The following is a 1,153,433-nucleotide window of genomic DNA, read 5'->3' as shown; positions in this document are numbered from 1 at the left end:
TTCGGTGATGGTTAGTTTCAGATGGGTGAGGTTTGGTAGGATAAGAACTTTTTGTGGATATTTTGGCAATGTCGAATTCTGTGACTTCGGTGATGGTAAGGTTAGGTTGGATAAAGTATAGTGAAGAAAGCTCAATTTGTGGATATTTTGGCAATGTCCATTAATTCGATTTCGGTGATGGTTAGGTTCAGATGCTTAGGTTTGATGGGGTATTAAATTTTTTTGGATATTTTGGCAATGTTGGATTCTCTGACTTCGGTGATGGTTAGGTTAGGTTGGGTTAGGTATTGTGAAGTAAGTACGTTTTGTGGATATTTTAGCAATGTCCAATTCTTTGATTTCGGTGATAGTTAGGTTCAGATGGGTGAGGTTTGGTAGGATAAGAACTTTTTGTGGATATTTTGGCAATGTCGAATTTTCTGACTACGGTGATGGTTAGGTTAGGTTGGGTTAGGTATTGTGAAGTAAGCACGTTTTGTGGATATTTTATCATTGTCTAATTCTTTGATTTCGGTGATGGTTAGGTTCAGATAAGTGAGGTTTGGTAGGATAAGAACTTTTTGTGGATATTTTGGCAATGTCGAATTCTCTGACTTCGGTGATGGTTAGGTTAGGTTGGGTTAGGTATTGTGAGGTAAGCACGTTTTGTGGATATTTTGTCAAGCCTAATTCTTTGATTTCGGTGATGGTTAGGTTCAGATGGGTGAGGTTTGGTAGGATAAGAACTTTTTGTGGATATTTTGGCATTGTCGAATTCTCTGACTTCGGTGATGGTTAGGTTAGGTTGGGTTAGGTACTGTGAGGTAAGCATGTTTTGTAGATATTTTGGCAATGTCTAATTCTTTAATTTCGTTGATGGTTAGGTTCAGATGGGTGAGGTTTGGTAGGATAAGAACTTTTTGTGGATATTTTGGCATTGTCGAATTCTCTGAATTCGGTGATGGTTAGGTTAGGTTGGGTTAGGTATTGTGAGGTAAGCATGTTTTGTAGATATTTTGGCAATGTCTAATTCTTTAATTTCGTTGATGGTTAGGCTCAGATGGGTGAGGTTTGGTAGGATAAGAACTTTTTGTGGATATTTTGGCAATGTCGAATTCTCCGACTTCGGTGATGGTTAGGTAAGGTTAGGTTAGGTATTGTGAGGTAAGCACGTTTTGTGGATATTTTCGCAATGTCGAATTCTTTGATTTCGGTGATGGTTAGGTTCAGATGGGTGAGGTTTGGTAGGATAAGAACTCTTTGTGGATCTTTTGGCATTGTCGAATTCTCTGACTTCGGTGATGGTTAGGTTAGGTTGGGTTAGGTACTGTGAGGTAAGCATGTTTTGTAGATATTTTGGCAATGTCTAATTCTTTAATTTCGTTGATGGTTAGGCTCAGATGGGTGAGGTTTGGTAGGATAAGAACTTTTTGTGGATATTTTGGCAATGTCAAATTCTCTGACTTCGGTGATGGTTCAGTTAGGTTGGATAAGGTATAGTGAGGTAAGCACGTTTTGTGGGTATTTTGGCAATGTCCATTTCTTCGATTTCGGTGATGGTTAGGTTCAGATGGGTGAGGTTTGGTGGGGTATGAACTTTTTGTGGATATTTTGGCAATGTTGAATTCTCTGACTTCGGTGATGGTTAGGTTAGGTTAGGTTAGGTATTGTGAGGTAAGCACGTTTTGTGGAGATTTTGGCAATGTCGAATTCTTTAATTTCGGTGATGGTTAGGTTCAGATGGGTGAGGTTTGGTAGGATAAGAACTTTTTGTGGATATTTTGGCATTGTCGAATTCTCTGACTTCGGTGATGGTTAGGTTAGGTTGGGTTAGGTATTGTGAGGTAAGCACGTTTTGTGGATTATTTATTAATGTCCATTTCTTTGATTTCGGTGACGGTTAGGTTCAGATGGGTGAGGTTTTGTAGGATAAGAAATTTTGTGGATATTTTGGCAATGTCGAATTCTCTGACTTCGGTGATGGTTAGGTTAGGTTGGGTTAGGTACTGTGAGGTAAACATGTTTTGTAGATATTTTAGCAATGTCTAAATCTTTAATTTCGTTGATGGTTAGGCTCAGATGGGTGAGGTTTGGTAGGATAAGAATTTTTTGTGGATATTTTGGCAATGTCGAATTCTCTGACTTCGGTGATGGTTAGGTTAGGTTGGATAAGGTATAGTGAGGTAAGCACGTTTTGTGGATATTTTGGCAATGTCTATTTCTTCGATTTCGGTGATGGTTAGGTTCAGATGGGTGAGGTTTGGTGGGGTATGAACTTTTTGTGGATATTTTGGCAATGTTGAATTCTCTGACTTCGGTGATGGTTAGGTTAGGTTAGGTTAGGTATTGTGAGGTAAGCACGTTTTGTGGATATTTTCGCAATGTCCAATTCTTTGATTTCGGTGATGGTTAGGTTCAGATGGGTGAGGTTTGGTAGGATAAGAACTTTTTGTGGATATTTTGGCAATGTCGAATTCTGTGACTTCGGTGATGGTAAGGTTAGGTTGGATAAAGTATAGTGAAGAAAGCTCAATTTGTGGATATTTTGGCAATGTCCATTAATTCGATTTCGGTGATGGTTAGGTTCAGATGCTTAGGTTTGTTGGGGTATTAAATTTTTTTGGATATTTTGGCAATGTTGGATTCTCTGACTTCGGTGATGGTTAGGTTAGGTTGGGTTAGGTATTGTGAAGTAAGTACGTTTTGTGAATATTTTAGCTATGTCCAATTCTTTGATTTCGGTGATAGTTAGGTTCAGATGGGTGAGGTTTGGTAGGATAAGAACTTTTTGTGGATATTTTGGCAATGTCGAATTCTCTGACTACGGTGATGGTTAGGTTAGGTTGGGTTAGGTATTGTGAAGTAAGCACGTTTTGTGGATATTTTATCATCGTCTAATTCTTTGATTTCGGTGATGGTTAGGTTCAGATAAGTGAGGTTTGGTAGGATAAGAACTTTTTGTGGATATTTTGGCAATGTCGAATTCTCTGACTTCGGTGATGGTTAGGTTAGGTTGGGTTAGGTATTGTGAGGTAAGCACGTTTTGTGGATATTTTGTCAAGCCTAATTCTTTGATTTCGGTGATGGTTAGGTTCAGATGGGTGAGGTTTGGTAGGATAAGAACTTTTTGTGGATATTTTGGCATTGTCGAATTCTCTGACTTCGGTGATGGTTAGGTTAGGTTGGGTTAGGTACTGTGAGGTAAGCATGTTTTGTAGATATTTTGGCAATGTCTAATTCTTTAATTTCGTTGATGGTTAGGTTCAGATGGGTGAGGTTTGGTAGGATAAGAACTTTTTGTGGATATTTTGGCATTGTCGAATTCTCTGAATTCGGTGATGGTTAGGTTAGGTTGGGTTAGGTATTGTGAGGTAAGCATGTTTTGTAGATATTTTGGCAATGTCTAATTCTTTAATTTCGTTGATGGTTAGGCTCAGATGGGTGAGGTTTGGTAGGATAAGAACTTTTTGTGGATATTTTGGCAATGTCGAATTCTCCGACTTCGGTGATGGTTAGGTAAGGTTAGGTTAGGTATTGTGAGGTAAGCACGTTTTGTGGATATTTTCGCAATGTCGAATTCTTTGATTTCGGTGATGGTTAGGTTCAGATGGGTGAGGTTTGGTAGGATAAGAACTCTTTGTGGATCTTTTGGCATTGTCGAATTCTCTGACTTCGGTGATGGTTAGGTTAGGTTGGGTTAGGTACTGTGAGGTAAGCATGTTTTGTAGATATTTTGGCAATGTCTAATTCATTAATTTCGTTGATGGTTAGGCTCAGATGGGTGAGGTTTGGTAGGATAAGAACTTTTTGTGGATATTTTGGCAATGTCGAATTCTCCGACTTCGGTGATGGTTAGGTAAGGTAAAGGTTAGGTATTGTGAGGTAAGCACGTTTTTTGGATATTTTCGCAATACCGTATTCTTTGATTTCGGTGATGGTTAGGTTCAGATGGGTGAGGTTTGGTAGGATAAGAACTTTTTGTGGATATTTTGGCAATGTCGAATTCTCTGACTTTGGTGATTGTTAGGTTAGGTTGGGTTAGGTATTGTGAGGTAAGCACGTTTTGTGGATATTTTATCATTGTCCAATTCTTTGATTTCGGTGATAGTTAGGTTCAGATAAGTGAGGTTTGGTATGATAAGAACTTCTTGTGGATATTTTGGCAATGTCGAATTCTCTGACTTCGGTGATGGTTAGGTTAGGTTGGGTTAGGTACTGTGAGGTAAGCATGTTTTGTAGATATTTTGGCAATGTCTAATTCTTTAATTTCGTTGATGGTTAGGCTCAGATGGGTGAGGTTTGGTAGGATAAGAACTTTTTGTGGATATTTTGGCAATGTCGAATTCTCTGACTTCGGTGATGGTTTGGTTAGGTTAGGTTAGGTATTGTGAGGTAAGCACGTTTTGTGGATATTTTCGCAATGTCCAATTCTTTGATTTCGGTGATGGTTAGTTTCAGATGGGTGAGGTTTGGTAGGATAAGAACTTTTTGTGGATATTTTGGCAATGTCGAATTCTGTGACTTCGGTGATGGTAAGGTTAGGTTGGATAAAGTATAGTGAAGAAAGCTCAATTTGTGGATATTTTGGCAATGTCCATTAATTCGATTTCGGTGATGGTTAGGTTCAGATGCTTAGGTTTGTTGGGGTATTAAATTTTTTTGGATATTTTGGCAATGTTGGATTCTCTGACTTCGGTGATGGTTAGGTTAGGTTGGGTTAGGTATTGTGAAGTAAGTACGTTTTGTGAATATTTAAGCAATGTCCAATTCTTTGATTTCGGTGATAGTTAGGTTCAGATGGGTGAGGTTTGGTAGGATAAGAACTTTTTGTGGATATTTTGGCAATGTCGAATTCTCTGACTACGGTGATGGTTAGGTTAGGTTGGGTTAGGTATTGTGAAGTAAGCACGTTTTGTGGATATTTTATCATTGTCTAATTCTTTGATTTCGGTGATGGTTAGGTTCAGATAAGTGAGGTTTGGTAGGATAAGAACTTTTTGTGGATATTTTGGCAATGTCGAATTCTCTGACTTCGGTGATGGTTAGGTTAGGTTGGGTTAGGTATTGTGAGGTAAACACGTTTTGTGGATATTTTGTCAAGCCTAATTCTTTGATTTCGGTGATGGTTAGGTTCAGATGGGTGAGGTTTGGTAGGATAAGAACTTTTTGTGGATATTTTGGCATTGTCGAATTCTCTGACTTCGGTGATGGTTAGGTTAGGTTGGGTTAGGTACTGTGAGGTAAGCATGTTTTGTAGATATTTTGGCAATGTCTAATTCTTTAATTTCGTTGATGGTTAGGTTCAGATGGGTGAGGTTTGGTAGGATAAGAACTTTTTGTGGATATTTTGGCATTGTCGAATTCTCTGAATTCGGTGATGGTTAGGTTAGGTTGGGTTAGGTACTGTGAGGTAAGCATGTTTTGTAGATATTTTGGCAATGTCTAATTCTTTAATTTCGTTGATGGTTAGGCTCAGATGGGTGAGGTTTGGTAGGATAAGAACTTTTTGTGGATATTTTGGCAATATCGATTTCTCTGACTTCGGTGATGGTTAGGTTAGGTTAGGTTAGGTATTGTGAGGTAAGCACGTTTTGTGGATATTTTGTCAAGCCTAATTCTTTGATTTCGGTGATGGTTAGGTTCAGATGGGTGAGGTTTGGTAGGATAAGAACTTTTTGTGGATATTTTGGCAATGTCGAATTCTCTGACTTCGGTGATGGTTAGGTTAGGTTGGGTTAGGTATTGTGAGGTAAGCACGTTTTGTGGATATTGTTTCATTGTCCAATTCTTTGATTTCAGTGATGGTTAGGTTCAGATAAGTGAGGTTTGGTAGAATAAGAACTTTTTGTGGATATTTTGGCAATGTCGAATTCTCTGACTTCGGTGATGGTTAGGTTAGGTTGGTTTAGGTATTGTGAAGTAAGCACGTTTTGTGGATATTTTCGCAATGTCTAATTCTTTGATTTCGGTGATGGTTAGGTTCAGATGGGTGAGGTTCTGTAGGATAAGAACTTTTTGTGGATATTTTGGCAATGTCGAATTCTCTGACTTCGAGGATGGTTAGGTTAGGTTGGATAAGGTATAGTGAGGTAAGCACGTTTTTTGGATATTTTGGCAATGTCCATTTCTTCGATTTCGGTGATGGTTAGGTTCAGATGGGTGAGGTTTGGTGGGGTATGAACTTTTTGTGGATATTTTGGCAATGTTGAATTCTCTGACTTCGGTGATGGTTAGGTTAGGTTAGGTTAGGTATTGTGAGGTAAGCACGTTTTGTGGAGATTTTGGCAATGTCGAATTCTTTAATTTCGGTGATGGTTAGGTTCAGATGGGTGAGGTTTGGTAGGATAAGAACTTTTTGTGGATATTTTGGCATTGTCGAATTCTCTGACTTCGGTGATGGTTAGGTTAGGTTGGGTTTGGTATTGTGAGGTAAGCACGTTTTGTGGATATTTTGGCAATGTCGAATTCTTTGATTTCGGTGAAGGTTAGGTTCATATGGGTGAGGTTTGGTAGGATAAGAACTTTTTGTGGATATTTTGGCAATGTCAAATTCTCTGACTTCGGTGATGGTTAGGTTAGGTTGGGTTAGGTATTGTGAGGTAAGCACGTTTTGTGGATATTTTCGCTATGTCCAATTCTTCGATTTCGGTGATGGTTAGGTTCAGATGGGTGAGGTTTGGTAGGATAAGAACTTTTTGTGGTTATTTTGGCAATGTCGAATTCTCTGACTTCGGTGATGGTTAGGTTAGGTTGGGTTAGGTATTGTGAGGTAAACACGTTTTGTGGATTATTTATCAATATCCAATTCTTTGATTTCGGTGATGGTTAGGTTCAGATGGGTGAGGTTTTGTAGGATAAGAACTTTTTGTGGATATTTTGGCAATGTCGAATTCTCTGACTTCGGTGATGGTTAGGTTAGGTTGGGTTAGGTATTGTGAGGTAAGCACGTTTTGTGGATTATTTATCAATGTCCATTTCTTTGATTTCGGTGATGGTTAGGTTCAGATGGGTGAGGTTTTGTAGGATAAGAACTTTTTGTGGATATTTTGGCAATGTCGAATTCTCTGACTTCGGTGATGGTTAGGTTAGGTTAGGTTTGGTATTGTGAGGTAAGCACGTTTTGTGGATATTTTGGCAATGTCGAATTCTTTGATTTCGGTGAAGGTTAGGTTCATATGGGTGAGGTTTGGTAGGATAAGAACTTTTTGTGGATAATTTTGCAATGTCAAATTTTCTGACTTCGGTGATGGTTAGGTTAGGTTGGGTTAGGTATTGTGAGGTAAGCACGTTTTGTGGATATTTTCGCTATGTCCAATTCTTTGATTTCGGTGATGGTTAGGTTCAAATGGGTGAGGTTTGGTAGGACAAGAACTTTTTGTGGATAATTTGGCAATGTCGAATTCTCTGACTTCGGTGATAGTTAGGTTAGGTTGGGTTAGGTATTGTGAGGTAAACACGTTTTGTGGATTATTTATCAATATCCAATTCTTTGATTTCGGTGATGGTTAGGTTCAGATGGGTGAGGTTTTGTAGGATAAGAACTTTTTGTGGATATTTTGGCAATGTCGAATTCTCTGACTTCGGTGATGGTTAGGTTAGGTTGGGTTAGGTATTGTGAGGCAAGCACGTTTTGTGGATATTTTGTCAAGCCTAATTCTTTGATTTCGGTGATGGTTAGGTTCAGATGGGTGAGGTTTGGTAGGATAAGAACTTTTTGTGGATATTTTGGCATTGTCAAATTCTCTGACTTCGGTGATGGTTAGGTTAGGTTGGGTTAGGTATTGTGAGGTAAGCACGTTTTGTGGATATTTGGTCAAGCCTAATTCTTTGATTTCGGTGATGGTTAGGTTTAGATGGGTGAGGTTTGGTAGGATAAGAACTTTTTGTGGATATCTTGGCATTGTCGAATTCTCTGACTTCGGTGATGGTTAGGTTAGGTTGGGTTAGGTACTGTGAGGTAAGCATGTTTTGTAGATATTTTGGCAATGTCTAATTCTTTAATTTCGTTGATGGTTAGGCTCAGATTGGTGAGGTTTGGTAGGATAAGAACTTTTTGTGGATATTTTGGCAATGTCGAATTCTCTGACTTCGGTGATGGTTAGGTTAGGTTAGGTTAGGTATTGTGAGGTAAGCACGTTTTGTGGAGATTTTGGCAATGTCGAACTCTTTAATTTCGGTGATGGTTAGGTTCAGATGGGTGAGGTTTGGTAGGATAAGAACTTTTTGTGGATATTTTGGCAATGTCGAATTCTCTGACTTCGGTGATGGTTAGGTTAGATTGGGTTAGGTATTGTGAAGTAAGCACGTTTTGTGGATATTTCATCATTGTCTAATTCTTTGATTTCGGTGATGGTTAGGTTCAGATAAGTGAGGTTTGGTAGGATAAGAACTTTTTGTGGATATTTTGGCAATGTCGAATTCTCTGACTTCGGTGATGGTTAGGTTAGGTTGGGTTAGGTATTGTGAGGTAAGCACGTTTTGTGGATATTTTATCAAGCCTAATTTTTTAATTTCTGTGATGGTTAGGTTCAGATGGGTGAGGTTTGGTAGGATAAGAACTTTTTGTGGATATTTTGGCATTGTCGAATTCTCTGACTTCGGTGATGGTTAGGTTAGGTTGGGTTAGGTACTCTGAGGTAAGCATGTTTTGTAGATATTTTGGCAATGTTTAATTCTTTAATTTCGTTGATGGTTAGGCTCAGATGGGTGAGGTTTGGTAGGATAAGAACTTTTTGTGGATATTTTGGCAATGTCGAATTCTCTGACTTCGGTGATGGTTAGGTTAGGTTGGGTTAGGTATTGTGAGGTAAGCACGTTTTGTGGATATTTTGTCAAGCCTAATTCTTTGATTTCGGTGATGGTTAGGTTCATATGGGTGAGGTTTGGTAGGATAAAAACTTTTTGTGGATATTTTGGCATTGTCGAATTCTCTGACTTCGGTGATGGTTAGGTTAGGTTGGGTTAGGTACTGTGAGGTAAGCATGTTTTGTAGATATTTTGGCAATGTCTAATTCTTTAATTTCGTTGATGGTTAGGCTCAGATGGGTGAGGTTTGGTAGGATAAGAACTTTTTGTGGATATTTTGGCAATGTCGAATTCTCTGACTTCGGTGATGGTAAGGTTAGGTTGGGTTAGGTATGGTGAGGGAATCACGTTTTGTGGATTATTAATCAATGTCCAATTCTTTGATTTCGGTGATGGTTTGGTTCAGATGGGTGAGGTTTTGTAGGATAAGAACTTTTTGTGGATATTTTGGCAATGTCGAATTCTCTGACTTCGGTGATGGTTAGGTTAGGTTGGATAAAGTATAGTGAGGTAAGCACGTTTTGTGGATATTTTGGCAATGTCCAATTCTTTGATTTCGGTGATGGTTAGGTTCAGATGGGTGAAATTTGGTAGGATAAGAACTTTTTGTGGATATTTTGGCAATGTCGAATTCTCTGACTTCGGTGATAGTTAGGTTAGGTTGGGTTAGGTATTGTGAGGTAAGCACGTTTTGTGGATTATTTATCAATGTCCAATTCTTTGATTTCGGTGATGGTTTGGTTCAGATGGGTGAGGTTTTGTAGGATAAGAACTTTTTGTGGATATTTTGGCAATGTCGAATTCTCTGACTTCGGTGATGGTTAGGTTAGGTTGGATAAAGTATAGTGAGGTAAGCACGTTTTGTGGATATTTTGGCAATGTCCAATTCTTTGATTTCGGTGATGGTTAGGTTCAGATGGGTGAAATTTGGTAGGATAAGAACTTTTTGTGGATATTTTGGCAATGTCGAATTCTCTGACTTCGGTGATGGTTAGGTTAGGTTGGGTTAGGTATTGTGAGTGAAGCACGTTTTGTAGATATTGTATCATTGTCCAATTCTTTGATTTCAGTGATGGTTAGGTTCAGATAAGTGAGGTTTGGTAGAATAAGAACTTTTTGTGGATATTTTGGCAATATCGAATTCTCTGACTTCGGTGATGGTTAGGTTAGGTTGTTTTAGGTATTGTGAAGTAAGCACGTTTTGTGGATATTTTCGCAATGTCCAATTCTTTGATTTCGGTGATGGTAAGGTTCAGATGGGTGAGGTTCTGTAGGATAAGAACTTTTTGTGGATATTTTGGCAATGTCGAATTCTCTGACTTCGGTGATGGTTAGGTTAGGTTAGGTTAGGTATTGTGAGGTAAGCACGTTTTGTGGATATTTTGGCAATGTCGAATTCTTTGATTTCGGTGAAGGTTAGGTTCATATGGGTGAGGTTTGGTAGGATAAGAACTTTTTGTGGATATTTTGGCAATGTCGAATTCTCTGACTTCGGTGATGGTTAGGTTAGGTTAGGTTAGGTATTGTGAGGTAAGCACGTTTTGTGGATATTTTCGCTATGTCCAATTCTTTGATTTCGGTGATGGTTAGGTTCAAATGGGTGAGGTTTGGTAGGACAAGAACTTTTTGTGGATAATTTGGCAATGTCGAATTCTCTGACTTCGGTGATAGTTAGGTTAGGTTGGGTTAGGTATTGTGAGGTAAACACGTTTTGTGGATTATTTATCAATATCCAATTCTTTGATTTCGGTGATGGTTAGGTTCAGATGGGTGAGGTTTTGTAGGATAAGAACTTTTTGTGGATATTTTGGCAATGTCGAATTCTCTGACTTCGGTGATGGTTAGGTTAGGTTGGGTTAGGTATTGTGAGGCAAGCACGTTTTGTGGATATTTTGTCAAGCCTAATTCTTTGATTTCGGTGATGGTTAGGTTCAGATGGGTGAGGTTTGGTAGGATAAGAACTTTTTGTGGATATTTTGGCATTGTCAAATTCTCTGACTTCGGTGATGGTTAGGTTAGGTTGGGTTAGGTATTGTGAGGTAAGCACGTTTTGTGGATATTTGGTCAAGCCTAATTCTTTGATTTCGGTGATGGTTAGGTTTAGATGGGTGAGGTTTGGTAGGATAAGAACTTTTTGTGGATATCTTGGCATTGTCGAATTCTCTGACTTCGGTGATGGTTAGGTTAGGTTGGGTTAGGTACTGTGAGGTAAGCATGTTTTGTAGATATTTTGGCAATGTCTAATTCTTTAATTTCGTTGATGGTTAGGCTCAGATTGGTGAGGTTTGGTAGGATAAGAACTTTTTGTGGATATTTTGGCAATGTCGAATTCTCTGACTTCGGTGATGGTTAGGTTAGGTTAGGTTAGGTATTGTGAGGTAAGCACGTTTTGTGGAGATTTTGGCAATGTCGAACTCTTTAATTTCGGTGATGGTTAGGTTCAGATGGGTGAGGTTTGGTAGGATAAGAACTTTTTGTGGATATTTTGGCAATGTCGAATTCTCTGACTTCGGTGATGGTTAGGTTAGATTGGGTTAGGTATTGTGAAGTAAGCACGTTTTGTGGATATTTCATCATTGTCTAATTCTTTGATTTCGGTGATGGTTAGGTTCAGATAAGTGAGGTTTGGTAGGATAAGAACTTTTTGTGGATATTTTGGCAATGTCGAATTCTCTGACTTCGGTGATGGTTAGGTTAGGTTGGGTTAGGTATTGTGAGGTAAGCACGTTTTGTGGATATTTTATCAAGCCTAATTTTTTAATTTCTGTGATGGTTAGGTTCAGATGGGTGAGGTTTGGTAGGATAAGAACTTTTTGTGGATATTTTGGCATTGTCGAATTCTCTGACTTCGGTGATGGTTAGGTTAGGTTGGGTTAGGTACTCTGAGGTAAGCATGTTTTGTAGATATTTTGGCAATGTTTAATTCTTTAATTTCGTTGATGGTTAGGCTCAGATGGGTGAGGTTTGGTAGGATAAGAACTTTTTGTGGATATTTTGGCAATGTCGAATTCTCTGACTTCGGTGATGGTTAGGTTAGGTTGGGTTAGGTATTGTGAGGTAAGCACGTTTTGTGGATATTTTGTCAAGCCTAATTCTTTGATTTCGGTGATGGTTAGGTTCATATGGGTGAGGTTTGGTAGGATAAAAACTTTTTGTGGATATTTTGGCATTGTCGAATTCTCTGACTTCGGTGATGGTTAGGTTAGGTTGGGTTAGGTACTGTGAGGTAAGCATGTTTTGTAGATATTTTGGCAATGTCTAATTCTTTAATTTCGTTGATGGTTAGGCTCAGATGGGTGAGGTTTGGTAGGATAAGAACTTTTTGTGGATATTTTGGCAATGTCGAATTCTCTGACTTCGGTGATGGTAAGGTTAGGTTGGGTTAGGTATGGTGAGGGAATCACGTTTTGTGGATTATTAATCAATGTCCAATTCTTTGATTTCGGTGATGGTTTGGTTCAGATGGGTGAGGTTTTGTAGGATAAGAACTTTTTGTGGATATTTTGGCAATGTCGAATTCTCTGACTTCGGTGATGGTTAGGTTAGGTTGGATAAAGTATAGTGAGGTAAGCACGTTTTGTGGATATTTTGGCAATGTCCAATTCTTTGATTTCGGTGATGGTTAGGTTCAGATGGGTGAAATTTGGTAGGATAAGAACTTTTTGTGGATATTTTGGCAATGTCGAATTCTCTGACTTCGGTGATAGTTAGGTTAGGTTGGGTTAGGTATTGTGAGGTAAGCACGTTTTGTGGATTATTTATCAATGTCCAATTCTTTGATTTCGGTGATGGTTTGGTTCAGATGGGTGAGGTTTTGTAGGATAAGAACTTTTTGTGGATATTTTGGCAATGTCGAATTCTCTGACTTCGGTGATGGTTAGGTTAGGTTGGATAAAGTATAGTGAGGTAAGCACGTTTTGTGGATATTTTGGCAATGTCCAATTCTTTGATTTCGGTGATGGTTAGGTTCAGATGGGTGAAATTTGGTAGGATAAGAACTTTTTGTGGATATTTTGGCAATGTCGAATTCTCTGACTTCGGTGATGGTTAGGTTAGGTTGGGTTAGGTATTGTGAGTGAAGCACGTTTTGTAGATATTGTATCATTGTCCAATTCTTTGATTTCAGTGATGGTTAGGTTCAGATAAGTGAGGTTTGGTAGAATAAGAACTTTTTGTGGATATTTTGGCAATATCGAATTCTCTGACTTCGGTGATGGTTAGGTTAGGTTGTTTTAGGTATTGTGAAGTAAGCACGTTTTGTGGATATTTTCGCAATGTCCAATTCTTTGATTTCGGTGATGGTAAGGTTCAGATGGGTGAGGTTCTGTAGGATAAGAACTTTTTGTGGATATTTTGGCAATGTCGAATTCTCTGACTTCGGTGATGGTTAGGTTAGGTTAGGTTAGGTATTGTGAGGTAAGCACGTTTTGTGGATATTTTGGCAATGTCGAATTCTTTGATTTCGGTGAAGGTTAGGTTCATATGGGTGAGGTTTGGTAGGATAAGAACTTTTTGTGGATATTTTGGCAATGTCAAATTCTCTGACTTCGGTGATGGTTAGGTTAGGTTGGGTTAGGTATTGTGAGGTGAGCACGTTTTGTGGATATTTTCGCTATGTCCAATTCTTTGATTTCGGTGATGGTTAGGTTCAGATGGGTGAGGTTTGGTAGGACAAGAACTTTTTGTGGATAATTTGGCAATGTCGAATTCTCTGACTTCGGTGATAGTTAGGTTAGGTTGGGTTAGGTATTGTGAGGTAAACACGTTTTGTGGATTATTTATCAATATCCAATTCTTTGATTTCGGTGATGGTTAGGTTCATATGGGTGAGGTTTGGTAGGATAAGAACTTTTTGTGGATATTTTGGCAATGTCAAATTCTCTGACTTCGGTGATGGTTAGGTTAGGTTGGGTTAGGTATTGTGAGGTGAGCACGTTTTGTGGATATTTTCGCTATGTCCAATTCTTTGATTTCGGTGATGGTTAGGTTCAGATGGGTGAGGTTTGGTAGGACAAGAACTTTTTGTGGATAATTTGGCAATGTCGAATTCTCTGACTTCGGTGATGGTTAGGTTAGATTGGGTTAGGTATTGTGAAGTAAGCACGTTTTGTGGATATTTCATCATTGTCTAATTCTTTGATTTCGGTGATGGTTAGGTTCAGATAAGTGAGGTTTGGTAGGATAAGAACTTTTTGTGGATATTTTGGCAATGTCGAATTCTCTGACTTCGGTGATGGTTAGGTTAGGTTGGGTTAGGTATTGTGAGGTAAGCACGTTTTGTGGATATTTTATCAAGCCTAATTTTTTAATTTCTGTGATGGTTAGGTTCAGATGGGTGAGGTTTGGTAGGATAAGAACTTTTTGTGGATATTTTGGCATTGTCGAATTCTCTGACTTCGGTGATGGTTAGGTTAGGTTGGGTTAGGTACTCTGAGGTAAGCATGTTTTGTAGATATTTTGGCAATGTCTAATTCTTTAATTTCGTTGATGGTTAGGCTCAGATGGGTGAGGTTTGGTAGGATAAGAACTTTTTGTGGATATTTTGGCAATGTCGAATTCTCTGACTTCGGTGATGGTTAGGTTAGGTTGGGTTAGGTATTGTGAGGTAAGCACGTTTTGTGGATATTTTGTCAAGCCTAATTCTTTGATTTCGGTGATGGTTAGGTTCATATGGGTGAGGTTTGGTAGGATAAAAACTTTTTGTGGATATTTTGGCATTGTCGAATTCTCTGACTTCGGTGATGGTTAGGTTAGGTTGGGTTAGGTACTGTGAGGTAAGCATGTTTTGTAGATATTTTGGCAATGTCTAATTCTTTAATTTCGTTGATGGTTAGGCTCAGATGGGTGAGGTTTGGTAGGATAAGAACTTTTTGTGGATATTTTGGCAATGTCGAATTCTCTGACTTCGGTGATGGTAAGGTTAGGTTGGGTTAGGTATGGTGAGGGAATCACGTTTTGTGGATTATTTATCAATGTCCAATTCTTTGATTTCGGTGATGGTTTGGTTCAGATGGGTGAGGTTTTGTAGGATAAGAACTTTTTGTGGATATTTTGGCAATGTCGAATTCTCTGACTTCGGTGATGGTTAGGTTAGGTTGGATAAAGTATAGTGAGGTAAGCACGTTTTGTGGATATTTTGGCAATGTCCAATTCTTTGATTTCGGTGATGGTTAGGTTTAGATGGGTGAAATTTGGTAGGATAAGAACTTTTTGTGGATATTTTGGCAATGTCGAATTCTCTGACTTCGGTGATAGTTAGGTTAGGTTGGGTTAGGTATTGTGAGGTAAGCACGTTTTGTGGATTATTTATCAATGTCCAATTCTTTGATTTCGGTGATGGTTTGGTTCAGATGGGTGAGGTTTTGTAGGATAAGAACTTTTTGTGGATATTTTGGCAATGTCGAATTCTCTGACTTCGGTGATGGTTAGGTTAGGTTGGATAAAGTATAGTGAGGTAAGCACGTTTTGTGGATATTTTGGCAATGTCCAATTCTTTGATTTCGGTGATGGTTAGGTTCAGATGGGTGAAATTTGGTAGGATAAGAACTTTTTGTGGATATTTTGGCAATGTCGAATTCTCTGACTTCGGTGATGGTTAGGTTAGGTTGGGTTAGGTATTGTGAGTGAAGCACGTTTTGTAGATATTGTATCATTGTCCAATTCTTTGATTTCAGTGATGGTTAGGTTCAGATAAGTGAGGTTTGGTAGAATAAGAACTTTTTGTGGATATTTTGGCAATATCGAATTCTCTGACTTCGGTGATGGTTAGGTTAGGTTGTTTTAGGTATTGTGAAGTAAGCACGTTTTGTGGATATTTTCGCAATGTCCAATTCTTTGATTTCGGTGATGGTAAGGTTCAGATGGGTGAGGTTCTGTAGGATAAGAACTTTTTGTGGATATTTTGGCAATGTCGAATTCTCTGACTTCGGTGATGGTTAGGTTAGGTTAGGTTAGGTATTGTGAGGTAAGCACGTTTTGTGGATATTTTGGCAATGTCGAATTCTTTGATTTCGGTGAAGGTTAGGTTCATATGGGTGAGGTTTGGTAGGATAAGAACTTTTTGTGGATATTTTGGCAATGTCAAATTCTCTGACTTCGGTGATGGTTAGGTTAGGTTGGGTTAGGTATTGTGAGGTGAGCACGTTTTGTGGATATTTTCGCTATGTCCAATTCTTTGATTTCGGTGATGGTTAGGTTCAGATGGGTGAGGTTTGGTAGGACAAGAACTTTTTGTGGATAATTTGGCAATGTCGAATTCTCTGACTTCGGTGATAGTTAGGTTAGGTTGGGTTAGGTATTGTGAGGTAAACACGTTTTGTGGATTATTTATCAATATCCAATTCTTTGATTTCGGTGATGGTTAGGTTCAGATGGGTGAGGTTTTGTAGGATAAGAACTTTTTGTGGATATTTTGGCAATGTCGAATTCTCTGACTTCGGTGATGGTTAGGTTAGGTTGGGTTAGGTATTGTGAAGTAAGCACGTTTTTTGGATATTTAATCATTGTCTAATTCTTTGATTTCGGTGATGGTTAGGTTCAGATAAGTGAGGTTTGGTAGGATATGAACTTTTTGTGGATATTTTGGCAATGTCGAATTCTCTGACTTCGGTGATGGTTAGGTTAGGTTGGGTAAGGTATTGTGAGGTAAACACGTTTTGTGGATATTTTCGCAATGTCTAATTCTTTGATTTCGGTGATGGTTAGGTTCAGATGGGTGAGGTTTGGTAGGATAAGAACTTTTTGTGGATATTTTGGCAATGTCGAATTCTCTGACTTCGGTGATGGTAAGGTTAGGTTGGATAAAGTATAGTGAAGAAAGCTCAATTTGTGGATATTTTGGCAATGTCCATTAATTCGATTTCGGTGATGGTTAGGTTCAGATGCTTAGGTTTGTTGGGGTATTAATTTTTTTTGGATATTTTGGCAATGTTGGATTCTCTGACTTCGGTGATGGTTAGGTTAGGTTGGGTTAGGTATTGTGAAGTAAGTACGTTTTGTGGATATTTTGGCAATGTCCAATTCTTTGATTTCGGTGATAGTTAGGTTCAGATGGGTGAGGTTTGGTAGGATAAGAACTTTTTGTGGATATTTTGGCAATGTCGAATTCTCTGACTTCGGTGATGGTTAGGTTAGATTGGGTTAGGTATTGTGAAGTAAGCACGTTTTGTGGATATTTTATCATTGTCTAATTCTTTGATTTCGGTGATGGTTAGGTTCAGATGGGTGAGGTTTGGTAGGATAAGAACTTTTTGTGGATATTTTGGCATTGTCGAATTCTCTGACTTCGGTGATGGTTACGTTAGGTTGGGTTAGGTACTCTGAGGTAAGCATGTTTTGTAGATATTTTGGCAATGTCTAATTCTTTAATTTCGTTGATGGTTAGGCTCAGATGGGTGAGGTTTGGTAGGATAAGAACTTTTTGTGGATATTTTGGCATTGTCGAATTCTCTGACTTCGGTGATGGTTAGGTTAGGTTGGGTTAGGTACTCTGAGGTAAGCATGTTTTGTAGATATTTTGGCAATGTCTAATTCTTTAATTTCGTTGATGGTTAGGCTCAGATGGGTGAGGTTTGGTAGGATAAGAACTTTTTGTGGATATTTTGGCAATGTCGAATTCTCTGACTTCGGTGATGGTTAGGTTAGGTTGGGTTAGGTATTGTGAGGTAAGCACGTTTTGTGGATATTTTGTCAAGCCTAATTCTTTGATTTCGGTGATGGTTAGGTTCATATGGGTGAGGTTTGGTAGGATAAAAACTTTTTGTGGATATTTTGGCATTGTCGAATTCTCTGACTTCGGTGATAGTTAGGTTAGGTTGGGTTAGGTATTGTGAGGTAAGCACGTTTTGTGGATTATTTATTAATGTCCAATTCTTTGATTTCGGTGATGGTTTGGTTCAGATGGGTGAGGTTTTGTAGGATAAGAACTTTTTGTGGATATTTTGGCAATGTCGAATTCTCTGACTTCGGTGATGGTTAGGTTAGGTTGGATAAAGTATAGTGAGGTAAGCACGTTTTGTGGATATTTTGGCAATGTCCAATTCTTTGATTTCGGTGATGGTTAGGTTCAGATGGGTGAAATTTGGTAGGATAAGAACTTTTTGTGGATATTTTGGCAATGTCGAATTCTCTGACTTCGGTGATGGTTAGGTTAGGTTGGGTTAGGTATTGTGAGTGAAGCACGTTTTGTGAATATTGTATCATTGTCCAATTCTTTGATTTCAGTGATGGTTAGGTTCAGATAAGTGAGGTTTGGTAGAATAAGAACTTTTTGTGGATATTTTGGCAATATCGAATTCTCTGACTTCGGTGATGGTTAGGTTAGGTTGTTTTAGGTATTGTGAAGTAAGCACGTTTTGTGGATATTTTCGCAATGTCCAATTCTTTGATTTCGGTGAAGGTTAGGTTCATATGGGTGAGGTTTGGTAGGATAAGAACTTTTTGTGGATATTTTGGCAATGTCAAATTCTCTGACTTCGGTGATGGTTAGGTTAGGTTGGGTTAGGTATTGTGAGGTGAGCACGTTTTGTGGATATTTTCGCTATGTCCAATTCTTTGATTTCGGTGATGGTTAGGTTCAGATGGGTGAGGTTTGGTAGGATAAGAACTTTTTGTGGATATTTTGGCAATGTCGAATTCTCTGACTTCGGTGATGGTTAGGTTAGGTTGGGTTAGGTATTGTGAGGTAAACACGTTTTGTGGATTATTTATCAATATCCAATTCTTTGATTTCGGTGATGGTTAGGTTCAGATGGGTGAGGTTTTGTAGGATAAGAACTTTTTGTGGATATTTTGGCAATGTCGAATTCTCTGACTTCGGTGATGGTTAGGTTAGGTTGGGTTAGGTATTGTGAGGTAAGCACGTTTTGTGGATATTTTGTCAAGCCTAATTCTTTGATTTCGGTGATGGTTAGGTTCAGATGGGTGAGGTTTGGTAGGATAAGAACTTTTTGTGGATATTTTGGCATTGTCGAATTCTCTAACTTCGGTGATGGTTAGGTTAGGTTGGGTTAGGTATTGTGAGGTAAACACGTTTTGTGGATTTTTTGTCAAGCCTAATTCTTTGATTTCGGTGATGGTTAGGTTCAGATGGGTGAGGTTTGGTAGGATAAGAACTTTTTGTGGATATTTTGGCATTGTCGAATTCTCTGACTTCGGTGATGGTTAGGTTAGGTTGGGTTAGGTACTGTGAGGTAAACATGTTTTGTAGATATTTTGGCAATGTCTAATTCTTTAATTTCGTTGATGGTTAGGCTCAGATGGGTGAGGTTTGGTAGGATAAGAACTTTTTGTGAATATTTTGGCAATGTCGAATTCTCTGACTTCGGTGATGGTAAGGTTAGGTTGGATAAAGTATAGTGAAGAAAGCTCGTTTTGTGGATATTTTGGCAATGTCCATTAATTCGATTTCGGTGATGGTTAGGTTCAGATGCTTAGGTTTGGTAGGGTATTAATTTTTTTTGGATATTTTGGCAATGTTGGATTCTCTGACTTTGGTGATGGTTAGGTTAGGTTGGGTTAGGTATTGTGAGGTAAATACGTTTTGTGGATATTTTGGCAATGTCCAATTCTTTGATTTCGGTGATGGTTAGGTTCAGATGGGTGAGGTTTGGTAGGATAAGAACTTTTTGTGGATATTTTGGCAATGTCGAATTCTCTGACTTCGGTGATGGTTAGGTTAGGTTGGGTTAGGTATTGTGAAGAAAGCACGTTTTTTGGATATTTTATCATTGTCTAATTCTTTGATTTCGGTGATGGTTAGGTTCAGATAAGTGAGGTTTGGTAGAATATGAACTTTTTGTGGATATTTTGGCAATGTCGAATTCTCTGACTTCGGTGATGGTAAGGTTAGGTTAGGTAAGGTATTGTGAGGTAAACACGTTTTGTGGATATTTTCGCAATGTCCAATTCTTTGATTTCGGTGATGGTTAGGTTCAGATGGGTGAGGTTTGGTAGGATAAGAACTTTTTGTGGATATTTTGGCAATGTCGAATTCTCTGACTTCGGTGATGGTAAGGTTAGGTTGGATAAAGTATAGTGAAGAAAGCTCAATTTGCCGATATTTTGGCAATGTCCATTAATTCGATTTCGGTGATGGTTAGGTTCAGATGCTTAGGTTTGTTGGGGTATTAATTTTTTTTGGATATTTTGGCAATGTTGGATTCTCTGACTTCGGTGATGGTTAGGTTAGGTTGGGTTAGGTATTGTGAAGTAAGTACGTTTTGTGGATATTTTGGCAATGTCCAATTCTTTGATTTCGGTGATAGTTAGGTTCAGATGGGTGAGGTTTGGTAGGATAAGAACTTTTTGTGGATATTTTGGCAATGTCGAATTCTCTGACTTCGGTGATGGTTAGGTTAGATTGGGTTAGGTATTGTGAAGTAAGCACGTTTTGTGGATATTTTATCATTGTCTAATTCTTTGATTTCGGTGATGGTTAGGTTCAGATAAGTGAGGTTTGGTAGGATAAGAACTTTTTGTGGATATTTTGGCAATGTCGAATTCTCTGACTTCGGTGATGGTTAGGTTAGGTTGGGTTAGGTATTGTGAGGTAAGCACGTTTTGTGGATATTTTATCAAGCCTAATTTTTTAATTTCGGTGATGGTTAGAATCAGATGGGTGAGGTTTGGTAGGATAAGAACTTTTTGTGGATATTTTGGCATTGTCGAATTCTCTGACTTCGGTGATGGTTAGGTTAGGTTGGGTTAGGTACTCTGAGGTAAGCATGTTTTGTAGATATTTTGGCAATGTCTAATTCTTTAATTTCGTTGATGGTTAGGCTCAGATGGGTGAGGTTTGGTAGGATAAGAACTTTTTGTGGATATTTTGGCAATGTCGAATTCTCTGACTTCGGTGATGGTTAGGTTAGGTTGGGTTAGGTATTGTGAGGTAAGCACGTTTTGTGGATATTTTGTCAAGCCTAATTCTTTGATTTCGGTGATGGTTAGGTTCATATGGGTGAGGTTTGGTAGGATAAAAACTTTTTGTGGATATTTTGGCATTGTCGAATTCTCTGACTTCGGTGATGGTTAGGTTAGGTTGGGTTAGGTACTGTGAGGTAAGCATGTTTTGTAGATATTTTGGCAATGTCTAATTCTTTAATTTCGTTGATGGTTAGGCTCAGATGGGTGAGGTTTGGTAGGATAAGAACTTTTTGTGGATATTTTGGCAATGTCGAATTCTCTGACTTCGGTGATGGTAAGGTTAGGTTGGGTTAGGTATGGTGAGGAAATCACGTTTTGTGAATATTTTGGCAATGTCAAATTCTTTGATTTCAGTGATGGTTAGGTTCAGATGGGAGAGGTTTGGTAGGATAAGAACTTTTTGTGGATATTTTGGCAATGTCGAATTCTCTGACTTCGGTGATAGTTAGGTTAGGTTGGGTTAGGTATTGTGAGGTAAGCACGTTTTGTGGATTATTTATCAATGTCCAATTCTTTGATTTCGGTGATGGTTTGGTTCAGATGGGTGAGGTTCTGTAGGATAAGAACTTTTTGTGGATATTTTGGCAATGTCGAATTCTCTGACTTCGGTGATGGTTAGGTTAGGTTGGATAAAGTATAGTGAGGTAAGCACGTTTTGTGGATATTTTGGCAATGTCCAATTCTTTGATTTCGGTGATGGTTAGGTTCAGATGGGTGAAATTTGGTAGGATAAGAACTTTTTGTGGATATTTTGGCAATGTCGAATTCTCTGACTTCGGTGATGGTTAGGTTAGGTTGGGTTAGGTATTGTGAGTGAAGCACGTTTTGTGGATATTGTATTATTGTCCAATTCTTTGATTTCAGTGATGGTTAGGTTCAGATAAGTGAGGTTTGGTAGAATAAGAACTTTTTGTGGATATTTTGGCAATATCGAATTCTCTGACTTCGGTGATGGTTAGGTTAGGTTGGGTTAGGTATTGTGAGGTAAGCACGTTTTGTGGATTATTTATCAATGTCCAATTCTTTGATTTCGGTGATGGTTTGGTTCAGATGGGTGAGGTTTTGTAGGATAAGAACTTTTTGTGGATATTTTGGCAATGTCGAATTCTCTGACTTCGGTGATGGTTAGGTTAGGTTGGATAAAGTATAGTGAGGTAAGCACGTTTTGTGGATATTTTGGCAATGTCCAATTCTTTGATTTCGGTGATGGTTAGGTTCAGATGGGTGAAATTTGGTAGGATAAGAACTTTTTGTGGATATTTTGGCAATGTCGAATTCTCTGACTTCGGTGATGGTTAGGTTAGGTTGGGTTAGGTATTGTGAGTGAAGCACGTTTTGTGGATATTGTATTATTGTCCAATTCTTTGATTTCAGTGATGGTTAGGTTCAGATAAGTGAGGTTTGGTAGAATAAGAACTTTTTGTGGATATTTTGGCAATATCGAATTCTCTGACTTCGGTGATGGTTAGGTTAGGTTGTTTTAGGTATTGTGAAGTAAGCACGTTTTGTGGATATTTTCGCAATGTCCAATTCTTTGATTTCGGTGATGGTAAGGTTCAGATGGGTGAGGTTCTGTAGGATAAGAACTTTTTGTGGATATTTTGGCAATGTCGAATTCTCTGACTTCGGTGATGGTTAGGTTAGGTTGGATAAGGTATAGTGAGGAAAGCACGTTTTTTGGATATTTTGGCAATGTCCATTTCTTCGATTTCGGTGATGGTTAGGTTCAGATGGGTGAGGTTTGTTGGGGTATGAACTTTTTGTGGATATTTTGGCAATGTTGAATTCTCTGACTTCGGTGATGGTTAGGTTAGGTTAGGTTAGGTATTGTGAGGTAAGCACGTTTTGTGGATATTTTGGCAATGTCGAATTCTTTGATTTCGGTGAAGGTTAGGTTCATATGGGTGAGGTTTGGTAGGATAAGAACTTTTTGTGGATATTTTGGCAATGTCGAATTCTCTGACTTCGGTGATGGTAAGGTTAGGTTGGGTTAGGTATTGTGAGGTAAGCACGTTTTGTGGATATTTTGGCAATGTCTAATTCTTTAATTTCGTTGATGGTTAGGCTCAGATGGGTGAGGTTTGGTAGGATAAGAACTTTTTGTGAATATTTTGGCAATGTCGAATTCTCTGACTTCGGTGATGGTAAGGTTAGGTTGGATAAAGTATAGTGAAGAAAGCTCGTTTTGTGGATATTTTGGCAATGTCCATTAATTCGATTTCAGTGATGGTTAGGTTCAGATGCTTAGGTTTGGTAGGGTATCAATTTTTTTTGGATATTTTGGCAATGTTGGATTCTCTGACTTCGGTGATGGTTAGGTTAGGTTGGGTTAGGTATTGTGAGGTAAGTACGTTTTGTGGATATTTTGGCAATGTCCAATTCTTTGATTTCGGTGATGGTTAGGTTCAGATGGGTGAGGTTTGGTAGGATAAGAACTTTTTGTGGATATTTTGGCAATGTCGAATTCTCTGACTTCGGTGATGGTTAGGTTAGGTTGGGTTAGGTATTGTGAAGTAAGCACGTTTTTTGGATATTTTATCATTGTCTAATTCTTTGATTTCGGTGATGGTTAGGTTCAGATAAGTGAGGTTTGGTAGGATAAGAACTTTTTGTGGATATTTTGGCAATGTCGAATTCTCTGACTTCGGTGATGGTAAGGTTAGGTTGGGTTAGGTATGGTGAGGGAATCACGTTTTGTGAATATTTTGGCAATGTCGAATTCTTTGATTTCAGTGATGGTTAGGTTCAGATGGGAGAGGTTTGGTAGGATAAGAACTTTTTGTGGATATTTTGGCAATGTCGAATTCTCTGACTTCGGTGATAGTTAGGTTAGGTTGGGTTAGGTATTGTGAGGTAAGCACGTTTTGTGGATTATTTATCAATGTCCAATTCTTTGATTTCGGTGATGGTTTGGTTCAGATGGGTGAGGTTTTGTAGGATAAGAACTTTTTGTGGATATTTTGGCAATGTCGAATTCTCTGACTTCGGTGATGTTTAGGTTAGGTTGGATAAAGTATAGTGAGGTAAGCACGTTTTGTGGATATTTTGGCAATGTCCAATTCTTTGATTTCGGTGATGGTTAGGTTCAGATGGGTGAAATTTGGTAGGATAAGAACTTTTTGTGGATATTTTGGCAATGTCGAATTCTCTAACTTCGGTGATGGTTAGGTTAGGTTGGGTTAGGTATTGTGAGTGAAGCACGTTTTGTGGATATTGTATCATTGTCCAATTCTTTGATTTCAGTGATGGTTAGGTTCAGATAAGTGAGGTTTGGTAGAATAAGAACTTTTTGTGGATATTTTGGCAATATCGAATTCTCTGACTTCGGTGATGGTAAGGTTAGGTTGTTTTAGGTATTGTGAAGTAAGCACGTTTTGTGGATATTTTCGCAATGTCCAATTCTTTGATTTCGGTGATGGTAAGGTTCAGATGGGTGAGGTTCTGTAGGATAAGAACTTTTTGTGGATATTTTGGCAATGTCGAATTCTCTGACTTCGGTGATGGTTAGGTTAGGTTGGATAAGGTATAGTGAGGTAAGCACGTTTTTTGGATATTTTGGCAATGTCCATTTCTTCGATTTCGGTGATGGTTAGGTTCAGATGGGTGAGGTTTGGTGGGGTATGAACTTTTTGTGGATATTTTGGCAATGTTGAATTCTCTGACTTCGGTGATGGTTAGGTTAGGTTAGGTTAGGTATTGTGAGGTAAGCACGTTTTGTGGATATTTTGGCACTGTCGAATTCTTTGATTTCGGTGAAGGTTAGGTTCATATGGGTGAGGTTTGGTAGGATAAGAACTTTTTGTGGATATTTTGGCAATGTCAAATTCTCTGACTTCGGTGATGGTTAGGTTAGGTTATGTTAGGTATTGTGAGGTGAGCACGTTTTGTGGATATTTTCGCTATGTCCAATTCTTTGATTTCGGTGATGGTTAGGTTCAAATGGGTGAGGTTTGGTAGGATAAGAACTTTTTGTGGATATTTTGGCAATGTCGAATTCTCTGAATTCGGTGATGGTTAGGTTAGGTTGGGTTAGGTATTGTGAGGTAAACACGTTTTGTGGATATTTTGGCAAGCCTAATTCTTTAATTTCGGTGATGGTTAGGTTCAGATGGGTGAGGTTTGGTAGGATAAGAACTTTTTGTGGATATTTTGGCATTGTCGAATTCTCTGACTTCGGTGATGGTTAGGTTAGGTTGGGTTAGGTACTCTGAGGTAAGCACGTTTTGTAGATATTTTGGCAATGTCTAATTCTTAAATTTCGTTGATGGTTAGGCTCAGATGGGTGAGGTTTGGTAGGATAAGAACTTTTTGTGGATATTTTGGCAATGTCGAATTCTCTGACTTCGGTGATGGTTAGGTTAGGTTGGGTTAGGTATTGTGAGGTAAGCACGTTTTGTGGATATTTTGTCAAGCCTAATTCTTTGATTTCGGTGATGGTTAGGTTCAGATGGGTGAGGTTTGGTAGGATAAGAACTTTTTGTGGATATTTTGGCATTGTCGAATTCTCTAACTTCGGTGATGGTTAGGTTAGGTTGGGTTAGGTATTGTGAGGTAAACACGTTTTGTGGATATTTTGTCAAGCCTAATTCTTTGATTTCGGTGATGGTTAGGTTCAGATGGGTGAGGTTTGGTAGGATAAGAACTTTTTGTGGATATTTTGGCATTGTCGAATTCTCTGACTTCGGTGATGGTTAGGTTAGGTTGGGTTAGGTACTGTGAGGTAAACATGTTTTGTAGATATTTTGGCAATGTCTAATTCTTTAATTTCGTTGATGGTTAGGCTCAGATGGGTGAGGTTTGGTAGGATAAGAACTTTTTGTGAATATTTTGGCAATGTCGAATTCTCTGACTTCGGTGATGGTAAGGTTAGGTTGGATAAAGTATAGTGAAGAAAGCTCGTTTTGTGGATATTTTGGCAATGTCCATTAATTCGATTTCGGTGATGGTTAGGTTCAGATGCTTAGGTTTGGTAGGGTATTAATTTTTTTTGGATATTTTGGCAATGTTGGATTCTCTGACTTCGGTGATGGTTAGGTTAGGTTGGGTTAGGTATTGTGAAGTAAGTACGTTTTGTGGATATTTTGGCAATGTCCAATTCTTTGATTTCGGTGATAGTTAGGTTCAGATGGGTGAGGTTTGGTAGGATAAGAACTTTTTGTGGATATTTTGGCAATGTCGAATTCTCTGACTTCGGTGATGGTTAGGTTAGATTGGGTTAGGTATTGTGAAGTAAGCACGTTTTGTGGATATTTTATCATTGTCTAATTCTTTGATTTCGGTGATGGTTAGGTTCAGATAAGTGAGGTTTGGTAGGATAAGAACTTTTTGTGGATATTTTGGCAATGTCGAATTCTCTGACTTCGGTGATGGTTAGGTTAGGTTGGGTTAGGTATTGTGAGGTAAGCACGTTTTGTGGATATTTTATCAAGCCTTATTTTTTAATTTCGGTGACGGTTAGAATCAGATGGGTGAGGTTTGGTAGGATAAGAACTTTTTGTGGATATTTTGGCATTGTCGAATTCTCTGACTTCGGTGATGGTTAGGTTAGGTTGGGTTAGGTACTCTGAGGTAAGCATGTTTTGTAGATATTTTGGCAATGTCTAATTCTTTAATTTCGTTGATGGTTAGGCTCAGATGGGTGAGGTTTGGTAGGATAAGAACTTTTTGTGGATATTTTGGCAATGTCGAATTATCTGACTTCGGTGATGGTTAGGTTAGGTTGGGTTAGGTATTGTGAGGTAAGCACGTTTTGTGGATATTTTGTTAAGCCTAATTCTTTGATTTCGGTGATGGTTAGGTTCATATGGGTGAGGTTTGGTAGGATAAAAACTTTTTGTGGATATTTTGGCATTGTCGAATTCTCTGACTTCGGTGATGGTTAGGTTAGGTTGGGTTAGGTACTGTGAGGTAAGCATGTTTTGTAGATATTTTATCAAGCCTTATTTTTTAATTTCGGTGACGGTTAGAATCAGATGGGTGAGGTTTGGTAGGATAAGAACTTTTTGTGGATATTTTGGCATTGTCGAATTCTCTGACTTCGGTGATGGTTAGGTTAGGTTGGGTTAGGTACTCTGAGGTAAGCATGTTTTGTAGATATTTTGGCAATGTCTAATTCTTTAATTTCGTTGATGGTTAGGCTCAGATGGGTGAGGTTTGGTAGGATAAGAACTTTTTGTGGATATTTTGGCAATGTCGAATTATCTGACTTCGGTGATGGTTAGGTTAGGTTGGGTTAGGTATTGTGAGGTAAGCACGTTTTGTGGATATTTTGTTAAGCCTAATTCTTTGATTTCGGTGATGGTTAGGTTCATATGGGTGAGGTTTGGTAGGATAAGAACTTTTTGTGGATATTTTGGCAATGTCGAATTCTCTGACTTCGGTGATGGTAAGGTTAGGTTGGGTTAGGTATAATGAGGGAATCACGTTTTGTGAATATTTTGGCAATGTCGAATTCTTTGATTTCAGTGATGGTTAGGTTCAGATGGGAGAGGTTTGGTAGGATAAGAACTTTTTGTGGATATTTTGGCAATGTCGAATTCTCTGACTTCGGTGATAGTTAGGTTAGGTTGGGTTAGGTATTGTGAGGTAAGCACGTTTTGTGGATTATTTATCAATGTCCAATTCTTTGATTTCGGTGATGGTTTGGTTCAGATGGGTGAGGTTTTGTAGGATAAGAACTTTTTGTGGATATTTTGGCAATGTCGAATTCTCTGACTTCGGTGATGGTTAGGTTAGGTTGGATAAAATTTAGTGAGGTAAGCACGTTTTGTGGATATTTTGGCAATGTCCAATTCTTTGATTTCGGTGATGGTTAGGTTCAGATGGGTGAAATTTGGTAGGATAAGAACTTTTTGTGGATATTTTGGCAATGTCGAATTCTCTGACTTCGGTGATGGTTAGGTTAGGTTGGGTTAGGTATTGTGAGTGAAGCACGTTTTGTGGATATTGTATCATTGTCCAATTCTTTGATTTCAGTGATGGTTAGGTTCAGATAAGTGAGGTTTGGTAGAATAAGAACTTTTTTTGGATATTTTGGCAATATCGAATTCTCTGACTTCGGTGATGGTTAGGTTAGGTTGTTTTAGGTATTGTGAAGTAAGCACGTTTTGTGGATATTTTCGCAATGTCCAATTCTTTGATTTCGGTGATGGTAAGGTTCAGATGGGTGAGGTTCTGTAGGATAAGAACTTTTTGTGGATATTTTGGCAATGTCGAATTCTCTGACTTCGGTGATGGTTAGGTTAGGTTGGATAAGGTATAGTGAGGTAAGCACGTTTTTTGGATATTTTGGCAATGTCCATTTCTTCGATTTCGGTGATGGTTAGGTTCAGATGGGTGAGGTTTGGTGGGGTATGAACTTTTTGTGGATATTTTGGCAATGTTGAATTCTCTGACTTCGGTGATGGTTAGGTTAGGTTAGGTTAGGTATTGTGAGGTAAGCACGTTTTGTGGATATTTTGGCAATGTCGAATTCTTTGATTTCGGTGAAGGTTAGGTTCAGATGGGTGAGGTTTGGTAGGATAAGAACTTTTTGTGGATATTTTGGCATTGTCGAATTCTCTGACTTCGGTGATGGTAAGGTTAGGTTGGGTTAGGTACTGTGAGGTAAGCATGTTTTGTAGATATTTTGGCAATGTCTAATTCTTTAATTTCGTTGATGGTTAGGCTCAGATGGGTGAGGTTTGGTAGGATAAGAACTTTTTGTGGATATTTTGGCAATGTCGAATTCTCTGACTTCGGTGATGGTAAGGTTAGGTTGGGTTAGGTATGGTGAGGGAAGCACGTTTTTTGGATATTTTGGCAATATCGAATTCTCTGACTTCGGTGATGGTTAGGTTAGGTTGTTTTAGGTATTGTGAAGTAAGCACGTTTTGTGGATATTTTCGCAATGTCCAATTCTTTGATTTCGGTGATGGTAAGGTTCAGATGGGTGAGGTTCTGTAGGATAAGAACTTTTTGTGGATATTTTGGCAATGTCGAATTCTCTGACTTCGGTGATGGTTAGGTTAGGTTGGGTTAGGTACTCTGAGGTAAGCACGTTTTGTAGATATTTTGGCAATGTCTAATTCTTTAATTTCGTTGATGGTTAGGCTCAGATGGGTGAGGTTTGGTAGGATAAGAACTTTTTGTGGATATTTTGGCAATGTCGAATTCTCTGACTTCGGTGATGGTTAGGTTAGGTTGGGTTAGGTATTGTGAGGTAAGCACGTTTTTTGGATATTTTGTCAAGCCTAATTCTTTGATTTCGGTGATGGTTAGGTTCAGATGGGTGAGGTTTGGTAGGATAAGAACTTTTTGTGGATATTTTGGCATTGTCGAATTCTCTGACTTCGGTGATGGTAAGGTTAGGTTGGGTTAGGTACTGTGAGGTAAGCATGTTTTGTAGATATTTTGGCAATGTCTAATTCTTTAATTTCGTTGATGGTTAGGCTCAGATGGGTGAGGTTTGGTAGGATAAGAACTTTTTGTGGATATTTTGGCAATGTCGAATTCTCTGACTTCGGTGATGGTAAGGTTAGGTTGGGTTAGGTATGGTGAGGGAAGCACGTTTTGTGGATATTTTGGCAATGTCGAATTCTTTGATTTCAGTGATGGTTAGGTTCAGATGGGAGAGGTTTGTTAGGATAAGAACTTTTTGTGGATATTTTAGCAATGTCGAATTCTTTGACTTTGGTGATGATAAGGTTAGGTTGGGTTAAATATGGTGAGGTAAGCACGTTTTGTGGATATTTTGGCAATGTCTAATTCTTTGATTTCGGTGATGGTTAGGTTCAGATGGGTGAGGTTTGGTAGGATAAGAACTTTTTGTGGATATTTTGGCAATGTCGAATTCTCTGACTTCGGTGATGGTTAGGTTAGGTTGGATAAGGTATAGTGAGGTAAGCACGTTTTGTGGATATTTTAGCAATGTCCAATTCTTTGATTTCGGTGATGGTTAGGTTCAGATGGGTGAAATTTGGTAGGATAAGAAATTTTTGTGGATATTTTGGCAATATCGAATTCTCTGACTTCGGTGATGGTTAGGTTAGGTTGGATAAGATATTGTGAGATAAGCACGTTTTGTGGATATTTTATTAATGTCCAATTTTTTGATTTCGGTGATGGTTAGGTTCAGATGGGTAAGGTTTGGTAGGATAAGAACTTTTTGTGGATATTTTGGCAATGTCGAATTCTCTAACTTCGGTGATGGTTAGGTTAGGTTGGATAAGGTATAGTGAGGTAAGCACGTTTTGTGGATATTTTGGCAATGTCCATTTCTTCGATTTCGGTGATGGTTAGGTTCAGATGAGCGAGGTTTGGTGGGGTATGAACTTTTTGTGGATATTTTGGCAATGTTGAATTCTCTGACTTCGGTGATGGTTAGCTTAGGTTGGGTTAGGTATTGTGAGGTAAGCACGTTTTGTGGATATTTTGTCAAGCCTAATTCTTTGATTTCGGTGATGGTTAGGTTCAGATGGGTGAGGTTTGGTAGGATAAGAACTTTTTGTGGATATTTTGGCAATGTCGAATTCTCTGACTTCGGTGATGGTTAGGTTAGGTTGGGTTAGGTATTGTGAGGTAAGCACGTTTTGTGGATATTTTGTCAAGCCTAATTCTTTGATTTCGGTGATGGTTAGGTTCAGATGGGTGAGGTTTGGTAGGATAAGAACTTTTTGTGGATATTTTGGCATTGTCAAATTCTCTGACTTCGGTGATGGTTAGGTTAGGTTGGGTTAGGTATTGTGAGGAAAGCTCGTTTTGTGGATATTTTGTCAAGCCTAATTCTTTGATTTCGGTGATGGTTAGGTTTAGATGGGTGAGGTTTGGTAGGATAAGAACTTTTTGTGGATATCTTGGCATTGTCGAATTCTCTGACTTCGGTGATGGTTAGGTTAGGTTGGGTTAGGTACTGTGAGGTAAGCATGTTTTGTAGATAATTTGGCAATGTCTAATTCTTTAATTTCGTTGATGGTTAGGCTCATATTGGTGAGGTTTGGTAGGATAAGAACTTTTTGTGGATATTTTGGCAATGTCGAATTCTCTGACTTCGGTGATGGTTAGGTTAGGTTAGGTTAGGTATTGTGAGGTAAGCACGTTTTGTGGAGATTTTGGCAATGTCGAACTCTTTAATTTCGGTGATGGTTAGGTTCAGATGGGTGAGGTTTGGTAGGATAAGAACTTTTTGTGGATATTTTGGCAATGTCGAATTCTCTGACTTCGGTGATGGTTAGGTTAGGTTGGGTTAAGTATTTTGAGGTAAGCACGTTTTGTGGATATTTTGGCAAGCCTAATTCTTTAATTTCGGTGATGGTTAGGTTCAGATGGGTGAGGTTTGGTAGGATAAGAACTTTTTGTGGATATTTTGGCATTGTCGAATTCTCTGACTTCGGTGATGGTTAGGTTAGGTTGGGTTAGGTACTGTGAGGTAAGCATGTTTTGTAGATATTTTGGCAATGTCTAATTCTTTAATTTCGTTGATGGTTAGGCTCAGATGGGTGAGGTTTGGTAGGATAAAAACTTTTTGTGGATATTTTGGCAATGTCGAATTCTCTGACTTCGGTGATGGTTAGGTTAGGTTGGGTTAGGTATTGTGAGGTAAGCACGTTTTTTGGATATTTTGTCAAGCCTAATTCTTTGATTTCGGTGATGGTTAGGTTCAGATGGGTGAGGTTTGGTAGGATAAGAACTTTTTGTGGATATTTTGGCATTGTCGAATTCTCTGACTTCGGTGATGGTTAGGTTAGGTTGGGTAAGGTACTGTGAGGTAAGCATGTTTTGTAGATATTTTGGCAATGTCTAATTCTTTAATTTCGTTGATGGTTAGGCTCAGATGGGTGAGGTTTGGTAGGATAAGAACTTTTTGTAGATATTTTGGCAATGTCGAATTCTCTGACTTCGGTGATGGTAAGGTTAGGTTGGGTTAGGTATGGTGAGGGAAGCACGTTTTGTGGATATTTTGGCAATGTCGAATTCTTTGATTTCAGTGATGGTTAGGTTCAGATGGGAGAGGTTTGGTAGGATAAGAACTTTTTGTGGATATTTTAGCAATGTCGAATTCTTTGACTTTGGTGATGATAAGGTTAGGTTGGGTTAATAATGGTGAGGTAAGCACGTTTTGTGGATATTTTGGCAATGTCTAATTCTTTGATTTCGGTGATGGTTAGGTTCAGATGGGTGAGGTTTGGTAGGATAAGAACTTTTTGTGGATATTTTGGCAATGTCGAATTCTCTGACTTCGGTGATGGTTAGGTTAGGTTGGATAAGATATTGTGAGATAAGCACGTTTTGTGGATATTTTATTAATGTCCAATTCTTTGATTTCGGTGATGGTTAGGTTCAGATGGGTAAGGTTTGGTAGGATAAGAACTTTTTGTGGATATTTTGGCAATGTCGAATTCTCTAACTTCGGTGATGGTTAGGTTAGGTTGGATAAGGTATAGTGAGGTAAGCACGTTTTGTGGATATTTTGGCAATGTCCATTTCTTCGATTTCGGTGCTGGTTAGTTCAGATGGGTGAGGTTTGGTGGGGTATGAACTTTTTGTGGATATTTTGGCAATGTTGAATTCTCTGACTTCGGTGATGGTTAGGTTAGGTTAGGTGAGGTATTGTGAGGTAAGCACGTTTTGTGGAGATTTTGGCAATGTCGAATTCTTTAATTTCGGTGATGGTTAGGTTCAGATGGGTGAGGTTTGGTAGGATAAGAACTTTTTCTGGATATTTTGGCATTGTCGAATTCTCTGACTTTGGTGATGGTTAGGTTAGGTTGGGTTAGGTATTGTGAGGTAAGCACGTTTTGTGGATTATTGATCAATGTCCATTTCTTTGATTTCGGTGATGGTTAGGTTCAGATGGGTGAGGTTTTGTAGGATAAGAAATTTTGTGGATATTTTGGCAATGTCGAATTCTCTGACTTCGGTGATGGTTAGGTTAGGTTGGGTTAAGTATTTTGAGGTAAGCACGTTTTGTGGATATTTTGGCAAGCCTAATTCTTTAATTTCGGTGATGGTTAGGTTCAGATGGGTGAGGTTTGGTAGGATAAGAACTTTTTGTGGATATTTTGGCATTGTCGAATTCTCTGACTTCGGTGATGGTTAGGTTAGGTTGGGTTAGGTACTGTGAGGTAAGCATGTTTTGTAGATATTTTGGCAATGTCCATTTCTTCGATTTCGGTGCTGGTTAGTTCAGATGGGTGAGGTTTGGTGGGGTATGAACTTTTTGTGGATATTTTGGCAATGTCGAATTCTCTTACTTCGGTGATGGTTAGGTTAGGTTGGGTTAGGTACTGTGAGGTAAACATGTTTTGTAGATATTTTGGTAATGTCTAATTCTTTAATTTCGTTGATGGTTAGGCTCAGATGGGTGAGGTTTGGTAGGATAAGAACTTTTTGTGGATATTTTGGCATTGTCGAATTCTCTGACTTCGGTAAAGGTTAGGTTAGGTTGGGTTAGGTACTGTGAGGTAAACATGTTTTGTAGATATTTTGGCAATGTTTAATTCTTTAATTTCGTTGATGGTTAGGCTCAGATGGGTGAGGTTTGGTAGGATAAGAACTTTTTGTGGATATTTTGGCAATGTCGAATTCTCTGACTTCGGTGATGGTTTGGTTAGGTTGGGTTAGGTATTGAGAGGTAAGCACGTTTTGTGGATATTTTGGCAATGTACAATTCTTTGATTTCGGTGATGGTTAGTTTCAGATGGGTGAGGTTTTGTAGTATAAGAACTTTTTGTGGATATTTTGGCAATGTCAAATTCTCTGACTTCGGTGATGGTTAGGTAAGGTTGGGTAAGGTATTGTGAGGTAAGCCCGTTTTGTGGATATTTTATCATTGTCCAATTCTCTGATTTCGGTGATGGTTAGGTTCAGATAAGTGAGGTTTGGTAGGATAAGAACTTTTTGTGGATATTTTGGCAATGTCCATTAATTCGATTTCGGTGATGGTTAGGTTCAGATGCTTAGGTTTGGTGGAGTATTAATTTTTTTTGGATATTTTGGCAATGTTGGATTTTCTGACTTCGGTGATGGTTAGGTTAGGTTGGGTTAGGTATTGTGAGGTAAGCACGTTTTGTGGATATTTTGTCAAGCCTATTTCTTTGATTTCGGTGATGGTTAGGTTCAGATGGGTGAGGTTTGGTAGGATAAGAACTTTTTGTGGATATTTTGGCATTGTCGAATTCTTTAATTTCGGTGATGGTTAGGTTCAGATGGGTGAGGTTTGGTAGGATAAGAACTTTTTGTGGATATTTTAGCATTGTCGAATTCTCTGACTTTGGTGATTGTTAGGTTAGGTTGGGTTAGGTATTGTGAGGTAAGCACGTTTTGTGGATATTTTATCATTGTCCAATTCTTTGATTTCGGTGATAGTTAGGTTCAGATAAGTGAGGTTTGGTAGGATAAGAACTTCTTGTGGATATTTTGGCAATGTCGAATTCTCTGACTTCGGTGATGGTTAGGTTAGGTTGGGTTAGGTATTGTGAGGTAAGCACGTTTCGTGGATATTTTGGCAATGCCTAATTCTTTAATTTCGGTGATGGTTAGGTTCAGATGCGTGAGGTTTGGTAGGATAAGAACTTTTTGTGGATATTGTGGCATTGTCGAATTCTCTGACTTCGGTGATGGTTAGGTTAGGTTGGGTTAGGTATTGAGAGGTAAGCACGTTTTGTGAATATTTTGGCAATGTCCAATTCTTTGATTTCGGTGATGGTTAGGTTCAGATGGGTGAGGTTTTGTTGTATAAGAACTTTTTGTGGATATTTTGGCAATGTCAAATTCTCTGACTTCGGTGATGGTTAGGTTAGGTTGGGTTAGGTATTGTGAGGTAAGCACGTTTTGTGGATATTTTGTCAAGCCTAATTCTTTGATTTCGGTGATGGTTAGGTTCAGATGGGTGAGGTTTGGTAGGATAAGAACTTTTTGTGGATATTTTGGCAATGTCGAATTCTCTGACTTCGGTGATGGTTAGGTAAGGTTGGGTTAGGTATTGTGAGGTAAGCACGTTTTGTGGATATTGTATCATTGTCCAATTCTTTGATTTCAGTGATGGTTAGGTTCAGATAAGTGAGGTTTGGTAGAATAAGAACTTTTTGTGGATATTTTGGCAATGTCGAATTCTCTGACTTCGGTGATGGTTAGGTTAGGTTGGTTTAGGTATTGTGAAGTAAGCACGTTTTGTGGATATTTTCGCAATGTCCAATTCTTTGATTTCGGTGATGGTTAGGTTCAGATGGGTGAGGTTCTGTAGGATAAGAACTTTTTGTGGATATTTTGGCAATGTCGAATTCTCTGACTTCGGTGATGGTTAGGTTAGGTTGGATAAGGTATAGTGAGGTAAGCACGTTTTTTGGATATTTTGGCAATGTCCATTTCTTCGATTTCGGTGATGGTTAGGTTCAGATGGGTGAGGTTTGGTGGGGTATGAACTTTTTGTGGATATTTTGGCAATGTTGAATTCTCTGACTTCGGTGATGGTTAGGTTAGGTTAGGTTAGGTATTGTGAGGTAAGCACGTTTTGTGGAGATTTTGGCAATGTCGAATTCTTTAATTTCGGTGATGGTTAGGTTCAGATGGGTGAGGTTTGGTAGGATAAGAACTTTTTGTGGATATTTTGGCATTGTCGAATTCTCTGACTTCGGTGATGGTTAGGTTAGGTTGGGTTTGGTATTGTGAGGTAAGCACGTTTTGTGAATATTTTGGCAATGTCGAATTCTTTGATTTCGGTGAAGGTTAGGTTCATATGGGTGAGGTTTGGTAGGATAAGAACTTTTTGTGGATATTTTGGCAATGTCAAATTCTCTGACTTCGGTGATGGTTAGGTTAGGTTGGGTTAGGTATTGTGAGGTAAGCACGTTTTGTGGATATTTTTGCTATGTCCAATTCTTCGATTTCGGTGATGGTTAGGTTCAGATGGGTGAGGTTTGGTAGGATAAGAACTTTTTGTGGTTATTTTGGCAATGTCGAATTCTCTGACTTCGGTGATGGTTAGGTTAGGTTGGGTTAGGTATTGTGAGGTAAACACGTTTTGTGGATTATTTATCAATATCCAATTCTTTGATTTTGGTGATGGTTAGGTTCAGATGGGTGAGGTTTTGTAGGATAAGAACTTTTTGTGGATATTTTGGCAATGTCGAATTCTCTGACTTCGGTGATGGTTAGGTTAGGTTAGGTTTGGTATTGTGAGGTAAGCACGTTTTGTGGATATTTTGGCAATGTCGAATTCTTTGATTTCGGTGAAGGTTAGGTTCATATGGGTGAGGTTTGGTAGGATAAGAACTTTTTGTGGATATTTTTGCAATGTCAAATTCTCTGACTTCGGTGATGGTTAGGTTAGGTTGGGTTAGGTATTGTGAGGTAAGCACGTTTTGTGGATATTTTCGCTATGTCCAATTCTTTGATTTCGGTGATGGTTAGGTTCAGATGGGTGAGGTTTGGTAGGACAAGAACTTTTTGTGGATAATTTGGCAATGTGGAATTCTCTGACTTCGGTGATGGTTAGGTTAGGTTGGGTTTGGTATTGTGAGGTAAGCACGTTTTGTGGATATTTTGGCAATGTCGAATTCTTTGATTTCGGTGAAGGTTAGGTTCATATGGGTGAGGTTTGGTAGGATAAGAACTTTTTGTGGATATTTTGGCAATGTCAAATTCTCTGACTTCGGTGATGGTTAGGTTAGGTTGGGTTAGGTATTGTGAGGTAAGCACGTTTTGTGGATATTTTTGCTATGTCCAATTCTTCGATTTCGGTGATGGTTAGGTTCAGATGGGTGAGGTTTGGTAGGATAAGAACTTTTTGTGGTTATTTTGGCAATGTCGAATTCTCTGACTTCGGTGATGGTTAGGTTAGGTTGGGTTAGGTATTGTGAGGTAAACACGTTTTGTGGATTATTTATCAATATCCAATTCTTTGATTTTGGTGATGGTTAGGTTCAGATGGGTGAGGTTTTGTAGGATAAGAACTTTTTGTGGATATTTTGGCAATGTCGAATTCTCTGACTTCGGTGATGGTTAGGTTAGGTTAGGTTTGGTATTGTGAGGTAAGCACGTTTTGTGGATATTTTGGCAATGTCGAATTCTTTGATTTCGGTGAAGGTTAGGTTCATATGGGTGAGGTTTGGTAGGATAAGAACTTTTTGTGGATATTTTTGCAATGTCAAATTCTCTGACTTCGGTGATGGTTAGGTTAGGTTGGGTTAGGTATTGTGAGGTAAGCACGTTTTGTGGATATTTTCGCTATGTCCAATTCTTTGATTTCGGTGATGGTTAGGTTCAGATGGGTGAGGTTTGGTAGGACAAGAACTTTTTGTGGATAATTTGGCAATGTGGAATTCTCTGACTTCGGTGATGGTTAGGTTAGGTTGGGTTAGGTATTGTGAGGTAAACACGTTTTGTGGATTATTTATCAATATCCAATTCTTTGATTTCGGTGATGGTTAGGTTCAGATGGGTGAGGTTTTGTAGGATAAGAACTTTTTGTGGATATTTTGGCAATGTCGAATTCTCTGACTTCGGTGATGGTTAGGTTAGGTTGGGTTAGGTATTGTGAGGCAAGCACGTTTTGTGGATATTTTGTTAAGCCTAATTCTTTGATTTCCGTGATGGTTAGGTTCAGATGGGTGAGGTTTGGTAGGATAAGAACTTTTTGTGGATATTTTGGCAATGTCGAATTCTCTGACTTCGGTGATGGTAAGGTTAGGTTGGATAAAGTATAGTGAAGAAAGCTCAATTTGTGGATATTTTGGCAATGTCCATTAATTCGATTTCGGTGATGGTTAGGTTCAGATGCTTAGGTTTGTTGGGGTATTAATTTTTTTTGGATATTTTGGCAATGTTGGATTCTCTGACTTCGGTGATGGTTAGGTTAGGTTGGGTTAGGTATTGTGAAGTAAGTACGTTTTGTGGATATTTTGGCAATGTCCAATTCTTTGATTTCGGTGATAGTTAGGTTCAGATGGGTGAGGTTTGGTAGGATAAGAACTTTTTGTGGATATTTTGGCAATGTCGAATTCTCTGACTTCGGTGATGGTTAGGTTAGATTGGGTTAGGTATTATGAAGTAAGCACGTTTTGTGGATATTTTATCATTGTCTAATTCTTTGATTTCGGTGATGGTTAGGTTCAGATAAGTGAGGTTTGGTAGGATAAGAACTTTTTGTGGATATTTTGGCAATGTCGAATTCTCTGACTTCGGTGATGGTTAGGTTAGGTTGGGTTAGGTATTGTGAGGTAAGCACGTTTTGTGGATATTTTGTCAAGCCTAATTCTTTGATTTCGGTGATGGTTAGGTTCATATGGGTGAGGTTTGGTAGGATAAAAACTTTTTGTGGATATTTTGGCATTGTCGAATTCTCTGACTTCGGTGATGGTTAGGTTAGGTTGGGTTAGGTACTGTGAGGTAAGCATGTTTTGTAGATATTTTGGCAATGTCTAATTCTTTAATTTCGTTGATGGTTAGGCTCAGATGGGTGAGGTTTGGTAGGATAAGAACTTTTTGTGGATATTTTGGCAATGTCGAATTCTCTGACTTCGGTGATGGTAAGGTTAGGTTGGGTTAGGTATGGTGAGGGAATTACGTTTTGTGAACATTTTGGCAATGTCGAATTCTTTGATTTCAGTGATGATTAGGTTCAGATGGGAGAGGTTTGGTAGGATAAGAACTTTTTGTGGATATTTTGGCAATGTCGAATTCTCTAACTTCGGTGATAGTAAGGTTAGGTTGGGTTAGGTATTGTGAGGTAAGCACGTTTTGTGGATTATTTATCAATGTCCAATTCTTTGATTTCGGTGATGGTTTGGTTCAGATGGGTGAGGTTTTGTAGGATAAGAACTTTTTGTGGATATTTTGGCAATGTCGAATTCTCTGACTTCGGTGATGGTTAGGTTAGGTTGGATAAAGTATAGTGAGGTAAGCACGTTTTGTGGATATTTTATCAAGCCTAATTTTTTAATTTCGGTGATGGTTAGAATCAGATGGGTGAGGTTTGGTAGGATAAGAACTTTTTGTGGATATTTTGGCATTGTCGAATTCTCTGACTTCGGTGATGGTTAGGTTAGGTTGGGTTAGGTACTCTGAGGTAAGCATGTTTTGTAGATATTTTGGCAATGTCTAATTCTTTAATTTCGTTGATGGTTAGGCTCAGATGGGTGAGGTTTGGTAGGATAAGAACTTTTTGTGGATATTTTGGCAATGTCGAATTCTCTGACTTCGGTGATGGTAAGGTTAGGTTGGGTTAGGTATGGTGAGGGAATCACGTTTTGTGAATATTTTGGCAATGTCGAATTCTTTGATTTCAGTGATGGTTAGGTTCAGATGGGAGAGGTTTGGTAGGATAAGAACTTTTTGTGGATATTTTGGCAATGTCGAATTCTCTGACTTCGGTGATAGTTAGGTTAGGTTGGGTTAGGTATTGTGAGGTAAGCACGTTTTGTGGATTATTAATCAATGTCCAATTCTTTGATTTCGGTGATGGTTTGGTTCAGATGGGTGAGGTTTTGTAGGATAAGAACTTTTTGTGGATATTTTGGCAATGTCGAATTCTCTGACTTCGGTGATGGTTAGGTTAGGTTGGATAAAGTATAGTGAGGTAAGCACGTTTTGTGGATATTTTGGCAATGTTCAATTCTTTGATTTCGGTGATGGTTAGGTTCAGATGGGTGAAATTTGGTAGGATAAGAACTTTTTGTGGATATTTTGGCAATGTCGAATTCTCTGACTTCGGTGATGGTTAGGTTAGGTTGGGTTAGGTATTGTGAGTGAAGCACGTTTTGTGGATATTGTATCATTGTCCAATTCTTTGATTTCAGTGATGGTTAGGTTCAGATAAGTGAGGTTTGGTAGAATAAGAACTTTTTGTGGATATTTTGGCAATATCGAATTCTCTGACTTCGGTGATGGTTAGGTTAGGTTGTTTTAGGTATTGTGAAGTAAGCACGTTTTGTGGATATTTTCGCAATGTCCAATTCTTTGATTTCGGTGATGGTAAGGTTCAGATGGGTGAGGTTCTGTAGGATAAGAACTTTTTGTGGATATTTTGGCAATGTCGAATTCTCTGACTTCGGTGATAGTTAGGTTAGGTTGGATAAGGTATAGTGAGGTAAGCACGTTTTTTGGATATTTTGGCAATGTCCATTTCTTCGATTTCGGTGATGGTTAGGTTCAGATGGGTGAGGTTTGGTGGGGTATGAACTTTTTGTGGATATTTTGGCAATGTTGAATTCTCTGACTTCGGTGATGGTTAGGTTAGGTTAGGTTAGGTATTGTGAGGTAAGCACGTTTTGTGGATATTTTGGCAATGTCGAATTCTTTGATTTCGGTGAAGGTTAGGTTCATATGGGTGAGGTTTGGTAGGATAAGAACTTTTTGTGGATATTTTGGCAATGTCAAATTCTCTGACTTCGGTGATGGTTAGGTTAGGTTGGGTTAGGTATTGTGAGGTGAGCACGTTTTGTGGATTATTTATCAATATCCAATTCTTTGATTTCGGTGATGGTTAGGTTCAGATGGGTGAGGTTTTGTAGGATAAGAACTTTTTGTGGATATTTTGGCAATGTCGAATTCTCTGACTTCGGTGATGGTTAGGTTAGGTTGGGTTAGGTATTGTGAGGTAAGTACGTTTTGTGGATATTTTGGCAATGTCCAATTCTTTGATTTCGGTGATGGTTAGGTTCAGATGGGTGAGGTTTGGTAGGATAAGATTTTTTTGTGGATATTTTGGCAATGTCGAATTCTCTGACTTCGGTGATGGTTAGGTTAGGTTAGGTTAGGTATTGTGAAGTAAGCACGTTTTTTGGATATTTTATCATTGTCTAATTCTTTGATTTCGGTGATGGTTAGGTTCAGATAAGTGAGGTTTGGTAGGATAAGAACTTTTTGTGGATATTTTGGCAATGTCGAATTCTCTGACTTCGGTGATGGTTAGGTTAGGTTGGGTTAGGTATTGTGAGGTAAACACGTTTTGTGGATATTTTGGCAAGCCTAATTCTTTAATTTCGGTGATGGTTAGGTTCAGATGGGTGAGGTTTGGTAGGATAAGAACTTTTTGTGGATATTTTGGCATTGTCGAATTCTCTGACTTCGGTGATGGTTAGGTTAGGTTGGGTTAGGTACTCTGAGGTAAGCACGTTTTGTAGATATTTTGGCAATGTCTAATTCTTTAATTTCGTTGATGGTTAGGCTCAGATGGGTGAGGTTTGGTAGGATAAGAACTTTTTGTGGATATTTTGGCAATGTCGAATTCTCTGACTTCGGTGATGGTTAGGTTAGGTTGGGTTAGGTATTGTGAGGTAAGCACGTTTTTTGGATATTTTGTCAAGCCTAATTCTTTGATTTCGGTGATGGTTAGGTTCAGATGGGTGAGGTTTGGTAGGATAAGAACTTTTTGTGGATATTTTGGCATTGTCGAATTCTCTGACTTCGGTGATGGTAAGGTTAGGTTGGGTTAGGTACTGTGAGGTAAGCATGTTTTGTAGATATTTTGGCAATGTCTAATTCTTTAATTTCGTTGATGGTTAGGCTCAGATGGGTGAGGTTTGGTAGGATAAGAACTTTTTGTGGATATTTTGGCAATGTCGAATTCTCTGACTTCGGTGATGGTAAGGTTAGGTTGGGTTAGGTATGGTGAGGGAAGCACGTTTTGTGGATATTTTGGCAATGTCGAATTCTTTGATTTCAGTGATGGTTAGGTTCAGATGGGAGAGGTTTGTTAGGATAAGAACTTTTTGTGGATATTTTAGCAATGTCGAATTCTTTGACTTTGGTGATGATAAGGTTAGGTTGGGTTAAATATGGTGAGGTAAGCACGTTTTGTAGATATTTTGGCAATGTCTAATTCTTTGATTTCGGTGATGGTTAGGTTCAGATGGGTGAGGTTTGGTAGGATAAGAACTTTTTGTGGATATTTTGGCAATGTCGAATTCTCTGACTTCGGTGATGGTTAGGTTAGGTTGGATAAGGTATAGTGAGGGAAGCACGTTTTGTGGATATTTTAGCAATGTCCAATTCTTTGATTTCGGTGATGGTTAGGTTCAGATGGGTGAAATTTGGTAGGATAAGAAATTTTTGTGGATATTTTGGCAATATCGAATTCTCTGACTTCGGTGATGGTTAGGTTAGGTTGGGTTAGGTATTGTGAAGTAAGCACGTTTTTTGGATATTTTTGCAATGTCCAATTCTTTGATTTCGGTGATGGTTAGGTTCAGATGGGTGAGGTTCTGTAGGATAAGAACTTTTTGTGGATATTTTGGCAATGTCGAATTCTCTGACTTCGGTGATGGTTAGGTTAGGTTGGATAAGATATTGTGAGATAAGCACGTTTTGTGGATATTTTATTAATGTCTAATTTTTTGATTTCGGTGATGGTTAGGTTCAGATGGGTAAGGTTTGGTAGGATAAGAACTTTTTGTGGATATTTTGGCAATGTCGAATTCTCTAACTTCGGTGATGGTTAGGTTAGGTTGGATAAGGTATAGTGAGGAAAGCACGTTTTGTGGATATTTTGGCAATGTCCATTTCTTCGATTTCGGTGATGGTTAGGTTCAGATGAGCGAGGTTTGGTGGGGTATGAACTTTTTGTGGATATTTTGGCAATGTTGAATTCTCTGACTTCGGTGATGGTTAGGTTAGGTTAGGTTTGGTATTGTGAGGTAAGCACGTTTTGTGGATATTTTGGCAATGTCGAATTCTTTGATTTCGGTGAAGGTTAGGTTCATATGGGTGAGGTTTGGTAGGATAAGAACTTTTTGTGGATATTTTGGCAATGTCAAATTCTCTGACTTCGGTGATGGTTAGCTTAGGTTGGGTTAGGTATTGTGAGGTAAGCACGTTTTGTGGATATTTTTGCTATGTCCAATTCTTTGATTTCGGTGATGGTTAGGTTCAGATGGGTGAGGTTTGGTAGGATAAGAACTTTTTGTGGATATTTTGGCAATGTCGAATTCTCTGACTTCGGTGATGGTTAGGTTAGGTTGGGTTAGGTATTGTGAGGTAAACACGTTTTGTGGATTATTTTTCAATATCCAATTCTTTGATTTCGGTGATGGTTAGGTTCAGATGGGTGAGGTTTTGTAGGATAAGAACTTTTTGTGGATATTTTGGCAATGTCGAATTCTCTGACTTCGGTGATGGTTAGGTTAGGTTGGGTTAGGTATTGTGAGGTAAGCACGTTTTGTGGATATTTTGTCAAGCCTAATTCTTTGATTTCGGTGATGGTTAGGTTCAGATGGGTGAGGTTTGGTAGGATAAGAACTTTTTGTGGATATTTTGGCATTGTCAAATTCTCTGACTTCGGTGATGGTTAGGTTAGGTTGGGTTAGGTATTGTGAGGTAAGCTCGTTTTGTGGATATTTTGTCAAGCCTAATTCTTTGATTTCGGTGATGGTTAGGTTTAGATGGGTGAGGTTTGGTAGGATAAGAACTTTTTGTGGATATCTTGGCATTGTCGAATTCTCTGACTTCGGTGATGGTTAGGTTAGGTTGGGTTAGGTACTGTGAGGTAAGCATGTTTTGTAGATATTTTGGCAATGTCCATTTCTTCGATTTCGGTGCTGGTTAGTTCAGATGGGTGAGGTTTGGTGGGGTATGAACTTTTTGTGGATATTTTGGCAATGTCGAATTCTCTTACTTCGGTGATGGTTAGGTTAGGTTGGGTTAGGTAATGTGAGGTAAACATGTTTTGTAGATATTTTGGCAATGTCTAATTCTTTAATTTCGTTGATGGTTAGGCTCAGATGGGTGAGGTTTGGTAGGATAAGAACTTTTTGTGGATATTTTGGCATTGTCGAATTCTCTGACTTCGGTAAAGGTTAGGTTAGGTTGGGTTAGGTACTGTGAGGTAAACATGTTTTGTAGATATTTTGGCAATGTCTAATTCTTTAATTTCGTTGATGGTTAGGCTCAGATGGGTGAGGTTTGGTAGGATAAGAACTTTTTGTGGATATTTTGGCAATGTCGAATTCTCTGACTTCGGTGATGGTTTGGTTAGGTTGGGTTAGGTATTGAGAGGTAAGCACGTTTTGTGGATATTTTGGCAATGTACAATTCTTTGATTTCGGTGATGGTTAGTTTCAGATGGGTGAGGTTTTGTAGTATAAGAACTTTTTGTGGATATTTTGGCAATGTCAAATTCTCTGACTTCGGTGATGGTTAGGTTAGGTTGGGTAAGGTATTGTGAGGTAAGCCCGTTTTGTGGATATTTTATCATTGTCCAATTCTCTGATTTCGGTGATGGTTAGGTTCAGATGCTTAGGTTTGGTGGAGTATTAATTTTTTTTGGATATTTTGGCAATGTTGGATTTTCTGACTTCGGTGATGGTTAGGTTAGGTTGGGTTAGGTATTGTGAGGTAAGCACGTTTTGTGGATATTTTGTCAAGCCTATTTCTTTGATTTCGGTGATGGTTAGGTTCAGATGGGTGAGGTTTGGTAGGATAAGAACTTTTTGTGGATATTTTGGCATTGTCGAATTCTTTAATTTCGGTGATGGTTAGGTTCAGATGGGTGAGGTTTGGTAGGATAAGAACTTTTTGTGGATATTTTGGCATTGTCGAATTCTCTGACTTTGGTGATTGTTAGGTTAGGTTGGGTTAGGTATTGTGAGGTAAGCACGTTTTGTGGATATTTTATCATTGTCCAATTCTTTGATTTCGGTGATAGTTAGGTTCAGATAAGTGAGGTTTGGTAGGATAAGAACTTCTTGTGGATATTTTGGCAATGTCGAATTCTCTGACTTCGGTGATGGTTAGGTTAGGTTGGGTTAGGTATTGTGAGGTAAGCACGTTTCGTGGATATTTTGGCAATGCCTAATTCTTTAATTTCGGTGATGGTTAGGTTCAGATGCGTGAGGTTTGGTAGGATAAGAACTTTTTGTGGATATTGTGGCATTGTCGAATTCTCTGACTTCGGTGATGGTTAGGTTAGGTTGGGTTAATTATTGAGAGGTAAGCACGTTTTGTGAATATTTTGGCAATGTCCAATTCTTTGATTTCGGTGATGGTTAGGTTCAGATGGGTGAGGTTTTGTTGTATAAGAACTTTTTGTGGATATTTTGGCAATGTCAAATTCTCTGACTTCGGTGATGGTTAGGTTAGGTTGGGTTAGGTATTGTGAGGTAAGCCCGTTTTGTGGATATTTTATCATTGTCCAATTCTTTGATTTCGGTGATGGTTAGGTTCAGATAAGTGAGGTTTGGTAGGATAAGAACTTTTTGTGGATATTTTGGCAATGTCGAATTCTCTGACTACAGTGATGGTTAGGTTTGGTTGGATAAGGTATAGTGAGGAAAGCTCGTTTTGTGGATATTTTGGCAATATCGATTTCTCTGACTTCGGTGATGGTTAGGTTAGGTTGGGTTAGGTATTGTGAGGTAAGCACGTTTTGTGGATATTTTGTCAAGCCTAATTCTTTGATTTCGGTGATGGTTAGGTTCAGATGGGTGAGGTTTGGTAGGATAAGAACTTTTTGTGGATATTTTGGCAATGTCGAATTCTCTGACTTCGGTGATGGTTAGGTTAGGTTGGGTTAGGTATTGTGAGGTAAGCACGTTTTGTGGAGATTTTGGCAATGTCGAATTCTTTAATTTCGGTGATGGTTAGGTTCAGATGGGTGAGGTTTGGTAGGATAAGAACTTTTTGTGGATATTTTGGCATTGTCGAATTCTCTGACTTGGGTGATGGTTAGGTTAGGTTGGGTTAGGTATTGTGAGGTAAGCACGTTTTGTGGATATTTTGGCAATGTCGAATTCTTTGATTTCGGTGAAGGTTAGGTTCATATGGGTGAGGTTTGGTAGGATAAGAACTTTTTGTGGATATTTTGGCAATGTCAAATTCTCTGACTTCGGTGATGGTTAGGTTAGGTTGGGTTAGGTATTGTGAGGTAAGCACGTTTTGTGGATATTTTTGCTATGTCCAATTCTTCGATTTCGGTGATGGTTAGGTTCAGATGGGTGAGGTTTGGTAGGATAAGAACTTTTTGTGGTTATTTTGGCAATGTCGAATTCTCTGACTTCGGTGATGGTTAGGTTAGGTTGGGTTAGGTATTGTGAGGTAAACACGTTTTGTGGATTATTTATCAATATCCAATTCTTTGATTTTGGTGATGGTTAGGTTCAGATGGGTGAGGTTTTGTAGGATAAGAACTTTTTGTGGATATTTTGGCAATGTCGAATTCTCTGACTTCGGTGATGGTTAGGTTAGGTTGGGTTAGGTATTGTGAGGTAAGCACGTTTTGTGGATTATTTATCAATGTCCATTTCTTTGATTTCGGTGATGGTTAGGTTCAGATGGGTGAGGTTTTGTAGGATAAGAACTTTTTGTGGATATTTTGGCAATGTCGAATTCTCTGACTTCGGTGATGGTTAGGTTAGGTTAGGTTTGGTATTGTGAGGTAAGCACGTTTTGTGGATATTTTGGCAATGTCGAATTCTTTGATTTCGGTGAAGGTTAGGTTCATATGGGTGAGGTTTGGTAGGATAAGAACTTTTTGTGGATATTTTTGCAATGTCAAATTCTCTGACTTCGGTGATGGTTAGGTTAGGTTGGGTTAGGTATTGTGAGGTAAGCACGTTTTGTGGATATTTTCGCTATGTCCAATTCTTTGATTTCGGTGATGGTTAGGTTCAGATGGGTGAGGTTTGGTAGGACAAGAACTTTTTGTGGATAATTTGGCAATGTGGAATTCTCTGACTTCGGTGATGGTTAGGTTAGGTTGGGTTAGGTATTGTGAGGTAAACACGTTTTGTGGATTATTTATCAATATCCAATTCTTTGATTTCGGTGATGGTTAGGTTCAGATGGGTGAGGTTTTGTAGGATAAGAACTTTTTGTGGATATTTTGGCAATGTCGAATTCTCTGACTTCGGTGATGGTTAGGTTAGGTTGGGTTAGGTATTGTGAGGCAAGCACGTTTTGTGGATATTTTGTCAAGCCTAATTCTTTGATTTCCGTGATGGTTAGGTTCAGATGGGTGAGGTTTGGTAGGATAAGAACTTTTTGTGGATATTTTGGCAATGTCGAATTCTCTGACTTCGGTGATGGTAAGGTTAGGTTGGATAAAGTATAGTGAAGAAAGCTCAATTTGTGGATATTTTGGCAATGTCCATTAATTCGATTTCGGTGATGGTTAGGTTCAGATGCTTAGGTTTGTTGGGGTATTAATTTTTTTTGGATATTTTGGCAATGTTGGATTCTCTGACTTCGGTGATGGTTAGGTTAGGTTGGGTTAGGTATTGTGAAGTAAGTACGTTTTGTGGATATTTTGGCAATGTCCAATTCTTTGATTTCGGTGATAGTTAGGTTCAGATGGGTGAGGTTTGGTAGGATAAGAACTTTTTGTGGATATTTTGGCAATGTCGAATTCTCTGACTTCGGTGATGGTTAGGTTAGATTGGGTTAGGTATTGTGAAGTAAGCACGTTTTGTGGATATTTTATCATTGTCTAATTCTTTGATTTCGGTGATGGTTAGGTTCAGATAAGTGAGGTTTGGTAGGATAAGAACTTTTTGTGGATATTTTGGCAATGTCGAATTCTCTGACTTCGGTGATGGTTAGGTTAAGTTGGGTTAGGTATTGTGAGGTAAGCACGTTTTGTGGATATTTTATCAAGCCTAATTTTTTAATTTCGGTGATGGTTAGAATCAGATGGGTGAGGTTTGGTAGGATAAGAACTTTTTGTGGATATTTTGGCATTGTCGAATTCTCTGACTTCGGTGATGGTTAGGTACTCTGAGGTAAGCATGTTTTGTAGATATTTTGACAATGTCTAATTCTTTAATTTCGTTGATGGTTAGGCTCAGATGGGTGAGGTTTGGTAGGATAAGAACTTTTTGTGGATATTTTGGCAATGTCGAATTCTCTGACTTCGGTGATGGTTAGGTTAGGTTGGGTTAGGTATTGTGAGGTAAGCACGTTTTGTGGATATTTTGTCAAGCCTAATTCTTTGATTTCGGTGATGGTTAGGTTCATATGGGTGAGGTTTGGTAGGATAAAAACTTTTTGTGGATATTTTGGCATTGTCGAATTCTCTGACTTCGGTGATGGTTAGGTTAGGTTGGGTTAGGTACTGTGAGGTAAGCATGTTTTGTAGATATTTTGGCAATGTCTAATTCTTTAATTTCGTTGATGGTTAGGCTCAGATGGGTGAGGTTTGGTAGGATAAGAACTTTTTGTGGATATTTTGGCAATGTTGAATTCTCTGACTTCGGTGATGGTAAGGTTAGGTTGGGTTAGGTATGGTGAGGGAATTACGTTTTGTGAATATTTTGGCAATGTCGAATTCTTTGATTTCAGTGATAATTAGGTTCAGATGGGAGAGGTTTGGTAGGATAAGAACTTTTTGTGGATATTTTGGCAATGTCGAATTCTCTGACTTCGGTGATAGTAAGGTTAGGTTGGGTTAGGTATTGTGAGGTAAGCACGTTTTGTGGATTATTTATCAATGTCCAATTCTTTGATTTCGGTGATGGTTTGGTTCAGATGGGTGAGGTTTTGTAGGATAAGAACTTTTTGTGGATATTTTGGCAATGTCGAATTCTCTGACTTCGGTGATGGTTAGGTTAGGTTGGATAAAGTATAGTGAGGTAAGCACGTTTTGTGGATATTTTATCAAGCCTAATTTTTTAATTTCGGTGATGGTTAGAATCAGATGGGTGAGGTTTGGTAGGATAAGAACTTTTTGTGGATATTTTGGCATTGTCGAATTCTCTGACTTCGGTGATGGTTAGGTTAGGTTGGGTTAGGTACTCTGAGGTAAGCATGTTTTGTAGATATTTTGGCAATGTCTAATTCTTTAATTTCGTTGATGGTTAGGCTCAGATGGGTGAGGTTTGGTAGGATAAGAACTTTTTGTGGATATTTTGGCAATGTCGAATTCTCTGACTTCGGTGATGGTTAGGTTAGGTTGGGTTAGGTATTGTGAGGTAAGCACGTTTTGTGGATATTTTGTCAAGCCTAATTCTTTGATTTCGGTGATGGTTAGGTTCATATGGGTGAGGTTTGGTAGGATAAAAACTTTTTGTGGATATTTTGGCATTGTCGAATTCTCTGACTTCGGTGATGGTTAGGTTAGGTTGGGTTAGGTTCTGTGAGGTAAGCATGTTTTGTAGATATTTTGGCAATGTCTAATTCTTTAATTTCGTTGATGGTTAGGCTCAGATGGGTGAGGTTTGGTAGGATAAGAACTTTTTGTGGATATTTTGGCAATGTCGAATTCTCTGACTTCGGTGATGGTAAGGTTAGGTTGGGTTAGGTATGGTGAGGGAATCACGTTTTGTGAATATTTTGGCAATGTCGAATTCTTTGATTTCAGTGATGGTTAGGTTCAGATGGGAGAGGTTTGGTAGGATAAGAACTTTTTGTGGATATTTTGGCAATGTCGAATTCTCTGACTTCGGTGATAGTTAGGTTAGGTTGGGTTAGGTATTGTGAGGTAAGCACGTTTTGTGGATTATTAATCAATGTCCAATTCTTTGATTTCGGTGATGGTTTGGTTCAGATGGGTGAGGTTTTGTAGGATAAGAACTTTTTGTGGATATTTTGGCAATGTCGAATTCTCTGACTTCGGTGATGGTTAGGTTAGGTTGGATAAAGTATAGTGAGGTAAGCACGTTTTGTGGATATTTTGGCAATGTTCAATTCTTTGATTTCGGTGATGGTTAGGTTCAGATGGGTGAAATTTGGTAGGATAAGAACTTTTTGTGGATATTTTGGCAATGTCGAATTCTCTGACTTCGGTGATGGTTAGGTTAGGTTGGGTTAGGTATTGTGAGTGAAGCACGTTTTGTGGATATTGTATCATTGTCCAATTCTTTGATTTCAGTGATGGTTAGGTTCAGATAAGTGAGGTTTGGTAGAATAAGAACTTTTTGTGGATATTTTGGCAATATCGAATTCTCTGACTTCGGTGATGGTTAGGTTAGGTTGTTTTAGGTATTGTGAAGTAAGCACGTTTTGTGGATATTTTCGCAATGTCCAATTCTTTGATTTCGGTGATGGTAAGGTTCAGATGGGTGAGGTTCTGTAGGATAAGAACTTTTTGTGGATATTTTGGCAATGTCGAATTCTCTGACTTCGGTGATCGTTAGGTTAGGTTGGATAAGGTATAGTGAGGTAAGCACGTTTTTTGGATATTTTGGCAATGTCCATTTCTTCGATTTCGGTGATGGTTAGGTTCAGATGGGTGAGGTTTGGTGGGGTATGAACTTTTTGTGGATATTTTGGCAATGTTGAATTCTCTGACTTCAGTGATGGTTAGGTTAGGTTAGGTTAGGTATTGTGAGGTAAGCACGTTTTGTGGATATTTTGGCAATGTCGAATTCTTTGATTTCGGTGAAGGTTAGGTTCATATGGGTGAGGTTTGGTAGGATAAGAACTTTTTGTGGATATTTTGGCAATGTCAAATTCTCTGACTTCGGTGATGGTTAGGTTAGGTTGGGTTAGGTATTGTGAGGTGAGCACGTTTTGTGGATTATTTATCAATATCCAATTCTTTGATTTCGGTGATGGTTAGGTTCAGATGGGTGAGGTTTTGTAGGATAAGAACTTTTTGTGGATATTTTGGCAATGTCGAATTTTCTGACTTCGGTGATGGTTAGGTTAGGTTGGGTTAGGTATTGTGAGGTAAGTACGTTTTGTGGATATTTTGGCAATGTCCAATTCTTTGATTTCGGTGATGGTTAGGTTCAGATGGGTGAGGTTTGGTAGGATAAGATTTTTTTGTGGATATTTTGGCAATGTCGAATTCTCTGACTTCGGTGATGGTTAGGTTAGGTTAGGTTAGGTATTGTGAAGTAAGCACGTTTTTTGGATATTTTATCATTGTCTAATTCTTTGATTTCGGTGATCGTTAGGTTCAGATAAGTGAGGTTTGGTAGGATAAGAACTTTTTGTGGATATTTTGGCAATGTCGAATTCTCTGACTTCGGTGATGGTTAGGTTAGGTTGGGTTAGGTATTGTGAGGTAAACACGTTTTGTGGATATTTTGGCAAGCCTAATTCTTTAATTTCGGTGATGGTTAGGTTCAGATGGGTGAGGTTTGGTAGGATAAGAACTTTTTGTGGATATTTTGGCATTGTCGAATTCTCTGACTTCGGTGATGGTTAGGTTAGGTTGGGTTAGGTACTCTGAGGTAAGCACGTTTTGTAGATATTTTGGCAATGTCTAATTCTTTAATTTCGTTGATGGTTAGGCTCAGATGGGTGAGGTTTGGTAGGATAAGAACTTTTTGTGGATATTTTGGCAATGTCGAATTCTCTGACTTCGGTGATGGTTAGGTTAGGTTGGGTTAGGTATTGTGAGGTAAGCACGTTTTTTGGATATTTTGTCAAGCCTAATTCTTTGATTTCGGTGATGGTTAGGTTCAGATGGGTGAGGTTTGGTAGGATAAGAACTTTTTGTGGATATTTTGGCATTGTCGAATTCTCTGACTTCGGTGATGGTTAGGTTAGGTTGGGTTAGGTACTGTGAGGTAAGCATGTTTTGTAGATATTTTTGCAATGTCTAATTCTTTAATTTCGTTGATGGTTAGGCTCAGATGGGTGAGGTTTGGTAGGATAAGAACTTTTTGTGGATATTTTGGCAATGTCGAATTCTCTGACTTCGGTGATGGTAAGGTTAGGTTGGGTTAGGTATGGTGAGGGAAGCACGTTTTGTGGATATTTTGGCAATGTTGAATTCTTTGATTTCAGTGATGGTTAGGTTCAGATGGGAGAGGTTTGTTAGGATAAGAACTTTTTGTGGATATTTTAGCAATGTCGAATTCTTTGACTTTGGTGATGATAAGGTTAGGTTGGGTTAAATATGGTGAGGTAAGCACGTTTTGTGGATATTTTGGCAATGTCTAATTCTTTGATTTCGGTGATGGTTAGGTTAGGTTGGATAAGGTATAGTGAGGTAAGCACGTTTTGTGGATATTTTGGCAATGTCCAATTCTTTGATTTCGGTGATGGTTAGGTTCAGATGGGTGAAATTTGGTAGGATAAGAAATTTTTGTGGATATTTTGGCAATGTCGAATTCTCTGACTTCGGTGATGGTTAGGTTAGGTTGGGTTAGGTATTGTGAAGTAAGCACGTTTTTTGGATATTTTCGCAATGTCCAATTCTTTGATTTCGGTGATGGTTAGGTTCAGATGGGTGAGGTTCTGTAGGATAAGAACTTTTTGTGGATATTTTGGCAATGTCGAATTCTCTGACTTCGGTGATGGTTAGGTTAGGTTGGATAAGATATTGTGAGATAAGCACGTTTTGTGGATATTTTGGCAATGTCCAATTCTTTGATTTCGGTGATGGTTAGGTTCAGATGGGTGAAATTTGGTAGGATAAGAAATTTTTGTGGATATTTTGGCAATGTCGAATTCTCTGACTTCGGTGATGGTTAGGTTAGGTTGGGTTAGGTATTGTGAAGTAAGCACGTTTTTTGGATATTTTCGCAATGTCCAATTCTTTGATTTCGGTGATGGTTAGGTTCAGATGGGTGAGGTTCTGTAGGATAAGAACTTTTTGTGGATATTTTGGCAATGTCGAATTCTCTGACTTCGGTGATGGTTAGGTTAGGTTGGATAAGATATTGTGAGATAAGCACGTTTTGTGGATATTTTATTAATGTCCAATTCTTTGATTTCGGTGATGGTTAGGTTCAGATGGGTAAGGTTTGGTAGGATAAGAACTTTTTGTGGATATTTTGGCAATGTCGAATTCTCTAACTTCGGTGATGGTTAGGTTAGGTTGGATAAGGTATAGTGAGGTAAGCACGTTTTGTGGATATTTTGGCAATGTCCATTTCTTCGATTTCGGTGATGGTTAGGTTCAGATGAGCGAGGTTTGGTGGGGTATGAACTTTTTGTGGATATTTTGGCAATGTTGAATTCTCTGACTTCGGTGATGGTTAGGTTAGGTTAGGTTTGGTATTGTGAGGTAAGCACGTTTTGTGGATATTTTGGCAATGTCGAATTCTTTGATTTCGGTGAAGGTTAGGTTCATATCGGTGAGGTTTGGTAGGATAAGAACTTTTTGTGGATATTTTGGCAATGTCAAATTCTCTGACTTCGGTGATGGTTAGCTTAGGTTGGGTTAGGTATTGTGAGGTAAGCACGTTTTGTGGATATTTTCGCTATGTCCAATTCTTTGATTTCGGTGATGGTTAGGTTCAGATGGGTGAGGTTTGGTAGGATAAGAACTTTTTGTGGATATTTTGGCAATGTCGAATTCTCTGACTTCGGTGATGGTTAGGTTAGGTTGGGTTAGGTATTGTGAGGTAAACACGTTTTGTGGATTATTTTTCAATATCCAATTCTTTGATTTCGGTGATGGTTAGGTTCAGATGGGTGAGGTTTTGTAGGATAAGAACTTTTTGTGGATATTTTGGCAATGTCGAATTCTCTGACTTCGGTGATGGTTAGGTTAGGTTGGGTTAGGTATTGTGAGGTAAGCACGTTTTGTGGATATTTTGTCAAGCCTAATTCTTTGATTTCGGTGATGGTTAGGTTCAGATGGGTGAGGTTTGGTAGGATAAGAACTTTTTGTGGATATTTTGGCATTGTCAAATTCTCTGACTTCGGTGATGGTTAGGTTAGGTTGGGTTAGGTATTGTGAGGTAAGCATGTTTTGTGGATATTTTGTCAAGCCTAATTCTTTGATTTCGGTGATGGTTAGGTTTAGATGGGTGAGGTTTGGTAGGATAAGAACTTTTTGTGGATATTTTGGCAATGTCGAATTCTCTGACTTCGGTGATGGTAAGGTTAGGTTAGGTTAGGTATTGTGAGGTAAGCACGTTTTGTGGAGATTTTGGCAATGTCGAACTCTTTAATTTCGGTGTTGTTTAGGTTCAGATGGGTGAGGTTTGGTAGGATAAGGACTTTTTGTGGATATTTTGGCAATGTCGAATTCTCTGACTTCGGTGATGGTTAGGTTAGGTTGGGTTAAGTATTGTGAGGTAAGCACGTTTTGTGGATATTTTGGCAAGCCTAATTCTTTAATTTCGGTGATGGTTAGGTTCAGATGGGTGAGGTTTGGTAGGATTAGAACTTTTTGTGGATATTTTGGCATTGTCGAATTCTCTGACTTCGGTGATGGTTAGGTTAGGTTGGGTTAGGTACTGTGAGGTAAGCATGTTTTGTAGATATTTTGGCAATGTCTAATTCTTTAATTTCGTTGATGTTTAGGCTCAGATGGGTGAGGTTTGGTAGGATAAGAACTTTTTGTGGATATTTTGGCAATGTCGAATTCTCTGACTTCGGTGATGGTTAGGTTAGGTTGGGTTAGGTATTGTGAGGTAAGCACGTTTTTTGGATATTTTGTCAAGCCTAATTCTTTGATTTCGGTGATGGTTAGGTTCAGATGGGTGAGGTTTGGTAGGATAAGAACTTTTTGTGGATATTTTGGCAATGTCGAATTCTCTGACTTCGGTGATGGTAAGGTTAGGTTGGGTTAGGTATGGTGAGGGAAGCACGTTTTGTGGATATTTTGGCAATGTCGAATTCTTTGATTTCAGTGATGGTTAGGTTCAGATGGGAGAGGTTTGGTAGGATAAGAACTTTTTGTGGATATTTTAGCAATGTCGAATTCTTTGACTTTGGTGATGATAAGGTTAGGTTGGGTTAAATATGGTGAGGTAAGCACGTTTTGTGGATATTTTGGCAATGTCTAATTCTTTGATTTCGGTGATGGTTAGGTTCAGATGGGTGAGGTTTGGTAGGATAAGAACTTTTTGTGGATATTTTGGCAATGTCGAATTCTCTGACTTCGGTGATGGTTAGGTTAGGTTGGATAAGATATTGTGAGATAAGCACGTTTTGTGGATATTTTATTAATGTCCAATTCTTTGATTTCGGTGATGGTTAGGTTCAGATGGGTAAGGTTTGGTAGGATAAGAACTTTTTGTGGATATTTTGGCAATGTCGAATTCTCTAACTTCGGTGATGGTTAGGTTAGGTTGGATAAGGTATAGTGAGGTAAGCACGTTTTGTGGATATTTTGGCAATGTCCATTTCTTCGATTTCGGTGATGGTTAGGTTCAGATGGGTGAGGTTTGGTGGGGTATGAACTTTTTGTGGATATTTTGGCAATGTTGAATTCTCTGACTTCGGTGATGGTTAGGTTAGGTTAGGTTAGGTATTGTGAGGTAAGCACGTTTTGTGGAGATTTTGGCAATGTCGAATTCTTTAATTTCGGTGATGGTTAGGTTCAGATGGGTGAGGTTTGGTAGGATAAGAACTTTTTCTGGATATTTTGGCATTGTCGAATTCTCTGACTTTGGTGATGGTTAGGTTAGGTTGGGTTAGGTATTGTGAGGTAAGCACGTTTTGTGGATTATTTATCAATGTCCATTTCTTTGATTTCGGTGATGGTTAGGTTCAGATGGGTGAGGTTTTGTAGGATAAGAAATTTTGTGGATATTTTGGCAATGTCGAATTCTCTGACTTCGGTGATGGTTAGGTTAGGTTGGGTTAGGAACTGTGAGGTAAACATGTTTTGTAGATATTTTGGCAATGTCTAATTCTTTAATTTCGTTGATGGTTAGGCTCAGATGGGTGAGGTTTGGTAGGATAAGAACTTTTTGTGGATATTTTGGCATTGTCGAATTCTCTGACTTCGGTAAAGGTTAGGTTAGGTTGGGTTAGGAACTGTGAGGTAAACATGTTTTGTAGATATTTTGGCAATGTCTAATTCTTTAATTTCGTTGATGGTTAGGCTCAGATGGGTGAGGTTTGGTAGGATAAGAACTTTTTGTGGATATTTTGGCAATGTCGAATTCTCTGACTTCGGTGATGGTTAGGTTAGGTTGGATAAGGTATAGTGAGGTAAGCACGTTTTGTGGATATTTTGGCAATGTCTATTTCTTCGATTTCGGTGATGGTTAGGTTCAGATGGGTGAGGTTTGGTGGGGTATGAACTTTTTGTGGGTATTTTGGCAATGTTGAATTCTCTGACTTCGGTGATGGTTAGGTTAGGTTAGGTTAGGTATTGTGAGGTAAGCACGTTTTGTGGATATTTTCGCAATGTCCAATTCTTTGATTTCGGTGATGGTTAGGTTCAGATGGGTGAGGTTTGGTAGGATAAGAACTTTTTGTGGATATTTTGGCAATGTCGAATTCTGCGACTTCGGTGATTGTAAGGTTAGGTTGGATAAAGTATAGTGAAGAAAGCTCAATTTGTGGATATTTTGGCAATGTCCATTAATTCGATTTCGGTGATGGTTAGGTTCAGATGCTTAGGTTTGGTGGAGTATTAATTTTTTTTGGATATTTTGGCAATGTTGGATTTTCTGACTTCGGTGATGGTGAGGTTAGGTTGGGTTAGGTACTGTGAGGTAAGCATGTTTTGTAGATATTTTGGCAATGTCTAATTCTTTAATATCGTTGATGGTTAGGCTCAGATGGGTGAGGTTTGGTAGGATAAGAACTTTTTGTGGATATTTTGGCAATATCGATTTCTCTGACTTCGGTGATGGTTAGGTTAGGTTGGGTTAGGTATTGTGAGGTAAGCACGTTTTGTGGATATTTTGTCAAGCCTATTTCTTTGATTTCGGTGATGGTTAGGTTCAGATGGGTGAGGTTTGGTAGGATAAGAACTTTTTGTGGATATTTTGGCATTGTCGAATTCTTTAATTTCGGTGATGGTTAGGTTCAGATGGGTGAGGTTTGGTAGGATAAGAACTTTTTGTGGATATTTTGGCATTGTCGAATTCTCTGACTTTGGTGATTGTTAGGTTAGGTTGGGTTAGGTATTGTGAGGTAAGCACGTTTTGTGGATATTTTATCATTGTCCAATTCTTTGATTTCGGTGATAGTTAGGTTCAGATAAGTGAGGTTTGGTAGGATAAGAACTTCTTGTGGATATTTTGGCAATGTCGAATTTTCTGACTTCAGTGATGGTTAGGTTTGGTTGGATAAGGTATAGTGAGGAAAGCTCGTTTTGTAGATATTTTGGCAATGTCCATTAATTCGATTTCGGTGACGGTTAGGTTCAGATGCTTAGGTTTGGTGGGGTATTAATTTTTTTTGGATATTTTGGCAATGTTGGATTTTCTGACTTCGGTGATGGTTAGGTTAGGTTGGGTTAGGTACTGTGAGGTAAGCATGTTTTGTAGATATTTTGGCAATGTCTAATTCTTTAATTTCGTTGATGGTTAGGCTCAGATGGGTGAGGTTTGGTAGGATAAGAACTTTTTGTGGATATTTTGGCAATATCGATTTCTCTGACTTCGGTGATGGTTAGGTTAGGTTGGGTTAGGTATTGTGAGGTAAGCACGTTTTGTGGATATTTTGTCAAGCCTAATTCTTTGATTTCGGTGATGGTTAGGTTCAGATGGGTGAGGTTTGGTAGGATAAGAACTTTTTGTGGATATTTTGGCAATGTCGAATTCTCTGACTTCGGTGATGGTTAGGTTAGGTTGGTTTAGGTATTGTGAAGTAAGCACGTTTTGTGGATATTTTCGCAATGTCCAATTCTTTGATTTCGGTGATGGTTAGGTTCAGATGGGTGAGGTTCTGTAGGATAAGAACTTTTTGTGGATATTTTGGCAATGTCGAATTCTCTGACTTCGGTGATGGTTAGGTTAGGTTGGATAAAGTATAGTGAGGTAAGCACGTTTTTTGGATATTTTGGCAATGTCCATTTCTTCGATTTCGGTGATGGTTAGGTTCAGATGGGTGAGGTTTGGTAGGATAAGAACTTTTTGTGGTTATTTTGGCAATGTCGAATTCTCTGACTTCGGTGATGGTTAGGTTAGGTTGGGTTAGGTATTGTGAGGTAAACACGTTTTGTGGATTATTAATCAATATCCAATTCTTTGATTTCGGTGATGGTTAGGTTCAGATGGGTGAGGTTTTGTAGGATAAGAACTTTTTGTGGATATTTTGGCAATGTCGAATTCTCTGACTTCGGTGATGGTTAGGTTAGGTTGGGTTAGGTATTGTGAGGTAAGCACGTTTTGTAGATTATTTATCAATGTCCATTTCATTGATTTCGGTGATGGTTAGGTTCAGATGGGTGAGGTTTTGTAGGATAAGAACTTTTTGTGGATATTTTGGCAATGTCGAATTCTCTGACTTCGGTGATGGTTAGGTTAGGTTAGGTTTGGTATTGTGAGGTAAGCACGTTTTGTGGATATTTTGGCAATGTCGAATTCTTTGATTTCGGTGAAGGTTAGGTTCATATGGGTGAGGTTTGGTAGGATAAGAACTTTTTGTGGATATTTTTGCAATGTCAAATTCTCTGACTTCGGTGATGGTTAGGTTAGGTTGGGTTAGGTATTGTGAGGTAAGCACGTTTTGTGGATATTTTCGCTTTGTCCAATTCTTTGATTTCGGTGATGGTTAGGTTCAGATGGGTGAGGTTTGGTAGGACAAGAACTTTTTGTGGATAATTTGGCAATGTCGAATTCTCTGACTTCGGTGATGGTTAGGTTAGGTTGGGTTAGGTATTGTGAGGTAAACACGTTTTGTGGATTATTTATCAATATCCAATTCTTTGATTTCGGTGATGGTTAGGTTAGGTTGGGTTAGGTATTGTGAGGTAAGCACGTTTTGTGGATATTTTGTCAAGCCTATTTCTTTGATTTCGGTGATGGTTAGGTTCAGATGGGTGAGGTTTGGTAGGATAAGAACTTTTTGTGGATATTTTGGCATTGTCGAATTCTTTAATTTCGGTGATGGTTAGGTTCAGATGGGTGAGGTTTGGTAGGATAAGAACTTTTTGTGGATATTTTGGCATTGTCGAATTCTCTGACTTTGGTGATTGTTAGGTTAGGTTGGGTTAGGTATTGTGAGGTAAGCACGTTTTGTGGATATTTTATCATTGTCCAATTCTTTGATTTCGGTGATAGTTAGGTTCAGATAAGTGAGGTTTGGTAGGATAAGAACTTCTTGTGGATATTTTGGCAATGTCGAATTTTCTGACTTCAGTGATGGTTAGGTTTGGTTGGATAAGGTATAGTGAGGAAAGCTCGTTTTGTAGATATTTTGGCAATGTCCATTAATTCGATTTCGGTGACGGTTAGGTTCAGATGCTTAGGTTTGGTGGGGTATTAATTTTTTTTGGATATTTTGGCAATGTTGGATTTTCTGACTTCGGTGATGGTTAGGTTAGGTTGGGTTAGGTACTGTGAGGTAAGCATGTTTTGTAGATATTTTGGCAATGTCTAATTCTTTAATTTCGTTGATGGTTAGGCTCAGATGGGTGAGGTTTGGTAGGATAAGAACTTTTTGTGGATATTTTGGCAATATCGATTTCTCTGACTTCGGTGATGGTTAGGTTAGGTTGGGTTAGGTATTGTGAGGTAAGCACGTTTTGTGGATATTTTGTCAAGCCTAATTCTTTGATTTCGGTGATGGTTAGGTTCAGATGGGTGAGGTTTGGTAGGATAAGAACTTTTTGTGGATATTTTGGCAATGTCGAATTCTCTGACTTCGGTGATGGTTAGGTTAGGTTGGTTTAGGTATTGTGAAGTAAGCACGTTTTGTGGATATTTTCGCAATGTCCAATTCTTTGATTTCGGTGATGGTTAGGTTCAGATGGGTGAGGTTCTGTAGGATAAGAACTTTTTGTGGATATTTTGGCAATGTCGAATTCTCTGACTTCGGTGATGGTTAGGTTAGGTTGGATAAAGTATAGTGAGGTAAGCACGTTTTTTGGATATTTTGGCAATGTCCATTTCTTCGATTTCGGTGATGGTTAGGTTCAGATGGGTGAGGTTTGGTAGGATAAGAACTTTTTGTGGTTATTTTGGCAATGTCGAATTCTCTGACTTCGGTGATGGTTAGGTTAGGTTGGGTTAGGTATTGTGAGGTAAACACGTTTTGTGGATTATTAATCAATATCCAATTCTTTGATTTCGGTGATGGTTAGGTTCAGATGGGTGAGGTTTTGTAGGATAAGAACTTTTTGTGGATATTTTGGCAATGTCGAATTCTCTGACTTCGGTGATGGTTAGGTTAGGTTGGGTTAGGTATTGTGAGGTAAGCACGTTTTGTAGATTATTTATCAATGTCCATTTCATTGATTTCGGTGATGGTTAGGTTCAGATGGGTGAGGTTTTGTAGGATAAGAACTTTTTGTGGATATTTTGGCAATGTCGAATTCTCTGACTTCGGTGATGGTTAGGTTAGGTTAGGTTTGGTATTGTGAGGTAAGCACGTTTTGTGGATATTTTGGCAATGTCGAATTCTTTGATTTCGGTGAAGGTTAGGTTCATATGGGTGAGGTTTGGTAGGATAAGAACTTTTTGTGGATATTTTTGCAATGTCAAATTCTCTGACTTCGGTGATGGTTAGGTTAGGTTGGGTTAGGTATTGTGAGGTAAGCACGTTTTGTGGATATTTTCGCTTTGTCCAATTCTTTGATTTCGGTGATGGTTAGGTTCAGATGGGTGAGGTTTGGTAGGACAAGAACTTTTTGTGGATAATTTGGCAATGTCGAATTCTCTGACTTCGGTGATGGTTAGGTTAGGTTGGGTTAGGTATTGTGAGGTAAACACGTTTTGTGGATTATTTATCAATATCCAATTCTTTGATTTCGGTGATGGTTAGGTTCAGATGGGTGAGGTTTTGTAGGATAAGAACTTTTTGTGGATATTTTGGCAATGTCGAATTCTCTGATTTCGGTGATGGTTAGGTTAGGTTAGGTTAGGTATTGTGAGGTAAGTACGTTTTGTGGATATTTTGGCAATGTCCAATTCTTTGATTTCGGTGATGGTTAGGTTCAGATGGGTGAGGTTTGGTAGGATAAGATTTTTTTGTGGATATTTTGGCAATGTCGAATTCTCTGACTTCGGTGATGGTTAGGTTAGGTTAGGTTAGGTATTGTGAAGTAAGCACGTTTTTTGGATATTTTATCATTGTCTAATTCTTTGATTTCGGTGATGGTTAGGTTCAGATAAGTGAGGTTTGGTAGGATAAGAACTTTTTGTGGATATTTTGGCATTGTCGAATTCTCTGACTTCGGTGATGGTTAGGTTAGGTTGGGTTAGGTACTCTGAGGTAAGCACGTTTTGTAGATATTTTGGCAATGTCTAATTCTTTAATTTCGTTGATGGTTAGGCTCAGATGGGTGAGGTTTGGTAGGATAAGAACTTTTTGTGGATATTTTGGCAATGTCGAATTCTCTGACTTCGGTGATGGTTAGGTTAGGTTGGATAAGGTATAGTGAGGTAAGCACGTTTTGTGGATATTTTGGCAATGTCCAATTCTTTGATTTCGGTGATGATTAGGTTCAGATGGGTGAAATTTGGTAGGATAAGAAATTTTTGTGGATATTTTGGCAATGTCGAATTCTCTGACTTCGGTGATGGTTAGGTTAGGTTGGATAAAGTATAGTGAGGTAAGCACGTTTTGTGGATATTTTGGCAATGTTCAATTCTTTGATTTCGGTGATGGTTAGGTTCAGATGGGTGAAATTTGGTAGGATAAGAACTTTTTGTGGATATTTTGGCAATGTCGAATTCTCTGACTTCGGTGATGGTTAGGTTAGGTTGGGTTAGGTATTGTGAGTGAAGCACGTTTTGTGGATATTGTATCATTGTCCAATTCTTTGATTTCAGTGATGGTTAGGTTCAGATAAGTGAGGTTTGGTAGAATAAGAACTTTTTGTGGATATTTTGGCAATATCGAATTTTCTGACTTCGGTGATGGTAAGGTTAGGTTGTTTTAGGTATTGTGAAGTAAGCACGTTTTGTGGATATTTTCGCAATGTCCAATTCTTTGATTTCGGTGATGGTAAGGTTCAGATGGGTGAGGTTCTGTAGGATAAGAACTTTTTGTGGATATTTTGGCAATGTCGAATTCTCTGACTTCGGTGATAGTTAGGTTAGGTTGGATAAGGTATAGTGAGGTAAGCACGTTTTTTGGATATTTTGGCAATGTCCATTTCTTCGATTTCGGTGATGGTTAGGTTCAGATGGGTGAGGTTTGGTGGGGTATGAACTTTTTGTGGATATTTTGGCAATGTTGAATTCTCTGACTTCAGTGATGGTTAGGTTAGGTTAGGTTAGGTATTGTGAGGTAAGCACGTTTTGTGGATATTTTGGCAATGTCGAATTCTTTGATTTCGGTGAAGGTTAGGTTCATATGGGTGAGGTTTGGTAGGATAAGAACTTTTTGTGGATATTTTGGCAATGTCAAATTCTCTGACTTCGGTGATGGTTAGGTTAGGTTGGGTTAGGTATTGTGAGGTGAGCACGTTTTGTGGATTATTTATTAATATCCAATTCTTTGATTTCGGTGATGGTTAGGTTCAGATGGGTGAGGTTTTGTAGGATAAGAACTTTTTGTGGATATTTTGGCAATGTCGAATTCTCTGACTTCGGTGATGGTTAGGTTAGGTTGGGTTAGGTATTGTGAGGTAAGTACGTTTTGTGGATATTTTGGCAATGTCCAATTCTTTGATTTCGGTGATGGTTAGGTTCAGATGGGTGAGGTTTGGTAGGATAAGATTTTTTTGTGGATATTTTGGCAATGTCGAATTCTCTGACTTCGGTGATGGTTAGGTTAGGTTAGGTTAGGTATTGTGAAGTAAGCACGTTTTTTGGATATTTTATCATTGTCTAATTCTTTGATTTCGGTGATGGTTAGGTTCAGATAAGTGAGGTTTGGTAGGATAAGAACTTTTTGTGGATATTTTGGCAATGTCGAATTCTCTGACTTCGGTGATGGTTAGTTTAGGTTGGGTTAGGTATTGTGAGGTAAACACGTTTTGTGGATATTTTGGCAAGCCTAATTCTTTAATTTCGGTGATGGTTAGGTTCAGATGGGTGAGGTTTGGTAGGATAAGAACTTTTTGTGGATATTTTGGCATTGTCGAATTCTCTGACTTCGGTGATGGTTAGGTTAGGTTGGGTTAGGTACTCTGAGGTAAGCACGTTTTGTAGATATTTTGGCAATGTCTAATTCTTTAATTTCGTTGATGGTTAGGCTCAGATGGGTGAGGTTTGGTAGGATAAGAACTTTTTGTGGATATTTTGGCAATGTCGAATTCTCTGACTTCGGTGATGGTTAGGTTAGGTTGGGTTAGGTATTGTGAGGTAAGCACGTTTTTTGGATATTTTGTCAAGCCTAATTCTTTGATTTCGGTGATGGTTAGGTTCAGATGGGTGAGGTTTGGTAGGATAAGAACTTTTTGTGGATATTTTGGCATTGTCGAATTCTCTGACTTCGGTGATGGTTAGGTTAGGTTGGGTTAGGTACTGTGAGGTAAGCATGTTTTGTAGATATTTTGGCAATGTCTAATTCTTTAATTTCGTTGATGGTTAGGCTCAGATGGGTGAGGTTTGGTAGGATAAGAACTTTTTGTGGATATTTTGGCAATGTCGAATTCTCTGACTTCGTTGATGGTAAGGTTAGGTTGGGTTAGGTATGGTGAGGGAAGCACGTTTTGTGGATATTTTGGCAATGTTGAATTCTTTGATTTCAGTGATGGTTAGGTTCAGATGGGAGAGGTTTGTTAGGATAAGAACTTTTTGTGGATATTTTAGCAATGTCGAATTCTTTGACTTTGGTGATGATAAGGTTAGGTTGGGTTAAATATGGTGAGGTAAGCACGTTTTGTGGATATTTTGGCAATGTCTAATTCTTTGATTTCGGTGATGGTTAGGTTCAGATGGGTGAGGTTTCGTAGGATAAGAACTTTTTGTGGATATTTTGGCAATGTCGAATTCTCTGACTTCGGTGATGGTTAGGTTAGGTTGGATAAGGTATAGTGAGGTAAGCACGTTTTGTGGATATTTTGGCAATGTCCAATTCTTTGATTTCGGTGATGGTTAGGTTCAGATGGGTGAAATTTGGTAGGATAAGAAATTTTTGTGGATATTTTGGCAATGTCGAATTCTCTGACTTCGGTGATGGTTAGGTTAGGTTGGGTTAGGTATTGTGAAGTAAGCACGTTTTTTGGATATTTTCGCAATGTCCAATTCTTTGATTTCGGTGATGGTTAGGTTCAGATGGGTGAGGTTCTGTAGGATAAGAACTTTTTGTGGATATTTTGGCAATGTCGAATTCTCTGACTTCGGTGATGGTTAGGTTAGGTTGGATAAGATATTGTGAGATAAGCACGTTTTGTGGATATTTTATTAATGTCCAATTCTTTGATTTCGGTGATGGTTAGGTTCAGATGGGTAAGGTTTGGTAGGATAAGAACTTTTTGTGGATATTTTGGCAATGTCGAATTCTCTAACTTCGGTGATGGTTAGGTTAGGTTGGATAAGGTATAGTGAGGTAAGCACGTTTTGTGGATATTTTGGCAATGTCCATTTCTTCGATTTCGGTGATGGTTAGGTTCAGATGAGCGAGGTTTGGTGGGGTATGAACTTTTTGTGGATATTTTGGCAATGTTGAATTCTCTGACTTCGGTGATGGTTAGGTTAGGTTAGGTTTGGTATTGTGAGGTAAGCACGTTTTGTGGATATTTTGGCAATGTCGAATTCTTTGATTTCGGTGAAGGTTAGGTTCATATCGGTGAGGTTTGGTAGGATAAGAACTTTTTGTGGATATTTTGGCAATGTCAAATTCTCTGACTTCGGTGATGGTTAGCTTAGGTTGGGTTAGGTATTGTGAGGTAAGCACGTTTTGTGGATATTTTCGCTATGTCCAATTCTTTGATTTCGGTGATGGTTAGGTTCAGATGGGTGAGGTTTGGTAGGATAAGAACTTTTTGTGGATATTTTGGCAATGTCGAATTCTCTGACTTCGGTGATGGTTAGGTTAGGTTGGGTTAGGTATTGTGAGGTAAACACGTTTTGTGGATTATTTTTCAATATCCAATTCTTTGATTTCGGTGATGGTTAGGTTCAGATGGGTGAGGTTTTGTAGGATAAGAACTTTTTGTGGATATTTTGGCAATGTCGAATTCTCTGACTTCGGTGATGGTTAGGTTAGGTTGGGTTAGGTATTGTGAGGTAAGCACGTTTTGTGGATATTTTGTCAAGCCTAATTCTTTGATTTCGGTGATGGTTAGGTTCAGATGGGTGAGGTTTGGTAGGATAAGAACTTTTTGTGGATATTTTGGCATTGTCAAATTCTCTGACTTCGGTGATGGTTAGGTTAGGTTGGGTTAGGTATTGTGAGGTAAGCATGTTTTGTGGATATTTTGTCAAGCCTAATTCTTTGATTTCGGTGATGGTTAGGTTCAGATGGGTGAGGTTTGGTAGGATAAGAACTTTTTGTGGATATTTTGGCATTGTCAAATTCTCTGACTTCGGTGATGGTAAGGTTAGGTTAGGTTAGGTATTGTGAGGTAAGCACGTTTTGTGGAGATTTTGGCAATGTCGAACTCTTTAATTTCGGTGATGGTTAGGTTCAGATGGGTGAGGTTTGGTAGGATAAGAACTTTTTGTGGATATTTTGGCAATGTCGAATTCTCTGACTTCGGTGATGGTTAGGTTAGGTTGGGTTAAGTATTGTGAGGTAAGCACGTTTTGTGGATATTTTGGCAAGCCTAATTCTTTAATTTCGGTGATGGTTAGGTTCAGATGGGTGAGGTTTGGTAGGATTAGAACTTTTTGTGGATATTTTGGCATTGTCGAATTCTCTGACTTCGGTGATGGTTAGGTTAGGTTGGGTTAGGTACTGTGAGGTAAGCATGTTTTGTAGATATTTTGGCAATGTCTAATTCTTTAATTTCGTTGATGGTTAGGCTCAGATGGGTGAGGTTTGGTAGGATAAGAACTTTTTGTGGATATTTTGGCAATGTCGAATTCTCTGACTTCGGTGATGGTTAGGTTAGGTTGGGTTAGGTATTGTGAGGTAAGCACGTTTTTTGGATATTTTGTCAAGCCTAATTCTTTGATTTCGGTGATGGTTAGGTTCAGATGGGTGAGGTTTGGTAGGATAAGAACTTTTTGTGGATATTTTGGCATTGTCGAATTCTCTGACTTCGGTAATGGTTAGGTTAGGTTGGGTTAGGTACTGTGAGGTAAGCATGTTTTGTAGATATTTTGGCAATGTCTAATTCTTTAATTTCGTTGATGGTAAGGCTCAGATGGGTGAGGTTTGGTAGGATAAGAACTTTTTGTGGATATTTTGGCAATGTCGAATTCTCTGACTTCGGTGATGGTAAGGTTAGGTTGGGTTAGGTATGGTGAGGGAAGCACGTTTTGTGGATATTTTGGCAATGTCGAATTCTTTGATTTCAGTGATGGTTAGGTTCAGATGGGAGAGGTTTGGTAGGATAAGAACTTTTTGTGGATATTTTAGCAATGTCGAATTCTTTGACTTTGGTGATGATAAGGTTAGGTTGGGTTAAATATGGTGAGGTAAGCACGTTTTGTGGATATTTTGGCAATGTCTAATTCTTTGATTTCGGTGATGGTTAGGTTCAGATGGGTGAGGTTTGGTAGGATAAGAACTTTTTGTGGATATTTTGGCAATGTCGAATTCTCTGACTTCGGTGATGGTTAGGTTAGGTTGGATAAGATATTGTGAGATAAGCACAATTTGTGGATATTTTATTAATGTCCAATTCTTTGATTTCGGTGATGGTTAGGTTCAGATGGGTAAGGTTTGGTAGGATAAGAACTTTTTGTGGATATTTTGGCAATGTCGAATTCTCTAACTTCGGTGATGGTTAGGTTAGGTTGGATAAGGTATAGTGAGGTAAGCACGTTTTGTGGATATTTTGGCAATGTCCATTTCTTCGATTTCGGTGATGGTTAGGTTCAGATGGGTGAGGTTTGGTGGGGTATGAACTTTTTGTGGATATTTTGGCAATGTTGAATTCTCTGACTTCGGTGATGGTTAGGTTAGGTTAGGTTAGGTATTGTGAGGTAAGCACGTTTTGTGGAGATTTTGGCAATGTCGAATTCTTTAATTTCGGTGATGGTTAGGTTCAGATGGGTGAGGTTTGGTAGGATAAGAACTTTTTCTGGATATTTTGGCATTGTCGAATTCTCTGACTTTGGTGATGGTTAGGTTAGGTTGGGTTAGGTATTGTGAGGTAAGCACGTTTTGTGGATTATTTATCAATGTCCATTTCTTTGATTTCGGTGATGGTTAGGTTCAGATGGGTGAGGTTTTGTAGGATAAGAAATTTTGTGGATATTTTGGCAATGTCGAATTCTCTGACTTCGGTGATGGTTAGGTTAGGTTGGGTTAGGAACTGTGAGGTAAACATGTTTTGTAGATATTTTGGCAATGTCTAATTCTTTAATTTCGTTGATGGTTAGGCTCAGATGGGTGAGGTTTGGTAGGATAAGAACTTTTTGTGGATATTTTGGCATTGTCGAATTCTCTGACTTCGGTAAAGGTTAGGTTAGGTTGGGTTAGGTACTGTGAGGTAAACATGTTTTGTAGATATTTTGACAATGTCTAATTCTTTAATTTCGTTGATGGTTAGGCTCAGATGGGTGAGGTTTGGTAGGATAAGAACTTTTTGTGGATATTTTGGCAATGTCGAATTCTCTGACTTCGGTGATGGTTAGGTTAGGTTGGATAAGGTATAGTGAGGTAAGCACGTTTTGTGGATATTTTGGCAATGTCTATTTCTTCGATTTCGGTGATGGTTAGGTTCAGATGGGTGAGGTTTGGTGGGGTATGAACTTTTTGTGGATATTTTGGCAATGTTGAATTCTCTGACTTCGGTGATGGTTAGGTTAGGTTAGGTTAGGTATTGTGAGGTAAGCACGTTTTGTGGATATTTTCGCAATGTCCAATTCTTTGATTTCGGTGATGGTTAGGTTCAGATGGGTGAGGTTTGGTAGGATAAGAACTTTTTGTGGATATTTTGGCATTGTCGAATTCTCTGACTTCGGTGATGGTTAGGTTAGGTTGGGTTAGGTACTGTGAGGTAAGCATGTTTTGTAGATATTTTGGCAATGTCTAATTCTTTAATTTCGTTGATGGTTAGGCTCAGATGGGTGAGGTTTGGTAGGATAAGAACTTTTTGTGGATATTTTGGCAATGTCGAATTCTCTAACTTCGGTGATGGTTAGGTTAGGTTGGATAAGGTATAGTGAGGTAAGCACGTTTTGTGGATATTTTGGCAATGTCCATTTCTTCGATTTCGGTGATGGTTAGGTTCAGATGGGTGAGGTTTGGTGGGGTATGAACTTTTTGTGGATATTTTGGCAATGTTGAATTCTCTGACTTCGGTGATGGTTAGGTTAGGTTAGGTTAGGTATTGTGAGGTAAGCACGTTTTGTGGAGATTTTGGCAATGTCGAATTCTTTAATTTCGGTGATGGTTAGGTTCAGATGGGTGAGGTTTGGTAGGATAAGAACTTTTTCTGGATATTTTGGCATTGTCGAATTCTCTGACTTTGGTGATGGTTAGGTTAGGTTGGGTTAGGTATTGTGAGGTAAGCACGTTTTGTGGATTATTTATCAATGTCCATTTCTTTGATTTCGGTGATGGTTAGGTTCAGATGGGTGAGGTTTTGTAGGATAAGAAATTTTGTGGATATTTTGGCAATGTCGAATTCTCTGACTTCGGTGATGGTTAGGTTAGGTTGGGTTAGGAACTGTGAGGTAAACATGTTTTGTAGATATTTTGGCAATGTCTAATTCTTTAATTTCGTTGATGGTTAGGCTCAGATGGGTGAGGTTTGGTAGGATAAGAACTTTTTGTGGATATTTTGGCATTGTCGAATTCTCTGACTTCGGTAAAGGTTAGGTTAGGTTGGGTTAGGTACTGTGAGGTAAACATGTTTTGTAGATATTTTGACAATGTCTAATTCTTTAATTTCTTTGATGGTTAGGCTCAGATGGGTGAGGTTTGGTAGGATAAGAACTTTTTGTGGATATTTTGGCAATGTCGAATTCTCTGACTTCGGTGATGGTTAGGTTAGGTTGGATAAGGTATAGTGAGGTAAGCACGTTTTGTGGATATTTTGGCAATGTCTATTTCTTCGATTTCGGTGATGGTTAGGTTCAGATGGGTGAGGTTTGGTGGGGTATGAACTTTTTGTGGATATTTTGGCAATGTTGAATTCTCTGACTTCGGTGATGGTTAGGTTAGGTTAGGTTAGGTATTGTGAGGTAAGCACGTTTTGTGGATATTTTCGCAATGTCCAATTCTTTGATTTCGGTGATGGTTAGGTTCAGATGGGTGAGGTTTGGTAGGATAAGAACTTTTTGTGGATATTTTGGCAATGTCGAATTCTGCGACTTCGGTGATTGTAAGGTTAGGTTGGATAAAGTATAGTGAAGAAAGCTCAATTTGTGGATATTTTGGCAATGTCCATTAATTCGATTTCGGTGATGGTTAGGTTCAGATGCTTAGGTTTGGTGGTGTATTAATTTTTTTTGGATATTTTGGCAATGTTGGATTTTCTGACTTCGGTGATGGTGAGGTTAGGTTGGGTTAGGTACTGTGAGGTAAGCATGTTTTGTAGATATTTTGTCAATGTCTAATTCTTTAATATCGTTGATGGTTAGGCTCAGATGGGTGAGGTTTGGTAGGATAAGAACTTTTTGTGGATATTTTGGCAATATCGATTTCTCTGACTTCGGTGATGGTTAGGTTAGGTTGGGTTAGGTATTGTGAGGTAAGCACGTTTTGTGGATATTTTGTCAAGCCTATTTCTTTGATTTCGGTGATGGTTAGGTTCAGATGGGTGAGGTTTGGTAGGATAAGAACTTTTTGTGGATATTTTGGCATTGTCGAATTCTTTAATTTCGGTGATGGTTAGGTTCAGATGGGTGAGGTTTGGTAGGATAAGAACTTTTTGTGGATATTTTGGCATTGTCGAATTCTCTGACTTTGGTGATTGTTAGGTTAGGTTGGGTTAGGTATTGTGAGGTAAGCACGTTTTGTGGATATTTTATCATTGTCCAATTCTTTGATTTCGGTGATAGTTAGGTTCAGATAAGTGAGGTTTGGTAGGATAAGAACTTCTTGTGGATATTTTGGCAATGTCGAATTCTCTGACTTCGGTGAAGGTTAGGTTAGGTTGGGATAGGTATTGTGAGGTAAGCACGTTTCGTGGATATTTTGGCAATGCCTAATTCTTTAATTTCGGTGATGGTTAGGTTCAGATGCGTGAGGTTTGGTAGGATAAGAACTTTTTGTGGATATTGTGGCATTGTCGAATTCTCTGACTTCGGTGATGGTTAGGTTAGGTTGGGTTAGGTATTGAGAGGTAAGCACGTTTTGTGAATATTTTGGCAATGTCCAATTCTTTGATTTCGGTGATGGTTAGGTTCAGATGGGTGAGGTTTTGTTGTATAAGAACTTTTTGTGGATATTTTGGCAATGTCAAATTCTCTGACTTCGGTGATGGTTAGGTTAGGTTGGGTTAGGTATTGTGAGGTAAGCACGTTTTGTGGATATTTTGGCAATGTCCAATTCTTTGATTTCGGTGATGGTTAGGTTCAGATGGGTGAGGTTTGGTAGGATAAGAACTTTTTGTGGATATTTTGGCATTGTCAAATTCTCTGACTTCGGTGATGGTTAGGTTAGGTTGGGTTAGGTATTGTGAGGTAAGCATGTTTTGTGGATATTTTGTCAAGCCTAATTCTTTGATTTCGGTGATGGTTAGGTTTAGATGGGTGAAGTTTGGTAGGATAAGAACTTTTTGTGGATATTTTGGCAATGTCGAATTCTCTGACTTCGGTGATGGTTAGGTTAGGTTGGGTTAGGTATTGTGAGGTAAGCACGTTTTGTGGATATTTTGTCAAGCCTAATTCTTTGATTTCGGTGATGGTTAGGTTCAGATGGGTGAGGTTTGGTAGGATAAGAACTTTTTGTGGATATTTTGGCATTGTCAAATTCTCTGACTTCGGTGATGGTTAGGTTAGGTTGGGTTAGGTATTGTGAGGTAAGCATGTTTTGTGGATATTTTGTCAAGCCTAATTCTTTGATTTCGGTGATGGTTAGGTTTAGATGGGTGAAGTTTGGTAGGATAAGAACTTTTTGTGGATATTTTGGCAATGTCGAATTCTCTGACTTCGGTGATGGTTAGGTTAGGTTAGGTTAGGTATTGTGAGGTAAGCACGTTTTGTGGAGATTTTGGCAATGTCAAACTCTTTAATTTCGGTGATGGTTAGGTTCAGATGGGTGAGGTTTGGTAGGATAAGAACTTTTTGTGGATATTTTGGCAATGTCGAATTCTCTGACTTCGGTGATGGTTAGGTTAGGTTAGGTTTGGTATTGTGAGGTAAGCACGTTTTGTGGATATTTTGGCAATGTCGAATTCTTTGATTTCGGTGAAGGTTAGGTTCATATGGGTGAGGTTTGGTAGGATAAGAACTTTTTGTGGATATTTTTGCAATGTCAAATTCTCTGACTTCGGTGATGGTTAGGTTAGGTTGGGTTAGGTATTGTGAGGTAAGCACGTTTTGTGGATATTTTCGCTTTGTCCAATTCTTTGATTTCGGTGATGGTTAGGTTCAGATGGGTGAGGTTTGGTAGGACAAGAACTTTTTGTGGATAATTTGGCAATGTCGAATTCTCTGACTTCGGTGATGGTTAGGTTAGGTTGGGTTAGGTATTGTGAGGTAAACACGTTTTGTGGATTATTTATCAATATCCAATTCTTTGATTTCGGTGATGGTTAGGTTCAGATGGGTGAGGTTTTGTAGGATAAGAACTTTTTGTGGATATTTTGGCAATGTCGAATTCTCTGACTTCGGTGATGGTTAGGTTAGGTTGGGTTAGGTATTGTGAGGTAAGCACGTTTTGTGGATATTTTGTCAAGCCTAATTCTTTGATTTCGGTGATGGTTAGGTTCAGATGGGTGAGGTTTGGTAGGATAAGAACTTTTTGTGGATATTTTGGCATTGTCAAATTCTCTGACTTCGGTGATGGTTAGGTTAGGTTGGGTTAGGTATTGTGAGGTAAGCATGTTTTGTGGATATTTTGTCAAGCCTAATTCTTTGATTTCGGTGATGGTTAGGTTTAGATGGGTGAAGTTTGGTAGGATAAGAACTTTTTGTGGATATTTTGGCAATGTCGAATTCTCTGACTTCGGTGATGGTTAGGTTAGGTTGGGTTAGGTATTGTGAGGTAAGCACGTTTTGTGGATATTTTGTCAAGCCTAATTCTTTGATTTCGGTGATGGTTAGGTTCAGATGGGTGAGGTTTGGTAGGATAAGAACTTTTTGTGGATATTTTGGCATTGTCAAATTCTCTGACTTCGGTGATGGTTAGGTTAGGTTGGGTTAGGTATTGTGAGGTAAGCATGTTTTGTGGATATTTTGTCAAGCCTAATTCTTTGATTTCGGTGATGGTTAGGTTTAGATGGGTGAAGTTTGGTAGGATAAGAACTTTTTGTGGATATTTTGGCAATGTCGAATTCTCTGACTTCGGTGATGGTTAGGTTAGGTTAGGTTAGGTATTGTGAGGTAAGCACGTTTTGTGGAGATTTTGGCAATGTCGAACTCTTTAATTTCGGTGATGGTAAGGTTCAGATGGGTGAGGTTTGGTAGGATAAGAACTTTTTGTGGATATTTTGGCAATGTCGAATTCTCTGACTTCGGTGATGGTTAGGTTAGGTTAGGTTTGGTATTGTGAGGTAAGCACGTTTTGTGGATATTTTGGCAATGTCGAATTCTTTGATTTCGGTGAAGGTTAGGTTCATATGGGTGAGGTTTGGTAGGATAAGAACTTTTTGTGGATATTTTTGCAATGTCAAATTCTCTGACTTCGGTGATGGTTAGGTTAGGTTGGGTTAGGTATTGTGAGGTAAGCACGTTTTGTGGATATTTTCGCTTTGTCCAATTCTTTGATTTCGGTGATGGTTAGGTTCAGATGGGTGAGGTTTGGTAGGACAAGAACTTTTTGTGGATAATTTGGCAATGTCGAATTCTCTGACTTCGGTGATGGTTAGGTTAGGTTGGGTTAGGTATTGTGAGGTAAACACGTTTTGTGGATTATTTATCAATATCCAATTCTTTGATTTCGGTGATGGTTAGGTTCAGATGGGTGAGGTTTTGTAGGATAAGAACTTTTTGTGGATATTTTGGCAATGTCGAATTCTCTGACTTCGGTGATGGTTAGGTTAGGTTGGGTTAGGTATTGTGAGGTAAGTACGTTTTGTGGATATTTTGGCAATGTCCAATTCTTTGATTTCGGTGATGGTTAGGTTCAGATGGGTGAGGTTTGGTAGGATAAGATTTTTTTGTGGATATTTTGGCAATGTCGAATTCTCTGACTTCGGTGATGGTAAGGTTAGGTTAGGTTAGGTATTGTGAAGTAAGCACGTTTTTTGGATATTTTATCATTGTCTAATTCTTTGATTTCGGTGATGGTTAGGTTCAGATAAGTGAGGTTTGGTAGGATAAGAACTTTTTGTGGATATTTTGGCATTGTCGAATTCTCTGACTTCGGTGATGGTTAGGTTAGGTTGGGTTAGGTACTCTGAGGTAAGCACGTTTTGTAGATATTTTGGCAATGTCTAATTCTTTAATTTCGTTGATGGTTAGGCTCAGATGGGTGAGGTTTGGTAGGATAAGAACTTTTTGTGGATATTTTGGCAATGTCGAATTCTCTGACTTCGGTGATGGTTAGGTTAGGTTGGGTTAGGTATTGTGAGGTAAGCACGTTTTTTGGATATTTTGTCAAGCCTAATTCATTGATTTCGGTGATGGTTAGGTTCAGATGGGTGAGGTTTGGTAGGATAAGAACTTTTTGTGGATATTTTGGCATTGTCGAATTCTCTGACTTCGGTGATGGTTAGGTTAGGTTGGGTTAGGTACTGTGAGGTAAGCATGTTTTGTAGATATTTTGGCAATGTCTAATTCTTTAATTTCGTTGATGGTTAGGCTCAGATGGGTGAGGTTTGGTAGGATAAGAACTTTTTGTGGATATTTTGGCAATGTCGAATTCTCTGACTTCGGTGATGGTAAGGTTAGGTTGGGTTAGGTATGGTGAGGGAAGCACGTTTTGTGGATATTTTGGCAATGTTGAATTCTTTGATTTCAGTGATGGTTAGGTTCAGATGGGAGAGGTTTGTTAGGATAAGAACTTTTTGTGGATATTTTAGCAATGTCGAATTCTTTGACTTTGGTGATGATAAGGTTAGGTTGGGTTAAATATGGTGAGGTAAGCACGTTTTGTGGATATTTTGGCAATGTCTAATTCTTTGATTTCGGTGATGGTTAGGTTCAGATGGGTGAGGTTTGGTAGGATAAGAACTTTTTGTGGATATTTTGGCAATGTCGAATTCTCTGACTTCGGTGATGGTTAGGTTAGGTTGGATAAGGTATAGTGAGGTAAGCACGTTTTGTGGATATTTTGGCAATGTCCAATTCTTTGATTTCGGTGATGGTTAGGTTCAGATGGGTGAAATTTGGTAGGATAAGAAATTTTTGTGGATATTTTGGCAATGTCGAATTCTCTGACTTCGGTGATGGTTAGGTTAGGTTGGGTTAGGTATTGTGAAGTAAGCACGTTTTTTGGATATTTTCGCAATGTCCAATTCTTTGATTTCGGTGATGGTTAGGTTCAGATGGGTGAGGTTCTGTAGGATAAGAACTTTTTGTGGATATTTTGGCAATGTCGAATTCTCTGACTTCGGTGATGGTTAGGTTAGGTTGGATAAGATATTGTGAGATAAGCACGTTTTGTGGATATTTTATTAATGTCCAAATCTTTGATTTCGGTGATGGTTAGGTTCAGATGGGTAAGGTTTGGTAGGATAAGAACTTTTTGTGGATATTTTGGCAATGTCGAATTCTCTAACTTCGGTGATGGTTAGGTTAGGTTGGATAAGGTATAGTGAGGTAAGCACGTTTTGTGGATATTTTGGCAATGTCTATTTTTTCGATTTCGGTGATGGTTAGGTTCAGATGAGCGAGGTTTGGTGGGGTATGAACTTTTTGTGGATATTTTGGCAATGTTGAATTCTCTGACTTCGGTGATGGTTAGGTTAGGTTAGGTTTGGTATTGTGAGGTAAGCACGTTTTGTGGATATTTTGGCAATGTCGAATTCTTTGATTTCGGTGAAGGTTAGGTTCATATGGGTGAGGTTTGGTAGGATAAGAACTTTTTGTGGATATTTTGGCAATGTCAAATTCTCTGACTTCGGTGATGGTTAGCTTAGGTTGGGTTAGGTATTGTGAGGTAAGCACGTTTTGTGGATATTTTCGCTATGTCCAATTCTTTGATTTCGGTGATGGTTAGGTTCAGATGGGTGAGGTTTGGTAGGATAAGAACTTTTTGTGGATATTTTGGCAATGTCGAATTCTCTGACTTCTGTGATGGTAAGGTTAGGTTGGGTTAGGTATTGTGAGGTAAACACGTTTTGTGGATTATTTTTCAATATCCAATTCTTTGATTTCGGTGATGGTTAGGTTCAGATGGGTGAGGTTTGGTAGGATAAGAACTTTTTGTGGATATTTTGGCATTGTCAAATTCTCTGACTTCGGTGATGGTTAGGTTAGGTTGGGTTAGGTATTGTGAGGTAAGCATGTTTTGTGGATATTTTGTCAAGCCTAATTCTTTGATTTCGGTGATGGTTAGGTTTAGATGGGTGAAGTTTGGTAGGATAAGAACTTTTTGTGGATATTTTGGCAATGTCGAATTCTCTGACTTCGGTGATGGTTAGGTTAGGTTAGGTTAGGTATTGTGAGGTAAGCACGTTTTGTGGAGATTTTGGCAAGCCTAATTTTTTAATTTCGGTGATGGTTAGGTTCAGATGGGTGAGGTTTGGTAGGATTAGAACTTTTTGTGGATATTTTGGCATTGTCGAATTCTCTGACTTCGGTGATGGTTAGGTTAGGTTGGGTTAGGTACTGTGAGGTAAGCATGTTTTGTAGATATTTTGGCAATGTCTATATCTTTAATTTCGTTGATGGTTAGGCTCAGATGGGTGAGGTTTGGTAGGATAAGAACTTTTTGTGGATTATTTGGCAATGTCGAATTCTCTGACTTCGGTGATGGTTAGGTTAGGTTGGGTTAGGTATTGTGAGGTAAGCACGTTTTTTGGATATTTTGTCAAGCCTAATTCTTTGATTTCGGTGATGGTTAGGTTCAGATGGGTGAGGTTTGGTAGGATAAGAACTTTTTGTGGATATTTTGGCATTGTCGAATTCTCTGACTTCGGTGATGGTTAGGTTAGGTTGGGTTAGGTACTGTGAGGTAAGCATGTTTTGTAGATATTTTGGCAATGTCTAATTCTTTAATTTCGTTGATAGTAAGGCTCAGATGGGTGAGGTTTGGTAGGATAAGAACTTTTTGTGGATATTTTGGCAATGTCGAATTCTCTGACTTCGGTGATGGTAAGGTTAGGTTGGGTTAGGTATGGTGAGGGAAGCACGTTTTGTGGATATTTTGGCAATGTCGAATTCTTTGATTTCAGTGATGGTTAGGTTCAGATGGGAGAGGTTTGGTAGGATAAGAACTTTTTGTGGATATTTTAGCAATGTCGAATTCTTTGACTTTGGTGATGATAAGGTTAGGTTGGGTTAAATATGGTGAGGTAAGCACGTTTTGTGGATATTTTGGCAATGTCTAATTCTTTGATTTCGGTGATGGTTAGGTTCAGATGGGTGAGGTTTGGTAGGATAAGAACTTTTTGTGGATATTTTGGCAATGTCGAATTCTCTGACTTCGGTGATGGTTAGGTTAGGTTGGATAAGATATTGTGAGATAAGCACGTTTTGTGGATATTTTATTAATGTCCAATTCTTTGATTTCGGTGATGGTTAGGTTCAGATGGGTAAGGTTTGGTAGGATAAGAACTTTTTGTGGATATTTTGGCAATGTCGAATTCTCTAACTTCGGTGATGGTTAGGTTAGGTTGGATAAGGTATAGTGAGGTAAGCACGTTTTGTGGATATTTTGGCAATGTCCATTTCTTCGATTTCGGTGATGGTAAGGTTCAGATCGGTGAGGTTTGGTGGGGTATGAACTTTTTGTGGATATTTTGGCAATGTTGAATTCTCTGACTTCGGTGATGGTTAGGTTAGGTTAGGTTAGGTATTGTGAGGTAAGCACGTTTTGTGGAGATTTTGGCAATGTCGAATTCTTTAATTTCGGTGATGGTTAGGTTCAGATGGGTGAGGTTTGGTAGGATAAGAACTTTTTCTGGATATTTTGGCATTGTCGAATTCTCTGACTTTGGTGATGGTTAGGTTAGGTTGGGTTAGGTATTGTGAGGTAAGCACGTTTTGTGGATTATTTATCAATGTCCATTTCTTTGATTTCGGTGATGGTTAGGTTCAGATGGGTGAGGTTTTGTAGGATAAGAAATTTTGTGGATATTTTGGCAATGTCGAATTCTCTGACTTCGGTGAAGGTTAGGTTAGGTTGGGATAGGTATTGTGAGGTAAGCACGTTTCGTGGATATTTTGGCAATGCCTAATTCTTTAATTTCGGTGATGGTTAGGTTCAGATGCGTGAGGTTTGGTAGGATAAGAACTTTTTGTGGATATTGTGGCATTGTCGAATTCTCTGACTTCGGTGATGGTTAGGTTAGGTTGGGTTAGGTATTGAGAGGTAAGCACGTTTTGTGAATATTTTGGCAATGTCCAATTCTTTGATTTCGGTGATGGTTAGGTTCAGATGGGTGAGGTTTTGTTGTATAAGAACTTTTTGTGGATATTTTGGCAATGTCAAATTCTCTGACTTCGGTGATGGTTAGGTTAGGTTGGGTTAGGTATTGTGAGGTAAGCCCGTTTTGTGGATATTTTATCATTGTCCAATTCTTTGATTTCGGTGATGGTTAGGTTCAGATAAGTGAGGTTTGGTAGGATAAGAACTTTTTGTGGATATTTTGGCAATGTCGAATTCTCTGACTTCAGTGATGGTTAGGTTTGGTTGGATAAGGTATAGTGAGGAAAGCTCGTTTTGTAGATATTTTGGCAATGTCCATTAATTCGATTTCGGTGATGGTTAGGTTCAGATGCTTAGGTTTGGTGGAGTATTAATTTTTTTTGGATATTTTGGCAATGTTGGATTTTCTGACTTCGGTGATGGTGAGGTTAGGTTGGGTTAGGTACTGTGAGGTAAGCATGTTTTGTAGATATTTTGGCAATGTCTAATTCTTTAATATCGTTGATGGTTAGGCTCAGATGGGTGAGGTTTGGTAGGATAAGAACTTTTTGTGGATATTTTGGCAATATCGATTTCTCTGACTTCGGTGATGGTTAGGTTAGGTTGGGTTAGGTATTGTGAGGTAAGCACGTTTTGTGGATATTTTGTCAAGCCTATTTCTTTGATTTCGGTGATGGTTAGGTTCAGATGGGTGAGGTTTGGTAGGATAAGAACTTTTTGTGGATATTTTGGCATTGTCGAATTCTTTAATTTCGGTGATGGTTAGGTTCAGATGGGTGAGGTTTGGTAGGATAAGAACTTTTTGTGGATATTTTGGCATTGTCGAATTCTCTGACTTTGGTGATTGTTAGGTTAGGTTGGGTTAGGTATTGTGAGGTAAGCACGTTTTGTGGATATTTTATCATTGTCCAATTCTTTGATTTCGGTGATAGTTAGGTTCAGATAAGTGAGGTTTGGTAGGATAAGAACTTCTTGTGGATATTTTGGCAATGTCGAATTCTCTGACTTCGGTGAAGGTTAGGTTAGGTTGGGATAGGTATTGTGAGGTAAGCACGTTTCGTGGATATTTTGGCAATGCCTAATTCTTTAATTTCGGTGATGGTTAGGTTCAGATGCGTGAGGTTTGGTAGGATAAGAACTTTTTGTGGATATTGTGGCATTGTCGAATTCTCTGACTTCGGTGATGGTTAGGTTAGGTTGGGTTAGGTATTGAGAGGTAAGCACGTTTTGTGAATATTTTGGCAATGTCCAATTCTTTGATTTCGGTGATGGTTAGGTTCAGATGGGTGAGGTTTTGTTGTATAAGAACTTTTTGTGGATATTTTGGCAATGTCAAATTCTCTGACTTCGGTGATGGTTAGGTTAGGTTGGGTTAGGTATTGTGAGGTAAGCCCGTTTTGTGGATATTTTATCATTGTCCAATTCTTTGATTTCGGTGATGGTTAGGTTCAGATAAGTGAGGTTTGGTAGGATAAGAACTTTTTGTGGATATTTTGGCAATGTCGAATTCTCTGACTTCAGTGATGGTTAGGTTTGGTTGGATAAGGTATAGTGAGGAAAGCTCGTTTTGTAGATATTTTGGCAATGTCCATTAATTCGATTTCGGTGATGGTTAGGTTCAGATGCTTAGGTTTGGTGGGGTATTAATTTTTTTTGGATATTTTGGCAATGTTGGATTTTCTGACTTCGGTGATGGTTAGGTTAGGTTGGGTTAGGTACTGTGAGGTAAGCATGTTTTGTAGATATTTTGGCAATGTCTAATTCTTTAATTTCGTTGATGGTTAGGCTCAGATGGGTGAGGTTTGGTAGGATAAGAACTTTTTGTGGATATTTTGGCAATATCGATTTCTCTGACTTCGGTGATGGTTAGGTTAGGTTGGGTTAGGTATTGTGAGGTAAGCACGTTTTGTGGATATTTTGTCAAGCCTAATTCTTTGATTTCGGTGATGGTTAGGTTCAGATGGGTGAGGTTTGGTAGGATAAGAACTTTTTGTGGATATTTTGGCAATGTCGAATTCTCTGACTTTGGTGATGGTTAGGTTAGGTTGGATAAAGTATAGTGAGGAAAGCACGTTTTTTGGATATTTTGGCAATGTCCATTTCTTCGATTTCGGTGATGGTTAGGTTCAGATGGGTGAGGTTTGGTAGGATAAGAACTTTTTGTGGTTATTTTGGCAATGTCGAATTCTCTGACTTCGGTGATGGTTAGGTTAGGTTGGGTTAGGTATTGTGAGGTAAACACGTTTTGTGGATTATTAATCAATATCCAATTCTTTGATTTCGGTGATGGTTAGGTTCAGATGGGTGAGGTTTTGTAGGATAAGAACTTTTTGTGGATATTTTGGCAATGTCGAATTCTCTGACTTCGGTGATGGTTAGGTTAGGTTGGGTTAGGTATTGTGAGGTAAGCACGTTTTGTGGATATTTTCGCTATGTCCAATTCTTTGATTTCGGTGATGGTTAGGTTCAGATGGGTGAGGTTTGGTAGGACAAGAACTTTTTGTGGATAATTTGGCAATGTCGAATTCTCTGACTTCGGTGATGGTTAGGTTAGGTTGGGTTAGGTATTGTGAGGTAAACACGTTTTGTGGATTATTTATCAATATCCAATTCTTTGATTTCGGTGATGGTTAGGTTCAGATGGGTGAGGTTTTGTAGGATAAGAACTTTTTGTGGATATTTTGGCAATGTCGAATTCTCTGACTTCGGTGATGGTTAGGTTAGGTTGGGTTAGGTATTGTGAGGCAAGCACGTTTTGTGGATATTTTGTCAAGCCTAATTCTTTGATTTCGGTGATGGTTAGGTTCAGATGGGTGAGGTTTGGTAGGATAAGAACTTTTTGTGGATATTTTGGCATTGTCGAATTCTCTGACTTCGGTGATGGTTAGGTTAGGTTGGGTTAGGTACTGTGAGGTAAACATGTTTTGTAGATATTTTGGCAATGTCTATATCTTTAATTTCGTTGATGGTTAGGCTCAGATGGGTGAGGTTTGGTAGGATAAGAACTTTTTGTGGATATTTTGGCAATGTTGAATTCTCTGACTTCGGTGATGGTTAGGTTAGGTTGGGTTAGGTATTGTGAAGTAAGTACGTTTTGTGGATATTTTGGCAATGTCCAATTCTTTGATTTCGGTGATAGTTAGGTTCAGATGGGTGAGGTTTGGTAGGATAAGAACTTTTTGTGGATATTTTGGCAATGTCGAATTCTCTGACTTCGGTGATGGTTAGGTTAGGTTGGGTTAGGTATTGTGAAGTAAGCACGTTTTGTGGATATTTAATCATTGTCTAATTCTTTGATTTCGGTGATGGTTAGGTTCAGATAAGTGAGGTTTGGTAGGATAAGAACTTTTTGTGGATATTTTGGCAATGTCGAATTCTCTGACTTCGGTGATGGTTAGGTTAGGTTGGGTTAGGTATTGTGAGGTAAGCACGTTTTGTGGATATTTTGGCAAGCCTAATTTTTTAATTTCGGTGATGGTTAGGTTCAGATGGGTGAGGTTTGGTAGGATAAGAACTTTTTGTGGATATTTTGGCATTGTCGACTTCTCTGACTTCGGTGATGGTTAGGTTAGGTTGGGTTAGGTACTCTGAGGTAAGCATGTTTTGTAGATATTTTGGCAATGTCTAATTCTTTAATTTCGTTGATGGTTAGGCTCAGATGGGTGAGGTTTGGTAGGATAAGAACTTTTTGTGGATATTTTGGCAATGTCGAATTCTCTGACTTCGGTGATGGTTAGGTTAGGTTGGGTTAGGTATTGTGAGGTAAGCACGTTTTGTGGATATTTTGTCAAGCCTAATTCTTTGATTTCGGTGATGGTTAGGTTCAGATGGGTGAGGTTTGGTAGGATAAGAACTTTTTGTGGATATTTTGGCATTGTCGAATTCTCTGACTTCGGTGATGATTAGGTTAGGTTCGGTTAGGTACTGTGAGGTAAACATGTTTTGTAGATATTTTGGCAATGTCTATATCTTTAATTTCGTTGATGGTTAGGCTCAGATGGGTGAGGTTTGGTAAGATAAGAACTTTTTGTGGATATTTTGGCAATGTTGAATTCTCTGACTTCGGTGATGGTTAGGTTAGGTTAGGTTAGGTATTGTGAGGTAAGCACGTTTTGTGGATATTTTCGCAATGTCCAATTCTTTGATTTCGGTGATGGTTAGGTTCAGATGGGTGAGGTTTGGTAGGATAAGAACTTTTTGTGGATATTTTGGCAATGTCGAATTCTCTGACTTCGGTGATGGTAAGGTTAGGTTGGATAAAGTATAGTGAAGAAAGCTCAATTTGTGGATATTTTGTCAATGTCCATTAATTCGATTTCGGTGATGGGCAGGTTCAGATGCTTAGGTTTGTTGGGGTATTAATTTTTTTTGGATATTTTGGCAATGTTGGATTCTCTGACTTCGGTGATGGTTAGGTTAGGTTGGGTTAGGTATTGTGAAGTAAGTACGTTTTGTGGATATTTTGGCAATGTCCAATTCTTTGATTTCGGTGATAGTTAGGTTCAGATGGGTGAGGTTTGGTAGGATAAGAACTTTTTGTGGATATTTTGGCAATGTCGAATTCTCTGACTTCGGTGATGGTTAGGTTAGATTGGGTTAGGTATTGTGAAGTAAGCACGTTTTGTGGATATTTCATCATTGTCTAATTCTTTGATTTCGGTGATGGTTAGGTTCAGATAAGTGAGGTTTGGTAGGATAAGAACTTTTTGTGGATATTTTGGCAATGTCGAATTCTCTGACTTCGGTGATGGTTAGGTTAGGTTGGGTTAGGTATTGTGAGGTAAGCACGTTTTGTGGATATTTTATCAAGCCTAATTTTTTAATTTCGGTGATGGTTAGGTTCAGATGGGTGAGGTTTGGTAGGATAAGAACTTTTTGTGGATATTTTGGCATTGTCGAATTCTCTGACTTCGGTGATGGTTAGGTTAGGTTGGGTTAGGTACTCTGAGGTAAGCATGTTTTGTAGATATTTTGGCAATGTCTAATTCTTTCATTTCGTTGATGGTTAGGCTCAGATGGGTGAGGTTTGGTAGGATAAGAACTTTTTGTGGATATTTTGGCAATGTCGAATTCTCTGACTTCGGTGATGGTTAGGTTAGGTTGGGTTAGGTATTGTGAGGTAAGCACGTTTTCTGGATATTTTGTCAAGCCTAATTCTTTGATTTCGGTGATGGTTAGGTTCATATGGGTGAGGTTTGGTAGGATAAAAACTTTTTGTGGATATTTTGGCATTGTCGAATTCTCTGACTTCGGTGATGGTTAGGTTAGGTTGGGTTAGGTACTGTGAGGTAAGCATGTTTTGTAGATATTTTGGCAATGTCTAATTCTTTAATTTCGTTGATGGTTAGGCTCAGATGGGTGAGGTTTGGTAGGATAAGAACTTTTTGTGGATATTTTGGCAATGTCGAATTCTCTGACTTCGGTGATGGTTAGGTTCAGATGGGAGAGGTTTGGTAGGATAAGAACTTTTTGTGGATATTTTGGCAATGTCGAATTCTCTGACTTCGGTGATAGTTAGGTTAGGTTGGGTTAGGTATTGTGAGGTAAGCACGTTTTGTGGATTATTTATCAATGTCCAATTCTTTGATTTCGGTGATGGTTTGGTTCAGATGGGTGAGGTTTTGTAGGATAAGAACTTTTTGTGGATATTTTGGCAATGTCGAATTCTCTGACTTCGGTGATGGTTAGGTTAGGTTGGATAAAGTATAGTGAGGTAAGCACGTTTTGTGGATATTTTGGCAATGTCCAATTCTTTGATTTCGGTGATGGTTAGGTTCAGATGGGTGAAATTTGGTAGGATAAGAACTTTTTGTGGATATTTTGGCAATGTCGAATTCTCTGACTTCGGTGATGGTTAGGTTAGGTTGGGTTAGGTATTGTGAGTGAAGCACGTTTTGTGGATATTGTATCATTGTCCAATTCTTTGATTTCAGTGATGGTTAGGTTCAGATAAGTGAGGTTTGGTAGAATAAGAACTTTTTGTGGATATTTTGGCAATGTCGAATTCTCTGATTTCGGTGATGGTTAGGTTAGGTTGGGTTAGGTATTGTGAAGTAAGCACGTTTTGTGGATATTTTATCATTGTCTAATTCTTTGATTTCGGTGATGGTTAGGTTCAGATAAGTGAGGTTTGGTAGGATAAGAACTTTTTGTGGATATTTTGGCAATGTCGAATTCTCTGACTTCGGTGATGGTTAGGTTAGGTTGGGTTAGGTACTCTGAGGTAAGCATGTTTTGTAGATATTTTGGCAATATCTAATTCTTTAATTTCGTTGATGGTTAGGCTCAGATGGGTGAGGTTTGGTAGGATAAGAACTTTTTGTGGATATTTTGGCAATGTCGAATTCTCTGACTTCGGTGATGGTTAGGTTAGGTTGGGTTAGGTATTGTGAGGTAAGCACGTTTTGTGGATATTTTGTCAAGCCTAATTCTTTGATTTCGGTGATGGTTAGGTTCAGATGGGTGAGGTTTGGTAGGATAAGAACTTTTTGTGGATATTTTGGCATTGTCGACTTCTCTGACTTCGGTGATGGTTAGGTTAGGTTGGGTTAGGTACTCTGAGGTAAGCATGTTTTGTAGATATTTTGGCAATGTCTAATTCTTTAATTTCGTTGATGGTTAGGCTCAGATGGGTGAGGTTTGGTAGGATAAGAACTTTTTGTGGATATTTTGGCAATGTCGAATTCTCTGACTTCGGTGATGGTTAGGTTAGGTTGGGTTAGGTATTGTGAGGTAAGCACGTTTTGTGGATATTTTGGCAAGCCTAATTTTTTAATTTCGGTGATGGTTAGGTTCAGATGGGTGAGGTTTGGTAGGATAAGAACTTTTTGTGGATATTTTGGCATTGTCGACTTCTCTGACTTCGGTGATGGTTAGGTTAGGTTGGGTTAGGTACTCTGAGGTAAGCATGTTTTGTAGATATTTTGGCAATGTCTAATTCTTTAATTTCGTTGATGGTTAGGCTCAGATGGGTGAGGTTTGGTAGGATAAGAACTTTTTGTGGATATTTTGGCAATGTCGAATTCTCTGACTTCGGTGATGGTTAGGTTAGGTTGGGTTAGGTATTGTGAGGTAAGCACGTTTTGTGGATATTTTGTCAAGCCTAATTCTTTGATTTCGGTGATGGTTAGGTTCAGATGGGTGAGGTTTGGTAGGATAAGAACTTTTTGTGGATATTTTGGCATTGTCGAATTCTCTGACTTCGGTGATGATTAGGTTAGGTTCGGTTAGGTACTGTGAGGTAAACATGTTTTGTAGATATTTTGGCAATGTCTATATCTTTAATTTCGTTGATGGTTAGGCTCAGATGGGTGAGGTTTGGTAAGATAAGAACTTTTTGTGGATATTTTGGCAATGTTGAATTCTCTGACTTCGGTGATGGTTAGGTTAGGTTAGGTTAGGTATTGTGAGGTAAGCACGTTTTGTGGATATTTTCGCAATGTCCAATTCTTTGATTTCGGTGATGGTTAGGTTCAGATGGGTGAGGTTTGGTAGGATAAGAACTTTTTGTGGATATTTTGGCAATGTCGAATTCTCTGACTTCGGTGATGGTAAGGTTAGGTTGGATAAAGTATAGTGAAGAAAGCTCAATTTGTGGATATTTTGTCAATGTCCATTAATTCGATTTCGGTGATGGGCAGGTTCAGATGCTTAGGTTTGTTGGGGTATTAATTTTTTTTGGATATTTTGGCAATGTTGGATTCTCTGACTTCGGTGATGGTTAGGTTAGGTTGGGTTAGGTATTGTGAAGTAAGTACGTTTTGTGGATATTTTGGCAATGTCCAATTCTTTGATTTCGGTGATAGTTAGGTTCAGATGGGTGAGGTTTGGTAGGATAAGAACTTTTTGTGGATATTTTGGCAATGTCGAATTCTCTGACTTCGGTGATGGTTAGGTTAGATTGGGTTAGGTATTGTGAAGTAAGCACGTTTTGTGGATATTTCATCATTGTCTAATTCTTTGATTTCGGTGATGGTTAGGTTCAGATAAGTGAGGTTTGGTAGGATAAGAACTTTTTGTGGATATTTTGGCAATGTCGAATTCTCTGACTTCGGTGATGGTTAGGTTAGGTTGGGTTAGGTATTGTGAGGTAAGCACGTTTTGTGGATATTTTATCAAGCCTAATTTTTTAATTTCGGTGATGGTTAGGTTCAGATGGGTGAGGTTTGGTAGGATAAGAACTTTTTGTGGATATTTTGGCATTGTCGAATTCTCTGACTTCGGTGATGGTTAGGTTAGGTTGGGTTAGGTACTCTGAGGTAAGCATGTTTTGTAGATATTTTGGCAATGTCTAATTCTTTCATTTCGTTGATGGTTAGGCTCAGATGGGTGAGGTTTGGTAGGATAAGAACTTTTTGTGGATATTTTGGCAATGTCGAATTCTCTGACTTCGGTGATGGTTAGGTTAGGTTGGGTTAGGTATTGTGAGGTAAGCACGTTTTCTGGATATTTTGTCAAGCCTAATTCTTTGATTTCGGTGATGGTTAGGTTCATATGGGTGAGGTTTGGTAGGATAAAAACTTTTTGTGGATATTTTGGCATTGTCGAATTCTCTGACTTCGGTGATGGTTAGGTTAGGTTGGGTTAGGTACTGTGAGGTAAGCATGTTTTGTAGATATTTTGGCAATGTCTAATTCTTTAATTTCGTTGATGGTTAGGCTCAGATGGGTGAGGTTTGGTAGGATAAGAACTTTTTGTGGATATTTTGGCAATGTCGAATTCTCTGACTTCGGTGATGGTTAGGTTCAGATGGGAGAGGTTTGGTAGGATAAGAACTTTTTGTGGATATTTTGGCAATGTCGAATTCTCTGACTTCGGTGATAGTTAGGTTAGGTTGGGTTAGGTATTGTGAGGTAAGCACGTTTTGTGGATTATTTATCAATGTCCAATTCTTTGATTTCGGTGATGGTTTGGTTCAGATGGGTGAGGTTTTGTAGGATAAGAACTTTTTGTGGATATTTTGGCAATGTCGAATTCTCTGACTTCGGTGATGGTTAGGTTAGGTTGGATAAAGTATAGTGAGGTAAGCACGTTTTGTGGATATTTTGGCAATGTCCAATTCTTTGATTTCGGTGATGGTTAGGTTCAGATGGGTGAAATTTGGTAGGATAAGAACTTTTTGTGGATATTTTGGCAATGTCGAATTCTCTGACTTCGGTGATGGTTAGGTTAGGTTGGGTTAGGTATTGTGAGTGAAGCACGTTTTGTGGATATTGTATCATTGTCCAATTCTTTGATTTCAGTGATGGTTAGGTTCAGATAAGTGAGGTTTGGTAGAATAAGAACTTTTTGTGGATATTTTGGCAATGTCGAATTCTCTGATTTCGGTGATGGTTAGGTTAGGTTGGGTTAGGTATTGTGAAGTAAGCACGTTTTGTGGATATTTTATCATTGTCTAATTCTTTGATTTCGGTGATGGTTAGGTTCAGATAAGTGAGGTTTGGTAGGATAAGAACTTTTTGTGGATATTTTGGCAATGTCGAATTCTCTGACTTCGGTGATTGTTAGGTTAGGTTGGGTTAGGTACTCTGAGGTAAGCATGTTTTGTAGATATTTTGGCAATATCTAATTCTTTAATTTCGTTGATGGTTAGGCTCAGATGGGTGAGGTTTGGTAGGATAAGAACTTTTTGTGGATATTTTGGCAATGTCGAATTCTCTGACTTCGGTGATGGTTAGGTTAGGTTGGGTTAGGTATTGTGAGGTAAGCACGTTTTGTGGATATTTTGTCAAGCCTAATTCTTTGATTTCGGTGATGGTTAGGTTCAGATGGGTGAGGTTTGGTAGGATAAGAACTTTTTGTGGATATTTTGGCATTGTCGACTTCTCTGACTTCGGTGATGGTTAGGTTAGGTTGGGTTAGGTACTCTGAGGTAAGCATGTTTTGTAGATATTTTGGCAATGTCTAATTCTTTAATTTCGTTGATGGTTAGGCTCAGATGGGTGAGGTTTGGTAGGATAAGAACTTTTTGTGGATATTTTGGCAATGTCGAATTCTCTGACTTCGGTGATGGTTAGGTTAGGTTGGGTTAGGTATTGTGAGGTAAGCACGTTTTGTGGATATTTTGTCAAGCCTAATTCTTTGATTTCGGTGATGGTTAGGTTCAGATGGGTGAGGTTTGGTAGGATAAGAACTTTTTGTGGATATTTTGGCATTGTCGAATTCTCTGACTTCGGTGATGGTTAGGTTAGGTTCGGTTAGGTACTGTGAGGTAAACATGTTTTGTAGATATTTTGGCAATGTCTATATCTTTAATTTCGTTGATGGTTAGGCTCAGATGGGTGAGGTTTGGTAGGATAAGAACTTTTTGTGGATATTTTGGCAATGTTGAATTCTCTGACTTCGGTGATGGTTAGGTTAGGTTAGGTTAGGTATTGTGAGGTAAGCACGTTTTGTGGATATTTTCGCAATGTCCAATTCTTTGATTTCGGTGATGGTTAGGTTCAGATGGGTGAGGTTTGGTAGGATAAGAACTTTTTGTGGATATTTTGGCAATGTCGAATTCTCTGACTTCGGTGATGGTAAGGTTAGGTTGGATAAAGTATAGTGAAGAAAGCTCAATTTGTGGATATTTTGGCAATGTCCATTAATTCGATTTCGGTGATGGTTAGGTTCAGATGCTTAGGTTTGTTGGGGTATTAATTTTTTTTGGATATTTTGGCAATGTTGGATTCTCTGACTTCGGTGATGGTTAGGTTAGGTTGGGTTAGGTATTGTGAAGTAAGTACGTTTTGTGGATATTTTGGCAATGTCTAATTCTTTGATTTCGGTGATAGTTAGGTTCAGATGGGTGAGGTTTGGTAGGATAAGAACTTTTTGTGGATATTTTGGCAATGTCGAATTCTCTGACTTCGGTGATGGTTAGGTTAGATTGGGTTAGGTATTGTGAAGTAAGCACGTTTTGTGGATATTTCATCATTGTCTAATTCTTTGATTTCGGTGATGGTTAGGTTCAGATAAGTGAGGTTTGGTAGGATAAGAACTTTTTGTGGATATTTTGGCAATGTCGAATTCTCTGACTTCGGTGATGGTTAGGTTAGGTTGGGTTAGGTATTGTGAGGTAAGCACGTTTTGTGGATATTTTGTCAAGCCTAATTCTTTGATTTCGGTGATGGTTAGGTTCATATGGGTGAGGTTTTGTAGGATAAAAACTTTTTGTGGATATTTTGGCATTGTCGAATTCTCTGACTTCGGTGATGGTTAGGTTAGGTTGGGTTAGGTACTGTGAGGTAAGCATGTTTTGTAGATATTTTGGCAATGTCTAATTCTTTAATTTCGTTGATGGTTAGGCTCAGATGGGTGAGGTTTGGTAGGATAAGAACTTTTTGTGGATATTTTAGCAATGTCGAATTCTCTGACTTCGGTGATGGTAAGGTTAGGTTGGGTTAGGTATGGTGAGGGAATCACGTTTTGTGAATATTTTGGCAATGTCGAATTCTTTGATTTCAGTGATGGTTAGGTTCAGATGGGAGAGGTTTGGTAGGATAAGAACTTTTTGTGGATATTTTGGCAATGTCGAATTCTCTGACTTCGGTGATAGTTAGGTTAGGTTGGGTTAGGTATTGTGAGGTAAGCACGTTTTGTGGATTATTTATCAATGTCCAATTCTTTGATTTCGGTGATGGTTTGGTTCAGATAGTGAGGTTTTGTAGGATAAGAACTTTTTGTGGATATTTTGGCAATGTCGAATTCTCTGACTTCGGTGATGGTTAGGTTAGGTTGGATTAAGTATAGTGAGGTAAGCACGTTTTGTGGATATTTTGGCAATGTCCAATTCTTTGATTTCGGTGATGGTTAGGTTCAGATGGGTGAAATTTGGTAGGATAAGAACTTTTTGTGGATATTTTGGCAATGTCGAATTCTCTGACTTCGGTGATGGTTAGGTTAGGTTGGGTTAGGTATTGTGAGTGAAGCACGTTTTGTAGATATTGTATCATTGTCCAATTCTTTGATTTCAGTGATGGTTAGGTTCAGATAAGTGAGGTTTGGTAGAATAAGAACTTTTTGTGGATATTTTGGCAATATCGAATTCTCTGACTTCGGTGATGGTTAGGTTAGGTTGTTTTAGGTATTGTGAAGTAAGCACGTTTTGTGGATATTTTCGCAATGTCCAATTCTTTGATTTCGGTGATGGTAAGGTTCAGATGGGTAAGGTTCTGTAGGATAAGAACTTTTTGTGGATATTTTGGCAATGTCGAATTCTCTGACTTCGGTGATGGTTAGGTTAGGTTGGATAAGGTATAGTGAGGTAAGCACGTTTTTTGGATATTTTGGCAATGTCCATTTCTTCGATTTCGGTGATGGTTAGGTTCAGATGGGTGAGGTTTGGTGGGGTATGAACTTTTTGTGGATATTTTGGCAATGTTGAATTCTCTGACTTCGGTGATGGTTAGGTTAGGTTAGGTTAGGTATTGTGAGGTAAGCACGTTTTGTGGATATTTTGGCAATGTCGAATTCTTTGATTTCGGTGAAGGTTAGGTTCATATGGGTGAGGTTTGGTAGGATAAGAACTTTTTGTGGATATTTTGGCAATGTCAAATTCTCTGACTTCGGTGATGGTTAGGTTAGGTTGGGTTAGGTATTGTGAGGTGAGCACGTTTTGTGGATATTTTCGCTATGTCCAATTCTTTGATTTCGATGATGGTTAGGTTCAGATGGGTGAGGTTTGGTAGGATAAGAACTTTTTGTGGATATTTTGGCAATGTCGAATTCTCTGACTTCGGTGATGGTTAGGTTAGGTTGGGTTAGGTATTGTGAGGTAAACACGTTTTGTGGATTATTTATCAATATCCAATTCTTTGATTTCGGTGATGGTTAGGTTCAGATGGGTGAGGTTTTGTAGGATAAGAACTTTTTGTGGATATTTTGGCAATGTCGAATTCTCTGACTTCGGTGATGGTTAGGTTAGGTTGGGTTAGGTATTGTGAAGTAAGCACGTTTTTTGGATATTTTATCATTGTCTAATTCTTTGATTTCGGTGATGGTTAGGTTCAGATAAGTGAGGTTTGGTAGGATATGAACTTTTTGTGGATATTTTGGCAATGTCGAATTCTCTGACTTCGGTGATGGTTAGGTTAGGTTGGGTAAGGTATTGTGAGGTAAACACGTTTTGTGGATATTTTCGCAATGTCTAATTCTTTGATTTCGGTGATGGTTAGGTTCAGATGGGTGAGGTTTGGTAGGATAAGAACTTTTTGTGGATATTTTGGCAATGTCGAATTCTCTGACTTCGGTGATGGTAAGGTTAGGTTGGATAAAGTATAGTGAAGAAAGCTCAATTTGTGGATATTTTGGCAATGTCCATTAATTCGATTTCGGTGATGGTTAGGTTCAGATGCTTAGGTTTGTTGGGGTATTAATTTTTTTTGGATATTTTGGCAATGTTGGATTCTCTGACTTCGGTGATGGTTAGGTTAGGTTGGGTTAGGTATTGGGAAGTAAGTACGTTTTGTGGATATTTTGGCAATGTCCAATTCTTTGATTTCGGTGATAGTTAGGTTCAGATGGGTGAGGTTTGGTAGGATAAGACCTTTTTGTGGATATTTTGGCAATGTCGAATTCTCTGACTTCGGTGATGGTTAGGTTAGATTGGGTTAGGTATTGTGAAGTAAGCACGTTTTGTGGATATTTTATCATTGTCTAATTCTTTGATTTCGGTGATGGTTAGGTTCAGATAAGTGAGGTTTGGTAGGATAAGAACTTTTTGTGGATATTTTGGCAATGTCGAATTCTCTGACTTCGGTGATGGTTAGGTTAGGTTGGGTTAGGTATTGTGAGGTAAACACGTTTTGTGGATTATTTATCAATATCCAATTCTTTGATTTCGGTGATGGTTAGGTTCAGATGGGTGAGGTTTTGTAGGATAAGAACTTTTTGTGGATATTTTGGCAATGTCGAATTCTCTGACTTCGGTGATGGTTAGGTTAGGTTGGGTTAGGTATTGTGAGGTAAGCACGTTTTGTGGATATTTTGTCAAGCCTATTTCTTTGATTTCGGTGATGGTTAGGTTCAGATGGGTGAGGTTTGGTAGGATAAGAACTTTTTGTGGATATTTTGGCATTGTCGAATTCTCTAACTTCGGTGATGGTTAGGTTAGGTTGGGTTAGGTATTGTGAGGTAAACACGTTTTGTGGATATTTTGTCAAGCCTAATTCTTTGATTTCGGTGATGGTTAGGTTCAGATGGGTGAGGTTTGGTAGGATAAGAACTTTTTGTGGATATTTTGGCATTGTCGAATTCTCTGACTTCGGTGATGGTTAGGTTAGGTTGGGTTAGGTACTGTGAGGTAAACATGTTTTGTAGATATTTTGGCAATGTCTAATTCTTTAATTTCGTTGATGGTTAGGCTCAGATGGGTGAGGTTTGGTAGGATAAGAACTTTTTGTGAATATTTTGGCAATGTCGAATTCTCTGACTTCGGTGATGGTAAGGTTAGGTTGGATAAAGTATAGTGAAGAAAGCTCGTTTTGTGGATATTTTGGCAATGTCCATTAATTCGATTTCGGTGATGGTTAGGTTCAGATGCTTAGGTTTGGTAGGGTATTAATTTTGTTTGGATATTTTGGCAATGTTGGATTCTCTGACTTCGGTGATGGTTAGGTTAGGTTGGGTTAGGTATTGTGAGGTAAGTACGTTTTGTGGATATTTTGGCAATGTCCAATTCTTTGATTTCGGTGATGGTTAGGTTCAGATGGGTGAGGTTTGGTAGGATAAGATTTTTTTGTGGATATTTTGGCAATGTCGAATTCTCTGACTTCGGTGATGGTTAGGTTAGGTTGGGTTAGGTATTGTGAAGTAAGCACGTTTTTTGGATATTTTATCATTGTCTAATTCTTTGATTTCGGTGATGGTTAGGTTCAGATAAGTGAGGTTTGGTAGGATAAGAACTTTTTGTGGATATTTTGGCAATGTCGAATTCTCTGACTTCGGTGATGGTTAGGTTAGGTTGGGTTAGGTATTGTGAGGTAAACACGTTTTGTGGATATTTTGGCAAGCCTAATTCTTTAATTTCGGTGATGGTTAGGTTCAGATGGGTGAGGTTTGGTAGGATAAGAACTTTTTGTGGATATTTTGGCATTGTCGAATTCTCTGACTTCGGTGATGGTTAGGTTAGGTTGGGTTAGGTATTGTGAGGTAAGCACGTTTTGTGGATATTTTGGCAAGCCTAATTTTTTAATTTCGGTGATGGTTAGGTTCAGATGGGTGAGGTTTGGTAGGATAAGAACTTTTTGTGGATATTTTGGCAATGTCGAATTCTCTGACTTCGGTGATGGTTAGGTTAGGTTGGGTTAGGTACTGTGAGGTAAGCATGTTTTGTAGATATTTTAGCAATGTCTAATTCTTTAATTTCGTTGATGGTAAGGCTCAGATGGGTGAGGTTTGGTAGGATAAGAACTTTTTGTGGATATTTTGGCAATGTCGAATTCTCTGACTTCGGTGATGGTAAGGTTAGGTTGGGTTAGGTATGGTGAGGGAAGCACGTTTTGTGGATATTTTGGCAATGTTGAATTCTTTGATTTCAGTGATGGTTAGGTTCAGATGGGAGAGGTTTGTTAGGATAAGAACTTTTTGTGGATATTTTAGCAATGTCGAATTCTTTGACTTTGGTGATGATAAGGTTAGGTTGGGTTAAATATGGTGAGGTAAGCACGTTTTGTGGATATTTTGGCAATGTCTAATTCTTTGATTTCGGTGATGGTTAGGTTCAGATGGGTGAGGTTTGGTAGGATAAGAACTTTTTGTGGATATTTTGGCAATGTCGAATTCTCTGACTTCGGTGATGGTTAGGTTAGGTTGGATAAGGTATAGTGAGGTAAGCACGTTTTGTGGATATTTTGGCAATGTCCAATTCTTTGATTTCGGTGATGGTAAGGTTCAGATGGGTGAAATTTGGTAGGATAAGAAATTTTTGTGGATATTTTGGCAATGTCGAATTCTCTGACTTCGGTGATGGTAAGGTTAGGTTGGGTTAGGTATTGTGAAGTAAGCACGTTTTTTGGATATTTTCGCAATGTCCAATTCTTTGATTTCGGTGATGGTTAGGTTCAGATGGGTGAGGTTCTGTAGGATAAGAACTTTTTGTGGATATTTTGGCAATGTCAAATTCTCTGACTTCGGTGATGGTTAGGTTAGGTTGGATAAGATATTGTGAGATAAGCACGTTTTGTGGATATTTTATTAATGTCCAATTCTTTGATTTCGGTGATGGTTAGGTTCAGATGGGTAAGGTTTGGTAGGATAAGAACTTTTTGTGGATATTTTGGCAATGTCGAATTCTCTAACTTCGGTGATGGTTAGGTTAGGTTGGATAAGGTATAGTGAGGTAAGCACGTTTTGTGGATATTTTGGCAATGTCCATTTCTTCGATTTCGGTGATGGTTAGGTTCAGATGAGCGAGGTTTGGTGGGGTATGAACTTTTTGTGGATATTTTGGCAATGTTGAATTCTCTGACTTCGGTGATGGTTAGGTTAGGTTAGGTTTGGTATTGTGAGGTAAGCACGTTTTGTGGATATTTTGGCAATGTCGAATTCTTTGATTTCGGTGAAGGTTAGGTTCATATGGGTGAGGTTTGGTAGGATAAGAACTTTTTGTGGATATTTTGGCAATGTCAAATTCTCTGACTTCGGTGATGGTTAGGTTAGGTTGGGTTAGGTATTGTGAGGTAAACACGTTTTGTGGATTATTTATCAATATCCAATTCTTTGATTTCGGTGATGGTTAGGTTCAGATGGGTGAGGTTTTGTAGGATAAGAACTTTTTGTGGATATTTTGGCAATGTCGAATTCTCTGACTTCGGTGATGGTTAGGTTAGGTTGGGTTAGGTATTGTGAGGTAAGCACGTTTTGTGGATATTTTGTCAAGCCTAATTCTTTGATTTCGGTGATGGTTAGGTTCAGATGGGTGAGGTTTGGTAGGATAAGAACTTTTTGTGGATATTTTGGCAATGTCCAATTCTTTGATTTCGGTGATAGTTAGGTTCAGATGGGTGAGGTTTGGTAGGATAAGAACTTTTTGTGGATATTTTGGCAATGTTGAATTCTCTGACTTCGGTGATGGTTAGGTTAGGTTAGGTTTGGTATTGTGAGGTAAGCACGTTTTGTGGATATTTTATCATTGTCTAATTCTTTGATTTCGGTGATGGTTAGGTTCAGATAAGTGAGGTTTGGTAGGATAAGAACTTTTTGTGGATATTTTGGCAATGTCGAATTCTCTGACTTCGGTGATGGTTAGGTTAGGTTGGGTTAGGTATTGTGAGGTAAACACGTTTTGTGGATTATTTATCAATATCCAATTCTTTGATTTCGGTGATGGTTAGGTTCAGATGGGTGAGGTTTTGTAGGATAAGAACTTTTTGTGGATATTTTGGCAATGTCGAATTCTCTGACTTCGGTGATGGTTAGGTTAGGTTGGGTTAGGTATTGTGAGGTAAGCACGTTTTGTGGATATTTTGTCAAGCCTAATTCTTTGATTTCGGTGATGGTTAGGTTCAGATGGGTGAGGTTTGGTAGGATAAGAACTTTTTGTGGATATTTTGGCATTGTCGAATTCTCTAACTTCGGTGATGGTTAGGTTAGGTTGGGTTAGGTATTGTGAGGTAAACACGTTTTGTGGATATTTTGTCAAGCCTAATTCTTTGATTTCGGTGATGGTTAGGTTCAGATGGGTGAGGTTTGGTAGGATAAGAACTTTTTGTGGATATTTTGGCATTGTCGAATTCTCTGACTTCGGTGATGGTTAGGTTAGGTTGGGTTAGGTACTGTGAGGTAAACATGTTTTGTAGATATTTTGGCAATGTCTAATTCTTTAATTTCGTTGATGGTTAGGCTCAGATGGGTGAGGTTTGGTAGGATAAGAACTTTTTGTGAATATTTTGGCAATGTCGAATTCTCTGACTTCGGTGATGGTAAGGTTAGGTTGGATAAAGTATAGTGAAGAAAGCTCGTTTTGTGGATATTTTGGCAATGTCCATTAATTCGATTTCGGTGATGGTTAGGTTCAGATGCTTAGGTTTGGTAGGGTATTAATTTTGTTTGGATATTTTGGCAATGTTGGATTCTCTGACTTCGGTGATGGTTAGGTTAGGTTGGGTTAGGTATTGTGAGGTAAGTACGTTTTGTGGATATTTTGGCAATGTCCAATTCTTTGATTTCGGTGATGGTTAGGTTCAGATGGGTGAGGTTTGGTAGGATAAGATTTTTTTGTGGATATTTTGGCAATGTCGAATTCTCTGACTTCGGTGATGGTTAGGTTAGGTTGGGTTAGGTATTGTGAAGTAAGCACGTTTTTTGGATATTTTATCATTGTCTAATTCTTTGATTTCGGTGATGGTTAGGTTCAGATAAGTGAGGTTTGGTAGGATAAGAACTTTTTGTGGATATTTTGGCAATGTCGAATTCTCTGACTTCGGTGATGGTTAGGTTAGGTTGGGTTAGGTATTGTGAGGTAAGCACGTTTTGTGGATATTTTGTCAAGCCTATTTCTTTGATTTCGGTGATGGTTAGGTTCAGATGGGTGAGGTTTGGTAGGATAAGAACTTTTTGTGGATATTTTGGCATTGTCGAATTCTCTAACTTCGGTGATGGTTAGGTTAGGTTGGGTTAGGTATTGTGAGGTAAACACGTTTTGTGGATATTTTGTCAAGCCTAATTCTTTGATTTCGGTGATGGTTAGGTTCAGATGGGTGAGGTTTGGTAGGATAAGAACTTTTTGTGGATATTTTGGCATTGTCGAATTCTCTGACTTCGGTGATGGTTAGGTTAGGTTGGGTTAGGTACTGTGAGGTAAACATGTTTTGTAGATATTTTGGCAATGTCTAATTCTTTAATTTCGTTGATGGTTAGGCTCAGATGGGTGAGGTTTGGTAGGATAAGAACTTTTTGTGAATATTTTGGCAATGTCGAATTCTCTGACTTCGGTGATGGTAAGGTTAGGTTGGATAAAGTATAGTGAAGAAAGCTCGTTTTGTGGATATTTTGGCAATGTCCATTAATTCGATTTCGGTGATGGTTAGGTTCAGATGCTTAGGTTTGGTAGGGTATTAATTTTGTTTGGATATTTTGGCAATGTTGGATTCTCTGACTTCGGTGATGGTTAGGTTAGGTTGGGTTAGGTATTGTGAGGTAAGTACGTTTTGTGGATATTTTGGCAATGTCCAATTCTTTGATTTCGGTGATGGTTAGGTTCAGATGGGTGAGGTTTGGTAGGATAAGATTTTTTTGTGGATATTTTGGCAATGTCGAATTCTCTGACTTCGGTGATGGTTAGGTTAGGTTGGGTTAGGTATTGTGAAGTAAGCACGTTTTTTGGATATTTTATCATTGTCTAATTCTTTGATTTCGGTGATGGTTAGGTTCAGATAAGTGAGGTTTGGTAGGATAAGAACTTTTTGTGGATATTTTGGCAATGTCGAATTCTCTGACTTCGGTGATGGTTAGGTTAGGTTGGGTTAGGTATTGTGAGGTAAACACGTTTTGTGGATATTTTGGCAAGCCTAATTCTTTAATTTCGGTGATGGTTAGGTTCAGATGGGTGAGGTTTGGTAGGATAAGAACTTTTTGTGGATATTTTGGCATTGTCGAATTCTCTGACTTCGGTGATGGTTAGGTTAGGTTGGGTTAGGTATTGTGAGGTAAGCACGTTTTGTGGATATTTTGGCAAGCCTAATTTTTTAATTTCGGTGATGGTTAGGTTCAGATGGGTGAGGTTTGGTAGGATAAGAACTTTTTGTGGATATTTTGGCAATGTCGAATTCTCTGACTTCGGTGATGGTTAGGTTAGGTTGGGTTAGGTATTGTGAGGTAAGCACGTTTTTTGGATATTTTGTCAAGCCTAATTCTTTGATTTCGGTGATGGTTAGGTTCAGATGGGTGAGGTTTGGTAGGATAAGAACTTTTTGTGGATATTTTGGCATTGTCGAATTCTCTGACTTCGGTGATGGTTAGGTTAGGTTGGGTTAGGTACTGTGAGGTAAGCATGTTTTGTAGATATTTTAGCAATGTCTAATTCTTTAATTTCGTTGATGGTAAGGCTCAGATGGGTGAGGTTTGGTAGGATAAGAACTTTTTGTGGATATTTTGGCAATGTCGAATTCTCTGACTTCGGTGATGGTAAGGTTAGGTTGGGTTAGGTATGGTGAGGGAAGCACGTTTTGTGGATATTTTGGCAATGTTGAATTCTTTGATTTCAGTGATGGTTAGGTTCAGATGGGAGAGGTTTGTTAGGATAAGAACTTTTTGTGGATATTTTAGCAATGTCGAATTCTTTGACTTTGGTGATGATAAGGTTAGGTTGGGTTAAATATGGTGAGGTAAGCACGTTTTGTGGATATTTTGGCAATGTCTAATTCTTTGATTTCGGTGATGGTTAGGTTCAGATGGGTGAGGTTTGGTAGGATAAGAACTTTTTGTGGATATTTTGGCAATGTCGAATTCTCTGACTTCGGTGATGGTTAGGTTAGGTTGGATAAGGTATAGTGAGGTAAGCACGTTTTGTGGATATTTTGGCAATGTCCAATTCTTTGATTTCGGTGATGGTAAGGTTCAGATGGGTGAAATTTGGTAGGATAAGAAATTTTTGTGGATATTTTGGCAATGTCGAATTCTCTGACTTCGGTGATGGTAAGGTTAGGTTGGGTTAGGTATTGTGAAGTAAGCACGTTTTTTGGATATTTTCGCAATGTCCAATTCTTTGATTTCGGTGATGGTTAGGTTCAGATGGGTGAGGTTCTGTAGGATAAGAACTTTTTGTGGATATTTTGGCAATGTCAAATTCTCTGACTTCGGTGATGGTTAGGTTAGGTTGGATAAGATATTGTGAGATAAGCACGTTTTGTGGATATTTTATTAATGTCCAATTCTTTGATTTCGGTGATGGTTAGGTTCAGATGGGTAAGGTTTGGTAGGATAAGAACTTTTTGTGGATATTTTGGCAATGTCGAATTCTCTAACTTCGGTGATGGTTAGGTTAGGTTGGATAAGGTATAGTGAGGTAAGCACGTTTTGTGGATATTTTGGCAATGTCCATTTCTTCGATTTCGGTGATGGTTAGGTTCAGATGAGCGAGGTTTGGTGGGGTATGAACTTTTTGTGGATATTTTGGCAATGTTGAATTCTCTGACTTCGGTGATGGTTAGGTTAGGTTAGGTTTGGTATTGTGAGGTAAGCACGTTTTGTGGATATTTTGGCAATGTCGAATTCTTTGATTTCGGTGAAGGTTAGGTTCATATGGGTGAGGTTTGGTAGGATAAGAACTTTTTGTGGATATTTTGGCAATGTCAAATTCTCTGACTTCGGTGATGGTTAGGTTAGGTTGGGTTAGGTATTGTGAGGTAAACACGTTTTGTGGATTATTTATCAATATCCAATTCTTTGATTTCGGTGATGGTTAGGTTCAGATGGGTGAGGTTTTGTAGGATAAGAACTTTTTGTGGATATTTTGGCAATGTCGAATTCTCTGACTTCGGTGATGGTTAGGTTAGGTTTGGTTAGGTATTGTGAGGTAAGCACGTTTTGTGGATATTTTGTCAAGCCTAATTCTTTGATTTCGGTGATGGTTAGGTTCAGATGGGTGAGGTTTGGTAGGATAAGAACTTTTTGTGGATATTTTGGCAATGTCCAATTCTTTGATTTCGGTGATAGTTAGGTTCAGATGGGTGAGGTTTGGTAGGATAAGAACTTTTTGTGGATATTTTGGCAATGTTGAATTCTCTGACTTCGGTGATGGTTAGGTTAGGTTAGGTTTGGTATTGTGAGGTAAGCACGTTTTGTGGATATTTTATCATTGTCTAATTCTTTGATTTCGGTGATGGTTAGGTTCAGATAAGTGAGGTTTGGTAGGATAAGAACTTTTTGTGGATATTTTGGCAATGTCGAATTCTCTGACTTCGGTGATGGTTAGGTTAGGTTGGGTTAGGTATTGTGAGGTAAACACGTTTTGTGGATTATTTATCAATATCCAATTCTTTGATTTCGGTGATGGTTAGGTTCAGATGGGTGAGGTTTTGTAGGATAAGAACTTTTTGTGGATATTTTGGCAATGTCGAATTCTCTGACTTCGGTGATGGTTAGGTTAGGTTGGGTTAGGTATTGTGAGGTAAGCACGTTTTGTGGATATTTTGTCAAGCCTAATTCTTTGATTTCGGTGATGGTTAGGTTCAGATGGGTGAGGTTTGGTAGGATAAGAACTTTTTGTGGATATTTTGGCATTGTCGAATTCTCTAACTTCGGTGATGGTTAGGTTAGGTTGGGTTAGGTATTGTGAGGTAAACACGTTTTGTGGATATTTTGTCAAGCCTAATTCTTTGATTTCGGTGATGGTTAGGTTCAGATGGGTGAGGTTTGGTAGGATAAGAACTTTTTGTGGATATTTTGGCATTGTCGAATTCTCTGACTTCGGTGATGGTTAGGTTAGGTTGGGTTAGGTACTGTGAGGTAAACATGTTTTGTAGATATTTTGGCAATGTCTAATTCTTTAATTTCGTTGATGGTTAGGCTCAGATGGGTGAGGTTTGGTAGGATAAGAACTTTTTGTGAATATTTTGGCAATGTCGAATTCTCTGACTTCGGTGATGGTAAGGTTAGGTTGGATAAAGTATAGTGAAGAAAGCTCGTTTTGTGGATATTTTGGCAATGTCCATTAATTCGATTTCGGTGATGGTTAGGTTCAGATGCTTAGGTTTGGTAGGGTATTAATTTTGTTTGGATATTTTGGCAATGTTGGATTCTCTGACTTCGGTGATGGTTAGGTTAGGTTGGGTTAGGTATTGTGAGGTAAGTACGTTTTGTGGATATTTTGGCAATGTCCAATTCTTTGATTTCGGTGATGGTTAGGTTCAGATGGGTGAGGTTTGGTAGGATAAGATTTTTTTGTGGATATTTTGGCAATGTCGAATTCTCTGACTTCGGTGATGGTTAGGTTAGGTTGGGTTAGGTATTGTGAAGTAAGCACGTTTTTTGGATATTTTATCATTGTCTAATTCTTTGATTTCGGTGATGGTTAGGTTCAGATAAGTGAGGTTTGGTAGGATAAGAACTTTTTGTGGATATTTTGGCAATGTCGAATTCTCTGACTTCGGTGATGGTTAGGTTAGGTTGGGTTAGGTATTGTGAGGTAAACACGTTTTGTGGATATTTTGGCAAGCCTAATTCTTTAATTTCGGTGATGGTTAGGTTCAGATGGGTGAGGTTTGGTAGGATAAGAACTTTTTGTGGATATTTTGGCATTGTCGAATTCTCTGACTTCGGTGATGGTTAGGTTAGGTTGGGTTAGGTACTCTGAGGTAAGCACGTTTTGTAGATATTTTGGCAATGTCTAATTCTTTAATTTCGTTGATGGTTAGGCTCAGATGGGTGAGGTTTGGTAGGATAAGAACTTTTTGTGGATATTTTGGCAATGTCGAATTCTCTGACTTCGGTGATGGTTAGGTTAGGTTGGGTTAGGTATTGTGAGGTAAGCACGTTTTTTGGATATTTTGTCAAGCCTCATTCTTTGATTTCGGTGATGGTTAGGTTCAGATGGGTGAGGTTTGGTAGGATAAGAACTTTTTGTGGATATTTTGGCATTGTCGAATTCTCTGACTTCGGTGATGGTTAGGTTAGGTTGGGTTAGGAACTGTGAGGTAAGCATGTTTTGTAGATATTTTAGCAATGTCTAATTCTTTAATTTCGTTGATGGTAAGGCTCAGATGGGTGAGGTTTGGTAGGATAAGAACTTTTTGTGGATATTTTGGCAATGTCGAATTCTCTGACTTCGGTGATGGTAAGGTTAGGTTGGGTTAGGTATGGTGAGGGAAGCACGTTTTGTGGATATTTTGGCAATGTTGAATTCTTTGATTTCAGTGATGGTTAGGTTCAGATGGGAGAGGTTTGTTAGGATAAGAACTTTTTGTGGATATTTTAGCAATGTCGAATTCTTTGACTTTGGTGATGATAAGGTTAGGTTGGGTTAAATATGGTGAGGTAAGCACGTTTTGTGGATATTTTGGCAATGTCTAATTCTTTGATTTCGGTGATGGTTAGGTTCAGATGGGTGAGGTTTGGTAGGATAAGAACTTTTTGTGGATATTTTGGCAATGTCGAATTCTCTGACTTCGGTGATGGTAAGGTTAGGTTGGATAAGGTATAGTGAGGTAAGCACGTTTTGTGGATATTTTGGCAATGTCCAATTCTTTGATTTCGGTGATGGTTAGGTTCAGATGGGTGAAATTTGGTAGGATAAGAAATTTTTGTGGATATTTTGGCAATGTCGAATTCTCTGACTTCGGTGATGGTAAGGTTAGGTTGGGTTAGGTATTGTGAAGTAAGCACGTTTTTTGGATATTTTCGCAATGTCCAATTCTTTGATTTCGGTGATGGTTAGGTTCAGATGGGTGAGGTTCTGTAGGATAAGAACTTTTTGTGGATATTTTGGCAATGTCAAATTCTCTGACTTCGGTGATGGTTAGGTTAGGTTGGATAAGATATTGTGAGATAAGCACGTTTTGTGGATATTTTATTAATGTCCAATTCTTTGATTTCGGTGATGGTTAGGTTCAGATGGGAGAGGTTTGGTAGGATAAGAACTTTTTGTGGATATTTTGGCAATGTCGAATTCTCTAACTTCGGTGATGGTTAGGTTAGGTTGGATAAGGTATAGTGAGGTAAGCACGTTTTGTGGATATTTTGGCAATGTCCATTTCTTCGATTTCGATGATGGTTAGGTTCAGATGAGCGAGGTTTGGTGAGGTATGAACTTTTTGTGGATATTTTGGCAATGTTGAATTCTCTGACTTCGGTGATGGTTAGGTTAGGTTAGGTTTGGTATTGTGAGGTAAGCACGTTTTGTGGATATTTTGGCAATGTCGAATTCTTTGATTTCGGTGAAGGTTAGGTTCATATGGGTGAGGTTTGGTAGGATAAGAACTTTTTGTGGATATTTTGGCAATGTCAAATTCTCTGACTTCGGTGATGGTTAGCTTAGGTTGGGTTAGGTATTGTGAGGTAAGCACGTTTTGTGGATATTTTCGCTATGTCCAATTCTTTGATTTCGGTGATGGTTAGGTTCAGATGGGTGAGGTTTGGTAGGATAAGAACTTTTTGTGGATATTTTGGCAATGTCGAATTCTCTGACTTCGGTGATGGTTAGGTTAGGTTGGGTTAGGTATTGTGAGGTAAACACGTTTTGTGGATTATTTTTCAATATCCAATTCTTTGATTTCGGTGATGGTTAGGTTCAGATGGGTGAGGTTTTGTAGGATAAGAACTTTTTGTGGATATTTTGGCAATGTCGAATTCTCTGACTTCGGTGATGGTTAGGTTAGGTTGGGTTAGGTATTGTGAGGTAAGCACGTTTTGTGGATATTTTGTCAAGCCTAATTCTTTGATTTCGGTGATGGTTAGGTTCAGATGGGTGAGGTTTGGTAGGATAAGAACTTTTTGTGGATATTTTGGCATTGTCAAATTCTCTGACTTTGGTGATGGTTAGGTTAGGTTGGGTTAGGTATTGTGAATTAAGCACGTTTTGTGGATATTTTGTCAAGCCTAATTCTTTGATTTCGGTGATGGTTAGGTTTAGATGGGTGAGGTTTGGTAGGATAAGAACTTTTTGTGGATATCTTGGCATTGTCGAATTCTCTGACTTCGGTGATGGTTAGGTTAGGTTGGGTTAGGTACTGTGAGGTAAGCATGTTTTGTAGATATTTTGGCAATGTCTAATTCTTTAATTTTGTTGATGGTTAGGCTCAGATTGGTGAGGTTTGGTAGGATAAGAACTTTTTGTGGATATTTTGGCAATGTCGAATTCTCTGACTTCGGTGATGGTTAGGTTAGGTTAGGTTAGGTATTGTGAGGTAAGCACGTTTTGTGGAGATTTTGGCAATGTCGAACTCTTTAATTTCGGTGATGGTTAGGTTCAGATGGGTGAGGTTTGGTAGGATAAGAACTATTTGTGGATATTTTGGCAATGTCGAATTCTCTGACTTCGGTGATGGTTAGGTTAGGTTGGGTTAAGTATTGTGAGGTAAGCACGTTTTGTGGATATTTTGGCAAGCCTAATTCTTTAATTTCGGTGATGGTTAGGTTCAGATGGGTGAGGTTTGGTAGGATTAGAACTTTTTGTGGATATTTTGGCATTGTCGAATTCTCTGACTTCGGTGATGGTTAGGTTAGGTTGGGTTAGGTACTGTGAGGTAAGCATGTTTTGTAGATATTTTGGCAATGTCTAATTCTTTAATTTCGTTGATGGTTAGGCTCAGATGGGTGAGGTTTGGTAGGATAAGAACTTTTTGTGGATATTTTGGCAATGTCGAATTCTCTGACTTCGGTGATGGTAAGGTTAGGTTGGGTTAGGTATTGTGAGGTAAGCACGTTTTTTGGATATTTTGTCAAGCCTAATTCTTTGATTTCGGTGATGGTTAGGTTCAGATGGGTGAGGTTTGGTAGGATAAGAACTTTTTGTGGATATTTTGGCATTGTCGAATTCTCTGACTTCGGTGATGGTTAGGTTAGGTTGGGATAGGTACTGTGAGGTAAGCATGTTTTGTAGATATTTTGGCAATGTCAAATTCTTTGATTTCAGTGATGGTTAGGTTCAGATGGGAGAGGTTTGGTAGGATAAGAACTTTTTGTGGATATTTTAGCAATGTCGAATTCTTTGACTTTGGTGATGATAAGGTTAGATTGGGTTAAATATGGTGAGGTAAGCACGTTTTGTGGATATTTTGGCAATGTCTAATTCTTTGATTTCGGTGATGGTTAGGTTCAGATGGGTGAGGTTCTGTAGGATAAGAACTTTTTGTGGATATTTTGGCAATGTCAAATTCTCTGACTTCGGTAATGGTTAGGTTAGGTTGGATAAGATATTGTGAGATAAGCACGTTTTGTGGATATTTTATTAATGTCCAATTCTTTGATTTCGGTGATGGTTAGGTTCAGATGGGTAAGGTTTGGTAGGATAAGAACTTTTTGTGGATATTTTGGCAATGTCGAATTCTCTAACTTCGGTGATGGTTAGGTTAGGTTGGATAAGGTATAGTGAGGTAAGCACGTTTTGTGGATATTTTGGCAATGTCCATTTCTTCGATTTCGATGATGGTTAGGTTCAGATGAGCGAGGTTTGGTGGGGTATGAACTTTTTGTGGATATTTTGGCAATGTTGAATTCTCTGACTTCGGTGATGGTTAGGTTAGGTTAGATTTGGTATTGTGAGGTAAGCACGTTTTGTGGATATTTTGGCAATGTCGAATTCTTTGATTTCGGTGAAGGTTAGGTTCATATGGGTGAGGTTTGGTAGGATAAGAACTTTTTGTGGATATTTTGGCAATGTCAAATTCTCTGACTTCGGTGATGGTTAGCTTAGGTTGGGTTAGGTATTGTGAGGTAAGCACGTTTTGTGGATATTTTCGCTATGTCCAATTCTTTGATTTCGGTGATGGTTAGGTTCAGATGGGTGAGGTTTGGTAGGATAAGAACTTTTTGTGGATATTTTGGCAATGTCGAATTCTCTGACTTCGGTGATGGTTAGGTTAGGTTGGGTTAGGTATTGTGAGGTAAACACGTTTTGTGGATTATTTTTCAATATCCAATTCTTTGATTTCGGTGATGGTTAGGTTCAGATGGGTGAGGTTTTGTAGGATAAGAACTTTTTGTGGATATTTTGGCAATGTCGAATTCTCTGACTTCGGTGATGGTTAGGTTAGGTTGGGTTAGGTATTGTGAGGTAAGCACGTTTTGTGGATATTTTGTCAAGCCTAATTCTTTGATTTCGGTGATGGTTAGGTTCAGATGGGTGAGGTTTGGTAGGATAAGAACTTTTTGTGGATATTTTGGCATTGTCAAATTCTCTGACTTTGGTGATGGTTAGGTTAGGTTGGGTTAGGTATTGTGAATTAAGCACGTTTTGTGGATATTTTGTCAAGCCTAATTCTTTGATTTCGGTGATGGTTAGGTTTAGATGGGTGAGGTTTGGTAGGATAAGAACTTTTTGTGGATATCTTGGCATTGTCGAATTCTCTGACTTCGGTGATGGTTAGGTTAGGTTGGGTTAGGTACTGTGAGGTAAGCATGTTTTGTAGATATTTTGGCAATGTCTAATTCTTTAATTTCGTTGATGGTTAGGCTCAGATTGGTGAGGTTTGGTAGGATAAGAACTTTTTGTGGATATTTTGGCAATGTCGAATTCTCTGACTTCGGTGATGGTTAGGTTAGGTTAGGTTAGGTATTGTGAGGTAAGCACGTTTTGTGGAGATTTTGGCAATGTCGAACTCTTTAATTTCGGTGATGGTTAGGTTCAGATGGGTGAGGTTTGGTAGGATAAGAACTTTTTGTGGATATTTTGGCAATGTCGAATTCTCTGACTTCGGTGATGGTTAGGTTAGGTTGGGTTAAGTATTGTGAGGTAAGCACGTTTTGTGGATATTTTGGCAAGCCTAATTCTTTAATTTCGGTGATGGTTAGGTTCAGATGGGTGAGGTTTGGTAGGATTAGAACTTTTTGTGGATATTTTGGCATTGTCGAATTCTCTGACTTCGGTGATGGTTAGGTTAGGTTGGGTTAGGTACTGTGAGGTAAGCATGTTTTGTAGATATTTTGGCAATGTCTAATTCTTTAATTTCGTTGATGGTTAGGCTCAGATGGGTGAGGTTTGGTAGGATAAGAACTTTTTGTGGATATTTTGGCATTGTCGAATTCTCTGACTTCGGTGATGGTTAGGTTAGGTTGGGATAGGTACTGTGAGGTAAGCATGTTTTGTAGATATTTTGGCAATGTCTAATTCTTTAATTTCGTTGATGGTAAGGCTCATATGGGTGAGGTTTGGTAGGATAAGAACTTTTTGTGGATATTTTGGCAATGTCGAATTCTCTGACTTCGGTGATGGTAAGGTTAGGTTGGGTTAGGTATGGTGAGGGAAGCACGTTTTGTGGATATTTTGGCAATGTCAAATTCTTTGATTTCAGTGATGGTTAGGTTCAGATGGGAGAGGTTTGGTAGGATAAGAACTTTTTGTGGATATTTTAGCAATGTCGAATTCTTTGACTTTGGTGATGATAAGGTTAGATTGGGTTAAATATGGTGAGGTAAGCACGTTTTGTGGATATTTTGGCAATGTCTAATTCTTTGATTTCGGTGATGGTTAGGTTCAGATGGGTGAGGTTTGGTAGGATAAGAACTTTTTGGGATATTTTGGCAATGTCGAATTCTCTGACTTCGGTGATGGTTAGGTTAGGTTGGATAAGATATTGTGAGATAAGCACGTTTTGTGGATATTTTATTAATGTCCAATTCTTTGATTTCGGTGATGGTTAGGTTCAGATGGGTAAGGTTTGGTAGGATAAGAACTTTTTGTGGATATTTTGGCAATGTCGAATTCTCTAACTTCGGTGATGGTTAGGTTAGGTTGGATAAGGTATAGTGAGGTAAGCACGTTTTGTGGATATTTTGGCAATGTCCATTTCTTCGATTTCGGTGATGGTTAGGTTCAGATGGGTGAGGTTTGGTGGGGTATGAACTTTTTGTGGATATTTTGGCAATGTTGAATTCTCTGACTTCGGTGATGGTTAGGTTAGGTTAGGTTAGGTATTGTGAGGTAAGCACGTTTTGTGGAGATTTTGGCAATGTCGAATTCTTTAATTTCGGTGATGGTTAGGTTCAGATGGGTGAGGTTTGGTAGGATAAGAACTTTTTCTGGATATTTTGGCATTGTCGAATTCTCTGACTTTGGTGATGGTTAGGTTAGGTTGGGTTAGGTATTGTGAGGTAAGCACGTTTTGTGGATTATTTATCAATGTCCATTTCTTTGATTTCGGTGATGGTTAGGTTCAGATGGGTGAGGTTTGGTAGGATAAGATTTTTTTGTGGATATTTTGGCAATGTCGAATTCTCTGACTTCGGTGATGGTTAGGTTAGGTTGGGTTAGGTATTGTGAAGTAAGCACGTTTTTTGGATATTTTATCATTGTCTAATTCTTTGATTTCGGTGATGGTTAGGTTCAGATAAGTGAGGTTTGGTAGGATAAGAACTTTTTGTGGATATTTTGGCAATGTCGAATTCTCTGACTTCGGTGATGGTTAGGTTAGGTTGGGTTAGGTATTGTGAGGTAAACACGTTTTGTGGATATTTTGGCAAGCCTAATTCTTTAATTTCGGTGATGGTTAGGTTCAGATGGGTGAGGTTTGGTAGGATAAGAACTTTTTGTGGATATTTTGGCATTGTCGAATTCTCTGACTTCGGTGATGGTTAGGTTAGGTTGGGTTAGGTACTCTGAGGTAAGCACGTTTTGTAGATATTTTGGCAATGTCTAATTCTTTAATTTCGTTGATGGTTAGGCTCAGATGGGTGAGGTTTGGTAGGATAAGAACTTTTTGTGGATATTTTGGCAATGTCGAATTCTCTGACTTCGGTGATGGTTAGGTTAGGTTGGGTTAGGTATTGTGAAGTAAGCACGTTTTTTGGATATTTTATCATTGTCTAATTCTTTGATTTCGGTGATGGTTAGGTTCAGATAAGTGAGGTTTGGTAGGATAAGAACTTTTTGTGGATATTTTGGCATTGTCGAATTCTCTGACTTCGGTGATGGTTAGGTTAGGTTGGGTTAGGTACTGTGAGGTAAGCATGTTTTGTAGATATTTTGGCAATGTCTAATTCTTTAATTTCGTTGATGGTTAGGCTCAGATGGGTGAGGTTTGGTAGGATAAGAACTTTTTGTGGATATTTTGGCAATGTCGAATTCTCTGACTTCGGTGATGGTAAGGTTAGGTTGGGTTAGGTATTGTGAGGTAAGCACGTTTTTTGGATATTTTGTCAAGCCTAATTCTTTGATTTCGGTGATGGTTAGGTTCAGATGGGTGAGGTTTGGTAGGATAAGAACTTTTTGTGGATATTTTGGCATTGTCGAATTCTCTGACTTCGGTGATGGTTAGGTTAGGTTGGGATAGGTACTGTGAGGTAAGCATGTTTTGTAGATATTTTGGCAATGTCAAATTCTTTGATTTCAGTGATGGTTAGGTTCAGATGGGAGAGGTTTGGTAGGATAAGAACTTTTTGTGGATATTTTAGCAATGTCGAATTCTTTGACTTTGGTGATGATAAGGTTAGATTGGGTTAAATATGGTGAGGTAAGCACGTTTTGTGGATATTTTGGCAATGTCTAATTCTTTGATTTCGGTGATGGTTAGGTTCAGATGGGTGAGGTTCTGTAGGATAAGAACTTTTTGTGGATATTTTGGCAATGTCAAATTCTCTGACTTCGGTAATGGTTAGGTTAGGTTGGATAAGATATTGTGAGATAAGCACGTTTTGTGGATATTTTATTAATGTCCAATTCTTTGATTTCGGTGATGGTTAGGTTCAGATGGGTAAGGTTTGGTAGGATAAGAACTTTTTGTGGATATTTTGGCAATGTCGAATTCTCTAACTTCGGTGATGGTTAGGTTAGGTTGGATAAGGTATAGTGAGGTAAGCACGTTTTGTGGATATTTTGGCAATGTCCATTTCTTCGATTTCGATGATGGTTAGGTTCAGATGAGCGAGGTTTGGTGGGGTATGAACTTTTTGTGGATATTTTGGCAATGTTGAATTCTCTGACTTCGGTGATGGTTAGGTTAGGTTAGATTTGGTATTGTGAGGTAAGCACGTTTTGTGGATATTTTGGCAATGTCGAATTCTTTGATTTCGGTGAAGGTTAGGTTCATATGGGTGAGGTTTGGTAGGATAAGAACTTTTTGTGGATATTTTGGCAATGTCAAATTCTCTGACTTCGGTGATGGTTAGCTTAGGTTGGGTTAGGTATTGTGAGGTAAGCACGTTTTGTGGATATTTTCGCTATGTCCAATTCTTTGATTTCGGTGATGGTTAGGTTCAGATGGGTGAGGTTTGGTAGGATAAGAACTTTTTGTGGATATTTTGGCAATGTCGAATTCTCTGACTTCGGTGATGGTTAGGTTAGGTTGGGTTAGGTATTGTGAGGTAAACACGTTTTGTGGATTATTTTTCAATATCCAATTCTTTGATTTCGGTGATGGTTAGGTTCAGATGGGTGAGGTTTTGTAGGATAAGAACTTTTTGTGGATATTTTGGCAATGTCGAATTCTCTGACTTCGGTGATGGTTAGGTTAGGTTGGGTTAGGTATTGTGAGGTAAGCACGTTTTGTGGATATTTTGTCAAGCCTAATTCTTTGATTTCGGTGATGGTTAGGTTCAGATGGGTGAGGTTTGGTAGGATAAGAACTTTTTGTGGATATTTTGGCATTGTCAAATTCTCTGACTTTGGTGATGGTTAGGTTAGGTTGGGTTAGGTATTGTGAATTAAGCACGTTTTGTGGATATTTTGTCAAGCCTAATTCTTTGATTTCGGTGATGGTTAGGTTTAGATGGGTGAGGTTTGGTAGGATAAGAACTTTTTGTGGATATCTTGGCATTGTCGAATTCTCTGACTTCGGTGATGGTTAGGTTAGGTTGGGTTAGGTACTGTGAGGTAAGCATGTTTTGTAGATATTTTGGCAATGTCTAATTCTTTAATTTCGTTGATGGTTAGGCTCAGATTGGTGAGGTTTGGTAGGATAAGAACTTTTTGTGGATATTTTGGCAATGTCGAATTCTCTGACTTCGGTGATGGTTAGGTTAGGTTAGGTTAGGTATTGTGAGGTAAGCACGTTTTGTGGAGATTTTGGCAATGTCGAACTCTTTAATTTCGGTGATGGTTAGGTTCAGATGGGTGAGGTTTGGTAGGATAAGAACTTTTTGTGGATATTTTGGCAATGTCGAATTCTCTGACTTCGGTGATGGTTAGGTTAGGTTGGGTTAAGTATTGTGAGGTAAGCACGTTTTGTGGATATTTTGGCAAGCCTAATTCTTTAATTTCGGTGATGGTTAGGTTCAGATGGGTGAGGTTTGGTAGGATTAGAACTTTTTGTGGATATTTTGGCATTGTCGAATTCTCTGACTTCGGTGATGGTTAGGTTAGGTTGGGTTAGGTACTGTGAGGTAAGCATGTTTTGTAGATATTTTGGCAATGTCTAATTCTTTAATTTCGTTGATGGTTAGGCTCAGATGGGTGAGGTTTGGTAGGATAAGAACTTTTTGTGGATATTTTGGCATTGTCGAATTCTCTGACTTCGGTGATGGTTAGGTTAGGTTGGGATAGGTACTGTGAGGTAAGCATGTTTTGTAGATATTTTGGCAATGTCTAATTCTTTAATTTCGTTGATGGTAAGGCTCATATGGGTGAGGTTTGGTAGGATAAGAACTTTTTGTGGATATTTTGGCAATGTCGAATTCTCTGACTTCGGTGATGGTAAGGTTAGGTTGGGTTAGGTATGGTGAGGGAAGCACGTTTTGTGGATATTTTGGCAATGTCAAATTCTTTGATTTCAGTGATGGTTAGGTTCAGATGGGAGAGGTTTGGTAGGATAAGAACTTTTTGTGGATATTTTAGCAATGTCGAATTCTTTGACTTTGGTGATGATAAGGTTAGATTGGGTTAAATATGGTGAGGTAAGCACGTTTTGTGGATATTTTGGCAATGTCTAATTCTTTGATTTCGGTGATGGTTAGGTTCAGATGGGTGAGGTTTGGTAGGATAAGAACTTTTTGGGATATTTTGGCAATGTCGAATTCTCTGACTTCGGTGATGGTTAGGTTAGGTTGGATAAGATATTGTGAGATAAGCACGTTTTGTGGATATTTTATTAATGTCCAATTCTTTGATTTCGGTGATGGTTAGGTTCAGATGGGTAAGGTTTGGTAGGATAAGAACTTTTTGTGGATATTTTGGCAATGTCGAATTCTCTAACTTCGGTGATGGTTAGGTTAGGTTGGATAAGGTATAGTGAGGTAAGCACGTTTTGTGGATATTTTGGCAATGTCCATTTCTTCGATTTCGGTGATGGTTAGGTTCAGATGGGTGAGGTTTGGTGGGGTATGAACTTTTTGTGGATATTTTGGCAATGTTGAATTCTCTGACTTCGGTGATGGTTAGGTTAGGTTAGGTTAGGTATTGTGAGGTAAGCACGTTTTGTGGAGATTTTGGCAATGTCGAATTCTTTAATTTCGGTGATGGTTAGGTTCAGATGGGTGAGGTTTGGTAGGATAAGAACTTTTTCTGGATATTTTGGCATTGTCGAATTCTCTGACTTTGGTGATGGTTAGGTTAGGTTGGGTTAGGTATTGTGAGGTAAGCACGTTTTGTGGATTATTTATCAATGTCCATTTCTTTGATTTCGGTGATGGTTAGGTTCAGATGGGTGAGGTTTGGTAGGATAAGATTTTTTTGTGGATATTTTGGCAATGTCGAATTCTCTGACTTCGGTGATGGTTAGGTTAGGTTGGGTTAGGTATTGTGAAGTAAGCACGTTTTTTGGATATTTTATCATTGTCTAATTCTTTGATTTCGGTGATGGTTAGGTTCAGATAAGTGAGGTTTGGTAGGATAAGAACTTTTTGTGGATATTTTGGCAATGTCGAATTCTCTGACTTCGGTGATGGTTAGGTTAGGTTGGGTTAGGTATTGTGAGGTAAACACGTTTTGTGGATATTTTGGCAAGCCTAATTCTTTAATTTCGGTGATGGTTAGGTTCAGATGGGTGAGGTTTGGTAGGATAAGAACTTTTTGTGGATATTTTGGCATTGTCGAATTCTCTGACTTCGGTGATGGTTAGGTTAGGTTGGGTTAGGTACTCTGAGGTAAGCACGTTTTGTAGATATTTTGGCAATGTCTAATTCTTTAATTTCGTTGATGGTTAGGCTCAGATGGGTGAGGTTTGGTAGGATAAGAACTTTTTGTGGATATTTTGGCAATGTCGAATTCTCTGACTTCGGTGATGGTTAGGTTAGGTTGGGTTAGGTATTGTGAGGTAAGCACGTTTTTTGGATATTTTGTCAAGCCTAATTCTTTGATTTCGGTGATGGTTAGGTTCAGATGGGTGAGGTTTGGTAGGATAAGAACTTTTTGTGGATATTTTGGCATTGTCGAATTCTCTGACTTCGGTGATGGTTAGGTTAGGTTGGGTGAGGAACTGTGAGGTAAGCATGTTTTGTAGATATTTTAGCAATGTCTAATTCTTTAATTTCGTTGATGGTAAGGCTCAGATGGGTGAGGTTTGGTAGGATAAGAACTTTTTGTGGATATTTTGGCAATGTCGAATTCTCTGACTTCGGTGATGGTAAGGTTAGGTTGGGTTAGGTATGGTGAGGGAAGCACGTTTTGTGGATATTTTGGCAATGTTGAATTCTTTGATTTCAGTGATGGTTAGGTTCAGATGGGAGAGGTTTGTTAGGATAAGAACTTTTTGTGGATATTTTAGCAATGTCGAATTCTTTGACTTTGGTGATGATAAGGTTAGGTTGGGTTAAATATGGTGAGGTAAGCACGTTTTGTGGATATTTTGGCAATGTCTAATTCTTTGATTTCGGTGATGGTTAGGTTCAGATGGGTGAGGTTTGGTAGGATAAGAACTTTTTGTGGATATTTTGGCAATGTCGAATTCTCTGACTTCGGTGATGGTTAGGTTAGGTTGGATAAGGTATAGTGAGGTAAGCACGTTTTGTGGATATTTTGGCAATGTCCAATTCTTTGATTTCGGTGATGGTTAGGTTCAGATGGGTGAAATTTGGTAGGATAAGAAATTTTTGTGGATATTTTGGCAATGTCGAATTCTCTGACTTCGGTGATGGTAAGGTTAGGTTTGGTTAGGTATTGTGAAGTAAGCACGTTTTTTGGATATTTTCGCAATGTCCAATTCTTTGATTTCGGTGATGGTTAGGTTCAGATGGGTGAGGTTCTGTAGGATAAGAACTTTTTGTGGATATTTTGGCAATGTCAAATTCTCTGACTTCGGTAATGGTTAGGTTAGGTTGGATAAGATATTGTGAGATAAGCACGTTTTGTGGATATTTTATTAATGTCCAATTCTTTGATTTCGGTGATGGTTAGGTTCAGATGGGTAAGGTTTGGTAGGATAAGAACTTTTTGTGGATATTTTGGCAATGTCGAATTCTCTAACTTCGGTGATGGTTAGGTTAGGTTGGATAAGGTATAGTGAGGTAAGCACGTTTTGTGGATATTTTGGCAATGTCCATTTCTTCGATTTCGATGATGGTTAGGTTCAGATGAGCGAGGTTTGGTGGGGTATGAACTTTTTGTGGATATTTTGGCAATGTTGAATTCTCTGACTTCGGTGATGGTTAGGTTAGGTTAGGTTTGGTATTGTGAGGTAAGCACGTTTTGTGGATATTTTGGCAATGTCGAATTCTTTGATTTCGGTGAAGGTTAGGTTCATATGGGTGAGGTTTGGTAGGATAAGAACTTTTTGTGGATATTTTGGCAATGTCAAATTCTCTGACTTCGGTGATGGTTAGCTTAGGTTGGGTTAGGTATTGTGAGGTAAGCACGTTTTGTGGATATTTTCGCTATGTCCAATTCTTTGATTTCGGTGATGGTTAGGTTCAGATGGGTGAGGTTTGGTAGGATAAGAACTTTTTGTGGATATTTTGGCAATGTCGAATTCTCTGACTTCGGTGATGGTTAGGTTAGGTTGGGTTAGGTATTGTGAGGTAAACACGTTTTGTGGATTATTTTTCAATATCCAATTCTTTGATTTCGGTGATGGTTAGGTTCAGATGGGTGAGGTTTTGTAGGATAAGAACTTTTTGTGGATATTTTGGCAATGTCGAATTCTCTGACTTCGGTGATGGTTAGGTTAGGTTGGGTTAGGTATTGTGAGGTAAGCACGTTTTGTGGATATTTTGTCAAGCCTAATTCTTTGATTTCGGTGATGGTTAGGTTCAGATGGGTGAGGTTTGGTAGGATAAGAACTTTTTGTGGATATTTTGGCATTGTCAAATTCTCTGACTTTGGTGATGGTTAGGTTAGGTTGGGTTAGGTATTGTGAATTAAGCACGTTTTGTGGATATTTTGTCAAGCCTAATTCTTTGATTTCGGTGATGGTTAGGTTTAGATGGGTGAGGTTTGGTAGGATAAGAACTTTTTGTGGATATCTTGGCATTGTCGAATTCTCTGACTTCGGTGATGGTTAGGTTAGGTTGGGTTAGGTACTGTGAGGTAAGCATGTTTTGTAAATATTTTGGCAATGTCTAATTCTTTAATTTCGTTGATGGTTAGGCTCAGATTGGTGAGGTTTGGTAGGATAAGAACTTTTTGTGGATATTTTGGCAATGTCGAATTCTCTGACTTCGGTGATGGTTAGGTTAGGTTAGGTTAGGTATTGTGAGGTAAGCACGTTTTGTGGAGATTTTGGCAATGTCGAACTCTTTAATTTCGGTGATGGTTAGGTTCAGATGGGTGAGGTTTGGTAGGATAAGAACTTTTTGTGGATATTTTGGCAATGTCGAATTCTCTGACTTCGGTGATGGTTAGGTTAGGTTGGGTTAAGTATTGTGAGGTAAGCACGTTTTGTGGATATTTTGGCAAGCCTAATTCTTTAATTTCGGTGATGGTTAGGTTCAGATGGGTGAGGTTTGGTAGGATTAGAACTTTTTGTGGATATTTTGGCATTGTCGAATTCTCTGACTTCGGTGATGGTTAGGTTAGGTTGGGTTAGGTACTGTGAGGTAAGCATGTTTTGTAGATATTTTGGCAATGTCTAATTCTTTAATTTCGTTGATGGTTAGGCTCAGATGGGTGAGGTTTGGTAGGATAAGAACTTTTTGTGGATATTTTGGCAATGTCGAATTCTCTGACTTCGGTGATGGTTAGGTTAGGTTGGGTTAGGTATTGTGAGGTAAGCACGTTTTTTGGATATTTTGTCAAGCCTAATTCTTTGATTTCGGTGATGGTTAGGTTCAGATGGGTGAGGTTTGGTAGGATAAGAACTTTTTGTGGATATTTTGGCATTGTCGAATTCTCTGACTTCGGTGATGGTTAGGTTAGGTTGGGATAGGTACTGTGAGGTAAGCATGTTTTGTAGATATTTTGGCAATGTCTAATTCTTTAATTTCGTTGATGGTAAGGCTCATATGGGTGAGGTTTGGTAGGATAAGAACTTTTTGTGGATATTTTGGCAATGTCGAATTCTCTGACTTCGGTGATGGTAAGGTTAGGTTGGGTTAGGTATGGTGAGGGAAGCACGTTTTGTGGATATTTTGGCAATGTCAAATTCTTTGATTTCAGTGATGGTTAGGTTCAGATGGGAGAGGTTTGGTAGGATAAGAACTTTTTGTGGATATTTTAGCAATGTCGAATTCTTTGACTTTGGTGATGATAAGGTTAGATTGGGTTAAATATGGTGAGGTAAGCACGTTTTGTGGATATTTTGGCAATGTCTTATTCTTTGATTTCGGTGATGGTTAGGTTCAGATGGGTGAGGTTTGGTAGGATAAGAACTTTTTGGGATATTTTGGCTATGTCGAATTCTCTGACTTCGGTGATGGTTAGGTTAGGTTGGATAAGATATTGTGAGATAAGCACGTTTTGTGGATATTTTATTAATGTCCAATTCTTTGATTTCGGTGATGGTTAGGTTCAGATGGGTAAGGTTTGGTAGGATAAGAACTTTTTGTGGATATTTTGGCAATGTCGAATTCTCTAACTTCGGTGATGGTTAGGTTAGGTTGGATAAGGTATAGTGAGGTAAGCACGTTTTGTGGATATTTTGGCAATCTCCATTTCTTCGATTTCGGTGATGGTTAGGTTCAGATGGGTGAGGTTTGGTGGGGTATGAACTTTTTGTGGATATTTTGGCAATGTTGAATTCTCTGACTTCGGTGATGGTTAGGTTAGGTTAGGTTAGGTATTGTGAGGTAAGCACGTTTTGTGGAGATTTTGGCAATGTCGAATTCTTTAATTTCGGTGATGGTTAGGTTCAGATGGGTGAGGTTTGGTAGGATAAGAACTTTTTCTGGATATTTTGGCATTGTCGAATTCTCTGACTTTGGTGATGGTTAGGTTAGGTTGGGTTAGGTATTGTGAGGTAAGCACGTTTTGTGGATTATTTATCAATGTCCATTTCTTTGATTTCGGTGATGGTTAGGTTCAGATGGGTGAGGTTTTGTAGGATAAGAAATTTTGTGGATATTTTGGCAATGTCGAATTCTCTGACTTCGGTGATGGTTAGGTTAGGTTGGGTTAGGAACTAAGAGGTAAACATGTTTTGTAGATATTTTGGCAATGTCTAATTCTTTAATTTCGTTGATGGTTAGGCTCAGATGGGTGAGGTTTGGTAGGATAAGAACTTTTTGTGGATATTTTGGCATTGTCGAATTCTCTGACTTCGGTAAAGGTTAGGTTAGGTTGGGTTAGGTACTGTGAGGTAAACATGTTTTGTAGATATTTTGACAATGTCTAATTCTTTAATTTCGTTGATGGTTAGGCTCAGATGGGTGAGGTTTGGTAGGATAAGAACTTTTTGTGGATATTTTGGCAATGTCGAATTCTCTGACTTCGGTGATGGTTAGGTTAGGTTGGATAAGGTATAGTGAGGTAAGCACGTTTTGTGGATATTTTGGCAATGTTGGATTTTCTGACTTCGGTGATGGTGAGGTTAGGTTGGGTTAGGTACTGTGAGGTAAGCATGTTTTGTAGATATTTTGGCAATGTCTAATTCTTTAATATCGTTAATGGTTAGGCTCAGATGGGTGAGGTTTGGTAGGATAAGAACTTTTTGTGGATATTTTGGCAATATCGATTTCTCTGACTTCGGTGATGGTTAGGTTAGGTTGGGTTAGGTATTGTGAGGTAAGCACGTTTTGTGGATATTTTGTCAAGCCTATTTCTTTGATTTCGGTGATGGTTAGGTTCAGATGGGTGAGGTTTGGTAGGATAAGAACTTTTTGTGGATATTTTGGCATTGTCGAATTCTTTAATTTCGGTGATGGTTAGGTTCAGATGGGTGAGGTTTGGTAGGATAAGAACTTTTTGTGGATATTTTGGCATTGTCGAATTCTCTGACTTTGGTGATTGTTAGGTTAGGTTGGGTTAGGTATTGTGAGGTAAGCACGTTTTGTGGATATTTTATCATTGTCCAATTCTTTGATTTCGGTGATAGTTAGGTTCAGATAAGTGAGGTTTGGTAGGATAAGAACTTCTTGTGGATATTTTGGCAATGTCGAATTCTCTGACTTCGGTGATGGTTAGGTTAGGTTGGGATAGGTATTGTGAGGTAAGCACGTTTCGTGGATATTTTGGCAATGCCTAATTCTTTAATTTCGGTGATGGTTAGGTTCAGATGCGTGAGGTTTGGTAGGATAAGAACTTTTTGTGGATATTGTGGCATTGTCGAATTCTCTGACTTCGGTGATGGTTAGGTTAGGTTGGGTTAGGTATTGAGAGGTAAGCACGTTTTGTGAATATTTTGGCAATGTCCAATTCTTTGATTTCGGTGATGGTTAGGTTCAGATGGGTGAGGTTTTGTTGTATAAGAACTTTTTGTGGATATTTTGGCAATGTCAAATTCTCTGACTTCGGTGATGGTTAGGTTAGGTTGGGTTAGGTATTGTGAGGTAAGCCCGTTTTGTGGATATTTTATCATTGTCCAATTCTTTGATTTCGGTGATGGTTAGGTTCAGATAAGTGAGGTTTGGTAGGATAAGAACTTTTTGTGGATATTTTGGCAATGTCGAATTCTCTGACTTCAGTGATGGTTAGGTTTGGTTGGATAAGGTATAGTGAGGAAAGCTCGTTTTGTAGATATTTTGGCAATGTCCATTAATTCGATTTCGGTGATGGTTAGGTTCAGATGCTTAGGTTTGGTGGGGTATTAATTTTTTTTGGATATTTTGGCAATGTTGGATTTTCTGACTTCGGTGATGGTTAGGTTAGGTTGGGTTAGGTACTGTGAGGAAAGCATGTTTTGTAGATATTTTGGCAATGTCTAATTCTTTAATTTCCTTGATGGTTAGGCTCAGATGGGTGAGGTTTGGTAGGATAAGAACTTTTTGTGGATATTTTGGCAATATCGATTTCTCTGACTTCGGTGATGGTTAGGTTAGGTTGGGTTAGGTATTGTGAGGTAAGCACGTTTTGTGGATATTTTGTCAAGCCTAATTCTTTGATTTCGGTGATGGTTAGGTTCAGATGGGTGAGGTTTGTTAGGATAAGAACTTTTTGTGGATATTTTGGCAATGTCGAATTCTCTGACTTCGGTGATGGTTAGGTAAGGTTGGTTTAGGTATTGTGAAGTAAGCACGTTTTGTGGATATTTTCGCAATGTCCAATTCTTTGATTTCGGTGATGGTTAGGTTCAGATGGGTGAGGTTCTGTAGGATAAGAACTTTTTGTGGATATTTTGGCAATGTCGAATTCTCTGACTTCGGTGATGGTTAGGTTAGGTTGGATAAGGTATAGTGAGGTAAGCACGTTTTTTGGATATTTTGGCAATGTCCATTTCTTCGATTTCGGTGATGGTTAGGTTCAGATGGGTGAGGTTTGGTAGGATAAGAACTTTTTGTGGTTATTTTGGCAATGTCGAATTCTCTGACTTCGGTGATGGTTAGGTTAGGTTGGGTTAGGTATGGTGAGGGAAGCACGTTTTGTGGATATTTTGGCAATGTCGAATTCTTTGATTTCAGTGATGGTTAGGTTCAGATGGGAGAGGTTTGGTAGGATAAGAACTTTTTGTGGATATTTAAGCAATGTCGAATTCTTTGACTTTGGTGATGATAAGGTTAGGTTGGGTTAAATATGGTGAGGTAAGCACGTTTTGTGGATATTTTGGCAATGTCTAATTCTTTGATTTCGGTGATGGTTAGGTTCAGATGGGTGAGGTTTGGTAGGATAAGAACTTTTTGTGGATATTTTGGCAATGTCGAATTCTCTGACTTCGGTGATGGTTAGGTTAGGTTGGGTTAGGTACTGTGAGGTAAGCATGTTTTGTAGATATTTTGGCAATGTCTAATTCTTTAATTTCGTTGATGGTTAGGCTCAGATGGGTGAGGTTTGGTAGGATAAGAACTTTTTGTGGATATTTTGGCAATGTCGAATTCTCTGACTTCGGTGATGGTTAGGTTAGGTTGGGTTAGGTACTGTGAGGTAAGCATGTTTTGTAGATATTTTGGCAATGTCTAATTCTTTAATTTCGTTGATGGTAAGGCTCAGATGGGTGAGGTTTGGTAGGATAAGAACTTTTTGTGGATATTTTGGCAATGTCGAATTCTCTGACTTCGGTGATGGTAAGGTTAGGTTGGGTTAGGTATGGTGAGGGAAGCACGTTTTGTGGATATTTTGGCAATGTCGAATTCTTTGATTTCAGTGATGGTTAGGTTCAGATGGGAGAGGTTTGGTAGGATAAGAACTTTTTGTGGATATTTTAGCAATGTCGAATTCTTTGACTTTGGTGATGATAAGGTTAGGTTGGGTTAAATATGGTGAGGTAAGCACGTTTTGTGGATATTTTGGCAATGTCTAATTCTTTGATTTCGGTGATGGTTAGGTTCAGATGGGTGAGGTTTGGTAGGATAAGAACTTTTTGTGGATATTTTGGCAATGTCGAATTCTCTGACTTCGGTGATGGTTAGGTTAGGTTGGATAAGATATTGTGAGATAAGCACGTTTTGTGGATATTTTATTAATGTCCAATTCTTTGATTTCGGTGATGGTTAGGTTCAGATGGGTAAGGTTTGGTAGGATAAGAACTTTTTGTGGATATTTTGGCAATGTCGAATTCTCTAACTTCGGTGATGGTTAGGTTAGGTTGAATAAGGTATAGTGAGGTAAGCACGTTTTGTGGATATTTTGGCAATGTCCATTTCTTCGATTTCGGTGATGGTTAGGTTCAGATGGGTGAGGTTTGGTGGGGTATGAACTTTTTGTGGATATTTTGGCAATGTTGAATTCTCTGACTTCGGTGATGGTTAGGTTAGGTTAGGTTAGGTATTGTGAGGTAAGCACGTTTTGTGGAGATTTTGGCAATGTCGAATTCTTTAATTTCGGTGATGGTTAGGTTCAGATGGGTGAGGTTTGGTAGGATAAGAACTTTTTCTGGATATTTTGGCATTGTCGAATTCTCTGACTTTGGTGATGGTTAGGTTAGGTTGGGTTAGGTATTGTGAGGTAAGCACGTTTTGTGGATTATTTATCAATGTCCATTTCTTTGATTTCGGTGATGGTTAGGTTCAGATGGGTGAGGTTTTGTAGGATAAGAAATTTTGTGGATATTTTGGCAATGTCGAATTCTCTGACTTCGGTGATGGTTAGGTTAGGTTGGGTTAGGAACTAAGAGGTAAACATGTTTTGTAGATATTTTGGCAATGTCTAATTCTTTAATTTCGTTGATGGTTAGGCTCAGATGGGTGAGGTTTGGTAGGATAAGAACTTTTTGTGGATATTTTGGCATTGTCGAATTCTCTGACTTCGGTAAAGGTTAGGTTAGGTTGGGTTAGGTACTGTGAGGTAAACATGTTCTGTAGATATTTTGACAATGTCTAATTCTTTAATTTCGTTGATGGTTAGGCTCAGATGGGTGAGGTTTGGTAGGATAAGAACTTTTTGTGGATATTTTGGCAATGTCGAATTCTCTGACTTCGGTGATGGTTAGGTTAGGTTGGATAAGGTATAGTGAGGTAAGCACGTTTTGTGGATATTTTGGCAATGTTGGATTTTCTGACTTCGGTGATGGTGAGGTTAGGTTGGGTTAGGTACTGTGAGGTAAGCATGTTTTGTAGATATTTTGGCAATGTCTAATTCTTTAATATCGTTAATGGTTAGGCTCAGATGGGTGAGGTTTGGTAGGATAAGAACTTTTTGTGGATATTTTGGCAATATCGATTTCTCTGACTTCGGTGATGGTTAGGTTAGGTTGGGTTAGGTATTGTGAGGTAAGCACGTTTTGTGGATATTTTGTCAAGCCTATTTCTTTGATTTCGGTGATGGTTAGGTTCAGATGGGTGAGGTTTGGTAGGATAAGAACTTTTTGTGGATATTTTGGCATTGTCGAATTCTTTAATTTCGGTGATGGTTAGGTTCAGATGGGTGAGGTTTGGTAGGATAAGAACTTTTTGTGGATATTTTGGCATTGTCGAATTCTCTGACTTTGGTGATTGTTAGGTTAGGTTGGGTTAGGTATTGTGAGGTAAGCACGTTTTGTGGATATTTTATCATTGTCCAATTCTTTGATTTCGGTGATAGTTAGGTTCAGATAAGTGAGGTTTGGTAGGATAAGAACTTCTTGTGGATATTTTGGCAATGTCGAATTCTCTGACTTCGGTGATGGTTAGGTTAGGTTGGGATAGGTATTGTGAGGTAAGCACGTTTCGTGGATATTTTGGCAATGCCTAATTCTTTAATTTCGGTGATGGTTAGGTTCAGATGCGTGAGGTTTGGTAGGATAAGAACTTTTTGTGGATATTGTGGCATTGTCGAATTCTCTGACTTCGGTGATGGTTAGGTTAGGTTGGGTTAGGTATTGAGAGGTAAGCACGTTTTGTGAATATTTTGGCAATGTCCAATTCTTTGATTTCGGTGATGGTTAGGTTCAGATGGGTGAGGTTTTGTTGTATAAGAACTTTTTGTGGATATTTTGGCAATGTCAAATTCTCTGACTTCGGTGATGGTTAGGTTAGGTTGGGTTAGGTATTGTGAGGTAAGCCCGTTTTGTGGATATTTTATCATTGTCCAATTCTTTGATTTCGGTGATGGTTAGGTTCAGATAAGTGAGGTTTGGTAGGATAAGAACTTTTTGTGGATATTTTGGCAATGTCGAATTCTCTGACTTCAGTGATGGTTAGGTTTGGTTGGATAAGGTATAGTGAGGAAAGCTCGTTTTGTAGATATTTTGGCAATGTCCATTAATTCGATTTCGGTGATGGTTAGGTTCAGATGCTTAGGTTTGGTGGGGTATTAATTTTTTTTGGATATTTTGGCAATGTTGGATTTTCTGACTTCGGTGATGGTTAGGTTAGGTTGGGTTAGGTACTGTGAGGTAAGCATGTTTTGTAGATATTTTGGCAATGTCTAATTCTTTAATTTCCTTGATGGTTAGGCTCAGATGGGTGAGGTTTGGTAGGATAAGAACTTTTTGTGGATATTTTGGCAATATCGATTTCTCTGACTTCGGTGATGGTTAGGTTAGGTTGGGTTAGGTATTGTGAGGTAAGCACGTTTTGTGGATATTTTGTCAAGCCTAATTCTTTGATTTCGGTGATGGTTAGGTTCAGATGGGTGAGGTTTGTTAGGATAAGAACTTTTTGTGGATATTTTGGCAATGTCGAATTCTCTGACTTCGGTGATGGTTAGGTAAGGTTGGTTTAGGTATTGTGAAGTAAGCACGTTTTGTGGATATTTTCGCAATGTCCAATTCTTTGATTTCGGTGATGGTTAGGTTCAGATGGGTGAGGTTCTGTAGGATAAGAACTTTTTGTGGATATTTTGGCAATGTCGAATTCTCTGACTTCGGTGATGGTTAGGTTAGGTTGGATAAGGTATAGTGAGGTAAGCACGTTTTTTGGATATTTTGGCAATGTCCATTTCTTCGATTTCGGTGATGGTTAGGTTCAGATGGGTGAGGTTTGGTAGGATAAGAACTTTTTGTGGTTATTTTGGCAATGTCGAATTCTCTGACTTCGGTGATGGTTAGGTTAGGTTGGGTTAAGTATGGTGAGGGAAGCACGTTTTGTGGATATTTTGGCAATGTCGAATTCTTTGATTTCAGTGATGGTTAGGTTCAGATGGGAGAGGTTTGGTAGGATAAGAACTTTTTGTGGATATTTAAGCAATGTCGAATTCTTTGACTTTGGTGATGATAAGGTTAGGTTGGGTTAAATATGGTGAGGTAAGCACGTTTTGTGGATATTTTGGCAATGTCTAATTCTTTGATTTCGGTGATGGTTAGGTTCAGATGGGTGAGGTTTGGTAGGATAAGAACTTTTTGTGGATATTTTGGCAATGTCGAATTCTCTGACTTCGGTGATGGTTAGGTTAGGTTGTGTTAGGTACTGTGAGGTAAGCATGTTTTGTAGATATTTTGGCAATGTCTAATTCTTTAATTTCGTTGATGGTTAGGCTCAGATGGGTGAGGTTTGGTAGGATAAGAACTTTTTGTGGATATTTTGGCAATGTCGAATTCTCTGACTTCGGTGATGGTTAGGTTAGGTTGGGTTAGGTATTGTGAGGTAAGCACGTTTTTTGGATATTTTGTCAAGCCTAATTCTTTGATTTCGGTGATGGTTAGGTTCAGATGGGTGAGGTTTGGTAGGATAAGAACTTTTTGTGGATATTTTGGCATTGTCGAATTCTCTGACTTCGGTGATGGTTAGGTTAGGTTGGGTTAGGTACTGTGAGGTAAGCATGTTTTGTAGATATTTTGGCAATGTCTAATTCTTTAATTTCGTTGATGGTAAGGCTCAGATGGGTGAGGTTTGGTAGGATAAAAACTTTTTGTGGATATTTTGGCAATGTCGAATTCTCTGACTTCGGTGATGGTAAGGTTAGGTTGGGTTAGGTATGGTGAGGGAAGCACGTTTTGTGGATATTTTGGCAATGTCGAATTCTTTGATTTCAGTGATGGTTAGGTTCAGATGGGAGAGGTTTGGTAGGATAAGAACTTTTTGTGGATATTTTAGCAATGTCGAATTCTTTGACTTTGGTGATGATAAGGTTAGGTTGGGTTAAATATGGTGAGGTAAGCACGTTTTGTGGATATTTTGGCAATGTCTAATTCTTTGATTTCGGTGATGGTTAGGTTCAGATGGGTGAGGTTTGGTAGGATAAGAACTTTTTGTGGATATTTTGGCAATGTCGAATTCTCTGACTTCGGTGATGGTTAGGTTAGGTTGGATAAGATATTGTGAGATAAACACGTTTTGTGGATATTTTATTAATGTCCAATTCTTTGATTTCGGTGATGGTTAGGTTCAGATGGGTAAGGTTTGGTAGGATAAGAACTTTTTGTGGATATTTTGGCAATGTCGAATTCTCTAACTTCGGTGATGGTTAGGTTAGATTGAATAAGGTATAGTGAGGTGAGCACGTTTTGTGGATATTTTGGCAATGTCCATTTCTTCGATTTCGGTGATGGTTAGGTTCAGATGGGTGAGGTTTGGTGGGGTATGAACTTTTTGTGGATATTTTGGCAATGTTGAATTCTCTGACTTCGGTGATGGTTAGGTTAGGTTAGGTAAGGTATTGTGAGGTAAGCACGTTTTGTGGAGATTTTGGCAATGTCGAATTCTTTAATTTCGGTGATGGTTAGGTTCAGATGGGTGAGGTTTGGTAGGATAAGAACTTTTTCTGGATATTTTGGCATTGTCGAATTCTCTGACTTTGGTGATGGTTAGGTTAGGTTGGGTTAGGTATTGTGAGGTAAGCACGTTTTGTGGATTATTTATCAATGTCCATTTCTTTGATTTCGGTGATGGTTAGGTTCAGATGGGTGAGGTTTTGTAGGATAAGAAATTTTGTGGATATTTTGGCAATGTAGAATTCTCTGACTTCGGTGATGGTTAGGTTAGGTTGGGTTAGGAACTGTGAGGTAAACATGTTTTGTAGATATTTTGGCAATGTCTAATTCTTTAATTTCGTTGATGGTTAGGCTCAGATGGGTGAGGTTTGGTAGGATAAGAACTTTTTGTGGATATTTTGGCATTGTCGAATTCTCTGACTTCGGTAAAGGTTAGGTTAGGTTGGGTTAGGTACTGTGAGGTAAGCATGTTTTGTAGATATTTTGGCAATGTCTAATTCTTTAATTTCGTTGATGGTTAGGCTCAGATGGGTGAGGTTTGGTAGGATAAGAACTTTTTGTGGATATTTTGGCATTGTCGAATTCTCTGACTTCGGTGATGGTTAGGTTAGGTTGGGTTAGGTATTGTGAGGTAAGCACGTTTTGTGGATATTTTGTCAAGCCTAATTCTTTGATTTCGGTGATGGTTAGGTTCAGATGGGTGAGGTTTGGTAGGATAAGAACTTTTTGTGGATATTTTGGCAATGTCGAATTCTCTGACTTCGGTGATGGTTAGGTAAGGTTGGTTTAGGTATTGTGAAGTAAGCACGTTTTGTGGATATTTTCGCAATGTCCAATTCTTTGATTTCGGTGATGGTTAGGTTCAGATGGGTGAGGTTCTGTAGGATAAGAACTTTTTGTGGATATTTTGGCAATGTCGAATTCTCTGACTTCGGTGATGGTTAGGTTAGGTTGGATAAGGTATAGTGAGGTAAGCACGTTTTTTGGATATTTTGGCAATGTCCATTTCTTCGATTTCGGTGATGGTTAGGTTCAGATGGGTGAGGTTTGGTAGGATAAGAACTTTTTGTGGTTATTTTGGCAATGTCGAATTCTCTGACTTCGGTGATGGTTAGGTTAGGTTGGGTTAGGTATTGTGAGGTAAACACGTTTTGTGGATTATTTATCAATATCCAATTCTTTGATTTCGGTGATGGTTAGGTTCAGATGGGTGAGGTTTTGTAGGATAAGAACTTTCTGTGGATATTTTGGCAATGTCGAATTCTCTGACTTCGGTGATGGTTAGGTTAGGTTGGGTTAGGTATTGTGAGGTAAGCACGTTTTGTGGATTATTTATCAATGTCCATTTCTTTGATTTCGGTGATGGTTAGGTTCAGATGGGTGAGGTTTTGTAGGATAAGAACTTTTTGTGGATATTTTGGCAATGTCGAATTCTCTGACTTCGGTGATGGTTAGGTTAGGTTAGGTTTGGTATTGTGAGGTAAGCACGTTTTGTGGATATTTTGGCAATGTCGAATTCTTTGATTTCGGTGAAGGTTAGGTTCATATGGGTGAGGTTTGGTAGGATAAGAACTTTTTGTGGATATTTTTGCAATGTCAAATTCTCTGACTTCGGTGATGGTTAGGTTAGGTTGGGTTAGGTATTGTGAGGTAAGCACGTTTTGTGGATATTTTCGCTTTGTCCAATTCTTTGATTTCGGTGATGGTTAGGTTCAGATGGGTGAGGTTTGGTAGGACAAGAACTTTTTGTGGATAATTTGGCAATGTCGAATTCTCTGACTTCGGTGATGGTTAGGTTAGGTTGGGTTAGGTATTGTGAGGTAAACACGTTTTGTGGATTATTTATCAATATCCAATTCTTTGATTTCGGTGATGGTTAGGTTCAGATGGGTGAGGTTTTGTAGGATAAGAACTTTTTGTGGATATTTTGGCAATGTCGAATTCTCTGACTTCGGTGATGGTTAGGTTAGGTTGGGTTAGGTATTGTGAGGCAAGCACGTTTTGTGGATATTTTGTCAAGCCTTATTCTTTGATTTCGGTGATGGTTAGGTTCAGATGGGTGAGGTTTGGTAGGATAAGAACTTTTTGTGGATATTTTGGCATTGTCGAATTCTCTGACTTCGGTGATGGTTAGGTTAGGTTGGGTTAGGTACTGTGAGGTAAACATGTTTTGTAGATATTTTGGCAATGTCTATATCTTTAATTTCGTTGATGGTTAGGCTCAGATGGGTGAGGTTTGGTAGGATAAGAACTTTTTGTGGATATTTTGGCAATGTTGAATTCTCTGACTTCGGTGATGGTTAGGTTAGGTTAAAATTGGGTATTGTGAGGTAAGCACGTTTTGTGGATATTTTCGCAATGTCCAATTCTTTGATTTCGGTGATGGTTAGGTTCAGATGGGTGAGGTTTGGTAGGATAAGAACTTTTTGTGGATATTTTGGCAATGTCGAATTCTCTGACTTCGGTGATGGTAAGGTTAGGTTGGATAAAGTATAGTGAAGAAAGCTCAATTTGTGGATATTTTGTCAATGTCCATTAATTCGATTTCGGTGATGGGCAGGTTCAGATGCTTAGGTTTATTTATTTATTTATTTATTTATTTATTTATTTGGAAAATTTACAGTTTATTAAGTTACATAGATTGATAGTAAAAAAAATATAATTATGTTAAGTAAACCATTAATAATTTTCACATATAGGTAAAAAAAAGAAAAGCTCAAACATTTAAAATAAGAAAAGAGTAGGAAAATAAAGCACATGGAAATAAGGAACATGGAAAGTACACAGAATAAAATATAGCAATGTAATAAAAATAAGATAAATTGTAAAACGTAAATAGAAATTGGCAATTGATGAGTACGTAGTGATAGACGTGTAGATATCCAGAAGCATAAATATCAGCAGTTATGTGTATATGAATATAAATATACACATACATACTTGCATCCATAGAAGCGATACGGAATTACCGAGCAAACCATCACTCGTGATACCAATTGAGTTAAAATAAAATTAATAAAGCGAATTATATAGTTTTTTGGCAAGTATTTGTTCATAATATAATAATAAACAATGATTTAGATGACAATTGACAATAGAATTGAAAATAAAGTGCGTTTAGAAATATAAGAAAGAACCAATAATTAATAATGAAAACAAAAACCATAATATATGGGCAGAATTGATAGAGTGCGTAAAGATAGACGTATAAGCCTACATGCGTAGGTAAGCATAGACATATGTATACAAATGAACATGCATCAATAATTATAAACAAAGATATAGAACTATTGTTCAAATAATAATCATTGATGGTAGTAAATGAATCTGAACATATATTAACAAAGTGAAATATGGAATTAACCAGTTTATATTCTTTAACAATAATATTAATATTAAGACAATAATCAATAATAGAAGTGAAACTATAGTTATAAATAGAGCAAAAAGTATGGAAGAAATTACAGTAAAAAATGTAATTGCATGTACAAGTATATGTAATTATAAATGAAGATATAGAATCAATTATCAAACAACAATTATTGATGATAGCAATTGAATTGAAATAAGTATTAGTAAAATAAAATATGGAATTAGTTAGTGTATATTCTTTGATAATAATATTTATATTCAAATAATTATTATTAATAAAAGTGAAAATATAGTAAAAAATATGGTGGAAAATACAGTAAAAAATAAAGTAAGAAATGTAGATATAAAATATAGAGAAGAGAATAACAGGATCGGTAAATATAATTATCACATAAAAGAGAAGGTAAGAAAAATATAAATAAAAAATTAGAATTGATTGCTTATTCATTGAAAAAATATTTATACAATCTTTTTTAGGTCGTCCAAAGTCTTTATGTGTAGAATCTTTGAAGTGGAGTTTTTTCTTAAAAGTATGTTTGAATTTCTTACCCAGACGTATTGAAACCCCTTATCTTTAGCATAGGATTTTGTTTTGGTCAAAAGTTGTTTATTGGCAATGGTTAATTGATCATTTATGTAGATTTTGGTATTATCAACACCAACACCTATATCATTAACTGTGAGATTCTTGTGTTTACGGGTAGTCGCAACAAAGTCTTCTTTAATATATCTATTGATGAAGCTCACTACAAGTAGTTTATCCGAAGTGCGGGTGGGAACTCTTGTGATATAATTAATTTCTGATTTTGGAATATTACAATTTACAGTTTTGGAGATCGAGTCAAAAATATTAAAGACGTTTTCATTATTTTTACAAGGGATTCCTTTTATTTCAACATTGTTGAGCCTTAATCTCTGTTCATTGCTTGCGATTTTATTTTGTAATACATCAACAATATTCTGAAGTGACTCAATGTCTTTCACTTTATCCTCTACTGCACTTATCCTACTTTCGGCCTCAATAATCTTTGAACTGTTAAATTCACATGTTGCTTTGAGGTCGCTAATATCAGTTTTTATCGTTTTTATGTCCTCTGCAAGCGACGGCAGGCATGATATGTTACGTTTGATATCAAGGATCTCCTTAAGTAGTGTACCCAATGACGGCGAAGGTGACTCGGTCAAAGACTGAGGACTTTGTGGATTACGGCATCGTGGACACTTCCATGTAGCCCTTTTAGTAGCTCCCAATCTATTGTAACCGCCTTCAGTAATTTTGGCACAATTAAAATCGTAATGCCTCTTACAATTAGCACATTGAACACCATTAGAAAATTGCGTTTCACAAGATGCACAACACTGCATGATTGCCAAATTGAATTGAACTAAAGGTTGACAATCTATGAAATTCACTGTGCGAACGAGAATGTATGGACTACCCACTTGAAACTTGAATTTATATTTTTTGTAATTATTATGAGTATATTGAGTATATTTTATAAGTACGAATTAAAAATAGCACAACAGGAACAAACTTTGTTGACAGATTTTTTTTTTTTTTTTTTTTTAAGACCGTTTAGGTACTTTAATTAAATATTATTTATGGAAGAGCTAATAACGGTGCGAATGCGTCATCGATCGACAACGAACGACGGCGAACTTTTGTTCGTTTTTTGGGGTATTAATTTTTTGGTTTGTTGGGGTATTAATTTTTTTTGGATATTTTGGCAATGTTGGATTCTCTGACTTCGGTGATGGTTAGGTTAGGTTGGGTTAGGTATTGTGAAGTAAGTACGTTTTGTGGATATTTTGGCAATGTCCAATTCTTTGATTTCGGTGATAGTTAGGTTCAGATGGGTGAGGTTTGGTAGGATAAGAACTTTTTGTGGATATTTTGGCAATGTCGAATTCTCTGACTTCGGTGATGGTTAGGTAAGGTTGGTTTAGGTATTGTGAAGTAAGCACGTTTTGTGGATATTTTCGCAATGTCCAATTCTTTGATTTCGGTGATGGTTAGGTTCAGATGGGTGAGGTTCTGTAGGATAAGAACTTTTTGTGGATATTTTGGCAATGTCGAATTCTCTGACTTCGGTGATGGTTAGGTTAGGTTGGGTTAGGTATTGTGAGGTAAGCACGTTTTGTGGATTATTTATCAATGTCCATTTCTTTGATTTCGGTGATGGTTAGGTTCAGATGGGTGAGGTTTTGTAGGATAAGAAATTTTTGTGGATATTTTGGCAATGTCGAATTCTCTGACTTCGGTGATGGTTAGGTTAGGTTGGGTTAGGTATTGTGAGGTAAGCACGTTTTGTGGATATTTTGTCAAGCCTAATTCTTTGATTTCGGTGATGGTTAGGTTCATATGGGTGAGGTTTGGTAGGATAAAAACTTTTTGAGGATATTTTGGCATTGTCGAATTCTCTGACTTCGGTGATGGTTAGGTTAGGTTGGGTTAGGTACTGTGAGGTAAGCATGTTTTGTAGATATTTTGGCAATGTCTAATTCTTTAATTTCGTTGATGGTTAGGCTCAGATGGGTGAGGTTTGGTAGGATAAGAACTTTTTGTGGATATTTTGGCAATGTCGAATTCTCTGACTTCGGTGATGGTAAGGTTAGGTTGGGTTAGGTATGGTGAGGGAATCACGTTTTGTGAATATTTTGGCAATGTCGAATTCTTTGATTTCAGTGATGGTTAGGTTCAGATGGGAGAGGTTTGGTAGGATAAGAACTTTTTGTGGATATTTTGGCAATGTCGAATTCTCTGACTTCGGTGATAGTTAGGTTAGGTTGGGTTAGGTATTGTGAGGTAAGCACGTTTTGTAGATTATTTATCAATGTCCAATTCTTTGATTTCGGTGATGGTTTGGTTCAGATGGGTGAGGTTTTGTAGGATAAGAACTTTTTGTGGATATTTTGGCAATGTCGAATTCTCTGACTTCGGTGATGGTTAGGTTAGGTTGGATAAAGTATAGTGAGGTAAGCACGTTTTGTGGATATTTTGGCAATGTCCAATTCTTTGATTTCGGTGATGGTTAGGTTCAGATGGGTGAAATTTGGTAGGATAAGAACTTTTTGTGGATATTTTGGCAATGTCGAATTCTCTGACTTCGGTGATGGTTAGGTTAGGTTGGGTTAGGTATTGTGAGTGAAGCACGTTTTGTGGATATTGTATCATTGTCCAATTCTTTGATTTCAGTGATGGTTAGGTTCAGATAAGTGAGGTTTGGTAGAATAAGAACTTTTTGTGGATATTTTGGCAATGTCGAATTCTCTGACTTCGGTGATGGTTAGGTTAGGTTGGGTTAGGTATTGTGAAGTAAGCACGTTTTGTGGATATTTTATCATTGTCTAATTCTTTGATTTCGGTGATGGTTAGGTTCAGATAAGTGAGGTTTGGTAGGATAAGAACTTTTTGTGGATATTTTGGCAATGTCGAATTCTCTGACTTCGGTGATGGTTAGGTTAGGTTGGGTTAGGTATTGTGAGGTAAGCACGTTTTGTGGATATTTTGGCAAGCCTAATTTTTTAATTTCGGTGATGGTTAGGTTCAGATGGGTGAGGTTTGGTAGGATAAGAACTTTTTGTGGATATTTTGGCATTGTCGACTTCTCTGACTTCGGTGATGGTTAGGTTAGGTTGGGTTAGGTACTCTGAGGTAAGCATGTTTTGTAGATATTTTGGCAATGTCTAATTCTTTAATTTCGTTGATGGTTAGGCTCAGATGGGTGAGGTTTGGTAGGATAAGAACTTTTTGTGGATATTTTGGCAATGTCGAATTCTCTGACTTCGGTGATGGTTAGGTTAGGTTGGGTTAGGTATTGTGAGGTAAGCACGTTTTGTGGATATTTTGTCAAGCCTAATTCTTTGATTTCGGTGATGGTTAGGTTCAGATGGGTGAGGTTTGGTAGGATAAGAACTTTTTGTGGATATTTTGGCATTGTCGAATTCTCTGACTTCGGTGATGGTTAGGTTAGGTTCGGTTAGGTACTGTGAGGTAAACATGTTTTATAGATATTTTGGCAATGTCTATATCTTTAATTTCGTTGATGGTTAGGCTCAGATGGGTGAGGTTTGGTAGGATAAGAACTTTTTGTGGATATTTTGGCAATGTTGAATTCTCTGACTTCGGTGATGGTAAGGTTAGGTTAGGTTAGGTATTGTGAGGTAAGCACGTTTTGTGGATATTTTCGCAATGTCCAATTCTTTGATTTCGGTGATGGTTAGGTTCAGATGGGTGAGGTTTGGTAGGATAAGAACTTTTTGTGGATATTTTGGCAATGTCGAATTCTCTGACTTCGGTGATGGTAAGGTTAGGTTGGATAAAGTATAGTGAAGAAAGCTCAATTTGTGGATATTTTGGCAATGTCCATTAATTCGATTTCGGTGATGGTTAGGTTCAGATGCTTAGGTTTGTTGGGGTATTAATTTTTTTTGGATATTTTGGCAATGTTGGATTCTCTGACTTCGGTGATGGTTAGGTTAGGTTGGGTTAGGTATTGTGAGGTAAGCACGTTTTGTGGATTATTTATCAATGTCCATTTCTTTGATTTCGGTGATGGTTAGGTTCAGATGGGTGAGGTTTTGTAGGATAAGAAATTTTTGTGGATATTTTGGCAATGTCGAATTCTCTGACTTCGGTGATGGTTAGGTTAGGTTGGGTTAGGTATTGTGAGGTAAGCACGTTTTGTGGATATTTTGTCAAGCCTAATTCTTTGATTTCGGTGATGGTTAGGTTCATATGGGTGAGGTTTGGTAGGATAAAAACTTTTTGAGGATATTTTGGCATTGTCGAATTCTCTGACTTCGGTGATGGTTAGGTTAGGTTGGGTTAGGTACTGTGAGGTAAGCATGTTTTGTAGATATTTTGGCAATGTCTAATTCTTTAATTTCGTTGATGGTTAGGCTCAGATGGGTGAGGTTTGGTAGGATAAGAACTTTTTGTGGATATTTTGGCAATGTCGAATTCTCTGACTTCGGTGATGGTAAGGTTAGGTTGGGTTAGGTATGGTGAGGGAATCACGTTTTGTGAATATTTTGGCAATGTCGAATTCTTTGATTTCAGTGATGGTTAGGTTCAGATGGGAGAGGTTTGGTAGGATAAGAACTTTTTGTGGATATTTTGGCAATGTCGAATTCTCTGACTTCGGTGATAGTTAGGTTAGGTTGGGTTAGGTATTGTGAGGTAAGCACGTTTTGTAGATTATTTATCAATGTCCAATTCTTTGATTTCGGTGATGGTTTGGTTCAGATGGGTGAGGTTTTGTAGGATAAGAACTTTTTGTGGATATTTTGGCAATGTCGAATTCTCTGACTTCGGTGATGGTTAGGTTAGGTTGGATAAAGTATAGTGAGGTAAGCACGTTTTGTGGATATTTTGGCAATGTCCAATTCTTTGATTTCGGTGATGGTTAGGTTCAGATGGGTGAAATTTGGTAGGATAAGAACTTTTTGTGGATATTTTGGCAATGTCGAATTCTCTGACTTCGGTGATGGTTAGGTTAGGTTGGGTTAGGTATTGTGAGTGAAGCACGTTTTGTGGATATTGTATCATTGTCCAATTCTTTGATTTCAGTGATGGTTAGGTTCAGATAAGTGAGGTTTGGTAGAATAAGAACTTTTTGTGGATATTTTGGCAATGTCGAATTCTCTGACTTCGGTGATGGTTAGGTTAGGTTGGGTTAGGTATTGTGAAGTAAGCACGTTTTGTGGATATTTTATCATTGTCTAATTCTTTGATTTCGGTGATGGTTAGGTTCAGATAAGTGAGGTTTGGTAGGATAAGAACTTTTTGTGGATATTTTGGCAATGTCGAATTCTCTGACTTCGGTGATGGTTAGGTTAGGTTGGGTTAGGTATTGTGAGGTAAGCACGTTTTGTGGATATTTTGGCAAGCCTAATTTTTTAATTTCGGTGATGGTTAGGTTCAGATGGGTGAGGTTTGGTAGGATAAGAACTTTTTTTGGATATTTTGGCATTGTCGACTTCTCTGACTTCGGTGATGGTTAGGTTAGGTTGGGTTAGGTACTCTGAGGTAAGCATGTTTTGAAGATATTTTGGCAATGTCTAATTCTTTAATTTCGTTGATGGTTAGGCTCAGATGGGTGAGGTTTGGTAGGATAAGAACTTTTTGTGGATATTTTGGCAATGTCGAATTCTCTGACTTCGGTGATGGTTAGGTTAGGTTGGGTTAGGTATTGTGAGGTAAGCACGTTTTGTGGATATTTTGTCAAGCCTAATTCTTTGATTTCGGTGATGGTTAGGTTCAGATGGGTGAGGTTTGGTAGGATAAGAACTTTTTGTGGATATTTTGGCATTGTCGAATTCTCTGACTTCGGTGATGGTTAGGTTAGGTTCGGTTAGGTACTGTGAGGTAAACATGTTTTATAGATATTTTGGCAATGTCTATATCTTTAATTTCGTTGATGGTTAGGCTCAGATGGGTGAGGTTTGGTAGGATAAGAACTTTTTGTGGATATTTTGGCAATGTTGAATTCTCTGACTTCGGTGATGGTAAGGTTAGGTTAGGTTAGGTATTGTGAGGTAAGCACGTTTTGTGGATATTTTCGCAATGTCCAATTCTTTGATTTCGGTGATGGTTAGGTTCAGATGGGTGAGGTTTGGTAGGATAAGAACTTTTTGTGGATATTTTGGCAATGTCGAATTCTCTGACTTCGGTGATGGTAAGGTTAGGTTGGATAAAGTATAGTGAAGAAAGCTCAATTTGTGGATATTTTGGCAATGTCCATTAATTCGATTTCGGTGATGGTTAGGTTCAGATGCTTAGGTTTGTTGGGGTATTAATTTTTTTTGGATATTTTGGCAATGTTGGATTCTCTGACTTCGGTGATGGTTAGGTTAGGTTGGGTTAGGTATTGTGAAGTAAGTACAATTTGTGGATATTTTGGCAATGTCCAATTCTTTGATTTCGGTGATAGTTAGGTTCAGATGGGTGAGGTTTGGTAGGATAAGAACTTTTTGTGGATATTTTGGCAATGTCGAATTCTCTGACTTCGGTGATGGTTAGGTTAGATTGGGTTAGGTATTGTGAAGTAAGCACGTTTTGTGGATATTTCATCATTGTCTAATTCTTTGATTTCGGTGATGGTTAGGTTCAGATAAGTGAGGTTTGGTAGGATAAGAACTTTTTGTGGATATTTTGGCAATGTCGAATTCTCTGACTTCGGTGATGGTTAGGTTAGGTATTGTGAGGTAAGCACGTTTTGTGGATATTTTATCAAGCCTAATTTTTTAATTTCGGTGATGGTTAGGTTCAGATGGGTGAGGTTTGGTAGGATAAGAACTTTTTGTGGATATTTTGGCATTGTCGAATTCTCTGTCTTCGGTGATGGTTAGGTTAGGTTGGGTTAGGTACTCTGAGGTAAGCATGTTTTGTAGATATTTTGGCAATGTCTAATTCTTTAATTTCGTTGATGGTTAGGCTCAGATGGGTGAGGTTTGGTAGGATAAGAACTTTTTGTGGATATTTTGGCAATGTCGAATTCTCTGACTTCGGTGATGGTTAGGTTAGGTTGGGTTAGGTATTGTGAGGTAAGCACGTTTTGTGGATATTTTGTCAAGCCTAATTCTTCGATTTCGGTGATGGTTAGGTTCAGATGGGTGAGGTTTGGTGGGGTATGAACTTTTTGTGGATATTTTGGCAATGTTGAATTCTCTGACTTCGGTGATGGTTAGGTTAGGTTAGGTTAGGTATTGTGAGGTAAGCACGTTTTGTGGATATTTTGGCAATGTCGAATTCTTTGATTTCGGTGAAGGTTAGGTTCATATGGGTGAGGTTTGGTAGGATAAGAACTTTTTGTGGATATTTTGGCAATGTCGAATTCTCTGACTTCGGTGATGGTTAGGTTAGGTTGGGTTAGGTATTGTGAGGTAAACACGTTTTGTGGATTATTTATCAATATCCAATTCTTTGATTTCGGTGATGGTTAGGTTCAGATGGGTGAGGTTTTGTAGGATAAGAACTTTTTGTGGATATTTTGGCAATGTCGAATTCTCTGACTTCGGTGATGGTTAGGTTAGGTTGGGTTAGGTATTGTGAAGTAAGCACGTTTTTTGGATATTTTATCATTGTCTAATTCTTTGATTTCGGTGATGGTTAGGTTCAGATAAGTGAGGTTTGGTAGGATAAGAACTTTTTGTGGATATTTTGGCAATGTCGAATTCTCTGACTTCGGTGATGGTTAGGTTAGGTTGGGTTAGGTATTGTGAGGTAAGCACGTTTTGTGGATATTTTATCAAGCCTAATTTTTTAATTTCGGTGATGGTTAGGTTCAGATGGGTGAGGTTTGGTAGGATAAGAACTTTTTGTGGATATTTTGGCATTGTCGAATTCTCTGACTTCGGTGATGGTTAGGTTAGGTTGGGTTAGGTACTCTGAGGTAAGCATGTTTTGTAGATATTTTGGCAATGTCTAATTCTTTAATTTCGTTGATGGTTAGGCTCAGATGGGTGAGGTTTGGTAGGATAAGAACTTTTTGTGGATATTTTGGCAATGTCGAATTCTCTGACTTCGGTGATGGTTAGGTTAGGTTGGGTTAGGTATTGTGAGGTAAGCACGTTTTGTGGATATTTTGTCAAGCCTAATTCTTTGATTTCGGTGATGGTTAGGTTCATATGGGTGAGGTTTGGTAGGATAAAAACTTTTTGTGGATATTTTGGCATTGTCGAATTCTCTGACTTCGGTGATGGTTAGGTTAGGTTGGGTTAGGTACTGTGAGGTAAGCATGTTTTGTAGATATTTTGGCAATGTCTAATTTTTTAATTTCGTTGATGGTTAGGCTCAGATGGGTGAGGTTTGGTAGGATAAGAACTTTTTGTGGATATTTTGGCAATGTCGAATTCTCTGACTTCGGTGATGGTAAGGTTAGGTTGGGTTAGGTATGGTGAGGGAATCACGTTTTGTGAATATTTTGGCAATGTCGAATTCTTTGATTTCAGTGATGGTTAGGTTCAGATGGGAGAGGTTTGGTAGGATAAGAACTTTTTGTGGATATTTTGGCAATGTCGAATTCTCTGACTTCGGTGATAGTTAGGTTAGGTTGGGTTAGGTATTGTGAGGTAAGCACGTTTTGTGGATTATTTATCAATGTCCAATTCTTTGATTTCGGTGATGGTTTGGTTCAGATGGGTGAGGTTTTGTAGGATAAGAACTTTTTGTGGATATTTTGGCAATGTCGAATTCTCTGACTTCGGTGATGGTTAGGTTAGGTTGGATAAAGTATAGTGAGGTAAGCACGTTTTGTGGATATTTTGGCAATGTCCAATTCTTTGATTTCGGTGATGGTTAGGTTCAGATGGGTGAAATTTGGTAGGATAAGAACTTTTTGTGGATATTTTGGCAATGTCGAATTCTCTGACTTCGGTGATGGTTAGGTTAGGTTGGGTTAGGTATTGTGAGTGAAGCACGTTTTGTAGATATTGTATCATTGTCCAATTCTTTGATTTCAGTGATGGTTAGGTTCAGATAAGTGAGGTTTGGTAGAATAAGAACTTTTTGTGGATATTTTGGCAATATCGAATTCTCTGACTTCGGTGATGGTTAGGTTAGGTTGTTTTAGGTATTGTGAAGTAAGCACGTTTTGTGGATATTTTCGCAATGTCCAATTCTTTGATTTCGGTGATGGTAAGGTTCAGATGGGTGAGGTTCTGTAGGATAAGAACTTTTTGTGGATATTTTGGCAATGTCGAATCCTCTGACTTCGGTGATGGTTAGGTTAGGTTCGATAAGGTATAGTGAGGTAAGCACGTTTTTTGGATATTTTGGCAATGTCCATTTCTTCGATTTCGGTGATGGTTAGGTTCAGATGGGTGAGGTTTGGTGGGGTATGAACTTTTTGTGGATATTTTGGCAATGTTGAATTCTCTGACTTCGGTGATGGTTAGGTTAGGTTAGGTTAGGTATTGTGAGGTAAGCACGTTTTGTGGATATTTTGGCAATGTCGTATTCTTTGATTTCGGTGAAGGTTAGGTTCATATGGGTGAGGTTTGGTAGGATAAGAACTTTTTGTGGATATTTTGGCAATGTCAAATTCTCTGACTTCGGTGATGGTTAGGTTAGGTTGGGTTAGGTATTGTGAGGTGAGCACGTTTTGTGGATATTTTCGCTATGTCCAATTCTTTGATTTCGGTGATGGTTAGGTTCAGATGGGTGAGGTTTGGTAGGATAAGAACTTTTTGTGGATATTTTGGCAATGTCGAATTCTCCGACTTCGGTGATGGTTAGGTTAGGTTGGGTTAGGTATTGTGAGGTAAACACGTTTTGTGGATTATTTATTAATATCCAATTCTTTGATTTCGGTGATGGTTAGGTTCAGATGGGTGAGGTTTTGTAGGATAAGAACTTTTTGTGGATATTTTGGCAATGTCGAATTCTCTGACTTCGGTGATGGTTAGGTTAGGTTGGGTTAGGTATTGTGAAGTAAGCACGTTTTTTGGATATTTTATCATTGTCTAATTCTTTGATTTCGGTGATGGTTAGGTTCAGATAAGTGAGGTTTGGTAGGATATGAACTTTTTGTGGATATTTTGGCAATGTCGAATTCTCTGACTTCGGTGATGGTTAGGTTAGGTTGGGTAAGGTATTGTGAGGTAAACACGTTTTGTGGATATTTTCGCAATGTCTAATTCTTTGATTTCGGTGATGGTTAGGTTCAGATGGGTGAGGTTTGGTAGGATAAGAACTTTTTGTGGATATTTTGGCAATGTCGAATTCTCTGACTTCGGTGATGGTAAGGTTAGGTTGGATAAAGTATAGTGAAGAAAGCTCAATTTGTGGATATTTTGGCAATGTCCATTAATTCGATTTCGGTGATGGTTAGGTTCAGATGCTTAGGTTTGTTGGGGTATTAATTTTTTTTGGATATTTTAGCAATGTTGGATTCTCTGACTTCGGTGATGGTTAGGTTAGGTTGGGTTAGGTATTGTGAAGTAAGTACGTTTTGTGGATATTTTGGCAATGTCCAATTCTTTGATTTCGGTGATACTTAGGTTCAGATGGGTGAGGTTTGGTAGGATAAGAACTTTTTGTGGATATTTTGGCAATGTCGAATTCTCTGACTTCGGTGATGGTTAGGTTAGATTGGGTTAGGTATTGTGAAGTAAGCACGTTTTGTGGATATTTTATCATTGTCTAATTCTTTGATTTCGGTGATGGTTAGGTTCAGATAAGTGAGGTTTGGTAGGATAAGAACTTTTTGTGGATATTTTGGCAATGTCGAATTCTCTGACTTCAGTGATGGTTAGGTTAGGTTGGGTTAGGTATTGTGAGGTAAGCACGTTTTGTGGATATTTTATCAAGCCTAATTTTTTAATTTCGGTGATGGTTAGAATCAGATGGGTGAGGTTTGGTAGGATAAGAACTTTTTGTGGATATTTTGGCATTGTCGAATTCTCTGACTTCGGTGATGGTTAGGTTAGGTTGGGTTAGGTACTCTGAGGTAAGCATGTTTTGTAGATATTTTGGCAATGTCTAATTCTTTAATTTCGTTGATGGTTAGGCTCAGATGGGTGAGGTTTGGTAGGATAAGAACTTTTTGTGGATATTTTGGCAATGTCGAATTCTCTGACTTCGGTGATGGTTAGGTTAGGTTGGGTTAGGTATTGTGAGGTAAGCACGTTTTGTGGATATTTTGTCAAGCCTAATTCTTTGATTTCGGTGATGGTTAGGTTCATATGGGTGAGGTTTGGTAGGATAAAAACTTTTTGTGGATATTTTGGCAATGTCGAATTCTCTGACTTCGGTGATAGTTAGGTTAGGTTGGGTTAGGTATTGTGAGGTAAGCACGTTTTGTGGATTATTTATCAATGTCCAATTCTTTGACTTCGGTGATGGTTTGGTTCAGATGGGTGAGGTTTTGTAGGATAAGAACTTTTTGTGGATATTTTGGCAATGTCGAATTCTCTGACTTCGGTGATGGTTAGGTTAGGTTGGATAAAGTATAGTGAGGTAAGCACGTTTTGTGGATATTTTGGCAATGTCCAATTCTTTGATTTCGGTGATGGTTAGGTTCAGATGGGTGAAATTTGGTAGGATAAGAACTTTTTGTGGATATTTTGGCAATGTCGAATTCTCTGACTTCGGTGATGGTTAGGTTAGGTTGGGTTAGGTATTGTGAGTGAAGCACGTTTTGTAGATATTGTATAATTGTCCAATTCTTTGATTTCAGTGATGGTTAGGTTCAGATAAGTGAGGTTTGGTAGAATAAGAACTTTTTGTGGATATTTTGGCAATATCGAATTCTCTGACTTCGGTGATGGTTAGGTTAGGTTGTTTTAGGTATTGTGAAGTAAGCACGTTTTGTGGATATTTTCGCAATGTCCAATTCTTTGATTTCGGTGATGGTAAGGTTCAGATGGGTGAGGTTCTGTAGGATAAGAACTTTTTGTGGATATTTTGGCAATGTCGAATTCTCTGACTTCGGTGATGGTTAGGTTAGGTTGGATAAGGTATAGTGAGGTAAGCACGTTTTTTGGATATTTTGGAAATGTCCATTTCTTCGATTTCGGTGATGGTTAGGTTCAGATGGGTGAGGTTTGGTGGGGTATGAACTTTTTGTGGATATTTTGGCAATGTTGAATTCTCTGACTTCGGTGATGGTTAGGTTAGGTTAGGTTAGGTATTGTGAGGTAAGCACGTTTTGTGGATATTTTGGCAATGTCGAATTCTTTGATTTCGGTGAAGGTTAGGTTCATATGGGTGAGGTTTGGTAGGATAAGAACTTTTTGTGGATATTTTGGCAATGTCAAATTCTCTGACTTCGGTGATGGTTAGGTTAGGTTGGGTTAGGTATTGTGAGGTGAGCACGTTTTGTGGATATTTTCGCTATGTCCAATTCTTTGATTTCGGTGATGGTTAGGTTCAGATGGGTGAGGTTTGGTAGGATAAGAACTTTTTGTGGATATTTTGGCAATGTCGAATTCTCTGACTTCGGTGATGGTTAGGTTATGTTGGGTTAGGTATTGTGAGGTAAACACGTTTTGTGGATATTTTCGCAATGTCTAATTCTTTGATTTCGGTGATGGTTAGGTTCAGATGGGTGAGGTTTGGTAGGATAAGAACTTTTTGTGGATATTTTGGCAATGTCGAATTCTCTGACTTCGGTGATGGTAAGGTTAGGTTGGATAAAGTATAGTGAAGAAAGCTCAATTTGTGGATATTTTGGCAATGTCCATTAATTCGATTTCGGTGATGGTTAGGTTCAGATGCTTAGGTTTGTTGGGGTATTAATTTTTTTTGGATATTTTGGCAATGTTGGATTCTCTGACTTCGGTGATGGTTAGGTTAGGTTGGGTTAGGTATTGTGAAGTAAGTACGTTTTGTGGATATTTTGGCAATGTCCAATTCTTTGATTTCGGTGATAGTTAGGTTCAGATGGGTGAGGTTTGGTAGGATAAGAACTTTTTGTGGATATTTTGGCAATGTCGAATTCTCTGACTTCGGTGATGGTTAGGTTAGGTTGGGTTAGGTATTGTGAGGTAAGCACGTTTTGTGGATATTTTGTCAAGCCTAATTCTTTGATTTCGGTGATGGTTAGGTTCATATGGGTGAGGTTTGGTAGGATAAAAACTTTTTGTGGATATTTTGGCATTGTCGAATTCTCTGACTTCGGTGATGGTTAGGTTAGGTTGGGTTAGGTACTGTGAGGTAAGCATGTTTTGTAGATATTTTGGCAATGTCTAATTCTTTAATTTCGTTGATGGTTAGGCTCAGATGGGTGAGGTTTGGTAGGATAAGAACTTTTTGTGGATATTTTGGCAATGTCGAATTCTCTGACTTCGGTGATGGTAAGGTTAGGTTGGGTTAGGTATGGTGAGGGAATTACGTTTTGTGAATATTTTGGCAATGTCGAATTCTTTGATTTCAGTGATGGTTAGGTTCAGATGGGAGAGGTTTGGTAGGATAAGAACTTTTTGTGAATATTTTGGCAATGTCAAATTCTCTGACTTCGGTGATGGTTAGGTTAGGTTGGGTTAGGTATTGTGAGGTGAGCACGTTTTGTGGATATTTTCGCTATGTCCAATTCTTTGATTTCGGTGATGGTTAGGTTCAGATGGGTGAGGTTTGGTAGGATAAGAACTTTTTGTGGATATTTTGGCAATGTCGAATTCTCTGACTTCGGTGATGGTTAGGTTAGGTTGGGTTAGGTATTGTGAGGTAAACACGTTTTGTGGATTATTTATCAATATCCAATTCTTTGATTTCGGTGATGGTTAGGTTCAGATGGGTGAGGTTTTGTAGGATAAGAACTTTTTGTGGATATTTTGGCAATGTCGAATTCTCTGACTTCGGTGATGGTTAGGTTAGGTTGGGTTAGGTATTGTGAGGTAAGCACGTTTTGTGGATATTTTGTCAAGCCTAATTCTTTGATTTCGGTGATGGTTAGGTTCAGATGGGTGAGGTTTGGTAGGATAAGAACTTTTTGTGGATATTTTGGCATTGTCGAATTCTCTAACTTCGGTGATGGTTAGGTTAGGTTGGGTTAGGTATTGTGAGGTAAACACGTTTTGTGGATATTTTGTCAAGCCTAATTCTTTGATTTCGGTGATGGTTAGGTTCAGATGGGTGAGGTTTGGTAGGATAAGAACTTTTTGTGGATATTTTGGCATTGTCGAATTCTCTGACTTCGGTGATGGTTAGGTTAGGTTGGGTTAGGTTCTGTGAGGTAAACATGTTTTGTAGATATTTTGGCAATGTCTAATTCTTTAATTTCGTTGATGGTTAGGCTCAGATGGGTGAGGTTTGGTAGGATAAGAACTTTTTGTGAATATTTTGGCAATGTCGAATTCTCTGACTTCGGTGATGGTAAGGTTAGGTTGGATAAAGTATAGTGAAGAAAGCTCGTTTTTTGGATATTTTGGCAATGTCCATTAATTCGATTTCGGTGATGGTTAGGTTCAGATGCTTAGGTTTGGTAGGGTATTAATTTTTTTTGGATATTTTGGCAATGTTGGATTCTCTGACTTCGGTGATGGTTAGGTTAGGTTGGGTTAGGTATTGTGAGGTAAATACGTTTTGTGGATATTTTGGCAATGTCCAATTCTTTGATTTCGGTGATGGTTAGGTTCAGATGGGTGAGGTTTGGTAGGATAAGAACTTTTTGTGGATATTTTGGCAATGTCGAATTCTCTGACTTCGGTGATGGTAAGGTTAGGTTGGATAAAGTATAGTGAAGAAAGCTCAATTTGTGGATATTTTGGCAATGTCCATTAATTCGATTTCGGTGATGGTTAGGTTCAGATGCTTAGGTTTGTTGGGGTATTAATTTTTTTTGGATATTTTGGCAATGTTGGATTCTCTGACTTCGGTGATGGTTAGGTTAGGTTGGGTTAGGTATTGTGAAGTAAGTACGTTTTGTGGATATTTTGGCAATGTCCAATTCTTTGATTTCGGTGATAGTTAGGTTCAGATGGGTTTGGTTTGGTAGGATAAGAACTTTTTGTGGATATTTTGGCAATGTCGAATTCTCTGACTTCGGTGATGGTTAGGTTAGATTGGGTTAGGTATTGTGAAGTAAGCACGTTTTTTGGATATTTTATCATTGTCTAATTCTTTGATTTCGGTGATGGTTAGGTTCAGATAAGTGAGGTTTGGTAGGATAAGAACTTTTTGTGGATATTTTGGCAATGTCGAATTCTCTGACTTCGGTGATGGTTAGGTTAGGTTGGGTTAGGTATTGTGAGGTAAGCACGTTTTGTGGATATTTTATCAAGCCTAATTTTTTAATTTTGGTGATGGTTAGAATCAGATGGGTGAGGTTTGGTAGGATAAGAACTTTTTGTGGATATTTTGGCATTGTCGAATTCTCTGACTTCGGTGATGGTTAGGTTAGGTTGGGTTAGGTATTGTGAGGTAAGCACGTTTTGTGGATATTTTGTCAAGCCTAATTCTTTGATTTCGGTGATGGTTAGGTTCATATGGGTGAGGTTTGGTAGGATAAAAACTTTTTGTGGATATTTTGGCATTGTCGAATTCTCTGACTTCGGTGATGGTTAGGTTAGGTTGGGTTAGGTACTGTGAGGTAAGCATGTTTTGTAGATATTTTGGCAATGTCTAATTCTTTAATTTCGTTGATGGTTAGGCTCAGATGGGTGAGGTTTGGTAGGATAAGAACTTTTTGTGGATATTTTGGCAATGTCGAATTCTCTGACTTCGGTGATGGTAAGGTTAGGTTGGGTTAGGTATGGTGAGGGAATCACGTTTTGTGAATATTTTGGCAATGTCGAATTCTTTGATTTCAGTGATGGTTAGGTTCAGATGGGAGAGGTTTGGTAGGATAAGAACTTTTTGTGGATATTTTGGCAATGTCGAATTCTCTGACTTCGGTGATAGTTAGGTTAGGTTGGGTTAGGTATTGTGAGGTAAGCACGTTTTGTGGATTATTTATCAATGTCCAATTCTTTGATTTCGGTGATGGTTTGGTTCAGATGGGTGAGGTTTTGTAGGATAAGAACTTTTTGTGGATATTTTGGCAATGTCGAATTCTCTGACTTCGGTGATGGTTAGGTTAGGTTGGATAAAGTATAGTGAGGTAAGCACGTTTTGTGGATATTTTGGCAATGTCCAATTCTTTGATTTCGGTGATGGTTAGGTTCAGATGGGTGAAATTTGGTAGGATAAGAACTTTTTGTGGATATTTTGGCAATGTCGAATTCTCTGACTTCGGTGATGGTTAGGTTAGGTTGGGTTAGGTATTGTGAGTGAAGCACGTTTTGTGGATATTGTATCATTGTCCAATTCTTTGATTTCAGTGATGGTTAGGGTCAGATAAGTGAGGTTTGGTAGAATAAGAACTTTTTGTGGATATTTTGGCAATATCGAATTCTCTGACTTCGGTGATGGTTAGGTTAGGTTGTTTTAGGTATTGTGAAGTAAGCACGTTTTGTGGATATTTTCGCAATGTCCAATTCTTTGATTTCGGTGATGGTAAGGTTCAGATGGGTGAGGTTCTGTAGGATAAGAACTTTTTGTGGATATTTTGGCAATGTCGAATTCTCTGACTTCGGTGATGGTTAGGTTAGTTTGGATAAGGTATAGTGAGGTAAGCACGTTTTTTGGATATTTTGGCAATGTCCATTTCTTCGATTTCGGTGATGGTTAGGTTCAGATGGGTGAGGTTTGGTGGGGTATGAACTTTTTGTGGATATTTTGGCAATGTTGAATTCTCTGACTTCGGTGATGGTTAGGTTAGGTTAGGTTAGGTATTGTGAGGTAAGCACGTTTTGTGGATATTTTGGCAATTTCGAATTCTTTGATTTCGGTGAAGGTTAGGTTCATATGGGTGAGGTTTGGTAGGATAAGAACTTTTTGTGGATATTTTGGCAATGTCAAATTCTCTGACTTCGGTGATGGTTAGCTTAGGTTGGGTTAGGTATTGTGAGGTGAGCACGTTTTGTGGATATTTTCGCTATGTCCAATTCTTTGATTTCGGTGATGGTTAGGTTCAGATGGGTGAGGTTTGGTTGGATAAGAACTTTTTGTGGATATTTTGGCAATGTCGAATTCTCTGACTTCGGTGATGGTTAGGTTAGGTTGGGTTAGGTATTGTGAGGTAAACACGTTTTGTGGATTATTTATCAATATCCAATTCTTTGATTTCGGTGATGGTTAGGTTCAGATGGGTGAGGTTTTGTAGGATAAGAACTTTTTGTGGATATTTTGGCAATGTCGAATTCTCTGACTTCGGTGATGGTTAGGTTAGGTTGGGTTAGGTATTGTGAGGTAAGCACGTTTTGTGGATATTTTGTCAAGCCTAATTCTTTGATTTCGGTGATGGTTAGGTTCAGATGGGTGAGGTTTGGTAGGATAAGAACTTTTTGTGGATATTTTGGCATTGTCGAATTCTCTAACTTCGGTGATGGTTAGGTTAGGTTGGGTTAGGTATTGTGAGGTAAACACGTTTTGTGGATATTTTGTCAAGCCTAATTCTTTGATTTCGGTGATGGTTAGGTTCAGATGGGTGAGGTTTGGTAGGATAAGAACTTTTTGTGGATATTTTGGCATTGTCAAATTCTCTGACTTCGGTGATGGTTAGGTTAGGTTGGGTTAGGTACTGTGAGGTAAACATGTTTTGTAGATATTTTGGCAATGTCTAATTCTTTAATTTCGTTGATGGTTAGGCTCAGATGGGTGAGGTTTGGTAGGATAAGAACTTTTTGTGAATATTTTGGCAATGTCGAATTCTCTGACTTCGGTGATGGTAAGGTTAGGTTGGATAAAGTATAGTGAAGAAAGCTCGTTTTGTGGATATTTTGGCAATGTCACTTATTCGATTTCAGTGATGGTTAGGTTCAGATGCTTAGGTTTGGTAGGGTATTAATTTTTTTTGGATATTTTGGCAATGTTGGATTCTCTGACTTCGGTGATGGTTAGGTTAGGTTGGGTTAGGTATTGTGAGGTAAGTACGTTTTGTGGATATTTTGGCAATGTCCAATTCTTTGATTTCGGTGATGGTTAGGTTCAGATGGGTGAGGTTTGGTAGGATAAGAACTTTTTGTGGATATTTTGGCAATGTCGAATTCTCTGACTTCGGTGATGGTTAGGTTAGGTTGGGTTAGGTATTGTGAAGTAAGCACGTTTTTTGGATATTTTATCATTGTCTAATTCTTTGATTTCGGTGATGGTTAGGTTCAGATAAGTGAGGTTTGGTAGGATAAGAACTTTTTGTGGATATTTTGGCAATGTCGAATTCTCTGACTTCGGTGATGGTAAGGTTAGGTTGGGTTAGGTATGGTGAGGGAATCACGTTTTGTGAATATTTTGGCAATGTCGAATTCTTTGATTTCAGTGATGGTTAGGTTCAGATGGGAGAGGTTTGGTAGGATAAGAACTTTTTGTGGATATTTTGGCAATGTCGAATTCTCTGACTTCGGTGATAGTTAGGTTAGGTTGGGTTAGGTATTGTGAGGTAAGCACGTTTTGTGGATTATTTATCAATGTCCAATTCTTTGATTTCGGTGATGGTTTGGTTCAGATGGGTGAGGTTTTGTAGGATAAGAACTTTTTGTGGATATTTTGGCAATGTCGAATTCTCTGACTTCGGTGATGGTTAGGTTAGGTTGGATAAAGTATAGTGAGGTGAGCACGTTTTGTGGATATTTTGGCAATGTCCAATTCTTTGATTTCGGTGATGGTTAGGTTCAGATGGGTGAAATTTGGTAGGATAAGAACTTTTTGTGGATATTTTGGCAATGTCGAATTCTCTGACTTCGGTGATGGTTAGGTTAGGTTGGGTTAGGTATTGTGAGTGAAGCACGTTTTGTGGATATTGTATCATTGTCCATTTCTTTGATTTCAGTGATGGTTAGGTTCAGATAAGTGAGGTTTGGTAGAATAAGAACTTTTTGTGGATATTTTGGCAATATCGAATTCTCTGACTTCGGTGATGGTTAGGTTAGGTTGTTTTAGGTATTGTGAAGTAAGCACGTTTTGTGGATATTTTCGCAATGTCCAATTCTTTGATTTCGGTGATGGTAAGGTTCAGATGGGTGAGGTTCTGTAGGATAAGAACTTTTTGTGGATATTTTGGCAATGTCGAATTTTCTGACTTCGGTGATGGTTAGGTTAGGTTGGATAAGGTTTAGTGAGGTAAGCACGTTTTTTGGATATTTTGGCAATGTCCATTTCTTCGATTTCGGTGATGGTTAGGTTCAGATGGGTGAGGTTTGGTGGGGTATGAACTTTTTGTGGATATTTTGGCAATGTTGAATTCTCTGACTTCGGTGATGGTTAGGTTAGGTTAGGTTAGGTATTGTGAGGTAAGCACGTTTTGTGGATATTTTGGCAATGTCGAATTCTTTGATTTCGGTGAAGGTTAGGTTCATATGGGTGAGGTTTGGTAGGATAAGAACTTTTTGTGGATATTTTGGCAATGTCAAATTCTCTGACTTCGGTGATGGTTAGGTTAGGTTGGGTTAGGTATTGTGAGGTGAGCACGTTTTGTGGATATTTTCGCTATGTCCAATTCTTTGATTTCGGTGATGGTTAGGTTCAGATGGGTGAGGTTTGGTAGGATAAGAACTTTTTGTGGATATTTTGGCAATGTCGAATTCTCTGAATTCGGTGATGGTTAGGTTAGGTTGGGTTAGGTATTGTGAGGTAAACACGTTTTGTGGATATTTTGGCAAGCCTAATTCTTTAATTTCGGTGATGGTTAGGTTCAGATGGGTGAGGTTTGGTAGGATAAGAACTTTTTGTGGATATTTTGGCATTGTCGAATTCTCTGACTTCGGTGATGGTTAGGTTAGGTTGGGTTAGGTACTCTGAGGTAAGCACGTTTTGTAGATATTTTGGCAATGTCTAATTCTTTAATTTCGTTGATGGTTAGGCTCAGATGGGTGAGGTTTGGTAGGATAAGAACTTTTTGTGGATATTTTGGCAATGTCGAATTCTCTGACTTCGGTGATGGTAAGGTTAGGTTGGGTTAGGTATGGTGAGGGAAGCACGTTTTGTGGATATTTTGGCAATGTCGAATTCTTTGATTTCAGTGATGGTTAGGTTCAGATGGGAGAGGTTTGTTAGGATAAGAACTTTTTGTGGATATTTTAGCAATGTCGAATTCTTTGACTTTGGTGATGATAAGGTAAGGTTGGGTTAAATATGGTGAGGTAAGCACGTTTTGTGGATATTTTGGCAATGTCGAATTCTTTGATTTCGGTGATGGTTAGGTTCAGATGGGTGAGGTTTGGTAGGATAAGAACTTTTTGTGGATATTTTGGCAATGTCGAATTCTCTGACTTCGGTGATGGTTAGGTTAGGTTGGATAAGGTATAGTGAGGTAAGCACGTTTTGTGGATATTTTGGCAATGTCCAATTCTTTGATTTCGGTGATGGTTAGGTTCAGATGGGTGAAATTTGGTAGGATAAGAAATTTTTGTGGATATTTTGGCAATGTCGAATTCTCTGACTTCGGTGATGGTTAGGTTAGGTTGGGTTAGGTATTGTGAAGTAAGCACGTTTTTTGGATATTTTCGCAATATCCAATTCTTTGATTTCGGTGATGGTTAGGTTCAGATGGGTGAGGTTCAGTAGGATAAGAACTTTTTGTGGATATTTTGGCAATGTCGAATTCTCTGACTTCGGTGATGGTTAGGTTAGGTTGGATAAGATATTGTGAGATAAGCACGTTTTGTGGATATTTTATTAATGTCCAATTCTTTGATTTCGGTGATGGTTAGGTTCAGATGGGTAAGGTTTTTGTAGGATAAGAACTTTTTGTGGATATTTTGGCAATGTCGAATTCTCTGACTTCGGTGATGGTTAGGTTAGGTTGGATAAAGTATAGTGAGGTAAGCACGTTTTGTGGATATTTTGGCAATGTCCAATTCTTTGATTTCGGTGATGGTTAGGTTCAGATGGGTGAAATTTGGTAGGATAAGAACTTTTTGTGGATATTTTGGCAATGTCGAATTCTCTGACTTCGGTGATGGTTAGGTTAGGTTGTTTTAGGTATTGTGAAGTAAGCACGTTTTGTGGATATTTTCGCAATGTCCAATTCTTTGATTTCGGTGATGGTAAGGTTCAGATGGGTGAGGTTCTGTAGGATAAGAACTTTTTGTGGATATTTTGGCAATGTCGAATTCTCTGACTTCGGTGATGGTTAGGTTAGGTTGGATAAGGTATAGTGAGGTAAGCACGTTTTTTGGATATTTTGGCAATGTCCATTTCTTCGATTTCGGTGATGGTTAGGTTCAGATGGGTGAGGTTTGGTGGGGTATGAACTTTTTGTGGATATTTTGGCAATGTTGAATTCTCTGACTTCGGTGATGGTTAGGTTAGGTTAGGTTAGGTATTGTGAGGTAAGCACGTTTTGTGGATATTTTGGCAATGTCGAATTCTTTGATTTCGGTGAAGGTTAGGTTCATATGGGTGAGGTTTGGTAGGATAAGAACTTTTTGTGGATATTTTGGCAATGTCAAATTCTCTGACTTCGGTGATGGTTAGGTTAGGTTGGGTTAGGTATTGTGAGGTGAGCACGTTTTGTGGATATTTTCGCTATGTCCAATTCTTTGATTTCGGTGATGGTTAGGTTCAGATGGGTGAGGTTTGGTAGGATAAGAACTTTTTGTGGATATTTTGGCAATGTCGAATTCTCTGAATTCGGTGATGGTTAGGTTAGGTTGGGTTAGGTATTGTGAGGTAAACACGTTTTGTGGATATTTTGGCAAGCCTAATTCTTTAATTTCGGTGATGGTTAGGTTCAGATGGGTGAGGTTTGGTAGGATAAGAACTTTTTGTGGATATTTTGGCATTGTCGAATTCTCTGACTTCGGTGATGGTTAGGTTAGGTTGGGTTAGGTACTCTGAGGTAAGCACGTTTTGTAGATATTTTGGCAATGTCTAATTCTTTAATTTCGTTGATGGTTAGGCTCAGATGGGTGAGGTTTGGTAGGATAAGAACTTTTTGTGGATATTTTGGCAATGTCGAATTCTCTGACTTCGGTGATGGTAAGGTTAGGTTGGGTTAGGTATGGTGAGGGAAGCACGTTTTGTGGATATTTTGGCAATGTCGAATTCTTTGATTTCAGTGATGGTTAGGTTCAGATGGGAGAGGTTTGTTAGGATAAGAACTTTTTGTGGATATTTTAGCAATGTCGAATTCTTTGACTTTGGTGATGATAAGGTTAGGTTGGGTTAAATATGGTGAGGTAAGCACGTTTTGTGGATATTTTGGCAATGTCGAATTCTTTGATTTCGGTGATGGTTAGGTTCAGATGGGTGAGGTTTGGTAGGATAAGAACTTTTTGTGGATATTTTGGCAATGTCGAATTCTCTGACTTCGGTGATGGTTAGGTTAGGTTGGATAAGGTATAGTGAGGTAAGCACGTTTTGTGGATATTTTGGCAATGTCCAATTCTTTGATTTCGGTGATGGTTAGGTTCAGATGGGTGAAATTTGGTAGGATAAGAAATTTTTGTGGATATTTTGGCAATGTCGAATTCTCTGACTTCGGTGATGGTTAGGTTAGGTTGGGTTAGGTATTGTGAAGTAAGCACGTTTTTTGGATATTTTCGCAATGTCCAATTCTTTGATTTCGGTGATGGTTAGGTTCAGATGGGTGAGGTTCAGTAGGATAAGAACTTTTTGTGGATATTTTGGCAATGTCGAATTCTCTGACTTCGGTGATGGTTAGGTTAGGTTGGATAAGATATTGTGAGATAAGCACGTTTTGTGGATATTTTATTAATGTCCAATTCTTTGATTTCGGTGATGGTTAGGTTCAGATGGGTAAGGTTTTTGTAGGATAAGAACTTTTTGTGGATATTTTGGCAATGTCGAATTCTCTGACTTCGGTGATGGTTAGGTTAGGTTGGATAAAGTATAGTGAGGTAAGCACGTTTTGTGGATATTTTGGCAATGTCCAATTCTTTGATTTCGGTGATGGTTAGGTTCAGATGGGTGAAATTTGGTAGGATAAGAACTTTTTGTGGATATTTTGGCAATGTCGAATTCTCTGACTTCGGTGATGGTTAGGTTAGGTTGTTTTAGGTATTGTGAAGTAAGCACGTTTTGTGGATATTTTCGCAATGTCCAATTCTTTGATTTCGGTGATGGTAAGGTTCAGATGGGTGAGGTTCTGTAGGATAAGAACTTTTTGTGGATATTTTGGCAATGTCGAATTCTCTGACTTCGGTGATGGTTAGGTTAGGTTGGATAAGGTATAGTGAGGTAAGCACGTTTTTTGGATATTTTGGCAATGTCCATTTCTTCGATTTCGGTGATGGTTAGGTTCAGATGGGTGAGGTTTGGTGGGGTATGAACTTTTTGTGGATATTTTGGCAATGTTGAATTCTCTGACTTCGGTGATGGTTAGGTTAGGTTAGGTTAGGTATTGTGAGGTAAGCACGTTTTGTGGATATTTTGGCAATGTCGAATTCTTTGATTTCGGTGAAGGTTAGGTTCATATGGGTGAGGTTTGGTAGGATAAGAACTTTTATTTTATTTATTTTATTTTATTTTATTTATTTGGAAAATTTACAGTTTACAGTTTATTAGATTGATAGTAAAAAAAAATATAATTATGTTAAGTAAACCATTAATAATTTTCACATATAGGTAAAAAAAGAAAAGCTCAAACATTTAAAATAAGAAACAAAAATGATAATAGAGTAAGATAGTTAAAGAAAACAAAAAAAAGAAAAAAAATAGAAATAACAGTATAATAAAAATATCAGAATAATAAGAATAATAATATGATAAAAATTATGAAATAATATAAAAAATATAATATATAACAAAAAACAAAAAGACAAAATAAATACATCAAAATAAAAATTCATAATCATAATCATAAACTTTCATTAAAATTAATCATCGAAAAACAAATTTGCAATAATTACTCTAGCTTGTATAGCATTAATATTAAATAAGTCAAACATAGAAATTGTTAAGATTAGTGTGTTGACGGTGGAGCTTGCACGCCAGATGAATGAGCTTCTTCCATAATTAGAAAAAGTATTAGGTATGTAAAGGAGCTCATTACATCTAGTCATTCTATTTGGTACACGCAATGATAGTCTGCTCAATAATTGAGGACAGTCAATCGAGCCGTTAAGGATGTTCAAAATTGTTGAGATGTCAGCTATCTCCCTTCTTTTGACAAGAGGAAGTAGATGCTGACACCTACAAGCATCTTCATAGGAAGTATAGGTTAATCCAAAACGGCTACTGACGTACCTCAGGAATCTCTTCTGAATGCGCTCCAATCTGTCTCTTGCACCAGAGTAATCTGGGTTCCAAACTTGGGATGCAAACTCAACAATACTTCTTACGTATGCACAATATAGTATTTTGTATGATTTTATAGAAGTAAAGCATTTGGAGGACCGGATGACGAACCCGAGGGCCTTCGACGCTCGAGCTACAACATTGTCAATATGTTTACTAAAGGATAGATCAGAGTTTAAAAAGACTCCCAAATCCCTAATTTCCGATACCCTTGTGAGTCTTTGTCCGTTAATTGAATGAGGAAAGTCAACTGGACATAGTTTTCTGGTGAAGGTTATGCAGGAGCATTTTGCTACATTAATTTCCAACTTATTTATGCTGCAATAAGCCTCTAGTCTGAACAAATCATCTTGTAGGGCCAAAGCATCATTTCGGTTGTCTATTCTCTTGAAAATCTTCATATCATCAGCAAATAATAGTACATTTGAATTCTGAAAACATTTTTCAATATCGAAGATGAAAATATTGAATAATAGAGGTCCCAAGAGGGAGCCTTGTGGAACACCAGAAGGAATATTCATCCATTTCGATATAAATCCATTTAATGAGACAGCCTGTGATCGACGCGTAATGTATGAGGTGAACCATCTATAGAGATCACCATGAATACCGATCTGTAAAAGTTTTTCAAGGAGAATATCGTGATCAATCTTGTCAAATGCCTTACTATAATCTGTATATATAGTATCAACCTGAGACCGATCGTTCATGGCATTAGTAACGAAATCATTAAATAGTAGTAAATTTGTTGTAACTGAGCGTCCTTTCTGAAAACCATGTTGTTGCATACTAAGAGATTGCGAGATAGCTGGAAAAAGTTGGTCGTACACTAATTTTTCTAATATCTTAGCAAATATACATAGCTTTGATATAGGCCTGTAATTGGAAATTTCGTTTTTTTTTCCTTTCTTATGTACAGGAGATATGAATGCTGATTTCCAGATACAAGGTACAAGGCCCTCACTAATAGATCTTTTATAGATAATGGTTAGTGGTAAAGTTAGGCTTTCAGCACATTTTGAGATAAAAATTGGAGAAATTAAATCTGGGCCTGCTGTTTTATGAATATCAGTTGATTTCAAAATATTTAATACTTTTTCACTTCGAATTTCAATTGATCCAATTTCAGAGGAAGATGTGACAGAACAGACGTTGGTTGGTAAGGGATAAGAGGAAGTCGATTGATTAGAGACCGGTTTAAGGAACGTCGAGTAAAAGAAGGAAGAAAACAAATTACAAATGTCCACCCCCGTATCAGCAGTAATGTCACCATGATACAGAATATGAGGTAGGACGTTGTTTTTGTTCCTTGATTTAATGTAGGACCAGAATGCTTTGGGATTCAAGGAAATGTCGTTTTCTACTAAAGTCATATAATTTTTGAAACATTCTTTCTCTAAAGTTTTTGCCCGATTGCGTAATAGTACAAAGGTATGATGGTCAGCCAGGTTGTTATAATTTTTGAATTTCTTAAAAAATTTGTACTTTTCCTTCAGGACTTTTTTTAGGGGTGCAGTATACCAAGCGGGAAATTTTCTACTTTGAACATGTTTCTGTGGGATATATTTATCCCTTAAATTATATATAAGATTATAAAATGAATTTACAGCATCATCAAGAGAAACAGTATGTAAATAAGACCAAGAAACAGAGTTTAATTCATTTTGAATCTCGTTATAGTTACCAAGATCAAAAAGGAATCTAGTATAAGGTTTAGATTTAAGTGATCGATAAAAAGTTAGATCAGCAGTAATTAACAGAGATTTATGATAAGGATCCTCAGGAACGAGAGGATCTAAACAGGCATCTACTACCAAATGTTCATTTGATAAAACTAGATCAAGAATACGGCCGAATAAGTTAAGTACTCCATTATATTGTTTAAAATTACAAAAATGTAATGCATCAATAAGAGTCATTTCGGTGCTTCTTAACGAATTGATAGGTATAAGTCCTCCTCTGGAGATATCCTGGGACCATTGGATGTTACTTAGATTGAAATCTCCAACAATTAAAAATCTATCATCCGGGTAGTTAGTTGAAATAGTAGACATGTTTTCAAGAAAATTAGTAAGTTGAGTATTAAAAGAATTACCTATGTTCTCAGAACATAAATACAATACACATATATGAAATTTGAGAAGGTTGCGATGATTAGTGGTGCTGCGTAAAGTGAGAGATATCCAGATATCCTCCGCAGAAGAGTGCCACTCTGGACGTGAAACAACTCCAAGTTCACGCTTAGTTGCCACAAGGCAACCACCACCACGTATTTGGTTTAAGCTAACATAATTACGATCTCTTCGCCACACTATATATCTTTCATCAAAGAGTTCCTGATCACTTATAGTGTCCATCAACCAAGTTTCAGTAAGCAAAATAATATCATAATTGGACATGTTTATATTTCGTAAAAAAATATCAGTTTTTGTACGGAGACCACGTACATTTTGATAATATAAATTAATAGAATCCATTAAGTGGTCTCAGAAAAATAATAAAAAGGTACTCACACACATATATATATGTGCATATACAAATGCATATAAACACATACACACATATGTACATACAATTATACACGAAAATACACATGTCAATATGTATGCAAACATAAAAATGAAACGTATTAATAGAGTAGGAAAATAAAGCACATGGAAATAAGGAACATGGAAAGTACACAGAATAAAATATAGCAATGTAATAAAAATAAGATAAATTGTAAAACGTAAATAGAATTGGCAATTGATGAGTACGTAGTGATAGACGTGTAGATATCTAGAAGCATAAATATCAGCAGTTATGTGTATATGAATATAAATATACACATACATACTTGCATCCATAGAAGCGATACGGAATTACCGAGCAAACCATCACTCGTGATACCAATTGAGTTAAAATAAAATTAATAAAGCGAATTATATAGTTTTTTGGCAAGTATTTGTTCATAATATAATAATAAACAATGATTTAGATGACAATTGATGATAGAATTGAAAATAAAGTGCGTTCAGAAATATAAGAAAGAACCAATAATTAATAAAGAAAACAAAAACCATAATATATGGGTAGAATTGATAGAGTGCATAAAGATAGACGTATAAGCCTACATGCGTAGGTAAGCATAGACATATGTATACAAATGAGCATGCATCAATAATTATAAACAAAGATATAGAACTATTGTTCAAATAATAATCATTGATGGTAGTAAATGAATCTGAACATATATTAACAAAGTGAAAAATGGAATTAACCAGTTTATATTCTTTAACAATAATATTAATATTAAGACAATAATCAATAATAGAAGTGAAACTATAGTTATAAATAGAGCAAAAAGTCTGGAAGAAATTACAGTAAAAAATGTAATTGCATGTACAAGTATATGTAATTATAAATGAAGATATAGAATCAATTATCAAACAACAATTATTGATGATAGCAATTGAATTGAAATAAGTATAAGCAAAATAAAATATGGAATTAGTTAGTGTATATTCTTTGATAATAATATTTATATTCAAATAATTATTATTAATAAAAGTGAAAATATAGTAAAAAATATGGTGGAAAATACAGTAAAAAATAAAGTAAGAAATGTAGATATAAAATATAGAGAAGAGAATAACAGGATCGGTAAATATAATTGTCACATAAAAGAGAAGGTAAGAAAAATATAAATAAAAAATTAGAATTGATTGCTTATTCATTGAAAAAATATTTATATAATCTTTTTTAGATCGTCCAAAGTCTTTATGTGTAGAATCTTTGAAGTGGAGTTTTTTCTTAAAAGTATGTTTGAATTTCTTACCCAGACGTATTGAAACCCCTTATCTTTAGCATAGGATTTTGTTTTGGTCAAAAGTTGCTTATTGGCAATGGTTAATTGATCATTTATGTAGATTTTGGTATTATCAACACCAACACCTATATCATTAACTGTGAGATTCTTGTGTTTACGGGTAGTCGCAACAAAGTAGTAGTCGCAAACTTTTTGTGGATATTTTGGCAATGTCAAATTCTCTGACTTCGGTGATGGTTAGGTTAGGTTGGGTTAGGTATTGTGAGGTGAGCACGTTTTGTGGATATTTTCGCTATGTCCAATTCTTTGATTTCGGTGATGGTTAGGTTCAGATGGGTGAGGTTTGGTCGGATAAGAACTTTTTGTGGATATTTTGGCAATGTCGAATTCTCTGACTTCGGTGATGGTTAGGTTAGGTTGGGTTAGGTATTGTGAGGTAAGCACGTTTTGTGGATATTTTGTCAAGCCTAATTCTTTGATTTCGGTGATGGTTAGGTTCAGATGGGTGAGGTTTGGTAGGATAAGAACTTTTTGTGGATATTTTGGCATTGTCGAATTCTCTAACTTCGGTGATGGTTAGGTTAGGTTGGGTTAGGTATTGTGAGGTAAACACGTTTTGTGGATATTTTGTCAAGCCTAATTCTTTGATTTCGGTGATGGTTAGGTTCAGATGGGTGAGGTTTGGTAGGATAAGAACTTTTTGTGGATATTTTGGCATTGTCGAATTCTCTGACTTCGGTGATGGTTAGGTTAGGTTGGGTTAGGTACTGTGAGGTAAACATGTTTTGTAGATATTTTGGCAATGTCTAATTCTTTAATTTCGTTGATGGTTAGGCTCAGATGGGTGAGGTTTGGTAGGATAAGAACTTTTTGTGAATATTTTGGCAATGTCGAATTCTCTGACTTCGGTGATGGTAAGGTTAGGTTGGATAAAGTATAGTGAAGAAAGCTCGTTTTTTGGATATTTTGGCAATGTCCATTAATTCGATTTCGGTGATGGTTAGGTTCAGATGCTTAGGTTTGGTAGGGTATTAATTTTTTTTGGATATTTTGGCAATGTTGGATTCTCTGACTTCGGTGATGGTTAGGTTAGGTTAGGTTAGGTATTGTGAGGTAAATACGTTTTGTGGATATTTTGGCAATGTCCAATTCTTTGATTTCGGTGATGGTTAGGTTCAGATGGGTGAGGTTTGTTAGGATAAGAACTTTTTGTGGATATTTTGGCAATGTCGAATTCTCTGACTTCGGTGATGGTTAGGTTAGGTTGGGTTAGGTATTGTGAAGTAAGCACGTTTTTTGGATATTTTATCATTGTCTAATTCTTTGATTTCGGTGATGGTTAGGTTCAGATAAGTGAGGTTTGGTAGGATATGAACTTTTTGTGGATATTTTGGCAATGTCGAATTCTCTGACTTCGGTGATGGTTAGGTTAGGTTGGGTAAGGTATTGTGAGGTAAACACGTTTTGTGGATATTTTCGCAATGTCCAATTCTTTGATTTCGGTGATGGTTAGGTTCAGATGGGTGAGGTTTGGTAGGATAAGAACTTTTTGTGGATATTTTGGCAATGTCGAATTCTCTGACTTCGGTGATGGTAAGGTTAGGTTGGATAAAGTATAGTGAAGAAAGCTCAATTTGTGGATATTTTGGCAATGTCCATTAATTCGATTTCGGTGATGGTTAGGTTCAGATGCTTAGGTTTGTTGGGGTATTAATTTTTTTTGGATATTTTGGCAATGTTGGATTCTCTGACTTCGGTGATGGTTAGGTTAGGTTGGGTTAGGTATTGTGAAGTAAGTACGTTTTGTGGATATTTTGGCAATGTCCAATTCTTTGATTTCGGTGATAGTTAGGTTCAGATGGGTTTGGTTTGGTAGGATAAGAACTTTTTGTGGATATTTTGGCAATGTCGAATTCTCTGACTTCGGTGATGGTTAGGTTAGATTGGGTTAGGTATTGTGAAGTAAGCACGTTTTTTGGATATTTTATCATTGTCTAATTCTTTGATTTCGGTGATGGTTAGGTTCAGATAAGTGAGGTTTGGTAGGATAAGAACTTTTTGTGGATATTTTGGCAATGTCGAATTCTCTGATTTCGGTGATGGTTAGGTTAGGTTGGGTTAGGTATTGTGAGGTAAGCACGTTTTGTGGATATTTTATCAAGCCTAATTTTTTAATTTCGGTGATGGTTAGAATCAGATGGGTGAGGTTTGGTAGGATAAAAACTTTTTGTGGATATTTTGGCATTGTCGAATTCTCTGACTTCGGTGATGGTTAGGTTAGGTTGGGTTAGGTACTGTGAGGTAAGCATGTTTTGTAGATATTTTGGCAATGTCTAATTCTTTAATTTCGTTGATGGTTAGGCTCAGATGGGTGAGGTTTGGTAGGATAAGAACTTTTTGTGGATATTTTGGCAATGTCGAATTCTCTGACTTCGGTGATGGTAAGGTTAGGTTGGGTTAGGTATGGTGAGGGAATCACGTTTTGTGAATATTTTGGCAATGTCGAATTCTTTGATTTCAGTGATGGTTAGGTTCAGATGGGAGAGGTTTGGTAGGATAAGAACTTTTTGTGGATATTTTGGCAATGTCGAATTCTCTGACTTCGGTGATAGTTAGGTTAGGTTGGGTTAGGTATTGTGAGGTAAGCACGTTTTGTGGATTATTTATCAATGTCCAATTCTTTGATTTCGGTGATGGTTTGGTTCAGATGGGTGAGGTTTTGTAGGATAAGAACTTTTTGTGGATATTTTGGCAATGTCGAATTCTCTGACTTCGGTGATGGTTAGGTTAGGTTGGATAAAGTATAGTGAGGTAAGCACGTTTTGTGGATATTTTGGCAATGTCCAATTCTTTGATTTCGGTGATGGTTAGGTTCAGATGGGTGAAATTTGGTAGGATAAGAACTTTTTGTGGATATTTTGGCAATGTCGAATTCTCTGACTTCGGTGATGGTTAGGTTAGGTTGTTTTAGGTATTGTGAAGTAAGCACGTTTTGTGGATATTTTCGCAATGTCCAATTCTTTGATTTCGGTGATGGTAAGGTTCAGATGGGTGAGGTTCTGTAGGATAAGAACTTTTTGTGGATATTTTGGCAATGTCGAATTCTCTGACTTCGGTGATGGTTAGGTTAGTTTGGATAAGGTATAGTGAGGTAAGCACGTTTTTTGGATATTTTGGCAATGTCCATTTCTTCGATTTCGGTGATGGTTAGGTTCAGATGGGTGAGGTTTGGTGGGGTATGAACTTTTTGTGGATATTTTGGCAATGTTGAATTCTCTGACTTCGGTGATGGTTAGGTTAGGTTAGGTTAGGTATTGTGAGGTAAGCACGTTTTGTGGATATTTTGGCAATGTCGAATTTTTTGATTTCGGTGAAGGTTAGGTTCATATGGGTGAGGTTTGGTAGGATAAGAACTTTTTGTGGATATTTTGGCAATGTCAAATTCTCTGACTTCGGTGATGGTTAGCTTAGGTTGGGTTAGGTATTGTGAGGTGAGCACGTTTTGTGGATATTTTCGCTATGTCCAATTCTTTGATTTCGGTGATGGTTAGGTTCAGATGGGTGAGGTTTGGTAGGATAAGAACTTTTTGTGGATATTTTGGCAATGTCGAATTCTCTGACTTCGGTGATGGTTAGGTTAGGTTGGGTTAGGTATTGTGAGGTAAACACGTTTTGTGGATTATTTATCAATATCCAATTCTTTGATTTCGGTGATGGTTAGGTTCAGATGGGTGAGGTTTTGTAGGATAAGAACTTTTTGTGGATATTTTGGCAATGTCGAATTCTCTGACTTCGGTGATGGTTAGGTTAGGTTGGGTTAGGTATTGTGAGGTAAGCACGTTTTGTGGATATTTTGTCAAGCCTAATTCTTTGATTTCGGTGATGGTTAGGTTCAGATGGGTGAGGTTTGGTAGGATAAGAACTTTTTGTGGATATTTTGGCATTGTCGAATTCTCTAACTTCGGTGATGGTTAGGTTAGGTTGGGTTAGGTATTGTGAGGTAAACACGTTTTGTGGATATTTTGTCAAGCCTAATTCTTTGATTTCGGTGATGGTTAGGTTCAGATGGGTGAGGTTTGGTAGGATAAGAACTTTTTGTGGATATTTTGGCATTGTCAAATTCTCTGACTTCGGTGATGGTTAGGTTAGGTTGGGTTAGGTACTGTGAGGTAAACATGTTTTGTAGATATTTTGGCAATGTCTAATTCTTTAATTTCGTTGATGGTTAGGCTCAGATGGGTGAGGTTTGGTAGGATAAGAACTTTTTGTGAATATTTTGGCAATGTCGAATTCTCTGACTTCGGTGATGGTAAGGTTAGGTTGGATAAAATATAGTGAAGAAAGCTCGTTTTGTGGATATTTTGGCAATGTCACTTATTCGATTTCAGTGATGGTTAGGTTCAGATGCTTAGGTTTGGTAGGGTATTAATTTTTTTTGGATATTTTGGCAATGTTGGATTCTCTGACTTCGGTGATGGTTAGGTTAGGTTGGGTTAGGTATTGTGAGGTAAGTACGTTTTGTGGATATTTTGGCAATGTCCAATTCTTTGATTTCGGTGATGGTTAGGTTCAGATGGGTGAGGTTTGGTAGGATAAGAACTTTTTGTGGATATTTTGGCAATGTCGAATTCTCTGACTTCGGTGATGGTTAGGTTAGGTTGGGTTAGGTATGGTGAGGGAATCACGTTTTGTGAATATTTTGGCAATGTCGAATTCTTTGATTTCAGTGATGGTTAGGTTCAGATGGGAGAGGTTTGGTAGGATAAGAACTTTTTGTGGATATTTTGGCAATGTCGAATTCTCTGACTTCGGTGATAGTTAGGTTAGGTTGGGTTAGGTATTGTGAGGTAAGCACGTTTTGTGGATTATTTATCAATGTCCAATTCTTTGATTTCGGTGATGGTTTGGTTCAGATGGGTGAGGTTTTGTAGGATAAGAACTTTTTGTGGATATTTTGGCAATGTCGAATTCTCTGACTTCGGTGATGGTTAGGTTAGGTTGGATAAAGTATAGTGAGGTAAGCACGTTTTGTGGATATTTTGGCAATGTCCAATTCTTCTATTTCGGTGATGGTTAGGTTCAGATGGGTGAAATTTGGTAGGATAAGAACTTTTTGTGGATATTTTGGCAATGTCGAATTCTCTGACTTCGGTGATGGTTAGGTTAGGTTGGGTTAGGTATTGTGAGTGAAGCACGTTTTGTGGATATTGTATCATTGTCCAATTCTTTGATTTCAGTGATGGTTAGGTTCAGATAAGTGAGGTTTGGTAGAATAAGAACTTTTTGTGGATATTTTGGCAATATCGAATTCTCTGACTTCGGTGATGGTTAGGTTAGGTTGTTTTAGGTATTATGAAGTAAGCACGTTTTGTGGATATTTTCGCAATGTCCAATTCTTTGATTTCGGTGATGGTAAGGTTCAGATGGGTGAGGTTCTGTAGGATAAGAACTTTTTGTGGATATTTTGGCAATGTCGAATTTTCTGACTTCGGTGATGGTTAGGTTAGGTTGGATAAGGTATAGTGAGGTAAGCACGTTTTTTGGATATTTTGGCAATGTCCATTTCTTCGATTTCGGTGATGGTTAGGTTCAGATGGGTGAGGTTTGGTGGGGTATGAACTTTTTGTGGATATTTTGGCAATGTTGAATTCTCTGACTTCGGTGATGGTTAGGTTAGGTTAGGTTAGGTATTGTGAGGTAAGCACGTTTTGTGGATATTTTGGCAATGTCGAATTCTTTGATTTCGGTGAAGGTTAGGTTCATATGGGTGAGGTTTGGTAGGATAAGAACTTTTTGTGGATATTTTGGCAATGTCAAATTCTCTGACTTCGGTGATGGTTAGGTTAGGTTGGGTTAGGTATTGTGAGGTGAGCACGTTTTGTGGATATTTTCGCTATGTCCAATTCTTTGATTTCGGTGATGGTTAGGTTCAGATGGGTGAGGTTTGGTCGGATAAGAACTTTTTGTGGATATTTTGGCAATGTCGAATTCTCTGACTTCGGTGATGGTTAGGTTAGGTTGGGTTAGGTATTGTGAGGTAAACACGTTTTGTGGATTATTTATCAATATCCAATTCTTTGATTTCGGTGATGGTTAGGTTCAGATGGGTGAGGTTTTGTAGGATAAGAACTTTTTGTGGATATTTTGGCAATGTCGAATTCTCTGACTTCGGTGATGGTTAGGTTAGGTTGGGTTAGGTATTGTAAGGTAAGCACGTTTTGTGGATATTTTGTCAAGCCTAATTCTTTGATTTCGGTGATGGTTAGGTTCAGATGGGTGAGGTTTGGTAGGATAAGAACTTTTTGTGGATATTTTGGCATTGTCGAATTCTCTTACTTCGGTGATGGTTAGGTTAGGTTGGGTTAGGTATTGTGAGGTAAACACGTTTTGTGGATATTTTGTCAAGCCTAATTCTTTGATTTCGTTGATAGTTAGGTTCAGATGGGTGAGGTTTGGTAGGATAAGAACTTTTTGTGGATATTTTGGCATTGTCGAATTCTCTGACTTCGGTGATGGTTAGGTTAGGTTGGGTTAGGTACTGTGAGGTAAACATGTTTTGTAGATATTTTGGCAATGTCTTATTCTTTAATTTCGTTGATGGTTAGGCTCAGATGGGTGAGGTTTGGTAGGATAAGAACTTTTTGTGAATATTTTGGCAATGTCGAATTCTCTGACTTCGGTGATGGTAAGGTTAGGTTGGATAAAGTATAGTGAAGAAAGCTCGTTTTGTGGATATTTTGGCAATGTCTATTAATTCGATTTCGGTGATGGTTAGGTTCAGATGCTTAGGTTTGGTAGGGTATTAATTTTTTTTGGATATTTTGGCAATGTTGGATTCTCTGACTTCGGTGATGGTTAGGTTAGGTTGGGTTAGGTATTGTGAAGTAAGTACGTTTTGTGGATATTTTGGCAATGTCCAATTCTTTGATTTCGGTGATAGTTAGGTTCAGATGGGTGAGGTTTGGTAGGATAAGAACTTTTTGTGGATATTTTGGCAATGTCGAATTCTCTGACTTCGGTGATGGTTAGGTTAGATTGGGTTAGGTATTGTGAAGTAAGCACGTTTTGTGGATATTTTATCATTGTCTAATTCTTTGATTTCGGTGATGGTTAGGTTCAGATAAGTGAGGTTTGGTAGGATAAGAACTTTTTGTGGATATTTTGGCAATGTCGAATTCTCTGACTTCGGTGATGGTTAGGTTAGGTTGGGTTAGGTATTGTGAGGTAAGCACGTTTTGTGGATATTTTATCAAGCCTAATTTTTTAATTTCGGTGACGGTTAGAATCAGATGGGTGAGGTTTGGTAGGATAAGAACTTTTTGTGGATATTTTGGCATTGTCGAATTCTCTGACTTCGGTGATGGTTAGGTTAGGTTGGGTTAGGTACTCTGAGGTAAGCATGTTTTGTAGATATTTTGGCAATGTCTAATTCTTTAATTTCGTTGATGGTTAGGCTCAGATGGGTGAGGTTTGGTAGGATAAGAACTTTTTGTGGATATTTTGGCAATGTCGTATTCTCTGACTTCGGTGATGGTTAGGTTAGGTTGGGTTAGGTATTGTGAGGTAAGCACGTTTTGTGGATATTTTGTCAAGCCTAATTCTTTGATTCCGGTGATGGTTAGGTTCATATGGGTGAGGTTTGGTAGGATAAAAACTTTTTGTGGATATTTTGGCATTGTCGAATTCTCTGACTTCGGTGATGGTTAGGTTAGGTTGGGTTAGGTACTGTGAGGTAAGCATGTTTTGTAGATATTTTGGCAATGTCTAATTCTTTAATTTCGTTGATGGTTAGGCTCAGATGGGTGAGGTTTGGTAGGATAAGAACTTTTTGTGGATATTTTGGCAATGTCGAATTCTCTGACTTCGGTGATGGTAAGGTTAGGTTGGGTTAGGTATGGTGAGGGAATCACGTTTTGTGAATATTTTGGCAATGTCGAATTCTTTGATTTCAGTGATGGTTAGGTTCAGATGGGAGAGGTTTGGTAGGATAAGAACTTTTTGTGGATATTTTGGCAATGTCGAATTCTCTGACTTCGGTGATAGTTAGGTTAGGTTGGGTTAGGTATTGTGAGGTAAGCACGTTTTGTGGATTATTTATCAATGTCTAATTCTTTGATTTCGGTGATGGTTTGGTTCAGATGGGTGAGGTTTTGTAGGATAAGAACTTTTTGTGGATATTTTGGCAATGTCGAATTCTCTGACTTCGGTGATGGTTAGGTTAGGTTGGGTTAGGTACTGTGAGGTAAGCATGTTTTGTAGATATTTTGGCAATGTCTAATTCTTTAATTTCGTTGATGGTTAGGCTCAGATGGGTGAGGTTTGGTAGGATAAGAACTTTTTGTGGATATTTTGGCAATGTCGAATTCTCTGACTTCGGTGATGGTAAGGTTAGGTTGGGTTAGGTATAGTGAGGAAAGCACGTTTTGTGGATATTTTGGCAATGTCCAATTCTTTGATTTCGGTGATGGTTAGGTTCAGATGGGTGAAATTTGGTAGGATAAGAACTTTTTGTGGATATTTTGGCAATGTCGAATTCTCTGACTTCGGTGATGGTTAGGTTAGGTTGGGTTAGGTATTGTGAGTGAAGCACGTTTTGTGGATATTGTATCATTGTCCAATTCTTTGATTTCAGTGATGGTTAGGTTCAGATAAGTGAGGTTTGGTAGAATAAGAACTTTTTGTGGATATTTTGGCAATATCGAATTCTCTGACTTCGGTGATGGTTAGGTTAGGTTGTTTTAGGTATTGTGAAGTAAGCACGTTTTGTGGATATTTTCGCAATGTCCAATTCTTTGATTTCGGTGATGGTAAGGTTCAGATGGGTGAGGTTCTGTAGGATAAGAACTTTTTGTGGATATTTTGGCAATGTCGAATTCTCTGACTTCGGTGATGGTTAGGTTAGGTTGGATAAGGTATAGTGAGGTAAGCACGTTTTTTGGATATTTTGGCAATGTCCATTTCTTCGATTTCGGTGATGGTTAGGTTCAGATGGGTGAGGTTTGGTGGGGTATGAACTTTTTGTGGATATTTTGGCAATGTTGAATTCTCTGACTTCGGTGATGGTTAGGTTAGGTTAGGTTAGGTATTGTGAGGTAAGCACGTTTTGTGGATATTTTGGCAATGTCGAATTCTTTGATTTCGGTGAAGGTTAGGTTCAGATGGGTGAGGTTTGGTAGGATAAGAACTTTTTGTGGATATTTTGGCATTGTCGAATTCTCTGACTTCGGTGATGGTTAGGTTAGGTTGGGTTAGGTACTCTGAGGTAAGCACGTTTTGTAGATATTTTGGCCATGTCTAATTCTTTAATTTCGTTGATGGTTAGGCTCAGATGGGTGAGGTTTGGTAGGATAAGAACTTTTTGTGGATATTTTGGCAATGTCGAATTCTCTGACTTCGGTGATGGTTAGGTTAGGTTGGGTTAGGTATTGTGAGGTAAGCACGTTTTGTGGATATTTTGTCAAGCCTAATTCTTTGATTTCGGTGATGGTTAGGTTCAGATGGGTGAGGTTTGGTAGGATAAGAACTTTTTGTGGATATTTTGGCATTGTCGAATTCTCTAACTTCGGTGATGGTTAGGTTAGGTTGGGTTAGGTATTGTGAGGTAAACACGTTTTGTGGATATTTTGTCAAGCCTAATTCTTTGATTTCGGTGATGGTTAGGTTCAGATGGGTGAGGTTTGGTAGGATAAGAACTTTTTGTGGATATTTTGGCATTGTCAAATTCTCTGACTTCGGTGATGGTTAGGTTAGGTTGGGTTAGGTACTGTGAGGTAAACATGTTTTGTAGATATTTTGGCAATGTCTAATTCTTTAATTTCGTTGATGGTTAGGCTCAGATGGGTGAGGTTTGGTAGGATAAGAACTTTTTGTGAATATTTTGGCAATGTCGAATTCTCTGACTTCGGTGATGGTAAGGTTAGGTTGGATAAAGTATAGTGAAGAAAGCTCGTTTTGTGGATATTTTGGCAATGTCACTTATTCGATTTCAGTGATGGTTAGGTTCAGATGCTTAGGTTTGGTAGGGTATTAATTTTTTTTGGATATTTTGGCAATGTTGGATTCTCTGACTTCGGTGATGGTTAGGTTAGGTTGGGTTAGGTATTGTGAGGTAAGTACGTTTTGTGGATATTTTGGCAATGTCCAATTCTTTGATTTCGGTGATGGTTAGGTTCAGATGGGTGAGGTTTGGTAGGATAAGAACTTTTTGTGGATATTTTGGCAATGTCGAATTCTCTGACTTCGGTGATGGTTAGGTTAGGTTGGGTTAGGTATTGTGAAGTAAGCACGTTTTTTGGATATTTTATCATTGTCTAATTCTTTGATTTCGGTGATGGTTAGGTTCAGATAAGTGAGGTTTGGTAGGATAAGAACTTTTTGTGGATATTTTGGCAATGTCGAATTCTCTGACTTCGGTGATGGTAAGGTTAGGTTGGGTTAGGTATGGTGAGGGAATCACGTTTTGTGAATATTTTGGCAATGTCGAATTCTTTGATTTCAGTGATGGTTAGGTTCAGATGGGAGAGGTTTGGTAGGATAAGAACTTTTTGTGGATATTTTGGCAATGTCGAATTCTCTGACTTCGGTGATAGTTAGGTTAGGTTGGGTTAGGTATTGTGAGGTAAGCACGTTTTGTGGATTATTTATCAATGTCCAATTCTTTGATTTCGGTGATGGTTTGGTTCAGATGGGTGAGGTTTTGTAGGATAAGAACTTTTTGTGGATATTTTGGCAATGTCGAATTCTCTGACTTCGGTGATGGTTAGGTTAGGTTGGATAAAGTATAGTGAGGTAAGCATGTTTTGTGGATATTTTGGCAATGTCCAATTCTTTGATTTCGGTGATGGTTAGGTTCAGATGGGTGAAATTTGGTAGGATAAGAACTTTTTGTGGATATTTTGGCAATGTCGAATTCTCTGACTTCGGTGATGGTTAGGTTAGGTTGGGTTAGGTATTGTGAGTGAAGCACGTTTTGTGGATATTGTATCATTGTCCAATTCTTTGATTTCAGTGATGGTTAGGTTCAGATAAGTGAGGTTTGGTAGAATAAGAACTTTTTGTGGATATTTTGGCAATATCGAATTCTCTGACTTCGGTGATGGTTAGGTTAGGTTGTTTTAGGTATTGTGAAGTAAGCACGTTTTGTGGATATTTTCGCAATGTCCAATTCTTTGATTTCGGTGATGGTAAGGTTCAGATGGGTGAGGTTCTGTAGGATAAGAACTTTTTGTGGATATTTTGGCAATGTCGAATTCTCTGACTTCGGTGATGGTTAGGTTAGGTTGGATAAGGTATAGTGAGGTAAGCACGTTTTTTGGATATTTTGGCAATGTCCATTTCTTCGATTTCGGTGATGGTTAGGTTCAGATGGGTGAGGTTTGGTGGGGTATGAACTTTTTGTGGATATTTTGGCAATGTTGAATTCTCTGACTTCGGTGATGGTTAGGTTAGGTTAGGTTAGGTATTGTGAGGTAAGCACGTTTTGTGGATATTTTGGCAATGTCGAATTCTTTGATTTCGGTGAAGGTTAGGTTCAGATGGGTGAGGTTTGGTAGGATAAGAACTTTTTGTGGATATTTTGGCATTGTCGAATTCTCTGACTTCGGTGATGGTTAGGTTAGGTTGGGTTAGGTACTCTGAGGTAAGCACGTTTTGTAGATATTTTGGCCATGTCTAATTCTTTAATTTCGTTGATGGTTAGGCTCAGATGGGTGAGGTTTGGTAGGATAAGAACTTTTTGTGGATATTTTGGCAATGTCGAATTCTCTGACTTCGGTGATGGTTAGGTTAGGTTGGGTTAGGTATTGTGAGGTAAGCACGTTTTTTGGATATTTTGTCAAGCCTAATTCTTTGATTTCGGTGATGGTTAGGTTCAGATGGGTGAGGTTTGGTAGGATAAGAACTTTTTGTGGATATTTTGGCATTGTCGAATTCTCTGACTTCGGTGATGGTAAGGTTAGGTTGGGTTAGGTACTGTGAGGTAAGCATGTTTTGTAGATATTTTGGCAATGTCTAATTCTTTAATTTCGTTGATGGTTAGGCTCAGATGGGAGAGGTTTGTTAGGATAAGAACTTTTTGTGGATATTTTAGCAATGTCGAATTCTTTGACTTTGGTGATGATAAGGTAAGTTTGGGTTAAATATGGTGAGGTAAGCACGTTTTGTGGATATTTTGGCAATGTCTAATTCTTTGATTTCGGTGATGGTTAGGTTCAGATGGGTGAGGTTTGGTAGGATAAGAACTTTTTGTGGATATTTTGGCAATGTCGAATTCTCTGACTTCGGTGATGGTTAGGTTAGGTTGGATAAGGTATAGTGAGGTAAGCACGTTTTGTGGATATTTTGGCAATGTCCAATTCTTTGATTTCGGTGATGGTTAGGTTCAGATGGGTGAAATTTGGTAGGATAAGAAATTTTTGTGGATATTTTGGCAATATCGAATTCTCTGACTTCGGTGATGGTTAGGTTAGGTTGGGTTAGGTATTGTGAAGTAAGCACGTTTTTTGGATATTTTCGCAATGTCTAATTCTTTGATTTCGGTGATGGTTAGGTTCAGATGGGTGAGGTTCTGTAGGATAAGAACTTTTTGTGGATATTTTGGCAATGTCAAATTCTCTGACTTCGGTGATGGTTAGGTTAGGTTGGATAAGGTATAGTGAGGTAAGCACGTTTTGTGGATATTTTGGCAATGTCCATTTCTTCGATTTCGGTGATGGTTAGGTTCAGATGAGCGAGGTTTGGTGGGGTATGAACTTTTTGTGGATATTTTGGCAATGTTGAATTCTCTGACTTCGGTGATGGTTAGGTTAGGTTAGGTTTGGTATTGTGAGGTAAGCACGTTTTGTGGATATTTTGGCAATGTCGAATTCTTTGATTTCGGTGAAGGTTAGGTTCATATGGGTGAGGTTTGGTAGGATAAGAACTTTTTGTGGATATTTTGGCAATGTCAAATTCTCTGACTTCGGTGATGGTTAGCTTAGGTTGGGTTAGGTATTGTGAGGTAAGCACGTTTTGTGGATATTTTTGCTATGTCCAATTCTTTGATTTCGGTGATGGTTAGGTTCAGATGGGTGAGGTTTGGTAGGATAAGAACTTTTTGTGGATATTTTGGCAATGTCGAATTCTCTGACTTCGGTGATGGTTAGGTTAGGTTGGGTTAGGTATTGTGAGGTAAACACGTTTTGTGGATTATTTTTCAATATCCAATTCTTTGATTTCGGTGATGGTTAGGTTCAGATGGGTGAGGTTTTGTAGGATAAGAACTTTTTGTGGATATTTTGGCAATGTCGAATTCTCTGACTTCGGTGATGGTTAGGTTAGGTTGGGTTAGGTATTGTGAGGTAAGCACGTTTTGTGGATATTTTGTCAAGCCTAATTCTTTGATTTCGGTGATGGTTAGGTTCAGATGGGTGAGGTTTGGTAGGATAAGAACTTTTTGTGGATATTTTGGCGTTGTCAAATTCTCTGACTTCGGTGATGGTTAGGTTAGGTTGGGTTAGGTATTGTGAGGTAGGCTCGTTTTGTGGATATTTTGTCAAGCCTAATTCTTTGATTTCGGTGATGGTTAGGTTTAGATGGGTGAGGTTTGGTAGGATAAGAACTTTTTGTGGATATCTTGGCATTGTCGAATTCTCTGACTTCGGTGATGGTTAGGTTAGGTTGGGTTAGGTACTGTGAGGTAAGCATGTTTTGTAGATATTTTGGCAATGTCTAATTCTTTAATTTCGTTGATGGTTAGGCTCAGATTGGTGAGGTTTGGTAGGATAAGAACTTTTTGTGGATATTTTGGCAATGTCGAATTCTCTGACTTCGGTGATGGTTAGGTTAGGTTAGGTTAGGTATTGTGAGGTAAGCACGTTTTGTGGAGATTTTGGCAATGTCGAACTCTTTTATTTCGGTGATGGTTAGGTTCAGATGGGTGAGGTTTGGTAGGATAAGAACTTTTTGTGGATATTTTGGCAATGTCGAATTCTCTGACTTCGGTGATGGTAAGGTTAGGTTGGGTTAAGTATTTTGAGGTAAGCACGTTTTGTGGATATTTTGGCAAGCCTAATTCTTTAATTTCGGTGATGGTTAGGTTCAGATGGGTGAGGTTTGGTAGGATAAGAACTTTTTGTGGATATTTTGGCATTGTCGAATTCTCTGACTTCGGTGATGGTTAGGTTAGGTTGGGTTAGGTACTGTGAGGAAAGCATGTTTTGTAGATATTTTGGCAATGTCTTATTCTTTAATTTCGTTGATGGTTAGGCTCAGATGGGTGAGGTTTGGTATGATAAGAACTTTTTGTGGATATTTTGGCAATGTCGAATTCTCTGACTTCGGTGATGGTTAGGTTAGGTTGGGTTAGGTATTGTGAGGTAAGCACGTTTTTTGGATATTTTGTCAAGCCTAATTCTTTGATTTTGGTGATGGTTAGGTTCAGATGGGTGAGGTTTGGTAGGATAAGAACTTTTTGTGGATATTTTGGCAATGTCCATTAATTCGATTTCGGTGATGGTTAGGTTCAGATGCTTAGGTTTGGTGGAGTATTAATTTTTTTTGGATATTTTGGCAATGTTGGATTTTCTGACTTCGGTGATGGTTAGGTTAGGTTGGATAAGATATTGTGAGATAAGCACGTTTTGTGGATATTTTATTAATGTCCAATTCTTTGATTTCGGTGATGGTTAGGTTCAGATGGGTAAGGTTTGGTAGAATAAGAACTTTTTGTGGATATTTTGGCAATGTCGAATTCTCTAACTTCGGTGATGGTTAGGTTAGGTTGGATAAGGTATAGTGAGGTAAGCACGTTTTGTGGATATTTTGGCAATGTCCATTTCTTCGATTTCGGTGCTGGTTAGTTCAGATGGGTGAGGTTTGGTGGGGTATGAACTTTTTGTGGATATTTTGGCAATGTTGAATTCTCTGACTTCGGTGATGGTTAGGTTAGGTTAGGTGAAGTATTGTGAGGTAAGCACGTTTTGTGGAGATTTTGGCAATGTCGAATTCTTTAATTTCGGTGATGGTTAGGTTCAGATGGGTGAGGTTTGGTAGGATAAGAACTTTTTCTGGATATTTTGGCATTGTCGAATTCTCTGACTTTGGTGATGGTTAGGTTAGGTTGGGTTAGGTATTGTGAGGTAAGCACGTTTTGTGGATTATTTATCAATGTCCATTTCTTTGATTTCGGTGATGGTTAGGTTCAGATGGGTGAGGTTTTGTAGGATAAGAAATTTTGTGGATATTTTGGCAATGTCGAATTCTCTGACTTCGGTGATGGTTAGGTTAGGTTGGGTTAGGTATTGTGAGGTAAGCACGTTTTGTGGATATTTTGTCAAGCCTAATTCTTTGATTTCGTTGATGGTTAGGTTCAGATGGGTGAGGTTTGGTAGGATAAGAACTTTTTGTGGATATTTTGGCATTGTCGAATTCTCTGAATTCGGTGATGGTTAGGTAAGGTTAGGTTAGGTATTGTGAGGTAAGCACGTTTTGTGAATATTTTCGCAATGTCGAATTCTTTGATTTCGGTGATGGTTAGGTTCAGATGGGTGAGGTTTGGTAGGATAAGAACTTTTTGTGGATCTTTTGGCATTGTCGAATTCTCTGACTTCGGTGATGGTTAGGTTAGGTTGGGTTAGGTACTGTGAGGTAAGCATGTTTTGTAGATATTTTGGCAATGTCTAATTCATTAATTTCGTTGATGGTAAGGCTCAGATGGGTGAGGTTTGGTAGGATAAGAACTTTTTGTGGATATTTTGGCAATGTCGAATTCTCCGACTTCGGTGATGGTTAGGTAAGGTTAGGTTAGGTATTGTGAGGTAAGCACGTTTTGTGGATATTTTATCATTGTCCAATTCTTTGATTTCGGTGATAGTTAGGTTCAGATAAGTGAGGTTTGATATGATAAGAACTTCTTGTGGATATTTTGGCAATGTCGAATTCTCTGACTTCGGTGATGGTTAGGTTAGGTTGGGTTAGGTACTGTGAGGTAAGCATGTTTTGTAGATATTTTGGCAATGTCTAATTCTTTAATTTCGTTGATGGTTAGGCTCAGATGGGTGAGGTTTGGTAGGATAAGAACTTTTTGTGGATATTTTGGCAATGTCGAATTCTCTGACTTCGGTGATGGTTTGGTTAGGTTGGGTAAGGTATTGTGAGGTAAGCCCGTTTTGTGGATATTTTATCATTGTCCAATTCTCTGATTTCGGTGATGGTTAGGTTCAGATAAGTGAGGTTTGGTAGGATAAGAACTTTTTGTGGATATTTTGGCAATGTCCATTAATTCGATTTCGGTGATGGTTAGGTTCAGATGCTTAGGTTTGGTGGAGTATTAATTTTTTTTGGATATTTTGGCAATGTTGGATTTTCTGACTTCGGTGATGGTTAGGTTAGGTTGGGTTAGGTATTGTGAGGTAAGCACGTTTTGTGGATATTTTGTCAAGCCTATTTCTTTGATTTCGGTGATGGTTAGGTTCAGATGGGTGAGGTTTGGTAGGATAAGAACTTTTTGTGGATATTTTGGCATTGTCGAATTCTTTAATTTCGGTGATGGTTAGGTTCAGATGGGTGAGGTTTGGTAGGATAAGAACTTTTTGTGGATATTTTGGCATTGTCGAATTCTCTGACTTCGGTGATGGTTAGGTTAGGTTGGGTTAGGTATTGTGAGGTAAGCACGTTTTGTGGATATTTTTTCAAGCCTAATTCTTTGATTTCGGTGATGGTTAGGTTCATATGGGTGAGGTTTGGTAGGATAAAAACTTTTTGTGGATATTTTGGCATTGTCGAATTCTCTGACTTCGGTGATGGTTAGGTTAGGTTGGGTTAGGTACTGTGAGGTAAGCATGTTTTGTAGATATTTTGGATATGTCTAATTTTTTAATTTCGTTGATGGTTAGGCTCAGATGGGTGAGGTTTGGTAGGATAAGAACTTTTTGTGGATATTTTGGCAATGTCGAATTCTCTGACTTCGGTGATGCTTAGGTTAGGTTGGGTTAGGTATTGTGAGTGAAGCACGTTTTGTAGATATTGTATCATTGTCCAATTCTTTGATTTCAGTGATGGTTAGGTTCAGATAAGTGAGGTTTGGTAGAATAAGAACTTTTTGTGGATATTTTGGCAATATCGAATTCTCTGACTTCGGTGATGGTTAGGTTAGGTTGTTTTAGGTATTGTGAAGTAAGCACGTTTTGTGGATATTTTCGCAATGTCCAATTCTTTGATTTCGGTGATGGTAAGGTTCAGATGGGTGAGGTTCTGTAGGATAAGAACTTTTTGTGGATATTTTGGCATTGTCGAATTCTCTGACTTCGGTGATGGTTAGGTTAGGTTGGATAAGGTATAGTGAGGTAAGCACGTTTTTTGGATATTTTGGCAATGTCCATTTCTTCGATTTCGGTGATGGTTAGGTTCAGATGGGTGAGGTTTGGTGGGGTATGAACTTTTTGTGGATATTTTGGCAATGTTGAATTCTCTGACTTCGGTGATGGTTAGGTTAGGTTAGGTTAGGTATTGTGAGGTAAGCACGTTTTGTGGATATTTTGGCAATGTCGAATTCTTTGATTTCGGTGAAGGTTAGGTTCATATGGGTGAGGTTTGGTAGGATAAGAACTTTTTGTGGATATTTTGGCAATGTCAAATTCTCTGACTTCGGTGATGGTTAGGTTAGGTTGGGTTAGGTATTGTGAGGTGAGCACGTTTTGTGGATATTTTCGCTATGTCCAATTCTTTGATTTCGGTGATGGTTAGGTTCAGATGGGTGAGGTTTGGTAGGATAAGAACTTTTTGTGGATATTTTGGCAATGTCGAATTCTCTGACTTCGGTGATGGTTAGGTTAGGTTGGGTTAGGTATTGTGAGGTAAACACGTTTTGTGGATTATTTATCAATATCCAATTCTTTGATTTCGGTGATGGTTAGGTTCAGATGGGTGAGGTTTTGTAGGATAAGAACTTTTTGTGGATATTTTGGCAATGTCGAATTCTCTGACTTCGGTGATGGTAAGGTTAGGTTGGATAAAGTATAGTGAAGAAAGCTCAATTTGTAGATATTTTGGCAATGTCCATTAATTCGATTTCGGTGATGGTTAGGTTCAGATGCTTAGGTTTGTTGGGGTATTAATTTTTTTTGGATATTTTGGCAATGTTGGATTCTCTGACTTCGGTGATGGTTAGGTTAGGTTGGGTTAGGTATTGTGAAGTAAGTACGTTTTGTGGATATTTTGGCAATGTCCAATTCTTTGATTTCGGTGATAGTTAGGTTCAGATGGGTGAGATTTGGTAGGATAAGAACTTTTTGTGGATATTTTGGCAATGTCGAATTCTCTGACTTCGGTGATGGTTAGGTTAGATTGGGTTAGGTATTGTGAAGTAAGCACGTTTTGTGGATATTTTATCATTGTCTAATTCTTTGATTTCGGTGATGGTTAGGTTCAGATAAGTGAGGTTTGGTAGGATAAGAACTTTTTGTGGATATTTTGGCAATGTCGAATTCTCTGACTTCGGTGATGGTTAGGTTAGGTTGGGTTAGGTATTGTGAGGTAAGCACGTTTTGTGGATATTTTATCAAGCCTTATTTTTTAATTTCGGTGATGGTTAGAATCAGATGGGTGAGGTTTGGTAGGATAAGAACTTTTTGTGGATATTTTGGCATTGTCGAATTCTCTGACTTCGGTGATGGTTAGGTTAGGTTGGGTTAGGTACTCTGAGGTAAGCAAGTTTTGTAGATATTTTGGCAATGTCTAATTCTTTAATTTCGTTGATGGTTAGGCTCAGATGGGTGAGGTTTGGTCGGATAAGAACTTTTTGTGGATATTTTGGCAATGTCGAATTCTCTGACTTCGGTGATGGTTAGGTTAGGTTGGGTTAGGTATTGTGAGGTAAACACGTTTTGTGGATTATTTATCAATATCCAATTCTTTGATTTCGGTGATGGTTAGGTTCAGATGGGTGAGGTTTTGTAGGATAAGAACTTTTTGTGGATATTTTGGCAATGTCGAATTCTCTGACTTCGGTGATGGTTAGGTTAGGTTGGGTTAGGTATTGTAAGGTAAGCACGTTTTGTGGATATTTTGTCAAGCCTAATTCTTTGATTTCGGTGATGGTTAGGTTCAGATGGGTGAGGTTTGGTAGGATAAGAACTTTTTGTGGATATTTTGGCATTGTCGAATTCTCTTACTTCGGTGATGGTTAGGTTAGGTTGGGTTAGGTATTGTGAGGTAAACACGTTTTGTGGATATTTTGTCAAGCCTAATTCTTTGATTTCGGTGATAGTTAGGTTCAGATGGGTGAGGTTTGGTAGGATAAGAACTTTTTGTGGATATTTTGGCATTGTCGAATTCTCTGACTTCGGTGATGGTTAGGTTAGGTTGGGTTAGGTACTGTGAGGTAAACATGTTTTGTAGATATTTTGGCAATGTCTAATTCTTTAATTTCGTTGATGGTTAGGCTCAGATGGGTGAGGTTTGGTAGGATAAGAACTTTTTGTGAATATTTTGGCAATGTCGAATTCTCTGACTTCGGTGATGGTAAGGTTAGGTTGGATAAAGTATAGTGAAGAAAGCTCGTTTTGTGGATATTTTGGCAATGTCCATTAATTCGATTTCGGTGATGGTTAGGTTCAGATGCTTAGGTTTGGTAGGGTATTAATTTTTTTTGGATATTTTGGCAATGTTGGATTCTCTGACTTCGGTGATGGTTAGGTTAGGTTGGGTTAGGTATTGTGAAGTAAGTACGTTTTGTGGATATTTTGGCAATGTCCAATTCTTTGATTTCGGTGATAGTTAGGTTCAGATGGGTGAGGTTTGGTAGGATAAGAACTTTTTGTGGATATTTTGGCAATGTCGAATTCTCTGACTTCGGTGATGGTTAGGTTAGATTGGGTTAGGTATTGTGAAGTAAGCACGTTTTGTGGATATTTTATCATTGTCTAATTCTTTGATTTCGGTGATGGTTAGGTTCAGATAAGTGAGGTTTGGTAGGATAAGAACTTTTTGTGGATATTTTGGCAATGTCGAATTCTCTGACTTCGGTGATGGTTAGGTTAGGTTGGGTTAGGTATTGTGAGGTAAGCACGTTTTGTGGATATTTTATCAAGCCTAATTTTTTAATTTCGGTGACGGTAAGAATCAGATGGGTGAGGTTTGGTAGGATAAGAACTTTTTGTGGATATTTTGGCATTGTCGAATTCTCTGACTTCGGTGATGGTTAGGTTAGGTTGGGTTAGGTACTCTGAGGTAAGCATGTTTTGTAGATATTTTGGCAATGTCTAATTCTTTAATTTCGTTGATGGTTAGGCTCAGATGGGTGAGGTTTGGTAGGATAAGAACTTTTTGTGGATATTTTGGCAATGTCGTATTCTCTGACTTCGGTGATGGTTAGGTTAGGTTGGGTTAGGTATTGTGAGGTAAGCACGTTTTGTGGATATTTTGTCAAGCCTAATTCTTTGATTCCGGTGATGGTTAGGTTCATATGGGTGAGGTTTGGTAGGATAAAAACTTTTTGTGGATATTTTGGCATTGTCGAATTCTCTGACTTCGGTGATGGTTAGGTTAGGTTGGGTTAGGTACTGTGAGGTAAGCATGTTTTGTAGATATTTTGGCAATGTCTAATTCTTTAATTTCGTTGATGGTTAGGCTCAGATGGGTGAGGTTTGGTAGGATTAGAACTTTTTGTGGATATTTTGGCAATGTCGAATTCTCTGACTTCGGTGATGGTAAGGTTAGGTTGGGTAAGGTATGGTGAGGGAATCACGTTTTGTGAATATTTTGGCAATGTCGAATTCTTTGATTTCAGTGATGGTTAGGTTCAGATGGGAGAGGTTTGGTAGGATAAGAACTTTTTGTGGATATTTTGGCAATGTCGAATTCTCTGACTTCGGTGATAGTTAGGTTAGGTTGGGTTAGGTATTGTGAGGTAAGCACGTTTTGTGGATTATTTATCAATGTCTAATTCTTTGATTTCGGTGATGGTTTGGTTCAGATGGGTGAGGTTTTGTAGGATAAGAACTTTTTGTGGATATTTTGGCAATGTCGAATTCTCTGACTTCGGTGATGGTTAGGTTAGGTTGGGTTAGGTACTGTGAGGTAAGCATGTTTTGTAGATATTTTGGCAATGTCTTATTCTTTAATTTCGTTGATGGTTAGGCTCAGATGGGTGAGGTTTGGTAGGATAAGAACTTTTTGTGGATATTTTGGCAATGTCGAATTCTCTGACTTCGGTGATGGTAAGGTTAGGTTGGGTTAGGTATAGTGAGGAAAGCACGTTTTGTGGATATTTTGGCAATGTCCAATTCTTTGATTTCGGTGATGGTTAGGTTCAGATGGGTGAAATTTGGTAGGATAAGAACTTTTTGTGGATATTTTGGCAATGTCGAATTCTCTGACTTCGGTGATGGTTAGGTTAGGTTGGGTTAGGTATTGTGAGTGAAGCACGTTTTGTGGATATTGTATCATTGTCCAATTCTTTGATTTCAGTGATGGTTAGGTTCAGATAAGTGAGGTTTGGTAGAATAAGAACTTTTTGTGGATATTTTGGCAATATCGAATTCTCTGACTTCGGTGATGGTTAGGTTAGGTTGTTTTAGGTATTGTGAAGTAAGCACGTTTTGTGGATATTTTCGCAATGTCCAATTCTTTGATTTCGGTGATGGTAAGGTTCAGATGGGTGAGGTTCTGTAGGATAAGAACTTTTTGTGGATATTTTGGCAATGTCGAATTCTCTGACTTCGGTGATGGTTAGGTTAGGTTGGATAAGGTATAGTGAGGTAAGCACGTTTTTTGGATATTTTGGCAATGTCCATTTCTTCGATTTCGGTGATGGTTAGGTTCAGATGGGTGAGGTTTGGTGGGGTATGAACTTTTTGTGGATATTTTGGCAATGTTGAATTCTCTGACTTCGGTGATGGTTAGGTTAGGTTAGGTTAGGTATTGTGAGGTAAGCACGTTTTGTGGATATTTTGGCAATGTCGAATTCTTTGATTTCGGTGAAGGTTAGGTTCAGATGGGTGAGGTTTGGTAGGATAAGAACTTTTTGTGGATATTTTGGCATTGTCGAATTCTCTGACTTCGGTGATGGTTAGGTTAGGTTGGGTTAGGTACTCTGAGGTAAGCACGTTTTGTAGATATTTTGGCCATGTCTAATTCTTTAATTTCGTTGATGGTTAGGCTCAGATGGGTGAGGTTTGGTAGGATAAGAACTTTTTGTGGATATTTTGGCAATGTCGAATTCTCTGACTTCGGTGATGGTTAGGTTAGGTTGGGTTAGGTATTGTGAGGTAAGCACGTTTTTTGGATATTTTGTCAAGCCTAATTCTTTGATTTCGGTGATGGTTAGGTTCAGATGGGTGAGGTTTGGTAGGATAAGAACTTTTTGTGGATATTTTGGCATTGTCGAATTCTCTGACTTCGGTGATGGTAAGGTTAGGTTGGGTTAGGTACTGTGAGGTAAGCATGTTTTGTAGATATTTTGGCAATGTCTAATTCTTTAATTTCGTTGATGGTTAGGCTCAGATGGGAGAGGTTTGTTAGGATAAGAACTTTTTGTGGATATTTTAGCAATGTCGAATTCTTTGACTTTGGTGATGATAAGGTAAGTTTGGGTTAAATATGGTGAGGTAAGCACGTTTTGTGGATATTTTGGCAATGTCTAATTCTTTGATTTCGGTGATGGTTAGGTTCAGATGGGTGAGGTTTGGTAGGATAAGAACTTTTTGTGGATATTTTGGCAATGTCGAATTCTCTGACTTCGGTGATGGTTAGGTTAGGTTGGATAAGGTATAGTGAGGTAAGCACGTTTTGTGGATATTTTGGCAATGTCCAATTCTTTGATTTCGGTGATGGTTAGGTTCAGATGGGTGAAATTTGGTAGGATAAGAAATTTTTGTGGATATTTTGGCAATATCGAATTCTCTGACTTCGGTGATGGTTAGGTTAGGTTGGGTTAGGTATTGTGAAGTAAGCACGTTTTTTGGATATTTTCGCAATGTCTAATTCTTTGATTTCGGTGATGGTTAGGTTCAGATGGGTGAGGTTCTGTAGGATAAGAACTTTTTGTGGATATTTTGGCAATGTCGAATTCTCTGACTTCGGTGATGGTTAGGTTAGGTTGGATAAGATATTGTGAGATAAGCACGTTTTGTGGATATTTTATTAATGTCCAATTCTTTGATTTCGGTGATGGTTAGGTTCAGATGGGTAAGGTTTGGTAGGATAAGAACTTTTTGTGGATATTTTGGCAATGTCGAATTCTCTAACTTCGGTGATGGTTAGGTTAGGTTGGATAAGGTATAGTGAGGTAAGCACGTTTTGTGGATATTTTGGCAATGTCCATTTCTTCGATTTCGGTGATGGTTAGGTTCAGATGAGCGAGGTTTGGTGGGGTATGAACTTTTTGTGGATATTTTGGCAATGTTGAATTCTCTGACTTCGGTGATGGTTAGGTTAGGTTAGGTTTGGTATTGTGAGGTAAGCACGTTTTGTGGATATTTTGGCAATGTCGAATTCTTTGATTTCGGTGAAGGTTAGGTTCATATGGGTGAGGTTTGGTAGGATAAGAACTTTTTGTGGATATTTTGGCAATGTCAAATTCTCTGACTTCGGTGATGGTTAGCTTAGGTTGGGTTAGGTATTGTGAGGTAAGCACGTTTTGTGGATATTTTTGCTATGTCCAATTCTTTGATTTCGGTGATGGTTAGGTTCAGATGGGTGAGGTTTGGTAGGATAAGAACTTTTTGTGGATATTTTGGCAATGTCGAATTCTCTGACTTCGGTGATGGTTAGGTTAGGTTGGGTTAGGTATTGTGAGGTAAACACGTTTTGTGGATTATTTTTCAATATCCAATTCTTTGATTTCGGTGATGGTTAGGTTCAGATGGGTGAGGTTTTGTAGGATAAGAACTTTTTGTGGATATTTTGGCAATGTCGAATTCTCTGACTTCGGTGATGGTTAGGTTAGGTTGGGTTAGGTATTGTGAGGTAAGCACGTTTTGTGGATATTTTGTCAAGCCTAATTCTTTGATTTCGGTGATGGTTAGGTTCAGATGGGTGAGGTTTGGTAGGATAAGAACTTTTTGTGGATATTTTGGCATTGTCAAATTCTCTGACTTCGGTGATGGTTAGGTTAGGTTGGGTTAGGTATTGTGAGGTAGGCTCGTTTTGTGGATATTTTGTCAAGCCTAATTCTTTGATTTCGGTGATGGTTAGGTTTAGATGGGTGAGGTTTGGTAGGATAAGAACTTTTTGTGGATATCTTGGCATTGTCGAATTCTCTGACTTCGGTGATGGTTAGGTTAGGTTGGGTTAGGTACTGTGAGGTAAGCATGTTTTGTAGATATTTTGGCAATGTCTAATTCTTTAATTTCGTTGATGGTTAGGCTCAGATTGGTGAGGTTTGGTAGGATAAGAACTTTTTGTGGATATTTTGGCAATGTCGAATTCTCTGACTTCGGTGATGGTTAGGTTAGGTTAGGTTAGGTATTGTGAGGTAAGCACGTTTTGTGGAGATTTTGGCAATGTCGAACTCTTTTATTTCGGTGATGGTTAGGTTCAGATGGGTGAGGTTTGGTAGGATAAGAACTTTTTGTGGATATTTTGGCAATGTCGAATTCTCTGACTTCGGTGATGGTAAGGTTAGGTTGGGTTAAGTATTTTGAGGTAAGCACGTTTTGTGGATATTTTGGCAAGCCTAATTCTTTAATTTCGGTGATGGTTAGGTTCAGATGGGTGAGGTTTGGTAGGATAAGAACTTTTTGTGGATATTTTGGCATTGTCGAATTCTCTGACTTCGGTGATGGTTAGGTTAGGTTGGGTTAGGTACTGTGAGGAAAGCATGTTTTGTAGATATTTTGGCAATGTCTAATTCTTTAATTTCGTTGATGGTTAGGCTCAGATGGGTGAGGTTTGGTATGATAAGAACTTTTTGTGGATATTTTGGCAATGTCGAATTCTCTGACTTCGGTGATGGTTAGGTTAGGTTGGGTTAGGTATTGTGAGGTAAGCACGTTTTTTGGATATTTTGTCAAGCCTAATTCTTTGATTTTGGTGATGGTTAGGTTCAGATGGGTGAGGTTTGGTAGGATAAGAACTTTTTGTGGATATTTTGGCATTGTCGAATTCTCTGACTTCGGTGATGGTTAGGTTAGGTTGGGTTAGGTACTGTGAGGTAAGCATGTTTTGTAGATATTTTGGCAATGTCTAATTCTTTAATTTCGTTGATGGTTAGGCTCAGATGGGTGAGGTTTGGTAGGATAAGAACTTTTTGTAGATATTTTGGCAATGTCGAATTCTCTGACTTCGGTGATGGTAAGGTTAGGTTGGGTTAGGTATGGTGAGGGAAGCACGTTTTGTGGATATTTTGGCAATGTCGAATTCTTTGATTTCAGTGATGGTTAGGTTCAGATGGGAGAGGTTTGGTAGGATAAGAACTTTTTGTGGATATTTTAGCAATGTCGAATTCTTTGACTTTGGTGATGATAAGGTTAGGTTGGGTTAAATATGGTGAGGTAAGCACGTTTTGTGGATATTTTGGCAATGTCTAATTCTTTGATTTCGGTGATGGTTAGGTTCAGATGGGTGAGGTTTGGTAGGATAAGAACTTTTTGTGGATATTTTGGCAATGTCGAATTCTCTGACTTCGGTGATGGTTAGGTTAGGTTGGATAAGATATTGTGAGATAAGCACGTTTTGTGGATATTTTATTAATGTCCAATTCTTTGATTTCGGTGATGGTTAGGTTCAGATGGGTAAGGTTTGGTAGGATAAGAACTTTTTGTGGATATTTTGGCAATGTCGAATTCTCTAACTTCGGTGATGGTTAGGTTAGGTTGGATAAGGTATAGTGAGGTAAGCACGTTTTGTGGATATTTTGGCAATGTCCATTTCTTCGATTTCGGTGCTGGTTAGTTCAGATGGGTGAGGTTTGGTGGGGTATGAACTTTTTGTGGATATTTTGGCAATGTTGAATTCTCTGACTTCGGTGATGGTTAGGTTAGGTTAGGTGAAGTATTGTGAGGTAAGCACGTTTTGTGGAGATTTTGGCAATGTCGAATTCTTTAATTTCGGTGATGGTTAGGTTCAGATGGGTGAGGTTTGGTAGGATAAGAACTTTTTCTGGATATTTTGGCATTGTCGAATTCTCTGACTTTGGTGATGGTTAGGTTAGGTTGGGTTAGGTATTGTGAGGTAAGCACGTTTTGTGGATTATTTATCAATGTCCATTTCTTTGATTTCGGTGATGGTTAGGTTCAGATGGGTGAGGTTTTGTAGGATAAAAAATTTTGTGGATATTTTGGCAATGTCGAATTCTCTGACTTCGGTGATGGTTAGGTTAGGTTGGGTTAGGTATTGTGAGGTAAGCACGTTTTGTGGATATTTTGTCAAGCCTAATTCTTTGATTTCGTTGATGGTTAGGTTCAGATGGGTGAGGTTTGGTAGGATAAGAACTTTTTGTGGATATTTTGGCATTGTCGAATTCTCTGAATTCGGTGATGGTTAGGTAAGGTTAGGTTAGGTATTGTGAGGTAAGCACGTTTTGTGAATATTTTCGCAATGTCGAATTCTTTGATTTCGGTGATGGTTAGGTTCAGATGGGTGAGGTTTGGTAGGATAAGAACTTTTTGTGGATCTTTTGGCATTGTCGAATTCTCTGACTTCGGTGATGGTTAGGTTAGGTTGGGTTAGGTACTGTGAGGTAAGCATGTTTTGTAGATATTTTGGCAATGTCTAATTCATTAATTTCGTTGATGGTAAGGCTCAGATGGGTGAGGTTTGGTAGGATAAGAACTTTTTGTGGATATTTTGGCAATGTCGAATTCTCCGACTTCGGTGATGGTTAGGTAAGGTTAGGTTAGGTATTGTGAGGTAAGCACGTTTTGTGGATATTTTATCATTGTCCAATTCTTTGATTTCGGTGATAGTTAGGTTCAGATAAGTGAGGTTTGGTATGATAAGAACTTCTTGTGGATATTTTGGCAATGTCGAATTCTCTGACTTCGGTGATGGTTAGGTTAGGTTGGGTTAGGTACTGTGAGGTAAGCATGTTTTGTAGATATTTTGGCAATGTCTAATTCTTTAATTTCGTTGATGGTTAGGCTCAGATGGGTGAGGTTTGGTAGGATAAGAACTTTTTGTGGATATTTTGGCAATGTCGAATTCTCTGACTTCGGTGATGGTTTGGTTAGGTTGGGTAAGGTATTGTGAGGTAAGCCCGTTTTGTGGATATTTTATCATTGTCCAATTCTCTGATTTCGGTGATGGTTAGGTTCAGATAAGTGAGGTTTGGTAGGATAAGAACTTTTTGTGGATATTTTGGCAATGTCCATTAATTCGATTTCGGTGATGGTTAGGTTCAGATGCTTAGGTTTGGTGGAGTATTAATTTTTTTTGGATATTTTGGCAATGTTGGATTTTCTGACTTCGGTGATGGTTAGGTTAGGTTGGGTTAGGTATTGTGAGGTAAGCACGTTTTGTGGATATTTTGTCAAGCCTATTTCTTTGATTTCGGTGATGGTTAGGTTCAGATGGGTGAGGTTTGGTAGGATAAGAACTTTTTGTGGATATTTTGGCATTGTCGAATTCTTTAATTTCGGTGATGGTTAGGTTCAGATGGGTGAGGTTTGGTAGGATAAGAACTTTTTGTGGATATTTTGGCATTGTCGAATTCTCTGACTTCGGTGATGGTTAGGTTAGGTTGGGTTAGGTATTGTGAGGTAAGCACGTTTTGTGGATATTTTTTCAAGCCTAATTCTTTGATTTCGGTGATGGTTAGGTTCATATGGGTGAGGTTTGGTAGGATAAAAACTTTTTGTGGATATTTTGGCATTGTCGAATTCTCTGACTTCGGTGATGGTTAGGTTAGGTTGGGTTAGGTACTGTGAGGTAAGCATGTTTTGTAGATATTTTGGATATGTCTAATTTTTTAATTTCGTTGATGGTTAGGCTCAGATGGGTGAGGTTTGGTAGGATAAGAACTTTTTGTGGATATTTTGGCAATGTCGAATTCTCTGACTTCGGTGATGGTAAGGTTAGGTTGGGTTAGGTATGGTGAGGGAATCACGTTTTGTGAATATTTTGGCAATGTCGAATTCTTTGATTTCAGTGATGGTTAGGTTCAGATGGGAGAGGTTTGGTAGGATAAGAACTTTTTGTGGATATTTTGGCAATGTCGAATTCTCTGACTTCGGTGATAGTTAGGTTAGGTTGGGTTAGGTATTGTGAGGTAAGCACGTTTTGTGGATTATTTATCAATGTCCAATTCTTTGATTTCGGTGATATTTTGGTTCAGATGGGTGAGGTTTTGTAGGATAAGAACTTTTTGTGGATATTTTGGCAATGTCGAATTCTCTGACTTCGGTGATGGTTAGGTTAGGTTGGATAAAGTATAGTGAGGTAAGCACGTTTTGTGGATATTTTGGCAATGTCCAATTCTTTGATTTCGGTGATGGTTAGGTTCAGATGGGTGAAATTTGGTAGGATAAGAACTTTTTGTGGATATTTTGGCAATGTCGAATTCTCTGACTTCGGTGATGCTTAGGTTAGGTTGGGTTAGGTATTGTGAGTGAAGCACGTTTTGTAGATATTGTATCATTGTCCAATTCTTTGATTTCAGTGATGGTTAGGTTCAGATAAGTGAGGTTTGGTAGAATAAGAACTTTTTGTGGATATTTTGGCAATATCGAATTCTCTGACTTCGGTGATGGTTAGGTTAGGTTGTTTTAGGTATTGTGAAGTAAGCACGTTTTGTGGATATTTTCGCAATGTCCAATTCTTTGATTTCGGTGATGGTAAGGTTCAGATGGGTGAGGTTCTGTAGGATAAGAACTTTTTGTGGATATTTTGGCATTGTCGAATTCTCTGACTTCGGTGATGGTTAGGTTAGGTTGGATAAGGTATAGTGAGGTAAGCACGTTTTTTGGATATTTTGGCAATGTCCATTTCTTCGATTTCGGTGATGGTTAGGTTCAGATGGGTGAGGTTTGGTGGGGTATGAACTTTTTGTGGATATTTTGGCAATGTTGAATTCTCTGACTTCGGTGATGGTTAGGTTAGGTTAGGTTAGGTATTGTGAGGTAAGCACGTTTTGTGGATATTTTGGCAATGTCGAATTCTTTGATTTCGGTGAAGGTTAGGTTCATATGGGTGAGGTTTGGTAGGATAAGAACTTTTTGTGGATATTTTGGCAATGTCAAATTCTCTGACTTCGGTGATGGTTAGGTTAGGTTGGGTTAGGTATTGTGAGGTGAGCACGTTTTGTGGATATTTTCGCTATGTCCAATTCTTTGATTTCGGTGATGGTTAGGTTCAGATGGGTGAGGTTTGGTAGGATAAGAACTTTTTGTGGATATTTTGGCAATGTCGAATTCTCTGACTTCGGTGATGGTTAGGTTAGGTTGGGTTAGGTATTGTGAGGTAAACACGTTTTGTGGATTATTTATCAATATCCAATTCTTTGATTTCGGTGATGGTTAGGTTCAGATGGGTGAGGTTTTGTAGGATAAGAACTTTTTGTGGATATTTTGGCAATGTCGAATTCTCTGACTTCGGTGATGGTTAGGTTAGGTTGGGTTAGGTATTGTGAAGTAAGCACGTTTTTTGGATATTTTATCATTGTCTAATTCTTTGATTTCGGTGATGGTTAGGTTCAGATAAGTGAGGTTTGGTAGGATATGAACTTTTTGTGGATATTTTGGCAATGTCGAATTCTCTGACTTCGGTGATGGTTAGGTTAGGTTGGGTAAGGTATTGTGAGGTAAACACGTTTTGTGGATATTTTCGCAATGTCTAATTCTTTGATTTCGGTGATGGTTAGGTTCAGATGGGTGAGGTTTGGTAGGATAAGAACTTTTTGTGGATATTTTGGCAATGTCGAATTCTCTGACTTCGGTGATGGTAAGGTTAGGTTGGATAAAGTATAGTGAAGAAAGCTCAATTTGTAGATATTTTGGCAATGTCCATTAATTCGATTTCGGTGATGGTTAGGTTCAGATGCTTAGGTTTGTTGGGGTATTAATTTTTTTTGGATATTTTGGCAATGTTGGATTCTCTGACTTCGGTGATGGTTAGGTTAGGTTGGGTTAGGTATTGTGAAGTAAGTACGTTTCGTGGATATTTTGGCAATGTCCAATTCTTTGATTTCGGTGATAGTTAGGTTCAGATGGGTGAGATTTGGTAGGATAAGAACTTTTTGTGGATATTTTGGCAATGTCGAATTCTCTGACTTCGGTGATGGTTAGGTTAGATTGGGTTAGGTATTGTGAAGTAAGCACGTTTTGTGGATATTTTATCATTGTCTAATTCTTTGATTTCGGTGATGGTTAGGTTCAGATAAGTGAGGTTTGGTAGGATAAGAACTTTTTGTGGATATTTTGGCAATGTCGAATTCTCTGACTTCGGTGATGGTTAGGTTAGGTTGGGTTAGGTATTGTGAGGTAAGCACGTTTTGTGGATATTTTATCAAGCCTTATTTTTTAATTTCGGTGATGGTTAGAATCAGATGGGTGAGGTTTGGTAGGATAAGAACTTTTTGTGGATATTTTGGCATTGTCGAATTCTCTGACTTCGGTGATGGTTAGGTTAGGTTGGGTTAGGTACTCTGAGGTAAGCAAGTTTTGTAGATATTTTGGCAATGTCTAATTCTTTAATTTCGTTGATGGTTAGGCTCAGATGGGTGAGGTTTGGTAGGATAAGAATTTTTTGTGGATATTTTAAGAATGTCGAATTCTCTGACTTCGGTGATGGTTAGGTTAGGTTGGGTTAGGTATTGTGAGGTAAGCACGTTTTGTGGATATTTTGTCAAGCCTAATTCTTTGATTTCGGTGATGGTTAGGTTCATATGGGTGAGGTTTGGTAGGATAAAAACTTTTTGTGGATATTTTGGCATTGTCGAATTCTCTGACTTCGGTGATGGTTAGGTTAGGTTGGGTTAGGTACTGTGAGGTAAGCATGTTTTGTAGATATTTTGGCAATGTCTAATTCTTTAATTTCGTTGATGGTTAGGCTCAGATGGGTGAGGTTTGGTAGGATAAGAACTTTTTGTGGATATTTTGGCAATGTCGAATTCTCTGACTTCGGTGATGGTAAGGTTAGGTTGGGTAAGGTATGGTGAGGGAATCACGTTTTGTGAATATTTTGGCAATGTCGAATTCTTTGATTTCAGTGATGGTTAGGTTCAGATGGGAGAGGTTTGGTAGGATAAGAACTTTTTGTGAATATTTTGGCAATGTCAAATTCTCTGACTTCGGTGATGGTTAGGTTAGGTTGGGTTAGGTATTGTGAGGTGAGCACGTTTTGTGGATATTTTCGCTATGTCCAATTCTTTGATTTCGGTGATGGTTAGGTTCAGATGGGTGAGGTTTGGTAGGATAAGAACTTTTTGTGGATATTTTGGCAATGTCGAATTCTCTGACTTCGGTGATGGTTAGGTTAGGTTGGGTTAGGTATTGTGAGGTAAACACGTTTTGTGGATTATTTATCAATATCCAATTCTTTGATTTCGGTGATGGTTAGGTTCAGATGGGTGAGGTTTTGTAGGATAAGAACTTTTTGTGGATATTTTGGCAATGTCGAATTCTCTGACTTCGGTGATGGTTAGGTTAGGTTGGGTTAGGTATTGTGAGGTAAGCACGTTTTGTGGATATTTTGTCAAGCCTAATTCTTTGATTTCGGTGATGGTTAGGTTCAGATGGGTGAGGTTTGGTAGGATAAGAACTTTTTGTGGATATTTTGGCATTGTCGAATTCTCTAACTTCGGTGATGGTTAGGTTAGGTTGGGTTAGGTATTGTGAGGTAAACACGTTTTGTGGATATTTTGTCAAGCCTAATTCTTTGATTTCGGTGATGGTTAGGTTCAGATGGGTGAGGTTTGGTAGGATAAGAACTTTTTGTGGATATTTTGGCATTGTCGAATTCTCTGACTTCGGTGATGGTTAGGTTAGGTTGGGTTAGGTACTGTGAGGTAAACATGTTTTGTAGATATTTTGGCAATGTCTAATTCTTTAATTTCGTTGATGGTTAGGCTCAGATGGGTGAGGTTTGGTAGGATAAGAACTTTTTGTTAATATTTTGGCAATGTCGAATTCTCTGACTTCGGTGATGGTAAGGTTAGGTTGGATAAAGTATAGTGAAGAAAGCTCGTTTTTTGGATATTTTGGCAATGTCCATTAATTCGATTTCGGTGATGGTTAGGTTCAGATGCTTAGGTTTGGTAGGGTATTAATTTTTTTTGGATATTTTGGCAATGTTGGATTCTCTGACTTCGGTGATGGTTAGGTTAGGTTGGGTTAGGTATTGTGAGGTAAATACGTTTTGTGGATATTTTGGCAATGTCCAATTCTTTGATTTCGGTGATGGTTAGGTTCAGATGGGTGAGGTTTGGTAGGATAAGAACTTTTTGTGGATATTTTGGCAATGTCGAATTCTCTGACTTCGGTGATGGTTAGGTTAGGTTGGGTTAGGTATTGTGAAGTAAGCACGTTTTTTGGATATTTTATCATTGTCTAATTCTTTGATTTCGGTGATGGTTAGGTTCAGATAAGTGAGGTTTGGTAGGATATGAACTTTTTGTGGATATTTTGGCAATGTCGAATTCTCTGACTTCGGTGATGGTTAGGTTAGGTTGGGTAAGGTATTGTGAGGTAAACACGTTTTGTGGATATTTTCGCAATGTCCAATTCTTTGATTTCGGTGATGGTTAGGTTCAGATGGGTGAGGTTTGGTAGGATAAGAACTTTTTGTGGATATTTTGGCAATGTCGAATTCTCTGACTTCGGTGATGGTAAGGTTAGGTTGGATAAAGTATAGTGAAGAAAGCTCAATTTGTGGATATTTTGGCAATGTCCATTAACTCGATTTCGGTGATGGTTAGGTTCAGATGCTTAGGTTTGTTGGGGTATTAATTTTTTTTGGATATTTTGGCAATGTTGGATTCTCTGACTTCGGTGATGGTTAGGTTAGGTTGGGTTAGGTATTGTGAAGTAAGTACGTTTTGTGGATATTTTGGCAATGTCCAATTCTTTGATTTCGGTGATAGTTAGGTTCAGATGGGTGAGGTTTGGTAGGATAAGAACTTTTTGTGGATATTTTGGCAATGTCGAATTCTCTGACTTCGGTGATGGTTAGGTTAGATTGGGTTAGGTATTGTGAAGTAAGCACGTTTTTTGGATATTTAATCATTGTCTAATTCTTTGATTTCGGTGATGGTTAGGTTCAGATAAGTGAGGTTTGGTAGGATAAGAACTTTTTGTGGATATTTTGGCAATGTCGAATTCTCTGACTTCGGTGATGGTTAGGTTAGGTTGGGTTAGGTATTGTGAGGTAAGCACGTTTTGTGGATATTTTATCAAGCCTAATTTTTTAATTTCGGTGATGGTTAGAATCAGATGGGTGAGGTTTGGTAGGATAAGAACTTTTTGTGGATATTTTGGCATTGTCGAATTCTCTGACTTCGGTGATGGTTAGGTTAGGTTGGGTTAGGTATTGTGAGGTAAGCACGTTTTGTGGATATTTTGTCAAGCCTAATTCTTTGATTTCGGTGATGGTTAGGTTCATATGGGTGAGGTTTGGTAGGATAAAAACTTTTTGTGGATATTTTGGCATTGTCGAATTCTCTGACTTCGGTGATGGTTAGGTTAGGTTGGATAAAGTATAGTGAGGTAAGCACGTTTTGTGGATATTTTGGCAATGTCCAATTCTTTGATTTCGGTGATGGTTAGGTTCAGATGGGTGAAATTTGGTAGGATAAGAACTTTTTGTGGATATTTTGGCAATGTCGAATTCTCTGACTTCGGTGATGGTTAGGTTAGGTTGGGTTAGGTATTGTGAGTGAAGCACGTTTTGTGGATATTGTATTATTGTCCAATTCTTTGATTTCAGTGATGGTTAGGTTCAGATAAGTGAGGTTTGGTAGAATAAGAACTTTTTGTGGATATTTTGGCAATATCGAATTCTCTGACTTCGGTGATGGTTAGGTTAGGTTGTTTTAGGTATTGTGAAGTAAGCACGTTATGTGGATATTTTCGCAATGTCCAATTCTTTGATTTCGGTGATGGTAAGGTTCAGATGGGTGAGGTTCTGTAGGATAAGAACTTTTTGTGGATATTTTGGCAATGTCGAATTCTCTGACTTCGGTGATGGTTAGGTTAGTTTGGATAAGGTATAGTGAGGTAAGCACGTTTTTTGGATATTTTGGCAATGTCCATTTCTTCGATTTCGGTGATGGTTAGGTTCAGATGGGTGAGGTTTGGTGGGGTATGAACTTTTTGTGGATATTTTGGCAATGTTGAATTCTCTGACTTCGGTGATGGTTAGGTTAGGTTAGGTTAGGTATTGTGAGGTAAGCACGTTTTGTGGATATTTTGGCAATGTCGAATTCTTTGATTTCGGTGAAGGTTAGGTTCATATGGGTGAGGTTTGGTAGGATAAGAACTTTTTGTGGATATTTTGGCAATGTCAAATTCTCTGACTTCGGTGATGGTTAGCTTAGGTTGGGTTAGGTATTGTGAGGTGAGCACGTTTTGTGGATATTTTCGCTATGTCCAATTCTTTGATTTCGGTGATGGTTAGGTTCAGATGGGTGAGGTTTGGTAGGATAAGAACTTTTTGTGGATATTTTGGCAATGTCGAATTCTCTGACTTCGGTGATGGTTAGGTTAGGTTGGGTTAGGTATTGTGAGGTAAACACGTTTTGTGGATTATTTATCAATATCCAATTCTTTGATTTCGGTGATGGTTAGGTTCAGATGGGTGAGGTTTTGTAGGATAAGAACTTTTTGTGGATATTTTGGCAATGTCGAATTCTCTGACTTCGGTGATGGTTAGGTTAGGTTGGGTTAGGTATTGTGAGGTAAGCACGTTTTGTGGATATTTTGTCAAGCCTAATTCTTTGATTTCGGTGATGGTTAGGTTCAGATGGGTGAGGTTTGGTAGGATAAGAACTTTTTGTGGATATTTTGGCATTGTCGAATTCTCTAACTTCGGTGATGGTTAGGTTAGGTTGGGTTAGGTATTGTGAGGTAAACACGTTTTGTGGATATTTTGTCAAGCCTAATTCTTTGATTTCGGTGATGGTTAGGTTCAGATGGGTGAGGTTTGGTAGGATAAGAACTTTTTGTGGATATTTTGGCATTGTCAAATTCTCTGACTTCGGTGATGGTTAGGTTAGGTTGGGTTAGGTACTGTGAGGTAAACATGTTTTGTAGATATTTTGGCAATGTCTAATTCTTTAATTTCGTTGATGGTTAGGCTCAGATGGGTGAGGTTTGGTAGGATAAGAACTTTTTGTGGATATTTTGGCAATGTCGAATTCTCTGACTTCGGTGATGGTAAGGTTAGGTTGGATAAAGTATAGTGAAGAAAGCTCAATTTGTAGATATTTTGGCAATGTCCATTAATTCGATTTCGGTGATGGTTAGGTTCAGATGCTTAGGTTTGTTGGGGTATTAATTTTTTTTGGATATTTTGGCAATGTTGGATTCTCTGACTTCGGTGATGGTTAGGTTAGGTTGGGTTAGGTATTGTGAAGTAAGTACGTTTTGTGGATATTTTGGCAATGTCCAATTCTTTGATATCGGTGATAGTTAGGTTCAGATGGGTGAGATTTGGTAGGATAAGAACTTTTTGTGGATATTTTGGCAATGTCGAATTCTCTGACTTCGGTGATGGTTAGGTTAGGTTGGGTTAGGTATTGTGAGGTAAGCATGTTTTGTAGATATTTTGGCAATGTCTAATTCTTTAATTTCGTTGATGGTTAGGCTCAGATGGGTGAGGTTTGGTAGGATAAGAACTTTTTGTGGATATTTTGGCAATGTCGAATTCTCTGACTTCGGTGATGGTAAGGTTAGGTTGGGTTAGGTATAGTGAGGAAAGCACGTTTTGTGGATATTTTGGCAATGTCCAATTCTTTGATTTCGGTGATGGTTAGGTTCAGATGGGTGAAATTTGGTAGGATAAGAACTTTTTGTGGATATTTTGGCAATGTCGAATTCTCTGACTTCGGTGATGGTTAGGTTAGGTTGGGTTAGGTATTGTGAGTGAAGCACGTTTTGTGGATATTGTATCATTGTCCAATTCTTTGATTTCAGTGATGGTTAGGTTCAGATAAGTGAGGTTTGGTAGAATATGAACTTTTTGTGGATATTTTGGCAATATCGAATTCTCTGACTTCGGTGATGGTTAGGTTAGGTTGTTTTAGGTATTGTGAAGTAAGCACGTTTTGTGGATATTTTCGCAATGTCCAATTCTTTGATTTCGGTGATGGTAAGGTTCAGATGGGTGAGGTTCTGTAGGATAAGAACTTTTTGTGGATATTTTGGCAATGTCGAATTCTCTGACTTCGGTGATGGTTAGGTTAGGTTGGATAAGGTATAGTGAGGTAAGCACGTTTTTTGGATATTTTGGCAATGTCCATTTCTTCGATTTCGGTGATGGTTAGGTTCAGATGGGTGAGGTTTGGTGGGGTATGAACTTTTTGTGGATATTTTGGCAATGTTGAATTCTCTGACTTCGGTGATGGTTAGGTTAGGTTAGGTTAGGTATTGTGAGGTAAGCACGTTTTGTGGATATTTTGGCAATGTCGAATTCTTTGATTTCGGTGAAGGTTAGGTTCAGATGGGTGAGGTTTGGTAGGATAAGAACTTTTTGTGGATATTTTGGCATTGTCGAATTCTCTGACTTCGGTGATGGTTAGGTTAGGTTGGGTTAGGTACTCTGAGGTAAGCACGTTTTGTAGATATTTTGGCAATGTCTAATTCTTTAATTTCGTTGATGGTTAGGCTCAGATGGGTGAGGTTTGGTAGGATAAGAACTTTTTGTGGATATTTTGGCAATGTCGAATTTTCTGACTTCGGTGATGGTTAGGTTAGGTTGGGTTAGGTATTGTGAGGTAAGCACGTTTTTTGGATATTTTGTCAAGCCTAATTCTTTGATTTCGGTGATGGTTAGGTTCAGATGGGTGAGGTTTGGTAGGATAAGAACTTTTTGTGGATATTTTGGCATTGTCGAATTCTCTGACTTCGGTGATGGTAAGGTTAGGTTGGGTTAGGTACTGTGAGGTAAGCATGTTTTGTAGATATTTTGGCAATGTCTAATTCTTTAATTTCGTTGATGGTTAGGCTCAGATGGGAGAGGTTTGTTAGGATAAGAACTTTTTGTGGATATTTTAGCAATGTCGAATTCTTTGACTTTGGTGATGATAAGGTTAGGTTGGGTTAAATATGGTGAGGTAAGCACGTTTTGTGGATATTTTGGCAATGTCTAATTCTTTGATTTCGGTGATGGTTAGGTTCAGATGGGTGAGGTTTGGTAGGATAAGAACTTTTTGTGGATATTTTGGCAATGTCGAATTCTCTGACTTCGGTGATGGTTAGGTTAGGTTGGATAAGGTATAGTGAGGTAAGCACGTTTTGTGGATATTTTGGCAATGTCCAATTCTTTGATTTCGGTGATGGTTAGGTTCAGATGGGTGAAATTTGGTAGGATAAGAAATTTTTGTGGATATTTTGGCAATATCGAATTCTCTGACTTCGGTGATGGTTAGGTTAGGTTGGGTTAGGTATTGTGAAGTAAGCACGTTTTTTGAATATTTTCGCAATGTCCAATTCTTTGATTTCGGTGATGGTTAGGTTCAGATGGGTGAGGTTCTGTAGGATAAGAACTTTTTGTGGATATTTTGGCAATGTCGAATTCTCTGACTTCGGTGATGGTTAGGTTAGGTTGGATAAGATATTGTGAGATAAGCACGTTTTGTGGATATTTTATTAATGTCCAATTCTTTGATTTCGGTGATGGTTAGGTTCAGATGGGTAAGGTTTGGTAGGATAAGAACTTTTTGTGGATATTTTGGCAATGTCGAATTCTCTAACTTCGGTGATGGTTAGGTTAGGTTGGATAAGGTATAGTGAGGTAAGCACGTTTTGTGGATATTTTGGCAATGTCCATTTCTTCGATTTCGGTGATGGTTAGGTTCAGATGAGCGAGGTTTGGTGGGGTATGAACTTTTTGTGGATATTTTGGCAATGTTGAATTCTCTGACTTCGGTGATGGTTAGGTTAGGTTAGGTTTGGTATTGTGAGGTAAGCACGTTTTGTGGATATTTTGGCAATGTCGAATTCTTTGATTTCGGTGAAGGTTAGGTTCATATGGGTGAGGTTTGGTAGGATAAGAACTTTTTGTGGATATTTTGGCAATGTCAAATTCTCTGACTTCGGTGATGGTTAGCTTAGGTTGGGTTAGGTATTGTGAGGTAAGCACGTTTTGTGGATATTTTTGCTATGTCCAATTCTTTGATTTCGGTGATGGTTAGGTTCAGATGGGTGAGGTTTGGTAGGATAAGAACTTTTTGTGGATATTTTGGCAATGTCGAATTCTCTGACTTCGGTGATGGTTAGGTTAGGTTGGGTTAGGTATTATGAGGTAAACACGTTTTGTGGATTATTTTTCAATATCCAATTCTTTGATTTCGGTGATGGTTAGGTTCAGATGGGTGAGGTTTTGTAGGATAAGAACTTTTTGTGGATATTTTGGCAATGTCGAATTCTCTGACTTCGGTGATGGTTAGGTTAGGTTGGGTTAGGTATTGTGAGGTAAGCACGTTTTGTGGATATTTTGTCAAGCCTAATTCTTTGATTTCGGTGATGGTTAGGTTCAGATGGGTGAGGTTTGGTAGGATAAGAACTTTTTGTGGATATTTTGGCATTGTCAAATTCTCTGACTTCGGTGATGGTTAGGTTAGGTTGGGTTAGGTATTGTGAGGTAAGCTCGTTTTGTGGATATTTTGTCAAGCCTAATTCTTTGATTTCGGTGATGGTTAGGTTTAGATGGGTGAGGTTTGGTAGGATAAGAACTTTTTGTGGATATCTTGGCATTGTCGAATTCTCTGACTTCGGTGATGGTTAGGTTAGGTTGGGTTAGGTACTGTGAGGTAAGCATGTTTTGTAGATATTTTGGCAATGTCTAATTCTTTAATTTCGTTGATGGTTAGGCTCAGATTAGTGAGGTTTGGTAGGATAAGAACTTTTTGTGGATATTTTGGCAATGTCGAATTCTCTGACTTCGGTGATGGTTAGGTTAGGTTAGGTTAGGTATTGTGAGGTAAGCACGTTTTGTGGAGATTTTGGCAATGTCGAACTCTTTAATTTCGGTGATGGTTAGGTTCAGATGGGTGAGGTTTGGTAGGATAAGAACTTTTTGTGGATATTTTGGCAATGTCGAATTCTCTGACTTCGGTGATGGTAAGGTTAGGTTGGGTTAAGTATTTTGAGGTAAGCACGTTTTGTGGATATTTTGGCAAGCCTAATTCTTTAATTTCGGTGATGGTTAGGTTCAGATGGGTGAGGTTTGGTAGGATAAGAACTTTTTGTGGATATTTTGGCATTGTCGAATTCTCTGACTTCGGTGATGGTTAGGTTAGGTTGGGTTAGGTACTGTGAGGAAAGCATGTTTTGTAGATATTTTGGCAATGTCTTATTCTTTAATTTCGTTGATGGTTAGGCTCAGATGGGTGAGGTTTGGTAGGATAAGAACTTTTTGTGGATATTTTGGCAATGTCGAATTCTCTGACTTCGGTGATGGTTAGGTTAGGTTGGGTTAGGTATTGTGAGGTAAGCACGTTTTTTGGATATTTTGTCAAGCCTAATTCTTTGATTTCGGTGATGGTTAGGTTCAGATGGGTGAGGTTTGGTAGGATAAGAACTTTTTGTGGATATTTTGGCATTGTCGAATTCTCTGACTTCGGTGATGGTTAGGTTAGGTTGGGTTAGGTACTGTGAGGTAAGCATGTTTTGTAGATATTTTGGCAATGTCTAATTCTTTAATTTCGTTGATGGTTAGGCTCAGATGGGTGAGGTTTGGTAGGATAAGAACTTTTTGTAGATATTTTGGCAATGTCGAATTCTCTGACTTCGGTGATGGTAAGGTTAGGTTGGGTTAGGTATGGTGAGGGAAGCACGTTTTGTGGATATTTTGGCAATGTCGAATTCTTTGATTTCAGTGATGGTTAGGTTCAGATGGGAGAGGTTTGGTAGGATAAGAACTTTTTGTGGATATTTTAGCAATGTCGAATTCTTTGACTTTGGTGATGATAAGGTTAGGTTGGGTTAAATATGGTGAGGTAAGCACGTTTTGTGGATATTTTGGCAATGTCTAATTCTTTGATTTCGGTGATGGTTAGGTTCAGATGGGTGAGGTTTGGTAGGATAAGAACTTTTTGTGGATATTTTGGCAATGTCGAATTCTCTGACTTCGGTGATGGTTAGGTTAGGTTGGATAAGATATTGTGAGATAAGCACGTTTTGTGGATATTTTATTAATGTCCAATTCTTTGATTTCGGTGATGGTTAGGTTCAGATGGGTAAGGTTTGGTAGGATAAGAACTTTTTGTGGATATTTTGGCAATGTCGAATTCTCTAACTTCGGTGATGGTTAGGTTAGGTTGGATAAGGTATAGTGAGGTAAGCACGTTTTGTGGATATTTTGGCAATGTCCATTTCTTCGATTTCGGTGATGGTTAGGTTCAGATGAGCGAGGTTTGGTGGGGTATGAACTTTTTGTGGATATTTTGGCAATGTTGAATTCTCTGACTTCGGTGATGGTTAGGTTAGGTTAGGTTTGGTATTGTGAGCTAAGCACGTTTTGTGGATATTTTGGCAATGTCGAATTCTTTGATTTCGGTGAAGGTTAGGTTCATATGGGTGAGGTTTGGTAGGATAAGAACTTTTTGTGGATATTTTGGCAATGTCAAATTCTCTGACTTCGGTGATGGTTAGCTTAGGTTGGGTTAGGTATTGTGAGGTAAGCACGTTTTGTGGATATTTTTGCTATGTCCAATTCTTTGATTTCGGTGATGGTTAGGTTCAGATGGGTGAGGTTTGGTAGGATAAGAACTTTTTGTGGATATTTTGGCAATGTCGAATTCTCTGACTTCGGTGATGGTTAGGTTAGGTTGGGTTAGGTATTGTGAGGTAAGCACGTTTTGTGGATATTTTGTCAAGCCTAATTCTTTGATTTCGGTGATGGTTAGGTTCAGATGGGTGAGGTTTGGTAGGATAAGAACTTTTTGTGGATATTTTGGCATTGTCAAATTCTCTGACTTCGGTGATGGTTAGGTTAGGTTGGGTTAGGTATTGTGAGGTAAGCTCGTTTTGTGGATATTTTGTCAAGCCTAATTCTTTGATTTCGGTGATGGTTAGGTTTAGATGGGTGAGGTTTGGTAGGATAAGAACTTTTTGTGGATATCTTGGCATTGTCGAATTCTCTGACTTCGGTGATGGTTAGGTTAGGTTGGGTTAGGTACTGTGAGGTAAGCATGTTTTGTAGATATTTTGGCAATGTCTAATTCTTTAATTTCGTTGATGGTTAGGCTCAGATAAGTGAGGTTTGGTAGGATAAGAACTTTTTCTGGATATTTTGGCATTGTCGAATTCTCTGACTTCGGTGATGGTTAGGTTAGGTTGGGTTAGGTATTGTGAGGTAAGCACGTTTTGTGGATTATTTATCAATGTCCATTTCTTTGATTTCGGTGATGGTTAGGTTCAGATGGGTGAGGTTTTGTAGGATAAGAAATTTTGTGGATATTTTGGCAATGTCGAATTCTCTGACTTCGGTGATGGTTAGGTTAGGTTGGGTTAGGTACTGTGAGGTAAACATGTTTTGTAGATATTTTGGCAATGTCTAATTCTTTAATTTCGTTGATGGTTAGGCTCAGATGGGTGAGGTTTGGTAGGATAAGAACTTTTTGTGGATATTTTGGCAATGTCGAATTCTCTGACTTCGGTGATGGTTAGGTTAGGTTGGGTTAGGTATTGTGAGGTGAGCACGTTTTGTGGATATTTTCGCTATGTCCAATTCTTTGATTTCGGTGATGGTTAGGTTCAGATGGGTGAGGTTTGGTAGGATAAGAACTTTTTGTGGATATTTTGGCAATGTCGAATTCTCTGACTTCGGTGATGGTTAGGTTAGGTTGGGTTAGGTATTGTGAGGTAAACACGTTTTGTGGATTATTTATTAATATCCAATTCTTTGATTTCGGTGATGGTTAGGTTCAGATGGGTGAGGTTTTGTAGGATAAGAACTTTTTGTGGATATTTTGGCAATGTCGAATTCTCTGACTTCGGTGATGGTTAGGTTAGGTTGGGTTAGGTATTGTGAAGTAAGCACGTTTTTTGGATATTTTATCATTGTCTAATTCTTTGATTTCGGTGATGGTTAGGTTCAGATAAGTGAGGTTTGGTAGGATATGAACTTTTTGTGGATATTTTGGCAATGTCGAATTCTCTGACTTCGGTGATGGTTAGGTTAGGTTGGGTAAGGTATTGTGAGGTAAACACGTTTTGTGGATATTTTCGCAATGTCTAATTCTTTGATTTCGGTGATGGTTAGGTTCAGATGGGTGAGGTTTGGTAGGATAAGAACTTTTTGTGGATATTTTGGCAATGTCGAATTCTCTGACTTCGGTGATGGTTAGGTTAGATTGGGTTAGATATTGTGAAGTAAGCACGTTTTGTGGATATTTTATCATTGTCTAATTCTTTGATTTGGTGATGGTTAGGTTCAGATAAGTGAGGTTTGGTAGGATAAGAACTTTTTGTGGATATTTTGGCAATGTCGAATTCTCTGACTTCGGTGATGGTTAGGTTAGATTGGGTTAGATATTGTGAAGTAAGCACGTTTTGTGGATATTTTATCATTGTCTAATTCTTTGATTTCGGTGATGGTTAGGTTCAGATAAGTGAGGTTTGGTAGGATAAGAACTTTTTGTGGATATTTTGGCAATGTCGAATTCTCTGACTTCGGTGATGGTAAGGTTAGGTTGGGTTAGGTATGGTGAGGGAATCACGTTTTGTGAATATTTTGGCAATGTCGAATTCTTTGATTTCAGTGATGGTTAGGTTCAGATGGGAGAGGTTTGGTAGGATAAGAACTTTTTGTGGATATTTTGGCAATGTCGAATTCTCTGACTTCGGTGATGGTTAGGTTAGGTTGGATAAAGTATAGTGAGGTAAGCACGTTTTGTGGATATTTTGGCAATGTCCAATTCTTTGATTTCGGTGATGATTAGGTTCAGATGGGTGAAATTTGGTAGGATAAGACTTTTTTGTGGATATTTTGGCAATGTCGAATTCTCTGACTTCGGTGATGGTTAGGTTAGGTTGGGTTAGGTATTGTGAGTGAAGCACGTTTTGTAGATATTGTATCATTGTCCAATTCTTTGATTTCAGTGATGGTTAGGTTCAGATAAGTGAGGTTTGGTAGAATAAGAACTTTTTGTGGATATTTTGGCAATATCGAATTCTCTGACTTCGGTGATGGTTAGGTTAGGTTGTTTTAGGTATTGTGAAGTAAGCACGTTTTGTGGATATTTTCGCAATGTCCAATTCTTTGATTTCGGTGATGGTAAGGTTCAGATGGGTGAGGTTCTGTAGGATAAGAACTTTTTGTGGATATTTTGGCAATGTCGAATTCTCTGACTTCGGTGATGGTTAGGTTAGGTTGGATAAGGTATAGTGAGGTAAGCACGTTTTTTGGATATTTTGGCAATGTCCATTTCTTCGATTTCGGTGATGGTTAGGTTCAGATGGGTGAAATTTGGTAGGATAAGAACTTTTTGTGGATATTTTGGCAATGTCGAATTCTCTGACTTCGGTGATGGTTAGGTTAGGTTGGGTTAGGTATTGTGAGTGAAGCACGTTTTGTAGATATTGTATCATTGTCCAATTCTTTGATTTCAGTGATGGTTAGGTTCAGATAAGTGAGGTTTGGTAGAATAAGAACTTTTTGTGGATATTTTGGCAATATCGAATTCTCTGACTTCGGTGATGGTTAGGTTAGGTTGTTTTAGGTATTGTGAAGTAAGCACGTTTTGTGGATATTTTCGCAATGTCCAATTCTTTGATTTCGGTGATGGTAAGGTTCAGATGGGTGAGGTTCTGTAGGATAAGAACTTTTTGTGGATATTTTGGCAATGTCGAATTCTCTGACTTCGGTGATGGTTAGGTTAGGTTGGATAAGGTATAGTGAGGTAAGCACGTTTTTTGGATATTTTGGCAATGTCCAATTCTTTGATTTCGGTGATGGTTAGGTTCAGATGGGTGAAATTTGGTAGGATAAGAACTTTTTGTGGATATTTTGGCAATGTCGAATTCTCTGACTTCGGTGATGGTTAGGTTAGGTTGGGTTAGGTATTGTGAGTGAAGCACGTTTTGTAGATATTGTATCATTGTCCAATTCTTTGATTTCAGTGATGGTTAGGTTCAGATAAGTGAGGTTTGGTAGAATAAGAACTTTTTGTGGATATTTTGGCAATATCGAATTCTCTGACTTCGGTGATGGTTAGGTTAGGTTGTTTTAGGTATTGTGAAGTAAGCACGTTTTGTGGATATTTTCGCAATGTCCAATTCTTTGATTTCGGTGATGGTAAGGTTCAGATGGGTGAGGTTCTGTAGGATAAGAACTTTTTGTGGATATTTTGGCAATGTCGAATTCTCTGACTTCGGTGATGGTTAGGTTAGGTTGGATAAGGTATAGTGAGGTAAGCACGTTTTTTGGATATTTTGGCAATGTCCATTTCTTCGATTTCGGTGATGGTTAGGTTCAGATGGGTGAGGTTTGGTGGGGTATGAACTTTTTGTGGATATTTTGGCAATGTTGAATTCTCTGACTTCGGTGATGGTTAGGTTAGGTTAGGTTAGGTATTGTGAGGTAAGCACGTTTTGTGGATATTTTGGCAATGTCGAATTCTTTGATTTCGGTGAAGGTTAGGTTCATATGGGTGAGGTTTGGTAGGATAAGAACTTTTTGTGGATATTTTGGCAATGTCAAATTCTCTGACTTCGGTGATGGTTAGGTTAGGTTGGGTTAGGTATTGTGAGGTGAGCACGTTTTGTGGATATTTTCGCTATGTCCAATTCTTTGATTTCGGTGATGGTTAGGTTCAGATGGGTGAGGTTTGGTAGGATAAGAACTTTTTGTGGATATTTTGGCAATGTCGAATTCTCTGACTTCGGTGATGGTTAGGTTAGGTTGGGTTAGGTATTGTGAGGTAAACACGTTTTGTGGATTATTTATTAATATCCAATTCTTTGATTTCGGTGATGGTTAGGTTCAGATGGGTGAGGTTTTGTAGGATAAGAACTTTTTGTGGATATTTTGGCAATGTCGAATTCTCTGACTTCGGTGATGGTTAGGTTAGGTTGGGTTAGGTATTGTGAAGTAAGCACGTTTTTTGGATATTTTATCATTGTCTAATTCTTTGATTTCGGTGATGGTTAGGTTCAGATAAGTGAGGTTTGGTAGGATATGAACTTTTTGTGGATATTTTGGCAATGTCGAATTCTCTGACTTCGGTGATGGTTAGGTTAGGTTGGGTAAGGTATTGTGAGGTAAACACGTTTTGTGGATATTTTCGCAATGTCTAATTCTTTGATTTCGGTGATGGTTAGGTTCAGATGGGTGAGGTTTGGTAGGATAAGAACTTTTTGTGGATATTTTGGCAATGTCGAATTCTCTGACTTCGGTGATGGTAAGGTTAGGTTGGATAAAGTATAGTGAAGAAAGCTCAATTTGTGGATATTTTGGCAATGTCCATTAATTCGATTTCGGTGATGGTTAGGTTCAGATGCTTAGGTTTGTTGGGGTATTAATTTTTTTTGGATATTTTGGCAATGTTGGATTCTCTGACTTCGGTGATGGTTAGGTTAGGTTGGGTTAGGTATTGTGAAGTAAGTACGTTTTGTGGATATTTTGGCAATGTCCAATTCTTTGATTTCGGTGATAGTTAGGTTCAGATGGGTGAGGTTTGGTAGGATAAGAACTTTTTGTGGATATTTTGGCAATGTCGAATTCTCTGACTTCGGTGATGGTTAGGTTAGATTGGGTTAGGTATTGTGAAGTAAGCACGTTTTGTGGATATTTTATCATTGTCTTATTCTTTGATTTCGGTGATGGTTAGGTTCAGATAAGTGAGGTTTGGTAGGATAAGAACTTTTTGTGGATATTTTGGCAATGTCGAATTCTCTGACTTCGGTGATGGTTAGGTTAGGCTGGGTTAGGTATTGTGAGGTAAGCACGTTTTGTGGATATTTTATCAAGCCTAATTTTTTAATTTCGGTGATGGTTAGAATCAGATGGGTGAGGTTTGGTAGGATAAGAACTTTTTGTGGATATTTTGGCATTGTCGAATTCTCTGACTTCGGTGATGGTTAGGTTAGGTTGGGTTAGGTACTCTGAGGTAAGCATGTTTTGTTGATATTTTGGCAATGTCTAATTCTTTAATTTCGTTGATGGTTAGGCTCAGATGGGTGAGGTTTGGTAGGATAAGAACTTTTTGTGGATATTTTGGCAATGTCGAATTCTCTGACTTCGGTGATGGTTAGGTTAGGTTGGGTTAGGTATTGTGAGGTAAGCACGTTTTGTGGATATTTTGTCAAGCCTAATTCTTTGATTTCGGTGATGGTTAGGTTCATATGGGTGAGGTTTGGTAGGATAAAAACTTTTTGTGGATATTTTGGCAATGTCGAATTCTCTGACTTCGGTGATAGTTAGGTTAGGTTAAGTTAGGTATTGTGAGGTAAGCACGTTTTGTGGATTATTTATCAATGTCCAATTCTTTGATTTCGGTGATGGTTTGGTTCAGATGGGTGAGGTTTTGTAGGATAAGAACTTTTTGTGGATATTTTGGCAATGTCGAATTCTCTGACTTCGGTGATGGTTAGGTTAGGTTGGATAAAGTATAGTGAGGTAAGCACGTTTTGTGGATATTTTGGCAATGTCCAATTCTTTGATTTCGGTGATGGTTAGGTTCAGATGGGTGAAATTTGGTAGGATAAGAACTTTTTGTGGATATTTTGGCAATGTCGAATTCTCTGACTTCGGTGATGGTTAGGTTAGGTTGGGTTAGGTATTGTGAGTGAAGCACGTTTTGTAGATATTGTATCATTGTCCAATTCTTTGATTTCAGTGATGGTTAGGTTCAGATAAGTGAGGTTTGGTAGAATAAGAACTTTTTGTGGATATTTTGGCAATATCGAATTCTCTGACTTCGGTGATGGTTAGGTTAGGTTGTTTTAGGTATTGTGAAGTAAGCACGTTTTGTGGATATTTTCGCAATGTCCAATTCTTTGATTTCGGTGATGGTAAGGTTCAGATGGGTGAGGTTCTGTAGGATAAGAACTTTTTGTGGATATTTTGGCAATGTCGAATTCTCTGACTTCGGTGATGGTTAGGTTAGGTTGGATAAGGTATAGTGAGGTAAGCACGTTTTTTGGATATTTTGGCAATGTCCATTTCTTCGATTTCGGTGATGGTTAGGTTCAGATGGGTGAGGTTTGGTGGGGTATGAACTTTTTGTGGATATTTTGGCAATGTTGAATTCTCTGACTTCGGTGATGGCTAGGTTAGGTTAGGTTAGGTATTGTGAGGTAAGCACGTTTTGTGGATATTTTGGCAATGTCGAATTCTTTGATTTCGGTGAAGGTTAGGTTCATATGGGTGAGGTTTGGTAGGATAAGAACTTTTTGTGGATATTTTGGCAATGTCAAATTCTCTGACTTCGGTGATGGTTAGGTTAGGTTGGGTTAGGTATTGTGAGGTGAGCACGTTTTGTGGATATTTTCGCTATGTCCAATTCTTTGATTTCGGTGATGGTTAGGTTCAGATGGGTGAGGTTTGGTAGGATAAGAACTTTTTGTGGATATTTTGGCAATGTCGAATTCTCTGACTTCGGTGATGGTTAGGTTAGGTTGGGTTAGGTATTGTGAGGTAAACACGTTTTGTGGATTATTTATCAATATCCAATTCTTTGATTTCGGTGATGGTTAGGTTCAGATGGGTGAGGTTTGGAAGGATAAGAACTTTTTGTGGATATTTTGGCAATGTCGAATTCTCTGACTTCGGTGATGGTTAGGTTAGGTTGGGTTAGGTATTGTGAAGTAAGCACGTTTTTTGGATATTTTATCATTGTCTAATTCTTTGATTTCGGTGATGGTTAGGTTCAGATAAGTGAGGTTTGGTAGGATATGAACTTTTTGTGGATATTTTGGCAATGTCGAATTCTCTGACTTCGGTGATGGTTAGGTTAGGTTGGGTAAGGTATTGTGAGGTAAACACGTTTTGTGGATATTTTCGCAATGTCTAATTCTTTGATTTCGGTGATGGTTAGGTTCAGATGGGTGAGGTTTGGTAGGATAAGAACTTTTTGTGGATATTTTGGCAATGTCGAATTCTCTGACTTCGGTGATGGTAAGGTTAGGTTGGATAAAGTATAGTGAAGAAAGCTCAATTTGTGGATATTTTGGCAATGTCCATTAATTCGATTTCGGTGATGGTTAGGTTCAGATGCTTAGGTTTGTTGGGGTATTAATTTTTTTTGGATATTTTGGCAATGTTGGATTCTCTGACTTCGGTGATGGTTAGGTTAGGTTGGGTTAGGTATTGTGAAGTAAGTACGTTTTGTGGATATTTTGGCAATGTCCAATTCTTTGATTTCGGTGATAGTTAGGTTCAGATGGGTGAGGTTTGGTAGGATAAGAACTTTTTGTGGATATTTTGGCAATGTCGAATTCTCTGACTTCGGTGATGGTTAGGTTAGGTTGGGTTAGGTACTCTGAGGTAAGCATGTTTTGTTGATATTTTGGCAATGTCTAATTCTTTAATTTCGTTGATGGTTAGGCTCAGATGGGTGAGGTTTGGTAGGATAAGAACTTTTTGTGGATATTTTGGCAATGTCGAATTCTCTGACTTCGGTGATGGTTAGGTTAGGTTGGGTTAGGTATTGTGAGGTAAGCACGTTTTGTGGATATTTTGTCAAGCCTAATTCTTTGATTTCGGTGATGGTTAGGTTCATATGGGTGAGGTTTGGTAGGATAAAAACTTTTTGTGGATATTTTGGCAATGTCGAATTCTCTGACTTCGGTGATAGTTAGGTTAGGTTAAGTTAGGTATTGTGAGGTAAGCACGTTTTGTGGATTATTTATCAATGTCCAATTCTTTGATTTCGGTGATGGTTTGGTTCAGATGGGTGAGGTTTTGTAGGATAAGAACTTTTTGTGGATATTTTGGCAATGTCGAATTCTCTGACTTCGGTGATGGTTAGGTTAGGTTGGATAAAGTATAGTGAGGTAAGCACGTTTTGTGGATATTTTGGCAATGTCCAATTCTTTGATTTCGGTGATGGTTAGGTTCAGATGGGTGAAATTTGGTAGGATAAGAACTTTTTGTGGATATTTTGGCAATGTCGAATTCTCTGACTTCGGTGATGGTTAGGTTAGGTTGGGTTAGGTATTGTGAGTGAAGCACGTTTTGTAGATATTGTATCATTGTCCAATTCTTTGATTTCAGTGATGGTTAGGTTCAGATAAGTGAGGTTTGGTAGAATAAGAACTTTTTGTGGATATTTTGGCAATATCGAATTCTCTGACTTCGGTGATGGTTAGGTTAGGTTGTTTTAGGTATTGTGAAGTAAGCACGTTTTGTGGATATTTTCGCAATGTCCAATTCTTTGATTTCGGTGATGGTAAGGTTCAGATGGGTGAGGTTCTGTAGGATAAGAACTTTTTGTGGATATTTTGGCAATGTCGAATTCTCTGACTTCGGTGATGGTTAGGTTAGGTTGGATAAGGTATAGTGAGGTAAGCACGTTTTTTGGATATTTTGGCAATGTCCATTTCTTCGATTTCGGTGATGGTTAGGTTCAGATGGGTGAGGTTTGGTGGGGTATGAACTTTTTGTGGATATTTTGGCAATGTTGAATTCTCTGACTTCGGTGATGGCTAGGTTAGGTTAGGTTAGGTATTGTGAGGTAAGCACGTTTTGTGGATATTTTGGCAATGTCGAATTCTTTGATTTCGGTGAAGGTTAGGTTCATATGGGTGAGGTTTGGTAGGATAAGAACTTTTTGTGGATATTTTGGCAATGTCAAATTCTCTGACTTCGGTGATGGTTAGGTTAGGTTGGGTTAGGTATTGTGAGGTGAGCACGTTTTGTGGATATTTTCGCTATGTCCAATTCTTTGATTTCGGTGATGGTTAGGTTCAGATGGGTGAGGTTTGGTAGGATAAGAACTTTTTGTGGATATTTTGGCAATGTCGAATTCTCTGACTTCGGTGATGGTTAGGTTAGGTTGGGTTAGGTATTGTGAGGTAAACACGTTTTGTGGATTATTTATCAATATCCAATTCTTTGATTTCGGTGATGGTTAGGTTCAGATGGGTGAGGTTTGGAAGGATAAGAACTTTTTGTGGATATTTTGGCAATGTCGAATTCTCTGACTTCGGTGATGGTTAGGTTAGGTTGGGTTAGGTATTGTGAAGTAAGCACGTTTTTTGGATATTTTATCATTGTCTAATTCTTTGATTTCGGTGATGGTTAGGTTCAGATAAGTGAGGTTTGGTAGGATATGAACTTTTTGTGGATATTTTGGCAATGTCGAATTCTCTGACTTCGGTGATGGTTAGGTTAGGTTGGGTAAGGTATTGTGAGGTAAACACGTTTTGTGGATATTTTCGCAATGTCTAATTCTTTGATTTCGGTGATGGTTAGGTTCAGATGGGTGAGGTTTGGTAGGATAAGAACTTTTTGTGGATATTTTGGCAATGTCGAATTCTCTGACTTCGGTGATGGTAAGGTTAGGTTGGATAAAGTATAGTGAAGAAAGCTCAATTTGTGGATATTTTGGCAATGTCCATTAATTCGATTTCGGTGATGGTTAGGTTCAGATGCTTAGGTTTGTTGGGGTATTAATTTTTTTTGGATATTTTGGCAATGTTGGATTCTCTGACTTCGGTGATGGTTAGGTTAGGTTGGGTTAGGTATTGTGAAGTAAGTACGTTTTGTGGATATTTTGGCAATGTCCAATTCTTTGATTTCGGTGATAGTTAGGTTCAGATGGGTGAGGTTTGGTAGGATAAGAACTTTTTGTGGATATTTTGGCAATGTCGAATTCTCTGACTTCGGTGATGGTTAGGTTAGATTGGGTTAGGTATTGTGAAGTAAGCACGTTTTGTGGATATTTTATCATTGTCTAATTCTTTGATTTCGGTGATGGTTAGGTTCAGATAAGTGAGGTTTGGTAGGATAAGAACTTTTTGTGGATATTTTGGCAATGTCGAATTCTCTGACTTCGGTGATGGTTAGGTTAGGTTGGGTTAGGTATTGTGAGGTAAGCACGTTTTGTGGATATTTTATCAAGCCTAATTTTTTAATTTCGGTGATGGTTAGAATCAGATGGGTGAGGTTTGGTAGGATAAGAACTTTTTGTGGATATTTTGGCATTGTCGAATTCTCTGACTTCGGTGATGGTTAGGTTAGGTTGGGTTAGGTACTCTGAGGTAAGCATGTTTTGTAGATATTTTGGCAATGTCTAATTCTTTAATTTCGTTGATGGTTAGGCTCAGATGGGTGAGGTTTGGTAGGATAAGAACTTTTTGTGGATATTTTGGCAATGTCGAATTCTCTGACTTCGGTGATGGTTAGGTTAGGTTGGGTTAGGTATTGTGAGGTAAGCACGTTTTGTGGATATTTTGTCAAGCCTAATTCTTTGATTTCGGTGATGGTTAGGTTCATATGGGTGAGGTTTGGTAGGATAAAAACTTTTTGTGGATATTTTGGCATTGTCGAATTCTCTGACTTCGGTGATGGTTAGGTTAGGTTGGGTTAGGTACTGTGAGGTAAGCATGTTTTGTAGATATTTTGGCAATGTCTAATTCTTTAATTTCGTTGATGGTTAGGCTCAGATGGGTGAGGTTTGGTAGGATAAGAACTTTTTGTGGATATTTTGGCAATGTCGAATTCTTTGATTTCAGTGATGGTTAGGTTCAGATGGGAGAGGTTTGGTAGGATAAGAACTTTTTGTGAATATTTTGGCAATGTCAAATTCTCTGACTTCGGTGATGGTTAGGTTAGGTTGGGTTAGGTATTGTGAGGTGAGCACGTTTTGTGGATATTTTCGCTATGTCCAATTCTTTGATTTCGGTGATGGTTAGGTTCAGATGGGTGAGGTTTGGTAGGATAAGAACTTTTTGTGGATATTTTGGCAATGTCGAATTCTCTGACTTCGGTGATGGTTAGGTTAGGTTGGGTTAGGTATTGTGAGGTAAACACGTTTTGTGGATTATTTATCAATATCCAATTCTTTGATTTCGGTGATGGTTAGGTTCAGATGGGTGAGGTTTTGTAGGATAAGAACTTTTTGTGGATATTTTGGCAATGTCGAATTCTCTGACTTCGGTGATGGTTAGGTTAGGTTGGGTTAGGTATTGTGAGGTAAGCACGTTTTGTGGATATTTTGTCAAGCCTAATTCTTTGATTTCGGTGATGGTTAGGTTCAGATGGGTGAGGTTTGGTAGGATAAGAACTTTTTGTGGATATTTTGGCATTGTCGAATTCTCTTACTTCGGTGATGGTTAGGTTAGGTTGGGTTAGGTATTGTGAGGTAAACACGTTTTGTGGATATTTTGTCAAGCCTAATTCTTTGATTTCGGTGATGGTTAGGTTCAGATGGGTGAGGTTTGGTAGGATAAGAACTTTTTGTGGATATTTTGGCATTGTCGAATTCTCTGACTTCGATGATGGTTAGGTTAGGTTGGGTTAGGTACTGTGAGGTAAACATGTTTTGTAGATATTTTGGCAATGTCTAATTCTTTAATTTCGTTGATGGTTAGGCTCAGATGGGTGAGGTTTGGTAGGATAAGAACTTTTTGTGAATATTTTGGCAATGTCGAATTCTCTGACTTCGGTGATGGTAAGGTTAGGTTGGATAAAGTATAGTGAAGAAAGCTCGTTTTGTGGATATTTTGGCAATGTCCATTAATTCGATTTCGGTGATGGTTAGGTTCAGATGCTTAGGTTTGGTAGGGTATTAATTTTTTTTGGATATTTTGGCAATGTTGGATTCTCTGACTTCGGTGATGGTTAGGTTAGGTTGGGTTAGGTATTGTGAGGTAAACACGTTTTGTGGATTATTTATCAATATCCAATTCTTTGATTTCGGTGATGGTTATGTTCAGATGGGTGAGGTTTTGTAGGATAAGAACTTTTTGTGGATATTTTGGCAATGTCGAATTCTCTGACTTCGGTGATGGTTAGGTTAGGTTGGGTTAGGTATTGTGAGGTAAGCACGTTTTGTGGATATTTTGTCAAGCCTAATTCTTTGATTTCGGTGATGGTTAGGTTCAGATGGGTGAGGTTTGCTAGGATAAGAACTTTTTGTGGATATTTTGGCATTGTCGAATTCTCTAACTTCGGTGATGGTTAGGTTAGGTTGGGTTAGGTATTGTGAGGTAAACACGTTTTGTGGATATTTTGTCAAGCCTAATTCTTTGATTTCGGTGATGGTTAGGTTCAGATGGGTGAGGTTTGGTAGGATAAGAACTTTTTGTGGATATTTTGGCAATGTCGAATTCTCTGACTTCGGTGATGGTTAGGTTAGGTTGGGTTAGGTATTGTGAAGTAAGCACGTTTTTTGGATATTTTATCATTGTCTAATTCTTTGATTTCGGTGATGGTTAGGTTCAGATAAGTGAGGTTTGGTAGGATATGAACTTTTTGTGGATATTTTGGCAATGTCGAATTCTCTGACTTCGGTGATAGTTAGGTTAGGTTGGGTAAGGTATTGTGAGGTAAACACGTTTTGTGGATATTTTCGCAATGTCCAATTCTTTGATTTCGGTGATGGTTAGGTTCAGATGGGTGAGGTTTGGTAGGATAAGAACTTTTTGTGGATATTTTGGCAATGTCGAATTCTCTGACTTCGGTGATGGTAAGGTTAGGTTGGATAAAGTATAGTGAAGAAAGCTCAATTTGTGGATATTTTGGCAATGTCCATTAATTCGATTTCGGTGATGGTTAGGTTCAGATGCTTAGGTTTGTTGGGGTATTAATTTTTTTTGGATATTTTGGCAATGTTGGATTCTCTGACTTCGGTGATGGTTAGGTTAGGTTGGGTTAGGTATTGTGAAGTAAGCACGTTTTGTGGATATTTTATCATTGTCTAATTCTTTGATTTCGGTGATGGTTAGGTTCAGATAAGTGAGGTTTGGTAGGATAAGAACTTTTTGTGGATATTTTGGCAATGTCGAATTCTCTGACTTCGGTGATGGTTAGGTTAGGTTGGGTTAGGTATTGTGAGGTAAGCACGTTTTGTGGATATTTTATCAAGCCTAATTTTTTAATTTCGGTGATGGTTAGAATCAGATGGGTGAGGTTTGGTAGGATAAGAACTTTTTGTGGATATTTTGGCATTGTCGAATTCTCTGACTTCGGTGATGGTTAGGTTAGGTTGGGTTAGGTATTGTGAGGTAAGCACGTTTTGTGGATATTTTGTCAAGCCTAATTCTTTGATTTCGGTGATGGTTAGGTTCATATGGGTGAGGTTTGGTAGGATAAAAACTTTTTGTGGATATTTTGGCATTGTCGAATTCTCTGACTTCGGTGATGGTTAGGTTAGGTTGGGTTAGGTACTGTGAGGTAAGCATGTTTTGTAGATATTTTGGCAATGTCTAATTCTTTAATTTCGTTGATGGTTAGGCTCAGATGGGTGAGGTTTGGTAGGATAAGAACTTTTTGTGGATATTTTGGCAATGTCGAATTCTCTGACTTCGGTGATGGTAAGGTTAGGTTGGGTTAGGTATGGTGAGGGAATCACGTTTTGTGAATATTTTGGCAATGTCGAATTCTTTGATTTCAGTGATGGTTAGGTTCAGATGGGAGAGGTTTGGTAGGATAAGAACTTTTTGTGGATATTTTGGCAATGTCGAATTCTCTGACTTCGGTGATAGTTAGGTTAGGTTGGGTTAGGTATTGTGAGGTAAGCACGTTTTGTGGATTATTTATCAATGTCCAATTCTTTGATTTCGGTGATGGTTTGGTTCAGATGGGTGAGGTTTTGTAGGATAAGAACTTTTTGTGGATATTTTGGCAATGTCGAATTCTCTGACTTCGGTGATGGTTAGGTTAGGTTGGATAAAGTATAGTGAGGTAAGCACGTTTTGTGGATATTTTAGCAATGTCCAATTCTTTGATTTCGGTGATGGTTAGGTTCAGATGGGTGAAATTTGGTAGGATAAGAACTTTTTGTGGATATTTTGGCAATGTCGAATTCTCTGACTTCGGTGATGGTTAGGTTAGGTTGGGTTAGGTATTGTGAGTGAAGCACGTTTTGTGGATATTGTATCATTGTCCAATTCTTTGATTTCAGTGATGGTTAGGTTCAGATAAGTGAGGTTTGGTAGAATAAGAACTTTTTGTGGATATTTTGGCAATATCGAATTCTCTGACTTCGGTGATGGTTAGGTTAGGTTGTTTTAGGTATTGTGAAGTAAGCACGTTTTGTGGATATTTTCGCAATGTCCAATTCTTTGATTTCGGTGATGGTAAGGTTCAGATGGGTGAGGTTCTGTAGGATAAGAACTTTTTGTGGATATTTTGGCAATGTCGAATTCTCTGACTTCGGTGATGGTTAGGTTAGGTTGGATAAGGTATAGTGAGGTAAGCACGTTTTTTGGATATTTTGGCAATGTCCATTTCTTCGATTTCGGTGATGGTTAGGTTCAGATGGGTGAGGTTTGGTGGGGTATGAACTTTTTGTGGATATTTTGGCAATGTTGAATTCTCTGACTTCGGTGATGGTTAGGTTAGGTTAGGTTAGGTATTGTGAGGTAAGCACGTTTTGTGGATATTTTGGCAATGTCGAATTCTTTGATTTCGGTGAAGGTTAGGTTCATATGGGTGAGGTTTGGTAGGATAAGAACTTTTTGTGGATATTTTGGCAATGTCGAATTCTCTGACTTCGGTGATGGTTAGGTTAGGTTGGGTTAGGTATTGTGAGGTAAACACGTTTTGTGGATTATTTATCAATATCCAATTCTTTGATTTCGGTGATGGTTAGGTTCAGATGGGTGAGGTTTTGTAGGATAAGAACTTTTTGTGGATATTTTGGCAATGTCGATTTCTCTGACTTCGGTGATGGTTAGGTTAGGTTGGGTTAGGTATTGTGAGGTAAGCACGTTTTGTGGATATTTTGTCAAGCCTAATTCTTTGATTTCGGTGATGGTTAGGTTCAGATGGGTGAGGTTTGGTAGGATAAGAACTTTTTGTGGATATTTTGGCATTGTCGAATTCTCTAACTTCGGTGATGGTTAGGTTAGGTTGGGTTAGGTATTGTGAGGTAAACACGTTTTGTGGATATTTTGTCAAGCCTAATTCTTTGATTTCGGTGATGGTTAGGTTCAGATGGGTGAGGTTTGGTAGGATAAGAACTTTTTGTGGATATTTTGGCATTGTCAAATTCTCTGACTTCGGTGATGGTTAGGTTAGGTTGGGTTAGGTACTGTGAGGTAAACATGTTTTGTAGATATTTTGGCAATGTCTAATTCTTTAATTTCGTTGATGGTTAGGCTCAGATGGGTGAGGTTTGGTAGGATAAGAACTTTTTGTGAATATTTTGGCAATGTCGAATTCTCTGACTTCGGTGATGGTAAGGTTAGGTTGGATAAAGTATAGTGAAGAAAGCTCGCTTTGTGGATATTTTGGCAATGTCACTTATTCGATTTCAGTGATGGTTAGGTTCAGATGCTTAGGTTTGGTAGGGTATTAATTTTTTTTGGATATTTTGGCAATGTTGGATTCTCTGACTTCGGTGATGGTTAGGTTAGGTTGGGTTAGGTATTGTGAGGTAAGTACGTTTTGTGGATATTTTGGCAATGTCCAATTCTTTGATTTCGGTGATGGTTAGGTTCAGATGGGTGAGGTTTGGTAGGATAAGAACTTTTTGTGGATATTTTGGCAATGTCGAATTCTCTGACTTCGGTGATGGTTAGGTTAGGTTGGGTTAGGTATTGTGAAGTAAGCACGTTTTTTGGATATTTTATTATTGTCTAATTCTTTGATTTCGGTGATGGTTAGGTTCAGATAAGTGAGGTTTGGTAGGATAAGAACTTTTTGTGGATATTTTGGCAATGTCGAATTCTCTGACTTCGGTGATGGTAAGGTTAGGTTGGGTTAGGTATGGTGAGGGAATCACGTTTTGTGAATATTTTGGCAATGTCGAATTCTTTGATTTCAGTGATGGTTAGGTTCAGATGGGAGAGGTTTGGTAGGATAAGAACTTTTTGTGGATATTTTGGCAATGTCGAATTCTCTGACTTCGGTGATAGTTAGGTTAGGTTGGGTTAGGTATTGTGAGGTAAGCACGTTTTGTGGATTATTAATCAATGTCCAATTCTTTGATTTCGGTGATGGTTTGGTTCAGATGGGTGAGGTTTTGTAGGATAAGAACTTTTTGTGGATATTTTGGCAATGTCGAATTCTCTGACTTCGGTGATGGTTAGGTTAGGTTGGATAAAGTATAGTGAGGTAAGCACGTTTTGTGGATATTTTGGCAATGTCCAATTCTTTGATTTCGGTGATGGTTAGGTTCAGATGGGTGAAATTTGGTAGGATAAGAACTTTTTGTGGATATTTTGGCAATGTCGAATTCTCTGACTTCGGTGATGGTTAGGTAAGGTTGGGTTAGGTATTGTGAGTGAAGCACGTTTTGTGGATATTGTATCATTGTCCAATTCTTTGATTTCAGTGATGGTTAGGTTCAGATAAGTGAGGTTTGGTAGAATAAGAACTTTTTGTGGATATTTTGGCAATATCGAATTCTCTGACTTCGGTGATAGTTAGGTTAGGTTGTTTTAGGTATTGTGAAGTAAGCACGTTTTGTGGATATTTTCGCAATGTCCAATTCTTTGATTTCGGTGATGGTAAGGTTCAGATGGGTGAGGTTCTGTAGGATAAGAACTTTTTGTGGATATTTTGGCAATGTCGAATTCTCTGACTTCGGTGATGGTTAGGTTAGGTTGGATAAGGTATAGTGAGGTAAGCACGTTTTGTGGATATTTTGGCAATGTCCAATTCTTTGATTTCGGTGATGGTTAGGTTCAGATGGGTGAAATTTGGTAGGATAAGAAATTTTTGTGGATATTTTGGCAATGTCGAATTCTCTGACTTCGGTGATGGTTAGGTTAGGTTGGGTTAGGTATTGTGAAGTAAGCACGTTTTTTGGATATTTTCGCAATGTCCAATTCTTTGATTTCGGTGATGGTTAGGTTCAGATGGGTGAGGTTCTGTAGGATAAGAACTTTTTGTGGATATTTTGGCAATGTCGAATTCTCTGACTTCGGTGATGGTTAGGTTAGGTTGGATAAGATATTGTGAGATAAGCACGTTTTGTGGATATTTTATTAATGTCCAATTCTTTGATTTCGGTGATGGTTAGGTTCAGATGGGTAAGGTTTTTGTAGGATAAGAACTTTTTGTGGATATTTTGGCAATGTCGAATTCTCTGACTTCGGTGATGGTTAGGTTAGGTTGGATAAAGTATAGTGAGGTAAGCACGTTTTGTGGATATTTTGGCAATGTCCAATTCTTTGATTTCGGTGATGGTTAGGTTCAGATGGGTGAAATTTGGTAGGATAAGAACTTTTTGTGGATATTTTGGCAATGTCGAATTCTCTGACTTCGGTGATGGTTAGGTTAGGTTGTTTTAGGTATTGTGAAGTAAGCACGTTTTGTGGATATTTTCGCAATGTCCAATTCTTTGATTTCGGTGATGGTAAGGTTCAGATGGGTGAGGTTCTGTAGGATAAGAACTTTTTGTGGATATTTTGGCAATGTCGAATTCTCTGACTTCGGTGATGGTTAGGTTAGGTTGGATAAGGTATAATGAGGTAAGCACGTTTTTTGGATATTTTGGCAATGTCCATTTCTTCGATTTCGGTGATGGTTAGGTTCAGATGGGTGAGGTTTGGTGGGGTATGAACTTTTTGTGGATATTTTGGCAATGTTGAATTCTCTGACTTCGGTGATGGTTAGGTTAGGTTAGGTTAGGTATTGTGAGGTAAGCACGTTTTGTGGATATTTTGGCAATGTCGAATTCTTTGATTTCGGTGAAGGTTAGGTTCATATGGGTGAGGTTTGGTAGGATAAGAACTTTTTGTGGATATTTTGGCAATGTCAAATTCTCTGACTTCGGTGATGGTTAGGTTAGGTTGGGTTAGGTATTGTGAGGTAAACACGTTTTGTGGATTATTTATCAATATCCAATTCTTTAATTTCGGTGATGGTTAGGTTCAGATGGGTGAGGTTTTGTAGGATAAGAACTTTTTGTGGATATTTTGGCAATGTCGAATTCTCTGACTTCGGTGATGGTTAGGTTAGGTTGGGTTAGGTATTGTAAGGTAAGCACGTTTTGTGGATATTTTGTCAAGCCTAATTCTTTGATTTCGGTGATGGTTAGGTTCAGATGGGTGAGGTTTGGTAGGATAAGAACTTTTTGTGGATATTTTGGCATTGTCGAATTCTCTAACTTCGGTGATGGTTAGGTTAGGTTGGGTTAGGTATTGTGAGGTAAACACGTTTTGTGGATATTTTGTCAAGCCTAATTCTTTGATTTCGTCGATAGTTAGGTTCAGATGGGTGAGGTTTGGTAGGATAAGAACTTTTTGTGGATATTTTGGCATTGTCGAATTCTCTGACTTCGGTGATGGTTAGGTTAGGTTGGGTTAGGTACTGTGAGGTAAACATGTTTTGTAGATATTTTGGCAATGTCTAATTCTTTAATTTCGTTGATGGTTAGGCTCAGATGGGTGAGGTTTGGTAGGATAAGAACTTTTTGTGAATATTTTGGCAATGTCGAATTCTCTGACTTCGGTGATGGTAAGGTTAGGTTGGATAAAGTATAGTGAAGAAAGCTCGTTTTGTGGATATTTTGGCAATGTCCATTAATTCGATTTCGGTGATGGTTAGGTTCAGATGCTTAGGTTTGGTAGGGTATTAATTTTTTTTGGATATTTTGGCAATGTTGGATTCTCTGACTTCGGTGATGGTTAGGTTAGGTTGGGTTAGGTATTGTGAAGTAAGTACGTTTTGTGGATATTTTGGCAATGTCCAATTCTTTGATTTCGGTGATAGTAAGGTTCAGATGGGTGAGGTTTGGTAGGATAAGAACTTTTTGTGGATATTTTGGCAATGTCGAATTCTCTGACTTCGGTGATGGTAAGGTTAGATTGGGTTAGGTATTGTGAAGTAAGCACGTTTTGTGGATATTTTATCATTGTCTAATTCTTTGATTTCGGTGATGGTTAGGTTCAGATAAGTGAGGTTTAATAGGATAAGAACTTTTTGTGGATATTTTGGCAATGTCGAATTCTCTGACTTCGGTGATGGTTAGGTTAGGTTGGGTTAGGTATTGTGAGGTAAGCACGTTTTGTGGATATTTTATCAAGCCTAATTTTTTAATTTCGGTGACGGTTAGAATCAGATGGGTGAGGTTTGGTAGGATAAGAACTTTTTGTGGATATTTTGGCATTGTCGAATTCTCTGACTTCGGTGATGGTTAGGTTAGGTTGGGTTAGGTACTCTGAGGTAAGCATGTTTTGTAGATATTTTGGCAATGTCTAATTCTTTAATTTCGTTGATGGTTAGGCTCAGATGGGTGAGGTTTGGTAGGATAAGAACTTTTTGTGGATATTTTGGCAATGTCGAATTCTCTGACTTCGGTGATGGTTAGGTTAGGTTGGGTTAGGTATTGTGAGGTAAGCACGTTTTGTGGATATTTTGTCAAGCCTAATTCTTTGATTTCGGTGATGGTTAGGTTCATATGGGTGAGGTTTGGTAGGATAAAAACTTTTTGTGGATATTTTGGCATTGTCGAATTCTCTGACTTCGTTGATGGTTAGGTTAGATTGGGTTAGGTACTTTGAGGTAAGCATGTTTTGTAGATATTTTGGCAATGTCTAATTCTTTAATTTCGTTGATGGTTAGGCTCAGATGGGTGAGGTTTGGTAGGATAAGAACTTTTTGTGGATATTTTGGCAATGTCGAATTCTCTGACTTCGGTGATGGTAAGGTAAGGTTGGGTTAGGTATGGTGAGGGAATCACGTTTTGTGAATATTTTGGCAATGTCGAATTCTTTGATTTCAGTGATGGTTAGGTTCAGATGGGAGAGGTTTGGTAGGATAAGAACTTTTTGTGGATATTTTGGCAATGTCGAATTCTCTGACTTCGGTGATAGTTAGGTTAGGTTGGGTTAGGTATTGTGAGGTAAGCACGTTTTGTGGATTATTTATCAATGTCCAATTCTTTGATTTCGGTGATGGTTTGGTTCAGATGGGTGAGGTTTTGTAGGATAAGAACTTTTTGTGGATATTTTGGCAATGTCGAATTCTCTGACTTCGGTGATGGTTAGGTTAGGTTGGATAAAATATAGTGAGGTAAGCACGTTTTGTGGATATTTTGGCAATGTCCAATTCTTTGATTTCGGTGATGGTTAGGTTCAGATGGGTGAAATTTGGTAGGATAAGAACTTTTTGTGGATATTTTGGCAATGTCGAATTCTCTGACTTCGGTGATGGTAAGGTTAGGTTGGGTTAGGTATTGTGAGTGAAGCACGTTTTGTGGATATTGTATCATTGTCCAATTCTTTGATTTCAGTGATGGTTAGGTTCAGATAAGTGAGGTTTGGTAGAATAAGAATTTTTTGTGGATATTTTGGCAATATCGAATTCTCTGATTTCGGTGATGGTTAGGTTAGGTTGTTTTAGGTATTGTGAAGTAAGCACGTTTTGTGGATATTTTCGCAATGTCCAATTCTTTGATTTCGGTGATGGTAAGGTTCAGATGGGTGAGGTTCTGTAGGATAAGAACTTTTTGTGGAAATTTTGGCAATGTCGAATTCTCTGACTTCGGTGATGGTTAGGTTAGGTTGGATAAGGTATAGTGAGGTAAGCACGTTTTTTGGATATTTTGGCAATGTCCATTTCTTCGATTTCGGTAATGGTTAGGTTCAGATGGGTGAGGTTTGGTGGGGTATGAACTTTTTGTGGATATTTTGGCAATGTTGAATTCTCTGACTTCGGTGATGGTTAGGTTAGGTTAGGTTAGGTATTGTGAGGTAAGCACGTTTTGTGGATATTTTGGCAATGTCGAATTCTTTGATTTCGGTGAAGGTTAGGTTCAGATGGGTGAGGTTTGGTAGGATAAGAACTTTTTGTGGATATTTTGGCGTTGTCGAATTCTCTGACTTCGGTGATGGTTAGGTTAGGTTGGGTTAGGTACTCTGAGGTAAGCACGTTTTGTAGATATTTTGGCAATGTCTAATTCTTTAATTTCGTTGATGGTTAGGCTCAGATGGGTGAGGTTTGGTAGGATAAGAACTTTTTGTGGATATTTTGGCAATGTCGAATTCTCTGACTTCGGTGATGGTTAGGTTAGGTTGGGTTAGGTATTGTGAGGTAAGCACGTTTTTTGGATATTTTGTCAAGCCTAATTCTTTGATTTCGGTGATGGTTAGGTTCAGATGGGTGAGGTTTGGTAGGATAAGAACTTTTTGTGGATATTTTGGCATTGTCGAATTCTCTGACTTCGGTGATGGTAAGGTTAGGTTGGGTTAGGTACTGTGAGGTAAGCATGTTTTGTAGATATTTTGGCAATGTCTAATTCTTTAATTTCGTTGATGGTTAGGCTCAGATGGGAGAGGTTTGTTAGGATAAGAACTTTTTGTGGATATTTTAGCAATGTCGAATTCTTTGACTTTGGTGATGATAAGGTTAGGTTGGGTTAAATATGGTGAGGTAAGCACGTTTTGTGGATATTTTGGCAATGTCTAATTCTTTGATTTCGGTGATGGTTAGGTTCAGATGGGTGAGGTTTGGTAGGATAAGAACTTTTTGTGGATATTTTGGCAATGTCGAATTCTCTGACTTCGGTGATGGTTAGGTTAGGTTGGATAAGGTATAGTGAGGTAAGCACGTTTTGTGGATATTTTGGCAATGTCCAATTCTTTGATTTCGGTGATGGTTAGGTTCAGATGGGTGAAATTTGGTAGGATAAGAAATTTTTTTGGATATTTTGGCAATATCGAATTCTCTGACTTCGGTGATGGTTAGGTTAGGTTGGGTTAGGTATTGTGAAGTAAGCACGTTTTTTGGATATTTTCGCAATGTCCAATTCTTTGATTTCGGTGATGGTTAGGTTCAGATGGGTGAGGTTCTGTAGGATAAGAACTTTTTGTGGATATTTTGGCAATGTCGAATTCTCTGACTTCGGTGATGGTTAGGTTAGGTTGGATAAGATATTGTGAGATAAGCACGTTTTGTGGATATTTTATTAATGTCCAATTCTTTGATTTCGGTGATGGTTAGGTTCAGATGGGTAAGGTTTGGTAGGATAAGAACTTTTTGTGGATATTTTGGCAATGTCGAATTCTCTAACTTCGGTGATGGTTAGGTTAGGTTGGATAAGGTATAGTGAGGTAAGCACGTTTTGTGGATATTTTGGCAATGTCCATTTCTTCGATTTCGGTGATGGTTAGGTTCAGATGAGCGAGGTTTGGTGGGGTATGAACTTTTTGTGGATATTTTGGCAATGTTGAATTCTCTGACTTCGGTGATGGTTAGGTTAGGTTAGGTTTGGTATTGTGAGGTAAGCACGTTTTGTGGATATTTTGGCAATGTCGAATTCTTTGATTTCGGTGAAGGTAAGGTTCATATGGGTGAGGTTTGGTAGGATAAGAACTTTTTGTGGATATTTTGGCAATGTCAAATTCTCTGACTTCGGTGATGGTTAGCTTAGGTTGGGTTAGGTATTGTGAGGTAAGCACGTTTTGTGGATATTTTTGCTATGTCCAATTCTTTGATTTCGGTGATGGTTAGGTTCAGATGGGTGAGGTTTGGTAGGATAAGAACTTTTTGTGGATATTTTGGCAATGTCGATTTCTCTGACTTCGGTGATGGTTAGGTTAGGTTGGGTTAGGTATTGTGAGGTAAACACGTTTTGTGGATTATTTTTCAATATCCAATTCTTTGATTTCGGTGATGGTTAGGTTCAGATGGGTGAGGTTTTGTAGGATAAGAACTTTTTGTGGATATTTTGGCAATGTCGAATTCTCTGACTTCGGTGATGGTTAGGTTAGGTTGGGTTAGGTATTGTGAGGTAAGCACGTTTTGTGGATATTTTGTCAAGCCTAATTCTTTGATTTCGGTGATGGTTAGGTTCAGATGGGTGAGGTTTGGTAGGATAAGAACTTTTTGTGGATATTTTGGCATTGTCAAATTCTCTGACTTCGGTGATGGTTAGGTTAGGTTGGGTTAGGTATTGTGAGGTAAGCTCGTTTTGTGGATATTTTGTCAAGCCTAATTCTTTGATTTCGGTGATGGTTAGGTTTAGATGGGTGAGGTTTGGTAGGATAAGAACTTTTTGTGGATATCTTGGCATTGTCGAATTCTCTGACTTCGGTGATGGTTAGGTTAGGTTGGGTTAGGTACTGTGAGGTAAGCATGTTTTGTAGATATTTTGGCAATGTCTAATTCTTTAATTTCGTTGATGGTTAGGCTCAGATTGGTGAGGTTTGGTAGGATAAGAACTTTTTGTGGATATTTTGGCAATGTCGAATTCTCTGACTTCGGTGATGGTTAGGTTAGGTTAGGTTAGGTATTGTGAGGTAAGCACGTTTTGTGGAGATTTTGGCAATGTCGAACTCTTTAATTTCGGTGATGGTTAGGTTCAGATGGGTGAGGTTTTGTAGGATAAGAACTTTTTGTGGATATTTTGGCAATGTCGAATTCTCTGACTTCGGTGATGGTAAGGTTAGGTTGGGTTAAGTATTTTGAGGTAAGCACGTTTTGTGGATATTTTGGCAAGCCTAATTCTTTAATTTCGGTGATGGTTAGGTTCAGATGGGTGAGGTTTGGTAGGATAAGAACTTTTTGTGGATATTTTGGCATTGTCGAATTCTCTGACTTCGGTGATGGTTAGGTTAGGTTGGGTTAGGTACTGTGAGGAAAGCATGTTTTGTAGATATTTTGGCAATGTCTAATTCTTTAATTTCGTTGATGGTTAGGCTCAGATGGGTGAGGTTTGGTAGGATAAGAACTTTTTGTGGATATTTTGGCAATGTCGAATTCTCTGACTTCGGTGATGGTTAGGTTAGGTTGGGTTAGGTATTGTGAGGTAAGCACGTTTTTTGGATATTTTGTCAAGCCTAATTCTTTGATTTCGGTGATGGTTAGGTTCAGATGGGTGAGGTTTGGTAGGATAAGAACTTTTTGTGGATATTTTGGCATTGTCGAATTCTCTGACTTCGGTGATGGTTAGGTTAGGTTGGGTTAGGTACTGTGAGGTAAGCATGTTTTGTAGATATTTTGGCAATGTCTAATTCTTTAATTTCGTTGATGGTTAGGCTCAGATGGGTGAGGTTTGGTAGGATAAGAACTTTTTGTGGATATTTTGGCAATGTCGAATTCTCTGACTTCGGTGATGGTAAGGTTAGGTTGGGTTAGGTATGGTGAGGGAAGCACGTTTTGTGGATATTTTGGCAATGTCGAATTCTTTGATTTCAGTGATGGTTAGGTTCAGATGGGAGAGGTTTGGTAGGATAAGAACTTTTTGTGGATATTTTAGCAATGTCGAATTCTTTGACTTTGGTGATGATAAGGTTAGGTTGGGTTAAATATGGTGAGGTAAGCACGTTTTGTGGATATTTTGGCAATGTCTAATTCTTTGATTTCGGTGATGGTTAGGTTCAGATGGGTGAGGTTTGGTAGGATAAGAACTTTTTGTGGATATTTTGGCAATGTCGAATTCTCTGACTTCGGTGATGGTTAGGTTAGGTTGGGTTAGGTATTGTGAGGTAAGCACGTTTTTTGGATATTTTGTCAAGCCTAATTCTTTGATTTCGGTGATGGTTAGGTTCAGATGGGTGAGGTTTGGTAGGATAAGAACTTTTTGTGGATATTTTGGCATTGTCGAATTCTCTGACTTCGGTGATGGTAAGGTTAGGTTGGGTTAGGTACTGTGAAGTAAGCATGTTTTGTAGATATTTTGGCAATGTCTAATTCTTTAATTTCGTTGATGGTTAGGCTCAGATGGGAGAGGTTTGTTAGGATAAGAACTTTTTGTGGATATTTTAGCAATGTCGAATTCTTTGACTTTGGTGATGATAAGGTTAGGTTGGGTTAAATATGGTGAGGTAAGCACGTTTTGTGGATATTTTGGCAATGTCTAATTCTTTGATTTCGGTGATGGTTAGGTTCAGATGGGTGAGGTTTGGTAGGATAAGAACTTTTTGTGGATATTTTGGCAATGTCGAATTCTCTGACTTCGGTGATGGTTAGGTTAGGTTGGATAAGGTATAGTGAGGTAAGCACGTTTTGTGGATATTTTGGCAATGTCCAATTCTTTGATTTCGGTGATGGTTAGGTTCAGATGGGTGAAATTTGGTAGGATAAGAAATTTTTTTGGATATTTTGGCAATATCGAATTCTCTGACTTCGGTGATGGTTAGGTTAGGTTGGGTTAGGTATTGTGAAGTAAGCACGTTTTTTGGATATTTTCGCAATGTCCAATTCTTTGATTTCGGTGATGGTTAGGTTCAGATGGGTGAGGTTCTGTAGGATAAGAACTTTTTGTGGATATTTTGGCAATGTCGAATTCTCTGACTTCGGTGATGGTTAGGTTAGGTTGGATAAGATATTGTGAGATAAGCACGTTTTGTGGATATTTTATTAATGTCCAATTCTTTGATTTCGGTGATGGTTAGGTTCAGATGGGTAAGGTTTGGTAGGATAAGAACTTTTTGTGGATATTTTGGCAATGTCGAATTCTCTAACTTCGGTGATGGTTAGGTTAGGTTGGATAAGGTATAGTGAGGTAAGCACGTTTTGTGGATATTTTGGCAATGTCCATTTCTTCGATTTCGGTGATGGTTAGGTTCAGATGAGCGAGGTTTGGTGGGGTATGAACTTTTTGTGGATATTTTGGCAATGTTGAATTCTCTGACTTCGGTGATGGTTAGGTTAGGTTAGGTTTGGTATTGTGAGGTAAGCACGTTTTGTGGATATTTTGGCAATGTCGAATTCTTTGATTTCGGTGAAGGTAAGGTTCATATGGGTGAGGTTTGGTAGGATAAGAACTTTTTGTGGATATTTTGGCAATGTCAAATTCTCTGACTTCGGTGATGGTTTGCTTAGGTTGGGTTAGGTATTGTGAGGTAAGCACGTTTTGTGGATATTTTTGCTATGTCCAATTCTTTGATTTCGGTGATGGTTAGGTTCAGATGGGTGAGGTTTGGTAGGATAAGAACTTTTTGTGGATATTTTGGCAATGTCGATTTCTCTGACTTCGGTGATGGTTAGGTTAGGTTGGGTTAGGTATTGTGAGGTAAACACGTTTTGTGGATTATTTTTCAATATCCAATTCTTTGATTTCGGTGATGGTTAGGTTCAGATGGGTGAGGTTTTGTAGGATAAGAACTTTTTGTGGATATTTTGGCAATGTCGAATTCTCTGACTTCGGTGATGGTTAGGTTAGGTTGGGTTAGGTATTGTGAGGTAAGCACGTTTTGTGGATATTTTGTCAAGCCTAATTCTTTGATTTCGGTGATGGTTAGGTTCAGATGGGTGAGGTTTGGTAGGATAAGAACTTTTTGTGGATATTTTGGCATTGTCAAATTCTCTGACTTCGGTGATGGTTAGGTTAGGTTGGGTTAGGTATTGTGAGGTAAGCTCGTTTTGTGGATATTTTGTCAAGCCTAATTCTTTGATTTCGGTGATGGTTAGGTTTAGATGGGTGAGGTTTGGTAGGATAAGAACTTTTTGTGGATATCTTGGCATTGTCGAATTCTCTGACTTCGGTGATGGTTAGGTTAGGTTGGGTTAGGTACTGTGAGGTAAGCATGTTTTGTAGATATTTTGGCAATGTCTAATTCTTTAATTTCGTTGATGGTTAGGCTCAGATTGGTGAGGTTTGGTAGGATAAGAACTTTTTGTGGATATTTTGGCAATGTCGAATTCTCTGACTTCGGTGATGGTTAGGTTAGGTTAGGTTAGGTATTGTGAGGTAAGCACGTTTTGTGGAGATTTTGGCAATGTCGAACTCTTTAATTTCGGTGATGGTTAGGTTCAGATGGGTGAGGTTTTGTAGGATAAGAACTTTTTGTGGATATTTTGGCAATGTCGAATTCTCTGACTTCGGTGATGGTAAGGTTAGGTTGGGTTAAGTATTTTGAGGTAAGCACGTTTTGTGGATATTTTGGCAAGCCTAATTCTTTAATTTCGGTGATGGTTAGGTTCAGATGGGTGAGGTTTGGTAGGATAAGAACTTTTTGTGGATATTTTGGCATTGTCGAATTCTCTGACTTCGGTGATGGTTAGGTTAGGTTGGGTTAGGTACTGTGAGGAAAGCATGTTTTGTAGATATTTTGGCAATGTCTAATTCTTTAATTTCGTTGATGGTTAGGCTCAGATGGGTGAGGTTTGGTAGGATAAGAACTTTTTGTGGATATTTTGGCAATGTCGAATTCTCTGACTTCGGTGATGGTTAGGTTAGGTTGGGTTAGGTATTGTGAGGTAAGCACGTTTTTTGGATATTTTGTCAAGCCTAATTCTTTGATTTCGGTGATGGTTAGGTTCAGATGGGTGAGGTTTGGTAGGATAAGAACTTTTTGTGGATATTTTGGCATTGTCGAATTCTCTGACTTCGGTGATGGTTAGGTTAGGTTGGGTTAGGTACTGTGAGGTAAGCATGTTTTGTAGATATTTTGGCAATGTCTAATTCTTTAATTTCGTTGATGGTTAGGCTCAGATGGGTGAGGTTTGGTAGGATAAGAACTTTTTGTGGATATTTTGGCAATGTCGAATTCTCTGACTTCGGTGATGGTAAGGTTAGGTTGGGTTAGGTATGGTGAGGGAAGCACGTTTTGTGGATATTTTGGCAATGTCGAATTCTTTGATTTCAGTGATGGTTAGGTTCAGATGGGAGAGGTTTGGTAGGATAAGAACTTTTTGTGGATATTTTAGCAATGTCGAATTCTTTGACTTTGGTGATGATAAGGTTAGGTTGGGTTAAATATGGTGAGGTAAGCACGTTTTGTGGATATTTTGGCAATGTCTAATTCTTTGATTTCGGTGATGGTTAGGTTCAGATGGGTGAGGTTTGGTAGGATAAGAACTTTTTGTGGATATTTTGGCAATGTCGAATTCTCTGACTTCGGTGATGGTTAGGTTAGGTTGGATAAGATATTGTGAGATAAGCACGTTTTGTGGATATTTTATTAATGTCCAATTCTTTGATTTCGGTGATGGTTAGGTTCAGATGGGTAAGGTTTGGTAGGATAAGAACTTTTTGTGGATATTTTGGCAATGTCGAATTCTCTAACTTCGGTGATGGTTAGGTTAGGTTGGATAAGGTATAGTGAGGTAAGCACGTTTTGTGGATATTTTGGCAATGTCCATTTCTTCGATTTCGGTGCTGGTTAGTTCAGATGGGTGAGGTTTGGTGGGGTATGAACTTTTTGTGGATATTTTGGCAATGTTGAATTCTCTGACTTCGGTGATGGTTAGGTTAGGTTAGGTGAGGTATTGTGAGGTAAGCACGTTTTGTGGAGATTTTGGCAATGTCGAATTCTTTAATTTCGGTGATGGTTAGGTTCAGATGGGTGAGGTTTGGTAGGATAAGAACTTTTTCTGGATATTTTGGCATTGTCGAATTCTCTGACTTTGGTGATGGTTAGGTTAGGTTGGGTTAGGTATTGTGAGGTAAGCACGTTTTGTGGATTATTTATCAATGTCCATTTCTTTGATTTCGGTGATGGTTAGGTTCAGATGGGTGAGGTTTTGTAGGATAAGAAATTTTGTGGATATTTTGGCAATGTCGAATTCTCTGACTTCGGTGATGGTTAGGTTAGGTTGGGTTAGGTACTGTGAGGTAAACATGTTTTGTAGATATTTTGGCAATGTCTAATTCTTTAATTTCGTTGATGGTTAGGCTCAGATGGGTGAGGTTTGGTAGGATAAGAACTTTTTGTGGATATTTTGGCATTGTCGAATTCTCTGACTTCGGTAAAGGTTAGGTTAGGTTGGGTTAGGTACTGTGAGGTAAACATGTTTTGTAAATATTTTGGCAATGTCTAATTCTTTAATTTCGTTGATGGTTAGGCTCAGATGGGTGAGGTTTGGTAGGATAAGAACTTTTTGTGGATATTTTGGCAATGTCGAATTCTCTGACTTCGGTGATGGTTAGGTTAGGTTGGATAAGGTATAGTGAGGTAAGCACGTTTTGTGGATATTTTGGCAATGTCTATTTCTTCGATTTCGGTGATGGTTAGGTTCAGATGGGTGAGGTTTGGTGGGGTATGAACTTTTTGTGGATCTTTTGGCAATGTTGAATTCTCTGACTTCGGTGATGGTTAGGTTAGGTTAGGTTAGGTATTGTGAGGTAAGCACGTTTTGTGGATATTTTCGCAATGTCCAATTCTTTGATTTCGGTGATGGTTAGGTTCAGATGGGTGAGGTTTGGTAGGATAAGAACTTTTTGTGGATATTTTGGCAATGTCGAATTCTGTGACTTCGGTGATGGTAAGGTTAGGTTGGATAAAGTATAGTGAAGAAAGCTCAATTTGTGGATATTTTGGCAATGTCCATTAATTCGATTTCGGTGATGGTTAGGTTCAGATGCTTAGGTTTGTTGGGGTATTAATTTTTTTTGGATATTTTGGCAATGTTGGATTCTCTGACTTCGGTGATGGTTAGGTTAGGTTGGGTTAGGTATTGTGAAGTAAGTACGTTTTGTGGATATTTTAGCAATGTCCAATTCTTTGATTTCGGTGATATTTAGGTTCAGATGGGTGAGGTTTGGTAGGATAAGAACTTTTTGTGGATATTTTGGCAATGTCGAATTCTCTGACTTCGGTGATGGTTAGGTTAGGTTGGGTTAGGTAATGTGAAGTAAGCAGGTTTTGTGGATATTTTATCATTGTCTAATTCTTTGATTTCGGTGATGGTTAGGTTCAGATAAGTGAGGTTTGGTAGGATAAGAACTTTTTGTGGATATTTTGGCAATGTCGAATTCTCTGACTTCGGTGATGGTTAGGTTAGGTTGGGTTAGGTATTGTGAGGTAAGCACGTTTTGTGGATATTTTGTCAAGCCTAATTCTTTGATTTCGTTGATGGTTAGGTTCAGATGGGTGAGGTTTGGTAGGATAAGAACTTTTTGTGGATATTTTGGCATTGTCGAATTCTCTGAATTCGGTGATGGTTAGGTAAGGTTAGGTTAGGTATTGTGAGGTAAGCACGTTTTGTGAATATTTTCGCAATGTCGAATTCTTTGATTTCGGTGATGGTAAGGTTCAGATGGGTGAGGTTTGGTAGGATAAGAACTTTTTGTGGATCTTTTGGCATTGTCGAATTCTCTGACTTCGGTGATGGTTAGGTTAGGTTGGGTTAGGTACTGTGAGGTAAGCATGTTTTGTAGATATTTTGGCAATGTCTAATTCTTTAATTTCGTTGATGGTTAGGCTCAGATGGGTGAGGTTTGGTAGGATAAGAACTTTTTGTGGATATTTTGGCAATGTCGAATTCTCTGACTTCGGTGATGGTTTGGTTAGGTTGGGTTAGGTATTGAGAGGTAAGCACGTTTTGTGGATATTTTGGCAATGTACAATTCTTTGATTTCGGTGATGGTTAGTTTCAGATGGGTGAGGTTTTGTAGTATAAGAACTTTTTGTAGATATTTTGGCAATGTCTAATTCATTAATTTCGTTGATGGTAAGGCTCAGATGGGTGAGGTTTGGTAGGATAAGAACTTTTTGTGGATATTTTGGCAATGTCGAATTCTCCGACTTCGGTGATGGTTAGGTAAGGTTAGGTTAGGTATTGTGAGGTAAGCACGTTTTGTGGATATTTTATCATTGTCCAATTCTTTGATTTCGGTGATAGTTAGGTTCAGATAAGTGAGGTTTGGTATGATAAGAACTTCTTGTGGATATTTTGGCAATGTCGAATTCTCTGACTTCGGTGATGGTTAGGTTAGGTTGGGTTAGGTACTGTGAGGTAAGCATGTTTTGTAGATATTTTGGCAATGTCTAATTCTTTAATTTCGTTGATGGTTAGGCTCAGATGGGTGAGGTTTGGTAGGATAAGAACTTTTTGTGGATATTTTGGCAATGTCGAATTCTCTGACTTCGGTGATGGTTTGGTTAGGTTGGGTTAGGTATTGAGAGGTAAGCACGTTTTGTGGATATTTTGGCAATGTACAATTCTTTGATTTCGGTGATGGTTAGTTTCAGATGGGTGAGGTTTTGTAGTATAAGAACTTTTTGTGGATATTTTGGCAATGTCAAATTCTCTGACTTCGGTGATGGTTAGGTTAGGTTGGGTAAGGTATTGTGAGGTAAGCCCGTTTTGTGGATATTTTATCATTGTCCAATTCTTTGATTTCGGTGATAGTTAGGTTCAGATAAGTGAGGTTTGGTATGATAAGAACTTCTTGTGGATATTTTGGCAATGTCGAATTCTCTGACTTCGGTGATGGTTAGGTTAGGTTGGGTTAGGTACTGTGAGGTAAGCATGTTTTGTAGATATTTTGGCAATGTCTAATTCTTTAATTTCGTTGATGGTTAGGCTCAGATGGGTGAGGTTTGGTAGGATAAGAACTTTTTGTGGATATTTTGGCAATGTCGAATTCTCTGACTTCGGTGATGGTTTGGTTAGGTTGGGTTAGGTATTGAGAGGTAAGCACGTTTTGTGGATATTTTGGCAATGTACAATTCTTTGATTTCGGTGATGGTTAGTTTCAGATGGGTGAGGTTTTGTAGTATAAGAGCTTTTTGTGGATATTTTGGCAATGTCAAATTCTCTGACTTCGGTGATGGTTAGGTTAGGTTGGGTAAGGTATTGTGAGGTAAGCCCGTTTTGTGGATATTTTATCATTGTCCAATTCTCTGATTTCGGTGATGGTTAGGTTCAGATAAGTGAGGTTTGGTAGGATAAGAACTTTTTGTGGATATTTTGGCAATATCCATTAAATCGATTTCGGTGATGGTTAGGTTCAGATGCTTAGGTTTGGTGGAGTATTAATTTTTTTTGGATATTTTGGCAATGTTGGATTTTCTGACTTCGGTGATGGTTAGGTTAGGTTGGGTTAGGTATTGTGAGGTAAGCACGTTTTGTGGATATTTTGTCAAGCCTATTTCTTTGATTTCGGTGATGGTTAGGTTCAGATGGGTGAGGTTTGGTAGGATAAGAACTTTTTGTGGATATTTTGGCATTGTCGAATTCTTTGATTTCGGTGATGGTAAGGTTCAGATGGGTGAGGTTTGGTAGGATAAGAACTTTTTGTGGATCTTTTGGCATTGTCGAATTCTCTGACTTCGGTGATGGTTAGGTTAGGTTGGGTTAGGTACTGTGAGGTAAGCATGTTTTGTAGATATTTTGGCAATGTCTAATTCTTTAATTTCGTTGATGGTTAGGCTCAGATGGGTGAGGTTTGGTAGGATAAGAACTTTTTGTGGATATTTTGGCAATGTCGAATTCTCTGACTTCGGTGATGGTTTGGTTAGGTTGGGTTAGGTATTGAGAGGTAAGCACGTTTTGTGGATATTTTGGCAATGTACAATTCTTTGATTTCGGTGATGGTTAGTTTCAGATGGGTGAGGTTTTGTAGTATAAGAACTTTTTGTAGATATTTTGGCAATGTCTAATTCATTAATTTCGTTGATGGTAAGGCTCAGATGGGTGAGGTTTGGTAGGATAAGAACTTTTTGTGGATATTTTGGCAATGTCGAATTCTCCGACTTCGGTGATGGTTAGGTAAGGTTAGGTTAGGTATTGTGAGGTAAGCACGTTTTGTGGATATTTTATCATTGTCCAATTCTTTGATTTCGGTGATAGTTAGGTTCAGATAAGTGAGGTTTGGTATGATAAGAACTTCTTGTGGATATTTTGGCAATGTCGAATTCTCTGACTTCGGTGATGGTTAGGTTAGGTTGGGTTAGGTACTGTGAGGTAAGCATGTTTTGTAGATATTTTGGCAATGTCTAATTCTTTAATTTCGTTGATGGTTAGGCTCAGATGGGTGAGGTTTGGTAGGATAAGAACTTTTTGTGGATATTTTGGCAATGTCGAATTCTCTGACTTCGGTGATGGTTTGGTTAGGTTGGGTTAGGTATTGAGAGGTAAGCACGTTTTGTGGATATTTTGGCAATGTACAATTCTTTGATTTCGGTGATGGTTAGTTTCAGATGGGTGAGGTTTTGTAGTATAAGAACTTTTTGTGGATATTTTGGCAATGTCAAATTCTCTGACTTCGGTGATGGTTAGGTTAGGTTGGGTAAGGTATTGTGAGGTAAGCCCGTTTTGTGGATATTTTATCATTGTCCAATTCTCTGATTTCGGTGATGGTTAGGTTCAGATAAGTGAGGTTTGGTAGGATAAGAACTTTTTGTGGATATTTTGGCAATGTCCATTAAATCGATTTCGGTGATGGTTAGGTTCAGATGCTTAGGTTTGGTGGAGTATTAATTTTTTTTGGATATTTTGGCAATGTTGGATTTTCTGACTTCGGTGATGGTTAGGTTAGGTTGGGTTAGGTATTGTGAGGTAAGCACGTTTTGTGGATATTTTGTCAAGCCTATTTCTTTGATTTCGGTGATGGTTAGGTTCAGATGGGTGAGGTTTGGTAGGATAAGAACTTTTTGTGGATATTTTGGCATTGTCGAATTCTTTAATTTCGGTGATGGTTAGGTTCAGATGGGTGAGGTTTGGTAGGATAAGAACTTTTTGTGGATATTTTGGCATTGTCGAATTCTCTGACTTTGGTGATTGTTAGGTTAGGTTGGGTTAGGTATTGTGAGGTAAGCACGTTTTGTGGATATTTTATCATTGTCCAATTCTTTGATTTCGGTGATAGTTAGGTTCAGATAAGTGAGGTTTGGTAGGATAAGATTTTCTTGTGGATATTTTGGCAATGTCGAATTATCTGACTTCGGTGATGGTTAGGTTAGGTTGGGTTAGGTATTGTGAGGTAAGCACGTTTCGTCTATATTTTGGCAATGCCTAATTCTTTAATTTCGGTGATGGTTAGGTTCAGATGCGTGAGGTTTGGTAGGATAAGAACTTTTTGTGGATATTGTGGCATTGTCGAATTCTCTGACTTCGGTGATGGTTAGGTTAGGTTGGGTTAGGTATTGAGAGGTAAGCACGTTTTGTGGATATTTTGGCAATGTACAATTCTTTGATTTCGGTGATGGTTAGTTTCAGATGGGTGAGGTTTTGTAGTATAAGAACTTTTTGTGGATATTTTGGCAATGTCAAATTCTCTGACTTCGGTGATGGTTAGGTTAGGTTGGGTAAGGTATTGTGAGGTAAGCCCGTTTTGTGGATATTTTATCATTGTCCAATTCTCTGATTTCGGTGATGGTTAGGTTCAGATAAGTGAGGTTTGGTAGGATAAGAACTTTTTGTGGATATTTTGGCAATGTCCATTAAATCGATTTCGGTGATGGTTAGGTTCAGATGCTTAGGTTTGGTGGAGTATTAATTTTTTTTGGATATTTTGGCAATGTTGGATTTTCTGACTTCGGTGATGGTTAGGTTAGGTTGGGTTAGGTATTGTGAGGTAAGCACGTTTTGTGGATATTTTGTCAAGCCTATTTCTTTGATTTCGGTGATGGTTAGGTTCAGATGGGTGAGGTTTGGTAGGATAAGAACTTTTTGTGGATATTTTGGCATTGTCGAATTCTTTAATTTCGGTGATGGTTAGGTTCAGATGGGTGAGGTTTGGTAGGATAAGAACTTTTTGTGGATATTTTGGCATTGTCGAATTCTCTGACTTTGGTGATTGTTAGGTTAGGTTGGGTTAGGTATTGTGAGGTAAGCACGTTTTGTGGATATTTTATCATTGTCCAATTCTTTGATTTCGGTGATAGTTAGGTTCAGATAAGTGAGGTTTGGTAGGATAAGATTTTCTTGTGGATATTTTGGCAATGTCGAATTATCTGACTTCGGTGATGGTTAGGTTAGGTTGGGTTAGGTATTGTGAGGTAAGCACGTTTCGTCTATATTTTGGCAATGCCTAATTCTTTAATTTCGGTGATGGTTAGGTTCAGATGCGTGAGGTTTGGTAGGATAAGAACTTTTTGTGGATATTGTGGCATTGTCGAATTCTCTGACTTCGGTGATGGTTAGGTTAGGTTGGGTTAGGTATTGAGAGGTAAGCACGTTTTGTGAATATTTTGGCAATGTCCAATTCTTTGATTTCGGTGATGGTTAGGTTCAGATGGGTGAGGTTTTGTTGTATAAGAACTTTTTGTGGATATTTTGGCAATGTCAAATTCTCTGACTTCGGTGATGGTTAGGTTAGGTTGGGTTAGGTATTGTGAGGTAAGCCCGTTTTGTGGATATTTTATCATTGTCCAATTCTTTGATTTCGGTGATGGTTAGGTTCAGATAAGTGAGGTTTGGTAGGATAAGAACTTTTTGTGGATATTTTGGCAATGTCGAATTCTCTGACTACAGTGATGGTTAGGTTTGGTTGGATAAGGTATAGTGAGGAAAGCTCGTTTTGTGGATATTTTGGCAATATCGATTTCTCTGACTTCGGTGATGGTTAGGTTAGGTTGGGTTAGGTATTGTGAGGTAAGCACGTTTTGTGGATATTTTGTCAAGCCTAATTCTTTGATTTCGGTGATGGTTAGGTTCAGATGGGTGAGGTTTGGTAGGATAAGAACTTTTTGTGGATATTTTGGCAATGTCGAATTCTCTGACTTCGGTGATGGTTAGGTTAGGTTGGGTTAGGTATTGTGAGGTAAGCACGTTTTGTGGATATTGTATCATTGTCCAATTCTTTGATTTCAGTGATGGTTAGGTTCAGATAAGTGAGGTTTGGTAGAATAAGAACTTTTTGTGGATATTTTGGCAATGTCGAATTCTCTGACTTCGGTGATGGTTAGGTTAGGTTGGTTTAGGTATTGTGAAGTAAGCACGTTTTGTGGATATTTTCGCAATGTCCAATTCTTTGATTTCGGTGATGGTTAGGTTCAGATGGGTGAGGTTCTGTAGGATAAGAACTTTTTGTGGATATTTTGGCAATGTCGAATTCTCTGACTTCGGTGATGGTTAGGTTAGGTTGGATAAGGTATAGTGAGGTAAGCACGTTTTTTGGATATTTTGGCAATGTCCATTTCTTCGATTTCGGTGATGGTTAGGTTCAGATGGGTGAGGTTTGGTGGGGTATGAACTTTTTGTGGATATTTTGGCAATGTTGAATTCTCTGACTTCGGTGATGGTTAGGTAAGGTTAGGTTAGGTATTGTGAGGTAAGCACGTTTTGTGGAGATTTTGGCAATGTCGAATTCTTTAATTTCGGTGATGGTTAGGTTCAGATGGGTGAGGTTTGGTAGGATAAGAACTTTTTGTGGATATTTTGGCATTGTCGAATTCTCTGACTTCGGTGATGGTTAGGTTAGGTTGGGTTTGGTATTGTGAGGTAAGCACGTTTTGTGGATATTTTGGCAATGTCGAATTCTTTGATTTCGGTGAAGGTTAGGTTCATATGGGTGAGGTTTGGTAGGATAAGAACTTTTTGTGGATATTTTGGCAATGTCAAATTCTCTGACTTCGGTGATGGTTAGGTTAGGTTGGGTTAGGTATTGTGAGGTAAGCACGTTTTGTGGATATTTTCGCTATGTCCAATTCTTCGATTTCGGTGATGGTTAGGTTCAGATGGGTGAGGTTTGGTAGGATAAGAACTTTTTGTGGTTATTTTGGCAATGTCGAATTCTCTGACTTCGGTGATGGTTAGGTTAGGTTGGGTTAGGTATTGTGAGGTAAACACGTTTTGTGGATTATTTATCAATATCCAATTCTTTGATTTTGGTGATGGTTAGGTTCAGATGGGTGAGGTTTTGTAGGATAAGAACTTTTTGTGGATATTTTGGCAATGTCGAATTCTCTGACTTCGGTGATGGTTAGGTAAGGTTGGGTTAGGTATTGTGAGGTAAGCACGTTTTGTGGATTATTTATCAATGTCCATTTCTTTGATTTCGGTGATGGTTAGGTTCAGATGGGTGAGGTTTTGTAGGATAAGAACTTTTTGTGGATATTTTGGCAATGTCGAATTCTCTGACTTCGGTGATGGTTAGGTTAGGTTAGGTTTGGTATTGTGAGGTAAGCACGTTTTGTGGATATTTTAGCAATGTCGAATTCTTTGATTTCGGTGAAGGTTAGGTTCATATGGGTGAGGTTTGGTAGGATAAGAACTTTTTGTGGATATTTTTGCAATGTCAAATTCTCTGACTTCGGTGATGGTTAGGTTAGGTTGGGTTAGGCATTGTGAGGTAAGCACGTTTTGTGGATATTTTCGCTATGTCCAATTCTTTGATTTCGGTGATGGTTAGGTTCAGATGGGTGAGGTTTGGTAGGACAAGAACTTTTTGTGGATAATTTGGCAATGTCGAATTCTCTGACTTCGGTGATGGTTAGGTTAGGTTGGGTTAGGTATTGTGAGGTAAACACGTCTTGTGGATTATTTATCAATATCCAATTCTTTGATTTCGGTGATGGTTAGGTTCAGATGGGTGAGGTTTTGTAGGATAAGAACTTTTTGTGGATATTTTGGCAATGTCGAATTCTCTGACTTCGGTGATGGTTAGGTTAGGTTGGGTTAGGTATTGTGAGGCAAGCACGTTTTGTGGATATTTTGTCAAGCCTAATTCTTTGATTTCGGTGATGGTTAGGTTCAGATGGGTGAGGTTTGGTAGGATAAGAACTTTTTGTGGATATTTTGGCATTGTCGAATTCTCTGACTTCGGTGATGGTTAGGTTAGGTTGGGTTAGGAACTGTGAGGTAAACATGTTTTGTAGATATTTTGGCAATGTCTATATCTTTAATTTCGTTGATGGTTAGGCTCAGATGGGTGAGGTTTGGTAGGATAAGAACTTTTTGTGGATATATTGGCAATGTTGAATTCTCTGACTTCGGTGATGGTTAGGTTAGGTTAGGTTAGGTATTGTGAGGTAAGCACGTTTTGTGGATATTTTGGCAATGTCGAATTCTTTGATTTCGGTGAAGGTTAGGTTCATATGGGTGAGGTTTGGTAGGATAAGAACTTTTTGTGGATATTTTGGCATTGTCGAATTCTTTGATTTCGGTGATGGTAAGGTTCAGATGGGTGAGGTTTGGTAGGATAAGAACTTTTTGTGGATCTTTTGGCATTGTCGAATTCTCTGACTTCGGTGATGGTTAGGTTAGGTTGGGTTAGGTACTGTGAGGTAAGCATGTTTTGTAGATATTTTGGCAATGTCTAATTCTTTAATTTCGTTGATGGTTAGGCTCAGATGGGTGAGGTTTGGTAGGATAAGAACTTTTTGTGGATATTTTGGCAATGTCGAATTCTCTGACTTCGGTGATGGTTTGGTTAGGTTGGGTTAGGTATTGAGAGGTAAGCACGTTTTGTGGATATTTTGGCAATGTACAATTCTTTGATTTCGGTGATGGTTAGTTTCAGATGGGTGAGGTTTTGTAGTATAAGAACTTTTTGTAGATATTTTGGCAATGTCTAATTCATTAATTTCGTTGATGGTAAGGCTCAGATGGGTGAGGTTTGGTAGGATAAGAACTTTTTGTGGATATTTTGGCAATGTCGAATTCTCCGACTTCGGTGATGGTTAGGTAAGGTTAGGTTAGGTATTGTGAGGTAAGCACGTTTTGTGGATATTTTATCATTGTCCAATTCTTTGATTTCGGTGATAGTTAGGTTCAGATAAGTGAGGTTTGGTATGATAAGAACTTCTTGTGGATATTTTGGCAATGTCGAATTCTCTGACTTCGGTGATGGTTAGGTTAGGTTGGGTTAGGTACTGTGAGGTAAGCATGTTTTGTAGATATTTTGGCAATGTCTAATTCTTTAATTTCGTTGATGGTTAGGCTCAGATGGGTGAGGTTTGGTAGGATAAGAACTTTTTGTGGATATTTTGGCAATGTCGAATTCTCTGACTTCGGTGATGGTTTGGTTAGGTTGGGTTAGGTATTGAGAGGTAAGCACGTTTTGTGGATATTTTGGCAATGTACAATTCTTTGATTTCGGTGATGGTTAGTTTCAGATGGGTGAGGTTTTGTAGTATAAGAACTTTTTGTGGATATTTTGGCAATGTCAAATTCTCTGACTTCGGTGATGGTTAGGTTAGGTTGGGTAAGGTATTGTGAGGTAAGCCCGTTTTGTGGATATTTTATCATTGTCCAATTCTCTGATTTCGGTGATGGTTAGGTTCAGATAAGTGAGGTTTGGTAGGATAAGAACTTTTTGTGGATATTTTGGCAATGTCCATTAAATCGATTTCGGTGATGGTTAGGTTCAGATGCTTAGGTTTGGTGGAGTATTAATTTTTTTTGGATATTTTGGCAATGTTGGATTTTCTGACTTCGGTGATGGTTAGGTTAGGTTGGGTTAGGTATTGTGAGGTAAGCACGTTTTGTGGATATTTTGTCAAGCCTATTTCTTTGATTTCGGTGATGGTTAGGTTCAGATGGGTGAGGTTTGGTAGGATAAGAACTTTTTGTGGATATTTTGGCATTGTCGAATTCTTTAATTTCGGTGATGGTTAGGTTCAGATGGGTGAGGTTTGGTAGGATAAGAACTTTTTGTGGATATTTTGGCATTGTCGAATTCTCTGACTTTGGTGATTGTTAGGTTAGGTTGGGTTAGGTATTGTGAGGTAAGCACGTTTTGTGGATATTTTATCATTGTCCAATTCTTTGATTTCGGTGATAGTTAGGTTCAGATAAGTGAGGTTTGGTAGGATAAGATTTTCTTGTGGATATTTTGGCAATGTCGAATTATCTGACTTCGGTGATGGTTAGGTTAGGTTGGGTTAGGTATTGTGAGGTAAGCACGTTTCGTCTATATTTTGGCAATGCCTAATTCTTTAATTTCGGTGATGGTTAGGTTCAGATGCGTGAGGTTTGGTAGGATAAGAACTTTTTGTGGATATTGTGGCATTGTCGAATTCTCTGACTTCGGTGATGGTTAGGTTAGGTTGGGTTAGGTATTGAGAGGTAAGCACGTTTTGTGAATATTTTGGCAATGTCCAATTCTTTGATTTCGGTGATGGTTAGGTTCAGATGGGTGAGGTTTTGTTGTATAAGAACTTTTTGTGGATATTTTGGCAATGTCAAATTCTCTGACTTCGGTGATGGTTAGGTTAGGTTGGGTTAGGTATTGTGAGGTAAGCCCGTTTTGTGGATATTTTATCATTGTCCAATTCTTTGATTTCGGTGATGGTTAGGTTCAGATAAGTGAGGTTTGGTAGGATAAGAACTTTTTGTGGATATTTTGGCAATGTCGAATTCTCTGACTACAGTGATGGTTAGGTTTGGTTGGATAAGGTATAGTGAGGAAAGCTCGTTTTGTGGATATTTTGGCAATATCGATTTCTCTGACTTCGGTGATGGTTAGGTTAGGTTGGGTTAGGTATTGTGAGGTAAGCACGTTTTGTGGATATTTTGTCAAGCCTAATTCTTTGATTTCGGTGATGGTTAGGTTCAGATGGGTGAGGTTTGGTAGGATAAGAACTTTTTGTGGATATTTTGGCAATGTCGAATTCTCTGACTTCGGTGATGGTTAGGTTAGGTTGGGTTAGGTATTGTGAGGTAAGCACGTTTTGTGGATATTGTATCATTGTCCAATTCTTTGATTTCAGTGATGGTTAGGTTCAGATAAGTGAGGTTTGGTAGAATAAGAACTTTTTGTGGATATTTTGGCAATGTCGAATTCTCTGACTTCGGTGATGGTTAGGTTAGGTTGGTTTAGGTATTGTGAAGTAAGCACGTTTTGTGGATATTTTCGCAATGTCCAATTCTTTGATTTCGGTGATGGTTAGGTTCAGATGGGTGAGGTTCTGTAGGATAAGAACTTTTTGTGGATATTTTGGCAATGTCGAATTCTCTGACTTCGGTGATGGTTAGGTTAGGTTGGATAAGGTATAGTGAGGTAAGCACGTTTTTTGGATATTTTGGCAATGTCCATTTCTTCGATTTCGGTGATGGTTAGGTTCAGATGGGTGAGGTTTGGTGGGGTATGAACTTTTTGTGGATATTTTGGCAATGTTGAATTCTCTGACTTCGGTGATGGTTAGGTAAGGTTAGGTTAGGTATTGTGAGGTAAGCACGTTTTGTGGAGATTTTGGCAATGTCGAATTCTTTAATTTCGGTGATGGTTAGGTTCAGATGGGTGAGGTTTGGTAGGATAAGAACTTTTTGTGGATATTTTGGCATTGTCGAATTCTCTGACTTCGGTGATGGTTAGGTTAGGTTGGGTTTGGTATTGTGAGGTAAGCACGTTTTGTGGATATTTTGGCAATGTCGAATTCTTTGATTTCGGTGAAGGTTAGGTTCATATGGGTGAGGTTTGGTAGGATAAGAACTTTTTGTGGATATTTTGGCAATGTCAAATTCTCTGACTTCGGTGATGGTTAGGTTAGGTTGGGTTAGGTATTGTGAGGTAAGCACGTTTTGTGGATATTTTCGCTTTGTCCAATTCTTCGATTTCGGTGATGGTTAGGTTCAGATGGGTGAGGTTTGGTAGGATAAGAACTTTTTGTGGTTATTTTGGCAATGTCGAATTCTCTGACTTCGGTGATGGTTAGGTTAGGTTGGGTTAGGTATTGTGAGGTAAACACGTTTTGTGGATTATTTATCAATATCCAATTCTTTGATTTTGGTGATGGTTAGGTTCAGATGGGTGAGGTTTTGTAGGATAAGAACTTTTTGTGGATATTTTGGCAATGTCGAATTCTCTGACTTCGGTGATGGTTAGGTTAGGTTGGGTTAGGTATTGTGAGGTAAGCACGTTTTGTGGATTATTTATCAATGTCCATTTCTTTGATTTCGGTGATGGTTAGGTTCAGATGGGTGAGGTTTTGTAGGATAAGAACTTTTTGTGGATATTTTGGCAATGTCGAATTCTCTGACTTCGGTGATGGTTAGGTTAGGTTAGGTTTGGTATTGTGAGGTAAGCACGTTTTGTGGATATTTTAGCAATGTCGAATTCTTTGATTTCGGTGAAGGTTAGGTTCATATGGGTGAGGTTTGGTAGGATAAGAACTTTTTGTGGATATTTTTGCAATGTCAAATTCTCTGACTTCGGTGATGGTTAGGTTAGGTTGGGTTAGGCATTGTGAGGTAAGCACGTTTTGTGGATATTTTCGCTATGTCCAATTCTTTGATTTCGGTGATGGTTAGGTTCAGATGGGTGAGGTTTGGTAGGACAAGAACTTTTTGTGGATAATTTGGCAATGTCGAATTCTCTGACTTCGGTGATGGTTAGGTTAGGTTGGGTTAGGTATTGTGAGGTAAACACGTCTTGTGGATTATTTATCAATATCCAATTCTTTGATTTCGGTGATGGTTAGGTTCAGATGGGTGAGGTTTTGTAGGATAAGAACTTTTTGTGGATATTTTGGCAATGTCGAATTCTCTGACTTCGGTGATGGTTAGGTTAGGTTGGGTTAGGTATTGTGAGGCAAGCACGTTTTGTGGATATTTTGTCAAGCCTAATTCTTTGATTTCGGTGATGGTTAGGTTCAGATGGGTGAGGTTTGGTAGGATAAGAACTTTTTGTGGATATTTTGGCATTGTCGAATTCTCTGACTTCGGTGATGGTTAGGTTAGGTTGGGTTAGGAACTGTGAGGTAAACATGTTTTGTAGATATTTTGGCAATGTCTATATCTTTAATTTCGTTGATGGTTAGGCTCAGATGGGTGAGGTTTGGTAGGATAAGAACTTTTTGTGGATATATTGGCAATGTTGAATACTCTGACTTCGGTGATGGTTAGGTTAGGTTAGGTTAGGTATTGTGAGGTAAGCACGTTTTGTGGATATTTTGGCAATGTCGAATTCTTTGATTTCGGTGAAGGTTAGGTTCATATGGGTGAGGTTTGGTAGGATAAGAACTTTTTGTGGATATTTTGGCAATGTCAAATTCTCTGACTTCGGTGATGGTTAGGTTAGGTTGGGTTAGGTATTGTGAGGTGAGCACGTTTTGTGGATATTTTTGCTATGTCCAATTCTTTGATTTCGGTGATGGTTAGGTTCAGATGGGTGAGGTTTGGTAGGATAAGAACTTTTTGTGGATATTTTGGCAATGTCGAATTCTCTGACTTCGGTGATGGTTAGGTTAGGTTGGGTTAGGTATTGTGAGGTAAACACGTTTTGTGGATTATTTATCAATATCCAATTCTTTGATTTCGGTGATGGTAAGGTTCAGATGGGTGAGGTTTTGTAGGATAAGAACTTTTTGTGGATATTTTGGCAATGTCGAATTCTCTGACTTCGGTGATGGTTAGGTTAGGTTGGGTTAGGTATTGTGAGGTAAGCACGTTTTGTGGATATTTTGTCAAGCCTAATTCTTTGATTTCGGTGATGGTTAGGTTCAGATGGGTGAGGTTTGGTAGGATAAGAACTTTTTGTGGATATTTTGGCATTGTCGAATTCTCTAACTTCGGTGATGGTTAGGTTAGGTTGGGTTAGGTATTGTGAGGTAAAAACGTTTTGTGGATATTTTGTCAAGCCTAATTCTTTGATTTCGGTGATGGTTAGGTTCAGATGGGTGAGGTTTGGTAGGATAAGAACTTTTTGTGGATATTTTGGCATTGTCGAATTCTCTGACTTCGGTGATGGTTAGGTTAGGTTGGGTTAGGTACTGTGAGGTAAACATGTTTTGTAGATATTTTGGCAATGTCTAATTCTCTAATTTCGTTGATGGTTAGGCTCAGATGGGTGAGGTTTGGTAGGATAAGAACTTTTTGTGAATATTTTGGCAATGTCGAATTCTCTGACTTCGGTGATGGTAAGGTTAGGTTGGATAAAGTATAGTGAAGAAAGCTCGTTTTGTGGATATTTTGGCAATGTCCATTAATTCGATTTCGGTGATGGTTAGGTTCAGATGCTTAGGTTTGGTAGGGTATTAATTTTTTTTGGATATTTTGGCAATGTTGAATTCTCTGACTTCGGTGATGGTTAGGTTAGGTTAGGTTAGGTATTGTGAGGTAAGCACGTTTTGTGGAGATTTTGGCAATGTCGAATTCTTTAATTTCGGTGATGGTTAGGTTCAGATGGGTGAGGTTTGGTAGGATAAGAACTTTTTGTGGATATTTTGGCATTGTCGAATTCTCTGACTTCGGTGATGGTTAGGTTAGGTTGGGTTTGGTATTGTGAGGTAAGCACGTTTTGTGGATATTTTGGCAATGTCGAATTCTTTGATTTCGGTGAAGGTTAGGTTCATATGGGTGAGGTTTGGTAGGATAAGAACTTTTTGTGGATATTTTGGCAATGTCAAATTCTCTGACTTCGGTGATGGTTAGGTTAGGTTGGGTTAGGTATTGTTAGGTAAGCACGTTTTGTGGATATTTTCGCTATGTCCAATTCTTCGATTTCGGTGATGGTTAGGTTCAGATGGGTGAGGTTTGGTAGGATAAGAACTTTTTGTGGTTATTTTGGCAATGTCGAATTCTCTGACTTCGGTGATGGTTAGGTTAGGTTGGGTTAGGTATTGTGAGGTAAACACGTTTTGTGGATTATTTATCAATATCCAATTCTTTGATTTTGGTGATGGTTAGGTTCAGATGGGTGAGGTTTTGTAGGATAAGAACTTTTTGTGGATATTTTGGCAATGTCGAATTCTCTGACTTCGGTGATGGTTAGGTTAGGTTGGGTTTGGTATTGTGAGGTAAGCACGTTTTGTGGATTATTTATCAATGTCCATTTCTTTGATTTCGGTGATGGTTAGGTTCAGATGGGTGAGGTTTTGTAGGATAAGAACTTTTTGTGGATATTTTGGCAATGTCGAATTCTCTGACTTCGGTGATGGTTAGGTTAGGTAAGGTTTGGTATTGTGAGGTAAGCACGTTTTGTGGATATTTTGGCAATGTCGAATTCTTTGATTTCGGTGAAGGTTAGGTTCATATGGGTGAGGTTTGGTAGGATAAGAACTTTTTGTGGATATTTTGGCAATGTCAAATTCTCTGACTTCGGTGATGGTTAGGTTAGGTTGGGTTAGGTATTGTGAGGTGAGCACGTTTTGTGGATATTTTCGCTATGTCCAATTCTTTGATTTCGGTGATGGTTAGGTTCAGATGGGTGAGGTTTGGTAGGATAAGAACTTTTTGTGGATATTTTGGCAATGTCGAATTCTCTGACTTCGGTGATGGTTAGGTTAGGTTGGGTTAGGTATTGTGAGGTAAACACGTTTTGTGGATTATTGCTCAATATCCAATTCTTTGATTTCGGTGATGGTTAGGTTCAGATGGGTGAGGTTTTGTAGGATAAGAACTTTTTGTGGATATTTTGGCAATGTCGAATTCTCTGACTTCGGTGATGGTTAGGTTAGGTTGGGTTAGGTATTGTGAGGTAAGCACGTTTTGTGGATATTTTGTCAAGCCTAATTCTTTGATTTCGGTGATGGTTAGGTTCAGATGGGTGAGGTTTGGTAGGATAAGAACTTTTTGTGGATATTTTGGCATTGTCGAATTCTCTAACTTCGGTGATGGTTAGGTTAGGTTGGGTTAGGTATTGTGAGGTAAACACGTTTTGTGGATATTTTGTCAAGCCTAATTCTTTGATTTCGGTGATGGTTAGGTTCAGATGGGTGAGGTTTGGTAGGATAAGAACTTTTTGGGGATATTTTGGCATTGTCGAATTCTCTGACTTCGGTGATGGTTAGGTTAGGTTGGGTTAGGTACTGTGAGGTAAACATGTTTTGTAGATATTTTGGCAATGTCTAATTCTCTAATTTCGTTGATGGTTAGGCTCAGATGGGTGAGGTTTGGTAGGATAAGAACTTTTTGTGAATATTTTGGCAATGTCGAATTCTCTGACTTCGGTGATGGTAAGGTTAGGTTGGATAAAGTATAGTGAAGAAAGCTCGTTTTGTGGATATTTTGGCAATGTCCATTAATTCGATTTCGGTGATGGTTAGGTTCAGATGCTTAGGTTTGGTAGGGTATTAATTTTTTTTGGATATTTTGGCAATGTTGAATTCTCTGACTTCGGTGATGGTTAGGTTAGGTTAGGTTAGGTATTGTGAGGTAAGCACGTTTTGTGGAGATTTTGGCAATGTCGAATTCTTTAATTTCGGTGATGGTTAGGTTCAGATGGGTGAGGTTTGGTAGGATAAGAACTTTTTGTGGTTATTTTGGCAATGTCGAATTCTCTGACTTCGGTGATGGTTAGGTAAGGTTGGGTTAGGTATTGTGAGGTAAACACGTTTTGTGGATTATTTATCAATATCCAATTCTTTGATTTTGGTGATGGTTAGGTTAGGTTGGGTTTGGTATTGTGAGGTAAGCACGTTTTGTGGATATTTTGGCAATGTCGAATTCTTTGATTTCGGTGAAGGTTAGGTTCATATGGGTGAGGTTTGGTAGGATAAGAACTTTTTGTGGATATTTTGGCAATGTCAAATTCTCTGACTTCGGTGATGGTTAGGTTAGGTTGGGTTAGGTATTGTGAGGTAAGCACGTTTTGTGGATATTTTCGCTATGTCCAATTCTTCGATTTCGGTGATGGTTAGGTTCAGATGGGTGAGGTTTGGTAGGATAAGAACTTTTTGTGGTTATTTTGGCAATGTCGAATTCTCTGACTTCGGTGATGGTTAGGTAAGGTTGGGTTAGGTATTGTGAGGGAAACACGTTTTGAGGATTATTTATCAATATCCATTTCTTTGATTTCGGTGATGGTTAGGTTCAGATGGGTGAGGTTTTGTAGGATAAGAACTTTTTGTGGATATTTTGGCAATGTCGAATTCTCTGACTTCGGTGATGGTTAGGTTAGGTTAGGTTTGGTATTGTGAGGTAAGCACGTTTTGTGGATATTTTGGCAATGTCGAATTCTTTGATTTCGGTGAAGGTTAGGTTCATATGGGTGAGGTTTGGTAGGATAAGAACTTTTTGTGGATATTTTGGCAATGTCAAATTCTCTGACTTCGGTGATGGTTAGGTTAGGTTGGGTTAGGTATTGTGAGGTAAGCACGTTTTGTGGATATTTTCGCTATGTCCAATTCTTCGATTTCGGTGATGGTTAGGTTCAGATGGGTGAGGTTTTGTAGGATAAGAACTTTTTGTGGATATTTTGGCAATGTCGAATTCTCTGACTTCGGTGATGGTTAGGTTAGGTTGGGTTAGGTATTGTGAGGTAAGCACGTTTTGTGGATATTTTGTCAAGCCTAATTCTTTGATTTCGGTGATGGTTAGGTTCAGATGGGTGAGGTTTGGTAGGATAAGAACTTTTTGTGGATATTTTGGCATTGTCGAATTCTCTAACTTCGGTGATGGTTAGGTTAGGTTGGGTTAGGTATTGTGAGGTAAACACGTTTTGTGGATATTTTGTCAAGCCTAATTCTTTGATTTCGGTGATGGTTAGGTTCAGATGGGTGAGGTTTGGTAGGATAAGAACTTTTTGGGGATATTTTGGCATTGTCGAATTCTCTGACTTCGGTGATGGTTAGGTTAGGTTGGGTTAGGTACTGTGAGGTAAACATGTTTTGTAGATATTTTGGCAATGTCTAATTCTCTAATTTCGTTGATGGTTAGGCTCAGATGGGTGAGGTTTGGTAGGATAAGAACTTTTTGTGAATATTTTGGCAATGTCGAATTCTCTGACTTCGGTGATGGTAAGGTTAGGTTGGATAAAGTATAGTGAAGAAAGCTCGTTTTGTGGATATTTTGGCAATGTCCATTAATTCGATTTCGGTGATGGTTAGGTTCAGATGCTTAGGTTTGGTAGGGTATTAATTTTTTTTGGATATTTTGGCAATGTTGAATTCTCTGACTTCGGTGATGGTTAGGTTAGGTTAGGTTAGGTATTGTGAGGTAAGCACGTTTTGTGGAGATTTTGGCAATGTCGAATTCTTTTTTTTCGGTGATGGTTAGGTTCAGATGGGTGAGGTTTGGTAGGATAAGAACTTTTTGTGGTTATTTTGGCAATGTCGAATTCTCTGTCTTCGGTGATGGTTAGGTAAGGTTGGGTTAGGTATTGTGAGGTAAACACGTTTTGTGGATTATTTATCAATATCCAATTCTTTGATTTTGGTGATGGTTAGGTTAGGTTGGGTTTGGTATTGTGAGGTAAGCACGTTTTGTGGATATTTTGGCAATGTCGAATTCTTTGATTTCGGTGAAGGTTAGGTTCATATGGGTGAGGTTTGGTAGGATAAGAACTTTTTGTGGATATTTTGGCAATGTCAAATTCTCTGACTTCGGTGATGGTTAGGTTAGGTTGGGTTAGGTATTGTGAGGTAAGCACGTTTTGTGGATATTTTCGCTATGTCCAATTCTTCGATTTCGGTGATGGTTAGGTTCAGATGGGTGAGGTTTGGTAGGATAAGAACTTTTTGTGGTTATTTTGGCAATGTCGAATTCTCTGACTTCGGTGATGGTTAGGTAAGGTTGGGTTAGGTATTGTGAGGGAAACACGTTTTGAGGATTATTTATCAATATCCAATTCTTTGATTTTGGTGATGGTTAGGTTCAGATGGGTGAGGTTTTGTAGGATAAGAACTTTTTGTGGATATTTTGGCAATGTCGAATTCTCTGACTTCGGTGATGGTTAGGTTAGGTTGGGTTAGGTATTGTGAGGTAAGCACGTTTTGTGGATTATTTATTAATGTCCATTTCTTTGATTTCGGTGATGGTTAGGTTCAGATGGGTGAGGTTTTGTAGGATAAGAACTTTTTGTGGATATTTTGGCAATGTCGAATTCTCTGACTTCGGTGATGGTTAGGTTAGGTTAGGTTTGGTATTGTGAGGTAAGCACGTTTTGTGGATATTTTGGCAATGTCGAATTCTTTGATTTCGGTGAAGGTTAGTTTCATATGGGTGAGGTTTGGTAGGATAAGAACTTTTTGTGGATATTTTGGCAATGTCAAATTCTCTGACTTCGGTGATGGTTAGGTTAGGTTGGGTTAGGTATTGTGAGGTAAGCACGTTTTGTGGATATTTTCGCTATGTCCAATTCTTCGATTTCGGTGATGGTTAGGTTCAGATGGGTGAGGTTTGGTAGGATAAGAACTTTTTGTGGTTATTTTGGCAATGTCGAATTCTCTGACTTCGGTGATGGTTAGGTAAGGTTGGGTTAGGTATTGTGAGGTAAACACGTTTTGTGGATTATTTATCAATATCCAATTCTTTGATTTTGGTGATGGTTAGGTTCAGATGGGTGAGGTTTTGTAGGATAAGAACTTTTTGTGGATATTTTGGCAATGTCGAATTCTCTGACTTCGGTGATGGTTAGGTTAGGTTGGGTTAGGTATTGTGAGGTAAGCACGTTTTGTGGATTATTTATCAATGTCCATTTCTTTGATTTCGGTGATGGTTAGGTTCAGATGGGTGAGGTTTTGTAGGATAAGAACTTTTTGTGGATATTTTGGCAATGTCGAATTCTCTGACTTCGGTGATGGTTAGGTTAGGTTGGGTTAGGTATTGTGAGGTAAGCACGTTTTGTGGATTATTTATCAATGTCCATTTCTTTGATTTCGGTGATGGTTAGGTTCAGATGGGTGAGGTTTTGTAGGATAAGAACTTTTTGTGGATATTTTGGCAATGTCGAATTCTCTGACTTCGGTGATGGTTAGGTTAGGTTGGGTTAGGTATTGTGAGGTAAACACGTTTTGTGGATTATTTATCAATATCCAATTCTTTGATTTCGGTGATGGTTAGGTTCAGATGGGTGAGGTTTTGTAGGATAAGAACTTTTTGTGGATATTTTGGCAATGTCGAATTCTCTGACTTCGGTGATGGTTAGGTTAGGTTGGGTTAGGTATTGTGAGGCAAGCACGTTTTGTGGATATTTTGTCAAGCCTAATTCTTTGATTTCGGTGATGGTTAGGTTCAGATGGGTGAGGTTTGGTAGGATAAGAACTTTTTGTGGATATTTTGGCATTGTCGAATTCTCTGACTTCGGTGATGGTTAGGTTAGGTTGGGTTAGGTACTGTGAGGTAAACATGTTTTGTAGATATTTTGGCAATGTCTATATCTTTAATTTCGTTGATGGTTAGGCTCAGATGGGTGAGGTTTGGTAGGATAAGAACTTTTTGTGGATATTTTGGCAATGTTGAATTCTCTGACTTCGGTGATGGTTAGGTTAGGTTAGGTTAGGTATTGTGAGGTAAGCACGTTTTGTGGATATTTTGGCAATGTCGAATTCTTTGATTTCGGTGAAGGTTAGGTTCATATGGGTGAGGTTTGGTAGGATAAGAACTTTTTGTGGATATTTTGGCAATGTCAAATTCTCTGACTTCGGTGATGGTAAGGTTAGGTTGGGTTAGGTATTGTGAGGTAAACACGTTTTGTGGATATTTTAACTATGTCCAATTCTTTGATTTCGGTGATGGTTAGGTTCAGATGGGTGAGGTTTGGTAGGATAAGAACTTTTTGTGGATATTTTGGCAATGTCGAATTCTCTGACTTCGGTGATGGTTAGGTTAGGTTGGGTTAGGTATTGTGAGGTAAGCACGTTTTGTGGATATTTTGTCAAGCCTAATTCTTTGATTTCGGTGATGGTTAGGTTCAGATGGGTGAGGTTTGGTAGGATAAGAACTTTTTGTGGATATTTTGGCATTGTCGAATTCTCTAACTTCGGTGATGGTTAGGTTAGGTTGGGTTAGGTACTGTGAGGTAAACATGTTTTGTAGATATTTTGGCAATGTCTATATCTTTAATTTCGTTGATGGTTAGGCTCAGATGGGTGAGGTTTGGTAGGATAAGAACTTTTTGTGGATATTTTGGCAATGTTGAATTCTCTGACTTCGGTGATGGTTAGGTTAGGTTAGGTTAGGTATTGTGAGGTAAGCACGTTTTGTGGATATTTTGGCAATGTCGAATTCTTTGATTTCGGTGAAGGTTAGGTTCATATGGGTGAGGTTTGGTAGGATAAGAACTTTTTGTGGATATTTTGGCAATGTCAAATTCTCTGACTTCGGTGATGGTTAGGTTAGGTTGGGTTAGGTATTGTGAGGTAAACACGTTTTGTGGATTATTTATCAATATCCAATTCTTTGATTTCGGTGATGGTTAGGTTCAGATGGGTGAGGTTTTGTAGGATAAGAACTTTTTGTGGATATTTTGGCAATGTCGAATTCTCTGACTTCGGTGATGGTTAGGTTAGGTTGGGTTAGGTATTGTGAGGTAAGCACGTTTTGTGGATATTTTGTCAAGCCTAATTCTTTGATTTCGGTGATGGTTAGGTTCAGATGGGTGAGGTTTGGTAGGATAAGAACTTTTTGTGGATATTTTGGCATTGTCGAATTCTCTAACTTCGGTGATGGTTAGGTTAGGTTGGGTTAGGTATTGTGAGGTAAACACGTTTTGTGGATATTTTGTCAAGCCTAATTCTTTGATTTCGGTGATGGTTAGGTTCAGATGGGTGAGGTTTGGTAGGATAAGAACTTTTTGTGGATATTTTGGCATTGTCGAATTCTCTGACTTCGGTGATGGTTAGGTTAGGTTGGGTTAGGTACTGTGAGGTAAACATGTTTTGTAGATATTTTGGCAATGTCTAATTCTCTAATTTCGTTGATGGTTAGGCTCAGATGGGTGAGGTTTGGTAGGATAAGAACTTTTTGTGAATATTTTGGCAATGTCGAATTCTCTGACTTCGGTGATGGTAAGGTTAGGTTGGATAAAGTATAGTGAAGAAAGCTCGTTTTGTGGATATTTTGGCAATGTCCATTAATTCGATTTCGATGATGGTTAGGTTCAGATGCTTAGGTTTGGTAGGGTATTAATTTTTTTTGGATATTTTGGCAATGTTGGATTCTCTGACTTCGGTGATGGTTAGGTTAGGTTGGGTTAGGTATTGTGAGGTAAATACGTTTTGTGGATATTTTGGCAATGTCCAATTCTTTGATTTCGGTGATGGTTAGGTTCAGATGGGTGAGGTTTGGTAGGATAAAAACTTTTTGTGGATATTTTGGCAATGTCGAATTCTCTGACTTCGGTGATGGTTAGGTTAGGTTGGGTTAGGTATTGTGAAGTAAGCACGTTTTTTGGATATTTTATCATTGTCTAATTCTTTGATTTCGGTGATGGTTAGGTTCAGATAAGTGAGGTTTGGTAGGATATGAACTTTTTGTGGATATTTTGGCAATGTCGAATTCTCTGACTTCGGTGATGGTTAGGTTAGGTTGGGTAAGGTATTGTGAGGTAAACACGTTTTGTGGATATTTTCGCAATGTCCAATTCTTTGATTTCGGTGATGGTTAGGTTCAGATGGGTGAGGTTTGGTAGGATAAGAACTTTTTGTGGATATTTTGGCAATGTCGAATTCTCTGACTTCGGTGATGGTAAGGTTAGGTTGGATAAAGTATAGTGAAGAAAGCTCAATTTGTGGATATTTTGGCAATGTCCATTAATTCGATTTCGGTGATGGTTAGGTTCAGATGCTTAGGTTTGTTGGGGTATTAATTTTTTTTGGATATTTTGGCAATGTTGGATTCTCTGACTTCGGTGATGGTTAGGTTAGGTTGGGTTAGGTATTGTGAAGTAAGTACGTTTTGTGGATATTTTGGCAATGTCCAATTCTTTGATTTCGGTGATAGTTAGGTTCAGATGGGTGAGGTTTGGTAGGATAAGAACTTTTTGTGGATATTTTGGCAATGTCGAATTCTCTGACTTCGGTGATGGTTAGGTTAGATTGGGTTAGGTTTTGTGAAGTAAGCACGTTTTGTGGATATTTTATCATTGTCTAATTCTTTGATTTCGGTGATGGTTAGGTTCAGATAAGTGAGGTTTGGTAGGATAAGAACTTTTTGTGGATATTTTGGCAATGTCAAATTCTCTGACTTCGGTGATGGTTAGGTTAGGTTGGGTTAGGTATTGTGAGGTAAACACGTTTTGTGGATATTTTCGCTATGTCCAATTCTTTGATTTCGGTGATGGTTAGGTTCAGATGGGTGAGGTTTGGTAGGATAAGAACTTTTTGTGGATATTTTGGCAATGTCGAATTCTCTGACTTCGGTGATGGTTAGGTTAGGTTGGGTTAGGTATTGTGAGGTAAACACGTTTTGTGGATTATTTATCAATATCCAATTCTTTGATTTCGGTGATGGTTAGGTTCAGATGGGTGAGGTTTTGTAGGATAAGAACTTTTTGTGGATATTTTGGCAATGTCGAATTCTCTGACTTCGGTGATGGTTAGGTTAGGTTGGGTTAGGTATTGTGAGGTAAGCACGTTTTGTGGATATTTTGTCAAGCCTAATTCTTTGATTTCGGTGATGGTTAGGTTCAGATGGGTGAGGTTTGGTAGGATAAGAACTTTTTGTGGATATTTTGGCATTGTCGAATTCTCTAACTTCGGTGATGGTTAGGTTAGGTTGGGTTAGGTATTGTGAGGTAAACACGTTTTGTGGATATTTTGTCAAGCCTAATTCTTTGATTTCGGTGATGGTTAGGTTCAGATGGGTGAGGTTTGGTAGGATAAGAACTTTTTGTGGATATTTTGGCATTGTCGAATTCTCTGACTTCGGTGATGGTGAGGTTAGGTTGGGTTAGGTACTGTGAGGTAAACATGTTTTGTAGATATTTTGGCAATGTCTAATTCTCTAATTTCGTTGATGGTTAGGCTCAGATGGGTGAGGTTTGGTAGGATAAGAACTTTTTGTGGATATTTTGGCAATGTCGAATTCTCTGACTTCGGTGATGGTAAGGTTAGGTTGGATAAAGTATAGTGAAGAAAGCTCGTTTTGTGGATATTTTGGCAATGTCCATTAATTCGATTTCGATGATGGTTAGGTTCAGATGCTTAGGTTTGGTAGGGTATTAATTTTTTGTGGATATTTTGGCAATGTCGAATTCTCTGACTTCGGTGATGGTTAGGTTAGGTTGGGTTAGGTATTGTGAAGTAAGCACGTTTTTTGGATATTTTATCATTGTCTAATTCTTTGATTTCGGTGATGGTTAGGTTCAGATAAGTGAGGTTTGGTAGGATATGAACTTTTTGTGGATATTTTGGCAATGTCGAATTCTCTGACTTCGGTGATGGTTAGGTTAGGTTGGGTAAGGAATTGTGAGGTAAACACGTTTTGTGGATATTTTCGCAATGTCCAATTCTTTGATTTCGGTGATGGTTAGGTTCAGATGGGTGAGGTTTGGTAGGATAAGAACTTTTTGTGGATATTTTGGCAATGTCGAATTCTCTGACTTCGGTGATGGTAAGGTTAGGTTGGATAAAGTATAGTGAAGAAAGCTCAATTTGTGGATATTTTGGCAATGTCCATTAATTCGATTTCGGTGATGGTTAGGTTCAGATGCTTAGGTTTGTTGGGGTATTAATTTTTTTTGGATATTTTGGCAATGTTGGATTCTCTGACTTCGGTGATGGTTAGGTTAGGTTGGGTTAGGTATTGTGAAGTAAGTACGTTTTGTGGATATTTTGGCAATGTCCAATTCTTTGATTTCGGTGATAGTTAGGTTCAGATGGGTGAGGTTTGGTAGGATAAGAACTTTTTGTGGATATTTTGGCAATGTCGAATTCTCTGACTTCGGTGATGGTTAGGTTAGATTGGGTTAGGTTTTGTGAAGTAAGCACGTTTTGTGGATATTTTATCATTGTCTAATTCTTTGATTTCGGTGATGGTTAGGTTCAGATAAGTGAGGTTTGGTAGGATAAGAACTTTTTGTGGATATTTTGGCAATGTCGAATTCTCTGACTTCGGTGATGGTTAGGTTAGGTTGGGTTAGGTATTGTGAGGTAAGCACGTTTTGTGGATATTTTATCAAGCCTAATTTTTTAATTTCGGTGATGGTTAGGTTCAGATGGGTGAGGTTTGGTAGGATAAGAACTTTTTGTGGATATTTTGGCATTGTCGAATTCTCTGACTTCGGTGATGGTTAGGTTAGGTTGGGTTAGGTACTCTGAGGTAAGCATGTTTTGTAGATATTTTGGCAATGTCTAATTCTTTATTTTCGTTGATGGTTAGGCTCAGATGGGTGAGGTTTGGTAGGATAAGAACTTTTTGTGGATATTTTGGCAATGTCGAATTCTCTGACTTCGGTGATGGTTAGGTTAGGTTGGGTTAGGTATTGTGAGGTAAGCACGTTTTGTGGATATTTTGTCAAGCCTAATTCTTTGATTTCGGTGATGGTTAGGTTCATATGGGTGAGGTTTGGTAGGATAAAAACTTTTTGTGGATATTTTGGCATTGTCGAATTCTCTGACTTCGGTGATGGTTAGGTTAGGTTGGGTTAGGAAATGTGAGGTAAGCATGTTTTGTAGATATTTTGGCAATGTCTAATTCTTTAATTTCGTTGATGGTTAGGCTCAGATGGGTGAGGTTTGGTAGGATAAGAACTTTTTGTGGATATTTTGGCAATGTCGAATTCTCTGACTTCGGTGATGGTAAGGTTAGGTTGGGTTAGGTATGGTGAGGGAATCACGTTTTGTGAATATTTTGGCAATGTCGAATTCTTTGATTTCAGTGATGGTTAGGTTCAGATGGGAGAGGTTTGGTAGGATAAGAACTTTTTGTGGATATTTTGGCAATGTCGAATTCTCTGACTTCGGTGATAGTTAGGTTAGGTTGGGTTAGGTATTGTGAGGTAAGCACGTTTTGTGGATTATTTATCAATGTCCAATTCTTTGATTTCGGTGATGGTTTGGTTCAGATGGGTGAGGTTTTGTAGGATAAGAACTTTTTGTGGATATTTTGGCAATGTCGAATACTCTGACTTCGGTGATGGTTAGGTTAGGTTGGATAAAGTATAGTGAGGTAAGCACGTTTTGTGGATATTTTGGCAATGTCCAATTCTTTGATTTCGGTGATGGTTAGGTTCAGATGGGTGAAATTTGGTAGGATAAGAACTTTTTGTGGATATTTTGGCAATGTCGAATTCTCTGACTTCGGTGATGGTTAGGTTAGGTTGGGTTAGGTATTGTGAGTGAAGCACGTTTTGTGGATATTGTATCATTGTCCAATTCTTTGATTTCAGTGATGGTTAGGTTCAGATAAGTGAGGTTTGGTAGAATAAGAACTTTTTGTGGATATTTTGGCAATATCGAATTCTCTGACTTCGGTGATGGTTAGGTTAGGTTGTTTTAGGTATTGTGAAGTAAGCACGTTTTGTGGATATTTTCGCAATGTCCAATTCTTTGATTTCGGTGATGGTAAGGTTCAGATGGGTGAGGTTCTGTAGGATAAGAACTTTTTGTGGATATTTTGGCAATGTCGAATTCTCTGACTTCGGTGATGGTTAGGTTAGGTTGGATAAGGTATAGTGAGATAAGCACGTTTTTTGGATATTTTGGCAATGTCCATTTCTTCGATTTCGGTGATGGTTAGGTTCAGATGGGTGAGGTTTGGTGGGGTATGAACTTTTTGTGGATATTTTGGCAATGTTGAATTCTCTGACTTCGGTGATGGTTAGGTTAGGTTAGGTTAGGTATTGTGAGGTAAACACGTTTTGTGGATATTTTGGCAATGTCGAATTCTTTGATTTCGGTGAAGGTTAGGTTCATATGGTTGAGGTTTGGTAGGATAAGAACTTTTTGTGGATATTTTGGCAATGTCAAATTCTCTGACTTCGGTGATGGTTAGGTTAGGTTGGGTTAGGTATTGTGAGGTGAGCACGTTTTGTGGATATTTTCGCTATGTCCAATTCTTTGATTTCGGTGATGGTTAGGTTCAGATGGGTGAGGTTTGGTAGGATAAGAACTTTTTGTGGATATTTTGGCAATGTCGAATTCTCTGACTTCGGTGATGGTTAGGTTAGGTTGGGTTAGGTATTGTGAGGTAAACACGTTTTGTGGATTATTTATCAATATCCAATTCTTTGATTTCGGTGATGGTTAGGTTCAGATGGGTGAGGTTTTGTAGGATAAGAACTTTTTGTGGATATATTGGCAATGTCGAATTCTCTGACTTCGGTGATGGTAAGGTTAGGTTGGGTTAGGTATTGTGAGGTAAGCACGTTTTGTGGATATTTTGTCAAGCCTAATTCTTTGATTTCGGTGATGGTTAGGTTCAGATGGGTGAGGTTTGGTAGGATAAGAACTTTTTGTGGATATTTTGGCATTGTCGAATTCTCTAACTTCGGTGATGGTTAGGTTAGGTTGGGTTAGGTATTGTGAGGTGAGCACGTTTTGTGGATATTTTCGCTATGTCCAATTCTTTGATTTCGGTGATGGTTAGGTTCAGATGGGTGAGGTTTGGTAGGATAAGAACTTTTTGTGGATATTTTGGCAATGTCGAATTCTCTGACTTCGGTGATGGTTAGGTTAGGTTGGGTTAGGTATTGTGAAGTAAGCACGTTTTTTGGATATTTTATCATTGTCTTATTCTTTGATTTCGGTGATGGTTAGGTTCAGATAAGTGAGGTTTGGTAGGATATGAACTTTTTGTGGATATTTTGGCAATGTCGAATTCTCTGACTTCGGTGATGGTTAGGTTAGGTTGGGTAAGGTATTGTGAGGTAAACACGTTTTGTGGATATTTTCGCAATGTCCAATTCTTTGATTTCGGTGATGGTTAGGTTCAGATGGGTGAGGTTTGGTAGGATAAGAACTTTTTGTGGATATTTTGGCAATGTCGAATTCTCTGACTTCGGTGATGGTAAGGTTAGGTTGGATAAAGTATAGTGAAGAAAGCTCGTTTTGTGGATATTTTGGCAATGTCGAATTCTTTGATTTCGGTGAAGGTTAGGTTCATATGGTTGAGGTTTGGTAGGATATGAACTTTTTGTGGATATTTTGGCAATGTCGAATTCTCTGACTTCGGTGATGGTTAGGTTAGGTTGGGTTAGGTATTGTGAGGTAAACACGTTTTGTGGATATTTTGGCAAGCCTAATTCTTTAATTTCGGTGATGGTTAGGTTCAGATGGGTGAGGTTTGGTAGGATAAGAACTTTTTGTGGATATTTTGGCATTGTCGAATTCTCTGACTTCGGTGATGGTTAGGTTAGGTTGGGTTAGGTACTCTGAGGTAAGCACGTTTTGTAGATATTTTGGCAATGTCTAATTCTTTAATTTCGTTGATGGTTAGGCTCAGATGGGTGAGGTTTGGTAGGATAAGAACTTTTTGTGGATATTTTGGCAATGTCGAATTCTCTGACTTCGGTGATGGTTAGGTTAGGTTGGGTTAGGTATTGTGAGGTAAGCACGTTTTTTGGATATTTTGTCAAGCCTAATTCTTTGATTTCGGTGATGGTTAGGTTCAGATGGGTGAGGTTTGGTAGGATAAGAACTTTTTGTGGATATTTTGGCATTGTCGAATTCTCTGACTTCGGTGATGGTTAGGTTAGGTTGGGTTAGGTACTGTGAGGTAAACATGTTTTGTAGATATTTTGGCAATGTCTAATTCTTTAATTTCGTTGATGGTTAGGCTCAGATGGGTGAGGTTTGGTAGGATAAGAACTTTTTGTGGATATTTTGGCATTGTCGAATTCTCTGACTTCGGTAAAGGTTAGGTTAGGTTGGGTTAGGTACTGTGAGGTAAACATGTTTTGTAGATATTTTGGCAATGTCTAATTCTTTAATTTCGTTGATGGTTAGGCTCAGATGGGTGAGGTTTGGTAGGATAAGAACTTTTTGTGGATATTTTGGCAATGTCGAATTCTCTGACTTCGGTGATGGTTAGGTTAGGTTGGATAAGGTATAGTGAGGTAAGCACGTTTTGTGGATATTTTGGCAATGTCTATTTCTTCGATTTCGGTGATGGTTAGGTTCAGATGGGTGAGGTTTGGTGGGGTATGAACTTTTTGTGGATATTTTGGCAATGTTGAATTCTCTGAGTTCGGTGATGGTTAGGTTAGGTTAGGTTAGGTATTGTGAGGTAAGCACGTTTTGTGGATATTTTCGCAATGTCCAATTCTTTGATTTCGGTGATGGTTAGGTTCAGATGGGTGAGGTTTGGTAGGATAAGAACTTTTTGTGGATATTTTGGCAATGTCGAATTCTGTGACTTCGGTGATGGTAAGGTTAGGTTGGATAAAGTATAGTGAAGAAAGCTCAATTTGTGGATATTTTGGCAATGTCCATTAATTCGATTTCGGTGATGGTTAGGTTCAGATGCTTAGGTTTGTTGGGGTATTAATTTTTTTTGGATATTTTGGCAATGTTGGATTCTCTGACTTCGGTGATGGTTAGGTTAGGTTGGGTTAGGTATTGTGAAGTAAGTACGTTTTGTGGATATTTTAGCAATGTCCAATTCTTTGATTTCGGTGATAGTTAGGTTCAGATGGGTGAGGTTTGGTAGGATAAGAACTTTTTGTGGATATTTTGGCAATGTCGAATTCTCTGACTTCGGTGATGGTTAGGTTAGGTTGGGTTAGGTATTGTGAGGTAAACACGTTTTGTGGATATTTTGGCAAGCCTAATTCTTTAATTTCGGTGATGGTTAGGTTCAGATGGGTGAGGTTTGGTAGGATAAGAACTTTTTGTGGATATTTTGGCATTGTCGAATTCTCTGACTTCGGTGATGGTTAGGTTAGGTTGGGTTAGGTACTCTGAGGTAAGCACGTTTTGTAGATATTTTGGCAATGTCTAATTCTTTAATTTCGTTGATGGTTAGGCTCAGATGGGTGAGGTTTGGTAGGATAAGAACTTTTTGTGGATATTTTGGCAATGTCGAATTCTCTGACTTCGGTGATGGTTAGGTTAGGTTGGGTTAGGTATTGTGAGGTAAGCACGTTTTTTGGATATTTTGTCAAGCCTAATTCTTTGATTTCGGTGATGGTTAGGTTCAGATGGGTGAGGTTTGGTAGGATAAGAACTTTTTGTGGATATTTTGGCATTGTCGAATTCTCTGACTTCGGTGATGGTTAGGTTAGGTTGGGTTAGGTACTGTGAGGTAAACATGTTTTGTAGATATTTTGGCAATGTCTAATTCTTTAATTTCGTTGATGGTTAGGCTCAGATGGGTGAGGTTTGGTAGGATAAGAACTTTTTGTGGATATTTTGGCATTGTCGAATTCTCTGACTTCGGTAAAGGTTAGGTTAGGTTGGGTTAGGTACTGTGAGGTAAACATGTTTTGTAGATATTTTGGCAATGTCTAATTCTTTAATTTCGTTGATGGTTAGGCTCAGATGGGTGAGGTTTGGTAGGATAAGAACTTTTTGTGGATATTTTGGCAATGTCGAATTCTCTGACTTCGGTGATGGTTAGGTTAGGTTGGATAAGGTATAGTGAGGTAAGCACGTTTTGTGGATATTTTGGCAATGTCTATTTCTTCGATTTCGGTGATGGTTAGGTTCAGATGGGTGAGGTTTGGTGGGGTATGAACTTTTTGTGGATATTTTGGCAATGTTGAATTCTCTGAGTTCGGTGATGGTTAGGTTAGGTTAGGTTAGGTATTGTGAGGTAAGCACGTTTTGTGGATATTTTCGCAATGTCCAATTCTTTGATTTCGGTGATGGTTAGGTTCAGATGGGTGAGGTTTGGTAGGATAAGAACTTTTTGTGGATATTTTGGCAATGTCGAATTCTGTGACTTCGGTGATGGTAAGGTTAGGTTGGATAAAGTATAGTGAAGAAAGCTCAATTTGTGGATATTTTGGCAATGTCCATTAATTCGATTTCGGTGATGGTTAGGTTCAGATGCTTAGGTTTGTTGGGGTATTAATTTTTTTTGGATATTTTGGCAATGTTGGATTCTCTGACTTCGGTGATGGTTAGGTTAGGTTGGGTTAGGTATTGTGAAGTAAGTACGTTTTGTGGATATTTTAGCAATGTCCAATTCTTTGATTTCGGTGATAGTTAGGTTCAGATGGGTGAGGTTTGGTAGGATAAGAACTTTTTGTGGATATTTTGGCAATGTCGAATTCTCTGACTTCGGTGATGGTTAGGTTAGGTTGGGTTAGGTAATGTGAAGTAAGCACGTTTTTTGGATATTTTATCATTGTCTAATTCTTTGATTTCGGTGATGGTTAGGTTCAGATAAGTGAGGTTTGGTAGGATAAGAACTTTTTGTGGATATTTTGGCAATGTCGAATTCTCTGACTTCGGAGATGGTTAGGTTAGGTTGGGTTAGGTATTGTGAGGTAAGCACGTTTTGTGGATATTTTGTCAAGCCTAATTCTTTGATTTCGTTGATGGTTAGGTTTAGATGGGTGAGGTTTGGTAGGATAAGAACTTTTTGTGGATATTTTGGCATTGTCGAATTCTCTGAATTCGGTGATGGTTAGGTAAGGTTAGGTTAGGTATTGTGAGGTAAGCATGTTTTGTAGATATTTTGGCAATGTCTAATTCATTAATTTCGTTGATGGTTAGGCTCAGATGGGTGAGGTTTGGTAGGATAAGAACTTTTTGTGGATATTTTGGCAATGTCGAATTCTCCGACTTCGGTGATGGTTAGGTAAGGTTAGGTTAGGTATTGTGAGGTAAGCACGTTTTGTGGATATTTTATCATTGTCCAATTCTTTGATTTCGGTGATAGTTAGGTTCAGATAAGTGAGGTTTGGTATGATAAGAACTTCTTGTGGATATTTTGGCAATGTCGAATTCTCTGACTTCGGTGATGGTTAGGTTAGGTTGGGTTAGGTACTGTGAGGTAAGCATGTTTTGTAGATATTTTGGCAATGTCTAATTCTTTAATTTCGTTGATGGTTAGGCTCAGATGGGTGAGGTTTGGTAGGATAAGAACTTTTTGTGGATATTTTGGCAATGTCGAATTCTCTGACTTCGGTGATGGTTAGGTTAGGTTGGGTTAGGTACTGTGAGGTAAGCATGTTTTGTAGATATTTTGGCAATGTCTAATTCATTAATTTCGTTGATGGTTAGGCTCAGATGGGTGAGGTTTGGTAGGATAAGAACTTTTTGTGGATATTTTGGCAATGTCGAATTCTCCGACTTCGGTGATGGTTAGGTAAGGTTAGGTTAGGTATTGTGAGGTAAGCACGTTTTGTGGATATTTTATCATTGTCCAATTCTTTGATTTCGGTGATAGTTAGGTTCAGATAAGTGAGGTTTGGTATGATAAGAACTTCTTGTGGATATTTTGGCAATGTCGAATTCTCTGACTTCGGTGATGGTTAGGTTAGGTTGGGTTAGGTACTGTGAGGTAAGCATGTTTTGTAGATATTTTGGCAATGTCTAATTCTTTAATTTCGTTGATGGTTAGGCTCAGATGGGTGAGGTTTGGTAGGATAAGAACTTTTTGTGGATATTTTGGCAATGTCGAATTCTCTGACTTCGGTGATGGTTTGGTTAGGTTGGGTTAGGTATTGAGAGGTAAGCACGTTTTGTGGATATTTTGGCAATGTACAATTCTTTGATTTCGGTGATGGTTAGTTTCAGATGGGTGAGGTTTTGTAGTATAAGAACTTTTTGTGGATATTTTGGCAATGTCAAATTCTCTGACTTCGGTGATGGTTAGGTTAGGTTGGGTAAGGTATTGTGAGGTAAGCCCGTTTTGTGGATATTTTATCATTGTCCAATTCTCTGATTTCGGTGATGGTTAGGTTCAGATAAGTGAGGTTTGGTAGGATAAGAACTTTTTGTGGATATTTTGGCAATGTCCATTAATTCGATTTCGGTGATGGTTAGGTTCAGATGCTTAGGTTTGGTGGAGTATTAATTTTTTTTGGATATTTTGGCAATGTTGGATTTTCTGACTTCGGTGATGGTTAGGTTAGGTTGGGAAAGGTATTGTGAGGTAAGCACGTTTTGTGGATATTTTGTCAAGCCTATTTCTTTGATTTCGGTGATGGTTAGGTTCAGATGGGTGAGGTTTGGTAAGATAAGAACTTTTTGTGGATATTTTGGCATTGTCGAATTCTCTGACTTTGGTGATTGTTAGGTTAGGTTGGGTTAGGTATTGTGAGGTAAGCACGTTTTGTGGATATTTTATCATTGTCCAATTCTTTGATTTCGGTGATAGTTAGGTTCAGATAAGTGAGGTTTGGTAGGATAAGAACTTCTTGTGGATATTTTGGCAATGTCGAATTCTCTGACTTCGGTGATGGTTAGGTTAGGTTGGGTTAGGTATTGTGAGGTAAGCACGTTTCGTGGATATTTTGGCAATGCCTAATTCTTTAATTTCGGTGATGGTTAGGTTCAGATGCGTGAGGTTTGGTAGGATAAGAACTTTTTGTGGATATTGTGGCATTGTCGAATTCTCTGACTTCGGTGATGGTTAGGTTAGGTTGGGTTAGGTATTGAGAGGTAAGCACGTTTTGTAAATATTTTGGCAATGTCCAATTCTTTGATTTCGGTGATGGTTAGGTTCAGATGGGTGAGGTTTTGTTGTATAAGAACTTTTTGTGGATATTTTGGCAATGTCAAATTCTCTGACTTCGGTGATGGTTAGGTTAGGTTGGGTTAGGTATTGTGAGGTAAGCCCGTTTTGTGGATATTTTATCATTGTCCAATTCTTTGATTTCGGTGATGGTTAGGTTCAGATAAGTGAGGTTTGGTAGGATAAAAACTTTTTGTGGATATTTTGGCAATGTCGAATTCTCTGACTACAGTGATGGTTAGGTTTGGTTGGATAAGGTATAGTGAGGAAAGCTCGTTTTGTGGATATTTTGGCAATATCGATTTCTCTGACTTCGGTGATGGTTAGGTTAGGTTGGGTTAGGTATTGTGAGGTAAGCACGTTTTGTGGATATTTTGTCAAGCCTAATTCTTTGATTTCGGTGATGGTTAGGTTCAGATGGGTGAGGTTTGGTAGGATAAGAACTTTTTGTGGATATTTTGGCAATGTCGAATTCTCTGACTTCGGTGATGGTTAGGTTAGGTTGGGTTAGGTATTGTGAGGTAAGCACGTTTTGTGGATATTGTATCATTGTCCAATTCTTTGATTTCAGTGATGGTTAGGTTCAGATAAGTGAGGTTTGGTAGAATAAGAACTTTTTGTGGATATTTTGGCAATGTCGAATTCTCTGACTTCGGTGATGGTTAGGTTAGGTTGGTTTAAGTATTGTGAAGTAAGCACGTTTTGTGGATATTTTCGCAATGTCCAATTCTTTGATTTCGGTGATGGTTAGGTTCAGATGGGTGAGGTTCTGTAGGATAAGAACTTTTTGTGGATATTTTGGCAATGTCGAATTCTCTGACTTCGGTGATGGTAAGGTTAGGTTGGATAAGGTATAGTGAGGTAAGCACGTTTTTTGGATATTTTGGCAATGTCCATTTCTTCGATTTCGGTGATGGTTAGGTTCAGATGGGTGAGGTTTGGTGGGGTATGAACTTTTTGTGGATATTTTGGCAATGTTGAATTCTCTGACTTCGGTGATGGTTAGGTTGGGTTAGGTTAGGTATTGTGAGGTAAGCACGTTTTGTGGAGATTTTGGCAATGTCGAATTCTTTAATTTCGGTGATGGTTAGGTTCAGATGGGTGAGGTTTGGTAGGATAAGAACTTTTTGTGGATATTTTGGCATTGTCGAATTCTCTGACTTCGGTGATGGTTAGGTTAGGTTGGGTTTGGTATTGTGAGGTAAGCACGTTTTGTGGATATTTTGGCAATGTCGAATTCTTTGATTTCGGTGAAGGTTAGGTTCATATGGGTGAGGTTTGGTAAGATAAGAACTTTTTGTGGATATTTTGGCAATGTCAAATTCTCTGACTTCGGTGATGGTTAGGTTAGGTTGGGTTAGGTATTGTGAGGTAAGCACGTTTTGTGGATATTTTCGCTATGTCCAATTCTTCGATTTCGGTGATGGTTAGGTTCAGATGGGTGAGGTTTGGTAAGATAAGAACTTTTTGTGGTTATTTTGGCAATGTCGAATTCTCTGACTTCGGTGATGGTTAGGTTAGGTTGGGTTAGGTATTGTGAGGTAAACACGTTTTGTGGATTATTTATCAATATCCAATTCTTTGATTTTGGTGATGGTTAGGTTCAGATGGGTGAGGTTTTGTAGGATAAGAACTTTTTGTGGATATTTTGGCAATGTCGAATTCTCTGACTTCGGTGATGGTTAGGTTAGGTTGGGTTAGGTATTGTGAGGTAAGCACGTTTTGTGGATTATTTATCAATGTCCATTTCTTTGATTTCGGTGATGGTTAGGTTCAGATGGGTGAGGTTTTGTAGGATAAGAACTTTTTGTGGATATTTTGGCAATGTCGAATTCTCTGACTTCGGTGATGGTTAGGTTAGGTTAGGTTTGGTATTGTGAGGTAAGCACGTTTTGTGGATATTTTGGCAATGTCGAATTCTTTGATTTCGGTGAAGGTTAGGTTCATATGGGTGAGGTTTGGTAGGATAAGAACTTTTTGTGGATATTTTTGCAATGTCAAATTCTCTGACTTCGGTGATGGTTAGGTTAGGTTGGGTTAGGTATTGTGAGGTAAGCACGTTTTGTGGATATTTTCGCTATGTCCAATTCTTTGATTTCGGTGATGGTTAGGTTCAGATGGGTGAGGTTTGGTAGGACAAGAACTTTTTGTGGATAATTTGGCAATGTCGAATTCTCTGACTTCGGTGATGGTTAGGTTAGGTTGGGTTAGGTATTGTGAGGTAAACACGTTTTGTGGATTATTTATCAATATCCAATTCTTTGATTTCGGTGATGGTTAGGTTCAGATGGGTGAGGTTTTGTAGGATAAGAACTTTTTGTGGATATTTTGGCAATGTCGAATTCTCTGACTTCGGTGATGGTTAGGTTAGGTTGGGTTAGGTATTGTGAGGCAAGCACGTTTTGTGGATATTTTGTCAAGCCTAATTCTTTGATTTCGGTGATGGTTAGGTTCAGATGGGTGAGGTTTGGTAGGATAAGAACTTTTTGTGGATATTTTGGCATTGTCGAATTCTCTGACTTCGGTGATGGTTAGGTTAGGTTGGGTTAGGTACTGTGAGGTAAACATGTTTTGTAGATATTTTGGCAATGTCTATATCTTTAATTTCGTTGATGGTTAGGCTCAGATGGGTGAGGTTTGGTAGGATAAGAACTTTTTGTGGATATTCTGGCAATGTTGAATTCTCTGACTTCGGTGATGGTTAGGTTAGGTTAGGTTAGGTATTGTGAGGTAAGCACGTTTTGTGGATATTTTGGCAATGTCGAATTCTTTGATTTCGGTGAAGGTTAGGTTCATATGGGTGAGGTTTGGTAGGATAAGAACTTTTTGTGGATATTTTGGCAATGTCAAATTCTCTGACTTCGGTGATGGTTAGGTTAGGTTGGGTTAGGTATTGTGAGGTGAGCACGTTTTGTGGATATTTTCGCTATGTCCAATTCTTTGATTTCGGTGATGGTTAGGTTCAGATGGGTGAGGTTTGGTAGGATAAGAACTATTTGTGGATATTTTGGCAATGTCGAATTCTCTGACTTCGGTGATGGTTAGGTTAGGTTGGGTTAGGTATTGTGAGGTAAACACGTTTTGTGGATTATTTATTAATATCCAATTCTTTGATTTCGGTGATGGTTAGGTTCAGATGGGTGAGGTTTTGTAGGATAAGAACTTTTTGTGGATATTTTGGCAATGTCGAATTCTCTGACTTCGGTGATGGTTAGGTTAGGTTGGGTTAGGTATTGTGAGGTAAGCACGTTTTGTGGATATTTTGTCAAGCCTAATTCTTTGATTTCGGTGATGGTTAGGTTCAGATGGGTGAGGTTTGGTAGGATAAGAACTCTTTGTGGATATTTTGGCATTGTCGAATTCTCTAACTTCGGTGATGGTTAGGTTAGGTTGGGTTAGGTATTGTGAGGTAAACACGTTTTGTGGATATTTTGTCAAGCCTAATTCTTTGATTTCGGTGATGGTTAGGTTCAGATGGGTGAGGTTTGGTAGGATAAGAACTTTTTGTGGATATTTTGGCATTGTCGAATTCTCTGACTTCGGTGATGGTTAGGTTAGGTTGGGTTAGGTACTGTGAGGTAAACATGTTTTGTAGATATTTTCGCAATGTCTAATTCTCTAATTTCGTTGATGGTTAGGCTCAGATGGGTGAGGTTTGGTAGGATAAGAACTTTTTGTGAAGATTTTGGCAATGTCGAATTCTCTGACTTCGGTGATGGTAAGACTAGGTTGGATAAAGTATAGTGAAGAAAGCTCGTTTTGTGGATATTTTGGCAATGTCCATTAATTCGATTTCGGTGATGGTTAGGTTCAGATGGGTGAGGTTTGGTAGGATAAGAACTTTTTGTGGATATTTTGGCAATGTCGAATTCTCTGACTTCGGTGATGGTTAGGTTAGGTTGGGTTAGGTATTGTGAGGTAAACACGTTTTGTGGATTATTTATCAATATCCAATTCTTTGATTTCGGTGATGGTTAGGTTCAGATGGGTGAGGTTTTGTAGGATAAGAACTTTTTGTGGATATTTTGGCAATGTCGAATTCTCTGACTTCGGTGATGGTTAGGTTAGGTTGGGTTAGGTATTGTGAGGTAAGCACGTTTTGTGGATATTTTGTCAAGCCTAATTCTTTGATTTCGGTGATGGTAAGGTTCAGATGGGTGAGGTTTGGTAGGATAAGAATTTTTTGTGGATATTTTGGCATTGTCGAATTCTCTGACTTCGGTGATGGTTAGGTTAGGTTGGGTTAGGTACTGTGAGGTAAACATGTTTTGTAGATATTTTGGCAATGTCTAATTCTCTAATTTCGTTGATGGTTAGGCTCAGATGGGTGAGGTTTGGTAGGATAAGAACTTTTTGTGAATATTTTGGCAATGTCGAATTCTCTGACTTCGGTGATGGTAAGGTTAGGTTGGATAAAGTATAGTGAAGATAGCTCGTTTTGTGGATATTTTGGCAATGTCCATTAATTCGATTTCGGTGATGGTTAGGTTCAGATGCTTAGGTTTGGTAGGGTATTAATTTTTTTTGGATATTTTGGCAATGTTGAATTCTCTGACTTCGGTGATGGTTAGGTTAGGTTAGGTTAGGTATTGTGAGGTAAGCACGTTTTGTGGAGATTTTGGCAATGTCGAATTCTTTAATTTCGGTGATGGTTAGGTTCAGATGGGTGAGGTTTGGTAGGATAAGAACTTTTTGTGGATATTTTGGCATTGTCGAATTCTCTGACTTCGGTGATGGTTAGGTTAGGTTAGGTTTGGTATTGTGAGGTAAGCACGTTTTGTGGATATTTTGGCAATGTCGAATTCTTTGATTTCGGTGAAGGTTAGGTTCATATGGGTGAGGTTTGGTAGGATAAGAACTTTTTGTGGATATTTTGGCAATGTCAAATTCTCTGACTTCGGTGATGGTTAGGTTAGGTTGGGTTAGGTATTGTGAGGTAAGCACGTTTTGTGGATATTTTCGCTATGTCCAATTCTTCGATTTCGGTGATGGTTAGGTTCAGATGGGTGAGGTTTGGTAGGATAAGAACTTTTTGTGGTTATTTTGGCAATGTCGAATTCTCTGACTTCGGTGATGGTTAGGTTAGGTTGGGTTAGGTATTGTGAGGTAAGCACGTTTTGTGGATATTTTGGCAATGTCGAATTCTTTGATTTCGGTGAAGGTTAGGTTCATATGGGTTAGGTTTGGTAGGATAAGAACTTTTTGTGGATATTTTGGCAATGTCAAATTCTCTGACTTCGGTGATGGTTAGGTTAGGTTGGGTTAGGTATTGTGAGGTGAGCACGTTTTGTGGATATTTTCGCTATGTCCAATTCTTTGATTTCGGTCATGGTTAGGTTCAGATGGGTGAGGTTTGGTAGGATAAGAACTTTTTGTGGATATTTTGGCAATGTCGAATTCTCTGACTTCGGTGATGGTTAGGTTAGGTTGGGTTAGGTATTGTGAGGTAAACACGTTTTGTGGATTATTTATCAATATCCAATTCTTTGATTTCGGTGATGGTTAGGTTCAGATGGGTGAGGTTTTGTAGGATAAGAACTTTTTGTGGATATTTTGGCAATGTCGAATTCTCTGACTTCGGTGATGGTTAGGTTAGGTTGGGTTAGGTATTGTGAGGTAAGCACGTTTTGTGGATATTTTGTCAAGCCTAATTCTTTGATTTCGGTGATGGTTAGGTTCAGATGGGTGAGGTTTGGTAGGATAAGAACTTTTTGTGGATATTTTGGCATTGTCGAATTCTCTAACTTCGGTGATGGTAAGGTTAGGTTGGGTTAGGTATTGTGAGGTAAACACGTTTTGTGGATATTTTGTCAAGCCTAATTCTTTGATTTCGGTGATGGTTAGGTTCAGATGGGTGAGGTTTGGTAGGATAAGAACTTTTTGTGGATATTTTGGCATTGTCGAATTCTCTGACTTCGGTGATGGTTAGGTTAGGTTGGGTTAGGTACTGTGAGGTAAACATGTTTTGTAGATATTTTGGCAATGTCTAATTCTCTAATTTCGTTGATGGTTAGGCTCAGATGGGTGAGGTTTGGTAGGATAAGAACTTTTTGTGAATATTTTGGCAATGTCGAATTCTCTGACTTCGGTGATGGTAAGGTTAGGTTGGATAAAGTATAGTGAAGATAGCTCGTTTTGTGGATATTTTGGCAATGTCCATTAATTCGATTTCGGTGATGGTTAGGTTCAGATGCTTAGGTTTGGTAGGGTATTAATTTTTTTTGGATATTTTGGCAATGTTGAATTCTCTGACTTCGGTGATGGTTAGGTTAGGTTAGGTTAGGTATTGTGAGGTAAGCACGTTTTGTGGAGATTTTGGCAATGTCGAATTCTTTAATTTCGGTGATGGTTAGGTTCAGATGGGTGAGGTTTGGTAGGATAAGAACTTTTTGTGGATATTTTGGCATTGTCGAATTCTCTGACTTCGGTGATGGTTAGGTTAGGTTAGGTTTGGTATTGTGAGGTAAGCACGTTTTGTGGATATTTTGGCAATGTCGAATTCTTTGATTTCGGTGAAGGTTAGGTTCATATGGGTGAGGTTTGGTAGGATAAGAACTTTTTGTGGATATTTTGGCAATGTCAAATTCTCTGACTTCGGTGATGGTTAGGTTAGGTTGGGTTAGGTATTGTGAGGTAAGCACGTTTTGTGGATATTTTGGCAAGCCTAATTCTTTAATTTCGGTGATGGTTAGGTTCAGATGGGTGAGGTTTGGTAGGATAAGAACTTTTTGTGGATATTTTGGCATTGTCGAATTCTCTGACTTCGGTGATGGTTAGGTTAGGTTGGGTTAGGTACTCTGAGGTAAGCACGTTTTGTAGATATTTTGGCAATGTCTAATTCTTTAATTTCGTTGATGGTTAGGCTCAGATGGGTGAGGTTTGGTAGGATAAGAACTTTTTGTGGATATTTTGGCAATGTCGAATTCTCTGACTTCGGTGATGGTTAGGTTAGGTTGGGTTAGGTATTGTGAGGTAAGCACGTTTTTTGGATATTTTGTCAAGCCTAATTCTTTGATTTCGGTGATGGTTAGGTTCAGATGGGTGAGGTTTGGTAGGATAAGAACTTTTTGTGGATATTTTGGCATTGTCGAATTCTCTGACTTCGGTGATGGTTAGGTTAGGTTGGGTTAGGTACTGTGAGGTAAACATGTTTTGTAGATATTTTGGCAATGTCTAATTCTTTAATTTCGTTGATGGTTAGGCTCAGATGGGTGAGGTTTGGTAGGATAAGAACTTTTTGTGGATATTTTGGCATTGTCGAATTCTCTGACTTCGGTAAAGGTTAGGTTAGGTTGGGTTAGGTACTGTGAGGTAAACATGTTTTGTAGATATTTTGGCAATGTCTAATTCTTTAATTTCGTTGATGGTTAGGCTCAGATGGGTGAGGTTTGGTAGGATAAGAACTTTTTGTGGATATTTTGGCAATGTCGAATTCTCTGACTTCGGTGATGGTTAGGTTAGGTTGGATAAGGTATAGTGAGGTAAGCACGTTTTGTGGATATTTTGGCAATGTCTATTTCTTCGATTTCGGTGATGGTTAGGTTCAGATGGGTGAGGTTTGGTGGGGTATGAACTTTTTGTGGATATTTTGGCAATGTTGAATTCTCTGAGTTCGGTGATGGTTAGGTTAGGTTAGGTTAGGTATTGTGAGGTAAGCACGTTTTGTGGATATTTTCGCAATGTCCAATTCTTTGATTTCGGTGATGGTTAGGTTCAGATGGGTGAGGTTTGGTAGGATAAGAACTTTTTGTGGATATTTTGGCAATGTCGAATTCTGTGACTTCGGTGATGGTAAGGTTAGGTTGGATAAAGTATAGTGAAGAAAGCTCAATTTGTGGATATTTTGGCAATGTCCATTAATTCGATTTCGGTGATGGTTAGGTTCAGATGCTTAGGTTTGTTGGGGTATTAATTTTTTTTGGATATTTTGGCAATGTTGGATTCTCTGACTTCGGTGATGGTTAGGTTAGGTTGGGTTAGGTATTGTGAAGTAAGTACGTTTTGTGGATATTTTAGCAATGTCCAATTCTTTGATTTCGGTGATAGTTAGGTTCAGATGGGTGAGGTTTGGTAGGATAAGAACTTTTTGTGGATATTTTGGCAATGTCGAATTCTCTGACTTCGGTGATGGTTAGGTTAGGTTGGGTTAGGTAATGTGAAGTAAGCACGTTTTTTGGATATTTTATCATTGTCTAATTCTTTGATTTCGGTGATGGTTAGGTTCAGATAAGTGAGGTTTGGTAGGATAAGAACTTTTTGTGGATATTTTGGCAATGTCGAATTCTCTGACTTCGGAGATGGTTAGGTTAGGTTGGGTTAGGTATTGTGAGGTAAGCACGTTTTGTGGATATTTTGTCAAGCCTAATTCTTTGATTTCGTTGATGGTTAGGTTTAGATGGGTGAGGTTTGGTAGGATAAGAACTTTTTGTGGATATTTTGGCATTGTCGAATTCTCTGAATTCGGTGATGGTTAGGTAAGGTTAGGTTAGGTATTGTGAGGTAAGCATGTTTTGTAGATATTTTGGCAATGTCTAATTCATTAATTTCGTTGATGGTTAGGCTCAGATGGGTGAGGTTTGGTAGGATAAGAACTTTTTGTGGATATTTTGGCAATGTCGAATTCTCCGACTTCGGTGATGGTTAGGTAAGGTTAGGTTAGGTATTGTGAGGTAAGCACGTTTTGTGGATATTTTATTATTGTCCAATTCTTTGATTTCGGTGATAGTTAGGTTCAGATAAGTGAGGTTTGGTATGATAAGAACTTCTTGTGGATATTTTGGCAATGTCGAATTCTCTGACTTCGGTGATGGTTAGGTTAGGTTGGGTTAGGTACTGTGAGGTAAGCATGTTTTGTAGATATTTTGGCAATGTCTAATTCTTTAATTTCGTTGATGGTTAGGCTCAGATGGGTGAGGTTTGGTAGGATAAGAACTTTTTGTGGATATTTTGGCAATGTCGAATTCTCTGACTTCGGTGATGGTTAGGTTAGGTTGGGTTAGGTACTGTGAGGTAAGCATGTTTTGTAGATATTTTGGCAATGTCTAATTCATTAATTTCGTTGATGGTTAGGCTCAGATGGGTGAGGTTTGGTAGGATAAGAACTTTTTGTGGATATTTTGGAAATGTCGAATTCTCCGACTTCGGTGATGGTTAGGTAAGGTTAGGTTAGGTATTGTGAGGTAAGCACGTTTTGTGGATATTTTATCATTGTCCAATTCTTTGATTTCGGTGATAGTTAGGTTCAGATAAGTGAGGTTTGGTATGATAAGAACTTCTTGTGGATATTTTGGCAATGTCGAATTCTCTGACTTCGGTGATGGTTAGGTTAGGTTGGGTTAGGTACTGTGAGGTAAGCATGTTTTGTAGATATTTTGGCAATGTCTAATTCTTTAATTTCGTTGATGGTTAGGCTCAGATGGGTGAGGTTTGGTAGGATAAGAACTTTTTGTGGATATTTTGGCAATGTCGAATTCTCTGACTTCGGTGATGGTTTGGTTAGGTTGGGTTAGGTATTGAGAGGTAAGCACGTTTTGTGGATATTTTGGCAATGTACAATTCTTTGATTTCGGTGATGGTTAGTTTCAGATGGGTGAGGTTTTGTAGTATAAGAACTTTTTGTGGATATTTTGGCAATGTCAAATTCTCTGACTTCGGTGATGGTTAGGTTAGGTTGGGTAAGGTATTGTGAGGTAAGCCCGTTTTGTGGATATTTTATCATTGTCCAATTCTCTGATTTCGGTGATGGTTAGGTTCAGATAAGTGAGGTTTGGTAGGATAAGAACTTTTTGTGGATATTTTGGCAATGTCCATTAATTCGATTTCGGTGATGGTTAGGTTCAGATGCTTAGGTTTGGTGGAGTATTAATTTTTTTTGGATATTTTGGCAATGTTGGATTTTCTGACTTCGGTGATGGTTAGGTTAGGTTGGGTAAGGTATTGTGAGGTAAGCACGTTTTGTGGATATTTTGTCAAGCCTATTTCTTTGATTTCGGTGATGGTTAGGTTCAGATGGGTGAGGTTTGGTAAGATAAGAACTTTTTGTGGATATTTTGGCATTGTCGAATTCTCTGACTTTGGTGATTGTTAGGTTAGGTTGGGTTAGGTATTGTGAGGTAAGCACGTTTTGTGGATATTTTATCATTGTCCAATTCTTTGATTTCGGTGATAGTTAGGTTCAGATAAGTGAGGTTTGGTAGGATAAGAACTTCTTGTGGATATTTTGGCAATGTCGAATTCTCTGACTTCGGTGATGGTTAGGTTAGGTTGGGTTAGGTATTGTGAGGTAAGCACGTTTCGTGGATATTTTGGCAATGCCTAATTCTTTAATTTCGGTGATGGTTAGGTTCAGATGCGTGAGGTTTGGTAGGATAAGAACTTTTTGTGGATATTGTGGCATTGTCGAATTCTCTGACTTCGGTGATGGTTAGGTTAGGTTGGGTTAGGTATTGAGAGGTAAGCACGTTTTGTAAATATTTTGGCAATGTCCAATTCTTTGATTTCGGTGATGGTTAGGTTCAGATGGGTGAGGTTTTGTTGTATAAGAACTTTTTGTGGATATTTTGGCAATGTCAAATTCTCTGACTTCGGTGATGGTTAGGTTAGGTTGGGTTAGGTATTGTGAGGTAAGCCCGTTTTGTGGATATTTTATCATTGTCCAATTCTTTGATTTCGGTGATGGTTAGGTTCAGATAAGTGAGGTTTGGTAGGATAAGAACTTCTTGTGGATATTTTGGCATTGTCGAATTCTCTGACTTCGGTGATGGTTAGGTTAGGTTGGGTTAGGTACTGTGAGGTAAACATGTTTTGTAGATATTTTGGCAATGTCTAATTCTTTAATTTCGTTGATGGTTAGGCTCAGATGGGTGAGGTTTGGTAGGATAAGAACTTTTTGTGGATATTTTGGCATTGTCGAATTCTCTGACTTCGGTAAAGGTTAGGTTAGGTTGGGTTAGGTACTGTGAGGTAAACATGTTTTGTAGATATTTTGGCAATGTCTAATTCTTTAATTTCGTTGATGGTTAGGCTCAGATGGGTGAGGTTTGGTAGGATAAGAACTTTTTGTGGATATTTTGGCAATGTCGAATTCTCTGACTTCGGTGATGGTTAGGTTAGGTTGGATAAGGTATAGTGAGGTAAGCACGTTTTGTGGATATTTTGGCAATGTCTATTTCTTCGATTTCGGTGATGGTTAGGTTCAGATGGGTGAGGTTTGGTGGGGTATGAACTTTTTGTGGATATTTTGGCAATGTTGAATTCTCTGAGTTCGGTGATGGTTAGGTTAGGTTAGGTTAGGTATTGTGAGGTAAGCACGTTTTGTGGATATTTTCGCAATGTCCAATTCTTTGATTTCGGTGATGGTTAGGTTCAGATGGGTGAGGTTTGGTAGGATAAGAACTTTTTGTGGATATTTTGGCAATGTCGAATTCTGTGACTTCGGTGATGGTAAGGTTAGGTTGGATAAAGTATAGTGAAGAAAGCTCAATTTGTGGATATTTTGGCAATGTCCATTAATTCGATTTCGGTGATGGTTAGGTTCAGATGCTTAGGTTTGTTGGGGTATTAATTTTTTTTGGATATTTTGGCAATGTTGGATTCTCTGACTTCGGTGATGGTTAGGTTAGGTTGGGTTAGGTATTGTGAAGTAAGTACGTTTTGTGGATATTTTAGCAATGTCCAATTCTTTGATTTCGGTGATAGTTAGGTTCAGATGGGTGAGGTTTGGTAGGATAAGAACTTTTTGTGGATATTTTGGCAATGTCGAATTCTCTGACTTCGGTGATGGTTAGGTTAGGTTGGGTTAGGTAATGTGAAGTAAGCACGTTTTTTGGATATTTTATCATTGTCTAATTCTTTGATTTCGGTGATGGTTAGGTTCAGATAAGTGAGGTTTGGTAGGATAAGAACTTTTTGTGGATATTTTGGCAATGTCGAATTCTCTGACTTCGGAGATGGTTAGGTTAGGTTGGGTTAGGTATTGTGAGGTAAGCACGTTTTGTGGATATTTTGTCAAGCCTAATTCTTTGATTTCGTTGATGGTTAGGTTTAGATGGGTGAGGTTTGGTAGGATAAGAACTTTTTGTGGATATTTTGGCATTGTCGAATTCTCTGAATTCGGTGATGGTTAGGTAAGGTTAGGTTAGGTATTGTGAGGTAAGCATGTTTTGTAGATATTTTGGCAATGTCTAATTCATTAATTTCGTTGATGGTTAGGCTCAGATGGGTGAGGTTTGGTAGGATAAGAACTTTTTGTGGATATTTTGGCAATGTCGAATTCTCCGACTTCGGTGATGGTTAGGTAAGGTTAGGTTAGGTATTGTGAGGTAAGCACGTTTTGTGGATATTTTATTATTGTCCAATTCTTTGATTTCGGTGATAGTTAGGTTCAGATAAGTGAGGTTTGGTATGATAAGAACTTCTTGTGGATATTTTGGCAATGTCGAATTCTCTGACTTCGGTGATGGTTAGGTTAGGTTGGGTTAGGTACTGTGAGGTAAGCATGTTTTGTAGATATTTTGGCAATGTCTAATTCTTTAATTTCGTTGATGGTTAGGCTCAGATGGGTGAGGTTTGGTAGGATAAGAACTTTTTGTGGATATTTTGGCAATGTCGAATTCTCTGACTTCGGTGATGGTTAGGTTAGGTTGGGTTAGGTACTGTGAGGTAAGCATGTTTTGTAGATATTTTGGCAATGTCTAATTCATTAATTTCGTTGATGGTTAGGCTCAGATGGGTGAGGTTTGGTAGGATAAGAACTTTTTGTGGATATTTTGGAAATGTCGAATTCTCCGACTTCGGTGATGGTTAGGTAAGGTTAGGTTAGGTATTGTGAGGTAAGCACGTTTTGTGGATATTTTATCATTGTCCAATTCTTTGATTTCGGTGATAGTTAGGTTCAGATAAGTGAGGTTTGGTATGATAAGAACTTCTTGTGGATATTTTGGCAATGTCGAATTCTCTGACTTCGGTGATGGTTAGGTTAGGTTGGGTTAGGTACTGTGAGGTAAGCATGTTTTGTAGATATTTTGGCAATGTCTAATTCTTTAATTTCGTTGATGGTTAGGCTCAGATGGGTGAGGTTTGGTAGGATAAGAACTTTTTGTGGATATTTTGGCAATGTCGAATTCTCTGACTTCGGTGATGGTTTGGTTAGGTTGGGTTAGGTATTGAGAGGTAAGCACGTTTTGTGGATATTTTGGCAATGTACAATTCTTTGATTTCGGTGATGGTTAGTTTCAGATGGGTGAGGTTTTGTAGTATAAGAACTTTTTGTGGATATTTTGGCAATGTCAAATTCTCTGACTTCGGTGATGGTTAGGTTAGGTTGGGTAAGGTATTGTGAGGTAAGCCCGTTTTGTGGATATTTTATCATTGTCCAATTCTCTGATTTCGGTGATGGTTAGGTTCAGATAAGTGAGGTTTGGTAGGATAAGAACTTTTTGTGGATATTTTGGCAATGTCCATTAATTCGATTTCGGTGATGGTTAGGTTCAGATGCTTAGGTTTGGTGGAGTATTAATTTTTTTTGGATATTTTGGCAATGTTGGATTTTCTGACTTCGGTGATGGTTAGGTTAGGTTGGGTAAGGTATTGTGAGGTAAGCACGTTTTGTGGATATTTTGTCAAGCCTATTTCTTTGATTTCGGTGATGGTTAGGTTCAGATGGGTGAGGTTTGGTAAGATAAGAACTTTTTGTGGATATTTTGGCATTGTCGAATTCTCTGACTTTGGTGATTGTTAGGTTAGGTTGGGTTAGGTATTGTGAGGTAAGCACGTTTTGTGGATATTTTATCATTGTCCAATTCTTTGATTTCGGTGATAGTTAGGTTCAGATAAGTGAGGTTTGGTAGGATAAGAACTTCTTGTGGATATTTTGGCAATGTCGAATTCTCTGACTTCGGTGATGGTTAGGTTAGGTTGGGTTAGGTATTGTGAGGTAAGCACGTTTCGTGGATATTTTGGCAATGCCTAATTCTTTAATTTCGGTGATGGTTAGGTTCAGATGCGTGAGGTTTGGTAGGATAAGAACTTTTTGTGGATATTGTGGCATTGTCGAATTCTCTGACTTCGGTGATGGTTAGGTTAGGTTGGGTTAGGTATTGAGAGGTAAGCACGTTTTGTAAATATTTTGGCAATGTCCAATTCTTTGATTTCGGTGATGGTTAGGTTCAGATGGGTGAGGTTTTGTTGTATAAGAACTTTTTGTGGATATTTTGGCAATGTCAAATTCTCTGACTTCGGTGATGGTTAGGTTAGGTTGGGTTAGGTATTGTGAGGTAAGCCCGTTTTGTGGATATTTTATCATTGTCCAATTCTTTGATTTCGGTGATGGTTAGGTTCAGATAAGTGAGGTTTGGTAGGATAAGAACTTTTTGTGGATATTTTGGCAATGTCGAATTCTCTGACTACAGTGATGGTTAGGTTTGGTTGGATAAGGTATAGTGAGGAAAGCTCGTTTTGTGGATATTTTGGCAATATCGATTTCTCTGACTTCGGTGATGGTTAGGTTAGGTTGGGTTAGGTATTGTGAGGTAAGCACGTTTTGTGGATATTTTGTCAAGCCTAATTCTTTGATTTCGGTGATGGTTAGGTTCAGATGGGTGAGGTTTGGTAGGATAAGAACTTTTTGTGGATATTTTGGCAATGTCGAATTCTCTGACTTCGGTGATGGTTAGGTTAGGTTGGGTTAGGTATTGTGAGGTAAGCACGTTTTGTGGATATTGTATCATTGTCCAATTCTTTGATTTCAGTGATGGTTAGGTTCAGATAAGTGAGGTTTGGTAGAATAAGAACTTTTTGTGGATATTTTGGCAATGTCGAATTCTCTGACTTCGGTGATGGTTAGGTTAGGTTGGTTTAAGTATTGTGAAGTAAGCACGTTTTGTGGATATTTTCGCAATGTCCAATTCTTTGATTTCGGTGATGGTTAGGTTCAGATGGGTGAGGTTCTGTAGGATAAGAACTTTTTGTGGATATTTTGGCAATGTCGAATTCTCTGACTTTGGTGATTGTTAGGTTAGGTTGGGTTAGGTATTGTGAGGTAAGCACGTTTTGTGGATATTTTATCATTGTCCAATTCTTTGATTTCGGTGATAGTTAGGTTCAGATAAGTGAGGTTTGGTAGGATAAGAACTTCTTGTGGATATTTTGGCAATGTCGAATTCTCTGACTTCGGTGATGGTTAGGTTAGGTTGGATAAGGTATAGTGAGGTAAGCACGTTTTTTGGATATTTTGTCAAGCCTATTTCTTTGATTTCGGTGATGGTTAGGTTCAGATGGGTGAGGTTTGGTAAGATAAGAACTTTTTGTGGATATTTTGGCATTGTCGAATTCTCTGACTTTGGTGATTGTTAGGTTAGGTTGGGTTAGGTATTGTGAGGTAAGCACGTTTTGTGGATATTTTATCATTGTCCAATTCTTTGATTTCGGTGATAGTTAGGTTCAGATAAGTGAGGTTTGGTAGGATAAGAACTTCTTGTGGATATTTTGGCAATGTCGAATTCTCTGACTTCGGTGATGGTTAGGTTAGGTTGGATAAGGTATAGTGAGGTAAGCACGTTTTTTGGATATTTTGGCAATGTCCATTTCTTCGATTTCGGTGATGGTTAGGTTCAGATGGGTGAGGTTTGGTGGGGTATGAACTTTTTGTGGATATTTTGGCAATGTTGAATTCTCTGACTTCGGTGATGGTTAGGTTGGGTTAGGTTAGGTATTGTGAGGTAAGCACGTTTTGTGGAGATTTTGGCAATGTCGAATTCTTTAATTTCGGTGATGGTTAGGTTCAGATGGGTGAGGTTTGGTAGGATAAGAACTTTTTGTGGATATTTTGGCATTGTCGAATTCTCTGACTTCGGTGATGGTTAGGTTAGGTTGGGTTTGGTATTGTGAGGTAAGCACGTTTTGTGGATATTTTGGCAATGTCGAATTCTTTGATTTCGGTGAAGGTTAGGTTCATATGGGTGAGGTTTGGTAAGATAAGAACTTTTTGTGGATATTTTGGCAATGTCAAATTCTCTGACTTCGGTGATGGTTAGGTTAGGTTGGGTTAGGTATTGTGAGGTAAGCACGTTTTGTGGATATTTTCGCTATGTCCAATTCTTCGATTTCGGTGATGGTTAGGTTCAGATGGGTGAGGTTTGGTAAGATAAGAACTTTTTGTGGTTATTTTGGCAATGTCGAATTCTCTGACTTCGGTGATGGTTAGGTTAGGTTGGGTTAGGTATTGTGAGGTAAACACGTTTTGTGGATTATTTATCAATATCCAATTCTTTGATTTTGGTGATGGTTAGGTTCAGATGGGTGAGGTTTTGTAGGATAAGAACTTTTTGTGGATATTTTGGCAATGTCGAATTCTCTGACTTCGGTGATGGTTAGGTTAGGTTGGGTTAGGTATTGTGAGGTAAGCACGTTTTGTGGATTATTTATCAATGTCCATTTCTTTGATTTCGGTGATGGTTAGGTTCAGATGGGTGAGGTTTTGTAGGATAAGAACTTTTTGTGGATATTTTGGCAATGTCGAATTCTCTGACTTCGGTGATGGTTAGGTTAGGTTAGGTTTGGTATTGTGAGGTAAGCACGTTTTGTGGATATTTTGGCAATGTCGAATTCTTTGATTTCGGTGAAGGTTAGGTTCATATGGGTGAGGTTTGGTAGGATAAGAACTTTTTGTGGATATTTTTGCAATGTCAAATTCTCTGACTTCGGTGATGGTTAGGTTAGGTTGGGTTAGGTATTGTGAGGTAAGCACGTTTTGTGGATATTTTCGCTATGTCCAATTCTTTGATTTCGGTGATGGTTAGGTTCAGATGGGTGAGGTTTGGTAGGACAAGAACTTTTTGTGGATAATTTGGCAATGTCGAATTCTCTGACTTCGGTGATGGTTAGGTTAGGTTGGGTTAGGTATTGTGAGGTAAACACGTTTTGTGGATTATTTATCAATATCCAATTCTTTGATTTCGGTGATGGTTAGGTTCAGATGGGTGAGGTTTTGTAGGATAAGAACTTTTTGTGGATATTTTGGCAATGTCGAATTCTCTGACTTCGGTGATGGTTAGGTTAGGTTGGGTTAGGTATTGTGAGGCAAGCACGTTTTGTGGATATTTTGTCAAGCCTAATTCTTTGATTTCGGTGATGGTTAGGTTCAGATGGGTGAGGTTTGGTAGGATAAGAACTTTTTGTGGATATTTTGGCATTGTCGAATTCTCTGACTTCGGTGATGGTTAGGTTAGGTTGGGTTAGGTACTGTGAGGTAAACATGTTTTGTAGATATTTTGGCAATGTCTATATCTTTAATTTCGTTGATGGTTAGGCTCAGATGGGTGAGGTTTGGTAGGATAAGAACTTTTTGTGGATATTCTGGCAATGTTGAATTCTCTGACTTCGGTGATGGTTAGGTTAGGTTAGGTTAGGTATTGTGAGGTAAGCACGTTTTGTGGATATTTTGGCAATGTCGAATTCTTTGATTTCGGTGAAGGTTAGGTTCATATGGGTGAGGTTTGGTAGGATAAGAACTTTTTGTGGATATTTTGGCAATGTCAAATTCTCTGACTTCGGTGATGGTTAGGTTAGGTTGGGTTAGGTATTGTGAGGTGAGCACGTTTTGTGGATATTTTCGCTATGTCCAATTCTTTGATTTCGGTGATGGTTAGGTTCAGATGGGTGAGGTTTGGTAGGATAAGAACTATTTGTGGATATTTTGGCAATGTCGAATTCTCTGACTTCGGTGATGGTTAGGTTAGGTTGGGTTAGGTATTGTGAGGTAAACACGTTTTGTGGATTATTTATTAATATCCAATTCTTTGATTTCGGTGATGGTTAGGTTCAGATGGGTGAGGTTTTGTAGGATAAGAACTTTTTGTGGATATTTTGGCAATGTCGAATTCTCTGACTTCGGTGATGGTTAGGTTAGGTTGGGTTAGGTATTGTGAGGTAAGCACGTTTTGTGGATATTTTGTCAAGCCTAATTCTTTGATTTCGGTGATGGTTAGGTTCAGATGGGTGAGGTTTGGTAGGATAAGAACTCTTTGTGGATATTTTGGCATTGTCGAATTCTCTAACTTCGGTGATGGTTAGGTTAGGTTGGGTTAGGTATTGTGAGGTAAACACGTTTTGTGGATATTTTGTCAAGCCTAATTCTTTGATTTCGGTGATGGTTAGGTTCAGATGGGTGAGGTTTGGTAGGATAAGAACTTTTTGTGGATATTTTGGCATTGTCGAATTCTCTGACTTCGGTGATGGTTAGGTTAGGTTGGGTTAGGTACTGTGAGGTAAACATGTTTTGTAGATATTTTCGCAATGTCTAATTCTCTAATTTCGTTGATGGTTAGGCTCAGATGGGTGAGGTTTGGTAGGATAAGAACTTTTTGTGAATATTTTGGCAATGTCGAATTCTCTGACTTCGGTGATGGTAAGGTTAGGTTGGATAAAGTATAGTGAAGAAAGCTCGTTTTGTGGATATTTTGGCAATGTCCATTAATTCGATTTCGGTGATGGTTAGGTTCAGATGGGTGAGGTTTGGTAGGATAAGAACTTTTTGTGGATATTTTGGCAATGTCGAATTCTCTGACTTCGGTGATGGTTAGGTTAGGTTGGGTTAGGTATTGTGAGGTAAACACGTTTTGTGGATTATTTATCAATATCCAATTCTTTGATTTCGGTGATGGTTAGGTTCAGATGGGTGAGGTTTTGTAGGATAAGAACTTTTTGTGGATATTTTGGCAATGTCGAATTCTCTGACTTCGGTGATGGTTAGGTTAGGTTGGGTTAGGTATTGTGAGGTAAGCACGTTTTGTGGATATTTTGTCAAGCCTAATTCTTTGATTTCGGTGATGGTAAGGTTCAGATGGGTGAGGTTTGGTAGGATAAGAATTTTTTGTGGATATTTTGGCATTGTCGAATTCTCTGACTTCGGTGATGGTTAGGTTAGGTTGGGTTAGGTACTGTGAGGTAAACATGTTTTGTAGATATTTTGGCAATGTCTAATTCTCTAATTTCGTTGATGGTTAGGCTCAGATGGGTGAGGTTTGGTAGGATAAGAACTTTTTGTGAATATTTTGGCAATGTCGAATTCTCTGACTTCGGTGATGGTAAGGTTAGGTTGGATAAAGTATAGTGAAGATAGCTCGTTTTGTGGATATTTTGGCAATGTCCATTAATTCGATTTCGGTGATGGTTAGGTTCAGATGCTTAGGTTTGGTAGGGTATTAATTTTTTTTGGATATTTTGGCAATGTTGAATTCTCTGACTTCGGTGATGGTTAGGTTAGGTTAGGTTAGGTATTGTGAGGTAAGCACGTTTTGTGGAGATTTTGGCAATGTCGAATTCTTTAATTTCGGTGATGGTTAGGTTCAGATGGGTGAGGTTTGGTAGGATAAGAACTTTTTGTGGATATTTTGGCATTGTCGAATTCTCTGACTTCGGTGATGGTTAGGTTAGGTTAGGTTTGGTATTGTGAGGTAAGCACGTTTTGTGGATATTTTGGCAATGTCGAATTCTTTGATTTCGGTGAAGGTTAGGTTCATATGGGTGAGGTTTGGTAGGATAAGAACTTTTTGTGGATATTTTGGCAATGTCAAATTCTCTGACTTCGGTGATGGTTAGGTTAGGTTGGGTTAGGTATTGTGAGGTAAGCACGTTTTGTGGATATTTTCGCTATGTCCAATTCTTCGATTTCGGTGATGGTTAGGTTCAGATGGGTGAGGTTTGGTAGGATAAGAACTTTTTGTGGTTATTTTGGCAATGTCGAATTCTCTGACTTCGGTGATGGTTAGGTTAGGTTGGGTTAGGTATTGTGAGGTAAGCACGTTTTGTGGATATTTTGGCAATGTCGAATTCTTTGATTTCGGTGAAGGTTAGGTTCATATGGGTTAGGTTTGGTAGGATAAGAACTTTTTGTGGATATTTTGGCAATGTCAAATTCTCTGACTTCGGTGATGGTTAGGTTAGGTTGGGTTAGGTATTGTGAGGTGAGCACGTTTTGTGGATATTTTCGCTATGTCCAATTCTTTGATTTCGGTCATGGTTAGGTTCAGATGGGTGAGGTTTGGTAGGATAAGAACTTTTTGTGGATATTTTGGCAATGTCGAATTCTCTGACTTCGGTGATGGTTAGGTTAGGTTGGGTTAGGTATTGTGAGGTAAACACGTTTTGTGGATTATTTATCAATATCCAATTCTTTGATTTCGGTGATGGTTAGGTTCAGATGGGTGAGGTTTTGTAGGATAAGAACTTTTTGTGGATATTTTGGCAATGTCGAATTCTCTGCCTTCGGTGATGGTTAGGTTAGGTTGGGTTAGGTATTGTGAGGTAAGCACGTTTTGTGGATATTTTGTCAAGCCTAATTCTTTGATTTCGGTGATGGTTAGGTTCAGATGGGTGAGGTTTGGTAGGATAAGAACTTTTTGTGGATATTTTGGCATTGTCGAATTCTCTAACTTCGGTGATGGTTAGGTTAGGTTGGGTTAGGTATTGTGAGGTAAACACGTTTTGTGGATATTTTGTCAAGCCTAATTCTTTGATTTCGGTGATGGTTAGGTTCAGATGGGTGAGGTTTGGTAGGATAAGAACTTTTTGTGGATATTTTGGCATTGTCGAATTCTCTGACTTCGGTGATGGTTAGGTTAGGTTGGGTTAGGTACTGTGAGGTAAACATGTTTTGTAGATATTTTGGCAATGTCTAATTCTCTAATTTCGTTGATGGTTAGGCTCAGATGGGTGAGGTTTGGTAGGATAAGAACTTTTTGTGAATATTTTGGCAATGTCGAATTCTCTGACTTCGGTGATGGTAAGGTTAGGTTGGATAAAGTATAGTGAAGATAGCTCGTTTTGTGGATATTTTGGCAATGTCCATTAATTCGATTTCGGTGATGGTTAGGTTCAGATGCTTAGGTTTGGTAGGGTATTAATTTTTTTTGGATATTTTGGCAATGTTGAATTCTCTGACTTCGGTGATGGTTAGGTTAGGTTAGGTTAGGTATTGTGAGGTAAGCACGTTTTGTGGAGATTTTGGCAATGTCGAATTCTTTAATTTCGGTGATGGTTAGGTTCAGATGGGTGAGGTTTGGTAGGATAAGAACTTTTTGTGGATATTTTGGCATTGTCGAATTCTCTGACTTCGGTGATGGTTAGGTTAGGTTAGGTTTGGTATTGTGAGGTAAGCACGTTTTGTGGATATTTTGGCAATGTCGAATTCTTTGATTTCGGTGAAGGTTAGGTTCATATGGGTGAGGTTTGGTAGGATAAGAACTTTTTGTGGATATTTTGGCAATGTCAAATTCTCTGACTTCGGTGATGGTTAGGTTAGGTTGGGTTAGGTATTGTGAGGTAAGCACGTTTTGTGGATATTTTCGCTATGTCCAATTCTTCGATTTCGGTGATGGTTAGGTTCAGATGGGTGAGGTTTGGTAGGATAAGAACTTTTTGTGGTTATTTTGGCAATGTCGAATTCTCTGACTTCGGTGATGGTTAGGTTAGGTTGGGTTAGGTATTGTGAGGTAAACACGTTTTGTGGATTATTTATCAATATCCAATTCTTTGATTTTGGTGATGGTTAGGTTCAGATGGGTGAGGTTTTGTAGGATAAGAACTTTTTGTGGATATTTTGGCAATGTCGAATTCTCTGAATTCGGTGATGGTTAGGTTAGGTTGGGTTAGGTATTGTGAGGTAAGCACGTTTTGTGGATTATTTATCAATGTCCATTTCTTTAATTTCGGTGATGGTTAGGTTCAGATGGGTGAGGTTTGGTAGGATAAGAACTTTTTGTGGATATTTTTGCAATGTCAAATTCTCTGACTTCGGTGATGGTTAGGTTAGGTTGGGTTAGGTATTGTGAGGTTAGCACGTTTTGTGGATATTTTCGCTATGTCCAATTCTTTGATTTCGGTGATGGTTAGGTTCAGATGGGTGAGGTTTGGTAGGACAAGAACTTTTTGTGGATAATTTGGCAATGTCGAATTCTCTGACTTCGGTGATGGTTAGGTTAGGTTGGGTTAGGTATTGTGAGGTAAACACGTTTTGTGGATTATTTATCAATATCCAATTCTTTGATTTCGGTGATGGTTAGGTTCAGATGGGTGAGGTTTTGTAGGATAAGAACTTTTTGTGGATATTTTGGCAATGTCGAATTCTCTGACTTCGGTGATGGTTAGGTTAGGTTGGGTTAGGTATTGTGAGGCAAGCACGTTTTGTGGATATTTTGTCAAGCCTAATTCTTTGATTTCGGTGATGGTTAGGTTCAGATGGGTGAGGTTTGGTAGGATAAGAACTTTTTGTGGATATTTTGGCATTGTCGAATTCTCTGACTTCGGTGATGGTTAGGTTAGGTTGGGTTAGGTACTGTGAGGTAAACATGTTCTGTAGATATTTTGGCAATGTCTATATCTTTAATTTCGTTGATGGTTAGGCTCAGATGGGTGAGGTTTGGTAGGATAAGAACTTTTTGTGGATATTTTGGCAATGTTGAATTCTCTGACTTCGGTGATGGTTAGGTTAGGTTAGGTTAGGTATTGTGAGGTAAGCACGTTTTGTGGATATTTTGGCAATGTCGAATTCTTTGATTTCGGTGAAGGTTAGGTTCATATGGGTGAGGTTTGGTAGGATAAGAACTTTTTGTGGATATTTTGGCAATGTCAAATTCTCTGACTTCGGTGATGGTTAGGTTAGGTTGGGTTAGGTATTGTGAGGTGAGCACGTTTTGTGGATATTTTCGCTATGTCCAATTCTTTGATTTCGGTGATGGTTAGGTTCAGATGGGTGAGGTTTGGTAGGATAAGAACTTTTTGTGGATATTTTGGCAATGTCGAATTCTCTGACTTCGGTGATGGTTAGGTTAGGTTGGGTTAGGTATTGTGAGGTAAACACGTTTTGTGGATTATTTATCAATATCCAATTCTTTGATTTCGGTGATGGTTAGGTTCAGATGGGTGAGGTTTTGTAGGATAAGAACTTTTTGTGGATATTTTGGCAATGTCGAATTCTCTGACTTCGGTGATGGTTAGGTTAGGTTGGGTTAGGTATTGTGAGGTAAGCACGTTTTGTGGATATTTTGTCAAGCCTAATTCTTTGATTTCGGTGATGGTTAGGTTCAGATGGGTGAGGTTTGGTAGGATAAGAACTTTTTGTGGATATTTTGGCATTGTCGAATTCTCTGACTTCGGTGATGGTAAGGTTAGGTTGGATAAAGTATAGTGAAGAAAGCTCGTTTTGTGGATATTTTGGCAATGTCCATTAATTCGATTTCGATGATGGTTAGGTTCAGATGCTTAGGTTTGGTAGGGTATTAATTTTTTTTGGATATTTTGGCAATGTTGGATTCTCTGACTTCGGTGATGGTTAGGTTAGGTTGGGTTAGGTACTGTGAGGTAAACATGTTCTGTAGATATTTTGGCAATGTCTATATCTTTAATTTCGTTGATGGTTAGGCTCAGATGGGTGAGGTTTGGTAGGATAAGAACTTTTTGTGGATATTTTGGCAATGTTGAATTCTCTGACTTCGGTGATGGTTAGGTTAGGTTAGGTTAGGTATTGTGAGGTAAGCACGTTTTGTGGATATTTTGGCAATGTCGAATTCTTTGATTTCGGTGAAGGTTAGGTTCATATGGGTGAGGTTTGGTAGGATAAGAACTTTTTGTGGATATTTTGGCAATGTCAAATTCTCTGACTTCGGTGATGGTTAGGTTAGGTTGGGTTAGGTATTGTGAGGTGAGCACGTTTTGTGGATATTTTCGCTATGTCCAATTCTTTGATTTCGGTGATGGTTAGGTTCAGATGGGTGAGGTTTGGTAGGATAAGAACTTTTTGTGGATATTTTGGCAATGTCGAATTCTCTGACTTCGGTGATGGTTAGGTTAGGTTGGGTTAGGTATTGTGAGGTAAACACGTTTTGTGGATTATTTATCAATATCCAATTCTTTGATTTCGGTGATGGTTAGGTTCAGATGGGTGAGGTTTTGTAGGATAAGAACTTTTTGTGGATATTTTGGCAATGTCGAATTCTCTGACTTCGGTGATGGTTAGGTTAGGTTGGGTTAGGTATTGTGAGGTAAGCACGTTTTGTGGATATTTTGTCAAGCCTAATTCTTTGATTTCGGTGATGGTTAGGTTCAGATGGGTGAGGTTTGGTAGGATAAGAACTTTTTGTGGATATTTTGGCATTGTCGAATTCTCTAACTTCGGTGATGGTAAGGTTAGGTTGGGTTAGGTATTGTGAGGTAAACACGTTTTGTGGATATTTTGTCAAGCCTAATTCTTTGATTTCGGTGATGGTTAGGTTCAGATGGGTGAGGTTTGGTAGGATAAGAACTTTTTGTGGATATTTTGGCATTGTCGAATTCTCTGACTTCGGTGATGGTTAGGTTAGGTTGGGTTAGGTACTGTGAGGTAAACATGTTTTGTAGATATTTTGGCAATGTCTATATCTCTAATTTCGTTGATGGTTAGGCTCAGATGGGTGAGGTTTGGTAGGATAAGAACTTTTTGTGAATATTTTGGCAATGTCGAATTCTCTGACTTCGGTGATGGTAAGGTTAGGTTGGATAAAGTATAGTGAAGAAAGCTCGTTTTGTGGATATTTTGGCAATGTCCATTAATTCGATTTCGATGATGGTTAGGTTCAGATGCTTAGGTTTGGTAGGGTATTAATTTTTTTTGGATATTTTGGCAATGTTGGATTCTCTGACTTCGGTGATGGTTAGGTTAGGTTGGGTTAGGTATTGTGAGGTAAGTACGTTTTGTGGATATTTTGGCAATGTCCAATTCTTTGATTTCGGTGATGGTTAGGTTCAGATGGGTGAGGTTTGGTAGGATAAAAACTTTTTGTGGATATTTTGGCAATGTCGAATTCTCTGACTTCGGTGATGGTTAGGTTAGGTTGGGTTAGGTATTGTGAAGTAAGCACGTTTTTTTGGATATTTTATCATTGTCTAATTCTTTGATTTCGGTGATGGTTAGGTTCAGATAAGTGAGGTTTGGTAGGATATGAACTTTTTGTGGATATTTTGGCAATGTCGAATTCTCTGACTTCGGTGATGGTTAGGTTAGGTTGGGTAAGGTATTGTGAGGTAAACACGTTTTGTGGATATTTTCGCAATGTCCAATTCTTTGATTTCGGTGATGGTTAGGTTCAGATGGGTGAGGTTTGGTAGGATAAGAACTTTTTGTGGATATTTTGGCAATGTCGAATTCTCTGACTTCGGTGATGGTAAGGTTAGGTTGGATAAAGTATAGTGAAGAAAGCTCGTTTTGTGGATATTTTGGCAATGTCCATTAATTCGATTTCGGTGATGGTTAGGTTCAGATGCTTAGGTTTGGTGGGGTATTAATTTTTTTTGGATATTTTGGCAATGTTGGATTCTCTGACTTCGGTGATGGTTAGGTTAGGTTGGGTTAGGTATTGTGAGGTAAGTACGTTTTGTGGATATTTTGGCAATGTCCAATTTTTTGATTTCGGTGATGGTTAGGTTCAGATGGGTGAGGTTTGGTAGGATAAGAACTTTTTGTGGATATTTTGGCATTGTCGAATTCTCTGACTTCGGTGATGGTTAGGTTAGGTTGGGTTAGGTATTGTGAAGTAAGCACGTTTTTTGGATATTTTATCATTGTCTAATTCTTTGATTTCGGTGATGGTTAGGTTCAGATAAGTGAGGTTTGGTAGGATAAGAACTTTTTGTGGATATTTTGGCAATGTCGAATTCTCTGACTTCGGTGATGGTTAGGTTAGGTTGGGTTAGGTATTGTGAGGTAAACACGTTTTGTGGATATTTTGGCAAGCCTAATTCTTAAATTTCGGTGATGGTTAGGTTCAGATGGGTGAGGTTTGGTAGGATAAGAACTTTTTGTGGATATTTTGGCATTGTCGAATTCTCTGACTTCGGTGATGGTTAGGTTAGGTTGGGTTAGGTACTCTGAGGTAAGCACGTTTTGTAGATATTTTGGCAATGTCTAATTCTTTAATTTCGTTGATGGTTAGGCTCAGATGGGTGAGGTTTGGTAGGATAAGAACTTTTTGTGGATATTTTGGCAATGTCGAATTCTCTGACTTCGGTGATGGTTAGGTTAGGTTGGGTTAGGTATTGTGAGGTAAGCACGTTTTTTGGATATTTTGTCAAGCCTAATTCTTTGATTTCGGTGATGGTTAGGTTCAGATGGGTGAGGTTTGGTAGGATAAGAACTTTTTGTGGATATTTTGGCATTGTCGAATTCTCTGACTTCGGTGATGGTTAGGTTAGGTTGGGTTAGGTACTGTGAGGTAAGCATGTTTTGTAGATATTTTGGCAATGTCTAATTCTTTAATTTCGTTGATGGTTAGGCTCAGATGGGTGAGGTTTGGTAGGATAAGAACTTTTTGTGGATATTTTGGCAATGTCGAATTCTCTGACTTCGGTGATGGTAAGGTTAGGTTGGGTTAGGTATGGTGAGGAAAGCACGTTTTGTGGATATTTTGGCAATGTCGAATTCTTTGATTTCAGTGATGGTTAGGTTCAGATGGGAGAGGTTTGTTAGGATAAGAACTTTTTGTGGATATTTTAGCAATGTCGAATTCTTTGACTTTGGTGATGAAAAGGTTAGGTTGGGTTAAATATGGTGAGGTAAGCACGTTTTGTGGATATTTTGGCAATGTCTAATTCTTTGATTTCGGTGATGGTTAGGTTCAGATGGGTGAGGTTTCGTAGGATAAGAACTTTTTGTGGATATTTTGGCAATGTCGAATTCTCTGACTTCGGTGATGGTTAGGTTAGGTTGGATAAGGTATAGTGAGGTAAGCACGTTTTGTGGATATTTTGGCAATGTCCAATTCTTTGATTTCGGTGATGGTTAGGTTCAGATGGGTGAAATTTGGTAGGATAAGAAATTTTTGTGGATATTTTGGCAATGTCGAATTCTCTGACTTCGGTGATGGTTAGGTTAGGTTGGGTTAGGTATTGTGAAGTAAGCACGTTTTGTGGATATTTTCGCAATGTCCAATTCTTTGATTTCGGTGATGGTTAGGTTCAGATGGGTGAGGTTTGGTAGGATAAGAACTTTTTGTGGATATTTTGGCAATGTCGAATTCTCTGACTTCGGTGATGGTTAGGTTAGGTTGGGTTAGGTATTGTGAGGTAAACACGTTTTGTGGATTATTTTTCAATATCCAATTCTTTGATTTCGGTGATGGTTAGGTTCAGATGGGTGAGGTTTTGTAGGATAAGAACTTTTTGTGGATATTTTGGCAATGTCGAATTCTCTGACTTCGGTGATGGTTAGGTTAGGTTGGGTTAGGTATTGTGAGGTAAGCACGTTTTGTAGATATTTGGTCAAGCCTAATTCTTTGATTTCGGTGATGGTTAGGTTCAGATGGGTGAGGTTTGGTAGGATAAGAACTTTTTGTGGATATTTTGGCATTGTCAAATTCTCTGACTTCGGTGATGGTTAGGTTAGGTTGGGTTAGGTATTGTGAGGTAAGCACGTTTTGTGGATATTTTGTCAAGCCTAATTCTTTGATTTCGGTGATGGTTAGGTTTAGATGGGTGAGGTTTGGTAGGATAAGAACTTTTTGTGGATATCTTGGCATTGTCGAATTCTCTGACTTCGGTGATGGTTAGGTTAGGTTGGGTTAGGTACTGTGAGGTAAGCATGTTTTGTAGATATTTTGGAAATGTCTAATTCTTTAATTTCGTTGATGGTTAGGCTCAGATTGGTGAGGTTTGGTAGGATAAGAACTTTTTGTGGATATTTTGGCAATGTCGAATTCTCTGACTTCGGTGATGGTTAGGTTAGGTTGGGTAAGGTATTGTGAGGTAAACACGTTTTGTGGATATTTTCGCAATGTCCAATTCTTTGATTTCGGTGATGGTTAGGTTCAGATGGGTGAGGTTTGGTAGGATAAGAACTTTTTGTGGATATTTTGGCAATGTCGAATTCTCTGACTTCGGTGATGGTAAGGTTAGGTTGGATAAAGTAAAGTGAAGAAAGCTCGTTTTGTGGATATTTTGGCAATGTCCATTAATTCGATTTCGGTGATGGTTAGGTTCAGATGCTTAGGTTTGGTGGGGTATTAATTTTTTTTGGATATTTTGGCAATGTTGGATTCTCTGACTTCGGTGATGGTTAGGTTAGGTTGGGTTAGGTATTGTGAGGTAAGTACGTTTTGTGGATATTTTGGCAATGTCCAATTTTTTGATTTCGGTGATGGTTAGGTTCAGATGGGTGAGGTTTGGTAGGATAAGAACTTTTTGTGGATATTTTGGCATTGTCGAATTCTCTGACTTCGGTGATGGTTAGGTTAGGTTGGGTTAGGTATTGTGAAGTAAGCACGTTTTTTGGATATTTTATCATTGTCTAATTCTTTGATTTCGGTGATGGTTAGGTTCAGATAAGTGAGGTTTGGTAGGATAAGAACTTTTTGTGGATATTTTGGCAATGTCGAATTCTCTGACTTCGGTGATGGTTAGGTTAGGTTGGGTTAGGTATTGTGAGGTAAACACGTTTTGTGGATATTTTGGCAAGCCTTATTCTTAAATTTCGGTGATGGTTAGGTTCAGATGGGTGAGGTTTGGTAGGATAAGAACTTTTTGTGGATATTTTGGCATTGTCGAATTCTCTGACTTCGGTGATGGTTAGGTTAGGTTGGGTTAGGTACTCTGAGGTAAGCACGTTTTGTAGATATTTTGGCAATGTCTAATTCTTTAATTTCGTTGATGGTTAGGCTCAGATGGGTGAGGTTTGGTAGGATAAGAACTTTTTGTGGATATTTTGGCAATGTCGAATTCTCTGACTTCGGTGATGGTTAGGTTATGTTGGGTTAGGTATTGTGAGGTAAGCACGTTTTTTGGATATTTTGTCAAGCCTAATTCTTTGATTTCGGTGATGGTTAGGTTCAGATGGGTGAGGTTTGGTAGGATAAGAACTTTTTGTGGATATTTTGGCATTGTCGAATTCTCTGACTTCGGTGATGGTTAGGTTAGGTTGGGTTAGGTACTGTGAGGTAAGCATGTTTTGTAGATATTTTGGCAATGTCTAATTCTTTAATTTCGTTGATGGTTAGGCTCAGATGGGTGAGGTTTGGTAGGATAAGAACTTTTTGTGGATATTTTGGCAATGTCGAATTCTCTGACTTCGGTGATGGTAAGGTTAGGTTGGGTTAGGTATGGTGAGGAAAGCACGTTTTGTGGATATTTTGGCAATGTCGAATTCTTTGATTTCAGTGATGGTTAGGTTCAGATGGGAGAGGTTTGTTAGGATAAGAACTTTTTGTGGATATTTGAGCAATGTCGAATTCTTTGACTTTGGTGATGAAAAGGTTAGGTTGGGTTAAATATGGTGAGGTAAGCACGTTTTGTGGATATTTTGGCAATGTCGAATTCTCTGACTTCGGTGATGGTTAGGTTAGGTTGGGTTAGGTACTGTGAGGTAAGCATGTTTTGTAGATATTTTGGCAATGTCTAATTCTTTAATTTCGTTGATGGTTAGGCTCAGATGGGTGAGGTTTGGTAGGATAAGAACTTTTTGTGGATATTTTGGCAATGTCGAATTCTCTGACTTCGGTGATGGTTTGGTTAGGTTGGGTTAGGTATTGAGAGGTAAGCACGTTTTGTGGATATTTTGGCAATGTACAATTCTTTGATTTCGGTGATGGTTAGTTTCAGATGGGTGAGGTTTTGTAGTATAAGAACTTTTTGTGGATATTTTGGCAATGTCAAATTCTCTGACTTCGGTGATGGTTAGGTTAGGTTGGGTAAGGTATTGTGAGGTAAGCCCGTTTTGTGGATATTTTATCATTGTCCAATTCTCTGATTTCGGTGATGGTTAGGTTCAGATAAGTGAGGTTTGGTAGGATAAGAACTTTTTGTGGATATTTTGGCAATGTCCATTAATTCGATTTCGGTGATGGTTAGGTTCAGATGCTTAGGTTTGGTGGAGTATTAATTTTTTTTGGATATTTTGGCAATGTTGGATTTTCTGACTTCGGTGATGGTTAGGTTAGGTTGGGTAAGGTATTGTGAGGTAAGCACGTTTTGTGGATATTTTGTCAAGCCTATTTCTTTGATTTCGGTGATGGTTAGGTTCAGATGGGTGAGGTTTGGTAAGATAAGAACTTTTTGTGGATATTTTGGCATTGTCGAATTCTCTGACTTTGGTGATTGTTAGGTTAGGTTGGGTTAGGTATTGTGAGGTAAGCACGTTTTGTGGATATTTTATCATTGTCCAATTCTTTGATTTCGGTGATAGTTAGGTTCAGATAAGTGAGGTTTGGTAGGATAAGAACTTCTTGTGGATATTTTGGCAATGTCGAATTCTCTGACTTCGGTGATGGTTAGGTTAGGTTGGGTTAGGTATTGTGAGGTAAGCACGTTTCGTGGATATTTTGGCAATGCCTAATTCTTTAATTTCGGTGATGGTTAGGTTCAGATGCGTGAGGTTTGGTAGGATAAGAACTTTTTGTGGATATTGTGGCATTGTCGAATTCTCTGACTTCGGTGATGGTTAGGTTAGGTTGGGTTAGGTATTGAGAGGTAAGCACGTTTTGTAAATATTTTGGCAATGTCCAATTCTTTGATTTCGGTGATGGTTAGGTTCAGATGGGTGAGGTTTTGTTGTATAAGAACTTTTTGTGGATATTTTGGCAATGTCAAATTCTCTGACTTCGGTGATGGTTAGGTTAGGTTGGGTTAGGTATTGTGAGGTAAGCCCGTTTTGTGGATATTTTATCATTGTCCAATTCTTTGATTTCGGTGATGGTTAGGTTCAGATAAGTGAGGTTTGGTAGGATAAGAACTTTTTGTGGATATTTTGGCAATGTCGAATTCTCTGACTACAGTGATGGTTAGGTTTGGTTGGATAAGGTATAGTGAGGAAAGCTCGTTTTGTGGATATTTTGGCAATATCGATTTCTCTGACTTCGGTGATGGTTAGGTTAGGTTGGGTTAGGTATTGTGAGGTAAGCACGTTTTGTGGATATTTTGTCAAGCCTAATTCTTTGATTTCGGTGATGGTTAGGTTCAGATGGGTGAGGTTTGGTAGGATAAGAACTTTTTGTGGATATTTTGGCAATGTCGAATTCTCTGACTTCGGTGATGGTTAGGTTAGGTTGGGTTAGGTATTGTGAGGTAAGCACGTTTTGTGGATATTGTATCATTGTCCAATTCTTTGATTTCAGTGATGGTTAGGTTCAGATAAGTGAGGTTTGGTAGAATAAGAACTTTTTGTGGATATTTTGGCAATGTCGAATTCTCTGACTTCGGTGATGGTTAGGTTAGGTTGGTTTAAGTATTGTGAAGTAAGCACGTTTTGTGGATATTTTCGCAATGTCCAATTCTTTGATTTCGGTGATGGTTAGGTTCAGATGGGTGAGGTTCTGTAGGATAAGAACTTTTTGTGGATATTTTGGCAATGTCGAATTCTCTGACTTCGGTGATGGTTAGGTTAGGTTGGATAAGGTATAGTGAGGTAAGCACGTTTTTTGGATATTTTGGCAATGTCCATTTCTTCGATTTCGGTGATGGTTAGGTTCAGATGGGTGAGGTTTGGTGGGGTATGAACTTTTTGTGGATATTTTGGCAATGTTGAATTCTCTGACTTCGGTGATGGTTAGGTTGGGTTAGGTTAGGTATTGTGAGGTAAGCACGTTTTGTGGAGATTTTGGCAATGTCGAATTCTTTAATTTCGGTGATGGTTAGGTTCAGATGGGTGAGGTTTGGTAGGATAAGAACTTTTTGTGGATATTTTGGCATTGTCGAATTCTCTGACTTCGGTGATGGTTAGGTTAGGTTGGGTTTGGTATTGTGAGGTAAGCACGTTTTGTGGATATTTTGGCAATGTCGAATTCTTTGATTTCGGTGAAGGTTAGGTTCATATGGGTGAGGTTTGGTAAGATAAGAACTTTTTGTGGATATTTTGGCAATGTCAAATTCTCTGACTTCGGTGATGGTTAGGTTAGGTTGGGTTAGGTATTGTGAGGTAAGCACGTTTTGTGGATATTTTCGCTATGTCCAATTCTTCGATTTCGGTGATGGTTAGGTTCAGATGGGTGAGGTTTGGTAAGATAAGAACTTTTTGTGGTTATTTTGGCAATGTCGAATTCTCTGACTTCGGTGATGGTTAGGTTAGGTTGGGTTAGGTATTGTGAGGTAAACACGTTTTGTGGATTATTTATCAATATCCAATTCTTTGATTTTGGTGATGGTTAGGTTCAGATGGGTGAGGTTTTGTAGGATAAGAACTTTTTGTGGATATTTTGGCAATGTCGAATTCTCTGACTTCGGTGATGGTTAGGTTAGGTTGGGTTAGGTATTGTGAGGTAAGCACGTTTTGTGGATTATTTATCAATGTCCATTTCTTTGATTTCGGTGATGGTTAGGTTCAGATGGGTGAGGTTTTGTAGGATAAGAACTTTTTGTGGATATTTTGGCAATGTCGAATTCTCTGACTTCGGTGATGGTTAGGTTAGGTTAGGTTTGGTATTGTGAGGTAAGCACGTTTTGTGGATATTTTGGCAATGTCGAATTCTTTGATTTCGGTGAAGGTTAGGTTCATATGGGTGAGGTTTGGTAGGATAAGAACTTTTTGTGGATATTTTTGCAATGTCAAATTCTCTGACTTCGGTGATGGTTAGGTTAGGTTGGGTTAGGTATTGTGAGGTAAGCACGTTTTGTGGATATTTTCGCTATGTCCAATTCTTTGATTTCGGTGATGGTTAGGTTCAGATGGGTGAGGTTTGGTAGGACAAGAACTTTTTGTGGATAATTTGGCAATGTCGAATTCTCTGACTTCGGTGATGGTTAGGTTAGGTTGGGTTAGGTATTGTGAGGTAAACACGTTTTGTGGATTATTTATCAATATCCAATTCTTTGATTTCGGTGATGGTTAGGTTCAGATGGGTGAGGTTTTGTAGGATAAGAACTTTTTGTGGATATTTTGGCAATGTCGAATTCTCTGACTTCGGTGATGGTTAGGTTAGGTTGGGTTAGGTATTGTGAGGCAAGCACGTTTTGTGGATATTTTGTCAAGCCTAATTCTTTGATTTCGGTGATGGTTAGGTTCAGATGGGTGAGGTTTGGTAGGATAAGAACTTTTTGTGGATATTTTGGCATTGTCGAATTCTCTGACTTCGGTGATGGTTAGGTTAGGTTGGGTTAGGTACTGTGAGGTAAACATGTTTTGTAGATATTTTGGCAATGTCTATATCTTTAATTTCGTTGATGGTTAGGCTCAGATGGGTGAGGTTTGGTAGGATAAGAACTTTTTGTGGATATTCTGGCAATGTTGAATTCTCTGACTTCGGTGATGGTTAGGTTAGGTTAGGTTAGGTATTGTGAGGTAAGCACGTTTTGTGGATATTTTGGCAATGTCGAATTCTTTGATTTCGGTGAAGGTTAGGTTCATATGGGTGAGGTTTGGTAGGATAAGAACTTTTTGTGGATATTTTGGCAATGTCAAATTCTCTGACTTCGGTGATGGTTAGGTTAGGTTGGGTTAGGTATTCTGAGGTGAGCACGTTTTGTGGATATTTTCGCTATGTCCAATTCTTTGATTTCGGTGATGGTTAGGTTCAGATGGGTGAGGTTTGGTAGGATAAGAACTATTTGTGGATATTTTGGCAATGTCGAATTCTCTGACTTCGGTGATGGTTAGGTTAGGTTGGGTTAGGTATTGTGAGGTAAACACGTTTTGTGGATTATTAATTAATATCCAATTCTTTGATTTCGGTGATGGTTAGGTTCAGATGGGTGAGGTTTTGTAGGATAAGAACTTTTTGTGGATATTTTGGCAATGTCGAATTCTCTGACTTCGGTGATGGTTAGGTTAGGTTGGGTTAGGTATTGTGAGGTAAGCACGTTTTGTGGATATTTTGTCAAGCCTAATTCTTTGATTTCGGTGATGGTTAGGTTCAGATGGGTGAGGTTTGGTAGGATAAGAACTCTTTGTGGATATTTTGGCATTGTCGAATTCTCTAACTTCGGTGATGGTTAGGTTAGGTTGGGTTAGGTATTGTGAGGTAAACACGTTTTGTGGATATTTTGTCAAGCCTAATTCTTTGATTTCGGTGATGGTTAGGTTCAGATGGGTGAGGTTTGGTAGGATAAGAACTTTTTGTGGATATTTTGGCATTGTCGAATTCTCTGACTTCGGTGATGGTTAGGTTAGGTTGGGTTAGGTACTGTGAGGTAAACATGTTTTGTAGATATTTTCGCAATGTCTAATTCTCTAATTTCGTTGATGGTTAGGCTCAGATGGGTGAGGTTTGGTAGGATAAGAACTTTTTGTGAATATTTTGGCAATGTCGAATTCTCTGACTTCGGTGATGGTAAGGTTAGGTTGGATAAAGTATAGTGAAGAAAGCTCGTTTTGTGGATATTTTGGCAATGTCCATTAATTCGATTTCGGTGATGGTTAGGTTCAGATGGGTGAGGTTTGGTAGGATAAGAACTTTTTGTGGATATTTTGGCAATGTCGAATTCTCTGACTTCGGTGATGGTTAGGTTAGGTTGGGTTAGGTATTGTGAGGTAAACACGTTTTGTGGATTATTTATCAATATCCAATTCTTTGATTTCGGTGATGGTTAGGTTCAGATGGGTGAGGTTTTGTAGGATAAGAACTTTTTGTGGATATTTTGGCAATGTCGAATTCTCTGACTTCGGTGATGGTTAGGTTAGGTTGGGTTAGGTATTGTGAGGTAAGCACGTTTTGTGGATATTTTGTCAAGCCTAATTCTTTGATTTCGGTGATGGTAAGGTTCAGATGGGTGAGGTTTGGTAGGATAAGAATTTTTTGTGGATATTTTGGCATTGTCGAATTCTCTGACTTCGGTGATGGTTAGGTTAGGTTGGGTTAGGTACTGTGAGGTAAACATGTTTTGTAGATATTTTGGCAATGTCTAATTCTCTAATTTCGTTGATGGTTAGGCTCAGATGGGTGAGGTTTGGTAGGATAAGAACTTTTTGTGAATATTTTGGCAATGTCGAATTCTCTGACTTCGGTGATGGTAAGGTTAGGTTGGATAAAGTATAGTGAAGATAGCTCGTTTTGTGGATATTTTGGCAATGTCCATTAATTCGATTTCGGTGATGGTTAGGTTCAGATGCTTAGGTTTGGTAGGGTATTAATTTTTTTTGGATATTTTGGCAATGTTGAATTCTCTGACTTCGGTGATGGTTAGGTTAGGTTAGGTTAGGTATTGTGAGGTAAGCACGTTTTGTGGAGATTTTGGCAATGTCGAATTCTTTAATTTCGGTGATGGTTAGGTTCAGATGGGTGAGGTTTGGTAGGATAAGAACTTTTTGTGGATATTTTGGCATTGTCGAATTCTCTGACTTCGGTGATGGTTAGGTTAGGTTAGGTTTGGTATTGTGAGGTAAGCACGTTTTGTGGATATTTTGGCAATGTCGAATTCTTTGATTTCGGTGAAGGTTAGGTTCATATGGGTGAGGTTTGGTAGGATAAGAACTTTTTGTGGATATTTTGGCAATGTCAAATTCTCTGACTTCGGTGATGGTTAGGTTAGGTTGGGTTAGGTATTGTGAGGTAAGCACGTTTTGTGGATATTTTCGCTATGTCCAATTCTTCGATTTCGGTGATGGTTAGGTTCAGATGGGTGAGGTTTGGTAGGATAAGAACTTTTTGTGGTTATTTTGGCAATGTCGAATTCTCTGACTTCGGTGATGGTTAGGTTAGGTTGGGTTAGGTATTGTGAGGTAAGCACGTTTTGGGGATATTTTGGCAATGTCGAATTCTTTGATTTCGGTGAAGGTTAGGTTCATATGGGTTAGGTTTGGTAGGATAAGAACTTTTTGTGGATATTTTGGCAATGTCAAATTCTCTGACTTCGGTGATGGTTAGGTTAGGTTGGGTTAGGTATTGTGAGGTGAGCACGTTTTGTGGATATTTTCGCTATGTCCAATTCTTTGATTTCGGTCATGGTTAGGTTCAGATGGGTGAGGTTTGGTAGGATAAGAACTTTTTGTGGATATTTTGGCAATGTCGAATTCTCTGACTTCGGTGATGGTTAGGTTAGGTTGGGTTAGGTATTGTGAGGTAAACACGTTTTGTGGATTATTTATCAATATCCAATTCTTTGATTTCGGTGATGGTTAGGTTCAGATGGGTGAGGTTTTGTAGGATAAGAACTTTTTGTGGATATTTTGGCAATGTCGAATTCTCTGACTTCGGTGATGGTTAGGTTAGGTTGGGTTAGGTATTGTGAGGTAAGCACGTTTTGTGGATATTTTGTCAAGCCTAATTCTTTGATTTCGGTGATGGTTAGGTTCAGATGGGTGAGGTTTGGTAGGATAAGAACTTTTTGTGGATATTTTGGCATTGTCGAATTCTCTAACTTCGGTGATGGTTAGGTTAGGTTGGGTTAGGTATTGTGAGGTAAACACGTTTTGTGGATATTTTGTCAAGCCTAATTCTTTGATTTCGGTGATGGTTAGGTTCAGATGGGTGAGGTTTGGTAGGATAAGAACTTTTTGTGGATATTTTGGCATTGTCGAATTCTCTGACTTCGGTGATGGTTAGGTTAGGTTGGGTTAGGTACTGTGAGGTAAACATGTTTTGTAGATATTTTGGCAATGTCTAATTCTCTAATTTCGTTGATGGTTAGGCTCAGATGGGTGAGGTTTGGTAGGATAAGAACTTTTTGTGAATATTTTGGCAATGTCGAATTCTCTGACTTCGGTGATGGTAAGGTTAGGTTGGATAAAGTATAGTGAAGATAGCTCGTTTTGTGGATATTTTGGCAATGTCCATTAATTCGATTTCGGTGATGGTTAGGTTCAGATGCTTAGGTTTGGTAGGGTATTAATTTTTTTTGGATATTTTGGCAATGTTGAATTCTCTGACTTCGGTGATGGTTAGGTTAGGTTAGGTTAGGTATTGTGAGGTAAGCACGTTTTGTGGAGATTTTGGCAATGTCGAATTCTTTAATTTCGGTGATGGTTAGGTTCAGATGGGTGAGGTTTGGTAGGATAAGAACTTTTTGTGGATATTTTGGCATTGTCGAATTCTCTGACTTCGGTGATGGTTAGGTTAGGTTAGGTTTGGTATTGTGAGGTAAGCACGTTTTGTGGATATTTTGGCAATGTCGAATTCTTTGATTTCGGTGAAGGTTAGGTTCATATGGGTGAGGTTTGGTAGGATAAGAACTTTTTGTGGATATTTTGGCAATGTCAAATTCTCTGACTTCGGTGATGGTTAGGTTAGGTTGGGTTAGGTATTGTGAGGTAAGCACGTTTTGTGGATATTTTCGCTATGTCCAATTCTTCGATTTCGGTGATGGTTAGGTTCAGATGGGTGAGGTTTGGTAGGATAAGAACTTTTTGTGGTTATTTTGGCAATGTCGAATTCTCTGACTTCGGTGATGGTTAGGTTAGGTTGGGTTAGGTATTGTGAGGTAAACACGTTTTGTGGATTATTTATCAATATCCAATTCTTTGATTTTGGTGATGGTTAGGTTCAGATGGGTGAGGTTTTGTAGGATAAGAACTTTTTGTGGATATTTTGGCAATGTCGAATTCTCTGAATTCGGTGATGGTTAGGTTAGGTTGGGTTAGGTATTGTGAGGTAAGCACGTTTTGTGGATTATTTATCAATGTCCATTTCTTTAATTTCGGTGATGGTTAGGTTCAGATGGGTGAGGTTTGGTAGGATAAGAACTTTTTGTGGATATTTTTGCAATGTCAAATTCTCTGACTTCGGTGATGGTTAGGTTAGGTTGGGTTAGGTATTGTGAGGTAAGCACGTTTTGTGGATATTTTCGCTATGTCCAATTCTTTGATTTCGGTGATGGTTAGGTTCAGATGGGTGAGGTTTGGTAGGACAAGAACTTTTTGTGGATAATTTGGCAATGTCGAATTCTCTGACTTCGGTGATGGTTAGGTTAGGTTGGGTTAGGTATTGTGAGGTAAACACGTTTTGTGGATTATTTATCAATATCCAATTCTTTGATTTCGGTGATGGTTAGGTTCAGATGGGTGAGGTTTTGTAGGATAAGAACTTTTTGTGGATATTTTGGCAATGTCGAATTCTCTGACTTCGGTGATGGTTAGGTTAGGTTGGGTTAGGTATTGTGAGGCAAGCACGTTTTGTGGATATTTTGTCAAGCCTAATTCTTTGATTTCGGTGATGGTTAGGTTCAGATGGGTGAGGTTTGGTAGGATAAGAACTTTTTGTGGATATTTTGGCATTGTCGAATTCTCTGACTTCGGTGATGGTTAGGTTAGGTTGGGTTAGGTACTGTGAGGTAAACATGTTCTGTAGATATTTTGGCAATGTCTATATCTTTAATTTCGTTGATGGTTAGGCTCAGATGGGTGAGGTTTGGTAGGATAAGAACTTTTTGTGGATATTTTGGCAATGTTGAATTCTCTGACTTCGGTGATGGTTAGGTTAGGTTGGGTAAGGTATTGTGAGGTAAACACGTTTTGTGGATATTTTCGCAATGTCTAATTCTTTGATTTCGGTGATGGTTAGGTTCAGATGGGTGAGGTTTGGTAGGATAAGAACTTTTTGTGGATATTTTGGCAATGTCGAATTCTCTGACTTCGGTGATGGTTAGGTTAGGTTGGGTTAGGTATTGTGAGGTAAGCACGTTTTGTGGATATTTTGTCAAGCCTAATTCTTCGATTTCGGTGATGGTTAGGTTCAGATGGGTGAGGTTTGGTGGGGTATGAACTTTTTGTGGATATTTTGGCAATGTTGAATTCTCTGACTTCGGTGATGGTTAGGTTAGGTTAGGTTAGGTATTGTGAGGTAAGCACGTTTTGTGGATATTTTGGCAATGTCGAATTCTTTGATTTCGGTGAAGGTTAGGTTCATATGGGTGAGGTTTGGTAGGATAAGAACTTTTTGTGGATATTTTGGCAATGTCAAATTCTCTGACTTCGGTGATGGTTAGGTTAGGTTGGGTTAGGTATTGTGAGGTGAGCACGTTTTGTGGATATTTTCGCTATGTCCAATTCTTTGATTTCGGTGATGGTTAGGTTCAGATGGGTGAGGTTTGGTAGGATAAGAACTTTTTGTGGATATTTTGGCAATGTCGAATTCTCTGACTTCGGTGATGGTTAGGTTAGGTTGGGTTAGGTATTGTGAGGTAAACACGTTTTGTGGATTATTAATCAATATCCAATTCTTTGATTTCGGTGATGGTTAGGTTCAGATGGGTGAGGTTTTGTAGGATAAGAACTTTTTGTGGATATTTTGGCAATGTCGAATTCTCTGACTTCGGTGATGGTTAGGTTAGGTTGGGTTAGGTATTGTGAAGTAAGCACGTTTTTTGGATATTTTATCATTGTCTAATTCTTTGATTTCGGTGATGGTTAGGTTCAGATAAGTGAGGTTTGGTAGGATAAGAACTTTTTGTGGATATTTTGGCAATGTCGAATTCTCTGACTTCGGTGATGGTTAGGTTAGGTTGGGTTAGGTATTGTGAGGTAAGCACGTTTTGTGGATATTTTATCAAGCCTAATTTTTTAATTTCGGTGATGGTTAGGTTCAGATGGGTGAGGTTTGGTAGGATAAGAACTTTTTGTGGATATTTTGGCATTGTCGAATTCTCTGACTTCGGTGATGGTTAGGTTAGGTTGGGTTAGGTACTCTGAGGTAAGCATGTTTTGTAGATATTTTGGCAATGTCTAATTCTTTAATTTCGTTGATGGTTAGGCTCAGATGGGTGAGGTTTGGTAGGATAAGAACTTTTTGTGGATATTTTGGCAATGTCGAATTCTCTGACTTCGGTGATGGTTAGGTTAGGTTGGGTTAGGTATTGTGAGGTAAGCACGTTTTGTGGATATTTTGTCAAGCCTAATTCTTTGATTTCGGTGATGGTTAGGTTCATATGGGTGAGGTTTGGTAGGATAAAAACTTTTTGTGGATATTTTGGCATTGTCGAATTCTCTGACTTCGGTGATGGTTAGGTTAGGTTGGGTTAGGTACTGTGAGGTAAGCATGTTTTGTAGATATTTTGGCAATGTCTAATTTTTTAATTTCGTTGATGGTTAGGCTCAGATGGGTGAGGTTTGGTAGGATAAGAACTTTTTGTGGATATTTTGGCAATGTCGAATTCTCTGACTTCGGTGATGGTAAGGTTAGGTTGGGTTAGGTATGGTGAGGGAATCACGTTTTGTGAATATTTTGGCAATGTCGAATTCTTTGATTTCAGTGATGGTTAGGTTCAGATGGGAGAGGTTTGGTAGGATAAGAACTTTTTGTGGATATTTTGGCAATGTCGAATTCTCTGACTTCGGTGATAGTTAGGTTAGGTTGGGTTAGGTATTGTGAGGTAAGCACGTTTTGTGGATTATTTATCAATGTCCAATTCTTTGATTTCGGTGATGGTTTGGTTCAGATGGGTGAGGTTTTGTAGGATAAGAACTTTTTGTGGATATTTTGGCAATGTCGAATTCTCTGACTTCGGTGATGGTTAGGTTAGGTTGGATAAAGTATAGTGAGGTAAGCACGTTTTGTGGATATTTTGGCAATGTCCAATTCTTTGATTTCGGTGATGGTTAGGTTCAGATGGGTGAAATTTGGTAGGATAAGAACTTTTTGTGGATATTTTGGCAATGTCGAATTCTCTGACTTCGGTGATGGTTAGGTTAGGTTGGGTTAGGTATTGTGAGTGAAGCACGTTTTGTAGATATTGTATCATTGTCCAATTCTTTGATTTCAGTGATGGTTAGGTTCAGATAAGTGAGGTTTGGTAGAATAAGAACTTTTTGTGGATATTTTGGCAATATCGAATTCTCTGACTTCGGTGATGGTTAGGTTAGGTTGTTTTAGGTATTGTGAAGTAAGCACGTTTTGTGGATATTTTCGCAATGTCCAATTCTTTGATTTCGGTGATGGTAAGGTTCAGATGGGTGAGGTTCTGTAGGATAAGAACTTTTTGTGGATATTTTGGCAATGTCGAATCCTCTGACTTCGGTGATGGTTAGGTTAGGTTCGATAAGGTATAGTGAGGTAAGCACGTTTTTTGGATATTTTGGCAATGTCCATTTCTTCGATTTCGGTGATGGTTAGGTTCAGATGGGTGAGGTTTGGTGGGGTATGAACTTTTTGTGGATATTTTGGCAATGTTGAATTCTCTGACTTCGGTGATGGTTAGGTTAGGTTAGGTTAGGTATTGTGAGGTAAGCACGTTTTGTGGATATTTTGGCAATGTCGAATTCTTTGATTTCGGTGAAGGTTAGGTTCATATGGGTGAGGTTTGGTAGGATAAGAACTTTTTGTGGATATTTTGGCAATGTCAAATTCTCTGACTTCGGTGATGGTTAGGTTAGGTTGGGTTAGGTATTGTGAGGTGAGCACGTTTTGTGGATATTTTCGCTATGTCCAATTCTTTGATTTCGGTGATGGTTAGGTTCAGATGGGTGAGGTTTGGTAGGATAAGAACTTTTTGTGGATATTTTGGCAATGTCGAATTCTCCGACTTCGGTGATGGTTAGGTTAGGTTGGGTTAGGTATTGTGAGGTAAACACGTTTTGTGGATTATTTATTAATATCCAATTCTTTGATTTCGGTGATGGTTAGGTTCAGATGGGTGAGGTTTTGTAGGATAAGAACTTTTTGTGGATATTTTGGCAATGTCGAATTCTCTGACTTCGGTGATGGTTAGGTTAGGTTGGGTTAGGTATTGTGAAGTAAGCACGTTTTTTGGATATTTTATCATTGTCTAATTCTTTGATTTCGGTGATGGTTAGGTTCAGATAAGTGAGGTTTGGTAGGATATGAACTTTTTGTGGATATTTTGGCAATGTCGAATTCTCTGACTTCGGTGATGGTTAGGTTAGGTTGGGTAAGGTATTGTGAGGTAAACACGTTTTGTGGATATTTTCGCAATGTCTAATTCTTTGATTTCGGTGATGGTTAGGTTCAGATGGGTGAGGTTTGGTAGGATAAGAACTTTTTGTGGATATTTTGGCAATGTCGAATTCTCTGACTTCGGTGATGGTAAGGTTAGGTTGGATAAAGTATAGTGAAGAAAGCTCAATTTGTGGATATTTTGGCAATGTCCATTAATTCGATTTCGGTGATGGTTAGGTTCAGATGCTTAGGTTTGTTGGGGTATTAATTTTTTTTGGATATTTTAGCAATGTTGGATTCTCTGACTTCGGTGATGGTAAGGTTAGGTTGGGTTAGGTATTGTGAAGTAAGTACGTTTTGTGGATATTTTGGCAATGTCCAATTCTTTGATTTCGGTGATACTTAGGTTCAGATGGGTGAGGTTTGGTAGGATAAGAACTTTTTGTGGATATTTTGGCAATGTCGAATTCTCTGACTTCGGTGATGGTTAGGTTAGATTGGGTTAGGTATTGTGAAGTAAGCACGTTTTGTGGATATTTTATCATTGTCTAATTCTTTGATTTCGGTGATGGTTAGGTTCAGATAAGTGAGGTTTGGTAGGATAAGAACTTTTTGTGGATATTTTGGCAATGTCGAATTCTCTGACTTCAGTGATGGTTAGGTTAGGTTGGGTTAGGTATTGTGAGGTAAGCACGTTTTGTGGATATTTTATCAAGCCTAATTTTTTAATTTCGGTGATGGTTAGAATCAGATGGGTGAGGTTTGGTAGGATAAGAACTTTTTGTGGATATTTTGGCATTGTCGAATTCTCTGACTTCGGTGATGGTTAGGTTAGGTTGGGTTAGGTACTGTGAGGTAAGCATGTTTTGTAGATATTTTGGCAATGTCTAATTTTTTAATTTCGTTGATGGTTAGGCTCAGATGGGTGAGGTTTGGTAGGATAAGAACTTTTTGTGGATATTTTGGCAATGTCGAATTCTCTGACTTCGGTGATGGTAAGGTTAGGTTGGGTTAGGTATGGTGAGGGAATCACGTTTTGTGAATATTTTGGCAATGTCGAATTCTTTGATTTCAGTGATGGTTAGGTTCAGATGGGAGAGGTTTGGTAGGATAAGAACTTTTTGTGGATATTTTGGCAATGTCGAATTCTCTGACTTCGGTGATAGTTAGGTTAGGTTGGGTTAGGTATTGTGAGGTAAGCACGTTTTGTGGATTATTTATCAATGTCCAATTCTTTGATTTCGGTGATGGTTTGGTTCAGATGGGTGAGGTTTTGTAGGATAAGAACTTTTTGTGGATATTTTGGCAATGTCGAATTCTCTGACTTCGGTGATGGTTAGGTTAGGTTGGATAAAGTATAGTGAGGTAAGCACGTTTTGTGGATATTTTGGCAATGTCCAATTCTTTGATTTCGGTGATGGTTAGGTTCAGATGGGTGAAATTTGGTAGGATAAGAACTTTTTGTGGATATTTTGGCAATGTCGAATTCTCTGACTTCGGTGATGGTTAGGTTAGGTTGGGTTAGGTATTGTGAGTGAAGCACGTTTTGTAGATATTGTATCATTGTCCAATTCTTTGATTTCAGTGATGGTTAGGTTCAGATAAGTGAGGTTTGGTAGAATAAGAACTTTTTGTGGATATTTTGGCAATATCGAATTCTCTGACTTCGGTGATGGTTAGGTTAGGTTGTTTTAGGTATTGTGAAGTAAGCACGTTTTGTGGATATTTTCGCAATGTCCAATTCTTTGATTTCGGTGATGGTAAGGTTCAGATGGGTGAGGTTCTGTAGGATAAGAACTTTTTGTGGATATTTTGGCAATGTCGAATCCTCTGACTTCGGTGATGGTTAGGTTAGGTTCGATAAGGTATAGTGAGGTAAGCACGTTTTTTGGATATTTTGGCAATGTCCATTTCTTCGATTTCGGTGATGGTTAGGTTCAGATGGGTGAGGTTTGGTGGGGTATGAACTTTTTGTGGATATTTTGGCAATGTTGAATTCTCTGACTTCGGTGATGGTTAGGTTAGGTTAGGTTAGGTATTGTGAGGTAAGCACGTTTTGTGGATATTTTGGCAATGTCGAATTCTTTGATTTCGGTGAAGGTTAGGTTCATATGGGTGAGGTTTGGTAGGATAAGAACTTTTTGTGGATATTTTGGCAATGTCAAATTCTCTGACTTCGGTGATGGTTAGGTTAGGTTGGGTTAGGTATTGTGAGGTGAGCACGTTTTGTGGATATTTTCGCTATGTCCAATTCTTTGATTTCGGTGATGGTTAGGTTCAGATGGGTGAGGTTTGGTAGGATAAGAACTTTTTGTGGATATTTTGGCAATGTCGAATTCTCCGACTTCGGTGATGGTTAGGTTAGGTTGGGTTAGGTATTGTGAGGTAAACACGTTTTGTGGATTATTTATTAATATCCAATTCTTTGATTTCGGTGATGGTTAGGTTCAGATGGGTGAGGTTTTGTAGGATAAGAACTTTTTGTGGATATTTTGGCAATGTCGAATTCTCTGACTTCGGTGATGGTTAGGTTAGGTTGGGTTAGGTATTGTGAAGTAAGCACGTTTTTTGGATATTTTATCATTGTCTAATTCTTTGATTTCGGTGATGGTTAGGTTCAGATAAGTGAGGTTTGGTAGGATATGAACTTTTTGTGGATATTTTGGCAATGTCGAATTCTCTGACTTCGGTGATGGTTAGGTTAGGTTGGGTAAGGTATTGTGAGGTAAACACGTTTTGTGGATATTTTCGCAATGTCTAATTCTTTGATTTCGGTGATGGTTAGGTTCAGATGGGTGAGGTTTGGTAGGATAAGAACTTTTTGTGGATATTTTGGCAATGTCGAATTCTCTGACTTCGGTGATGGTAAGGTTAGGTTGGATAAAGTATAGTGAAGAAAGCTCAATTTGTGGATATTTTGGCAATGTCCATTAATTCGATTTCGGTGATGGTTAGGTTCAGATGCTTAGGTTTGTTGGGGTATTAATTTTTTTTGGATATTTTAGCAATGTTGGATTCTCTGACTTCGGTGATGGTAAGGTTAGGTTGGGTTAGGTATTGTGAAGTAAGTACGTTTTGTGGATATTTTGGCAATGTCCAATTCTTTGATTTCGGTGATACTTAGGTTCAGATGGGTGAGGTTTGGTAGGATAAGAACTTTTTGTGGATATTTTGGCAATGTCGAATTCTCTGACTTCGGTGATGGTTAGGTTAGATTGGGTTAGGTATTGTGAAGTAAGCACGTTTTGTGGATATTTTATCATTGTCTAATTCTTTGATTTCGGTGATGGTTAGGTTCAGATAAGTGAGGTTTGGTAGGATAAGAACTTTTTGTGGATATTTTGGCAATGTCGAATTCTCTGACTTCAGTGATGGTTAGGTTAGGTTGGGTTAGGTATTGTGAGGTAAGCACGTTTTGTGGATATTTTATCAAGCCTAATTTTTTAATTTCGGTGATGGTTAGAATCAGATGGGTGAGGTTTGGTAGGATAAGAACTTTTTGTGGATATTTTGGCATTGTCGAATTCTCTGACTTCGGTGATGGTTAGGTTAGGTTGGGTTAGGTACTCTGAGGTAAGCATGTTTTGTAGATATTTTGGCAATGTCTAATTCTTTAATTTCGTTGATGGTTAGGCTCAGATGGGTGAGGTTTGGTAGGATAAGAACTTTTTGTGGATATTTTGGCAATGTCGAATTCTCTGACTTCGGTGATGGTTAGGTTAGGTTGGGTTAGGTATTGTGAGGTAAGCACGTTTTGTGGATATTTTGTCAAGCCTAATTCTTTGATTTCGGTGATGGTTAGGTTCATATGGGTGAGGTTTGGTAGGATAAAAACTTTTTGTGGATATTTTGGCAATGTCGAATTCTCTGACTTCGGTGATAGTTAGGTTAGGTTGGGTTAGGTATTGTGAGGTAAGCACGTTTTGTGGATTATATATCAATGTCCAATTCTTTGACTTCGGTGATGGTTTGGTTCAGATGGGTGAGGTTTTGTAGGATAAGAACTTTTTGTGGATATTTTGGCAATGTCGAATTCTCTGACTTCGGTGATGGTTAGGTTAGGTTGGATAAAGTATAGTGAGGTAAGCACGTTTTGTGGATATTTTGGCAATGTCCAATTCTTTGATTTCGGTGATGGTTAGGTTCAGATGGGTGAAATTTGGTAGGATAAGAACTTTTTGTGGATATTTTGGCAATGTCGAATTCTCTGACTTCGGTGATGGTTAGGTTAGGTTGGGTTAGGTATTGTGAGTGAAGCACGTTTTGTAGATATTGTATCATTGTCCAATTCTTTGATTTCAGTGATGGTTAGGTTCAGATAAGTGAGGTTTGGTAGAATAAGAACTTTTTGTGGATATTTTGGCAATATCGAATTCTCTGACTTCGGTGATGGTTAGGTTAGGTTGTTTTAGGTATTGTGAAGTAAGCACGTTTTGTGGATATTTTCGCAATGTCCAATTCTTTGATTTCGGTGATGGTAAGGTTCAGATGGGTGAGGTTCTGTAGGATAAGAACTTTTTGTGGATATTTTGGCAATGTCGAATTCTCTGACTTCGGTGATGGTTAGGTTAGGTTGGATAAGGTATAGTGAGGTAAGCACGTTTTTTGGATATTTTGGAAATGTCCATTTCTTCGATTTCGGTGATGGTTAGGTTCAGATGGGTGAGGTTTGGTGGGGTATGAACTTTTTGTGGATATTTTGGCAATGTTGAATTCTCTGACTTCGGTGATGGTTAGGTTAGGTTAGGTTAGGTATTGTGAGGTAAGCACGTTTTGTGGATATTTTGGCAATGTCGAATTCTTTGATTTCGGTGAAGGTTAGGTTCATATGGGTGAGGTTTGGTAGGATAAGAACTTTTTGTGGATATTTTGGCAATGTCAAATTCTCTGACTTCGGTGATGGTTAGGTTAGGTTGGGTTAGGTATTGTGAGGTGAGCACGTTTTGTGGATATTTTCGCTATGTCCAATTCTTTGATTTCGGTGATGGTTAGGTTCAGATGGGTGAGGTTTGGTAGGATAAGAACTTTTTGTGGATATTTTGGCAATGTCGAATTCTCTGACTTCGGTGATGGTTAGGTTCAGATGGGAGAGGTTTGGTAGGATAAGAACTTTTTGTGGATATTTTGGCAATGTCGAATTCTCTGACTTCGGTGATAGTTAGGTTAGGTTGGGTTAGGTATTGTGAGGTAAGCACGTTTTGTGGATTATTTATCAATGTCCAATTCTTTGATTTCGGTGATGGTTTGGTTCAGATGGGTGAGGTTTTGTAGGATAAGAACTTTTTGTGGATATTTTGGCAATGTCGAATTCTCTGACTTCGGTGATGGTTAGGTTAGGTTGGATAAAGTATAGTGAGGTAAGCACGTTTTGTGGATATTTTGGCAATGTCCAATTCTTTGATTTCGGTGATGGTTAGGTTCAGATGGGTGAAATTTGGTAGGATAAGAACTTTTTGTGGATATTTTGGCAATGTCGAATTCTCTGACTTCGGTGATGGTTAGGTTAGGTTGGGTTAGGTATTGTGAGTGAAGCACGTTTTGTAGATATTGTATCATTGTCCAATTCTTTGATTTCGGTGATGGTTAGGTTCAGATAAGTGAGGTTTGGTAGGATATGAACTTTTTGTGGATATTTTGGCAATGTCGAATTCTCTGACTTCGGTGATGGTTAGGTTAGGTTGGGTAAGGTATTGTGAGGTAAACACGTTTTGTGGATATTTTCGCAATGTCTAATTCTTTGATTTCGGTGATGGTTAGGTTCAGATGGGTGAGGTTTGGTAGGATAAGAACTTTTTGTGGATATTTTGGCAATGTCGAATTCTCTGACTTCGGTGATGGTAAGGTTAGGTTGGATAAAGTATAGTGAAGAAAGCTCAATTTGTGGATATTTTGGCAATGTCCATTAATTCGATTTCGGTGATGGTTAGGTTCAGATGGGTGAGGTTTGGTGGGGTATGAACTTTTTGTGGATATTTTGGCAATGTTGAATTCTCTGACTTCGGTGATGGTTAGGTTAGGTTAGGTTAGGTATTGTGAGGTAAGCACGTTTTGTGGATATTTTGGCAATGTCGAATTCTTTGATTTCGGTGAAGGTTAGGTTCATATGGGTGAGGTTTGGTAGGATAAGAACTTTTTGTGGATATTTTGGCAATGTCAAATTCTCTGACTTCGGTGATGGTTAGGTTAGGTTGGGTTAGGTATTGTGAGGTGAGCACGTTTTGTGGATATTTTCGCTATGTCCAATTCTTTGATTTCGGTGATGGTTAGGTTCAGATGGGTGAGGTTTGGTAGGATAAGAACTTTTTGTGGATATTTTGGCAATGTCGAATTCTCCGACTTCGGTGATGGTTAGGTTAGGTTGGGTTAGGTATTGTGAGGTAAACACGTTTTGTGGATTATTTATTAATATCCAATTCTTTGATTTCGGTGATGGTTAGGTTCAGATGGGTGAGGTTTTGTAGGATAAGAACTTTTTGTGGATATTTTGGCAATGTCGAATTCTCTGACTTCGGTGATGGTTAGGTTAGGTTGGGTTAGGTATTGTGAAGTAAGCACGTTTTTTGGATATTTTATCATTGTCTAATTCTTTGATTTCGGTGATGGTTAGGTTCAGATAAGTGAGGTTTGGTAGGATATGAACTTTTTGTGGATATTTTGGCAATGTCGAATTCTCTGACTTCGGTGATGGTTAGGTTAGGTTGGGTAAGGTATTGTGAGGTAAACACGTTTTGTGGATATTTTCGCAATGTCTAATTCTTTGATTTCGGTGATGGTTAGGTTCAGATGGGTGAGGTTTGGTAGGATAAGAACTTTTTGTGGATATTTTGGCAATGTCGAATTCTCTGACTTCGGTGATGGTAAGGTTAGGTTGGATAAAGTATAGTGAAGAAAGCTCAATTTGTGGATATTTTGGCAATGTCCATTAATTCGATTTCGGTGATGGTTAGGTTCAGATGCTTAGGTTTGTTGGGGTATTAATTTTTTTTGGATATTTTAGCAATGTTGGATTCTCTGACTTCGGTGATGGTAAGGTTAGGTTGGGTTAGGTATTGTGAAGTAAGTACGTTTTGTGGATATTTTGGCAATGTCCAATTCTTTGATTTCGGTGATACTTAGGTTCAGATGGGTGAGGTTTGGTAGGATAAGAACTTTTTGTGGATATTTTGGCAATGTCGAATTCTCTGACTTCGGTGATGGTTAGGTTAGATTGGGTTAGGTATTGTGAAGTAAGCACGTTTTGTGGATATTTTATCATTGTCTAATTCTTTGATTTCGGTGATGGTTAGGTTCAGATAAGTGAGGTTTGGTAGGATAAGAACTTTTTGTGGATATTTTGGCAATGTCGAATTCTCTGACTTCAGTGATGGTTAGGTTAGGTTGGGTTAGGTATTGTGAGGTAAGCACGTTTTGTGGATATTTTATCAAGCCTAATTTTTTAATTTCGGTGATGGTTAGAATCAGATGGGTGAGGTTTGGTAGGATAAGAACTTTTTGTGGATATTTTGGCATTGTCGAATTCTCTGACTTCGGTGATGGTTAGGTTAGGTTGGGTTAGGTACTCTGAGGTAAGCATGTTTTGTAGATATTTTGGCAATGTCTAATTCTTTAATTTCGTTGATGGTTAGGCTCAGATGGGTGAGGTTTGGTAGGATAAGAACTTTTTGTGGATATTTTGGCAATGTCGAATTCTCTGACTTCGGTGATGGTTAGGTTAGGTTGGGTTAGGTATTGTGAGGTAAGCACGTTTTGTGGATATTTTGTCAAGCCTAATTCTTTGATTTCGGTGATGGTTAGGTTCATATGGGTGAGGTTTGGTAGGATAAAAACTTTTTGTGGATATTTTGGCAATGTCGAATTCTCTGACTTCGGTGATAGTTAGGTTAGGTTGGGTTAGGTATTGTGAGGTAAGCACGTTTTGTGGATATTTTGGCAATGTCGAATTCTTTGATTTCGGTGAAGGTTAGGTTCATATGGGTGAGGTTTGGTAGGATAAGAACTTTTTGTGGATATTTTGGCAATGTCAAATTCTCTGACTTCGGTGATGGTTAGGTTAGGTTGGGTTAGGTATTGTGAGGTGAGCACGTTTTGTGGATATTTTCGCTATGTCCAATTCTTTGATTTCGGTGATGGTTAGGTTCAGATGGGTGAGGTTTGGTAGGATAAGAACTTTTTGTGGATATTTTGGCAATGTCGAATTCTCTGACTTCGGTGATGGTTAGGTTATGTTGGGTTAGGTATTGTGAGGTAAACACGTTTTGTGGATTATTTATCAATATCCAATTCTTTGATTTCGGTGATGGTTAGGTTCAGATGGGTGAGGTTTTGTAGGATAAGAACTTTTTGTGGATATTTTGGCAATGTCGAATTCTCTGACTTCGGTGATGGTTAGGTTAGGTTGGGTTAGGTATTGTGAAGTAAGCACGTTTTTTGGATCTTTTATCATTGTCTAATTCTTTGATTTCGGTGATGGTTAGGTTCAGATAAGTGAGGTTTGGTAGGATATGAACTTTTTGTGGATATTTTGGCAATGTCGAATTCTCTGACTTCGGTGATGGTTAGGTTAGGTTGGGTAAGGTATTGTGAGGTAAACACGTTTTGTGGATATTTTCGCAATGTCTAATTCTTTGATTTCGGTGATGGTTAGGTTCAGATGGGTGAGGTTTGGTAGGATAAGAACTTTTTGTGGATATTTTGGCAATGTCGAATTCTCTGACTTCGGTGATGGTTAGGTTAGGTTGGGTTAGGTATTGTGAGTGAAGCACGTTTTGTAGATATTGTATCATTGTCCAATTCTTTGATTTCAGTGATGGTTAGGTTCAGATAAGTGAGGTTTGGTAGAATAAGAACTTTTTGTGGATATTTTGGCAATATCGAATTCTCTGACTTCGGTGATGGTTAGGTTAGGTTGTTTTAGGTATTGTGAAGTAAGCACGTTTTGTGGATATTTTCGCAATGTCCAATTCTTTGATTTCGGTGATGGTAAGGTTCAGATGGGTGAGGTTCTGTAGGATAAGAACTTTTTGTGGATATTTTGGCAATGTCGAATTCTCTGACTTCGGTGATGGTTAGGTTAGGTTGGATAAGGTATAGTGAGGTAAGCACGTTTTTTGGATATTTTGGAAATGTCCATTTCTTCGATTTCGGTGATGGTTAGGTTCAGATGGGTGAGGTTTGGTGGGGTATGAACTTTTTGTGGATATTTTGGCAATGTTGAATTCTCTGACTTCGGTGATGGTTAGGTTAGGTTAGGTTAGGTATTGTGAGGTAAGCACGTTTTGTGGATATTTTGGCAATGTCGAATTCTTTGATTTCGGTGAAGGTTAGGTTCATATGGGTGAGGTTTGGTAGGATAAGAACTTTTTGTGGATATTTTGGCAATGTCAAATTCTCTGACTTCGGTGATGGTTAGGTTAGGTTGGGTTAGGTATTGTGAGGTGAGCACGTTTTGTGGATATTTTCGCTATGTCCAATTCTTTGATTTCGGTGATGGTTAGGTTCAGATGGGTGAGGTTTGGTAGGATAAGAACTTTTTGTGGATATTTTGGCAATGTCGAATTCTCTGACTTCGGTGATGGTTAGGTTATGTTGGGTTAGGTATTGTGAGGTAAACACGTTTTGTGGATTATTTATCAATATCCAATTCTTTGATTTCGGTGATGGTTAGGTTCAGATGGGTGAGGTTTTGTAGGATAAGAACTTTTTGTGGATATTTTGGCAATGTCGAATTCTCTGACTTCGGTGATGGTTAGGTTAGGTTGGGTTAGGTATTGTGAAGTAAGCACGTTTTTTGGATCTTTTATCATTGTCTAATTCTTTGATTTCGGTGATGGTTAGGTTCAGATAAGTGAGGTTTGGTAGGATATGAACTTTTTGTGGATATTTTGGCAATGTCGAATTCTCTGACTTCGGTGATGGTTAGGTTAGGTTGGGTAAGGTATTGTGAGGTAAACACGTTTTGTGGATATTTTCGCAATGTCTAATTCTTTGATTTCGGTGATGGTTAGGTTCAGATGGGTGAGGTTTGGTAGGATAAGAACTTTTTGTGGATATTTTGGCAATGTCGAATTCTCTGACTTCGGTGATGGTAAGGTTAGGTTGGATAAAGTATAGTGAAGAAAGCTCAATTTGTGGATATTTTGGCAATGTCCATTAATTCGATTTCGGTGATGGTTAGGTTCAGATGCTTAGGTTTGTTGGGGTATTAATTTTTTTTGGATATTTTGGCAATGTTGGATTCTCTGACTTCGGTGATGGTTAGGTTAGGTTGGGTTAGGTATTGTGAAGTAAGTACGTTTTGTGGATATTTTGGCAATGTCCAATTCTTTGATTTCGGTGATAGTTAGGTTCAGATGGGTGAGGTTTGGTAGGATAAGAACTTTTTGTGGATATTTTGGCAATGTCGAATTCTCTGACTTCGGTGATGGTTAGGTTAGAGTGGGTTAGGTATTGTGAAGTAAGCACGTTTTGTGGATATTTTATCATTGTCTAATTCTTTGATTTCGGTGATGGTTAGGTTCAGATAAGTGAGGTTTGGTAGGATAAGAACTTTTTGTGGATATTTTGGCAATGTCGAATTCTCTGACTTCGGTGATGGTTAGGTTAGGTTGGGTTAGGTATTGTGAGGTAAGCACGTTTTGTGGATATTTTATCAAGCCTTATTTTTTAATTTCGGTGATGGTTAGAATCAGATGGGTGAGGTTTGGTAGGATAAGAACTTTTTGTGGATATTTTGGCATTGTCGAATTCTCTGACTTCGGTGATGGTTAGGTTAGGTTGGGTTAGGTACTCTGAGGTAAGCAAGTTTTGTAGATATTTTGGCAATGTCTAATTCTTTTATTTCGTTGATGGTTAGGCTCAGATGGGTGAGGTTTGGTAGGATAAGAACTTTTTGTGGATATTTTGGCAATGTCGAATTCTCTGACTTCGGTGATGGTTAGGTTAGGTTGGGTTAGGTATTGTGAGGTAAGCACGTTTTGTGGATATTTTGTCAAGCCTAATTCTTTGATTTCGGTGATGGTTAGGTTCATATGGGTGAGGTTTGGTAGGATAAAAACTTTTTGTGGATATTTTGGCATTGTCGAATTCTCTGACTTCGGTGATGGTTAGGTTAGGTTGGGTTAGGTACTGTGAGGTAAGCATGTTTTGTAGATATTTTGGCAATGTCTAATTCTTTAATTTCGTTGATGGTTAGGCTCAGATGGGTGAGGTTTGGTAGGATAAGAACTTTTTGTGGATATTTTGGCAATGTCGAATTCTCTGACTTCGGTGATGGCAAGGTTAGGTTGGGTTAGGTATGGTGAGGGAATCACGTTTTGTGAATATTTTGGCAATGTCGAATTCTTTGATTTCAGTGATGGTTAGGTTCAGATGGGAGAGGTTTGGTAGGATAAGAACTTTTTGTGAATATTTTGGCAATGTCAAATTCTCTGACTTCGGTGATGGTAAGGTTAGGTTGGGTTAGGTATTGTGAGGTGAGCACGTTTTGTGGATATTTTCGCTATGTCCAATTCTTTGATTTCGGTGATGGTTAGGTTCAGATGGGTGAGGTTTGGTAGGATAAGAACTTTTTGTGGATATTTTGGCAATGTCGAATTCTCTGACTTCGGTGATGGTTAGGTTAGGTTGGGTTAGGTATTGTGAGGTAAACACGTTTTGTGGATTATTTATCAATATCCAATTCTTTGATTTCGGTGATGGTTAGGTTCAGATGGGTGAGGTTTTGTAGGATAAGAACTTTTTGTGGATATTTTGGCAATGTCGAATTCTCTGACTTCGGTGATGGTTAGGTTAGGTTGGGTTAGGTATTGTGAGGTAAGCACGTTTTGTGGATATTTTGTCAAGCCTAATTCTTTGATTTCGGTGATGGTTAGGTTCAGATGGGTGAGGTTTGGTAGGATAAGAACTTTTTGTGGATATTTTGGCATTGTCGAATTCTCTAACTTCGGTGATGGTTAGGTTAGGTTGGGTTAGGTATTGTGAGGTAAACACGTTTTGTGGATATTTTGTCAAGCCTAATTCTTTGATTTCGGTGATGGTTAGGTTCAGATGGGTGAGGTTTGGTAGGATAAGAACTTTTTGTGGATATTTTGGCATTGTCGAATTCTCTGACTTCGGTGATGGTTAGGTTAGGTTGGGTTAGGTACTGTGAGGTAAACATGTTTTGTAGATATTTTGGCAATGTCTAATTCTTTAATTTCGTTGATGGTTAGGCTCAGATGGGTGAGGTTTGGTAGGATAAGAACTTTTTGTGAATATTTTGGCAATGTCGAATTCTCTGTCTTCGGTGATGGTAAGGTTAGGTTGGATAAAGTATAGTGAAGAAAGCTCGTTTTTTGGATATTTTGGCAATGTCCATTAATTCGATTTCGGTGATGGTTAGGTTCAGATGCTTAGGTTTGGTAGGGTATTAATTTTTTTTGGATATTTTGGCAATGTTGGATTCTCTGACTTCGGTGATGGTTAGGTTAGGTTGGGTTAGGTATTGTGAGGTAAATACGTTTTGTGGATATTTTGGCAATGTCCAATTCTTTGATTTCGGTGATGGTTAGGTTCAGATGGGTGAGGTTTGTTAGGATAAGAACTTTTTGTGGATATTTTGGCAATGTCGAATTCTCTGACTTCGGTGATGGTTAGGTTAGGTTGGGTTAGGTATTGTGAAGTAAGCACGTTTTTTGGATATTTTATCATTGTCTAATTCTTTGATTTCGGTGATGGTTAGGTTCAGATAAGTGAGGTTTGGTAGGATATGAACTTTTTGTGGATATTTTGGCAATGTCGAATTCTCTGACTTCGGTGATGGTTAGGTTAGGTTGGGTAAGGTATTGTGAGGTAAACACGTTTTGTGGATATTTTCGCAATGTCCAATTCTTTGATTTCGGTGATGGTTAGGTTCAGATGGGTGAGGTTTGGTAGGATAAGAACTTTTTGTGGATATTTTGGCAATGTCGAATTCTCTGACTTCGGTGATGGTAAGGTTAGGTTGGATAAAGTATAGTGAAGAAAGCTCAATTTGTGGATATTTTGGCAATGTCCATTAATTCGATTTCGGTGATGGTTAGGTTCAGATGCTTAGGTTTGTTGGGGTATTAATTTTTTTTGGATATTTTGGCAATGTTGGATTCTCTGACTTCGGTGATGGTTAGGTTAGGTTGGGTTAGGTATTGTGAAGTAAGTACGTTTTGTGGATATTTTGGCAATGTCCAATTCTTTGATTTCGGTGATAGTTAGGTTCAGATGGGTTTGGTTTGGTAGGATAAGAACTTTTTGTGGATATTTTGGCAATGTCGAATTCTCTGACTTCGGTGATGGTTAGGTTAGATTGGGTTAGGTATTGTGAAGTAAGCACGTTTTTTGGATATTTTATCATTGTCTAATTCTTTGATTTCGGTGATGGTTAGGTTCAGATAAGTGAGGTTTGGTAGGATAAGAACTTTTTGTGGATCTTTTGGCAATGTCGAATTCTCTGACTTCGGTGATGGTTAGGTTAGGTTGGGTTAGGTATTGTGAGGTAAGCACGTTTTGTGGATATTTTATCAAGCCTAATTTTTTAATTTTGGTGATGGTTAGAATCAGATGGGTGAGGTTTGGTAGGATAAGAACTTTTTGTGGATATTTTGGCATTGTCGAATTCTCTGACTTCGGTGATGGTTAGGTTAGGTTGGGTTAGGTATTGTGAGGTAAGCACGTTTTGTAGATATTTTGTCAAGCCTAATTCTTTGATTTCGGTGATGGTTAGGTTCATATGGGTGAGGTTTGGTAGGATAAAAACTTTTTGTGGATATTTTGGCATTGTCGAATTCTCTGACTTCGGTGATGGTTAGGTTAGGTTGGGTTAGGTACTGTGAGGTAAGCATGTTTTGTAGATATTTTGGCAATGTCTAATTCTTTAATTTCGTTGATGGTTAGGCTCAGATGGGTGAGGTTTGGTAGGATAAGAACTTTTTGTGGATATTTTGGCAATGTCGAATTCTCTGACTTCGGTGATGGTAAGGTTAGGTTGGGTTAGGTATGGTGAGGGAATCACGTTTTGTGAATATTTTGGCAATGTCGAATTCTTTGATTTCAGTGATGGTTAGGTTCAGATGGGAGAGGTTTGGTAGGATAAGAACTTTTTGTGGATATTTTGGCAATGTCGAATTCTCTGACTTCGGTGATAGTTAGGTTAGGTTGGGTTAGGTATTGTGAGGTAAGCACGTTTTGTGGATTATTTATCAATGTCCAATTCTTTGATTTCGGTGATGGTTTGGTTCAGATGGGTGAGGTTTTGTAGGATAAGAACTTTTTGTGGATATTTTGGCAATGTCGAATTCTCTGACTTCGGTGATGGTTAGGTTAGGTTGGATAAAGTATAGTGAGGTAAGCACGTTTTGTGGATATTTTGGCAATGTCCAATTCTTTGATTTCGGTGATGGTTAGGTTCAGATGGGTGAAATTTGGTAGGATAAGAACTTTTTGTGGATATTTTGGCAATGTCGAATTCTCTGACTTCGGTGATGGTTAGGTTAGGTTGGGTTAGGTATTGTGAGTGAAGCACGTTTTGTGGATATTGTATCATTGTCCAATTCTTTGATTTCAGTGATGGTTAGGGTCAGATAAGTGAGGTTTGGTAGAATAAGAACTTTTTGTGGATATTTTGGCAATATCGAATTCTCTGACTTCGGTGATGGTTAGGTTAGGTTGTTTTAGGTATTGTGAAGTAAGCACGTTTTGTGGATATTTTCGCAATGTCCAATTCTTTGATTTCGGTGATGGTAAGGTTCAGATGGGTGAGGTTCTGTAGGATAAGAACTTTTTGTGGATATTTTGGCAATGTCGAATTCTCTGATTTCGGTGATGGTTAGGTTAGTTTGGATAAGGTATAGTGAGGTAAGCACGTTTTTTGGATATTTTGGCAATGTCCATTTCTTCGATTTCGGTGATGGTTAGGTTCAGATGGGTGAGGTTTGGTGGGGTATGAACTTTTTGTGGATATTTTGGCAATGTTGAATTCTCTGACTTCGGTGATGGTTAGGTTAGGTTAGGTTAGGTATTGTGAGGTAAGCACGTTTTGTGGATATTTTGGCAATGTCGAATTCTTTGATTTCGGTGAAGGTTAGGTTCATATGGGTGAGGTTTGGTAGGATAAGAACTTTTTGTGGATATTTTGGCAATGTCAAATTCTCTGACTTCGGTGATGGTTAGCTTAGGTTGGGTTAGGTATTGTGAGGTGAGCACGTTTTGTGGATATTTTCGCTATGTCCAATTCTTTGATTTCGGTGATGGTTAGGTTCAGATGGGTGAGGTTTGGTTGGATAAGAACTTTTTGTGGATATTTTGGCAATGTCGAATTCTCTGACTTCGGTGATGGTTAGGTTAGGTTGGGTTAGGTATTGTGAGGTAAACACGTTTTGTGGATTATTTATCAATATCCAATTCTTTGATTTCGGTGATGGTTAGGTTCAGATGGGTGAGGTTTTGTAGGATAAGAACTTTTTGTGGATATTTTGGCAATGTCGAATTCTCTGACTTCGGTGATGGTTAGGTTAGGTTGGGTTAGGTATTGTGAGGTAAGCACGTTTTGTGGATATTTTGTCAAGCCTCATTCTTTGATTTCGGTGATGGTTAGGTTCAGATGGGTGAGGTTTGGTAGGATAAGAACTTTTTGTGGATATTTTGGCATTGTCGAATTCTCTAACTTCGGTGATGGTTAGGTTAGGTTGGGTTAGGTATTGTGAGGTAAACACGTTTTGTGGATATTTTGTCAAGCCTAATTCTTTGATTTCGGTGATGGTTAGGTTCAGATGGGTGAGGTTTGGTAGGATAAGAACTTTTTGTGGATATTTTGGCATTGTCAAATTCTCTGACTTCGGTGATGGTTAGGTTAGGTTGGGTTAGGTACTGTGAGGTAAACATGTTTTGTAGATATTTTGGCAATGTCTAATTCTTTAATTTCGTTGATAGTTAGGCTCAGATGGGTGAGGTTTGGTAGGATAAGAACTTTTTGTGAATATTTTGGCAATGTCGAATTCTCTGACTTCGGTGATGGTAAAGTTAGGTTGGATAAAGTATAGTGAAGAAAGCTCGTTTTGTGGATATTTTGGCAATGTCACTTATTCGATTTCAGTGATGGTTAGGTTCAGATGCTTAGGTTTGGTAGGGTATTAATTTTTTTTGGATATTTTGGCAATGTTGGATTCTCTGACTTCGGTGATGGTTAGGTTAGGTTGGGTTAGGTATTGTGAGGTAAGTACGTTTTGTGGATATTTTGGCAATGTCCAATTCTTTGATTTCGGTGATGGTTAGGTTCAGATGGGTGAGGTTTGGTAGGATAAGAACTTTTTGTGGATATTTTGGCAATGTCGAATTCTCTGACTTCGGTGATGGTTAGGTTAGGTTGGGTTAGGTATTGTGAAGTAAGCACGTTTTTTGGATATTTTATCATTGTCTAATTCTTTGATTTCGGTGATGGTTAGGTTCAGATAAGTGAGGTTTGGTAGGATAAGAACTTTTTGTGGATATTTTGGCAATGTCGAATTCTCTGACTTCGGTGATGGTAAGGTTAGGTTGGGTTAGGTATGGTGAGGGAATCACGTTTTGTGAATATTTTGGCAATGTCGAATTCTTTGATTTCAGTGATGGTTAGGTTCAGATGGGAGAGGTTTGGTAGGATAAGAACTTTTTGTGGATATTTTGGCAATGTCGAATTCTCTGACTTCGGTGATAGTTAGGTTAGGTTGGGTTAGGTATTGTGAGGTAAGCACGTTTTGTGGATTATTTATCAATGTCCAATTCTTTGATTTCGGTGATGGTTTGGTTCAGATGGGTGAGGTTTTGTAGGATAAGAACTTTTTGTGGATATTTTGGCAATGTCGAATTCTCTGACTTCGGTGATGGTTAGGTTAGGTTGGATAAAGTATAGTGAGGTAAGCACGTTTTGTGGATATTTTGGCAATGTCCAATTCTTTGATTTCGGTGATGGTTAGGTTCAGATGGGTGAAATTTGGTAGGATAAGAACTTTTTGTGGATATTTTGGCAATGTCGAATTCTCTGACTTCGGTGATGGTTAGGTTAGGTTGGGTTAGGTATTGTGAAGTAAGCACGTTTTGTGGATATTGTATCATTGTCCATTTCTTTGATTTCAGTGATGGTTAGGTTCAGATAAGTGAGGTTTGGTAGAATAAGAACTTTTTGTGGATATTTTGGCAATATCGAATTCTCTGACTTCGGTGATGGTTAGGTTAGGTTGTTTTAGGTATTGTGAAGTAAGCACGTTTTGTGGATATTTTCGCAATGTCCAATTCTTTGATTTCGGTGATGGTAAGGTTCAGATGGGTGAGGTTCTGTAGGATAAGAACTTTTTGTGGATATTTTGGCAATGTCGAATTTTCTGACTTCGGTGATGGTTAGGTTAGGTTGGATAAGGTATAGTGAGGTAAGCACGTTTTTTGGATATTTTGGCAATGTCCATTTCTTCGATTTCGGTGATGGTTAGGTTCAGATGGGTGAGGTTTGGTGGGGTATGAACTTTTTGTGGATATTTTGGCAATGTTGAATTCTCTGACTTCGGTGATGGTTAGGTTAGGTTAGGTTAGGTATTGTGAGGTAAGCACGTTTTGTGGATATTTTGGCAATGTCGAATTCTTTGATTTCGGTGAAGGTTAGGTTCATATGGGTGAGGTTTGGTAGGATAAGAACTTTTTGTGGATATTTTGGCAATGTCAAATTCTCTGACTTCGGTGATGGTTAGGTTAGGTTGGGTTAGGTATTGTGAGGTGAGCACGTTTTGTGGATATTTTCGCTATGTCCAATTCTTTGATTTCGGTGATGGTTAGGTTCAGATGGGTGAGGTTTGGTAGGATAAGAACTTTTTGTGGATATTTTGGCAATGTCGAATTCTCTGAATTCGGTGATGGTTAGGTTAGGTTGGGTTAGGTATTGTGAGGTAAACACGTTTTGTGGATATTTTGGCAAGCCTAATTCTTTAATTTCGGTGATGGTTAGGTTCAGATGGGTGAGGTTTGGTAGGATAAGAACTTTTTGTGGATATTTTGGCATTGTCGAATTCTCTGACTTCGGTGATGGTTAGGTTAGGTTGGGTTAGGTACTCTGAGGTAAGCACGTTTTGTAGATATTTTGGCAATGTCTAATTCTTTAATTTCGTTGATGGTTAGGCTCAGATGGGTGAGGTTTGGTAGGATAAGAACTTTTTGTGGATATTTTGGCAATGTCGAATTCTCTGACTTCGGTGATGGTAAGGTTAGGTTGGGTTAGGTATGGTGAGGGAAGCACGTTTTGTGGATATTTTGGCAATGTCGAATTCTTTGATTTCAGTGATGGTTAGGTTCAGATGGGAGAGGTTTGTTAGGATAAGAACTTTTTGTGGATATTTTAGCAATGTCGAATTCTTTGACTTTGGTGATGATAAGGTAAGGTTGGGTTAAATATGGTGAGGTAAGCACGTTTTGTGGATATTTTGGCAATGTCGAATTCTTTGATTTCGGTGATGGTTAGGTTCAGATGGGTGAGGTTTGGTAGGATAAGAACTTTTTGTGGATATTTTGGCAATGTCGAATTCTCTGACTTCGGTGATGGTTAGGTTAGGTTGGATAAGGTATAGTGAGGTAAGCACGTTTTGTGGATATTTTGGCAATGTCCAATTCTTTGATTTCGGTGATGGTTAGGTTCAGATGGGTGAAATTTGGTAGGATAAGAAATTTTTGTGGATATTTTGGCAATGTCGAATTCTCTGACTTCGGTGATGGTTAGGTTAGGTTGGGTTAGGTATTGTGAAGTAAGCACGTTTTTTGGATATTTTCGCAATGTCCAATTCTTTGATTTCGGTGATGGTTAGGTTCAGATGGGTGAGGTTCAGTAGGATAAGAACTTTTTGTGGATATTTTGGCAATGTCGAATTCTCTGACTTCGGTGATGGTTAGGTTAGGTTGGATAAGATATTGTGAGATAAGCACGTTTTGTGGATATTTTATTAATGTCCAATTCTTTGATTTCGGTGATGGTTAGGTTCAGATGGGTAAGGTTTTTGTAGGATAAGAACTTTTTGTGGATATTTTGGCAATGTCGAATTCTCTGACTTCGGTGATGGTTAGGTTAGGTTGGATAAAGTATAGTGAGGTAAACACGTTTTGTGGATATTTTGGCAATGTCCAATTCTTTGATTTCGGTGATGGTTAGGTTCAGATGGGTGAAATTTGGTAGGATAAGAACTTTTTGTGGATATTTTGGCAATGTCGAATTCTCTGACTTCGGTGATGGTTAGGTTAGGTTGTTTTAGGTATTGTGAAGTAAGCACGTTTTGTGGATATTTTCGCAATGTCCAATTCTTTGATTTCGGTGATGGTAAGGTTCAGATGGGTGAGGTTCTGTAGGATAAGAACTTTTTGTGGATATTTTGGCAATGTCGAATTCTCTGACTTCGGTGATGGTTAGGTTAGGTTGGATAAGGTATAGTGAGGTAAGCACGTTTTTTGGATATTTTGGCAATGTCCATTTCTTCGATTTCGGTGATGGTTAGGTTCAGATGGGTGAGGTTTGGTGGGGTATGAACTTTTTGTGGATATTTTGGCAATGTTGAATTCTCTGACTTCGGTGATGGTTAGGTTAGGTTAGGTTAGGTATTGTGAGGTAAGCACGTTTTGTGGATATTTTGGCAATGTCGAATTCTTTGATTTCGGTGAAGGTTAGGTTCATATGGGTGAGGTTTGGTAGGATAAGAACTTTTTGTGGATATTTTGGCAATGTCAAATTCTCTGACTTCGGTGATGGTTAGGTTAGGTTGGGTTAGGTATTGTGAGGTGAGCACGTTTTGTGGATATTTTCGCTATGTCCAATTCTTTGATTTCGGTGATGGTTAGGTTCAGATGGGTGAGGTTTGGTAGGATAAGAACTTTTTGTGGATATTTTGGCAATGTCGAATTCTCTGAATTCGGTGATGGTTAGGTTAGGTTGGGTTAGGTATTGTGAGGTAAACACGTTTTGTGGATATTTTGGCAAGCCTAATTCTTTAATTTCGGTGATGGTTAGGTTCAGATGGGTGAGGTTTGGTAGGATAAGAACTTTTTGTGGATATTTTGGCATTGTCGAATTCTCTGACTTCGGTGATGGTTAGGTTAGGTTGGGTTAGGTACTCTGAGGTAAGCACGTTTTGTAGATATTTTGGCAATGTCTAATTCTTTAATTTCGTTGATGGTTAGGCTCAGATGGGTGAGGTTTGGTAGGATAAGAACTTTTTGTGGATATTTTGGCAATGTCGAATTCTCTGACTTCGGTGATGGTAAGGTTAGGTTGGGTTAGGTATGGTGAGGGAAGCACGTTTTGTGGATATTTTGGCAATGTCGAATTCTTTGATTTCAGTGATGGTTAGGTTCAGATGGGAGAGGTTTGTTAGGATAAGAACTTTTTGTGGATATTTTAGCAATGTCGAATTCTTTGACTTTGGTGATGATAAGGTTAGGTTGGGTTAAATATGGTGAGGTAAGCACGTTTTGTGGATATTTTGGCAATGTCGAATTCTTTGATTTCGGTGATGGTTAGGTTCAGATGGGTGAGGTTTGGTAGGATAAGAACTTTTTGTGGATATTTTGGCAATGTCGAATTCTCTGACTTCGGTGATGGTTAGGTTAGGTTGGATAAGGTATAGTGAGGTAAGCACGTTTTGTGGATATTTTGGCAATGTCCAATTCTTTGATTTCGGTGATGGTTAGGTTCAGATGGGTGAAATTTGGTAGGATAAGAAATTTTTGTGGATATTTTGGCAATGTCGAATTCTCTGACTTCGGTGATGGTTAGGTTAGGTTGGGTTAGGTATTGTGAAGTAAGCACGTTTTTTGGATATTTTCGCAATGTCCAATTCTTTGATTTCGGTGATGGTTAGGTTCAGATGGGTGAGGTTCAGTAGGATAAGAACTTTTTGTGGATATTTTGGCAATGTCGAATTCTCTGACTTCGGTGATGGTTAGGTTAGGTTGGATAAGATATTGTGAGATAAGCACGTTTTGTGGATATTTTATTAATGTCCAATTCTTTGATTTCGGTGATGGTTAGGTTCAGATGGGTAAGGTTTTTGTAGGATAAGAACTTTTTGTGGATATTTTGGCAATGTCGAATTCTCTGACTTCGGTGATGGTTAGGTTAGGTTGGATAAAGTATAGTGAGGTAAGCACGTTTTGTGGATATTTTGGCAATGTCCAATTCTTTGATTTCGGTGATGGTTAGGTTCAGATGGGTGAAATTTGGTAGGATAAGAACTTTTTGTGGATATTTTGGCAATGTCGAATTCTCTGACTTCGGTGATGGTTAGGTTAGGTTGTTTTAGGTATTGTGAAGTAAGCACGTTTTGTGGATATTTTCGCAATGTCCAATTCTTTGATTTCGGTGATGGTAAGGTTCAGATGGGTGAGGTTCTGTAGGATAAGAACTTTTTGTGGATATTTTGGCAATGTCGAATTCTCTGACTTCGGTGATGGTTAGGTTAGGTTGGATAAGGTATAGTGAGGTAAGCACGTTTTTTGGATATTTTGGCAATGTCCATTTCTTCGATTTCGGTGATGGTTAGGTTCAGATGGGTGAGGTTTGGTGGGGTATGAACTTTTTGTGGATATTTTGGCAATGTTGAATTCTCTGACTTCGGTGATGGTTAGGTTAGGTTAGGTTAGGTATTGTGAGGTAAGCACGTTTTGTGGATATTTTGGCAATGTCGAATTCTTTGATTTCGGTGAAGGTTAGGTTCATATGGGTGAGGTTTGGTAGGATAAGAACTTTTATTTTATTTATTTTATTTTATTTTATTTATTTGGAAAATTTACAGTTTACAGTTTATTAGATTGATAGTAAAAAAAAATATAATTATGTTAAGTAAACCATTAATAATTTTCACATATAGGTAAAAAAAGAAAAGCTCAAACATTTAAAATAAGAAACAAAAATGATAATAGAGTAAGATAGTTAAAGAAAACAAAAAAAAGAAAAAAAATAGAAATAACAGTATAATAAAAATATCAGAATAATAAGAATAATAATATGATAAAAATTATGAAATAATATAAAAAATATAATATATAACAAAAAACAAAAAGACAAAATAAATACATCAAAATAAAAATTCATAATCATAATCATAAACTTTCATTAAAATTAATCATCGAAAAACAAATTTGCAATAATTACTCTAGCTTGTATAGCATTAATATTAAATAAGTCAAACATAGAAATTGTTAAGATTAGTGTGTTGACGGTGGAGCTTGCACGCCAGATGAATGAGCTTCTTCCATAATTAGAAAAAGTATTAGGTATGTAAAGGAGCTCATTACATCTAGTCATTCTATTTGGTACACGCAATGATAGTCTGCTCAATAATTGAGGACAGTCAATCGAGCCGTTAAGGATGTTCAAAATTGTTGAGATGTCAGCTATCTCCCTTCTTTTGACAAGAGGAAGTAGATGCTGACACCTACAAGCATCTTCATAGGAAGTATAGGTTAATCCAAAACGGCTACTGACGTACCTCAGGAATCTCTTCTGAATGCGCTCCAATCTGTCTCTTGCACCAGAGTAATCTGGGTTCCAAACTTGGGATGCAAACTCAACAATACTTCTTACGTATGCACAATATAGTATTTTGTATGATTTTATAGAAGTAAAGCATTTGGAGGACCGGATGACGAACCCGAGGGCCTTCGACGCTCGAGCTACAACATTGTCAATATGTTTACTAAAGGATAGATCAGAGTTTAAAAAGACTCCCAAATCCCTAATTTCCGATACCCTTGTGAGTCTTTGTCCGTTAATTGAATGAGGAAAGTCAACTGGACATAGTTTTCTGGTGAAGGTTATGCAGGAGCATTTTGCTACATTAATTTCCAACTTATTTATGCTGCAATAAGCCTCTAGTCTGAACAAATCATCTTGTAGGGCCAAAGCATCATTTCGGTTGTCTATTCTCTTGAAAATCTTCATATCATCAGCAAATAATAGTACATTTGAATTCTGAAAACATTTTTCAATATCGAAGATGAAAATATTGAATAATAGAGGTCCCAAGAGGGAGCCTTGTGGAACACCAGAAGGAATATTCATCCATTTCGATATAAATCCATTTAATGAGACAGCCTGTGATCGACGCGTAATGTATGAGGTGAACCATCTATAGAGATCACCATGAATACCGATCTGTAAAAGTTTTTCAAGGAGAATATCGTGATCAATCTTGTCAAATGCCTTACTATAATCTGTATATATAGTATCAACCTGAGACCGATCGTTCATGGCATTAGTAACGAAATCATTAAATAGTAGTAAATTTGTTGTAACTGAGCGTCCTTTCTGAAAACCATGTTGTTGCATACTAAGAGATTGCGAGATAGCTGGAAAAAGTTGGTCGTACACTAATTTTTCTAATATCTTAGCAAATATACATAGCTTTGATATAGGCCTGTAATTGGAAATTTCGTTTTTTTTTCCTTTCTTATGTACAGGAGATATGAATGCTGATTTCCAGATACAAGGTACAAGGCCCTCACTAATAGATCTTTTATAGATAATGGTTAGTGGTAAAGTTAGGCTTTCAGCACATTTTGAGATAAAAATTGGAGAAATTAAATCTGGGCCTGCTGTTTTATGAATATCAGTTGATTTCAAAATATTTAATACTTTTTCACTTCGAATTTCAATTGATCCAATTTCAGAGGAAGATGTGACAGAACAGACGTTGGTTGGTAAGGGATAAGAGGAAGTCGATTGATTAGAGACCGGTTTAAGGAACGTCGAGTAAAAGAAGGAAGAAAACAAATTACAAATGTCCACCCCCGTATCAGCAGTAATGTCACCATGATACAGAATATGAGGTAGGACGTTGTTTTTGTTCCTTGATTTAATGTAGGACCAGAATGCTTTGGGATTCAAGGAAATGTCGTTTTCTACTAAAGTCATATAATTTTTGAAACATTCTTTCTCTAAAGTTTTTGCCCGATTGCGTAATAGTACAAAGGTATGATGGTCAGCCAGGTTGTTATAATTTTTGAATTTCTTAAAAAATTTGTACTTTTCCTTCAGGACTTTTTTTAGGGGTGCAGTATACCAAGCGGGAAATTTTCTACTTTGAACATGTTTCTGTGGGATATATTTATCCCTTAAATTATATATAAGATTATAAAATGAATTTACAGCATCATCAAGAGAAACAGTATGTAAATAAGACCAAGAAACAGAGTTTAATTCATTTTGAATCTCGTTATAGTTACCAAGATCAAAAAGGAATCTAGTATAAGGTTTAGATTTAAGTGATCGATAAAAAGTTAGATCAGCAGTAATTAACAGAGATTTATGATAAGGATCCTCAGGAACGAGAGGATCTAAACAGGCATCTACTACCAAATGTTCATTTGATAAAACTAGATCAAGAATACGGCCGAATAAGTTAAGTACTCCATTATATTGTTTAAAATTACAAAAATGTAATGCATCAATAAGAGTCATTTCGGTGCTTCTTAACGAATTGATAGGTATAAGTCCTCCTCTGGAGATATCCTGGGACCATTGGATGTTACTTAGATTGAAATCTCCAACAATTAAAAATCTATCATCCGGGTAGTTAGTTGAAATAGTAGACATGTTTTCAAGAAAATTAGTAAGTTGAGTATTAAAAGAATTACCTATGTTCTCAGAACATAAATACAATACACATATATGAAATTTGAGAAGGTTGCGATGATTAGTGGTGCTGCGTAAAGTGAGAGATATCCAGATATCCTCCGCAGAAGAGTGCCACTCTGGACGTGAAACAACTCCAAGTTCACGCTTAGTTGCCACAAGGCAACCACCACCACGTATTTGGTTTAAGCTAACATAATTACGATCTCTTCGCCACACTATATATCTTTCATCAAAGAGTTCCTGATCACTTATAGTGTCCATCAACCAAGTTTCAGTAAGCAAAATAATATCATAATTGGACATGTTTATATTTCGTAAAAAAATATCAGTTTTTGTACGGAGACCACGTACATTTTGATAATATAAATTAATAGAATCCATTAAGTGGTCTCAGAAAAATAATAAAAAGGTACTCACACACATATATATATGTGCATATACAAATGCATATAAACACATACACACATATGTACATACAATTATACACGAAAATACACATGTCAATATGTATGCAAACATAAAAATGAAACGTATTAATAGAGTAGGAAAATAAAGCACATGGAAATAAGGAACATGGAAAGTACACAGAATAAAATATAGCAATGTAATAAAAATAAGATAAATTGTAAAACGTAAATAGAATTGGCAATTGATGAGTACGTAGTGATAGACGTGTAGATATCTAGAAGCATAAATATCAGCAGTTATGTGTATATGAATATAAATATACACATACATACTTGCATCCATAGAAGCGATACGGAATTACCGAGCAAACCATCACTCGTGATACCAATTGAGTTAAAATAAAATTAATAAAGCGAATTATATAGTTTTTTGGCAAGTATTTGTTCATAATATAATAATAAACAATGATTTAGATGACAATTGATGATAGAATTGAAAATAAAGTGCGTTCAGAAATATAAGAAAGAACCAATAATTAATAAAGAAAACAAAAACCATAATATATGGGTAGAATTGATAGAGTGCATAAAGATAGACGTATAAGCCTACATGCGTAGGTAAGCATAGACATATGTATACAAATGAGCATGCATCAATAATTATAAACAAAGATATAGAACTATTGTTCAAATAATAATCATTGATGGTAGTAAATGAATCTGAACATATATTAACAAAGTGAAAAATGGAATTAACCAGTTTATATTCTTTAACAATAATATTAATATTAAGACAATAATCAATAATAGAAGTGAAACTATAGTTATAAATAGAGCAAAAAGTCTGGAAGAAATTACAGTAAAAAATGTAATTGCATGTACAAGTATATGTAATTATAAATGAAGATATAGAATCAATTATCAAACAACAATTATTGATGATAGCAATTGAATTGAAATAAGTATAAGCAAAATAAAATATGGAATTAGTTAGTGTATATTCTTTGATAATAATATTTATATTCAAATAATTATTATTAATAAAAGTGAAAATATAGTAAAAAATATGGTGGAAAATACAGTAAAAAATAAAGTAAGAAATGTAGATATAAAATATAGAGAAGAGAATAACAGGATCGGTAAATATAATTGTCACATAAAAGAGAAGGTAAGAAAAATATAAATAAAAAATTAGAATTGATTGCTTATTCATTGAAAAAATATTTATATAATCTTTTTTAGATCGTCCAAAGTCTTTATGTGTAGAATCTTTGAAGTGGAGTTTTTTCTTAAAAGTATGTTTGAATTTCTTACCCAGACGTATTGAAACCCCTTATCTTTAGCATAGGATTTTGTTTTGGTCAAAAGTTGCTTATTGGCGATGGTTAATTGATCATTTATGTAGATTTTGGTATTATCAACACCAACACCTATATCATTAACTGTGAGATTCTTGTGTTTACGGGTAGTCGCAACAAAGTAGTAGTCGCAAACTTTTTGTGGATATTTTGGCAATGTCAAATTCTCTGACTTCGGTGATGGTTAGGTTAGGTTGGGTTAGGTATTGTGAGGTGAGCACGTTTTGTGGATATTTTCGCTATGTCCAATTCTTTGATTTCGGTGATGGTTAGGTTCAGATGGGTGAGGTTTGGTCGGATAAGAACTTTTTGTGGATATTTTGGCAATGTCGAATTCTCTGACTTCGGTGATGGTTAGGTTAGGTTGGGTTAGGTATTGTGAGGTAAGCACGTTTTGTGGATATTTTGTCAAGCCTAATTCTTTGATTTCGGTGATGGTTAGGTTCAGATGGGTGAGGTTTGGTAGGATAAGAACTTTTTGTGGATATTTTGGCATTGTCGAATTCTCTAACTTCGGTGATGGTTAGGTTAGGTTGGGTTAGGTATTGTGAGGTAAACACGTTTTGTGGATATTTTGTCAAGCCTAATTCTTTGATTTCGGTGATGGTTAGGTTCAGATGGGTGAGGTTTGGTAGGATAAGAACTTTTTGTGGATATTTTGGCATTGTCGAATTCTCTGACTTCGGTGATGGTTAGGTTAGGTTGGGTTAGGTACTGTGAGGTAAACATGTTTTGTAGATATTTTGGCAATGTCTAATTCTTTAATTTCGTTGATGGTTAGGCTCAGATGGGTGAGGTTTGGTAGGATAAGAACTTTTTGTGAATATTTTGGCAATGTCGAATTCTCTGACTTCGGTGATGGTAAGGTTAGGTTGGATAAAGTATAGTGAAGAAAGCTCGTTTTTTGGATATTTTGGCAATGTCCATTAATTCGATTTCGGTGATGGTTAGGTTCAGATGCTTAGGTTTGGTAGGGTATTAATTTTTTTTGGATATTTTGGCAATGTTGGATTCTCTGACTTCGGTGATGGTTAGGTTAGGTTGGGTTAGGTATTGTGAGGTAAATACGTTTTGTGGATATTTTGGCAATGTCCAATTCTTTGATTTCGGTGATGGTTAGGTTCAGATGGGTGAGGTTTGTTAGGATAAGAACTTTTTGTGGATATTTTGGCAATGTCGAATTCTCTGACTTCGGTGATGGTTAGGTTAGGTTGGGTTAGGTATTGTGAAGTAAGCACGTTTTTTGGATATTTTATCATTGTCTAATTCTTTGATTTCGGTGATGGTTAGGTTCAGATAAGTGAGGTTTGGTAGGATATGAACTTTTTGTGGATATTTTGGCAATGTCGAATTCTCTGACTTCGGTGATGGTTAGGTTAGGTTGGGTAAGGTATTGTGAGGTAAACACGTTTTGTGGATATTTTCGCAATGTCCAATTCTTTGATTTCGGTGATGGTTAGGTTCAGATGGGTGAGGTTTGGTAGGATAAGAACTTTTTGTGGATATTTTGGCAATGTCGAATTCTCTGACTTCGGTGATGGTAAGGTTAGGTTGGATAAAGTATAGTGAAGAAAGCTCAATTTGTGGATATTTTGGCAATGTCCATTAATTCGATTTCGGTGATGGTTAGGTTCAGATGCTTAGGTTTGTTGGGGTATTAATTTTTTTTGGATATTTTGGCAATGTTGGATTCTCTGACTTCGGTGATGGTTAGGTTAGGTTGGGTTAGGTATTGTGAAGTAAGTACGTTTTGTGGATATTTTGGCAATGTCCAATTCTTTGATTTCGGTGATAGTTAGGTTCAGATGGGTTTGGTTTGGTAGGATAAGAACTTTTTGTGGATATTTTGGCAATGTCGAATTCTCTGACTTCGGTGATGGTTAGGTTAGATTGGGTTAGGTATTGTGAAGTAAGCACGTTTTTTGGATATTTTATCATTGTCTAATTCTTTGATTTCGGTGATGGTTAGGTTCAGATAAGTGAGGTTTGGTAGGATAAGAACTTTTTGTGGATATTTTGGCAATGTCGAATTCTCTGACTTCGGTGATGGTTAGGTTAGGTTGGGTTAGGTATTGTGAGGTAAGCACGTTTTGTGGATATTTTATCAAGCCTAATTTTTTAATTTCGGTGATGGTTAGAATCAGATGGGTGAGGTTTGGTAGGATAAGAACTTTTTGTGGATATTTTGGCATTGTCGAATTCTCTGACTTCGGTGATGGTTAGGTTAGGTTGGGTTAGGTATTGTGAGGTAAGCACGTTTTGTGGATATTTTGTCAAGCCTAATTCTTTGATTTCGGTGATGGTTAGGTTCATATGGGTGAGGTTTGGTAGGATAAAAACTTTTTGTGGATATTTTGGCATTGTCGAATTCTCTGACTTCGGTGATGGTTAGGTTAGGTTGGGTTAGGTACTGTGAGGTAAGCATGTTTTGTAGATATTTTGGCAATGTCTAATTCTTTAATTTCGTTGATGGTTAGGCTCAGATGGGTGAGGTTTGGTAGGATAAGAACTTTTTGTGGATATTTTGGCAATGTCGAATTCTCTGACTTCGGTGATGGTAAGGTTAGGTTGGGTTAGGTATGGTGAGGGAATCACGTTTTGTGAATATTTTGGCAATGTCGAATTCTTTGATTTCAGTGATGGTTAGGTTCAGATGGGAGAGGTTTGGTAGGATAAGAACTTTTTGTGGATATTTTGGCAATGTCGAATTCTCTGACTTCGGTGATAGTTAGGTTAGGTTGGGTTAGGTATTGTGAGGTAAGCACGTTTTGTGGATTATTTATCAATGTCCAATTCTTTGATTTCGGTGATGGTTTGGTTCAGATGGGTGAGGTTTTGTAGGATAAGAACTTTTTGTGGATATTTTGGCAATGTCGAATTCTCTGACTTCGGTGATGGTTAGGTTAGGTTGGATAAAGTATAGTGAGGTAAGCACGTTTTGTGGATATTTTGGCAATGTCCAATTCTTTGATTTCGGTGATGGTTAGGTTCAGATGGGTGAAATTTGGTAGGATAAGAACTTTTTGTGGATATTTTGGCAATGTCGAATTCTCTGACTTCGGTGATGGTTAGGTTAGGTTGTTTTAGGTATTGTGAAGTAAGCACGTTTTGTGGATATTTTCGCAATGTCCAATTCTTTGATTTCGGTGATGGTAAGGTTCAGATGGGTGAGGTTCTGTAGGATAAGAACTTTTTGTGGATATTTTGGCAATGTCGAATTCTCTGACTTCGGTGATGGTTAGGTTAGTTTGGATAAGGTATAGTGAGATAAGCACGTTTTTTGGATATTTTGGCAATGTCCATTTCTTCGATTTCGGTGATGGTTAGGTTCAGATGGGTGAGGTTTGGTGGGGTATGAACTTTTTGTGGATATTTTGGCAATGTTGAATTCTCTGACTTCGGTGATGGTTAGGTTAGGTTAGGTTAGGTATTGTGAGGTAAGCACGTTTTGTGGATATTTTGGCAATGTCGAATTTTTTGATTTCGGTGAAGGTTAGGTTCATATGGGTGAGGTTTGGTAGGATAAGAACTTTTTGTGGATATTTTGGCAATGTCAAATTCTCTGACTTCGGTGATGGTTAGCTTAGGTTGGGTTAGGTATTGTGAGGTGAGCACGTTTTGTGGATATTTTCGCTATGTCCAATTCTTTGATTTCGGTGATGGTTAGGTTCAGATGGGTGAGGTTTGGTAGGATAAGAACTTTTTGTGGATATTTTGGCAATGTCGAATTCTCTGACTTCGGTGATGGTTAGGTTAGGTTGGGTTAGGTATTGTGAGGTAAACACGTTTTGTGGATTATTTATCAATATCCAATTCTTTGATTTCGGTGATGGTTAGGTTCAGATGGGTGAGGTTTTGTAGGATAAGAACTTTTTGTGGATATTTTGGCAATGTCGAATTCTCTGACTTCGGTGATGGTTAGGTTAGGTTGGGTTAGGTATTGTGAGGTAAGCACGTTTTGTGGATATTTTGTCAAGCCTAATTCTTTGATTTCGGTGATGGTTAGGTTCAGATGGGTGAGGTTTGGTAGGATAAGAACTTTTTGTGGATATTTTGGCATTGTCGAATTCTCTAACTTCGGTGATGGTTAGGTTAGGTTGGGTTAGGTATTGTGAGGTAAACACGTTTTGTGGATATTTGGTCAAGCCTAATTCTTTGATTTCGGTGATGGTTAGGTTCAGATGGGTGAGGTTTGGTAGGATAAGAACTTTTTGTGGATATTTTGGCATTGTCAAATTCTCTGACTTCGGTGATGGTTAGGTTAGGTTGGGTTAGGTACTGTGAGGTAAACATGTTTTGTAGATATTTTGGCAATGTCTAATTCTTTAATTTCGTTGATGGTTAGGCTCAGATGGGTGAGGTTTGGTAGGATAAGAACTTTTTGTGAATATTTTGGCAATGTCGAATTCTCTGACTTCGGTGATGGTAAGGTTAGGTTGGATAAAGTATAGTGAAGAAAGCTCGTTTTGTGGATATTTTGGCAATGTCACTTATTCGATTTCAGTGATGGTTAGGTTCAGATGCTTAGGTTTGGTAGGGTATTAATTTTTTTTGGATATTTTGGCAATGTTGGATTCTCTGACTTCGGTGATGGTTAGGTTAGGTTGGGTTAGGTATTGTGAGGTAAGTACGTTTTGTGGATATTTTGGCAATGTCCAATTCTTTGATTTCGGTGATGGTTAGGTTCAGATGGGTGAGGTTTGGTAGGATAAGAACTTTTTGTGGATATTTTGGCAATGTCGAATTCTCTGACTTCGGTGATGGTTAGGTTAGGTTGGGTTAGGTATTATGAAGTAAGCACGTTTTTTGGATATTTTATCATTGTCTAATTCTTTGATTTCGGTGATGGTTAGGTTCAGATAAGTGAGGTTTGGTAGGATAAGAACTTTTTGTGGATATTTTGGCAATGTCGAATTCTCTGACTTCGGTGATGGTAAGGTTAGGTTGGGTTAGGTATGGTGAGGGAATCACGTTTTGTGAATATTTTGGCAATGTCGAATTCTTTGATTTCAGTGATGGTTAGGTTCAGATGGGAGAGGTTTGGTAGGATAAGAACTTTTTGTGGATATTTTGGCAATGTCGAATTCTCTGACTTCGGTGATAGTTAGGTTAGGTTGGGTTAGGTATTGTGAGGTAAGCACGTTTTGTGGATTATTTATCAATGTCCAATTCTTTGATTTCGGTGATGGTTTGGTTCAGATGGGTGAGGTTTTGTAGGATAAGAACTTTTTGTGGATATTTTGGCAATGTCGAATTCTCTGACTTCGGTGATGGTTAGGTTAGGTTGGATAAAGTATAGTGAGGTAAGCACGTTTTGTGGATATTTTTTCAATGTCCAATTCTTTGATTTCGGTGATGGTTAGGTTCAGATGGGTGAAATTTGGTAGGATAAGAACTTTTTGTGGATATTTTGGCAATGTCGAATTCTCTGACTTCGGTGATGGTTAGGTTAGGTTGGGTTAGGTATTGTGAGTGAAGCACGTTTTGTGGATATTGTATCATTGTCCAATTCTTTGATTTCAGTGATGGTTAGGTTCAGATAAGTGAGGTTTGGTAGAATAAGAACTTTTTGTGGATATTTTGGCAATATCGAATTCTCTGACTTCGGTGATGGTTAGGTTAGGTTGTTTTAGGTATTATGAAGTAAGCACGTTTTGTGGATATTTTCGCAATGTCCAATTCTTTGATTTCGGTGATGGTAAGGTTCAGATGGGTGAGGTTCTGTAGGATAAGAACTTTTTGTGGATATTTTGGCAATGTCGAATTTTCTGACTTCGGTGATGGTTAGGTTAGGTTGGATAAGGTTTAGTGAGGTAAGCACGTTTTTTGGATATTTTGGCAATGTCCATTTCTTCGATTTCGGTGATGGTTAGGTTCAGATGGGTGAGGTTTGGTGGGGTATGAACTTTTTGTGGATATTTTGGCAATGTTGAATTCTCTGACTTCGGTGATGGTTAGGTTAGGTTAAGTTAGGTATTGTGAGGTAAGCACGTTTTGTGGATATTTTGGCAATGTCGAATTCTTTGATTTCGGTGAAGGTTAGGTTCATATGGGTGAGGTTTGGTAGGATAAGAACTTTTTGTGGATATTTTGGCAATGTCAAATTCTCTGACTTCGGTGATGGTTAGGTTAGGTTGGGTTAGGTATTGTGAGGTGAGCACGTTTTGTGGATATTTTCGCTATGTCCAATTCTTTGATTTCGGTGATGGTTAGGTTCAGATGGGTGAGGTTTGGTAGGATAAGAACTTTTTGTGGATATTTTGGCAATGTCGAATTCTCTGAATTCGGTGATGGTTAGGTTAGGTTGGGTTAGGTATTGTGAGGTAAACACGTTTTGTGGATATTTTGGCAAGCCTAATTCTTTAATTTCGGTGATGGTTAGGTTCAGATGGGTGAGGTTTGGTAGGATAAGAACTTTTTGTGGATATTTTGGCAATGTCGAATTCTGTGACTTCGGTGATGGTAAGGTTAGGTTGGATAAAGTATAGTGAAGAAAGCTCAATTTGTGGATATTTTGGCAATGTCCATTAATTCGATTTCGGTGATGGTTAGGTTCAGATGGGTGAGGTTTGGTAGGATAAGAACTTTTTGTGGATATTTTGGCATTGTCAAATTCTCTGACTTCGGTGATGGTTAGGTTAGGTTGGGTTAGGTATTGTGAGGTAGGCTCGTTTTGTGGATATTTTGTCAAGCCTAATTCTTTGATTTCGGTGATGGTTAGGTTTAGATGGGTGAGGTTTGGTAGGATAAGAACTTTTTGTGGATATCTTGGCATTGTCGAATTCTCTGACTTCGGTGATGGTTAGGTTAGGTTGGGTTAGGTACTGTGAGGTAAGCATGTTTTGTAGATATTTTGGCAATGTCTAATTCTTTAATTTCGTTGATGGTTAGGCTCAGATTGGTGAGGTTTGGTAGGATAAGAACTTTTTGTGGATATTTTGGCAATGTCGAATTCTCTGACTTCGGTGATGGTTAGGTTAGGTTAGGTTAGGTATTGTGAGGTAAGCACGTTTTGTGGAGATTTTGGCAATGTCGAACTCTTTAATTTCGGTGATGGTTAGGTTCAGATGGGTGAGGTTTGGTAGGATAAGAACTTTTTGTGGATATTTTGGCAATGTCGAATTCTCTGACTTCGGTGATGGTAAGGTTAGGTTGGGTTAAGTATTTTGAGGTAAGCACGTTTTGTGGATATTTTGGCAAGCCTAATTCTTTAATTTCGGTGATGGTTAGGTTCAGATGGGTGAGGTTTGGTAGGATAAGAACTTTTTGTGGATATTTTGGCATTGTCGAATTCTCTGACTTCGGTGATGGTTAGGTTAGGTTGGGTTAGGTACTGTGAGGAAAGCATGTTTTGTAGATATTTTGGCAATGTCTAATTCTTTAATTTCGTTGATGGTTAGGCTCAGATGGGTGAGGTTTGGTATGATAAGAACTTTTTGTGGATATTTTGGCAATGTCGAATTCTTTGACTTTGGTGATGATAAGGTTAGGTTGGGTTAAATATGGTGAGGTAAGCACGTTTTGTGGATATTTTGGCAATGTCTAATTCTTTGATTTCGGTGATGGTTAGGTTCAGATGGGTGAGGTTTGGTAGGATAAGAACTTTTTGTGGATATTTTGGCAATGTCGAATTCTCTGACTTCGGTGATGGTTAGGTTAGGTTGGATAAGATATTGTGAGATAAGCACGTTTTGTGGATATTTTATTAATGTCCAATTCTTTGATTTCGGTGATGGTTAGGTTCAGATGGGTAAGGTTTGGTAGGATAAGAACTTTTTGTGGATATTTTGGCAATGTCGAATTCTCTAACTTCGGTGATGGTTAGGTTAGGTTGGATAAGGTATAGTGAGGTAAGCACGTTTTGTGGATATTTTGGCAATGTCCATTTCTTCGATTTCGGTGCTGGTTAGTTCAGATGGGTGAGGTTTGGTGGGGTATGAACTTTTTGTGGATATTTTGGCAATGTTGAATTCTCTGACTTCGGTGATGGTTAGGTTAGGTTAGGTGAAGTATTGTGAGGTAAGCACGTTTTGTGGAGATTTTGGCAATGTCGAATTCTTTAATTTCGGTGATGGTTAGGTTCAGATGGGTGAGGTTTGGTAGGATAAGAACTTTTTCTGGATATTTTGGCATTGTCGAATTCTCTGACTTTGGTGATGGTTAGGTTAGGTTGGGTTAGGTATTGTGAGGTAAGCACGTTTTGTGGATTATTTATCAATGTCCATTTCTTTGATTTCGGTGATGGTTAGGTTCAGATGGGTGAGGTTTTGTAGGATAAGAAATTTTGTGGATATTTTGGCAATGTCGAATTCTCTGACTTCGGTGATGGTTAGGTTAGGTTGGGTTAGGTACTGTGAGGTAAACATGTTTTGTAGATATTTTGGCAATGTCTAATTCTTTAATTTCGTTGATGGTTAGGCTCAGATGGGTGAGGTTTGGTAGGATAAGAACTTTTTGTGGATATTTTGGCATTGTCGAATTCTCTGACTTCGGTAAAGGTTAGGTTAGGTTGGGTTAGGTACTGTGAGGTAAACATGTTTTGTAAATATTTTGGCAATGTCTAATTCTTTAATTTCGTTGATGGTTAGGCTCAGATGGGTGAGGTTTGGTAGGATAAGAACTTTTTGTGGATATTTTGGCAATGTCGAATTCTCTGACTTCGGTGATGGTTAGGTTAGGTTGGATAAGGTATAGTGAGGTAAGCACGTTTTGTGGATATTTTGGCAATGTCTATTTCTTCGATTTCGGTGATGGTTAGGTTCAGATGGGTGAGGTTTGGTGGGGTATGAACTTTTTGTGGATCTTTTGGCAATGTTGAATTCTCTGACTTCGGTGATGGTTAGGTTAGGTTAGGTTAGGTATTGTGAGGTAAGCACGTTTTGTGGATATTTTCGCAATGTCCAATTCTTTGATTTCGGTGATGGTTAGGTTCAGATGGGTGAGGTTTGGTAGGATAAGAACTTTTTGTGGATATTTTGGCAATGTCGAATTCTGTGACTTCGGTGATGGTAAGGTTAGGTTGGATAAAGTATAGTGAAGAAAGCTCAATTTGTGGATATTTTGGCAATGTCCATTAATTCGATTTCGGTGATGGTTAGGTTCAGATGCTTAGGTTTGTTGGGGTATTAATTTTTTTTGGATATTTTGGCAATGTTGGATTCTCTGACTTCGGTGATGGTTAGGTTAGGTTGGGTTAGGTATTGTGAAGTAAGTACGTTTGGTGGATAATTTAGCAATGTCCAATTCTTTGATTTCGGTGATAGTTAGGTTCAGATGGGTGAGGTTTGGTAGGACAAGAACTTTTTGTGGATATTTTGGCAATGTCGAATTCTCTGACTTCGGTGATGGTTAGGTTAGGTTGGGTTAGGTAATGTGAAGTAAGCAGGTTTTGTGGATATTTTATCATTGTCTAATTCTTTGATTTCGGTGATGGTTAGGTTCAGATAAGTGAGGTTTGGTAGGATAAGAACTTTTTGTGGATATTTTGGCAATGTCGAATTCTCTGACTTCGGTGATGGTTAGGTTAGGTTGGGTTAGGTATTGTGAGGTAAGCACGTTTTGTGGATATTTTGTCAAGCCTAATTCTTTGATTTCGTTGATGGTTAGGTTCAGATGGGTGAGGTTTGGTAGGATAAGAACTTTTTGTGGATATTTTGGCATTGTCGAATTCTCTGAATTCGGTGATGGTAAGGTAAGGTTAGGTTAGGTATTGTGAGGTAAGCACGATTTGTGAATATTTTCGCAATGTCGAATTCTTTGATTTCGGTGATGGTTAGGTTCAGATGGGTGAGGTTTGGTAGGATAAGAACTTTTTGTGGATCTTTTGGCATTGTCGAATTCTCTGACTTCGGTGATGGTTAGGTTAGGTTGGGTTAGGTACTGTGAGGTAAGCATGTTTTGTAGATATTTTGGCAATGTCTAATTCATTAATTTCGTTGATGGTAAGGCTCAGATGGGTGAGGTTTGGTAGGATAAGAACTTTTTGTGGATATTTTGGCAATGTCGAATTCTCCGACTTCGGTGATGGTTAGGTAAGGTTAGGTTAGGTATTGTGAGGTAAGCACGTTTTGTGGATATTTTATCATTGTCCAAGTCTTTGATTTCGGTGATAGTTAGGTTCAGATAAGTGAGGTTTGGTATGATAAGAACTTCTTGTGGATATTTTGGCAATGTCGAATTCTCTGACTTCGGTGATGGTTAGGTTAGGTTGGGTTAGGTACTGTGAGGTAAGCATGTTTTGTAGATATTTTGGCAATGTCTAATTCTTTAATTTCGTTGATGGTTAGGCTCAGATGGGTGAGGTTTGGTAGGATAAGAACTTTTTGTGGATATTTTGGCAATGTCGAATTCTCTGACTTCGGTGATGGTTTGGTTAGGTTGGGTAAGGTATTGTGAGGTAAGCCCGTTTTGTGGATATTTTATCATTGTCCAATTCTCTGATTTCGGTGATGGTTAGGTTCAGATAAGTGAGGTTTGGTAGGATAAGAACTTTTTGTGGATATTTTGGCAATGTCCATTAATTCGATTTCGGTGATGGTTAGGTTCAGATGCTTAGGTTTGGTGGAGTATTAATTTTTTTTGGATATTTTGGCAATGTTGGATTTTCTGACTTCGGTGATGGTTAGGTTAGGTTGGGTTAGGTATTGTGAGGTATGCACGTTTTGTGGATATTTTGTCAAGCCTATTTCTTTGATTTCGGTGATGGTTAGGTTCAGATGGGTGAGGTTTGGTAGGATAAGAACTTTTTGTGGATATTTTGGCATTGTCGAATTCTTTAATTTCGGTGATGATTAGGTTCAGATGGGTGAGGTTTGGTAGGATAAGAACTTTTTGTGGATATTTTGGCATTGTCGAATTCTCTGACTTCGGTGATGGTTAGGTTAGGTTGGGTTAGGTATTGTGAGGTAAGCACGTTTTGTGGATATTTTTTCAAGCCTAATTCTTTGATTTCGGTGATGGTTAGGTTCATATGGGTGAGGTTTGGTAGGATAAAAACTTTTTGTGGATATTTTGGCATTGTCGAAATCTCTGACTTCGGTGATGGTTAGGTTAGGTTGGGTTAGGTACTGTGAGGTAAGCATGTTTTGTAGATATTTTGGATATGTCTAATTTTTTAATTTCGTTGATGGTTAGGCTCAGATGGGTGAGGTTTGGTAGGATAAGAACTTTTTGTGGATATTTTGGCAATGTCGAATTCTCTGACTTCGGTGATGGTAAGGTTAGGTTGGGTTAGGTATGGTGAGGGAATCACGTTTTGTGAATATTTTGGCAATGTCGAATTCTTTGATTTCAGTGATGGTTAGGTTCAGATGGGAGAGGTTTGGTAGGATAAGAACTTTTTGTGGATATTTTGGCAATGTCGAATTCTCTGACTTCGGTGATAGTTAGGTAAGGTTGGGTTAGGTATTGTGAGGTAAGCACGTTTTGTGGATTATTTATCAATGTCCAATTCTTTGATTTCGGTGATATTTTGGTTCAGATGGGTAAGGTTTTGTAGGATAAGAACTTTTTGTGGATATTTTGGCAATGTCGAATTCTCTGACTTCGGTGATGGTTAGGTTAGGTTGGATAAAGTATAGTGAGGTAAGCACGTTTTGTGGATATTTTGGCAATGTCCAATTCTTTGATTTCGGTGATGGTTAGGTTCAGATGGGTGAAATTTGGTAGGATAAGAACTTTTTGTGGATATTTTGGCAATGTCGAATTCTCTGACTTCGGTGATGCTTAGGTTAGGTTGGGTTAGGTATTGTGAGTGAAGCACGTTTTGTAGATATTGTATCATTGTCCAATTCTTTGATTTCAGTGATGGTTAGGTTCAGATAAGTGAGGTTTGGTAGAATAAGAACTTTTTGTGGATATTTTGGCAATATCGAATTCTCTGACTTCGGTGATGGTTAGGTTAGGTTGTTTTAGGTATTGTGAAGTAAGCACGTTTTGTGGATATTTTCGCAATGTCCAATTCTTTGATTTCGGTGATGGTAAGGTTCAGATGGGTGAGGTTCTGTAGGATAAGAACTTTTTGTGGATATTTTGGCATTGTCGAATTCTCTGACTTCGGTGATGGTTAGGTTAGGTTGGATAAGGTATAGTGAGGTAAGCACGTTTTTTGGATATTTTGGCAATGTCCATTTCTTCGATTTCGGTGATGGTTAGGTTCAGATGGGTGAGGTTTGGTGGGGTATGAACTTTTTGTGGATATTTTGGCAATGTTGAATTCTCTGACTTCGGTGATGGTTAGGTTAGGTTAGGTTAGGTATTGTGAGGTAAGCACGTTTTGTGGATATTTTGGCAATGTCGAATTCTTTGATTTCGGTGAAGGTTAGGTTCATATGGGTGAGGTTTGGTAGGATAAGAACTTTTTGTGGATATTTTGGCAATGTCAAATTCTCTGACTTCGGTGATGGTTAGGTTAGGTTGGGTTAGGTATTGTGAGGTGAGCACGTTTTGTGGATATTTTCGCTATGTCCAATTCTTTGATTTCGGTGATGGTTAGGTTCAGATGGGTGAGGTTTGGTAGGATAAGAACTTTTTGTGGATATTTTGGCAATGTCGAATTCTCTGACTTCGGTGATGGTTAGGTTAGGTTGGGTTAGGTATTGTGAGGTAAACACGTTTTGTGGATTATTTATCAATATCCAATTCTTTGATTTCGGTGATGGTTAGGTTCAGATGGGTGAGGTTTTGTAGGATAAGAACTTTTTGTGGATATTTTGGCAATGTCGAATTCTCTGACTTCGGTGATGGTTAGGTTAGGTTGGGTTAGGTATTGTGAAGTAAGCACGTTTTTTGGATATTTTATCATTGTCTAATTCTTTGATTTCGGTGATGGTTAGGTTCAGATAAGTGAGGTTTGGTAGGATATGAACTTTTTGTGGATATTTTGGCAATGTCGAATTCTCTGACTTCGGTGATGGTTAGGTTAGGTTGGGTTAGGTATTGTGAGGTAAACACGTTTTGTGGATATTTTCGCAATGTCTAATTCTTTGATTTCGGTGATGGTTAGGTTCAGATGGGTGAGGTTTGGTAGGATAAGAACTTTTTGTGGATATTTTGGCAATGTCGAATTCTCTGACTTCGGTGATGGTAAGGTTAGGTTGGATAAAGTATAGTGAAGAAAGCTCAATTTGTAGATATTTTGGCAATGTCCATTAATTCGATTTCGGTGATGGTTAGGTTCAGATGCTTAGGTTTGTTGGGGTATTAATTTTTTTTGGATATTTTGGCAATGTTGGATTCTCTGACTTCGGTGATGGTTAGGTTAGGTTGGGTTAGGTATTGTGAAGTAAGTACGTTTTGTGGATATTTTGGCAATGTCCAATTCTTTGATTTCGGTGATAGTTAGGTTCAGATGGGTGAGATTTGGTAGGATAAGAACTTTTTGTGGATATTTTGGCAATGTCGAATTCTCTGACTTCGGTGATGGTTAGGTTAGATTGGGTTAGGTATTGTGAAGTAAGCACGTTTTGTGGATATTTTATCATTGTCTAATTCTTTGATTTCGGTGATGGTTAGGTTCAGATAAGTGAGGTTTGGTAGGATAAGAACTTTTTGTGGATATTTTGGCAATGTCGAATTCTCTGACTTCGGTGATGGTTAGGTTAGGTTGGGTTAGGTATTGTGAGGTAAGCACGTTTTGTGGATATTTTATCAAGCCTTATTTTTTAATTTCGGTGATGGTTAGAATCAGATGGGTGAGGTTTGGTAGGATAAGAACTTTTTGTGGATATTTTGGCATTGTCGAATTCTCTGACTTCGGTGATGGTTAGGTTAGGTTGGGTTAGGTACTCTGAGGTAAGCAAGTTTTGTAGATATTTTGGCAATGTCTAATTCTTTAATTTCGTTGATGGTTAGGCTCAGATGGGTGAGGTTTGGTAGGATAAGAATTTTTTGTGGATATTTTAAGAATGTCGAATTCTCTGACTTCGGTGATGGTTAGGTTAGGTTGGGTTAGGTATTGTGAGGTAAGCACGTTTTGTGGATATTTTGTCAAGCCTAATTCTTTGATTTCGGTGATGGTTAGGTTCATATGGGTGAGGTTTGGTAGGATAAAAACTTTTTGTGGATATTTTGGCATTGTCGAATTCTCTGACTTCGGTGATGGTTAGGTTAGGTTGGGTTAGGTACTGTGAGGTAAGCATGTTTTGTAGATATTTTGGCAATGTCTAATTCTTTAATTTCGTTGATGGTTAGGCTCAGATGGGTGAGGTTTGGTAAAATAAGAACTTTTTGTGGATATTTTGGCAATGTCGAATTCTCTGACTTCGGTGATGGTAAGGTTAGGTTGGGTAAGGTATGGTGAGGGAATCACGTTTTGTGAATATTTTGGCAATGTCGAATTCTTTGATTTCAGTGATGGTTAGGTTCAGATGGGAGAGGTTTGGTAGGATAAGAACTTTTTGTGAATATTTTGGCAATGTCAAATTCTCTGACTTCGGTGATGGTTAGGTTAGGTTGGGTTAGGTATTGTGAGGTGAGCACGTTTTGTGGATATTTTCGCTATGTCCAATTCTTTGATTTCGGTGATGGTTAGGTTCAGATGGGTGAGGTTTGGTAGGATAAGAACTTTTTGTGGATATTTTGGCAATGTCGAATTCTCTGACTTCGGTGATGGTTAGGTTAGGTTGGGTTAGGTATTGTGAGGTAAACACGTTTTGTGGATTATTTATCAATATCCAATTCTTTGATTTCGGTGATGGTTAGGTTCAGATGGGTGAGGTTTTGTAGGATAAGAACTTTTTGTGGATATTTTGGCAATGTCGAATTCTCTGACTTCGGTGATGGTTAGGTTAGGTTGGGTTAGGTATTGTGAGGTAAGCACGTTTTGTGGATATTTTGTCAAGCCTAATTCTTTGATTTCGGTGATGGTTAGGTTCAGATGGGTGAGGTTTGGTAGGATAAGAACTTTTTGTGGATATTTTGGCATTGTCGAATTCTCTAACTTCGGTGATGGTTAGGTTAGGTTGGGTTAGGTATTGTGAGGTAAACACGTTTTGTGGATATTTTGTCAAGCCTAATTCTTTGATTTCGGTGATGGTTAGGTTCAGATGGGTGAGGTTTGGTAGGATAAGAACTTTTTGTGGATATTTTGGCATTGTCGAATTCTCTGACTTCGGTGATGGTTAGGTTAGGTTGGGTTAGGTACTGTGAGGTAAACATGTTTTGTAGATATTTTGGCAATGTCTAATTCTTTAATTTCGTTGATGGTTAGGCTCAGATGGGTGAGGTTTGGTAGGATAAGAACTTTTTGTGAATATTTTGGCAATGTCGAATTCTCTGACTTCGGTGATGGTAAGGTTAGGTTGGATAAAGTATAGTGAAGAAAGCTCGTTTTTTGGATATTTTGGCAATGTCCATTAATTCGATTTCGGTGATGGTTAGGTTCAGATGCTTAGGTTTGGTAGGGTATTAATTTTTTTTGGATATTTTGGCAATGTTGGATTCTCTGACTTCGGTGATGGTTAGGTTAGGTTGGGTTAGGTATTGTGAGGTAAATACGTTTTGTGGATATTTTGGCAATGTCCAATTCTTTGATTTCGGTGATGGTTAGGTTCAGATGGGTGAGGTTTGGTAGGATAAGAACTTTTTGTGGATATTTTGGCAATGTCGAATTCTCTGACTTCGGTGATGGTTAGGTTAGGTTGGGTTAGGTATTGTGAAGTTAGCACGTTTTTTGGATATTTTATCATTGTCTAATTCTTTGATTTCGGTGATGGTTAGGTTCAGATAAGTGAGGTTTGGTAGGATATGAACTTTTTGTGGATATTTTGGCAATGTCGAATTCTCTGACTTCGGTGATGGTTAGGTTAGGTTGGGTAAGGTATTGTGAGGTAAACACGTTTTGTGGATATTTTCGCAATGTCCAATTCTTTGATTTCGGTGATGGTTAGGTTCAGATGGGTGAGGTTTGGTAGGATAAGAACTTTTTGTGGATATTTTGGCAATGTCGAATTCTCTGACTTCGGTGATGGTAAGGTTAGGTTGGATAAAGTATAGTGAAGAAAGCTCAATTTGTGGATATTTTGGCAATGTCCATTAACTCGATTTCGGTGATGGTTAGGTTCAGATGCTTAGGTTTGTTGGGGTATTAATTTTTTTTGGATATTTTGGCAATGTTGGATTCTCTGACTTCGGTGATGGTTAGGTTAGGTTGGGTTAGGTATTGTGAAGTAAGTACGTTTTGTGGATATTTTGGCAATGTCCAATTCTTTGATTTCGGTGATAGTTAGGTTCAGATGGGTGAGGTTTGGTAGGATAAGAACTTTTTGTGGATATTTTGGCAATGTCGAATTCTCTGACTTCGGTGATGGTTAGGTTAGATTGGGTTAGGTATTGTGAAGTAAGCACGTTTTTTGGATATTTAATCATTGTCTAATTCTTTGATTTCGGTGATGGTTAGGTTCAGATAAGTGAGGTTTGGTAGGATAAGAACTTTTTGTGGATATTTTGGCAATGTCGAATTCTCTGACTTCGGTGATGGTTAGGTTAGGTTGGGTTAGGTATTGTGAGGTAAGCACGTTTTGTGGATATTTTATAAAGCCTAATTTTTTAATTTCGGTGATGGTTAGAATCAGATGGGTGAGGTTTGGTAGGATAAGAACTTTTTGTGGATATTTTGGCATTGTCGAATTCTCTGACTTCGGTGATGGTTAGGTAAGGTTGGGTTAGGTATTGTGAGGTAAGCACGTTTTGTGGATATTTTGTCAAGCCTAATTCTTTGATTTCGGTGATGGTTAGGTTCATATGGGTGAGGTTTGGTAGGATAAAAACTTTTTGTGGATATTTTGGCATTGTCGAATTCTCTGACTTCGGTGATGGTTAGGTTAGGTTGGATAAAGTATAGTGAGGTAAGCACGTTTTGTGGATATTTTGGCAATGTCCAATTCTTTGATTTCGGTGATGGTTAGGTTCAGATGGGTGAAATTTGGTAGGATAAGAACTTTTTGTGGATATTTTGGCAATGTCGAATTCTCTGACTTCGGTGATGGTTAGGTTAGGTTGGGTTAGGTATTGTGAGTGAAGCACGTTTTGTGGATATTGTATTATTGTCCAATTCTTTGATTTCAGTGATGGTTAGGTTCAGATAAGTGAGGTTTGGTAGAATAAGAACTTTTTGTGGATATTTTGGCAATATCGAATTCTCTGACTTCGGTGATGGTTAGGTTAGGTTGTTTTAGGTATTGTGAAGTAAGCACGTTTTGTGGATATTTTCGCAATGTCCAATTCTTTGATTTCGGTGATGGTAAGGTTCAGATGGGTGAGGTTCTGTAGGATAAGAACTTTTTGTGGATATTTTGGCAATGTCGAATTCTCTGACTTCGGTGATGGTTAGGTTAGTTTGGATAAGGTATAGTGAGGTAAGCACGTTTTTTGGATATTTTGGCAATGTCCATTTCTTCGATTTCGGTGATGGTTAGGTTCAGATGGGTGAGGTTTGGTGGGGTATGAACTTTTTGTGGATATTTTGGCAATGTTGAATTCTCTGACTTCGGTGATGGTTAGGTTAGGTTAGGTTAGGTATTGTGAGGTAAGCACGTTTTGTGGATATTTTGGCAATGTCGAATTCTTTGATTTCGGTGAAGGTTAGGTTCATATGGGTGAGGTTTGGTAGGATAAGAACTTTTTGTGGATATTTTGGCAATGTCAAATTCTCTGACTTCGGTGATGGTTAGCTTAGGTTGGGTTAGGTATTGTGAGGTGAGCACGTTTTGTGGATATTTTCGCTATGTCCAATTCTTTGATTTCGGTGATGGTTAGGTTCAGATGGGTGAGGTTTGGTAGGATAAGAACTTTTTGTGGATATTTTGGCAATGTCGAATTCTCTGACTTCGGTGATGGTTAGGTTAGGTTGGGTTAGGTATTGTGAGGTAAACACGTTTTGTGGATTATTTATCAATATCCAATTCTTTGATTTCGGTGATGGTTAGGTTCAGATGGGTGAGGTTTTGTAGGATAAGAACTTTTTGTGGATATTTTGGCAATGTCGAATTCTCTGACTTCGGTGATGGTTAGGTTAGGTTGGGTTAGGTATTGTGAGGTAAGCACGTTTTGTGGATATTTTGTCAAGCCTAATTCTTTGATTTCGGTGATGGTTAGGTTCAGATGGGTGAGGTTTGGTAGGATAAGAACTTTTTGTGGATATTTTGGCATTGTCGAATTCTCTAACTTCGGTGATGGTTAGGTTAGGTTGGGTTAGGTATTGTGAGGTAAACACGTTTTGTGGATATTTTGTCAAGCCTAATTCTTTGATTTCGGTGATGGTTAGGTTCAGATGGGTGAGGTTTGGTAGGATAAGAACTTTTTGTGGATATTTTGGCATTGTCAAATTCTCTGACTTCGGTGATGGTTAGGTTAGGTTGGGTTAGGTACTGTGAGGTAAACATGTTTTGTAGATATTTTGGCAATGTCTAATTCTTTAATTTCGTTGATGGTTAGGCTCAGATGGGTGAGGTTTGGTAGGATAAGAACTTTTTGTGGATATTTTGGCAATGTCGAATTCTCTGACTTCGGTGATGGTAAGGTTAGGTTGGATAAAGTATAGTGAAGAAAGCTCAATTTGTAGATATTTTGGCAATGTCCATTAATTCGATTTCGGTGATGGTTAGGTTCAGATGCTTAGGTTTGTTGGGGTATTAATTTTTTTTGGATATTTTGGCAATGTTGGATTCTCTGACTTCGGTGATGGTTAGGTTAGGTTGGGTTAGGTATTGTGAAGTAAGTACGTTTTGTGGATATTTTGGCAATGTCCAATTCTTTGATATCGGTGATAGTTAGGTTCAGATGGGTGAGATTTGGTAGGATAAGAACTTTTTGTGGATATTTTGGCAATGTCGAATTCTCTGACTTCGGTGATGGTTAGGTTAGGTTGGGTTAGGTATTGTGAGGTAAGCATGTTTTGTAGATATTTTGGCAATGTCTAATTCTTTAATTTCGTTGATGGTTAGGCTCAGATGGGTGAGGTTTGGTAGGATAAGAACTTTTTGTGGATATTTTGGCAATGTCGAATTCTCTGACTTCGGTGATGGTAAGGTTAGGTTGGGTTAGGTATAGTGAGGAAAGCACGTTTTGTAGATATTTTGGCAATGTCCAATTCTTTGATTTCGGTGATGGTTAGGTTCAGATGGGTGAAATTTGGTAGGATAAGAACTTTTTGTGGATATTTTGGCAATGTCGAATTCTCTGACTTCGGTGATGGTTAGGTTAGGTTGGGTTAGGTATTGTGAGTGAAGCAAGTTTTGTGGATATTGTATCATTGTCCAATTCTTTGATTTCAGTGATGGTTAGGTTCAGATAAGTGAGGTTTGGTAGAATATGAACTTTTTGTGGATATTTTGGCAATATCGAATTCTCTGACTTCGGTGATGGTTAGGTTAGGTTGTTTTAGGTATTGTGAAGTAAGCACGTTTTGTGGATATTTTCGCAATGTCCAATTCTTTGATTTCGGTGATGGTAAGGTTCAGATGGGTGAGGTTCTGTAGGATAAGAACTTTTTGTGGATATTTTGGCAATGTCGAATTCTCTGACTTCGGTGATGGTTAGGTTAGGTTGGATAAGGTATAGTGAGGTAAGCACGTTTTTTGGATATTTTGGCAATGTCCATTTCTTCGATTTCGGTGATGGTTAGGTTCAGATGGGTGAGGTTTGGTGGGGTATGAACTTTTTGTGGATATTTTGGCAATGTTGAATTCTCTGACTTCGGTGATGGTTAGGTTAGGTTAGGTTAGGTATTGTGAGGTAAGCACGTTTTGTGGATATTTTGGCAATGTCGAATTCTTTGATTTCGGTGAAGGTTAGGTTCAGATGGGTGAGGTTTGGTAGGATAAGAACTTTTTGTGGATATTTTGGCATTGTCGAATTCTCTGACTTCGGTGATGGTTAGGTTAGGTTGGGTTAGGTACTCTGAGGTAAGCACGTTTTGTAGATATTTTGGCAATGTCTAATTCTTTAATTTCGTTGATGGTTAGGCTCAGATGGGTGAGGTTTGGTAGGATAAGAACTTTTTGTGGATATTTTGGCAATGTCGAATTCTCTGACTTCGGTGATGGTTAGGTTAGGTTGGGTTAGGTATTGTGAGGTAAGCACGTTTTTTGGATATTTTGTCAAGCCTAATTCTTTGATTTCGGTGATGGTTAGGTTCAGATGGGTGAGGTTTGGTAGGATAAGAACTTTTTGTGGATATTTTGGCATTGTCGAATTCTCTGACTTCGGTGATGGTAAGGTTAGGTTGGGTTAGGTACTGTGAGGTAAGCATGTTTTGTAGATATTTTGGCAATGTCTAATTCTTTAATTTCGTTGATGGTTAGGCTCAGATGGGAGAGGTTTGTTAGGATAAGAACTTTTTGTGGATATTTTAGCAATGTCGAATTCTTTGACTTTGGTGATGATAAGGTTAGGTTGGGTTAAATATGGTGAGGTAAGCACGTTTTGTGGATATTTTGGCAATGTCTAATTCTTTGATTTCGGTGATGGTTAGGTTCAGATGGGTGAGGTTTGGTAGGATAAGAACTTTTTGTGGATATTTTGGCAATGTCGAATTCTCTGACTTCGGTGATGGTTAGGTTAGGTTGGATAAGGTATAGTGAGGTAAGCACGTTTTGTGGATATTTTGGCAATGTCCAATTCTTTGATTTCGGTGATGGTTAGGTTCAGATGGGTGAAATTTGGTAGGATAAGAAATTTTTGTGGATATTTTGGCAATATCGAATTCTCTGACTTCGGTGATGGTTAGGTTAGGTTGGGTTAGGTATTGTGAAGTAAGCACGTTTTTTGGATATTTTCGCAATGTCCAATTCTTTGATTTCGGTGATGGTTAGGTTCAGATGGGTGAGGTTCTGTAGGATAAGAACTTTTTGTGGATATTTTGGCAATGTCGAATTCTCTGACTTCGGTGATGGTTAGGTTAGGTTGGATAAGATATTGTGAGATAAGCACGTTTTGTGGATATTTTATTAATGTCCAATTCTTTGATTTCGGTGATGGTTAGGTTCAGATGGGTAAGGTTTGGTAGGATAAGAACTTTTTGTGGATATTTTGGCAATGTCGAATTCTCTAACTTCGGTGATGGTTAGGTTAGGTTGGATAAGGTATAGTGAGGTAAGCACGTTTTGTGGATATTTTGGCAATGTCCATTTCTTCGATTTCGGTGATGGTTAGGTTCAGATGAGCGAGGTTTGGTGGGGTATGAACTTTTTGTGGATATTTTGGCAATGTTGAATTCTCTGACTTCGGTGATGGTTAGGTTAGGTTAGGTTTGGTATTGTGAGGTAAGCACGTTTTGTGGATATTTTGGCAATGTCGAATTCTTTGATTTCGGTGAAGGTTAGGTTCATATGGGTGAGGTTTGGTAGGATAAGAACTTTTTGTGGATATTTTGGCAATGTCAAATTCTCTGACTTCGGTGATGGTTAGCTTAGGTTGGGTTAGGTATTGTGAGGTAAGCACGTTTTGTGGATATTTTTGCTATGTCCAATTCTTTGATTTCGGTGATGGTTAGGTTCAGATGGGTGAGGTTTGGTAGGATAAGAACTTTTTGTGGATATTTTGGCAATGTCGAATTCTCTGACTTCGGTGATGGTTAGGTTAGGTTGGGTTAGGTATTGTGAGGTAAACACGTTTTGTGGATTATTTTTCAATATCCAATTCTTTGATTTCGGTGATGGTTAGGTTCAGATGGGTGAGGTTTTGTAGGATAAGAACTTTTTGTGGATATTTTGGCAATGTCGAATTCTCTGACTTCGGTGATGGTTAGGTTAGGTTGGGTTAGGTATTGTGAGGTAAGCACGTTTTGTGGATATTTTGTCAAGCCTAATTCTTTGATTTCGGTGATGGTTAGGTTCAGATGGGTGAGGTTTGGTAGGATAAGAACTTTTTGTGGATATTTTGGCATTGTCAAATTCTCTGACTTCGGTGATGGTTAGGTTAGGTTGGGTTAGGTATTGTGAGGTAAGCTCGTTTTGTGGATATTTTGTCAAGCCTAATTCTTTGATTTCGGTGATGGTTAGGTTTAGATGGGTGAGGTTTGGTAGGATAAGAACTTTTTGTGGATATCTTGGCATTGTCGAATTCTCTGACTTCGGTGATGGTTAGGTTAGGTTGGGTTAGGTACTGTGAGGTAAGCATGTTTTGTAGATATTTTGGCAATGTCTAATTCTTTAATTTCGTTGATGGTTAGGCTCAGATTAGTGAGGTTTGGTAGGATAAGAACTTTTTGTGGATATTTTGGCAATGTCGAATTCTCTGACTTCGGTGATGGTTAGGTTAGGTTAGGTTAGGTATTGTGAGGTAAGCACGTTTTGTGGAGATTTTGGCAATGTCGAACTCTTTAATTTCGGTGATGGTTAGGTTCAGATGGGTGAGGTTTGGTAGGATAAGAACTTTTTGTGGATATTTTGGCAATGTCGAATTCTCTGACTTCGGTGATGGTTAGGTTAGGTTGGGTTAGGTACTGTGAGGAAAGCATGTTTTGTAGATATTTTGGCAATGTCTAATTCTTTAATTTCGTTGATGGTTAGGCTCAGATGGGTGAGGTTTGGTAGGATAAGAACTTTTTGTGGATATTTTGGCAATGTCGAATTCTCTGACTTCGGTGATGGTTAGGTTAGGTTGGGTTAGGTATTGTGAGGTAAGCACGTTTTTTGGATATTTTGTCAAGCCTAATTCTTTGATTTCGGTGATGGTTAGGTTCAGATGGGTGAGGTTTGGTAGGATAAGAACTTTTTGTGGATATTTTGGCATTGTCGAATTCTCTGACTTCGGTGATGGTTAGGTTAGGTTGGGTTAGGTACTGTGAGGTAAGCATGTTTTGTAGATATTTTGGCAATGTCTAATTCTTTAATTTCGTTGATGGTTAGGCTCAGATGGGTGAGGTTTGGTAGGATAAGAACTTTTTGTAGATATTTTGGCAATGTCGAATTCTCTGACTTCGGTGATGGTAAGGTTAGGTTGGGTTAGGTATGGTGAGGGAAGCACGTTTTGTGGATATTTTGGCAATGTCGAATTCTTTGATTTCAGTAATGGTTAGGTTCAGATGGGAGAGGTTTGGTAGGATAAGAACTTTTTGTGGATATTTTAGCAATGTCGAATTCTTTGACTTTGGTGATGATAAGGTTAGGTTGGGTTAAATATGGTGAGGTAAGCACGTTTTGTGGATATTTTGGCAATGTCTAATTCTTTGATTTCGGTGATGGTTAGGTTCAGATGGGTGAGGTTTGGTAGGATAAGAACTTTTTGTGGATATTTTGGCAATGTCGAATTCTCTGACTTCGGTGATGGTTAGGTTAGGTTGGATAAGATATTGTGAGATAAGCACGTTTTGTGGATATTTTATTAATGTCCAATTCTTTGATTTCGGTGATGGTTAGGTTCAGATGGGTAAGGTTTGGTAGGATAAGAACTTTTTGTGGATATTTTGGCAATGTCGAATTCTCTAACTTCGGTGATGGTTAGGTTAGGTTGGATAAGGTATAGTGAGGTAAGCACGTTTTGTGGATATTTTGGCAATGTCCATTTCTTCGATTTCGGTGCTGGTTAGTTCAGATGGGTGAGGTTTGGTGGGGTATGAACTTTTTGTGGATATTTTGGCAATGTTGAATTCTCTGACTTCGGTGATGGTTAGGTTAGGTTAGGTGAGGTATTGTGAGGTAAGCACGTTTTGTGGAGATTTTGGCAATGTCGAATTCTTTAATTTCGGTGATGGTTAGGTTCAGATGGGTGAGGTTTGGTAGGATAAGAACTTTTTCTGGATATTTTGGCATTGTCGAATTCTCTGACTTCGGTGATGGTTAGGTTAGGTTGGGTTAGGTATTGTGAGGTAAGCACGTTTTGTGGATTATTTATCAATGTCCATTTCTTTGATTTCGGTGATGGTTAGGTTCAGATGGGTGAGGTTTTGTAGGATAAGAAATTTTGTGGATATTTTGGCAATGTCGAATTCTCTGACTTCGGTGATGGTTAGGTTAGGTTGGGTTAGGGACTGTGAGGTAAACATGTTTTGTAGATATTTTGGCAATGTCTAATTCTTTAATTTCGTTGATGGTTAGGCTCAGATGGGTGAGGTTTGGTAGGATAAGAACTTTTTGTGGATATTTTGGCATTGTCGAATTCTCTGACTTCGGTAAAGGTTAGGTTAGGTTGGGTTAGGTACTGTGAGGTAAACATGTTTTGTAAATATTTTGGCAATGTCTAATTCTTTAATTTCGTTGATGGTTAGGCTCAGATCGGTGAGGTTTGGTAGGATAAGAACTTTTTGTGGATATTTTGGCAATGTCGAATTCTCTGACTTCGGTGATGGTTAGGTTAGGTTGGGTTAGGTATTGTGAGGTGAGCACGTTTTGTGGATATTTTCGCTATGTCCAATTCTTTGATTTCGGTGATGGTTAGGTTCAGATGGGTGAGGTTTGGTAGGATAAGAACTTTTTGTGGATATTTTGGCAATGTCGAATTCTCTGACTTCGGTGATGGTTAGGTTAGGTTGGGTTAGGTATTGTGAGGTAAACACGTTTTGTGGATTATTTATTAATATCCAATTCTTTGATTTCGGTGATGGTTAGGTTCAGATGGGTGAGGTTTTGTAGGATAAGAACTTTTTGTGGATATTTTGGCAATGTCGAATTCTCTGACTTCGGTGATGGTTAGGTTAGGTTGGGTTAGGTATTGTGAAGTAAGCACGTTTTTTGGATATTTTATCATTGTCTAATTCTTTGATTTCGGTAATGGTTAGGTTCAGATAAGTGAGGTTTGGTAGGATATGAACTTTTTGTGGATATTTTGGCAATGTCGAATTCTCTGACTTCGGTGATGGTTAGGTTAGGTTGGGTAAGGTATTGTGAGGTAAACACGTTTTGTGGATATTTTCGCAATGTCTAATTCTTTGATTTCGGTGATGGTTAGGTTCAGATGGGTGAGGTTTGGTAGGATAAGAACTTTTTGTGGATATTTTGGCAATGTCGAATTCTCTGACTTCGGTGATGGTTAGGTTAGATTGGGTTAGATATTGTGAAGTAAGCACGTTTTGTGGATATTTTATCATTGTCTAATTCTTTGATTTGGTGATGGTTAGGTTCAGATAAGTGAGGTTTGGTAGGATAAGAACTTTTTGTGGATATTTTGGCAATGTCGAATTCTCTGACTTCGTTGATGGTTAGGTTAGATTGGGTTAGATATTGTGAAGTAAGCACGTTTTGTGGATATTTTATCATTGTCTAATTCTTTGATTTCGGTGATGGTTAGGTTCAGATAAGTGAGGTTTGGTAGGATAAGAACTTTTTGTGGATATTTTGGCAATGTCGAATTCTCTGACTTCGGTGATGGTAAGGTTAGGTTGGGTTAGGTATGGTGAGGGAATCACGTTTTGTGAATATTTTGGCAATGTCGAATTCTTTGATTTCAGTGATGGTTAGGTTCAGATGGGAGAGGTTTGGTAGGATAAGAACTTTTTGTGGATATTTTGGCAATGTCGAATTCTCTGACTTCGGTGATGGTTAGGTTAGGTTGGATAAAGTATAGTGAGGTAAGCACGTTTTGTGGATATTTTGGCAATGTCCAATTCTTTGATTTCGGTGATGGTTAGGTTCAGATGGGTGAAATTTGGTAGGATAAGAACTTTTTGTGGATATTTTGGCAATGTCGAATTCTCTGACTTCGGTGATGGTTAGGTTAGGTTGGGTTAGGTATTGTGAGTGAAGCACGTTTTGTAGATATTGTATCATTGTCCAATTCTTTGATTTCAGTGATGGTTAGGTTCAGATAAGTGAGGTTTGGTAGAATAAGAACTTTTTGTGGATATTTTGGCAATATCGAATTCTCTGACTTCGGTGATGGTTAGGTTAGGTTGTTTTAGGTATTGTGAAGTAAGCACGTTTTGTGGATATTTTCGCAATGTCCAATTCTTTGATTTCGGTGATGGTAAGGTTCAGATGGGTGAGGTTCTGTAGGATAAGAACTTTTTGTGGATATTTTGGCAATGTCGAATTCTCTGACTTCGGTGATGGTAAGGTTAGGTTGGATAAGGTATAGTGAGGTAAGCACGTTTTTTGGATATTTTGGCAATGTCCATTTCTTCGATTTCGGTGATGGTTAGGTTCAGATGGGTGAAATTTGGTAGGATAAGAACTTTTTGTGGATATTTTGGCAATGTCGAATTCTCTGACTTCGGTGATGGTTAGGTTAGGTTGGGTTAGGTATTGTGAGTGAAGCACGTTTTGTAGATATTGTATCATTGTCCAATTCTTTGATTTCAGTGATGGTTAGGTTCAGATAAGTGAGGTTTGGTAGAATAAGAACTTTTTGTGGATATTTTGGCAATATCGAATTCTCTGACTTCGGTGATGGTTAGGTTAGGTTGTTTTAGGTATTGTGAAGTAAGCACGTTTTGTGGATATTTTCGCAATGTCCAATTCTTTGATTTCGGTGATGGTAAGGTTCAGATGGGTGAGGTTCTGTAGGATAAGAACTTTTTGTGGATATTTTGGCAATGTCGAATTCTCTGACTTCGGTGATGGTTAGGTTAGGTTGGATAAGGTATAGTGAGGTAAGCACGTTTTTTGGATATTTTGGCAATGTCCAATTCTTTGATTTCGGTGATGGTTAGGTTCAGATGGGTGAAATTTGGTAGGATAAGAACTTTTTGTGGATATTTTGGCAATGTCGAATTCTCTGACTTCGGTGATGGTTAGGTTAGGTTGGGTTAGGTATTGTGAGTGAAGCACGTTTTGTAGATATTGTATCATTGTCCAATTCTTTGATTTCAGTGATGGTTAGGTTCAGATAAGTGAGGTTTGGTAGAATAAGAACTTTTTGTGGATATTTTGGCAATATCGAATTCTCTGACTTCGGTGATGGTTAGGTTAGGTTGTTTTAGGTATTGTGAAGTAAGCACGTTTTGTGGATATTTTCGCAATGTCCAATTCTTTGATTTCGGTGATGGTAAGGTTCAGATGGGTGAGGTTCTGTAGGATAAGAACTTTTTGTGGATATTTTGGCAATGTCGAATTCTCTGACTTCAGTGATGGTTAGGTTAGGTTGGATAAGGTATAGTGAGGTAAGCACGTTTTTTGGATATTTTGGCAATGTCCATTTCTTCGATTTCGGTGATGGTTAGGTTCAGATGGGTGAGGTTTGGTGGGGTATGAACTTTTTGTGGATATTTTGGCAATGTTGAATTCTCTGACTTCGGTGATGGTTAGGTTAGGTTAGGTTAGGTATTGTGAGGTAAGCACGTTTTGTGGATATTTTGGCAATGTCGAATTCTTTGATTTCGGTGAAGGTTAGGTTCATATGGGTGAGGTTTGGTAGGATAAGAACTTTTTGTGGATATTTTGGCAATGTCAAATTCTCTGACTTCGGTGATGGTTAGGTTAGGTTGGGTTAGGTATTGTGAGGTGAGCACGTTTTGTGGATATTTTCGCTATGTCCAATTCTTTGATTTCGGTGATGGTTAGGTTCAGATGGGTGAGGTTTGGTAGGATAAGAACTTTTTGTGGATATTTTGGCAATGTCGAATTCTCTGACTTCGGTGATGGTTAGGTTAGGTTGGGTAAGGTATTGTGAGGTAAACACGTTTTGTGGATTATTTATTAATATCCAATTCTTTGATTTCGGTGATGGTTAGGTTCAGATGGGTGAGGTTTTGTAGGATAAGAACTTTTTGTGGATATTTTGGCAATGTCGAATTCTCTGACTTCGGTGATGGTTAGGTTAGGTTGGGTTAGGTATTGTGAAGTAAGCACGTTTTTTGGATATTTTATCATTGTCTAATTCTTTGATTTCGGTGATGGTTAGGTTCAGATAAGTGAGGTTTGGTAGGATATGAACTTTTTGTGGATATTTTGGCAATGTCGAATTCTCTGACTTCGGTGATGGTTAGGTTAGGTTGGGTAAGGTATTGTGAGGTAAACACGTTTTGTGGATATTTTCGCAATGTCTAATTCTTTGATTTCGGTGATGGTTAGGTTCAGATGGGTGAGGTTTGGTAGGATAAGAACTTTTTGTGGATATTTTGGCAATGTCGAATTCTCTGACTTCGGTGATGGTAAGGTTAGGTTGGATAAAGTATAGTGAAGAAAGCTCAATTTGTGGATATTTTGGCAATGTCCATTAATTCGATTTCGGTGATGGTTAGGTTCAGATGCTTAGGTTTGTTGGGGTATTAATTTTTTTTGGATATTTTGGCAATGTTGGATTCTCTGACTTCGGTGATGGTTAGGTTAGGTTGGGTTAGGTATTGTGAAGTAAGTACGTTTTGTGGATATTTTGGCAATGTCCAATTCTTTGATTTCGGTGATAGTTAGGTTCAGATGGGTGAGGTTTGGTAGGATAAGAACTTTTTGTGGATATTTTGGCAATGTCGAATTCTCTGACTTCGGTGATGGTTAGGTTAGATTGGGTTAGGTATTGTGAAGTAAGCACGTTTTGTGGATATTTTATCATTGTCTTATTCTTTGATTTCGGTGATGGTTAGGTTCAGATAAGTGAGGTTTGGTAGGATAAGAACTTTTTGTGGATATTTTGGCAATGTCGAATTCTCTGACTTCGGTGATGGTTAGGTTAGGCTGGGTTAGGTATTGTGAGGTAAGCACGTTTTGTGGATATTTTATCAAGCCTAATTTTTTAATTTCGGTGATGGTTAGAATCAGATGGGTGAGGTTTGGTAGGATAAGAACTTTTTGTGGATATTTTGGCATTGTCGAATTCTCTGACTTCGGTGATGGTTAGGTTAGGTTGGGTTAGGTACTCTGAGGTAAGCATGTTTTGTTGATATTTTGGCAATGTCTAATTCTTTATTTTCGTTGATGGTTAGGCTCAGATGGGTGAGGTTTGGTAGGATAAGAACTTTTTGTGGATATTTTGGCAATGTCGAATTCTCTGACTTCGGTGATGGTTAGGTTAGGTTGGGTTAGGTATTGTGAGGTAAGCACGTTTTGTGGATATTTTGTCAAGCCTAATTCTTTGATTTCGGTGATGGTTAGGTTCATATGGGTGAGGTTTGGTAGGATAAAAACTTTTTGTGGATATTTTGGCAATGTCGAATTCTCTGACTTCGGTGATAGTTAGGTTAGGTTAAGTTAGGTATTGTGAGGTAAGCACGTTTTGTGGATTATTTATCAATGTCCAATTCTTTGATTTCGGTGATGGTTTGGTTCAGATGGGTGAGGTTTTGTAGGATAAGAACTTTTTGTGGATATTTTGGCAATGTCGAATTCTCTGACTTCGGTGATGGTTAGGTTAGGTTGGATAAAGTATAGTGAGGTAAGCACGTTTTGTGGATATTTTGGCAATGTCCAATTCTTTGATTTCGGTGATGGTTAGGTTCAGATGGGTGAAATTTGGTAGGATAAGAACTTTTTGTGGATATTTTGGCAATGTCGAATTCTCTGACTTCGGTGATGGTTAGGTTAGGTTGGGTTAGGTATTGTGAGTGAAGCACGTTTTGTAGATATTGTATCATTGTCCAATTCTTTGATTTCAGTGATGGTTAGGTTCAGATAAGTGAGGTTTGGTAGAATAAGAACTTTTTGTGGATATTTTGGCAATATCGAATTCTCTGACTTCGGTGATGGTTAGGTTAGGTTGTTTTAGGTATTGTGAAGTAAGCACGTTTTGTGGATATTTTCGCAATGTCCAATTCTTTGATTTCGGTGATGGTAAGGTTCAGATGGGTGAGGTTCTGTAGGATAAGAACTTTTTGTGGATATTTTGGCAATGTCGAATTCTCTGACTTCGGTGATGGTTAGGTTAGGTTGGATAAGGTATAGTGAGGTAAGCACGTTTTTTGGATATTTTGGCAATGTCCATTTCTTCGATTTCGGTGATGGTTAGGTTCAGATGGGTGAGGTTTGGTGGGGTATGAACTTTTTGTGGATATTTTGGCAATGTTGAATTCTCTGACTTCGGTGATGGCTAGGTTAGGTTAGGTTAGGTATTGTGAGGTAAGCACGTTTTGTGGATATTTTGGCAATGTCGAATTCTTTGATTTCGGTGAAGGTTAGGTTCATATGGGTGAGGTTTGGTAGGATAAGAACTTTTTGTGGATATTTTGGCAATGTCAAATTCTCTGACTTCGGTGATGGTTAGGTTAGGTTGGGTTAGGTATTGTGAGGTGAGCACGTTTTGTGGATATTTTCGCTATGTCCAATTCTTCGATTTCGGTGATGGTTAGGTTCAGATGGGTGAGGTTTGGTAGGATAAGAACTTTTTGTGGATATTTTGGCAATGTCGAATTCTCTGACTTCGGTGATGGTTAGGTTAGGTTGGGTTAGGTATTGTGAGGTAAACACGTTTTGTGGATTATTTATCAATATCCAATTCTTTGATTTCGGTGATGGTTAGGTTCAGATGGGTGAGGTTTGGTAGGATAAGAACTTTTTGTGGATATTTTGGCAATGTCGAATTCTCTGACTTCGGTGATGGTTAGGTTAGGTTGGGTTAGGTATTGTGAAGTAAGCACGTTTTTTGGATATTTTATCATTGTCTAATTCTTTGATTTCGGTGATGGTTAGGTTCAGATAAGTGAGGTTTGGTAGGATATGAACTTTTTGTGGATATTTTGGCAATGTCGAATTCTCTGACTTCGGTGATGGTTAGGTTAGGTTGGGTAAGGTATTGTGAGGTAAACACGTTTTGTGGATATTTTCGCAATGTCTAATTCTTTGATTTCGGTGATGGTTAGGTTCAGATGGGTGAGGTTTGGTAGGATAAGAACTTTTTGTGGATATTTTGGCAATGTCGAATTCTCTGACTTCGGTGATGGTAAGGTTAGGTTGGATAAAGTATAGTGAAGAAAGCTCAATTTGTGGATATTTTGGCAATGTCCATTAATTCGATTTCGGTGATGGTTAGGTTCAGATGCTTAGGTTTGTTGGGGTATTAATTTTTTTTGGATATTTTGGCAATGTTGGATTCTCTGACTTCGGTGATGGTTAGGTTAGGTTGGGTTAGGTATTGTGAAGTAAGTACGTTTTGTGGATATTTTGGCAATGTCCAATTCTTTGATTTCGGTGATAGTTAGGTTCAGATGGGTGAGGTTTGGTAGGATAAGAACTTTTTGTGGATATTTTGGCAATGTCGAATTCTCTGACTTCGGTGATGGTTAGGTTAGATTGGGTTAGGTATTGTGAAGTAAGCACGTTTTGTGGATATTTTATCATTGTCTAATTCTTTGATTTCGGTGATGGTTAGGTTCAGATAAGTGAGGTTTGGTAGGATAAGAACTTTTTGTGGATATTTTGGCAATGTCGAATTCTCTGACTTCGGTGATGGTTAGGTTAGGTTGGGTTAGGTATTGTGAGGTAAGCACGTTTTGTGGATATTTTATCAAGCCTAATTTTTTAATTTCGGTGATGGTTAGAATCAGATGGGTGAGGTTTGGTAGGATAAGAACTTTTTGTGGATATTTTGGCATTGTCGAATTCTCTGACTTCGGTGATGGTTAGGTTAGGTTGGGTTAGGTACTCTGAGGTAAGCATGTTTTGTAGATATTTTGGCAATGTCTAATTCTTTAATTTCGTTGATGGTTAGGCTCAGATGGGTGAGGTTTGGTAGGATAAGAACTTTTTGTGGATATTTTGGCAATGTCGAATTCTCTGACTTCGGTGATGGTTAGGTTAGGTTGGGTTAGGTATTGTGAGGTAAGCACGTTTTGTGGATATTTTGTCAAGCCTAATTCTTTGATTTCGGTGATGGTTAGGTTCATATGGGTGAGGTTTGGTAGGATAAAAACTTTTTGTGGATATTTTGGCATTGTCGAATTCTCTGACTTCGGTGATGGTTAGGTTAGGTTGGGTTAGGTACTGTGAGGTAAGCATGTTTTGTAGATATTTTGGCAATGTCTAATTCTTTAATTTCGTTGATGGTTAGGCTCAGATGGGTGAGGTTTGGTAGGATAAGAACTTTTTGTGGATATTTTGGCAATGTCGAATTCTTTGATTTCAGTGATGGTTAGGTTCAGATGGGAGGGGTTTGGTAGGATAAGAACTTTTTGTGAATATTTTGGCAATGTCAAATTCTCTGACTTCGGTGATGGTTAGGTTAGGTTGGGTTAGGTATTGTGAGGTGAGCACGTTTTGTGGATATTTTCGCTATGTCCAATTCTTTGATTTCGGTGATGGTTAGGTTCAGATGGGTGAGGTTTGGTAGGATAAGAACTTTTTGTGGATATTTTGGCAATGTCGAATTCTCTGACTTCGGTGATGGTTAGGTTAGGTTGGGTTAGGTATTGTGAGGTAAACACGTTTTGTGGATTATTTATCAATATCCAATTCTTTGATTTCGGTGATGGTTAGGTTCAGATGGGTGAGGTTTTGTAGGATAAGAACTTTTTGTGGATATTTTGGCAATGTCGAATTCTCTGACTTCGGTGATGGTTAGGTTAGGTTGGGTTAGGTATTGTGAGGTAAGCACGTTTTGTGGATATTTTGTCAAGCCTAATTCTTTGATTTCGGTGATGGTTAGGTTCAGATGGGTGAGGTTTGGTAGGATAAGAACTTTTTGTGGATATTTTGGCATTGTCGAATTCTCTTACTTCGGTGATGGTTAGGTTAGGTTGGGTTAGGTATTGTGAGGTAAACACGTTTTGTGGATATTTTGTCAAGCCTAATTCTTTGATTTCGGTGATGGTTAGGTTCAGATGGGTGAGGTTTGGTAGGATAAGAACTTTTTGTGGATATTTTGGCATTGTCGAATTCTCTGACTTCGGTGATGGTTAGGTTAGGTTGGGTTAGGTACTGTGAGGTAAACATGTTTTGTAGATATTTTGGCAATGTCTAATTCTTTAATTTCGTTGATGGTTAGGCTCAGATGGGTGAGGTTTGGTAGGATAAGAACTTTTTGTGAATATTTTGGCAATGTCGAATTCTCTGACTTCGGTGATGGTAAGGTTAGGTTGGATAAAGTATAGTGAAGAAAGCTCGTTTTGTGGATATTTTGGCAATGTCCATTAATTTGATTTCGGTGATGGTTAGGTTCAGATGCTTAGGTTTGGTAGGGTATTAATTTTTTTTGGATATTTTGGCAATGTTGGATTCTCTGACTTCGGTGATGGTTAGGTTAGGTTGGGTTAGGTATTGTGAGGTAAACACGTTTTGTGGATTATTTATCAATATCCAATTCTTTGATTTCGGTGATGGTTATGTTCAGATGGGTGAGGTTTTGTAGGATAAGAACTTTTTGTGGATATTTTGGCAATGTCGAATTCTCTGACTTCGGTGATGGTTAGGTTAGGTTGGGTTAGGTATTGTGAGGTAAGCACGTTTTGTGGATATTTTGTCAAGCCTAATTCTTTGATTTCGGTGATGGTTAGGTTCAGATGGGTGAGGTTTGCTAGGATAAGAACTTTTTGTGGATATTTTGGCATTGTCGAATTCTCTAACTTCGGTGATGGTTAGGTTAGGTTGGGTTAGGTATTGTGAGGTAAACACGTTTTGTGGATATTTTGTCAAGCCTAATTCTTTGATTTCGGTGATGGTTAGGTTCAGATGGGTGAGGTTTGGTAGGATAAGAACTTTTTGTGGATATTTTGGCAATGTCGAATTCTCTGACTTCGGTGATGGTTAGGTTAGGTTGGGTTAGGTATTGTGAAGTAAGCACGTTTTTTGGATATTTTATCATTGTCTAATTCTTTGATTTCGGTGATGGTTAGGTTCAGATAAGTGAGGTTTGGTAGGATATGAACTTTTTGTGGATATTTTGGCAATGTCGAATTCTCTGACTTCGGTGATGGTTAGGTTAGGTTGGGTAAGGTATTGTGAGGTAAACACGTTTTGTGGATATTTTCGCAATGTCCAATTCTTTGATTTCGGTGATGGTTAGGTTCAGATGGGTGAGGTTTGGTAGGATAAGAACTTTTTGTGGATATTTTGGCAATGTCGAATTCTCTGACTTCGGTGATGGTAAGGTTAGGTTGGATAAAGTATAGTGAAGAAAGCTCAATTTGTGGATATTTTGGCAATGTCCATTAATTCGATTTCGGTGATGGTTAGGTTCAGATGCTTAGGTTTGTTGGGGTATTAATTTTTTTTGGATATTTTGGCAATGTTGGATTCTCTGACTTCGGTGATGGTTAGGTTAGGTTGGGTTAGGTATTGTGAAATAAGCACGTTTTGTGGATATTTTATCATTGTCTAATTCTTTGATTTCGGTGATGGTTAGGTTCAGATAAGTGAGGTTTGGTAGGATAAGAACTTTTTGTGGATATTTTGGCAATGTCGAATTCTCTGACTTCGGTGATGGTTAGGTTAGGTTGGGTTAGGTATTGTGAGGTGAGCACGTTTTGTGGATATTTTCGCTATGTCCAATTCTTTGATTTCGGTGATGGTTAGGTTCAGATGGGTGAGGTTTGGTAGGATAAGAACTTTTTGTGGATATTTTGGCAATGTCGAATTCTCTGACTTCGGTGATGGTTAGGTTAGGTTGGGTTAGGTATTGTGAGGTAAACACGTTTTGTGGATTATTTATCAATATCCAATTCTTTGATTTCGGTGATGGTTAGGTTCAGATGGGTGAGGTTTTGTAGGATAAGAACTTTTTGTGGATATTTTGGCAATGTCGAATTCTCTGACTTCGGTGATGGTTAGGTTAGGTTGGGTTAGGTATTGTGAGGTAAGCACGTTTTGTGGATATTTTGTCAAGCCTAATTCTTTGATTTCGGTGATGGTTAGGTTCAGATGGGTGAGGTTTGGTAGGATAAGAACTTTTTGTGGATATTTTGGCATTGTCGAATTCTCTTACTTCGGTGATGGTTAGGTTAGGTTGGGTTAGGTATTGTGAGGTAAACACGTTTTGTGGATTATTTATCAATATCCAATTCTTTGATTTCGGTGATGGTTAGGTTCAGATGGGTGAGGTTTGGTAGGATAAGAACTTTTTGTGGATATTTTGGCAATGTCGAATTCTCTGACTTCGGTGATGGTTAGGTTAGGTTGGGTTAGGTATTGTGAAGTAAGCACGTTTTTTGGATATTTTATCATTGTCTAATTCTTTGATTTCGGTGATGGTTAGGTTCAGATAAGTGAGGTTTGGTAGGATATGAACTTTTTGTGGATATTTTGGCAATGTCGAATTCTCTGACTTCGGTGATGGTTAGGTTAGGTTGGGTAAGGTATTGTGAGGTAAACACGTTTTGTGGATATTTTCGCAATGTCTAATTCTTTGATTTCGGTGATGGTTAGGTTCAGATGGGTGAGGTTTGGTAGGATAAGAACTTTTTGTGGATATTTTGGCAATGTCGAATTCTCTGACTTCGGTGATGGTAAGGTTAGGTTGGATAAAGTATAGTGAAGAAAGCTCAATTTGTGGATATTTTGGCAATGTCCATTAATTCGATTTCGGTGATGGTTAGGTTCAGATGCTTAGGTTTGTTGGGGTATTAATTTTTTTTGGATATTTTGGCAATGTTGGATTCTCTGACTTCGGTGATGGTTAGGTTAGGTTGGGTTAGGTATTGTGAAGTAAGTACGTTTTGTGGATATTTTGGCAATGTCCAATTCTTTGATTTCGGTGATAGTTAGGTTCAGATGGGTGAGGTTTGGTAGGATAAGAACTTTTTGTGGATATTTTGGCAATGTCGAATTCTCTGACTTCGGTGATGGTTAGGTTAGATTGGGTTAGGTATTGTGAAGTAAGCACGTTTTGTGGATATTTTATCATTGTCTAATTCTTTGATTTCGGTGATGGTTAGGTTCAGATAAGTGAGGTTTGGTAGGATAAGAACTTTTTGTGGATATTTTGGCAATGTCGAATTCTCTGACTTCGGTGATGGTTAGGTTAGGTTGGGTTAGGTATTGTGAGGTAAGCACGTTTTGTGGATATTTTATCAAGCCTAATTTTTTAATTTCGGTGATGGTTAGAATCAGATGGGTGAGGTTTGGTAGGATAAGAACTTTTTGTGGATATTTTGGCATTGTCGAATTCTCTGACTTCGGTGATGGTTAGGTTAGGTTGGGTTAGGTACTCTGAGGTAAGCATGTTTTGTAGATATTTTGGCAATGTCTAATTCTTTAATTTCGTTGATGGTTAGGCTCAGATGGGTGAGGTTTGGTAGGATAAGAACTTTTTGTGGATATTTTGGCAATGTCGAATTCTCTGACTTCGGTGATGGTTAGGTTAGGTTGGGTTAGGTATTGTGAGGTAAGCACGTTTTGTGGATATTTTGTCAAGCCTAATTCTTTGATTTCGGTGATGGTTAGGTTCATATGGGTGAGGTTTGGTAGGATAAAAACTTTTTGTGGATATTTTGGCATTGTCGAATTCTCTGACTTCGGTGATGGTTAGGTTAGGTTGGGTTAGGTACTGTGAGGTAAGCATGTTTTGTAGATATTTTGGCAATGTCTAATTCTTTAATTTCGTTGATGGTTAGGCTCAGATGGGTGAGGTTTGGTAGGATAAGAACTTTTTGTGGATATTTTGGCAATGTCGAATTCTTTGATTTCAGTGATGGTTAGGTTCAGATGGGAGGGGTTTGGTAGGATAAGAACTTTTTGTGAATATTTTGGCAATGTCAAATTCTCTGACTTCGGTGATGGTTAGGTTAGGTTGGGTTAGGTATTGTGAGGTGAGCACGTTTTGTGGATATTTTCGCTATGTCCAATTCTTTGATTTCGGTGATGGTTAGGTTCAGATGGGTGAGGTTTGGTAGGATAAGAACTTTTTGTGGATATTTTGGCAATGTCGAATTCTCTGACTTCGGTGATGGTTAGGTTAGGTTGGGTTAGGTATTGTGAGGTAAACACGTTTTGTGGATTATTTATCAATATCCAATTCTTTGATTTCGGTGATGGTTAGGTTCAGATGGGTGAGGTTTTGTAGGATAAGAACTTTTTGTGGATATTTTGGCAATGTCGAATTCTCTGACTTCGGTGATGGTTAGGTTAGGTTGGGTTAGGTATTGTGAGGTAAGCACGTTTTGTGGATATTTTGTCAAGCCTAATTCTTTGATTTCGGTGATGGTTAGGTTCAGATGGGTGAGGTTTGGTAGGATAAGAACTTTTTGTGGATATTTTGGCATTGTCGAATTCTCTTACTTCGGTGATGGTTAGGTTAGGTTGGGTTAGGTATTGTGAGGTAAACACGTTTTGTGGATATTTTGTCAAGCCTAATTCTTTGATTTCGGTGATGGTTAGGTTCAGATGGGTGAGGTTTGGTAGGATAAGAACTTTTTGTGGATATTTTGGCATTGTCGAATTCTCTGACTTCGGTGATGGTTAGGTTAGGTTGGGTTAGGTACTGTGAGGTAAACATGTTTTGTAGATATTTTGGCAATGTCTAATTCTTTAATTTCGTTGATGGTTAGGCTCAGATGGGTGAGGTTTGGTAGGATAAGAACTTTTTGTGAATATTTTGGCAATGTCGAATTCTCTGACTTCGGTGATGGTAAGGTTAGGTTGGATAAAGTATAGTGAAGAAAGCTCGTTTTGTGGATATTTTGGCAATGTCCATTAATTTGATTTCGGTGATGGTTAGGTTCAGATGCTTAGGTTTGGTAGGGTATTAATTTTTTTTGGATATTTTGGCAATGTTGGATTCTCTGACTTCGGTGATGGTTAGGTTAGGTTGGGTTAGGTATTGTGAGGTAAACACGTTTTGTGGATTATTTATCAATATCCAATTCTTTGATTTCGGTGATGGTTATGTTCAGATGGGTGAGGTTTTGTAGGATAAGAACTTTTTGTGGATATTTTGGCAATGTCGAATTCTCTGACTTCGGTGATGGTTAGGTTAGGTTGGGTTAGGTATTGTGAGGTAAGCACGTTTTGTGGATATTTTGTCAAGCCTAATTCTTTGATTTCGGTGATGGTTAGGTTCAGATGGGTGAGGTTTGCTAGGATAAGAACTTTTTGTGGATATTTTGGCATTGTCGAATTCTCTAACTTCGGTGATGGTTAGGTTAGGTTGGGTTAGGTATTGTGAGGTAAACACGTTTTGTGGATATTTTGTCAAGCCTAATTCTTTGATTTCGGTGATGGTTAGGTTCAGATGGGTGAGGTTTGGTAGGATAAGAACTTTTTGTGGATATTTTGGCAATGTCGAATTCTCTGACTTCGGTGATGGTTAGGTTAGGTTGGGTTAGGTATTGTGAAGTAAGCACGTTTTTTGGATATTTTATCATTGTCTAATTCTTTGATTTCGGTGATGGTTAGGTTCAGATAAGTGAGGTTTGGTAGGATATGAACTTTTTGTGGATATTTTGGCAATGTCGAATTCTCTGACTTCGGTGATGGTTAGGTTAGGTTGGGTAAGGTATTGTGAGGTAAACACGTTTTGTGGATATTTTCGCAATGTCCAATTCTTTGATTTCGGTGATGGTTAGGTTCAGATGGGTGAGGTTTGGTAGGATAAGAACTTTTTGTGGATATTTTGGCAATGTCGAATTCTCTGACTTCGGTGATGGTAAGGTTAGGTTGGATAAAGTATAGTGAAGAAAGCTCAATTTGTGGATATTTTGGCAATGTCCATTAATTCGATTTCGGTGATGGTTAGGTTCAGATGCTTAGGTTTGTTGGGGTATTAATTTTTTTTGGATATTTTGGCAATGTTGGATTCTCTGACTTCGGTGATGGTTAGGTTAGGTTGGGTTAGGTATTGTGAAATAAGCACGTTTTGTGGATATTTTATCATTGTCTAATTCTTTGATTTCGGTGATGGTTAGGTTCAGATAAGTGAGGTTTGGTAGGATAAGAACTTTTTGTGGATATTTTGGCAATGTCGAATTCTCTGACTTCGGTGATGGTTAGGTTAGGTTGGGTTAGGTATTGTGAGGTAAGCACGTTTTGTGGATATTTTATCAAGCCTAATTTTTTAATTTCGGTGATGGTTAGAATCAGATGGGTGAGGTTTGGTAGGATAAGAACTTTTTGTGGATATTTTGGCATTGTCGAATTCTCTGACTTCGGTGATGGTTAGGTTAGGTTGGGTTAGGTATTGTGAGGTAAGCACGTTTTGTGGATATTTTGTCAAGCCTAATTCTTTGATTTCGGTGATGGTTAGGTTCATATGGGTGAGGTTTGGTAGGATAAAAACTTTTTGTGGATATTTTGGCATTGTCGAATTCTCTGACTTCGGTGATGGTTAGGTTAGGTTGGGTTAGGTACTGTGAGGTAAGCATGTTTTGTAGATATTTTGGCAATGTCTAATTCTTTAATTTCGTTGATGGTTAGGCTCAGATGGGTGAGGTTTGGTAGGATAAGAACTTTTTGTGGATATTTTGGCAATGTCGAATTCTCTGACTTCGGTGATGGTAAGGTTAGGTTGGGTTAGGTATGGTGAGGGAATCACGTTTTGTGAATATTTTGGCAATGTCGAATTCTTTGATTTCAGTGATGGTTAGGTTCAGATGGGAGAGGTTTGGTAGGATAAGAACTTTTTGTGGATATTTTGGCAATGTCGAATTCTCTGACTTCGGTGATAGTTAGGTGAGGTTGGGTTAGGTATTGTGAGGTAAGCACGTTTTGTGGATTATTTATCAATGTCCAATTCTTTGATTTCGGTGATGGTTTGGTTCAGATGGGTGAGGTTTTGTAGGATAAGAACTTTTTGTGGATATTTTGGCAATGTCGAATTCTCTGACTTCGGTGATGGTTAGGTTAGGTTGGATAAAGTATAGTGAGGTAAGCACGTTTTGTGGATATTTTGGCAATGTCCAATTCTTTGATTTCGGTGATGGTTAGGTTCAGATGGGTGAAATTTGGTAGGATAAGAACTTTTTGTGGATATTTTGGCAATGTCGAATTCTCTGACTTCGGTGATGGTTAGGTTAGGTTGGGTTAGGTATTGTGAGTGAAGCACGTTTTGTGGATATTGTATCATTGTCCAATTCTTTGATTTCAGTGATGGTTAGGTTCAGATAAGTGAGGTTTGGTAGAATAAGAACTTTTTGTGGATATTTTGGCAATATCGAATTCTCTGACTTCGGTGATGGTTAGGTTAGGTTGTTTTAGGTATTGTGAAGTAAGCACGTTTTGTGGATATTTTCGCAATGTCCAATTCTTTGATTTCGGTGATGGTAAGGTTCAGATGGGTGAGGTTCTGTAGGATAAGAACTTTTTGTGGATATTTTGGCAATGTCGAATTCTCTGACTTCGGTGATGGTTAGGTTAGGTTGGATAAGGTATAGTGAGGTAAGCACGTTTTTTGGATATTTTGGCAATGTCCATTTCTTCGATTTCGGTGATGGTTAGGTTCAGATGGGTGAGGTTTGGTGGGGTATGAACTTTTTGTGGATATTTTGGCAATGTTGAATTCTCTGACTTCGGTGATGGTTAGGTTAGGTTAGGTTAGGTATTGTGAGGTAAGCACGTTTTGTGGATATTTTGGCAATGTCGAATTCTTTGATTTCGGTGAAGGTTAGGTTCATATGGGTGAGGTTTGGTAGGATAAGAACTTTTTGTGGATATTTTGGCAATGTCAAATTCTCTGACTTCGGTGATGGTTAGCTTAGGTTGGGTTAGGTATTGTGAGGTGAGCACGTTTTGTGGATATTTTCGCTATGTCTAATTCTTTGATTTCGGTGATGGTTAGGTTCAGATGGGTGAGGTTTGGTAGGATAAGAACTTTTTGTGGATATTTTGGCAATGTCGAATTCTCTGACTTCGGTGATGGTTAGGTTAGGTTGGGTTAGGTATTGTGAGGTAAACACGTTTTGTGGATTATTTATCAATATCCAATTCTTTGATTTCGGTGATGGTTAGGTTCAGATGGGTGAGGTTTTGTAGGATAAGAACTTTTTGTGGATATTTTGGCAATGTCGATTTCTCTGACTTCGGTGATGGTTAGGTTAGGTTGGGTTAGGTATTGTGAGGTAAGCACGTTTTGTGGATATTTTGTCAAGCCTAATTCTTTGATTTCGGTGATGGTTAGGTTCAGATGGGTGAGGTTTGGTAGGATAAGAACTTTTTGTGGATATTTTGGCATTGTCGAATTCTCTAACTTCGGTGATGGTTAGGTTAGGTTGGGTTAGGTATTGTGAGGTAAACACGTTTTGTGGATATTTTGTCAAGCCTAATTCTTTGATTTCGGTGATGGTTAGGTTCAGATGGGTGAGGTTTGGTAGGATAAGAACTTTTTGTGGATATTTTGGCATTGTCAAATTCTCTGACTTCGGTGATGGTTAGGTTAGGTTGGGTTAGGTACTGTGAGGTAAACATGTTTTGTAGATATTTTGGCAATGTCTAATTCTTTAATTTCGTTGATGGTTAGGCTCAGATGGGTGAGGTTTGGTAGGATAAGAACTTTTTGTGAATATTTTGGCAATGTCGAATTCTCTGACTTCGGTGATGGTAAGGTTAGGTTGGATAAAGTATAGTGAAGAAAGCTCGTTTTGTGGATATTTTGGCAATGTCACTTATTCGATTTCAGTGATGGTTAGGTTCAGATGCTTAGGTTTGGTAGGGTATTAATTTTTTTTGGATATTTTGGCAATGTTGGATTCTCTGACTTCGGTGATGGTTAGGTTAGGTTGGGTTAGGTATTGTGAGGTAAGTACGTTTTGTGGATATTTTGGCAATGTCCAATTCTTTGATTTCGGTGATGGTTAGGTTCAGATGGGTGAGGTTTGGTAGGATAAGAACTTTTTGTGGATATTTTGGCAATGTCGAATTCTCTGACTTCGGTGATGGTTAGGTTAGGTTGGGTTAGGTATTGTGAAGTAAGCACGTTTTTTGGATATTTTATCATTGTCTAATTCTTTGATTTCGGTGATGGTTAGGTTCAGATAAGTGAGGTTTGGTAGGATAAGAACTTTTTGTGGATATTTTGGCAATGTCGAATTCTCTGACTTCGGTGATGGTAAGGTTAGGTTGGGTTAGGTATGGTGAGGGAATCACGTTTTGTGAATATTTTGGCAATGTCGAATTCTTTGATTTCAGTGATGGTTAGGTTCAGATGGGAGAGGTTTGGTAGGATAAGAACTTTTTGTGGATATTTTGGCAATGTCGAATTCTCTGACTTCGGTGATAGTTAGGTTAGGTTGGGTTAGGTATTGTGAGGTAAGCACGTTTTGTGGATTATTTATCAATGTCCAATTCTTTGATTTCGGTGATGGTTTGGTTCAGATGGGTGAGGTTTTGTAGGATAAGAACTTTTTGTGGATATTTTGGCAATGTCGAATTCTCTGACTTCGGTGATGGTTAGGTTAGGTTGGATAAAGTATAGTGAGGTAAGCACGTTTTGTGGATATTTTGGCAATGTCCAATTCTTTGATTTCGGTGATGGTTAGGTTCAGATGGGTGAAATTTGGTAGGATAAGAACTTTTTGTGGATATTTTGGCAATGTCGAATTCTCTGACTTCGGTGATGGTTAGGTTAGGTTGGGTTAGGTATTGTGAGTGAAGCACGTTTTGTGGATATTGTATCATTGTCCAATTCTTTGATTTCAGTGATGGTTAGGTTCAGATAAGTGAGGTTTGGTAGAATAAGAACTTTTTGTGGATATTTTGGCAATATCGAATTCTCTGACTTCGGTGATGGTTAGGTTAGGTTGTTTTAGGTATTGTGAAGTAAGCACGTTTTGTGGATATTTTCGCAATGTCCAATTCTTTGATTTCGGTGATGGTAAGGTTCAGATGGGTGAGGTTCTGTAGGATAAGAACTTTTTGTGGATATTTTGGCAATGTCGAATTCTCTGACTTCGGTGATGGTTAGGTTAGGTTGGATAAGGTATAGTGAGGTAAGCACGTTTTGTGGATATTTTGGCAATGTCCAATTCTTTGATTTCGGTGATGGTTAGGTTCAGATGGGTGAAATTTGGTAGGATAAGAAATTTTTGTGGATATTTTGGCAATGTCGAATTCTCTGACTTCGGTGATGGTTAGGTTAGGTTGGGTTAGGTATTGTAAAGTAAGCACGTTTTTTGGATATTTTCGCAATGTCCAATTCTTTGATTTCGGTGATGGTTAGGTTCAGATGGGTGAGGTTCTGTAGGATAAGAACTTTTTGTGGATATTTTGGCAATGTCGAATTCTCTGACTTCGGTGATGGTTAGGTTAGGTTGGATAAGATATTGTGAGATAAGCACGTTTTGTGGATATTTTATTAATGTCCAATTCTTTGATTTCGGTGATGGTTAGGTTCAGATGGGTAAGGTTTTTGTAGGATAAGAACTTTTTGTGGATATTTTGGCAATGTCGAATTCTCTGACTTCGGTGATGGTTAGGTTAGGTTGGATAAAGTATAGTGAGGTAAGCACGTTTTGTGGATATTTTGGCAATGTCCAATTCTTTGATTTCGGTGATGGTTAGGTTCAGATGGGTGAAATTTGGTAGGATAAGAACTTTTTGTGGATATTTTGGCAATGTCGAATTCTCTGACTTCGGTGATGGTTAGGTTAGGTTGTTTTAGGTATTGTGAAGTAAGCACGTTTTGTGGATATTTTCGCAATGTCCAATTCTTTGATTTCGGTGATGGTAAGGTTCAGATGGGTGAGGTTCTGTAGGATAAGAACTTTTTGTGGATATTTTGGCAATGTCGAATTCTCTGACTTCGGTGATGGTTAGGTTAGGTTGGATAAGGTATAATGAGGTAAGCACGTTTTTTGGATATTTTGGCAATGTCCATTTCTTCGATTTCGGTGATGGTTAGGTTCAGATGGGTGAGGTTTGGTGGGGTATGAACTTTTTGTGGATATTTTGGCAATGTTGAATTCTCTGACTTCGGTGATGGTTAGGTTAGGTTAGGTTAGGTATTGTGAGGTAAGCACGTTTTGTGGATATTTTGGCAATGTCGAATTCTTTGATTTCGGTGAAGGTTAGGTTCATATGGGTGAGGTTTGGTAGGATAAGAACTTTTTGTGGATATTTTGGCAATGTCAAATTCTCTGACTTCGGTGATGGTTAGGTTAGGTTGGGTTAGGTATTGTGAGGTGAGCACGTTTTGTGGATATTTTCGCTATGTCCAATTCTTTGATTTCGGTGATGGTTAGGTTCAGATGGGTGAGGTTTGGTCGGATAAGAACTTTTTGTGGATATTTTGGCAATGTCGAATTCTCTGACTTCGGTGATGGTTAGGTTAGGTTGGGTTAGGTATTGTGAGGTAAACACGTTTTGTGGATTATTTATCAATATCCAATTCTTTGATTTCGGTGATGGTTAGGTTCAGATGGGTGAGGTTTTGTAGGATAAGAACTTTTTGTGGATATTTTGGCAATGTCGAATTCTCTGACTTCGGTGATGGTTAGGTTAGGTTGGGTTAGGTATTGTAAGGTAAGCACGTTTTGTGGATATTTTGTCAAGCCTAATTCTTTGATTTCGGTGATGGTTAGGTTCAGATGGGTGAGGTTTGGTAGGATAAGAACTTTTTGTGGATATTTTGGCATTGTCGAATTCTCTAACTTCGGTGATGGTTAGGTTAGGTTGGGTTAGGTATTGTGAGGTAAACACGTTTTGTGGATATTTTGTCAAGCCTAATTCTTTGATTTCGGTGATAGTTAGGTTCAGATGGGTGAGGTTTGGTAGGATAAGAACTTTTTGTGGATATTTTGGCATTGTCGAATTCTCTGACTTCGGTGATGGTTAGGTTAGGTTGGGTTAGGTACTGTGAGGTAAACATGTTTTGTAGATATTTTGGCAATGTCTAATTCTTTAATTTCGTTGATGGTTAGGCTCAGATGGGTGAGGTTTGGTAGGATAAGAACTTTTTGTAAATATTTTGGCAATGTCGAATTCTCTGACTTCGGTGATGGTAAGGTTAGGTTGGATAAAGTATAGTGAAGAAAGCTCGTTTTGTGGATATTTTGGCAATGTCCATTAATTCGATTTCGGTGATGGTTAGGTTCAGATGCTTAGGTTTGGTAGGGTATTAATTTTTTTTGGATATTTTGGCAATGTTGGATTCTCTGACTTCGGTGATGGTTAGGTTAGGTTGGGTTAGGTATTGTGAAGTAAGTACGTTTTGTGGATATTTTGGCAATGTCCAATTCTTTGATTTCGGTGATAGTAAGGTTCAGATGGGTGAGGTTTGGTAGGATAAGAACTTTTTGTGGATATTTTGGCAATGTCGAATTCTCTGACTTCGGTGATGGTAAGGTTAGATTGGGTTAGGTATTGTGAAGTAAGCACGTTTTGTGGATATTTTATCATTGTCTAATTCTTTGATTTCGGTGATGGTTAGGTTCAGATAAGTGAGGTTTAATAGGATAAGAACTTTTTGTGGATATTTTGGCAATGTCGAATTCTCTGACTTCGGTGATGGTTAGGTTAGGTTGGGTTAGGTATTGTGAGGTAAGCACGTTTTGTGGATATTTTATCAAGCCTAATTTTTTAATTTCGGTGACGGTTAGAATCAGATGGGTGAGGTTTGGTAGGATAAGAACTTTTTGTGGATATTTTGGCATTGTCGAATTCTCTGACTTCGGTGATGGTTAGGTTAGGTTGGGTTAGGTACTCTGAGGTAAGCATGTTTTGTAGATATTTTGGCAATGTCTAATTCTTTAATTTCGTTGATGGTTAGGCTCAGATGGGTGAGGTTTGGTAGGATAAGAACTTTTTGTGGATATTTTGGCAATGTCGAATTCTCTGACTTCGGTGATGGTTAGGTTAGGTTGGGTTAGGTATTGTGAGGTAAGCACGTTTTGTGGATATTTTGTCAAGCCTAATTCTTTGATTTCGGTGATGGTTAGGTTCATATGGGTGAGGTTTGGTAGGATAAAAACTTTTTGTGGATATTTTGGCATTGTCGAATTCTCTGACTTCGGTGATGGTTAGGTTAGGTTGGGTTAGGTACTGTGAGGTAAGCATGTTTTGTAGATATTTTGGCAATGTCTAATTCTTTAATTTCGTTGATGGTTAGGCTCAGATGGGTGAGGTTTGGTAGGATAAGAACTTTTTGTGGATATTTTGGCAATGTCGAATTCTCTGACTTCGGTGATGGTAAGGTAAGGTTGGGTTAGGTATGGTGAGGGAATCACGTTTTGTGAATATTTTGGCAATGTCGAATTCTTTGATTTCAGTGATGGTTAGGTTCAGATGGGAGAGGTTTGGTAGGATAAGAACTTTTTGTGGATATTTTGGCAATGTCGAATTCTCTGACTTCGGTGATAGTTAGGTTAGGTTGGGTTAGGTATTGTGAGGTAAGCACGTTTTGTGGATTATTTATCAATGTCCAATTCTTTGATTTCGGTGATGGTTTGGTTCAGATGGGTGAGGTTTTGTAGGATAAGAACTTTTTGTGGATATTTTGGCAATGTCGAATTCTCTGACTTCGGTGATGGTTAGGTTAGGTTGGATAAAATATAGTGAGGTAAGCACGTTTTGTGGATATTTTGGCAATGTCCAATTCTTTGATTTCGGTGATGGTTAGGTTCAGATGGGTGAAATTTGGTAGGATAAGAACTTTTTGTGGATATTTTGGCAATGTCGAATTCTCTGACTTCGGTGATGGTTAGGTTAGGTTGGGTTAGGTATTGTGAGTGAAGCACGTTTTGTGGATATTGTATCATTGTCCAATTCTTTGATTTCAGTGATGGTTAGGTTCAGATAAGTGAGGTTTGGTAGAATAAGAACTTTTTGTGGATATTTTGGCAATATCGAATTCTCTGACTTCGGTGATGGTTAGGTTAGGTTGTTTTAGGTATTGTGAAGTAAGCACGTTTTGTGGATATTTTCGCAATGTCCAATTCTTTGATTTCGGTGATGGTAAGGTTCAGATGGGTGAGGTTCTGTAGGATAAGAACTTTTTGTGGATATTTTGGCAATGTCGAATTCTCTGACTTCGGTGATGGTTAGGTTAGGTTGGATAAGGTATAGTGAGGTAAGCACGTTTTTTGGATATTTTGGCAATGTCCATTTCTTCGATTTCGGTGATGGTTAGGTTCAGATGGGTGAGGTTTGGTGGGGTATGAACTTTTTGTGGATATTTTGGCAATGTTGAATTCTCTGACTTCGGTGATGGTTAGGTTAGGTTAGGTTAGGTATTGTGAGGTAAGCACGTTTTGTGGATATTTTGGCAATGTCGAATTCTTTGATTTCGGTGAAGGTTAGGTTCAGATGGGTGAGGTTTGGTAGGATAAGAACTTTTTGTGGATATTTTGGCGTTGTCGAATTCTCTGACTTCGGTGATGGTTAGGTTAGGTTGGGTTAGGTACTCTGAGGTAAGCACGTTTTGTAGATATTTTGGCAATGTCTAATTCTTTAATTTCGTTGATGGTTAGGCTCAGATGGGTGAGGTTTGGTAGGATAAGAACTTTTTGTGGATATTTTGGCAATGTCGAATTCTCTGACTTCGGTGATGGTTAGGTTAGGTTGGGTTAGGTATTGTGAGGTAAGCACGTTTTTTGGATATTTTGTCAAGCCTAATTCTTTGATTTCGGTGATGGTTAGGTTCAGATGGGTGAGGTTTGGTAGGATAAGAACTTTTTGTGGATATTTTGGCATTGTCGAATTCTCTGACTTCGGTGATGGTAAGGTTAGGTTGGGTTAGGTACTGTGAGGTAAGCATGTTTTGTAGATATTTTGGCAATGTCTAATTCTTTAATTTCGTTGATGGTTAGGCTCAGATGGGAGAGGTTTGTTAGGATAAGAACTTTTTGTGGATATTTTAGCAATGTCGAATTCTTTGACTTTGGTGATGATAAGGTTAGGTTGGGTTAAATATGGTGAGGTAAGCACGTTTTGTGGATATTTTGGCAATGTCTAATTCTTTGATTTCGGTGATGGTTAGGTTCAGATGGGTGAGGTTTGGTAGGATAAGAACTTTTTGTGGATATTTTGGCAATGTCGAATTCTCTGACTTCGGTGATGGTTAGGTTAGGTTGGATAAGGTATAGTGAGGTAAGCACGTTTTGTGGATATTTTGGCAATGTCCAATTCTTTGATTTCGGTGATGGTTAGGTTCAGATGGGTGAAATTTGGTAGGATAAGAAATTTTTTTGGATATTTTGGCAATATCGAATTCTCTGACTTCGGTGATGGTTAGGTTAGGTTGGGTTAGGTATTGTGAAGTAAGCACGTTTTTTGGATATTTTCGCAATGTCCAATTCTTTGATTTCGGTGATGGTAAGGTTCAGATGGGTGAGGTTCTGTAGGATAAGAACTTTTTGTGGATATTTTGGCAATGTCGAATTCTCTGACTTCGGTGATGGTTAGGTTAGGTTGGATAAGATATTGTGAGATAAGCACGTTTTGTGGATATTTTATTAATGTCCAATTCTTTGATTTCGGTGATGGTTAGGTTCAGATGGGTAAGGTTTGGTAGGATAAGAACTTTTTGTGGATATTTTGGCAATGTCGAATTCTCTAACTTCGGTGATGGTTAGGTTAGGTTGGATAAGGTATAGTGAGGTAAGCACGTTTTGTGGATATTTTGGCAATGTCCATTTCTTCGATTTCGGTGATGGTTAGGTTCAGATGAGCGAGGTTTGGTGGGGTATGAACTTTTTGTGGATATTTTGGCAATGTCGAATTCTCTGACTTCGGTGATGGTTAGGTTAGGTTAGGTTTGGTATTGTGAGGTAAGCACGTTTTGTGGATATTTTGGCAATGTCGAATTCTTTGATTTCGGTGAAGGTAAGGTTCATATGGGTGAGGTTTGGTAGGATAAGAACTTTTTGTGGATATTTTGGCAATGTCAAATTCTCTGACTTCGGTGATGGTTAGCTTAGGTTGGGTTAGGTATTGTGAGGTAAGCACGTTTTGTGGATATTTTTGCTATGTCCAATTCTTTGATTTCGGTGATGGTTAGGTTCAGATGGGTGAGGTTTGGTAGGATAAGAACTTTTTGTGGATATTTTGGCAATGTCGATTTCTCTGACTTCGGTGATGGTTAGGTTAGGTTGGGTTAGGTATTGTGAGGTAAACACGTTTTGTGGATTATTTTTCAATATCCAATTCTTTGATTTCGGTGATGGTTAGGTTCAGATGGGTGAGGTTTTGTAGGATAAGAACTTTTTGTGGATATTTTGGCAATGTCGAATTCTCTGACTTCGGTGATGGTTAGGTTAGGTTGGGTTAGGTATTGTGAGGTAAGCACGTTTTGTGGATATTTTGTCAAGCCTAATTCTTTGATTTCGGTGATGGTTAGGTTCAGATGGGTGAGGTTTGGTAGGATAAGAACTTTTTGTGGATATTTTGGCATTGTCAAATTCTCTGACTTCGGTGATGGTAAGGTTAGGTTGGGTTAGGTATTGTGAGGTAAGCTCGTTTTGTGGATATTTTGTCAAGCCTAATTCTTTGATTTCGGTGATGGTTAGGTTTAGATGGGTGAGGTTTGGTAGGATAAGAACTTTTTGTGGATATCTTGGCATTGTCGAATTCTCTGACTTCGGTGATGGTTAGGTTAGGTTGGGTTAGGTACTGTGAGGTAAGCATGTTTTGTAGATATTTTGGCAATGTCTAATTCTTTAATTTCGTTGATGGTTAGGCTCAGATTGGTGAGGTTTGGTAGGATAAGAACTTTTTGTGGATATTTTGGCAATGTCGAATTCTCTGACTTCGGTGATGGTTAGGTTAGGTTAGGTTAGGTATTGTGAGGTAAACACGTTTTGTGGAGATTTTGGCAATGTCGAACTCTTTAATTTCGGTGATGGTTAGGTTCAGATGGGTGAGGTTTTGTAGGATAAGAACTTTTTGTGGATATTTTGGCAATGTCGAATTCTCTGACTTCGGTGATGGTAAGGTTAGGTTGGGTTAAGTATTTTGAGGTAAGCACGTTTTGTGGATATTTTGGCAAGCCTAATTCTTTAATTTCGGTGATGGTTAGGTTCAGATGGGTGAGGTTTGGTAGGATAAGAACTTTTTGTGGATATTTTGGCATTGTCGAATTCTCTGACTTCGGTGATGGTTAGGTTAGGTTGGGTTAGGTACTGTGAGGAAAGCATGTTTTGTAGATATTTTGGCAATGTCTAATTCTTTAATTTCGTTGATGGTTAGGCTCAGATGGGTGAGGTTTGGTAGGATAAGAACTTTTTGTGGATATTTTGGCAATGTCGAATTCTCTGACTTCGGTGATGGTTAGGTTAGGTTGGGTTAGGTATTGTGAGGTAAGCACGTTTTTTGGATATTTTGTCAAGCCTAATTCTTTGATTTCGGTGATGGTTAGGTTCAGATGGGTGAGGTTTGGTAGGATAAGAACTTTTTGTGGATATTTTGGCATTGTCGAATTCTCTGACTTCGGTGATGGTTAGGTTAGGTTGGGTTAGGTACTGTGAGGTAAGCATGTTTTGTAGATATTTTGGCAATGTCTAATTCTTTAATTTCGTTGATGGTTAGGCTCAGATGGGTGAGGTTTGGTAGGATAAGAACTTTTTGTGGATATTTTGGCAATGTCGAATTCTCTGACTTCGGTGATGGTAAGGTTAGGTTGGGTTAGGTATGGTGAGGGAAGCACGTTTTGTGGATATTTTGGCAATGTCGAATTCTTTGATTTCAGTGATGGTTAGGTTCAGATGGGAGAGGTTTGGTAGGATAAGAACTTTTTGTGGATATTTTAGCAATGTCGAATTCTTTGACTTTGGTGATGATAAGGTTAGGTTGGGTTAAATATGGTGAGGTAAGCACGTTTTGTGGATATTTTGGCAATGTCTAATTCTTTGATTTCGGTGATGGTTAGGTTCAGATGGGTGAGGTTTGGTAGGATAAGAACTTTTTGTGGATATTTTGGCAATGTCGAATTCTCTGACTTCGGTGATGGTTAGGTTAGGTTGGATAAGATATTGTGAGATAAGCACGTTTTGTGGATATTTTATTAATGTCCAATTCTTTGATTTCGGTGATGGTTAGGTTCAGATGGGTAAGGTTTGGTAGGATAAGAACTTTTTGTGGATATTTTGGCAATGTCGAATTCTCTAACTTCGGTGATGGTTTGGTTAGGTTGGATAAGGTATAGTGAGGTAAGGACGTTTTGTGGATATTTTGGCAATGTCCATTTCTTCGATTTCGGTGCTGGTTAGTTCAGATGGGTGAGGTTTGGTGGGGTATGAACTTTTTGTGGATATTTTGGCAATGTTGAATTCTCTGACTTCGGTGATGGTTAGGTTAGGTTAGGTGAGGTATTGTGAGGTAAGCACGTTTTGTGGAGATTTTGGCAATGTCGAATTCTTTAATTTCGGTGATGGTTAGGTTCAGATGGGTGAGGTTTGGTAGGATAAGAACTTTTTCTGGATATTTTGGCATTGTCGAATTCTCTGACTTTGGTGATGGTTAGGTTAGGTTGGGTTAGGTATTGTGAGGTAAGCACGATTTGTGGATTATTTATCAATGTCCATTTCTTTGATTTCGGTGATGGTAAGGTTCAGATGGGTGAGGTTTTGTAGGATAAGAAATTTTGTGGATATTTTGGCAATGTCGAATTCTCTGACTTCGGTGATGGTTAGGTTAGGTTGGGTTAGGTACTGTGAGGTAAACATGTTTTGTAGATATTTTGGCAATGTCTAATTCTTTAATTTCGTTGATGGTTAGGCTCAGATGGGTGAGGTTTGGTAGGATAAGAACTTTTTGTGGATATTTTGGCATTGTCGAATTCTCTGACTTCGGTAAAGGTTAGGTTAGGTTGGGTTAGGTACTGTGAGGTAAACATGTTTTGTAAATATTTTGGCAATGTCTAATTCTTTAATTTCGTTGATGGTTAGGCTCAGATGGGTGAGGTTTGGTAGGATAAGAACTTTTTGTGGATATTTTGGCAATGTCGAATTCTCTGACTTCGGTGATGGTTAGGTTAGGTTGGATAAGGTATAGTGAGGTAAGCACGTTTTGTGGATATTTTGGCAATGTCTATTTCTTCGATTTCGGTGATGGTTAGGTTCAGATGGGTGAGGTTTGGTGGGGTATGAACTTTTTGTGGATCTTTTGGCAATGTTGAATTCTCTGACTTCGGTGATGGTTAGGTTAGGTTAGGTTAGGTATTGTGAGGTAAGCACGTTTTGTGGATATTTTCGCAATGTCCAATTCTTTGATTTCGGTGATGGTTAGGTTCAGATGGGTGAGGTTTGGTAGGATAAGAACTTTTTGTGGATATTTTGGCAATGTCGAATTCTGTGACTTCGGTGATGGTAAGGTTAGGTTGGATAAAGTATAGTGAAGAAAGCTCAATTTGTGGATATTTTGGCAATGTCCATTAATTCGATTTCGGTGATGGTTAGGTTCAGATGCTAAGGTTTGTTGGGGTATTAATTTTTTTTGGATATTTTGGCAATGTTGGATTCTCTGACTTCGGTGATGGTTAGGTTAGGTTGGGTTAGGTATTGTGAAGTAAGTACGTTTTGTGGATATTTTAGCAATGTCCAATTCTTTGATTTCGGTGATATTTAGGTTCAGATGGGTGAGGTTTGGTAGGATAAGAACTTTTTGTGGATATTTTGGCGTTGTCGAATTCTCTGACTTCGGTGATGGTTAGGTTAGGTTGGGTTAGGTACTCTGAGGTAAGCACGTTTTGTAGATATTTTGGCAATGTCTAATTCTTTAATTTCGTTGATGGTTAGGCTCAGATGGGTGAGGTTTGGTAGGATAAGAACTTTTTGTGGATATTTTGGCAATGTCGAATTCTCTGACTTCGGTGATGGTTAGGTTAGGTTGGGTTAGGTATTGTGAGGTAAGCACGTTTTTTGGATATTTTGTCAAGCCTAATTCTTTGATTTCGGTGATGGTTAGGTTCAGATGGGTGAGGTTTGGTAGGATAAGAACTTTTTGTGGATATTTTGGCATTGTCGAATTCTCTGACTTCGGTGATGGTAAGGTTAGGTTGGGTTAGGTACTGTGAGGTAAGCATGTTTTGTAGATATTTTGGCAATGTCTAATTCTTTAATTTCGTTGATGGTTAGGCTCAGATGGGAGAGGTTTGTTAGGATAAGAACTTTTTGTGGATATTTTAGCAATGTCGAATTCTTTGACTTTGGTGATGATAAGGTTAGGTTGGGTTAAATATGGTGAGGTAAGCACGTTTTGTGGATATTTTGGCAATGTCTAATTCTTTGATTTCGGTGATGGTTAGGTTCAGATAGGTGAGGTTTGGTAGGATAAGAACTTTTTGTGGGTATTTTGGCAATGTCGAATTCTCTGACTTCGGTGATGGTTAGGTTAGGTTGGATAAGGTATAGTGAGGTAAGCACGTTTTGTGGATATTTTGGCAATGTCCAATTCTTTGATTTCGGTGATGGTTAGGTTCAGATGGGTGAAATTTGGTAGGATAAGAAATTTTTTTGGATATTTTGGCAATATCGAATTCTCTGACTTCGGTGATGGTTAGGTTAGGTTGGGTTAGGTATTGTGAAGTAAGCACGTTTTTTGGATATTTTCGCAATGTCCAATTCTTTGATTTCGGTGATGGTTAGGTTCAGATGGGTGAGGTTCTGTAGGATAAGAACTTTTTGTGGATATTTTGGCAATGTCGAATTCTCTGACTTCGGTGATGGTTAGGTTAGGTTGGATAAGATATTGTGAGATAAGCACGTTTTGTGGATATTTTATTAATGTCCAATTCTTTGATTTCGGTGATGGTTAGGTTCAGATGGGTAAGGTTTGGTAGGATAAGAACTTTTTGTGGATATTTTGGCAATGTCGAATTCTCTAACTTCGGTGATGGTTAGGTTAGGTTGGATAAGGTATAGTGAGGTAAGCACGTTTTGTGGATATTTTGGCAATGTCCATTTCTTCGATTTCGGTGATGGTTAGGTTCAGATGAGCGAGGTTTGGTGGGGTATGAACTTTTTGTGGATATTTTGGCAATGTTGAATTCTCTGACTTCGGTGATGGTTAGGTTAGGTTAGGTTTGGTATTGTGAGGTAAGCACGTTTTGTGGATATTTTGGCAATGTCGAATTCTTTGATTTCGGTGAAGGTAAGGTTCATATGGGTGAGGTTTGGTAGGATAAGAACTTTTTGTGGATATTTTGGCAATGTCAAATTCTCTGACTTCGGTGATGGTTAGCTTAGGTTGGGTTAGGTATTGTGAGGTAAGCACGTTTTGTGGATATTTTTGCTATGTCCAATTCTTTGATTTCGGTGATGGTTAGGTTCAGATGGGTGAGGTTTGGTAGGATAAGAACTTTTTGTGGATATTTTGGCAATGTCGATTTCTCTGACTTCGGTGATGGTTAGGTTAGGTTGGGTTAGGTATTGTGAGGTAAACACGTTTTGTGGATTATTTTTCAATATCCAATTCTTTGATTTCGGTGATGGTTAGGTTCAGATGGGTGAGGTTTTGTAGGATAAGAACTTTTTGTGGATATTTTGGCAATGTCGAATTCTCTGACTTCGGTGATGGTTAGGTTAGGTTGGGTTAGGTATTGTGAGGTAAGCACGTTTTGTGGATATTTTGTCAAGCCTAATTCTTTGATTTCGGTGATGGTTAGGTTCAGATGGGTGAGGTTTGGTAGGATAAGAACTTTTTGTGGATATTTTGGCATTGTCAAATTCTCTGACTTCGGTGATGGTTAGGTTAGGTTGGGTTAGGTATTGTGAGGTAAGCTCGTTTTGTGGATATTTTGTCAAGCCTAATTCTTTGATTTCGGTGATGGTTAGGTTTAGATGGGTGAGGTTTGGTAGGATAAGAACTTTTTGTGGATATCTTGGCATTGTCGAATTCTCTGACTTCGGTGATGGTTAGGTTAGGTTGGGTTAGGTACTGTGAGGTAAGCATGTTTTGTAGATATTTTGGCAATGTCTAATTCTTTAATTTCGTTGATGGTTAGGCTCAGATTGGTGAGGTTTGGTAGGATAAGAATTTTTTGTGGATATTTTGGCAATGTCGAATTCTCTGACTTCGGTGATGGTTAGGTTAGGTTAGGTTAGGTATTGTGAGGTAAGCACGTTTTGTGGAGATTTTGGCAATGTCGAACTCTTTAATTTCGGTGATGGTTAGGTTCAGATGGGTGAGGTTTTGTAGGATAAGAACTTTTTGTGGATATTTTGGCAATGTCGAATTCTCTGACTTCGGTGATGGTAAGGTTAGGTTGGGTTAAGTATTTTGAGGTAAGCACGTTTTGTGGATATTTTGGCAAGCCTAATTCTTTAATTTCGGTGATGGTTAGGTTCAGATGGGTGAGGTTTGGTAGGATAAGAACTTTTTGTGGATATTTTGGCATTGTCGAATTCTCTGACTTCGGTGATGGTTAGGTTAGGTTGGGTTAGGTACTGTGAGGAAAGCATGTTTTGTAGATATTTTGGCAATGTCTAATTCTTTAATTTCGTTGATGGTTAGGCTCAGATGGGTGAGGTTTGGTAGGATAAGAACTTTTTGTAGATATTTTGGCAATGTCGAATTCTCTGACTTCGATGATGGTTAGGTTAGGTTGGGTTAGGTATTGTGAGGTAAGCACGTTTTTTGGATATTTTGTCAAGCCTAATTCTTTGATTTCGGTGATGGTTAGGTTCAGATGGGTGAGGTTTGGTAGGATAAGAACTTTTTGTGGATATTTTGGCATTGTCGAATCCCTGACTTCGGTGATGGTTAGGTTAGGTTGGGTTAGGTACTGTGAGGTAAGCATGTTTTGTAGATATTTTGGCAATGTCTAATTCTTTAATTTCGTTGATGGTTAGGCTCAGATGGGTGAGGTTTGGTAGGATAAGAACTTTTTGTGGATATTTTGGCAATGTCGAATTCTCTGACTTCGGTGATGGTAAGGTTAGGTTGGGTTAGGTATGGTGAGGGAAGCACGTTTTGTGGATATTTTGGCAATGTCGAATTCTTTGATTTCAGTGATGGTTAGGTTCAGATGGGAGAGGTTTGGTAGGATAAGAACTTTTTGTGGATATTTTAGCAATGTCGAATTCTTTGACTTTGGTGATGATAAGGTTAGGTTGGGTTAAATATGGTGAGGTAAGCACGTTTTGTGGATATTTTGGCAATGTCTAATTCTTTGATTTCGGTGATGGTTAGGTTCAGATGGGTGAGGTTTGGTAGGATAAGAACTTTTTGTGGATATTTTGGCAATGTCGAATTCTCTGACTTCGGTGATGGTTAGGTTAGGTTGGATAAGATATTGTGAGATAAGCACGTTTTGTGGATATTTTATTAATGTCCAATTCTTTGATTTCGGTGATGGTTAGGTTCAGATGGGTAAGGTTTGGTAGGATAAGAACTTTTTGTGGATATTTTGGCAATGTCGAATTCTCTAACTTCGGTGATGGTTAGGTTAGGTTGGATAAGGTATAGTGAGGTAAGCACGTTTTGTGGATATTTTGGCAATGTCCATTTCTTCGATTTCGGTGCTGGTTAGTTCAGATGGGTGAGGTTTGGTGGGGTATGAACTTTTTGTGGATATTTTGGCAATGTTGAATTCTCTGACTTCGGTGATGGTTAGGTTAGGTTAGGTGAGGTATTGTGAGGTAAGCACGTTTTGTGGAGATTTTGGCAATGTCGAATTCTTTAATTTCGGTGATGGTTAGGTTCAGATGGGTGAGGTTTGGTAGGATAAGAACTTTTTCTGGATATTTTGGCATTGTCGAATTCTCTGACTTTGGTGATGGTTAGGTTAGGTTGGGTTAGGTATTGTGAAGTAAGCACGTTTTGTGGATTATTTATCAATGTCCATTTCTTTGATTTCGGTGATGGTTAGGTTCAGATGGGTGAGGTTTTGTAGGATAAGAAATTTTGTGGATATTTTGGCAATGTCGAATTCTCTGACTTCGGTGATGGTTAGGTTAGGTTGGGTTAGGTACTGTGAGGTAAACATGTTTTGTAGATATTTTGGCAATGTCTAATTCTTTAATTTCGTTGATGGTTAGGCTCAGATGGGTGAGGTTTGGTAGGATAAGAACTTTTTGTGGATATTTTGGCATTGTCGAATTCTCTGACTTCGGTAAAGGTTAGGTTAGGTTGGGTTAGGTACTGTGAGGTAAACATGTTTTGTAAATATTTTGGCAATGTCTAATTCTTTAATTTCGTTGATGGTTAGGCTCAGATGGGTGAGGTTTGGTAGGATAAGAACTTTTTGTGGATATTTTGGCAATGTCGAATTCTCTGACTTCCGTGATGGTTAGGTTAGGTTGGATAAGGTATAGTGAGGTAAGCACGTTTTGTGGATATTTTGGCAATGTCTATTTCTTCGATTTCGGTGATGGTTAGGTTCAGATGGGTGAGGTTTGGTGGGGTATGAACTTTTTGTGGATCTTTTGGCAATGTTGAATTCTCTGACTTCGGTGATGGTTAGGTTAGGTTAGGTTAGGTATTGTGAGGTAAGCACGTTTTGTGGATATTTTCGCAATGTCCAATTCTTTGATTTCGGTGATGGTTAGGTTCAGATGGGTGAGGTTTGGTAGGATAAGAACTTTTTGTGGATATTTTGGCAATGTCGAATTCTGTGACTTCGGTGATGGTAAGGTTAGGTTGGATAAAGTATAGTGAAGAAAGCTCAATTTGTGGATATTTTGGCAATGTCCATTAATTCGATTTCGGTGATGGTTAGGTTCAGATGCTTAGGTTTGTTGGGGTATTAATTTTTTTTGGATATTTTGGCAATGTTGGATTCTCTGACTTCGGTGATGGTTAGGTTAGGTTGGGTTAGGTATTGTGAAGTAAGTACGTTTTGTGGATATTTTAGCAATGTCCAATTCTTTGATTTCGGTGATATTTAGGTTCAGATGGGTGAGGTTTGGTAGGATAAGAACTTTTTGTGGATATTTTGGCAATGTCGAATTCTCTGACTTCGGTGATGGTTAGGTTAGGTTGGGTTAGGTAATGTGAAGTAAGCAGGTTTTGTGGATATTTTATCATTGTCTAATTCTTTGATTTCGGTGATGGTTAGGTTCAGATAAGTGAGGTTTGGTAGGATAAGAACTTTTTGTGGATATTTTGGCAATGTCGAATTCTCTGACTTCGGTGATGGTTAGGTTAGGTTGGGTTAGGTATTGTGAGGTAAGCACGTTTTGTGGATATTTTGTCAAGCCTAATTCTTTGATTTCGTTGATGGTTAGGTTCAGATGGGTGAGGTTTGGTAGGATAAGAACTTTTTGTGGATATTTTGGCATTGTCGAATTCTCTGAATTCGGTGATGGTTAGGTAAGGTTAGGTTAGGTATTGTGAGGTAAGCACGTTTTGTGAATATTTTCGCAATGTCGAATTCTTTGATTTCGGTGATGGTAAGGTTCAGATGGGTGAGGTTTGGTAGGATAAGAACTTTTTGTGGATCTTTTGGCATTGTCGAATTCTCTGACTTCGGTGATGGTTAGGTTAGGTTGGGTTAGGTACTGTGAGGTAAGCATGTTTTGTAGATATTTTGGCAATGTCTAATTCTTTAATTTCGTTGATGGTTAGGCTCAGATGGGTGAGGTTTGGTAGGATAAGAACTTTTTGTGGATATTTTGGCAATGTCGAATTCTCTGACTTCGGTGATGGTTTGGTTAGGTTGGGTTAGGTATTGAGAGGTAAGCACGTTTTGTGGATATTTTGGCAATGTACAATTCTTTGATTTCGGTGATGGTTAGTTTCAGATGGGTGAGGTTTTGTAGTATAAGAACTTTTTGTAGATATTTTGGCAATGTCTAATTCATTAATTTCGTTGATGGTAAGGCTCAGATGGGTGAGGTTTGGTAGGATAAGAACTTTTTGTGGATATTTTGGCAATGTCGAATTCTCCGACTTCGGTGATGGTTAGGTAAGGTTAGGTTAGGTATTGTGAGGTAAGCACGTTTTGTGGATATTTAATCATTGTCCAATTCTTTGATTTCGGTGATAGTTAGGTTCAGATAAGTGAGGTTTGGTATGATAAGAACTTCTTGTGGATATTTTGGCAATGTCGAATTCTCTGACTTCGGTGATGGTTAGGTTAGGTTGGGTTAGGTACTGTGAGGTAAGCATGTTTTGTAGATATTTTGGCAATGTCTAATTCTTTAATTTCGTTGATGGTTAGGCTCAGATGGGTGAGGTTTGGTAGGATAAGAACTTTTTGTGGATATTTTGGCAATGTCGAATTCTCTGACTTCGGTGATGGTTTGGTTAGGTTGGGTTAGGTATTGAGAGGTAAGCACGTTTTGTGGATATTTTGGCAATGTACAATTCTTTGATTTCGGTGATGGTTAGTTTCAGATGGGTGAGGTTTTGTAGTATAAGAACTTTTTGTGGATATTTTGGCAATGTCAAATTCTCTGACTTCGGTGATGGTTAGGTTAGGTTGGGTAAGGTATTGTGAGGTAAGCCCGTTTTGTGGATATTTTATCATTGTCCAATTCTTTGATTTCGGTGATAGTTAGGTTCAGATAAGTGAGGTTTGGTATGATAAGAACTTCTTGTGGATATTTTGGCAATGTCGAATTCTCTGACTTCGGTGATGGTTAGGTTAGGTTGGGTTAGGTACTGTGAGGTAAGCATGTTTTGTAGATATTTTGGCAATGTCTAATTCTTTAATTTCGTTGATGGTTAGGCTCAGATGGGTGAGGTTTGGTAGGATAAGAACTTTTTGTGGATATTTTGGCAATGTCGAATTCTCTGACTTCGGTGATGGTTTGGTTAGGTTGGGTTAGGTATTGAGAGGTAAGCACGTTTTGTGGATATTTTGGCAATGTACAATTCTTTGATTTCGGTGATGGTTAGTTTCAGATGGGTGAGGTTTTGTAGTATAAGAACTTTTTGTGGATATTTTGGCAATGTTAAATTCTCTGACTTTGGTGATGGTTAGGTTAGGTTGGGTAAGGTATTGTGAGGTAAGCCCGTTTTGTGGATATTTTATCATTGTCCAATTCTCTGATTTCGGTGATGGTTAGGTTCAGATAAGTGAGGTTTGGTAGGATAAGAACTTTTTGTGGATATTTTGGCAATGTCCATTAAATCGATTTCGGTGATGGTTAGGTTCAGATGCTTAGGTTTGGTGGAGTATTAATTTTTTTTGGATATTTTGGCAATGTTGGATTTTCTGACTTCGGTGATGGTTAGGTTAGGTTGGGTTAGGTATTGTGAGGTAAGCACGTTTTGTGGATATTTTGTCAAGCCTATTTCTTTGATTTCGGTGATGGTTAGGTTCAGATGGGTGAGGTTTGGTAGGATAAGAACTTTTTGTGGATATTTTGGCATTGTCGAATTCTTTGATTTCGGTGATGGTAAGGTTCAGATGGGTGAGGTTTGGTAGGATAAGAACTTTTTGTGGATCTTTTGGCATTGTCGAATTCTCTGACTTCGGTGATGGTTAGGTTAGGTTGGGTTAGGTACTGTGAGGTAAGCATGTTTTGTAGATATTTTGGCAATGTCTAATTCTTTAATTTCGTTGATGGTTAGGCTCAGATGGGTGAGGTTTGGTAGGATAAGAACTTTTTGTGGATATTTTGGCAATGTCGAATTCTCTGACTTCGGTGATGGTTTGGTTAGGTTGGGTTAGGTATTGAGAGGTAAGCACGTTTTGTGGATATTTTGGCAATGTACAATTCTTTGATTTCGGTGATGGTTAGTTTCAGATGGGTGAGGTTTTGTAGTATAAGAACTTTTTGTAGATATTTTGGCAATGTCTAATTCATTAATTTCGTTGATGGTAAGGCTCAGATGGGTGAGGTTTGGTAGGATAAGAACTTTTTGTGGATATTTTGGCAATGTCGAATTCTCCGACTTCGGTGATGGTTAGGTAAGGTTAGGTTAGGTATTGTGAGGTAAGCACGTTTTGTGGATATTTTATCATTGTCCAATTCTTTGATTTCGGTGATAGTTAGGTTCAGATAAGTGAGGTTTGGTAGGATAAGATTTTCTTGTGGATATTTTGGCAATGTCGAATTCTCTGACTTCGGTGATGGTTAGGTTAGGTTGGGTTAGGTATTGTGAGGTAAGCACGTTTCGTGGATATTTTGGCAATGCCTAATTCTTTAATTTCGGTGATGGTTAGGTTCAGATGCGTGAGGTTTGGTAGGATAAGAACTTTTTGTGGATATTGTGGCATTGTCGAATTCTCTGACTTCGGTGATGGTTAGGTTAGGTTGGGTTAGGTATTGAGAGGTAAGCACGTTTTGTGAATATTTTGGCAATGTCCAATTCTTTGATTTCGGTGATGGTTAGGTTCAGATGGGTGAGGTTTTGTTGTATAAGAACTTTTTGTGGATATTTTGGCAATGTCAAATTCTCTGACTTCGGTGATGGTTAGGTTAGGTTGGGTTAGGTATTGTGAGGTAAGCCCGTTTTGTGGATATTTTATCATTGTCCAATTCTTTGATTTCGGTGATGGTTAGGTTCAGATAAGTGAGGTTTGGTAGGATAAGAACTTTTTGTGGATATTTTGGCAATGTCGAATTCTCTGACTACAGTGATGGTTAGGTTTGGTTGGATAAGGTATAGTGAGGAAAGCTCGTTTTGTGGATATTTTGGCAATATCGATTTCTCTGACTTCGGTGATGGTTAGGTTAGGTTGGGTTAGGTATTGTGAGGTAAGCACGTTTTGTGGATATTTTGTCAAGCCTAATTCTTTGATTTCGGTGATGGTTAGGTTCAGATGGGTGAGGTTTGGTAGGATAAGAACTTTTTGTGGATATTTTGGCAATGTCGAATTCTCTGACTTCGGTGATGGTTAGGTTAGGTTGGGTTAGGTATTGTGAGGTAAGCACGTTTTGTGGATATTGTATCATTGTCCAATTCTTTGATTTCAGTGATGGTTAGGTTCAGATAAGTGAGGTTTGGTAGAATAAGAACTTTTTGTGGATATTTTGGCAATGTCGAATTCTCTGACTTTGGTGATGGTTAGGTTAGGTTGGTTTAGGTATTGTGAAGTAAGCACGTTTTGTGGATATTTTCGCAATGTCCAATTCTTTGATTTCGGTGATGGTTAGGTTCAGATGGGTGAGGTTCTGTAGGATAAGAACTTTTTGTGGATATTTTGGCAATGTCGAATTCTCTGACTTCGGTGATGGTTAGGTTAGGTTGGATAAGGTATAGTGAGGTAAGCACGTTTTTTGGATATTTTGGCAATGTCCATTTCTTCGATTTCGGTGATGGTTAGGTTCAGATGGGTGAGGTTTGGTGGGGAATGAACTTTTTGTGGATATTTTGGCAATGTTGAATTCTCTGACTTCGGTGATGGTAAGGTAAGGTTAGGTTAGGTATTGTGAGGTAAGCACGTTTTGTGGAGATTTTGGCAATGTCGAATTCTTTAATTTCGGTGATGGTTAGGTTCAGATGGGTGAGGTTTGGTAGGATAAGAACTTTTTGTGGATATTTTGGCATTGTCGAATTCTCTGACTTCGGTGATGGTTAGGTTAGGTTGGGTTTGGTATTGTGAGAGAAGCACGTTTTGTGGATATTTTGGCAATGTCGAATTCTTTGATTTCGGTGAAGGTTAGGTTCATATGGGTGAGGTTTGGTAGGATAAGAACTTTTTGTGGATATTTTGGCAATGTCAAATTCTCTGACTTCGGTGATGGTTAGGTTAGGTTGGGTTAGGTATTGTGAGGTAAGCACGTTTTGTGGATATTTTCGCTATGTCCAATTCTTCGATTTCGGTGATGGTTAGGTTCAGATGGGTGAGGTTTGGTAGGATAAGAACTTTTTGTGGTTATTTTGGCAATGTCGAATTCTCTGACTTCGGTGATGGTTAGGTTAGGTTGGGTTAGGTATTGTGAGGTAAACACGTTTTGTGGATTATTTATCAATATCCAATTCTTTGATTTTGGTGATGGTTAGGTTCAGATGGGTGAGGTTTTGTAGGATAAGAACTTTTTGTGGATATTTTGGCAATGTCGAATTCTCTGACTTCGGTGATGGTTAGGTTAGGTTGGGTTAGGTATTGTGAGGTAAGCACGTTTTGTGGATTATTTATCAATGTCCATTTCTTTGATTTCGGTGATGGTTAGGTTCAGATGGGTGAGGTTTTGTAGGATAAGAACTTTTTGTGGATATTTTGGCAATGTCGAATTCTCTGACTTCGGTGATGGTTAGGTTAGGTTAGGTTTGGTATTGTGAGGTAAGCACGTTTTGTGGATATTTTAGCAATGTCGAATTCTTTGATTTCGGTGAAGGTTAGGTTCATATGGGTGAGGTTTGGTAGGATAAGAACTTTTTGTGGATATTTTTGCAATGTCAAATTCTCTGACTTCGGTGATGGTTAGGTTAGGTTGGGTTAGGCATTGTGAGGTAAGCACGTTTTGTGGATATTTTCGCTATGTCCAATTCTTTGATTTCGGTGATGGTTAGGTTCAGATGGGTGAGGTTTGGTAGGACAAGAACTTTTTGTGGATAATTTGGCAATGTCGAATTCTCTGACTTCGGTGATGGTTAGGTTAGGTTGGGTTAGGTATTGTGAGGTAAACACGTCTTGTGGATTATTTATCAATATCCAATTCTTTGATTTCGGTGATGGTTAGGTTCAGATGGGTGAGGTTTTGTAGGATAAGAACTTTTTGTGGATATTTTGGCAATGTCGAATTCTCTGACTTCGGTGATGGTAAGGTTAGGTTGGGTTAGGTATTGTGAGGCAAGCACGTTTTGTGGATATTTTGTCAAGCCTAATTCTTTGATTTCGGTGATGGTTAGGTTCAGATGGGTGAGGTTTGGTAGGATAAGAACTTTTTGTGGATATTTTGGCATTGTCGAATTCTCTGACTTCGGTGATGGTTAGGTTAGGTTGGGTTAGGTACTGTGAGGTAAACATGTTTTGTAGATATTTTGGCAATGTCTATATCTTTAATTTCGTTGATGGTTAGGCTCAGATGGGTGAGGTTTGGTAGGATAAGAACTTTTTGTGGATATATTGGCAATGTTGAATTCTCTGACTTCGGTGATGGTTAGGTTAGGTTAGGTTAGGTATTGTGAGGTAAGCACGTTTTGTGGATATTTTGGCAATGTCGAATTCTTTGATTTCGGTGAAGGTTAGGTTCATATGGGTGAGGTTTGGTAGGATAAGAACTTTTTGTGGATATTTTGGCAATGTCAAATTCTCTGACTTCGGTGATGGTTAGGTTAGGTTGGGTTAGGTATTGTGAGGTGAGCACGTTTTGTGGATATTTTTGCTATGTCCAATTCTTTGATTTCGGTGATGGTTAGGTTCAGATGGGTGAGGTTTGGTAGGATAAGAACTTTTTGTGGATATTTTGGCAATGTCGAATTCTCTGACTTCGGTGATGGTTAGGTTAGGTTGGGTTAGGTATTGTGAGGTAAACACGTTTTGTGGATTATTTATCAATATCCAATTCTTTGATTTCGGTGATGGTAAGGTTCAGATGGGTGAGGTTTTGTAGGATAAGAACTTTTTGTGGATATTTTGGCAATGTCGAATTCTCTGACTTCGGTGATGGTTAGGTTAGGTTGGGTTAGGTATTGTGAGGTAAGCACGTTTTGTGGATATTTTGTCAAGCCTAATTCTTTGATTTCGGTGATGGTTAGGTTCAGATGGGTGAGGTTTGGTAGGATAAGAACTTTTTGTGGATATTTTGGCATTGTCGAATTCTCTAACTTCGGTGATGGTTAGGTTAGGTTGGGTTAGGTATTGTGAGGTAAAAACGTTTTGTGGATATTTTGTCAAGCCTAATTCTTTGATTTCGGTGATGGTTAGGTTCAGATGGGTGAGGTTTGGTAGGATAAGAACTTTTTGTGGATATTTTGGCATTGTCGAATTCTCTGACTTCGGTGATGGTTAGGTTAGGTTGGGTTAGGTACTGTGAGGTAAACATGTTTTGTAGATATTTTGGCAATGTCTAATTCTCTAATTTCGTTGATGGTTAGGCTCAGATGGGTGAGGTTTGGTAGGATAAGAACTTTTTGTGAATATTTTGGCAATGTCGAATTCTCTGACTTCGGTGATGGTAAGGTTAGGTTGGATAAAGTATAGTGAAGAAAGCTCGTTTTGTGGATATTTTGGCAATGTCCATTAATTCGATTTCGGTGATGGTTAGGTTCAGATGCTTAGGTTTGGTAGGGTATTAATTTTTTTTGGATATTTTGGCAATGTTGAATTCTCTGACTTCGGTGATGGTTAGGTTAGGTTAGGTTAGGTATTGTGAGGTAAGCACGTTTTGTGGAGATTTTGGCAATGTCGAATTCTTTAATTTCGGTGATGGTTAGGTTCAGATGGGTGAGGTTTGGTAGGATAAGAACTTTTTGTGGATATTTTGGCATTGTCGAATTCTCTGACTTCGGTGATGGTTAGGTTAGGTTGGGTTTGGTATTGTGAGGTAAGCACGTTTTGTGGATATTTTCGCAATGTCGAATTCTTTGATTTCGGTGAAGGTTAGGTTCATATGGGTGAGGTTTGGTAGGATAAGAACTTTTTGTGGATATTTTGGCAATGTCAAATTCTCTGACTTCGGTGATGGTTAGGTTAGGTTGGGTTAGGTATTGTTAGGAAAGCACGTTTTGTGGATATTTTCGCTATGTCCAATTCTTCGATTTCGGTGATGGTTAGGTTCAGATGGGTGAGGTTTGGTAGGATAAGAACTTTTTGTGGTTATTTTGGCAATGTCGAATTCTCTGACTTCGGTGATGGTTAGGTTAGGTTGGGTTAGGTATTGTGAGGTAAACACGTTTTGTGGATTATTTATCAATATCCAATTCTTTGATTTTGGTGATGGTTAGGTTCAGATGGGTGAGGTTTTGTAGGATAAGAACTTTTTGTGGATATTTTGGCAATGTCGAATTCTCTGACTTCGGTGATGGTTAGGTTAGGTTGGGTTTGGTATTGTGAGGTAAGCACGTTTTGTGGATTATTTATCAATGTCCATTTCTTTGATTTCGGTGATGGTTAGGTTCAGATGGGTGAGGTTTTGTAGGATAAGAACTTTTTGTGGATATTTTGGCAATGTCGAATTCTCTGACTTCGGTGATGGTTAGGTTAGGTAAGGTTTGGTATTGTGAGGTAAGCACGTTTTGTGGATATTTTGGCAATGTCGAATTCTTTGATTTCGGTGAAGGTTAGGTTCATATGGGTGAGGTTTGGTAGGATAAGAACTTTTTGTGGATATTTTTGCAATGTCAAATTCTCTGACTTCGGTGATGGTTAGGTTAGGTTGGGTTAGGTATTGTGAGGTAAGCACGTTTTGTGGATATTTTCGCTATGTCCAATTCTTTGATTTCGGTGATGGTTAGGTTCAGAAGGGTGAGGTTTGGTAGGACAAGAACTTTTTGTGGATAATTTGGCAATGTCGAATTCTCTGACTTCGGTGATGGTTAGGTTAGGTTGGGTTAGGTATTGTGAGGTAAACACGTTTTGTGGATTATTTATCAATATCCAATTCTTTGATTTCGGTGATGGTTAGGTTCAGATGGGTGAGGTTTTGTAGGATAAGAACTTTTTGTGGATATTTTGGCAATGTCGAATTCTCTGACTTCGGTGATGGTTAGGTTAGGTTGGGTTAGGTATTGTGAGGCAAGCACGTTTTGTGGATATTTTGTCAAGCCTAATTCTTTGATTTCGGTGATGGTTAGGTTCAGATGGGTGAGGTTTGGTAGGATAAGAACTTTTTGTGGATATTTTGGCATTGTCGAATTCTCTGACTTCGGTGATGGTTAGGTTAGGTTGGGTTAGGTACTGTGAGGTAAACATGTTTTGTAGATATTTTGGCAATGTCTATATCTTTAATTTCGTTGATGGTTAGGCTCAGATGGGTGAGGTTTGGTAGGATAAGAACTTTTTGTGGATATTTTGGCAATGTTGAATTCTCTGACTTAGGTGATGGTTAGGTTAGGTTAGGTTAGGTATTGTGAGGTAAGCACGTTTTGTGGATATTTTGGCAATGTCGAATTCTTTGATTTCGGTGAAGGTTAGGTTCATATGGGTGAGGTTTGGTAGGATAAGAACTTTTTGTGGATATTTTGGCAATGTCAAATTCTCTGACTTCGGTGATGGTTAGGTTAGGTTGGGTTAGGTATTGTGAGGTGAGCACGTTTTGTGGATATTTTCGCTATGTCCAATTCTTTGATTTCGGTGATGGTTAGGTTCAGATGGGTGAGGTTTGGTAGGATAAGAACTTTTTGTGGATATTTTGGCAATGTCGAATTCTCTGACTTCGGTGATGGTTAGGTTAGGTTGGGTTAGGTATTGTGAGGTAAACACGTTTTGTGGATTATTTATCAATATCCAATTCTTTGATTTCGGTGATGGTTAGGTTCAGATGGGTGAGGTTTTGTAGGATAAGAACTTTTTGTGGATATTTTGGCAATGTCGAATTCTCTGACTTCGGTGATGGTTAGGTTAGGTTGGGTTAGGTATTGTGAGGTAAGCACGTTTTGTGGATATTTTGTCAAGCCTAATTCTTTGATTTCGGTGATGGTTAGGTTCAGATGGGTGAGGTTTGGTAGGATAAGAACTTTTTGTGGATATTTTGGCATTGTCGAATTCTCTAACTTCGGTGATGGTTAGGCTAGGTTGGGTTAGGTATTGTGAGGTAAACACGTTTTGTGGATATTTTGTCAAGCCTAATTCTTTGATTTCGGTGATGGTTAGGTTCAGATGGGTGAGGTTTGGTAGGATAAGAACTTTTTGGGGATATTTTGGCATTGTCGAATTCTCTGACTTCGGTGATGGTTAGGTTAGGTTGGGTTAGGTACTGTGAGGTAAACATGTTTTGTAGATATTTTGGCAATGTCTAATTCTCTAATTTCGTTGATGGTTAGGCTCAGATGGGTGAGGTTTGGTAGGATAAGAACTTTTTGTGAATATTTTGGCAATGTCGAATTCTCTGACTTCGGTGATGGTAAGGTTAGGTTGGATAAAGTATAGTGAAGAAAGCTCGTTTTGTGGATATTTTGGCAATGTCCATTAATTCGATTTCGGTGATGGTTAGGTTCAGATGCTTAGGTTTGGTAGGGTATTAATTTTTTTTGGATATTTTGGCAATGTTGAATTCTCTGACTTCGGTGATGGTTAGGTTAGGTTAGGTTAGGTATTGTGAGGTAAGCACGTTTTGTGGAGATTTTGGCAATGTCGAATTCTTTAATTTCGGTGATGGTTAGGTTCAGATGGGTGAGGTTTGGTAGGATAAGAACTTTTTGTGGTTATTTTGGCAATGTCGAATTCTCTGACTTCGGTGATGGTTAGGTAAGGTTGGGTTAGGTATTGTGAGGTAAACACGTTTTGTGGATTATTTATCAATATCCAATTCTTTGATTTTGGTGATGGTTAGGTTAGGTTGGGTTTGGTATTGTGAGGTAAGCACGTTTTGTGGATATTTTGGCAATGTCGAATTCTTTGATTTCGGTGAAGGTTAGGTTCATATGGGTGAGGTTTGGTAGGATAAGAACTTTTTGTGGATATTTTGGCAATGTCAAATTCTCTGACTTCGGTGATGGTTAGGTTAGGTTGGGTTAGGTATTGTGAGGTAAGCACGTTTTGTGGATATTTTCGCTATGTCCAATTCTTCGATTTCGGTGATGGTTAGGTTCAGATGGGTGAGGTTTGGTAGGATAAGAACTTTTTGTGGTTATTTTGGCAATGTCGAATTCTCTGACTTCGGTGATGGTTAGGTAAGGTTGGGTTAGGTATTGTGAGGTAAACACGTTTTGTGGATTATTTATCAATATCCAATTCTTTGATTTTGGTGATGGTTAGGTTCAGATGGGTGAGGTTTTGTAGGATAAGAACTTTTTGTGGATATTTTGGCAATGTCGAATTCTCTGACTTCGGTGATGGTTAGGTTAGGTTGGGTTAGGTATTGTGAGGTAAGCACGTTTTGTGGATTATTTATTAATGTCCATTTCTTTGATTTCGGTGATGGTTAGGTTCAGATGGGTGAGGTTTTGTAGGATAAGAACTTTTTGTGGATATTTTGGCAATGTCGAATTCTCTGACTTCGGTGATGGTTAGGTTAGGTTAGGTTTGGTATTGTGAGGTAAGCACGTTTTGTGGATATTTTGGCAATGTCGAATTCTTTGATTTCGGTGAAGGTTAGGTTCATATGGGTGAGGTTTGGTAGGATAAGAACTTTTTGTGGATATTTTGGCAATGTCAAATTCTCTGACTTCGGTGATGGTTAGGTTAGGTTGGGTTAGGTATTGTGAGGTAAGCACGTTTTGTGGATATTTTCGCTATGTCCAATTCTTCGATTTCGGTGATGGTTAGGTTCAGATGGGTGAGGTTTGGTAGGATAAGAACTTTTTGTGGTTATTTTGGCAATGTCGAATTCTCTGACTTCGGTGATGGTTAGGTAAGGTTGGGTTAGGTATTGTGAGGTAAACACGTTTTGTGGATTATTTATCAATATCCAATTCTTTGATTTTGGTGATGGTTAGGTTCAGATGGGTGAGGTTTTGTAGGATAAGAACTTTTTGTGGATATTTTGGCAATGTCGAATTCTCTGACTTCGGTGATGGTTAGGTTAGGTTGGGTTAGGTATTGTGAGGTAAGCACGTTTTGTGGATTATTTATCAATGTCCATTTCTTTGATTTCGGTGATGGTTAGGTTCAGATGGGTGAGGTTTTGTAGGATAAGAACTTTTTGTGGATATTTTGGCAATGTCGAATTCTCTGACTTCGGTGATGGTTAGGTTAGGTTGGGTTAGGTATTGTGAGGTAAGCACGTTTTGTGGATTATTTATCAATGTCCATTTCTTTGATTTCGGTGATGGTTAGGTTCAGATGGGTGAGGTTTTGTAGGATAAGAACTTTTTGTGGATATTTTGGCAATGTCGAATTCTCTGACTTCGGTGATGGTTAGGTTAGGTTGGGTTAGGTATTGTGAGGTAAACACGTTTTGTGGATTATTTATTAATATCCAATTCTTTGATTTCGGTGATGGTTAGGTTCAGATGGGTGAGGTTTTGTAGGATAAGAACTTTTTGTGGATATTTTGGCAATGTCGAATTCTCTGACTTCGGTGATGGTTAGGTTAGGTTGGGTTAGGTATTGTGAGGCAAGCACGTTTTGTGGATATTTTGTCAAGCCTAATTCTTTGATTTCGGTGATGGTTAGGTTCAGATGGGTGAGGTTTGGTAGGATAAGAACTTTTTGTGGATATTTTGGCATTGTCGAATTCTCTGACTTCGGTGATGGTTAGGTTAGGTTGGGTTAGGTACTGTGAGGTAAACATGTTTTGTAGATATTTTGGCAATGTCTATATCTTTAATTTCGTTGATGGTTAGGCTCAGATGGGTGAGGTTTGGTAGGATAAGAACTTTTTGTGGATATTTTGGCAATGTTGAATTCTCTGACTTCGGTGATGGTTAGGTTAGGTTAGGTTAGGTATTGTGAGGTAAGCACGTTTTGTGGATATTTTGGCAATGTCGAATTCTTTGATTTCGGTGAAGGTTAGGTTCATATGGGTGAGGTTTGGTAGGATAAGAACTTTTTGTGGATATTTTGGCAATGTCAAATTCTCTGACTTCGGTGATGGTAAGGTTAGGTTGGGTTAGGTATTGTGAGGTAAACACGTTTTGTGGATATTTTCGCTATGTCCAATTCTTTGATTTCGGTGATGGTTAGGTTCAGATGGGTGAGGTTTGGTAGGATAAGAACTTTTTGTGGATATTTTGGCAATGTCGAATTCTCTGACTTCGGTGATGGTTAGGTTAGGTTGGGTTAGGTATTGTGAGGTAAACACGTTTTGTGGATTATTTATCAATATCCAATTCTTTGATTTCGGTGATGGTTAGGTTCAGATGGGTGAGGTTTTGTAGGATAAGAACTTTTTGTGGATATTTTGGCAATGTCGAATTCTCTGACTTCGGTGATGGTTAGGTTAGGTTGGGTTAGGTATTGTGAGGTAAGCACGTTTTGTGGATATTTTGTCAAGCCTTATTCTTTGATTTCGGTGATGGTTAGGTTCAGATGGGTGAGGTTTGGTAGGATAAGAACTTTTTGTGGATATTTTGGCATTGTCGAATTCTCTAACTTCGGTGATGGTTAGGTTAGGTTGGGTTAGGTATTGTGAGGTAAACACGTTTTGTGGATATTTTGTCAAGCCTAATTCTTTGATTTCGGTGATGGTTAGGTTCAGATGGGTGAGGTTTGGTAGGATAAGAACTTTTTGTGGATATTTTGGCATTGTCGAATTCTCTGACTTCGGTGATGGTTAGGTTAGGTTGGGTTAGGTACTGTGAGGTAAACATGTTTTGTAGATATTTTGGCAATGTCTAATTCTCTAATTTCGTTGATGGTTAGGCTCAGATGGGTGAGGTTTGGTAGGATAAGAACTTTTTGTGAATATTTTGGCAATGTCGAATTCTCTGACTTCGGTGATGGTAAGGTTAGGTTGGATAAAGTATAGTGAAGAAAGCTCGTTTTGTGGATATTTTGGCAATGTCCATTAATTCGATTTCGATGATGGTTAGGTTCAGATGCTTAGGTTTGGTAGGGTATTAATTTTTTTTGGATATTTTGGCAATGTTGGATTCTCTGACTTCGGTGATGGTTAGGTTAGGTTGGGTTAGGTATTGTGAGGTAAGTACGTTTTGTGGATATTTTGGCAATGTCCAATTCTTTGATTTCGGTGATGGTTAGGTTCAGATGGGTGAGGTTTGGTAGGATAAAAACTTTTTGTGGATATTTTGGCAATGTCGAATTCTCTGACTTCGGTGATGGTTAGGTTAGGTTGGGTTAGGTATTGTGAAGTAAGCACGTTTTTTGGATATTTTATCATTGTCTAATTCTTTGATTTCGGTGATGGTTAGGTTCAGATAAGTGAGGTTTGGTAGGATATGAACTTTTTGTGGATATTTTGGCAATGTCGAATTCTCTGACTTCGGTGATGGTTAGGTTAGGTTGGGTAAGGTATTGTGAGGTAAACACGTTTTGTGGATATTTTCGCAATGTCCAATTCTTTGATTTCGGTGATGGTTAGGTTCAGATGGGTGAGGTTTGGTAGGTTAAGAACTTTTTGTGGATATTTTGGCAATGTCGAATTCTCTGACTTCGGTGATGGTAAGGTTAGGTTGGATAAAGTATAGTGAAGAAAGCTCAATTTGTGGATATTTTGGCAATGTCCATTAATTCGATTTCGGTGATGGTTAGGTTCAGATGCTTAGGTTTGTTGGGGTATTAATTTTTTTTGGATATTTTGGCAATGTTGGATTCTCTGACTTCGGTGATGGTTAGGTTAGGTTGGGTTAGGTATTGTGAAGTAAGTACGTTTTGTGGATATTTTGGCAATGTCCAATTCTTTGATTTCGGTGATAGTTAGGTTCAGATGGGTGAGGTTTGGTAGGATAAGAACTTTTTGTGGATATTTTGGCAATGTCGAATTCTCTGACTTCGGTGATGGTTAGGTTAGATTGGGTTAGGTTTTGTGAAGTAAGCACGTTTTGTGGATATTTTATCATTGTCTAATTCTTTGATTTCGGTGATGGTTAGGTTCAGATAAGTGAGGTTTGGTAGGATAAGAACTTTTTGTGGATATTTTGGCAATGTCAAATTCTCTGACTTCGGTGATGGTTAGGTTAGGTTGGGTTAGGTATTGTGAGGTAAACACGTTTTGTGGATATTTTCGCTATGTCCAATTCTTTGATTTCGGTGATGGTTAGGTTCAGATGGGTGAGGTTTGGTAGGATAAGAACTTTTTGTGGATATTTTGGCAATGTCGAATTCTCTGACTTCGGTGATGGTTAGGTTAGGTTGGGTTAGGTATTGTGAGGTAAACACGTTTTGTGGATTATTTATCAATATCCAATTCTTTGATTTCGGTGATGGTTAGGTTCAGATGGGTGAGGTTTTGTAGGATAAGAACTTTTTGTGGATATTTTGGCAATGTCGAATTCTCTGACTTCGGTGATGGTTAGGTTAGGTTGGGTTAGGTATTGTGAGGTAAGCACGTTTTGTGGATATTTTGTCAAGCCTAATTCTTTGATTTCGGTGATGGTTAGGTTCAGATGGGTGAGGTTTGGTAGGATAAGAACTTTTTGTGGATATTTTGGCATTGTCGAATTCTCTAACTTCGGTGATGGTTAGGTTAGGTTGGGTTAGGTATTGTGAGGTAAACACGTTTTGTGGATATTTTGTCAAGCCTAATTCTTTGATTTCGGTGATGGTTAGGTTCAGATGGGTGAGGTTTGGTAGGATAAGAACTTTTTGTGGATATTTTGGCATTGTCGAATTCTCTGACTTCGGTGATGGTGAGGTTAGGTTGGGTTAGGTACTGTGAGGTAAACATGTTTTGTAGATATTTTGGCAATGTCTAATTCTCTAATTTCGTTGATGGTTAGGCTCAGATGGGTGAGGTTTGGTAGGATAAGAACTTTTTGTGGATATTTTGGCAATGTCGAATTCTCTGACTTCGGTGATGGTAAGGTTAGGTTGGATAAAGTATAGTGAAGAAAGCTCGTTTTGTGGATATTTTGGCAATGTCCATTAATTCGATTTCGATGATGGTTAGGTTCAGATGCTTAGGTTTGGTAGGGTATTAATTTTTTTTGGATATTTTGGCAATGTTGGATTCTCTGACTTCGGTGATGGTTAGGTTAGGTTGGGTTAGGTATTGTGAGGTAAGTACGTTTTGTGGATATTTTGGCAATGTCCAATTCTTTGATTTCGGTGATGGTTAGGTTCAGATGGGTGAGGTTTGGTAGGATAAAAACTTTTTGTGGATATTTTGGCAATGTCGAATTCTCTGACTTCGGTGATGGTTAGGTTAGGTTGGGTTAGGTATTGTGAAGTAAGCACGTTTTTTGGATATTTTATCATTGTCTAATTCTTTGATTTCGGTGATGGTTAGGTTCAGATAAGTGAGGTTTGGTAGGATATGAACTTTTTGTGGATATTTTGGCAATGTCGAATTCTCTGACTTCGGTGATGGTTAGGTTAGGTTGGGTAAGGAATTGTGAGGTAAACACGTTTTGTGGATATTTTCGCAATGTCCAATTCTTTGATTTCGGTGATGGTTAGGTTCAGATGGGTGAGGTTTGGTAGGATAAGAACTTTTTGTGGATATTTTGGCAATGTCGAATTCTCTGACTTCGGTGATGGTAAGGTTAGGTTGGATAAAGTATAGTGAAGAAAGCTCAATTTGTGGATATTTTGGCAATGTCCATTAATTCGATTTCGGTGATGGTTAGGTTCAGATGCTTAGGTTTGTTGGGGTATTAATTTTTTTTGGATATTTTGGCAATGTTGGATTCTCTGACTTCGGTGATGGTTAGGTTAGGTTGGGTTAGGTATTGTGAAGTAAGTACGTTTTGTGGATATTTTGGCAATGTCCAATTCTTTGATTTCGGTGATAGTTAGGTTCAGATGGGTGAGGTTTGGTAGGATAAGAACTTTTTGTGGATATTTTGGCAATGTCGAATTCTCTGACTTCGGTGATGGTTAGGTTAGATTGGGTTAGGTTTTGTGAAGTAAGCACGTTTTGTGGATATTTTATCATTGTCTAATTCTTTGATTTCGGTGATGGTTAGGTTCAGATAAGTGAGGTTTGGTAGGATAAGAACTTTTTGTGGATATTTTGGCAATGTCGAATTCTCTGACTTCGGTGATGGTTAGGTTAGGTTGGGTTAGGTATTGTGAGGTAAGCACGTTTTGTGGATATTTTATCAAGCCTAATTTTTTAATTTCGGTGATGGTTAGGTTCAGATGGGTGAGGTTTGGTAGGATAAGAACTTTTTGTGGATATTTTGGCATTGTCGAATTCTCTGACTTCGGTGATGGTTAGGTTAGGTTGGGTTAGGTACTCTGAGGTAAGCATGTTTTGTAGATATTTTGGCAATGTCTAATTCTTTATTTTCGTTGATGGTTAGGCTCAGATGGGTGAGGTTTGGTAGGATAAAAACTTTTTGTGGATATTTTGGCAATGTCGAATTCTCTGACTTCGGTGATGGTTAGGTTAGGTTGGGTTAGGTATTGTGAGGTAAGCACGTTTTGTGGATATTTTGTCAAGCCTAATTCTTTGATTTCGGTGATGGTTAGGTTCATATGGGTGAGGTTTGGTAGGATAAAAACTTTTTGTGGATATTTTGGCATTGTCGAATTCTCTGACTTCGGTGATGGTTAGGTTAGGTTGGGTTAGGTACTGTGAGGTAAGCATGTTTTGTAGATATTTTGGCAATGTCTAATTCTTTAATTTCGTTGATGGTTAGGCTCAGATGGGTGAGGTTTGGTAGGATAAGAACTTTTTGTGGATATTTTGGCAATGTCGAATTCTCTGACTTCGGTGATGGTAAGGTTAGGTTGGGTTAGGTATGGTGAGGGAATCACGTTTTGTGAATATTTTGGCAATGTCGAATTCTTTGATTTCAGTGATGGTTAGGTTCAGATGGGAGAGGTTTGGTAGGATAATAACTTTTTGTGGATATTTTGGCAATGTCGAATTCTCTGACTTCGGTGATAGTTAGGTTAGGTTGGGTTAGGTATTGTGAGGTAAGCACGTTTTGTGGATTATTTATCAATGTCCAATTCTTTGATTTCGGTGATGGTTTGGTTCAGATGGGTGAGGTTTTGTAGGATAAGAACTTTTTGTGGATATTTTGGCAATGTCGAATACTCTGACTTCGGTGATGGTTAGGTTAGGTTGGATAAAGTATAGTGAGGTAAGCACGTTTTGTGGATATTTTGGCAATGTCCAATTCTTTGATTTCGGTGATGGTTAGGTTCAGATGGGTGAAATTTGGTAGGATAAGAACTTTTTGTGGATATTTTGGCAATGTCGAATTCTCTGACTTCGGTGATGGTTAGGTTAGGTTGGGTTAGGTATTGTGAGTGAAGCACGTTTTGTGGATATTGTATCATTGTCCAATTCTTTGATTTCAGTGATGGTTAGGTTCAGATAAGTGAGGTTTGGTAGAATAAGAACTTTTTGTGGATATTTTGGCAATATCGAATTCTCTGACTTCGGTGATGGTTAGGTTAGGTTGTTTTAGGTATTGTGAAGTAAGCACGTTTTGTGGATATTTTCGCAATGTCCAATTCTTTGATTTCGGTGATGGTAAGGTTCAGATGGGTGAGGTTCTGTAGGATAAGAACTTTTTGTGGATATTTTGGCAATGTCGAATTCTCTGACTTCGGTGATGGTTAGGTTAGGTTGGATAAGGTATAGTGAGATAAGCACGTTTTTTGGATATTTTGGCAATGTCCATTTCTTCGATTTCGGTGATGGTTAGGTTCAGATGGGTGAGGTTTGGTGGGGTATGAACTTTTTGTGGATATTTTGGCAATGTTGAATTCTCTGACTTCGGTGATGGTTAGGTTAGGTTAGGTTAGGTATTGTGAGGTAAACACGTTTTGTGGATATTTTGGCAATGTCGAATTCTTTGATTTCGGTGAAGGTTAGGTTCATATGGGTGAGGTTTGGTAGGATAAGAACTTTTTGTGGATATTTTGGCAATGTCAAATTCTCTGACTTCGGTGATGGTTAGGTTAGGTTGGGTTAGGTATTGTGAGGTGAGCACGTTTTGTGGATATTTTCGCTATGTCCAATTCTTTGATTTCGGTGATGGTTAGGTTCAGATGGGTGAGGTTTGGTAGGATAAGAACTTTTTGTGGATATTTTGGCAATGTCGAATTCTCTGACTTCGGTGATGGTTAGGTTAGGTTGGGTTAGGTATTGTGAGGTAAACACGTTTTGTGGATTATTTATCAATATCCAATTCTTTGATTTCGGTGATGGTTAGGTTCAGATGGGTGAGGTTTTGTAGGATAAGAACTTTTTGTGGATATATTGGCAATGTCGAATTCTCTGACTTCGGTGATGGTAAGGTTAGGTTGGGTTAGGTATTGTGAGGTAAGCACGTTTTGTGGATATTTTGTCAAGCCTAATTCTTTGATTTCGGTGATGGTTAGGTTCAGATGGGTGAGGTTTGGTAGGATAAGAACTTTTTGTGGATATTTTGGCATTGTCGAATTCTCTAACTTCGGTGATGGTTAGGTTAGGTTGGGTTAGGTATTGTGAGGTGAGCACGTTTTGTGGATATTTTCGCTATGTCCAATTCTTTGATTTCGGTGATGGTTAGGTTCAGATGGGTGAGGTTTGGTAGGATAAGAACTTTTTGTGGATATTTTGGCAATGTCGAATTCTCTGACTTCGGTGATGGTTAGGTTAGGTTGGGTTAGGTATTGTGAAGTAAGCACGTTTTTTGGATATTTTATCATTGTCTTATTCTTTGATTTCGGTGATGGTTAGGTTCAGATAAGTGAGGTTTGGTAGGATATGAACTTTTTGTGGATATTTTGGCAATGTCGAATTCTCTGACTTCGGTGATGGTTAGGTTAGGTTGGGTAAGGTATTGTGAGGTAAACACGTTTTGTGGATATTTTCGCAATGTCCAATTCTTTGATTTCGGTGATGGTTAGGTTCAGATGGGTGAGGTTTGGTAGGATAAGAACTTTTTGTGGATATTTTGGCAATGTCGAATTCTCTGACTTCGGTGATGGTAAGGTTAGGTTGGATAAAGTATAGTGAAGAAAGCTCGTTTTGTGGATATTTTGGCAATGTCCATTAATTCGATTTCGGTGATGGTTAGGTTCAGATGCTTAGGTTTGGTGGGGTATTAATTTTTTTTGGATATTTTGGCAATGTTGGATTCTCTGACTTCGGTGATGGTTAGGTTAGGTTGGGTTAGGTATTGTGAGGTAAGTACGTTTTGTGGATATTTTGGCAATGTCCAATTTTTTGATTTCGGTGATGGTTAGGTTCAGATGGGTGAGGTTTGGTAGGATAAGAACTTTTTGTGGATATTTTGGCAATGTCGAATTCTCTGACTTCGGTGATGGTTAGGTTAGGTTGGGTTAGGTATTGTGAAGTAAGCACGTTTTTTGGATATTTTATCATTGTCTAATTCTTTGATTTCGGTGATGGTTAGGTTCAGATAAGTGAGGTTTGGTAGGATAAGAACTTTTTGTGGATATTTTGGCAATGTCGAATTCTCTGACTTCGGTGATGGTTAGGTTAGGTTGGGTTAGGTATTGTGAGGTAAACACGTTTTGTGGATATTTTGGCAATGTCTATTTCTTCGATTTCGGTGATGGTTAGGTTCAGATGGGTGAGGTTTGGTGGGGTATGAACTTTTTGTGGATATTTTGGCAATGTTGAATTCTCTGAGTTCGGTGATGGTTAGGTTAGGTTAGGTTAGGTATTGTGAGGTAAGCACGTTTTGTGGATATTTTCGCAATGTCCAATTCTTTGATTTCGGTGATGGTTAGGTTCAGATGGGTGAGGTTTGGTAGGATAAGAACTTTTTGTGGATATTTTGGCAATGTCGAATTCTGTGACTTCGGTGATGGTAAGGTTAGGTTGGATAAAGTATAGTGAAGAAAGCTCAATTTGTGGATATTTTGGCAATGTCCATTAATTCGATTTCGGTGATGGTTAGGTTCAGATGCTTAGGTTTGTTGGGGTATTAATTTTTTTTGGATATTTTGGCAATGTTGGATTCTCTGACTTCGGTGATGGTTAGGTTAGGTTGGGTTAGGTATTGTGAAGTAAGTACGTTTTGTGGATATTTTAGCAATGTCCAATTCTTTGATTTCGGTGATAGTTAGGTTCAGATGGGTGAGGTTTGGTAGGATAAGAACTTTTTGTGGATATTTTGGCAATGTCGAATTCTCTGACTTCGGTGATGGTTAGGTTAGGTTGGGTTAGGTAATGTGAAGTAAGCACGTTTTTTGGATATTTTATCATTGTCTAATTCTTTGATTTCGGTGATGGTTAGGTTCAGATAAGTGAGGTTTGGTAGGATAAGAACTTTTTGTGGATATTTTGGCAATGTCGAATTCTCTGACTTCGGAGATGGTTAGGTTAGGTTGGGTTAGGTATTGTGAGGTAAGCACGTTTTGTGGATATTTTGTCAAGCCTAATTCTTTGATTTCGTTAAGGGTTAGGTTTAGATGGGTGAGGTTTGGTAGGATAAGAACTTTTTGTGGATATTTTGGCATTGTCGAATTCTCTGAATTCGGTGATGGTTAGGTAAGGTTAGGTTAGGTATTGTGAGGTAAGCATGTTTTGTAGATATTTTGGCAATGTCTAATTCATTAATTTCGTTGATGGTTAGGCTCAGATGGGTGAGGTTTGGTAGGATAAGAACTTTTTGTGGATATTTTGGCAATGTCGAATTCTCCGACTTCGGTGATGGTTAGGTAAGGTTAGGTTAGGTATTGTGAGGTAAGCACGTTTTGTGGATATTTTATCATTGTCCAATTCTTTGATTTCGGTGATAGTTAGGTTCAGATAAGTGAGGTTTGGTATGATAAGAACTTCTTGTGGATATTTTGGCAATGTCGAATTCTCTGACTTCGATGATGGTTAGGTTAGGTTGGGTTAGGTACTGTGAGGTAAGCATGTTTTGTAGATATTTTGGCAATGTCTAATTCTTTAATTTCGTTGATGGTTAGGCTCAGATGGGTGAGGTTTGGTAGGATAAGAACTTTTTGTGGATATTTTGGCAATGTCGAATTCTCTGACTTCGGTGATGGTTAGGTTAGGTTGGGTTAGGTACTGTGAGGTAAGCATGTTTTGTAGATATTTTGGCAATGTCTAATTCATTAATTTCGTTGATGGTTAGGCTCAGATGGGTGAGGTTTGGTAGGATAAGAACTTTTTGTGGATATTTTGGCAATGTCGAATTCTCCGACTTCGGTGATGGTTAGGTAAGGTTAGGTTAGGTATTGTGAGGTAAGCACGTTTTGTGGATATTTTATTATTGTCCAATTCTTTGATTTCGGTGATAGTTAGGTTCAGATAAGTGAGGTTTGGTATGATAAGAACTTCTTGTGGATATTTTGGCAATGTCGAATTCTCTGACTTCGGTGATGGTTAGGTTAGGTTGGGTTAGGTACTGTGAGGTAAGCATGTTTTGTAGATATTTTGGCAATGTCTAATTCTTTAATTTCGTTGATGGTTAGGCTCAGATGGGTGAGGTTTGGTAGGATAAGAACTTTTTGTGGATATTTTGGCAATGTCGAATTCTCTGACTTCGGTGATGGTTTGGTTAGGTTGGGTTAGGTATTGAGAGGTAAGCACGTTTTGTGGATATTTTGGCAATGTACAATTCTTTGATTTCGGTGATGGTTAGTTTCAGATGGGTGAGGTTTTGTAGTATAAGAACTTTTTGTGGATATTTTGGCAATGTCAAATTCTCTGACTTCGGTGATGGTTAGGTTAGGTTGGGTAAGGTATTGTGAGGTAAGCCCGTTTTGTGGATATTTTATCATTGTCCAATTCTCTGATTTCGGTGATGGTTAGGTTCAGATAAGTGAGGTTTGGTAGGATAAGAACTTTTTGTGGATATTTTGGCAATGTCCATTAATTCGATTTCGGTGATGGTTAGGTTCAGATGCTTAGGTTTGGTGGAGTATTAATTTTTTTTGGATATTTTGGCAATGTTGGATTTTCTGACTTCGGTGATGGTTAGGTTAGGTTGGGTAAGGTATTGTGAGGTAAGCACGTTTTGTGGATATTTTGTCAAGCCTATTTCTTTGATTTCGGTGATGGTTAGGTTCAGATGGGTGAGGTTTGGTAAGATAAGAACTTTTTGTGGATATTTTGGCATTGTCGAATTCTCTGACTTTGGTGATTGTTAGGTTAGGTTGGGTTAGGTATTGTGAGGTAAGCACGTTTTGTGGATATTTTATCATTGTCCAATTCTTTGATTTCGGTGATAGTTAGGTTCAGATAAGTGAGGTTTGGTAGGATAAGAACTTCTTGTGGATATTTTGGCAATGTCGAATTCTCTGACTTCGGTGATGGTTAGGTTAGGTTGGGTTAGGTATTGTGAGGTAAGCACGTTTCGTGGATATTTTGGCAATGCCTAATTCTTTAATTTCGGTGATGGTTAGGTTCAGATGCGTGAGGTTTGGTAGGATAAGAACTTTTTGTGGATATTGTGGCATTGTCGAATTCTCTGACTTCGGTGATGGTTAGGTTAGGTTGGGTTAGGTATTGAGAGGTTAGCACGTTTTGTAAATATTTTGGCAATGTCCAATTCTTTGATTTCGGTGATGGTTAGGTTCAGATGGGTGAGGTTTTGTTGTATAAGAACTTTTTGTGGATATTTTGGCAATGTCAAATTCTCTGACTTCGGTGATGGTTAGGTTAGGTTGGGTTAGGTATTGTGAGGTAAGCCCGTTTTGTGGATATTTTATCATTGTCCAATTCTTTGATTTCGGTGATGGTTAGGTTCAGATAAGTGAGGTTTGGTAGGATAAGAACTTTTTGTGGATATTTTGGCAATGTCGAATTCTCTGACTACAGTGATGGTTAGGTTTGGTTGGATAAGGTATAGTGAGGAAAGCTCGTTTTGTGGATATTTTGGCAATATCGATTTCTCTGACTTCGGTGATGGTTAGGTTAGGTTGGGTTAGGTATTGTGAGGTAAGCACGTTTTGTGGATATTTTGTCAAGCCTAATTCTTTGATTTCGGTGATGGTTAGGTTCAGATGGGTGAGGTTTGGTAGGATAAGAACTTTTTGTGGATATTTTGGCAATGTCGAATTTTCTGACTTCGGTGATGGTTAGGTTAGGTTGGGTTAGGTATTGTGAGGTAAGCACGTTTTGTGGATATTGTATCATTGTCCAATTCTTTGATTTCAGTGATGGTTAGGTTCAGATAAGTGAGGTTTGGTAGAATAAGAACTTTTTGTGGATATTTTGGCAATGTCGAATTCTCTGACTTCGGTGATGGTTAGGTTAGGTTGGTTTAGGTATTGTGAAGTAAGCACGTTTTGTGGATATTTTCGCAATGTCCAATTCTTTGATTTCGGTGATGGTTAGGTTCAGATGGGTGAGGTTCTGTAGGATAAGAACTTTTTGTGGATATTTTGGCAATGTCGAATTCTCTGACTTCGGTGATGGTTAGGTTAGGTTGGATAAGGTATAGTGAGGTAAGCACGTTTTTTGGATATTTTGGCAATGTCCATTTCTTCGATTTCGGTGATGGTTAGGTTCAGATGGGTGAGGTTTGGTGGGGTATGAACTTTTTGTGGATATTTTGGCAATGTTGAATTCTCTGACTTCGGTGATGGTTAGGTTGGGTTAGGTTAGGTATTGTGAGGTAAGCACGTTTTGTGGAGATTTTGGCAATGTCGAATTCTTTAATTTCGGTGATGGTTAGGTTCAGATGGGTGAGGTTTGGTAGGATAAGAACTTTTTGTGGATATTTTGGCATTGTCGAATTCTCTGACTTCGGTGATGGTTAGGTTAGGTTGGGTTTGGTATTGTGAGGTAAGCACGTTTTGTGGATATTTTGGCAATGTCGAATTCTTTGATTTCGGTGAAGGTTAGGTTCATATGGGTGAGGTTTGGTAGGATAAGAACTTTTTGTGGATATTTTGGCAATGTCAAATTCTCTGACTTCGGTGATGGTTAGGTTAGGTTGGGTTAGGTATTGTGAGGTAAGCACGTTTTGTGGATATTTTCGCTATGTCCAATTCTTCGATTTCGGTGATGGTTAGGTTCAGATGGGTGAGGTTTGGTAGGATAAGAACTTTTTGTGGTTATTTTGGCAATGTCGAATTCTCTGACTTCGGTGATGGTTAGGTTAGGTTGGGTTAGGTATTGTGAGGTAAACACGTTTTGTGGATTATTTATCAATATCCAATTCTTTGATTTTGGTGATGGTTAGGTTCAGATGGGTGAGGTTTTGTAGGATAAGAACTTTTTGTGGATATTTTGGCAATGTCGAATTCTCTGACTTCGGTGATGGTTAGGTTAGGTTGGGTTAGGTATTGTGAGGTAAGCTCGTTTTGTGGATTATTTATCAATGTCCATTTCTTTGATTTCGGTGATGGTTAGGTTCAGATGGGTGAGGTTTTGTAGGATAAGAACTTTTTGTGGATATTTTGGCAATGTCGAATTCTCTGACTTCGGTGATGGTTAGGTTAGGTTAGGTTTGGTATTGTGAGGTAAGCACGTTTTGTGGATATTTTGGCAATGTCGAATTCTTTGATTTCGGTGAAGGTTAGGTTCATATGGGTGAGGTTTGGTAGGATAAGAACTTTTTGTGGATATTTTTGCAATGTCAAATTCTCTGACTTCGGTGATGGTTAGGTTAGGTTGGGTTAGGTATTGTGAGGTAAGCACGTTTTGTGGATATTTTCGCTATGTCCAATTCTTTGATTTCGGTGATGGTTAGGTTCAGATGGGTGAGGTTTGGTAGGACAAGAACTTTTTGTGGATAATTTGGCAATGTCGAATTCTCTGACTTCGGTGATGGTTAGGTTAGGTTGGGTTAGGTATTGTGAGGTAAACACGTTTTGTGGATTATTTATCAATATCCAATTCTTTGATTTCGGTGATGGTTAGGTTCAGATGGGTGAGGTTTTGTAGGATAAGAACTTTTTGTGGATATTTTGGCAATGTCGAATTCTCTGACTTCGGTGATGGTTAGGTTAGGTTGGGTTAGGTATTGTGAGGCAAGCACGTTTTGTGGATATTTTGTCAAGCCTAATTCTTTGATTTCGGTGATGGTTAGGTTCAGATGGGTGAGGTTTGGTAGGATAAGAACTTTTTGTGGATATTTTGGCATTGTCGAATTCTCTGACTTCGGTGATGGTTAGGTTAGGTTGGGTTAGGTACTGTGAGGTAAACATGTTTTGTAGATATTTTGGCAATGTCTATATCTTTAATTTCGTTGATGGTTAGGCTCAGATGGGTGAGGTTTGGTAGGATAAGAACTTTTTGTGGATATTCTGGCAATGTTGAATTCTCTGACTTCGGTGATGGTTAGGTTAGGTTAGGTTAGGTATTGTGAGGTAAGCACGTTTTGTGGATATTTTGGCAATGTCGAATTCTTTGATTTCGGTGAAGGTTAGGTTCATATGGGTGAGGTTTGGTAGGATAAGAACTTTTTGTGGATATTTTGGCAATGTCAAATTCTCTGACTTCGGTGATGGTTAGGTTAGGTTGGGTTAGGTATTGTGAGGTGAGCACGTTTTGTGGATATTTTCGCTATGTCCAATTCTTTGATTTCGGTGATGGTTAGGTTCAGATGGGTGAGGTTTGGTAGGATAAGAACTATTTGTGGATATTTTGGCAATGTCGAATTCTCTGACTTCGGTGATGGTTAGGTTAGGTTGGGTTAGGTATTGTGAGGTAAACACGTTTTGTGGATTATTTATTAATATCCAATTCTTTGATTTCGGTGATGGTTAGGTTCAGATGGGTGAGGTTTTGTAGGATAAGAACTTTTTGTGGATATTTTGGCAATGTCGAATTCTCTGACTTCGGTGATGGTTAGGTTAGGTTGGGTTAGGTATTGTGAGGTAAGCACGTTTTGTGGATATTTTGTCAAGCCTAATTCTTTGATTTCGGTGATGGTTAGGTTCAGATGGGTGAGGTTTGGTAGGATAAGAACTCTTTGTGGATATTTTGGCATTGTCGAATTCTCTAACTTCGGTGATGGTTAGGTTAGGTTGGGTTAGGTATTGTGAGGTAAACACGTTTTGTGGATATTTTGTCAAGCCTAATTCTTTGATTTCGGTGATGGTTAGGTTCAGATGGGTGAGGTTTGGTAGGATAAGAACTTTTTGTGGATATTTTGGCATTGTCGAATTCTCTGACTTCGGTGATGGTTAGGTTAGGTTGGGTTAGGTACTGTGAGGTAAACATGTTTTGTAGATATTTTCGCAATGTCTAATTCTCTAATTTCGTTGATGGTTAGGCTCAGATGGGTGAGGTTTGGTAGGATAAGAACTTTTTGTGAATATTTTGGCAATGTCGAATTCTCTGACTTCGGTGATGGTAAGGTTAGGTTGGATAAAGTATAGTGAAGAAAGCTCGTTTTGTGGATATTTTGGCAATGTCCATTAATTCGATTTCGGTGATGGTTAGGTTCAGATGGGTGAGGTTTGGTAGGATAAGAACTTTTTGTGGATATTTTGGCAATGTCGAATTCTCTGACTTCGGTGATGGTTAGGTTAGGTTGGGTTAGGTATTGTGAGGTAAACACGTTTTGTGGATTATTTATCAATATCCAATTCTTTGATTTCGGTGATGGTTAGGTTCAGATGGGTGAGGTTTTGTAGGATAAGAACTTTTTGTGGATATTTTGGCAATGTCGAATTCTCTGACTTCGGTGATGGTTAGGTTAGGTTGGGTTAGGTATTGTGAGGTAAGCACGTTTTGTGGATATTTTGTCAAGCCTAATTCTTTGATTTCGGTGATGGTTAGGTTCAGATGGGTGAGGTTTGGTAGGATAAGAATTTTTTGTGGATATTTTGGCATCGTCGAATTCTCTGACTTCGGTGATGGTTAGGTTAGGTTGGGTTAGGTACTGTGAGGTAAACATGTTTTGTAGATATTTTGGCAATGTCTAATTCTCTAATTTCGTTGATGGTTAGGCTCAGATGGGTGAGGTTTGGTAGGATAAGAACTTTTTGTGAATATTTTGTTAATGTCGAATTCTCTGACTTCGGTGATGGTAAGGTTAGGTTGGATAAAGTATAGTGAAGATAGCTCGTTTTGTGGATATTTTGGCAATGTCCATTAATTCGATTTCGGTGATGGTTAGGTTCAGATGCTTAGGTTTGGTAGGGTATTAATTTTTTTTGGATATTTTGGCAATGTTGAATTCTCTGACTTCGGTGATGGTTAGGTTAGGTTAGGTTAGGTATTGTGAGGTAAGCACGTTTTGTGGAGATTTTGGCAATGTCGAATTCTTTAATTTCGGTGATGGTTAGGTTCAGATGGGTGAGGTTTGGTAGGATAAGAACTTTTTGTGGATATTTTGGCATTGTCGAATTCTCTGACTTCGGTGATGGTTAGGTTAGGTTAGGTTTGGTATTGTGAGGTAAGCACGTTTTGTGGATATTTTGGCAATGTCGAATTCTTTGATTTCGGTGAAGGTTAGGTTCATATGGGTGAGGTTTGGTAGGATAAGAACTTTTTGTGGATATTTTGGCAATGTCAAATTCTCTGACTTCGGTGATGGTTAGGTTAGGTTGGGTTAGGTATTGTGAGGTAAGCACGTTTTGTGGATATTTTCGCTATGTCCAATTCTTCGATTTCGGTGATGGTTAGGTTCAGATGGGTGAGGTTTGGTAGGATAAGAACTTTTTGTGGTTATTTTGGCAATGTCGAATTCTCTGACTTCGGTGATGGTTAGGTTAGGTTGGGTTAGGTATTGTGAGGTAAGCACGTTTTGTGGATATTTTGGCAATGTCGAATTCTTTGATTTCGGTGAAGGTTAGGTTCATATGGGTGAGGTTTGGTAGGATAAGAACTTTTTGTGGATATTTTGGCAATGTCAAATTCTCTGACTTCGGTGATGGTTAGGTTAGGTTGGGTTAGGTATTGTGAGGTGAGCACGTTTTGTGGATATTTTCGCTATGTCCAATTCTTTGATTTCGGTCATGGTTAGGTTCAGATGGGTGAGGTTTGGTAGGATAAGAACTTTTTGTGGATATTTTGGCAATGTCGAATTCTCTGACTTCGGTGATGGTTAGGTTAGGTTGGGTTAGGTATTGTGAGGTAAACACGTTTTGTGGATTATTTATCAATATCCAATTCTTTGATTTCGGTGATGGTTAGGTTCAGATGGGTGAGGTTTTGTAGGATAAGAACTTTTTGTGGATATTTTGGCAATGTCGAATTCTCTGACTTCGGTGATGGTTATGTTAGGTTGGGTTAGGTATTGTGAGGTAAGCACGTTTTGTGGATATTTTGTCAAGCCTAATTCTTTGATTTCGGTGATGGTTAGGTTCAGATGGGTGAGGTTTGGTAGGATAAGAACTTTTTGTGGATATTTTGGCATTGTCGAATTCTCTAACTTCGGTGATGGTTAGGTTAGGTTGGGTTAGGTATTGTGAGGTAAACACGTTTTGTGGATATTTTGTCAAGCCTAATTCTTTGATTTCGGTGATGGTTAGGTTCAGATGGGTGAGGTTTGGTAGGATAAGAACTTTTTGTGGATATTTTGGCATTGTCGAATTCTCTGACTTCGGTGATGGTTAGGTTAGGTTGGGTTAGGTACTGTGAGGTAAACATGTTTTGTAGATATTTTGGCAATGTCTAATTCTCTAATTTCGTTGATGGTTAGGCTCAGATGGGTGAGGTTTGGTAGGATAAGAACTTTTTGTGAATATTTTGGCAATGTCGAATTCTCTGACTTCGGTGATGGTAAGGTTAGGTTGGATAAAGTATAGTGAAGATAGCTCGTTTTGTGGATATTTTGGCAATGTCCATTAATTCGATTTCGGTGATGGTTAGGTTCAGATGCTTAGGTTTGGTAGGGTATTAATTTTTTTTGGATATTTTGGCAATGTTGAATTCTCTGACTTCGGTGATGGTTAGGTTAGGTTAGGTTAGGTATTGTGAGGTAAGCACGTTTTGTGGAGATTTTGGCAATGTCGAATTCTTTAATTTCGGTGATGGTTAGGTTCAGATGGGTGAGGTTTGGTAGGATAAGAACTTTTTGTGGATATTTTGGCATTGTCGAATTCTCTGACTTCGGTGATGGTTAGGTTAGGTTAGGTTTGGTATTGTGAGGTAAGCACGTTTTGTGGATATTTTGGCAATGTCGAATTCTTTGATTTCGGTGAAGGTTAGGTTCATATGGGTGAGGTTTGGTAGGATAATAACTTTTTGTGGATATTTTGGCAATGTCAAATTCTCTGACTTCGGTGATGGTTAGGTTAGGTTGGGTTAGGTATTGTGAGGTAAGCACGTTTTGTGGATATTTTCGCTATGTCCAATTCTTCGATTTCGGTGATGGTTAGGTTCAGATGGGTGAGGTTTGGTAGGATAAGAACTTTTTGTGGTTATTTTGGCAATGTCGAATTCTCTGACTTCGGTGATGGTTAGGTTAGGTTGGGTTAGGTATTGTGAGGTAAACACGTTTTGTGGATTATTTATCAATATCCAATTCTTTGATTTTGGTGATGGTTAGGTTCAGATGGGTGAGGTTTTGTAGGATAAGAACTTTTTGTGGATATTTTGGCAATGTCGAATTCTCTGAATTCGGTGATGGTTAGGTTAGGTTGGGTTAGGTATTGTGAGGTAAGCACGTTTTGTGGATTATTTATCAATGTCCATTTCTTTAATTTCGGTGATGGTTAGGTTCAGATGGGTGAGGTTTGGTAGGATAAGAACTTTTTGTGGATATTTTTGCAATGTCAAATTCTCTGACTTCGGTGATGGTTAGGTTAGGTTGGGTTAGGTATTGTGAGGTAAGCACGTTTTGTGGATATTTTCGCTATGTCCAATTCTTTGATTTCGGTGATGGTTAGGTTCAGATGGGTGAGGTTTGGTAGGACAAGAACTTTTTGTGGATAATTTGGCAATGTCGAATTCTCTGACTTCGGTGATGGTTAGGTTAGGTTGGGTTAGGTATTGTGAGGTAAACACGTTTTGTGGATTATTTATCAATATCCAATTCTTTGATTTCGGTGATGGTTAGGTTCAGATGGGTGAGGTTTTGTAGGATAAGAACTTTTTGTGGATATTTTGGCAATGTCGAATTCTCTGACTTCGGTGATGGTTAGGTTAGGTTGGGTTAGGTATTGTGAGGCAAGCACGTTTTGTGGATATTTTGTCAAGCCTAATTCTTTGATTTCGGTGATGGTTAGGTTCAGATGGGTGAGGTTTGGTAGGATAAGAACTTTTTGTGGATATTTTGGCATTGTCGAATTCTCTGACTTCGGTGATGGTTAGGTTAGGTTGGGTTAGGTACTGTGAGGTAAACATGTTCTGTAGATATTTTGGCAATGTCTATATCTTTAATTTCGTTGATGGTTAGGCTCAGATGGGTGAGGTTTGGTAGGATAAGAACTTTTTGTGGATATTTTGGCAATGTTGAATTCTCTGACTTCGGTGATGGTTAGGTTAGGTAAGGTTAGGTATTGTGAGGTAAGCACGTTTTGTGGATATTTTGGCAATGTCGAATTCTTTGATTTCGGTGAAGGTTAGGTTCATATGGGTGAGGTTTGGTAGGATAAGAACTTTTTGTGGATATTTTGGCAATGTCAAATTCTCTGACTTCGGTGATGGTTAGGTTAGGTTGGGTTAGGTATTGTGAGGTGAGCACGTTTTGTGGATATTTTCGCTATGTCCAATTCTTTGATTTCGGTGATGGTTAGGTTCAGATGGGTGAGGTTTGGTAGGATAAGAACTTTTTGTGGATATTTTGGCAATGTCGAATTCTCTGACTTCGGTGATGGTTAGGTTAGGTTGGGTTAGGTATTGTGAGGTAAACACGTTTTGTGGATTATTTATCAATATCCAATTCTTTGATTTCGGTGATGGTTAGGTTCAGATGGGTGAGGTTTTGTAGGATAAGAACTTTTTGTGGATATTTTGGCAATGTCGAATTCTCTGACTTCGGTGATGGTTAGGTTAGGTTGGGTTAGGTATTGTGAGGTAAGCACGTTTTGTGGATATTTTGTCAAGCCTAATTCTTTGATTTCGGTGATGGTTAGGTTCAGATGGGTGAGGTTTGGTAGGATAAGAACTTTTTGTGGATATTTTGGCATTGTCGAATTCTCTAACTTCGGTGATGGTTAGGTTAGGTTGGGTTAGGTATTGTGAGGTAAACACGTTTTGTGGATATTTTGTCAAGCCTAATTCTTTGATTTCGGTGATGGTTAGGTTCAGATGGGTGAGGTTTGGTAGGATAAGAACTTTTTGTGGATATTTTGGCATTGTCGAATTCTCTGACTTCGGTGATGGTTAGGTTAGGTTGGGTTAGGTACTGTGAGGTAAACATGTTTTGTAGATATTTTGGCAATGTCTAATTCTCTAATTTCGTTGATGGTTAGGCTCAGATGGGTGAGGTTTGGTAGGATAAGAACTTTTTGTGAATATTTTGGCAATGTCGAATTCTCTGACTTCGGTGATGGTAAGGTTAGGTTGGATAAAGTATAGTGAAGAAAGCTCGTTTTGTGGATATTTTGGCAATGTCCATTAATTCGATTTCGATGATGGTTAGGTTCAGATGCTTAGGTTTGGTAGGGTATTAATTTTTTTTGGATATTTTGGCAATGTTGGATTCTCTGACTTCGGTGATGGTTAGGTTAGGTTGGGTTAGGTATTGTGAGGTAAGTACGTTTTGTGGATATTTTGGCAATGTCCAATTCTTTGATTTCGGTGATGGTTAGGTTCAGATGGGTGAGGTTTGGTAGGATAAAAACTTTTTGTGGATATTTTGGCAATGTCGAATTCTCTGACTTCGGTGATGGTTAGGTTAGGTTGGGTTAGGTATTGTGAAGTAAGCACGTTTTTTGGATATTTTATCATTGTCTAATTCTTTGATTTCGGTGATGGTTAGGTTCAGATAAGTGAGGTTTGGTAGGATATGAACTTTTTGTGGATATTTTGGCAATGTCGAATTCTCTGACTTCGGTGATGGTTAGGTTAGGTTGGGTAAGGTATTGTGAGGTAAACACGTTTTGTGGATATTTTCGCAATGTCCAATTCTTTGATTTCGGTGATGGTTAGGTTCAGATGGGTGAGGTTTGGTAGGATAAGAACTTTTTGTGGATATTTTGGCAATGTCGAATTCTCTGACTTCGGTGATGGTAAGGTTAGGTTGGATAAAGTATAGTGAAGAAAGCTCGTTTTGTGGATATTTTGGCAATGTCCATTAATTCGATTTCGGTGATGGTTAGGTTCAGATGCTTAGGTTTGGTGGGGTATTAATTTTTTTTGGATATTTTGGCAATGTTGGATTCTCTGACTTCGGTGATGGTTAGGTTAGGTTGGGTTAGGTATTGTGAGGTAAGTACGTTTTGTGGATATTTTGGCAATGTCCAATTTTTTGATTTCGGTGATGGTTAGGTTCAGATGGGTGAGGTTTGGTAGGATAAGAACTTTTTGTGGATATTTTGGCATTGTCGAATTCTCTGACTTCGGTGATGGTTAGGTTAGGTTGGGTTAGGTATTGTGAAGTAAGCACGTTTTTTGGATATTTTATCATTGTCTAATTCTTTGATTTCGGTGATGGTTAGGTTCAGATAAGTGAGGTTTGGTAGGATAAGAACTTTTTGTGGATATTTTGGCAATGTCGAATTCTCTGACTTCGGTGATGGTTAGGTTAGGTTGGGTTAGGTATTGTGAGGTAAACACGTTTTGTGGATATTTTGGCAAGCCTAATTCTTAAATTTCGGTGATGGTTAGGTTCAGATGGGTGAGGTTTGGTAGGATAAGAACTTTTTGTGGATATTTTGGCATTGTCGAATTCTCTGACTTCGGTGATGGTTAGGTTAGGTTGGGTTAGGTACTCTGAGGTAAGCACGTTTTGTAGATATTTTGGCAATGTCTAATTCTTTAATTTCGTTGATGGTTAGGCTCAGATGGGTGAGGTTTGGTAGGATAAGAACTTTTTGTGGATATTTTGGCAATGTCGAATTCTCTGACTTCGGTGATGGTTAGGTTAGGTTGGGTTAGGTATTGTGAGGTAAGCACGTTTTTTGGATATTTTGTCAAGCCTAATTCTTTGATTTCGGTGATGGTTAGGTTCAGATGGGTGAGGTTTGGTAGGATAAGAACTTTTTGTGGATATTTTTGCATTGTCGAATTCTCTGACTTCGGTGATGGTTAGGTTAGGTTGGGTTAGGTACTGTGAGGTAAGCATGTTTTGTAGATATTTTGGCAATGTCTAATTCTTTAATTTCGTTGATGGTTAGGCTCAGATGGGTGAGGTTTGGTAGGATAAGAACTTTTTGTGGATATTTTGGCAATGTCGAATTCTCTGACTTCGGTGATGGTAAGGTTAGGTTGGGTTAGGTATGGTGAGGGAAGCACGTTTTGTGGATATTTTGGCAATGTCGAATTCTTTGATTTCAGTGATGGTTAGGTTCAGATGGGAGAGGTTTGTTAGGATAAGAACTTTTTGTGGATATTTTAGCAATGTCGAATTCTTTGACTTTGGTGATGAAAAGGTTAGGTTGGGTTAAATATGGTGAGGTAAGCACGTTTTGTGGATATTTTGGCAATGTCTAATTCTTTGATTTCGGTGATGGTTAGGTTCAGATGGGTGAGGTTTCGTAGGATAAGAACTTTTTGTGGATATTTTGGCAATGTCGAATTCTCTGACTTCGGTGATGGTTAGGTTAGGTTGGATAAGGTATAGTGAGGTAAGCACGTTTTGTGGATATTTTGGCAATGTCCAATTCTTTGATTTCGGTGATGGTTAGGTTCAGATGGGTGAAATTTGGTAGGATAAGAAATTTTTGTGGATATTTTGGCAATGTCGAATTCTCTGACTTCGGTGATGGTTAGGTTAGGTTGGGTTAGGTATTGTGAAGTAAGCACGTTTTGTGGATATTTTCGCAATGTCCAATTCTTTGATTTCGGTGATGGTTAGGTTCAGATGGGTGAGGTTTGGTAGGATAAGAACTTTTTGTGGATATTTTGGCAATGTCGAATTCTCTGACTTCGGTGATGGTTAGGTTAGGTTGGGTTAGGTATTGTGAGGTAAACACGTTTTGTGGATTATTTTTCAATATCCAATTCTTTGATTTCGGTGATGGTTAGGTTCAGATGGGTGAGGTTTTGTAGGATAAGAACTTTTTGTGGATATTTTGGCAATGTCGAATTCTCTGACTTCGGTGATGGTTAGGTTAGGTTGGGTTAGGTATTGTGAGGTAAGCACGTTTTGTGGATATTTTGTCAAGCCTAATTCTTTGATTTCGGTGATGGTTAGGTTCAGATGGGTGAGGTTTGGTAGGATAAGAACTTTTTGTGGATATTTTGGCATTGTCAAATTCTCTGACTTCGGTGATGGTTAGGTTAGGTTGGGTTAGGTATTGTGAGGTAAGCACGTTTTGTGGATATTTTGTCAAGCCTAATTCTTTGATTTCGGTGATGGTTAGGTTTAGATGGGTGAGGTTTGGTAGGATAAGAACTTTTTGTGGATATCTTGGCATTGTCGAATTCTCTGACTTCGGTGATGGTTAGGTTAGGTTAGGTTAGGTACTGTGAGGTAAGCATGTTTTGTAGATATTTTGGCAATGTCTAATTCTTTAATTTCGTTGATGGTTAGGCTCAGATTGGTGAGGTTTGGTAGGATAAGAACTTTTTGTGGATATTTTGGCAATGTCGAATTCTCAAACTTCGGTGATGGTTAGGTTAGGTTAGGTTAGGTATTGTGAGGTAAGCACGTTTTGTGGAGATTTTGGCAATGTCGAACTCTTTAATTTCGGTGATGGTTAGGTTCAGATGGGTGAGGTTTGGTAGGATAAGAACTTTTTGTGGATATTTTGGCAATGTCGAATTCTCTGACTTCGGTGATGGTTAGGTTAGGTTGGGTTAAGTATTGTGAGGTAAGCACGTTTTGTGGATATTTTGGCAAGCCTAATTCTTTAATTTCGGTGATGGTTAGGTTCAGATGGGTGAGGTTTGGTAGGATAAGAACTTTTTGTGGATATTTTGGCATTGTCGAATTCTCTGACTTCGGTGATGGTTAGGTTAGGTTGGGTTAGGTACTGTGAGGTAAGCATGTTTTGTAGATATTTTGGCAATGTCTAATTCTTTAATTTCGTTGATGGTTAGGCTCAGATGGGTGAGGTTTGGTAGGATAAGAACTTTTTGTGGATATTTTGGCAATGTCGAATTCTCTGACTTCGGTGATGGTTAGGTTAGGTTGGGTTAGGTATTGTGAGGTAAGCACGTTTTTTGGATATTTTGTCAAGCCTAATTCTTTGATTTCGGTGATGGTTAGGTTCAGATGGGTGAGGTTTGGTAGGATAAGAACTTTTTGTGGATATTTTGGCATTGTCGAATTCTCTGACTTCGGTGATGGTTAGGTTAGGTTGGGTTAGGTACTGTGAGGTAAGCATGTTTTGTAGATATTTTGGCAATGTCTAATTCTTTAATTTCGTTGATGGTTAGGCTCAGATGGGTGAGGTTTGGTAGGATAAGAACTTTTTGTGGATATTTTGGCAATGTCGAATTCTCTGACTTCGGTGATGGTAAGGTTAGGTTGGGTTAGGTATGGTGAGGGAAGCACGTTTTGTGGATATTTTGGCAATGTCGAATTCTTTAATTTCAGTGATGGTTAGGTTCAGATGGGAGAGGTTTGTTAGGATAAGAACTTTTTGTGGATATTTTAGCAATGTCGAATTCTTTGACTTTGGTGATGAAAAGGTTAGGTTAGGTTAAATATGGTGAGGTAAGCACGTTTTGTGGATATTTTGGCAATGTCTAATTCTTTGATTTCGGTGATGGTTAGGTTCAGATGGGTGAGGTTTGGTAGGATAAGAACTTTTTGTGGATATTTTGGCAATGTCGAATTCTCTGACTTCGGTGATGGTTAGGTTAGGTTGGATAAGGTATAGTGAGGTAAGCACGTTTTGTGGATTTTTTGGCAATGTCCAATTCTTTGATTTCGGTGATGGTTAGGTTCAGATGGGTGAAATTTGGTAGGATAAGAAATTTTTGTGGATATTTTGGCAATGTCGAATTCTCTGACTTCGATGATAGTTAGGTTAGGTTGGGTTAGGTATTGTGAAGTAAGCACGTTTTGTGGATATTTTCGCAATGTCCAATTCTTTGATTTCGGTGATGGTTAGGTTCAGATGGGTGAGGTTCTGTAGGATAAGAACTTTTTGTGGATATTTTGGCAATGTCGAATTCTCTGACTTCGGTGATGGTTAGGTTAGGTTGGATAAGATATTGTGAGATAAGCACGTTTTGTGGATATTTTATTAATGTCCAATTCTTTGATTTCGGTGATGGTTAGGTTCAGATGGGTAAGGTTTGGTAGGATAAGAACTTTTTGTGGATATTTTGGCAATGTCGAATTCTCTAACTTCGGTGATGGTTAGGTTAGGTTGGATAAGGTATAGTGAGGTAAGCACGTTTTGTGGATATTTTGGCAATGTCCATTTCTTCAATTTCGGTGATGGTTAGGTTCAGATGAGCGAGGTTTGGTGGGGTATGAACTTTTTGTGGATATTTTGGCAATGTTGAATTCTCTGACTTCGGTGATGGTTAGGTAAGGTTAGGTTTGGTATTGTGAGGTAAGCACGTTTTGTGGATATTTTCGCTATGTCCAATTCTTTGATTTCGGTGATGGTTAGGTTCAGATGGGTGAGGTTTGGTAGGATAAGAACTTTTTGTGGATATTTTGGCAATGTCGAATTCTCTGACTTCGGTGATGGTTAGGTTAGGTTGGGTTAGGTATTGTGAGGTAAACACGTTTTGTGGATTATTTTTCAATATCCAATTCTTTGATTTCGGTGATGGTTAGGTTCAGATGGGTGAGGTTTTGTAGGATAAGAACTTTTTGTGGATATTTTGGCAATGTCGAATTCTCTGACTTCGGTGATGGTTAGGTTAGGTTGGAATAGGTATTGTGAGGTAAGCACGTTTTGTGGATATTTTGTCAAGCCTAATTCTTTGATTTCGGTGATGGTTAGGTTCAGATGGGTGAGGTTTGGTAGGATAAGAACTTTTTGTGGATTCTTTGGCATTGTCAAATTCTCTGACTTCGGTGATGGTTAGGTTAGGTTGGGTTAGGTATTGTGAGGTAAGCACGTTTTGTGGATATTTTGTCAAGCCTAATTCTTTGATTTCGGTGATGGTTAGGTTTAGATGGGTGAGGTTTGGTAGGATAAGAACTTTTTGTGGATATCTTGGCATTGTCGAATTCTCTGACTTCGGTGATGGTTAGGTTAGGTTGGGTTAGGTACTGTGAGGTAAGCATGTTTTGTAGATATTTTGGCAATGTCTAATTCTTTAATTTCGTTGATGGTTAGGCTAAGATTGGTGAGGTTTGGTAGGATAAGAACTTTTTGTGGATATTTTGGCAATGTCGAATTCTCTGACTTCAGTGATGGTTAGGTTAGGTTAGGTTAGGTATTGTGAGGTAAGCACGTTTTGTGGAGATTTTGGCAATGTCGAACTCTTTAATTTCGGTGATGGTTAGGTTCAGATGGGTGAGGTTTGGTAGGATAAGAACTTTTTGTGGATATTTTGGCAATGTCGAATTCTCTGACTTCGGTGATGGTTAGGTTAGGTTGGGTTAGGTATTGTGAGGTAAGCACGTTTTGTGGATATTTTTGCAATGTTCAATTCTTTGATTTCGGTGATGGTTAGGTTCAGATGGGTGAGGTTTGGTAGGATAAGAACTTTTTGTGGATATTTTGGCAATGTCGAATTCTCTGACTTCGGTGATGGTAAGGTTAGGTTGGGTTAAGTATTGTGAGGTAAGCACGTTTTGTGGATATTTTGGCAAGCCTAATTCTTTAATTTCGGTGATGGTTAGGTTCAGATGGGTGAGGTTTGGTAGGATAAGAACTTTTTGTGGATATTTTGGCATTGTCGAATTCTCTGACTTCGGTGATGGTTAGGTTAGGTTGGGTTAGGTACTGTGAGGTAAGCATGTTTTGTAGATATTTTGGCAATGTCTAATTCTTTAATTTCGTTGATGGTTAGGCTCAGATGGGTGAGGTTTGGTAGGATAAGAACTTTTTGTGGATATTTTGGCAATGTCGAATTCTCTGACTTCGGTGATGGTTAGGTTAGGTTGGGTTAGGTATTGTGAGGTAAGCACGTTTTGTGGATATTTTGTCAAGCCTAATTCTTTGATTTCGGTGATGGTTAGGTTCAGATGGGTGAGGTTTGGTAGGATAAGAACTTTTTGTGGATATTTTGGCATTGTCGAATTCTCTGACTTCGGTGATGGTTAGGTTAGGTTGGGTTAGGTACTGTGAGGTAAGCATGTTTTGTAGATATTTTGGCAATGTCTAATTCTTTAATTTCGTTGATGGTTAGGTTCAGATGGGTGAGGTTTGGTAGGATAAGAACTTTTTGTGGATATTTTGGCATTGTCGAATTCTCTGACTTCGGTGATGGTTAGGTTAGGTTGGGTTAGGTATTGTGAGGTAAGCACGTTTTGTGGATTATTTATCAATGTCCATTTCTTTGATTTCGGTGATGGTTAGGTTCAGATGGGTGAGGTTTTGTAGGATAAGAAATTTTGTGGATATTTTGGCAATGTCGAATTCTCTGACTTCGGTGATGGTTAGGTTAGGTTAGGTTAGGTACTGTGAGGTAAACATGTTTTGTAGATATTTTGGCAATGTCTAATTCTTTAATTTCGTTGATGGTTAGGCTCAGATGGGTGAGGTTTGGTAGGATAAGAACTTTTTGTGGATATTTTGGCAATGTCAAATTCTCTGACTTCGGTGATGGTTAGGTTAGGTTGGATAAGGTATAGTGAGGTAAGCACGTTTTGTGGATATTTTGGCAATGTCTATTTCTTCGATTTCGGTGATGGTTAGGTTCAGATGGGTGAGGTTTGGTGGGGTATGAACTTTTTGTGGATATTTTGGCAATGTTGAATTCTCTGACTTCGGTGATGGTTAGGTTAGGTTAGGTTAGGTATTGTGAGGTAAGCACGTTTTGTGGATATTTTCGCAATGTCCAATTCTTTGATTTCGGTGATGGTTAGGTTCAGATGGGTGAGGTTTGGTAGGATAAGAACTTTTTGTGGATATTTTGGCAATGTCGAATTCTGTGACTTCGGTGATGGTAAGGTTAGGTTGGATAAAGTATAGTGAAGAAAGCTCAATTTGTGGATATTTTGGCAATGTCCATTAATTCGATTTCGGTGATGGTTAGGTTCAGATGCTTAGGTTTGTTGGGGTATTCAATTTTTTTGGATATTTTGGCAATGTTGGATTCTCTGACTTCGGTGATGGTAAGGTTAGGTTGGGTTAGGTATTGTGAAGTAAGTACGTTTTGTGGATATTTTAACAATGTCCAATTCTTTGATTTCGGTGATAGTTAGGTTCAGATGGGTGAGGTTTGGTAAGATAAGAACTTTTTGTGGATATTTTGGCAATGTCGAATTCTCTGACTACGGTGATGGTTAGGTTAGGTTGGGTTAGGTATTGTGAAGTAAGCACGTTTTGTGGATATTTTATCATTGTCTAATTCTTTGATTTCGGTGATGGTTAGGTTCAGATAAGTGAGGTTTGGTAGGATAAGAACTTTTTGTGGATATTTTGGCAATGTCGAATTCTCTGACTTCGGTGATGGTTAGGTTAGGTTGGGTTAGGTATTGTGAGGTAAGCACGTTTTGTGGATATTTTGTCAAGCCTAATTCTTTGATTTCGGTGATGGTTAGGTTCAGATGGGTGAGGTTTGGTAGGATAAGAACTTTTTGTGGATATTTTGGCATTGTCGAATTCTCTGACTTCGGTGATGGTTAGGTTAGGTTGGGTTAGGTACTGTGAGGTAAGCATGTTTTGTAGATATTTTGGCAATGTCTAATTCTTTAATTTCGTTGATGGTTAGGTTCAGATGGGTGAGGTTTGGTAGGATAAGAACTTTTTGTGGATATTTTGGCATTGTCGAATTCTCTGAATTCGGTGATGGTTAGGTTAGGTTGGGTTAGGTATTGTGAGGTAAGCATGTTTTGTAGATATTTTGGCAATGTCTAATTCTTTAATTTCGTTGATGGTTAGGCTCAGATGGGTGAGGTTTGGTAGGATAAGAACTTTTTGTGGATATTTTAGCAATGTCGAATTCTCCGACTTCGGTGATGGTTAGGTAAGGTTAGGTTAGGTATTGTGAGGTAAGCACGTTTTGTGGATATTTTCGCAATGTCGAATTCTTTGATTTCGGTGATGGTTAGGTTCAGATGGGTGAGGTTTGGTAGGATAAGAACTCTTTGTGGATCTTTTGGCATTGTCGAATTCTCTGACTTCGGTGATGGTTAGGTTAGGTTGGGTTAGGTACTGTGAGGTAAGCATGTTTTGTAGATATTTTGGCAATGTCTAATTCATTAATTTCGTTGATGGTTAGGCTCAGATGGGTGAGGTTTGGTAGGATAAGAACTTTTTGTGGATATTTTGGCAATGTCGAATTCTCCGACTTCGGTGATGGTTAGGTAAGGTAAAGGTTAGGTATTGTGAGGTAAGCACGTTTTGTGGATATTTTCGCAATACCGTATTCTTTGATTTCGGTGATGGTTAGGTTCAGATGGGTGAGGTTTGGTAGGATAAGAACTTTTTGTGGATATTTTGGCAATGTCGAATTCTCTGACTTTGGTGATTGTTAGGTTAGGTTGGGTTAGGTATTGTGAGGTAAGCACGTTTTGTGGATATTTTATCATTGTCCAATTCTTTGATTTCGGTGATAGTTAGGTTCAGATAAGTGAGGTTTGGTATGATAAGAACTTCTTGTGGATATTTTGGCAATGTCGAATTCTCTGACTTCGGTGATGGTTAGGTTAGGTTGGGTTAGGTACTGTGAGGTAAGCATGTTTTGTAGATATTTTGGCAATGTCTAATTCTTTAATTTCGTTGATGGTAAGGCTCAGATGGGTGAGGTTTGGTAGGATTAGAACTTTTTGTGGATATTTTGGCAATGTCGAATTCTCTGACTTCGGTGATGGTTTGGTTAGGTTGGGTTAGGTATTGAGAGGAAAGCACGTTTTGTGGATATTTTGGCAATGTCCAATTCTTTGATTTCGGTGATGGTTAGTTTCAGATGGGTGAGGTTTTGTAGTATAAGAACTTTTTGTGGATATTTTGGCAATGTCAAATTCTCTGACTTCGGTGATGGTTAGGTTAGGTTGGGTAAGGTATTGTGAGGTAAGCCCATTTTGTGGATATTTTATCATTGTCCAATTCTTTGATTTCGGTGATGGTTAGGTTCAGATAAGTGAGGTTTGGTAGGATAAGAACTTTTTGTGGATATTTTGGCAATGTCCATTAATTCGATTTCGGTGATGGTTAGGTTCAGATGCTTAGGTTTGGTGGAGTATTAATTTTTTTTGGATATTTTGGCAATGTTGGATTTTCTGACTTCGGTGATGGTTAGGTTAGGTTGGGTTAGGTACTGTGAGGTAAGCATGTTTTGTAGATATTTTGGCAATGTCTAATTCTTTAATATCGTTGATGGTTAGGCTCAGATGGGTGAGGTTTGGTAGGATAAGAACTTTTTGTGGATATTTTGGCAATATCGATTTCTCTGACTTCGGTGATGGTTAGGTTAGGTTGGGTTAGGTATTGTGAGGTAAGCACGTTTTGTGGATATTTTGTCAAGCCTATTTCTTTAATTTCGGTGATGGTTAGGTTCAGATGGGTGAGGTTTGGTAGGATAAGAACTTTTTGTGGATATTTTGGCATTGTCGAATTCTTTAATTTCGGTGATGGTTAGGTTCAGATGGGTGAGGTTTGGTAGGATAAGAACTTTTTGTGGATATTTTGGCATTGTCGAATTCTCTGACTTTGGTGATTGTTAGGTTAGGTTGGGTTAGGTATTGTGAGGTAAGCACGTTTTGTGGATATTTTATCATTGTCCAATTCTTTGATTTCGGTGATAGTTAGGTTCAGATAAGTGAGGTTTGGTAGGATAAGCTTTTCTTGTGGATATTTTGGCAATGTCGAATTCTCTGACTTCGGTGATGGTTAGGTTAGGTTGGGTTAGGTATTGTAAGGTAAGCACGTTTCGTGGATATTTTGGCAATGCCTAATTCTTTAATTTCGGTGATGGTTAGGTTCAGATGCGTGAGGTTTGGTAGGATAAGAACTTTTTGTGGATATTGTGGCATTGTCAAATTCTCTGACTTCGGTGATGGTTAGGTTAGGTTGGGTTAGGTATTGAGAGGTAAGCACGTTTTGTGAATATTTTGGCAATGTCCAATTCTTTGATTTCGGTGATGGTTAGGTTCAGATGGGTGAGGTTTTGTTGTATAAGAACTTTTTGTGGATATTTTGGCAATGTCAAATTCTCTGACTTCGGTGATGGTTAGGTTAGGTTGGGTTAGGTATTGTGAGGTAAGCCCGTTTTGTGGATATTTTATCCTTGTCCAATTCTTTGATTTCGGTGATGGTTAGGTTCAGATAAGTGAGGTTTGGTAGGATAAGAACTTTTTGTGGATATTTTGGCAATGTCGAATTCTCTGACTTCAGTGATGGTTAGGTTTGGTTGGATAAGGTATAGTGAGGAAAGCTCGTTTTGTGGATATTTTGGCAATGTCCATTAATTCGATTTCGGTGATGGTTAGGTTCAGATGCTTAGGTTTGGTGGGGTATTAATTTTTTTTGGATATTTTGGCAATGTTGGATTTTCTGACTTCGGTGATGGATAGGTTAGGTTGGGTTAGGTACTGTGAGGTAAGCATGTTTTGTAGATATTTTGGCAATGTCTAATTCTTTAATTTCGTTGATGGTTAGGTTCAGATGGGTGAGGTTTGGTAGGATAAGAACTTTTTGTGGATATTTTGGCAATATCGATTTCTCTGACTTCGGTGATGGTTAGGTTAGGTTAGGTTAGGTATTGTGAGGTAAGCACGTTTTGTGGATATTTTGTCAAGCCTAATTCTTTGATTTCGGTGATGGTTAGGTTCAGATGGGTGAGGTTTGGTAGGATAAGAACTTTTTGTGGATATTTTGGCAATGTCGAATTCTCTGACTTCGGTGATGGTTAGGTTAGGTTGGGTTAGGTATTGTGAGGTAAGCACGTTTTGTGGATATTGTTTCATTGTCCAATTCTTTGATTTCAGTGATGGTTAGGTTCAGATAAGTGAGGTTTGGTAGAATAAGAACTTTTTGTGGATATTTTGGCAATGTCGAATTCTCTGACTTCGGTGATGGTTAGGTTAGGTTGGTTTAGGTATTGTGAAGTAAGCACGTTTTGTGGATATTTTCGCAATGTCCAATTCTTTGATTTCGGTGATGGTTAGGTTCAGATGGGTGAGGTTCTGTAGGATAAGAACTTTTTGTGGATATTTTGGCAATGTCGATTTCTCTGACTTCGGTGATGGTTAGGTTAGGTTGGATAAGGTATAGTGAGGAAAGCACGTTTTTTGGATATTTTGGCAATGTCCATTTCTTCGATTTCGGTGATGGTTAGGTTCAGATGGGTGAGGTTTGGTGGGGTATGAACTTTTTGTGGATATTTTGGCAATGTTGAATTCTCTGACTTCGGTGATGGTTAGGTTAGGTTAGGTTAGGTATTGTGAGGTAAGCACGTTTTGTGGAGATTTTGGCAATGTCGAATTCTTTAATTTCGGTGATGGTTAGGTTCAGATGGGTAAGGTTTGGTAGGATAAGAACTTTTTGTGGATATTTTGGCATTGTCGAATTCTCTGACTTCGGTGATGGTTAGGTTAGGTTGGGTTTGGTATTGTGAGGTAAGCACGTTTTGTGGATATTTTGGCAATGTCGAATTCTTTGATTTCGGTGAAGGTTAGGTTCATATGGGTGAGGTTTGGTAGGATAAGAACTTTTTGTGGATATTTTGGCAATGTCAAATTCTCTGACTTCGGTGATGGTTAGGTTAGGTTGGGTTAGGTATTGTGAGGTAAGCACGTTTTGTGGATATTTTCGCTATGTCCAATTCTTCGATTTCGGTGATGGTTAGGTTCAGATGGGTGAGGTTTGGTAGGATAAGAACTTTTTGTGGTTATTTTGGCAATGTCGAATTCTCTGACTTCGGTGATGGTTAGGTTAGGTTGGGTTAGGTATTGTGAGGTAAACACGTTTTGTGGATTATTTATCAATATCCAATTCTTTGATTTCGGTGATGGTTAGGTTCAGATGGGTGAGGTTTTGTAGGATAAGAACTTTTTGTGGATATTTTGGCAATGTCGAATTCTCTGACTTCGGTGATGGTTAGGTTAGGTTGGGTTAGGTACTGTGAGGTAAACATGTTTTGTAGATATTTTGGCAATGTCTATATCTTTAATTTCGTTGATGGTTAGGCTCAGATGGGTGAGGTTTGGTAGGATAAGAACTTTTTGTGGATATTTTGGCAATGTTGAATTCTCTGACTTCGGTGATGGTTAGGTTAGGTTAGGTTAGGTATTGTGAGGTAAGCACGTTTTGTGGATATTTTAGCAATGTCCAATTCTTTGATTTCGGTGATGGTTAGGTTCAGATGGGTGAGGTTTGGTAGGATAAAAACTTTTTGTGGATATTTTGGCAATGTCGAATTCTCTGACTTCGGTGATGGTAAGGTTAGGTTGGATAAAGTATAGTGAAGAAAGCTCAATTTGTGGATATTTTGGCAATGTCCATTAATTCGATTTCGGTGATGGTTAGGTTCAGATGCTTAGGTTTGTTGGGGTATTAATTTTTTTTGGATATTTTGGCAATGTTGGATTCTCTGACTTCGGTGATGGTAAGGTTAGGTTGGGTTAGGTATTGTGAAGTAAGCACGTTTTGTGGATATTTTATCATTGTCTAATTCTTTGATTTCGGTGATGGTTAGGTTCAGATAAGTGAGGTTTGGTAGGATAAGAACTTTTTGTGGATATTTTGGCAATGTCGAATTCTCTGACTTCGGTGATGGTTAGGTTAGGTTGGGTTAGGTATTGTGAGGTAAGCCGGTTTTGTGGATATTTTGGCAAGCCTAATTTTTTAATTTCGGTGATGGTTAGGTTCAGATGGGTGAGGTTTGGTAGGATAAGAACTTTTTGTGGATATTTTGGCATTGTCGAATTCTCTGACTTCGGTGATGGTTAGGTTAGGTTGGGTTAGGTACTCTGAGGTAAGCATGTTTTGTAGATATTTTGGCAATGTCTAATTCTTTAATTTCGTTGATGGTTAGGCTCAGATGGGTGAGGTTTGGTAGGATAAGAACTTTTTGTGGATATTTTGGCAATGTCGAATTCTCTGACTTCGGTGATGGTTAGGTTAGGTTGGGTTAGGTATTGTGAGGTAAGCACGTTTTGTGGATATTTTGTCAAGCCTAATTCTTTGATTTCGGTGATGGTTAGGTTCAGATGGGTGAGGTTTGGTAGGATAAGAACTTTTTGTGGATATTTTGGCATTGTCGAATTCTCTGACTTCGGTGATGGTTAGGTTAGGTTCGGTTAGGTACTGTGAGGTAAACATGTTTTGTAGATATTTTGGCAATGTCTATATCTTTAATTTCGTTGATGGTTAGGCTCAGATGGGTGAGGTTTGGTAGGATAAGAACTTTTTGTGGATATTTTGGCAATGTTGAATTCTCTGACTTCGGTGATGGTTAGGTTAGGTTAGGTTAGGTATTGTGAGGTAAGCACGTTTTGTGGATATTTTCGCAATGTCCAATTCTTTGATTTCGGTGATGGTTAGGTTCAGATGGGTGAGGTTTGGTAGGATAAGAACTTTTTGTGGATATTTTGGCAATGTCGAATTCTCTGACTTCGGTGATGGTAAGGTTAGGTTGGATAAAGTATAGTGAAGAAAGCTCAATTTGTGGATATTTTGGCAATGTCCATTAATTCGATTTCGGTGATGGTTAGGTTCAGATGCTTAGGTTTGTTGGGGTATTAATTTTTTTTGGATATTTTGGCAATGTTGGATTCTCTGACTTCGGTGATGGTTAGGTTAGGTTGGGTTAGGTATTGTGAAGTAAGTACGTTTTGTGGATATTTTGTCAATGTCCAATTCTTTGATTTCGGTTATAGTTTGGTTCAGATGGGTGAGGTTTGGTAGGATAAGAACTTTTTGTGGATATTTTGGCAATGTCGAATTCTCTGACTTCGGTGATGGTTAGGTTAGATTGGGTTAGGTATTGTGAAGTAAGCACGTTTTGTGGATATTTTATCATTGTCTAATTCTTTGATTTCGGTGATGGTTAGGTTCAGATAAGTGAGGTTTGGTAGGATAAGAACTTTTTGTGGATATTTTGGCAATGTCGAATTCTCTGACTTCGGTGATGGTTAGGTTAGGTTGGGTTAGGTATTGTGAGGTAAGCACGTTTTGTGGATATTTTATCAAGCCTAAATTTTTAATTTCGGTGATGGTTAGGTTCAGATAGGTGAGGTTTGGTAGGATAAGAACTTTTTGTGGATATTTTGGCATTGTCGAATTCTCTGACTTCGGTGATGGTTAGGTTAGGTTGGGTTAGGTACTCTGAGGTAAGCATGTTTTGTAGATATTTTGGCAATGTCTAATTCTTAAATTTCGTTGATGGTTAGGCTCAGATGGGTGAGGTTTGGTAGGATAAGAACTTTTTGTGGATATTTTGGCAATGTCGAATTCTCTGACTTCGGTGATGGTTAGGTTAGGTTGGGTTAGGTATTGTGAGGTAAGCACGTTTTGTGGATATTTTATCAAGCCTAAATTTTTAATTTCGGTGATGGTTAGGTTCAGATAGGTGAGGTTTGGTAGGATAAGAACTTTTTGTGGATATTTTGGCATTGTCGAATTCTCTGACTTCGGTGATGGTTAGGTTAGGTTGGGTTAGGTACTCTGAGGTAAGCATGTTTTGTAGATATTTTGGCAATGTCTAATTCTTAAATTTCGTTGATGGTTAGGCTCAGATGGGTGAGGTTTGGTAGGATAAGAACTTTTTGTGGATATTTTGGCAATGTCGAATTCTCTGACTTCGGTGATGGTTAGGTTAGGTTGGGTTAGGTACTGTGAGGTAAGCATGTTTTGTAGATATTTTGGCAATGTCTAATTCTTTGATTTCGGTGATGGTTAGGTTCATATGGGTGAGGTTTGGTAGGATAAAAACTTTTTGTGGATATTTTGGCATTGTCGAATTCTCTGACTTCGGTGATGGTTACGTTAGGTTGGGTTAGGTACTGTGAGGTAAGCATGTTTTGTAGATATTTTGGCAATGTCTAATTCTTTAATTTCGTTGATGGTTAGGCTCAGATGGGTGAGGTTTGGTAGGATAAGAACTTTTTGTGGATATTTTGGCAATGTCAAATTCTCTGACTTCGGTGATGGTAAGGTTAGGTTGGATAAAGTATAGTGAAGAAAGCTCAATTTGTGGATATTTTGGCAATGTCCATTAATTCGATTTCGGTGATGGTTAGGTTCAGATGCTTAGGTTTGTTGGGGTATTAATTTTTTTTGGATATTTTGGCAATGTTGGATTCTCTGACTTCGGTGATGGTTAGGTTAGGTTGGGTTAGGTATTGTGAAGTAAGCACGTTTTGTGGATATTTTATCATTGTCTAATTCTTTGATTTCGGTGATGGTTAGGTTCAGATAAGTGAGGTTTGGTAGGATAAGAACTTTTTGTGGATATTTTGGCAATGTCGAATTCTCTGACTTCGGTGATGGTTAGGTTAGATTGGGTTAGGTATTGTGAGGTAAGCACGTTTTGTGGATATTTTGGCAAGCCTAATTTTTTAATTTCGGTGATGGTTAGGTTCAGATGGGTGAGGTTTGGTAGGATAAGAACTTTTTGTGGATATTTTGGCATTGTCGAATTCTCTGACTTCGGTGATGGTTAGGTTAGGTTGGGTTAGGTACTCTGAGGTAAGCATGTTTTGTAGATATTTTGGCAATGTCTAATTCTTTAATTTCGTTGATGGTTAGGCTCAGATGGGTGAGGTTTGGTAGGATAAGAACTTTTTGTGGATATTTTGGCAATGTTGAATTCTCTGACTTCGGTGATGGTTAGGTTAGGTTAGGTTAGGTATTGTGAGGTAAGCACGTTTTGTGGATATTTTCGCAATGTCCAATTCTTTGATTTCGGTGATGGTTAGGTTCAGATGGGTGAGGTTTGGTAGGATAAGAACTTTTTGTGGATATTTTGGCAATGTCGAATTCTCTGACTTCGGTGATGGTAAGGTTAGGTTGGATAAAGTATAGTGAAGAAAGCTCAATTTGTGGATATTTTGGCAATGTCCATTAATTCGATTTCGGTGATGGTTAGGTTCAGATGCTTAGGTTTGTTGGGGTATTAATTTTTTTTGGATATTTTGGCAATGTTGGATTCTCTGACTTCGGTGATGGTTAGGTTAGGTTGGGTTAGGTATTGTGAAGTAAGTACGTTTTGTGGATATTTTGGCAATGTCCAATTCTTTGATTTCGGTGATAGTTAGGTTCAGATGGGTGAGGTATGGTAGGATAAGAACTTTTTGTGGATATTTTGGCAATGTCAAATTCTCTGACTTCGGTGATGGTTAGGTTAGGTTGGGTTAGGTATTGTGAGGTAAGCACGTTTTGTGGATATTTTATCAAGCCTAAATTTTTAATTTCGGTGATGGTTAGGTTCAGATGGGTGAGGTTTGGTAGGATAAGAACTTTTTGTGGATATTTTGGCATTGTCGAATTCTCTGACTTCGGTGATGGTTAGGTTAGGTTGGGTTAGGTACTCTGAGGTAAGCATGTTTTGTAGATATTTTGGCAATGTCTAATTCTTAAATTTCGTTGATGGTTAGGCTCAGATGGGTGAGGTTTGGTAGGATAAGAACTTTTTGTGGATATTTTGGCAATGTCGAATTCTCTGACTTCGGTGATGGTTAGGTTAGGTTGGGTTAGGTATTGTGAGGTAAGCACGTTTTGTGGATATTTTGTCAAGCCTAATTCTTTGATTTCGGTGATGGTTAGGTTCATATGGGTGAGGTTTGGTAGGATAAAAACTTTTTGTGGATATTTTGGCATTTTTGAATTCTCTGACTTCGGTGATGGTTACGTTAGGTTGGGTTAGGTACTGTGAGGTAAGCATGTTTTGTAGATATTTTGGCAATGTCTAATTCTTTAATTTCGTTGATGGTTAGGCTCAGATGGGTGAGGTTTGGTAGGATAAGAACTTTTTGTGGATATTTTGGCAATGTCGAATTCTCTGACTTTGGTGATGGTAAGGTTAGGTTGGGTTAGGTATGGTGAGGGAATCACGTTTTGTGAATATTTTGGCAATGTCGAATTCTTTGATTTCAGTGATGGTTAGGTTCAGATGGGAGAGGTTTGGTAGGATAAGAACTTTTTGTGGATATTTTGGCAATGTCGAATTCTCTGACTTCGGTGATAGTTAGGTTAGGTTGGGTTAGGTATTGTGAGGTAAGCACGTTTTGTGGATTATTTATCAATGTCCAATTCTTTGATTTCGGTGATGGTTTGGTTCAGATGGGTGAGGTTTTGTAGGATAAGAACTTTTTGTGGATATTTTGGCAATGTCGAATTCTCTGACTTCGGTGATGGTTAGGTTAGGTTGGATAAAGTATAGTGAGGTAAGCACGTTTTGTGGATATTTTGGCAATGTCCAATTCTTTGATTTCGGTGATGGTTAGGTTCAGATGGGTGAAATTTGATAGGATAAGAACTTTTTGTGGATATTTTGGCAATGTCGAATTCTCTGACTTCGGTGATGGTTAGGTTAGGTTGGGTTAGGTATTGTGAGTGAAGCACGTTTTGTGGATATTGTATCATTGTCCAATTCTTTGATTTCAGTGATGGTTAGGTTCAGATAAGTGAGGTTTGGTAGAATAAGAACTTTTTGTGGATATTTTGGCAATGTCGAATTCTCTGACTTCGGTGATGGTTAGGTTAGGTTGGATAAGGTATAGTGAGGTAAGCACGTTTTTTGGATATTTTGGCAATGTCCATTTCTTCGATTTCGGTGATGGTTAGGTTCAGATGGGTGAGGTTTGGTGGGGTATGAACTTTTTGTGGATATTTTGGCAATGTTGAATTCTCTGACTTCGGTGATGGTTAGGTTAGGTTAGGTTAGGTATTGTGAGGTAAGCACGTTTTGTGGATATTTTGGCAATGTCGAATTCTTTGATTTCGGTGAAGGTTAGGTTCATATGGGTGAGGTTTGGTAGGATAAGAACTTTTTGTGGATATTTTGGCAATGTCAAATTCTCTGACTTCGGTGATGGTTAGGATAGGTTGGGTTAGGTATTGTGAGGTGAGCACGTTTTGTGGATATTTTCGCTATGTCCAATTCTTTGATTTCGGTGATGGTTAGGTTCAGATGGGTGAGGTTTGGTAGGATAAGAACTTTTTGTGGATATTTTGGCAATGTCGAATTCTCTGACTTCGGTGATGGTTAGGTTAGGTTGGGTTAGGTACTCTGAGGTAAGCATGTTTTGTAGATATTTTGGCAATGTCTAATTCTTAAATTTCGTTGATGGTTAGGCTCAGATGGGTGAGGTTTGGTAGGATAAGAACTTTTTGTGGATATTTTGGCAATGTCGAATTCTCTGACTTCGGTGATGGTTAGGTTAGGTTGGGTTAGGTATTGTGAGGTAAGCACGTTTTGTGGATATTTTGTCAAGCCTAATTCTTTGATTTCGGTGATGGTTAGGTTCATATGGGTGAGGTTTGGTAGGATAAAAACTTTTTGTGGATATTTTGGCATTTTTGAATTCTCTGACTTCGGTGATGGTTACGTTAGGTTGGGTTAGGTACTGTGAGGTAAGCATGTTTTGTAGATATTTTGGCAATGTCTAATTCTTTAATTTCGTTGATGGTTAGGCTCAGATGGGTGAGGTTTGGTAGGATAAGAACTTTTTGTGGATATTTTGGCAATGTCGAATTCTCTGACTTTGGTGATGGTAAGGTTAGGTTGGGTTAGGTATGGTGAGGGAATCACGTTTTGTGAATATTTTGGCAATGTCGAATTCTTTGATTTCAGTGATGGTTAGGTTCAGATGGGAGAGGTTTGGTAGGATAAGAACTTTTTGTGGATATTTTGGCAATGTCGAATTCTCTGACTTCGGTGATAGTTAGGTTAGGTTGGGTTAGGTATTGTGAGGTAAGCACGTTTTGTGGATTATTTATCAATGTCCAATTCTTTGATTTCGGTGATGGTTTGGTTCAGATGGGTGAGGTTTTGTAGGATAAGAACTTTTTGTGGATATTTTGGCAATGTCGAATTCTCTGACTTCGGTGATGGTTAGGTTAGGTTGGATAAAGTAAAGTGAGGTAAGCACGTTTTGTGGATATTTTGGCAATGTCCAATTCTTTGATTTCGGTGATGGTTAGGTTCAGATGGGTGAAATTTGATAGGATAAGAACTTTTTGTGGATATTTTGGCAATGTCGAATTCTCTGACTTCGGTGATGGTTAGGTTAGGTTGGGTTAGGTATTGTGAGTGAAGCACGTTTTGTGGATATTGTATCATTGTCCAATTCTTTGATTTCAGTGATGGTTAGGTTCAGATAAGTGAGGTTTGGTAGAATAAGAACTTTTTGTGGATATTTTGGCAATGTCGAATTCTCTGACTTCGGTGATGGTTAGGTTAGGTTGGATAAGGTATAGTGAGGTAAGCACGTTTTTTGGATATTTTGGCAATGTCCATTTCTTCGATTTCGGTGATGGTTAGGTTCAGATGGGTGAGGTTTGGTGGGGTATGAACTTTTTGTGGATATTTTGGCAATGTTGAATTCTCTGACTTCGGTGATGGTTAGGTTAGGTTAGGTTAGGTATTGTGAGGTAAGCACGTTTTGTGGATATTTTGGCAATGTCGAATTCTTTGATTTCGGTGAAGGTTAGGTTCATATGGGTGAGGTTTGGTAGGATAAGAACTTTTTGTGGATATTTTGGCAATGTCAAATTCTCTGACTTCGGTGATGGTTAGGATAGGTTGGGTTAGGTATTGTGAGGTAAGCCCGTTTTGTGGATATTTTCGCTATGTCCAATTCTTTGATTTCGGTGATGGTTAGGTTCAGATGGGTGAGGTTTGGTAGGATAAGAACTTTTTGTGGATATTTTGGCAATGTCGAATTCTCTGACTTCGGTGATGGTTAGGTTAGGTTGGGTTAGGTATTGTGAGGACAACACGTTTTGTGGATTATTTATCAATATCCAATTCTTTGATTTCGGTGATGGTTAGGTTCAGATGGGTGAGGTTTTGTAGGATAAGAACTTTTTGTGGATATTTTGGCAATGTCGAATTCTCTGACTTCGGTTATGGTTAGGTTAGGTTGGGTTAGGTATTGTGAGGTAAGCACGTTTTGTGGATATTTTGTCAAGCCTAATTCTTTGATTTCGGTGATGGTTAGGTTCAGATGGGTGAGGTTTGGTAGGATAAGAACTTTTTGTGGATTTTTTGGCATTGTCGAATTCTCTGACTTCGGTGATGGTTAGGTTAGGTTGGGTTAGGTACTGTGAGGTAAACATGTTTTGTAGATATTTTGGCAATGTCTATATCTTTAATTTCGTTGATGGTTAGGCTCAGATGGGTGAGGTTTGGTAGGATAAGAACTTTTTGTGGATATTTTGGCAATGTTGAATTCTCTGACTTCGGTGATGGTTAGGTTAGGTTAGGTTAGGTATTGTGAGGTAAGCACGTTTTGTGGATATTTTCGCAATGTCCAATTCTTTGATTTCGGTGATGGTTAGGTTCAGATGGGTGAGGTTTGGTAGGATAAAAACTTTTTGTGGATATTTTGGCAATGTCGAATTCTCTGACTTCGGTGATGGTAAGGTTAGGTTGGATAAAGTATAGTGAAGAAAGCTCAATTTATGGATATTTTGGCAATGTCCATAAATTCGATTTCGGTGATGGTTAGGTTCAGATGCTTAGGTTTGTTGGGGTATTAATTTTTTTTGGATATTTTGGCAATGTTGGATTCTCTGACTTCGGTGATGGTTAGGTTAGGTTGGGTTAGGTATTGTGAAGTAAGCACGTTTTGTGGATATTTTATCATTGTCTAATTCTTTGATTTCGGTGATGGTTAGGTTCAGATGGGTGAGGTTTGGTAGGATAAGAACTTTTTGTGGATATTTTGGCATTGTCGAATTCTCTGAATTCGGTGATGGTTAGGTTAGGTTGGGTTAGGTATTGTGAGGTAAGCATGTTTTGTAGATATTTTGGCAATGTCTTATTCTTTAATTTCGTTGATGGTTAGGCTCAGATGGGTGAGGTTTGGTAGGATAAGAACTTTTTGTGGATATTTTGGCAATGTCGAATTCTCTGACTTCGGTGATGGTTCAGTTAGGTTGGATAAGGTATAGTGAGGTAAGCACGTTTTGTGGGTATTTTGGCAATGTCCATTTCTTCGATTTCGGTGATGGTTAGGTTCAGATGGGTGAGGTTTGGTGGGGTATGAACTTTTTGTGGATATTTTGGCAATGTTGAATTCTCTGACTTCGGTGATGGTTAGGTTAGGTTAGGTTAGGTATTGTGAGGTAAGCACGTTTTGTGGAGATTTTGGCAATGTCGAATTCTTTAATTTCGGTGATGGTTAGGTTCAGATGGGTGAGGTTTGGTAGGATAAGAACTTTTTGTGGAAATTTTGGCATTGTCGAATTCTCTGACTTCGGTGATGGTTAGGTTAGGTTGGGTTAGGTATTGTGTGGTAAGCACGTTTTGTGTATTATTTATCAATGTCCATTTCTTTGATTTCGGTGATGGTTAGGTTCAGATGGGTGAGGTTTTGTAGGATAAGAAATTTTGTGGATATTTTGGCAATGTCGAATTCTCTGACTTCGGTGATGGTTAGGTTAGGTTGGGTTAGGTACTGTGAGGTAAACATGTTTTGTAGATATTTTGGCAATGTCCAATTCTTTAATTTCGTTGATGGTTAGGCTCAGATGGGTGAGGTTTGGTAGGATAAGAACTTTTTGTGGATATTTTGGCAATGTCAAATTCTCTGACTTCGGTGATGGTTAGGTTAGGTTGGATAAGGTATAGTGAGGTAAACACGTTTTGTGGATATTTTAACAATGTCTATTTCTTCGATTTCGGTGATGGTTAGGTTCAGATGGGTGAGGTTTGGTGGGGTATGAACTTTTTGTGGATATTTTGGCAATGTCGAATTCTCTGACTTCGGTGATGGTTAGGTTAGGTTGGGTTAGGTACTGTGAGGTAAACATGTTTTGTAGATATTTTGGCAATGTCGAATTCTTTGATTTCGGTGAAGGTTAGGTTCATATGGGTGAGGTTTGGTAGGATAAGAACTTTTTGGTGATATTTTGGCAATGTCAAATTCTCTGACTTCGGTGATGGTTAGGTTAGGTTGGGTTAGGTATTGTGAGGTAAGCACGTTTTGTGGATATTTTCGCTATGTCCAATTCTTCGATTTCGGTGATGGTTAGGTTCAGATGGGTGAGGTTTGGTAGGATAAGAACTTTTTGTGGTTATTTTGGCAATGTCGAATTCTCTGACTTCGGTGATGGTTAGGTTAGGTTGGGTTAGGTATTGTGAGGTAAACACGTTTTGTGGATTATTTATCAATATCCAATTCTTTGATTTCGGTGATGGTTAGGTTCAGATGGGTGAGGTTTTGTAGGATAAGAACTTTTTGTGGATATTTTGGCAATGTCGAATTCTCTGACTTCGGTGATGGTTAGGTTAGGTTGGGTTAGGTATTGTGAGGTAAGCACGTTTTGTGGATTATTTATCAATGTCCATTTCTTTGATTTCGGTGATGGTTAGGTTCAGATGGGTGAGGTTTTGTAGGATAAGAACTTTTTGTGGATATTTTGGCAATGTCGAATTCTCTGACTTCGGTGATGGTTAGGTTAGGTTAGGTTTGGTATTGTGAGGTAAGCACGTTTTGTGGATATTTTGGCAATGTCGAATTCTTTGATTTCGGTGAAGGTTAGGTTCATATGGGTGAGGTTTGGTAGGATAAGAACTTTTTGTGGATATTTTTGCAATGTCAAATTCTCTGACTTCGGTGATGGTTAGGTTAGGTTGGGTTAGGTATTGTGAGGTAAGCACGTTTTGTGGATATTTTCGCTATGTCCAATTCTTTGATTTCGGTGATGGTTAGGTTCAGATGGGTGAGGTTTGGTAGGACAAGAACTTTTTGTGGATAATTTGGCAATGTCGAATTCTCTGACTTCGGTGATGGTTAGGTTAGGTTGGGTTAGGTATTGTGAGGTAAACACGTTTTGTGGATTATTTATCAATATCCAATTCTTTGATTTCGTTGATGGTTAGGTTCAGATGGGTGAGGTTTTGTAGGATAAGAACTTTTTGTGGATATTTTGGCAATGTCGAATTCTCTGACTTCGGTGATGGTTAGGTTAGGTTGGGTTAGGTATTGTGAGGCAAGCACGTTTTGTGGATATTTTGTCAAGCCTAATTCTTTGATTTCGGTGATGGTTAGGTTCAGATGGGTGAGGTTTGGTAGGATAAGAACTTTTTGTGGATATTTTGGCATTGTCGAATTCTCTGACTTCGGTGATGGTTAGGTTAGGTTGGGTTAGGTACTGTGAGGTAAACATGTTTTGTAGATATTTTGGCAATGTCTATATCTTTAATTTCGTTGATAATAAGGCTCAGATGGGTGAGGTTTGGTAGGATAAGAACTTTTTGTGGATATTTTGGCAATGTTGAATTCTCTGACTTCGGTGATGGTTAGGTTAGGTTAGGTTAGGTATTGTGAGGTAAGCACGTTTTGTGGATATTTTCGCAATGTCCAATTCTTTGATTTCGGTGATGGTTAGGTTCAGATGGGTGAGGTTTGGTAGGATAAAAACTTTTTGTGGATATTTTGGCAATGTCGAATTCTCTGACTTCGGTGATGGTAAGGTTAGGTTGGATAAAGTATAGTGAAGAAAGCTCAATTTGTGGATATTTTGGCAATGTCCATAAATTCGATTTCGGTGATGGTTAGGTTCAGATGCTTAGGTTTGTTGGGGTATTAATTTTTTTTGGATATTTTGGCAATGTTGGATTCTCTGACTTCGGTGATGGTAAGGTTAGGTTGGGTTAGGTATTGTGAAGTAAGCACGTTTTGTGGATATTTTATCATTGTCTAATTCTTTGATTTCGGTGATGGTTAGGTTCAGATAAGTGAGGTTTGGTAGGATAAGAACTTTTTATGGATATTTTGGCAATGTCGAATTCTCTGACTTCGGTGATGGTTAGGTTAGGTTGGGTTAGGTATTGTGAGGTAAGCCGGTTTTGTGGATATTTTGGCAAGCCTAATTTTTTAATTTCGGTGATGGTTAGGTTCAGATGGGTGAGGTTTGGTAGGATAAGAACTTTTTGTGGATATTTTGGCATTGTCGAATTCTCTGACTTCGGTGATGGTTAGGTTAGGTTGGGTTAGGTACTCTGAGGTAAGCATGTTTTGTAGATATTTTGGCAATGTCTAATTCTTTAATTTCGTTGATGGTTAGGCTCAGATGGGTGAGGTTTGGTAGGATAAGAACTTTTTGTGGATATTTTGGCAATGTCGAATTCTCTGACTTCGGTGATGGTTAGGTTAGGTTGGGTTAGGTATTGTGAGGTAAGCACGTTTTGTGGATATTTTGTCAAGCCTAATTCTTTGATTTCGGTGATGGTTAGGTTCAGATGGGTGAGGTTTGGTAGGATAAGAACTTTTTGTGGATATTTTGGCATTGTCGAATTCTCTGACTTCGGTGATGGTTAGGTTAGGTTCGGTTAGGTACTGTGAGGTAAACATGTTTTGTAGATATTTTGGCAATGTCTATATCTTTAATTTCGTTGATGGTTAGGCTCAGATGGGTGAGGTTTGGTAGGATAAGAACTTTTTGTGGATATTTTGGCAATGTTGAATTCTCTGACTTCGGTGATGGTTAGGTTAGGTTAGGTTAGGTATTGTGAGGTAAGCACGTTTTGTGGATATTTTCGCAATGTCCAATTCTTTGATTTCGGTGATGGTTAGGTTCAGATGGGTGAGGTTTGGTAGGATAAGAACTTTTTGTGGATATTTTGGCAATGTCGAATTCTCTGACTTCGGTGATGGTAAGGTTAGGTTGGATAAAGTATAGTGAAGAAAGCTCAATTTGTGGATATTTTGGCAATGTCCATTAATTCGATTTCGGTGATGGTTAGGTTCAGATGCTTAGGTTTGTTGGGGTATTAATTTTTTTTGGATATTTTGGCAATGTTGGATTCTCTGACTTCGGTGATGGTTAGGTTAGGTTGGGTTAGGTATTGTGAAGTAAGTACGTTTTGTGGATATTTTGTCAATGTCCAATTCTTTGATTTCGGTGATAGTTAGGTTCAGATGGGTGAGGTTTGGTAGGATAAGAACTTTTTGTGGATATTTTGGCAATGTCGAATTCTCTGTCTTCGGTGATGGTTAGGTTAGATTGGGTTAGGTATTGTGAAGTAAGCACGTTTTGTGGATATTTTATCATTGTCTAATTCTTTGATTTCGGTGATGGTTAGGTTCAGATAAGTGAGGTTTGGTAGGATAAGAACTTTTTGTGGATATTTTGGCAATGTCGAATTCTCTGACTTCGGTGATGGTTAGGTTAGGTTGGGTTAGGTATTGTGAGGTAAGCACGTTTTGTGGATATTTTATCAAGCCTAAATTTTTAATTTCGGTGATGGTTAGGTTCAGATGGGTGAGGTTTGGTAGGATAAGAACTTTTTGTGGATATTTTGGCATTGTCGAATTCTCTGACTTCGGTGATGGTTAGGTTAGGTTGGGTTAGGTACTCTGAGGTAAGCATGTTTTGTAGATATTTTGGCAATGTCTAATTCTTAAATTTCGTTGATGGTAAGGCTCAGATGGGTGAGGTTTGGTAGGATAAGAACTTTTTGTGGATATTTTGGCAATGTCGAATTCTCTGACTTCGGTGATGGTTAGGTTAGGTTGGGTTAGGTATTGTGAGGTAAGCACGTTTTGTGGATATTTTGTCAAGCCTAATTCTTTGATTTCGGTGATGGTTAGGTTCATATGGGTGAGGTTTGGTAGGATAAAAACTTTTTGTGGATATTTTGGCATTGTCGAATTCTCTGACTTCGGTGATGGTTACGTTAGGTTGGGTTAGGTACTGTGAGGTAAGCATGTTTTGTAGATATTTTGGCAATGTCTAATTCTTTAATTTCGTTGATGGTTAGGCTCAGATGGGTGAGGTTTGGTAGGATAAGAACTTTTTGTGGATATTTTGGCAATGTCGAATTCTCTGACTTCGGTGATGGTAAGGTTAGGTTGGATAAAGTATAGTGAAGAAAGCTCAATTTGTGGATATTTTGGCAATGTCCATTAATTCGATTTCGGTGATGGTTAGGTTCAGATGCTTAGGTTTGTTGGGGTATTAATTTTTTTTGGATATTTTGGCAATGTTGGATTCTCTGACTTCGGTGATGGTTAGGTTAGGTTGGGTTAGGTATTGTGAAGTAAGCACGTTTTGTGGATATTTTATCATTGTCTACTTCTTTGATTTCGGTGATGGTTAGGTTCAGATGGGTGAGGTTTGGTAGGATAAGAACTTTTTGTGGATATTTTGGCATTGTCGAATTCTCTGACTTCGGTGATGGTTAGGTTAGGTTGGGTTAGGTACTCTGAGGTAAGCACGTTTTGTAGATATTTTGGCAATGTCTAATTCTTTAATTTCGTTGATGGTAAGGCTCAGATGGGTGAGGTTTGGTAGGATAAGAACTTTTTGTGGATATTTTGGCAATGTCGAATTCTCTGACTTCGGTGATGGTAAGGTTAGGTTGGGTTAGGTATGGTGAGGGAAGCACGTTTTGTGGATATTTTGGCAATGTCGAATTCTTTGATTTCAGTGATGGTTAGGTTCAGATGGGAGAGGTTTGTTAGGATAAGAACTTTTTGTGGATATTTTAGCAATGTCGAATTCTTTGACTTTGGTGATGAAAAGGTTAGGTTGGGTTAAATATGGTGAGGTAAGCACGTTTTTTGGATATTTTGGCAATGTCTAATTCTTTGATTTCAGTGATGGTTAGGTTCAGATGGGTGAGGTTTGGTAGGATAAGAACTTTTTGTGGATATTTTGGCAATGTCGAATTCTCTGACTTCGGTGATGGTTAGGTTAGGTTGGGTTAGGTATTGTGAGGTAAGCACGTTTTGTGGATATTTTCGCAATGTTCAATTCTTTGATTTCGGTGATGGTTAGGTTCAGATGGGTGAGGTTTGGTAGGATAAGAACTTTTTGTGGATATTTTGGCAATGTCGAATTCTCTGACTTCGGTGATGGTAAGGTTAGGTTGGGTTAAGTATTGTGAGGTAAGCACGTTTTGTGGATATTTTGGCAAGCCTAATTCTTTAATTTCGGTGATGGTTAGGTTCAGATGGGTGAGGTTTGGTAGGATAAGAACTTTTTGTGGATATTTTGGCATTGTCGAATTCTCTGACTTCGGTGATGGTAAGGTTAGGTTGGGTTAGGTACTGTGAGGTAAGCATGTTTTGTAGATATTTTGGCAATTTCTAATTCCTTAATTTCGTTGATGGTTAGGCTCAGATGGGTGAGGTTTGGTAGGATAAGAACTTTTTGTGGATATTTTGGCAATGTCGAATTCTCTGACTTCGGTGATGGTTAGGTTAGGTTGGGTTAGGTATTGTGAGGTAAGCACGTTTTGTGAATATTTTGTCAAGCCTAATTCTTTGATTTCGGTGATGGTTAGGTTCAGATGGGTGAGGTTTGGTAGGATAAGAACTTTTTGTGGATATTTTGGCAATGTCGAATTCTCTGACTTCGGTGATGGTAAGGTTAGGTTGGGTTAGGTATTGTGAGGTAAGCACGTTTTGTGGATATTTTGTCAAGCCTAATTCTTTGATTTCGGTGATGGTTAGGTTCAGATGGGTGAGGTTTGGTAGGATAAGAACTTTTTGTGGATATTTTGGCATTGTCGAATTCTCTGACTTCGGTGATGGTTAGGTTAGGTTGGGTTAGGTACTGTGAGGTAAGCACGTTTTGTGGAGATTTTGGCAATGTCGAATTCTTTAATTTCGGTGATGGTTAGGTTCAGATGGGTGAGGTTTGGTAGGATAAGAACTTTTTGTGGATATTTTGGCATTGTCGAATTCTCTGACTTCGGTGATGGTTAGGTTAGGTTGGGTTAGGTATTGTGAGGTAAGCACGTTTTGTGGATTATTAATCAATGTCCATTTCTTTGATTTCGGTGATGGTTAGGTTCAGATGGGTGAGGTTTTGTAGGATAAGAAATTTTGTGGATATTTTGGCAATGTCGAATTCTCTGACTTCGGTGATGGTTAGGTTAGGTTAGGTTAGGTACTGTGAGGTAAACATGTTTTGTAGATATTTTGGCAATGTCTAATTCTTTAATTTCGTTGATGGTTAGGCTCAGATGGGTGAGGTTTGGTAGGATAAGAACTTTTTGTGGATATTTTGGCAATGTCAAATTCTCTGACTTCGGTGATGGTTAGGTTAGGTTGGATAAGGTATAGTGAGGTAAGCACGTTTTGTGGATATTTTGGCAATGTCTATTTCTTCGATTTCGGTGATGGTTAGGTTCAGATGGGTGAGGTTTGGTGGGGTATGAACTTTTTGTGGATATTTTGGCAATGTTGAATTCTCTGACTTCGGTGATGGTTAGGTTAGGTTAGGTTAGGTATTGTGAGGTAAGCACGTTTTGTGGATATTTTCGCAATGTCCAATTCTTTGATTTCGGTGATGGTTAGGTTCAGATGGGTGAGGTTTGGTAGGATAAGAACTTTTTGTGGATATTTTGGCAATGTCGAATTCTGTGACTTCGGTGATGGTAAGGTTAGGTTGGATAAAGTATAGTGAAGAAAGCTCAATTTGTGGATATTTTGGCAATGTCCATTAATTCGATTTCGGTGATGGTTAGGTTCAGATGCTTAGGTTTGTTGGGGTATTCAATTTTTTTGGATATTTTGGCAATGTTGGATTCTCTGACTTCGGTGATGGTTAGGTTAGGTTGGGTTAGGTATTGTGAAGTAAGTACGTTTTGTGGATATTTTAACAATGTCCAATTCTTTGATTTCGGTGATAGTTAGGTTCAGATGGGTGAGGTTTGGTAAGATAAGAACTTTTTGTGGATATTTTGGCAATGTCGAATTCTCTGACTACGGTGATGGTTAGGTTAGGTTGGGTTAGGTATTGTGAAGTAAGCACGTTTTGTGGATATTTTATCATTGTCTAATTCTTTGATTTCGGTGATGGTTAGGTTCAGATAAGTGAGGTTTGGTAGGATAAGAACTTTTTGTGGATATTTTGGCAATGTCGAATTCTCTGACTTCGGTGATGGTTAGGTTAGGTTGGGTTAGGTATTTTGAGGTAAGCACGTTTTGTGGATATTTTGTCAAGCCTAATTCTTTGATTTCGGTGATGGTTAGGTTCAGATGGGTGAGGTTTGGTAGGATAAGAACTTTTTGTGGATATTTTGGCATTGTCGAATTCTCTGACTTCGGTGATGGTTAGGTTAGGTTGGGTTAGGTACTGTGAGGTAAGCATGTTTTGTAGATATTTTGGCAATGTCTAATTCTTTAATTTCGTTGATGGTTAGGTTCAGATGGGTGAGGTTTGGTAGGATAAGAACTTTTTGTGGATATTTTGGCATTGTCGAATTCTCTGAATTCGGTGATGGTTAGGTTAGGTTGGGTTAGGTATTGTGAGGTAAGCATGTTTTGTAGATATTTTGGCAATGTCTAATTCTTTAATTTCGTTGATGGTTAGGCTCAGATGGGTGAGGTTTGGTAGGATAAGAACTTTTTGTGGATATTTTGGCAATGTCGAATTCTCCGACTTCGGTGATGGTTAGGTAAGGTTAGGTTAGGTATTGTGAGGTAAGCACGTTTTGTGGATATTTTCGCAATGTCGAATTCTTTGATTTCGGTGATGGTTAGGTTCAGATGGGTGAGGTTTGGTAGGATAAGAACTCTTTGTGGATCTTTTGGCATTGTCGAATTCTCTGACTTCGGTGATGGTTAGGTTAGGTTGGGTTAGGTACTGTGAGGTAAGCATGTTTTGTAGATATTTTGGCAATGTCTAATTCATTAATTTCGTTGATGGTTAGGCTCAGATGGGTGAGGTTTGGTAGGATAAGAACTTTTTGTGGATATTTTGGTAATGTCGAATTCTCCGACTTCGGTGATGGTTAGGTAAGGTAAAGGTGAGGTATTGTGAGGTAAGCACGTTTTGTGGATATTTTCGCAATACCGTATTCTTTGATTTCGGTGATGGTTAGGTTCAGATGGGTGAGGTTTGGTAGGATAAGAACTTTTTGTGGATATTTTGGCAATGTCGAATTCTCTGACTTTGGTGATTGTTAGGTTAGGTTGGGTTAGGTATTGTGAGGTAAGCACGTTTTGTGGATATTTTATCATTGTCCAATTCTTTGATTTCGGTGATAGTTAGGTTCAGATAAGTGAGGTTTGGTATGATAAGAACTTCTTGTGGATATTTTGGCAATGTCGAATTCTCTGACTTCGGTGATGGTTAGGTTAGGTTGGGTTAGGTACTGTGAGGTAAGCATGTTTTGTAGATATTTTGGCAATGTCTAATTCTTTAATTTCGTTGATGGTTAGGCTCAGATGGGTGAGGTTTGGTAGGATAAGAACTTTTTGTGGATATTTTGGCAATGTCGAATTCTCTGACTTCGGTGATGGTTTGGTTAGGTTGGGTTAGGTATTGAGAGGTAAGCACGTTTTGTGGATATTTTGGCAATGTCCAATTCTTTGATTTCGGTGATGGTTAGTTTCAGATGGGTGAGGTTTTGTAGTATAAGAACTTTTTGTGGATATTTTGGCAATGTCAAATTCTCTGACTTCGGTGATGGTTAGGTTAGGTTGGGTAAGGTATTGTGAGGTAAGCCCGTTTTGTGGATATTTTATCATTGTCCAATTCTTTGATTTCGGTGATGGTTAGGTTCAGATAAGTGAGGTTTGGTAGGATAAGAACTTTTTGTGGATATTTTGGCAATGTCCATTAATTCGATTTCGGTGATGGTTAGGTTCAGATGCTTAGGTTTGGTGGAGTATTAATTTTTTTTGGATATTTTGGCAATGTTGGATTTTCTGACTTCGGTGATGGTTAGGTTAGGTTGGGTTAGGTACTGTGAGGTAAGCATGTTTTGTAGATATTTTGGCAATGTCTAATTCTTTAATATCGTTGATGGTTAGGCTCAGATGGGTGAGGTTTGGTAGGATAAGAACTTTTTGTGGATATTTTGGCAATATCGATTTCTCTGACTTCGGTGATGGTTAGGTTAGGTTGGGTTAGGTATTGTGAGGTAAGCACGTTTTGTGGATATTTTGTCAAGCCTATTTCTTTAATTTCGGTGATGGTTAGGTTCAGATGGGTGAGGTTTGGTAGGATAAGAACTTTTTGTGGATATTTTGGCATTGTCGAATTCTTTAATTTCGGTGATGGTTAGGTTCAGATGGGTGAGGTTTGGTAGGATAAGAACTTTTTGTGGATATTTTGGCATTGTCGAATTCTCTGACTTTGGTGATTGTTAGGTTAGGTTGGGTTAGGTATTGTGAGGTAAGCACGTTTTGTGGATATTTGATCATTGTCCAATTCTTTGATTTCGGTGATAGTTAGGTTCAGATAAGTGAGGTTTGGTAGGATAAGCACTTCTTGTGGATATTTTGGCAATGTCGAATTCTCTGACTTCGGTGATGGTTAGGTTAGGTTGGGTTAGGTATTGTAAGGTAAGCACGTTTCGTGGATATTTTGGCAATGCCTAATTCTTTAATTTCGGTGATGGTTAGGTTCAGATGCGTGAGGTTTGGTAGGATAAGAACTTTTTGTGGATATTGTGGCATTGTCAAATTCTCTGACTTCGGTGATGGTTAGGTTAGGTTGGGTTAGGTATTGAGAGGTAAGCACGTTTTGTGAATATTTTGGCAATGTCCAATTCTTTGATTTCGGTGATGGTTAGGTTCAGATGGGTGAGGTTTTGTTGTATAAGAACTTTTTGTGGATATTTTGGCAATGTCAAATTCTCTGACTTCGGTGATGGTTAGGTTAGGTTGGGTTAGGTATTGTGAGGTAAGCCCGTTTTGTGGATATTTTATCATTGTCCAATTCTTTGATTTCGGTGATGGTTAGGTTCAGATAAGTGAGGTTTGGTAGGATAAGAACTTTTTGTGGATATTTTGGCAATGTCGAATTCTCTGACTTCAGTGATGGTTAGGTTTGGTTGGATAAGGTATAGTGAGGAAAGCTCGTTTTGTGGATATTTTGGCAATGTCCATTAATTCGATTTCGGTGATGGTTAGGTTCAGATGCTTAGGTTTGGTGGGGTATTAATTTTTTTTGGATATTTTGGCAATGTTGGATTTTCTGACTTCGGTGATGGTTAGGTTAGGTTGGGTTAGGTACTGTGAGGTAAGCATGTTTTGTAGATATTTTGGCAATGTCTAATTCTTTAATTTCGTTGATGGTTAGGCTCAGATGGGTGAGGTTTGGTAGGATAAGAACTTTTTGTGGATATTTTGGCAATATCGATTTCTCTGACTTCGGTGATGGTAAGGTTAGGTTAGGTTAGGTATTGTGAGGTAAGCACGTTTTGTGGATATTTTGTCAAGCCTAATTCTTTGATTTCGGTGATGGTTAGGTTCAGATGGGTGAGGTTTGGTAGGATAAGAACTTTTTGTGGATATTTTGGCAATGTCGAATTCTCTGACTTCGGTGATGGTTAGGTTAGGTTGGGTTAGGTATTGTGAGGTAAGCACGTTTTGTGGATATTGTTTCATTGTCCAATTCTTTGATTTCAGTGATGGTTAGGTTCAGATAAGTGAGGTTTGGTAGAATAAGAACTTTTTGTGGATATTTTGGCAATGTCGAATTCTCTGACTTCGGTGATGGTTAGGTTAGGTTGGTTTAGGTATTGTGAAGTAAGCACGTTTTGTGGATATTTTCGCAATGTCCAATTCTTTGATTTCGGTGATGGTTAGGTTCAGATGGGTGAGGTTCTGTAGGATAAGAACTTTTTGTGGATATTTTGGCAATGTCGATTTCTCTGACTTCGGTGATGGTAAGGTTAGGTTGGATAAGGTATAGTGAGGTAAGCACGTTTTTTGGATATTATGGCAATGTCCATTTCTTCGATTTCGGTGATGGTTAGGTTCAGATGGGTGAGGTTTGGTGGGGTATGAACTTTTTGTGGATATTTTGGCAATGTTGAATTCTCTGACTTCGGTGATGGTTAGGTTAGGTTAGGTTAGGTATTGTGAGGTAAGCACGTTTTGTGGAGATTTTGGCAATGTCGAATTCTTTAATTTCGGTGATGGTTAGGTTCAGATGGGTAAGGTTTGGTAGGATAAGAACTTTTTGTGGATATTTTGGCATTGTCGAATTCTCTGACTTCGGTGATGGTTAGGTTAGGTTGGGTTTGGTATTGTGAGGTAAGCACGTTTTGTGGATATTTTGGCAATGTCGAATTCTTTGATTTCGGTGAAGGTTAGGTTCATATGGGTGAGGTTTGGTAGGATAAGAACTTTTTGTGGATATTTTGGCAATGTCAAATTCTCTGACTTCGGTGATGGTTAGGTTAGGTTGGGTTAGGTATTGTGAGGTAAGCACGTTTTGTGGATATTTTCGCTATGTCCAATTCTTCGATTTCGGTGATGGTTAGGTTCAGATGGGTGAGGTTTGGTAGGATAAGAACTTTTTGTGGTTATTTTGGCAATGTCGAATTCTCTGACTTCGGTGATGGTTAGGTTAGGTTGGGTTAGGTATTGTGAGGTAAACACGTTTTGTGGATTATTTATCAATATCCAATTCTTTGATTTCGGTGATGGTTAGGTTCAGATGGGTGAGGTTTTGTAGGATAAGAACTTTTTGTGGATATTTTGGCAATGTCGAATTCTCTGACTTCGGTGATGGTTAGGTTAGGTTGGGTTAGGTATTGTGAGGTAAGCACGTTTTGTGGATTATTTATCAATGTCCATTTCTTTGATTTCGGTGATGGTTAGGTTCAGATGGGTGAGGTTTTGTAGGATAAGAACTTTTTGTGGATATTTTGGCAATGTCGAATTCTCTGACTTCGGTGATGGTTAGGTTAGGTTGGGTTAGGTACTGTGAGGTAAACATGTTTTGTAGATATTTTGGCAATGTCTATATCTTTAATTTCGTTGATGGTTAGGCTCAGATGGGTGAGGTTTGGTAGGATAAGAACTTTTTGTGGATATTTTGGCAATGTTGAATTCTCTGACTTCGGTGATGGTTAGGTTAGGTTAGGTTAGGTATTGTGAGGTAAGCACGTTTTGTGGATATTTTAGCAATGTCCAATTCTTTGATTTCGGTGATGGTTAGGTTCAGATGGGTGAGGTTTGGTAGGATAAGAACTTTTTGTGGATATTTTGGCATTGTCGAATTCTCTGACTTCGGTGATGGTTAGGTTAGGTTCGGTTAGGTACTGTGAGGTAAACATGTTTTGTAGATATTTTGGCAATGTCTATATCTTTAATTTCGTTGATGGTTAGGCTCAGATGGGTGAGGTTTGGTAGGATAAGAACTTTTTGTGGATATTTTGGCAATGTTGAATTCTCTGACTTCGGTGATGGTTAGGTTAGGTTAGGTTAGGTATTGTGAGGTAAGCACGTTTTGTGGATATTTTCGCAATGTCCAATTCTTTGATTTCGGTGATGGTTAGGTTCAGATGGGTGAGGTTTGGTAGGATAAGAACTTTTTGTGGATATTTTGGCAATGTCGAATTCTCTGACTTCGGTGATGGTAAGGTTAGGTTGGATAAAGTATAGTGAAGAAAGCTCAATTTGTGGATATTTTGGCAATGTCCATTAATTCGATTTCGGTGATGGTTAGGTTCAGATGCTTAGGTTTGTTGGGGTATTAATTTTTTTTGGATATTTCTGCAATGTTGGATTCTCTGACTTCGGTGATGGTTAGGTTAGGTTGGGTTAGGTATTGTGAAGTAAGTACGTTTTGTGGATATTTTGTCAATGTCCAATTCTTTGATTTCGGTGATAGTTAGGTTCAGATGGGTGAGGTTTGGTAGGATAAGAACTTTTTGTGGATATTTTGGCAATGTCGAATTCTCTGACTTCGGTGATGGTTAGGTTAGATTGGGTTAGGTATTGTGAAGTAAGCACGTTTTGTGGATATTTTATCATTGTCTAATTCTTTGATTTCGGTGATGGTTAGGTTCAGATAAGTGAGGTTTGGTAGGATAAGAACTTTTTGTGGATATTTTGGCAATGTCGAATTCTCTGACTTCGGTGATGGTTAGGTTAGGTTGGGTTAGGTATTGTGAGGTAAGCACGTTTTGTGGATATTTTATCAAGCCTAAATTTTTAATTTCGGTGATGGTTAGGTTCAGATGGGTGAGGTTTGGTAGGATAAGAACTTTTTGTGGATATTTTGGCATTGTCGAATTCTCTGACTTCGGTGATGGTTAGGTTAGGTTGGGTTAGGTACTCTGAGGTAAGCATGTTTTGTAGATATTTTGGCAATGTCTAATTCTTAAATTTCGTTGATGGTTAGGCTCAGATGGGTGAGGTTTGGTAGGATAAGAACTTTTTGTGGATATTTTGGCAATGTCGAATTCTCTGACTTCGGTGATGGTTAGGTTAGGTTGGGTTAGGTATTGTGAGGTAAGCACGTTTTGTGGATATTTTGTCAAGCCTAATTCTTTGATTTCGGTGATGGTTAGGTTCATATGGGTGAGGTTTGGTAGGATAAAAACTTTTTGTGGATATTTTGGCATTGTCGAATTCTCTGACTTCGGTGATGGTTACGTTAGGTTGGGTTAGGTACTGTGAGGTAAGCATGTTTTGTAGATATTTTGGCAATGTCTAATTCTTTAATTTCGTTGATGGTTAGGCTCAGATGGGTGAGGTTTGGTAGGATAAGAACTTTTTGTGGATATTTTGGCAATGTCGAATTCTCTGACTTCGGTGATGGTAAGGTTAGGTTGGATAAAGTATAGTGAAGAAAGCTCAATTTGTAGATATTTTGGCAATGTCCATTAATTCGATTTCGGTGATGGTTAGGTTCAGATGCTTAGGTTTGTTGGGGTATTAATTTTTTTTGGATATTTTGGCAATGTTGGATTCTCTGACTTCGGTGATGGTTAGGTTAGGTTGGGTTAGGTATTGTGAAGTAAGCACGTTTTGTAGATATTTTATCATTGTCTAATTCTTTGATTTCGGTGATGGTTAGGTTCAGATAAGTGAGGTTTGGTAGGATAAGAACTTTTTGTGGATATTTTGGCAATGTCGAATTCTCTGACTTCGGTGATGGTTAGGTTAGGTTGGGTTAGGTATTGTGAGGTAAGCACGTTTTGTGGATATTTTGGCAAGCCTAATTTTTTAATTTCGGTGATGGTTAGGTTCAGATGGGTGAGGTTTGGTAGGATAAGAACTTTTTGTGGATATTTTGGCATTGTCGAATTCTCTGACTTCGGTGATGGTTAGGTTAGGTTGGGTTAGGTACTCTGAGGTAAGCATGTTTTGTAGATATTTTGGCAATGTCTAATTCTTTAATTTCGTTGATGGTTAGGCTCAGATGGGTGAGGTTTGGTAGGATAAGAACTTTTTGTGGATATTTTGGCAATGTCGAATTCTCTGACTTCGGTGATGGTTAGGTTAGGTTGGGTTAGGTATTGTGAGGTAAGCACGTTTTGTGGATATTTTGTCAAGCCTAATTCTTTGATTTCGGTGATGGTTAGGTTCAGATGGGTGAGGTTTGGTAGGATAAGAACTTTTTGTGGATATTTTGGCATTGTCGAATTCTCTGACTTCGGTGATGGTTAGGTTAGGTTCGGTTAGGTACTGTGAGGTAAACATGTTTTGTAGATATTTTGGCAATGTCTATATCTTTAATTTCGTTGATGGTTAGGCTCAGATGGGTGAGGTTTGGTAGGATAAGAACTTTTTGTGGATATTTTGGCAATGTTGAATTCTCTGACTTCGGTGATGGTTAGGTTAGGTTAGGTTAGGTATTGTGAGGTAAGCACGTTTTGTGGATATTTTCGCAATGTCCAATTCTTTGATTTCGGTGATGGTTAGGTTCAGATGGGTGAGGTTTGGTAGGATAAGAACTTTTTGTGGATATTTTGGCAATGTCGAATTCTCTGACTTCGGTGATAGTTAGGTTAGGTTGGGTTAGGTATTGTGAGGTAAGCACGTTTTGTGGATTATTTATCAATGTCCAATTCTTTGATTTCGGTGATGGTTTGGTTCAGATGGGTGAGGTTTTGTAGGATAAGAACTTTTTGTGGATATTTTGGCAATGTCGAATTCTCTGACTTCGGTGATGGTTAGGTTAGGTTGGGTTAGGTATTGTGAAGTAAGTACGTTTTGTGGATATTTTGGCAATGTCCAATTCTTTGATTTCGGTGATAGTTAGGTTCAGATGGGTGAGGTATGGTAGGATAAGAACTTTTTGTGGATATTTTGGCAATGTCAAATTCTCTGACTTCGGTGATGGTTAGGTTAGGTTGGGTTAGGTATTGTGAGGTAAGCACGTTTTGTGGATATTTTATCAAGCCTAAATTTTAAATTTCGGTGATGGTTAGGTTCAGATGGGTGAGGTTTGGTAGGATAAGAACTTTTTGTGGATATTTTGGCATTGTCGAATTCTCTGACTTCGGTGATGGTTAGGTACGGTTGGGTTAGGTACTCTGAGGTAAGCATGTTTTGTAGATATTTTGGCAATGTCTAATTCTTAAATTTCGTTGATGGTTAGGCTCAGATGGGTGAGGTTTGGTAGGATAAGAACTTTTTGTGGATATTTTGGCAATGTCGAATTCTTTGATTTCGGTGAAGGTTAGGTTCATATGGGTGAGGTTTGGTAGGATAAGAACTTTTTGTGGATATTTTGGCAATGTCAAATTCTCTGACTTCGGTGATGGTTAGGATAGGTTGGGTTAGGTATTGTGAGGTGAGCACGTTTTGTGGATATTTTCGCTATGTCCAATTCTTTGATTTCGGTGATGGTTAGGTTCAGATGGGTGAGGTTTGGTAGGATAAGAACTTTTTGTGGATATTTTGGCAATGTCGAATTCTCTGACTTCGGTGATGGTTAGGTTAGGTTGGGTTAGGTATTGTGAGGTAAGCACGTTTTGTGGATATTTTATCAAGCCTAAATTTTTAATTTCGGTGATGGTTAGGTTCAGATGGGTGAGGTTTGGTAGGATAAGAACTTTTTGTGGATATTTTGGCATTGTCGAATTCTCTGACTTCGGTGATGGTTAGGTTAGGTTGGGTTAGGTACTCTGAGGTAAGCATGTTTTGTAGATATTTTGGCAATGTCTAATTCTTAAATTTCGTTGATGGTTAGGCTCAGATGGGTGAGGTTTGGTAGGATAAGAACTTTTTGTGGATATTTTGGCAATGTCGAATTCTCTGACTTCGGTGATGGTTAGGTTAGGTTGGGTTAGGTATTGTGAGGTAAGCACGTTTTGTGGATATTTTGTCAAGCCTAATTCTTTGATTTCGGTGATGGTTAGGTTCATATGGGTGAGGTTTGGTAGGATAAAAACTTTTTGTGGATATTTTGGCATTTTTGAATTCTCTGACTTCGGTGATGGTTACGTTAGGTTGGGTTAGGTACTGTGAGGTAAGCATGTTTTGTAGATATTTTGGCAATGTCTAATTCTTTAATTTCGTTGATGGTTAGGCTCAGATGGGTGAGGTTTGGTAGGATAAGAACTTTTTGTGGATATTTTGGCAATGTCGAATTCTCTGACTTTGGTGATGGTAAGGTTAGGTTGGGTTAGGTATGGTGAGGGAATCACGTTTTGTGAATATTTTGGCAATGTCGAATTCTTTGATTTCGGTGATGGTTAGGTTCAGATGGGAGAGGTTTGGTAGGATAAGAACTTTTTGTGGATATTTTGGCAATGTCGAATTCTCTGACTTCGGTGATAGTTAGGTTAGGTTGGGTTAGGTATTGTGAGGTAAGCACGTTTTGTGGATTATTTATCAATGTCCAATTCTTTGATTTCGGTGATGGTTTGGTTCAGATGGGTGAGGTTTTGTAGGATAAGAACTTTTTGTGGATATTTTGGCAATGTCGAATTCTCTGACTTCGGTGATGGTTAGGTTAGGTTGGATAAAGTATAGTGAGGTAAGCACGTTTTGTGGATATTTTGGCAATGTCCAATTCTTTGATTTCGGTGATGGTTAGGTTCAGATGGGTGAAATTTGATAGGATAAAATTTTTTTGTGGATATTTTGGCAATGTCGAATTCTCTGACTTCGGTGATGGTTAGGTTAGGTTGGGTTAGGTATTGTGAGTGAAGCACGTTTTGTGGATATTGTATCATTGTCCAATTCTTTGATTTCAGTGATGGTTAGGTTCAGATAAGTGAGGTTTGGTAGAATAAGAACTTTTTGTGGATATTTTGGCAATGTCGAATTCTCTGACTTCGGTGATGGTTAGGTTAGGTTGGATAAGGTATAGTGAGGTAAGCACGTTTTTTGGATATTTTGGCAATGTCCATTTCTTCGATTTCGGTGATGGTTAGGTTCAGATGGGTGAGGTTTGGTGGGGTATGAACTTTTTGTGGATATTTTGGCAATGTTGAATTCTCTGACTTCGGTGATGGTTAGGTTAGGTTAGGTTAGGTATTGTGAGGTAAGCACGTTTTGTGGATATTTTGGCAATGTCGAATTCTTTGATTTCGGTGAAGGTTAGGTTCATATGGGTGAGGTTTGGTAGGATAAGAACTTTTTGTGGATATTTTGGCAATGTCAAATTCTCTGACTTCGGTGATGGTTAGGATAGGTTGGGTTAGGTATTGTGAGGTGAGCACGTTTTGTGGATATTTTCGCTATGTCCAATTCTTTGATTTCGGTGATGGTTAGGTTCAGATGGGTGAGGTTTGGTAGGATAAGAACTTTTTGTGGATATTTTGGCAATGTCGAATTCTCTGACTTCGGTGATGGTTAGGTTAGGTTGGGTTAGGTATTGTGAGGACAACACGTTTTGTGGATTATTTATCAATATCCAATTCTTTGATTTCGGTGATGGTTAGGTTCAGATGGGTGAGGTTTTGTAGGATAAGAACTTTTTGTGGATATTTTGGCAATGTCGAATTCTCTGACTTCGGTTATGGTTAGGTTAGGTTGGGTTAGGTATTGTGAGGTAAGCACGTTTTGTGGATATTTTGTCAAGCCTAATTCTTTGATTTCGGTGATGGTTAGGTTCAGATGGGTGAGGTTTGGTAGGATAAGAACTTTTTGTGGATTTTTTGGCATTGTCGAATTCTCTGACTTCGGTGATGGTTAGGTTAGGTTGGGTTAGGTACTGTGAGGTAAACATGTTTTGTAGATATTTTGGCAATGTCTATATCTTTAATTTCGTTGATGGTTAGGCTCAGATGGGTGAGGTTTGGTAGGATAAGAACTTTTTGTGGATATTTTGGCAATGTTGAATTCTCTGACTTCGGTGATGGTTAGGTTAGGTTAGGTTAGGTATTGTGAGGTAAGCACGTTTTGTGGATATTTTCGCAATGTCCAATTCTTTGATTTCGGTGATGGTTAGGTTCAGATGGGTGAGGTTTGGTAGGATAAAAACTTTTTGTGGATATTTTGGCAATGTCGAATTCTCTGACTTCGGTGATGGTAAGGTTAGGTTGGATAAAGTATAGTGAAGAAAGCTCAATTTGTGGATATTTTGGCAATGTCCATTAATTCGATTTCGGTGATGGTTAGGTTCAGATGCTTAGGTTTGTTGGGGTATTAATTTTTTTTGGATATTTTGGCAATGTTGGATTCTCTGACTTCGGTGATGGTTAGGTTAGGTTGGGTTAGGTATTGTGAAGTAAGCACGTTTTGTGGATATTTTATCATTGTCTAATTCTTTGATTTCGGTGATGGTTAGGTTCAGATGGGTGAGGTTTGGTAGGATAAGAACTTTTTGTGGATATTTTGGCATTGTCGAATTCTCTGAATTCGGTGATGGTTAGGTTAGGTTGGGTTAGGTATTGTGAGGTAAGCATGTTTTGTAGATATTTTGGCAATGTCTAATTCTTTAATTTCGTTGATGGTTAGGCTCAGATGGGTGAGGTTTGGTAGGATAAGAACTTTTTGTGGATATTTTGGCAATGTCGAATTCTCTGACTTCGGTGATGGTTCAGTTAGGTTGGATAAGGTATAGTGAGGTAAGCACGTTTTGTGGGTATTTTGGCAATGTCCATTTCTTCGATTTCGGTGATGGTTAGGTTCAGATGGGTGAGGTTTGGTGGGGTATGAACTTTTTGTGGATATTTTGGCAATGTTGAATTCTCTGACTTCGGTGATGGTTAGGTTAGGTTAGGTTAGGTATTGTGAGGTAAGCACGTTTTGTGGAGATTTTGGCAATGTCGAATTCTTTAATTTCGGTGATGGTTAGGTTCAGATGGGTGAGGTTTGGTAGGATAAGAACTTTTTGTGGATATTTTGGCATTGTCGAATTCTCTGACTTCGGTGATGGTTAGGTTAGGTTGGGTTAGGTATTGTGAGGTAAGCACGTTTTGTGGATTATTTATCAATGTCCATTTCTTTGATTTCGGTGATGGTTAGGTTCAGATGGGTGAGGTTTTGTAGGATAAGAAATTTTGTGGATATTTTGGCAATGTCGAATTCTCTGACTTCGGTGATGGTTAGGTTAGGTTGGGTTAGGTACTGTGAGGTAAACATGTTTTGTAGATATTTTGGCAATGTCTAATTCTTTAATTTCGTTGATGGTTAGGCTCAGATGGGTGAGGTTTGGTAGGATAAGAACTTTTTGTGGATATTTTGGCAATGTCAAATTCTCTGACTTCGGTGATGGTTAGGTTAGGTTGGATAAGGTATAGTGAGGTAAGCACGTTTTGTGGATATTTTAACAATGTCTATTTCTTCGATTTCGGTGATGGTTAGGTTCAGATGGGTGAGGTTTGGTGGGGTATGAACTTTTTGTGGATATTTTAGCAATGTCGAATTCTCTGACTTCGGTGATGGTTAGGTTAGGTTGGGTTAGGTACTGTGAGGTAAACATGTTTTGTAGATATTTTGGCAATGTCGAATTCTTTGATTTCGGTGAAGGTTAGGTTCATATGGGTGAGGTTTGGTAGGATAAGAACTTTTTGTGGATATTTTGGCAATGTCAAATTCTCTGACTTCGGTGATGGTTAGGTTAGGTTGGGTTAGGTATTGTGAGGTAAGCACGTTTTGTGGATATTTTCGCTATGTCCAATTCTTCGATTTCGGTGATGGTTAGGTTCAGATGGGTGAGGTTTGGTAGGATAAGAACTTTTTGTGGTTATTTTGGCAATGTCGAATTCTCTGACTTCGGTGATGGTTAGGTTAGGTTGGGTTAGGTATTGTGAGGTAAACACGTTTTGTGGATTATTTATCAATATCCAATTCTTTGATTTCGGTGATGGTTAGGTTCAGATGGGTGAGGTTTTGTAGGATAAGAACTTTTTGTGGATATTTTGGCAATGTCGAATTCTCTGACTTCGGTGATGGTTAGGTTAGGTTGGGTTAGGTATTGTGAGGTAAGCACGTTTTGTGGATTATTTATCAATGTCCATTTCTTTGATTTCGGTGATGGTTAGGTTCAGATGGGTGAGGTTTTGTAGGATAAGAACTTTTTGTGGATATTTTGGCAATGTCGAATTCTCTGACTTCGGTGATGGTTAGGTTAGGTTAGGTTTGGTATTGTGAGGTAAGCACGTTTTGTGGATATTTTGGCAATGTCGAATTCTTTGATTTCGGTGAAGGTTAGGTTCATATGGGTGAGGTTTGGTAGGATAAGAACTTTTTGTGGATATTTTTGCAATGTCAAATTCTCTGACTTCGGTGATGGTTAGGTTAGGTTGGGTTAGGTATTGTGAGGTAAGCACGTTTTGTGGATATTTTCGCTATGTCCAATTCTTTGATTTCGGTGATGGTTAGGTTCAGATGGGTGAGGTTTGGTAGGACAAGAACTTTTTGTGGATAATTTGGCAATGTCGAATTCTCTGACTTCGGTGATGGTTAGGTTAGGTTGGGTTAGGTATTGTGAGGTAAACACGTTTTGTGGATTATTTATCAATATCCAATTCTTTGATTTCGTTGATGGTTAGGTTCAGATGGGTGAGGTTTTGTAGGATAAGAACTTTTTGTGGATATTTTGGCAATGTCGAATTCTCTGACTTCGGTGATGGTTAGGTTAGGTTGGGTTAGGTATTGTGAGGCAAGCACGTTTTGTGGATATTTTGTCAAGCCTAATTCTTTGATTTCGGTGATGGTTAGGTTCAGATGGGTGAGGTTTGGTAGGATAAGAACTTTTTGTGGATATTTTGGCATTGTCGAATTCTCTGACTTCGGTGATGGTTAGGTTAGGTTGGGTTAGGTACTGTGAGGTAAACATGTTTTGTAGATATTTTGGCAATGTCTATATCTTTAATTTCGTTGATAATAAGGCTCAGATGGGTGAGGTTTGGTAGGATAAGAACTTTTTGTGGATATTTTGGCAATGTTGAATTCTCTGACTTCGGTGATGGTTAGGTTAGGTTAGGTTAGGTATTGTGAGGTAAGCACGTTTTGTGGATATTTTCGCAATGTCCAATTCTTTGATTTCGGTGATGGTTAGGTTCAGATGGGTGAGGTTTGGTAGGATAAAAACTTTTTGTGGATATTTTGGCAATGTCGAATTCTCTGACTTCGGTGATGGTAAGGTTAGGTTGGATAAAGTATAGTGAAGAAAGCTCAATTTGTGGATATTTTGGCAATGTCCATTAATTCGATTTCGGTGATGGTTAGGTTCAGATGCTTAGGTTTGTTGGGGTATTAATTTTTTTTGGATATTTTGGCAATGTTGGATTCTCTGACTTCGGTGATGGTAAGGTTAGGTTGGGTTAGGTATTGTGAAGTAAGCACGTTTTGTGGATATTTTATCATTGTCTAATTCTTTGATTTCGGTGATGGTTAGGTTCAGATAAGTGAGGTTTGGTAGGATAAGAACTTTTTATGGATATTTTGGCAATGTCGAATTCTCTGACTTCGGTGATGGTTAGGTTAGGTTGGGTTAGGTATTGTGAGGTAAGCCGGTTTTGTGGATATTTTGGCAAGCCTAATTTTTTAATTTCGGTGATGGTTAGGTTCAGATGGGTGAGGTTTGGTAGGATAAGAACTTTTTGTGGATATTTTGGCAATGTCGAATTCTCTGACTTCGGTGATGGTAAGGTTAGGTTGGATAAAGTATAGTGAAGAAAGCTCAATTTGTGGATATTTTGGCAATGTCCATTAATTCGATTTCGGTGATGGTTAGGTTCAGATGCTTAGGTTTGTTGGGGTATTAATTTTTTTTGGATATTTTGGCAATGTTGGATTCTCTGACTTCGGTGATGGTTAGGTTAGGTTGGGTTAGGTATTGTGAAGTAAGTACGTTTTGTGGATATTTTGTCAATGTCCAATTCTTTGATTTCGGTGATAGTTAGGTTCAGATGGGTGAGGTTTGGTAGGATAAGAACTTTTTGTGGATATTTTGGCAATGTCGAATTCTCTGACTTCGGTGATGGTTAGGTTAGATTGGGTTAGGTATTGTGAAGTAAGCACGTTTTGTGGATATTTTATCATTGTCTAATTCTTTGATTTCGGTGATGGTTAGGTTCAGATAAGTGAGGTTTGGTAGGATAAGAACTTTTTGTGGATATTTTGGCAATGTCGAATTCTCTGACTTCGGTGATGGTTAGGTTAGGTTGGGTTAGGTATTGTGAGGTAAGCACGTTTTGTGGATATTTTATCAAGCCTAAATTTTTAATTTCGGTGATGGTTAGGTTCAGATGGGTGAGGTTTGGTAGGATAAGAACTTTTTGTGGATATTTTGGCATTGTCGAATTCTCTGACTTCGGTGATGGTTAGGTTAGGTTGGGTTAGGTACTCTGAGGTAAGCATGTTTTGTAGATATTTTGGCAATGTCTAATTCTTAAATTTCGTTGATGGTTAGGCTCAGATGGGTGAGGTTTGGTAGGATAAGAACTTTTTGTGGATATTTTGGCAATGTCGAATTCTCTGACTTCGGTGATGGTTAGGTTAGGTTGGGTTAGGTATTGTGAGGTAAGCACGTTTTGTGGATATTTTGTCAAGCCTAATTCTTTGATTTCGGTGATGGTTAGGTTCATATGGGTGAGGTTTGGTAGGATAAAAACTTTTTGTGGATATTTTGGCATTGTCGAATTCTCTGACTTCGGTGATGGTTACGTTAGGTTGGGTTAGGTACTGTGAGGTAAGCATGTTTTGTAGATATTTTGGCAATGTCTAATTCTTTAATTTCGTTGATGGTTAGGCTCAGATGGGTGAGGTTTGGTAGGATAAGAACTTTTTGTGGATATTTTGGCAATGTCGAATTCTCTGACTTCGGTGATGGTAAGGTTAGGTTGGATAAAGTATAGTGAAGAAAGCTCAATTTGTGGATATTTTGGCAATGTCCATTAATTCGATTTCGGTGATGGTTAGGTTCAGATGCTTAGGTTTGTTGGGGTATTAATTTTTTTTGGATATTTTGGCAATGTTGGATTCTCTGACTTCGGTGATGGTTAGGTTAGGTTGGGTTAGGTATTGTGAAGTAAGCACGTTTTGTGGATATTTTATCATTGTCTAATTCTTTGATTTCGGTGATGGTTAGGTTCAGATAAGTGAGGTTTGGTAGGATAAGAACTTTTTGTGGATATTTTGGCAATGTCGAATTCTCTGACTTCGGTGATGGTTAGGTTAGGTTGGGTTAGGTATTGTGAGGTAAGCACGTTTTGTGGATATTTTGGCAAGCCTAATTTTTTAATTTCGGTGATGGTTAAGTTCAGATGGGTGAGGTTTGGTAGGATAAGAACTTTTTGTGGATATTTTGGCATTGTCGAATTCTCTGACTTCGGTGATGGTTCGGTTAGGTTGGGTTAGGTACTCTGAGGTAAGCATGTTTTGTAGATATTTTGGCAATGTCTAATTCTTTAATTTCGTTGATGGTTAGGCTCAGATGGGTGAGGTTTGGTAGGATAAGAACTTTTTGTGGATATTTTGGCAATGTCGAATTCTCTGACTTCGGTGATGGTTAGGTTAGGTTGGGTTAGGTATTGTGAGGTAAGCACGTTTTGTGGATATTTTGTCAAGCCTAATTCTTTGATTTCGGTGATGGTTAGGTTCAGATGGGTGAGGTTTGGTAGGATAAGAACTTTTTGTGGATATTTTGGCATTGTCGAATTCTCTGACTTCGGTGATGGTTAGGTTAGGTTCGGTTAGGTACTGTGAGGTAAACATGTTTTGTAGATACTTTGGCAATGTCTATATCTTTAATTTCGTTGATGGTTAGGCTCAGATGGGTGAGGTTTGGTAGGATAAGAACTTTTTGTGGATATTTTGGCAATGTTGAATTCTCTGACTTCGGTGATGGTTAGGTTAGGTTAGGTTAGGTATTGTGAGGTAAGCACGTTTTGTGGATATTTTCGCAATGTCCAATTCTTTAATTTCGGTGATGGTTAGGTTCAGATGGGTGAGGTTTGGTAGGATAAGAACTTTTTGTGGATATTTTGGCAATGTCGAATTCTCTGACTTCGGTGATGGTAAGGTTAGGTTGGATAAAGTATAGTGAAGAAAGCTCAATTTGTGGATATTTTGGCAATGTCCATTAATTCGATTTCGGTGATGGTTAGGTTCAGATGCTTAGGTTTGTTGGGGTATTAATTTTTTTTGGATATTTTGGCAATGTTGGATTCTCTGACTTCGGTGATGGTTAGGTTAGGTTGGATTAGGTATTGTGAAGTAAGTACGTTTTGTGGATATTTTGGCAATGTCCAATTCTTTGATTTCGGTGATAGTTAGGTTCAGATGGGTGAGGTTTGGTAGGATAAGAACTTTTTGTGGATATTTTGGCAATGTCGAATTCTCTGACTTCGGTGATGGTAAGGTTAGGTTGGGTTAGGTATTGTGAGGTAAGCACGTTTTGTGGATATTTTATCAAGCCTAAATTTTTAATTTCGGTGATGGTTAGGTTCAGATGGGTGAGGTTTGGTAGGATAAGAACTTTTTGTGGATATTTTGGCAATGTCGAATTCTCTGACTTCGGTGATGGTTAGGTTAGGTTGGGTTAGGTATTGTGAGGTAAGCACGTTTTGTGGATATTTTGTCAAGCCTAATTCTTTGATTTCGGTGATGGTTAGGTTCATATGGGTGAGGTTTGGTAGGATAAAAACTTTTTGTGGATATTTTGGCATTTTTGAATTCTCTGACTTCGGTGATGGTTACGTTAGGTTGGGTTAGGTACTGTGAGGTAAGCATGTTTTGTAGATATTTTGGCAATGTCTAATTCTTTAATTTCGTTGATGGTTAGGCTCAGATGGGTGAGGTTTGGTAGGATAAGAACTTTTTGTGGATATTTTGGCAATGTCGAATTCTCTGACTTTGGTGATGGTAAGGTTAGGTTGGGTTAGGTATGGTGAGGGAATCACGTTTTGTGAATATTTTGGCAATGTCGAATTCTTTGATTTCAGTGATGGTTAGGTTCAGATGGGAGAGGTTTGGTAGGATAAGAACTTTTTGTGGATATTTTGGCAATGTCGAATTCTCTGACTTCGGTGATAGTTAGGTTAGGTTGGGTTAGGTATTGTGAGGTAAGCACGTTTTGTGGATTATTTATCAATGTCCAATTCTTTGATTTCGGTGATGGTTTGGTTCAGATGGGTGAGGTTTTGTAGGATAAGAACTTTTTGTGGATATTTTGGCAATGTCGAATTCTCTGACTTCGGTGATGGTTAGGTTAGGTTGGATAAAGTATAGTGAGGTAAGCACGTTTTGTGGATATTTTGGCAATGTCCAATTCTTTGATTTCGGTGATGGTTAGGTTCAGATGGGTGAAATTTGGTAGGATAAGAACTTTTTGTGGATATTTTGGCAATGTCGAATTCTCTGACTTCGGTGATGGTTAGGTTAGGTTGGGTTAGGTATTGTGAGTGAAGCACGTTTTGTGGATATTGTATCATTGTCCAATTCTTTGATTTCAGTGATGGTTAGGTTCAGATAAGTGAGGTTTGGTAGAATAAGAACTTTTTGTGGATATTTTGGCAATGTCGAATTCTCTGACTTCGGTGATGGTTAGGTTAGGTTGGATAAGGTATAGTGAGGTAAGCACGTTTTTTGGATATTTTGGCAATGTCCATTTCTTCGATTTCGGTGATGGTTAGGTTCAGATGGGTGAGGTTTGGTGGGGTATGAACTTTTTGTGGATATTTTGGCAATGTTGAATTCTCTGACTTCGGTGATGGTTAGGTTAGGTTAGGTTAGGTATTGTGAGGTAAGCACGTTTTGTGGATATTTTGGCAATGTCGAATTCTTTGATTTCGGTGAAGGTTAGGTTCATATGGGTGAGGTTTGGTAGGATAAGAACTTTTTGTGGATATTTTGGCAATGTCAAATTCTCTGACTTCGGTGATGGTTAGGATAGGTTGGGTTAGGTATTGTGAGGTGAGCACGTTTTGTGGATATTTTCGCTATGTCCAATTCTTTGATTTCGGTGATGGTTAGGTTCAGATGGGTGAGGTTTGGTAGGATAAGAACTTTTTGTGGATATTTTGGCAATGTCGAATTCTCTGACTTCGGTGATGGTTAGGTTAGGTTGGGTTAGGTATTGTGAGGTTAACACGTTTTGTGGATTATTTATCAATATCCAATTCTTTGATTTCGGTGATGGTTAGGTTCAGATGGGTGAGGTTTTGTAGGATAAGAACTTTTTGTGGATATTTTGGCAATGTCGAATTCTCTGACTTCGGTTATGGTTAGGTTAGGTTGGGTTAGGTATTGTGAGGTAAGCACGTTTTGTGGATATTTTGTCAAGCCTAATTCTTTGATTTCGGTGATGGTTAGGTTCAGATGGGTGAGGTTTGGTAGGATAAGAACTTTTTGTGGATTTTTTGGCATTGTCGAATTCTCTGACTTCGGTGATGGTAAGGTTAGGTTGGGTTAGGTACTGTGAGGTAAACATGTTTTGTAGATATTTTGGCAATGTCTATATCTTTAATTTCGTTGATGGTTAGGCTCAGATGGGTGAGGTTTGGTAGGATAAGAACTTTTTGTGGATATTTTGGCAATGTTGAATTCTCTGACTTCGGTGATGGTTAGGTTAGGTTAGGTTAGGTATTGTGAGGTAAGCACGTTTTGTGGATATTTTCGCAATGTCCAATTCTTTGATTTCGGTGATGGTTAGGTTCAGATGGGTGAGGTTTGGTAGGATAAAAACTTTTTGTGGATATTTTGGCAATGTCGAATTCTCTGACTTCGGTGATGGTAAGGTTAGGTTGGATAAAGTATAATGAAGAAAGCTCAATTTGTGGATATTTTGGCAATGTCCATTAATTCGATTTCGGTGATGGTTAGGTTCAGATGCTTAGGTTTGTTGGGGTATTAATTTTTTTTGGATATTTTGGCAATGTTGGATTCTCTGACTTCGGTGATGGTTAGGTTAGGTTGGGTTAGGTATTGTGAAGTAAGCACGTTTTGTGGATATTTTATCATTGTCTAATTCTTTGATTTCGGTGATGGTTAGGTTCAGATGGGTGAGGTTTGGTAGGATAAGAACTTTTTGTGGATATTTTGGCATTGTCGAATTCTCTGAATTCGGTGATGGTTAGGTTAGGTTGGGTTAGGTATTGTGAGGTAAGCATGTTTTGTAGATATTTTGGCAATGTCTAATTCTTTAATTTCGTTGATGGTTAGGCTCAGATGGGTGAGGTTTGGTAGGATAAGAACTTTTTGTGGATATTTTGGCAATGTCGAATTCTCTGACTTCGGTGATGGTTCAGTTAGGTTGGATAAGGTATAGTGAGGTAAGCACGTTTTGTGGGTATTTTGGCAATGTCCATTTCTTCGATTTCGGTGATGGTTAGGTTTAGATGGGTGAGGTTTGGTGGGGTATGAACTTTTTGTGGATATTTTGGCAATGTTGAATTCTCTGACTTCGGTGATGGTTAGGTTAGGTTAGGTTAGGTATTGTGAGGTAAGCACGTTTTGTGGAGATTTTGGCAATGTCGAATTCTTTAATTTCGGTGATGGTTAGGTTCAGATGGGTGAGGTTTGGTAGGATAAGAACTTTTTGTGGATATTTTGGCATTGTCGAATTCTCTGACTTCGGTGATGGTTAGGTTAGGTTGGGTTAGGTATTGTGAGGTAAGCACGTTTTGTGGATTATTTATCAATGTCCATTTCTTTGATTTCGGTGATGGTTAGGTTCAGATGGGTGAGGTTTTGTAGGATAAGAAATTTTGTGGATATTTTGGCAATGTCGAATTCTCTGACTTCGGTGATGGTTAGGTTAGGTTGGGTTAGGTACTGTGAGGTAAACATGTTTTGTAGATATTTTGGCAATGTCTAATTCTTTAATTTCGTTGATGGTTAGGCTCAGATGGGTGAGGTTTGGTAGGATAAGAACTTTTTGTGGATATTTTGGCAATGTCAAATTCTCTGACTTCGGTGATGGTTAGGTTAGGTTGGATAAGGTATAGTGAGGTAAGCACGTTTTGTGGATATTTTGGCAATGTCTATTTCTTCGATTTCGGTGATGGTTAGGTTCAGATGGGCGAGGTTTGGTGGGGTATGAACTTTTTGTGGATATTTTGGCAATGTTGAATTCTCTGACTTCGGTGATGGTTAGGTTAGGTTAGGTTAGGTATTGTGAGGTAAGCACGTTTTGTGGATATTTTCGCAATGTCCAATTCTTTGATTTCGGTGATGGTTAGGTTCAGATGGGTGAGGTTTGGTAGGATAAGAACTTTTTGTGGATATTTTGGCAATGTCGAATTCTGTGACTTCGGTGATGGTAAGGTTAGGTTGGATAAAGTATAGTGAAGAAAGCTCAATTTGTGGATATTTTGGCAATGTCCATTAATTCGATTTCGGTGATGGTTAGGTTCAGATGCTTAGGTTTGTTGGGGTATTCAATTTTTTTGGATATTTTGGCAATGTCGAATTCTCTGACTTCGGTGATGGTTAGGTTAGGTTGGGTTAGGTATTGTGAGGTAAGCACGTTTTGTGGATATTTTGTCAAGCCTAATTCTTTGATTTCGGTGATGGTTAGGTTCATATGGGTGAGGTTTGGTAGGATAAAAACTTTTTGTGGATATTTTGGCATTTTTGAATTCTCTGACTTCGGTGATGGTTACGTTAGGTTGGGTTAGGTACTGTGAGGTAAGCATGTTTTGTAGATATTTTGGCAATGTCTAATTCTTTAATTTTGTTGATGGTTAGGCTCAGATGGGTGAGGTTTGGTAGGAAAGGAACTTTTTGTGGATATTTTGGCAATGTCGAATTCTCTGACTTTGGTGATGGTAAGGTTAGGTTGGGTTAGGTATGGTGAGGAAATCTTGTTTTGTGAATATTTTGGCAATGTCGAATTCTTTGATTTCAGTGATGGTTAGGTTCAGATGGGAGAGGTTTGGTAGGATAAGAACTTTTTGTGGATATTTTGGCAATGTCGAATTCTCTGACTTCGGTGATAGTTAGGTTAGGTTGGGTTAGGTATTGTGAGGTAAGCACGTTTTGTGGATTATTTATCAATGTCCAATTCTTTGATTTCGGTGATGGTTTGGTTCAGATGGGTGAGGTTTTGTAGGATAAGAACTTTTTGTGGATATTTTGGCAATGTCGAATTCTCTGACTTCGGTGATGGTTAGGTTAGGTTGGATAAAGTATAGTGAGGTAAGCACGTTTTGTGGATATTTTGGCAATGTCCAATTCTTTGATTTCGGTGATGGTTAGGTTCAGATGGGTGAAATTTGGTAGGATAAGAACTTTTTGTGGATATTTTGGCAATGTCGAATTCTCTGACTTCGGTGATGGTTAGGTTAGGTTGGGTTAGGTATTGTGAGTGAAGCACGTTTGGTGGATATTGTATCATTGTCCAATTCTTTGATTTCAGTGATGGTTAGGTTCAGATAAGTGAGGTTTGGTAGAATAAGAACTTTTTGTGGATATTTTGGCAATGTCGAATTCTCTGACTTCGGTGATGGTTAGGTTAGGTTGGATAAGGTATAGTGAGGTAAGCACGTTTTTTGGATATTTTGGCAATGTCCATTTCTTCGATTTCGGTGATGGTTAGGTTCAGATGGGTGAGGTTTGGTGGGGTATGAACTTTTTGTGGATATTTTGGCAATGTTGAATTCTCTGACTTCGGTGATGGTTAGGTTAGGTTAGGTTAGGTATTGTGAGGTAAGCACGTTTTGTGGATATTTTGGCAATGTCGAATTCTTTGATTTCGGTGAAGGTTAGGTTCATATGGGTGAAGTTTGGTAGGATAAGAACTTTTTGTGGATATTTTGGCAATGTCAAATTCTCTGACTTCGGTGATGGTTAGGATAGGTTGGGTTAGGTATTGTGAGGTGAGCACGTTTTGTGGATATTTTCGCTATGTCCAATTCTTTGATTTCGGTGATGGTTAGGTTCAGATGGGTGAGGTTTGGTAGGATAAGAACTTTTTGTGGATATTTTGGCAATGTCGAATTCTCTGACTTCGGTGATGGTTAGGTTAGGTTGGGTTAGGTATTGTGAGGTTAACACGTTTTGTGGATTATTTATCAATATCCAATTCTTTGATTTCGGTGATGGTTAGGTTCAGATGGGTGAGGTTTTGTAGGATAAGAACTTTTTGTGGATATTTTGGCAATGTCGAATTCTCTGACTTCGGTTATGGTTAGGTTAGGTTGGGTTAGGTATTGTGAGGTAAGCACGTTTTGTGGATATTTTGTCAAGCCTAATTCTTTGATTTCGGTGATGGTTAGGTTCAGATGGGTGAGGTTTGGTAGGATAAGAACTTTTTGTGGATTTTTTGGCATTGTCGAATTCTCTGACTTCGGTGATGGTTAGGTTAGGTTGGGTTAGGTACTGTGAGGTAAACATGTTTTGTAGATATTTTGGCAATGTCTATATCTTTAATTTCGTTGATGGTTAGGCTCAGATGGGTGAGGTTTGGTAGGATAAGAACTTTTTGTGGATATTTTGGCAATGTTGAATTCTCTGACTTCGGTGATGGTTAGGTTAGGTTAGGTTAGGTATTGTGAGGTAAGCACGTTTTGTGGATATTTTCGCAATGTCCAATTCTTTGATTTCGGTGATGGTTAGGTTCAGATGGGTGAGGTTTGGTAGGATAAAAACTTTTTGTGGATATTTTGGCAATGTCGAATTCTCTGACTTCGGTGATGGTAAGGTTAGGTTGGATAAAGTATAGTGAAGAAAGCTCAATTTGTGGATATTTTGGCAATGTCCATTAATTCGATTTCGGTGATGGTTAGGTTCAGATGCTTAGGTTTGTTGGGGTATTAATTTTTTTTGGATATTTTGGCAATGTTGGATTCTCTGACTTCGGTGATGGTTAGGTTAGGTTGGGTTAGGTATTGTGAAGTAAGCACGTTTTGTGGATATTTTATCATTGTCTAATTCTTTGATTTCGGTGATGGTTAGGTTCAGATAAGTGAGGTTTGGTAGGATAAGAACTTTTTGTGGATATTTTGGCAATGTCGAATTCTCTGACTTCGGTGATGGTTAGGTTAGGTTGGGTTAGGTATTGTGAGGTAAGCACGTTTTGTGGATATTTTGGCAAGCCTAATTTTTTAATTTCGGTGATGGTTAGGTTCAGATGGGTGAGGTTTGGTAGGATAAGAACTTTTTGTGGATATTTTGGCATTGTCGAATTCTCTGACTTCGGTGATGGTTCGGTTAGGTTGGGTTAGGTACTCTGAGGTAAGCATGTTTTGTAGATATTTTGGCAATGTCTAATTCTTTAATTTCGTTGATGGTTAGGCTCAGATGGGTGAGGTTTGGTAGGATAAGAACTTTTTGTGGATATTTTGGCAATGTCGAATTCTCTGACTTCGGTGATGGTTAGGTTAGGTTGGGTTAGGTATTGTGAGGTAAGCACGTTTTGTGGATATTTTGTCAAGCCTAATTCTTTGATTTCGGTGATGGTTAGGTTCAGATGGGTGAGGTTTGGTAGGATAAGAACTTTTTGTGGATATTTTGGCATTGTCGAATTCTCTGACTTCGGTGATGGTTAGGTTAGGTTCGGTTAGGTACTGTGAGGTAAACATGTTTTGTAGATACTTTGGCAATGTCTATATCTTTAATTTCGTTGATGGTTAGGCTCAGATGGGTGAGGTTTGGTAGGATAAGAACTTTTTGTGGATATTTTGGCAATGTTGAATTCTCTGACTTCGGTGATGGTTAGGTTAGGTTAGGTTAGGTATTGTGAGGTAAGCACGTTTTGTGGATATTTTCGCAATGTCCAATTCTTTAATTTCGGTGATGGTTAGGTTCAGATGGGTGAGGTTTGGTAGGATAAGAACTTTTTGTGGATATTTTGGCAATGTCGAATTCTCTGACTTCGGTGATGGTAAGGTTAGGTTGGATAAAGTATAGTGAAGAAAGCTCAATTTGTGGATATTTTGGCAATGTCCATTAATTCGATTTCGGTGATGGTTAGGTTCAGATGCTTAGGTTTGTTGGGGTATTAATTTTTTTTGGATATTTTGGCAATGTTGGATTCTCTGACTTCGGTGATGGTTAGGTTAGGTTGGGTTAGGTATTGTGAAGTAAGTACGTTTTGTGGATATTTTGGCAATGTCCAATTCTTTGATTTCGGTGATAGTTAGGTTCAGATGGGTGAGGTTTGGTAGGATAAGAACTTTTTGTGGATATTTTGGCAATGTCGAATTCTCTGACTTCGGTGATGGTTAGGTTAGGTTGGGTTAGGTATTGTGAGGTAAGCACGTTTTGTGGATATTTTATCAAGCCTAAATTTTTAATTTCGGTGATGGTTAGGTTCAGATGGGTGAGGTTTGGTAGGATAAGAACTTTTTGTGGATATTTTGGCATTGTCGAATTCTCTGACTTCGGTGATGGTTAGGTTAGGTTGGGTTAGGTACTCTGAGGTAAGCATGTTTTGTAGATATTTTGGCAATGTCTAATTCTTAAATTTCGTTGATGGTTAGGCTCAGATGGGTGAGGTTTGGTAGGATAAGAACTTTTTGTGGATATTTTGGCAATGTCGAATTCTCTGACTTCGGTGATGGTTAGGTTAGGTTGGGTTAGGTATTGTGAGGTAAGCACGTTTTGTGGATATTTTGTCAAGCCTTATTCTTTGATTTCGGTGATGGTTAGGTTCATATGGGTGAGGTTTGGTAGGATAAAAACTTTTTGTGGATATTTTGGCATTTTTGAATTCTCTGACTTCGGTGATGGTTACGTTAGGTTGGGTTAGGTACTGTGAGGTAAGCATGTTTTGTAGATATTTTGGCAATGTCTAATTCTTTAATTTCGTTGATGGTTAGGCTCAGATAGGTGAGGTTTGGTAGGATAAGAACTTTTTGTGGATATTTTGGCAATGTCGAATTCTCTGACTTTGGTGATGGTAAGGTTAGGTTGGGTTAGGTATGGTGAGGGAATCACGTTTTGTGAATATTTTGGCAATGTCGAATTCTTTGATTTCAGTGATGGTTAGGTTCAGATGGGAGAGGTTTGGTAGGATAAGAACTTTTTGTGGATATTTTGGCAATGTCGAATTCTCTGACTTCGGTGATAGTAAGGTTAGGTTGGGTTAGGTATTGTGAGGTAAGCACGTTTTGTGGATTATTTATCAATGTCCAATTCTTTGATTTCGGTGATGGTTTGGTTCAGATGGGTGAGGTTTTGTAGGATAAGAACTTTTTGTGGATATTTTGGCAATGTCGAATTCTCTGACTTCGGTGATGGTTAGGTTAGGTTGGATAAAGTATAGTGAGGTAAGCACGTTTTGTGGATATTTTGGCAATGTCCAATTCTTTGATTTCGGTGATGGTTAGGTTCAGATGGGTGAAATTTGGTAGGATAAGAACTTTTTGTGGATATTTTGGCAATGTCGAATTCTCTGACTTCGGTGATGGTTAGGTTAGGTTGGGTTAGGTATTGTGAGTGAAGCACGTTTTGTGGATATTGTATCATTGTCCAATTCTTTGATTTCAGTGATGGTTAGGTTCAGATAAGTGAGGTTTGGTAGAATAAGAACTTTTTGTGGATATTTTGGCAATGTCGAATTCTCTGACTTCGGTGATGGTTAGGTTAGGTTGGATAAGGTATAGTGAGGTAAGCACGTTTTTTGGATATTTTGGCAATGTCCATTTCTTCGATTTCGGTGATAGTTAGGTTCAGATGGGTGAGGTTTGGTGGGGTATGAACTTTTTGTGGATATTTTGGCAATGTTGAATTCTCTGACTTCGGTGATGGTTAGGTTAGGTTAGGTTAGGTATTGTGAGGTAAGCACGTTTTGTGGATATTTTGGCAATGTCGAATTCTTTGATTTCGGTGAAGGTTAGGTTCATATGGGTGAGGTTTGGTAGGATAAGAACTTTTTGTGGATATTTTGGCAATGTCAAATTCTCTGACTTCGGTGATGGTTAGGATAGGTTGGGTTAGGTATTGTGAGGTGAGCACGTTTTGTGGATATTTTCGCTATGTCCAATTCTTTGATTTCGGTGATGGTTAGGTTCAGATGGGTGAGGTTTGGTAGGATAAGAACTTTTTGTGGATATTTTGGCAATGTCGAATTCTCTGACTTCGGTGATGGTTAGGTTAGGTTGGGTTAGGTATTGTGAGGTAAACACGTTTTGTGGATTATTTAACAATATCCAATTCTTTGATTTCGGTGATGGTTAGGTTCAGATGGGTGAGGTTTTGTAGGATAAGAACTTTTTGTGGATATTTTGGCAATGTCGAATTCTCTGACTTCGGTTATGGTTAGGTTAGGTTGGGTTAGGTATTGTGAGGTAAGCACGTTTTGTGGATATTTTGTCAAGCCTAATTCTTTGATTTCGGTGATGGTTAGGTTCAGATGGGTGAGGTTTGGTAGGATAAGAACTTTTTGTGGATTTTTTGGCATTGTCGAATTCTCTGACTTCGGTGATGGTTAGGTTAGGTTGGGTTAGGTACTGTGAGGTAAACATGTTTTGTAGATATTTTGGCAATGTCTATATCTTTAATTTCGTTGATGGTTAGGCTCAGATGGGTGAGGTTTGGTAGGATAAGAACTTTTTGTGGATATTTTGGCAATGTTGAATTCTCTGACTTCGGTGATGGTTAGGTTAGGTTAGGTTAGGTATTGTGAGGTAAGCACGTTTTGTGGATATTTTCGCAATGTCCAATTCTTTGATTTCGGTGATGGTTAGGTTCAGATGGGTGAGGTTTGGTAGGATAAAAACTTTTTGTGGATATTTTGGCAATGTCGAATTCTCTGACTTCGGTGATGGTAAGGTTAGGTTGGATAAAGTATAGTGAAGAAAGCTCAATTTGTGGATATTTTGGCAATGTCCATTAATTCGATTTCGGTGATGGTTAGGTTCAGATGCTTAGGTTTGTTGGGGTATTAATTTTTTTTGGATATTTTGGCAATGTTGGATTCTCTGACTTCGGTGATGGTTAGGTTAGGTTGGGTTAGGTATTGTGAAGTAAGTACGTTTTGTGGATATTTTGGCAATGTCCAATTCTTTGATTTCGGTGATAGTTAGGTTCAGATGGGTGAGGTTTGGTAGGATAAGAACTTTTTGTGGATATTTTGGCAATGTCGAATTCTCTGACTTCGGTGATGGTTAGGTTAGGTTGGGTTAGGTATTGTGAGGTAAGCACGTTTTGTGGATATTTTATCAAGCCTAAATTTTTAATTTCGGTGATGGTTAGGTTCAGATGGGTGAGGTTTGGTAGGATAAGAACTTTTTGTGGATATTTTGGCATTGTCGAATTCTCTGACTTCGGTGATGGTTAGGTTAGGTTGGGTTAGGTACTCTGAGGTAAGCATGTTTTGTAGATATTTTGGCAATGTCTAATTCTTAAATTTCGTTGATGGTTAGGCTCAGATGGGTGAGGTTTGGTAGGATAAGAACTTTTTGTGGATATTTTGGCAATGTCGAATTCTCTGACTTCGGTGATGGTTAGGTTAGGTTGGGTTAGGTATTGTGAGGTAAGCACGTTTTGTGGATATTTTGTCAAGCCTAATTCTTTGATTTCGGTGATGGTTAGGTTCAGATGGGTGAGGTTTGGTAGGATAAGAACTTTTTGTGGATATTTTGGCATTGTCGAATTCTCTGACTTCGGTGATGGTTAGGTTAGGTTCGGTTAGGTACTGTGAGGTAAACATGTTTTGTAGATACTTTGGCAATGTCTATATCTTTAATTTCGTTGATGGTTAGGCTCAGATGGGTGAGGTTTGGTAGGATAAGAACTTTTTGTGGATATTTTGGCAATGTTGAATTCTCTGACTTCGGTGATGGTTAGGTTAGGTTAGGTTAGGTATTGTGAGGTAAGCACGTTTTGTGGATATTTTCGCAATGTCCAATTCTTTAATTTCGGTGATGGTTAGGTTCAGATGGGTGAGGTTTGGTAGGATAAGAACTTTTTGTGGATATTTTGGCAATGTCGAATTCTCTGACTTCGGTGATGGTAAGGTTAGGTTGGATAAAGTATAGTGAAGAAAGCTCAATTTGTGGATATTTTGGCAATGTCCATTAATTCGATTTCGGTGATGGTTAGGTTCAGATGCTTAGGTTTGTTGGGGTATTAATTTTTTTTGGATATTTTGGCAATGTTGGATTCTCTGACTTCGGTGATGGTTAGGTTAGGTTGGGTTAGGTATTGTGAAGTAAGTACGTTTTGTGGATATTTTGGCAATGTCCAATTCTTTGATTTCGGTGATAGTTAGGTTCAGATGGGTGAGGTTTGGTAGGATAAGAACTTTTTGTGGATATTTTGGCAATGTCGAATTCTCTGACTTCGGTGATGGTTAGGTTAGGTTGGGTTAGGTATTGTGAGGTAAGCACGTTTTGTGGATATTTTATCAAGCCTAAATTTTTAATTTCGGTGATGGTTAGGTTCAGATGGGTGAGGTTTGGTAGGATAAGAACTTTTTGTGGATATTTTGGCATTGTCGAATTCTCTGACTTCGGTGATGGTTAGGTTAGGTTGGGTTAGGTACTCTGAGGTAAGCATGTTTTGTAGATATTTTGGCAATGTCTAATTCTTAAATTTCGTTGATGGTTAGGCTCAGATGGGTGAGGTTTGGTAGGATAAGAACTTTTTGTGGATATTTTGGCAATGTCGAATTCTCTGACTTCGGTGATGGTTAGGTTAGGTTGGGTTAGGTATTGTGAGGTAAGCACGTTTTGTGGATATTTTGTCAAGCCTTATTCTTTGATTTCGGTGATGGTTAGGTTCATATGGGTGAGGTTTGGTAGGATAAAAACTTTTTGTGGATATTTTGGCATTTTTGAATTCTCTGACTTCGGTGATGGTTACGTTAGGTTGGGTTAGGTACTGTGAGGTAAGCATGTTTTGTAGATATTTTGGCAATGTCTAATTCTTTAATTTCGTTGATGGTTAGGCTCAGATAGGTGAGGTTTGGTAGGATAAGAACTTTTTGTGGATATTTTGGCAATGTCGAATTCTCTGACTTTGGTGATGGTAAGGTTAGGTTGGGTTAGGTATGGTGAGGGAATCACGTTTTGTGAATATTTTGGCAATGTCGAATTCTTTGATTTCAGTGATGGTTAGGTTCAGATGGGAGAGGTTTGGTAGGATAAGAACTTTTTGTGGATATTTTGGCAATGTCGAATTCTCTGACTTCGGTGATAGTAAGGTTAGGTTGGGTTAGGTATTGTGAGGTAAGCACGTTTTGTGGATTATTTATCAATGTCCAATTCTTTGATTTCGGTGATGGTTTGGTTCAGATGGGTGAGGTTTTGTAGGATAAGAACTTTTTGTGGATATTTTGGCAATGTCGAATTCTCTGACTTCGGTGATGGTTAGGTTAGGTTGGATAAAGTATAGTGAGGTAAGCACGTTTTGTGGATATTTTGGCAATGTCCAATTCTTTGATTTCGGTGATGGTTAGGTTCAGATGGGTGAAATTTGGTAGGATAAGAACTTTTTGTGGATATTTTGGCAATGTCGAATTCTCTGACTTCGGTGATGGTTAGGTTAGGTTGGGTTAGGTATTGTGAGTGAAGCACGTTTTGTGGATATTGTATCATTGTCCAATTCTTTGATTTCAGTGATGGTTAGGTTCAGATAAGTGAGGTTTGGTAGAATAAGAACTTTTTGTGGATATTTTGGCAATGTCGAATTCTCTGACTTCGGTGATGGTTAGGTTAGGTTGGATAAGGTATAGTGAGGTAAGCACGTTTTTTGGATATTTTGGCAATGTCCATTTCTTCGATTTCGGTGATAGTTAGGTTCAGATGGGTGAGGTTTGGTGGGGTATGAACTTTTTGTGGATATTTTGGCAATGTTGAATTCTCTGACTTCGGTGATGGTTAGGTTAGGTTAGGTTAGGTATTGTGAGGTAAGCACGTTTTGTGGATATTTTGGCAATGTCGAATTCTTTGATTTCGGTGAAGGTTAGGTTCATATGGGTGAGGTTTGGTAGGATAAGAACTTTTTGTGGATATTTTGGCAATGTCAAATTCTCTGACTTCGGTGATGGTTAGGATAGGTTGGGTTAGGTATTGTGAGGTGAGCACGTTTTGTGGATATTTTCGCTATGTCCAATTCTTTGATTTCGGTGATGGTTAGGTTCAGATGGGTGAGGTTTGGTAGGATAAGAACTTTTTGTGGATATTTTGGCAATGTCGAATTCTCTGACTTCGGTGATGGTTAGGTTAGGTTGGGTTAGGTATTGTGAGGTAAACACGTTTTGTGGATTATTTAACAATATCCAATTCTTTGATTTCGGTGATGGTTAGGTTCAGATGGGTGAGGTTTTGTAGGATAAGAACTTTTTGTGGATATTTTGGCAATGTCGAATTCTCTGACTTCGGTTATGGTTAGGTTAGGTTGGGTTAGGTATTGTGAGGTAAGCACGTTTTGTGGATATTTTGTCAAGCCTAATTCTTTGATTTCGGTGATGGTTAGGTTCAGATGGGTGAGGTTTGGTAGGATAAGAACTTTTTGTGGATTTTTTGGCATTGTCGAATTCTCTGACTTCGGTGATGGTTAGGTTAGGTTGGGTTAGGTACTGTGAGGTAAACATGTTTTGTAGATATTTTGGCAATGTCTATATCTTTAATTTCGTTGATGGTTAGGCTCAGATGGGTGAGGTTTGGTAGGATAAGAACTTTTTGTGGATATTTTGGCAATGTTGAATTCTCTGACTTCGGTGATGGTTAGGTTAGGTTAGGTTAGGTATTGTGAGGTAAGCACGTTTTGTGGATATTTTCGCAATGTCCAATTCTTTGATTTCGGTGATGGTTAGGTTCAGATGGGTGAGGTTTGGTAGGATAAAAACTTTTTGTGGATATTTTGGCAATGTCGAATTCTCTGACTTCGGTGATGGTAAGGTTAGGTTGGATAAAGTATAGTGAAGAAAGCTCAATTTGTGGATATTTTGGCAATGTCCATTAATTCGATTTCGGTGATGGTTAGGTTCAGATGCTTAGGTTTGTTGGGGTATTAATTTTTTTTGGATATTTTGGCAATGTTGGATTCTCTGACTTCGGTGATGGTTAGGTTAGGTTGGGTTAGGTATTGTGAAGTAAGCACGTTTTGTGGATATTTTATCATTGTCTAATTCTTTGATTTCGGTGATGGTTAGGTTCAGATGGGTGAGGTTTGGTAGGATAAGAACTTTTTGTGGATATTTTTGCATTGTCGAATTCTCTGAATTCGGTGATGGTTAGGTTAGGTTGGGTTAGGTATTGTGAGGTAAGCATGTTTTGTAGATATTTTGGCAATGTCTAATTCTTTAATTTCGTTGATGGTTAGGCTCAGATGGGTGAGGTTTGGTAGGATAAGAACTTTTTGTGGATATTTTGGCAATGTCGAATTCTCTGACTTCGGTGATGGTTCAGTTAGGTTGGATAAGGTATAGTGAGGTAAGCACGTTTTGTGGGTATTTTGGCAATGTCCATTTCTTCGATTTCGGTGATGGTTAGGTTCAGATGGGTAAGGTTTGGTGGGGTATGAACTTTTTGTGGATATTTTGGCAATGTTGAATTCTCTGACTTCGGTGATGGTTAGGTTAGGTTAGGTTAGGTATTGTGAGGTAAGCACGTTTTGTGGAGATTTTGGCAATGTCGAATTCTTTAATTTCGGTGATGGTTAGGTTCAGATGGGTGAGGTTTGGTAGGATAAGAACTTTTTGTGGATATTTTGGCATTGTCGAATTCTCTGACTTCGGTGATGGTTAGGTTAGGTTGGGTTAGGTATTGTGAGGTAAGCACGTTTTGTGGATTATTTATCAATGTCCATTTCTTTGATTTCGGTGATGGTTAGGTTCAGATGGGTGAGGTTTTGTAGGATAAGAAATTTTGTGGATATTTTGGCAATGTCGAATTCTCTGACTTCGGTGATGGTTAGGTTAGGTTGGATAAGGTATAGTGAGGTAAGCACGTTTTTTGGATATTTTGGCAATGTCCATTTCTTCGATTTCGGTGATGGTTAGGTTCAGATGGGTGAGGTTTGGTGGGGTATGAACTTTTTGTGGATATTTTGGCAATGTTGAATTCTCTGACTTCGGTGATGGTTAGGTTAGGTTAGGTTAGGTATTGTGAGGTAAGCACGTTTTGTGGATATTTTGGCAATGTCGAATTCTTTGATTTCGGTGAAGGTTAGGTTCATATGGGTGAGGTTTGGTAGGATAAGAACTTTTTGTGGATATTTTGGCAATGTCGAATTCTGTGACTTCGGTGATGGTAAGGTTAGGTTGGATAAAGTATAGTGAAGAAAGCTCAATTTGTGGATATTTTGGCAATGTCCATTAATTCGATTTCGGTGATGGTTAGGTTCAGATGCTTAGGTTTGTTGGGGTATTCAATTTTTTTGGATATTTTGGCAATGTCGAATTCTCTGACTTCGGTGATGGTTAGGTTAGGTTGGGTTAGGTATTGTGAGGTAAGCACGTTTTGTGGATATTTTGTCAAGCCTAATTCTTTGATTTCGGTGATGGTTAGGTTCATATGGGTGAGGTTTGGTAGGATAAAAACTTTTTGTGGATATTTTGGCATTTTTGAATTCTCTGACTTCGGTGATGGTTACGTTAGGTTGGGTTAGGTACTGTGAGGTAAGCATGTTTTGTAGATATTTTGGCAATGTCTAATTCTTTAATTTCGTTGATGGTTAGGCTCAGATGGGTGAGGTTTGGTAGGATAAGAACTTTTTGTGGATATTTTGGCAATGTCGAATTCTCTGACTTTGGTGATGGTAAGGTTAGGTTGGGTTAGGTATGGTGAGGAAATCACGTTTTGTGAATATTTTGGCAATGTCGAATTCTTTGATTTCAGTGATGGTTAGGTTCAGATGGGAGAGGTTTGGTAGGATAAGAACTTTTTGTGGATATTTTGGCAATGTCGAATTCTCTGACTTCGGTGATAGTAAGGTTAGGTTGGGTTAGGTATTGTGAGGTAAGCACGTTTTGTGGATTATTTATCAATGTCCAATTCTTTGATTTCGGTGATGGTTTGGTTCAGATGGGTGAGGTTTTGTAGGATAAGAACTTTTTGTGGATATTTTGGCAATGTCGAATTCTCTGACTTCGGTGATGGTTAGGTTAGGTTGGATAAAGTATAGTGAGGTAAGCACGTTTTGTGGATATTTTGGCAATGTCCAATTCTTTGATTTCGGTGATGGTTAGGTTCAGATGGGTGAAATTTGGTAGGATAAGAACTTTTTGTGGATATTTTGGCAATGTCGAATTCTCTGACTTCGGTGATGGTTAGGTTAGGTTGGGTTAGGTATTGTGAGTGAAGCACGTTTGGTGGATATTGTATCATTGTCCAATTCTTTGATTTCAGTGATGGTTAGGTTCAGATAAGTGAGGTTTGGTAGAATAAGAACTTTTTGTGGATATTTTGGCAATGTCGAATTCTCTGACTTCGGTGATGGTTAGGTTAGGTTGGATAAGGTATAGTGAGGTAAGCACGTTTTTTGGATATTTTGGCAATGTCCATTTCTTCGATTTCGGTGATGGTTAGGTTCAGATGGGTGAGGTTTGGTGGGGTATGAACTTTTTGTGGATATTTTGGCAATGTTGAATTCTCTGACTTCGGTGATGGTTAGGTTAGGTTAGGTTAGGTATTGTGAGGTAAGCACGTTTTGTGGATATTTTGGCAATGTCGAATTCTTTGATTTCGGTGAAGGTTAGGTTCATATGGGTGAGGTTTGGTAGGATAAGAACTTTTTGTGGATATTTTGGCAATGTCAAATTCTCTGACTTCGGTGATGGTTAGGATAGGTTGGGTTAGGTATTGTGAGGTGAGCACGTTTTGTGGATATTTTCGCTATGTCCAATTCTTTGATTTCGGTGATGGTTAGGTTCAGATGGGTGAGGTTTGGTAGGATAAGAACTTTTTGTGGATATTTTGGCAATGTCGAATTCTCTGACTTCGGTGATGGTTAGGTTAGGTTGGGTTAGGTATTGTGAGGTAAACACGTTTTGTGGATTATTTATCAATATCCAATTCTTTGATTTCGGTGATGGTTAGGTTCAGATGGGTGAGGTTTTGTAGGATAAGAACTTTTTGTGGATATTTTGGCAATGTCGAATTCTCTGACTTCGGTTATGGTTAGGTTAGGTTGGGTTAGGTATTGTGAGGTAAGCACGTTTTGTGGATATTTTGTCAAGCCTAATTCTTTGATTTCGGTGATGGTTAGGTTCAGATGGGTGAGGTTTGGTAGGATAAGAACTTTTTGTGGATTTTTTGGCATTGTCGAATTCTCTGACTTCGGTGATGGTTAGGTTAGGTTGGGTTAGGTACTGTGAGGTAAACATGTTTTGTAGATATTTTGGCAATGTCTATATCTTTAATTTCGTTGATGGTTAGGCTCAGATGGGTGAGGTTTGGTAGGATAAGAACTTTTTGTGGATATTTTGGCAATGTTGAATTCTCTGACTTCGGTGATGGTTAGGTTAGGTTAGGTTAGGTATTGTGAGGTAAGCACGTTTTGTGGATATTTTCGCAATGTCCAATTCTTTGATTTCGGTGATGGTTAGGTTCAGATGGGTGAGGTTTGGTAGGATAAAAACTTTTTGTGGATATTTTGGCAATGTCGAATTCTCTGACTTCGGTGATGGTAAGGTTAGGTTGGATAAAGTATAGTGAAGAAAGCTCAATTTGTGGATATTTTGGCAATGTCCATTAATTCGATTTCGGTGATGGTTAGGTTCAGATGCTTAGGTTTGTTGGGGTATTAATTTTTTTTGGATATTTTGGCAATGTTGGATTCTCTGACTTCGGTGATGGTTAGGTTAGGTTGGGTTAGGTATTGTGAAGTAAGCACGTTTTGTGGATATTTTATCATTGTCTAATTCTTTGATTTCGGTGATGGTTAGGTTCAGATAAGTGAGGTTTGGTAGGATAAGAACTTTTTGTGGATATTTTGGCAATGTCGAATTCTCTGACTTCGGTGATGGTTAGGTTAGGTTGGGTTAGGTATTGTGAGGTAAGCACGTTTTGTGGATATTTTGGCAAGCCTAATTTTTTAATTTCGGTGATGGTTAGGTTCAGATGGGTGAGGTTTGGTAGGATAAGAACTTTTTGTGGATATTTTGGCATTGTCGAATTCTCTGACTTCGGTGATGGTTAGGTTAGGTTGGGTTAGGTACTCTGAGGTAAGCATGTTTTGTAGATATTTTGGCAATGTCTAATTCTTTAATTTCGTTGATGGTTAGGCTCAGATGGGTGAGGTTTGGTAGGATAAGAACTTTTTGTGGATATTTTGGCAATGTCGAATTCTCTAACTTCGGTGATGGTTAGGTTAGGTTGGGTTAGGTATTGTGAGGTAAGCACGTTTTGTGGATATTTTGTCAAGCCTAATTCTTTGATTTCGGTGATGGTTAGGTTCAGATGGGTGAGGTTTGGTAGGATAAGAACTTTTTGTGGATATTTTGGCATTGTCGAATTCTCTGACTTGGGTGATGGTTAGGTTAGGTTCGGTTAGGTACTGTGAGGTAAACATGTTTTGTAGATATTTTGGCAATGTCTATATCTTTAATTTCGTTGATGGTTAGGCTCAGATGGGTGAGGTTTGGTAGGATAAGAACTTTTTGTGGATATTTTGGCAATGTTGAATTCTCTGACTTCGGTGATGGTTAGGTTAGGTTAGGTTAGGTATTGTGAGGTAAGCACGTTTTGTGGATATTTTCGCAATGTCCAATTCTTTGATTTCGGTGATGGTTAGGTTCAGATGGGTGAGGTTTGGTAGGATAAGAACTTTTTGTGGATATTTTGGCAATGTCGAATTCTCTGACTTCGGTGATGGTTAGGTTAGGTTAGGTTAGGTATTGTGAGGTAAGCACGTTTTGTGGAGATTTTGGCAATGTCGAACTCTTTAATTTCGGTGATGGTTAGGTTCAGATGGGTGAGGTTTGGTAGAATAAGAACTTTTTGTGGATATTTTGGCAATGTCGAATTCTCTGACTTCGGTGATGGTTAGGTTAGGTTGGGTTAAGTATTGTGAGGTAAGCACGTTTTGTGGATATTTTGGCAAGCCTAATTCTTTAATTTCGGTGATGGTTAGGTTCAGATGGGTGAGGTTTGGTAGGATAAGAACTTTTTGTGGATATTTTGGCATTGTCGAATTCTCTGACTTCGGTGATGGTTAGGTTAGGTTGGGTTAGGTACTCTGAGGTAAGCATGTTTTGTAGATATTTTGGCAATGTCTAATTCTTTAATTTCGTTGATGGTTAGGCTCAGATGGGTGAGGTTTGGTAGGATAAGAACTTTTTGTGGATATTTTGGCAATGTCGAATTCTCTGACTTCGGTGATGGTTAGGTTAGGTTGGGTTAGGTATTGTGAGGTAAGCACGTTTTTTGGATATTTTGTCAAGCCTAATTCTTTGATTTCGGTGATGGTTAGGTTCAGATGGGTAAGGTTTGGTAGGATAAGAACTTTTTGTGGATATTTTGGCAATGTCGAATTCTCTAACTTCGGTGATGGTTAGGTTAGGTTGGATAAGGTATAGTGAGGTAAGCACGTTTTGTGGATATTTTGGCAATGTCCATTTCTTCGATTTCGGTGATGGTTAGGTTCAGATGAGCGAGGTTTGGTGGGGTATGAACTTTTTGTGGATATTTTGGCAATGTTGAATTCTCTGACTTCGGTGATGGTTAGGTTAGGTTAGGTTTGGTATTGTGAGGTAAGCACGTTTTGTGGATATTTTGGCAATGTCGAATTCTTTGATTTCGGTGAAGGTTAGGTTCATATGGGTGAGGTTTGGTAGGATAAGAACTTTTTGTGGATATTTTGGCAATGTCAAATTCTCTGACTTCGGTGATGGTTAGCTTAGGTTGGGTTAGGTATTGTGAGGTAAGCACGTTTTGTGGATATTTTCGCTATGTCCAATTCTTTGATTTCGGTGATGGTAAGGTTCAGATGGGTGAGGTTTGGTAGGATAAGAACTTTTTGTGGATATTTTGGCAATGTCGAATTCTCTGACTTCGGTGATGGTAAGGTTAGGTTGGGTTAGGTATTGTGAGGTAAGCACGTTTTTTGGATATTTTGTCAAGCCTAATTCTTTGATTTCGGTGATGGTTAGGTTCAGATGGGTAAGGTTTGGTAGGATAAGAACTTTTTGTGGATATTTTGGCAATGTCGAATTCTCTAACTTCGGTGATGGTTAGGTTAGGTTGGATAAGGTATAGTGAGGTAAGCACGTTTTGTGGATATTTTGGCAATGTCCATTTCTTCGATTTCGGTGATGGTTAGGTTCAGATGAGCGAGGTTTGGTGGGGTATGAACTTTTTGTGGATATTTTGGCAATGTTGAATTCTCTGACTTCGGTGATGGTTAGGTTAGGTTAGGTTTGGTATTGTGAGGTAAGCACGTTTTGTGGATATTTTGGCAATGTCGAATTCTTTGATTTCGGTGAAGGTTAGGTTCATATGGGTGAGGTTTGGTAGGATAAGAACTTTTTGTGGATATTTTGGCAATGTCAAATTCTCTGACTTCGGTGATGGTTAGCTTAGGTTGGGTTAGGTATTGTGAGGTAAGCACGTTTTGTGGATATTTTCGCTATGTCCAATTCTTTGATTTCGGTGATGGTAAGGTTCAGATGGGTGAGGTTTGGTAGGATAAGAACTTTTTGTGGATATTTTGGCAATGTCGAATTCTCTGACTTCGGTGATGGTAAGGTTAGGTTGGATAAAGTATAGTGAAGAAAGCTCGTTTTGTGGATATTTTGGCAATGTCCATTAATTCGATTTCGGTGATGGTTAGGTTCAGATGCTTAGGTTTGGTGGGGTATTAATTTTTTTTGGATATTTTGGCAATGTTGGATTCTCTGACTTCGGTGATGGTTAGGTTAGGTTGGGTTAGGTATTGTGAGGTAAGTACGTTTTTTGGATATTTTGGCAATGTCCAATTTTTTGATTTCGGTGATGGTTAGGTTCAGATGGGTGAGGTTTGGTAGGATAAGAACTTTTTGTGGATATTTTGGCAATGTCGAATTCTCTGACTTCGGTGATGGTTAGGTTAGGTTGGGTTAGGTATTGTGAAGTAAGCACGTTTTTTGGATATTTTATTATTGTCTAATTCTTTGATTTCGGTGATGGTTAGGTTCAGATAAGTGAGGTTTGGTAGGATAAGAACTTTTTGTGGATATTTTGGCAATGTCGAATTCTCTGACTTCGGTGATGGTTAGGTTAGGTTGGGTTAGGTATTGTGAGGTAAACACGTTTTGTGGATATTTTGGCAAGCCTAATTCTTTAATTTCGGTGATGGTTAGGTTCAGATGGGTGAGGTTTGGTAGGATAAGAACTTTTTGTGGATATTTTGGCATTGTCGAATTCTCTGACTTCGGTGATGGTTAGGTTAGGTTGGGTTAGGTACTCTGAGGTAAGCACGTTTTGTAGATATTTTGGCAATGTCTAATTCTTTAATTTCGTTGATGGTTAGGCTCAGATGGGTGAGGTTTGGTAGGATAAGAACTTTTTGTGGATATTTTGGCAATGTCGAATTCTCTGACTTCGGTGATGGTAAGGTTAGGTTGGGTTAGGTATGGTGAGGGAAGCACGTTTTGTGGATATTTTGGCAATGTCGAATTCTTTGATTTCAGTGATGGTTAGGTTCAGATGGGAGAGGTTTGTTAGGATAAGAACTTTTTGTGGATATTTTAGCAATGTCGAATTCTTTGACTTTGGTGATGAAAAGGTTAGGTTGGGTTAAATATGGTGAGGTAAGCACGTTTTTTGGATATTTTGGCAATGTCTAATTCTTTGATTTCGGTGATGGTTAGGTTCAGATGGGTGAGGTTTGGTAGGATAAGAACTTTTTGTGGATATTTTGGCAATGTCGAATTCTCTGACTTCGGTGATGGTTAGGTTAGGTTGGGTTAGGTATTGTGAGGTAAGCACGTTTTGTGAATATTTTCGCAATGTTCAATTCTTTGATTTCGGTGATGGTTAGGTTCAGATGGGTGGGGTTCTGTAGGATAAGAACTTTTTGTGGATATTTTGGCAATGTCGAATTCTCTGACTTCGGTGATGGTTAGGTTAGGTTGGATAAGATATTGTGAGATAAGCACGTTTTGTGGATATTTTATTAATGTCCAATTCTTTGATTTCGGTGATGGTTAGGTTCAGATGGGTAAGGTTTGGTAGGATAAGAACTTTTTGTGGATATTTTGGCAATGTCGAATTCTCTAACTTCGGTGATGGTTAGGTTAGGTTGGATAAGGTATAGTGAGGTAAGCACGTTTTGTGGATATTTTGGCAATGTCCATTTCTTCGATTTCGGTGATGGTTAGGTTCAGATGAGCGAGGTTTGGTGGGGTATGAACTTTTTGTGGATATTTTGGCAATGTTGAATTCTCTGACTTCGGTGATGGTTAGGTTAGGTTAGGTTTGGTATTGTGAGGTAAGCACGTTTTGTGGATATTTTGGCAATGTCGAATTCTTTGATTTCGGTGAAGGTTAGGTTCATATGGGTGAGGTTTGGTAGGATAAGAACTTTTTGTGGATATTTTGGCAATGTCAAATTCTCTGACTTCGGTGATGGTTAGCTTAGGTTGGGTTAGGTATTGTGAGGTAAGCACGTTTTGTGGATATTTTGGCAATGTCGAATTCTTTGATTTCGGTGAAGGTTAGGTTCATATGGGTGAGGTTTGGTAGGATAAGAACTTTTTGTGGATATTTTGGCAATGTCGAATTCTCTGACTTCGGTGATGGTAAGGTTAGGTTGGGTTAGGTATTGTGAGGTAAACACGTTTTGTGGATTATTTTTTAATATCCAATTCTTTGATTTCGGTGATGGTTAGGTTCAGATGGGTGAGGTTTTGTAGGATAAGAACTTTTTGTGGATATTTTGGCAATGTCGAATTCTCTGACTTCGGTGATGGTTAGGTTAGGTTGGGTTAGGTATTGTGAGGTAAGCACGTTTTGTGGATATTTTGTCAAGCCTAATTCTTTGATTTCGGTGATGGTTAGGTTCAGATGGGTGAGGTTTGGTAGGATAAGAACTTTTTGTGGATATTTTGGCAATGTCGAATTCTCTGACTTCGGTGATGGTAAGGTTAGGTTGGGTTAAGTATTGTGAGGTAAGCACGTTTTGTGGATATTTTGGCAAGCCTAATTCTTTAATTTCGGTGATGGTTAGGTTCAGATGGGTGAGGTTTGGTAGGATAAGAACTTTTTGTGGATATTTTGGCATTGTCGAATTCTCTGAATTCTGTGATGGTTAGGTTAGGTTGGGTTAGGTACTGTGAGGTAAGCATGTTTTGTAGATATTTTGGCAATGTCTAATTCTTTAATTTCGTTGATGGTTAGGCTCAGATGGGTGAGGTTTGGTAGGATAAGAACTTTTTGTGGATATTTTGGCAATGTCGAATTCTCTGACTTCGGTGATGGTTAGGTTAGGTTGGGTTAAGTATTGTGAGGTAAGCACGTTTTGTGGATATTTTGTCAAGCCTAATTCTTTGATTTCGGTGATGGTTAGGTTCAGATGGGTGAGGTTTGGTAGGATAAGAACTTTTTGTGGATATTTTGGCAATGTCGAATTCTCTGACTTCGGTGATGGTTAGGTTAGGTTGGGTTAGGTATTGTGAGGTAAGCACGTTTTGTGGATATTTTGTCAAGCCTAATTCTTTGATTTCGGTGATGGTTAGGTTCAGATGGGTGAGGTTTGGTAGGATAAGAACTTTTTGTGGATATTTTGGCATTGTCGAATTCTCTGACTTCGGTGATGGTTAGGTTAGGTTGGGTTAGGTACTGTGAGGTAAGCATGTTTTGTAGATATTTTGGCAATGTCTAATTCTTTAATTTCGTTGATGGTTAGGTTCAGATGGGTGAGGTTTGGTAGGATAAGAACTTTTTGTGGATATTTTGGCATTGTCGAATTCTCTGAATTCGGTGATGGTTAGGTTAGGTTGGGTTAGGTATTGTGAGGTAAGCATGTTTTGTAGATATTTTGGCAATGTCTAATTCTTTAATTTCGTTGATGGTTAGGCTCAGATGGGTGAGGTTTGGTAGGATAAGAACTTTTTGTGGATATTTTGGCAATGTCGAATTCTCTGACTTCGGTGATGGTTCAGTTAGGTTGGATAAGGTATAGTGAGGTAAGCACGTTTTGTGGGTATTTTGGCAATGTCCATTTCTTCGATTTCGGTGATGGTTAGGTTCAGATGGGTGAGGTTTGGTGGGGTATGAACTTTTTGTGGATATTTTGGCAATGTTGAATTCTCTGACTTCGGTGATGGTTAGGTTAGGTTAGGTTAGGTATTGTGAGGTAAGCACGTTTTGTGGAGATTTTGGCAATGTCGAATTCTTTAATTTCGGTGATGGTTAGGTTCAGATGGGTGAGGTTTGGTAGGATAAGAACTTTTTGTGGATATTTTGGCATTGTCGAATTCTCTGACTTCGGTGATGGTTAGGTTAGGTTGGGTTAGGTATTGTGAGGTAAGCACGTTTTGTGGATTATTTATCAATGTCCATTTCTTTGCTTTCGGTGATGGTTAGGTTCAGATGGGTGAGGTTTTGTAGGATAAGAAATTTTGTGGATATTTTGGCAATGTCGAATTCTCTGACTTCGGTGATGGTTAGGTTAGGTTGGGTTAGGTACTGTGAGGTAAACATGTTTTGTAGATATTTTGGCAATGTCTAATTCTTTAATTTCGTTGATGGTTAGGCTCAGATGGGTGAGGTTTGGTAGGATAAGAACTTTTTGTGGATATTTTGGCAATGTCGAATTCTCTGACTTCGGTGATGGTTAGGTTAGGTTGGATAAGGTATAGTGAGGTAAGCACGTTTTGTGGATATTTTGGCAATGTCTATTTCTTCGATTTCGGTGATGGTTAGGTTCAGATGGGTGAGGTTTGGTGGGGTATGAACTTTTTGTGGATATTTTGGCAATGTTGAATTCTCTGACTTCGGTGATGGTTAGGTTAGGTTAGGTTAGGTATTGTAAGGTAAGCACGTTTTGTGGATATTTTCGCAATGTCCAATTCTTTGATTTCGGTGATGGTTAGGTTCAGATGGGTGAGGTTTGGTAGGATAAGAACTTTTTGTGGATATTTTGGCAATGTCGAATTCTCTGACTTCGGTGATGGTTAGGTTAGGTTGGGTTAAGTATTGTGAGGTAAGCACGTTTTGTGGATATTTTGGCAAGCCTAATTCTTTAATTTCGGTGATGGTTAGGTTCAGATGGGTGAGGTTTGGTAGGATAAGAACTTTTTGTGGATATTTTGGCATTGTCGAATTCTCTGACTTCGGTGATGGTTAGGTTAGGTTGGGTTAGGTACTGTGAGGTAAGCATGTTTTGTAGATATTTTGGCAATGTCTAATTCTTTAATTTCGTTGATGGTTAGGCTCAGATGGGTGAGGTTTGGTAGGATAAGAACTTTTTGTGGATATTTTGGCAATGTCGAATTCTCTGACTTCGGTGATGGTTAGGTTAGGTTGGGTTAGGTATTGTGAGGTAAGCACGTTTTTTGGATATTTTGTCAAGCCTAATTCTTTGATTTCGGTGATGGTTAGGTTCAGATGGGTGAGGTTTGGTAGGATAAGAACTTTTTGTGGATATTTTGGCAATGTCGAATTCTCTGACTTCGGTGATGGTTAGGTTAGGTTGGGTTAGGTATTGTGAGGTAAACACGTTTTGTGGATATTTTGGCAAGCCTAATTCTTTAATTTCGGTGATGGTTAGGTTCAGATGGGTGAGGTTTGGTAGGATAAGAACTTTTTGTGGATATTTTGGCATTGTCGAATTCTCTGACTTCGGTGATGGTTAGGTTAGGTTGGGTTAGGTACTCTGAGGTAAGCACGTTTTGTAGATATTTTGGCAATGTCTAATTCTTTAATTTCGTTGATGGTTAGGCTCAGATGGGTGAGGTTTGGTAGGATAAGAACTTTTTGTGGATATTTTGGCAATGTCGAATTCTCTGACTTCGGTGATGGTTAGGTTAGGTTGGGTTAGGTATTGTGAGGTAAGCACGTTTTTTGGATATTTTGTCAAGCCTAATTCTTTGATTTCGGTGATGGTTAGGTTCAGATGGGTGAGGTTTGGTAGGATAAGAACTTTTTGTGGATATTTTGGCATTGTCGAATTCTCTGACTTCGGTGATGGTTAGGTTAGGTTGGGTTAGGTACTGTGAGGTAAGCATGTTTTGTAGATATTTTGGCAATGTCTAATTCTTTAATTTCGTTGATGGTTAGGCTCAGATGGGTGAGGTTTGGTAGGATAAGAACTTTTTGTGGATATTTTGGCAATGTCGAATTCTCTGACTTCGGTGATGGTAAGGTTAGGTTGGGTTAGGTATGGTGAGGGAAGCACGTTTTGTGGATATTTTGGCAATGTCGAATTCTTTGATTTCAGTGATGGTTAGGTTCAGATGGGAGAGGTTTGTTAGGATAAGAACTTTTTGTGGATATTTTAGCAATGTCGAATTCTTTGACTTTGGTGATGAAAAGGTTAGGTTGGGTTAAATATGGTGAGGTAAGCACGTTTTGTGGATATTTTGGCAATGTCTAATTCTTTGATTTCGGTGATGGTTAGGTTCAGATGGGTGAGGTTTGGTAGGATAAGAACTTTTTGTGGATATTTTGGCAATGTCGAATTCTCTGACTTCGGTGATGGTTAGGTTAGGTTGGATAAGGTATAGTGAGGTAAGCACGTTTTGTGGATTTTTTGGCAATGTCCAATTCTTTGATTTCGGTGATGGTTAGGTTCAGATGGGTGAAATTTGGTAGGATAAGAAATTTTTGTGGATATTTTGGCAATGTCGAATTCTCTGACTTCGATGATAGTTAGGTTAGGTTGGGTTAGGTATTGTGAAGTAAGCACGTTTTGTGGATATTTTCGCAATGTCCAATTCTTTGATTTCGGTGATGGTTAGGTTCAGATGGGTGAGGTTCTGTAGGATAAGAACTTTTTGTGGATATTTTGGCAATGTCGAATTCTTTGATTTCAGTGATGGTTAGGTTCAGATGGGAGAGGTTTGGTAGGATAAGAACTTTTTGTGGATATTTTAGCAATGTCGAATTCTTTGACTTTGGTGATGATAAGGTTAGGTTGGGTTAAATATGGTGAGGTAAGCACGTTTTGTGGATATTTTGGCAATGTCTAATTCTTTGATTTCGGTGATGGTTAGGTTCAGATGGGTGAGGTTTGGTAGGATAAGAACTTTTTGTGGATATTTTGGCAATGTCGAATTCTCTGACTACGGTGATGGTTAGGTTAGGTTGGGTTAGGTATTGTGAAGTAAGCACGTTTTGTGGATATTTTATTATTGTCTAATTCTTTGATTTCGGTGATGGTTAGGTTCAGATAAGTGAGGTTTGGTAGGATAAGAACTTTTTGTGGATATTTTGGCAATGTCGAATTCTCTGACTACGGTGATGGTTAGGTTAGGTTGGGTTAGGTATTGTGAAGTAAGCACGTTTTGTGGATATTTTATTATTGTCTAATTCTTTGATTTCGGTGATGGTTAGGTTCAGATAAGTGAGGTTTGGTAGGATAAGAACTTTTTGTGGATATTTTGGCAATGTCGAATTCTCTGACTTCGGTGATGGTTAGGTTAGGTTGGGTTAGGTATTGTGAGGTAAGCACGTTTTGTGGATATTTTGTCAAGCCTAATTCTTTGATTTCGGTGATGGTTAGGTTCAGATGGGTGAGGTTTGGTAGGATAAGAACTTTTTGTGGATATTTTGGCATTGTCGAATTCTCTGACTTCGGTGATGGTTAGGTTAGGTTGGGTTAGGTACTGTGAGGTAAGCATGTTTTGTAGATATTTTGGCAATGTCTAATTCTTTAATTTCGTTGATGGTTAGGTTCAGATGGGTGAGGTTTGGTAGGATAAGAACTTTTTGTGGATATTTTGGCATTGTCGAATTCTCTGAATTCGGTGATGGTTAGGTTAGGTTGGGTTAGGTATTGTGAGGTAAGCATGTTTTGTAGATATTTTGGCAATGTCTAATTCTTTAATTTCGTTGATGGTTAGGCTCAGATGGGTGAGGTTTGGTAGGATAAGAACTTTTTGTGGATATTTTGGCAATGTCGAATTCTCCGACTTCGGTGATGGTTAGGTAAGGTTAGGTTAGGTATTGTGAGGTAAGCACGTTTTGTGGATATTTTCGCAATGTCGAATTCTTTGATTTCGGTGATGGTTAGGTTCAGATGGGTGAGGTTCGGTAGGATAAGAACTCTTTGTGGATCTTTTGGCATTGTCGAATTCTCTGACTTCGGTGATGGTTAGGTTAGGTTGGGTTAGGTACTGTGAGGTAAGCATGTTTTGTAGATATTTTGGCAATGTCTAATTCATTAATTTCGTTGATGGTTAGGCTCAGATGGGTGAGGTTTGGTAGGATAAGAACTTTTTGTGGATATTTTGGCAATGTCGAATTCTCCGACTTCGGTGATGGTTAGGTAAGGTAAAGGTTAGGTATTGTGAGGTAAGCACGTTTTGTGGATATTTTCGCAATACCGTATTCTTTGATTTCGGTGATGGTTAGGTTCAGATGGGTGAGGTTTGGTAGGATAAGAACTTTTTGTGGATATTTTGGCAATGTCGAATTCTCTGACTTTGGTGATTGTTAGGTTAGGTTGGGTTAGGTATTGTGAGGTAAGCACGTTTTGTGGATATTTTATCATTGTCCAATTCTTTGATTTCGGTGATAGTTAGGTTCAGATAAGTGAGGTTTGGTATGATAAGAACTTCTTGTGGATATTTTGGCAATGTCGAATTCTCTGACTTCGGTGATGGTTAGGTTAGGTTGGGTTAGGTACTGTGAGGTAAGCATGTTTTGTAGATATTTTGGCAATGTCTAATTCTTTAATTTCGTTGATAAATTAGGCTCAGATGGGTGAGGTTTGGTAGGATAAGAACTTTTTGTGGATATTTTGGCAATGTCGAATTCTCTGACTTCGGTGATGGTTTGGTTAGGTTGGGTTAGGTATTGAGAGGTAAGCACGTTTTGTGGATATTTTGGCAATGTCCAATTCTTTGATTTCGGTGATGGTTAGTTTCAGATGGGTGAGGTTTTGTAGTATAAGAGCTTTTTGTGGATATTTTGGCAATGTCAAATTCTCTGACTTCGGTGATGGTTAGGTTAGGTTGGGTAAGGTATTGTGAGGTAAGCCCGTTTTGTGGATATTTTATCATTGTCCAATTCTTTGATTTCGGTGATGGTTAGGTTCAGATAAGTGAGGTTTGGTAGGATAAGAACTTTTTGTGGATATTTTGGCAATGTCCATTAATTCGATTTCGGTGATGGTTAGGTTCAGATGCTTAGGTTTGGTGGAGTATTAATTTTTTTTGGATATTTTGGCAATGTTGGATTTTCTGACTTCGGTGATGGTTAGGTTAGGTTGGGTTAGGTACTGTGAGGTAAGCATGTTTTGTAGATATTTTGGCAATGTCTAATTCTTTAATATCGTTGATGGTTAGGCTCAGATGGGTGAGGTTTGGTAGGATAAGAACTTTTTGTGGATATTTTGGCAATATCGATTTCTCTGACTTCGGTGATGGTTAGGTTAGGTTGGGTTAGGTATTGTGAGGTAAGCACGTTTTGTGGATATTTTGTCAAGCCTATTTCTTTGATTTCGGTGATGGTTAGGTTCAGATGGGTGAGGTTTGGTAGGATAAGAACTTTTTGTGGATATTTTGGCATTGTCGAATTCTTTAATTTCGGTGATGGTTAGGTTCAGATGGGTGAGGTTTGGTAGGATAAGAACTTTTTGTGGATATTTTGGCATTGTCGAATTCTCTGACTTTGGTGATTGTTAGGTTAGGTTGGGTTAGGTATTGTGAGGTAAGCACGTTTTGTGGATATTTTATCATTGTCCAATTCTTTGATTTCGGTGATAGTTAGGTTCAGATAAGTGAGGTTTGGTAGGATAAGCACTTCTTGTGGATATTTTGGCAATGTCGAATTCTCTGACTTCGGTGATGGTTAGGTTAGGTTGGGTTAGGTATTGTAAGGTAAGCACGTTTCGTGGATATTTTGGCAATGCCTAATTCTTTAATTTCGGTGATGGTTAGGTTCAGATGCGTGAGGTTTGGTAGGATAAGAACTTTTTGTGGATATTGTGGCATTGTCAAATTCTCTGACTTCGGTGATGGTTAGGTTAGGTTGGGTTAGGTATTGAGAGGTAAGCACGTTTTGTGAATATTTTGGCAATGTCCAATTCTTTGATTTCGGTGATGGTTAGGTTCAGATGGGTGAGGTTTTGTTGTATAAGAACTTTTTGTGGATATTTTGGCAATGTCAAATTCTCTGACTTCGGTGATGGTTAGGTTAGGTTGGGTTAGGTATTGTGAGGTAAGCCCGTTTTGTGGATATTTTATCATTGTCCAATTCTTTGATTTCGGTGATGGTTAGGTTCAGATAAGTGAGGTTTGGTAGGATAAGAACTTTTTGTGGATATTTTGGCAATGTCGAGTTCTCTGACTTCAGTGATGGTTAGGTTTGGTTGGATAAGGTATAGTGAGGAAAGCTCGTTTTGTGGATATTTTGGCAATGTCCATTAATTCGATTTCGGTGATGGTTAGGTTCAGATGCTTAGGTTTGGTGGGGTATTAATTTTTTTTGGATATTTTGGCAATGTTGGATTTTCTGACTTCGGTGATGGTTAGGTTAGGTTGGGTTAGGAACTGTGAGGTAAGCATGTTTTGTAGATATTTTGGCAATGTCTAATTCTTTAATTTCGTTGATGGTTAGGCTCAGATGGGTGAGGTTTGGTAGGATAAGAACTTTTTGTGGATATTTTGGCAATATCGATTTCTCTGACTTCGGTGATGGTTAGGTTAGGTTAGGTTAGGTATTGTGAGGTAAGCACGTTTTGTGGATATTTTGTCAAGCCTAATTCTTTGATTTCGGTGATGGTTAGGTTCAGATGGGTGAGGTTTGGTAGGATAAGAACTTTTTGTGGATATTTTGGCAATGTCGAATTCTCTGACTTCGGTGATGGTTCGGTTAGGTTGGGTTAGGTATTGTGAGGTAAGCACGTTTTGTGGATATTGTTTCATTGTCCAATTCTTTGATTTCAGTGATGGTTAGGTTCAGATAAGTGAGGTTTGGTAGAATAAGAACTTTTTGTGGATATTTTGGCAATGTCGAATTCTCTGACTTCGGTGATGGTTAGGTTAGGTTGGTTTAGGTATTGTGAAGTAAGCACGTTTTGTGGATATTTTCGCAATGTCCAATTCTTTGATTTCGGTGATGGTTAGGTTCAGATGGGTGAGGTTCTGTAGGATTAGAACTTTTTGTGGATATTTTGGCAATGTCGAATTCTCTGACTTCGGTGATGGTTAGGTTAGGTTGGATAAGGTATAGTGAGGTAAGCACGTTTTTTGGATATTTTGGCAATGTCCATTTCTTCGATTTCGGTGATGGTTAGGTTCAGATGGGTGAGGTTTGGTGGGGTATGAACTTTTTGTGGATATTTTGGCAATGTTGAATTCTCTGACTTCGGTGATGGTTAGGTTAGGTTAGGTTAGGTATTGTGAGGTAAGCACGTTTTGTGGAGATTTTGGCAATGTCGAATTCTTTAATTTCGGTGATGGTTAGGTTCAGATGGGTAAGGTTTGGTAGGATAAGAACTTTTTGTGGATATTTTGGCATTGTCGAATTCTCTGACTTCGGTGATGGTTAGGTTAGGTTGGGTTTGGTATTGTGAGGTAAGCACGTTTTGTGGATATTTTGGCAATGTCGAATTCTTTGATTTCGGTGAAGGTTAGGTTCATATGGGTGAGGTTTGGTAGGATAAGAACTTTTTGTGGATATTTTGGCAATGTCAAATTCTCTGACTTCGGTGATGGTTAGGTTAAGTTGGGTTAGGTATTGTGAGGTAAGCACGTTTTGTGGATATTTTCGCTATGTCCAATTCTTCGATTTCGGTGATGGTTAGGTTCAGATGGGTGAGGTTTGGTAGGATAAGAACTTTTTGTGGTTATTTTGGCAATGTCGAATTCTCTGACTTCGGTGATGGTTAGGTTAGGTTGGGTTAGGTATTGTGAGGTAAACACGTTTTGTGGATTATTTATCAATATCCAATTCTTTGATTTCGGTGATGGTTAGGTTCAGATGGGTGAGGTTTTGTAGGATAAGAACTTTTTGTGGATATTTTGGCAATGTCGAATTCTCTGACTTCGGTGATGGTTAGGTTAGGTTGGGTAAGGTATTGTGAGGTAAGCACGTTTTGTGGATTATTTATCAATGTCCATTTCTTTGATTTCGGTGATGGTTAGGTTCAGATGGGTGAGGTTTTGTAGGATAAGAACTTTTTGTGGATATTTTGGCAATGTCGAATTCTCTGACTTCGGTGATGGTTAGGTTAGGTTAGGTTTGGTATTGTGAGGTAAGCACGTTTTGTGGATATTTTGGCAATGTCGAATTCTTTGATTTCGGTGAAGGTTAGGTTCATATGGGTGAGGTTTGGTAGGATAAGAACTTTTTGTGGATATTTTTGCAATGTCAAATTCTCTGACTTCGGTGATGGTTAGGTTAGGTTGGGTTAGGTATTGTGAGGTAAGCACGTTTTGTGGATATTTTCGCTATGTCCAATTCTTTGATTTCGGTGAAGGTTAGGTTCAGATGGGTGAGGTTTGGTAGGACAAGAACTTTTTGTGGATAATTTGGCAATGTCGAATTCTCTGACTTCGGTGATGGTTAGGTTAGGTTGGGTTAGGTATTGTGAGGTAAACACGTTTTGTGGATTATTTATCAATATCCAATTCTTTGATTTCGGTGATGGTTAGGTTCAGATGGGTGAGGTTCTGTAGGATAAGAACTTTTTGTGGATATTTTGGCAATGTCGAATTCTTTGATTTCAGTGATGGTTAGGTTCAGATGGGAGAGGTTTGGTAGGATAAGAACTTTTTGTGGATATTTTAGCAATGTCGAATTCTTTGACTTTGGTGATGATAAGGTTAGGTTGGGTTAAATATGGTGAGGTAAGCACGTTTTGTGGATATTTTGGCAATGTCTAATTCTTTGATTTCGGTGATGGTTAGGTTCAGATGGGTGAGGTTTGGTAGGATAAGAACTTTTTGTGGATATTTTGGCAATGTCGAATTCTCTGACTTCGGTGATGGTTAGGTTAGGTTGGGTTAGGTATTGTGAGGTAAGCACGTTTTGTGGATATTTTGTCAAGCCTAATTCTTTGATTTCGGTGATGGTTAGGTTCAGATGGGTGAGGTTTGGTAGGATAAGAACTTTTTGTGGATATTTTGGCATTGTCGAATTCTCTGACTTCGGTGATGGTAAGGTTAGGTTGGGTTAGGTACTGTGAGGTAAGCATGTTTTGTAGATATTTTGGCAATGTCTAATTCTTTAATTTCGTTGATGGTTAGGTTCAGATGGGTGAGGTTTGGTAGGATAAGAACTTTTTGTGGATATTTTGGCATTGTCGAATTCTCTGAATTCGGTGATGGTTAGGTTAGGTTGGGTTAGGTATTGTGAGGTAAGCATGTTTTGTAGATATTTTGGCAATGTCTAATTCTTTAATTTCGTTGATGGTTAGGCTCAGATGGGTGAGGTTTGGTAGGATAAGAACTTTTTGTGGATATTTTGGCAATGTCGAATTCTCCGACTTCGGTGATGGTTAGGTAAGGTTAGGTTAGGTATTGTGAGGTAAGCACGTTTTGTGGATATTTTCGCAATGTCGAATTCTTTGATTTCGGTGATGGTTAGGTTCAGATGGGTGAGGTTCGGTAGGATAAGAACTCTTTGTGGATCTTTTGGCATTGTCGAATTCTCTGACTTCGGTGATGGTTAGGTTAGGTTGGGTTAGGTACTGTGAAGTAAGCATGTTTTGTAGATATTTTGGCAATGTCTAATTCATTAATTTCGTTGATGGTTAGGCTCAGATGGGTGAGGTTTGGTAGGATAAGAACTTTTTGTGGATATTTTGGCAATGTCGAATTCTCCGACTTCGGTGATGGTTAGGTAAGGTAAAGGTTAGGTATTGTGAGGTAAGCACGTTTTGTGGATATTTTCGCAATACCGTATTCTTTGATTTCGGTGATGGTTAGGTTCAGATGGGTGAGGTTTGGTAGGATAAGAACTTTTTGTGGATATTTTGGCAATGTCGAATTCTCTGACTTTGGTGATTGTTAGGTTAGGTTGGGTTAGGTATTGTGAGGTAAGCACGTTTTGTGGATATTTTATCATTGTCCAATTCTTTGATTTCGGTGATAGTTAGGTTCAGATAAGTGAGGTTTGGTATGATAAGAACTTCTTGTGGATATTTTGGCAATGTCGAATTCTCTGACTTCGGTGATGGTTAGGTTAGGTTGGGTTAGGTACTGTGAGGTAAGCATGTTTTGTAGATATTTTGGCAATGTCTAATTCTTTAATTTCGTTGATGGTTAGGCTCAGATGGGTGAGGTTTGGTAGGATAAGAACTTTTTGTGGATATTTTGGCAATGTCGAATTCTCTGACTTCGGTGATGGTTTGGTTAGGTTGGGTTAGGTATTGAGAGGTGTAACGTTTTGTGGATATTTTGGCAATGTCCAATTCTTTGATTTCGGTGATGGTTAGTTTCAGATGGGTGAGGTTTTGTAGTATAAGAACTTTTTGTGGATATTTTGGCAATGTCAAATTCTCTGACTTCGGTGATGGTTAGGTTAGGTTGGGTAAGGTATTGTGAGGTAAGCCCGTTTTGTGGATATTTTATCATTGTCCAATTCTTTGATTTCGGTGATGGTTAGGTTCAGATAAGTGAGGTTTGGTAGGATAAGAACTTTTTGTGGATATTTTGGCAATGTCCATTAATTCGATTTCGGTGATGGTTAGGTTCAGATGCTTAGGTTTGGTGGAGTATTAATTTTTTTTGGATATTTTGGCAATGTTGGATTTTCTGATTTCGGTGATGGTTAGGTTAGGTTGGGTTAGGTACTGTGAGGTAAGCATGTTTTGTAGATATTTTGGCAATGTCTAATTCTTTAATATCGTTGATGGTTAGGCTCAGATGGGTGAGGTTTGGTAGGATAAGAACTTTTTGTGGATATTTTGGCAATATCGATTTCTCTGACTTCGGTGATGGTTAGGTTAGGTTGGGTTAGGTATTGTGAGGTAAGCACGTTTTGTGGATATTTTGTCAAGCCTATTTCTTTGATTTCGGTGATGGTTAGGTTCAGATGGGTGAGGTTTGGTAGGATAAGAACTTTTTGTGGATATTTTGGCATTGTCGAATTCTTAAATTTCGGTGATGGTTAGGTTCAGATGGGTGAGGTTTGGTAGGATAAGAACTTTTTGTGGATATTTTGGCATTGTCGAATTCTCTGACTTTGGTGATTGTTAGGTTAGGTTGGGTTAGGTATTGTGAGGTAAGCACGTTTTGTGGATATTTTATCATTGTCCAATTCTTTGATTTCGGTGATAGTTAGGTTCAGATAAGTGAGGTTTGGTAGGATAAGCACTTCTTGTGGATATTTTGGCAATGTCGAATTCTCTGACTTCGGTGATGGTTAGGTTAGGTTGGGTTAGGTATTGTAAGGTAAGCACGTTTCGTGGATATTTTGGCAATGCCTAATTCTTTAATTTCGGTGATGGTTAGGTTCAGATGCGTGAGGTTTGGTAGGATAAGAACTTTTTGTGGATATTGTGGCATTGTCAAATTCTCTGACTTCGGTGATGGTTAGGTTAGGTTGGGTTAGGTATTGAGAGGTAAGCACGTTTTGTGAATATTTTGGCAATGTCCAATTCTTTGATTTCGGTGATGGTTAGGTTCAGATGGGTGAGGTTTTGTTGTATAAGAACTTTTTGTGGATATTTTGGCAATGTCAAATTCTCTGACTTCGGTGATGGTTAGGTTAGGTTGGGTTAGGTACTGTGAGGTAAGCATGTTTTGTAGATATTTTGGCAATGTCTAATTCTTTAATTTCGTTGATGGTTAGGCTCAGATGGGTGAGGTTTGGTAGGATAAGAACTTTTTGTGGATATTTTGGCAATATCGATTTCTCTGACTTCGGTGATGGTTAGGTTAGGTTAGGTTAGGTATTGTGAGGTAAGCACGTTTTGTGGATATTTTGTCAAGCCTAATTCTTTGATTTCGGTGATGGTTAGGTTCAGATGGGTGAGGTTTGGTAGGATAAGAACTTTTTGTGGATATTTTGGCAATGTCGAATTCTCTGACTTCGGTGATGGTTAGGTTAGGTTGGGTTAGGTACTGTGAGGTAAGCATGTTTTGTAGATATTTTGGCAATGTCTAATTCTTTAATTTCGTTGATGGTTAGGCTCAGATGGGTGAGGTTTGGTAGGATAAGAACTTTTTGTGGATATTTTGGCAATATCGATTTCTCTGACTTCGGTGATGGTTAGGTTAGGTTAGGTTAGGTATTGTGAGGTAAGCACGTTTTGTGGATATTTTGTCAAGCCTAATTCTTTGATTTCGGTGATGGTTAGGTTCAGATGGGTGAGGTTTGGTAGGATAAGAACTTTTTGTGGATATTTTGGCAATGTCGAATTCTCTGACTTCGGTGATGGTTAGGTTAGGTTGGATAAGGTATAGTGAGGTAAGCACGTTTTTTGGATATTTTGGCAATGTCCATTTCTTCGATTTCGGTGATGGTTAGGTTCAGATGGGTGAGGTTTGGTGGGGTATGAACTTTTTGTGGATATTTTGGCAATGTTGAATTCTCTGACTTCGGTGATGGTTAGGTTAGGTTAGGTTAGGTATTGTGAGGTAAGCACGTTTTGTGGAGATTTTGGCAATGTCGAATTCTTTAATTTCGGTGATGGTTAGGTTCAGATGGGTAAGGTTTGGTAGGATAAGAACTTTTTGTGGATATTTTGGCATTGTCGAATTCTCTGACTTCGGTGATGGTTAGGTTAGGTTGGGTTTGGTATTGTGAGGTAAGCACGTTTTGTGGATATTTTGGCAATGTCGAATTCTTTGATTTCGGTGAAGGTTAGGTTCATATGGGTGAGGTTTGGTAGGATAAGAACTTTTTGTGGATATTTTGGCAATGTCAAATTCTCTGACTTCGGTGATGGTTAGGTTAGGTTGGGTTAGGTATTGTGAGGTAAGCACGTTTTGTGGATATTTTCGCTATGTCCAATTCTTCGATTTCGGTGATGGTTAGGTTCAGATGGGTGAGGTTTGGTAGGATAAGAACTTTTTGTGGTTATTTTGGCAATGTCGAATTCTCTGACTTCGGTGATGGTTAGGTTAGGTTGGGTTAGGTATTGTGAGGTAAACACGTTTTGTGGATTATTTATCAATATCCAATTCTTTGATTTCGGTGATGGTTAGGTTCAGATGGGTGAGGTTTTGTAGGATAAGAACTTTTTGTGGATATTTTGGCAATGTCGAATTCTCTGACTTCGGTGATGGTTAGGTTAGGTTGGGTTAGGTATTGTGAGGTAAGCACGTTTTGTGGATTATTTATCAATGTCCATTTCTTTGATTTCGGTGATGGTTAGGTTCAGATGGGTGAGGTTTTGTAGGATAAGAACTTTTTGTGGATATTTTGGCAATGTCGAATTCTCTGACTTCGGTGATGGTTAGGTTAGGTTAGGTTTGGTATTGTGAGGTAAGCACGTTTTGTGGATATTTTGGCAATGTCGAATTCTTTGATTTCGGTGAAGGTTAGGTTCATATGGGTGAGGTTTGGTAGGATAAGAACTTTTTGTGGATATTTTTGCAATGTCAAATTCTCTGACTTCGGTGATGGTTAGGTTAGGTTGGGTTAGGTATTGTGAGGTAAGCACGTTTTGTGGATATTTTCGCTATGTCCAATTCTTTGATTTCGGTGAAGGTTAGGTTCAGATGGGTGAGGTTTGGTAGGACAAGAACTTTTTGTGGATAATTTGGCAATGTCGAATTCTCTGACTTCGGTGATGGTTAGGTTAGGTTGGGTTAGGTATTGTGAGGTAAACACGTTTTGTGGATTATTTATCAATATCCAATTCTTTGATTTCGGTGATGGTTAGGTTCAGATGGGTGAGGTTCTGTAGGATAAGAACTTTTTGTGGATATTTTGGCAATGTCGAATTCTTTGATTTCAGTGATGGTTAGGTTCAGATGGGAGAGGTTTGGTAGGATAAGAACTTTTTGTGGATATTTTAGCAATGTCGAATTCTTTGACTTTGGTGATGATAAGGTTAGGTTGGGTTAAATATGGTGAGGTAAGCACGTTTTGTGGATATTTTGGCAATGTCTAATTCTTTGATTTCGGTGATGGTTAGGTTCAGATGGGTGAGGTTTGGTAGGATAAGAACTTTTTGTGGATATTTTGGCAATGTCGAATTCTCTGACTTCGGTGATGGTTAGGTTAGGTTGGATAAGATATTGTGAGATAAGCACGTTTTGTGGATATTTTATTAATGTCCAATTCTTTGATTTCGGTGATGGTTAGGTTCAGATGGGTAAGGTTTGGTAGGATAAGAACTTTTTGTGGATATTTTGGCAATGTCGAATTCTCTAACTTCGGTGATGGTTAGGTTAGGTTGGATAAGGTATAGTGAGGTAAGCACGTTTTGTGGATATTTTGGCAATGTCCATTTCTTCGATTTCGGTGATGGTTAGGTTCAGATGAGCGAGGTTTGGTGGGGTATGAACTTTTTGTGGATATTTTGGCAATGTTGAATTCTCTGACTTCGGTGATGGTTAGGTTAGGTTAGGTTTGGTATTGTGAGGTAAGCACGTTTTGTGGATATTTTCGCTATGTCCAAGTCTTTGATTTCGGTGATGGTAAGGTTCAGATGGGTGAGGTTTGGTAGGATAAGAACTTTTTGTGGATATTTTGGCAATATCGATTTCTCTGACTTCGGTGATGGTTAGGTTAGGTTGGGTTAGGTATTGTGAGGTAAGCACGTTTTGTGGATATTTTGTCAAGCCTATTTCTTTGATTTCGGTGATGGTTAGGTTCAGATGGGTGAGGTTTGGTAGGATAAGAACTTTTTGTGGATATTTTGGCATTGTCGAATTCTTTAATTTCGGTGATGGTTAGGTTCAGATGGGTGAGGTTTGGTAGGATAAGAACTTTTTGTGGATATTTTGGCATTGTCGAATTCTCTGACTTTGGTGATTGTTAGGTTAGGTTGGGTTAGGTATTGTGAGGTAAGCACGTTTTGTGGATATTTTATCATTGTCCAATTCTTTGATTTCGGTGATAGTTAGGTTCAGATAAGTGAGGTTTGGTAGGATAAGCACTTCTTGTGGATATTTTGGCAATGTCGAATTCTCTGACTTCGGTGATGGTTAGGTTAGGTTGGGTTAGGTATTGTAAGGTAAGCACGTTTCGTGGATATTTTGGCAATGCCTAATTCTTTAATTTCGGTGATGGTTAGGTTCAGATGCGTGAGGTTTGGTAGGATAAGAACTTTTTGTGGATATTGTGGCATTGTCAAATTCTCTGACTTCGGTGATGGTTAGGTTAGGTTGGGTTAGGTATTGAGAGGTAAGCACGTTTTGTGAATATTTTGGCAATGTCCAATTCTTTGATTTCGGTGATGGTTAGGTTCAGATGGGTGAGGTTTTGTTGTATAAGAACTTTTTGTGGATATTTTGGCAATGTCAAATTCTCTGACTTCGGTGATGGTTAGGTTAGGTTGGGTTAGGTATTGTGAGGTAAGCCCGTTTTGTGGATATTTTATCATTGTCCAATTCTTTGATTTCGGTGATGGTTAGGTTCAGATAAGTGAGGTTTGGTAGGATAAGAACTTTTTGTGGATATTTTGGCAATGTCGAGTTCTCTGACTTCAGTGATGGTTAGGTTTGGTTGGATAAGGTATAGTGAGGAAAGCTCGTTTTGTGGATATTTTGGCAATGTCCATTAATTCGATTTCGGTGATGGTTAGGTTCAGATGCTTAGGTTTGGTGGGGTATTAATTTTTTTTGGATATTTTGGCAATGTTGGATTTTCTGACTTCGGTGATGGTTAGGTTAGGTTGGGTTAGGAACTGTGAGGTAAGCATGTTTTGTAGATATTTTGGCAATGTCTAATTCTTTAATTTCGTTGATGGTTAGGCTCAGATGGGTGAGGTTTGGTAGGATAAGAACTTTTTGTGGATATTTTGGCAATATCGATTTCTCTGACTTCGGTGATGGTTAGGTTAGGTTAGGTTAGGTATTGTGAGGTAAGCACGTTTTGTGGATATTTTGTCAAGCCTAATTCTTTGATTTCGGTGATGGTTAGGTTCAGATGGGTGAGGTTTGGTAGGATAAGAACTTTTTGTGGATATTTTGGCAATGTCGAATTCTCTGACTTCGGTGATGGTTCGGTTAGGTTGGGTTAGGTATTGTGAGGTAAGCACGTTTTGTGGATATTGTTTCATTGTCCAATTCTTTGATTTCAGTGATGGTTAGGTTCAGATAAGTGAGGTTTGGTAGAATAAGAACTTTTTGTGGATATTTTGGCAATGTCGAATTCTCTGACTTCGGTGATGGTTAGGTTAGGTTGGTTTAGGTATTGTGAAGTAAGCACGTTTTGTGGATATTTTCGCAATGTCCAATTCTTTGATTTCGGTGATGGTTAGGTTCAGATGGGTGAGGTTCTGTAGGATTAGAACTTTTTGTGGATATTTTGGCAATGTCGAATTCTCTGACTTCGGTGATGGTTAGGTTAGGTTGGATAAGGTATAGTGAGGTAAGCACGTTTTTTGGATATTTTGGCAATGTCCATTTCTTCGATTTCGGTGATGGTTAGGTTCAGATGGGTGAGGTTTGGTGGGGTATGAACTTTTTGTGGATATTTTGGCAATGTTGAATTCTCTGACTTCGGTGATGGTTAGGTTAGGTTAGGTTAGGTATTGTGAGGTAAGCACGTTTTGTGGAGATTTTGGCAATGTCGAATTCTTTAATTTCGGTGATGGTTAGGTTCAGATGGGTAAGGTTTGGTAGGATAAGAACTTTTTGTGGATATTTTGGCATTGTCGAATTCTCTGACTTCGGTGATGGTTAGGTTAGGTTGGGTTTGGTATTGTGAGGTAAGCACGTTTTGTGGATATTTTGGCAATGTCGAATTCTTTGATTTCGGTGAAGGTTAGGTTCATATGGGTGAGGTTTGGTAGGATAAGAACTTTTTGTGGATATTTTGGCAATGTCAAATTCTCTGACTTCGGTGATGGTTAGGTTAAGTTGGGTTAGGTATTGTGAGGTAAGCACGTTTTGTGGATATTTTCGCTATGTCCAATTCTTCGATTTCGGTGATGGTTAGGTTCAGATGGGTGAGGTTTGGTAGGATAAGAACTTTTTGTGGTTATTTTGGCAATGTCGAATTCTCTGACTTCGGTGATGGTTAGGTTAGGTTGGGTTAGGTATTGTGAGGTAAACACGTTTTGTGGATTATTTATCAATATCCAATTCTTTGATTTCGGTGATGGTTAGGTTCAGATGGGTGAGGTTTTGTAGGATAAGAACTTTTTGTGGATATTTTGGCAATGTCGAATTCTCTGACTTCGGTGATGGTTAGGTTAGGTTGGGTAAGGTATTGTGAGGTAAGCACGTTTTGTGGATTATTTATCAATGTCCATTTCTTTGATTTCGGTGATGGTTAGGTTCAGATGGGTGAGGTTTTGTAGGATAAGAACTTTTTGTGGATATTTTGGCAATGTCGAATTCTCTGACTTCGGTGATGGTTAGGTTAGGTTAGGTTTGGTATTGTGAGGTAAGCACGTTTTGTGGATATTTTGGCAATGTCGAATTCTTTGATTTCGGTGAAGGTTAGGTTCATATGGGTGAGGTTTGGTAGGATAAGAACTTTTTGTGGATATTTTTGCAATGTCAAATTCTCTGACTTCGGTGATGGTTAGGTTAGGTTGGGTTAGGTATTGTGAGGTAAGCACGTTTTGTGGATATTTTCGCTATGTCCAATTCTTTGATTTCGGTGAAGGTTAGGTTCAGATGGGTGAGGTTTGGTAGGACAAGAACTTTTTGTGGATAATTTGGCAATGTCGAATTCTCTGACTTCGGTGATGGTTAGGTTAGGTTGGGTTAGGTATTGTGAGGTAAACACGTTTTGTGGATTATTTATCAATATCCAATTCTTTGATTTCGGTGATGGTTAGGTTCAGATGGGTGAGGTTCTGTAGGATAAGAACTTTTTGTGGATATTTTGGCAATGTCGAATTCTTTGATTTCAGTGATGGTTAGGTTCAGATGGGAGAGGTTTGGTAGGATAAGAACTTTTTGTGGATATTTTAGCAATGTCGAATTCTTTGACTTTGGTGATGATAAGGTTAGGTTGGGTTAAATATGGTGAGGTAAGCACGTTTTGTGGATATTTTGGCAATGTCTAATTCTTTGATTTCGGTGATGGTTAGGTTCAGATGGGTGAGGTTTGGTAGGATAAGAACTTTTTGTGGATATTTTGGCAATGTCGAATTCTCTGACTTCGGTGATGGTTAGGTTAGGTTGGGTTAGGTATTGTGAGGTAAGCACGTTTTGTGGATATTTTGTCAAGCCTAATTCTTTGATTTCGGTGATGGTTAGGTTCAGATGGGTGAGGTTTGGTAGGATAAGAACTTTTTGTGGATATTTTGGCATTGTCGAATTCTCTGACTTCGGTGATGGTAAGGTTAGGTTGGGTTAGGTACTGTGAGGTAAGCATGTTTTGTAGATATTTTGGCAATGTCTAATTCTTTAATTTCGTTGATGGTTAGGTTCAGATGGGTGAGGTTTGGTAGGATAAGAACTTTTTGTGGATATTTTGGCATTGTCGAATTCTCTGAATTCGGTGATGGTTAGGTTAGGTTGGGTTAGGTATTGTGAGGTAAGCATGTTTTGTAGATATTTTGGCAATGTCTAATTCTTTAATTTCGTTGATGGTTAGGCTCAGATGGGTGAGGTTTGGTAGGATAAGAACTTTTTGTGGATATTTTGGCAATGTCGAATTCTCCGACTTCGGTGATGGTTAGGTAAGGTTAGGTTAGGTATTGTGAGGTAAGCACGTTTTGTGGATATTTTCGCAATGTCGAATTCTTTGATTTCGGTGATGGTTAGGTTCAGATGGGTGAGGTTCGGTAGGATAAGAACTCTTTGTGGATCTTTTGGCATTGTCGAATTCTCTGACTTCGGTGATGGTTAGGTTAGGTTGGGTTAGGTACTGTGAAGTAAGCATGTTTTGTAGATATTTTGGCAATGTCTAATTCATTAATTTCGTTGATGGTTAGGCTCAGATGGGTGAGGTTTGGTAGGATAAGAACTTTTTGTGGATATTTTGGCAATGTCGAATTCTCCGACTTCGGTGATGGTTAGGTAAGGTAAAGGTTAGGTATTGTGAGGTAAGCACGTTTTGTGGATATTTTCGCAATACCGTATTCTTTGATTTCGGTGATGGTTAGGTTCAGATGGGTGAGGTTTGGTAGGATAAGAACTTTTTGTGGATATTTTGGCAATGTCGAATTCTCTGACTTTGGTGATTGTTAGGTTAGGTTGGGTTAGGTATTGTGAGGTAAGCACGTTTTGTGGATATTTTATCATTGTCCAATTCTTTGATTTCGGTGATAGTTAGGTTCAGATAAGTGAGGTTTGGTATGATAAGAACTTCTTGTGGATATTTTGGCAATGTCGAATTCTCTGACTTCGGTGATGGTTAGGTTAGGTTGGGTTAGGTACTGTGAGGTAAGCATGTTTTGTAGATATTTTGGCAATGTCTAATTCTTTAATTTCGTTGATGGTTAGGCTCAGATGGGTGAGGTTTGGTAGGATAAGAACTTTTTGTGGATATTTTGGCAATGTCGAATTCTCTGACTTCGGTGATGGTTTGGTTAGGTTGGGTTAGGTATTGAGAGGTGTAACGTTTTGTGGATATTTTGGCAATGTCCAATTCTTTGATTTCGGTGATGGTTAGTTTCAGATGGGTGAGGTTTTGTAGTATAAGAACTTTTTGTGGATATTTTGGCAATGTCAAATTCTCTGACTTCGGTGATGGTTAGGTTAGGTTGGGTAAGGTATTGTGAGGTAAGCCCGTTTTGTGGATATTTTATCATTGTCCAATTCTTTGATTTCGGTGATGGTTAGGTTCAGATAAGTGAGGTTTGGTAGGATAAGAACTTTTTGTGGATATTTTGGCAATGTCCATTAATTCGATTTCGGTGATGGTTAGGTTCAGATGCTTAGGTTTGGTGGAGTATTAATTTTTTTTGGATATTTTGGCAATGTTGGATTTTCTGATTTCGGTGATGGTTAGGTTAGGTTGGGTTAGGTACTGTGAGGTAAGCATGTTTTGTAGATATTTTGGCAATGTCTAATTCTTTAATATCGTTGATGGTTAGGCTCAGATGGGTGAGGTTTGGTAGGATAAGAACTTTTTGTGGATATTTTGGCAATATCGATTTCTCTGACTTCGGTGATGGTTAGGTTAGGTTGGGTTAGGTATTGTGAGGTAAGCACGTTTTGTGGATATTTTGTCAAGCCTATTTCTTTGATTTCGGTGATGGTTAGGTTCAGATGGGTGAGGTTTGGTAGGATAAGAACTTTTTGTGGATATTTTGACATTGTCGAATTCTTAAATTTCGGTGATGGTTAGGTTCAGATGGGTGAGGTTTGGTAGGATAAGAACTTTTTGTGGATATTTTGGCATTGTCGAATTCTCTGACTTTGGTGATTGTTAGGTTAGGTTGGGTTAGGTATTGTGAGGTAAGCACGTTTTGTGGATATTTTATCATTGTCCAATTCTTTGATTTCGGTGATAGTTAGGTTCAGATAAGTGAGGTTTGGTAGGATAAGCACTTCTTGTGGATATTTTGGCAATGTCGAATTCTCTGACTTCGGTGATGGTTAGGTTAGGTTGGGTTAGGTATTGTAAGGTAAGCACGTTTCGTGGATATTTTGGCAATGCCTAATTCTTTAATTTCGGTGATGGTTAGGTTCAGATGCGTGAGGTTTGGTAGGATAAGAACTTTTTGTGGATATTGTGGCATTGTCAAATTCTCTGACTTCGGTGATGGTTAGGTTAGGTTGGGTTAGGTATTGAGAGGTAAGCACGTTTTGTGAATATTTTGGCAATGTCCAATTCTTTGATTTCGGTGATGGTTAGGTTCAGATGGGTGAGGTTTTGTTGTATAAGAACTTTTTGTGGATATTTTGGCAATGTCAAATTCTCTGACTTCGGTGATGGTTAGGTTAGGTTGGGTTAGGTACTGTGAGGTAAGCATGTTTTGTAGATATTTTGGCAATGTCTAATTCTTTAATTTCGTTGATGGTTAGGCTCAGATGGGTGAGGTTTGGTAGGATAAGAACTTTTTGTGGATATTTTGGCAATATCGATTTCTCTGACTTCGGTGATGGTTAGGTTAGGTTAGGTTAGGTATTGTGAGGTAAGCACGTTTTGTGGATATTTTGTCAAGCCTAATTCTTTGATTTCGGTGATGGTTAGGTTCAGATGGGTGAGGTTTGGTAGGATAAGAACTTTTTGTGGATATTTTGGCAATGTCGAATTCTCTGACTTCGGTGATGGTTAGGTTAGGTTGGGTTAGGTACTGTGAGGTAAGCATGTTTTGTAGATATTTTGGCAATGTCTAATTCTTTAATTTCGTTGATGGTTAGGCTCAGATGGGTGAGGTTTGGTAGGATAAGAACTTTTTGTGGATATTTTGGCAATATCGATTTCTCTGACTTCGGTGATGGTTAGGTTAGGTTAGGTTAGGTATTGTGAGGTAAGCACGTTTTGTGGATATTTTGTCAAGCCTAATTCTTTGATTTCGGTGATGGTTAGGTTCAGATGGGTGAGGTTTGGTAGGATAAGAACTTTTTGTGGATATTTTGGCAATGTCGAATTCTCTGACTTCGGTGATGGTTAGGTTAGGTTGGATAAGGTATAGTGAGGTAAGCACGTTTTTTGGATATTTTGGCAATGTCCATTTCTTCGATTTCGGTGATGGTTAGGTTCAGATGGGTGAGGTTTGGTGGGGTATGAACTTTTTGTGGATATTTTGGCAATGTTGAATTCTCTGACTTCGGTGATGGTTAGGTTAGGTTAGGTTAGGTATTGTGAGGTAAGCACGTTTTGTGGAGATTTTGGCAATGTCGAATTCTTTAATTTCGGTGATGGTTAGGTTCAGATGGGTAAGGTTTGGTAGGATAAGAACTTTTTGTGGATATTTTGGCATTGTCGAATTCTCTGACTTCGGTGATGGTTAGGTTAGGTTGGGTTTGGTATTGTGAGGTAAGCACGTTTTGTGGATATTTTGGCAATGTCGAATTCTTTGATTTCGGTGAAGGTTAGGTTCATATGGGTGAGGTTTGGTAGGATAAGAACTTTTTGTGGATATTTTGGCAATGTCAAATTCTCTGACTTCGGTGATGGTTAGGTTAGGTTGGGTTAGGTATTGTGAGGTAAGCACGTTTTGTGGATATTTTCGCTATGTCCAATTCTTCGATTTCGGTGATGGTTAGGTTCAGATGGGTGAGGTTTGGTAGGATAAGAACTTTTTGTGGTTATTTTGGCAATGTCGAATTCTCTGACTTCGGTGATGGTTAGGTTAGGTTGGGTTAGGTATTGTGAGGTAAACACGTTTTGTGGATTATTTATCAATATCCAATTCTTTGATTTCGGTGATGGTTAGGTTCAGATGGGTGAGGTTTTGTAGGATAAGAACTTTTTGTGGATATTTTGGCAATGTCGAATTCTCTGACTTCGGTGATGGTTAGGTTAGGTTGGGTTAGGTATTGTGAGGTAAGCACGTTTTGTGGATTATTTATCAATGTCCATTTCTTTGATTTCGGTGATGGTTAGGTTCAGATGGGTGAGGTTTTGTAGGATAAGAACTTTTTGTGGATATTTTGGCAATGTCGAATTCTCTGACTTCGGTGATGGTTAGGTTAGGTTAGGTTTGGTATTGTGAGGTAAGCACGTTTTGTGGATATTTTGGCAATGTCGAATTCTTTGATTTCGGTGAAGGTTAGGTTCATATGGGTGAGGTTTGGTAGGATAAGAACTTTTTGTGGATATTTTTGCAATGTCAAATTCTCTGACTTCGGTGATGGTTAGGTTAGGTTGGGTTAGGTATTGTGAGGTAAGCACGTTTTGTGGATATTTTCGCTATGTCCAATTCTTTGATTTCGGTGAAGGTTAGGTTCAGATGGGTGAGGTTTGGTAGGACAAGAACTTTTTGTGGATAATTTGGCAATGTCGAATTCTCTGACTTCGGTGATGGTTAGGTTAGGTTGGGTTAGGTATTGTGAGGTAAACACGTTTTGTGGATTATTTATCAATATCCAATTCTTTGATTTCGGTGATGGTTAGGTTCAGATGGGTGAGGTTCTGTAGGATAAGAACTTTTTGTGGATATTTTGGCAATGTCGAATTCTTTGATTTCAGTGATGGTTAGGTTCAGATGGGAGAGGTTTGGTAGGATAAGAACTTTTTGTGGATATTTTAGCAATGTCGAATTCTTTGACTTTGGTGATGATAAGGTTAGGTTGGGTTAAATATGGTGAGGTAAGCACGTTTTGTGGATATTTTGGCAATGTCTAATTCTTTGATTTCGGTGATGGTTAGGTTCAGATGGGTGAGGTTTGGTAGGATAAGAACTTTTTGTGGATATTTTGGCAATGTCGAATTCTCTGACTTCGGTGATGGTTAGGTTAGGTTGGATAAGATATTGTGAGATAAGCACGTTTTGTGGATATTTTATTAATGTCCAATTCTTTGATTTCGGTGATGGTTAGGTTCAGATGGGTAAGGTTTGGTAGGATAAGAACTTTTTGTGGATATTTTGGCAATGTCGAATTCTCTAACTTCGGTGATGGTTAGGTTAGGTTGGATAAGGTATAGTGAGGTAAGCACGTTTTGTGGATATTTTGGCAATGTCCATTTCTTCGATTTCGGTGATGGTTAGGTTCAGATGAGCGAGGTTTGGTGGGGTATGAACTTTTTGTGGATATTTTGGCAATGTTGAATTCTCTGACTTCGGTGATGGTTAGGTTAGGTTAGGTTTGGTATTGTGAGGTAAGCACGTTTTGTGGATATTTTGGCAATGTCGAATTCTTTGATTTCGGTGAAGGTTAGGTTCATATGGGTGAGGTTTGGTAGGATAAGAACTTTTTGTGGATATTTTGGCAATGTCAAATTCTCTGACTTCGGTGATGGTTAGCTTAGGTTGGGTTAGGTATTGTGAGGTAAGCACGTTTTGTGGATATTTTCGCTATGTCCAAGTCTTTGATTTCGGTGATGGTAAGGTTCAGATGGGTGAGGTTTGGTAGGATAAGAACTTTTTGTGGATATTTTGGCAATGTCGAATTCTCTGACTTCGGTGATGGTAAGGTTAGGTTGGATAAAGTATAGTGAAGAAAGCTCGTTTTGTGGATATTTTGGCAATGTCCATTAATTCGATTTCGGTGATGGTTAGGTTCAGATGCTTAGGTTTGGTGGGGTATTAATTTTTTTTGGATATTTTGGCAATGTTGGATTCTCTGACTTCGGTGATGGTTAGGTTAGGTTGGGTTAGGTATTGTGAGGTAAGTACGTTTTGTGGATATTTTGGCAATGTCCAATTTTTTGATTTCGGTGATTGTTAGGTTCAGATGGGTGAGGTTTGGTAGGATAAGAACTTTTTGTGGATATTTTGGCAATGTCGAATTCTCTGACTTCGGTGATGGTTAGGTTAGGTTGGGTTAGGTATTGTGAAGTAAGCACGTTTTTTGGATATTTAATCATTGTCTAATTCTTTGATTTCGGTGATGGTTAGGTTCAGATAAGTGAGGTTTGGTAGGATAAGAACTTTTTGTGGATATTTTGGCAATGTCGAATTCTCTGACTTCGGTGATGGTTAGGTTAGGTTGGGTTAGGTATTGTGAGGTAAACACGTTTTGTGGATATTTTGGCAAGCCTAATTCTTTAATTTCGGTGATGGTTAGGTTCAGATGGGTGAGGTTTGGTAGGATAAGAACTTTTTGTGGATATTTTGGCATTGTCGAATTCTCTGACTTCGGTGATGGTTAGGTTAGGTTGGGTTAGGTACTCTGAGGTAAGCACGTTTTGTAGATATTTTGGCAATGTCTAATTCTTTAATTTCGTTGATGGTTAGGCTCAGATGGGTGAGGTTTGGTAGGATAAGAACTTTTTGTGGATATTTTGGCAATGTCGAATTCTCTGACTTCGTTGATGGTAAGGTTAGGTTGGGTTAGGTATGGTGAGGGAAGCACGTTTTGTGGATATTTTGGCAATGTCGAATTCTTTGATTTCAGTGATGGTTAGGTTCAGATGGGAGAGGTTTGTTAGGATAAGAACTTTTTGTGGATATTTTAGCAATGTCGAATTCTTTGACTTTGGTGATGAAAAGGTTAGGTTGGGTTAAATATGGTGAGGTAAGCACGTTTTTTGGATATTTTGGCAATGTCTAATTCTTTGATTTCGGTGATGGTTAGGTTCAGATGGGTGAGGTTTGGTAGGATAAGAACTTTTTGTGGATATTTTGGCAATGTCGAATTCTCTGACTTCGGTGATGGTTAGGTTAGGTTGGGTTAGGTATTGTGAGGTAAGCACGTTTTGTGGATATTTTCGCAATGTTCAATTCTTTGATTTCGGTGATGGTTAGGTTCAGATGGGTGAGGTTCTGTAGGATAAGAACTTTTTGTGGATATTTTGGCAATGTCGAATTCTCTGACTTCGGTGATGGTTAGGTTAGTTTGGATAAGATATTGTGAGATAAGCACGTTTTGTGGATATTTTATTAATGTCCAATTCTTTGATTTCGGTGATGGTTAGGTTCAGATGGGTAAGGTTTGGTAGGATAAGAACTTTTTGTGGATATTTTGGCAATGTCGAATTCTCTAACTTCGGTGATGGTTAGGTTAGGTTGGATAAGGTATAGTGAGGTAAGCACGTTTTGTGGATATTTTGGCAATGTCCATTTCTTCGATTTCGGTGATGGTTAGGTTCAGATGAGCGAGGTTTGGTGGGGTATGAACTTTTTGTGGATATTTTGGCAATGTTGAATTCTCTGACTTCGGTGATGGTTAGCTTAGGTTGGGTTAGGTATTGTGAGGTAAGCACGTTTTGTGGATATTTTCGCTATGTCCAATTCTTTGATTTCGGTGATGGTTAGGTTCAGATGGGTGAGGTTTGGTAGGATAAGAACTTTTTGTGGATATTTTGGCAATGTCGAATTCTCTGACTTCGGTGATGGTAAGGTTAGGTTGGGTTAGGTATTGTGAGGTAAACACGTTTTGTGGATTATTTTTTAATATCCAATTCTTTGATTTCGGTGATGGTTAGGTTCAGATGGGTGAGGTTTTGTAGGATAAGAACTTTTTGTGGATATTTTGGCAATGTCGAATTCTCTGACTTCGGTGATGGTTAGGTTAGGTTGGGTTAGGTATTGTGAGGTAAGCACGTTTTGTGGATATTTTGTCAAGCCTAATTCTTTGATTTCGGTGATGGTTAGGTTCAGATGGGTGAGGTTTGGTAGGATAAGAACTTTTTGTGGATATTTTGGCAATGTCGAATTCTCTGACTTCGGTGATGGTAAGGTTAGGTTGGGTTAAGTATTGTGAGGTAAGCACGTTTTGTGGATATTTTGGCAAGCCTAATTCTTTAATTTCGGTGATGGTTAGGTTCAGATGGGTGAGGTTTGGTAGGATAAGAACTTTTTGTGGATATTTTGGCATTGTCGAATTCTCTGACTTCGGTGATGGTTAGGTTAGGTTGGGTTAGGTACTGTGAGGTAAGCATGTTTTGTAGATATTTTGGCAATGTCTAATTCTTTAATTTCGTTGATGGTTAGGCTCAGATGGGTGAGGTTTGGTAGGATAAGAACTTTTTGTGGATATTTTGGCAATGTCGAATTCTCTGACTTCGGTGATGGTTAGGTTAGGTTGGGTTAGGTATTGTGAGGTAAGCACGTTTTGTGGATATTTTGTCAAGCCTAATTCTTTGATTTCGGTGATGGTTAGGTTCAGATGGGTGAGGTTTGGTAGGATAAGAACTTTTTGTGGATATTTTGGCAATGTCGAATTCTCTGACTTCGGTGATGGTTAGGTTAGGTTGGGTTAGGTATTGTGAGGTAAGCACGTTTTGTGGATATTTTGTCAAGCCTAATTCTTTGATTTCGGTGATGGTTAGGTTCAGATGGGTGAGGTTTGGTAGGATAAGAACTTTTTGTGGATATTTTGGCATTGTCGAATTCTCTGACTTGGGTGATGGTTAGGTTAGGTTGGGTTAGGTACTCTGAGGTAAGCACGTTTTGTAGATATTTTGGCAATGTCTAATTCTTTAATTTCGTTGATGGTTAGGCTCAGATGGGTGAGGTTTGGTAGGATAAGAACTTTTTGTGGATATTTTGGCAATGTCGAATTCTCTGACTTCGTTGATGGTAAGGTTAGGTTGGGTTAGGTATGGTGAGGGAAGCACGTTTTGTGGATATTTTGGCAATGTCGAATTCTTTGATTTCAGTGATGGTTAGGTTCAGATGGGAGAGGTTTGTTAGGATAAGAACTTTTTGTGGATATTTTAGCAATGTCGAATTCTTTGACTTTGGTGATGAAAAGGTTAGGTTGGGTTAAATATGGTGAGGTAAGCACGTTTTTTGGATATTTTGGCAATGTCTAATTCTTTGATTTCGGTGATGGTTAGGTTCAGATGGGTGAGGTTTGGTAGGATAAGAACTTTTTGTGGATATTTTGGCAATGTCGAATTCTCTGACTTCGGTGATGGTTAGGTTAGGTTGGGTTAGGTATTGTGAGGTAAGCACGTTTTGTGGATATTTTCGCAATGTTCAATTCTTTGATTTCGGTGATGGTTAGGTTCAGATGGGTGAGGTTCTGTAGGATAAGAACTTTTTGTGGATATTTTGGCAATGTCGAATTCTCTGACTTCGGTGATGGTTAGGTTAGTTTGGATAAGATATTGTGAGATAAGCACGTTTTGTGGATATTTTATTAATGTCCAATTCTTTGATTTCGGTGATGGTTAGGTTCAGATGGGTAAGGTTTGGTAGGATAAGAACTTTTTGTGGATATTTTGGCAATGTCGAATTCTCTAACTTCGGTGATGGTTAGGTTAGGTTGGATAAGGTATAGTGAGGTAAGCACGTTTTGTGGATATTTTGGCAATGTCCATTTCTTCGATTTCGGTGATGGTTAGGTTCAGATGAGCGAGGTTTGGTGGGGTATGAACTTTTTGTGGATATTTTGGCAATGTTGAATTCTCTGACTTCGGTGATGGTTAGCTTAGGTTGGGTTAGGTATTGTGAGGTAAGCACGTTTTGTGGATATTTTCGCTATGTCCAATTCTTTGATTTCGGTGATGGTTAGGTTCAGATGGGTGAGGTTTGGTAGGATAAGAACTTTTTGTGGATATTTTGGCAATGTCGAATTCTCTGACTTCGGTGATGGTAAGGTTAGGTTGGGTTAGGTATTGTGAGGTAAACACGTTTTGTGGATTATTTTTTAATATCCAATTCTTTGATTTCGGTGATGGTTAGGTTCAGATGGGTGAGGTTTTGTAGGATAAGAACTTTTTGTGGATATTTTGGCAATGTCGAATTCTCTGACTTCGGTGATGGTTAGGTTAGGTTGGGTTAGGTATTGTGAGGTAAGCACGTTTTGTGGATATTTTGTCAAGCCTAATTCTTTGATTTCGGTGATGGTTAGGTTCAGATGGGTGAGGTTTGGTAGGATAAGAACTTTTTGTGGATATTTTGGCAATGTCGAATTCTCTGACTTCGGTGATGGTAAGGTTAGGTTGGGTTAAGTATTGTGAGGTAAGCACGTTTTGTGGATATTTTGGCAAGCCTAATTCTTTAATTTCGGTGATGGTTAGGTTCAGATGGGTGAGGTTTGGTAGGATAAGAACTTTTTGTGGATATTTTGGCATTGTCGAATTCTCTGACTTCGGTGATGGTTAGGTTAGGTTGGGTTAGGTACTGTGAGGTAAGCATGTTTTGTAGATATTTTGGCAATGTCTAATTCTTTAATTTCGTTGATGGTTAGGCTCAGATGGGTGAGGTTTGGTAGGATAAGAACTTTTTGTGGATATTTTGGCAATGTCGAATTCTCTGACTTCGGTGATGGTTAGGTTAGGTTGGGTTAGGTATTGTGATGTAAGCACGTTTTGTGGATATTTTGTCAAGCCTAATTCTTTGATTTCGGTGATGGTTAGGTTCAGATGGGTGAGGTTTGGTAGGATAAGAACTTTTTGTGGATATTTTGGCAATGTCGAATTCTCTGACTTCGGTGATGGTTAGGTTAGGTTGGGTTAGGTATTGTGAGGTAAGCACGTTTTGTGGATATTTTGTCAAGCCTAATTCTTTGATTTCGGTGATGGTTAGGTTCAGATGGGTGAGGTTTGGTAGGATAAGAACTTTTTGTGGATATTTTGGCATTGTCGAATTCTCTGACTTGGGTGATGGTTAGGTTAGGTTGGGTTAGGTACTGTGAGGTAAGCATGTTTTGTAGATATTTTGGCAATGTCTAATTCTTTAATTTCGTTGATGGTTAGGTTCAGATGGGTGAGGTTTGGTAGGATAAGAACTTTTTGTGGATATTTTGGCATTGTCGAATTCTCTGAATTCGGTGATGGTTAGGTTAGGTTGGGTTAGGTATTGTGAGGTAAGCATGTTTTGTAGATATTTTGGCAATGTCTAATTCTTTAATTTCGTTGATGGTTAGGCTCAGATGGGTGAGGTTTGGTAGGATAAGAACTTTTTGTGGATATTTTGGCAATGTCGAATTCTCTGACTTCGGTGATGGTTCAGTTAGGTTGGATAAGGTATAGTGAGGTAAGCACGTTTTGTGGGTATTTTGGCAATGTCCATTTCTTCGATTTCGGTGATGGTTAGGTTCAGATGGGTGAGGTTTGGTGGGGTATGAACTTTTTGTGGATATTTTGGCAATGTTGAATTCTCTGACTTCGGTGATGGTTAGGTTAGGTTAGGTTAGGTATTGTGAGGTAAGCACGTTTTGTGGAGATTTTGGCAATGTCGAATTCTTTAATTTCGGTGATGGTTAGGTTCAGATGGGTGAGGTTTGGTAGGATAAGAACTTTTTGTGGATATTTTGGCATTGTCGAATTCTCTGACTTCGGTGATGGTTAGGTTAGGTTGGGTTAGGTATTGTGAGGTAAGCACGTTTTGTGGATTATTTATCAATGTCCATTTCTTTGATTTCGGTGATGGTTAGGTTCAGATGGGTGAGGTTTTGTAGGATAAGAAATTTTGTGGATATTTTGGCAATGTCGAATTCTCTGACTTCGGTGATGGTTAGGTTAGGTTGGGTTAGGTACTGTGAGGTAAACATGTTTTGTAGATATTTTGGCAATGTCTAATTCTTTAATTTCGTTGATGGTTAGGCTCAGATGGGTGAGGTTTGGTAGGATAAGAACTTTTTGTGGATATTTTGGCAATGTCGAATTCTCTGACTTCGGTGATGGTTAGGTTAGGTTGGATAAGGTATAGTGAGGTAAGCACGTTTTGTGGATATTTTGGCAATGTCTATTTCTTCGATTTCGGTGATGGTTAGGTTCAGATGGGTGAGGTTTGGTGGGGTATGAACTTTTTGTGGATATTTTGGCAATGTTGAATTCTCTGACTTCGGTGATGGTTAGGTTAGGTTAGGTTAGGTATTGTTAGGTAAGCACGTTTTGTGGATATTTTCGCAATGTCCAATTCTTTGATTTCGGTGATGGTTAGGTTCAGATGGGTGAGGTTTGGTAGGATAAGAACTTTTTGTGGATATTTTGGCAATGTCGAATTCTGTGACTTCGGTGATGGTAAGGTTAGGTTGGATAAAGTATAGTGAAGAAAGCTCAATTTGTGGATATTTTGGCAATGTCCATTAATTCGATTTCGGTGATGGTTAGGTTCAGATGCTTAGGTTTGTTGGGGTATTCAATTTTTTTGGATATTTTGGCAATGTTGGATTCTCTGACTTCGGTGATGGTTAGGTTAGGTTGGGTTAGGTATTGTGAAGTAAGTACGTTTTGTGGATATTTTAGCAATGTCCAATTCTTTGATTTCGGTGATAGTTAGGTTCAGATGGGTGAGGTTTGGTAGGATAAGAACTTTTTGTGGATATTTTGGCATTGTCGAATTCTCTGACTTCGGTGATGGTTAGGTTAGGTTGGGTTAGGTACTCTGAGGTAAGCACGTTTTGTAGATATTTTGGCAATGTCTAATTCTTTAATTTCGTTGATGGTTAGGCTCAGATGGGTGAGGTTTGGTAGGATAAGAACTTTTTGTGGATATTTTGGCAATGTCGAATTCTCTGACTTCGTTGATGGTAAGGTTAGGTTGGGTTAGGTATGGTGAGGGAAGCACGTTTTGTGGATATTTTGGCAATGTCGAATTCTTTGATTTCAGTGATGGTTAGGTTCAGATGGGAGAGGTTTGTTAGGATAAGAACTTTTTGTGGATATTTTAGCAATGTCGAATTCTTTGACTTTGGTGATGAAAAGGTTAGGTTGGGTTAAATATGGTGAGGTAAGCACGTTTTTTGGATATTTTGGCAATGTCTAATTCTTTGATTTCGGTGATGGTTAGGTTCAGATGGGTGAGGTTTGGTAGGATAAGAACTTTTTGTGGATATTTTGGCAATGTCGAATTCTCTGACTTCGGTGATGGTTAGGTTAGGTTGGGTTAGGTATTGTGAGGTAAGCACGTTTTGTGGATATTTTCGCAATGTTCAATTCTTTGATTTCGGTGATGGTTAGGTTCAGATGGGTGAGGTTCTGTAGGATAAGAACTTTTTGTGGATATTTTGGCAATGTCGAATTCTCTGACTTCGGTGATGGTTAGGTTAGTTTGGATAAGATATTGTGAGATAAGCACGTTTTGTGGATATTTTATTAATGTCCAATTCTTTGATTTCGGTGATGGTTAGGTTCAGATGGGTAAGGTTTGGTAGGATAAGAACTTTTTGTGGATATTTTGGCAATGTCGAATTCTCTAACTTCGGTGATGGTTAGGTTAGGTTGGATAAGGTATAGTGAGGTAAGCACGTTTTGTGGATATTTTGGCAATGTCCATTTCTTCGATTTCGGTGATGGTTAGGTTCAGATGAGCGAGGTTTGGTGGGGTATGAACTTTTTGTGGATATTTTGGCAATGTTGAATTCTCTGACTTCGGTGATGGTTAGCTTAGGTTGGGTTAGGTATTGTGAGGTAAGCACGTTTTGTGGATATTTTCGCTATGTCCAATTCTTTGATTTCGGTGATGGTTAGGTTCAGATGGGTGAGGTTTGGTAGGATAAGAACTTTTTGTGGATATTTTGGCAATGTCGAATTCTCTGACTTCGGTGATGGTAAGGTTAGGTTGGGTTAGGTATTGTGAGGTAAACACGTTTTGTGGATTATTTTTTAATATCCAATTCTTTGATTTCGGTGATGGTTAGGTTCAGATGGGTGAGGTTTTGTAGGATAAGAACTTTTTGTGGATATTTTGGCAATGTCGAATTCTCTGACTTCGGTGATGGTTAGGTTAGGTTGGGTTAGGTATTGTGAGGTAAGCACGTTTTGTGGATATTTTGTCAAGCCTAATTCTTTGATTTCGGTGATGGTTAGGTTCAGATGGGTGAGGTTTGGTAGGATAAGAACTTTTTGTGGATATTTTGGCAATGTCGAATTCTCTGACTTCGGTGATGGTAAGGTTAGGTTGGGTTAAGTATTGTGAGGTAAGCACGTTTTGTGGATATTTTGGCAAGCCTAATTCTTTAATTTCGGTGATGGTTAGGTTCAGATGGGTGAGGTTTGGTAGGATAAGAACTTTTTGTGGATATTTTGGCATTGTCGAATTCTCTGACTTCGGTGATGGTTAGGTTAGGTTGGGTTAGGTACTGTGAGGTAAGCATGTTTTGTAGATATTTTGGCAATGTCTAATTCTTTAATTTCGTTGATGGTTAGGCTCAGATGGGTGAGGTTTGGTAGGATAAGAACTTTTTGTGGATATTTTGGCAATGTCGAATTCTCTGACTTCGGTGATGGTTAGGTTAGGTTGGGTTAGGTATTGTGAGGTAAGCACGTTTTGTGGATATTTTGTCAAGCCTAATTCTTTGATTTCGGTGATGGTTAGGTTCAGATGGGTGAGGTTTGGTAGGATAAGAACTTTTTGTGGATATTTTGGCAATGTCGAATTCTCTGACTTCGGTGATGGTTAGGTTAGGTTGGGTTAGGTATTGTGAGGTAAGCACGTTTTGTGGATATTTTGTCAAGCCTAATTCTTTGATTTCGGTGATGGTTAGGTTCAGATGGGTGAGGTTTGGTAGGATAAGAACTTTTTGTGGATATTTTGGCATTGTCGAATTCTCTGACTTGGGTGATGGTTAGGTTAGGTTGGGTTAGGTACTGTGAGGTAAACATGTTTTGTAGATATTTTGGCAATGTCTAATTCTTTAATTTCGTTGATGGTTAGGCTCAGATGGGTGAGGTTTGGTAGGATAAGAACTTTTTGTGGATATTTTGGCATTGTCGAATTCTCTGACTTCGGTGATGGTTAGGTTAGGTTGGGTTAGGTACTCTGAGGTAAGCACGTTTTGTAGATATTTTGGCAATGTCTAATTCTTTAATTTCGTTGATGGTTAGGCTCAGATGGGTGAGGTTTGGTAGGATAAGAACTTTTTGTGGATATTTTGGCAATGTCGAATTCTCTGACTTCGTTGATGGTAAGGTTAGGTTGGGTTAGGTATGGTGAGGGAAGCACGTTTTGTGGATATTTTGGCAATGTCGAATTCTTTGATTTCAGTGATGGTTAGGTTCAGATGGGAGAGGTTTGTTAGGATAAGAACTTTTTGTGGATATTTTAGCAATGTCGAATTCTTTGACTTTGGTGATGAAAAGGTTAGGTTGGTTTAAATATGGTGAGGTAAGCACGTTTTTTGGATATTTTGGCAATGTCTAATTCTTTGATTTCGGTGATGGTTAGGTTCAGATGGGTGAGGTTTGGTAGGATAAGAACTTTTTGTGGATATTTTGGCAATGTCGAATTCTCTGACTTCGGTGATGGTTAGGTTAGGTTGGGTTAGGTATTGTGAGGTAAGCACGTTTTGTGGATATTTTCGCAATGTTCAATTCTTTGATTTCGGTGATGGTTAGGTTCAGATGGGTGAGGTTCTGTAGGATAAGAACTTTTTGTGGATATTTTGGCAATGTCGAATTCTCTGACTTCGGTGATGGTTAGGTTAGTTTGGATAAGATATTGTGAGATAAGCACGTTTTGTGGATATTTTATTAATGTCCAATTCTTTGATTTCGGTGATGGTTAGGTTCAGATGGGTAAGGTTTGGTAGGATAAGAACTTTTTGTGGATATTTTGGCAATGTCGAATTCTCTAACTTCGGTGATGGTTAGGTTAGGTTGGATAAGGTATAGTGAGGTAAGCACGTTTTGTGGATATTTTGGCAATGTCCATTTCTTCGATTTCGGTGATGGTTAGGTTCAGATGAGCGAGGTTTGGTGGGGTATGAACTTTTTGTGGATATTTTGGCAATGTTGAATTCTCTGACTTCGGTGATGGTAAGCTTAGGTTGGGTTAGGTATTGTGAGGTAAGCACGTTTTGTGGATATTTTCGCTATGTCCAATTCTTTGATTTCGGTGATGGTTAGGTTCAGATGGGTGAGGTTTGGTAGGATAAGAACTTTTTGTGGATATTTTGGCAATGTCGAATTCTCTGACTTCGGTGATGGTAAGGTTAGGTTGGGTTAGGTATTGTGAGGTAAACACGTTTTGTGGATTATTTTTTAATATCCAATTCTTTGATTTCGGTGATGGTTAGGTTCAGATGGGTGAGGTTTTGTAGGATAAGAACTTTTTGTGGATATTTTGGCAATGTCGAATTCTCTGACTTCGGTGATGGTTAGGTTAGGTTGGGTTAGGTATTGTGAGGTAAGCACGTTTAGTGGATATTTTGTCAAGCCTAATTCTTTGATTTCGGTGATGGTTAGGTTTAGATGGGTGAGGTTTGGTAGGATAAGAACTTTTTGTGGATATTTTGGCAATGTCGAATTCTCTGACTTCGGTGATGGTAAGGTTAGGTTGGGTTAAGTATTGTGAGGTAAGCACGTTTTGTGGATATTTTGGCAAGCCTAATTCTTTAATTTCGGTGATGGTTAGGTTCAGATGGGTGAGGTTTGGTAGGATAAGAACTTTTTGTGGATATTTTGGCATTGTCGATTTCTCTGACTTCGGTGATGGTTAGGTTAGGTTGGGTTAGGTACTGTGAGGTAAGCATGTTTTGTAGATATTTTGGCAATGTCTAATTCTTTAATTTCGTTGATGGTTAGGCTCAGATGGGTGAGGTTTGGTAGGATAAGAACTTTTTGTGGATATTTTGGCAATGTCGAATTCTCTGACTTCGGTGATGGTTAGGTTAGGTTGGGTTAGGTATTGTGAGGTAAGCACGTTTTGTGGATATTTTGTCAAGCCTAATTCTTTGATTTCGGTGATGGTTAGGTTCAGATGGGTGAGGTTTGGTAGGATAAGAACTTTTTGTGGATATTTTGGCAATGTCGAATTCTCTGACTTCGGTGATGGTTAGGTTAGGTTGGGTTAGGTATTGTGAGGTAAGCACGTTTTGTGGATATTTTGTCAAGTCTAATTCTTTGATTTCGGTGATGGTTAGGTTCAGATGGGTGAGGTTTGGTAGGATAAGAACATTTTGTGGATATTTTGGCATTGTCGAATTCTCTGACTTGGGTGATGGTTAGGTTAGGTTGGGTTAGGTACTGTGAGGTAAGCATGTTTTGTAGATATTTTGGCAATGTCTAATTCTTTAATTTCGTTGATGGTTAGGTTCAGATGGGTGAGGTTTGGTAGGATAAGAACTTTTTGTGGATATTTTGGCATTGTCGAATTCTCTGAATTCGGTGATGGTTAGGTTAGGTTGGGTTAGGTATTGTGAGGTAAGCATGTTTTGTAGATATTTTGGCAATGTCTAATTCTTTAATTTCGTTGATGGTTAGGCTCAGATGGGTGAGGTTTGGTAGGATAAGAACTTTTTGTGGATATTTTGGCAATGTCGAATTCTCTGACTTCGGTGATGGTTCAGTTAGGTTGGATAAGGTATAGTGAGGTAAGCACGTTTTGTGGGTATTTTGGCAATGTCCATTTCTTCGATTTCGGTGATGGTTAGGTTCAGATGGGTGAGGTTTGGTGGGGTATGAACTTTTTGTGGATATTTTGGCAATGTTGAATTCTCTGACTTCGGTGATGGTTAGGTTAGGTTAGGTTAGGTATTGTGAGGTAAGCACGTTTTGTGGAGATTTTGGCAATGTCGAATTCTTTAATTTCGGTGATGGTTAGGTTCAGATGGGTGAGGTTTGGTAGGATAAGAACTTTTTGTGGATATTTTGGCATTGTCGAATTCTCTGACTTCGGTGATGGTTAGGTTAGGTTGGGTTAGGTATTGTGAGGTAAGCACGTTTTGTGGATTATTTATCAATGTCCATTTCTTTGATTTCGGTGATGGTTAGGTTCAGATGGGTGAGGTTTTGTAGGATAAGAAATTTTGTGGATATTTTGGCAATGTCGAATTCTCTGACTTCGGTGATGGTTAGGTTAGGTTGGGTTAGGTACTGTGAGGTAAACATGTTTTGTAGATATTTTGGCAATGTCTAATTCTTTAATTTCGTTGATGGTTAGGCTCAGATGGGTGAGGTTTGGTAGGATAAGAACTTTTTGTGGATATTTTGGCAATGTCGAATTCTCTGACTTCGGTGATGGTTAGGTTAGGTTGGATAAGGTATAGTGAGGTAAGCACGTTTTGTGGATATTTTGGCAATGTCTATTTCTTCGATTTCGGTGATGGTTAGGTTCAGATGGGTGAGGTTTGGTGGGGTATGAACTTTTTGTGGATATTTTGGCAATGTTGAATTCTCTGACTTCGGTGATGGTTAGGTTAGGTTAGGTTAGGTATTGTTAGGTAAGCACGTTTTGTGGATATTTTCGCAATGTCCAATTCTTTGATTTCGGTGATGGTTAGGTTCAGATGGGTGAGGTTTGGTAGGATATGAACTTTTTGTGGATATTTTGGCAATGTCGAATTCTGTGACTTCGGTGATGGTAAGGTTAGGTTGGATAAAGTATAGTGAAGAAAGCTCAATTTGTGGATATTTTGGCAATGTCCATTAATTCGATTTCGGTGATGGTTAGGTTCAGATGCTTAGGTTTGTTGGGGTATTCAATTTTTTTGGATATTTTGGCAATGTTGGATTCTCTGACTTCGGTGATGGTTAGGTTAGGTTGGGTTAGGTATTGTGAAGTAAGTACGTTTTGTGGATATTTTAGCAATGTCCAATTCTTCGATTTCGGTGATAGTTAGGTTCAGATGGGTGAGGTTTGGTAGGATAAGAACTTTTTGTGGATATTTTGGCAATGTCGAATTCTCTGACTACGGTGATGGTTAGGTTAGGTTGGGTTAGGTATTGTGAAGTAGCACGTTTTGTGGATATTTTATTATTGTCTAATTCTTTGATTTCGGTGATGGTTAGGTTCAGATAAGTGAGGTTTGGTAGGATAAGAACTTTTTGTGGATATTTTGGCAATGTCGAATTCTCTGACTTCGGTGATGGTTAGGTTAGGTTGGGTTAGGTATTGTGAGGTAAGCACGTTTTGTGGATATTTTGTCAAGCCTAATTCTTTGATTTCGGTGATGGTTAGGTTCAGATAAGTGAGGTTTGGTAGGATAAGAACTTTTTGTGGATATTTTGGCATTGTCGAATTCTCTGACTTCGGTGATGGTTAGGTTAGGTTGGGTTAGGTACTGTGAGGTAAGCATGTTTTGTTGATATTTTGGCAATGTCTAATTCTTTAATTTCGTTGATGGTTAGGTTCAGATGGGTGAGGTTTGGTAGGATAAGAACTTTTTGTGGATATTTTGGCATTGTCGAATTCTCTGACTTCGGTGATGGTAAGGTTAGGTTGGGTTAAGTACTGTGAGGTAAGCACGTTTTGTAGATATTTTGGCAAGCCTAATTCTTTAATTTCGGTGATGGTTAGGTTCAGATGGGTGAGGTTTGGTAGGATAAGAACTTTTTGTGGATATTTTGGCATTGTCGAATTCTCTGACTTCGGTGATGGTTAGGTTAGGTTGGGTTAGGTACTGTGAGGTAAGCATGTTTTGTAGATATTTTGGCAATGTCTAATTCTTTAATTTCGTTGATGGTTAGGCTCAGATGGGTGAGGTTTTGTAGGATAAGAACTTTTTGTGGATATTTTGGCAATGTCGAATTCTCTGACTTCGGTGATGGTTAGGTTAGGTTGGGTTAGGTATTGTGAGGTAAGCACGTTTTGTGGATATTTTGTCAAGCCTAATTCTTTGATTTCGGTGATGGTTAGGTTCAGATGGGTGAGGTTTGGTAGGATAAGAACTTTTTGTGGATATTTTGGCAATGTCGAATTCTCTGACTTCGGTGATGGTTAGGTTAGGTTGGGTTAGGTATTGTGAGGTAAGCACGTTTTGTGGATATTTTGTCAAGCCTAATTCTTTGATTTCGGTGATGGTTAGGTTCAGATGGGTGAGGTTTGGTAGGATAAGAACTTTTTGTGGATATTTTGGCATTGTCGAATTCTCTGACTTGGGTGATGGTTAGGTTAGGTTGGGTTAGGTACTGTGAGGTAAGCATGTTTTGTAGATATTTTGGCAATGTCTAATTCTTTAATTTCGTTGATGGTTAGGTTCAGATGGGTGAGGTTTGGTAGGATAAGAACTTTTTGTGGATATTTTGGCATTGTCGAATTCTCTGAATTCGGTGATGGTTAGGTTAGGTTGGGTTAGGTATTGTGAGGTAAGCACGTTTTGTGGATATTTTCGCTATGTCCAATTCTTTGATTTCGGTGATGGTTAGGTTCAGATGGGTGAGGTTTGGTAGGACAAGAACTTTTTGTGGATAATTTGGCATTGTCGAATTCTCTGAATTCGGTGATGGTTAGGTTAGGTTGGGTTAGGTATTGTGAGGTAAGCATGTTTTGTAGATATTTTGGCAATGTCTAATTCTTTAATTTCGTTGATGGTTAGGCTCAGATGGGTGAGGTTTGGTAGGATAAGAACTTTTTGTGGATATTTTGGCAATGTCGAATTCTCTGACTTCGGTGATGGTTCAGTTAGGTTGGATAAGGTATAGTGAGGTAAGCACGTTTTGTGGGTATTTTGGCAATGTCCATTTCTTCGATTTCGGTGATGGTTAGGTTCAGATGGGTGAGGTTTGGTGGGGTATGAACTTTTTGTGGATATTTTGGCAATGTTGAATTCTCTGACTTCGGTGATGGTTAGGTTAGGTTAGGTTAGGTATTGTGAGGTAAGCACGTTTTGTGGAGATTTTGGCAATGTCGAATTCTTTAATTTCGGTGATGGTTAGGTTCAGATGGGTGAGGTTTGGTAGGATAAGAACTTTTTGTGGATATTTTGGCATTGTCGAATTCTCTGACTTCGGTGATGGTTAGGTTAGGTTGGGTTAGGTATTGTGAGGTAAGCACGTTTTGTGGATTATTTATCAATGTCCATTTCTTTGATTTCGGTGATGGTTAGGTTCAGATGGGTGAGGTTTTGTAGGATAAGAAATTTTGTGGATATTTTGGCAATGTCGAATTCTCTGACTTCGGTGATGGTTAGGTTAGGTTGGGTTAGGTACTGTGAGGTAAACATGTTTTGTAGATATTTTGGCAATGTCTAATTCTTGAATTTCGTTGATGGTTAGGCTCAGATGGGTGAGGTTTGGTAGGATAAGAACTTTTTGTGGATATTTTGGCAATGTCGAATTCTCTGACTTCGGTGATGGTTAGGTTAGGTTGGATAAGGTATAGTGAGGTAAGCACGTTTTGTGGATATTTTGGCAATGTCTATTTCTTCGATTTCGGTGATGGTTAGGTTCAGATGGGTGAGGTTTGGTGGGGTATGAACTTTTTGTGGATATTTTGGCAATGTTGAATTCTCTGACTTCGGTGATGGTTAGGTTAGGTTAGGTTAGGTATTGTTAGGTAAGCACGTTTTGTGGATATTTTCGCAATGTCCAATTCTTTGATTTCGGTGATGGTTAGGTTCAGATGGGTGAGGTTTGGTAGGATAAGAACTTTTTGTGGATATTTTGGCAATGTCGAATTCTGTGACTTCGGTGATGGTAAGGTTAGGTTGGATAAAGTATAGTGAAGAAAGCTCAATTTGTGGATATTTTGGCAATGTCCATTAATTCGATTTCGATGATGGTTAGGTTCAGATGCTTAGGTTTGTTGGGGTATTCAATTTTTTTGGATATTTTGGCAATGTTGGATTCTCTGACTTCGGTGATGGTTAGGTTAGGTTGGGTTAGGTATTGTGAAGTAAGTACGTTTTGTGGATATTTTAGCAATGTCCAATTCTTTGATTTCGGTGATAGTTAGGTTCAGATGGGTGAGGTTTGGTAGGATAAGAACTTTTTGTGGATATTTTGGCAATGTCGAATTCTCTGACTACGGTGATGGTTAGGTTAGGTTGGGTTAGGTATTGTGAAGTAGCACGTTTTGTGGATATTTTATTATTGTCTAATTCTTTGATTTCGGTGATGGTGAGGTTCAGATAAGTGAGGTTTGGTAGGATAAGAACTTTTTGTGGATATTTTGGCAATGTCGAATTCTCTGACTTCGGTGATGGTTAGGTTAGGTTGGGTTAGGTATTGTGAGGTAAGCACGTTTTGTGGATATTTTGTCAAGCCTAATTCTTTGATTTCGGTGATGGTTAGGTTCAGATGGATGAGGTTTGGTAGGATAAGAACTTTTTGTGGATATTTTGGCATTGTCGAATTCTCTGACTTCGGTGATGGTTAGGTTAGGTTGGGTTAGGTACTGTGAGGTAAGCATGTTTTGTAGATATTTTGGCAATGTCTAATTCTTTAATTTCGTTGATGGTTAGGTTCAGATGGGTGAGGTTTGGTAGGATAAGAACTTTTTGTGGATATTTTGGCATTGTCGAATTCTCTGACTTCGGTGATGGTAAGGTTAGGTTGGGTTAAGTACTGTGAGGTAAGCACGTTTTGTGGATATTTTGGCAAGCCTAATTCTTTAATTTCGGTGATGGTTAGGTTCAGATGGGTGAGGTTTGGTAGGATAAGAACTTTTTGTGGATATTTTGGCATTGTCGAATTCTCTGACTTCGGTGATGGTTAGGTTAGGTTGGGTTAGGTACTGTGAGGTAAGCATGTTTTGTAGATATTTTGGCAATGTCTAATTCTTTAATTTCGTTGATGGTTAGGCTCAGATGGGTGAGGTTTGGTAGGATAAGAACTTTTTGTGGATATTTTGGCAATGTCGAATTCTCTGACTTCGGTGATGGTTAGGTTAGGTTGGGTTAGGTATTGTGAGGTAAGCACGTTTTGTGGATATTTTGTCAAGCCTAATTCTTTGATTTCGGTGATGGTTAGGTTCAGATGGGTGAGGTTTGGTAGGATAAGAACTTTTTGTGGATATTTTGGCAATGTCGAATTCTCTGACTTCGGTGATGGTTAGGTTAGGTTGGGTTAGGTATTGTGAGGTAAGCACGTTTTGTGGATATTTTGTCAAGCCTAATTCTTTGATTTCGGTGATGGTTAGGTTCAGATGGGTGAGGTTTGGTAGGATAAGAACTTTTTGTGGATATTTTGGCATTGTCGAATTCTCTGACTTGGGTGATGGTTAGGTTAGGTTGGGTTAGGTACTGTGAGGTAAGCATGTTTTGTAGATATTTTGGCAATGTCTAATTCTTTAATTTCGTTGATGGTTAGGTTCAGATGGGTGAGGTTTGGTAGGATAAGAACTTTTTGTGGATATTTTGGCATTGTCGAATTCTCTGAATTCGGTGATGGTTAGGTTAGGTTGGGTTAGGTATTGTGAGGTAAGCACGTTTTGTGGATTATTTATCAATGTCCATTTCTTTGATTTCGGTGATGGTTAGGTTCAGATGGGTGAGGTTTTGTAGGATAAGAACTTTTTGTGGATATTTTGGCAATGTCGAATTCTCTGACTTCGGTGATGGTAAGGTTAGGTTAGGTTTGGTATTGTGAGGTAAGCACGTTTTGTGGATATTTTGGCAATGTCGAATTCTTTGATTTCGGTGAAGGTTAGGTTCATATGGGTGAAGTTTGGTAGGATAAGAACTTTTTGTGGATATTTTTGCAATGTCAAATTCTCTGACTTCGGTGATGGTTAGGTTAGGTTGGGTTAGGTATTGTGAGGTAAGCACGTTTTGTGGATATTTTCGCTATGTCCAATTCTTTGATTTCGGTGATGGTTAGGTTCAGATGGGTGAGGTTTGGTAGGACAAGAACTTTTTGTGGATAATTTGGCAATGTCGAATTCTCTGACTTCGGTGATGGTTAGGTTAGGTTGGGTTAGGTATTGTGAGGTAAACACGTTTTGTGGATTATTTATCAATATCCAATTCTTTGATTTCGGTGATGGTTAGGTTCAGATGGGTGAGGTTTTGTAGGATAAGAACTTTTTGTGGATATTTTGGCAATGTCGAATTCTCTGACTTCGGTGATGGTTAGGTTAGGTTGGGTTAGGTATTGTGAGGCAAGCACGTTTTGTGGATATTTTGTCAAGCCTAATTCTTTGATTTCGGTGATGGTTAGGTTCAGATGGGTGAGGTTTGGTAGGATAAGAACTTTTTGTGGATATTTTGGCATTGTCGAATTCTCTGACTTCGGTGATGGTTAGGTTAGGTTGGGTTAGGTACTGTGAGGTAAACATGTTTTGTAGATATTTTGGCAATGTCTATATCTTTAATTTCGTTGATGGTTAGGCTCAGATGGGTGAGGTTTGGTAGGATAAGAACTTTTTGTGGATATTTTGGCAATGTTGAATTCTCTGACTTCGGTGATGGTTAGGTTAGGTTAGGTTAGGTATTGTGAGGTAAGCACGTTTTGTGGATATTTTCGCAATGTCCAATTCTTTGATTTCGGTGATGGTTAGGTTCAGATGGGTGAGGTTTGGTAGGATAAAAACTTTTTGTGGATATTTTGGCAATGTCGAATTCTCTGACTTCGGTGATGGTAAGGTTAGGTTGGATAAAGTATAGTGAAGAAAGCTCAATTTGTGGATATTTTGGCAATGTCCATTAATTCGATTTCGGTGATGGTTAGGTTCAGATGCTTAGGTTTGTTGGGGTATTAATTTTTTTTGGATATTTTGGCAATGTTGGATTCTCTGACTTCGGTGATGGTTAGGTTAGGTTGGGTTAGGTATTGTGAAGTAAGCACGTTTTGTGGATATTTTATCATTGTCTAATTCTTTGATTTCGGTGATGGTTAGGTTCAGATAAGTGAGGTTTGGTAGGATAAGAACTTTTTGTGGATATTTTGGCAATGTCGAATTCTCTGACTTCGGTGATGGTTAGGTTAGGTTGGGTTAGGTTTTGTGAGGTAAGCACGTTTTGTGGATATTTTGGCAAGCCTAATTCTTTGATTTCGGTGATGGTTAGGTTCAGATGGGTGAGGTTTGGTAGGATAAGAACTTTTTGTGGATATTTTGGCAATGTCGAATTCTCTGACTTCGGTGATGGTTAGGTTAGGTTGGGTTAGGTATTGTGAGGTAAGCACGTTTTGTGGATATTTTGTCAAGCCTAATTCTTTGATTTCGGTGATGGTTAGGTTCAGATGGGTGAGGTTTGGTAGGATAAGAACTTTTTGTGGATATTTTGGCATTGTCGAATTCTCTGACTTGGGTGATGGTTAGGTTAGGTTGGGTTAGGTACTGTGAGGTAAGCATGTTTTGTAGATATTTTGGCAATGTCTAATTCTTTAATTTCGTTGATGGTTAGGTTCAGATGGGTGAGGTTTGGTAGGATAAGAACTTTTTGTGGATATTTTGGCATTGTCGAATTCTCTGAATTCGGTGATGGTTAGGTTAGGTTGGGTTAGGTATTGTGAGGTAAGCACGTTTTGTGGATTATTTATCAATGTCCATTTCTTTGATTTCGGTGATGGTTAGGTTCAGATGGGTGAGGTTTTGTAGGATAAGAACTTTTTGTGGATATTTTGGCAATGTCGAATTCTCTGACTTCGGTGATGGTAAGGTTAGGTTAGGTTTGGTATTGTGAGGTAAGCACGTTTTGTGGATATTTTGGCAATGTCGAATTCTTTGATTTCGGTGAAGGTTAGGTTCATATGGGTGAGGTTTGGTAGGATAAGAACTTTTTGTGGATATTTTTGCAATGTCAAATTCTCTGACTTCGGTGATGGTTAGGTTAGGTTGGGTTAGGTATTGTGAGGTAAGCACGTTTTGTGGATATTTTCGCTATGTCCGATTCTTTGATTTCGGTGATGGTTAGGTTCAGATGGGTGAGGTTTGGTAGGACAAGAACTTTTTGTGGATAATTTGGCAATGTCGAATTCTCTGACTTCGGTGATGGTTAGGTTAGGTTGGGTTTGGTATTGTGAGGTAAACACGTTTTGTGGATTATTTATCAATATCCAATTCTTTGATTTCGGTGATGGTTAGGTTCAGATGGGTGAGGTTTTGTAGGATAAGAACTTTTTGTGGATATTTTGGCAATGTCGAATTCTCTGACTTCGGTGATGGTTAGGTTAGGTTGGGTTAGGTATTGTGAGGCAAGCACGTTTTGTGGATATTTTGTCAAGCCTAATTCTTTGATTTCGGTGATGGTTAGGTTCAGATGGGTGAGGTTTGGTAGGATAAGAACTTTTTGTGGATATTTTGGCATTGTCGAATTCTCTGACTTCGGTGATGGTTAGGTTAGGTTGGGTTAGGTACTGTGAGGTAAACATGTTTTGTAGATATTTTGGCAATGTCTATATCTTTAATTTCGTTGATGGTTAGGCTCAGATGGGTGAGGTTTGGTAGGATAAGAACTTTTTGTGGATATTTTGGCAATGTTGAATTCTCTGACTTCGGTGATGGTTAGGTTAGGTTAGGTTAGGTATTGTGAGGTAAGCACGTTTTGTAAATATTTTCGCAATGTCCAATTCTTTGATTTCGGTGATGGTTAGGTTCAGATGGGTGAGGTTTGGTAGGATAAAAACTTTTTGTGGATATTTTGGCAATGTCGAATTCTCTGACTTCGGTGATGGTTAGGTTAGGTTGGGTTAGGTATTGTGAGGTAAGCACGTTTTGTGGATATTTTGTCAAGCCTAATTCTTTGATTTCGGTGATGGTTAGGTTCAGATGGGTGAGGTTTGGTAGGATAAGAACTTTTTGTGGATATTTTGGCATTGTCGAATTCTCTGACTTGGGTGATGGTTAGGTTAGGTTGGGTTAGGTACTGTGAGGTAAGCATGTTTTGTAGATATTTTGGCAATGTCTAATTCTTTAATTTCGTTGATGGTTAGGTTCAGATGGGTGAGGTTTGGTAGGATAAGAACTTTTTGTGGATATTTTGGCATTGTCGAATTCTCTGAATTCGGTGATGGTTAGGTTAGGTTGGGTTAGGTATTGTGAGGTAAGCACGTTTTGTGGATTATTTATCAATGTCCATTTCTTTGATTTCGGTGATGGTTAGGTTCAGATGGGTGAGGTTTTGTAGGATAAGAACTTTTTGTGGATATTTTGGCAATGTCGAATTCTCTGACTTCGGTGATGGTTAGGTTAGGTTGGGTTAGGTATTGTGAGGTAAGCACGTTTTGTGGATATTTTGTCAAGCCTAATTCTTTGATTTCGGTGATGGTTAGGTTCAGATGGGTGAGGTTTGGTAGGATAAGATCTTTTTGTGGATATTTTGGCAATGTCGAATTCTCTGACTTCGGTGATGGTTAGGTTAGGTTGGGTTAGGTATTGTGAGGTAAGCACGTTTTGTGGATATTTTGTCAAGCCTAATTCTTTGATTTCGGTGATGGTTAGGTTCAGATGGGTGAGGTTTGGTAGGATAAGAACTTTTTGTGGATATTTTGGCATTGTCGAATTCTCTGACTTGGGTGATGGTTAGGTTAGGTTGGGTTAGGTACTGTGAGGTAAGCATGTTTTGTAGATATTTTGGCAATGTCTAATTCTTTAATTTCGTTGATGGTTAGGTTCAGATGGGTGAGGTTTGGTAGGATAAGAACTTTTTGTGGATATTTTGGCATTGTCGAATTCTCTGAATTCGGTGATGGTTAGGTTAGGTTGGGTTAGGTATTGTGAGGTAAGCACGTTTTGTGGATTATTTATCAATGTCCATTTCTTTGATTTCGGTGATGGTTAGGTTCAGATGGGTGAGGTTTTGTAGGATAAGAACTTTTTGTGGATATTTTGGCAATGTCGAATTCTCTGACTTCGGTGATGGTAAGGTTAGGTTAGGTTTGGTATTGTGAGGTAAGCACGTTTTGTGGATATTTTGGCAATGTCGAATTCTTTGATTTCGGTGAAGGTTAGGTTCATATGGGTGAGGTTTGGTAGGATAAGAACTTTTTGTGGATATTTTTGCAATGTCAAATTCTCTGACTTCGGTGATGGTTAGGTTAGGTTGGGTTAGGTATTGTGAGGTAAGCACGTTTTGTGGATATTTTCGCTATGTCCGATTCTTTGATTTCGGTGATGGTTAGGTTCAGATGGGTGAGGTTTGGTAGGACAAGAACTTTTTGTGGATAATTTGGCAATGTCGAATTCTCTGACTTCGGTGATGGTTAGGTTAGGTTGGGTTAGGTATTGTGAGGTAAACACGTTTTGTGGATTATTTATCAATATCCAATTCTTTGATTTCGGTGATGGTTAGGTTCAGATGGGTGAGGTTTTGTAGGATAAGAACTTTTTGTGGATATTTTGGCAATGTCGAATTCTCTGACTTCGGTGATGGTTAGGTTAGGTTGGGTTAGGTATTGTGAGGCAAGCACGTTTTGTGGATATTTTGTCAAGCCTAATTCTTTGATTTCGGTGATGGTTAGGTTCAGATGGGTGAGGTTTGGTAGGATAAGAACTTTTTGTGGATATTTTGGCATTGTCGAATTCTCTGACTTCGGTGATGGTTAGGTTAGGTTGGGTTAGGTACTGTGAGGTAAACATGTTTTGTAGATATTTTGGCAATGTCTATATCTTTAATTTCGTTGATGGTTAGGCTCAGATGGGTGAGGTTTGGTAGGATAAGAACTTTTTGTGGATATTTTGGCAATGTTGAATTCTCTGACTTCGGTGATGGTTAGGTTAGGTTGGATAAGGTATAGTGAGGTAAGCACGTTTTGTGGATATTTTGGCAATGTCCAATTCTTTGATTTCGGTGATGGTTAGGTTCAGATGGGTGAAATTTGGTAGGATAAGAAATTTTTGTGGATATTTTGGCAATGTCGAATTCTCTGACTTCGGTGATGGTTAGGTTAGGTTGGGTTAGGTATTGTGAAGTAAGCATGTTTTTTGGATATTTTCGCAATGTCCAATTCTTTGATTTCGGTGATGGTTAGGTTCAGATGGGTGAGGTTCTGTAGGATAAGAACTTTTTGTGGATATTTTGGCAATGTCGAATTCTCTGACTTCGGTGATGGTTAGGTTAGGTTGGATAGAATATTGTGAGATAAGCACGTTTTGTGGATATTTTATTAATGTCCAATTCTTTGATTTCGGTGATGGTTAGGTTCAGATGGGTAAGGTTTGGTAGGATAAGAACTTTTTGTGGATATTTTGGCAATGTCGAATTCTCTAACTTCGGTGATGGTAAGGTTAGGTTGGATAAGGTATAGTGAGGTAAGCACGTTTTGTGGATATTTTGGCAATGTCCATTTCTTCGATTTCGGTGATGGTTAGGTTCAGATGAGCGAGGTTTGGTGGGGTATGAACTTTTTGTGGATATTTTGGCAATGTTGAATTCTCTGACTTCGGTGATGGTTAGGTTAGGTTAGGTTTGGTATTGTGAGGTAAGCACGTTTTGTGGATATTTTGGCAATGTCGAATTCTTTGATTTCGGTGAAGGTTAGGTTCATATGGGTGAGGTTTGGTAGGATAAGAACTTTTTGTGGATATTTTGGCAATGTCGAATTCTCTGACTTCGGTGATGGTAAGGTTAGGTTGGGTTAGGTATTGTGAGGTAAACACGTTTTGTGGATTATTTTTCAATATCCAATTCTTTGATTTCGGTGATGGTTAGGTTCAGATGGGTGAGGTTTTGTAGGATAAGAACTTTTTGTGGATATTTTGGCAATGTCGAATTCTCTGACTTCGGTGATGGTTAGGTTAGGTTGGGTTAGGTATTGTGAGGTAAGCACGTTTTGTGGATATTTTGTCAAGCCTAATTCTTTGATTTCGGTGATGGTTAGGTTCAGATGGGTGAGGTTTGGTAGGATAAGAACTTTTTGTGGATATTTTGGCATTGTCAAATTCTCTGACTTCGGTGATGGTTAGGTTAGGTTGGGTTAGGTATTGTGAGGTAAGCACGTTTTGTAGATATTTTGTCAAGCCTAATTCTTTGATTTCGGTGATGGTTAGGTTTAGATGGGTGAGGTTTCGTAGGATAAGAACTTTTTGTGGATATCTTGGCATTGTCGAATTCTCTGACTTCGGTGATGGTTAGGTTAGGTTGGGTTAGGTACTGTGAGGTAAGCATGTTTTGTAGATATTTTGGCAATGTCTAATTCTTTAATTTCGTTGATGGTTAGGCTCAGATTGGTGAGGTTTGGTAGGATAAGAACTTTTTGTGGATATTTTGGCAATGTCGAATTCTCTGACTTCGGTGATGGTTAGGTTAGGTTAGGTTAGGTATTGTGAGGTAAGCACGTTTTGTGGAGATTTTGGCAATGTCGAATTCTTTGATTTCAGTGATGGTTAGGTTCAGATGGGAGAGGTTTGGTAGGATAAGAACTTTTTGTGGATATTTTAGCAATGTCGAATTCTTTGACTTTGGTGATGATAAGGTTAGGTTGGGTTAAATATGGTGAGGTAAGCACGTTTTGTGGATATTTTGGCAATGTCTAATTCTTTAATTTCGGTGATGGTTAGGTTCAGATGGGTGAGGTTTGGTAGGATAAGAACTTTTTGTGGATATTTTGGCAATGTCGAATTCTCTGACTTCGGTGATGGTTAGGTTAGGTTGGGTTAGGTACTGTGAGGTAAGCATGTTTTGTAGATATTTTGGCAATGTCTAATTCTTTAATTTCGTTGATGGTTAGGCTCAGATTGGTGAGGTTTGGTAGGATAAGAACTTTTTGTGGATATTTTGGCAATGTCGAATTCTCTGACTTCGGTGATGGTTAGGTTAGGTTAGGTTAGGTATTGTGAGGTAAGCACGTTTTGTGGAGATTTTGGCAATGTCGAACTCTTTAATTTCGGTGATGGTTAGGTTCAGATGGGTGAGGTTTGGTAGGATAAGAACTTTTTCTGGATATTTTGGCAATGTCGAATTCTCTGACTTCGGTGATGGTTAGGTTAGGTTGGGTTAAGTATTGTGAGGAAAGCACGTTTTGTGGATATTTTGGCAAGCCTAATTCTTTAATTTCGGTGATGGTTAGGTTCAGATGGGTGAGGTTTGGTAGGATAAGAACTTTTTGTGGATATTTTGGCATTGTCGAATTCTCTGACTTCGGTGATGGTTAGGTTAGGTTGGGTTAGGTACTGTGAGGTAAGCATGTTTTGTTGATATTTTGGCAATGTCTAATTCTTTAATTTCGTTGATGGTTAGGCTCAGATGGGTGAGGTTTGGTAGGATAAGAACTTTTTGTGGATATTTTGGCAATGTCGAATTCTCTGACTTCGGTGATGGTTAGGTTAGGTTGGGTTAGGTATTGTGAGGTAAGCACGTTTTTTGGATATTTTGTCAAGCCTAATTCTTTGATTTCGGTGATGGTTAGGTTCAGATGGGTGAGGTTTGGTAGGATAAGAACTTTTTGTGGATATTTTGGCATTGTCGAATTCTCTGACTTCGGTGATGGTTAGGTTAGGTTGGGTTAGGTACTGTGAGGTAAGCATGTTTTGTAGATATTTTGGCAATGTCTAATTCTTTAATTACGTTGATGGTTAGGCTCAGATGGGTGAGGTTTGGTAGGATAAGAACTTTTTGTGGATATTTTGGCAATGTCGAATTCTCTGACTTCGGTGATGGTAAGGTTAGGTTGGGTTAGGTATGGTGAGGGAAGCACGTTTTGTGGATATTTTGGCAATGTCGAATTCTTTGATTTCAGTGATGGTTAGGTTCAGATGGGAGAGGTTTGGTAGGATAAGAACTTTTTGTGGATATTTTAGCAATGTCGAATTCTTTGACTTTGGTGATGATAAGGTTAGGTTGGGTTAAATATGGTGAGGTAAGCACGTTTTGTGGATATTTTGGCAATGTCTAATTCTTTAATTTCGGTGATGGTTAGGTTCAGATGGGTGAGGTTTGGTAGGATAAGAACTTTTTGTGGATATTTTGGCAATGTCGAATTCTCTGACTTCGGTGATGGTTAGGTTAGGTTGGATAAGATATTGTGAGATAAGCACGTTTTGTGGATATTTTATTAATGTCCAATTCTTTGATTTCGGTGATGGTTAGTTTCAGATGGGTAAGGTTTGGTAGGATAAGAACTTTTTGTGGATATTTTGGCAATGTCGAATTCTCTAACTTCGGTGATGGTTAGGTTAGGTTGGATAAGGTATAGTGAGGTAAGCACGTTTTGTGGATATTTTGGCAATGTCCATTTCTTCGATTTCGGTGATGGTTAGGTTCAGATGGGTGAGGTTTGGTGGGGTATGAACTTTTTGTGGATATTTTGGCAATGTTGAATTCTCTGACTTCGGTGATGGTTAGGTTAGGTTAGGTTAGGTATTGTGAGGTAAGCACGTTTTGTGGAGATTTTGGCAATGTCGAATTCTTTAATTTCGGTGATGGTTAGGTTCAGATGGGTGAGGTTTGGTAGGATAAGAACTTTTTCTGGATATTTTGGCATTGTCGAATTCTCTGACTTTGGTGATGGTTAGGTTAGGTTGGGTTAGGTATTGTGAGGTAAGCACGTTTTGTGGATTATTTATCAATGTCCATTTCTTTGATTTCGGTGATGGTTAGGTTCAGATGGGTGAGGTTTTGTAGGATAAGAAATTTTGTGGATATTTTGGCAATGTCGAATTCTCTGACTTCGGTGATGGTTAGGTTAGGTTGGGTTAGGAACTGTGAGGTAAACATGTTTTGTAGATATTTTGGCAATGTCTAATTCTTTAATTTCGTTGATGGTTAGGCTCAGATGGGTGAGGTTTGGTAGGATAAGAACTTTTTGTGGATATTTTGGCATTGTCGAAATCTCTGACTTCGGTAAAGGTTAGGTTAGGTTGGGTTAGGTACTGTGAGGTAAACATGTTTTGTAGATATGTTGACAATGTCTTATTCTTTAATTTCGTTGATGGTTAGGCTCAGATGGGTGAGGTTTTGTAGGATAAGAACTTTTTGTGGATATTTTGGCAATGTCGAATTCTCTGACTTCGGTGATGGTTAGGTTAGGTTGGATAAGGTATAATGAGGTAAGCACGTTTTGTGGATATTTTGGCAATGTCTATTTCTTCGATTTCGGTGATGGTTAGGTTCAGATGGGTGAGGTTTGGTGGGGTATGAACTTTTTGTGGATATTTTGGCAATGTTGAATTCTCTGACTTCGGTGATGGTTAGGTTAGGTAAGGTTAGGTATTGTGAGGTAAGCACGTTTTGTGGATATTTTCGCAATGTCCAATTCTTTGATTTCGGTGATGGTTAGGTTCAGATGGGTGAGGTTTGGTAGGATAAGAACTTTTTGTGGATATTTTGGCAATGTCGAATTCTGTGACTTCGGTGATGGTAAGGTTAGGTTGGATAAAGTATAGTGAAGAAAGCTCAATTTGTGGATATTTTGGCAATGTCCATTAATTCGATTTCGGTGATGGTTAGGTTCAGATGCTTAGGTTTGGTGGAGTATTAATTTTTTTTGGATATTTTGGCAATGTTGGATTTTCTGACTTCGGTGATGGTGAGGTTAGGTTGGGTTAGGTACTGTGAGGTAAGCATGTTTTGTAGATATTTTGGCAATGTCTAATTCTTTAATATCGTTGATGGTTAGGCTCAGATGGGTGAGGTTTGGTAGGATAAGAACTTTTTGTGGATATTTTGGCAATATCGATTTCTCTGACTTCGGTGATGGTTAGGTTAGGTTGGGTTAGGTATTGTGAGGTAAGCACGTTTTGTGGATATTTTGTCAAGCCTATTTCTTTGATTTCGGTGATGGTTAGGTTCAGATGGGTGAGGTTTGGTAGGATAAGAACTTTTTGTGGATATTTTGTTATTGTCGAATTCTTTAATTTCGGTGATGGTTAGGTTCAGATGGGTGAGGTTTGGTAGGATAAGAACTTTTTGTGGATATTTTGGCATTGTCGAATTCTCTGACTTTGGTGATTGTTAGGTTAGGTTGGGTTAGGTATTGTGAGGTAAGCACGTTTTGTGGATATTTTATCATTGTCCAATTCTTTGATTTCGGTGATAGTTAGGTTCAGATAAGTGAGGTTTGGTAGGATAAGAACTTCTTGTGGATATTTTGGCAATGTCGAATTCTCTGACTTCGGTGATGGTTAGGTTAGGTTGGGATAGGTATTGTGAGGTAAGCACGTTTCGTGGATATTTTGGCAATGCCTAATTCTTTAATTTCGGTGATGGTTAGGTTCAGATGCGTGAGGTTTGGTAGGATAAGAACTTTTTGTGGATATTGTGGCATTGTCGAATTCTCTGACTTCGGTGATGGTTAGGTTAGGTTGGGTTAGGTATTGAGAGGTAAGCACGTTTTGTGAATATTTTGGCAATGTCCAGTTTATTGATTTCGGTGATGGTTAGGTTCAGATGGGTGAGGTTTTATTGTATAAGAACTTTTTGTGGATATTTTGGCAATGTCAAATTCTCTGACTTCGGTGATGGTTAGGTTAGGTTGGGTTAGGTATTGTGAGGTAAGCCCGTTTTGTGGATATTTTATCATTGTCCAATTCTTTGATTTCTGTGATGGTTAGGTTCAGATAAGTGAGGTTTGGTAGGATAAGAACTTTTTGTGGATATTTTGGCAATGTCGAATTCTCTGACTTCAGTGATGGTTAGGTTTGGTTGGATAAGGTATAGTGAGGAAAGCTCGTTTTGTAGATATTTTGGCAATGTCCATTAATTCGATTTCGGTGATGGTTAGGTTCAGATGCTTAGGTTTGGTGGGGTATTAATTTTTTTTGGATATTTTGGCAATGTTGGATTTTCTGACTTCGGTGATGGTTAGGTTAGGTTGGGTTAGGCACTGTGAGGTAAGCATGTTTTGTAGATATTTTGGCAATGTCTTATTCTTTAATTTCGTTGATGGTTAGGCTCAGATGGGTGAGGTTTGGTAGGATAAGAACTTTTTGTGGATATTTTGGCAATATCGATTTCTCTGACTTCGGTGATGGTTAGGTTAGGTTGGGTTAGGTATTGTGAGGTAAGCACGTTTTGTGGATATTGTTTCATTGTCCAATTCTTTGATTTCAGTGATGGTTAGGTTCAGATAAGTGAGGTTTGGTAGAATAAGAACTTTTTGTGGATATTTTGGCAATGTCGAATTCTCTGACTTCGGTGATGGTTAGGTTAGGTTGGTTTAGGTATTGTGAAGTAAGCACGTTTTGTGGATATTTTCGCAATGTCCAATTCTTTGATTTCGGTGATGGTTAGGTTCAGATGGGTGAGGTTCTGTAGGATAAGAACTTTTTGTGGATATTTTGGCAATGTCGAATTCTCTGACTTCGGTGATGGTTAGGTTAGGTTGGATAAGGTATTGTGAGGTAAGCACGTTTTGTGGATATTGTTTCATTGTCCAATTCTTTGATTTCAGTGATGGTTAGGTTCAGATAAGTGAGGTTTGGTAGAATAAGAACTTTTTGTGGATATTTTGGCAATGTCGAATTCTCTGACTTCGGTGATGGTTAGGTTAGGTTGGTTTAGGTATTGTGAAGTAAGCACGTTTTGTGGATATTTTCGCAATGTCCAATTCTTTGATTTCGGTGATGGTTAGGTTCAGATGGGTGAGGTTCTGTAGGATAAGAACTTTTTGTGGATATTTTGGCAATGTCGAATTCTCTGACTTCGGTGATGGTTAGGTTAGGTTGAATAAGGTATAGTGAGGTAAGCACGTTTTTTGGATATTTTGGCAATGTCCATTTCTTCGATTTCGGTGATGGTTAGGTTCAGATGGGTGAGGTTTGGTAGGATAAGAACTTTTTGTGGTTATTTTGGCAATGTCGAATTCTCTGACTTCGGTGATGGTTAGGTTAGGTTGGGTTAGGTATTGTGAGGTAAACACGTTTTGTGGATTATTTATCAATATCCAATTCTTTGATTTCGGTGATGGTTAGGTTCAGATGGGTGAGGTTTTGTAGGATAAGAACTTTTTGTGGATATTTTGGCAATGTCGAATTCTCTGACTTCGGTGATGGTTAGGTTAGGTTGGGTTAGGTATTGTGAGGTAAGCACGTTTTGTGGATTATTTATCAATGTCCATTTCTTTGATTTCGGTGATGGTTAGGTTCAGATGGGTAAGGTTTTGTAGGATAAGAACTTTTTGTGGATATTTTGGCAATGTCGAATTCTCTGACTTCGGTGATGGTTAGGTTAGGTTAGGTTTGGTATTGTGAGGTAAGCACGTTTAGTGGATATTTTGGCAATGTCGAATTCTTTGATTTCGGTGAAGGTTAGGTTCATATGGGTGAGGTTTGGTAGGATAAGAACTTTTTGTGGATATTTTTGCAATGTCAAATTCTCTGACTTCGGTGATGGTTAGGTTAGGTTGGGTTAGGTATTGTGAGGTAAGCACGTTTTGTGGATATTTTCGCTTTGTCCAATTCTTTGATTTCGGTGATGGTTAGGTTCAGATGGGTGAGGTTTGGTAGGACAAGAACTTTTTGTGGATAATTTGGCAATGTCGAATTCTCTGACTTCGGTGATGGTTAGGTTAGGTTGGGTTAGGTATTGTGAGGTAAACACGTTTTGTGGATTATTTATCAATATCTAATTCTTTGATTTCGGTGATGGTTAGGTTCAGATGGGTGAGGTTTTGTAGGATAAGAACTTTTTGTGGATATTTTGGCAATGTCGAATTCTCTGACTTCGGTGATGGTTAGGTTAGGTTGGGTTAGGTATTGTGAGGCAAGCACGTTTTGTGGATATTTTGTCAAGCCTAATTCTTTGATTTCGGTGATGGTTAGGTTCAGATGGGTGAGGTTTGGTAGGATAAGAACTTTTTGTGGATATTTTGGCATTGTCGAATTCTCTGACTTCGGTGATGGTTAGGTTAGGTTGGGTTAGGTACTGTGAGGTAAACATGTTTTGTAGATATTTTGGCAATGTCTATATCTTTAATTTCGTTGATGGTTAGGCTCAGATGGGTGAGGTTTGGTAGGATAAGAACTTTTTGTGGATATTTTGGCAATGTTGAATTCTCTGACTTCGGTGATGGTTAGGTTAGGTTAGGTTAGGTATTGTGAGGTAAGCACGTTTTGTGGATATTTTCGCAATGTCCAATTCTTTGATTTCGGTGATGGTTAGGTTCAGATGGGTGAGGTTTGGTAGGATAAGAACTTTTTGTGGATATTTTGGCAATGTCGAATTCTCTAACTTCGGTGATGGTAAGGTTAGGTTGGATAAAGTATAGTGAAGAAAGCTCAATTTGTGGATATTTTGGCAATGTCCATTAATTCGATTTCGGTGATGGTTAGGTTCAGATGCTTAGGTTTGTTGGGGTATTAATTTTTTTTGGATATTTTGGCAATGTTGGATTCTCTGACTTCGGTGATGGTTAGGTTAGGTTGGGTTAGGTATTGTGAAGTAAGTACGTTTTGTGGATATTTTGGCAATGTCCAATTCTTTGATTTCGGTGATAGTTAGGTTCAGATGGGTGAGGTTTGGTAGGATAAGAACTTTTTGTGGATATTTTGGCAATGTCGAATTCTCTGACTTCGGTGATGGTTAGGTTAGGTTGGGTTAGGTATTGTGAAGTAAGCACGTTTTGTGGATATTTTATCATTGTCTAATTCTTTGATTTCGGTGATGGTTAGGTTCAGATAAGTGAGGTTTGGTAGGATAAGAACTTTTTGTGGATATTTTGGCAATGTCGAATTCTCTGACTTCGGTGATGGTTAGGTTAGGTTGGGTTAGGTATTGTGAGGTAAGCACGTTTTGTGGATATTTTGGCAAGCCTAATTTTTTAATTTCGGTGATGGTTAGGTTCAGATGGGTGAGGTTTGGTAGGATAAGAACTTTTTGTGGATATTTTGGCATTGTCGACTTCTCTGACTTCGGTGATGGTTAGGTTAGGTTGGGTTAGGTACTCTGAGGTAAGCATGTTTTGTAGATATTTTGGCAATGTCTAATTCTTTAATTTCGTTGATGGTTAGGCTCAGATGGGTGAGGTTTGGTAGGATAAGAACTTTTTGTGGATATTTTGGCAATGTCGAATTCTCTGACTTCGGTGATGGTTAGGTTAGGTTGGGTTAGGTATTGTGAGGTAAGCACGTTTTGTGGATATTTTGTCAAGCCTAATTCTTTGATTTCGGTGATGGTTAGGATCAAATGGGTGAGGTTTGGTAGGATAAGAACTTTTTGTGGATATTTTGGCATTGTCGAATTCTCTGACTTCGGTGATGGTTAGGTTAGGTTCGGTTAGGTACTGTGAGGTAAACATGTTTTGTAGATATTTTGGCAATGTCTATATCTTTAATTTCGTTGATGGTTAGGCTCAGATGGGTGAGGTTTGGTAGGATAAGAACTTTTTGTGGATATTTTGGCAATGTTGAATTCTCTGACTTCGGTGATGGTTAGGTTAGGTTAGGTTAGGTATTGTGAGGTAAGCACGTTTTGTGGATATTTTCGCAATGTCCAATTCTTTGATTTCGGTGATGGTTAGGTTCAGATGGGTGAGGTTTGGTAGGATAAGAACTTTTTGTGGATATTTTGGCAATGTCGAATTCTCTGACTTCGGTGATGGTAAGGTTAGGTTGGATAAAGTATAGTGAAGAAAGCTCAATTTGTGGATATTTTGGCAATGTCCATTAATTCGATTTCGGTGATGGTTAGGTTCAGATGCTTAGGTTTGTTGGGGTATTAATTTTTTTTGGATATTTTGGCAATGTTGGATTCTCTGACTTCGGTGATGGTTAGGTTAGGTTGGGTTAGGTATTGTGAAGTAAGTACGTTTTGTGGATATTTTGGCAATGTCCAATTCTTTGATTTCGGTGATAGTTAGGTTCAGATGGGTGAGGTTTGGTAGGATAAGAACTTTTTGTGGATATTTTGGCAATGTCGAATTCTCTGACTTCGGTGATGGTTAGGTTAGATTGGGTTAGGTATTGTGAAGTAAGCACGTTTTGTGGATATGTCATCATTGTCTAATTCTTTGATTTCGGTGATGGTTAGGTTCAGATAAGTGAGGTTAGGTAGGATAAGAACTTTTTGTGGATATTTTGGCAATGTCGAATTCTCTGACTTCGGTGATGGTTAGGTTAGGTTGGGTTAGGTATTGTGAGGAAAGCACGTTTTGTGGATATTTTATCAAGCCTAATTTTTTAATTTCGGTGATGGTTAGGTTCAGATGGGTGAGGTTTGGTAGGATAAGAACTTTTTGTGGATATTTTGGCAATGTCGAATTCTCTGACTTCGGTGATGGTAAGGTTAGGTTGGGTTAGGTATTGTGAGTGAAGCACGTTTTGTGGATATTGTATCATTGTCCAATTCTTTGATTTCAGTGATGGTTAGGTTCAGATAAGTGAGGTTTGGTAGAATAAGAACTTTTTGTGGATATTTTGGCAATATCGAATTCTCTGACTTCGGTGATGGTTAGGTTAGGTTGTTTTAGGTAATGTGAAGTAAGCACGTTTTGTGGATATTTTCGCAATGTCCAATTCTTTGATTTCGGTGATGGTAAGGTTCAGATGGGTGAGGTTCTGTAGGATAAGAACTTTTTGTGGATATTTTGGCAATGTCGAATTCTCTGACTTCGGTGATGGTTAGGTTAGGTTGGATAAGGTATAGTGAGGTAAGCACGTTTTTTGGATATTTTGGCAATGTCCATTTCTTCGATTTCGGTGATGGTTAGGTTCAGATGGGTGAGGTTTGGTGGGGTATGAACTTTTTGTGGATATTTTGGCAATGTTGAATTCTCTGACTTCGGTGATGGTTAGGTTAGGTTAGGTTAGGTATTGTGAGGAAAGCACGTTTTGTGGATATTTTGGCAATGTCGAATTCTTTGATTTCGGTGAAGGTTAGGTTCAAATGGGTGAGGTTTGGTAGGATAAGAACTTTTTGTGGATATTTTGGCAATGTCAAATTCTCTGACTTCGGTGATGGTTAGGTTAGGTTGGGTTAGGTATTGTGAGGTGAGCACGTTTTGTGGATATTTTCGCTATGTCCAATTCTTTGATTTCGGTGATGGTTAGGTTCAGATGGGTGAGGTTTGGTAGGATAAGAACTTTTTGTGGATATTTTGGCAATGTCGAATTCTCTGAATTCGGTGATGGTTAGGTTAGGTTGGGTTAGGTATTGTGAGGTAAACACGTTTTGTGGATATTTTGGCAAGCCTAATTCTTTAATTTCGGTGATGGTTAGGTTCAGATGGGTGAGGTTTGGTAGGATAAGAACTTTTTGTGGATATTTTGGCATTGTCGAATTCTCTGACTTCGGTGATGGTTAGGTTAGGTTGGGTTAGGTACTCTGAGGTAAGCACGTTTTGTGGATATTTTGGCAATGTCTAATTCTTTGATTTCGGTGATGGTTAGGCTCAGATGGGTGAGGTTTGGTAGGATAAGAACTTTTTGTGGATATTTTGGCAATGTCGAATTCTCTGACTTCGGTGATGGTTAGGTTAGGTTGGGTTAGGTATTGTGAGGTAAACACGTTTTGTGGATGTTTTGTCAAGCCTAATTCTTTGATTTCGGTGATGGTTAGGTTCATATGGGTGAGGTTTGGTAGGATAAAAACTTTTTGTGGATATTTTGGCATTGTCGAATTCTCTGACTTCGGTGATGGTTAGGTTAGGTTGGGTTAGGTACTGTGAGGTAAGCATGTTTTGTAGATATTTTGGCAATGTCTAATTCTTTAATTTCGTTGATGGTTAGGCTCAGATGGGTGAGGTTTGGTAGGATAAGAACTTTTTGTGGATATTTTGGCAATGTCGAATTCTCTGACTTCGGTGATGGTAAGGTTAGGTTGGGTTAGGTATGGTGAGAGAATCACGTTTTGTGAATATTTTGGCAATGTCGAATTCTTTGATTTCAGTGATGGTTAGGTTCAGATGGGAGAGGTTTGGTAGGATAAGAACTTTTTGTGGATATTTTGGCAATGTCGAATTCTCTGACTTCGGTGATAGTTAGGTTAGGTTGGGTTAGGTATTGTGAGGTAAGCACGTTTTGTGGATTATTTATCAATGTCCAATTCTTTGATTTCGGTGATGGTTTGGTTCAGATGGGTGAGGTTTTGTAGGATAAGAACTTTTTGTGGATATTTTGGCAATGTCGAATTCTCTGACTTCGGTGATGGTTAGGTTAGGTTGGATAAAGTATAGTGAGGTAAGCACGTTTTGTGGATATTTTGGCAATGTCCAATTCTTTGATTTCGGTGATGGTTAGGTTCAGATGGGTGAAATTTGGTAGGATAAGAACTTTTTTTGGATATTTTGGCAATGTCGAATTCTCTGACTTCGGTGATGGTAAGGTTAGGTTGGATAAAGTATAGTGAAGAAAGCTCAATTTGTGGATATTTTGGCAATGTCCATTAATTCGATTTCGGTGATGGTTAGGTTCAGATGCTTAGGTTTGTTGGGGTATTAATTTTTTTTGGATATTTTGGCAATGTTGGATTCTCTGACTTCGGTGATGGTTAGGTTAGGTTGGGTTAGGTATTGTGAAGTAAGTACGTTTTGTGGATATTTTGGCAATGTCGAATTCTCTGACTTCGGTGATGGTTAGGTTAGGTTGGGTTAGGTATTGTGAAGTAAGCACGTTTTGTGGATATTTTATCATTGTCTAATTCTTTGATTTCGGTGATGGTTAGGTTCAGATAAGTGAGGTTTGGTAGGATAAGAACTTTTTGTGGATATTTTGGCAATGTCGAATTCTCTGACTTCGGTGATGGTTAGGTTAGGTTGGGTTAGGTATTGTGAGGTAAGCACGTTTTGTGGATATTTTGGCAAGCCTAATTTTTTAATTTCGGTGATGGTTAGGTTCAGATGGGTGAGGTTTGGTAGGATAAGAACTTTTTGTGGATATTTTGGCATTGTCGACTTCTCTGACTTCGGTGATGGTTAGGTTAGGTTGGGTTAGGTACTCTGAGGTAAGCATGTTTTGTAGATATTTTGGCAATGTCTAATTCTTTAATTTCGTTGATGGTTAGGCTCAGATGGGTGAGGTTTGGTAGGATAAGAACTTTTTGTGGATATTTTGGCAATGTCGAATTCTCTGACTTCGGTGATGGTTAGGTTAGGTTGGGTTAGGTATTGTGAGGTAAGCACGTTTTGTGGATATTTTGTCAAGCCTAATTCTTTAATTTCGTTGATGGTTAGGCTCAGATGGGTGAGGTTTGGTAGGATAAGAACTTTTTGTGGATATTTTGGCAATGTTGAATTCTCTGACTTCGGTGATGGTTAGGTTAGGTTAGGTTAGGTATTGTGAGGTAAGCACGTTTTGTGGATATTTTCGCAATGTCCAATTCTTTGATTTCGGTGATGGTTAGGTTCAGATGGGTGAGGTTTGGTAGGATAAGAACTTTTTGTGGATATTTTGGCAATGTCGAATTCTCTGACTTCGGTGATGGTAAGGTTAGGTTGGATAAAGTATAGTGAAGAAAGCTCAATTTGTGGATATTTTGGCAATGTCCATTAATTCGATTTCGGTGATGGTTAGGTTCAGATGCTTAGGTTTGTTGGGGTATTAATTTTTTTTGGATATTTTGGCAATGTTGGATTCTCTGACTTCGGTGATGGTTAGGTTAGGTTGGGTTAGGTATTGTGAAGTAAGTACGTTTTGTGGATATTTTGGCAATGTCCAATTCTTTGATTTCGGTGATAGTTAGGTTCAGATGGGTGAGGTTTGGTAGGATAAGAACTTTTTGTGGATATTTTGGCAATGTCGAATTCTCTGACTTCGGTGATGGTTAGGTTAGATTGGGTTAGGTATTGTGAAGTAAGCACGTTTTGTGGATATTTCATCATTGTCTAATTCTTTGATTTCGGTGATGGTTAGGTTCAGATAAGTGAGGTTTGGTAGGATAAGAACTTTTTGTGGATATTTTGGCAATGTCGAATTCTCTGACTTCGGTGATGGTTAGGTTAGGTTGGGTTAGGTATTGTGAGGTAAGCACGTTTTGTGGATATTTTATCAAGCCTAATTTTTTAATTTCGGTGATGGTTAGGTTCAGATGGAAGAGGTTTGGTAGGATAAGAACTTTTTGTGGATATTTTGGCATTGTCGAATTCTCTGACTTCGGTGATGGTTAGGTTAGGTTGGGTTAGGTACTCTGAGGTAAGCATGTTTTGTAGATATTTTGGCAATGTCTAATTCTTTAATTTCGTTGATGGTTAGGCTCAGATGGGTGAGGTTTGGTAGGATAAGAACTTTTTGTGGATATTTTGGCAATGTCGAATTCTCTGACTTCGGTGATGGTTAGGTTAGGTTGGGTTAGGTATTGTGTGGTAAGCACGTTTTGTGGATATTTTGTCAAGCTTAATTCTTTGATTTCGGTGATGGTTAGGTTCATATGGGTGAGGTTTGGTAGGATAAAAACTTTTTGTGGATATTTTGGCATTGTCGAATTCTCTGACTTCGGTGATGGTTAGGTTAGGTTGGGTTAGGTACTGTGAGGTAAGCATGTTTTGTAGATATTTTGGCAATGTCTAATTCTTTAATTTCGTTGATGGTTAGGCTCAGATGGGTGAGGTTTGGTAGGATAAGAACTTTTTGTGGATATTTTGGCAATGTCGAATTCTCTGACTTCGGTGATGGTAAGGTTAGGTTGGGTTAGGTATGGTGAGAGAATCACGTTTTGTGAATATTTTGGCAATGTCGAATTCTTTGATTTCAGTGATGGTTAGGTTCAGATGGGAGAGGTTTGGTAGGATAAGAACTTTTTGTGGATATTTTGGCAATGTCGAATTCTCTGACTTCGGTGATAGTTAGGTTAGGTTGGGTTAGGTATTGTGAGGTAAGCACGTTTTGTGGATTATTTATCAATGTCCAATTCTTTGATTTCGGTGATGGTTTGGTTCAGATGGGTGAGGTTTTGTAGGATAAGAACTTTTTGTGGATATTTTGGCAATGTCGAATTCTCTGACTTCGGTGATGGTTAGGTTAGGTTGGATAAAGTATAGTGAGGTAAGCACGTTTTGTGGATATTTTGGCAATGTCCAATTCTTTGATTTCGGTGATGGTTAGGTTCAGATGGGTGAAATTTGGTAGGATAAGAACTTTTTGTGGATATTTTGGCAATGTCGAATTCTCTGACTTCGGTGATGGTTAGGTTAGGTTGGGTTAGGTATTGTGAAGTAAGCACGTTTTGTGGATATTTTATCATTGTCTAATTCTTTGATTTCGGTGATGGTTAGGTTCAGATAAGTGAGGTTTGGTAGGATAAGAACTTTTTGTGGATATTTTGGCAATGTCGAATTCTCTGACTTCGGTGATGGTTAGGTTAGGTTGGGTTAGGTATTGTGAGGTAAGCACGTTTTGTGGATATTTTGGCAAGCCTAATTTTTTAATTTCGGTGATGGTTAGGTTCAGATGGGTGAGGTTTGGTAGGATAAGAACTTTTTGTGGATATTTTGGCATTGTCGACTTCTCTGACTTCGGTGATGGTTAGGTTAGGTTGGGTTAGGTACTCTGAGGTAAGCATGTTTTGTAGATATTTTGGCAATGTCTAATTTTTTAATTTCGTTGATGGTTAGGCTCAGATGGGTGAGGTTTGGTAGGATAAGAACTTTTTGTGGATATTTTGGCAATGTCAAATTCTCTGACTTCGGTGATGGTTAGGTTAGGTTGGGTTAAGTATTGTGAGGTGAGCACGTTTTGTGGATATTTTCGCTATGTCCAATTCTTTGATTTCGGTAATGGTTAGGTTCAGATGGGTGAGGTTTGGTAGGATAAGAACTTTTTGTGGATATTTTGGCAATGTCGAATTCTCTGACTTCGGTGATGGTTAGGTTAGGTTGGGTTAGGTATTGTGAGGTAAACACGTTTTGTGGATTATTTATCAATATCCAATTCTTTGATTTCGGTGATGGTTAGGTTCAGATGGGTGAGGTTTTGTAGGAAAAGAACTTTTTGTGGATATTTTGGCAATGTCGAATTCTCTGACTTCGGTGATGGTTAGGTTAGGTTGGGTTAGGTATTGTGAAGTAAGCACGTTTTTTGGATATTTTATCATTGTCTAATTCTTTGATTTCGGTGATGGTTAGGTTCAGATAAGTGAGGTTTGGTAGGATATGAACTTTTTGTGGATATTTTGGCAATGTCGAATTTTCTGACTTCGGTGATGGTTAGGTTAGGTTGGGTAAGGTATTGTGAGGTAAACACGTTTTGTGGATATTTTCGCAATGTCTAATTCTTTGATTTCGGTGATGGTTAGGTTCAGATGGGTGAGGTTTGGTAGGATAAGAACTTTTTGTGGATATTTTGGCAATGTCGAATTCTCTGACTTCGGTGATGGTAAGGTTAGGTTGGATAAAGTATAGTGAAGAAAGCTCAATTTGTGGATATTTTGGCAATGTCCATTAATTCGATTTCGGTGATGGTTAGGTTCAGATGCTTAGGTTTGTTGGGGTATTAATTTTTTTTGGATATTTTGGCAATGTTGGATTCTCTGACTTCGGTGATGGTTAGGTTAGGTTGGGTTAGGTATTGTGAAGTAATTACGTTTTGTGGATATTTTGGCAATGTCGAATTCTCTGACTTCGGTGATGGTTAGGTTAGGTTGGGTTAGGTATTGTGAGGTAAGCACGTTTTGTGGATTATTTATCAATGTCCAATTCTTTGATTTCGGTGATGGTTTGGTTCAGATGGGTGAGGTTTTGTAGGATAAGAACTTTTTGTGGATATTTTGGCAATGTCGAATTCTCTGACTTCGGTGATGGTTAGGTTAGGTTGGATAAAGTATACTGAGGTAAGCACGTTTTGTGGATATTTTGGCAATGTCCAATTCTTTGATTTCGGTGATGGTTAGGTTCAGATGGGTGAAATTTGGTAGGATAAGAACTTTTTGTGGAAATTTTGGCAATGTCGAATTCTCTGACTTCGGTGATGGTTAGGTTAGGTTGGGTTAGGAATTGTGAGTGAAGCACGTTTTGTGAATATTGTATCATTGTCCAATTCTTTGATTTCAGTGATGGTTAGGTTCAGATAAGTGAGGTTTGGTAGAATAAGAACTTTTTGTGGATATTTTGGCAATATCGAATTCTCTGACTTCGGTGATGGTTAGGTTAGGTTGTTCTAGGTATTGTGAAGTAAGCACGTTTTGTGGATATTTTCGCAATGTCCAATTCTTTGATTTCGGTGATGGTAAGGTTCAGATGGGTGAGGTTCTGTAGGATAAGAACTTTTTGTGGATATTTTGGCAATGTCGAATTCTCTGACTTCGGTGATGGTTAGGTTAGGTTGGATAAGGTATAGTGAGGTAAGCACGTTTTTTGGATATTTTGGCAATGTCCATTTCTTCGATTTCGGTGATGGTTAGGTTCAGATGGGTGAGGTTTGGTGGGGTATGAACTTTTTGTGGATATTTTGGCAATGTTGAATTCTCTGACTTCGGTGATGGTAAGGTTAGGTTAGGTTAGGTATTGTGAGGTAAGCACGTTTTGTGGATATTTTGGCAATGTCGAATTCTTTGATTTCGGTGAAGGTTAGGTTCATATGGGTGAGGTTTGGTAGGATAAGAACTTTTTGTGGATATTTTGGCAATGTCAAATTCTCTGACTTCGGTGATGGTTATGTTAGGTTGGGTTAGGTATTGTGAGGTGAGCACGTTTTGTGTATATTTTCGCTATGTCCAATTCTTTGATTTCGGTGATGGTTAGGTTCAGATGGGTGAGGTTTGGTAGGATAAGAACTTTTTGTGGATATTTTGGCAATGTCGAATTCTCTGACTTCGGTGATGGTTAGGTTAGGTTGGGTTAGGTATTGTGAGGTAAACACGTTTTGTGGATTATTTATCAATATCCAATTCTTTGATTTCGGTGATGGTTAGGTTCAGATGGGTGAGGTTTTGTAGGATAAGAACTTTTTGTGGATATTTTGGCAATGTCGAATTCTCTGACTTCGGTGATGGTTAGGTTAGGTTGGGTTAGGTATTGTGAGGTAAGCACGTTTTGTGGATATTTTGTCAAGCCTAATTCTTTGATTTCGGTGATGGTTAGGTTCAGATGGGTGAGGTTTGGTAGGATAAGAACTTTTTGTGGATATTTTGGCATTGTCGAATTCTCTAACTTCGGTGATGGTTAGGTTAGGTTGGGTTAGGTATTGTGAGGTAAACACGTTTTGTGGATATTTTGTCAAGCCTAATTCTTTGATTTCGGTGATGGTTAGGTTCAGATGGGTGAGGTTTGGTAGGATAAGAACTTTTTGTGGATATTTTGGCATTGTCGAATTCTCTGACTTCGGTGATGGTTAGGTTAGGTTGGGTTAGGTACTGTGAGGTAAACATGTTTTGTAGATATTTTGGCAATGTCTAATTCTTTAATTTCGTTGATGGTTAGGCTCAGATGGGTGAGGTTTGGTAGGATAAGAACTTTTTGTGAATATTTTGGCAATGTCGAATTCTCTGACTTCGGTGATGGTAAGGTTAGGTTGGATAAAGTATAGTGAAGAAAGCTCGTTTTGTGGATATTTTGGCAATGTCCATTAATTCGATTTCGGTGATGGTTAGGTTCAGATGCTTAGGTTTGGTAGGGTATTAATTTTTTTTGGATATTTTGGCAATGTTGGATTCTCTGACTTCGGTGATGGTTAGGTTAGGTTGGGTTAGGTATTGTGAGGTAAATACGTTTTGTGGATATTTTGGCAATGTCCAATTCTTTGATTTCGGTGATGGTTAGGTTCAGATGGGTGAGGTTTGGTAGGATAAGAACTTTTTGTGGATATTTTGGCAATGTCGAATTCTCTGACTTCGGTGATGGTTAGGTTAGGTTGGGTTAGGTATTGTGAAGTAAGCACGTTTTTTGGATATTTTATCATTGTCTAATTCTTTGATTTCGGTGATGGTTAGGTTCAGATAAGTGAGGTTTGGTAGGATATGAACTTTTTGTGGATATTTTGGCAATGTCGAATTCTCTGACTTCGGTGATGGTTAGGTTAGGTTGGGTAACGTATTGTGAGGTAAACACGTTTTGTGGATATTTTCGCAATGTCCAATTCTTTGATTTCGGTGATGGTTAGGTTCAGATGGGTGAGGTTTGGTAGGATAAGAACTTTTTGTGGATATTTTGGCAATGTTGGATTCTCTGACTTCGGTGATGGTTAGGTTAGGTTGGGTTAGGTATTGTGAGGTAAGTACGTTTTGTGGATATTTTGGCAATGTCCAATTCTTTGATTTCGGTGATGGTTAGGTTCAGATGGGTGAGGTTTGGTAGGATAAGAACTTTTTGTGGATATTTTGGCAATGTCGAATTCTCTGACTTCGGTGATGGTTAGGTTAGGTTGGGTTAGGTATTGTGAGGTGAGCACGTTTTGTGGATATTTTCGCTATGTCCAATTCTTTGATTTCGGTGATGGTTAGGTTCAGATGGGTGAGGTTTGGTAGGATAAGAACTTTTTGTGGATATTTTGGCAATGTCGAATTCTCTGAATTCGGTGATGGTTAGGTTAGGTTGGGTTAGGTATTGTGAGGTAAACACGTTTTGTGGATATTTTGGCAATGTCCAATTCTTTAATTTCGGTGATGGTTAGGTTCAGATGGGTGAGGTTTGGTAGGATAAGAACTTTTTGTGGATATTTTGGCATTGTCGAATTCTCTGACTTCGGTGATGGTTAGGTTAGGTTGGGTTAGGTACTCTGAGGTAAGCACGTTTTGTAGATATTTTGGCAATGTCTTATTCTTTAATTTCGTTGATGGTTAGGCTCAGATGGGTGAGGTTTGGTAGGATAAGAACTTTTTGTGGATATTTTGGCAATGTCGAATTCTCTGACTTCGGTGATGGTAAGGTTAGGTTGGGTTAGGTATGGTGAGGGAAGCACGTTTTGTGGATATTTTGGCAATGTCGAATTCTTTGATTTCAGTGATGGTTAGGTTCAGATGGGAGAGGTTTGTTAGGATAAGAACTTTTTGTGGATATTTTAGCAATGTCGAATTCTTTGACTTTGGTGATGATAAGGTTAGGTTGGGTTAAATATGGTGAGGTAAGCACGTTTTGTGGATATTTTGGCAATGTCTAATTCTTTGATTTCGGTGATGGTTAGGTTCAGATGGGTGAGGTTTGGTAGGATAAGAACTTTTTGTGGATATTTTGGCAATGTCGAATTCTCTGACTTCGGTGATGGTTAGGTTAGGTTGGATAAGGTATAGTGAGGTAAGCACGTTTTTTGGATATTTTGGCAATGTCCATTTCTTCGATTTCGGTGATGGTTAGGTTCAGATGGGTGAGGTTTGGTGGGGTATGAACTTTTTGTGGATATTTTGGCAATGTTGAATTCTCTGACTTCGGTGATGGTTAGGTTAGGTTAGGTTAGGTATTGTGAGGTAAGCACGTTTTGTGGATATTTTGGCAATGTCGAATTCTTTGATTTCGGTGAAGGTTAGGTTCATATGGGTGAGGTTTGGTAGGATAAGAACTTTTTGTGGATATTTTGGCAATGTCAAATTCTCTGACTTCGGTGATGGTTAGCTTAGGTTGGGTTAGGTATTGTGAGGTGAGCACGTTTTGTGGATATTTTCGCTATGTCCAATTCTTTGATTTCGGTGATGGTTAGGTTCAGATGGGTGAGGTTTGGTAGGATAAGAACTTTTTGTGGATATTTTGGCAATGTCGAATTCTCTGACTTCGGTGATGGTAAGGTTAGGTTGGGTTAGGTATTGTGAGGTAAACACGTTTTGTGGATTATTTATCAATATCAAATTCTTTGATTTCGGTGATGGTTAGGTTCAGATGGGTGAGGTTTTGTAGGATAAGAACTTTTTGTGGATATTTTGGCAATGTCGAATTCTCTGACTTCGGTGATGGTTAGGTTAGGTTGGGTTAGGTATTGTGAGGTAAGCACGTTTTGTGGATATTTTGTCAAGCCTAATTCTTTGATTTTTGTGATGGTTAGGTTCAGATGGGTGAGGTTTGGTAGCATAAGAACTTTTTGTGGATATTTTGGCATTGTCGAATTCTCTAACTTCGGTGATGGTTAGGTTAGGTTGGGTTAGGTATTGTGAGGTAAACACGTTTTGTGGATATTTTGTCAAGCCTAATTCTTTGATTTCGGTGATGGTTAGGTTCAGATGGGTGAGGTTTGGTAGGATAAGAACTTTTTGTGGATATTTTGGCATTGTCGAATTCTCTGACTTCGGTGATGGTTAGGTTAGGTTGGGTTAGGTACTGTGAGGTAAACATGTTTTGTAGATATTTTGGCAATGTCTAATTCTTTAATTTCGTTGATGGTTAGGCTCAGATGGGTGAGGTTTGGTAGGATAAGAACTTTTTGTGAATATTTTGGCAATGTCGAATTCTCTGACTTCGGTGATGGTAAGGTTAGGTTGGATAAAGTATAGTGAAGAAAGCTCGTTTTGTGGATATTTTGGCAATGTCCATTAATTCGATTTCGGTGATGGTTAGGTTCAGATGCTTAGGTTTGGTAGGGTATTAATTTTTTTTGGATATTTTGGCAATGTTGGATTCTCTGACTTCGGTGATGGTTAGGTTAGGTTGGGTTAGGTATTGTGAGGTAAGTACGTTTTGTGGATATTTTGGCAATGTCCAATTCTTTGATTTCGGTGATGGTTAGGTTCAGATGGGTGAGGTTTGGTAGGATAAGAACTTTTTGTGGATATTTTGGCAATGTCGAATTCTCTGACTTCGGTGATGGTTAGGTTAGGTTGGGTTAGGTATTGTGAAGTAAGCACGTTTTTTGGATATTTTATCATTGTCTAATTCTTTGATTTCGGTGATGGTTAGGTTCAGATAAGTGAGGTTTGGTAGGATAAAAACTTTTTGTGGATATTTTGGCAATGTCGAATTCTCTGACTTCGGTGATGGTAAGGTTAGGTTGGGTTAGGTATGGTGAGGGAATCACGTTTTGCGAATATTTTGGCAATGTCGAATTCTTTGATTTCAGTGATGGTTAGGTTCAGATGGGAGAGGTTTGGTAGGATAAGAACTTTTTGTGGATATTTTGGCAATGTCGAATTCTCTGACTTCGGTGATAGTTAGGTTAGGTTGGGTTAGGTATTGTGAGGAAAGCACGTTTTGTGGATTATTTATCAATGTCCAATTCTTTGATTTCGGTGATGGTTTGGTTCAGATGGGTGAGGTTTTGTAGGATAAGAACTTTTTGTGGATATTTTGGCAATATCGAATTCTCTGACTTCGGTGATGGTTAGGTTAGGTTGTTTTAGGTATTGTGAAGTAAGCACGTTTTGTGGATATTTTCGCAATGTCCAATTCTTTGATTTCGGTGATGGTAAGGTTCAGATGGGTGAGGTTCTGTAGGATAAGAACTTTTTGTGGATATTTTGGCAATGTCGAATTCTCTGACTTCGGTGATGGTTAGGTTAGGTTGGATAAGGTATAGTGAGGTAAGCACGTTTTTTGGATATTTTGGCAATGTCCATTTCTTCGATTTCGGTGATGGTTAGGTTCAGATGGGTGAGGTTTGGTGGGGTATGAACTTTTTGTGGATATTTTGGCAATGTTGAATTCTCTGACTTCGGTGATGGTTAGGTTAGGTTAGGTTAGGTATTGTGAGGAAAGCACGTTTTGTGGATATTTTGGCAATGTCGAATTCTTTGATTTCGGTGAAGGTTAGGTTCAAATGGGTGAGGTTTGGTAGGATAAGAACTTTTTGTGGATATTTTGGCAATGTCAAATTCTCTGACTTCGGTGATGGTTAGGTTAGGTTGGGTTAGGTATTGTGAGGTGAGCACGTTTTGTGGATATTTTCGCTATGTCCAATTCTTTGATTTCGGTGATGGTTAGGTTCAGATGGGTGAGGTTTGGTAGGATAAGAACTTTTTGTGGATATTTTGGCAATGTCGAATTCTCTGAATTCGGTGATGGTTAGGTTAGGTTGGGTTAGGTATTGTGAGGTAAACACGTTTTGTGGATATTTTGGCAAGCCTAATTCTTTAATTTCGGTGATGGTTAGGTTCAGATGGGTGAGGTTTGGTAGGATAAGAACTTTTTGTGGATATTTTGGCATTGTCGAATTCTCTGACTTCGGTGATGGTTAGGTTAGGTTGGGTTAGGTACTCTGAGGTAAGCACGTTTTGTGGATATTTTGGCAATGTCTAATTCTTTGATTTCGGTGATGGTTAGGCTCAGATGGGTGAGGTTTGGTAGGATAAGAACTTTTTGTGGATATTTTGGCAATGTCGAATTCTCTGACTTCGGTGATGGTTAGGTTAGGTTGGGTTAGGTATTGTGAGGTAAACACGTTTTGTGGATGTTTTGTCAAGCCTAATTCTTTGATTTCGGTGATGGTTAGGTTCATATGGGTGAGGTTTGGTAGGATAAAAACTTTTTGTGGATATTTTGGCATTGTCGAATTCTCTGACTTCGGTGATGGTTAGGTTAGGTTGGGTTAGGTACTGTGAGGTAAGCATGTTTTGTAGATATTTTGGCAATGTCTAATTCTTTAATTTCGTTGATGGTTAGGCTCAGATGGGTGAGGTTTGGTAGGATAAGAACTTTTTGTGGATATTTTGGCAATGTCGAATTCTCTGACTTCGGTGATGGTAAGGTTAGGTTGGGTTAGGTATGGTGAGAGAATCACGTTTTGTGAATATTTTGGCAATGTCGAATTCTTTGATTTCAGTGATGGTTAGGTTCAGATGGGAGAGGTTTGGTAGGATAAGAACTTTTTGTGGATATTTTGGCAATGTCGAATTCTCTGACTTCGGTGATAGTTAGGTTAGGTTGGGTTAGGTATTGTGAGGTAAGCACGTTTTGTGGATTATTTATCAATGTCCAATTCTTTGATTTCGGTGATGGTTTGGTTCAGATGGGTGAGGTTTTGTAGGATAAGAACTTTTTGTGGATATTTTGGCAATGTCGAATTCTCTGACTTCGGTGATGGTTAGGTTAGGTTGGATAAAGTATAGTGAGGTAAGCACGTTTTGTGGATATTTTGGCAATGTCCAATTCTTTGATTTCGGTGATGGTTAGGTTCAGATGGGTGAAATTTGGTAGGATAAGAACTTTTTGTGGATATTTTGGCAATGTCGAATTCTCTGACTTCGGTGATGGTAAGGTTAGGTTGGATAAAGTATAGTGAAGAAAGCTCAATTTGTGGATATTTTGGCAATGTCCATTAATTCGATTTCGGTGATGGTTAGGTTCAGATGCTTAGGTTTGTTGGGGTATTAATTTTTTTTGGATATTTTGGCAATGTTGGATTCTCTGACTTCGGTGATGGTTAGGTTAGGTTGGGTTAGGTATTGTGAAGTAAGTACGTTTTGTGGATATTTTGGCAATGTCGAATTCTCTGACTTCGGTGATGGTTAGGTTAGGTTGGGTTAGGTATTGTGAAGTAAGCACGTTTTGTGGATATTTTATCATTGTCTAATTCTTTGATTTCGGTGATGGTTAGGTTCAGATAAGTGAGGTTTGGTAGGATAAGAACTTTTTGTGGATATTTTGGCAATGTCGAATTCTCTGACTTCGGTGATGGTAAGGTTAGGTTGGGTTAGGTATTGTGAGGTAAGCACGTTTTGTGGATATTTTGGCAAGCCTAATTTTTTAATTTCGGTGATGGTTAGGTTCAGATGGGTGAGGTTTGGTAGGATAAGAACTTTTTGTGGATATTTTGGCATTGTCGACTTCTCTGACTTCGGTGATGGTTAGGTTAGGTTGGGTTAGGTACTCTGAGGTAAGCATGTTTTGTAGATATTTTGGCAATGTCTAATTCTTTAATTTCGTTGATGGTTAGGCTCAGATGGGTGAGGTTTGGTAGGATAAGAACTTTTTGTGGATATTTTGGCAATGTCGAATTCTCTGACTTCGGTGATGGTTAGGTTAGGTTGGGTTAGGTATTGTGAGGTAAGCACGTTTTGTGGATATTTTGTCAAGCCTAATTCTTTAATTTCGTTGATGGTTAGGCTCAGATGGGTGAGGTTTGGTAGGATAAGAACTTTTTGTGGATATTTTGGCAATGTTGAATTCTCTGACTTCGGTGATGGTTAGGTTAGGTTAGGTTAGGTATTGTGAGGTAAGCACGTTTTGTGGATATTTTCGCAATGTCCAATTCTTTGATTTCGGTGATGGTTAGGTTCAGATGGGTGAGGTTTGGTAGGATAAGAACTTTTTGTGGATATTTTGGCAATGTCGAATTCTCTGACTTCGGTGATGGTAAGGTTAGGTTGGATAAAGTATAGTGAAGAAAGCTCAATTTGTGGATATTTTGGCAATGTCCATTAATTCGATTTCGGTGATGGTTAGGTTCAGATGCTTAGGTTTGTTGGGGTATTAATTTTTTTTGGATATTTTGGCAATGTTGGATTCTCTGACTTCGGTGATGGTTAGGTTAGGTTGGGTTAGGTATTGTGAAGTAAGTACGTTTTGTGGATATTTTGGCAATGTCCAATTCTTTGATTTCGGTGATAGTTAGGTTCAGATGGGTGAGGTTTGGTAGGATAAGAACTTTTTGTGGATATTTTGGCAATGTCGAATTCTCTGACTTCGGTGATGGTTAGGTTAGATTGGGTTAGGTATTGTGAAGTAAGCACGTTTTGTGGATATTTCATCATTGTCTAATTCTTTGATTTCGGTGATGGTTAGGTTCAGATAAGTGAGGTTTGGTAGGATAAGAACTTTTTGTGGATATTTTGGCAATGTCGAATTCTCTGACTTCGGTGATGGTTAGGTTAGGTTGGGTTAGGTATTGTGAGGTAAGCACGTTTTGTGGATATTTTATCAAGCCTAATTTTTTAATTTCGGTGATGGTTAGGTTCAGATGGAAGAGGTTTGGTAGGATAAGAACTTTTTGTGGATATTTTGGCATTGTCGAATTCTCTGACTTCGGTGATGGTTAGGTTAGGTTGGGTTAGGTACTCTGAGGTAAGCATGTTTTGTAGATATTTTGGCAATGTCTAATTCTTTAATTTCGTTGATGGTTAGGCTCAGATGGGTGAGGTTTGGTAGGATAAGAACTTTTTGTGGATATTTTGGCAATGTCGAATTCTCTGACTTCGGTGATGGTTAGGTTAGGTTGGGTTAGGTATTGTGTGGTAAGCACGTTTTGTGGATATTTTGTCAAGCTTAATTCTTTGATTTCGGTGATGGTTAGGTTCATATGGGTGAGGTTTGGTAGGATAAAAACTTTTTGTGGATATTTTGGCATTGTCGAATTCTCTGACTTCGGTGATGGTTAGGTTAGGTTGGGTTAGGTACTGTGAGGTAAGCATGTTTTGTAGATATTTTGGCAATGTCTAATTCTTTAATTTCGTTGATGGTTAGGCTCAGATGGGTGAGGTTTGGTAGGATAAGAACTTTTTGTGGATATTTTGGCAATGTCGAATTCTCTGACTTCGGTGATGGTAAGGTTAGGTTGGGTTAGGTATGGTGAGAGAATCACGTTTTGTGAATATTTTGGCAATGTCGAATTCTTTGATTTCAGTGATGGTTAGGTTCAGATGGGAGAGGTTTGGTAGGATAAGAACTTTTTGTGGATATTTTGGCAATGTCGAATTCTCTGACTTCGGTGATAGTTAGGTTAGGTTGGGTTAGGTATTGTGAGGTAAGCACGTTTTGTGGATTATTTATCAATGTCCAATTCTTTGATTTCGGTGATGGTTTGGTTCAGATGGGTGAGGTTTTGTAGGATAAGAACTTTTTGTGGATATTTTGGCAATGTCGAATTCTCTGACTTCGGTGATGGTTAGGTTAGGTTGGATAAAGTATAGTGAGGTAAGCACGTTTTGTGGATATTTTGGCAATGTCCAATTCTTTGATTTCGGTGATGGTTAGGTTCAGATGGGTGAAATTTGGTAGGATAAGAACTTTTTGTGGATATTTTGGCAATGTCGAATTCTCTGACTTCGGTGATAGTTAGGTTAGGTTGGGTTAGGTATTGTGAGGTAAGCACGTTTTGTGGATTATTTATCAATGTCCAATTCTTTGATTTCGGTGATGGTTTGGTTCAGATGGGTGAGGTTTTGTAGGATAAGAACTTTTTGTGGATATTTTGGCAATGTCGAATTCTCTGACTTCGGTGATGGTTAGGTTAGGTTGGATAAAGTATAGTGAGGTAAGCACGTTTTGTGGATATTTTGGCAATGTCCAATTCTTTGATTTCGGTGATGGTTAGGTTCAGATGGGTGAAATTTGGTAGGATAAGAACTTTTTGTGGATATTTTGGCAATGTCGAATTCTCTGACTTCGGTGATGGTTAGGTTAGGTTGGGTTAGGTATTGTGAAGTAAGCACGTTTTGTGGATATTTTATCATTGTCTAATTCTTTGATTTCGGTGATGGTTAGGTTCAGATAAGTGAGGTTTGGTAGGATAAGAACTTTTTGTGGATATTTTGGCAATGTCGAATTCTCTGACTTCGGTGATGGTTAGGTTAGGTTGGGTTAGGTATTGTGAGGTAAGCACGTTTTGTGGATATTTTGGCAAGCCTAATTTTTTAATTTCGGTGATGGTTAGGTTCAGATGGGTGAGGTTTGGTAGGATAAGAACTTTTTGTGGATATTTTGGCATTGTCGACTTCTCTGACTTCGGTGATGGTTAGGTTAGGTTGGGTTAGGTACTCTGAGGTAAGCATGTTTTGTAGATATTTTGGCAATGTCTAATTTTTTAATTTCGTTGATGGTTAGGCTCAGATGGGTGAGGTTTGGTAGGATAAGAACTTTTTGTGGATATTTTGGCAATGTCAAATTCTCTGACTTCGGTGATGGTTAGGTTAGGTTGGGTTAAGTATTGTGAGGTGAGCACGTTTTGTGGATATTTTCGCTATGTCCAATTCTTTGATTTCGGTAATGGTTAGGTTCAGATGGGTGAGGTTTGGTAGGATAAGAACTTTTTGTGGATATTTTGGCAATGTCGAATTCTCTGACTTCGGTGATGGTTAGGTTAGGTTGGGTTAGGTATTGTGAGGTAAACACGTTTTGTGGATTATTTATCAATATCCAATTCTTTGATTTCGGTGATGGTTAGGTTCAGATGGGTGAGGTTTTGTAGGAAAAGAACTTTTTGTGGATATTTTGGCAATGTCGAATTCTCTGACTTCGGTGATGGTTAGGTTAGGTTGGGTTAGGTATTGTGAAGTAAGCACGTTTTTTGGATATTTTATCATTGTCTAATTCTTTGATTTCGGTGATGGTTAGGTTCAGATAAGTGAGGTTTGGTAGGATATGAACTTTTTGTGGATATTTTGGCAATGTCGAATTTTCTGACTTCGGTGATGGTTAGGTTAGGTTGGGTAAGGTATTGTGAGGTAAACACGTTTTGTGGATATTTTCGCAATGTCTAATTCTTTGATTTCGGTGATGGTTAGGTTCAGATGGGTGAGGTTTGGTAGGATAAGAACTTTTTGTGGATATTTTGGCAATGTCGAATTCTCTGACTTCGGTGATGGTAAGGTTAGGTTGGATAAAGTATAGTGAAGAAAGCTCAATTTGTGGATATTTTGGCAATGTCCATTAATTCGATTTCGGTGATGGTTAGGTTCAGATGCTTAGGTTTGTTGGGGTATTAATTTTTTTTGGATATTTTGGCAATGTTGGATTCTCTGACTTCGGTGATGGTTAGGTTAGGTTGGGTTAGGTATTGTGAAGTAATTACGTTTTGTGGATATTTTGGCAATGTCGAATTCTCTGACTTCGGTGATGGTTAGGTTAGGTTGGGTTAGGTATTGTGAGGTAAGCACGTTTTGTGGATTATTTATCAATGTCCAATTCTTTGATTTCGGTGATGGTTTGGTTCAGATGGGTGAGGTTTTGTAGGATAAGAACTTTTTGTGGATATTTTGGCAATGTCGAATTCTCTGACTTCGGTGATGGTTAGGTTAGGTTGGATAAAGTATACTGAGGTAAGCACGTTTTGTGGATATTTTGGCAATGTCCAATTCTTTGATTTCGGTGATGGTTAGGTTCAGATGGGTGAAATTTGGTAGGATAAGAACTTTTTGTGGAAATTTTGGCAATGTCGAATTCTCTGACTTCGGTGATGGTTAGGTTAGGTTGGGTTAGGAATTGTGAGTGAAGCACGTTTTGTGAATATTGTATCATTGTCCAATTCTTTGATTTCAGTGATGGTTAGGTTCAGATAAGTGAGGTTTGGTAGAATAAGAACTTTTTGTGGATATTTTGGCAATATCGAATTCTCTGACTTCGGTGATGGTTAGGTTAGGTTGTTCTAGGTATTGTGAAGTAAGCACGTTTTGTGGATATTTTCGCAATGTCCAATTCTTTGATTTCGGTGATGGTAAGGTTCAGATGGGTGAGGTTCTGTAGGATAAGAACTTTTTGTGGATATTTTGGCAATGTCGAATTCTCTGACTTCGGTGATGGTTAGGTTAGGTTGGATAAGGTATAGTGAGGTAAGCACGTTTTTTGGATATTTTGGCAATGTCCATTTCTTCGATTTCGGTGATGGTTAGGTTCAGATGGGTGAGGTTTGGTGGGGTATGAACTTTTTGTGGATATTTTGGCAATGTTGAATTCTCTGACTTCGGTGATGGTAAGGTTAGGTTAGGTTAGGTATTGTGAGGTAAGCACGTTTTGTGGATATTTTGGCAATGTCGAATTCTTTGATTTCGGTGAAGGTTAGGTTCATATGGGTGAGGTTTGGTAGGATAAGAACTTTTTGTGGATATTTTGGCAATGTCAAATTCTCTGACTTCGGTGATGGTTATGTTAGGTTGGGTTAGGTATTGTGAGGTGAGCACGTTTTGTGTATATTTTCGCTATGTCCAATTCTTTGATTTCGGTGATGGTTAGGTTCAGATGGGTGAGGTTTGGTAGGATAAGAACTTTTTGTGGATATTTTGGCAATGTCGAATTCTCTGACTTCGGTGATGGTTAGGTTAGGTTGGGTTAGGTATTGTGAGGTAAACACGTTTTGTGGATTATTTATCAATATCCAATTCTTTGATTTCGGTGATGGTTAGGTTCAGATGGGTGAGGTTTTGTAGGATAAGAACTTTTTGTGGATATTTTGGCAATGTCGAATTCTCTGACTTCGGTGATGGTTAGGTTAGGTTGGGTTAGGTATTGTGAGGTAAGCACGTTTTGTGGATATTTTGTCAAGCCTAATTCTTTGATTTCGGTGATGGTTAGGTTCAGATGGGTGAGGTTTGGTAGGATAAGAACTTTTTGTGGATATTTTGGCATTGTCGAATTCTCTAACTTCGGTGATGGTTAGGTTAGGTTGGGTTAGGTATTGTGAGGTAAACACGTTTTGTGGATATTTTGTCAAGCCTAATTCTTTGATTTCGGTGATGGTTAGGTTCAGATGGGTGAGGTTTGGTAGGATAAGAACTTTTTGTGGATATTTTGGCATTGTCGAATTCTCTGACTTCGGTGATGGTTAGGTTAGGTTGGGTTAGGTACTGTGAGGTAAACATGTTTTGTAGATATTTTGGCAATGTCTAATTCTTTAATTTCGTTGATGGTTAGGCTCAGATGGGTGAGGTTTGGTAGGATAAGAACTTTTTGTGAATATTTTGGCAATGTCGAATTCTCTGACTTCGGTGATGGTAAGGTTAGGTTGGATAAAGTATAGTGAAGAAAGCTCGTTTTGTGGATATTTTGGCAATGTCCATTAATTCGATTTCGGTGATGGTTAGGTTCAGATGCTTAGGTTTGGTAGGGTATTAATTTTTTTTGGATATTTTGGCAATGTTGGATTCTCTGACTTCGGTGATGGTTAGGTTAGGTTGGGTTAGGTATTGTGAGGTAAATACGTTTTGTGGATATTTTGGCAATGTCCAATTCTTTGATTTCGGTGATGGTTAGGTTCAGATGGGTGAGGTTTGGTAGGATAAGAACTTTTTGTGGATATTTTGGCAATGTCGAATTCTCTGACTTCGGTGATGGTTAGGTTAGGTTGGGTTAGGTATTGTGAAGTAAGCACGTTTTTTGGATATTTTATCATTGTCTAATTCTTTGATTTCGGTGATGGTTAGGTTCAGATAAGTGAGGTTTGGTAGGATATGAACTTTTTGTGGATATTTTGGCAATGTCGAATTCTCTGACTTCGGTGATGGTTAGGTTAGGTTGGGTAACGTATTGTGAGGTAAACACGTTTTGTGGATATTTTCGCAATGTCCAATTCTTTGATTTCGGTGATGGTTAGGTTCAGATGGGTGAGGTTTGGTAGGATAAGAACTTTTTGTGGATATTTTGGCAATGTTGGATTCTCTGACTTCGGTGATGGTTAGGTTAGGTTGGGTTAGGTATTGTGAGGTAAGTACGTTTTGTGGATATTTTGGCAATGTCCAATTCTTTGATTTCGGTGATGGTTAGGTTCAGATGGGTGAGGTTTGGTAGGATAAGAACTTTTTGTGGATATTTTGGCAATGTCGAATTCTCTGACTTCGGTGATGGTTAGGTTAGGTTGGGTTAGGTATTGTGAGGTGAGCACGTTTTGTGGATATTTTCGCTATGTCCAATTCTTTGATTTCGGTGATGGTTAGGTTCAGATGGGTGAGGTTTGGTAGGATAAGAACTTTTTGTGGATATTTTGGCAATGTCGAATTCTCTGAATTCGGTGATGGTTAGGTTAGGTTGGGTTAGGTATTGTGAGGTAAACACGTTTTGTGGATATTTTGGCAATGTCCAATTCTTTAATTTCGGTGATGGTTAGGTTCAGATGGGTGAGGTTTGGTAGGATAAGAACTTTTTGTGGATATTTTGGCATTGTCGAATTCTCTGACTTCGGTGATGGTTAGGTTAGGTTGGGTTAGGTACTCTGAGGTAAGCACGTTTTGTAGATATTTTGGCAATGTCTTATTCTTTAATTTCGTTGATGGTTAGGCTCAGATGGGTGAGGTTTGGTAGGATAAGAACTTTTTGTGGATATTTTGGCAATGTCGAATTCTCTGACTTCGGTGATGGTAAGGTTAGGTTGGGTTAGGTATGGTGAGGGAAGCACGTTTTGTGGATATTTTGGCAATGTCGAATTCTTTGATTTCAGTGATGGTTAGGTTCAGATGGGAGAGGTTTGTTAGGATAAGAACTTTTTGTGGATATTTTAGCAATGTCGAATTCTTTGACTTTGGTGATGATAAGGTTAGGTTGGGTTAAATATGGTGAGGTAAGCACGTTTTGTGGATATTTTGGCAATGTCTAATTCTTTGATTTCGGTGATGGTTAGGTTCAGATGGGTGAGGTTTGGTAGGATAAGAACTTTTTGTGGATATTTTGGCAATGTCGAATTCTCTGACTTCGGTGATGGTTAGGTTAGGTTGGATAAGGTATAGTGAGGTAAGCACGTTTTTTGGATATTTTGGCAATGTCCATTTCTTCGATTTCGGTGATGGTTAGGTTCAGATGGGTGAGGTTTGGTGGGGTATGAACTTTTTGTGGATATTTTGGCAATGTTGAATTCTCTGACTTCGGTGATGGTTAGGTTAGGTTAGGTTAGGTATTGTGAGGTAAGCACGTTTTGTGGATATTTTGGCAATGTCGAATTCTTTGATTTCGGTGAAGGTTAGGTTCATAAGGGTGAGGTTTGGTAGGATAAGAACTTTTTGTGGATATTTTGGCAATGTCAAATTCTCTGACTTCGGTGATGGTTAGCTTAGGTTGGGTTAGGTATTGTGAGGTGAGCACGTTTTGTGGATATTTTCGCTATGTCCAATTCTTTGATTTCGGTGATGGTTAGGTTCAGATGGGTGAGGTTTGGTAGGATAAGAACTTTTTGTGGATATTTTGGCAATGTCGAATTCTCTGACTTCGGTGATGGTAAGGTTAGGTTGGGTTAGGTATTGTGAGGTAAACACGTTTTGTGGATTATTTATCAATATCAAATTCTTTGATTTCGGTGATGGTTAGGTTCAGATGGGTGAGGTTTTGTAGGATAAGAACTTTTTGTGGATATTTTGGCAATGTCGAATTCTCTGACTTCGGTGATGGTTAGGTTAGGTTGGGTTAGGTATTGTGAGGTAAGCACGTTTTGTGGATATTTTGTCAAGCCTAATTCTTTGATTTTTGTGATGGTTAGGTTCAGATGGGTGAGGTTTGGTAGCATAAGAACTTTTTGTGGATATTTTGGCATTGTCGAATTCTCTAACTTCGGTGATGGTTAGGTTAGGTTGGGTTAGGTATTGTGAGGTAAACACGTTTTGTGGATATTTTGTCAAGCCTAATTCTTTGATTTCGGTGATGGTTAGGTTCAGATGGGTGAGGTTTGGTAGGATAAGAACTTTTTGTGGATATTTTGGCATTGTCGAATTCTCTGACTTCGGTGATGGTTAGGTTAGGTTGGGTTAGGTACTGTGAGGTAAACATGTTTTGTAGATATTTTGGCAATGTCTAATTCTTTAATTTCGTTGATGGTTAGGCTCAGATGGGTGAGGTTTGGTAGGATAAGAACTTTTTGTGAATATTTTGGCAATGTCGAATTCTCTGACTTCGGTGATGGTAAGGTTAGGTTGGATAAAGTATAGTGAAGAAAGCTCGTTTTGTGGATATTTTGGCAATGTCCATTAATTCGATTTCGGTGATGGTTAGGTTCAGATGCTTAGGTTTGGTAGGGTATTAATTTTTTTTGGATATTTTGGCAATGTTGGATTCTCTGACTTCGGTGATGGTTAGGTTAGGTTGGGTTAGGTATTGTGAGGTAAGTACGTTTTGTGGATATTTTGGCAATGTCCAATTCTTTGATTTCGGTGATGGTTAGGTTCAGATGGGTGAGGTTTGGTAGGATAAGAACTTTTTGTGGATATTTTGGCAATGTCGAATTCTCTGACTTCGGTGATGGTTAGGTTAGGTTCGGTTAGGTATTGTGAAGTAAGCACGTTTTTTGGATATTTTATCATTGTCTAATTCTTTGATTTCGGTGATGGTTAGGTTCAGATAAGTGAGGTTTGGTAGGATAAAAACTTTTTGTGGATATTTTGGCAATGTCGAATTCTCTGACTTCGGTGATGGTAAGGTTAGGTTGGGTTAGGTATGGTGAGGGAATCACGTTTTGCGAATATTTTGGCAATGTCGAATTCTTTGATTTCAGTGATGGTTAGGTTCAGATGGGAGAGGTTTGGTAGGATAAGAACTTTTTGTGGATATTTTGGCAATGTCGAATTCTCTGACTTCGGTGATAGTTAGGTTAGGTTGGGTTAGGTATTGTGAGGAAAGCACGTTTTGTGGATTATTTATCAATGTCCAATTCTTTGATTTCGGTGATGGTTTGGTTCAGATGGGTGAGGTTTTGTAGGATAAGAACTTTTTGTGGATATTTTGGCAATATCGAATTCTCTGACTTCGGTGATGGTTAGGTTAGGTTGTTTTAGGTATTGTGAAGTAAGCACGTTTTGTGGATATTTTCGCAATGTCCAATTCTTTGATTTCGGTGATGGTAAGGTTCAGATGGGTGAGGTTCTGTAGGATAAGAACTTTTTGTGGATATTTTGGCAATGTCGAATTCTCTGACTTCGGTGATGGTTAGGTTAGGTTGGATAAGGTATAGTGAGGTAAGCACGTTTTTTGGATATTTTGGCAATGTCCATTTCTTCGATTTCGGTGATGGTTAGGTTCAGATGGGTGAGGTTTGGTGGGGTATGAACTTTTTGTGGATATTTTGGCAATGTTGAATTCTCTGACTTCGGTGATGGTTAGGTTAGGTTAGGTTAGGTATTGTGAGGAAAGCACGTTTTGTGGATATTTTGGCAATGTCGAATTCTTTGATTTCGGTGAAGGTTAGGTTCAAATGGGTGAGGTTTGGTAGGATAAGAACTTTTTGTGGATATTTTGGCAATGTCAAATTCTCTGACTTCGGTGATGGTTAGGTTAGGTTGGGTTAGGTATTGTGAGGTGAGCACGTTTTGTGGATATTTTCGCTATGTCCAATTCTTTGATTTCGGTGATGGTTAGGTTCAGATGGGTGAGGTTTGGTAGGATAAGAACTTTTTGTGGATATTTTGGCAATGTCGAATTCTCTGAATTCGGTGATGGTTAGGTTAGGTTGGGTTAGGTATTGTGAGGTAAACACGTTTTGTGGATATTTTGGCAAGCCTAATTCTTTAATTTCGGTGATGGTTAGGTTCAGATGGGTGAGGTTTGGTAGGATAAGAACTTTTTGTGGATATTTTGGCATTGTCGAATTCTCTGACTTCGGTGATGGTTAGGTTAGGTTGGGTTAGGTACTCTGAGGTAAGCACGTTTTGTGGATATTTTGGCAATGTCTAATTCTTTGATTTCGGTGATGGTTAGGCTCAGATGGGTGAGGTTTGGTAGGATAAGAACTTTTTGTGGATATTTTGGCAATGTCGAATTCTCTGACTTCGGTGATGGTTAGGTTAGGTTGGGTTAGGTATTGTGAGGTAAACACGTTTTGTGGATGTTTTGTCAAGCCTAATTCTTTGATTTCGGTGATGGTTAGGTTCATATGGGTGAGGTTTGGTAGGATAAAAACTTTTTGTGGATATTTTGGCATTGTCGAATTCTCTGACTTCGGTGATGGTTAGGTTAGGTTGGGTTAGGTACTGTGAGGTAAGCATGTTTTGTAGATATTTTGGCAATGTCTAATTCTTTAATTTCGTTGATGGTTAGGCTCAGATGGGTGAGGTTTGGTAGGATAAGAACTTTTTGTGGATATTTTGGCAATGTCGAATTCTCTGACTTCGGTGATGGTAAGGTTAGGTTGGGTTAGGTATGGTGAGAGAATCACGTTTTGTGAATATTTTGGCAATGTCGAATTCTTTGATTTCAGTGATGGTTAGGTTCAGATGGGAGAGGTTTGGTAGGATAAGAACTTTTTGTGGATATTTTGGCAATGTCGAATTCTCTGACTTCGGTGATAGTTAGGTTAGGTTGGGTTAGGTATTGTGAGGTAAGCACGTTTTGTGGATTATTTATCAATGTCCAATTCTTTGATTTCGGTGATGGTTTGGTTCAGATGGGTGAGGTTTTGTAGGATAAGAACTTTTTGTGGATATTTTGGCAATGTCGAATTCTCTGACTTCGGTGATGGTTAGGTTAGGTTGGATAAAGTATAGTGAGGTAAGCACGTTTTGTGGATATTTTGGCAATGTCCAATTCTTTGATTTCGGTGATGGTTAGGTTCAGATGGGTGAAATTTGGTAGGATAAGAACTTTTTGTGGATATTTTGGCAATGTCGAATTCTCTGACTTCGGTGATGGTAAGGTTAGGTTGGATAAAGTATAGTGAAGAAAGCTCAATTTGTGGATATTTTGGCAATGTCCATTAATTCGATTTCGGTGATGGTTAGGTTCAGATGCTTAGGTTTGTTGGGGTATTAATTTTTTTTGGATATTTTGGCAATGTTGGATTCTCTGACTTCGGTGATGGTTAGGTTAGGTTGGGTTAGGTATTGTGAAGTAAGTACGTTTTGTGGATATTTTGGCAATGTCGAATTCTCTGACTTCGGTGATGGTTAGGTTAGGTTGGGTTAGGTATTGTGAAGTAAGCACGTTTTGTGGATATTTTATCATTGTCTAATTCTTTGATTTCGGTGATGGTTAGGTTCAGATAAGTGAGGTTTGGTAGGATAAGAACTTTTTGTGGATATTTTGGCAATGTCGAATTCTCTGACTTCGGTGATGGTAAGGTTAGGTTGGGTTAGGTATTGTGAGGTAAGCACGTTTTGTGGATATTTTGGCAAGCCTAATTTTTTAATTTCGGTGATGGTTAGGTTCAGATGGGTGAGGTTTGGTAGGATAAGAACTTTTTGTGGATATTTTGGCATTGTCGACTTCTCTGACTTCGGTGATGGTTAGGTTAGGTTGGGTTAGGTACTCTGAGGTAAGCATGTTTTGTAGATATTTTGGCAATGTCTAATTCTTTAATTTCGTTGATGGTTAGGCTCAGATGGGTGAGGTTTGGTAGGATAAGAACTTTTTGTGGATATTTTGGCAATGTCGAATTCTCTGACTTCGGTGATGGTTAGGTTAGGTTGGGTTAGGTATTGTGAGGTAAGCACGTTTTGTGGATATTTTGTCAAGCCTAATTCTTTAATTTCGTTGATGGTTAGGCTCAGATGGGTGAGGTTTGGTAGGATAAGAACTTTTTGTGGATATTTTGGCAATGTTGAATTCTCTGACTTCGGTGATGGTTAGGTTAGGTTAGGTTAGGTATTGTGAGGTAAGCACGTTTTGTGGATATTTTCGCAATGTCCAATTCTTTGATTTCGGTGATGGTTAGGTTCAGATGGGTGAGGTTTGGTAGGATAAGAACTTTTTGTGGATATTTTGGCAATGTCGAATTCTCTGACTTCGGTGATGGTAAGGTTAGGTTGGATAAAGTATAGTGAAGAAAGCTCAATTTGTGGATATTTTGGCAATGTCCATTAATTCGATTTCGGTGATGGTTAGGTTCAGATGCTTAGGTTTGTTTGGGTATTAATTTTTTTTGGATATTTTGGCAATGTTGGATTCTCTGACTTCGGTGATGGTTAGGTTAGGTTGGGTTAGGTATTGTGAAGTAAGTACGTTTTGTGGATATTTTGGCAATGTCCAATTCTTTGATTTCGGTGATAGTTAGGTTCAGATGGGTGAGGTTTGGTAGGATAAGAACTTTTTGTGGATATTTTGGCAATGTCGAATTCTCTGACTTCGGTGATGGTTAGGTTAGATTGGGTTAGGTATTGTGAAGTAAGCACGTTTTGTGGATATTTCATCATTGTCTAATTCTTTGATTTCGGTGATGGTTAGGTTCAGATAAGTGAGGTTTGGTAGGATAAGAACTTTTTGTGGATATTTTGGCAATGTCGAATTCTCTGACTTCGGTGATGGTTAGGTTAGGTTGGGTTAGGTATTGTGAGGTAAGCACGTTTTGTGGATATTTTATCAAGCCTAATTTTTTAATTTCGGTGATGGTTAGGTTCAGATGGAAGAGGTTTGGTAGGATAAGAACTTTTTGTGGATATTTTGGCATTGTCGAATTCTCTGACTTCGGTGATGGTTAGGTTAGGTTGGGTTAGGTACTCTGAGGTAAGCATGTTTTGTAGATATTTTGGCAATGTCTAATTCTTTAATTTCGTTGATGGTTAGGCTCAGATGGGTGAGGTTTGGTAGGATAAGAACTTTTTGTGGATATTTTGGCAATGTCGAATTCTCTGACTTCGGTGATGGTTAGGTTAGGTTGGGTTAGGTATTGTGTGGTAAGCACGTTTTGTGGATATTTTGTCAAGCTTAATTCTTTGATTTCGGTGATGGTTAGGTTCATATGGGTGAGGTTTGGTAGGATAAAAACTTTTTGTGGATATTTTGGCATTGTCGAATTCTCTGACTTCGGTGATGGTTAGGTTAGGTTGGGTTAGGTACTGTGAGGTAAGCATGTTTTGTAGATATTTTGGCAATGTCTAATTCTTTAATTTCGTTGATGGTTAGGCTCAGATGGGTGAGGTTTGGTAGGATAAGAACTTTTTGTGGATATTTTGGCAATGTCGAATTCTCTGACTTCGGTGATGGTAAGGTTAGGTTGGGTTAGGTATGGTGAGAGAATCACGTTTTGTGAATATTTTGGCAATGTCGAATTCTTTGATTTCAGTGATGGTTAGGTTCAGATGGGAGAGGTTTGGTAGGATAAGAACTTTTTGTGGATATTTTGGCAATGTCGAATTCTCTGACTTCGGTGATAGTTAGGTTAGGTTGGGTTAGGTATTGTGAGGTAAGCACGTTTTGTGGATTATTTATCAATGTCCAATTCTTTGATTTCGGTGATGGTTTGGTTCAGATGGGTGAGGTTTTGTAGGATAAGAACTTTTTGTGGATATTTTGGCAATGTCGAATTCTCTGACTTCGGTGATGGTTAGGTTAGGTTGGATAAAGTATAGTGAGGTAAGCACGTTTTGTGGATATTTTGGCAATGTCCAATTCTTTGATTTCGGTGATGGTTAGGTTCAGATGGGTGAAATTTGGTAGGATAAGAACTTTTTGTGGATATTTTGGCAATGTCGAATTCTCTGACTTCGGTGATGGTTAGGTTAGGTTGGGTTAGGTATTGTGAAGTAAGCACGTTTTGTGGATATTTTATCATTGTCTAATTCTTTGATTTCGGTGATGGTTAGGTTCAGATAAGTGAGGTTTGGTAGGATAAGAACTTTTTGTGGATATTTTGGCAATGTCGAATTCTCTGACTTCGGTGATGGTTAGGTTAGGTTGGGTTAGGTATTGTGAGGTAAGCACGTTTTGTGGATATTTTGGCAAGCCTAATTTTTTAATTTCGGTGATGGTTAGGTTCAGATGGGTGAGGTTTGGTAGGATAAGAACTTTTTGTGGATATTTTGGCATTGTCGACTTCTCTGACTTCGGTGATGGTTAGGTTAGGTTGGGTTAGGTACTCTGAGGTAAGCATGTTTTGTAGATATTTTGGCAATGTCTAATTCTTTAATTTCGTTGATGGTTAGGCTCAGATGGGTGAGGTTTGGTAGGATAAGAACTTTTTGTGGATATTTTGGCAATGTCAAATTCTCTGACTTCGGTGATGGTTAGGTTAGGTTGGGTTAAGTATTGTGAGGTGAGCACGTTTTGTGGATATTTTCGCTATGTCCAATTCTTTGATTTCGGTAATGGTTAGGTTCAGATGGGTGAGGTTTGGTAGGATAAGAACTTTTTGTGGATATTTTGGCAATGTCGAATTCTCTGACTTCGGTGATGGTTAGGTTAGGTTGGGTTAGGTATTGTGAGGTAAACACGTTTTGTGGATTATTTATCAATATCCAATTCTTTGATTTCGGTGATGGTTAGGTTCAGATGGGTGAGGTTTTGTAGGAAAAGAACTTTTTGTGGATATTTTGGCAATGTCGAATTCTCTGACTTCGGTGATGGTTAGGTTAGGTTGGGTTAGGTATTGTGAAGTAAGCACGTTTTTTGGATATTTTATCATTGTCTAATTCTTTGATTTCGGTGATGGTTAGGTTCAGATAAGTGAGGTTTGGTAGGATATGAACTTTTTGTGGATATTTTGGCAATGTCGAATTCTCTGACTTCGGTGATGGTTAGGTTAGGTTGGGTAAGGTATTGTGAGGTAAACACGTTTTGTGGATATTTTCGCAATGTCTAATTCTTTGATTTCGGTGATGGTTAGGTTCAGATGGGTGAGGTTTGGTAGGATAAGAACTTTTTGTGGATATTTTGGCAATGTCGAATTCTCTGACTTCGGTGATGGTAAGGTTAGGTTGGATAAAGTATAGTGAAGAAAGCTCAATTTGTGGATATTTTGGCAATGTCCATTAATTCGATTTCGGTGATGGTTAGGTTCAGATGCTTAGGTTTGTTGGGGTATTAATTTTTTTTGGATATTTTGGCAATGTTGGATTCTCTGACTTCGGTGATGGTTAGGTTAGGTTGGGTTAGGTATTGTGAAGTAATTACGTTTTGTGGATATTTTGGCAATGTCGAATTCTCTGACTTCGGTGATGGTTAGGTTAGGTTGGGTTAGGTATTGTGAGGTAAGCACGTTTTGTGGATTATTTATCAATGTCCAATTCTTTGATTTCGGTGATGGTTTGGTTCAGATGGGTGAGGTTTTGTAGGATAAGAACTTTTTGTGGATATTTTGGCAATGTCGAATTCTCTGACTTCGGTGATGGTTAGGTTAGGTTGGATAAAGTATACTGAGGTAAGCACGTTTTGTGGATATTTTGGCAATGTCCAATTCTTTGATTTCGGTGATGGTTAGGTTCAGATGGGTGAAATTTGGTAGGATAAGAACTTTTTGTGGAAATTTTGGCAATGTCGAATTCTCTGACTTCGGTGATGGTTAGGTTAGGTTGGGTTAGGTATTGTGAGTGAAGCACGTTTTGTGAATATTGTATCATTGTCCAATTCTTTGATTTCAGTGATGGTTAGGTTCAGATAAGTGAGGTTTGGTAGAATAAGAACTTTTTGTGGATATTTTGGCAATATCGAATTCTCTGACTTCGGTGATGGTTAGGTTAGGTTGTTCTAGGTATTGTGAAGTAAGCACGTTTTGTGGATATTTTCGCAATGTCCAATTCTTTGATTTCGGTGATGGTAAGGTTCAGATGGGTGAGGTTCTGTAGGATAAGAACTTTTTGTGGATATTTTGGCAATGTCGAATTCTCTGACTTCGGTGATGGTTAGGTTAGGTTGGATAAGGTATAGTGAGGTAAGCACGTTTTTTGGATATTTTGGCAATGTCCATTTCTTCGATTTCGGTGATGGTTAGGTTCAGATGGGTGAGGTTTGGTGGGGTATGAACTTTTTGTGGATATTTTGGCAATGTTGAATTCTCTGACTTCGGTGATGGTAAGGTTAGGTTAGGTTAGGTATTGTGAGGTAAGCACGTTTTGTGGATATTTTGGCAATGTCGAATTCTTTGATTTCGGTGAAGGTTAGGTTCATATGGGTGAGGTTTGGTAGGATAAGAACTTTTTGTGGATATTTTGGCAATGTCAAATTCTCTGACTTCGGTGATGGTTATGTTAGGTTGGGTTAGGTATTGTGAGGTGAGCACGTTTTGTGTATATTTTCGCTATGTCCAATTCTTTGATTTCGGTGATGGTTAGGTTCAGATGGGTGAGGTTTGGTAGGATAAGAACTTTTTGTGGATATTTTGGCAATGTCGAATTCTCTGACTTCGGTGATGGTTAGGTTAGGTTGGGTTAGGTATTGTGAGGTAAACACGTTTTGTGGATTATTTATCAATATCCAATTCTTTGATTTCGGTGATGGTTAGGTTCAGATGGGTGAGGTTTTGTAGGATAAGAACTTTTTGTGGATATTTTGGCAATGTCGAATTCTCTGACTTCGGTGATGGTTAGGTTAGGTTGGGTTAGGTATTGTGAGGTAAGCACGTTTTGTGGATATTTTGTCAAGCCTAATTCTTTGATTTCGGTGATGGTTAGGTTCAGATGGGTGAGGTTTGGTAGGATAAGAACTTTTTGTGGATATTTTGGCATTGTCGAATTCTCTGACTTCGGTGATGGTTAGGTTAGGTTGGGTTAGGTACTGTGAGGTAAACATGTTTTGTAGATATTTTGGCAATGTCTAATTCTTTAATTTCGTTGATGGTTAGGCTCAGATGGGTGAGGTTTGGTAGGATAAGAACTTTTTGTGAATATTTTGGCAATGTCGAATTCTCTGACTTCGGTGATGGTAAGGTTAGGTTGGATAAAGTATAGTGAAGAAAGCTCGTTTTGTGGATATTTTGGCAATGTCCATTAATTCGATTTCGGTGATGGTTAGGTTCAGATGCTTAGGTTTGGTAGGGTATTAATTTTTTTTGGATATTTTGGCAATGTTGGATTCTCTGACTTCGGTGATGGTTAGGTTAGGTTGGGTTAGGTATTGTGAGGTAAATACGTTTTGTGGATATTTTGGCAATGTCCAATTCTTTGATTTCGGTGATGGTTAGGTTCAGATGGGTGAGGTTTGGTAGGATAAGAACTTTTTGTGGATATTTTGGCAATGTCGAATTCTCTGACTTCGGTGATGGTTAGGTTAGGTTGGGTTAGGTATTGTGAAGTAAGCACGTTTTTTGGATATTTTATCATTGTCTAATTCTTTGATTTCGGTGATGGTTAGGTTCAGATAAGTGAGGTTTGGTAGGATATGAACTTTTTGTGGATATTTTGGCAATGTCGAATTCTCTGACTTCGGTGATGGTTAGGTTAGGTTGGGTAACGTATTGTGAGGTAAACACGTTTTGTGGATATTTTCGCAATGTCCAATTCTTTGATTTCGGTGATGGTTAGGTTCAGATGGGTGAGGTTTGGTAGGATAAGAACTTTTTGTGGATATTTTGGCAATGTTGGATTCTCTGACTTCGGTGATGGTTAGGTTAGGTTGGGTTAGGTATTGTGAGGTAAGTACGTTTTGTGGATATTTTGGCAATGTCCAATTCTTTGATTTCGGTGATGGTTAGGTTCAGATGGGTGAGGTTTGGTAGGATAAGAACTTTTTGTGGATATTTTGGCAATGTCGAATTCTCTGACTTCGGTGATGGTTAGGTTAGGTTGGGTTAGGTATTGTGAGGTGAGCACGTTTTGTGGATATTTTCGCTATGTCCAATTCTTTGATTTCGGTGATGGTTAGGTTCAGATGGGTGAGGTTTGGTAGGATAAGAACTTTTTGTGGATATTTTGGCAATGTCGAATTTTCTGAATTCGGTGATGGTTAGGTTAGGTTGGGTTAGGTATTGTGAGGTAAACACGTTTTGTGGATATTTTGGCAATGTCCAATTCTTTAATTTCGGTGATGGTTAGGTTCAGATGGGTGAGGTTTGGTAGGATAAGAACTTTTTGTGGATATTTTGGCATTGTCGAATTCTCTGACTTCGGTGATGGTTAGGTTAGGTTGGGTTAGGTACTCTGAGGTAAGCACGTTTTGTAGATATTTTGGCAATGTCTTATTCTTTAATTTCGTTGATGGTTAGGCTCAGATGGGTGAGGTTTGGTAGGATAAGAACTTTTTGTGGATATTTTGGCAATGTCGAATTCTCTGACTTCGGTGATGGTAAGGTTAGGTTGGGTTAGGTATGGTGAGGGAAGCACGTTTTGTGGATATTTTGGCAATGTCGAATTCTTTGATTTCAGTGATGGTTAGGTTCAGATGGGAGAGGTTTGTTAGGATAAGAACTTTTTGTGGATATTTTAGCAATGTCGAATTCTTTGACTTTGGTGATGATAAGGTTAGGTTGGGTTAAATATGGTGAGGTAAGCACGTTTTGTGGATATTTTGGCAATGTCTAATTCTTTGATTTCGGTGATGGTTAGGTTCAGATGGGTGAGGTTTGGTAGGATAAGAACTTTTTGTGGATATTTTGGCAATGTCGAATTCTCTGACTTCGGTGATGGTTAGGTTAGGTTGGATAAGGTATAGTGAGGTAAGCACGTTTTTTGGATATTTTGGCAATGTCCATTTCTTCGATTTCGGTGATGGTTAGGTTCAGATGGGTGAGGTTTGGTGGGGTATGAACTTTTTGTGGATATTTTGGCAATGTTGAATTCTCTGACTTCGGTGATGGTTAGGTTAGGTTAGGTTAGGTATTGTGAGGTAAGCACGTTTTGTGGATATTTTGGCAATGTCGAATTCTTTGATTTCGGTGAAGGTTAGGTTCATATGGGTGAGGTTTGGTAGGATAAGAACTTTTTGTGGATATTTTGGCAATGTCAAATTCTCTGACTTCGGTGATGGTTAGCTTAGGTTGGGTTAGGTATTGTGAGGTGAGCACGTTTTGTGGATATTTTCGCTATGTCCAATTCTTTGATTTCGGTGATGGTTAGGTTCAGATGGGTGAGGTTTGGTAGGATAAGAACTTTTTGTGGATATTTTGGCAATGTCGAATTCTCTGACTTCGGTGATGGTAAGGTTAGGTTGGGTTAGGTATTGTGAGGTAAACACGTTTTGTGGATTATTTATCAATATCAAATTCTTTGATTTCGGTGATGGTTAGGTTCAGATGGGTGAGGTTTTGTAGGATAAGAACTTTTTGTGGATATTTTGGCAATGTCGAATTCTCTGACTTCGGTGATGGTTAGGTTAGGTTGGGTTAGGTATTGTGAGGTAAGCACGTTTTGTGGATATTTTGTCAAGCCTAATTCTTTGATTTTTGTGATGGTTAGGTTCAGATGGGTGAGGTTTGGTAGCATAAGAACTTTTTGTGGATATTTTGGCATTGTCGAATTCTCTAACTTCGGTGATGGTTAGGTTAGGTTGGGTTAGGTATTGTGAGGTAAACACGTTTTGTGGATATTTTGTCAAGCCTAATTCTTTGATTTCGGTGATGGTTAGGTTCAGATGGGTGAGGTTTGGTAGGATAAGAACTTTTTGTGGATATTTTGGCATTGTCGAATTCTCTGACTTCGGTGATGGTTAGGTTAGGTTGGGTTAGGTACTGTGAGGTAAACATGTTTTGTAGATATTTTGGCAATGTCTAATTCTTTAATTTCGTTGATGGTTAGGCTCAGATGGGTGAGGTTTGGTAGGATAAGAACTTTTTGTGAATATTTTGGCAATGTCGAATTCTCTGACTTCGGTGATGGTAAGGTTAGGTTGGATAAAGTATAGTGAAGAAAGCTCGTTTTGTGGATATTTTGGCAATGTCCATTAATTCGATTTCGGTGATGGTTAGGTTCAGATGCTTAGGTTTGGTAGGGTATTAATTTTTTTTGGATATTTTGGCAATGTTGGATTCTCTGACTTCGGTGATGGTTAGGTTAGGTTGGGTTAGGTATTGTGAGGTAAGTACGTTTTGTGGATATTTTGGCAATGTCCAATTCTTTGATTTCGGTGATGGTTAGGTTCAGATGGGTGAGGTTTGGTAGGATAAGAACTTTTTGTGGATATTTTGGCAATGTCGAATTCTCTGACTTCGGTGATGGTTAGGTTAGGTTGGGTTAGGTATTGTGAAGTAAGCACGTTTTTTGGATATTTTATCATTGTCTAATTCTTTGATTTCGGTGATGGTTAGGTTCAGATAAGTGAGGTTTGGTAGGATAAAAACTTTTTGTGGATATTTTGGCAATGTCGAATTCTCTGACTTCGGTGATGGTAAGGTTAGGTTGGGTTAGGTATGGTGAGGGAATCACGTTTTGCGAATATTTTGGCAATGTCGAATTCTTTGATTTCAGTGATGGTTAGGTTCAGATGGGAGAGGTTTGGTAGGATAAGAACTTTTTGTGGATATTTTGGCAATGTCGAATTCTCTGACTTCGGTGATAGTTAGGTTAGGTTGGGTTAGGTATTGTGAGGAAAGCACGTTTTGTGGATTATTTATCAATGTCCAATTCTTTGATTTCGGTGATGGTTTGGTTCAGATGGGTGAGGTTTTGTAGGATAAGAACTTTTTGTGGATATTTTGGCAATGTCGAATTCTCTGACTTCGGTGATGGTAAGGTTAGGTTGGGTTAGGTATTGTGAGTGAAGCACGTTTTGTGGATATTGTATCATTGTCCAATTCTTTGATTTCAGTGATGGTTAGGTTCAGATAAGTGAGGTTTGGTAGAATAAGAACTTTTTGTGGATATTTTGGCAATATCGAATTCTCTGACTTCGGTGATGGTTAGGTTAGGTTGTTTTAGGTATTGTGAAGTAAGCACGTTTTGTGGATATTTTCGCAATGTCCAATTCTTTGATTTCGGTGATGGTAAGGTTCAGATGGGTGAGGTTCTGTAGGATAAGAACTTTTTGTGGATATTTTGGCAATGTCGAATTCTCTGACTTCGGTGATGGTTAGGTTAGGTTGGATAAGGTATAGTGAGGTAAGCACGTTTTTTGGATATTTTGGCAATGTCCATTTCTTCGATTTCGGTGATGGTTAGGTTCAGATGGGTGAGGTTTGGTGGGGTATGAACTTTTTGTGGATATTTTGGCAATGTTGAATTCTCTGACTTCGGTGATGGTTAGGTTAGGTTAGGTTAGGTATTGTGAGGAAAGCACGTTTTGTGGATATTTTGGCAATGTCGAATTCTTTGATTTCGGTGAAGGTTAGGTTCATATGGGTGAGGTTTGGTAGGATAAGAACTTTTTGTGGATATTTTGGCAATGTCAAATTCTCTGACTTCGGTGATGGTTAGGTTAGGTTGGGTTAGGTATTGTGAGGTGAGCACGTTTTGTGGATATTTTCGCTATGTCCAATTCTTTGATTTCGGTGATGGTTAGGTTCAGATGGGTGAGGTTTGGTAGGATAAGAACTTTTTGTGGATATTTTGGCAATGTCGAATTCTCTGAATTCGGTGATGGTTAGGTTAGGTTGGGTTAGGTATTGTGAGGTAAACACGTTTTGTGGATATTTTGGCAAGCCTAATTCTTTAATTTCGGTGATGGTTAGGTTCAGATGGGTGAGGTTTGGTAGGATAAGAACTTTTTGTGGATATTTTGGCATTGTCGAATTCTCTGACTTCGGTGATGGTTAGGTTAGGTTGGGTTAGGTACTCTGAGGTAAGCACGTTTTGTGGATATTTTGGCAATGTCTAATTCTTTGATTTCGGTGATGGTTAGGTTCAGATGGGTGAGGTTTGGTAGGATAAGAACTTTTTGTGGATATTTTGGCAATGTCGAATTCTCTGACTTCGGTGATGGTTAGGTTAGGTTGGATAAGGTTTAGTGAGGTAAGCACGTTTTGTGGATATTTTGGCAATGTCCAATTCTTTGATTTCGGTGATGGTTAGGTTCAGATGGGTGAAATTTGGTAGGATAAGAAATTTTTGTGGATATTTTGGCAATGTCGAATTCTCTGACTTCGGTGATGGTTAGGTTAGGTTGGGTTAGGTATTGTGAAGTAAGCACGTTTTTTGGATATTTTCGCAATGTCCAATTCTTTGATTTCGGTGATGGTTAGGTTCAGATGGGTGAGGTTCTGTAGGATAAGAACTTTTTGTGGATATTTTGGCAATGTAAAATTCTCTGACTTCGGTGATGGTTAGGTTAGGTTGGATAAGATATTGTGAGATAAGCACGTTTTGTGGATATTTTATTAATGTCCAATTCTTTGATTTCGGTGATGAATAGGTTCAGATGGGTAAGGTTTGGTAGGATAAGAACTTTTTGTGGATATTTTGGCAATGTCGAATTCTCTGACTTCGGTGATGGTTAGGTTAGGTTGGATAAAGTATAGTGAGGTAAGCACGTTTTGTGGATATTTTGGCAATGTCCAATTCTTTGATTTCGGTGATGGTTAGGTTCAGATGGGTGAAATTTGGTAGGATAAGAACTTTTTGTGGATATTTTGGCAATGTCGAATTCTCTGACTTCGGTGATGGTTAGGTTAGGTTGGGTTAGGTATTGTGAGTGAAGCACGTTTTGTGGATATTGTATCATTGTCCAATTCTTTGATTTCAGTGATGGTTAGGTTCAGATAAGTGAGGTTTGGTAGAATAAGAACTTTTTGTGGATATTTTGGCAATATCGAATTCTCTGACTTCGGTGATGGTTAGGTTAGGTTGTTTTAGGTATTGTGAAGTAAGCACGTTTTGTGGATATTTTCGCAATGTCCAATTCTTTGATTTCGGTGATGGATAGGTTCAGATGGGTGAGGTTCTGTAGGATAAGAACTTTTTGTGGATATTTTGGCAATGTCGAATTCTCTGACTTCGGTGATGGTTAGGTTAGGTTGGGTTAGGTATTGTGAGGTGAGCACGTTTTGTGGATATTTTCGCTATGTCCAATTCTTTGATTTCGGTGATGGTTAGGTTCAGATGGGTGAGGTTTGGTAGGATAAGAACTTTTTGTGGATATTTTGGCAATGTCGAATTCTCTGAATTCGGTGATGGTTAGGTTAGGTTGGGTTAGGTATTGTGAGGTAAACACGTTTTGTGGATATTTTGGCAAGCCTAATTCTTTAATTTCGGTGATGGTTAGGTTCAGATGGGTGAGGTTTGGTAGGATAAGAACTTTTTGTGGATATTTTGGCATTGTCGAATTCTCTGACTTCGGTGATGGTTAGGTTAGGTTGGGTTAGGTACTCTGAGGTAAGCACGTTTTGTAGATATTTTGGCAATGTCTAATTCTTTAATTTCGTTGATGGTTAGGCTCAGATGGGTGAGGTTTGGTAGGATAAGAACTTTTTGTGGATATTTTGGCAATGTCGAATTCTCTGACTTCGGTGATGGTAAGGTTAGGTTGGGTTAGGTATGGTGAGGGAAGCACGTTTTGTGGATATTTTGGCAATGTCGAATTCTTTGATTTCAGTGATGGTTAGGTTCAGATGGGAGAGGTTTGTTAGGATAAGAACTTTTTGTGGATATTTTAGCAATGTCGAATTCTTTGACTTTGGTGATGATAAGGTTAGGTTGGGTTAAATATGGTGAGGTAAGCACGTTTTGTGGATATTTTGGCAATGTCTAATTCTTTGATTTCGGTGATGGTTAGGTTCAGATGGGTGAGGTTTGGTAGGATAAGAACTTTTTGTGGATATTTTGGCAATGTCGAATTTTCTGACTTCGGTGATGGTTAGGTTAGGTTGGATAAGGTATAGTGAGGTAAGCACGTTTTGTGGATATTTTGGCAATGTCCAATTCTTTGATTTCGGTGATGGTTAGGTTCAGATGGGTGAAATTTGGTAGGATAAGAACTTTTTGTGGATATTTTGGCAATGTCGAATTCTCTGACTTCGGTGATGGTAAGGTTAGGTTGGGTTAGGTATGGTGAGGGATTCACGTTTTGTGAATATTTTGGCAATGTCGAATTCTTTGATTTCAGTGATGGTTAGGTTCAGATGGGAGAGGTTTGGTAGGATAAGAACTTTTTGTGGATATTTTGGCAATGTCGAATTCTCTGACTTCGGTGATAGTTAGGTTAGGTTGGGTTAGGTATTGTGAGGTAAGCACGTTTTGTGGATTATTTATCAATGTCCAATTCTTTGATTTCGGTGATGGTTTGGTTCAGATGGGTGAGGTTTTGTAGGATAAGAACTTTTTGTGGATATTTTGGCAATGTCGAATTCTCTGACTTCGGTGATGGTTAGGTTAGGTTGGATAAAGTATAGTGAGGTAAGCACGTTTTGTGGATATTTTGGCAATGTCCAATTCTTTGATTTCGGTGATGGTTAGGTTCAGATGGGTGAAATTTGGTAGGATAAGAACTTTTTGTGGATATTTTGGCAATGTCGAATTCTCTGACTTCGGTGATGGTTAGGTTAGGTTGGGTTAGGTATTGTGAGTGAAGCACGTTTTGTGGATATTAGATCATTGTCCAATTCTTTGATTTCAGTGATGGTTAGGTTCAGATAAGTGAGGTTTGGTAGAATAAGAACTTTTTGTGGATATTTTGGCAATATCGAATTCTCTGACTTCGGTGATGGTAAGGTTAGGTTGTTTTAGGTATTGTGAAGTAAGCACGTTTTGTGGATATTTTCGCAATGTCCAATTCTTTGATTTCGGTGATGGTAAGGTTCAGATGGGTGAGGTTCTGTAGGATAAGAACTTTTTGTGGATATTTTGGCAATGTCGAATTCTCTGACTTCGGTGATGGTTAGGTTAGGTTGGATAAGGTATAGTGAGGTAAGCACGTTTTTTGGATATTTTGGCAATGTCCATTTCTTCGATTTCGGTGATGGTTAGGTTCAGATGGGTGAGGTTTGGTGGGGTATGAACTTTTTGTGGATATTTTGGCAATGTTGAATTCTCTGACTTCGGTGATGGTTAGGTTAGAATAGGTTAGGTATTGTGAGGTAAGCACGTTTTGTGGATATTTTGGCAATGTCGAATTCTTTGATTTCGGTGAAGGTTAGGTTCATATGGGTGAGGTTTGGTAGGATAAGAACTTTTTGTGGATATTTTGGCAATGTCAAATTCTCTGACTTCAGTGATGGTTAGCTTAGGTTGGGTTAGGTATTGTGAGGTGAGCACGTTTTGTGGATATTTTCGCTATGTCCAATTCTTTGATTTCGGTGATGGTTAGGTTCAGATGGGTGAGGTTTGGTAGGATAAGAACTTTTTGTGGATATTTTGGCAATGTCGAATTCTCTGACTTCGGTGATGGTAAGGTTAGGTTGGGTTAGGTATTGTGAGGTAAACACGTTTTGTGGATTATTTATCACTATCCAATTCTTTGATTTCGGTGATGGTTAGGTTCAGATGGGTGAGGTTTTGTAGGATAAGAACTTTTTGTGGATATTTTGGCAATGTCGAATTCTCTGACTTCGGTGATGGTTAGGTTAGGTTGGGTTAGGTATTGTGAGGTAAGCACGTTTTGTGGATATTTTGTCAAGCCTAATTCTTTGATTTCGGTGATGGTTAGGTTCAGATGGGTGAGGTTTGGTAGGATAAGAACTTTTTGTGGATATTTTGGCATTGTCGAATTCTCTAACTTCGGTGATGGTTAGGTTAGGTTGGGTTAGGTATTGTGAGGTAAACACGTTTTGTGGATATTTTGTCAAGCTTATTCTTTGATTTCGGTGATGGTTAGGTTCAGATGGGTGAGGTTTGGTAGGATAAGAACTTTTTGTGGATATTTTGGCATTGTCGAATTCTCTGACTTCGGTGATGGTTAGGTTAGGTTGGGTTAGGTACTGTGAGGTAAACATGTTTTGTAGATATTTTGGCAATGTCTAATTCTTTAATTTCGTTGATGGTTAGGCTCAGATGGGTGAGGTTTGGTAGGATAAGAACTTTTTGTGAATATTTTGGCAATGTCGAATTCTCTGAAATCGGTGATGGTAAGGTTAGGTTGGATAAAGTATAGTGAAGAAAGCTCGTTTTGTGGATATTTTGGCAATGTCCATTAATTCGATTTCGGTGATGGTTAGGTTCAGATGCTTAGGTTTGGTAGGGTATTAATTTTTTTTGGATATTTTGGCAATGTTGGATTCTCTGACTTCGGTGATGGTTAGGTTAGGTTGGGTTAGGTATTGTGAGGTAAGTACGTTTTGTGGATATTTTGGCAATGTCCAATTCTTTGATTTCGGTGATGGTTAGGTTCAGATGGGTGAGGTTTGGTAGGATAAGAACTTTTTGTGGATATTTTGGCAATGTCGAATTCTCTGACTTCGGTGATGCTTAGGTTAGGTTGGGTTAGGTATTGTGAAGTAAGCACGTTTTTTGGATATTTTATCATTGTCTAATTCTTTGATTTCGGTGATGGTTAGGTTCAGATAAGTGAGGTTTGGTAGGATAAGAACTTTTTGTGGATATTTTGGCAATGTCGAATTCTCTGACTTCGGTGATAGTTAGGTTAGGTTGGGTTAGGTATTGTGAGGTAAGCACGTTTTGTGGATTATTTATCAATGTCCAATTCTTTGATTTCGGTGATGGTTTGGTTCAGATGGGTGAGGTTTTGTAGGATAAGAACTTTTTGTGGATATTTTGGCAATGTCGAATTCTCTGACTTCGGTGATGGTTAGGTTAGGTTGGATAAAGTATAGTGAGGTAAGCACGTTTTGTGGATATTTTGGCAATGTCCAATTCTTTGATTTCGGTGATGGTTAGGTTCAGATGGGTGAAATTTGGTAGGATAAGAACTTTTTGTGGATATTTTGGCAATGTCGAATTCTCTGACTTCGGTGATGGTTAGGTTAGGTTGGGTTAGGTATTGTGAGTGAAGCACGTTTTGTGGATATTGAATCATTGTCCAATTCTTTGATTTCAGTGATGGTTAGGTTCAGATAAGTGAGGTTTGGTAGAATAAGAACTTTTTGTGGATATTTTGGCAATATCGAATTCTCTGACTTCGGTGATGGTTAGGTTAGGTTGTTTTAGGTATTGTGAAGTAAGCACGTTTTGTGGATATTTTCGCAATGTCCAATTCTTTGATTTCGGTGATGGTAAGGTTCAGATGGGTGAGGTTCTGTAGGATAAGAACTTTTTGTGGATATTTTGGCAATGTCGAATTCTCTGACTTCGGTGATGGTTAGGTTAGGTTGGATAAGGTATAGTGAGGTAAGCACGTTTTTTGGATATTTTGGCAATGTCCATTTCTTCGATTTCGGTGATGGTTAGGTTCAGATGGGTGAGGTTTGGTGGGGTATGAACTTTTTGTGGATATTTTGGCAATGTTGAATTCTCTGACTTCGGTGATGGTTAGGTTAGGTTAGGTTAGGTATTGTGAGGAAAGCACGTTTTGTGGATATTTTGACAATGTCGAATTCTTTGATTTCGGTGAAGGTTAGGTTCATATGGGTGAGGTTTGGTAGGATAAGAACTTTTTGTGGATATTTTGGAAATGTCAAATTCTCTGACTTCGGTGATGGTTAGGTTAGGTTGGGTTAGGTATTGTGAGGTGAGCACGTTTTGTGGATATTTTCGCTATGTCCAATTCTTTGATTTCGGTGATGGTTAGGTTCAGATGGGTGAGGTTTGGTAGGATAAGAACTTTTTGTGGATATTTTGGCAATGTCGAATTCTCTGAATTCGGTGATGGTTAGGTTAGGTTGGGTTAGGTATTGTGAGGTAAACACGTTTTGTGGATATTTTGGCAAGCCCAATTCTTTAATTTCGGTGATGGTTAGGTTCAGATGGGTGAGGTTTGGTAGGATAAGAACTTTTTGTGGATATTTTGGCATTGTCGAATTCTCTGACTTCGGTGATGGTTAGGTTAGGTTGGGTTAGGTACTCTGAGGTAAGCACGTTTTGTAGATATTTTGGCAATGTCTAATTCTTTAATTTCGTTGATGGTTAGGCTCAGATGGGTGAGGTTTGGTAGGATAAGAACTTTTTGTGGATATTTTGGCAATGTCGAATTCTCTGACTTCGGTGATGGTAAGGTTAGGTTGGGTTAGGTATGGTGAGGGAAGCACGTGTTGTGGATATTTTGGCAATGTCGAATTCTTTGATTTCAGTGATGGTTAGGTTCAGATGGGAGAGGTTTGTTAGGATAAGAACTTTTTGTGGATATTTTAGCAATGTCGAATTCTTTGACTTTGGTGATGATAAGGTTAGGTTGGGTTAAATATGGTGAGGTAAGCACGTTTTGTGGATATTTTGGCAATGTCTAATTCTTTGATTTCGGTGATGGTTAGGTTCAGATGGGTGAGGTTTGGTAGGATAAGAACTTTTTGTGGATATTTTGGCAATGTCGAATTCTCTGACTTCGGTGATGGTTAGGTTAGGTTGGATAAGGTATAGTGAGGTAAGCACGTTTTGTGGATATTTTGGCAATGTCCAATTCTTTGATTTCGGTGATGGTTAGGTTCAGATGGGTGAAATTTGGTAGGATAAGAAATTTTTGTGGATATTTTGGCAATGTCGAATTCTCTGACTTCGGTGATGGTTAGGTTAGGTTGGGTTAGGTATTGTGAAGTAGGCACGTTTTTTGGATATTTTCGCAATGTCCAATTCTTTGATTTCGGTGATGGTTAGGTTCAGATGGGTGAGGTTCTGTAGGATAAGAACTTTTTGTGGATATTTTGGCAATGTCGAATTCTCTGACTTCGGTGATGGTTAGGTTAGGTTGGATAAGATATTGTGAGATAAGCACGTTTTGTGGATATTTTATTAATGTCCAATTCTTTGATTTCGGTGATGGTTAGGTTCAGATGGGTAAGGTTTGGTAGGATAAGAACTTTTTGTGGATATTTTGGCAATGTCGAATTCTCTGACTTCGGTGATGGTTAGGTTAGGTTGGATAAAGTATAGTGAGGTAAGCACGTTTTGTGGATATTTTGGCAATGTCCAATTCTTTGATTTCGGTGATGGTTAGGTTCAGATGGGTGAAATTTGGTAGGATAAGAACTTTTTGTGGATATTTTGGCAATGTCGAATTCTCTGACTTCGGTGATGGTTAGGTTAGGTTAGGTTAGGTATTGTGAGGTAAGCACGTTTTGTGGATATTTTGGCAATGTCGAATTCTTTGATTTCGGTGAAGGTTAGGTTCATATGGGTGAGGTTTGGTAGGATAAGAACTTTTTGTGGATATTTTGGCAATGTCAAATTCTCTGACTTCGGTGATGGTTAGGTTAGGTTGGGTTAGGTATTGTGAGGTGAGCACGTTTTGTGGATATTTTCGCTATGTCCAATTCTTTGATTTCGGTGATGGTTAGGTTCAGATGGGTGAGGTTTGGTCGGATAAGAACTTTTTGTGGATATTTTGGCAATATCGAATTCTCTGACTTCGGTGATGGTTAGGTTAGGTTGTTTTAGGTATTGTGAAGTAAGCACGTTTTGTGGATATTTTCGCAATGTCCAATTCTTTGATTTCGGTGATGGTAAGGTTCAGATGGGTGAGGTTCTGTAGGATAAGAACTTTTTGTGGATATTTTGGCAATGTCGAATTCTCTGACTTCGGTGATGGTTAGGTTAGGTTGGATAAGGTATAGTGAGGTAAGCACGTTTTTTGGATATTTTGGCAATGTCCATTTCTTCGATTTCGGTGATGGTTAGGTTCAGATGGGTGAGGTTTGGTGGGGTATGAACTTTTTGTGGATATTTTGGCAATGTTGAATTCTCTGACTTCGGTGATGGTTAGGTTAGGTTAGGTTAGGTATTGTGAGGTAAGCACGTTTTGTGGATATTTTGGCAATGTCGAATTCTTTGATTTCGGTGAAGGTTAGGTTCATATGGGTGAGGTTTGGTAGGATAAGAACTTTTTGTGGATATTTTGGCAATGTCAAATTCTCTGACTTCGGTGATGGTTAGGTTAGGTTGGGTTAGGTATTGTGAGGTGAGCACGTTTTGTGGATATTTTCGCTATGTCCAATTCTTTGATTTCGGTGATGGTTAGGTTCAGATGGGTGAGGTTTGGTCGGATAAGAACTTTTTGTGGATATTTTGGCAATGTCGAATTCTCTGACTTCGGTGATGGTTAGGTTAGGTTGGGTTAGGTATTGTGAGGTAAACACGTTTTGTGGATTATTTATCAATATCCAATTCTTTGATTTCGGTGATGGTTAGGTTCAGATGGGTGAGGTTTTGTAGGATAAGAACTTTTTGTGGATATTTTGGCAATGTCGAATTCTCTGACTTCGGTGATGGTTAGGTTAGGTTGGGCTAGGTATTGTGAGGTAAGCACGTTTTGTGGATATTTTGTCAAGCCTAATTCTTTGATTTCGGTGATGGTTAGGTTCAGATGGGTGAGGTTTGGTAGGATAAGAACTTTTTGTGGATATTTTGGCATTGTCGAATTCTCTAACTTCGGTGATGGTTAGGTTAGGTTGGGTTAGGTATTGTGAGGTAAACACGTTTTGTGGATATTTTGTCAAGCCTAATTCTTTGATTTCGGTGATGGTTAGGTTCAGATGGGTGAGGTTTGGTAGGATAAGAACTTTTTGTGGATATTTTGGCATTGTCGAATTCTCTGACTTCGGTGATGGTAAGGTTAGGTTGGGTTAGGTACTGTGAGGTAAACATGTTTTGTAGATATTTTGGCAATGTCTAATTCTTTAATTTCGTTGATGGTTAGGCTCAGATGGGTGAGGTTTGGTAGGATAAGAACTTTTTGTGAATATTTTGGCAATGTCGAATTCTCTGACTTCGGTGATGGTAAGGTTAGGTTGGATAAAGTATAGTGAAGAAAGCTCGTTTTGTGGATATTTTGGCAATGTCCATTAATTCGATTTCGGTGATGGTTAGGTTCAGATGCTTAGGTTTGGTAGGGTATTAATTTTTTTTGGATATTTTGGCAATGTTGGATTCTCTGACTTCGGTGATGGTTAGGTTAGGTTGGGTTAGGTATTGTGAGGTAAGTACGTTTTGTGGATATTTTGGCAATGTCCAATTCTTTGATTTCGGTGATGGTTAGGTTCAGATGGGTGAGGTTTGGTAGGATAAGAACTTTTTGTGGATATTTTGGCAATGTCGAATTCTCTGACTTCGGTGATGGTAAGGTTAGGTTGGATAAAGTATAGTGAAGAAAGCTCAATTTGTGGATATTTTGGCAATGTCCATTAATTCGATTTCGGTGATGGTTAGGTTCAGATGCTTAGGTTTGTTGGGGTATTAATTTTTTTTGGATATTTTGGCAATGTTGGATTCTCTGACTTCGGTGATGGTTAGGTTAGGTTGGGTTAGGTATTGTGAAGTAAGTACGTTTTGTGGATATTTTGGCAATGTCCAATTCTTTGATTTCGGTGATAGTTAGGTTCAGATGGGTGAGGTTTGGTAGGATAAGAACTTTTTGTGGATATTTTGGCAATGTCGAATTCTCTGACTTCGGTGATGGTTAGGTTAGATTGGGTTAGGTATTGTGAAGTAAGCACGTTTTGTGGATATTTTATCAAGCCTAATTCTTTGATTTCGGTGATGGTTAGGTTCAGATGGGTGAGGTTTGGTAGGATAAGAACTTTTTGTGGATATTTTGGCATTGTCGAATTCTCTGACTTCGGTGATGGTTAGGTTAGGTTGGGTTTGGTATTGTGAGGTAAGCACGTTTTGTGGATATTTTGGCAATGTCGAATTCTTTGATTTCGGTGAAGGTTAGGTTCATATGGGTGAGGTTTGGTAGGATAAGAACTTTTTGTGGATATTTTGGCAATGTCAAATTCTCTGACTTCGGTGATGGTTAGGTTAGGTTGGGTTAGGTATTGTGAGGTAAGCACGTTTTGTGGATATTTTCGCTATGTCCAATTCTTCGATTTCGGTGATGGTTAGGTTCAGATGGGTGAGGTTTGGTAGGATAAGAACTTTTTGTGGTTATTTTGGCAATGTCGAATTCTCTGACTTCGGTGATGGTTAGGTTAGGTTGGGTTAGGTATTGTGAGGTAAACACGTTTTGTGGATTATTTATCAATATCCAATTCTTTGATTTTGGTGATGGTTAGGTTCAGATGGGTGAGGTTTTGTAGGATAAGAACTTTTTGTGGATATTTTGGCAATGTCGAATTCTCTGACTTCGGTGATGGTTAGGTTAGGTTGGGTTAGGTATTGTGAGGTAAGCACGTTTTGTGGATTATTTATCAATGTCCATTTCTTTGATTTCGGTGATAGTTAGGTTCAGATGGGTGAGGTTTTGTAGGATAAGAACTTTTTGTGGATATTTTGGCAATGTCGAATTCTCTGACTTCGGTGATGGTTAGGTTAGGTTAGGTTTGGTATTGTGAGGTAAGCACGTTTTGTGGATATTTTGGCAATGTCGAATTCTTTGATTTCGGTGAAGGTTAGGTTCATATGGGTGAGGTTTGGTAGGATAAGAACTTTTTGTGGATATTTTTGCAATGTCAAATTCTCTGACTTCGGTGATGGTTAGGTTAGGTTGGGTTAGGTATTGTGAGGTAAGCACGTTTTGTGGATATTTTCGCTATGTCCAATTCTTTGATTTCGGTGATGGTTAGGTTCAGATGAATGAGGTTTGGTAGGACAAGAACTTTTTGTGGATAATTTGGCAATGTCGAATTCTCTGACTTCGGTGATGGTTAGGTTAGGTTGGGTTAGGTATTGTGAGGTAAACACGTTTTGTGGATTATTTATCAATATCCAATTCTTTGATTTCGGTGATGGTTAGGTTCAGATGGGTGAGGTTTGGTAGGATAAGAACTTTTTGTGGATATTTTGGCATTGTCGAATTCTCTGACTTCGGTGATGGTTAGGTTAGGTTGGTTTAGGTATTGTGAAGTAAGCACGTTTTGTGGATATTTTCGCAATGTCCAATTCTTTGATTTCGGTGATGGTTAGGTTCAGATGGGTGAGGTTCTGTAGGATAAGAACTTTTTGTGGATATTTTGGCAATGTCGAATTCTCTGACTTCGGTGATGGTTAGGTTAGGTTGGATAAGGTATAGTGAGGTAAGCACGTTTTTTGGATATTTTGGCAATGTCCATTTCTTCGATTTCGGTGATGGTTAGGTTCAGATGGGTGAGGTTTGGTGGGGTATGAACTTTTTGTGGATATTTTGGCAATGTTGAATTCTCTGACTTCGGTGATGGTTAGGTTAGGTTAGGTTAGGTATTGTGAGGTAAGCACGTTTTGTGGAGATTTTGGCAATGTCGAATTCTTTAATTTCGGTGATGGTTAGGTTCAGATGGGTGAGGTTTGGTAGGATAAGAACTTTTTGTGGATATTTTGGCATTGTCGAATTCTCTGACTTCGGTGATGGTTAGGTTAGGTTGGGTTTGGTATTGTGAGGTAAGCACGTTTTGTGGATATTTTGGCAATGTCGAATTCTTTGATTTCGGTGAAGGTTAGGTTCATATGGGTGAGGTTTGGTAGGATAAGAACTTTTTGTGGATATTTTGGCAATGTCAAATTCTCTGACTTCGGTGATGGTTAGGTTAGGTTGGGTTAGGTATTGTGAGGAAAGCACGTTTTGTGGATATTTTCGCTATGTCCAATTCTTCGATTTCGGTGATGGTTAGGTTCAGATGGGTGAGGTTTTGTAGGATAAGAACTTTTTGTGGATATTTTGGCAATGTCGAATTCTCTGACTTCGGTGATGGTTAGGTTAGGTTGGGTTAGGTATTGTGAGGCAAGCACGTTTTGTGGATATTTTGTCAAGCCTAATTCTTTGATTTCGGTGATGGTTAGGTTCAGATGGGTGAGGTTTGGTAGGATAAGAACTTTTTGTGGATATTTTGGCATTGTCGAATTCTCTGACTTCGGTGATGGTTAGGTTAGGTTGGGTTAGGTACTGTGAGGTAAACATGTTTTGTAGATATTTTGGCAATGTCTATATCTTTAATTTCGTTGATGGTTAGGCTCAGATGGGTGAGGTTTGGTAGGATAAGAACTTTTTGTGGATATTTTGGCAATGTTGAATTCTCTGACTTCGGTGATGGTTAGGTTAGGTTAGGTTAGGTATTGTGAGGTAAGCACGTTTTGTGGATATTTTGGCAATGTCGAATTCTTTGATTTCGGTGAAGGTTAGGTTCATATGGGTGAGGTTTGGTAGGATAAGAACTTTTTGTGGATATTTTGGCAATGTCAAATTTTCTGACTTCGGTGATGGTTAGGTTAGGTTGGGTTAGGTATTGTGAGGTGAGCACGTTTTGTGGATATTTTCGCTATGTCCAATTCTTTGATTTCGGTGATGGTTAGGTTCAGATGGGTGAGGTTTGGTAGGATAAGAACTTTTTGTGGATATTTTGGCAATGTCGAATTCTCTGACTTCGGTGATGGTTAGGTTAGGTTGGGTTAGGTATTGTGAGGTAAACACGTTTTGTGGATTATTTATCAATATCCAATTCTTTGATTTCGGTGATGGTTAGGTTCAGATGGGTGAGGTTTTGTAGGATAAGAACTTTTTGTGGATATTTTGGCAATGTCGAATTCTCTGACTTCGGTGATGGTTAGGTTAGGTTGGGTTAGGTATTGTGAGGTAAGCATGTTTTGTAGATATTTTGGCAATGTCTAATTCTTTAATTTCGTTGATGGTTAGGCTCAGATGGGTGAGGTTTGGTAGGATAAGAACTTTTTGTGGATATTTTGGCAATGTCGAATTCTCTGACTTCGGTGATGGTTTGGTTAGGTTGGGTTAGGTATTGAGAGGTAAGCACGTTTTGTGGATATTTTGGCAATGTACAATTCTTTGATTTCGGTGATGGTTAGTTTCAGATGGGTGAGGTTTTGTAGTATAAGAACTTTTTGTGGATATTTTGGCAATGTCAAATTCTCTGACTTCGGTGATGGTTAGGTTAGGTTGGGTAAGGTATTGTGAGGTAAGCCCGTTTTGTGGATATTTTATCATTGTCCAATTCTCTGATTTCGGTGATGGTTAGGTTCAGATAAGTGAGGTTTGGTAGGATAAGAACTTTTTGTGGATATTTTGGCAATGTCCATTAATTCGATTTCGGTGATGGTTAGGTTCAGATGCTTAGGTTTGGTGGAGTATTAATTTTTTTTGGATATTTTGGCAATGTTGGATTTTCTGACTTCGGTGATGATTAGGTTAGGTTGGGTTAGGTATTGTGAGGTAAGCACGTTTTGTGGATATTTTCTCAAGCCTATTTCTTTGATTTCGGTGATGGTTAGGTTCAGATGGGTGAGGTTTGGTAGGATAAGAACTTTTTGTGGATATTTTGGCATTGTCGAATTCCCTGACTTTGGTGATTGTTAGGTTAGGTTGGGTTAGGTATTGTGAGGTAAGCACGTTTTGTGGATATTTTATGATTGTCCAATTCTTTGATTTCGGTGATAGTTAGGTTCAGATAAGTGAGGTTTGGTAGGATAAGAACTTCTTGTGGATATTTTGGCAATGTCGAATTCTCTGACTTCGGTGATGGTTAGGTTAGGTTGGGTTAGGTATTGTGAGGTAAGCACGTTTCGTGGATATTTTGGCAATGCCTAATTCTTTAATTACGGTGATGGTTAGGTTCAGATGCGTGAGGTTTGGTAGGATAAGAACTTTTTGTGGATATTGTGGCATTGTCGAATTCTCTGACTTCGGTGATGGTTAGGTTAGGTTGGGTTAGGTATTGAGAGGTAAGCACGTTTTGTGAATTTTTTGGCAATGTCCAATTCTTTGATTTCGGTGATGGTTAGGTTCAGATGGGTGAGGTTTTGTTGTATAAGAACTTTTTGTGGATATTTTGGCAATGTCAAATTCTCTGACTTCGGTGATGGTTAGGTTAGGTTGGGTTAGGTATTGTGAGGTAAGCCCGTTTTGTGGATATTTTATCATTGTCCAATTCTTTGATTTCGGTGATGGTTAGGTTCAGATAAGTGAGGTTTGGTAGGATAAGAACTTTTTGTGGATATTTTGGCAATGTCGATTTCTCTGACTTCGGTGATGGTTAGGTTAGGTTGGGTTAGGTATTGTGAGGTAAGCACGTTTTGTGGATATTTTGTCAAGCCTAATTCTTTGATTTCGGTGATGGTTAGGTTCAGATGGGTGAGGTTTGGTAGGATAAGAACTTTTTGTGGATATTTTGGCAATGTCGAATTCTCTGACTTCGGTGATGGTTAGGTTAGGTTGGGTTAGGTATTGTGAGGTAAGCACGTTTTGTGGATATTGTATCATTGTCCAATTCTTTGATTACAGTGATGGTTAGGTTCAGATAAGTGAGGTTTGGTAGAATAAGAACTTTTTGTGGATATTTTGGCAATGTCGAATTCTCTGACTTCGGTGATGGTTAGGTTAGGTTGGTTTAGGTATTGTGAAGTAAGCACGTTTTGTGGATATTTTCGCAATGTCCAATTCTTTGATTTCGGTGATGGTTAGGTTCAGATGGGTGAGGTTCTGTAGGATAAGAACTTTTTGTGGATATTTTGGCAATGTCGAATTCTCTGACTTCGGTGATGGTTAGGTTAGGTTGGATAAGGTATAGTGAGGTAAGCACGTTTTTTGGATATTTTGGCAATGTCCATTTCTTCGATTTCGGTGATGGTTAGGTTCAGATGGGTGAGGTTTGGTGGGGTATGAACTTTTTGTGGATATTTTGGCAATGTTGAATTCTCTGACTTCGGTGATGGTTAGGTTAGGTTAGGTTAGGTATTGTGAGGTAAGCACGTTTTGTGGAGATTTTGGCAATGTCGAATTCTTTAATTTCGGTGATGGTTAGGTTCAGATGGGTGAGGTTTGGTAGGATAAGAACTTTTTGTGGATATTTTGGCATTGTCGAATTCTCTGACTTCGGTGATGGTTAGGTTAGGTTGGGTTTGGTATTGTGAGGTAAGCACGTTTTGTGGATATTTTGGCAATGTCGAATTCTTTGATTTCGGTGAAGGTTAGGTTCATATGGGTGAGGTTTGGTAGGATAAGAACTTTTTGTGGATATTTTGGCAATGTCAAATTCTCTGACTTCGGTGATGGTTAGGTTAGGTTGGGTTAGGTATTGTGAGGAAAGCACGTTTTGTGGATATTTTCGCTATGTCCAATTCTTCGATTTCGGTGATGGTTAGGTTCAGATGGGTGAGGTTTTGTAGGATAAGAACTTTTTGTGGATATTTTGGCAATGTCGAATTCTCTGACTTCGGTGATGGTTAGGTTAGGTTGGGTTAGGTATTGTGAGGCAAGCACGTTTTGTGGATATTTTGTCAAGCCTAATTCTTTGATTTCGGTGATGGTTAGGTTCAGATGGGTGAGGTTTGGTAGGATAAGAACTTTTTGTGGATATTTTGGCATTGTCGAATTCTCTGACTTCGGTGATGGTTAGGTTAGGTTGGGTTAGGTACTGTGAGGTAAACATGTTTTGTAGATATTTTGGCAATGTCTATATCTTTAATTTCGTTGATGGTTAGGCTCAGATGGGTGAGGTTTGGTAGGATAAGAACTTTTTGTGGATATTTTGGCAATGTTGAATTCTCTGACTTCGGTGATGGTTAGGTTAGGTTAGGTTAGGTATTGTGAGGTAAGCACGTTTTGTGGATATTTTGGCAATGTCGAATTCTTTGATTTCGGTGAAGGTTAGGTTCATATGGGTGAGGTTTGGTAGGATAAGAACTTTTTGTGGATATTTTGGCAATGTCAAATTTTCTGACTTCGGTGATGGTTAGGTTAGGTTGGGTTAGGTATTGTGAGGTGAGCACGTTTTGTGGATATTTTCGCTATGTCCAATTCTTTGATTTCGGTGATGGTTAGGTTCAGATGGGTGAGGTTTGGTAGGATAAGAACTTTTTGTGGATATTTTGGCAATGTCGAATTCTCTGACTTCGGTGATGGTTAGGTTAGGTTGGGTTAGGTATTGTGAGGTAAACACGTTTTGTGGATTATTTATCAATATCCAATTCTTTGATTTCGGTGATGGTTAGGTTCAGATGGGTGAGGTTTTGTAGGATAAGAACTTTTTGTGGATATTTTGGCAATGTCGAATTCTCTGACTTCGGTGATGGTTAGGTTAGGTTGGGTTAGGTATTGTGAGGTAAGCACGTTTTGTGGATATTTTGTCAAGCCTAATTCTTTGATTTCGGTGATGGTTAGGTTCAGATGGGTGAGGTTTGGTAGGATAAGAACTTTTTGTGGATATTTTGGCATTGTCGAATTCTCTAACTTCGGTGATGGTTAGGTTAGGTTGGGTTAGGTATTGTGAGGTAAACACGTTTTGTGGATATTTTGTCAAGCCTAATTCTTTGATTTCGGTGATGGTTAGGTTCAGATGGGTGAGGTTTGGTAGGATAAGAACTTTTTGTGGATATTTTGGCATTGTCGAATTCTCTGACTTCGGTGATGGTTAGGTTAGGTTGGGTTAGTTACTGTGAGGTAAACATGTTTTGTAGATATTTTGGCAATGTCTAATTCTCTAATTTCGTTGATGGTTAGGCTCAGATGGGTGAGGTTTGGTAGGATAAGAACTTTTTGTGAATATTTTGGCAATGTCGAATTCTCTGACTTCGGTGATGGTAAGGTTAGGTTGGATAAAGTATAGTGAAGAAAGCTCGTTTTGTGGATATTTTGGCAACGTCCATTAATTCGATTTTGGTGATGGTTAGGTTCAGATGCTTAGGTTTGGTAGGGTATTAATTTTTTTTGGATATTTTGGCAATGTTGAATTCTCTGACTTCGGTGATGGTTAGGTTAGGTTAGGTTAGGTATTGTGAGGTAAGCACGTTTTGTGGAGATTTTGGCAATGTCGAATTCTTTAATTTCGGTGATGGTTAGGTTCAGATGGGTGAGGTTTGGTAGGATAAGAACTTTTTGTGGATATTTTGGCATTGTCGAATTCTCTGACTTCGGTGATGGTTAGGTTAGGTTGGGTTTGGTATTGTGAGGTAAGCACGTTTTGTGGATATTTTGGCAATGTCGAATTCTTTGATTTCGGTGAAGGTTAGGTTCATATGGGTGAGGTTTGGTAGGATAAGAACTTTTTGTGGATATTTTGGCAATGTCAAATTCTCTGACTTCGGTGATGGTTAGGTTAGGTTGGGTTAGGTATTGTGAGGAAAGCACGTTTTGTGGATATTTTCGCTATGTCCAATTCTTCGATTTCGGTGATGGTAAGGTTCAGATGGGTGAGGTTTTGTAGGATAAGAACTTTTTGTGGATATTTTGGCAATGTCGAATTCTCTGACTTCGGTGATGGTTAGGTTAGGTTGGGTTAGGTATTGTGAGGCAAGCACGTTTTGTGGATATTTTGTCAAGCCTAATTCTTTGATTTCGGTGATGGTTAGGTTCAGATGGGTGAGGTTTGGTAGGATAAGAACTTTTTGTGGATATTTTGGCATTGTCGAATTCTCTGACTTCGGTGATGGTTAGGTTAGGTTGGGTTAGGTACTGTGAGGTAAACATGTTTTGTAGATATTTTGGCAATGTCTATATCTTTAATTTCGTTGATGGTTAGGCTCAGATGGGTGAGGTTTGGTAGGATAAGAACTTTTTGTGGATATTTTGGCAATGTTGAATTCTCTGACTTCGGTGATGGTTAGGTTAGGTTGAGTTAGGTATTGTGAGGTAAGCACGTTTTGTGGATATTTTGGCAATGTCAAATTCTTTGATTTCGGTGAAGGTTAGGTTCATATGGGTGAGGTTTGGTAGGATAAGAACTTTTTGTGGATATTTTGGCAATGTCAAATTTTCTGACTTCGGTGATGGTTAGGTTAGGTTGGGTTAGGTATTGTGAGGTGAGCACGTTTTGTGGATATTTTCGCTATGTCCAATTCTTTGATTTCGGTGATGGTTAGGTTCAGATGGGTGAGGTTTGGTAGGATAAGAACTTTTTGTGGATATTTTGGCAATGTCGAATTCTCTGACTTCGGTGATGGTTAGGTTAGGTTGGGTTAGGTATTGTGAGGTAAACACGTTTTGTGGATTATTTATCAATATCCAATTCTTTGATTTCGGTGATGGTTAGGTTCAGATGGGTGAGGTTTTGTAGGATAAGAACTTTTTGTGGATATTTTGGCAATGTCGAATTCTCTGACTTCGGTGATGGTTAGGTTAGGTTGGGTTAGGTATTGTGAGGTAAGCACGTTTTGTGGATATTTTGTCAAGCCTAATTCTTTGATTTCGGTGATGGTTAGGTTCAGATGGGTGAGGTTTGGTAGGATAAGAACTTTTTGTGGATATTTTGGCATTGTCGAATTCTCTAACTTCGGTGATGGTTAGGTTAGGTTGGGTTAGGTATTGTGAGGTAAACACGTTTTGTGGATATTTTGTCAAGCCTAATTCTTTGATTTCGGTGATGGTTAGGTTCAGATGGGTGAGGTTTGGTAGGATAAGAACTTTTTGTGGATATTTTGGCATTGTCGAATTCTCTGACTTCGGTGATGGTTAGGTTAGGTTGGGTTAGTTACTGTGAGGTAAACATGTTTTGTAGATATTTTGGCAATGTCTAATTCTCTAATTTCGTTGATGGTAAGGCTCAGATGGGTGAGGTTTGGTAGGATAAGAACTTTTTGTGAATATTTTGGCAATGTCGAATTCTCTGACTTCGGTGATGGTAAGGTTAGGTTGGATAAAGTATAGTGAAGAAAGCTCGTTTTGTGGATATTTTGGCAATGTCCATTAATTCGATTTCGGTGATGGTTAGGTTCAGATGCTTAGGTTTGTTAGGGTATTAATTTTTTTTGGATATTTTGGCAATGTTGAATTCTCTGACTTCGGTGATGGTTAGGTTAGGTTAGGTTAGGTATTGTGAGGTAAGCACGTTTTGTGGAGATTTTGGCAATGTCGAATTCTTTAATTTCGGTGATGGTTAGGTTCAGATGGGTGAGGTTTGGTAGGATAAGAACTTTTTGTGGATATTTTGGCATTGTCGAATTCTCTGACTTCGGTGATGGTTAGGTTAGGTTGGGTTTGGTATTGTGAGGTAAGCACGTTTTGTGGATATTTTGGCAATGTCGAATTCTTTGATTTCGGTGAAGGTTAGGTTCATATGGGTGAGGTTTGGTAGGATAAGAACTTTTTGTGGATATTTTGGCAATGTCAAATTCTCTGACTTCGGTGATGGTTAGGTTAGGTTGGGTTAGGTATTGTGAGGTAAGCACGTTTTGTGGATATTTTCGCTATGTCCAATTCTTCGATTTCGGTGATGGTTAGGTTCAGATGGGTGAGGTTTGGTAGGATAAGAACTTTTTGTGGTTATTTTGGCAATGTCGAATTCTCTGACTTCGGTGATGGTTAGGTTAGGTTGGGTTAGGTATTGTGAGGTAAACACGTTTTGTGGATTATTTATCAATATCCAATTCTTTGATTTTGGTGATGGTTAGGTTCAGATGGGTGAGGTTTTGTAGGATAAGAACTTTTTGTGGATATTTTGGCAATGTCGAATTCTCTGACTTCGGTGATGGTTAGGTTAGGTTGGGTTAGGTATTGTGAGGTAAGCACGTTTTGTGGATTATTTATCAATGTCCATTTCTTTGATTTCGGTGATAGTTAGGTTCAGATGGGTGAGGTTTTGTAGGATAAGAACTTTTTGTGGATATTTTGGCAATGTCGAATTCTCTGACTTCGGTGATGGTTAGGTTAGGTTAGGTTTGGTATTGTGAGGTAAGCACGTTTTGTGGATATTTTGGCAATGTCGAATTCTTTGATTTCGGTGAAGGTTAGGTTCATATGGGTGAGGTTTGGTAGGATAAGAACTTTTTGTGGATATTTTTGCAATGTCAAATTCTCTGACTTCGGTGATGGTTAGGTTAGGTTGGGTTAGGTATTGTGAGGTAAGCACGTTTTGTGGATATTTTCGCTATGTCCAATTCTTTGATTTCGGTGATGGTTAGGTTCAGATGAATGAGGTTTGGTAGGACAAGAACTTTTTGTGGATAATTTGGCAATGTCGAATTCTCTGACTTCGGTGATGGTTAGGTTAGGTTGGGTTAGGTATTGTGAGGTAAACACGTTTTGTGGATTATTTATCAATATCCAATTCTTTGATTTCGGTGATGGTTAGGTTCAGATGGGTGAGGTTTGGTAGGATAAGAACTTTTTGTGGATATTTTGGCATTGTCGAATTCTCTGACTTCGGTGATGGTTAGGTGAGGTTGGGTTAGGTACTGTGAGGTAAACATGTTTTGTAGATATTTTGGCAATGTCTATATCTTTAATTTCGTTGATGGTTAGGCTCAGATGGGTGAGGTTTGGTAGGATAAGAACTTTTTGTGGATATTTTGGCAATGTTGAATTCTCTGACTTCGGTGATGGTTAGGTTAGGTTAGGTTAGGTATTGTGAGGTAAGCACGTTTTGTGGATATTTTGGCAATGTCGAATTCTTTGATTTCGGTGAAGGTTAGGTTCATATGGGTGAGGTTTGGTAGGATAAGAACTTTTTGTGGATATTTTGGCAATGTCAAATTTTCTGACTTCGGTGATGGTTAGGTTAGGTTGGGTTAGGTATTGTGAGGTGAGCACGTTTTGTGGATATTTTCGCTATGTCCAATTCTTTGATTTCGGTGATGGTTAGGTTCAGATGGGTGAGGTTTGGTAGGATAAGAACTTTTTGTGGATATTTTGGCATTGTCGAATTCTCTGAATTCGGTAATGGTTAGGTAAGGTTAGGTTAGGTATTGTGAGGTAAGCACGTTTTGTGAATATTTTCGCAATGTCGAATTCTTTGATTTCGGTGATGGTTAGGTTCAGATGGGTGAGGTTTGGTAGGATAAGAACTTTTTGTGGATCTTTTGGCATTGTCGAATTCTCTGACTTCGGTGATGGTTAGGTTAGGTTGGGTTAGGTACTGTGAGGTAAGCATGTTTTGTAGATATTTTGGCAATGTCTAATTCATTAATTTCGTTGATGGTTAGGCTCAGATGGGTGAGGTTTGGTGGGATAAGAACTTTTTGTGGATATTTTGGCAATGTCGAATTCTCCGACTTCGGTGATGGTTAGGTAAGGTTAGGTTAGGTATTGTGAGGTAAGCACGTTTTGTGGATATTTTATCATTGTCCAATTCTTTGATTTCGGTGATAGTTAGGTTCAGATAAGTGAGGTTTGGTATGATAAGAACTTCTTGTGGATATTTTGGCAATGTCGAATTCTCTGACTTCGGTGATGGTTACGTTAGGTTGGGTTAGGTACTGTGAGGTTAGCATGTTTTGTAGATATTTTGGCAATGTCTAATTCTTTAATTTCGTTGATGGTTAGGCTCAGATGGGTGAGGTTTGGTAGGATAAGAACTTTTTGTGGATATTTTGGCAATGTCGAATTCTCTGACTTCGGTGATGGTTTGGTTAGGTTGGGTTAGGTATTGAGAGGTAAGCACGTTTTGTGGATATTTTGGCAATGTACAAGTCTTTGATTTCGGTGATGGTTAGTTTCAGATGGGTGAGGTTTTGTAGTATAAGAACTTTTTGTGGATATTTTGGCAATGTCAAATTCTCTGACTTCGGTGATGGTTAGGTTAGGTTGGGTAAGGTATTGTGAGGTAAGCCCGTTTTGTGGATATTTTATCATTGTCCAATTCTCTGATTTCGGTGATGGTTAGGTTCAGATAAGTGAGGTTTGGTAGGATAAGAACTTTTTGTGGATATTTTGGCAATGTCCATTAATTCGATTTCGGTGATGGTTAGGTTCAGATGCTTAGGTTTGGTGGAGTATTAATTTTTTTTGGATATTTTGGCAATGTTGGATTTTCTGACTTCGGTGATGGTTAGGTTAGGTTGGGTTAGGTATTGTGAGGTAAGCACGTTTTGTGGATATTTTGTCAAGCCTATTTCTTTGATTTCGGTGATGGTTAGGTTCAGATGGGTGAGGTTTGGTAGGATAAGAACTTTTTGTGGATATTTTGGCATTGTCGAATTCTTTAATTTCGGTGATGGTTAGGTTCAGATGGGTGAGGTTTGGTAGGATAAGAACTTTTTGTGGATATTTTGGCATTGTCGAATTCTCTGACTTTGGTGATTGTTAGGTTAGGTTGGGTTAGGTATTGTGAGGTAAGCACGTTTTGTGGATATTTTATCATTGTCCAATTCTTTGATTTCGGTGATAGTTAGGTTCAGATAAGTGAGGTTTGGTAGGATAAGAACTTCTTGTGGATATTTTGGCAATGTCAAATTCTCTGACTTCGGTGATGGTTAGGTTAGGTTGGGTTAGGTATTGTGAGGTAAGCACGTTTCGTGGATATTTTGGCAATGCCTAATTCTTTAATTTCGGTGATGGTTAGGTTCAGATGCGTGAGGTTTGGTAGGATAAGAACTTTTTGTGGATATTGTGGCATTGTCGAATTCTCTGACTTCGGTGATGGTTAGGTTAGGTTGGGTTAGGTATTGAGAGGTAAGCACGTTTTGTGAATATTTTGGCAATGTCCAATTCTTTGATTTCGGTGATGGTTAGGTTCAGATAAGTGAGGTTTGGTAGGATAAGAACTTCTTGTGGATATTTTGGCAATGTCGAATTCTCTGACTTCGGTGATGGTTAGGTTAGGTTGGGTTAGGTATTGTGAGGTAAGCACGTTTCGTGGATATTTTGGCAATGCCTAATTCTTTAATTTCGGTGATGGTTAGGTTCAGATGCGTGAGGTTTGGTAGGATAAGAACTTTTTGTGGATATTGTGGCATTGTCGAATTCTCTGACTTCGGTGATGGTAAGGTTAGGTTGGGTTAGGTATTGAGAGGTAAGCACGTTTTGTGAATATTTTGGCAATGTCCAATTCTTTGATTTCGGTGATGGTTAGGTTCAGATGGGTGAGGTTTTGTTGTATAAGAACTTTTTGTGGATATTTTGGCAATGTCAAATTCTCTGACTTCGGTGATGGTTAGGTTAGGTTGGGTTAGGTATTGTGAGGTAAGCCCGTTTTGTGGATATTTTATCATTGTCCAATTCTTTGATTTCGGTGATGGTTAGGTTCAGATAAGTGAGGTTTGGTAGGATAAGAACTTTTTGTGGATATTTTGGCAATGTCGAATTCTCTGACTACAGTGATGGTTAGGTTTGGTTGGATAAGGTATAGTGAGGAAAGCTCGTTTTGTGGATATTTTGGCAATATCGATTTCTCTGACTTCGGTGATGGTTAGGTTAGGTTGGGTTAGGTATTGTGAGGTAAGCACGTTTTGTGGATATTTTGTCAAGCCTAATTCTTTGATTTCGGTGATGGTTAGGTTCAGATGGGTGAGGTTTGGTAGGATAAGAACTTTTTGTGGATATTTTGGCAATGTCGAATTCTCTGACTTCGGTGATGGTTAGGTTAGGTTGGGTTAGGTATTGTGAGGTAAGCACGTTTTGTGGATATTGTATCATTGTCCAATTCTTTGATTTCAGTGATGGTTAGGTTCAGATAAGTGAGGTTTGGTAGAATAAGAACTTTTTGTGGATATTTTGGCAATGTCGAATTCTCTGACTTCGGTGATGGTTAGGTTAGGTTGGTTTAGGTATTGTGAAGTAAGCACGTTTTGTGGATATTTTCGCAATGTCCAATTCTTTGATTTCGGTGATGGTTAGGTTCAGATGGGTGAGGTTCTGTAGGATAAGAACTTTTTGTGGATATTTTGGCAATGTCGAATTCTCTGACTTCGGTGATGGTTAGGTTAGGTTGGATAAGGTATAGTGAGGTAAGCACGTTTTTTGGATATTTTGGCAATGTCCATTTCTTCGATTTCGGTGATGGTTAGGTTCAGATGGGTGAGGTTTGGTGGGGTATGAACTTTTTGTGGATATTTTGGCAATGTTGAATTCTCTGACTTCGGTGATAGTTAGGTTAGGTTAGGTTAGGTATTGTGAGGTAAGCACGTTTTGTGGAGATTTTGGCAATGTCGAATTCTTTAATTTCGGTGATGGTTAGGTTCAGATGGGTGAGGTTTGGTAGGATAAGAACTTTTTGTGGATATTTTGGCATTGTCGAATTCTCTGACTTCGGTGATGGTTAGGTTAGGTTGGGTTTGGTATTGTGAGGTAAGCACGTTTTGTGGATATTTTGGCAATGTCGAATTCTTTGATTTCGGTGAAGGTTAGGTTCATATGGGTGAGGTTTGGTAGGATAAGAACTTTTTGTGGATATTTTGGCAATGTCAAATTCTCTGACTTCGGTGATGGTTAGGTTAGGTTGGGTTAGGTATTGTGAGGTAAGCACGTTTTGTGGATATTTTCGCTATGTCCAATTCTTCGATTTCGGTGATGGTTAGGTTCAGATGGGTAAGGTTTGGTAGGATAAGAACTTTTTGTGGTTATTTTGGCAATGTCGAATTCTCTGACTTCGGTGATGGTTAGGTTAGGTTGGGTTAGGTATTGTGAGGTAAGCACGTTTTGTGGATTATTTATCAATGTCCATTTCTTTGATTTCGGTGATGGTTAGGTTCAGATGGGTGAGGTTTTGTAGGATAAGAACTTTTTGTGGATATTTTGGCAATGTCGAATTCTCTGACTTCGGTGATGGTTAGGTTAGGTTAGGTTTGGTATTGTGAGGTAAGCACGTTTTGTGGATATTTTGGCAATGTCGAATTCTTTGATTTCGGTGAAGGTTAGGTTCATATGGGTGAGGTTTGGTAGGATAAGAACTTTTTGTGGATATTTTTGCAATGTCAAATTCTCTGACTTCGGTGATGGTTAGGTTAGGTTGGGTTAGGTATTGTGAGGTAAGCACGTTTTGTGGATATTTTCGCTATGTCCAATTCTTTGATTTCGGTGATGGTTAGGTTCAGATGGGTGAGGTTTGGTAGGACAAGAACTTTTTGTGGATAATTTGGCAATGTCGAATTCTCTGACTTCGGTGATGGTTAGGTTAGGTTGGGTTAGGTATTGTGAGGTAAACACGTTTTGTGGATTATTTATCAATATCCAATTCTTTGATTTCGGTGATGGTAAGGTTCAGATGGGTGAGGTTTTGTAGGATAAGAACTTTTTGTGGATATTTTGGCAATGTCGAATTCTCTGACTTCGGTGATGGTTAGGTTAGGTTGGGTTAGGTATTGTGAGGCAAGCACGTTTTGTGGATATTTTGTCAAGCCTAATTCTTTGATTTCGGTGATGGTTAGGTTCAGATGGGTGAGGTTTGGTAGGATAAGAACTTTTTGTGGATATTTTGGCATTGTCGAATTCTCTGACTTCGGTGATGGTTAGGTTAGGTTGGGTTAGGTACTGTGAGGTAAACATGTTTTGTAGATATTTTGGCAATGTCTATATCTTTAATTTCGTTGATGGTTAGGCTCAGATGGGTGAGGTTTGGTAGGATAAGAACTTTTTGTGGATATTTTGGCAATGTTGAATTCTCTGACTTCGGTGATGGTTAGGTTAGGTTAGGTTAGGTATTGTGAGGTAAGCACGTTTTGTGGATATTTTGGCAATGTCGAATTCTTTGATTTCGGTGAAGGTTAGGTTCATATGGGTGAGGTTTGGTAGGATAAGAACTTTTTGTGGATATTTTGGCAATGTCAAATTCTCTGACTTCGGTGATGGTTAGGTTAGGTTGGGTTAGGTATTGTGAGGTGAGCACGTTTTGTGGATATTTTCGCTATGTCCAATTCTTTGATTTCGGTGATGGTTAGTGTTCCGACTTTTGTAATGACGTGTGGCAAACAGTCTTATTAACTGATTGTCGATTGGCATTATTGACGAGTTGGCATTAGTGTCGGCCCAAGCGGAAATACGCGACGGTCGACAGAGTTCGAGCAGACGGCGTACGGACAACTTGTGTTCCGTACGCTCCGCTGAACCACCACGTGCAAATTTTACATTTCAATAAACTACATCAAACCATTATCGAAGTCTTTTCCATGATGGTCACTTCGAACCGGACACCAGGAACCTAGGCCACAACACCAAACGGACAAACCAATAGGAAAAAACGTGGTCGAGAAAAAATGGATGTCAATTAAGAAATCGGTATCGTTCCTTTGTTACTATCCATACCTTTCCAATACTAATAACATGTTTGCTTCTATTTCAGCAATATATTGATTGATGTACAGAGGTACATGACCGCGTGATTGACGCAGAAAATATATAAATAAAAACATAACCTACAAAGACGCATGGGACACAGAGGTAATCCAAAATTATCGGAACGATCACATAAACATCGTAAAGGATATTCAAGTAAGTGAATGTATTCAATCTCAGGCAATCTGTTCAAAAGGCAATCATGTGGGTAGGTCAGTTTTAAAATATGTTTTAAAGTATAACAATTAATTAACGCGATTGTATAAAATAATATCGCGCTACGAAGGAATGTTTCATCGGTCGCATCGAATTTCGTATTAAAAGTGTAAAATCAGATGTAGTGTAAAATTAGCAAAGCACGTGGGGAATTATACTTGTAGCCCCAAAGTGGCTTAAACCAAGTACATACCGGTATATTAATATACCGGCAGATCTCTTTGTTTCTTAATGTGTGTAGAAACTTTCTCCCCCCTCCCCCCTCCACAATAAATGTGGAATTTTACTTGTAGCCCCAAAGTGGCTTAAACCAAGTACATACCGGTATATTCATATCGGTAGATCTTTGTTTCTTAATGTGTGTAGAAACACCCTCCTCCCCCCCCCCCCCTTCCACGATAAATGTGGAATTATACTTGTAGCCCCAAAGTGGCTTAAACCAAGTACATACCGGTATATGCATATCGGTAGATCTTTGTTTCTTAATGTGTGTAGAAACACCCTCCCCCCCCCCCCCTTCCACGATAAATGTGGAATTACACTTGTAGCCCCAAAGTGGATTAAATCAAGTACATACCGGCATATACATACATCGGTAGATCTCTTTGTTTCATAATGTGTGATGAAACAGTGGTGATTTAAAATAAATCACAAGACTTGTAGCCCCAAAGTGGTTTAAATCAAGCACCCACCAATTTAGGGTTGTTATTTCTTCCAAAATATGTTGGATAGATTCTGGTGATAATAGTTAAAGTAGAATATTAAGATTCACGGTTAATCATTGAATATTATTACCTTATCTCTACGAATAGTTCAATTGACAGCTATAGTAGAGAATAACTGTATTTATGAGACGAAATAGTGCAACTTTCTGAAACAAATGTCAAGTGCTGAAAACGAGGAAATAGAAGCTTCGACTTCCCAGTCGCATAAAGGTCGAAATCCAACTAGGGACGTAGAACCTATTAGAGACAGGTCAAGCTCTAGAATACATCAGACTCGAAGTCAGACTCAATCGATAAAAACATTAGCGAAAGAAAATAAAGTAGAAGTTACAATGACGTCAATAGAATTAAGGTATTCGGGCGCGTTTAAAAGACTACAGGAGAAAATAGACAGAATCTCCGAAATAAATGAAGGACAGTATCAATTTATTGAAAAAGCATACGACTATCTCCAAAAACTCCATTATGAGTATTTAGACAACATCACAGATATAGAGCAGGCGGATCAAATAGACGAAGAGTTCTACATAATCACAATGACAATTCAAAATCTTAAAGCAGCATTAGAGAGACAATCCATTCAAGATTGTAAACTGAAGGTAGAGCAAGCAACAATTAAATTTGCTAGAGATAAGTTACCGACGTTAACCATTCCCACATTTCAGGGAGATCCATCTGAATGGCAATCGTTTCAACAAGCTTTTAAGAATATAATAGGAAACAAAACGGAATATTCGAATGTCACGAAATTGCAATATTTGCATCAATCCTTAATCGGTCCCGCTTTGGCAGCTGTATCAGGTTTAGATATTAGCTCAGACAATTACGAAATAGCTTGGAGTATTTTAGACAAGCAATATAATTTACCAAGACTTAATCTCAAAACTAGGATTAATTCACTTTGTGACTTAAAATTAATCACAAGAGAATCACATATCGAATTGAGAAATCTATTGAATCAGGTAACAGTGTGTATTAAAAACATTGAATCGTTGGGTTACGCGAGAGAAATTTTAGATCCATGGGTAACATGTTTAGTTATAAGGAAATTACCTTTTAATATAGTAAGAGACTGGGAAATATCGCTGGTTAGCAGAGAAATGCCACCATATGAAAGTTTAGAGACATTCTTGCAGAATAGATGTAATGTATTACAATCTACTGCATCTGTAACTACGGTGAAGGAATTCCCTCATAGTCGTCAAAGAATCATGAGAACTCATGTCGCGAACAAAAACCCATCAAGTAAGGTAAACGCATGCGCATTCTGTCGAAATAATCATTTCATAGGCAAATGTGATAAATTCAAAGCAAAATCCAGTATGGAAAGAAATGAATTCGTTAAATCTAATAACATGTGTTTTAAATGTTTAAATTCATCGCATAAGATAACAAATTGCAAGTCTAACTATAATTGCTTAAGGTGCAAACAAAACCATCATACTTTGTTGCATCAGGACGATACATTTAGTTCCAATAATACGGGAAGGAAGTCAATTAATGCTCATTCTACTCATTTCTCTCAAAGGGAGATAATTTTACCGACGGTACAAGTAGACATTATAACGTCCAATGGAACGGTCGTTAAGGGTCGCACATTATTAGATTCCGGCTCACAAGTCAACTATGTTACCACATCTTTCGCTAAGAAGAATAACTTCAAATTAGAGAAAATCTCTCAAAAAATTGTAGGTATCGCTAATCAAGAAAGTAGCATTCGTCACATCACCAAGGTGACCATAAGGTCTTCAACCACTAATTACTCAACCAAAGTGTTGTGTTTGGTATTACCAGAAATTACTGGCGAAATTCCAACTGTGAAACTGGATCAACAGTTAATTTCAATACCAGCGGGAATCAAGTTATCAGATCCCCTTTGGAATAAACCGACGCCAATCGATTTATTGCTCGGCGCCGAGATTTGCGTTCATGCTATGAAAGCAGGAACCATCCAGTTAGGAAAAGGTATGCCTATCTTAAAGGATACCGAATTCGGATGGACAATAGTTGGTCCATATCCCGAGGTAAATAATGCTCCAGGGAAGAGCCACATAGGCTTAAGTCAATTAGACAGTCACATTCAAAACTTTTGGATGATAGACCAGGTTCCTATTGTAAAACATCAATCTCTTGAGGAGAAAAGATGTGAGGAACATTTCCAAGCACACACATCACGAGATAAAAACGGTAGATTTTGTGTAGCTTTACCATATAAAAATTCCCCGGTAGTATTAGGAAGTTCATTGCACATTGCGGAGAAAAGACACAAAACTTTGGAAAGACGTTTTTTAGCCAATAATAATTTAAAAATGGAATACAATAAAGTTTTAGAAGAGTATATAAATTCAGGACATATGTCAGAGTGTGAACCTCCGGAGGCACATGAGGTTCATTGTTATTCACCTCATCACGTCGTAGTTAAGGAGTCTAGCCTTACCACTAAATATCGTGTAGTTTTTGATGCGTCCGCAAAGACAACGTCCAATATCTCACTAAATAATATTTTGATGGTGGGACCTAGTGTCCAATCAGATTGGTTAAATTTATTTTTATTAAAACTTATTGAACTCATTCCTCAGACAATCTTCAAAAAATGGAAAGATTGCCAATTATCCAATACAGTCATGAAACTTTATAAAATTCCTAGATTGATAATACTAAATAATGCCATTAATATACAGGCACACGGATTTTGTGACGCATCCGAGAAAGCTTATGGTGCTTGTATTTATGTAAAATGTACTGATCAATTGGGAAATTCCAAATGTCATCTTGTGTGTTCTCGTTCGAGAGTCGCTCCGCTCAGTTTTGTAACTATTCCGCGTTTAGAGCTGTGCTCCGCTATGTTATTATCAAAGTTAATGAAGTCAACAATAGACCAATTAACAATTCATATTAATGAAAAATATTATTGGACGGATTCAACCGTCGCATTGCATTGGATTAGAGGAGAGTCATGTAAATGGACCACCTTCGTTGCCAATCGAGTGGCCGAAATCCAATCAATATCTCAACCCATTGAGTGGTACCATGTCTCCTCTACAGACAATCCAGCAGATTTAATTTCTCGAGGGACTCAACCATCAGAATTAAATCATAATTCGTTATGGTGGGACGGCCCTAGTTGGTTGAAATTAGACGAATCACGATGGCCTCGAAGACCTCCTGAGATCACAATAGATCTTCCAGAGAGAAGGGTAGTCACTAACGCTACCCTTGTGAGGGAAAATAATTGGATAGATAAACATTCTCATCTTCCAAGACTCCTTCGAGTTTTATCATATGTTCGTCGGCCACTAAGGAATAAACAATTAAACGTTAAAGAAAATAACGAACCGTCCGCTTTAGAATTAAAAGATGCTTTAAATAATTTGATAAGGTTATCGCAAATGGAATCATTTCCATTGGAATATCGTTTGCTGAGCAAGGGACATCCAATTCCCAGTAGCAGTAAATTAGCTAAATTGTCCCCTCTATTCCATGAGAATTTAATTTGTGTTGGAAGTAGACTTCCTCTGGGAACAACTCTATCAACGTCACCCATTATCTTGTCAAATAAGCATAAACTTACACACATGATTGTCCGAGATGCGCACTTGAAATATATTCACTTGGGTACTCAAGCCTTACTGTCGTTATTGCGGCAGACCTATTGGCCATTGGCCGGACATAATACTGTCAAAGGAGTGGTGCGTTCATGTGTCATTTGTTTCAGAAATAAACCACTGTCACACAATAGATTAATGGGATTGCTCCCGATTGAACGTACCACTGCGAATTTTCCTTTCAGTCATGTGGGGATAGATTTCGCAGGACCTTTTCCTGTGAAGAGTGGTTGCAATAAGAATTCTAAGATAATTAAGGGTTACGTTTGTGTCTTTGTGTGTTTTTCCAGTAAGGCAGTTCACTTGGAACTTGTCGGAGACTTAACGAGTTCAAATTTCTTAAATTGTTTAAGAAGATTCGTCGCCAGACGTGGCAGGCCCAATACGATATATTCCGACAATGCTACTAATTTTGTCGGTGCAAGTCGTGAACTCGTTAATTTAGTAAAATTAATTTACGAACGTCCTCATGAGGAGAAGCTACTACGGTATGTAGCCTCCGAAGGGATTCGTTGGAAGTTTAACCCGCCAAGGGCGCCTCACATGGGAGGGCTGTGGGAAGCAGCGGTTAAATCCATGAAGATTCATTTAAACAAGGTGTTAAAGGCCACCACCTTAAATTTCGAATCATTTTGTACGGTATTGACTCAAATAGAAGCTTGCATGAATTCCCGTCCTCTTAGTCCCTTGTCTTCGGATCCACTAGACCTTTTACCCCTCACACCTGGACATTTCTTAATTGGCAGATCCTTACTCGCTCTTCCAATGGAGGTTAAATATAACACTAATGTCCATGCCAATCTGCTTCAGATACAATTGACCACAGCAGCATTTTGGAAACGTTGGTCGGCGGAATATTTACATTCTTTGCAGTTACGACACAAATGGAAGAAGGACTCGAGCAACAATCTGAGTGTGGGTCAAATGGTCCTGTTAAAGGAGGAACACATGCTGCCAACCCGATGGGTCTTGGGTCGAGTCACTAAATTGTATCCCGGACCAGATGGCAGAGTTCGAGTCGTCGACGTCTTTACTGCCAGCGGAGAGTTTCGTCGGTCCAGTCATCTAGTGGCGCCATTGCCGATTCTACCACAAGGACCACTTGACAGGAAGGAAGATCAGCAAGAGGGAGGAGAAACAGCAGCTTCAATTCCGTCAACTTCGGTAGCTTAGTTTAACCCGAAGACACTACCCCCAACTCATATTATTTATTAGATGTAATCATGAGTTTAAATCATTCAATGTTAATAGTAGTACTCCGTAATTCACTTTAATTGTGTTGTGTGTATAATTTAAGCTATTTTCATTTTAACATTCGGCAGTATATATCTCCGAATTTAATCTAATCATTTTGTCTTTATAATATAAGACTTGTCTCATGTCATCACTCGGAAGGATTATATCCGAGTTTAAAATAAAAATTTAAATTTAAAAATTTAAAATAAACTGTTCAAATTTGACAGTTAAAATTAGATTCATGATTTGTTAATGTTAGTCTCCAAGCCACACTTAATGGAGCATCTTAAATTATTTCATGTCTACTTAATTATAACTTGCCGGGAGTCATCCGCAGGTCTTATGTTTCTTGTTATAAAAAAATAAGTTAACTCTTACTGTTTATAGTATTTATGTGAATCATAGAATAAGTAAATATTATAATACTGAACATTTCAATGTTTAACGTAGAGACATCTATAATCATAGTTCACTTTCATTTCCTGCTTGTAGGAATGAATGAATGAATTTCCAATTTACTTTTAATTTAGCAATGTTTGTGTTACTTATTGATGAAATCAAGTTAACTTAGGAGCATTACACTCACTAATCAAGTTAAGTTGATCGGTAATAGCTGATCTGTATTGACTACTGTAATAGTGTCAACATTGTATTGTCTAAGTTAACATCAAGATGAGGAATGCTTAAGTTTTAAACCATATACAGTCCACTCTCTCTTCTTTAAAGTAAACTTATCTTGTAATGCTTATTCACAGCTTCAAAGGAGATTTCAAAAATTTTAATGTAAATAGAAACAACATTCACCAGAGGTATATCTATAAGTTGAAATATTACTGAACCAATAAATTGATTTTATCCTCACACTGGATGAGGCAAAGGTTTCATTATTCACCCTCTATTTAATTATTTGAAGAACTATGATTTATTGTAAACGACTCGTCAGTAATGCTGTAACTCTGTAGAATAACTGTATTGTTCAACAGTTTTCCTATGTGGGACTATGTTCCGACTTTTGTAATGACGTGTGGCAAACAGTCTTATTAACTGATTGTCGATTGGCATTATTGACGAGTTGGCATTAGTGTCGGCCCAAGCGGAAATACGCGACGGTCGACAGAGTCATCGAGTAGACGGCGTACGGACAGCTTGTGTTCCGTACGCTCCGCTGGCCCACCACGTGCAAATTTTACATTTCAATAAACTACATCAAACCATTATCGAAGTCTTTTCCAGTTAGGTTCAGATGGGTGAGGTTTGGTAGGATAAGAACTTTTTGTGGATATTTTGGCAATGTCGAATTCTCTGACTTCGGTGATGGTTAGGTTAGGTTGGGTTAGGTATTGTGAGGTAAGCACGTTTTGTGGATATTTTGTCAAGCCTAATTCTTTGCTTCCGGTGATGGTTAGGTTCAGATGGGTGAGGTTTGGTAGGATAAGAACTTTTTGTGGATATTTTGGCAATGTCGAATTCTCTGACTTCGGTGATGGTTAGGTTAGGTTGGGTTAAGTATTTTGAGGTAAGCACGTTTTGTGGATATTTTGGCAAGCCTAATTCTTTAATTTCGGTGATGGTTAGGTTCAGATGGGTGAGGTTTGGTAGGATAAGAACTTTTTGTGGATATTTTGGCATTGTCGAATTCTCTGACTTCGGTGATGGTTAGGTTAGGTTGGGTTAGGTACTGTGAGGTAAGCATGTTTTGTAGATATTTTGGCAATGTCTAATTTTTTAATTTCGTTGATGGTTAGGCTCAGATGGGTGAGGTTTGGTAGGATAAGAACTTTTTGTGGATATTTTGGCAATGTCGAATTCTCTGACTTCGGTGATGGTTAGGTTAGGTTGGGTTAGGTATTGTGAGGTAAGCACGTTTTTTGGATATTTTGTCAAGCCTAATTCTTTGATTTCGGTGATGGTTAGGTTCAGATGGGTGAGGTTTGGTAGGATAAGAACTTTTTGTGGATATTTTGGCATTGTCAAATTCTCTGACTTCGGTGATGGTTAGGTTAGGTTGGGTTAGGTACTGTGAGGTAAGCATGTTTTGTAGATATTTTGGCAATGTCTAATTCTTTAATTTCGTTGATGGTTAGGCTCAGATGGGTGAGGTTTGGTAGGATAAGAACTTTTTGTGGATATTTTATCAATGTCGAATTCTCTGACTTCGGTGATGGTAAGGTTAGGTTAGGTTAGGTATGGTGAGGGAAGCACGTTTTGTGGATATTTTGGCAATGTCGAATTCTTTGATTTCAGTGATGGTTAGGTTCAGATGGGAGAGGTTTGGTAGGATAAGAACTTTTTGTGGATATTTTAGCAATGTCGAATTCTTTGACTTTGGTGATGATAAGGTTAGGTTGGGTTAAATATGGTGAGGTAAGCACGTTTTGTGGATATTTTGGCAATGTCTTATTCTTTGATTTCGGTGATGGTTAGGTTCAGATGGGTGAGGTTTGGTAGGATAAGAACTTTTTGTGGATATTTTGGCAATGTCGAATTCTCTGACTTCGGTGATGGTTAGGTTAGGTTGGATAAGATATTGTGAGATAAGCACGTTTTGTGGATATTTTATTAATGTCCAATTCTTTGATTTCGGTGATGGTTAGGTTCAGATGGGTAAGGTTTGGTAGGATAAGAACTTTTTGTGGATATTTTGGCAATGTCGAATTCTCTAACTTCGGTGATGGTTAGGTTAGGTTGGATAAGGTATAGTGAGGTAAGCACGTTTTGTGGATATTTTGGCAATGTCCATTTCTTCGATTTCGGTGATGGTTAGGTTCAGATGGGTGAGGTTTGGTGGGGTATGAACTTTTTGTGGATATTTTGGCAATGTTGAATTCTCTGACTTCGGTGATGGTTAGGTTAGGTTAGGTGAGGTATTGTGAGGTAAGCACGTTTTGTGGAGATTTTGGCAATGTCGAATTCTTTAATTTCGGTGATGGTTAGGTTCAGATGGGTGAGGTTTGGTAGGATAAGAACTTTTTCTGGATATTTTGGCATTGTCGAATTCTCTGACTTTGGTGATGGTTAGGTTAGGTTGGGTTAGGTATTGTGAGGTAAGCACGTTTTGTGGATTATTTATCAATGTCCATTTCTTTGATTTCGGTGATGGTTAGGTTCAGATGGGTGAGGTTTTGTAGGATAAGAAATTTTGTGGATATTTTGGCAATGTCGAATTCTCTGACTTCGGTGATGGTTAGGTTAGGTTGGGTTAGGTACTGTGAGGTAAACATGTTTTGTAGATATTTTGGCAATGTCGAATTCTTTGATTTCGGTGAAGGTTAGGTTCATATGGGTGAGGTTTGGTAGGATAAGAACTTTTTGTGGATATTTTGGCAATGTCAAATTCTCTGACTTCGGTGATGGTTAGCTTAGGTTGGGTTAGGTATTGTGAGGTAAGCACGTTTTGTGGATATTTTCGCTATGTCCAATTCTTTGATTTCGGTGATGGTTAGGTTCAGATGGGTGAGGTTTGGTAGGATAAGAACTTTTTGTGGATATTTTGGCAATGTCGAATTCTCTGACTTCGGTGATGGTTAGGTTAGGTTGGGTTAGGTATTGTGAGGTAAACACGTTTTGTGGATTATTTTTCAATATCCAATTCTTTGATTTCGGTGATGGTTAGGTTCAGATGGGTGAGGTTTTGTAGGATAAGAACTTTTTGTGGATATTTTGGCAATGTCGAATTCTCTGACTTCGGTGATGGTAAGGTTAGGTTGGGTTAGGTATTGTGAGGTAAGCACGTTTTGTGGATATTTTGTCAAGCCTAATTCTTTGATTTCGGTGATGGTTAGGTTCAGATGGGTGAGGTTTGGTAGGATAAGAACTTTTTGTGGATATTTTGATATTGTCAAATTCTCTGACTTCGGTGATGGTTAGGTTAGGTTGGGTTAGGTATTGTGAGGTAAGCTCGTTTTGTGGATATTTTGTCAAGCCTAATTCTTTGATTTCGGTGATGGTTAGGTTTAGATGGGTGAGGTTTGGTAGGATAAGAACTTTTTGTGGATATCTTGGCATTGTCGAATTCTCTGACTTCGGTGATGGTTAGGTTAGGTTGGGTTAGGTACTGTGAGGTAAGCATGTTTTGTAGATATTTTGGCAATGTCTAATTCTTTAATTTCGTTGATGGTTAGGCTCAGATTGGTGAGGTTTGGTAGGATAAGAACTTTTTGTGGATATTTTGGCAATGTCGAATTCTCTGACTTCGGTGATGGTTAGGTTAGGTTAGGTTAGGTATTGTGAGGTAAGCACGTTTTGTGGAGATTTTGGCAATGTCGAACTCTTTAATTTCGGTGATGGTTAGGTTCAGATGGGTGAGGTTTGGTAGGATAAGAACTTTTTGTGGATATTTTGGCAATGTCGAATTCTCTGACTTCGGTGATGGTTAGGTTAGGTTGGGTTAAGTATTTTGAGGTAAGCACGTTTTGTGGATATTTTGGCAAGCCTAATTCTTTAATTTCGGTGATGGTTAGGTTCAGATGGGTGAGGTTTGGTAGGATAAGAACTTTTTGTGGATATTTTGGCATTGTCGAATTCTCTGACTTCGGTGATGGTTAGGTTAGGTTGGGTTAGGTACTGTGAGGTAAGCATGTTTTGTGGATATTTTGGCAATGTCTAATTCTTTAATTTCGTTGATGGTTAGGCTCAGATGGGTGAGGTTTGGTAGGATAAGAACTTTTTGTGGATATTTTGGCAATGTCGAATTCTCTGACTTCGGTGATGGTTAGGTTAGGTTGGGTTAGGTATTGTGAGGTAAGCACGTTTTTTGGATATTTTGTCAAGCCTAATTCTTTGATTTCGGTGATGGTTAGGTTCAGATGGGTGAGGTTTGGTAGGATAAGAACTTTTTGTGGATATTTTGGCATTGTCGAATTCTCTGACTTCGGTGATGGTTAGGTTAGGTTGGGTTAGGTACTGTGAGGTAAGCATGTTTTGTAGATATTTTGGCAATGTCTAATTCTTTAATTTCGTTGATGGTTAGGCTCAGATGGGTGAGGTTTGGTAGGATAAGAACTTTTTGTGGATATTTTGGCAATGTCGAATTCTCTGACTTCGGTGATGGTAAGGTTAGGTTGGGTTAGGTATGGTGAGGGAAGCACGTTTTGTGGATATTTTGGCAATGTCGAATTCTTTGATTTCAGTGATGGTTAGGTTCAGATGGGAGAGGTTTGGTAGGATAAGAACTTTTTGTGGATATTTTAGCAATGTCGAATTCTTTGACTTTGGTGATGATAAGGTTAGGTTGGGTTAAATATGGTGAGGTAAGCACGTTTTGTGGATATTTTGGCAATGTCTAATTCTTTGATTTCGGTGATGGTTAGGTTCAGATGGGTGAGGTTTGGTAGGATAAGAACTTTTTGTGGATATTTTGGCAATGTCGAATTCTCTGACTTCGGTGATGGTTAGGTTAGGTTGGATAAGATATTGTGAGATAAGCACGTTTTGTGGATATTTTATTAATGTCCAATTCTTTGATTTCGGTGATGGTTAGGTTCAGATGGGTAAGGTTTGGTAGGATAAGAACTTTTTGTGGATATTTTGGCAATGTCGAATTCTCTAACTTCGGTGATGGTTAGGTTAGGTTGGATAAGGTATAGTGAGGTAAGCACGTTTTGTGGATATTTTGGCAATGTCCATTTCTTCGATTTCGGTGATGGTTAGGTTCAGATGGGTGAGGTTTGGTGGGGTATGAACTTTTTGTGGATATTTTGGCAATGTTGAATTCTCTGACTTCGGTGATGGTTAGGTTAGGTTAGGTGAGGTATTGTGAAGTAAGCACGTTTTGTGGAGATTTTGGCAATGTCGAACTCTTTAATTTCGGTGATGGTTAGGTTCAGATGGGTGAGGTTTGGTAGGATAAGAACTTTTTGTGGATATTTTGGCAATGTCGAATTCTCTGATTTCGGTGATGGTTAGGTTAGGTTGGGTTAAGTATTTTGAGGTAAGCACGTTTTGTGGATATTTTGGCAAGCCTAATTCTTTAATTTCGGTGATGGTTAGGTTCAGATGGGTGAGGTTTGGTAGGATAAGAACTTTTTGTGGATATTTTGGCATTGTCGAATTCTCTGACTTCGGTGATGGTTAGGTTAGGTTGGGTTAGGTACTGTGAGGTAAGCATGTTTTGTAGATATTTTGGCAATGTCTAATTTTTTAATTTCGTTGATGGTTAGGCTCAGATGGGTGAGGTTTGGTAGGATAAGAACTTTTTGTGGATATTTTGGCAATGTCGAATTCTCTGACTTCGGTGATGGTTAGGTTAGGTTGGGTTAGGTATTGTGAGGTAAGCACGTTTTTTGGATATTTTGTCAAGCCTAATTCTTTGATTTCGGTGATGGTTAGGTTCAGATGTGTGAGGTTTGGTAGGATAAGAACTTTTTGTGGATATTTTGGCATTGTCGAATTCTCTGACTTCGGTGATGGTTAGGTTAGGTTGGGTTAGGTACTGTGAGGTAAGCATGTTTTGTAGATATTTTGGCAATGTCTAATTCTTTAATTTCGTTGATGGTTAGGCTCAGATGGGTGAGGTTTGGTAGGATAAGAACTTTTTGTGGATATTTTGGCAATGTCGAATTCTCTGACTTCGGTGATGGTAAGGTTAGGTTGGGTTAGGTATGGTGAGGGAAGCACGTTTTGTGGATATTTTGGCAATGTCGAATTCTTTGATTTCAGTGATGGTTAGGTTCAGATGGGAGAGGTTTGGTAGGATAAGAACTTTTTGTGGATATTTTAGCAATGTCGAATTCTTTGACTTTGGTGATGATAAGGTTAGGTTGGGTTAAATATGGTGAGGTAAGCACGTTTTGTGGATATTTTGGCAATGTCTAATTCTTTGATTTCGGTGATGGTTAGGTTCAGATGGGTGAGGTTTGGTAGGATAAGAACTTTTTGTGGATATTTTGGCAATGTCGAATTCTCTGACTTCGGTGATGGTTAGGTTAGGTTGGATAAGATATTGTGAGATAAGCACGTTTTGTGGATATTTTATTAATGTCCAATTCTTTGATTTCGGTGATGGTTAGGTTCAGATGGGTAAGGTTTGGTAGGATAAGAACTTTTTGTGGATATTTTGGCAATGTCGAATTCTCTAACTTCGGTGATGGTTAGGTTAGGTTGGATAAGGTATAGTGAGGTAAGCACGTTTTGTGGATATTTTGGCAATGTCCATTTCTTCGATTTCGGTGATGGTTAGGTTCAGATGGGTGAGGTTTGGTGGGGTATGAACTTTTTGTGGATATTTTGGCAATGTTGAATTCTCTGACTTCGGTGATGGTTAGGTTAGGTTAGGTGAGGTATTGTGAAGTAAGCACGTTTTGTGGAGATTTTGGCAATGTCGAACTCTTTAATTTCGGTGATGGTTAGGTTCAGATGGGTGAGGTTTGGTAGGATAAGAACTTTTTGTGGATATTTTGGCAATGTCGAATTCTCTGACTTCGGTGATGGTTAGGTTAGGTTGGGTTAAGTATTTTGAGGTAAGCACGTTTTGTGGATATTTTGGCAAGCCTAATTCTTTAATTTCGGTGATGGTTAGGTTCAGATGGGTGAGGTTTGGTAGGATAAGAACTTTTTGTGGATATTTTGGCATTGTCGAATTCTCTGACTTCGGTGATGGTTAGGTTAGGTTGGGTTAGGTACTGTGAGGTAAGCATGTTTTGTAGATATTTTGGCAATGTCTAATTTTTTAATTTCGTTGATGGTTAGGCTCAGATGGGTGAGGTTTGGTAGGATAAGAACTTTTTGTGGATATTTTGGCAATGTCGAATTCTCTGACTTCGGTGATGGTTAGGTTAGGTTGGGTTAGGTATTGTGAGGTAAGCACGTTTTTTGGATATTTTGTCAAGCCTAATTCTTTGATTTCGGTGATGGTTAGGTTCAGATGGGTGAGGTTTGGTAGGATAAGAACTTTTTGTGGATATTTTGGCATTGTCGAATTCTCTGACTTCGGTGATGGTTAGGTTAGGTTGGGTTAGGTACTGTGAGGTAAGCATGTTTTGTAGATATTTTGGCAATGTCTAATTTTTTAATTTCGTTGATGGTTAGGCTCAGATGGGTGAGGTTTGGTAGGATAAGAACTTTTTGTGGATATTTTGGCAATGTCGAATTCTCTGACTTCGGTGATGGTTAGGTTAGGTTGGATAAGATATTGTGAGATAAGCACGTTTTGTGGATATTTTATTAATGTCCAATTCTTTGATTTCGGTGATGGTTAGGTTCAGATGGGTAAGGTTTGGTAGGATAAGAACTTTTTGTGGATATTTTGGCAATGTCGAATTCTCTAACTTCGGTGATGGTTAGGTTAGGTTGGATAAAGTATAGTGAGGTAAGCACGTTTTGTGGATATTTTGGCAATGTCCATTTCTTCGATTTCGGTGATGGTTAGGTTCAGATGGGTGAGGTTTGGTGGGGTATGAACTTTTTGTGGATATTTTGGCAATGTTGAATTCTCTGACTTCGGTGATGGTTAGGTTAGGTTAGGTGAGGTATTGTGAGGTAAGCACGTTTTGTGGAGATTTTGGCAATGTCGAATTCTTTAATTTCGGTGATGGTTAGGTTCAGATGGGTGAGGTTTGGTAGGATAAGAACTTTTTCTGGATATTTTGGCATTGTCGAATTCTCTGACTTTGGTGATGGTTAGGTTAGGTTGGGTTAGGTATTGTGAGGTAAGCACGTTTTGTGGATTATTTATCAATGTCCATTTCTTTGATTTCGGTGATGGTTAGGTTCAGATGGGTGAGGTTTTGTAGGATAAGAAATTTTGTGGATATTTTGGCAATGTCGAATTCTCTGACTTCGGTGATGGTTAGGTTAGGTTGGGTTAGGTACTGTGAGGTAAGCATGTTTTGTGGATATTTTGGCAATGTCTAATTCTTTAATTTCGTTGATGGTTAGGCTCAGATGGGTGAGGTTTGGTAGGATAAGAACTTTTTGTGGATATTTTGGCAAAGTCGAATTCTCTGACTTCGGTGATGGTTAGGTTAGGTTGGGTTAGGTATTGTGAGGTAAGCACGTTTTTTGGATATTTTGTCAAGCCTAATTCTTTGATTTCGGTGATGGTTAGGTTCAGATGGGTGAGGTTTGGTAGGATAAGAACTTTTTGTGGATATTTTGGCAATGTCGAATTCTCTGACTTCGGTGATGGTTAGGTTAGGTTAGGTTAGGTATTGTGAGGTAAGCACGTTTTGTGGAGATTTTGGCAATGTCGAACTCTTTAATTTCGGTGATGGTTAGGTTCAGATGGGTGAGGTTTGGTAGGATAAGAACTTTTTGTGGATATCTTGGCATTGTCGAATTCTCTGACTTCGGTGATGGTTAGGTTAGGTTGGGTTAGGTACTGTGAGGTAAGCATGTTTTGTAGATATTTTGGCAATGTCTAATTCTTTAATTTCGTTGATGGTTAGGCTCAGATGGGTGAGGTTTGGTAGGATAAGAACTTTTTGTGGATATTTTGGCATTGTCGAATTCTCTGACTTCGGTAAAGGTTAGGTTAGGTTGGGTTAGGTACTGTGAGGTAAACATGTTTTGTAGATATTTTGGCAATGTCTAATTCTTTAATTTCGTTGATGGTTAGGCTCAGATGGGTGAGGTTTGGTAGGATAAGAACTTTTTGTGGATATTTTGGCATTGTCGAATTCTCTGACTTTGGTGATGGTTAGGTTAGGTTGGGTTAGGTATTGTGAGGTAAGCACGTTTTGTGGAGATTTTGGCAATGTCGAACTCTTTAATTTCGGTGATGGTTAGGTTCAGATGGGTGAGGTTTGGTAGGATAAGAACTTTTTGTGGATATCTTGGCATTGTCGAATTCTCTGACTTCGGTGATGGTTAGGTTAGGTTGGGTTAGGTACTGTGAGGTAAGCATGTTTTGTAGATATTTTGGCAATGTCTAATTCTTTAATTTCGTTGATGGTTAGGCTCAGATTGGTGAGGTTTGGTAGGATAAGAACTTTTTGTGGATATTTTGGCAATGTCGAATTCTCTGACTTCGGTGATGGTTAGGTTAGGTTAGGTTAGGTATTGTGAGGTAAGCACGTTTTGTGGAGATTTTGGCAATGTCGAACTCTTTAATTTCGGTGATGGTTAGGTTCAGATGGGTGAGGTTTGGTAGGATAAGAACTTTTTGTGGATATTTTGGCAATGTCGAATTCTCTGACTTCGGTGATGGTTAGGTTAGGTTGGGTTAAGTATTTTGAGGTAAGCACGTTTTGTGGATATTTTGGCAAGCCTAATTCTTTAATTTCGGTGATGGTTAGGTTCAGATGGGTGAGGTTTGGTAGGATAAGAACTTTTTGTGGATATTTTGGCATTGTCGAATACTCTGACTTCGGTGATGGTTAGGTTAGGTTGGGTTAGGTACTGTGAGGTAAGCATGTTTTGTGGATATTTTGGCAATGTCTAATTCTTTAATTTCGTTGATGGTTAGGCTCAGATGGGTGAGGTTTGGTAGGATAAGAACTTTTTGTGGATATTTTGGCAATGTCGAATTCTCTGACTTCGGTGATGGTTAGGTTAGGTTGGGTTAGGTATTGTGAGGTAAGCACGTTTTTTGGATATTTTGTCAAGCCTAATTCTTTGATTTCGGTGATGGTTAGGTTCAGATGGGTGAGGTTTGGTAGGATAAGAACTTTTTGTGGATATTCTGGCATTGTCGAATTCTCTGACTTCGGTGATGGTTAGGTTAGGTTGGGTTAGGTACTGTGAGGTAAGCATGTTTTGTAGATATTTTGGCAATGTCTAATTCTTTAATTTCGTTGATGGTTAGGCTCAGATGGGTGAGGTTTGGTAGGATAAGAACTTTTTGTGGATATTTTGGCAATGTCGAATTCTCTGACTTCGGTGATGGTAAGGTTAGGTTGGGTTAGGTATGGTGAGGGAAGCACGTTTTGTGGATATTTTGGCAATGTCGAATTCTTTGATTTCAGTGATGGTTAGGTTCAGATGGGAGAGGTTTGGTAGGATAAGAACTTTTTGTGGATATTTTAGCAATGTCGAATTCTTTGACTTTGGTGATGATAAGGTTAGGTTGGGTTAAATATGGTGAGGTAAGCACGTTTTGTGGATATTTTGGCAATGTCTAATTCTTTGATTTCGGTGATGGTTAGGTTCAGATTGGTGAGGTTTGGTAGGATAAGAACTTTTTGTGGATATTTTGGCAATGTCGAATTCTCTGACTTCGGTGATGGTTAGGTTAGGTTGGATAAGATATTGTGAGATAAGCACGTTTTGTGGATATTTTATTAATGTCCAATTCTTTGATTTCGGTGATGGTTAGGTTCAGATGGGTAAGGTTTGGTAGGATAAGAACTTTTTGTGGATATTTTGGCAATGTCGAATTCTCTAACTTCGGTGATGGTTAGGTTAGGTTGGATAAGGTATAGTGAGGTAAGCACGTTTTGTGGATATTTTGGCAATGTCCATTTCTTCGATTTCGGTGATGGTTAGGTTCAGATGGGTGAGGTTTGGTGGGGTATGAACTTTTTGTGGATATTTTGGCAATGTTGAATTCTCTGACTTCGGTGATGGTTAGGTTAGGTTAGGTGAGGTATTGTGAGGTAAGCACGTTTTGTGGAGATTTTGGCAATGTCGAACTCTTTAATTTCGGTGATGGTTAGGTTCAGATGGGTGAGGTTTGGTAGGATAAGAACTTTTTGTGGATATTTTGGCAATGTCGAATTCTCTGACTTCGGTGATGGTTAGGTTAGGTTGGGTTAAGTATTTTGAGGTAAGCACGTTTTGTGGATATTTTGGCAAGCCTAATTCTTTAATTTCGGTGATGGTTAGGTTCAGATGGGTGAGGTTTGGTAGGAAAAGAACTTTTTGTGGATATTTTGGCATTGTCGAATTCTCTGACTTCGGTGATGGTTAGGTTAGGTTGGGTTAGGTACTGTGAGGTAAGCATGTTTTGTTGATATTTTGGCAATGTCTAATTTTTTAATTTCGTTGATGGTTAGGCTCAGATGGGTGAGGTTTGGTAGGATAAGAACTTTTTGTGGATATTTTGGCAATGTCGAATTCTCTGACTTCGGTGATGGTTAGGTTAGGTTGGGTTAGGTATTGTGAGGTAAGCACGTTTTTTGGATATTTTGTCAAGCCTAATTCTTTGATTTCGGTGATGGTTAGGTTCAGATGGGTGAGGTTTGGTAGGATAAGAACTTTTTGTGGATATTTTGGCATTGTCGAATTCTCTGACTTCGGTGATGGTTAGGTTAGGTTGGGTTAGGTACTGTGAGGTAAGCATGTTTTGTAGATATTTTGGCAATGTCTAATTTTTTAATTTCGTTGATGGTTAGGCTCAGATGGGTGAGGTTTGGTAGGATAAGAACTTTTTGTGGATATTTTGGCAATGTCGAATTCTCTGACTTCGGTGATGGTTAGGTTAGGTTGGATAAGATATTGTGAGATAAGCACGTTTTGTGGATATTTTATTAATGTCCAATTCTTTGATTTCGGTGATGGTTAGGTTCAGATGGGTAAGGTTTGGTAGTATAAGAACTTTTTGTGGATATTTTGGCAATGTCGAATTCTCTAACTTCGGTGATGGTTAGGTTAGGTTGGATAAGGTATAGTGAGGTAAGCACGTTTTGTGGATATTTTGGCAATGTCCATTTCTTCGATTTCGGTGATGGTTAGGTTCAGATGGGTGAGGTTTGGTGGGGTATGAACTTTTTGTGGATATTTTGGCAATGTTGAATTCTCTGACTTCGGTGATGGTTAGGTTAGGTTAGGTGAGGTATTGTGAGGTAAGCACGTTTTGTGGAGATTTTGGCAATGTCGAATTCTTTAATTTCGGTGATGGTTAGGTTCAGATGGGTGAGGTTTGGTAGGATAAGAACTTTTTCTGGATATTTTGGCATTGTCGAATTCTCTGACTTTGGTGATGGTTAGGTTAGGTTGGGTTAGGTATTGTGAGGTAAGCACGTTTTGTGGATTATTTATCAATGTCCATTTCTTTGATTTCGGTGATGGTTAGGTTCAGATGGGTGAGGTTTTGTAGGATAAGAAATTTTGTGGATATTTTGGCAATGTCGAATTCTCTGACTTCGGTGATGGTTAGGTTAGGTTGGGTTAGGTACTGTGAGGTAAACATGTTTTGTAGATATTTTGGCAATGTCTAATTCTTTAATTTCGTTGATGGTTAGGCTCAGATGGGTGAGGTTTGGTAGGATAAGAACTTTTTGTGGATATTTTGGCATTGTCGAATTCTCTGACTTCGGTAAAGGTTAGGTTAGGTTGGGTTAGGTACTGTGAGGTAAACATGTTTTGTAGATATTTTGGCAATGTCTAATTCTTTAATTTCGTTGATGGTTAGGCTCAGATGGGTGAGGTTTGGTAGGATAAGAACTTTTTGTGGATATTTTGGCAATGTCGAATTCTCTGACTTCGGTGATGGTTAGGTTAGGTTGGATAAGGTATAGTGAGGTAAGCACGTTTTGTGGATATTTTGGCAATGTCTATTTCTTCGATTTCGGTGATGGTTAGGTTCAGATGGGTGAGGTTTGGTGGGGTATGAACTTTTTGTGGATATTTTGGCAATGTTGAATTCTCTGACTTTGGTGATGGTTAGGTTAGGTTAGGTTAGGTATTGTGAGGTAAGCACGTTTTGTGGATATTTTCGCTATGTCCAATTCTTTGATTTCGGTGATGGTTAGGTTCAGATGGGTGAGGTTTGGTAGGATAAGAACTTTTTGTGGATATTTTGGCAATGTCGAATTCTCTGACTTCGGTGATGGTTAGGTTAGGTTGGGTTAGGTATTGTGAGGTAAACACGTTTTGTGGATTATTTTTCAATATCCAATTCTTTGATTTCGGTGATGGTTAGGTTCAGATGGGTGAGGTTTTGTAGGATAAGAACTTTTTGTGGATATTTTGGCAATGTCGAATTCTCTGACTTCGGTGATGGTAAGGTTAGGTTGGGTTAGGTATTGTGAGGTAAGCTCGTTTTGTGGATATTTTGTCAAGCCTAATTCTTTGATTTCGGTGATGGTTAGGTTTAGATGGGTGAGGTTTGGTAGGATAAGAACTTTTTGTGGATATCTTGGCATTGTCGAATTCTCTGACTTCGGTGATGGTTAGGTTAGGTTGGGTTAGGTACTGTGAGGTAAGCATGTTTTGTAGATATTTTGGCAATGTCTAATTCTTTAATTTCGTTGATGGTTAGGCTCAGATTGGTGAGGTTTGGTAGGATAAGAACTTTTTGTGGATATTTTGGCAATGTCGAATTCTCTGACTTCGGTGATGGTTAGGTTAGGTTGGGTTAAGTATTTTGAGGTAAGCACGTTTTGTGGATATTTTGGCAAGCCTAATTCTTTAATTTTGGTGATGGTTAGGTTCAGATGGGTGAGGTTTGGGAGGATAAGAACTTTTTGTGGATATTTTGGCATTGTCGAATTCTCTGACTTCGGTGATGGTTAGGTTAGGTTGGGTTAGGTACTGTGAGGTAAGCATGTTTTGTGGATATTTTGGCAAAGTCTAATTCTTTAATTTCGTTGATGGTTAGGCTCAGATGGGTGAGGTTTGGTAGGATAAGAACTTTTTGTGGATATTTTGGCAATGTCGAATTCTCTGACTTCGGTGATGGTTAGGTTAGGTTGGGTTAGGTATTGTGAGGTAAGCACGTTTTTTGGATATTTTGTCAAGCCTAATTCTTTGATTTCGGTGATGGTTAGGTTCAGATGGGTGAGGTTTGGTAGGATAAGAACTTTTTGTGGATATTTCGGCATTGTCGAATTCTCTGACTTCGGTGATGGTTAGGTTAGGTTGGGTTAGGTACTGTGAGGTAAGCATGTTTTGTAGATATTTTGGCAATGTCTAATTCTTAAATTTCGTTGATGGTTAGGCTCAGATGGGTGAGGTTTGGTAGGATAAGAACTTTTTGTGGATATTTTGGCAATGTCGAATTCTCTGACTTCGGTGATGGTAAGGTTAGGTTGGATAAGGTATAGTGAGGTAAGCACGTTTTGTGGATATTTTGGCAATGTCTAATTCTTTGATTTCGGTGATGGTTAGGTTCAGATGGGTGAGGTTTGGTAAGATAAGAACTTTTTGTGGATATTTTGGCAATGTCGAATTCTCTGACTTCGGTGATGGTTAGGTTAGGTTGGATAAGATATTGTGAGATAAGCACGTTTTGTGGATATTTTATTAATGTCCAATTCTTTGATTTCGGTGATGGTTAGGTTCAGATGGGTAAGGTTTGGTAGGATAAGAACTTTTTGTGGATATTTTGGCAATGTCGAATTCTCTAACTTCGGTGATGGTTAGGTTAGGTTGGATAAGGTATAGTGAGGTAAGCACGTTTTGTGGATATTTTGGCAATGTCCATTTCTTCGATTTCGGTGATGGTTAGGTTCAGATGGGTGAGGTTTGGTGGGGTATGAACTTTTTGTGGATATTTTGGCAATGTTGAATTCTCTGACTTCGGTGATGGTTAGGTTAGGTTAGGTGAGGTATTGTGAGGTAAGCACGTTTTGTGGAGATTTTGGCAATGTCGAATTCTTTAATTTCGGTGATGGTTAGGTACAGATGGGTGAGGTTTGAAAGGATAAGAACTTTTTCTGGATATTTTGGCATTGTCGAATTCTCTGACTTTGGTGATGGTTAGGTTAGGTTGGGTTAGGTATTGTGAGGTAAGCACGTTTTGTGGATTATTTATCAATGTCCATTTCTTTGATTTCGGTGATGGTTAGGTTCAGATGGGTGAGGTTTTGTAGGATAAGAAATTTTGTGGATATTTTGGCAATGTCGAATTCTCTGACTTCGGTGATGGTTAGGTTAGGTTGGGTTAGGTATTGTGAGGTAAACACGTTTTGTGGATATTTTGTCAAGCCTAATTCTTTGATTTCGGTGATGGTTAGGTTCAGATGGGTGAGGTTTGGTAGGATAAGAACTTTTTGTGGATATTTTGGCATTGTCGAATTCTCTAACTTCGGTGATGGTTAGGTTAGGTTGGGTTAGGTATTGTGAGGTAAACACGTTTTGTGGATATTTTGTCAAGCCTAATTCTTTGATTTCGGTGATGGTTAGGTTCAGATGGGTGAGGTTTGGTAGGATAAGAACTTTTTGTGGATATTTTGGCATTGTCGAATTCTCTGACTTCGGTGATGGTTAGGTTAGGTTGGGTTAGGTACTGTGAGGTAAACATGTTTTGTAGATATTTTGGCAATGTCTAATTATTTAATTTTGTTGATGGTTAGGCTCAGATGGGTGAGGTTTGGTAGGATAAGAACTTTTTGTGAATATTTTGGCAATGTCGAATTCTCTGACTTCGGTGATGGTAAGGTTAGGTTGGATAAAGTATAGTGAAGAAAGCTCGTTTTGTGGATATTTTGGCAATGTCCATTAATTCGATTTCGGTGATGGTTAGGTTCAGATGCTTAGGTTTGGTAGGGTATTAATTTTTTTTGGATATTTTGGCAATGTTGGATTCTCTGACTTCGGTGATGGTTAGGTTAGGTTGGGTTAGGTATTGTGAGGTAAGTACGTTTTGTGGATATTTTGGCAATGTCCAATTCTTTGATTTCGGTGATGGTTAGGTTCAGATGGGTGAGGTTTGGTAGGATAAGAACTTTTTGTGGATATTTTGGCAATGTCGAATTCTCTGACTTCGGTGATGGTTAGGTTAGGATGGGTTAGGTATTGTGAAGTAAGCACGTTTTTTGGATATTTTATCATTGTCTAATTCTTTGATTTCGGTGATGGTTAGGTTCAGATAAGTGAGGTTTGGTAGGATATGAACTTTTTGTGGATATTTTGGCAATGTCGAATTCTCTGACTTCGGTGATGGTTAGGTTAGGTTGGGTAAGGTATTGTGAGGTTAACACGTTTTGTGGATATTTTCGCAATGTCCAATTCTTTGATTTCGGTGATGGTTAGGTTCAGATGGGTGAGGTTTGGTAGGATAAGAACTTTTTGTGGATATTTTGGCAATGTCGAATTCTCTGACTTCGGTGATGGTAAGGTTAGGTTGGATAAAGTATAGTGAAGAAAGCTCAATTTGTGGATATTTTGGCAATGTCCATTAATTCGATTTCGGTGATGGTTAGGTTCAGATGCTTAGGTTTGTTGGGGTATTAATTTTTTTTGGATATTTTGGCAATGTTGGATTCTCTGACTTCGGTGATGGTTAGGTTAGGTTGGGTTAGGTATTGTGAAGTAAGTACGTTTTGTGGATATTTTGGCAATGTCCAATTCTTTGATTTCGGTGATAGTTAGGTTCAGATGGGTGAGGTTTGGTAGGATAAGAACTTTTTGTGGATATTTTGGCAATGTCGAATTCTCTGACTTCGGTGATGGTTAGGTTAGATTGGGTTAGGTATTGTGAAGTAAGCACGTTTTGTGGATATTTTATCATTGTCTAATTCTTTGATTTCGGTGATGGTTAGGTTCAGATAAGTGAGGTTTGGTAGGATAAGAACTTTTTGTGGATATTTTGGCAATATCGAATTCTCTGACTTCGGTGATGGTTAGGTTAGGTTGGGTTAGGTATTGTGAGGTAAGCACGTTTTGTGGATATTTTATCAAGCCTAATTTTTTAATTTCGGTGACGGTTAGAATCAGATGGGTGAGGTTTGGTAGGATAAGAACTTTTTGTGGATATTTTGGCATTGTCGAATTCTCTGACTTCGGTGATGGTTAGGTTAGGTTGGGTTAGGTATTGTGAGGTAAGCACGTTTTGTGGATATTTTGTCAAGCCTAATTCTTTGATTTCGGTGATGGTGAGGTTCATATGGGTGAGGTTTGGTAGGATAAAAACTTTTTGTGGATATTTTGGCATTGTCGAATTCTCTGACTTCGGTGATGGTAAGGTTAGGTTGGGTTAGGTACTGTGAGGTAAGCATGTTTTGTAGATATTTTGGCAATGTCTAATTAGTTAATTTCGTTGATGGTTAGGCTCAGATGGGTGAGGTTTGGTAGGATAAGAACTTTTTGTGGATATTTTGGCAATGTCGAATTCTCTGACTTCGGTGATGGTAAGGTTAGGTTGGGTTAGGTCTGGTGAGGGAATTACGTTTTGTGAATATTTTGGCAATGTCGCATTCTTTGATTTCAGTGATGGTTAGGTTCAGATGGGAGAGGTTTGGTAGGATAAGAACTTTTTGTGGATATTTTGGCAATGTCGAATTCTCTGACTTCGGTGATGGTAAGGTTAGGTTGGGTTAGGTATGGTGAGGGAAGCACGTTTTGTGGATATTTTGGCAATGTCGAATTCTTTGATTTCAGTGATGGTTAGGTTCAGATGGGAGAGGTTTGGTAGGATAAGAACTTTTTGTGGATATTTTAGCAATGTCGAATTCTTTGACTTTGGTGATGATAAGGTTAGGTTGGGTTAAATATGGTGAGGTAAGCACGTTTTGTGGATATTTTGGCAATGTCTAATTCTTTGATTTCGGTGATGGTTAGGTTCAGATGGGTGAGGTTTGGTAGGATAAGAACTTTTTGTGGATATTTTGGCAATGTCGAATTCTCTGACTTCGGTGATGGTTAGGTTAGGTTGGATAAGATATTGTGAGATAAGCACGTTTTGTGGATATTTTATTAATGTCTAATTCTTTGATTTCGGTGATGGTTAGGTTCAGATGGGTAAGGTTTGGTAGGATAAGAACTTTTTGTGGATATTTTGGCAATGTCGAATTCTCTAACTTCGGTGATGGTTAGGTTAGGTTGGATAAGGTATAGTGAGGTAAGCACGTTTTGTGGATATTTTGGCAATGTCCATTTCTTCGATTTCGGTGATGGTTAGGTTCAGATGGGTGAGGTTTGGTGGGGTATGAACTTTTTGTGGATATTTTGGCAATGTTGAATTCTCTGACTTCGGTGATGGTTAGGTTAGGTTAGGTGAGGTATTGTGAGGTAAGCACGTTTTGTGGAGATTTTGGCAATGTCGAATTCTTTAATTTCGGTGATGGTTAGGTACAGATGGGTGAGGTTTGAAAGGATAAGAACTTTTTCTGGATATTTTGGCATTGTCGAATTCTCTGACTTTGGTGATGGTTAGGTTAGGTTGGGTTAGGTATTGTGAGGTAAGCACGTTTTGTGGATTATTTATCAATGTCCATTTCTTTGATTTCGGTGATGGTTAGGTTCAGATGGGTGAGGTTTTGTAGGATAAGAAATTTTGTGGATATTTTGGCAATGTCGAATTCTCTGACTTCGGTGATGGTTAGGTTAGGTTGGGTTAGGTACTGTGAGGTAAACATGTTTTGTAGATATTTTGGCAATGTCTAATTCTTTAATTTCGTTGATGGTTAGGCTCAGATGGGTGAGGTTTGGTAGGATAAGAACTTTTTGTGGATATTTTGGCATTGTCGAATTCTCTAACTTCGGTGATGGTTAGGTTAGGTTGGGTTAGGTATTGTGAGGTAAACACGTTTTGTGGATATTTTGTCAAGCCTAATTCTTTGATTTCGGTGATGGTTAGGTTCAGATGGGTGAGGTTTGGTAGGATAAGAACTTTTTGTGGATATTTTGGCATTGTCGAATTCTCTAACTTCGGTGATGGTTAGGTTAGGTTGGGTTAGGTATTGTGAGGTAAACACGTTTTGTGGATATTTTGTCAAGCCTAATTCTTTGATTTCGGTGATGGTTAGGTTCAGATGGGTGAGGTTTGGTAGGATAAGAACTTTTTGTGGATATTTTGGCATTGTCGAATTCTCTGACTTCGGTGATGGTTAGGTTAGGTTGGGTTAGGTACTGTGAGGTAAACATGTTTTGTAGATATTTTGGCAATGTCTAATTATTTAATTTTGTTGATGGTTAGGCTCAGATGGGTGAGGTTTGGTAGGATAAGAACTTTTTGTGAATATTTTGGCAATGTCGAATTCTCTGACTTCGGTGATGGTAAGGTTAGGTTGGATAAAGTATAGTGAAGAAAGCTCGTTTTGTGGATATTTTGGCAATGTCCATTAATTCGATTTCGGTGATGGTTAGGTTCAGATGCTTAGGTTTGGTAGGGTATTAATTTTTTTTGGATATTTTGGCAATGTTGGATTCTCTGACTTCGGTGATGGTTAGGTTAGGTTGGGTTAGGTATTGTGAGGTAAGTACGTTTTGTGGATATTTTGGCAATGTCCAATTCTTTGATTTCGGTGATGGTTAGGTTCAGATGGGTGAGGTTTGGTAGGATAAGAACTTTTTGTGGATATTTTGGCAATGTCGAATTCTCTGACTTCGGTGATGGTTAGGTTAGGATGGGTTAGGTATTGTGAAGTAAGCACGTTTTTTGGATATTTTATCATTGTCTAATTCTTTGATTTCGGTGATGGTTAGGTTCAGATAAGTGAGGTTTGGTAGGATATGAACTTTTTGTGGATATTTTGGCAATGTCGAATTCTCTGACTTCGGTGATGGTTAGGTTAGGTTGGGTAAGGTTTTGTGAGGTTAACACGTTTTGTGGATATTTTCGCAATGTCCAATTCTTTGATTTCGGTGATGGTTAGGTTCAGATGGGTGAGGTTTGGTAGGATAAGAACTTTTTGTGGATATTTTGGCAATGTCGAATTCTCTGACTTCGGTGATGGTAAGGTTAGGTTGGATAAAGTATAGTGAAGAAAGCTCAATTTGTGGATATTTTGGCAATGTCCATTAATTCGATTTCGGTGATGGTTAGGTTCAGATGCTTAGGTTTGTTGGGGTATTAATTTTTTTTGGATATTTTGGCAATGTTGGATTCTCTGACTTCGGTGATGGTTAGGTTAGGTTGGGTTAGGTATTGTGAAGTACGTACGTTTTGTGGATATTTTGGCAATGTCCAATTCTTTGATTTCGGTGATAGTTAGGTTCAGATGGGTGAGGTTTGGTAGGATAAGAACTTTTTGTGGATATTTTGGCAATGTCGAATTCTCTGACTTCGGTGATGGTTAGGTTAGATTGGGTTAGGTATTGTGAAGTAAGCACGTTTTGTGGATATTTTATCATTGTCTAATTCTTTGATTTCGGTGATGGTTAGGTTCAGATAAGTGAGGTTTGGTAGGATAAGAACTTTTTGTGGATATTTTGGCAATATCGAATTCTCTGACTTCGGTGATGGTTAGGTTAGGTTGGGTTAGGTATTGTGAGGTAAGCACGTTTTTTGGATATTTTATCAAGCCTAATTTTTTAATTTCGGTGACGGTTAGAATCAGATGGGTGAGGTTTGGTAGGATAAGAACTTTTTGTGGATATTTTGGCATTGTCGAATTCTCTGACTTCGGTGATGGTTAGGTTAGGTTGGGTTAGGTATTGTGAGGTAAGCACGTTTTGTGGATATTTTGTCAAGCCTAATTCTTTGATTTCGGTGATGGTGAGGTTCATATGGGTGAGGTTTGGTAGGATAAAAACTTTTTGTGGATATTTTGGCATTGTCGAATTCTCTGACTTCGGTGATGGTTAGGTTAGGTTGGGTTAGGTACTGTGAGGTAAGCATGTTTTGTAGATATTTTGGCAATGTCTAATTCTTTAATTTCGTTGATGGTTAGGCTCAGATGGGTGAGGTTTGGTAGGATAAGAACTTTTTGTGGATATTTTGGCAATGTCGAATTCTCTGACTTCGGTGATGGTAAGGTTAGGTTGGGTTAGGTATGGTGAGGGAATTACGTTCTGTGAATATTTTGGCAATGTCGCATTCTTTGATTTCAGTGATGGTTAGGTTCAGATGGGAGAGGTTTGGTAGGATAAGAACTTTTTGTGGATATTTTGGCAATGTCGAATTCTCTGACTTCGGTGATAGTTAGGTTAGGTTGGGTTAGGTATTGTGAGGTAAGCACGTTTTGTGGATTATTTATCAATGTCCAATTCTTTGAATTCGGTGATGGTTTGGTTCAGATGGGTGAGGTTTTGTAGGATAAGAACTTTTTGTGGATATTTTGGCAATGTCGAATTCTCTGACTTCGGTGATGGTTAGGTTAGGTTGGATAAAATATAGTGAGGTAAGCACGTTTTGTGGATAGTTTGGCAATGCCCAATTCTTTGATTTCGGTGATGGTTAGGTTCAGATGGGTGAAATTTGGTAGGATAAGAACTTTTTGTGGATATTTTGGCAATGTCGAATTCTCTGACTTCGGTGATGGTTAGGTTAGGTTGGGTTAGGTATTGTGAGTGAAGCACGTTTTGTGGATATTGTATCATTGTCCAATTCTTTGATTTCAGTGATGGTTAGGTTCAGATAAGTGAGGTTTGGTGGAATAAGAACTTTTTGTGGATATTTTGGCAATATCGAATTCTCTGACTTCGGTGATGGTTAGGTTAGGTTGTTTTAGGTATTGTGAAGTAAGCACGTTTTGTGGATATTTTCGCAATGTCCAATTCTTTGATTTCGGTGATGGTAAGGTTCAGATGGGTGAGGTTCTGTAGGATAAGAACTTTTTGTGGATATTTTGGCAATGTCGAATTCTCTGACTTCGGTGATGGTAAGGTTAGGTTGGGTTAGGTACTGTGAGGTAAGCATGTTTTGTAGATATTTTGGCAATGTCTAATTCTTTAATTTCGTTGATGGTTAGGCTCAGATGGGTGAGGTTTGGTAGGATAAGAACTTTTTGTGGATATTTTGGCAATGTCGAATTCTCTGACTTCGGTGATGGTTAGGTTAGGTTGGGTTAGGTATTGTGAGGTAAACACGTTTTGTGGATATTTTGTCAAGCCTAATTCTTTGATTTCGGTGATGGTGAGGTTCATATGGGTGAGGTTTGGTAGGATAAAAACTTTTTGTGGATATTTTGGCATTGTCGAATTCTCTGACTTCGGTGATGGTTAGGTTAGGTTGGGTTAGGTACTGTGAGGTAAGCATGTTTTGTAGATATTTTGGCAATGTCTAATTCTTTAATTTCGTTGATGGTTAGGCTCAGATGGGTGAGGTTTGGTAGGATAAGAACTTTTTGTGGATATTTTGGCAATGTCGAATTCTCTGACTTCGGTGATGGTAAGGTTAGGTTGGGTTAGGTACTGTGAGGTAAGCATGTTTTGTAGATATTTTGGCAATGTCTAATTCTTTAATTTCGTTGATGGTTAGGCTCAGATGGGTGAGGTTTGGTAGGATAAGAACTTTTTGTGGATATTTTGGCAATGTCGAATTCTCTGACTTCGGTGATGGTAAGGTTAGGTTGGGTTAGGTATGGTGAGGGAAGCACGTTTTGTGGATATTTTGGCAATGTCGAATTCTTTGATTTCAGTGATGGTTAGGTTCAGATGGGAGAGGTTTGTTAGGATAAGAACTTTTTGTGGATATTTTAGCAATGTCGAATTCTTTGACTTTGGTGATGATAAGGTTAGGTTGGGTTAAATATGGTGAGGTAAGCACGTTTTGTGGATATTTTGGCAATGTCTAATTCTTTGATTTCGGTGATGGTTAGGTTCAGATGTGTGAGGTTTGGTAGGATAAGAACTTTTTGTGGATATTTTGGCAATGTCGAATTCTCTGACTTCGGTGATGGTTAGGTTAGGTTGGATAAGGTATAGTGAGGTAAGCACGTTTTGTGGATATTTTGGCAATGTCCAATTCTTTGATTTCGGTGATGGTTAGGTTCAGATGGGTGAAATTTGGTAGGATAAGAAATTTTTGTGGATATTTTGGCAATATCGAATTCTCTGACTTCGGTGATGGTTAGGTTAGGTTGGGTTAGGTATTGTGAAGTAAGCACGTTTTTTGGATATTTTCGCAATGTCCAATTCTTTGATATCGGTGATGGTTAGGTTCAGATGGGTGAGGTTCTGTAGGATAAGAACTTTTTGTGGATATTTTGGCAATGTCGAATTCTCTGACTTCGGTGATGGTTAGGTTAGGTTGGATAAGATATTGTGAGATAAGCACGTTTTGTGGATATTTTATTAATGTCCAATTCTTTGATTTCGGTGATGGTTAGGTTCAGATGGGTAAGGTTTGGTAGGATAAGAACTTTTTGTGGATATTTTGGCAATGTCGAATTCTCTAACTTCGGTGATGGTTAGGTTAGGTTGGATAAGGTATAGTGAGGTAAGCACGTTTTGTGGATATTTTGGCAATGTCCATTTCTTCGATTTCGGTGATGGTTAGGTTCAGATGAGCGAGGTTTGGTGGGGTATGAACTTTTTGTGGATATTTTGGCAATGTTGAATTCTCTGACTTCGGTGATGGTTAGGTTAGGTTAGGTTTAGTATTGTGAGGTAAGCACGTTTTGTGGATATTTTGGCAATGTCGAATTCTTTGATTTCGGTGAAGGTTAGGTTCATATGGGTGAGGTTTGGTAGGATAAGAACTTTTTGTGGATATTTTGGCAATGTCAAATTCTCTGACTTCGGTGATGGGTAGCTTAGGTTGGGTTAGGTATTGTGAGGTAAGCACGTTTTGTGGATATTTTCGCTATGTCCAATTCTTTGATTTCGGTGATGGTTAGGTTCAGATGGGTGAGGTTTGGTAGGATAAGAACTTTTTGTGGATATTTTGGCAATGTCGAATTCTCTGACTTCGGTGATGGTTAGGTTAGGTTGGGTTAGGTATTGTGAGGTAAACACGTTTTGTGGATTATTTTTCAATATCCAATTCTTTGATTTCGGTGATGGTTAGGTTCAGATGGGTGAGGTTTTGTAGGATAAGAACTTTTTGTGGATATTTTGGCAATGTCGAATTCTCTGACTTAAGTGATGGTTAGGTTAGGTTGGGTTAGGTATTGTGAGGTAAGCACGTTTTGTGGATATTTTGTCAAGCCTAATTCTTTGATTTCGGTGATGGTTAGGTTCAGATGGGTGAGGTTTGGTAGAATAAGAACTTTTTGTGGATATTTTGGCATTGTCAAATTCTCTGACTTCGGTGATGGTTAGGTTAGGTTGGGTTAGGTATTGTGAGGTAAGCTCGTTTTGTGGATATTTTGTCAAGCCTAATTCTTTGATTTCGGTGATGGTTAGGTTTAGATGGGTGAGGTTTGGTAGGATAAGAACTTTTTGTGGATATCTTGGCATTGTCGAATTCTCTGACTTCGGTGATGGTTAGGTTAGGTTGGATAAGATATTGTGAGATAAGCACGTTTTGTGGATATTTTATTAATGTCCAATTCTTTGATTTCGGTGATGGTTAGGTTCAGATGGGTAAGGTTTGGTAGGATAAGAACTTTTTGTGGATATTTTGGCAATGTCGAACTCTCTAACTTCGGTGATGGTTAGGTTAGGTTGGATAAGGTATAGTGAGGTAAGCACGTTTTGTGGATATTTTGGCAATGTCCATTTCTTCGATTTCGGTGATGGTTAGGTTCAGATGGGTGAGGTTTGGTGGGGTATGAACTTTTTGTGGATATTTTGGCAATGTTGAATTCTCTGACTTCGGTGATGGTTAGGTTAGGTTAGGTGAGGTATTGTGAGGTAAGCACGTTTTGTGGAGATTTTGGCAATGTCGAATTCTTTAATTTCGGTGATGGTTAGGTTCAGATGGGTGAGGTTTGGTAGGATAAGAACTTTTTCTGGATATTTTGGCATTGTCGAATTCTTTGACTTTGGTGATGGTTAGGTTAGGTTGGGTTAGGTATTGTGAGGTAAGCACGTTTTGTGGATTATTTATCAATGTCCATTTCTTTGATTTCGGTGATGGTTAGGTTCAGATGGGTGAGGTTTTGTAGGATAAGAAATTTTGTGGATATTTTGGCAATGTCGAATTCTCTGACTTCGGTGATGGTTAGGTTAGGTTGGGTTAGGTACTGTGAGGTAAACATGTTTTGTAGATATTTTGGCAATGTTTAATTCTTTAATTTCATTGATGGTTAGGCTCAGATGGGTGAGGTTTGGTAGGATAAGAACTTTTTGTGGATATTTTGGCATTGTCGAATTCTCTGACTTCGGTAAAGGTTAGGTTAGGTTGGGTTAGGTACTGTGAGGTAAACATGTTTTGTAGATATTTTGGCAATGTCTAATTCTTTAATTTCGTTGATGGTTAGGCTCAGATGGGTGAGGTTTGGTAGGATAAGAACTTTTTGTGGATATTTTGGCAATGTCGAATTTTCTGACTTCGGTGATGGTTAGGTTAGGTTGGATAAGGTATAGTGAGGTAAGCACGTTTTGTGGATATTTTGGCAATGTCTATTTCTTCGATTTCGGTGATGGTTAGGTTCAGATGGGTGAGGTTTGGTGGGGTATGAACTTTTTGTGGATATTTTGGCAATGTTGAATTCTCTGACTTCGGTGATGGTTAGGTTAGGTTAGGTTAGGTATTGTGAGGTAAGCACGTTTTGTGGATATTTTCGCAATGTCCAATTCTTTGATTTCGGTGATGGTTAGGTTCAGATGGGTGAGGTTTGGTAGGATAAGAACTTTTTGTGGATATTTTGGCAATGTCGAATTCTGTGACTTCGGTGATGGTAAGGTTAGGTTGGATAAAGTATAGTGAAGAAAGCTCAATTTGTGGATATTTTGGCAATGTCCATTAATTCGATTTCGGTGATGGTTAGGTTCAGATGCTTAGGTTTGTTGGGGTATTAATTTTTTTGGATATTTTGGCAATGTTGGATTCTCTGACTTCGGTGATGGTTAGGTTAGGTTGGGTTAGGTATTGTGAAGTTAGTACGTTTTGTGGATATTTTAGCAATGTCCAATTCTTTGATTTCGGTGATAGTTAGGTTCAGATGGGTGAGGTTTGGTAGGATAAGAACTTTTTGTGGATATTTTGGCAATGTCGAATTCTCTGACTTCGGTGATGGTTAGGTTAGGTTGGGTTAGGTAATGTGAAGTAAGCAGGTTTTGTGGATATTTTATCATTGTCTAATTCTTTGATTTCGGTGATGGTTAGGTTCAGATAAGTGAGGTTTGGTAGGATAAGAACTTTTTGTGGATATTTTGGCAATGTCGAATTCTCTGACTTCGGTGATGGTTAGGTTAGGTTGGGTTAGGTATTGTGAGGTAAGCACGTTTTGTGGATATTTTGTCAAGCCTAATTCTTTGATTTCGTTGATGGTTAGGTTCAGATGGGTGAGGTTTGGTAGGATAAGAACTTTTTGTGGATATTTTGGCATTGTCGAATTCTCTGAATTCGGTGATGGTTAGGTAAGGTTAGGTTAGGTATTGTGAGGTAAGCACGTTTTGTGAATATTTTCGCAATGTCGAATTCTTTGATTTCGGTGATGGTTAGGTTCAGATGGGTGAGGTTTGGTAGGATAAGAACTTTTTGTGGATCTTTTGGCATTGTCGAATTCTCTGACTTCGGTGATGGTTAGGTTAGGTTGGGTTAGGTACTGTGAGGTAAGCATGTTTTGTAGATATTTTGGCAATGTCTAATTCATTAATTTCGTTGATGGTTAGGCTCAGATGGGTGAGGTTTGGTGGGATAAGAACTTTTTGTGGATATTTTGGCAATGTCGAATTCTCCGACTTCGGTGATGGTTAGGTAAGGTTAGGTTAGGTATTGTGAGGTAAGCACGTTTTGTGGATATTTTATCATTGTCCAATTCTTCGATTTCGGTGATAGTTAGGTTCAGATAAGTGAGGTTTGGTATGATAAGAACTTTTTGTGGATATTTTGGCAATGTCGAATTCTCTGACTTCGGTGATGGTTAGGTTAGGTTGGGTTAGGTACTGTGAGGTAAGCATGTTTTGTAGATATTTTGGCAATGTCTAATTCTTTAATTTCGTTGATGGTTAGGCTCAGATGGGTGAGGTTTGGTAGGATAAGAACTTTTTGTGGATGTTTTGGCAATGTCGAATTCTCTGACTTCGGTGATGGTTTGGTTAGGTTGGGTTAGGTATTGAGAGGTAAGCACGTTTTGTGGATATTTTGGCAATGTACAATTCTTTGATTTCGGTGATGGTTAGTTTCAGATGGGTGAGGTTTTGTAGTATAAGAACTTTTTGTGGATATTTTGGCAATGTCAAATTCTCTGACTTCGGTGATGGTTAGGTTAGGTTGGGTAAGGTATTGTGAGGTAAGCCCGTTTTGTGGATATTTTATCATTGTCCAATTCTCTGATTTCGGTGATGGTTAGGTTCAGATAAGTGAGGTTTGGTAGGATAAGAACTTTTTGTGGATATTTTGGCAATGTCCATTAATTCGATTTCGGTGATGGTTAGGTTCAGATGCTTAGGTTTGGTGGAGTATTAATTTTTTTTGGATATTTTGGCAATGTTGGATTTTCTGACTTCGGTGATGGTTAGGTTAGGTTGGGTTAGGTATTGTGAGGTAAGCACGTTTTGTGGATATTTTGTCAAGCCTATTTCTTTGATTTCGGTGATGGTTAGGTTCAGATGGGTGAGGTTTGGTAGGATAAGAACTTTTTGTGGATATTTTGGCATTGTCGAATTCTTTAATTTCGGTGATGGTTAGGTTCAGATGGGTGAGGTTTGGTAGGATAAGAACTTTTTGTGGATATTTTGGCATTGTCGAATTCTCTGACTTTGGTGATTGTTAGGTTAGGTTGGGTTAGGTATTGTGAGGTAAGCACGTTTTGTGGATATTTTATCATTGTCCAATTCTTTGATTTCGGTGATAGTTAGGTTCAGATAAGTGAGGTTTGGTAGGATAAGAACTTCTTGTGGATATTTTGGCAATGTCGAATTCTCTGACTTCGGTGATGGTTAGGTTAGGTTGGGTTAGGTATTGTGAGGTAAGCACGTTTCGTGGATATTTTGGCAATGCCTAATTCTTTAATTTCGGTGATGGTTAGGTTCAGATGCGTGAGGTTTGGTAGGATAAGAACTTTTTGTGGATATTGTGGCATTGTCGAATTCTCTGACTTCGGTGATGGTTAGGTTAGGTTGGGTTAGGTATTGAGAGGTAAGCACGTTTTGTGAATATTTTGGCAATGTCCAATTCTTTGATTTCGGTGATGGTTAGGTTCAGATAAGTGAGGTTTGGTAGGATAAGAACTTCTTGTGGATATTTTGGCAATGTCGAATTCTCTGACTTCGGTGATGGTTAGGTTAGGTTGGGTTGGGTATTGTGAGGTAAGCACGTTTCGTGGATATTTTGGCAATGCCTAATTCTTTAATTTCGGTGATGGTTAGGTTCAGATGCGTGAGGTTTGGTAGGATAAGAACTTTTTGTGGATATTGTGGCATTGTCGAATTCTCTGACTTCGGTGATGGTTAGGTTAGGTTGGGTTAGGTATTGAGAGGTAAGCACGTTTTGTGAATATTTTGGCAATGTCCAATTCTTTGATTTCGGTGATGGTTAGGTTCAGATGGGTGAGGTTTTGTTGTATAAGAACTTTTTGTGGATATTTTGGCAATGTCAAATTCTCTGACTTCGGTGATGGTTAGGTTAGGTTGGGTTAGGTATTGTGAGGTAAGCCCGTTTTGTGGATATTTTATCATTGTCCAATTCTTTGATTTCGGTGATGGTTAGGTTCAGATAAGTGAGGTTTGGTAGGATAAGAACTTTTTGTGGATATTTTGGCAATGTCGAATTCTCTGACTACAGTGATGGTTAGGTTTGGTTGGATAAGGTATAGTGAGGAAAGCTCGTTTTGTGGATATTTTGGCAATATCGATTTCTCTGACTTCGGTGATGGTTAGGTTAGGTTGGGTTAGGTATTGTGAGGTAAGCACGTTTTGTGGATATTTTGTCAAGCCTAATTCTTTGATTTCGGTGATGGTTAGGTTCAGATGGGTGAGGTTTGGTAGGATAAGAACTTTTTGTGGATATTTTGGCAATGTCGAATTCTCTGACTTCGGTGATGGTTAGGTTAGGTTGGGTTAGGTATTGTGAGGTAAGCACGTTTTGTGGATATTGTATCATTGTCCAATTCTTTGATTTCAGTGATGGTTAGGTTCAGATAAGTGAGGTTTGGTAGAATAAGAACTTTTTGTGGATATTTTGGCAATGTCGAATTCTCTGACTTCGGTGATGGTTAGGTTAGGTTGGTTTAGGTATTGTGAAGTAAGCACGTTTTGTGGATATTTTCGCAATGTCCAATTCTTTGATTTCGGTGATGGTTAGGTTCAGATGGGTGAGGTTCTGTAGGATAAGAACTTTTTGTGGATATTTTGGCAATGTCGAATTCTCTGACTTCGGTGATGGTTAGGTTAGGTTGGATAAGGTATAGTGAGGTAAGCACGTTTTTTGGATATTTTGGCAATGTCCATTTCTTCGATTTCGGTGATGGTTAGGTTCAGATGGGTGAGGTTTGGTGGGGTATGAACTTTTTGTGGATATTTTGGCAATGTTGAATTCTCTGACTTCGGTGATAGTTAGGTTAGGTTAGGTTAGGTATTGTGAGGTAAGCACGTTTTGTGGAGATTTTGGCAATGTCGAATTCTTTAATTTCGGTGATGGTTAGGTTCAGATGGGTGAGGTTTGGTAGGATAAGAACTTTTTGTGGATATTTTGGCATTGTCGAATTCTCTGACTTCGGTGATGGTTAGGTTAGGTTGGGTTTGGTATTGTGAGGTAAGCACGTTTTGTGGATATTTTGGCAATGTCGAATTCTTTGATTTCGGTGAAGGTTAGGTTCATATGGGTGAGGTTTGGTAGGATAAGAACTTTTTGTGGATATTTTGGCAATGTCAAATTCTCTGACTTCGGTGATGGTTAGGTTAGGTTGGGTTAGGTATTGTGAGGTAAGCACGTTTTGTGGATATTTTCGCTATGTCCAATTCTTCGATTTCGGTGATGGTTAGGTTCAGATGGGTAAGGTTTGGTAGGATAAGAACTTTTTGTGGTTATTTTGGCAATGTCGAATTCTCTGACTTCGGTGATGGTTAGGTTAGGTTGGGTTAGGTATTGTGAGGTAAGCACGTTTTGTGGATTATTTATCAATGTCCATTTCTTTGATTTCGGTGATGGTTAGGTTCAGATGGGTGAGGTTTTGTAGGATAAGAACTTTTTGTGGATATTTTGGCAATGTCGAATTCTCTGACTTCGGTGATGGTTAGGTTAGGTTAGGTTTGGTATTGTGAGGTAAGCACGTTTTGTGGATATTTTGGCAATGTCGAATTCTTTGATTTCGGTGAAGGTTAGGTTCATATGGGTGAGGTTTGGTAGGATAAGAACTTTTTGTGGATATTTTTGCAATGTCAAATTCTCTGACTTCGGTGATGGTTAGGTTAGGTTGGGTTAGGTATTGTGAGGTAAGCACGTTTTGTGGATATTTTCGCTATGTCCAATTCTTTGATTTCGGTGATGGTTAGGTTCAGATGGGTGAGGTTTGGTAGGACAAGAACTTTTTGTGGATAATTTGGCAATGTCGAATTCTCTGACTTCGGTGATGGTTAGGTTAGGTTGGGTTAGGTATTGTGAGGTAAACACGTTTTGTGGATTATTTATCAATATCCAATTCTTTGATTTCGGTGATGGTAAGGTTCAGATGGGTGAGGTTTTGTAGGATAAGAACTTTTTGTGGATATTTTGGCAATGTCGAATTCTCTGACTTCGGTGATGGTTAGGTTAGGTTGGGTTAGGTATTGTGAGGCAAGCACGTTTTGTGGATATTTTGTCAAGCCTAATTCTTTGATTTCGGTGATGGTTAGGTTCAGATGGGTGAGGTTTGGTAGGATAAGAACTTTTTGTGGATATTTTGGCATTGTCGAATTCTCTGACTTCGGTGATGGTTAGGTTAGGTTGGGTTAGGTACTGTGAGGTAAACATGTTTTGTAGATATTTTGGCAATGTCTATATCTTTAATTTCGTTGATGGTTAGGCTCAGATGGGTGAGGTTTGGTAGGATAAGAACTTTTTGTGGATATTTTGGCAATGTTGAATTCTCTGACTTCGGTGATGGTTAGGTTAGGTTAGGTTAGGTATTGTGAGGTAAGCACGTTTTGTGGATATTTTGGCAATGTCGAATTCTTTGATTTCGGTGAAGGTTAGGTTCATATGGGTGAGGTTTGGTAGGATAAGAACTTTTTGTGGATATTTTGGCAATGTCAAATTCTCTGACTTCGGTGATGGTTAGGTTAGGTTGGGTTAGGTATTGTGAGGTGAGCACGTTTTGTGGATATTTTCGCTATGTCCAATTCTTTGATTTCGGTGATGGTTAGTGTTCCGACTTTTGTAATGACGTGTGGCAAACAGTCTTATTAACTGATTGTCGATTGGCATTATTGACGAGTTGGCATTAGTGTCGGCCCAAGCGGAAATACGCGACGGTCGACAGAGTTCGAGCAGACGGCGTACGGACAACTTGTGTTCCGTACGCTCCGCTGAACCACCACGTGCAAATTTTACATTTCAATAAACTACATCAAACCATTATCGAAGTCTTTTCCATGATGGTCACTTCGAACCGGACACCAGGAACCTAGGCCACAACACCAAACGGACAAACCAATAGGAAAAAACGTGGTCGAGAAAAAATGGATGTCAATTAAGAAATCGGTATCGTTCCTTTGTTACTATCCATACCTTTCCAATACTAATAACATGTTTGCTTCTATTTCAGCAATATATTGATTGATGTACAGAGGTACATGACCGCGTGATTGACGCAGAAAATATATAAATAAAAACATAACCTACAAAGACGCATGGGACACAGAGGTAATCCAAAATTATCGGAACGATCACATAAACATCGTAAAGGATATTCAAGTAAGTGAATGTATTCAATCTCAGGCAATCTGTTCAAAAGGCAATCATGTGGGTAGGTCAGTTTTAAAATATGTTTTAAAGTATAACAATTAATTAACGCGATTGTATAAAATAATATCGCGCTACGAAGGAATGTTTCATCGGTCGCATCGAATTTCGTATTAAAAGTGTAAAATCAGATGTAGTGTAAAATTAGCAAAGCACGTGGGGAATTATACTTGTAGCCCCAAAGTGGCTTAAACCAAGTACATACCGGTATATTAATATACCGGCAGATCTCTTTGTTTCTTAATGTGTGTAGAAACTTTCTCCCCCCTCCCCCCTCCACAATAAATGTGGAATTTTACTTGTAGCCCCAAAGTGGCTTAAACCAAGTACATACCGGTATATTCATATCGGTAGATCTTTGTTTCTTAATGTGTGTAGAAACACCCTCCTCCCCCCCCCCCCCTTCCACGATAAATGTGGAATTATACTTGTAGCCCCAAAGTGGCTTAAACCAAGTACATACCGGTATATGCATATCGGTAGATCTTTGTTTCTTAATGTGTGTAGAAACACCCTCCCCCCCCCCCCCTTCCACGATAAATGTGGAATTACACTTGTAGCCCCAAAGTGGATTAAATCAAGTACATACCGGCATATACATACATCGGTAGATCTCTTTGTTTCATAATGTGTGATGAAACAGTGGTGATTTAAAATAAATCACAAGACTTGTAGCCCCAAAGTGGTTTAAATCAAGCACCCACCAATTTAGGGTTGTTATTTCTTCCAAAATATGTTGGATAGATTCTGGTGATAATAGTTAAAGTAGAATATTAAGATTCACGGTTAATCATTGAATATTATTACCTTATCTCTACGAATAGTTCAATTGACAGCTATAGTAGAGAATAACTGTATTTATGAGACGAAATAGTGCAACTTTCTGAAACAAATGTCAAGTGCTGAAAACGAGGAAATAGAAGCTTCGACTTCCCAGTCGCATAAAGGTCGAAATCCAACTAGGGACGTAGAACCTATTAGAGACAGGTCAAGCTCTAGAATACATCAGACTCGAAGTCAGACTCAATCGATAAAAACATTAGCGAAAGAAAATAAAGTAGAAGTTACAATGACGTCAATAGAATTAAGGTATTCGGGCGCGTTTAAAAGACTACAGGAGAAAATAGACAGAATCTCCGAAATAAATGAAGGACAGTATCAATTTATTGAAAAAGCATACGACTATCTCCAAAAACTCCATTATGAGTATTTAGACAACATCACAGATATAGAGCAGGCGGATCAAATAGACGAAGAGTTCTACATAATCACAATGACAATTCAAAATCTTAAAGCAGCATTAGAGAGACAATCCATTCAAGATTGTAAACTGAAGGTAGAGCAAGCAACAATTAAATTTGCTAGAGATAAGTTACCGACGTTAACCATTCCCACATTTCAGGGAGATCCATCTGAATGGCAATCGTTTCAACAAGCTTTTAAGAATATAATAGGAAACAAAACGGAATATTCGAATGTCACGAAATTGCAATATTTGCATCAATCCTTAATCGGTCCCGCTTTGGCAGCTGTATCAGGTTTAGATATTAGCTCAGACAATTACGAAATAGCTTGGAGTATTTTAGACAAGCAATATAATTTACCAAGACTTAATCTCAAAACTAGGATTAATTCACTTTGTGACTTAAAATTAATCACAAGAGAATCACATATCGAATTGAGAAATCTATTGAATCAGGTAACAGTGTGTATTAAAAACATTGAATCGTTGGGTTACGCGAGAGAAATTTTAGATCCATGGGTAACATGTTTAGTTATAAGGAAATTACCTTTTAATATAGTAAGAGACTGGGAAATATCGCTGGTTAGCAGAGAAATGCCACCATATGAAAGTTTAGAGACATTCTTGCAGAATAGATGTAATGTATTACAATCTACTGCATCTGTAACTACGGTGAAGGAATTCCCTCATAGTCGTCAAAGAATCATGAGAACTCATGTCGCGAACAAAAACCCATCAAGTAAGGTAAACGCATGCGCATTCTGTCGAAATAATCATTTCATAGGCAAATGTGATAAATTCAAAGCAAAATCCAGTATGGAAAGAAATGAATTCGTTAAATCTAATAACATGTGTTTTAAATGTTTAAATTCATCGCATAAGATAACAAATTGCAAGTCTAACTATAATTGCTTAAGGTGCAAACAAAACCATCATACTTTGTTGCATCAGGACGATACATTTAGTTCCAATAATACGGGAAGGAAGTCAATTAATGCTCATTCTACTCATTTCTCTCAAAGGGAGATAATTTTACCGACGGTACAAGTAGACATTATAACGTCCAATGGAACGGTCGTTAAGGGTCGCACATTATTAGATTCCGGCTCACAAGTCAACTATGTTACCACATCTTTCGCTAAGAAGAATAACTTCAAATTAGAGAAAATCTCTCAAAAAATTGTAGGTATCGCTAATCAAGAAAGTAGCATTCGTCACATCACCAAGGTGACCATAAGGTCTTCAACCACTAATTACTCAACCAAAGTGTTGTGTTTGGTATTACCAGAAATTACTGGCGAAATTCCAACTGTGAAACTGGATCAACAGTTAATTTCAATACCAGCGGGAATCAAGTTATCAGATCCCCTTTGGAATAAACCGACGCCAATCGATTTATTGCTCGGCGCCGAGATTTGCGTTCATGCTATGAAAGCAGGAACCATCCAGTTAGGAAAAGGTATGCCTATCTTAAAGGATACCGAATTCGGATGGACAATAGTTGGTCCATATCCCGAGGTAAATAATGCTCCAGGGAAGAGCCACATAGGCTTAAGTCAATTAGACAGTCACATTCAAAACTTTTGGATGATAGACCAGGTTCCTATTGTAAAACATCAATCTCTTGAGGAGAAAAGATGTGAGGAACATTTCCAAGCACACACATCACGAGATAAAAACGGTAGATTTTGTGTAGCTTTACCATATAAAAATTCCCCGGTAGTATTAGGAAGTTCATTGCACATTGCGGAGAAAAGACACAAAACTTTGGAAAGACGTTTTTTAGCCAATAATAATTTAAAAATGGAATACAATAAAGTTTTAGAAGAGTATATAAATTCAGGACATATGTCAGAGTGTGAACCTCCGGAGGCACATGAGGTTCATTGTTATTCACCTCATCACGTCGTAGTTAAGGAGTCTAGCCTTACCACTAAATATCGTGTAGTTTTTGATGCGTCCGCAAAGACAACGTCCAATATCTCACTAAATAATATTTTGATGGTGGGACCTAGTGTCCAATCAGATTGGTTAAATTTATTTTTATTAAAACTTATTGAACTCATTCCTCAGACAATCTTCAAAAAATGGAAAGATTGCCAATTATCCAATACAGTCATGAAACTTTATAAAATTCCTAGATTGATAATACTAAATAATGCCATTAATATACAGGCACACGGATTTTGTGACGCATCCGAGAAAGCTTATGGTGCTTGTATTTATGTAAAATGTACTGATCAATTGGGAAATTCCAAATGTCATCTTGTGTGTTCTCGTTCGAGAGTCGCTCCGCTCAGTTTTGTAACTATTCCGCGTTTAGAGCTGTGCTCCGCTATGTTATTATCAAAGTTAATGAAGTCAACAATAGACCAATTAACAATTCATATTAATGAAAAATATTATTGGACGGATTCAACCGTCGCATTGCATTGGATTAGAGGAGAGTCATGTAAATGGACCACCTTCGTTGCCAATCGAGTGGCCGAAATCCAATCAATATCTCAACCCATTGAGTGGTACCATGTCTCCTCTACAGACAATCCAGCAGATTTAATTTCTCGAGGGACTCAACCATCAGAATTAAATCATAATTCGTTATGGTGGGACGGCCCTAGTTGGTTGAAATTAGACGAATCACGATGGCCTCGAAGACCTCCTGAGATCACAATAGATCTTCCAGAGAGAAGGGTAGTCACTAACGCTACCCTTGTGAGGGAAAATAATTGGATAGATAAACATTCTCATCTTCCAAGACTCCTTCGAGTTTTATCATATGTTCGTCGGCCACTAAGGAATAAACAATTAAACGTTAAAGAAAATAACGAACCGTCCGCTTTAGAATTAAAAGATGCTTTAAATAATTTGATAAGGTTATCGCAAATGGAATCATTTCCATTGGAATATCGTTTGCTGAGCAAGGGACATCCAATTCCCAGTAGCAGTAAATTAGCTAAATTGTCCCCTCTATTCCATGAGAATTTAATTTGTGTTGGAAGTAGACTTCCTCTGGGAACAACTCTATCAACGTCACCCATTATCTTGTCAAATAAGCATAAACTTACACACATGATTGTCCGAGATGCGCACTTGAAATATATTCACTTGGGTACTCAAGCCTTACTGTCGTTATTGCGGCAGACCTATTGGCCATTGGCCGGACATAATACTGTCAAAGGAGTGGTGCGTTCATGTGTCATTTGTTTCAGAAATAAACCACTGTCACACAATAGATTAATGGGATTGCTCCCGATTGAACGTACCACTGCGAATTTTCCTTTCAGTCATGTGGGGATAGATTTCGCAGGACCTTTTCCTGTGAAGAGTGGTTGCAATAAGAATTCTAAGATAATTAAGGGTTACGTTTGTGTCTTTGTGTGTTTTTCCAGTAAGGCAGTTCACTTGGAACTTGTCGGAGACTTAACGAGTTCAAATTTCTTAAATTGTTTAAGAAGATTCGTCGCCAGACGTGGCAGGCCCAATACGATATATTCCGACAATGCTACTAATTTTGTCGGTGCAAGTCGTGAACTCGTTAATTTAGTAAAATTAATTTACGAACGTCCTCATGAGGAGAAGCTACTACGGTATGTAGCCTCCGAAGGGATTCGTTGGAAGTTTAACCCGCCAAGGGCGCCTCACATGGGAGGGCTGTGGGAAGCAGCGGTTAAATCCATGAAGATTCATTTAAACAAGGTGTTAAAGGCCACCACCTTAAATTTCGAATCATTTTGTACGGTATTGACTCAAATAGAAGCTTGCATGAATTCCCGTCCTCTTAGTCCCTTGTCTTCGGATCCACTAGACCTTTTACCCCTCACACCTGGACATTTCTTAATTGGCAGATCCTTACTCGCTCTTCCAATGGAGGTTAAATATAACACTAATGTCCATGCCAATCTGCTTCAGATACAATTGACCACAGCAGCATTTTGGAAACGTTGGTCGGCGGAATATTTACATTCTTTGCAGTTACGACACAAATGGAAGAAGGACTCGAGCAACAATCTGAGTGTGGGTCAAATGGTCCTGTTAAAGGAGGAACACATGCTGCCAACCCGATGGGTCTTGGGTCGAGTCACTAAATTGTATCCCGGACCAGATGGCAGAGTTCGAGTCGTCGACGTCTTTACTGCCAGCGGAGAGTTTCGTCGGTCCAGTCATCTAGTGGCGCCATTGCCGATTCTACCACAAGGACCACTTGACAGGAAGGAAGATCAGCAAGAGGGAGGAGAAACAGCAGCTTCAATTCCGTCAACTTCGGTAGCTTAGTTTAACCCGAAGACACTACCCCCAACTCATATTATTTATTAGATGTAATCATGAGTTTAAATCATTCAATGTTAATAGTAGTACTCCGTAATTCACTTTAATTGTGTTGTGTGTATAATTTAAGCTATTTTCATTTTAACATTCGGCAGTATATATCTCCGAATTTAATCTAATCATTTTGTCTTTATAATATAAGACTTGTCTCATGTCATCACTCGGAAGGATTATATCCGAGTTTAAAATAAAAATTTAAATTTAAAAATTTAAAATAAACTGTTCAAATTTGACAGTTAAAATTAGATTCATGATTTGTTAATGTTAGTCTCCAAGCCACACTTAATGGAGCATCTTAAATTATTTCATGTCTACTTAATTATAACCTGCCGGGAGTCATCCGCAGGTCTTATGTTTCTTGTTATGAAAACATAAGTTAACTCTTACTGTTTATAGTATTTATGTGAATCATAGAATAAGTAAATATTATAATACTGAACATTTCAATGTTTAACGTAGAGACATCTATAATCATAGTTCACTTTCATTTCCTGCTTGTAGGAATGAATGAATGACTTTCCAATTTACTTTTAATTTAGCAATGTTTGTGCTACTTGTTGATGAAATCAAGTTAACTTAGGAGCATTACACTCACTAATCAAGTTTAGTTGATCGGTAATAGCTGATCTGTCTTGACAACTGTAACAGTGTCAACATTGTATTGTCTAAGTTAACATCAAGATGAGGAATGCTTAAGTTTTAAACCATATACAGTCCACTCTCTCTTCTTTAAAGTAAACTTATCTTGTAATGCTTATTCACAGCTTCAAAGGAGATTTCAAAAATTTTAATGTAAATAGAAACAACATTCACCAGAGGTATACCTATAAGTTGAAATATTACTGAACCAATAAATTGATTTTATCCTCACACTGGATGAGGCAAAGGTTTCATTATTCACCCTCTATTTAATTATTTTAAGAGCTATGATTTATTGTAAACGACTCGTCAGTAATGCTGTAACTCTGTAGAATAACTGTATTGTTCAACAGTTTTCCTATGTGGGACTATGTTCCGACTTTTGTAATGACGTGTGGCAAACAGTCTTATTAACTGATTGTCGATTGGCATTATTGACGAGTTGGCATTAGTGTCGGCCCAAGCGGAAATACGCGACGGTCGACAGAGTTCGAGCAGACGGCGTACGGACAACTTGTGTTCCGTACGCTCCGCTGAACCACCACGTGCAAATTTTACATTTCAATAAACTACATCAAACCATTATCGAAGTCTTTTCCAGTTAGGTTCAGATGGGTGAGGTTTGGTAGGATAAGAACTTTTTGTGGATATTTTGGCAATGTCGAATTCTCTGACTTCGGTGATGGTTAGGTTAGGTTGGGTTAGGTATTGTGAGGTAAACACGTTTTGTGGATTATTTATCAATATCCAATTCTTTGATTTCGGTGATGGTTAGGTTCAGATGGGTGAGGTTTTGTAGGATAAGAACTTTTTGTGGATATTTTGGCAATGTCGAATTCTCTGACTTCGGTGATGGTTAGGTTAGGTTGGGTTAGGTATTGTGAGGTAAGCACGTTTTGTGGATATTTTGTCAAGCCTAATTCTTTGATTTCGGTGATGGTTAGGTTCAGATGGGTGAGGTTTGGTAGGATAAGAATTTTTTGTGGATATTTTGGCATTGTCGAATTCTCTAACTTCGGTGATGGTTAGGTTAGGTTGGGTTAGGTATTGTGAGGTAAACACGTTTTGTGGATATTTTGTCAAGCCTAATTCTTTGATTTCGGTGATGGTTAGGTTCAGATGGGTGAGGTTTGGTAGGATAAGAACTTTTTGTGGATATTTTGGCATTGTCGAATTCTCTGACTTCGGTGATGGTTAGGTTAGGTTGGGTTAGGTACTGTGAGGTAAACATGTTTTGTTGATATTTTGGCAATGTCTAATTCTCTAATTTCGTTGATGGTTAGGCTCAGATGGGTGAGGTTTGGTAGGATAAGAACTTTTTGTGAATATTTTGGCAATGTCGAATTCTCTGACTTCGGTGATGGTAAGGTTAGGTTGGATAAAGTATAGTGAAGAAAGCTCGTTTTGTGGATATTTTGGCAAAGTCCATTAATTCGATTTCGATGATGGTTAGGTTCAGATGCTTAGGTTTGGTAGGGTATTAATTTTTTTTGGATATTTTGGCAATGTTGGATTCTCTGACTTCGGTGATGGTTAGGTTAGGTTGGGTTAGGTATTGTGAAGTAAGCACGTTTTTTGGATATTTAATCATTGTCTAATTCTTTGATTTCGGTGATGGTTAGGTTCAGATAAGTGAGGTTTGGTAGGATATGAACTTTTTGTGGATATTTTGGCAATGTCGAATTCTCTGACTTCGGTGATGGTTAGGTTAGGTTGGGTAAGGTATTGTGAGGTAAACACGTTTTGTGGATATTTTCGCAATGTCCAATTCTTTGATTTCGGTGATGGTTAGGTTCAGATGGGTGAGGTTTGGTAGGATAAGAACTTTTTGTGGATATTTTGGCAATGTCGAATTCTCTGACTTCGGTGATGGTAAGGTTAGGTTGGATAAAGTATAGTGAAGAAAGCTCAATTTGTGGATATTTTGGCAATGTCCATTAATTCGATTTCGGTGATGGTTAGGTTCAGATGCTTAGGTTTGTTGGGGTATTAATTTTTTTTGGATATTTTGGCAATGTTGGATTCTCTGACTTCGGTGATGGTTAGGTTAGGTTGGGTTAGGTATTGTGAAGTAAGTACGTTTTGTGGATATTTTGGCAATGTCCAATTCTTTGATTTCGGTGATAGTTAGGTTCAGATGGGTGAGGTTTGGTAGGATAAGAACTTTTTGTGGATATTTTGGCAATGTCGAATTCTCTGACTTCGGTGATGGTTAGGTTAGATTGGGTTAGGTATTGTGAAGTAAGCACGTTTTGTGGATATTTTATCATTGTCTAATTTTTTGATTTCGGTGATGGTTAGGTTCAGATAAGTGAGGTTTGGTAGGATAAGAACTTTTTGTGGATATTTTGGCAATGTCGAATTCTCTGACTTCGGTGATGGTAAGGTTAGGTTGGGTTAGGTATTGTGAGGTAAGCACGTTTTGTGGATATTTTATCAAGCCTAATTTTTTAATTTCGGTGATGGTTAGGTTCAGATGGGTGAGGTTTGGTAGGATAAGAACTTTTTGTGGATATTTTGGCATTGTCGAATTCTCTGACTTCGGTGATGGTTAGGTTAGGTTGGGTTAGGTACTCTGAGGTAAGCATGTTTTGTAGATATTTTGGCAATGTCTAATTCTTTAATTTCGTTGATGGTTAGGCTCAGATGGGTGAGGTTTGGTAGGATAAGAACTTTTTGTGGATATTTTGGCAATGTCGAATTCTCTGACTTCGGTGATGGTTAGGTTAGGTTGGGTTAGGTATTGTGAGGTAAGCACGTTTTGTGGATATTTTGTCAAGCCTAATTCTTTGATTTCGGTGATGGTTAGGTTCATATGGGTGAGGTTTGGTAGGATAAAAACTTTTTGTGGATATTTTGGCATTGTCGAATTCTCTGACTTCGGTGATGGTTAGGTTAGGTTGGGTTAGGTACTGTGAGGTAAGCATGTTTTGTAGATATTTTGGCAATGTCTAATTCTTTAATTTCGTTGATGGTTAGGCTCAGATGGGTGAGGTTTGGTAGGATAAGAACTTTTTGTGGATATTTTGGCAATGTCGAATTCTCTGACTTCGGTGATGGTAAGGTTAGGTTGGGTTAGGTATGGTGAGGGAATCACGTTTTGTGAATATTTTGGCAATGTCGAATTCTCTGACTTCGGTGATAGTTAGGTTAGGTTGGGTTAGGTATTGTGAGGTAAGCACGTTTTGTGGATTATTTATCAATGTCCAATTCTTTGATTTCGGTGATGGTTTGGTTCAGATGGGTGAGGTTTTGTAGGATAAGAACTTTTTGTGGATATTTTGGCAATGTCGAATTCTCTGACTTCGGTGATGGTAAGGTTAGGTTGGATAAAGTAAAGTGAGGCAAGCACGTTTTGTGGATATTTTGGCAATGTCCAATTCTTTGATTTCGGTGATGGTTAGGTTCAGATGGGTGAAATTTGGTAGGATAAGAACTTTTTGTGGATATTTTGGCAATGTCGAATTCTCTGACTTCGGTGATGGTTAGGTTAGGTTGGATAAGGTATAGTGAGGTAAGCACGTTTTTTGGATATTTTGGCAATGTCCATTTCTTCGATTTCGGTGATGGTTAGGTTCAGATGGGTGAGGTTTGGTGGGGTATGAACTTTTTTGGATATTTTGGCAATGTTGAATTCTCAGACTTCGGTAATGGTTAGGTTAGGTTAGGTTAGGTATTGTGAGGTAAACACGTTTTGTGGATATTTTGGCAATGTCGAATTCTTTGATTTCGGTGAAGGTTAGGTTCATATGGGTGAGGTTTGGTAGGATAAGAACTTTTTGTGGATATTTTGGCAATGTCAAATTCTCTGACTTCGGTGATGGTTAGGTTAGGTTGGGTTAGGTATTGTGAGGTGAGCACGTTTTGTGGATATTTTCGCTATGTCCAATTCTTTGATTTCGGTGATGGTTAGGTTCAGATGGGTGAGGTTTGGTAGGATAAGAACTTTTTGTGGATATTTTGGCAATGTCGAATTCTCTGACTTCGGTGATGGTTAGGTTAGGTTGGGTTAGGTATTGTGAGGTAAACACGTTTTGTGGATTATTAATCAATATCCAATTCTTTGATTTCGGTGATGGTTAGGTTCAGATGGGTGAGGTTTTGTAGGATAAGAACTTTTTGTGGATATATTGGCAATGTCGAATTCTCTGACTTCGGTGATGGTTAGGTTAGGTTGGGTTAGGTATTGTGAGATAAGCACGTTTTGTGGATATTTTGTCAAGCCTAATTCTTTGATTTCGGTGATGGTTAGGTTCAGATGGGTGAGGTTTGGTAGGATAAGAACTTTTTGTGGATATTTTGGCATTGTCGAATTCTCTAACTTCGGTGATGGTAAGGTTAGGTTGGGTTAGGTATTGTGAGGTAAACACGTTTTGTGGATATTTTGTCAAGCCTAATTCTTTGATTTCGGTGATGGTTAGGTTCAGATGGGTGAGGTTTGGTAGGATAAGAACTTTTTGTGGATATTTTGGCATTGTCGAATTCTCTGACTTCGGTGATGGTTAGGTTAGGTTGGGTTAGGTACTGTGAGGTAAACATGTTTTGTAGATATTTTGGCAATGTCTAATTCTTTAATTTCGTTGATGGTTAGGCTCAGATGGGTGAGGTTTGGTAGGATAAGAACTTTTTGTGAATATTTTGGCAATGTCGAATTCTCTGACTTCGGTGATGGTAAGGTTAGGTTGGATAAAGTATAGTGAAGAAAGCTCGTTTTGTGGATATTTTGGCAATGTCCATTAATTCGATTTCGGTGATGGTTAGGTTCAGATGCTTAGGTTTGGTAGGGTATTAATTTTTTTTGGATATTTTGGCAATGTTGGATTCTCTGACTTCGGTGATGGTTAGGTTAGGTTGGGTTAGGTATTGTGAGGTAAGTACGTTTTGTGGATATTTTGGCAATGTCCAATTCTTTGATTTCGGTGATGGTTAGGTTCAGATGGGTGAGGTTTGGTAGGATAAGAACTTTTTGTGGATATTTTGGCAATGTCGAATTCTCTGACTTCGGTGATGGTTAGGTTAGGTTGGGTTAGGTATTGTGAAGTAAGCACGTTTTTTGGATATTTTATCATTGTCTTATTCTTTGATTTCGGTGATGGTTAGGTTCAGATAAGTGAGGTTTGGTAGGATATGAACTTTTTGTGGATATTTTGGCAATGTCGAATTCTCTGACTTCGGTGATGGTTAGGTTAGGTTGGGTAAGGTATTGTGAGGTAAACACGTTTTGTGGATATTTTCGCAATGTCCAATTCTTTGATTTCGGTGATGGTTAGGTTCAGATGGGTGAGGTTTGGTAGGATAAGAACTTTTTGTGGATATTTTGGCAATGTCGAATTCTCTGACTTCGGTGATGGTAAGGTTAGGTTGGATAAAGTATAGTGAAGAAAGCTCGTTTTGTGGTTATTTTGGCAATGTCCATTAATTCGATTTCGGTGATGGTTAGGTTCAGATGCTTAGGTTTGGTGGGGTATTAATTTTTTTTGGATATTTTGGCAATGTTGGATTCTCTGACTTCGGTGATGGTTAGGTTAGGTTGGGTTAGGTATTGTGAGGTAAGTACGTTTTGTGGATATTTTGGCAATGTCCAATTTTTTGATTTCGGTGATGGTTAGGTTCAGATGGGTGAGGTTTGGTAGGATAAAAACTTTTTGTGGATATTTTGGCAATGTCGAATTCTCTGACTTCGGTGATGGTTAGGTTAGGTTGGGTTAGGTATTGTGAAGTAAGCACGTTTTTTGGATATTTAATCATTGTCTAATTCTTTGATTTCGGTGATGGTTAGGTTCAGATAAGTGAGGTTTGGTAGGATATGAACTTTTTGTGGATATTTTGGCAATGTCGAATTCTCTGACTTCGGTGATGGTTAGGTTAGGTTGGGTAAGGTATTGTGAGGTAAACACGTTTTGTGGATATTTTCGCAATGTCCAATTCTTTGATTTCGGTGATGGTTAGGTTCAGATGGGTGAGGTTTGGTAGGATAAGAACTTTTTGTGGATATTTTGGCAATGTCGAATTCTCTGACTTCGGTGATGGTAAGGTTAGGTTGGATAAAGTATAGTGAAGAAAGCTCAATTTGTGGATATTTTGGCAATGTCCATTAATTCGATTTCGGTGATGGTTAGGTTCAGATGCTTAGGTTTGTTGGGGTATTAATTTTTTTTGGATATTTTGGCAATGTTGGATTCTCTGACTTCGGTGATGGTTAGGTTAGGTTGGGTTAGGTATTGTGAAGTAAGTACGTTTTGTGGATATTTTGGCAATGTCCAATTCTTTGATTTCGGTGATAGTTAGGTTCAGATGGGTGAGGTTTGGTAGGATAAGAACTTTTTGTGGATATTTTGGCAATGTCGAATTCTCTGACTTCGGTGATGGTAAGGTTAGGTTGGATAAAGTATAGTGAGGTAAGCACGTTTTGTGGATATTTTGGCAATGTCCAATTCTTTGATTTCGGTGATGGTTAGGTTCAGATGGGTGAAATTTGGTAGGATAAGAACTTTTTGTGGATATTTTGGCAATGTCGAATTCTCTGACTTCGGTGATGGTTAGGTTAGGTTGGATAAGGTATAGTGAGGTAAGCACGTTTTTTGGATATTTTGGCAATGTCCATTTCTTCGATTTCGGTGATGGTTAGGTTCAGATGGGTGAGGTTTGGTGGGGTATGAACTTTTTTGGATATTTTGGCAATGTTGAATTCTCTGACTTCGGTAATGGTTAGGTTAGGTTAGGTTAGGTATTGTGAGGTAAACACGTTTTGTGGATATTTTGGCAATGTCGAATTCTTTGATTTCGGTGAAGGTTAGGTTCATATGGGTGAGGTTTGGTAGGATAAGAACTTTTTGTGGATATTTTGGCAATGTCAAATTCTCTGACTTCGGTGATGGTTAGGTTAGGTTGGGTTAGGTATTGTGAGGTGAGCACGTTTTGTGGATATTTTCGCTATGTCCAATTCTTTGATTTCGGTGATGGTTAGGTTCAGATGGGTGAGGTTTGGTAGGATAAGAACTTTTTGTGGATATTTTGGCAATGTCGAATTCTCTGACTTCGGTGATGGTTAGGTTAGGTTGGGTTAGGTATTGTGAGGTAAACACGTTTTGTGGATTATTAATCAATATCCAATTCTTTGATTTCGGTGATGGTTAGGTTCAGATGGGTGAGGTTTTGTAGGATAAGAACTTTTTGTGGATATATTGGCAATGTCGAATTCTCTGACTTCGGTGATGGTTAGGTTAGGTTGGGTTAGGTATTGTGAGATAAGCACGTTTTGTGGATATTTTGTCAAGCCTAATTCTTTGATTTCGGTGATGGTTAGGTTCAGATGGGTGAGGTTTGGTAGGATAAGAACTTTTTGTGGATATTTTGGCATTGTCGAATTCTCTAACTTCGGTGATGGTTAGGTTAGGTTGGGTAAGGTATTGTGAGGTAAACACGTTTTGTGGATATTTTGTCAAGCCTAATTCTTTGATTTCGGTGATGGTTAGGTTCAGATGGGTGAGGTTTGGTAGGATAAGAACTTTTTGTGGATATTTTGGCAATGTCGAATTCTCTGACTTCGGTGATGGTTAGGTTAGGTTGGGTTAGGTATTGTGAAGTAAGCACGTTTTTTGGATATTTTTTCATTGTCTAATTCTTTGATTTCGGTGATGGTTAGGTTCAGATAAGTGAGGTTTGGTAGGATAAGAACTTTTTGTGGATATTTTGGCAATGTCGAATTCTCTGACTTCGGTGATGGTTAGGTTAGGTTGGGTTAGGTATTGTGAGGTAAACACGTTTTGTGGATATTTTGGCAAGCCTAATTCTTTAATTTCGGTGATGGTTAGGTTCAGATGGGTGAGGTTTGGTAGGATAAGAACTTTTTGTGGATATTTTGGCATTGTCGAATTCTCTGACTTCGGTGATGGTTAGGTTAGGTTGGGTTAGGTACTCTGAGGTAAGCACGTTTTGTAGATATTTTGGCAATGTCTAATTTTTTAATTTCGTTGATGGTTAGGCTCAGATGGGTGAGGTTTGGTAGGATAAGAACTTTTTGTGGATATTTTGGCAATGTCGAATTCTCTGACTTCGGTGATGGTTAGGTTAGGTTGGGTTAGGTATTGTGAGGTAAGCACGTTTTTTGGATATTTTGTCAAGCCTAATTCTTTGATTTCGGTGATGGTTAGGTTCAGATGGGTGAGGTTTGGTAGGATAAGAACTTTTTGTGGATATTTTGGCATTGTCGAATTCTCTGACTTCGGTGATGGTTAGGTTAGGTTGGGTTAGGTACTTTGAGGTAAGCATGTTTTGTAGATATTTTGGCAATGTCTAATTCTTTAATTTCGTTGATGGTTAGGCTCAGATGGGTGAGGTTTGGTAGGATAAGAACTTTTTGTGAATATTTTGGCAATGTCGAATTCTCTGACTTCGGTGATGGTAAGGTTAGGTTGGATAAAGTATAGTGAAGAAAGCTCGTTTTGTGGATATTTTGGCAATGTCCTTTAATTCGATTTCGGTGATGGTTAGGTTCAGATGCTTAGGTTTGGTAGGGTATTAATTTTTTTTGGATATTTTGGCAATGTTGGATTCTCTGACTTCGGTGATGGTTAGGTTAGGTTGAGTTAGGTATTGTGAGGTAAGTACGTTTTGTGGATATTTTGGCAATGTCCAATTCTTTGATTTCGGTGATGGTTAGGTTCAGATGGGTGAGGTTTGGTAGGATAAGAACTTTTTGTGGATATTTTGGCAATGTCGAATTCTCTGACTTCGGTGATGGTTAGGTTAGGTTGGGTTAGGTATTGTGAAGTAAGCACGTTTTTTGGATATTTTATCATTGTCTTATTCTTTGATTTCGGTGATGGTTAGGTTCAGATAAGTGAGGTTTGGTAGGATATGAACTTTTTGTGGATATTTTGGCAATGTCGAATTCTCTGACTTCGGTGATGGTTAGGTTAGGTTGGGTAAGGTATTGTGAGGTAAACACGTTTTGTGGATATTTTCGCAATGTCCAATTCTTTGATTTCGGTGATGGTTAGGTTCAGATGGGTGAGGTTTGGTAGGATAAGAACTTTTTGTGGATATTTTGGCAATGTCGAATTCTCTGACTTCGGTGATGGTAAGGTTAGGTTGGATAAAGTATAGTGAAGAAAGCTCGTTTTGTGGTTATTTTGGCAATGTCCATTAATTCGATTTCGGTGATGGTTAGGTTCAGATGCTTAGGTTTGGTGGGGTATTAATTTTTTTTGGATATTTTGGCAATCTTGGATTCTCTGACTTCGGTGATGGTTAGGTTAGGTTGGGTTAGGTATTGTGAGGTAAGTACGTTTTGTGGATATTTTGGCAATGTCCAATTTTTTGATTTCGGTGATGGTTAGGTTCAGATGGGTGAGGTTTGGTAGGATAAGAACTTTTTGTGGATATTTTGGCAATGTCGAATTCTCTGACTTCGGTGATGGTTAGGTTAGGTTGGGTTAGGTATTGTGAAGTAAGCACGTTTTTTGGATATTTTATCATTGTCTAATTCTTTGATTTCGGTGATGGTTAGGTTCAGATAAGTGAGGTTTGGTAGGATAAGAACTTTTTGTGGATATTTTGGCAATGTCGAATTCTCTGACTTCGGTGATGGTTAGGTTAGGTTGGGTTAGGTATTGTGAGGTAAACACGTTTTGTGGATATTTTGGCAAGCCTAATTCTTTAATTTCGGTGATGGTTAGGTTCAGATGGGTGAGGTTTGGTAGGATAAGAACTTTTTGTGGATATTTTGGCATTGTCGAATTCTCTGACTTCGGTGATGGTTAGGTTAGGTTGGGTTAGGTACTCTGAGGTAAGCACGTTTTGTAGATATTTTGGCAATGTCTAATTTTTTAATTTCGTTGATGGTTAGGCTCAGATGGGTGAGGTTTGGTAGGATAAGAACTTTTTGTGGATATTTTGGCAATGTCGAATTCTCTGACTTCGGTGATGGTTAGGTTAGGTTGGGTTAGGTATTGTGAGGTAAGCACGTTTTTTGGATATTTTGTCAAGCCTAATTCTTTGATTTCGGTGATGGTTAGGTTCAGATGGGTGAGGTTTGGTAGGATAAGAACTTTTTGTGGATATTTTGGCATTGTCGAATTCTCTAACTTCGGTGATGGTAAGGTTAGGTTGGGTTAGGTATTGTGAGGTAAACACGTTTTGTGGATATTTTGTCAAGCCTAATTCTTTGATTTCGGTGATGGTTAGGTTCAGATGGGTGAGGTTTGGTAGGATAAGAACTTTTTGTGGATATTTTGGCATTGTCGAATTCTCTGACTTCGGTGATGGTTAGGTTAGGTTGGGTTAGGTACTGTGAGGTAAACATGTTTTGTAGATATTTTGGCAATGTCTAATTCTTTAATTTCGTTGATGGTTAGGCTCAGATGGGTGAGGTTTGGTAGGATAAGAACTTTTTGTGAATATTTTGGCAATGTCGAATTCTCTGACTTCGGTGATGGTAAGGTTAGGTTGGATAAAGTATAGTGAAGAAAGCTCGTTTTGTGGATATTTTGGCAATGTCCATTAATTCGATTTCGGTGATGGTTAGGTTCAGATGCTTAGGTTTGGTAGGGTATTAATTTTTTTTGGATATTTTGGCAATGTTGGATTCTCTGACTTCGGTGATGGTTAGGTTAGGTTGGGTTAGGTATTGTGAGGTAAGTACGTTTTGTGGATATTTTGGCAATGTCCAATTCTTTGATTTCGGTGATGGTTAGGTTCAGATGGGTGAGGTTTGGTAGGATAAGAACTTTTTGTGGATATTTTGGCAATGTCGAATTCTCTGACTTCGGTGATGGTTAGGTTAGGTTGGGTTAGGTATTGTGAAGTAAGCACGTTTTTTGGATATTTTATCATTGTCTTATTCTTTGATTTCGGTGATGGTTAGGTTCAGATAAGTGAGGTTTGGTAGGATATGAACTTTTTGTGGATATTTTGGCAATGTCGAATTCTCTGACTTCGGTGATGGTTAGGTTAGGTTGGGTAAGGTATTGTGAGGTAAACACGTTTTGTGGATATTTTCGCAATGTCCAATTCTTTGATTTCGGTGATGGTTAGGTTCAGATGGGTGAGGTTTGGTAGGATAAGAACTTTTTGTGGATATTTTGGCAATGTCGAATTCTCTGACTTCGGTGATGGTAAGGTTAGGTTGGATAAAGTATAGTGAAGAAAGCTCGTTTTGTGGTTATTTTGGCAATGTCCATTAATTCGATTTCGGTGATGGTTAGGTTCAGATGCTTAGGTTTGGTGGGGTATTAATTTTTTTTGGATATTTTGGCAATGTTGGATTCTCTGACTTCGGTGATGGTTTGGTTAGGTTGGGTTAGGTATTGTGAGGTAAGTACGTTTTGTGGATATTTTGGCAATGTCCAATTTTTTGATTTCGGTGATGGTTAGGTTCAGATGGGTGAGGTTTGGTAGGATAAAAACTTTTTGTGGATATTTTGGCAATGTCGAATTCTCTGACTTCGGTGATGGTTAGGTTAGGTTGGGTTAGGTATTGTGAAGTAAGCACGTTTTTTGGATATTTAATCATTGTCTAATTCTTTGATTTCGGTGATGGTTAGGTTCAGATAAGTGAGGTTTGGTAGGATATGAACTTTTTGTGGATATTTTGGCAATGTCGAATTCTCTGACTTCGGTGATGGTTAGGTTAGGTTGGGTAAGGTATTGTGAGGCAAACACGTTTTGTGGATATTTTCGCAATGTCCAATTCTTTGATTTCGGTGATGGTTAGGTTCAGATGGGTGAGGTTTGGTAGGATAAGAACTTTTTGTGGATATTTTGGCAATGTCGAATTCTCTGACTTCGGTGATGGTAAGGTTAGGTTGGATAAAGTATAGTGAAGAAAGCTCAATTTGTGGATATTTTGGCAATGTCCATTAATTCGATTTCGGTGATGGTTAGGTTCAGATGCTTAGGTTTGTTGGGGTATTAATTTTTTTTGGATATTTTGGCAATGTTGGATTCTCTGACTTCGGTGATGGTTAGGTTAGGTTGGGTTAGGTATTGTGAAGTAAGTACGTTTTGTGGATATTTTGGCAATGTCCAATTCTTTGATTTCGGTGATAGTTAGGTTCAGATGGGTGAGGTTTGGTAGGATAAGAACTTTTTGTGGATATTTTGGCAATGTCGAATTCTCTGACTTCGGTGATGGTTAGGTTAGATTGGGTTAGGTATTGTGAAGTAAGCACGTTTTGTGGATATTTTATCATTGTCTAATTTTTTGATTTCGGTGATGGTTAGGTTCAGATAAGTGAGGTTTGGTAGGATAAGAACTTTTTGTGGATATTTTGGCAATGTCGAATTCTCTGACTTCGGTGATGGTTAGGTTAGGTTGGGTTAGGTATTGTGAGGTAAGCACGTTTTGTGGATATTTTATCAAGCCTAATTTTTTAATTTCGGTGATGGTTAGGTTCAGATGGGTGAGGTTTGGTAGGATAAGAACTTTTTGTGGATATTTTGGCATTGTCGAATTCTCTGACTTCGGTGATGGTTAGGTTAGGTTGGGTTAGGTACTCTGAGGTAAGCATGTTTTGTAGATATTTTGGCAATGTCTAATTCTTTAATTTCGTTGATGGTTAGGCTCAGATGGGTGAGGTTTGGTAGGATAAGAACTTTTTGTGGATATTTTGGCAATGTCGAATTCTCTGACTTCGGTGATGGTTAGGTTAGGTTGGGTTAGGTATTGTGAGGTAAGCACGTTTTGTGGATATTTTGTCAAGCCTAATTCTTTGATTTCGGTGATGGTTAGGTTCATATGGGTGAGGTTTGGTAGGATAAAAACTTTTTGTGGATATTTTGGCATTGTCGAATTCTCTGACTTCGGTGATGGTTAGGTTAGGTTGGGTTAGGTACTGTGAGGTAAGCATGTTTTGTAGATATTTTGGCAATGTCTAATTCTTTAATTTCGTTGATGGTTAGGCTCAGATGGGTGAGGTTTGGTAGGATAAGAACTTTTTGTGGATATTTTGGCAATGTCGAATTCTCTGACTTCGGTGATGGTAAGGTTAGGTTGGGTTAGGTATGGTGAGGGAATCACGTTTTGTGAATATTTTGGCAATGTCGAATTCTCTGACTTCGGTGATAGTTAGGTTAGGTTGGGTTAGGTATTGTGAGGTAAGCACGTTTTGTGGATTATTTATCAATGTCCAATTCTTTGATTTCGGTGATGGTTTGGTTCAGATGGGTGAGGTTTTGTAGGATAAGAACTTTTTGTGGATATTTTGGCAATGTCGAATTCTCTGACTTCGGTGATGGTAAGGTTAGGTTGGATAAAGTATAGTGAGGTAAGCACGTTTTGTGGATATTTTGGCAATGTCCAATTCTTTGATTTCGGTGATGGTTAGGTTCAGATGGGTGAAATTTGGTAGGATAAGAACTTTTTGTGGATATTTTGGCAATGTCGAATTCTCTGACTTCGGTGATGGTTAGGTTAGGTTGGATAAGGTATAGTGAGGTAAGCACGTTTTTTGGATATTTTGGCAATGTCCATTTCTTCGATTTCGGTGATGGTTAGGTTCAGATGGGTGAGGTTTGGTGGGGTATGAACTTTTTTGGATATTTTGGCAATGTTGAATTCTCTGACTTCGGTAATGGTTAGGTTAGGTTAGGTTAGGTATTGTGAGGTAAACACGTTTTGTGGATATTTTGGCAATGTCGAATTCTTTGATTTCGGTGAAGGTTAGGTTCATATGGGTGAGGTTTGGTAGGATAAGAACTTTTTGTGGATATTTTGGCAATGTCAAATTCTCTGACTTCGGTGATGGTTAGGTTAGGTTGGGTTAGGTATTGTGAGGTGAGCACGTTTTGTGGATATTTTCGCTATGTCCAATTCTTCGATTTCGGTGATGGTTAGGTTCAGATGGGTGAGGTTTGGTAGGATAAGAACTTTTTGTGGATATTTTGGCAATGTCGAATTCTCTGACTTCGGTGATGGTTAGGTTAGGTTGGGTTAGGTATTGTGAGGTAAACACGTTTTGTGGATTATTAATCAATATCCAATTCTTTGATTTCGGTGATGGTTAGGTTCAGATGGGTGAGGTTTTGTAGGATAAGAACTTTTTGTGGATATATTGGCAATGTCGAATTCTCTGACTTCGGTGATGGTTAGGTTAGGTTGGGTTAGGTATTGTGAGATAAGCACGTTTTGTGGATATTTTGTCAAGCCTAATTCTTTGATTTCGGTGATGGTTAGGTTCAGATGGGTGAGGTTTGGTAGGATAAGAACTTTTTGTGGATATTTTGGCATTGTCGAATTCTCTAACTTCGGTGATGGTTAGGTTAGGTTGGGTAAGGTATTGTGAGGTAAACACGTTTTGTGGATATTTTGTCAAGCCTAATTCTTTGATTTCGGTGATGGTTAGGTTCAGATGGGTGAGGTTTGGTAGGATAAGAACTTTTTGTGGATATTTTGGCATTGTCGAATTCTCTGACTTCGGTGATGGTTAGGTTAGGTTGGGTTAGGTACTGTGAGGTAAACATGTTTTGTAGATATTTTGGCAATGTCTAATTCTTTAATTTCGTTGATGGTTAGGCTCAGATGGGTGAGGTTTGGTAGGATAAGAACTTTTTGTGAATATTTTGGCAATGTCGAATTCTCTGACTTCGGTGATGGTAAGGTTAGGTTGGATAAAGTATAGTGAAGAAAGCTCGTTTTGTGGATATTTTGGCAATGTCCATTAATTCGATTTCGGTGATGGTTAGGTTCAGATGCTTAGGTTTGGTAGGGTATTAATTTTTTTTGGATATTTTGGCAATGTTGGATTCTCTGACTTCGGTGATGGTTAGGTTAGGTTGGGTTAGGTATTGTGAGGTAAGTACGTTTTGTGGATATTTTGGCAATGTCCAATTCTTTGATTTCGGTGATGGTTAGGTTCAGATGGGTGAGGTTTGGTAGGATAAGAACTTTTTGTGGATATTTTGGCAATGTCGAATTCTCTGACTTCGGTGATGGTTAGGTTAGGTTGGGTTAGGTATTGTGAAGTAAGCACGTTTTTTGGATATTTTATCATTGTCTAATTCTTTGATTTCGGTGATGGTTAGGTTCAGATAAGTGAGGTTTGGTAGGATAAGAACTTTTTGTGGATATTTTGGCAATGTCGAATTCTCTGACTTCGGTGATGGTTAGGTTAGGTTGGGTTAGGTATTGTGAGGTAAACACGTTTTGTGGATATTTTGGCAAGCCTAATTCTTTAATTTCGGTGATGGTTAGGTTCAGATGGGTGAGGTTTGGTAGGATAAGAACTTTTTGTGGATATTTTGGCATTGTCGAATTCTCTGACTTCGGTGATGGTTAGGTTAGGTTGGGTTAGGTACTCTGAGGTAAGCACGTTTTGTAGATATTTTGGCAATGTCTAATTTTTTAATTTCGTTGATGGTTAGGCTCAGATGGGTGAGGTTTGGTAGGATAAGAACTTTTTGTGGATATTTTGGCAATGTCGAATTCTCTGACTTCGGTGATGGTTAGGTTAGGTTGGGTTAGGTATTGTGAGGTAAGCACGTTTTTTGGATATTTTGTCAAGCCTAATTCTTTGATTTCGGTGATGGTTAGGTTCAGATGGGTGAGGTTTGGTAGGATAAGAACTTTTTGTGGATATTTTGGCATTGTCGAATTCTCTGACTTCGGTGATGGTTAGGTTAGGTTGGGTTAGGTACTTTGAGGTAAGCATGTTTTGTAGATATTTTGGCAATGTCTAATTCTTTAATTTCGTTGATGGTTAGGCTCAGATGGGTGAGGTTTGGTAGGATAAGAACTTTTTGTGAATATTTTGGCAATGTCGAATTCTCTGACTTCGGTGATGGTAAGGTTAGGTTGGATAAAGTATAGTGAAGAAAGCTCGTTTTGTGGATATTTTGGCAATGTCCTTTAATTCGATTTCGGTGATGGTTAGGTTCAGATGCTTAGGTTTGGTAGGGTATTAATTTTTTTTGGATATTTTGGCAATGTTGGATTCTCTGACTTCGGTGATGGTTAGGTTAGGTTGAGTTAGGTATTGTGAGGTAAGTACGTTTTGTGGATATTTTGGCAATGTCCAATTCTTTGATTTCGGTGATGGTTAGGTTCAGATGGGTGAGGTTTGGTAGGATAAGAACTTTTTGTGGATATTTTGGCAATGTCGAATTCTCTGACTTCGGTGATGGTTAGGTTAGGTTGGGTTAGGTATTGTGAAGTAAGCACGTTTTTTGGATATTTTATCATTGTCTTATTCTTTGATTTCGGTGATGGTTAGGTTCAGATAAGTGAGGTTTGGTAGGATATGAACTTTTTGTGGATATTTTGGCAATGTCGAATTCTCTGACTTCGGTGATGGTTAGGTTAGGTTGGGTAAGGTATTGTGAGGTAAACACGTTTTGTGGATATTTTCGCAATGTCCAATTCTTTGATTTCGGTGATGGTTAGGTTCAGATGGGTGAGGTTTGGTAGGATAAGAACTTTTTGTGGATATTTTGGCAATGTCGAATTCTCTGACTTCGGTGATGGTAAGGTTAGGTTGGATAAAGTATAGTGAAGAAAGCTCGTTTTGTGGTTATTTTGGCAATGTCCATTAATTCGATTTCGGTGATGGTTAGGTTCAGATGCTTAGGTTTGGTGGGGTATTAATTTTTTTTGGATATTTTGGCAATCTTGGATTCTCTGACTTCGGTGATGGTTAGGTTAGGTTGGGTTAGGTATTGTGAGGTAAGTACGTTTTGTGGATATTTTGGCAATGTCCAATTTTTTGATTTCGGTGATGGTTAGGTTCAGATGGGTGAGGTTTGGTAGGATAAGAACTTTTTGTGGATATTTTGGCAATGTCGAATTCTCTGACTTCGGTGATGGTTAGGTTAGGTTGGGTTAGGTATTGTGAAGTAAGCACGTTTTTTGGATATTTTATCATTGTCTAATTCTTTGATTTCGGTGATGGTTAGGTTCAGATAAGTGAGGTTTGGTAGGATAAGAACTTTTTGTGGATATTTTGGCAATGTCGAATTCTCTGACTTCGGTGATGGTTAGGTTAGGTTGGGTTAGGTATTGTGAGGTAAACACGTTTTGTGGATATTTTGGCAAGCCTAATTCTTTAATTTCGGTGATGGTTAGGTTCAGATGGGTGAGGTTTGGTAGGATAAGAACTTTTTGTGGATATTTTGGCATTGTCGAATTCTCTGACTTCGGTGATGGTTAGGTTAGGTTGGGTTAGGTACTCTGAGGTAAGCACGTTTTGTAGATATTTTGGCAATGTCTAATTTTTTAATTTCGTTGATGGTTAGGCTCAGATGGGTGAGGTTTGGTAGGATAAGAACTTTTTGTGGATATTTTGGCAATGTCGAATTCTCTGACTTCGGTGATGGTTAGGTTAGGTTGGGTTAGGTATTGTGAGGTAAGCACGTTTTTTGGATATTTTGTCAAGCCTAATTCTTTGATTTCGGTGATGGTTAGGTTCAGATGGGTGAGGTTTGGTAGGATAAGAACTTTTTGTGGATATTTTGGCATTGTCGAATTCTCTGACTTCGGTGATGGTTAGGTTAGGTTGGGTTAGGTACTTTGAGGTAAGCATGTTTTGTAGATATTTTGGCAATGTCTAATTCTTTAATTTCGTTGATGGTTAGGCTCAGATGGGTGAGGTTTGGTAGGATAAGAACTTTTTGTGAATATTTTGGCAATGTCGAATTCTCTGACTTCGGTGATGGTAAGGTTAGGTTGGATAAAGTATAGTGAAGAAAGCTCGTTTTGTGGATATTTTGGCAATGTCCTTTAATTCGATTTCGGTGATGGTTAGGTTCAGATGCTTAGGTTTGGTAGGGTATTAATTTTTTTTGGATATTTTGGCAATGTTGGATTCTCTGACTTCGGTGATGGTTAGGTTAGGTTGAGTTAGGTATTGTGAGGTAAGTACGTTTTGTGGATATTTTGGCAATGTCCAATTCTTTGATTTCGGTGATGGTTAGGTTCAGATGGGTGAGGTTTGGTAGGATAAGAACTTTTTGTGGATATTTTGGCAATGTCGAATTCTCTGACTTCGGTGATGGTTAGGTTAGGTTGGGTTAGGTATTGTGAAGTAAGCACGTTTTTTGGATATTTTATCATTGTCTTATTCTTTGATTTCGGTGATGGTTAGGTTCAGATAAGTGAGGTTTGGTAGGATATGAACTTTTTGTGGATATTTTGGCAATGTCGAATTCTCTGACTTCGGTGATGGTTAGGTTAGGTTGGGTAAGGTATTGTGAGGTAAACACGTTTTGTGGATATTTTCGCAATGTCCAATTCTTTGATTTCGGTGATGGTTAGGTTCAGATGGGTGAGGTTTGGTAGGATAAGAACTTTTTGTGGATATTTTGGCAATGTCGAATTCTCTGACTTCGGTGATGGTAAGGTTAGGTTGGATAAAGTATAGTGAAGAAAGCTCGTTTTGTGGTTATTTTGGCAATGTCCATTAATTCGATTTCGGTGATGGTTAGGTTCAGATGCTTAGGTTTGGTGGGGTATTAATTTTTTTTGGATATTTTGGCAATGTTGGATTCTCTGACTTCGGTGATGGTTAGGTTAGGTTGGGTTAGGTATTGTGAGGTAAGTACGTTTTGTGGATATTTTGGCAATGTCCAATTTTTTGATTTCGGTGATGGTTAGGTTCAGATGGGTGAGGTTTGGTAGGATAAGAACTTTTTGTGGATATTTTGGCAATGTCGAATTCTCCGACTTCGGTGATGGTTAGGTAAGGTTAGGTTAGGTATTGTGAGGTAAGCACGTTTTGTGGATATTTTATCATTGTCCAATTCTTTGATTTCGGTGATAGTTAGGTTCAGATAAGTGAGGTTTGGTATGATAAGAACTTCTTGTGGATATTTTGGCAATGTCGAATTCTCTGACTTCGGTGATGGTTAGGTTAGGTTGGGTTAGGTACTGTGAGGTAAGCATGTTTTGTAGATATTTTGGCAATGTCTAATTCTTTAATTTCGTTGATGGTTAGGCTCAGATGGGTGAGGTTTGGTAGGATAAGAACTTTTTGTGGATATTTTGGCAATGTCGAATTCTCTGACTTCGGTGATGGTTTGGTTAGGTTGGGTTAGGTATTGAGAGGTAAGCACGTCTTGTGGATATTTTGGCAATGTACAATTCTTTGATTTCGGTGATGGTTAGTTTCAGATGGGTGAGGTTTTGTAGTATAAGAACTTTTTGTGGATATTTTGGCAATGTCAAATTCTCTGACTTCGGTGATGGTTAGGTTAGGTTGGGTAAGGTATTGTGAGGTAAGCCCGTTTTGTGGATATTTTATCATTGTCCAATTCTCTGATTTCGGTGATGGTTAGGTTCAGATAAGTGAGGTTTGGTAGGATAAGAACTTTTTGTGGATATTTTGGCAATGTCCATTAATTCGATTTCGGTGATGGTTAGGTTCAGATGCTTAGGTTTGGTGGAGTATTAATTTTTTTTGGATATTTTGGCAATGTTGGATTTTCTGACTTCGGTGATGATTAGGTTAGGTTGGGTTAGGTATTGTGAGGTAAGCACGTTTTGTGGATATTTTGTCAAGCCTATTTCTTTGATTTCGGTGATGGTTAGGTTCAGATGGGTGAGGTTTGGTAGGATAAGAACTTTTTGTGGATATTTTGGCATTGTCGAATTCCCTGACTTTGGTGATTGTTAGGTTAGGTTGGGTTAGGTATTGTGAGGTAAGCACGTTTTGTGGATATTTTATGATTGTCCAATTCTTTGATTTCGGTGATAGTTAGGTTCAGATAAGTGAGGTTTGGTAGGATAAGAACTTCTTGTGGATATTTTGGCAATGTCGAATTCTCTGACTTCGGTGATGGTTAGGTTAGGTTGGGTTAGGTATTGTGAGGTAAGCACGTTTCGTGGATATTTTGGCAATGCCTAATTCTTTAATTTCGGTGATGGTTAGGTTCAGATGCGTGAGGTTTGGTAGGATAAGAACTTTTTGTGGATATTGTGGCATTGTCGAATTCTCTGACTTCGGTGATGGTTAGGTTAGGTTGGGTTAGGTATTGAGAGGTAAGCACGTTTTGTGAATTTTTTGGCAATGTCCAATTCTTTGATTTCGGTGATGGTTAGGTTCAGATGGGTGAGGTTTTGTTGTATAAGAACTTTTTGTGGATATTTTGGCAATGTCAAATTCTCTGACTTCGGTGATGGTTAGGTTAGGTTGGGTTAGGTATTGTGAGGTAAGCCCGTTTTGTGGATATTTTATCATTGTCCAATTCTTTGATTTCGGTGATGGTTAGGTTCAGATAAGTGAGGTTTGGTAGGATAAGAACTTTTTGTGGATATTTTGGCAATGTCGATTTCTCTGACTTCGGTGATGGTTAGGTTAGGTTGGGTTAGGTATTGTGAGGTAAGCACGTTTTGTGGATATTTTGTCAAGCCTAATTCTTTGATTTCGGTGATGGTTAGGTTCAGATGGGTGAGGTTTGGTAGGATAAGAACTTTTTGTGGATATTTTGGCAATGTCGAATTCTCTGACTTCGGTGATGGTTAGGTTAGGTTGGGTTAGGTATTGTGAGGTAAGCACGTTTTGTGGATATTGTATCATTGTCCAATTCTTTGATTTCAGTGATGGTTAGGTTCAGATAAGTGAGGTTTGGTAGAATTAGAACTTTTTGTGGATATTTTGGCAATGTCGAATTCTCTGACTTCGGTGATGGTTAGGTTAGGTTGGTTTAGGTATTGTGAAGTAAGCACGTTTTGTGGATATTTTCGCAATGTCCAATTCTTTGATTTCGGTGATGGTTAGGTTCAGATGGGTGAGGTTCTGTAGGATAAGAACTTTTTGTGGATATTTTGGCAATGTCGAATTCTCTGACTTCGGTGATGGTTAGGTTAGGTTGGATAAGGTATAGTGAGGTAAGCACGTTTTTTGGATATTTTGGCAATGTCCAATTCTTCGATTTCGGTGATGGTTAGGTTCAGATGGGTGAGGTTTGGTGGGGTATGAACTTTTTGTGGATATTTTGGCAATGTTGAATTCTCTGACTTCGGTGATGGTTAGGTTAGGTTAGGTTAGGTATTGTGAGGTAAGCACGTTTTGTGGAGATTTTGGCAATGTCGAATTCTTTAATTTCGGTGATGGTTAGGTTCAGATGGGTGAGGTTTGGTAGGATAAGAACTTTTTGTGGATATTTTGGCATTGTCGAATTCTCTGACTTCGGTGATGGTTAGGTTAGGTTGGGTTTGGTATTGTGAGGTAAGCACGTTTTGTGGATATTTTGGCAATGTCGAATTCTTTGATTTCGGTGAAGGTTAGGTTCATATGGGTGAGGTTTGGTAGGATAAGAACTTTTTGTGGATATTTTGGCAATGTCAAATTCTCTGACTTCGGTGATGGTTAGGTTAGGTTGGGTTAGGTATTGTGAGGAAAGCACGTTTTGTGGATATTTTCGCTATGTCCAATTCTTCGATTTCGGTGATGGTTAGGTTCAGATGGGTGAGGTTTTGTAGGATAAGAACTTTTTGTGGATATTTTGGCAATGTCGAATTCTCTGACTTCGGTGATGGTTAGGTTAGGTTGGGTTAGGTATTGTGAGGCAAGCACGTTTTGTGGATATTTTGTCAAGCCTAATTCTTTGATTTCGGTGATGGTTAGGTTCAGATGGGTGAGGTTTGGTAGGATAAGAACTTTTTGTGGATATTTTGGCATTGTCGAATTCTCTGACTTCGGTGATGGTTAGGTTAGGTTGGGTTAGGTACTGTGAGGTAAACATGTTTTGTAGATATTTTGGCAATGTCTATATCTTTAATTTCGTTGATGGTTAGGCTCAGATGGGTGAGGTTTGGTAGGATAAGAACTTTTTGTGGATATTTTGGCAATGTTGAATTCTCTGACTTCGGTGATGGTTAGGTTAGGTTAGGTTAGGTATTGTGAGGTAAGCACGTTTTGTGGATATTTTGGCAATGTCGAATTCTTTGATTTCGGTGAAGGTTAGGTTCATATGGGTGAGGTTTGGTAGGATAAGAACTTTTTGTGGATATTTTGGCAATGTCAAATTTTCTGACTTCGGTGATGGTTAGGTTAGGTTGGGTTAGGTATTGTGAGGTGAGCACGTTTTGTGGATATTTTCGCTATGTCCAATTCTTTGATTTCGGTGATGGTTAGGTTCAGATGGGTGAGGTTTGGTAGGATAAGAACTTTTTGTGGATATTTTGGCAATGTCGAATTCTCTGACTTCGGTGATGGTTAGGTTAGGTTGGGTTAGGTATTGTGAGGTAAACACGTTTTGTGGATTATTTATCAATATCCAATTCTTTGATTTCGGTGATGGTTAGGTTCAGATGGGTGAGGTTTTGTAGGATAAGAACTTTTTGTGGATATTTTGGCAATGTCGAATTCTCTGACTTCGGTGATGGTTAGGTTAGGTTGGGTTAGGTATTGTGAGGTAAGCACGTTTTGTGGATATTTTGTCAAGCCTAATTCTTTGATTTCGGTGATGGTTAGGTTCAGATGGGTGAGGTTTGGTAGGATAAGAACTTTTTGTGGATATTTTGGCATTGTCGAATTCTCTAACTTCGGTGATGGTTAGGTTAGGTTGGGTTAGGTATTGTGAGGTAAACACGTTTTGTGGATATTTTGTCAAGCCTAATTCTTTGATTTCGGTGATGGTTAGGTTCAGATGGGTGAGGTTTGGTAGGATAAGAACTTTTTGTGGATATTTTGGCATTGTCGAATTCTCTGACTTCGGTGATGGTTAGGTTAGGTTGGGTTAGTAACTGTGAGGTAAACATGTTTTGTAGATATTTTGGCAATGTCTAATTCTCTAATTTCGTTGATGGTTAGGCTCAGATGGGTGAGGTTTGGTAGGATAAGAACTTTTTGTGAATATTTTGGCAATGTCGAATTCTCTGACTTCGGTGATGGTAAGGTTAGGTTGGATAAAGTATAGTGAAGAAAGCTCGTTTTGTGGATATTTTGGCAACGTCCATTAATTCGATTTTGGTGATGGTTAGGTTCAGATGCTTAGGTTTGGTAGGGTATTAATTTTTTTTGGATATTTTGGCAATGTTGAATTCTCTGACTTCGGTGATGGTTAGGTTAGGTTAGGTTAGGTATTGTGAGGTAAGCACGTTTTGTGGAGATTTTGGCAATGTCGAATTCTTTAATTTCGGTGATGGTTAGGTTCAGATGGGTGAGGTTTGGTAGGATAAGAACTTTTTGTGGATATTTTGGCATTGTCGAATTCTCTGACTTCGGTGATGGTTAGGTTAGGTTGGGTTTGGTATTGTGAGGTAAGCACGTTTTGTGGATATTTTGGCAATGTCGAATTCTTTGATTTCGGTGAAGGTTAGGTTCATATGGGTGAGGTTTGGTAGGATAAGACTTTTTTGTGGATATTTTGGCAATGTCAAATTCTCTGACTTCGGTGATGGTTAGGTTAGGTTGGGTTAGGTATTGTGAGGAAAGCACGTTTTGTGGATATTTTCGCTATGTCCAATTCTTCGATTTCGGTGATGGTTAGGTTCAGATGGGTGAGGTTTTGTAGGATAAGAACTTTTTGTGGATATTTTGGCAATGTCGAATTCTCTGACTTCGGTGATGGTTAGGTTAGGTTGGGTTAGGTATTGTGAGGCAAGCACGTTTTGTGGATATTTTGTCAAGCCTAATTCTTTGATTTCGGTGATGGTTAGGTTCAGATGGGTGAGGTTTGGTAGGATAAGAACTTTTTGTGGATATTTTGGCATTGTCGAATTCTCTGACTTCGGTGATGGTTAGGTTAGGTTGGGTTAGGTACTGTGAGGTAAACATGTTTTGTAGATATTTTGGCAATGTCTATATCTTTAATTTCGTTGATGGTTAGGCTCAGATGGGTGAGGTTTGGTAGGATAAGAACTTTTTGTGGATATTTTGGCAATGTTGAATTCTCTGACTTCGGTGATGGTTAGGTTAGGTTGAGTTAGGTATTGTGAGGTAAGCACGTTTTGTGGATATTTTGGCAATGTCGAATTCTTTGATTTCGGTGAAGGTTAGGTTCATATGGGTGAGGTTTGGTAGGATAAGAACTTTTTGTGGATATTTTGGCAATGTCAAATTTTCTGACTTCGGTGATGGTTAGGTTAGGTTGGGTTAGGTATTGTGAGGTGAGCACGTTTTGTGGATATTTTCGCTATGTCCAATTCTTTGATTTCGGTGATGGTTATGATCAGATGGGTGAGGTTTGGTAGGATAAGAACTTTTTGTGGATATTTTGGCAATGTCGAATTCTCTGACTTCGGTGATGGTTAGGTTAGGTTGGGTTAGGTATTGTGAGGTAAACACGTTTTGTGGATTATTTATCAATATCCAATTCTTTGATTTCGGTGATGGTTAGGTTCAGATGGGTGAGGTTTTGTAGGATAAGAACTTTTTGTGGATATTTTGGCAATGTCGAATTCTCTGACTTCGGTGATGGTTAGGTTAGGTTGGGTTAGGTATTGTGAGGTAAGCACGTTTTGTGGATATTTTGTCAAGCCTAATTCTTTGATTTCGGTGATGGTTAGGTTCAGATGGGTGAGGTTTGGTAGGATAAGAACTTTTTGTGGATATTTTGGCATTGTCGAATTCTCTAACTTCGGTGATGGTTAGGTTAGGTTGGGTTAGGTATTGTGAGGTAAACACGTTTTGTGGATATTTTGTCAAGCCTAATTCTTTGATTTCGGTGATGGTTAGGTTCAGATGGGTGAGGTTTGGTAGGATAAGAACTTTTTGTGGATATTTTGGCATTGTCGAATTCTCTGACTTCGGTGATGGTAAGGTTAGGTTGGATAAAGTATAGTGAAGAAAGCTCGTTTTGTGGATATTTTGGCAATGTCCATTAATTCGATTTCGGTGATGGTTAGGTTCAGATGCTTAGGTTTGTTAGGGTATTAATTTTTTTTGGATATTTTGGCAATGTTGAATTCTCTGACTTCGGTGATGGTTAGGTTAGGTTAGGTTAGGTATTGTGAGGTAAGCACGTTTTGTGGAGATTTTGGCAATGTCGAATTCTTTAATTTCGGTGATGGTTAGGTTCAGATGGGTGAGGTTTGGTAGGATAAGAACTTTTTGTGGATATTTTGGCATTGTCGAATTCTCTGACTTCGGTGATGGTTAGGTTAGGTTGGGTTAGGTATTGTGAGGTAAACACGTTTTGTGGATTATTTATCAATATCCAATTCTTTGATTTTGGTGATGGTTAGGTTCAGATGGGTGAGGTTTTGTAGGATAAGAACTTTTTGTGGATATTTTGGCAATGTCGAATTCTCTGACTTCGGTGATGGTTAGGTTAGGTTGGGTTAGGTATTGTGAGGTAAGCACGTTTTGTGGATTATTTATCAATGTCCATTTCTTTGATTTCGGTGATGGTTAGGTTCAGATGGGTGAGGTTTTGTAGGATAAGAACTTTTTGTGGATATTTTGGCAATGTCGAATTCTCTGACTTCGGTGATGGTTAGGTTAGGTTAGGTTTGGTATTGTGAGGTAAGCACGTTTTGTGGATATTTTGGCAATGTCGAATTCTTTGATTTCGGTGAAGGTTAGGTTCATATGGGTGAGGTTTGGTAGGATAAGAACTTTTTGTGGATATTTTTGCAATGTCAAATTCTCTGACTTCGGTGATGGTTAGGTTAGGTTGGGTTAGGTATTGTGAGGTAAGCACGTTTTGTGGATATTTTCGCTATGTCCAATTCTTTGATTTCGGTGATGGTTAGGTTCAGATGGGTGAGGTTTGGTAGGACAAGAACTTTTTGTGGATAATTTGGCAATGTCGAACTCTCTGACTTCGGTGATGGTTAGGTTAGGTTGGGTTAGGTATTGTGAGGTAAACACGTTTTGTGGATTATTTATCAATATCCAATTCTTTGATTTCGGTGATGGTTAGGTTCAGATGGGTGAGGTTTTGTAGGATAAGAACTTTTTGTGGATATTTTGGCAATGTCGAATTCTCTGACTTCGGTGATGGTTAGGTTAGGTTGGGTTAGGTATTGTGAGGTAAGCACGTTTTGTGGATATTTTGTCAAGCCTAATTCTTTGATTTCGGTGATGATTAGGTTCAGATGGGTGAGGTTTGGTAGGATAAGAACTTTTTGTGGATATTTTGGCAATGTCGAATTCTCTGACTTCGGTGATGGTTAGGTTAGGTTGGGTTAGGTATTGTGAGGTAAGCACGTTTTGTGGATATTGTATCATTGTCCAATTCTTTGATTTCAGTGATGGTTAGGTTCAGATAAGTGAGGTTTGGTAGAATAAGAACTTTTTGTGGATATTTTGGCAATGTCGAATTCTCTGACTTCGGTGATGGTTAGGTTAGGTTGGTTTAGGTATTGTGAAGTAAGCACGTTTTGTGGATATTTTCGCAATGTCCAATTCTTTGATTTCGGTGATGGTTAGGTTCAGATGGGTGAGGTTCTGTAGGATAAGAACTTTTTGTGGATATTTTGGCAATGTCGAATTCTCTGACTTCGGTGATGGTTAGGTTAGGTTGGATAAGGTATAGTGAGGTAAGCACGTTTTTTGGATATTTTGGCAATGTCCATTTCTTCGATTTCGGTGATGGTTAGGTTCAGATGGGTGAGGTTTGGTGGGGTATGAACTTTTTGTGGATATTTTGGCAATGTTGAATTCTCTGACTTCGGTGATGGTTAGGTTAGGTTAGGTTAGGTATTGTGAGGTAAGCACGTTTTGTGGAGATTTTGGCAATGTCGAATTCTTTAATTTCGGTGATGGTTAGGTTCAGATGGGTGAGGTTTGGTAGGATAAGAACTTTTTGTGGATATTTTGGCATTGTCGAATTCTCTGACTTCGGTGATGGTTAGGTTAGGTTGGGTTTGGTATTGTGAGGTAAGCACGTTTTGTGGATATTTTGGCAATGTCGAATTCTTTGATTTCGGTGAAGGTTAGGTTCATATGGGTGAGGTTTGGTAGGATAAGAACTTTTTGTGGATATTTTGGCAATGTCAAATTCTCTGACTTCGGTGATGGTTAGGTTAGGTTGGGTTAGGTATTGTGAGGAAAGCACGTTTTGTGGATATTTTCGCTATGTCCAATTCTTCGATTTCGGTGATGGTTAGGTTCAGATGGGTGAGGTTTTGTAGGATAAGAACTTTTTGTGGATATTTTGGCAATGTCGAATTCTCTGACTTCGGTGATGGTTAGGTTAGGTTGGGTTAGGTATTGTGAGGCAAGCACGTTTTGTGGATATTTTGTCAAGCCTAATTCTTTGATTTCAGTGATGGTTAGGTTCAGATGGGTGAGGTTTGGTAGGATAAGAACTTTTTGTGGATATTTTGGCATTGTCGAATTCTCTGACTTCGGTGATGGTTAGGTTAGGTTGGGTTAGGTACTGTGAGGTAAACATGTTTTGTAGATATTTTGGCAATGTCTATATCTTTAATTTCGTTGATGGTTAGGCTCAGATGGGTGAGGTTTGGTAGGATAAGAATTTTTTGTGGATATTTTGGCAATGTTGAATTCTCTGACTTCGGTGATGGTTAGGTTAGGTTAGGTTAGGTATTGTGAGGTAAGCACGTTTTGTGGATATTTTGGCAATGTCGAATTCTTTGATTTCGGTGAAGGTTAGGTTCATATGGGTGAGGTTTGGTAGGATAAGAACTTTTTGTGGATATTTTGGCAATGTCAAATTCTCTGACTTCGGTGATGGTTAGGTTAGGTTGGGTTAGGTATTGTGAGGTGAGCACGTTTTGTGGATATTTTCGCTATGTCCAATTCTTTGATTTCGGTGATGGTTAGGTTCAGATGGGTGAGGTTTGGTAGGATAAGAACTTTTTGTGGATATTTTGGCAATGTCGAATTCTCTGACTTCGGTGATGGTTAGGTTAGGTTGGGTTAGGTATTGTGAGGTAAACACGTTTTGTGGATTATTTATCAATATCCAATTCTTTGATTTCGGTGATGGTTAGGTTCAGATGGGTGAGGTTTTGTAGGATAAGAACTTTTTGTGGATATTTTGGCAATGTCGAATTCTCTGACTTCGGTGATGGTTAGGTTAGGTTGGGTTAGGTATTGTGAGGCAAGCACGTTTTGTGGATATTTTGTCAAGCCTAATTCTTTGATTTCGGTGATGGTTAGGTTCAGATGGGTGAGGTTTGGTAGGATAAGAACTTTTTGTGGATATTTTGGCATTGTCGAATTCTCTGACTTCGGTGATGGTTAGGTGAGGTTGGGTTAGGTACTGTGAGGTAAACATGTTTTGTAGATATTTTGGCAATGTCTATATCTTTAATTTCCTTGATGGTTAGGCTCAGATGGGTGAGGTTTGGTAGGATAAGAACTTTTTGTGGATATTTTGGCAATGTTGAATTCTCTGACTTCGGTGATGGTTAGGTTAGGTTAGGTTAGGTATTGTGAGGTAAGCACGTTTTGTGGATATTTTGGCAATGTCGAATTCTTTGATTTCGGTGAAGGTTAGGTTCATATGGGTGAGGTTTGGTAGGATAAGAACTTTTTGTGGATATTTTGGCAATGTCAAATTTTCTGACTTCGGTGATGGTTAGGTTAGGTTGGGTTAGGTATTGTGAGGTGAGCACGTTTTGTGGATATTTTCGCTATGTCCAATTCTTTGATTTCGGTGATGGTTAGGTTCAGATGGGTGAGGTTTGGTAGCATAAGAACTTTTTGTGGATATTTTGGCAATGTCGAATTCTCTGACTTCGGTGATGGTTAGGTTAGGTTGGGTTAGGTATTGTGAGGTAAACACGTTTTGTGGATTATTTATCAATATCCAATTCTTTGATTTCGGTGATGGTTAGGTTCAGATGGGTGAGGTTTTGTAGGATAAGAACTTTTTGTGGATATTTTGGCAATGTCGAATTCTCTGACTTCGGTGATGGTTAGGTTAGGTTGGGTTAGGTATTGTGAGGTAAGCACGTTTTGTGGATATTTTGTCAAGCCTAATTCTTTGATTTCGGTGATGGTTAGGTTCAGATGGGTGAGGTTTGGTAGGATAAGAACTTTTTGTGGATATTTTGGCAATGTCGAATTCTCTGACTTCGGTGATGGTTAGGTTAGGTTGGGTTAGGTATTGTGAGGTAAGCACGTTTTGTGGATATTGTATCATTGTCCAATTCTTTGATTTCAGTGATGGTTAGGTTCAGATAAGTGAGGTTTGGTAGAATAAGAACTTTTTGTGGATATTTTGGCAATGTCGAATTCTCTGACTTCGGTGATGGTTAGGTTAGGTTGGTTTAGGTATTGTGAAGTAAGCACGTTTTGTGGATATTTTCGCAATGTCCAATTCTTTGATTTCGGTGATGGTTAGGTTCAGATGGGTGAGGTTCTGTAGGATAAGAACTTTTTGTGGATATTTTGGCAATGTCGAATTCTCTGACTTCGGTGATGGTTAGGTTAGGTTGGATAAGGTATAGTGAGGTAAGCACGTTTTTTGGATATTTTGGCAATGTCCATTTCTTCGATTTCGGTGATGGTTAGGTTCAGATGGGTGAGGTTTGGTGGGGTATGAACTTTTTGTGGATATTTTGGCAATGTTGAATTCTCTGACTTCGGTGATGGTTAGGTTAGGTTAGGTTAGGTATTGTGAGGTAAGCACGTTTTGTGGAGATTTTGGCAATGTCGAATTCTTTAATTTCGGTGATGGTTAGGTTCAGATGGGTGAGGTTTGGTAGGATAAGAACTTTTTGTGGATATTTTGGCATTGTCGAATTCTCTGACTTCGGTGATGGTTAGGTTAGGTTGGGTTTGGTATTGTGAGGTAAGCACGTTTTGTGGATATTTTGGCAATGTCGAATTCTTTGATTTCGGTGAAGGTTAGGTTCATATGGGTGAGGTTTGGTAGGATAAGAACTTTTTGTGGATATTTTGGCAATGTCAAATTCTCTGACTTCGGTGATGGTTAGGTTAGGTTGGGTTAGGTATTGTGAGGAAAGCACGTTTTGTGGATATTTTCGCTATGTCCAATTCTTCGATTTCGGTGATGGTTAGGTTCAGATGGGTGAGGTTTTGTAGGATAAGAACTTTTTGTGGATATTTTGGCAATGTCGAATTCTCTGACTTCGGTGATGGTTAGGTTAGGTTGGGTTAGGTATTGTGAGGCAAGCACGTTTTGTGGATATTTTGTCAAGCCTAATTCTTTGATTTCGGTGATGGTTAGGTTCAGATGGGTGAGGTTTGGTAGGATAAGAACTTTTTGTGGATATTTTGGCATTGTCGAATTCTCTGACTTCGGTGATGGTTAGGTTAGGTTGGGTTAGGTACTGTGAGGTAAACATGTTTTGTAGATATTTTGGCAATGTCTATATCTTTAATTTCGTTGATGGTTAGGCTCAGATGGGTGAGGTTTGGTAGGATAAGAACTTTTTGTGGATATTTTGGCAATGTTGAATTCTCTGACTTCGGTGATGGTTAGGTTAGGTTAGGTTAGGTATTGTGAGGTAAGCACGTTTTGTGGATATTTTGGCAATGTCGAATTCTTTGATTTCGGTGAAGGTTAGGTTCATATGGGTGAGGTTTGGTAGGATAAGAACTTTTTGTGGATATTTTGGCAATGTCAAATTTTCTGACTTCGGTGATGGTTAGGTTAGGTTGGGTTAGGTATTGTGAGGTGAGCACGTTTTGTGGATATTTTCGCTATGTCCAATTCTTTGATTTCGGTGATGGTTAGGTTCAGATGGGTGAGGTTTGGTAGGATAAGAACTTTTTGTGGATATTTTGGCAATGTCGAATTCTCTGACTTCGGTGATGGTTAGGTTAGGTTGGGTTAGGTATTGTGAGGTAAACACGTTTTGTGGATTATTTATCAATATCCAATTCTTTGATTTCGGTGATGGTTAGGTTCAGATGGGTGAGGTTTTGTAGGATAAGAACTTTTTGTGGATATTTTGGCAATGTCGAATTCTCTGACTTCGGTGATGGTTAGGTTAGGTTGGGTTAGGTATTGTGAGGTAAGCACGTTTTGTGGATATTTTGTCAAGCCTATTTCTTTGATTTCGGTGATGGTTAGGTTCAGATGGGTGAGGTTTGGTAGGATAAGAACTTTTTGTGGATATTTTGGCATTGTCGAATTCTCTAACTTCGGTGATGGTTAGGTTAGGTTGGGTTAGGTATTGTGAGGTAAACACGTTTTGTGGATATTTTGTCAAGCCTAATTCTTTGATTTCGGTGATGGTTAGGTTCAGATGGGTGAGGTTTGGTAGGATAAGAACTTTTTGTGGATATTTTGGCATTGTCGAATTCTCTGACTTCGGTGATGGTTAGGTTAGGTTGGGTTAGTTACTGTGAGGTAAACATGTTTTGTAGATATTTTGGCAATGTCTAATTCTCTAATTTCGTTGATGGTTAGGCTCAGATGGGTGAGGTTTGGTAGGATAAGAACTTTTTGTGAATATTTTGGCAATGTCGAATTCTCTGACTTCGGTGATGGTAAGGTTAGGTTGGATAAAGTATAGTGAAGAAAGCTCGTTTTGTGGATATTTTGGCAATGTCCATTAATTCGATTTCGGTGATGGTTAGGTTCAGATGCTTAGGTTTGGTAGGGTATTAATTTTTTTTGGATATTTTGGCAATGTTGAATTCTCTGACTTCGGTGATGGTTAGGTTAGGTTAGGTTAGGTATTGTGAGGTAAGCACGTTTTGTGGAGATTTTGGCAATGTCGAATTCTTTAATTTCGGTGATGGTTAGGTTCAGATGGGTGAGGTTTGGTAGGATAAGAACTTTTTGTGGATATTTTGGCATTGTCGAATTCTCTGACTTCGGTGATGGTTAGGTTAGGTTGGGTTTGGTATTGTGAGGTAAGCACGTTTTGTGGATATTTTGGCAATGTCGAATTCTTTGATTTCGGTGAAGGTTAGGTTCATATGGGTGAGGTTTGGTAGGATAAGAACTTTTTGTGGATATTTTGGCAATGTCAAATTCTCTGACTTTGGTGATGGTTAGGTTAAGTTGGGTTAGGTATTGTGAGGTAAGCACGTTTTGTGGATATTTTCGCTATGTCCAATTCTTCGATTTCGGTGATGGTTAGGTTCAGATGGGTGAGGTTTGGTAGGATAAGAACTTTTTGTGGTTATTTTGGCAATGTCGAATTCTCTGACTTCGGTGATGGTTAGGTTAGGTTGGGTTAGGTATTGTGAGGTAAACACGTTTTGTGGATTATTTATCAATATCCAATTCTTTGATTTTGGTGATGGTTAGGTTCAGATGGGTGAGGTTTTGTAGGATAAGAACTTTTTGTGGATATTTTGGCAATGTCGAATTCTCTGACTTCGGTGATGGTTAGGTTAGGTTGGGTTAGGTATTGTGAGGTAAGCACGTTTTGTGGATATTTTTTCAAGCCTAATTCTTTGATTTCGGTGATGGTTAGGTTCAGATGGGTGAGGTTTGGTAGGATAAGAACTTTTTGTGGATATTTTGGCATTGTCGAATTCTCTAACTTCGGTGATGGTTAGGTTAGGTTGGGTTAGGTATTGTGAGGTAAACACGTTTTGTGGATATTTTGTCAAGCCTAATTCTTTGATTTCGGTGATGGTTAGGTTCAGATGGGTGAGGTTTGGTAGGATAAGAACTTTTTGTGGATATTTTGGCATTGTCGAATTCTCTGACTTCGGTGATGGTTAGTTTAGGTTGGGTTAGGTACTGTGAGGTAAACATGTTTTGTAGATATTTTGGCAATGTCTAATTCTCTAATTTCGTTGATGGTTAGGCTCAGATGGGTGAGGTTTGGTAGGATAAGAACTTTTTGTGAATATTTTGGCAATGTCGAATTCTCTGACTTCGGTGATGGTAAGGTTAGGTTGGATAAAGTATAGTGAAGAAAGCTCGTTTTGTGGATATTTTGGCAATGTCCATTAATTCGATTTCGGTGATGGTTAGGTTCAGATGCTTAGGTTTGGTAGGGTATTATTTTTTTTGGATATTTTGGCAATGTTGAATTCTCTGACTTCGGTGATGGTTAGGTTTGGTTAGGTTAGGTATTGTGAGGTAAGCACGTTTTGTGGAGATTTTGGCAATGTCGAATTCTTTAATTTCGGTGATGGTTAGGTTCAGATGGGTGAGGTTTGGTAGGATAAGAACTTTTTGTGGATATTTTGGCATTGTCGAATTCTCTGACTTCGGTGATGGTTAGGTTAGGTTGGGTTTGGTATTGTGAGGTAAGCACGTTTTGTGGATATTTTGGCAATGTCGAATTCTTTGATTTCGGTGAAGGTTAGGTTCATATGGGTGAGGTTTGGTAGGATAAGAACTTTTTGTGGATATTTTGGCAATGTCAAATTCTCTGACTTCGGTGATAGTTAGGTTAGGTTGGGTTAGGTATTGTGAGGTAAGCACGTTTTGTGGATATTTTCGCTATGTCCAATTCTTCGATTTCGGTGATGGTTAGGTTCAGATGGGTGAGGTTTGGTAGGATAAGAACTTTTTGTGGTTATTTTGGCAATGTCGAATTCTCTGACTTCGGTGATGGTTAGGTTAGGTTGGGTTAGGTATTGTGAGGTAAACACGTTTTGTGGATTATTTATCAATATCCAATTCTTTGATTTTGGTGATGGTTAGGTTCAGATGGGTGAGGTTTTGTAGGATAAGAACTTTTTGTGGATATTTTGGCAATGTCGAATTCTCTGACTTCGGTGATGGTTAGGTTAGGTTGGGTTAGGTATTGTGAGGTAAGCACGTTTTGTGGATTATTTATCAATGTCCATTTCTTTGATTTCGGTGATGGTGAGGTTCAGATGGGTGAGGTTTTGTAGGATAAGAACTTTTTGTGGATATTTTGGCAATGTCGAATTCTCTGACTTCGGTGATGGTTAGGTTAGGTTAGGTTAGGTATTGTGAGGTAAGCACGTTTTGTGGATATTTTGGCAATGTCGAGTTCTTTGATTTCGGTGAAGGTTAGGTTCATATGGGTGAGGTTTGGTAGGATAAGAACTTTTTGTGGATATTTTTGCAATGTCAAATTCTCTGACTTCGGTGATGGTTAGGTTAGGTTGGGTTAGGTATTGTGAGGTAAGCACGTTTTGTGGATATTTTCGCTATGTCCAATTCTTTGATTTCGGTGATGGTTAGGTTCAGATGGGTGAGGTTTGGTAGGACAAGAACTTTTTGTGGATAATTTGGCAATGTCGAATTCTCTGACTTCGGTGATGGTTAGGTTAGGTTGGGTTAGGTATTGTGAGGTAAACACGTTTTGTGGATTATTTATCAATATCCAATTCTTTGATTTCGGTGATGGTTAGGTTCAGATGGGTGAGGTTTTGTAGGATAAGAACTTTTTGTGGATATTTTGGCAATGTCGAATTCTCTGACTTCGGTGATGGTTAGGTTAGGTTGGGTTAGGTATTGTGAGGCAAGCACGTTTTGTGGATATTTTGTCAAGCCTAATTCTTTGATTTCGGTGATGGTTAGGTTCAGATGGGTGAGGTTTGGTAGGATAAGAACTTTTTGTGGATATTTTGGCATTGTCGAATTCTCTGACTTCGGTGATGGTTAGGTGAGGTTGGGTTAGGTACTGTGAGGTAAACATGTTTTGTAGATATTTTGGCAATGTCTATATCTTTAATTTCGTTGATGGTTAGGCTCAGATGGGTGAGGTTTGGTAGGATAAGAACTTTTTCTGGATATTTTGGCAATGTTGAATTCTCTGACTTCGGTGATGGTTAGGTTAGGTTAGGTTAGGTATTGTGAGGTAAGCACGTTTTGTGGATATTTTGGCAATGTCGAATTCTTTGATTTCGGTGAAGGTTAGGTTCATATGGGTGAGGTTTGGTAGGATAAGAACTTTTTGTGGATATTTTGGCAATGTCAAATTTTCTGACTTCGGTGATGGTTAGGTTAGGTTGGGTTAGGTATTGTGAGGTGAGCACGTTTTGTGGATATTTTCGCTATGTCCAATTCTTTGATTTCGGTGATGGTTAGGTTCAGATGGGTGAGGTTGGGTAGCATAAGAACTTTTTGTGGATATTTTGGCAATGTCGAATTCTCTGACTTCGGTGATGGTTAGGTTAGGTTGGGTTAGGTATTGTGAGGTAAACACGTTTTGTGGATTATTTATCAATATCCAATTCTTTGATTTCGGTGATGGTTAGGTTCAGATGGGTGAGGTTTTGTAGGATAAGAACTTTTTGTGGATATTTTGGCAATGTCGAATTCTCTGACTTCGGTGATGGTTAGGTTAGGTTGGGTTAGGTATTGTGAGGTAAGCACGTTTTGTGGATATTTTGTCAAGCCTAATTCTTTGATTTCGGTGATGGTTAGGTTCAGATGGGTGAGGTTTGGTAGGATAAGAACTTTTTGTGGATATTTTGGCATTGTCGAATTCTCTAACTTCGGTGATGGTTAGGTTAGGTTGGGTTAGGTATTGTGAGGTAAACACGTTTTGTGGATATTTTGTCAAGCCTAATTCTTTGATTTCGGTGATGGTTAGGTTCAGATGGGTGAGGTTTGGTAGGATAAGAACTTTTTGTGGATATTTTGGCATTGTCGAATTCTCTGACTTCGGTGATGGTTAGTTTAGGTTGGGTTAGGTACTGTGAGGTAAACATGTTTTGTAGATATTTTGGCAATGTCTAATTCTCTAATTTCGTTGATGGTTAGGCTCAGATGGGTGAGGTTTGGTAGGATAAGAACTTTTTGTGAATATTTTGGCAATGTCGAATTCTCTGACTTCGGTGATGGTAAGGTTAGGTTGGATAAAGTATAGTGAAGAAAGCTCGTTTTGTGGATATTTTGGCAATGTCCATTAATTCGATTTCGGTGATGGTTAGGTTCAGATGCTTAGGTTTGGTAGGGTATTAATTTTTTTTGGATATTTTGGCAATGTTGAATTCTCTGACTTCGGTGATGGTTAGGTTAGGTTAGGTTAGGTATTGTGAGGTAAGCACGTTTTGTGGAGATTTTGGCAATGTCGAATTCTTTAATTTCGGTGATGGTTAGGTTCAGATGGGTGAGGTTTGGTAGGATAAGAACTTTTTGTGGATATTTTGGCATTGTCGAATTCTCTGACTTCGGTGATGGTTAGGTTAGGTTGGGTTTGGTATTGTGAGGTAAACACGTTTTGTGGATATTTTGGCAATGTCGAATTCTTTGATTTCGGTGAAGGTTAGGTTCATATGGGTGAGGTTTGGTAGGATAAGAACTTTTTGTGGATATTTTGGCAATGTCAAATTCTCTGACTTCGGTGATGGTTAGGTTAGGTTGGGTTAGGTATTGTGAGGTAAGCACGTTTTGTGGATATTTTCGCTATGTCCAATTCTTCGATTTCGGTGATGGTTAGGTTCAGATGGGTGAAGTTTGGTAGGATAAGAACTTTTTGTGGTTATTTTGGCAATGTCGAATTCTCTGACTTCGGTGATGGTTAGGTTAGGTTGGGTTAGGTATTGTGAGGTAAACACGTTTTGTGGATTATTTATCAATATCCAATTCTTTGATTTTGGTGATGGTTAGGTTCAGATGGGTGAGGTTTTGTAGGATAAGAACTTTTTGTGGATATTTTGGCAATGTCGAATTCTCTGACTTCGGTGATGGTTAGGTTAGGTTGGGTTAGGTATTGTGAGGCAAGCACGTTTTGTGGATATTTTGTCAAGCCTAATTCTTTGATTTCGGTGATGGTTAGGTTCAGATGGGTGAGGTTTGGTAGGATAAGAACTTTTTGTGGATATTTTGGCATTGTCGAATTCTCTGACTTCGGTGATGGTTAGGTTAGGTTGGGTTAGGTACTGTGAGGTAAACATGTTTTGTAGATATTTTGGCAATGTCTATATCTTTAATTTCGTTGATGGTTAGGCTCAGATGGGTGAGTTTTGGTAGGATAAGAACTTTTTGTGGATATTTTGGCAATGTTGAATTCTCTGACTTCGGTGATGGTTAGGTTAGGTTAGGTTAGGTATTGTGAGGTAAGCACGTTTTGTGGATATTTTGGCAATGTCGAATTCTTTGATTTCGGTGAAGGTTAGGTTCATATGGGTGAGGTTTGGTAGGATAAGAACTTTTTGTGGATATTTTGGCAATGTCAAATTCTCTGACTTCGGTGATGGTTAGGTTAGGTTGGGTTAGGTATTGTGAGGTGAGCACGTTTTGTGGATATTTTCGCTATGTCCAATTCTTTGATTTCGGTGATGGTTAGGTTCAGATGGGTGAGGTTTGGTAGGATAAGAACTTTTTGTGGATATTTTGGCAATGTCGAATTCTCTGACTTCGGTGATGGTTAGGTTAGGTTGGGTTAGGTATTGTGAGGTAAACACGTTTTGTGGATTATTTATCAATATCCAATTCTTTGATTTCGGTGATGGTTAGGTTCAGATGGGTGAGGTTTTGTAGGATAAGAACTTTTTGTGGATATTTTGGCAATGTCGAATTCTCTGACTTCGGTGATGGTTAGGTTAGGTTGGGTTAGGTATTGTGAGGTAAGCACGTTTTGTGGATATTTTGTCAAGCCTAATTCTTTGATTTCGGTGATGGTTAGGTTCAGATGGGTGAGGTTTGGTAGGATAAGAACTTTTTGTGGATATTTTGGCATTGTCGAATTCTCTAACTTCGGTGATGGTTAGGTTAGGTTGGGTTAGGTATTGTGAGGTAAACACGTTTTGTGGATATTTTGTCAAGCCTAATTCTTTGATTTCGGTGATGGTTAGGTTCAGATGGGTGAGGTTTGGTAGGATAAGAACTTTTTGTGGATATTTTGGCATTGTCGAATTCTCTGACTTCGGTGATGGTTAGGTTAGGTTGGGTTAGGTACTGTGAGGTAAACATGTTTTGTAGATATTTTGGCAATGTCTAATTCTCTAATTTCGTTGATGGTTAGGCTCAGATGGGTGAGGTTTGGTAGGATAAGAACTTTTTGTGAATATTTTGGCAATGTCGAATTCTCTGACTTCGGTGATGGTAAGGTTAGGTTGGATAAAGTATAGTGAAGAAAGCTCGTTTTGTGGATATTTTGGCAATGTCCATTAATTCGATTTCGGTGATGGTTAGGTTCAGATGCTTAGGTTTGGTAGGGTATTAATTTTTTTTGGATATTTTGGCAATGTTGAATTCTCTGACTTCGGTGATGGTTAGGTTAGGTTAGGTTAGGTATTGTGAGGTAAGCACGTTTTGTGGGGATTTTGGCAATGTCGAATTCTTTGATTTCGGTGAAGGTTAGGTTCATATGGGTGAGGTTTGGTAGGATAAGAACTTTTTGTGGATATTTTGGCAATGTCAAATTCTCTGACTTCGGTGATGGTTAGGTTAGGTTGGGTTAGGTATTGTGAGGTAAGCACGTTTTGTGGATATTTTCGCTATGTCCAATTCTTCGATTTCGGTGATGGTTAGGTTCAGATGGGTGAGGTTTGGTAGTATAAGAACTTTTTGTGGTTATTTTGGCAATGTCGAATTCTCTGACTTCGGTGATGGTTAGGTTAGGTTGGGTTAGGTATTGTGAGGTAAACACGTTTTGTGGATTATTTATCAATATCCAATTCTTTGATTTTGGTGATGGTTAGGTTCAGATGGGTGAGGTTTTGTAGGATAAGAACTTTTTGTGGATATTTTGGCAATGTCGAATTCTCTGACTTCGGTGATGGTTAGGTTAGGTTGGGTTAGGTATTGTGAGGTAAGCACGTTTTGTGGATTATTTATCAATGTCCATTTCTTTGATTTCGGTGATGGTTAGGTTCAGATGGGTGAGGTTTTGTAGGATAAGAACTTTTTGTGGATATTTTGGCAATGTCGAATTCTCTGACTTCGGTGATGGTTAGGTTAGGTTGGGTTAGGTATTGTGAGGTAAGCACGTTTTGTGGATATTTTGTCAAGCCTAATTCTTTGATTTCGGTGATGGTTAGGTTCAGATGGGTGAGGTTTGGTAGGATAAGAACTTTTTGTGGATATTTTGGCATTGTCGAATTCTCTAACTTCGGTGATGGTTAGGTTAGGTTGGGTTAAGTATTGTGAGGTAAACACGTTTTGTGGATATTTTGTCAAGCCTAATTCTTTGATTTCGGTGATGGTTAGGTTCAGATGGGTGAGGTTTGGTAGGATAAGAACTTTTTGTGGATATTTTGGCATTGTCGAATTCTCTGACTTCGGTGATGGTTAGGTTAGGTTGGGTTAGGTACTAAGAGGTAAACATGTTTTGTAGATATTTTGGCAATGTCTAATTCTCTAATTTCGTTGATGGTTAGGCTCAGATGGGTGAGGTTTGGTAGGATAAGAACTTTTTGTGAATATTTTGGCAATGTCGAATTCTCTGACTTCGGTGATGGTAAGGTTAGGTTGGATAAAGTATAGTGAAGAAAGCTCGTTTTGTGGATATTTTGGCAATGTCCATTAATTCGATTTCGGTGATGGTTAGGTTCAGATGCTTAGGTTTGGTAGGGTATTAATTTTTTTTGGATATTTTGGCAATGTTGAATTCTCTGACTTCGGTGATGGTGAGTTAGGTTAGGTTAGGTATTGTGAGGTAAGCACGTTTTGTGGGGATTTTGGCAATGTCGAATTCTTTGATTTCGGTGAAGGTTAGGTTCATATGGGTGAGGTTTGGTAGGATAAGAACTTTTTGTGGATATTTTGGCAATGTCAAATTCTCTGACTTCGGTGATGGTTAGGTTAGGTTGGGTTAGGTATTGTGAGGTAAGCACGTTTTGTGGATATTTTCGCTATGTCCAATTCTTCGATTTCGGTGATGGTTAGGTTCAGATGGGTGAGGTTTGGTAGTATAAGAACTTTTTGTGGTTATTTTGGCAATGTCGAATTCTCTGACTTCGGTGATGGTTAGGTTAGGTTGGGTTAGGTATTGTGAGGTAAACACGTTTTGTGGATTATTTATCAATATCCAATTCTTTGATTTTGGTGATGGTAAGGTTCAGATGGGTGAGGTTTTGTAGGATAAGAACTTTTTGTGGATATTTTGGCAATGTCGAATTCTCTGACTTCGGTGATGGTTAGGTTAGGTTGGGTTAGGTATTGTGAGGTAAGCACGTTTTGTGGATTATTTATCAATGTCCATTTCTTTGATTTCGGTGATGGTTAGGTTCAGATGGGTGAGGTTTTGTAGGATAAGAACTTTTTGTGGATAATTTGGCAATGTCGAATTCTCTGACTTCGGTGATGGTGAGGTTAGGTTGGGTTAGGTATTGTGAGGTAAACACGTTTTGTGGATTATTTATCAATATCCAATTCTTTGATTTCGGTGATGGTTAGGTTCAGATGGGTGAGGTTTTGTAGGATAAGAACTTTTTGTGGATATTTTGGCAATGTCGAATTCTCTGACTTCGGTGATGGTTAGGTTAGGTTGGGTTAGGTATTGTGAGGCAAGCACGTTTTGTGGATATTTTGTCAAGCCTAATTCTTTGATTTCGGTGATGGTTAGGTTCAGATGGGTGAGGTTTGGGAGGATAAGAACTTTTTGTGGATATTTTGGCATTGTCGAATTCTCTGACTTCGGTGATGGTTAGGTTAGGTTGGGTTAGGTACTGTGAGGTAAACATGTTTTGTAGATATTTTGGCAATGTCTATATCTTTAATTTCGTTGATGGTTAGGCTCAGATGGGTGAGGTTTGGTAGGATAAGAACTTTTTGTGGATATTTTGGCAATGTTGAATTCTCTGACTTCGGTGATGGTTAGGTTAGGTTAGGTTAGGTATTGTGAGGTAAGCACGTTTTGTGGATATTTTGGCAATGTCGAATTCTTTGATTTCGGTGAAGGTTAGGTTCATATGGGTGAGGTTTGGTAGGATAAGAACTTTTTGTGGATATTTTGGCAATGTCAAATTCTCTGACTTCGGTGATGGTTAGGTTAGGTTGGGTTAGGTATTGTGAGGTGAGCACGTTTTGTGGATATTTTCGCTATGTCCAATTCTTTGATTTCGGTGATGGTTAGGTTCAGATGGGTGAGGTTTGGTAGGATAAGAACTTTTTGTGGATATTTTGGCAATGTCGAATTCTCTGACTTCGGTGATGGTTAGGTTAGGTTGGGTTAGGTATTGTGAGGTAAACACGTTTTGTGGATTATTTATCAATATCCAATTCTTTGATTTCGGTGATGGTTAGGTTCAGATGGGTGAGGTTTTGTAGGATAAGAACTTTTTGTGGATATTTTGGCAATGTCGAATTCTCTGACTTCGGTGATGGTTAGGTTAGGTTGGGTTAGGTATTGTGAGGTAAACACGTTTTGTGGATTATTTATCAATATCCAATTCTTTGATTTTGGTGATGGTTAGGTTCAGATGGGTGAGGTTTTGTAGGATAAGAACTTTTTGTGGATATTTTGGCAATGTCGAATTCTCTGACTTCGGCGACGGTTAGGTTAGGTTGGGTTAGGTATTGTGAGGTAAGCACGTTTTGTGGATTATTTACCAATGTCCATTTCTTTGATTTCGGTGATGGTTAGGTTCAGATGGGTGAGGTTTTGTAGGATAAGAACTTTTTGTGGATATTTTGGCAATGTCGAATTCTCTGACTTCGGTGATGGTTAGGTTAGGTTAGGTTTGGTATTGTGAGGTAAGCACGTTTTGAGGATTATTTATCAATATCCAATTCTTTGATTTCGGTGATGGTTAGGTTCAGATGGGTGAGGTTTGGTAGGACAAGAACTTTTTGTGGATAATTTGGCAATGTCGAATTCTCTGACTTCGGTGATGGTTAGGTTAGGTTGGGTTAGGTATTGTGAGGTAAACACGTTTTGTGGATTATTTATCAATATCCAATTCTTTGATTTCGGTGATGGTTAGGTTCAGATGGGTGAGGTTTTGTAGGATAAGAACTTTTTGTGGATATTTTGGCAATGTCGAATTCTCTGACTTCGGTGATGGTTAGGTTAGGTTGGGTTAGGTATTGTGAGGCAAGCACGTTTTGTGGATATTTTGTCAAGCCTAATTCTTTGATTTCGGTGATGGTTAGGTTCAGATGGGTGAGGTTTGGTAGGATAAGAACTTTTTGTGGATATTTTGGCATTGTCGAATTCTCTGACTTCGGTGATGGTTAGGTTAGGTTGGGTTAGGTACTGTGAGGTAAACATGTTTTGTAGATATTTTGGCAATGTCTATATCTTTAATTTCGTTGATGGTTAGGCTCAGATGGGTGAGGTTTGGTAGGATAAGAACTTTTTGTGGATATTTTGGCAATGTTGAATTCTCTGACTTCGGTGATGGTTAGGTTAGGTTAGGTTAGGTATTGTGAGGTAAGCACGTTTTGTGGATATTTTGGCAATGTCGAATTCTTTGATTTCGGTGAAGGTTAGGTTCATATGGGTGAGGTTTGGTAGGATAAGAACTTTTTGTGGATATTTTGGCAATGTCAAATTCTCTGACTTCGGTGATGGTTAGGTTAGGTTGGGTTAGGTATTGTGAGGTGAGCACGTTTTGTGGATATTTTCGCTATGTCCAATTCTTTGATTTCGGTGATGGTTAGGTTCAGATGGGTGAGGTTTGGTAGGATAAGAACTTTTTGTGGATATTTTGGCAATGTCGAATTCTCTGACTTCGGTGATGGTTAGGTTAGGTTGGGTTAGGTATTGTGAGGTAAACACGTTTTGTGGATTATTTATCAATATCCAATTCTTTGATTTCGGTGATGGTTAGGTTCAGATGGGTGAGGTTTTGTAGGATAAGAACTTTTTGTGGATATTTTGGCAATGTCGAATTCTCTGACTTCGGTGATGGTAAGGTTAGGTTGGATAAAGTATAGTGAAGAAAGCTCGTTTTGTGGATATTTTGGCAATGTCCATTAATTCGATTTCGGTGATGGTTAGGTTCAGATGCTTAGGTTTGGTAGGGTATTATTTTTTTTTGGATATTTTGGCAATGTTGAATTCTCTGACTTCGGTGATGGTTAGGTTAGGTTAGGTTAGGTATTGTGAGGAAAGCACGTTTTGTGGAGATTTTGGCAATGTCGAATTCTTTAATTTCGGTGATGGTTAGGTTCAGATGAGTGAGGTTTGGTAGGATAAGAACTTTTTGTGGATATTTTGGCATTGTCGAATTCTCTGACTTCGGTGATGGTTAGGTTAGGTTGGGTTTGGTATTGTGAGGTAAGCACGTTTTGTGGATATTTTGGCAATGTCGAATTCTTTGATTTCGGTGAAGGTTAGGTTCATATGGGTGAGGTTTGGTAGGATAAGAACTTTTTGTGGATATTTTGGCAATGTCAAATTCTCTGACTTCGGTGATGGTTAGGTTAGGTTGGGTTAGGTATTGTGAGGTAAGCACGTTTTGTGGATATTTTCGTTATGTCCAATTCTTCGATTTCGGTGATGGTTAGGTTCAGATGGGTGAGGTTTGGTAGGATAAGAACTTTTTGTGGTTATTTTGGCAATGTCGAATTCTCTGACTTCGGTGATGGTTAGGTTAGGTTGGGTTAGGTATTGTGAGGTAAACACGTTTTGTGGATTATTTATCAATATCCAATTCTTTGATTTTGGTGATGGTTAGGTTCAGATGGGTGAGGTTTTGTAGGATAAGAACTTTTTGTGGATATTTTGGCAATGTCGAATTCTCTGACTTCGGTGATGGTTAGGTTAGGTTGGGTTAGGTATTGTGAGGTAAGCACGTTTTGTGGATTATTTATCAATGTCCATTTCTTTGATTTCGGTGATGGTTAGGTTCAGATGGGTGAGGTTTTGTAGGATAAGAACTTTTTGTGGATATTTTGGCAATGTCGAATTCTCTGACTTCGGTGATGGTTAGGTTAGGTTAGGTTTGGTATTGTGAGGTAAGCACGTTTTGTGGATTATTTATTAATATCCAATTCTTTGATTTCGGTGATGGTTAGGTTCAGATGGGTGAGGTTTTGTAGGATAAGCACGTTTTGTGGATATTTTGGCAATGTCGAATTCTTTGATTTCGGTGAAGGTTAGGTTCATATGGGTGAGGTTTGGTAGGATAAGAACTTTTTGTGGATATTTTGGCAATGTCAAATTCTCTGACTTCGGTGATGGTTAGGTTAGGTTGGGTTAGGTATTGTGAGGCAAGCACGTTTTGTGGATATTTTGTCAAGCCTAATTCTTTGATTTCGGTGATGGTTAGGTTCAGATGGGTGAGGTTTGGTAGGATAAGAACTTTTTGTGGATATTTTGGCATTGTCGAATTCTCTGACTTCGGTGATGGTTAGGTTAGGTTGGGTTAGGTACTGTGAGGTAAACCTGTTTTGTAGATATTTTGGCAATGTCTATATCTTTAATTTCGTTGATGGTTAGGCTCAGATGGGTGAGGTTTGGTAGGATAAGAACTTTTTGTGGATATTTTGGCAATGTTGAATTCTCTGACTTCGCTGATGGTTAGGTTAGGTTAGGTTAGGTATTGTGAGGTAAGCACGTTTTGTGGATATTTTGGCAATGTCGAATTCTTTGATTTCGGTGAAGGTTAGGTTCATATGGGTGAGGTTTGGTAGGATAAGAACTTTTTGTGGATATTTTGGCAATGTCAACTTCTCTGACTTCGGTGATGGTTAGGTTAGGTTGGGTTAGGTATTGTGAGGTGAGCACGTTTTGTGGATATTTTCGCTATGTCCAATTCTTTGATTTCGGTGATGGTTAGGTTCAGATGGGTGAGGTTTGGTAGGATAAGAACTTTTTGTGGATATTTTGGCAATGTCGAATTCTCTGACTTCGGTGATGGTTAGGTTAGGTTGGGTTAGGTATTGTGAGGTAAACACGTTTTGTGGATTATTTATCAATATCCAATTCTTTGATTTCGGTGATGGTTAGGTTCAGATGGGTGAGGTTTTGTAGGATAAGAACTTTTTGTGGATATTTTGGCAATGTCGAATTCTCTGACTTCGGTGATGGTTAGGTTAGGTTGGGTTAGGTATTGTGAGGTAAGCACGTTTTGTGGATATTTTGTCAAGCCTAATTCTTTGATTTCGGTGATGGTTAGGTTCAGATGGGTGAGGTTTGGTAGGATAAGAACTTTTTGTGGATATTTTGGCATTGTCGAATTCTCTAACTTCGGTGATGGTTAGGTTAGGTTGGGTTAGGTATTGTGAGGTAAACACGTTTTGTGGATATTTTGTCAAGCCTAATTCTTTGATTTCGGTGATGGTTAGGTTCAGATGGGTGAGGTTTGGTAGGATAAGAACTTTTTGTGGATATTTTGGCATTGTCGAATTCTCTGACTTCGGTGATGGTTAGGTTAGGTTGGGTTAGGTACTGTGAGGTAAACATGTTTTGTAGATATTTTGGCAATGTCTAATTCTCTAATTTCGTTGATGGTTAGGCTCAGATGGGTGAGGTTTGGTAGGATAAGAACTTTTTGTGAATATTTTGGCAATGTCGAATTCTCTGACTTCGGTGATGGTAAGGTTAGGTTGGATAAAGTATAGTGAAGAAAGCTCGTTTTGTGGATATTTTGGCAATGTCCATTAATTCGATTTCGATGATGGTTAGGTTCAGATGCTTAGGTTTGGTAGGGTATTAATTTTTTTTGGATATTTTGGCAATGTTGGATTCTCTGACTTCGGTGATGGTTAGGTTAGGTTGGGTTAGGTATTGTGAGGTAAGTACGTTTTGTGGATATTTTGGCAATGTCCAATTCTTTGATTTCGGTGATGGTTAGGTTCAGATGGGTGAGGTTTGGTAGGATAAAAACTTTTTGTGGATATTTTGGCAATGTCGAATTCTCTGACTTCGGTGATGGTTAGGTTAGGTTGGGTTAGGTATTGTGAAGTAAGCACGTTTTTTGGATATTTTATCATTGTCTAATTCTTTGATTTCGGTGATGGTTAGGTTCAGATAAGTGAGGTTTGGTAGGATATGAACTTTTTGTGGATATTTTGGCAATGTCGAATTCTCTGACTTCGGTGATGGTTAGGTTAGGTTGGGTAAGGTATTGTGAGGTAAACACGTTTTGTGGATATTTTGGCAATGTCCAATTCTTTGATTTCGGTGATGGTTAGGTTCAGATGGGTGAGGTTTGGTAGGATAAAAACTTTTTGTGGATATTTTGGCAATGTCGAATTCTCTGACTTCGGTGATGGTTAGGTTAGGTTGGGTTAGGTATTGTGAAGTAAGCACGTTTTTTGGATATTTTATCATTGTCTAATTCTTTGATTTCGGTGATGGTTAGGTTCAGATAAGTGAGGTTTGGTAGGATAAGAACTTTTTGTGGATATTTTGGCAATGTCGAATTCTCTGACTTCGGTGATGGTTAGGTTAGGTTGGGTTAGGTATTGTGAGGTAAGCACGTTTTGTGGATATTTTATCAAGCCTAATTTTTTAATTTCGGTGATGGTTAGGTTCAGATGGGTGAGGTTTGGTAGGATAAGAACTTTTTGTGGATATTTTGGCATTGTCGAATTCTCTGACTTCGGTGATGGTTAGGTTAGGTTGGGTTAGGTACTCTGAGGTAAGCATGTTTTGTAGATATTTTGGCAATGTCTAATTCTTTAATTTCGTTGATGGTTAGGCTCAGATGGGTGAGGTTTGGTAGGATAAGAACTTTTTGTGGATATTTTGGCATTGTCGAATTCTCTGACTTCGGTGATGGTTAGGTTAGGTTGGGTTAGGTACTGTGAGGTAAACCTGTTTTGTAGATATTTTGGCAATGTCTATATCTTTAATTTCGTTGATGGTTAGGCTCAGATGGGTGAGGTTTGGTAGGATAAGAACTTTTTGTGGATATTTTGGCAATGTTGAATTCTCTGACTTCGCTGATGGTTAGGTTAGGTTAGGTTAGGTATTGTGAGGTAAGCACGTTTTGTGGATATTTTGGCAATGTCGAATTCTTTGATTTCGGTGAAGGTTAGGTTCATATGGGTGAGGTTTGGTAGGATAAGAACTTTTTGTGGATATTTTGGCAATGTCAAATTCTCTGACTTCGGTGATGGTTAGGTTAGGTTGGGTTAGGTATTGTGAGTTGAGCACGTTTTGTGGATATTTTCGCTATGTCCAATTCTTTGATTTCGGTGATGGTTAGGTTCAGATGGGTGAGGTTTGGTAGGATAAGAACTTTTTGTGGATATTTTGGCAATGTCGAATTCTCTGACTTCGGTGATGGTTAGGTTAGGTTGGGTTAGGTATTGTGAGGTAAACACGTTTTGTGGATTATTTATCAATATCCAATTCTTTGATTTCGGTGATGGTTAGGTTCAGATGGGTGAGGTTTTGTAGGATAAGAACTTTTTGTGGATATTTTGGCAATTTCGAATTCTCTGACTTCGGTGATGGTTAGGTTAGGTTGGGTTAGGTATTGTGAGGTAAGCACGTTTTGTGGATATTTTGTCAAGCCTAATTCTTTGATTTCGGTGATGGTTAGGTTCAGATGGGTGAGGTTTGGTAGGATAAGAACTTTTTGTGGATATTTTGGCAATGTCGAATTCTCTGACTTCGGTGATGGTTAGGTTAGATTGGGTTAGGTATTGTGAAGTAAGCACGTTTTGTGGATATTTTATCATTGTCTAATTCTTTGATTTCGGTGATGGTTAGGTTCAGATAAGTGAGGTTTGGTAGGATAAGAACTTTTTGTGGATATTTTGGCAATGTCGAATTCTCTGACTTCGGTGATGGTTAGGTTAGGTTGGGTTAGGTATTGTGAGGTAAGCACGTTTTGTGGATATTTTATCAAGCCTAATTTTTTAATTTCGGTGATGGTTAGGTTCAGATGGGTGAGGTTTGGTAGGATAAGAACTTTTTGTGGATATTTTGGCATTGTCGAATTCTCTGACTTCGGTGATGGTTAGGTTAGGTTGGGTTAGGTACTCTGAGGTAAGCATGTTTTTTAGATATTTTGGCAATGTCTAATTCTTTAATTTCGTTGATGGTTAGGCTCAGATGGGTGAGGTTTGGTAGGATAAGAACTTTTTATGGATATTTTGGCATTGTCGAATTCTCTGACTTCGGTGATGGTTAGGTTAGGTTGGGTTAGGTACTGTGAGGTAAACCTGTTTTGTAGATATTTTGGCAATGTCTATATCTTTAATTTCGTTGATGGTTAGGCTCAGATGGGTGAGGTTTGGTAGGATAAGAACTTTTTGTGGATATTTTGGCAATGTCGAATTCTCTGACTTCGGTGATGGTAAGGTTAGGTTGGGTTAGGTATGGTGAGGGAATCACGTTTTGTGAATATTTTGGCAATGTCGAATTCTTTGATTTCAGTGATGGTTAGGTTCAGATGGGAGAGGTTTGGTAGGATAAGAACTTTTTGTGGATATTTTGGCAATGTCGAATTCTCTGACTTCGGTGATAGTTAGGTTAGGTTGGGTTAGGTATTGTGAGGTAAGCACGTTTTGTGGATTATTTATCAATGTCCAATTCTTTGATTTCGGTGATGGTTTGGTTCAGATGGGTGAGGTTTTGTAGGATAAGAACTTTTTGTGGATATTTTGGCAATGTCGAATTCTCTGACTTCGGTGATGGTTAGGTTAGGTTGGATAAAGTATAGTGAGGTAAGCACGTTTTGTGGATATTTTGGCAATGTCCAATTCTTTGATTTCGGTGATGGTTAGGTTCAGATGGGTGAAATTTGGTAGGATAAGAACTTTTTGTGGATATTTTGGCAATGTCGAATTCTCTGACTTCGGTGATGGTTAGGTTAGGTTGGGTTAGGTATTGTGAGTGAAGCACGTTTTGTGGATATTGTATCATTGTCCAATTCTTTGATTTCAGTGATGGTTAGGTTCAGATAAGTGAGGTTTGGTAGAATAAGAACTTTTTGTGGATATTTTGGCAATATCGAATTCTCTGACTTCGGTGATGGTTAGGTTAGGTTGTTTTAGGTATTGTGAAGTAAGCACGTTTTGTGGATATTTTGGCAATGTCCATTTCTTCGATTTCGGTGATGGTTAGGTTCAGATGGGTGAGGTTTGGTGGGGTATGAACTTTTTGTGGATATTTTGGCAATGTTGAATTCTCTGACTTCGGTGATGGTTAGGTTAGGTTAGGTTAGGTATTGTGAGGTAAACACGTTTTGTGGATATTTTGGCAATGTCGAATTCTTTGATTTCGGTGAAGGTTAGGTTCATATGGGTGAGGTTTGGTAGGATAAGAACTTTTTGTGGATATTTTGGCAATGTCAAATTCTCTGACTTCGGTGATGGTTAGGTTAGGTTGGGTAAGGTATTGTGAGGTGAGCACGTTTTGTGGATATTTTCGCTATGTCCAATTCTTTGATTTCGGTGATGGTTAGGTTCAGATGGGTGAGGTTTGGTAGGATAAGAACTTTTTGTGGATATTTTGGCAATGTCGAATTCTCTGACTTCGGTGATGGTTAGGTTAGGTTGGGTTAGGTATTGTGAGGTAAACACGTTTTGTGGATTATTTATCAATATCCAATTCTTTGATTTCGGTGATGGTTAGGTTCAGATGGGTGAGGTTTTGTAGGATAAGAACTTTTTGTGGATATATTGGCAATGTCGAATTCTCTGACTTTGGTGATGGTTAGGTTAGGTTGGGTTAGGTATTGTGAGGTAAGCACGTTTTGTGGATATTTTGTCAAGCCTAATTCTTTGATTTCGGTGATGGTTAGGTTCAGATGGGTGAGGTTTGGTAGGATAAGAACTTTTTGTGGATATTTTGGCATTGTCGAATTCTCTAACTTCGGTGATGGTTAGGTTAGGTTGGGTTAGGTATTGTGAGGTAAACACGTTTTGTGGATATTTTGTCAAGCCTAATTCTTTGATTTCGGTGATGGTTAGGTTCAGATGGGTGAGGTTTGGTAGGATAAGAACTTTTTGTGGATATTTTGGCATTGTCGAATTCTCTGACTTCGGTGATGGTTAGGTTAGGTTGGGTTAGGTACTGTGAGGTAAACATGTTTTGTAGATATTTTGGCAATGTCTAATTTTTTAATTTCGTTGATGGTTAGGCTCAGATGGGTGAGGTTTGGTAGGATAAGAACTTTTTGTGAATATTTTGGCAATGTCGAATTCTTTGATTTCAGTGATGGTTAGGTTCAGATGGGAGAGGTTTGGTAGGATAAGAACTTTTTGTGGATATTTTGGCAATGTCGAATTCTCTGACTTCGGTGATAGTTAGGTTAGGTTGGGTTAGGTATTGTGAGGTAAGCACGTTTTGTGGATTATTTATCAATGTCCAATTCTTTGATTTCGGTGATGGTTTGGTTCAGATGGGTGAGGTTTTGTAGGATAAGAACTTTTTGTGGATATTTTGGCAATGTCGAATTCTCTGACTTCGGTGATGGTTAGGTTAGGTTGGATAAAGTATAGTGAGGTAAGCACGTTTTGTGGATATTTTGGCAATGTCCAATTCTTTGATTTCGGTGATGGTTAGGTTCAGATGGGTGAAATTTGGTAGGATAAGAACTTTTTGTGGATATTTTGGCAATGTCGAATTCTCTGACTTCGGTGATGGTTAGGTTAGGTTGGGTTAGGTATTGTGAGTGAAGCACGTTTTGTGGATATTGTATCATTGTCCAATTCTTTGATTTCAGTGATGGTTAGGTTCAGATAAGTGAGGTTTGGTAGAATAAGAACTTTTTGTGGATATTTTGGCAATATCGAATTCTCTGACTTCGGTGATGGTTAGGTTAGGTTGTTTTAGGTATTGTGAAGTAAGCACGTTTTGTGGATATTTTCGCAATGTCCAATTCTTTGATTTCGGTGATGGTAAGGTTCAGATGGGTGAGGTTCTGTAGGATAAGAACTTTTTGTGGATATTTTGGCAATGTCGAATTCTCTGACTTCGGTGATGGTAAGGTTAGGTTGGATAAAGTATAGTGAAGAAAGCTCGTTTTGTGGATATTTTGGCAATGTCCATTAATTCGATTTCGGTGATGGTTAGGTTCAGATGCTTAGGTTTGGTAGGGTATTAATTTTTTTTGGATATTTTGGCAATGTTGGATTCTCTGACTTCGGTGATGGTTAGGTTAGGTTGGGTTAGGTATTGTGAGGTAAGTACGTTTTGTGGATATTTTGGCAATGTCCAATTCTTTGATTTCGGTGATGGTTAGGTTCAGATGGGTGAGGTTTGGTAGGATAAGAACTTTTTGTGGATATTTTGGCAATGTCGAATTCTCTGACTTCGGTGATGGTTAGGTTAGGTTGGGTTAGGTATTGTGAAGTAAGCACGTTTTTTGGATATTTTATCATTGTCTTATTCTTTGATTTCGGTGATGGTTAGGTTCAGATAAGTGAGGTTTGGTAGGATATGAACTTTTTGTGGATATTTTGGCAATGTCGAATTCTCTGACTTCGGTGATGGTTAGGTTAGGTTGGGTAAGGTATTGTGAGGTAAACACGTTTTGTGGATATTTTCGCAATGTCCAATTCTTTGATTTCGGTGATGGTTAGGTTCAGATGGGTGAGGTTTGGTAGGATAAGAACTTTTTGTGGATATTTTGGCAATGTCGAATTCTCTGACTTCGGTGATGGTTAGGTTAGGTTGGGTTAGGTATTGTGAGGTAAACACGTTTTGTGGATATTTTGGCAAGCCTAATTCTTTAATTTCGGTGATGGTTAGGTTCAGATGGGTGAGGTTTGGTAGGATAAGAACTTTTTGTGGATATTTTGGCATTGTCGAATTCTCTGACTTCGGTGATGGTTAGGTTAGGTTGGGTTAGGTACTCTGAGGTAAGCACGTTTTGTAGATATTTTGGCAATGTCTAATTCTTTAATTTCGTTGATGGTTAGGCTCAGATGGGTGAGGTTTGGTAGGATAAGAACTTTTTGTGGATATTTTGGCAATGTCGAATTCTCTGACTTCGGTGATGGTTAGGTTAGGTTGGGTTAGGTATTGTGAGGTAAGCACGTTTTTTGGATATTTTGTCAAGCCTAATTCTTTGATTTCGGTGATGGTTAGGTTCAGATGGGTGAGGTTTGGTAGGATAAGAACTTTTTGTGGATATTTTGGCATTGTCGAATTCTCTGACTTCGGTGATGGTTAGGTTAGGTTGGGTTAGGTACTGTGAGGTAAGCATGTTTTGTAGATATTTTGGCAATGTCTAATTCTTTAATTTCGTTGATGGTTAGGCTCAGATGGGTGAGGTTTGGTAGGATAAGAACTTTTTGTGGATATTTTGGCAATGTCGAATTCTCTGACTTCGGTGATGGTAAGGTTAGGTTGGGTTAGGTATGGTGAGGAAAGCACGTTTTGTGGATATTTTGGCAATGTCGAATTCTTTGATTTCAGTGATGGTTAGGTTCAGATGGGAGAGGTTTGTTAGGATAAGAACTTTTTGTGGATATTTTAGCAATGTCGAATTCTTTGACTTTGGTGATGAAAAGGTTAGGTTGGGTTAAATATGGTGAGGTAAGCACGTTTTGTGGATATTTTGGCAATGTCTAATTCTTTGATTTCGGTGATGGTTAGGTTCAGATGGGTGAGGTTTGGTAGGATAAGAACTTTTTGTGGATATTTTGGCAATGTCGAATTCTCTGACTTCGGTGATGGTTAGGTTAGGTTGGATAAGGTATAGTGAGGTAAGCACGTTTTGTGGATATTTTGGCAATGTCCAATTCTTTGATTTCGGTGATGGTTAGGTTCAGATGGGTGAAATTTGGTAGGATAAGAAATTTTTGTGGATATTTTGGCAATGTCGAATTCTCTGACTTCGGTGATGGTTAGGTTAGGTTGGGTTAGGTATTGTGAAGTAAGCACGTTTTGTGGATATTTTCGCAATGTCCAATTCTTTGATTTCGGTGATGGTTAGGTTCAGATGGGTGAGGTTCTGTAGGATAAGAACTTTTTGTGGATATTTTGGCAATGTCGAATTCTCTGACTTCGGTGATGGTTAGGTTAGGTTGGGTTAGGTATTGTGAGGTAAACACGTTTTGTGGATTATTTTTCAATATCCAATTCTTTGATTTCGGTGATGGTTAGGTTCAGATGGGTGAGGTTTTGTAGGATAAGAACTTTTTGTGGATATTTTGGCAATGTCGAATTCTCTGACTTCGGTGATGGTTAGGTTAGGTTGGGTTAGGTATTGTGAAGAAAGCACGTTTTGTGGATATTTTCGCAATGTCCAATTCTTTGATTTCGGTGATGGTTAGGTTCAGATGGGTGAGGTTCTGTAGGATAAGAACTTTTTGTGGATATTTTGGCAATGTCGAATTCTCTGACTTCGGTGATGGTTAGGTTAGGTTGGGTTAGGTATTGTGAGGTAAACACGTTTTGTGGATTATTTTTCAATATCCAATTCTTTGATTTCGGTGATGGTTAGGTTCAGATGGGTGAGGTTTGGTAGGATAAGAACTTTTTGTGGATATTTTGGCATTGTCAAATTCTCTGACTTCGGTGATGGTTAGGTTAGGTTGGGTTAGGTATTGTGAGGTAAGCACGTTTTGTGGATATTTTGTCAAGCCTAATTCTTTGATTTCGGTGATGGTTAGGTTTAGATGGGTGAGGTTTGGTAGGATAAGAACTTTTTGTGGATATCTTGGCATTGTCGAATTCTCTGACTTCGGTGATGGTTAGGTTAGGTTGGGTTAGGTACTGTGAGGTAAGCATGTTTTGTAGATATTTTGGCAATGTCTAATTCTTTAATTTCGTTGATGGTTAGGCTCAGATTGGTGAGGTTTGGTAGGATAAGAACTTTTTGTGGATATTTTGGCAATGTCGAATTCTCTGACTTCGGTGATGGTTAGGTTAGGTTAGGTTAGGTATTGTGAGGTAAGCACGTTTTGTGGAGATTTTGGCAATGTCGAACTCTTTAATTTCGGTGATGGTTAGGTTCAGATGGGTGAGGTTTGGTAGGATAAGAACTTTTTGTGGATATTTTGGCAATGTCGAATTCTCTGACTTCGGTGATGGTTAGGTTAGGTTGGGTTAAGTATTGTGAGGTAAGCACGTTTTGTGGATATTTTGGCAAGCCTAATTCTTTAATTTCGGTGATGGTTAGGTTCAGATGGGTGAGGTTTGGTAGGATAAGAACTTTTTGTGGATATTTTGGCATTGTCGAATTCTCTGACTTCGGTGATGGTTAGGTTAGGTTGGGTTAGGTACTGTGAGGTAAGCATGTTTTGTAGATATTTTGGCAATGTCTAATTCTTTAATTTCGTTGATGGTTAGGCTCAGATGGGTGAGGTTTGGTAGGATAAGAACTTTTTGTGGATATTTTGGCAATGTCGAATTCTCTGACTTCGGTGATGGTTAGGTTAGGTTGGGTTAGGTATTGTGAGGTAAACACGTTTTGTGGATATTTTGGCAAGCCTAATTCTTTAATTTCGGTGATGGTTAGGTTCAGATGGGTGAGGTTTGGTAGGATAAGAACTTTTTGTGGATATTTTGGCATTGTCGAATTCTCTGACTTCGGTGATGGTTAGGTTAGGTTGGGTTAGGTACTCTGAGGTAAGCACGTTTTGTAGATATTTTGGCAATGTCTAATTCTTTAATTTCGTTGATGGTTAGGCTCAGATGGGTGAGGTTTGGTAGGATAAGAACTTTTTGTGGATATTTTGGCAATGTCGAATTCTCTGACTTCGGTGATGGTTAGGTTAGGTTGGGTTAGGTATTGTGAGGTAAGCACGTTTTTTGGATATTTTGTCAAGCCTAATTCTTTGATTTCGGTGATGGTTAGGTTCAGATGGGTGAGGTTTGGTAGGATAAGAACTTTTTGTGGATATTTTGGCATTGTCGAATTCTCTGACTTCGGTGATGGTTAGGTTAGGTTGGGTTAGGTACTGTGAGGTAAGCATGTTTTGAAGATATTTTGGCAATGTCTAATTCTTTAATTTCGTTGATGGTTAGGCTCAGATGGGTGAGGTTTGGTAGGATAAGAACTTTTTGTGGATATTTTGGCAATGTCGAATTCTCTGACTTCGGTGATGGTAAGGTTAGGTTGGGTTAGGTATGGTGAGGGAAGCACGTTTTGTGGATATTTTGGCAATGTCGAATTCTTTGATTTCAGTAATGGTTAGGTTCAGATGGGAGAGGTTTGTTAGGATAAGAACTTTTTGTGGATGTTTTAGCAATGTCGAATTCTTTGACTTTGGTGATGAAAAGGTTAGGTTGGGTTAAATATGGTGAGGTAAGCACGTTTTGTGGATATTTTGGCAATGTCTAATTCTTTGATTTCGGTGATGGTTAGGTTCAGATGGGTGAGGTTTGGTAGGATAAGAACTTTTTGTGGATATTTTGGCAATGTCGAATTCTCTGACTTCGGTGATGGTTAGGTTAGGTTGGATAAGGTATAGTGAGGTAAGCACGTTTTGTGGATATTTTGGCAATGTCCAATTCTTTGATTTCGGTGATGGTTAGGTTCAGATGGGTGAAATTTGGTAGGATAAGAAATTTTTGTGGATATTTTGGCAATGTCGAATTCTCTGACTTCGGTGATGGTTAGGTTAGGTTGGGTTAGGTATTGTGAAGTAAGCACGTTTTGTGGATATTTTCGCAATGTCCAATTCTTTGATTTCGGTGATGGTTAGGTTCAGATGGGTGAGGTTCTGTAGGATAAGAACTTTTTGTGGATATTTTGGCAATGTCGAATTCTCTGACTTCGGTGATGGTTAGGTTAGGTTGGATAAGATATTGTGAGATAAGCACGTTTTGTGGATATTTTATTAATGTCCAATTCTTTGATTTCGGTGATGGTTAGGTTCAGATGGGTAAGGTTTGGTAGGATAAGAACTTTTTGTGGATATTTTGGCAATGTCGAATTCTCTAACTTCGGTGATGGTTAGGTTAGGTTGGATAAGGTATAGTGAGGTAAGCACGTTTTGTGGATATTTTGGCAATGTCCATTTCTTCAATTTCGGTGATGGTTAGGTTCAGATGAGCGAGGTTTGGTGGGGTATGAACTTTTTGTGGATATTTTGGCAATGTTGAATTCTCTGACTTCGGTGATGGTTAGGTTAGGTTAGGTTTGGTATTGTGAGGTAAGCACGTTTTGTGGATATTTTAGCAATGTCGAATTCTTTGATTTCGGTGAAGGTTAGGTTCATATGGGTGAGGTTTGGTAGGATAAGAACTTTTTGTGGATATTTTGGCAATGTCAAATTCTCTGACTTCGGTGATGGTTAGCTTAGGTTGGGTTAGGTATTGAGAGGTAAGCACGTTTTGTGGATATTTTCGCTATGTCCAATTCTTTGATTTCGGTGATGGTTAGGTTCAGATGGGTGAGGTTTGGTAGGATAAGAACTTTTTGTGGATATTTTGGCAATGTCGAATTCTCTGACTTCGGTGATGGTTAGGTTAGGTTGGGTTAGGTATTGTGAGGTAAACACGTTTTGTGGATTATTTTTCAATATCCAATTCTTTGATTTCGGTGATGGTTAGGTTCAGATGGGTGAGGTTTTGTAGGATAAGAACTTTTTGTGGATATTTTGGCAATGTCGAATTCTCTGACTTCGGTGATGGTTAGGTTAGGTTGGGTTAGGTATTGTGAGGTAAGCACGTTTTGTGGATATTTTGTCAAGCCTAATTCTTTGATTTCGGTGATGGTTAGGTTCAGATGGGTGAGGTTTGGTAGGATAAGAACTTTTTGTGGATATTTTGGCATTGTCAAATTCTCTGACTTCGGTGATGGTTAGGTTAGGTTGGGTTAGGTATTGTGAGGTAAGCACGTTTTGTGGATATTTTGTCAAGCCTAATTCTTTGATTTCGGTGATGGTTAGGTTTAGATGGGTGAGGTTTGGTAGGATAAGAACTTTTTGTGGATATCTTGGCATTGTCGAATTCTCTGACTTCGGTGATGGTTAGGTTAGGTTGGGTTAGGTACTGTGAGGTAAGCATGTTTTGTAGATATTTTGGCAATGTCTAATTCTTTAATTTCGTTGATGGTTAGGCTCAGATTGGTGAGGTTTGGTAGGATAAGAACTTTTTGTGGATATTTTGGCAATGTCGAATTCTCTGACTTCGGTGATGGTTAGGTTAGGTTAGGTTTGGTATTGTGAGGTAAGCACGTTTTGTGGATATTTTGGCAATGTCGAATTCTTTGATTTCGGTGAAGGTTAGGTTCATATGGGTGAGGTTTGGTAGGATAAGAACTTTTTGTGGATATTTTTGCAATGTCAAATTCTCTGACTTCGGTGATGGTTAGGTTAGGTTGGGTTAGGTATTGTGAGGTAAGCACGTTTTGTGGATATTTTCGCTATGTCCAATTCTTTGATTTCGGTGATGGTTAGGTTCAGATGAATGAGGTTTGGTAGGACAAGAACTTTTTGTGGATAATTTGGCAATGTCGAATTCTCTGACTTCGGTGATGGTTAGGTTAGGTTGGGTTAGGTATTGTGAGGTAAACACGTTTTGTGGATTATTTATCAATATCCAATTCTTTGATTTCGGTGATGGTTAGGTTCAGATGGGTGAGGTTTGGTAGGATAAGAACTTTTTGTGGATATTTTGGCATTGTCGAATTCTCTGACTTCGGTGATGGTTAGGTGAGGTTGGGTTAGGTACTGTGAGGTAAACATGTTTTGTAGATATTTTGGCAATGTCTATATCTTTAATTTCGTTGATGGTTAGGCTCAGATGGGTGAGGTTTGGTAGGATAAGAACTTTTTGTGGATATTTTGGCAATGTTGAATTCTCTGACTTCGGTGATGGTTAGGTTAGGTTAGGTTAGGTATTGTGAGGTAAGCACGTTTTGTGAATATTTTCGCAATGTCGAATTCTTTGATTTCGGTGATGGTTAGGTTCAGATGGGTGAGGTTTGGTAGGATAAGAACTTTTTGTGGATCTTTTGGCATTGTCGAATTCTCTGACTTCGGTGATGGTTAGGTTAGGTTGGGTTAGGTACTGTGAGGTAAGCATGTTTTGTAGATATTTTGGCAATGTCTAATTCATTAATTTCGTTGATGGTTAGGCTCAGATGGGTGAGGTTTGGTGGGATAAGAACTTTTTGTGGATATTTTGGCAATGTCGAATTCTCCGACTTCGGTGATGGTTAGGTAAGGTTAGGTTAGGTATTGTGAGGTAAGCACGTTTTGTGGATATTTTATCATTGTCCAATTCTTTGATTTCGGTGATAGTTAGGTTCAGATAAGTGAGGTTTGGTATGATAAGAACTTCTTGTGGATATTTTGGCAATGTCGAATTCTCTGACTTCGGTGATGGTTACGTTAGGTTGGGTTAGGTACTGTGAGGTTAGCATGTTTTGTAGATATTTTGGCAATGTCTAATTCTTTAATTTCGTTGATGGTTAGGCTCAGATGGGTGAGGTTTGGTAGGATAAGAACTTTTTGTGGATATTTTGGCAATGTCGAATTCTCTGACTTCGGTGATGGTTTGGTTAGGTTGGGTTAGGTATTGAGAGGTAAGCACGTTTTGTGGATATTTTGGCAATGTACAATTCTTTGATTTCGGTGATGGTTAGTTTCAGATGGGTGAGGTTTTGTAGTATAAGAACTTTTTGTGGATATTTTGGCAATGTCAAATTCTCTGACTTCGGTGATGGTTAGGTTAGGTTGGGTAAGGTATTGTGAGGTAAGCCCGTTTTGTGGATATTTTATCATTGTCCAATTCTCTGATTTCGGTGATGGTTAGGTTCAGATAAGTGAGGTTTGGTAGGATAAGAACTTTTTGTGGATATTTTGGCAATGTCCATTAATTCGATTTCGGTGATGGTTAGGTTCAGATGCTTAGGTTTGGTGGAGTATTAATTTTTTTTGGATATTTTGGCAATGTTGGATTTTCTGACTTCGGTGATGGTTAGGTTAGGTTGGGTTAGGTATTGTGAGGTAAGCACGTTTTGTGGATATTTTGTCAAGCCTATTTCTTTGATTTCGGTGATGGTTAGGTTCAGATGGGTGAGGTTTGGTAGGATAAGAACTTTTTGTGGATATTTTGGCATTGTCGAATTCTTTAATTTCGGTGATGGTTAGGTTCAGATGGGTGAGGTTTGGTAGGATAAGAACTTTTTGTGGATATTTTGGCATTGTCGAATTCTCTGACTTTGGTGATTGTTAGGTTAGGTTGGGTTAGGTATTGTGAGGTAAGCACGTTTTGTGGATATTTTATCATTGTCCAATTCTTTGATTTCGGTGATAGTTAGGTTCAGATAAGTGAGGTTTGGTAGGATAAGAACTTCTTGTGGATATTTTGGCAATGTCAAATTCTCTGACTTCGGTGATGGTTAGGTTAGGTTGGGTTAGGTATTGTGAGGTAAGCACGTTTCGTGGATATTTTGGCAATGCCTAATTCTTTAATTTCGGTGATGGTTAGGTTCAGATGCGTGAGGTTTGGTAGGATAAGAACTTTTTGTGGATATTGTGGCATTGTCGAATTCTCTGACTTCGGTGATGGTTAGGTTAGGTTGGGTTAGGTATTGAGAGGTAAGCACGTTTTGTGAATATTTTGGCAATGTCCAATTCTTTGATTTCGGTGATGGTTAGGTTCAGATAAGTGAGGTTTGGTAGGATAAGAACTTCTTGTGGATATTTTGGCAATGTCGAATTCTCTGACTTCGGTGATGGTTAGGTTAGGTTGGGTTAGGTATTGTGAGGTAAGCACGTTTCGTGGATATTTTGGCAATGCCTAATTCTTTAATTTCGGTGATGGTTAGGTTCAGATGCGTGAGGTTTGGTAGGATAAGAACTTTTTGTGGATATTGTGGCATTGTCGAATTCTCTGACTTCGGTGATGGTAAGGTTAGGTTGGGTTAGGTATTGAGAGGTAAGCACGTTTTGTGAATATTTTGGCAATGTCCAATTCTTTGATTTCGGTGATGGTTAGGTTCAGATGGGTGAGGTTTTGTTGTATAAGAACTTTTTGTGGATATTTTGGCAATGTCAAATTCTCTGACTTCGGTGATGGTTAGGTTAGGTTGGGTTAGGTATTGTGAGGTAAGCCCGTTTTGTGGATATTTTATCATTGTCCAATTCTTTGATTTCGGTGATGGTTAGGTTCAGATAAGTGAGGTTTGGTAGGATAAGAACTTTTTGTGGATATTTTGGCAATGTCGAATTCTCTGACTACAGTGATGGTTAGGTTTGGTTGGATAAGGTATAGTGAGGAAAGCTCGTTTTGTGGATATTTTGGCAATATCGATTTCTCTGACTTCGGTGATGGTTAGGTTAGGTTGGGTTAGGTATTGTGAGGTAAGCACGTTTTGTGGATATTTTGTCAAGCCTAATTCTTTGATTTCGGTGATGGTTAGGTTCAGATGGGTGAGGTTTGGTAGGATAAGAACTTTTTGTGGATATTTTGGCAATGTCGAATTCTCTGACTTCGGTGATGGTTAGGTTAGGTTGGGTTAGGTATTGTGAGGTAAGCACGTTTTGTGGATATTGTATCATTGTCCAATTCTTTGATTTCAGTGATGGTTAGGTTCAGATAAGTGAGGTTTGGTAGAATAAGAACTTTTTGTGGATATTTTGGCAATGTCGAATTCTCTGACTTCGGTGATGGTTAGGTTAGGTTGGTTTAGGTATTGTGAAGTAAGCACGTTTTGTGGATATTTTCGCAATGTCCAATTCTTTGATTTCGGTGATGGTTAGGTTCAGATGGGTGAGGTTCTGTAGGATAAGAACTTTTTGTGGATATTTTGGCAATGTCGAATTCTCTGACTTCGGTGATGGTTAGGTTAGGTTGGATAAGGTATAGTGAGGTAAGCACGTTTTTTGGATATTTTGGCAATGTCCATTTCTTCGATTTCGGTGATGGTTAGGTTCAGATGGGTGAGGTTTGGTGGGGTATGAACTTTTTGTGGATATTTTGGCAATGTTGAATTCTCTGACTTCGGTGATAGTTAGGTTAGGTTAGGTTAGGTATTGTGAGGTAAGCACGTTTTGTGGAGATTTTGGCAATGTCGAATTCTTTAATTTCGGTGATGGTTAGGTTCAGATGGGTGAGGTTTGGTAGGATAAGAACTTTTTGTGGATATTTTGGCATTGTCGAATTCTCTGACTTCGGTGATGGTTAGGTTAGGTTGGGTTTGGTATTGTGAGGTAAGCACGTTTTGTGGATATTTTGGCAATGTCGAATTCTTTGATTTCGGTGAAGGTTAGGTTCATATGGGTGAGGTTTGGTAGGATAAGAACTTTTTGTGGATATTTTGGCAATGTCAAATTCTCTGACTTCGGTGATGGTTAGGTTAGGTTGGGTTAGGTATTGTGAGGTAAGCACGTTTTGTGGATATTTTCGCTATGTCCAATTCTTCGATTTCGGTGATGGTTAGGTTCAGATGGGTAAGGTTTGGTAGGATAAGAACTTTTTGTGGTTATTTTGGCAATGTCGAATTCTCTGACTTCGGTGATGGTTAGGTTAGGTTGGGTTAGGTATTGTGAGGTAAGCACGTTTTGTGGATTATTTATCAATGTCCATTTCTTTGATTTCGGTGATGGTTAGGTTCAGATGGGTGAGGTTTTGTAGGATAAGAACTTTTTGTGGATATTTTGGCAATGTCGAATTCTCTGACTTCGGTGATGGTTAGGTTAGGTTAGGTTTGGTATTGTGAGGTAAGCACGTTTTGTGGATATTTTGGCAATGTCGAATTCTTTGATTTCGGTGAAGGTTAGGTTCATATGGGTGAGGTTTGGTAGGATAAGAACTTTTTGTGGATATTTTTGCAATGTCAAATTCTCTGACTTCGGTGATGGTTAGGTTAGGTTGGGTTAGGTATTGTGAGGTAAGCACGTTTTGTGGATATTTTCGCTATGTCCAATTCTTTGATTTCGGTGATGGTTAGGTTCAGATGGGTGAGGTTTGGTAGGACAAGAACTTTTTGTGGATAATTTGGCAATGTCGAATTCTCTGACTTCGGTGATGGTTAGGTTAGGTTGGGTTAGGTATTGTGAGGTAAACACGTTTTGTGGATTATTTATCAATATCCAATTCTTTGATTTCGGTGATGGTAAGGTTCAGATGGGTGAGGTTTTGTAGGATAAGAACTTTTTGTGGATATTTTGGCAATGTCGAATTCTCTGACTTCGGTGATGGTTAGGTTAGGTTGGGTTAGGTATTGTGAGGCAAGCACGTTTTGTGGATATTTTGTCAAGCCTAATTCTTTGATTTCGGTGATGGTTAGGTTCAGATGGGTGAGGTTTGGTAGGATAAGAACTTTTTGTGGATATTTTGGCATTGTCGAATTCTCTGACTTCGGTGATGGTTAGGTTAGGTTGGGTTAGGTACTGTGAGGTAAACATGTTTTGTAGATATTTTGGCAATGTCTATATCTTTAATTTCGTTGATGGTTAGGCTCAGATGGGTGAGGTTTGGTAGGATAAGAACTTTTTGTGGATATTTTGGCAATGTCGAATTCTCTGACTTCGGTGATGGTTAGGTTAGGTTGGGTTAGGTATTGTGAGGTAAGCACGTTTTGTGGATATTTTGTCAAGCCTAATTCTTTGATTTCGGTGATGGTTAGGTTCAGATGGGTGAGGTTTGGTAGGATAAGAACTTTTTGTGGATATTTTGGCAATGTCGAATTCTCTGACTTCGGTGATGGTTAGGTTAGGTTGGGTTTGGTATTGTGAGGTAAGCACGTTTTGTGGATATTTTGGCAATGTCGAATTCTTTGATTTCGGTGAAGGTTAGGTTCATATGGGTGAGGTTTGGTAGGATAAGAACTTTTTGTGGATATTTTGGCAATGTCAAATTCTCTGACTTCGGTGATGGTTAGGTTAGGTTGGGTTAGGTATTGTGAGGTAAGCACGTTTTGTGGATATTTTCGTTATGTCCAATTCTTCGATTTCGGTGATGGTTAGGTTCAGATGGGTGAGGTTTGGTAGGATAAGAACTTTTTGTGGTTATTTTGGCAATGTCGAATTCTCTGACTTCGGTGATGGTTAGGTTAGGTTGGGTTAGGTATTGTGAGGTAAACACGTTTTGTGGATTATTTATCAATATCCAATTCTTTGATTTTGGTGATGGTTAGGTTCAGATGGGTGAGGTTTTGTAGGATAAGAACTTTTTGTGGATATTTTGGCAATGTCGAATTCTCTGACTTCGGTGATGGTTAGGTTAGGTTGGGTTAGGTATTGTGAGGTAAGCACGTTTTGTGGATTATTTATCAATGTCCATTTCTTTGATTTCGGTGATGGTTAGGTTCAGATGGGTGAGGTTTTGTAGGATAAGAACTTTTTGTGGATATTTTGGCAATGTCGAATTCTCTGACTTCGGTGATGGTTAGGTTAGGTTAGGTTTGGTATTGTGAGGTAAGCACGTTTTGTGGATTATTTATTAATATCCAATTCTTTGATTTCGGTGATGGTTAGGTTCAGATGGGTGAGGTTTTGTAGGATAAGAACTTTTTGTGGATATTTTGGCAATGTCGAATTCTCTGACTTCGGTGATGGTTAGGTTAGGTTGGGTTAGGTATTGTGAGGCAAGCACGTTTTGTGGATATTTTGTCAAGCCTAATTCTTTGATTTCGGTGATGGTTAGGTTCAGATGGGTGAGGTTTGGTAGGATAAGAACTTTTTGTGGATATTTTGGCATTGTCGAATTCTCTGACTTCGGTGATGGTTAGGTTAGGTTGGGTTAGGTACTGTGAGGTAAACCTGTTTTGTAGATATTTTGGCAATGTCTATATCTTTAATTTCGTTGATGGTTAGGCTCAGATGGGTGAGGTTTGGTAGGATAAGAACTTTTTGTGGATATTTTGGCAATGTTGAATTCTCTGACTTCGCTGATGGTTAGGTTAGGTTAGGTTAGGTATTGTGAGGTAAGCACGTTTTGTGGATATTTTGGCAATGTCGAATTCTTTGATTTCGGTGAAGGTTAGGTTCATATGGGTGAGGTTTGGTAGGATAAGAACTTTTTGTGGATATTTTGGCAATGTCAACTTCTCTGACTTCGGTGATGGTTAGGTTAGGTTGGGTTAGGTATTGTGAGGTGAGCACGTTTTGTGGATATTTTCGCTATGTCCAATTCTTTGATTTCGGTGATGGTTAGGTTCAGATGGGTGAGGTTTGGTAGGATAAGAACTTTTTGTGGATATTTTGGCAATGTCGAATTCTCTGACTTCGGTGATGGTTAGGTTAGGTTGGGTTAGGTATTGTGAGGTAAACACGTTTTGTGGATTATTTATCAATATCCAATTCTTTGATTTCGGTGATGGTTAGGTTCAGATGGGTGAGGTTTTGTAGGATAAGAACTTTTTGTGGATATTTTGGCAATGTCGAATTCTCTGACTTCGGTGATGGTTAGGTTAGGTTGGGTTAGGTATTGTGAGGTAAGCACGTTTTGTGGATATTTTGTCAAGCCTAATTCTTTGATTTCGGTGATGGTTAGGTTCAGATGGGTGAGGTTTGGTAGGATAAGAACTTTTTGTGGATATTTTGGCATTGTCGAATTCTCTAACTTCGGTGATGGTTAGGTTAGGTTGGGTTAGGTATTGTGAGGTAAACACGTTTTGTGGATATTTTGTCAAGCCTAATTCTTTGATTTCGGTGATGGTTAGGTTCAGATGGGTGAGGTTTGGTAGGATAAGAACTTTTTGTGGATATTTTGGCATTGTCGAATTCTCTGACTTCGGTGATGGTTAGGTTAGGTTGGGTTAGGTACTGTGAGGTAAACATGTTTTGTAGATATTTTGGCAATGTCTAATTCTCTAATTTCGTTGATGGTTAGGCTCAGATGGGTGAGGTTTGGTAGGATAAGAACTTTTTGTGAATATTTTGGCAATGTCGAATTCTCTGACTTCGGTGATGGTAAGGTTAGGTTGGATAAAGTATAGTGAAGAAAGCTCGTTTTGTGGATATTTTGGCAATGTCCATTAATTCGATTTCGATGATGGTTAGGTTCAGATGCTTAGGTTTGGTAGGGTATTAATTTTTTTTGGATATTTTGGCAATGTTGGATTCTCTGACTTCGGTGATGGTTAGGTTAGGTTGGGTTAGGTATTGTGAGGTAAGTACGTTTTGTGGATATTTTGGCAATGTCCAATTCTTTGATTTCGGTGATGGTTAGGTTCAGATGGGTGAGGTTTGGTAGGATAAAAACTTTTTGTGGATATTTTGGCAATGTCGAATTCTCTGACTTCGGTGATGGTTAGGTTAGGTTGGGTTAGGTATTGTGAAGTAAGCACGTTTTTTGGATATTTTATCATTGTCTAATTCTTTGATTTCGGTGATGGTTAGGTTCAGATAAGTGAGGTTTGGTAGGATATGAACTTTTTGTGGATATTTTGGCAATGTCGAATTCTCTGACTTCGGTGATGGTTAGGTTAGGTTGGGTAAGGTATTGTGAGGTAAACACGTTTTGTGGATATTTTGGCAATGTCCAATTCTTTGATTTCGGTGATGGTTAGGTTCAGATGGGTGAGGTTTGGTAGGATAAAAACTTTTTGTGGATATTTTGGCAATGTCGAATTCTCTGACTTCGGTGATGGTTAGGTTAGGTTGGGTTAGGTATTGTGAAGTAAGCACGTTTTTTGGATATTTTATCATTGTCTAATTCTTTGATTTCGGTGATGGTTAGGTTCAGATAAGTGAGGTTTGGTAGGATAAGAACTTTTTGTGGATATTTTGGCAATGTCGAATTCTCTGACTTCGGTGATGGTTAGGTTAGGTTGGGTTAGGTATTGTGAGGTAAGCACGTTTTGTGGATATTTTATCAAGCCTAATTTTTTAATTTCGGTGATGGTTAGGTTCAGATGGGTGAGGTTTGGTAGGATAAGAACTTTTTGTGGATATTTTGGCATTGTCGAATTCTCTGACTTCGGTGATGGTTAGGTTAGGTTGGGTTAGGTACTCTGAGGTAAGCATGTTTTGTAGATATTTTGGCAATGTCTAATTCTTTAATTTCGTTGATGGTTAGGCTCAGATGGGTGAGGTTTGGTAGGATAAGAACTTTTTGTGGATATTTTGGCATTGTCGAATTCTCTGACTTCGGTGATGGTTAGGTTAGGTTGGGTTAGGTACTGTGAGGTAAACCTGTTTTGTAGATATTTTGGCAATGTCTATATCTTTAATTTCGTTGATGGTTAGGCTCAGATGGGTGAGGTTTGGTAGGATAAGAACTTTTTGTGGATATTTTGGCAATGTTGAATTCTCTGACTTCGCTGATGGTTAGGTTAGGTTAGGTTAGGTATTGTGAGGTAAGCACGTTTTGTGGATATTTTGGCAATGTCGAATTCTTTGATTTCGGTGAAGGTTAGGTTCATATGGGTGAGGTTTGGTAGGATAAGAACTTTTTGTGGATATTTTGGCAATGTCAAATTCTCTGACTTCGGTGATGGTTAGGTTAGGTTGGGTTAGGTATTGTGAGTTGAGCACGTTTTGTGGATATTTTCGCTATGTCCAATTCTTTGATTTCGGTGATGGTTAGGTTCAGATGGGTGAGGTTTGGTAGGATAAGAACTTTTTGTGGATATTTTGGCAATGTCGAATTCTCTGACTTCGGTGATGGTTAGGTTAGGTTGGGTTAGGTATTTTGAGGTAAACACGTTTTGTGGATTATTTATCAATATCCAATTCTTTGATTTCGGTGATGGTTAGGTTCAGATGGGTGAGGTTTTGTAGGATAAGAACTTTTTGTGGATATTTTGGCAATTTCGAATTCTCTGACTTCGGTGATGGTTAGGTTAGGTTGGGTTAGGTATTGTGAGGTAAGCACGTTTTGTGGATATTTTGTCAAGCCTAATTCTTTGATTTCGGTGATGGTTAGGTTCAGATGGGTGAGGTTTGGTAGGATAAGAACTTTTTGTGGATATTTTGGCAATGTCGAATTCTCTGACTTCGGTGATGGTTAGGTTAGATTGGGTTAGGTATTGTGAAGTAAGCACGTTTTGTGGATATTTTATCATTGTCTAATTCTTTGATTTCGGTGATGGTTAGGTTCAGATAAGTGAGGTTTGGTAGGATAAGAACTTTTTGTGGATATTTTGGCAATGTCGAATTCTCTGACTTCGGTGATGGTTAGGTTAGGTTGGGTTAGGTATTGTGAGGTAAGCACGTTTTGTGGATATTTTATCAAGCCTAATTTTTTAATTTCGGTGATGGTTAGGTTCAGATGGGTGAGGTTTGGTAGGATAAGAACTTTTTGTGGATATTTTGGCATTGTCGAATTCTCTGACTTCGGTGATGGTTAGGTTAGGTTGGGTTAGGTACTCTGAGGTAAGCATGTTTTTTAGATATTTTGGCAATGTCTAATTCTTTAATTTCGTTGATGGTTAGGCTCAGATGGGTGAGGTTTGGTAGGATAAGAACTTTTTGTGGATATTTTGGCATTGTCGAATTCTCTGACTTCGGTGATGGTTAGGTTAGGTTGGGTTAGGTACTGTGAGGTAAACCTGTTTTGTAGATATTTTGGCAATGTCTATATCTTTAATTTCGTTGATGGTTAGGCTCAGATGGGTGAGGTTTGGTAGGATAAGAACTTTTTGTGGATATTTTGGCAATGTCGAATTCTCTGACTTCGGTGATGGTAAGGTTAGGTTGGGTTAGGTATGGTGAGGGAATCACGTTTTGTGAATATTTTGGCAATGTCGAATTCTTTGATTTCAGTGATGGTTAGGTTCAGATGGGAGAGGTTTGGTAGGATAAGAACTTTTTGTGGATATTTTGGCAATGTCGAATTCTCTGACTTCGGTGATAGTTAGGTTAGGTTGGGTTAGGTATTGTGAGGTAAGCACGTTTTGTGGATTATTTATCAATGTCCAATTCTTTGATTTCGGTGATGGTTTGGTTCAGATGGGTGAGGTTTTGTAGGATAAGAACTTTTTGTGGATATTTTGGCAATGTCGAATTCTCTGACTTCGGTGATGGTTAGGTTAGGTTGGATAAAGTATAGTGAGGTAAGCACGTTTTGTGGATATTTTGGCAATGTCCAATTCTTTGATTTCGGTGATGGTTAGGTTCAGATGGGTGAAATTTGGTAGGATAAGAACTTTTTGTGGATATTTTGGCAATGTCGAATTCTCTGACTTCGGTGATGGTTAGGTTAGGTTGGGTTAGGTATTGTGAGTGAAGCACGTTTTGTGGATATTGTATCATTGTCCAATTCTTTGATTTCAGTGATGGTTAGGTTCAGATAAGTGAGGTTTGGTAGAATAAGAACTTTTTGTGGATATTTTGGCAATATCGAATTCTCTGACTTCGGTGATGGTTAGGTTAGGTTGTTTTAGGTATTGTGAAGTAAGCACGTTTTGTGGATATTTTGGCAATGTCCATTTCTTCGATTTCGGTGATGGTTAGGTTCAGATGGGTGAGGTTTGGTGGGGTATGAACTTTTTGTGGATATTTTGGCAATGTTGAATTCTCTGACTTCGGTGATGGTTAGGTTAGGTTAGGTTAGGTATTGTGAGGTAAACACGTTTTGTGGATATTTTGGCAATGTCGAATTCTTTGATTTCGGTGAAGGTTAGGTTCATATGGGTGAGGTTTGGTAGGATAAGAACTTTTTGTGGATATTTTGGCAATGTCAAATTCTCTGACTTCGGTGATGGTTAGGTTAGGTTGGGTAAGGTATTGTGAGGTGAGCACGTTTTGTGGATATTTTCGCTATGTCCAATTCTTTGATTTCGGTGATGGTTAGGTTCAGATGGGTGAGGTTTGGTAGGATAAGAACTTTTTGTGGATATTTTGGCAATGTCGAATTCTCTGACTTCGGTGATGGTTAGGTTAGGTTGGGTTAGGTATTGTGAGGTAAACACGTTTTGTGGATTATTTATCAATATCCAATTCTTTGATTTCGGTGATGGTTAGGTTCAGATGGGTGAGGTTTTGTAGGATAAGAACTTTTTGTGGATATATTGGCAATGTCGAATTCTCTGACTTTGGTGATGGTTAGGTTAGGTTGGGTTAGGTATTGTGAGGTAAGCACGTTTTGTGGATATTTTGTCAAGCCTAATTCTTTGATTTCGGTGATGGTTAGGTTCAGATGGGTGAGGTTTGGTAGGATAAGAACTTTTTGTGGATATTTTGGCATTGTCGAATTCTCTAACTTCGGTGATGGTTAGGTTAGGTTGGGTTAGGTATTGTGAGGTAAACACGTTTTGTGGATATTTTGTCAAGCCTAATTCTTTGATTTCGGTGATGGTTAGGTTCAGATGGGTGAGGTTTGGTAGGATAAGAACTTTTTGTGGATATTTTGGCATTGTCGAATTCTCTGACTTCGGTGATGGTTAGGTTAGGTTGGGTTAGGTACTGTGAGGTAAACATGTTTTGTAGATATTTTGGCAATGTCTAATTTTTTAATTTCGTTGATGGTTAGGCTCAGATGGGTGAGGTTTGGTAGGATAAGAACTTTTTGTGAATATTTTGGCAATGTCGAATTCTTTGATTTCAGTGATGGTTAGGTTCAGATGGGAGAGGTTTGGTAGGATAAGAACTTTTTGTGGATATTTTGGCAATGTCGAATTCTCTGACTTCGGTGATAGTTAGGTTAGGTTGGGTTAGGTATTGTGAGGTAAGCACGTTTTGTGGATTATTTATCAATGTCCAATTCTTTGATTTCGGTGATGGTTTGGTTCAGATGGGTGAGGTTTTGTAGGATAAGAACTTTTTGTGGATATTTTGGCAATGTCGAATTCTCTGACTTCGGTGATGGTTAGGTTAGGTTGGATAAAGTATAGTGAGGTAAGCACGTTTTGTGGATATTTTGGCAATGTCCAATTCTTTGATTTCGGTGATGGTTAGGTTCAGATGGGTGAAATTTGGTAGGATAAGAACTTTTTGTGGATATTTTGGCAATGTCGAATTCTCTGACTTCGGTGATGGTTAGGTTAGGTTGGGTTAGGTATTGTGAGTGAAGCACGTTTTGTGGATATTGTATCATTGTCCAATTCTTTGATTTCAGTGATGGTTAGGTTCAGATAAGTGAGGTTTGGTAGAATAAGAACTTTTTGTGGATATTTTGGCAATATCGAATTCTCTGACTTCGGTGATGGTTAGGTTAGGTTGTTTTAGGTATTGTGAAGTAAGCACGTTTTGTGGATATTTTCGCAATGTCCAATTCTTTGATTTCGGTGATGGTAAGGTTCAGATGGGTGAGGTTCTGTAGGATAAGAACTTTTTGTGGATATTTTGGCAATGTCGAATTCTCTGACTTCGGTGATGGTAAGGTTAGGTTGGATAAAGTATAGTGAAGAAAGCTCGTTTTGTGGATATTTTGGCAATGTCCATTAATTCGATTTCGGTGATGGTTAGGTTCAGATGCTTAGGTTTGGTAGGGTATTAATTTTTTTTGGATATTTTGGCAATGTTGGATTCTCTGACTTCGGTGATGGTTAGGTTAGGTTGGGTTAGGTATTGTGAGGTAAGTACGTTTTGTGGATATTTTGGCAATGTCCAATTCTTTGATTTCGGTGATGGTTAGGTTCAGATGGGTGAGGTTTGGTAGGATAAGAACTTTTTGTGGATATTTTGGCAATGTCGAATTCTCTGACTTCGGTGATGGTTAGGTTAGGTTGGGTTAGGTATTGTGAAGTAAGCACGTTTTTTGGATATTTTATCATTGTCTTATTCTTTGATTTCGGTGATGGTTAGGTTCAGATAAGTGAGGTTTGGTAGGATATGAACTTTTTGTGGATATTTTGGCAATGTCGAATTCTCTGACTTCGGTGATGGTTAGGTTAGGTTGGGTAAGGTATTGTGAGGTAAACACGTTTTGTGGATATTTTCGCAATGTCCAATTCTTTGATTTCGGTGATGGTTAGGTTCAGATGGGTGAGGTTTGGTAGGATAAGAACTTTTTGTGGATATTTTGGCAATGTCGAATTCTCTGACTTCGGTGATGGTTAGGTTAGGTTGGGTTAGGTATTGTGAGGTAAACACGTTTTGTGGATATTTTGGCAAGCCTAATTCTTTAATTTCGGTGATGGTTAGGTTCAGATGGGTGAGGTTTGGTAGGATAAGAACTTTTTGTGGATATTTTGGCATTGTCGAATTCTCTGACTTCGGTGATGGTTAGGTTAGGTTGGGTTAGGTACTCTGAGGTAAGCACGTTTTGTAGATATTTTGGCAATGTCTAATTCTTTAATTTCGTTGATGGTTAGGCTCAGATGGGTGAGGTTTGGTAGGATAAGAACTTTTTGTGGATATTTTGGCAATGTCGAATTCTCTGACTTCGGTGATGGTTAGGTTAGGTTGGGTTAGGTATTGTGAGGTAAGCACGTTTTTTGGATATTTTGTCAAGCCTAATTCTTTGATTTCGGTGATGGTTAGGTTCAGATGGGTGAGGTTTGGTAGGATAAGAACTTTTTGTGGATATTTTGGCATTGTCGAATTCTCTGACTTCGGTGATGGTTAGGTTAGGTTGGGTTAGGTACTGTGAGGTAAGCATGTTTTGTAGATATTTTGGCAATGTCTAATTCTTTAATTTCGTTGATGGTTAGGCTCAGATGGGTGAGGTTTGGTAGGATAAGAACTTTTTGTGGATATTTTGGCAATGTCGAATTCTCTGACTTCGGTGATGGTAAGGTTAGGTTGGGTTAGGTATGGTGAGGAAAGCACGTTTTGTGGATATTTTGGCAATGTCGAATTCTTTGATTTCAGTGATGGTTAGGTTCAGATGGGAGAGGTTTGTTAGGATAAGAACTTTTTGTGGATATTTTAGCAATGTCGAATTCTTTGACTTTGGTGATGAAAAGGTTAGGTTGGGTTAAATATGGTGAGGTAAGCACGTTTTGTGGATATTTTGGCAATGTCTAATTCTTTGATTTCGGTGATGGTTAGGTTCAGATGGGTGAGGTTTGGTAGGATAAGAACTTTTTGTGGATATTTTGGCAATGTCGAATTCTCTGACTTCGGTGATGGTTAGGTTAGGTTGGATAAGGTATAGTGAGGTAAGCACGTTTTGTGGATATTTTGGCAATGTCCAATTCTTTGATTTCGGTGATGGTTAGGTTCAGATGGGTGAAATTTGGTAGGATAAGAAATTTTTGTGGATATTTTGGCAATGTCGAATTCTCTGACTTCGGTGATGGTTAGGTTAGGTTGGGTTAGGTATTGTGAAGTAAGCACGTTTTGTGGATATTTTCGCAATGTCCAATTCTTTGATTTCGGTGATGGTTAGGTTCAGATGGGTGAGGTTCTGTAGGATAAGAACTTTTTGTGGATATTTTGGCAATGTCGAATTCTCTGACTTCGGTGATGGTTAGGTTAGGTTGGGTTAGGTATTGTGAGGTAAACACGTTTTGTGGATTATTTTTCAATATCCAATTCTTTGATTTCGGTGATGGTTAGGTTCAGATGGGTGAGGTTTTGTAGGATAAGAACTTTTTGTGGATATTTTGGCAATGTCGAATTCTCTGACTTCGGTGATGGTTAGGTTAGGTTGGGTTAGGTATTGTGAAGAAAGCACGTTTTGTGGATATTTTCGCAATGTCCAATTCTTTGATTTCGGTGATGGTTAGGTTCAGATGGGTGAGGTTCTGTAGGATAAGAACTTTTTGTGGATATTTTGGCAATGTCGAATTCTCTGACTTCGGTGATGGTTAGGTTAGGTTGGGTTAGGTATTGTGAGGTAAACACGTTTTGTGGATTATTTTTCAATATCCAATTCTTTGATTTCGGTGATGGTTAGGTTCAGATGGGTGAGGTTTGGTAGGATAAGAACTTTTTGTGGATATTTTGGCATTGTCAAATTCTCTGACTTCGGTGATGGTTAGGTTAGGTTGGGTTAGGTATTGTGAGGTAAGCACGTTTTGTGGATATTTTGTCAAGCCTAATTCTTTGATTTCGGTGATGGTTAGGTTTAGATGGGTGAGGTTTGGTAGGATAAGAACTTTTTGTGGATATCTTGGCATTGTCGAATTCTCTGACTTCGGTGATGGTTAGGTTAGGTTGGGTTAGGTACTGTGAGGTAAGCATGTTTTGTAGATATTTTGGCAATGTCTAATTCTTTAATTTCGTTGATGGTTAGGCTCAGATTGGTGAGGTTTGGTAGGATAAGAACTTTTTGTGGATATTTTGGCAATGTCGAATTCTCTGACTTCGGTGATGGTTAGGTTAGGTTAGGTTAGGTATTGTGAGGTAAGCACGTTTTGTGGAGATTTTGGCAATGTCGAACTCTTTAATTTCGGTGATGGTTAGGTTCAGATGGGTGAGGTTTGGTAGGATAAGAACTTTTTGTGGATATTTTGGCAATGTCGAATTCTCTGACTTCGGTGATGGTTAGGTTAGGTTGGGTTAAGTATTGTGAGGTAAGCACGTTTTGTGGATATTTTGGCAAGCCTAATTCTTTAATTTCGGTGATGGTTAGGTTCAGATGGGTGAGGTTTGGTAGGATAAGAACTTTTTGTGGATATTTTGGCATTGTCGAATTCTCTGACTTCGGTGATGGTTAGGTTAGGTTGGGTTAGGTACTGTGAGGTAAGCATGTTTTGTAGATATTTTGGCAATGTCTAATTCTTTAATTTCGTTGATGGTTAGGCTCAGATGGGTGAGGTTTGGTAGGATAAGAACTTTTTGTGGATATTTTGGCAATGTCGAATTCTCTGACTTCGGTGATGGTTAGGTTAGGTTGGGTTAGGTATTGTGAGGTAAACACGTTTTGTGGATATTTTGGCAAGCCTAATTCTTTAATTTCGGTGATGGTTAGGTTCAGATGGGTGAGGTTTGGTAGGATAAGAACTTTTTGTGGATATTTTGGCATTGTCGAATTCTCTGACTTCGGTGATGGTTAGGTTAGGTTGGGTTAGGTACTCTGAGGTAAGCACGTTTTGTAGATATTTTGGCAATGTCTAATTCTTTAATTTCGTTGATGGTTAGGCTCAGATGGGTGAGGTTTGGTAGGATAAGAACTTTTTGTGGATATTTTGGCAATGTCGAATTCTCTGACTTCGGTGATGGTTAGGTTAGGTTGGGTTAGGTATTGTGAGGTAAGCACGTTTTTTGGATATTTTGTCAAGCCTAATTCTTTGATTTCGGTGATGGTTAGGTTCAGATGGGTGAGGTTTGGTAGGATAAGAACTTTTTGTGGATATTTTGGCATTGTCGAATTCTCTGACTTCGGTGATGGTTAGGTTAGGTTGGGTTAGGTACTGTGAGGTAAGCATGTTTTGAAGATATTTTGGCAATGTCTAATTCTTTAATTTCGTTGATGGTTAGGCTCAGATGGGTGAGGTTTGGTAGGATAAGAACTTTTTGTGGATATTTTGGCAATGTCGAATTCTCTGACTTCGGTGATGGTAAGGTTAGGTTGGGTTAGGTATGGTGAGGGAAGCACGTTTTGTGGATATTTTGGCAATGTCGAATTCTTTGATTTCAGTAATGGTTAGGTTCAGATGGGAGAGGTTTGTTAGGATAAGAACTTTTTGTGGATGTTTTAGCAATGTCGAATTCTTTGACTTTGGTGATGAAAAGGTTAGGTTGGGTTAAATATGGTGAGGTAAGCACGTTTTGTGGATATTTTGGCAATGTCTAATTCTTTGATTTCGGTGATGGTTAGGTTCAGATGGGTGAGGTTTGGTAGGATAAGAACTTTTTGTGGATATTTTGGCAATGTCGAATTCTCTGACTTCGGTGATGGTTAGGTTAGGTTGGATAAGGTATAGTGAGGTAAGCACGTTTTGTGGATATTTTGGCAATGTCCAATTCTTTGATTTCGGTGATGGTTAGGTTCAGATGGGTGAAATTTGGTAGGATAAGAAATTTTTGTGGATATTTTGGCAATGTCGAATTCTCTGACTTCGGTGATGGTTAGGTTAGGTTGGGTTAGGTATTGTGAAGTAAGCACGTTTTGTGGATATTTTCGCAATGTCCAATTCTTTGATTTCGGTGATGGTTAGGTTCAGATGGGTGAGGTTCTGTAGGATAAGAACTTTTTGTGGATATTTTGGCAATGTCGAATTCTCTGACTTCGGTGATGGTTAGGTTAGGTTGGATAAGATATTGTGAGATAAGCACGTTTTGTGGATATTTTATTAATGTCCAATTCTTTGATTTCGGTGATGGTTAGGTTCAGATGGGTAAGGTTTGGTAGGATAAGAACTTTTTGTGGATATTTTGGCAATGTCGAATTCTCTAACTTCGGTGATGGTTAGGTTAGGTTGGATAAGGTATAGTGAGGTAAGCACGTTTTGTGGATATTTTGGCAATGTCCATTTCTTCAATTTCGGTGATGGTTAGGTTCAGATGAGCGAGGTTTGGTGGGGTATGAACTTTTTGTGGATATTTTGGCAATGTTGAATTCTCTGACTTCGGTGATGGTTAGGTTAGGTTAGGTTTGGTATTGTGAGGTAAGCACGTTTTGTGGATATTTTAGCAATGTCGAATTCTTTGATTTCGGTGAAGGTTAGGTTCATATGGGTGAGGTTTGGTAGGATAAGAACTTTTTGTGGATATTTTGGCAATGTCAAATTCTCTGACTTCGGTGATGGTTAGCTTAGGTTGGGTTAGGTATTGAGAGGTAAGCACGTTTTGTGGATATTTTCGCTATGTCCAATTCTTTGATTTCGGTGATGGTTAGGTTCAGATGGGTGAGGTTTGGTAGGATAAGAACTTTTTGTGGATATTTTGGCAATGTCGAATTCTCTGACTTCGGTGATGGTTAGGTTAGGTTGGGTTAGGTATTGTGAGGTAAACACGTTTTGTGGATTATTTTTCAATATCCAATTCTTTGATTTCGGTGATGGTTAGGTTCAGATGGGTGAGGTTTTGTAGGATAAGAACTTTTTGTGGATATTTTGGCAATGTCGAATTCTCTGACTTCGGTGATGGTTAGGTTAGGTTGGGTTAGGTATTGTGAGGTAAGCACGTTTTGTGGATATTTTGTCAAGCCTAATTCTTTGATTTCGGTGATGGTTAGGTTCAGATGGGTGAGGTTTGGTAGGATAAGAACTTTTTGTGGATATTTTGGCATTGTCAAATTCTCTGACTTCGGTGATGGTTAGGTTAGGTTGGGTTAGGTATTGTGAGGTAAGCACGTTTTGTGGATATTTTGTCAAGCCTAATTCTTTGATTTCGGTGATGGTTAGGTTTAGATGGGTGAGGTTTGGTAGGATAAGAACTTTTTGTGGATATCTTGGCATTGTCGAATTCTCTGACTTCGGTGATGGTTAGGTTAGGTTGGGTTAGGTACTGTGAGGTAAGCATGTTTTGTAGATATTTTGGCAATGTCTAATTCTTTAATTTCGTTGATGGTTAGGCTCAGATTGGTGAGGTTTGGTAGGATAAGAACTTTTTGTGGATATTTTGGCAATGTCGAATTCTCTGACTTCGGTGATGGTTAGGTTAGGTTAGGTTTGGTATTGTGAGGTAAGCACGTTTTGTGGATATTTTGGCAATGTCGAATTCTTTGATTTCGGTGAAGGTTAGGTTCATATGGGTGAGGTTTGGTAGGATAAGAACTTTTTGTGGATATTTTTGCAATGTCAAATTCTCTGACTTCGGTGATGGTTAGGTTAGGTTGGGTTAGGTATTGTGAGGTAAGCACGTTTTGTGGATATTTTCGCTATGTCCAATTCTTTGATTTCGGTGATGGTTAGGTTCAGATGAATGAGGTTTGGTAGGACAAGAACTTTTTGTGGATAATTTGGCAATGTCGAATTCTCTGACTTCGGTGATGGTTAGGTTAGGTTGGGTTAGGTATTGTGAGGTAAACACGTTTTGTGGATTATTTATCAATATCCAATTCTTTGATTTCGGTGATGGTTAGGTTCAGATGGGTGAGGTTTGGTAGGATAAGAACTTTTTGTGGATATTTTGGCATTGTCGAATTCTCTGACTTCGGTGATGGTTAGGTGAGGTTGGGTTAGGTACTGTGAGGTAAACATGTTTTGTAGATATTTTGGCAATGTCTATATCTTTAATTTCGTTGATGGTTAGGCTCAGATGGGTGAGGTTTGGTAGGATAAGAACTTTTTGTGGATATTTTGGCAATGTTGAATTCTCTGACTTCGGTGATGGTTAGGTTAGGTTAGGTTAGGTATTGTGAGGTAAGCACGTTTTGTGAATATTTTCGCAATGTCGAATTCTTTGATTTCGGTGATGGTTAGGTTCAGATGGGTGAGGTTTGGTAGGATAAGAACTTTTTGTGGATCTTTTGGCATTGTCGAATTCTCTGACTTCGGTGATGGTTAGGTTAGGTTGGGTTAGGTACTGTGAGGTAAGCATGTTTTGTAGATATTTTGGCAATGTCTAATTCATTAATTTCGTTGATGGTTAGGCTCAGATGGGTGAGGTTTGGTGGGATAAGAACTTTTTGTGGATATTTTGGCAATGTCGAATTCTCCGACTTCGGTGATGGTTAGGTAAGGTTAGGTTAGGTATTGTGAGGTAAGCACGTTTTGTGGATATTTTATCATTGTCCAATTCTTTGATTTCGGTGATAGTTAGGTTCAGATAAGTGAGGTTTGGTATGATAAGAACTTCTTGTGGATATTTTGGCAATGTCGAATTCTCTGACTTCGGTGATGGTTACGTTAGGTTGGGTTAGGTACTGTGAGGTTAGCATGTTTTGTAGATATTTTGGCAATGTCTAATTCTTTAATTTCGTTGATGGTTAGGCTCAGATGGGTGAGGTTTGGTAGGATAAGAACTTTTTGTGGATATTTTGGCAATGTCGAATTCTCTGACTTCGGTGATGGTTTGGTTAGGTTGGGTTAGGTATTTGAGAGGTAAGCACGTTTTGTGGATATTTTGGCAATGTACAATTCTTTGATTTCGGTGATGGTTAGTTTCAGATGGGTGAGGTTTTGTAGTATAAGAACTTTTTGTGGATATTTTGGCAATGTCAAATTCTCTGACTTCGGTGATGGTTAGGTTAGGTTGGGTAAGGTATTGTGAGGTAAGCCCGTTTTGTGGATATTTTATCATTGTCCAATTCTCTGATTTCGGTGATGGTTAGGTTCAGATAAGTGAGGTTTGGTAGGATAAGAACTTTTTGTGGATATTTTGGCAATGTCCATTAATTCGATTTCGGTGATGGTTAGGTTCAGATGCTTAGGTTTGGTGGAGTATTAATTTTTTTTGGATATTTTGGCAATGTTGGATTTTCTGACTTCGGTGATGGTTAGGTTAGGTTGGGTTAGGTATTGTGAGGTAAGCACGTTTTGTGGATATTTTGTCAAGCCTATTTCTTTGATTTCGGTGATGGTTAGGTTCAGATGGGTGAGGTTTGGTAGGATAAGAACTTTTTGTGGATATTTTGGCATTGTCGAATTCTTTAATTTCGGTGATGGTTAGGTTCAGATGGGTGAGGTTTGGTAGGATAAGAACTTTTTGTGGATATTTTGGCATTGTCGAATTCTCTGACTTTGGTGATTGTTAGGTTAGGTTGGGTTAGGTATTGTGAGGTAAGCACGTTTTGTGGATATTTTATCATTGTCCAATTCTTTGATTTCGGTGATAGTTAGGTTCAGATAAGTGAGGTTTGGTAGGATAAGAACTTCTTGTGGATATTTTGGCAATGTCAAATTCTCTGACTTCGGTGATGGTTAGGTTAGGTTGGGTTAGGTATTGTGAGGTAAGCACGTTTCGTGGATATTTTGGCAATGCCTAATTCTTTAATTTCGGTGATGGTTAGGTTCAGATGCGTGAGGTTTGGTAGGATAAGAACTTTTTGTGGATATTGTGGCATTGTCGAATTCTCTGACTTCGGTGATGGTTAGGTTAGGTTGGGTTAGGTATTGAGAGGTAAGCACGTTTTGTGAATATTTTGGCAATGTCCAATTCTTTGATTTCGGTGATGGTTAGGTTCAGATAAGTGAGGTTTGGTAGGATAAGAACTTCTTGTGGATATTTTGGCAATGTCGAATTCTCTGACTTCGGTGATGGTTAGGTTAGGTTGGGTTAGGTATTGTGAGGTAAGCACGTTTCGTGGATATTTTGGCAATGCCTAATTCTTTAATTTCGGTGATGGTTAGGTTCAGATGCGTGAGGTTTGGTAGGATAAGAACTTTTTGTGGATATTGTGGCATTGTCGAATTCTCTGACTTCGGTGATGGTAAGGTTAGGTTGGGTTAGGTATTGAGAGGTAAGCACGTTTTGTGAATATTTTGGCAATGTCCAATTCTTTGATTTCGGTGATGGTTAGGTTCAGATGGGTGAGGTTTTGTTGTATAAGAACTTTTTGTGGATATTTTGGCAATGTCAAATTCTCTGACTTCGGTGATGGTTAGGTTAGGTTGGGTTAGGTATTGTGAGGTAAGCCCGTTTTGTGGATATTTTATCATTGTCCAATTCTTTGATTTCGGTGATGGTTAGGTTCAGATAAGTGAGGTTTGGTAGGATAAGAACTTTTTGTGGATATTTTGGCAATGTCGAATTCTCTGACTACAGTGATGGTTAGGTTTGGTTGGATAAGGTATAGTGAGGAAAGCTCGTTTTGTGGATATTTTGGCAATATCGATTTCTCTGACTTCGGTGATGGTTAGGTTAGGTTGGGTTAGGTATTGTGAGGTAAGCACGTTTTGTGGATATTTTGTCAAGCCTAATTCTTTGATTTCGGTGATGGTTAGGTTCAGATGGGTGAGGTTTGGTAGGATAAGAACTTTTTGTGGATATTTTGGCAATGTCGAATTCTCTGACTTCGGTGATGGTTAGGTTAGGTTGGGTTAGGTATTGTGAGGTAAGCACGTTTTGTGGATATTGTATCATTGTCCAATTCTTTGATTTCAGTGATGGTTAGGTTCAGATAAGTGAGGTTTGGTAGAATAAGAACTTTTTGTGGATATTTTGGCAATGTCGAATTCTCTGACTTCGGTGATGGTTAGGTTAGGTTGGTTTAGGTATTGTGAAGTAAGCACGTTTTGTGGATATTTTCGCAATGTCCAATTCTTTGATTTCGGTGATGGTTAGGTTCAGATGGGTGAGGTTCTGTAGGATAAGAACTTTTTGTGGATATTTTGGCAATGTCGAATTCTCTGACTTCGGTGATGGTTAGGTTAGGTTGGATAAGGTATAGTGAGGTAAGCACGTTTTTTGGATATTTTGGCAATGTCCATTTCTTCGATTTCGGTGATGGTTAGGTTCAGATGGGTGAGGTTTGGTGGGGTATGAACTTTTTGTGGATATTTTGGCAATGTTGAATTCTCTGACTTCGGTGATAGTTAGGTTAGGTTAGGTTAGGTATTGTGAGGTAAGCACGTTTTGTGGAGATTTTGGCAATGTCGAATTCTTTAATTTCGGTGATGGTTAGGTTCAGATGGGTGAGGTTTGGTAGGATAAGAACTTTTTGTGGATATTTTGGCATTGTCGAATTCTCTGACTTCGGTGATGGTTAGGTTAGGTTGGGTTTGGTATTGTGAGGTAAGCACGTTTTGTGGATATTTTGGCAATGTCGAATTCTTTGATTTCGGTGAAGGTTAGGTTCATATGGGTGAGGTTTGGTAGGATAAGAACTTTTTGTGGATATTTTGGCAATGTCAAATTCTCTGACTTCGGTGATGGTTAGGTTAGGTTGGGTTAGGTATTGTGAGGTAAGCACGTTTTGTGGATATTTTCGCTATGTCCAATTCTTCGATTTCGGTGATGGTTAGGTTCAGATGGGTAAGGTTTGGTAGGATAAGAACTTTTTGTGGTTATTTTGGCAATGTCGAATTCTCTGACTTCGGTGATGGTTAGGTTAGGTTGGGTTAGGTATTGTGAGGTAAGCACGTTTTGTGGATTATTTATCAATGTCCATTTCTTTGATTTCGGTGATGGTTAGGTTCAGATGGGTGAGGTTTTGTAGGATAAGAACTTTTTGTGGATATTTTGGCAATGTCGAATTCTCTGACTTCGGTGATGGTTAGGTTAGGTTAGGTTTGGTATTGTGAGGTAAGCACGTTTTGTGGATATTTTGGCAATGTCGAATTCTTTGATTTCGGTGAAGGTTAGGTTCATATGGGTGAGGTTTGGTAGGATAAGAACTTTTTGTGGATATTTTTGCAATGTCAAATTCTCTGACTTCGGTGATGGTTAGGTTAGGTTGGGTTAGGTATTGTGAGGTAAGCACGTTTTGTGGATATTTTCGCTATGTCCAATTCTTTGATTTCGGTGATGGTTAGGTTCAGATGGGTGAGGTTTGGTAGGACAAGAACTTTTTGTGGATAATTTGGCAATGTCGAATTCTCTGACTTCGGTGATGGTTAGGTTAGGTTGGGTTAGGTATTGTGAGGTAAACACGTTTTGTGGATTATTTATCAATATCCAATTCTTTGATTTCGGTGATGGTAAGGTTCAGATGGGTGAGGTTTTGTAGGATAAGAACTTTTTGTGGATATTTTGGCAATGTCGAATTCTCTGACTTCGGTGATGGTTAGGTTAGGTTGGGTTAGGTATTGTGAGGCAAGCACGTTTTGTGGATATTTTGTCAAGCCTAATTCTTTGATTTCGGTGATGGTTAGGTTCAGATGGGTGAGGTTTGGTAGGATAAGAACTTTTTGTGGATATTTTGGCATTGTCGAATTCTCTGACTTCGGTGATGGTTAGGTTAGGTTGGGTTAGGTACTGTGAGGTAAACATGTTTTGTAGATATTTTGGCAATGTCTATATCTTTAATTTCGTTGATGGTTAGGCTCAGATGGGTGAGGTTTGGTAGGATAAGAACTTTTTGTGGATATTTTGGCAATGTTGAATTCTCTGACTTCGGTGATGGTTAGGTTAGGTTAGGTTAGGTATTGTGAGGTAAGCACGTTTTGTGGATATTTTGGCAATGTCGAATTCTTTGATTTCGGTGAAGGTTAGGTTCATATGGGTGAGGTTTGGTAGGATAAGAACTTTTTGTGGATATTTTGGCAATGTCAAATTCTCTGACTTCGGTGATGGTTAGGTTAGGTTGGGTTAGGTATTGTGAGGTGAGCACGTTTTGTGGATATTTTCGCTATGTCCAATTCTTTGATTTCGGTGATGGTTAGGTTCAGATGGGTGAGGTTTGGTAGGATAAGAACTTTTTGTGGATATTTTGGCAATGTCGAATTCTCTGACTTCGGTGATGGTTAGGTTAGGTTGGGTTAGGTATTGTGAGGTAAACACGTTTTGTGGATTATTTATCAATATCCAATTCTTTGATTTCGGTGATGGTTAGGTTCAGATGGGTGAGGTTTTGTAGGATAAGAACTTTTTGTGGATATTTTGGCAATGTCGAATTCTCTGACTTCGGTGATGGTTAGGTTAGGTTGGGTTAGGTATTGTGAGGTAAGCACGTTTTGTGGATATTTTGTCAAGCCTAATTCTTTGATTTCGGTGATGGTTAGGTTCAGATGGGTGAGGTTTGGTAGGATAAGAACTTTTTGTGGATATTTTGGCATTGTCGAATTCTCTAACTTCGGTGATGGTTAGGTTAGGTTGGGTTAGGTATTGTGAGGTAAACACGTTTTGTGGATATTTTGTCAAGCCTAATTCTTTGATTTCGGTGATGGTTAGGTTCAGATGGGTGAGGTTTGGTAGGATAAGAACTTTTTGTGGATATTTTGGCATTGTCGAATTCTCTGACTTCGGTGATGGTTAGGTTAGGTTGGGTTAGGTACTGTGAGGTAAACATGTTTTGTAGATATTTTGGCAATGTCTAATTCTCTAATTTCGTTGATGGTTAGGCTCAGATGGGTGAGGTTTGGTAGGATAAGAACTTTTTGTGAATATTTTGGCAATGTCGAATTCTCTGACTTCGGTGATGGTAAGGTTAGGTTGGATAAAGTATAGTGAAGAAAGCTCGTTTTGTGGATATTTTGGCAAAGTCCATTAATTCGATTTCGATGATGGTTAGGTTCAGATGCTTAGGTTTGGTAGGGTATTAATTTTTTTTGGATATTTTGGCAATGTTGGATTCTCTGACTTCGGTGATGGTTAGGTTAGGTTGGGTTAGGTATTGTGAAGTAAGCACGTTTTTTGGATATTTAATCATTGTCTAATTCTTTGATTTCGGTGATGGTTAGGTTCAGATAAGTGAGGTTTGGTAGGATATGAACTTTTTGTGGATATTTTGGCAATGTCGAATTCTCTGACTTCGGTGATGGTTAGGTTAGGTTGGGTAAGGTATTGTGAGGTAAACACGTTTTGTGGATATTTTCGCAATGTCCAATTCTTTGATTTCGGTGATGGTTAGGTTCAGATGGGTGAGGTTTGGTAGGATAAGAACTTTTTGTGGATATTTTGGCAATGTCGAATTCTCTGACTTCGGTGATGGTAAGGTTAGGTTGGATAAAGTATAGTGAAGAAAGCTCAATTTGTGGATATTTTGGCAATGTCCATTAATTCGATTTCGGTGATGGTTAGGTTCAGATGCTTAGGTTTGTTGGGGTATTAATTTTTTTTGGATATTTTGGCAATGTTGGATTCTCTGACTTCGGTGATGGTTAGGTTAGGTTGGGTTAGGTATTGTGAAGTAAGTACGTTTTGTGGATATTTTGGCAATGTCCAATTCTTTGATTTCGGTGATAGTTAGGTTCAGATGGGTGAGGTTTGGTAGGATAAGAACTTTTTGTGGATATTTTGGCAATGTCGAATTCTCTGACTTCGGTGATGGTTAGGTTAGATTGGGTTAGGTATTGTGAAGTAAGCACGTTTTGTGGATATTTTATCATTGTCTAATTTTTTGATTTCGGTGATGGTTAGGTTCAGATAAGTGAGGTTTGGTAGGATAAGAACTTTTTGTGGATATTTTGGCAATGTCGAATTCTCTGACTTCGGTGATGGTAAGGTTAGGTTGGGTTAGGTATTGTGAGGTAAGCACGTTTTGTGGATATTTTATCAAGCCTAATTTTTTAATTTCGGTGATGGTTAGGTTCAGATGGGTGAGGTTTGGTAGGATAAGAACTTTTTGTGGATATTTTGGCATTGTCGAATTCTCTGACTTCGGTGATGGTTAGGTTAGGTTGGGTTAGGTACTCTGAGGTAAGCATGTTTTGTAGATATTTTGGCAATGTCTAATTCTTTAATTTCGTTGATGGTTAGGCTCAGATGGGTGAGGTTTGGTAGGATAAGAACTTTTTGTGGATATTTTGGCAATGTCGAATTCTCTGACTTCGGTGATGGTTAGGTTAGGTTGGGTTAGGTATTGTGAGGTAAGCACGTTTTGTGGATATTTTGTCAAGCCTAATTCTTTGATTTCGGTGATGGTTAGGTTCATATGGGTGAGGTTTGGTAGGATAAAAACTTTTTGTGGATATTTTGGCATTGTCGAATTCTCTGACTTCGGTGATGGTTAGGTTAGGTTATGTTAGGTACTGTGAGGTAAGCATGTTTTGTAGATATTTTGGCAATGTCTAATTCTTTAATTTCGTTGATGGTTAGGCTCAGATGGGTGAGGTTTGGTAGGATAAGAACTTTTTGTGGATATTTTGGCAATGTCGAATTCTCTGACTTCGGTGATGGTAAGGTTAGGTTGGGTTAGGTATGGTGAGGGAATCACGTTTTGTGAATATTTTGGCAATGTCGAATTCTCTGACTTCGGTGATAGTTAGGTTAGGTTGGGTTAGGTATTGTGAGGTAAGCACGTTTTGTGGATTATTTATCAATGTCCAATTCTTTGATTTCGGTGATGGTTTGGTTCAGATGGGTGAGGTTTTGTAGGATAAGAACTTTTTGTGGATATTTTGGCAATGTCGAATTCTCTGACTTCGGTGATGGTAAGGTTAGGTTGGATAAAGTATAGTGAGGCAAGCACGTTTTGTGGATATTTTGGCAATGTCCAATTCTTTGATTTTGGTGATGGTTAGGTTCAGATGGGTGAAATTTGGTAGGATAAGAACTTTTTGTGGATATTTTGGCAATGTCGAATTCTCTGACTTCGGTGATGGTTAGGTTAGGTTGGATAAGGTATAGTGAGGTAAGCACGTTTTTTGGATATTTTGGCAATGTCCATTTCTTCGATTTCGGTGATGGTTAGGTTCAGATGGGTGAGGTTTGGTGGGGTATGAACTTTTTTGGATATTTTGGCAATGTTGAATTCTCTGACTTCGGTAATGGTTAGGTTAGGTTAGGTTAGGTATTGTGAGGTAAACACGTTTTGTGGATATTTTGGCAATGTCGAATTCTTTGATTTCGGTGAAGGTTAGGTTCATATGGGTGAGGTTTGGTAGGATAAGAACTTTTTGTGGATATTTTGGCAATGTCAAATTCTCTGACTTCGGTGATGGTTAGGTTAGGTTGGGTTAGGTATTGTGAGGTGAGCACGTTTTGTGGATATTTTCGCTATGTCCAATTCTTTGATTTCGGTGATGGTTAGGTTCAGATGGGTGAGGTTTGGTAGGATAAGAACTTTTTGTGGATATTTTGGCAATGTCGAATTCTCTGACTTCGGTGATGGTTAGGTTAGGTTGGGTTAGGTATTGTGAGGTAAACACGTTTTGTGGATTATTAATCAATATCCAATTCTTTGATTTCGGTGATGGTTAGGTTCAGATGGGTGAGGTTTTGTAGGATAAGAACTTTTTGTGGATATATTGGCAATGTCGAATTCTCTGACTTCGGTGATGGTTAGGTTAGGTTGGGTTAGGTATTGTGAGATAAGCACGTTTTGTGGATATTTTGTCAAGCCTAATTCTTTGATTTCGGTGATGGTTAGGTTCAGATGGGTGAGGTTTGGTAGGATAAGAACTTTTTGTGGATATTTTGGCATTGTCGAATTCTCTAACTTCGGTGATGGTAAGGTTAGGTTGGGTTAGGTATTGTGAGGTAAACACGTTTTGTGGATATTTTGTCAAGCCTAATTCTTTGATTTCGGTGATGGTTAGGTTCAGATGGGTGAGGTTTGGTAGGATAAGAACTTTTTGTGGATATTTTGGCATTGTCGAATTCTCTGACTTCGGTGATGGTTAGGTTAGGTTGGGTTAGGTACTGTGAGGTAAACATGTTTTGTAGATATTTTGGCAATGTCTAATTCTTTAATTTCGTTGATGGTTAGGCTCAGATGGGTGAGGTTTGGTAGGATAAGAACTTTTTGTGAATATTTTGGCAATGTCGAATTCTCTGACTTCGGTGATGGTAAGGTTAGGTTGGATAAAGTATAGTGAAGAAAGCTCGTTTTGTGGATATTTTGGCAATGTCCATTAATTCGATTTCGGTGATGGTTAGGTTCAGATGCTTAGGTTTGGTAGGGTATTAATTTTTTTTGGATATTTTGGCAATGTTGGATTCTCTGACTTCGGTGATGGTTAGGTTAGGTTGGGTTAGGTATTGTGAGGTAAGTACGTTTTGTGGATATTTTGGCAATGTCCAATTCTTTGATTTCGGTGATGGTTAGGTTCAGATGGGTGAGGTTTGGTAGGATAAGAACTTTTTGTGGATATTTTGGCAATGTCGAATTCTCTGACTTCGGTGATGGTTAGGTTAGGTTGGGTTAGGTATTGTGAAGTAAGCACGTTTTTTGGATATTTTATCATTGTCTTATTCTTTGATTTCGGTGATGGTTAGGTTCAGATAAGTGAGGTTTGGTAGGATATGAACTTTTTGTGGATATTTTGGCAATGTCGAATTCTCTGACTTCGGTGATGGTTAGGTTAGGTTGGGTAAGGTATTGTGAGGTAAACACGTTTTGTGGATATTTTCGCAATGTCCAATTCTTTGATTTCGGTGATGGTTAGGTTCAGATGGGTGAGGTTTGGTAGGATAAGAACTTTTTGTGGATATTTTGGCAATGTCGAATTCTCTGACTTCGGTGATGGTAAGGTTAGGTTGGATAAAGTATAGTGAAGAAAGCTCGTTTTGTGGTTATTTTGGCAATGTCCATTAATTCGATTTCGGTGATGGTTAGGTTCAGATGCTTAGGTTTGGTGGGGTATTAATTTTTTTTGGATATTTTGGCAATGTTGGATTCTCTGACTTCGGTGATGGTTAGGTTAGGTTGGGTTAGGTATTGTGAGGTAAGTACGTTTTGTGGATATTTTGGCAATGTCCAATTTTTTGATTTCGGTGATGGTTAGGTTCAGATGGGTGAGGTTTGGTAGGATAAAAACTTTTTGTGGATATTTTGGCAATGTCGAATTCTCTGACTTCGGTGATGGTTAGGTTAGGTTGGGTTAGGTATTGTGAAGTAAGCACGTTTTTTGGATATTTAATCATTGTCTAATTCTTTGATTTCGGTGATGGTTAGGTTCAGATAAGTGAGGTTTGGTAGGATATGAACTTTTTGTGGATATTTTGGCAATGTCGAATTCTCTGACTTCGGTGATGGTTAGGTTAGGTTGGGTAAGGTATTGTGAGGTAAACACGTTTTGTGGATATTTTCGCAATGTCCAATTCTTTGATTTCGGTGATGGTTAGGTTCAGATGGGTGAGGTTTGGTAGGATAAGAACTTTTTGTGGATATTTTGGCAATGTCGAATTCTCTGACTTCGGTGATGGTAAGGTTAGGTTGGATAAAGTATAGTGAAGAAAGCTCAATTTGTGGATATTTTGGCAATGTCCATTAATTCGATTTCGGTGATGGTTAGGTTCAGATGCTTAGGTTTGTTGGGGTATTAATTTTTTTTGGATATTTTGGCAATGTTGGATTCTCTGACTTCGGTGATGGTTAGGTTAGGTTGGGTTAGGTATTGTGAAGTAAGTACGTTTTGTGGATATTTTGGCAATGTCCAATTCTTTGATTTCGGTGATAGTTAGGTTCAGATGGGTGAGGTTTGGTAGGATAAGAACTTTTTGTGGATATTTTGGCAATGTCGAATTCTCTGACTTCGGTGATGGTTAGGTTAGATTGGGTTAGGTATTGTGAAGTAAGCACGTTTTGTGGATATTTTATCATTGTCTAATTTTTTGATTTCGGTGATGGTTAGGTTCAGATAAGTGAGGTTTGGTAGGATAAGAACTTTTTGTGGATATTTTGGCAATGTCGAATTCTCTGACTTCGGTGATGGTTAGGTTAGGTTGGGTTAGGTATTGTGAGGTAAGCACGTTTTGTGGATATTTTATCAAGCCTAATTTTTTAATTTCGGTGATGGTTAGGTTCAGATGGGTGAGGTTTGGTAGGATAAGAACTTTTTGTGGATATTTTGGCATTGTCGAATTCTCTGACTTCGGTGATGGTTAGGTTAGGTTGGGTTAGGTACTCTGAGGTAAGCATGTTTTGTAGATATTTTGGCAATGTCTAATTCTTTAATTTCGTTGATGGTTAGGCTCAGATGGGTGAGGTTTGGTAGGATAAGAACTTTTTGTGGATATTTTGGCAATGTCGAATTCTCTGACTTCGGTGATGGTTAGGTTAGGTTGGGTTAGGTATTGTGAGGTAAGCACGTTTTGTGGATATTTTGTCAAGCCTAATTCTTTGATTTCGGTGATGGTTAGGTTCATATGGGTGAGGTTTGGTAGGATAAAAACTTTTTGTGGATATTTTGGCATTGTCGAATTCTCTGACTTCGGTGATGGTTAGGTTAGGTTGGGTTAGGTACTGTGAGGTAAGCATGTTTTGTAGATATTTTGGCAATGTCTAATTCTTTAATTTCGTTGATGGTTAGGCTCAGATGGGTGAGGTTTGGTAGGATAAGAACTTTTTGTGGATATTTTGGCAATGTCGAATTCTCTGACTTCGGTGATGGTAAGGTTAGGTTGGGTTAGGTATGGTGAGGGAATCACGTTTTGTGAATATTTTGGCAATGTCGAATTCTCTGACTTCGGTGATAGTTAGGTTAGGTTGGGTTAGGTATTGTGAGGTAAGCACGTTTTGTGGATTATTTATCAATGTCCAATTCTTTGATTTCGGTGATGGTTTGGTTCAGATGGGTGAGGTTTTGTAGGATAAGAACTTTTTGTGGATATTTTGGCAATGTCGAATTCTCTGACTTCGGTGATGGTAAGGTTAGGTTGGATAAAGTATAGTGAGGTAAGCACGTTTTGTGGATATTTTGGCAATGTCCAATTCTTTGATTTCGGTGATGGTTAGGTTCAGATGGGTGAAATTTGGTAGGATAAGAACTTTTTGTGGATATTTTGGCAATGTCGAATTCTCTGACTTCGGTGATGGTTAGGTTAGGTTGGATAAGGTATAGTGAGGTAAGCACGTTTTTTGGATATTTTGGCAATGTCCATTTCTTCGATTTCGGTGATGGTTAGGTTCAGATGGGTGAGGTTTGGTGGGGTATGAACTTTTTTGGATATTTTGGCAATGTTGAATTCTCTGACTTCGGTAATGGTTAGGTTAGGTTAGGTTAGGTATTGTGAGGTAAACACGTTTTGTGGATATTTTGGCAATGTCGAATTCTTTGATTTCGGTGAAGGTTAGGTTCATATGGGTGAGGTTTGGTAGGATAAGAACTTTTTGTGGATATTTTGGCAATGTCAAATTCTCTGACTTCGGTGATGGTTAGGTTAGGTTGGGTTAGGTATTGTGAGGTGAGCACGTTTTGTGGATATTTTCGCTATGTCCAATTCTTTGATTTCGGTGATGGTTAGGTTCAGATGGGTGAGGTTTGGTAGGATAAGAACTTTTTGTGGATATTTTGGCAATGTCGAATTCTCTGACTTCGGTGATGGTTAGGTAAGGTTGGGTTAGGTATTGTGAGGTAAACACGTTTTGTGGATTATTAATCAATATCCAATTCTTTGATTTCGGTGATGGTTAGGTTCAGATGGGTGAGGTTTTGTAGGATAAGAACTTTTTGTGGATATATTGGCAATGTCGAATTCTCTGACTTCGGTGATGGTTAGGTTAGGTTGGGTTAGGTATTGTGAGATAAGCACGTTTTGTGGATATTTTGTCAAGCCTAATTCTTTGATTTCGGTGATGGTTAGGTTCAGATGGGTGAGGTTTGGTAGGATAAGAACTTTTTGTGGATATTTTGGCATTGTCGAATTCTCTAACTTCGGTGATGGTTAGGTTAGGTTGGGTAAGGTATTGTGAGGTAAACACGTTTTGTGGATATTTTGTCAAGCCTAATTCTTTGATTTCGGTGATGGTTAGGTTCAGATGGGTGAGGTTTGGTAGGATAAGAACTTTTTGTGGATATTTTGGCATTGTCGAATTCTCTGACTTCGGTGATGGTTAGGTTAGGTTGGGTTAGGTACTGTGAGGTAAACATGTTTTGTAGATATTTTGGCAATGTCTAATTCTTTAATTTCGTTGATGGTTAGGCTCAGATGGGTGAGGTTTGGTAGGATAAGAACTTTTTGTGAATATTTTGGCAATGTCGAATTCTCTGACTTCGGTGATGGTAAGGTTAGGTTGGATAAAGTATAGTGAAGAAAGCTCGTTTTGTGGATATTTTGGCAATGTCCATTAATTCGATTTCGGTGATGGTTAGGTTCAGATGCTTAGGTTTGGTAGGGTATTAATTTTTTTTGGATATTTTGGCAATGTTGGATTCTCTGACTTCGGTGATGGTTAGGTTAGGTTGGGTTAGGTATTGTGAGGTAAGTACGTTTTGTGGATATTTTGGCAATGTCCAATTCTTTGATTTCGGTGATGGTTAGGTTCAGATGGGTGAGGTTTGGTAGGATAAGAACTTTTTGTGGATATTTTGGCAATGTCGAATTCTCTGACTTCGGTGATGGTTAGGTTAGGTTGGGTTAGGTATTGTGAAGTAAGCACGTTTTTTGGATATTTTATCATTGTCTTATTCTTTGATTTCGGTGATGGTTAGGTTCAGATAAGTGAGGTTTGGTAGGATATGAACTTTTTGTGGATATTTTGGCAATGTCGAATTCTCTGACTTCGGTGATGGTTAGGTTAGGTTGGGTAAGGTATTGTGAGGTAAACACGTTTTGTGGATATTTTCGCAATGTCCAATTCTTTGATTTCGGTGATGGTTAGGTTCAGATGGGTGAGGTTTGGTAGGATAAGAACTTTTTGTGGATATTTTGGCAATGTCGAATTCTCTGACTTCGGTGATGGTAAGGTTAGGTTGGATAAAGTATAGTGAAGAAAGCTCGTTTTGTGGTTATTTTGGCAATGTCCATTAATTCGATTTCGGTGATGGTTAGGTTCAGATGCTTAGGTTTGGTGGGGTATTAATTTTTTTTGGATATTTTGGCAATGTTGGATTCTCTGACTTCGGTGATGGTTAGGTTAGGTTGGGTTAGGTATTGTGAGGTAAGTACGTTTTGTGGATATTTTGGCAATGTCCAATTTTTTGATTTCGGTGATGGTTAGGTTCAGATGGGTGAGGTTTGGTAGGATAAGAACTTTTTGTGGATATTTTGGCAATGTCGAATTCTCTGACTTCGGTGATGGTTAGGTTAGGTTGGGTTAGGTATTGTGAAGTAAGCACGTTTTTTGGATATTTTATCATTGTCTAATTCTTTGATTTCGGTGATGGTTAGGTTCAGATAAGTGAGGTTTGGTAGGATAAGAACTTTTTGTGGATATTTTGGCAATGTCGAATTCTCTGACTTCGGTGATGGTTAGGTTAGGTTGGGTTAGGTATTGTGAGGTAAACACGTTTTGTGGATATTTTGGCAAGCCTAATTCTTTAATTTCGGTGATGGTTAGGTTCAGATGGGTGAGGTTTGGTAGGATAAGAACTTTTTGTGGATATTTTGGCATTGTCGAATTCTCTGACTTCGGTGATGGTTAGGTTAGGTTGGGTTAGGTACTCTGAGGTAAGCACGTTTTGTAGATATTTTGGCAATGTCTAATTTTTTAATTTCGTTGATGGTTAGGCTCAGATGGGTGAGGTTTGGTAGGATAAGAACTTTTTGTGGATATTTTGGCAATGTCGAATTCTCTGACTTCGGTGATGGTTAGGTTAGGTTGGGTTAGGTATTGTGAGGTAAGCACGTTTTTTGGATATTTTGTCAAGCCTAATTCTTTGATTTCGGTGATGGTTAGGTTCAGATGGGTGAGGTTTGGTAGGATAAGAACTTTTTGTGGATATTTTGGCATTGTCGAATTCTCTGACTTCGGTGATGGTTAGGTTAGGTTGGGTTAGGTACTTTGAGGTTAGCATGTTTTGTAGATATTTTGGCAATGTCTAATTCTTTAATTTCGTTGATGGTTAGGCTCAGATGGGTGAGGTTTGGTAGGATAAGAACTTTTTGTGAATATTTTGGCAATGTCGAATTCTCTGACTTCGGTGATGGTAAGGTTAGGTTGGATAAAGTATAGTGAAGAAAGCTCGTTTTGTGGTTATTTTGGCAATGTCCATTAATTCGATTTCGGTGATGGTTAGGTTCAGATGCTTAGGTTTGGTGGGGTATTAATTTTTTTTGGATATTTTGGCAATCTTGGATTCTCTGACTTCGGTGATGGTTAGGTTAGGTTGGGTTAGGTATTGTGAGGTAAGTACGTTTTGTGGATATTTTGGCAATGTCCAATTTTTTGATTTCGGTGATGGTTAGGTTCAGATGGGTGAGGTTTGGTAGGATAAGAACTTTTTGTGGATATTTTGGCAATGTCGAATTCTCTGACTTCGGTGATGGTTAGGTTAGGTTGGGTTAGGTATTGTGAAGTAAGCACGTTTTTTGGATATTTTATCATTGTCTAATTCTTTGATTTCGGTGATGGTTAGGTTCAGATAAGTGAGGTTTGGTAGGATAAGAACTTTTTGTGGATATTTTGGCAATGTCGAATTCTCTGACTTCGGTGATGGTTAGGTTAGGTTGGGTTAGGTATTGTGAGGTAAACACGTTTTGTGGATATTTTGGCAAGCCTAATTCTTTAATTTCGGTGATGGTTAGGTTCAGATGGGTGAGGTTTGGTAGGATAAGAACTTTTTGTGGATATTTTGGCATTGTCGAATTCTCTGACTTCGGTGATGGTTAGGTTAGGTTGGGTTAGGTACTCTGAGGTAAGCACGTTTTGTAGATATTTTGGCAATGTCTAATTTTTTAATTTCGTTGATGGTTAGGCTCAGATGGGTGAGGTTTGGTAGGATAAGAACTTTTTGTGGATATTTTGGCAATGTCGAATTCTCTGACTTCGGTGATGGTTAGGTTAGGTTGGGTTAGGTATTGTGAGGTAAGCACGTTTTTTGGATATTTTGTCAAGCCTAATTCTTTGATTTCGGTGATGGTTAGGTTCAGATGGGTGAGGTTTGGTAGGATAAGAACTTTTTGTGGATATTTTGGCATTGTCGAATTCTCTGACTTCGGTGATGGTTAGGTTAGGTTGGGTTAGGTACTTTGAGGTAAGCATGTTTTGTAGATATTTTGGCAATGTCTAATTCTTTAATTTCGTTGATGGTTAGGCTCAGATGGGTGAGGTTTGGTAGGATAAGAACTTTTTGTGAATATTTTGGCAATGTCGAATTCTCTGACTTCGGTGATGGTAAGGTTAGGTTGGATAAAGTATAGTGAAGAAAGCTCGTTTTGTGGATATTTTGGCAATGTCCTTTAATTCGATTTCGGTGATGGTTAGGTTCAGATGCTTAGGTTTGGTAGGGTATTAATTTTTTTTGGATATTTTGGCAATGTTGGATTCTCTGACTTCGGTGATGGTTAGGTTAGGTTGAGTTAGGTATTGTGAGGTAAGTACGTTTTGTGGATATTTTGGCAATGTCCAATTCTTTGATTTCGGTGATGGTTAGGTTCAGATGGGTGAGGTTTGGTAGGATAAGAACTTTTTGTGGATATTTTGGCAATGTCGAATTCTCTGACTTCGGTGATGGTTAGGTTAGGTTGGGTTAGGTATTGTGAAGTAAGCACGTTTTTTGGATATTTTATCATTGTCTTATTCTTTGATTTCGGTGATGGTTAGGTTCAGATAAGTGAGGTTTGGTAGGATATGAACTTTTTGTGGATATTTTGGCAATGTCGAATTCTCTGACTTCGGTGATGGTTAGGTTAGGTTGGGTAAGGTATTGTGAGGTAAACACGTTTTGTGGATATTTTCGCAATGTCCAATTCTTTGATTTCGGTGATGGTTAGGTTCAGATGGGTGAGGTTTGGTAGGATAAGAACTTTTTGTGGATATTTTGGCAATGTCGAATTCTCTGACTTCGGTGATGGTAAGGTTAGGTTGGATAAAGTATAGTGAAGAAAGCTCGTTTTGTGGTTATTTTGGCAATGTCCATTAATTCGATTTCGGTGATGGTTAGGTTCAGATGCTTAGGTTTGGTGGGGTATTAATTTTTTTTGGATATTTTGGCAATGTTGGATTCTCTGACTTCGGTGATGGTTAGGTTAGGTTGGGTTAGGTATTGTGAGGTAAGTACGTTTTGTGGATATTTTGGCAATGTCCAATTTTTTGATTTCGGTGATGGTTAGGTTCAGATGGGTGAGGTTTGGTAGGATAAGAACTTTTTGTGGATATTTTGGCAATGTCGAATTCTCTGACTTCGGTGATGGTTAGGTTAGGTTGGGTTAGGTATTGTGAAGTAAGCACGTTTTTTGGATATTTTATCATTGTCTAATTCTTTGATTTCAGTGATGGTTAGGTTCAGATAAGTGAGGTTTGGTAGGATAAGAACTTTTTGTGGATATTTTGGCAATGTCGAATTCTCTGACTTCGGTGATGGTTAGGTTAGGTTGGGTTAGGTATTGTGAGGTAAACACGTTTTGTGGATATTTTGGCAAGCCTAATTCTTTAATTTCGGTGATGGTTAGGTTCAGATGTGTGAGGTTTGGTAGGATAAGAACTTTTTGTGGATATTTTGGCATTGTCGAATTCTCTGACTTCGGTGATGGTTAGGTTAGGTTGGGTTAGGTACTCTGAGGTAAGCACGTTTTGTAGATATTTTGGCAATGTCTAATTCTTTAATTTCGTTGATGGTTAGGCTCAGATGGGTGAGGTTTGGTAGGATAAGAACTTTTTGTGGATATTTTGGCATTGTCGAATTCTCTGACTTCGGTAAAGGTTAGGTTAGGTTGGGTTAGGTACTGTGAGGTAAACATGTTTTGTAGATATTTTGGCAATGTCTAATTCTTTAATTTCGTTGATGGTTAGGCTCAGATGGGTGAGGTTTGGTAGGATAAGAACTTTTTGTGGATATTTTGGCAATGTCGAATTCTCTGACTTCGGTGATGGTTAGGTTAGGTTGGATAAGGTATAGTGAGGTAAGCACGTTTTGTGGATATTTTGGCAATGTCTATTTCTTCGATTTCGGTGATGGTTAGGTTCAGATGGGTGAGGTTTGGTGGGGTATGAACTTTTTGTGGATATTTTGGCAATGTTGAATTCTCTGACTTCGGTGATGGTTAGGTTAGGTTAGGTTAGGTATTGTGAGGTAAGCACGTTTTGTGGATATTTTCGCAATGTCCAATTCTTTGATTTCGGTGATGGTTAGGTTCAGATGGGTGAGGTTTGGTAGGATAAGAACTTTTTGTGGATATTTTGGCAATGTCGAATTCTGTGACTTCGGTGATGGTAAGGTTAGGTTGGATAAAGTATAGTGAAGAAAGCTCAATTTGTGGATATTTTGGCAATGTCCATTAATTCGATTTCGGTGATGGTTAGGTTCAGATGCTTAGGTTTGTTGGGGTATTAATTTTTTTTGGATATTTTGGCAATGTTGGATTCTCTGACTTCGGTGATGGTTAGGTTAGGTTGGGTTAGGTATTGTGAAGAAAGTACGTTTTGTGGATATTTTAGCAATGTCCAATTCTTTGATTTCGGTGATAGTTAGGTTCAGATGGGTGAGGTTTGGTAGGATAAGAACTTTTTGTGGATATTTTGGCAATGTCGAATTCTCTGACTTCGGTGATGGTTAGGTTAGGTTGGGTTAGGTAATGTGAAGTAAGCAGGTTTTGTGGATATTTTATCATTGTCTAATTCTTTGATTTCGGTGATGGTTAGGTTCAGATAAGTGAGGTTTGGTAGGATAAGAACTTTTTGTGGATATTTTGGCAATGTCGAATTCTCTGACTTCGGTGATGGTTAGGTTAGGTTGGGTTAGGTATTGTGAGGTAAGCACGTTTTGTGGATATTTTGTCAAGCCTAATTCTTTGATTTCGTTGATGGTTAGGTTCAGATGGGTGAGGTTTGGTAGGATAAGAACTTTTTGTGGATATTTTGGCATTGTCGAATTCTCTGAATTCGGTGATGGTTAGGTAAGGTTAGGTTAGGTATTGTGAGGTAAGCATGTTTTGTAGATATTTTGGCAATGTCTAATTCTATAATTTCGTTGATGGTTAGGCTCAGATGGGTGAGGTTTGGTAGGATAAGAACTTTTTGTGGATATTTTGGCAATGTCGAATTCTCCGACTTCGGTGATGGTTAGGTAAGGTTAGGTTAGGTATTGTGAGGTAAGCACGTTTTGTGGATATTTTATCATTGTCCAATTCTTTGATTTCGGTGATAGTTAGGTTCAGATAAGTGAGGTTTGGTATGATAAGAACTTCTTGTGGATATTTTGGCAATGTCGAATTCTCTGACTTCGGTGATGGTTAGGTTAGGTTGGGTTAGGTACTGTGAGGTAAGCATGTTTTGTAGATATTTTGGCAATGTCTAATTCTTTAATTTCGTTGATGGTTAGGCTCAGATGGGTGAGGTTTGGGAGGATAAGAACTTTTTGTGGATATTTTGGCAATGTCGAATTCTCTGACTTCGGTGATGGTTAGGTTAGGTTGGGTTAGGTACTGTGAGGTAAGCATGTTTTGTAGATATTTTGGCAATGTCTAATTCATTAATTTCGTTGATGGTTAGGCTCAGATGGGTGAGGTTTGGTAGGATAAGAACTTTTTGTGGATATTTTGGCAATGTCGAATTCTCCGACTTCGGTGATGGTTAGGTAAGGTTAGGTTAGGTATTGTGAGGTAAGCACGTTTTGTGGATATTTTATCATTGTCCAATTCTTTGATTTCGGTGATAGTTAGGTTCAGATAAGTGAGGTTTGGTATGATAAGAACTTCTTGTGGATATTTTGGCAATGTCGAATTCTCTGACTTCGGTGATGGTTAGGTTAGGTTGGGTTAGGTACTGTGAGGTAAGCATGTTTTGTAGATATTTTGGCAATGTCTAATTCTTTAATTTCGTTGATGGTTAGGCTCAGATGGGTGAGGTTTGGTAGGATAAGAACTTTTTGTGGATATTTTGGCAATGTCGAATTCTCTGACTTCGGTGATGGTTTGGTTAGGTTGGGTTAGGTATTGAGAGGTAAGCACGTCTTGTGGATATTTTGGCAATGTACAATTCTTTGATTTCGGTGATGGTTAGTTTCAGATGGGTGAGGTTTTGTAGTATAAGAACTTTTTGTGGATATTTTGGCAATGTCAAATTCTCTGACTTCGGTGATGGTTAGGTTAGGTTGGGTAAGGTATTGTGAGGTAAGCCCGTTTTGTGGATATTTTATCATTGTCCAATTCTCTGATTTCGGTGATGGTTAGGTTCAGATAAGTGAGGTTTGGTAGGATAAGAACTTTTTGTGGATATTTTGGCAATGTCCATTAATTCGATTTCGGTGATGGTTAGGTTCAGATGCTTAGGTTTGGTGGAGTATTAATTTTTTTTGGATATTTTGGCAATGTTGGATTTTCTGACTTCGGTGATGATTAGGTTAGGTTGGGTTAGGTATTGTGAGGTAAGCACGTTTTGTGGATATTTTGTCAAGCCTATTTCTTTGATTTCGGTGATGGTTAGGTTCAGATGGGTGAGGTTTGGTAGGATAAGAACTTTTTGTGGATATTTTGGCATTGTCGAATTCCCTGACTTTGGTGATTGTTAGGTTAGGTTGGGTTAGGTATTGTGAGGTAAGCACGTTTTGTGGATATTTTATGATTGTCCAATTCTTTGATTTCGGTGATAGTTAGGTTCAGATAAGTGAGGTTTGGTAGGATAAGAACTTCTTGTGGATATTTTGGCAATGTCGAATTCTCTGACTTCGGTGATGGTTAGGTTAGGTTGGGTTAGGTATTGTGAGGTAAGCACGTTTCGTGGATATTTTGGCAATGCCTAATTCTTTAATTTCGGTGATGGTTAGGTTCAGATGCGTGAGGTTTGGTAGGATAAGAACTTTTTGTGGATATTGTGGCATTGTCGAATTCTCTGACTTCGGTGATGGTTAGGTTAGGTTGGGTTAGGTATTGAGAGGTAAGCACGTTTTGTGAATTTTTTGGCAATGTCCAATTCTTTGATTTCGGTGATGGTTAGGTTCAGATGGGTGAGGTTTTGTTGTATAAGAACTTTTTGTGGATATTTTGGCAATGTCAAATTCTCTGACTTCGGTGATGGTTAGGTTAGGTTGGGTTAGGTATTGTGAGGTAAGCCCGTTTTGTGGATATTTTATCATTGTCCAATTCTTTGATTTCGGTGATGGTTAGGTTCAGATAAGTGAGGTTTGGTAGGATAAGAACTTTTTGTGGATATTTTGGCAATGTCGATTTCTCTGACTTCGGTGATGGTTAGGTTAGGTTGGGTTAGGTATTGTGAGGTAAGCACGTTTTGTGGATATTTTGTCAAGCCTAATTCTTTGATTTCGGTGATGGTTAGGTTCAGATGGGTGAGGTTTGGTAGGATAAGAACTTTTTGTGGATATTTTGGCAATGTCGAATTCTCTGACTTCGGTGATGGTTAGGTTAGGTTGGGTTAGGTATTGTGAGGTAAGCACGTTTTGTGGATATTGTATCATTGTCCAATTCTTTGATTTCAGTGATGGTTAGGTTCAGATAAGTGAGGTTTGGTAGAATTAGAACTTTTTGTGGATATTTTGGCAATGTCGAATTCTCTGACTTCGGTGATGGTTAGGTTAGGTTGGTTTAGGTATTGTGAAGTAAGCACGTTTTGTGGATATTTTCGCAATGTCCAATTCTTTGATTTCGGTGATGGTTAGGTTCAGATGGGTGAGGTTCTGTAGGATAAGAACTTTTTGTGGATATTTTGGCAATGTCGAATTCTCTGACTTCGGTGATGGTTAGGTTAGGTTGGATAAGGTATAGTGAGGTAAGCACGTTTTTTGGATATTTTGGCAATGTCCAATTCTTCGATTTCGGTGATGGTTAGGTTCAGATGGGTGAGGTTTGGTGGGGTATGAACTTTTTGTGGATATTTTGGCAATGTTGAATTCTCTGACTTCGGTGATGGTTAGGTTAGGTTAGGTTAGGTATTGTGAGGTAAGCACGTTTTGTGGAGATTTTGGCAATGTCGAATTCTTTAATTTCGGTGATGGTTAGGTTCAGATGGGTGAGGTTTGGTAGGATAAGAACTTTTTGTGGATATTTTGGCATTGTCGAATTCTCTGACTTCGGTGATGGTTAGGTTAGGTTGGGTTTGGTATTGTGAGGTAAGCACGTTTTGTGGATATTTTGGCAATGTCGAATTCTTTGATTTCGGTGAAGGTTAGGTTCATATGGGTGAGGTTTGGTAGGATAAGAACTTTTTGTGGATATTTTGGCAATGTCAAATTCTCTGACTTCGGTGATGGTTAGGTTAGGTTGGGTTAGGTATTGTGAGGAAAGCACGTTTTGTGGATATTTTCGCTATGTCCAATTCTTCGATTTCGGTGATGGTTAGGTTCAGATGGGTGAGGTTTTGTAGGATAAGAACTTTTTGTGGATATTTTGGCAATGTCGAATTCTCTGACTTCGGTGATGGTTAGGTTAGGTTGGGTTAGGTATTGTGAGGCAAGCACGTTTTGTGGATATTTTGTCAAGCCTAATTCTTTGATTTCGGTGATGGTTAGGTTCAGATGGGTGAGGTTTGGTAGGATAAGAACTTTTTGTGGATATTTTGGCATTGTCGAATTCTCTGACTTCGGTGATGGTTAGGTTAGGTTGGGTTAGGTACTGTGAGGTAAACATGTTTTGTAGATATTTTGGCAATGTCTATATCTTTAATTTCGTTGATGGTTAGGCTCAGATGGGTGAGGTTTGGTAGGATAAGAACTTTTTGTGGATATTTTGGCAATGTTGAATTCTCTGACTTCGGTGATGGTTAGGTTAGGTTAGGTTAGGTATTGTGAGGTAAGCACGTTTTGTGGATATTTTGGCAATGTCGAATTCTTTGATTTCGGTGAAGGTTAGGTTCATATGGGTGAGGTTTGGTAGGATAAGAACTTTTTGTGGATATTTTGGCAATGTCAAATTTTCTGACTTCGGTGATGGTTAGGTTAGGTTGGGTTAGGTATTGTGAGGTGAGCACGTTTTGTGGATATTTTCGCTATGTCCAATTCTTTGATTTCGGTGATGGTTAGGTTCAGATGGGTGAGGTTTGGTAGGATAAGAACTTTTTGTGGATATTTTGGCAATGTCGAATTCTCTGACTTCGGTGATGGTTAGGTTAGGTTGGGTTAGGTATTGTGAGGTAAACACGTTTTGTGGATTATTTATCAATATCCAATTCTTTGATTTCGGTGATGGTTAGGTTCAGATGGGTGAGGTTTTGTAGGATAAGAACTTTTTGTGGATATTTTGGCAATGTCGAATTCTCTGACTTCGGTGATGGTTAGGTTAGGTTGGGTTAGGTATTGTGAGGTAAGCACGTTTTGTGGATATTTTGTCAAGCCTAATTCTTTGATTTCGGTGATGGTTAGGTTCAGATGGGTGAGGTTTGGTAGGATAAGAACTTTTTGTGGATATTTTGGCATTGTCGAATTCTCTAACTTCGGTGATGGTTAGGTTAGGTTGGGTTAGGTATTGTGAGGTAAACACGTTTTGTGGATATTTTGTCAAGCCTAATTCTTTGATTTCGGTGATGGTTAGGTTCAGATGGGTGAGGTTTGGTAGGATAAGAACTTTTTGTGGATATTTTGGCATTGTCGAATTCTCTGACTTCGGTGATGGTTAGGTTAGGTTGGGTTAGTTACTGTGAGGTAAACATGTTTTGTAGATATTTTGGCAATGTCTAATTCTCTAATTTCGTTGATGGTTAGGCTCAGATGGGTGAGGTTTGGTAGGATAAGAACTTTTTGTGAATATTTTGGCAATGTCGAATTCTCTGACTTCGGTGATGGTAAGGTTAGGTTGGATAAAGTATAGTGAAGAAAGCTCGTTTTGTGGATATTTTGGCAACGTCCATTAATTCGATTTTGGTGATGGTTAGGTTCAGATGCTTAGGTTTGGTAGGGTATTAATTTTTTTTGGATATTTTGGCAATGTTGAATTCTCTGACTTCGGTGATGGTTAGGTTAGGTTAGGTTAGGTATTGTGAGGTAAGCACGTTTTGTGGAGATTTTGGCAATGTCGAATTCTTTAATTTCGGTGATGGTTAGGTTCAGATGGGTGAGGTTTGGTAGGATAAGAACTTTTTGTGGATATTTTGGCATTGTCGAATTCTCTGACTTCGGTGATGGTTAGGTTAGGTTGGGTTTGGTATTGTGAGGTAAGCACGTTTTGTGGATATTTTGGCAATGTCGAATTCTTTGATTTCGGTGAAGGTTAGGTTCATATGGGTGAGGTTTGGTAGGATAAGACTTTTTTGTGGATATTTTGGCAATGTCAAATTCTCTGACTTCGGTGATGGTTAGGTTAGGTTGGGTTAGGTATTGTGAGGAAAGCACGTTTTGTGGATATTTTCGCTATGTCCAATTCTTCGATTTCGGTGATGGTTAGGTTCAGATGGGTGAGGTTTTGTAGGATAAGAACTTTTTGTGGATATTTTGGCAATGTCGAATTCTCTGACTTCGGTGATGGTTAGGTTAGGTTGGGTTAGGTATTGTGAGGCAAGCACGTTTTGTGGATATTTTGTCAAGCCTAATTCTTTGATTTCGGTGATGGTTAGGTTCAGATGGGTGAGGTTTGGTAGGATAAGAACTTTTTGTGGATATTTTGGCATTGTCGAATTCTCTGACTTCGGTGATGGTTAGGTTAGGTTGGGTTAGGTACTGTGAGGTAAACATGTTTTGTAGATATTTTGGCAATGTCTATATCTTTAATTTCGTTGATGGTTAGGCTCAGATGGGTGAGGTTTGGTAGGATAAGAACTTTTTGTGGATATTTTGGCAATGTTGAATTCTCTGACTTCGGTGATGGTTAGGTTAGGTTGAGTTAGGTATTGTGAGGTAAGCACGTTTTGTGGATATTTTGGCAATGTCGAATTCTTTGATTTCGGTGAAGGTTAGGTTCATATGGGTGAGGTTTGGTAGGATAAGAACTTTTTGTGGATATTTTGGCAATGTCAAATTTTCTGACTTCGGTGATGGTTAGGTTAGGTTGGGTTAGGTATTGTGAGGTGAGCACGTTTTGTGGATATTTTCGCTATGTCCAATTCTTTGATTTCGGTGATGGTTATGATCAGATGGGTGAGGTTTGGTAGGATAAGAACTTTTTGTGGATATTTTGGCAATGTCGAATTCTCTGACTTCGGTGATGGTTAGGTTAGGTTGGGTTAGGTATTGTGAGGTAAACACGTTTTGTGGATTATTTATCAATATCCAATTCTTTGATTTCGGTGATGGTTAGGTTCAGATGGGTGAGGTTTTGTAGGATAAGAACTTTTTGTGGATATTTTGGCAATGTCGAATTCTCTGACTTCGGTGATGGTTAGGTTAGGTTGGGTTAGGTATTGTGAGGTAAGCACGTTTTGTGGATATTTTGTCAAGCCTAATTCTTTGATTTCGGTGATGGTTAGGTTCAGATGGGTGAGGTTTGGTAGGATAAGAACTTTTTGTGGATATTTTGGCATTGTCGAATTCTCTAACTTCGGTGATGGTTAGGTTAGGTTGGGTTAGGTATTGTGAGGTAAACACGTTTTGTGGATATTTTGTCAAGCCTAATTCTTTGATTTCGGTGATGGTTAGGTTCAGATGGGTGAGGTTTGGTAGGATAAGAACTTTTTGTGGATATTTTGGCATTGTCGAATTCTCTGACTTCGGTGATGGTAAGGTTAGGTTGGATAAAGTATAGTGAAGAAAGCTCGTTTTGTGGATATTTTGGCAATGTCCATTAATTCGATTTCGGTGATGGTTAGGTTCAGATGCTTAGGTTTGTTAGGGTATTAATTTTTTTTGGATATTTTGGCAATGTTGAATTCTCTGACTTCGGTGATGGTTAGGTTAGGATAGGTTAGGTATTGTGAGGTAAGCAGGTTTTGTGGAGATTTTGGCAATGTCGAATTCTTTAATTTCGGTGATGGTTAGGTTCAGATGGGTGAGGTTTGGTAGGATAAGAACTTTTTGTGGATATTTTGGCATTGTCGAATTCTCTGACTTCGGTGATGGTTAGGTTAGGTTGGGTTAGGTATTGTGAGGTAAACACGTTTTGTGGATTATTTATCAATATCCAATTCTTTGATTTTGGTGATGGTTAGGTTCAGATGGGTGAGGTTTTGTAGGATAAGAACTTTTTGTGGATATTTTGGCAATGTCGAATTCTCTGACTTCGGTGATGGTTAGGTTAGGTTGGGTTAGGTATTGTGAGGTAAGCACGTTTTGTGGATTATTTATCAATGTCCATTTCTTTGATTTCGGTGATGGTTAGGTTCAGATGGGTGAGGTTTTGTAGGATAAGAACTTTTTGTGGATATTTTGGCAATGTCGAATTCTCTGACTTCGGTGATGGTTAGGTTAGGTTAGGTTTGGTATTGTGAGGTAAGCACGTTTTGTGGATATTTTGGCAATGTCGAATTCTTTGATTTCGGTGAAGGTTAGGTTCATATGGGTGAGGTTTGGTAGGATAAGAACTTTTTGTGGATATTTTTGCAATGTCAAATTCTCTGACTTCGGTGATGGTTAGGTTAGGTTGGGTTAGGTATTGTGAGGTGGGCACGTTTTGTGGATATTTTCGCTATGTCCAATTCTTTGATTTCGGTGATGGTTAGGTTCAGATGGGTGAGGTTTGGTAGGACAAGAACTTTTTGTGGATAATTTGGCAATGTCGAACTCTCTGACTTCGGTGATGGTTAGGTTAGGTTGGGTTAGGTATTGTGAGGTAAACACGTTTTGTGGATTATTTATCAATATCCAATTCTTTGATTTCGGTGATGGTTAGGTTCAGATGGGTGAGGTTTTGTAGGATAAGAACTTTTTGTGGATATTTTGGCAATGTCGAATTCTCTGACTTCGGTGATGGTTAGGTTAGGTTGGGTTAGGTATTGTGAGGTAAGCACGTTTTGTGGATATTTTGTCAAGCCTAATTCTTTGATTTCGGTGATGATTAGGTTCAGATGGGTGAGGTTTGGTAGGATAAGAACTTTTTGTGGATATTTTGGCAATGTCGAATTCTCTGACTTCGGTGATGGTTAGGTTAGGTTGGGTTAGGTATTGTGAGGTAAGCACGTTTTGTGGATATTGTATCATTGTCCAATTCTTTGATTTCAGTGATGGTTAAGTTCAGATAAGTGAGGTTTGGTAGAATAAGAACTTTTTGTGGATATTTTGGCAATGTCGAATTCTCTGACTTCGGTGATGGTTAGGTTAGGTTGGTTTAGGTATTGTGAAGTAAGCACGTTTTGTGGATATTTTCGCAATGTCCAATTCTTTGATTTCGGTGATGGTTAGGTTCAGATGGGTGAGGTTCTGTAGGATAAGAACTTTTTGTGGATATTTTGGCAATGTCGAATTCTCTGACTTCGGTGATGGTTAGGTTAGGTTGGATAAGGTATAGTGAGGTAAGCACGTTTTTTGGATATTTTGGCAATGTCCATTTCTTCGATTTCGGTGATGGTTAGGTTCAGATGGGTGAGGTTTGGTGGGGTATGAACTTTTTGTGGATATTTTGGCAATGTTGAATTCTCTGACTTCGGTGATGGTTAGGTTAGGTTAGGTTAGGTATTGTGAGGTAAGCACGTTTTGTGGAGATTTTGGCAATGTCGAATTCTTTAATTTCGGTGATGGTTAGGTTCAGATGGGTGAGGTTTGGTAGGATAAGAACTTTTTGTGGATATTTTGGCATTGTCGAATTCTCTGACTTCGGTGATGGTTAGGTTAGGTTGGGTTTGGTATTGTGAGGTAAGCACGTTTTGTGGATATTTTGGCAATGTCGAATTCTTTGATTTCGGTGAAGGTTAGGTTCATATGGGTGAGGTTTGGTAGGATAAGAACTTTTTGTGGATATTTTGGCAATGTCAAATTCTCTGACTTCGGTGATGGTTAGGTTAGGTTGGGTTAGGTATTGTGAGGAAAGCACGTTTTGTGGATATTTTCGCTATGTCCAATTCTTCGATTTCGGTGATGGTTAGGTTCAGATGGGTGAGGTTTTGTAGGATAAGAACTTTTTGTGGATATTTTGGCAATGTCGAATTCTCTGACTTCGGTGATGGTTAGGTTAGGTTGGGTTAGGTATTGTGAGGCAAGCACGTTTTGTGGATATTTTGTCAAGCCTAATTCTTTGATTTCAGTGATGGTTAGGTTCAGATGGGTGAGGTTTGGTAGGATAAGAACTTTTTGTGGATATTTTGGCATTGTCGAATTCTCTGACTTCGGTGATGGTTAGGTTAGGTTGGGTTAGGTACTGTGAGGTAAACATGTTTTGTAGATATTTTGGCAATGTCTATATCTTTAATTTCGTTGATGGTTAGGCTCAGATGGGTGAGGTTTGGTAGGATAAGAATTTTTTGTGGATATTTTGGCAATGTTGAATTCTCTGACTTCGGTGATGGTTAGGTTAGGTTAGGTTAGGTATTGTGAGGTAAGCACGTTTTGTGGATATTTTGGCAATGTCGAATTCTTTGATTTCGGTGAAGGTTAGGTTCATATGGGTGAGGTTTGGTAGGATAAGAACTTTTTGTGGATATTTTGGCAATGTCAAATTCTCTGACTTCGGTGATGGTTAGGTTAGGTTGGGTTAGGTATTGTGAGGTGAGCACGTTTTGTGGATATTTTCGCTATGTCCAATTCTTTGATTTCGGTGATGGTTAGGTTCAGATGGGTGAGGTTTGGTAGGATAAGAACTTTTTGTGGATATTTTGGCAATGTCGAATTCTCTGACTTCGGTGATGGTTAGGTTAGGTTGGGTTAGGTATTGTGAGGTAAACACGTTTTGTGGATTATTTATCAATATCCAATTCTTTGATTTCGGTGATGGTTAGGTTCAGATGGGTGAGGTTTTGTAGGATAAGAACTTTTTGTGGATATTTTGGCAATGTCGAATTCTCTGACTTCGGTGATGGTTAGGTTAGGTTGGGTTAGGTATTGTGAGGCAAGCACGTTTTGTGGATATTTTGTCAAGCCTAATTCTTTGATTTCGGTGATGGTTAGGTTCAGATGGGTGAGGTTTGGTAGGATAAGAACTTTTTGTGGATATTTTGGCATTGTCGAATTCTCTGACTTCGGTGATGGTTAGGTGAGGTTGGGTTAGGTACTGTGAGGTAAACATGTTTTGTAGATATTTTGGCAATGTCTATATCTTTAATTTCCTTGATGGTTAGGCTCAGATGGGTGAGGTTTGGTAGGATAAGAACTTTTTGTGGATATTTTGGCAATGTTGAATTCTCTGACTTCGGTGATGGTTAGGTTAGGTTAGGTTAGGTATTGTGAGGTAAGCACGTTTTGTGGATATTTTGGCAATGTCGAATTCTTTGATTTCGGTGAAGGTTAGGTTCATATGGGTGAGGTTTGGTAGGATAAGAACTTTTTGTGGATATTTTGGCAATGTCAAATTTTCTGACTTCGGTGATGGTTAGGTTAGGTTGGGTTAGGTATTGTGAGGTGAGCACGTTTTGTGGATATTTTCGCTATGTCCAATTCTTTGATTTCGGTGATGGTTAGGTTCAGATGGGTGAGGTTTGGTAGCATAAGAACTTTTTGTGGATATTTTGGCAATGTCGAATTCTCTGACTTCGGTGATGGTTAGGTTAGGTTGGGTTAGGTATTGTGAGGTAAACACGTTTTGTGGATTATTTATCAATATCCAATTCTTTGATTTCGGTGATGGTTAGGTTCAGATGGGTGAGGTTTTGTAGGATAAGAACTTTTTGTGGATATTTTGGCAATGTCGAATTCTCTGACTTCGGTGATGGTTAGGTTAGGTTGGGTTAGGTATTGTGAGGTAAGCACGTTTTGTGGATATTTTGTCAAGCCTAATTCTTTGATTTCGGTGATGGTTAGGTTCAGATGGGTGAGGTTTGGTAGGATAAGAACTTTTTGTGGATATTTTGGCAATGTCGAATTCTCTGACTTCGGTGATGGTTAGGTTAGGTTGGGTTAGGTATTGTGAGGTAAGCACGTTTTGTGGATATTGTATCATTGTCCAATTCTTTGATTTCAGTGATGGTTAGGTTCAGATAAGTGAGGTTTGGTAGAATAAGAACTTTTTGTGGATATTTTGGCAATGTCGAATTCTCTGACTTCGGTGATGGTTAGGTTAGGTTGGTTTAGGTATTGTGAAGTAAGCACGTTTTGTGGATATTTTCGCAATGTCCAATTCTTTGATTTCGGTGATGGTTAGGTTCAGATGGGTGAGGTTCTGTAGGATAAGAACTTTTTGTGGATATTTTGGCAATGTCGAATTCTCTGACTTCGGTGATGGTTAGGTTAGGTTGGATAAGGTATAGTGAGGTAAGCACGTTTTTTGGATATTTTGGCAATGTCCATTTCTTCGATTTCGGTGATGGTTAGGTTCAGATGGGTGAGGTTTGGTGGGGTATGAACTTTTTGTGGATATTTTGGCAATGTTGAATTCTCTGACTTCGGTGATGGTTAGGTTAGGTTAGGTTAGGTATTGTGAGGTAAGCACGTTTTGTGGAGATTTTGGCAATGTCGAATTCTTTAATTTCGGTGATGGTTAGGTTCAGATGGGTGAGGTTTGGTAGGATAAGAACTTTTTGTGGATATTTTGGCATTGTCGAATTCTCTGACTTCGGTGATGGTTAGGTTAGGTTGGGTTTGGTATTGTGAGGTAAGCACGTTTTGTGGATATTTTGGCAATGTCGAATTCTTTGATTTCGGTGAAGGTTAGGTTCATATGGGTGAGGTTTGGTAGGATAAGAACTTTTTGTGGATATTTTGGCAATGTCAAATTCTCTGACTTCGGTGATGGTTAGGTTAGGTTGGGTTAGGTATTGTGAGGAAAGCACGTTTTGTGGATATTTTCGCTATGTCCAATTCTTCGATTTCGGTGATGGTTAGGTTCAGATGGGTGAGGTTTTGTAGGATAAGAACTTTTTGTGGATATTTTGGCAATGTCGAATTCTCTGACTTCGGTGATGGTTAGGTTAGGTTGGGTTAGGTATTGTGAGGCAAGCACGTTTTGTGGATATTTTGTCAAGCCTAATTCTTTGATTTCGGTGATGGTTAGGTTCAGATGGGTGAGGTTTGGTAGGATAAGAACTTTTTGTGGATATTTTGGCATTGTCGAATTCTCTGACTTCGGTGATGGTTAGGTTAGGTTGGGTTAGGTACTGTGAGGTAAACATGTTTTGTAGATATTTTGGCAATGTCTATATCTTTAATTTCGTTGATGGTTAGGCTCAGATGGGTGAGGTTTGGTAGGATAAGAACTTTTTGTGGATATTTTGGCAATGTTGAATTCTCTGACTTCGGTGATGGTTAGGTTAGGTTAGGTTAGGTATTGTGAGGTAAGCACGTTTTGTGGATATTTTGGCAATGTCGAATTCTTTGATTTCGGTGAAGGTTAGGTTCATATGGGTGAGGTTTGGTAGGATAAGAACTTTTTGTGGATATTTTGGCAATGTCAAATTTTCTGACTTCGGTGATGGTTAGGTTAGGTTGGGTTAGGTATTGTGAGGTGAGCACGTTTTGTGGATATTTTCGCTATGTCCAATTCTTTGATTTCGGTGATGGTTAGGTTCAGATGGGTGAGGTTTGGTAGGATAAGAACTTTTTGTGGATATTTTGGCAATGTCGAATTCTCTGACTTCGGTGATGGTTAGGTTAGGTTGGGTTAGGTATTGTGAGGTAAACACGTTTTGTGGATTATTTATCAATATCCAATTCTTTGATTTCGGTGATGGTTAGGTTCAGATGGGTGAGGTTTTGTAGGATAAGAACTTTTTGTGGATATTTTGGCAATGTCGAATTCTCTGACTTCGGTGATGGTTAGGTTAGGTTGGGTTAGGTATTGTGAGGTAAGCACGTTTTGTGGATATTTTGTCAAGCCTAATTCTTTGATTTCGGTGATGGTTAGGTTCAGATGGGTGAGGTTTGGTAGGATAAGAACTTTTTGTGGATATTTTGGCATTGTCGAATTCTCTAACTTCGGTGATGGTTAGGTTAGGTTGGGTTAGGTATTGTGAGGTAAACACGTTTTGTGGATATTTTGTCAAGCCTAATTCTTTGATTTCGGTGATGGTTAGGTTCAGATGGGTGAGGTTTGGTAGGATAAGAACTTTTTGTGGATATTTTGGCATTGTCGAATTCTCTGACTTCGGTGATGGTTAGGTTAGGTTGGGTTAGTTACTGTGAGGTAAACATGTTTTGTAGATATTTTGGCAATGTCTAATTCTCTAATTTCGTTGATGGTTAGGCTCAGATGGGTGAGGTTTGGTAGGATAAGAACTTTTTGTGAATATTTTGGCAATGTCGAATTCTCTGACTTCGGTGATGGTAAGGTTAGGTTGGATAAAGTATAGTGAAGAAAGCTCGTTTTGTGGATATTTTGGCAATGTCCATTAATTCGATTTCGGTGATGGTTAGGTTCAGATGCTTAGGTTTGGTAGGGTATTAATTTTTTTTGGATATTTTGGCAATGTTGAATTCTCTGACTTCGGTGATGGTTAGGTTAGGTTAGGTTAGGTATTGTGAGGTAAGCACGTTTTGTGGAGGTTTTGGCAATGTCGAATTCTTTAATTTCGGTGATGGTTAGGTTCAGATGGGTGAGGTTTGGTAGGATAAGAACTTTTTGTGGATATTTTGGCATTGTCGAATTCTCTGACTTCGGTGATGGTTAGGTTAGGTTGGGTTTGGTATTGTGAGGTAAGCACGTTTTGTGGATATTTTGGCAATGTCGAATTCTTTGATTTCGGTGAAGGTTAGGTTCATATGGGTGAGGTTTGGTAGGATAAGAACTTTTTGTGGATATTTTGGCAATGTCAAATTCTCTGACTTTGGTGATGGTTAGGTTAGGTTGGGTTAGGTATTGTGAGGTAAGCACGTTTTGTGGATATTTTCGCTATGTCCAATTCTTCGATTTCGGTGATGGTTAGGTTCAGATGGGTGAGGTTTGGTAGGATAAGAACTTTTTGTGGTTATTTTGGCAATGTCGAATTCTCTGACTTCGGTGATGGTTAGGTTAGGTTGGGTTAGGTATTGTGAGGTAAACACGTTTTGTGGATTATTTATCAATATCCAATTCTTTGATTTTGGTGATGGTTAGGTTCAGATGGGTGAGGTTTTGTAGGATAAGAACTTTTTGTGGATATTTTGGCAATGTCGAATTCTCTGACTTCGGTGATGGTTAGGTTAGGTTGGGTTAGGTATTGTGAGGTAAGCACGTTTTGTGGATTATTTATCAATGTCCATTTCTTTGATTTCGGTGATGGTTAGGTTCAGATGGGTGAGGTTTTGTAGGATAAGAACTTTTTGTGGATATTTTGGCAATGTCGAATTCTCTGACTTCAGTGATGGTTAGGTTAGGTTAGGTTAGGTATTGTGAGGTAAGCACGTTTTGTGGATATTTTGGCAATGTCGAATTCTTTGATTTCGGTGAAGGTTAGGTTCATATGGGTGAGGTTTGGTAGGATAAGAACTTTTTGTGGATATTTTTGCAATGTCAAATTCTCTGACTTCGGTGATGGTTAGGTTAGGTTTGGTTAGGTATTGTGAGGTAAGCACGTTTTGTGGATATTTTCGCTATGTCCAATTCTTTGATTTCGGTGATGGTTAGGTTCAGATGGGTGAGGTTTGGTAGGACAAGAACTTTTTGTGGATAATTTGGCAATGTCGAATTCTCTGACTTCGGTGATGGTTAGGTTAGGTTGGGTTAGGTATTGTGAGGTAAACACGTTTTGTGGATTATTTATCAATATCCAATTCTTTGATTTCGGTGATGGTTAGGTTCAGATGGGTGAGGTTTTGTAGGATAAGAACTTTTTGTGGATATTTTGGCAATGTCGAATTCTCTGACTTCGGTGATGGTTAGGTTAGGTTGGGTTAGGTATTGTGAGGCAAGCACGTTTTGTGGATATTTTGTCAAGCCTAATTCTTTGATTTCGGTGATGGTTAGGTTCAGATGGGTGAGGTTTGGTAGGATAAGAACTTTTTGTGGATATTTTGGCATTGTCGAATTCTCTGACTTCGGTGATGGTTAGGTGAGGTTGGGTTAGGTACTGTGAGGTAAACATGTTTTGTAGATATTTTGGCAATGTCTATATCTTTAATTTCGTTGATGGTTAGGCTCAGATGGGTGAGGTTTGGTAGGATAAGAACTTTTTGTGGATATTTTGGCAATGTTGAATTCTCTGACTTCGGTGATGGTTAGGTTAGGTTAGGTTAGGTATTGTGAGGTAAGCACGTTTTGTGGATATTTTGGCAATGTCGAATTCTTTGATTTCGGTGAAGGTTAGGTTCATATGGGTGAGGTTTGGTAGGATAAGAACTTTTTGTGGATATTTTGGCAATGTCAAATTTTCTGACTTCGGTGATGGTTAGGTTAGGTTGGGTTAGGTATTGTGAGGTGAGCACGTTTTGTGGATATTTTCGCTATGTCCAATTCTTTGATTTCGGTGATGGTTAGGTTCAGATGGGTGAGGTTTGGTAGCATAAGAACTTTTTGTGGATATTTTGGCAATGTCGAATTCTCTGACTTCTGTGATGGTTAGGTTAGGTTGGGTTAGGTATTGTGAGGTAAACACGTTTTGTGGATTATTTATCAATATCCAATTCTTTGATTTCGGTGATGGTTAGGTTCAGATGGGTGAGGTTTTGTAGGATAAGAACTTTTTGTGGATATTTTGGCAATGTCGAATTCTCTGACTTCGGTGATGGTTAGGTTAGGTTGGGTTAGGTATTGTGAGGTAAGCACGTTTTGTGGATATTTTGTCAAGCCTAATTCTTTGATTTCGGTGATGGTTAGGTTCAGATGGGTGAGGTTTGGTAGGATAAGAACTTTTTGTGGATATTTTGGCATTGTCGAATTCTCTAACTTCGGTGATGGTTAGGTTAGGTTGGGTTAGGTATTGTGAGGTAAACACGTTTTGTGGATATTTTGTCAAGCCTAATTCTTTGATTTCGGTGATGGTTAGGTTCAGATGGGTGAGGTTTGGTAGGATAAGAACTTTTTGTGGATATTTTGGCATTGTCGAATTCTCTGACTTCGGTGATGGTTAGTTTAGGTTGGGTTAGGTACTGTGAGGTAAACATGTTTTGTAGATATTTTGGCAATGTCTAATTCTCTAATTTCGTTGATGGTTAGGCTCAGATGGGTGAGGTTTGGTAGGATAAGAACTTTTTGTGAATATTTTGGCAATGTCGAATTCTCTGACTTCGGTGATGGTAAGGTTAGGTTGGATAAAGTATAGTGAAGAAAGCTCGTTTTGTGGATATTTTGGCAATGTCCATTAATTCGATTTCGGTGATGGTTAGGTTCAGATGCTTAGGTTTGGTAGGGTATTATTTTTTTTGGATATTTTGGCAATGTTGAATTCTCTGACTTCGGTGATGGTTAGGTTTGGTTAGGTTAGGTATTGTGAGGTAAGCACGTTTTGTGGAGATTTTGGCAATGTCGAATTCTTTAATTTCGGTGATGGTTAGGTTCAGATGGGTGAGGTTTGGTAGGATAAGAACTTTTTGTGGATATTTTGGCATTGTCGAATTCTCTGACTTCGGTGATGGTTAGGTTAGGTTGGGTTTGGTATTGTGAGGTAAGCACGTTTTGTGGATATTTTGGCAATGTCGAATTCTTTGATTTCGGTGAAGGTTAGGTTCATATGGGTGAGGTTTGGTAGGATAAGAACTTTTTGTGGATATTTTGGCAATGTCAAATTCTCTGACTTCGGTGATAGTTAGGTTAGGTTGGGTTAGGTATTGTGAGGTAAGCACGTTTTGTGGATATTTTCGCTATGTCCAATTCTTCGATTTCGGTGATGGTTAGGTTCAGATGGGTGAGGTTTGGTAGGATAAGAACTTTTTGTGGTTATTTTGGCAATGTCGAATTCTCTGACTTCGGTGATGGTTAGGTTAGGTTGGGTTAGGTATTGTGAGGTAAACACGTTTTGTGGATTATTTATCAATATCCAATTCTTTGATTTTGGTGATGGTTAGGTTCAGATGGGTGAGGTTTTGTAGGATAAGAACTTTTTGTGGATATTTTGGCAATGTCGAATTCTCTGACTTCGGTGATGGTTAGGTTAGGTTGGGTTAGGTATTGTGAGGTAAGCACGTTTTGTGGATTATTTATCAATGTCCATTTCTTTGATTTCGGTGATGGTGAGGTTCAGATGGGTGAGGTTTTGTAGGATAAGAACTTTTTGTGGATATTTTGGCAATGTCGAATTCTCTGACTTCGGTGATGGTTAGGTTAGGTTAGGTTAGGTATTGTGAGGTAAGCACGTTTTGTGGATATTTTGGCAATGTCGAGTTCTTTGATTTCGGTGAAGGTTAGGTTCATATGGGTGAGGTTTGGTAGGATAAGAACTTTTTGTGGATATTTTTGCAATGTCAAATTCTCTGACTTCGGTGATGGTTAGGTTAGGTTGGGTTAGGTATTGTGAGGTAAGCACGTTTTGTGGATATTTTCGCTATGTCCAATTCTTTGATTTCGGTGATGGTTAGGTTCAGATGGGTGAGGTTTGGTAGGACAAGAACTTTTTGTGGATAATTTGGCAATGTCGAATTCTCTGACTTCGGTGATGGTTAGGTTAGGTTGGGTTAGGTATTGTGAGGTAAACACGTTTTGTGGATTATTTATCAATATCCAATTCTTTGATTTCGGTGATGGTTAGGTTCAGATGGGTGAGGTTTTGTAGGATAAGAACTTTTTGTGGATATTTTGGCAATGTCGAATTCTCTGACTTCGGTGATGGTTAGGTTAGGTTGGGTTAGGTATTGTGAGGCAAGCACGTTTTGTGGATATTTTGTCAAGCCTAATTCTTTGATTTCGGTGATGGTTAGGTTCAGATGGGTGAGGTTTGGTAGGATAAGAACTTTTTGTGGATATTTTGGCATTGTCGAATTCTCTGACTTCGGTGATGGTTAGGTGAGGTTGGGTTAGGTACTGTGAGGTAAACATGTTTTGTAGATATTTTGGCAATGTCTATATCTTTAATTTCGTTGATGGTTAGGCTCAGATGGGTGAGGTTTGGTAGGATAAGAACTTTTTCTGGATATTTTGGCAATGTTGAATTCTCTGACTTCGGTGATGGTTAGGTTAGGTTAGGTTAGGTATTGTGAGGTAAGCACGTTTTGTGGATATTTTGGCAATGTCGAATTCTTTGATTTCGGTGAAGGTTAGGTTCATATGGGTGAGGTTTGGTAGGATAAGAACTTTTTGTGGATATTTTGGCAATGTCAAATTTTCTGACTTCGGTGATGGTTAGGTTAGGTTGGGTTAGGTATTGTGAGGTGAGCACGTTTTGTGGATATTTTCGCTATGTCCAATTCTTTGATTTCGGTGATGGTTAGGTTCAGATGGGTGAGGTTGGGTAGCATAAGAACTTTTTGTGGATATTTTGGCAATGTCGAATTCTCTGACTTCGGTGATGGTTAGGTTAGGTTGGGTTAGGTATTGTGAGGTAAACACGTTTTGTGGATTATTTATCAATATCCAATTCTTTGATTTCGGTGATGGTTAGGTTCAGATGGGTGAGGTTTTGTAGGATAAGAACTTTTTGTGGATATTTTGGCAATGTCGAATTCTCTGACTTCGGTGATGGTTAGGTTAGGTTGGGTTAGGTATTGTGAGGTAAGCACGTTTTGTGGATATTTTGTCAAGCCTAATTCTTTGATTTCGGTGATGGTTAGGTTCAGATGGGTGAGGTTTGGTAGGATAAGAACTTTTTGTGGATATTTTGGCATTGTCGAATTCTCTAACTTCGGTGATGGTTAGGTTAGGTTGGGTTAGGTATTGTGAGGTAAACACGTTTTGTGGATATTTTGTCAAGCCTAATTCTTTGATTTCGGTGATGGTTAGGTTCAGATGGGTGAGGTTTGGTAGGATAAGAACTTTTTGTGGATATTTTGGCATTGTCGAATTCTCTGACTTCGGTGATGGTTAGTTTAGGTTGGGTTAGGTACTGTGAGGTAAACATGTTTTGTAGATATTTTGGCAATGTCTAATTCTCTAATTTCGTTGATGGTTAGGCTCAGATGGGTGAGGTTTGGTAGGATAAGAACTTTTTGTGAATATTTTGGCAATGTCGAATTCTCTGACTTCGGTGATGGTAAGGTTAGGTTGGATAAAGTATAGTGAAGAAAGCTCGTTTTGTGGATATTTTGGCAATGTCCATTAATTCGATTTCGGTGATGGTTAGGTTCAGATGCTTAGGTTTGGTAGGGTATTAATTTTTTTTGGATATTTTGGCAATGTTGAATTCTCTGACTTCGGTGATGGTTAGGTTAGGTTAGGTTAGGTATTGTGAGGTAAGCACGTTTTGTGGAGATTTTGGCAATGTCGAATTCTTTAATTTCGGTGATGGTTAGGTTCAGATGGGTGAGGTTTGGTAGGATAAGAACTTTTTGTGGATATTTTGGCATTGTCGAATTCTCTGACTTCGGTGATGGTTAGGTTAGGTTGGGTTTGGTATTGTGAGGTAAACACGTTTTGTGGATATTTTGGCAATGTCGAATTCTTTGATTTCGGTGAAGGTTAGGTTCATATGGGTGAGGTTTGGTAGGATAAGAACTTTTTGTGGATATTTTGGCAATGTCAAATTCTCTGACTTCGGTGATGGTTAGGTTAGGTTGGGTTAGGTATTGTGAGGTAAGCACGTTTTGTGGATATTTTCGCTATGTCCAATTCTTCGATTTCGGTGATGGTTAGGTTCAGATGGGTGAGGTTTGGTAGGATAAGAACTTTTTGTGGTTATTTTGGCAATGTCGAATTCTCTGACTTCGGTGATGGTTAGGTTAGGTTGGGTTAGGTATTGTGAGGTAAACACGTTTTGTGGATTATTTATCAATATCCAATTCTTTGATTTTGGTGATGGTTAGGTTCAGATGGGTGAGGTTTTGTAGGATAAGAACTTTTTGTGGATATTTTGGCAATGTCGAATTCTCTGACTTCGGTGATGGTTAGGTTAGGTTGGGTTAGGTATTGTGAGGCAAGCACGTTTTGTGGATATTTTGTCAAGCCTAATTCTTTGATTTCGGTGATGGTTAGGTTCAGATGGGTGAGGTTTGGTAGGATAAGAACTTTTTGTGGATATTTTGGCATTGTCGAATTCTCTGACTTCGGTGATGGTTAGGTTAGGTTGGGTTAGGTACTGTGAGGTAAACATGTTTTGTAGATATTTTGGCAATGTCTATATCTTTAATTTCGTTGATGGTTAGGCTCAGATGGGTGAGTTTTGGTAGGATAAGAACTTTTTGTGGATATTTTGGCAATGTTGAATTCTCTGACTTCGGTGATGGTTAGGTTAGGTTAGGTTAGGTATTGTGAGGTAAGCACGTTTTGTGGATATTTTGGCAATGTCGAATTCTTTGATTTCGGTGAAGGTTAGGTTCATATGGGTGAGGTTTGGTAGGATAAGAACTTTTTGTGGATATTTTGGCAATGTCAAATTCTCTGACTTCGGTGATGGTTAGGTTAGGTTGGGTTAGGTATTGTGAGGTGAGCACGTTTTGTGGATATTTTCGCTATGTCCAATTCTTTGATTTCGGTGATGGTTAGGTTCAGATGGGTGAGGTTTGGTAGGATAAGAACTTTTTGTGGATATTTTGGCAATGTCGAATTCTCTGACTTCGGTGATGGTTAGGTTAGGTTGGGTTAGGTATTGTGAGGTAAACACGTTTTGTGGATTATTTATCAATATCCAATTCTTTGATTTCGGTGATGGTTAGGTTCAGATGGGTGAGGTTTTGTAGGATAAGAACTTTTTGTGGATATTTTGGCAATGTCGAATTCTCTGACTTCGGTGATGGTTAGGTTAGGTTGGGTTAGGTATTGTGAGGTAAGCACGTTTTGTGGATATTTTGTCAAGCCTAATTCTTTGATTTCGGTGATGGTTAGGTTCAGATGGGTGAGGTTTGGTAGGATAAGAACTTTTTGTGGATATTTTGGCATTGTCGAATTCTCTAACTTCGGTGATGGTTAGGTTAGGTTGGGTTAGGTATTGTGAGGTAAAAACGTTTTGTGGATATTTTGTCAAGCCTAATTCTTTGATTTCGGTGATGGTTAGGTTCAGATGGGTGAGGTTTGGTAGGATAAGAACTTTTTGTGGATATTTTGGCATTGTCGAATTCTCTGACTTCGGTGATGGTTAGGTTAGGTTGGGTTAGGTACTGTGAGGTAAACATGTTTTGTAGATATTTTGGCAATGTCTAATTCTCTAATTTCGTTGATGGTTAGGCTCAGATGGGTGAGGTTTGGTAGGATAAGAACTTTTTGTGAATATTTTGGCAATGTCGAATTCTCTGACTTCGGTGATGGTAAGGTTAGGTTGGATAAAGTATAGTGAAGAAAGCTCGTTTTGTGGATATTTTGGCAATGTCCATTAATTCGATTTCGGTGATGGTTAGGTTCAGATGCTTAGGTTTGGTAGGGTATTAATTTTTTTTGGATATTTTGGCAATGTTGAATTCTCTGACTTCGGTGATGGTTAGGTTAGGTTAGGTTAGGTATTGTGAGGTAAGCACGTTTTGTGGGGATTTTGGCAATGTCGAATTCTTTGATTTCGGTGAAGGTTAGGTTCATATGGGTGAGGTTTGGTAGGATAAGAACTTTTTGTGGATATTTTGGCAATGTCAAATTCTCTGACTTCGGTGATGGTTAGGTTAGGTTGGGTTAGGTATTGTGAGGTAAGCACGTTTTGTGGATATTTTCGCTATGTCCAATTCTTCGATTTCGGTGATGGTTAGGTTCAGATGGGTGAGGTTTGGTAGTATAAGAACTTTTTGTGGTTATTTTGGCAATGTCGAATTCTCTGACTTCGGTGATGGTTAGGTTAGGTTGGGTTAGGTATTGTGAGGTAAACACGTTTTGTGGATTATTTATCAATATCCAATTCTTTGATTTTGGTGATGGTTAGGTTCAGATGGGTGAGGTTTTGTAGGATAAGAACTTTTTGTGGATATTTTGGCAATGTCGAATTCTCTGACTTCGGTGATGGTTAGGTTAGGTTGGGTTAGGTATTGTGAGGTAAGCACGTTTTGTGGATTATTTATCAATGTCCATTTCTTTGATTTCGGTGATGGTTAGGTTCAGATGGGTGAGGTTTTGTAGGATAAGAACTTTTTGTGGATATTTTGGCAATGTCGAATTCTCTGACTTCGGTGATGGTTAGGTTAGGTTGGGTTAGGTATTGTGAGGTAAGCACGTTTTGTGGATATTTTGTCAAGCCTAATTCTTTGATTTCGGTGATGGTTAGGTTCAGATGGGTGAGGTTTGGTAGGATAAGAACTTTTTGTGGATATTTTGGCATTGTCGAATTCTCTAACTTCGGTGATGGTTAGGTTAGGTTGGGTTAAGTATTGTGAGGTAAACACGTTTTGTGGATATTTTGTCAAGCCTAATTCTTTGATTTCGGTGATGGTTAGGTTCAGATGGGTGAGGTTTGGTAGGATAAGAACTTTTTGTGGATATTTTGGCATTGTCGAATTCTCTGACTTCGGTGATGGTTAGGTTAGGTTGGGTTAGGTACTAAGAGGTAAACATGTTTTGTAGATATTTTGGCAATGTCTAATTCTCTAATTTCGTTGATGGTTAGGCTCAGATGGGTGAGGTTTGGTAGGATAAGAACTTTTTGTGAATATTTTGGCAATGTCGAATTCTCTGACTTCGGTGATGGTAAGGTTAGGTTGGATAAAGTATAGTGAAGAAAGCTCGTTTTGTGGATATTTTGGCAATGTCCATTAATTCGATTTCGGTGATGGTTAGGTTCAGATGCTTAGGTTTGGTAGGGTATTAATTTTTTTTGGATATTTTGGCAATGTTGAATTCTCTGACTTCGGTGATGGTGAGTTAGGTTAGGTTAGGTATTGTGAGGTAAGCACGTTTTGTGGGGATTTTGGCAATGTCGAATTCTTTGATTTCGGTGAAGGTTAGGTTCATATGGGTGAGGTTTGGTAGGATAAGAACTTTTTGTGGATATTTTGGCAATGTCAAATTCTCTGACTTCGGTGATGGTTAGGTTAGGTTGGGTTAGGTATTGTGAGGTAAGCACGTTTTGTGGATATTTTCGCTATGTCCAATTCTTCGATTTCGGTGATGGTTAGGTTCAGATGGGTGAGGTTTGGTAGTATAAGAACTTTTTGTGGTTATTTTGGCAATGTCGAATTCTCTGACTTCGGTGATGGTTAGGTTAGGTTGGGTTAGGTATTGTGAGGTAAACACGTTTTGTGGATTATTTATCAATATCCAATTCTTTGATTTTGGTGATGGTAAGGTTCAGATGGGTGAGGTTTTGTAGGATAAGAACTTTTTGTGGATATTTTGGCAATGTCGAATTCTCTGACTTCGGTGATGGTTAGGTTAGGTTGGGTTAGGTATTGTGAGGTAAGCACGTTTTGTGGATTATTTATCAATGTCCATTTCTTTGATTTCGGTGATGGTTAGGTTCAGATGGGTGAGGTTTTGTAGGATAAGAACTTTTTGTGGATAATTTGGCAATGTCGAATTCTCTGACTTCGGTGATGGTGAGGTTAGGTTGGGTTAGGTATTGTGAGGTAAACACGTTTTGTGGATTATTTATCAATATCCAATTCTTTGATTTCGGTGATGGTTAGGTTCAGATGGGTGAGGTTTTGTAGGATAAGAACTTTTTGTGGATATTTTGGCAATGTCGAATTCTCTGACTTCGGTGATGGTTAGGTTAGGTTGGGTTAGGTATTGTGAGGCAAGCACGTTTTGTGGATATTTTGTCAAGCCTAATTCTTTGATTTCGGTGATGGTTAGGTTCAGATGGGTGAGGTTTGGGAGGATAAGAACTTTTTGTGGATATTTTGGCATTGTCGAATTCTCTGACTTCGGTGATGGTTAGGTTAGGTTGGGTTAGGTACTGTGAGGTAAACATGTTTTGTAGATATTTTGGCAATGTCTATATCTTTAATTTCGTTGATGGTTAGGCTCAGATGGGTGAGGTTTGGTAGGATAAGAACTTTTTGTGGATATTTTGGCAATGTTGAATTCTCTGACTTCGGTGATGGTTAGGTTAGGTTAGGTTAGGTATTGTGAGGTAAGCACGTTTTGTGGATATTTTGGCAATGTCGAATTCTTTGATTTCGGTGAAGGTTAGGTTCATATGGGTGAGGTTTGGTAGGATAAGAACTTTTTGTGGATATTTTGGCAATGTCAAATTCTCTGACTTCGGTGATGGTTAGGTTAGGTTGGGTTAGGTATTGTGAGGTGAGCACGTTTTGTGGATATTTTCGCTATGTCCAATTCTTTGATTTCGGTGATGGTTAGGTTCAGATGGGTGAGGTTTGGTAGGATAAGAACTTTTTGTGGATATTTTGGCAATGTCGAATTCTCTGACTTCGGTGATGGTTAGGTTAGGTTGGGTTAGGTATTGTGAGGTAAACACGTTTTGTGGATTATTTATCAATATCCAATTCTTTGATTTCGGTGATGGTTAGGTTCAGATGGGTGAGGTTTTGTAGGATAAGAACTTTTTGTGGATATTTTGGCAATGTCGAATTCTCTGACTTCGGTGATGGTTAGGTTAGGTTGGGTTAGGTATTGTGAGGTAAGCACGTTTTGTGGATTATTTACCAATGTCCATTTCTTTGATTTCGGTGATGGTTAGGTTCAGATGGGTGAGGTTTTGTAGGATAAGAACTTTTTGTGGATATTTTGGCAATGTCGAATTCTCTGACTTCGGTGATGGTTAGGTTAGGTTAGGTTTGGTATTGTGAGGTAAGCACGTTTTGAGGATTATTTATCAATATCCAATTCTTTGATTTCGGTGATGGTTAGGTTCAGATGGGTGAGGTTTGGTAGGACAAGAACTTTTTGTGGATAATTTGGCAATGTCGAATTCTCTGACTTCGGTGATGGTTAGGTTAGGTTGGGTTAGGTATTGTGAGGTAAACACGTTTTGTGGATTATTTATCAATATCCAATTCTTTGATTTCGGTGATGGTTAGGTTCAGATGGGTGAGGTTTTGTAGGATAAGAACTTTTTGTGGATATTTTGGCAATGTCGAATTCTCTGACTTCGGTGATGGTTAGGTTAGGTTGGGTTAGGTATTGTGAGGCAAGCACGTTTTGTGGATATTTTGTCAAGCCTAATTCTTTGATTTCGGTGATGGTTAGGTTCAGATGGGTGAGGTTTGGTAGGATAAGAACTTTTTGTGGATATTTTGGCATTGTCGAATTCTCTGACTTCGGTGATGGTTAGGTTAGGTTGGGTTAGGTACTGTGAGGTAAACATGTTTTGTAGATATTTTGGCAATGTCTATATCTTTAATTTCGTTGATGGTTAGGCTCAGATGGGTGAGGTTTGGTAGGATAAGAACTTTTTGTGGATATTTTGGCAATGTTGAATTCTCTGACTTCGGTGATGGTTAGGTTAGGTTAGGTTAGGTATTGTGAGGTAAGCACGTTTTGTGGATATTTTGGCAATGTCGAATTCTTTGATTTCGGTGAAGGTTAGGTTCATATGGGTGAGGTTTGGTAGGATAAGAACTTTTTGTGGATATTTTGGCAATGTCAAATTCTCTGACTTCGGTGATGGTTAGGTTAGGTTGGGTTAGGTATTGTGAGGTGAGCACGTTTTGTGGATATTTTCGCTATGTCCAATTCTTTGATTTCGGTGATGGTTAGGTTCAGATGGGTGAGGTTTGGTAGGATAAGAACTTTTTGTGGATATTTTGGCAATGTCGAATTCTCTGACTTCGGTGATGGTTAGGTTAGGTTGGGTTAGGTATTGTGAGGTAAACACGTTTTGTGGATTATTTATCAATATCCAATTCTTTGATTTCGGTGATGGTTAGGTTCAGATGGGTGAGGTTTTGTAGGATAAGAACTTTTTGTGGATATTTTGGCAATGTCGAATTCTCTGACTTCGGTGATGGTAAGGTTAGGTTGGATAAAGTATAGTGAAGAAAGCTCGTTTTGTGGATATTTTGGCAATGTCCATTAATTCGATTTCGGTGATGGTTAGGTTCAGATGCTTAGGTTTGGTAGGGTATTATTTTTTTTTGGATATTTTGGCAATGTTGAATTCTCTGACTTCGGTGATGGTTAGGTTAGGTTAGGTTAGGTATTGTGAGGTAAGCACGTTTTGTGGAGATTTTGGCAATGTCGAATTCTTTAATTTCGGTGATGGTTAGGTTCAGATGAGTGAGGTTTGGTAGGATAAGAACTTTTTGTGGATATTTTGGCATTGTCGAATTCTCTGACTTCGGTGATGGTTAGGTTAGGTTGGGTTTGGTATTGTGAGGTAAGCACGTTTTGTGGATATTTTGGCAATGTCGAATTCTTTGATTTCGGTGAAGGTTAGGTTCATATGGGTGAGGTTTGGTAGGATAAGAACTTTTTGTGGATATTTTGGCAATGTCAAATTCTCTGACTTCGGTGATGGTTAGGTTAGGTTGGGTTAGGTATTGTGAGGTAAGCACGTTTTGTGGATATTTTCGTTATGTCCAATTCTTCGATTTCGGTGATGGTTAGGTTCAGATGGGTGAGGTTTGGTAGGATAAGAACTTTTTGTGGTTATTTTGGCAATGTCGAATTCTCTGACTTCGGTGATGGTTAGGTTAGGTTGGGTTAGGTATTGTGAGGTAAACACGTTTTGTGGATTATTTATCAATATCCAATTCTTTGATTTTGGTGATGGTTAGGTTCAGATGGGTGAGGTTTTGTAGGATAAGAACTTTTTGTGGATATTTTGGCAATGTCGAATTCTCTGACTTCGGTGATGGTTAGGTTAGGTTGGGTTAGGTATTGTGAGGTAAGCACGTTTTGTGGATTATTTATCAATGTCCATTTCTTTGATTTCGGTGATGGTTAGGTTCAGATGGGTGAGGTTTTGTAGGATAAGAACTTTTTGTGGATATTTTGGCAATGTCGAATTCTCTGACTTCGGTGATGGTTAGGTTAGGTTAGGTTTGGTATTGTGAGGTAAGCACGTTTTGTGGATTATTTATTAATATCCAATTCTTTGATTTCGGTGATGGTTAGGTTCAGATGGGTGAGGTTTTGTAGGATAAGAACTTTTTGTGGATATTTTGGCAATGTCGAATTCTCTGACTTCGGTGATGGTTAGGTTAGGTTGGGTTAGGTATTGTGAGGCAAGCACGTTTTGTGGATATTTTGTCAAGCCTAATTCTTTGATTTCGGTGATGGTTAGGTTCAGATGGGTGAGGTTTGGTAGGATAAGAACTTTTTGTGGATATTTTGGCATTGTCGAATTCTCTGACTTCGGTGATGGTTAGGTTAGGTTGGGTTAGGTACTGTGAGGTAAACCTGTTTTGTAGATATTTTGGCAATGTCTATATCTTTAATTTCGTTGATGGTTAGGCTCAGATGGGTGAGGTTTGGTAGGATAAGAACTTTTTGTGGATATTTTGGCAATGTTGAATTCTCTGACTTCGCTGATGGTTAGGTTAGGTTAGGTTAGGTATTGTGAGGTAAGCACGTTTTGTGGATATTTTGGCAATGTCGAATTCTTTGATTTCGGTGAAGGTTAGGTTCATATGGGTGAGGTTTGGTAGGATAAGAACTTTTTGTGGATATTTTGGCAATGTCAACTTCTCTGACTTCGGTGATGGTTAGGTTAGGTTGGGTTAGGTATTGTGAGGTGAGCACGTTTTGTGGATATTTTCGCTATGTCCAATTCTTTGATTTCGGTGATGGTTAGGTTCAGATGGGTGAGGTTTGGTAGGATAAGAACTTTTTGTGGATATTTTGGCAATGTCGAATTCTCTGACTTCGGTGATGGTTAGGTTAGGTTGGGTTAGGTATTGTGAGGTAAACACGTTTTGTGGATTATTTATCAATATCCAATTCTTTGATTTCGGTGATGGTTAGGTTCAGATGGGTGAGGTTTTGTAGGATAAGAACTTTTTGTGGATATTTTGGCAATGTCGAATTCTGTGACTTCGGTGATGGTTAGGTTAGGTTGGGTTAGGTATTGTGAGGTAAGCACGTTTTGTGGATATTTTGTCAAGCCTAATTCTTTGATTTCGGTGATGGTTAGGTTCAGATGGGTGAGGTTTGGTAGGATAAGAACTTTTTGTGGATATTTTGGCATTGTCGAATTCTCTAACTTCGGTGATGGTTAGGTTAGGTTGGGTTAGGTATTGTGAGGTAAACACGTTTTGTGGATATTTTGTCAAGCCTAATTCTTTGATTTCGGTGATGGTTAGGTTCAGATGGGTGAGGTTTGGTAGGATAAGAACTTTTTGTGGATATTTTGGCATTGTCGAATTCTCTGACTTCGGTGATGGTTAGGTTAGGTTGGGTTAGGTACTGTGAGGTAAACATGTTTTGTAGATATTTTGGCAATGTCTAATTCTCTAATTTCGTTGATGGTTAGGCTCAGATGGGTGAGGTTTGGTAGGATAAGAACTTTTTGTGAATATTTTGGCAATGTCGAATTCTCTGACTTCGGTGATGGTAAGGTTAGGTTGGATAAAGTATAGTGAAGAAAGCTCGTTTTGTGGATATTTTGGCAATGTCCATTAATTCGATTTCGATGATGGTTAGGTTCAGATGCTTAGGTTTGGTAGGGTATTAATTTTTTTTGGATATTTTGGCAATGTTGGATTCTCTGACTTCGGTGATGGTTAGGTTAGGTTGGGTTAGGTATTGTGAGGTAAGTACGTTTTGTGGATATTTTGGCAATGTCCAATTCTTTGATTTCGGTGATGGTTAGGTTCAGATGGGTGAGGTTTGGTAGGATAAAAACTTTTTGTGGATATTTTGGCAATGTCGAATTCTCTGACTTCGGTGATGGTTAGGTTAGGTTGGGTTAGGTATTGTGAAGTAAGCACGTTTTTTGGATATTTTATCATTGTCTAATTCTTTGATTTCGGTGATGGTTAGGTTCAGATAAGTGAGGTTTGGTAGGATATGAACTTTTTGTGGATATTTTGGCAATGTCGAATTCTCTGACTTCGGTGATGGTTAGGTTAGGTTGGGTAAGGTATTGTGAGGTAAACACGTTTTGTGGATATTTTGGCAATGTCCAATTCTTTGATTTCGGTGATGGTTAGGTTCAGATGGGTGAGGTTTGGTAGGATAAAAACTTTTTGTGGATATTTTGGCAATGTCGAATTCTCTGACTTCGGTGATGGTTAGGTTAGGTTGGGTTAGGTATTGTGAAGTAAGCACGTTTTTTGGATATTTTATCATTGTCTAATTCTTTGATTTCGGTGATGGTTAGGTTCAGATAAGTGAGGTTTGGTAGGATAAGAACTTTTTGTGGATATTTTGGCAATGTCGAATTCTCTGACTTCGGTGATGGTTAGGTTAGGTTGGGTTAGGTATTGTGAAGTAAGCACGTTTTTTGGATATTTTATCATTGTCTAATTCTTTGATTTCGGTGATGGTTAGGTTCAGATAAGTGAGGTTTGGTAGGATATGAACTTTTTGTGGATATTTTGGCAATGTCGAATTCTCTGACTTCGGTGATGGTTAGGTTAGGTTGGGTAAGGTATTGTGAGGTAAACACGTTTTGTGGATATTTTGGCAATGTCCAATTCTTTGATTTCGGTGATGGTTAGGTTCAGATGGGTGAGGTTTGGTAGGATAAAAACTTTTTGTGGATATTTTGGCAATGTCGAATTCTCTGACTTCGGTGATGGTTAGGTTAGGTTGGGTTAGGTATTGTGAAGTAAGCACGTTTTTTGGATATTTTATCATTGTCTAATTCTTTGATTTCGGTGATGGTTAGGTTCAGATAAGTGAGGTTTGGTAGGATAAGAACTTTTTGTGGATATTTTGGCATTGTCGAATTCTCTGACTTCGGTGATGGTTAGGTTAGGTTGGGTTAGGTACTGTGAGGTAAACCTGTTTTGTAGATATTTTGGCAATGTCTATATCTTTAATTTCGTTGATGGTTAGGCTCAGATGGGTGAGGTTTGGTAGGATAAGAACTTTTTGTGGATATTTTGGCAATGTTGAATTCTCTGACTTCGCTGATGGTTAGGTTAGGTTAGGTTAGGTATTGTTAGGTAAGCACGTTTTGTGGATATTTTGGCAATGTCGAATTCTTTGATTTCGGTGAAGGTTAGGTTCATATGGGTGAGGTTTGGTAGGATAAGAACTTTTTGTGGATATTTTGGCAATGTCAAATTCTCTGACTTCGGTGATGGTTAGGTTAGGTTGGGTTAGGTATTGTGAGGTGAGCACGTTTTGTGGATATTTTCGCTATGTCCAATTCTTTGATTTCGGTGATGGTTAGGTTCAGATGGGTGAGGTTTGGTAGGATAAGAACTTTTTGTGGATATTTTGGCAATGTCGAATTCTCTGACTTCGGTGATGGTTAGGTTAGGTTGGGTTAGGTATTGTGAGGTAAACACGTTTTGTGGATTATTTATCAATATCCAATTCTTTGATTTCGGTGATGGTTAGGTTCAGATGGGTGAGGTTTTGTAGGATAAGAACTTTTTGTGGATATTTTGGCAATTTCGAATTCTCTGACTTCGGTGATGGTTAGGTTAGGTTGGGTTAGGTATTGTGAGGTAAGCACGTTTTGTGGATATTTTGTCAAGCCTAATTCTTTGATTTCGGTGATGGTTAGGTTCAGATGGGTGAGGTTTGGTAGGATAAGAACTTTTTGTGGATATTTTGGCAATGTCGAATTCTCTGACTTCGGTGATGGTTAGGTTAGATTGGGTTAGGTATTGTGAAGTAAGCACGTTTTGTGGATATTTTATCATTGTCTAATTCTTTGATTTCGGTGATGGTTAGGTTCAGATAAGTGAGGTTTGGTAGGATAAGAACTTTTTGTGGATATTTTGGCAATGTCGAATTCTCTGACTTCGGTGATGGTTAGGTTAGGTTGGGTTAGGTATTGTGAGGTAAGCACGTTTTGTGGATATTTTATCAAGCCTAATTTTTTAATTTCGGTGATGGTTAGGTTCAGATGGGTGAGGTTTGGTAGGATAAGAACTTTTTGTGGATATTTTGGCATTGTCGAATTCTCTGACTTCGGTGATGGTTAGGTTAGGTTGGGTTAGGTACTCTGAGGTAAGCATGTTTTTTAGATATTTTGGCAATGTCTAATTCTTTAATTTCGTTGATGGTTAGGCTCAGATGGGTGAGGTTTGGTAGGATAAGAACTTTTTGTGGATATTTTGGCATTGTCGAATTCTCTGACTTCGGTGATGGTTAGGTTAGGTTGGGTTAGGTACTGTGAGGTAAACCTGTTTTGTAGATATTTTGGCAATGTCTATATCTTTAATTTCGTTGATGGTTAGGCTCAGATGGGTGAGGTTTGGTAGGATAAGAACTTTTTGTGGATATTTTGGCAATGTCGAATTCTCTGACTTCGGTGATGGTAAGGTTAGGTTGGGTTAGGTATGGTGAGGGAATCACGTTTTGTGAATATTTTGGCAATGTCGAATTCTTTGATTTCAGTGATGGTTAGGTTCAGATGGGAGAGGTTTGGTAGGATAAGAACTTTTTGTGGATATTTTGGCAATGTCGAATTCTCTGACTTCGGTGATAGTTAGGTTAGGTTGGGTTAGGTATTGTGAGGTAAGCACGTTTTGTGGATTATTTATCAATGTCCAATTCTTTGATTTCGGTGATGGTTTGGTTCAGATGGGTGAGGTTTTGTAGGATAAGAACTTTTTGTGGATATTTTGGCAATGTCGAATTCTCTGACTTCGGTGATGGTTAGGTTAGGTTGGATAAAGTATAGTGAGGTAAGCACGTTTTGTGGATATTTTGGCAATGTCCAATTCTTTGATTTCGGTGATGGTTAGGTTCAGATGGGTGAAATTTGGTAGGATAAGAACTTTTTGTGGATATTTTGGCAATGTCGAATTCTCTGACTTCGGTGATGGTTAGGTTAGGTTGGGTTAGGTATTGTGAGTGAAGCACGTTTTGTGGATATTGTATCATTGTCCAATTCTTTGATTTCAGTGATGGTTAGGTTCAGATAAGTGAGGTTTGGTAGAATAAGAACTTTTTGTGGATATTTTGGCAATATCGAATTCTCTGACTTCGGTGATGGTTAGGTTAGGTTGTTTTAGGTATTGTGAAGTAAGCACGTTTTGTGGATATTTTGGCAATGTCCATTTCTTCGATTTCGGTGATGGTTAGGTTCAGATGGGTGAGGTTTGGTGGGGTATGAACTTTTTGTGGATATTTTGGCAATGTTGAATTCTCTGACTTCGGTGATGGTTAGGTTAGGTTAGGTTAGGTATTGTGAGGTAAACACGTTTTGTGGATATTTTGGCAATGTCGAATTCTTTGATTTCGGTGAAGGTTAGGTTCATATGGGTGAGGTTTGGTAGGATAAGAACTTTTTGTGGATATTTTGGCAATGTCAAATTCTCTGACTTCGGTGATGGTTAGGTTAGGTTGGGTAAGGTATTGTGAGGTGAGCACGTTTTGTGGATATTTTCGCTATGTCCAATTCTTTGATTTCGGTGATGGTTAGGTTCAGATGGGTGAGGTTTGGTAGGATAAGAACTTTTTGTGGATATTTTGGCAATGTCGAATTCTCTGACTTCGGTGATGGTTAGGTTAGGTTGGGTTAGGTATTGTGAGGTAAACACGTTTTGTGGATTATTTATCAATATCCAATTCTTTGATTTCGGTGATGGTTAGGTTCAGATGGGTGAGGTTTTGTAGGATAAGAACTTTTTGTGGATATATTGGCAATGTCGAATTCTCTGACTTTGGTGATGGTTAGGTTAGGTTGGGTTAGGTATTGTGAGGTAAGCACGTTTTGTGGATATTTTGTCAAGCCTAATTCTTTGATTTCGGTGATGGTTAGGTTCAGATGGGTGAGGTTTGGTAGGATAAGAACTTTTTGTGGATATTTTGGCATTGTCGAATTCTCTAACTTCGGTGATGGTTAGGTTAGGTTGGGTTAGGTATTGTGAGGTAAACACGTTTTGTGGATATTTTGTCAAGCCTAATTCTTTGATTTCGGTGATGGTTAGGTTCAGATGGGTGAGGTTTGGTAGGATAAGAACTTTTTGTGGATATTTTGGCATTGTCGAATTCTCTGACTTCGGTGATGGTTAGGTTAGGTTGGGTTAGGTACTGTGAGGTAAACATGTTTTGTAGATATTTTGGCAATGTCTAATTTTTTAATTTCGTTGATGGTTAGGCTCAGATGGGTGAGGTTTGGTAGGATAAGAACTTTTTGTGAATATTTTGGCAATGTCGAATTCTTTGATTTCAGTGATGGTTAGGTTCAGATGGGAGAGGTTTGGTAGGATAAGAACTTTTTGTGGATATTTTGGCAATGTCGAATTCTCTGACTTCGGTGATAGTTAGGTTAGGTTGGGTTAGGTATTGTGAGGTAAGCACGTTTTGTGGATTATTTATCAATGTCCAATTCTTTGATTTCGGTGATGGTTTGGTTCAGATGGGTGAGGTTTTGTAGGATAAGAACTTTTTGTGGATATTTTGGCAATGTCGAATTCTCTGACTTCGGTGATGGTTAGGTTAGGTTGGATAAAGTATAGTGAGGTAAGCACGTTTTGTGGATATTTTGGCAATGTCCAATTCTTTGATTTCGGTGATGGTTAGGTTCAGATGGGTGAAATTTGGTAGGATAAGAACTTTTTGTGGATATTTTGGCAATGTCGAATTCTCTGACTTCGGTGAGGGTTAGGTTAGGTTGGGTTAGGTATTGTGAGTGAAGCACGTTTTGTGGATATTGTATCATTGTCCAATTCTTTGATTTCAGTGATGGTTAGGTTCAGATAAGTGAGGTTTGGTAGAATAAGAACTTTTTGTGGATATTTTGGCAATATCGAATTCTCTGACTTCGGTGATGGTTAGGTTAGGTTGTTTTAGGTATTGTGAAGTAAGCACGTTTTGTGGATATTTTCGCAATGTCCAATTCTTTGATTTCGGTGATGGTAAGGTTCAGATGGGTGAGGTTCTGTAGGATAAGAACTTTTTGTGGATATTTTGGCAATGTCGAATTCTCTGACTTCGGTGATGGTAAGGTTAGGTTGGATAAAGTATAGTGAAGAAAGCTCGTTTTGTGGATATTTTGGCAATGTCCATTAATTCGATTTCGGTGATGGTTAGGTTCAGATGCTTAGGTTTGGTAGGGTATTAATTTTTTTTGGATATTTTGGCAATGTTGGATTCTCTGACTTCGGTGATGGTTAGGTTAGGTTGGGTTAGGTATTGTGAGGTAAGTACGTTTTGTGGATATTTTGGCAATGTCCAATTCTTTGATTTCGGTGATGGTTAGGTTCAGATGGGTGAGGTTTGGTAGGATAAGAACTTTTTGTGGATATTTTGGCAATGTCGAATTCTCTGACTTCGGTGATGGTTAGGTTAGGTTGGGTTAGGTATTGTGAAGTAAGCACGTTTTTTGGATATTTTATCATTGTCTTATTCTTTGATTTCGGTGATGGTTAGGTTCAGATAAGTGAGGTTTGGTAGGATATGAACTTTTTGTGGATATTTTGGCAATGTCGAATTCTCTGACTTCGGTGATGGTTAGGTTAGGTTGGGTAAGGTATTGTGAGGTAAACACGTTTTGTGGATATTTTCGCAATGTCCAATTCTTTGATTTCGGTGATGGTTAGGTTCAGATGGGTGAGGTTTGGTAGGATAAGAACTTTTTGTGGATATTTTGGCAATGTCGAATTCTCTGACTTCGGTGATGGTTAGGTTAGGTTGGGTTAGGTATTGTGAGGTAAACACGTTTTGTGGATATTTTGGCAAGCCTAATTCTTTAATTTCGGTGATGGTTAGGTTCAGATGGGTGAGGTTTGGTAGGATAAGAACTTTTTGTGGATATTTTGGCATTGTCGAATTCTCTGACTTCGGTGATGGTTAGGTTAGGTTGGGTTAGGTACTCTGAGGTAAGCACGTTTTGTAGATATTTTGGCAATGTCTAATTCTTTAATTTCGTTGATGGTTAGGCTCAGATGGGTGAGGTTTGGTAGGATAAGAACTTTTTGTGGATATTTTGGCAATGTCGAATTCTCTGACTTCGGTGATGGTTAGGTTAGGTTGGGTTAGGTATTGTGAGGTAAGCACGTTTTTTGGATATTTTGTCAAGCCTAATTCTTTGATTTCGGTGATGGTTAGGTTCAGATGGGTGAGGTTTGGTAGGATAAGAACTTTTTGTGGATATTTTGGCATTGTCGAATTCTCTGACTTCGGTGATGGTTAGGTTAGGTTGGGTTAGGTACTGTGAGGTAAGCATGTTTTGTAGATATTTTGGCAATGTCTAATTCTTTAATTTCGTTGATGGTTAGGCTCAGATGGGTGAGGTTTGGTAGGATAAGAACTTTTTGTGGATATTTTGGCAATGTCGAATTCTCTGACTTCGGTGATGGTAAGGTTAGGTTGGGTTAGGTATGGTGAGGAAAGCACGTTTTGTGGATATTTTGGCAATGTCGAATTCTTTGATTTCAGTGATGGTTAGGTTCAGATGGGAGAGGTTTGTTAGGATAAGAACTTTTTGTGGATATTTTAGCAATGTCGAATTCTTTGACTTTGGTGATGAAAAGGTTAGGTTGGGTTAAATATGGTGAGGTAAGCACGTTTTGTGGATATTTTGGCAATGTCTAATTCTTTGATTTCGGTGATGGTTAGGTTCAGATGGGTGAGGTTTGGTAGGATAAGAACTTTTTGTGGATATTTTGGCAATGTCGAATTCTCTGACTTCGGTGATGGTTAGGTTAGGTTGGATAAGGTATAGTGAGGTAAGCACGTTTTGTGGATATTTTGGCAATGTCCAATTCTTTGATTTCGGTAATGGTTAGGTTCAGATGGGTGAAATTTGGTAGGATAAGAAATTTTTGTGGATATTTTGGCAATGTCGAATTCTCTGACTTCGGTGATGGTTAGGTTAGGTTGGGTTAGGTATTGTGAAGTAAGCACGTTTTGTGGATATTTTCGCAATGTCCAATTCTTTGATTTCGGTGATGGTTAGGTTCAGATGGGTGAGGTTCTGTAGGATAAGAACTTTTTGTGGATATTTTGGCAATGTCGAATTCTCTGACTTCGGTGATGGTTAGGTTAGGTTGGGTTAGGTATTGTGAGGTAAACACGTTTTGTGGATTATTTTTCAATATCCAATTCTTTGATTTCGGTGATGGTTAGGTTCAGATGGGTGAGGTTTTGTAGGATAAGAACTTTTTGTGGATATTTTGGCAATGTCGAATTCTCTGACTTCGGTGATGGTTAGGTTAGGTTGGGTTAGGTATTGTGAAGTAAGCACGTTTTGTGGATATTTTCGCAATGTCCAATTCTTTGATTTCGGTGATGGTTAGGTTCAGATGGGTGAGGTTCTGTAGGATAAGAACTTTTTGTGGATATTTTGGCAATGTCGAATTCTCTGACTTCGGTGATGGTTAGGTTAGGTTGGGTTAGGTATTGTGAGGTAAACACGTTTTGTGGATTATTTTTCAATATCCAATTCTTTGATTTCGGTGATGGTTAGGTTCAGATGGGTGAGGTTTGGTAGGATAAGAACTTTTTGTGGATATTTTGGCATTGTCAAATTCTCTGACTTCGGTGATGGTTAGGTTAGGTTGGGTTAGGTATTGTGAGGTAAGCACGTTTTGTGGATATTTTGTCAAGCCTAATTCTTTGATTTCGGTGATGGTTAGGTTTAGATGGGTGAGGTTTGGTAGGATAAGAACTTTTTGTGGATATCTTGGCATTGTCGAATTCTCTGACTTCGGTGATGGTTAGGTTAGGTTGGGTTAGGTACTGTGAGGTAAGCATGTTTTGTAGATATTTTGGCAATGTCTAATTCTTTAATTTCGTTGATGGTTAGGCTCAGATTGGTGAGGTTTGGTAGGATAAGAACTTTTTGTGGATATTTTGGCAATGTCGAATTCTCTGACTTCGGTGATGGTTAGGTTAGGTTAGGTTAGGTATTGTGAGGTAAGCACGTTTTGTGGAGATTTTGGCAATGTCGAACTCTTTAATTTCGGTGATGGTTAGGTTCAGATGGGTGAGGTTTGGTAGGATAAGAACTTTTTGTGGATATTTTGGCAATGTCGAATTCTCTGACTTCGGTGATGGTTAGGTTAGGTTGGGTTAAGTATTGTGAGGTAAGCACGTTTTGTGGATATTTTGGCAAGCCTAATTCTTTAATTTCGGTGATGGTTAGGTTCAGATGGGTGAGGTTTGGTAGGATAAGAACTTTTTGTGGATATTTTGGCATTGTCGAATTCTCTGACTTCGGTGATGGTTAGGTTAGGTTGGGTTAGGTACTGTGAGGTAAGCATGTTTTGTAGATATTTTGGCAATGTCTAATTCTTTAATTTCGTTGATGGTTAGGCTCAGATGGGTGAGGTTTGGTAGGATAAGAACTTTTTGTGGATATTTTGGCAATGTCGAATTCTCTGACTTCGGTGATGGTTAGGTTAGGTTGGGTTAGGTATTGTGAGGTACACACGTTTTGTGGATATTTTGGCAAGCCTAATTCTTTAATTTCGGTGATGGTTAGGTTCAGATGGGTGAGGTTTGGTAGGATAAGAACTTTTTGTGGATATTTTGGCATTGTCGAATTCTCTGACTTCGGTGATGGTTAGGTTAGGTTGGGTTAGGTACTCTGAGGTAAGCACGTTTTGTAGATATTTTGGCAATGTCTAATTCTTTAATTTCGTTGATGGTTAGGCTCAGATGGGTGAGGTTTGGTAGGATAAGAACTTTTTGTGGATATTTTGGCAATGTCGAATTCTCTGACTTCGGTGATGGTTAGGTTAGGTTGGGTTAGGTATTGTGAGGTAAGCACGTTTTTTGGATATTTTGTCAAGCCTAATTCTTTGATTTCGGTGATGGTTAGGTTCAGATGGGTGAGGTTTGGTAGGATAAGAACTTTTTGTGGATATTTTGGCATTGTCGAATTCTCTGACTTCGGTGATGGTTAGGTTAGGTTGGGTTAGGTACTGTGAGGTAAGCATGTTTTGAAGATATTTTGGCAATGTCTAATTCTTTAATTTCGTTGATGGTTAGGCTCAGATGGGTGAGGTTTGGTAGGATAAGAACTTTTTGTGGATATTTTGGCAATGTCGAATTCTCTGACTTCGGTGATGGTAAGGTTAGGTTGGGTTAGGTATGGTGAGGGAAGCACGTTTTGTGGATATTTTGGCAATGTCGAATTCTTTGATTTCAGTAATGGTTAGGTTCAGATGGGAGAGGTTTGTTAGGATAAGAACTTTTTGTGGATGTTTTAGCAATGTCGAATTCTTTGACTTTGGTGATGAAAAGGTTAGGTTGGGTTAAATATGGTGAGGTAAGCACGTTTTGTGGATATTTTGGCAATGTCTAATTCTTTGATTTCGGTGATGGTTAGGTTCAGATGGGTGAGGTTTGGTAGGATAAGAACTTTTTGTGGATATTTTGGCAATGTCGAATTCTCTGACTTCGGTGATGGTTAGGTTAGGTTGGATAAGGTATAGTGAGGTAAGCACGTTTTGTGGATATTTTGGCAATGTCCAATTCTTTGATTTCGGTGATGGTTAGGTTCAGATGGGTGAAATTTGGTAGGATAAGAAATTTTTGTGGATATTTTGGCAATGTCGAATTCTCTGACTTCGGTGATGGTTAGGTTAGGTTGGGTTAGGTATTGTGAAGTAAGCACGTTTTGTGGATATTTTCGCAATGTCCAATTCTTTGATTTCGGTGATGGTTAGGTTCAGATGGGTGAGGTTCTGTAGGATAAGAACTTTTTGTGGATATTTTGGCAATGTCGAATTCTCTGACTTCGGTGATGGTTAGGTTAGGTTGGATAAGATATTGTGAGATAAGCACGTTTTGTGGATATTTTATTAATGTCCAATTCTTTGATTTCGGTGATGGTTAGGTTCAGATGGGTAAGGTTTGGTAGGATAAGAACTTTTTGTGGATATTTTGGCAATGTCGAATTCTCTAACTTCGGTGATGGTTAGGTTAGGTTGGATAAGGTATAGTGAGGTAAACACGTTTTGTGGATATTTTGGCAATGTCCATTTCTTCAATTTCGGTGATGGTTAGGTTCAGATGAGCGAGGTTTGGTGGGGTATGAACTTTTTGTGGATATTTTGGCAATGTTGAATTCTCTGACTTCGGTGATGGTTAGGTTAGGTTAGGTTTGGTATTGTGAGGTAAGCACGTTTTGTGGATATTTTAGCAATGTCGAATTCTTTGATTTCGGTGAAGGTTAGGTTCATATGGGTGAGGTTTGGTAGGATAAGAACTTTTTGTGGATATTTTGGCAATGTCAAATTCTCTGACTTCGGTGATGGTTAGCTTAGGTTGGGTTAGGTATTGAGAGGTAAGCACGTTTTGTGGATATTTTCGCTATGTCCAATTCTTTGATTTCGGTGATGGTTAGGTTCAGATGGGTGAGGTTTGGTAGGATAAGAACTTTTTGTGGATATTTTGGCAATGTCGAATTCTCTGACTTCGGTGATGGTTAGGTTAGGTTGGGTTAGGTATTGTGAGGTAAACACGTTTTGTGGATTATTTTTCAATATCCAATTCTTTGATTTCGGTGATGGTTAGGTTCAGATGGGTGAGGTTTTGTAGGATAAGAACTTTTTGTGGATATTTTGGCAATGTCGAATTCTCTGACTTCGGTGATGGTTAGGTTAGGTTGGGTTAGGTATTGTGAGGTAAGCACGTTTTGTGGATATTTTGTCAAGCCTAATTCTTTGATTTCGGTGATGGTTAGGTTCAGATGGGTGAGGTTTGGTAGGATAAGAACTTTTTGTGGATATTTTGGCATTGTCAAATTCTCTGACTTCGGTGATGGTTAGGTTAGGTTGGGTTAGGTATTGTGAGGTAAGCACGTTTTGTGGATATTTTGTCAAGCCTAATTCTTTGATTTCGGTGATGGTTAGGTTTAGATGGGTGAGGTTTGGTAGGATAAGAACTTTTTGTGGATATCTTGGCATTGTCGAATTCTCTGACTTCGGTGATGGTTAGGTTAGGTTGGGTTAGGTACTGTGAGGTAAGCATGTTTTGTAGATATTTTGGCAATGTCTAATTCTTTAATTTCGTTGATGGTTAGGCTCAGATTGGTGAGGTTTGGTAGGATAAGAACTTTTTGTGGATATTTTGGCAATGTCGAATTCTCTGACTTCGGTGATGGTTAGGTAAGGTTAGGTTAGGTATTGTGAGGTAAGCACGTTTTGTGGAGATTTTGGCAATGTCGAACTCTTTAATTTCGGTGATGGTTAGGTTCAGATGGGTGAGGTTTGGTAGGATAAGAACTTTTTGTGGATATTTTGGCAATGTCGAATTCTCTGACTTCGGTGATGGTTAGGTTAGGTTGGCTTAAGTATTGTGAGGTAAGCACGTTTTGTGGATATTTTGGCAAGCCTAATTCTTTAATTTCGGTGATGGTAAGGTTCAGATGGGTGAGGTTTGGTCGGATAAGAACTTTTTGTGGATATTTTGGCATTGTCGAATTCTCTGACTTCGGTGATGGTTAGGTTAGGTTGGGTTAGGTACTGTGAGGTAAGCATGTTTTGTAGATATTTTGGCAATGTCTAATTCTTTAATTTCGTTGATGGTTAGGCTCAGATGGGTGAGGTTTGGTAGGATAAGAACTTTTTGTGGATATTTTGGCAATGTCGAATTCTCTGACTTCGGTGATGGTTAGGTTAGGTTGGGTTAGGTATTGTGAGGTAAGCACGTTTTTTGGATATTTTGTCAAGCCTAATTCTTTGATTTCGGTGATGGTTAGGTTCAGATGGGTGAGGTTTGGTAGGATAAGAACTTTTTGTGGATATTTTGGCATTGTCGAATTCTCTGACTTCGGTGATGGTTAGGTTAGGTTGGGTTAGGTACTGTGAGGTAAGCACGTTTTTTGGATATTTTGTCAAGCCTAATTCTTTGATTTCGGTGATGGTTAGGTTCAGATGGGTGAGGTTTGGTAGGATAAGAACTTTTTGTGGATATTTTGGCAATGTCGAATTCTCTGACTTCGGTGATGGTTAGGTTAGGTTGGATAAGATATTGTGAGATAAGCACGTTTTGTGGATATTTTATTAATGTCCAATTCTTTGATTTCGGTGATGGTTAGGTTCAGATGGGTAAGGTTTGGTAGGATAAGAACTTTTTGTGGATATTTTGGCAACGTCGAATTCTCTAACTTCGGTGATGGTTAGGTTAGGTTGGATAAGGTATAGTGAGGTAAGCACGTTTTGTGGATATTTTGGCAATGTCCATTTCTTCGATTTCGGTGATGGTTAGGTTCAGATGAGCGAGGTTTGGTGGGGTATGAACTTTTTGTGGATATTTTGGCAATGTTGAATTCTCTGACTTCGGTGATGGTTAGGTTAGGTTAGGTTTGGTATTGTGAGGTAAGCACGTTTTGTGGATATTTTCGCTATGTCCAATTCTTTGATTTCGGTGATGGTTAGGTTCAGATGGGTGAGGTTTGGTAGGATAAGAACTTTTTGTGGATATTTTGGCAATGTCGAATTCTCTGACTTCGGTGATGGTTAGGTTAGGTTGGGTTAGGTATTGTGAGGAAAGCACGTTTTTTGGATATTTTGTCAAGCCTAATTCTTTGATTTCGGTGATGGTTAGGTTCAGATGGGTGAGGTTTGGTAGGACAAGAACTTTTTGTGGATATTTTGGCATTGTCGAATTCTCTGACTTCGGTGATGGTAAGGTTAGGTTGGGTTAGGTATGGTGAGGGAAGCACGTTTTGTGGATATTTTGGCAATGTCGAATTCTTTGATTTCAGTGATGGTTAGGTTCAGATGGGAGAGGTTTGTTAGGATAAGAACTTTTTGTGGATATTTTAGCAATGTCGAATTCTTTGACTTTGGTGATGAAAAGGTTAGGTTGGGTTAAATATGGTGAGGTAAGCACGTTTTGTGGATATTTTTGCAATGTCTAATTCTTTGATTTCGGTGATGGTTAGGTTCAGATGGGTGAGGTTTGGTAGGATAAGAACTTTTTGTGGATATTTTGGCAATGTCGAATTCTCTGACTTCGGTGATGGTTAGGTTAGGTTGGATAAGGTATAGTGAGGTAAGCACGTTTTGTGGATATTTTGGCAATGTCCAATTCTTTGATTTCGGTGATGGTTAGGTTCAGATGGGTGAAATTTGGTAGGATAAGAAATTTTTGTGGGTATTTTGGCAATGACGAATTCTCTGACTTCGGTGATGGTTAGGTTAGGTTGGGTTAGGTATTGTGAAGTAAGCACGTTTTGTGGATATTTTCGCAATGTCCAATTCTTTGATTTCGGTGATGGTTAGGTTCAGATGGGTGAGGTTCTGTAGGATAAGAACTTTTTGTGGATATTTTGGCAATGTCGAATTCTCTGACTTCGGTGATGGTTAGGTTAGGTTGGATAAAATATTGTGAGATAAGCACGTTTTGTGGATATTTTATTAATGTCCAATTCTTTGATTTCGGTGATGGTTAGGTTCAGATGGGTGAGGTTTGGTAGGATAAGAACTTTTTGTGGATATTTTGGCAATGTCGAATTCTCTGACTTCGGTGATGGTTAGGTTAGGTTGGGTTAGGTATTGTGAGGTAAACACGTTTTGTGGATTATTTTTCAATATCCAATTCTTTAATTTCGGTGATGGTTAGGTTCAGATGGGTGAGGTTTAGTAGGATAAGAACTTTTTGTGGATATTTTGGCAATGTCAAATTCTCTGACTTCGGTGATGGTTAGCTTAGGTTGGGTTAGGTATTGTGAGGTAAGCACGTTTTGTGGATATTTTCGCTATGTCCAATTCTTTGATTTCGGTGATGGTTAGGTTCAGATGGGTGAGGTTTGGTAGGATAAGAACTTTTTGTGGATATTTTGGCAATGTCGAATTCTCTGACTTCGGTGATGGTTAGGTTAGGTTGGGTTAGGTATTGTGAGGTAAGCACGTTTTGTGGATATTTTGTCAAGCCTAATTCTTTGATTTCGGTGATGGTTAGGTTCAGATGGGTGAGGTTTGGTAGGATAAGAACTTTTTGTGGATATTTTGGCATTGTCGAATTCTCTAACTTCGGTGATGGTTAGGTTAGGTTGGGTTAGGTATTGTGAGGTAAACACGTTTTGTGGATATTTTGTCAAGCCTAATTCTTTGATTTCGGTGATGGTTAGGTTCAGATGGGTGAGGTTTGGTAGGATAAGAACTTTTTGTGGATATTTTGGCATTGTCGAATTCTCTGACTTCGGTGATGGTTAGGTTAGGTTGGGTTAGGTACCGTGAGGTAAACATGTTTTGTAGATATTTTGGCAATGTCTAATTCTCTAATTTCGTTGATGGTTAGGCTCAGATGGGTGAGGTTTGGTAGGATAAGAACTTTTTGTGAATATTTTGGCAATGTCGAATTCTCTGACTTCGGTGATGGTAAGGTTAGGTTGGATAAAGTATAGTGAAGAAAGCTCGTTTTGTGGATATTTTGGCAATGTCCATTAATTCGATTTCGGTGATGGTTAGGTTCAGATGCTTAGGTTTGGTAGGGTATTAATTTTTTTTGGATATTTTGGCAATGTTGGATTCTCTGACTTCGGTGATGGTTAGGTTAGGTTGGGTTAGGTATTGTGAGGTAAGTACGTTTTGTGGATATTTTGGCAATGTCCAATTCTTTGATTTCGGTGATGGTTAGGTTCAGATGGGTGAGGTTTGGTAGGATAAGAACTTTTTGTGGATATTTTGGCAATGTCGAATTCTCTGACTTCGGTGATGGTTAGGTTAGGTTGGGTTAGGTATTGTGAAGTAAGCACGTTTTTTGGATATTTTATCATTGTCTTATTCTTTGATTTCGGTGATGGTTAGGTTCAGATAAGTGAGGTTTGGTAGGATATGAACTTTTTGTGGATATTTTGGCAATGTCGAATTCTCTGACTTCGGTGATGGTTAGGTTAGGTTGGGTAAGGTATTGTGAGGTAAACACGTTTTGTGGATATTTTCGCAATGTCCAATTCTTTGATTTCGGTGATGGTTAGGTTCAGATGGGTGAGGTTTGGTAGGATAAGAACTTTTTGTGGATATTTTGGCAATGTCGAATTCTCTGACTTCGGTAATGGTAAGGTTAGGTTGGATAAAGTATAGTGAAGAAAGCTCGTTTTGTGGATATTTTGGCAATGTCCATTAATTCGATTTCGGTGATGGTTAGGTTCAGATGCTTAGGTTTGGTGGGGTATTAATTTTTTTTGGATATTTTGGCAATGTTGGATTCTCTGACTTCGGTGATGGTTAGGTTAGGTTGGGTTAGGTATTGTGAGGTAAGTACGTTTTGTGGATATTTTGGCAATGTCCAATTTTTTGATTTCGGTGATGGTTAGGTTCAGATGGGTGAGGTTTGGTAGGATAAGAACTTTTTGTGGATATTTTGGCAATGTCGAATTCTCTGACTTCGGTGATGGTTAGGTTAGGTTGGGTTAGGTATTGTGAGGTAAACACGTTTTGTGGATTATTTTTCAATATCCAATTCTTTAATTTCGGTGATGGTTAGGTTCAGATGGGTGAGGTTTTGTAGGATAAGAACTTTTTGTGGATATTTTGGCAATGTCAAATTCTCTGACTTCGGTGATGGTTAGCTTAGGTTGGGTTAGGTATTGTGAGGTAAGCACGTTTTGTGGATATTTTCGCTATGTCCAATTCTTTGATTTCGGTGATGGTTAGGTTCAGATGGGTGAGGTTTGGTAGGATAAGAACTTTTTGTGGATATTTTGGCAATGTCGAATTCTCTGACTTCGGTGATGGTTAGGTTAGGTTGGGTTAGGTATTGTGAGGTAAGCACGTTTTGTGGATATTTTGTCAAGCCTAATTCTTTGATTTCGGTGATGGTTAGGTTCAGATGGGTGAGGTTTGGTAGGATAAGAACTTTTTGTGGATATTTTGGCATTGTCGAATTCTCTAACTTCGGTGATGGTTAGGTTAGGTTGGGTTAGGTATTGTGAGGTAAACACGTTTTGTGGATATTTTGTCAAGCCTAATTCTTTGATTTCGGTGATGGTTAGGTTCAGATGGGTGAGGTTTGGTAGGATAAGAACTTTTTGTGGATATTTTGGCATTGTCGAATTCTCTGACTTCGGTGATGGTTAGGTTAGGTTGGGTTAGGTACTGTGAGGTAAACATGTTTTGTAGATATTTTGGCAATGTCTAATTCTCTAATTTCGTTGATGGTTAGGCTCAGATGGGTGAGGTTTGGTAGGATAAGAACTTTTTGTGAATATTTTGGCAATGTCGAATTCTCTGACTTCGGTGATGGTAAGGTTAGGTTGGATAAAGTATAGTGAAGAAAGCTCGTTTTGTGGATATTTTGGCAATGTCCATTAATTCGATTTCGGTGATGGTTAGGTTCAGATGCTTAGGTTTGGTAGGGTATTAATTTTTTTTGGATATTTTGGCAATGTTGGATTCTCTGACTTCGGTGATGGTTAGGTTAGGTTGGGTTAGGTATTGTGAGGTAAGTACGTTTTGTGGATATTTTGGCAATGTCCAATTCTTTGATTTCGGTGATGGTTAGGTTCAGATGGGTGAGGTTTGGTAGGATAAGAACTTTTTGTGGATATTTTGGCAATGTCGAATTCTCTGACTTTGGTGATGGTTAGGTTAGGTTGGGTTAGGTATTGTGAAGTAAGCACGTTTTTTGGATATTTTATCATTGTCTTATTCTTTGATTTCGGTGATGGTTAGGTTCAGATAAGTGAGGTTTGGTAGGATATGAACTTTTTGTGGATATTTTGGCAATGTCGAATTCTCTGACTTCGGTGATGGTGAGGTTAGGTTGGGTAAGGTATTGTGAGGTAAACACGTTTTGTGGATATTTTCGCAATGTCCAATTCTTTGATTTCGGTGATGGTTAGGTTCAGATGGGTGAGGTTTGGTAGGATAAGAACTTTTTGTGGATATTTTGGCAATGTCGAATTCTCTGACTTCGGTAATGGTAAGGTTAGGTTGGATAAAGTATAGTGAAGAAAGCTCGTTTTGTGGATATTTTGGCAATGTCCATTAATTCGATTTCGGTGATGGTTAGGTTCAGATGCTTAGGTTTGGTGGGGTATTAATTTTTTTTGGATATTTTGGCAATGTTGGATTCTCTGACTTCGGTGATGGTTAGGTTAGGTTGGGTTAGGTATTGTGAGGTAAGTACGTTTTGTGGATATTTTGGCAATGTCCAATTTTTTGATTTCGGTGATGGTTAGGTTCAGATGGGTGAGGTTTGGTAGGATAAGAACTTTTTGTGGATATTTTGGCAATGTCGAATTCTCTGACTTCGGTGATGGTTAGGTTAGGTTGGGTTAGGTATTGTGAAGTAAGCACGTTTTTTGGATATTTTATCATTGTCTAATTCTTTGATTTCGGTGATGGTTAGGTTCAGATAAGTGAGGTTTGGTAGGATAAGAACTTTTTGTGGATATTTTGGCAATGTCGAATTCTCTGACTTCGGTGATGGTTAGGTTAGGTTGGGTTAGGTATTGTGAGGTAAACACGTTTTGTGGATATTTTGGCAAGCCTAATTCTTTAATTTCGGTGATGGTTAGGTTCAGATGGGTGAGGTTTGGTAGGATAAGAACTTTTTGTGGATATTTTGGCATTGTCGAATTCTCTGACTTCGGTGATGGTTAGGTTAGGTTGGGTTAGGTACTCTGAGGTAAGCACGTTTTGTAGATATTTTGGCAATGTCTAATTCTTTAATTTCGTTGATGGTTAGGCTCAGATGGGTGAGGTTTGGTAGGATAAGAACTTTTTGTGGATATTTTGGCAATGTCGAATTCTCTGACTTCGGTGATGGTTAGGTTAGGTTGGGTTAGGTATTGTGAGGTAAGCACGTTTTTTGGATATTTTGTCAAGCCTAATTCTTTGATTTCGGTGATGGTTAGGTTCAGATGGGTGAGGTTTGGTAGGATAAGAACTTTTTGTGGATATTTTGGCATTGTCGAATTCTCTGACTTCGGTGATGGTTAGGTTAGGTTGGGTTAGGTACTGTGAGGTAAGCATGTTTTGTAGATATTTTGGCAATGTCTAATTCTTTAATTTCGTTGATGGTTAGGCTCAGATGGGTGAGGTTTGGTAGGATAAGAACTTTTTGTGGATATTTTGGCAATGTCGAATTCTCTGACTTCGGTGATGGTAAGGTTAGGTTGGGTTAGGTATGGTGAGGGAAGCACGTTTTGTGACTATTTTGGCAATGTCGAATTCTTTGATTTCAGTAATGGTTAGGTTCAGATGGGAGAGGTTTGTTAGGATAAGAACTTTTTGTGGATATTTTAGCAATGTCGAATTCTTTGACTTTGGTGATGAAAAGGTTAGGTTGGGTTAAATATGGTGAGGTAAGCACGTTTTGTGGATATTTTGGCAATGTCTATTTCTTTGATTTCGGTGATGGTTAGGTTCAGATGGGTGAGGTTTGGTAGGATAAGAACTTTTTGTGGATATTTTGGCAATGTCGAATTCTCTGACTTCGGTGATGGTTAAGTTAGGTTGGATAAGGTATAGTGAGGTAAGCACGTTTTGTGGATATTTTGGCAATGTCCAATTCTTTGATTTCGGTGATGGTTAGGTTCAGATGGGTGAAATTTGGTAGGATAAGAAATTTTTGTGGATATTTTGGCAATGTTGAATTCTCTGACTTCGGTGATGGTTAGGTTAGGTTGGGTTAGGTATTGTGAAGTAAGCACGTTTTGTGGATATTTTCGCAATGTCCAATTCTTTGATTTCGGTGATGGTTAGGTTCAGATGGGTGAGGTTCTGTAGGATAAGAACTTTTTGTGGATATTTTGGCAATGTCGAATTCTCTGACTTCGGTGATGGTTAGGTTAGGTTGGATAAGATATTGTGAGATAAGCACGTTTTGTGGATATTTTATTAATGTCCAATTCTTTGATTTCGGTGATGGTTAGGTTCAGATGGGTAAGGTTTGGTAGGATAAGAACTTTTTGTGGATATTTTGGCAATGTCGAATTCTCTAACTTCGGTGATGGTTAGGTTAGGTTGGATAAGGTATAGTGAGGTAAGCACGTTTTGTGGATATTTTGGCAATGTCCATTTCTTCAATTTCGGTGATGGTTAGGTTCAGATGAGCGAGGTTTGGTGGGGTATGAACTTTTTGTGGATATTTTGGCAATGTTGAATTCTCTGACTTCGGTGATGGTTAGGTTAGGTTAGGTTTGGTATTGTGAGGTAAGCACGTTTTGTGGATATTTTAGCAATGTCGAATTCTTTGATTTCGGTGAAGGTTAGGTTCATATGGGTGAGGTTTGGTAGGATAAGAACTTTTTGTGGATATTTTGGCAATGTTGAATTCTCTGACTTCGGTGATGGTTAGGTTAGGTTAGGTTTGGTATTGTGAGGTAAGCACGTTTTGTGGATATTTTAGCAATGTCGAATTCTTTGATTTCGGTGAAGGTTAGGTTCATATGGGTGAGGTTTGGTAGGATAAGAACTTTTTGTGGATATTTTGGCAATGTCAAATTCTCTGACTTCGGTGATGGTTAGCTTAGGTTGGGTTAGGTATTGTGAGGTAAGCACGTTTTGTGGATATTTTCGCTATGTCCAATTCTTTGATTTCGGTGATGTTTAGGTTCAGATGGGTGAGGTTTGGTAGGATAAGAACTTTTTGTGGATATTTTGGCAATGTCGAATTCTCTAACTTCGGTGATGGTTAGGTTAGGTTGGATAAGGTATAGTGAGGTAAGCACGTTTTGTGGATATTTTGGCAATGTCCATTTCTTCAATTTCGGTGATGGTTAGGTTCAGATGAGCGAGGTTTGGTGGGGTATGAATTTTTTGTGGATATTTTGGCAATGTTGAATTCTCTGACTTCGGTGATGGTTAGGTTAGGTTAGGTTTGGTATTGTGAGGTAAGCACGTTTTGTGGATATTTTAGCAATGTCGAATTTTTTGATTTCGGTGAAGGTTAGGTTCATATGGGTGAGGTTTGGTAGGATAAGAACTTTTTGTGGATATTTTGGCAATGTCAAATTCTCTGACTTCGGTGATGGTTAGCTTAGGTTGGGTTAGGTATTGTGAGGTAAGCACGTTTTGTGGATATTTTCGCTATGTCCAATTCTTTGATTTCGGTGATGGTTAGGTTCAGATGGGTGAGGTTTGGTAGGATAAGAACTTTTTGTGGATATTTTGGCAATGTCGAATTCTCTGACTTCGGTGATGGTTAGGTTAGGTTGGGTTAGGTATTGTGAGGTAAACACGTTTTGTGGATTATTTTTCAATATCCAATTCTTTGATTTCGGTGATGGTTAGGTTCAGATGGGTGAGGTTTTGTAGGATAAGAACTTTTTGTGGATATTTTGGCAATGTCGAATTCTCTGACTTCGGTGATGGTTAGGTTAGGTTGGGTTAGGTATTGTGAGGTAAGCACGTTTTGTGGATATTTTGTCAAGCCTAATTCTTTGATTTCGGTGATGGTTAGGTTCAGATGGGTGAGGTTTGGTAGGATAAGAACTTTTTGTGGATATTTTGGCATTGTCAAATTCTCTGACTTCGGTGATGGTTAGGTTAGGTTGGGTTAGGTATTGTGAGGTAAGCACGTTTTGTGGATATTTTGTCAAGCCTAATTCTTTGATTTCGGTGATGGTTAGGTTTAGATGGGTGAGGTTTGGTAGGATAAGAACTTTTTGTGGATATCTTGGCATTGTCGAATTCTCTGACTTCGGTGATGGTTAGGTTAGGTTGGGTTAGGTATTGTGAGGTAAGCACGTTTTGTGGATATTTTGTCAAGCCTAATTCTTTGATTTCGGTGATGGTTAGGTTTAGATGGGTGAGGTTTGGTAGGATAAGAACTTTTTGTGGATATTTTGGCAATGTCAAATTCTCTGACTTCGGTGATGGTTAGCTTAGGTTGGGTTAGGTATTGTGAGGTAAGCACGTTTTGTGGATATTTTCGCTATGTCCAATTCTTTGATTTCGGTGATGGTTAGGTTCAGATGGGTGAGGTTTGGTAGGATAAGAACTTTTTGTGGATATTTTGGCAATGTCGAATTCTCTGACTTCGGTGATGGTTAGGTTAGGTTGGCTTAAGTATTGTGAGGTAAGCACGTTTTGTGGATATTTTGGCAAGCCTAATTCTTTAATTTCGGTGATGGTTAGGTTCAGATGGGTGAGGTTTGGTAGGATAAGAACTTTTTGTGGATATTTTGGCATTGTCGAATTCTCTGACTTCGGTGATGGTTAGGTTAGGTTGGGTTAGGTACTGTGAGGTAAGCATGCTTTGTAGATATTTTGGCAATGTCTAATTCTTTAATTTCGTTGATGGTTAGGCTCAGATGGGTGAGGTTTGGTAGGATAAGAACTTTTTGTGGATATTTTGGCAATGTCGAATTCTCTGACTTCGGTGATGGTTAGGTTAGGTTGGGTTAAGTATTGTGAGGTAAGCACGTTTTTTGGATATTTTGTCAAGCCTAATTCTTTGATTTCGGTGATGGTTAGGTTCAGATGGGTGAGGTTTGGTAGGATAAGAACTTTTTGTGGATTATTTGGCATTGTCGAATTCTCTGACTTCGGTGATGGTTAGGTTAGGTTGGGTTAGGTACTGTGAGGTAAGCACGTTTTTTGGATATTTTGTCAAGCCTAATTCTTTGATTTCGGTGATGGTTAGGTTCAGATGGGTGAGGTTTGGTAGGATAAGAACTTTTTGTGGATATTTTGGCAATGTCGAATTCTCTGACTTCGGTGATGGTTAGGTTAGGTTGGATAAGATATTGTGAGATAAGCACGTTTTGTGGATATTTTATTAATGTCCAATTCTTTGATTTCGGTGATGGTTAGGTTCAGATGGGTAAGGTTTGGTAGGATAAGAACTTTTTGTGGATATTTTGGCAATGTCGAATTCTCTAACTTCGGTGATGGTTAGGTTAGGTTGGATAAGGTATAGTGAGGTAAGCACGTTTTGTGGATATTTTGGCAATGTCCATTTCTTCGATTTCGGTGATGGTTAGGTTCAGATGAGCGAGGTTTGGTGGGGTATGAACTTTTTGTGGATATTTTGGCAATGTTGAATTCTCTGACTTCGGTGATGGTTAGGTTAGTTTAGGTTTGGTATTGTGAGGTAAGCACGTTTTGTGGATATTTTCGCTATGTCCAATTCTTTGATTTCGGTGATGGTTAGGTTCAGATGGGTGAGGTTTGGTAGGATAAGAACTTTTTGTGGATATTTTGGCAATGTCGAATTCTCTGACTTCGGTGATGGTTAGGTTAGGTTGGCTTAAGTATTGTGAGGTAAGCACGTTTTGTGGATATTTTGGCAAGCCTAATTCTTTAATTTCGGTGATGGTTAGGTTCAGATGGGTGAGGTTTGGTAGGATAAGAACTTTTTGTGGATATTTTGGCATTGTCGAATTCTCTGACTTCGGTGATGGTTAGGTTAGGTTGGGTTAGGTACTGTGAGGTAAGCATGTTTTGTAGATATTTTGGCAATGTCTAATTCTTTAATTTCGTTGATGGTTAGGCTCAGATGGGTGAGGTTTGGTAGGATAAGAACTTTTTGTGGATATTTTGGCAATGTCGAATTCTCTGACTTCGGTGATGGTTAGGTTAGGTTGGGTTAGGTATTGTGAGGTAAGCACGTTTTTTGGATATTTTGTCAAGCCTAATTCTTTGATTTCGGTGATGGTTAGGTTCAGATGGGTGAGGTTTGGTAGGATAAGAACTTTTTGTGGATATTTTGGCATTGTCGAATTCTCTGACTTCGGTGATGGTTAGGTTAGGTTGGGTTAGGTACTGTGAGGTAAGCACGTTTTTTGGATATTTTGTCAAGCCTAATTCTTTGATTTCGGTGATGGTTAGGTTCAGATGGGTGAGGTTTGGTAGGATAAGAACTTTTTGTGGATATTTTGGCAATGTCGAATTCTCTGACTTCGGTGATGGTTAGGTTAGGTTGGATAAGATATTGTGAGATAAGCACGTTTTGTGGATATTTTATTAATGTCCAATTCTTTGATTTCGGTGATGGTTAGGTTCAGATGGGTAAGGTTTGGTAGGATAAGAACTTTTTGTGGATATTTTGGCAATGTCGAATTCTCTAACTTCGGTGATGGTTAGGTTAGGTTGGATAAGGTATAGTGAGGTAAGCACGTTTTGTGGATATTTTGGCAATGTCCATTTCTTCGATTTCGGTGATGGTTAGGTTCAGATGAGCGAGGTTTGGTGGGGTATGAACTTTTTGTGGATATTTTGGCAATGTTGAATTCTCTGACTTCGGTGATGGTTAGGTTAGGTTAGGTTTAGTATTGTGAGGTAAGCACGTTTTGTGGATATTTTCGCTATGTCCAATTCTTTGATTTCGGTGATGGTTAGGTTCAGATGGGTGAGGTTTGGTAGGATAAGAACTTTTTGTGGATATTTTGGCAATGTCGAATTCTCTGACTTCGGTGATGGTTAGGTTAGGTTGGGTTAGGTATTGTGAAGAAAGCACGTTTTTTGGATATTTTGTCAAGCCTAATTCTTTGATTTCGGTGATGGTTAGGTTCAGATGGGTGAGGTTTGGTAGGATAAGAACTTTTTGTGGATATTTTGGCATTGTCGAATTCTCTGACTTCGGTGATGGTTAGGTTAGGTTGGGTTAGGTACTGTGAGGTAAGCATGTTTTGTAGATATTTTGGCAATGTCTAATTCTTTAATTTCGTTGATGGTTAGGCTCAGATGGGTGAGGTTTGGTAGGATAAGAACTTTTTGTGGATATTTTGGCAATGTCGAATTCTCTGACTTCGGTGATGGTAAGGTTAGGTTGGGTTAGGTATGGTGAGGGAAGCACGTTTTGTGGATATTTTGGCAATGTCGAATTCTTTGATTTCAGTGATGGTTAGGTTCAGATGGGAGAGGTTTGTTAGGATAAGAACTTTTTGTGGATATTTTAGCAATGTCGAATTCTTTGACTTTGGTGATGAAAAGGTTAGGTTGGGTTAAATATGGTGAGGTAAGCACGTTTTGTGGATATTTTGGCAATGTCTATTTCTTTGATTTCGGTGATGGTTAGGTTCAGATGGGTGAGGTTTGGTAGGATAAGAACTTTTTGTGGATATTTTGGCAATGTCGAATTCTCTGACTTTGGTGATGGTTAGGTTAGGTTGGATAAGGTATAGTGAGGTAAGCACGTTTTGTGGATATTTTGGCAATGTCCAATTCTTTGATTTCGGTGATGGTTAGGTTCAGATGGGTGAAATTTGGTAGGATAAGAAATTTTTGTGGGTATTTTGGCAATGACGAATTCTCTGACTTCGGTGATGGTTAGGTTAGGTTGGGTTAGGTATTGTAAAGTAAGCACGTTTTGTGGATATTTTCGCAATGTCCAATTCTTTGATTTCGGTGATGGTTAGGTTCAGATGGGTGAGGTTCTGTAGGATAAGAACTTTTTGTGGATATTTTGGCAATGTCGAATTCTCTGACTTCGGTGATGGTTAGGTTAGGTTGGATAAGATATTGTGAGATAAGCACGTTTTGTGGATATTTTATTAATGTCCAATTCTTTGATTTCGGTGATGGTTAGGTTCAGATGGGTGAGGTTTGGTAGGATAAGAACTTTTTGTGGATATTTTGGCAATGTCGAATTCTCTGACTTCGGTGATGGTTAGGTTAGGTTGGGTTAGGTATTGTGAGGTAAACACGTTTTGTGGATTATTTTTCAATATCCAATTCTTTAATTTCGGTGATGGTTAGGTTCAGATGGGTGAGGTTTTGTAGGATAAGAACTTTTTGTGGATATTTTGGCAATGTCAAATTCTCTGACTTTGGTGATGGTTAGCTTAAGTTGGGTTAGGTATTGTGAGGTAAGCACGTTTTGTGGATATTTTCGCTATGTCCAATTCTTTGATTTCGGTGATGGTTAGGTTCAGATGGGTGAGGTTTGGTAGGATAAGAACTTTTTGTGGATATTTTGGCAATGTCGAATTCTCTGACTTCGGTGATGGTAAGGTTAGGTTGGGTTAGGTATTGTGAGGTAAACACGTTTTGTGGATTATTTTTTAATATCCAATTCTTTGATTTCGGTGATGGTTAGGTTCAGATGGGTGAGGTTTTGTAGGATAAGAACTTTTTGTGGATATTTTGGCAATGTCGAATTCTCTGACTTCGGTGATGGTTAGGTTAGGTTGGGTTAGGTATTGTGAGGTAAGCACGTTTTGTGGATATTTTGTCAAGCCTAATTCTTTGATTTCGGTGATGGTTAGGTTCAGATGGGTGAGGTTTGGTAGGATAAGAACTTTTTGTGGATATTTTGGCATTGTCAAATTCTCTGACTTCGGTGATGGTTAGGTTAGGTTGGGTTAGGTATTGTGAGGTAAGCACGTTTTGTGGATATTTTGTCAAGCCTAATTCTTTGATTTCGGTGATGGTTAGGTTTAGATGGGTGAGGTTTGGTAGGATAAGAACTTTTTGTGGATATCTTGGCATTGTCGAATTCTCTGACTTCGGTGATGGTTAGGTTAGGTTGGGTTAGGTACTGTGAGGTAAGCATGTTTTGTAGATATTTTGGCAATGTCTAATTCTTTAATTTCGTTGATGGTTAGGCTCAGATTGGTGAGGTTTGGTAGGATAAGAACTTTTTGTGGATATTTTGGCAATGTCGAATTCTCTGACTTCGGTGATGGTTAGGTTAGTTTAGGTTAGGTATTGTGAGGTAAGCACGTTTTGTGGAGATTTTGGCAATGTCGAACTCTTTAATTTCGGTGATGGTTAGGTTCAGATGGGTGAGGTTTGGTAGGATAAGAACTTTTTGTGGATATTTTGGCAATGTCGAATTCTCTGACTTCGGTGATGGTTAGGTTAGGTTGGGTTAAGTATTGTGAGGTAAGCACGTTTTGTGGATATTTTGGCAAGCCTAATTCTTTAATTTCGGTGATGGTTAGGTTCAGATGGGTGAGGTTTGGTAGGATAAGAACTTTTTGTGGATATTTTGGCATTGTCGAATTCTCTGACTTCGGTGATGGTTAGGTTAGGTTGGGTTAGGTACTGTGAGGTAAGCATGTTTTGTAGATATTTTGGCAATGTCTAATTCTTTAATTTCGTTGATGGTTAGGCTCAGATGGGTGAGGTTTGGTAGGATAAGAACTTTTTGTGGATATTTTGGCAATGTCGAATTCTCTGACTTCGGTGATGGTTAGGTTAGGTTGGGTTAGGTATTGTGAAGTAAGCACGTTTTTTGGATATTTTGTCAAGCCTAATTCTTTGATTTCGGTGATGGTTAGGTTCAGATGGGTGAGGTTTGGTAGGATAAGAACTTTTTGTGGATATTTTGGCAATGTCGAATTCTCTGACTTCGGTGATGGTAAGGTTAGGTTGGGTTAGGTATGGTGAGGGAAGCACGTTTTGTGGATATTTTGGCAATGTCGAATTCTTTGATTTCAGTGATGGTTAGGTTCAGATGGGAGAGGTTTGGTAGGATAAGAACTTTTTGTGGATATTTTAGCAATGTCGAATTCTTTGACTTTGGTGATGATAAGGTTAGGTTGGGTTAAATATGGTGAGGTAAGCACGTTTTGTGGATATTTTGGCAATGTCTAATTCTTTGATTTCGGTGATGGTTAGGTTCAGATGGGTGAGGTTTGGTAGGATAAGAACTTTTTGTGGATATTTTGGCAATGTCGAATTCTCTGACTTCGGTGATGGTTAGGTTAGGTTGGATAAGATATTGTGAGATAAGCACGTTTTGTGGATATTTTATTAATGTCCAATTCTTTGATTTCGGTGATGGTTAGGTTCAGATGGGTAAGGTTTGGTAGGATAAGAACTTTTTGTGGATATTTTGGCAATGTCGAATTCTCTAACTTCGGTGATGGTTAGGTTAAGTTGGATAAGGTATAGTGAGGTAAGCACGTTTTGTGGATATTTTGGCAATGTCCATTTCTTCGATTTCGGTGATGGTTAGGTTCAGATGAGCGAGGTTTGGTGGGGTATGAACTTTTTGTGGATATTTTGGCAATGTTGAATTCTCTGACTTCGGTGATGGTTAGGTTAGGTTAGGTTTGGTATTGTGAGGTAAGCACGTTTTGTGGATATTTTGGCAATGTCGAATTCTTTGATTTCGGTGAAGGTTAGGTTCATATGGGTGAGGTTTGGTAGGATAAGAACTTTTTGTGGATATTTTGGCAATGTCAAATTCTCTGACTTCGGTGATGGTTAGCTTAGGTTGGGTTAGGTATTGTGAGGTAAGCACGTTTTGTGGATATTTTCGCTATGTCCAATTCTTTGATTTCGGTGATGGTTAGGTTCAGATGGGTGAGGTTTGGTAGGATAAGAACTTTTTGTGGATATTTTGGCAATGTCGAATTCTCTGACTTCGGTGATGGTAAGGTTAGGTTGGATAAAGTATAGTGAAGAAAGCTCGTTTTGTGGATATTTTGGCAATGTCCATTAATTCGATTTCGGTGATGGTTAGGTTCAGATGCTTAGGTTTGGTGGGGTATTAATTTTTTTTGGATATTTTGGCAATGTTGGATTCTCTGACTTCGGTGATGGTTAGGTTAGGTTGGGTTAGGTATTGTGAGGTAAGTACGTTTTGTGGATATTTTGGCAATGTCCAATTTTTTGATTTCGGTGATGGTTAGGTTCAGATGGGTGAGGTTTGGTAGGATAAGAACTTTTTGTGGATATTTTGGCAATGTCGAATTCTCTGACTTCGGTGATGGTTAGGTTAGGTTGGGTTAGGAATTGTGAAGTAAGCACGTTTTTTGGATATTTTATCATTGTCTAATTCTTTGATTTCGGTGATGGTTAGGTTCAGATAAGTGAGGTTTGGTAGGATAAGAACTTTTTGTGGATATTTTGGCAATGTCGAATTCTCTGACTTCGGTGATGGTTAGGTTAGGTTGGGTTAGGTATTGTGAGGTAAACACGTTTTGTGGATATTTTGTCAAGCCTAATTCTTTGATTTCGGTGATGGTTAGGTTCAGATGGGTGAGGTTTGGTAGGATAAGAACTTTTTGTGGATATTTTGGCATTGTCGAATTCTCTGACTTCGGTGATGGTAAGGTTAGGTTGGGTTAGGTATGGTGAGGGAAGCACGTTTTGTGGATATTTTGGCAATGTCGAATTCTTTGATTTCAGTGATGGTTAGGTTCAGATGGGAGAGGTTTGTTAGGATAAGAACTTTTTGTGGATATTTTAGCAATGTCGAATTCTTTGACTTTGGTGATGAAAAGGTTAGGTTGGGTTAAATATGGTGAGGTAAGCACGTTTTGTGGATATTTTGGCAATGTCTAATTCTTTGATTTCGGTGATGGTTAGGTTCAGATGGGTGAGGTTTGGTAGGATAAGAACTTTTTGTGGATATTTTGGCAATGTCGAATTCTCTGACTTCGGTGATGGTTAGGTTAGGTTGGATAAGGTATAGTGAGGTAAGCACGTTTTGTGGATATTTTGGCAATGTCCAATTCTTTGATTTCGGTGATGGTTAGGTTCAGATGGGTGAAATTTGGTAGGATAAGAAATTTTTGTGGATATTTTGGCAATGACGAATTCTCTGACTTCGGTGATGGTTAGGTTAGGTTGGGTTAGGTATTGTGAAGTAAGCACGTTTTGTGGATATTTTCGCAATGTCCAATTCTTTGATTTCGGTGATGGTTAGGTTCAGATGGGTGAGGTTTGGTAGGATAAGAACTTTTTGTGGATATTTTGGCAATGTCGAATTCTCTGACTTCGGTGATGGTTAGGTTAGGTTGGATAAGATATTGTGAGATAAGCACGTTTTGTGGATATTTTATTAATGTCCAATTCTTTGATTTCGGTGATGGTTAGGTTCAGATGGGTGAGGTTTGGTAGGATAAGAACTTTTTGTGGATATTTTGGCAATGTCGAATTCTCTGACTTCGGTGATGGTTAGGTTAGGTTGGGTTAGGTATTGTGAGGTAAACACGTTTTGTGGATTATTTTTCAATATCCAATTCTTTGATTTCGGTGATGGTTAGGTTCAGATGGGTGAGGTTTTGTAGGATAAGAACTTTTTGTGGATATTTTGGCAATGTCGAATTCTCTGACTTCGGTGATGGTTAGGTTAGGTTGGGTTAGGTATTGTGAGGTAAGCACGTTTTGTGGATATTTTGTCAAGCCTAATTCTTTGATTTCGGTGATGGTTAGGTTCAGATGGGTGAGGTTTGGTAGGATAAGAACTTTTTGTGGATATTTTGGCATTGTCAAATTCTCTGACTTCGGTGATGGTTAGGTTAGGTTGGGTTAGGTATTTATTTTATTTTATTTATTTGGAAAATTTACAGTTTACAGTTTATTAGATTGATAGTAAAAAAAATATAATTATGTTAAGTAAACCATTAATAATTTTCACATATAGGTAAAAAAAGAAAAGCTCAAACATTTAAAATAAGAAACAAAAATGATAATAGAGTAAGATAGTTAAAGAAAACAAAAAAAGAAAAAAAATAGAAATAACAGTATAATAAAAATATCAGAATAATAAGAATAATAATATGATAAAAATTATGAAATAATATAAAAAATATAATATATAACAAAAAACAAAAAGACAAAATAAATACATCAAAATAAAAATTCATAATCATAATCATAAACTTTCATTAAAATTAATCATCGAAAAACAAATTTGCAATAATTACTCTAGCTTGTATAGCATTAATATTAAATAAGTCAAACATAGAAATTGTTAAGATTAGTGTGTTGACGGTGGAGCTTGCACGCCAGATGAATGAGCTTCTTCCATAATTAGAAAAAGTATTAGGTATGTAAAGGAGCTCATTACATCTAGTCATTCTATTTGGTACACGCAATGATAGTCTGCTCAATAATTGAGGACAGTCAATCGAGCCGTTAAGGATGTTCAAAATTGTTGAGATGTCAGCTATCTCCCTTCTTTTGACAAGAGGAAGTAGATGCTGACACCTACAAGCATCTTCATAGGAAGTATAGGTTAATCCAAAACGGCTACTGACGTACCTCAGGAATCTCTTCTGAATGCGCTCCAATCTGTCTCTTGCACCAGAGTAATCTGGGTTCCAAACTTGGGATGCAAACTCAACAATACTTCTTACGTATGCACAATATAGTATTTTGTATGATTTTATAGAAGTAAAGCATTTGGAGGACCGGATGACGAACCCGAGGGCCTTCGACGCTCGAGCTACAACATTGTCAATATGTTTACTAAAGGATAGATCAGAGTTTAAAAAGACTCCCAAATCCCTAATTTCCGATACCCTTGTGAGTCTATGTCCGTTAATTGAATGAGGAAAGTCAACTGGACATAGTTTTCTGGTGAAGGTTATGCAGGAGCATTTTGCTACATTAATTTCCAACTTATTTATGCTGCAATAAGCCTCTAGTCTGAACAAATCATCTTGTAGGGCCAAAGCATCATTTCGGTTGTCTATTCTCTTGAAAATCTTCATATCATCAGCAAATAATAGTACATTTGAATTCTGAAAACATTTTTCAATATCGAAGATGAAAATATTGAATAATAGAGGTCCCAAGAGGGAGCCTTGTGGAACACCAGAAGGAATATTCATCCATTTCGATATAAATCCATTTAATGAGACAGCCTGTGATCGACGCGTAATGTATGAGGTGAACCATCTATAGAGATCACCATGAATACCGATCTGTAAAAGTTTTTCAAGGAGAATATCGTGATCAATCTTGTCAAATGCCTTACTATAATCTGTATATATAGTATCAACCTGAGACCGATCGTTCATGGCATTAGTAACGAAATCATTAAATAGTAGTAAATTTGTTGTAACTGAGCGTCCTTTCTGAAAACCATGTTGTTGCATACTAAGAGATTGCGAGATAGCTGGAAAAAGTTGGTCGTACACTAATTTTTCTAATATCTTAGCAAATATACATAGCTTTGATATAGGCCTGTAATTGGAAATTTCGTTTTTTTTTCCTTTCTTATGTACAGGAGATATGAATGCTGATTTCCAGATACAAGGTACAAGGCCCTCACTAATAGATCTTTTATAGATAATGGTTAGTGGTAAAGTTAGGCTTTAAGCACATTTTGAGATAAAAATTGGAGAAATTAAATCTGGGCCTGCTGTTTTATGAATATCAGTTGATTTCAAAATATTTAATACTTTTTCACTTCGAATTTCAATTGATCCAATTTCAGAGGAAGATGTGACAGAACAGACGTTGGTTGGTAAGGGATAAGAGGAAGTCGATTGATTAGAGACCGGTTTAAGGAACGTCGAGTAAAAGAAGGAAGAAAACAAATTACAAATGTCCACCCCCGTATCAGCAGTAATGTCACCATGATACAGAATATGAGGTAGGACGTTGTTTTTGTTCCTTGATTTAATGTAGGACCAGAATGCTTTGGGATTCAAGGAAATGTCGTTTTCTACTAAAGTCATATAATTTTTGAAACATTCTTTCTCTAAAGTTTTTGCCCGATTGCGTAAGAGTACAAAGGTATAATGGTCAGCCAGGTTGTTATAATTTTTGAATTTCTTAAAAAATTTGTACTTTTCCTTCAGGACTTTTTTTAGGGGTGCAGTATACCAAGCGGGAAATTTTCTACTTTGAACATGTTTCTGTGGGATATATTTATCCCTTAAATTATATATAAGATTATAAAATGAATTTACAGCATCATCAAGAGAAACAGTATGTAAAAAAAGACCAAGAAGAAGAGTTTAATTCATTTTGAATCTCGTTATAGTTACCAAGATCAAAAAGGAATCTAGTATAAGGTTTAGATTTAAGTGATCGATAAAAAGTTAGATCAGCAGTAATTAACAGAGATTTATGATAAGGATCCTCAGGAACGAGAGGATCTAAACAGGCATCTACTACCAAATGTTCATTTGATAAAACTAGATCAAGAATACGGCCGAATAAGTTAAGTACTCCATTATATTGTTTAAAATTACAAAAATGTAATGCATCAATAAGAGTCATTTCGGTGCTTCTTAACGAATTGATAGGTATAAGTCCTCCTCTGGAGATATCCTGGGACCATTGGATGTTACTTAGATTGAAATCTCCAACAATTAAAAATCTATCATCCGGGTAGTTAGTTGAAATAGTAGACATGTTTTCAAGAAAATTAGTAAGTTGAGTATTAAAAGAATTACCTATGTTCTCAGAACATAAATACAATACACATATATGAAATTTGAGAAGGTTGCGATGATTAGTGGTGCTGCGTAAAGTGAGAGATATCCAGATATCCTCCGCAGAAGAGTGCCACTCTGGACGTGAAACAACTCCAAGTTCACGCTTAGTTGCCACAAGGCAACCACCACCACGTATTTGGTTTAAGCTAACATAATTACGATCTCTTCGCCACACTATATATCTTTCATCAAAGAGTTCCTGATCACTTATAGTGTCCATCAACCAAGTTTCAGTAAGCAAAATAATATCATAATTGGACATGTTTATATTTCGTAAAAAAATATCAGTTTTTGTACGGAGACCACGTACATTTTGATAATATAAATTAATAGAATCCATTAAGTGGTCTCAGAAAAATAATAAAAAGGTACTCACACACATATATATATGTGCATATACAAATGCATATAAACACATACACACATATGTACATACAATTATACACGAAAATACACATGTCAATATGTATGCAAACATAAAAATGAAACGTATTAATAGAGTAGGAAAATAAAGCACATGGAAATAAGGAACATGGAAAGTACACAGAATAAAATATAGCAATGTAATAAAAATAAGATAAATTGTAAAACGTAAATAGAATTGGCAATTGATGAGTACGTAGTGATAGACGTGTAGATATCTAGAAGCATAAATATCAGCAGTTATGTGTATATGAATATAAATATACACATACATACTTGCATCCATAGAAGCGATACGGAATTACCGAGCAAACCATCACTCGTGATACCAATTGAGTTAAAATAAAATTAATAAAGCGAATTATATAGTTTTTTGGCAAGTATTTGTTCATAATATAATAATAAACAATGATTTAGATGACAATTGATGATAGAATTGAAAATAAAGTGCGTTCAGAAATATAAGAAAGAACCAATAATTAATAAAGAAAACAAAAACCATAATATATGGGTAGAATTGATAGAGTGCATAAAGATAGACGTATAAGCCTACATGCGTAGGTAAGCATAGACATATGTATACAAATGAGCATGCATCAATAATTATAAACAAAGATATAGAACTATTGTTCAAATAATAATCATTGATGGTAGTAAATGAATCTGAACATATATTAACAAAGTGAAAAATGGAATTAACCAGTTTATATTCTTTAACAATAATATTAATATTAAGACAATAATCAATAATAGAAGTGAAACTAAAGTTATAAATAGAGCAAAAAGTATGGAAGAAATTACAGTAAAAAATGTAATTGCATGTACAAGTATATGTAATTATAAATGAAGATATAGAATCAATTATCAAACAACAATTATTGATGATAGCAATTGAATTGAAATAAGTATAAGCAAAATAAAATATGGAATTAGTTAGTGTATATTCTTTGATAATAATATTTATATTCAAATAATTATTATTAATAAAAGTGAAAATATAGTAAAAAATATGGTGGAAAATACAGTAAAAAATAAAGTAAGAAATGTAGATATAAAATATAGAGAAGAGAATAACAGGATCGGTAAATATAATTGTCACATAAAAGAGAAGGTAAGAAAAATATAAATAAAAAATTAGAATTGATTGCTTATTCATTGAAAAAATATTTATATAATCTTTTTTAGATCGTCCAAAGTCTTTATGTGTAGAATCTTTGAAGTGGAGTTTTTTCTTAAAAGTATGTTTGAATTTCTTACCCAGACGTATTGAAACCCCTTATCTTTAGCATAGGATTTTGTTTTGGTCAAAAGTTGCTTATTGGCAATGGTTAATTGATCATTTATGTAGATTTTGGTATTATCAACACCAACACCTATATCATTAACTGTGAGATTCTTGTGTTTACGGGTAGTCGCAACAAAGTCTTCTTTAATATATCTATTGATGAAGCTCACTATAAGTAGTTTATCCGAAGTGCGGGTGGGAACTCTAGTGATATAATTAATTTCTGATTTTGGAATATTGCAATTTACAGTTTTGGAGATCGAGTCAAAAATATTAAAGACGTTTTCATTATTTTTACAAGGGATTCCTTTTATTTCAACATTGTTGAGCCTTAATCTCTGTTCATTGCTTGCGATTTTATTTTGTAATACATCAACAATATTCTTAAGTGACTCGATGTCTTTAACTTTATCCTCTACTGCACTTATCCTATTTTCGGCCTCAATAATCTTTGAACTGTTAAATTCACAAGTAGCTTTGAGGTCGCTAATATCAGTTTTTATCGTTTTTATGTCCTCCGCAAGCGACGGCAGGCATGATATGTTGCGTTTGATATCCAGGATCTCCGTAAGTAGTGTACCCAATGACGGCGAAGGTGACTCGGTCAAAGACTGAGGACTTTGTGGATTACGGCATCGTGGACACTTCCATGTAGCCCTTTTAGTAGCTCCCAATTTATTGTAGCCGCCTTCAGTAATTTTGGCACAATTAAAATCGTAATGCCTCTTACAATTAGCACATTGAACTCCATTAGAAAATTGCGTTTCACAAGATGCACAACACTGCATGATTGCCAAATTGAATTGAACTAAAGGTTGACAATCTATGAAATTCACTCTGCGAACGAGAATATATGGACTACCCACTTGAAACTTGAATTTATATTTTTTGAAATTATTATGAATATATTTTATAAGTACGAATTAAAAATAGCACAACAGGAACAAACTTTGATTGACAGATCTTTTTATTTTTTTTTATTTTTTTGTGTTTTTTAGACCGTTTAGGTACTTTAATTAAATATTATTTATGGAAGAGCTAATAACGGTGCGAATGCGTCATCGATCGACAACGAACGACGGCGAACTTGTTATTGTGAGGTAAGCACGTTTTGTGGATATTTTGTCAAGCCTAATTCTTTGATTTCGATGATGGTTAGGTTTAGATGGGTGAGGTTTGGTAGGATAAGAACTTTTTGTGGATATCTTGGCATTGTCGAATTCTCTGACTTCGGTGATGGTTAGGTTAGGTTGGGTTAGGTACTGTGAGGTAAGCATGTTTTGTAGATATTTTGGCAATGTCTAATTCTTTAATTTCGTTGATGGTTAGGCTCAGATTGGTGAGGTTTGGTAGGATAAGAACTTTTTGTGGATATTTTGGCAATGTCGAATTCTCTGACTTCGGTGATGGTTAGGTTAGGTTAGGTTAGGTATTGTGAGGTAAGCACGTTTTGTGGAGATTTTGGCAATGTCGAACTCTTTAATTTCGGTGATGGTTAGGTTCAGATGGGTGAGGTTTGGTAGGATAAGAACTTTTTGTGGATATTTTGGCAATGTCGAATTCTCTGACTTCGGTGATGGTTAGGTTAGGTTGGGTTAAGTATTGTGAGGTAAGCACGTTTTGTGGATATTTTGGCAAGCCTAATTCTTTAATTTCGGTGATGGTTAGGTTCAGATGGGTGAGGTTTGGTAGGATAAGAACTTTTTGTGGATATTTTGGCATTGTCGAATTCTCTGACTTCGGTGATGGTTAGGTTAGGTTGGGTTAGGTACTGTGAGGTAAGCATGTTTTGTAGATATTTTGGCAATGTCTAATTCTTTAATTTCGTTGATGGTTAGGCTCAGATGGGTGAGGTTTGGTAGGATAAGAACTTTTTGTGGATATTTTGGCAATGTCGAATTCTCTGACTTCGGTGATGGTTAGGTTAGGTTGGGTTAGGTATTGTGAGGTAAGCACGTTTTTTGGATATTTTGTCAAGCCTAATTCTTTGATTTCGGTGATGGTTAGGTTCAGATGGGTGAGGTTTGGTAGGATAAGAACTTTTTGTGGATATTTTGGCATTGTCGAATTCTCTGACTTCGGTGATGGTTAGGTTAGGTTGGGTTAGGTACTGTGAGGTAAGCATGTTTTGTAGATGTTTTGGCAATGTCTAATTCTTTAATTTCGTTGATGGTTAGGCTCAGATGGGTGAGGTTTGGTAGGATAAGAACTTTTTGTGGATATTTTGGCAATGTCGAATTCTCTGACTTCGGTGATAGTTAGGTTAGGTTGGATTTGGTATTGTGAGGTAAGCACGTTTTGTGGATTATTTATTAATGTCCAATTCTTTGATTTCGGTGATGGTTAGGTTCAGATGGGTGAGGTTCTGTAGGATAAGAACTTTTTGTGGATATTTTGGCAATGTCGAATTCTCTGACTTCGGTGATGGTTAGGTTAGGTTGGATAAGATATTGTGAGATAAGCACGTTTTGTGGATATTTTATTAATGTCCAATTCTTTGATTTCGGTGATGGTTAGGTTCAGATGGGTAAGGTTTGGTAGGATAAGAACTTTTTGTGGATATTTTGGCAATGTCGAATTCTCTGACTTCGGTGATGGTTAGGTTAGGTTGGATAAGATATTGTGAGATAAGCACGTTTTGTGGATATTTTATTAATGTCCAATTCTTTGATTTCGGTGATGGTTAGGTTCAGATGGGTAAGGTTTGGTAGGATAAGAACTTTTTGTGGATATTTTGGCAATGTCGAATTCTCTGACTTCGGTGATGGTTAGGTTAGGTTGGGTTAAGTATTGTGAGGTAAGCACGTTTTGTGGATATTTTGGCAAGCCTAATTCTTTAATTTCGGTGATGGTTAGGTTCAGATGGGTGAGGTTTGGTAGGATAAGAACTTTTTGTGGATATTTTGGCATTGTCGAATTCTCTGACTTCGGTGATGGTTAGGTTAGGTTGGGTTAGGTACTGTGAGGTAAGCATGTTTTGTAGATATTTTGGCAATGTCTAATTCTTTAATTTCGTTGATGGTTAGGCTCAGATGGGTGAGGTTTGGTAGGATAAGAACTTTTTGTGGATATTTTGGCAATGTCGAATTCTCTGACTTCGGTGATGGTTAGGTTAGGTTGGGTTAGGTATTGTGAGGTAAGCACGTTTTTTGGATATTTTGTCAAGCCTAATTCTTTGATTTCGGTGATGGTTAGGTTCAGATGGGTGAGGTTTGGTAGGATAAGAACTTTTTGTGGATATTTTGGCATTGTCGAATTCTCTGACTTCGGTGATGGTTAGGTTAGGTTGGGTTAGGTACTGTGAGGTAAGCATGTTTTGTAGATGTTTTGGCAATGTCTAATTCTTTAATTTCGTTGATGGTTAGGCTCAGATGGGTGAGGTTTGGTAGGATAAGAACTTTTTGTGGATATTTTGGCAATGTCGAATTCTCTGACTTCGGTGATAGTTAGGTTAGGTTGGATTTGGTATTGTGAGGTAAGCACGTTTTGTGGATTATTTATTAATGTCCAATTCTTTGATTTCGGTGATGGTTAGGTTCAGATGGGTGAGGTTCTGTAGGATAAGAACTTTTTGTGGATATTTTGGCAATGTCGAATTCTCTGACTTCGGTGATGGTTAGGTTAGGTTGGATAAGATATTGTGAGATAAGCACGTTTTGTGGATATTTTATTAATGTCCAATTCTTTGATTTCGGTGATGGTTAGGTTCAGATGGGTAAGGTTTGGTAGGATAAGAACTTTTTGTGGATATTTTGGCAATGTCGAATTCTCTAACTTCGGTGATGGTTAGGTTAGGTTGGATAAGGTATAGTGAGGTAAGCACGTTTTGTGGATATTTTGGCAATGTCCATTTCTTCGATTTCGGTGATGGTTAGGTTCAGATGAGCGAGGTTTGGTGGGGTATGAACTTTTTGTGGATATTTTGGCAATGTTGAATTCTCTGACTTCGGTGATGGTTAGGTTAGAATAGGTTTGGTATTGTGAGGTAAGCACGTTTTGTGGATATTTTGGCAATGTCGAATTCTTTGATTTCGGTGAAGGTTAGGTTCATATGGGTGAGGTTTGGTAGGATAAGAACTTTTTGTGGATATTTTGGCAATGTCAAATTCTCTGACTTCGGTGATGGTTAGCTTAGGTTGGGTTAGGTATTGTGAGGTAAGCACGTTTTGTGGATATTTTCGCTATGTCCAATTCTTTGATTTCGGTGATGGTTAGGTTCAGATGGGTGAGGTTTGGTAGGATAAGAACTTTTTGTGGATATTTTGGCAATGTCGAATTCTCTGACTTCGGTGATGGTTAGGTTAGGTTGGGTTAGGTATTGTGAGGTAAACACGTTTTGTGGATTATTTTTCAATATCCAATTCTTTGATTTCGGTGATGGTTAGGTTCAGATGGGTGAGGTTTTGTAGGATAAGAACTTTTTGTGGATATTTTGGCAATGTCGAATTCTCTGACTTCGGTGATGGTTAGGTTAGGTTGGGTTAGGTATTGTGAGGTAAGCACGTTTTGTGGATATTTTGTCAAGCCTAATTCTTTGATTTCGGTGATGGTTAGGTTCAGATGGGTGAGGTTTGGTAGGATTAGAACTTTTTGTGGATATTTTGGCATTGTCAAATTCTCTGACTTCGGTGATGGTTAGGTTAGGTTGGGTTAGGTATTGTGAGGTAAGCACGTTTTGTGGATATTTTGTCAAGCCTAATTCTTTGATTTCGGTGATGGTTAGGTTTAGATGGGTGAGGTTTGGTAGGATAAGAACTTTTTGTGGATATCTTGGCATTGTCGAATTCTCTGACTTCGGTGATGGTTATGTTAGGTTGGGTTAGGTACTGTGAGGTAAGCATGTTTTGTAGATATTTTGGCAATGTCTAATTCTTTAATTTCGTTGATGGTTAGGCTCAGATTGGTGAGGTTTGGTAGGATAAGAACTTTTTGTGGATATTTTGGCAATGTCGAATTCTCTGACTTCGGTGATGGTTAGGTTAGGTTAGGTTAGGTATTGTGAGGTAAGCACGTTTTGTGGAGATTTTGGCAATGTCGAACTCTTTAATTTCGGTGATGGTTAGGTTCAGATGGGTGAGGTTTGGTAGGATAAGAACTTTTTGTGGATATTTTGGCAATGTCGAATTCTCTGACTTCGGTGATGGTTAGGTTAGGTTGGGTTAAGTATTGTGAGGTAAGCACGTTTTGTGGATATTTTGGCAAGCCTAATTCTTTAATTTCGGTGATGGTTAGGTTCAGATGGGTGAGGTTTGGTAGGATAAGAACTTTTTGTGGATATTTTGGCAATGTCGAATTCTCTGACTTCGGTGATGGTTAGGTTAGGTTGGATAAGGTATAGTGAGGTAAGCACGTTTTGTGGATATTTTGGCAATGTCCAATTCTTTGATTTCGGTGATGGTTAGGTTCAGATGGGTGAAATTTGGTAGGATAAGAAATTTTTGTGGATATTTTGGCAATGTCGAATTCTCTGACTTCGGTGATGGTTAGGTTAGGTTGGGTTAGGTATTGTGAGGTAAACACGTTTTGTGGATTATTTTTCAATATCCAATTCTTTGATTTCGGTGATGGTTAGGTTCAGATGGGTGAGGTTTTGTAGGATAAGAACTTTTTGTGGATATTTTGGCAATGTCGAATTCTCTGACTTCGGTGATGGTTAGGTTAGGTTGGGTTAGGTATTGTGAGGTAAGCACGTTTTGTGGATATTTTGTCAAGCCTAATTCTTTGATTTCGGTGATGGTTAGGTTCAGATGGGTGAGGTTTGGTAGGATAAGAACTTTTTGTGGATATTTTGGCATTGTCAAATTCTCTGACTTCGGTGATGGTTAGGTTAGGTTGGGTTAGGTATTGTGAGGTAAGCACGTTTTGTGGATATTTTGTCAAGCCTAATTCTTTGATTTCGGTGATGGTTAGTTTTAGATGGGTGAGGTTTGGTAGGATAAGAACTTTTTGTGGATATCTTGGCATTGTCGAATTCTCTGACTTCGGTGATGGTTAGGTTAGGTTGGGTTAGGTACTGTGAGGTAAGCATGTTTTGTAGATATTTTGGCAATGTCTAATTCTTTAATTTCGTTGATGGTTAGGCTCAGATTGGTGAGGTTTGGTAGGATAAGAACTTTTTGTGGATATTTTGGCAATGTCGAATTCTCTGACTTCGGTGATGGTTAGGTTAGGTTAGGTTAGGTATTGTGAGGTAAGCACGTTTTGTGGAGATTTTGGCAATGTCGAACTCTTTAATTTCGGTGATGGTTAGGTTCAGATGGGTGAGGTTTGGTAGGATAAGAACTTTTTGTGGATATTTTGGCAATGTCGAATTCTCTGACTTCGGTGATGGTTAGGTTAGGTTGGCTTAAGTATTGTGAGGTAAGCACGTTTTGTGGATATTTTGGCAAGCCTAATTCTTTAATTTCGGTGATGGTTAGGTTCAGATGGGTGAGGTTTGGTAGGATAAGAACTTTTTGTGGATATTTTGGCATTGTCGAATTCTCTGACTTCGGTGATGGTTAGGTTAGGTTTAGTTAGGTACTGTGAGGTAAGCATGTTTTGTAGATATTTTGGCAATGTCTAATTCTTTAATTTCGTTGATGGTTAGGCTCAGATGGGTGAGGTTTGGTAGGATAAGAACTTTTTGTGGATATTTTGGCAATGTCGAATTCTCTGACTTCGGTGATGGTTAGGTTAGGTTGGGTTAGGTATTGTGAGGTAAGCACGTTTTTTGGATATTTTGTCAAGCCTAATTCTTTGATTTCGGTGATGGTTAGGTTCAGATGGGTGAGGTTTGGTAGGATAAGAACTTTTTGTGGATATTTTGGCATTGTCGAATTCTCTGACTTCGGTGATGGTTAGGTTAGGTTGGGTTAGGTACTGTGAGGTAAGCATGTTTTGTAGATATTTTGGCAATGTCTAATTCTTTAATTTCGTTGATGGTTAGGCTCAGATGGGTGAGGTTTGGTAGGATAAGAACTTTTTGTGGATATTTTGGCAATGTCGAATTCTCTGACTTCGGTGATGGTAAGGTTAGGTTGGGTTAGGTATGGTGAGGGAAGCACGTTTTGTGGATATTTTGGCAATGTCGAATTTTTTGATTTCAGTGATGGTTAGGTTCAGATGGGAGAGGTTTGGTAGGATAAGAACTTTTTGTGGATATTTTAGCAATGTCGAATTCTTTGACTTTGGTGATGATAAGGTTAGGTTGGGTTAAATATGGTGAGGTAAGCACGTTTTGTGGATATTTTGGCAATGTCTAATTCTTTGATTTCGGTGAGGGTTAGGTTCAGATGGGTGAGGTTTGGTAGGATAAGAACTTTTTGTGGATATTTTGGCAATGTCGAATTCTCTGACTTCGGTGATGGTTAGGTTAGGTTGGATAAGATATTGTGAGATAAGCACGTTTTGTGGATATTTTATTAATGTCCAATTCTTTGATTTCGGTGATGGTTAGGTTCAGATGGGTAAGGTTTGGTAGGATAAGAACTTTTTGTGGATATTTTGGCAATGTCGAATTCTCTAACTTCGGTGATGGTTAGGTTAGGTTGGATAAGGTATAGTGAGGTAAGCACGTTTTGTGGATATTTTGGCAATGTCCATTTCTTCGATTTCGGTGATGGTTAGGTTCAGATGAGCGAGGTTTGGTGGGGTATGAACTTTTTGTGGATATTTTGGCAATGTTGAATTCTCTGACTTCGGTGATGGTTAGGTTAGGTTAGGTTTGGTATTGTGAGGTAAGCACGTTTTGTGGATATTTTGGCAATGTCGAATTCTTTGATTTCGGTGAAGGTTAGGTTCATATGGGTGAGGTTTGGTAGGATAAGAACTTTTTGTGGATATTTTGGCAATGTCAAATTCTCTGACTTCGGTGATGGTTAGCTTAGGTTGGGTTAGGTATTGTGAGGTAAGCACGTTTTGTGGATATTTTCGCTATGTCCAATTCTTTGATTTCGGTGATGGTTAGGTTCAGATGGGTGAGGTTTGGTAGGATAAGAACTTTTTGTGGATATTTTGGCAATGTCGAATTCTCTGACTTCGGTGATGGTAAGGTTAGGTTGGATAAAGTATAGTGAAGAAAGCTCGTTTTGTGGATATTTTGGCAATGTCCATTAATTCGATTTCGGTGATGGTTAGGTTCAGATGCTTAGGTTTGGTGGGGTATTAATTTTTTTTGGATATTTTGGCAATGTTGGATTCTCTGACTTCGGTGATGGTTAGGTTAGGTTGGGTTAGGTATTGTGAGGTAAGTACGTTTTGTGGATATTTTGGCAATGTCCAATTTTTTGATTTCGGTGATGGTTAGGTTCAGATGGGTGAGGTTTGGTAGGATAAGAACTTTTTGTGGATATTTTGGCAATGTCGAATTCTCTGACTTCGGTGATGGTTAGGTTAGGTTGGGTTAGGTATTGTGAAGTAAGCACGTTTTTTGGATATTTTATCATTGTCTAATTCTTTGATTTCGGTGATGGTTAGGTTCAGATAAGTGAGGTTTGGTAGGATAAGAACTTTTTGTGGATATTTTGGCAATGTCAAATTCTCTGACTTCGGTGATGGTTAGGTTAGGTTGGGTTAGGTATTGTGAGGTAAGCACGTTTTTTGGATATTTTGTCAAGCCTAATTCTTTGATTTCGGTGATGGTTAGGTTCAGATGGGTGAGGTTTGGTAGGATAAGAACTTTTTGTGGATATTTTGGCATTGTCGAATTCTCTGACTTCGGTGATGGTTAGGTTAGGTTGGGTTAGGTACTGTGAGGTAAGCATGTTTTGTAGATATTTTGGCAATGTCTAATTCTTTAATTTCGTTGATGGTTAGGCTCAGATGGGTGAGGTTTGGTAGGATAAGAACTTTTTGTGGATATTTTGGCAATGTCGAATTCTCTGACTTCGGTGATGGTAAGGTTAGGTTGGGTTAGGTATGGTGAGGGAAGCACGTTTTGTGGATATTTTGGCAATGTCGAATTCTTTGATTTCAGTGATGGTTAGGTTCAGATGGGAGAGGTTTGGTAGGATAAGAACTTTTTGTGGATATTTTAGCAATGTCGAATTCTTTGACTTTGGTGATGATAAGGTTAGGTTGGGTTAAATATGGTGAGGTAAGCACGTTTTGTGGATATTTTGGCAATGTCTAATTCTTTGATTTCGGTGATGGTTAGGTTCAGATGGGTGAGGTTTGGTAGGATAAGAACTTTTTGTGGATATTTTGGCAATGTCGAATTCTCTGACTTCGGTGATGGTTAGGTTAGGTTGGATAAGATATTGTGAGATAAGCACGTTTTGTGGATATTTTATTAATGTCCAATTCTTTGATTTCGGTGATGGTTAGGTTCAGATGGGTAAGGTTTGGTAGGATAAGAACTTTTTGTGGATATTTTGGCAATGTCGAATTCTCTTACTTCGGTGATGGTTAGGTTAGGTTGGATAAGGTATAGTGAGGTAAGCACGTTTTGTGGATATTTTGGCAATGTCCATTTCTTCGATTTCGGTGATGGTTAGGTTCAGATGAGCGAGGTTTGGTGGGGTATGAACTTTTTGTGGATATTTTGGCAATGTTGAATTCTCTGACTTCGGTGATGGTTAGGTTAGGTTAGGTTTGGTATTGTGAGGTAAGCACGTTTTGTGGATATTTTGGCAATGTCGAATTCTTTGATTTCGGTGAAGGTTAGGTTCATATGGGTGAGGTTTGGTAGGATAAGAACTTTTTGTGGATATTTTGGCAATGTCAAATTCTCTGACTTCGGTGATGGTTAGCTTAGGTTGGGTTAGGTATTGTGAGGTAAGCACGTTTTGTGGATATTTTCGCTATGTCCAATTCTTTGATTTCGGTGATGGTTAGGTTCAGATGGGTGAGGTTTGGTAGGATAAGAACTTTTTGTGGATATTTTGGCAATGTCGAATTCTCTGACTTCGGTGATGGTAAGGTTAGGTTGGATAAAGTATAGTGAAGAAAGCTCGTTTTGTGGATATTTTGGCAATGTCCATTAATTCGATTTCGGTGATGGTTAGGTTCAGATGCTTAGGTTTGGTGGGGTATTAATTTTTTTTGGATATTTTGGCAATGTTGGATTCTCTGACTTCGGTGATGGTTAGGTTAGGTTGGGTTAGGTATTGTGAGGTAAGTACGTTTTGTGGATATTTTGGCAATGTCCAATTTTTTGATTTCGGTGATGGTTAGGTTCAGATGGGTGAGGTTTGGTAGGATAAGAACTTTTTGTGGATATTTTGGCAATGTCGAATTCTCTGACTTCGGTGATGGTTAGGTTAGGTTGGGTTAGGTATTGTGAAGTAAGCACGTTTTTTGGATATTTTATCATTGTCTAATTCTTTGATTTCGGTGAAAGTTAGGTTCAGATAAGTGAGGTTTGGTAGGATAAGAACTTTTTGTGGATATTTTGGCAATGTCGAATTCTCTGACTTCGGTGATGGTTAGGTTAGGTTGGGTTAGGTATTGTGAGGTAAACACGTTTTGTGGATATTTTGGCAAGCCTAATTCTTTAATTTCGGTGATGGTTAGGTTCAGATGGGTGAGGTTTGGTAGGATAAGAACTTTTTGTGGATATTTTGGCATTGTCGAATTCTCTGACTTCGGTGATGGTTAGGTTAGGTTGGGTTAGGTACTCTGAGGTAAGCACGTTTTGTAGATATTTTGGCAATGTCTAATTCTTTAATTTCGTTGATGGTTAGGCTCAGATGGGTGAGGTTTGGTAGGATAAGAACTTTTTGTGGATATTTTGGCAATGTCGAATTCTCTGACTTCGGTGATGGTTAGGTTAGTTTGGGTTAGGTATTGTGAGGAAAGCACGTTTTTTGGATATTTTGTCAAGCCTAATTCTTTGATTTCGGTGATGGTTAGGTTCAGATGGGTGAGGTTTGGTAGGATAAGAACTTTTTGTGGATATTTTGGCATTGTCGAATTCTCTGACTTCGGTGATGTTTAGGTTAGGTTGGGTTAGGTACTGTGAGGTAAGCATGTTTTGTAGATATTTTGGCAATGTCTAATTCTTTAATTTCGTTGATGGTTAGGCTCAGATGGGTGAGGTTTGGTAGGATAAGAACTTTTTGTGGATATTTTGGCAATGTCGAATTCTCTGACTTCGGTGATGGTAAGGTTAGGTTGGGTTAGGTATGGTGAGGGAAGCACGTTTTGTGGATATTTTGGCAATGTCGAATTCTTTGATTTCAGTGATGGTTAGGTTCAGATGGGAGAGGTTTGTTAGGATAAGAACTTTTTGTGGATATTTTAGCAATGTCGAATTCTTTGACTTTGGTGATGAAAAGGTTAGGTTGGGTTAAATATGGTGAGGTAAGCACGTTTTGTGGATATTTTGGCAATGTCTAATTCTTTGATTTCGGTGATGGTTAGGTTCAGATGGGTGAGGTTTGGTAGGATAAGAACTTTTTGTGGATATTTTGGCAATGTCGAATTCTCTGACTTCGGTGATGGTTAGGTTAGGTTGGATAAGGTATAGTGAGGTAAGCACGTTTTGTGGATATTTTGGCAATGTCGAATTCTTTGATTTCGGTGAAGGTTAGGTTCAGATGGGTGAAATTTGGTAGGATAAGAAATTTTTGTGGATATTTTGGCAATGTCGAATTCTCTGACTTCGGTGATGGTTAGGTTAGGTTGGGTTAGGTATTGTGAAGTAAGCACGTTTTGTGGATATTTTCGCAATGTCCAATTCTTTGATTTCAGTGATGGTTAGGTTCAGATGGGTGAGGTTCTGTAGGATAAGAACTTTTTGTGGATATTTTGGCAATGTCGAATTCTCTGACTTCGGTGATGGTTAGGTTAGGTTGGATAAGATATTGTGAGATAAGCACGTTTTGTGGATATTTTATTAATGTCCAATTCTTTGATTTCGGTGATGGTTAGGTTCAGATGGGTAAGGTTTGGTAGGATAAGAACTTTTTGTGGATAATTTGGCAATGTCGAATTCTCTAACTTCGGTGATGGTTAGGTTAGGTTGGATAAGGTATAGTGAGGTAAGCACGTTTTGTGGATATTTTGGCAATGTCCATTTCTTCAATTTCGGTGATGGTTAGGTTCAGATGAGCGAGGTTTGGTGGGGTATGAACTTTTTGTGGATATTTTGGCAATGTTGAATTCTCTGACTTCGGTGATGGTTAGGTTAGGTTAGGTTTGGTATTTTGAGGTAAGCACGTTTTGTGGATATTTTAGCAATGTCGAATTCTTTGATTTCGGTGAAGGTTAGGTTCATATGGGTGAGGTTTGGTAGGATAAGAACTTTTTGTGGATATTTTGGCAATGTCAAATTCTCTGACTTCGGTGATGGTTAGCTTAGGTTGGGTTAGGTATTGTGAGGTAAGCACGTTTTGTGGATATTTTCGCTATGTCCAATTCTTTGATTTCGGTGATGGTTAGGTTCAGATGGGTGAGGTTTGGTAGGATAAGAACTTTTTGTGGATATTTTGGCAATGTCGAATTCTCTGACTTCGGTGATGGTTAGGTTAGGTTGGGTTAGGTATTGTGAGGTAAACACGTTTTGTGGATTATTTTTCAATATCCAATTCTTTGATTTCGGTGATGGTTAGGTTCAGATGGGTGAGGTTTTGTAGGATAAGAACTTTTTGTGGATATTTTGGCAATGTCGAATTCTCTGACTTCGGTGATGGTTAGGTTAGGTTGGGTTAGGTATTGTGAGGTAAGCACGTTTTGTGGATATTTTGTCAAGCCTAATTCTTTGATTTCGGTGATGGTTAGGTTCAGATGGGTGAGGTTTGGTAGGATAAGAACTTTTTGTGGATATTTTGGCATTGTCAAATTCTCTGACTTCGGTGATGGTAAGGTTAGGTTGGGTTAGGTATTGTGAGGTAAGCACGTTTTGTGGATATTTTGTCAAGCCTAATTCTTTGATTTCGGTGATGGTTAGGTTTAGATGGGTGAGGTTTGGTAGGATAAGAACTTTTTGTGGATATCTTGGCATTGTCGAATTCTCTGACTTCGGTGATGGTTAGGTTAGGTTGGGTTAGGTACTGTGAGGTAAGCATGTTTTGTAGATATTTTGGCAATGTCTAATTCTTTAATTTCGTTGATGGTTAGGCTCAGATTGGTGAGGTTTGGTAGGATAAGAACTTTTTGTGGATATTTTGGCAATGTCGAATTCTCTGACTTCGGTGATGGTTAGGTTAGGTTAGGTTAGGTATTGTGAGGTAAGCACGTTTTGTGGAGATTTTGGCAATGTCGAACTCTTTAATTTCGGTGATGGTTAGGTTCAGATGGGTGAGGTTTGGTAGGATAAGAACTTTTTGTGGATATTTTGGCAATGTCGAATTCTCTGACTTCGGTGATGGTTAGGTTAGGTTGGCTTAAGTATTGTGAGGTAAGCACGTTTTGTGGATATTTTGGCAAGCCTAATTCTTTAATTTCGGTGATGGTTAGGTTCAGATGGGTGAGGTTTGGTAGGATAAGAACTTTTTGTGGATATTTTGGCATTGTCGAATTCTCTGACTTCGGTGATGGTTAGGTTAGGTTGGGTTAGGTACTGTGAGGTAAGCATGTTTTGTAGATATTTTGGCAATGTCTAATTCTTTAATTTCGTTGATGGTTAGGCTCAGATGGGTGAGGTTTGGTAGGATAAGAACTTTTTGTGGATATTTTGGCAATGTCGAATTCTCTGACTTCGGTGATGGTTAGGTTAGGTTGGGTTAGGTATTGTGAGGTAAGCACGTTTTTTGGATATTTTGTCAAGCCTAATTCTTTGATTTCGGTGATGGTTAGGTTCAGATGGGTGAGGTTTGGTAGGATAAGAACTTTTTGTGGATATTTTGGCATTGTCGAATTCTCTGACTTCGGTGATGGTTAGGTTAGGTTGGGTTAGGTACTGTGAGGTAAGCATGTTTTGTAGATATTTTGGCAATGTCTAATTCTTTAATTTCGTTGATGGTTAGGCTCAGATGGGTGAGGTTTGGTAGGATAAGAACTTTTTGTGGATATTTTGGCAATGTCGAATTCTCTGACTTCGGTGATGGTAAGGTTAGGTTGGGTTAGGTATGGTGAGGGAAGCACGTTTTGTGGATATTTTGGCAATGTCGAATTCTTTGATTTCAGTGATGGTTAGGTTCAGATGGGAGAGGTTTGGTAGGATAAGAACTTTTTGTGGATATTTTAGCAATGTCGAATTCTTTGACTTTGGTGATGATAAGGTTAGGTTGGGTTAAATATGGTGAGGTAAGCACGTTTTGTGGATATTTTGGCAATGTCTAATTCTTTGATTTCGGTGATGGTTAGGTTCAGATGGGTGAGGTTTGGTAGGATAAGAACTTTTTGTGGATATTTTGGCAATGTCGAATTCTCTGACTTCGGTGATGGTTAGGTTAGGTTGGATAAGATATTGTGAGATAAGCACGTTTTGTGGATATTTTATTAATGTCCAATTCTTTGATTTCGGTGATGGTTAGGTTCAGATGGGTAAGGTTTGGTAGGATAAGAACTTTTTGTGGATATTTTGGCAATGTCGAATTCTCTAACTTCGGTGATGGTTAGGTTAGGTTGGATAAGGTATAGTGAGGTAAGCACGTTTTGTGGATATTTTGGCAATGTCCATTTCTTCGATTTCGGTGATGGTTAGGTTCAGATGAGCGAGGTATGGTGGGGTATGAACTTTTTGTGGATATTTTGGCAATGTTGAATTCTCTGACTTCGGTGATGGTTAGGTTAGGTTAGGTTTGGTATTTTGAGGTAAGCACGTTTTGTGGATATTTTGGCAATGTCGAATTCTTTGATTTCGGTGAAGGTTAGGTTCATATGGGTGAGGTTTGGTAGGATAAGAACTTTTTGTGGATATTTTGGCAATGTCAAATTCTCTGACTTCGGTGATGGTTAGCTTAGGTTGGGTTAGGTATTGTGAGGTAAGCACGTTTTGTGGATATTTTCGCTATGTCCAATTCTTTGATTTCGGTGATGGTTAGGTTCAGATGGGTGAGGTTTGGTAGGATAAGAACTTTTTGTGGATATTTTGGCAATGTCGAATTCTCTGACTTCGGTGATGGTAAGGTTAGGTTGGATAAAGTATAGTGAAGAAAGCTCGTTTTGTGGATATTTTGGCAATGTCCATTAATTCGATTTCGGTGATGGTTAGGTTAAGATGCTTAGGTTTGGTGGGGTATTAATTTTTTTTGGATATTTTGGCAATGTTGGATTCTCTGACTTCGGTGATGGTTAGGTTAGGTTGGGTTAGGTATTGTGAAGTAAGCACGTTTTTTGGATATTTTATCATTGTCTAATTCTTTGATTTCGGTGATGGTTAGGTTCAGATAAGTGAGGTTTGGTAGGATAAGAACTTTTTGTGGATATTTTGGCAATGTCGAATTCTCTGACTTCGGTGATGGTTAGGTTAGGTTGGGTTAGGTATTGTGAGGTAAACACGTTTTGTGGATATTTTGGCAAGCCTAATTCTTTAATTTCGGTGATGGTTAGGTTCAGATGGGTGAGGTTTGGTAGGATAAGAACTTTTTGTGGATATTTTGGCATTGTCGAATTCTCTGACTTCGGTGATGGTTAGGTTAGGTTAAGTTAGGTACTCTGAGGTAAGCACGTTTTGTAGATATTTTGGCAATGTCTAATTCTTTAATTTCGTTGATGGTTAGGCTCAGATGGGTGAGGTTTGGTAGGATAAGAACTTTTTGTGGATATTTTGGCATTGTCGAATTCTCTGACTTCGGTGATGGTAAGGTTAGTTTGGGTTAGGTATTGTGAGGAAAGCACGTTTTTTGGATATTTTGTCAAGCCTAATTCTTTGATTTCGGTGATGGTTAGGTTCAGATGGGTGAGGTTTGGTAGGATAAGAACTTTTTGTGGATATTTTGGCATTGTCGAATTCTCTGACTTCGGTGATGTTTAGGTTAGGTTGGGTTAGGTACTGTGAGGTAAGCATGTTTTGTAGATATTTTGGCAATGTCTAATTCTTTAATTTCGTTAATGGTTAGGCTCAGATGGGTGAGGTTTGGTAGGATAAGAACTTTTTGTGGATATTTTGGCAATGTCGAATTCTCTGACTTCGGTGATGGTAAGGTTAGGTTGGGTTAGGTATGGTGAGGGAAGCACGTTTTGTGGATATTTTGGCAATGTCGAATTCTTTGATTTCAGTGATGGTTAGGTTCAGATGGGAGAGGTTTGTTAGGATAAGAACTTTTTGTGGATATTTTAGCAATGTCGAATTCTTTGACTTTGGTGATGAAAAGGTTAGGTTGGGTTAAATATGGTGAGGTAAGCACGTTTTGTGGATATTTTGGCAATGTCTAATTCTTTGATTTCGGTGATGGTTAGGTTCAGATGGGTGAGGTTTGGTAGGATAAGAACTTTTTGTGGATATTTTGGCAATGTCGAATTCTCTGACTTCGGTGATGGTTAGGTTAGGTTGGGTTAGGTATTGTGAGGTAAGCACGTTTTGTGGATATTTTGTCAAGCCTAATTCTTTGATTTCGGTGATGGTTAGGTTCAGATGGGTGAGGTTTGGTAGGATAAGAACTTTTTGTGGATATTTTGGCATTGTCGAATTCTCTAACTTCGGTGATGGTTAGGTTAGGTTGGGTTAGGTATTGTGAGGTAAACACGTTTTGTGGATATTTTGTCAAGCCTAATTCTTTGATTTCGGTGATGGTTAGGTTCAGATGGGTGAGGTTTGGTAGGATAAGAACTTTTTGTGGATATTTTGGCATTGTCGAATTCTCTGACTTCGGTGATGGTTAGGTTAGGTTGGGTTAGGTACCGTGAGGTAAACATGTTTTGTAGATATTTTGGCAATGTCTAATTCTCTAATTTCGTTGATGGTTAGGCTCAGATGGGTGAGGTTTGGTAGGATAAGAACTTTTTGTGAATATTTTGGCAATGTCGAATTCTCTGACTTCGGTGATGGTAAGGTTAGGTTGGATAAAGTATAGTGAAGAAAGCTCGTTTTGTGGATATTTTGGCAATGTCCATTAATTCGATTTCGGTGATGGTTAGGTTCAGATGCTTAGGTTTGGTAGGGTATTAATTTTTTTTGGATATTTTGGCAATGTTGGATTCTCTGACTTCGGTGATGGTTAGGTTAGGTTGGGTTAGGTATTGTGAGGTAAGTACGTTTTGTGGATATTTTGGCAATGTCCAATTCTTTGATTTCGGTGATGGTTAGGTTCAGATGGGTGAGGTTTGGTAGGATAAGAACTTTTTGTGGATATTTTGGCAATGTCGAATTCTCTGACTTCGGTGATGGTAAGGTTAGGTTGGGTTAGGTATGGTGAGGGAAGCACGTTTTGTGGATATTTTGGCAATGTCGAATTCTTTGATTTCAGTGATGGTTAGGTTCAGATGGGAGAGGTTTGGTAGGATAAGAACTTTTTGTGGATATTTTAGCAATGTCGAATTCTTTGACTTTGGTGATGATAAGGTTAGGTTGGGTTAAATATGGTGAGGTAAGCACGTTTTGTGGATATTTTGGCAATGTCTAATTCTTTGATTTCGGTGATGGTTAGGTTCAGATGGGTGAGGTTTGGTAGGATAAGAACTTTTTGTGGATATTTTGGCAATGTCGAATTCTCTGACTTCGGTGATGGTTAGGTTAGGTTGGATAAGATATTGTGAGATAAGCACGTTTTGTGGATATTTTATTAATGTCCAATTCTTTGATTTCGGTGATGGTTAGGTTCAGATGGGTAAGGTTTGGTAGGATAAGAACTTTTTGTGGATATTTTGGCAATGTCGAATTCTCTAACTTCGGTGATGGTTAGGTTAGGTTGGATAAGGTATAGTGAGGTAAGCACGTTTTGTGGATATTTTGGCAATGTCCATTTCTTCGATTTCGGTGATGGTTAGGTTCAGATGAGCGAGGTATGGTGGGGTATGAACTTTTTGTGGATATTTTGGCAATGTTGAATTCTCTGACTTCGGTGATGGTTAGGTTAGGTTAGGTTTGGTATTGTGAGGTAAGCACGTTTTGTGGATATTTTGGCAATGTCGAATTCTTTGATTTCGGTGAAGGTTAGGTTCATATGGGTGAGGTTTGGTAGGATAAGAACTTTTTGTGGATATTTTGGCAATGTCAAATTCTCTGACTTCGGTGATGGTTAGCTTAGGTTGGGTTAGGTATTGTGAGGTAAGCACGTTTTGTGGATATTTTCGCTATGTCCAATTCTTTGATTTCGGTGATGGTTAGGTTCAGATGGGTGAGGTTTGGTAGGATAAGAACTTTTTGTGGATATTTTGGCAATGTCGAATTCTCTGACTTCGGTGATGGTAAGGTTAGGTTGGATAAAGTATAGTGAAGAAAGCTCGTTTTGTGGATATTTTGGCAATGTCCATTAATTCGATTTCGGTGATGGTTAGGTTAAGATGCTTAGGTTTGGTGGGGTATTAATTTTTTTTGGATATTTTGGCAATGTTGGATTCTCTGACTTCGGTGATGGTTAGGTTAGGTTGGGTTAGGTATTGTGAAGTAAGCACGTTTTTTGGATATTTTATCATTGTCTAATTCTTTGATTTCGGTGATGGTTAGGTTCAGATAAGTGAGGTTTGGTAGGATAAGAACTTTTTGTGGATATTTTGGCAATGTCGAATTCTCTGACTTCGGTGATGGTTAGGTTAGGTTGGGTTAGGTATTGTGAGGTAAACACGTTTTGTGGATATTTTGGCAAGCCTAATTCTTTAATTTCGGTGATGGTTAGGTTCAGATGGGTGAGGTTTGGTAGGATAAGAACTTTTTGTGGATATTTTGGCATTGTCGAATTCTCTGACTTCGGTGATGGTTAGGTTAGGTTGGGTTAGGTACTCTGAGGTAAGCACGTTTTGTAGATATTTTGGCAATGTCTAATTCTTTAATTTCGTTGATGGTTAGGCTCAGATGGGTGAGGTTTGGTAGGATAAGAACTTTTTGTGGATATTTTGGCAATGTCGAATTCTCTGACTTCGGTGATGGTAAGGTTAGTTTGGGTTAGGTATTGTGAGGAAAGCACGTTTTTTGGATATTTTGTCAAGCCTAATTCTTTGATTTCGGTGATGGTTAGGTTCAGATGGGTGAGGTTTGGTAGGATAAGAACTTTTTGTGGATATTTTGGCATTGTCGAATTCTCTGACTTCGGTGATGTTTAGGTTAGGTTGGGTTAGGTACTGTGAGGTAAGCATGTTTTGTAGATATTTTGGCAATGTCTAATTCTTTAATTTCGTTAATGGTTAGGCTCAGATGGGTGAGGTTTGGTAGGATAAGAACTTTTTGTGGATATTTTGGCAATGTCGAATTCTCTGACTTCGGTGATGGTAAGGTTAGGTTGGGTTAGGTATGGTGAGGGAAGCACGTTTTGTGGATATTTTGGCAATGTCGAATTCTTTGATTTCAGTGATGGTTAGGTTCAGATGGGAGAGGTTTGTTAGGATAAGAACTTTTTGTGGATATTTTAGCAATGTCGAATTCTTTGACTTTGGTGATGAAAAGGTTAGGTTGGGTTAAATATGGTGAGGTAAGCACGTTTTGTGGATATTTTGGCAATGTCTAATTCTTTGATTTCGGTGATGGTTAGGTTCAGATGGGTGAGGTTTGGTAGGATAAGAACTTTTTGTGGATATTTTGGCAATGTCGAATTCTCTGACTTCGGTGATGGTTAGGTTAGGTTGGATAAGGTATAGTGAGGTAAGCACGTTTTGTGGATATTTTGGCAATGTCCAATTCTTTGATTTCGGTGATGGTTAGGTTCAGATGGGTGAAATTTGGTAGGATAAGAAATTTTTGTGGGTATTTTGGCAATGACGAATTCTCTGACTTCGGTGATGGTTAGGTTAGGTTGGGTTAGGTATTGTGAAGTAAGCACGTTTTGTGAATATTTTCGCAATGTCCAATTCCTTGATTTCGGTGATGGTTAGGTTCAGATGGGTGAGGTTCTGTAGGATAAGAACTTTTTGTGGATATTTTGGCAATGTCGAATTCTCTGACTTCGGTGATGGTTAGGTTAGGTTGGATAAGATATTGTGAGATAAGCACGTTTTGTGGATATTTTATTAATGTCCAATTCTTTGATTTCGGTGATGGTTAGGTTCAGATGGGTGAGGTTTGGTAGGATAAGAACTTTTTGTGGATATTTTGGCAATGTCGAATTCTCTGACTTCGGTGATGGTTAGGTTAGGTTGGGTTAGGTATTGTGAGGTAAACACGTTTTGTGGATTATTTTTCAATATCCAATTCTTTAATTTCGGTGATGGTTAGGTTCAGATGGGTGAGGTTTTGTAGGATAAGAACTTTTTGTGGATATTTTGGCAATGTCAAATTCTCTGACTTCGGTGATGGTTAGCTTAGGTTGGGTTAGGTATTGTGAGGTAAGCACGTTTTGTGGATATTTTCGCTATGTCCAATTCTTTGTTTCGGTGATGGTTAGGTTCAGATGGGTGAGGTTTGGTAGGATAAGAACTTTTTGTAGATATTTTGGCAATGTCGAATTCTCTGACTTCGGTGATGGTTAGGTTAGTTTAGGTTAGGTATTGTGAGGTAAGCACGTTTTGTGGAGATTTTGGCAATGTCGAACTCTTTAATTTCGGTGATAGTTAGGTTCAGATGGGTGAGGTTTGGTAGGATAAGAACTTTTTGTGGATATTTTGGCAATGTCGAATTCTCTGATTTCGGTGATGGTTAGGTTAGGTTGGGTTAAGTATTGTGAGGTAAGCACGTTTTGTGGATATTTTGGCAAGCCTAATTCTTTAATTTCGGTGATGGTTAGGTTCAGATGGGTGAGGTTTGGTAGGATAAGAACTTTTTGTGGATATTTTGGCATTGTCGAATTCTCTGACTTCGGTGATGGTTAGGTTAGGTTGGGTTAGGTACTGTGAGGTAAGCATGTTTTGTAGATATTTTGGCAATGTCTAATTCTTTAATTTCGTTGATGGTTAGGCTCAGATGGGTGAGGTTTGGTAGGATAAGAACTTTTTGTGGATATTTTGGCAATGTCGAATTCTCTGACTTCGGTGATGGTTAGGTTAGGTTGGGTTAGGTATTGTGAAGTAAGCACGTTTTTTGGATATTTTGTCAAGCCTAATTCTTTGATTTCGGTGATGGTTAGGTTCAGATGGGTGAGGTTTGGTAGGATAAGAACTTTTTGTGGATATTTTGGCAATGTCGAATTCTCTGACTTCGGTGATGGAAAGGTTAGGTTGGGTTAGGTATGGTGAGGGAAGCACGTTTTGTGGATATTTTGGCAATGTCGAATTCTTTGATTTCAGTGATGGTTAGGTTCAGATGGGAGAGGTTTGGTAGGATAAGAACTTTTTGTGGATATTTTAGCAATGTTTAATTCTTTGACTTTGGTGATGATAAGGTAAGGTTGGGTTAAATATGGTGAGGTAAGCACGTTTTGTGGATATTTTGGCAATGTCTAATTCTTTGATTTCGGTGATGGTTAGGTTCAGATGGGTGAGGTTTGGTAGGATAAGAACTTTTTGTGGATATTTTGGCAATGTCGAATTCTCTGACTTCGGTGATGGTTAGGTTAGGTTGGATAAGATATTGTGAGATAAGCACGTTTTGTGGATATTTTATTAATGTCCAATTCTTTGATTTCGGTGATGGTTAGGTTCAGATGGGTAAGGTTTGGTAGGATAAGAACTTTTTGTGGATATTTTGGCAATGTCGAATTCTCTGACTTCGGTGATGGTTAGGTTAGGTTGGGTTAGGTATTGTGAGGTAAGTACGTTTTGTGGATATTTTGGCAATGTCCAATTTTTTGATTTCGGTGATGGTTAGGTTCAGATGGGTGAGGTTTGGTAGGATAAGAACTTTTTGTGGATATTTTGGCAATGTCGAATTCTCTGACTTCGGTGATGGTTAGGTTAGGTTGGGTTAGGAATTGTGAAGTAAGCACGTTTTTTGGATATTTTATCATTGTCTAATTCTTTGATTTCGGTGATGGTTAGGTTCAGATAAGTGAGGTTTGGTAGGATAAGAACTTTTTGTGGATATTTTGGCAATGTCGAATTCTCTGACTTCGGTGATGGTTAGGTTAGGTTGGGTTAGGTATTGTGAGGTAAACACGTTTTGTGGATATTTTGGCAAGCCTAATTCTTTAATTTCGGTGATGGTTAGGTTCAGATGGGTGAGGTTCTGTAGGATAAGAACTTTTTGTGGATATTTTGGCAATGTCGAATTCTCTGACTTCGGTGATGGTTAGGTTAGGTTGGATAAGATATTGTGAGATAAGCACGTTTTGTGGATATTTTATTAATGTCCAATTCTTTGATTTCGGTGATGGTTAGGTTCAGATGGGTGAGGTTTGGTAGGATAAGAACTTTTTGTGGATATTTTGGCAATGTCGAATTCTCTGACTTCGGTGATGGTTAGGTTAGGTTGGGTTAGGTATTGTGAGGTAAACACGTTTTGTGGATTATTTTTCAATATCCAATTCTTTAATTTCGGTGATGGTTAGGTTCAGATGGGTGAGGTTTTGTAGGATAAGAACTTTTTGTGGATATTTTGGCAATGTCAAATTCTCTGACTTCGGTGATGGTTAGCTTAGGTTGGGTTAGGTATTGTGAGGTAAGCACGTTTTGTGGATATTTTCGCTATGTCCAATTCTTTGTTTCGGTGATGGTTAGGTTCAGATGGGTGAGGTTTGGTAGGATAAGAACTTTTTGTGGATATTTTGGCAATGTCGAATTCTCTGACTTCGGTGATGGAAAGGTTAGGTTGGGTTAGGTATTGTGAGGTAAACACGTTTTGTGGATTATTTTTTAATATCCAATTCTTTGATTTCGGTGATGGTTAGGTTCAGATGGGTGAGGTTTTGTAGGATAAGAACTTTTTGTGGATATTTTGGCAATGTCGAATTCTCTGACTTCGGTGATGGTTAGGTTAGGTTGGGTAAGGTATTGTGAGGTAAGCACGTTTTGTGGATATTTTGTCAAGCCTAATTCTCTGATTTCGGTGATGGTTAGGTTCAGATGGGTGAGGTTTGGTAGGATAAGAACTTTTTGTGGATATTTTGGCATTGTCAAATTCTCTGACTTCGGTGATGGTTAGGTTAGGTTGGGTTAGGTATTGTGAGGTAAGCACGTTTTGTGGATATTTTGTCAAGCCTAATTCTTTGATTTCGGTGATGGTTAGGTTTAGATGGGTGAGGTTTGGTAGGATAAGAACTTTTTGTGGATATCTTGGCATTGTCGAATTCTCTGACTTCGGTGATGGTTAGGTTAGGTTGGGTTAGGTACTGTGAGGTAAGCATGTTTTGTAGATATTTTGGCAATGTCTTATTCTTTAATTTCGTTGATGGTTAGGCTCAGATTGGTGAGGTTTGGTAGGATAAGAACTTTTTGTGGATATTTTGGCAATGTCGAATTCTCTGACTTCGGTGATGGTTAGGTTAGTTTAGGTTAGGTATTGTGAGGTAAGCACGTTTTGTGGAGATTTTGGCAATGTCGAACTCTTTAATTTCGGTGATAGTTAGGTTCAGATGGGTGAGGTTTGGTAGGATAAGAACTTTTTGTGGATATTTTGGCAATGTCGAATTCTCTGATTTCGGTGATGGTTAGGTTAGGTTGGGTTAAGTATTGTGAGGTAAGCACGTTTTGTGGATATTTTGGCAAGCCTAATTCTTTAATTTCGGTGATGGTTAGGTTCAGATGGGTGAGGTTTGGTAGGATAAGAACTTTTTGTGGATATTTTGGCATTGTCGAATTCTCTGACTTCGGTGATGGTTAGGTTAGGTTGGGTTAGGTACTGTGAGGTAAGCATGTTTTGTAGATATTTTGGCAATGTCTAATTCTTTAATTTCGTTGATGGTTAGGCTCAGATGGGTGAGGTTTGGTAGGATAAGAACTTTTTGTGGATATTTTGGCAATGTCGAATTCTCTGACTTCGGTGATGGTTAGGTTAGGTTGGGTTAGGTATTGTGAAGTAAGCACGTTTTTTGGATATTTTGTCAAGCCTAATTCTTTGATTTCGGTGATGGTTAGGTTCAGATGGGTGAGGTTTGGTAGGATAAGAACTTTTTGTGGATATTTTGGCAATGTCGAATTCTCTGACTTCGGTGATGGTAAGGTTAGGTTGGGTTAGGTATGGTGAGGGAAGCACGTTTTGTGGATATTTTGGCAATGTCGAATTCTTTGATTTCAGTGATGGTTAGGTTCAGATGGGAGAGGTTTGGTAGGATAAGAACTTTTTGTGGATATTTTAGCAATGTCGAATTCTTTGACTTTGGTGATGATAAGGTTAGGTTGGGTTAAATATGGTGAGGTAAGCACGTTTTGTGGATATTTTGGCAATGTCTAATTCTTTGATTTCGGTGATGGTTAGGTTCAGATGGGTGAGGTTTGGTAGGATAAGAACTTTTTGTGGATATTTTGGCAATGTCGAATTCTCTGACTTCGGTGATGGTTAGGTTAGGTTGGATAAGATATTGTGGGATAAGCACGTTTTGTGGATATTTTATTAATGTCCAATTCTTTGATTTCGGTGATGGTTAGGTTCAGATGGGTAAGGTTTGGTAGGATAAGAACTTTTTGTGGATATTTTGGCAATGTCAAATTCTCTGACTTCGGTGATGGTTAGGTTAGGTTGGGTTAGGTATTGTGAGGTAAGTACGTTTTGTGGATATTTTGGCAATGTCCAATTTTTTGATTTCGGTGATGGTTAGGTTCAGATGGGTGAGGTTTGGTAGGATAAGAACTTTTTGTGGATATTTTGGCAATGTCGAATTCTCTGACTTCGGTGATGGTTAGGTTAGGTTGGGTTAGGAATTGTGAAGTAAGCACGTTTTTTGGATATTTTATCATTGTCTAATTCTTTGATTTCGGTGATGGTTAGGTTCAGATAAGTGAGGTTTGGTAGGATAAGAACTTTTTGTGGATATTTTGGCAATGTCGAATTCTCTGACTTCGGTGATGGTTAGGTTAGGTTGGGTTAGGTATTGTGAGGTAAACACGTTTTGTGGATATTTTGGCAAGCCTAATTCTTTAATTTCGGTGATGGTTAGGTTCAGATGGGTGAGGTTTGGTAGGATAAGAACTTTTGTGGATATTTTGGCATTGTCGAATTCTCTGACTTCGGTGATGGTTAGGTTAGGTTGGGTTAGGTACTCTGAGGTAAGCACGTTTTGTAGATATTTTGGCAATGTCTAATTCTTTAATTTCGTTGATGGTTAGGCTCAGATGGGTGAGGTTTGGTAGGATAAGAACTTTTTGTGGATATTTTGGCAATGTCGAATTCTCTGACTTCGGTGATGGTTAGGTTAGGTTGGGTTAGGTATTGTGAGGTAAGCACGTTTTTTGGATATTTTGTCAAGCCTAATTCTTTGATTTCGTTATGGTTAGGTTCAGATGGGTGAGGTTTGGTAGGATAAGAACTTTTTGTGGATATTTTGGCATTGTCGAATTCTCTGACTTCGGTGATGGTTAGGTTAGGTTGGGTTAGGTACTGTGAGGTAAGCATGTTTTGTAGATATTTTGGCAATGTCTAATTCTTTAATTTCGTTGATGGTTAGGCTCAGATGGGTGAGGTTTGGTAGGATAAGAACTTTTTGTGGATATTTTGGCAATGTCGAATTCTCTGACTTCGGTGATGGTAAGGTTAGGTTGGGTTAGGTATGGTGAGGGAAGCACGTTTTGTGGATATTTTGGCAATGTCGAATTCTTTGATTTCAGTGATGGTTAGGTTCAGATGGGAGAGGTTTGTTAGGATAAGAACTTTTTGTGGATATTTTAGCAATGTCGAATTCTTTGACTTTGGTGATGAAAAGGTTAGGTTGGGTTAAATATGGTGAGGTAAGCACGTTTTGTGGATATTTTGGCAATGTCTAATTCTTTGATTTCGGTGATGGTTAGGTTCAGATGGGTGAGGTTTGGTAGGATAAGAACTTTTTGTGGATATTTTGGCAATGTCGAATTCTCTGACTTCGGTGATGGTTAGGTTAGGTTGGATAAGGTATAGTGAGGTAAGCACGTTTTGTGTTCTTTTGGCAATGTCCAATTCTTTGATTTCGGTGATGGTTAGGTTCAGATGGGTGAAATTTGGTAGGATAAGAAATTTTTGTGGATATTTTGGCAATGTTGAATTCTCTGACTTCGGTGATGGTTAGGTTAGGTTGGGTTAGGTATTGTGAAGTAAGCACGTTTTGTGGATATTTTCGCAATGTCCAATTCTTTGATTTCGGTGATGGTTAGGTTCAGATGGGTGAGGTTCTGTAGGATAAGAACTTTTTGTGGATATTTTGGCAATGTCGAATTCTCTGACTTCGGTGATGGTTAGGTTAGGTTGGATAAGATATTGTGAGATAAGCACGTTTTGTGGATATTTTATTAATGTCCAATTCTTTGATTTCGGTGATGGTTAGGTTCAGATGGGTGAGGTTTGGTAGGATAAGAACTTTTTGTGGATATTTTGGCAATGTCGAATTCTCTGACTTCGGTGATGGTTAGGTTAGGTTGGGTTAGGTATTGTGAGGTAAGCACGTTTTTTGGATATTTTGTCAAGCCTAATTCTTTGATTTCGTTATGGTTAGGTTCAGATGGGTGAGGTTTGGTAGGATAAGAACTTTTTGTGGATATTTTGGCATTGTCGAATTCTTCTGACTTCGGTGATGGTTAGGTTAGGTTGGGTTAGGTACTGTGAGGTAAGCATGTTTTGTAGATATTTTGGCAATGTCTAATTCTTTAATTTCGTTGATGGTTAGGCTCAGATGGGTGAGGTTTGGTAGGATAAGAACTTTTTGTGGATATTTTGGCAATGTCGAATTCTCTGACTTCGGTGATGGTAAGGTTAGGTTGGGTTAGGTATGGTGAGGGAAGCACGTTTTGTGGATATTTTGGCAATGTCGAATTCTTTGATTTCAGTGATGGTTAGGTTCAGATGGGAGAGGTTTGTTAGGATAAGAACTTTTTGTGGATATTTTAGCAATGTCGAATTCTTTGACTTTGGTGATGAAAAGGTTAGGTTGGGTTAAATATGGTGAGGTAAGCACGTTTTGTGGATATTTTGGCAATGTCTAATTCTTTGATTTCGGTGATGGTTAGGTTCAGATGGGTGAGGTTTGGTAGGATAAGAACTTTTTGTGGATATTTTGGCAATGTCGAATTCTCTGACTTCGGTGATGGTTAGGTTAGGTTGGATAAGGTATAGTGAGGTAAGCACGTTTTGTGGATATTTTGGCAATGTCCAATTCTTTGATTTCGGTGATGGTTAGGTTCAGATTGGTGAAATTTGGTAGGATAAGAAATTTTTGTGGATATTTTGGCAATGTTGAATTCTCTGACTTCGGTGATGGTTAGGTTAGGTTGGGTTAGGTATTGTGAAGTAAGCACGTTTTGTGGATATTTTCGCAATGTCCAATTCTTTGATTTCGGTGATGGTTAGGTTCAGATGGGTGAGGTTCTGTAGGATAAGAACTTTTTGTGGATATTTTGGCAATGTCGAATTCTCTGACTTCGGTGATGGTTAGGTTAGGTTGGATAAGATATTGTGAGATAAGCACGTTTTGTGGATATTTTATTAATGTCCAATTCTTTGATTTCGGTGATGGTTAGGTTCAGATGGGTGAGGTTTGGTAGGATAAGAACTTTTTGTGGATATTTTGGCAATGTCGAATTCTCTGACTTCGGTGATGGTTAGGTTAGGTTGGGTTAGGTATTGTGAGGTAAACACGTTTTGTGGATTATTTTTCAATATCCAATTCTTTGATTTCGGTGATGGTTAGGTTCAGATGGGTGAGGTTTTGTAGGATAAGAACTTTTTGTGGATATTTTGGCAATGTCGAATTCTCTGACTTCGGTGATGGTTAGGTTAGGTTGGGTTAGGTATTGTGAGGTAAGCACGTTTTGTGGATATTTTGTCAAGCCTAATTCTTTGATTTCGGTGATGGTTAGGTTCAGATGGGTGAGGTTTGGTAGGATAAGAACTTTTTGTGGATATTTTGGCATTGTCAAATTCTCTGACTTCGGTGATGGTTAGGTTAGGTTGGGTGAGGTATTGTGAGGTAAGCACGTTTTGTGGATATTTTGTCAAGCCTAATTCTTTGATTTCGATGATGGTTATGTTTAGATGGGTGAGGTTTGGTAGGATAAGAACTTTTTGTGGATATCTTGGCATTGTCGAATTCTCTGACTTCGGTGATGGTAAGGTTAGGTTGGGTTAGGTACTGTGAGGTAAGCATGTTTTGTAGATATTTTGGCAATGTCTAATTCTTTAATTTCGTTGATGGTTAGGCTCAGATTGGTGAGGTTTGGTAGGATAAGAACTTTTTGTGGATATTTTGGCAATGTCGAATTCTCTGACTTCGGTGATGGTTAGGTTAGGTTAGGTTAGGTATTGTGAGGTAAGCACGTTTTGTGGAGATTTTGGCAATGTCGAACTCTTTAATTTCGGTGATGGTTAGGTTCAGATGGGTGAGGTTTGGTAGGATAAGAACTTTTTGTGGATATTTTGGCAATGTCGAATTCTCTGACTTCGGTGATGGTTAGGTTAGGTTGGGTTAAGTATTGTGAGGTAAGCACGTTTTGTGGATATTTTGGCAAGCCTAATTCTTTAATTTCGGTGATGGTTAGGTTCGAATGGGTGAGGTTTGGTAGGATAAGAACTTTTTGTGGATATTTTGGCATTGTCGAATTCTCTGACTTCGGTGATGGTTAGGTTAGGTTGGGTTAGGTATTGTGAGGTAAACACGTTTTGTGGATTATTTTTCAATATCCAATTCTTTGATTTCGGTGATGGTTAGGTTCAGATGGGTGAGGTTTTGTAGGATAAGAACTTTTTGTGGATATTTTGGCAATGTCGAATTCTCTGACTTCGGTGATGGTTAGGTTAGGTTGGGTTAGGTATTGTGAGGTAAGCACGTTTTGTGGATATTTTATTAATGTCCATTTCTTTGATTTCGGTGATGGTTAGGTTCAGATGGGTAAGGTTTGGTAGGATAAGAACTTTTTGTGGATATTTTGGCAATGTCGAATTCTCTAACTTCGGTGATGGTTAGGTAAGGTTGGATAAGGTATAGTGAGGTAAGCACGTTTTGTGGATATTTTGGCAATGTCCATTTCTTCGATTTCGGTGATGGTTAGGTTCAGATGAGCGAGGTTTGGTGGGGTATGAACTTTTTGTGGATATTTTGGCAATGTTGAATTCTCTGACTTCGGTGATGGTTAGGTTAGGTTAGGTTTGGTATTGTGAGGTAAGCACGTTTTGTGGATATTTTAGCAATGTCGAATTCTTTGATTTCGGTGAAGGTTAGGTTCATATGGGTGAGGTTTGGTAGGATAAGAACTTTTTGTGGATATTTTGGCAATGTCAAATTCTCTGACTTCGGTGATGGTTAGCTTAGGTTGGGTTAGGTATTGTGAGATAAGCACGTTTTGTGGATATTTTATTAATGTTCATTTCTTTGATTTCGGTGATGGTTAGGTTCAGATGGGTGAGGTTTGGTAGGATAAGAACTTTTTGTGGATATTTTGGCATTGTCAAATTCTCTGACTTCGGTGATGGTTAGGTTAGGTTGGGTTAGGTATTGTGAGGTAAACACGTTTTGTGGATTATTTTTCAATATCCAATTCTTTGATTTCGGTGATGGTTAGGTTCAGATGGGTGAGGTTTTGTAGGATAAGAACTTTTTGTGGATATTTTGGCAATGTCGAATTCTCTGACTTCGGTGATGGTTAGGTTAGGTTGGGTTAGGTATTGTGAGGTAAGTACGTTTTGTGGATATTTTGGCAATGTCCAATTTTTTGATTTCGGTGATGGTTAGGTTCAGATGGGTGAGGTTTGGTAGGATAAGAACTTTTTGTGGATATTTTGGCAATGTCGAATTCTCTGACTTCGGTGATGGTTAGGTTAGGTTGGGTTAGGAATTGTGAAGTAAGCACGTTTTTTGGATATTTTATCATTGTCTAATTCTTTGATTTCGGTGATGGTTAGGTTCAGATAAGTGAGGTTTGGTAGGATAAGAACTTTTTGTGGATATTTTGGCAATGTCGAATTCTCTGACTTCGGTGATGGTTAGGTTAGGTTGGGTTAGGTATTGTGAGGTAAACACGTTTTGTGGATATTTTGGCAAGCCTAATTCTTTAATTTCGGTGATGGTTAGGTTCAGATGGGTGAGGTTCTGTAGGATAAGAACTTTTTGTGGATATTTTGGCAATGTCGAATTCTCTGACTTCGGTGATGGTTAGGTTAGGTTGGATAAGATATTGTGAGATAAGCACGTTTTGTGGATATTTTATTAATGTCCAATTCTTTGATTTCGGTGATGGTTAGGTTCAGATGGGTGAGGTTTGGTAGGATAAGAACTTTTTGTGGATATTTTGGCAATGTCGAATTCTCTGACTTCGGTGATGGTTAGGTTAGGTTGGGTTAGGTATTGTGAGGTAAACACGTTTTGTGGATTATTTTTCAATATCCAATTCTTTAATTTCGGTGATGGTTAGGTTCAGATGGGTGAGGTTTTGTAGGATAAGAACTTTTTGTGGATATTTTGGCAATGTCAAATTCTCTGACTTCGGTGATGGTTAGCTTAGGTTGGGTTAGGTATTGTGAGGTAAGCACGTTTTGTGGATATTTTCGCTATGTCCAATTCTTTGTTTCGGTGATGGTTAGGTTCAGATGGGTGAGGTTTGGTAGGATAAGAACTTTTTGTGGATATTTTGGCAATGTCGAATTCTCTGACTTCGGTGATGGAAAGGTTAGGTTGGGTTAGGTATTGTGAGGTAAACACGTTTTGTGGATTATTTTTTAATATCCAATTCTTTGATTTCGGTGATGGTTAGGTTCAGATGGGTGAGGTTTTGTAGGATAAGAACTTTTTGTGGATATTTTGGCAATGTCGAATTCTCTGACTTCGGTGATGGTTAGGTTAGGTTGGGTAAGGTATTGTGAGGTAAGCACGTTTTGTGGATATTTTGTCAAGCCTAATTCTCTGATTTCGGTGATGGTTAGGTTCAGATGGGTGAGGTTTGGTAGGATAAGAACTTTTTGTGGATATTTTGGCATTGTCAAATTCTCTGACTTCGGTGATGGTTAGGTTAGGTTGGGTTAGGTATTGTGAGGTAAGCACGTTTTGTGGATATTTTGTCAAGCCTAATTCTTTGATTTCGGTGATGGTTAGGTTTAGATGGGTGAGGTTTGGTAGGATAAGAACTTTTTGTGGATATCTTGGCATTGTCGAATTCTCTGACTTCGGTGATGGTTAGGTTAGGTTGGGTTAGGTACTGTGAGGTAAGCATGTTTTGTAGATATTTTGGCAATGTCTTATTCTTTAATTTCGTTGATGGTTAGGCTCAGATTGGTGAGGTTTGGTAGGATAAGAACTTTTTGTGGATATTTTGGCAATGTCGAATTCTCTGACTTCGGTGATGGTTAGGTTAGTTTAGGTTAGGTATTGTGAGGTAAGCACGTTTTGTGGAGATTTTGGCAATGTCGAACTCTTTAATTTCGGTGATAGTTAGGTTCAGATGGGTGAGGTTTGGTAGGATAAGAACTTTTTGTGGATATTTTGGCAATGTCGAATTCTCTGATTTCGGTGATGGTTAGGTTAGGTTGGGTTAAGTATTGTGAGGTAAGCACGTTTTGTGGATATTTTGGCAAGCCTAATTCTTTAATTTCGGTGATGGTTAGGTTCAGATGGGTGAGGTTTGGTAGGATAAGAACTTTTTGTGGATATTTTGGCATTGTCGAATTCTCTGACTTCGGTGATGGTTAGGTTAGGTTGGGTTAGGTACTGTGAGGTAAGCATGTTTTGTAGATATTTTGGCAATGTCTAATTCTTTAATTTCGTTGATGGTTAGGCTCAGATGGGTGAGGTTTGGTAGGATAAGAACTTTTTGTGGATATTTTGGCAATGTCGAATTCTCTGACTTCGGTGATGGTTAGGTTAGGTTGGGTTAGGTATTGTGAAGTAAGCACGTTTTTTGGATATTTTGTCAAGCCTAATTCTTTGATTTCGGTGATGGTTAGGTTCAGATGGGTGAGGTTTGGTAGGATAAGAACTTTTTGTGGATATTTTGGCAATGTCGAATTCTCTGACTTCGGTGATGGTAAGGTTAGGTTGGGTTAGGTATGGTGAGGGAAGCACGTTTTGTGGATATTTTGGCAATGTCGAATTCTTTGATTTCAGTGATGGTTAGGTTCAGATGGGAGAGGTTTGGTAGGATAAGAACTTTTTGTGGATATTTTAGCAATGTCGAATTCTTTGACTTTGGTGATGATAAGGTTAGGTTGGGTTAAATATGGTGAGGTAAGCACGTTTTGTGGATATTTTGGCAATGTCTAATTCTTTGATTTCGGTGATGGTTAGGTTCAGATGGGTGAGGTTTGGTAGGATAAGAACTTTTTGTGGATATTTTGGCAATGTCGAATTCTCTGACTTCGGTGATGGTTAGGTTAGGTTGGATAAGATATTGTGAGATAAGCACGTTTTGTGGATATTTTATTAATGTCCAATTCTTTGATTTCGGTGATGGTTAGGTTCAGATGGGTAAGGTTTGGTAGGATAAGAACTTTTTGTGGATATTTTGGCAATGTCAAATTCTCTGACTTCGGTGATGGTTAGGTTAGGTTGGGTTAGGTATTGTGAGGTAAGTACGTTTTGTGGATATTTTGGCAATGTCCAATTTTTTGATTTCGGTGATGGTTAGGTTCAGATGGGTGAGGTTTGGTAGGATAAGAACTTTTTGTGGATATTTTGGCAATGTCGAATTCTCTGACTTCGGTGATGGTTAGGTTAGGTTGGGTTAGGAATTGTGAAGTAAGCACGTTTTTTGGATATTTTATCATTGTCTAATTCTTTGATTTCGGTGATGGTTAGGTTCAGATAAGTGAGGTTTGGTAGGATAAGAACTTTTTGTGGATATTTTGGCAATGTCGAATTCTCTGACTTCGGTGATGGTTAGGTTAGGTTGGGTTAGGTATTGTGAGGTAAACACGTTTTGTGGATATTTTGGCAAGCCTAATTCTTTAATTTCGGTGATGGTTAGGTTCAGATGGGTGAGGTTTGGTAGGATAAGAACTTTTTGTGGATATTTTGGCATTGTCGAATTCTCTGACTTCGGTGATGGTTAGGTTAGGTTGGGTTAGGTACTCTGAGGTAAGCACGTTTTGTTGATATTTTGGCAATGTCTAATTCTTTAATTTCGTTGATGGTTAGGCTCAGATGGGTGAGGTTTGGTAGGATAAGAACTTTTTGTGGATATTTTGGCAATGTCGAATTCTCTGACTTCGGTGATGGTTAGGTTAGGTTGGGTTAGGTATTGTGAGGTAAGCACGTTTTTTGGATATTTTGTCAAGCCTAATTCTTTGATTTCGTTATGGTTAGGTTCAGATGGGTGAGGTTTGGTAGGATAAGAACTTTTTGTGGATATTTTGGCATTGTCGAATTCTCTGACTTCGGTGATGGTTAGGTTAGGTTGGGTTAGGTACTGTGAGGTAAGCATGTTTTGTAGATATTTTGGCAATGTCTAATTCTTTAATTTCGTTGATGGTTAGGCTCAGATGGGTGAGGTTTGGTAGGATAAGAACTTTTTGTGGATATTTTGGCAATGTCGAATTCTCTGACTTCGGTGATGGTAAGGTTAGGTTGGGTTAGGTATGGTGAGGGAAGCACGTTTTGTGGATATTTTGGCAATGTCGAATTCTTTGATTTCAGTGATGGTTAGGTTCAGATGGGAGAGGTTTGTTAGGATAAGAACTTTTTGTGGATATTTTAGCAATGTCGAATTCTTTGACTTTGGTGATGAAAAGGTTAGGTTGGGTTAAATATGGTGAGGTAAGCACGTTTTGTGGATATTTTGGCAATGTCTAATTCTTTGATTTCGGTGATGGTTAGGTTCAGATGGGTGAGGTTTGGTAGGATAAGAACTTTTTGTGGATATTTTGGCAATGTCGAATTCTCTGACTTCGGTGATGGTTAGGTTAGGTTGGATAAGGTATAGTGAGGTAAGCACGTTTTGTGTTCTTTTGGCAATGTCCAATTCTTTGATTTCGGTGATGGTTAGGTTCAGATGGGTGAAATTTGGTAGGATAAGAAATTTTTGTGGATATTTTGGCAATGTTGAATTCTCTGACTTCGGTGATGGTTAGGTTAGGTTGGGTTAGGTATTGTGAAGTAAGCACGTTTTGTGGATATTTTCGCAATGTCCAATTCTTTGATTTCGGTGATGGTTAGGTTCAGATGGGTGAGGTTCTGTAGGATAAGAACTTTTTGTGGATATTTTGGCAATGTCGAATTCTCTGACTTCGGTGATGGTTAGGTTAGGTTGGATAAGATATTGTGAGATAAGCACGTTTTGTGGATATTTTATTAATGTCCAATTCTTTGATTTCGGTGATGGTTAGGTTCAGATGGGTGAGGTTTGGTAGGATAAGAACTTTTTGTGGATATTTTGGCAATGTCGAATTCTCTGACTTCGGTGATGGTTAGGTTAGGTTGGGTTAGGTATTGTGAGGTAAGCACGTTTTTTGGATATTTTGTCAAGCCTAATTCTTTGATTTCGTTATGGTTAGGTTCAGATGGGTGAGGTTTGGTAGGATAAGAACTTTTTGTGGATATTTTGGCATTGTCGAATTCTCTGACTTCGGTGATGGTTAGGTTAGGTTGGGTTAGGTACTGTGAGGTAAGCATGTTTTGTAGATATTTTGGCAATGTCTAATTCTTTAATTTCGTTGATGGTTAGGCTCAGATGGGTGAGGTTTGGTAGGATAAGAACTTTTTGTGGATATTTTGGCAATGTCGAATTCTCTGACTTCGGTGATGGTAAGGTTAGGTTGGGTTAGGTATGGTGAGGGAAGCACGTTTTGTGGATATTTTGGCAATGTCGAATTCTTTGATTTCAGTGATGGTTAGGTTCAGATGGGAGAGGTTTGTTAGGATAAGAACTTTTTGTGGATATTTTAGCAATGTCGAATTCTTTGACTTTGGTGATGAAAAGGTTAGGTTGGGTTAAATATGGTGAGGTAAGCACGTTTTGTGGATATTTTGGCAATGTCTAATTCTTTGATTTCGGTGATGGTTAGGTTCAGATGGGTGAGGTTTGGTAGGATAAGAACTTTTTGTGGATATTTTGGCAATGTCGATTTCTCTGACTTCGGTGATGGTTAGGTTAGGTTGGATAAGGTATAGTGAGGTAAGCACGTTTTGTGGATATTTTGGCAATGTCCAATTCTTTGATTTCGGTGATGGTTAGGTTCAGATGGGTGAAATTTGGTAGGATAAGAACTTTTTGTGGATATTTTGGCAATGTCGAATTCTCTGACTTCGGTGATGGTTAGGTTAGGTTGGATAAGATATTGTGAGATAAGCACGTTTTGTGGATATTTTATTAATGTCCAATTCTTTGATTTCGGTGATGGTTAGGTTCAGATGGGTGAGGTTTGGTAGGATAAGAACTTTTTGTGGATATTTTGGCAATGTCGAATTCTCTGACTTCGGTGATGGTTAGGTTAGGTTGGGTTAGGTATTGTGAGGTAAACACGTTTTGTGGATTATTTTTCAATATCCAATTCTTTGATTTCGGTGATGGTTAGGTTCAGATGGGTGAGGTTTTGTAGGATAAGAACTTTTTGTGGATATTTTGGCAATGTCGAATTCTCTGACTTCGGTGATGGTTAGGTTAGGTTGGGTTAGGTATTGTGAGGTAAGCACGTTTTGTGGATATTTTGTCAAGCCTAATTCTTTGATTTCGGTGATGGTTAGGTTCAGATGGGTGAGGTTTGGTAGGATAAGAACTTTTTGTGGATATTTTGGCATTGTCAAATTCTCTGACTTCGGTGATGGTTAGGTTAGGTTGGGTGAGGTATTGTGAGGTAAGCACGTTTTGTAGATATTTTGGCAATGTCTAATTCTTTAATTTCGTTGATGGTTAGGCTAAGATGGGTGAGGTTTGGTTTGATAAGAACTTTTTGTGGATATTTTGGCATTGTCGAATTCTCTGACTTCGGTGATGGTTAGGTTAGGTTGGGTTAGGTACTGTGAGGTAAGCATGTTTTGTAGATGTTTTGGCAATGTCTAATTCTTTAATTTCGTTGATGGTTAGGCTCAGATGGGTGAGGTTTGGTAGGATAAGAACTTTTTGTGGATATTTTGGCAATGTCGAATTCTCTGACTTCGGTGATAGTTAGGTTAGGTTGGATTTGGTATTGTGAGGTAAGCACGTTTTGTGGATTATTTATTAATGTCCAATTCCTTGATTTCGGTGATGGTTAGGTTCAGATGGGTGAGGTTCTGTAGGATAAGAACTTTTTGTGGATATTTTGGCAATGTCGAATTCTCTGACTTCGGTGATGGTTAGGTTAGGTTGGATAAGATATTGTGAGATAAGCACGTTTTGTGGATATTTTATTAATGTCCAATTCTTTGATTTCGGTGATGGTTAGGTTCAGATGGGTAAGGTTTGGTAGGATAAGAACTTTTTGTGGATATTTTGGCAATGTCGAATTCTCTAACTTCGGTGATGGTTAGGTTAGGTTGGATAAGGTATAGTGAGGTAAGCACGTTTTGTGGATATTTTGGCAATGTCCATTTCTTCGATTTCGGTGATGGTTAGGTTCAGATGAGCGAGGTTTGGTGGGGTATGAACTTTTTGTGGATATTTTGGCAATGTTGAATTCTCTGACTTCGGTGATGGTTAGGTTAGGTTAGGTTTGGTATTGTGAGGTAAGCACGTTTTGTGGATATTTTGGCAATGTCGAATTCTTTGATTTCGGTGAAGGTTAGGTTCATATGGGTGAGGTTTGGTAGGATAAGAACTTTTTGTGGATATTTTGGCATTGTCGAATTCTCTGACTTCGGTGATGGTTAGGTTAGGTTGGGTTAGGTACTGTGAGGTAAGCATGTTTTGTAGATATTTTGGCAATGTCTAATTCTTTAATTTCGTTGATGGTTAGGCTCAGATGGGTGAGGTTTGGTAGGATAAGAACTTTTTGTGGATATTTTGGCAATGTCGAATTCTCTGACTTCGGTGATGGTTAGGTTAGGTTGGGTTAGGTATTGTGAAGTAAGCACGTTTTTTGGATATTTTGTCAAGCCTAATTCTTTGATTTCGGTGATGGTTAGGTTCAGATGGGTGAGGTTTGGTAGGATAAGAACTTTTTGTGGATATTTTGGCAATGTCGAATTCTCTGACTTCGGTGATGGTAAGGTTAGGTTGGGTTAGGTATGGTGAGGGAAGCACGTTTTGTGGATATTTTGGCAATGTCGAATTCTTTGATTTCAGTGATGGTTAGGTTCAGATGGGAGAGGTTTGGTAGGATAAGAACTTTTTGTGGATATTTTAGCAATGTCGAATTCTTTGACTTTGGTGATGATAAGGTTAGGTTGGGTTAAATATGGTGAGGTAAGCACGTTTTGTGGATATTTTGGCAATATCTAATTCTTTGATTTCGGTGATGGTTAGGTTCAGATGGGTGAGGTTTGGTAGGATAAGAACTTTTTGTGGATATTTTGGCAATGTCGAATTCTCTGACTTCGGTGATGGTTAGGTTAGGTTGGATAAGATATTGTGAGATAAGCACGTTTTGTGGATATTTTATTAATGTCCAATTCTTTGATTTCGGTGATGGTTAGGTTCAGATGGGTAAGGTTTGGTAGGATAAGAACTTTTTGTGGATATTTTGGCAATGTCGAATTCTCTAACTTCGGTGATGGTTAGGTTAAGTTGGATAAGGTATAGTGAGGTAAGCACGTTTTGTGGATATTTTCGCTATGTCCAATTCGGTGATGGTTAGGTTCAGATGGGTGAGGTTTGGTAGGATAAGAACTTTTTGTGGATATTTTGGCAATGTCGAATTCTCTGACTTCGGTGATGGTTAGGTTAGGTTGGATAAGATATTGTGAGATAAGCACGTTTTGTGGATATTTTATTAATGTCCAATTCTTTGATTTCGGTGATGGTTAGGTTCAGATGGGTAAGGTTTGGTAGGATAAGAACTTTTTGTGGATATTTTGGCAATGTCGAATTCTCTAACTTCGGTGATGGTTAGGTTAAGTTGGATAAGGTATAGTGAGGTAAGCACGTTTTGTGGATATTTTGGCAATGTCCATTTCTTCGATTTCGGTGATGGTTAGGTTCAGATGAGCGAGGTTTGGTGGGGTATGAACTTTTTGTGGATATTTTGGCAATGTTGAATTCTCTGACTTCGGTGATGGTTAGGTTAGGTTAGGTTTGGTGTTGTGAGGTAAGCACGTTTTGTGGATATTTTGGCAATGTCGAATTCTTTGATTTCGGTGAAGGTTAGGTTCATATGGGTGAGGTTTGGTAGGATAAGAACTTTTTGTGGATATTTTGGCAATGTCAAATTCTCTGACTTCGGTGATGGTTAGCTTAGGTTGGGTTAGGTATTGTGAGGTAAGCACGTTTTGTGGATATTTTCGCTATGTCCAATTCTTTGATTTCGGTGATGGTTAGGTTCAGATGGGTGAGGTTTGGTAGGATAAGAACTTTTTGTGGATATTTTGGCAATGTCGAATTCTCTGACTTCGGTGATGGTAAGGTTAGGTTGGATAAAGTATAGTGAAGAAAGCTCGTTTTGTGGATATTTTGGCAATGTCCATTAATTCGATTTCGGTGATGGTTAGGTTCAGATGCTTAGGTTTGGTGGGGTATTAATTTTTTTTGGATATTTTGGCAATGTTGGATTCTCTGACTTCGGTGATGGTTAGGTTAGGTTGGGTTAGGTATTGTGAGGTAAGTACGTTTTGTGGATATTTTGGCAATGTCCAATTTTTTGATTTCGGTGATGGTTAGGTTCAGATGGGTGAGGTTTGGTAGGATAAGAACTTTTTGTGGATATTTTGGCAATGTCGAATTCTCTGACTTCGGTGATGGTTAGGTTAGGTTGGGTTAGGAATTGTGAAGTAAGCACGTTTTTTGGATATTTTATCATTGTCTAATTCTTTGATTTCGGTGATGGTTAGGTTCAGATAAGTGAGGTTTGGTAGGATAAGAACTTTTTGTGGATATTTTGGCATTGTCGAATTCTCTGACTTCGGTGATGGTTAGGTTAGGTTGGGTTAGGTACTCTGAGGTAAGCACGTTTTGTAGATATTTTGGCAATGTCTAATTCTTTAATTTCGTTGATGGTTAGGCTCAGATGGGTGAGGTTTGGTAGGATAAGAACTTTTTGTGGATATTTTGGCAATGTCGAATTCTCTGACTTCGGTGATGGTTAGGTTAGGTTGGGTTAGGTATTGTGAGGTAAGCACGTTTTTTGGATATTTTGTCAAGCCTAATTCTTTGATTTCGGTGATGGTTAGGTTCAGATGGGTGAGGTTTGGTAGGATAAGAACTTTTTGTGGATATTTTGGCATTGTCGAATTCTCTGACTTCGGTGATGGTTAGGTTAGGTTGGGTTAGGTACTGTGAGGTAAGCATGTTTTGTAGATATTTTGGCAATGTCTAATTCTTTAATTTCGTTGATGGTTAGGCTCAGATGGGTGAGGTTTGGTAGGATAAGAACTTTTTGTGGATATTTTGGCAATGTCGAATTCTCTGACTTCGGTGATGGTAAGGTTAGGTTGGGTTAGGTATGGTGAGGGAAGCACGTTTTGTGGATATTTTGGCAAAGTCGAATTCTTTGATTTCAGTGATGGTTAGGTTCAGATGGGAGAGGTTTGTTAGGATAAGAACTTTTTGTGGATATTTTAGCAATGTCGAATTCTTTGACTTTGGTGATGAAAAGGTTAGGTTGGGTTAAATATGGTGAGGTAAGCACGTTTTGTGGATATTTTGGCAATGTCTAATTCTTTGATTTCGGTGATGGTTAGGTTCAGATGGGTGAGGTTTGGTAGGATAAGAACTTTTTGTGGATATTTTGGCAATGTCGAATTCTCTGACTTCGGTGATGGTTAGGTTAGGTTGGATAAGGTATAGTGAGGTAAGCACGTTTTGTGGATATTTTGGCAATGTCCAATTCTTTGATTTCGGTGATGGTTAGGTTCAGATGGGTGAAATTTGGTAGGATAAGAAATTTTTGTGGATATTTTGGCAATGACGAATTCTCTGACTTCGGTGATGGTTAGGTTAGGTTGGAATAGGTATTGTGAAGTAAGCACGTTTTGTGGATATTTTCGCAATGTCCAATTCTTTGATTTCGGTGATGGTTAGGTTCAGATGGGTGAGGTTCTGTAGGATAAGAACTTTTTGTGGATATTTTGGCAATGTCGAATTCTCTGACTTCGGTGATGGTTAGGTTAGGTTGGATAAGATATTGTGAGATAAGCACGTTTTGTGGATATTTTATTAATGTCCAATTCTTTGATTTCGGTGATGGTTAGGTTCAGATGGGTGAGGTTTGGTAGGATAAGAACTTTTTGTGGATATTTTGGCAATGTCGAATTCTCTGACTTCGGTGATGGTTAGGTTAGGTTGGGTTAGGTATTGTGAGGTAAACACGTTTTGTGGATTATTTTTCAATATCCAATTCTTTGATTTCGGTGATGGTTAGGTTCAGATGGGTGAGGTTTTGTAGGATAAGAACTTTTTGTGGATATTTTGGCAATGTCGAATTCTCTGACTTCGGTGATGGTTAGGTTAGGTTGGGTTAGGTATTGTGAGGTAAGCACGTTTTGTGGATATTTTGTCAAGCCTTATTCTTTGATTTCGGTGATGGTTAGGTTCAGATGGGTGAGGTTTGGTAGGATAAGAACTTTTTGTGGATATTTTGGCATTGTCAAATTCTCTGACTTCGGTGATGGTTAGGTTAGGTTGGGTTAGGTATTGTGAGGTAAGCACGTTTTGTGGATATTTTGTCAAGCCTAATTCTTTGATTTCGATGATGGTTAGGTTTAGATGGGTGAGGTTTGGTAGGATAAGAACTTTTTGTGGATATCTTGGCATTGTCGAATTCTCTGACTTCGGTGATGGTTAGGTTAGGTTGGGTTAGGTATTGTGAAGTAAGCACGTTTTGTGGATATTTTCGCAATGTCCAATTCTTTGATTTCGGTGATGGTTAGGTTCAGATGGGTGAGGTTCTGTAGGATAAGAACTTTTTGTGGATATTTTGGCAATGTCGAATTCTCTGACTTCGGTGATGGTTAGGTTAGGTTGGATAAGATATTGTGAGATAAGCACGTTTTGTGGATATTTTATTAATGTCCAATTCTTTGATTTCGGTGATGGTTAGGTTCAGATGGGTGAGGTTTGGTAGGATAAGAACTTTTTGTGGATATTTTGGCAATGTCGAATTCTCTGACTTCGGTGATGGTTAGGTTAGGTTGGGTTAGGTATTGTGAGGTAAACACGTTTTGTGGATTATTTTTCAATATCCAATTCTTTGATTTCGGTGATGGTTAGGTTCAGATGGGTGAGGTTTTGTAGGATAAGAACTTTTTGTGGATATTTTGGCAATGTCGAATTCTCTGACTTCGGTGATGGTTAGGTTAGGTTGGGTTAGGTATTGTGAGGTAAGCACGTTTTGTGGATATTTTGTCAAGCCTTATTCTTTAATTTCGGTGATGGTTAGTTTCAGATGGGTGAGGTTTGGTAGGATAAGAACTTTTTGTGGATATTTTGGCATTGTCGAATTCTCTGACTTCGGTGATGGTTAGGTTAGGTTGGGTTAGGTACTCTGAGGTAAGCACGTTTTGTAGATATTTTGGCAATGTCTAATTCTTTAATTTCGTTGATAGTTAGGCTCAGATGGGTGAGGTTTGGTAGGATAAGAACTTTTTGTGGATATTTTGGCAATGTCGAATTCTCTGACTTCGGTGATGGTTAGGTTAGGTTGGGTTAGGTATTGTGAGGTAAGCACGTTTTTTGGATATTTTGTCAAGCCTAATTCTTTGATTTCGGTGATGGTTAGGTTCAGATGGGTGAGGTTTGGTAGGATAAGAACTTTTTGTGGATATTTTGGCATTGTCGAATTCTCTGACTTCGGTGATGGTTAGGTTAGGTTGGGTTAGGTACTGTGAGGTAAGCATGTTTTGTAGATATTTTGGCAATGTCTAATTCTTTAATTTCGTTGATGGTTAGGCTCAGATGGGTGAGGTTTGGTAGGATAAGAACTTTTTGTGGATATTTTGGCAATGTCGAATTCTCTGACTTCGGTGATGGTAAGGTTAGGTTGGGTTAGGTATGGTGAGGGAAGCACGTTTTGTGGATATTTTGGCAATGTCGAATTCTTTGATTTCAGTGATGGTTAGGTTCAGATGGGAGAGGTTTGTTAGGATAAGAACTTTTTGTGGATATTTTAGCAATGTCGAATTCTTTGACTTTGGTGATGAAAAGGTTAGGTTGGGTTAAATATGGTGAGGTAAGCACGTTTTGTGGATATTTTGGCAATGTCTAATTCTTTGATTTCGGTGATGGTTAGGTTCAGATGGGTGAGGTTTGGTAGGATAAGAACTTTTTGTGGATATTTTGGCAATGTCGAATTCTCTGACTTCGGTGATGGTTAGGTTAGGTTGGATAAGGTATAGTGAGGTAAGCACGTTTTGTGGATATTTTGGCAATGTCCAATTCTTTGATTTCGGTGATGGTTAGGTTCAGATGGGTGAAATTTGGTAGGATAAGAAATTTTTGTGGATATTTTGGCAATGACGAATTCTCTGACTTCGGTGATGGTTAGGTTAGGTTGGGTTAGGTATTGTGAAGTAAGCACGTTTTGTGGATATTTTCGCAATGTCCAATTCTTTGATTTCGGTGATGGTTAGGTTCAGATGGGTGAGGTTTGGTAGGATAAGAACTTTTTGTGGATATTTTGGCAATGTCGAATTCTCTGACTTCGGTGATGGTTAGGTTAGATTGGGTTAGGTACTCTGAGGTAAGCACGTTTTGTAGATATTTTGGCAATGTCTAATTCTTTAATTTCGTTGATGGTTAGGCTCAGATGGGTGAGGTTTGGTAGGATAAGAACTTTTTGTGGATATTTTGGCAATGTCGAATTCTCTGACTTCGGTGATGGTAAGGTTAGGTTGGGTTAGGTATTGTGAGGTAAGCACGTTTTTTGGATATTTTGTCAAGCCTAATTCTTTGATTTCGGTGATGGTTAGGTTCAGATGGGTGAGGTTTGGTAGGGTAAGAACTTTTTGTGGATATTTTGGCATTGTCGAATTCTCTGACTTCGATGATGGTTAGGTTAGGTTGGGTTAGGTACTGTGAGGTAAGCATGTTTTGTAGATATTTTGGCAATGTCTAATTCTTTAATTTCGTTGATGGTTAGGCTCAGATGGGTGAGGTTTGGTAGGATAAGAACTTTTTGTGGATATTTTGGCAATGTCGAATTCTCTGACTTCTGTGATGGTAAGGTTAGGTTGGGTTAGGTATGGTGAGGGAAGCACGTTTTGTGGATATTTTGGCAATGTCGAATTCTTTGATTTCAGTGATGGTTAGGTTCAGATGGGAGAGGTTTGGTAGGATAGGAACTTTTTGTGGATATTTTAGCAATGTCGAAGTCTTTGACTTTGGTGATGATAAGGTTAGGTTGGGTTAAATATGGTGAGGTAAGCACGTTTTGTGGATATTTTGGCAATGTCTAATTCTTTGATTTCGGTGATGGTTAGGTTCAGATTGGTGAGGTTTGGTAGGATAAGAACTTTTTGTGGATATTTTGGCAATGTCGAATTCTCTGACTTCGGTGATGGTTAGGTTAGGTTGGATAAGGTATAGTGAGGTAAGCACGTTTTGTGGATATTTTGGCAATGTCCAATTCTTTGATTTCGGTGATGGTTAGGTTCAGATGGGTGAAATTTGGTAGGATAAGAAATTTTTGTGGATATTTTGGCAATGTCGAATTCTCTGACTTCGGTGATGGTTAGGTTAGGTTGGGTTAGGTATTGTGAAGTAAGCACGTTTTGTGGATATTTTCGCAATGTCCAATTCTTTGATTTCGGTGATGGTTAGGTTCAGATGGGTGAGGTTCTGTAGGATAAGAACTTTTTGTGGATATTTTGGCAATGTCGAATTCTCTGACTTCGGTGATGGTTAGGTTAGGTTGGATAAGATATTGTGAGATAAGCACGTTTTGTGGATATTTTATTAATGTCCAATTCTTTGATTTCGGTGATGGTTAGGTTCAGATGGGTAAGGTTTGGTGGGGTATGAACTTTTTGTGGATATTTTGGCAATGTTGAATTCTCTGACTTCGGTGATGGTTAGGTTAGGTTAGGTTTGGTATTGTGAGGTAAGCATGTTTTGTAGATATTTTGGCAATGTCTAATTCTTTAATTTCGTTGATGGTTAGGCTCAGATTGGTGAGGTTTGGTAGGATAACAACTTTTTGTGGATATTTTGGCAATGTCGAATTCTCTGACTTCGGTGATGGTTAGGTTAGGTTGGGTTAGGTATTGTGAGGTAAGCACGTTTTGTGGATATTTTATCATTGTCTTATTCTTTGATTTCGGTGATGGTTAGGTTCAGATAAGTGAGGTTTGGTAGGATAAGAACTTTTTGTGGATATTTTGGCAATGTCGAATTCTCTGACTTCGGTGATGGTTAGGTTAGGTTGGGTTAAATATTGTGAGGTAAGCACGTTTTGTGGATATTTTGGCAAGCCAAATTTTTTAATTTCGGTGATGGTTAGGTTCAGATGGGTGAGGTTTGGTAGGATAAGAACTTTTTGTGGATATTTTGGCATTGTCGAATTCTCTGACTTCGGTGATGGTTAGGTTAGGTTGGGTTAGGTACTGTGAGGTAAGCATGTTTTGTAGATATTTTGGCAATGTCTAATTCTTTAATTTCGTTGATGGTTAGGCTCAGATGGGTGAGGTTTGGTAGGATAAGAACTTTTTGTGGAAATTTTGGCAATGTCGAATTCTCTGACTTCGGTGATAGTTAGGTTAGGTTGGATTAGGTATTGTGAGGTAAGCACGTTTTGTGGATTATTTATTAATGTCCAATTCTTTGATTTCGGTGATGGTTAGGTTCAGATGGGTGAGGTTTTGTAGGATAAGAACTTTTTGTGGATATTTTGGCAATGTCGAATTCTCTGACTTCGGTGATGGTTAGGTTAGGTTGGATAAGGTATATTGAGGTAAGCACGTTTTGTGGATATTTTGGCAATGTCCAATTCTTTGATTTCGGTGATGGTTAGGTTCAGATTGGTGAAATTTGGTAGGATAAGAAATTTTTGTGGATATTTTGGCAATGTCGAATTCTCTGACTTCGGTGATGGTTAGGTTAGGTTGGGTTAGGTATTGTGAGGTAAGCACGTTTTGTGGATATTGCTTCATTGTCCAATTCTTTGATTTCAGTGATGGTTAGGTTCAGATAAGTGAGGTTTGGTAGAATAAGAACTTTTTGTGGATATTTTGGCAATGTCGAATTCTCTGACTTCGGTGATGGTTAGGTTAGGTTGGTTTAGGTATTGTGAAGTAAGCACGTTTTGTAAAAATTTTCGCAATGTCCAATTCTTTGATTTCGGTGATGGTTAGGTTCAGATGGGTGAGGTTCTGTAGGATAAGAACTTTTTGTGGATATTTTGGCAATGTCGAATTCTCTGACTTCGGTGATGGTTAGGTTAGGTTGGATAAGATATTGAGAGATAAGCACGTTTTGTGGATATTTTATTTATGTCCAATTCTTTGATTTCGGTGATGGTTAGGTTCAGATGGGTAAGGTTTGGTAGGATAAGAACTTTTTGTGGATATTTTGGCAATGTCGAATTCTCTAACTTTGGTGATGGTTAGGTTAGGTTGGATACGGTATAGTGAGGTAAGCACGTTTTGTGGATATTTTGGCAATGTCCATTTCTTCGATTTCGGTGATGGTTAGGTTCAGATGAGCGAGGTTTGGTGGGGTATGAACTTTTTGTGGATATTTTGGCAATGTTGAATTCTCTGACTTCGGTGATGGTTAGGTTAGGTTAGGTTTGGTATTGTGAGGTAAACACGTTTTGTGGATATTTTGGCAATGTCGAATTTTTTGATTTCGGTGAAGGTTAGGTTCATATGGGTGAGGTTTGGTAGGATAAGAACTTTTTGTGGATATTTTGGCAATGTCAAATTCTCTGACTTCGGTGATGGTTTGCTTAGGTTGGGTTAGGTATTGTGAGGTAAGCACGTTTTGTGGATATTTTCGCTATGTCCAATTCTTTGATTTCGGTGATGGTTAGGTTCAGATGGGTGAGGTTTGGTAGGATAAGAACTTTTTGTGGATATTTTGGCAATGTCGAATTCTCTGACTTCGGTGATGGTTAGGTTAGGTTGGGTTAGGTATTGTGAGGTAAGCACGTTTTGTGGATATTTTGTCAAGCCTAATTCTTTGATTTCGGTGATGGTTAGGTTCAGATGGGTGAGGTTTTGTAGGATAAGAACTTTTTGTGGATATTTTGGCAATGTCGAATTCTCTGACTTCGGTGATGGTTAGGTTAGGTTGGGTTAGGTATTGTGAGGTAAGCACGTTTTGTGGATATTTTGTCAAGCCTAATTCTTTGATTTCGGTGATGGTTAGGTTCAGATGGGTGAGGTTTGGTAGGATAAGAACTTTTTGTGGATATTTTGGCATTGTCGAATTCTCTGACTTCGGTGATGGTTAGGTTAGGTTGGGTTAGGTATTGTGAGGTAAGCACGTTTTGTGGATATTTTGTCAAGCCTAATTCTTTGATTTCGGTGATGGTTAGGTTTAGATGGGTGAGGTTTGGTAGGATAAGAACTCTTTGTGGATATTTTGGCATTGTCGAATTCTCTGACTTCGGTGATGGTTAGGTTAGGTTGGGTTAGGTACTGTGAGGTAAGCATGTTTTGTAGATATTTTGGCAATGTCTAATTCTTTAATTTCGTTGATGGTTAGGCTCAGATTGGTGAGGTTTGGTAGGATAAGAACTTTTTGTGGATATTTTGGCAATGTCGAATTCTCTGACTTCGGTGATGGTTAGGTTAGGTTAGGTTAGGTATTGTGAGTAAAGCACGTTTTGTGGAGATTTTGGCAATGTCGAACTCTTTAATTTCGGTGATGGTTAGGTTCAGATGGGTGAGGTTTGGTAGGATAAGAACTTTTTGTGGATATTTTGGCAATGTCGAATTCTCTGACTTCGGTGATGGTTAGGTTAGTTTGGGTTAGGTATTAAGAAGAAAGCACGTTTTGTGGATATTTTATCATTGTCTAATTCTTTGATTTCGGTGATGGTTAGGTTCAGATAAGTGAGGTTTGGTAGGATAAGAACTTTTTGTGGATATTTTGGCAATGTCGAATTCTCTGACTTCGGTGATGGTTAGGTTAGGTTGGGTTAAGTATTGTGAGGTAAACACGTTTTGTGGATATTTTGGCAAGCCTAATTCTTGAATTTCGGTGATGGTTAGGTTCAGATGGGTGAGGTTTGGTAGGATAAGAACTTTTTGTGGATATTTTGGCATTGTCGAATTCTCTGACTTCGGTGATGGTTAGGTTAGGTTGGGTTAGGTACTGTGAGGTAAGCATGTTTTGTAGATATTTTGGCAATGTCGAATTCTTTAATTTCGTTGATGGTTAGGCTCAGATGGGTGAGGTTTGGTAGGATAAGAACTTTTTTTGGATATTTTGGCAATGTCGAATTCTCTGACTTCGGTGATGGTTAGGTTAGGTTGGATAAAATATAGTGAGGAAAGCTCGTTTTGTGGATATTTTGGCAATGTCCATTAATTCGATTTCGGTGATGGTTAGGTTCAGATGCTTAGGTTTGGTGGGGTATTAATTTTTTTTGGATATTTTGGCAATGTTGGATTATCTGACTTTGGTGATGGTTAGGTTAGGTTGGGTTAGGTATTGTGAGGTAAGTACGTTTTGTGGATATTTTGGCAATGTCCAATTTTTTGATTTCGGTGATGGTTAGGTGCAGATGGGTGAGGTTTGGTAGAATAAGAACTTTTTGTGGATATTTTGGCAATGTCGAATTCTCTGACTTCGGTGATGGTTAGGTTAGGTTGGGTTAGGTATTGTGAAGTAAGCACGTTTTGTGGATATTTTATCATTGTCTAATTCTTTGATTTCGGTGATGGTTAGGTTCAGATAAGTGAGGTTTGGTAGGATAAGAACTTTTTGTGGATATTTTGGCAATGTCGAATTCTCTGACTTCGGTGATGGTAAGGTTAGGTTGGGTTAAGTATTGTGAGGTAAGCACGTTTTGTGGATATTTTGGCAAGCCTAATTCTTTAATTTCGGTGATGGTTAGGTTCAGATGGGTGAGGTTTGGTAGGATAAGAACTTTTTGTGGATATTTTGGCATTGTCGAATTCTCTGACTTCGGTGATGGTTAGGTCAGGTTGGGTTAGGTACTGTGAGGTAAGCATGTTTTGTAGATATTTTGGCAATGTCTAATTCTTTAATTTCGTTGATGGTTAGGCTCAGATGGGTGAAGTTTGGTAGGATAAGAACTTTTTGTGGATATTTTGGCAATATCGATTTCTCTGACTTCGGTGATGGTTAGGTAAGGTTGGGTTAGGTATTGTGAGGTAAGCACGTTTTGTGGATATTTTGTCAAGCCTAATTCTTTGATTTCGGTGATGGTTAGGTTCAGATGGGTGAAGTTTGGTAGGATAAGAACTTTTTGTGGATATTTTGGCAATGTCGAATTCTCTGACTTCGGTGATGGTTAGGTTAGGTTGGGTTAGGTATTGTGAGGTAAGCACGTTTTGTGGATATTTTGTCAAGCCTAATTCTTTGATTTCGGTGATGGTTAGGTTCAGATGGGTGAGGTTTGTTAGGATAAGAACTTTTTGTGGATATTTTGGCATTGTCGAATTCTCTGACTTCGGTGATGGTTAGGTTAGGTTGGGTTAGGTATTGTGAAGTAAGCACGTTTTGTGGATATTTTATCATTGTCTAATTCTTTGATTTCGGTGATGGTTAGGTTCAGATAAGTGAGGTTTGGTAGGATAAGAACTTTTTGTGGATATTTTGGCAATGTCGAATTCTCTGACTTCGGTGATGGTAAGGTTAGGTTGGATAAAGTATAGTGAAGAAAGCTCGTTTTGTGGATATTTTGGCAATGTCCATTAATTCGATTTCGGTGATGGTTAGGTTCAGATGCTTAGGTTTGTTGGGGTATTAATTTTTTTTGGATATTTTGGCAATGTTGGATTCTCTGACTTCGGTGATGGTTAGGTTAGGTTGGGTTAGGTATTGTGAGGTAAGTACGTTTTGTGGATATTTTGGCAATGTCTAATTCTTTGATTTCGGTGATGGTTAGGTTCAGATGGGTGAGGTTTGGTAGGATAAGAACTTTTTGTGGATATTTTGGCAATGTCGAATTCTCTGACTTCAGTGATGGTTAGGTTAGGTTGGGTTAGGTATTGTGAGGTAAGCACGTTTTGTGGATATTTAAGCATTGTCTAATTCTTTGATTTCGGTGATGGTTAGGTTCAGATAAGTGAGGTTTGGTAGGATAAGAACTTTTTGTGGATATTTTGGCAATGTCGAATTCTCTGACTTCGGTGATGGTAAGGTTAGGTTGGATAAAGTATAGTGAAGAAAGCTCGTTTTGTGGATATTTTGGCAATGTCCATTAATTCGATTTCGGTGATGGTTAGGTTCAGATGCTTAGGTTTGTTGGGGTATTAATTTTTTTTGGATATTTTGGCAATGTTGGATTCTCTGACTTCGGTGATGGTTAGGTTAGGTTGGGTTAGGTACTGTGAGGTAAGCATGTTTTGTAGATATTTTGGCAATGTCTGATTCTTTAATTTCGTTGATGGTTAGGCTCAGATTGGTGAGGTTTGGTAGGATAAGAACTTTTTGTGGATATTTTGGCAATGTCGAATTCTCTGACTTCGGTGATGGTTAGGTTAGGTTAGGTTAGGTATTGTGAGGTAAGCACGTTTTGTGGAGATTTTGGCAATGTCGAACTCTTTAATTTCGGTGATGGTTAGGTTCAGATGGGTGAGGTTTGGTAGGATAAGAACTTTTTGTGGTTATTTTGGCAATGTCGAATTCTCTGACTTCGGTGATGGTTAGGTTAGGTTGGGTTAGGTATTGTGAAGTAAGCACGTTTTGTGGATATTTTATCATTGTCTAATTCTTTGATTTCGGTGATGGTTAGGTTCAGATAAGTGAGGTTTGGTAGGATAAGAACTTTTTGTGGATATTTTGGCAATGTCGAATTCTCTGACTTCGGTGATGGTTAGGTTAGGTTGGGTTAAGTATTGTGAGGTATGCACGTTTTGTGGATATTTTGGCAAGCCTAATTCTTGAATTTCGGTGATGGTTAGGTTCAGATGGGTGAGGTTTGGTAGGATAAGAACTTTTTGTGGATATTTTGGCATTGTCGAATTCTCTGACTTCGGTGATGGTTAGGTTAGGTTGGGTTAGGTACTGTGAGGTAAGCATGTTTTGTAGATATTTTGGCAATGTCGAATTCTTTAATTTCGTTGATGGTTAGGCTCAGATGGGTGAGGTTTGGTAGGATAAGAACTTTTTTTGGATATTTTGGCAATGTCGAATTCTCTGACTTCGGTGATGGTTAGGTTAGGTTGGATAAAATATAGTGAGGAAAGCTCGTTTTGTGGATATTTTGGCAATGTCCATTAATTCGATTTCGGTGATGGTTAGGTTCAGATGCTTAGGTTTGGTGGGGTATTAATTTTTTTTGGATATTTTGGCAATGTTGGATTCTCTGACTTTGGTGATGGTTAGGTTAGGTTGGGTTAGGTATTGTGAGGTAAGTACGTTTTGTGGATATTTTGGCAATGTCCAATTCTTTGATTTCGGTGATGGTTAGGTTCAGATGGGTGAGGTTTGGTAGAATAAGAACTTTTTGTGGATATTTTGGCAATGTCGAATTCTCTGACTTCGGTGATGGTTAGGTTAGGTTGGGTTAGGTATTAGGAAGTAAGCACGTTTTGTGGATATTTTATCATTGTCTAATTCTTTGATTTCGGTGATGGTTAGGTTCAGATAAGTGAGGTTTGGTAGGATAAGAACTTTTTGTGGATATTTTGGCAATGTCGAATTCTCTGACTTCGGTGATGGTAAGGTTAGGTTGGGTTAAGTATTGTGAGGTAAGCACGTTTTGTGGATATTTTGGCAAGCCTAATTCTTTAATTTCGGTGATGGTTAGGTTCAGATGGGTGAGGTTTGGTAGGATAAGAACTTTTTGTGGATATTTTGGCATTGTCGAATTCTCTGACTTCGGTGATGGTTAGGTTAGGTTGGGTTAGGTACTGTGAGGTAAGCATGTTTTGTAGATATTTTGGCAATGTCTAATTCTTTAATTTCGTTGATGGTTAGGCTCAGATGGGTGAGGTTTGGTAGGATAAGAACTTTTTGTGGATATTTTGGCAATATCGATTTCTCTGACTTCGGTGATGGTAAGGTTAGGTTGGGTTAGGTATTGTGAGGTAAGCACGTTTTGTGGATATTTTGTCAAGCCTAATTCTTTGATTTCGGTGATGGTTAGGTTCAGATGGGTGAGGTTTGGTAGGATAAGAACTTTTTGTGGATATTTTGGCAATGTCGAATTCTCTGACTTCGGTGATGGTTAGGTTAGGTTGGGTTAGGTATTGTGAGGTAAGCACGTTTTGTGGATTATTTATCAATGTCCATTTCTTTGATTTCGGTGATGGTTAGGTTCAGATGGGTGAGGTTTTGTAGGATAAGAACTTGTTGTGGAAATTTTGGCAATGTCGAATTCTCTGACTTCAGTGATGGTTAGGTTAGGTTAGGTTTTGTATTGTGAGGTAAGCACGTTTTGTGGATATTTTGGCAATGTCGAATTCTTTGATTTCGGTGAAGGTTAGGTTCATATGGGTAAGGTTTGGTAGGATAAGAACTTTTTGTGGATATTTTGGCAATGTCAAATTCTCTGACTTCGGTGATGGTTAGGTTAGGTTGGGTTAGGTATTGTGAGGTAAGCACGTTTTGTGGATATTTTCGCTATGTCCAATTCTTTGATTTCGGTGATGGTTAGGTTCAGATGGGTGAGGTTTGGTAGGACAAGAACTTTTTGTGGATATTTTGGCAATGTCGAATTCTCTGACTTCGGTGATGGTTAGGTTAGGTTGGGTTAGGTATTGTGAGGTAAACACGTTTTGTGGATTATTTATCAATATCCAATTCTTTGATTTCGGTGATGGTTAGGTTCAGATGGGTGAGGTTTTGTAGGATAAGAACTTTTTGTGGATATTTTGGCAATGTCGAATTCTCTGACTTCGGTGATGGTTAGGTTAGGTTGGGTTAGGTATTGTGAGGTAAGCACGTTTTGTGGATATTTTATCAAGCCTAATTCTTTGATTTCGGTGATGGTTAGGTTCAGATGGGTGAGGTTTGTTAGGATAAGAACTTTTTGTGGATATTTTAACATTGTCGAATTCTCTGACTTTGGTGATGGTTAGGTTAGGTTGGGTTAGGTATTGTGAAGTAAGCACGTTTTGTGGATATTTTATTATTGTCTAATTCTTTGATTTCGGTGATGGTTAGGTTCAGATAAGTGAGGTTTGGTAGGATAAGAACTTTTTGTGGATATTTTGGCAATGTCGAATTCTCTGACTTCGGTGATGGTAAGGTTAGGTTGGATAAAGTATAGTGAAGAAAGCTCGTTTTGTGGATATTTTGGCAATGTCCAATAATTCGATTTCGGTGATGGTTAGGTTCAGATGCTTAGGTTTGTTGGGGTATTAATTTTTTTTGGATATTTTGGCAATGTTGGATTCTCTGACTTCGGTGATGGTTAGGTTAGGTTGGGTTAGGTATTGTGAGGTAAGTACGTTTTGTGGATATTTTGGCAATGTCCAATTCTTTGATTTCGGTGATGGTTAGGTTCAGATGGGTGAGGTTTGGTAGGATAAGAACTTTTTGTGGATATTTTGGCAATGTCGAATTCTCTGACTTCGGTGATGGTTAGGTTAGGTTGGGTTAGGTATTGTGAGGTAAGCACGTTTTGTGGATATTTTATCATTGTCTAATTCTTTGATTTCGGTGATGGTTAGGTTCAGATAAGTGAGGTTTGGTAGGATAAGAACTTTTTGTGGATATTTTGGCAATGTCGAATTCTCTGACTTCGGTGATGGTAAGGTTAGGTTGGGTTAAGTATTGTGAGGTAAGCACGTTTTGTGGATATTTTGGCAAGCCTAATTCTTTAATTTCGGTGATGGTTAGGTTCAGATGGGTGAGGTTTGGTAGGATAAGAACTTTTTGTGGATATTTTGGCATTGTCGAATTCTTTGACTTCGGTGATGGTTAGGTTAGGTTGGGTTAGGTACTGTGAGGTAAGCATGTTTTGTAGATATTTTGTCAATGTCTAATTCTTTAATTTCGTTGATGGTTAGGCTCAGATGGGTGAGGTTTGGTAGGATAAGAACTTTTTGTGGATATTTTGGCAATATCGATTTCTCTGACTTCGGTGATGGTTAGGTTAGGTTGGGTTAGGTATTGTGAGGTAAGCACGTTTTGTGGATATTTTGTCAAGCCTAATTCTTTGATTTCGGTGATGGTTAGGTTCAGATGGGTGAGGTTTGGTAGGATAAGAACTTTTTGTGGATATTTTGGCAATGTCGAATTCTCTGACTTCGGTGATGGTTAGGTTAGGTTGGGTTAGGTATTGTGAGGTAAGCACGTTTTGTGGATTATTTATCAATGTCCATTTCTTTGATTTCGGTGATGGTTAGGTTCAGATGGGTGAGGTTTTGTAGGATAAGAACTTGTTGTGGAAATTTTGGCAATGTCGAATTCTCTGACTTCGGTGATGGTTAGGTTAGGTTAGGTTTTGTATTGTGAGGTAAGCACGTTTTGTGAATATTTTGGCAATGTCGAATTCTTTGATTTCGGTGAAGGTTAGGTTCATATGGGTGAGGTTTGGTAGGATAAGAACTTTTTGTGGATATTTTGGCAATGTCAAATTCTCTGACTTCGGTGATGGTTAGGTTAGGTTGGGTTAGGTATTGTGAGGTAAGCACGTTTTGTGGATATTTTCGCTATGTCCAATTCTTTGATTTCGGTGATGGTTAGGTTCAGATGGGTGAGGTTTAGTAGGACAAGAACTTTTTGTGGATATTTTGGCAATGTCGAATTCTCTGACTTCGGTGATGGTTAGGTTAGGTTGGGTTAGGTATTGTGAGGTAAACACGTTTTGTGGATTATTTATCAATATCCAATTCTTTGATTTCGGTGATAGTTAGGTTCAGATGGGTGAGGTTTTGTAGGATAAGAACTTTTTGTGGATATTTTGGCAATGTCGAATTCTCTGACTTCGGTGATGGTTAGGTTAGGTTGGGTTAGGTATTGTGAGGTAAGCACGTTTTTTGGATATTTTGTTAAGCCTAATTCTTTGATTTCGGTGATGGTTAGGTTCAGATGGGTGAGGTTTGTTAGGATAAGAACTTTTTGTGGATATTTTGGCATTGTCGAATTCTCTGACTTCGGTGATGGTTAGGTTAGTTTGGGTTAGGTATTGTGAAGTAAGCACGTTTTGTGGATATTTTATCATTGTCTAATTCTTTGATTTCGGTGATGGTTAGGTTCAGATAAGTGAGGTTTGGTAGGATAAGAACTTTTTGTGGATATTTTGGCAATGTCGAATTCACTGACTTCGGTGATGGTAAGGTTAGGTTGGATAAAGTATAGTGAAGAAAGCTCGTTTTGTGGATATTTTGGCAATGTCCATTAATTCGATTTCGGTGATGGTTAGGTTCAGATGCTTAGGTTTGTTGGGGTATTAATTTTTTTTGGATATTTTGGCAATGTTGGATTCATTGACTTCGGTGATGGTTAGGTTAGGTTGGGTTAGGTATTGTGAGGTAAGTACGTTTTGTGGATATTTTGGCAATGTCCAATTCTTTGATTTCAGTGATGGTTAGGTTCAGATGGGTGAGGTTTGGTAGGATAAGAACTTTTTGTGGATATTTTGGCAATGTCGAATTCTCTGACTTCGGTGATGGTTAGGTTAGGTTAGGTTAGGTATTGTGAGGTAAGCACGTTTTGTGGATATTTTATCATTGTCTAATTCTTTGATTTCGGTGATGGTTAGGTTCAGATAAGTGAGGTTTGGTAGGATAAGAACTTTTTGTGGATATTTTGGCAATGTCGAATTCTCAGACTTCGGTGATGGTTAGGTTAGGTTGGGTTAGGTATTGTGAGGTAAGCACGTTTTGTGGATATTTTGTCAAGCCTAATTCTTTGATTTCGGTGATGGTTAGGTTCAGATGGGTGAGGTTTGGTAGGATAAGAACTTTTTGTGGATATTTTGGCAATGTCGAATTCTCTGACTTCGGTGATGGTTAGGTTAGGTTGGGTTAGGTATTGTGAGGTAAGCACGTTTTGTGGATTTTTAATCAATGTCCATTTCTTTGATTTCGGTGATGGTTAGGTTCAGATGGGTGAGGTTTTGTAGGATAAGAACTTTTTGTGGATATTTTGGCAATGTCGAATTCTCTGACTTCGGTGATGGTTAGGTTAGGTTAGGTTTTGTATTGTGAGGTAAGCACGTTTTGTGGATATTTTGGCAATGTCGAATTCTTTGATTTCGGTGAAGGTTAGGTTCATATGGGTGAGGTTTGGTAGGATAAGAACTTTTTGTGGATATTTTGGCAATGTCAAATTCTCTGACTTCGGTGATGGTTAGGTTAGGTTGGGTTAGGTATTGTGAGGTAAGCACGTTTTGTGAATATTTTCGCTATGTCCAATTCTTTGATTTCGGTGATGGTTAGGTTCAGATGGGTGAGGTTTGGTAGGACAAGAACTTTTTGTGGATATTTTGGCAATGTCGAATTCTCTGACTTCGGTGATGGTTAGGTTAGGTTGGGTTAGGTATTGTGAGGTAAACACGTTTTGTAGATTATTTATCAATATCCAATTCTTTGATTTCGGTGATAGTTAGGTTCAGATGGGTGAGGTTTTGTAGGATAAGAACTTTTTGTGGATATTTTGGCAATGTCGAATTCTCTGACTTCGGTGATGGTTAGGTTAGGTTGGGTTAGGTATTGTGAGGAAAGCACGTTTTGTGGATATTTTGGCAATGTCCATTTCTTCGATTTCGGTGATGGTTAGGTTCAGATGAGCGAGGTTTGGTGGGGTATGAACTTTTTGTGGATATTTTGGCAATGTTGAATTTTCTGACTTCGGTGATGGTTAGGTTAGGTTAGGTTTGGTATTGTGAGGTAAACACGTTTTGTGGATAATTTGGCAATGTCGAATTCTTTGATTTCGGTGAAGGTTAGGTTCATATGGGTGAGGTTTGGTAGTATAAGAACTTTTTGTGGATATTTTGGCAATGTCAAATTCTCTGACTTCGGTGATGGTTAGCTTAGGTTAGGTTAGGTATTGTGAGGTAAGCACGTTTTGTGGATATTTTCGCTATGTCCAATTCTTTGATTTCGGTGATGGTTAGGTTCAGATGGGTGAGGTTTGGTAGGATAAGAACTTTTTGTGGATATTTTGGCAATGTCGAATTCTCTGACTTCGGTGATGGTAAGGTTAGGTTGGGTTAGGTATTGTGAGGTAAACACGTTTTGTGGATTATTTATCAATATCCAATTCTTTGATTTCGGTGATGGTTAGGTTCAGATGGGTGAGGTTTGTTAGGATAAGAACTTTTTGTGGATATTTTGGCATTGTCGAATTCTCTGACTTCGGTGATGGTTAGGTTAGTTTGGGTTAGGTATTGTGAAGTAAGCACGTTTTGTGGATATTTTATCATTGTCTAATTCTTTGATTTCGGTGATGGTTAGGTTCAGATAAGTGAGGTTTGGTAGGATAAGATTTTTTGTGGATATTTTGGCAATGTCGAATTCACTGACTTCGGTGATGGTAAGGTAAGGTTGGATAAAGTATAGTGAAGAAAGCTCGTTTTGTGGATATTTTGGCAATGTCCATTAATTCGATTTCGGTGATGGTTAGGTTCAGATGCTTAGGTTTGTTGGGGTATTAATTTTTTTTGGATATTTTGGCAATGTTGGATTCATTGACTTCGGTGATGGTTAGGTTAGGTTGGGTTAGGTATTGTGAGGTAAGTACGTTTTGTGGATATTTTGGCAATGTCCAATTCTTTGATTTCAGTGATGGTTAGGTTCAGATGGGTGAGGTTTGGTAGGATAAGAACTTTTTGTGGATATTTTGGCAATGTCGAATTCTCTGACTTCGGTGATGGTTAGGTTAGGTTGGGTTAGGTATTGTGAGGTAAGCACGTTTTGTGGATATTTTATCATTGTCTAATTCTTTGATTTCGGTGATGGTTAGGTTCAGATAAGTGAGGTTTGGTAGGATAAGAACTTTTTGTGGATATTTTGGCAATGTCGAATTCTCTGACTTCGGTGATGGTTAGGTTAGGTTGGGTTAGGTATTGTGAGGTAAGCACGTTTTGTGGATATTTTGTCAAGCCTAATTCTTTGATTTCGGTGATGGTTAGGTTCAGATGGGTGAGGTTTGGTAGGATAAGAACTTTTTGTGGATATTTTGGCAATGTCGAATTCTCTGACTTCGGTGATGGTTAGGTTAGGTTGGGTTAGGTATTGTGAAGTAAGCACGTTTTTTGGATATTTTGTCAAGCCTAATTCTTTGATTTCGGTGATGGTTAGGTTCAGATGGGTGAGGTTTGGTAGGATAAGAACTTTTTGTGGATATTTTGGCAATGTCGAATTCTCTGACTTCGGTGATGGTTAGGTTAGGTTGGATAAGATATTGTGAGATAAGCACGTTTTGTGGATATTTTATTAATGTCCAATTCTTTGATTTCGGTGATGGTTAGGTTCAGATGGGTAAGGTTTGGTAGGATAAGAACTTTTTGTGGATATTTTGGCAATGTCGAATTCTCTGACTTCGGTGATGGTTAGGTTAGGTTGGGTTAGGTATTGTGAGGTAAGTACGTTTTGTGGATATTTTGGCAATGTCCAATTTTTTGATTTCGGTGATGGTTAGGTTCAGATGGGTGAGGTTTGGTAGGATAAGAACTTTTTGTGGATATTTTGGCAATGTCGAATTCTCTGACTTCGGTGATGGTTAGGTTAGGTTGGGTTAGGAATTGTGAAGTAAGCACGTTTTTTGGATATTTTATCATTGTCTAATTCTTTGATTTCGGTGATGGTTAGGTTCAGATAAGTGAGGTTTGGTAGGATAAGAACTTTTTGTGGATATTTTGGCAATGTCGAATTCTCTGACTTCGGTGATGGTTAGGTTAGGTTGGGTTAGGTATTGTGAGGTAAACACGTTTTGTGGATATTTTGGCAAGCCTAATTCTTTAATTTCGGTGATGGTTAGGTTCAGATGGGTGAGGTTTGGTAGGATAAGAACTTTTTGTGGATATTTTGGCATTGTCGAATTCTCTGACTTCGGTGATGGTTAGGTTAGGTTGGGTTAGGTACTCTGAGGTAAGCACGTTTTGTAGATATTTTGGCAATGTCTAATTCTTTAATTTCGTTGATGGTTAGGCTCAGATGGGTGAGGTTTGGTAGGATAAGAACTTTTTGTGGATATTTTGGCAATGTCGAATTCTCTGACTTCGGTGATGGTTAGGTTAGGTTGGGTTAGGTATTGTGAGGTAAGCACGTTTTTTGGATATTTTGTCAAGCCTAATTCTTTGATTTCGTTATGGTTAGGTTCAGATGGGTGAGGTTTGGTAGGATAAGAACTTTTTGTGGATATTTTGGCATTGTCGAATTCTCTGACTTCGGTGATGGTTAGGTTAGGTTGGGTTAGGTACTGTGAGGTAAGCATGTTTTGTAGATATTTTGGCAATGTCTAATTCTTTAATTTCGTTGATGGTTAGGCTCAGATGGGTGAGGTTTGGTAGGATAAGAACTTTTTGTGGATATTTTGGCAATGTCGAATTCTCTGACTTCGGTGATGGTAAGGTTAGGTTGGGTTAGGTATGGTGAGGGAAGCACGTTTTGTGGATATTTTGGCAATGTCGAATTCTTTGATTTCAGTGATGGTTAGGTTCAGATGGGAGAGGTTTGTTAGGATAAGAACTTTTTGTGGATATTTTAGCAATGTCGAATTCTTTGACTTTGGTGATGAAAAGGTTAGGTTGGGTTAAATATGGTGAGGTAAGCACGTTTTGTGGATATTTTGGCAATGTCTAATTCTTTGATTTCGGTGATGGTTAGGTTCAGATGGGTGAGGTTTGGTAGGATAAGAACTTTTTGTGGATATTTTGGCAATGTCGAATTCTCTGACTTCGGTGATGGTTAGGTTAGGTTGGATAAGGTATAGTGAGGTAAGCACGTTTTGTGGATATTTTGGCAATGTCCAATTCTTTGATTTCGGTGATGGTTAGGTTCAGATGGGTGAAATTTGGTAGGATAAGAAATTTTTGTGGATATTTTGGCAATGTTGAATTCTCTGACTTCGGTGATGGTTAGGTTAGGTTGGGTTAGGTATTGTGAAGTAAGCACGTTTTGTGGATATTTTCGCAATGTCCAATTCTTTGATTTCGGTGATGGTTAGGTTCAGATGGGTGAGGTTCTGTAGGATAAGAACTTTTTGTGGATATTTTGGCAATGTCGAATTCTCTGACTTCGGTGATGGTTAGGTTAGGTTGGATAAGATATTGTGAGATAAGCACGTTTTGTGGATATTTTATTAATGTCCAATTCTTTGATTTCGGTGATGGTTAGGTTCAGATGGGTGAGGTTTGGTAGGATAAGAACTTTTTGTGGATATTTTGGCAATGTCGAATTCTCTGACTTCGGTGATGGTTAGGTTAGGTTGGGTTAGGTATTGTGAGGTAAACACGTTTTGTGGATTATTTTTCAATATCCAATTCTTTGATTTCGGTGATGGTTAGGTTCAGATGGGTGAGGTTTTGTAGGATAAGAACTTTTTGTGGATATTTTGGCAATGTCGAATTCTCTGACTTCGGTGATGGTTAGGTTAGGTTGGGTTAGGTATTGTGAGGTAAGCACGTTTTGTGGATATTTTGTCAAGCCTAATTCTTTGATTTCGGTGATGGTTAGGTTCAGATGGGTGAGGTTTGGTAGGATAAGAACTTTTTGTGGATATTTTGGCATTGTCAAATTCTCTGACTTCGGTGATGGTTAGGTTAGGTTGGGTGAGGTATTGTGAGGTAAGCACGTTTTGTGGATATTTTGTCAAGCCTAATTCTTTGATTTCGATGATGGTTATGTTTAGATGGGTGAGGTTTGGTAGGATAAGAACTTTTTGTGGATATCTTGGCATTGTCGAATTCTCTGACTTCGGTGATGGTTAGGTTAGGTTGGGTTAGGTACTGTGAGGTAAGCATGTTTTGTAGATATTTTGGCAATGTCTAATTCTTTAATTTCGTTGATGGTTAGGCTCAGATTGGTGAGGTTTGGTAGGATAAGAACTTTTTGTGGATATTTTGGCAATGTCGAATTCTCTGACTTCGGTGATGGTTAGGTTAGGTTAGGTTAGGTATTGTGAGGTAAGCACGTTTTGTGGAGATTTTGGCAATGTCGAACTCTTTAATTTCGGTGATGGTTAGGTTCAGATGGGTGAGGTTTGGTAGGATAAGAACTTTTTGTGGATATTTTGGCAATGTCGAATTCTCTGACTTCGGTGATGGTTAGGTTAGGTTGGGTTAAGTATTGTGAGGTAAGCACGTTTTGTGGATATTTTGGCAAGCCTAATTCTTTAATTTCGGTGATGGTTAGGTTCAGATGGGTGAGGTTTGGTAGGATAAGAACTTTTTGTGGATATTTTGGCATTGTCGAATTCTCTGACTTCGGTGATGGTTAGGTTAGGTTGGGTTAGGTACTGTGAGGTAAGCATGTTTTGTAGATATTTTGGCAATGTCTAATTCTTTAATTTCGTTGATGGTTAGGCTCAGATGGGTGAGGTTTGGTTTGATAAGAACTTTTTGTGGATATTTTGGCATTGTCGAATTCTCTGACTTCGGTGATGGTTAGGTTAGGTTGGGTTAGGTACTGTGAGATAAGCATGTTTTGTAGATGTTTTGGCAATGTCTAATTCTTTAATTTCGTTGATGGTTAGGCTCAGATGGGTGAGGTTTGGTAGGATAAGAACTTTTTGTGGATATTTTGGCAATGTCGAATTCTCTGACTTCGGTGATAGTTAGGTTAGGTTGGATTTGGTATTGTGAGGTAAGCACGTTTTGTGGATTATTTATTAATGTCCAATTCCTTGATTTCGGTGATGGTTAGGTTCAGATGGGTGAGGTTCTGTAGGATAAGAACTTTTTGTGGATATTTTGGCAATGTCGAATTCTCTGACTTCGGTGATGGTTAGGTTAGGTTGGATAAGATATTGTGAGATAAGCACGTTTTGTGGATATTTTATTAATGTCCAATTCTTTGATTTCGGTGATGGTTAGGTTCAGATGGGTAAGGTTTGGTAGGATAAGAACTTTTTGTGGATATTTTGGCAATGTCGAATTCTCTAACTTCGGTGATGGTTAGGTTAGGTTGGATAAGGTATAGTGAGGTAAGCACGTTTTGTGGATATTTTGGCAATGTCCATTTCTTCGATTTCGGTGATGGTTAGGTTCAGATGAGCGAGGTTTGGTGGGGTATGAACTTTTTGTGGATATTTTGGCAATGTTGAATTCTCTGACTTCGGTGATGGTTAGGTTAGGTTAGGTTTGGTATTGTGAGGTAAGCACGTTTTGTGGATATTTTGGCAATGTCGAATTCTTTGATTTCGGTGAAGGTTAGGTTCATATGGGTGAGGTTTGGTAGGATAAGAACTTTTTGTGGATATTTTGGCATTGTCGAATTCTCTGACTTCGGTGATGGTTAGGTTAGGTTGGGTTAGGTACTGTGAGGTAAGCATGTTTTGTAGATATTTTGGCAATGTCTAATTCTTTAATTTCGTTGATGGTTAGGCTCAGATGGGTGAGGTTTGGTAGGATAAGAACTTTTTGTGGATATTTTGGCAATGTCGAATTCTCTGACTTCGGTGATGGTTAGGTTAGGTTGGGTTAGGTATTGTGAAGTAAGCACGTTTTTTGGATATTTTGTCAAGCCTAATTCTTTGATTTCGGTGATGGTTAGGTTCAGATGGGTGAGGTTTGGTAGGATAAGAACTTTTTGTGGATATTTTGGCAATGTCGAATTCTCTGACTTCGGTGATGGTAAGGTTAGGTTGGGTTAGGTATGGTGAGGGAAACACGTTTTGTGGATATTTTGGCAATGTCGAATTCTTTGATTTCAGTGATGGTTAGGTTCAGATGGGTGAGGTTCTGTAGGATAAGAACTTTTTGTGGATATTTTGGCAATGTCGAATTCTCTGACTTCGGTGATGGTTAGGTTAGGTTGGATAAGATATTGTGAGATAAGCACGTTTTGTGGATATTTTATTAATGTCCAATTCTTTGATTTCGGTGATGGTTAGGTTCAGATGGGTGAGGTTTGGTAGGATAAGAACTTTTTGTGGATATTTTGGCAATGTCGAATTCTCTGACTTCGGTGATGGTTAGGTTAGGTTGGGTTAGGTATTGTGAGGTAAACACGTTTTGTGGATTATTTTTCAATATCCAATTCTTTGATTTCGGTGATGGTTAGGTTCAGATGGGTGAGGTTTTGTAGGATAAGAACTTTTTGTGGATATTTTGGCAATGTCGAATTCTCTGACTTCGGTGATGGTTAGGTTAGGTTGGGTTAGGTATTGTGAGGTAAGCACGTTTTGTGGATATTTTGTCAAGCCTTATTCTTTGATTTCGGTGATGGTTAGGTTCAGATGGGTGAGGTTTGGTAGGATAAGAACTTTTTGTGGATATTTTGGCATTGTCAAATTCTCTGACTTCGGTGATGGTTAGGTTAGGTTGGGTTAGGTATTGTGAGGTAAGCACGTTTTGTGGATATTTTGTCAAGCCTAATTCTTTGATTTCGATGATGGTTAGGTTTAGATGGGTGAGGTTTGGTAGGATAAGAACTTTTTGTGGATATCTTGGCATTGTCGAATTCTCTGACTTCGGTGATGGTTAGGTTAGGTTGGGTTAGGTATTGTGAAGTAAGCACGTTTTGTGGATATTTTCGCAATGTCCAATTCTTTGATTTCGGTGATGGTTAGGTTCAGATGGGTGAGGTTCTGTAGGATAAGAACTTTTTGTGGATATTTTGGCAATGTCGAATTCTCTGACTTCGGTGATGGTTAGGTTAGGTTGGATAAGATATTGTGAGATAAGCACGTTTTGTGGATATTTTATTAATGTCCAATTCTTTGATTTCGGTGATGGTTAGGTTCAGATGGGTGAGGTTTGGTAGGATAAGAACTTTTTGTGGATATTTTGGCAATGTCGAATTCTCTGACTTAGGTGATGGTTAGGTTAGGTTGGGTTAGGTATTGTGAGGTAAACACGTTTTGTGGATTATTTTTCAATATCCAATTCTTTGATTTCGGTGATGGTTAGGTTCAGATGGGTGAGGTTTTGTAGGATAAGAACTTTTTGTGGATATTTTGGCAATGTCGAATTCTCTGACTTCGGTGATGGTTAGGTTAGGTTGGGTTAGGTATTGTGAGGTAAGCACGTTTTGTGGATATTTTGTCAAGCCTTATTCTTTAATTTCGGTGATGGTTAGTTTCAGATGGGTGAGGTTTGGTAGGATAAGAACTTTTTGTGGATATTTTGGCATTGTCGAATTCTCTGACTTCGGTGATGGTTAGGTTAGGTTGGGTTAGGTACTCTGAGGTAAGCACGTTTTGTAGATATTTTGGCAATGTCTAATTCTTTAATTTCGTTGATGGTTAGGCTCAGATGGGTGAGGTTTGGTAGGATAAGAACTTTTTGTGGATATTTTGGCAATGTCGAATTCTCTGACTTCGGTGATGGTTAGGTTAGGTTGGGTTAGGTATTGTGAGGTAAGCACGTTTTTTGGATATTTTGTCAAGCCTAATTCTTTGATTTCGGTGATGGTTAGGTTCAGATGGGTGAGGTTTGGTAGGATAAGAACTTTTTGTGGATATTTTGGCATTGTCGAATTCTCTGACTTCGGTGATGGTTAGGTTAGGTTGGGTTAGGTACTGTGAGGTACGCATGTTTTGTAGATATTTTGGCAATGTCTAATTCTTTAATTTCGTTGATGGTTAGGCTCAGATGGGTGAGGTTTGGTAGGATAAGAACTTTTTGTGGATATTTTGGCAATGTCGAATTCTCTGACTTCGGTGATGGTAAGGTTAGGTTGGGTTAGGTATGGTGAGGGAAGCACGTTTTGTGGATATTTTGGCAATGTCGAATTCTTTGATTTCAGTGATGGTTAGGTTCAGATGGGAGAGGTTTGTTAGGATAAGAACTTTTTGTGGATATTTTAGCAATGTCGAATTCTTTGACTTTGGTGATGAAAAGGTTAGGTTGGGTTAAATATGGTGAGGTAAGCACGTTTTGTGGATATTTTGGCAATGTCTAATTCTTTGATTTCGGTGATGGTTAGGTTCAGATGGGTGAGGTTTGGTAGGATAAGAACTTTTTGTGGATATTTTGGCAATGTCGAATTCTCTGACTTCGGTGATGGTTAGGTTAGGTTGGATAAGGTATAGTGAGGTAAGCACGTTTTGTGGATATTTTGGCAATGTCCAATTCTTTGATTTCGGTGATGGTTAGGTTCAGATGGGTGAAATTTGGTAGGATAAGAAATTTTTGTGGATATTTTGGCAATGACGAATTCTCTGACTTCGGTGATGGTTAGGTTAGGTTGGGTTAGGTATTGTGAAGTAAGCACGTTTTGTGGATATTTTCGCAATGTCCAATTCTTTGATTTCGGTGATGGTTAGGTTCAGATGGGTGAGGTTCTGTAGGATAAGAACTTTTTGTGGATATTTTGGCAATGTCGAATTCTCTGACTTCGGTGATGGTTAGGTTAGGTTGGATAAGATATTGTGAGATAAGCACGTTTTGTGGATATTTTATTAATGTCCAATTCTTTGATTTCGGTGATGGTTAGGTTCAGATGGGTGAGGTTTGGTAGGATAAGAACTTTTTGTGGATATTTTGGCAATGTCGAATTCTCTGACTTCGGTGATGGTTAGGTTAGGTTGGGTTAGGTATTGTGAGGTAAACACGTTTTGTGGATTTTTTTTCAATATCCAATTCTTTGATTTCGGTGATGGTTAGGTTCAGATGGGTGAGGTTTTGTAGGATAAGAACTTTTTGTGGATATTTTGGCAATGTCGAATTCTCTGACTTCGGTGATGGTTAGGTTAGGATGGGTTAGGTATTGTGAGGTAAGCACGTTTTGTGGATATTTTGTCAAGCCTTATTCTTTGATTTCGGTGATGGTTAGGTTCAGATGGGTGAGGTTTGGTAGGATAAGAACTTTTTGTGGATATTTTGGCATTGTCAAATTCTCTGACTTCGGTGATGGTTAGGTTAGGTTGGGTTAGGTATTGTGAGGTAAGCACGTTTTGTGGATATTTTGTCAAGCCTAATTCTTTGATTTCGATGATGGTTAGGTTTAGATGGGTGAGGTTTGGTAGGATAAGAACTTTTTGTGGATATCTTGGCATTGTCGAATTCTCTGACTTCGGTGATGGTTAGGTTAGGTTGGGTTAGGTACTGTGAGGTAAGCATGTTTTGTAGATATTTTGGCAATGTCTAATTCTTTAATTTCGTTGATGGTTAGGCTCAGATTGGTGAGGTTTGGTAGGATAAGAACTTTTTGTGGATATTTTGGCAATGTCGAATTCTCTGACTTCGGTGATGGTTAGGTTAGGTTAGGTTAGGTATTGTGAGGTAAGCACGTTTTGTGGAGATTTTGGCAATGTCGAACTCTTTAATTTCGGTGATGGTTAGGTTCAGATGGGTGAGGTTTGGTAGGATAAGAACTTTTTGTGGATATTTTGGCATTGTCGAATTCTCTGACTTCGGTGATGGTTAGGTTAGGTTGGGTTAGGTACTGTGAGGTAAGCATGTTTTGTAGATATTTTGGCAATGTCTAATTCTTTAATTTCGTTGATGGTTAGGCTCAGATGGGTGAGGTTTGGTAGGATAAGAACTTTTTGTGGATATTTTGGCAATGTCGAATTCTCTGACTTCGGTGATGGTTAGGTTAGGTTGGGTTAGGTATTGTGAGGTAAGCACGTTTTTTGGATATTTTGTCAAGCCTAATTCTTTGATTTCGGTGATGGTTAGGTTCAGATGGGTGAGGTTTGGTAGGATAAGAACTTTTTGTGGATATTTTGGCATTGTCGAATTCTCTGACTTCGGTGATGGTTAGGTTAGGTTGGGTTAGGTACTGTGAGGTAAGCATGTTTTGTAGATGTTTTGGCAATGTCTAATTCTTTAATTTCGTTGATGGTTAGGCTCAGATGGGTGAGGTTTGGTAGGATAAGAACTTTTTGTGGATATTTTGGCAATGTCGAATTCTCTGACTTCGGTGATAGTTAGGTTAGGTTGGATTTGGTATTGTGAGGTAAGCACGTTTTTTGGATTATTTATTAATGTCCAATTCTTTGATTTCGGTGATGGTTAGGTTCAGATGGGTGAGGTTCTGTAGGATAAGAACTTTTTGTGGATATTTTGGCAATGTCGAATTCTCTGACTTCGGTGATGGTTAGGTTAGGTTGGATAAGATATTGTGAGATAAGCACGTTTTGTAGATATTTTATTAATGTCCATTTCTTTGATTTCGGTGATGGTTAGGTTCAGATGGGTAAGGTTTGGTAGGATAAGAACTTTTTGTGGATATTTTGGCAATGTCGAATTCTCTAACTTCGGTGATGGTTAGGTAAGGTTGGATAAGGTATAGTGAGGTAAGCACGTTTTGTGGATATTTTGGCAATGTCCATTTCTTCGATTTCGGTGATGGTTAGGTTCAGATGAGCGAGGTTTGGTGGGGTATGAACTTTTTGTGGATATTTTGGCAATGTTGAATTCTCTGACTTCGGTGATGGTTAGGTTAGGTTAGGTTTGGTATTGTGAGGTAAGCACGTTTTGTGGATATTTTAGCAATGTCGAATTCTTTGATTTCGGTGAAGGTTAGGTTCATATGGGTGAGGTTTGGTAGGATAAGAACTTTTTGTGGATATTTTGGCAATGTCAAATTCTCTGACTTCGGTGATGGTTAGCTTAGGTTGGGTTAGGTATTGTGAGATAAGCACGTTTTGTGGATATTTAATTAATGTTCATTTCTTTGATTTCGGTGATGGTTAGGTTCAGATGGGTGAGGTTTGGTAGGATAAGAACTTTTTGTGGATATTTTGGCATTGTCAAATTCTCTGACTTCGGTGATGGTTAGGTTAGGTTGGGTTAGGTATTGTGAGGTAAGCACGTTTTGTGGATATTTTGTCAAGCCTAATTCTTTGATTTCGATGATGGTTAGGTTTAGATGGGTGAGGTTTGGTAGGATAAGAACTTTTTGTGGATATCTTGGCATTGTCGAATTCTCTGACTTCGGTGATGGTTAGGTTAGGTTGGGTTAGGTACTGTGAGGTAAGCATGTTTTGTAGATATTTTGGCAATGTCTAATTCTTTAATTTGGTTGATGGTTAGGCTCAGATTGGTGAGGTTTGGTAGGATAAGAACTTTTTGTGGATATTTTGGCAATGTCGAATTCTCTGACTTCGGTGATGGTTAGGTTAGGTTAGGTTAGGTATTGTGAGGTAAGCACGTTTTGTGGAGATTTTGGCAATGTCGAACTCTTTAATTTCGGTGATGGTTAGGTTCAGATGGGTGAGGTTTGGTAGGATAAGAACTTTTTGTGGATATTTTGGCAATGTCGAATTCTCTGACTTCGGTGATGGTTAGGTTAGGTTGGATAAGATATTGAGAGATAAGCACGTTTTGTGGATATTTTATTTATGTCCAATTCTTTGATTTCGGTGATGGTTAGGTTCAGATGGGTAAGGTTTGGTAGGATAAGAACTTTTTGTGGATATTTTGGCAATGTCGAATTCTCTAACTTCGGTGATGGTTAGGTTAGGTTGGATACGGTATAGTGAGGTAAGCACGTTTTGTGGATATTTTGGCAATGTCCATTTCTTCGATTTCGGTGATGGTTAGGTTCAGATGAGCGAGGTTTGGTGGGGTATGAACTTTTTGTGGATATTTTGGCAATGTTGAATTCTCTGACTTCGGTGATGGTTAGGTTAGGTTAGGTTTGGTATTGTGAGGTAAGCACGTTTTGTGGATATTTTGGCAATGTCGAATTCTTTGATTTCATTGAAGGTTAGGTTCATATGGGTGAGGTTTGGTAGGATAAGAACTTTTTGTGGATATTTTGGCAATGTCAAATTCTCTGACTTCGGTGATGGTTTGCTTAGGTTGGGTTAGGTATTGTGAGGTAAGCACGTTTTGTGGATATTTTCGCTATGTCCAATTCTTTGATTTCGGTGATGGTTAGGTTCAGATGGGTGAGGTTTGGTAGGATAAGAACTTTTTGTGGATATTTTGGCAATGTCGAATTCTCTGACTTCGGTGATGGTTAGGTTAGATTGGGTTAGGTACTCTGAGGTAAGCACGTTTTGTAGATATTTTGGCAATGTCTAATTCTTTAATTTCGTTGATGGTTAGGCTCAGATGGGTGAGGTTTGGTAGGATAAGAACTTTTTGTGGATATTTTGGCAATGTCGAATTCTCTGACTTCGGTGATGGTTAGGTTAGGTTGGGTTAGGTATTGTGAGGTAAGCACGTTTTTTGGATATTTTGTCAAGCCTAATTCTTTGATTTCGGTGATGGTTAGGTTCAGATGGGTGAGGTTTGGTAGGGTAAGAACTTTTTGTGGATATTTTGGCATTGTCGAATTCTCTGACTTCGATGATGGTTAGGTTAGGTTGGGTTAGGTACTGTGAGGTAAGCATGTTTTGTAGATATTTTGGCAATGTCTAATTCTTTAATTTCGTTGATGGTTAGGCTCAGATGGGTGAGGTTTGGTAGGATAAGAACTTTTTGTGGATATTTTGGCAATGTCGAATTCTCTGACTTCTGTGATGGTAAGGTTAGGTTGGGTTAGGTATGGTGAGGGAAGCACGTTTTGTGGATATTTTGGCAATGTCGAATTCTTTGATTTCAGTGATGGTTAGGTTCAGATGGGAGAGGTTTGGTAGGATAGGAACTTTTTGTGGATATTTTAGCAATGTCGAATTCTTTGACTTTGGTGATGATAAGGTTAGGTTGGGTTAAATATGGTGAGGTAAGCACGTTTTGTGGATATTTTGGCAATGTCTAATTCTTTGATTTCGGTGATGGTTAGGTTCAGATTGGTGAGGTTTGGTAGGATAAGAACTTTTTGTGGATATTTTGGCAATGTCGAATTCTCTGACTTCGGTGATGGTTAGGTTAGGTTGGATAAGGTATAGTGAGGTAAGCACGTTTTGTGGATATTTTGGCAATGTCCAATTCTTTGATTTCGGTGATGGTTAGGTTCAGATGGGTGAAATTTGGTAGGATAAGAAATTTTTGTGGATATTTTGGCAATGTCGAATTCTCTGACTTCGGTGATGGTTAGGTTAGGTTGGGTTAGGTATTGTGAAGTAAGCACGTTTTGTGGATATTTTCGCAATGTCCAATTCTTTGATTTCGGTGATGGTTAGGTTCAGATGGGTGAGGTTCTGTAGGATAAGAACTTTTTGTGGATATTTTGGCAATGTCGAATTCTCTGACTTCGGTGATGGTTAGGTTAGGTTGGATAAGATATTGTGAGATAAGCACGTTTTGTGGATATTTTATTAATGTCCAATTCTTTGATTTCGGTGATGGTTAGGTTCAGATGGGTAAGGTTTGGTGGGGTATGAACTTTTTGTGGATATTTTGGCAATGTTGAATTCTCTGACTTCGGTGATGGTTAGGTTAGGTTAGGTTTGGTATTGTGAGGTAAGCATGTTTTGTAGATATTTTGGCAATGTCTAATTCTTTAATTTCGTTGATGGTTAGGCTCAGATTGGTGAGGTTTGGTAGGATAACAACTTTTTGTGGATATTTTGGCAATGTCGAATTCTCTGACTTCGGTGATGGTTAGGTTAGGTTGGGTTAGGTATTGTGAGGTAAGCACGTTTTGTGGATATTTTATCATTGTCTTATTCTTTGATTTCGGTGATGGTTAGGTTCAGATAAGTGAGGTTTGGTAGGATAAGAACTTTTTGTGGATATTTTGGCAATGTCGAATTCTCTGACATCGGTGATGGTTAGGTTAGGTTGGGTTAAATATTGTGAGGTAAGCACGTTTTGTGGATATTTTGGCAAGCCAAATTTTTTAATTTCGGTGATGGTTAGGTTCAGATGGGTGAGGTTTGGTAGGATAAGAACTTTTTGTGGATATTTTGGCATTGTCGAATTCTCTGACTTCGGTGATGGTTAGGTTAGGTTGGGTTAGGTACTGTGAGGTAAGCATGTTTTGTAGATATTTTGGCAATGTCTAATTCTTTAATTTCGTTGATGGTTAGGCTCAGATGGGTGAGGTTTGGTAGGATAAGAACTTTTTGTGGAAATTTTGGCAATGTCGAATTCTCTGACTTCGGTGATAGTTAGGTTAGGTTGAATTAGGTATTGTGAGGTAAGCACGTTTTGTGGATTATTTATTAATGTCCAATTCTTTGATTTCGGTGATGGTTAGGTTCAGATGGGTGAGGTTTTGTAGGATAAGAACTTTTTGTGGATATTTTGGCAATGTCGAATTCTCTGACTTCGGTGATGGTTAGGTTAGGTTGGATAAGGTATATTGAGGTAAGCACGTTTTGTGGATATTTTGGCAATGTCCAATTCTTTGATTTCGGTGATGGTTAGGTTCAGATTGGTGAAATTTGGTAGGATAAGAAATTTTTGTGGATATTTTGGCAATGTCGAATTCTCTGACTTCGGTGATGGTTAGGTTAGGTTGGGTTAGGTATTGTGAGGTAAGCACGTTTTGTGGATATTGCTTCTTTGTCCAATTCTTTGATTTCAGTGATGGTTAGGTTCAGATAAGTGAGGTTTGGTAGAATAAGAACTTTTTGTGGATATTTTGGCAATGTCGAATTCTCTGACTTCGGTGATGGTTAGGTTAGGTTGGTTTAGGTATTGTGAAGTAAGCACGTTTTGTAAAAATTTTCGCAATGTCCAATTCTTTGATTTCGGTGATGGTTAGGTTCAGATGGGTGAGGTTCTGTAGGATAAGAACTTTTTGTGGATATTTTGGCAATGTCGAATTCTCTGACTTCGGTGATGGTTAGGTTAGGTTGGATAAGATATTGAGAGATAAGCACGTTTTGTGGATATTTTATTTATGTCCAATTCTTTGATTTCGGTGATGGTTAGGTTCAGATGGGTAAGGTTTGGTAGGATAAGAACTTTTTGTGGATATTTTGGCAATGTCGAATTCTCTAACTTCGGTGATGGTTAGGTTAGGTTGGATACGGTATAGTGAGGTAAGCACGTTTTGTGGATATTTTGGCAATGTCCATTTCTTCGATTTCGGTGATGGTTAGGTTCAGATGAGCGAGGTTTGGTGGGGTATGAACTTTTTGTGGATATTTTGGCAATGTTGAATTCTCTGACTTCGGTGATGGTTAGGTTAGGTTAGGTTTGGTATTGTGAGGTAAACACGTTTTGTGGATATTTTGGCAATGTCGAATTTTTTGATTTCGGTGAAGGTTAGGTTCATATGGGTGAGGTTTGGTAGGATAAGAACTTTTTGTGGATATTTTGGCAATGTCAAATTCTCTGACTTCGGTGATGGTTTGCTTAGGTTGGGTTAGGTATTGTGAGGTAAGCACGTTTTGTGGATATTTTCGCTATGTCCAATTCTTTGATTTCGGTGATGGTTAGGTTCAGATGGGTGAGGTTTGGTAGGATAAGAACTTTTTGTGGATATTTTGGCAATGTCGAATTCTCTGACTTCGGTGATGGTTAGGTTAGGTTGGGTTAGGTATTGTGAGGTAAGCACGTTTTGTGGATATTTTGTCAAGCCTAATTCTTTGATTTCGGTGATGGTTAGGTTCAGATGGGTGAGGTTTTGTAGGATAAGAACTTTTTGTGGATATTTTGGCAATGTCGAATTCTCTGACTTCGGTGATGGTTAGGTTAGGTTGGGTTAGGTATTGTGAGGTAAGCACGTTTTGTGGATATTTTGTCAAGCCTAATTCTTTGATTTCGGTGATGGTTAGGTTCAGATGGGTGAGGTTTGGTAGGATAAGAACTTTTTGTGGATATTTTGGCATTGTCGAATTCTCTGACTTCGGTGATGGTTAGGTTAGGTTGGGTTAGGTATTGTGAGGTAAGCACGTTTTGTGGATATTTTGTCAAGCCTAATTCTTTGATTTCGGTGATGGTTAGGTTTAGATGGGTGAGGTTTGGTAGGATAAGAACTCTTTGTGGATATTTTGGCATTGTCGAATTCTCTGACTTCGGTGATGGTTAGGTTAGGTTGGGTTAGGTACTGTGAGGTAAGCATGTTTTGTAGATATTTTGGCAATGTCTAATTCTTTAATTTCGTTGATGGTTAGGCTCAGATTGGTGAGGTTTGGTAGGATAAGAACTTTTTGTGGATATTTTGGCAATGTCGAATTCTCTGACTTCGGTGATGGTTAGGTTAGGTTAGGTTAGGTATTGTGAGTAAAGCACGTTTTGTGGAGATTTTGGCAATGTCGAACTCTTTAATTTCGGTGATGGTTAGGTTCAGATGGGTGAGGTTTGGTAGGATAAGAACTTTTTGTGGATATTTTGGCAATGTCGAATTCTCTGACTTCGGTGATGGTTAGGTTAGTTTGGGTTAGGTATTAAGAAGAAAGCACGTTTTGTGGATATTTTATCATTGTCTAATTCTTTGATTTCGGTGATGGTTAGGTTCAGATAAGTGAGGTTTGGTAGGATAAGAACTTTTTGTGGATATTTTGGCAATGTCGAATTCTCTGACTTCGGTGATGGTTAGGTTAGGTTGGGTTAAGTATTGTGAGGTAAACACGTTTTGTGGATATTTTGGCAAGCCTAATTCTTGAATTTCGGTGATGGTTAGGTTCAGATGGGTGAGGTTTGGTAGGATAAGAACTTTTTGTGGATATTTTGGCATTGTCGAATTCTCTGACTTCGGTGATGGTTAGGTTAGGTTGGGTTAGGTACTGTGAGGTAAGCATGTTTTGTAGATATTTTGGCAATGTCGAATTCTTTAATTTCGTTGATGGTTAGGCTCAGATGGGTGAGGTTTGGTAGGATAAGAACTTTTTTTGGATATTTTGGCAATGTCGAATTCTCTGACTTCGGTGATGGTTAGGTTAGGTTGGATAAAATATAGTGAGGAAAGCTCGTTTTGTGGATATTTTGGCAATGTCCATTAATTCGATTTCGGTGATGGTTAGGTTCAGATGCTTAGGTTTGGTGGGGTATTAATTTTTTTTGGATATTTTGGCAATGTTGGATTATCTGACTTTGGTGATGGTTAGGTTAGGTTGGGTTAGGTATTGTGAGGTAAGTACGTTTTGTGGATATTTTGGCAATGTCCAATTCTTTGATTTCGGTGATGGTTAGGTGCAGATGGGTGAGGTTTGGTAGAATAAGAACTTTTTGTGGATATTTTGGCAATGTCGAATTCTCTGACTTCGGTGATGGTTAGGTTAGGTTGGGTTAGGTATTGTGAAGTAAGCACGTTTTGTGGATATTTTATCATTGTCTAATTCTTTGATTTCGGTGATGGTTAGGTTCAGATAAGTGAGGTTTGGTAGGATAAGAACTTTTTGTGGATATTTTGGCAATGTCGAATTCTCTGACTTCGGTGATGGTAAGGTTAGGTTGGGTTAAGTATTGTGAGGTAAGCACGTTTTGTGGATATTTTGGCAAGCCTAATTCTTTAATTTCGGTGATGGTTAGGTTCAGATGGGTGAGGTTTGGTAGGATAAGAACTTTTTGTGGATATTTTGGCATTGTCGAATTCTCTGACTTCGGTGATGGTTAGGTTAGGTTGGGTTAGGTACTGTGAGGTAAGCATGTTTTGTAGATATTTTGGCAATGTCTAATTCTTTAATTTCGTTGATGGTTAGGCTCAGATGGGTGAGGTTTGGTAGGATAAGAACTTTTTGTGGATATTTTGGCAATATCGATTTCTCTGACTTCGGTGATGGTTAGGTAAGGTTGGGTTAGGTATTGTGAGGTAAGCACGTTTTGTGGATATTTTGTCAAGCCTAATTCTTTGATTTCGGTGATGGTTAGGTTCAGATGGGTGAAGTTTGGTAGGATAAGAACTTTTTGTGGATATTTTGGCAATGTCGAATTCTCTGACTTCGGTGATGGTTAGGTTAGGTTGGGTTAGGTATTGTGAGGTAAGCACGTTTTGTGGATATTTTGTCAAGCCTAATTCTTTGATTTCGGTGATGGTTAGGTTCAGATGGGTGAGGTTTGTTAGGATAAGAACTTTTTGTGGATATTTTGGCATTGTCGAATTCTCTGACTTCGGTGATGGTTAGGTTAGGTTGGGTTAGGTATTGTGAAGTAAGCACGTTTTGTGGATATTTTATCATTGTCTAATTCTTTGATTTCGGTGATGGTTAGGTTCAGATAAGTGAGGTTTGGTAGGATAAGAACTTTTTGTGGATATTTTGGCAATGTCGAATTCTCTGACTTCGGTGATGGTAAGGTTAGGTTGGATAAAGTATAGTGAAGAAAGCTCGTTTTGTGGATATTTTGGCAATGTCCATTAATTCGATTTCGGTGATGGTTAGGTTCAGATGCTTAGGTTTGTTGGGGTATTAATTTTTTTTGGATATTTTGGCAATGTTGGATTCTCTGACTTCGGTGATGGTTAGGTTAGGTTGGGTTAGGTATTGTGAGGTAAGTACGTTTTGTGGATATTTTGGCAATGTCTAATTCTTTGATTTCGGTGATGGTTAGGTTCAGATGGGTGAGGTTTGGTAGGATAAGAACTTTTTGTGGATATTTTGGCAATGTCGAATTCTCTGACTTCAGTGATGGTTAGGTTAGGTTGGGTTAGGTATTGTGAGGTAAGCACGTTTTGTGGATATTTAAGCATTGTCTAATTCTTTGATTTCGGTGATGGTTAGGTTCAGATAAGTGAGGTTTGGTAGGATAAGAACTTTTTGTGGATATTTTGGCAATGTCGAATTCTCTGACTTCGGTGATGGTAAGGTTAGGTTGGATAAAGTATAGTGAAGAAAGCTCGTTTTGTGGATATTTTGGCAATGTCCATTAATTCGATTTCGGTGATGGTTAGGTTCAGATGCTTAGGTTTGTTGGGGTATTAATTTTTTTTGGATATTTTGGCAATGTTGGATTCTCTGACTTCGGTGATGGTTAGGTTAGGTTGGGTTAGGTACTGTGAGGTAAGCATGTTTTGTAGATATTTTGGCAATGTCTGATTCTTTAATTTCGTTGATGGTTAGGCTCAGATTGGTGAGGTTTGGTAGGATAAGAACTTTTTGTGGATATTTTGGCAATGTCGAATTCTCTGACTTCGGTGATGGTTAGGTTAGGTTAGGTTAGGTATTGTGAGGTAAGCACGTTTTGTGGAGATTTTGGCAATGTCGAACTCTTTAATTTCGGTGATGGTTAGGTTCAGATGGGTGAGGTTTGGTAGGATAAGAACTTTTTGTGGTTATTTTGGCAATGTCGAATTCTCTGACTTCGGTGATGGTTAGGTTAGGTTGGGTTAGGTATTGTGAAGTAAGCACGTTTTGTGGATATTTTATCATTGTCTAATTCTTTGATTTCGGTGATGGTTAGGTTCAGATAAGTGAGGTTTGGTAGGATAAGAACTTTTTGTGGATATTTTGGCAATGTCGAATTCTCTGACTTCGGTGATGGTTAGGTTAGGTTGGGTTAAGTATTGTGAGGTATGCACGTTTTGTGGATATTTTGGCAAGCCTAATTCTTGAATTTCGGTGATGGTTAGGTTCAGATGGGTGAGGTTTGGTAGGATAAGAACTTTTTGTGGATATTTTGGCATTGTCGAATTCTCTGACTTCGGTGATGGTTAGGTTAGGTTGGGTTAGGTATTGTGAGGTAAGCACGTTTTGTGGATTATTTATCAATGTCCATTTCTTTGATTTCGGTGATGGTTAGGTTCAGATGGGTGAGGTTTTGTAGGATAAGAACTTGTTGTGGAAATTTTGGCAATGTCGAATTCTCTGACTTCAGTGATGGTTAGGTTAGGTTAGGTTTTGTATTGTGAGGTAAGCACGTTTTGTGGATATTTTGGCAATGTCGAATTCTTTGATTTCGGTGAAGGTTAGGTTCATATGGGTAAGGTTTGGTAGGATAAGAACTTTTTGTGGATATTTTGGCAATGTCAAATTCTCTGACTTCGGTGATGGTTAGGTTAGGTTGGGTTAGGTATTGTGAGGTAAGCACGTTTTGTGGATATTTTCGCTATGTCCAATTCTTTGATTTCGGTGATGGTTAGGTTCAGATAAGTGAGGTTTGGTAGGATAAGAACTTTTTGTGGATATTTTGGCAATGTCGAATTCTCTGACTTCGGTGATGGTTAGGTTAGGTTGGGTTAGGTATTGTGAGGTAAGCACGTTTTGTGGATATTTTGTCAAGCCTAATTCTTTGATTTCGGTGATGGTTAGGTTCAGATGGGTGAGGTTTGGTAGGATAAGAACTTTTTGTGGATATTTTGGCAATGTCGAATTCTCTGACTTCGGTGATGGTTAGGTTAGGTTGGGTTAGGTATTGTGAAGTAAGCACGTTTTTTGGATATTTTGTCAAGCCTAATTCTTTGATTTCGGTGATGGTTAGGTTCAGATGGGTGAGGTTTGGTAGGATAAGAACTTTTTGTGGATATTTTGGCAATGTCGAATTCTCTGACTTCGGTGATGGTAAGGTTAGGTTGGGTTAGGTATGGTGAGGGAAGCACGTTTTGTGGATATTTTGGCAATGTCGAATTCTTTGATTTCAGTGATGGTTAGGTTCAGATGGGAGAGGTATGGTAGGATAAGAACTTTTTGTGGATATTTTAGCAATGTCGAATTCTTTGACTTTGGTGATGATAAGGTTAGGTTGGGTTAAATATGGTGAGGTAAGCACGTTTTGTGGATATTTTGGCAATGTCTAATTCTTTGATTTCGGTGATGGTTAGGTTCAGATGGGTGAGGTTTGGTAGGATAAGAACTTTTTGTGGATATTTTGGCAATGTCGAATTCTCTGACTTCGGTGATGGTTAGGTTAGGTTGGATAAGATATTGTGAGATAAGCACGTTTTGTGGATATTTTATTAATGTCCAATTCTTTGATTTCGGTGATGGTTAGGTTCAGATGGGTAAGGTTTGGTAGGATAAGAACTTTTTGTGGATATTTTGGCAATGTCGAATTCTCTGACTTCGGTGATGGTTAGGTTAGGTTGGGTTAGGTATTGTGAGGTAAGTACGTTTTGTGGATATTTTGGCAATGTCCAATTTTTTGATTTCGGTGATGGTTAGGTTCAGATGGGTGAGGTTTGGTAGGATAAGAACTTTTTGTGGATATTTTGGCAATGTCGAATTCTCTGACTTCGGTGATGGTTAGGTTAGGTTGGGTTAGGAATTGTGAAGTAAGCACGTTTTTTGGATATTTTATCATTGTCTAATTCTTTGATTTCGGTGATGGTTAGGTTCAGATAAGTGAGGTTTGGTAGGATAAGAACTTTTTGTGGATATTTTGGCAATGTCGAATTCTCTGACTTCGGTGATGGTTAGGTTAGGTTGGGTTAGGTATTGTGAGGTAAACACGTTTTGTGGATATTTTGGCAAGCCTAATTCTTTAATTTCGGTGATGGTTAGGTTCAGATGGGTGAGGTTTGGTAGGATAAGAACTTTTTGTGGATATTTTGGCATTGTCGAATTCTCTGACTTCGGTGATGGTTAGGTTAGGTTGGGTTAGGTACTCTGAGGTAAGCACGTTTTGTAGATATTTTGGCAATGTCTAATTTTTTAATTTCGTTGATGGTTAGGCTCAGATGGGTGAGGTTTGGTAGGATAAGAACTTTTTGTGGATATTTTGGCAATGTCGAATTCTCTGACTTCGGTGATGGTTAGGTTAGGTTGGGTTAGGTATTGTGAGGTAAGCACGTTTTTTGGATATTTTGTCAAGCCTAATTCTTTGATTTCGTTATGGTTAGGTTCAGATGGGTGAGGTTTGGTAGGATAAGAACTTTTTGTGGATATTTTGGCATTGTCGAATTCTCTGACTTCGGTGATGGTTAGGTTAGGTTGGGTTAGGTACTGTGAGGTAAGCATGTTTTGTAGATATTTTGGCAATGTCTAATTCTTTAATTTCGTTGATGGTTAGGCTCAGATGGGTGAGGTTTGGTAGGATAAGAACTTTTTGTGGATATTTTGGCAATGTCGAATTCTCTGACTTCGGTGATGGAAAGGTTAGGTTGGGTTAGGTATGGTGAGGGAAGCACGTTTTGTGGATATTTTGGCAATGTCGAATTCTTTGATTTCAGTGATGGTTAGGTTCAGATGGGAGAGGTTTGTTAGGATAAGAACTTTTTGTGGATATTTTAGCAATGTCGAATTCTTTGACTTTGGTGATGAAAAGGTTAGGTTGGGTTAAATATGGTGAGGTAAGCACGTTTTGTGGATATTTTGGCAATGTCTAATTCTTTGATTTCGGTGATGGTTAGGTTCAGATGGGTGAGGTTTGGTAGGATAAGAACTTTTTGTGGATATTTTGGCAATGTCGAATTCTCTGACTTCGGTGATGGTTAGGTTAGGTTGGATAAGGTATAGTGAGGTAAGCACGTTTTGTGGATATTTTGGCAATGTCCAATTCTTTGATTTCGGTGATGGTTAGGTTCAGATGGGTGAAATTTGGTAGGATAAGAAATTTTTGTGGATATTTTGGCAATGTTGAATTCTCTGACTTCGGTGATGGTTAGGTTAGGTTGGGTTAGGTATTGTGAAGTAAGCACGTTTTGTGGATATTTTCGCAATGTCCAATTCTTTGATTTCGGTGATGGTTAGGTTCAGATGGGTGAGGTTCTGTAGGATAAGAACTTTTTGTGGATATTTTGGCAATGTCGAATTCTCTGACTTCGGTGATGGTTAGATTAGGTTGGATAAGATATTGTGAGATAAGCACGTTTTGTGGATATTTTATTAATGTCCAATTCTTTGATTTCGGTGATGGTTAGGTTCAGATGGGTGAGGTTTGGTAGGATAAGAACTTTTTGTGGATATTTTGGCAATGTCGAATTCTCTGACTTCGGTGATGGTTAGGTTAGGTTGGGTTAGGTATTGTGAGGTAAACACGTTTTGTGGATTATTTTTCAATATCCAATTCTTTGATTTCGGTGATGGTTAGGTTCAGATGGGTGAGGTTTTGTAGGATAAGAACTTTTTGTGGATATTTTGGCAATGTCGAATTCTCTGACTTCGGTGATGGTTAGGTTAGGTTGGGTTAGGTATTGTGAGGTAAGCACGTTTTGTGGATATTTTGTCAAGCCTAATTCTTTGATTTCGGTGATGGTTAGGTTCAGATGGGTGAGGTTTGGTAGGATAAGAACTTTTTGTGGATATTTTGGCATTGTCAAATTCTCTGACTTCGGTGATGGTTAGGTTAGGTTGGGTGAGGTATTGTGAGGTAAGCACGTTTTGTGGATATTTTGTCAAGCCTAATTCTTTGATTTCGATGATGGTTATGTTTAGATGGGTGAGGTTTGGTAGGATAAGAACTTTTTGTGGATATCTTGGCATTGTCGAATTCTCTGACTTCGGTGATGGTTAGGTTAGGTTGGGTTAGGTACTGTGAGGTAAGCATGTTTTGTAGATATTTTGGCAATGTCTAATTCTTTAATTTCGTTGATGGTTAGGCTCAGATTGGTGAGGTTTGGTAGGATAAGAACTTTTTGTGGATATTTTGGCAATGTCGAATTCTCTGACTTCGGTGATGGTTAGGTTAGGTTAGGTTAGGTATTGTGAGGTAAGCACGTTTTGTGGAGATTTTGGCAATGTCGAACTCTTTAATTTCGGTGATGGTTAGGTTCAGATGGGTGAGGTTTGGTAGGATAAGAACTTTTTGTGGATATTTTGGCAATGTCGAATTCTCTGACTTCGGTGATGGTTAGGTTAGGTTGGGTTAAGTATTGTGAGGTAAGCACGTTTTGTGGATATTTTGGCAAGCCTAATTCTTTAATTTCGGTGATGGTTAGGTTCAGATGGGTGAGGTTTGGTAGGATAAGAACTTTTTGTGGATATTTTGGCATTGTCGAATTCTCTGACTTCGGTGATGGTTAGGTTAGGTTGGGTTAGGTACTGTGAGGTAAGCATGTTTTGTAGATATTTTGGCAATGTCTAATTCTTTAATTTCGTTGATGGTTAGGCTCAGATGGGTGAGGTTTGGTTTTATAAGAACTTTTTGTGGATATTTTGGCATTGTCGAATTCTCTGACTTCGGTGATGGTTAGGTTAGGTTGGGTTAGGTACTGTGAGATAAGCATGTTTTGTAGATGTTTTGGCAATGTCTAATTCTTTAATTTCGTTGATGGTTAGGCTCAGATGGGTGAGGTTTGGTAGGATAAGAACTTTTTGTGGATATTTTGGCAATGTCGAATTCTCTGACTTCGGTGATAGTTAGGTTAGGTTGGATTTGGTATTGTGAGGTAAGCACGTTTTGTGGATTATTTATTAATGTCCAATTCCTTGATTTCGGTGATGGTTAGGTTCAGATGGGTGAGGTTCTGTAGGATAAGAACTTTTTGTGGATATTTTGGCAATGTCGAATTCTCTGACTTCGGTGATGGTTAGGTTAGGTTGGATAAGATATTGTGAGATAAGCACGTTTTGTGGATATTTTATTAATGTCCAATTCTTTGATTTCGGTGATGGTTAGGTTCAGATGGGTAAGGTTTGGTAGGATAAGAACTTTTTGTGGATATTTTGGCAATGTCGAATTCTCTAACTTCGGTGATGGTTAGGTTAGGTTGGATAAGGTATAGTGAGGTAAGCACGTTTTGTGGATATTTTGGCAATGTCCATTTCTTCGATTTCGGTGATGGTTAGGTTCAGATGAGCGAGGTTTGGTGGGGTATGAACTTTTTGTGGATATTTTGGCAATGTTGAATTCTCTGACTTCGGTGATGGTTAGGTTAGGTTAGGTTTGGTATTGTGAGGTAAGCACGTTTTGTGGATATTTTGGCAATGTCGAATTCTTTGATTTCGGTGAAGGTTAGGTTCATATGGGTGAGGTTTGGTAGGATAAGAACTTTTTGTGGATATTTTGGCATTGTCGAATTCTCTGACTTCGGTGATGGTTAGGTTAGGTTGGGTTAGGTACTGTGAGGTAAGCATGTTTTGTGGATATTTTGGCAATGTCCAATTTTTTGATTTCGGTGATGGTTAGGTTCAGATGGGTGAGGTTTGGTAGGATAAGAACTTTTTGTGGATATTTTGGCAATGTCGAATTCTCTGACTTCGGTGATGGTTAGGTTAGGTTGGGTTAGGTATTGTGAAGTAAGCACGTTTTTTGGATATTTTGTCAAGCCTAATTCTTTGATTTCGGTGATGGTTAGGTTCAGATGGGTGAGGTTTGGTAGGATAAGAACTTTTTGTGGATATTTTGGCAATGTCGAATTCTCTGACTTCGGTGATGGTAAGGTTAGGTTGGGTTAGGTATGGTGAGGGAAGCACGTTTTGTGGATATTTTGGCAATGTCGAATTCTTTGATTTCAGTGATGGTTAGGTTCAGATGGGAGAGGTTTGGTAGGATAAGAACTTTTTGTGGATATTTTGGCAATGTCGAATTCTCTAACTTCGGTGATGGTTAGGTTAAGTTGGATAAGGTATAGTGAGGTAAGCACGTTTTGTGGATATTTTCGCTATGTCCAATTCGGTGATGGTTAGGTTCAGATGGGTGAGGTTTGGTAGGATAAGAACTTTTTGTGGATATTTTGGCAATGTCGAATTCTCTGACTTCGGTGATGGTTAGGTTAGGTTGGATAAGATATTGTGAGATAAGCACGTTTTGTGGATATTTTATTAATGTCCAATTCTTTGATTTCGGTGATGGTTAGGTTCAGATGGGTAAGGTTTGGTAGGATAAGAACTTTTTGTGGATATTTTGGCAATGTCGAATTCTCTAACTTCGGTGATGGTTAGGTTAAGTTGGATAAGGTATAGTGAGGTAAGCACGTTTTGTGGATATTTTGGCAATGTCCATTTCTTCGATTTCGGTGATGGTTAGGTTCAGATGAGCGAGGTTTGGTGGGGTATGAACTTTTTGTGGATATTTTGGCAATGTTGAATTCTCTGACTTCGGTGATGGTTAGGTTAGGTTAGGTTTGGTATTGTGAGGTAAGCACGTTTTGTGGATATTTTGGCAATGTCGAATTCTTTGATTTCGGTGAAGGTTAGGTTCATATGGGTGAGGTTTGGTAGGATAAGAACTTTTTGTGGATATTTTGGCAATGTCAAATTCTCTGACTTCGGTGATGGTAAGCTTAGGTTGGGTTAGGTATTGTGAGGTAAGCACGTTTTGTGGATATTTTCGCTATGTCCAATTCTTTGATTTCGGTGATGGTTAGGTTCAGATGGGTGAGGTTTGGTAGGATAAGAACTTTTTGTGGATATTTTGGCAATGTCGAATTCTCTGACTTCGGTGATGGTAAGGTTAGGTTGGATAAAGTATAGTGAAGAAAGCTCGTTTTGTGGATATTTTGGCAATGTCCATTAATTCGATTTCGGTGATGGTTAGGTTCAGATGCTTAGGTTTGGTGGGGTATTAATTTTTTTTGGATATTTTGGCAATGTTGGATTCTCTGACTTCGGTGATGGTTAGGTTAGGTTGGGTTAGGTATTGTGAGGTAAGTACGTTTTGTGGATATTTTGGCAATGTCCAATTTTTTGATTTCGGTGATGGTTAGGTTCAGATGGGTGAGGTTTGGTAGGATAAGAACTTTTTGTGGATATTTTGGCAATGTCGAATTCTCTGACTTCGGTGATGGTTAGGTTAGGTTGGGTTAGGAATTGTGAAGTAAGCACGTTTTTTGGATATTTTATCATTGTCTAATTCTTTGATTTCGGTGATGGTTAGGTTCAGATAAGTGAGGTTTGGTAGGATAAGAACTTTTTGTGGATATTTTGGCATTGTCGAATTCTCTGACTTCGGTGATGGTTAGGTTAGGTTGGGTTAGGTACTCTGAGGTAAGCACGTTTTGTAGATATTTTGGCAATGTCTAATTCTTTAATTTCGTTGATGGTTAGGCTCAGATGGGTGAGGTTTGGTAGGATAAGAACTTTTTGTGGATATTTTGGCAATGTCGAATTCTCTGACTTCGGTGATGGTTAGGTTAGGTTGGGTTAGGTATTGTGAGGTAAGCACGTTTTTTGGATATTTTGTCAAGCCTAATTCTTTGATTTCGGTGATGGTTAGGTTCAGATGGGTGAGGTTTGGTAGGATAAGAACTTTTTGTGGATATTTTGGCATTGTCGAATTCTCTGACTTCGGTGATGGTAAGGTTAGGTTGGGTTAGGTACTGTGAGGTAAGCATGTTTTGTAGATATTTTGGCAATGTCTAATTCTTTAATTTCGTTGATGGTTAGGCTCAGATGGGTGAGGTTTGGTAGGATAAGAACTTTTTGTGGATATTTTGGCAATGTCGAATTCTCTGACTTCGGTGATGGTAAGGTTAGGTTGGGTTAGGTATGGTGAGGGAAGCACGTTTTGTGGATATTTTGGCAAAGTCGAATTCTTTGATTTCAGTGATGGTTAGGTTCAGATGGGAGAGGTTTGTTAGGATAAGAACTTTTTGTGGATATTTTAGCAATGTCGAATTCTTTGACTTTGGTGATGAAAAGGTTAGGTTGGGTTAAATATGGTGAGGTAAGCACGTTTTGTGGATATTTTGGCAATGTCCAATTCTTTGATTTCGGTGATGGTTAGGTTCAGATGGGTGAGGTTCTGTAGGATAAGAACTTTTTGTGGATATTTTGGCAATGTCGAATTCTCTGACTTCGGTGATGGTTAGGTTAGGTTGGATAAGATATTGTGAGATAAGCACGTTTTGTGGATATTTTATTAATGTCCAATTCTTTGATTTCGGTGATGGTTAGGTTCAGATGGGTGAGGTTTGGTAGGATAAGAACTTTTTGTGGATATTTTGGCAATGTCGAATTCTCTGACTTCGGTGATGGTTAGGTTAGGTTGGGTTAGGTATTGTGAGGTAAACACGTTTTGTGGATTATTTTTCAATATCCAATTCTTTGATTTCGGTGATGGTTAGGTTCAGATGGGTGAGGTTTTGTAGGATAAGAACTTTTTGTGGATATTTTGGCAATGTCGAATTCTCTGACTTCGGTGATGGTTAGGTTAGGTTGGGTTAGGTATTGTGAGGTAAGCACGTTTTGTGGATATTTTGTCAAGCCTTATTCTTTGATTTCGGTGATGGTTAGGTTCAGATGGGTGAGGTTTGGTAGGATAAGAACTTTTTGTGGATATTTTGGCATTGTCAAATTCTCTGACTTCGGTGATGGTTAGGTTAGGTTGGGTTAGGTATTGTGAGGTAAGCACGTTTTGTGGATATTTTGTCAAGCCTAATTCTTTGATTTCGATGATGGTTAGGTTTAGATGGGTGAGGTTTGGTAGGATAAGAACTTTTTGTGGATATCTTGGCATTGTCGAATTCTCTGACTTCGGTGATGGTTAGGTTAGGTTGGGTTAGGTATTGTGAAGTAAGCACGTTTTGTGGATATTTTCGCAATGTCCAATTCTTTGATTTCGGTGATGGTTAGGTTCAGATGGGTGAGGTTCTGTAGGATAAGAACTTTTTGTGGATATTTTGGCAATGTCGAATTCTCTGACTTCGGTGATGGTTAGGTTAGGTTGGATAAGATATTGTGAGATAAGCACGTTTTGTGGATATTTTATTAATGTCCAATTCTTTGATTTCGGTGATGGTTAGGTTCAGATGGGTGAGGTTTGGTAGGATAAGAACTTTTTGTGGATATTTTGGCAATGTCGAATTCTCTGACTTCGGTGATGGTTAGGTTAGGTTGGGTTAGGTATTGTGAGGTAAACACGTTTTGTGGATTATTTTTCAATATCCAATTCTTTGATTTCGGTGATGGTTAGGTTCAGATGGGTGAGGTTTTGTAGGATAAGAACTTTTTGTGGATATTTTGGCAATGTCGAATTCTCTGACTTCGGTGATGGTTAGGTTAGGTTGGGTTAGGTATTGTGAGGTAAGCACGTTTTGTGGATATTTTGTCAAGCCTTATTCTTTAATTTCGGTGATGGTTAGTTTCAGATGGGTGAGGTTTGGTAGGATAAGAACTTTTTGTGGATATTTTGGCATTGTCGAATTCTCTGACTTCGGTGATGGTTAGGTTAGGTTGGGTTAGGTACTCTGAGGTAAGCACGTTTTGTAGATATTTTGGCAATGTCTAATTCTTTAATTTCGTTGATGGTTAGGCTCAGATGGGTGAGGTTTGGTAGGATAAGAACTTTTTGTGGATATTTTGGCAATGTCGAATTCTCTGACTTCGGTGATGGTTAGGTTAGGTTGGGTTAGGTATTGTGAGGTAAGCACGTTTTTTGGATATTTTGTCAAGCCTAATTCTTTGATTTCGGTGATGGTTAGGTTCAGATGGGTGAGGTTTGGTAGGATAAGAACTTTTTGTGGATATTTTGGCATTGTCGAATTCTCTGACTTCGGTGATGGTTAGGTTAGGTTGGGTTAGGTACTGTGAGGTAAGCATGTTTTGTAGATATTTTGGCAATGTCTAATTCTTTAATTTCGTTGATGGTTAGGCTCAGATGGGTGAGGTTTGGTAGGATAAGAACTTTTTGTGGATATTTTGGCAATGTCGAATTCTCTGACTTCGGTGATGGTAAGGTTAGGTTGGGTTAGGTATGGTGAGGGAAGCACGTTTTGTGGATATTTTGGCAATGTCGAATTCTTTGATTTCAGTGATGGTTAGGTTCAGATGGGAGAGGTTTGTTAGGATAAGAACTTTTTGTGGATATTTTAGCAATGTCGAATTCTTTGACTTTGGTGATGAAAAGGTTAGGTTGGGTTAAATATGGTGAGGTAAGCACGTTTTGTGGATATTTTGGCAATGTCTAATTCTTTGATTTCGGTGATGGTTAGGTTCAGATGGGTGAGGTTTGGTAGGATAAGAACTTTTTGTGGATATTTTGGCAATGTCGAATTCTCTGACTTCGGTGATGGTTAGGTTAGGTTGGATAAGGTATAGTGAGGTAAGCACGTTTTGTGGATATTTTGGCAATGTCCAATTCTTTGATTTCGGTGATGGTTAGGTTCAGATGGGTGAAATTTGGTAGGATAAGAAATTTTTGTGGATATTTTGGCAATGACGAATTCTCTGACTTCGGTGATGGTTAGGTTAGGTTGGGTTAGGTATTGTGAAGTAAGCACGTTTTGTGGATATTTTCGCAATGTCCAATTCTTTGATTTCGGTGATGGTTAGGTTCAGATGGGTGAGGTTCTGTAGGATAAGAACTTTTTGTGGATATTTTGGCAATGTCGAATTTTCTGACTTCGGTGATGGTTAGGTTAGGTTGGATAAGATATTGTGAGATAAGCACGTTTTGTGGATATTTTATTAATGTCCAATTCTTTGATTTCGGTGATGGTTAGGTTCAGATGGGTGAGGTTTGGTAGGATAAGAACTTTTTGTGGATATTTTGGCAATGTCGAATTCTCTGACTTCGGTGATGGTTAGGTTAGGTTGGGTTAGGTATTGTGAGGTAAACACGTTTTGTGGATTATTTTTCAATATCCAATTCTTTGATTTCGGTGATGGTTAGGTTCAGATGGGTGAGGTTTTGTAGGATAAGAACTTTTTGTGGATATTTTGGCAATGTCGAATTCTCTGACTTCGGTGATGGTTAGGTTAGGATGGGTTAGGTATTGTGAGGTAAGCACGTTTTGTGGATATTTTGTCAAGCCTTATTCTTTGATTTCGGTGATGGTTAGGTTCAGATGGGTGAGGTTTGGTAGGATAAGAACTTTTTGTGGATATTTTGGCATTGTCAAATTCTCTGACTTCGGTGATGGTTAGGTTAGGTTGGGTTAGGTATTGTGAGGTAAGCACGTTTTGTGGATATTTTGTCAAGCCTAATTCTTTGATTTCGATGATGGTTAGGTTTAGATGGGTGAGGTTTGGTAGGATAAGAACTTTTTGTGGATATCTTGGCATTGTCGAATTCTCTGACTTCGGTGATGGTTAGGTTAGGTTGGGTTAGGTACTGTGAGGTAAGCATGTTTTGTAGATATTTTGGCAATGTCTAATTCTTTAATTTCGTTGATGGTTAGGCTCAGATTGGTGAGGTTTGGTAGGATAAGAACTTTTTGTGGATATTTTGGCAATGTCGAATTCTCTGACTTCGGTGATGGTTAGGTTAGGTTAGGTTAGGTATTGTGAGGTAAGCACGTTTTGTGGAGATTTTGGCAATGTCGAACTCTTTAATTTCGGTGATGGTTAGATTCAGATGGGTGAGGTTTGGTAGGATAAGAACTTTTTGTGGATATTTTGGCATTGTCGAATTCTCTGACTTCGGTGATGGTTAGGTTAGGTTGGGTTAGGTACTGTGAGGTAAGCATGTTTTGTAGATATTTTGGCAATGTCTAATTCTTTAATTTCGTTGATGGTTAGGCTCAGATGGGTGAGGTTTGGTAGGATAAGAACTTTTTGTGGATATTTTGGCAATGTCGAATTCTCTGACTTCGGTGATGGTTAGGTTAGGTTGGGTTAGGTATTGTGAGGTAAGCACGTTTTTTGGATATTTTGTCAAGCCTAATTCTTTGATTTCGGTGATGGTTAGGTTCAGATGGGTGAGGTTTGGTAGGATAAGAACTTTTTGTGGATATTTTGGCATTGTCGAATTCTCTGACTTCGGTGATGGTTAGGTTAGGTTGGGTTAGGTACTGTGAGGTAAGCATGTTTTGTAGATGTTTTGGCAATGTCTAATTCTTTAATTTCGTTGATGGTTAGGCTCAGATGGGTGAGGTTTGGTAGGATAAGAACTTTTTGTGGATATTTTGGCAATGTCGAATTCTCTGACTTCGGTGATAGTTAGGTTAGGTTGGATTTGGTATTGTGAGGTAAGCACGTTTTTTGGATTATTTATTAATGTCCAATTCTTTGATTTCGGTGATGGTTAGGTTCAGATGGGTGAGGTTCTGTAGGATAAGAACTTTTTGTGGATATTTTGGCAATGTCGAATTCTCTGACTTCGGTGATGGTTAGGTTAGGTTGGATAAGATATTGTGAGATAAGCACGTTTTGTAGATATTTTATTAATGTCCATTTCTTTGATTTCGGTGATGGTTAGGTTCAGATGGGTAAGGTTTGGTAGGATAAGAACTTTTTGTGGATATTTTGGCAATGTCGAATTCTCTAACTTCGGTGATGGTTAGGTTAGGTTGGATAAGGTATAGTGAGGTAAGCACGTTTTGTGGATATTTTGGCAATGTCCATTTCTTCGATTTCGGTGATGGTTAGGTTCAGATGAGCGAGGTTTGGTGGGGTATGAACTTTTTGTGGATATTTTGGCAATGTTGAATTCTCTGACTTCGGTGATGGTTAGGTTAGGTTAGGTTTGGTATTGTGAGGTAAGCACGTTTTGTGGATATTTTAGCAATGTCGAATTCTTTGATTTCGGTGAAGGTTAGGTTCATATGGGTGAGGTTTGGTAGGATAAGAACTTTTTGTGGATATTTTGGCAATGTCAAATTCTCTGACTTCGGTGATGGTTAGCTTAGGTTGGGTTAGGTATTGTGAGATAAGCACGTTTTGTGGATATTTTATTAATGTCCATTTCTTTGATTTCGGTGATGGTTAGGTTCAGATGGGTGAGGTTTGGTAGGATAAGAACTTTTTGTGGATATTTTGGCATTGTCAAATTCTCTGACTTCGGTGATGGTTAGGTTAGGTTGGGTTAGGTATTGTGAGGTAAGCACGTTTTGTGGATATTTTGTCAAGCCTAATTCTTTGATTTCGATGATGGTTAGGTTTAGATGGGTGAGGTTTGGTAGGATAAGAACTTTTTGTGGATATCTTGGCATTGTCGAATTCTCTGACTTCGGTGATGGTTAGGTTAGGTTGGGTTAGGTACTGTGAGGTAAGCATGTTTTGTAGATATTTTGGCAATGTCTAATTCTTTAATTTGGTTGATGGTTAGGCTCAGATTGGTGAGGTTTGGTAGGATAAGAACTTTTTGTGGATATTTTGGCAATGTCGAATTCTCTGACTTCGGTGATGGTTAGGTTAGGTTAGGTTAGGTATTGTGAGGTAAGCACGTTTTGTGGAGATTTTGGCAATGTCGAACTCTTTAATTTCGGTGATGGTTAGGTTCAGATGGGTGAGGTTTGGTAGGATAAGAACTTTTTGTGGATATTTTGGCAATGTCGAATTCTCTGACTTCGGTGATGGTTAGGTTAGGTTGGATAAGATATTGAGAGATAAGCACGTTTTGTGGATATTTAATTTATGTCCAATTCTTTGATTTCGGTGATGGTTAGGTTCAGATGGGTAAGGTTTGGTAGGATAAGAACTTTTTGTGGATATTTTGGCAATGTCGAATTCTCTAACTTCGGTGATGGTTAGGTTAGGTTGGATACGGTATAGTGAGGTAAGCACGTTTTGTGGATATTTTGGCAATGTCCATTTCTTCGATTTCGGTGATGGTTAGGTTCAGATGAGCGAGGTTTGGTGGGGTATGAACTTTTTGTGGATATTTTGGCAATGTTGAATTCTCTGACTTCGGTGATGGTTAGGTTAGGTTAGGTTTGGTATTGTGAGGTAAGCACGTTTTGTGGATATTTTGGCAATGTCGAATTCTTTGATTTCATTGAAGGTTAGGTTCATATGGGTGAGGTTTGGTAGGATAAGAACTTTTTGTGGATATTTTGGCAATGTCAAATTCTCTGACTTCGGTGATGGTTTGCTTAGGTTGGGTTAGGTATTGTGAGGTAAGCACGTTTTGTGGATATTTTCGCTATGTCCAATTCTTTGATTTCGGTGATGGTTAGGTTCAGATGGGTGAGGTTTGGTAGGATAAGAACTTTTTGTGGATATTTTGGCAATGTCGAATTCTCTGACTTCGGTGATGGTTAGGTTAGATTGGGTTAGGTACTCTGAGGTAAGCACGTTTTGTAGATATTTTGGCAATGTCTAATTCTTTAATTTCGTTGATGGTTAGGCTCAGATGGGTGAGGTTTGGTAGGATAAGAACTTTTTGTGGATATTTTGGCAATGTCGAATTCTCTGACTTCGGTGATGGTTAGGTTAGGTTGGGTTAGGTATTGTGAGGTAAGCACGTTTTTTGGATATTTTGTCAAGCCTAATTCTTTGATTTCGGTGATGGTTAGGTTCAGATGGGTGAGGTTTGGTAGGGTAAGAACTTTTTGTGGATATTTTGGCATTGTCGAATTCTCTGACTTCGATGATGGTTAGGTTAGGTTGGGTTAGGTACTGTGAGGTAAGCATGTTTTGTAGATATTTTGGCAATGTCTAATTCTTTAATTTCGTTGATGGTTAGGCTCAGATGGGTGAGGTTTGGTAGGATAAGAACTTTTTGTGGATATTTTGGCAATGTCGAATTCTCTGACTTCTGTGATGGTAAGGTTAGGTTGGGTTAGGTATGGTGAGGGAAGCACGTTTTGTGGATATTTTGGCAATGTCGAATTCTTTGATTTCAGTGATGGTTAGGTTCAGATGGGAGAGGTTTGGTAGGATAGGAACTTTTTGTGGATATTTTAGCAATGTCGAATTCTTTGACTTTGGTGATGATAAGGTTAGGTTGGGTTAAATATGGTGAGGTAAGCACGTTTTGTGGATATTTTGGCAATGTCTAATTCTTTGATTTCGGTGATGGTTAGGTTCAGATTGGTGAGGTTTGGTAGGATAAGAACTTTTTGTGGATATTTTGGCAATGTCGAATTCTCTGACTTCGGTGATGGTTAGGTTAGGTTGGATAAGGTATAGTGAGGTAAGCACGTTTTGTGGATATTTTGGCAATGTCCAATTCTTTGATTTCGGTGATGGTTAGGTTCAGATGGGTGAAATTTGGTAGGATAAGAAATTTTTGTGGATATTTTGGCAATGTCGAATTCTCTGACTTCGGTGATGGTTAGGTTAGGTTGGGTTAAGTATTGTGAAGTAAGCACGTTTTGTGGATATTTTCGCAATGTCCAATTCTTTGATTTCGGTGATGGTTAGGTTCAGATGGGTGAGGTTCTGTAGGATAAGAACTTTTTGTGGATATTTTGGCAATGTCGAATTCTCTGACTTCGGTGATGGTTAGGTTAGGTTGGATAAGATATTGTGAGATAAGCACGTTTTGTGGATATTTTATTAATGTCCAATTCTTTGATTTCGGTGATGGTTAGGTTCAGATGGGTAAGGTTTGGTGGGGTATGAACTTTTTGTGGATATTTTGGCAATGTTGAATTCTCTGACTTCGGTGATGGTTAGGTTAGGTTAGGTTTGGTATTGTGAGGTAAGCATGTTTTGTAGATATTTTGGCAATGTCTAATTCTTTAATTTCGTTGATGGTTAGGCTCAGATTGGTGAGGTTTGGTAGGATAAGAACTTTTTGTGGATATTTTGGCAATGTCGAATTCTCTGACTTCGGTGATGGTTAGGTTAGGTTGGGTTAGGTATTGTGAGGTAAGCACGTTTTGTGGATATTTTATCATTGTCTTATTCTTTGATTTCGGTGATGGTTAGGTTCAGATAAGTGAGGTTTGGTAGGATAAGAACTTTTTGTGGATATTTTGGCAATGTCGAATTCTCTGACTTCGGTGATGGTTAGGTTAGGTTGGGTTAAGTATTGTGAGGTAAGCACGTTTTGTGGATATTTTTGCAAGCCAAATTTTTTAATTTCGGTGATGGTTAGGTTCAGATGGGTGAGGTTTGGTAGGATAAGAACTTTTTGTGGATATTTTGGCATTGTCGAATTCTCTGACTTCGGTGATGGTTAGGTTAGGTTGGGTTAGGTACTGTGAGGTAAGCATGTTTTGTAAATATTTTGGCAATGTCTAATTCTTTAATTTCGTTGATGGTTAGGCTCAGATGGGTGAGGTTTGGTAGGATAAGAACTTTTTGTGGATATTTTGGCAATGTCGAATTCTCTGACTTCGGTGATAGTTAGGTTAGGTTGGATTAGGTATTGTGAGGTAAGCACGTTTTGTGGATTATTTATTAATGTCCAATTCTTTAATTTCGGTGATGGTTAGGTTCAGATGGGTGAGGTTTTGTAGGATAAGAACTTTTTGTGGATATTTTGGCAATGTCGAATTCTCTGACTTCGGTGATGGTTAGGTTAGGTTGGATAAGGTATATTGAGGTAAGCACGTTTTGTGGATATTTTGGCAATGTCCAATTCTTTGATTTCGGTGATGGTTAGGTTCAGATTGGTGAAATTTGGTAGGATAAGAAATTTTTGTGGATATTTTGGCAATGTCGAATTCTCTGACTTCGGTGATGGTTAGGTTAGGTTGGGTTAGGTATTGTGAGGTAAGCACGTTTTGTGGATATTGCTTCATTGTCCAATTCTTTGATTTCAGTGATGGTTAGGTTCAGATAAGTGAGGTTTGGTAGAATAAGAACTTTTTGTGGATATTTTGGCAATGTCGAATTCTCTGACTTCGGTGATGGTTAGGTTAGGTTGGTTTAGGTATTGTGAAGTAAGCACGTTTTGTAAAAATTTTCGCAATGTCCAATTCTTTGATTTCGGTGATGGTTAGGTTCAGATGGGTGAGGTTCTGTAGGATAAGAACTTTTTGTGGATATTTTGGCAATGTCGAATTCTCTGACTTCGGTGATGGTTAGGTTAGGTTGGATAAGATATTGAGAGATAAGCACGTTTTGTGGATATTTTATTTATGTCCAATTCTTTGATTTCGGTGATGGTTAGGTTCAGATGGGTAAGGTTTGGTAGGATAAGAACTTTTTGTGGATATTTTGGCAATGTCGAATTCTCTAACTTCGGTGATGGTTAGGTTAGGTTGGATACGGTATAGTGAGGTAAGCACGTTTTGTGGATATTTTGGCAATGTCCATTTCTTCGATTTCGGTGATGGTTAGGTTCAGATGAGCGAGGTTTGGTGGGGTATGAACTTTTTGTGGATATTTTGGCAATGTTGAATTCTCTGACTTCGGTGATGGTTAGGTTAGGTTAGGTTTGGTATTGTGAGGTAAACACGTTTTGTGGATATTTTGGCAATGTCGAATTTTTTGATTTCGGTGAAGGTTAGGTTCATATGGGTGAGGTTTGGTAGGATAAGAACTTTTTGTGGATATTTTGGCAATGTCAAATTCTCTGACTTCGGTGATGGTTTGCTTAGGTTGGGTTAGGTATTGTGAGGTAAGCACGTTTTGTGGATATTTTGTCAAGCCTAATTCTTTGATTTCGGTGATGGTTAGGTTTAGATGGGTGAGGTTTGGTAGGATAAGAACTCTTTGTGGATATTTTGGCATTGTCGAATTCTCTGACTTCGGTGATGGTTAGGTTAGGTTGGGTTAGGTACTGTGAGGTAAGCATGTTTTGTAGATATTTTGGCAATGTCTAATTCTTTAATTTCGTTGATGGTTAGGCTCAGATTGGTGAGGTTTGGTAGGATAAGAACTTTTTGTGGATATTTTGGCAATGTCGAATTCTCTGACTTCGGTGATGGTTAGGTTAGGTTAGGTTAGGTATTGTGAGGTAAGCACGTTTTGTGGAGATTTTGGCAATGTCGAACTCTTTAATTTCGGTGATGGTTAGGTTCAGATGGGTGAGGTTTGGTAGGATAAGAACTTTTTGTGGATATTTTGGCAATGTCGAATTCTCTGACTTCGGTGATGGTTAGGTTAGTTTGGGTTAGGTATTAAGAAGAAAGCACGTTTTGTGGATATTTTATCATTGTCTAATTCTTTGATTTTGGTGATGGTTAGGTTCAGATAAGTGAGGTTTGGTAGGATAAGAACTTTTTGTGGATATTTTGGCAATGTCGAATTCTCTGACTTCGGTGATGGTTAGGTTAGGTTGGGTTAAGTATTGTGAGGTAAACACGTTTTGTGGATATTTTGGCAAGCCTAATTCTTGAATTTCGGTGATGGTTAGGTTCAGATGGGTGAGGTTTGGTAGGATAAGAACTTTTTGTGGATATTTTGGCATTGTCGAATTCTCTGACTTCGGTGATGGTTAGGTTAGGTTGGGTTAGGTACTGTGAGGTAAGCATGTTTTGTAGATATTTTGGCAATGTCGAATTCTTTAATTTCGTTGATGGTTAGGCTCAGATGGGTGAGGTTTGGTAGGATAAGAACTTTTTTTGGATATTTTGGCAATGTCGAATTCTCTGACTTCGGTGATGGTTAGGTTAGGTTGGATAAAATATAGTGAGGAAAGCTCGTTTTGTGGATATTTTGGCAATGTCCATTAATTCGATTTCGGTGATGGTTAGGTTCAGATGCTTAGGTTTGGTGGGGTATTAATTTTTTTTGGATATTTTGGCAATGTTGGATTATCTGACTTTGGTGATGGTTAGGTTAGGTTGGGTTAGGTATTGTGAGGTAAGTACGTTTTGTGGATATTTTGGCAATGTCCAATTCTTTGATTTCGGTGATGGTTAGGTGCAGATGGGTGAGGTTTGGTAGAATAAGAACTTTTTGTGGATATTTTGGCAATGTCGAATTCTCTGACTTCGGTGATGGTTAGGTTAGGTTGGGTTAGGTATTGTGAAGTAAGCACGTTTTGTGGATATTTTATCATTGTCTAATTCTTTGATTTCGGTGATGGTTAGGTTCAGATAAGTGAGGTTTGGTAGGATAAGAACTTTTTGTGGATATTTTGGCAATGTCGAATTCTCTGACTTCGGTGATGGTAAGGTTAGGTTGGGTTAAGTATTGTGAGGTAAGCACGTTTTGTGGATATTTTGGCAAGCCTAATTCTTTAATTTCGGTGATGGTTAGGTTCAGATGGGTGAGGTTTGGTAGGATAAGAACTTTTTGTGGATATTTTGGCATTGTCGAATTCTCTGACTTCGGTGATGGTTAGGTTAGGTTGGGCTAGGTACTGTGAGGTAAGCATGTTTTGTAGATATTTTGGCAATGTCTAATTCTTTAATTTCGTTGATGGTTAGGCTCAGATGGGTGAGGTTTGGTAGGATAAGAACTTTTTGTGGATATTTTGGCAATATCGATTTCTCTGACTTCGGTGATGGTTAGGTAAGGTTGGGTTAGGTATTGTGAGGTAAGCACGTTTTGTGGATATTTTGTCAAGCCTAATTCTTTGATTTCGGTGATGGTTAGGTTCAGATGGGTGAAGTTTGGTAGGATAAGAACTTTTTGTGGATATTTTGGCAATGTCGAATTCTCTGACTTCGGTGATGGTTAGGTTAGGTTGGGTTAGGTATTGTGAGGTAAGCACGTTTTGTGGATATTTTGTCAAGCCTAATTCTTTGATTTCGGTGATGGTTAGGTTCAGATGGGTGAGGTTTGTTAGGATAAGAACTTTTTGTGGATATTTTGGCATTGTCGAATTCTCTGACTTCGGTGATGGTTAGGTTAGGTTGGGTTAGGTATTGTGAAGTAAGCACGTTTTGTGGATATTTTATCATTGTCTAATTCTTTGATTTCGGTGATGGTTAGGTTCAGATAAGTGAGGTTTGGTAGGATAAGAACTTTTTGTGGATATTTTGGCAATGTCGAATTCTCTGACTTCGGTGATGGTAAGGTTAGGTTGGATAAAGTATAGTGAAGAAAGCTCGTTTTGTGGATATTTTGGCAATGTCCATTAATTCGATTTCGGTGATGGTTAGGTTCAGATGCTTAGGTTTGTTGGGGTATTAATTTTTTTTGGATATTTTGGCAATGTTGGATTCTCTGACTTCGGTGATGGTTAGGTTAGGTTGGGTTAGGTATTGTGAGGTAAGTACGTTTTGTGGATATTTTGGCAATGTCTAATTCTTTGATTTCGGTGATGGTTAGGTTCAGATGGGTGAGGTTTGGTAGGATAAGAACTTTTTGTGGATATTTTGGCAATGTCGAATTCTCTGACTTCAGTGATGGTTAGGTTAGGTTGGGTTAGGTATTGTGAGGTAAGCACGTTTTGTGGATATTTAAGCATTGTCTAATTCTTTGATTTCGGTGATGGTTAGGTTCAGATAAGTGAGGTTTGGTAGGATAAGAACTTTTTGTGGATATTTTGGCAATGTCGAATTCTCTGACTTCGGTGATGGTAAGGTTAGGTTGGATAAAGTATAGTGAAGAAAGCTCGTTTTGTGGATATTTTGGCAATGTCCATTAATTCGATTTCGGTGATGGTTAGGTTCAGATGCTTAGGTTTGTTGGGGTATTAATTTTTTTTGGATATTTTGGCAATGTTGGATTCTCTGACTTCGGTGATGGTTAGGTTAGGTTGGGTTAGGTACTGTGAGGTAAGCATGTTTTGTAGATATTTTGGCAATGTCTGATTCTTTAATTTCGTTGATGGTTAGGCTCAGATTGGTGAGGTTTGGTAGGATAAGAACTTTTTGTGGATATTTTGGCAATGTCGAATTCTCTGACTTCGGTGATGGTTAGGTTAGGTTAGGTTAGGTATTGTGAGGTAAGCACGTTTTGTGGAGATTTTGGCAATGTCGAACTCTTTAATTTCGGTGATGGTTAGGTTCAGATGGGTGAGGTTTGGTAGGATAAGAACTTTTTGTGGTTATTTTGGCAATGTCGAATTCTCTGACTTCGGTGATGGTTAGGTTAGGTTGGGTTAGGTATTGTGAAGTAAGCACGTTTTGTGGATATTTTATCATTGTCTAATTCTTTGATTTCGGTGATGGTTAGGTTCAGATAAGTGAGGTTTGGTAGGATAAGAACTTTTTGTGGATATTTTGGCAATGTCGAATTCTCTGACTTCGGTGATGGTTAGGTTAGGTTGGGTTAAGTATTGTGAGGTATGCACGTTTTGTGGATATTTTGGCAAGCCTAATTCTTGAATTTCGGTGATGGTTAGGTTCAGATGGGTGAGGTTTGGTAGGATAAGAACTTTTTGTGGATATTTTGGCATTGTCGAATTCTCTGACTTCGGTGATGGTTAGGTTAGGTTGGGTTAGGTACTGTGAGGTAAGCATGTTTTGTAGATATTTTGGCAATGTCGAATTCTTTAATTTCGTTGATGGTTAGGCTCAGATGGGTGAGGTTTGGTAGGATAAGAACTTTTTTTGGATATTTTGGCAATGTCGAATTCTCTGACTTCGGTGATGGTTAGGTATAGTTGGATAAAATATAGTGAGGAAAGCTCGTTTTGTGGATATTTTGGCAATGTCCATTAATTCGATTTCGGTGATGGTTAGGTTCAGATGCTTAGGTTTGGTGGGGTATTAATTTTTTTTGGATATTTTGGCAATGTTGGATTCTCTGACTTTGGTGATGGTTAGGTTAGGTTGGGTTAGGTATTGTGAGGTAAGTACGTTTTGTGGATATTTTGGCAATGTCCAATTCTTTGATTTCGGTGATGGTTAGGTTCAGATGGGTGAGGTTTGGTAGAATAAGAACTTTTTGTGGATATTTTGGCAATGTCGAATTCTCTGACTTCGGTGATGGTTAGGTTAGGTTGGGTTAGGTATTGTGAAGTAAGCACGTTTTGTGGATATTTTATCATTGTCTAATTCTTTGATTTCGGTGATGGTTAGGTTCAGATAAGTGAGGTTTGGTAGGATAAGAACTTTTTGTGGATATTTTGGCAATGTCGAATTCTCTGACTTCGGTGATGGTAAGGTTAGGTTGGGTTAAGTATTGTGAGGTAAGCACGTTTTGTGGATATTTTGGCAAGCCTAATTCTTTAATTTCGGTGATGGTTAGGTTCAGATGGGTGAGGTTTGGTAGGATAAGAACTTTTTGTGGATATTTTGGCATTGTCGAATTCTCTGACTTCGGTGATGGTTAGGTTAGGTTGGGTTAGGTACTGTGAGGTAAGCATGTTTTGTAGATATTTTGGCAATGTCTAATTCTTTAATTTCGTTGATGGTTAGGCTCAGATGGGTGAGGTTTGGTAGGATAAGAACTTTTTGTGGATATTTTGGCAATATCGATTTCTCTGACTTCGGTGATGGTAAGGTTAGGTTGGGTTAGGTATTGTGAGGTAAGCACGTTTTGTGGATATTTTGTCAAGCCTAATTCTTTGATTTCGGTGATGGTTAGGTTCAGATGGGTGAGGTTTGGTAGGATAAGAACTTTTTGTGGATATTTTGGCAATGTCGAATTCTCTGACTTCGGTGATGGTTAGGTTAGGTTGGGTTAGGTATTGTGAGGTAAGCACGTTTTGTGGATTATTTATCAATGTCCATTTCTTTGATTTCGGTGATGGTTAGGTTCAGATGGGTGAGGTTTTGTAGGATAAGAACTTGTTGTGGAAATTTTGGCAATGTCGAATTCTCTGACTTCAGTGATGGTTAGGTTAGGTTAGGTTTTGTATTGTGAGGTAAGCACGTTTTGTGGATATTTTGGCAATGTCGAATTCTTTGATTTCGGTGAAGGTTAGGTTCATATGGGTAAGGTTTGGTAGGACAAGAACTTTTTGTGGATATTTTGGCAATGTCGAATTTTTTGACTTCGGTGATGGTTAGGTTAGGTTGGGTTAGGTATTGTGAGGTAAACACGTTTTGTGGATTATTTATCAATATCCAATTCTTTGATTTCGGTGATGGTTAGGTTCAGATGGGTGAGGTTTTGTAGGATAAGAACTTTTTGTGGATATTTTGGCAATGTCGAATTCTCTGACTTCGGTGATGGTTAGGTTAGGTTGGGTTAGGTATTGTGAGGTAAGCACGTTTTGTGGATATTTTATCAAGCCTAATTCTTTGATTTCGGTGATGGTTAGGTTCAGATGGGTGAGGTTTGTTAGGATAAGAACTTTTTGTGGATATTTTAACATTGTCGAATTCTCTGACTTTGGTGATGGTTAGGTTAGGTTGGGTTAGGTATTGTGAAGTAAGCACGTTTTGTGGATATTTTATTATTGTCTAATTCTTTGATTTCGGTGATGGTTAGGTTCAGATAAGTGAGGTTTGGTAGGATAAGAACTTTTTGTGGATATTTTGGCAATGTCGAATTCTCTGACTTCGGTGATGGAAAGGTTAGGTTGGATAAAGTATAGTGAAGAAAGCTCGTTTTGTGGATATTTTGGCAATGTCCAATAATTCGATTTCGGTGATGGTTAGGTTCAGATGCTTAGGTTTGTTGGGGTATTAATTTTTTTTGGATATTTTGGCAATGTTGGATTCTCTGACTTCGGTGATGGTTAGGTTAGGTTGGGTTAGGTATTGTGAGGTAAGTACGTTTTGTGGATATTTTGGCAATGTCCAATTCTTTGATTTCGGTGATGGTTAGGTTCAGATGGGTGAGGTTTGGTAGGATAAGAACTTTTTGTGGATATTTTGGCAATGTCGAATTCTCTGACTTCGGTGATGGTTAGGTTAGGTTGGGTTAGGTATTGTGAGGTAAGCACGTTTTGTGGATATTTTATCATTGTCTAATTCTTTGATTTCGGTGATGGTTAGGTTCAGATAAGTGAGGTTTGGTAGGATAAGAACTTTTTGTGGATATTTTGGCAATGTCGAATTCTCTGACTTCGGTGATGGTAAGGTTAGGTTGGGTTAAGTATTGTGAGGTAAGCACGTTTTGTGGATATTTTGGCAAGCCTAATTCTTTAATTCCGGTGATGGTTAGGTTCAGATGGGTGAGGTTTGGTAGGATAAGAACTTTTTGTGGATATTTTGGCATTGTCGAATTCTTTGACTTCGGTGATGGTTAGGTTAGGTTGGGTTAGGTACTGTGAGGTAAGCATGTTTTGTAGATATTTTGTCAATGTCTAATTCTTTAATTTCGTTGATGGTTAGGCTCAGATGGGTGAGGTTTGGTAGGATAAGAACTTTTTGTGGATATTTTGGCAATATCGATTTCTCTGACTTCGGTGATGGTTAGGTTAGGTTGGGTTAGGTATTGTGAGGTAAGCACGTTTTGTGGATATTTTGTCAAGCCTAATTCTTTGATTTCGGTGATGGTTAGGTTCAGATGGGTGAGGTTTGGTAGGATAAGAACTTTTTGTGGATATTTTGGCAATGTCGAATTCTCTGACTTCGGTGATGGTTAGGTTAGGTTGGGTTAGGTATTGTGAGGTAAGCACGTTTTGTGGATTATTTATCAATGTCCATTTCTTTGATTTCGGTGATGGTTAGGTTCAGATGGGTGAGGTTTTGTAGGATAAGAACTTGTTGTGGAAATTTTGGCAATGTCGAATTCTCTGACTTCGGTGATGGTTAGGTTAGGTTAGGTTTTGTATTGTGAGGTAAGCACGTTTTGTGAATATTTTGGCAATGTCGAATTCTTTGATTTCGGTGACGGTTAGGTTCATATGGGTGAGGTTTGGTAGGATAAGAACTTTTTGTGGATATTTTGGCAATGTCAAATTCTCTGACTTCGGTGATGGTTAGGTTAGGTTGGGTTAGGTATTGTGAGGTAAGCACGTTTTGTGGATATTTTCGCTATGTCCAATTCTTTGATTTCGGTGATGGTTAGGTTCAGATGGGTGAGGTTTAGTAGGACAAGAACTTTTTGTGGATATTTTGGCAATGTCGAATTCTCTGACTTCGGTGATGGTTAGGTTAGGTTGGGTTAGGTATTGTGAGGTAAACACGTTTTGTGGATTATTTATCAATATCCAATTCTTTGATTTCGGTGATAGTTAGGTTCAGATGGGTGAGGTTTTGTAGGATAAGAACTTTTTGTGGATATTTTGGCAATGTCGAATTCTCTGACTTCGGTGATGGTTAGGTTAGGTTGGGTTAGGTATTGTGAGGTAAGCACGTTTTTTGGATATTTTGTTAAGCCTAATTCTTTGATTTCGGTGATGGTTAGGTTCAGATGGGTGAGGTTTGTTAGGATAAGAACTTTTTGTGGATATTTTGGCATTGTCGAATTCTCTGACTTCGGTGATGGTTAGGTTAGTTTGGGTTAGGTATTGTGAAGTAAGCACGTTTTGTGGATATTTTATCATTGTCTAATTCTTTGATTTCGGTGATGGTTAGGTTCAGATAAGTGAGGTTTGGTAGGATAAGAACTTTTTGTGGATATTTTGGCAATGTCGAATTCACTGACTTCGGTGATGGTAAGGTTAGGTTGGATAAAGTATAGTGAAGAAAGCTCGTTTTGTGGATATTTTGGCAATGTCCATTAATTCGATTTCGGTGATGGTTAGGTTCAGATGCTTAGGTTTGTTGGGGTATTAATTTTTTTTGGATATTTTGGCAATGTTGGATTCATTGACTTCGGTGATGGTTAGGTTAGGTTGGGTTAGGTATTGTGAGGTAAGTACGTTTTGTGGATATTTTGGCAATGTCCAATTCTTTGATTTCAGTGATGGTTAGGTTCAGATGGGTGAGGTTTGGTAGGATAAGAACTTTTTGTGGATATTTTGGCAATGTCGAATTCTCTGACTTCGGTGATGGTAAGGTTAGGTTGGGTTAGGTATTGTGAGGTAAGCACGTTTTGTGGATATTTTATCATTGTCTAATTCTTTGATTTCGGTGATGGTTAGGTTCAGATAAGTGAGGTTTGGTAGGATAAGAACTTTTTGTGGATATTTTGGCAATGTCGAATTCTCTGACTTCGGTGATGGTTAGGTTAGGTTGGGTTAGGTATTGTGAGGTAAGCACGTTTTGTGGATATTTTGTCAAGCCTAATTCTTTGATTTCGGTGATGGTTAGGTTCAGATGGGTGAGGTTTGGTAGGATAAGAACTTTTTGTGGATATTTTGGCAATGTCGAATTCTCTGACTTCGGTGATGGTTAGGTTAGGTTGGGTTAGGTATTGTGAGGTAAGCACGTTTTGTGGATTTTTTATCAATGTCCATTTCTTTGATTTCGGTGATGGTTAGGTTCAGATGGGTGAGGTTTTGTAGGATAAGAACTTTTTGTGGATATTTTGGCAATGTCGAATTCTCTGACTTCGGTGATGGTTAGGTTAGGTTAGGTTTTGTATTGTGAGGTAAGCACGTTTTGTGGATATTTTGGCAATGTCGAATTCTTTGATTTCGGTGAAGGTTAGGTTCATATGGGTGAGGTTTGGTAGGATAAGAACTTTTTGTGGATATTTTGGCAATGTCAAATTCTCTGACTTCGGTGATGGTTAGGTTAGGTTGGGTTAGGTATTGTGAGGTAAGCACGTTTTGTGAATATTTTCGCTATGTCCAATTCTTTGATTTCGGTGATGGTTAGGTTCAGATGGGTGAGGTTTGGTAGGACAAGAACTTTTTGTGGATATTTTGGCAATGTCGAATTCTCTGACTTCGGTGATGGTTAGGTTAGGTTGGGTTAGGTATTGTGAGGTAAACACGTTTTGTAGATTATTTATCAATATCCAATTCTTTGATTTCGGTGATAGTTAGGTTCAGATGGGTGAGGTTTTGTAGGATAAGAACTTTTTGTGGATATTTTGGCAATGTCGAATTCTCTGACTTCGGTGATGGTTAGGTTAGGTTGGGTTAGGTATTGTGAGGAAAGCACGTTTTGTGGATATTTTGGCAATGTCCATTTCTTCGATTTCGGTGATGGTTAGGTTCAGATGAGCGAGGTTTGGTGGGGTATGAACTTTTTGTGGATATTTTGGCAATGTTGAATTTTCTGACTTCGGTGATGGTTAGGTTAGGTTAGGTTTGGTATTGTGAGGTAAACACGTTTTGTGGATAATTTGGCAATGTCGAATTCTTTGATTTCGGTGAAGGTTAGGTTCATATGGGTGAGGTTTGGTAGTATAAGAACTTTTTGTGGATATTTTGGCAATGTCAAATTCTCTGACTTCGGTGATGGTTAGCTTAGGTTAGGTTAGGTATTGTGAGGTAAGCACGTTTTGTGGATATTTTCGCTATGTCCAATTCTTTGATTTCGGTGATGGTTAGGTTCAGATGGGTGAGGTTTGGTAGGATAAGAACTTTTTGTGGATATTTTGGCAATGTCGAATTCTCTGACTTCGGTGATGGTAAGGTTAGGTTGGGTTAGGTATTGTGAGGTAAACACGTTTTGTGGATTATTTATCAATATCCAATTCTTTGATTTCGGTGATGGTTAGGTTCAGATGGGTGAGGTTTGTTAGGATAAGAACTTTTTGTGGATATTTTGGCATTGTCGAATTCTCTGACTTCGGTGATGGTTAGGTTAGTTTGGGTTAGGTATTGTGAAGTAAGCACGTTTTGTGGATATTTTATCATTGTCTAATTCTTTGATTTCGGTGATGGTTAGGTTCAGATAAGTGAGGTTTGGTAGGATAAGATTTTTTGTGGATATTTTGGCAATGTCGAATTCACTGACTTCGGTGATGGTAAGGTTAGGTTGGATAAAGTATAGTGAAGAAAGCTCGTTTTGTGGATATTTTGGCAATGTCCATTAATTCGATTTCGGTGATGGTTAGGTTCAGATGCTTAGGTTTGTTGGGGTATTAATTTTTTTTGGATATTTTGGCAATGTTGGATTCATTGACTTCGGTGATGGTTAGGTTAGGTTGGGTTAGGTATTGTGAGGTAAGTACGTTTTGTGAATATTTTGGCAATGTCCAATTCTTTGATTTCAGTGATGGTTAGGTTCAGATGGGTGAGGTTTGGTAGGATAAGAACTTTTTGTGGATATTTTGGCAATGTCGAATTCTCTGACTTCGGTGATGGTTAGGTTAGGTTGGGTTAGGTATTGTGAGGTAAGCACGTTTTGTGGATATTTTATCATTGTCTAATTCTTTGATTTCGGTGATGGTTAGGTTCAGATAAGTGAGGTTTGGTAGGATAAGAACTTTTTGTGGATATTTTGGCAATGTCGAATTCTCTGACTTCGGTGATGGTTAGGTTAGGTTGGGTTAGGTATTGTGAGGTAAGCACGTTTTGTGGATATTTTGTCAAGCCTAATTCTTTGATTTCGGTGATGGTTAGGTTCAGATGGGTGAGGTTTGGTAGGATAAGAACTTTTTGTGGATATTTTGGCAATGTCGAATTCTCTGACTTCGGTGATGGTTAGGTTAGGTTGGGTTAGGTATTGTGAGGTAAGCACGTTTTGTGGATTTTTTATCAATGTCCATTTCTTTGATTTCGGTGATGGTTAGGTTCAGATGGGTGAGGTTTTGTAGGATAAGAACTTTTTGTGGATATTTTGGCAATGTCGAATTCTCTGACTTCGGTGATGGTTAGGTTAGGTTAGGTTTTGTATTGTGAGGTAAGCACGTTTTGTGGATATTTTGGCAATGTCGAATTCTTTGATTTCGGTGAAGGTTAGGTTCATATGGGTGAGGTTTGGTAGGATAAGAACTTTTTGTGGATATTTTGGCAATGTCAAATTCTCTGACTTCGGTGATGGTTAGGTTAGGTTGGGTTAGGTATTGTGAGGTAAGCACGTTTTGTGAATATTTTCGCTATGTCCAATTCTTTGATTTCGGTGATGGTTAGGTTCAGATGGGTGAGGTTTGGTAGGACAAGAACTTTTTGTGGATATTTTGGCAATGTCGAATTCTCTGACTTCGGTGATGGTTAGGTTAGGTTGGGTTAGGTATTGTGAGGTAAACACGTTTTGTAGATTATTTATCAATATCCAATTCTTTGATTTCGGTGATAGTTAGGTTCAGATGGGTGAGGTTTTGTAGGATAAGAACTTTTTGTGGATATTTTGGCAATGTCGAATTCTCTGACTTCGGTGATGGTTAGGTTAGGTTGGGTTAGGTATTGTGAGGAAAGCACGTTTTGTGGATATTTTGGCAATGTCCATTTCTTCGATTTCGGTGATGGTTAGGTTCAGATGAGCGAGGTTTGGTGGGGTATGAACTTTTTGTGGATATTTTGGCAATGTTGAATTTTCTGACTTCGGTGATGGTTAGGTTAGGTTAGGTTTGGTATTGTGAGGTAAACACGTTTTGTGGATAATTTGGCAATGTCGAATTCTTTGATTTCGGTGAAGGTTAGGTTCATATGGGTGAGGTTTGGTAGTATAAGAACTTTTTGTGGATATTTTGGCAATGTCAAATTCTCTGACTTCGGTGATGGTTAGCTTAGGTTAGGTTAGGTATTGTGAGGTAAGCACGTTTTGTGGATATTTTCGCTATGTCCAATTCTTTGATTTCGGTGATGGTTAGGTTCAGATGGGTGAGGTTTGGTAGGATAAGAACTTTTTGTGGATATTTTGGCAATGTCGAATTCTCTGACTTCGGTGATGGTAAGGTTAGGTTGGGTTAGGTATTGTGAGGTAAACACGTTTTGTGGATTATTTATCAATATCCAATTCTTTGATTTCGGTGATGGTTAGGTTCAGATGGGTGAGGTTTGTTAGGATAAGAACTTTTTGTGGATATTTTGGCATTGTCGAATTCTCTGACTTCGGTGATGGTTAGGTTAGTTTGGGTTAGGTATTGTGAAGTAAGCACGTTTTGTGGATATTTTATCATTGTCTAATTCTTTGATTTCGGTGATGGTTAGGTTCAGATAAGTGAGGTTTGGTAGGATAAGATTTTTTGTGGATATTTTGGCAATGTCGAATTCACTGACTTCGGTGATGGTAAGGTTAGGTTGGATAAAGTATAGTGAAGAAAGCTCGTTTTGTGGATATTTTGGCAATGTCCATTAATTCGATTTCGGTGATGGTTAGGTTCAGATGCTTAGGTTTGTTGGGGTATTAATTTTTTTTGGATATTTTGGCAATGTTGGATTCATTGACTTCGGTGATGGTTAGGTTAGGTTGGGTTAGGTATTGTGAGGTAAGTACGTTTTGTGAATATTTTGGCAATGTCCAATTCTTTGATTTCAGTGATGGTTAGGTTCAGATGGGTGAGGTTTGGTAGGATAAGAACTTTTTGTGGATATTTTGGCAATGTCGAATTCTCTGACTTCGGTGATGGTTAGGTTAGGTTGGGTTAGGTATTGTGAGGTAAGCACGTTTTGTGGATATTTTATCATTGTCTAATTCTTTGATTTCGGTGATGGTTAGGTTCAGATAAGTGAGGTTTGGTAGGATAAGAACTTTTTGTGGATATTTTGGCAATGTCGAATTCTCTGACTTCGGTGATGGTTAGGTTAGGTTGGGTTAGGTATTGTGAGGTAAGCACGTTTTGTGGATATTTTGTCAAGCCTAATTCTTTGATTTCGGTGATGGTTAGGTTCAGATGGGTGAGGTTTGGTAGGATAAGAACTTTTTGTGGATATTTTGGCAATGTCGAATTCTCTGACTTCGGTGATGGTTAGGTTAGGTTGGGTTAGGTATTGTGAGGTAAGCACGTTTTGTGGATTTTTTATCAATGTCCATTTCTTTGATTTCGGTGATGGTTAGGTTCAGATGGGTGAGGTTTTGTAGGATAAGAACTTTTTGTGGATATTTTGGCAATGTCGAATTCTCTGACTTCGGTGATGGTTAGGTTAGGTTAGGTTTTGTATTGTGAGGTAAGCACGTTTTGTGGATATTTTGGCAATGTCGAATTCTTTGATTTCGGTGAAGGTTAGGTTCATATGGGTGAGGTTTGGTAGGATAAGAACTTTTTGTGGATATTTTGGCAATGTCAAATTCTCTGACTTCGGTGATGGTTAGGTTAGGTTGGGTTAGGTATTGTGAGGTAAGCACGTTTTGTGAATATTTTCGCTATGTCCAATTCTTTGATTTCGGTGATGGTTAGGTTCAGATGGGTGAGGTTTGGTAGGACAAGAACTTTTTGTGGATATTTTGGCAATGTCGAATTCTCTGACTTCGGTGATGGTTAGGTTAGGTTGGGTTAGGTATTGTGAGGTAAACACGTTTTGTAGATTATTTATCAATATCCAATTCTTTGATTTCGGTGATAGTTAGGTTCAGATGGGTGAGGTTTTGTAGGATAAGAACTTTTTGTGGATATTTTGGCAATGTCGAATTCTCTGACTTCGGTGATGGTTAGGTTAGGTTGGGTTAGGTATTGTGAGGAAAGCACGTTTTGTGGATATTTTGGCAATGTTCATTTCTTCGATTTCGGTGATGGTTAGGTTCAGATGAGCGAGGTTTGGTGGGGTATGAACTTTTTGTGGATATTTTGGCAATGTTGAATTTTCTGACTTCGGTGATGGTTAGGTTAGGTTAGGTTTGGTATTGTGAGGTAAACACGTTTTGTGGATAATTTGGCAATGTCGAATTCTTTGATTTCGGTGAAGGTTAGGTTCATATGGGTGAGGTTTGGTAGTATAAGAACTTTTTGTGGATATTTTGGCAATGTCAAATTCTCTGACTTCGGTGATGGTTAGCTTAGGTTAGGTTAGGTATTGTGAGGTAAGCACGTTTTGTGGATATTTTCGCTATGTCCAATTCTTTGATTTCGGTGATGGTTAGGTTCAGATGGGTGAGGTTTGGTAGGATAAGAACTTTTTGTGGATATTTTGGCAATGTCGAATTCTCTGACTTCGGTGATGGTAAGGTTAGGTTGGGTTAGGTATTGTGAGGTAAACACGTTTTGTGGATTATTTATCAATATCCAATTCTTTGATTTCGGTGATGGTTAGGTTCAGATGGGTGAGGTTTTGTAGGATAAGAACTTTTTGTGGATATTTTGGCAATGTCGAATTCTCTGACTTCGGTGATGGTTAGGTTAGGTTGGGTTAAGTATTGTGAGGTAAGTACGTTTTGTGGATATTTTGTCAAGCCTAATTCTTTGATTTCGGTGATAATTAGGTTCAGATGGGTGAGCTTTGGTAGGATAAGAACTTTTTGTGGATATTTTGGCATTGTCGAATTCTCTGACTTCGGTGATGGTTAGGTTAGGTTGGGTTAGGTACTGTGAGGTAAGCATGTTTTGTAGATATTTTAGCAATGTCTAATTCTTTAAATTCGTTGATGGTTAGGCTCAGATTGGTGAGGTTTGGTAGGATAAGAACTTTTTGTGGATATTTTGGCAATGTCGAATTCTCTGACTTCGGTGATGGTTAGGTTAGGTTGGATAAAGTATAGTGAGGAAAGCTCGTTTTGTGGATATTTTGGCAATGTCCATTAATTCGATTTCGGTGATGGTTAGGTTCAGATGCTTAGGTTTGGTGGGGTATTAATTTTTTTTGGATATTTTGGCAATGTTGGATTCTCTGACTTTGGTGATGGTTAGGTTAGGTTGGGTTAGGTATTGTGAGGTAAGTACGTTTTGTGGATATTTTGGCAATGTCCAATTCTTTGATTTCGGTGATGGTTAGGTTCAGATGGGTGAGGTTTGGTAGGATAAGAACTTTTTGTGGATATTTTGGCAATGTCGAATTCTCTGACTTCGGTGATGGTTAGGTTAGGTTGGGTTAGGTATTGTGAGGTAAGCACGTTTTGTGGATATTTTATTATTGTCTAATTCTTTGATTTCGGTGATGGTTAGGTTCAGATAAGTGAGGTTTGGTAGGATAAGAACTTTTTGTGGATATTTTGGCAATGTCGAATTCTCTGACTTCGGTGATGGTTAGGTTAGGTTGGGTTAGGTATTGAGAGGTAAGCACGTTTTGTGGATATTTTGGCAATGTCCAATTCTTTGATTTCGGCGATGGTTAGGTTCAGATGGGTGAGGTTTTGTAGTATAAGAACTTTTTGTGGATATTTTGGCAATGTCAAATTCTCTGACTTCGGTGATGGTTAGGTTAGGTTGGGTTAGGTATTGTGAGGTAAGCCCGTTTTGTGGATATTTTATCATTGTCCAATTCTTTGATTTCGGTGATGGTTAGGTTCAGATAAGTCAGGTTTGGTAGGATAAGAACTTTTTGTGGATATTTTGGCAATGTCGAATTCTCTGACTTCAGTGATGGTTAGGTTTGGTTGGATAAGGTATAGTGAGGAAAGCTCGTTTTGTGGATATTTTGGCAATGTCCATTAATACGATTTCGGTGATGGTTAGGTTCAGATGCTTAGGTTTGGTGGGGTATTAATTTTTTTTGGATATTTTGGCAATGTTGGATTTTCTGACTTCGGTGATGGTTAGGTTAGGTTGGGTTAGGTACTGTGAGGTAAGCATTTTTTGTAGATATTTTGGCAATGTCTAATTCTTTAATTTCGTTGATGGTTAGGCTCAGATGGGTGAGGTTTGGTAGGATAAGAACTTTTGGTGGATATTTTGGCAATATCGATTTCTCTGACTTCGGTGATGGTTAGGTTAGGTTGGGTTAGGTATTGTGAGGTAAGCACGTTTTGTGGATATTTTGTCAAGCCTAATTCTTTGATTTCGGTGATGGTTAGGTTCAGATGGGTGAGGTTTGGTAGGATAAGAACTTTTTGTGGATATTTTGGCAATGTCGAATTCTCTGACTTCGGTGATGGTTAGGTTAGGTTGGGTTAGGTATTGTGAGGTAAGCACGTTTTGTGGATTATTTATCAATGTCCATTTCTTTGATTTCGGTGATGGTTAGGTTCAGATGGGTGAGGTTTTGTAGGATAAGAACTTTTTGTGGATATTTTGGCAATGTCGAATTCTCTGACTTCGGTGATGGTTAGGTTAGGTTGGGTTAGGTACTGTGAGGTAAACATGTTTTGTAGATATTTTGGCAATGTCTAATTCTTTAATTTCGTTGATGGTTAGGCTCAGATGGGTGAGGTTTGGTAGGATAAGAACTTTTTGTGGATATTTTGGCAATGTCGAATTCTCTGACTTCGGTGATGGTTAGGTTAGGTTGGGTTAGGTATTGTGAGGTAAGCACGTTTTGTGGATTATTTATCAATGTCCATTTCTTTGATTTCGGTGATGGTTAGGTTCAGATGGGTGAGGTTTTGTAGGATAAGAACTTGTTGTGGAAATTTTGGCAATGTCGAATTCTCTGACTTCGGTGATGGTTAGGTTAGGTTAGGTTTTGTATTGTGAGGTAAGCACGTTTTGTGGATATTTTGGCAATGTCGAATTCTTTGATTTCGGTGAAGGTTAGGTTCATATGGGTGAGGTTTGGTAGGATAAGATCTTTTTGTGGATATTTTGGCAATGTCAAATTCTCTGACTTCGGTGATGGTTAGGTTAGGTTGGGTTAGGTATTGTGAGGTAAGCACGTTTTGTGGATATTTTCGCTATGTCCAATTCTTTGATTTCGGTGATGGTTAGGTTCAGATGGGTGAGGTTTAGTAGGAAAAGAACTTTTTGTGGATATTTTGGCAATGTCGAATTCTCTGACTTCGGTGATGGTTAGGTTAGGTTGGGTTAGGTATTGTGAGGTAAACACGTTTTGTGGATTATTTATCAATATCCAATTCTTTGATTTCGGTGATAGTTAGGTTCAGATGGGTGAGGTTTTGTAGGATAAGAACTTTTTGTGGATATTTTGGCAATGTCGAATTCTCTGACTTCGGTGATGGTTAGGTTAGGTTGGGTTAGGTATTGTGAGGTAAGCACGTTTTGTGGATATTTTGTTAAGCCTAATTCTTTGATTTCGGTGATGGTTAGGTTCAGATGGGTGAGGTTTGTTAGGATAAGAACTTTTTGTGGATATTTTGGCATTGTCGAATTCTCTGACTTCGGTGATGGTTAGGTTAGGTTGGGTTAGGTATTGTGAAGTAAGCACGTTTTGTGGATATTTTATCATTGTCTAATTCTTTGATTTCGGTGATGGTTAGGTTCAGATAAGTGAGGTTTGGTAGGATAAGAACTTTTTGTGGATATTTTGGCAATGTCGAATTCACTGACTTCGGTGATGGTAAGGTTAGGTTGGATAAAGTATAGTGAAGAAAGCTCGTTTTGTGGATATTTTGGCAATGTCCATTTATTCGATTTCGGTGATGGTTAGGTTCAGATGCTTAGGTTTGTTGGGGTATTAATTTTTTTTGGATATTTTGGCAATGTTGGATTCATTGACTTCGGTGATGGTTAGGTTAGGTTGGGTTAGGTATTGTGAGGTAAGTACGTTTTGTGGATATTTTGGCAATGTCCAATTCTTTGATTTCAGTGATGGTTAGGTTCAGATGGGTGAGGTTTGGTAGGATAAGAACTTTTTGTGGATATTTTGGCAATGTCGAATTCTCTGACTTCGGTGATGGTTAGGTTAGGTTGGGTTAGGTGTTGTGAGGTAAGCACGTTTTGTGGATATTTTATCATTGTCTAATTCTTTGATTTCGGTGATGGTAAGGTTCAGATAAGTGAGGTTTGGTAGGATAAGAACTTTTTGTAGATATTTTGGCAATGTCGAATTCTCTGACTTCGGTGATGGTTAGGTTAGGTTGGGTTAGGTATTGTGAGGTAAGCACGTTTTGTGGATATTTTGTCAAGCCTAATTCTTTGATTTCGGTGATGGTTAGGTTCAGATGGGTGAGGTTTGGTAGGATAAGAACTTTTTGTGGATATTTTGGCAATGTCGAATTCTCTGACTTCGGTGATGGTTAGGTTAGGTTGGGTTAGGTATTGTGAGGTAAGCACGTTTTGTGGATTTTTTATCAATGTCCATTTCTTTGATTTCGGTGATGGTTAGGTTCAGATGGGTGAGGTTTTGTAGGATAAGAACTTTTTGTGGATATTTTGGCAATGTCGAATTCTCTGACTTCGGTGATGGTTAGGTTAGGTTGGGTTAGGTATTGTGAGGTAAGCACGTTTTGTGGATATTTTGGCAATGTCCATTTCTTCGATTTCGGTGATGGTTAGGTTCAGATGAGCGAGGTTTGGTGGGGTATGAACTTTTTGTGGATATTTTGGCAATGTTGAATTTTCTGACTTCGGTGATGGTTAGGTTAGGTTAGGTTTGGTATTGTGAGGTAAACACGTTTTGTGGATAATTTGGCAATGTCGAATTCTTTGATTTCGGTGAAGGTTAGGTTCATATGGGTGAGGTTTGGTAGTATAAGAACTTTTTGTGGATATTTTGGCAATGTCAAATTCTCTGACTTCGGTGATGGTAAGGTTAGGTTGGGTTAGGTATTGTGAGGTAAACACGTTTTGTGGATTATTTATCAATATCCAATTCTTTGATTTCGGTGATGGTTAGGTTCAGATGGGTGAGGTTTTGTAGGATAAGAACTTTTTGTGGATATTTTGGCAATGTCGAATTCTCTGACTTCGGTGATGGTTAGGTTAGGTTGGGTTAAGTATTGTGAGGTTAGTACGTTTTGTGGATATTTTGTCAAGCCTAATTCTTTGATTTCGGTGATGGTTAGGTTCAGATGGGTGAGGTTTGGTAGGATAAGAACTTTTTGTGGATATTTTGGCATTGTCGAATTCTCTGACTTCGGTGATGGTTAGGTTAGGTTGGGTTAGGTACTGTGAGGTAAGAATGTTTTGTAGATATTTTGGCAATGTCTAATTCTTTAAATTCGTTGATGGTTAGGCTCAGATTGGTGAGGTTTGGTAGGATAAGAACTTTTTGTGGATATTTTGGCAATGTCGAATTCTCTGACTTCGGTGATGGTTAGGTTAGGTTGAATAAAGTATAGTGAGGAAAGCTCGTTTTGTGGATATTTTGGCAATGTCCATTAATTCGATTTCGGTGATGGTTAGGTTCAGATGCTTAGGTTTGGTGGGGTATTAATTTTTTTTGGATATTTTGGCAATGTTGGATTCTCTGACTTTGGTGATGGTTAGGTTAGGTTGGGTTAGGTATTGTGAGGTAAGTACGTTTTGTGGATATTTTGGCAATGTCCAATTCTTTGATTTCGGTGATGGTTAGGTTCAGATGGGTGAGGTTTGGTAGGATAAGAACTTTTTGTGGATATTTTGGCAATGTCGAATTCTCTGACTTCGGTGATGGTTAGGTTAGGTTGGGTTAGGTATTGTGAGGTAAGCACGTTTTGTGGATATTTTATTATTGTCTAATTCTTTGATTTCGGTGATGGTTAGGTTCAGATAAGTGAGGTTTGGTAGGATAAGAACTTTTTGTGGATATTTTGGCAATGTCGAATTCTCTGACTTCGGTGATGGTTAGGTTAGGTTGGGTTAGGTATTGAGAGGTAAGCACGTTTTGTGGATATTTTGGCAATGTCCAATTCTTTGATTTCGGCGATGGTTAGGTTCAGATGGGTGAGGTTTTGTAGTATAAGAACTTTTTGTGGATATTTTGGCAATGTCAAATTCTCTGACTTCGGTGATGGTTAGGTTAGGTTGGGTTAGGTATTGTGAGGTAAGCCCGTTTTGTGGATATTTAATCATTGTCCAATTCTTTGATTTCGGTGATGGTTAGGTTCAGATAAGTCAGGTTTGGTAGGATAAGAACTTTTTGTGGATATTTTGGCAATGACGAATTCTCTGACTTCAGTGATGGTTAGGTTTGGTTGGATAAGGTATAGTGAGGAAAGCTCGTTTTGTGGATATTTTGGCAATGTCCATTAATTCGATTTCGGTGATGGTTAGGTTCAGATGCTTAGGTTTGGTGGGGTATTAATTTTTTTTGGATATTTTGGCAATGTTGGATTTTCTGACTTCGGTGATGGTTAGGTTAGGTTGGGTTAGGTACTGTGAGGTAAGCATGTTTTGTAGATATTTTGGCAATGTCTAATTCTTTAATTTCGTTGATGGTTAGGCTCAGATGGGTGAGGTTTGGTAGGATAAGAACTTTTTGTGGATATTTTGGCAATATCGATTTCTCTGACTTCGGTGATGGTTAGGTTAGGTTGGGTTAGGTATTGTGAGGTAAGCACGTTTTGTGGATATTTTGTCAAGCTCATTCTTTGATTTCGGTGATGGTTAGGTTCAGATGGGTGAGGTTTGGTAGGATAAGAACTTTTTGTGGATATTTTGGCAATGTCGAATTCTCTGACTTCGGTGATGGTTAGGTTAGGTTGGGTTAGGTATTGTGAGGTAAGCACGTTTTGTGGATTATTTATCAATGTCCATTTCTTTGATTTCGGTGATGGTTAGGTTCAGATGGGTGAGGTTTGGTAGGATAAGAACTTTTTGTGGATATTTTGGCATTGTCGAATTCTCTGACTTCGGTGATGGTTAGGTTAGGTTGGGTTAGGTACTGTGAGGTAAGAATGTTTTGTAGATATTTTGGCAATGTCTAATTCTTTAAATTCGTTGATGGTTAGGCTCAGATTGGTGAGGTTTGGTAGGATAAGAACTTTTTGTGGATATTTTGGCAATGTCGAATTCTCTGACTTCGGTGATGGTTAGGTTAGGTTGAATAAAGTATAGTGAGGAAAGCTCGTTTTGTGGATATTTTGGCAATGTCCATTAATTCGATTTCGGTGATGGTTAGGTTCAGATGCTTAGGTTTGGTGGGGTATTAATTTTTTTTGGATATTTTGGCAATGTTGGATTCTCTGACTTTGGTGATGGTTAGGTTAGGTTGGGTTAGGTATTGTGAGGTAAGTACGTTTTGTGGATATTTTGGCAATGTCCAATTCTTTGATTTCGGTGATGGTTAGGTTCAGATGGGTGAGGTTTGGTAGGATAAGAACTTTTTGTGGATATTTTGGCAATGTCGAATTCTCTGACTTCGGTGAAGGTTAGGTTAGGTTGGGTTAGGTATTGTGAGGTAAGCACGTTTTGTGGATATTTTATTATTGTCTAATTCTTTGATTTCGGTGATGGTTAGGTTCAGATAAGTGAGGTTTGGTAGGATAAGAACTTTTTGTGGATATTTTGGCAATGTCGAATTCTCTGACTTCGGTGATGGTTAGGTTAGGTTGGGTTAGGTATTGAGAGGTAAGCACGTTTTGTGGATATTTTGGCAATGTCCAATTCTTTGATTTCGGCGATGGTTAGGTTCAGATGGGTGAGGTTTTGTAGTATAAGAACTTTTTGTGGATATTTTGGCAATGTCAAATTCTCTGACTTCGGTGATGGTTAGGTTAGGTTGGGTTAGGTATTGTGAGGTAAGCCCGTTTTGTGGATATTTAATCATTGTCCAATTCTTTGATTTCGGTGATGGTTAGGTTCAGATAAGTCAGGTTTGGTAGGATAAGAACTTTTTGTGGATATTTTGGCAATGACGAATTCTCTGACTTCAGTGATGGTTAGGTTTGGTTGGATAAGGTATAGTGAGGAAAGCTCGTTTTGTGGATATTTTGGCAATGTCCATTAATTCGATTTCGGTGATGGTTAGGTTCAGATGCTTAGGTTTGGTGGGGTATTAATTTTTTTTGGATATTTTGGCAATGTTGGATTTTCTGACTTCGGTGATGGTTAGGTTAGGTTGGGTTAGGTACTGTGAGGTAAGCATGTTTTGTAGATATTTTGGCAATGTCTAATTCTTTAATTTCGTTGATGGTTAGGCTCAGATGGGTGAGGTTTGGTAGGATAAGAACTTTTTGTGGATATTTTGGCAATATCGATTTCTCTGACTTCGGTGATGGTTAGGTTAGGTTGGGTTAGGTATTGTGAGGTAAGCACGTTTTGTGGATATTTTGTCAAGCTCATTCTTTGATTTCGGTGATGGTTAGGTTCAGATGGGTGAGGTTTGGTAGGATAAGAACTTTTTGTGGATATTTTGGCAATGTCGAATTCTCTGACTTCGGTGATGGTTAGGTTAGGTTGGGTTAGGTATTGTGAGGTAAGCACGTTTTGTGGATTATTTATCAATGTCCATTTCTTTGATTTCGGTGATGGTTAGGTTCAGATGGGTGAGGTTTGGTAGGATAAGAACTTTTTGTGGATATTTTGGCATTGTCGAATTCTCTGACTTCGGTGATGGTTAGGTTAGGTTGGGTTAGGTACTGTGAGGTAAGAATGTTTTGTAGATATTTTGGCAATGTCTAATTCTTTAAATTCGTTGATGGTTAGGCTCAGATTGGTGAGGTTTGGTAGGATAAGAACTTTTTGTGGATATTTTGGCAATGTCGAATTCTCTGACTTCGGTGATGGTTAGGTTAGGTTGAATAAAGTATAGTGAGGAAAGCTCGTTTTGTGGATATTTTGGCAATGTCCATTAATTCGATTTCGGTGATGGTTAGGTTCAGATGCTTAGGTTTGGTGGGGTATTAATTTTTTTTGGATATTTTGGCAATGTTGGATTCTCTGACTTTGGTGATGGTTAGGTTAGGTTGGGTTAGGTATTGTGAGGTAAGTACGTTTTGTGGATATTTTGGCAATGTCCAATTCTTTGATTTCGGTGATGGTTAGGTTCAGATGGGTGAGGTTTGGTAGGATAAGAACTTTTTGTGGATATTTTGGCAATGTCGAATTCTCTGACTTCGGTGAAGGTTAGGTTAGGTTGGGTTAGGTATTGTGAGGTAAGCACGTTTTGTGGATATTTTATTATTGTCTAATTCTTTGATTTCGGTGATGGTTAGGTTCAGATAAGTGAGGTTTGGTAGGATAAGAACTTTTTGTGGATATTTTGGCAATGTCGAATTCTCTGACTTCGGTGATGGTTAGGTTAGGTTGGGTTAGGTATTGAGAGGTAAGCACGTTTTGTGGATATTTTGGCAATGTCCAATTCTTTGATTTCGGCGATGGTTAGGTTCAGATGGGTGAGGTTTTGTAGTATAAGAACTTTTTGTGGATATTTTGGCAATGTCAAATTCTCTGACTTCGGTGATGGTTAGGTTAGGTTGGGTTAGGTATTGTGAGGTAAGCCCGTTTTGTGGATATTTAATCATTGTCCAATTCTTTGATTTCGGTGATGGTTAGGTTCAGATAAGTCAGGTTTGGTAGGATAAGAACTTTTTGTGGATATTTTGGCAATGACGAATTCTCTGACTTCAGTGATGGTTAGGTTTGGTTGGATAAGGTATAGTGAGGAAAGCTCGTTTTGTGGATATTTTGGCAATGTCCATTAATTCGATTTCGGTGATGGTTAGGTTCAGATGCTTAGGTTTGGTGGGGTATTAATTTTTTTTGGATATTTTGGCAATGTTGGATTTTCTGACTTCGGTGATGGTTAGGTTAGGTTGGGTTAGGTACTGTGAGGTAAGCATGTTTTGTAGATATTTTGGCAATGTCTAATTCTTTAATTTCGTTGATGGTTAGGCTCAGATGGGTGAGGTTTGGTAGGATAAGAACTTTTTGTGGATATTTTGGCAATGTCGAATTCTCTGACTTCGGTGATGGTTAGGTTAGGTTGGGTTAGGTATTGTGAGGTAAGCACGTTTTGTGGATTATTTATCAATGTCCATTTCTTTGATTTCGGTGATGGTTAGGTTCAGATGGGTGAGGTTTTGTAGGATAAGAACTTTTTGTGGATATTTTGGCAATGTCGAATTCTCTGACTTCGGTGATGGTTAGGTTAGGTTGGGTTAGGTACTGTGAGGTAAACATGTTTTGTAGATATTTTGGCAATGTCTAATTCTTTAATTTCGTTGATGGTTAGGCTCAGATGGGTGAGGTTTGGTAGGATAAGAACTTTTTGTGGATATTTTGGCAATGTCGAATTCTCTGACTTCGGTGATGGTTAGGTTAGGTTGGGTTAGGTATTGTGAGGTAAGCACGTTTTGTGGATATTTTATTATTGTCTAATTCTTTGATTTCGGTGATGGTTAGGTTCAGATAAGTGAGGTTTGGTAGGATAAGAACTTTTTGTGGATATTTTGGCAATGTCGAATTCTCTGACTTCGGTGATGGTTAGGTTAGGTTGGGTTAGGTATTGAGAGGTAAGCACGTTTTGTGGATATTTTGGCAATGTCCAATTCTTTGATTTCGGTGATGGTTAGGTTCAGATGGGTGAGGTTTTGTAGTATAAGAACTTTTTGTGGATATTTTGGCAATGTCGAATTCTCTGACTTCGGTGATGGTTAGGTTAGGTTGGGTTAGGTATTGTGAGGTAAGCACGTTTTGTGGATATTTTATTATTGTCTAATTCTTTGATTTCGGTGATGGTTAGGTTCAGATAAGTGAGGTTTGGTAGGATAAGAACTTTTTGTGGATATTTTGGCAATGTCGAATTCTCTGACTTCGGTGATGGTTAGGTTAGGTTGGGTTAGGTATTGAGAGGTAAGCACGTTTTGTGGATATTTTGGTAATGTCCAATTCTTTGATTTCGGTGATGGTTAGGTTCAGATGGGTGAGGTTTTGTAGTATAAGAACTTTTTGTGGATATTTTGGCAATGTCAAATTCTCTGACTTCGGTGATGGTTAGCTTAGGTTGGGTTAGGCATTGTGAGGTAAGCACGTTTTGTGGATATTTTCGCTATGTCCAATTCTTTGATTTCGGTGATGGTTAGGTTCAGATGGGTGAGGTTTGGTAGGATAAGAACTTTTTGTGGATATTTTGGCAATGTCGAATTCTCTGACTTCGGTGATGGTTAGGTTAGGTTGGGTTAGGTATTGTGAGGTAAGCACGTTTTGTGGATTATTTATCAATGTCCATTTCTTTGATTTCGGTGATGGTTAGGTTCAGATGGGTGAGGTTTTGTAGGATAAGAACTTTTTGTGGATATTTTGGCAATGTCGAATTCTCTGACTTCGGTGATGGTTAGGTTAGGTTGGGTTAGGTACTGTGAGGTAAACATGTTTTGTAGATATTTTGGCAATGTCTAATTCTTTAATTTCGTTGATGGTTAGGCTCAGATGGGTGAGGTTTGGTAGGATAAGAACTTTTTGTGGATATTTTGGCAATGTCGAATTCTCTGACTTCGGTGATGGTTAGGTTAGGTTGGGTTAGGTATTGTGAGGTAAGCACGTTTTGTGGATATTTTATTATTGTCTAATTCTTTGATTTCGGTGATGGTTAGGTTCAGATAAGTGAGGTTTGGTAGGATAAGAACTTTTTGTGGATATTTTGGCAATGTCGAATTCTCTGACTTCGGTGATGGTTAGGTTAGGTTGGGTTAGGTATTGAGAGGTAAGCACGTTTTGTGGATATTTTGGCAATGTCCAATTCTTTGATTTCGGTGATGGTTAGGTTCAGATGGGTGAGGTTTTGTAGTATAAGAACTTTTTGTGGATATTTTGGCAATGTCGAATTCTCTGACTTCGGTGATGGTTAGGTTATGTTGGGTTAGGTATTGTGAGGTAAGCACGTTTTGTGGATATTTTATTATTGTCTAATTCTTTGATTTCGGTGATGGTTAGGTTCAGATAAGTGAGGTTTGGTAGGATAAGAACTTTTTGTGGATATTTTGGCAATGTCGAATTCTCTGACTTCGGTGATGGTTAGGTTAGGTTGGGTTAGGTATTGAGAGGAAAGCACGTTTTGTGGATATTTTGGTAATGTCCAATTCTTTGATTTCGGTGATGGTTAGGTTCAGATGGGTGAGGTTTTGTAGTATAAGAACTTTTTGTGGATATTTTGGCAATGTCAAATTCTCTGACTTCGGTGATGGTTAGCTTAGGTTGGGTTAGGCATTGTGAGGTAAGCACGTTTTGTGGATATTTTCGCTATGTCCAATTCTTTGATTTCGGTGATGGTTAGGTTCAGATGGGTGAGGTTTGGTAGGATAAGAACTTTTTGTGGATATTTTGGCAATGTCGAATTCTCTGACTTCGGTGATGGTTAGGTTAGGTTGGGTTAGGTATTGTGAGGTAAGCACGTTTTGTGGATTATTTATCAATGTCCATTTCTTTGATTTCGGTGATGGTTAGGTTCAGATGGGTGAGGTTTTGTAGGATAAGAACTTTTTGTGGATATTTTGGCAATGTCGAATTCTCTGACTTCGGTGATGGTTAGGTTAGGTTTGGTTAGGTACTGTGAGGTAAACATGTTTTGTAGATATTTTGGCAATGTCTAATTCTTTAATTTCGTTGATGGTTAGGCTCAGATGGGTGAGGTTTGGTAGGATAAGAACTTTTTGTGGATATTTTGGCAATGTCGAATTCTCTGACTTCGGTGATGGTAAGGTAAGGTTGGATAAGGTATAGTGAGGTAAGCACGTTTTGTGGATATTTTGGCAATGTCTATTTCTTTGATTTCGGTGATGGTTAGGTTCAGATGGGTGAGGTTTGGTGGGGTATGAACTTTTTGTGGATATTTTGGCAATGTTGAATTCTCTGACTTCGGTGATGGTAAGGTTAGGTTGGGTTAGGTATTGTGAAGTAAGCACGTTTTGTGGATATTTTATCATTGTCTAATTCTTTGATTTCGGTGATGGTTAGGTTCAGATAAGTGAGGTTTGGTAGGATAAGAACTTTTTGTGGATATTTTGGCAATGTCGAATTCTCTGACTTCGGTGATGGTTAGGTTAGGTTGGGTTAGGTACTGTGAGGTAAACATGTTTTGTAGATATTTTGGCAATGTCTAATTCTTTAATTTCGTTGATGGTTAGGCTCAGATGGGTGAGGTTTGGTAGGATAAGAACTTTTTGTGGATATTTTGGCAATGTCGAATTCTCTGACTTCGGTGATGGTTAGGTTAGGTTGGGTTAGGTATTGTGAGGTAAGCACGTTTTGTGGATTATTTATCAATGTCCATTTCTTTGATTTCGGTGATGGTTAGGTTCAGATGGGTGAGGTTTTGTAGGATAAGAACTTGTTGTGGAAATTTTGGCAATGTCGAATTCTCTGACTTCGGTGATGGTTAGGTTAGGTTAGGTTTTGTATTGTGAGGTAAGCACGTTTTGTGGATATTTTGGCAATGTCGAATTCTTTGATTTCGGTGAAGGTTAGGTTCATATGGGTGAGGTTTGGTAGGATAAGATCTTTTTGTGGATATTTTGGCAATGTCAAATTCTCTGACTTCGGTGATGGTTAGGTTAGGTTGGGTTAGGTATTGTGAGGTAAGCACGTTTTGTGGATATTTTCGCTATGTCCAATTCTTTGATTTCGGTGATGGTTAGGTTCAGATGGGTGAGGTTTAGTAGGAAAAGAACTTTTTGTGGATATTTTGGCAATGTCGAATTCTCTGACTTCGGTGATGGTTAGGTTAGGTTGGGTTAGGTATTGTGAGGTAAACACGTTTTGTGGATTATTTATCAATATCCAATTCTTTGATTTCGGTGATAGTTAGGTTCAGATGGGTGAGGTTTTGTAGGATAAGAACTTTTTGTGGATATTTTGGCAATGTCGAATTCTCTGACTTCGATGATGGTTAGGTTAGGTTGGGTTAGGTATTGTGAGGTAAGCACGTTTTGTGGATATTTTGTTAAGCCTAATTCTTTGATTTCGGTGATGGTTAGGTTCAGATGGGTGAGGTTTGTTAGGATAAGAACTTTTTGTGGATATTTTGGCATTGTCGAATTCTCTGACTTCGGTGATGGTTAGGTTAGGTTGGGTTAGGTATTGTGAAGTAAGCACGTTTTGTGGATATTTTATCATTGTCTAATTCTTTGATTTCGGTGATGGTTAGGTTCAGATAAGTGAGGTTTGGTAGGATAAGAACTTTTTGTGGATATTTTGGCAATGTCGAATTCACTGACTTCGGTGATGGTAAGGTTAGGTTGGATAAAGTATAGTGAAGAAAGCTCGTTTTGTGGATATCTTGGCAATGTATATTTATTCGATTTCGGTGATGGTTAGGTTCAGATGCTTAGGTTTGTTGGGGTATTAATTTTTTTTGGATATTTTGGCAATGTTGGATTCATTGACTTCGGTGATGGTTAGGTTAGGTTGGGTTAGGTATTGTGAGGTAAGTACGTTTTGTGGATATTTTGGCAATGTCTAATTCTTTGATTTCAGTGATGGTTAGGTTCAGATGGGTGAGGTTTGGTAGGATAAGAACTTTTTGTGGATATTTTGGCAATGTCGAATTCTCTGACTTCGGTGATGGTTAGGTTAGGTTGGGTTAGGTATTGTGAGGTAAGCACGTTTTGTGGATATTTTATCATTGTCTAATTCTTTGATTTCGGTGATGGTAAGGTTCAGATAAGTGAGGTTTGGTAGGATAAGAACTTTTTGTAGATATTTTGGCAATGTCGAATTCTCTGACTTCGGTGATGGTTAGGTTAGGTTGGGTTAGGTATTGTGAGGTAAGCACGTTTTGTGGATATTTTGTCAAGCCTAATTCTTTGATTTCGGTGATGGTTAGGTTCAGATGGGTGAGGTTTGGTAGGATAAGAACTTTTTGTGGATATTTTGGCAATGTCGAATTCTCTGACTTCGGTGATGGTTAGGTTAGGTTGAGTTAGGTATTGTGAGTTAAGCACGTTTTGTGGATTTTTTATCAATGTCCATTTCTTTGATTTCGGTGATGGTTAGGTTCAGATGGGTGAGGTTTTGTAGGATAAGAACTTTTTGTGGATATTTTGGCAATGTCGAATTCTCTGACTTCGGTGATGGTTAGGTTAGGTTGGGTTAGGTATTGTGAGGTAAGCACGTTTTGTGGATATTTTGGCAATGTCCATTTCTTCGATTTCGGTGATGGTTAGGTTCAGATGAGCGAGGTTTGGTGGGGTATGAACTTTTTGTGGATATTTTGGCAATGTTGAATTTTCTGACTTCGGTGATGGTTAGGTTAGGTTAGGTTTGGTATTGTGAGGTAAACACGTTTTGTGGATAATTTGGCAATGTCGAATTCTTTGATTTCGGTGAAGGTTAGGTTCATATGGGTGAGGTTTGGTAGTATAAGAACTTTTTGTGGATATTTTGGCAATGTCAAATTCTCTGACTTCGGTGATGGTAAGGTTAGGTTGGGTTAGGTATTGTGAGGTAAACACGTTTTGTGGATTATTTATCAATATCCAATTCTTTGATTTCGGTGATGGTTAGGTTCAGATGGGTGAGGTTTTGTAGGATAAGAACTTTTTGTGGATATTTTGGCAATGTCGAATTCTCTGACTTCGGTGATGGTTAGGTTAGGTTGGGTTAAGTATTGTGAGGTTAGTACGTTTTGTGGATATTTTGTCAAGCCTAATTCTTTGATTTCGGTGATGGTTAGGTTCAGATGGGTGAGGTTTGGTAGGATAAGAACTTTTTGTGGATATTTTGGCATTGTCGAATTCTCTGACTTCGGTGATGGTTAGGTTAGGTTGGGTTAGGTACTGTGAGGTAAGAATGTTTTGTAGATATTTTGGCAATGTCTAATTCTTTAAATTCGTTGATGGTTAGGCTCAGATTGGTGAGGTTTGGTAGGATAAGAACTTTTTGTGGATATTTTGGCAATGTCGAATTCTCTGACTTCGGTGATGGTTAGGTTAGGTTGAATAAAGTATAGTGAGGAAAGCTCGTTTTGTGGATATTTTGGCAATGTCCATTAATTCGATTTCGGTGATGGTTAGGTTCAGATGCTTAGGTTTGGTGGGGTATTAATTTTTTTTGGATATTTTGGCAATGTTGGATTCTCTGACTTTGGTGATGGTTAGGTTAGGTTGGGTTAGGTATTGTGAGGTAAGTACGTTTTGTGGATATTTTGGCAATGTCCAATTCTTTGATTTCGGTGATGGTTAGGTTCAGATGGGTGAGGTTTGGTAGGATAAGAACTTTTTGTGGATATTTTGGCAATGTCGAATTCTCTGACTTCGGTGATGGTTAGGTTAGGTTGGGTTAGGTATTGTGAGGTAAGCACGTTTTGTGGATATTTTATCATTGTCTAATTCTTTGATTTCGGTGATGGTTAGGTTCAGATAAGTGAGGTTTGGTAGGATAAGAACTTTTTGTGGATATTTTGGCAATGTCGAATTCTCTGACTTCGGTGATGGTTAGGTTAGGTTGGGTTAGGTATTGTGAGGTAAGCACGTTTTGTGGATATTTTGTCAAGCCTAATTCTTTGATTTCGGTGATGGTTAGGTTCAGATGGGTGAGGTTTGGTAGGATAAGAACTTTTTGTGGATATTTTGGCAATGTCGAATTCTCTGACTTCGGTGATGGTTAGGTTAGGTTGGGTTAGGTATTGTGAGGTAAGCACGTTTTGTGGATTTTTTATCAATGTCCATTTCTTTGATTTCGGTGATGGTTAGGTTCAGATGGGTGAGGTTTTGTAGGATAAGAACTTTTTGTGGATATTTTGGCAATGTCGAATTCTCTGACTTCGGTGATGGTTAGGTTAGGTTAGGTTTTGTATTGTGAGGTAAGCACGTTTTGTGGATATTTTGGCAATGTCGAATTCTTTGATTTCGGTGAAGGTTAGGTTCATATGGGTGAGGTTTGGTAGGATAAGAACTTTTTGTGGATATTTTGGCAATGTCAAATTCTCTGACTTCGGTGATGGTTAGGTTAGGTTGGGTTAGGTATTGTGAGGTAAGCACGTTTTGTGAATATTTTCGCTATGTCCAATTCTTTGATTTCGGTGATGGTTAGGTTCAGATGGGTGAGGTTTGGTAGGACAAGAACTTTTTGTGGATATTTTGGCAATGTCGAATTCTCTGACTTCGGTGATGGTTAGGTTAGGTTGGGTTAGGTATTGTGAGGTAAACACGTTTTGTAGATTATTTATCAATATCCAATTTTTTGATTTCGGTGATAGTTAGGTTCAGATGGGTGAGGTTTTGTAGGATAAGAACTTTTTGTGGATATTTTGGCAATGTCGAATTCTCTGACTTCGGTGATGGTTAGGTTAGGTTGGGTTAGGTATTGTGAGGAAAGCACGTTTTGTGGATATTTTGGCAATGTCCATTTCTTCGATTTCGGTGATGGTTAGGTTCAGATGAGCGAGGTTTGGTGGGGTATGAACTTTTTGTGGATATTTTGGCAATGTTGAATTTTCTGACTTCGGTGATGGTTAGGTTAGGTTAGGTTTGGTATTGTGAGGTAAACACGTTTTGTGGATAATTTGGCAATGTCGAATTCTTTGATTTCGGTGAAGGTTAGGTTCATATGGGTGAGGTTTGGTAGTATAAGAACTTTTTGTGGATATTTTGGCAATGTCAAATTCTCTGACTTCGGTGATGGTTAGCTTAGGTTAGGTTAGGTTTTGTGAGGTAAGCACGTTTTGTGGATATTTTCGCTATGTCCAATTCTTTGATTTCGGTGATGGTTAGGTTCAGATGGGTGAGGTTTGGTAGGATAAGAACTTTTTGTGGATATTTTGGCAATGTCGAATTCTCTGACTTCGGTGATGGTAAGGTTAGGTTGGGTTAGGTATTGTGAGGTAAACACGTTTTGTGGATTATTTATCAATATCCAATTCTTTGATTTCGGTGATGGTTAGGTTCAGATGGGTGAGGTTTGTTAGGATAAGAACTTTTTGTGGATATTTTGGCATTGTCGAATTCTCTGACTTCGGTGATGGTTAGGTTAGTTTGGGTTAGGTATTGTGAAGTAAGCACGTTTTGTGGATATTTTATCATTGTCTAATTCTTTGATTTCGGTGATGGTTAGGTTCAGATAAGTGAGGTTTGGTAGGATAAGATTTTTTGTGGATATTTTGGCAATGTCGAATTCACTGACTTCGGTGATGGTAAGGTTAGGTTGGATAAAGTATAGTGAAGAAAGCTCGTTTTGTGGATATTTTGGCAATGTCCATTAATTCGATTTCGGTGATGGTTAGGTTCAGATGCTTAGGTTTGTTGGGGTATTAATTTTTTTTGGATATTTTGGCAATGTTGGATTCATTGACTTCGGTGATGGTTAGGTTAGGTTGGGTTAGGTATTGTGAGGTAAGTACGTTTTGTGAATATTTTGGCAATGTCCAATTCTTTGATTTCAGTGATGGTTAGGTTCAGATGGGTGAGGTTTGGTAGGATAAGAACTTTTTGTGGATATTTTGGCAATGTCGAATTCTCTGACTTCGGTGATGGTAAGGTTAGGTTGGGTTAGGTATTGTGAGGTAAGCACGTTTTGTGGATATTTTATCATTGTCTAATTCTTTGATTTCGGTGATGGTTAGGTTCAGATAAGTGAGGTTTGGTAGGATAAGAACTTTTTGTGGATATTTTGGCAATGTCGAATTCTCTGACTTCGGTGATGGTTAGGTTAGGTTGGGTTAGGTATTGTGAGGTAAGCACGTTTTGTGGATATTTTGTCAAGCCTAATTCTTTGATTTCGGTGATGGTTAGGTTCAGATGGGTGAGGTTTGGTAGGATAAGAACTTTTTGTGGATATTTTGGCAATGTCGAATTCTCTGACTTCGGTGATGGTTAGGTTAGGTTGGGTTAGGTATTGTGAGGTAAGCACGTTTTGTGGATTTTTTATCAATGTCCATTTCTTTGATTTCGGTGATGGTTAGGTTCAGATGGGTGAGGTTTTGTAGGATAAGAACTTTTTGTGGATATTTTGGCAATGTCGAATTCTCTGACTTCGGTGATGGTTAGGTTAGGTTAGGTTTTGTATTGTGAGGTAAGCACGTTTTGTGGATATTTTGGCAATGTCGAATTCTTTGATTTCGGTGAAGGTTAGGTTCATATGGGTGAGGTTTGGTAGGATAAGAACTTTTTGTGGATATTTTGGCAATGTCAAATTCTCTGACTTCGGTGATGGTTAGGTTAGGTTGGGTTAGGTATTGTGAGGTAAGCACGTTTTGTGAATATTTTCGCTATGTCCAATTCTTTGATTTCGGTGATGGTTAGGTTCAGATGGGTGAGGTTTGGTAGGACAAGAACTTTTTGTGGATATTTTGGCAATGTCGAATTCTCTGACTTCGGTGATGGTTAGGTTAGGTTGGGTTAGGTATTGTGAGGTAAACACGTTTTGTAGATTATTTATCAATATCCAATTCTTTGATTTCGGTGATAGTTAGGTTCAGATGGGTGAGGTTTTGTAGGATAAGAACTTTTTGTGGATATTTTGGCAATGTCGAATTCTCTGACTTCGGTGATGGTTAGGTTAGGTTGGGTTAGGTATTGTGAGGTAAGCACGTTTTGTGGATTTTTTATCAATGTCCATTTCTTTGATTTCGGTGATGGTTAGGTTCAGATGGGTGAGGTTTTGTAGGATAAGAACTTTTTGTGGATATTTTGGCAATGTCGAATTCTCTGACTTCGGTGATGGTTAGGTTAGGTTAGGTTTGGTATTGTGAGGTAAACACGTTTTGTGGATAATTTGGCAATGTCGAATTCTTTGATTTCGGTGAAGGTTAGGTTCATATGGGTGAGGTTTGGTAGTATAAGAACTTTTTGTGGATATTTTGGCAATGTCAAATTCTCTGACTTCGGTGATGGTTAGCTTAGGTTAGGTTAGGTATTGTGAGGTAAGCACGTTTTGTGGATATTTTCGCTATGTCCAATTCTTTGATTTCGGTGATGGTTAGGTTCAGATGGGTGAGGTTTGGTAGGATAAGAACTTTTTGTGGATATTTTGGCAATGTCGAATTCTCTGACTTCGGTGATGGTAAGGTTAGGTTGGGTTAGGTATTGTGAGGTAAACACGTTTTGTGGATTATTTATCAATATCCAATTCTTTGATTTCGGTGATGGTTAGGTTCAGATGGGTGAGGTTTTGTAGGATAAGAACTTTTTGTGGATATTTTGGCAATGTCGAATTCTCTGACTTCGGTGATGGTTAGGTTAGGTTGGGTTAAGTATTGTGAGGTAAGTACGTTTTGTGGATATTTTGTCAAGCCTAATTCTTTGATTTCGGTGATGGTTAGGTTCAGATGGGTGAGCTTTGGTAGGATAAGAACTTTTTGTGGATATTTTGGCATTGTCGAATTCTCTGACTTCGGTGATGGTTAGGTTAGGTTGGGTTAGGTACTGTGAGGTAAGCATGTTTTGTAGATATTTTAGCAATGTCTAATTCTTTAAATTCGTTGATGGTTAGGCTCAGATTGGTGAGGTTTGGTAGGATAAGAACTTTTTGTGGATATTTTGGCAATGTCGAATTCTCTGACTTCGGTGATGGTTAGGTTAGGTTGGATAAAGTATAGTGAGGAAAGCTCGTTTTGTGGATATTTTGGCAATGTCCATTAATTCGATTTCGGTGATGGTTAGGTTCAGATGCTTAGGTTTGGTGGGGTATTAATTTTTTTTGGATATTTTGGCAATGTTGGATTCTCTGACTTTGGTGATGGTTAGGTTAGGTTGGGTTAGGTATTGTGAGGTAAGTACGTTTTGTGGATATTTTGGCAATGTCCAATTCTTTGATTTCGGTGATGGTTAGGTTCAGATGGGTGAGGTTTGGTAGGATAAGAACTTTTTGTGGATATTTTGGCAATGTCGAATTCTCTGACTTCGGTGATGGTTAGGTTAGGTTGGGTTAGGTATTGTGAGGTAAGCACGTTTTGTGGATATTTTATTATTGTCTAATTCTTTGATTTCGGTGATGGTTAGGTTCAGATAAGTGAGGTTTGGTAGGATAAGAACTTTTTGTGGATATTTTGGCAATGTCGAATTCTCTGACTTCGGTGATGGTTAGGTTAGGTTGGGTTAGGTATTGAGAGGTAAGCACGTTTTGTGGATATTTTGGCAATGTCCAATTCTTTGATTTCGGCGATGGTTAGGTTCAGATGGGTGAGGTTTTGTAGTATAAGAACTTTTTGTGGATATTTTGGCAATGTCAAATTCTCTGACTTCGGTGATGGTTAGGTTAGGTTGGGTTAGGTATTGTGAGGTAAGCCCGTTTTGTGGATATTTTATCATTGTCCAATTCTTTGATTTCGGTGATGGTTAGGTTCAGATAAGTCAGGTTTGGTAGGATAAGAACTTTTTGTGGATATTTTGGCAATGTCGAATTCTCTGACTTCAGTGATGGTTAGGTTTGGTTGGATAAGGTATAGTGAGGAAAGCTCGTTTTGTGGATATTTTGGCAATGTCCATTAATACGATTTCGGTGATGGTTAGGTTCAGATGCTTAGGTTTGGTGGGGTATTAATTTTTTTTGGATATTTTGGCAATGTTGGATTTTCTGACTTCGGTGATGGTTAGGTTAGGTTGGGTTAGGTACTGTGAGGTAAGCATTTTTTGTAGATATTTTGGCAATGTCTAATTCTTTAATTTCGTTGATGGTTAGGCTCAGATGGGTGAGGTTTGGTAGGATAAGAACTTTTGGTGGATATTTTGGCAATATCGATTTCTCTGACTTCGGTGATGGTTAGGTTAGGTTGGGTTAGGTATTGTGAGGTAAGCACGTTTTGTGGATATTTTGTCAAGCCTAATTCTTTGATTTCGGTGATGGTTAGGTTCAGATGGGTGAGGTTTGGTAGGATAAGAACTTTTTGTGGATATTTTGGCAATGTCGAATTCTCTGACTTCGGTGATGGTTAGGTTAGGTTGGGTTAGGTATTGTGAGGTAAGCACGTTTTGTGGATTATTTATCAATGTCCATTTCTTTGATTTCGGTGATGGTTAGGTTCAGATGGGTGAGGTTTTGTAGGATAAGAACTTTTTGTGGATATTTTGGCAATGTCGAATTCTCTGACTTCGGTGATGGTTAGGTTAGGTTGGGTTAGGTACTGTGAGGTAAACATGTTTTGTAAATATTTTGGCAATGTCTAATTCTTTAATTTCGTTGATGGTTAGGCTCAGATGGGTGAGGTTTGGTAGGATAAGAACTTTTTGTGGATATTTTGGCAATGTCGAATTCTCTGACTTCGGTGATGGTTAGGTTAGGTTGGGTTAGGTATTGTGAGGTAAGCACGTTTTGTGGATTATTTATCAATGTCCATTTCTTTGATTTCGGTGATGGTTAGGTTCAGATGGGTGAGGTTTTGTAGGATAAGAACTTGTTGTGGAAATTTTGGCAATGTCGAATTCTCTGACTTCGGTGATGGTTAGGTTAGGTTAGGTTTTGTATTGTGAGGTAAGCACGTTTTGTGGATATTTTGGCAATGTCGAATTCTTTGATTTCGGTGAAGGTTAGGTTCATATGGGTGAGGTTTGGTAGGATAAGATCTTTTTGTGGATATTTTGGCAATGTCAAATTCTCTGACTTCGGTGATGGTTAGGTTAGGTTGGGTTAGGTATTGTGAGGTAAGCACGTTTTGTGGATATTTTCGCTATGTCCAATTCTTTGATTTCGGTGATGGTTAGGTTCAGATGGGTGAGGTTTAGTAGGAAAAGAACTTTTTGTGGATATTTTGGCAATGTCGAATTCTCTGACTTCGGTGATGGTTAGGTTAGGTTGGGTTAGGTATTGTGAGGTAAACACGTTTTGTGGATTATTTATCAATATCCAATTCTTTGATTTCGGTGATAGTTAGGTTCAGATGGGTGAGGTTTTGTAGGATAAGAACTTTTTGTGGATATTTTGGCAATGTCGAATTCTCTGACTTCGGTGATGGTTAGGTTAGGTTGGGTTAGGTATTGTGAGGTAAGCACGTTTTGTGGATATTTTGTTAAGCCTAATTCTTTGATTTCGGTGATGGTTAGGTTCAGATGGGTGAGGTTTGTTAGGATAAGAACTTTTTGTGGATATTTTGGCATTGTCGAATTCTCTGACTTCGGTGATGGTTAGGTTAGGTTGGGTTAGGTATTGTGAAGTAAGCACGTTTTGTGGATATTTTATCATTGTCTAATTCTTTGATTTCGGTGATGGTTAGGTTCAGATAAGTGAGGTTTGGTAGGATAAGAACTTTTTGTGGATATTTTGGCAATGTCGAATTCACTGACTTCGGTGATGGTAAGGTTAGGTTGGATAAAGTATAGTGAAGAAAGCTCGTTTTGTGGATATTTTGGCAATGTCCATTTATTCGATTTCGGTGATGGTTAGGTTCAGATGCTTAGGTTTGTTGGGGTATTAATTTTTTTTGGATATTTTGGCAATGTTGGATTCATTGACTTCGGTGATGGTTAGGTTAGGTTGGGTTAGGTATTGTGAGGTAAGTACGTTTTGTGGATATTTTGGCAATGTCCAATTCTTTGATTTCAGTGATGGTTAGGTTCAGATGGGTGAGGTTTGGTAGGATAAGAACTTTTTGTGGATATTTTGGCAATGTCGAATTCTCTGACTTCGGTGATGGTTAGGTTAGGTTGGGTTAGGTATTGTGAGGTAAGCACGTTTTGTGGATATTTTATCATTGTCTAATTCTTTGATTTCGGTGATGGTAAGGTTCAGATAAGTGAGGTTTGGTAGGATAAGAACTTTTTGTAGATATTTTGGCAATGTCGAATTCTCTGACTTCGGTGATGGTTAGGTTAGGTTGGGTTAGGTATTGTGAGGTAAGCACGTTTTGTGGATTTTTTATCAATGTCCATTTCTTTGATTTCGGTGATGGTTAGGTTCAGATGGGTGAGGTTTTGTAGGATAAGAACTTTTTGTGGATATTTTGGCAATGTCGAATTCTCTGACTTCGGTGATGGTTAGGTTAGGTTGGGTTAGGTATTGTGAGGTAAGCACGTTTTGTGGATATTTTGGCAATGTCCATTTCTTCGATTTCGGTGATGGTTAGGTTCAGATGAGCGAGGTTTGGTGGGGTATGAACTTTTTGTGGATATTTTGGCAATGTTGAATTTTCTGACTTCGGTGATGGTTAGGTTAGGTTAGGTTTGGTATTGTGAGGTAAACACGTTTTGTGGATAATTTGGCAATGTCGAATTCTTTGATTTCGGTGAAGGTTAGGTTCATATGGGTGAGGTTTGGTAGTATAAGAACTTTTTGTGGATATTTTGGCAATGTCAAATTCTCTGACTTCGGTGATGGTAAGGTTAGGTTGGGTTAGGTATTGTGAGGTAAACACGTTTTGTGGATTATTTATCAATATCCAATTCTTTGATTTCGGTGATGGTTAGGTTCAGATGGGTGAGGTTTTGTAGGATAAGAACTTTTTGTGGATATTTTGGCAATGTCGAATTCTCTGACTTCGGTGATGGTTAGGTTAGGTTGGGTTAAGTATTGTGAGGTTAGTACGTTTTGTGGATATTTTGTCAAGCCTAATTCTTTGATTTCGGTGATGGTTAGGTTCAGATGGGTGAGGTTTGGTAGGATAAGAACTTTTTGTGGATATTTTGGCATTGTCGAATTCTCTGACTTCGGTGATGGTTAGGTTAGGTTGGGTTAGGTACTGTGAGGTAAGAATGTTTTGTAGATATTTTGGCAATGTCTAATTCTTTAAATTCGTTGATGGTTAGGCTCAGATTGGTGAGGTTTGGTAGGATAAGAACTTTTTGTGGATATTTTGGCAATGTCGAATTCTCTGACTTCGGTGATGGTTAGGTTAGGTTGAATAAAGTATAGTGAGGAAAGCTCGTTTTGTGGATATTTTGGCAATGTCCATTAATTCGATTTCGGTGATGGTTAGGTTCAGATGCTTAGGTTTGGTGGGGTATTAATTTTTTTTGGATATTTTGGCAATGTTGGATTCTCTGACTTTGGTGATGGTTAGGTTAGGTTGGGTTAGGTATTGTGAGGTAAGTACGTTTTGTGGATATTTTGGCAATGTCCAATTCTTTGATTTCGGTGATGGTTAGGTTCAGATGGGTGAGGTTTGGTAGGATAAGAACTTTTTGTGGATATTTTGGCAATGTCGAATTCTCTGACTTCGGTGATGGTTAGGTTAGGTTGGGTTAGGTATTGTGAGGTAAGCACGTTTTGTGGATATTTTATTATTGTCTAATTCTTTGATTTCGGTGATGGTTAGGTTCAGATAAGTGAGGTTTGGTAGGATAAGAACTTTTTGTGGATATTTTGGCAATGTCGAATTCTCTGACTTCGGTGATGGTTAGGTTAGGTTGGGTTAGGTATTGAGAGGTAAGCACGTTTTGTGGATATTTTGGCAATGTCCAATTCTTTGATTTCGGCGATGGTTAGGTTCAGATGGGTGAGGTTTTGTAGTATAAGAACTTTTTGTGGATATTTTGGCAATGTCAAATTCTCTGACTTCGGTGATGGTTAGGTTAGGTTGGGTTAGGTATTGTGAGGTAAGCCCGTTTTGTGGATATTTAATCATTGTCCAATTCTTTGATTTCGGTGATGGTTAGGTTCAGATAAGTCAGGTTTGGTAGGATAAGAACTTTTTGTGGATATTTTGGCAATGACGAATTCTCTGACTTCAGTGATGGTTAGGTTTGGTTGGATAAGGTATAGTGAGGAAAGCTCGTTTTGTGGATATTTTGGCAATGTCCATTAATTCGATTTCGGTGATGGTTAGGTTCAGATGCTTAGGTTTGGTGGGGTATTAATTTTTTTTGGATATTTTGGCAATGTTGGATTTTCTGACTTCGGTGATGGTTAGGTTAGGTTGGGTTAGGTACTGTGAGGTAAGCATGTTTTGTAGATATTTTGGCAATGTCTAATTCTTTAATTTCGTTGATGGTTAGGCTCAGATGGGTGAGGTTTGGTAGGATAAGAACTTTTTGTGGATATTTTGGCAATATCGATTTCTCTGACTTCGGTGATGGTTAGGTTAGGTTGGGTTAGGTATTGTGAGGTAAGCACGTTTTGTGGATATTTTGTCAAGCCTAATTCTTTGATTTCGGTGATGGTTAGGTTCAGATGGGTGAGGTTTGGTAGGATAAGAACTTTTTGTGGATATTTTGGCAATGTCGAATTCTCTGACTTCGGTGATGGTTAGGTTAGGTTGGGTTAGGTATTGTGAGGTAAGCACGTTTTGTGGATTATTTATCAATGTCCATTTCTTTGATTTCGGTGATGGTTAGGTTCAGATGGGTGAGGTTTGGTAGGATAAGAACTTTTTGTGGATATTTTGGCATTGTCGAATTCTCTGACTTCGGTGATGGTTAGGTTAGGTTGGGTTAGGTACTGTGAGGTAAGAATGTTTTGTAGATATTTTGGCAATGTCTAATTCTTTAAATTCGTTGATGGTTAGGCTCAGATTGGTGAGGTTTGGTAGGATAAGAACTTTTTGTGGATATTTTGGCAATGTCGAATTCTCTGACTTCGGTGATGGTTAGGTTAGGTTGAATAAAGTATAGTGAGGAAAGCTCGTTTTGTGGATATTTTGGCAATGTCCATTAATTCGATTTCGGTGATGGTTAGGTTCAGATGCTTAGGTTTGGTGGGGTATTAATTTTTTTTGGATATTTTGGCAATGTTGGATTCTCTGACTTTGGTGATGGTTAGGTTAGGTTGGGTTAGGTATTGTGAGGTAAGTACGTTTTGTGGATATTTTGGCAATGTCCAATTCTTTGATTTCGGTGATGGTTAGGTTCAGATGGGTGAGGTTTGGTAGGATAAGAACTTTTTGTGGATATTTTGGCAATGTCGAATTCTCTGACTTCGGTGATGGTTAGGTTAGGTTGGGTTAGGTATTGTGAGGTAAGCACGTTTTGTGGATATTTTATTATTGTCTAATTCTTTGATTTCGGTGATGGTTAGGTTCAGATAAGTGAGGTTTGGTAGGATAAGAACTTTTTGTGGATATTTTGGCAATGTCGAATTCTCTGACTTCGGTGATGGTTAGGTTAGGTTGGGTTAGGTATTGAGAGGTAAGCACGTTTTGTGGATATTTTGGCAATGTCCAATTCTTTGATTTCGGCGATGGTTAGGTTCAGATGGGTGAGGTTTTGTAGTATAAGAACTTTTTGTGGATATTTTGGCAATGTCAAATTCTCTGACTTCGGTGATGGTTAGGTTAGGTTGGGTTAGGTATTGTGAGGTAAGCCCGTTTTGTGGATATTTAATCATTGTCCAATTCTTTGATTTCGGTGATGGTTAGGTTCAGATAAGTCAGGTTTGGTAGGATAAGAACTTTTTGTGGATATTTTGGCAATGACGAATTCTCTGACTTCAGTGATGGTTAGGTTTGGTTGGATAAGGTATAGTGAGGAAAGCTCGTTTTGTGGATATTTTGGCAATGTCCATTAATTCGATTTCGGTGATGGTTAGGTTCAGATGCTTAGGTTTGGTGGGGTATTAATTTTTTTTGGATATTTTGGCAATGTTGGATTTTCTGACTTCGGTGATGGTTAGGTTAGGTTGGGTTAGGTACTGTGAGGTAAGCATGTTTTGTAGATATTTTGGCAATGTCTAATTCTTTAATTTCGTTGATGGTTAGGCTCAGATGGGTGAGGTTTGGTAGGATAAGAACTTTTTGTGGATATTTTGGCAATATCGATTTCTCTGACTTCGGTGATGGTTAGGTTAGGTTGGGTTAGGTATTGTGAGGTAAGCACGTTTTGTGGATATTTTGTCAAGCCTAATTCTTTGATTTCGGTGATGGTTAGGTTCAGATGGGTGAGGTTTGGTAGGATAAGAACTTTTTGTGGATATTTTGGCAATGTCGAATTCTCTGACTTCGGTGATGGTTAGGTTAGGTTGGGTTAGGTATTGTGAGGTAAGCACGTTTTGTGGATTATTTATCAATGTCCATTTCTTTGATTTCGGTGATGGTTAGGTTCAGATGGGTGAGGTTTTGTAGGATAAGAACTTTTTGTGGATATTTTGGCAATGTCGAATTCTCTGACTTCGGTGATGGTTAGGTTAGGTTGGGTTAGGTACTGTGAGGTAAACATGTTTTGTAGATATTTTGGCAATGTCTAATTCTTTAATTTCGTTGATGGTTAGGCTCAGATGGGTGAGGTTTGGTAGGATAAGAACTTTTTGTGGATATTTTGGCAATGTCGAATTCTCTGACTTCGGTGATGGTTAGGTTAGGTTGGGTTAGGTATTGTGAGGTAAGCACGTTTTGTGGATATTTTATTATTGTCTAATTCTTTGATTTCGGTGATGGTTAGGTTCAGATAAGTGAGGTTTGGTAGGATAAGAACTTTTTGTGGATATTTTGGCAATGTCGAATTTTCTGACTTCGGTGATGGTTAGGTTAGGTTGGGTTAGGTATTGAGAGGTAAGCACGTTTTGTGGATATTTTGGCAATGTCCAATTCTTTGATTTCGGTGATGGTTAGGTTCAGATGGGTGAGGTTTTGTAGTATAAGAACTTTTTGTGGATATTTTGGCAATGTCGAATTCTCTGACTTCGGTGATGGTTAGGTTAGGTTGGGTTAGGTATTGTGAGGTAAGCACGTTTTGTGGATATTTTATTATTGTCTAATTCTTTGATTTCGGTGATGGTTAGGTTCAGATAAGTGAGGTTTGGTAGGATAAGAACTTTTTGTGGATATTTTGGCAATGTCGAATTCTCTGACTTCGGTGATGGTTAGGTTAGGTTGGGTTAGGTATTGAGAGGTAAGCACGTTTTGTGGATATTTTGGTAATGTCCAATTCTTTGATTTCGGTGATGGTTAGGTTCAGATGGGTGAGGTTTTGTAGTATAAGAACTTTTTGTGGATATTTTGGCAATGTCAAATTCTCTGACTTCGGTGATGGTTAGCTTAGGTTGGGTTAGGCATTGTGAGGTAAGCACGTTTTGTGGATATTTTCGCTATGTCCAATTCTTTGATTTCGGTGATGGTTAGGTTCAGATGGGTGAGGTTTGGTAGGATAAGAACTTTTTGTGGATATTTTGGCAATGTCGAATTCTCTGACTTCGGTGATGGTTAGGTTAGGTTGGGTTAGGTATTGTGAGGTAAGCACGTTTTGTGGATTATTTATCAATGTCCATTTCTTTGATTTCGGTGATGGTTAGGTTCAGATGGGTGAGGTTTTGTAGGATAAGAACTTTTTGTGGATATTTTGGCAATGTCGAATTCTCTGACTTCGGTGATGGTTAGGTTAGGTTGGGTTAGGTACTGTGAGGTAAACATGTTTTGTAGATATTTTGGCAATGTCTAATTCTTTAATTTCGTTGATGGTTAGGCTCAGATGGGTGAGGTTTGGTAGGATAAGAACTTTTTGTGGATATTTTGGCAATGTCGAATTCTCTGACTTCGGTGATGGTTAGGTTAGGTTGGGTTAGGTATTGTGAGGTAAGCACGTTTTGTGGATATTTTATTATTGTCTAATTCTTTGATTTCGGTGATGGTTAGGTTCAGATAAGTGAGGTTTGGTAGAATAAGAACTTTTTGTGGATATTTTGGCAATGTCGAATTCTCTGACTTCGGTGATGGTTAGGTTAGGTTGGGTTAGGTATTGAGAGGTAAGCACGTTTTGTGGATATTTTGGCAATGTCCAATTCTTTGATTTCGGTGATGGTTAGGTTCAGATGGGTGAGGTTTTGTAGTATAAGAACTTTTTGTGGATATTTTGGCAATGTCGAATTCTCTGACTTCGGTGATGGTTAGGTTAGGTTGGGTTAGGTATTGTGAGGTAAGCACGTTTTGTGGATATTTTATTATTGTCTAATTCTTTGATTTCGGTGATGGTTAGGTTCAGATAAGTGAGGTTTGGTAGGATAAGAACTTTTTGTGGATATTTTGGCAATGTCGAATTCTCTGACTTCGGTGATGGTTAGGTTAGGTTGGGTTAGGTATTGAGAGGAAAGCACGTTTTGTGGATATTTTGGTAATGTCCAATTCTTTGATTTCGGTGATGGTTAGGTTCAGATGGGTGAGGTTTTGTAGTATAAGAACTTTTTGTGGATATTTTGGCAATGTCAAATTCTCTGACTTCGGTGATGGTTAGCTTAGGTTGGGTTAGGCATTGTGAGGTAAGCACGTTTTGTGGATATTTTCGCTATGTCCAATTCTTTGATTTCGGTGATGGTTAGGTTCAGATGGGTGAGGTTTGGTAGGATAAGAACTTTTTGTGGATATTTTGGCAATGTCGAATTCTCTGACTTCGGTGATGGTTAGGTTAGGTTGGGTTAGGTATTGTGAGGTAAGCACGTTTTGTGGATTATTTATCAATGTCCATTTCTTTGATTTCGGTGATGGTTAGGTTCAGATGGGTGAGGTTTTGTAGGATAAGAACTTTTTGTGGATATTTTGGCAATGTCGAATTCTCTGACTTCGGTGATGGTTAGGTTAGGTTTGGTTAGGTACTGTGAGGTAAACATGTTTTGTAGATATTTTGGCAATGTCTAATTCTTTAATTTCGTTGATGGTTAGGCTCAGATGGGTGAGGTTTGGTAGGATAAGAACTTTTTGTGGATATTTTGGCAATGTCGAATTCTCTGACTTCGGTGATGGTAAGGTAAGGTTGGATAAGGTATAGTGAGGTAAGCACGTTTTGTGGATATTTTGGCAATGTCTATTTCTTTGATTTCGGTGATGGTTAGGTTCAGATGGGTGAGGTTTGGTGGGGTATGAACTTTTTGTGGATATTTTGGCAATGTTGAATTCTCTGACTTCGGTGATGGTAAGGTTAGGTTGGGTTAGGTATTGTGAAGTAAGCACGTTTTGTGGATATTTTATCATTGTCTAATTCTTTGATTTCGGTGATGGTTAGGTTCAGATAAGTGAGGTTTGGTAGGATAAGAACTTTTTGTGGATATTTTGGCAATGTCGAATTCTCTGACTTCGGTGATGGTTAGGTTAGGTTGGGTTAGGTACTGTGAGGTAAACATGTTTTGTAGATATTTTGGCAATGTCTAATTCTTTAATTTCGTTGATGGTTAGGCTCAGATGGGTGAGGTTTGGTAGGATAAGAACTTTTTGTGGATATTTTGGCAATGTCGAATTCTCTGACTTCGGTGATGGTTAGGTTAGGTTGGGTTAGGTATTGTGAGGTAAGCACGTTTTGTGGATTATTTATCAATGTCCATTTCTTTGATTTCGGTGATGGTTAGGTTCAGATGGGTGAGGTTTTGTAGGATAAGAACTTGTTGTGGAAATTTTGGCAATGTCGAATTCTCTGACTTCGGTGATGGTTAGGTTAGGTTAGGTTTTGTATTGTGAGGTAAGCACGTTTTGTGGATATTTTGGCAATGTCGAATTCTTTGATTTCGGTGAAGGTTAGGTTCATATGGGTGAGGTTTGGTAGGATAAGATCTTTTTGTGGATATTTTGGCAATGTCAAATTCTCTGACTTCGGTGATGGTTAGGTTAGGTTGGGTTAGGTATTGTGAGGTAAGCACGTTTTGTGGATATTTTCGCTATGTCCAATTCTTTGATTTCGGTGATGGTTAGGTTCAGATGGGTGAGGTTTAGTAGGAAAAGAACTTTTTGTGGATATTTTGGCAATGTCGAATTCTCTGACTTCGGTGATGGTTAGGTTAGGTTGGGTTAGGTATTGTGAGGTAAACACGTTTTGTGGATTATTTATCAATATCCAATTCTTTGATTTCGGTGATAGTTAGGTTCAGATGGGTGAGGTTTTGTAGGATAAGAACTTTTTGTGGATATTTTGGCAATGTCGAATTCTCTGACTTCGATGATGGTTAGGTTAGGTTGGGTTAGGTATTGTGAGGTAAGCACGTTTTGTGGATATTTTGTTAAGCCTAATTCTTTGATTTCGGTGATGGTTAGGTTCAGATGGGTGAGGTTTGTTAGGATAAGAACTTTTTGTGGATATTTTGGCATTGTCGAATTCTCTGACTTCGGTGATGGTTAGGTTAGGTTGGGTTAGGTATTGTGAAGTAAGCACGTTTTGTGGATATTTTATCATTGTCTAATTCTTTGATTTCGGTGATGGTTAGGTTCAGATAAGTGAGGTTTGGTAGGATAAGAACTTTTTGTGGATATTTTGGCAATGTCGAATTCACTGACTTCGGTGATGGTAAGGTTAGGTTGGATAAAGTATAGTGAAGAAAGCTCGTTTTGTGGATATCTTGGCAATGTCCATTTATTCGATTTCGGTGATGGTTAGGTTCAGATGCTTAGGTTTGTTGGGGTATTAATTTTTTTTGGATATTTTGGCAATGTTGGATTCATTGACTTCGGTGATGGTTAGGTTAGGTTGGGTTAGGTATTGTGAGGTAAGTACGTTTTGTGGATATTTTGGCAATGTCTAATTCTTTGATTTCAGTGATGGTTAGGTTCAGATGGGTGAGGTTTGGTAGGATAAGAACTTTTTGTGGATATTTTGGCAATGTCGAATTCTCTGACTTCGGTGATGGTTAGGTTAGGTTGGGTTAGGTATTGTGAGGTAAGCACGTTTTGTGGATATTTTATCATTGTCTAATTCTTTGATTTCGGTGATGGTAAGGTTCAGATAAGTGAGGTTTGGTAGGATAAGAACTTTTTGTAGATATTTTGGCAATGTCGAATTCTCTGACTTCGGTGATGGTTAGGTTAGGTTGGGTTAGGTATTGTGAGGTAAGCACGTTTTGTGGATATTTTGTCAAGCCTAATTCTTTGATTTCGGTGATGGTTAGGTTCAGATGGGTGAGGTTTGGTAGGATAAGAACTTTTTGTGGATATTTTGGCAATGTCGAATTCTCTGACTTCGGTGATGGTTAGGTTAGGTTGAGTTAGGTATTGTGAGTTAAGCACGTTTTGTGGATTTTTTATCAATGTCCATTTCTTTGATTTCGGTGATGGTTAGGTTCAGATGGGTGAGGTTTTGTAGGATAAGAACTTTTTGTGGATATTTTGGCAATGTCGAATTCTCTGACTTCGGTGATGGTTAGGTTAGGTTGGGTTAGGTATTGTGAGGTAAGCACGTTTTGTGGATATTTTGGCAATGTCCATTTCTTCGATTTCGGTGATGGTTAGGTTCAGATGAGCGAGGTTTGGTGGGGTATGAACTTTTTGTGGATATTTTGGCAATGTTGAATTTTCTGACTTCGGTGATGGTTAGGTTAGGTAAGGTTTGGTATTGTGAGGTAAACACGTTTTGTGGATAATTTGGCAATGTCGAATTCTTTGATTTCGGTGAAGGTTAGGTTCATATGGGTGAGGTTTGGTAGTATAAGAACTTTTTGTGGATATTTTGGCAATGTCAAATTCTCTGACTTCGGTGATGGTAAGGTTAGGTTGGGTTAGGTATTGTGAGGTAAACACGTTTTGTGGATTATTTATCAATATCCAATTCTTTGATTTCGGTGATGGTTAGGTTCAGATGGGTGAGGTTTTGTAGGATAAGAACTTTTTGTGGATATTTTGGCAATGTCGAATTCTCTGACTTCGGTGATGGTTAGGTTAGGTTGGGTTAAGTATTGTGAGGTTAGTACGTTTTGTGGATATTTTGTCAAGCCTAATTCTTTGATTTCGGTGATGGTTAGGTTCAGATGGGTGAGGTTTGGTAGGATAAGAACTTTTTGTGGATATTTTGGCATTGTCGAATTCTCTGACTTCGGTGATGGTTAGGTTAGGTTGGGTTAGGTACTGTGAGGTAAGAATGTTTTGTAGATATTTTGGCAATGTCTAATTCTTTAAATTCGTTGATGGTTAGGCTCAGATTGGTGAGGTTTGGTAGGATAAGAACTTTTTGTGGATATTTTGGCAATGTCGAATTCTCTGACTTCGGTGATGGTTAGGTTAGGTTGAATAAAGTATAGTGAGGAAAGTTCGTTTTGTGGATATTTTGGCAATGTCCATTAATTCGATTTCGGTGATGGTTAGGTTCAGATGCTTAGGTTTGGTGGGGTATTAATTTTTTTTGGATATTTTGGCAATGTTGGATTCTCTGACTTTGGTGATGGTTAGGTTAGGTTGGGTTAGGTATTGTGAGGTAAGTACGTTTTGTGGATATTTTGGCAATGTCCAATTCTTTGATTTCGGTGATGGTTAGGTTCAGATGGGTGAGGTTTGGTAGGATAAGAACTTTTTGTGGATATTTTGGCAATGTCGAATTCTCTGACTTCGGTGATGGTTAGGTTAGGTTGGGTTAGGTATTGTGAGGTAAGCACGTTTTGTGGATATTTTATTATTGTCTAATTCTTTGATTTCGGTGATGGTTAGGTTCAGATAAGTGAGGTTTGGTAGGATAAGAACTTTTTGTGGATATTTTGGCAATGTCGAATTCTCTGACTTCGGTGATGGTTAGGTTAGGTTGGGTTAGGTATTGAGAGGTAAGCACGTTTTGTGGATATTTTGGCAATGTCCAATTCTTTGATTTCGGTGATGGTTAGGTTCAGATGGGTGAGGTTTTGTAGTATAAGAACTTTTTGTGGATATTTTGGCAATGTCGAATTCTCTGACTTCGGTGATGGTTAGGTTAGGTTGGGTTAGGTATTGTGAGGTAAGCACGTTTTGTGGATATTTTATTATTGTCTAATTCTTTGATTTCGGTGATGGTTAGGTTCAGATAAGTGAGGTTTGGTAGGATAAGAACTTTTTGTGGATATTTTGGCAATGTCGAATTCTCTAACTTCGGTGATGGTTAGGTTAGGTTGGGTTAGGTATTGAGAGGTAAGCACGTTTTGTGGATATTTTGGCAATGTCCAATTCTTTGATTTCGGTGATGGTTAGGTTCAGATGGGTGAGGTTTTGTAGTATAAGAACTTTTTGTGGATATTTTGGCAATGTCAAATTCTCTGACTTCGGTGATGGTTAGCTTAGGTTGGGTTAGGCATTGTGAGGTAAGCACGTTTTGTGGATATTTTCGCTATGTCCAATTCTTTGATTTCGGTGATGGTTAGGTTCAGATGGGTGAGGTTTGGTAGGATAAGAACTTTTTGTGGATATTTTGGCAATGTCGAATTCTCTGACTTCGGTGATGGTTAGGTTAGGTTGGGTTAGGTATTGTGAGGTAAGCACGTTTTGTGGATTATTTATCAATGTCCATTTCTTTGATTTCGGTGATGGTTAGGTTCAGATGGGTGAGGTTTTGTAGGATAAGAACTTTTTGTGGATATTTTGGCAATGTCGAATTCTCTGACTTCGGTGATGGTTAGGTTAGGTTTGGTTAGGTACTGTGAGGTAAACATGTTTTGTAGATATTTTGGCAATGTCTAATTCTTTAATTTCGTTGATGGTTAGGCTCAGATGGGTGAGGTTTGGTAGGATAAGAACTTTTTGTGGATATTTTGGCAATGTCGAATTCTCTGACTTCGGTGATGGTAAGGTAAGGTTGGATAAGGTATAGTGAGGTAAGCACGTTTTGTGGATATTTTGGCAATGTCTATTTCTTTGATTTCGGTGATGGTTAGGTTCAGATGGGTGAGGTTTGGTGGGGTATGAACTTTTTGTGGATATTTTGGCAATGTTGAATTCTCTGACTTCGGTGATGGTAAGGTTAGGTTGGGTTAGGTATTGTGAAGTAAGCACGTTTTGTGGATATTTTGTCAAGCCTAATTCTTTGATTTCGGTGATGGTTAGGTTCAGATAAGTGAGGTTTGGTAGGATAAGAACTTTTTGTGGATATTTTGGCAATGTCGAATTCTCTGACTTCGGTGATGGTCTGGTTAGGTTGGGTTAAGTATTGTGAGGTAAGCACGTTTTGTGGATATTTTGGCAAGCCTAATTCTTGAATTTCGGTGATGGTTAGGTTCAGATGGGTGAGGTTTGGTAGGATAAGAACTTTTTGTGGATATTTTGGCATTGTCGAATTCTCTGACTTCGGTGATGGTTAGGTTAGGTTGGGTTAGGTACTGTGAGGTAAACATGTTTTGTAGATATTTTGGCAATGTCGAATTCTTTAATTTCGTTGATGGTTAGGCTCAGATGGGTGAGGTTTGGTAGGATAAGAAGTTTTTTTGGATATTTTGGCAATGTCGAATTCTCTGACTTCGGTGATGGTTAGGTTAGTTTGGATAAAATATAGTGAGGAAAGCTCGTTTTGTGGATATTTTGGCAATGTCCATTAATTCGATTTCGGTGATGGTTAGGTTCAGATGCTTAGGTTTGGTGGGGTATTAATTTTTTTTGGATATTTTGGCAATGTTGGATTCTCTGACTTTGGTGATGGTTAGGTTAGGTTGGGTTAGGTATTGTGAAGTAAGCACGTTTTGTGGATATTTTATCATTGTCTTATTCTTTGATTTCGGTGATGGTTAGGTTCAGATAAGTGAGGTTTGGTAGGATAAGAACTTTTTGTGGATATTTTGGCAATGTCGAATTCTCTGACTTCGGTGATGGTAAGGTTAGGTTGGGTTAAGTATTGTGAGGTAAGCACGTTTTGTGGATATTTTGGCAAGCCTAATTCTTTAATTTCGGTGATGGTTAGGTTCAGATGGGTGAGGTTTGGTAGGATAAGAACTTTTTGTGGATATTTTGGCATTGTCGAATTCTCTGACTTCGGTGATGGTTAGGTTAGGTTGGGTTAGGTACTGTGAGGTAAGCATGTTTTGTAGATATTTTGGCAATGTCTAATTCTTTAATTTCGTTGATGGTTAGGCTCAGATGGGTGAGGTTTGGTAGGATAAGAACTTTTTGTGGATATTTTGGCAATATCGATTTTTTTGACTTCGGTGATGGTTAGGTTAGGTTGGGTTAGGTATTGTGAGGTAAGCACGTTTTGTGGATATTTTGTCAAGCCTAATTCTTTGATTTCGGTGATGGTTAGGTTCAGATGGGTGAGGTTTGGTAGGATAAGAACTTTTTGTGGATATTTTGGCAATGTCGAATTCTCTGACTTCGGTGATGGTTAGGTTAGGTTGGGTTAGGTATTGTGAGGTAAGCACGTTTTGTGGATTATTTATCAATGTCCATTTCTTTGATTTCGGTGATAGTTAGGTTCAGATGGGTGAGGTTTTGTAGGATAAGAACTTGTTGTGGAAATTTTGGCAATGTCGAATTCTCTGACTTCGGTGATGGTTAGGTTAGGTTAGGTTTTGTATTGTGAGGTAAGCACGTTTTGTGGATATTTTGGCAATGTCGAATTCTTTGATTTCGGTGAAGGTTAGGTTCATATGGGTGAGGTTTGGTAGGATAAGAACTTTTTGTGGATATTTTGGCAATGTCAAATTCTCTGACTTCGGTGATGGTTAGGTTAGGTTGGGTTAGGTATTGTGAGGTAAGCACGTTTTGTGGATATTTTCGCTATGTCTAATTCTTTGATTTCGGTGATGGTTAGGTTCAGATGGGTGAGGTTTGGTAGGACAAGAACTTTTTGTGGATATTTTGGCAATGTCGAATTCTCTGACTTCGGTGATGGTTAGGTTAGGTTAGGTTTTGTATTGTGAGGTAAACACGTTTTGTGGATATTTTGGCAATGTCGAATTCTTTGATTTCGGTGAAGGTTAGGTTCATATGGGTGAGGTTTGGTAGGATAAGAACTTTTTGTGGATATTTTGGCAATGTCAAATTCTCTGACTTCGGTGATGGTTAGGTTAGGTTGGGTTAGGTATTGTGAGGTAAGCACGTTTTGTGAATATTTTCGCTATGTCCAATTCTTTGATTTCGGTGATGGTTAGGTTCAGATAAGTGAGGTTTGGTAGGATAAGAACTTTTTGTGGATATTTTGGCAATGTCGAATTCTCTGACTTCAGTGATGGTTAGGTTGGGTTGGATAAGGTATAGTGAGGAAAGCTCGTTTTGTGGATATTTTGGCAATGTCCATTAATTCGATTTCGGTGATGGTTAGGTTCAGATGCTTAGGTTTGGTGGGGTATTAATTTTTTTTGGATATTTTGGCAATGTTGGATTTTCTGACTTCGGTGATGGTTAGGTTAGGTTGGGTTAGGTACTGTGAGGTAAGCATGTTTTGTAGATATTTTGGCAATGTCTTATTCTTTAATTTCGTTGATGGTTAGGCTCAGATGGGTGAGGTTTGGTAGGATAAGAACTTTTTGTGGATATTTTGGCAATATCGATTTCTCTGACTTCGGTGATGGTTAGGTTAGGTTGGATTAGGTATTGTGAGGTAAGCACGTTTTGTGGATATTTTGTCAAGCCTAATTCTTTGATTTCGTTGATGGTTAGGTTCAGATGGGTGAGGTTTGGTAGGATAAGAACTTTTTGTGGATATTTTGGCAATGTCGAATTCTCTGACTTCGGTGATGGTTAGGTTAGGTTGGGTTAGGTATTGTGAGGTAAGCACGTTTTGTGGATTATTTATCAATGTCTAATTCTTTAATTTCGTTGATGGTTAGGCTCAGATGGGTGAGGTTTGGTAGGATAAGAACTTTTTGTGGATATTTTGGCAATGTCGAATTCTCTGACTTCGGTGATGGTTAGGTTAGGTTGGATAAGGTATAGTGAGGTAAGCACGTTTTGTGGATATTTTGGCAATGTCTATTTCTTCGATTTCGGTGATGGTTAGGTTCAGATGGGTGAGGTTTGGTGGGGTATGAACTTTTTGTGGATATTTTGGCAATGTTGAATTCTCTGACTTCGGTGATGGTTAGGTTAGGTTAGGTTAGGTATTGTGAGGTAAGCACGTTTTGTGGATATTTTCGCAATGTCCAATTCTTTGATTTCGGTGATGGTTAGGTTCAGATGGGTGAGGTTTGGTAGGATAAGAACTTTTTGTGGATATTTTGGCAATGTCGAATTCTCTGACTTCGGTGATGGTTAGGTTAGGTTGGGTTAGGTATTGTGAAGTAAGCACGTTTTGTGGATATTTAATCATTGTCTAATTCTTTGATTTCGGTGATGGTTAGGTTCAGATAAGTGAGGTTTGGTAGGATAAGAACTTTTTGTGGATATTTTGGCAATGTCGAATTCTCTGACTTCGGTGATGGTTAGGTTAGGTTGGGTTAGGTATTGTGAGGTAAGCACGTTTTGTGGATATTTTGGCAAGCCTAATTCTTTAATTTCGGTGATGGTTAGGTTCAGATGGGTGAGGTTTGGTAGGATAAGAACTTTTTGTGGATATTTTGGCATTGTCGAATTCTCTGACTTCGGTGATGGTTAGGTTAGGTTGGGTTAGGTACTGTGAGGTAAGCATGTTTTGTAGATATTTTGGCAAGCCTAATTCTTTAATTTCGTTGATGGTTAGGCTCAGATGGGTGAGGTTTGGTAGGATAAGAACTTTTTGTGGATATTTTGGCAATGTCAAATTCTCTGACTTCGGTGATGGTAAGGTTAGGTTGGGTTAGGTATGGTGAGGGAATCACGTTTTGTGGATATTTTGGCAATGTCGAATTCTTTGATTTCAGTGATGGTTAGGTTCAGATGGGAGAGGTTTGGTAGGATAAGAACTTTTTGTGGATATTTTGGCAATGTCGAATTCTTTGACTTCGGTGATGATAAGGTTAGGTTGGGTTAAATATGGTGAGGTAAGCACGTTTTGTGGATATTTTGGCAATGTCTAATTCTTTGATTTCGGTGATGGTTAGGTTCAGATGGGTGAGGTTTGGTAGGATAAGAACTTTTTGTGGATATTTTGGCAATGTCGAATTCTCTGACTTCGGTGATAGTTAGGTTAGGTTGGGTTAGGTATTGTGAGGTAAGCACGTTTTGTGGATTATTTATCAATGTCCAATTCTTTGATTTCGGTGATGGTTAGGTTCAGATGGGTGAGGTTTTGTAGGATAAGAACTTTTTGTGGATATTTTGGCAATGTCGAATTCTCTGACTTCGGTGATGGTTAGGTTAGGTTGGATAAGGTATAGTGAGGTAAGCACGTTTTGTGGATATTTTGGCAATGTCCAATTCTTTGATTTCGGTGATGGTTAGGTTCAGATGGGTGAGGTTTTGTAGTATAAGAACTTTTTGTGGATATTTTGGCAATGTCAAATTCTCTGACTTCGGTGATGGTTAGGTTAGGTTGGGTTAGGTATTGTGAGGTAAGCCCGTTTTGTGGATATTTTATCATTGTCCAATTCTTTGATTTCGGTGATGGTTAGGTTCAGATAAGTGAGGTTTGGTAGGATAAGAACTTTTTGTGGATATTTTGGCAATGTCGAATTCTCTGACTTCAGTGATGGTTAGGTTGGGTTGGCTAAGGTATAGTGAGGAAAGCTCGTTTTGTGGATATCTTGGCAATGTCCATTAATTCGATTTCGGTGATGGTTAGGTTCAGATGCTTAGGTTTGGTGGGGTATTAATTTTTTTTGGATATTTTGGCAATGTTGGATTTTCTGACTTCGGTGATGGTTAGGTTAGGTTGGGTTAGGTACTGTGAGGTAAGCATGTTTTGTAGATATTTTGGCAATGTCTAATTCTTTAATTTCGTTGATGGTTAGGCTCAGATGGGTGAGGTTTGGTAGGATAAGAACTTTTTGTGGATATTTTGGCAATATCGATTTCTCTGACTTCGGTGATGGTTAGGTTAGGTTGGGTTAGGTATTGTGAGGTAAGCACGTTTTGTGGATATTTTGTCAAGCCTAATTCTTTGATTTCGGTGATGGTTAGGTTCAGATGGGAGAGGTTTGGTAGGATAAGAACTTTTTGTGGATATTTTGGCAATGTCGAATTCTTTGACTTCGGTGATGATAAGGTTAGGTTGGGTTAAATATGGTGAGGTAAGCACGTTTTGTGGATATTTTGGCAATGTCTAATTCTTTGATTTCGGTGATGGTTAGGTTCAGATGGGAGAGGTTTGGTAGGATAAGAACTTTTTGTGGATATTTTGGCAATGTCGAATTCTTTGACTTCGGTGATGATAAGGTTAGGTTGGGTTAAATATGGTGAGGTAAGCACGTTTTGTGGATATTTTGGCAATGTCTAATTCTTTGATTTCGGTGATGGTTAGGTTCAGATGGGTGAAATTTGGTAGGATAAGAACTTTTTGTGGATATTTTGGCAATGTCGAATTCTCTGACTTCGGTGATGGTTAGGTTAGGTTGGGTTAGGTATTGTGAGGTAAGCACGTTTTGTGGATTATTTATCAATGTCCATTTCTTTGATTTCGGTGATGGTTAGGTTCAGATGGGTGAGGTTTTGTAGGATAAGAACTTTTTGTGGATATTTTGGCAATGTCGAATTCTCTGACTTCGGTGATGGTTAGGTTAGGTTGGGTTAGGTACTGTGAGGTAAACATGTTTTGTAGATATTTTGGCAATGTCTAATTCTTTAATTTCGTTGATGGTTAGGCTCAGATGGGTGAGGTTTGGTAGGATAAGAACTTTTTGTGGATATTTTGGCAATGTCGAATTCTCTGACTTCGGTGATGGTTAGGTTAGGTTGGATAAGGTATAGTGAGGTAAGCACGTTTTGTGGATATTTTGGCAATGTCTATTTCTTCGATTTCGGTGATGGTTAGGTTCAGATGGGTGAGGTTTGGTGGGGTATGAACTTTTTGTGGATATTTTGGCAATGTTGAATTCTCTGACTTCGGTGATGGTTAGGTTAGGTTAGGTTAGGTATTGTGAGGTATTGAGATAGTTAGGTTCAGATGGGTGAGGTTTGGTAGGTTAAGAACTTTTTGTGGATATTTTGGCAATGTCGAATTCTCTGACTTCGGTGATGGTTAGGTTAGGTTGGGTTAGGTATTGTAAAGTAAGCACGTTTTGTGGATATTTAATCATTGTCTAATTCTTTGATTTCGGTGATGGTTAGGTTCAGATAAGTGAGGTTTGGTAGGATAAGTACTTTTAGTGGATATTTTGGCAATGTCGAATTCTCTGACTTCGGTGATGGTTAGGTTAGGTTGGGTTAGGTATTGTGAAGTAAGCACGTTTTGTGGATATTTTGGCAAGCCTAATTCTTTAATTTCGGTGATGGTTAGGTTCAGATGGGTGAGGTTTGGTAGGATAAGAACTTTTTGTGGATATTTTGGCAATGTCGAATTCTCTGACTTCGGTGATGGTAAGGTTAGGTTGGGTTAGGTATGGTGAGGGAATCACGTTTTGTGGATATTTTGGCAATGTCGAATTCTTTGATTTCAGTGATGGTTAGGTTCAGATGGGAGAGGTTTGGTAGGATAAGAACTTTTTGTGGATATTTTGGCAATGTCTAATTCTTTGATTTCGGTGATGGTTAGGTTCAGATGGGTGAGGTTTGGTAGGATAAGAACTTTTTGTGGATATTTTGGCAATGTCGAATTCTCTGACTTCGGTGATAGTTAGGTTAGGTTGGGTTAGGTATTCTGAGGTAAGCACGTTTTGTGGATTATTTATCAATGTCCAATTCTTTAATTTCGGTGATGGTTAGGTTCAGATGGGTGAGGTTTTGTAGGATAAGAACTTTTTGTGGATATTTTGGCAATGTCGAATTATCTGACTTCGGTGATGGTTAGGTTAGGTTGGATAAGGTATAGTGAGGTAAGCACGTTTTGTGGATATTTTGGCAATGTCCAATTCTTTGATTTCGGTGATGGTTAGGTTCAGATGGGTGAGGTTTTGTAGTATAAGAACTTTTTGTGGATATTTTGGCAATGTCAAATTCTCTGACTTCGGTGATGGTTAGGTTAGGTTGGGTTAGGTATTGTGAGGTAAGCCCGTTTTGTGGATATTTTATCATTGTCCAATTCTTTGATTTCGGTGATGGTTAGGTTCAGATAAGTGAGGTTTGGTAGGATAAGAACTTTTTGTGGATATTTTGGCAATGTCGAATTCTCTGACTTCAGTGATGGTTAGGTTGGGTTGGATAAGGTATAGTGAGGAAAGCTCGTTTTGTGGATATTTTGGCAATGTCCATTAATTCGATTTCGGTGATGGTTAGGTTCAGATGCTTAGGTTTGGTGGGGTATTAATTTTTTTTGGATATTTTGGCAATGTTGGATTTTCTGACTTCGGTGATGGTTAGGTTAGGTTGGGTTAGGTACTGTGAGGTAAGCATGTTTTTTAGATATTTTGGCAATGTCTAATTCTTTAATTTCGTTGATGGTTAGGCTCAGATGGGTGAGGTTTGGTAGGATAAGAACTTTTTGTGGATATTTTGGCAATATCGATTTCTCTGACTTCGGTGATGGTTAGGTTAGGTTGGGTTAGGTATTGTGAGGTAAGCACGTTTTGTGGATATTTTGTCAAGCCTAATTCTTTGATTTCGGTGATGGTTAGGTTCAGATGGGTGAGGTTTGGTAGGATAAGAACTTTTTGTGGATATTTTGGCAATGTCGAATTCTCTGACTTCGGTGATGGTTAGGTTAGGTTGGGTTAGGTATTGTGAGGTAAGCATGTTTTGTGGATTATTTATCAATGTCCATTTCTTTGATTTCGGTGATGGTTAGGTTCAGATGGGTGAGGTTTTGTAGGATAAGAACTTTTTGTGGATATTTTGGCAATGTCGAATTCTCTGACTTCGGTGATGGTTAGGTTAGGTTGGGTTAGGTACTGTGAGGTAAACATGTTTTGTAGATATTTTGGCAATGTCTAATTCTTTAATTTCGTTGATGGTTAGGCTCAGATGGGTGAGGTTTGGTAGGATAAGAACTTTTTGTGGATATTTTGGCAATGTCGAATTCTCTGACTTCGGTGATGGTTAGGTTAGGTTGGATAAGGTATAGTGAGGTAAGCACGTTTTGTGGATATTTTGGCAATGTCTATTTCTTCGATTTCGGTGATGGTTAGGTTCAGATGGGTGAGGTTTGGTGGGGTATGAACTTTTTGTGGATATTTTGGCAATGTTGAATTCTCTGACTTCGGTGATGGTTAGGTTAGGTTGGGTTAGGTATTGTGAGGTAAGCACGTTTTGTGGATTATTTATCAATGTCCATTTCTTTGATTTCGGTGATGGTTAGGTTCAGATGGGTGAGGTTTGGTAGGATAAGAACTTTTTGTGGATATTTTGGCAATGTCGAATTCTCTGACTTCAGTGATGGTTAGGTTGGGTTGGATAAGGTATAGTGAGGAAAGCTCGTTTTGTGGATATTTTGTCAAGCCTAATTCTTTGATTTCGGTGATGGTTAGGTTCAGATGGGTGAGGTTTGGTAGGATAAGAACTTTTTGTGGATATTTTGGCAATGTCGAATTCTCTGACTTCGGTGATGGTTAGGTTAGGTTGGGTTAGGTATTGTGAGGTAAGCACGTTTTGTGGATTATTTATTAATGTCCATTTCTTTGATTTCGGTGATGGTTAGGTTCAGATGGGTGAGGTTTTGTAGGATAAGAACTTTTTGTGGATATTTTGGCAATGTCGAATTCTCTGACTTCGGTGATGGTTAGGTTAGGTTGGGTTAGGTACTGTGAGGTAAGCATGTTTTGTAGATATTTTGGCAATGTCTAATTCTTTAATTTCGTTGATGGTTAGGCTCAGATGGGTGAGGTTTGGTAGGATAAGAACTTTTTGTGGATATTTTGGCAATATCGATTTCTCTGACTTCGGTGATGGTTAGGTTAGGTTGGGTTAGGTATTGTGAGGTAAGCACGTTTTGTGGATATTTTGTCAAGCCTAATTCTTTGATTTCGGTGATGGTTAGGTTCAGATGGGTGAGGTTTGGTAGGATAAGAACTTTTTGTGGATATTTTGGCAATGTCGAATTCTCTGACTTCGGTGATGGTTAGGTTAGGTTGGGTTAGGTATTGTGAGGTAAGCACGTTTTGTGGATTATTTATTAATGTCCATTTCTTTGATTTCGGTGATGGTTAGGTTCAGATGGGTGAGGTTTTGTAGGATAAGAACTTTTTGTGGATATTTTGGCAATGTCGAATTCTCTGACTTCGGTGATGGTTAGGTTAGGTTGGGTTAGGTACTGTGAGGTAAACATGTTTTGTAGATATTTTGGCAATGTCTAATTCTTTAATTTCGTTGATGGTTAGGCTCAGATGGGTGAGGTTTGGTAGGATAAGAACTTTTTGTGGATATTTTGGCAATGTCGAATTCTCTGACTTCGGTGATGGTTAGGTTAGGTTGGATAAGGTATAGTGAGGTAAGCACGTTTTGTGGATATTTTGGCAATGTCTATTTCTTCGATTTCGGTGATGGTTAGGTTCAGATGGGTGAGGTTTGGTGGGGTATGAACTTTTTGTGGATATTTTGGCAATGTTGAATTCTCTGACTTCGGTGATGGTTAGGTTAGGTTAGGTTAGGTATTGTGAGGTAAGCACGTTTTGTGGATATTTTCGCAATGTCCAATTCTTTGATTTCGGTGATGGTTAGGTTCAGATGGGTGAGGTTTGGTAGGATAAGAACTTTTTGTGGATATTTTGGCAATGTCGAATTCTCTGACTTCGGTGATGGTTAGGTTAGGTTGGGTTAGGTATTGTGAAGTAAGCACGTTTTGTGGATATTTAATCATTGTCTAATTCTTTGATTTCGGTGATGGTTAGGTTCAGATAAGTGAGGTTTGGTAGGATAAGAACTTTTTGTGGATATTTTGGCAATGTCGAATTCTCTGACTTCGGTGATGGTTAGGTTAGGTTGGGTTAGGTATTGTGAGGTAAGCACGTTTTGTGGATATTTTGGCAAGCCTAATTCTTTAATTTCGGTGATGGTTAGGTTCAGATGGGTGAGGTTTGGTAGGATAAGAACTTTTTGTGGATATTTTGGCATTGTCGAATTCTCTGACTTCGGTGATGGTTAGGTTAGGTTGGGTTAGGTACTGTGAGGTAAGCATGTTTTGTAGATATTTTGGCAATGTCTAATTCTTTAATTTCGTTGATGGTTAGGCTCAGATGGGTGAGGTTTGGTAGGATAAGAACTTTTTGTGGATATTTTGGCAATGTCAAATTCTCTGACTTCGGTGATGGTAAGGTTAGGTTGGGTTAGGTATGGTGAGGGAATCACGTTTTGTGGATATTTTGGCAATGTCGAATTCTTTGATTTCAGTGATGGTTAGGTTCAGATGGGAGAGGTTTGGTAGGATAAGAACTTTTTGTGGATATTTTGGCAATGTCGAATTCTTTGACTTCGGTGATGATAAGGTTAGGTTGGGTTAAATATGGTGAGGTAAGCACGTTTTGTGGATATTTTGGCAATGTCTAATTCTTTGATTTCGGTGATGGTTAGGTTCAGATGGGTGAGGTTTGGTAGGATAAGAACTTTTTGTGGATATTTTGGCAATGTCGAATTCTCTGACTTCGGTGATAGTTAGGTTAGGTTGGGTTAGGTATTGTGAGGTAAGCACGTTTTGTGGATTATTTATCAATGTCCAATTCTTTGATTTCGGTGATGGTTAGGTTCAGATGGGTGAGGTTTTGTAGGATAAGAACTTTTTGTGGATATTTTGGCAATGTCGAATTCTCTGACTTCGGTGATGGTTAGGTTAGGTTGGATAAGGTATAGTGAGGTAAGCACGTTTTGTGGATATTTTGGCAATGTCCAATTCTTTGATTTCGGTGATGGTTAGGTTCAGATGGGTGAGGTTTTGTAGTATAAGAACTTTTTGTGGATATTTTGGCAATGTCAAATTCTCTGACTTCGGTGATGGTTAGGTTAGGTTGGGTTAGGTATTGTGAGGGAAGCCCGTTTTGTGGATATTTTATCATTGTCCAATTCTTTGATTTCGGTGATGGTTAGGTTCAGATAAGTGAGGTTTGGTAGGATAAGAACTTTTTGTGGATATTTTGGCAATGTCGAATTCTCTGACTTCAGTGATGGTTAGGTTGGGTTGGCTAAGGTATAGTGAGGAAAGCTCGTTTTGTGGATATCTTGGCAATGTCCATTAATTCGATTTCGGTGATGGTTAGGTTCAGATGCTTAGGTTTGGTGGGGTATTAATTTTTTTTGGATATTTTGGCAATGTTGGATTTTCTGACTTCGGTGATGGTTAGGTTAGGTTGGGTTAGGTACTGTGAGGTAAGCATGTTTTGTAGATATTTTGGCAATGTCTAATTCTTTAATTTCGTTGATGGTTAGGCTCAGATGGGTGAGGTTTGGTAGGATAAGAACTTTTTGTGGATATTTTGGCAATATCGATTTCTCTGACTTCGGTGATGGTTAGGTTAGGTTGGGTTAGGTATTGTGAGGTAAGCACGTTTTGTGGATATTTTGTCAAGCCTAATTCTTTGATTTCGGTGATGGTTAGGTTCAGATGGGTGAGGTTTGGTAGGATAAGAACTTTTTGTGGATATTTTGGCAATGTCGAATTCTCTGACTTCGGTGATGGTTAGGTTAGGTTGGGTTAGGTATTGTGAGGTAAGCACGTTTTGTGGATTATTTATCAATGTCCATTTCTTTGATTTCGGTGATGGTTAGGTTCAGATGGGTGAGGTTTTGTAGGATAAGAACTTTTTGTGGATATTTTGGCAATGTCGAATTCTCTGACTTCGGTGATGGTTAGGTTAGGTTGGGTTAGGTACTGTGAGGTAAACATGTTTTGTAGATATTTTGGCAATGTCTAATTCTTTAATTTCGTTGATGGTTAGGCTCAGATGGGTGAGGTTTGGTAGGATAAGAACTTTTTGTGGATATTTTGGCAATGTCGAATTCTCTGACTTCGGTGATGGTTAGGTTAGGTTGGATAAGGTATAGTGAGGTAAGCACGTTTTGTGGATATTTTGGCAATGTCTATTTCTTCGATTTCGGTGATGGTTAGGTTCAGATGGGTGAGGTTTGGTGGGGTATGAACTTTTTGTGGATATTTTGGCAATGTTGAATTCTCTGACTTCGGTGATGGTTAGGTTAGGTTGGGTTAGGTATTGTGAGGTAAGCACGTTTTGTGGATTATTTATCAATGTCCATTTCTTTGATTTCGGTGATGGTTAGGTTCAGATGGGTGAGGTTTGGTAGGATAAGAACTTTTTGTGGATATTTTGGCAATGTCGAATTCTCTGACTTCAGTGATGGTTAGGTTGGGTTGGATAAGGTATAGTGAGGAAAGCTCGTTTTGTGGATATTTTGGCAATGTCCATTAATTCGATTTCGGTGATGGTTAGGTTCAGATGCTTAGGTTTGGTGGGGTATTAATTTTTTTTGGATATTTTGGCAATGTTGGATTTTCTGACTTCGGTGATGGTTAGGTTAGGTTGGGTTAGGTACTGTGAGGTAAGCATGTTTTGTAGATATTTTGGCAATGTCTAATTCTTTAATTTCGTTGATGGTTAGGCTCAGATGGGTGAGGTTTGGTAGGATAAGAACTTTTTGTGGATATTTTGGCAATATCGATTTCTCTGACTTCGGTGATGGTTAGGTTAGGTTGGGTTAGGTATTGTGAGGTAAGCACGTTTTGTGGATATTTTGTCAAGCCTAATTCTTTGATTTCGGTGATGGTTAGGTTCAGATGGGTGAGGTTTGGTAGGATAAGAACTTTTTGTGGATATTTTGGCAATGTCGAATTCTCTGACTTCGGTGATGGTTAGGTTAGGTTGGGTTAGGTATTGTGAGGTAAGCACGTTTTGTGGATTATTTATTAATGTCCATTTCTTTGATTTCGGTGATGGTTAGGTTCAGATGGGTGAGGTTTTGTAGGATAAGAACTTTTTGTGGATATTTTGGCAATGTCGAATTCTCTGACTTCGGTGATGGTTAGGTTAGGTTGGGTTAGGTACTGTGAGGTAAACATGTTTTGTAGATATTTTGGCAATGTCTAATTCTTTAATTTCGTTGATGGTTAGGCTCAGATGGGTGAGGTTTGGTAGGATAAGAACTTTTTGTGGATATTTTGGCAATGTCGAATTCTCTGACTTCGGTGATGGTTAGGTTAGGTTGGATAAGGTATAGTGAGGTAAGCACGTTTTGTGGATATTTTGGCAATGTCTATTTCTTCGATTTCGGTGATGGTTAGGTTCAGATGGGTGAGGTTTGGTGGGGTATGAACTTTTTGTGGATATTTTGGCAATGTTGAATTCTCTGACTTCGGTGATGGTTAGGTTAGGTTAGGTTAGGTATTGTGAGGTAAGCACGTTTTGTGGATATTTTCGCAATGTCCAATTCTTTGATTTCGGTGATGGTTAGGTTCAGATGGGTGAGGTTTGGTAGGATAAGAACTTTTTGTGGATATTTTGGCAATGTCGAATTCTCTGACTTCGGTGATGGTTAGGTTAGGTTGGGTTAGGTATTGTGAAGTAAGCACGTTTTGTGGATATTTAATCATTGTCTAATTCTTTGATTTCGGTGATGGTTAGGTTCAGATAAGTGAGGTTTGGTAGGATAAGAACTTTTTGTGGATATTTTGGCAATGTCGAATTCTCTGACTTCGGTGATGGTTAGGTTAGGTTGGGTTAGGTATTGTGAGGTAAGCACGTTTTGTGGATATTTTGGCAAGCCTAATTCTTTAATTTCGGTGATGGTTAGGTTCAGATGGGTGAGGTTTGGTAGGATAAGAACTTTTTGTGGATATTTTGGCATTGTCGAATTCTCTGACTTCGGTGATGGTTAGGTTAGGTTGGGTTAGGTACTGTGAGGTAAGCATGTTTTGTAGATATTTTGGCAATGTCTAATTCTTTAATTTCGTTGATGGTTAGGCTCAGATGGGTGAGGTTTGGTAGGATAAGAACTTTTTGTGGATATTTTGGCAATGTCAAATTCTCTGACTTCGGTGATGGTTAGCTTAGGTTGGGTTAGGCATTGTGAGGTAAGCACGTTTTGTGGATATTTTCGCTATGTCCAATTCTTTGATTTCGGTGATGGTTAGGTTCAGATGGGTGAGGTTTGGTAGGATAAGAACTTTTTGTGGATATTTTGGCAATGTCGAATTCTCTGACTTCGGTGATGGTTAGGTTAGGTTGGGTTAGGTATTGTGAGGTAAGCACGTTTTGTGGATTATTTATCAATGTCCATTTCTTTGATTTCGGTGATGGTTAGGTTCAGATGGGTGAGGTTTTGTAGGATAAGAACTTTTTGTGGATATTTTGGCAATGTCGAATTCTCTGACTTCGGTGATGGTTAGGTTAGGTTGGGTTAGGTACTGTGAGGTAAACATGTTTTGTAGATATTTTGGCAATGTCTAATTCTTTAATTTCGTTGATGGTTAGGCTCAGATGGGTGAGGTTTGGTAGGATAAGAACTTTTTGTGGATATTTTGGCAATGTCGAATTCTCTGACTTCGGTGATGGTTAGGTTAGGTTGGGTTAGGTATTGTGAGGTAAGCACGTTTTGTGGATATTTTATTATTGTCTAATTCTTTGATTTCGGTGATGGTTAGGTTCAGATAAGTGAGGTTTGGTAGGATAAGAACTTTTTGTGGATATTTTGGCAATGTCGAATTCTCTGACTTCGGTGATGGTTAGGTTAGGTTGGGTTAGGTATTGAGAGGTAAGCACGTTTTGTGGATATTTTGGCAATGTCCAATTCTTTGATTTCGGTGATGGTTAGGTTCAGATGGGTGAGGTTTTGTAGTATAAGAACTTTTTGTGGATATTTTGGCAATGTCGAATTCTCTGACTTCGGTGATGGTTAGGTTATGTTGGGTTAGGTATTGTGAGGTAAGCACGTTTTGTGGATATTTTATTATTGTCTAATTCTTTGATTTCGGTGATGGTTAGGTTCAGATAAGTGAGGTTTGGTAGGATAAGAACTTTTTGTGGATATTTTGGCAATGTCGAATTCTCTGACTTCGGTGATGGTTAGGTTAGGTTGGGTTAGGTATTGAGAGGAAAGCACGTTTTGTGGATATTTTGGTAATGTCCAATTCTTTGATTTCGGTGATGGTTAGGTTCAGATGGGTGAGGTTTTGTAGTATAAGAACTTTTTGTGGATATTTTGGCAATGTCAAATTCTCTGACTTCGGTGATGGTTAGCTTAGGTTGGGTTAGGCATTGTGAGGTAAGCACGTTTTGTGGATATTTTCGCTATGTCCAATTCTTTGATTTCGGTGATGGTTAGGTTCAGATGGGTGAGGTTTGGTAGGATAAGAACTTTTTGTGGATATTTTGGCAATGTCGAATTCTCTGACTTCGGTGATGGTTAGGTTAGGTTGGGTTAGGTATTGTGAGGTAAGCACGTTTTGTGGATTATTTATCAATGTCCATTTCTTTGATTTCGGTGATGGTTAGGTTCAGATGGGTGAGGTTTTGTAGGATAAGAACTTTTTGTGGATATTTTGGCAATGTCGAATTCTCTGACTTCGGTGATGGTTAGGTTAGGTTTGGTTAGGTACTGTGAGGTAAACATGTTTTGTAGATATTTTGGCAATGTCTAATTCTTTAATTTCGTTGATGGTTAGGCTCAGATGGGTGAGGTTTGGTAGGATAAGAACTTTTTGTGGATATTTTGGCAATGTCGAATTCTCTGACTTCGGTGATGGTAAGGTAAGGTTGGATAAGGTATAGTGAGGTAAGCACGTTTTGTGGATATTTTGGCAATGTCTATTTCTTTGATTTCGGTGATGGTTAGGTTCAGATGGGTGAGGTTTGGTGGGGTATGAACTTTTTGTGGATATTTTGGCAATGTTGAATTCTCTGACTTCGGTGATGGTAAGGTTAGGTTGGGTTAGGTATTGTGAAGTAAGCACGTTTTGTGGATATTTTATCATTGTCTAATTCTTTGATTTCGGTGATGGTTAGGTTCAGATAAGTGAGGTTTGGTAGGATAAGAACTTTTTGTGGATATTTTGGCAATGTCGAATTCTCTGACTTCGGTGATGGTTAGGTTAGGTTGGGTTAGGTACTGTGAGGTAAACATGTTTTGTAGATATTTTGGCAATGTCTAATTCTTTAATTTCGTTGATGGTTAGGCTCAGATGGGTGAGGTTTGGTAGGATAAGAACTTTTTGTGGATATTTTGGCAATGTCGAATTCTCTGACTTCGGTGATGGTTAGGTTAGGTTGGGTTAGGTATTGTGAGGTAAGCACGTTTTGTGGATTATTTATCAATGTCCATTTCTTTGATTTCGGTGATGGTTAGGTTCAGATGGGTGAGGTTTTGTAGGATAAGAACTTGTTGTGGAAATTTTGGCAATGTCGAATTCTCTGACTTCGGTGATGGTTAGGTTAGGTTAGGTTTTGTATTGTGAGGTAAGCACGTTTTGTGGATATTTTGGCAATGTCGAATTCTTTGATTTCGGTGAAGGTTAGGTTCATATGGGTGAGGTTTGGTAGGATAAGATCTTTTTGTGGATATTTTGGCAATGTCAAATTCTCTGACTTCGGTGATGGTTAGGTTAGGTTGGGTTAGGTATTGTGAGGTAAGCACGTTTTGTGGATATTTTCGCTATGTCCAATTCTTTGATTTCGGTGATGGTTAGGTTCAGATGGGTGAGGTTTAGTAGGAAAAGAACTTTTTGTGGATATTTTGGCAATGTCGAATTCTCTGACTTCGGTGATGGTTAGGTTAGGTTGGGTTAGGTATTGTGAGGTAAACACGTTTTGTGGATTATTTATCAATATCCAATTCTTTGATTTCGGTGATAGTTAGGTTCAGATGGGTGAGGTTTTGTAGGATAAGAACTTTTTGTGGATATTTTGGCAATGTCGAATTCTCTGACTTCGATGATGGTTAGGTTAGGTTGGGTTAGGTATTGTGAGGTAAGCACGTTTTGTGGATATTTTGTTAAGCCTAATTCTTTGATTTCGGTGATGGTTAGGTTCAGATGGGTGAGGTTTGTTAGGATAAGAACTTTTTGTGGATATTTTGGCATTGTCGAATTCTCTGACTTCGGTGATGGTTAGGTTAGGTTGGGTTAGGTATTGTGAAGTAAGCACGTTTTGTGGATATTTTATCATTGTCTAATTCTTTGATTTCGGTGATGGTTAGGTTCAGATAAGTGAGGTTTGGTAGGATAAGAACTTTTTGTGGATATTTTGGCAATGTCGAATTCACTGACTTCGGTGATGGTAAGGTTAGGTTGGATAAAGTATAGTGAAGAAAGCTCGTTTTGTGGATATCTTGGCAATGTATATTTATTCGATTTCGGTGATGGTTAGGTTCAGATGCTTAGGTTTGTTGGGGTATTAATTTTTTTTGGATATTTTGGCAATGTTGGATTCATTGACTTCGGTGATGGTTAGGTTAGGTTGGGTTAGGTATTGTGAGGTAAGTACGTTTTGTGGATATTTTGGCAATGTCTAATTCTTTGATTTCAGTGATGGTTAGGTTCAGATGGGTGAGGTTTGGTAGGATAAGAACTTTTTGTGGATATTTTGGCAATGTCGAATTCTCTGACTTCGGTGATGGTTAGGTTAGGTTGGGTTAGGTATTGTGAGGTAAGCACGTTTTGTGGATATTTTATCATTGTCTAATTCTTTGATTTCGGTGATGGTAAGGTTCAGATAAGTGAGGTTTGGTAGGATAAGAACTTTTTGTAGATATTTTGGCAATGTCGAATTCTCTGACTTCGGTGATGGTTAGGTTAGGTTGGGTTAGGTATTGTGAGGTAAGCACGTTTTGTGGATATTTTGTCAAGCCTAATTCTTTGATTTCGGTGATGGTTAGGTTCAGATGGGTGAGGTTTGGTAGGATAAGAACTTTTTGTGGATATTTTGGCAATGTCGAATTCTCTGACTTCGGTGATGGTTAGGTTAGGTTGAGTTAGGTATTGTGAGTTAAGCACGTTTTGTGGATTTTTTATCAATGTCCATTTCTTTGATTTCGGTGATGGTTAGGTTCAGATGGGTGAGGTTTTGTAGGATAAGAACTTTTTGTGGATATTTTGGCAATGTCGAATTCTCTGACTTCGGTGATGGTTAGGTTAGGTTGGGTTAGGTATTGTGAGGTAAGCACGTTTTGTGGATATTTTGGCAATGTCTAATTCTTTGATTTCAGTGATGGTTAGGTTCAGATGGGTGAGGTTTGGTAGGATAAGAACTTTTTGTGGATATTTTGGCAATGTCGAATTCTCTGACTTCGGTGATGGTTAGGTTAGGTTGGGTTAGGTATTGTGAGGTAAGCACGTTTTGTGGATATTTTATCATTGTCTAATTCTTTGATTTCGGTGATGGTAAGGTTCAGATAAGTGAGGTTTGGTAGGATAAGAACTTTTTGTAGATATTTTGGCAATGTCGAATTCTCTGACTTCGGTGATGGTTAGGTTAGGTTGGGTTAGGTATTGTGAGGTAAGCACGTTTTGTGGATATTTTGTCAAGCCTAATTCTTTGATTTCAGTGATGGTTAGGTTCAGATGGGTGAGGTTTGGTAGGATAAGAACTTTTTGTGGATATTTTGGCAATGTCGAATTCTCTGACTTCGGTGATGGTTAGGTTAGGTTGGGTTAGGTATTGTGAGGTAAGCACGTTTTGTGGATATTTTATCATTGTCTAATTCTTTGATTTCGGTGATGGTAAGGTTCAGATAAGTGAGGTTTGGTAGGATAAGAACTTTTTGTAGATATTTTGGCAATGTCGAATTCTCTGACTTCGGTGATGGTTAGGTTAGGTTGGGTTAGGTATTGTGAGGTAAGCACGTTTTGTGGATATTTTGTCAAGCCTAATTCTTTGATTTCGGTGATGGTTAGGTTCAGATGGGTGAGGTTTGGTAGGATAAGAACTTTTTGTGGATATTTTGGCAATGTCGAATTCTCTGACTTCGGTGATGGTTAGGTTAGGTTGAGTTAGGTATTGTGAGTTAAGCACGTTTTGTGGATTTTTTATCAATGTCCATTTCTTTGATTTCGGTGATGGTTAGGTTCAGATGGGTGAGGTTTTGTAGGATAAGAACTTTTTGTGGATATTTTGGCAATGTCGAATTCTCTGACTTCGGTGATGGTTAGGTTAGGTTGGGTTAGGTATTGTGAGGTAAGCACGTTTTGTGGATATTTTGGCAATGTCCATTTCTTCGATTTCGGTGATGGTTAGGTTCAGATGAGCGAGGTTTGGTGGGGTATGAACTTTTTGTGGATATTTTGGCAATGTTGAATTTTCTGACTTCGGTGATGGTTAGGTTAGGTTAGGTTTGGTATTGTGAGGTAAACACGTTTTGTGGATAATTTGGCAATGTCGAATTCTTTGATTTCGGTGAAGGTTAGGTTCATATGGGTGAGGTTTGGTAGTATAAGAACTTTTTGTGGATATTTTGGCAATGTCAAATTCTCTGACTTCGGTGATGGTAAGGTTAGGTTGGGTTAGGTATTGTGAGGTAAACACGTTTTGTGGATTATTTATCAATATCCAATTCTTTGATTTCGGTGATGGTTAGGTTCAGATGGGTGAGGTTTTGTAGGATAAGAACTTTTTGTGGATATTTTGGCAATGTCGAATTCTCTGACTTCGGTGATGGTTAGGTTAGGTTGGGTTAAGTATTGTGAGGTTAGTACGTTTTGTGGATATTTTGTCAAGCCTAATTCTTTGATTTCGGTGATGGTTAGGTTCAGATGGGTGAGGTTTGGTAGGATAAGAACTTTTTGTGGATATTTTGGCATTGTCGAATTCTCTGACTTCGGTGATGGTTAGGTTAGGTTGGGTTAGGTACTGTGAGGTAAGAATGTTTTGTAGATATTTTGGCAATGTCTAATTCTTTAAATTCGTTGATGGTTAGGCTCAGATTGGTGAGGTTTGGTAGGATAAGAACTTTTTGTGGATATTTTGGCAATGTCGAATTCTCTGACTTCGGTGATGGTTAGGTTAGGTTGAATAAAGTATAGTGAGGAAAGCTCGTTTTGTGGATATTTTGGCAATGTCCATTAATTCGATTTCGGTGATGGTTAGGTTCAGATGCTTAGGTTTGGTGGGGTATTAATTTTTTTTGGATATTTTGGCAATGTTGGATTCTCTGACTTTGGTGATGGTTAGGTTAGGTTGGGTTAGGTATTGTGAGGTAAGTACGTTTTGTGGATATTTTGGCAATGTCCAATTCTTTGATTTCGGTGATGGTTAGGTTCAGATGGGTGAGGTTTGGTAGGATAAGAACTTTTTGTGGATATTTTGGCAATGTCGAATTCTCTGACTTCGGTGATGGTTAGGTTAGGTTGGGTTAGGTATTGTGAGGTAAGCACGTTTTGTGGATATTTTATCATTGTCTAATTCTTTGATTTCGGTGATGGTTAGGTTCAGATAAGTGAGGTTTGGTAGGATAAGAACTTTTTGTGGATATTTTGGCAATGTCGAATTCTCTGACTTCGGTGATGGTTAGGTTAGGTTGGGTTAGGTATTGTGAGGTAAGCACGTTTTGTGGATATTTTGTCAAGCCTAATTCTTTGATTTCGGTGATGGTTAGGTTCAGATGGGTGAGGTTTGGTAGGATAAGAACTTTTTGTGGATATTTTGGCAATGTCGAATTCTCTGACTTCGGTGATGGTTAGGTTAGGTTGGGTTAGGTATTGTGAGGTAAGCACGTTTTGTGGATTTTTTATCAATGTCCATTTCTTTGATTTCGGTGATGGTTAGGTTCAGATGGGTGAGGTTTTGTAGGATAAGAACTTTTTGTGGATATTTTGGCAATGTCGAATTCTCTGACTTCGGTGATGGTTAGGTTAGGTTAGGTTTTGTATTGTGAGGTAAGCACGTTTTGTGGATATTTTGGCAATGTCGAATTCTTTGATTTCGGTGAAGGTTAGGTTCATATGGGTGAGGTTTGGTAGGATAAGAACTTTTTGTGGATATTTTGGCAATGTCAAATTCTCTGACTTCGGTGATGGTTAGGTTAGGTTGGGTTAGGTATTGTGAGGTAAGCACGTTTTGTGAATATTTTCGCTATGTCCAATTCTTTGATTTCGGTGATGGTTAGGTTCAGATGGGTGAGGTTTGGTAGGACAAGAACTTTTTGTGGATATTTTGGCAATGTCGAATTCTCTGACTTCGGTGATGGTTAGGTTAGGTTGGGTTAGGTATTGTGAGGTAAACACGTTTTGTAGATTATTTATCAATATCCAATTCTTTGATTTCGGTGATAGTTAGGTTCAGATGGGTGAGGTTTTGTAGGATAAGAACTTTTTGTGGATATTTTGGCAATGTCGAATTCTCTGACTTCGGTGATGGTTAGGTTAGGTTGGGTTAGGTATTGTGAGGAAAGCACGTTTTGTGGATATTTTGGCAATGTCCATTTCTTCGATTTCGGTGATGGTTAGGTTCAGATGAGCGAGGTTTGGTGGGGTATGAACTTTTTGTGGATATTTTGGCAATGTTGAATTTTCTGACTTCGGTGATGGTTAGGTTAGGTTAGGTTTGGTATTGTGAGGTAAACACGTTTTGTGGATAATTTGGCAATGTCGAATTCTTTGATTTCGGTGAAGGTTAGGTTCATATGGGTGAGGTTTGGTAGTATAAGAACTTTTTGTGGATATTTTGGCAATGTCAAATTCTCTGACTTCGGTGATGGTTAGCTTAGGTTAGGTTAGGTATTGTGAGGTAAGCACGTTTTGTGGATATTTTCGCTATGTCCAATTCTTTGATTTCGGTGATGGTTAGGTTCAGATGGGTGAGGTTTGGTAGGATAAGAACTTTTTGTGGATATTTTGGCAATGTCGAATTCTCTGACTTCGGTGATGGTAAGGTTAGGTTGGGTTAGGTATTGTGAGGTAAACACGTTTTGTGGATTATTTATCAATATCCAATTCTTTGATTTCGGTGATGGTTAGGTTCAGATGGGTGAGGTTTGTTAGGATAAGAACTTTTTGTGGATATTTTGGCATTGTCGAATTCTCTGACTTCGGTGATGGTTAGGTTAGTTTGGGTTAGGTATTGTGAAGTAAGCACGTTTTGTGGATATTTTATCATTGTCTAATTCTTTGATTTCGGTGATGGTTAGGTTCAGATAAGTGAGGTTTGGTAGGATAAGATTTTTTGTGGATATTTTGGCAATGTCGAATTCACTGACTTCGGTGATGGTAAGGTTAGGTTGGATAAAGTATAGTGAAGAAAGCTCGTTTTGTGGATATTTTGGCAATGTCCATTAATTCGATTTCGGTGATGGTTAGGTTCAGATGCTTAGGTTTGTTGGGGTATTAATTTTTTTTGGATATTTTGGCAATGTTGGATTCATTGACTTCGGTGATGGTTAGGTTAGGTTGGGTTAGGTATTGTGAGGTAAGTACGTTTTGTGAATATTTTGGCAATGTCCAATTCTTTGATTTCAGTGATGGTTAGGTTCAGATGGGTGAGGTTTGGTAGGATAAGAACTTTTTGTGGATATTTTGGCAATGTCGAATTCTCTGACTTCGGTGATGGTAAGGTTAGGTTGGGTTAGGTATTGTGAGGTAAGCACGTTTTGTGGATATTTTATCATTGTCTAATTCTTTGATTTCGGTGATGGTTAGGTTCAGATAAGTGAGGTTTGGTAGGATAAGAACTTTTTGTGGATATTTTGGCAATGTCGAATTCTCTGACTTCGGTGATGGTTAGGTTAGGTTGGGTTAGGTATTGTGAGGTAAGCACGTTTTGTGGATATTTTGTCAAGCCTAATTCTTTGATTTCGGTGATGGTTAGGTTCAGATGGGTGAGGTTTGGTAGGATAAGAACTTTTTGTGGATATTTTGGCAATGTCGAATTCTCTGACTTCGGTGATGGTTAGGTTAGGTTGGGTTAGGTATTGTGAGGTAAGCACGTTTTGTGGATTTTTTATCAATGTCCATTTCTTTGATTTCGGTGATGGTTAGGTTCAGATGGGTGAGGTTTTGTAGGATAAGAACTTTTTGTGGATATTTTGGCAATGTCGAATTCTCTGACTTCGGTGATGGTTAGGTTAGGTTAGGTTTTGTATTGTGAGGTAAGCACGTTTTGTGGATATTTTGGCAATGTCGAATTCTTTGATTTCGGTGAAGGTTAGGTTCATATGGGTGAGGTTTGGTAGGATAAGAACTTTTTGTGGATATTTTGGCAATGTCAAATTCTCTGACTTCGGTGATGGTTAGGTTAGGTTGGGTTAGGTATTGTGAGGTAAGCACGTTTTGTGAATATTTTCGCTATGTCCAATTCTTTGATTTCGGTGATGGTTAGGTTCAGATGGGTGAGGTTTGGTAGGACAAGAACTTTTTGTGGATATTTTGGCAATGTCGAATTCTCTGACTTCGGTGATGGTTAGGTTAGGTTGGGTTAGGTATTGTGAGGTAAACACGTTTTGTAGATTATTTATCAATATCCAATTCTTTGATTTCGGTGATAGTTAGGTTCAGATGGGTGAGGTTTTGTAGGATAAGAACTTTTTGTGGATATTTTGGCAATGTCGAATTCTCTGACTTCGGTGATGGTTAGGTTAGGTTGGGTTAGGTATTGTGAGGTAAGCACGTTTTGTGGATTTTTTATCAATGTCCATTTCTTTGATTTCGGTGATGGTTAGGTTCAGATGGGTGAGGTTTTGTAGGATAAGAACTTTTTGTGGATATTTTGGCAATGTCGAATTCTCTGACTTCGGTGATGGTTAGGTTAGGTTAGGTTTGGTATTGTGAGGTAAACACGTTTTGTGGATAATTTGGCAATGTCGAATTCTTTGATTTCGGTGAAGGTTAGGTTCATATGGGTGAGGTTTGGTAGTATAAGAACTTTTTGTGGATATTTTGGCAATGTCAAATTCTCTGACTTCGGTGATGGTTAGCTTAGGTTAGGTTAGGTATTGTGAGGTAAGCACGTTTTGTGGATATTTTCGCTATGTCCAATTCTTTGATTTCGGTGATGGTTAGGTTCAGATGGGTGAGGTTTGGTAGGATAAGAACTTTTTGTGGATATTTTGGCAATGTCGAATTCTCTGACTTCGGTGATGGTAAGGTTAGGTTGGGTTAGGTATTGTGAGGTAAACACGTTTTGTGGATTATTTATCAATATCCAATTCTTTGATTTCGGTGATGGTTAGGTTCAGATGGGTGAGGTTTTGTAGGATAAGAACTTTTTGTGGATATTTTGGCAATGTCGAATTCTCTGACTTCGGTGATGGTTAGGTTAGGTTGGGTTAAGTATTGTGAGGTAAGTACGTTTTGTGGATATTTTGTCAAGCCTAATTCTTTGATTTCGGTGATGGTTAGGTTCAGATGGGTGAGCTTTGGTAGGATAAGAACTTTTTGTGGATATTTTGGCATTGTCGAATTCTCTGACTTCGGTGATGGTTAGGTTAGGTTGGGTTAGGTACTGTGAGGTAAGCATGTTTTGTAGATATTTTAGCAATGTCTAATTCTTTAAATTCGTTGATGGTTAGGCTCAGATTGGTGAGGTTTGGTAGGATAAGAACTTTTTGTGGATATTTTGGCAATGTCGAATTCTCTGACTTCGGTGATGGTTAGGTTAGGTTGGATAAAGTATAGTGAGGAAAGCTCGTTTTGTGGATATTTTGGCAATGTCCATTAATTCGATTTCGGTGATGGTTAGGTTCAGATGCTTAGGTTTGGTGGGGTATTAATTTTTTTTGGATATTTTGGCAATGTTGGATTCTCTGACTTTGGTGATGGTTAGGTTAGGTTGGGTTAGGTATTGTGAGGTAAGTACGTTTTGTGGATATTTTGGCAATGTCCAATTCTTTGATTTCGGTGATGGTTAGGTTCAGATGGGTGAGGTTTGGTAGGATAAGAACTTTTTGTGGATATTTTGGCAATGTCGAATTCTCTGACTTCGGTGATGGTTAGGTTAGGTTGGGTTAGGTATTGTGAGGTAAGCACGTTTTGTGGATATTTTATTATTGTCTAATTCTTTGATTTCGGTGATGGTTAGGTTCAGATAAGTGAGGTTTGGTAGGATAAGAACTTTTTGTGGATATTTTGGCAATGTCGAATTCTCTGACTTCGGTGATGGTTAGGTTAGGTTGGGTTAGGTATTGAGAGGTAAGCACGTTTTGTGGATATTTTGGCAATGTCCAATTCTTTGATTTCGGCGATGGTTAGGTTCAGATGGGTGAGGTTTTGTAGTATAAGAACTTTTTGTGGATATTTTGGCAATGTCAAATTCTCTGACTTCGGTGATGGTTAGGTTAGGTTGGGTTAGGTATTGTGAGGTAAGCCCGTTTTGTGGATATTTTATCATTGTCCAATTCTTTGATTTCGGTGATGGTTAGGTTCAGATAAGTCAGGTTTGGTAGGATAAGAACTTTTTGTGGATATTTTGGCAATGTCGAATTCTCTGACTTCAGTGATGGTTAGGTTTGGTTGGATAAGGTATAGTGAGGAAAGCTCGTTTTGTGGATATTTTGGCAATGTCCATTAATACGATTTCGGTGATGGTTAGGTTCAGATGCTTAGGTTTGGTGGGGTATTAATTTTTTTTGGATATTTTGGCAATGTTGGATTTTCTGACTTCGGTGATGGTTAGGTTAGGTTGGGTTAGGTACTGTGAGGTAAGCATTTTTTGTAGATATTTTGGCAATGTCTAATTCTTTAATTTCGTTGATGGTTAGGCTCAGATGGGTGAGGTTTGGTAGGATAAGAACTTTTGGTGGATATTTTGGCAATATCGATTTCTCTGACTTCGGTGATGGTTAGGTTAGGTTGGGTTAGGTATTGTGAGGTAAGCACGTTTTGTGGATATTTTGTCAAGCCTAATTCTTTGATTTCGGTGATGGTTAGGTTCAGATGGGTGAGGTTTGGTAGGATAAGAACTTTTTGTGGATATTTTGGCAATGTCGAATTCTCTGACTTCGGTGATGGTTAGGTTAGGTTGGGTTAGGTATTGTGAGGTAAGCACGTTTTGTGGATTATTTATCAATGTCCATTTCTTTGATTTCGGTGATGGTTAGGTTCAGATGGGTGAGGTTTTGTAGGATAAGAACTTTTTGTGGATATTTTGGCAATGTCGAATTCTCTGACTTCGGTGATGGTTAGGTTAGGTTGGGTTAGGTACTGTGAGGTAAACATGTTTTGTAAATATTTTGGCAATGTCTAATTCTTTAATTTCGTTGATGGTTAGGCTCAGATGGGTGAGGTTTGGTAGGATAAGAACTTTTTGTGGATATTTTGGCAATGTCGAATTCTCTGACTTCGGTGATGGTAAGGTTAGGTTGGGTTAGGTATTGTGAGGTAAACACGTTTTGTGGATTATTTATCAATATCCAATTCTTTGATTTCGGTGATGGTTAGGTTCAGATGGGTGAGGTTTTGTAGGATAAGAACTTTTTGTGGATATTTTGGCAATGTCGAATTCTCTGACTTCGGTGATGGTTAGGTTAGGTTGGGTTAAGTATTGTGAGGTTAGTACGTTTTGTGGATATTTTGTCAAGCCTAATTCTTTGATTTCGGTGATGGTTAGGTTCAGATGGGTGAGGTTTGGTAGGATAAGAACTTTTTGTGGATATTTTGGCATTGTCGAATTCTCTGACTTCGGTGATGGTTAGGTTAGGTTGGGTTAGGTACTGTGAGGTAAGAATGTTTTGTAGATATTTTGGCAATGTCTAATTCTTTAAATTCGTTGATGGTTAGGCTCAGATTGGTGAGGTTTGGTAGGATAAGAACTTTTTGTGGATATTTTGGCAATGTCGAATTCTCTGACTTCGGTGATGGTTAGGTTAGGTTGAATAAAGTATAGTGAGGAAAGCTCGTTTTGTGGATATTTTGGCAATGTCCATTAATTCGATTTCGGTGATGGTTAGGTTCAGATGCTTAGGTTTGGTGGGGTATTAATTTTTTTTGGATATTTTGGCAATGTTGGATTCTCTGACTTTGGTGATGGTTAGGTTAGGTTGGGTTAGGTATTGTGAGGTAAGTACGTTTTGTGGATATTTTGGCAATGTCCAATTCTTTGATTTCGGTGATGGTTAGGTTCAGATGGGTGAGGTTTGGTAGGATAAGAACTTTTTGTGGATATTTTGGCAATGTCGAATTCTCTGACTTCGGTGATGGTTAGGTTAGGTTGGGTTAGGTATTGTGAGGTAAGCACGTTTTGTGGATATTTTATCATTGTCTAATTCTTTGATTTCGGTGATGGTTAGGTTCAGATAAGTGAGGTTTGGTAGGATAAGAACTTTTTGTGGATATTTTGGCAATGTCGAATTCTCTGACTTCGGTGATGGTTAGGTTAGGTTGGGTTAGGTATTGTGAGGTAAGCACGTTTTGTGGATATTTTGTCAAGCCTAATTCTTTGATTTCGGTGATGGTTAGGTTCAGATGGGTGAGGTTTGGTAGGATAAGAACTTTTTGTGGATATTTTGGCAATGTCGAATTCTCTGACTTCGGTGATGGTTAGGTTAGGTTGGGTTAGGTATTGTGAGGTAAGCACGTTTTGTGGATTTTTTATCAATGTCCATTTCTTTGATTTCGGTGATGGTTAGGTTCAGATGGGTGAGGTTTTGTAGGATAAGAACTTTTTGTGGATATTTTGGCAATGTCGAATTCTCTGACTTCGGTGATGGTTAGGTTAGGTTAGGTTTTGTATTGTGAGGTAAGCACGTTTTGTGGATATTTTGGCAATGTCGAATTCTTTGATTTCGGTGAAGGTTAGGTTCATATGGGTGAGGTTTGGTAGGATAAGAACTTTTTGTGGATATTTTGGCAATGTCAAATTCTCTGACTTCGGTGATGGTTAGGTTAGGTTGGGTTAGGTATTGTGAGGTAAGCACGTTTTGTGAATATTTTCGCTATGTCCAATTCTTTGATTTCGGTGATGGTTAGGTTCAGATGGGTGAGGTTTGGTAGGACAAGAACTTTTTGTGGATATTTTGGCAATGTCGAATTCTCTGACTTCGGTGATGGTTAGGTTAGGTTGGGTTAGGTATTGTGAGGTAAACACGTTTTGTAGATTATTTATCAATATCCAATTCTTTGATTTCGGTGATAGTTAGGTTCAGATGGGTGAGGTTTTGTAGGATAAGAACTTTTTGTGGATATTTTGGCAATGTCGAATTCTCTGACTTCGGTGATGGTTAGGTTAGGTTGGGTTAGGTATTGTGAGGAAAGCACGTTTTGTGGATATTTTGGCAATGTCCATTTCTTCGATTTCGGTGATGGTTAGGTTCAGATGAGCGAGGTTTGGTGGGGTATGAACTTTTTGTGGATATTTTGGCAATGTTGAATTTTCTGACTTCGGTGATGGTTAGGTTAGGTTAGGTTTGGTATTGTGAGGTAAACACGTTTTGTGGATAATTTGGCAATGTCGAATTCTTTGATTTCGGTGAAGGTTAGGTTCATATGGGTGAGGTTTGGTAGTATAAGAACTTTTTGTGGATATTTTGGCAATGTCAAATTCTCTGACTTCGGTGATGGTTAGCTTAGGTTAGGTTAGGTATTGTGAGGTAAGCACGTTTTGTGGATATTTTCGCTATGTCCAATTCTTTGATTTCGGTGATGGTTAGGTTCAGATGGGTGAGGTTTGGTAGGATAAGAACTTTTTGTGGATATTTTGGCAATGTCGAATTCTCTGACTTCGGTGATGGTAAGGTTAGGTTGGGTTAGGTATTGTGAGGTAAACACGTTTTGTGGATTATTTATCAATATCCAATTCTTTGATTTCGGTGATGGTTAGGTTCAGATGGGTGAGGTTTGTTAGGATAAGAACTTTTTGTGGATATTTTGGCATTGTCGAATTCTCTGACTTCGGTGATGGTTAGGTTAGTTTGGGTTAGGTATTGTGAAGTAAGCACGTTTTGTGGATATTTTATCATTGTCTAATTCTTTGATTTCGGTGATGGTTAGGTTCAGATAAGTGAGGTTTGGTAGGATAAGATTTTTTGTAGATATTTTGGCAATGTCGAATTCACTGACTTCGGTGATGGTAAGGTTAGGTTGGATAAAGTATAGTGAAGAAAGCTCGTTTTGTGGATATTTTGGCAATGTCCATTAATTCGATTTCGGTGATGGTTAGGTTCAGATGCTTAGGTTTGTTGGGGTATTAATTTTTTTTGGATATTTTGGCAATGTTGGATTCATTGACTTCGGTGATGGTTAGGTTAGGTTGGGTTAGGTATTGTGAGGTAAGTACGTTTTGTGAATATTTTGGCAATGTCCAATTCTTTGATTTCAGTGATGGTTAGGTTCAGATGGGTGAGGTTTGGTAGGATAAGAACTTTTTGTGGATATTTTGGCAATGTCGAATTCTCTGACTTCGGTGATGGTAAGGTTAGGTTGGGTTAGGTATTGTGAGGTAAGCACGTTTTGTGGATATTTTATCATTGTCTAATTCTTTGATTTCGGTGATGGTTAGGTTCAGATAAGTGAGGTTTGGTAGGATAAGAACTTTTTGTGGATATTTTGGCAATGTCGAATTCTCTGACTTCGGTGATGGTTAGGTTAGGTTGGGTTAGGTATTGTGAGGTAAGCACGTTTTGTGGATATTTTGTCAAGCCTAATTCTTTGATTTCGGTGATGGTTAGGTTCAGATGGGTGAGGTTTGGTAGGATAAGAACTTTTTGTGGATATTTTGGCAATGTCGAATTCTCTGACTTCGGTGATGGTTAGGTTAGGTTGGGTTAGGTATTGTGAGGTAAGCACGTTTTGTGGATTTTTTATCAATGTCCATTTCTTTGATTTCGGTGATGGTTAGGTTCAGATGGGTGAGGTTTTGTAGGATAAGAACTTTTTGTGGATATTTTGGCAATGTCGAATTCTCTGACTTCGGTGATGGTTAGGTTAGGTTAGGTTTTGTATTGTGAGGTAAGCACGTTTTGTGGATATTTTGGCAATGTCGAATTCTTTGATTTCGGTGAAGGTTAGGTTCATATGGGTGAGGTTTGGTAGGATAAGAACTTTTTGTGGATATTTTGGCAATGTCAAATTCTCTGACTTCGGTGATGGTTAGGTTAGGTTGGGTTAGGTATTGTGAGGTAAGCACGTTTTGTGAATATTTTCGCTATGTCCAATTCTTTGATTTCGGTGATGGTTAGGTTCAGATGGGTGAGGTTTGGTAGGACAAGAACTTTTTGTGGATATTTTGGCAATGTCGAATTCTCTGACTTCGGTGATGGTTAGGTTAGGTTGGGTTAGGTATTGTGAGGTAAACACGTTTTGTAGATTATTTATCAATATCCAATTCTTTGATTTCGGTGATAGTTAGGTTCAGATGGGTGAGGTTTTGTAGGATAAGAACTTTTTGTGGATATTTTGGCAATGTCGAATTCTCTGACTTCGGTGATGGTTAGGTTAGGTTGGGTTAGGTATTGTGAGGTAAGCACGTTTTGTGGATTTTTTATCAATGTCCATTTCTTTGATTTCGGTGATGGTTAGGTTCAGATGGGTGAGGTTTTGTAGGATAAGAACTTTTTGTGGATATTTTGGCAATGTCGAATTCTCTGACTTCGGTGATGGTTAGGTTAGGTTAGGTTTGGTATTGTGAGGTAAACACGTTTTGTGGATAATTTGGCAATGTCGAATTCTTTGATTTCGGTGAAGGTTAGGTTCATATGGGTGAGGTTTGGTAGTATAAGAACTTTTTGTGGATATTTTGGCAATGTCAAATTCTCTGACTTCGGTGATGGTTAGCTTAGGTTAGGTTAGGTATTGTGAGGTAAGCACGTTTTGTGGATATTTTCGCTATGTCCAATTCTTTGATTTCGGTGATGGTTAGGTTCAGATGGGTGAGGTTTGGTAGGATAAGAACTTTTTGTGGATATTTTGGCAATGTCGAATTCTCTGACTTCGGTGATGGTAAGGTTAGGTTGGGTTAGGTATTGTGAGGTAAACACGTTTTGTGGATTATTTATCAATATCCAATTCTTTGATTTCGGTGATGGTTAGGTTCAGATGGGTGAGGTTTTGTAGGATAAGAACTTTTTGTGGATATTTTGGCAATGTCGAATTCTCTGACTTCGGTGATGGTTAGGTTAGGTTGGGTTAAGTATTGTGAGGTAAGTACGTTTTGTGGATATTTTGTCAAGCCTAATTCTTTGATTTCGGTGATGGTTAGGTTCAGATGGGTGAGCTTTGGTAGGATAAGAACTTTTTGTGGATATTTTGGCATTGTCGAATTCTCTGACTTCGGTGATGGTTAGGTTAGGTTGGGTTAGGTACTGTGAGGTAAGCATGTTTTGTAGATATTTTAGCAATGTCTAATTCTTTAAATTCGTTGATGGTTAGGCTCAGATTGGTGAGGTTTGGTAGGATAAGAACTTTTTGTGGATATTTTGGCAATGTCGAATTCTCTGACTTCGGTGATGGTTAGGTTAGGTTGGATAAAGTATAGTGAGGAAAGCTCGTTTTGTGGATATTTTGGCAATGTCCATTAATTCGATTTCGGTGATGGTTAGGTTCAGATGCTTAGGTTTGGTGGGGTATTAATTTTTTTTGGATATTTTGGCAATGTTGGATTCTCTGACTTTGGTGATGGTTAGGTTAGGTTGGGTTAGGTATTGTGAGGTAAGTACGTTTTGTGGATATTTTGGCAATGTCCAATTCTTTGATTTCGGTGATGGTTAGGTTCAGATGGGTGAGGTTTGGTAGGATAAGAACTTTTTGTGGATATTTTGGCAATGTCGAATTCTCTGACTTCGGTGATGGTTAGGTTAGGTTGGGTTAGGTATTGTGAGGTAAGCACGTTTTGTGGATATTTTATTATTGTCTAATTCTTTGATTTCGGTGATGGTTAGGTTCAGATAAGTGAGGTTTGGTAGGATAAGAACTTTTTGTGGATATTTTGGCAATGTCGAATTCTCTGACTTCGGTGATGGTTAGGTTAGGTTGGGTTAGGTATTGAGAGGTAAGCACGTTTTGTGGATATTTTGGCAATGTCCAATTCTTTGATTTCGGCGATGGTTAGGTTCAGATGGGTGAGGTTTTGTAGTATAAGAACTTTTTGTGGATATTTTGGCAATGTCAAATTCTCTGACTTCGGTGATGGTTAGGTTAGGTTGGGTTAGGTATTGTGAGGTAAGCCCGTTTTGTGGATATTTTATCATTGTCCAATTCTTTGATTTCGGTGATGGTTAGGTTCAGATAAGTCAGGTTTGGTAGGATAAGAACTTTTTGTGGATATTTTGGCAATGTCGAATTCTCTGACTTCAGTGATGGTTAGGTTTGGTTGGATAAGGTATAGTGAGGAAAGCTCGTTTTGTGGATATTTTGGCAATGTCCATTAATACGATTTCGGTGATGGTTAGGTTCAGATGCTTAGGTTTGGTGGGGTATTAATTTTTTTTGGATATTTTGGCAATGTTGGATTTTCTGACTTCGGTGATGGTTAGGTTAGGTTGGGTTAGGTACTGTGAGGTAAGCATTTTTTGTAGATATTTTGGCAATGTCTAATTCTTTAATTTCGTTGATGGTTAGGCTCAGATGGGTGAGGTTTGGTAGGATAAGAACTTTTGGTGGATATTTTGGCAATATCGATTTCTCTGACTTCGGTGATGGTTAGGTTAGGTTGGGTTAGGTATTGTGAGGTAAGCACGTTTTGTGGATATTTTGTCAAGCCTAATTCTTTGATTTCGGTGATGGTTAGGTTCAGATGGGTGAGGTTTGGTAGGATAAGAACTTTTTGTGGATATTTTGGCAATGTCGAATTCTCTGACTTCGGTGATGGTTAGGTTAGGTTGGGTTAGGTATTGTGAGGTAAGCACGTTTTGTGGATTATTTATCAATGTCCATTTCTTTGATTTCGGTGATGGTTAGGTTCAGATGGGTGAGGTTTTGTAGGATAAGAACTTTTTGTGGATATTTTGGCAATGTCGAATTCTCTGACTTCGGTGATGGTTAGGTTAGGTTGGGTTAGGTACTGTGAGGTAAACATGTTTTGTAAATATTTTGGCAATGTCTAATTCTTTAATTTCGTTGATGGTTAGGCTCAGATGGGTGAGGTTTGGTAGGATAAGAACTTTTTGTGGATATTTTGGCAATGTCGAATTCTCTGACTTCGGTGATGGTTAGGTTAGGTTGGGTTAGGTATTGTGAGGTAAGCACGTTTTGTGGATTATTTATCAATGTCCATTTCTTTGATTTCGGTGATGGTTAGGTTCAGATGGGTGAGGTTTTGTAGGATAAGAACTTGTTGTGGAAATTTTGGCAATGTCGAATTCTCTGACTTCGGTGATGGTTAGGTTAGGTTAGGTTTTGTATTGTGAGGTAAGCACGTTTTGTGGATATTTTGGCAATGTCGAATTCTTTGATTTCGGTGAAGGTTAGGTTCATATGGGTGAGGTTTGGTAGGATAAGATCTTTTTGTGGATATTTTGGCAATGTCAAATTCTCTGACTTCGGTGATGGTTAGGTTAGGTTGGGTTAGGTATTGTGAGGTAAGCACGTTTTGTGGATATTTTCGCTATGTCCAATTCTTTGATTTCGGTGATGGTTAGGTTCAGATGGGTGAGGTTTAGTAGGAAAAGAACTTTTTGTGGATATTTTGGCAATGTCGAATTCTCTGACTTCGGTGATGGTTAGGTTAGGTTGGGTTAGGTATTGTGAGGTAAACACGTTTTGTGGATTATTTATCAATATCCAATTCTTTGATTTCGGTGATAGTTAGGTTCAGATGGGTGAGGTTTTGTAGGATAAGAACTTTTTGTGGATATTTTGGCAATGTCGAATTCTCTGACTTCGGTGATGGTTAGGTTAGGTTGGGTTAGGTATTGTGAGGTAAGCACGTTTTGTGGATATTTTGTTAAGCCTAATTCTTTGATTTCGGTGATGGTTAGGTTCAGATGGGTGAGGTTTGTTAGGATAAGAACTTTTTGTGGATATTTTGGCATTGTCGAATTCTCTGACTTCGGTGATGGTTAGGTTAGGTTGGGTTAGGTATTGTGAAGTAAGCACGTTTTGTGGATATTTTATCATTGTCTAATTCTTTGATTTCGGTGATGGTTAGGTTCAGATAAGTGAGGTTTGGTAGGATAAGAACTTTTTGTGGATATTTTGGCAATGTCGAATTCACTGACTTCGGTGATGGTAAGGTTAGGTTGGATAAAGTATAGTGAAGAAAGCTCGTTTTGTGGATATTTTGGCAATGTCCATTTATTCGATTTCGGTGATGGTTAGGTTCAGATGCTTAGGTTTGTTGGGGTATTAATTTTTTTTGGATATTTTGGCAATGTTGGATTCATTGACTTCGGTGATGGTTAGGTTAGGTTGGGTTAGGTATTGTGAGGTAAGTACGTTTTGTGGATATTTTGGCAATGTCCAATTCTTTGATTTCAGTGATGGTTAGGTTCAGATGGGTGAGGTTTGGTAGGATAAGAACTTTTTGTGGATATTTTGGCAATGTCGAATTCTCTGACTTCGGTGATGGTTAGGTTAGGTTGGGTTAGGTATTGTGAGGTAAGCACGTTTTGTGGATATTTTATCATTGTCTAATTCTTTGATTTCGGTGATGGTAAGGTTCAGATAAGTGAGGTTTGGTAGGATAAGAACTTTTTGTAGATATTTTGGCAATGTCGAATTCTCTGACTTCGGTGATGGTTAGGTTAGGTTGGGTTAGGTATTGTGAGGTAAGCACGTTTTGTGGATTTTTTATCAATGTCCATTTCTTTGATTTCGGTGATGGTTAGGTTCAGATGGGTGAGGTTTTGTAGGATAAGAACTTTTTGTGGATATTTTGGCAATGTCGAATTCTCTGACTTCGGTGATGGTTAGGTTAGGTTGGGTTAGGTATTGTGAGGTAAGCACGTTTTGTGGATATTTTGGCAATGTCCATTTCTTCGATTTCGGTGATGGTTAGGTTCAGATGAGCGAGGTTTGGTGGGGTATGAACTTTTTGTGGATATTTTGGCAATGTTGAATTTTCTGACTTCGGTGATGGTTAGGTTAGGTTAGGTTTGGTATTGTGAGGTAAACACGTTTTGTGGATAATTTGGCAATGTCGAATTCTTTGATTTCGGTGAAGGTTAGGTTCATATGGGTGAGGTTTGGTAGTATAAGAACTTTTTGTGGATATTTTGGCAATGTCAAATTCTCTGACTTCGGTGATGGTAAGGTTAGGTTGGGTTAGGTATTGTGAGGTAAACACGTTTTGTGGATTATTTATCAATATCCAATTCTTTGATTTCGGTGATGGTTAGGTTCAGATGGGTGAGGTTTTGTAGGATAAGAACTTTTTGTGGATATTTTGGCAATGTCGAATTCTCTGACTTCGGTGATGGTTAGGTTAGGTTGGGTTAAGTATTGTGAGGTTAGTACGTTTTGTGGATATTTTGTCAAGCCTAATTCTTTGATTTCGGTGATGGTTAGGTTCAGATGGGTGAGGTTTGGTAGGATAAGAACTTTTTGTGGATATTTTGGCATTGTCGAATTCTCTGACTTCGGTGATGGTTAGGTTAGGTTGGGTTAGGTACTGTGAGGTAAGAATGTTTTGTAGATATTTTGGCAATGTCTAATTCTTTAAATTCGTTGATGGTTAGGCTCAGATTGGTGAGGTTTGGTAGGATAAGAACTTTTTGTGGATATTTTGGCAATGTCGAATTCTCTGACTTCGGTGATGGTTAGGTTAGGTTGAATAAAGTATAGTGAGGAAAGCTCGTTTTGTGGATATTTTGGCAATGTCCATTAATTCGATTTCGGTGATGGTTAGGTTCAGATGCTTAGGTTTGGTGGGGTATTAATTTTTTTTGGATATTTTGGCAATGTTGGATTCTCTGACTTTGGTGATGGTTAGGTTAGGTTGGGTTAGGTATTGTGAGGTAAGTACGTTTTGTGGATATTTTGGCAATGTCCAATTCTTTGATTTCGGTGATGGTTAGGTTCAGATGGGTGAGGTTTGGTAGGATAAGAACTTTTTGTGGATATTTTGGCAATGTCGAATTCTCTGACTTCGGTGATGGTGAGGTTAGGTTGGGTTAGGTATTGTGAGGTAAGCACGTTTTGTGGATATTTTATTATTGTCTAATTCTTTGATTTCGGTGATGGTTAGGTTCAGATAAGTGAGGTTTGGTAGGATAAGAACTTTTTGTGGATATTTTGGCAATGTCGAATTCTCTGACTTCGGTGATGGTTAGGTTAGGTTGGGTTAGGTATTGAGAGGTAAGCACGTTTTGTGGATATTTTGGCAATGTCCAATTCTTTGATTTCGGCGATGGTTAGGTTCAGATGGGTGAGGTTTTGTAGTATAAGAACTTTTTGTGGATATTTTGGCAATGTCAAATTCTCTGACTTCGGTGATGGTTAGGTTAGGTTGGGTTAGGTATTGTGAGGTAAGCCCGTTTTGTGGATATTTAATCATTGTCCAATTCTTTGATTTCGGTGATGGTTAGGTTCAGATAAGTCAGGTTTGGTAGGATAAGAACTTTTTGTGGATATTTTGGCAATGACGAATTCTCTGACTTCAGTGATGGTTAGGTTTGGTTGGATAAGGTATAGTGAGGAAAGCTCGTTTTGTGGATATTTTGGCAATGTCCATTAATTCGATTTCGGTGATGGTTAGGTTCAGATGCTTAGGTTTGGTGGGGTATTAATTTTTTTTGGATATTTTGGCAATGTTAGATTTTCTGACTTCGGTGATGGTTAGGTTAGGTTGGGTTAGGTACTGTGAGGTAAGCATGTTTTGTAGATATTTTGGCAATGTCTAATTCTTTAATTTCGTTGATGGTTAGGCTCAGATGGGTGAGGTTTGGTAGGATAAGAACTTTTTGTGGATATTTTGGCAATATCGATTTCTCTGACTTCGGTGATGGTTAGGTTAGGTTGGGTTAGGTATTGTGAGGTAAGCACGTTTTGTGGATATTTTGTCAAGCCTAATTCTTTGATTTCGGTGATGGTTAGGTTCAGATGGGTGAGGTTTGGTAGGATAAGAACTTTTTGTGGATATTTTGGCAATGTCGAATTCTCTGACTTCGGTGATGGTTAGGTTAGGTTGGGTTAGGTATTGTGAGGTAAGCACGTTTTGTGGATTATTTATCAATGTCCATTTCTTTGATTTCGGTGATGGTTAGGTTCAGATGGGTGAGGTTTGGTAGGATAAGAACTTTTTGTGGATATTTTGGCATTGTCGAATTCTCTGACTTCGGTGATGGTTAGGTTAGGTTGGGTTAGGTACTGTGAGGTAAGAATGTTTTGTAGATATTTTGGCAATGTCTAATTCTTTAAATTCGTTGATGGTTAGGCTCAGATTGGTGAGGTTTGGTAGGATAAGAACTTTTTGTGGATATTTTGGCAATGTCGAATTCTCTGACTTCGGTGATGGTTAGGTTAGGTTGAATAAAGTATAGTGAGGAAAGCTCGTTTTGTGGATATTTTGGCAATGTCCATTAATTCGATTTCGGTGATGGTTAGGTTCAGATGCTTAGGTTTGGTGGGGTATTAATTTTTTTTGGATATTTTGGCAATGTTGGATTCTCTGACTTTGGTGATGGTTAGGTTAGGTTGGGTTAGGTATTGTGAGGTAAGTACGTTTTGTGGATATTTTGGCAATGTCCAATTCTTTGATTTCGGTGATGGTTAGGTTCAGATGGGTGAGGTTTGGTAGGATAAGAACTTTTTGTGGATATTTTGGCAATGTCGAATTCTCTGACTTCGGTGATGGTTAGGTTAGGTTGGGTTAGGTATTGTGAGGTAAGCACGTTTTGTGGATATTTTATTATTGTCTAATTCTTTGATTTCGGTGATGGTTAGGTTCAGATAAGTGAGGTTTGGTAGGATAAGAACTTTTTGTGGATATTTTGGCAATGTCGAATTCTCTGACTTCGGTGATGGTTAGGTTAGGTTGGGTTAGGTATTGAGAGGTAAGCACGTTTTGTGGATATTTTGGCAATGTCCAATTCTTTGATTTCGGCGATGGTTAGGTTCAGATGGGTGAGGTTTTGTAGTATAAGAACTTTTTGTGGATATTTTGGCAATGTCAAATTCTCTGACTTCGGTGATGGTTAGGTTAGGTTGGGTTAGGTATTGTGAGGTAAGCCCGTTTTGTGGATATTTAATCATTGTCCAATTCTTTGATTTCGGTGATGGTTAGGTTCAGATAAGTCAGGTTTGGTAGGATAAGAACTTTTTGTGGATATTTTGGCAATGACGAATTCTCTGACTTCAGTGATGGTTAGGTTTGGTTGGATAAGGTATAGTGAGGAAAGCTCGTTTTGTGGATATTTTGGCAATGTCCATTAATTCGATTTCGGTGATGGTTAGGTTCAGATGCTTAGGTTTGGTGGGGTATTAATTTTTTTTGGATATTTTGGCAATGTTGGATTTTCTGACTTCGGTGATGGTTAGGTTAGGTTGGGTTAGGTACTGTGAGGTAAGCATGTTTTGTAGATATTTTGGCAATGTCTAATTCTTTAATTTCGTTGATGGTTAGGCTCAGATGGGTGAGGTTTGGTAGGATAAGAACTTTTTGTGGATATTTTGGCAATATCGATTTCTCTGACTTCGGTGATGGTTAGGTTAGGTTGGGTTAGGTATTGTGAGGTAAGCACGTTTTGTGGATATTTTGTCAAGCCTAATTCTTTGATTTCGGTGATGGTTAGGTTCAGATGGGTGAGGTTTGGTAGGATAAGAACTTTTTGTGGATATTTTGGCAATGTCGAATTCTCTGACTTCGGTGATGGTTAGGTTAGGTTGGGTTAGGTATTGTGAGGTAAGCACGTTTTGTGGATTATTTATCAATGTCCATTTCTTTGATTTCGGTGATGGTTAGGTTCAGATGGGTGAGGTTTTGTAGGATAAGAACTTTTTGTGGATATTTTGGCAATGTCGAATTCTCTGACTTCGGTGATGGTTAGGTTAGGTTGGGTTAGGTACTGTGAGGTAAACGTGTTTTGTAGATATTTTGGCAATGTCTAATTCTTTAATTTCGTTGATGGTTAGGCTCAGATGGGTGAGGTTTGGTAGGATAAGAACTTTTTGTGGATATTTTGGCAATGTCGAATTCTCTGACTTCGGTGATGGTTAGGTTAGGTTGGGTTAGGTATTGTGAGGTAAGCACGTTTTGTGGATATTTTATTATTGTCTAATTCTTTGATTTCGGTGATGGTTAGGTTCAGATAAGTGAGGTTTGGTAGGATAAGAACTTTTTGTGGATATTTTGGCAATGTCGAATTCTCTGACTTCGGTGATGGTTAGGTTAGGTTGGGTTAGGTATTGAGAGGTAAGCACGTTTTGTGGATATTTTGGCAATGTCCAATTCTTTGATTTCGGTGATGGTTAGGTTCAGATGGGTGAGGTTTTGTAGTATAAGAACTTTTTGTGGATATTTTGGCAATGTCGAATTCTCTGACTTCGGTGATGGTTAGGTTAGGTTGGGTTAGGTATTGTGAGGTAAGCACGTTTTGTGGATATTTTATTATTGTCTAATTCTTTGATTTCGGTGATGGTTAGGTTCAGATAAGTGAGGTTTGGTAGGATAAGAACTTTTTGTGGATATTTTGGCAATGTCGAATTCTCTGACTTCGGTGATGGTTAGGTTAGGTTGGGTTAGGTATTGAGAGGTAAGCACGTTTTGTGGATATTTTGGTAATGTCCAATTCTTTGATTTCGGTGATGGTTAGGTTCAGATGGGTGAGGTTTTGTAGTATAAGAACTTTTTGTGGATATTTTGGCAATGTCAAATTCTCTGACTTCGGTGATGGTTAGCTTAGGTTGGGTTAGGCATTGTGAGGTAAGCACGTTTTGTGGATATTTTCGCTATGTCCAATTCTTTGATTTCGGTGATGGTTAGGTTCAGATGGGTGAGGTTTGGTAGGATAAGAACTTTTTGTGGATATTTTGGCAATGTCGAATTCTCTGACTTCGGTGATGGTTAGGTTAGGTTGGGTTAGGTATTGTGAGGTAAGCACGTTTTGTGGATTATTTATCAATGTCCATTTCTTTGATTTCGGTGATGGTTAGGTTCAGATGGGTGAGGTTTTGTAGGATAAGAACTTTTTGTGGATATTTTGGCAATGTCGAATTCTCTGACTTCGGTGATGGTTAGGTTAGGTTGGGTTAGGTATTGAGAGGTAAGCACGTTTTGTGGATATTTTGGCAATGTCCAATTCTTTGATTTCGGTGATGGTTAGGTTCAGATGGGTGAGGTTTTGTAGGATAAGAACTTTTTGTGGATATTTTGGCAATGTCAAATTCTCTGACTTCGGTGATGGTTAGGTTAGGTTGGGTTAGGTACTGTGAGGTAAACATGTTTTGTAGATATTTTGGCAATGTCTAATTCTTTAATTTCGTTGATGGTTAGGCTCAGATGGGTGAGGTTTGGTAGGATAAGAACTTTTTGTGGATATTTTGGCAATGTCGAATTCTCTGACTTCGGTGATGGTTAGGTTAGGTTGGGTTAGGTATTGTGAGGTAAGCACGTTTTGTGGATATTTTATTATTGTCTAATTCTTTGATTTCGGTGATGGTTAGGTTCAGATAAGTGAGGTTTGGTAGGATAAGAACTTTTTGTGGATATTTTGGCAATGTCGAATTCTCTGACTTCGGTGATGGTTAGGTTAGGTTGGGTTAGGTATTGAGAGGTAAGCACGTTTTGTGGATATTTTGGCAATGTCCAATTCTTTGATTTCGGTGATGGTTAGGTTCAGATGGGTGAGGTTTTGTAGTATAAGAACTTTTTGTGGATATTTTGGCAATGTCGAATTCTCTGACTTCGGTGATGGTTAGGTTAGGTTGGGTTAGGTATTGTGAGGTAAGCACGTTTTGTGGATATTTTATTATTGTCTAATTCTTTGATTTCGGTGATGGTTAGGTTCAGATAAGTGAGGTTTGGTAGGATAAGAACTTTTTGTGGATATTTTGGCAATGTCGAATTCTCTGACTTCGGTGATGGTTAGGTTAGGTTGGGTTAGGTATTGAGAGGAAAGCACGTTTTGTGGATATTTTGGTAATGTCCAATTCTTTGATTTCGGTGATGGTTAGGTTCAGATGGGTGAGGTTTTGTAGTATAAGAACTTTTTGTGGATATTTTGGCAATGTCAAATTCTCTGACTTCGGTGATGGTTAGCTTAGGTTGGGTTAGGCATTGTGAGGTAAGCACGTTTTGTGGATATTTTCGCTATGTCCAATTCTTTGATTTCGGTGATGGTTAGGTTCAGATGGGTGAGGTTTGGTAGGATAAGAACTTTTTGTGGATATTTTGGCAATGTCGAATTCTCTGACTTCGGTGATGGTTAGGTTAGGTTGGGTTAGGTATTGTGAGGTAAGCACGTTTTGTGGATTATTTATCAATGTCCATTTCTTTGATTTCGGTGATGGTTAGGTTCAGATGGGTGAGGTTTTGTAGGATAAGAACTTTTTGTGGATATTTTGGCAATGTCGAATTCTCTGACTTCGGTGATGGTTAGGTTAGGTTTGGTTAGGTACTGTGAGGTAAACATGTTTTGTAGATATTTTGGCAATGTCTAATTCTTTAATTTCGTTGATGGTTAGGCTCAGATGGGTGAGGTTTGGTAGGATAAGAACTTTTTGTGGATATTTTGGCAATGTCGAATTCTCTGACTTCGGTGATGGTAAGGTAAGGTTGGATAAGGTATAGTGAGGTAAGCACGTTTTGTGGATATTTTGGCAATGTCTATTTCTTTGATTTCGGTGATGGTTAGGTTCAGATGGGTGAGGTTTGGTGGGGTATGAACTTTTTGTGGATATTTTGGCAATGTTGAATTCTCTGACTTCGGTGATGGTAAGGTTAGGTTGGGTTAGGTATTGTGAAGTAAGCACGTTTTGTGGATATTTTATCATTGTCTAATTCTTTGATTTCGGTGATGGTTAGGTTCAGATAAGTGAGGTTTGGTAGGATAAGAACTTTTTGTGGATATTTTGGCAATGTCGAATTCTCTGACTTCGGTGATGGTTAGGTTAGGTTGGGTTAGGTACTGTGAGGTAAACATGTTTTGTAGATATTTTGGCAATGTCTAATTCTTTAATTTCGTTGATGGTTAGGCTCAGATGGGTGAGGTTTGGTAGGATAAGAACTTTTTGTGGATATTTTGGCAATGTCGAATTCTCTGACTTCGGTGATGGTTAGGTTAGGTTGGGTTAGGTATTGTGAGGTAAGCACGTTTTGTGGATTATTTATCAATGTCCATTTCTTTGATTTCGGTGATGGTTAGGTTCAGATGGGTGAGGTTTTGTAGGATAAGAACTTGTTGTGGAAATTTTGGCAATGTCGAATTCTCTGACTTCGGTGATGGTTAGGTTAGGTTAGGTTTTGTATTGTGAGGTAAGCACGTTTTGTGGATATTTTGGCAATGTCGAATTCTTTGATTTCGGTGAAGGTTAGGTTCATATGGGTGAGGTTTGGTAGGATAAGATCTTTTTGTGGATATTTTGGCAATGTCAAATTCTCTGACTTCGGTGATGGTTAGGTTAGGTTGGGTTAGGTATTGTGAGGTAAGCACGTTTTGTGGATATTTTCGCTATGTCCAATTCTTTGATTTCGGTGATGGTTAGGTTCAGATGGGTGAGGTTTAGTAGGAAAAGAACTTTTTGTGGATATTTTGGCAATGTCGAATTCTCTGACTTCGGTGATGGTTAGGTTAGGTTGGGTTAGGTATTGTGAGGTAAACACGTTTTGTGGATTATTTATCAATATCCAATTCTTTGATTTCGGTGATAGTTAGGTTCAGATGGGTGAGGTTTTGTAGGATAAGAACTTTTTGTGGATATTTTGGCAATGTCGAATTCTCTGACTTCGATGATGGTTAGGTTAGGTTGGGTTAGGTATTGTGAGGTAAGCACGTTTTGTGGATATTTTGTTAAGCCTAATTCTTTGATTTCGGTGATGGTTAGGTTCAGATGGGTGAGGTTTGTTAGGATAAGAACTTTTTGTGGATATTTTGGCATTGTCGAATTCTCTGACTTCGGTGATGGTTAGGTTAGGTTGGGTTAGGTATTGTGAAGTAAGCACGTTTTGTGGATATTTTATCATTGTCTAATTCTTTGATTTCGGTGATGGTTAGGTTCAGATAAGTGAGGTTTGGTAGGATAAGAACTTTTTGTGGATATTTTGGCAATGTCGAATTCACTGACTTCGGTGATGGTAAGGTTAGGTTGGATAAAGTATAGTGAAGAAAGCTCGTTTTGTGGATATCTTGGCAATGTCCATTTATTCGATTTCGGTGATGGTTAGGTTCAGATGCTTAGGTTTGTTGGGGTATTAATTTTTTTTGGATATTTTGGCAATGTTGGATTCATTGACTTCGGTGATGGTTAGGTTAGGTTGGGTTAGGTATTGTGAGGTAAGTACGTTTTGTGGATATTTTGGCAATGTCTAATTCTTTGATTTCAGTGATGGTTAGGTTCAGATGGGTGAGGTTTGGTAGGATAAGAACTTTTTGTGGATATTTTGGCAATGTCGAATTCTCTGACTTCGGTGATGGTTAGGTTAGGTTGGGTTAGGTATTGTGAGGTAAGCACGTTTTGTGGATATTTTATCATTGTCTAATTCTTTGATTTCGGTGATGGTAAGGTTCAGATAAGTGAGGTTTGGTAGGATAAGAACTTTTTGTAGATATTTTGGCAATGTCGAATTCTCTGACTTCGGTGATGGTTAGGTTAGGTTGGGTTAGGTATTGTGAGGTAAGCACGTTTTGTGGATATTTTGTCAAGCCTAATTCTTTGATTTCGGTGATGGTTAGGTTCAGATGGGTGAGGTTTGGTAGGATAAGAACTTTTTGTGGATATTTTGGCAATGTCGAATTCTCTGACTTCGGTGATGGTTAGGTTAGGTTGAGTTAGGTATTGTGAGTTAAGCACGTTTTGTGGATTTTTTATCAATGTCCATTTCTTTGATTTCGGTGATGGTTAGGTTCAGATGGGTGAGGTTTTGTAGGATAAGAACTTTTTGTGGATATTTTGGCAATGTCGAATTCTCTGACTTCGGTGATGGTTAGGTTAGGTTGGGTTAGGTATTGTGAGGTAAGCACGTTTTGTGGATATTTTGGCAATGTCCATTTCTTCGATTTCGGTGATGGTTAGGTTCAGATGAGCGAGGTTTGGTGGGGTATGAACTTTTTGTGGATATTTTGGCAATGTTGAATTTTCTGACTTCGGTGATGGTTAGGTTAGGTAAGGTTTGGTATTGTGAGGTAAACACGTTTTGTGGATAATTTGGCAATGTCGAATTCTTTGATTTCGGTGAAGGTTAGGTTCATATGGGTGAGGTTTGGTAGTATAAGAACTTTTTGTGGATATTTTGGCAATGTCAAATTCTCTGACTTCGGTGATGGTAAGGTTAGGTTGGGTTAGGTATTGTGAGGTAAACACGTTTTGTGGATTATTTATCAATATCCAATTCTTTGATTTCGGTGATGGTTAGGTTCAGATGGGTGAGGTTTTGTAGGATAAGAACTTTTTGTGGATATTTTGGCAATGTCGAATTCTCTGACTTCGGTGATGGTTAGGTTAGGTTGGGTTAAGTATTGTGAGGTTAGTACGTTTTGTGGATATTTTGTCGCGCCTAATTCTTTGATTTCGGTGATGGTTAGGTTCAGATGGGTGAGGTTTGGTAGGATAAGAACTTTTTGTGGATATTTTGGCATTGTCGAATTCTCTGACTTCGGTGATGGTTAGGTTAGGTTGGGTTAGGTACTGTGAGGTAAGAATGTTTTGTAGATATTTTGGCAATGTCTAATTCTTTAAATTCGTTGATGGTTAGGCTCAGATTGGTGAGGTTTGGTAGGATAAGAACTTTTTGTGGATATTTTGGCAATGTCGAATTCTCTGACTTCGGTGATGGTTAGGTTAGGTTGAATAAAGTATAGTGAGGAAAGCTCGTTTTGTGGATATTTTGGCAATGTCCATTAATTCGATTTCGGTGATGGTTAGGTTCAGATGCTTAGGTTTGGTGGGGTATTAATTTTTTTTGGATATTTTGGCAATGTTGGATTCTCTGACTTTGGTGATGGTTAGGTTAGGTTGGGTTAGGTATTGTGAGGTAAGTACGTTTTGTGGATATTTTGGCAATGTCCAATTCTTTGATTTCGGTGATGGTTAGGTTCAGATGGGTGAGGTTTGGTAGGATAAGAACTTTTTGTGGATATTTTGGCAATGTCGAATTCTCTGACTTCGGTGATGGTTAGGTTAGGTTGGGTTAGGTATTGTGAGGTAAGCACGTTTTGTGGATATTTTATTATTGTCTAATTCTTTGATTTCGGTGATGGTTAGGTTCAGATAAGTGAGGTTTGGTAGGATAAGAACTTTTTGTGGATATTTTGGCAATGTCGAATTCTCTGACTTCGGTGATGGTTAGGTTAGGTTGGGTTAGGTATTGAGAGGTAAGCACGTTTTGTGGATATTTTGGCAATGTCCAATTCTTTGATTTCGGTGATGGTTAGGTTCAGATGGGTGAGGTTTTGTAGTATAAGAACTTTTTGTGGATATTTTGGCAATGTCGAATTCTCTGACTTCGGTGATGGTTAGGTTAGGTTGGGTTAGGTATTGTGAGGTAAGCACGTTTTGTGGATATTTTATTATTGTCTAATTCTTTGATTTCGGTGATGGTTAGGTTCAGATAAGTGAGGTTTGGTAGGATAAGAACTTTTTGTGGATATTTTGGCAATGTCGAATTCTCTAACTTCGGTGATGGTTAGGTTAGGTTGGGTTAGGTATTGAGAGGTAAGCACGTTTTGTGGATATTTTGGCAATGTCCAATTCTTTGATTTCGGTGATGGTTAGGTTCAGATGGGTGAGGTTTTGTAGTATAAGAACTTTTTGTGGATATTTTGGCAATGTCAAATTCTCTGACTTCGGTGATGGTTAGCTTAGGTTGGGTTAGGCATTGTGAGGTAAGCACGTTTTGTGGATATTTTCGCTATGTCCAATTCTTTGATTTCGGTGATGGTTAGGTTCAGATGGGTGAGGTTTGGTAGGATAAGAACTTTTTGTGGATATTTTGGCAATGTCGAATTCTCTGACTTCGGTGATGGTTAGGTTAGGTTGGGTTAGGTATTGTGAGGTAAGCACGTTTTGTGGATTATTTATCAATGTCCATTTCTTTGATTTCGGTGATGGTTAGGTTCAGATGGGTGAGGTTTTGTAGGATAAGAACTTTTTGTGGATATTTTGGCAATGTCGAATTCTCTGACTTCGGTGATGGTTAGGTTAGGTTTGGTTAGGTACTGTGAGGTAAACATGTTTTGTAGATATTTTGGCAATGTCTAATTCTTTAATTTCGTTGATGGTTAGGCTCAGATGGGTGAGGTTTGGTAGGATAAGAACTTTTTGTGGATATTTTGGCAATGTCGAATTCTCTGACTTCGGTGATGGTAAGGTAAGGTTGGATAAGGTATAGTGAGGTAAGCACGTTTTGTGGATATTTTGGCAATGTCTATTTCTTTGATTTCGGTGATGGTTAGGTTCAGATGGGTGAGGTTTGGTGGGGTATGAACTTTTTGTGGATATTTTGGCAATGTTGAATTCTCTGACTTCGGTGATGGTAAGGTTAGGTTGGGTTAGGTATTGTGAAGTAAGCACGTTTTGTGGATATTTTATCATTGTCTAATTCTTTGATTTCGGTGATGGTTAGGTTCAGATAAGTGAGGTTTGGTAGGATAAGAACTTTTTGTGGATATTTTGGCAATGTCGAATTCTCTGACTTCGGTGATGGTCTGGTTAGGTTGGGTTAAGTATTGTGAGGTAAGCACGTTTTGTGGATATTTTGGCAAGCCTAATTCTTGAATTTCGGTGATGGTTAGGTTCAGATGGGTGAGGTTTGGTAGGATAAGAACTTTTTGTGGATATTTTGGCATTGTCGAATTCTCTGACTTCGGTGATGGTTAGGTTAGGTTGGGTTAGGTACTGTGAGGTAAACATGTTTTGTAGATATTTTGGCAATGTCGAATTCTTTAATTTCGTTGATGGTTAGGCTCAGATGGGTGAGGTTTGGTAGGATAAGAAGTTTTTTTGGATATTTTGGCAATGTCGAATTCTCTGACTTCGGTGATGGTTAGGTTAGGTTGGATAAAATATAGTGAGGAAAGCTCGTTTTGTGGATATTTTGGCAATGTCCATTAATTCGATTTCGGTGATGGTTAGGTTCAGATGCTTAGGTTTGGTGGGGTATTAATTTTTTTTGGATATTTTGGCAATGTTGGATTCTCTGACTTTGGTGATGGTTAGGTTAGGTTGGGTTAGGTATTGTGAAGTAAGCACGTTTTGTGGATATTTTATCATTGTCTTATTCTTTGATTTCGGTGATGGTTAGGTTCAGATAAGTGAGGTTTGGTAGGATAAGAACTTTTTGTGGATATTTTGGCAATGTCGAATTCTCTGACTTCGGTGATGGTAAGGTTAGGTTGGGTTAAGTATTGTGAGGTAAGCACGTTTTGTGGATATTTTGGCAAGCCTAATTCTTTAATTTCGGTGATGGTTAGGTTCAGATGGGTGAGGTTTGGTAGGATAAGAACTTTTTGTGGATATTTTGGCATTGTCGAATTCTCTGACTTCGGTGATGGTTAGGTTAGGTTGGGTTAGGTACTGTGAGGTAAGCATGTTTTGTAGATATTTTGGCAATGTCTAATTCTTTAATTTCGTTGATGGTTAGGCTCAGATGGGTGAGGTTTGGTAGGATAAGAACTTTTTGTGGATATTTTGGCAATATCGATTTTTTTGACTTCGGTGATGGTTAGGTTAGGTTGGGTTAGGTATTGTGAGGTAAGCACGTTTTGTGGATATTTTGTCAAGCCTAATTCTTTGATTTCGGTGATGGTTAGGTTCAGATGGGTGAGGTTTGGTAGGATAAGAACTTTTTGTGGATATTTTGGCAATGTCGAATTCTCTGACTTCGGTGATGGTTAGGTTAGGTTGGGTTAGGTATTGTGAGGTAAGCACGTTTTGTGGATTATTTATCAATGTCCATTTCTTTGATTTCGGTGATAGTTAGGTTCAGATGGGTGAGGTTTTGTAGGATAAGAACTTGTTGTGGAAATTTTGGCAATGTCGAATTCTCTGACTTCGGTGATGGTTAGGTTTGGTTAGGTTTTGTATTGTGAGGTAAGCACGTTTTGTGGATATTTTGGCAATGTCGAATTCTTTGATTTCGGTGAAGGTTAGGTTCATATGGGTGAGGTTTTGTAGGATAAGAACTTTTTGTGGATATTTTGGCAATGTCAAATTCTCTGACTTCGGTGATGGTTAGGTTAGGTTGGGTTAGGTATTGTGAGGTAAGCACGTTTTGTGGATATTTTCGCTATGTCTAATTCTTTGATTTCGGTGATGGTTAGGTTCAGATGGGTGAGGTTTGGTAGGACAAGAACTTTTTGTGGATATTTTGGCAATGTCGAATTCTCTGACTTCGGTGATGGTTAGGTTAGGTTAGGTTTTGTATTGTGAGGTAAACACGTTTTGTGGATATTTTGGCAATGTCGAATTCTTTGATTTCGGTGAAGGTTAGGTTCATATGGGTGAGGTTTGGTAGGATAAGAACTTTTTGTGGATATTTTGGCAATGTCAAATTCTCTGACTTCGGTGATGGTTAGGTTAGGTTGGGTTAGGTATTGTGAGGTAAGCACGTTTTGTGAATATTTTCGCTATGTCCAATTCTTTGATTTCGGTGATGGTTAGGGTCAGATGGGTGAGGTTTGGTAGGACAAGAACTTTTTGTGGATATTTTGGCAATGTCGAATTCTCTGACTTCGGTGATGGTTAGGTTAGGTTGGGTTAGGTATTGTGAGGTAAACACGTTTTGTAGATTATTTATCAATATCTAATTCTTTGATTTCGGTGATGGTTAGGTTCAGATGAGTGAGGTTTTGTAGGATAAGAACTTTTTGTGGATATTTTGGCAATGTCGAATTCTCTGACTTCGGTGATGGTTAGGTTAGGTTGGGTTAGGTATTGTGAGGTAAGCACGTTTTGTGGATATTTTGGCAATGTCCATTTCTTCGGTTTCGGTGATGGTTAGGTTCAGATGAGCGAGGTTTGGTGGGGTATGAACTTTTTGTGGATATTTTGGCAATGTTGAATTCTCTGACTTCGGTGATGGTTAAGTTAGGTTAGGTTTGGTATTGTGAGGTAAGCACGTTTTGTGGATAATTTGGCAATGTCGAATTCTTTGATTTCGGTGAAGGTTAGGTTCATATGGGTGAGGTTTGGTAGTATAAGAACTTTTTGTGGATATTTTGGCAATGTCAAATTCTCTGACTTCGGTGATGGTTAGCTAAGGTTGGGTTAGGTATTGTGAGGTAAGCACGTTTTGTGGATATTTTCGCTATGTCCAATTCTTTGATTTCGGTGATGGTTAGGTTCAGATGGGTGAGGTTTGGTAGGATAAGAACTTTTTGTGGATATTTTGGCAATGTCGAATTCTCTGACTTCGGTGATGGTTAGGTTAGGTTGGGTTAGGTATTGTGAGGTAAACACGTTTTGTGGATTATTTACCAATATCCAATTCTTTGATTTCGGTGATGGTTAGGTTCAGATGGGTGAGGTTTTGTAGGATAAGAACTTTTTGTGGATATTTTGGCAATGTCGAATTCTCTGACTTCGGTGATGGTTAGGTTAGGTTGGGTTAAGTATTGTGAGGTAAGTACGTTTTGTGGATATTTTGTCAAGCCTAATTCTTTGATTTCGGTGATGGTTAGGTTCAGATGGGTGAGGTTTGGTAGGATAAGAACTTTTTGTGGATATTTTGGCATTGTCGAATTCTCTGACTTCGGTGATGGTTCGGTTAGGTTGGGTTAGGTATTGTGAGGTAAGCACGTTTTGTGGATATTTTGGCAAGCCTAATTCTTTAATTTCGGTGATGGTTAGGTTCAGATGGGTGAGGTTTGGTAGGATAAGAACTTTTTGTGGATATTTTGGCATTGTCGAATTCTCTGACTTCGGTGATGGTTAGGTTAGGTTGGGTTAGGTACTGTGAGGTAAGCATGTTTTGTAGATATTTTGGCAATGTCTAATTCTTTAATTTCGTTGATGGTTAGGCTCAGATTGGTGAGGTTTGGTAGGATAAGAACTTTTTGTGGATATTTTGGCAATGTCGAATTCTCTGACTTCGGTGATGGTTAGGTTAGGTTGGGTTAGGTATTGAGAGGTAAGCACGTTTTGTGGATATTTTGGCAATGTCCAATTCTTTGATTTCGGTGATGGTTAGGTTCAGATCGGTGAGGTTTTGTAGTATAAGAACTTTTTGTGGATATTTTGGCAATGTCAAATTCTCTGACTTCGGTGATGGTTAGGTTAGGTTGGGTTAGGTATTGTGAGGTAAGCCCGTTTTGTGGATATTTTATCATTGTCCAATTCTTTGATTTCGGTGATGGTTAGGTTCAGATAAGTGAGGTTTGGTAGGATAAGAACTTTTTGTGGATATTTTGGCAATGTCGAATTCTCTGACTTCAGTGATGGTTAGGTTGGGTTGGATAAGGTATAGTGAGGAAAGCTCGTTTTGTGGATATTTTGGCAATGTCCATTAATTCGATTTCGGTGATGGTTAGGTTCAGATGCTTAGGTTTGGTGGGGTATTAATTTTTTTTGGATATTTTGGCAATGTTGGATTTTCTGACTTCGGTGATGGTTAGGTTAGGTTGGGTTAGGTACTGTGAGGTAAGCATGTTTTGTAGATATTTTGGCAATGTCTTATTCTTTAATTTCGTTGATGGTTAGGCTCAGATGGGTGAGGTTTGGTAGGATAAGAACTTTTTGTGGATATTTTGGCAATATCGATTTCTCTGACTTCGGTGATGGTTAGGTTAGGTTGGATTAGGTATTGTGAGGTAAGCACGTTTTGTGGATATTTTGTCAAGCCTAATTCTTTGATTTCGTTGATGGTTAGGTTCAGATGGGTGAGGTTTGGTAGGATAAGAACTTTTTGTGGATATTTTGGCAATGTCGAATTCTCTGACTTCGGTGATGGTTAGGTTAGGTTGGGTTAGGTATTGTGAGGTAAGCACGTTTTGTGGATTATTTATCAATGTCTAATTCTTTAATTTCGTTGATGGTTAGGCTCAGATGGGTGAGGTTTGGTAGGATAAGAACTTTTTGTGGATATTTTGGCAATGTCGAATTCTCTGACTTCGGTGATGGTTAGGTTAGGTTGGATAAGGTATAGTGAGGTAAGCACGTTTTGTGGATATTTTGGCAATGTCTATTTCTTCGATTTCGGTGATGGTTAGGTTCAGATGGGTGAGGTTTGGTGGGGTATGAACTTTTTGTGGATATTTTGGCAATGTTGAATTCTCTGACTTCGGTGATGGTTAGGTTAGGTTAGGTTAGGTATTGTGAGGTAAGCACGTTTTGTGGATATTTTCGCAATGTCCAATTCTTTGATTTCGGTGATGGTTAGGTTCAGATGGGTGAGGTTTGGTAGGATAAGAACTTTTTGTGGATATTTTGGCAATGTCGAATTCTCTGACTTCGGTGATGGTTAGGTTAGGTTGGGTTAGGTATTGTGAAGTAAGCACGTTTTGTGGATATTTAATCATTGTCTAATTCTTTGATTTCGGTGATGGTTAGGTTCAGATAAGTGAGGTTTGGTAGGATAAGAACTTTTTGTGGATATTTTGGCAATGTCGAATTCTCTGACTTCGGTGATGGTTAGGTTAGGTTGGGTTAGGTATTGTGAGGAAAGCACGTTTTGTGGATATTTTGGCAAGCCTAATTCTTTAATTTCGGTGATGGTTAGGTTCAGATGGGTGAGGTTTGGTAGGATAAGAACTTTTTGTGGATATTTTGGCATTGTCGAATTCTCTGACTTCGGTGATGGTTAGGTTAGGTTGGGTTAGGTACTGTGAGGTAAGCATGTTTTGTAGATATTTTGGCAATGTCTAATTCTTTAATTTCGTTGATGGTTAGGCTCAGATGGGTGAGGTTTGGTAGGATAAGAACTTTTTGTGGATATTTTGGCAATGTCAAATTCTCTGACTTCGGTGATGGTAAGGTTAGGTTGGGTTAGGTATGGTGAGGGAATCACGTTTTGTGGATATTTTGGCAATGTCGAATTCTTTGATTTCAGTGATGGTTAGGTTCAGATGGGAGAGGTTTGGTAGGATAAGAACTTTTTGTGGATATTTTGGCAATGTCGAATTCTTTGACTTCGGTGATGATAAGGTTAGGTTGGGTTAAATATGGTGAGGTAAGCACGTTTTGTGGATATTTTGGCAATGTCTAATTCTTTGATTTCGGTGATGGTTAGGTTCAGATGGGTGAGGTTTGGTAGGATAAGAACTTTTTGTGGATATTTTGGCAATGTCGAATTCTCTGACTTCGGTGATAGTTAGGTTAGGTTGGGTTAGGTATTGTGAGGTAAGCACGTTTTGTGGATTATTTATCAATGTCCAATTCTTTGATTTCGGTGATGGTTAGGTTCAGATGGGTGAGGTTTTGTAGGATAAGAACTTTTTGTGGATATTTTGGCAATGTCGAATTCTCTGACTTCGGTGATGGTTAGGTTAGGTTGGATAAGGTATAGTGAGGTAAGCACGTTTTGTGGATATTTTGGCAATGTCCAATTCTTTGATTTCGGTGATGGTTAGGTTCAGATGGGTGAGGTTTTGTAGTATAAGAACTTTTTGTGGATATTTTGGCAATGTCAAATTCTCTGACTTCGGTGATGGTTAGGTTAGGTTGGGTTAGGTATTGTGAGGTAAGCCCGTTTTGTGGATATTTTATCATTGTCCAATTCTTTGATTTCGGTGATGGTTAGGTTCAGATAAGTGAGGTTTGGTAGGATAAGAACTTTTTGTGGATATTTTGGCAATGTCGAATTCTCTGACTTCAGTGATGGTTAGGTTGGGTTGGCTAAGGTATAGTGAGGAAAGCTCGTTTTGTGGATATCTTGGCAATGTCCATTAATTCGATTTCGGTGATGGTTAGGTTCAGATGCTTAGGTTTGGTGGGGTATTAATTTTTTTTGGATATTTTGGCAATGTTGGATTTTCTGACTTCGGTGATGGTTAGGTTAGGTTGGGTTAGGTACTGTGAGGTAAGCATGTTTTGTAGATATTTTGGCAATGTCTAATTCTTTAATTTCGTTGATGGTTAGGCTCAGATGGGTGAGGTTTGGTAGGATAAGAACTTTTTGTGGATATTTTGGCAATATCGATTTCTCTGACTTCGGTGATGGTTAGGTTAGGTTGGGTTAGGTATTGTGAGGTAAGCACGTTTTGTGGATATTTTGTCAAGCCTAATTCTTTGATTTCGGTGATGGTTAGGTTCAGATGGGAGAGGTTTGGTAGGATAAGAACTTTTTGTGGATATTTTGGCAATGTCGAATTCTTTGACTTCGGTGATGATAAGGTTAGGTTGGGTTAAATATGGTGAGGTAAGCACGTTTTGTGGATATTTTGGCAATGTCTAATTCTTTGATTTCGGTGATGGTTAGGTTCAGATGGGAGAGGTTTGGTAGGATAAGAACTTTTTGTGGATATTTTGGCAATGTCGAATTCTTTGACTTCGGTGATGATAAGGTTAGGTTGGGTTAAATATGGTGAGGTAAGCACGTTTTGTGGATATTTTGGCAATGTCTAATTCTTTGATTTCGGTGATGGTTAGGTTCAGATGGGTGAAATTTGGTAGGATAAGAACTTTTTGTGGATATTTTGGCAATGTCGAATTCTCTGACTTCGGTGATGGTAAGGTTAGGTTGGGTTAGGTATTGTGAGGTAAGCACGTTTTGTGGATTATTTATCAATGTCCATTTCTTTGATTTCGGTGATGGTTAGGTTCAGATGGGTGAGGTTTTGTAGGATAAGAACTTTTTGTGGATATTTTGGCAATGTCGAATTCTCTGACTTCGGTGATGGTTAGGTTAGGTTGGGTTAGGTACTGTGAGGTAAACATGTTTTGTAGATATTTTGGCAATGTCTAATTCTTTAATTTCGTTGATGGTTAGGCTCAGATGGGTGAGGTTTGGTAGGATAAGAACTTTTTGTGGATATTTTGGCAATGTCGAATTCTCTGACTTCGGTGATGGTTAGGTTAGGTTGGATAAGGTATAGTGAGGTAAGCACGTTTTGTGGATATTTTGGCAATGTCTATTTCTTCGATTTCGGTGATGGTTAGGTTCAGATGGGTGAGGTTTGGTGGGGTATGAACTTTTTGTGGATATTTTGGCAATGTTGAATTCTCTGACTTCGGTGATGGTTAGGTTAGGTTAGGTTAGGTATTGTGAGGTATTGAGATAGTTAGGTTCAGATGGGTGAGGTTTGGTAGGTTAAGAACTTTTTGTGGATATTTTGGCAATGTCGAATTCTCTGACTTCGGTGATGGTTAGGTTAGGTTGGGTTAGGTATTGTTAAGTAAGCACGTTTTGTGGATATTTAATCATTGTCTAATTCTTTGATTTCGGTGATGGTTAGGTTCAGATAAGTGAGGTTTGGTAGGATAAGTACTTTTAGTGGATATTTTGGCAATGTCGAATTCTCTGACTTCGGTGATGGTTAGGTTAGGTTGGGTTAGGTATTGTGAAGTAAGCACGTTTTGTGGATATTTTGGCAAGCCTAATTCTTTAATTTCGGTGATGGTTAGGTTCAGATGGGTGAGGTTTGGTAGGATAAGAACTTTTTGTGGATATTTTGGCAATGTCGAATTCTCTGACTTCGGTGATGGTAAGGTTAGGTTGGGTTAGGTATGGTGAGGGAATCACGTTTTGTGGATATTTTGGCAATGTCGAATTCTTTGATTTCAGTGATGGTTAGGTTCAGATGGGAGAGGTTTGGTAGGATAAGAACTTTTTGTGGATATTTTGGCAATGTCTAATTCTTTGATTTCGGTGATGGTTAGGTTCAGATGGGTGAGGTTTGGTAGGATAAGAACTTTTTGTGGATATTTTGGCAATGTCGAATTCTCTGACTTCGGTGATAGTTAGGTTAGGTTGGGTTAGGTATTCTGAGGTAAGCACGTTTTGTGGATTATTTATCAATGTCCAATTCTTTAATTTCGGTGATGGTTAGGTTCAGATGGGTGAGGTTTTGTAGGATAAGAACTTTTTGTGGATATTTTGGCAATGTCGAATTATCTGACTTCGGTGATGGTTAGGTTAGGTTGGATAAGGTATAGTGAGGTAAGCACGTTTTGTGGATATTTTGGCAATGTCCAATTCTTTGATTTCGGTGATGGTTAGGTTCAGATGGGTGAGGTTTTGTAGTATAAGAACTTTTTGTGGATATTTTGGCAATGTCAAATTCTCTGACTTCGGTGATGGTTAGGTTAGGTTGGGTTAGGTATTGTGAGGTAAGCCCGTTTTGTGGATATTTTATCATTGTCCAATTCTTTGATTTCGGTGATGGTTAGGTTCAGATAAGTGAGGTTTGGTAGGATAAGAACTTTTTGTGGATATTTTGGCAATGTCGAATTCTCTGACTTCAGTGATGGTTAGGTTGGGTTGGATAAGGTATAGTGAGGAAAGCTCGTTTTGTGGATATTTTGGCAATGTCCATTAATTCGATTTCGGTGATGGTTAGGTTCAGATGCTTAGGTTTGGTGGGGTATTAATTTTTTTTGGATATTTTGGCAATGTTGGATTTTCTGACTTCGGTGATGGTTAGGTTAGGTTGGGTTAGGTACTGTGAGGTAAGCATGTTTTGTAGATATTTTGGCAATGTCTAATTCTTTAATTTCGTTGATGGTTAGGCTCAGATGGGTGAGGTTTGGTAGGATAAGAACTTTTTGTGGATATTTTGGCAATATCGATTTCTCTGACTTCGGTGATGGTTAGGTTAGGTTGGGTTAGGTATTGTGAGGTAAGCACGTTTTGTGGATATTTTGTCAAGCCTAATTCTTTGATTTCGGTGATGGTTAGGTTCAGATGGGTGAGGTTTGGTAGGATAAGAACTTTTTGTGGATATTTTGGCAATGTCGAATTCTCTGACTTCGGTGATGGTTAGGTTAGGTTGGGTTAGGTATTGTGAGGTAAGCACGTTTTGTGGATTATTTATCAATGTCCATTTCTTTGATTTCGGTGATGGTTAGGTTCAGATGGGTGAGGTTTTGTAGGATAAGAACTTTTTGTGGATATTTTGGCAATGTCGAATTCTCTGACTTCGGTGATGGTTAGGTTAGGTTGGGTTAGGTACTGTGAGGTAAACATGTTTTGTAGATATTTTGGCAATGTCTAATTCTTTAATTTCGTTGATGGTTAGGCTCAGATGGGTGAGGTTTGGTAGGATAAGAACTTTTTGTGGATATTTTGGCAATGTCGAATTCTCTGACTTCGGTGATGGTTAGGTTAGGTTGGATAAGGTATAGTGAGGTAAGCACGTTTTGTGGATATTTTGGCAATGTCTATTTCTTCGATTTCGGTGATGGTTAGGTTCAGATGGGTGAGGTTTGGTGGGGTATGAACTTTTTGTGGATATTTTGGCAATGTTGAATTCTCTGACTTCGGTGATGGTTAGGTTAGGTTGGGTTAGGTATTGTGAGGTAAGCACGTTTTGTGGATTATTTATCAATGTCCATTTCTTTGATTTCGGTGATGGTTAGGTTCAGATGGGTGAGGTTTGGTAGGATAAGAACTTTTTGTGGATATTTTGGCAATGTCGAATTCTCTGACTTCAGTGATGGTTAGGTTGGGTTGGATAAGGTATAGTGAGGAAAGCTCGTTTTGTGGATATTTTGGCAATGTCCATTAATTCGATTTCGGTGATGGTTAGGTTCAGATGCTTAGGTTTGGTGGGGTATTAATTTTTTTTGGATATTTTGGCAATGTTGGATTTTCTGACTTCGGTGATGGTTAGGTTAGGTTGGGTTAGGTACTGTGAGGTAAGCATGTTTTGTAGATATTTTGGCAATGTCTAATTCTTTAATTTCGTTGATGGTTAGGCTCAGATGGGTGAGGTTTGGTAGGATAAGAACTTTTTGTGGATATTTTGGCAATATCGATTTCTCTGACTTCGGTGATGGTTAGGTTAGGTTGGGTTAGGTATTGTGAGGTAAGCACGTTTTGTGGATATTTTGTCAAGCCTAATTCTTTGATTTCGGTGATGGTTAGGTTCAGATGGGTGAGGTTTGGTAGGATAAGAACTTTTTGTGGATATTTTGGCAATGTCGAATTCTCTGACTTCGGTGATGGTTAGGTTAGGTTGGGTTAGGTATTGTGAGGTAAGCACGTTTTGTGGATTATTTATTAATGTCCATTTCTTTGATTTCGGTGATGGTTAGGTTCAGATGGGTGAGGTTTTGTAGGATAAGAACTTTTTGTGGATATTTTGGCAATGTCGAATTCTCTGACTTCGGTGATGGTTAGGTTAGGTTGGGTTAGGTACTGTGAGGTAAACATGTTTTGTAGATATTTTGGCAATGTCTAATTCTTTAATTTCGTTGATGGTTAGGCTCAGATGGGTGAGGTTTGGTAGGATAAGAACTTTTTGTGGATATTTTGGCAATGTCGAATTCTCTGACTTCGGTGATGGTTAGGTTAGGTTGGATAAGGTATAGTGAGGTAAGCACGTTTTGTGGATATTTTGGCAATGTCTATTTCTTCGATTTCGGTGATGGTTAGGTTCAGATGGGTGAGGTTTGGTGGGGTATGAACTTTTTGTGGATATTTTGGCAATGTTGAATTCTCTGACTTCGGTGATGGTTAGGTTAGGTTAGGTTAGGTATTGTGAGGTAAGCACGTTTTGTGGATATTTTCGCAATGTCCAATTCTTTGATTTCGGTGATGGTTAGGTTCAGATGGGTGAGGTTTGGTAGGATAAGAACTTTTTGTGGATATTTTGGCAATGTCGAATTCTCTGACTTCGGTGATGGTTAGGTTAGGTTGGGTTAGGTATTGTGAAGTAAGCACGTTTTGTGGATATTTAATCATTGTCTAATTCTTTGATTTCGGTGATGGTTAGGTTCAGATAAGTGAGGTTTGGTAGGATAAGAACTTTTTGTGGATATTTTGGCAATGTCGAATTCTCTGACTTCGGTGATGGTTAGGTTAGGTTGGGTTAGGTATTGTGAGGTAAGCACGTTTTGTGGATATTTTGGCAAGCCTAATTCTTTAATTTCGGTGATGGTTAGGTTCAGATGGGTGAGGTTTGGTAGGATAAGAACTTTTTGTGGATATTTTGGCATTGTCGAATTCTCTGACTTCGGTGATGGTTAGGTTAGGTTGGGTTAGGTACTGTGAGGTAAGCATGTTTTGTAGATATTTTGGCAATGTCTAATTCTTTAATTTCGTTGATGGTTAGGCTCAGATGGGTGAGGTTTGGTAGGATAAGAACTTTTTGTGGATATTTTGGCAATGTCAAATTCTCTGACTTCGGTGATGGTAAGGTTAGGTTGGGTTAGGTATGGTGAGGGAATCACGTTTTGTGGATATTTTGGCAATGTCGAATTCTTTGATTTCAGTGATGGTTAGGTTCAGATGGGAGAGGTTTGGTAGGATAAGAACTTTTTGTGGATATTTTGGCAATGTCGAATTCTTTGACTTCGGTGATGATAAGGTTAGGTTGGGTTAAATATGGTGAGGTAAGCACGTTTTGTGGATATTTTGGATAATTCTTTGATTTCGGTGATGGTTAGGTTCAGATGGGTGAGGTTTGGTAGGATAAGAACTTTTTGTGGATATTTTGGCAATGTCGAATTCTCTGACTTCGGTGATAGTTAGGTTAGGTTGGGTTAGGTATTGTGAGGTAAGCACGTTTTGTGGATTATTTATCAATGTCCAATTCTTTGATTTCGGTGATGGTTAGGTTCAGATGGGTGAGGTTTTGTAGGATAAGAACTTTTTGTGGATATTTTGGCAATGTCGAATTCTCTGACTTCGGTGATGGTTAGGTTAGGTTGGATAAGGTATAGTGAGGTAAGCACGTTTTGTGGATATTTTGGCAATGTCCAATTCTTTGATTTCGGTGATGGTTAGGTTCAGATGGGTGAGGTTTTGTAGTATAAGAACTTTTTGTGGATATTTTGGCAATGTCAAATTCTCTGACTTCGGTGATGGTTAGGTTAGGTTGGGTTAGGTATTGTGAGGGAAGCCCGTTTTGTGGATATTTTATCATTGTCCAATTCTTTGATTTCGGTGATGGTTAGGTTCAGATAAGTGAGGTTTGGTAGGATAAGAACTTTTTGTGGATATTTTGGCAATGTCGAATTCTCTGACTTCAGTGATGGTTAGGTTGGGTTGGCTAAGGTATAGTGAGGAAAGCTCGTTTTGTGGATATCTTGGCAATGTCCATTAATTCGATTTCGGTGATGGTTAGGTTCAGATGCTTAGGTTTGGTGGGGTATTAATTTTTTTTGGATATTTTGGCAATGTTGGATTTTCTGACTTCGGTGATGGTTAGGTTAGGTTGGGTTAGGTACTGTGAGGTAAGCATGTTTTGTAGATATTTTGGCAATGTCTAATTCTTTAATTTCGTTGATGGTTAGGCTCAGATGGGTGAGGTTTGGTAGGATAAGAACTTTTTGTGGATATTTTGGCAATATCGATTTCTCTGACTTCGGTGATGGTTAGGTTAGGTTGGGTTAGGTATTGTGAGGTAAGCACGTTTTGTGGATATTTTGTCAAGCCTAATTCTTTGATTTCGGTGATGGTTAGGTTCAGATGGGTGAGGTTTGGTAGGATAAGAACTTTTTGTGGATATTTTGGCAATGTCGAATTCTCTGACTTCGGTGATGGTTAGGTTAGGTTGGGTTAGGTATTGTGAGGTAAGCACGTTTTGTGGATTATTTATCAATGTCCATTTCTTTGATTTCGGTGATGGTTAGGTTCAGATGGGTGAGGTTTTGTAGGATAAGAACTTTTTGTGGATATTTTGGCAATGTCGAATTCTCTGACTTCGGTGATGGTTAGGTTAGGTTGGGTTAGGTACTGTGAGGTAAACATGTTTTGTAGATATTTTGGCAATGTCTAATTCTTTAATTTCGTTGATGGTTAGGCTCAGATGGGTGAGGTTTGGTAGGATAAGAACTTTTTGTGGATATTTTGGCAATGTCGAATTCTCTGACTTCGGTGATGGTTAGGTTAGGTTGGATAAGGTATAGTGAGGTAAGCACGTTTTGTGGATATTTTGGCAATGTCTATTTCTTCGATTTCGGTGATGGTTAGGTTCAGATGGGTGAGGTTTGGTGGGGTATGAACTTTTTGTGGATATTTTGGCAATGTTGAATTCTCTGACTTCGGTGATGGTTAGGTTAGGTTGGGTTAGGTATTGTGAGGTAAGCACGTTTTGTGGATTATTTATCAATGTCCATTTCTTTGATTTCGGTGATGGTTAGGTTCAGATGGGTGAGGTTTGGTAGGATAAGAACTTTTTGTGGATATTTTGGCAATGTCGAATTCTCTGACTTCAGTGATGGTTAGGTTGGGTTGGATAAGGTATAGTGAGGAAAGCTCGTTTTGTGGATATTTTGGCAATGTCCATTAATTCAATTTCGGTGATGGTTAGGTTCAGATGCTTAGGTTTGGTGGGGTATTAATTTTTTTTGGATATTTTGGCAATGTTGGATTTTCTGACTTCGGTGATGGTTAGGTTAGGTTGGGTTAGGTACTGTGAGGTAAGCATGTTTTGTAGATATTTTGGCAATGTCTAATTCTTTAATTTCGTTGATGGTTAGGCTCAGATGGGTGAGGTTTGGTAGGATAAGAACTTTTTGTGGATATTTTGGCAATATCGATTTCTCTGACTTCGGTGATGGTTAGGTTAGGTTGGGTTAGGTATTGTGAGGTAAGCACGTTTTGTGGATATTTTGTCAAGCCTAATTCTTTGATTTCGGTGATGGTTAGGTTCAGATGGGTGAGGTTTGGTAGGATAAGAACTTTTTGTGGATATTTTGGCAATGTCGAATTCTCTGACTTCGGTGATGGTTAGGTTAGGTTGGGTTAGGTATTGTGAGGTAAGCACGTTTTGTGGATTATTTATTAATGTCCATTTCTTTGATTTCGGTGATGGTTAGGTTCAGATGGGTGAGGTTTTGTAGGATAAGAACTTTTTGTGGATATTTTGGCAATGTCGAATTCTCTGACTTCGGTGATGGTTAGGTTAGGTTGGGTTAGGTACTGTGAGGTAAACATGTTTTGTAGATATTTTGGCAATGTCTAATTCTTTAATTTCGTTGATGGTTAGGCTCAGATGGGTGAGGTTTGGTAGGATAAGAACTTTTTGTGGATATTTTGGCAATGTCGAATTCTCTGACTTCGGTGATGGTTAGGTTAGGTTGGATAAGGTATAGTGAGGTAAGCACGTTTTGTGGATATTTTGGCAATGTCTATTTCTTCGATTTCGGTGATGGTTAGGTTCAGATGGGTGAGGTTTGGTGGGGTATGAACTTTTTGTGGATATTTTGGCAATGTTGAATTCTCTGACTTCGGTGATGGTTAGGTTAGGTTAGGTTAGGTATTGTGAGGTAAGCACGTTTTGTGGATATTTTCGCAATGTCCAATTCTTTGATTTCGGTGATGGTTAGGTTCAGATGGGTGAGGTTTGGTAGGATAAGAACTTTTTGTGGATATTTTGGCAATGTCGAATTCTCTGACTTCGGTGATTGTTAGGTTAGGTTGGGTTAGGTATTGTGAAGTAAGCACGTTTTGTGGATATTTAATCATTGTCTAATTCTTTGATTTCGGTGATGGTTAGGTTCAGATAAGTGAGGTTTGGTAGGATAAGAACTTTTTGTGGATATTTTGGCAATGTCGAATTCTCTGACTTCGGTGATGGTTAGGTTAGGTTGGGTTAGGTATTGTGAGGTAAGCACGTTTTGTGGATATTTTGGCAAGCCTAATTCTTTAATTTCGGTGATGGTTAGGTTCAGATGGGTGAGGTTTGGTAGGATAAGAACTTTTTGTGGATATTTTGGCATTGTCGAATTCTCTGACTTCGGTGATGGTTAGGTTAGGTTGGGTTAGGTACTGTGAGGTAAGCATGTTTTGTAGATATTTTGGCAATGTCTAATTCTTTAATTTCGTTGATGGTTAGGCTCAGATGGGTGAGGTTTGGTAGGATAAGAACTTTTTGTGGATATTTTGGCAATATCGATTTCTCTGACTTCGGTGATGGTTAGGTTAGGTTGGGTTAGGTATTGTGAGGTAAGCACGTTTTGTGGATATTTTGTCAAGCCTAATTCTTTGATTTCGGTGATGGTTAGGTTCAGATGGGAGAGGTTTGGTAGGATAAGAACTTTTTGTGGATATTTTGGCAATGTCGAATTCTTTGACTTCGGTGATGATAAGGTTAGGTTGGGTTAAATATGGTGAGGTAAGCACGTTTTGTGGATATTTTGGCAATGTCTAATTCTTTGATTTCGGTGATGGTTAGGTTCAGATGGGAGAGGTTTGGTAGGATAAGAACTTTTTGTGGATATTTTGGCAATGTCGAATTCTTTGACTTCGGTGATGATAAGGTTAGGTTGGGTTAAATAGGGTGAGGTAAGCACGTTTTGTGGATATTTTGGCAATGTCTAATTCTTTGATTTCGGTGATGGTTAGGTTCAGATGGGTGAGGTTTGGTAGGATAAGAACTTTTTGTGGATATTTTGGCAATGTCGAATTCTCTGACTTCGGTGATGGTTAGGTTAGGTTGGGTTAGGTATTGTGAGGTAAGCACGTTTTGTGGATTATTTATCAATGTCCATTTCTTTGATTTCGGTGATGGTTAGGTTCAGATGGGTGAGGTTTTGTAGGATAAGAACTTTTTGTGGATATTTTGGCAATGTCGAATTCTCTGACTTCGGTGATGGTTAGGTTAGGTTGGGTTAGGAACTGTGAGGTAAACATGTTTTGTAGATATTTTGGCAATGTCTAATTCTTTAATTTCGTTGATGGTTAGGCTCAGATGGGTGAGGTTTGGTAGGATAAGAACTTTTTGTGGATATTTTGGCAATGTCGAATTCTCTGACTTCGGTGATGGTTAGGTTAGGTTGGATAAGGTATAGTGAGGTAAGCACGTTTTGTGGATATTTTGGCAATGTCTATTTCTTCGATTTCGGTGATGGTTAGGTTCAGATGGGTGAGGTTTGGTGGGGTATGAACTTTTTGTGGATATTTTGGCAATGTTGAATTCTCTGACTTCGGTGATGGTTAGGTTAGGTAAGGTTAGGTATTGTGAGGTATTGAGATAGTTAGGTTCAGATGGGTGAGGTTTGGTAGGTAAAGAACTTTTTGTGGATATTTTGGCAATGTCGAATTCTCTGACTTCGGTGATGGTTAGGTTAGGTTGGGTTAGGTATTGTAAAGTAAGCACGTTTTGTGGATATTTAATCATTGTCTAATTCTTTGATTTCGGTGATGGTTAGGTTCAGATAAGTGAGGTTTGGTAGGATAAGTACTTTTAGTGGATATTTTGGCAATGTCGAATTCTCTGACTTCGGTGATGGTTAGGTTAGGTTGGGTTAGGTATTGTGAGGTAAGCACGTTTTGTGGATATTTTGGCAAGCCTAATTCTTTAATTTCGGTGATGGTTAGGTTCAGATGGGTGAGGTTTGGTAGGATAAGAACTTTTTGTGGATATTTTGGCATTGTCGAATTCTCTGACTTCGGTGATGGTTAGGTTAGGTTGGGTTAGGTACTGTGAGGTAAGCATGTTTTGTAGATATTTTGGCAATGTCTAATTCTTTAATTTCGTTGATGGTTAGGCTCAGATGGGTGAGGTTTGGTAGGATAAGAACTTTTTGTGGATATTTTGGCAATGTCGAATTCTCTGACTTCGGTGATGGTAAGGTTAGGTTGGGTTAGGTATGGTGAGGGAATCACGTTTTGTGGATATTTTGGCAATGTCGAATTCTTTGATTTCAGTGATGGTTAGGTTCAGATGGGAGAGGTTTGGTAGGATAAGAACTTTTTGTGGATATTTTGGCAATGTCTAATTCTTTGATTTCGGTGATGGTTAGGTTCAGATGGGTGAGGTTTGGTAGGATAAGAACTTTTTGTGGATATTTTGGCAATGTCGAATTCTCTGACTTCGGTGATAGTTAGGTTAGGTTGGGTTAGGTATTCTGAGGTAAGCACGTTTTGTGATTTTTTTATCAATGTCCAATTCTTTGATTTCGGTGATGGTTAGGTTCAGATGGGTGAGGTTTTGTAGGATAAGAACTTTTTGTGGATATTTTGGCAATGTCGAATTATCTGACTTCGGTGATGGTTAGGTTAGGTTGGATAAGGTATAGTGAGGTAAGCACGTTTTGTGGATATTTTGGCAATGTCCAATTCTTTGATTTCGGTGATGGTTAGGTTCAGATGGGTGAGGTTTTGTAGTATAAGAACTTTTTGTGGATATTTTGGCAATGTCAAATTCTCTGATTTCGGTGATGGTTAGGTTAGGTTGGGTTAGGTATTGTGAGGTAAGCCCGTTTTGTGGATATTTTATCATTGTCCAATTTTTTGATTTCGGTGATGGTTAGGTTCAGATAAGTGAGGTTTGGTAGGATAAGAACTTTTTGTGGATATTTTGGCAATGTCGAATTCTCTGACTTCAGTGATGGTTAGGTTGGGTTGGATAAGGTATAGTGAGGAAAGCTCGTTTTGTGGATATTTTGGCAATGTCCATTAATTCGATTTCGGTGATGGTTAGGTTCAGATGCTTAGGTTTGGTGGGGTATTAATTTTTTTTGGATATTTTGGCAATGTTGGATTTTCTGACTTCGGTGATGGTTAGGTTAGGTTGGGTTAGGTACTGTGAGGTAAGCATGTTTTGTAGATATTTTGGCAATGTCTAATTCTTTAATTTCGTTGATGGTTAGGCTCAGATGGGTGAGGTTTGGTAGGATAAGAACTTTTTGTGGATATTTTGGCAATATCGATTTCTCTGACTTCGGTGATGGTTAGGTTAGGTTGGGTTAGGTATTGTGAGGTAAGCACGTTTTGTGGATATTTTGTCAAGCCTAATTCTTTGATTTCGGTGATGGTTAGGTTCAGATGGGTGAGGTTTGGTAGGATAAGAACTTTTTGTGGATATTTTGGCAATGTCGAATTCTGTGACTTCGGTGATGGTAAGGTTAGGTTGGATAAAGTATAGTGAAGAAAGCTCAATTTGTGGATATTTTGGCAATGTCCATTAATTCGATTTCGGTGATGGTTAGGTTCAGATGCTTAGGTTTGTTGGGGTATTAATCTTTTTTGGATATTTTGGCAATGTTGGATTCTCTGACTTCGGTGATGGTTAGGTTAGGTTGGATAAGGTATAGTGAGGTAAGCACGTTTTGTGGATATTTTGGCAATGTCTATTTCTTCGATTTCGGTGATGGTTAGGTTCAGATGGGTGAGGTTTGGTGGGGTATGAACTTTTTGTGGATATTTTGGCAATGTTGAATTCTCTGACTTCGGTGATGGTTAGGTTAGGTTGGGTTAGGTATTGTGAGGTAAGCACGTTTTGTGGATTATTTATCAATGTCCATTTCTTTGATTTCGGTGATGGTTAGGTTCAGATGGGTGAGGTTTGGTAGGATAAGAACTTTTTGTGGATATTTTGGCAATGTCGAATTCTCTGACTTCAGTGATGGTTAGGTTGGGTTGGATAAAATATAGTGAGGAAAGCTCGTTTTGTGGATATTTTGGCAATGTCCATTAATTCGATTTCGGTGATGGTTAGGTTCAGATGCTTAGGTTTGGTGGGGTATTAATTTTTTTTGGATATTTTGGCAATGTTGGATTTTCTGACTTCGGTGATGGTTAGGTTAGGTTGGGTTAGGTACTGTGAGGTAAGCATGTTTTGTAGATATTTTGGCAATGTCTAATTCTTTAATTTCGTTGATGGTTAGGCTCAGATGGGTGAGGTTTGGTAGGATAAGAACTTTTTGTGGATATTTTGGCAATATCGATTTCTCTGACTTCGGTGATGGTTAGGTTAGGTTGGGTTAGGTATTGTGAGGTAAGCACGTTTTGTGGATATTTTGTCAAGCCTAATTCTTTGATTTCGGTGATGGTTAGGTTCAGATGGGTGAGGTTTGGTAGGATAAGAACTTTTTGTGGATATTTTGGCAATGTCGAATTCTCTGACTTCGGTGATGGTTAGGTTAGGTTGGGTTAGGTATTGTGAGGTAAGCACGTTTTGTGGATTATTTATCAATGTCCATTTCTTTGATTTCGGTGATGGTTAGGTTCAGATGGGTGAGGTTTTGTAGGATAAGAACTTTTTGTGGATATTTTGGCAATGTCGAATTCTCTGACTTCGGTGATGGTTAGGTTAGGTTGGGTTAGGTACTGTGAGGTAAACATGTTTTGTAGATATTTTGGCAATGTCTAATTCTTTAATTTCGTTGATGGTTAGGCTCAGATGGGTGAGGTTTGGTAGGATAAGAACTTTTTGTGGATATTTTGGCAATGTCGAATTCTCTGACTTCGGTGATGGTTAGGTTAGGTTGGATAAGGTATAGTGAGGTAAGCACGTTTTGTGGATATTTTGGCAATGTCTATTTCTTCGATTTCGGTGATGGTTAGGTTCAGATGGGTGAGGTTTGGTGGGGTATGAACTTTTTGTGGATATTTTGGCAATGTTGAATCTCTGACTTCGGTGATGGTTAGGTTAGGTTAGGTTAGGTATTGTGAGGTAAGCACGTTTTGTGGATATTTTCGCAATGTCCAATTCTTTGATTTCGGTGATGGTTAGGTTCAGATTGGTGAGGTTTGGTAGGATAAGAACTTTTTGTGGATATTTTGGCAATGTCGAATTCTGTGACTTCGGTGATGGTAAGGTTAGGTTGGATAAAGTATAGTGAAGAAAGCTCAATTTGTGGATATTTTGGCAATGTCCATTAATTCGATTTCGGTGATGGTTAGGTTCAGATGCTTAGGTTTGTTGGGGTATTAATCTTTTTTGGATATTTTGGCAATGTTGGATTCTCTGACTTCGGTGATGGTTAGGTTAGGTTGGATAAGGTATAGTGAGGTAAGCACGTTTTGTGGATATTTTGGCAATGTCTATTTCTTCGATTTCGGTGATGGTTAGGTTCAGATGGGTGAGGTTTGGTGGGGTATGAACTTTTTGTGGATATTTTGGCAATGTTGAATTCTCTGACTTCGGTGATGGTTAGGTTAGGTTGGGTTAGGTATTGTGAGGTAAGCACGTTTTGTGGATTATTTATCAATGTCCATTTCTTTGATTTCGGTGATGGTTAGGTTCAGATGGGTGAGGTTTGGTAGGATAAGAACTTTTTGTGGATATTTTGGCAATGTCGAATTCTCTGACTTCAGTGATGGTTAGGTTGGGTTGGATAAGGTATAGTGAGGAAAGCTCGTTTTGTGGATATTTTGGCAATGTCCATTAATTCGATTTCGGTGATGGTTAGGTTCAGATGCTTAGGTTTGGTGGGGTATTAATTTTTTTTGGATATTTTGGCAATGTTGGATTTTCTGACTTCGGTGATGGTTAGGTTAGGTTGGGTTAGGTACTGTGAGGTAAGCATGTTTTGTAGATATTTTGGCAATGTCTAATTCTTTAATTTCGTTGATGGTTAGGCTCAGATGGGTGAGGTTTGGTAGGATAAGAACTTTTTGTGGATATTTTGGCAATATCGATTTCTCTGACTTCGGTGATGGTTAGGTTAGGTTGGGTTAGGTATTGTGAGGTAAGCACGTTTTGTGGATATTTTGTCAAGCCTAATTCTTTGATTTCGGTGATGGTTAGGTTCAGATGGGTGAGGTTTGGTAGGATAAGAACTTTTTGTGGATATTTTGGCAATGTCGAATTCTCTGACTTCGGTGATGGTTAGGTTAGGTTGGGTTAGGTATTGTGAGGTAAGCACGTTTTGTGGATTATTTATCAATGTCCATTTCTTTGATTTCGGTGATGGTTAGGTTCAGATGGGTGAGGTTTTGTAGGATAAGAACTTTTTGTGGATATTTTGGCAATGTCGAATTCTCTGACTTCGGTGATGGTTAGGTTAGGTTGGGTTAGGTACTGTGAGGTAAACATGTTTTGTAGATATTTTGGCAATGTCTAATTCTTTAATTTCGTTGATGGTTAGGCTCAGATGGGTGAGGTTTGGTAGGATAAGAACTTTTTGTGGATATTTTGGCAATGTCGAATTCTCTGACTTCGGTGATGGTTAGGTTAGGTTGGATAAGGTATAGTGAGGTAAGCACGTTTTGTGGATATTTTGGCAATGTCTATTTCTTCGATTTCGGTGATGGTTAGGTTCAGATGGGTGAGGTTTGGTGGGGTATGAACTTTTTGTGGATATTTTGGCAATGTTGAATTCTCTGACTTCGGTGATGGTTAGGTTAGGTTAGGTTAGGTATTGTGAGGTAAGCACGTTTTGTGGATATTTTCGCAATGTCCAATTCTTTGATTTCGGTGATGGTTAGGTTCAGATTGGTGAGGTTTGGTAGGATAAGAACTTTTTGTGGATATTTTGGCAATGTCGAATTCTGTGACTTCGGTGATGGTAAGGTTAGGTTGGATAAAGTATAGTGAAGAAAGCTCAATTTGTGGATATTTTGGCAATGTCCATTAATTCGATTTCGGTGATGGTTAGGTTCAGATGCTTAGGTTTGTTGGGGTATTAATCTTTTTTGGATATTTTGGCAATGTTGGATTCTCTGACTTCGGTGATGGTTAGGTTAGGTTGGGTTAGGTATTGTGAAGTAAGTACGTTTTGTGGATATTTTGGCAATGTCCAATTCTTTGATTTCGGTGATAGTTAGGTTCAGATGGGTGAGGTTTGGTAGGTTAAGAACTTTTTGTGGATATTTTGGCAATGTCGAATTCTCTGACTTCGGTGATGGTTAGGTTAGGTTGGGTTAGGTATTGTGAAGTAAGCACGTTTTGTGGATATTAAATCATTGTCTAATTCTTTGATTTCGGTGATGGTTAGGTTCAGATAAGTGAGGTTTGGTAGGATAAGAACTTTTTGTGGATATTTTGGCAATGTCGAATTCTCTGACTTCGGTGATGGTTAGGTTAGGTTGGGTTAGGTATTGTGAGGTAAGCACGTTTTGTGGATATTTTGGCAAGCCTAATTCTTTAATTTCGGTGATGGTTAGGTTCAGATGGGTGAGGTTTGGTAGGATAAGAACTTTTTGTGGATATTTTGGCATTGTCGAATTCTCTGACTTCGGTGATGGTTAGGTTAGGTTGGGTTAGGTACTGTGAGGTAAGCATGTTTTGTAGATATTTTGGCAATGTCTAATTCTTTAATTTCGTTGATGGTTAGGCTCAGATGGGTGAGGTTTGGTAGGATAAGAACTTTTTGTGGATATTTTGGCAATGTCAAATTCTCTGACTTCGGTGATGGTAAGGTAAGGTTGGGTTAGGTATGCTGAGGGAATCACGTTTTGTGGATATTTTGGCAATGTCGAATTCTTTGATTTCAGTGATGGTTAGGTTCAGATGGGAGAGGTTTGGTAGGATAAGAACTTTTTGTGGATATTTTGGCAATGTCGAATTCTTTGACTTCGGTGATGATAAGGTTAGGTTGGGTTAAATATGGTGAGGTAAGCACGTTTTGTGGATATTTTGGCAATGTCTAATTCTTTGATTTCGGTGATGGTTAGGTTCAGATGGGTGAGGTTTGGTAGGATAAGAACTTTTTGTGGATATTTTGGCAATGTCGAATTCTCTGACTTCGGTGATAGTTAGGTTAGGTTGGGTTAGGTATTGTGAGGTAAGCACGTTTTGTGGATTATTTATCAATGTCCAATTCTTTGATTTCGTTGATGGTTAGGTTCAGATGGGTGAGGTTTTGTAGGATAAGAACTTTTTGTGGATATTTTGGCAATGTCGAATTCTCTGACTTCGGTGATGGTTAGGTTAGGTTGGGTTAGGTACTGTGAGGTAAACATGTTTTGTAGATATTTTGGCAATGTCTAATTCTTTAATTTCGTTGATGGTTAGGCTCAGATGGGTGAGGTTTGGTAGGATAAGAACTTTTTGTGGATATTTTGGCAATGTCGAATTCTCTGACTTCGGTGATGGTTAGGTTAGGTTGGATAAGGTATAGTGAGGTAAGCTCGTTTTGTGGATATTTTGGCAATGTCTATTTCTTCGATTTCGGTGATGGTTAGGTTCAGATGGGTGAGGTTTGGTGGGGTATGAACTTTTTGTGGATATTTTGGCAATGTTGAATTCTCTGACTTCGGTGATGGTTAGGTTAGGTTAGGTTAGGTATTGTGAGGTAAGCACGTTTTGTGGATATTTTCGCAATGTCCAATTCTTTGATTTCGGTGATGGTTAGGTTCAGATGGGTGAGGTTTGGTAGGATAAGAACTTTTTGTGGATATTTTGGCAATGTCGAATTCTGTGACTTCGGTGATGGTAAGGTTAGGTTGGATAAAGTATAGTGAAGAAAGCTCAATTTGTGGATATTTTGGCAATGTCCATTAATTCGATTTCGGTGATGGTTAGGTTCAGATGCTTAGGTTTGTTGGGGTATTAATCTTTTTTGGATATTTTGGCAATGTTGGATTCTCTGACTTCGGTGATGGTTAGGTTAGGTTGGATTAGGTATTGTGAAGTAAGTACGTTTTGTGGATATTTTGGCAATGTCCAATTCTTTGATTTCGGTGATAGTTAGGTTCAGATGGGTGAGGTTTGGTAGGTTAAGAACTTTTTGTGGATATTTTGGCAATGTCGAATTCTCTGACTTCGGTGATGGTTAGGTTAGGTTGGGTTAGGTATTGTGAAGTAAGCACGTTTTGTGGATATTTAATCATTGTCTAATTCTTTGATTTCGGTGATGGTTAGGTTCAGATAAGTGAGGTTTGGTAGGATAAGAACTTTTTGTGGATATTTTGGCAATGTCGAATTCTCTGACTTCGGTGATGGTTAGGTTAGGTTGGGTTAGGTATTGTGAGGTAAACACGTTTTGTGGATATTTTGGCAAGCCTAATTCTTTAATTTCGGTGATGGTTAGGTTCAGATGGGTGAGGTTTGGTAGGATAAGAACTTTTTGTGGATATTTTGGCATTGTCGAATTCTCTGACTTCGGTGATGGTTAGGTTAGGTTGGGTTAAGTACTGTGAGGTAAGCATGTTTTGTAGATATTTTGGCAATGTCTAATTCTTTAATTTCGTTGATGGTTAGGCTCAGATGGGTGAGGTTTGGTAGGATAAGAACTTTTTGTGGATATTTTGGCAATGTCAAATTCTCTGACTTCGGTGATGGTAAGGTTAGGTTGGGTTAGGTATGCTGAGGGAATCACGTTTTGTGGATATTTTGGCAATGTCGAATTCTTTGATTTCAGTGATGGTTAGGTTCAGATGGGAGAGGTTTGGTAGGATAAGAACTTTTTGTGGATATTTTGGCAATGTCGAATTCTTTGACTTCGGTGATGATAAGGTTAGGTTGGGTTAAATATGGTGAGGTAAGCACGTTTTGTGGATATTTTGGCAATGTCTAATTCTTTGATTTCGGTGATGGTTAGGTTCAGATGGGTGAGGTTTGGTAGGATAAGAACTTTTTGTGGATATTTTGGCAATGTCGAATTCTCTGACTTCGGTGATAGTTAGGTTAGGTTGGGTTAGGTATTGTGAGGTAAGCACGTTTTGTGGATTATTTATCAATGTCCAATTCTTTGATTTCGGTGATGGTTAGGTTCAGATGGGTGAGGTTTTGTAGGATAAGAACTTTTTGTGGATATTTTGGCAATGTCGAATTCTCTGACTTCGGTGATGGTTAGGTTAGGTTGGATAAGGTATAGTGAGGTAAGCACGTTTTGTGGATATTTTGGCAATGTCCAATTCTTTGATTTCGGTGATGGTTAGGTTCAGATGGGTGAGGTTTTGTAGTATAAGAACTTTTTGTGGATATTTTGGCAATGTCAAATTCTCTGACTTCGGTGATGGTTAGGTTAGGTTGGGTTAGGTATTGTGAGGTAAGCCCGTTTTGTGGATATTTTATCATTGTCCAATTCTTTGATTTCGGTGATGGTTAGGTTCAGATAAGTGAGGTTTGGTAGGATAAGAACTTTTTGTGGATATTTTGGCAATGTCGAATTCTCTGACTTCGGTGATGGTTAGGTTAGGTTGGGTTAGGTATTGTGAGGTAAGCACGTTTTGTGAATTATTTATCAATGTCCATTTCTTTGATTTCGGTGATGGTTAGGTTCAGATGGGTGAGGTTTTGTAGGATAAGAACTTTTTGTGGATATTTTGGCAATGTCGAATTCTCTGACTTCGGTGATAGTTAGGTTAGGTTGGGTTAGGTATTGTGAGGTAAGCACGTTTTGTGGATTATTTATCAATGTCCAATTCTTTGATTTCGGTGATGGTTAGGTTCAGATGGGTGAGGTTTTGTAGGATAAGAACTTTTTGTGGATATTTTGGCAATGTCGAATTCTCTGACTTCGGTGATGGTTAGGTTAGGTTGGATAAGGTATAGTGAGGTAAGCACGTTTTGTGGATATTTTGGCAATGTCCAATTCTTTGATTTCGGTGATGGTTAGGTTCAGATGGGTGAAATTTGGTAGGATAAGAACTTTTTGTGGATATTTTGGCAATGTCGAATTCTCTGACTTCGGTGATGGTTAGGTTAGGTTGGATAAGGTATAGTGAGGTAAGCACGTTTTTTGGATATTTTGGCAATGTCCATTTCTTCGATTTCGGTGATGGTTAGGTTCAGATGGGTGAGGTTTGGTGGGGTATGAACTTTTTGTGGATATTTTGGCAATGTTGAATTCTCTGACTTCGGTGATGGTTAGGTTAGGTTAGGTTAGGTATTGTGAGGTAAGCACGTTTTGTGGAGATTTTGGCAATGTCGAATTCTTTAATTTCGGTGATGGTTAGGTTCAGATGGGTGAGGTTTGGTAGGATAAGAACTTTTTGTGGATATTTTGGCATTGTCGAATTCTCTGACTTCGGTGATGGTTAGGTTAGGTTGGGTTTGGTATTGTGAGGTAAGCACGTTTTGTGGATATTTTGGCAATGTCGAATTCTTTGATTTCGGTGAAGGTTAGGTTCATATGGGTGAGGTTTGGTAGGATAAGAACTTTTTGTGGATATTTTGGCAATGTCAAATTCTCTGACTTCGGTGATGGTTAGGTTAGGTTGGGTTAGGTATTGTGAGGTAAGCACGTTTTGTGGATATTTTCGCAATGTCGAATTCTTTGATTTCGGTGATGGTTAGGTTCAGATGGGTGAGGTTTGGTAGGATAAGAACTTTTTGTGGATATTTTGGCAATGTCGAATTTTCTGACTTCGTTGATGGTTAGGTTAGGTTGGATAAGGTATAGTGAGGTAAGCACGTTTTGTGGGTATTTTGGCAATGTCCATTTCTTCGATTTCGGTGATGGTTAGGTTCAGATGGGTGAGGTTTGGTGGGGTATGAACTTTTTGTGGATATTTTGGCAATGTTGAATTCTCTGACTTCGGTGATGGTTAGGTTAGGTTAGGTTAGGTATTGTGAGGTAAGCACGTTTTGTGGAGATTTTGGCAATGTCGAATTTTTTAATTTCGGTGATGGTTAGGTTCAGATGGGTGAGGTTTGGTAGGATAAGAACTTTTTGTGGATATTTTGGCAATGTCGAATTCTCTGACTTCGGTGATGGTTAGGTTAGGTTGGGTTAGGTATTGTGAGGTAAGCACGTTTTGTGGATTATTTATCAATGTCTAATTCTTTAATTTCGTTGATGGTTAGGCTCAGATGGGTGAGGTTTGGTAGGATAAGAACTTTTTGTGGATATTTTGGCAATGTCGAATTCTCTGACTTCGGTGATGGTTAGGTTAGGTTGGATAAGGTATAGTGAGGTAAGCACGTTTTGTGGATATTTTGGCAATGTCTATTTCTTCGATTTCGGTGATGGTTAGGTTCAGATGGGTGAGGTTTGGTGGGGTATGAACTTTTTGTGGATATTTTGGCAATGTTGAATTCTCTGACTTCGGTGATGGTTAGGTTAGGTTAGGTTAGGTATTGTGAGGTAAGCACGTTTTGTGGATATTTTCGCAATGTCCAATTCTTTGATTTCGGTGATGGTTAGGTTCAGATGGGTGAGGTTTGGTAGGATAAGAACTTTTTGTGGATATTTTGGCAATGTCGAATTCTCTGACTTCGGTGATGGTTAGGTTAGGTTGGGTTAGGTATTGTGAAGTAAGCACGTTTTGTGGATATTTAATCATTGTCTAATTCTTTGATTTCGGTGATGGTTAGGTTCAGATAAGTGAGGTTTGGTAGGATAAGAACTTTTTGTGGATATTTTGGCAATGTCGAATTCTCTGACTTCGGTGATGGTTAGGTTAGGTTGGGTTAGGTATTGTGAGGTAAGCACGTTTTGTGGATATTTTGGCAAGCCTAATTCTTTAATTTCGGTGATGGTTAGGTTCAGATGGGTGAGGTTTGGTAGAATAAGAACTTTTTGTGGATATTTTGGCATTGTCGAATTCTCTGACTTCGGTGATGGTTAGGTTAGGTTGGGTTAGGTACTGTGAGGTAAGCATGTTTTGTAGATATTTTGGCAATGTCTAATTCTTTAATTTCGTTGATGGTTAGGCTCAGATGGGTGAGGTTTTGTAGGATAAGAACTTTTTGTGGATATTTTGGCAATGTCAAATTCTCTGACTTCGGTGATGGTAAGGTTAGGTTGGGTTAGGTATGGTGAGGGAATCACGTTTTGTGGATATTTTGGCAATGTCGAATTCTTTGATTTCAGTGATGGTTAGGTTCAGATGGGAGAGGTTTGGTAGGATAAGAACTTTTTGTGGATATTTTGGCAATGTCGAATTCTTTGACTTCGGTGATGATAAGGTTAGGTTGGGTTAAATATGGTGAGGTAAGCACGTTTTGTGGATATTTTGGCAATGTCTAATTCTTTGATTTCGGTGATGGTTAGGTTCAGATGGGTGAGGTTTGGTAGGATAAGAACTTTTTGTGGATATTTTGGCAATGTCGAATTCTCTGACTTCGGTGATAGTTAGGTTAGGTTGGGTTAGGTATTGTGAGGTAAGCACGTTTTGTGGATTATTTATCAATGTCCAATTCTTTGATTTCGGTGATGGTTAGGTTCAGATGGGTGAGGTTTTGTAGGATAAGAACTTTTTGTGGATATTTTGGCAATGTCGAATTCTCTGACTTCGGTGATGGTTAGGTTAGGTTGGATAAGGTATAGTGAGGTAAGCACGTTTTGTGGATATTTTGGCAATGTCCAATTCTTTGATTTCGGTGATGGTTAGGTTCAGATGGGTGAGGTTTTGTAGTATAAGAACTTTTTGTGGATATTTTGGCAATGTCAAATTCTCTGACTTCGGTGATGGTTAGGTTAGGTTGGGTTAGGTATTGTGAGGTAAGCCCGTTTTGTGGATATTTTATCATTGTCCAATTCTTTGATTTCGGTGATGGTTAGGTTCAGATAAGTGAGGTTTGGTAGGATAAGAACTTTTTGTGGATATTTTGGCAATGTCGAATTCTCTGACTTCAGTGATGGTTAGGTTGGGTTGGATAAGGTATAGTGAGGAAAGCTCGTTTTGTGGATATCTTGGCAATGTCCATTAATTCGATTTCGGTGATGGTTAGGTTCAGATGCTTAGGTTTGGTGGGGTATTAATTTTTTTTGGATATTTTGGCAATGTTGGATTTTCTGACTTCGGTGATGGTTAGGTTAGGTTGGGTTAGGTACTGTGAGGTAAGCATGTTTTGTAGATATTTTGGCAATGTCTTATTCTTTAATTTCGTTGATGGTTAGGCTCAGATGGGTGAGGTTTGGTAGGATAAGAACTTTTTGTGGATATTTTGGCAATATCGATTTCTCTGACTTCGGTGATGGTTAGGTTAGGTTGGGTTAGGTATTGTGAGGTAAGCACGTTTTGTGGATATTTTGTCAAGCCTAATTCTTTGATTTCGGTGATGGTTAGGTTCAGATGGGAGAGGTTTGGTAGGATAAGAACTTTTTGTGGATATTTTGGCAATGTCGAATTCTTTGACTTCGGTGATGATAAGGTTAGGTTGGGTTAAATATGGTGAGGTAAGCACGTTTTGTGGATATTTTGGCAATGTCTAATTCTTTGATTTCGGTGATGGTTAGGTTCAGATGGGAGAGGTTTGGTAGGATAAGAACTTTTTGTGGATATTTTGGCAATGTCGAATTCTTTGACTTCGGTGATGATAAGGTTAGGTTGGGTTAAATATGGTGAGGTAAGCACGTTTTGTGGATATTTTGGCAATGTCTAATTCTTTGATTTCGGTGATGGTTAGGCTCAGATGGGTGAGGTTTGGTAGGATAAGAACTTTTTGTGGATATTTTGGCAATGTCAAATTCTCTGACTTCGGTGATGGTAAGGTTAGGTTGGGTTAGGTATGGTGAGGGAATCACGTTTTGTGGATATTTTGGCAATGTCGAATTCTTTGATTTCAGTGATGGTTAGGTTCAGATGGGATAGGTTTGGTAGGATAAGAACTTTTTGTGGATATTTTGGCAATGTCGAATTCTTTGACTTCGGTGATGATAAGGTTAGGTTGGGTTAAATATGGTGAGGTAAGCACGTTTTGTGGATATTTTGGCAATGTCTAATTCTTTGATTTCGGTGATGGTTAGGTTCAGATGGGTGAGGTTTGGTAGGATAAGAACTTTTTGTGGATATTTTGGCAATGTCGAATTCTCTGACTTCGGTGATAGTTAGGTTAGGTTGGGTTAGGTATTGTGAGGTAAGCACGTTTTGTGGATTATTTATCAATGTCCAATTCTTTGATTTCGGTGATGGTTAGGTTCAGATGGGTGAGGTTTTGTAGGATAAGAACTTTTTGTGGATATTTTGGCAATGTCGAATTCTCTGACTTCGGTGATGGTTAGGTTAGGTTGGATAAGGTATAGTGAGGTAAGCACGTTTTGTGGATATTTTGGCAATGTCCAATTCTTTGATTTCGGTGATGGTTAGGTTCAGATGGGTGAGGTTTTGTAGTATAAGAACTTTTTGTGGATATTTTGGCAATGTCAAATTCTCTGACTTCGGTGATGGTTAGGTTAGGTTGGGTTAGGTATTGTGAGGTAAGCCCGTTTTGTGGATATTTTATCATTGTCCAATTCTTTGATTTCGGTGATGGTTAGGTTCAGATAAGTGAGGTTTGGTAGGATAAGAACTTTTTGTGGATATTTTGGCAATGTCGAATTCTCTGACTTCAGTGATGGTTAGGTTGGGTTGGATAAGGTATAGTGAGGAAAGCTCGTTTTGTGGATATCTTGGCAATGTCCATTAATTCGATTTCGGTGATGGTTAGGTTCAGATGCTTAGGTTTGGTGGGGTATTAATTTTTTTTGGATATTTTGGCAATGTTGGATTTTCTGACTTCGGTGATGGTTAGGTTAGGTTGGGTTAGGTACTGTGAGGTAAGCATGTTTTGTAGATATTTTGGCAATGTCTAATTCTTTAATTTCGTTGATGGTTAGGCTCAGATGGGTGAGGTTTGGTAGGATAAGAACTTTTTGTGGATATTTTGGCAATATCGATTTCTCTGACTTCGGTGATGGTTAGGTTAGGTTGGGTTAGGTATTGTGAGGTAAGCACGTTTTGTGGATATTTTGTCAAGCCTAATTCTTTGATTTCGGTGATGGTTAGGTTCAGATGGGAGATCTTTGGTAGGATAAGAACTTTTTGTGGATATTTTGGCAATGTCGAATTCTTTGACTTCGGTGATGATAAGGTTAGGTTGGGTTAAATATGGTGAGGTAAGCACGTTTTGTGGATATTTTGGCAATGTCTAATTCTTTGATTTCGGTGATGGTTAGGTTCAGATGGGAGAGGTTTGGTAGGATAAGAACTTTTTGTGGATATTTTGGCAATGTCGAATTCTTTGACTTCAGTGATGATAAGGTTAGGTTGGGTTAAATATGGTGAGGTAAGCACGTTTTGTGGATATTTTGGCAATGTCTAATTCTTTGATTTCGGTGATGGTTAGGTTCAGATGGGTGAGGTTTGGTAGGATAAGAACTTTTTGTGGATATTTTGGCAATGTCGAATTCTCTGACTTCGGTGATGGTTAGGTTAGGTTGGGTTAGGTATTGTGAGGTAAGCACGTTTTGTGGATTATTTATCAATGTCCATTTCTTTGATTTCGGTGATGGTTAGGTTCAGATGGGTGAGGTTTTGTAGGATAAGAACTTTTTGTGGATATTTTGGCAATGTCGAATTCTCTGACTTCGGTGATGGTTAGGTTAGGTTGGGTTAGGTACTGTGAGGTAAACATGTTTTGTAGATATTTTGGCAATGTCTAATTCTTTAATTTCGTTGATGGTTAGGCTCAGATGGGTGAGGTTTGGTAGGATAAGAACTTTTTGTGGATATTTTGGCAATGTCGAATTCTCTGACTTCGGTGATGGTTAGGTTAGGTTGGATAAGGTATAGTGAGGTAAGCACGTTTTGTGGATATTTTGGCAATGTCTATTTCTTCGATTTCGGTGATGGTTAGGTTCAGATGGGTGAGGTTTGGTGGGGTATGAACTTTTTGTGGATATTTTGGCAATGTTGAATTCTCTGACTTCGGTGATGGTTAGGTTAGGTTAGGTTAGGTATTGTGAGGTATTGAGATAGTTAGGTTCAGATGGGTGAGGTTTGGTAGGTTAAGAACTTTTTGTGGATATTTTGGCAATGTCGAATTCTCTGACTTCGGTGATGGTTAGGTTAGGTTGGGTTAGGTATTGTAAAGTAAGCACGTTTTGTGGATATTTAATCATTGTCTAATTCTTTGATTTCGGTGATGGTTAGGTTCAGATAAGTGAGGTTTGGTAGGATAAGAACTTTTAGTGGATATTTTGGCAATGTCGAATTCTCTGACTTCGGTGATGGTTAGGTTAGGTTGGGTTAGGTATTGTGAGGTAAGCACGTTTTGTGGATATTTTGGCAAGCCTAATTCTTTAATTTCGGTGATGGTTAGGTTCAGATGGGTGAGGTTTGGTAGGATAAGAACTTTTTGTGGATATTTTGGCATTGTCGAATTCTCTGACTTCGGTGATGGTTAGGTTAGGTTGGGTTAGGTACTGTGAGGTAAGCATGTTTTGTAGATATTTTGGCAATGTCTAATTCTTTAATTTCGTTGATGGTTAGGCTCAGATGGGTGAGGTTTGGTAGGATAAGAACTTTTTGTGGATATTTTGGCAATGTCGAATTCTCTGACTTCGGTGATGGTAAGGTTAGGTTGGGTTAGGTATGGTGAGGGAATCACGTTTTGTGGATATTTTGGCAATGTCGAATTCTTTGATTTCAGTGATGGTTAGGTTCAGATGGGAGAGGTTTGGTAGGATAAGAACTTTTTGTGGATATTTTGGCAATGTCTAATTCTTTGATTTCGGTGATGGTTAGGTTCAGATGGGTGAGGTTTGGTAGGATAAGAACTTTTTGTGGATATTTTGGCAATGTCGAATTCTCTGACTTCGGTGATAGTTAGGTTAGGTTGGGTTAGGTATTCTGAGGTAAGCACGTTTTGTGGATTATTTATCAATGTCCAATTCTTTGATTTCGGTGATGGTTAGGTTCAGATGGGTGAGGTTTTGTAGGATAAGAACTTTTTGTGGATATTTTGGCAATGTCGAATTATCTGACTTCGGTGATGGTTAGGTTAGGTTGGGTGAGGTATTGTGAGGTAAGCCCGTTTTGTGGATATTTTATCATTGTCCAATTCTTTGATTTCGGTGATGGTTAGGTTCAGATAAGTGAGGTTTGGTAGGATAAGAACTTTTTGTGGATATTTTGGCAATGTCGAATTCTCTGACTTCAGTGATGGTTAGGTTGGGTTGGATAAGGTATAGTGAGGAAAGCTCGTTTTGTGGATATTTTGGCAATGTCCATTAATTCGATTTCGGTGATGGTTAGGTTCAGATGCTTAGGTTTGGTGGGGTATTAATTTTTTTTGGATATTTTGGCAATGTTGGATTTTCTGACTTCGGTGATGGTTAGGTTAGGTTGGGTTAGGTACTGTGAGGTAAGCATGTTTTGTAGATATTTTGGCAATGTCTAATTCTTTAATTTCGTTGATGGTTAGGCTCAGATGGGTGAGGTTTGGTAGGATAAGAACTTTTTGTGGATATTTTGGCAATATCGATTTCTCTGACTTCGGTGATGGTTAGGTTAGGTTGGGTTAGGTATTGTGAGGTAAGCACGTTTTGTGGATATTTTGTCAAGCCTAATTCTTTGATTTCGGTGATGGTTAGGTTCAGATGGGTGAGGTTTGGTAGGATAAGAACTTTTTGTGGATATTTTGGCAATGTCGAATTCTCTGACTTCGGTGATGGTTAGGTTAGGTTGGGTTAGGTATTGTGAGGTAAGCACGTTTTGTGGATTATTTATCAATGTCCATTTCTTTGATTTCGGTGATGGTTAGGTTCAGATGGGTGAGGTTTTGTAGGATAAGAACTTTTTGTGGATATTTTGGCAATGTCGAATTCTCTGACTTCGGTGATGGTTAGGTTAGGTTGGGTTAGGTACTGTGAGGTAAACATGTTTTGTAGATATTTTGGCAATGTCTAATTCTTTAATTTCGTTGATGGTTAGGCTCAGATGGGTGAGGTTTGGTAGGATAAGAACTTTTTGTGGATATTTTGGCAATGTCGAATTCTCTGACTTCGGTGATGGTTAGGTTAGGTTGGATAAGGTATAGTGAGGTAAGCACGTTTTGTGGATATTTTGGCAATGTCTATTTCTTCGATTTCGGTGATGGTTAGGTTCAGATGGATGAGGTTTGGTGGGGTATGAACTTTTTGTGGATATTTTGGCAATGTTGAATTCTCTGACTTCGGTGATGGTTAGGTTAGGTTGGGTTAGGTATTGTGAGGTAAGCACGTTTTGTGGATTATTTATCAATGTCCATTTCTTTGATTTCGGTGATGGTTAGGTTCAGATGGGTGAGGTTTGGTAGGATAAGAACTTTTTGTGGATATTTTGGCAATGTCGAATTCTCTGACTTCAGTGATGGTTAGGTTGGGTTGGATAAGGTATAGTGAGGAAAGCTCGTTTTGTGGATATTTTGGCAATGTCCATTAATTCGATTTCGGTGATGGTTAGGTTCAGATGCTTAGGTTTGGTGGGGTATTAATTTTTTTTGGATATTTTGGCAATGTTGGATTTTCTGACTTCGGTGATGGTTAGGTTAGGTTGGGTTTGGTACTGTGAGGTAAGCATGTTTTGTAGATATTTTGGCAATGTCTAATTCTTTAATTTCGTTGATGGTTAGGCTCAGATGGGTGAGGTTTGGTAGGATAAGAACTTTTTGTGGATATTTTGGCAATATCGATTTCTCTGACTTCGGTGATGGTTAGGTTAGGTTGGGTTAGGTATTGTGAGGTAAGCACGTTTTGTGGATATTTTGTCAAGCCTAATTCTTTGATTTCGGTGATGGTTAGGTTCAGATGGGTGAGGTTTGGTAGGATAAGAACTTTTTGTGGATATTTTGGCAATGTCGAATTCTCTGACTTCGGTGATGGTTAGGTTAGGTTGGGTTAGGTATTGTGAGGTAAGCACGATTTGTGGATTATTTATCAATGTCCATTTCTTTGATTTCGGTGATGGTTAGGTTCAGATGGGTGAGGTTTTGTAGGATAAGAACTTTTTGTGGATATTTTGGCAATGTCGAATTCTCTGACTTCGGTGATGGTTAGGTTAGGTTGGGTTAGGTACTGTGAGGTAAACATGTTTTGTAGATATTTTGGCAATGTCTAATTCTTTAATTTCGTTGATGGTTAGGCTCAGATGGGTGAGGTTTGGTAGGATAAGAACTTTTTGTGGATATTTTGGCAATGTCGAATTCTCTGACTTCGGTGATGGTTAGGTTAGGTTGGATAAGGTATAGTGAGGTAAGCACGTTTTGTGGATATTTTGGCAATGTCTATTTCTTCGATTTCGGTGATGGTTAGGTTCAGATGGGTGAGGTTTGGTGGGGTATGAACTTTTTGTGGATATTTTGGCAATGTTGAATTCTCTGACTTCGGTGATGGTTAGGTTAGGTTAGGTTAGGTATTGTGAGGTAAGCACGTTTTGTGGATATTTTCGCAATGTCCAATTCTTTGATTTCGGTGATGGTTAGGTTCAGATTGGTGAGGTTTGGTAGGATAAGAACTTTTTGTGGATATTTTGGCAATGTCGAATTCTGTGACTTCGGTGATGGTAAGGTTAGGTTGGATAAAGTATAGTGAAGAAAGCTCAATTTGTGGATATTTTGGCAATGTCCATTAATTCGATTTCGGTGATGGTTAGGTTCAGATGCTTAGGTTTGTTGGGGTATTAATCTTTTTTGGATATTTTGGCAATGTTGGATTCTCTGACTTCGGTGATGGTTAGGTTAGGTTGGGTTAGGTATTGTGAAGTAAGTACGTTTTGTGGATATTTTGGCAATGTCCAATTCTTTGATTTCGGTGATAGTTAGGTTCAGATGGGTGAGGTTTGGTAGGTTAAGAACTTTTTGTGGATATTTTGGCAATGTCGAATTCTCTGACTTCGGTGATGGTTAGGTTAGGTTGGGTCAGGTATTGTGAAGTAAGCACGTTTTGTGGATATTTAATCATTGTCTAATTCTTTGATTTCGGTGATGGTTAGGTTCAGACAAGTGAGGTTTGGTAGGATAAGAACTTTTTGTGGATATTTTGGCAATGTCGAATTCTCTGACTTCGGTGATGGTTAGGTTAGGTTGGGTTAGGTATTGTGAGGTAAGCACGTTTTGTGGATATTTTGGCAAGCCTAATTCTTTAATTTCGGTGATGGTTAGGTTCAGATGGGTGAGGTTTGGTAGGATAAGAACTTTTTGTGGATATTTTGGCATTGTCGAATTCTCTGACTTCGGTGATGGTTAGGTTAGGTTGGGTTAGGTACTGTGAGGTAAGCATGTTTTGTAGATATTTTGGCAATGTCTAATTCTTTAATTTCGTTGATGGTTAGGCTCAGATGGGTGAGGTTTGGTAGGATAAGAACTTTTTGTGGATATTTTGGCAATGTCAAATTCTCTGACTTCGGTGATGGTAAGGTTAGGTTGGGTTAGGTATGCTGAGGGAATCACGTTTTGTGGATATTTTGGCAATGTCGAATTCTTTGATTTCAGTGATGGTTAGGTTCAGATGGGAGAGGTTTGGTAGGATAAGAACTTTTTGTGGATATTTTGGCAATGTCGAATTCTTTGACTTCGGTGATGATAAGGTTAGGTTGGGTTAAATATGGTGAGGTAAGCACGTTTTGTGGATATTTTGGCAATGTCTAATTCTTTGATTTCCGTGATGGTTAGGTTCAGATGGGTGAGGTTTGGTAGGATAAGAACTTTTTGTGGATATTTTGGCAATGTCGAATTCTCTGACTTCGGTGATAGTTAGGTTAGGTTGGGTTAGGTATTGTGAGGTAAGCACGTTTTGTGGATTATTTATCAATGTCCAATTCTTTGATTTCGGTGATGGTTAGGTTCAGATGGGTGAGGTTTTGTAGGATAAGAACTTTTTGTGGATATTTTGGCAATGTCGAATTCTCTGACTTCGGTGATGGTTAGGTTAGGTTGGATAAGGTATAGTGAGGTAAGCACGTTTTGTGGATATTTTGGCAATGTCCAATTCTTTGATTTCGGTGATGGTTAGGTTCAGATGGGTGAGGTTTTGTAGTATAAGAACTTTTTGTGGATATTTTGGCAATGTCAAATTCTCTGACTTCGGTGATGGTTAGGTTAGGTTGGGTTAGGTATTGTGAGGTAAGCCCGTTTTGTGGATATTTTATCATTGTCCAATTCTTTGATTTCGGTGATGGTTAGGTTCAGATAAGTGAGGTTTGGTAGGATAAGAACTTTTTGTGGATATTTTGGCAATGTCGAATTCTCTGACTTCGGTGATGGTTAGGTTAGGTTGGGTTAGGTATTGTGAGGTAAGCACGTTTTGTGAATTATTTATCAATGTCCATTTCTTTGATTTCGGTGATGGTTTGGTTCAGATGGGTGAGGTTTTGTAGGATAAGAACTTTTTGTGGATATTTTGGCAATGTCGAATTCTCTGACTTCGGTGATGGTTAGGTTAGGTTGGATAAGGTATAGTGAGGTAAGCACGTTTTGTGGATATTTTGGCAATGTCTATTTCTTCGATTTCGGTGATGGTTAGGTTCAGATGGGTGAGGTTTGGTGGGGTATGAACTTTTTGTGGATATTTTGGCAATGTTGAATTCTCTGACTTCGGTGATGGTAAGGTTAGGTTAGGTTAGGTATTGTGAGGTAAGCACGTTTTGTGGATATTTTCGCAATGTCCAATTCTTTGATTTCGGTGATGGTTAGGTTCAGATGGGTGAGGTTTGGTAGGATAAGAACTTTTTGTGGATATTTTGGCAATGTCGAATTCTGTGACTTCGGTGATGGTAAGGTTAGGTTGGATAAAGTATAGTGAAGAAAGCTCAATTTGTGGATATTTTGGCAATGTCCATTAATTCGATTTCGGTGATGGTTAGGTTCAGATGCTTAGGTTTGTTGGGGTATTAATTTTTTTTGGATATTTTGGCAATGTTGGATTCTCTGACTTCGGTGATGGTTAGGTTAGGTTGGGTTAGGTATTGTGAAGTAAGTACGTTTTGTGGATATTTTGGCAATGTCCAATTCTTTGATTTTGGTGATAGTTAGGTTCAGATGGGTGAGGTTTGGTAGGTTAAGAACTTTTTGTGGATATTTTGGCAATGTCGAATTCTCTGACTTCGGTGATGGTTAGGTTAGGTTGGGTTAGGTATTGTGAGGGAATCACGTTTTGTGGATATTTTGGCAATGTCGATTTCTTTGATTTCAGTGATGGTTAGGTTCAGATGAGAGAGGTTTGGTAGGATAAGAACTTTTTGTGGATATTTTGGCAATGTCGAATTCTTTGACTTCGGTGATGATAAGGTTAGGTTGGGTTAAATATGGTGAGGTAAGCACGTTTCGTGGATATTTTGGCAATGTCTAATTCTTTGATTTCGGTGATGGTTAGGTTCAGATGGGTGAGGTTTGGTAGGATAAGAACTTTTTGTGGATATTTTGGCAATGTCGAATTCTCTGACTTCGGTGATAGTTAGGTTAGGTTGGGTTAGGTATTGTGAGGTAAGCACGTTTTGTAGATTATTTATCAATGTCCAATTCTTTGATTTCGGTGATGGTTAGGTTCAGATGGGTGAGGTTTTGTAGGATAAGAACTTTTTGTGGATATTTTGGCAATGTCGAATTCTCTGACTTCGGTGATGGTTAGGTTAGGTTGGATAAGGTATAGTGAGGTAAGCACGTTTTGTGGATATTTTGGCAATGTCCAATTCTTTGATTTCGGTGATGGTTAGGTTCAGATGGGTGAAATTTGGTAGGATAAGAACTTTTTGTGGATATTTTGGCAATGTCGAATTCTCTGACTTCGGTGATGGTTAGGTTAGGTTGGATAAGGTATAGTGAGGTAAGCACGTTTTTTGGATATTTTGGCAATGTCCATTTCTTCGATTTCGGTGATGGTTAGGTTCAGATGGGTGAGGTTTGGTGGGGTATGAACTTTTTGTGGATATTTTGGCAATGTTGAATTCTCTGACTTCGGTGATGGTTAGGTTAGGTTAGGTTAGGTATTGTGAGGTAAGCACGTTTTGTGGAGATTTTGGCAATGTCGAATTCTTTAATTTCGGTGATGGTTAGGTTCAGATGGGTGAGGTTTGGTAGGATAAGAACTTTTTGTGGATATTTTGGCATTGTCGAATTCTCTGACTTCGGTGATGGTTAGGTTAGGTTGGGTTTGGTATTGTGAGGTAAGCACGTTTTGTGGATATTTTGGCAATGTCCAATTCTTTGATTTCGGTGATGGTTAGGTTCAGATGGGTGAGGTTTTGTAGTATAAGAACATTTTGTGGATATTTTGGCAATGTCAAATTCTCTGACTTCGGTGATGGTTAGGTTAGGTTGGGTTAGGTATTGTGGGGTAAGCCCGTTTTGTGGATATTTTATCATTGTCCAATTCTTTGATTTCGGTGATGGTTAGGTTCAGATAAGTGAGGTTTGGTAGGATAAGAACTTTTTGTGGATATTTTGGCAATGTCGAATTCTCTGACTTCGGTGATGGTTAGGTTAGGTTGGATAAGGTATAGTGAGGAAAGCTCGTTTTGTGGATATTTTGGCAATGTCCATTAATTCGATTTCGGTGATGGTTAGGTTCAGATGCTTAGGTTTGGTGGGGTATTAATTTTTTTTGGATATTTTGGCAATGTTGGATTTTCTGACTTCGGTGATGGTTAGGTTAGGATGGGTTAGGTACTGTGAGGTAAGCATGTTTTGTAGATATTTTGGCAATGTCTAATTCTTTAATTTCGTTGATGGTTAGGCTCAGATGGGTGAGGTTTGGTAGGATAAGAACTTTTTGTGGATATTTTGGCAATATCGATTTCTCTGACTTCGGTGATGGTTAGGTTAGGTTGGGTTAGGTATTGTGAGGTAAGCACGTTTTGTGGATATTTTGTCAAGCCTAATTCTTTGATTTCGGTGATGGTTAGGTTCAGATGGGTGAGGTTTGGTAGGATAAGAACTTTTTGTGGATATTTTGGCAATGTCGAATTCTCTGACTTCGGTGATGGTTAGGTTAGGTTGGGTTAGGTATTGTGAGGTAAGCACGTTTTGTGGATTATTTATCAATGTCCATTTCTTTGATTTCGGTGATGGTTAGGTTCAGATGGGTGAGGTTTTGTAGGATAAGAACTTTTTGTGGATATTTTGGCAATGTCGAATTCTCTGACTTCGGTGATGGTTAGGTTAGGTTGGGTTAGGTACTGTGAGGTAAACATGTTTTGTAGATATTTTGGCAATGTCTAATTCTTTAATTTCGTTGATGGTTAGGCTCAGATGGGTGAGGTTTGGTAGGATAAGAACTTTTTGTGGATTTTTTGGCATTGTCGAATTCTCTGACTTCGGTGATGGTTAGGTTAGGTTGGGTTAGGTACTGTGAGGTAAACATGTTTTGTAGATATTTTGGCAATGTCTAATTCTTTAATTTCGTTGATGGTTAGGCTCAGATGGGTGAGGTTTGGTAGGATAAGAACTTTTTGTGGATATTTTGGCAAGTTCGAATTCTCTGACTTCGGTGATGGTTAGGTTAGGTTGGATAAGGTATAGTGAGGTAAGCACGTTTTGTGGATATTTTGGCAATGTCTATTTCTTCGATTTCGGTGATGGTTAGGTTCAGATGGGTGAGGTTTGGTGGGGTATGAACTTTTTGTGGATATTTTGGCAATGTTGAATTCTCTGACTTCGGTGATGGTTAGGTTAGGTTAGGTTAGGTATTGTGAGGTAAGCACGTTTTGTGGATATTTTCGCAATGTCCAATTCTTTGATTTCGGTGATGGTTAGGTTCAGATGGGTGAGGTTTGGTAGGATAAGAACTTTTTGTGGATATTTTGGCAATGTCGAATTCTGTGACTTCGGTGATGGTAAGGTTAGGTTGGATAAAGTATAGTGAAGAAAGCTCAATTTGTGGATATTTTGGCAATGTCCATTAATTCGATTTCGGTGATGGTTAGGTTCAGATGCTTAGGTTTGTTGGGGTATTAATTTTTTTTGGATATTTTGGCAATGTTGGATTCTCTGACTTCGGTGATGGTTAGGTTAGGTTGGGTTAGGTATTGTGAAGTAAGTACGTTTTGTCGATATTTTGGCAATGTCCAATTCTTTGATTTCGGTGATAGTTAGGTTCAGATGGGTGAGGTTTGGTAGGTTAAGAACTTTTTGTGGATATTTTGGCAATGTCGAATTCTCTGACTTCGGTGATGGTTAGGTTAGGTTGGGTTAGGTGTTGTGAAGTAAGCACGTTTTGTGGATATTTTATCTTTGTCTAATTCTTTGATTTCGGTGATGGTTAGGTTCAGATAAGTGAGGTTTGGTAGGATAAGAACTTTTTGTGGATATTTTGGCAATGTCGAATTCTCTGACTTCGGTGATGGTTAGGTTAGGTTGGGTTAGGTATTGTGAGGTAAGCACGTTTTGTGGATATTTTGGCAAGCCTAATTCTTTAATTTCGGTGATGGTTAGGTTCAGATGGGTGAGGTTTGGTAGGATAAGAACTTTTTGTGGATATTTTGGCATTGTCGAATTCTCTGACTTCGGTGATGGTTAGGTTAGGTTGGGTTAGGTACTCTGAGGTAAGCATGTTTTGTAGATATTTTGGCAATGTCTAATTCTTTAATTTCGTTGATGGTAAGGCTCAGATGGGTGAGGTTTGGTAGGATAAGAACTTTTTGTGGATATTTTGGCAATGTCGAATTCTCTGACTTCGGTGATGGTTAGGTTAGGTTGGATAAGGTATAGTGAGGTAAGCACGTTTTTTGGATATTTTGGCAATGTCCATTTCTTCGATTTCGGTGATGGTTAGGTTCAGATGGGTGAGGTTTGGTGGGGTATGAACTTTTTGTGGATATTTTGGCAATGTTGAATTCTCTGACTTCGGTGATGGTTAGGTTAGGTTAGGTTAGGTATTGTGAGGTAAGCACGTTTTGTGGAGATTTTGGCAATGTCGAATTCTTTAATTTCGGTGATGGTTAGGTTCAGATGGGTGAGGTTTGGTAGGATAAGAACTTTTTGTGGATATTTTGGCATTGTCGAATTCTCTGACTTCGGTGATGGTTAGGTTAGGTTGGGATTGGTATTTTGAGGTAAGCACGTTTTGTGGATATTTTGGCAATGTCGAATTCTTTGATTTCGGTGAAGGTTAGGTTCATATGGGTGAGGTTTGGTAGGATAAGAACTTTTTGTGGATATTTTGGCAATGTCAAATTCTCTGACTTCGGTGATGGTTAGGTTAGGTTGGGTTAGGTATTGTGAGGTAAGCACGTTTTGTGGATATTTTCGCTATGTCCAATTCTTCGATTTAGGTGATGGTTAGGTTCAGATGGGTGAGGTTTGGTAGGATAAGAACTTTTTGTGGATATTTTGGCAATGTCGAATTCTCTGACTTCGGTGATGGTTAGGTTAGGTTGGGTTAGGTATTGTGAGGTAAACACGTTTTGTGGATTATTTATCAATATCCAATTCTTTGATTTCGGTGATGGTTAGGTTCAGATGGGTGAGGTTTTGTAGGATAAGAACTTTTTGTGGATATTTTGGCAATGTCGAATTCTCTGACTTCGGTGATGGTTAGGTTAGGTTGGGTTAGGTATTGTGAGGTAAGCACGTTTTGTGGAATATTTATCAATGTCCATTTCTTTGATTTCGGTGATGGTTAGGTTCAGATGGGTGAGGTTTTGTAGGATAAGAACTTTTTGTGGATATTTTGGCAATGTCGAATTCTCTGACTTCGGTGATGGTTAGGTTAGGTTAGGTTTGGTATTGTGAGGTAAGCACGTTTTGTGGATATTTTGGCAATGTCGAATTCTTTGATTTCGGTGAAGGTTAGGTTCATATGGGTGAGGTTTGGTAGGATAAGAACTTTTTGTGGATATTTTGGCAATGTCGAATTTTCTGACTTCGGTGATGGTTAGGTTAGGTTAGGTTTGGTTATGTGAGGTAAGCACGTTTTGTGGATATTTTGGCAATGTCGAATTCTTTGATTTCGGTGAAGGTTAGGTTCATATGGGTGAGGTTTGGTAGGATAAGAACTTTTTGTGGATATTTTTGCAATGTCAAATTCTCTGACTTCGGTGATGGTTAGGTTAGGTTGGGTTAGGTATTGTGAGGTAAGCACGTTTTGTGGATATTTTCGCTATGTCCAATTCTTTGATTTCGGTGATGGTTAGGTTCAGATGGGTGAGGTTTGGTAGGACAAGAACTTTTTGTGGATAATTTGGCAATGTCGAATTCTCTGACTTCGGTGATGGTAAGGTTAGGTTGGGTTAGGTATGGTGAGGGAATCACGTTTTGTGGATATTTTGGCAATGTCGAATTCTTTGATTTCAGTGATGGTTAGGTTCAGATGGGAGAGGTTTAGTAGGATAAGAACTTTTTGTGGATATTTTGGCAATGTCGTATTCTTTGACTTCGGTGATGATAAGGTTAGGTTGGGTTAAATATGGTGAGGTAAGCACGTTTTGTGGATATTTTGGCAATGTCTAATTCTTTGATTTCGGTGATGGTTAGGTTCAGATGGGTAAGGTTTGGTAGGATAAGAACTTTTTGTGGATATTTTGGCAATGTCGACTTCTCTGACTTCGGTGATAGTTAGGTTAGGTTGGGTTAGGTATTGTGAGGTAAGCACGTTTTGTGGATTATTTATCAATGTCCAATTCTTTGATTTCGGTGATGGTTAGGTTCAGATGGGTGAGGTTTTGTAGGATAAGAACTTTTTGTGGATATTTTGGCAATGTCGAATTCTCTGACTTCGGTGATGGTTAGGTTAGGTTGGGTTAGGTATTGTGAGTGAAGCACGTTTTGTGGATATTGTATCATTGTCCAATTCTTTGATTTCAGTGATGGTTAGGTTCAGATAAGTGAGGTTTGGTAGAATAAGAACTTTTTGTGGATATTTTGGCAATGTCGAATTCTCTGACTTCGGTGATGGTTAGGTTAGGTTGGTTTAGGTATTGTGAAGTAAGCACGTTTTGTGGATATTTTCGCAATGTCCAATTCTTTGATTTCGGTGATGGTTAGGTTCAGATGGGTGAGGTTTTGTAGGATAAGAACTTTTTGTGGATATTTTGGCAATGTCGAATTCTCTGACTTCGGTGATGGTTAGGTTAGGTTGGGTTAGGTATTGTGAGGTAAGCACGTTTTGTGGATTATTTATCAATGTCCATTTCTTTGATTTCGGTGATGGTTAGGTTCAGATGGGTGAGGTTTTGTAGGATAAGAACTTTTTGTGGATATTTTGGCAATGTCGAATTCTCTGACTTCGGTGATGGTTAGGTTAGGTTGGGTTAGGTATTGTGAGGTAAGCACGTTTTGTGGATATTTTGTCAAGCCTAATTCTTTGATTTCGGTGATGGTTAGGTTCAGATGGGTGAGGTTTGGTAGGATAAGAACTTTTTGTGGATATTTTGGCATTGTCGAATTCTCTGACTTCGGTGATGGTTAGGTTAGGTTGGGTTAGGTACTGTGAGGTAAAAATGTTTTGTAGATATTTTGGCAATGTCTATATCTTTAATTTCGTTGATGGTTAGGCTCAGATGGGTGAGGTTTGGTAGGATAAGAACTTTTTGTGGATATTTTGGCAATGTTGAATTCTCTGACTTCGGTGATGGTTAGGTTAGGTTAGGTTAGGTATTGTGAGGTAAGCACGTTTTGTGGATATTTTCGCAATGTCCAATTCTTTGATTTCGGTGATGGTTAGGTTCAGATGGGTGAGGTTTGGTAGGATAAGAACTTTTTGTGGATATTTTGGCAATGTCGAATTCTCTGACTTCGGTGATGGTAAGGTTAGGTTGGATAAAGTATAGTGAAGAAAGCTCAATTTGTGGATATTTTGGCAATGTCCATTAATTCGATTTCGGTGATGGTTAGGTTCAGATGCTTAGGTTTGTTGGGGTATAAATTTTTTTTGAATATTTTGGCAATGTTGGATTCTCTGACTTCGGTGATGGTTAGGTTAGGTTGGGTTAGGTATTGTGAAGTAAGTACGTTTTGTGGATATTTTGGCAATGTCCAATTCTTTGATTTCGGTGATAGTTAGGTTCAGATGGGTGAGGTTTGGTAGGATAAGAACTTTTTGTGGATATTTTGGCAATGTCGAATTCTCTGACTTCGGTGATGGTTAGGTTAGGTTGGGTTAGGTATTGTGAAGTAAGCGCGTTTTGTGGATATTTTATCATTGTCTAATTCTTTGATTTCGGTGATGGTTAGGTTCAGATAAGTGAGGTTTGGTAGGATAAGAACTTTTTGTGGATATTTTGGCAATGTCGAATTCTCTGACTTCGGTGATGGTTAGGTTAGGTTGGGTTAGGTATTGTGAGGTAAGCACGTTTTGTGGATATTTTGTCAAGCCTAATTCTTTGATTTCGGTGATGGTTAGGTTCAGATGGTTGAGGTTTGGTAGGATAAAAACTTTTTGTGGATATTTTGGCATTGTCGAATTCTCTGACTTCGGTGATGGTTAGGTTAGGTTGGGTTAGGTACTGTGAGGTAAGCATGTTTTGTAGATATTTTGGCAATATCTAATTCTTTAATTTCGTTGATGGTTAGGCTCAGATGGGTGAGGTTTGGTAGGATAAGAACTTTTTGTGGATATTTTGGCAATGTCGAATTCTCTGACTTCGGTGATGGTAAGGTTAGGTTGGGTTAGGTATGGTGAGGGAAGCACGTTTGGTGGATATTTTGGCAATGTCGAATTCTTTGATTTCAGTGATGGTTAGGTTCAGATGGGAGAGGTTTAGTAGGATAAGAACTTTTTGTGGATATTTTGGCAATGTCGTATTCTTTGACTTCGGTGATGATAAGGTTAGGTTGGGTTAAATATGGTGAGGTAAGCACGTTTTGTGGATATTTTGGCAATGTCTAATTCTTTGATTTCGGTGATGGTTAGGTTCAGATGGGTAAGGTTTGGTAGGATAAGAACTTTTTGTGGATATTTTGGCAATGTCGACTTCTCTGACTTCGGTGATAGTTAGGTTAGGTTGGGTTAGGTATTGTGAGGTAAGCACGTTTTGTGGATTATTTATCAATGTCCAATTCTTTGATTTCGGTGATGGTTAGGTTCAGATGGGTGAGGTTTTGTAGGATAAGAACTTTTTGTGGATATTTTGGCAATGTCGAATTCTCTGACTTCGGTGATGGTTAGGTTAGGTTGGGTTAGGTATTGTGAGTGAAGCACGTTTTGTGGATATTGTATCATTGTCCAATTCTTTGATTTCAGTGATGGTTAGGTTCAGATAAGTGAGGTTTGGTAGAATAAGAACTTTTTGTGGATATTTTGGCAATGTCGAATTCTCTGACTTCGGTGATGGTTAGGTTAGGTTGGTTTAGGTATTGTGAAGTAAGCACGTTTTGTGGATATTTTCGCAATGTCCAATTCTTTGATTTCGGTGATGGTTAGGTTCAGATGGGTGAGGTTTTGTAGGATAAGAACTTTTTGTGGATATTTTGGCAATGTCGAATTCTCTGACTTCGGTGATGGTTAGGTTAGGTTGGGTTAGGTATTGTGAGGTAAGCACGTTTTGTGGATTATTTATCAATGTCCATTTCTTTGATTTCGGTGATGGTTAGGTTCAGATGGGTGAGGTTTGGTAGGATAAGAACTTTTTGTGGATATTTTGGCAATGTTGAATTCTCTGACTTCGGTGATGGTTAGGTTAGGTTAGGTTAGGTATTGTGAGGTAAGCACGTTTTGTGGATATTTTCGCAATGTCCAATTCTTTGATTTCGGTGATGGTTAGGTTCAGATGGGTGAGGTTTGGTAGGATAAGAACTTTTTGTGGATATTTTGGCAATGTCGAATTCTCTGACTTCGGTGATGGTAAGGTTAGGTTGGATAAAGTATAGTGAAGAAAGCTCAATTTGTGGATATTTTGGCAATGTCCATTAATTCGATTTCGGTGATGGTTAGGTTCAGATGCTTAGGTTTGTTGGGGTATAAATTTTTTTTGAATATTTTGGCAATGTTGGATTCTCTGACTTCGGTGATGGTTAGGTTAGGTTGGGTTAGGTATTGTGAAGTAAGTACGTTTTGTGGATATTTTGGCAATGTCCAATTCTTTGATTTCGGTGATAGTTAGGTTCAGATGGGTGAGGTTTGGTAGGATAAGAACTTTTTGTGGATATTTTGGCAATGTCGAATTCTCTGACTTCGGTGATGGTTAGGTTAGGTTGGGTTAGGTATTGTGAAGTAAGCGCGTTTTGTGGATATTTTATCATTGTCTAATTCTTTGATTTCGGTGATGGTTAGGTTCAGATAAGTGAGGTTTGGTAGGATAAGAACTTTTTGTGGATATTTTGGCAATGTCGAATTCTCTGACTTCGGTGATGGTTAGGTTAGGTTGGGTTAGGTATTGTGAGGTAAGCACGTTTTGTGGATATTTTGGCAAGTCTAATTTTTTAATTTCGGTGATGGTTAGGTTCAGATGGGTGAGGTTTGGTAGGATAAGAACTTTTTGTGGATATTTTGGCATTGTCGAATTCTCTGACTTCGGTGATGGTTAGGTTAGGTTGGGTTAGGTACTCTGAGGTAAGCATGTTTTGTAGATATTTTGGCAATGTCTAATTCTTTAATTTCGTTGATGGTTAGGCTCAGATGGGTGAGGTTTGGTAGGATAAGAACTTTTTGTGGATATTTTGGCAATGTCGAATTCTCTGACTTCGGTGATGGTTAGGTTAGGTTGAATTAGGTATTGTGAGGTAAGCACGTTTTGTGGATATTTTGTCAAGCCTAATTCTTTGATTTCGGTGATGGTTAGGTTCAGATGGTTGAGGTTTGGTAGGATAAAAACTTTTTGTGGATATTTTGGCATTGTCGAATTCTCTGACTTCGGTGATGGTTAGGTTAGGTTGGGTTAGGTACTGTGAGGTAAGCATGTTTTGTAGATATTTTGGCAATATCTAATTCTTTAATTTCGTTGATGGTTAGGCTCAGATGGGTGAGGTTTGGTAGGATAAGAACTTTTTGTGGATATTTTGGCAATGTCGAATTCTCTGACTTCGGTGATGGTAAGGTTAGGTTGGGTTAGGTATGGTGAGGGAATCACGTTTTGTGGATATTTTGGCAATGTCGAATTCTTTGATTTCAGTGATGGTTAGGTTCAGATGGGAGAGGTTTGGTAGGATAAGAACTTTTTGTGGATATTTTGGCAATGTCGAATTCTCTGACTTCGGTGATAGTTAGGTTAGGTTGGATAAAGTATAGTGAGGTAAGCACGTTTTGTGGATATTTTGGCAATGTCTAATTCTTTGATTTCGGTGATGGTTAGGTTCAGATGGGTGAAATTTGGTAGGATAAGAACTTTTTGTGGATATTTTGGCAATGTCGAATTCTCTGACTTCGGTGATGGTTAGGTTAGGTTGGGTTAGGTATTGTGAGTGAAGCACGTTTTGTGGATATTATATCATTGTCCAATTCTTTGATTTCAGTGATGGTTAGGTTCAGATAAGTGAGGTTTGGTAGAATAAGAACTTTTTGTGGATATTTTGGCAATATCGAATTCTCTGACTTCGGTGATGGTTAGGTTAGGTTGTTTTAGGTATTGTGAAGTAAGCACGTTTTGTGGATATTTTCGCAATGTCCAATTCTTTGATTTCGGTGATGGTAAGGTTCAGATGGGTGAGGTTCTGTAGGATAAGAACTTTTTGTGGATATTTTGGCAATGTCGAATTCTCTGACTTCGGTGATGGTTAGGTTAGGTTGGATAAGGTAAAGTGAGGTAAGCACGTTTTGTGGATATTTTGGTAATGTCCATTTCTTCGATTTCGGTGATGGTTAGGTTCAGATGGGTGAGGTTTGGTAGGATAAGAACTTTTTGTGGATATTTTGGCAATGTCAAATTCTCTGACTTCGGTGATGGTTAGGTTAGGTTGGGTTAGGTATTGTGAGGTGAGCACGTTTTGTGGATATTTTCGCTATGTCCAATTCTTTGATTTCGGTGATGGTTAGGTTCAGATGGGTGAGGTTTGGTAGGATAAGAACTTTTTGTGGATATTTTGGCAATGTCGAATTCTCTGACTTCGGTGATGGTTAGGTTAGGTTGGGTTAGGTATTGTGAGGTAAACACGTTTTGTGGATTATTTATCAATATCCAATTCTTTGATTTCGGTGATGGTTAGGTTCAGATGGGTGAGGTTTTGTAGGATAAGAACTTGTTGTGGAAATTTTGGCAATGTCGAATTCTCTGACTTCGGTGATGGTTAGGTTAGGTTAGGTTTTGTTTTGTGAGGTAAGCACGTTTTGTGGATATTTTGGCAATGTCGAATTCTTTGATTTCGGTGAAGGTTAGGTTCATATGGGTGAGGTTTGGTAGGATAAGAACTTTTTGTGGATATTTTGGCAATGTCAAATTCTCTGACTTCGGTGATGGTTAGGTTAGGTTGGGTTAGGTATTGTGAGGTAAGCACGTTTTGTGGATATTTTCGCTATGTCCAATTCTTTGATTTCGGTGATGGTTAGGTTCAGATGGGTGAGGTTTAGTAGGACAAGAACTTTTTGTGGATATTTTGGCAATGTCGAATTCTCTGACTTCGGTGATGGTTAGGTTAGGTTGGGTTAGGTAATGTGAGGTAAACACGTTTTGTGGATTATTTATCAATATCCAATTCTTTGATTTCGGTGATAGTTAGGTTCAGATGGGTGAGGTTTTGTAGGATAAGAACTTTTTGTGGATATTTTGGCAATGTCGAATTCTCTGACTTCGGTGATGGTAAGGTTAGGTTGGGTTAGGTATTGTGAGGTAAGCACGTTTTGTGGATATTTTTTTAAGCCTAATTCTTTGATTTTGGTGATGGTTAGGTTCAGATGGGTGAGGTTTGTTAGGATAAGAACTTTTTGTGGATATTTTGGCATTGTCGAATTCTCTGACTTCGGTGATGGTTAGGTTAGGTTGGGTTAGGTATTGTGAAGTAAGCACGTTTTGTGGATATTTTATCATTGTCTAATTCTTTGATTTCGGTGATGGTTAGGTTCAGATAAGTGAGGTTTGGTAGGATAAGAACTTTTTGTGGATATTTTGGCAATGTCGAATTCACTGACTTCGGTGATGGTAAGGTTAGGTTGGATAAAGTATAGTGAAGAAAGCTCGTTTTGTGGATATTTTGGCAATGTCCATTTATTCGATTTCGGTGATGGTTAGGTTCAGATGCTTAGGTTTGTTGGGGTATTAATTTTTTTTGGATATTTTGGCAATGTTGGATTCATTGACTTCGGTGATGGTTAGGTTAGGTTGGGTTAGGTATTGTGAGGTAAGTACGTTTTGTGGATATTTTGGCAATGTCCAATTCTTTGATTTCAGTGATGGTTAGGTTCAGATGGGTGAGGTTTGGTAGGATAAGAACTTTTTGTGGATATTTTGGCAATGTCGAATTCTCTGACTTCGGTGATGGTGAGGTTAGGTTGGGTTAGGTATTGTGAGGTAAGCACGTTTTGTGGATATTTTCGCTATGTCCAATTCTTTGATTTCGGTGATGGTTAGGTTCAGATGGGTGAGGTTTGGTAGGACAAGAACTTTTTGTGGATAATTTGGCAATGTCGAATTCTCTGACTTCGGTGATGGTAAGGTTAGGTTGGGTTAGGTATGGTGAGGGAATCACGTTTTGTGGATATTTTGGCAATGTCGAATTCTTTGATTTCAGTGATGGTTAGGTTCAGATGGGAGAGGTTTAGTAGGATAAGAACTTTTTGTGGATATTTTGGCAATGTCGTATTCTTTGACTTCGGTGATGATAAGGTTAGGTTGGGTTAAATATGGTGAGGTAAGCACGTTTTGTGGATATTTTGGCAATGTCTAATTCTTTGATTTCGGTGATGGTTAGGTTCAGATGGGTAAGGTTTGGTAGGATAAGAACTTTTTGTGGATATTTTGGCAATGTCGACTTCTCTGACTTCGGTGATAGTTAGGTTAGGTTGGGTTAGGTATTGTGAGGTAAGCACGTTTTGTGGATTATTTATCAATGTCCAATTCTTTGATTTCGGTGATGGTTAGGTTCAGATGGGTGAGGTTTTGTAGGATAAGAACTTTTTGTGGATATTTTGGCAATGTCGAATTCTCTGACTTCGGTGATGGTTAGGTTAGGTTGGGTTAGGTATTGTGAGTGAAGCACGTTTTGTGGATATTGTATCATTGTCCAATTCTTTGATTTCAGTGATGGTTAGGTTCAGATAAGTGAGGTTTGGTAGAATAAGAACTTTTTGTGGATATTTTGGCAATGTCGAATTCTCTGACTTCGGTGATGGTTAGGTTAGGTTGGTTTAGGTATTGTGAAGTAAGCACGTTTTGTGGATATTTTCGCAATGTCCAATTCTTTGATTTCGGTGATGGTTAGGTTCAGATGGGTGAGGTTTTGTAGGATAAGAACTTTTTGTGGATATTTTGGCAATGTCGAATTCTCTGACTTCGGTGATGGTTAGGTTAGGTTGGGTTAGGTATTGTGAGGTAAGCACGTTTTGTGGATTATTTATCAATGTCCATTTCTTTGATTTCGGTGATGGTTAGGTTCAGATGGGTGAGGTTTTGTAGGATAAGAACTTTTTGTGGATATTTTGGCAATGTCGAATTCTCTGACTTCGGTGATGGTTAGGTTAGGTTGGGTTAGGTATTGTGAGGTAAGCACGTTTTGTGGATATTTTGTCAAGCCTAATTCTTTGATTTCGGTGATGGTTAGGTTCAGATGGGTGAGGTTTGGTAGGATAAGAACTTTTTGTGGATATTTTGGCATTGTCGAATTCTCTGACTTCGGTGATGGTTAGGTTAGGTTGGGTTAGGTACTGTGAGGTAAAAATGTTTTGTAGATATTTTGGCAATGTCTATATCTTTAATTTCGTTGATGGTTAGGCTCAGATGGGTGAGGTTTGGTAGGATAAGAACTTTTTGTGGATATTTTGGCAATGTTGAATTCTCTGACTTCGGTGATGGTTAGGTTAGGTTAGGTTAGGTATTGTGAGGTAAGCACGTTTTGTGGATATTTTCGCAATGTCCAATTCTTTGATTTCGGTGATGGTAAGGTTCAGATGGGTGAGGTTTGGTAGGATAAGAACTTTTTGTGGATATTTTGGCAATGTCGAATTCTCTGACTTCGGTGATGGTAAGGTTAGGTTGGATAAAGTATAGTGAAGAAAGCTCAATTTGTGGATATTTTGGCAATGTCCATTAATTCGATTTCGGTGATGGTTAGGTTCAGATGCTTAGGTTTGTTGGGGTATAAATTTTTTTTGAATATTTTGGCAATGTTGGATTCTCTGACTTCGGTGATGGTTAGGTTAGGTTGGGTTAGGTATTGTGAAGTAAGTACGTTTTGTGGATATTTTGGCAATGTCCAATTCTTTGATTTCGGTGATAGTTAGGTTCAGATGGGTGAGGTTTGGTAGGATAAGAACTTTTTGTGGATATTTTGGCAATGTCGAATTCTCTGACTTCGGTGATGGTTAGGTTAGGTTGGGTTAGGTATTGTGAAGTAAGCGCGTTTTGTGGATATTTTATCATTGTCTAATTCTTTGATTTCGGTGATGGTTAGGTTCAGATAAGTGAGGTTTGGTAGGATAAGAACTTTTTGTGGATATTTTGGCAATGTCGAATTCTCTGACTTCGGTGATGGTTAGGTTAGGTTGGGTTAGGTATTGTGAGGTAAACACGTTTTGTGGATATTTTGGCAAGTCTAATTTTTTAATTTCGGTGATGGTTAGGTTCAGATGGGTGAGGTTTGGTAGGATAAGAACTTTTTGTGGATATTTTGGCATTGTCGAATTCTCTGACTTCGGTGATGGTTAGGTTAGGTTGGGTTAGGTACTCTGAGGTAAGCATGTTTTGTAGATATTTTGGCAATGTCTAATTCTTTAATTTCGTTGATGGTTAGGCTCAGATGGGTGAGGTTTGGTAGGATAAGAACTTTTTGTGGATATTTTGGCAATGTCGAATTCTCTGACTTCGGTGATGGTTAGGTTAGGTTGGGTTAGGTATTGTGAGGTAAGCACGTTTTGTGGATATTTTGTCAAGCCTAATTCTTTGATTTCGGTGATGGTTAGGTTCAGATGGTTGAGGTTTGGTAGGATAAAAACTTTTTGTGGATATTTTGGCATTGTCGAATTCTCTGACTTCGGTGATGGTTAGGTTAGGTTGGGTTAGGTACTGTGAGGTAAGCATGTTTTGTAGATATTTTGGCAATATCTAATTCTTTAATTTCGTTGATGGTTAGGCTCAGATGGGTGAGGTTTGGTAGGATAAGAACTTTTTGTGGATATTTTGGCAATGTCGAATTCTCTGACTTCGGTGATGGTAAGGTTAGGTTGGGTTAGGTATGGTGAGGGAATCACGTTTTGTGGATATTTTGGCAATGTCGAATTCTTTGATTTCAGTGATGGTTAGGTTCAGATGGGAGAGGTTTGGTAGGATAAGAACTTTTTGTGGATATTTTGGCAATGTCGAATTCTCTGACTTCGGTGATAGTTAGGTTAGGTTGGATAAAGTATAGTGAGGTAAGCACGTTTTGTGGATATTTTGGCAATGTCCAATTCTTTGATTTCGGTGATGGTTAGGTTCAGATGGGTGAAATTTGGTAGGATAAGAACTTTTTGTGGATATTTTGGCAATGTCGAATTCTCTGACTTCGGTGATGGTTAGGTTAGGTTGGGTTAGGTATTGTGAGTGAAGCACGTTTTGTGGATATTATATCATTGTCCAATTCTTTGATTTCAGTGATGGTTAGGTTCAGATAAGTGAGGTTTGGTAGAATAAGAACTTTTTGTGGATATTTTGGCAATATCGAATTCTCTGACTTCGGTGATGGTTAGGTTAGGTTGTTTTAGGTATTGTGAAGTAAGCACGTTTTGTGGATATTTTCGCAATGTCCAATTCTTTGATTTCGGTGATGGTAAGGTTCAGATGGGTGAGGTTCTGTAGGATAAGAACTTTTTGTGGATATTTTGGCAATGTCGAATTCTCTGACTTCGGTGATGGTTAGGTTAGGTTGGATAAGGTAAAGTGAGGTAAGCACGTTTTGTGGATATTTTGGTAATGTCCATTTCTTCGATTTCGGTGATGGTTAGGTTCAGATGGGTGAGGTTTGGTAGGATAAGAACTTTTTGTGGATATTTTGGCAATGTCAAATTCTCTGACTTCGGTGATGGTTAGGTTAGGTTGGGTTAGGTATTGTGAGGTGAGCACGTTTTGTGGATATTTTCGCTATGTCCAATTCTTTGATTTCGGTGATGGTTAGGTTCAGATGGGTGAGGTTTGGTAGGATAAGAACTTTTTGTGGATATTTTGGCAATGTCGAATTCTCTGACTTCGGTGATGGTTAGGTTAGGTTGGGTTAGGTATTGTGAGGTAAACACGTTTTGTGGATTATTTATCAATATCCAATTCTTTGATTTCGGTGATGGTTAGGTTCAGATGGGTGAGGTTTTGTAGGATAAGAACTTGTTGTGGAAATTTTGGCAATGTCGAATTCTCTGACTTCGGTGATGGTTAGGTTAGGTTAGGTTTTGTATTGTGAGGTAAGCACGTTTTGTGGATATTTTGGCAATGTCGAATTCTTTGATTTCGGTGAAGGTTAGGTTCATATGGGTGAGGTTTGGTAGGATAAGAACTTTTTGTGGATATTTTGGCAATGTCAAATTCTCTGACTTCGGTGATGGTTAGGTTAGGTTGGGTTAGGTATTGTGAGGTAAGCACGTTTTGTGGATATTTTCGCTATGTCCAATTCTTTGATTTCGGTGATGGTTAGGTTCAGATGGGTGAGGTTTAGTAGGACAAGAACTTTTTGTGGATATTTTGGCAATGTCGAATTCTCTGACTTCGGTGATGGTTAGGTTAGGTTGGGTTAGGTAATGTGAGGTAAACACGTTTTGTGGATTATTTATCAATATCCAATTCTTTGATTTCGGTGATAGTTAGGTTCAGATGGGTGAGGTTTTGTAGGATAAGAACTTTTTGTGGATATTTTGGCAATGTCGAATTCTCTGACTTCGGTGATGGTAAGGTTAGGTTGGGTTAGGTATTGTGAGGTAAGCACGTTTTGTGGATATTTTGTTAAGCCTAATTCTTTGATTTTGGTGATGGTTAGGTTCAGATGGGTGAGGTTTGTTAGGATAAGAACTTTTTGTGGATATTTTGGCATTGTCGAATTCTCTGACTTCGGTGATGGTTAGGTTAGGTTGGGTTAGGTATTGTGAAGTAAGCACGTTTTGTGGATATTTTATCATTGTCTAATTCTTTGATTTCGGTGATGGTTAGGTTCAGATAAGTGAGGTTTGGTAGGATAAGAACTTTTTGTGGATATTTTGGCAATGTCGAATTCACTGACTTCGGTGATGGTAAGGTTAGGTTGGATAAAGTATAGTGAAGAAAGCTCGTTTTGTGGATATTTTGGCAATGTCCATTTATTCGATTTCGGTGATGGTTAGGTTCAGCTGCTTAGGTTTGTTGGGGTATTAATTTTTTTTGGATATTTTGGCAATGTTGGATTCATTGACTTCGGTGATGGTTAGGTTAGGTTGGGTTAGGTATTGTGAGGTAAGTACGTTTTGTGGATATTTTGGCAATGTCCAATTCTTTGATTTCAGTGATGGTTAGGTTCAGATGGGTGAGGTTTGGTAGGATAAGAACTTTTTGTGGATATTTTGGCAATGTCGAATTCTCTGACTTCGGTGATGGTTAGGTTAGGTTGGGTTAGGTATTGTGAGGTAAGCACGTTTTGTGGATATTTTATCATTGTCTAATTCTTTGATTTCGGTGATGGTAAGGTTCAGATAAGTGAGGTTTGGTAGGATAAGAACTTTTTGTAGATATTTTGGCAATGTCGAATTCTCTGACTTCGGTGATGGTTAGGTTAGGTTGGGTTAGGTATTGTGAGGTAAGCACGTTTTGTGGATATTTTGTCAAGCCTAATTCTTTGATTTCGGTGATGGTTAGGTTCAGATGGGTGAGGTTTGGTAGGATAAGAACTTTTTGTGGATATTTTGGCAATGTCGAATTCTCTGACTTCGGTGATGGTTAGGTTAGGTTGGGTTAGGTATTGTGAGGTAAGCACGTTTTGTGGATTTTTTATCAATGTCCATTTCTTTGATTTCGGTGATGGTTAGGTTCAGATGGGTGAGGTTTTGTAGGATAAGAACTTTTTGTGGATATTTTGGCAATGTCGAATTCTCTGACTTCGGTGATGGTTAGGTTAGGTTAGGTTTTGTATTGTGAGGTAAGCACGTTTTGTGGATATTTTGGCAATGTCGAATTCTTTGATTTCGGTGAAGGTTAGGTTCATATGGGTGAGGTTTGGTAGGATAAGAACTTTTTGTGGATATTTTGGCAATGTCAAATTCTCTGACTTCGGTGATAGTTAGGTTAGGTTGGGTTAGGTATTGTGAGGTAAGCACGTTTTGTGAATATTTTCGCTATGTCCAATTCTTTGATTTCGGTGATGGTTAGGTTCAGATGGGTGAGGTTTGGTAGGACAAGAACTTTTTGTGGATATTTTGGCAATGTCGAATTCTCTGACTTCGGTGATGGTTAGGTTAGGTTGGGTTAGGTAATGTGAGGTAAACACGTTTTGTGGATTATTTATCAATATCCAATTCTTTGATTTCGGTGATAGTTAGGTTCAGATGGGTGAGGTTTTGTAGGATAAGAACTTTTTGTGGATATTTTGGCAATGTCGAATTCTCTGACTTCGGTGATGGTAAGGTTAGGTTGGGTTAGGTATTGTGAGGTAAGCACGTTTTGTGGATATTTTGTTAAGCCTAATTCTTTGATTTTGGTGATGGTTAGGTTCAGATGGGTGAGGTTTGTTAGGATAAGAACTTTTTGTGGATATTTTGGCATTGTCGAATTCTCTGACTTCGGTGATGGTTAGGTTAGGTTGGGTTAGGTATTGTGAAGTAAGCACGTTTTGTGGATATTTTATCATTGTCTAATTCTTTGATTTCGGTGATGGTTAGGTTCAGATAAGTGAGGTTTGGTAGGATAAGAACTTTTTGTGGATATTTTGGCAATGTCGAATTCACTGACTTCGGTGATGGTAAGGTTAGGTTGGATAAAGTATAGTGAAGAAAGCTCGTTTTGTGGATATTTTGGCAATGTCCATTTATTCGATTTCGGTGATGGTTAGGTTCAGCTGCTTAGGTTTGTTGGGGTATTAATTTTTTTTGGATATTTTGGCAATGTTGGATTCATTGACTTCGGTGATGGTTAGGTTAGGTTGGGTTAGGTATTGTGAGGTAAGTACGTTTTGTGGATATTTTGGCAATGTCCAATTCTTTGATTTCAGTGATGGTTAGGTTCAGATGGGTGAGGTTTGGTAGGATAAGAACTTTTTGTGGATATTTTGGCAATGTCGAATTCTCTGACTTCGGTGATGGTTAGGTTAGGTTGGGTTAGGTATTGTGAGGTAAGCACGTTTTGTGGATATTTTATCATTGTCTAATTCTTTGATTTCGGTGATGGTAAGGTTCAGATAAGTGAGGTTTGGTAGGATAAGAACTTTTTGTAGATATTTTGGCAATGTCGAATTCTCTGACTTCGGTGATGGTTAGGTTAGGTTGGGTTAGGTATTGTGAGGTAAGCACGTTTTGTGGATATTTTGTCAAGCCTAATTCTTTGATTTCGGTGATGGTTAGGTTCAGATGGGTGAGGTTTGGTAGGATAAGAACTTTTTGTGGATATTTTGGCAATGTCGAATTCTCTGACTTCGGTGATGGTTAGGTTAGGTTGGGTTAGGTATTGTGAGGTAAGCACGTTTTGTGGATTTTTTATCAATGTCCATTTCTTTGATTTCGGTGATGGTTAGGTTCAGATGGGTGAGGTTTTGTAGGATAAGAACTTTTTGTGGATATTTTGGCAATGTCGAATTCTCTGACTTCGGTGATGGTTAGGTTAGGTTAGGTTTTGTATTGTGAGGTAAGCACGTTTTGTGGATATTTTGGCAATGTCGAATTCTTTGATTTCGGTGAAGGTTAGGTTCATATGGGTGAGGTTTGGTAGGATAAGAACTTTTTGTGGATATTTTGGCAATGTCAAATTCTCTGACTTCGGTGATAGTTAGGTTAGGTTGGGTTAGGTATTGTGAGGTAAGCACGTTTTGTGAATATTTTCGCTATGTCCAATTCTTTGATTTCGGTGATGGTTAGGTTCAGATGGGTGAGGTTTGGTAGGACAAGAACTTTTTGTGGATATTTTGGCAATGTCGAATTCTCTGACTTCGGTGATGGTTAGGTTAGGTTGGGTTAGGTATTGTGAGGTAAACACGTTTTGTAGATTATTTATCAATATCCAATTCTTTGATTTCGGTGATGGTTAGGTTCAGATGGGTGAGGTTTTGTAGGATAAGAACTTTTTGTGGATATTTTGGCAATGTCGAATTCTCTGACTTCGGTGATGGTTAGGTTAGGTTGGGTTAGGTATTGAGAGGTAAGCACGTTTTGTGGATATTTTGGCAATGTCCAATTCTTTGATTTCGGTGATGGTTAGGTTCAGATGGGTGAGGTTTGGTAGGATAAGAACTTTTTGTGGATATTTTGGCAATGTCGAATTCTCTGACTTCGGTGATGGTAAGGTTAGGTTGGGTTAGGTATTGTGAGGTAAACACGTTTTGTGGATTATTTATCAATATCCAATTCTTTGATTTCGGTGATGGTTAGGTTCAGATGGGTGAGGTTTTGTAGGATAAGAACTTTTTGTGGATATTTTGGCAATGTCGAATTCTCTGACTTCGGTGATGGTTAGGTTAGGTTGGGTTAAGTATTGTGAGGTAAGTACGTTTTGTGGATATTTTGTCAAGCCTAATTCTTTGATTTCGGTGATGGTTAGGATCAGATGGGTGAGGTTTGGTAGGATAAGAACTTTTTGTGGATATTTTGGCAATGTCGAATTCTCTGACTTCGGTGATGGTTAGGTTAGGTTGGGTTAGGTATTGTGAGGTAAGCACGTTTTGTGGATATTTTCGCTATGTCCAATTCTTTGATTTCGGTGATGGTTAGGTTCAGATGGGTGAGGTTTTGTAGGATAAGAACTTTTTGTGGATATTTTGGCAATGTCGAATTCTCTGACTTCGGTGATGGTTAGGTTAGGTTGGGTTAAGTATTGTGAGGTAAGTACGTTTTGTGGATATTTTGTCAAGCCTAATTCTTTGATTTCGGTGATGGTTAGGTTCAGATGGGTGAGGTTTGGTAGGATAAGAACTTTTTGTGGATATTTTGGCATTGTCGAATTCTCTGACTTCGGTGATGGTTAGGTTAGGTTGGATAAAGTATAGTGAGGAAAGCTCGTTTTGTGGATATTTTGGCAATGTCCATTAATTCGATTTCAGTGATGGTTAGGTTCAGATGCTTAGGTTTGGTGGGGTATTAATTTTTTTTGGATATTTTGGCAATGTTGGATTCTCTGACTTTGGTGATGGTTAGGTTAGGTTGGGTTAGGTATTGTGAGGTAAGTACGTTTTGTGGATATTTTGGCAATGTCCAATTCTTTGATTTCGGTGATGGTTAGGTTCAGATGGGTGAGGTTTGGTAGGATAAGAACTTTTTGTGGATATTTTGGCAATGTCGAATTCTCTGACTTCGGTGATGGTTAGGTTAGGTTGGGTTAGGTATTGTGAGGTAAGCACGTTTTGTGGATATTTTATTATTGTCTAATTCTTTGATTTCGGTGATGGTTAGGTTCAGATAAGTGAGGTTTGGGAGGATAAGAACTTTTTGTGGATATTTTGGCAATGTCGAATTCTCTGACTTCGGTGATGGTTAGGTTAGGTTGGGTTAGGTATTGAGAGGTAAGCACGTTTTGTGGATATTTTGGCAATGTCCAATTCTTTGATTTCGGTGATGGTTAGGTTCAGATGGGTGAGGTTTTGTAGTATAAGAACTTTTTGTGGATATTTTGGCAATGTCGAATTCTCTGACTTCGGTGATGGTTAGGTTAGGTTGGGTTAGGTATTGTGAGGTAAGCACGTTTTGTGGATATTTTATTATTGTCTAATTCTTTGATTTCGGTGATGGTTAGGTTCAGATAAGTGAGGTTTGGTAGGATAAGAACTTTTTGTGGATATTTTGGCAATGTCGAATTCTCTGACTTCGGTGATGGTTAGGTTAGGTTGGGTTAGGTATTGAGAGGTAAGCACGTTTTGTGGATATTTTGGCAATGTCCAATTCTTTGATTTCGGTGATGGTTAGGTTCAGATGGGTGAGGTTTGGTAGGATAAGAACTTTTTGTGGATATTTTGGCAATGTCGAATTCTCTGACTTCGGTGATGGTAAGGTTAGGTTGGGTTAGGTATTGTGAGGTAAACACGTTTTGTGGATTATTTATTAATATCCAATTCTTTGATTTCGGTGATGGTTAGGTTCAGATGGGTGAGGTTTTGTAGGATAAGAACTTTTTGTGGATATTTTGGCAATGTCGAATTCTCTGACTTCGGTGATGGTTAGGTTAGGTTGGGTTAAGTATTGTGAGGTAAGTACGTTTTGTGGATATTTTGTCAAGCCTAATTCTTTGATTTCGGTGATGGTTAGGATCAGATGGGTGAGGTTTGGTAGGATAAGAACTTTTTGTGGATATTTTGGCATTGTCGAATTCTCTGACTTCGGTGATGGTTAGGTTAGGTTGGGTTAGGTACTGTGAGGTAAGAATGTTTTGTAGATATTTTGGCAATGTCTAATTCTTTAAATTCGTTGATGGTTAGGCTCAGATTGGTGAGGTTTGGTAGGATAAGAACTTTTTGTGGATATTTTGGCAATGTCGAATTCTCTGACTTCGGTGATGGTTAGGTTAGGTTGGATAAAGTATAGTGAAGAAAGCTCGTTTTGTGGATATTTTGGCAATGTCCATTAATTCGATTTCGGTGATGGTTAGGTTCAGATGCTTAGGTTTGGTGGGGTATTAATTTTTTTTGGATATTTTGGCAATGTTGGATTTTCTGACTTCGGTGATGGTTAGGTTAGGTTGGGTTAGGAACTGTGAGGTAAGCATGTTTTGTAGATATTTTGGCAATGTCTTATTCTTTAATTTCGTTGATGGTTAGGCTCAGATGGGTGAGGTTTGGTAGGATAAGAACTTTTTGTGGATATTTTGGCAATATCGATTTCTCTGACTTCGGTGATGGTTAGGTTAGGTTGGGTTAGGTATTGTGAGGTAAGCACGTTTTGTGGATATTTTGTCAAGCCTAATTCTTTGATTTCGGTTAAGGTTAGGTTCAGATGGGTGAGGTTTGGTAGGATAAGAACTTTTTGTGGATATTTTGGCAATGTCGAATTCTCTGACTTCGGTGATGGTTAGGTTAGGTTGGGTTAGGTATTGTGAGGTAAGCACGTTTTGTGGATTATTTATCAATGTCCATTTCTTTGATTTCGGTGATAGTTAGGTTCAGATGGGTGAGGTTTTGTAGGATAAGAACTTTTTGTGGATATTTTGGCAATGTCGAATTCTCTGACTTCGGTGATGGTTAGGTTAGGTTGGGTTAGGTACTGTGAGGTAAACATGTTTTGTAGATATTTTGGCAATGTCTAATTCTTTAATTTCGTTGATGGTTAGGCTCAGATGGGTGAGGTTTGGTAGGATAAGAACTTTTTGTGGATATTTTGGCAATGTCGAATTCTCTGACTTCGGTGATGGTTAGGTTAGGTTGGGTTAGGTATTGTGAGGTAAGCACGTTTTGTGGATTTTTTATCAATGTCCATTTCTTTGATTTCGGTGATGGTTAGGTTCAGATGGGTGAGGTTTTGTAGGATAAGAACTTTTTGTGGATATTTTGGCAATGTCGAATTCTCTGACTTCGGTGATGGTTAGGTTAGGTTAGGTTTTGTATTGTGAGGTAAGCACGTTTTGTGGATATTTTGGCAATGTCGAATTCTTTGATTTCGGTGAAGGTTAGGTTCATATGGGTGAGGTTTGGTAGGATAAGAACTTTTTGTGGATATTTTGGCAATGTCAAATTCTCTGACTTCGGTGATAGTTAGGTTAGGTTGGGTTAGGTATTGTGAGGTAAGCACGTTTTGTGAATATTTTCGCTATGTCCAATTCTTTGATTTCGGTGATGGTTAGGTTCAGATGGGTGAGGTTTGGTAGGACAAGAACTTTTTGTGGATATTTTGGCAATGTCGAATTCTCTGACTTCGGTGATGGTTAGGTTAGGTTGGGTTAGGTATTGTGAGGTAAACACGTTTTGTAGATTATTTATCAATATCCAATTCTTTGATTTCGGTGATGGTTAGGTTCAGATGGGTGAGGTTTTGTAGGATAAGAACTTTTTGTGGATATTTTGGCAATGTCGAATTCTCTGACTTCGGTGATGGTTAGGTTAGGTTGGGTTAGGTATTGAGAGGTAAGCACGTTTTGTGGATATTTTGGCAATGTCCAATTCTTTGATTTCGGTGATGGTTAGGTTCAGATGGGTGAGGTTTGGTAGGATAAGAACTTTTTGTGGATATTTTGGCAATGTCGAATTCTCTGACTTCGGTGATGGTAAGGTTAGGTTGGGTTAGGTATTGTGAGGTAAACACGTTTTGTGGATTATTTATCAATATCCAATTCTTTGATTTCGGTGATGGTTAGGTTCAGATGGGTGAGGTTTTGTAGGATAAGAACTTTTTGTGGATATTTTGGCAATGTCGAATTCTCTGACTTCGGTGATGGTTAGGTTAGGTTGGGTTAAGTATTGTGAGGTAAGTACGTTTTGTGGATATTTTGTCAAGCCTAATTCTTTGATTTCGGTGATGGTTAGGATCAGATGGGTGAGGTTTGGTAGGATAAGAACTTTTTGTGGATATTTTGGCAATGTCGAATTCTCTGACTTCGGTGATGGTTAGGTTAGGTTGGGTTAGGTATTGTGAGGTAAGCACGTTTTGTGGATATTTTCGCTATGTCCAATTCTTTGATTTCGGTGATGGTTAGGTTCAGATGGGTGAGGTTTTGTAGGATAAGAACTTTTTGTGGATATTTTGGCAATGTCGAATTCTCTGACTTCGGTGATGGTTAGGTTAGGTTGGGTTAAGTATTGTGAGGTAAGTACGTTTTGTGGATATTTTGTCAAGCCTAATTCTTTGATTTCGGTGATGGTTAGGTTCAGATGGGTGAGGTTTGGTAGGATAAGAACTTTTTGTGGATATTTTGGCATTGTCGAATTCTCTGACTTCGGTGATGGTTAGGTTAGGTTGGATAAAGTATAGTGAGGAAAGCTCGTTTTGTGGATATTTTGGCAATGTCCATTAATTCGATTTCAGTGATGGTTAGGTTCAGATGCTTAGGTTTGGTGGGGTATTAATTTTTTTTGGATATTTTGGCAATGTTGGATTCTCTGACTTTGGTGATGGTTAGGTTAGGTTGGGTTAGGTATTGTGAGGTAAGTACGTTTTGTGGATATTTTGGCAATGTCCAATTCTTTGATTTCGGTGATGGTTAGGTTCAGATGGGTGAGGTTTGGTAGGATAAGAACTTTTTGTGGATATTTTGGCAATGTCGAATTCTCTGACTTCGGTGATGGTTAGGTTAGGTTGGGTTAGGTATTGTGAGGTAAGCACGTTTTGTGGATATTTTATTATTGTCTAATTCTTTGATTTCGGTGATGGTTAGGTTCAGATAAGTGAGGTTTGGGAGGATAAGAACTTTTTGTGGATATTTTGGCAATGTCGAATTCTCTGACTTCGGTGATGGTTAGGTTAGGTTGGGTTAGGTATTGAGAGGTAAGCACGTTTTGTGGATATTTTGGCAATGTCCAATTCTTTGATTTCGGTGATGGTTAGGTTCAGATGGGTGAGGTTTTGTAGTATAAGAACTTTTTGTGGATATTTTGGCAATGTCGAATTCTCTGACTTCGGTGATGGTTAGGTTAGGTTGGGTTAGGTATTGTGAGGTAAGCACGTTTTGTGGATATTTTATTATTGTCTAATTCTTTGATTTCGGTGATGGTTAGGTTCAGATAAGTGAGGTTTGGTAGGATAAGAACTTTTTGTGGATATTTTGGCAATGTCGAATTCTCTGACTTCGGTGATGGTTAGGTTAGGTTGGGTTAGGTATTGAGAGGTAAGCACGTTTTGTGGATATTTTGGCAATGTCCAATTCTTTGATTTCGGTGATGGTTAGGTTCAGATGGGTGAGGTTTGGTAGGATAAGAACTTTTTGTGGATATTTTGGCAATGTCGAATTCTCTGACTTCGGTGATGGTAAGGTTAGGTTGGGTTAGGTATTGTGAGGTAAACACGTTTTGTGGATTATTTATTAATATCCAATTCTTTGATTTCGGTGATGGTTAGGTTCAGATGGGTGAGGTTTTGTAGGATAAGAACTTTTTGTGGATATTTTGGCAATGTCGAATTCTCTGACTTCGGTGATGGTTAGGTTAGGTTGGGTTAAGTATTGTGAGGTAAGTACGTTTTGTGGATATTTTGTCAAGCCTAATTCTTTGATTTCGGTGATGGTTAGGATCAGATGGGTGAGGTTTGGTAGGATAAGAACTTTTTGTGGATATTTTGGCATTGTCGAATTCTCTGACTTCGGTGATGGTTAGGTTAGGTTGGGTTAGGTACTGTGAGGTAAGAATGTTTTGTAGATATTTTGGCAATGTCTAATTCTTTAAATTCGTTGATGGTTAGGCTCAGATTGGTGAGGTTTGGTAGGATAAGAACTTTTTGTGGATATTTTGGCAATGTCGAATTCTCTGACTTCGGTGATGGTTAGGTTAGGTTGGATAAAGTATAGTGAAGAAAGCTCGTTTTGTGGATATTTTGGCAATGTCCATTAATTCGATTTCGGTGATGGTTAGGTTCAGATGCTTAGGTTTGGTGGGGTATTAATTTTTTTTGGATATTTTGGCAATGTTGGATTTTCTGACTTCGGTGATGGTTAGGTTAGGTTGGGTTAGGAACTGTGAGGTAAGCATGTTTTGTAGATATTTTGGCAATGTCTTATTCTTTAATTTCGTTGATGGTTAGGCTCAGATGGGTGAGGTTTGGTAGGATAAGAACTTTTTGTGGATATTTTGGCAATATCGATTTCTCTGACTTCGGTGATGGTTAGGTTAGGTTGGGTTAGGTATTGTGAGGTAAGCACGTTTTGTGGATATTTTGTCAAGCCTAATTCTTTGATTTCGGTTAAGGTTAGGTTCAGATGGGTGAGGTTTGGTAGGATAAGAACTTTTTGTGGATATTTTGGCAATGTCGAATTCTCTGACTTCGGTGATGGTTAGGTTAGGTTGGGTTAGGTATTGTGAGGTAAGCACGTTTTGTGGATTATTTATCAATGTCCATTTCTTTGATTTCGGTGATAGTTAGGTTCAGATGGGTGAGGTTTTGTAGGATAAGAACTTTTTGTGGATATTTTGGCAATGTCGAATTCTCTGACTTCGGTGATGGTTAGGTTAGGTTGGGTTAGGTACTGTGAGGTAAACATGTTTTGTAGATATTTTGGCAATGTCTAATTCTTTAATTTCGTTGATGGTTAGGCTCAGATGGGTGAGGTTTGGTAGGATAAGAACTTTTTGTGGATATTTTGGCAATGTCGAATTCTCTGACTTCGGTGATGGTAAGGTAAGGTTGGATAAGGTATAGTGAGGTAAGCACGTTTTGTGGATATTTTGGCAATGTCTATTTCTTCGATTTCGGTGATGGTTAGGTTCAGATGGGTGAGGTTTGGTGGGGTATGAACTTTTTGTGGATATTTTGGCAATGTTGAATTCTCTGACTTCGGTGATGGTAAGGTTAGGTTGGGTTAGGTATTGTGAAGTAAGCACGTTTTGTGGATATTTTATCATTGTCTAATTCTTTGATTTCGGTGATGGTTAGGTTCAGATAAGTGAGGTTTGGTAGGATAAGAACTTTTTGTGGATATTTTGGCAATGTCGAATTCTCTGACTTCGGTGATGGTCTGGTTAGGTTGGGTCAAGTATTGTGAGGTAAGCACGTTTTGTGGATATTTTGGCAAGCCTAATTCTTGAATTTCGGTGATGGTTAGGTTCAGATGGGTGAGGTTTGGTAGGATAAGAACTTTTTGTGGATATTTTGGCATTGTCGAATTCTCTGACTTCGGTGATGGTAAGGTTAGGTTGGGTTAGGTACTGTGAGGTAAACATGTTTTGTAGATATTTTGGCAATGTCTATTTCTTTAATTTCGTTGATGGTTAGGCTCAGATGGGTGAGGTTTGGTAGGATAAGAACTTTTTGTGGATATTTTGGCAATGTCAAATTCTCTGACTTCGGTGATGGTTAGGTTAGGTTGGGTTAGGTACTGTGAGGTAAGCATGTTTTGTAGATATTTTGGCAATGTCTATTTCTTTAATTTCGTTGATGGTTAGGCTCAGATGGGTGAGGTTTGGTAGGATAAGAACTTTTTGTGGATATTTTGGCAATATCGATTTTTTTGACTTCGGTGATGGTTAGGTTAGGTTGGGTTAGGTATTGTGAGGTAAGCACGTTTTGTGGATATTTTGTCAAGCCTAATTCTTTGATTTCGGTGATGGTTAGGTTCAGATGGGTGAGGTTTGGTAGGATAAGAACTTTTTGTGGATATTTTGGCAATGTCGAATTCTCTGACTTCGGTGATGGTTAGGTTAGGTTGGGTTAGGTATTGTGAGGTAAGCACGTTTTCTGGATTATTTATCAATGTCCATTTCTTTGATTTCGGTGATAGTTAGGTTCAGATGGGTGAGGTTTTGTAGGATAAGAACTTGTTGTGGAAATTTTGGCAATGTCGAATTCTCTGACTTCGGTGATGGTTAGGTTAGGTTGGGTTAGGTATTGTGAGGTAAGCACGTTTTGTGAATATTTTCGCTATGTCCAATTCTTTGATTTCGGTGATGGTTAGGTTCAGATGGGTGAGGTTTGGTAGGACAAGAACTTTTTGTGGATATTTTGGCAATGTCGAATTCTCTGACTTCGGTGATGGTTAGGTTAGGTTGGGTTAGGTATTGTGAGGTAAACACGTTTTGTAGATTATTTATCAATATCCAATTCTTTGATTTCGGTGATGGTTAGGTTCAGATGGGTGAGGTTTTGTAGGATAAGAACTTTTTGTGGATATTTTGGCAATGTCGAATTCTCTGATTTCGGTGATGGTTAGGTTAGGTTGGGTTAGGTATTGTGAGGTAAGCACGTTTTGTGGATATTTTGGCAATGTCCATTTCTTCGGTTTCGGTGATGGTTAGGTTCAGATGAGCGAGGTTTGGTGGGGTATGAACTTTTTGTGGATATTTTGGCAATGTTGAATTCTCTGACTTCGGTGATGGTTAGGTTAGGTTAGGTTTGGTATTGTGAGGTAAGCACGTTTTGTGGATAATTTGGCAATGTCGAATTCTTTGATTTCGGTGAAGGTTAGGTTCATATGGGTGAGGTTTGGTAGTATAAGAACTTTTTGTGGATATTTTGGCAATGTCAAATTCTCTGACTTCGGTGATGGTTAGCTTAGGTTGGGTTAGGTATTGTGAGGTAAGCACGTTTTGTGGATATTTTCGCTATGTCCAATTCTTTGATTTCGGTGATGGTTAGGTTCAGATGGGTGAGGTTTGGTAGGATAAGAACTTTTTGTGGATATTTTGGCAATGTCGAATTCTCTGACTTCGGTGATGGTTAGGTTAGGTTGGGTTAGGTATTGTGAGGTAAACACGTTTTGTGGATTATTTATCAATATCCAATTCTTTGATTTCGGTGATGGTTAGGTTCAGATGGGTGAGGTTTTGTAGGATAAGAACTTTTTGTGGATATTTTGGCAATGTCGAATTCTCTGACTTCGGTGATGGTTAGGTTAGGTTGGGTTAAGTATTGTGAGGTAAGTACGTTTTGTGGATATTTTGTCAAGCCTAATTCTTTGATTTCGGTGATGGTTAGGTTCAGATGGGTGAGGTTTGGTAGGGTAAGAACTTTTTGTGGATATTTTGGCATTGTCGAATTCTCTGACTTCGGTGATGGTTCGGTTAGGTTGGGTTAGGTATTGTGAGGTAAGCACGTTTTGTGGATATTTTGGCAAGCCTAATTCTTTAATTTCGGTGATGGTTAGGTTCAGATGGGTGAGGTTTGGTAGGATAAGAACTTTTTGTGGATATTTTGGCATTGTCGAATTCTCTGACTTCGGTGATGGTTAGGTTAGGTTGGGTTAGGTACTGTGAGGTAAGCATGTTTTGTAGATATTTTGGCAATGTCTAATTCTTTAATTTCGTTGATGGTTAGGCTCAGATTGGTGAGGTTTGGTAGGATAAGAACTTTTTGTGGATATTTTGGCAATGTCGAATTCTCTGACTTCGGTGATGGTTAGGTTAGGTTGGGTTAGGTATTGAGAGGTAAGCACGTTTTGTGGATATTTTGGCAATGTCCAATTCTTTGATTTCGGTGATGGTTAGGTTCAGATGGGTGAGGTTTTGTAGTATAAGAACTTTTTGTGGATATTTTGGCAATGTCAAATTCTCTGACTTCGGTGATGGTTAGGTTAGGTTGGGTTAGGTATTGTGAGGTAAGCCCGTTTTGTGGATATTTTATCATTGTCTAATTCTTTGATTTCGGTGATGGTTAGGTTCAGATAAGTGAGGTTTGGTAGGATAAGAACTTTTTGTGGATATTTTGGCAATGTCGAATTCTCTGACTTCGGTGATGGTTAGGTTAGGTTGGGTTAGGTATTGTGAGGTAAGCACGTTTCGTGGATTATTTATCAATGTCCATTTCTTTGATTTCGGTGATGGTTAGGTTCAGATGGGTGAGGTTTTGTAGGATAAGAACTTTTTGTGGATATTTTGGCAATGTCGAATTCTCTGACTTCGGTGATAGTTAGGTTAGGTTGGGTTAGGTACTGTGAGGTAAGCATGTTTTGTAGATATTTTGGCAATGTCTTATTCTTTAATTTCGTTGATGGTTAGGCTCAGATGGGTGAGGTTTGGTAGGATAAGAACTTTTTGTGGATATTTTGGCAATATCGATTTCTCTGACTTCGGTGATGGTTAGGTTAGGTTGGGTTAGGTATTGTGAGGTAAGCACGTTTTGTGGATATTTTGTCAAGCCTAATTCTTTGATTTCGGTGATGGTTAGGTTCAGATGGGTGAGGTTTGGTAGGATAAGAACTTTTTGTGGATATTTTGGCAATGTCGAATTCTCTGACTTCGGTGATGGTTAGGTTAGGTTGGGTTAGGTATTGTGAGGTAAGCACGTTTTGTGGATATTTTGTCAAGCCTAATTCTTTGATTTCGGTGATGGTTAGGTTCAGATGGGTGAGGTTTGGTAGGATAAGAACTTTTTGTGGATATTTTGGCAATGTCGAATTCTCTGACTTCGGTGATGGTTAGGTTAGGTTGGATAAGGTAAAGTGAGGTAAGCACGTTTTGTGGATATTTTGGTAATGTCCATTTCTTCGATTTCGGTGATGGTTAGGTTCAGATGGGTGAGGTTTGGTAGGATAAGAACTTTTTGTGGATATTTTGGCAATCTCAAATTCTCTGACTTCGGTGATGGTTAGGTTAGGTTGGGTTAGGTATTGTGAGGTGAGCACGTTTTGTGGATATTTTCAATATGTCCAATTCTTTGATTTCGGTGATGGTTAGGTTCAGATGGGTGAGGTTTGGTAGGATAAGAACTTTTTGTGGATATTTTGGCAATGTCGAATTCTCTGACTTCGGTGATGGTTAGGTTAGGTTGGGTTAGGTATTGTGAGGTAAACACGTTTTGTGGATTATTTATCAATATCCAATTCTTTGATTTCGGTGATGGTTAGGTTCAGATGGGTGAGGTTTTGTAGGATAAGAACTTGTTGTGGAAATTTTGGCAATGTCGAATTCTCTGACTTCGGTGATGGTTAGGTTAGGTTAGGTTTTGTATTGTGAGGTAAGCACGTTTTGTGGATATTTTGGCAATGTCGAATTCTTTGATTTCGGTGAAGGTTAGGTTCATATGGGTGAGGTTTGGTAGGATAAGAACTTTTTGTGGATATTTTGGCAATGTCAAATTCTCTGACTTCGGTGATGGTTAGGTTAGGTTGGGTTAGGTATTGTGAGGTAAGCACGTTTTGTGGATATTTTCGCTATGTCCAATTCTTTGATTTCGGTGATGGTTAGGTTCAGATGGGTGAGGTTTAGTAGGACAAGAACTTTTTGTGGATATTTTGGCAATGTCGAATTCTCTGACTTCGGTGATGGTTAGGTTAGGTTGGGTTAGGTAATGTGAGGTAAACACGTTTTGTGGATTATTTATCAATATCCAATTCTTTGATTTCGGTGATAGTTAGGTTCAGATGGGTGAGGTTTTGTAGGATAAGAACTTTTTGTGGATATTTTGGCAATGTCGAATTCTCTGACTTCGGTGATGGTAAGGTTAGGTTGGGTTAGGTATTGTGAGGTAAGCACGTTTTGTGGATATTTTGTTAAGCCTAATTCTTTGATTTTGGTGATGGTTAGGTTCAGATGGGTGAGGTTTGTTAGGATAAGAACTTTTTGTGGATATTTTGGCATTGTCGAATTCTCTGACTTCGGTGATGGTTAGGTTAGGTTGGGTTAGGTATTGTGAAGTAAGCACGTTTTGTGGATATTTTATCATTGTCTAATTCTTTGATTTCGGTGATGGTTAGGTTCAGATAAGTGAGGTTTGGTAGGATAAGAACTTTTTGTGGATATTTTGGCAATGTCGAATTCACTGACTTCGGTGATGGTAAGGTTAGGTTGGATAAAGTATAGTGAAGAAAGCTCGTTTTGTGGATATTTTGGCAATGTCCATTTATTCGATTTCGGTGATGGTTAGGTTCAGCTGCTTAGGTTTGTTGGGGTATTAATTTTTTTTGGATATTTTGGCAATGTTGGATTCATTGACTTCGGTGATGGTTAGGTTAGGTTGGGTTAGGTATTGTGAGGTAAGTACGTTTTGTGGATATTTTGGCAATGTCCAATTCTTTGATTTCAGTGATGGTTAGGTTCAGATGGGTGAGGTTTGGTAGGATAAGAACTTTTTGTGGATATTTTGGCAATGTCGAATTCTCTGACTTCGGTGATGGTTAGGTTAGGTTGGGTTAGGTATTGTGAGGTAAGCACGTTTTGTGGATATTTTATCATTGTCTAATTCTTTGATTTCGGTGATGGTAAGGTTCAGATAAGTGAGGTTTGGTAGGATAAGAACTTTTTGTAGATATTTTGGCAATGTCGAATTCTCTGACTTCGGTGATGGTTAGGTTAGGTTGGGTTAGGTATTGTGAGGTAAGCACGTTTTGTGGATATTTTGTCAAGCCTAATTCTTTGATTTCGGTGATGGTTAGGTTCAGATGGGTGAGGTTTGGTAGGATAAGAACTTTTTGTGGATATTTTGGCAATGTCGAATTCTCTGACTTCGGTGATGGTTAGGTTAGGTTGGGTTAGGTATTGTGAGGTAAGCACGTTTTGTGGATTTTTTATCAATGTCCATTTCTTTGATTTCGGTGATGGTTAGGTTCAGATGGGTGAGGTTTTGTAGGATAAGAACTTTTTGTGGATATTTTGGCAATGTCGAATTCTCTGACTTCGGTGATGGTTAGGTTAGGTTAGGTTTTGTATTGTGAGGTAAGCACGTTTTGTGGATATTTTGGCAATGTCGAATTCTTTGATTTCGGTGAAGGTTAGGTTCATATGGGTGAGGTTTGGTAGGATAAGAACTTTTTGTGGATATTTTGGCAATGTCAAATTCTCTGACTTCGGTGATAGTTAGGTTAGGTTGGGTTAGGTATTGTGAGGTAAGCACGTTTTGTGAATATTTTCGCTATGTCCAATTCTTTGATTTCGGTGATGGTTAGGTTCAGATGGGTGAGGTTTGGTAGGACAAGAACTTTTTGTGGATATTTTGGCAATGTCGAATTCTCTGACTTCGGTGATGGTTAGGTTAGGTTGGGTTAGGTAATGTGAGGTAAACACGTTTTGTGGATTATTTATCAATATCCAATTCTTTGATTTCGGTGATAGTTAGGTTCAGATGGGTGAGGTTTTGTAGGATAAGAACTTTTTGTGGATATTTTGGCAATGTCGAATTCTCTGACTTCGGTGATGGTAAGGTTAGGTTGGGTTAGGTATTGTGAGGTAAGCACGTTTTGTGGATATTTTGTTAAGCCTAATTCTTTGATTTTGGTGATGGTTAGGTTCAGATGGGTGAGGTTTGTTAGGATAAGAACTTTTTGTGGATATTTTGGCATTGTCGAATTCTCTGACTTCGGTGATGGTTAGGTTAGGTTGGGTTAGGTATTGTGAAGTAAGCACGTTTTGTGGATATTTTATCATTGTCTAATTCTTTGATTTCGGTGATGGTTAGGTTCAGATAAGTGAGGTTTGGTAGGATAAGAACTTTTTGTGGATATTTTGGCAATGTCGAATTCACTGACTTCGGTGATGGTAAGGTTAGGTTGGATAAAGTATAGTGAAGAAAGCTCGTTTTGTGGATATTTTGGCAATGTCCATTTATTCGATTTCGGTGATGGTTAGGTTCAGCTGCTTAGGTTTGTTGGGGTATTAATTTTTTTTGGATATTTTGGCAATGTTGGATTCATTGACTTCGGTGATGGTTAGGTTAGGTTGGGTTAGGTATTGTGAGGTAAGTACGTTTTGTGGATATTTTGGCAATGTCCAATTCTTTGATTTCAGTGATGGTTAGGTTCAGATGGGTGAGGTTTGGTAGGATAAGAACTTTTTGTGGATATTTTGGCAATGTCGAATTCTCTGACTTCGGTGATGGTTAGGTTAGGTTGGGTTAGGTATTGTGAGGTAAGCACGTTTTGTGGATATTTTATCATTGTCTAATTCTTTGATTTCGGTGATGGTAAGGTTCAGATAAGTGAGGTTTGGTAGGATAAGAACTTTTTGTAGATATTTTGGCAATGTCGAATTCTCTGACTTCGGTGATGGTTAGGTTAGGTTGGGTTAGGTATTGTGAGGTAAGCACGTTTTGTGGATATTTTGTCAAGCCTAATTCTTTGATTTCGGTGATGGTTAGGTTCAGATGGGTGAGGTTTGGTAGGATAAGAACTTTTTGTGGATATTTTGGCAATGTCGAATTCTCTGACTTCGGTGATGGTTAGGTTAGGTTAGGTTTTGTATTGTGAGGTAAGCACGTTTTGTGGATATTTTGGCAATGTCGAATTCTTTGATTTCGGTGAAGGTTAGGTTCATATGGGTGAGGTTTGGTAGGATAAGAACTTTTTGTGGATATTTTGGCAATGTCAAATTCTCTGACTTCGGTGATAGTTAGGTTAGGTTGGGTTAGGTATTGTGAGGTAAGCACGTTTTGTGAATATTTTCGCTATGTCCAATTCTTTGATTTCGGTGATGGTTAGGTTCAGATGGGTGAGGTTTGGTAGGACAAGAACTTTTTGTGGATATTTTGGCAATGTCGAATTCTCTGACTTCGGTGATGGTTAGGTTAGGTTGGGTTAGGTATTGTGAGGTAAACACGTTTTGTAGATTATTTATCAATATCCAATTCTTTGATTTCGGTGATGGTTAGGTTCAGATGGGTGAGGTTTTGTAGGATAAGAACTTTTTGTGGATATTTTGGCAATGTCGAATTCTCTGACTTCGGTGATGGTTAGGTTAGGTTGGGTTAGGTATTGTGAGGTAAGCACGTTTTGTGGATATTTTGGCAATGTCCATTTCTTCGATTTCGGTGATGGTTAGGTTCAGATGAGCGAGGTTTGGTGGGGTATGAACTTTTTGTGGATATTTTGGCAATATTGAATTTTCTGACTTCGGTGATGGTAAGGTTAGGTAAGGTTTGGTATTGTGAGGTAAACACGATTTGTGGATAATTTGGCAATGTCGAATTCTTTGATTTCGGTGAAGGTTAGGTTCATATGGGTGAGGTTTGGTAGTATAAGAACTTTTTGTGGATATTTTGGCAATGTCAAATTCTCTGACTTCGGTGATGGTTAGCTTAGGTTGGGTTAGGTATTGTGAGGTAAGCACGTTTTGTGGATATTTTCGCTATGTCCAATTCTTTGATTTTGGTGATGGTTAGGTTCAGATGGGTGAGGTTTGGTAGGATAAGAACTTTTTGTGGATATTTTGGCAATGTCGAATTCTCTGACTTCGGTGATGGTAAGGTTAGGTTGGGTTAGGTATTGTGAGGTAAACACGTTTTGTGGATTATTTATCAATATCCAATTCTTTGATTTCGGTGATGGTTAGGTTCAGATAAGTGAGGTTTGGTAGGATAAGAACTTTTTGTGGATATTTTGGCAATGTCGAATTCTCTGACTTCGGTGATGGTTAGGTTAGGTTGGGTTAGGTATTGAGAGGTAAGCACGTTTTGTGGATATTTTGGCAATGTCCAATTCTTTGATTTCGGTGATGGTTAGGTTCAGATGGGTGAGGTTTGGTAGGATAAGAACTTTTTGTGGATATTTTGGCAATGTCGAATTCTCTGACTTCGGTGATGGTAAGGTTAGGTTGGGTTAGGTATTGTGAGGTAAACACGTTTTGTGGATTATTTATCAATATCCAATTCTTTGATTTCGGTGATGGTTAGGTTCAGATGGGTGAGGTTTTGTAGGATAAGAACTTTTTGTGGATATTTTGGCAATGTCGAATTCTCTGACTTCGGTGATGGTTAGGTTAGGTTGGGTTAAGTATTGTGAGGTAAGTACGTTTTGTGGATATTTTGTCAAGCCTAATTCTTTGATTTCGGTGATGGTTAGGATCAGATGGGTGAGGTTTGGTAGGATAAGAACTTTTTGTGGATATTTTGGCAATGTCGAATTCTCTGACTTCGGTGATGGTTAGGTTAGGTTGGGTTAGGTATTGTGAGGTAAGCACGTTTTGTGGATATTTTCGCTATGTCCAATTCTTTGATTTCGGTGATGGTTAGGTTCAGATGGGTGAGGTTTTGTAGGATAAGAACTTTTTGTGGATATTTTGGCAATGTCGAATTCTCTGACTTCGGTGATGGTTAGGTTAGGTTGGGTTAAGTATTGTGAGGTAAGTACGTTTTGTGGATATTTTGTCAAGCCTAATTCTTTGATTTCGGTGATGGTTAGGTTCAGATGGGTGAGGTTTGGTAGGATAAGAACTTTTTGTGGATATTTTGGCATTGTCGAATTCTCTGACTTCGGTGATGGTTAGGTTAGGTTGGATAAAGTATAGTGAGGAAAGCTCGTTTTGTGGATATTTTGGCAATGTCCATTAATTCGATTTCAGTGATGGTTAGGTTCAGATGCTTAGGTTTGCTGGGGTATTAATTTTTTTTGGATATTTTGGCAATGTTGGATTCTCTGACTTTGGTGATGGTTAGGTTAGGTTGGGTTAGGTATTGTGAGGTAAGTACGTTTTGTGGATATTTTGGCAATGTCCAATTCTTTGATTTCGGTGATGGTTAGGTTCAGATGGGTGAGGTTTGGTAGGATAAGAACTTTTTGTGGATATTTTGGCAATGTCGAATTCTCTGACTTCGGTGATGGTTAGGTTAGGTTGGGTTAGGTATTGTGAGGTAAGCACGTTTTGTGGATATTTTATTATTGTCTAATTCTTTGATTTCGGTGATGGTTAGGTTCAGATAAGTGAGGTTTGGGAGGATAAGAACTTTTTGTGGATATTTTGGCAATGTCGAATTCTCTGACTTCGGTGATGGTTAGGTTAGGTTGGGTTAGGTATTGAGAGGTAAGCACGTTTTGTGGATATTTTGGCAATGTCCAATTCTTTGATTTCGGTGATGGTTAGGTTCAGATGGGTGAGGTTTTGTAGTATAAGAACTTTTTGTGGATATTTTGGCAATGTCGAATTCTCTGACTTCGGTGATGGTTAGGTTAGGTTGGGTTAGGTATTGTGAGGTAAGCACGTTTTGTGGATATTTTATTATTGTCTAATTCTTTGATTTCGGTGATGGTTAGGTTCAGATAAGTGAGGTTTGGTAGGATAAGAACTTTTTGTGGATATTTTGGCAATGTCGAATTCTCTGACTTCGGTGATGGTTAGGTTAGGTTGGGTTAGGTATTGAGAGGTAAGCACGTTTTGTGGATATTTTGGCAATGTCCAATTCTTTGATTTCGGTGATGGTTAGGTTCAGATGGGTGAGGTTTGGTAGGATAAGAACTTTTTGTGGATATTTTGGCAATGTCGAATTCTCTGACTTCGGTGATGGTAAGGTTAGGTTGGGTTAGGTATTGTGAGGTAAACACGTTTTGTGGATTATTTATTAATATCCAATTCTTTGATTTCGGTGATGGTTAGGTTCAGATGGGTGAGGTTTTGTAGGATAAGAACTTTTTGTGGATATTTTGGCAATGTCGAATTCTCTGACTTCGGTGATGGTTAGGTTAGGTTGGGTTAAGTATTGTGAGGTAAGTACGTTTTGTGGATATTTTGTCAAGCCTAATTCTTTGATTTCGGTGATGGTTAGGATCAGATGGGTGAGGTTTGGTAGGATAAGAACTTTTTGTGGATATTTTGGCATTGTCGAATTCTCTGACTTCGGTGATGGTTAGGTTAGGTTGGGTTAGGTACTGTGAGGTAAGAATGTTTTGTAGATATTTTGGCAATGTCTAATTCTTTAAATTCGTTGATGGTTAGGCTCAGATTGGTGAGGTTTGGTAGGATAAGAACTTTTTGTGGATATTTTGGCAATGTCGAATTCTCTGACTTCGGTGATGGTTAGGTTAGGTTGGATAAAGTATAGTGAAGAAAGCTCGTTTTGTGGATATTTTGGCAATGTCCATTAATTCGATTTCGGTGATGGTTAGGTTCAGATGCTTAGGTTTGGTGGGGTATTAATTTTTTTTGGATATTTTGGCAATGTTGGATTTTCTGACTTCGGTGATGGTTAGGTTAGGTTGGGTTAGGAACTGTGAGGTAAGCATGTTTTGTAGATATTTTGGCAATGTCTTATTCTTTAATTTCGTTGATGGTTAGGCTCAGATGGGTGAGGTTTGGTAGGATAAGAACTTTTTGTGGATATTTTGGCAATATCGATTTCTCTGACTTCGGTGATGGTTAGGTTAGGTTGGGTTAGGTATTGTGAGGTAAGCACGTTTTGTGGATATTTTGTCAAGCCTAATTCTTTGATTTCGGTTAAGGTTAGGTTCAGATGGGTGAGGTTTGGTAGGATAAGAACTTTTTGTGGATATTTTGGCAATGTCGAATTCTCTGACTTCGGTGATGGTTAGGTTAGGTTGGGTTAGGTATTGTGAGGTAAGCACGTTTTGTGGATTATTTATCAATGTCCATTTCTTTGATTTCGGTGATAGTTAGGTTCAGATGGGTGAGGTTTTGTAGGATAAGAACTTTTTGTGGATATTTTGGCAATGTCGAATTCTCTGACTTCGGTGATGGTTAGGTTAGGTTGGGTTAGGTACTGTGAGGTAAACATGTTTTGTAGATATTTTGGCAATGTCTAATTCTTTAATTTCGTTGATGGTTAGGCTCAGATGGGTGAGGTTTGGTAGGATAAGAACTTTTTGTGGATATTTTGGCAATGTCGAATTCTCTGACTTCGGTGATGGTAAGGTAAGGTTGGATAAGGTATAGTGAGGTAAGCACGTTTTGTGGATATTTTGGCAATGTCTATTTCTTCGATTTCGGTGATGGTTAGGTTCAGATGGGTGAGGTTTGGTGGGGTATGAACTTTTTGTGGATATTTTGGCAATGTTGAATTCTCTGACTTCGGTGATGGTAAGGTTAGGTTGGGTTAGGTATTGTGAAGTAAGCACGTTTTGTGGATATTTTATCATTGTCTAATTCTTTGATTTCGGTGATGGTTAGGTTCAGATAAGTGAGGTTTGGTAGGATAAGAACTTTTTGTGGATATTTTGGCAATGTCGAATTCTCTGACTTCGGTGATGGTCTGGTTAGGTTGGGTCAAGTATTGTGAGGTAAGCACGTTTTGTGGATATTTTGGCAAGCCTAATTCTTGAATTTCGGTGATGGTTAGGTTCAGATGGGTGAGGTTTGGTAGGATAAGAACTTTTTGTGGATATTTTGGCATTGTCGAATTCTCTGACTTCGGTGATGGTAAGGTTAGGTTGGGTTAGGTACTGTGAGGTAAACATGTTTTGTAGATATTTTGGCAATGTCTATTTCTTTAATTTCGTTGATGGTTAGGCTCAGATGGGTGAGGTTTGGTAGGATAAGAACTTTTTGTGGATATTTTGGCAATGTCAAATTCTCTGACTTCGGTGATGGTTAGGTTAGGTTGGGTTAGGTACTGTGAGGTAAGCATGTTTTGTAGATATTTTGGCAATGTCTATTTCTTTAATTTCGTTGATGGTTAGGCTCAGATGGGTGAGGTTTGGTAGGATAAGAACTTTTTGTGGATATTTTGGCAATATCGATTTTTTTGACTTCGGTGATGGTTAGGTTAGGTTGGGTTAGGTATTGTGAGGTAAGCACGTTTTGTGGATATTTTGTCAAGCCTAATTCTTTGATTTCGGTGATGGTTAGGTTCAGATGGGTGAGGTTTGGTAGGATAAGAACTTTTTGTGGATATTTTGGCAATGTCGAATTCTCTGACTTCGGTGATGGTTAGGTTAGGTTGGGTTAGGTATTGTGAGGTAAGCACGTTTTCTGGATTATTTATCAATGTCCATTTCTTTGATTTCGGTGATAGTTAGGTTCAGATGGGTGAGGTTTTGTAGGATAAGAACTTGTTGTGGAAATTTTGGCAATGTCGAATTCTCTGACTTCGGTGATGGTTAGGTTAGGTTGGGTTAGGTATTGTGAGGTAAGCACGTTTTGTGAATATTTTCGCTATGTCCAATTCTTTGATTTCGGTGATGGTTAGGTTCAGATGGGTGAGGTTTGGTAGGACAAGAACTTTTTGTGGATATTTTGGCAATGTCGAATTCTCTGACTTCGGTGATGGTTAGGTTAGGTTGGGTTAGGTATTGTGAGGTAAACACGTTTTGTAGATTATTTATCAATATCCAATTCTTTGATTTCGGTGATGGTTAGGTTCAGATGGGTGAGGTTTTGTAGGATAAGAACTTTTTGTGGATATTTTGGCAATGTCGAATTCTCTGATTTCGGTGATGGTTAGGTTAGGTTGGGTTAGGTATTGTGAGGTAAGCACGTTTTGTGGATATTTTGGCAATGTCCATTTCTTCGGTTTCGGTGATGGTTAGGTTCAGATGAGCGAGGTTTGGTGGGGTATGAACTTTTTGTGGATATTTTGGCAATGTTGAATTCTCTGACTTCGGTGATGGTTAGGTTAGGTTAGGTTTGGTATTGTGAGGTAAGCACGTTTTGTGGATAATTTGGCAATGTCGAATTCTTTGATTTCGGTGAAGGTTAGGTTCATATGGGTGAGGTTTGGTAGTATAAGAACTTTTTGTGGATATTTTGGCAATGTCAAATTCTCTGACTTCGGTGATGGTTAGCTTAGGTTGGGTTAGGTATTGTGAGGTAAGCACGTTTTGTGGATATTTTCGCTATGTCCAATTCTTTGATTTCGGTGATGGTTAGGTTCAGATGGGTGAGGTTTGGTAGGATAAGAACTTTTTGTGGATATTTTGGCAATGTCGAATTCTCTGACTTCGGTGATGGTTAGGTTAGGTTGGGTTAGGTATTGTGAGGTAAACACGTTTTGTGGATTATTTATCAATATCCAATTCTTTGATTTCGGTGATGGTTAGGTTCAGATGGGTGAGGTTTTGTAGGATAAGAACTTTTTGTGGATATTTTGGCAATGTCGAATTCTCTGACTTCGGTGATGGTTAGGTTAGGTTGGGTTAAGTATTGTGAGGTAAGTACGTTTTGTGGATATTTTGTCAAGCCTAATTCTTTGATTTCGGTGATGGTTAGGTTCAGATGGGTGAGGTTTGGTAGGGTAAGAACTTTTTGTGGATATTTTGGCATTGTCGAATTCTCTGACTTCGGTGATGGTTCGGTTAGGTTGGGTTAGGTATTGTGAGGTAAGCACGTTTTGTGGATATTTTGGCAAGCCTAATTCTTTAATTTCGGTGATGGTTAGGTTCAGATGGGTGAGGTTTGGTAGGATAAGAACTTTTTGTGGATATTTTGGCATTGTCGAATTCTCTGACTTCGGTGATGGTTAGGTTAGGTTGGGTTAGGTACTGTGAGGTAAGCATGTTTTGTAGATATTTTGGCAATGTCTAATTCTTTAATTTCGTTGATGGTTAGGCTCAGATTGGTGAGGTTTGGTAGGATAAGAACTTTTTGTGGATATTTTGGCAATGTCGAATTCTCTGACTTCGGTGATGGTTAGGTTAGGTTGGGTTAGGTATTGAGAGGTAAGCACGTTTTGTGGATATTTTGGCAATGTCCAATTCTTTGATTTCGGTGATGGTTAGGTTCAGATGGGTGAGGTTTTGTAGTATAAGAACTTTTTGTGGATATTTTGGCAATGTCAAATTCTCTGACTTCGGTGATGGTTAGGTTAGGTTGGGTTAGGTATTGTGAGGTAAGCCCGTTTTGTGGATATTTTATCATTGTCTAATTCTTTGATTTCGGTGATGGTTAGGTTCAGATAAGTGAGGTTTGGTAGGATAAGAACTTTTTGTGGATATTTTGGCAATGTCGAATTCTCTGACTTCGGTGATGGTTAGGTTAGGTTGGGTTAGGTATTGTGAGGTAAGCACGTTTCGTGGATTATTTATCAATGTCCATTTCTTTGATTTCGGTGATGGTTAGGTTCAGATGGGTGAGGTTTTGTAGGATAAGAACTTTTTGTGGATATTTTGGCAATGTCGAATTCTCTGACTTCGGTGATAGTTAGGTTAGGTTGGGTTAGGTACTGTGAGGTAAGCATGTTTTGTAGATATTTTGGCAATGTCTTATTCTTTAATTTCGTTGATGGTTAGGCTCAGATGGGTGAGGTTTGGTAGGATAAGAACTTTTTGTGGATATTTTGGCAATATCGATTTCTCTGACTTCGGTGATGGTTAGGTTAGGTTGGGTTAGGTATTGTGAGGTAAGCACGTTTTGTGGATATTTTGTCAAGCCTAATTCTTTGATTTCGGTGATGGTTAGGTTCAGATGGGTGAGGTTTGGTAGGATAAGAACTTTTTGTGGATATTTTGGCAATGTCGAATTCTCTGACTTCGGTGATGGTTAGGTTAGGTTGGGTTAGGTATTGTGAGGTAAGCACGTTTCGTGGATTATTTATCAATGTCCATTTCTTTGATTTCGGTGATGGTTAGGTTCAGATGGGTGAGGTTTTGTAGGATAAGAACTTTTTGTGGATATTTTGGCAATGTCGAATTCTCTGACTTCGGTGATGGTTAGGTTAGGTTGGGTTAGGTACTGTGAGGTAAACATGTTTTGTAGATATTTTGGCAATGTCTAATTCTTTAATTTCGTTGTTGGTTAGGCTCAGATGGGTGAGGTTTGGTAGGATAAGAACTTTTTGTGGATATTTTGGCAATGTCGAATTCTCTGACTTCGGTGATGGTTAGGTTAGGTTGGATAAGGTATAGTGAGGTAAGCACGTTTTGTGGATATTTTGGCAATGTCTATTTCTTCGATTTCGGTGATGGTTAGGTTCAGATGGGTGAGGTTTGGTGGGGTATGAACTTTTTGTGGATATTTTGGCAATGTTGAATTCTCTGACTTCGGTGATGGTTAGGTTAGGTTAGGTTAGGTATTGTGAGGTAAGCACGTTTTGTGGATATTTTCGCAATGTCCAATTCTTTGATTTCGGTGATGGTTAGGTTCAGATGGGTGAGGTTTGGTAGGATAAGAACTTTTTGTGGATATTTTGGCAATGTCGAATTCTCTGACTTCGGTGATGGTTAGGTTAGGTTGGGTTAGGTATTGTGAAGTAAGCACGTTTTGTGGATATTTAATTATTGTCTAATTCTTTGATTTCGGTGATGGTTAGGTTCAGATAAGTGAGGTTTGGTAGGATAAGAACTTTTTGTGGATATTTTGGCAATGTCGAATTCTCTGACTTCGGTGATGGTTAGGTTAGGTTGGGTTAGGTATTGTGAGGTAAGCACGTTTTGTGGATATTTTGGCAAGCCTAATTCTTTAATTTCGGTGATGGTTAGGTTCAGATGGGTGAGGTTTGGTAGGATAAGAACTTTTTGTGGATATTTTGGCATTGTCGAATTCTCTGACTTCGGTGATGGTTAGGTTAGGTTGGGTTAGGTACTGTGAGGTAAGCATGTTTTGTAGATATTTTGGCATGTCTAATTCTTTAATTTCGTTGATGGTTAGGCTCAGATGGGTGAGGTTTGGTAGGATAAGAACTTTTTGTGGATATTTTGGCAATGTCAAATTCTCTGACTTCGGTGATGGTAAGGTTAGGTTGGGTTAGGTATGGTGAGGGAATCACGTTTTGTGGATATTTTGGCAATGTCGAATTCTTTGATTTCAGTGATGGTTAGGTTCAGATGGGAGAGGTTTGGTAGGATAAGAACTTTTTGTGGATATTTTGGCAATGTCGAATTCTTTGACTTCGGTGATGATAAGGTTAGGTTGGGTTAAATATGGTGAGGTAAGCACGTTTTGTGGATATTTTGGCAATGTCTAATTCTTTGATTTCGGTGATGGTTAGGTTCAGATGGGTGAGGTTTGGTAGGATAAGAACTTTTTGTGGATATTTTGGCAATGTCGAATTCTCTGACTTCGGTGATAGTTAGGTTAGGTTGGGTTAGGTATTGTGAGGTAAGCACGTTTTGTGGATTATTTATCAATGTCCAATTCTTTGATTTCGGTGATGGTTAGTTTCAGATGGGTGAGGTTTTGTAGGATAAGAACTTTTTGTGGATATTTTGGCAATGTCGAATTCTCTGACTTCGGTGATGGTTAGGTTAGGTTGGATAAGGTATAGTGAGGTAAGCACGTTTTGTGGATATTTTGGCAATGTCCAATTCTTTGATTTCGGTGATGGTTAGGTTCAGATGGGTGAGGTTTTGTAGTATAAGAACTTTTTGTGGATATTTTGGCAATGTCAAATTCTCTGACTTCGGTGATGGTTAGGTTAGGTTGGGTTAGGTATTGTGAGGTAAGCCCGTTTTGTGGATATTTTATCATTGTCCAATTCTTTGATTTCGGTGATGGTTAGGTTCAGATAAGTGAGGTTTGGTAGGATAAGAACTTTTTGTGGATATTTTGGCAATGTCGAATTCTCTGACTTCAGTGATGGTTAGGTTGGGTTGGATAAGGTATAGTGAGGAAAGCTCGTTTTGTGGATATTTTGGCAATGTCCATTAATTCGATTTCGGTGATGGTTAGGTTCAGATGCTTAGGTTTGGTGGGGTATTAATTTTTTTTGGATATTTTGGCAATGTTGGATTTTCTGACTTCGGTGATGGTTAGGTTAGGTTGGGTTAGGTACTGTGAGGTAAGCATGTTTTGTAGATATTTTGGCAATGTCTAATTCTTTAATTTCGTTGATGGTTAGGCTCAGATGGGTGAGGTTTGGTAGGATAAGAACTTTTTGTGGATATTTTGGCAATATCGATTTCTCTGACTTCGGTGATGGTTAGGTTAGGTTGGGTTAGGTATTGTGAGGTAAGCACGTTTTGTGGATATTTTGTCAAGCCTAATTCTTTGATTTCGGTGATGGTTAGGTTCAGATGGGTGAGGTTTGGTAGGATAAGAACTTTTTGTGGATATTTTGGCAATGTCGAATTCTCTGACTTCGGTGATGGTTAGGTTAGGTTGGGTTAGGTATTGTGAGGTAAGCACGTTTTGTGGATTATTTATCAATGTCCATTTCTTTGATTTCGGTGATGGTTAGGTTCAGATGGGTGAGGTTTTGTAGGATAAGAACTTTTTGTGGATATTTTGGCAATGTCGAATTCTCTGACTTCGGGGATGGTAAGGTTAGGTTGGGTTAGGTACTGTGAGGTAAACATGTTTTGTAGATATTTTGGCAATGTCTAATTCTTTAATTTCGTTGATGGTTAGGCTCAGATGGGTGAGGTTTGGTAGGATAAGAACTTTTTGTGGATATTTTGGCAATGTCGAATTCTCTGACTTCGGTGATGGTTAGGTTAGGTTGGATAAGGTATAGTGAGGTAAGCACGTTTTGTGGATATTTTGGCAATGTCTATTTCTTCGATTTCGGTGATGGTTAGGTTCAGATGGGTGAGGTTTGGTAGGATAAGAACTTTTAGTGGATATTTTGGCAATGTCGAATTCTCTGACTTCGGTGATGGTTAGGTTAGGTTGGGTTAGGTATTGTGAGGTAAGCGCGTTTTGTGGATATTTTGGCAAGCCTAATTCTTTAATTTCGGTGATGGTTAGGTTCAGATGGGTGAGGTTTGGTAGGATAAGAACTTTTTGTGGATATTTTGGCATTGTCGAATTCTCTGACTTCGGTGATGGTTAGGTTAGGTTGGGTTAGGTACTGTGAGGTAAGCATGTTTTGTAGATATTTTGGCAATGTCTAATTCTTTAATTTCGTTGATGGTTAGGCTCAGATGGGTGAGGTTTGGTAGGATAAGAACTTTTTGTGGATATTTTGGCAATGTCGAATTCTCTGACTTCGGTGATGGTAAGGTTAGGTTGGGTTAGGTATGGTGAGGGAATCACGTTTTGTGGATATTTTGGCAATGTCGAATTCTTTGATTTCAGTGATGGTTAGGTTCAGATGGGAGAGGTTTGGTAGGATAAGAACTTTTTGTGGATATTTTGGCAATGTCGAATTCTTTGACTTCGGTGATGATAAGGTTAGGTTGGGTTAAATATGGTGAGGTAAGCACGTTTTGTGGATATTTTGGCAATGTCTAATTCTTTGATTTCGGTGATGGTTAGGTTCAGATGGGTGAGGTTTGGTAGGATAAGAACTTTTTGTGGATATTTTGGCAATGTCGAATTCTCTGACTTCGGTGATAGTTAGGTTAGGTTGGGTTAGGTATTGTGAGGTAAGCACGTTTTGTGGATTATTTATCAATGTCCAATTCTTTGATTTCGGTGATGGTTAGGTTCAGATGGGTGAGGTTTTGTAGGATAAGAACTTTTTGTGGATATTTTGGCAATGTCGAATTCTCTGACTTCGGTGATGGTTAGGTTAGGTTGGATAAGGTATAGTGAGGTAAGCACGTTTTGTGGATATTTTGGCAATGTCCAATTCTTTGATTTCGGTGATGGTTAGGTTCAGATGGGTGAGGTTTTGTAGTATAAGAACTTTTTGTGGATATTTTGGCAATGTCAAATTCTTTGACTTCGGTGATGGTTAGGTTAGGTTGGGTTAGGTATTGTGAGGTAAGCCCGTTTTGTGGATATTTTATCATTGTCCAATTCTTTGATATTATATGCTGATGACACGGCACTAGTCGCTGAAAATTTAGCAGACCTGCAAAGATCTCTAGACCGTGTACATCAAGAAAGCAATCGAAGAGGTCTGCGCATAAATCTAAAGAAAACAAAATTTATGATAGTAGATAGAATGCAAACAGACACCGGGAATCTAACCTTGGATGGAGAGGTGATAGAAAGAGTAAAAAGATTCAAATACCTGGGTACCTGGCTGAATGAAGAGATGGACCCAGATGAAGATCTAAAAATCCGCATCGAGATGGCTAGAACAGCATTTGTACAAATGAAGGCGGCCCTTACAAACAAGCATCTCAATCTTCATACGCGGTTGAGATTCGCGAAGAGCTACGTCTGGACAGTATTACTACACGGATGTGAGACGTGGACTCTGAAAACCAAGATGATCAGCCGCATTGAAGCTTTTGAGATGTGGGTCTATAGGCGTATGCTGAAGATTCCGTGGACCAAAAAGATATCAAACGAAGCTGTCCTCGGCATGATGGGGAGAGGCAGGGAACTTGTTTCTGTCATCAAGCGGAGAAAGATGGAGTACCTCGGACACATGATACGGGGTCCAAAATACGAATTTCTCCATTTGATAACCATGGGGAAAATAGAAGGAAAAAAATGGATTGGCAGGAAAAAGTTATCTTGGCTTCGAAACATGCGCATGTGGACCGATATGAGCGCCGAAGATCTGTTCCGAGCCGCTGAAGACCGATGCGGATATATTCAAATAATCGACGAGGTGGTCGCCAACGTCCGGATGCGGACAAGGCATTAACAAGAAGAAGAAGAATTCTTTGATTTCGGTGATGGTTAGGTTCAGATAAGTGAGGTTTGGTAGGATAAGAACTTTTTGTGGATATTTTGGCAATGTCGAATTCTCTGACTTCAGTGATGGTTAGGTTGGGTTGGATAAGGTATAGTGAGGAAAGCTCGTTTTGTGGATATTTTGGCAATGTCCATTAATTCGATTTCGGTGATGGTTAGGTTCAGATGCTTAGGTTTGGTGGGGTATTAATTTTTTTTGGATATTTTGGCAATGTTGGATTTTCTGACTTCGGTGATGGTTAGGTTAGGTTGGGTTAGGTACTGTGAGGAAAGCATGTTTTGTAGATATTTTGGCAATGTCTAATTCTTTAATTTCGTTGATGGTTAGGCTCAGATGGGTGAGGTTTGGTAGGATAAGAACTTTTTGTGGATATTTTGGCAATATCGATTTCTCTGACTTCGGTGATGGTTAGGTTAGGTTGGGTTAGGTATTGTGAGGTAAGCACGTTTTGTGGATATTTTGTCAAGCCTAATTCTTTGATTTCGGTGATGGTTAGGTTCAGATGGGTGAGGTTTGGTAGGATAAGAACTTTTTGTGGATATTTTGGCAATGTCGAATTCTCTGACTTCGGTGATGGTAAGGTTAGGTTGGGTTAGGTATTGTGAGGTAAGCACGTTTTGTGAATTATTTATCAATGTCCATTTCTTTGATTTCGGTGATGGTTAGGTTCAGATGGGTGAGGTTTTGTAGGATAAGAACTTTTTGTGGATATTTTGGCAATGTCGAATTCTCTGACTTCGGTGATGGTTAGGTTAGGTTGGGTTAGGTACTGTGAGGTAAACATGTTTTGTAGATATTTTGGCAATGACTAATTCTTTAATTTCGTTGATGGTTAGGCTCAGATGGGTGAGGTTTGGTAGGATAAGAACTTTTTGTGGATATTTTGGCAATGTCGAATTCTCTGACTTCGGTGATGGTTAGGTTAGGTTGGATAAGGTATAGTGAGGTAAGCACGTTTTGTGGATATTTTGGCAATGTCTATTTCTTCGATTTCGGTGATGGTTAGGTTCAGATGGGTGAGGTTTGGTGGGGTATGAACTTTTTGTGGATATTTTGGCAATGTTGAATTCTCTGACTTCGGTGATGGTTAGGTTAGGTTAGGTTAGGTATTGTGAGGTAAGCACGTTTTGTGGATATTTTCGCAATGTCCAATTCTTTGATTTCGGTGATGGTTAGGTTCAGATGGGTGAGGTTTGGTAGGATAAGAACTTTTTGTGGATATTTTGGCAATGTCGAATTCTGTGACTTCGGTGATGGTAAGGTTAGGTTGGATAAAGTATAGTGAAGAAAGCTCAATTTGTGGATATTTTGGCAATGTCCATTAATTCGATTTCGGTGATGGTTAGGTTCAGATGCTTAGGTTTGTTGGGGTATTAATTTTTTTTGGATATTTTGGCAATGTTGGATTCTCTGACTTCGGTGATGGTTAGGTTAGGTTGGGTTAGGTATTGTGAAGTAAGTACGTTTTGTGGATATTTTGGCAATGTCCAATTCTTTGATTTCGGTGATAGTTAGGTTCAGATGGGTGAGGTTTGGTAGGTTAAGAACTTTTTGTGGATATTTTGGCAATGTCGAATTCTCTGACTTCGGTGATGGTTAGGTTAGGTTGGGTTAGGTATTGTGAAGTAAGCACGTTTTGTGGATATTAAATCATTGTCTAATTCTTTGATTTCGGTGATGGTTAGGTTCAGATAAGTGAGGTTTGGTAGGATAAGAACTTTTTGTGGATATTTTGGCAATGTCGAATTCTCTGACTTCGGTGATGGTTAGGTTAGGTTGGGTTAGGTATTGTGAGGTAAGCACGTTTTGTGGATATTTTGGCAAGCCTAATTCTTTAATTTCGGTGATGGTTAGGTTCAGATGGGTGAGGTTTGGTAGGATAAGAACTTTTTGTGGATATTTTGGCATTGTCGAATTCTCTGACTTCGGTGATGGTTAGGTTAGGTTGGGTTAGGTATGGTGAGGGAATCACGTTTTGTGGATATTTTGGCAATGTCGAATTCTTTGATTTCAGTGATGGTTAGGTTCAGATGGGAGAGGTTTGGTAGGATAAGAACTTTTTGTGGATATTTTGGCAATGTCGAATTCTTTGACTTCGGTGATGATAAGGTTAGGTTGGGTTAAATATGGTGAGGTAAGCACGTTTCGTGGATATTTTGGCAATGTCTAATTCTTTGATTTCGGTGATGGTTAGGTTCAGATGGGTGAGGTTTGGTAGGATAAGAACTTTTTGTGGATATTTTGGCAATGTCGAATTCTTTGACTTCGGTGATGGTTAGGTTAGGTTGGATAAGGTATAGTGAGGTAAGCACGTTTTGTGGATATTTTGGCAATGTCCAATTCTTTGATTTCGGTGATGGTTAGGTTCAGATGGGTGAAATTTGGTAGGATAAGAACTTTTTGTGGATATTTTGGCAATGTCGAATTCTCTGACTTCGGTGATGGTTAGGTTAGGTTGGGTTTGGTATTGTGAGGTAAGCACGTTTTGTGGATATTTTAGCAATGTCGAATTCTTTGATTTCGGTGAAGGTTAGGTTCATATGGGTGAGGTTTGGTAGGATAAGAACTTTTTGTGGATATTTTGGCAATGTCAAATTCTCTGACTTCGGTGATGGTTAGGTTAGGTTGGGTTAGGTATTGTGAGGTAAGCACGTTTTGTGGATATTTTCGCAATGTCGAATTCTTTGATTTCGGTGATGGTTAGGTTCAGATGGGTGAGGTTTGGTAGGATAAGAACTTTTTGTGGATATTTTGGCAATGTCGAATTCTCTGACTTCGTTGATGGTTAGGTTAGGTTGGATAAGGTATAGTGAGGTAAGCACGTTTTGTGGGTATTTTGGCAATGTCCATTTCTTCGATTTCGGTGATGGTTAGGTTCAGATGGGTGAGGTTTGGTGGGGTATGAACTTTTTGTGGATATTTTGGCAATGTTGAATTCTCTGACTTCGGTGATGGTTAGGTTAGGTTAGGTTAGGTATTGTGAGGTAAGCACGTTTTGTGGAGATTTTGGCAATGTCGAATTTTTTAATTTCGGTGATGGTTAGGTTCAGATGGGTGAGGTTTGGTAGGATAAGAACTATTTGTGGATATGTTGGCATTGTCGAATTCTCTGACTTCGGTGATGGTTAGGTTAGGTTAGGTTAGGTACTGTGAGGTAAGCATGTTTTGTAGATATTTTGGCAATGTCTAATTCTTTAATTTCGTTGATGGTTAGGCTCAGATGGGTGAGGTTTGGTAGGATAAGAACTTTTTGTGGATATTTTGGCAATGTCGAATTCTCTGACTTCGGTGATGGTTTGGTTAGGTTGGGTTAGGTATTGAGAGGTAAGCACGTTTTGTGGATATTTTGGCAATGTCCAATTCTTTGATTTCGGTGATGGTTAGGTTCAGATGGGTGAGGTTTTGTAGTATAAGAACATTTTGTGGATATTTTGGCAATGTCAAATTCTCTGACTTCGGTGATGGTTAGGTTAGGTTGGGTTAGGTATTGTGAGGTAAGCCCGTTTTGTGGATATTTTATCATTGTCCAATTCTTTGATTTCGGTGATGGTTAGGTTCAGATAAGTGAGGTTTGGTAGGATAAGAACTTTTTGTGGATATTTTGGCAATGTCGAACTCTCTGACTTCGGTGATGGTTAGGTTAGGTTGGATAAGGTATAGTGAGGATAGCTTGTTTTGTGGATATTTTGGCAATGTCCATTAATTCGATTTCGGTGATGGTTAGGTTCAGATGCTTAGGTTTGGTGGGGTATTAATTTTTTTTGGATATTTTGGCAATGTTGGATTTTCTGACTTCGGTGATGGTTAGGTTAGGATGGGTTAGGTACTGTGAGGTAAGCATGTTTTGTAGATATTTTGGCAATGTCTAATTCTTTAATTTCGTTGATGGTTAGGCTCAGATGGGTGAGGTTTGGTAGGATAAGAACTTTTTGTGGATATTTTGGCAATATCGATTTCTCTGACTTCGGTGATGGTTAGGTTAGGTTGGGTTAGGTATTGTGAGGTAAGCACGTTTTGTGGATATTTTGTCAAGCCTAATTCTTTGATTTCGGTGATGGTTAGGTTCAGATGGGTGAGGTTTGGTAGGATAAGAACTTTTTGTGGATATTTTGGCAATGTCGAATTCTCTGACTTCGGTGATGGTTAGGTTAGGTTGGGTTAGGTATTGTGAGGTAAGCACGTTTTGTGGATTATTTATCAATGTCCATTTCTTTGATTTCGGTGATGGTTAGGTTCAGATGGGTGAGGTTTTGTAGGATAAGAACTTTTTGTGGATATTTTGGCAATGTCGAATTCTCTGACTTCGGTGATGGTTAGGTTAGGTTGGGTTAGGTATGGTGAGGGAATCACGTTTTGTGGATATTTTGGCAATGTCGAATTCTTTGATTTCAGTGATGGTTAGGTTCAGATGGGAGAGGTTTAGTAGGATAAGAACTTTTTGTGGATATTTTGGCAATGTCGTATTCTTTGACTTCGGTGATGATAAGGTTAGGTTGGGTTAAATATGGTGAGGTAAGCACGTTTTGTGGATATTTTGGCAATGTCTAATTCTTTGATTTCGGTGATGGTTAGGTTCAGATGGGTGAGGTTTGGTAGGATAAGAACTTTTTGTGGATATTTTGGCAATGTCGAATTCTCTGACTTCGGTGATAGTTAGGTTAGGTTGGGTTAGGTATTGTGAGGTAAGCACGTTTTGTGGATTATTTATTAATGTCCAATTCTTTGATTTCGGTGATGGTTAGGTTCAGATGGGTGAGGTTTTGTAGGATAAGAACTTTTTGTGGATATTTTGGCAATGTCGAATTCTCTGACTTCGGTGATGGTTAGGTTAGGTTGGGTTAGGTATTGTGAGTGAAGCACGTTTTGTGGATATTGTATTATTGTCCAATTCTTTGATTTCAGTGATGGTTAGGTTCAGATAAGTGAGGTTTGGTAGAATAAGAACTTTTTGTGGATATTTTGGCAATGTCGAATTCTCTGACTTCGGTGATGGTTAGGTTAGGTTGGTTTAGGTATTGTGAAGTAAGCACGTTTTGTGGATATTTTCGCAATGTCCAATTCTTTGATTTCGGTGATGGTTAGGTTCAGATGGGTGAGGTTCTGTAGGATAAGAACTTTTTGTGGATATTTTGGCAATGTCGAATTCTCTGACTTCGGTGATGGTTAGGTTAGGTTGGATAAGGTATAGTGAGGTAAGCACGTTTTTTGGATATTTTGGCAATGTCCATTTCTTCGATTTCGGTGATGGTTAGGTTCAGATGGGTGAGGTTTGGTGGGGTATGAACTTTTTGTGGATATTTTGGCAATGTTGAATTCTCTGACTTCGGTGATGGTTAGGTTAGGTTAGGTTAGGTATTGTGAGGAAAGCACGTTTTGTGGAGATTTTGGCAATGTCGAATTCTTTAATTTCGGTGATGGTTAGGTTCAGATGGGTGAGGTTTGGTAGGATAAGAACTTTTTGTGGATATTTTGGCATTGTCGAATTCTCTGACTTCGGTGATGGTTAGGTTAGGTTGGGATTGGTATTGTGAGGTAAGCACGTTTTGTGGATATTTTGGCAATGTCGAATTCTTTGATTTCGGTGAAGGTTAGGTTCATATGGGTGAGGTTTGGTAGGATAAGAACTTTTTGTGGATATTTTGGCAATGTCAAATTCTCTGACTTCGGTGATGGTTAGGTTAGGTTGGGTTAGGTATTGTGAGGTAAGCACGTTTTGTGGATATTTTCGCTATGTCCAATTCTTCGATTTCGGTGATGGTTAGGTTCAGATGGGTGAGGTTTGGTAGGATAAGAACTTTTTGTGGATATTTTGGCAATGTCGAATTCTCTGACTTCGTTGATGGTTAGGTTAGGTTGGATAAGGTATAGTGAGGTAAGCACGTTTTGTGGGTATTTTGGCAATGTCCATTTCTTCGATTTCGGTGATGGTTAGGTTCAGATGGGTGAGGTTTGGTGGGGTATGAACTTTTTGTGGATATTTTGGCAATGTTGAATTCTCTGACTTCGGTGATGGTTAGGTTAGGTTAGGTTAGGTATTGTGAGGTAAGCACGTTTTGTGGAGATTTTGGCAATGTCGAATTTTTTAATTTCGGTGATGGTTAGGTTCAGATGGGTGAGGTTTGGTAGGATAAGAACTATTTGTGGATATGTTGGCATTGTCGAATTCTCTGACTTCGGTGATGGTTAGGTTAGGTTAGGTTAGGTACTGTGAGGTAAGCATGTTTTGTAGATATTTTGGCAATGTCTAATTCTTTAATTTCGTTGATGGTTAGGCTCAGATGGGTGAGGTTTGGTAGGATAAGAACTTTTTGTGGATATTTTGGCAATGTCGAATTCTCTGACTTCGGTGATGGTTTGGTTAGGTTGGGTTAGGTATTGAGAGGTAAGCACGTTTTGTGGATATTTTGGCAATGTCCAATTCTTTGATTTCGGTGATGGTTAGGTTCAGATGGGTGAGGTTTTGTAGTATAAGAACATTTTGTGGATATTTTGGCAATGTCAAATTCTCTGACTTCGGTGATGGTTAGGTTAGGTTGGGTTAGGTATTGTGAGGTAAGCCCGTTTTGTGGATATTTTATCATTGTCCAATTCTTTGATTTCGGTGATGGTTAGGTTCAGATAAGTGAGGTTTGGTAGGATAAGAACTTTTTGTGGATATTTTGGCAATGTCGAACTCTCTGACTTCGGTGATGGTTAGGTTAGGTTGGATAAGGTATAGTGAGGATAGCTTGTTTTGTGGATATTTTGGCAATGTCCATTAATTCGATTTCGGTGATGGTTAGGTTCAGATGCTTAGGTTTGGTGGGGTATTAATTTTTTTTGGATATTTTGGCAATGTTGGATTTTCTGACTTCGGTGATGGTTAGGTTAGGATGGGTTAGGTACTGTGAGGTAAGCATGTTTTGTAGATATTTTGGCAATGTCTAATTCTTTAATTTCGTTGATGGTTAGGCTCAGATGGGTGAGGTTTGGTAGGATAAGAACTTTTTGTGGATATTTTGGCAATATCGATTTCTCTGACTTCGGTGATGGTTAGGTTAGGTTGGGTTAGGTATTGTGAGGTAAGCACGTTTTGTGGATATTTTGTCAAGCCTAATTCTTTGATTTCGGTGATGGTTAGGTTCAGATGGGTGAGGTTTGGTAGGATAAGAACTTTTTGTGGATATTTTGGCAATGTCGAATTCTCTGACTTCGGTGATGGTTAGGTTAGGTTGGGTTAGGTATTGTGAGGTAAGCACGTTTTGTGGATTATTTATCAATGTCCATTTCTTTGATTTCGGTGATGGTTAGGTTCAGATGGGTGAGGTTTTGTAGGATAAGAACTTTTTGTGGATATTTTGGCAATGTCGAATTCTCTGACTTCGGTGATGGTTAGGTTAGGTTGGGTTAGGTATGGTGAGGGAATCACGTTTTGTGGATATTTTGGCAATGTCGAATTCTTTGATTTCAGTGATGGTTAGGTTCAGATGGGAGAGGTTTAGTAGGATAAGAACTTTTTGTGGATATTTTGGCAATGTCGTATTCTTTGACTTCGGTGATGATAAGGTTAGGTTGGGTTAAATATGGTGAGGTAAGCACGTTTTGTGGATATTTTGGCAATGTCTAATTCTTTGATTTCGGTGATGGTTAGGTTCAGATGGGTGAGGTTTGGTAGGATAAGAACTTTTTGTGGATATTTTGGCAATGTCGAATTCTCTGACTTCGGTGATAGTTAGGTTAGGTTGGGTTAGGTATTGTGAGGTAAGCACGTTTTGTGGATTATTTATTAATGTCCAATTCTTTGATTTCGGTGATGGTTAGGTTCAGATGGGTGAGGTTTTGTAGGATAAGAACTTTTTGTGGATATTTTGGCAATGTCGAATTCTCTGACTTCGGTGATGGTTAGGTTAGGTTGGGTTAGGTATTGTGAGTGAAGCACGTTTTGTGGATATTGTATTATTGTCCAATTCTTTGATTTCAGTGATGGTTAGGTTCAGATAAGTGAGGTTTGGTAAAATAAGAACTTTTTGTGGATATTTTGGCAATGTCGAATTCTCTGACTTCGGTGATGGTTAGGTTAGGTTGGTTTAGGTATTGTGAAGTAAGCACGTTATGTGGATATTTTCGCAATGTCCAATTCTTTGATTTCGGTGATGGTTAGGTTCAGATGGGTGAGGTTCTGTAGGATAAGAACTTTTTGTGGATATTTTGGCAATGTCGAATTCTCTGACTTCGGTGATGGTTAGGTTAGGTTGGATAAGGTATAGTGAGGTAAGCACGTTTTTTGGATATTTTGGCAATGTCCATTTCTTCGATTTCGGTGATGGTTAGGTTCAGATGGGTGAGGTTTGGTGGGGTATGAACTTTTTGTGGATATTTTGGCAATGTTGAATTCTCTGACTTCGGTGATGGTTAGGTTAGGTTAGGTTAGGTATTGTGAGGTAAGCACGTTTTGTGGAGATTTTGGCAATGTCGAATTCTTTAATTTCGGTGATGGTTAGGTTCAGATGGGTGAGGTTTGGTAGGATAAGAACTTTTTGTGGATATTTTGGCATTGTCGAATTCTCTGACTTCGGTGATGGTTAGGTTAGGTTGGGATTGGTATTGTGAGGTAAGCACGTTTTGTGGATATTTTGGCAATGTCGAATTCTTTGATTTCGGTGAAGGTTAGGTTCATATGGGTGAGGTTTGGTAGGATAAGAACTTTTTGTGGATATTTTGGCAATGTCAAATTCTCTGACTTCGGTGATGGTTAGGTTAGGTTGGGTTAGGTATTGTGAGGTAAGCACGTTTTGTGGATATTTTCGCTATGTCCAATTCTTCGATTTCGGTGATGGTTAGGTTCAGATGGGTGAGGTTTGGTAGGATAAGAACTTTTTGTGGATATTTTGGCAATGTCGAATTCTCTGACTTCGGTGATGGTTAGGTTAGGTTGGGTTAGGTATTGTGAGGTAAACACGTTTTGTGGATTATTTATCAATATCCAATTCTTTGATTTCGGTGATGGTTAGGTTCAGATGGGTGAGGTTTTGTAGGATAAGAACTTTTTGTGGATATTTTGGCAATGTCGAATTCTCTGACTTCGGTGATGGTTAGGTTAGGTTGGGTTAGGTATTGTGAGGTAAGCTCGTTTTGTGGATTATTTATCAATGTCCATTTCTTTGATTTCGGTGATGGTTAGGTTCAGATGGGTGAGGTTTTGTAGGATAAGAACTTTTTGTGGATATTTTGGCAATGTCGAATTCTCTGACTTCGGTGATGGTTAGGTTAGGTTAGGTTTGGTATTGTGAGGTAAGCACGTCTTGTGGATATTTTGGCAATGTCGAATTCTTTGATTTCGGTGAAGGTTAGGTTCATATGGGTGAGGTTTGGTAGGATAAGAACTTTTTGTGGATATTTTGGCAATGTCGAATTCTCTGACTTCGGTGATGGTTAGGTTAGGTTAGGTTTGGTTATGTGAGGTAAGCACGTTTTGTGGATATTTTGGCAATGTCGAATTCTTTGATTTCGGTGAAGGTTAGGTTCATATGGGTGAGGTTTGGTAGGATAAGAACTTTTTGTGGATATTTTTGCAATGTCAAATTCTCTGACTTCGGTGATGGTTAGGTTAGGTTGGGTAAGGTATTGTGAGGTAAGCACGTTTTGTGGATATTTTCGCTATGTCCAATTCTTCGATTTCGGTGATGGTTAGGTTCAGATGGGTGAGGTTTGGTAGGACAAGAACTTTTTGTGGATAATTTGGCAATGTCGAATTCTCTGACTTCGGTGATGGTAAGGTTAGGTTAAGTTAGGTATGGTGAGGGAATCACGTTTTGTGGATATTTTGGCAATGTCGAATTCTTTGATTTCAGTGATGGTTAGGTTCAGATGGGAGAGGTTTAGTAGGATAAGAACTTTTTGTGGATATTTTGGCAATGTCGTATTCTTTGACTTCGGTGATGATAAGGTTAGGTTGGGTTAAATATGGTGAGGTAAGCACGTTTTGTGGATATTTTGGCAATGTCTAATTCTTTGATTTCGGTGATGGTTAGGTTCAGATGGGTAAGGTTTGGTAGGATAAGAACTTTTTGTGGATATTTTGGCAATGTCGAATTCTCTGACTTCGGTGATAGTTAGGTTAGGTTGGGTTAGGTATTGTGAGGTAAGCACGTTTTGTGGATTATTTATCAATGTCCAATTCTTTGATTTCGGTGATGGTTAGGTTCAGATGGGTGAGGTTTTGTAGGATAAGAACTTTTTGTGGATATTTTGGCAATGTCGAATTCTCTGACTTCGGTGATGGTTAGGTTAGGTTGGGTTAGGTATTGTGAGTGAAGCACGTTTTGTGGATATTGTATCATTGTCCAATTCTTTGATTTCAGTGATGGTTAGGTTCAGATAAGTGAGGTTTGGTAGAATAAGAACTTTTTGTGGATATTTTGGCAATGTCGAATTCTCTGACTTCGGTGATGGTTAGGTTAGGTTGGTTTAGGTATTGTGAAGTAAGCACGTTTTGTGGATATTTTCGCAATGTCCAATTCTTTGATTTCGGTGATGGTTAGGTTCAGATGGGTGAGGTTCTCTAGGATAAGAACTTTTTGTGGATATTTTGGCAATGTCGAATTCTCTGACTTCGGTGATGGTTAGGTTAGGTTGGATAAGGTATAGTGAGGTAAGCACGTTTTTTGGATATTTTGGCAATGTCCATTTCTTCGATTTCGGTGATGGTTAGGTTCAGATGGGTGAGGTTTGGTGGGGTATGAACTTTTTGTGGATATTTTGGCAATGTTGAATTCTCTGACTTCGGTGATGGTTAGGTTAGGTTAGGTTAGGTATTGTGAGGTAAGCACGTTTTGTGGAGATTTTGGCAATGTCGAATTCTTTAATTTCGGTGATGGTTAGGTTCAGATGGGTGAGGTTTGGTAGGATAAGAACTTTTTGTGGATATTTTGGCATTGTCGAATTCTCTGACTTCGGTGATGGTTAGGTTAGGTTGGGATTGGTATTGTGAGGTAAGCACGTTTTGTGGATATTTTGGCAATGTCGAATTCTTTGATTTCGGTGAAGGTTAGGTTCATATGGGTGAGGTTTGGTAGGATAAGAACTTTTTGTGGATATTTTGGCAATGTCAAATTCTCTGACTTCGGTGATGGTTAGGTTAGGTTGGGTTAGGTATTGTGAGGTAAGCACGTTTTGTGGATATTTTTGCTATGTCCAATTCTTCGATTTCGGTGATGGTTAGGTTCAGATGGGTGAGGTTTGATAGGATAAGAACTTTTTGTGGATATTTTGGCAATGTCGAATTCTCTGACTTCGGTGATGGTTAGGTTAGGTTGGGTTAGGTATTGTGAGGTAAACACGTTTTGTGGATTATTTATCAATATCCAATTCTTTGATTTCGGTGATGGTTAGGTTCAGATGGGTGAGGTTTTGTAGGATAAGAACTTTTTGTGGATATTTTGGCAATGTCGAATTCTCTGACTTCGGTGATGGTTAGGTTAGGTTGGGTTAGGTATTGTGAGGTAAGCACGTTTTGTGGATTATTTATCAATGTCCATTTCTTTGATTTCGGTGATGGTTAGGTTCAGATGGGTGAGGTTTTGTAGGATAAGAACTTTTTGTGGATATTTTGGCAATGTCGAATTCTCTGACTTCGGTGATGGTTAGGTTAGGTTAGGTTTGGTATTGTGAGGTAAGCACGTTTTGTGGATATTTTGGCAATGTCGAATTCTTTGATTTCGGTGAAGGTTAGGTTCATATGGGTGAGGTTTGGTAGGATAAGAACTTTTTGTGGATATTTTTGCAATGTCAAATTCTCTGACTTCGGTGATGGTTAGGTTAGGTTGGGTTAGGTATTGTGAGGTAAGCACGTTTTGTGGATATTTTCGCTATGTCCAATTCTTTGATTTCGGTGATGGTTAGGTTCAGATGGGTGAGGTTTGGTAGGACAAGAACTTTTTGTGGATAATTTGGCAATGTCGAATTCTCTGACTTCGGTGATAGTTAGGTTAGGTTGGGTTAGGTATTGTGAGGTAAACACGTTTTGTGGATTATTTATCAATATCCAATTCTTTGATTTCGGTGATGGTTAGGTTCAGATGGGTGAGGTTTTGTAGGATAAGAACTTTTTGTGGATATTTTGGCAATGTCGAATTCTCTGACTTCGGTGATGGTTAGGTTAGGTTGGGTTAGGTATTGTGAGGTAAGCACGTTTTGTGGATATTTTGTCAAGCCTAATTCTTTGATTTCGGTGATGGTTAGGTTCAGATGGGTGAGGTTTGGTAGGATAAGAACTTTTTGTGGATATTTTGGCATTGTCGAATTCTCTGACTTCGGTGATGGTTAGGTTAGGTTAGGTTAGGTACTGTGAGGTAAACATGTTTTGTAGATATTTTGGCAATGTCTATATCTTTAATTTCGTTGATGGTTAGGCTCAGATGGGTGAGGTTTGGTAGGATAAGAACTTTTTGTGGATATTTTGGCAATGTTGAATTCTCTGACTTCGGTGATGGTTAGGTTAGGTTAGGTTAGGTATTGTGAGGTAAGCACGTTTTGTGGATATTTTCGCAATGTCCAATTCTTTGATTTCGGTGATGGTTAGGTTCAGATGGGTGAGGTTTGGTAGGATAAGAACTTTTTGTGGATATTTTGGCAATGTCGAATTCTCTGACTTCGGTGATGGTAAGGTTAGGTTGGATAAAGTATAGTGAAGAAAGCTCAATTTGTGGATATTTTGGCAATGTCCATTAATTCGATTTCGGTGATGGTTAGGTTCAGATGCTTAGGTTTGTTGGGGTATAAATTTTTTTTAAATATTTTGGCAATGTTGGATTCTCTGACTTCGGTGATGGTTAGGTTAGGTTGGGTTAGGTATTGTGAAGTAAGTACGTTTTGTGGATATTTTGGCAATGTCCAATTCTTTGATTTCGGTGAAAGTTAGGTTCAGATGGGTGAGGTTTGGTAGGATAAGAACTTTTTGTGGATATTTTGGCAATGTCGAATTCTCTGACTTCGGTGATGGTTAGGTTAGGTTGGGTTAGGTATTGTGAAGTAAGCGCGTTTTGTGGATATTTTATCATTGTCTAATTCTTTGATTTCGGTGATGGTTAGGTTCAGATAAGTGAGGTTTGGTAGGATAAGAACTTTTTGTGGATATTTTGGCAATGTCGAATTCTCTGACTTCGGTGATGGTTAGGTTAGGTTGGGTTAGGTATTGTGAGGTAAGCACGTTTTGTGGATATTTTGGCAAGCCTAATTTTTTAATTTCGGTGATGGTTAGGTTCAGATGGGTGAGGTTTGGTAGGATAAGAACTTTTTGTGGATATTTTGGCATTGTCGAATTCTCTGACTTCGGTGATGGTTAGGTTAGGTTGGGTTAGGTACTCTGAGGTAAGCATGTTTTGTAGATATTTTGGCAATGTCTTATTCTTTAATTTCGTTGATGGTTAGGCTCAGATGGGTGAGGTTTGGTAGGATAAGAACTTTTTGTGGATATTTTGGCAATGTCGAATTCTCTGACTTCGGTGATGGTTAGGTTAGGTTGGGTTAGGTATTGTGAGTGAAGCACGTTTTGTGGATATTATATCATTGTCCAATTCTTTGATTTCAGTGATGGTTAGGTTCAGATAAGTGAGGTTTGGTAGAATAAGAACTTTTTGTGGATATTTTGGCAATATCGAATTCTCTGACTTCGGTGATGGTTAGGTTAGGTTGTTTTAGGTATTGTGAAGTAAGCACGTTTTGTGGATATTTTCGCAATGTCCAATTCTTTGATTTCGGTGATGGTAAGGTTCAGATGGGTGAGGTTCTGTAGGATAAGAACTTTTTGTGGATATTTTGGCAATGTCGAATTCTCTGACTTCGGTGATGGTTAGGTTAGGTTGGATAAGGTATAGTGAGGTAAGCACGTTTTGTGGATATTTTGGCAATGTCCATTTCTTCGATTTCGGTGATGGTTAGGTTCAGATGGGTGAGGTTTGGTAGGATAAGAACTTTTTGTGGATATTTTGGCAATGTCAAATTCTCTGACTTCGGTGATGGTTAGGTTAGGTTGGGTTAGGTATTGTGAGGTGAGCACGTTTTGTGGATATTTTCGCTATGTCCAATTCTTTGATTTCGGTGATGGTTAGGTTCAGATGGGTGAGGTTTGGTAGGATAAGAACTTTTTGTGGATATTTTGGCAATGTCGAATTCTCTGACTTCGGTGATGGTTAGGTTAGGTTGGGTTATGTATTGTGAGGTAAACACGTTTTGTGGATTATTTATCAATATCCAATTCTTTGAGTTCGGTGATGGTTAGGTTCAGATGGGTGAGGTTTTGTAGGATAAGAACTTTTTGTGGATATTTTGGCAATGTCGAATTCTCTGACTTCGGTGATGGTTAGGTTAGGTTGGGTTAGGTATTGTGAGGTAAGCACGTTTTGTGGATATTTTGTCAAGCCTAATTCTTTGATTTCGGTGATGGTTAGGTTCAGATGGGTGAGGTTTGGTAGGATAAGAACTTTTTGTGGATATTTTGGCATTGTCGAATTCTCTAACTTCGGTGATGGTTAGGTTAGGTTGGGTTAGGTATTGTGAGGTAAACACGTTTTGTGGATATTTTGTCAAGCCTAATTCTTTGATTTCGGTGATGGTTAGGTTCAGATGGGTGAGGTTTGGTAGGATAAGATTTTTTTGTGGATATTTTGGCATTGTCGAATTCTCTGACTTCGGTGATGGTTAGGTTAGGTTGGGTTAGGTACTGTGAGGTAAACATGTTTTGTAGATATTTTGGCAATGTCTAATTCTTTAATTTCGTTGATGGTTAGGCTCAGATTGGTGAGGTTTGGTAGGATAAGAACTTTTTGTGGATATTTTGGCAATGTCGAATTCTCTGACTTCGGTGATGGTAAGGTTAGGTTGGATAAAGTATAGTGAAGAAAACTCGTTTTGTGGATATTTTGGCAATGTCCATTAATTCGATTTCGGTGATGGTTAGGTTCAGATGCTTAGGTTTGGTGGGGTATTAATTTTTTTTGGATATTTTGGCAATGTTGGATTCTCTGACTTCGGTGATGGTTAGGTTAGGTTGGTTTAGGTATTGTGAGGTAAGTACGTTTTGTGGATATTTTGGCAATGTCTAATTCTTTGATTTCGGTGATAGTTAGGTTCAGATGGGTGAGGTTTGGTAGGATAAGAACTTTTTGTGGATATTTTGGCAATGTCGAATTCTCTGACTTCGGTGATGGTTAGGTTAGGTTGGGTTAGGTATTGTGAAGTAAGCGCGTTTTGTGGATATTTTATCATTGTCTAATTCTTTGATTTCGGTGATGGTTAGGTTCAGATAAGTGAGGTTTGGTAGGATAAGAACTTTTTGTGGATATTTTGGCAATGTCGAATTCTCTGACTTCGGTGATGGTTAGGTTAGGTTGGGTTAGGTATTGTGAGGTAAGCACGTTTTGTGGATATTTTGGCAAGCCTAATTTTTTAATTTCGGTGATGGTTAGGTTCAGATGGGTGAGGTTTGGTAGGATAAGAACTTTTTGTGGATATTTTTGCATTGTCGAATTCTCTGACTTCGGTGATGGTTAGGTTAGGTTGGGTTAGGTACTCTGAGGTAAGCATGTTTTGTAGATATTTTGGCAATGTCTAATTCTTTAATTTCGTTGATGGTTAGGCTCAGATGGGTGAGGTTTGGTAGGATAAGAACTTTTTGTGGATATTTTGGCAATGTCGAATTCTCTGACTTCGGTGATGGTTAGGTTAGGTTGGGTTAGGTATTGTGAGGTAAGCACGTTTTGTGGATATTTTGGCAATGTCGAATTCTTTGATTTCAGTGATGGTTAGGTTCAGATGGGAGAGGTTTGGTAGGATAAGAACTTTTTGTGGATATTTTGGCAATGTCGAATTCTCTGACTTCGGTGATAGTTAGGTTAGGTTGGATAAAGTATAGTGAGGTAAGCACGTTTTGTGGATATTTTGGCAATGTCCAATTCTTTGATTTCGGTGATGGTTAGGTTCAGATGGGTGAAATTTGGTAGGATAAGAACTTTTTGTGGATATTTTGGCAATGTCGAATTCTCTGACTTCGGTGATGGTTAGGTTAGGTTGGGTTAGGTATTGTGAGTGAAGCACGTTTTGTCGATATTGTATCATTGTCCAATTCTTTGATTTCAGTGATGGTTAGGTTCAGATAAGTGAGGTTTGGTAGAATAAGAACTTTTTGTGGATATTTTGGCAATATCGAATTCTCTGACTTCGGTGATGGTTAGGTTAGGTTGTTTTAGGTATTGTGAAGTAAGCACGTTTTGTGGATATTTTCGCATTGTCCAATTCTTTGATTTCGGTGATGGTAAGGTTCAGATGGGTGAGGTTCTGTAGGATAAGAACTTTTTGTGGATATTTTGGCAATGTCGAATTCTCTGACTTCGGTGATGGTTAGGTTAGGTTGGGTTAGGTATTGTGAGGTAAACACGTTTTGTGGATTATTTATCAATATCCAATTCTTTGATTTCGGTGATGGTTAGGTTCAGATGGGTGAGGTTTTGTAGGATAAGAACTTTTTGTGGATATTTTGGCAATGTCGAATTCTCTGACTTCGGTGATGGTTAGGTTAGGTTGGATAAGGTATAGTGAGGTAAGCACGTTTTGTGGATATTTTGGCAATGTCCAATTCTTTGATTTCGGTGATGGTTAGGTTCAGATGGGTGAGGTTTTGTAGTATAAGAACTTTTTGTGGATATTTTGGCAATGTCAAATTCTCTGACTTCGGTGATGGTTAGGTTAGGTTGGGTTAGGTATTGTGAGGTAAGCCCGTTTTGTGGATATTTTATCATTGTCCAATTCTTTGATTTCGGTGATGGTTAGGTTCAGATAAGTGAGGTTTGGTAGGATAAGAACTTTTTGTGGATATTTTGGCAATGTCGAATTCTCTGACTTCAGTGATGGTTAGGTTGGGTTGGATAAGGTATAGTGAGGAAAGCTCGTTTTGTGGATATTTTGGCAATGTCCATTAATTCGATTTCGGTGATGGTTAGGTTCAGATGCTTAGGTTTGGTGGGGTATTAATTTTTTTTGGATATTTTGGCAATGTTGGATTTTCTGACTTCGGTGATGGTTAGGTTAGGTTGGGTTAGGTACTGTGAGGTAAGCATGTTTTGTAGATATTTTGGCAATGTCTAATTCTTTAATTTCGTTGATGGTTAGGCTCAGATGGGTGAGGTTTGGTAGGATAAGAACTTTTTGTGGATATTTTGGCAATATCGATTTCTCTGACTTCGGTGATGGTTAGGTTAGGTTGGGTTAGGTATTGTGAGGTAAGCACGTTTTGTGGATATTTTGTCAAGCCTAATTCTTTGATTTCGGTGATGGTTAGGTTCAGATGGGTGAGGTTTGGTAGGATAAGAACTTTTTGTGGATATTTTGGCAATGTCGAATTCTCTGACTTCGGTGATGGTTAGGTTAGGTTGGGTTAGGTATTGTGAGGTAAGCACGTTTTGTGGATTATTTATCAATGTCCATTTCTTTGATTTCGGTGATGGTTAGGTTCAGATGGGTGAGGTTTTGTAGGATAAGAACTTTTTGTGGATATTTTGGCAATGTCGAATTCTCTGACTTCGGGGATGGTAAGGTTAGGTTGGGTTAGGTACTGTGAGGTAAACATGTTTTGTAGATATTTTGGCAATGTCTAATTCTTTAATTTCGTTGATGGTTAGGCTCAGATGGGTGAGGTTTGGTAGGATAAGAACTTTTTGTGGATATTTTGGCAATGTCGAATTCTCTGACTTCGGTGATGGTTAGGTTAGGTTGGATAAGGTATAGTGAGGTAAGCACGTTTTGTGGATATTTTGGCAATGTCTATTTCTTCGATTTCGGTGATGGTTAGGTTCAGATGGGTGAGGTTTGGTAGGATAAGAACTTTTAGTGGATATTTTGGCAATGTCGAATTCTCTGACTTCGGTGATGGTTAGGTTAGGTTGGGTTAGGTATTGTGAGGTAAGCGCGTTTTGTGGATATTTTGGCAAGCCTAATTCTTTAATTTCGGTGATGGTTAGGTTCAGATGGGTGAGGTTTGGTAGGATAAGAACTTTTTGTGGATATTTTGGCATTGTCGAATTCTCTGACTTCGGTGATGGTTAGGTTAGGTTGGGTTAGGTACTGTGAGGTAAGCATGTTTTGTAGATATTTTGGCAATGTCTAATTCTTTAATTTCGTTGATGGTTAGGCTCAGATGGGTGAGGTTTGGTAGGATAAGAACTTTTTGTGGATATTTTGGCAATGTCGAATTCTCTGACTTCGGTGATGGTAAGGTTAGGTTGGGTTAGGTATGGTGAGGGAATCACGTTTTGTGGATATTTTGGCAATGTCGAATTCTTTGATTTCAGTGATGGTTAGGTTCAGATGGGAGAGGTTTGGTAGGATAAGAACTTTTTGTGGATATTTTGGCAATGTCGAATTCTTTGACTTCGGTGATGATAAGGTTAGGTTGGGTTAAATATGGTGAGGTAAGCACGTTTTGTGGATATTTTGGCAATGTCTAATTCTTTGATTTCGGTGATGGTTAGGTTCAGATGGGTGAGGTTTGGTAGGATAAGAACTTTTTGTGGATATTTTGGCAATGTCGAATTCTCTGACTTCGGTGATAGTTAGGTTAGGTTGGGTTAGGTATTGTGAGGTAAGCACGTTTTGTGGATTATTTATCAATGTCCAATTCTTTGATTTCGGTGATGGTTAGGTTCAGATGGGTGAGGTTTTGTAGGATAAGAACTTTTTGTGGATATTTTGGCAATGTCGAATTCTCTGACTTCGGTGATGGTTAGGTTAGGTTGGATAAGGTATAGTGAGGTAAGCACGTTTTGTGGATATTTTGGCAATGTCCAATTCTTTGATTTCGGTGATGGTTAGGTTCAGATGGGTGAGGTTTTGTAGTATAAGAACTTTTTGTGGATATTTTGGCAATGTCAAATTCTTTGACTTCGGTGATGGTTAGGTTAGGTTGGGTTAGGTATTGTGAGGTAAGCCCGTTTTGTGGATATTTTATCATTGTCCAATTCTTTGATATTATATGCTGATGACACGGCACTAGTCGCTGAAAATTTAGCAGACCTGCAAAGATCTCTAGACCGTGTACATCAAGAAAGCAATCGAAGAGGTCTGCGCATAAATCTAAAGAAAACAAAATTTATGATAGTAGATAGAATGCAAACAGACACCGGGAATCTAACCTTGGATGGAGAGGTGATAGAAAGAGTAAAAAGATTCAAATACCTGGGTACCTGGCTGAATGAAGAGATGGACCCAGATGAAGATCTAAAAATCCGCATCGAGATGGCTAGAACAGCATTTGTACAAATGAAGGCGGCCCTTACAAACAAGCATCTCAATCTTCATACGCGGTTGAGATTCGCGAAGAGCTACGTCTGGACAGTATTACTACACGGATGTGAGACGTGGACTCTGAAAACCAAGATGATCAGCCGCATTGAAGCTTTTGAGATGTGGGTCTATAGGCGTATGCTGAAGATTCCGTGGACCAAAAAGATATCAAACGAAGCTGTCCTCGGCATGATGGGGAGAGGCAGGGAACTTGTTTCTGTCATCAAGCGGAGAAAGATGGAGTACCTCGGACACATGATACGGGGTCCAAAATACGAATTTCTCCATTTGATAACCATGGGGAAAATAGAAGGAAAAAAATGGATTGGCAGGAAAAAGTTATCTTGGCTTCGAAACATGCGCATGTGGACCGATATGAGCGCCGAAGTTCTGTTCCGAGCCGCTGAAGACCGATGCGGATATATTCAAATAATCGACGAGGTGGTCGCCAACGTCCGGATGCGGACAAGGCATTAACAAGAAGAAGAAGAATTCTTTGATTTCGGTGATGGTTAGGTTCAGATAAGTGAGGTTTGGTAGGATAAGAACTTTTTGTGGATATTTTGGCAATGTCGAATTCTCTGACTTCAGTGATGGTTAGGTTGGGTTGGATAAGGTATAGTGAGGAAAGCTCGTTTTGTGGATATTTTGGCAATGTCCATTAATTCGATTTCGGTGATGGTTAGGTTCAGATGCTTAGGTTTGGTGGGGTATTAATTTTTTTTGGATATTTTGGCAATGTTGGATTTTCTGACTTCGGTGATGGTTAGGTTAGGTTGGGTTAGGTACTGTGAGGAAAGCATGTTTTGTAGATATTTTGGCAATGTCTAATTCTTTAATTTCGTTGATGGTTAGGCTCAGATGGGTGAGGTTTGGTAGGATAAGAACTTTTTGTGGATATTTTGGCAATATCGATTTCTCTGACTTCGGTGATGGTTAGGTTAGGTTGGGTTAGGTATTGTGAGGTAAGCACGTTTTGTGGATATTTTGTCAAGCCTAATTCTTTGATTTCGGTGATGGTTAGGTTCAGATGGGTGAGGTTTGGTAGGATAAGAACTTTTTGTGGATATTTTGGCAATGTCGAATTCTCTGACTTCGGTGATGGTAAGGTTAGGTTGGGTTAGGTATTGTGAGGTAAGCACGTTTTGTGAATTATTTATCAATGTCCATTTCTTTGATTTCGGTGATGGTTAGGTTCAGATGGGTGAGGTTTTGTAGGATAAGAACTTTTTGTGGATATTTTGGCAATGTCGAATTCTCTGACTTCGGTGATGGTTAGGTTAGGTTGGGTTAGGTACTGTGAGGTAAACATGTTTTGTAGATATTTTGGCAATGACTAATTCTTTAATTTCGTTGATGGTTAGGCTCAGATGGGTGAGGTTTGGTAGGATAAGAACTTTTTGTGGATATTTTGGCAATGTCGAATTCTCTGACTTCGGTGATGGTTAGGTTAGGTTGGATAAGGTATAGTGAGGTAAGCACGTTTTGTGGATATTTTGGCAATGTCTATTTCTTCGATTTCGGTGATGGTTAGGTTCAGATGGGTGAGGTTTGGTGGGGTATGAACTTTTTGTGGATATTTTGGCAATGTTGAATTCTCTGACTTCGGTGATGGTTAGGTTAGGTTAGGTTAGGTATTGTGAGGTAAGCACGTTTTGTGGATATTTTCGCAATGTCCAATTCTTTGATTTCGGTGATGGTTAGGTTCAGATGGGTGAGGTTTGGTAGGATAAGAACTTTTTGTGGATATTTTGGCAATGTCGAATTCTGTGACTTCGGTGATGGTAAGGTTAGGTTGGATAAAGTATAGTGAAGAAAGCTCAATTTGTGGATATTTTGGCAATGTCCATTAATTCGATTTCGGTGATGGTTAGGTTCAGATGCTTAGGTTTGTTGGGGTATTAATTTTTTTTGGATATTTTGGCAATGTTGGATTCTCTGACTTCGGTGATGGTTAGGTTAGGTTGGGTTAGGTATTGTGAAGTAAGTACGTTTTGTGGATATTTTGGCAATGTCCAATTCTTTGATTTCGGTGATAGTTAGGTTCAGATGGGTGAGGTTTGGTAGGTTAAGAACTTTTTGTGGATATTTTGGCAATGTCGAATTCTCTGACTTCGGTGATGGTTAGGTTAGGTTGGGTTAGGTATTGTGAAGTAAGCACGTTTTGTGGATATTAAATCATTGTCTAATTCTTTGATTTCGGTGATGGTTAGGTTCAGATAAGTGAGGTTTGGTAGGATAAGAACTTTTTGTGGATATTTTGGCAATGTCGAATTCTCTGACTTCGGTGATGGTTAGGTTAGGTTGGGTTAGGTATTGTGAGGTAAGCACGTTTTGTGGATATTTTGGCAAGCCTAATTCTTTAATTTCGGTGATGGTTAGGTTCAGATGGGTGAGGTTTGGTAGGATAAGAACTTTTTGTGGATATTTTGGCATTGTCGAATTCTCTGACTTCGGTGATGGTTAGGTTAGGTTGGGTTAGGTATGGTGAGGGAATCACGTTTTGTGGATATTTTGGCAATGTCGAATTCTTTGATTTCAGTGATGGTTAGGTTCAGATGGGAGAGGTTTGGTAGGATAAGAACTTTTTGTGGATATTTTGGCAATGTCGAATTCTTTGACTTCGGTGATGATAAGGTTAGGTTGGGTTAAATATGGTGAGGTAAGCACGTTTCGTGGATATTTTGGCAATGTCTAATTCTTTGATTTCGGTGATGGTTAGGTTCAGATGGGTGAGGTTTGGTAGGATAAGAACTTTTTGTGGATATTTTGGCAATGTCGAATTCTTTGACTTCGGTGATGGTTAGGTTAGGTTGGATAAGGTATAGTGAGGTAAGCACGTTTTGTGGATATTTTGGCAATGTCCAATTCTTTGATTTCGGTGATGGTTAGGTTCAGATGGGTGAAATTTGGTAGGATAAGAACTTTTTGTGGATATTTTGGCAATGTCGAATTCTCTGACTTCGGTGATGGTTAGGTTAGGTTGGGTTTGGTATTGTGAGGTAAGCACGTTTTGTGGATATTTTAGCAATGTCGAATTCTTTGATTTCGGTGAAGGTTAGGTTCATATGGGTGAGGTTTGGTAGGATAAGAACTTTTTGTGGATATTTTGGCAATGTCAAATTCTCTGACTTCGGTGATGGTTAGGTTAGGTTGGGTTAGGTATTGTGAGGTAAGCACGTTTTGTGGATATTTTCGCAATGTCGAATTCTTTGATTTCGGTGATGGTTAGGTTCAGATGGGTGAGGTTTGGTAGGATAAGAACTTTTTGTGGATATTTTGGCAATGTCGAATTCTCTGACTTCGTTGATGGTTAGGTTAGGTTGGATAAGGTATAGTGAGGTAAGCACGTTTTGTGGGTATTTTGGCAATGTCCATTTCTTCGATTTCGGTGATGGTTAGGTTCAGATGGGTGAGGTTTGGTGGGGTATGAACTTTTTGTGGATATTTTGGCAATGTTGAATTCTCTGACTTCGGTGATGGTTAGGTTAGGTTAGGTTAGGTATTGTGAGGTAAGCACGTTTTGTGGAGATTTTGGCAATGTCGAATTTTTTAATTTCGGTGATGGTTAGGTTCAGATGGGTGAGGTTTGGTAGGATAAGAACTATTTGTGGATATGTTGGCATTGTCGAATTCTCTGACTTCGGTGATGGTTAGGTTAGGTTAGGTTAGGTACTGTGAGGTAAGCATGTTTTGTAGATATTTTGGCAATGTCTAATTCTTTAATTTCGTTGATGGTTAGGCTCAGATGGGTGAGGTTTGGTAGGATAAGAACTTTTTGTGGATATTTTGGCAATGTCGAATTCTCTGACTTCGGTGATGGTTTGGTTAGGTTGGGTTAGGTATTGAGAGGTAAGCACGTTTTGTGGATATTTTGGCAATGTCCAATTCTTTGATTTCGGTGATGGTTAGGTTCAGATGGGTGAGGTTTTGTAGTATAAGAACATTTTGTGGATATTTTGGCAATGTCAAATTCTCTGACTTCGGTGATGGTTAGGTTAGGTTGGGTTAGGTATTGTGAGGTAAGCCCGTTTTGTGGATATTTTATCATTGTCCAATTCTTTGATTTCGGTGATGGTTAGGTTCAGATAAGTGAGGTTTGGTAGGATAAGAACTTTTTGTGGATATTTTGGCAATGTCGAACTCTCTGACTTCGGTGATGGTTAGGTTAGGTTGGATAAGGTATAGTGAGGATAGCTTGTTTTGTGGATATTTTGGCAATGTCCATTAATTCGATTTCGGTGATGGTTAGGTTCAGATGCTTAGGTTTGGTGGGGTATTAATTTTTTTTGGATATTTTGGCAATGTTGGATTTTCTGACTTCGGTGATGGTTAGGTTAGGATGGGTTAGGTACTGTGAGGTAAGCATGTTTTGTAGATATTTTGGCAATGTCTAATTCTTTAATTTCGTTGATGGTTAGGCTCAGATGGGTGAGGTTTGGTAGGATAAGAACTTTTTGTGGATATTTTGGCAATATCGATTTCTCTGACTTCGGTGATGGTTAGGTTAGGTTGGGTTAGGTATTGTGAGGTAAGCACGTTTTGTGGATATTTTGTCAAGCCTAATTCTTTGATTTCGGTGATGGTTAGGTTCAGATGGGTGAGGTTTGGTAGGATAAGAACTTTTTGTGGATATTTTGGCAATGTCGAATTCTCTGACTTCGGTGATGGTTAGGTTAGGTTGGGTTAGGTATTGTGAGGTAAGCACGTTTTGTGGATTATTTATCAATGTCCATTTCTTTGATTTCGGTGATGGTTAGGTTCAGATGGGTGAGGTTTTGTAGGATAAGAACTTTTTGTGGATATTTTGGCAATGTCGAATTCTCTGACTTCGGTGATGGTTAGGTTAGGTTGGGTTAGGTATGGTGAGGGAATCACGTTTTGTGGATATTTTGGCAATGTCGAATTCTTTGATTTCAGTGATGGTTAGGTTCAGATGGGAGAGGTTTAGTAGGATAAGAACTTTTTGTGGATATTTTGGCAATGTCGTATTCTTTGACTTCGGTGATGATAAGGTTAGGTTGGGTTAAATATGGTGAGGTAAGCACGTTTTGTGGATATTTTGGCAATGTCTAATTCTTTGATTTCGGTGATGGTTAGGTTCAGATGGGTGAGGTTTGGTAGGATAAGAACTTTTTGTGGATATTTTGGCAATGTCGAATTCTCTGACTTCGGTGATAGTTAGGTTAGGTTGGGTTAGGTATTGTGAGGTAAGCACGTTTTGTGGATTATTTATTAATGTCCAATTCTTTGATTTCGGTGATGGTTAGGTTCAGATGGGTGAGGTTTTGTAGGATAAGAACTTTTTGTGGATATTTTGGCAATGTCGAATTCTCTGACTTCGGTGATGGTTAGGTTAGGTTGGGTTAGGTATTGTGAGTGAAGCACGTTTTGTGGATATTGTATTATTGTCCAATTCTTTGATTTCAGTGATGGTTAGGTTCAGATAAGTGAGGTTTGGTAGAATAAGAACTTTTTGTGGATATTTTGGCAATGTCGAATTCTCTGACTTCGGTGATGGTTAGGTTAGGTTGGTTTAGGTATTGTGAAGTAAGCACGTTTTGTGGATATTTTCGCAATGTCCAATTCTTTGATTTCGGTGATGGTTAGGTTCAGATGGGTGAGGTTCTGTAGGATAAGAACTTTTTGTGGATATTTTGGCAATGTCGAATTCTCTGACTTCGGTGATGGTTAGGTTAGGTTGGATAAGGTATAGTGAGGTAAGCACGTTTTTTGGATATTTTGGCAATGTCCATTTCTTCGATTTCGGTGATGGTTAGGTTCAGATGGGTGAGGTTTGGTGGGGTATGAACTTTTTGTGGATATTTTGGCAATGTTGAATTCTCTGACTTCGGTGATGGTTAGGTTAGGTTAGGTTAGGTATTGTGAGGAAAGCACGTTTTGTGGAGATTTTGGCAATGTCGAATTCTTTAATTTCGGTGATGGTTAGGTTCAGATGGGTGAGGTTTGGTAGGATAAGAACTTTTTGTGGATATTTTGGCATTGTCGAATTCTCTGACTTCGGTGATGGTTAGGTTAGGTTGGGATTGGTATTGTGAGGTAAGCACGTTTTGTGGATATTTTGGCAATGTCGAATTCTTTGATTTCGGTGAAGGTTAGGTTCATATGGGTGAGGTTTGGTAGGATAAGAACTTTTTGTGGATATTTTGGCAATGTCAAATTCTCTGACTTCGGTGATGGTTAGGTTAGGTTGGGTTAGGTATTGTGAGGTAAGCACGTTTTGTGGATATTTTCGCTATGTCCAATTCTTCGATTTCGGTGATGGTTAGGTTCAGATGGGTGAGGTTTGGTAGGATAAGAACTTTTTGTGGATATTTTGGCAATGTCGAATTCTCTGACTTCGTTGATGGTTAGGTTAGGTTGGATAAGGTATAGTGAGGTAAGCACGTTTTGTGGGTATTTTGGCAATGTCCATTTCTTCGATTTCGGTGATGGTTAGGTTCAGATGGGTGAGGTTTGGTGGGGTATGAACTTTTTGTGGATATTTTGGCAATGTTGAATTCTCTGACTTCGGTGATGGTTAGGTTAGGTTAGGTTAGGTATTGTGAGGTAAGCACGTTTTGTGGAGATTTTGGCAATGTCGAATTTTTTAATTTCGGTGATGGTTAGGTTCAGATGGGTGAGGTTTGGTAGGATAAGAACTATTTGTGGATATGTTGGCATTGTCGAATTCTCTGACTTCGGTGATGGTTAGGTTAGGTTAGGTTAGGTACTGTGAGGTAAGCATGTTTTGTAGATATTTTGGCAATGTCTAATTCTTTAATTTCGTTGATGGTTAGGCTCAGATGGGTGAGGTTTGGTAGGATAAGAACTTTTTGTGGATATTTTGGCAATGTCGAATTCTCTGACTTCGGTGATGGTTTGGTTAGGTTGGGTTAGGTATTGAGAGGTAAGCACGTTTTGTGGATATTTTGGCAATGTCCAATTCTTTGATTTCGGTGATGGTTAGGTTCAGATGGGTGAGGTTTTGTAGTATAAGAACATTTTGTGGATATTTTGGCAATGTCAAATTCTCTGACTTCGGTGATGGTTAGGTTAGGTTGGGTTAGGTATTGTGAGGTAAGCCCGTTTTGTGGATATTTTATCATTGTCCAATTCTTTGATTTCGGTGATGGTTAGGTTCAGATAAGTGAGGTTTGGTAGGATAAGAACTTTTTGTGGATATTTTGGCAATGTCGAACTCTCTGACTTCGGTGATGGTTAGGTTAGGTTGGATAAGGTATAGTGAGGATAGCTTGTTTTGTGGATATTTTGGCAATGTCCATTAATTCGATTTCGGTGATGGTTAGGTTCAGATGCTTAGGTTTGGTGGGGTATTAATTTTTTTTGGATATTTTGGCAATGTTGGATTTTCTGACTTCGGTGATGGTTAGGTTAGGATGGGTTAGGTACTGTGAGGTAAGCATGTTTTGTAGATATTTTGGCAATGTCTAATTCTTTAATTTCGTTGATGGTTAGGCTCAGATGGGTGAGGTTTGGTAGGATAAGAACTTTTTGTGGATATTTTGGCAATATCGATTTCTCTGACTTCGGTGATGGTTAGGTTAGGTTGGGTTAGGTATTGTGAGGTAAGCACGTTTTGTGGATATTTTGTCAAGCCTAATTCTTTGATTTCGGTGATGGTTAGGTTCAGATGGGTGAGGTTTGGTAGGATAAGAACTTTTTGTGGATATTTTGGCAATGTCGAATTCTCTGACTTCGGTGATGGTTAGGTTAGGTTGGGTTAGGTATTGTGAGGTAAGCACGTTTTGTGGATTATTTATCAATGTCCATTTCTTTGATTTCGGTGATGGTTAGGTTCAGATGGGTGAGGTTTTGTAGGATAAGAACTTTTTGTGGATATTTTGGCAATGTCGAATTCTCTGACTTCGGTGATGGTTAGGTTAGGTTGGGTTAGGTATGGTGAGGGAATCACGTTTTGTGGATATTTTGGCAATGTCGAATTCTTTGATTTCAGTGATGGTTAGGTTCAGATGGGAGAGGTTTAGTAGGATAAGAACTTTTTGTGGATATTTTGGCAATGTCGTATTCTTTGACTTCGGTGATGATAAGGTTAGGTTGGGTTAAATATGGTGAGGTAAGCACGTTTTGTGGATATTTTGGCAATGTCTAATTCTTTGATTTCGGTGATGGTTAGGTTCAGATGGGTGAGGTTTGGTAGGATAAGAACTTTTTGTGGATATTTTGGCAATGTCGAATTCTCTGACTTCGGTGATAGTTAGGTTAGGTTGGGTTAGGTATTGTGAGGTAAGCACGTTTTGTGGATTATTTATTAATGTCCAATTCTTTGATTTCGGTGATGGTTAGGTTCAGATGGGTGAGGTTTTGTAGGATAAGAACTTTTTGTGGATATTTTGGCAATGTCGAATTCTCTGACTTCGGTGATGGTTAGGTTAGGTTGGGTTAGGTATTGTGAGTGAAGCACGTTTTGTGGATATTGTATTATTGTCCAATTCTTTGATTTCAGTGATGGTTAGGTTCAGATAAGTGAGGTTTGGTAAAATAAGAACTTTTTGTGGATATTTTGGCAATGTCGAATTCTCTGACTTCGGTGATGGTTAGGTTAGGTTGGTTTAGGTATTGTGAAGTAAGCACGTTATGTGGATATTTTCGCAATGTCCAATTCTTTGATTTCGGTGATGGTTAGGTTCAGATGGGTGAGGTTCTGTAGGATAAGAACTTTTTGTGGATATTTTGGCAATGTCGAATTCTCTGACTTCGGTGATGGTTAGGTTAGGTTGGATAAGGTATAGTGAGGTAAGCACGTTTTTTGGATATTTTGGCAATGTCCATTTCTTCGATTTCGGTGATGGTTAGGTTCAGATGGGTGAGGTTTGGTGGGGTATGAACTTTTTGTGGATATTTTGGCAATGTTGAATTCTCTGACTTCGGTGATGGTTAGGTTAGGTTAGGTTAGGTATTGTGAGGTAAGCACGTTTTGTGGAGATTTTGGCAATGTCGAATTCTTTAATTTCGGTGATGGTTAGGTTCAGATGGGTGAGGTTTGGTAGGATAAGAACTTTTTGTGGATATTTTGGCATTGTCGAATTCTCTGACTTCGGTGATGGTTAGGTTAGGTTGGGATTGGTATTGTGAGGTAAGCACGTTTTGTGGATATTTTGGCAATGTCGAATTCTTTGATTTCGGTGAAGGTTAGGTTCATATGGGTGAGGTTTGGTAGGATAAGAACTTTTTGTGGATATTTTGGCAATGTCAAATTCTCTGACTTCGGTGATGGTTAGGTTAGGTTGGGTTAGGTATTGTGAGGTAAGCACGTTTTGTGGATATTTTCGCTATGTCCAATTCTTCGATTTCGGTGATGGTTAGGTTCAGATGGGTGAGGTTTGGTAGGATAAGAACTTTTTGTGGATATTTTGGCAATGTCGAATTCTCTGACTTCGGTGATGGTTAGGTTAGGTTGGGTTAGGTATTGTGAGGTAAACACGTTTTGTGGATTATTTATCAATATCCAATTCTTTGATTTCGGTGATGGTTAGGTTCAGATGGGTGAGGTTTTGTAGGATAAGAACTTTTTGTGGATATTTTGGCAATGTCGAATTCTCTGACTTCGGTGATGGTTAGGTTAGGTTGGGTTAGGTATTGTGAGGTAAGCTCGTTTTGTGGATTATTTATCAATGTCCATTTCTTTGATTTCGGTGATGGTTAGGTTCAGATGGGTGAGGTTTTGTAGGATAAGAACTTTTTGTGGATATTTTGGCAATGTCGAATTCTCTGACTTCGGTGATGGTTAGGTTAGGTTAGGTTTGGTATTGTGAGGTAAGCACGTCTTGTGGATATTTTGGCAATGTCGAATTCTTTGATTTCGGTGAAGGTTAGGTTCATATGGGTGAGGTTTGGTAGGATAAGAACTTTTTGTGGATATTTTGGCAATGTCGAATTCTCTGACTTCGGTGATGGTTAGGTTAGGTTAGGTTTGGTTATGTGAGGTAAGCACGTTTTGTGGATATTTTGGCAATGTCGAATTCTTTGATTTCGGTGAAGGTTAGGTTCATATGGGTGAGGTTTGGTAGGATAAGAACTTTTTGTGGATATTTTTGCAATGTCAAATTCTCTGACTTCGGTGATGGTTAGGTTAGGTTGGGTAAGGTATTGTGAGGTAAGCACGTTTTGTGGATATTTTCGCTATGTCCAATTCTTCGATTTCGGTGATGGTTAGGTTCAGATGGGTGAGGTTTGGTAGGACAAGAACTTTTTGTGGATAATTTGGCAATGTCGAATTCTCTGACTTCGGTGATGGTAAGGTTAGGTTAAGTTAGGTATGGTGAGGGAATCACGTTTTGTGGATATTTTGGCAATGTCGAATTCTTTGATTTCAGTGATGGTTAGGTTCAGATGGGAGAGGTTTAGTAGGATAAGAACTTTTTGTGGATATTTTGGCAATGTCGTATTCTTTGACTTCGGTGATGATAAGGTTAGGTTGGGTTAAATATGGTGAGGTAAGCACGTTTTGTGGATATTTTGGCAATGTCTAATTCTTTGATTTCGGTGATGGTTAGGTTCAGATGGGTAAGGTTTGGTAGGATAAGAACTTTTTGTGGATATTTTGGCAATGTCGAATTCTCTGACTTCGGTGATAGTTAGGTTAGGTTGGGTTAGGTATTGTGAGGTAAGCACGTTTTGTGGATTATTTATCAATGTCCAATTCTTTGATTTCGGTGATGGTTAGGTTCAGATGGGTGAGGTTTTGTAGGATAAGAACTTTTTGTGGATATTTTGGCAATGTCGAATTCTCTGACTTCGGTGATGGTTAGGTTAGGTTGGGTTAGGTATTGTGAGTGAAGCACGTTTTGTGGATATTGTATCATTGTCCAATTCTTTGATTTCAGTGATGGTTAGGTTCAGATAAGTGAGGTTTGGTAGAATAAGAACTTTTTGTGGATATTTTGGCAATGTCGAATTCTCTGACTTCGGTGATGGTTAGGTTAGGTTGGTTTAGGTATTGTGAAGTAAGCACGTTTTGTGGATATTTTCGCAATGTCCAATTCTTTGATTTCGGTGATGGTTAGGTTCAGATGGGTGAGGTTCTCTAGGATAAGAACTTTTTGTGGATATTTTGGCAATGTCGAATTCTCTGACTTCGGTGATGGTTAGGTTAGGTTGGATAAGGTATAGTGAGGTAAGCACGTTTTTTGGATATTTTGGCAATGTCCATTTCTTCGATTTCGGTGATGGTTAGGTTCAGATGGGTGAGGTTTGGTGGGGTATGAACTTTTTGTGGATATTTTGGCAATGTTGAATTCTCTGACTTCGGTGATGGTTAGGTTAGGTTAGGTTAGGTATTGTGAGGTAAGCACGTTTTGTGGAGATTTTGGCAATGTCGAATTCTTTAATTTCGGTGATGGTTAGGTTCAGATGGGTGAGGTTTGGTAGGATAAGAACTTTTTGTGGATATTTTGGCATTGTCGAATTCTCTGACTTCGGTGATGGTTAGGTTAGGTTGGGATTGGTATTGTGAGGTAAGCACGTTTTGTGGATATTTTGGCAATGTCGAATTCTTTGATTTCGGTGAAGGTTAGGTTCATATGGGTGAGGTTTGGTAGGATAAGAACTTTTTGTGGATATTTTGGCAATGTCAAATTCTCTGACTTCGGTGATGGTTAGGTTAGGTTGGGTTAGGTATTGTGAGGTAAGCACGTTTTGTGGATATTTTTGCTATGTCCAATTCTTCGATTTCGGTGATGGTTAGGTTCAGATGGGTGAGGTTTGATAGGATAAGAACTTTTTGTGGATATTTTGGCAATGTCGAATTCTCTGACTTCGGTGATGGTTAGGTTAGGTTGGGTTAGGTATTGTGAGGTAAACACGTTTTGTGGATTATTTATCAATATCCAATTCTTTGATTTCGGTGATGGTTAGGTTCAGATGGGTGAGGTTTTGTAGGATAAGAACTTTTTGTGGATATTTTGGCAATGTCGAATTCTCTGACTTCGGTGATGGTTAGGTTAGGTTGGGTTAGGTATTGTGAGGTAAGCACGTTTTGTGGATTATTTATCAATGTCCATTTCTTTGATTTCGGTGATGGTTAGGTTCAGATGGGTGAGGTTTTGTAGGATAAGAACTTTTTGTGGATATTTTGGCAATGTCGAATTCTCTGACTTCGGTGATGGTTAGGTTAGGTTAGGTTTGGTATTGTGAGGTAAGCACGTTTTGTGGATATTTTGGCAATGTCGAATTCTTTGATTTCGGTGAAGGTTAGGTTCATATGGGTGAGGTTTGGTAGGATAAGAACTTTTTGTGGATATTTTTGCAATGTCAAATTCTCTGACTTCGGTGATGGTTAGGTTAGGTTGGGTTAGGTATTGTGAGGTAAGCACGTTTTGTGGATATTTTCGCTATGTCCAATTCTTTGATTTCGGTGATGGTTAGGTTCAGATGGGTGAGGTTTGGTAGGACAAGAACTTTTTGTGGATAATTTGGCAATGTCGAATTCTCTGACTTTGGTGATAGTTAGGTTAGGTTGGGTTAGGTATTGTGAGGTAAACACGTTTTGTGGATTATTTATCAATATCCAATTCTTTGATTTCGGTGATGGTTAGGTTCAGATGGGTGAGGTTTTGTAGGATAAGAACTTTTTGTGGATATTTTGGCAATGTCGAATTCTCTGACTTCGGTGATGGTTAGGTTAGGTTGGGTTAGGTATTGTGAGGTAAGCACGTTTTGTGGATATTTTGTCAAGCCTAATTCTTTGATTTCGGTGATGGTTAGGTTCAGATGGGTGAGGTTTGGTAGGATAAGAACTTTTTGTGGATATTTTGGCATTGTCGAATTCTCTGACTTCGGTGATGGTTAGGTTAGGTTAGGTTAGGTACTGTGAGGTAAACATGTTTTGTAGATATTTTGGCAATGTCTATATCTTTAATTTCGTTGATGGTTAGGCTCAGATGGGTGAGGTTTGGTAGGATAAGAACTTTTTGTGGATATTTTGGCAATGTTGAATTCTCTGACTTCGGTGATGGTTAGGTTAGGTTAGGTTAGGTATTGTGAGGTAAGCACGTTTTGTGGATATTTTCGCAATGTCCAATTCTTTGATTTCGGTGATGGTTAGGTTCAGATGGGTGAGGTTTGGTAGGATAAGAACTTTTTGTGGATATTTTGGCAATGTCGAATTCTCTGACTTCGGTGATGGTAAGGTTAGGTTGGATAAAGTATAGTGAAGAAAGCTCAATTTGTGGATATTTTGGCAATGTCCATTAATTCGATTTCGGTGATGGTTAGGTTCAGATGCTTAGGTTTGTTGGGGTATAAATTTTTTTTAAATATTTTGGCAATGTTGGATTCTCTGACTTCGGTGATGGTTAGGTTAGGTTGGGTTAGGTATTGTGAAGTAAGTACGTTTTGTGGATATTTTGGCAATGTCCAATTCTTTGATTTCGGTGAAAGTTAGGTTCAGATGGGTGAGGTTTGGTAGGATAAGAACTTTTTGTGGATATTTTGGCAATGTCGAATTCTCTGACTTCGGTGATGGTTAGGTTAGGTTGGGTTAGGTATTGTGAAGTAAGCGCGTTTTGTGGATATTTTATCATTGTCTAATTCTTTGATTTCGGTGATGGTTAGGTTCAGATAAGTGAGGTTTGGTAGGATAAGAACTTTTTGTGGATATTTTGGCAATGTCGAATTCTCTGACTTCGGTGATGGTTAGGTTAGGTTGGGTTAGGTATTGTGAGGTAAGCACGTTTTGTGGATATTTTGGCAAGCCTAATTTTTTAATTTCGGTGATGGTTAGGTTCAGATGGGTGAGGTTTGGTAGGATAAGAACTTTTTGTGGATATTTTGGCATTGTCGAATTCTCTGACTTCGGTGATGGTTAGGTTAGGTTGGGTTAGGTACTCTGAGGTAAGCATGTTTTGTAGATATTTTGGCAATGTCTTATTCTTTAATTTCGTTGATGGTTAGGCTCAGATGGGTGAGGTTTGGTAGGATAAGAACTTTTTGTGGATATTTTGGCAATGTCGAATTCTCTGACTTCGGTGATGGTTAGGTTAGGTTGGGTTAGGTATTGTGAGTGAAGCACGTTTTGTGGATATTATATCATTGTCCAATTCTTTGATTTCAGTGATGGTTAGGTTCAGATAAGTGAGGTTTGGTAGAATAAGAACTTTTTGTGGATATTTTGGCAATATCGAATTCTCTGACTTCGGTGATGGTTAGGTTAGGTTGTTTTAGGTATTGTGAAGTAAGCACGTTTTGTGGATATTTTCGCAATGTCCAATTCTTTGATTTCGGTGATGGTAAGGTTCAGATGGGTGAGGTTCTGTAGGATAAGAACTTTTTGTGGATATTTTGGCAATGTCGAATTCTCTGACTTCGGTGATGGTTAGGTTAGGTTGGATAAGGTATAGTGAGGTAAGCACGTTTTGTGGATATTTTGGCAATGTCCATTTCTTCGATTTCGGTGATGGTTAGGTTCAGATGGGTGAGGTTTGGTAGGATAAGAACTTTTTGTGGATATTTTGGCAATGTCAAATTCTCTGACTTCGGTGATGGTTAGGTTAGGTTGGGTTAGGTATTGTGAGGTGAGCACGTTTTGTGGATATTTTCGCTATGTCCAATTCTTTGATTTCGGTGATGGTTAGGTTCAGATGGGTGAGGTTTGGTAGGATAAGAACTTTTTGTGGATATTTTGGCAATGTCGAATTCTCTGACTTCGGTGATGGTTAGGTTAGGTTGGGTTATGTATTGTGAGGTAAACACGTTTTGTGGATTATTTATCAATATCCAATTCTTTGAGTTCGGTGATGGTTAGGTTCAGATGGGTGAGGTTTTGTAGGATAAGAACTTTTTGTGGATATTTTGGCAATGTCGAATTCTCTGACTTCGGTGATGGTTAGGTTAGGTTGGGTTAGGTATTGTGAGGTAAGCACGTTTTGTGGATATTTTGTCAAGCCTAATTCTTTGATTTCGGTGATGGTTAGGTTCAGATGGGTGAGGTTTGGTAGGATAAGAACTTTTTGTGGATATTTTGGCATTGTCGAATTCTCTAACTTCGGTGATGGTTAGGTTAGGTTGGGTTAGGTATTGTGAGGTAAACACGTTTTGTGGATATTTTGTCAAGCCTAATTCTTTGATTTCGGTGATGGTTAGGTTCAGATGGGTGAGGTTTGGTAGGATAAGATTTTTTTGTGGATATTTTGGCATTGTCGAATTCTCTGACTTCGGTGATGGTTAGGTTAGGTTGGGTTAGGTACTGTGAGGTAAACATGTTTTGTAGATATTTTGGCAATGTCTAATTCTTTAATTTCGTTGATGGTTAGGCTCAGATTGGTGAGGTTTGGTAGGATAAGAACTTTTTGTGGATATTTTGGCAATGTCGAATTCTCTGACTTCGGTGATGGTAAGGTTAGGTTGGATAAAGTATAGTGAAGAAAACTCGTTTTGTGGATATTTTGGCAATGTCCATTAATTCGATTTCGGTGATGGTTAGGTTCAGATGCTTAGGTTTGGTGGGGTATTAATTTTTTTTGGATATTTTGGCAATGTTGGATTCTCTGACTTCGGTGATGGTTAGGTTAGGTTGGTTTAGGTATTGTGAGGTAAGTACGTTTTGTGGATATTTTGGCAATGTCTAATTCTTTGATTTCGGTGATAGTTAGGTTCAGATGGGTGAGGTTTGGTAGGATAAGAACTTTTTGTGGATATTTTGGCAATGTCGAATTCTCTGACTTCGGTGATGGTTAGGTTAGGTTGGGTTAGGTATTGTGAAGTAAGCGCGTTTTGTGGATATTTTATCATTGTCTAATTCTTTGATTTCGGTGATGGTTAGGTTCAGATAAGTGAGGTTTGGTAGGATAAGAACTTTTTGTGGATATTTTGGCAATGTCGAATTCTCTGACTTCGGTGATGGTTAGGTTAGGTTGGGTTAGGTATTGTGAGGTAAGCACGTTTTGTGGATATTTTGGCAAGCCTAATTTTTTAATTTCGGTGATGGTTAGGTTCAGATGGGTGAGGTTTGGTAGGATAAGAACTTTTTGTGGATATTTTTGCATTGTCGAATTCTCTGACTTCGGTGATGGTTAGGTTAGGTTGGGTTAGGTACTCTGAGGTAAGCATGTTTTGTAGATATTTTGGCAATGTCTAATTCTTTAATTTCGTTGATGGTTAGGCTCAGATGGGTGAGGTTTGGTAGGATAAGAACTTTTTGTGGATATTTTGGCAATGTCGAATTCTCTGACTTCGGTGATGGTTAGGTTAGGTTGGGTTAGGTATTGTGAGGTAAGCACGTTTTGTGGATATTTTGGCAATGTCGAATTCTTTGATTTCAGTGATGGTTAGGTTCAGATGGGAGAGGTTTGGTAGGATAAGAACTTTTTGTGGATATTTTGGCAATGTCGAATTCTCTGACTTCGGTGATAGTTAGGTTAGGTTGGATAAAGTATAGTGAGGTAAGCACGTTTTGTGGATATTTTGGCAATGTCCAATTCTTTGATTTCGGTGATGGTTAGGTTCAGATGGGTGAAATTTGGTAGGATAAGAACTTTTTGTGGATATTTTGGCAATGTCGAATTCTCTGACTTCGGTGATGGTTAGGTTAGGTTGGGTTAGGTATTGTGAGTGAAGCACGTTTTGTCGATATTGTATCATTGTCCAATTCTTTGATTTCAGTGATGGTTAGGTTCAGATAAGTGAGGTTTGGTAGAATAAGAACTTTTTGTGGATATTTTGGCAATATCGAATTCTCTGACTTCGGTGATGGTTAGGTTAGGTTGTTTTAGGTAATGTGAAGTAAGCACGTTTTGTGGATATTTTCGCATTGTCCAATTCTTTGATTTCGGTGATGGTAAGGTTCAGATGGGTGAGGTTCTGTAGGATAAGAACTTTTTGTGGATATTTTGGCAATGTCGAATTCTCTGACTTCGGTGATGGTTAGGTTAGGTTGGGTTAGGTATTGTGAGGTAAACACGTTTTGTGGATTATTTATCAATATCCAATTCTTTGATTTCGGTGATGGTTAGGTTCAGATGGGTGAGGTTTTGTAGGATAAGAACTTTTTGTGGATATTTTGGCAATGTCGAATTCTCTGACTTCGGTGATGGTTAGGTTAGGTTGGGTTAGGTATTGTGAGGTAAACACGTTTTGTGGATATTTTGTCAAGCCTAATTCTTTGATTTCGGTGATGGTTAGGTTCAGATGGGTGAGGTTTGGTAGGATAAGATTTTTTTGTGGATATTTTGGCATTGTCGAATTCTCTGACTTCGGTGATGGTTAGGTTAGGTTGGGTTAGGTATTGTGAGGTAAACACGTTTTGTGGATTATTTATCAATATCCAATTCTTTGATTTCGGTGATGGTTAGGTTCAGATGGGTGAGGTTTTGTAGGATAAGAACTTTTTGTGGATATTTTGGCAATGTCGAATTCTTTGATTTCGGTGATGGTTAGGTTCAGATGGGTGAGGTTTGGTAGGATAAGAACTTTTTGTGGATATTTTGGCAATGTCGAATTCTCTGACTTCGGTGATGGTTAGGTTAGGTTGGGTTAGGTATTGTGAGGTAAACACGTTTTGTGGATATTTTGTCAAGCCTAATTCTTTGATTTCGGTGATGGTTAGGTTCAGATGGGTGAGGTTTGGTAGGATAAGATTTTTTTGTGGATATTTTGGCATTGTCGAATTCTCTGACTTCGGTGATGGTTAGGTTAGGTTAAGTTAGGTACTGTGAGGTAAACATGTTTTGTAGATATTTTGGCAATGTCTAATTCTTTAATTTCGTTGATGGTTAGGCTCAGATGGGTGAGGTTTGGTAGGATAAGAACTTTTTGTGGATATTTTGGCAATGTCGAATTCTCTGACTTCGGTGATGGTAAGGTTAGGTTGGATAAAGTATAGTGAAGAAAGCTCGTTTTGTGGATATTTTGGCAATGTCCATTAATTCGATTTCGGTGATGGTTAGGTTTAGATGCTTAGGTTTGGTGGGGTATTAATTTTTTTTGGATATTTTGGCAATGTTGGATTCTCTGACTTCGGTGATGGTTAGGTTAGGTTGGGTTAGGTATTAAGAGGTAAATACGTTTTGTGGATATTTTGGCAATGTCCAATTCTTTGATTTCGGTGATGGTTAGGTTCAGATGGGTGAGGTTTGGTAGGATAAGAACTTTTTGTGGATATTTTGGCAATGTCGAATTCTCTGACTTCGGTGATGGTTAGGTTAGGTTGGGTTAGGTATTGTGAAGTAAGCACGTTTTTTGGATATTTTATTATTGTCTAATTCTTTGATTTCGGTGATGGTTAGGTTCAGATAAGTGAGGTTTGGTAGGATAAGAACTTTTTGTGGATATTTTGGCAATGTCGAATTCTCTGACTTCAGTGATGGTTAGGTTAGGTTGGGTTAGGTATTGTGTGGTAAACACGTTTTGTGGATATTTTGGCAAGCCTAATTCTTTAATTTCGGTGATGGTTAGGTTCAGATGGGTGAGGTTTGGTAGGATAAGAACTTTTTGTGGATATTTTGGCATTGTCGAATTCTCTGACTTCGGTGATGGTTAGGTTAGGTTGGGTTAGGTACTCTGAGGTAAGCACGTTTTGTAGATATTTTGGCAATGTCTAATTCTTTAATTTCGTTGATGGTTAGGCTCAGATGGGTGAGGTTTGGTAGGATAAGAACTTTTTGTGGATATTTTGGCAATGTCGAATTCTCTGACTTCGGTGATGGTTAGGTTAGGTTGGGTTAGGTATTGTGAGGTAAGCACGTTTTGTGGATATTTTGTCAAGCCTAATTCTTTGATTTCGGTGATGGTTAGGTTCAGATGGGTGAGGTTTGGTAGGATAAGAACTTTTTGTGGATATTTTGGCATTGTCGAATTCTCTGACTTCGGTGATGGTTAGGTTAGGTTAGGTTAGGTACTGTGAGGTAAGCATGTTTTGTAGATATTTTGGCAATGTCTAATTCTTTAATTTCGTTGATGGTTAGGCTCAGATGGGTGAGGTTTGGTAGGATAAGAACTTTTTGTGGATATTTTGGCAATGTCGAATTCTCTGACTTCGGTGATGGTAAGGTTAGGTTGGGTTAGGTATGGTGAGGTAAGCACGTTTTGTGGATATTTTGGCAATGTCTAATTCTTTGATTTCGGTGATGGTTAGGTTCAGATGGGTGAGGTTTGGTAGGATAAGAACTTTTTGTGGATATTTTGGCAATGTCGAATTCTCTGACTTCGGTGATGGTTAGGTTAGGTTGGATAAGGTATAGTGAGGTAAGCACGTTTTGTGGATATTTTGGCAATGTCTAATTCTTTGATTTCGGTGATGGTTAGGTTCAGATGGGTGAAATTTGGTAGGATAAGAAATTTTTGTGGATATTTTGGCAATGTCGAATTCTCTGACTTCGGTGATGGTTAGGTTAGGTTGGGTTAGGTATTGTGAAGTAAGCACGTTTTGGGGATATTTTCGCAATGTCCAATTCTTTGATTTCGGTGATGGTTAGGTTCAGATGGGTGAGGTTCTGTAGGATAAGAACTTTTTGTGGATATTTTGGCAATGTCGAATTCTCTGACTTCGGTGATGGTTAGGTTAGGTTGGATAAGATATTGTGAGATAAGCACGTTTTGTGGATATTTTATTAATGTCCAATTCTTTGATTTCGGTGATGGTTAGGTTCAGATGGGTAAGGTTTGGTAGGATAAGAACTTTTTGTGGATATTTTGGCAATGTCGAATTCTCTAACTTCGGTGATGGTTAGGTTAGGTTGGATAAGGTATAGTGAGGTAAGCACGTTTTGTGGATATTTTGACAATGTCCATTTCTTCGATTTCGGTGATGGTTAGGTTCAGATGAGCGAGGTTTGGTGGGGTATGAACTTTTTGTGGATATTTTGGCAATGTTGAATTCTCTGACTTCGGTGATGGTTAGGTTAGGTTAGGTTTGGTATTGTGAGGTAAGCACGTTTTGTGGATATTTTGGCAGTGTCGAATTCTTTGATTTCGGTGAAGGTTAGGTTCATATGGGTGAGGTTTGGTAGGATAAGAACTTTTTGTGGATATTTTGGCAATGTCAAATTCTCTGACTTCGGTGATGGTTAGGTTAGGTTGGGTTAGGTATTGTGAGGAAAGCACGTTTTGTGGATATTTTGGCAATGTCCAATTCTTCGATTTCGGTGATGGTTAGGTTCAGATGGGTGAGGTTTGGTAGGATAAGAACTTTTTGTGGATATTTTGGCAATGTCGAATTCTCTGACTTCGGTGATGGTTAGGTTAGGTTGGGTTAGGTATTGTGAAGTAAGCACGTTTTTTGGATATTTTATCATTGTCTAATTCTTTGATTTCGGTGATGGTTAGGTTCAGATAAGTGAGGTTTGGTAGGATAAGAACTTTTTGTGGATATTTTGGCAATGTCGAATTCTCTGACTTCAGTGATGGTTAGGTTAGGTTGGGTTAGGTATTGTGAGGTAAACACGTTTTGTGGATATTTTGGCAAGCCTAATTCTTTAATTTCGTTGATGGTTAGGTTCAGATGGGTGAGGTTTGGTAGGAGAAGAACTTTTTGTGGATATTTTGGCATTGTCGAATTCTCTGACTTCGGTGATGGTTAGGTTAGGTTGGGTTAGGTACTCTGAGGTAAGCACGTTTTGTAGATATTTTGGCAATGTCTAATTCTTTAATATCGTTGATGGTTAGGCTCAGATGGGTGAGGTTTGGTAGGATAAGAACTTTTTGTGGATATTTTGGCAATGTCGAATTCTCTGACTTCGGTGATGGTAAGGTTAGGTTGGGTTAGGTATTGTGAGGTAAGCACGTTTTGTGGATATTTTGTCAAGCCTACTTCTTTGATTTCGGTGATGGTTAGGTTCAGATGGGTGAGGTTTGGTAGGATAAGAACTTTTTGTGGATATTTTGGCATTGTCGAATTCTCTGACTTCGGTGATGGTTAGGTTAGGTTGGGTTAGGTACTGTGAGGTAAGCATGTTTTGTAGATATTTTGGCAATGTCTAATTCTTTAATTTCGTTGATGGTTAGGCTCAGATGGGTGAGGTTTGGTAGGATAAGAACTTTTTGTGGATATTTTGGCAATGTCGAATTCTCTGACTTCGGTGATGGTAAGGTTAGGTTGGGTTAGGTATGGTGAGGTAAGCACGTTTTGTGGATATTTTGGCAATGTCTAATTCTTTGATTTCGGTGATGGTTAGGTTCAGATGGGTGAGGTTTGGTAGGATAAGAACTTTTTGTGGATATTTTGGCAATGTCGAATTCTCTGACTTCGGTGATGGTTAGGTTAGGTTGGATAAGGTATAGTGAGGTAAGCACGTTTTGTGGATATTTTGGCAATGTCCAATTCTTTGATTTCGGTGATGGTTAGGTTCAGATGGGTGAAATTTGGTAGGATAAGAAATTTTTGTGGATATTTTGGCAATGTCGAATTCTCTGACTTCGGTGATGGTTAGGTTAGGTTGGGTTAGGTATTGTGAAGTAAGCACGTTTTGTGGATATTTTCGCAATGTCCAATTCTTTGATTTCGGTGATGGTTAGGTTCAGATGGGTGAGGTTCTGTAGGATAAGAACTTTTTGTGGATATTTTGGCAATGTCGAATTCTCTGACTTCGGTGATGGTTAGGTTAGGTTGGGTTAGGTATTGTGAGGTAAGCACGTTTTGTGGATATTTTATCATTGTCTAATTCTTTGATTTCGGTGATGGTTAGGTTCAGATAAGTGAGGTTTGGTAGGATAAGAACTTTTTGTGGATATTTTGGCAATGTCGAATTCTCTGACTTCGGTGATGGTTAGGTTAGGTTGGGTTAGGTATTGTGAGGTAAGCACGTTTTGTGGATATTTTGTCAAGCCTAATTCTTTGATTTCGGTGATGGTTAGGTTCAGATGGGTGAGGTTTGGTAGGATAAGAACTTTTTGTGGATATTTTGGCAATGTCGAATTCTCTGACTTCGGTGATGGTTAGATTAGGTTAGGGTTTGTATTGTGAGGTAAGCACGTTTTGTGGATATTTTGGCAATGTCGAATTCTTTGATTTCGGTGAAGGTTAGGTTCATATGGGTGAGGTTTGGTAGGATAAGAACTTTTTGTGGATATTTTGGCAATGTCAAATTCTCTGACTTCGGTGATGGTTAGCTTAGATTGGGTTAGGTATTGTGAGGTAAGCACGTTTTGTGGATATTTTTGCTATGTCCAATTCTTTGATTTCGGTGATGGTAAGGTTCAGATGGGTGAGGTTTTGTAGGATAAGAACTTTTTGTGGATATTTTGGCAATGTCGAATTCTCTGACTTCGGTGATGGTTAGGTTAGGTTGGGTTAGGTATTGTGAGGTAAGCACGTTTTGTGGATATTTTGTCAAGCCTAATTCTTTGATTTCGGTGATGGTTAGGTTCAGATGGGTGAGGTTTGGTAGGATAAGAACTTTTTGTGGATATTTTGGCATTGTCGAATTCTCTGACTTCGGTGATGGTTAGGTTAGGTTGGGTTAGGTATTGTGAGGTAAGCACGTTTTGTGGATATTTTGTCAAGCCTAATTCTTTGATTTCGGTGATGGTTAGGTTTAGATGGGTGAGGTTTGGTAGGATAAGAACTTTTTGTGGATATTTTGGCATTGTCGAATTCTCTGACTTCGGTGATGGTTAGGTTAGGTTGGGTTAGGTACTGTGAGGTAAGCATGTTTTGTAGATATTTTGGCAATGTCTAATTCTTTAATTTCGTTGATGGTTAGGCTCAGATTGGTGAGGTTTGGTAGGATAAGAACTTTTTGTGGATATTTTGGCAATGTCGAATTCTCTGACTTCGGTGATGGTTAGGTTAGGTTGGATAAAGTATAGTGAGGAAAGCTCGTTTTGTGGATATTTTGGCAATGTCCATTAATTCGATTTCGGTGATGGTTAGGTTCAGATGCTTAGGTTTGGTGGGGTATTAATTTTTTTTGGATATTTTGGCATTGTTGGATTCTCTGACTTTGGTGATGGTTAGGTTAGGTTGGGTTAGGTATTGTGAGGTAAGTACGTTTTGTGGATATTTTGGCAATGTCTAATTCTTTGATTTCGGTGATGGTTAGGTTCAGATGGGTGAGGTTTGGTAGGATAAGAACTTTTTGTGGATATTTTGGCAATGTCGAATTCTCTGACTTCGGTGATGTTTAGGTTAGGTTGGGTTAGGTATTGTGAAGTAAGCACGTTTTGTGGATATTTTATCATTGTCTAATTCTTTGATTTCGGTGATGGTTAGATTCAGATAAGTGAGGTTTGGTAGGATAAGAACTTTTTGTGGATATTTTGGCAATGTCGAATTCTCTGTTTTCGGTGATGGTAAGGTTAGGTAGGGTTAAGTATTGTGAGGTAAGCACGTTTTGTGGATATTTTGGCAAGCCTAATTCTTTAATTTCGGTGATGGTTAGGTTCAGATGGGTGAGGTTTGGTAGGATAAGAACTTTTTGTGGATATTTTGGCATTGTCGAATTCTCTGACTTCGGTGATGGTTAGGTTAGGTTGGGTTAGGTATTGTGAGGTAAACACGTTTTGTGGATTATTTATCAATATCCAATTCTTTGATTTCGGTGATGGTAAGGTTCAGATGGGTGAGGTTTTGTAGGATAAGAACTTTTTGTGGATATTTTGGCAATGTCGAATTCTCTGACTTCGGTGATGGTAAGGTTATGTTGGGTTAGGTATTGTGAGGTAAGCACGTTTTGTGGATATTTTGTTAAGCCTAATTCTTTGATTTCGGTGATGGTTAGGTTCAGATGGGTGAGGTTTGGTAGGATAAGAACTTTTTGTGGATATTTTGGCATTGTCGAATTCTCTGACTTCGGTGATGGTTAGGTTAGGTTGGGTTAGGTATTGTGAGGTAAGCACGTTTTGTGGATATTTTGTCAAGCCTAATTCTTTGATTTCGGTGATGGTTAGGTTGAGATGGGTGAGGTTTGGTAGGATAAGAACTTTTTGTGGATATTTTGGCAATGTCGAATTCTCTGACTTCGGTGATGTTTAGGTTAGGTTGGGTTAGGTATTGTGAAGTAAGCACGTTTTGTGGATATTTTATCATTGTCTAATTCTTTGATTTCGGTGATGGTTAGATTCAGATTGGTGAGGTTTGGTAGGATAAGAACTTTTTGTGGATATTTTGGCAATGTCGAATTCTCTGTTTTCGGTGATGGTAAGGTTAGGTAGGGTTAAGTATTGTGAGGTAAGCACGTTTTGTGGATATTTTGGCAAGCCTAATTCTTTAATTTCGGTGATGGTTAGGTTCAGATGGGTGAGGATTGGTAGGATAAGAACTTTTTGTGGATATTTTGGCATTGTCGAATTCTCTGACTTCGGTGATGGTTAGGTTAGGTTAAGTTAGGTACTGTGAGGTAAGCATGTTTTGTAGATATTTTGGCAATGTCTAATTCTTTAATTTCGTTGATGGTTAGGCTCAGATGGGTGAGGTTTGGTAGGATAAGAACTTTTTGTGGATATTTTGGCAATATCGATTTCTCTGACTTCGGTGATGGTTAGGTTAGGTTGGGTTAGGTATTGTGAGGTAAGCACGTTTTGTGGATATTTTGTCAAGCCTAATTCTTTGATTTCGGTGATGGTTAGGTTCAGATGGGTGAGGTTTGGTAGGATAAGAACTTTTTGTGGATATTTTGGCAATGTCGAATTCTCTGACTTCGGTGATGGTTAGGTTAGGTTGGGTTAGGTATTGTGAGGTAAGCACGTTTTGTGGATATTTTCGCTATGTCCAATTCTTTGATTTCGGTGATGGTTAGGTTCAGATGGGTGAGGTTTGGTAGGACAAGAACTGTTTGTGGATATTTTGGCAATGTCGAATTCTCTGACTTCGGTGATGGTTAGGTTAGGTTGGGTTAGGTATTGTGAGGTAAACACGTTTTGTGGATTATTTATCAATATCCAATTCTTTGATTTCGGTGATGGTTAGGTTCAGATGGGTGAGGTTTTGTAGGATAAGAACTTTTTGTGGATATTTTGGCAATGTCGAATTCTCTGACTTCGGTGATGGTTAAGTTAGGTTGGGTTAGGTATTGTGAGGTAAGCACGTTTTGTGGATATTTTGGCAATGTCCATTTCTTCGATTTCGGTGATGGTTAGGTTCAGATGAGCGAGGTTTGGTGGGGTATGAACTTTTTGTGGATATTTTGGCAATGTTGAATTCTCTGACTTCGGTGATGGTTAGGTTAGGTTAGGTTTGGTATTGTGAGGTAAGCACGTTTTGTGGATAATTTGGCAATGTCGATTTCTTTGATTTCGGTGAAGGTTAGGTTCATATGGGTGAGGTTTGGTAGTATAAGAACTTTTTGTGGATATTTTGGCAATGTCAAATTCTCTGACTTCGGTGATGGTTAGCTTAGATTGGGTTAGGTATTGTGAGGTAAGCACGTTTTGTGGATATTTTTGCTATGTCCAATTCTTTGATTTCGGTGATGGTTAGGTTCAGATGGGTGAGGTTTGGTAGGATAAGAACTTTTTGTGGATATTTTGGCAATGTCGAATTCTCTGACTTCGGTGATGGTTAGGTTAGGTTGGGTTAGGTATTGTGAGGTAAGCACGTTTTGTGGATATTTTGGCAATGTCCATTTCTTCGATTTCGGTGATGGTTAGGTTCAGATGAGCGAGGTTTGGTGCGGTATGAACTTTTTGTGGATATTTTGGCAATGTTGAATTCTCTGACTTCGGTGATGGTTAGGTTAGGTTAGGTTTGGTATTGTGAGGTAAGCACGTTTTGTGGATAATTTGGCAATGTCGAATTCTTTGATTTCGGTGAAGGTTAGGTTCATATGGGTGAGGTTTGGTAGTATAAGAACTTTTTGTGGATATTTTGGCAATGTCAAATTCTCTGACTTCGGTGATGGTTAGCTTAGATTGGGTTAGGTATTGTGAGGTAAGCACGTTTTGTGGATATTTTTGCTATGTCCAATTCTTTGATTTCGGTGATGGTTAGGTTCAGATGGGTGAGGTTTTGTAGGATAAGAACTTTTTGTGGATATTTTGGCAATGTCGAATTCTCTGACTTCGGTGATGGTTAAGTTAGGTTGGGTTAGGTATTGTGAGGTAAGCACGTTTTGTGGATATTTTGGCAATGTCCATTTCTTCGATTTCGGTGATGGTTAGGTTCAGATGAGCGAGGTTTGGTGGGGTATGAACTTTTTGTGGATATTTTGGCAATGTTGAATTCTCTGACTTCGGTGATGGTTAGGTTAGGTTAGGTTTGGTATTGTGAGGTAAGCACGTTTTGTGGATAATTTGGCAATGTCGATTTCTTTGATTTCGGTGAAGGTTAGGTTCATATGGGTGAGGTTTGGTAGTATAAGAACTTTTTGTGGATATTTTGGCAATGTCAAATTCTCTGACTTCGGTGATGGTTAGCTTAGATTGGGTTAGGTATTGTGAGGTAAGCACGTTTTGTGGATATTTTTGCTATGTCCAATTCTTTGATTTCGGTGATGGTTAGGTTCAGATGGGTGAGGTTTGGTAGGATAAGAACTTTTTGTGGATATTTTGGCAATGTCGAATTCTCTGACTTCGGTGATGGTTAGGTTAGGTTGGGTTAGGTATTGTGAGGTAAGCACGTTTTGTGGATATTTTGGCAATGTCCATTTCTTCGATTTCGGTGATGGTTAGGTTCAGATGAGCGAGGTTTGGTGCGGTATGAACTTTTTGTGGATATTTTGGCAATGTTGAATTCTCTGACTTCGGTGATGGTTAGGTTAGGTTAGGTTTGGTATTGTGAGGTAAGCACGTTTTGTGGATAATTTGGCAATGTCGAATTCTTTGATTTCGGTGAAGGTTAGGTTCATATGGGTGAGGTTTGGTAGTATAAGAACTTTTTGTGGATATTTTGGCAATGTCAAATTCTCTGACTTCGGTGATGGTTAGCTTAGATTGGGTTAGGTATTGTGAGGTAAGCACGTTTTGTGGATATTTTTGCTATGTCCAATTCTTTGATTTCGGTGATGGTTAGGTTCAGATGGGTGAGGTTTTGTAGGATAAGAACTTTTTGTGGATATTTTGGCAATGTCGAATTCTCTAACTTCGGTGATGGTTAGGTTAGGTTGGGTTAGGTATTGTGAGGTAAGCACGTTTTGTGGATATTTTGTCAAGCCTAATTCTTTGATTTCGGTGATGGTTAGGTTCAGATGGGTGAGGTTTGGTAGGATAAGAACTTTTTGTGGATATTTTGGCATTGTCGAATTCTCTGACTTCGGTGATGGTTAGGTTAGGTTGGGTTAGGTATTGTGAAGTAAGCACGTTTTGTGGATATTTTATCATTGTCTAATTCTTTGATTTCGGTGATGGTTAGATTCAGATAAGTGAGGTTTGGTAGGATAAGAACTTTTTGTGGATATTTTGGCAATGTCGAATTCTCTGTTTTCGGTGATGGTAAGGTTAGGTAGGGTTAAGTATTGTGAGGTAAGCACGTTTTGTGGATATTTTGGCAAGCCTAATTCTTTAATTTCGGTGATGGTTAGGTTCAGATGGGTGAGGTTTGGTAGGATAAGAACTTTTTGTGGATATTTTGGCATTGTCGAATTCTCTGACTTCGGTGATGGTTAGGTTAGGTTGGGTTAGGTATTGTGAGGTAAACACGTTTTGTGGATTATTTATCAATATCCAATTCTTTGATTTCGGTGATGGTTAGGTTCAGATGGGTGAGGTTTTGTAGGATAAGAACTTTTTGTGGATATTTTGGCAATGTCGAATTCTCTGACTTCGGTGATGGTAAGGTTATGTTGGGTTAGGTATTGTGAGGTAAGCACGTTTTGTGGATATTTTGTTTAGCCTAATTCTTTGATTTCGGTGATGGTTAGGTTCAGATGGGTGAGGTTTGGTAGGATAAGAACTTTTTGTGGATATTTTGGCATTGTCGAATTCTCTGACTTCGGTGATGGTTAGGTTAGGTTGGGTTAGGTATTGTGAGGTAAGCACGTTTTGTGGATATTTTGTCAAGCCTAATTCTTTGATTTCGGTGATGGTTAGGTTTAGATGGGTGAGGTTTGGTAGGATAAGAACTTTTTGTGGATATTTTGGCATTGTCGAATTCTCTGACTTTGGTGATGGTTAGGTTAGGTTGGGTTAGGTATTGTGAGGTAAGTACGTTTTGTGGATATTTTGGCAATGTCTAATTCTTTGATTTCGGTGATGGTTAGGTTCAGATGGGTGAGGTTTGGTAGGATAAGAACTTTTTGTGGATATTTTGGCAATGTCGAATTCTCTGACTTCGGTGATGTTTAGGTTAGGTTGGGTTAGGTATTGTGAAGTAAGCACGTTTTGTGGATATTTTATCATTGTCTAATTCTTTGATTTCGGTGATGGTTAGATTCAGATTGGTGAGGTTTGGTAGGATAAGAACTTTTTGTGGATATTTTGGCAATGTCGAATTCTCTGTTTTCGGTGATGGTAAGGTTAGGTAGGGTTAAGTATTGTGAGGTAAGCACGTTTTGTGGATATTTTGGCAAGCCTAATTCTTTAATTTCGGTGATGGTAAGGTTCAGATGGGTGAGGTTTGGTAGGATAAGAACTTTTTGTGGATATTTTGGCATTGTCGAATTCTCTGACTTCGGTGATGGTTAGGTTAGGTTAAGTTAGGTACTGTGAGGTAAGCACGTTTTGTGGATATTTTGTCAAGCCTAATTCTTTGATTTCGGTGATGGTTAGGTTCAGATGGGTGAGGTTTGGTAGGATAAGAACTTTTTGTGGATATTTTGGCAATGTCGAATTCTCTGACTTCGGTGATGGTTAGGTTAGGTTGGGTTAGGTATTGTGAGGTAAGCACGTTTTGTGGATATTTTCGCTATGTCCAATTCTTTGATTTCGGTGATGGTTAGGTTCAGATGGGTGAGGTTTGGTAGGACAAGAACTGTTTGTGGATATTTTGGCAATGTCGAATTCTCTGACTTCGGTGATGGTTAGGTTAGGTTGGGTTAGGTATTGTGAGGTAAACACGTTTTGTGGATTATTTATCAATATCCAATTCTTTGATTTCGGTGATGGTTAGGTTCAGATGGGTGAGGTTTTGTAGGATAAGAACTTTTTGTGGATATTTTGGCAATGTCGAATTCTCTGACTTCGGTGATGGTTAGGTTAGGTTAGGTTAGGTATTGTGAGGTAAGCACGTTTTGTGGATATTTTGGCAATGTCCATTTCTTCGATTTCGGTGATGGTTAGGTTCAGATGGGTGAGGTTTGGTAGGATAAGAACTTTTTGTGGATATTTTGGCAATGTCGAATTCTCTGACTTCGGTGATGGTGAGGTTAGGTTGGGTTAGGTATTGTGAGGTAAGCACGTTTTGTGGATTATTTATCAATGTCCAATTTTTTGATTTCGGTGATGGTTAGGTTCAGATGGGTGAGGTTTTGTAGGATAAGAACTTTTTGTGGAGATTTTGGCAATGTCGAATTCTCTGACTTCGGTGATGGTTAGGTTAGGTTGGGTTAGGTATTGTGAGGTAAGCACGTTTTGTGGATTATTTATCAATGTCCAATTCTTTGATTTCGGTGATGGTTAGGTTCAGATGGGTGAGGTTTTGTAGGATAAGAACTTTTTGTGGATATTTTGGCAATGTCGAATTCTCTGACTTCGGTGATGGTTAGGTTAGGTTGGATAAGGTATAGTGAGGTAAGCACGTTTTGTGGATATTTTGGCAATGTCCATTTCTTCGATTTCAGTGATGGTTTGGTTCAGATGGGTGAGGTTTGGTGGGGTATGAACTTTTTGTGGATATTTTGGCAATGTTGAATTCTCTGACTTCAGTGATGGTTAGGTTAAGTTGGGTTAGGTATTGTGAGGTAAGCACGTTTTGTGGATATTTTATTATTGTCCAATTCTTTGATTTCGGTGATGGTTAGGTTCAGATAAGTGAGGTTTGGTAGGATAAGAACTCTTTGTGGATATTTTGGCAATGTCGAATTCTCTGACTTCGGTGATGATTAGGTTAGGTTGGTTTAGGTATTGTAAGGTAAGCACGTTTTGTGGATATTTTCGCAATGTCCAATTCTTTGATTTCGGTGATGGTTAGGTTTGGTTGGGTTAGATTTGGTGTAGTTAGCACGTTTTGTGTATATTTTTGCAATGTCTAATTCTTTGATTTCGGTAAAGGTTAGGTTAGTTTGGGTTAGGTTTGGTGAGGTTAGCACGTTTTGTGGATATTTTTGCAATGTCCAATTCTTTCATTTTTGTGATGGTAAGGTTAGGTTGGCTTAGTTTTGGTAAGATAAGCAAGTTTTGTGGATGTTTTTGCATTGTCAGATTCTTTGATTTCGGTGATGGTTGGGTTAGGTTGGGTTAGGTTTCGTGAAGTTAGCACGTTTTGTGTATTTTTTTGGAATGTCTAATTATTTGATAATTCTGGGTTAGGTTTGGTGAGATCAGCACGTTTTGTGGATATTTTTGCAATGTTGAATTCTTTGATTTCGGTGATGGTTAGGTTAGGTTGGATTAGGTTTGGTGAGGTAAGCACGTTTTGTGGATATTTTTGCAATGTCGAATTCTTCGATTTCGGTGATGTTTAGGTTAGTTTGGGTTAGGTTTGGTGAGGTTAGCAAGTTTTGTGGATATTTTTGCATTGTCGAATTCTTTGATTTCGGTGATGGTTAGGTTTGGTTCGGTTGGGTTTCGTGAGGTAAGCACGTTTTGTGGATATTTTGGCAATGTCGAATTCTTTGATTTCGGTGATGGTTAGGTTAGGTTGGGTAAGGTTTGGTGAGGTAAGCACGTTTTGTGTATATTTTTGCAATGTCTAATTCTTTGATTTCGGTGATGGTTAGGTTAGTTTGGGTTAGGTTTGGTGAGGTAAGCACGTTTTGTGGATATTTTTGCAATGTCCAATTCTTTCATTTTTGTGATTGTAAGGTTAGGTTGGCTTAGTTTTGGTGAGGTAAGCAAGTTTTGTGGATATTTTTGCAATGTCAAATTCTTTGATTTCGTTGATGTTTAGGTTAGGCTGGGTTAGGTTTGGTGAGGTAAGCACGTTTTGTGTATATTTTTGCAATGTCTTATTCTTTGATTTCGGTGATGGTTAGGTTAGGTTGGGTTAGGTTTGGTGAGGTGAGCAAGATTTGTGGATATTTTTGCATTGTCAAATTCTTTGATTTCGGTGATGGTTAGCTTAGGTTGGGTTGGGTTTCGTGAAGCTAGCACGATTTGTGTATATTTTTGCAATGTCCAATTCTTTCATTTCGGTGATGGTAAGGTTAGGTTGGGTTAAGTTTCGTGAAGTAAGTACGTTTTGTGTAAATTTTTGCAATGTCTAATTCTTTGATTTCGGTGATGGTTAGGTTTGGTTGGGTTAGGTTTGGTGAAGTTAGCACGTTTTGTGTATATTTTTGCAATGTCTAATTCTTTGATTTCGGTGATGGTTAGGTTAGTTTGGGTTAGGTTTGGTGAGGTAAGCACGTTTTGTGGATATTTTTGCAATGTCCAATTCTTTCATTTTTGTGATGGTAAGGTTAGGTTGGCTTAGTTTCGGTGAGATAAGCAAGTTTTGTGGATGTTTTTGCATTGTCAAATTTTTTGATTTCGGTGATAGTTGGGTTAGGTTGGGTTAGGTTTCGTGAAGTTAGCACGTTTTGTGTATTTTTTCGCAATGTCTAAGTCTTTGATTTCGGTGATAGTTAGGTTAGGTTGGTTTAGGTTTAATGAGGTAAACACGTTTTGTGAATATTTTTTTAATGTCGAATTCTTCCATTTCGATGATGTTTAGGTTAGTTTGGGTTAGGTTTGGTGAGGTAAGCAAGTTTTGTGGATTTTTTTGCATTGTCAAATTCTTTGATTTCGGTGATAGTTGGGTTAGGTTGGGTAAGGTTTCGTGAAGTTAGCACGTTTTGTGTATTTTTTCGCAATGTCTACTTCTTTGATTTCGGTGATAGTTAGGTTAGTTTGGTTTAGGTTTAATGAGGTAAACACGATTTGTGAATATTTTTTTAATGTCGAATTCTTCGATTTCGATGATGTTTAGGTTATTTTAGGTTAGGTTTGGTGAGGTAAGCAAGTTTTGTGGATATTTTTGCATTGTCAAATTCTTTGATTTCGGTGATGGTTAGCTTAGGTTGGGTTGGGTTTCGTGAAGCTAGCACATATTGTGTATATTTTTGCAATGTCCAATTTTTTCATTTCGCTGATGGTATGGTTAGGTTGGGTTAGGTTTGGTGAGGTAAGCACGTTCTGCGGATATTTTTGCAATGTCGATTTCTTCGATTTTGGTGATGTTTACGTTAGTTTGGGTTAGGTTTGGTGAGGTTAGCAAGTTTTGTGGATATTTTTGCATTGTCAGATTCTTTGATTTCGGTGATGGTTAGTTTAGGTTGGGTTAGGTTTCGTGAAGTTAGTACGTTTTGTGTATATTTTCGCAAAGTCTAATTCTTTGATTTCGGTGATAGTTAGGTTAGGTTGGTTTAGGTTTAATGAGGTGAGCACGTTTTGTGGATATTTTTTTTATGTCGAACTTTTCGATTTCGATGATGTTTAGTTTAGTTTGGGTTAGGTTTGGTGAGGTAAGCAAGTTTTGTGGATATTTTTGCATTGTCAAATTCGTTGATTTCGGTGATGGTTAGGTTAGGTTGGGTTAGGTTTGGTGAGGTAAGCACGTTGTGTGTATATTTTTGCAATGTCTTATTCCTTCATTTCGGTGATGGTTAGGTTAGGTTGGGTTAGGTTTGGTGAGGTAAGCAAGTTTTGTGAATATTTTTGCATTGTCAAATTCTTTGATTTCGGTGATGGTTAGGTTTGGTTGGGTTGGGTTTCGTGAAGCTAGCACGATTTGTGTATATTTTTGCAATGTCCAATTCTTTCATTTCGGTAATGGTATGGATAGGTTGGGTTAGGTTTGGTGAGGTAAGCACGTTTTGTGGATATTTTTGCAATGTCCAATTCTTTCATTTTTGTGATGGTAAGGTTAGGTTGGCTTAGTTTTGGTGAGATAAGCAAGTTTTGTGGATGTTTTTGCATTGTCAAATTCTTTGATTTCGGAGATAGTTGGGTTAGGTTGGGTTAGGTTTCGTAAAGTTAGCACGTTTTGTGTATTTTTTCGCAAAGTCTAATTCTTTGATTTCGGTGATAGTTAGGTTAGGTTGGTTTAGGTTTAATGAGGTGAGCACGTTTTGTGGATATTTTTTTTATGTCGAATTCTTCGATTTCGATGATGTTTAGCTTAGTTTGGGTTAGGTTTGGTGAGGTAAGCAAGTTTTGTGGATATTTTTGCATTGTCAAATTTGTTGATTTCGGTGATGGTTAGGTTAGGTTGGGTTAGGTTTGGTGAGGTAAGCACGTTGTGTGTATATTTTTGCAATGTCTTATTCCTTCATTTCGGTGATGGTTAGGTTAGGTTGGGTTAGGTTTAGTGAGGTAAGCAAGTTTTGTGAATATTTTTGCATTGTCAAATTCTTTGATTTCGGTGATGGTTAGGTTTGGTTGGGTTGGGTTTCGTGAAGCTAGCACGATTTGTGTATATTTTTGCAATGTCCAATTCTTTCATTTCGGTAATGGTATGGATAGGTTGGGTTAGGTTTGGTGAGGTAAGCACGTTTTGTGGATATTTTTGCAATGTCGAATTCTTCGATTTCGGTGATGTTAAGGTTAGGTTGGGTTAGGTTTCGTGAAGTAAGTACGTTTTGTGTATACTTTTGCAATGTCTAATTCTTTGATTTCGGTGAAAATGAGGTTAGGTTGGGCTAGGTTTTGTGAGGTAAGCACGTTTTGTGGATATTTTGGCAATGTCGAATTCTTTGATTTCGGTGATGGTTAGGTTAGGTTGGGTTAGGTTTGGTGAGGTTAGCACGTTTTGTGGATATTTTTGCATTGTCAAATTCTTTGATTTCGGAGATGGTTAGGTTAGGTTGGGTTAGGTTTGGTGAGGTAAGCAAGTTTTTTGGATATTTTTGCATTGTCAAATTCTTTGATTTCGGTGATGGTTAGCTTAGGTTGGGTTGGGTTTCGTGAAGCTAGCACGATTTGTGTATATTTTTGCAATGTCCAATTTTTTCATTTCGGTGATGGTATGGTTAGGTTGGGTTAGGTTTGGTGAGGTAAGCACGTTTTGCGGATATTTTTGCAATGTCGAATTCTTCGATTTTGGTGATGTTTACGTTAGTTTGGGTTAGGTTTGGTGAGGTAAGCAAGTTTTGTGGATATTTTTGCATTGTCAGATTCTTTGATTTCGGTGATGGTTAGGTTAGGTTGGGTTAGGTTTCGTGAAGTTAGTACGTTTTGTGTATATTTTTGCAATGTCTAATTCTTTGATTTCGGTGATGGTTAGGTTAGGTTGGGTTAGGTTTGGTGAGGTTAGCACGTTTTGTGTATATTTTTGCAATGTCCAATTCTTTCATTTCGGTAATGGTATGGATAGGTTGGGTTAGGTTTGGTGAGGTAAGCACGTTTTGTGTATACTTTTGCAATGTCTAATTCTTTGATTTCGGTGAAAATGAGGTTAGGTTGGGCTAGGTTTTGTGAGGTTAGCACGTTTTGTGGATATTTTGGCAATGTCGAATTCTTTGATTTCGGTGATGGTTAGGTTAGGTTGGGTTAGGTTTGGTGAGGTTAGCACGTTTTGTGTATATTTTTGCAATGTCTAATTCTTTGATTTCGGTGATGGTTAGGTTAGGTTGGGTTAGGTTTGGTGAGGTAAGCACGTTTTGTGGATATTTTTGCATTGTCAAATTCTTTGATTTCGGTGATGGCTAGGTTAGTTTGGGTTAGGTTTGGTGAGGTTAGCACGTTTTGTGGATATTTTTGCAATGTCCAATTCTTTCATTTTTGTGATGGTAAGGTTAGGTTGGCTTAGTTTTGGTGAGATAAGCAAGTTTTGTGGATGTTTTTGCATTGTCAAATTCTTTGATTTCGGTGATAGTTGGGTTAGGTTGGGTTAGGTTTCGTGCAGTTAGCACGTTTTGTGTATTTTTTCGCAATGTCTAATTCTTTGATTTCGGTGATAGTTAGGTTATGTTGGTTTAGGTTTAATGAGGTAAACACGTTTTGTGAATATTTTTTTAATGTCGAATTCTTTGATTTCGATGATGTTTAGGTTAGTTTGGGTTAGGTTTGGTGAGGTAAGCAAGTTTTGTGGATGTTTTTGCATTGTCAAATTCTTTGATTTCGGTGATAGTTGGGTTAGGTTGGGTTAGGTTTCGTGAAGTTAGCACGTTTTGTGTATTTTTTCGCAAGATTGTCAGATTCTTTGATTTCGGTGATGGTTAGGTTAGGTTGGGTTAGGTTTGGTGAGGTAAGCACGTTTTGTGGATATTTTTGCAATGTCTAATTCTTTGATTTCGGTGATAGTTAGGTTAGGTTGGTTTAGGTTTAATGAGGTAAGCACGTTTTGTGGATATTTTTTTAATGTCGAATTCTTCGATTTCGATGATGTTTAGCTTAGTTTGGGTTAGGTTTGGTGAGGTAAGCAAGTTTTGTGGATATTTTTGCATTGTCAAATTCTTTGATTTCGGTGATGGTTAGGATTGGTTGGGTTGGGTTTCGTGAAGCTAGCACGATTTGTGTATATTTTTGCAATGTCCAATTCTTTCATTTCGGTGATGGTATGGATAGGTTGGGTTAGGTTTGGTGAGGTAAGCACGTTTTGTGGATATTTTTGCAATGTCGAATTCTTCGATTTCGGTGATGTTAAGGTTAGGTTGGGTTAGGTTTCGTGAAGTAAGTACGTTTTGTGTATACTTTTGCAATGTCTAATTCTTTGATTTCGGTGAAAATGAGGTTATGTTGGGCTAGGTTTTGTGATGTAAGCACTTTTTGTGGATATTTTGGCAATGTCGAATTCTTTGATTTCGGTGATGGTTAGGTTAGGTTGGGTTAGGTTTGGTGAGGTTAGCACGTTTTGTGGACATTTTTGCATTGTCAAATTCTTTGATTTCGGTGATGGTTAGGTTAGGTTGGGTTAGGTTTGGTGATGTAAGCACGTTTTGTGTATATTTTTGCAATGTCTAATTCTTTGATTTCGGTGATGGTTAGGTGAGTTTGGGTTAGGTTTGGTGAGGTAAGCACGTTTTGTGGATATTTTTGCATTGTCAAATTCTTTGATTTCGGTGATGGTAAGGTTTGGTTGGGTTGGGTTTCGTGAAGCTAGCACGATTTGTGTATTTTTTTGCAATGTCCAATTCTATCATTTCGGTGAGGGTATGGATAGGTTGGGTTAGGTTTGGTGAGGTAAGCACGTTTTGTGGATATTTTTGCAATGTCGAATTCTTTGATTTCGGTGATGTTAAGGTAAGGTTGGGTTAGGTTTCGTGAAGTAAGTACGTTTTGTGTATACTTTTGCAATGTCTAATTCTTTGATTTCGGTGAAAATGAGGTGAGGTTGGGCTAGGTTTTGTGATGTAAGCACTTTTTGTGGATATTTTGGCAATGTCGAATTCTTTGATTTCGGTGATGGTTAGGTTAGGTTGGGTTAGGTTTGGTGAGAATAGCACGTTTTGTGGATGTTTTTGCATTGTCAAATTCTTTGATTTCGGTGATGGTTAGGTTAGGTTGGGTTAGGTTTGGTGAGGTTAGCACGTTTTGTGTATATTTTTGCAATGTCTAATTCTTTGATTTCGGTGATGGTTAGGTTAATTTGGGTTAGGTTTGGTGAGGTTAGCACGTTTTGTGGATATTTTTGCAATGTTGAATTCTTTGATTTCGGTGATGGTTTGGTTAGGTTGGATTAGGTTTGGTGAGGTAAGCACGTTATGTTGATATTTTTGCAATGTCGAATTCTTTGATTTCGGTGATGGTTGGGTTAGGTTGGGTTAGGTTTCGTGAAGTAAGTACGTTTTGTGTATACTTTTGCAATGTCTCATTCTTTGATTTCGGTGAAAATGAGGTTAGGTTGGGCTAGGTTTTGTGAGGTTAGCACGTTTTGTGGATATTTTGGCAATGTCGAATTCTTTGATTTCGGTGATGGTTAGGTTAGGTTGGGTTAGGTTTGGTGAGAATAGCACGTTTTGTGGATGTTTTTGCATTGTCAAATTCTTTGATTTCGGTGATGGTTAGGTTAGGTTGGGTTAGGTTTGGTGAGGTTAGCACGTTTTGTGGATGTTTTTGCATTGTCAAATTCTTTGATTTCGGTGATGGTTAGGTTAATTTGGGTTAGGTTTGGTGAGGTTAGCTCGTTTTGTGGATATTTTTGCAATGTAGAATTCTTTGATTTCGGTGATGGTTAGGTTAGGTTGGATTAGGTTTGGTGAGGTAAGCACGTTTTGTGGATATTTTCGCAATGTCGATTTCTTTGATTTCGGTGATGTTAAGGTTAGGTTGGGGTAGGTTTCGTGAAGTAAGTACGTTTTGTGTATATTTTTGCAATGTCTAATTCTTTGATTTCGGTGAAAATTAGGTTAGGTTGGGCTAGGTTTTGTGAGGTTAGCACGTTTTGTGGATATTTTGGCAATGTCGAATTCTTTGATTTCGGTGATGGTTAGGTTAGGTTGGGTTAGGTTTGGTGAGGTTAGCACGTTTCGTGTATATTTTTGCAATGTCTAATTCTTTGATTTCGGTGATGGTTAGGTTAGGTTGGATTAGTATGGTGAGGTAAGCACGTTTTGTGGATTTCGGTGAAAATTATGTTAGGTTGGGCTAGGTTTTGTGAGGTAAGCACGTTTTGTGGATATTTTGGCAATGTCAAATTCTTTGATTTCGGTGATATTAGGTAAGGTTGGTTTAGGTTTCGTGAGGTAAGCACGTTTTGTGGATATTTTGGCAATGTCGAATTCTTTGATTTCGGTGATAGTTAGGTTAAGTTGGGTTATGTTTGGTGAGGTAAGCACGTTTTGTGGATATTTTTACAATGTCGAATACTTCGATTTCGATGATGTTAAGGTTAGTTTGGGTTAGGTTTGGTGAGGTTAGCACGTTTTGTGGATATTTTTGCATTTTCAGATTCTTTGATTTCGGTGATGGTTAGGTTAGGTTGGGTCAGGTTTGGTGAGGTAAGCACGTTTTGTGGATATTTTTGCAATGTCGAATTCTTCGATTTCGGTGATGTTTAGGTTAGGTTGGGTTAGGTTTCGTGAAGTTAGTACGTTTTGTGTATATTTTTGCAATGTCTAATTCTTTGATTTCGGTGAAAATTAGGTTAGGTTGGGCTAGGTTTTGTGAGGTTAGCACGTTTTGTGGATATTTTGGCAATGTCGAATTCTTTGATTTCGGTGATGGTTAGGTTAGGTTGGGTTAGGTTTGGTGAGGTTAGCAAGTTTTGTGGATATTTTTGCATTGTCAAATTCTTTGATTTCGGTGATGGTTAGGTTAGGTTGGATTAGGTTTGGTGAGGTAAGCACGTTTTGTGGATATTTTTGCAATGTCTCATTCTTTGATTTCGGTGAAAATTATGTTAGGTTGGGCTAGGTTTTGTGAGGTTAGCACGTTTTGTGGATATTTTGGCAATGTCGAATTCTTTTATTTCGGTGATAGTAAGGTTAAGTTGGGTTATGTTTGGTGAGGTAAGCACGTTTTGTGGATATTTTAACAATGTCGAATTCTTCGATTTCGATGATGTTTAGGTTAGTTTGGGTTAGGTTTGGTGAGGTGAGCAAGATTTGTGGATATTTTTGCATTGTCAAATTCTTTGATTTCGGTGATGGTTAGCTTAGGTTGGGTTGGGTTTCGTGAAGCTAGCACGATTTGTGTATATTTTTGCAATGTCCAATTCTTTCATTTCGGTGATGGTAAGGTTAGGTTGGGTTAAGTTTCGTGAAGTAAGTACGTTTTGTGTAAATTTTTGCAATGTCTAATTCTTTGATTTCGGTGATGGTTAGGTTTGGTTGGGTTAGGTTTGGTGTAGTTAGCACGTTTTGTGTATATTTTTGCAATGTCTAATTCTTTGATTTCGGTAAAGGTTAGGTTAGTTTGGGTTAGGTTTGGTGAGGTTAGCACGTTTTGTGGATATTTTTGCAATGTCCAATTCTTTCATTTTTGTGATGGTAAGGTTAGGTTGGCTTAGTTTTGGTAAGATAAGCAAGTTTTGTGGATGTTTTTGCATTGTCAGATTCTTTGATTTCGGTGATGGTTGGGTTAGGTTGTGTTAGGTTTCGTGAAGTTAGCACGTTTTGTGTATTTTTTCGCAATGTCTAATTATTTGATAATTCTGGGTTAGGTTTGGTGAGATCAGCACGTTTTGTGGATATTTTTGCAATGTTGAATTCTTTGATTTCGGTGATGGTTAGGTTAGTTTGGGCTAGGTTTGGTGAGGTAAGCAAGTTTTGTGGATATTTTTGCATTGTCAAATTCTTTGATTTCGGTGATGGTTGGGTTAGGTTGGGTTAGGTTTCGTGAGGTTAGCACGTTTTGTGTATTTTTTTGGAATGTCTAATTATTTGATAATTCTGGGTTAGGTTTGGTGAGATCAGCACGTTTTGTGGATATTTTTGCAATGTTGAATTCTTTGATTTCGGTGATGGTTAGGTTAGGTTGGATTAGGTTTGGTGAGGTAAGCACGTTTTGTGGATATTTTTGCAATGTCGAATTCTTCGATTTCGGTGATGTTTAGGTTAGTTTGGGTTAGGTTTGGTGAGGTTAGCAAGTTTTGTGGATATTTTTGCATTGTCGAATTCTTTGATTTCGGTGATAGTTAGGTTTGGTTCGGTTGGGTTTCGTGAGGTAAGCACGTTTTGTGGATATTTTGGCAATGTCGAATTCTTTGATTTCGGTGATGGTTAGGTTAGGTTGGGTTAGGTTCGGTGAGGTTAGCACGTTTTGTGTATATTTTTGCAATGTCTAATTCTTTGATTTCGGTGATGGTTAGGTTAGGTTGGGTAAGGTTTGGTGAGGTAAGCACGTTTTGTGTATATTTTTGCAATGTCTAATTCTTTGATTTCGGTGATGGTTAGGTTAGTTTGGGTTAGGTTTGGTGAGGTAAGCACGTTTTGTGGATATTTTTGCAATGTCCAATTCTTTTATTTTTGTGATTGTAAGGTTAGGTTGGCTTAGTTTTGGTGAGGTAAGCAAGTTTTGTGGATATTTTTGCAATGTCAAATTCTTTGATTTCGTTGATGTTTAGGTTAGGTTGGGTTAGGTTTGGTGAGGTTAGCACGTTTTGTGTATATTTTTGCAATGTCTTATTCTTTGATTTCGGTGATGGTTAGGTTAGGTTGGGTTAGGTTTGGTGAGGTGAGCAAGATTTGTGGATATTTTTGCATTGTCAAATTCTTTGATTTCGGTGATGGTTAGCTTAGGTTGGGTTGGGTTTCGTGAAGCTACCACGATTTGTGTATATTTTTGCAATGTCCAATTCTTTCATTTCGGTGATGGTAAGGTTAGGTTGGGTTAAGTTTCGTGAAGTAAGTACGTTTTGTGTAAATTTTTGCAATGTCTAATTCTTTGATTTCGGTGATGGTTAGGTTTGGTTGGGTTAGGTTTGGTGAAGTTAGCACGTTTTGTGTATATTTTTGCAATGTCTAATTCTTTGATTTCGGTAAAGGTTAGGTTAGTTTGGGTTAGGTTTGGTGAGGTTGGCACGTTTTGTGGATATTTTTGCAATGTCCAATTCTTTCATTTTTGTGATGGTAAGGTTAGGTTGGCTTAGTTTTGGTGAGATAAGCAAGTTTTGTGGATGTTTTTGCATTGTCAGATTCTTTGATTTCGGTGATGGTTGGGTTAGGTTGGGTTAGGTTTCGTTAAGTTAGCACGTTTTGTGTATTTTTTCGCAATGTCTAATTCTTTGATAATTCTGGGTTAGGTTTGGTGAGATAAGCTCGTTTTGTGGATATTTTTGCATTGTCAGATTCTTTGATTTCGATGATGTTTACGTTAGTTTGGGCTAGGTTTGGTGAGGTAAGCAAGTTTTGTGGATATTTTTGCATTGTCAAATTCTTTGATTCCGGTGATGGTTGGGTTAGGTTGGGTTAGGTTTCGTGAAGTTAGCACGTTTTGTGTATTTTTTCGCAATGTCTAATTATTTGATAATTCTGGGTTAGGTTTGGTGAGATCAGCACGTTTTGTGGATATTTTTGCAATGTTGAATTCTTTGATTTCGGTGATGGTTAGGTAAGGTTGGATTAGGTTTGGTGAGGTAAGCACGTTTTGTGGATATTTTTGCAATGTCGAATTCTTCGATTTCGGTGATGTTTAGGTTAGTTTGGGTTAGGTTTGGTGAGGTAAGCAAGTTTTGTGGATATTTTTGCATTGTCGAATTCTTTGATTTCGGTGATGGTTAGGTTTGGTTCGGTTGGGTTTCGTGAGGTAAGCACGTTTTGTGGATATTTTGGCAATGTCGAATTCTTTGATTTCGGTGATGGTTAGGTTAGGTTGGGTTAGGTTTGGTGAGGTAAGCACGTTTTGTGTATATTTTTGCAATGTCTAATTCTTTGATTTTCGCAATGTCTAATTATTTGATAATTCTGGGTTAGGTTTGGTGAGATCAGCACGTTTTGTGGATATTTTTGCAATGTTGAATTCTTTGATTTCGGTGATGGTTAGGTTAGGTTGGTTTAGGTTTAATGAGGTGAGCACGTTTTGTGGATATTTTTTTAATGTCGAATTCTTCGATTTCGATGATGTTTAGCTTAGTTTGGGTTAGGTTTGGTGAGGTAAGCAAGTTTTGTGGATATTTTTGCATTGTCAAATTCTTTGATTTCGGTGATGGTTAGGTTTGGTTGGGTTGGGTTTCGTGAAGCTAGCACGATTTGGGTATATTTTTGCAATGTCCAATTCTTTCATTTCGGTGATGGTATGGATAGGTTGGGTTAGGTTTGGTGAGGTAAGCACGTTTTGTGGATATCTTTGCAATGTCGAATTCTTCGATTTCGGTGATGTTAAGGTTAGGTTGGGTTAGGTTTCGTGAAGTAAGTACGTTTTGTGTATACTTTTGCAATGTCTAATTCTTTGATTTCGGTGAAAATGCGGTTAGGTTGGGCTAGGTTTTGTGATGTAAGCACTTTTTGTGGATATTTTGGCAATGTCGAATTCTTTGATTTCGGTGATGGTTAGGTTAGGTTGGGTTAGGTTTGGTGAGGTTAGCACGTTTTGTGGACATTTTTGCATTGTCAAATTCTTTGATTTCGGTGATGGTTAGGTTAGGTTGGGTTAGGTTTGGTGAGGTAAGCACGTTTTGTGTATATTTTTGCAATGTCTTATTCTTTGATTTCGGTGATGGTTAGGTTAGGTTGGGTTAGGTTTGGTGAGGTAAGCAAGTTTTGTGAATATTTTTGCATTGTCAAATTCTTTGATTTCGGTGATGGTTAGGTGTGGTTGGGTTGGGTTTCGTGAAGCTAGCACGATTTGTGTATATTTTTGCAATGTCCAATTCTTTCATTTCGGTAATGGTATGGATAGGTTGGGTTAGGTTTGTTGAGGTAAGCACGTTTTGTGGATATTTTTGCAATGTCGAATTCTTCGATTTCGGTGATGTTAAGGTTAGGTTGGGTTAGGTTTCGTGAAAGAAGTACGTGTTGTGTATACTTTTGCAATGTCTAATTCTTTGATTTCGGTGAAAATGAGGTTAGGTTGGGCTAGGTTTTGTGAGGTTAGCACGTTTTGTGGATATTTTGGCAATGTCGAATTCTTTGATTTCGGTGATGGTTAGGTTAGGTTGGGTTAGGTTTGGTGAGGTTAGCACGTTTTGTGGATATTTTTGCATTGTCAAATTCTTTGATTTCGGAGATGGTTAGGTTAGGTTGGGTTAGGTTTGGTGAGGTAAGCACGTTTTGTGTATATTTTTGCAATGTCTAATTCTTTGATTTCGGTGATGGTTAGGTTAGTTTGGGCTAGGTTTGGTGAGGTAAGCACGTTTTGTGGATATTTTTGCAATGTCCAATTCTTTCATTTTTGTGATGGTAAGTGTTCCGACTTTTATAATGACGTGTGGCAAACAGTCTTATTAACTGATTGTCGATTGGCATTATTGACGAGTTGGCATTAGTGTCGGCCCAAGCGGAAGCACGCGACGGTCGAGGCAGTCAGCGAGCAGACGGCGTACGGACAACTTGTGTTCTCGTACGCTCCGCTGGCCCATATCCACGTGCAGATTTTACATTTCAATAAACTACATCAAACCATTATCGAAGTCTTTTCCATGATGGTCATTTCGAACCGGACACCAGTAACCTAGGCCACAACACCAAATGGACAAACCATTAGGAAAAAACGTGGTCGAGAAAAAATGGATGTCAATTAAGAAATCGGTATCGTTCCTTTGTTACTATCCATACCTTTCCAATACTAATAAAATGTTTGCTTCTATTTCAGCAATATATTGATTGATGTACAGAGGTACGTGACCGCGTGATTGACGCAGAAAATATATAAATAAAAACATAACCTACAAAGACGCATGGGACACAGAGGTAATCCAAAATTATCGGAACGATCACATAAACATCGTAAAGGATATTCAAGTAAGTGAATGTATTCAATCTCAGGCAATCTGTTCAAAAGGCAATCATGTGGGTAGGTCAGTTTTTAAAATATGTTTTAAAGTATAACAATTAATTAACGCGATTGTATAAAATAATATCGCGCTACGAAGGAATGTTTCATCGGTCGCATCGAATTTCGTATTAAAAGTGTAAAATCAGATGTAGTGTAAAATTAGCAAAGCACGTGGGGAATTATACTTGTAGCCCCAAAGTGGTTTAAAGCAAGTACATACCGGTATATTCATACATCGGTAGATCTATTTGTTTCTTAATGTGTGTAGAAACACCCTCCCCCCCCCCTCCACGATAAATGTGGAATTACACTTGTAGCCCCAAAGTGGCTTAAACCAAGTACGTACCGGTATATTCATACATCGGTAGTTCTATTTGTTTCTTAATGTGTGTAGAAACATCCTCCCCCCCCCCCCCCTCCACGATAAATGTGGAATTACACTTGTAGCCCCAAAGTGGCTTAAGCCAAGTACGTACCGGTATATTCATACATCGGTAGATCTCTTTGTTTCATAATGTGTGATGAAACAGTGGTGATTTAAAATAAATCACAAGACTTGTAGCCCCAAAGTGGATTAAATCAAGTACATACCGGTATATTCATACATCGGTAGATCTCTTTGTTTCATAATGTGTGATGAAACAGTGGTGATTTAAAATAAATCACAAGACTTGTAGCCCCAAAGTGGTTTAAATCACGGTTAATTATTGAATATTATTACCTTATCTCTACGAATAGTTCAATTGACAGCTATAGTAGAGAATAACTGTATTTATGAGACGAAATAGTGCAACTTTCTGAAACAAATGTCAAGTGCTGAAAACGAGGAAATAGAAGCTTCGACTTCCCAGTCGCATAAAGGTCGAAATCCAACTAGGGACGTAGAACCTATTAGAGACAGGTCAAGCTCTAGAATACATCAGACTCGAAGTCAGACTCAATCGATAAAAACATTAGCGAAAGAAAATAAAGTAGAAGTTACAATGACGTCAATAGAATTAAGGTATTCGGGCGCGTTTAAAAGACTACAGGAGAAAATAGACAGAATCTCCGAAATAAATGAAGGACAGTATCAATTTATTGAAAAAGCATACGACTATCTCCAAAAACTCCATTATGAGTACTTAGACAACCTCACAGATATAGAGCAGGCGGATCAAATAGACGAAGAGTTCTACATAATCACAATGACAATTCAAAATCTTAAAGCAGCATTAGAGAGACAATCCATTCAAGATGGTAAACTGAAGGTAGAGCAAGCAACAATTAAATTTGCTAGAGATAAGTTACCGACGTTAACCATTCCCACATTTCAGGGAGATCCATCTGAATGGCAATCGTTTCAACAAGCTTTTAAGAATATAATAGGAAACAAAACGGAATATTCGAATGTCACGAAATTGCAATATTTGCATCAATCCTTAATCGGTCCCGCTTTGGCAGCTGTATCAGGTTTAGATATTAGCTCAGACAATTACGAAATAGCTTGGAGTATTTTAGACAAGCAATATAATTTACCAAGACTTAATCTCAAAACTAGGATTAACTCACTTTGTGACTTAAAATTAATCACAAGAGAATCACATATCGAATTGAGAAATCTATTGAATCAGGTAACAGTGTGTATTAAAAACATTGAATCGTTGGGTTACGCGAGAGAAATTTTAGATCCTTGGGTAACATGTTTAGTTCTAAGGAAATTACCTTTTAATCTAGTAAGAGACTGGGAAATATCGCTGGTTAGCAGAGAAATGCCACCATATGAAAGTTTAGAGACATTCTTGCAGAATAGATGTAATGTATTACAATCTACTGCATCTGTAACTACGGTGAAGGAATTCCCTCATAGTCGTCAAAGAATCATGAGAACTCATGTCGCGAACAAAAACCCATCAAGTAAGGTAAACGCATGCGCATTCTGTCGAAATAATCATTTCATAGGCAAATGTGATAAATTCAAAGCAAAATCCAGTTTGGAAAGAAATGAATTCGTTAAATCTAATAACATGTGTTTTAAATGTTTAAATTCATCGCATAAGATAACAAATTGCAAGTCTAACTATAATTGCTTAAGGTGCAAACAAAACCATCACACTTTGTTGCATCAGGACGATACATTTAGTTCCAATAATACGGGAAGGAAGTCAATTAATGCTCATTCTACTCATTTCTCTCAAAGGGAGATAATTTTACCGACGGTACAAGTAGACATTATAACGGCCAATGGAACGGTCGTTAAGGGTCGCACATTATTAGATTCCGGCTCACAAGTCAACTATGTTACCACATCTTTCGCTAAGAAGAATAACTTCAAATTAGAGAAAATCTCTCAAAAAATTGTAGGTATCGCTAATCAAGAAAGTAGCATTCGTCACATCACCAAGGTGACCATAAGGTCTTCAACCACTAATTACTCAACCAAAGTGTTGTGTTTGGTATTACCAGAAATTACTGGCGAAATTCCAACTGTGAAACTGGATCAACAGTTAATTTCAATACCAGCGGGAATCAAGTTATCAGATCCCCTTTGGAATAAACCGACGCCAATCGATTTATTGCTCGGCGCCGAGATTTGCGTTCATGCTATGAAAGCAGGAACCATCCAGTTAGGAAAAGGTATGCCTATCTTAAAGGATACCGAATTCGGATGGACAATAGTTGGTCCATATCCCGAAGTAAATAATGCTCCAGGGAAGAGCCACCAGTGGCGGACTGGGACTGAAATCAGTGCATGCCAGGAGTCAAAGGGGGCCCCACCCAGGGTTAAAAAAATTTGTCCCCCCCCCCCATATAACAAAATTTTCTTCTTTCCATCCCGCTAAAAATCAAGGGCAAAAAATAAATAAAATTTTCAAAAATGGGAATAAACAAATTTAGGTACAAGAAAAATGGCAAAAGCAAAATAGATCCATAAATTACATTGTATATTTCGTTTTAATCCTTGTCCTAGGTAAATAGAATGCATCATAAAAGAATGCGCCATAAAAGCGGCTTTTACTTTCGGTAGAAAACAATCAGGGACGTCATTTCAGCTTTTTCTTGGGGGGGGGGGCAGGCAAAGATTGGTCAAATTGAATTTTTTTTCAAAAAATCTTTTTTATATCGGAATAAAAATGGAAAATATACAATATGAAAAAAATAAGTATAAAAATATACAATATAAAAATAAATAAAATTTTTTTCCAAAAATTTTCACATGGTCGCAAAATGGTTAACAAAAGTCGACCATCAAAATGTATCACAATAAAGTAAAGGCGAACTTTCTAACGATTCGCTCAATGGGACGAACAATTTCCAAGAATGTTACCCAAGGCATACCACTTAAAAACCAAAATATATTTGCTTCAAAATAATAAAATCTTTTTTTTTTCAAAGCACATAGCAGCGATTATTTTATTAGTTACACAAAAGTAACATAATATAAGAAATAAACGCAGCATTCATAGATCCATAGTATCTCATTAATCATTAAATTCATAATATTTTCTAAATTCGCCTATTCCTTAATTTAGGGGGGCGAGTGCCCCCCCCAAATTACGTCCCTGAAAACAAAAAATGCATAATATTTTCAATTTATGTTAATCGAAAATCGAAATTTTGGGGAGGGGCCCCTATCCTATGTTTCTATATACATGGATGTGTCTAGATTAGGAATAGATTTTATATTCGGAAACTGTTTAAAATTGTGTATTTAAATCTTACTATATCGTCGAAGTATAATCAAATATTATTTTGAAAGTATGTATGAAGTAAATTTAAATCGCTGGTTGATGATGAATCGTCCTATCAAAATTGTTTTAAGCAGTTCAGTTTATATTATTCACGGAAATTTGTTTATTCCCATTTTTATTTCATTAGGTAGTTGTTACATAGGTTGGAAATATTACATAACCTTGAGGTTGGAAATGGGCCCGGTAAAAGGGCCCACGCAAATGTTGAAACTTACATTTCGAGCCTAATAAAAAAAGTTAACCGATCCTTGGGCTGTTAAAGCAGGTATTAGTTGTTTGTGTATATCGTAAGAAATTTGTTTTGTTGAAATACCCAAACTCTAGGTCCCAAAGTGCAATATCCTATAAATTTTTACACACGTGAAATAGTTAAAAAGTTATTTAATTTTACTGAGGGCCCATATTTTCTAACGGATAGTGGGGCCCACATGCCATCGGGCATGTACGCTTGTATGGCCAGTCCGCCACTGAGAGCCACATAGGCTTAAGTCAATTAGACAGTCACATTCAAAACTTTTGGATGATAGACCAGGTTCCTATGGTAAAACATCAATCTCTTGAGGAGAAAAGATGTGAGGAACATTTCCAAGCACACACATCACGAGATAAAAACGGTAGATTTTGTGTAGCTTTACCATATAAAAATTCCCCGGTAGTATTAGGAAGTTCATTGCACATTGCGGAGAAAAGACACAAAACTTTGGAAAGACGTTTTTTAGCCAATAATAATTTAAAAATGGAATACAATAAAGTTTTAGAAGAGTACATAAATTTAGGACATATGTCAGAGTGTGAACCTCCGGAGGCACATGAGGTTCATTGTTATTTACCTCATCACGTCGTGGTTAAGGAGTCTAGCCTTACCACTAAATATCGTGTAGTTTTTGATGCGTCCGCAAAGACAACGTCCAATATCTCACTAAATAATA

General features: G+C 38.5%; 1 protein-coding gene across 1 annotated transcript; it reads left to right on the top strand.

Annotated features, from left to right (window-relative positions):
- The first annotated feature begins 613,309 nt into the window (after window positions 1–613,309).
- On the top strand, window positions 613,310–1,152,793 carry LOC143912425 (uncharacterized). The gene is made up of 2 exons (XM_077431700.1): window positions 613,310–616,544; window positions 1,152,728–1,152,793. Exon 1 carries the CDS (start codon window positions 613,310–613,312, stop codon window positions 615,242–615,244), a length of 1,935 nt encoding a protein of 644 aa, XP_077287826.1. The 3' UTR covers window positions 615,245–616,544; window positions 1,152,728–1,152,793.
- The last annotated feature ends 640 nt before the right edge of the window (window positions 1,152,794–1,153,433 follow it).

This window comes from Arctopsyche grandis, chromosome 5 (genome assembly GCF_051622035.1).
Source record: "Arctopsyche grandis isolate Sample6627 chromosome 5, ASM5162203v2, whole genome shotgun sequence".
Classification (NCBI taxonomy): Eukaryota; Metazoa; Arthropoda; class Insecta; order Trichoptera; family Hydropsychidae; genus Arctopsyche; species Arctopsyche grandis.
The sequence above is the reverse complement of the archived record's forward strand: the minus strand, read 5'-3'. Positions and strand labels throughout refer to the sequence as shown.

Coding starts and splice junctions, on each gene's coding strand:
- LOC143912425 (XM_077431700.1), top strand. CDS start 613,310: ATGTTATTATCAAAGTTAATGAAGTCAACAATAGACCAATTAACAATT.